A 1,153,433-nucleotide genomic window follows, 5' to 3' on the forward strand; every position below is an offset into this window, starting at 1 on the left:
GAGCCCTGGAGTTTCCTGCGAGGGTCAAGTGGAGACCACCTCATCTTGAGTTGCTACAGGAACGCCGGGATTCCCTCCCCGATGAAGCAGGGAAATGGATCCTCATCTCGGGATGAGGATGGAGAACTGGAGCTCTTCTTGAGTTGTGGTGGCAGGGACCCTTGGTGTTCCCCTCGATTGCAGACGGAGAGGACGGGGAAAATCTTGAGTTGCCTCATGGGTGTCAAGGACCATTTCTGGGCTCAGGAATAAAGATGGGATTTCTCTCGAGATGCCACAGCAGAAAAGGGCCACAGCTCGTGTTGACGGGAGGTCTCGTTGTTTTTCTCGAGTTGCGGTGGGGTTCCTCTTGAGTTATGATGGGGACTTCAGGGACCTGCTCGTGGGGCCTCAGGGAGGTCCAGTCTCCACACAAGTCCCGAGGGGCCCCTCGGGATTCTTCTGCACTCGCTTCCGTGGTTGTGGTCCTCATCTGGAGCTGAGGCTGGAATCTAAGCTTTCCTCTCCAAGGCGGACATGGATCTTGGGTTTTCTCTGGGGAGACCACAGGGGAGTCAGGTCTTCGTCTCATGTAGAGCCATGCAAGTCCACTCTCCTCTCGAGCCAGAAAAGCAGTGTCAGGCTTCCTGTCGGGTTGACCATAGGGATCGGTGGCTTTATCTCGATGTGCCAAATGGCTCACACACCTGCCATCGTGTTTTGAGTCGGTCCTTGGGATGACCGTCATGTAAGTGCAGGGGACTCAGGTGTGTCTGGAGTGCACTTGGACATCGGGGGTCTTTGGAAATGGTTGCACGACCCCTGGAGTTCCTGTCGAGCATCAAGTGGAGACTGCCTCCTCTTGAGGTGTGACAGGAACACCGGGATTTCCTCCCCAAAGAAGCAAAGGAATGGACCCACCTCTCGGGATGAGGAGGGGGAAGCGGGGCTCTTTTTCAGTTGTGCTGGGACCCACAGTGTTCCTCTCGAGTGCAGACGGGGATATCGGGGAACACTTGAGTTGTCTCAAGGGTGTCAAGGAACCTTTCGGGACTCAGGAGGGAAGGTGGGTTTTCTCTCCAGACGCCGCAGTGGAAAAGGGCGTCAGCTCACGTTGAGGGGAGAATCTCCTGCTTTTTCTCCAGTTGCGATGGGGTTCCTCTTGAGTTACGATGGGGACCTCAGTGAACAGCTCCTGGGGCCTCAGGGAGATACAGTTTCCACGCGAGTTGAGAGGGTCCGCTCGGCATTCCTCTGCAGCCACTGCCGGGGCCGAGGTCCTCATCTGGAGTTGAGGCCGAAACCTCAGGTTTCCTCTCTAGGGCCGACATGGATCTCGGCGTTCCTCTGGTATGTCCACAGGGGAGTCAGGAGTCGTCTTGTGTGGAAACAGGCATGTCTGCTCTCCTCAGGGCCGGAAAAGTAGTGTCAGGATTCAGTTGGGTTGACCATAGGGATCGGTGGCTTTCTCTCGAGGCACCACAGGGCTGTAACACCTGCAATTTTGTTTTCAGTCTCTCCTTGGGGTAACCGTCGAGTCAGTGCAGGGGATTCAGGTGTGTCTGGAGTGCACTGGGACATCGGGGGTCTTTTGAAATGGTGGCACGACCCCTGGAGTTCCTCTCGAGTGCCAAGTGGAGACTGCCACCGCTTGAGGTGCGACGGGAACGCTGGGATTCCTTCCCCGATGAAGCAAGGGAACGGACCCAACTCTTGGGATGAGGATGAATCTCCTGGGTTATTTTTTAGTTGTGCCGGGACACTCGGTGTTCCTCTCGAGTGCAGACGGGGATGTCAGGGAACTCCTTGAGTTGCCTCAAGGGTGTCAAGGACCCTTCTGGGGCTCAGGAGGGAAGGTGGGATTTCTTTCCAGACGCCACAGTGGAAGAGGGCTTCAGCTCGCGTTGAGGGGAGAGTCTCCTGGTTTTTCTTGATTGCCCCAGTGTTCCTCACGAGTTATGATGGGGACCTCAGGGACCCGCTCGTGGGGCCGAAGGGAGGTTGGGTCTCCATGCCAGTTTTGAAAGGCCCCTCGAGTTTCCTCTGCAGTCGCTGCTGGGGCCGAGGTCCTCATCTCGAGTCGAGGCCGGAATATCAGGGTTCCTCTCCAGGGCCGACATGGAATTCGGGGTCACACTATGGCGTCCACAGTGGAGTCAGGCCTCGTCTCGTGTGGAGACATGCAAGTCTGCTCGCCTCTTGAACCCAAAAGCAATGCCAGGCTCCCTGTCCCGTTGACCGTAGGGATCAGTTGCTTTCTAAAAAGGTGCCACAGGTGCTGTCACAGCTGCCATCGTGTTATGAGTCGGTCCTCGGGGTGACCTTCGACTCAAGGCAGGGGAGTCAGATGTGTCTGGAGTGCACTGAAATATGGGGGTCTTTTGAAATGGTGGAATGACCCCTGGAGTTCCTCTTGAACATCAGTGGAGATCACCTCCTCTTGAGATGCGACAGGAACAACGGGATTCCCTCCCTGATGAAGCAGGCGAATGAACCCTCCATTTGGGATGAGGAGGGATAACTGGGGCTCTATTTGAGTTGTGGCGGGAACCTTGGTGTTCCTCTCGAGTGCATCCAGGGATGTCGGGGAAATTCTTGAGTTGCCTCAAGGGTGGCATTGACCCTTTCAGGGCTCAGGAGGGAAGGCGGGATTTCTCTCGAGACGACGCAGGGGATAAGGGCCTCAGCTCGTGTTGAGGGGAGAATCTCTTGGTTTTTCTCCAGTTGCGATGTGGTTCCTTTCGAGTTACAACGGGGACGTCAGGGACCGGCTCCTGGGTCCTTATGGAGATCCAGTCTCCATGGGACTAGAAAGGGTTTGCTCGGGATTCCTCTGCCATCGCTGCCGGGGCCGAGGTCCTCACCTGGAATTTAGGCCAGAACTTCACGTTTCCTCTCCAGGGCCGACATGGATCTTGGTGTTCCTCTGGGGTGTCCACACGGGAGTCAGGCCTTGTCTCGTGTGTAGTCATGCAAGTCCGCTCTCCTCTGGAGCCGGAAAAGCAGTGTCTGGCTTCCTGTGTTGTTGACCCTAGGGTTCCGTAGCTTTCTCTCGAGGGGACACAGGGCTGTCACACCTGCCATCGTGTTTTCAGTCAGTCCTCGGGGTGACCGTCGAGTAATTGTAGGGGAGTCAGGTATATCTGGAGTGCACTGGGATATCACAGGTCTTTTGAAATGGTGGAACAACACATGGAGTTCCTCTCGAGCGTCAAGTGTAGACTGTCTCCCCTTGAGGTGAGACCGGAATGCTGGAATTCCCTCCCGAACGTAGCAGGGAAACGGAACCTCCTCTCGGTATGATGAGGGAGAAGTGGTGCTCTTCTTGACTTGTGGCGCGACCATTGGTGTTCCTCTCGAGGGCAGACGGGGATGTCCGGCAACTTCTTGAGTTGCCTCAAGGGTGTCAAGGACACTTTTGGTGTTCACAATGGAAGGTGGGTTTTCTCTGGAGACACCGCAGTGGAAAAGAGCCTCAGTTTGTGGTGAGGGGAGAATCTCCTGGTTTTTCTCCAGTTGTGGCGGGTTTCGTCTCTAGTTCCAACGGGGACCTCAGGGACCCGCTTGTGGGCTCTCAGGGGGGGTCCAGTCTCCACGCTAGTTGCGAGGGGTCCCTCGGGATTTCTCTGCAGTTGCTGCCAGAGCCGAGGTCCTCGTCTGGAGTTGAGGCCGGAACCTTAGGTTTCCTCCTCAGGGCCGACATGAATCTCGGGGTCCCACTGGGGCATCCAAAGGGGAGTCAGGCCTCGTCTAGTGTGGAGACATGCATGTCCGCTCTCCTCAGGATTGGAAAAGCAGTGTCAGGATTCAGTAAGGTTGATCATAGGGATCGGTGGCTTTCTCTCGAGGCACCACAGGGCTGTAACACCTGCAATTTTGTTTTCAGTCTCTCCTCGGGGTAACCGTCGAGTCAGTGCAGGGGATTCAGGTGTGTCTGGAGTGCACTGGGACATCGGGGGTCTTTTGAAATGGTGGCACGACCCCTGGAATTGGTCTCCACTGCCAAGTGGAGACCACCTCCGCTTGAGGTGCGATGGGAATACTGGGATTCCCTCCCCGATGAAGCAAGGGAACAGACCCAACTCTTGGGATGAGGATGGATCTCCTGGGCTCTTTTTTAGTTGTGCCGGGACACTCGGTGTTCCTCTCGAGTGCAGACGGGGATGTCAGGGAACTCCTTGAGTTGCCTCAAGGGTGTCAAGGACACTTTCGGGGCTCAGGAGGGAACGTGGGATTTCCCTCCAGACGCCACAGTGGAAGAGGGTTTCAGCTCACGTTGAGGGGAGAATCTCCTGGTTTTTCTCGATTGCCCCGGTGTTCCTCACAAGTTTTGATGGGGACCTCAGGGACCCGCTCATGGGGCTGAAGGGAGGTCCAGTCTCCACGCCAGTTGTGAGAGGCCCCTCGAGTTTCCTCTGCAGTCGCTGCCGGGGCCGAGGTCCTCATCTCGAGTCAAGGCCAGAATATCAGGATTCCTCTCCAGGGAAGACATGGAATTCGGGGTCGCTCTAGGTCGTCCACAGGGGAGTCAGGCCTCGTCTCGTGTGGAGCCATGCAAGTCCACTCGCCTCTCAAACCCAAAAAGCAATGCCAGGCTTCCTGTCGCTTCGACCATAGAGATCGGTGGCTTTCTCTCGAGCTGCCACAGGGCTGTCACTGCTGCCATCGTGTTATGAGTTGGTCCTCGGGGTGACCTTCGACTCAAGGCAGGGGTGTCAGATGTGTCTGAAGTGCACTGAGATATGGGGGTCTTTTGAAATGATGGAATGACCCCTGGAGTTCCTCTCGAGCATCAAGTGGAGATCGTCTTCTCTTGAGATGTGACGGGAATGACAGGATTCCCACGCTGACGAAGCAGGGGAAAGGACCGTCCACTCAGGATGAGGAGGGAGAACTGGGGCTCTATTTGAGTTGTGGCAGGAACCTCGTTGTTCCTCTCGAGGGCAGCCAGAAATGTCGGGGAACTTCTCGACTTGCTCCAAGGGTGGCATTGACCCTTTCAGGGCTCAGGAGGGAAGGTGGGATTTCTCTCGTGACGACACGGGGGATAAGGGCCTCAGCTCGCGTTGAGGGGAGAATCTCCTGCTTTTCCTCGAGTCGTGGTAGGGTTCCTCTCAGGCTCCGATGGGGACCACACTGACCTGCTCGTGGTGCCTCTGGGGGTTCCAGTCTCCACGCGAGTCGCGGCGGACCCCTCGGCATTCCTCTGCAGTCACTTCCGGGTCCGAGGTCCTCAGCTGGAGTTGAGGCCGGAACCCCAGGGTTCATCCCCAGGGCCCACATGTATCTCGGGGTCCTCTGGGACGTCCACAGGCGAGTCAGGACCTCGTCTCGTGTGGAGCCATGCATGTCCGCTCTCCTCAGGGCTGGAAATGTAGTGTCAGGCTCCCAGCCGTGTTGACCATAGGGATCAGAGGCTTTCTCTCAAGGCGCCACAGGGCTGTCACACCAGCCATCGTGTTTTGGGTTGGTCCTCGGGGTGACCGTCGAATCAGGTGTGTCTGGAGTGTACTGGGACATCAGGGTCTTTTGAAATTGTGAAACGACACATGGAGTTCCTCTCGAGAGTCACGTGGAGATCGCCTCCTCTTGAGGTGCGACGGGAACACCAGGATTCCGTCTCTGACGAAGCAGGGAATCGGACCCTCCTCTCGGCATGAGGAGGGAGAACCGGGGCTCTTCTTGAGTTATGCCAGTATCTTCAGTGTTCCCCTCGAGTGCAGATGGGGATATCGGGGAAATTCTTGAGTTGCCTCATGGATGTCACGGACCCTATCGGGTCTCAGGAAAAAGATGGTATTTCTCTCGTGATGCAGCAGTGTAAAAGGGCCTCAGATTGCATTGAGGGTAGAATCTCATTGTTTTTCTCGAGTTGCCTAGGGGTTTCACTTGAGTTCCGACAGGGACCTCAGGGACCCGTTCTTGGGGCCTCAGGGAGGTCCAGTCCCTACGCAAGTTGTGAAGGGCCCCTCCACATTCCTCTGCAGTCATTGCCGTGCTTGTGGTCCTCATCTGGAGTTGAGGCTGGAATTTCAGGTTTCCTCTGCAGGGCCAACATGGATCTCGGGTTTCCTCTGGGGCGTCCACAGGGGAGTCAGGCCTCGTCTCATGTGGAACTATGCAAGTCCACTCTCCTCTCAAGCTGGAAAAGCAGTGTCAGTCTTCCTGTTGGATTGACTATAGGGATCAATGTCTTTCTCTCGAGGTGCCACCTGGCTGTCACAACTGCCATCGAGTTTTGAGTCAGTCCTCGGGGTGACCGTCACGTAAGTGCAGGGGACTCAGGTGTGTCTGGAGTGCATTGGGACATCGGGGGATTTGGAAATGGTTGCACAACCCCTGGAGTTCCTCTTAAGCATAAGTGGAGACCGCTTCCTTTTGAGGTGTGACAGGAACGCTGGGATTTCCTTCCCGACGAAGCAAAGGAATGGACCCTCCTCTTGGGATGAGGAGGGAGAACCAGGGCTCTTCTTGAAATGTGGCGGGAACCTCCTTGTTCCTCTCGAGTTCAGACGGGGATGTCGGACTACTTTCAGAGTTGCCTCAAGGGTGTCAAGGACACTTTCGGGGCTCAGGAGGGAACGTGTGTTTTCCCTCCAGATGCCACAGCGGAAGAGGGCCTCAGCTCGCATTGAGGGGAGAATCTCCTGTTTTTTCTCGATTGCCCCGGTGTACCTCACGAGTTATGACAGGAACCTCAGGGACCCGCTCATGGGGCCGAAAGGAGGTCTGGTCTCCACGCCAGTTGTGAGAGGCCCCTTGAGTTTCCTCTGCAGTCGCTGCTGGGGCCAAGGTCCTCATCTCGAGTCGAGGCCAGAATATCAGGGTTCATCTCCAGGGCCGACATGGAATTTGGGGTCGCTCTAAGGCGTCCACAGGAGAGTCAGGTCTCGTCTCATGTGGAGCCATGCCAGCCCGCTCGCCTCTCGAACCCAAAAAGCGATGTCAGGCTTCCTATCATGTTGACCATAGGGATCAGTGTCTTTCTCTTGAGGTGCCACCCAGCTGTCACACCTGCCATCGTGTTTTGAGTCAGTCCTCGGGGTGACAGTCATGTAAGTGCAGGGGACTCAGGTGTGTCTGGAGTGCACTGGGACATCGGGGGTCTTGGGAAATGGTTGCACAACCCCTGGAGTTCCTCTCGAGTGTCAAGTGGAGACCGCCTCCTCTTGAGGTGCAACGGGAATGCTGGGATTTCCTCCCCGATGAAGCAAGGGAACAGACCCTCCTCTCGGGATGAGGAACGAGAACCAGGGCTCCTTTTCAGTTGTGCCAGGACCCATGTTGTTCCTCTCAAGTGCAGACGGGTATATTGGGGAACACTTGAGTTGCCTCAAGGGTGTCAAGGACCCCTTCAGGGCTCAGGAGGGAAGGTGGGTTTTCTCTCCAGACGCCACAGCAGAAAATGGCCTCAGCTCGCATTGAGGGGAGAATCTCCTGGTTTTTCTCAAGTTGAGATGAGGTTCCTCTCGAGTTATGACGGGGACCTCAGGGACAGGCTCGCAGGGCCTCAGGGAGATCCATTCTCCACGTAAGTCGAGAGAGTCCACTTGGAATTCCTCTGTAGTCACTGCCGGGGCCGAGGCCCTCGTCTGGAGTTTAGGCCAGAACCTCAGTTGCCCTCTCTAGGGCTGACATGGATCTCGGTGTTCCTCTGGGGCAGCCACATGGGAGTCAGGCCTTGTCTCATTAGGAGCTATGCAAGTCCACTCTCCTCTTGAGCGGGAAAAGCAGTGTCTGGCCTCTTGTGTTGTTGACCATAGGGATCCGTGGCCTTCTCTCAAGGGGCCACAGGGCTGTCACACCTGCCATCTTGTTTTCAGTCAGTCCTCGGGGTGACTGTCGAGTCATTGCAGGGGAGTCAGGTATGTCTGTAGTGCACTGGGATATCGCAGGTCTTTTGAAATGGTGGAACGAAACATGGAGTTCCTCTGGAGCATCTAGTGTAGACTGCCTACTCTTGAGGTGAGATGGGAATGCTGGGATTCCCTCCTGGACGAAGCAGGGAAATGAAACCTCCTCTTGGGATGATGAGGGAGAACCATGGCTCTTCTTGACTTGGGGCGGGTTCCTTGGTGTTCCACTCACGTGTAGACGGCAATGTCCGAGAACTTCTTGAGCTGCCTCAAGGGTGTCAAGGACACTTTCGGTGCTCAAGATGGAAGGTGGGTTTTTCCTCACAACACCGCAGTGGAAAACGGCCTCAGCTCACGCTAAGGGGGAAATCTCCTGGTTTTCCTCAAGTTGTGGCGGGTTTCCTCTCGAATTCCGATGGGGACCTCAGGGACCCGCTCATGGGCTGTCAGGGGTGTCCAGTCTCCATGCTAGTCTCGAGGGGCCCCTCGGGATTCCTCTGCAGTCACTGCCGGGGCCGAGGTCCTCATCTGGATTTGGGGCTGGAACCTCAGGTTTCCTCTCTAGGGCCGACATGGATCTCGGGGTTCCTCTGGGGCATCCACAGGGGAGTCAGGAGTGGTCTCGTGTGGAGACATGCATGTCCACTCTCCTCATGGCCGGAAAAGTATTGTCAGGCTTCCAGTCTGGTTGACCATAGGGATCGGTGGCTTTCTCTCGAGGTGCCACAGGGCTGTAACACCTGCCATCGTGTTTTGAGTCTCTCCTCATGGTGACCGTCGAGTCAGTGCAGGGGATTCAGTTGTGTCTGGAGTGCACTGGGATATCGGGGGTCTTTTGAAATGGTGACACGACCCCTGGAGTTCCTCTCGAGTGCCAAGTGGAGACCGCCTCATCTTGAGGTGCGACTGACAGGAACGCTAGCATTCTCTCCCCGACAAAGCAAGGGAACAGACCCAACTCTTGGGATGAGGATGGATATCCTGGGCTCTTTTTAAGTTGTACTGGGACACTCGGCGTTCCTCTCGAGTGCAGAAGGTGATGTCGGGGAACTCCTTGAGTTGCCTCAGGGCTGTCAAGGACCCTTTCAAGGCTCAAGAGGGAAGGTGCGATTTCTCTCAAGATGCCCTAGTGGAAAAGGGCCTCATCTCGTGTTGAGGGATGAATATCTTGGTTTTCTTCGAGTTGCGGCACCAAACTTGGGATTTCTCTTGATTTATGATGGGGACGACGGGGACCACAGGGACCTGCTCGTGTGGCCTCAGGAAAGTCCATCTCCATGCCAGTTGCGAGGGGCCTCTTAGGATTCATCTTCAGTCGCTTCCGAGGCCAAGGTCCTCATCTGGAGTTGAGGCCAGTACCTCAGGTTTCCTCTCCAGTGCCAACATGACTCTCGCGGTTCCTCTGGAGTTTCCACTGGGGAGTCAGGCCTCGTCTCATGTGGAGACATGGAAGTTCACTCTCCTCTCGAGCTGGAAAAGCAGTGTCAGGTTTCTGTCAAGTTGAGATAGGGAACGCTGGCTTTCTCTCTCGAGGTTCCACAGGGCTGTTACCACTGTTATGGTGTTTTCAGCCGATCCTTGAGGTAACCGTCACGTCAGTGCAGGGGATTCAGGTGTCTAAAGTGCTTTGGGATATCCGGGTCTTTAGGAATGGTCACACGACCCCTCGAGTTACTTTCTAGTATCAAGTTGAGACCGCCTCCTCTTGAGATGTGACAGGAATGCCTGGATTCTTTTCCCGATGAAGCAGGGAAAAGGACCCTCCTCTTGAGATGAGGAGGGAAACCAGGGGCTCTTCTTGAGTTGTGGCTGGCCCCTCGGTGTTCCTCTCGAATAGAGATGGATATATCGGGGAACTTCTTGATCTTCCTCAACGGTGTCAAGGAGCGTTTCAAGGCTCAAGAGGGAAGGTGGGGTTTCCCTCGAGACGCCGCAGCTGAAAAGGGTCTCATCTTGCGTTTAGGGGAGAATCTCATGTTTTTTCTCGAGTTGCGGTTGGAAACTTGGGGTTCCTCTCAAGTTACGACGGGGACCTCAGGGACCCACTCGTGTTGCCTCAGGAAAGTCCAGTCTCTATACGAGTTGCGAGGGGCCTCCCGGGATTCCTCGGCAGTCACTGCCGGGGGGGCCGAAGTCCTCATCTGGAGTTGAGGCCAGAACATCAGGTTTCCTCTCCAGTGCTGACATGGATCTCGGGGTTCCTGTGGGGTTTCCACAGGGGAGTCAGGCCTCGCCTCACTAGAGACATGCAAATCCACTCTCTTCTCGAGCTAGAAAAGCAGTGTCAGGCTTCCTGTCGTGTTCACATAGGGATCGGTGGCTTTCTCTCGAGGTGCCACAGGGCTGTCACACCTGATATGGTATTTTGAGTCGATCCTCATGGTGACCGTCAAGTCACTGCATGGGAGTCAGGGGTATCTGGAGCGGATTGGGACTCCTGAGGCAACACGAGTGGGTACTTGAATTCCCTGTCGTACCTCGAGAACAATCCCAAGTTTCCTGCCGCAACTCGTAAAAAACCAGGAGATTCTCCCCTCAGTGCTACATGAGACCATTTTCCACTGCTGCATCTCGAGAGAAATCCCACCTTCCCTCTTGAGACTCAAAAGGCTCCTTGACATTCTTGAGGCAAATCAAGATATTCCCCAACATACCCGTCTCCACTCGCGAGGGACACCAAGGGTCCCGCCACAACTCAAGAAGAGCCCTGGTTTTTCCTCCTCATCTCGAGATGGGGGTCCATTTCCCTGCTTCTTCAAAAAAGGATTCCCGGTGTTCCCATCACATCTCAGGAGGAGGTGGTCTCAACTTGACACTCGAGAAGAACTCCCAGGGTCGTGCCACCATTCCAAAAGACCACTATGTCCCAATCCACTCCAGATACACCTGACTCCCCTGTACTGACTCGATGGTCACCCCGAGGATTGATGACTCAAAACACACGGCAGGTATGACAGCCCTGTGGCACCTCAAGAGAAAGTCACTTATCCCTAAGTCAACTCGACAGGAAGTCTGACACTGCTTTCATCTCGAGACGAGAGTGGACTTGCATTTCTCCACTAGAGACGATGCCTGACTCCCCTGTGGAAACTCCAGAGGAACCCCGGGATCCACGTCAGCACTGGAGGGAACCCTGAGTTTCTGGCCTCAACTCCAGATGAGGACCTTGGCCCCGGCAGAGACTGCAGAGGAATCCAGAGAGGCCCCTCGCAACTCTCATGGAGACTGGACTTTCCTGAGGCCACACGAGCTGGTCCCTGAGGTCCCCGTCATTACTTGAGAGGAACCCCAATTTTGCTCCTGCAACACGAGAAAAACCAGGACATTCTTTCTTCAACACAAGATGATTCCTTTTGCCGCTTCGGTGTCTGGAGAGAAATCCCACCTTCCATCTTGAGCCTTGAAGCGTCCTTGACACCCTGGATGCTACGCAAGAATTTCCCCAAAATACCCGTCTCCACTCGAGAGGAACAGCGAGGATCTTGAAACAATCAAGAAGACTCCCGTTTTTCCTTCCTCATCTCGATATGAATGTCCATTTCCCTGCTTCATCAGGAAAGGAATCCTGGCCTTCCAGTCGCACTGAAAGATGAGGCGGTCTCAACTTGAAAGTCACGTGAACGCCAGGGGTCGTGCCACCATTACAAAAGACCGCAATTGCCAGGAGCCAGCGTGGGAGATCCCACTCAGGACAAGGTCTTGCGGAGAGACGTGACGGGGCAAGGTGAGTTAGGTCTCAATGGGTCCTTTGCCTGGGCATGTACATGAAACCTAAATCTGTTTATTGTCTGCTATACTATATTGTTCTGACATTACAGGGGGCTATCCCCATTAAACTTTCTCTGGAAAAAGTTAACATAGAGCTCCAACTAATCTCCTGTATATGAAAGGAGTGTGTCAGCTCACATCCCTCTGATGGTTCTCTAACTTGCCTGACATGTTCCCCCAGACTTTTACAACTTGTGGTACAGCTCCCCAACCGCGAGAGGCATGCTGCTTAAAGCATCTTAAAGATATAGAGCATTTTCTAAAAATTTAGAAATTATATTGGTGATGGGCTCCACTGTTGAGTCAATGACTGCTGCTAAGCTTCCATATTTATCTTTTAGGCACCTGAAGGATATTAATCAATGTAATTGGAATATAGAAAAAGGAATAGAGTTGTTTTAATGTTAGCAACACAAGACTATTGAGTTAATGAACTTTCTCTTTGTTATAAATCACTGTACTCCTCTGTCCTTGTTATAAATTTTTGTGTCCTTGATATGTAAGAATGCAACATAATAGAGTGCGTTCTGAGAATGGCAGCAGACTTTGGGAAGAACATCACTATTAAGGCAAATAAGTATTCTGGTTGGGATGTTAATTGGCCTTCTGTCCAGAAGATGGTGTAAATCACCTAAGACTTGTGTATACTGCTGGGTATGCAGAGAGAAAGCCTGATGTTAACTCGACAGGAAGCCTGACACTACTGTTACAGCTCGAGTAGAAAGCGGATTTGCGTATCTCCACACAAGACGAGGCCTGAATCCCCTGTGGAAACTCCAGAGGAACCCCGAGAACCATGTCTGCAATGGAAAGGAATCCTGAGCTTCTGGCCTCAACTCCAGGTGAGGACCTCAGCCTCGGCAGTGACTTCAGAGGAATCCCGAGAGGCCCCTCGCAAATCACGTGGAGACTGGACTTTCCTGAAGCCACATGAGCGGGTCTCTGTGGTCCCCATCGTAACTCGAGGGAAACCCCAAATTTCCTGCTGCAACCCGAGAAAAACCAGGAGATTCTCCCCTCAACAGGAGATGAGGCCCTTTTCTGCTGTGGCTTCTTGAGAGAAATCCAAATGCACTCTTGAGACTCGAATGTGTCCTTGACACCCTTGAGGCAACTCAAGAAGTTCCTGAACATACCCATCTCCACTAGAGTAACACTGAGAATCCCATCACAACTCAAGAAGAGCCCAGGTTTTCCCCCCTCATCTCGAGATGAGGGTTCATTTCCCTGCTTCGTCGGGAAAGGAATCCCAGCGTTCCCATGGCACCTCAAGAGGGGGCGGTCTCAACTTGACACTCCAGAGGAACTCCAGGGGTTGTGCCACCATTTCAAAAGACCCCGATATCCCAATCCACTCCAGATACACCTGACTTCCCTGCACTGACTCGCAAAACTCTGTTAAACAAAAATCTGTTTAATGTCTGCTATATTATACTCTTGTGACACTACAGGGGGATATCCCCAACCACCTTTCTCTGGAAAAAAATTAACTTAGAGCTCCACCTGGTCTCCCGCATATGAAAGGAGTGTCTCATCTCTAATCCCTCTGATGGCTCTCTAACTTGCCTGACAGGATCCCCCGGACTTTTGAAACGTGTGTTACAGCCCCCCAATCATGAGAGGCATTCACTTAAAGCATCTTAAAGATATAGACCCTTTTCTAAAAAGCTAGAAATGATATTGGAGAAGGGTTCCACTGTTGAGTCAATGACTGCTGCCAGGTCTCCATATTCTTTATCTTTTAGGTACCTTTATCTTTTAGGTACCTTTATCTTTTAGGTATCTTTTAGGTATTAATCAATGTAACTGGGATATAGAAAAAGGATTACAGTAGTTTTACTGTTAGCAACACAAGACTTTTGAGTTAATGAATTTTCTATTTGTTATAAATCACTGTTCTACTCTTTCCTTGTTATAAATTGTTGTGTCCTTGCTATGTAGGAATGCTACTATATTTAGTGCTTTCTGAGAATGGCAGCAGACTTTGGGAAGGACAACACTATTAAGGCAAATAAGTTTTCTGTTTGACAGACCCTTATCAGAAAAGGGCCACAAAATGTTAATTAGTCTTCTGTCCAGAAGATGATGTAAATCACCTAAGACTTGTGTATATAGCTGGGTATGCTGAGAGAAAGCCTGGTCTCGATAAGAGTCAGGGCTGCTGACGCTGCATAACTTTGTATTATCCATTGATCTCCATGTACAATCAAAAGTATAAAAAGCCTTTCTGGACAATAAAAGATGGGCCAGTCACTGGAAAGCCTGGTTTCTCCTGAGCCGACTCTCTCTCTCTTTCTCCCTCTCCCTCCCTCACCTTTACAGACCGAATTCACATCTGGGGCGTGGAGGCTCACCGTGTCTACTTACTTGCCCTGGCTTATAAGACGCACGTGAGAGGGAGCCCAAGGCGGTGCACCCTCCGCTATTCAAGCTGGCGTCAGTGGCTTATGTAGATGGTGCATACCTCTTGTCTTGGGGTTTATTAGCTCTCTGAGTAACGCAAATTATTCATCCTCTTTCCTCCACTAATTTTCCTACAATACTATTCTATCCTAATCTTTATATTTCTAATTAAATAATATTTCTAAGACGGCAACTCCCTCTCCCCTTCGAATTCCCTGGATCCACCAGTGCAGGACCCCAGCACCTGATGTCCAAGTCCACTACAGATACACCTGATTGCCCTGTACTGACTAGACTGACATCCTGAGGATCGACTCATAACACGATGGCACATGTGACAGCCCTGTGGCACCTCAAGAGAAAGCCTCAGATCCTTATGTCAACTCGACACAAGTCGGACACTGCTTTTCCACCTAGAGAGGAGAGAAGACTTTCATGCCTCCAAACGAGACGAGGCTGACTCCCCTGTGGAATCTCCAGAGGAACCCCGAGATCCATGTCAGCAATGGAGAGGAAACCTGAGGTTCCGGCCTCAACTCCAAATGAGGACCTCGGCTACTGCAGAGGAATCCATAAAGGCGCCTTGCAACTCGAATGGAGACTCCTTTCCTTAGGCCCCATGAGCGGGTCCCTGAGGTCCCCATCATAAATCGAGAAGAACCCCAAGTTACCTGCCGCAACTGGAGAAAAACCAGGAGATTCTCCCCTCAACATGAGATGAGGCCCTTTTCCACTGTGGTGTCACGAAAGAAATCCCACCTTCCCTCTTGAGCCTCAAAAGGGTCCTGGACTCCCTTGAGGCAACTGAAGAAGTTCCGTGACATACCCGTAGCCACTCAAGAGGAACACCAAGGGTCCTGCCAGAACTCAAGAAGAGCTCCGGTTTTCCCTCCTCATCTCGAGATTATGGTCCTTTTCCCTGCCTCATCAGGAGAGGATTCCCAGCGTTCCCGTTGCACCTCAAGAGGAGGTGGACTCAACTTGACACTCGAGAAGAACTCCAGGGATCGTGCCACCATTCCAAAAGACCTGGACGTCCTAATCCACTCCAGATATATCTGACTCCCCTGCACTGACTCGACGGTCACCCCGAGGATCAACTCAAAACACCATGGGACGTGTGACAGCCCTGTGGGACCTGGAGAGAAAGCCACCGATCCCTAGGTCAACCCAACAGGAAGCCTGACACTCCTTTTCCATCTCAAGAGGAGAGTACACTTGCTTGCCTCCAGATGAGACTAGGTCTGACTCCCCTGTGGAAACTCCAAAGGAACACTGAGATTCATGTCAGCACTGGAGAGGAACCCTGAGCTCCCTGCCTCAACTCCAGATGAGGACCTCGGACCCAACAGCGACTGCAGAGGAATCCCAACAGGCCCTTCACAACTCGGATAGAGACTGGACATTCCTGAGGTCACACAAGCGGGTCCCTGATGTCCCCGTCGTAACTCGAAAGGAACCCAAAGTTTCGTGCTGCAACTCGAGAAAAACCAGGAGATTCTCCTCCTAACGTGAGATGAGGCCCTTCTCCCCTCTGGTATGTCGAGAGAAATCCCACCTTCACTCTTGAGCCTCGAAAGGGTCCTTGACACCCTTGAAGCAACTCAAGAAGTTCCCCGACATACCCGTAGCCACTCAAGAGGAACACCGAGGGTCCCGCCACACTCAAGAAGAGCCCGTTTTCTAGCCTTATCTTGAGATTAGGGTCCATTTCCCTATATCGTCGGGAGAGGATTCCCAGCGTTCCCATCGCACCTCAAGAGGAGGTGGACTCAACTTGACACTCGAGAGGAACTCCAGGTGTCGTGCCACCATTCCAAAAGACCTGGATGTCCTAATCCACTCCAGATACATCTGACTCCCCTGCACTGACTCAACAGTCACCTCGAGGATCAATTCAAAACACCATGGGAGGTGTGAAAGCTCTGTGGCACCCGGAGAGAAAGCCACTGATCCCTAGGTCAACCCAACAGGAAGCCTTACTGCTTTTCCATCTCAAGAGGAGAGCACACTTACTTGCCTCCAGACGAGACGAGGCCAGACTCCCCTGTAGAAACTCCAAAGCAACACCGAGATTCATGTCAGCACTGGAGAGGAAACCTGAGCTTCTGGGCTCAACTCCAGATGAGGACCTCCATCCCATCAGCTACTGCAGAGGAATCTCGAGAGGCCCCTCGCAACTCGAATGGAGACTGGACATTCCGGAGGCCACACGAGCGGGTCTCTGAGGTCCCCACCGTAACATGAGAGGAATCCAAAGTTTCCTGCTGCAACTCGAGAAAAACCTGAAGATTCTCCCTTCAACGCGAGATGATGCCCTTTTCCCTTCTGGTGTCTCGAGAGAAATCTCACCTTCCCTCTTGAGCCTTCCCTCAAGGTGTCCTTGACACCCTTGAGTCAACTCAAGAAGTTCCCGACATACTCGTAGCCACTCGAGTGGAACACCGAGGGTCCCACCACAACTCAAGAAAAGCCCCGGGTTTCCCTCCTCATCTCGAGATGAGGGTCCATTTCCCTGCATCGTCGGGAAAGGAATCCCGGTGTTCCCGTCACACCTCACAAGGAGGCAGTCTCAACATGACACTCGAGAGGAAATCCAGGGGACGTGGCACCATTCCAAAAACTCCAATGTCCCAATCCACTCCAGGTACAACTGACTCCCCTGCACTAAGTAGAACGTCACCCAGAGGACCGACACAAAACACGATGGCAGGTATGACAGTCCTGTGGTAACTCTAGAGAAAGCCACTGATCCCTATGTCAACTCAACAGGAAGCGTGATACTGTTTTTCCAGCTCGATAGGAGAGCGGACTTGCATGTCTCCACACGAGATGAGGTCTGACTCCCCTGTGGAAACTCCAGAGGAACCCCGAGTTCCATGTCAGCACTGGAGAGGCACACTTAGTTTCCCACCTCAATCCACATGAGGACCTCGGCCCCGGCAGCGACTGCAGAGGAATCCCGAGAGGCCCCTCGCAACTCACATGGAAACTGGACTTTCCTGAAGCCACACGAGCAGGTCACTGATGTCCCTGTTGAAACTCAAGAGGAACTCCAAGTTTCCTGCCTCAACTCGAGAAAAACCAGGAGATTCTCCCCTCAACCCGAGATGAGGCCCTTTTCCACTGTGGTGTCTTGAGAGAAATCGCACCTTCCCTCTTGAGCCTTGAAAGTGTCCTTGACACCCTTGAGGCAACTCAAAAAGTGCTGGGGTCCACCCCTGGTAGATCCAGGGTAATTCGAAGGTGGGACTGAGTCTGTGTTCTTGGAAAAAAACTTAATTACACATATAGAGGGATTAGAAAATTAGCAGGAAAAAGTGGCTGAATAACTTGGTTTACATGGAATACCAATCACCACCTATGTAGGCCACAGGCGTCTTTCCAATCTCCAGAAGGAGAAGAGGCACTGAGGCCTACTCAGTCTGATCTTAGAAGCCCAGGGAACGTTAGCAGGCTTGGTGAGTACCCATGCACTAGATGGGAATTCGGCCAGAAAATAGTAGGAAAGAAAAAGAGGCTGAATAACTTGGTTTACGTGGGATACCAATAAAATTTCAATACAAGGAATTTGCACCACCTACTTTGGGCCACCAGCACCACTTGAATAATGGAAGGTGCCCCTCCTTGTGCTCCTTCTTGCGTGGACTTGAATGCCTGGACAAGTAAGTAGACATGGCAGGCACCCACGCTCCAGATGGGAATTCGGCCAGAAAAACGGAGAACAAGAAGGAACGACATGCGGGAATCAGTCTTTCCGGAAACTCATCTGTATTTTTTATTTTTAGGTTTGCTTATATACCTTATCCTACACATAGGGATGAATACAGAGTCATGTGGGGGTCAGCAGTCCTGACCTTTATCAAAATCAGGTGCTTTACATAAAAAAAAAAAAAAAAAAGGTCTTAGGGATATTACATCATCTTCTGGCCATGAGGCCTGCTGACATTTTATAATCCTTTCTTTCTGATAATGAAAAACCTTAATTTTTCCAAGGGTGTTTTTTCTTAAACCACATACCACACTCCAAATAAAGTTGCATTCCTATAGGGTGAGGGTTTAGTGAGTTATAATCAAGAAAGGAATTTATTTAACCCAAGGTTAACATGACTAATCTTAAAGGATAATACTTATTTCTCCTATATGCTAGTTATATTCATTATAAGGGCAGGGAATATGGAGATTTAGCAGCAAACATCAGCCCAACAAATGAAAATCCTTTCAACAATGTTCCCCTTAAGATCGATTTAGTCTTAAGATAGTGATAAAGTTACATTTTTACATAGCAAGGACACAGTGATTTATAACAAAGTACAGTGGTCTATAACAAAAGAGAAAATTCATTAACACAAAAAGTCTAGTATTGCTAACATCAAAAACTACTATATTTCCTTTTCTATATTCCAAATACACTGATTAATATATTCCCAGGTGCCTAAGGATATGGAGACCTGGTGGCAATCATTGACTCAACAATGAATAAAACCCTATGCTAATTAAGACATTCAAAATACTCCAAACTCTCTCTGCTGTGTATGGTTGATAGGTCGTCACATAAGCTAGTCTGTCAGCAGAGAGGTTTGACCTGAGACAACGTTGTCACACCCAGGGCAGGGAATTAGCAGCAATTATTGGCACAACAAATGAAAAACCCTTCACCAATATAATTTCTAACCAACTCAGTATACTAATAATTTGTAACTTCCAAAAAGAATTTGCCTTTAGTAAATCTGAAATATCTCATGCCTCTCACGTTTGGGAGGCTGTAAACAATCACATGTGGCCAGACGAACCTGTACAGGTAAGCTAGATAACCTTCAGAGGAGTTCGTAAGTTGAAACACTCTTGTCACGCCCAGGAATTTATATTGATTTAGAGCTACACGTTTACTCTTTTGCCGAGAACCGGTGGGGAACAGCCCCCCATGAAGGCGAGAGGATGAAACAGTAAAGTAGATAGACTCTGGTTTTGGGGGTACATGCCCGGGAACACTGGGTTTCCTGAGGCTTGATCACGCTTTTCCCTATGCCCAGCCTCCTTCCTCATGATCGCTGCCATGGGTGGGGTTCCTCACACTGGCTCCCAGCAAAGAATTTCTCCAACATAACTGTCTCCACTCAAGAGGAACACCCAGGGTCCTGCCATTACTCAAGAAGAGCCCTGGTTTTCCCTCCTCATCTAGAGATGGGGGTCCATTTCCCTGCTTCATCGAGAAAGGAATTGCGGCATTTCCGTCACACCTCACGAGGAGGCAGTCTCAACTAGACATTCGAGAAGAACTTCAGGGGTCATGCCACAATTCCAAGAGACCTCGATGTCCCAGTCCACCTGAGATACACCTTATTTCCCTGTGCTGACTCGATGGTTACCATAAGGATCTACTCAAAACACGTTGGCACGTGTGACAGCCCTCTTGCACCTTGAAAGAAAGCTACAGATCCCTATGTCAAATCGACAGGAAGCCTGACACTACTGTTACAGTTCGAGAGGAAAGAGGACTTGCATGACTCCACAGGAGACGAGGACTGACTCCCCTGTGGAAACTCCAGAGGAACGCCCAGATCCATGTCAGCATTACAGAGCAACCCTGAGGTTGCGATCTCACCTCCAGATGAGGACCTAGGACCCGGCAACGACTGGAGAGGAATCCTGAGAGGCCCCTGGCATCTCGCATGGTGACAAGACTTTCCTGAGGCCACACAACCAGTCCCTGAGGTCCTCGTCATAACTCGAGAGGAACACCATGTTTCCTGCCACAACTCGAGAAAAACCAGAAGATTCTCCCCTCAATGCGAGATGAGGCCCTTTTCTTCTGCAGCGTCTCAAGAGAAATCCCACCTTCCCTCTTGAGCCTCGAAAGATTCCTTGACATCCTTGATGCAACTCAAAAAGCTCCCCGACATACCCGTTTCCACTCAAGAGGAACACCGAGGGTACCACCAAAACTCAAGAAGAGCCCCGGATTTCCCTCCTCAACTCAAAATGTGGGTCCATTTCCCTGCTTCGTTGGGAAAGGAATCCCAGCGTTCCCATTGCTCCTCAAGAGGAGGTGGTCTCAACTTGAAATTCGAGGAGAACTCCAGGGGTCGTGCCCCAATTCAAAATACCCTGATGTCCCTGTCCACTCCAGATAAACCTGATTCCCCTGCACTGACGTAACTGTCACACAGAGTATCATCTCACAACACGATGGCACTCTGACAGCATGTGGCTTCTCTAGAGAAAGCTACAGATCTCTATCTCCACTCGATAGGACGCCTGACACTACTGTTACAGCTCGGGAGGAAAGCGGATTTGCATGTCTCCACATGAGACGAGTCCTGACTCCCCTGTGGAAACTCCAGAGGAACCCCGAGATCCATGTCAGCACTAGGTGGAAAACTGAGGTTGCGGCTTCAGCTCCAGATGAGGATCTAGGACAAGGAACTGATTGCAGAAGAATCCCGAGAGGCTCCTCACAACTCGCATGTAGACTGGATTTTCCTGAGGCTACACGAGCGTGTCCTGCAGGTCATCATCGTAACTTGAGAGGAACCCCACGTTTCTTGCCAAAACTCGAGTAAAACCAGATTTTCCCCTCAACGCAAGATGAGGCCCTTTTCCGCTGCGACTTGTCGAGAGATATAACACCTTCTCTCTTGAGCCTTGAAAGTGTCCTTGACACCCTTGAGGCAACTCAAAAGTCTCCCTGACATACCAGTTTCCACTCGAGCAGAACACTGATGGTCCTGCCACAACTCAAAAAGAGACCCCTTTTGCCCTCCTCAACTCGAGATGAGGGGCCCTTTCCCTTCATCGTGGGAAAGGAATCCTGGCATTCCCGTCGCACCTCAAGAGGAGGCGGTGTCAACTTGAAAATTCAGACGAACTCCAGGGTTCGGCCACCATTCCAAATGACCCCGATGTCCCTGTCCAGTTCAGATACACCTGATTCCCCTGCACTGACTCGATTATCACCCCGAGTATTGAATCACAACACAATGGAAAGTGTGTAGCCCTGCGGTACCTCGATAGAAAGCCAAAGCCAAAGCCTATATCAACTCGACAAGAAGTCAGAAACTACTGTTACAGATAGGGAGGAAAGTGGACTTGCGTGTCTCCTCACGAGACGAGGCCTGACTCCCCTATGGAAACTCCATAGGAACCCCGACATCCGTGTCAGAACTAGAGAGGAACACTGAGGTTGCCACCTCAGCTCAAGATGAGGACCTAAGACCCAGCACCGACTGGAGAGGTCTCCTGAGATGCCTCTGACAACTCGCATGGAGACGGGACTTTACTGATTTCACACAAGCGTGTCCCTGAGGTCCCCGTCGTAACTTGAGAGGAACCCCAATTTTCCTGTTGCAACTTGAGAAAAACCAGGACATTCTCCCCTCCATGAGAGATGAGGCCCTTTTCTGCTGTGCCATCTCAAGAGAAATCCCACCGTCCCTCTTGAGCCTCGAAAGGGTCCTTGACACCCTTGATACAACTCAAGAAGTTCTCCAACATATCCGTCTCCACTCGAAAGGAACACCGAGGGTCCTGCCATAACTCAGGAAGAGCCCTGTTTTTTACACCTCATCCCGAGATGAGGGTCCATTTCCCTGCTTCGTCGGGAAAGGAATCCCGGCGTTCCCATCGCACTTCAAGAGGAGGTGGTATCAACTTGACACTCGAGAGGAACTCCAGGGGTTGTGCCACAATTCCAGGAAAACCCAATGTCCCAGTCCACTCGTGGTACACCTTATTTCCCTGTGCTGACTCGATGGTCACCATGAGGATCGACTCAAAACACGTTGGCACGTGTGACAGCCCTCTTGCACCTCGAAAGGAAGCCAAAGATCCCGATGTCAACTCGACAGGAAGACTGACACTACTGTTACAGTTCGAGAGGAAAGAGGGCTTGCATGATTCCACAGGAGACGAGGACTGACTCCCCTGTGGAAACTCCAGAGGAACGCCCATATCCATATCAGCATTACAGAGCAACCTTGAGGTTGCACTCTCAGGTCCAGATGGGGACCTAGGACCCACACTGACTGGAGAGGAATCCCGAGAGGCCCCTGGCAACTCGTATGGCGACAGGACTTTCCTGAGGCCACACAACCAGTCCCTGAGGTCCTCGTCATAACTTGAGAGGAACACCATGTTTCCTGCCGCAACTTGAGAAAAACCAGGAGATTCTCCCCTCGACCTGAGATGAGGCCCTTTTCTTCTGCAGCATCTCAAGAGAAATCCCACCTTCCCTCTTGAGCCACGAAAGGGTCCTTAACACCCTTGATACAACTCAAGAAGTTCTCCAATATATCCGTCTCCATTCGAGAGGTGTAGGGAACAAGGTATAAAGAAGGTTGCGAAGTGCTTGCAAACGAGACTCTCAACCAGGGCTGAACATTCTTGCAAACGAGATGTTCTACCCAGTGTAGGGAACTAGGTATAAGGAAGGTTGAGAAGGGCTTGCAAACGAGACTCTCAACCTGAGCTGAACATTCTTGCAAACGAGATGTTCAGCTAAGAATCCTGTTTGTTCCCATGGGAAAAGAACATTTCTTGCACACAAGGATGTTTCTCTGATTCCTCAAAAGGAACAGACCTTGGGACAAAATGGATTCTAAGTTGATAAGGAAGTTCCCCAAAACAAAGTCTTAGCTGCAGTAAATAAGTCAAGGTAAAGGTTATCTCGCCCTGTGCCTGCACACTGTATAGTCTCTGAATCATAGTGCTTGGCAGCTTGCCCTGTAGGTTGTTGTGCAAGGATATAAAATAAAACAGCTGTAAGAAGCAAGTGTTAAAAATATAAAGATTCAAACCACTCTAGTGTTGGTGTTTCATTCCATCGCCAGCAGAGAGGAACACCGATGGTCCCGCCATAACGCAAGAAGAGCCCCGTTTTTCCCTCCTCATCTAGACATGAGGGTCCATTTCCCTGCTTTCTCAGAAAGGAATCCTGGCGTTCCCATCACACTTCAAGAGGAGGTGCTCTCAACTTGAAAATCGAGAGGAACTCCAGGGTTCATGCCACCATTCAAAAGATCCTGATGTCCCAGTCCAATCCAGATACACATGACTTTCGTGCACTGACGCCACTGTCACATGGCGTATCGACTCCCAGCATGATGGCACATGTAACAGCCCTGTGGCTCCTCGAGAGAAAGCCACAGATCCCTATATCAACTCGACAGGAAGCCTAAATCTACAGTTACAGCTCGGGAGGAAAGCGGACTTGCATGTCGTCACAGGAGATGAGGCCTGACTCCCCTCTGGAAACTCCATAGGAACCCCGAGATCCATGTCAGCGCTGGAGAGGAAACATGAGGTTCCGGCTGCAACTACAGATGAGGACCTCGGCCCCGGCAGCATTTTCAGAGGAATCCCGAGAGGCCTCTCGCAACTTGCATGGAGACTGAACTTTTGAGGCCCCACGAGCGGGTCCCTGATGTCCCCATCGTAACTCGAGAGGAACCCCAAGTTTGCTGCTGCAATTCGAAAAAACCAGGAGATTTTCGCCTCAACACGAGATAAAGCCCTTTTCTGCTGCGGTGTCTCGAGAGAAATCCCAGCTTCCCTCTTGACCCTCGAAATGGTCCTTGACACCTTTGATGCAACTCAAGAATTTCCCCGACATACCAGTCTCCACTCGAGAGGAACACCGACGGTCACGCCACAACTCAAGATGTGTCCCATTTGCCTAGAGACAGTGTGAGCAATTCTGCCCGTCGCAAAGGTCATAAGGAAGGAAGCCCGACAGAAAAGCAAAGGCATTATCTGGCTTTAGGGGTTCCCCCCTGTGTTTTCCTGAACATCTACCCCCAGATATCAGAGTCACCTGCTTTATTGTAATGTGCTTTCCACACTTCTGACTTCCTCTGGAAAAGTTAACTCAGGGCTTCAGTTAACAGTCTCCTGCATATAAAAAGAATGTCTCTGTCCCCTTTGATGGCTTTCTAACTTACCTAACTGGTCTGCCCGGACTTTACAACTACTTGTGCATTGTTTATGGCCTCCATCCAAGAAAGGCACAAAGCTTAAAGCATCTTAAAGATACAGAGCCTTTTCTAAAAAGCTAAAAATTATACTGGTGATGGGTTTCACTGTTGAGTCAATGACTGCTGCCAGGCCTCCATATTCTTTATCTTTTAGGCACCTGGAGGATATTAATTAATGTTATTGGGATATAGAAAAAGGAATATAGTAGTTTTGATGTTAGCAATACTAGACTTTTAAGTTAATTACTTTTCTTTGTTATATATCACTGCACTCCTCTTTCTTGTTGTGTCTTTGCTATGTAAAAATGTAACTTTCTTTAGAGCTTTCTGAGAGTGGCACCAGAGTTTGGTAGGAACAACACTATTAGGGCACATAAGTCTCCTGGTTGAAAAACCCTTATCAGAAAAGGGACCTAAATATTAATTGGCCTTCTGGCCAGAAGATGATGTAAATCACCTAAGACTTGTGTATACAAATAGGTATGCAGAGAGAAAGCTTAGTCTCGATAAGGGTCAGGGCTCCTGACGGGACATAATTTTATATTATCCAGTGATTTTTATGTACATAAAAGGTATAAAAGCCCTTTCTGGACAATAGATGATGGGCCAGTCACTGGGCTGGTTTCCCCCATGACTTTTCGTGCTCAATTTTCTGGCTGAATTTCCATCTGGGGCATGGAGGCTTGCCATGTCTACTTACTTGCCATGACTTTTAAGATCCAAGCGAGAGGGATCCCAAGGTGGGGCACCCCTTGCTATTCAAGAGGACGCTGGTGGTCTAAAATAGATGGCCCAAGATCCTTGTCTTGGAATTTTACTGGTTTTCCACATAAACCAAGTTATTCATCCACTTTTCTCCACTAATTTCCTACTATACTATTTCTTCCTAATCTCTCATTATATTTCTAAATAGATAAGTTTTTCCTCAGCATGCCATGCCCGCTTTGAATTACCCTGGGTCCACCAGGGCTGGACACTGGCACCGTTTTTCCCTCCTCATCTTGAGATGAGGGTCACTTTCCCTGCTTCTTTGGGAAAGGAATGCCTGCGTTCCCATCGCACCTCAAGTGGAGGCCCTTTCAACTTGAAAGTCGAGAGGAACTCCAGGGGTCCTGACACCATACCAAAAAACAATGATGTCCCAGTTCACTCCAGATACACCTGATTCCCCTGCACTGACTCGACTGTCACACCGAGTGCTGAATCACAACAAGATTGCACGTGTGACAGCCTTGTGGCACCTCGAGAGAAAGCCACAGATCCCTATGTCATGTCAACAGGAAGACTGAAGCTACTGTTACAGATTGGGAAGAAAGCGGACGTGCATGTCGCCACACTAGACTAAACCTGACTCCCCTGTGGAAACTCCAGAGGAACCACGAGATCCATGTCAGCACTGGAGAGGAATGCTAAGGTTCCGGCCTCAACTCCAGATGAGGACCTTGGTCCCTGAAGCGACTGGAGAAGAATTCCGGAAGGGCCCTCTCAACTCACATGGAGACTGGAATTTCCTGAGGCAACAGGAGCGAGTACCTGAGGTCTCCATCTTAACTCGAGAGGAACCCCAAGTTTCCTGACATAACTCAAGAAAAACCATGAGTTTCTCCCCTCAACGTGAAATGAGGCCCTTTTCTGCTGGGACGTCTCAATAGCAATCCCAGGTTCCATCTAGAACCTCGAAAGGGTCCTTGACACTCTTGAGGCAACTGAAGAAATTCCATGAGATACCCGTCTCCACTCCAGAGGAACACCGAGTGTCCCACCACAACTCAAGAAGACCCCGGTTTTCCCTACTCATCTCGAGATGAGTATCAATTTCCCTGCTTATCGGGAAGGAAATCCCAGCTTTTCCATCGCACTTCAAGAGGAGGCAGTCTCAACTTGAAACTCGAGAGGAACTCCAGGGGTCGTTCAACCATTCCAAAAGTCCCTGATGTGCCAATGCGCTTCAGATATACCTGATTCCCCTGCACTGATTCGATGGTCACCTCGAGGATCGTCACAACACGATGGCAGGTGTGACAGCCCTGTGGCACCTCGAGAGAAAGCCACCGAACTTTATGGCAACTCGACAGGAAGCCTGACACTGCTTTTCCAGCTCGAGAGAAGAGCAGCCTTGCATGTCTCCACACTAGACTAGGCCTGAATCCCCTGTTGAATCTTCATAGGAATCCCAAGATCCATATCAGCACTGGAGATAAACCCTGAGATTCAGGACCCAGCTACAGATTAGGACCTAGGAACCAGCACAAACTGGAGAGGAATCCCGTGAAGCCCCGCGGAACTTGCATGGAAAATGGACTTTCCTGAGGCAAAATGATTGGGTCCCTGAGGTCCTCGTCACAATTCGAGAGGAACACAAAATTTCGTGGCGCCCCTCAAGACAAACCAGGAGGCCCTTTTCCGCTGTCTCATCTCATGTGGAGACAGGGAAGTCAGCTCTCCTCTCGAGCTGGAAAAGCAGTGTCAGGCTTCCTGTCGGGTTGACATAGGGATCAGTGGCTTTCTCTCGAGGTGCCACAGGGCTGTCTCACCTGCCATCGTGTTTTGGGATGATCCTCGGGGTGACTATCAAGTCAGTGCAGGGGAGTCAGGTGTATCTGGAGTGGATTGGGACATCAGGGTCTTTTGGAATGGTGGCATGACCCCTGGAGTTCCTCTCGAGTGTCAAGTTGAGACCGCCTACTCTGAGGTGCGACAGGAACACCGGGCCTCCTTTCCCGACTAAGCAGGAAAATGGACCCTCATCTCGAGATGAAGAGGGGAAACTGGGGCTCTTTTTGAGTTGTTGCAGGACCCTCGGTGTTCCTCTTGAGTGGAGACGGGTATGTCGTGGAACTTCTTGAGTTGCCTCAAGGGTGTAAAGGACGCTTTTGAGGCTCAAGAGAGAAGGTGAGATTTCTCTCGTGACGTTGCATCAGAAAAGGGCCTCATCTCGCCTTGACGGGAAAATTTCCTGGTTTTTCTAGAGTTGCAGCAGGAAAGGTGGAGTTTTCTCGACTTAGGACGGGGACCTAAGGGACCCGCTCGTTTGCCCTCAGGAAAGTCCAGTCTCCATGCGAGTTGCAAGGGGCCTCACGGGATTCCTCTCAAGTCACTGCCTGGGCGGAGGTCCTCATCTGGAGTTGAGGCCGAAACCTCAGGTTACCTCTCCAGTGCTGACATGGATACGGTGTTCCTCTGAAGTTTCCACAGGGGAGTCAGGCCTCGTCTAGTGTTGAGACATGCAAGTCCGCTTTCCTCTCGAGCTGGGAAAGCAGTGTACAGATTCTGTCGTTTTGACATAGGGATTGGTGGCTTTTCTCGAGGGGCCACAGGCCTTCACAACTGCCATCGTGTTTTGAGTTGATCCTCAGTGTGACCGTCGAGTCACTGCAGGGAAGTCAGTTGTATCTGGAGTGGATTGGGTCACCGGGGTCTTTTGGAATGGTGGCAGGCCCCCTGGAGTTCCTCTCGAGGTTCAAGTTGTAACTGCATCTTCTTGACGTGCAACCGGAATGCCGGGATTCCTTTCTCGATGAAGCAGGGAAAAAGACCCTCATCTTGAAATGAGAAGGGAACACCGGGGCTCTTCTTGAGTTGTGGCAGTACCCTCGGTTTTCCTCTCAAGCGGAGACGTGCATGTCAGGGAAATTCTTGAGTTACTTCAAGGTTGTCAAAGACCCTTAAGAGGCTCAAGAGGGAAGGTGGGATTTCTCTTGAGACGCCGCAGTGGAAAAGGGCCTCATCTCGCGTTGAGGGGAGATTCTCCTGGTTTTTCTCAAGTTGTGGCAGGAAACTTGGGTTTCCTCTCAAGTTACACGGGGACCTCAGGGACCCACTTGTGTTTCCTCAGGAAAGTCCAGTATCCTGTGAGTTGCGAGGGACCTCTCGGGATTCCTTTCCAGTCGAATCGGGGCCGAGGTCCTCATCTGGAGTTGATGCAGGAGCCTCAAGTTTCCTGTCCAGTGCTGACATGTATCTCGGGGTCCATCTGGAGTTTCCACAGGGGTGTCAGGCCTCATATCATGTGGAGATATGCAAGTCTGCTCTCCTCTCAAGCTGGAAAAGCAGTCTCAGGCTGCCTGTCGAGTTGACATAGGTTTCAGTGGCTTTCTCTCATGGTGCCACAGGGCTGTCACACCTGCCATCATATTTTGAGTCAATCATGGGTATGATCATCGAGTCAGTGAAGGGGACTCAGGTGTATCTGGAGTGCATTGGGACATTGGCATCTTTTGCAATGGTGTTATGATCCGTAGAGTTACTCTTGAATATCAAATTAAGACCGCCTCCTCTTGAGGTGCGATGGGAATGCTGGGATTCCTTTCCCGACTAAGCAGGAAAATGGACCCTCATCTCGAGATGAGGAGGGAACACCTGGGATTCACTTGTGGCGGGTCCCTCGGTGTTCCTCTTGAGTGGAGATCCGTATGTAGGGGTGCCGGGAGCCAGCGTGAGGAATCTCACCTGTGACAAGGTCATGAGGGAAGAAGCTGACATACGCAAGAACGTGATCAGACTTCAGGAGTTCCCCCTGGCATTTCCTGAGCATGTACTCCCAAAACCAAAAATCTGCCAGCCTTTGTTCTCTGCTTTTCCACTCTTCGGATATTCTCTGGAAAAAAGTCAACTCAGGGCTTTAGTCTTCTGCATTTGAAAGGGATGTTTCAGTAAAACCCCCTCTGATAGCTCTCTAGCTTGCCTAATAGGTTCCCCAGACCTCTTACAGCTTGTGAATTGCTTATAGCCCCCAAACCACAAGAGGCACAAAGCTTAAAATCATCTTATAGATACAGAGCCTTTTCTAAAGAGTTAAAACTTATATTGGTAGAGGGTTTTCACTGTTGACTCAATGATTGCTGCCAGACCTCCATATTCTTTACCTTTTAGGCACCTGGGAGGATGTTAATCAATGTAAATGGGATATGGAAAAAAGATATATAGTAGTTTTGATGTTAGCAACACTAGACTTTTGAGTTCATTGCTTCTCTTTTGTTGTAAATCACTGTACTCCCTTTACTTGTTATAAGTTGCTGTATCTTTGCTATGTAACAATGTAACTTTATTTAGTGCTTTCTGAGAGTGGCACCAGACTTTGGGAAGATCAATACAAATAAGTCTTCTGGTTAACAAGCCCTTATCAGAAAACAGGCTGTAAAATGTTAATCGGTCCTTTTGGCTGGAAGATGATGTAAATTACCTAAGACTTGTGTATACAATTAGGTATGCAGAGAGAAAAACCTGGTTTTGATTAGAATCTGGACTGCTAATGCTGCATAACTTTGTGTTACCCATTGATCTCCATGTTTTATCAAAAGTATAAAAGGCCTTCTGAACAATAGAGGATGGAGCCAGTCACTGGACTGGTTTCCCCCGTGTCTCTCTCTCTCTCTCCTTTTCTCCCTTTCCCTCCCTGTCCCATTTACTTTAATTTTAGGCTGAATTCCCATCTGGGGCGCGGAGGCTCGCCAAGTCTACTTACTTGGCCTGGCTGTTAAGACCCACGTGAAAGGGAGCCTAAGGCGAGGCACCCTTAGATATTCAAGCGAGCGCTGGTGGCTCAATGTAGATGGTGCAAATTCCTTGTCTGGAATTTTATTGGTCTTCCATGTAATTCCCATCTGGGGCGCGGAGGCTCGCCAAGTCTACTTACTTGCCCTGGCTGTTAAGACCCACGTGAAAGGGAGCCTAAGGCGAGGCACCCTTAGATATTCAAGCGAGCGCTGGTGGCTCAATGTAGATGGTGCAAATTCCTTGTCTGGAATTTTATTGGTCTTCCATGTAATCCAAGTTATTCAGCTCTCTTTTTCACTTAATTTTCCTACTACACTATTGTTTCTTAATCTAATCTTATATTAATAAATAAATACGTTTTCCTTGCCAACGCCATCCATCTTCAAATTCCCTGGATCCACCGGGGCTGGACCCCGGCATAGGGGAACTTCTTGAGTTGCCTCAAGGGTTTCCAGGACCCTTTCAAGGCTCAAGACTAAAGGTGGGATTACTCAGAGGAAAAGGGCCTCATCTCCCGTTGAGTGGAGAATCTCCTGTTTTTTCTCGAGTTCTGGCAGGATACTTGAGGTTCCTGTAGAGTTACGATGGGGACCTCAGGGACTCGCTCGTGTTGCCTCAGGAAAGTCCAGTCTCCATGTGAGGTGGGAGAGGCCTCAGAGGATTCCTTTCCAGTCGATTCTGGGACCAAAGTCCTCAACTGGAGTTGAGGCGGTAGCCTCAGGTTTCCTCTCCAGTGCTGGCATGGATCCCGGGGTTAATCTGGAGTTTCCACAGGGGCGTCAGACCTCATCTCTTGTGGAGACATGCAATTCCACTTTTCTCTCGAGCTGGAAAAGCAGTGTCAGGCTTCCTGTCGAGTTGACATGGGGATCTGTGGTTTTCTATCGAAGAGCAACAGTCCTGTCACATCTGCCATCATGTTTCAAGTCGATCCTCGGGGTGACTGTCAAGTCAGTGCAGGGGAGTTAGGTGTATCTGGAGTTGATTGGGACATCAGGGTCTTTTGGAATGGTGGTACGACCCCTGGAGTTCCTCTGGAGTGTCAACTTGAGAGCGCCTCCTCTTGAGTTGCAACTGGAATGCCGGGATTCCTTTCCCAATGAAGCAGGAAATGGACCCTCATCTCGAGATGAGGAGGGAAAACCGGGGCTCTTCTTGAGTAGTGGTGGGACCCTCGGTGTTCCTCTCGAGTGGAGATGTGTATATCAGGGAACTTCTTAAGTTGCTGCAAGAGTGTCAAGGACCCTTTCGAGGCTCAAGAGGGAAGATGGGATTTCTCTCGAGACGCCTCTGTGGAAAAGGGCCTCATCTCTCATTGAGAGGAGAATCTCCTGGTTTTTCTCATGTTGCAGCAGGAAATTTGGGGTTACTCTCGAGTTACGATGGGGACCTCAGTGACCTGCTCGTGTTGCCTCAGGAAAGTTCAGTCGCTATGCTAGTTGTGAGGCACCTCATGGATTTACTCTCAAGTTTCTGCCGGGGCCTATGTCCTCATCTGGAGTGGAAGCCAGAACCTCAGGGTTCCTCTCCAGTGCTGATTTGGATCTCAGTTTTCCCCTGGAGTTTCCACAGGGAAGTCATGCCTCAACTCCTGTGGAAATATGCAACTCCACTTTCCTCTCGAGCTGGAAAAGCAGTGTCAGGATTCCTGTCGTGTTGACATTGGGATTGGTGGCTTTCTCTCGAGGTGCCACAGGGCTGTCACACCTGCCATCGTGTTTTGAGTCTACCCTTGGGGTGACCATCGAGTCAGTGCAGTGGGTCACGTGTACCTGGAGTTGATTGTGAGATTGGGGTCTTTTGGAATGGTGGCACGACCCCTGGAACTCCTTTTGAGTTTCAAGTTGAGACCCCCTCCTCGTGAGGTGTGATGGGAACACTGGGATTCCTTTCCCAACGAATCAGGGAAATGGACCCTCATCTAGAGTTGAGGAGGGAAAGCCAAGGCTTTTCTTGAGTTGTGGCAGGACCCTCCGTGTTCCTCTCAAGTGGACACAGGTATATCGGGGAACTTCTTGAGTTGCCTCAAGGGTGTCAAGGACTTTTTCACGACTCAAGAGGGAAGGTGGGATTTGTCTCGAGACACCTCAATAGAGAAGGGCCTCATCTCACGTTGAGGGGAGAATCTCCTGGCTTTTGTAGAGTTGCGGCAGGAAACTTGGTGTTCCTCTCGAGTTACAATGGGGAACTCAGGGACCTGCTCATATTGCCTCAGGAAAGTCCAGTCTCCCTGCGAGTTGTGAGGGGCCTCTCAGGATTCCTCTCCAGTCACTACCAGGGCCGAGGTCCTCATCTGGAGTTGAGGCTGGAATCTCAGGGTTCCTCTCCTGTGCTGACATGGATCTTGGGGTTCTTCTGGAGTTTCCAGAATGGAGTCTGTCCTCGTCTCTTTGGACACATGTAATCAGCTTTCCTCTCAAGCTGTGACAGTAGTGTTAGGCTTCCTGTCGTGTTGACATTGTGATTTGTGGCTTTTTCTAAAGGCGCCACAGGGCTGTCACATGTGCCATCGTGTTGTGAATTGATACTCGGGGTGACAGTCACGTCAATACAGGCGAATCATGTGTATCTGGATTGCATTTGCACATTGGGTGCAGGGGTCCATCCCCACTGGATCCAGGGTATTCGAAGGGGAGACGGAGTTGGCATGTTAGTAAAAGTTAATCAATTAGAAATATAAAGATTAGGATAGAATAGTATAGTTGGAAAATTAGTGAGAAAAGGGGCTGAATAACTTTAATTATGCAGAGAGCTAATAAAACCCCAAGACAAGAGGTTTGCACCATCTACATAGGCCACTGGAGCCTGCTTGACCTTATGCTCCTTGTCACGTGGATCTTAGAAGCCATGGCAAGTAAGTATACATGGTGAGCCTCCACATCCCAGATGGGAATTCAGCCTGAAAAGGAGAGGGAGGAAGAGGGAGAAAGAGAGAGTCGACACAGGAGAAACCAGTCTTTCTAGTGACTGGCCCATCTTTTATTGTCTGGAAAGGCTTTTTATTCTTTTGGTTGTACATAGAGATCAATGGATAATGCAAAATTATGCAGTGTCAGCAGCTCTGAATCTTATCGAGACAAGACTTTCTCTCTGCATACCCAGCTGTATACACAAGTCTTAGGTGATTTACATCATCTTCTGGACAGAAGGCCAATTAACATTTTAAGGCCCTTTTCTGATAAGAGTCTGTCAACCAGAAAACTTATTTGCCTTAATAGTGTTGTTCTTCCCAAAGTCTGGTGCCATTCTCAGAAAGCACTAAACAAAGAGAAAATTAATTAACTCAAAAGTCTAGTGTTACTAACATTAAAACTACTGTATTCTTTTTTCAATATCCCAATTACATTGATTAATATCCTTCAGGTGCCTAAAAGATAAAGAATATGGAGGCCTGGCAGCAATAATTTACTCAACAGTGGTACCCATCACAAATATAATTTCTAGGTTTTTAGAAAAGGCTCTATATCTTTAAGATGCTTTAAGCTGCATGCCTCTCATGGTTGAGGGGCTGTAAACAATTCACAAGTTGTAAAAGTCCGGAGGAATCTGTTAGGCAAGTTAGACTGCCATCAGAGGGATTTGAGCTGAGACACCCCTTTCATATGCAGGAGACCAGTTGAAGCTCTAAGTTAACTTTTTCCAGAGAAACGTGTTTGGGTATAGCCACTTGTAATGTCAGAAGAGGATAGTATAGCAGACAGTAAAAAGACAGATTTTGGTTTCTGGGTAGATGCTCAGGCAGAGGACCCCTTTAGACCTGACTCACCTTGCCTTGTCAGGTCTCTATGCATGACCTTGTCCTGGGTGGGATCTCCCGTGCTGGCTCCCAGCATCTCCCCCTTTTTTATTTCTTAAGGCAGCCAGATGTAGTTCAGTTGTGAGCTTCTGAATGTTCTGTAGAAGAATCATGACAATACGAGGAAAAATTATTATGAGAAGCAAAAGGAGAGCACCCACACAAGCATAGCCAAAAATAGTAGACAGAATGTCCTTCTCTGAAATAAAGTTAGAGAAGGTGTGGAATAAGTCATTAGCTGCCCCTGAGGCAGTAAAATCCAATCGGGAGTGTTCCATGGTCTGTATCTGATTAGGAAGTTTCCCTAAATCTAAACCAATATCTGAGCTGTTCCAAACACCTAGAATATGATTTTTCATCATATTGGGCAGTATGCACTTGTTGAGTCAATGATATTTCTGCTAAAGTAACAGTAATAGTAACAGTAGCAGTAACAGTAGCAGTAACAGTAGTAATTGTTATTAAAGCTGAATTCCCTAAGATTATTAAGCCCACAAATCGTCCTGATCACATTAAATCTTGTAGTTGTTTTAACACAGCAAGACCATAATTATCATACCAGTAAGTAGTTACAGTTACAGGCACCATAAACTAGGGTGGACGTTTTAACACCACAAAAGAACAAACATTATACTGAGGAGTAAAGCAAAATGAAAGCATACATTTTTCACAAGACACTACATTAGGTCCATTTGTACATTAAGTTTTCAGGAATCACTGGTGAAAAGAAAAACATAAGGAGAGGATAGAGAAGCCAAAACAGAATAAGTAGAATTATTTTCTGTTCAAAGTTTGCACTGCAGCAGCTCTGCCAGTCCCGCCAGGATCTCGATGTTTATCTTGCCTCTCCTGCTGGCTGGCGTGGCACACTGGGTCCCATCAGTGAGTCCTGCCCTGCCTGTGGCTTGTGGTGTGTGGCGGTTTCATGCAGCCATGACAGCAGAGGAGTTCCATTTTTGTTTTTTGTGGTCGAGGCAGTGGAGGAACCAGGTACCTGAGGGACTGCGACATGACGATCAGCCTTTCTGGGACCCAAATTGGTGAATCTCCATCCTCTGGAAAAAATATAACCACATCCTCGACTGCCAGTTAATAATGGGTTGGGACCTTTCCATTGTCCGAAGAGGAGGTCCTTCCACTTTACCAACGGCTTTGCATTTTATTGTTCCAGATGAATCAGCATTTAAATTATTTATTACAAAGAGCATGTTGTAAAATCTGATGGAGGGAACTATATGTATTTATGTATGGCAATAAATATAAACTGATTGACATATAATATATATAAATCAATATACTTGAATTACTCTTTATAATTAACATATTAATTAATATATATTGCAGCAATACAACATTCACACAACTAATACAAACCAACACAAACCAATGCACTGTAATAATATATGTCACACACACAATATATAGTTATACCATATATATAATATATGTTATCACAGCACACCAATCTATACCAATCAATATCAGTCACATACATATTATATTTCCACAATATATATTATATATATATAATATAATTATGCAGTATATGTTTAATATATAGTATACATATTAATTTATATACGAATTAATTAAGTACAGATTTATAAATAGAATTAGGTATATCTTTATTATATTTTATTTATACCCATACCTAATTAGGCAAACTGTAATTAGGCAAATATATTTATATTATGTATTTATAACAATATATAAAGTATTGTTAACTGTACTGCCTATTGATAACTAAGAAATTGAGAAATCCATTTTCCAAGCAACTCCTATTTGAGACAGCACGTCCCTGCCCCATAGTGTAAAGGGGAGCAAAGGATCTGCTTAGAGTTAGGAATTATCAAACTGCCAATTTAATATTTTTGCGTTTTTAACTACTGTGGAGGCTTGAGAGCAAATGAAACAAAATTTGACCCCTGAAGTCTATCAGGGCAACTTGCCAATCATCACTATTTTGTAAAAGACTTGCAGTTGATCCTTATTGAATGGAATTAATATATTTGCTACTTCTTTTCTAAAAAGTTCCGCACATTTTTTTCTTCCTTTTAAAAATAATTGTGCCACCAAGCTAGAATAAGATGGAACTATTTCTTGGGGGGTCACTGGTAGATGGAACCAATAGGCCTTCTTGTCACAAGCATCCTGTAGGTGTATGTTTTGTGGCAAGAATAATTTAATCTCATCTTTTGGTAATATTAATCCTAATTAACTGATCATTTTAAGCCTCATCTACTTTAACAAGAGCTGACTGTCTCATTAGTCAACTTTCTCTTAGAACTGGGATTAGGATTGTGTTTTAAGCAATCAAACAAAAGGCTTTAAATCTGCAGTAGTCAGTTTTAAATGAGGGTGTATCCAATTGATATCCCCTAATAATTTTTGGAATTCATTTAAAGTTAGTAAACAATCTCTCTGCAGCTTCAAAGGGACATTATCAGTTTTCAAAACTTTTGGCAGACTTAAATATGAAAAGCAAATAAAGAAGTGTTGCACAATATCTTTATAAGCTTCTCCAGATATCCTTCCCTAACTCAAATCTGGTCTATAGCTTTTTAGATGGCAAACAACCATTTAATCTTTGCTTGAATACCTCCAGCAACGGGGAACTCACTACTCGCCAAGGTTTTAAACTCTCCCTTACCTTTTCTTCTGCAGCATTCCCAACCAGCATATCACTTTCTCTAATCACACCACCTCATTTTCAGTAGTATGTGTTGGCCAGGAGCTGGGCCAGTGTTTCCCAGCAATGCATGAAACGTCTGTTCTAGTGTCTAACAGCCCTGACATTTTATATCCTTGAATTAAAAGATCTTTTAAATGCCTAGAAGCTGTAATTCCCTGCACCCAAAAAGCTAGATCACTAGATCCAAAACTTCAGGGGCCCCTAGCTTGAGAAGTCAAGGTTTTTCTTGTCTAATAAGGTAAAAGCAAAAGTTGTGTTATTCTTTAATCTTTATTAATTTGCACAGCTTTAGTAGGTGGCGAGACCAAAACTTTAATTTTTTCAGTATAATCAGAATCTACTACACGAGACAACACCGAAATTCCTTGAAAAGAAAGTAAGCTACTCCCTAGCACAAGTCCTACAATGCTCTCAGGCAGGGGGTCAGCCACTCCCATTGGAATCAGAGTAATCAGCACATCAGCAGTTAATATAGTTGTGGTGGTGGAGCTGAGGTCCAGTCCTAAGCTACTGGGGATTGATTGGCATGGCTTGTTGTCTCTGTTTTGGCCATAACAGAAACATTTTTTATTTATAGAATCCTTTTTATTATGATTATTTTTCTTTCTTTTTTCTTTTTCTCTTTTTTTTTTTAACTTGGGTGATCCCCCCCACCCCAAGGGGGTTTTATGCAAGGAGCAGGCTCTGTTTTAAAAGCTCCTTTGTTTAAAAATATTTCCCTATCTTTTTAAACCTTAAGCAATGTTCTGGGAGGCTTTGGATGCAAAGTGGGGAGTTCTTAAGTCCTGGGGAGGCGCACGCGGAGGTGGGGTAGTCACCTTAAATTAGAAAGTGTTGGATAAATTTTTAAAGGATTGCATAGAGGTGTAGGGGGTTCGCCAGGGCGCCCGGCTGCAGCATCCTGTAAACCCTCTCCTTCCTCGGGAGGTAGAGCACAGTATCCCTCCTTTTCTTCATCAATTGCAGAAAATATGATCTGCACAGAAGGTGGAGACCCACTACCATCCACTGTTATACCTCTCCCATAGGCTATCTAACAGCCTCAGACGGGGGTCCAGAACATTTATAATCATATTCCATAGAGCAAAAGCATTTACAAGCCCATGCAAAGTATAATAAGTGTTTAGCTGTTTTGCTAGCTTCACCCAAGTATCTAAATTAACAGTGCCCTTTTCTCGAAACCAAGGACATTGCTCTTATAAAAATTTAAAAAAGAATTGAACACTAGCCTTTTTAACTTTAATTTCTCTTTTGTTTAACAGTTGAAAAATTAGTTCTATAAAGATTTGCCGGTCTCTTAACTCATTGTTAGCTGTGTCAGAAAATTAATATTTATAGAAAAGTCTGCCTTGTCAAGGGTTTTACCTTAGCCAAGGAAGATTTCCTTTTCAACCCATAAAAGTCTGCCTTGTCAAGGCTTCTACCACTGCCAAGGTGGGGGGGGGGGTTCTTTCAACCCATCTACCCTTTATTAAGGAGGGGTTTCTTTCAACCCGTCGGTTTCTTTCAACCCTTAAACACTTCCCACTCCTTCTAACCGTACCTATCTTACGCAGGGGGGGTCCTAGAAACCCGAGGGCCATCCTATCCGTCCCAAATTATTGAGCATTTCTGAGACCTACCTTTGAATAGCCTCTTCTGGGCGCCACTTTCCAGGGTCCAGCCCCGGTGGATCCAGGGAATTTGAAAGGGAGACAAAGTTGGCTTCTTAGAAAAAATTATTTAATTAGAAATATAAAGATTAGGATAGAATAGTATAGTAGGAAATATAGTGGAGAAAAGAGGCTGAATAACTTGGGTTACGCAGAGAGCTAATAAATACCCGAGACAAGAGGTTTGCACCATCTATGTAGGTCACCAGCGCCCACTTGAATAGCGGAGGGTGCCCCGCCTTGGGCTCCCTCTCAAGTGGGTCTTAGAAGCCAGGGCAAGTAAGTATACATGGTGAGCCTCCACATACCAGGTGGGAATTCAGCCTGAAGAGTAGAGAGAGGGAGAGGCAGAAAGAGAGTGAGACAGAGTTGACAAGGGGGAAACCAGTCTTACCAGTGACTGGCCCAACTTTTATTGTCCAGAAAGGCTTTTTATACTTTTGGTTGTACATAAAGATCAATGGATAATACAAAATTATGCAGCGTCAGCAGCCCTGACTCTTATCGAAACCAGGCTTTCTCTCTGCATACCTAGCTGTATACACAAGTCTTAGGTGATTTACATCATCTTCTGGACAGAAGGCCAATTAACATTTTACAACCCATTTCTGATAAGAGTCTGTCAACAAGAAAATTTATTTGTCTTAATAGTTTAGTTCTTCCCAAAGTCTGGTGCCATTCTCAGAAAGCACTAAATAAAGTTACATTCTTACAGAGCAAGGGCACAACAATTTATAACAAGGAAAGAGGAGTACAGTGATTTATAACAAAGAGAAAATTCATTAACTCAAAAGTCTACTGTTGCTAACAATAAAACTACTGTATTCCTTTTTCTGTATCCCAATTACATTGATTAATATCCTTCAGGTGCCTAAAAAATAAAGAATATGGAGGCCTGGCAGCAGGAATTGACTCAACAGTGAAATCCACCACCAATATAATTTCTAGCTTTTTAGAAAAGGTTCTATATCTTTAAGATGCTTGAAGCTGCATGCCTCTCGCGGTTGGGGGACTGTAAACAATTCACAAGTTGTAAAAGTCCCGGAGAACTTATCAGGCAATTGAGAGCCATCAGAGGGATTTCAAATGAGACACTTCTTTCATATGCAGGACACCAGTTGGAGCTCTATTTTAACATTTTCCAGAGAAAGGTGGTTGAGTATAGTTTCCTGTAAGGAGAGTATAGTATAGCAGACATTAAACAGACAGATTTTGGTTTCAGGGTAGATGTTCAGGCAGAGGACCCCTAGAGACCTGACTCGCCTTGCCCTGTCAGGTCTCTCTGCATGACCTTGTCCTGGGTGGGATCTCCCATGCTGGCTCCAGGCAATTGGGGTCTTTTGGAATGGTGGCATGACCCCTGGTGTTCCTCTCCACTTTCATGTTGAAACTGCCTCCCCATGAGGTGCAAGGAGATGGCCGGAATTCCTTTCCCGAAAAAGCAGTGAAATGAACCCTCATCTCGAGATGAGGAGGGAAAAACAGGGCTAATCTTGAGTTGTGATGGGAACCTTGGTGTTCCTCTCTAGTGGAGACGGGTTTTTTGGGGAACTTCTTGAGTTGCCTTAAGGGTGTCAAGGACCCTTTCGAGGCTCAGGAGGGAAGGTGGAATTTTTCATGAGATGCTGCAGCGTAAAAGAGCCTCATGTTGTTTTGAGGGGAGAATCTCCTGTTTTTCTCGAGTTATGGAAGGACACTTGGGGTTCCTCTCGACTTACTATGGGGACCTCAGAGACCCTCTCATGTTGCCTCAGGAAAGTCCAGTCTCCATGTGAGGTGCGAGGGGCCTCTCAGGATTCCTCCCCAGTTGCTGCTGGATCCTAAGTCCTCATCTGGAGCTGAGGCCAGAACCTCAGGGTTCCTCTCCAGTGCTGACATGAAACTCGGGGATCCTCTGGAGTTTCCACAAGGGAGTCAGACCTTGTCTCATGTGAAGACATGCAAGTCCACTTTCCTCTCGAGCTGTAATAGTAGTGTCAGGCTTCCTGTTAAGTTGAAATAAGGATCTGTGGCTTTTTCTCGAGATGCCACTGGCATCACTGGGCTGTCACACATGCCATCGTGTTGTGAGTCGACCCTCAGGATGACAGTTGAGTCAGTGCAGGGGAATCAGGTGTATCTAGAGTGGTTTGGGACATCAGGTCTTTTGAAATGATGGCATGACCCCTGGCGTTACTCTCGACTTTCAAGTGGAGACCGCCTCCTCTTGAGGTGTAACAGGAACGCCGGGATTCCTTTGCCAACGGGAAATGGACCCTCATCTCGAGATGAGGAGGGAAAAATGGGTCTCTCCTAGAGTTGTGACAGGACCCTCGGCTTTCCTTCGAGTAGATACGGGTTTGTCGGGGAACTTCTTGAGTTACATGAAGGGTATCAAGGACCCTTTCGAGGCTCAAGAGGGAAGGTGGAATATTTCTCGAGATGCCCCCGTGGAAAAGGATAATATCTCGCGGTGAAGTGAGAATCTCCTGGTTTTTCTCGAGTTGTGGCAGAAAACGTGCTGTTCCTCTGTAGTTAAGACAGAGACCTCAGGGACCCTCTCCTGGTGACTCAGGAAAGTCCATTCTCCATGTGAGTTGTGAAGGGCCTCTCGGGATTCCTCTACAGTCGCTGCCGGGTTCTAGGTCCTCATCTGGAGCTGAGGCTGAAACCTCAGGTTTCATCTCCTGTGCTGACATGGATCTCAGGGTTCCTATGGAGTTTCAACTGGAGAGTCAGGACTCTTGTGGAGACATGCAAGTCCACTTTCCTCTCGAGCTGTAACAGTAGTGTCAGGCTTACTGTCGAGTTGACATAGGGATCCGTGGCTTTCTCTTGAGGTGCCACAGGGCTGTCACACATGCCATCGTGTTATGAGTCGATGTTCGGGGTGTCGAGTCAGTGCAGGGGAATCATGTGTCTGGAGTGGTTTGGGACATAGAGTGCTGGGGTCCAGACTTGGTGAATCCATGGAATTCAAAGGGGAGATGGAGTTGGCATCATAGGAAAAAATATTTAATTAGAAATATAAAGATTAGGATAGAACAGTATAGTAGGAAAATTAGCGGAGAAAAAAGGCTGAATAACTTGGGTTACTCAGAGAGCTTATAAAACCCTGAGACAAAAGGTTTGCACCATCTACATAGGCCCCCGGAGCCCGCTTGTACATCAGAGGGTGACCAGCCTTGGGCTCCCTCTCGCATGGGTCTTAGGAGCTAGGGCAAGTAAATATACATGGTGAGTCTCCACGCCCCAGATGGGAGTTGAACCTGAAAAGGAGATGGAGAGAGAGGGAGAAAGAGAGAGAGAGAGAGTGAATTGACACGGGAGAAATCAGACTTTCCAGTAACTGGCCCATCTTTTATTATCTGGAAAGGCTTTTTATACTTTTGGTTGTACATAAAGATCAATGGATAATACAAAATTATGCACATCAGCAGCCATGACTCTTATCGAAACCAGGCTTTCTCTCTGCATACCCAGCTGTATACACAAGTCTTAGGTGATGTACATCATCTTCTGGCCAGAAGGCAAAGTAACATTTGAAGGCCATTTTCTGATAAGAGTCTGTCAATCAGAAAACTTTTTTCTCTTAATAGTGTTGTTCTTCCCAAAGTCTGGTGCCATTCTCAGAAAGCACTAAATAAAGTTACATTCTTACATAGCAAGGACACAACAATTTATAACAAGGAAAGAGGAGTACAGTGATTTATAACAAAGAGAAAATTCATTAACTCAAAAGTCTAGTGTTGCTAACATTAAAACTACTGTATTCCTTTTTTTATATCCCAATTACATTGATTAATACCCTTCAGGTGCCTAAAAGATAAAGAATATGGAGGCCTTGCAGCAGTCATTGACTCAACAGTGGAACCCATAACCAATATAATTTCTAGTTTTTAAGAAAAGGCTCTATATCTTTAAGATGCTTTAAGCTGCATGCCTCTCCCAGTTGGGGGCTGCTGTATCACAAGTTGTTAATGTCCGGAGGAACCTCTCAGATAAGTTAGAGAGCCATCAGAGGGATTTGAGCTGAGACACTCCATTCATATGGAGGAGACCAGTTGCAGCTCTATGTTAACTTTTTCCAGAGAAAGGTGGTTGAGGATAGCCCACTGTATTGTCAGAAGAGTTTAGTATAGCGGACAGTAAACAGACAGATTTTGGTTTTGGGGTAGATGCTCAGGCAGAGGACCCCTTGAGGCCTGACTAGCCTTGTCCCATCAGGTCTCTATGCATGACCTTGTACTGGATGGGATCTCCCATGCCTGCTCCCGGCATTCAGGGTCTTTTGGAATAGTGGCATGACCCCTGGCATTCCTCTCGACTTTCAAGTAGAGATCACCTCCACTTGTGGTGCAACGGGAAGGCCAGGATTCCTTTCCCATCGAAGCAGGGAAATGGACTATCTTCTCGAGATGAGGAAGGAAAAATGGGGCTCTTCTTTAGTTGTGTCCGGACCCTCGGTGTTCCTCTCGAGTGGAGACGGGTATTTTGGGGAAATTCTTGAGTTGCATCCAGGGTGTCAAGGACCCTTCAAGGCTCAAGAGGGAAGATGGGATTTCTCTCAAGACGCCACAGCGGAAAAGGGCCTCATCTCACGTTGAGGGGAGAATCTCCTGGTTTTTCTCGAGTTGAGGCAGGAAACTTGTGATTCATTTTGAGTTATGATGGGGGCCTCAGGGACCCGCTTGTGTTTCCTCAGGAAAGTCCAATCTCCATGAGAATTGCGAGGGAGCCTCCCGGGATTCCTTTTCAGTAGGTGACAGGTCCTAGGTCCTCATCTGGAGCTGAAGCCGGAAACTCAGGGTTCCTCTCCAGTGTTGACATGGATCTCAGGGTTCCTATGGAGTTTCAACATGGAAGTCAGGTCTCGACTCGTGTGGAGACATGCAAGTCCGCTTTCCTCTCGAGTTGTAACAGTAGTGTCATGGTTCCTGTCGAGTTGACATAGGGATCTGTGGCTTTCTCTCGAGGTGCCACAGGGCTGTCACATGTGCCATCGTGTTTTGACTAGATACTTGGGGTGACAGTCGAGTCATTGCAGGGAAATTAGGTGTATATGGAGTGGATTGGGACATCCGGGTTTTTGGAAAGCTGGCACATCCCCTGGAGTTCCTCTCAACTTTAAAGTTGAGACCGCCTCCTCATGAGGTCCAATGGGAACGCAGGGATTCCTTTCCCGATGAAGCAGAGGAATGACCCTCATCTCAATATGAGGGGTGAAAAACGCGGCTCTTCTTGAGTTGTGGCAGGACCCTTGGTATTTCTCTCGAGGGGAGACAGATATGTTGGGGAACTTCTTGAGTTACATCAAGGGTGTCATGGACCCTTTCAAGGCTCAAGAGTGAAGGTGGGATTTCTCTCGAGATGCCACCAGGGAAAAGGGCCATATCTTGCATTGAGGGGAGAATCCCCTGTTTTTTCTTGAGTTGTGGCAGGAAACGTGGCGTTCCTCTCAAGTTATGACAGGGACCTCAGGGACCCGCTCATGTTGTCTCAGTTAAGTCCAGTCTCCACGCGAGTTGTGAGAGGCCTTTCGGGATTCTTCTCCATTCGGTGCAGTGTCCTAGGTCCTCATCTTGAGCTAAGGCTGGAACTCAGGGTTCCTTTCCAGTGCTGAGATGGATCTCGGGGTTCCCATGGAGTTTCAACTGGGCAGTTAGGCCTCATCTCTTTGGGGACATGCAAGTACGCTTTCCTCTCGAGGTGTACAGAAGAGTCAGGCTTCCTGTCTAGCTGACATAGGGATCTGTGGCTTTCTCTTGAGGTGCCACAGGGCTGTCAAACGTGCCATCATGTTATGAGTCAATATTCGAGATGGCAGTCGAGTCAGTACACGGGAATCAGGTGTATCTGGGGGAAATTTGGACATCACATTGTGGAGTCCAGCATTGGTAGATCCAGGGAATTCGAAGGGGAGACAGAGTTGGCATCTAAGAAAAAATTATTTAATTAGAAATATAAAGATTAGGATAGAATATTATAGTAGGAAAATTAGTGGAGAAAAAAGGCTGAATAACTTGGGATACGTGGAGAGCTAATAAAACCCCGAGGCAAGAGGTTTGCAACATCTATGTAGGCAACTGGCGCCTGCTTGAATAGCGATGGTAACCCCGCCTTGGGCTCCCTCTCAAGTGGGTCTTAGAAGCTAGGGCAAGTAAGTAGACATGGTGATACTCCACCCGCCAGATGGGAATTCAACCTGAAAAGGAGATGGAGAGAGAGGGAGACAGAGAGAGAGAGAGAGAGAGAGAGAGAGAGAGAGAGAGAGAGAGAGAGAGAGAGTCGACACGGGAGAAACCAATCTTTCCAGTGACTGGCTTATCTTTATTGTCCAAAAAGGCTTTTTACTCATTTGGTTGTATATAGAGATCAATGGATAATACAAAATTATGCAGTGTCATCAGTGCTAAATCGTATTGAGACTAGGCTTTCTCTTTGCATACCCAGCTGTATACACAAGTCTTAGGTGATGTACATCATCTTTTGGCCAGAAGGCCAATTAATATTTTACAGCGCTTTTCTGATAAGAGTCTGTCAATCAGAAAACTTATTTGCCTTAATAGTGTTGTTCTTCCCAAAGTCTGGTGCCATTCTCAGAAAGCACTAAATAAAGTTACATTCTTACATAGCAAGGACACAGCAATTTATAACAAGGAAAGAGGAGTACAGTGATTTATAACAAAGAGAAAATTCATTAACTCAAAAGTCTAGGGTTGCTAACATTAAAACTACTGTATTCCTTTTTCTATATCCCAATTATATTGATTAATATCCTTCAGGTGCCTAAAGATAAAGAATATGGGGGCATTACAGCAGTCATTGACTCAACAGTGGAACCCATCACCAATATAATTTCTAGCTTTTTAGAAAAGGCTCTATATCTTTAAGATGCTTTAAGCTGCATGCCTCTAGCAGATGGGGGGCTGTAAACAATTCACAAGTTGTAAAAGTCCGAGGGAACCTGTCAGGCAAGTTAGAGAGCAATCAGAGGGATTTGAGCTGAGACAGTCCTTTCATATGAAGGAGACCAGTTGGAGCTCTAAGTTAACTCTTTCCAGAGAAACGTGGTTGGGGATAGCCACTTGTAATGTCAGAAGAGGATAGTATTGCATACATTAAACAGACAGATTTTCGTTTCAGGGTAGATGCTCAGCCAGAGGACCCCTTGAGACCTGACTCACCTTGCCCTGTCAGGTCTCTACGCATGACCTTGTCCTGGGTGGGATCTCCTGTGCTGGCTTCCAGCATCTCCCCCATTTATATTTCTTAAGACAGCCAAATATAGTTCAGTGTGAGCTTCTGAATGTTCTGTCGAAAAATCCTGACAATACAAGGAAAAATTATTATGAAAAACAAAAGGAGAGCACCCAGAGCAGCATAGCTGAAAATAGTAGACAGAATGTTCTTCCCCGAAATTAAGTTAGAGAAGGTGTGGAATAAGTCATTAGCTGCCCCTGAAGCAGTAAAATCCATCGGGAGTGTTCCATCATCTGTATCAAATTATGAAGATTCACTAAATCTAAACCAATATCTGACCTGTTCCAAACACCTAAAATATGATTTTTCATCATATTGGGCAGTATGCACATATTGAGGCAATGATATTGCTGCCAAAGTAACAGTAACAGTAACGGTAGCAGTAACAATAGCAGTAACAGTAGTAATTGTTGTTATTAAAGCAGAAATCCTTAAGATTAGTAAGCCCACAAATTCTCCTGATAGCATTAAATCTTGTAGTTGTTTTAACACAGCAAGACCATTATTATAATACCAATAAGTAGTTACAGTTACAAGCACAATTAGATAGGGTTGACATTTGAACACAACATATATTGACCTCAATTCGTGTGGAGACATGCAAAGCCACTTTCCTCTCCAGCTGGAAAAGCAGTGTCATGCTTCCTGCCGAGTTGACATAGGGATCAGTGGCTTTCTCTCCAGGTGCCACAAGGCTATCACACCTGGCACCGTGTTTTGAGTCAATTCTCGGGGTGACCATGGAGACAGTGTCGGGGAGTCAGGAGTATCTGAAGTGGATTGGGACATCGGGGTCTTTGGGAATAGTGGCATGACCCCTGGAGTTCCTCTCGAGGTTCAAGTTGAGACTGCCTCCACTTGAGGTGTGATGGGAATGCCAGGAATCCTTTCCTGATAAAGCAGGGAAATGGACCCTCATCTCGAGATTAGGAGGAAAAAGCGGGGCTCTTCCTGAGTTCTGGCGGAACCCTCGGTGTTCCTCTCGATTGGAGACGGCTATGTCGTGGAATTTCATAATTTGCCTTAAGGGTATCATGGACCCTTTCGAGGCTCAAGAGGGAAGGTGGGATTTCTCTTGAGATGCTGCAGTGGAAAAAGGCCTCATCTCGATTTGAGGGGAGATTCTCCTGATTTTCCTTGAGTGTGGCAGGAAACTTAGAGTTTCTCTCACGTTATGACGTGGACCTCAGGGAAACGCACGTGTTGCCTCAGGAAAAGCCAGTCTCCATACACGTTTTGAGGGGCCTCTCGGGATTCCACTCCAGTTGCTGCCAGTACCGAGGACCTCATCTGGGGTTGAGGGTGGAAGATCAGGTTTCCTCTCTGGTGCTGACATGAATCTTAGGGTTCCTCTGGAGTTTCCACAGGGGAATCAGGCCTCGTCTTATGTGGAGACATGCAAGCCCACTTTCCTTAGAGGTGTGCAAGCAGTGTCATGTTTCCTGTCGAGTTGACATAGGGATCGGTGGCTTTCTCTCCAGGTGCCACAAGGCTGTCACACCTGACATCGTGTTTTGAGTCGATTCTCGGGGTGACCGTTCAATCAGTGCAGGGGAGTCAGAAGTATCTGAAGTGAACTGGGACATCGGGGTTTTTTGGAATAGTGGCATGACCCCTGGAGTTCCTCTCGAGGTTCAAGTTGAGACTGCCTCCACTTGAGGTGTGATGGGAATGCCAGGAATCCTTTCCCGAATAAGCAGGGAAATGGACCCTCATCTCGAGATTAGGAGGAAAAAGCGGGGCTCTTCCTGAGTTCTGGCGGAACCCTCGGTGTTCCTCTCAATTGGAGACGGCAATGTCGTGGAATTTCCTTATTTGCCTTAAGGGTATCATGGACCCTTTCAAGGCTCAAGAGAGAAGGTGGGATTTCTCTCGAGATGCTGCAGTGGAAAAAGGCCTCATCTCGATTTGAGGGGAGATTCTCCTGGTTTTCCTTGAGTGTGGCAGGAAACTTAGGGTTTCTCTCAAGTTACGACATGGACCTCGGGGAAACGCACATGTTGACGCAGGAACGTCCAGTCTCCATACAAGTTGTGAGGGGCCTCTCGGGATTCCACTCCAGTCGCTTGTGGGGCAAGGACCTCGTCTGGAGTTGAGGGCAGAAGATCAGGATTCCTCTCCTGTGCTGACATGAATCTCGGGGTTCCTCTGGAGTTTCCACAGGGGAGTCAGGCCTCATCTTATGTGGAGACATGCAAGCCCGCTTTCCTTAGAGGTGTGCAAGCAGTGTCAGGTTTCCTGTTGAGTTGACATAGGGATCAGTGGCTTTCTCTCCAGGTGCCACAAGGCTGTCACACCTGCCATCGTTTTTTGAGTCGATCCTCGGTGTGACCATCTAGTCAGTGCAGGGGAGTCAGGTGTATCTAGAGTAGATTGGGACATCGGGTTCTTTTGGAATTGTGGCATGACCCCTGGAGTTCCTCTCGAGTTTCAAGTTGAGACCGCCTCCTCTTGAGGTGCGATGGGAACACCAGGATTTCTTTCTCGAAGAAGCAAGGAAATGGACCCTCATCTCAAGATGAGGAGGGAAAACCGGGGCTCTTCTTGAATTGTGGCGGGACCCTCGGTGCTCCTCTTGAGTGGAGACGGGTATGTCGTGGAACTTCTTGAGTTGCCTCAAGGGTGTCAAGGACGCTTTTGAGGCTCCAGAGGGAAGGTGGGATTTCTGTCAAGACGCCACAGCAGAAAAGAGCCTCATCTTGCATAGAGGGGAGACTATTCTGGTTTGTCTCGAGTTGTGGCAGGAAACGTGGGGTTCCTTTTGAGTTATGACGGGGACCTCAGGGACCCACTCGTGTTGCCTCAGGAAAGTCTACTCTCCATACTCTCCATACGAGCTGTGAGGGGCTGGTCGGGGTTCCTCTCCAGTTGCTGCCGGGGCTGAGGTCCTCATCTGGAGTTGAGGCCGGAAGCTCAGGTTTCCTCTTCAATGCGGACATGCATCTGGAAATTCACAGGGGAGTCAGGCCTCATCTAATGTGGAGACACAAGTTCGCTTTCCTCTCGAGCTGGAAAAGCAGTTTCAGGATTCCTGTCGATTTGAGATAGGGATCTGTGACGTTCCCTCGAGGTGCCCCAGGGCTGTCACACCTGCCATCATGTTTTAAGTCGATCCTTGGTGTGACCATTGAGTCACTGCATGGGAGTCAGGTGTATATGGAGTGGATTGGGACATCGGGGTCTTGTGAAATTGTGGCACGACCCCTGGAGTTCCTCTCGAGGTTCAAGTTGAGACCGCCTCCTCTTGAGGTGTGACGGGAACACTGGGATTCCTTTCCTGATGAAGCTGGGAAATGGACCTTCATCTCGAGATGAGGAGTGAAAAATGGGGCTCTTCTTGAGTTGTGGCTGGACCCTCGGTGTTCCTCTGAAGTGGAGACGGGTATGTTGGTGAACATTTGAGTTGCCTCAAGGGTGTCAAGGACACTTTCGAGGCTCATGAGGGAAAGTGGGATTTCTCTCGAGACATTGCAGCAGAAAAGGGCCTCATCTCGCGTTGAAGGGAGAATCTCCTGATTTTTCTCGAGTTCCAGCAGGAAAATTGGGGCTCCTATCGTGTTAAGATGGGAATCTCTGGGACCAGCTCGTGTTGCCTCAGGAAAGTCCATTCTCCATGCGATTTGCGAGGGGACTCTCAGGATTCCTCTCCAGTCGCTACTGGGGCCGAGGTCCTCATCTGGAGTTGAGGCCAGCAAGTCAGGGTTCCTCTCCAGTGCTGACATGGATCTCAGGGTTCCTCTGCAGTTTCCCCAGGGGAGTCAGGCCCAGTCTCGTGTGGAGACATGCAGGTCAGCTTTCCTCTCGAGCCATTAAAGCAGTATCAGTCTTCCTGTCGAGTTGACATAGGGACCGGTATCTTTCTCTCAAAGTGCCACAAGACTGTCACACCTGCTATCATGTTTTGAGTTGATCCTCGGCGTGACTGTCGAGTCAGTGCAGGGGAGTCAGGTTAACCTGGAGTGGATTGGGACATCGCGGTCCTTTCGAATTGTGGCACGACCCCTGGAGTTCCTCTTGAGTTGAAGTTGAGACTGCCTGCTCTTGAGGTGTGACGGGAATGCCTGGATTCCTTTCCCGATGGAGCAGGGAAAAGGACTCTCAGCTCGAGATGAGGAGGGAAACCCGGGGCTCTTCTTGAGTTGTGGTGGGACCCTAGGTGTTCCTCTCAAATGGAGATGGGTATGTCTTGGAATACCTTGAGTTGCCTCAAGGGTGTCATGGACCCTTTCGAGGCTCAAGAGGGAAGGTGGGATTTCTCTCAAGACACTGCAGTGGAAAAGGGCCTCATCTCTATTTGAGGTGAGATTCTCCTGGTATTCCTTGAGTTTTGGCAGGAAACTTAGGGTTCCTCTCAAGTTACGACGTGGACCTCAGGGACCCGCACTTGTTGCCTCAGGAAAGTCCAGTCTCCATACAAGTTGCAAGGGGCCTCTCGGGATTCCACTCCAGTCGCTTGCGGGGTGAGGACCTCGTCTGGAGTTGAGGGTGGAAGATCAGGGTTCCTCTCCGGTGCCGACATGAATCTCGGGGTTCCTCTGGAGTTTCCACAGGGGAGTCAGGCCTCGTCTCATGTGGAGTCATGCAAGTCCTCTTGCCTTCGAGCTGTGCAGGCAGTGTCAGGCTTCCTGTCGAGTTAACATAGGGATCAGTGGCTTTCTCTTGAGATACCACAGGGCTGTCACACCTGCCATCATTTTTTGAGTCGATCCTCGGTGTGACCATCTAGTCAGTGCAGGGGATTCAGGTGTACCTGGAATGGATTGGGACATCAGGGTCTTTTGGAAATGTGGGAGGACCCCTGAAGTTCCTCTCGAGGTTGAAGTTGAGACTGCCTTCACTTGAGGTGTGATGGGAACGCCAGGAATCCTTTCACGAAGAATCAGGAAATTGGATCGTCAGCTCGAGATGAGGAGGGTTAACCGGGGCTCTTCTTGAATTGTGGCGGGACCCTCGGTGTTCCTCTCGAGTGTAGACAGTTATGTCGTGGCACTTCTTGAGTTTCCTCAAGGGTGTCAAGGACACTTTCGAGGCTCCAGAGGGAAGGTGGGATTTCTGTCAAGATGCCGCAGTGGCAAAGAGCCTCATCTTGCATTGAGGGGAGAATCTCCTGGTTTGTCTCAAGTTGCGGCAGGAAACGTGGTGATCCTTGTGACATACGTCGGAGACCTAACGACCCGCTCGTGTTGCCTAAGAAAAGTCCACTCTCCGTGTGAGTTGTGAGGGGCCTGTCGGGGTTCCTCTCCAGTCGCTGCTGGGGCCAAGGACCTCATCTGGAGTTGAGGCCTGAAGCTCAGGTTTCCTCTTCAGTGCTGACATGGATCTGGAAATTCCTCTGGAGTCTCCACAGGGGAGTCAGACCTCTTCTCATGGGGATACACAAGTCCGCTTTCCTCTCGAGCTGGAAAAACAGTGTCAGGATTCCTGGCGATTTGACATAGGGATCAGTGGATTTCCCTCGAGGTGCCCCAGGGCTGTCACACCTGCCATCGTGTTTTAAGTCGATCCTCGGTGTGACCATCGAGTCATTCCATGGGAGCCAGGCGTATATGGAGTGGATTGGGATATCAGGGTCTTGTGAAATTCTGGCACGACCCCTGGAGTTCCACTCGAAGTTAAAGTTGAGACCGCCTCCCATTGAGGTGTGATGGGAATGCCAGGAATCCTTTCCTGATGAAGTAGGGAAATGGATCTTCTTCTCGAGATGAGGAGCAAAAAAACGGGGCTCTTCTTGAGTTGTGGCTGGACCCTCGGTGTTCCTCTCAAGTTGAGACAGGTATGTCGATGAACTTCTTGAGTTGCCTCAAGGGTATCAAGGACACTTTTGAGGCTCATGAGGAAACGTGGGATTTATCTTGAGAAGTTGCAGTGAAACAGGGCCTCATCTCGCTTTGAGGGGAGATTCTCATGGTTTTTCTCCAGTGCTGTAGGCAACTTGGGTTTCTTCTTGAGTTACGATGGGGACCTCAGGGACCCACTCGTGTTGCCTCAGGAAAGTCCACTCTTCATGCAAGGTGCCAGGGGCCTCTGGGGATTCCTCACCATTTGCTGCCATGGCCGAGGTCCTCATCTGGAGTTGAGGCTGGAACCTCAGGTTTCTTCTCCAGAGCTGACATGGATCTCGGGGTTCCTCCCTAGATTCTGCAGGGAAGTCAGGCCTTGTCTCATGTGGAGACTTGCAAATCTGCTTTCCTTTCGAGCTGGAAAAGCAGTGTCACGTTTCCTGTCGAGTTGACATAGGGATTGGTGGCTTTCTCTTGAGTTGCCACAGGGCTGTCATGCCGGAAGCCACCGTGAGGAATCCCGCCCATGGAAAAGGTCATGAGGAAGGAAGCCCGACAAAATGTAAAGGCGTGAATTGGCTTCAGGCATCCCCCTGAGTTTTCCTGTAAATCTCCCCCCAAAAACCAGAGTCGGCCTGATTTAATTGTACTGTGCTTTCCACTCCTGCCTCCAAATAGAATTAACTTAGGGCTCCAGTTAACAGTCTCCTGCATATAAAAAATGTATCAGTCTGAGTCCCCTTTAATGGCTTTCTAACTTGCCTGACAGATTCCCTCGGACTTTTTACAATTTGTGAATTTTTTACAGCCCCCCAAGCACGAGAGGCACCAAGCTTAAACCATCTTAAAGATACATAGCCTTTTCTAAAGAGCTAAAAATCATACTGGTGACGGGTTTTCACTGTTGAGTCAATGACTGCTGCCAGGCCTCCATATTCTTTATCTTTTAGGCACCTGAAAGATATTAATCAATGTATCTGGGATATAGAAATAGGAATATAGTAGTTTTGATGTTAGCAACACTAGACTTTTATCTTAATTACTTTTCTTTGTTATATATCACTGCACCTCTCTTGTGTTCTTGCTATGTAAGAATGTAACTTTATTTATTGCTTTCTGAGAGTGGCACCAGACTTTGGGAAGAACTTCATTTTTAAGACAAAAAAGTCTTCTGGTTGACAAACCTTTATCAGAAAAGGGCCGTAAAATGTTAACTGGCCTTCAGGACAGAAGATGATGTAAATCACCTAAGACTTGTATATACAACTAAGTATGCAGAGAAAAAGCCTGGTCTTGATAAGAGTCAGGGCTACTGATGCTACATAATTTTATATTATCCCTTAATCTCCATGTACAATAAAAGGTATAAAAGGCCTTTACAACAATAGAGGATGGGCCAGTCACTGGACTGGTTTCCCCCGTGTGGTCTATTTTCCTTCTCTCCTTTTATAGCTGAATTCCCATCTGGGGTGTGGAGGCTCGCCATGTTTAGTTACTTGCTCTGGCTTCTAAGATCCACGTGAGAGGGAGCCCAAGGTGGGGCACCCCCCGCTCTTCAAGAGGACACTGGTGGCCTAACATAGATGGTGCAAGTTCCTTGTCTGGAACTTTATTAGTTTTCCACATAAACAAAGTTTTCAGCCACGTTTCTCCAATAAATTTCCGAGTATACTATTTCATCTTAATTACTTTTATATTTCTAATTAAATAAATAAGTTTTTTCTCGTCACACCATTACCACTTTGAATTACCATGGATCCACCGAGGCTGGACCCTGGCACTGTCACATCTGCCATCGTGTTTTGAGTCGATCCTCGGGGTGACCATTGAGTCAGTGCAGGGGAGTCAGGTGTATCTGGAGTGGATTAGGACATCTGGGTCTTTTGGAACTGTGGCACGACCCCTGGATTTCTTTGCGAGTTTCAATTGAGACTGCCTCCTGTTGAGATGTGACATGAACACTGGGATTCCTTTCCCGACCAGGCAGGGAAATGGACCCTCATCTCGAGATGAGGAAGAAAAACCGGTGCTCTTCTTGAGTTGTGGCTGAACCCTCGGTGTTCCTCGCGAGTGGAGATGGGTATGTCGGGGAACTACTTGAGTTGCCTCAAGGGTGTCAAGGACCCTTTCAAAGCTCAAGAGGGAAGGTGGGACTTCCTTCGGGATGCTGCATGGAAAAGGGCCTCATCTCACGTTGAGGGGAGAATCTCCTGGTTTTTCTCCAGTTGCAGCAGGAAAGTCAGGGTTCCTCTCGAATTACGACGGGGACCTCAGGGACCCACTCGTGTTGCCTCAACAAAGTCGAGACTCCATGCAAGTTGTGAAGGGCCTCTCATGATTCCTCTCCAACCACTGCCAGGTCCGAGGTCCTCATCTGGAGCTGAGGCCAGAACCTCAGGTTTCCTCTCCAGTGCTGACATGGATCTCAGGGTGCCTCTGGAGTTTCCACAGGGGAGTCAGGCCTCATCTCCTGTGCAGACATGCAAGAACACTTTCCTCTCGAGCTGGAAAAGCCCTTTTTGCTTCACTGGGCTGTGGAACTTGTCTTCCCTGGAGACTGAGATTCCTCACTTGGCTCTGATTTGGGTTTTACTACAGCCTAACTCTGGTCCTGACCACATCAAGACTCCTGTTTCAATAGGGCCTGATTGTCATGCTCACAAGGACCTGATTCTTGTCCTCTACACCCTAACTCTTTTCCTCTCTAGGCACTGAGTCTGTTCCTCACTGGATCCGATCCTGGCCCACTCTATGGCTTGAATCTTGTCCTTTCTACATTTTGAATCTGGTCCTCTATACAGTCTGACTCTGGTCTGACAGCGCAACTCTTTGCCTGACCATTGCCTGAAATTTTGTTTTAGTGAGTCTGACTTTGGTCTTCACAGCACCCTGACTCTTTGGCTCACTGGGAATTGACACTAGTCCTCAGTGGGGCCTAATTCTGGACATCACTACAGCCTTTATATGGCCCTCACTATGTCCTGATTCAGGCCCTCATTACAGTCTGAGTATCATCCTATTAGGGCCTGACTGTTGTCTTGCCCACATCTTGCCACTTGTCCTGACTACATCTGACCCTGGGCCTCAATGTGCCCTGAGTCTCATCCTCATTGGGCCATGATTTTGATCCTCACTACCTCTTGACTCTGATCCTCACTAGGGCTTGACTCTTGTCATCAGTTTGGCCTGACTTTCATTTTTACCATGGCCTGACTCTCGTCCTCACCATGGCCTGACTTTGTCCTCTATGGTTGAGGCTTTGCATCACTACAACCTGACTCTTTGCCTCACTCTGTCATAAATCTTGTCCTCACAGGACACTGACACTGCTGCTCACTCAGCTCTGAACCTTGTTCTTACTACGGCCTGACCCTGGTACTAAGTGATACCTCACTCTAGTCTTCACTATGGCCTGACTTGGTCACCTCTAAGGCCTGCCACATTGCCTCACTTTGACTCTGGTCCTCATTAGGCCATGATTCTGGTCCTCACATTGAATGATTCTGTCCTCACTACAGCATGATCCTCATCATCACTAGGGCTTGAACCTTGTGTCTAATAGGGCCTGACTCTCATCCTCACTTTCACCTGACTCATCCTCACCATGGCTTGAATCTGTACTCTATGGCCTGATACTTTGCATCACTAGCTCCTGACTCTTTGCCTCACTGGGTCATTAATCTTGTCCTCACTGGAGACTGACACTGCTCCTCACTGGGCTCTGATTTTGGTCCTCATTAGTCTGACTCTTGTCTTCACTATTGCATGACACTGGTTCTCGATAGGGTCTGACTCATGCTCACTAGGACATGAGTCTTACCTCGGTATGCCCTGAGTCTGGTTCTCACTAGGCACTGATTATCTTCTCACTGGGCTCTGCTCCTGGTCAACTCTATGCCTTTACTCTGATCCTTTCTACATCCTGAATCTGGTCCTCTGTCGGTCCTGACTCTGGTCCTCTCTATAGCCTGACACTTTGCCTCACATCTGACTGACATTTGTTTCACTTGACTTGATCCTTGTTTCACTGGTCTTGGTCCTCCCTGTGCCCTGACTCTTTGGCTCACTACAGTATGACTCTTTGCCTAACTGGGATCTGACACTGGTCCTCCATGGGCACTGATGCTGGACACCACCTAGCCTGAATATGGTCCCCACTATATCCTGATTCTGGTCCTTACTAGGCTCTAAGTCTCATCCTCACCACGGCCTAAGTGAGCATGAAGGTCAAGCCCTAGTGAGGATAAGAGTCATTCATATTGTGGACGAGAGTCAGATCATAGTTAAGACCATATCCAGTAATGAACAGTGTCAACATGCAGTGAGGACCAGAGTCAGGCCCTATTGAGGATCAGAGTGAGGTATAGTGTGGACCAGACACAGGTCCCAGTGAGGAACTAACACAGAGTCTTGTTAAAAGCAGAGACCTGTGCAATGAAGCAAAACACTCTGCATCCTGACACTCATCCTCACTAGAGGCTGACTCTGGACCTCAGTGTGCCCCGAGCCTCATCCTCACTGGGCACTGATTCTGGTATTCACTACATGTTGCCTGTGGTCCTCACCAGGGTTTGACTCTTGTCCTTACTTTGGCCTGATTCTCATCCTCACTAGTGCCTGACTCTCTTCCTTACTTTGAATGAAAATTTCCAAGTAATTGGTTACTCTCAGGAAAGAAAATGCTGGAAAACATATGTTCCTTCCTTGAATGAATGGCAATAAATAGAGTGTTTTTCAGGCATCTATCTTTCAGCAACTGTCTAGATTCTAAGATATGAGAGCACTACATTTCCACACAGGCCCTAATTTCCAGAGTCACAGCCAGGATATTTCCCTTCACTTTCTGAGCCTTGGGAACACAGTACTACATCATAAGGGACTGCCCATGAGGAAACAGGCTGCAGGAGTGGGTCCAACAGAGATGAGTGCCACACTGTTTTTACCTAGTTTAGTACACATTCCAATGGAAATGAGCTTGCCACAAGGAGTTGCAAGCTGCCTGCTTGCTTTAGAAAGCCCAGTGTTTGATAAAAGCTATGGGAATACCAGACCACCTAACTTGCCTCTTGAGAAATCTGTATGCAAGTCAGGAAGCAACAGTTAGAACTGGACATGGAACAACAGACTGGTTTCAAATAGGAAAAGGAGTACGTCAAGGCTGTATATTGTCACCCTGCTTATTTAACTTATATGCAGAATACATCATGAGAAACGCTGGACTGGAAGAAACACAAGCTGAAATCAAGATTGCCGGGAGAAATATCAATAACTTCAGATATCAGATGACACCACCCTTATGGTAGAAAGTAAAGAGGAACTAAAAAGCCTCTAGATGAAAGTGAAAGAGGAAAGTGGAAAAATTGGCTTAAAGCTCAACATTCAGAAAACGAAGATTATGGCATCTGGTCCTATCACTTCATGGGAAATAGATGGACAAAAAGTGGAAACAATGTCAGACTTTATTTTTTTGGGCTCCAAAATCACTGGAGATGGTGATTGCAGCCATGAAATTAAAAGACGCTTACTCCTTGGAAGAAAAGTTATGACCAACCTAGATAGCATATTGAAAAGCAGAGACATTATTTTGCTGACTAAGGTCCATCTAGTCAAGCTATGGTTTTTCCTGTGGTCATGTGTGGATGTGAGAGTTGGACTGTGAAAAAGACTGAGCGCCGAAGAATTGATGCTCTTGAACTGTGGTGTTGGAGAAGACTCTTGAGAGTCCCTTGGGCTGCAAGGAGATCCAACCAATTCATTCTGAAGGAGATCAACCCTGGGATTTCTTTGGAAGGAATGATGCTAAAGCTGAAACTCCAGTACTTTGGCCACCTCATGCGAAGAGTTGACTCATTGAAAAAGACTCTGATGCTGGGAGGGATTGGGGGCAGGAGGAGAAGGGGACGACAGAGGATGAGACGGCTGGATGGCATCACTGACTCGATGAACATGAGTCTGAGTGAACTCTGGGAGTTGGTGATAGACAAGGAGGCCTGGCGTGCTCTGATTCCTGGGGTCGCAAAGAGTTGGACACGACTGAGCGACTGAACTGAACTGATTACTGTCATAAGTGGGAAAACAGCAATTGGACTGATTTTCAAGCAGGTGCTAAGTTGGAGCCTTCTATGACCAAAAGAGAGAAAATGCTAATTTTGCCAACAAGGCCTAGTATCCAGGTTCACATTCAGTATGTGCCCCTGAAGTATCCAAGAATTTTCCAGACAGACCTAGGATCACTGAATCCTTCTGAGAGGGTAACAAGCAGGAAGGCCAGGGGTCTCCAAATGGAGGAAATAGCCTGCAAGTGTCAGACATTTCTATCTCTCTTAAGTGGCAGGAGGAAACAAACTAGGGATACAAATTTAAAAAGAGGTTTCTCTAAAAATTCTGTGTTGCCACAGTGAAACCTGGTTTCACCTGAAGTTAACCAATGCCTTTTTCTTATGGAAATGTTTATCTTAAGCTATGCTAATGTACTATGCATTTACTCCAAACTCTGTCTTCAAGTCAGTTCCACCTTTTGGCTCAAAACCTACTTGACAAACCAGTATGTTATACTCAGATATCATTCCTCTAATCTATGTAAATGAAACTATTTGTATGGTGATCTGCCCTTCTTCAAGATTCAAGTTAATCATTTTATGGCCCAAGATGAACCATTTGGTGCCAAGATTATCACAAAATGCTTCTTATGGGTGAGGGGCCTGGTGCCATTCTGAGTTTTAAGACATTCCTTTCTTTCATTAACAGACTGCTAGTGACTACATAACATCCAGCTGAAGACTAGCACGGGGGCTCTCTTTCTGCCACATTCTGATGCCTATGTCAGAAGCTTTCTCTATCTCCTTTATACTTTAATAAAACTTTATTACACAAAAGCTCTGAGCGATCAAGCCTCGTCTCTGGCCCCGGATTGAATTCTTCTCCTCTGGAGTCCAAGAATCCCGGCGTCATGATTCAACAACAACCTTTCACTTTCTACAGAGAAAAATTGATGAAACTTGGGCTTCTTTTGTCTGTGTGTGTGTTTATTTTTCCATGTAATTATCTGATCCTTCCCTTCTGTGTCACCTGTGAGGGGAAATTGTTACTTAAAGTTGATCTCCAAGCAGCAATTTGCAAATAGTGGATTACTCTCAGCAAACATAAGGCTGGGAAATGTACATTCCTTTGATGAATGAAAGGCAAGAAAATAGAGTGCTCTTCAGGCATCTATCTATCAGCAACTGTCTAGATTCTAAGATGTGAGAACTCCAGGTTCACACTCAGTATCCACGTTCACAGTGTGAGTCCTTGCAATATCCAAGAATTTTTCAGATAGAACTAGAATCATCGGATCTCCCCTACACAGAAAACTAAATGGAACAGATGTTTGGATGTTTGTTTTTCCTTGTGAGTGTGGGGCTCTTCTCTATGGTGACATAGTCAGGGAAAATTGTTACCAAACATTTTCAAACAGTGTGTTACTCTCAGGAAACAGAATGCTGGGAAAGCTATGTTCCTTCAATGAATGAAAGGCATAAAAAGAGAGTGTTTTTTAGGCATCTTTAAGTCTGCAAGGATTCCGGTTACATTAAGTGAAAATGCTGCTTTCTCTTCAGATCCTGAGTTCTGTCTTCAGAAAAAACGTTTCCCAACAGGGTCAGGGTTGTGCAAAGACACTACTAGAACACACTGTACCATTCCCTTAGAAAAGAGTTCAGGGCAGAGTGTTCTGTGAGTGTTTCTGCCATATATCTCATTACCCTGACTGGACAAAATGACATTGTCAGATAACTTTGTAGTATAAATAAGCAAGTACCTGTGATTTCAACAAATGCAGATACTTAAGTAGAGCTGTGATTGTAAAGAAGAGAAAAATGAAGCCACGTGTGTTTTTTTCAGGCTTAAGACTGCAACAACCCTGCAGTAACATGAAGAAATTCTGCTTCTGCCATGAGACTCCAAATCCCATGTTAACAAGAATCAATGTCCTTGTAGTTAGAGAGTTTTATAGAGAGCCGAGGACAAATTGCGCCATTCCAAGAGTAAAGAGTTCAGTGAGGAGTGCTCTGAGAATTCAGTGGGGAGGGTTCAGTGAGTGTTGACAGCCATACCTATTGTTAGCCTAATTCGGAGAAAGTGGTGTGGGTGATGACTTCCCAGTGAGAAGTGGCCAACAGCATGTTCCTCTCAGCAAACTCAATTAACTGACCAAAGCTGTTGTCATCATGAACAGAGACATGCTCCAGTGTGATTTTCTGGCTTGTTGGAGGCTGCAACTAGCCTGCTTTCACAGGAAGAATATATTAATTTTGCCTTATTGCCTGGATTTCCAGCTTCAATATAACACCTTTCCATGCACATTTAGAGCTGTGTAAAGACACTCCTAGTTTACAGACACTGTACCCTGTGCTGAGCAAAGATAACATCTGATTAGGTGAAACATACTGTCAGATGACATCACAGAAAGAAGTGGCAAGCAGCCTGTTTCATGAGCTTTGAAGCTGCCCAGCCGTGTGCAACTCTTAGCCATCCCATATAATGCAGCTTCCAGGCAAGAGTATGGTGTGGGCTGCTATTTCCTTCTCCAGCTTATATTCCTGACCCAGGGATGGAACCCCTGTCTCCTGCATTGTGGTCAGACACTTTACCCTTTGAGCCACCAGGGAAGCCCACCTGATTCACAGAAAATTCAGCTATTTAACCAAGCTGTTCTAGGATTGAAGGATAGAATGACACTGTGTGTTTTTCCACCAGGTGGCACGCTGCAGCTATACAGATTTCACAGTGGAAATGACTGCTTTCTGATGCCATACGCCAATTCCAGGTCCTGAAACACACGTCTCCCTCCAGTTTCACAGCTGAGGAAGCTCATTCCTCGGGCACAGCGTACTATCCATATATATGGACTTCTTTATCTGTTTTACCCTTATCAGCTAAAACAGTACTGTCAGAGGACTCCCCGCAAGAAACGGCAAGCACCATGATTCTCCCAGAAAACACAAATACTTGCTGAAACTTGCTGTCATAAAGAATGAAAAAATGCCCCAGTGTGGTGTTTTGACAGGTTTGAGACTGCAATTATTCAAGTTTTGTTAGGCGAAAAAGTTGCTTTCTCTTCAGGCCCCGAGTTGTAGGTTCAGGAAAATGTTTTCTCACAGGTTCAGAGCTGAGGAAAGACATTCCTCGAACACACTGCACCATTGCCTTAGAGGAGAGTTCACAGAAGAATCTTCTGTGAGAGCTTCTGCCATACCTCTTGTTACCCTGAGTAGATGAAATGACACTGTCAGATGACTTTGTAGTATGAATAAGCAAGCACTTGTGCTTTCAGCAAATGAAGATACTTAAGCAGAGCTGTGGTTGTAAAGAAGAGAAAAATGAACTCATGTGTGTTTCTTTCAGGCTGAAGGCTGCAACCACCCTGAAGCCACACGAAGAAATGCTGCTTCCAGCATGAGTCTCCAAATCCCATGTTAACAAGAACAAATGTCCCCGTAGTTAAAGAGCTGTGTAAGTAGCCCAAGGACAGATTGCATCATTCCAAGAGTAAAGAGTTCAGTGGGGAGTGTTCTGAGACTTCAGTGGGGAGGATTTTCTGAGTGTTGACTGCTATACCTGTTGTCACCCTAATTTGATGAAACGGCCTGGGAGATGATTTCCTAGTAAAAAGTGGCAAGCAGCATGATCCTCTCAGCAAACTCAAATAATTGACCAAAGCTGTTGTCATAATGAACAGAGACATGCCTCCAGTGAGTTTTGAGTTTTCCTGGCTGGTTGGAGGCTACAACTATTCTGCTTTCACAGGAGAAATATACTGATTTTGCCATATCAGCTGGATTTCCAGCTTCAAGATAACACAATTTCCTGCACATTTAGAGCTGTGTAGACAGTCCTAGTGTAAAGACACTGTACCGTGTACTGAGCAAAGATATCATTGAAGGGTGCTCTGTGAATGTGGATGTCCAAGCCTATTTTATTTTGATTAGGTGAAACTGAAATGCACTGTGAGATGACCTCCAGCAAGAAGTAGCAATCAGCCTGATTCATGAGATGTGAAGCTGCCCAGTCATGTGAAACTCTTTGTCATCCCATGGACTATAGCTTGCAGGTGAGAGTACTGGAGAGAGTTACCATTTCCTTTTTCAGGGGATTTTCCTGACTCAGGGATCAAGCCCAGTCTCCTATGCTGCAGTTGGATGCTTTACCCTCTGAGCCAACAGGGAAGCCGGGCTGATTCACTGAAAACTCAACTACTTAAAGAAAGCTGTTCTAGTATTGAAGAGTAGAATGAGCCTGTGTGTTTTTCTGACAGGTTGGGTGCTGCAACTCTACAGGTTTCACAGTGGAAATGACTGCTTTCTAGGCAAGAGTACTGGAGTGGGTTGCCATTTCCTTCTCCAAGAGATCTTCCCAACCCAGGAATCAAGCCCATGTCTCCCACTCACGTTTCAGGCAGAAGGTTAACCAGGGAAGCCCACCTGATTCCTTTAAACTTCAACTACTTCACCAAAGCTATTCTAGGGTTGAAGAGTAGAATATGCCTATGTGTTTCTCTGGCAGGTCGAATGCTGAAGCTATCCAGGTTATATGCAAGACAAATTACTGCTTTTTGACATCATACTCCAATTCCAGGTGCACAAAAACATGTCTCCCTCAGTTTCCAAGCTGAGTAAATTATGCCTAAGACACAATGTAGTTATCTGTGGATGTTGACTACTGTATCTTTTTTTACCTGGATGAGGGTAAAACTGTACTGTCAGAGGAACTCCCAACAAGAAAGAGCAAGCTGTGTGTTTCCCTCAGAAGATATAAATATTTGATGAAACTGGCTGTCATAAAGAAGGGAAAAATGTACCAATGTGTTTTTCCATCAGGTTGGAGACTGCAAGTATTCCAGATTCACTTGGCAAAAATGTTTCTTTCTCTTCAGGCACCGAGTTCTAGGTTCAGAAAAATGTTTCTGCACAGTTGTGGAAATATACAAAGGCACTCCAAGATCACACCAGACCTTTCATTCCCTTAGAAAAGTGTTCAGGGAAGAGTTTCTGTGAGTGCTTCTGCCTTACCTGTTGTTACCCTGAGTGGGTGAAATTACACTGTCAGATGACTTTGTAGCATTAATAAGTCAGTGCCTGGGCTTTGAGAACATCCATATACTTCATCAATGCTGTGGCCCTAATAAGAGGAGAATGAATCCGTGTGCATTTCTTTCAGGCCTAAAATGGCAACCATCCTGCAGTCACACAAAACATGCTGCCTCTGCCATTAGGCTGCAAATCCCATGTGAACAGAAACAAATGTCCCTGTAGTTAGAAAGTTGTCTAAGAAAGCCCAAGGACAGATGACACCCTTCCATGAGTAAAGCATTCAGAGGGGAGTGTTCTGAGAGTCCAGCAGGGAGTGTTCTGTGAGTGTTGACTCCCATACCTGTTGTTAGCCAAGTTCAGTGAAACTGAACTGGGTGATGTCTTCCCAGTAAGAAGTGGCCAGCAATATGCTCATTTCAGAAAACTCAAATAATGGACCAAAGCTGTTGTCATAAAGAAATATCACCCAGTGTGTTTTTGTGGCTGGTTTGAAGCTGCAACTATCCAGCTTTCACAGGAGTATACTGATTTTGCCATAATGCCTTTATTTCCACCCTCAAGATAACACATTTCCCTGCACATTTAGAGCTGCGTGAAGACACTCCTAGTTTACAACACTGTACTGTTTGCTGAGCAAATATATCAGTGGAGAGTGCTTTATGGATGTGGATGACCAAGTCTATTTTTAACCCTGATTAGGTCAAGCATACTGTCAGATGACCTCGCAGCAAGAAGTGACAAGCAGCCTGATTCATAAGTAGTGAAGTGCTTAGTTATGTTTGACTCTTTGGGATCTGACAGACTTTAGCCTACCAGTCCTCCGTCTATGGAATTTTCCAGGCAGAAATACTGGAGTGGGTTTCCATCTCCTTCTCCACGGGATCTTTCTGGCCCAGGGATCGAACCCAGGTCTCCCACATTGCAAGCAGACGCTTTACCCCCTGAGCTACCAGGGAAGCCCACCTGATTCATTGAAAACTCAACTATTTAACTATGACAAATATTTGGGGAAACTATGTAAACAGTGACAGACTTTATTTTCTTATACGTGTCTTACAAATCAGTCACAGGTTAGACTAAGGTAGTTGCTGAGTTGAGTAAAGAAAAAGAGAAAGAAACCAAGGTTCTTTCCATCTCACTTGCATTCTATACCCACCTAGCTTTCCATGGCAGAATGTATAGCTTTAGTGATGTGCTCGGATTCAGAGAGTCACACACAGCATATTTCTGAAAGTTGTGGAGAGTTGAACAGGACACACTGGATCCTCCTTTGTGAACACTGGTTTGAGGAGAATTCTGGGACTATTTAGTACTATCCCTGTTACCCTGGATAGGTGGCAGTGGAATCTGAGATGAACTCCTAACAAGGAGTTAAAAGGAGGCTGTTTCTTAGAAAAAACTCAAGTGTCAGACTAAGAAAACCAGTGAACTTAATAAATCTAAAGAAACCAAAGTATTTTTTGCCTGTCAGTCAGCAACTAACTAGCTTTCAGAGGTAGATGGTACAACTTTAGTGATGAGGCTCGGATTCCAAGATTCACTCACAGCATGACTCTGAACATTGCAGAAACTTACACAGCACATGATAGATCTTTCCTTGGGAACACTGGTTTGAGTAGAATTCTGGGAATAGTTGATGCTATATCTTTAAGTAATCTGGTTAGGTGAAAGTGTACTCTGGGACGTTCTCTTACCAAGGAATTCCAAGTGGTGTGTTTCTTTCAGAAAACTCAAAGGATAGATGAAATAATTTGTTGAACTGAATACAATAAAAACAACCAATGAGTTTTACAACATTCACACATGAAATGTGTCTAATAAATGTAAAGACACAAACAGAGCACACTGGTTCCTTCATTGTGAATATAGGTTCGAGCACAAAGTTCTGTGAGTATTATATATACTAAGTATTACTAAGTATACTAAGTATATTAAGTATGCTAAGTATACTAAGTATATTACTAAGTATACTAAGTATTATATATACTAAGAACTAACCTGGTTAGGGGAAATATGCAGTCAGAGATGACCTCCTTGAATGATTATTTCCAAGCCAATCAGCCCTTTCCTTTTGGAACACTCAAGGGTTAGCCTAAGGAAGTTGTGGAACTGAATAAAAGAAAAGCAATCAAAGTGGTTTTCAACAAACTTTCAGTCCATTACTAACAGGCTTTCTCTGGCAGAAAATACAGCTTTAGGCAAAGAGGAACATCATTCAAGGCTCACACACACAGAGAACGCTCTTGATGAATGAAATATACAGACAAAGCACACTGCTTCCTTCAGGGAGAATACTGGTTTGACAAGAGGGTTCTGTGACTAGTGAGTAACTCAGGTAGGTGAAAGGTCACTCTAAAGGTAGGTAACCCAGGTAGGTGATAGGTCACTCTAAACTGACCTCCTAACAAGGAGTTCTAGGCAGGCTGATTCTGACCTGCAACTCAAGTGTTAGACTGAGGGAGCTGTTGACCTAATAAAACAAATGAAACTGAAGTATTCATTGCCTGTCAGTCTGTACCTAAGTAGCTTTCAGAGGTAGATGGTACTACTTTTTGATGAGGCTCTGCTTCCAAAATCCACTCTGAACAACATAGGAACTGAAAAAGGAAACAATGGATCCTTCCTTGGAAACACTGGTTTGAGCAGAGTTTGGGACTGGTACATGCTAGAAGTAACAAAACTACTGATTAGGTGAAATTATACTCTGAGATGTCCTCCTAACAAAGAGTTCCATGCAGTTGTTTCCTACATAAAATTCAAGGGCTAGATGAAGGAATTTGTTGAAATGAATACAATGAAAGCTACCAACAAATTTTATAACATTCACACAGAGTGTTCCTGATGAATGCAAAGACAAACACAACACACATTCCTTCACTGTGAATACAGGTTTGAGAACATAGTTCTGTGAGTAGCTAGTATTATATTCATAACTAACCTGGTTAGGGGAAAAATGCAATTAGAGAGGACCTCCTAACAAATTATTCCAAGCAGCATGTTTCTTTAGGAAAACACAATGCTTGGTCTCAGAAAATTGTTGAATGTAATACAACAAAAGCAACCAAAGTGTTTTCCAACTAACTTTCATTCTATGATTATCAAGAGGCAAACAAACAAACAAACAAAACAACAACAACAAAAAAAAAAAAAAAACAGCTTTATCCTAGAGCGTCTGATGTCATTGTTCACACACAGAATGTTCCTAATGAATGAATGCAAAGACAGAAATAAGACTTCTGGTTCTTTCAGTGAGAGTACTGATTTGACCACAGAGTTATGTGGCTAGTTAGTAGTATACTTATAACTAACCTGGCTTGGTGAAAATATACTTTGAGAGGACATCCTAACAATTATTTCCAAGCCCATTCCTTTTGTAATAGTCAAGGGTTAGACTAAGGAAGTGGTTGAAATGAATAGAACAAAAACAACATGTATTCTTCAACTAATCAGTCTATAACTAACTAGCTTTCAGAAGCAGAGAATACAGCTTTAAAGATGGGTTTCCAATTTCAAGATTCACACACAGCATGTTTCTGAACAGTGTAGAGACTTAAACAAGACACACTAGATCCTTCTTTGTGAACACTGTTTTGATTAGAGAGTTGTGCGAATAGTAGTACTCTAACTATAACTAACCTGGTTTGGTGAAAATGTACTTTGAGATGACCACTTAACAAGGCTCCAAGAAAACTGTTTCTTTCAAAAACTCAAGAGTTAGACTAAGGAAGTCATGGAACTGAACTAAGAAACAACAACAACAGCATTTTTTCAAGGGACTTTCAGTCTACAACTAACTAGCTTTCAGAGGCACTAAATACAGCTTTGCCAAGAGTCTCAGATTTCAAGATTCTCACTCAGCATGTTTCTGAGTAGTGTAAAGACTCAAACAGGACACACTGGGTGCTTCCTTGTGAACAGTGCTTTGAACAGAGCTTCTGTGACTAGTTAGTACTCTAGCTATAATTAACTTGGGTAGGTAAAATGGACTCTGAGTGGATCTCCTAACAAGAAGTTCCAGCAGTCTGATTCCATTCACAAAAATCACTTGTTAGGTTAAATAAAGTGTTGCACTGAAAGGTAGAAAAGCAACCAAAGAGTTTTCAAGTCACTTCTAGTGTGAAACTAACTAGCTTTCAGAGATAGAAAATAGAGATTTTACCAACAGACTCTGACTTCCAGGTTCACACACAGTTTGAGCCATGTAGAAATACACACAGATCACATTGAGTAGTGTGAGCAGTGATAGCCATTGAGAGCAGAAGACCTAGCTTGCACCTTGCTCTGGCTGTAACCTTTCCATGTCCAGCCATGCCTTCCACCAATGCAATGAGTGAGTGAGTGAAAGTCCTTCAGTTGTGCCTGACTCTTTGCGACCTCATGGGCTATACAGTCCATGGAATTCTCCAGGCCAGAATACTGGAGTAGATAGCCTTTCCCTTCTCCAGGGAATCAGACCCAGGTCTCCTGCATTACAGGCAGATTCTTTACCAGCTGAGACACAAGAGAAGCCCCCACCAAGTCAGTGGCTACCAGCATACCCAGGAAAAGACACACACTATATACAATTCAGACCCATATCTTAGCAAAGCTACAGAGACATAAAGACGACATAAGGGTGCTCCCACACAAGCACAGGCCTTCATGGCTGGTAGAGGTATTTTTTTTTTACCTAATTTCATAAAGTTAGGTAAAAAGACAGAAGGAATTTCTTCAAACAAAAGAACAAAGAAGAAGAAGAATAGCAAACAAACAAATAAAACCTTGAAAAACCAACAAATGAAACAAAAAGTCCAAAACAGTATTAAGAATGCTAACTGAATTAGGGGAAATGTAGATAAATACAGGGAGATTTTAATAAGAAATTAGAGAACAAAAAAAGAACCAGAAACAACTGTAGAATACAATACCTGAAACTGAAAATACAGTAGATGGGGACTTCCCTGACAGTCCAATATTTAAGACTCTGCCCCTCCACTGCAAGGGGTATGGGTTCAATCTTTGACCTGTGAACTAAGTTTCTGCATGCTGCACAGTGTGGTCAAAAAAAGAAGAAGAAAGAAAGTTTTTTGTTTGTTTGTTTGTTTGTTTTTTAAATACAATAAGGAAAGTCAACAAGATGGTGGAGAAGTAGAAGAATGTGGAATATATCTCTCTCCATGGATGCACCAAGAATACCTCTTCAGAGGCAGAAGTTGTCACAGAGCACCAGCTGAGTACTGGCAAGTCTCCCTGACCACTGGAAAGAAATATATAGATCCATGCACAACTTGATAGGAAAAAGGAAGAAGGGAGAAGGAAGAGCAGAGTGAGTGTGATTGGACCTGTACCTGAGGGTGGTGCAGGTACCACCTGGAAGCTGAAGCAAAGGAGAGATCCTCACATCTGGACCAATTGGATGGGAGAGAAAGGAAGCATTTGAGGCTGTGAGAGAGTGACAAATCTGATTTGTGACAGTCTGAATGGTGTGAGAACCACACAGATGATCCATACTGTGGCCCTACTTACAACAGACAGGGACTGGAGTCAACTGGTGGACATACTTAGTCACTTACTGGAGTCACCAGTGGTGACTGGGAGCTGGAGCATGTGTATTCGAAAGAAATCTCAGGGTGAGGACTGCTGTTGATGTGGGCAGAGGGCACAAGGAGATGGTAGGGTGGAAATTTGCAGTGAGGAATGCATTTTGAGGAAAGCCAGGTGGCCATGGAGGCAGAGTGCTACTGCTAAGTCACAATGGGGAATGAAACCACCATTATAGCCTCTCCCTCCCCACATGCCAGTTATGGGCAGCTGATCAATGGAGGAATACCCCAATGAGGGTAGACTTTTTAGTGCCTGATGTGTCAAGCAATAGAGAAAGACCAGCCATGAAACCCTTGAGTACCAGCTGCAGAGGGTAGAAAAGACTCCTTAAAGAGCCATATTTCCTGCACCCATGGCCACTGACTTCCCTGTGTACCTGGCACTGCTGAAGTCCCCATGATCCAAACAGCCACACCGCTTCCATGAAAGGACCTCACTAGGGCAGACCCAACCCTCCAGGGCAGCCTTGGGTGTGAATTCCTATAGATGGCCTACATCCAGAAGTGGGAATAAAACAATTGAGCTTCAGGGGTGGAACAACTAAGGAAGGGATCCACCAGTTGTACAAGATGCAGATTAAATCCACATGATCAACTAGTTAGACTCTGTGCCTATGGAATATATAAAAGGACAATGAGTGTTCCCACAAAAGATAACACTCTAACTCTGGCAGCTGTGGAAGTTGGAACCAAGTACACATGAAAGTAGGACAAGAGTAGAGTCTGAGCTGTCCTCACAGCAGGTTCACAGACCAGCCTTCCTCAGTACTAAAGGGACTCCTAGGGAGGTGGAAGTAGGCGGTGATTCACAGTGGGGGAAAGGACATTGACAGCTGAGACCTGAGAAAAACATTTATAATTTTTATGTTTTGATTTGCTTTGCCGTTGGTTCTGGGTTTTTTTTTTTTTTTCTATTATCTTTTTCTTTCTTTGTTTTGGTTGCTGTTTACATTATTATCTCTATTTAGGCTCTTGTGAATTATTTTTAATCACACATTTTATTTCTTTTATACATTTCTACTTCTAGTTTGGTTTTCTGTGGTTTTCTGTTTTTGCTTTTTCTCTTTCTTTTTTTAGCTTATATTTATTTTCTTCTTGCAGTTTTCCCTTTTATTATGTATAAATCTTTTTATACATGTCTATTTATCTTTATCTTTCTATTTTTATCTTTTTTTCACTGTTTGTTTCTTTTATTTGCTTTATTCCTCAATTGACACTCTAGTCTCTTGTTTTCTGTTTTGTGTTTTACTTAGTTTTGTTTTTAATTAATGATAGCATTTTTTGTTTCATTTGCTAGCTGGGTCACTCTCTTGTACTTTATTTTCTTTGGATGCTTTTGGTTTCATGTATGTGTGTGTGTGTATTCCTTTATTTTTGTTTCTATTTGTCTGATTTTGTTTTTATCATTTGTGGGTTTCATTTTGCTTCTTGCTTTTGCTTGTTTGTTTTTATCCCCTTTTATTACCATAATAAACTGCTTGTGGGACCTTGCTTCCCTGATCAAAAGTTGGGCCTGAGCCCAACTTGTTGAGTCCAGGGGTTGTTGCGTCCAGGGCTCTAGACCATCAGAGAATTCCTGACCCTTGGGAATATTAATCAGTCAGAACTTCCAGAGGTCTCCACTCAAATTCATCATCCAGTACCAATCAAGTGCTTGCAGCCTCCAGTGCTGGATGCTTCGACCAAATAGCAAACAAGACAGGAACATAAACTAAGTTATCACAGACAGGCTGCAAGACACCCCAAAACACAACATATCACATGATCTTTCCCATCAGAGGGAAAAAGCTCACCTCCTCCCACCAGAATACAGGCACAGGTCCCTTCCAACACAAAGTTAATAGAAGCCACTGGACCAACCTTACCCACTGGAGGCAGAGACCAAAAGCAAGAAGAACTGTGACCCTATAGCCTGAGGAATGGAGACCACAAACACAGTAAGTTAAACAAAATGAACAGATAGAGAAATATTGTGCAGATGAAGTAACAAGGTAAAAACCCACTAGACCAAATGAATAAAGAGGAAACAGGCAAACTACTCTGAAAAATAATTTAAAGTAATGATAGTAAAGGTCATCCAAAATCTCAAAAATAGAATGGAAGAAATACAAGAATCATTTAGTACATTTAACAAGGATCTAGAAGAAATAAAGAGCAAATAAAGAGCAAATCAGTGAACAACAAAATAACTGAAATTAAAATTTTTTCTATAAAAGGTCAAAAGCAGAATAACTGAGGCAGAAGAATGGATAAGTATGCTGGAAGACAGAATTGTGGAAATAACTGCTGAAGAGCAGAATATAGAATGAAGAATGTAAAGAATTAAAGATAGTCTCAGAGAGCTCTGGGACGATATTAAACACCAACATTCGAATTAAGAGGTTCCAGAGAAAGAAAAGAAAAAGAAAGGAAAAAACCCTACAAGATTACTCTACTCAGCAAGAACCTCATTCAAAATAAATAGAGAAATGAAAAGCTTTACAGACAAGCAAAAATTAAAATTCAGTACCACCAAACCAGCTTTACAACAAATACTGAAGGGGCTTCTATCTACAAAAACAAAATAAAAACAATTAAGAAAATGACAGTAAGTACATGCACTGTGTGCTCAGCCCTTTCTGACTCTTTGTGACCCCATGGACTATAACCCTCTAGATTCATCTATCCATTAAATTTTCCAGGCAATAATACTTGAGTGGGTTGCCATTTTCTTCCTCAGGGGATCTTCCTGACCCAGGGATTGAATCCACTTCTCCTACATCTCCTGCATTGGCAAATGAATTCTTTACCACTAAGGCCTTCTGGAGAGCCCACTAATAGATGCATATATGTCAATTATAGCTTCAAATATAAATGGATTAAACACCCCCGTAAAACATGACACAGACAGACTGGATAAAAAAAATAAGGGCATTTCGATTCTGGGGCATTAGGTCTACATTTGTTTTAAAGAGGCTTATACGTTCTAAGACTGACTAATAAATGACAGTGCTGTAAAACTTTGTTGTTATAAAGCTGAATTTTAAAGTACAGCACTAAAAATCTATGAATAAAGATATGCATAAAAAGCAACATATAAGGAATAGTGAAAATTAACTTTGAAAAGCATTACCTAAGTTATTTAATAAATTACCAAATTTCATATAAAATTCCGTATCATTTTTTGCTATTGTTATTCAGTCACTAAGCCATGTCTGACTGTGACCCATGGACTGCAGCACACCAGTCTTCCCTGTTCTTCACTATCTCTCGTAGTTTGCTCAAACTCATGTCCATGGAGTTGATGATGCTTTCTAACAATCTCATCTACTGCTGCCCCCTTCTCCTGTAACCTTCAATTATTCCCAACATCGGAATCTTTTCCAGTGAGTCAACTCTGCATCAGGTGGCCAAAATATTGGAGCTTGAGTTTCAGCATCACTCCTTGTAGTGAATATTCAAGGATGATTTCCTTTAGGTTTGACTAGTTTGAACTCCTCACAGTTCAAAGGACTCTCAAGAGTCTTCTCCAGCACTACAACTGAAAAGTATCAATTGTTTGGCACTCAGCCTTCTTTATGGTCTAATTCTCACATCCGTACATGACAACTGGAAAAACCATAGCTTTGACTATATGGATATTTGTCAGTAAAGGGATATTTCTTCTTTTTAACACACTGTCTGGGATTGTCATACCTTTGCTTCCAAAGAGCAATTTTTTTTTTTTTTCATTTCATGGCTGCAGTCACCATCTGAAGTAATTTTGGATTTGGAGTTCAAGAAAGTAAATTTTATTGCTGCTTCCACTTTTTCCCCATCTATTTGCCATGAAGTGATGTTACTGTTTGCCGTGATCTTAGTTTTTTGAATGTTCATTTTTAAGCCAGACTTTTCACTCTTATCTTTCACCCTCATCAAGAATTATTCTTCACTTTCTGAATTGGTGAGGTATCATTTGCTTAACGGGGTTGTTTGTATTTCTCCCGGCAATTTTGATTCCAGCTTGTGATTCATCCATTCAGGCATTTCACAAGAGATATTTGGCACAGAAATTAAATAAGCATGGTGACAATATACAGCCTCGTCATACTCCATTCCCAATACTGAACCAGACTGTTGTTCCATGTTCAGTTCTAATTGTTGCTTCCTGACCTGTATACAGGTTCCTTGGGAGACAAGTAAGGTGGTCTGGTTCTCCCATATCTTCAAGAATTTTCCACAGTATGTTGTGATTGAAACAGTCAAATATTCTAGCATAGTCAATGAAGCAGAAATAGATGTTTATCTGGAGTTCCCTTGCTTTTTCTATGATCTAATGAATGTTGGCAATTTGATCTCTGGTTCCTTTGCCTTTTCTAAACAGTTCTGTGCATCTGGTAGTTTTTGGTTCATGTACTGCCTAACTTGAAGGATTTTGAGCATTACCTTGCTAGCACTGAAATGAGTGCAATTGTACTGTAGTTTGAACATTCTTTGGAATTGCACTTCTTTGAGATTGGAATGAAAACTGATCTTTTCCAGTCCTGTGCCCACTGCTAAGTTTTCCAAACTTGCTGACAGTAGTGAGTGCAGCACTTTAACAGTATCTTATTTTAAGATTTAAAATATCTCAGCTGTAATTCCATTATTTCCACTTGCTTTGTTCATAGTAATTCTTCTTAAGGTCCACTTGACTTCACATTTCAGTATGTCCGACTCTAGGTGAATGACTACATCATCATGGTTATCCAGGTCATTAACTTTTTTGTATAGTTCTTCTGCAAATTCTTATACCTCTGCTTAATGCCTCCTGCTTCTGTGAGGACCATACTATTTCTATCCTTTATTGTGCCCATCTTTCCATGTTATATTCCCTTGGTATCTCCAATTCCTTGAAGAGATATCCAGTCTTTCCCATTCTATTGTTTTCCTCTATTTTTTTGTATTGTTCACTTAAAAAGGCCTTCTCATCACTTTTTGCTATTCTCTGGAACTCCTATCTTCTTTAATTAGCTATTTGTAAAGCCTCCTAGTGGAAGTGGAAGTCACTCAGTTGTCAGACTCTTTGTGGCCCCATGGACTATACAATCCATGAAATTCTCTAGGCCAGAATACTGGAGTGGGTAGCCTTTCCCTTCTCGAGGGGATCTTCCCAACCCAGGGATTTAGCCCAGGTCTCCCTTATTACGGACAGATTCTTTACCAGCTGAACCACAAGAGAAGCCTCCTTAGACAACCCTCTTGCCTTTACAAGAAGCATTTCTTTTTCTTGGAGACAGCTTTGGTCACCACTTCCTGTGGTGTTACCAACAATGTTACAAACCCCTTTCCACAGTTCTTCATACACTCTGTTTACCAGATCTAATCCCTTGAATCTATTGATCACCTCCACTGTATAATCCTAAGGGATTTGATTTAGGTCATACCTGAGTGGTCTAGTGGCTTTCACTACTTTCTTCAATTTAAGCCTGAATTTTGCAATAAGGAGCTTATGATCTGAGCCACAGTCAGCTCCAGGTCTTGTTTTTTTTCTGACTGTATAGAGCTTCTCCATCTTTGGCTGCAAAGAATACAATCAATCTGACTTCAGTATTGTCCATCTGGTGATGTCCATGTATGGAGTTCTCTCTTGTATTGTTGGAAGACAGTGTTTTTCATGACCAGCATGTTTCTTGATGAAACTCTGTTATCCTTTGCCCTGTTTTATTTTGTACTACAAGGACAAACTTACCTGTTACTCCAGGTGTCTCTTGACTTCCTACTTTTGCATCACAATCCCTATGATCTTTTTTTGGTGTTAGTTCAAGAAGGTATTGTAGATCTTCTTAGAACTGTTCAACTTCAACTTCTTCAGCATCGGTAGTTGGGGCATAGACTTACTGGAATGTTGAATGATTTATCTTCTATATGAACTGAGATCATTCTGTCATTTTTGAGACCATACACAAATGCTGCATTTCAGACTCTTTTGTTGACTATGAGAGCTATTCCACTTCTAAAGGATTCTTGCCCACAGTAGTAGATATAATGGTCATTTGAAGTAAATTCACCCGTTTCCATCCATTTTAGTTCACTGATTCCTAAGATGTTGATATTTACTCTTGTCACGTTCTACTTGACCATGTCCTATATACCTTGATTCATGCACTTAACATTTCAGGTTCCTAGGCAGAGATGTTCTTTATAGCATCAGACTTTCACCACCAGATACATCCACAACAGAGTATTGCTTCCACTTTGGCAAAGTCTCTTAATTCTTTATGGAGCTATTAGTAATTGCCCTCTGCTCTTCCCCAGTAACATATAGGACTCCTTTTGGCCCGTGAGGTGGGGGGGGTGCTCATCATCTGGTGTAATATATTTTGCCTTTTACACTGTTCATAGGGACTTTGTGGAAAGAATACTGGAGTGGGCTGCCATTCCTTCCTCTAGTGAACCAGGTTTCCCAGGTGATGCTACTGGTAAAAATTCGCCTGCCATTGTGGAAAATGTAAGACATGCAATTTTGATTACTGAGTTGGAAAGATAACCCTGGAGGAGGGCACAGCAACCGACTTTAGTTCTTTCCTGGAGAAACCCTTGGACAGAGGAGCCTGGTGGGCAACAGTGCTTAGGGCCACAAAGAGTTAGACATGACTAAAGCTACTTAGCACAGCATTTCTAGTGGATTATGTTTTGTCAGAACTCTCCACTATGACCCACCAGTCTTGGGTGATCCTGCACTGCATGCCTCATAACTTCATTGAGTTATGCAAATCCATTTGCCCTGACAAGGCTGTTATCCACGAAGGGGATATTTTTAATCACAGTCAATGGAAATATATTTTTACAGATCTTGCTTTGTCAAAAACAGTCTTGTAGTGGTTCCATATCACTAAAGAGTATGATTTTTCTCTTTCTTTTTTTTGCATTCTCAGCCCATGCTACTTTATTGCCAAAATATATATGTACACAGGTGCAGAGTTTCTAACTCTTACAGCAGTTCCTTTTTACAGCAAAGAATAAAATTTAGTCTACAATCCCAAAGATGCATAGATTAGAAAGTAAGTGGCCTTTTGTAAAACTCCAGTCAATGAAAGTTTTTTAACATTATCTTATATACCATGGGAAGGAGAAGATGCTGAACAATAAAAACAAGCTACTGAAGTAAGTCTATGTGAAGGTTATTCTAATATGAATCTTTTAAAATTACCAGTGATAGGTGGTTTTAAGGTAAGGGTGAAAACATTACTGTTGTTTAAAGACTGATGATAATTTATTACCAGAATACTTATCCCTGGGAGAAAAACATTTTAATCTATGATGTGGCATGCCATCACCAAAGGAGACAAAATCTTTTGAAAATTCTAACTTTAATATATCTATTCTGACTTAAAGGTTTAGAAGTATGAGTTCCTGGAGAAATCTGTGATGTTTGGGTTTCTAATATTAACATTTTAATATGACCTAGTGGAATAATGGAAACAGAGATTAGAGAAACTCTGTCCTTCAATCTTTACTGGTTTGTTTGGCAGACATGTTATCATTAAGTACCAAAGAGAAACTTTACATATGGGATAAGACATTTCACTTCCTGAACTGAGTGAAATGACTATTAGTAATTCAATTTTTAACTACTGGAAAGTTATCCAAAGGTATTTGAAATCAAATCCCACAGCAAAGATTAGTCAGGTTGAAATAATTTTGGAAAAAATATTTTTCAATCACTGAATGTGAAACTGGGTGGTGCCTAGTGAAAACCAGTCTAATCCTGAATTCTCTTCTACTTAGGCCTCTTTCAGATACAATGAACCCCATTTGTATATTCGTCATGATCACATGTTCTGACATGGGTTATTTCAAGTAGTATTTTCATCTACAGCTTTGTGGGTCAATACTCATTTAAAAAGCACTCAGCAGGATTAAAAAAAAAAACTTACATCAATTCAGAGGGATAGCAAAACTTTTTAGTAATATAAAAATGAGATGGCAACTGAAAAACTCAGCTATTTCTACTTTCTTAATCTTGCTTCTTAAATTAGTTGTTAAGCATTCTATTGAGCTTATCTGAGAAATAAGATTAGTAGAAAGAAATGTACACATATGCATATTTTAAATACCTTTATTTTCAAATTCTACAGTATATGCTGTATGATAAATATGGATCATCCTTAAACCAAAGTAAATTTAAGCAGTAAAGTTTAGTACAGTCACTCAGTCATGTCTGACTCTTTGGGACCCCATGGATTGCAGCACACCAGGCTTCCCTGTCCATCACCATCTCCTTGAGCTCACTCAAACTTATGTCCATCGAGTCAGTGGTGCCATCCAACCATCTCATCCTCTGTTGTCCCCTTCTCCTCCCACCGTCAATCTTTCCCAGCATCAGGGTCTTTTCCAATGAGTCAGTTCTTTACATCAGGTAGCTGAAGTATTGGAGTTTCAGCTTCAGCATCATTCCTTCCAATGAATGTTCAGGGCTGATTTCCTTTAGAATTGACCAGTTGTATCTTCTTGCAGTCCCAAGGGACTCTCAGGAGTCTTCTCCAACAACACAGTTCAAAAGCAGTCAAAGGAAGAGCCAAAGCAGAGGTAAATGACTGCTTTCTTGTGAAGGTCCCCAATTCCAACTAATGGAGGGTCCAATCTTTTCCATGGTGAATATGATTGCCTTTTGAGGAAATTATCTGGAACCAAATAAGAAATACGTGTTTAAGAAAGGCTTTTGGGGGAATTTATCACATGAAACAATGTGTTGAATTATGGCAACAGTGCTGCATATGCCTGTGGGTCACAGTAAATTCTAAAATGAGGAAATGTAGAATAAATTCAAATTGAGTATGTTTTCTATCTTAGGGTGTCCTCAGGCATTGGTTTTGAGAACACATTTGCCAGGAGACAGTGGTACGTGTGGGGAGCAGGAAAAGAGATTTCATTATATCACCAAGAGGGAAGAGCTGAAGCTCTATACACGGAGAATAAAACTGTCCCAAAGAATGACATCTTGGAGTTTGGTGCATGTTTCTAGGGTTGAACTGAGTGATGAAGTCTTATGTCAGGATTCTTCATATACTGCCTCTTTGTTTCATTTAATTCTTTGGCCTTTGAGACTCTTTAAGGAGAGGCAATATTGCTTTAGAAACAAATTATTTTGATTCATGTTAGGAGCCCCAAGTCACGTCTCTTGCTTTTTCTGATGAGCATATGAAGTTACACTAGAGGTGGGAAGAAATATAAAGAGAAGGAGAGAAAGGAAGAATTTTACCTAGAAGTGAGACATCAGTACATTTTTGGCACCAGAAACACAATGCATAATACTATAAATGTCATTTATTCAACAGTCATTTTTCAGCATTTCTGACATAGGAACACTTTAACAGACATTCGAGCACTGGAATGACCCAGAGGGATGGTATGGGGAGGGAGGGGGGAGGGGGGTTCAGGATGGGGAACACGTGTACACCCGTGGTGGATTCATGTTGATGTATGGCAAAACTGATACAAAATTGTAAAGTAATTAGCCTCCATTAAAATAAATAATTTTTAAAAAAATATATATGAATTGAATGTGTTTCTGCCCAAGGCAGACATATTCTAATGGGGGATATGGACACATAAGCAAAATGTGGCAACAAAGTATCCTTTCTCTGATGAATTTACTGGAGACATCTGGAAGGGGCGATGTACCTAACCAACATCAGGGACAAGGGGGAAGGATAAAAAATATTTTTTTTAAAGGGGGAGGGTGAGCCAAGTTTCATTATCAGATAAATATACTTGGGATTTCTTCCACTGAGTTGTAACAAGTAATTATATTAATGTTATTTAAAGATGAGTTAGTATTAAGCCTTGAAAGTCAAACTAGGGGATTTAATTTGATAAAAATGGGAGGTCATTTAAGTTTTTAAGCTGGGAGTGAAAATATGATCAGTTCAGTCAGGTCGGTTACTGAGTCATGTCCAACTCTGTGACCCTATGGACTGCAGCATGCCAGGCTGCCCTGTTAATCACCTACTCCCAGAGTTTACTCAAACTCATGCCCATCAAGTTGGTGATGCCATCCGATGATCTCACCCTCTCTCATGCCATTCTCCTCCTGCCTTCAGTATTTCTGAGCATCAGGGTTTTTTCCAATGAGTCAGTTCTTCACATCAGGTGGCCAAAGTATTAGAGTTTCAGCTTGAGCATCAGTCCTTCCAATGAGTATTCAGGGTTGATTTCCTTTAGGATTGATTGGTTTGATCTCCTTGCAGTCCAAGGGACTCTCAAGAGACTTCTCCAGCACAGTTCAAAGCATTAATTCTTTGGCGCTCAGCTTTCTTTATAGTCAAACTTACACATCCATAAATGACTACTGGAAAAACCATAGCTTTGACTAGATGGACTTTGCTAAGTAATGTCTCTGCTTTATAATATGCTGTCTAGTTTGGTCATAACTTTTCTTCCAAGCAACAAGCTTATTTTAATTTCTTGGCTACAGCCACCATCTGCACTGATTTTGGTGCCCCAAGATATAAAGCCTGTCACTATTTCCATTGTTTCCCCATCTATTTGCCATGAAGTGATGGGGCCTGATCATTATCTTAGTTTCTTGAGTGTTGAGTTTTAAGCCAAGATTATTATTCTCCTCTTTCACTTTCATCAAGAAGCTCTTTAGCTTTTCTTTGCTTTCTGCCATAAGGGTAGTGACAACTGCATATCTAAGGTTACTGATATTTCTCCTGGCAATCTTGATTCCAGCTTGTGCTTCATCCAGCCTGGCATTTTGCATGATATACTCTGTATATAAGTTAAATAAGCAGAGTGACAATATACAGCCTTGACGTACTCCTTTTCCAATTTGGAAGTAGTCTGTTGTTCCATGTCCAGTTCTAACTGTTTCTTCTTCACTTGCATACAGATTTCTCAGCAGGCAGGTCAGGTGGCCTGGTATTCACTTCTCTTTAAGTATTTTCTGCTGTTTTTTGTGATCCACACAGTCAAACGCTTTGCTTTGGAGTAGTCGGTAAAGCAGACATAGGTGTTTTTCTGGAACTCTGTTGCTTTTTCCATGATCCAGCAGATGCTGGGAATTTTATATCTGGTTGCTCTGCCTTTTCTAAATACAGCTTGAACATCTGGAAGTTCATGGTTCATGTACTGTTGAATCCTGCATTGGAGAATTTTGAGCATTACTTTACTAGCTTGTGAGATGAGTGCAATTGTGCAGGAATTTGAGCATTCTTTGGCATTCTCTTTCTTTGGGATTGGAATGAAAACTGAACTTTTTCCAGTCCTGTGACCACTGCTGAGTTTTGCAAATTTGCTGGCATATTGAGTGCAGCACTTTCACAGCATCATCTTAGGATTTGAAATAACTCAACTGGAATTCTATCACCTCCACTAGCTTTGTTCTTAGTGGTGCTTCCTAAGGCCCTGTTGACTTAACATTCCAGGATATCTGGGTCTAGGTGAGTGATCATAACATCGTGGTTATCTGGGTCATTAAGACCTTTCTTGTATAGTTCTTCTGTGTATTCTTGTCACCTTTTCCTAATATATTCTGCTTTTTTTAGGTCTATGTCCTTTATTGTCCCAACTTTGCAAGAAATATTCCCTTGGTATCTCTAATTTTCTTGAAGAGCTCTCTAATCTTTTCTATTTTTTTTCCCCCTTCTATTTCTTTGCATTGATCACTCAGGAAAATATGATAGAAATTATTTTAACTGCTTCTGTCAGTAAGGTAATTAAGCAAAGGGGATTGGAGGTAGGAGGTAAACTGGTAACTTGTTTTGTCAACAACTTAAGTGTGAGGACATGGTCTAAATTTAGGATGGTGGTAATGGGGAGATCATCCATTGTCAGAATGTAAATCTGGATTCTTAAATTGTCTCAAATGCTTTTTTCTCATGAACGGGCATATGATTAAAACTAGAGGTTAGAAGAAAGCTATGAAGCTATCAACAAGAATGACCAACTGCTAACTGGTTCAAAGTCTATGAAACTCTCTTGAGATGAAAGTACTGAATTTGAAAGAAACATGGAAATAGATGTAAACAGAAATGATGACAAAAGATGGTTTCCCAATGAAGATAAGTAGTGTTAACTTACATGCCCATTTATTCCTTTAATAGTGCTGTGGCTGTGTTTATTTGCTTTAGGGCTATGAAAATATTCCAAAAGAAAATAAGAATGATTATATTTACTAAAACCTTGCACTGAATAATGTGACTATGTCCAACAGAAATTTGTCAGTTACAAAGTGGAACTGGAGGAATCAACCTGTCTGACTTCAGGCTCTACTACAAAGCCACAGTCATCAAGACAGTATGGTACTGGCACAAAGACAGAAATATAGATCAATGGAACAAAATAGAAAGCCCAGACATAAATTCACATACCTATGGACACCTTATCTTTGACAAAGGAGGCAAGAATATACAATGGATTAAAGACAATCTCTTTAACAAGTGATGCTGGGAAAACTGGCCAACCACTTGTAAAAGAATGAAACTAGAGCACTTTATAACACCATACACAAAAATAAACTCAAAATGGATTAAATATCTAAACATAAGACCAGAAACTATTAAACTCCTAGAGAAGAACATAGGCAAAACGCTCTCCAACATAAATCGCAGCAGGATCCTCTATGATCCACCTCTCAGAATACTGGAAATAAAAGCAAAAATAATAAATCGGATCTAATTAAAATAAAAAGCTTCTGCACAACAAAGGAAAGTATAAGCAAGGTGAAAAGACGGACTTTGGAATGGGAGAAAATAATAGCAAATGAAGCAACTGACAAACAACTAACCTCAAAAATATACAAGCAACCTATGCAGCTCAATTCCAAAAAAATAAACGACCCAATCGAAAAATGGGCCAAAGAAGACATTTCTCCAAAGAGACATACAGATGGCTAACAAACACAGGAAAAGATGCTCAACATCACTCATTGTCAGAGAAATGAAAATCAAGACCACAATGAGATACCATTTCACACCAGTCAGAATGGCTTTCCAAAAGTCTACAAGCAATAAATGCTGGAGAGGGTGTGGAGAAAAGGGAACCATCTTACACTGTTGGTGGGAATGCAAACTGGTACATCCACTATGGAGAACAGTGTGGAGAGTTCTTAAAAAAACTGGAAATAGAACTGCCTTATTACCCAGCAATTCCACTGCTGGGTATACACACCGAGAAGAACAGAATTGAAACAGACACGTTTACCCCAATGTTCATCGCAGCACTGTTTCTAATAGCCAGGACATGGAAGCAACCTAGATGTCCATCAGCAGACGAATGGATAAGAAACTGTGGTATATATACACAATGGAATATTACTCAACCATTAAAAAGAATACATTTGAATCACTTCTAATGAGGTGGATGAAACTGGAGCCTATTATACACAGTGAAGTAAGCCAGAAAGAAAAACACCAATAAAGTATACTAACACATATATATGGAATTTAGAAAGATGGTAATGATAACCCTGTATGCAAGACAGCAAAAGAGACACAGATGTATAGAACAAACTTTTGGACTCTATGGGAGAGGGAGAGGGTGGGATGAGTTGGGAGAATGGCACTGAAACATGTATACTATCATGTAAGAAATGAGTCACCAGTCTAGGTTTGATACAGGATACAGGATGCTTGGAGCTGGTGCACTGGGATGACCCAGAGAGATGTCATGGGGAGAGTGGTGGGAGGGGGGTTCAGAATTGGGAAATCATGTACACCCGTGGCGGATTCATGTCAATGTATGGCAAAACCAATACAATATTGTAAAGTAAAATAAATAAATAAATAAATAAATTTGTCAGTTAAAATAAATCTCAATATACCTCATAATTGACAAATATTTTAAAAAATATTTACTTGGCTGCACCAAATCTTAGTTGTGGCATACGAGATCTTTAGTCTTCACTGTACCACGTAGGATCTTTAGTTTCAGAATGCAAACTCTTAATTGTAACATGTGGGATCTAGCTCCTCAACTAGGGATCAAACTCAGGTTTCCTGAACTGGGATTTCAGAATCTTAGCCACTGGATCACCAGGAAAATCTTCAGTTCAGTCAGTTGCTCAGTCATGTCCAACTCTTTGTGACCCCAAGGACTGAGGCATGCCAAGCTTCCCTGTCCATCATCAACCCCTGGAGCTTGCTCAAACTTATGTCCACCAAGTCGATAATGCCATCCAACCATCTCATCCTGAGAAAAATATGATATAAATTATTTTAAGTGTTTCTGTCAGTAGGGTAATTAAGCAAAGGGGATTGGAGGTAGGAAGGTAAGCTGATAACTTACCTTGTCATCCCCTTCTCTTCCTGCCTTCAATATTTCCCAGCATCAGGACCTTTTCCAATGAATCAGTTCTTCCCATCAAATGAACTAAGTATTGGAGATTCAGCTTCAGCATCAGTCCTAGTAGATGTTATTTTAATACCAAATGATCTTTAGAAGAAAAGCGTGTTGTGTGGCACTAAGTATAGTCCTAGTATGAGAATTAAGCCACCCAATTTTTTTTTCTGTCATGATTAATATAGAGAAACGGAAGAAGAAACTACTTATTGAGTAATTGAGTACTTCTGATATTCTAGACTTCATACTAGGGCTCTACTGCAACAAACTTTTTCTTGAATTAGAGTGTGTGTATATCACATTTTATCTTTTTAATTAGAAAAGTTAATAGAATGATTTTAGTTTATCCTAACAAATAAGATTGTTGCATGAGCAATTTTGAAAAATAGTTTAAAGTCAAAAATAAGTGTTCAGATCAAAATGAAAGTTTTTAGGCAACTGATTTGTAATGGCATATTCTTGATTGTATGGATTTTTAACTTAGTTTATATGTAGACTACCTTGTGAAAGATTGAGGGCAGGAGGAGAGGATAAGATGGTTGTATGGCATCACCAACTCAATGGACGTGAGTTTTAGCCAACTTCGGGAGATAGGTAAGGACAGAGAAGCTTGGTGTGCTGTAGGTCATGGAGTCTTCACAAAGAGTTGGAAATGACTTCATAACTGAGGGGTTTCCCTGGTGGCTCAGAGGTTAAAGCATTTGCCTCCAATGAGGGAGACCCGGGTTCGATCCCTGGGTTGGGAAGATCCCCTGGAGAAGGAAATGGTAGCCCACTTCAGTATTCTTGCCTGGAGAATCCCATGGACAGAGAAGCCTAGTAAGCTACAGTCCATGTGGTCACAAAGAGTCGAACATAACTGAGCGACTTCACCTTCACTTTCACGTTTGTAACTGAACAACAACAAAATATGTGTGTGTATATATCTCCATAATATTCTTAGCTGGGGAAGGAAATGACAACCCACTTTGGCATTCTTTCCTGGAGAATTCCAGGGACAGAGGAGCCTGGTGGGCTACAGTCCATGAAGTCACAAAGAGTCAAACATGACTGAATGACTAAGCAATATTTTTAGCATTCTTTTCTTGCAAAATTTGAATTTTATTTCCACATTTATCAAAGCTGTTCCATGAGAATATAAATATTGGTTTGACCAAAGATTTCGTTTGAATTTTTCCACAAGATGTTACAGAAAAACCCAAACAAACTTTTTAGCCAGCCTGATACTTCAAAATGTGGGGCACAACCACTATGCATTTTGTGAAATAATCCTGTTTGTAACACATTTTCTGATAAATATATTTCCAGTATAAAAGACAAAACAAACCTTTCATTTCAAGATTCAAATATTTATTTTTTGTCCAGCATGAGAAGCTTTGGAACCTATAGAATGTTTCTCAGAAAGAGTAAAAAATATATATATACTTTTAATAAAGCCTAAGTACCAAGAACTGATAGAGTGCCTGATGAACTATGGATGGAGGTTCATGACATTGTACAGGAGACAGGGATCAAGACCATCCCCAAGAAAAAGAAATGCAAAAAAGCAAAATGGCTGCCTGAAGAGGCCTTACAAAGAGCTGTGAAAAGAAGTGAAAAGCAAAGAGGAAGAGGAAAGATATACCCATTTTAATCCAGAATTCTAAAAAATCACAAGGAGAGATAAGAAAGCCTTCCTGAATAAACAGTGCAAAGAAACAGAGGAAAACAATAGAATGGGAAAGACTAGAGATCTATTCAAGAAAATTAGAGATACCAAGGAACATTTCATGCAAAGATGGGCTCAATAAAGGCCAAAAATGGTATGGACCTAACAGAAGCAGAAGATATTAATAAGGGGTGGAAAGAATACACAGAAGAACTGTAAAAAAATGATCTTCATGACCCAGATAATCATAATGATTATGATCATAATGATCACAATGATCACTCACCCAGAGCCAGACATCCTGGAATGTGAAGTCAAATGGGCTTTAGGAAGCATCACTACAAACAAAGCTAGTGGAGTTGATGGAATTCCAATTGAGGTATTTCAAATCATAAAAGATGATGCTGTGAAAGTGTTGGACTCAATATGCCAGCAAATTTGGAAAACTCAGCAGTGCATAGACTGGAAAAGGTTAGTTTTCTTTCCAATCCCTAAGAAAGGCATGCCAAAGAATGCTCAAACTAGCACACAATTGTGCTCATGTCACACGCTAGTAAAGTAATGCTCAAAATTCTCCAAGCCATGCTTCAACAGTACATGAATTGTGAACTTCCAGATGTTCAAGCTAGATTTAGAAAAAGTGAAGAACCAAAGATCAAATTTCCAACATTTTGGATCATCAAAAAAGCGAGAGTTCCAGAAAAACATCTATTTCTGCTTTATTGACTATGCCAAAGCCTTTGACTATGTGGATCACAATATTCATGTCAATGTATGGCAAAACCAATAAGATATTGAAAAGTAATTAATTAAAGTATTAATTTAAAAGTAATTAATTAAAATATTAATTACATAAATTTATATTAAAAATAAATAAATTAATTAATTAAAAATAAAAAGAAAATTCTGAAAGAGATGGCATATCAGATCACCTGACCTGTCTCTTGAGAAATCTGTATATAGGTCAGGAAGCAGCAGTTAGAACTGGACATGGAACAACAGACTGGCTCCAAATAGGAAAAGGAGTATGTCAAGGCTGTATATTGTCACCATACTTATTTAACTTATATGCAGATTACATCATGTGAAATGCCAGGCTGGATGAAGCACAAGCTGGAATCAAGATTGCCAGGAGAAATATCAATAACCATAGATACGCAGTTGTCACTACCCTTACGGCAGAGAGCAAATAAGAACTAAATAGCCTCTTGGTAAAAGTGAAAGAGGAAAGTGAAAAAACTGGGTTAAACTCAACATTCAGAAAACTAAGATCATGTCTTCCAGTCCCATCACTTCATGGCAAATAGATGGGGATACAGTGGAACAGTAGCAGACTTTATTTTTGGGGGGGGGCTCCAAAATCACTGCACATGGTGACTGCAGCCATGAAATTAAAAGACCCTTTCTCCTTGGAAGGAAAGTTATGACCAACCTAGACAGCATATTAAAATGTAAAGACATTACTTTTCCAACAAATGTCCATCTAGTCAAGGTTATGGTTTTTCCAGTAGTTATGTATGGATGTGAGAGTTGGACTCTAAGGAAAGCTGAGTGCCGAAGAATTGATAGTTTTGAACTGTGGTGTTGGAGAAGACTCTTGAGAGTCCCTTGGACTGCACGGAGGTCCAACCAGTCCATCCTAAAGAAGATCAATCCTGACTGTTCATTGAAAGGACTGATGTTGAGGCTGAAATTCTAATACTTTTGCCACCTGATGTGAAGAGGTGACTCATTTGAAAAGACCCTGATGCTGGGAAAGATTGAAGGTGGGAGAAGAGGATGACAGAGGATGAGATGGTTGGATCACATCACCAACTCAATGGATAGGAATTTGGGTAAACTCCAGGTGTTGGTGATGAACAGGGAGGCCTGGTGTGCTACAGTCCATGGAGTCTTAAAGTGTCAGACACGACTGAGTGTCTGAACTATATTGTAAAGTAATTAACCTCCAATTAAAATAAATAAATTTATATTTTTTTTAAAAAAACTGAAGCACCAAGAATGTAACAGAGCATCTTCAAAAATGAAACATAGTCCTTTCATTAGAGAACTTTGAAGTTTAATTTGAGATAGAAATATAAATATATTTCACACAAATTATCTGGGGGCACGAACAGGGTTCAAGTGTGTAGGAAAATTCAGAGCATGCTCCTGGAAAGATGTTTTTTTGATTGAGAATTCATAACACAACAAAAGAAAATAGAAGGAAAAATAATATAATTTCATTTAAGGGGAGCAACACATGCATTGTGTTAGGATGGAGTGTAGGGGGAAACGCAAAAAATATTTATAAAATGATATTTTTAGAAACTCAGCATTCATACAAATAAGAGTGCTAAACTGTGGACTTTAAAGTAGGTGTGTAAATATTTTTAATCAGTATTACTTGGAATATAAAATATAAGAACAACAGAAAATTAAAAATAATAATAATAAAAAAAAAGAAACAGCATTAATGCATGTTGCAATGTTCAGAGTCCAAAATAAGTTTAATAAATGCATGAACATATAACCCTAGCTTGATACTTCTGGAGTAAGAGAATAATTATAGAATTAATTTAAACTCCCTAAATCAATTTAAGATATGGAGTTGTTAAGTGGCCCAAACTTACTTTCTTGAAAAGAAAGAAGGGATATAGTTTTAGAGTGGCAACAGCTCACAGATGCATATTCTAGTCAGATACATGAAAATATTCATTTTAAGATACATTAAAATTATCTGTAGGTGCTATTGTCCTTTGTGATTGTCAAGAAAGGGTAATGATATCTGAGAAAACCACTACCTATAAGTGAATTTCAGGGACGTGACCTGAAGAAGGAGGCAGGATGGGCTAACACGTGTAATGGCTGAGGTTCTTGTGACTCTGGTATTAGCAGAAATAAAGAAAATTACTTTTTTCTGACTCTTCTCAGAGATATAATGCAGAGCAGTCTTGAGGTAGAGCTGTCATTCAACTAAAGGAAAAGTGCTGCGAAGGGAAGAGTGATCTCAGAAGTTCATGCTACAGAAAGACCTATGAGACCTTTGTGATGGATACAGAGGAATTTCGCTTTCAACAGTGTCATGTGCCTGAGAATTCAGTTAACTAGGAGGCCTGTGTTAGATCTTGGGCCAATCAGGTTCCAGTCAAGGAAAACTGTATTCACCTGTAATACTTTAATGTTGGTTTATCACACAGGGAACTGATTAAAGCATAAAACAGATGATGAAAGGGATAGATGAAGCCAACCAGAGAAAAATAAGGCAACCCAGAAATTAGCAACAGGGGCAAGCCATAACCAACCTTGGGCAGAAGGGTCACAAGGATCAGGAGTTGCTGCTATAAAATAGGAGTCTTGGATTACCTAATTAGAGCTGCAATCATGCAGGCAACAGTGATGGGAAACGGAGCATGGAAGAGACATAGCTCCTAACTAAGAAGGTTCAGGAGGCAAGTTGGCTGTTGGAAGAAACAACTTGGTTCCTCTCTTCTCCCTAACCCCCAATCTTGTACCCCAAACCTCAGGTCATATGATCAGAGCCAGGTTTCAAGAACAGCAAGCCTCAGGGATGAGATCTTGCTCCCAATTACCTGAGACTCAATTTAGAGAGATAAAAGGACTATATGGCTGAAAAAAAAAAAAAAAAAGGAAGCCTGCAAAGACTAGGTTCTTATAAGTTCTGGGTGTAAGAAAATACATTTAAAACACATTCCCTCTCTTATTCAGCAGTGCATGACTAGAAGGTTAACATAAAATGGGAACATCTGGATGCACACCCCCAAATTAGTTTTAATTTGGCTAGAAACACTCTTTAGAAAAGACAATTGATTTTTTTCTTCTAAATAAAATTGCATTTTAATATCCTATTTTGCAAAATAGCCTGCATATAAGATTTTCTCTTTTCATTCTACAAACTAGAATATCCCTGAATAATCAAAGGCTTAATTACCAAATTACAATGCTGGCCTGACTATGAGATGTGAAGTTTGATTTGAGTCTCTGTGCTTTTAGTGACTTGTAGTATTTTGATAAATGCCATTACCTAAAACTCCCAGATAATCTTGATGATGTGATCACTAATCTAGGGCCAGACATCTTGGAAAGTGAAGTTAAGTGGGCCTTAGAAAGCATCACTACGAACAAAGCTAGTGGAGGTGATGGAATTCCAGTTGAGCTCTTTCAAATCCTGAAAGATGATACTGTGAAAGTGCTGCACTCAATATGCTAGCAAATTTGGAAAACTCAGCAGTGGCCACAGGACTGGAAAAGGTCAGTTTTCATTCCAATCCCAAAGAAAGGCAATGCAAAAGAATGCTCAAACTAACGCACAATTGCACTCATCTCACATGCTAGTAAAGTAATGCTCAAAATTCTCCAAGCCAGACTTCAGCAATACATGAACCGTGAACTCCCTGATGTTCAAGCTGGTTTTAGAAAAGGCAGAGGAACCAGAGATCAAATTGCCAACATCCGCTGGATCATGGAAAAAACAAGAGAGTTCCAGAAAAACATATATTTCTGCTTGATTGACTATACCAAAGCCTTTGACTGTGTGGATCACAATAAACTGTGGAAGATTCTGAAAGAGTTCAGAATACCAGACCACCTAACCTGCCTCTTGAGAAATCTGTATGCAGGTCAGGAAGCAACAGTTAGAACTGGACATGGAACAACAGACTGGTTCCAAATAGGAAAAGGCATACGTCAAGGCTGTATATTGTCACCCTGCTTATTCAACTTCTATGCAGAGTACATCATGAGAAACGCTGGACTGGAAGAAACACAAGCTGGAATCAATATTGCTGGGAGAAATCTCAATAACCTCAGATATGCAGATGACACCACCCTTATGGTAGAAAGTGAAGTGGAGCTGAAAATAAAGAGCCTCTTGATGAAAGTGAAAGAGGAGAGCGAAAAAGTTGGCTTAAAGCTCAACATTCAAAAAACGAAGATTATGGCATCCGGTCCCATCACTCCATGGAAAATAGATGGGCAAACAGAGGAAACAGTGTCAGACTTTATTTTGGGGGGCTCCAAAATCACTACAGATGGTGATTGCAGCCATGAAATTAAAAGACACTTGCTCCTTGGAAGGAAAGTTATGACCAACCTAGATAGCATATTCAAAAGCAGAGACATCACCTTGCCAACTAAGGTCCATCTAGTCAAGGCTATGGTTTTTCCAGTGGTCATGTATGGACGTGAGAGTTGGACTGTGAAGAAGGCTGAGTGCCAAAGAATTGATGTTTTTGAACTGTGGTGTTGGAGAAGACTCTTGAGAGTCCCTTGGACTGCAAGGAGATCCAACCAGTCCATTCTGAAGGAGATCAACCCTGGGATTTCTTTGAAAGGACTGATACTGAAGCTGAATCTCCAGTACTTTGGCCACCTCATGCGAACAATTGACTCATTGGAAAAGACTCTAATGATGGGAGGGATTGGGGGCAGGAGGAGAAGGGGATGACAGAGGATGAGATGGCTGGATGGCATCACTGACTCAATGGACGTGAGTCTGAGTGAACTCTGGGACATGGTGATGAACAGGGAGGCCTGGCATGCTGCGATTCATGGGGTCACAAAGAGTCGGACACGACTGAGAGACTGAACTGAACTGAATATTTCAGATCTAAACAATGACAAAATAACCTTATTCTACGAAACCGTATGACCAAGCTTGAGCAAGGTGGGAGGCCCTGCTCCTTTCTGTTAACAGGTGGGTGACTCTGCTTACCCCACCCTCTGGAGAGACTGGTCTGAGGAGAAAGCTTTACCAGCTGGTGTATGTGTCCACATGGATGGAAAACTCCCCTGGTATTAGGATGCTTGGAACTCTTTTGCCTTTTCTATTGTTATTATTTTCCTTCATTTTTTTCATTGGGAAAGAAAAAGCCTAAAAGTTAATGATTGTTAAAAATCTTTGCCAGCTCATTGGTTTTGGATTAAGAAAGAAACAACAAACCAAAACCATTATAGGTAAAATCCTTGATCTTTCAAATGGAAACTATTGAAATCTGCCCCGCAAACAAGGTGGAATGAATTAACTAAGTAAACTCAAATGTTTCATTCATTCAACAAACAAATGTATGTTATTCAGCTTCCAGATACCAATCCTATATTAAAGATCTAAGAATCCAAATTTGGATGAAACATCAATTGGCAATTTTTCATCCAAAACTCATTTAAACTTTGATAAAATTTTCAAATTAATATATTAATGCTAACCTATAGCAATTAATGAATTTTCAAGCAAAACATTAAATCTGAGTTTCATGTAGCCACATCATGAATTTATGAGAAGATAAACATTTCCTGGCATTTATCATTATAAGTTTTATTATCTATTCTAGATCAATCCAATTAGGAATCTGAGAAACAAATAAAATCCTTAAAGGAAAGATTTTATTTTGAGCTAAAAAGTAAAAGAAAGCAGCCTGTTTCACCTATCTTCTGTCTATCTCATCTTTCATTCAAATCTCATCTCTTCTATGAAGACATCTATTAAAATTTCAGCCCAAATTAACCTCTTCTTTTTTAATCTGCATATTTAACATATTAATGTTAAACCAGTGGTTGTTATTCCTAGTGCACTTTAGAATCACCTATGGAGTTTTAAATTACATGCACATTTCCAAGCTACAACCTTAGAAACTTGCTTGGCAAACACATGAATGGTCCTGGAATTTGCATTTTTAAAACATACCACATATAAAATATTCTTAGCTAAAAAACACTACTCAAGTTACACTCTACAATTTGGTACTTTATAATAATAGCTAATCTATATTTGTATTCTTGTATCTCGACTGAACTGTGACTATTGTTTGGCTACAAGCACAGACTCATATGTACTTTGTTCTTTGCAAAACATGAAAACTTACTCTGAACGTGCAAGAATTTCCACACTACTTGTTTGAAAAAGTGGCAAGGAATTTCCTTTCAACACCTCTATATGATACACTTGTTTTTCTATTCATATTATTTTTACAGTGGTGGATCATGAGTAAATATTATTTATTCACTTACATTTAAGATTGATTTTCAGAAAGTTTCCTATATTAGAGAAGATACTAGAGAGTCAGAGAGGGATACTCTCTCTAGTATAGTGAAGTTAAACATATTGGATCAAATCCAAAATTTGGTCTTTTTTTAATTTTTATTTTTTATTGAAGGATAATTGCTTTACATAATTTGGTGTTTTCTGTCAAATCTCAACATGAATCAGCCATAGCTATACATATACCCTTCCGTTTTGAAACCCCTCCCATCTCCCTCCCCATTCCACCCCTCTAGGGTGATACAGAGCTCCTGTTCGAGTTTCCTCAGCCATACAGCAAGTTCCCATTGACTATGTATTTTACATATGGTAATATAAGTTTCCATGTTACTCTTTCCATACATCTCACCCTCTCCTGCTGTCTCCTCATGTACATAAGTCTATTCTCTCTGTCTGTTTCTCCATTTCTATCCTGTAAATAAATTCTTCAGTATCATTTTTCTAGATTCGGTATATATGCATTGCTGCTGCTGCTGCTGCTGCTGCTGCTGCTTCTGCTGCTGCTGCTGCTAAGTCACTTCAGTCGTGTCAGTCTCTGTGTGACCCCAGAGATGGCAGCACACTGGGGACCCCTATCCCTGGGATTCTCCAGGCAAGAACACTAGAGTGGGTTGCCATTTCCCTCTCCAATGCATGAAAGTGAAAAGTGAAAGTGAAGTCGCTCAGTCGTGTCTGACTCCTAGCTACCCCATGGACTGCAGCCTTCCAGGCTCCTCTGTCCATGGGATTTGCCAGGCAAGAGTACTGGAGTGGGTTGCCATTGCCTTCTCTGATATATGTGTTAAAATATGGTATTTATATTTCTCTTTCTGACTTACTTCACTCTGTATAATAGGTTCTAGGTTCATCCACCTTATCAGAATTGACTCAAATGTGTTCCTTTTTATGGCTGAGTAGTATTCCAATGTGTACATGTACCACAACTTCTTTATCCATTCATCTGTCAATGAACATCTAGGTAGCTTCCATGTTCTAGCTATTGTAAATAGTGCTGCAATGAACAAAGGGAGACATGTGTCTTTTAAAAAAAAAAGCAATTTGTTTATTTTAATTGGAGGCTAATAATTTTAAAATATTTGGTGGTTTTTGGCATACATTGACATGAATCAGCCATGGGGTACATGTGTTCCCCATACTGAACTCCCCTCCCACCTTCTTCTCCATCCCATCCCTCAGGGTCATCCCAGTGCACTGGCTTTGACTGCCCTGTTTCATGCACCAAACCTGGACTGGTGATCTATTTCACATATGGTAATATACGTGTTTCAATGCTATTCTGTCAAATCATTCCACCTTCAACTTCTCCCACAGAGTCCAAAGTTTTGCTCTTTATATCTGTGTTTCTTTTGCTGCCTTACATATAGGGTCATTGTTACCATCTTTCTAAATTCCATATGTATGTGTTAATATACTCTATTCGTGTTTTTCTTTCTGACTTATTTCACTCTGTATAATAGGCTCCAGTATCATCCCCCTCATGAGAAATGATTCAAATGTGTTCTTTTTAATAGCTGAATAATATTCCATTGTGTATATGTACCACAGCTTTCTTATCCATTCATCTGCCAAAGGACATCTAAGTTGCTTCCATGTCCTAGCTATAGTAAACAGTGATGTGATGAACATTGGGGTGCACATGTTTCTTTCAATTCTGGTTTCCTCAGTGTATAAGCCCAGTAGTGCCATTGCTGGGTTGTACGGCAGTTCTATTTCCAGTTTTTAAAGGAATCCCCACACTGTTCTCTATAGTGGCAGTACTAGTTTGTATTCCCACCAACAGTGTAAGAGGGTTTCCTTTTCTTGGCACCCTCTCCAACATTTTTTGTTTGTAGACTTTTTGATAACAGTCATTTTGACCAGTGTGAGATAGTTTTTCATTGTGGTTTTGATTTGCATTTTTCTGATAATGAGTGATGTTGATGATCTTTTCATATGTTTCTTAGTCATCTGTATGTCTTCTTTGGAGAAATGTCTGTTTAGGTCTTTGGCCCATTTTTTTATTGGATCGTTTATTTTTCTGGAATTGAGCTGCAGGTGTTGCTTGTATATTTTTGAGTTCAGCTCTTTGTCAGTTGCTTCATTTATTATTATTTTCACCCATTCTGAAGGCTGTCTTTCCACCTTGATTATAGTTTCCTTTCCTTTACAAAACCTTTTAAGTTTAATCAGGTCTGACCTGTTTACTTTTGTTTCAATTTCCATTACTCTAGAAGGTGGATCATAGAGGATCTTGCTTTGATTCATGTCATTGAGTGTTTTGCTTATGTTTTCATTTAAGAGTTTTATAGTTTCTGGTCTTACATTCAGATCTTTAATCCATTTTTAGTTTATCTTTGTCTATGGTGTTAAGAAGTGTTAAGAAGTATTCTAACCTCACTATTTTACATCTTGCTGTTGTGTTTTCACAGGACTACTTTTTGAAGAAGTTATCTTTTCCTCCATCATATATTCTTGCCTCCTTTGTCAAAAATAAGGTACTCATAGGTGAATGGGTTTATTTCTGGGTTTTCTATCTTGTTCCATTGGTCTATATTTCTGTTTTTGTGACAGTACTATATATGCTTATCTAACTTATATACAGAGTACATCATGAGAAACTCTGGGCTGGAAGAAGCACAGGCTGGAATTAAGATTTCTGAGAGAAATACCAATAAACCCAGATATGCAGATGACACCACCCTTATGGCAGGAAGTGAAGAGGAACTAAAAAGCCTCTTGATGAAAGTGAAAGAGGAGAGTAAAAAATTTGGCTTAAAGATCAACATTCAGAAAACAAAGATCATGGCATCTGGTCCCATCACTCCATAGGAAATAGATAGGGAAACAGTGGAAACAGTGTCAGTCTTTATTTTCGTGTGTTCCAAAATCACTGCAGATGGTGACTGCAGCCATGAAATTAAAAGACGCTTACTCCTTGGAAGAAAAGTTATGACCAACCTAGATAGCATATTAAAAAGCAGAGACATTACTTTGTCAACAAAGGTCCATCTAGTCAAGGCTATGGTTTTTCCAGTGGTCACGTATGGATGTGAGAGTTGGACTGTGAAGGAAGCTGATCAATGAAGAATTGATGCTTTTGAACTGTGGTGTTGGAGAAGACTCTTGAGATTCGCTTGGACTGCAAGGAGGTCCAACCAGTCCATCCTAAAGGAGTTAAGTCCTGGATATTCATTGGAAGGACTGATGCTGAAGCTGAAACTCCAGTACTTTGGCCACCTTATGCGAAGAGTTAAGTCATTGGAAAAGACCCTGATGCTGGGAGGGATTGGGGGCAGGAGGAGAAGGGGACGACAGAGGATGAGATGGCTGGATGGCATCACCGACTCGATGGACATGAGTTTGTGTAGACTCTGGGTGTTGGTGATGGACAGGGAATCCTGGCGTGCTTCAGTTCATGGGGTTGCAAAGAGTTGGACATGACTGAGTGACTGAACTGAACTGAAATGAACTGAACCATACTGTCTTGATTACTATAGCTTTGTAGTATAATCTGAAGACAAGGAAGGTTGATTTCCCCAGCACCATTCTTCTTTCTCAAGACTGCTTTGGCTATTTGGGTCTTTTCTGTTTCCATAAGAATTGTGAAATATTTTGTTCTAGTTCTGTGGAAAATGCCATTGGTAATTTAATAAGGATCACATTGAATCTGTAGATTGTATTTGGTAGTGTAGTTATTTACACAAATTTATTCTTCCTACCCAGAAACATGGAGTATCTCTCCTGTTGATGTCATCTTTGGTTTCTTTCATCAGTACAGTTCAGTCCAGTCGCTCAGTCGTGTCTCACTCTTTGTGACCCCATGAACCACAGCACACCAGGCCTCCCTGTCCATCCCCAACTCCCAGAGTCCACACAAACCCATGTCCATTGAGTCAGTGATGCCATCCAACCATCTCATCCTCTGTCGTCCCCATCTCCTCCTACCCTCAATCTTTCCCAGCTTTTACAATGAGTCAGCTTTTAGCATCAGGTGGCTAAAGTATTGGAGTTTCAGCTTAAGCATCAGTCCTTCCAATGAACACCATGACTGATCTTTTTTAGGATGGACTGGTTGGATCTCCTTGTAGTCCAAAAGACTCTCAAGAGTCTTCTCTAACACCACAGTTCAAAAGCATCAATTCTTCAGCGCTCAGCTTTCTTTATAGTCCAAATCTCACATCCATACATGACCACTGGAAAAACCATAGCCTTGACTAGACAGACCTTTGTTGACAAAGTAATTTCTCTGCTTTTTAATATACTAAGTTGGTCATAACTTTCCTTCTTAGCAGTAGGCGTCTTTTAATTTCATGGCTGGAATCACCATCTCAGTGATTTCTAACCGCCCCCGTCCAAATAATAATAATAATAATAATAATAATAATAATAATAATAATAATATAATAAAAGTAAGCCAGTGTTTCCGCTGTTTCCCTATCTATTTGCCATGAAGTGCTGGGACCAGATGTCATGATCTTAGTTTTCTGAATCTTTCTGATCTTTAAGCAAACTTTTTACTCTCCTCTTTCACTTTCATCTAAAGCTCTTTAGTTTTTCTTCACTTTCTTTCATCACTGTCTTATAATTTTCAGTGTACAACACTTTTTTCTCCTTAGGTAAGTTTCTTCCTAGATATTTCCTTTTGTTGCAATGGTGAATGGGATTGATTACTTACTTAATTTCCCTTTCTGATTTTTATTTGTTAGTATATTGAAATGCAAGTGATTTCTGTGTGTTGTTTTTGTATTTCACAACGTTGCTAAATTCACTGATTAGCTCTAGTAATTTTCTGATGCTATCTTTAGTGTTTTCTACGTGCAGTCAGCTGTACACAGTGAGAGCTTTACTTTTTATTTTCTGATCTGATTTCTTTTTCCTTCTTTTTCTTTTCTGATTGCTATAACTAGGACTTCAAAAACTATGTTAAATAATAGTGATTAAAGTGGGCACCCTTGTCTTCTTCCTGATCTTAGGGGAAATGCTTTCATTTTTTCATCATTGAGAATAACGTTTGCGGTAGGGTTATCATATATGGCCTTCACTATGTTGAGGTAGGTTCCTTCTATGCCGATTTTTTGAAGAGTTTTAATCATAAATGGGTGCTGAATTTTGTCAAATGCTTTTTTCTACATCTATTGAGATTATCATATGATTTTTACCTTTCAATTTGTTAATATGGTGTATCACATTGATTGACTTGTGTATACTGAAGAATCTTTGCATTCCTGGAATAAACCCAAGTTGATCATGGTGTATAAACTTTTTTATGTGTTGCAGAATTCTGTTTGCTAAAAGTTTGTTGAGGATATTTGCATCTATTTTCATCAGTGATATTGGCCTGTAGCTTTATTTTTTGTGTTGTCTTTGTCTGGTTTTGGTATCAGGATGATGGTGGCCTCAAAGAATGTGTTTGGAAATGTTCCTTCCTCTACAATTTTTTGAAAGAGTTGCAGAAGGATAGGCATTAGCTCTTCTCTAAATGTTTGATTGAATTCTGTGAAGCCCCATCTAGTCCTGAACTTCGGTTTTTTGGGAGATTTTTGATCACATCTTAAATTTAAGTGCTTTTAATTGGGTTGTTCATAATTTCTCTTTCTTCCTAGTTCCATCTTGGAAGATCAAACTTTTCTAAGAATATGCCCCATTTCTTCCAAGTTAATCGTTTTATTGACATACAGTTTTTCATAATAGTCATAATCCTTTACATGTCATTTTCTGCTGTAACCTTTCCTTTTTCATTTCTAATTGTCTTGATTTGATTCTTCTCTCATTTTTCTTGATGAGTCTGGCTAAAGGTTTGTCAGTTTTGTTTATCTTCTCATAGAACCAGCTTTTAATTTTATTAATCTTTACTGTTGCTTCTTTCATTTCTTTTTCATTTATTTATGCTTGGATCTTTATGATTTTTTTCCTTCTAATAATTTGGAGGGTTTTTGTTTTCTCCAGTTGCTTCAGGTGTAAAGTTAGGTTGTCTACTTGATGTTTTTTCTTATTCCCTAAGGTAGGATTGTATTGCTATAAACTGCATCCCATAGGTGCTTAGTTGTCGTGTTTTCATTGTTACATGTTTCCAGAAAATTTTTTATTTCCCTTTTGATTTCTTCAGTAACCTGTTTGCTAGTTAGAAAAATGTTGTTTAACTGCCATGTGTTTGTGTTTCTTTTTGCTGAACTGAGCATGATGATCTGTCCATTGGTGAGAGGAGAGTGTTAAAGTTTCTTGCTATTATTGTGTTACTGTCAGTTTCTCCTTCTATGTCTGTTCAGGTCAGTTCAGTTCAGTTCAGTTTGGTCGCTCAGTCATATCTGACTCTTTGCGACCCCATGAACCACAGTATGCCAGGCCTCCCTGTTCATCACGAACTCCTGGAGTACACTCAAACCCATGTCCATTGAGTTGGTGATGCCATCCAACTATCTCATCCTCTGTCATCCCCTTCTCCTCCTGCCCACAAACTTTCCCAGCATCAGGGTCTTTTCCAATGAGTCAGCTTTTCAGGTGGCCAAAGTATTGGATTTCAAATTCAACATCAGTCCTTTCAATGAACACCCAGGACTAATCTCCTTTAGGATGGACTGGTTGGATCTCCTTGTAGTCCAAGGGACTCTCAAGAGTCTTCTCCAACACCACAGTTCAAAAGCATCAATTATTCAGTGCTCAGCTTTCTTCACAGTCCAACTCTCACATCCATACATGACCACTGGAAAAACCATAGCCTTGACTAGATGGACCTTTGTTGGCAAAGTAATGTCTCTGCTTTTTAATATGCTGTCTAGTTTGGTCATAACTTTCCTTCCAAGGAGCAAGTGTCTTTTAATTTCATGGCTGCAATCACCATCTGCAGTGATTTTGGCACCCAGAAAAACAAAGTCAGCCACTGTTTTCACTGTTTCCACATATATTTGCCATGAAGTGATGGGATTGGATGCCATGATCTTAGTTTTCTGAATGTTGAGATTTAAGCCAACTTTTTCACTCTCCTCTTTCACTTTCATCAAGAGGCTCTTTAGTTCTTCACTTTCTCCCAAAAAGGTGGCATCATCTACATATCTGAGGTTATTGATATTTCTCCCAGCAATCTTTATTCCAGCTTGTGCTTCCTCCAGCCCAGCATTTCTCATTATATACTCTGCATATATATAATATAATGCATATATAATATATTGCTATTTTCTTAACTCGGCATACAATTTAAATAAGCAGGGTGACAATAGTGTTTGTGTTATATATCAAGGTGCTCCTATATTGTGTGTGTAGATATTTACAATTGTTATGTTCCTCTTGAACATGTAATGATTATGTAATGTCCTTCCTTATCTCTTGTAATCTTCTTTATTTTAAGATCTATTTTGTCCTATATGAGGATTGCTCCTTGAGCTTTCTTTTGCTTCCCATTTGCATGCATATATTTTTCTATACTCTCACTTTTAGTCTGTATGTGTCTTTAGATCTGTAGTAGGCTTCTTGTAGACAGCATATATATATATATATATATATGGGTCTTGTTTTTGTACCCATTCAGCCAGTTTGTATCTTTTGGTTGGAACATTTCATCCATTTACATTTAAAATAATTATTGATATATATGTTCCTGTTGCTATTTTCTTAACTGTTTGGGGTTGATTTTATAGATCTCTTTTCTTCTTTTGTATTTCTTGACTATATACGTCCCTTTAACATTTGTTGCAAAGCTGGTTTGGTGGTCCTGAATTCTCTTAATGTTTGCTTGTCTAAAAAGCTTTTTAATTCTCCATCAATTTTGAATGAGATCCCTGTTGGGTACGATAATCTTGGTTGTAGATTTTTCCTTTTTGGTACTTTAAATATTTCCTGGCATTCCCTTCTGGCCTGCAGAGTTTCTGCTGAAAGATCATCTGTTAAGCATATGGGATTTCCCTGGTATGCTACTTGTTGTTTCTCCCTTGCTTCTTTTAATATTCTCTCTTTGTGTTCAGCCTTTGTTAGTTTGATTATTATGCAGCCTAGCATGCTTCTTCTTGGGTTTATCCTGTATGGGACTCTTTGCACCTCTTGGACTTGATTGACTATTTCCTTTTCCATGTTGGGGAGATTTTCAACTATAATCTATAGTTATAACTATAATTCAAAAAAATTTTGATACCATTTTTTATACTGTCCTAGAGGTTTCTGAGACTATCCTCAGTTATTTTCATTCTTTTTACTTTATTCTGCTCTTCAGAAGTTATTTCCACCATTTTATCTTCCAGCTCACTGATTTGTTCTTCTGCTTCAGATGTTCTGCCACTGATTCCTTCTAGAGTATTTTTAATTTCAGTCATTGTGTTGTTTGTCTCTGTTTGCTTATTCTTTAATTCTTGTATGTCTTTGATTCTTTCATTTTCTCCATTTTGTTTTCAAGGTTTTTGATGATTTTTACTATCATTATACTGAATTATTTTCAGGTACTATACTTATTTCCTCTTCATTTATTTGGACTTCTGTGTTTCTAGTTTGTTCCTTCATTTGTGTAGTATTTCTCTGCCTTCTTCTCTTCTTCTTCTTCTTCTTTTTTTTTTTTTTTTTGCTGTTTTATGTTTGAGGTCTCATTTTCCCAGGCTTCACAGTTGAATTTTTTCTTCCTTTTAGTTTCTGTCCTCATAAGATTGGTCCAGTGATTTGTGTAAGCTTTGTATAGGGTGAGATTTATGCTGAGTTTTTGTTTGCTTGTTTGTTTTTCCTCTGCTGAGCAAGGCTGAGTGAGGTGGTAATCCTTTCTGCTGATGATTGCTTTTGTACTTTTGCTTTGTTTGTTGTTTAGATGAGGCATCCTGCACAGGGTGCTACTAGTTGGTTGGGTGATGCTGGGTCTTTTATTCAAGTGGTATCTTTTGTGTGGATTCTCACTATTTGATACTCCTTAGGTGACTATGCCAAAACTTTTGACTGTGTGAATTACAATAAACTGTGGAAAATTCTGAAAGAGATGGGAATAGCAGACCATCTAACATGCTTCTTGAGAAACCTGTATGAAGGTCAGGAAGCAATAGTTAGAACTGGACATGGAACAACAGACTGGTTCCAAATAGGAAAGGAGTACATCAAGGCTTTATATTGTCACCCTGCTTATTTAACTTATATGTAGAGTACATCATGAGAAATGCTGGGCTGGAAGAAACAAGCTGGAATCAAGATTTCTGGGAGAAATATCAATAACCTCAGATATGCAGACGATACCACCTTTATGGGAGAAAGTGAAGTGGAACTAAAAAGCCTCTTGATGAAAGTGAAAGAGGAGAGTGAAAAAGTTGGCTTAAAGCTCAGCATTCGGAAAATAAGATCATGGCATCTGGTCCCATCACTTCATGGGAAATAGATGGGGAAACAGTGGAAACAGTATCAGACTTTATTTTGGGGGGCTCCAAAATCACTGCAGATGGTGACTGCCGCTATGAAATTAAAAGACGCTTACTCCTTGGAAGGAAAGTTGTGACCAACCTAGACATCATATTCAAAAGCAGAAACATTATCTTACTGACTAAGGTCCGTCTTGTCGAGGCTATGGTTTTTCCAGTAGTCATGTATGGATGTGAGAGTTGGACTGTGAAGAAAGCTGAGCACCCGAGAATTTATGCTTTTAAACTGTAGTGTTGTAGAAGAGAGTCCCTTGGGCTGCAAGGAGATCCAACCAGTCCATTCTAAAAGAGATCAGTACTGGGATTTCTTTGGAAGGAATGATGCTAAAGCTGAAACTCCAGTACTTTGGACACCTCATGCGAAGAGTTGACTCCTTGGATAAGGCTTTGATGCTGGGAGGGATTGTGGGCAGGAGGAGAAGGGGATGACAGAGGATTAGATGTCTGGATGGCATCACCGACTAGATGGATGTGAGTCTGAGTGAACTCTGGGAGTTGGTGATGGACAGGGAGGCCTGGCGTGCTGCAATTTATAGGGTCATAAAACGTCTGACACGACTGAGTGACTGAACTAAACTGAACTGAGTGTTAGCTCTCTGATGGTCAAGGGTCTTGGAGTCAGTCCTCCCACTCCAAAGGCTCAGGGCTTGATTGCTGGTTAGGAACAAAGATTTCACAAGTGTTTTTTTTATGGCATTAAGTGAGATTAAATAAAATGCAAAACTGAGGAACCAAAGATGAACCCCAGACAAATGGCAGTTATAAAATCAGACAAATGATAATAAAATAATGGAATATGCATACACACTTGTGAGCAAAGACAAAACAGTCCAACAAAAATAAAATACAATTGATTGACCCAGCAAACAAAGGAAATCAAAAATTATATATAATTTACCAGTTAAGAGCAAAGCTAACTAAATAAAAAAGTGGAAAACAAAACTAAAGCAAGGTGCCAAGTGAGGAATAAATCAATGCAAACAAAATTAACAAATATGTTGAGAGGAAAGAAAGGAGAGAAAAGAAAGAATGAATATATATACAAAGTTAAATAGAGTTAGATGAAAATGTATATATATTAAAGATTAACTGCAAGGGGAAAATAACAGTAGGAAAGCAAAAAAGGAATAAATGTAGGAAAAGCATAATACCTTTTAAAAAATTAAAAGTTAAAATTTTAAATATGAGAAAAAAAAAGGAAGAAGAAAGAAAAATGGAAAAAATAAAATGGAAAACTCCACAGAACATCAAAGGACCAATGTAGATGCAGAGGTTTATAACAAAAATAAAAAGTGTGACTGAATATACACATATACATATACAGCCATAAGCAAAATCAAAACAGTCCAACAAAAATAAAATAAAATAAATTGATCCAGTGAACAAAGGAAATCAAAGATCATGTATACCAGAACAAAACTAACTAAAGCACAAACTGGAAAACAAAACAAAAGCAAGGTGCCAGTTGGCAAATAAAGCAATGAAAATAAAACTGATAAATATTTTGAGAGGAAAGGAAAGAAAGAAAGAATAGATATGCAGAGTTAAATAGAAATAGATAAAGAAGATTTATATACATTAAAGTTTAACTGCAAAGGAAAAAGAACAGTAGGGAAAGCAAACAAAGGAATAAATGTAGAAAAACAATCATAGGTTTAAAAAATTAAAAAAATATATAATTAAAAAAAGAGAAAAGCAAATTTAAAAATAATAATAATAATAATGAGAAGACTCCTCAGAACTGCAAAAGCCTTATGTAGAGGCAGAGGTTTATAACAACAATAAAAAATGTGTCTGAGTCCAAATGACTGTTCTACATATCTGTGTGTCTTTTGCTGTCTCACATACAGGGTTATCATTACCATCTTTCTAAATTCCATATATATATATATATATATATATATATGTGTGTGTGTGTGTGTGTTAGCATACTGTATTGGTGTTTTTCTTTCTTACTTCACTCTGTATAATCGGCTCCAGTTTCATCCACCTCATTAGAAGTGATTCAAATGTATTCTTTTTAATGGCTGAGTAATCATCCATTGTGTACCACAGCTTTCTTATCCATTCATCTGCTGATGGACATCTAGGTTGCTTCCATGTCCTGGCTATTATAAACAGTTCTGCGATGAACATTCGGGTACACGTGTCTCTTTCAATTCTGGTTTCCTTGGTGTGTATGCCCAGCAGTGGGATTGCTGGGTCATAAGGCAGTTCTATTTGCAGTTTTTTTAAGGAATCTCCACACTGTTCTCCATAGTGGCTGTACTAGTTTGCATTCCCACCAACAGTGTAAGAGGGTTCCCTTTTCTCCACACCCTCTCCAGCATTTATTGCTTGTAGACTTTTGGATCACAGCCATTCTGACTGGTGTGAAGTGGTACCTCATTGTGGTTTTGATTTGCATTTCTCTGATAATGAATGATCTTGAGCATCTTCTCATGTGTTTGTTAGCCATCCATATGTTTCTGTGGAGAAATGTCTATTTAGTTCTTTGGCCCATTTTTTGATTGGGCCATCTGGACTCTGTGGGAGAGGGTGAGGGTGGGATGAGTTGGGAGAATGGCATTGAAACATTTATAATATCATATATGAAACGAACCACCAGTCCAGGTTCGATGCATGATACTGGATGCTTGGGGCTGGTGCACTGAGATGACCCAGATGGATAGTATAGGGAGGGAGAGGGGAGGGGGTTTCAGGTTGGGGAACACGTGTATACCTGTGGCAGATTCATGTTGATGTATGGCAAAATCAATACAATATTGTAAAGTAATTAACCTCCAATTAAAATAAATAAATTTATATTTTTTAAAAATGTGTCTGAGGAAAAAAAATGCAAAAGCTTAATTAGATTTCATAGTGCCAATAAAATTGACAACTACCACAGAGGGGAGGAAAAAGAAAAAAAAAACAGAAAGAAAGAAAGAAATCCAAAAGAATCTACAGAACAAACCAAACCATAATACATGTTTTTCTTGAGTCAGTGCCATCAGAGTCCTTGCATTTGCTGGAAGTCAAAGTCCACCTCACCTGCTTAGGATGCTCTTGAACACTGTACTGATCTCTGGACCTGTGTGGGGGCAGCTCAGATTCTAATCCGGTCCTACTTCTCTGCCTTCAATGTCCACAGCTCTCAGAACAAGTGCATTTTCATTTGTGGGAGCCCTCAATATCTTTTTATATATTCTGTAGACACAGAGTCTTCCTAACTGATCACGTGGATTTAATCTGCAGCTTGTACTGCTGGTGGGAAAGTTTTGGGTCTTCTTCTTTAGTCACACTGCCCCTGAGTTTCAATTGTGGTTTTATTTGCACTTCGGCATGTGGGTCGTCCACTAGGGTTTGCTCCTGAGGCTGCCCTGGAGGACTTGGGTTTGCCCCTGAGAGGGCCGGGTGTGGAGGTGGTACAGCTGCTTGGGTCGCAGGGATTCTGGAAGCACCAGGTACTCAGAGGGGCTGGTGGCTAGGGAAGCAGGAAACATAGTGTTCTACATGCTTATGGCAACCAGTATTAGCCAATATGTTCCAGTATTCTTGCCTGGAGAATCCCTTCTCTGACAGAGAAGCTTGAAAGGCCACAGCCCACAGGATCACAAAGAGTCAGACACTGCTGAAGTGACCCTGCATACCTAGATGCAAGATTTCCACCCCCACCCCCACCCCTCGTGGCAGCTCTGCCCCAGTGAGGGTTGAGTGTGAAGGTGGCTCATCTGTTTGGCCCAGGGACACTGGTGGTGCCAAGTGTGCAGGGACACAGACTGCCTCAGTGGCAGGAGTTATGGCCCTATCAGAGTCTTTTTTTGAGCCTCTTGTAGCTGGAGATCAGGGCTCTTTGGCCAGTCTTTCTCCATAGCTCTGCCATTCAGGCACTCAGAGGGCCCCCTTTCCTGAAGTCCTTCTCTATTGTCTGGCTTGTCAGGCATTTAGAAGGGCCCCCCTAGCTGGGGTCCTACTCTGTAGATCGGTGCATCAGTCACTTAAAGTACCCCACACACACACACCCGCCTTGGAGTACTACTTTAGTTCGGTGCATCAGGTACTTGATGCCTTGATGGGCCAGCCTCTCTATTGTTCAGCTGCCAGTGTTGACAAGTGGGAAGTGAGAGGCTATGGTGATGGCTCCACCCCCTACATGTGACTCAGCAGTATCCATGGCTGTCTGGCTTCCTCCACAGGAAGTTTCCACTACAATCTCCTTCCTCACTTTCCCTCAATCCATCGCTCCACAGTCAACAGCAGCCCTCACCCTGGGATTGTTCCACAATCCCCAAACTCCAGCTCCCAGCTGCTGCGCCTTGAAGGGGATCTATGTCTCTGTCCAGGGTATGTCTGGCTATGGCAAAGACTGTCTGATTCTCATTTCATTTAGGCTGCTACGGATCAGCTGTTTCACTCTCAGCCTTAAATGTTTCTCCTCTGACTCAGACAACTGCCACGATGTGGGGATCGGACACCTGTTCCAGTTCACCCACCTGCTGGGTGCAGATCAGGTCCTACCAACACTCTCATTTCCCCCGATAGTTCCTTCATCCTACTGAATTTTGCATCTCTGCTGGTCAAATACTCCTGTCTGCTCTCAGCTGGTGTTCTGCATGCACTTTTGTGTCTGAAGGTGTATTCCTGATGCATCCATGAAGAGAGATGCACTCCACTTCCACCTACTCCTCCACCAACTTGTTCTCCCCCCAGTTTTCTTATTTGGATTATGGTGAGGAGAAAAACAAAAGACAAAAGCTAATAAAATTCATACCTCTTCTGAGTAAACACTCAATATATATGATAGCTAATATAAATATAAGATATAAGGGAAGTCTCTGCCCCCATGAATTTTCTTCAGCATTTAAATTATATGCCTTACATACTGATATCAGAGATTGAGAGGCCTGCTGAAATTACTTAACCCTCCAATCTTCATTTTATATCTCTGAACCAATTCTAGTCTAAAGCAATTCATACACATTTGTGAGGGGCAAATGTTCTGCTTCACAGATCTGTTATAAGGGTCAGTGAGAAAACACAGGGGAAATCCCATGTGCAGTGCCTGGCATAAACTAGTTATTTAACAAGCCATCATTAGTATCACTAAGTTGGTGGTAGTGGCATCCTGAACTACAAACCAACTGACTTTTACTTCAGTTCAATACTCTTTTTACCTCAAAATGAACTATATAAAATATGATTATAACAAGCTAAGAAGTATAACAAATTAGAACTATTGGTATTCTTTGGACTTTTTAAGTAAAAGCAAGTTTATTATGTCAATCAGCAAATAGGAAGATAGTATATCACCTTCTGGCATCTATTGTTATAGAACCAGACTTTCATCAAGTTCGCTGACTTTGAAAAGAAACCTTGCTGTTTAACTCTATCCATGCTCTATCTCGATGTTTTCTCAATTATGAAAAACCTTTCTCATTGGGTTATTTCAAAGAATTCATTACACATGAAAGTATTTCAGTGTCTGACACATTGCAAGCTTCCAATAAAGGTTATCTTATTAGCATTTTATTATTATTTATAGACAAGTTAACTGTAATGAATCCTCTATATTAGGACACCTCTGAGACTGAAAGGTGATGTTCTTAATAATTACACTGGGACAGGATGCATGGTCACCTTATGAAAAACATATTTTATAGCTCACAACAAATTTATAAAAGAGTGTTATATTATGCAGGAGAATTTACATCTTGTGTAAATTAGAAAGATGTTATGTGTGGGTCAAATTCAAGGTGAGCATGAAATTATGATGTTGCTTCCTTCCAAACTCCTCTGAGACAAAATGGAAGGAGGTGGGCTGTTTCTATAGTATTTATAACTGTCTTTCCTTTTTCTAACTTGATCTCGTCCAAGGTATTTGTGAAGATCAGGTCCTAGGAGATACACTTTCATTTTTAAAATTTTATGTACTTTCAAGTGAAAATTTCTGAATGGTTTAGTTGCTAAGTTGTATCTAACTCTTGTGACACCATAAACTGTAGCCTACCAGTCTCCTGTGTCCCTTGGATTTCCCAGGCAAGAATACTGGAGTGGGTTGCCATTTCCTTCTTCAGGGAATCTTTCCTACCCAGGAATTGAACCCAGGTCTCCTGCATTGCTGGCAGATTCTTTACCTACTGAGCTACAAGGGAATTTTTGTACTATATATAGTAATAACTAACCTGGTTAGGGAAATATGCAGTCAGAGAGAATAATCTAACAACTATTTCCAAGCATCCTGTTCCTTTCTCCTATAAAATTTCCTGTCTCATTAAACAAAGCTACTTTAATTTATACTTTAAGTTCTTTTTTTTAATAAAAAATATGTATAAAGAAGAAAACAAAATCTTCTTTATTTTTTAAATCATCTGTACCACTGACCACTCATCCAATCATATATTTATTTTTCCTTATTAATTTTTAGAACAAATCAGACATTTAGGAGAGAACAAATAAGCATGGTCCTAGTCTATCATATTCTGCTTCACTTTGCTCCATTTCAACCAATTTAATTATTCAGACATATATTGGAAGTACACTATGTATTGACCCTCTGTCTAATAAAATTAAACTTTCCGTCTAATACAAAAACAGCATATTGGGAAGGATGACTATAATAACTGTTTAGACAAAGACTCCGTAAGAATCCATTAGGTATGATGGATGACATTTCCTCTCTTCAGGAACTGTTTGTCTCCTACCCACTTATTACCAGAAATAGTGTGAATATTCCTCATCTTCTCTAAAAAAAATGGATATTTCCTTATTAATTGATTTTTTGGTAAAATACAGAAATTCTCAACCTCAAGTTCTGTTGATTAAGACATATGAAAATCATGCACATAAAAGAATTCACATATTATGCTATGCTGCTACAATTAAGAATAAAACAACAAGCTCCACACTTGTTTGACTTTAATTTAATGTCCCATTTAGCTTCTATCATATGCAAAGAGATGTCTCATCCATTTAAGACTTTCTTTTGGGGTCCATAATGAAGTATTCCATATCTTTCTTGTAAAGAGAGTGCATGCATGAAATCATAAAGGGATAAGGGGACTCACTTTCATTGCCAAAAGTATTGAACCTCCAAACAGTTATTGTCAGATTTATTCTAGCTTTTGTTTTTCTATCAAACATCTTTACCTATATTCCCAGAGGAAATGAACAACTTTAAAGCATTATGCAATCACACATGCAGGCTCTATAAGGTATTCCCATATGTGTGTTAGTCACTCTGTGTCCTACCCTTTGTGACCCCGAAGATTGTAGCCCACCAGGCTCCTCTGTCCATGGGATTCTCTGGGTAAGAATACTGGAGTGGATAGTCATTCCTTTCTCCAGGAGATCTCCCTGACCCAGGAATCTAACCCAGGTTTCCTGGATTACAGGTGGATTCTTTACAATGTGAGCCACTGGGGAAGCCCATGGCATTCATATATGGAATATCAGTTAGGTTCATGGCAAATTTAACAACGGTATCAGTTGTCAAACATATTCACAGTAAATTATTCACTCCACCTCTTGTACTGTGTTTAATACTCCATTTTTAAAAACAAATTTAACTTTTAGTATTCCAGCTATTTGTCTCTCCTGATAAAGTGTTTTATGAGATTTAGTGAGGATAATGACAACCGTTAGTCACTGCCATTAGCATAAGGCATGAGACACACTACAGCTAAGCCAGGACAGCCAAAATATGACTTCCTCTACACCCCAGGCAAGCTTCTGAGCACAGCTGACTGCTATTTTATAAAGTGTGCCTCTAGGCTCAGTCTGGTAGGAGTACAGCTGATGGAACCGCAACTATTATTCAAAATTCCAAGTTTCTATAGTAGCTCAAACTATCAATTAAAGAATACAAAACATACATTGATATTCAAAAATCTTCTATTCTTCTATAAGAAGGACAGAAAAGTCAAATGTCTGGAAGGAAATGATCTGTGTAGCTTGAAACTTCCTGCCTTCAATTTAAAAATAAAAATAGAATTAGAATAGAAATAACCAGTCAAATCAAGTCAAAAGATGAAAACTTTATTTGTTAATAAACACAAATATAAAAATTTTATAATTTAATTACTTTCTTAACTTTTTTAACCATTTATCATTTATTTATTATTATTTTTACTTTCACACTTATTATATAAGACTTCACAGAAAGCACTAGTTGATTGACTGTATTAACTAAACACCCTCTGATAGCTTTATGAAATATCTGAAAATGCCTTTTCACTAAAGAAATTTCATTTTTGCATTTGTGGGAAAAAAAATGACTTCTGACTTTTGTAGTTAAATGGATGTAGCAGTACTATATTCCTTCACCACTTTTCATTCTAATATAAGAACTGTAGTCTCGCCAACACTAGGGCAATTAATTAATATTATCCTTTATTGTAGGGTCTCCCTGGTGACTCAGTGGTAAAGAATTCGCCTGCAATGCAGGAGACACCAGAGGCCTCGGTTCAATCCCTGGATCAGGAATATCCTCTGGAGCAGGACATGACAATGTGCTCAGTATTCTCGCCTAGAGAATCCCATGGACAGGGGAACCTGGTGGACTACAGTACATGAAATCAGAAAGACATGCAGGATGGAAGCAACTGAGCACACATGAACACACACATTATTTATTGTCCCAAATTAGTTGGGTACTATAAGATGCAAGAAAAAGAAAGGTAAATAAGAAAACTGAAGAAATGAGATATTGCACATTTCTTTTTAGAAATTCAGGGTCCTTTAATACCATGAATAATATTATTTACAAATACTGTGGTATATATATTTAATAGGGCTGTGACTGTCCTCTTCTTTCTGTCCTACAGTTTAACATAATATCTACATGAGGCTCATGAACTGGGAAAAATTGAGATAGTAATTTTTAAAAATATCAACTGTTCTTGACAACTTCCCACCAAGAAAAGTGGGACATGACAGAATTGCCACTAGGTTGTTTGAAGTTTAAAGCTCACTGCTTTTGATTGCAAGGTGATGAAGCTTTCATTTTTTAGTCTGTGATTCTTAAACATTGTTTCAATGAACTGTATGTAACTGAATTGGTTTGAAGTTATTACTGGTAATACATAAAGTTGGCTGTATGGTTTAAAGTGCATTAAGAAACATTTTAGCAGAACAGTTGATTTGCTTTCATTATCAGTTTAAAATATATAATTACTTGATATTTAAATGTATACATTTAATGTGTAACTTCAGTTCAGGTCAGTTCAGTCGCTAAGTCATGTACAACTGTGACTCCTTGGATGGCAGAACCCCTGTCCTTCACCATCTCCTGGAGATTTCTCCAAGTCATGCCAATTGAGTTGGTGATGCCATCCAGCCATCTCATCCTGTATGGTCCCCTTCTCCTCGTGCCTTCAATCTTTCCCAGCATTAGGGCCTTTTCTAATGACTTGGCTCTTTGCATCAGGTGGCCAAATTATTGGAGCTTCAGCATCAGTCATTCCAATGAATAGTCCAGGTTTATTTCCCTTAGGATTGACTAGTTTGATCTGCTTGTTGTCCAAGGGGCTCTCGAGAGTCTCCTTCAGCACCACAGTTTAAAAGCATCAATTTTCAGGCACTCAGCCTTCTTTATGGTTCAACTCTCACATCCATACATATTATTACTTGATAACTAAATTCATTGCAACTTAACTGGTTATGCTTTTCTAATTCTACATATTTTAAGTATTAATAGTCTTTTGGTCTAATTTTGAAGCTACAGATCATGTGACAGAAGTAACATGTGACAAAAATTTGAATGAGTTGGGTGGGCATTAGGAGGATAAACTGATTAGGAAAGAAATAACATATCCTAAATATTATTTGCAATTAAAAATACACATATTGTATTTCATCAGTTATTTTATATCTGATTTTCATATGTCAAAAAATAGAGTAGAGGAAAATAGTTTGGGAAATAAAACAATAGTGATATCTTGGGATTTATTATAAGAGATGAATTATGAATTATAAGACATGAATTATGGTGTTAGGTGCATACAGAACTATTACACGATACTGAAGTGTTTTGTTATACATATTTTCTATTAACTTCACTATAAAGGTATATTTTGAAATGTGAAAGCAATTATATCACTTAGAAGTAATGCTTACATTCTCCACAAACTCATTCTATGAGGCCACCATCACCCTAATACCAAAACCTGACAAAGATACTACAAAAAAAGAAAACTACAGGCCAATATCACTGATGAACATAGATGCAAAAATCCTCAACAAAATTCTAGCAATCAGAATCCAACAACACATTAAAAAGATCATACACCATGACCAAGTGGGCTTTATTCCAGGGATGCAAGGATTCTTCAATATCCGCAAATCAACCAATGTAATTCACCACATTAATAAATTGAAAAATAAAAGCCATATGATTATCTCAAAAGATGCAGAGAAGGCCTTTGACAAAATTCAACATCCATTTATGATAAAAACTCTCCAGGAAGCAGGAATAGAAGGAACATACCTCAACATAATAAAAGCTATATATGACAAACCCACAGCAAACAATATCCTCAATGGTGAAAAATTGAAAGCATTTCCCCTAAAGCCAGGAACAAGACAAGGGTGCCCACTTTCACCACTACTATTCAACATAGTTCTGGAAGTTTTGGCCACAGCAATCAGAGCAAAAAAAGAAATAAAAGGAATCCAAATTGGAAAAGAAGAAGTAAAACTCTCATTGTTTGCAGATGACATGATCCTCTACATAGAAAACCCTAAAGACTCCACCAGAAAATTACTAGAGCTAATCAATGAATATAGTAAAGTTGCAGGATATAAAATCAACACACAGAAATCCCTTGCATTCCTATACACTAATAATGAGAAAGTAGAAAAAGAAATTAAGGATACAATTCCATTCACCATTACAATGAAAAGAATAAAATACTTAGGAATATATCTACCTAAAGAAACTAAAGACCTATATATAGAAAACTATAAAACACTGATGAAAGAAATCAAAGAGGACACTAATAGATGGAGAAATATACCATGTTCGTGGATTGGAAGAATCTATATAGTGAAAATGAGTATACTACCAAAAGCAATTTACAAATTCAATGCAATCCCTATCAAGCTACCAGCGATATTTTTCACAGAACTAGAACAAATAATTTCAAGATTTGTATAGAAATCCAAAAAACCTCGAATAGCCAAAGCAATCTTGAGAAAGAAGAATGGAACTGAGGAATCAACCTGCCTGACTTCAGGCTCTACTACAAAGCCACAGTCATCAAGACAGTATGGTACTGGCACAAAGACAGAAATATAGATCAATGGAACAAAAGAAAAAGCCCAGAGATAAATCCACACACATATGGACACCTTATCTTTGACAAAGGAGGCAAGAATATACAATGGATTAAAGACAATCTCTTTAACAAGTGGTGCTGGGAAAACTGGTCAACCACTTGTAAAAGAATGAAGCTAGATCACTTTCTAACACTGCACACGAAAATAAACTCAAATTGGATTAAAGATCTAAACATAAGACCAGAAACTATAAGACTCCTAGAGGAGAACATAGGCAAAACACTCTCTGACATAAATCACAGCAGGATCCTCTATGATCCACCTCCCAGAATACTGGAAATAAAAGCGAAATTATGTTCTTCAACTCTACTTTCTTCTCTATTTGTGAAGCCAAATTTAGCTTCTGTACTGGCATCTGGTCCCATCACTTCATGGGAAATAGATGGGGAAACAGTGGAAGCAGTGTCAGACTATTTTTTGTGCTCCAAAATCACTGCAGATGGTGATTGCAGCCATGATATTAAAAGACACTTACTCCTTGGAAGGAAAATATGACCAACCTAAATAGCATATTGAAAAGCAGAGACATTACTTTGCCAACAAAGGTCCATCTAGTCAAGGCTATGGCTTTTCCAGGGGTCATGTACGGATGTGAGAGTTGGAATATAAAGAAAGCTGAGCACCGAAGAATTGATGCTTTTGAACTGTGGTGTTGGAGAGGACTCTTGAGAGTCCCTTGGACTGCAAGGAGATCCAACCAGTCCATCCTAAAGGAGATCAGTCCTGGGTGTTCATTGGAAGGACTGATGCTGAAGCTGAAATTCCAATACTTTTGCCACCTCATGTGAAGAGTTGGATTGGGGGCAGGAGCAGAAGGTGACGACAGAGGATAAAATGGCTGGATAGCATCACTGACTCAATGGACATGAGTTTGAGTGAACTCTGGGAGTTGGTGATGGACAGGGAGGCCTGGCGTGCTGTGATTCATGGGCTTGCAAAGAGTCAGACATGAGTGAATGACTGAACTGACTGACTGAACTAACACTGACACCAAACTAAATCTCAGAGATGGAGTTTTGGATGAAGAAAGGAATAGCTTTAATTCTTTATCTAACAAAAGGGGCTAACATTGGTTATCACCGTCAAAACTGTGTGCCCTGAGCCAGGGGGGTTTGTGAGGGGTTTTATGGTTGGGGTTGGAGCTGCTGCTAAGGATTGCGGTGCTATGCAGGGTCCACATTTATTCAAACTATAGATCATCTGGTGTCAGGTAATGATGGGCAAACTCTGACCTCTGGAATGATAAATCCTTCATCAAATAGTTAGCATCTTCTGTTTTGTGGGGGTTTCAGTTCTGCAGTAGAGTTTAAAGTTATTGTTATGTGCATCCCTTGAGGCCCCTTCATGAATCACTGTCTTGTTGTTGTGCAGGGAGTTGCATAACTCAATGAAATTATGAGTCATGCCATGTAGGGGCACCCAAGATGGACAGGTCATACTGAAAAGTTCTGACAAGACATGATCCCCTGAAACAGGGAAAGGAAATCAATTCCAGTACACTAGCTGTGAGAACCCCATGAACTATACAAAAGGGCCAAAAAATATGACACCAAAAGATGAGCTCCGTAGGTCAGATGTCCTATATTCTAGTGGGGAAAACTGAAGGACGACTACTAAGCTCCAGGAAGAATGAAGCAGCTGAGCTAAATTGGAAATGATGCTCAGTTTGGATATGTTCAGTGATGAAAGTAAAAACCAATGCTGTAAAGAACAGTATTGCATAGGAACCTGGAATGTTAGGTCCATGAATCAAGGTAAATTGAACATGGTCAAGCAGGAGATGGCAAGAGTAAACACTGACATCTTAGGAATCAGTGAAGTAAAATGAATGGGAATGGGTGAATTTAAGTCCAACAACTATTATATCTACTACTGTTGGCAAGAATCACATAAAATAAATGGAGTGGCCATCATAATCAACAAGACATGTGGTACTTGGTCAGTCAGTTCAGTTGCTCAGTCGTGTCTGACTCTTTGTGACCCCATGGACTGCAACACACCAGGCTTCCCTGTCCATCACCATCTCCTGGAGCTTACTCAAACTCATGTACATTGATTCAGTAATGCCATCCAACCATCTTATCCTCTGTCATCCCCTTCTTCTCCTGCCTTCAATTTCCCCCAGCATCAGGGTCTTTGCCAATGAGTCAGTTCCTCATATCAGGTGGCCACAGTATTGTAGTTTCAGCTTCAGCATCAGTCCTTCCAATGAATATTCAGGATTCATTTCCTTTAGGATGGACTGGTTGGATCTCCTTGCAGTCTCTCCTGCAGGATCTCTCAAAAGTCTTCTCCAACAGTGTAGTTCAAAAGCATCAATTCTTTGGCACTCAGCTTTCTTTATAGTCCAACTCTCACATCCATAGATGACTACTGGAAAAACTATAGCTTTGACTGGACAGACCTTTGTTGGAAAAGCAATGTCTCTGCTTTTTAATATGCTATCTAGATTGGTCATAACTTTTCTTCCAAGGAGAAAGCGTTTTTAATTTCATGGCTGCAGTCACTATCTGCAGTGATTTTTGGGCTCAAGAAAATAAAGTCTGTCACTGTTTCCATTGTTTCCCCCTCTATTTGCCATGATGTGATGGGACCAGATGCCATGATCTTAGTTTTCTGAATGTTGAGTTTTAAGCGAACTTTTTCACTCTCCTCTTTCACTTTCATCAATAGGCTCTTTGGTTCTTCACTTTCTTCTATAAGGGTGCTGTCATCTGCATATCTGAGGTTATTGACATTTCTCCTGGCAATCGTGATTCCACCTTGTGCTTCATCCAGCATGGCATTTTTCATGATGTACTCTGCATATAAGTTAAATAATCAGGGTGATAATATGCAGAGTTGACATGCTCCTGATTTGGAACCAATCTGTTGTTCCATGTCCAGTTCTAACTGTTTCTTCTTGACCTGCCTATAGATTTCTCAGATGGTAGGTAAGGTGGACTGGCATTTTCAAATCTTCAAAAAATTTTCACAGTTTGTTGTAATCAACACAGTCAAAGGCTTTGGCATATTTCAATAAAGAAGAAGTAGATGTTTTTCTGGATCTCTCTTGCTCTTTCAATGATCCAACCAATGTTAACAATTTCATCTCTGGTTCCTCTGCCTTTTGTAAATCCAGCTTGAACATCTGGAAGTTAACAGTTCATGTACTGTTGAAGCCTGGCTTGGTGAATTTTGGGCATTATTTTGCTAGTGTGTGAGATGATTGTATTTGTATGGTAGTTTGAATATTCTTTGCCATTGCCTTTCTTTGGTACTGGGATGAAAACTGACCTTTTCCAGTTCTGTGGCCACTGCTGAGTTTTCAAACTTTGCTGGCATATTGAGTGCAGCACTTTCACAGCATCACCTCTTAGGATTGAAATACCTCAACTAGAATTCCATCACCTCCAAGAGCTTTGTTCATAGTGATGCTTCCTAAGGCCCATTTTACTTCACATTCCAAGATGTTCGACTCTAGGTGAATGATCACACCATCGTGGTCGTAAAGATTTTTTTTTTTTTTTGTATAGTTATCCTATGTATTTTCATCACCTCTTTTTAATATCTTCTGCTTCTGTTAGGACAATACCATTTTTGTCCTTTATGGTGGCACCTGGATGAAACCTCAAAAATGACAGAATGATCTCAGTTCATTCCCAAGGCAAACTATTCAACCTCACAGTAATCCAAGTCTATGTTCCAAAACTAACACCAAAGATGCTGAAGTTAATCAGTTCTTTGGAGACCTAGAACTAGCATCAATAAAACATGTCCTATTCATCATAGGAGATTGGAATGAAAAGTAGGAAATCAAGAAATACCTGGAGTAACAGACAAGTTAGTACTTAGAGTAAAAATAATAATAATAATAATAATAAAATAAGCGGGGCAAAAGCTAACAGAATTCTGCCAAGACAATGCACTGGTCATGGCAAACACGCCTTTTCAAGAATACAAGAGACAACTTTATAGATGAACATCACCAAATGGTCAATATCAAAATCAGATTGACTACATTCTTCGTAACTGAAGATGGAGAAACTATCAGCAAAATTAAGATCTGCAGCTGACTCTGGCTCAGATCATCAGCTCCTCATAGCAAAATTCAGGCTGAAACTAAAGAAAGTGGGCAAAACCACTAGGTCTATCAGGTATGATTTAAATCATATTCCCTATGAAAATACAATGGAGGTGACAAATAGATTCAATAGATTAGATCTAGTAAAAAGTGCCTGAAGGACTATGGACAGAAGTTCATAATCCTTTACAGGAGGCAGTGAACAAAACCATCTCAAAGGGGAAAAAAAATGCAAAGAAGGCAAAGTGGTTATCTCAGGTGGCTTTACAAGTAGCTGAGGGAAGAAGAGAAGTGAAAAGCAAGGGAGAAAGGAAATGGTACACCTACCTAAATGCAGAGCTCCAGAGAATGGCAAGAAGAGAAAAGAAGGTATTCATCAATGAACAATACAAATAAATAGAGGATGACAACAGAAAGGGTAAAGCTAGAGATCTCTTCAAATACATTGGAAATATCAAGGGAACATTTTATCCAAAGATGGGCAGATAAAGGACAGAAATGGTAAAGATCTCATAGAAGCAGATGAGATGGAAAGAATAAACAGAAAAACTGCACAAAAAAAACATCTTAATGACGCAGACAACCACGATGGTGTAGTCTCTCCAGACATTCTGGAGTGTGAAGTCAAGTGGGCCTTAAGAAGGACTGCTGCCAATAAAGCTAGTGGAGGTGATGGAATTCCAGCAGAGCTATTTAAAATCCTAAAAGATGATGCTATTAAAGGGCTGCATTCAATATGTCAACAAATATGGAAAACCCAGTAGTGCCTATAGGACTGGAAAAGGTCAATACTCATCCCAGTTTCCAAGAAGGGCAGATTTTTGACAATTGCACTGGATAATTGCACTCATCTCCAACGCTAGTAAGAGCATGCTTAAAATCCTCCAAGCTAGGCTCAGCATTACATGAACCGAGAACTTCTAGATTAGCAAGCTGGGTTTAGAAATGGAAGAGAAACCAGAAATCAACTTGCCAACATTCACTGGGTCATAGAGAAAGTAAGGAATTCCACGAAACATCTACTTCTGTTTCATTGTTTCATCCACTAAAGCCTTTCTGTGGATCATAACAAACTGTGGAAAATCCTTGAAGAGGTGAGAATACCAGATCATCTTACTTGTCTCCTCAGAAACCTGTATGCGGGTCAAGAAGCAAGAATTAGAACCCTGTATGGAAAAACTGACTGGTTCAGGATTGAGAAAGGAATAGAACAAGGCTGTGTTATTGTCACCCTGTTTATTTAACTTATACACAGAGCACATTAAGATAAATGCTGGCCTGGAGGAATTACAAGCTGGAATCAAGTTTGCCAGGAGAAATACAACCAACTTCAGATATGCAAATGATACCACTATAATGGCATAAAGTGAAGAGGAACTAAAGAGACTGTTGATGAGCGTGAAGGAGGAGAGTGAAAAAGTTGGCTTAAAACTGAATATTAACAACAACAACAAAAAACACCTAAGATCATAGCATCTGGCTCCATCCCTTCTTGGCAAATAGAAGGGGAAAAAGTGGAAGCAGTGGAAGATTTCCTCTTCTTGGTCTCTAAAATCACTGTGCATGGTGACTCCAGCCTTGAAATGTGAAGACAATTGCTTCTTCGAAGGAAAGCTATGACAAACATAGACACTGTATTAAAAAGCAAAGATATCACTTTGCCAACAAAGGTTCATTTAGTTCAGGTTATGGTCTTTCCAATAGTCATGTATGGATGTGAGAGCTGGAAAATAAAGAAGGCAGAACACTGAAGACTGACACTTTCCTGTGGTGCTGGGGAAGACTCTTCAGAATACCTTGGAAAGCAAGATCAAACTAATCAATCCTAAAGGACATCAACCCTGAATACTCTTTGGGAGGACTGATGCTGAAGGTCCACTACTTTGGCCACTTGATGCAAATAACTGACTCATTGGCAAAGACCCTGATGTTGGGCAAGACTGAAGCAGAAGGAGAAGAGGGCAACGGAGGATGAGCTGGTTGGACGGCATCACCAATTCAATGGGCTTAAACTAGGGCAAACTGAAGGACATGGTGAGGGAAAAGGAAGCCTGGTATGCTGCAGTCCATGTGGTTGTGAAGTCTCAAACATTACTTGGTGATTGAACAATAGCAATCTCTTGACGGGAAGCCAGGACCTTGCCCCAAGGCTGCACTATTATTTTTCGGCTGCTCTTCCTTTGTCTCTGAATTCTTTCCCTTCCCTGGTTAGCACCTGCCCACTGGAACTCAGTGAAGGGCATGGAGGCTAAATTCTATTTTCTACACAAAGAGGGCACATAAAGGCTTTTGTTTCAGTGAGCCCCAGAACGTCCTGTTTGTCTTCAATCCTCACTTTTCTTTGATAACCTTCAATCCTAAAGAGAACAAGTACTGGACAAGAAAGGGGATAATTATTTTAGATAGATACATTAATCACAAACTCAGCAGAGGAACTTGGTTTTAGTAGACTTGGTGTCAATTGTCCCCTTTTAACCTTTTCCAAATCTTTCAGCTAATGGGACAACAATCACTCTGATCATTTCCTGTTGAATTAGGGCATGTGCTGTGCTGTACTCAGTTGTGTCCAACTCTTTAAAACCCTATGGATTGTAGCCTGCCAAGCTTCTCTGTCCATAGAATTTTCTAGGCAAGGATGCTGGAGGGGTTGCCATTTCCTACTCCAGAGGATCTTCCTGACCCATGGATAGAACCTATATCTCCTGCGTCTCTTGCATTTGTAGGTGGATTCTTTATCACTGTGCTATCTGGGGAGACTGAAATGGGCATTAGTCCTGACTAAAATTGGGGAGTAAGGGAACGGATATCAAATTAGGTATATCTGAGTACCAAGTCCTGGATCTGAGTCTTGAATGATTAATATCTCAATCCCTTGGTCCACCAATTTTGTGCAGCAGATACAATTGGAAGTTTTTGGAGGAATGACAACTGGGACTTTAATAAGCAAAATAGATTTCATTCTCTTTGGAATCAGGGAGAATTAGCCTGAATCTCAGTTAGGACCTGGCACATCAAGGGAGACTTGTGCCAGTTGTCTGTCTATTCCTAAGTAGGTTTTAACTTCTGATACGGTATTAATATATACATAACAGGAGTTATCGGTCACTACCCATCTCTTTTTTTGTTAATACCTGATGTAATTTTATTGTCTAAAAATTTTATACTTGTTAGGAGACCTTGAAAGAGTAAGGTTACAGCTGCCATCTTTCAGCAGGTGCTGCTTTGACAACGTCTGGCGTCATCCCCTATTTTGACACAGTTCAAAAAATTAAAGTCCTCAGCAATACAAGAATGTGCCTGAGAATTCACAATAGCCACATAGTTTTACCTTGACTGTCTGAACCATCATTAACTTCATTTTTGACTTTTAATTGCATTTTTCTCCTTAATGGTCAACGCATATGTGACTGTTAAGGTTTCAGTGCTTTTCTGGGTATGATGAGATATAATAATAATTGGGCCCATAAAATCTTCTGAAATTTCTCACCATCTCAAATCCTGTTCTGCCAGTTATTCCCAGAGTATGAGTGTGTTTTTCTTGACCTCCACCCTGAACTCCTTTCAGGGGGTCTTGAAGGTCAATGACTGCAGTGGCCATTGACTTAAGCCTTGCAGAGGTGGATGGCAAGTGCTATTTTTCAGTTGGCAGGGCCCCTTCAGGGTTATAAATTCAACGATGACTTGGGAGGCATTCATGACTATTTCATACTGTGGGGCTAGGAATGCTCACTCCCAGATCTGACAAAGATTTGTTGATAGGCCACTCAGTGCCCTACTACTGAACTAGGCCTTATTAAGGTCCAGGTAGCCAAAGGTCTCCAGGCCACCTGTCTATTATGATCTAGGATAATATTTTCTCTTTTTGCTTTTTTCCATATCTACAGTTACACTATTACAATTATTAATCTCATATGGAACTATACACCCTCATTTTAACAGAGGCTCAGTCACATATTTGGTAACACAAGAGACAACAATTTTATAAAACAGGCAATATAGAAATAATACAGCTAGCAGTATTAGTAAGGTCATAATTAAGAATTTAAATTAAGAACTTACATTAGGTGCAGTCTAGCATATTCCACAGAGAAGGCAATGGCACCCCACTCCAGTACTCTTGCCTGGCAAATCCCATGGATGGAGGAGCCTGGTAAGCTGCATTCCATGGGGTCACTAGGAGTCAGACACGACTGAGTGACTTCACTTTCACTTTTCACTTTCATGCATTGGAGAAGGAAATGGCAACCCACTCCAGTGTTCTTGCCTGGAGAATCCCAGGGACGGGGGAGCCTGGTGGGCTGCCATCTCTGGGGTCATGCAGAATCAGACACGACTGAAGTGACTTAGCAGCAGCAGCAGCAGCGGCATATTCCAGGCCATTTGAATTAGTCTGATCTATACCAATCCTTTAAGGTAAATTGTATATTGTCATTGTTCATAAGGCACCCAGCCCAATTTCTTAGTGTTACTCGGCCGGTTATCCCTACTGTGGTTTAATTGTCCTCAATATTAGTGAACCTTTAAATTTAAATGACCTAGTATTAATCTTCTGGCTACAGATAATGGATCATCTGACCTTCATTCACAGATAGATTCCTGAGATAAGTTTCAGATACAAATGTAGAGTATCTTTTTAATACTTTTCAAAAATATAGCAACAAGGAACTATCTGGGAAGTAAATTTTAGTGATTACGGACCTCAATAAAGAGAATTAGAATTTCATACCCACTGAAACATATTGTTCTCCCTGACATCTCTCATTTTAACCAAACACAGCTAATCAAAACTAATCTGCTTGCAAAATAAATCTGGTCAATTGACCATAAAGTCTCCTCCACACTGGCTGTGGTGGAACTCTAGGAGTCTCAGACTGAATTCCCAATAGGTCTTTCAAAGCCAAGAAAGTCAAGCCAAAAACCTGACATCAGGCTCAACCTCAGTGGAGTTTTCTTTTCTAGAGGTCCCCAAAATATTGAGAATCCTACACATGAACAGGAGACAGTCTTTCCCATTCAGCTGATTAGGCTTCTCAAAACCCAAAGTCTCCAGTTTCTGGAGGGACCAGATGGAGAAAAAAGAAAATTCCTTAATTTTACCCACGAATGTAGTTTTAAAAATTGCTATAAATCATAACCAACATGAGGGTAAGGACTTCCCTATACCTTAAAAAAAAAAAAAAAAAGATTAAAACCAGTAACATTTCAGATAAAACCTATGAACATTATAACCATATTCACCAGTTCACTCAACCAATCCTCTAGTTAACCTGTAATGAAGCCGTCAAATTTTCCCTTAGGAGTCTTTAATTTCTTACCCAGTTCCCCAGTATAATCTGAGATTTATCAGAGTATAATAATAATTGTGTATAAATCACAAAAAGACTTAAAAGGTCATGATTAACACTGATCTCAATGTAATTGACAAAAGAATCAGTAATTGCTGTGATAAATTTTTTAATAACTAGAATTATGACAGACAACATTTTATCAGGATATATTAGACTTATAGGAATTCTATGTAACTTAAAACAGCAGTTAAATAATTTTGTTTGAGGTGACTTGGGGGCCACAAATTTAGCATCTCAAAATTAGCTAGAGGTCAAAAGAACTGTTAAAATCCATAAACAGATTTCAAAAGAAAATACAGATTACTTAAAGGCAAAAAAACTTAAGATCTTAACAGAAGTAGCTCAACATTTTAAGAAAATTTTTCTTCTTAACAGATAAAAGCCAAATTCAAGTTTTGCATGACCTTATTTTTAAGATTTGTTTACTCAAATTTATTCTAAACTTGGCCAGTTTCAACCATACATGAAACTCTTTTCAAGACCCACTTTCCACAAAACCTCTATCACTTTCTGCATCCATACTAGCCTTTTCATTGTTCATCCAAAACCAAACATCTCCAAGACAGACTCACTTTCTTTTTCTAAATGCAATGGAATTTCATTCCTCATACCTTCTTTTACTGAAAAAAAAAAAAAAAAGACACATCCTACTTTCTATAAGCAAGCATGAACTGTCTTCTATATCAGCACTCTGTAGACTGAACATAAATATCAATAATTTCTCATACAGAAATGCTTTCTCATAGAGAACATCTCAGGGTGGCACCAAACATATTCATCAATAGTCCTAAATACCTTTAGTTTCTCTGTAAAAGGAAGCCCATATTCAGCTGTTAAATGTTTCAGTTAAATGTTTCATCTTATTTTATTTGGAAATGACTTACCTTTTAAATAAACTTCCATCATTTAACTCAATTTAGCACAACTTTGAGTTTTAAACTACCAAATATCTGGGGAGATTATTCTTAAGTAGACATTACTAAAATAGTTATTCCTTTAGAGTTCACCCCAAAGTCCTTATTTCCTTTTCATTTAATTTATATCAAACCAACTTATTTCTTTTTTTCTGCTGACAAACTCTGCAGCAGAAATAACATAAAATTATTGAACTTCAGTAAACTTAGTTATAATATATATTGATAAAATAAATTAGCAATCCACATTTAATAGCAAATATGGATTCAATACTGAATATTTCCTACATTATGTGGGCCTAAAACTCATCTTGGCAAGTTTTCTAAATAACTAAACTTACTTTGTAAGCACTTACTTTTAATCCAATTAAATAGAGTTTATTTACATATTAACTTCATTATTATGCAAAGACAAAGACACGTGCTGAGAGACAAATGGAGATCTCATTGTTTCATCTCAATCAAGTTTCTCTGGATTCTAAAGAATATTGTTGTCACATAGTGTTCCATATTTATAGATTCATAGCTACAGGTGGACCAGTCTGTCATAATCTTCCTTAGGGAGCTCTCAGATATAACTGAAGAAGTACTTCACATATGTGATCAAAAACACTCACATGCAAACTGAGAAAAAACAAAACTCTCACAAGCAGACAGAACACTTATGCTAGAAAAAGATAGCACAAAGCTCAGAGTGGCCACTTCCAAGTCCAACTAAACCCATGACCTTATTCCAAGCAGCACCTTGTATGTATGTGTGTGTGTACTTAGTTGTACCCTACTCTTTGCAACCCCCTGGCCTTTAGCCCACCAGGCTCCTCTGTTAGGAATACTTGAGTGGGTTGGAATTTTCCAGCCAGGAATATTGCAATTGGTTGCTATTTCCTAGCAGCACCTTACAGATGGGATTTCCAAAACAGAAAATCCCCAGATGGGAACTAAATGTTCCCAAGATGAAAACAAATGTTTCTCAGAGGTACAAGGTCAAAGGGGCCTTGGAGTACATACCAGGGGACTTACCCAGGTTCTGGGAGAGGTGTCATAACATTAGACACCATCCTCCCCTTCCCCAAAATAATTCCTTGAGTAAAAGTTTAGCCTGAGTAAGGCAGGAGGAAGAATGAGTGTCCTCAAGGCAAAGGTATGACTGGGACTTGGCCTTTACAGGCAAGGTCCCAAGTGATCTAGCCTCTAAAAGAATTCTCCTACCCCCCACTCTCTTGAAAGAGGCTGGAATGGAGAAAACCTCTGAGCATCTGATTAAACCAGGGAACTTTTCTTGGGTCATCCCCAAGTCAGCCTGATGTTGGTACCAAAATCTGAAGCTGAAACTGACCTCTGTACCATGACATCAAATTAAAACTCAGAGACAAAGTTCGGGGTGAAGTAGAAAAGAATAGCTTTATTTCTTTGCCAACCAAAGGGGGACACCATGGGCTAATGCCTTTACAACTGTGTGTCCAACCCAGGGGATTTGCTAGGAGCTTTATAGTCAAGGGGAAAGGCTGATGATGATGGTCAGGGTGCTGTGCAGAGCCTGCATTCCTTTGGTCTAGCGATCATCTGGTGTCAGGTGACAATGAGGAAACTGTGACCTCTACAATGAAGAATGCTTCATCAAATAGTTAACAACTTCCATTCAGTGAGGGCTTTCGTTCTACCAAAGAGCTCAAAGATACTGCTATGTGTATCCCCTAAGGGAGGACCAGGGTCTTGCCCCAAGGCTGCACTATTGTTTTTCAGCTGTTCCTCCCTTGTCTCTGCATCTCCTTCCTTCCCTTGTTAGCATCTGTTTAAACCAGCTAGTTGAAACTCAGGGAAGATCATGGAGGCCCAATGAAGCCTGTTTCCTATAATCCAGAAAAGAGGACACAGGAGGATTTTTGTGCCCAGGAGTCCCATAGGTGCTTTGGAGTTTTATTTGTACATTGAAGACAATTAAAAGTAAAGAAAACAACTGCTATATTTGAGAACAGTCTGATAAATTAGTTATATTTTTGTGTTGTTTGTCATCTTATTAACAATATAAATATAGTTATAAATGAAAATTATTTGAGAATTGAGGTAGGTATCATTTCTATAAAATTTTTATAAAATTGACTGAACACAGCAATGTATTTATGCCAAAAATCATGGTTACTTTGAGAGATAAGGTATATTTCTACTGTAGTAATAATGAAGTTTACTTATAAAACAAATAAAACATTTATATTTTAACATGCTACAAGCACGTTTAGCTAAAACAGGGAAGGAAATAATGCCCAATTGATATTTACCAAAATGAGGGCTTCCCTGGTGTATCAGACGGTAAAGTGTCTGCCTGCACAGCAGGAGACCTGGGTTCAATCCCTGGGTTCAGAAGATCCCCTGGAGATGGAAATGGCAACCCACTCCAGTACTCTTGCCTGGAAAATTCCATGGACTGAGGAGCCTGATAGGCTACAGTCCAGGGGGTTGCACAGAGTCAGACACGACTGAGTGACTTCATTTATTGTCAAATAATCTATCTTTAAAAATAAGTACATGTTCTAGAAAAGTGGCAGCATATTGAAATTTTACTACTTTTGTGTGAACATCACAGACATAAAGTCATCTCTCATTTATTCTGCATTTCTAGGCATTTCTTTCCTTTAAATTTGGGGAGGGAGGCAGCAAGGATCATTTCATCACAAACACATGGATTTGTATCACTATTTACAATTTTTGTGCCATATCTTATTTATATAATATGCCCCAATGTTTTAATAGCTATATACACTTAATAAATTGGAGAAGGAAATGGCAACCCACTCCAGTGTTCTTGCCTGGAGAATCCCAGGGATGGGGGAGCCTGGTGGGCTGCTGTCTATGGGGTCGCACAGAGTCAGACACGACTGAAGCGACTTAGCAGCAGCAGCAGCACACTTAATAAAAAGTACATTTCCTGATCTCAATAGTGCATCAGAAATCTACAAGGTTCTGAGCACACCACAACCTGAAGTATATAACAGACTCTAGCTATCTGACCACAGAAGCAGGAATTCAGGAATTCATATCAAATTCAGAAATGAGGTTTGACCTGAAACTGAGTAAACCTAAGACCCTCAGTAATGTTAGTGAGAGGTAACAGGCAGGAAGGCCAGGGGTTCCCAAATGGAGGAAACAGGCTGCAAGTGTCAGACATTTTTTATCTCTCCTTTAAGCGTCATGGCAGCCCAGTCCAGTATTCTTGCCTGGAGAATCCCATGGACGAAGGAGCGTGGTGGGCTACAGTCCCTGGGTCACAACGAGTTGGGCATGACTGAGCAACTTCACTTTCACTTCACTTTAAGCGGCAGGAGGAAACAAACTACAAGTGTCAGATTTTTTTCTCTTAAAATTCTGTGTTGCCATGATGACACCTGGTTCCACCTGAACTTAACTTTTCTCAAACCTGGAAATGTTTTTCTTAAGCTATGTTAATGAAACTATGTATTTACTTTGGGATTTGCCCTTCTTCAAAATGGTTTCCCCTAGGACTAACTTTTGCCTGATACTAGCTCAACAAACCAGTATTCATATCAATTGTTTTATGGCTGGGGGATGACACACTTTGTACCATCCTATCTCAAACATGTGTGTTGTGGGAGAGGAGACAGGTGAAACCTCATCAGCCTTGAGGTGTCTCTTATCCAATTAATAGCTTTCTAACAGACATAAAATAGCTTGCTAAACTAGCAAAGGGAGGCACTCTCCATCCCCTTTTGATATCCATGTTAGAAGCTTTCTCTGTCCCTTTTTCGCTTTAATAAAACTCGGCTACACAAAAGGTCTTGAGTGATCAAGCCTGGTCCCTGGTCCCACAGCTAAATCTTCTTCTTTAGAAATCATGAATCCAATACTTCACTATAAGCTCTCATTAGCATATAGGAAAAAAGAGCTAGTATATTTCAACAATGGACCTGTGACAAATAGATATTCCTGGATCTTTTCTATACAGTTTTATAATGAAGTGGATGGAGATAAATTGGACCAAATAGCAGAATCTTTCCAGATGTCTACACTCTTAGGAAGAAACCCAACTCTTTGCACAGTTAAATGAAATTGCTTAAAATTAAATCAAGATCAATTTAACTGATCAAATGTTTAATTTAGACTCAAATGTTCTGGAAACTTTCTTTCAAAACAGGTGCTTGGTTTCAAATTAGGAATTTGCTGTGACTTTTTTTGGTCTTTGTAGGCCAAGCCAAAATTAAAATTTTAAACTCATAGGCATTTAAAAATCTCAGTTATCCAATACTCATAAATTCCATTAAAAATAAGATAGAATAATGTAAGACAATGATGGCCACAGTTACGCTAATACTTATCTAGTGGTACAATAATTGCACATTTTTTCTATTGAAATTCTTATAATCACAGATGCTAAAGAAATGGAGTCAAAATCTTGATCTATTTTAAATAAAAAGGAGAAGGTTTCCATTGATTTTTCTTAATTTCAATTCCATCTTCTTCCAGTTAAAATCAGAAAAAAATCATGTTTATTTCAATATTACAAATTCACTATACATCTTCATATTCATTAGGCTCTTGAACAATTTCATTGTATCAGAAACCAAAGGCTGTTTTTTAAAGTATTCAATACTATGGCATATTTTAGGGAGAAATCATATAAATGTTAGTTATTAAAGTTCATAGTAAATATTTATCTATATAAATGTTTTAGTTATTTAGTCGCTAGTCACTAAGTCGTGTCCAACTCTCTTGTGACCCCATGGAATGTGGCCCTCTAGGTTCCTCTGTCCATGGGATTTCTCAGGCAAGAATACTGGAGTTGGTTACCATTTCCTTCTCCAGGGGATCTTCCCAGACCAGGGATCAAACCCACATCTCCTGCATTGAAAGGTGGATTGATTACCACTGAGCCACCTGGGAAGCTCAATACTTCTATCTCAAAACATTTGATTAAGTTTGCTTAATTGCTCAGTCCTGTCCGACTCTTTGTGACCCCATGGACTGCAGCCCTCCAGGCTCCTCTGTCCATGGGGATTCTCCAGGCAAGAATACTGAAATGGGTTGTCATGCCCTCCTCTCTGGTTAAGTAGGAATTTATTAAAATATGTCATGAGCAGTGTCCTCTCATACAACTTGATCTCTTCCATCACTGGACACTGATGCTGCTGCTGCTAAGTCACTTCAGTCGTGTCCGACTCTGCATGACCCCATAGACTGCAGCCCACCAGGCTCCCCCATCCCTGGGATTCTCCAGGCAAGAACACTGGAGTGGGTACTATCACTTACCACAAACAAACAAAAAAAAAAAGTTATTTTGGAGAGGTAAATGTTGCAGATCAAGTCATATGGTTTTGCACAAATCTTTTAACCCTTTGAAGTATTATCTCCTCATTTTTAAAATGAGGATAGGAAAATTTGCCATTTTCATCATAGAGCTGTTGTGATAATTAATATTACCGTAAAAATTTTTAAACTATAATTGCATAAAAATAGTTATATATGTATGTGCACATAATGTCATACATGATATTAATATTTTACAAATAAATCAATTTAATTTCCATATATTCTAAATAGTACATAAGAAATATGATTAGAAAAAGATGGAGGCAAATTGATATTTATTCATTTAGTTGTATTTGATAAATGCCTTTCATCAATTTGAATGAATATAGTAGATTGATCCAAAGATTAAAATGTTAAACCTTTTCTTTGGAGGGCTCCGATTTTGTTGTTGTTGTTGTTGTTTTTATTAGAAAGGTAAAGCCTGACTTTTCTTTCCTAACATATTTCTTGAACATCTTCAAACCAGGATGCTGCACTTGATGACATTTTTCTTTGCAATGTACTTAGCCTAGTAGACTATTCAGCTTTCACTAAATATGTTTCCCCCCACCCCATTGAACAGACTGATGCTGAAGCTGAAGCTCTAAAACTTTTGCCACCTGTTGCGAAGAGCCTGATGTTGGAAACAGTTGAAGGCAAAAGGAGAAAAGAGTTGGCAGAAAATGAGATGGTTAGATAGCATTACCGACTGAATTTGGCAAAACTCTGGGAGACAGTGAAGGACAGGTAAGCCTGTCGTGCTGGAGTCCATGGGATCACAAAGAGTCAGATGTGACTTAGTGACTGAAGAAGTACAGCAAAATATGTTTTAGTTGTAAACTGTCATAAAGCCACTTTCTTTAAAACCTTTTCAATTTAGTAACAGGCTCTTATTTCTATTTTTATTTTCAGGTAAAATTGTTTCCTTGAATGACATAATTAACTGGTATATTTAGAGATGGAACACTATGTGGATCTGGTAAGTCATTTGAGTATTACTAAAACTACAAAAATATCTTGGACTTAAATCCTGAGAGAATTAATTAATGGTCTTCTCTTACTTCTGAACAATCAAACTCATGATCAAGTTTTATTTATTAGTGAATTAACCTTTATGATCCCCTCTTTAGATATCCCAATAATAATCTTACTAGAGGAAACAATTCTTACTGAGAAAATGTACAGTTAATGCTTCTAATAGGGTCTATTATTTTTGTTTACTCAAAGTAGCTACATAGTACAAAACTATATGTTTATTAAAATATAGGTTGAAGGACAGTAACTGTCAAACCTCAATGTACTTGTAAAGCAATGTGATAAAATTGTTTTTGTGTATACTTGATTTGTACATTTAGTACTCCTAATTTTAAAATATATCTGAACAGTTCTGAAGTTCTATATATCTAGTAATTTGTAATTTTCTAAAAGTTCAAATTGGTGCAAATTTTTGTTCTTGATAATCAACATTGGACACACAGAAATTTTATTGAGTTATTTAAAAAATAATAATAATAAAAAAAACTCTACTGGTGGAAGTGAAGGGAAAATGCAGTGGATCATGAGGGTGACTCTTCTCAGAGAGAAAACAGACTCACGCAACAGTGACATGCTCTGTATTTTCTCTGGAGGTGAGGCATGTTTTTAATTTCTAAAGTCACTGCTTTTTATGATAAACTGCCTGATTGTGACTTAATGAAGATTTTCAGATGTTAGGGCACTCCAGTGTTTTAAGGTTGTAAGGGGTGTGTTATTTTACATTTTTTGTGTTACTACCTGTTTTAGCACTTCTAATAGGCCTTTCTCAACCTTTCAGCTATGTGACCTTCTAAACTGATTTTTTCCTTATTCTGATGTTCAGTTTGGCATCCTTTCAAATATTATAAAGTATAAATGCATTATACATTTAAATTATATATATCATCTATGTAGGTAAGAGACAATAAAGGAAAACTTTTTTTGAATAATGATTACACAGATTGAGAGAAATCAATATAGCAAGCTATTAAAAGTAAGTGACCATGATTGTTTTTCTAGACATATATTTGTCCAGTTTATTTTTATTTTTCATTGATGGTTTATGTCAAGCTCCATGAAGTCTGCATTCTATACTTAGACAGAGATTACTTCCATTTAATCCACGGTAAGATGTGAAAATAAATATAGTCGGGCACAACCTGCATGAAGTTAAGGTTATTATGTAAGACTTACTTTCTAGATAATTCAGGAAAAAGAGATATTCTGAATATTTTGGCTTATGCAGATAGAGGCATTTAGAAAATTATCATTAGACTTCAAAGTTAGTGCTGACCTTGGCACTATTCGTAGTAAAAGAATTTATCCTAATTCTTCTGCTAGCTTGAACAATTAATTACACAGCTGCATTTTGGTTTCCTCTAAAATTTAGTTTACTACAGAATCTGTGATCAAAGTAATAGAGCACAGTAAAGCATATGAACTGAAGATTAAGCCTCTGGGTTTAGAGTCCAACCCACTGGCCAGTTATGACCTTGGTGGGATTACTTCTCCTCTCAGGCTCAGTGCCCTCATTTAGAAAATGAGAATGCCCCAGAACTTATATCATGGGGCTGTTGAGAAATTATATGAAATAATTCCAAAAATTACCTAATACAATGTTTATGTGTTCATTCCATTATTGTAAATACCTCTTTATTCACATTATTATTACTACTACTGAAATAGTTATACAAACTTATTGCTAGTTTTATTTTTGTTTTAACCCTATTTCATTGTTAGCAAAATATATGCAACAGTATTATAAGATTCTTCTGTATAAACATATAAATGCATGTTATATATGTTATGCCCAATATAATAAACCCATTATACCCTATATATGCTTCCTCAATGCTATAATGGTAATCATTTTTGCAACTGTGTTCTAAAGCCTACATTACCCGATTTCAGCAAAGAATATTTTTAAAATGTCTAAGCTATAAATTGATTTGAGTAATAAGAATATTTTTATGGATTAAACTAGCTTCTATTCATGCATTTGATAAAAACCATGAAGATAGTTTACAATTAAAGTCTTTAGTCAAGGAAAAATAACTTGGGAAAGAATAACTAAATTTGGTATAGGGATATATATATATATATATATATATATATATGATTTTACTTTATATATGTCACAGTTATATGAGTATATACTATTAATTTTTTACCCAATTTTACCTATAAGAACTGAAACTCAAAAAGTGAAAGCAAGTTTGTTTACAGTCTAGAGCAGGCAATTTGGGCTAAAGTTCATAGTGTCAAAATATAACTTTAATCCTCCACACAAACAAACATTAAGGGAATAGATCACTTTTTCACAAAACAACAAAATTCATCTCACTTCTGAAAGTTAAAATTGCACTTATGGATAAAGTAGAATTTCACTGCAAATGAATAAGTAAGCAAAAAACAATTGAGGAATGGAGGAAGGAGGGAAGTGAAACAAGATGAAGAAAATCAGAAGGAATATAAAGCAATCTATTAACAGAGTTGTCTCTGAGGGATAGGATTATAGACCTTTGATTTTTACATTATACATTTTATGTTATACAATATAATTTTTAACCCTGACTGTGGATTAATTTGTAATAAAAAAGGATTCAGTATTTAAAAAGACACCCCCTCCCCCCAAATTACTAATTCACTGACAATTCTGTCATTTTGTAAGACAACCATTACTTGTTTCTGAATAATTTACTCACAAGAAATGAAGAAAGTTCTTTAAGAAGTTTTGTACTTTGAGGTTACCAGTAATTAAATTTTCCAAAGAAGTGTATCTGATGGATTACTTATTTTAAAATGTATTGCCTTATAAGAAGCCAGCACATCTAATGTTAGTTCTAAATAAATATGTATTGGTCAATAAATACATTTACATTCTTAAGTCTCCAATAAGAAAATTGAAAGAAACAGTTTAAAAAATTCAGCATTTATTTTATCATGAAGATTATCTTTATGTAACATTTAAATATAATCCTCCCTGCTTAAGGACATTTAAAACTGGCTCCGTTCCAGTCACAGACACTATGCACTGATCTTTTTGAATTCCATTAGGAGGTTTATTTATTTCTATGTTTAAGGTTTCTATTTTGAAATTGAGAACTTAGACTAATTGGACACATTTTCTTACCTATTGCATCACCTTCTATATTACAGGTAAGAAACCAAGATTTTGTGACCAGTAGGATTCCCCCGGTAGCTCAGTTGGTAAAAAATCCACCTGCAATGCAGGAGACCCCAGTTCAATTCCTGGGTCGGGAAGATCCCCTGGAGAAAGGATAAGCTATCCACGCCAGTATTTTGGGCTTCTCTGGTGGCTCAACTGATCTGCCTGCAACGTGGGATATATAGGTTGGGAAGGTCTAGGTTCCCTGGGTTGGGAAGGTCTAGGTTCCCTGGGTTGGGAAGTTCTCCTGGAGAAGGGAACCCACTCCAGTATTCTGGCCTGGAGAATTCCATGGATTGCATAGTTCACTGGGTCACAAAGAGTTGGACACTGCTGAGCGACTTTCACTTATGACTCCGTAGGTGGTGCTCAGTCAGTGAGTCAATCAGTTCAGTCGCTCAGGCCTTTCCGACTCTTTGCGACCCCATGAATCGCAGCACGTCAGCCCTCCCTGTCCATCATCAACTCACGGAGTTCACTCAGACACACATCCTTCGAGTCCATGATGCCATCCAGCTATCTCATCCTCGTCGTCCCCTTCTCCTCCTGCCCCCAATCCCTCCCAGTATCAGAATCTTTTGCAATGAGTCAACTCTTCACATGAGGTGGCCAAACTACTGTAGTTTCAGCTTTAGCATCATTCCTTCCAAAGAAATCCCAGTACTGATCTCTTTTAGAATGGACTGGTTGGATCTCCTTGCAGCCCAAGGGACTCTCTTATACAACACTACAGTTCAAAACATAAATTCTTGGGTGCTCAGCTTTCTTCACAGTCCAACTCTCGCATCCATACATGACCACTGGAAAAACCATAGCCTTGACTAGACGGACCTTAGTCGGCAAGGTAATGTCTCTGCTTTTGAATATGCTATCTAGGTTGGTCATAACTTTCTTTCCAAGGAGTAAGCGTCTTTTAATTTCATGGCTGCAGTCACCATCTGCAGTGATTTTGGAGCCCCCAAAAATAAAGTCTGACACTGTTTCCACTGTTTCCCCATCTATTTCCCATGAAGTGATGGGACCGGATGCCGTGATCTTAGTTTTCTGAATGTTGAGCTTTAAGCCAACTTTTTCACTCTCCTCTTTCACTTTCATCAAGAGGCTTTTTAGCTCCTCTTCACTTTCTGCCATAAGGTGGTGCTAGTGATAAAGAATCCACTTGCCAATGCAAGAGAAAAATAAAAGGTAGTTTCCACCTTTGGGCTGAGAAGATCCCTTGGAGTAGGAAATGGCAGCCCGCTCCAGTATTCTTGCCTGGAAAATTTGTGGACAGAAGAGCCTGGCGGGGTACAAAACAAGCCAGAAAGAGCTGGATGTAATGGGGGGACTGAGCACACACATAGGTTATAAATAAATGTGAAAAGTTGTACTTTTTCTGTTTTAAGTAAATGCTTTTCATAGTTTTTAGCTTACAGTGGGTATGTATTGGTTTCATAATTAATACAACAAACATTTGTTAATGTGGGGGAGGCCCTTTTGTACAGATTGGGCACCACTTCCTTGTCTAGAGATATCGACTAATTGTCTTTTTTTCTTTTTCTTCTCACACCCCTTGTGCCATTAGGAAAACAACAGCGACAGCGACCTTGGGAAAAGAGGGGTGAGATGGCCTCAGAAAGGTTGAAAAATGTCCTAATCTCAAAAAATGCAGGCTCTGAAGTCAGATTGCGGGAAATGCGATGCACTTTTGCGAGGGCAGACAGAGACAGACAGGAAGGAGGGAACATTTTCCTGTTGGTGGAAGTTATCCTGAGATGCATTAAGGGGACAGGAAACCTGTGTCCAGTGGTGACATTTCCTTCCAGTGAGGTTCTAGGAAGAGGCTCCAAGAGTCTCCAAATTTCTCTTGGAAATAGATAATTATCTATATCCCACTGTAACATATAAAACATGATGAAACAGAAGCTTGAACAAAATAAGCATTCAGTAGTTTGTTACCAATTTTTCAGATGGCTTGTTCTGTTCTTGTTTTTGGTTAAGGCAGCATACAGAATATTGAAGACTGATACCTGCCAATCAATAAGAAAAGTATCTTACTTTCAACTCAGATATTTTAATAGGAAATTAGAATGCCCAGGCACATGCTACACATTATATTGGCAACAAAAAATGCTTTGTTTAAAATATTTTAAATTGAGTAATGACTTCACTTTGTTTCTTAACACGTGATTGCATGGTTTATATGAAGTGTTTCTAATTTGAATGGACTCTCATACTTTAAAACAGAGTTCTGACTTATAGATTGAAGAATAAAAGCCTGAAATTTCTTTCATGCTTATTATTATGAGGTTTTTTGATATTAAAACAGACCTTAAGAGTATAAATGAATTCATTTGTTCTACAAAAGACGGTAGCATTTGCCTCCATTTTCTATGGTGGAACTGTTGATAGAATGACAAAATTGAGGAAAGATCAAAGTAGATGCAAGTCAAGCTAAAATATTTTATCATAGATTTTTAGTAAGCTGCTACAAATAAAAATTATTCTATGGTTTCCTGAGATTTTAGGTTCACTTTGAATCAAATTCATTAAAAGTTGGGACTCATGACAGCATTTTGGGAAATGTATGTGCTATAAAATTTTGTTTTAAATACTGATTTTCCTATATGTTAGTACTGTGACATTAGCTAAGTTTCTGAACTTTGACTTTCTCTTCTATAACATGGGATTACCTGTTCTTCCTTTGCAAGGATTTTAGAGGTTCCATGTATGTCCTTATGTGAAAATCCTAGTACTTTGTCTGGCATGTACACTCAGAAAACTGATGGCCTCATTATTATTATTGCTGTTATTCCTTGGCCTCATACAGAATGTAAATAATGTGATCAGTTTTGTTAATTACCGTTCAACTGACTATTTTCAATCATTCACTCCATAATTTTTCTGCAACAAAAATTAAGCTTTTCAATGGAACCTGCAGTTAACAATTTCTTGATACTAAAACTGATACTTGATATTCAATCAACTTGGGAGATTACTGATCATTGCTTTCTATTTCCTTTAAAGCATCCCAAAGAAGATAAATTTCTGTAATTATTTTAACCAAGAGACACAGAGATTGAGATTAGGGAGAAAATGCTACATAAATAAAGGGTTACATTTTTAAGGGACATTTATGGTTTCAAAATATAAGCCTGTGTATTTTTAAGTGGAAAACAAAAGGAAGAAAAGTAATATTTCAATAATATAGTTTGAAAAGCAATTTCCTTCAAAGAAATTTATGAAAATCTTTAGCATGTCATTCTGTGCCAAATGCACTTTAAAACTGTTAGTGTTTCAGTTGTTATTAAGCTAAATGGCCTTAGTTCCTTTAATATACTGAAAGTGAAAATTATCTAAATATCACAAATAAGTCCCAAAAGTACTATCTGGTCTTGTAACTGACATCAAAATAATTCTGATGTAATCATACCGAAATGCCCTAAAAAATGTGTTGGACATACATGAGTAGGTATAAAGACTTTCTTACTTATTAGTGTTTAGTGCCCAAACTAGCTACCTTTGGTACTTTGTTGAGTTCCCTGCTATCACAGGATCATTAGTGTACCAAGAGCTATAGCATTATCTGAAAGACTGTGTGGAGGATGCACATGAATAATGTCAACTGTAATTTAGAGAGCTTGATATACTATGTACTTACACAGACAAATGACAGACATGATAATACCTATACAGACACTGGCTCCTGAACTGGCATAGTCCCTGTTTCTGCCATCTTTGGAAGACAATACTTTGAAATTAGTGAGACGGGACATGATTTCACTAAGGGATCCAATGGGACCAGTATCACCGACAAGAGAAGAAAGCTCCCTCCAACTGGGCAGATGTCCATTAGTCAGGGCCACAATGAACAGTTTTCATTCTATCGAAAGTTTCTGCTGAGAGACCACTGACGTAGGGAAATTCTCATTCTCTGTTGCCAGAGAAACCTACTGTGTTCATTTCTGCTTATTTTATGAGTTGGGAGTTATGTGATAAGTGACTGCAATGTCAATACATCATTATATTTACACATCCTGGTCAGTGCTGGTCAAAGCGAATGCTGCGACTTCCTTCCCTGCCTTCCTGCAGAGGTGTCTGTGAGTGGCTCTCTGCCACATATGCTCCATGCCTGCCAGCATGTAGAAGCATTCTATACAAGTGTTTTCCTAGATAATTGCACCTAAAATACACTGAGATGGAGAAATTCAGTGAAGCTGAGCTCAGTGAATCCTCTCCAGGCTCCACTTTAGACAAATATTTCCTTTGTCTTCTAAGCCTATCTAAGTGTAAGGCTTTTATTGAATAACTGATTTAGTGTACAGACTCAGATTCAAGACCACACTGATGTCTTTATCCTAGTGTCTTAGATATTGCTATCTCCTGAGCTTTCTTCTCAGTCTGAACAATATTTGTCTTATAGATATATGGAGGTGGACAGGAGTCTTTATTAATTAATTAATTTGTTCTTTATTTTTTGATAAGAGTCTTTAAAATATACTCTTTTATGTCTTATTCTGAACCTACTCAAAACACAGGTTTTGAAACTAAAAATCACCTTTCTTACAAATCATTGTTTTTGAACTTTAAAAACTCTTATTTTAATTTAACTAGCCAAGAATACTTTCTCTTGTTCAACACTGGCATTTCTGCCAGTGATAGTCCTGCCCTGAGTTAATGCATTAGAAGAACAAGTCTGAATGGTTAGAAAATCATGGGGTATAATATGACAATAACAGCAACATGAAATAATTACAATGGAGACAAAAACATATTATTAATATATCTAAATAGTAACAAATTGCAACTGATTTATCTATCTGGCTTTACAAAATAAAGCCTACTGTTTAAAAAGGATCAGAGAAGAAGAATATTCAGGATACCTGGATTAAAGATTCCTCTCCACTTGGTTTATAAAAAGAGTAATTTTTTAAACCTTTTTTGAAAGTTAATTTTATTGAAGTATAGCTGCTTTGGGGCTCCCTGGTGGCTCAGATTGTAAAGAACCTGCCTGCAGTGTAGGAGATCTGAATTTGATCCCTGCGTCAGGAAGATCCCCTGGAGAAGGGATAGGCTACCCACTCCTGTATTCCTGTCTGGAGAATTCCAGGAATAGAGGAGCCTGAAGAGTCAGATATGACTAAGAAACTAATACTTATTATAGTTGCTTTACAATGTTGTGTTAGTTTCTAAGGTATAGCAAAATGAATCAGTTATATGTACACATATATCTTCTCTTTTCTTGGATTTTTTTTCCCATTTAGGTCACCATAGAGTACTGAGTAGGGTTCCATAAGCTATACAGTAGGTTCTCATCATTTATTTATCTTATGTGCTTAGTCACTCAGTCATGTCTGACTGCAACTCCATGGACTGTAGCCTACCAGGCTCCTCTTTCCATGGGGATTATCCAGGCAAGAATACTGGAGTGGGTTGCCATGCCCCTTCTCCAGGAGATCTTCCAAACCCAGGGATCAAGCCCAGGTCTCCTGCATTGCAGGCAGATTTTCTATTATCTGAGCCACCAGAGAAGCCCATGAATACTGGAGTGGGTAGCCTATCCCTTCTCCAGGGGATCTTCCCAACCTAAGAATCGAACTGGGGTCTCCTGCATTGCAGGTGGATTCTTTACTGCTGAGCCACTGGGGAATATAAGGTATTAAACAGTTATTTTAACAGTTTGGATCTTAGAAAAGCTTGCTCAGATGTAAAGGCAGCTCTTAACTATAAAACTCAATGTAAGCTTTGCCTTATTTTCTTGGGAATATTTCTTCTGATTCAAACCTACAGTGGCTTCCTTTTATTTTTCCCATAAATCTAAACGATTTAGTACGGTACTTAGGGACCACTGTGACTTGACTCAACCCCATCTCTCCAGGCTTTGCTTTTGCTCAGTGCCTTCATGAATTGGACCCTCATGGCCCATTGACCTGCTCCTCTAGGCACTTCCTGAGCTCTTTGGACTCCAAGATCTGCTTCAGCCTGTCCCTCCCCAGGCAGCCCTCTCCTCCTCCTCCCTGCATGCTGCTGCTGAGAAGTAGCTTCAGTCGTGTCCAACTCTGTGCAACCCCATAGACAGCAGCCCACCAGGCTCCCTCACATCTGGGATTCTCCAGGCAAGAATACCGGAGTGGGTTGCCATTTCCTTCTCCAATGCATGAAAGTGAAAAGGGAAAGTGAAGTCACTCAGTCGTGTCTGACTCTTCGCGACCCCATGGACTGTAGCCCACCAGGCTCCTCCGTCCATGGGATTTTCCAGGCAAGAGTCCTGGAGTGGGGTGCCATTGCCCTTTCCTCCTCCCTGCATAAGCTGCCCATATTAGTCCATGGGTCTCTCAGCCTCTTGGCTCTGTCCAGTCATGAGGAATCTTCTGGCTCTCTCATCCCTTGCCTATGGCATTAGTTTAAGGTTACAATATACCAGGAATACTTGTGTAGTGATAAGAGGATCAGACCCAGCAGGAGAAAACTTGGGTTTTATCCCAGTTTCAGGCATCCTGGCAAAATCACATCAATTCTCAGGTCTGTCTGTGGGTCCCATAACTGCCAGTGCATTGTTTTCAGTCTGAGGTTTATTGACTAAAGATTTCTGTTCTTTAGGTATAGAAATTAAGTCTCATTTCCCAATAGTGTTTTGAACTTAGTAAATATTTGCTGAATCAAATACAGCAACAGATGAGAAACAAGGAGTTTACTGATAAATCTAATGGGATAATGAGGAAAATGATGGTCAGTTTATTTATTTGACTAAATATCAATGTTAATAAATAGTATTTTATTGACAGAGAGTAGGCAAGGAGTTGGTTATGGGGCTTCCTTTCCTACCCCCTCTATCTCAGTCAACAATTGTGATTTCCTTCTCTTATATCTGCAGAATAAAAAATTTTAACACTTTTTCTTTGTATAGTGAAGAAGAGGTAATATATAGAAGTTCATAGCAAAAGGGCTGTAGATTAACTACAAATTCATGTCTCATTTGACAAGCTTCTGAATAAGCTCAGAAAACTTTGTCACTAAATACAAAGTTAGATCACTTTATTCAAAAGAAGATACAAATATCTCAATTCCTAGACAACAATGTAAACCTTTAGTATTTCAACAAGTGACATCTGGTGTTTTAGCTTGCTGCACAGTTTCATGTTGGTGAAGATTATCTATCTTTCTCAGGATAAAAATAAACTTACCTCTGTGCTTCTTTGCCCATCACACCTGTTTTTCAACAATGTGCTCTTTGTTTGTGGTTACCTGAAATAGTGAAGAAAAAAAAAAAAATAGAGTACAAATTAAATACAACTCAATAGCACTTTGTGAAAGATAAATGTTAGACATTTCATTGATGACAGACACACACTTCATAAAACTATCAGCATGCAACTCCAGCTGCAAAAACTGAATGGCAATATGCCTAAGCTAGTTAGCAGCAAAAAAGTAAACCAATTACATTGACAAAAGCCACCATGAACAAAAAAAAAAAAAATTGTTTTTAAGAGATTAACAGTTTTGGTATTCATCCCTACCATCGAGTCTTTCACTTTCTTTGTTCCATCAAAATTTAGCTTACATTTGATGTTAACAAGAGTTGCATTACTATTATTGTTAATTTTAGTTCTGTTTATTACCTTGAGGGTTATATATTGTAAAATAATTTTGGTGCCTCTAGTTAATGTTAATTAGTTGTTTTAATAACCTATAGACCTATTTGTTATGTTTTTGTAGGTTTACTTTTTTAACTATCAGGAACTTAATAACTGAGAATATTTAACATTACTGTTGCATAGCAAAATTACAGAGTTACTATTAGTGTTACCTGTTTTAACGTTTAGTCATCCTTTGAGTCCTGCGACATATTTCGTTAACAATCATCAGCCATCAAGTCTGATAGTCTCAAAAGAAATATCAGCCCTCTAAACTGCCTTCAAGGGAGGTGATATTTAGCACTGAAAATTACAAATAAAGTTTTTGAGGTTGAATAGCAACAAGTGGCCAGTGACACTGATGATTTGTTTGTCAAAACAAATTGTTGTAAACTACGCAAATGAAGACCACATATTCCTTTGAGTGAAAACAATAAAGTGAATCTACACAATGCTTACATGTTGGATGGGATATTTAATGTGCGGGAAACTCAAAGGTTGAAGAACTAGGCATTTAGACAGTGGTAAGTAGTAATCTTACCTCTTTATACTCCATTACTCTTTCTCACGAGAGACAAGCTAATGCAAACAAGTCAACCAGAATTTGTGTTTAGCAAGATAAAGCTTAGAGGATAGTTTAAAATCCATTTATTATTCTAAATCCATTTTTTTCCATTAGCATGTTATACATTAGTATCTACTAACCATGATTCATGTAACAGTTTAGTTTGTTAACTTTTAAATTATTTAACAACCATAAGTTATTAGTACACTTTTAAAGTATTACACAAATATCTTAAAACAGGCGTGGGTTCATTTTTGTAATTTTTAAATAGAAAACATTTTAGGCATAGCTTGAAGAAGAAATAAAGCAGGCATTTAAAGCTAGAAAACAAGTAATTCCAAATTTAGTTTTTACAAAAGCTTTCAGCTTTATTGACAAATTATGGCAAACATATTTGACAAATTGTGGTTTCCTATTTAGAGAAGCTTACACATGGAACTTTATGTGTGTATGTGTGTGTGTGTGTGTGTGTTTTCTTTTTTAACAAATACAGGTTAAAACACTAAACAAATTCAGTTAGCTACATACATACAGTAGCTTCCTGTTTTCGACCCCATTAAAACAGCATTTAAAATTAAATTTACAAACTTAATATCAAACAGCTTCATCTAACTAACAGATATTAAAAGACAGATTAAAACATCTTATCTACAACTTTATTATAGCTAGTTCAAATGTTGTGTTACAGTCTTTTAGTAAACTTAAACAAAATTTTTCTGATTGAGACTCAAAGTCTGTTAAGAGATTGATGCTCTTTGTTAAATTAAAAAAAAAAAAAAAGGAGACAGAGAGAGAGAGATTACATACAACAAGGAAAACAACCCAGAGAGTATCATCCTACTGAATGATGGTTTATAGACGATGCTTGCCAACATCTTTTTTAGTCTGTCTTGTAAAATAATAATAGTGTCATTTTCATGCCAGCTGTATAGGGAAAATACAAGAAATATATGGGAGCTATCATGGGCAGTTATCCCTAGAATAGGAACAAAAAAAAGGACTATTACTTGTCATGTTGTTTATGTGGAGACCACAGGCTATGAACTATCTTTGAGGTGAGGTCACAGGCGAGGAGAACCCTCAGTATCTACCATAGGGGTGCTCCCTGTATCCCCCTCGGGCTGACCTTGATGGAGGTGATTTCAGGCTGGAGTGAGTCGTGGCCCATTCTTCTGGAGCTATGAACAAGAGATAGACAGTAATATTCACTTTGCTTCACAGTTATTGAAAGCAGTTACTTATAATGCAATAGTAGAAAAGAGAGTAAAGCATCTTAACACTGAAGGCTGTAGCCTTACTACATGTTCCACATGATGAGATCATCCAAAAAAGCATATATTTTGAAATGCAGCCACTTGGATATAAGCCAGCATGACATTTTTCAAAGCACAGAACATTAAGAACGTTTAAACAGAAAGTCCATATTAAAAAGAAAGAAGAGCATCAAGGTAAACCACCCCTTCCTTATTCTTTATACAGACTTCTAAAAGAAACTGGTAGGGGAAAACAGCAGTTTTTAGCCACTGATTAACATAAGAATAATCTAGAAATCTTGAAACCAAACCAGAACCAAAATGCCTAATGTCTTTTTTCTATCTCCAAAATCAAATGATTAGAAACTCTAAAGGTTGAGACCCAGGGTTTGGCACTATTTACATGGTTCCCTAGATTAAGGGTCCCCAGCCTCTGGGCCATGGATTGGTACCTCCTGTCAGATCAGCCATGGCATTAAGTTAGAAATAAAGTGCACTTGAATCATCCCCAAACCTTCTCCCACCCCTGGTCCATGGAAACATTGTCTTCCATGAAACCAGTCTCTAATGCCATAAAGGTTGTGGCCACTGATCAGGGTCCAAGTTTGAGGTTCATTGTGCTAAACTATCCAAGTTAGTGAGAGTAAGTTTCAGTAGTCAAATTTGTAAAGAAAAATCTTCTATCAGTTTTTCCAATAAACAAGTTGGAAAATAAAGAGATATTAGTACACTAGGACAACTCATCATTTATGTTTAACCTGACTTCCAGTAACCTTAATGTTCTGGGACCTGGCCAACAGACAAGAAAAGCAACCAAGCTTTTGGGTATTGTGAAAAATAGTTTCTGTAAAGTCTGTGTACCCAGAAGGGAAATGTAGTGCTTTTCCAAAGGGCCAAGGGGTCTGTGGTGACTTATACGGTCCCAGAAGTTAGGTTATCTAGGCCTTTCAATCAGAATTCAGTTCTTTATTAGAGAGCAGACTGGACTATAGTGGGAGGAAGTATGGGAATAAGAAGAGGAATTACTAGAAAGATATACACTGACATCGATAGCTGATATAAAAGGTGGTGGTAATGGAAATAACTGGAAAATCACTGCAGATTTAGGGCATATACCTCTGGAAATTTCAAGTGCCTCTAAAAATGTCTTCAGCAAACATAATAAGAAAAAAAGTAAATTGTACTTACTATAAGGCAAGGAATAATGACCTATAATATAGAAAAATGAACAAAAGTTGGATCAATGTAGGGGAAAATAGCATTAAAGGGGTAAACATTAGGTGTCTAAGGATATCCTTCATCAGAATACCTTCATTACAAATGATATAAGATGATAAATAAAGGGTTTCATCTCTTTCACTATTTATTCTTTATCATCTGAGCCATGAGGGAGACCCTTTAAGGTACATGCTTATGTTTACTGCAATATATATTGGGGCATAGAAATGAGACCCTAAATAAATATGAAAAATGTTACCTTGGGTCAGAATATAGATATACCTGGATCAGGGGTTGGAAAACTAAGACCTTTGAGCCAGATTTGGCCAGCTATCTGTTCTAATAAATGCAGTTTTATTAGAATACAAGTATGCTTATTTATTAAAACATTGTATGTGGTTGTCTTTTCTCTGCAAATGAAGACTTGCTTGATTACTTGTGTGATTGTGACCATACTGGAGCAAAGCCTAAAATATTTACACTCTAGACTTTTACAGGCCACACTCCAGATCATGTCTTTTTGGTGGGGGATTGTAGGTATTGGTCTTTTTCACAGTATCTCTTGAAGACAGGAACTTAAGTCTGAGCTACTGGACTTTCTCAACATAGACATTTTGGAGAATAATGTTGTCTGTGTACTTGATTGGAGTTAAATAAAAATTTCTTGGTGTACTGGAAAGTGAAAGTGAAGTCACTCAGTCGTGTCCGACTCTTTGAGACCCCATGGACTATAGCCCACCAGGCTCCTCCATCCATGGGATTCTCCAGGTAAGAATACTGGAGTGGCTTGCCATTTCCTTCTCCAGGGGATCTTCCTGACCCAGGGATCAAACCCAGGTCCCTCACATTGCAGGCAGATACTTTAACCTCTGAGCCACGGAGGGAAAATAAATCTTGCTTGGAAGCTTCAAAGTGCCTTGTCAGCCTCATATAATTTGAATTTATACTTTGTCTATGAATTATTAAGAATATGTCAATGTCTTCACCCTCTAGTGGTAGAAAATAAAATCTACCCTGTTCTATTACTGTTTTTAACAAAGGGAATGTACCACCTTTTTCTTCATTTGGTCTAAGGTGCTGGAGATCCCTGAGTTGCTATTTGTGTGTTTTAGGAGATGCAAATAATACAGCTTTCAAGTTTCCCAGGGGGTGCAAAACAACACAGTCGTAACTGACACATCTACTCCCAGATTTGTCAGAGCTTTTAAACTGGCATAATCTTGGGGACTTGTCGCAGAGCACATGTGTTTAATAAAAATTCACTGACTTCACTTTATTTGACTTTACCTAAAGCTCCAGGGGGCTTCCCTGGTGACTCAGTGACAGTCTGCCTGCCAATGTAGAATTCACCAGTTCAATCCCTGGGTCAGAAAGGTCTCCTGGAGAAAGAAATGACAACCCACTCTGGTATTCTTGCCTAAGAAATTCCATGAATGGAGGAAGCTGGCAAGCTACATTCCATAGGATCACAAAAGAATCAGATATGACTTAGCAACTAAATAAAAACAACTCTGCTGCTGCTGCTGCTGCTGCTGCTAAGTTGCCTTAGTCATATCGGACTATGTGCGACCCCATAGACAGCAGCCCACCAGGCTCTGCCGTCCCTGGGATTCTCCAGGCAAGAACAGTGCAGTGGGTTGCCATTTTCTTCTCCAATGCATGAAAATGAAAGTGGAAGTGAAGTTGCTCAGTCATGTCTGACTCTTAGCGACCCCATGGACTGCAGCCTACCAGGTTCTTCCGTCCATGGGATTTTCTAGGCAAGAGTACTCGAGTGGGTTGCCATTGCCTTCTCCAACAACTCTCCTGAACAGCAAACTGATGGTAAAGGTGGGGCGGCTGCGTGCCACCACGAGGGGCCCCTGGGCCGTTCAAAATGATCCGGACGCAAGTAGGCCCCCGGGACCCACCACGGGGTCTCACCGCCAGAGGCCTCCAGCACAGGGGCGGTCACCCTGGGTGGGGGGCGGTGCCCCTCTCGGGGCTGGCGACCTCCAGCACCGGTACCCGGAGCTGGGTGAACACTCCGTTACTGCCCCTCACGCGCAGGCCTGAGTGCCCAGCTCCCCCCAGGCCCACGAAGGGCAATCCGCCCGGCGGGCCGCCGGCCAACAGGCAGGGGGACTATACCCCTGCGAGACGAGGCCAGTTCGGCCCCAGACAGGGGACGTGGGCGAGGTTGGCCCCCTGCTGGCCCGAGCTTTGCCGGGCGCGACTGGGGGCGGCGCGCCTGCAGGCGAGGGGCGCAGGCACTCCGGGGGACGGGAAGACCAAGACGCGGCTGAGCCGGCGGGAACACAGGCGCCGCAGGCACGGGGGCGGCCCTGGGGCGCCGGCAGGCCCAGCCACCCTGGAGCCTTCCGAGTCGTCGGCCCGCGGTCAGGGCCGGCGGGCTGCGGCCTCACCGCGTGGGGCGGAGTTGCCCAGCCCGCCCATCTCGCTAGTCCGACCTCCGCAGAGCCGCCTTCTAGGCCGACCCCAAGGTTCTAGTCCTGGGGACATGCTCTCGAGCGAGGCGACCCAGCCGTGTCCGCACACCGGCTGCGGCCGGAGGCTCCTCAAGGCAGCGGGACTGCGCAGCCCGACCTCACTTCCCCTCCCTGTGCTCACAACTGGGCCTGCCAGGCGCAGGGCAAAGGAGTGGTCCCATTTGCCGGGTGCCTGGCGGGCCCAGCGGGACCCTCCGCGGACTGACGGAGGAGGCACGGGCCCAAGTCTGTTCTTTTCTGCTTCACCCCAAATTCAGTCTCTGAGATTTAATTTGGTGTCAGGCTACAAAGGCCATATTTCACTTCAGTGTTAACAAAAAAGACAAACTGAAGTCCTCCCCAGTCTAAGAGTCCTTACCATTAGCAGAAGAAATCAATTTCACTTAATTCAGATCTTGGGCCCATTGTTTACCTCTTTTCAATAATAAAAGGTCAGGGAAATATTATTTCTATCTGTGTATATTTACTTGGTCTATATTTTTCTTAATATCAGAACGGCTACATATAGTCAGTCACATCTACAGTCATCACAATATAATAGAAGCCAGCTTCTCTCACTCAAGTTTTAGTCTTTGGGTCTGGACTGGAAAGCAGTGACTCAATAAACAGTCTCCTTGGTCATGAATCATATAGTGTGTCAGTGAGCCTTGTGTTGTCAGCCAATACCCTCATTGCTCACCAGAAGCTCTTGAATTAATTCAGGAGATATAAGTAATTTTTAGAAATTCAGAGTGATTTCAACTGAGTCCACCATAGAACCTTGCACATAGGGATAGACAAATTATTATAAAGTGTTAATGATAGAAATTCTCTAAAATGTGAACTTACAAAGATCTAGGTGAACTTTGAATTTATCTGTCTTCTTGGGGTTCTTCTATTTAGCAGATAGAGTGGATTTAAAATACATTAGGACTCCATACAAATTTCGGGGTCCTGGCCAAATGTTTCAATTCCTGTGAAGGATGCTATTAAAAAATCATTGCAGACAAGAAAATTTAGAGATCTTTCTTTTTATGTTTGGAAAATGATGAAGGAAAATTATTTCAATATTAAGATCATTGTTTCCTGAGAAGCACTAGCTACTCTATGTATATGAGTAGAGCAAATAAATAGATTATTCCTTAGGAGAGGTAACAAACTAACTGCCAAGTTGGAAATTACTGGAATGGTTTACTGAATTATGACTCTGGAAAAAGCAAATGAAGATATGAGTAGAGTTCAACTGATTTGATCAAATCCCTACCATTTCTGGTTGGGTTTCCCAATCCAGATTTTAATGTACCTTACAGTATATCGACACAAGATGACTCATAATCCCAATCGTCCACTGGCAGAATGCCAGTTTTGCCATAAGAAGTTTACAAGGAATGACTACCTCAAAGTGCACGTGGACAACATCCATGGGGAGGCTGACAGCTAGTGGCAGCTGCAAAGGGACTAAGCAGTTCAGAAGGGTTACCAATAGGAAAGCCAGGGTTCTCTCACCTGCTTAGCACAACAGAAGCAGCCAAAACGCACTCACTGGCTTCACAGTTCTTATTTGACTACCTTTACTGGAGAAGGCAGTGGCAACCCACTCCAGTACTCTTGCCTGGAAAATCCCATGGACGGAGGAGCCTGGTAGGCTGCAGTCCATGGGGTCACTAGGAGTTGGACACAACTGAGTGACTTCACTCTCTCCCACTCTACAGTATATAATGAAAGCTGAGCACCAAAGAATTGATGCTTTTGAACTGTAGTGTTGGAGGAGACTCTTGAGAGTCCCTTGGACTGCAAGGAGATCCAATCAGTCCATCCTAAAGGCAATTAATCCTGAATGTTCATTGGAAGAACTTACACTGAAGCTGAAACTCCAATACTTTGGCCACCTGATGTGAAGAACTGAGTCATTTGAAAAGACCATGATGCTGGGAAAGATTGAAGGTGGGAGGTGAAGGGGATGACAGAGGATGAGATGGTTGGATGGCATCACTGACTCAATGGACATGTTGGTGATGGATAGGGAGCCTGGCATGCTGCAGTCCATGGAGTCACAATGAGCCAGACAGGACTGAGTGACTGAACTGACTGACAATATATGATAGGAAGGAAAGTAGGCAAATAAAACATTCATTAAATAAAATTTTCTTGTTTTTCCTTTAGATCTCCAATGTGCCAGTCCTTATACTAAGCCCTGCACATGAAGATGGTTTAAAGATCCTTGAGGAGATCGCAGGACAACACTAACATGAGATGTCATAAATTACGACAGCTGTAATAGACATTTGAGGAAAACACTGAGGAAAGCATGCAGAAGTGAGTTACTAACTTCCGTCATTCAATTGAACTTGGATTGAACTCTAACACTGAATCAAATAGCTTATTTTCTGAATAAATATATGGTGTGGCTAAGAATTCAGACCCTGTTTAACCCAGAGAACTCATATTCTTTAAAATATTTCCTGTACTAATTATTTTGTACCGAAATGGAGCAGGATTCTATGATCCTTGCCCACACCCCCAGCCCCCACCATGCCTTCTGCCTGCCTTTTGCCTGTGGAAAACTTTAGTCAGAGAATAAATTTAATCAGAGAAATGAAAAATGCTGAAGCAAAGGAAAACAGTCTAAGGAGACTAAATAATAGTAACATAGTCATTAAACATAGTCAAGGACCTTTAGTTGTTTCTCAAAGGCTATAGATAATATTCTAAGCCATATCCTGTGAGCTGTCTTATAGATACCAAAACACCAGGTGGAGAAGTTAACTACATGATGACCAGTCTGCACTCAGGACTTGCAAGATGATGTTCTCTGATTGCTCTAGAGATACTATGAACATTGAGGTTGTTAGGGGGAAAACGAAGCTCAGGAACAAAGTGCCAATTTATGAAAAGTCTGTATTATTTACCTGGAAAATAAAATTTTAATGTTTATGTTCCCAGATGTAGGTTTAACATGCTATCTTCAAAGTAAATTGACTTTAGAGAGTGGTTCAGAAAGAACATAGTGCATCATAAAGATTATCTAGGGCATAGCTCTTATGCTTACATTTTGCTAAATAACTAATTGCTTATATTTCTGAGATACGAAAAAGAACATCAAAATTTTCTTTAATCACACTGCAACAAAAAGGACAGCTCTTTTCACTTATTTTTCATATACTGCAAACCAGTTTGCAAAAAGCACACCTTAATGTGGAAACCTAAATTGATCTCTATTATTGCAAGTCATAGTGTCTTTGGTTTCCCAACACATAATTATACAAGAGCATTACAACAGATTGATTAAAGTTCACATTGGCTCTGAGCCACTCAGTTTGTCGGACTCAGATTTCTCATTTCTTAGAGGAATATCATTCTATTTAAAAGCATCTTTCAAATATTTAAGAACATGTTACTTTATGGTTATTTATTCCCAAAGAGAATATGTTAAGTTAGATGCTTTTTAGTGACTGTAACACTGTATAATAATAATGCAAATATTCATTATTTAATTGTAAAGTATCTATCCTACTTTAAAAAATGAAGATACTAGGGGTCATGTATAGTGCTAGGCATTTTATGTATTTTATTAGCAAATGCAATTTTCATGCAAGATAGGTGCTAGTGTTGTCTTCCTTTAAAGTTTAGTAGCTTTCCTAACATATATATGGAATCCCTTGCTAAAATTTGAGACTTTATCTTAAATGTGCTACAAGAATACAGAACATGTATATTTGCAATTGTCTCACCATCTTTCCACCCAGTGAGTCAGATGGTAAAGTGTCTACCTGCAATGTGGGAGACCCGGGTTCGATCCCTAGATAGGGAAGATCCCCTGTAGAAGGAAATGGAAACCCACTCCAGTACTCTTGACTAGAAAATTCCGTGGATGGAGGAGACTGGTGGGCTATATTCCATGGGGTCACAAAGAGTCAAACATGACTGAGTGACTTCACTTTTTTTCATTTTCTTTTATCTGAAGGAAGCCCCTGGATTCCATTCTCTTTTTATTTTTCTTTGCTTGGTTAACAAATAAGACAATTTATTTTACTTCTCTCTGATTGTATAATAATTAGTGAGTCCAACAACAAATAATTGATTAGCTAAATGTGTGAGAATGTAGCTTTAATTTTGTAAACCAAAATGTGGGCTGCTTAAAGTGAATTTCCTGAGGGGAAAATCTAGGTGTATATTTATCCAAAGTGAAAGTCATTTTCAGCCTATCTGCTCTGAACTTTTTATAATATTAATGAAATATTGGAACCTAAAGGTTCAACCATTTCTTTCACACAATTTGTATTGGCACTATATGTAATTGCAGAGTTTATTGTTTTAAGACACAGAGGGTAAAATGGAAGAGCAATGAGGGGGGAACATAACTGACCGACATCTCTTCAGAGATGAACATAATGAGTTATGTTCTAAGAAGTGTCAACTGCAAATTGACACTTGCCATCCACCACTACAAGGACTAAACCACCTACTGCTGCAGCTGCTGATTTTTATCACCTGCTGAAAGAAGTGCATGATGGAGAGCAGAAATGAGGCATTCTCTGGGCAAAAACTAGAAGAACGGGTCTTCAGATATCTAGGTATTTTCAGGAACCAACTTTTTTATGAGCCCGATTCTTCTACCTTTTCATGCCTAGAAAAGTACCAACATTCTTAATAGTGATGATTAATTCTTGTGACTGGCAAAGAAAGTGAAATTGAAGTCGCTCAGTGGTGTCCGATTATTTGCGACCCCATGGACCATAGTCTATCAGGATCCTCAGTCCATGAGATTTTCCAGGCAAGAATATTGGAGTGGATTGCCATTTCCTTCTCCAAGAGATCTTCCCAACCCAGGGATTGAACTGGGGTCTCCCGCATTGTAGGCAGACACTTTACCATCTGAGCCACCAAGGAAGTGACTGCCACAAGCCCTCAGAATAAGATATGTGCTTGGTTGCATGTACCCCGTATTCACCAAAATTACATATATACTGATCTTCCCACCTTATCTCTTTGGAATTAGAAACAAGTAACACTTGTGATAATCCATTTAGAGAATAATGAAGTTATTCCATTCCAAATTCTATGGCTCATAGGATAAAGCATCTGCCTGTAATGCAGGAAACTTGAGTTTGATCCCTGGGTCAGGAAGACCCTCTGGAGAAGGAAATGGCAACCCACTCCAGTATTCTTGCCTGGAAAATCCCATGGACAGAGAAGCCTGGTAGACTACAGTCCATGGGACTACAAAGAGTCAGACACGACTGAGCAACTTCACACGATAGGTACTTGGTAATTGTTTATTGAATAAACTATTATATTTAATTATTTTGCATCTTTATTTTGTACCCAAAAGAAGCCACAGGCCTCACTCAGATGTATCCTTCAGCTCAAATGAAAATCCTATGAGTCCTAACCCATGGACAGAGGAGCCTGGCAGATTCCTGGCAGTATATATGTATATATATTCTCTACTGTTGTGTGTGTGTTTACATTATTCTTCTCCATCTTCTTGAGAGAAGGACTTGTCCAATTACAATTAGTTATTCCTGTTCAGTTGCTCTTGTAGCACACTTAAGATAAAGTCCCAAATTTTTAGTAAGGATTTCCATGCAGGGTCAAACATGGTCTGACTCTTGACTCTATTCTATAAAAAAAAATTAGAGTTGATGATTTGGTGATCATGTAAAGAGTGTGTAAGTATTCTATATTGTTTATTGAAACATATTCTATGGTTTCAAAATACAAGTAATGTTATTGATAATGGTAAGACTCTAAAATCTTTTAAAAATGGAGAGTCATTTTATTATTGCATGGAAATGTACCAATTAGGGAAAAGAATTGGTAGAGTAAATTAATTTAATACTTCAAGTACAAAAGACCCAAATTTAGATACCAATTAAATATTGGCAAATGAAAGATTTCACTTTGCTTAATATATTGGGAAAAACCTTGCATTTTCCCTAACAATGAGTAAATGTCATAGACTGCATTTTTTGATCACTTACTATTTTGGGTCATCTTAAGAATGATGATTTCTGGTAAAGCTCCCACAAGTCGGAGATGGGTTGGGTCTTTGGGAATTTTGAAGTGCTTCTCTTAGCTATTGAGGTTGTTGTTATTCAGTCACTAAGTCGTGGCCAACTCTTTGTGACCTCATGAAGTGCAGCACAACAGGCTTCTCTGTCCATCACTATTTCCCTGAATTTGCTCAAACTCATGTCCATTGAGTCAATAGTGACAGGAACTTATTCTGAATACTGATATTTTCCTCAATGAGACCCATTTAAGTCTTTGAAGAAGTTCTTAGGTGAAGTCCTTAATGATTAGTATAGCATCCCTCTCCTTTGTGATGGTGCTATTTATTTTTATTTTTTATTTATTGATTAAAAATAATTTATATTATAGTTGATTTATGATGTTGTTAGTTTCAGGTGTACAGCAAAGTAATTCATGTATCTATTCTTTTCAAATTATTTGGCCATTTATATTACATAATACTGAGTGGAGTTCCCTATGTTATACAGTAGGTTCTTGCTGGTTATCCATTTTAAACAGAGCAGTGTATACATGTCAACCCCAACTCCCTAACTATCCTTGCCCCCCACCCATTCCACTTGGTAACCATAAGTTTGTTCTCTAAGTCAGTGAATCTGTTTCTGTTCTGTATCATTTTTTAAAAGAGTCTGCATATAAGTGATCTCATACAGTATTTATCTTTCTTTGTCTGACATATTTCACTCTATGACAAATCTTTAGGTTCATCCATGTTGCTTCAAATTGTATTATTTCATTGTTTTTAATGGCTAAGTAATATTCCATTGTGTCTATGTATGTATATTCACATCTTTATCCATTTTCATGTCGATGGACATTTAAATTGCTTCCATACCTTGCCTATTGTAAACAGTGTGCTGTAATAAGCATTGGGGTGTATATCTCCTTTCAGACTATGCTTTTCTCCAGATACATGCCAACAAGTGGATTTGCAGGGTCATATGATAGCTCTGGGTCTTCCCTGGTAGCTCAGCTGGTAAAGAATCCACCTGCAATGCAGGAGATCCCAATTTGATTTCTGGGTCAGGAAGAAACCCTGGAGAAGGGTTAGTTACTCACTCCAGTATTCTTGGGCTTCCCTGGTGGCTCAGATGGTAAAGAATCTGCAAGCAAAGTGGGAGACCCAGATTCGACACCTGGGTTGGGAAGATCCCCTGAAGGAGGGCATGACAACCCTCTCTAGTATCTTGCCTGAAGAAACCCATGGACAGAACAGCCTGGAGGGCTACAGGCCATGGGGTCACAAAGAGTTGAATATAACTGAGTGACTAAGCACAGTACAGCACATGGAAGCTCTATTTTTAGTTTCACATTTCATGCAAAGATGGGCTCAATAAAGGACAGAAATGGTATGGACCTAACAGAAGTAGAAGATATTAAGAAGAGGTGGTAAGAATACACAGAAAAGCTGTACAAAAAGGATCTTCATGACCGGGATAATCACGATGGTGTGATCACTCATCTAGAGCCAGACATCCTGGAATGTGGAGTCAAGTGGGCCTTAGAAAGCATCACTACAAACAAAGCTAGTGGAGGTGATGGAATTCCAGTAGAGTTATTTCAAATCCTGAAAGATAATGCTGTGAAAGTGCTGCACTCAATATGTAAGCAAATTTGGAAAACTCAGCAGTGGCCACAGGACTGGAAAAGGCCAGTTTTCGTCCCAATCCCAAAGAAAGGCAATGCCAAAGAATGCTCAAACTGTCACACAATTGCACTCATCTCACACGCTAGTAAAGTAATACTCAAAATTCTCCAAGCCAGGCTTCAGCAATACGTGAACCATGAACTTCCTGATGTTCAAGCTGGTTTTAGAAGAGGCAGAGGAACCAGAGGTCAAATTGCCAACACCCCCTGGATCATGGAAAAAGCAAGAGAGTTTCAGAAAAACATATATTTCTGCTTTATTGACTATGCCAAAGCCTTTGACTGTGTGGATCACAATAAACTGTGGAAAATTCTGAGAGAGATGGGAATACCAGACCACCTAACCTGCCTTTTGGGAAATCTGTATGCAGGTCAGGAAGTAACAGTTAGAACTGGACATGCAACAACAGACTGGTTCCAAATACGAAAAGGAGTATGTCAAGGATGTATATTGTCACCCTGCTTATTTAACTTATATGCAGAGTACATCATGAGAAACGCTGGACTGGAAGAAACACAAGCTGGAATCAAGATTGCTGGGAGAAATATCAATAACCTCAGATATGCAGATGACACCACCCTTATGCAGAAAGTGAAGAGGAACTAAAAAGCCTCTTGATGAAAGTAAAAGAGGAGAGTGAAAAACTTGGCTTAAAGCTCAACATTTAGGAAACGAAGATCATGGCATCTGGTCCCATCACTCCATGGGAAATAGATGGGGAAACAGTGGAAACAGTGTCAGACTTTATTTTGGGGGGCTCCAAAATCACTGCAGATGGTGATTGCAGCCATGAAATTAAAAGACGCTTACTCCTTGGAAGAAAAGTTATGATCAACCTAGACAGCATATTCAAAAGCAGGGACAATACTTTGCCAACTAAGGTCCATCTAGTCAAGGCTATGGTTTTTCCTGTGGTCATGTATGGATGTGAGAGTTGGACTGTGAAGAAAGCTGAGCGCAGAAGAATTGATTCTTTTGAACTGTGGTGTTGGAGAAGACTCTTGAGACTCCCTTGGACTGCAAGGAGATCCAACCAGTCCATTCTGAAGGAGCTCAACCCTGGGATTTCTTTGGAAGGAATGATGCTGAAGCTGAAACTCCAGTACTTTGGCCACCCCATGCGAAGAGTTGACTCATTGGAAAAGACTCTGATGCTGGAAGGGATTGGGGGCAGGAGGAGAAGGGGATGACAGAGTATGAGATGGCTGGATGGCATTACTGACTCAATGGACGTGAGTCTGAGTGAACTCCGGGAGTTGGTGATGGACAGGGAGGCCTGGTGTGCTGCGATTCATGGGGTCGCAAAGAGTCAGACACGACTGAGCGACTGAACTGAACTGAACTGAACTGGTAGTTGGTGATGGACACGGAGGCCTGGCGTGTTGCAATTCATGGGGTCGCATAGAGTCAGGCACAACTGAGCAACTGAACTGAACTGAACTGATCTGAATCCTTTCAATCGAAGAACATGGTATATATTTTCATTTGTTTGTGTAATATTTAATTTCTTTCATCAACATATTATTGTTTCAGAGTACAGGTCTTTTGTCTCTTTAGGCATGCTTATTCCTAAATATGCATTTATTTAGAAATGGTAGATTTAGCAAAGGCAGGGGAAACAGAGATCAAACTGCCAATATCTGTTGAATCATAGAAAAGCAAGAAAGTCCCAGAAAACATCTATTTCTGCTTTATTGAATATGCTAAAGCCTTTGTGTACACAACAAACTCTGGAAAATTCTTTAACTATGGGAATACCAGGCCACTTTACCTGCATCCTAAGAAATCTGTATGCAGGTCAAGAAGCAACAGTTAGAACTGAACTTGGAACAACAGACTGGTTCCAAATTGGAATAGGAGTACATCAAGGTAATATATTGTCACCTTGATTATTTAACTTATATGCAGAGCACATCATGTGAAATGCTAGGCCGGATGAAGCACAAGCTGGAATCAAGTTTGCTGGGGAAAATATCAATAACCTCCAATATGCAAATGGCACCACCCTTATGGCAGAAAGCGAAGAGGAACTGAAGAGCCTCTTTATGAAAGTGAAAAAGAAAAATGAAAACGCTGGTTTAATACTCAACATTCAAAAAAAGAAGATCATGGCATCTGGTCTCATTATTTCATGGAAAATATGTGGGTAAACAATAGAAACAGTGACAGACTTTATTTTCTTGGGCTCCAATATCACTGCAGATGGTGACTGTGGCCATGAAATTAAAAGATGCTTGTTCCTTGGAAGAAAAGCCATGACCAATCTAGACAGCATATTAAAAGCAGAGACATTACTTTGCAAACAGAGGTCTGTCCAGTCAAAGCTATGATTTTCCCAATAGTCATGTATGGATGTGCTGCTGCTGCTGCTAAGTCACTTCAGTCATGTCTGACTCTGTGCAACCCCATAGACAGCAGTCCACCAGGCTCCCCAGTCCCTGGGATTCTCTAGGCAAGAACACTGGAATAAGTTGCCATTTCTTTCTCCAGTGAATGAAAGTGAAAAGTGAAAGTGAAGTAGCTCAGTCGTGTCTGACTCTTAGCGACCCCGTGGACTGCATTGTATGGTTGTGAGAGTTGGACAATAAAGGAAGCTGAGCACTAAAGAATTGATGCTTTTGAACTGTGATGTTGGGGAAGACTCTTGAGAGTCCCTTGGACTGCAAGGACATCAAACCAGTCAATCCTAAAGGAAATCAGTCCTGAATTTTCATTGGAAGGACTGATGCTGAAGCTGAAACTCCAATACTTTGACCATCTGATGTGAAGAACTGACTCGTTGGATAAGACCCTGACCCTGGAAAAGATTGAAAGAGGGAGGAGAAGGGGACAACAGAGGATAGGATCTTTGGATGGCATTACTGATTCAGTGGACATGAGTTTAAGAAAGCTTCATGAGTTGGTGATAGACAGGAAAGCCTGGAGTGCTGCATGAATTCCATGGGGTTGAAAAGAGCTTTACATGACTAAGTGATTGAATTGAACTGATTCCTAGGTATTGTATTTTTTTTTTATGAAAAGGTAAATGGGATTGTTTCTTGAATTTCTCTTTGTTATCTTTCATTGTTAGTGTGTTAGAAATCCAATAGATTTTTGGTATTAAATTTGTACCCTGCAAAGTTACAAAATACATTGATGAGGTCTAGTAATTAGTGATAACCCTTTTAGGATATTTTGTGTATTGTATCATGTCATCTGCAAACAGCGACATATAATGTCTTCTTTTCATATTTGATTCTTTTTATTTATTTATTTTTTGTCTCTGATTTCCATGGCTAGGGCTTCCAAAACTATGTTGAATAAAAGTGATGAGAGTAAGCATCCTGGTCTTCTTTCTGACCTTAGAGGAAATGCTTTTTGCTTTTCACCACTGAGAGTAATGTCTGCTGTAGCTTTGTCTCTATGACCTTTATTATTTTAATGTAGGTTCCTTCTATGTCTACTTTTTGGAGAGTTTTTATCATACATGGGTGTTGAAATTTGTCCAAAGATTTATCTGCATCTCTTGACATAATCATATCATTTTTATTCCTTAAATTGTTGATGTGGTGTATCACATGGATTGATTTTTGTGAATATAGAAAAATTCTTCACCCAAAATCTCATCATGGTGTTTGATCCTTTTAATATATTGTTGGATTCAGATTACTAGTATTTTGTTGAGGGTTGTCCTATCTAGTTCATCAATGATATTAGTCGATAATTTTCTTTTGCTGTGTATCTTTTTCTGATTTTGGTATCAGTGTTATGGTGGTCTCTTAGAATGAGTTTAAGGGTTTTCCTTCCTCTGAGTTTTTTTTTTTTTTAATAGTTTCAAAATGATAGATGTTAGTGCTTCCCAAAATGTTTGATTGAATTTGGCTGTGAAGCCATCTGATTCTGGACCTTAGTTTTTTGTTGAGAATTTTTATATTAAAATTTATATTTCAGTACTTGTGGTTAGTCTTTATATTTTCTATTTATTTTATGGGTGATTGTACCTTTCTAAGAGTTTGCTCATTTCTCCAAAGCTGTTCATTTTATTTACATACAGTTGCTTGAAGTAGTCTTTTATAGTCCTCTGTATTTCTGTGGAGTCTGTTGTAATTTTTCCTTTCTAATTTTATTGAGTTGAGTTCTCTCCCTTTTTTATTAGTCTAGCTAAAAGTTTAATAATTTTTTTTTATCTTTTCAAAGAATCATATTTTCATTTCATTGATCTTTGCTATTGTTTTCTTCATATGTATTTCATTTAATTTTAGTTTGATTTTTCTGATTTTGTTTTTCCTTTTACTAGCTTTAGGTTTTGTTGTTTTTTCTATAGTTGCTTTAGGTGCAAGGTTAGATTCTGTTTGTTTGTTTCCTGAGGTAAGATTGTATTGCTCTTATAATAGCTTCCCTCTTAGAACTGCAGATTTTTGCATCCCATAGGTTTTGGATCATTGTATTTTTTGTTTTCATTTGTCTCTAGGTTTTTTTTTTTTTTTTTAATTTTTTTTTTTTATTTCATTTGACTTCTTCAGCGATCCATTGGTTGTTTAGTAGCATATTATTTAACCTCCACTTTTTTTGTGTTTTATGCAATTTTTTTTCATTGTAGTTTATTTATGGTGGTTGGAATTATTGTGGTTGGAAAGGCATTGTGGTGTTTGATAGGACTTCAATTTTCTTAAATTTACTGAGGCTCATTTTGTGGCCCAGCATGTGATCACTACTGGAGAATATTCCATGTACTCAGGAGAAAAATATGTATTATTCTGCTTTTGAAAGGAATGCTATATAAGTATCAGTTAAGTCCATCTGTTGTAATGTTGTCATTTAACCCTATGCTTCCTTATTTATTTTCTATCTGGATGTCCTATCCGTTGATGTAAGTGGGTGTCAATGTCTTTCATTGGGCAAACTCTGGAAGATAGTGAGGAGTGCTGCAGTCCCTGGGGTCACAAAGAGTCAACAAATGTCTCTTACTATTACTGTGTTACTGTCAATTTCTCCTTATATGGTTGCTAGTATTTGCTGTATGTATTAAGGTTCTATGTTGGGTGCATATATATTTGCAATTGATATATCTTCTTTTAGGATCCCTTGATCATTATGTAATGCCCTTCTATTTATCTTATAGCAGTCTTCATTTTAAAGTCTATTTTATCTATTATGGGTATTGTTACTCCAACTTTCTTTAGATTTCTATTTACATGGAATATCTTTTACCATTCCCTTACTTTCTGTCTGTATGTGTCCCTATGTCCTAAGTGCATCTTGTGTATACAGCATATATACAGGTCTTGTTTTAGTATCCATTCAGCAAGGTATCCATTCAGCCAGTCTTTGTCTTTTGGTTGGAGATTTAATCCATTTAATTTAAAAATAATTATCAATAAAGAAGTCCTATATGCATTTTCTTAATTGTTTGGGGTTTATTTCTGTAGTTCATTTTTCTTCTTCTTCTTCTTCTTTTCTTGTTCTTTTCTCCTGTGGTGTGATAACCATCTTCAGTGGTGTCTTTAGGTTGCTTTTTCTTTCTTTCTTTCTTTTTTTTTTTGTTTGTATCCCCTGTAGTTTTGGGGTTTGCTGTTCTCATGAGATTTGATATAGCAGTCTACATATGTACAAAATTATTTTAATTTACTGTCCTCTTTCCTTCCTAGAGAATCTCCTTTAGCATTTATTGCAAAGCTTGTCTCGTGGTGCTGAATTCTCTTACCTTATGCTTATCTGTGAAGCTTTTGATTTCTCTGTCAATTTTAAATGAGAGTCTTGCTGGGTAGAATATTTTTGGTTATATGATTTTGCCTCTTTCATATTGACCATATCTGTCACTCCCTTCTGATCTGCAGAATTCCTCCTGTGAAATTAGCTGATAAACTCATGGGAGTTTCTTTGTATATTACTTGTTGCTTTTAATACTTTTTATTTGAATTTTATTTTTGTCAATTTGATTACTTTTGTCTTGGTGTATTCCTTCTTGAGTTTATCCTGCCTGGTTTCTCTATGCTTCCTGGGTGTAGGTAACAGTCTCCTTTTCCATGTTAGGGAAGTTTTTAGCAATTATCTCTTCAAATATATTCTTGGGTCCTTTCTCTCTTCTACTTCTAGGACCCCTATAATCTGAATGTTGGTATGTTTAATGTTGTCCCAGAAGTTTCTTAGACTGCCTTCATTCCTTTTAAATGTTTTTCCTTTATTCTGTTTTGCAGCAGTGATTTCCACCATTCTGTCTTCAAAATCACTTATCTGCTCTTCTTCCTCTGTTATTTTTCTTTCATTACTCAATTCAATTATTATATTTTCCATCTCTATTTGCTTTTTAGTTCTTCTATGTGTTTGTTAAATATTTATTGCATCTTCTCAATGCTTGCCTGCATTCTTTTTCCAAGATTCTGTATCATCTTCATTATTATTATACAATTTTTGGAGGGTTGCCTATCTCAACTTCGTTTGCTTGTTTTTCTGGGGTTTCATCGTATTTCTTCATCTTGGACATATTCCTCTACCATTTCATTTTATCTGCTTTCTGTGATTGTGATATCAGTTCTAAAAGCTGAAGGATTGGTGGATGAGCCTATGAAAGAGGCATGTGTAAGTTTCATGATGGTTGTTGTGGTTCAGTCACTCAGTCGTATCCAACTCTTTGTGAACCCATGGACTGCACCACGCCAGGCCTCCTCTCCTGCCTTCACCATCCCCCAGAGCTTGCTCAAACTCATGTCCATTGATTCAGTGATGCCATCCAACCATCTCATCCTTGATCATCCCCTTCTCCTGCCTTCAATCTTTCCCAACACCAGGGTTTTTTCCAATGAGTCAGTTCTTTGCATAAGGTGGCCAAAGTATTAGAGTTTCAGCATCAGTCCTTCCAATGAACCTTCAGGATTGATTTCCTTTCTAATTGATTGGTTTGATCTTCTTGCAGTCCAAGGGGCTCTCAACAATCTTCTCCAACACCATATCTCAACAGCATCAATTCTTCAGTGCTCAGCTTTCTCTATGGTCCCACTCTCACACCCATACATGACTACTGGAAAAACCATAGCCTTTAATGCCTTTTAATATGCTGCAGACGGTAAAACATCTGCCTACAATGTGGGAGACCAGGGTTCGATCCCTGTGTTGGGAAGATTCCCTGGAGAAGGAAATGACAACCCACTCCAGTTTTCTTGCCTGGAAAATCCCATGGACTGAGAAGCCTGGTAAGCTACAGTCCATGGGGTCGCAAAGAGTTGGACATGACTGAGCAACTTCACTTCACTTCACTTCACTAGATTCGTCATAGCTATTCTTCAAAGAAACAAGCGTCTTTCAAATTCATGACTGCAGTCACCATCTGCAGTGATTTTGGAGGCCAAGAAAATGAAGTCTGTCACTGTTTCACTGTTTCTCCATCTATTTGCAATGAAGTGATGGGACCAAATGCCATGACCTTCATGTTATGAATGTTGAGTGGTAAGCCAGCTCTTTCACTCTCCTCTTTCACTTTCATCAAGAGGCTCTTCAGTTCCTCTTCAGTTTCTGCCATAAAAGTGATGTCATCTGCATATTTAAAGTTATTGGTATTTTCCGCAGAAATCTTGATTCCAGTTTATACTTCATCCATCTTGGCATTTCACATGATGTGCTCTGCGTATACGTTAAATAAGCAGGGTGACAAAGTACAGCCTTGTTTTACTCCTTTCCCAATTTGGAACCACTGTGTTGTTACATGTCCGGTTCTAACTGTTGCTTCTTGACCTTCATACAGGTTTCTCAGGAGGCAGTTAAGGCAGTCTGGTATTCCCATCTCTCTAAGAATTTTCCACAGTTTATTGTGATATACACAGTCAAAGAAGCTAGCATAATCAGTAAAGCAGAATTAGATACTTTTATAGAATTATCTTGCTTTTTCTTTGATCCAGTGGATCTTGGGAACTTGACCTGAGTTCCTGTGCCTTTTCTAAATCCAGCTTGAACATTTGGAGGTTCTTGGTTCATGTACTTTTGAAGCCTCGCTTGGAGAATTCCGAGCATTACTTTTCTAAAGTTGGACTTTTGACTGACTGAATTTTAGACAGAATTAACTTTTAGTTTAACTGTTTAAACATACTTCTTCAAAAAGGGGCTAAATTTGCTCAAAATGGACTAAATTTGATTTTTCATTTTTTAAATGAATTTTTTAAGTACCCAGTTCCATAGCACAATGTTCACTTATAAAATACTCAGTGTTCTAAAAGTAGCCTGTATATAAATTGTATTATCTTCAAGAATGTATATGGCTGACACAGTTTTGATCCTTCATATTAAGACTGTGAGGCACATCAGAATGCTCCCATAAATCCACCTAAAACTAATTATCAACCTTAACATCCAGGAAGACCACCCAGCAAACTTTTAACCAAGGACCATTTCTCAATTTAAAATATTTTGATAGAGCTCTACTGGGATGGTAACTGGACACTGGTTTTGTTTTGTTTTTTTTTCAAACTTCACCAGCTGATTTTAAAATGTAAAATTAAGGTTAAGAATCTCTGATCTAAAATAATGAAACACATATTCCAGTATTTCTAAAACTGTTGAATTCAGAAGTTCAGGATTCAAAACAAAATTGAAACCATTGTAAGCACATCTAACTTAAAATGAGTAATGCAAGCAGTGAAGTAATGATACCATGCTCATTTTGGCTGTTTCTTCCTAGGCAACATAGTCTGCATTTATTATTAAGAATAGTTGGATTAGATATTCATTTCATTGCGACCTCTGAAATAGTAAGGGACAGAAAACTAGCTTTTCCTTAAATTATTTGATGGCTCAGATGGTAAAGGATCCATCTATAATGCAGGAGACCCCGGTTCGATCCCTGGGTTGGGAAGATCCCCTGGAGAAGGGGAGAGCTACTCACTCTCGTATTCTTGCTTAGAGAATTCTGTGGACATAGGAGCCTGGTGGTCTACAGCCCATGGGGTTGCAAAGATCAAACACAACTGAGCAACTAATACTTAAGTTAATTTTACAACTGATTTTAAAAATACTTTAGAAGCACAGTTTCTTTAGTTCTTCTTTAGTTGAAAATAAAGTTAAATAATCTATATTAAAATAAAATTCAATAAATCACAGTGACACTTTTCTCAATATTTCTCAATAATAACATCAATATTAATAAATCATATGATACTTTGTATATATTACTTTTAAAAATTACTGATACATTCTTGCTTATATTAAGAAAACTGATCTTTATTTGTAAAATTAATTTCCTCAAACTTCTATTTTTATTTAATATTGCAAATGAACAGTGTTTGCTCGTGAATCACATGGCAGTATATTTGCCAAATAGCTTCATTTTCCTTTGCTGTTTTCACAGCTTAATTGAAACAGGGCTCATTCAGCTCCTTGACATAAAATGAATGCGTTTCTGTTCTGCAATCAGCTTGAATTGAGGCACTCAAATGTCCTAGAATAGGGCACACAAATTTTGGCATTTTAGTATTATCCTCCGTGTTTCCACACTGCTGTCATCTAAAATTCCACTATGAAATAGATCCATAATTAACTGCTCAGTTTATACATTAAATACATTTTATCGTACAGCTTTCTTCTCTGAGACGAGAATGTTACTGTCATTCTTAGCTCACAGTCTCAGTTTGGAGGGTATTGATTACATAACGTATTCGTAAGAAAAGCTGACCCATTGTCTCTATTCAAAATGCGCCCTTATTGAATTTCGAGCTATTCAGACTTATCCAAAGTAATTACAATGGACTCTAATAAATTAGGAAATATTTTAAAACGGTAAAAACTGTTTTGTGATTTTTGTAATTCAAATAGTCATGTGCCAAAAATAAGTTCGTTATTATAAATTTATCATTTAAATATTAATTTGACAATAATTTAGCATCAATGAAATGTTTAATAATAATTAATTCATTGGTGGTTATTAAATATAAGTAGATTATTAAATATTATATTTTATATATTAATAGAATTGTATATTTCATATTAATATTTATTTAAATATTAAATATTTACATCATTGTAAGAAAATAGTTTAATATTCTAATTAAATTGTAGAAAAATATCTTGAATAACTTAATTGCAGTGAAGGGTAAAAGGATACATGATATTCACAGAAGTCAGCATATTTGTCACTTCAACATGAAATATGAGCCCAAAAGAGACAAATACAATTTCAATCTGGTGATACATGATATATGGTATGGAAAGATTCAGAGTGAACTGTTGTACTCAGTGACTAGATTTCTGCTTACACTGGTTAATCTTGAAATATTTTGGAAGAAATCCTGAATAAGAGATTCCATCCATGAGTCTTTTAATGCAAGATCCAATCATCCTGGATAGCATTCCCTGTTCCTCTCTTGCAACTCAATCTTGAGATTAAGAGGAGGGTCTGAGGCAGCTGGCTGTGAGTCTCCTCACACCATTGTTCAAGTCTAGGTGTTGCCAGGGAACTGAGATTTGGGAGCTCTTTATTTTATAAAAATACAGATCTCTACCCATGATACAACCAAAATGTAACAGAGAGGAATTGGTAATTTAAAATATAAGTGAATAAACAGAAATGCAAGATTTACACTTTGAATAGGATGTTATTAATTTAAAAGACTGAACATAGTTCATTACACATAAGCTATAAGTGGATACTTGGTAACATGTGAGATATAGAAAATTAATGAAATGCATCAATCTATAATTTATATGAGTGGGTCCTCAAATCACTTGTCCACATGCATATTTAAATGTTATCATCTGTCCATTTGGACATGGCAGGATGAGCAACCTATGGAACAAGAAGCAGAATTAAAAGCTCACTTTTCATAATCATCTAATACTAAAATCAGTGAGAATAATGCATATCAATTTAATTAGCCTCAAAATTTATGATGCTCAAATCTTACCATTTATCATCATTTTACTATCATTTTTCAATTGTCTGTATAGGGTATGGGAACATGAACACTCCCCAAATATAAATCTCATGACTATATAGATTGACATGCAAACAGTTTCTTTAAAAAGAACAATTCTATGAAGACATACAAAACCTTCTAGAACTAACACCCAAAAAAGATGTCCTTTTCATTATAGGGGACTGGAATGCAAAAGTAGGAAGTCAAGAAACATCTGGAGTAACAGGCAAATTTGACCTGGGAGTACAAAATGAAGCAGAGCAAAAGCTAATAGAGTTCTGCGAAGAGAATGCACTGGTCATAGCAAACACCCTCTTCCAACAACACAAGAAAAGACTGTATACATGGACATCAACAGATGGTCAACACTGAAATCAGATTGATCACATTCGTTGCAGCCAAAGATGGAGAAGCTCTATAGAGTCAGCAAAAACAAGACCAGGAGCTGACTGCAGCTCGGATCATCAACGCCTTACAAAATTCAGACTGAAGCTGAAGAAGTAGACACAACTACTAGACCATTCAGGTATGACCTAAATCAAATCCCTTATGAATATACAGTGTAAGTGAGAAACAGATTTAAAGACGAGATCTGATAGACAGAGTGCCTGATGAACTATTGATAGAGGTTCGTGACATTGTACAGGAGACAGGAATCAAGACCATTCCCAAAAAAAGAAATGCAAAAAAGCAAAATGACTGTCTGAAGAGGCCTTACACATAGCTGGGGAAAGAAGAGGAGTGAAAAGCAAAAGAGGAAAGGAAAGATATACCCATTTGAATGCAGAGTTCAAAAGAATAGCAGGGAGAGATAAGAAAGCCTTCCTCAGAGATCAGTGCAAAGAAATAGAGGAAAACCATAGAAAGGGAAAGACTAGAGATCTCTTCAAGAATATTAGAGATACCAAGGGAACATTTCATGCAAAAATGGGCTCAATAAGGACAGAAATGGTAGGGATCTAACAGAAGCAGAAGATATTAAGAAGACGTGGCAAGAATGCACAGAAGAACTGTACAAAAAAGATCTTCACGACCAAGATAATCAAGAGGTGTGATCACTCATCTAGAGCCAGACATCCTGGAATGTGAATTCAAGTGGGCTTTAGGAACCATCACTACAAACAAAGCTAGGGGAAGTGATGGAATTCCAGTTGAGCTATTTCAAATCCTGAAAGATGAGGCTGTGAAAGTGCAGCACTCAATAGGCCAGCAAATTTGGAAAACTCAGCAGTGGCCACAGGACTGGAAAAGATCAGTTTTCATCCCAATCCCAAAGAAAGGAAATGCCAAAGAATGCTCAAACTACTACACAATTGCACTCATCTCACACACTTCTAAGGTAATGCTTAAAATTCTCCAAGCCAGGCTTCAGCAATACATTAACTGTAAATTTCCACATGTTCAAGTTGGTTTTAGAAAAGATAGAGGAACCAGAGATCAAATCGCCAACATCCGCTGGATCATGGAAAATGCAAGAGAGTTCCAGAAAAACATCTATTTCTGCTTTATTGACTATGCCAAAGCCTTTGACTGTGTGAATCACAATAAACTGAAAAATTCTGAAAGAGATGGGAATATCAGACCCCCTTACCTGTCTCTTGAGAAACCTGTATGCAGGTCAGGAAACAACAGTTAGAACTGGACATGGAACAACAGACTGGTGCCAAATAGGAAAAATAGTATGTCAAGGCTGAGAGTATTCTCACCCTGCTTATTTAACTTATATGCAGAGTACATCATGAAAAACTTTGGGCTGGAGGAAACACAAGCTGGAATGAAGATTGCTGGGCGGAACATCAATAACGTCAGATATGCAGATGTCAGCACCCTTATGGCAGAAAGTAAAGAACTAAAGAGCCTCTTGAAGAAAGTGAAAGAAGAGAGTGAAAAAGTTGGCTTAAAGCTCAACATTAAGAAAATGAAGATCATGGCATCTGGTCCCAACCCTTCATGGAAAATAGATGGGGAAACAATGGAAATAGTGGCTCACTTTATTTTTTCTGGACTATAAAATCACTTTGAATAGTGATTGCAGCCATTAAAATTAAAAGATGCTTACTCCTTGGAAGAAAAGTTATAATCAACCTAGACAGCATATTAAAAAGTAGAGACATTACTTTGCCAACAAAGGTCTATCTAGTCAAGGCTATGGTTTTTCCAGTGGTCACGTATGGATGTGAGAGTTGGATTATAAAGAAAGCTGAGCACGGAAGTATTGATGCTTTTGAACTGTGGTGTTGGAGAAGATTCTTGAGAGTCCCTGGGACTGCAAGGAGATCCAACAAGTCTATCCTAAAGGAGATCAGTCCTTCGTGTTCATTGGAAGGTCTGATGCTGAACCTGAAACTCCAATACTTTGGCCACTTGATGCAAAGAGCTGACTCATTTGAAACTACCCTGATGCTGGGAAAGATCGAGGGCAGGAGGAGAAGGGGACGAGAGAGGATGAGATGGTTGGATGGCATCACTGACTCAATATACGTGGGTTTGGGTTGACTCCAGGGGTTGGTTATGGACAGGGAAGCCTGGTGTGCTGGGAGCTTCTTGGACAGGGAGGTTCATGGCATCTCAAAGAGTCGGACAGGACTGAGCAGCTGAATTGAACTGAACTGAAGTTAGTCACTCAAGTCTGACTCTGTGTGACCCCAAGAACTGTAGCCCGCTGGGGTCCTCTATCCATGGAATTCTCCAGACAAGAATACTTGAGTGGGTTGCCAGGGGATCTTCCCAACACAGGGATCAAACCCAGGTCTCGTGCATTGCAGGCAGATTCTTTACCAACTGAGTCACCTGGGAAGCAGTTTCTGTATTTTCTGGTTACACAAAAGGAGCATCTCATTTCAAATCTACATGTTCATGGATGATTATAACAGTGCATATGAAAATATATTAAATTTTACCTTTTGTTAAATGCGGAACTATAAGAAACTTTTATGATAGGAAAATCTTAATAAGGAGTTTTAGAATGCAGTCTATATTTTGTTTTCTTTTTAAATAAGATGTGTATCATGAAGGATTTAAAAATCAGTGAAACATATAACAAACAGTAAAGAATGAATAAATAAATGAGTATAGTTTGTTTCTTTTTTTAACCTAAATTTTCTATAGTGTATACATATTATTTTTAGAGTAATAAAAATAACTTATTTTTAGGTTAGTCACACCTATGTATCTACTTATACTTAACATCTGTGGGAAATTTTTTCTAAAAATATATAATTAATTTCACATGTGCAATGTGCAAAACACAGGCACTTTTGTTCAGAGTTCCAAATTGCATTCTGTGGGCCAATGCAGCAGAGATGGGTCACAGTGAGCGGATTATGGGGTGGTGGAAGGGGCACTGAGCTGCTGGAATCCTGATTTGTGAGGAGCCTCTTTTCTGTATTCCACTGTTTTCTATGAATTAAACCATGGAAAAGCATTGCAGTGCATTGGTTATTGTCTCTTGAATGTTATCTCCAGACTCCAACAAAAAAAACAAATTCTGTCAGAATAATTACTCTTCTGACATGAAAATCAAGAAACACTTCCTAACTCAGAATGCATAAAGGGTTGATACATCAACATTTATAAACAGTGAGTCAAATTATCTTGAAGGTGAAGTGTATTTTTGAACTAACACTTGCTCAATAATGTCAGAAAATGGCAACAGAAGTTGGTGGCCAAAGGAAAAGTCAAGATCCTAAAGAGAAGTCTACTTTTGGCCATAAATATTTTTAATTGTTCAACATTAAGAATATAGCCAATCTGGCTGAAATATTAGGTAATGAAAGTTATTATATAAAAAATCCTGCCTAATATCTTTCTTAGTGTGTCCAAATAAGCCAAACAACTTTCTACATTTTCCTCATCACTTAAGAAGTATTTTTATAAATCAATTGCTCTCTGTATGCAGAGAATTGCTTGTTGGTAAATTCTAATTTATTCAGAATGAAATTTAGTGTTTATAAGCAGGGTGGCTTATAAAGTGATAGAGTCTATCTCTAGACTTGGCTGCAGCAGAAGAGCCAAACAAACATGAAAGAACAGAATAGGTTTCAGAGGTGAGTCCAGCCCTCCTGACCATGGCTCCTGCAGCTCCATCAGAAGTTCTGAGAAGTAATCATTTATATTCATACATTTTCCCTATTGCCTTAGTTACATGGTGTTAACATTTTAAATGTAAATAATTGAGAAATAGATAACCTGCATGGGAAAGAATCTTAAAAAAAAAAAAAAAAGATTGGATATATGTGTATGTGTAACTGATCCACTTTGCTCTACACCTGAAATTAATACAACATTGTAGATCAACTATACTTCAATAAAAAATAAAAATGAGAAAAAAATAAAGAAATATGAGAATAAAATACAATGCTGACAGAAAGAAAATATTGATAGAAAAAGTAATACAATCTAAATTCCCATCCCGTTACCAACTATGCAGTCACATATAATCAATTTCATCCTTGTCATTTTCTTCAGAGTATATAATTTTGTATATAATTTTCACAGGTGATAATTTTTCCTCAAATTTATGTGCCACATGTGAAAGGCAATTACTGTATTGTACAAATAAAATTCTATTTGAAAAAATGATTCATAAATAGTAATGTATATTCTAATTATAATGTAAGTTTTAAGAGATTGTTCACTGAAGCTTCTCCAGGATTGAGATGTGGCTTACATGTATTAGCCATTAAATAAGTATTTGGTGCATGAGTAATGGTTTCTGGTCTTCTACTTCATCACATGATTTATAGTCTAGCACAATTTTTAAATGTAGGAATATGTTTCTCAAAAGTAGACAGTAAGAACCAGGGAGGGACAATATCTGTTGTGTACACCATCATATTGCTGAAGCCTGACAGTACTTTTGTGCTCAAAGGACAAACTCAACTTTTGGATGGCAATCATTATGATGGTGGCTCCTGTTTCTGAATAGCCCTCATGATAGTCACCAGAGAAGTGAGTTAATTTGATGCCTCTGTTCTGAGGAGGGTGCACTTTCTCCCAATGTCTGAACATGTCCTTCCCTGTCCCAATGGAGTACTGCACCTTCATTACATGGAGCCCCAAACACAGGCCACGTTCATCATCTCTTTTGCTGCTTCTCATAAAGAGGAACAGATTGGCCTTCATATTATTTTAATAAAAATCTAGGACTGGGAGCATTTAAAGGAATGCTATTTTTCAAGGCAGCCAACTGGTGATACTGCACATATATTTTCAGGAACCAGAAACTATACTTCTAAAGTAATGCACTGTATTGATACACCATAGGCACTCAATAGTATTACTGAGTTGAAATACAATTAACTTTAAATGGATTTTAAATTAAATTATGTAGTTTTTAAATTAATTTATAGACTGATATGCATACTGACTATTAATTCTTATGAATCAATCATTATTTAGCACTTTCAGAAACTACATGCAATAAAAATAACTTGAAAGTTACAATTTCTGTCCTTAACAGTTTATAAATCTTTTAACTGTGTATTATTCTAATGATCTTTACGGTAACAGAAAGATACAACATTGCTGTCATATCAATGAGTCAGACAATGGGAATAGTGAAACATTTAAGAAAGACACTATTCAGAATGTTCATTGTTGCTGTTGAAAATTATCTATGATTGTGGTTAATTGCTTTTGGAATTTTGATCAAAATTAATCTGTTCAATTTTCTGGCCCTCTAGGTAAAATTTCATCCTGCAATTACATAAATCAGTGTGACCTGGGCTTCTAAAAAAACTGGAGTTAGAAAGATAGAAGTAATTTCTGAATTTTCAGTGATTGATCAATGTTTTGATTTCTGCTTTAGTAAAGAAAAGGTCTTACCATAGCTGTCATAGGCATCCTCACTTACTCCATGACCATAGTCATAGTATTCAGGAACACTGCAATAAATTTAGACAGTAGTTAATGTTACTGTATTTGGGAGGAATCATCCCCAAAACTAATATAGAATTTGAAATCAAAATGTGTACTAAGGTAATATCCCAAGAGTCTCTAGACATAAAACACATATTTGAACATAAATAATAATAGAATAATATTCACTGAATAATACAATTCTAACAAGAATATTCAGTAAGAACAATACAGTTTATTGACAAAAAGTGCTATAGTTTTCTCATCCCACATTAATATTTTTTTACAAATCTCTATCCTCCACTTATATAAATCAAATGTCCTCTAAAACACAAGTATGAGGCTTCAAGAGAAGAATTAGGAAAGCAATATTTCCAAGAAAAAGTGCTACACAAGATGACAATCTGGTCAATTGTGTGTAACCTTTAATGCAATTAGCTTAAGAAATATACATAAATTTCATCTTCACTTTCATACACTAAAATTATACTCCTCTCCAACTTTTTCACAGCATAGGTCCATAGGTTTCTCACATATATAAGCTATTTTGTCTCACTTAATATTTTGCTAGATGCTTAGCCTAATGCAACCAAGTTATAATTTTTAAAAATACTACACAAAAAGTGGAAATTATTTAAACTAACCTAATATTTGGATAATTAATGTGTATTTTTTACTTAAGAATCCACAATATTTTTGGTATACTATATTTTTTCACTCCAGCTCCTTCATCTAAAGATTTCTGCCTGAATAAATTTATGCTTATGTACATAAAATTTATATGTGAATAATTTTTATGTATAAATTTATAGATTATATCACAATTATGAATTCTTTTCAAGTATATAAAAGGATGACAAGAAAAGGGCTTAATATCAAATACCAAATTGTATAAGAGTTGAGGGTGTGTGATAAATTGCCAAAGGGTTAGGTTGGAAGGAAGAGAGGAAGACCTAAAATTATTTGGTTGTCTTTATTCCTCAAGACAATCTCATAGGCCTAATTTTATAAAACACTTGAGACTTCATCAATAGTAACAAATAGTAGAATAATGGAGGCAGAAGATAGGATTAGTGAAATACAAGATAGAATGGCAGAAATAAATGATCAGAGAGGGAAAAAAAAAGAATTAAAAAAAATGAGGACAATCTCAGAGACCTCTAGGACAATATGAAATGCTCCAACATTCGAATTATAGGAGTCCCAGACGAAGAAGAAAAAAAGAAAGACCATGAGAAAATCCCTCAAGAGATAATAGTTGAAAACTTCCCTAAAATGGGGAAGGAAATAATCACCCAAGTCCAAAAAACCCAGAGAGTCCCAAACAGGATAAATGCAAGGCAAAACACCCCAAGACACATATTAATCAAATTAACAAAGATCAGACACAAAGATCAAATATTAAAAGCAGCAAGGGAAAAACAACAAATAACACACAAGGGGATTCCAATAAGGATAACTGCAGATCTTTCAATAGAAACGCTTCAGGACAGGAGGGAATGGCAAGACATACTTAAAGGGATGAAAGAAAATAACCTACAGCCCAGATTACTGTACCCAGCAAGGATCTCATTCAAATCTGAAAGAGAAATCAAAAGCTTTACAGACAAGCAAAAGCTGAGAGAATTCAGCACCACCAAACCAGCTCACTAACAAATGCTAAAAGATATTTTCTAGACAGGAAACACAAAAAGGGTATATAAACCTGAACCCAAAACAATAAAGTAAATGGCAACAGGATCATATTTATTGATAATTAGCTTAAACCTAAATGGGTTGAATGCCCCAACCAAAAGACAAAGACTGGCTGAATGGATACAAAAACAAGACCCCTATATATGCTGTGTAAAAGAGACCCACCTCAAAACAAGGGACACATACAGACTGAAAGTCAAGGGCTGGAAAAAGATATTCAATGCAAATAGAGACCAAAAGAAAGCAGGAGTGGGAATACTGATATCAGATAAAATAGACTTTAAAACAGAGGCTGTGAAAAGAGACAAAGAAGGACACTACATAATGATCAAAGGATCAATTCAAGAAGAAGATACAACAATTATAAATATATATGTACCCACCATAGGAGCACCACAATATGTAAGACAAGTATGAAAGGGGAAATTAACAATAACACAATAATGGTGGGAGATTTTAATATCCACTCGCAACTATGGAGAGATCAACTAAACAGAAAATTCACAAAGAAACAAACTTTAAAGGATACAATAGACCAGTTAGACCTAATTGATATCTATAGGATATTTCACCACAAAACAATGAATTTCACCTTTTTCTCAAGGGCTCACAGAACCTTCTCCAGGATAGATTACATCCTGTGCCATAAATCTAACCTTGATAAATTCAAAAAAATTGAAATCATTCCAAGCATCTTTTCTGACCATAATACAGTAAGCTTAGATCACAATTACAGGAGAAAAACTATTAAAAATTCCAACATATGGAGGCTGAACAACACACTTCTGAATAACCAAAAAAATCACAGAAGAAATCAAAAAAGAAATCAAACTATGCATAGAAAAGAATGAAAATGAAAACACAACAACCCAAAACTTGTGGGACACTATAAAATCAGTGCTATGAGGAAAGTTCAAAGCAATACAGGCATACCACAAGAAACAAGAAAAAAGTCAAATAATTAAACTAACTCTACACCTAAAGCAACTAGAAAAGGAAGAAATGGAGAACACCAGATTTAGTAGAAGGAAAGAAATCTTAAAAATTAGGCAGAAATAAATGCAAAAGAAACAACAGAGACCATAGCAAAAGTCAACAAAGCCAAAAGCTGGTTCTTTGAAAGGATAAATAAAACTGACAAACCATTAGCCAGACTCATCAACAAACAAAAGGAGAAAAGTCAAATCAATAAAATTAGAAATGAAAATGGAGAGATCACAACAGACAACACAGAAATACAAAGGGTCATAAGAGACTACTATCAGCAATTATATGCCAATAAAATGGACAACGTGGAATGGACAAATTCTTAGAAAAGTACAACTTTCCAAAACTGAACCAGGAAGCAATAGAAAATCTTAACCAACCCATCATAAGCATGGAAATTGAAAATATAATCAGAAAACTTCCAGCAAACAAAAGCTCAGATCCAGACGGCTTCACACCTGAATTCTAACAAAAATTTAGACAAGAGCTAACACCTATCCTACTCAAACTCTTTCAGAAAACTGCAGAGAAAGGTAAACTTCCAAACTCATTCTATGATGCTACCATCACCCTAATACCAAAACCTGACAAAGATGCTACAAAAAAGAAAACTACAGGCCAATATCACTGATGAACATAGATACAAAAATCCTTCAAAAAATTCTAGCAATCAGAATCTAACAACACATTAAGAAGATCATGCACCATGGCCGAGTGGGCTTTATCCCAGGGATGCAAGGATTCTTCAGTATCTGCAAATCAATCAATGTAATTCACCACATTAACTAATTGAAAAATAAAAGCCACATGATTATCTCAATAGATGCAGAGAAAGCCTTTGGCAAAATTCAACACCCATTTAAGATAAAAACTCTCCAGAAAGCAGGAATAGAAGGAACATACCTCAACATAATAAAAGCTATCTATGACAAATCCACAGCAAACATTATCCTCAATGGTGAAAAATTGAAAGCATTTCCCTTAAAGTCAGGAACAAGACAAGGGTGCCCACTTTCACCACTACTATTCAACATAGGTCTGGAAGTTTTGGCCATAGCAATCAGAGCAGAAAAAGAAATAAAAAGGAATCCAAATTGGAAAAGAAGAAGTAAAACTCTCACTGTTTGCAGGTGACATGATCCTCTACATAGGAAACCCTAAAAACTCCACCAGAAAATTACTAGAGCTAATCAATGAATATATAAGTAAAGTTGCAGGATATAAAATCAACACACAGAAATCCCTTGCATTCCTATACACTAATAATGAGAAAGTAGAAAAAGAAATTAAGAAAAAAATTCCATTCACTATTGCAATGAAAAGAATAAAATACTTAGGAATACTTCTACCTAAAGAAACTAAAGACCTATATATAGAAAACTATAAAACACTGATGAAAGAAATCAAAGAGGACACTAATAGATGGAGAAATATACCATGTTCATGGATCAGAAGAATCTATATAGTGAAAATGAGTATACTACCCAAAGTAATCTACAGAGTCAATGCAATCCTTATCAAGCTACCAGCGGTATTTTTCACAGAGCTAGAACAAATAATTTCACAATTTGTATGGAAATACAAAAAAACTCAAATAGCCAAAGCAATCTTGAGAAAGAAGAATGGAATTGGAGGAATCAATCTGCCTGACTTCAGGCTCTACTACAAACCCACAGTCATCAAGACAGTATGGTACTGGCACAAAGACAGAAATATAGATCAATGGAACAAAATAGAAAGCCCAGAGAAAAATCCACACACCTATGGACACACCTATGGACACCTTTGGCTTCCCTGTTGGCTCAGAGGTTAAAGTGTCTGCCTCCAATTCAGGAGACCTGGGTTCGATCCCTGGGTCGGAAAGATCCCCTGGAGAAGGAAATGACAACCCACTCCAGTATTCTTGCCTGGAGAATCCCATGGATTGAGGAGCCTGGTGGGCTGCAGTCCACGGGGTCACAAAGAGTCACACACGACTGAGTGACTTTACTTACTTGCTTTTTGGGGACACCTTATCTTCTACAAAGGAGACAAGAATATACAATGGATTATAGACAATCTCTTTAATAAGTGGTGCTGGGAAAACTGGTCAACCACTTGTAAAAGAATGAAACTAGAACACTTTCTAACACCATACACAAAAATAAACTCAAAATGGATTAAAGATCTTAATGTAAGACCAGAAACTATAAAACTCCTAGAGCAGAACATAGACAAAACACTCTCCAACATAAATCACAGCAAGATCCTCTATGACCCACCTCTCAGAATATTGGAAATAAAAGCAAAAATAAACAAATGGGATCTAATTAAAATTAAAAGCTTCTGCACAACAAAGGAAACTATAAGCAAGGTGAAAAGAAAGCCTTCGGAATAGGAGAAAATAATAGCAAATGAAGCAACTGACAAACAACTAATCTCAAAAATATACAAGCTCAATACCAAAAAGCTAAATGACCCAATAGAAAAATGGGCCAGAGAACTAAATAGACATTTCTCCAAAGTAGACATACAGATGGCTAACAAACACATGAAAAGATGCTCAACATCACTCATTATCAGAGAAATGCAAATCAAAACCACAATGAGATACCATTTCACACCAGTTCAAATGGCTGTTATCCAAAAGTCTACAAGCAATAAATGCTGGAGAGGGTGTGGAGAAAAGGGAACCCTCTTACACTGTTGGTGGGAATGCAAACTAGTACAGCCACTGTGGATAACGGTGTGGAGATTCCTTAAAAAACTGGAAATAGAACTGCCTTGTGACCCAGCAATCCCACTGCTGGGCATACACATCTTGGAAACCAGAATTGAAAGAGACACGTGTACCCCAATGTTCATCGCAGCACTGTTTATAATAGCCAGGACATGGAAACTACCTAGATGTCCATCAGCAGATGAATGGATAAGAAACCTGTGGTACATATACACAATGGAGTACTACTCAGCCATTAAAACAAATACATTTGAATCAGTTATAATGAGGTGGATGAAACTGAAGCCAATTATACAGAGTGAAGTAAGCCAGAAAGAAAAACATCAATATGGTATACTAACACATATATATGGAATTTAGAAAGATGATAATGATAACCCTGTATGTGAGACAGCAAAAGAGACACAGATATAAAGAACAGTCTTTTGGACTCTGTGGGAGAGGGAGAGGGTGGGATGATTTGGGAGACTGGCATTGAAACCTGTATAATATCATGTATGAAACGAATCACCAGTCTACGTTCGTTGCAGGATACAGGATGTTTGGGCTTGGTGCACTGGGATGACCCAGAAAGATGGTATGGGGAGGGAGGTAGGGGGTGGGGTTCAGGATTGGGAACACGTGTAAACCCTTGGCGAATTCATGTTGATGTATGGCAAAGCCAATACAGTATTGTAAAGTAAAATGAAGTAAAATTATTAAAAAGAAATAATATTCAGTCACAATAAAGAATAAAATAATGTCATTTGCAGCAACACAGATACCCTAGAGATATCATACTAAGTAAGTCAGAAAGTGAAGGACAAATACTGTATGTTTTCATTTATATGTTGACTCTTAAAAAGCAAAATGAATGGACTCACAGATACAAAGGACAAACTTGTGGTTACCAGCAGGCAGAAGATTAGAGGCTCGTGCAAAATCAGTGAAATGGATTAAGAAGTGCAAACAGGTGTAAAATAAGTATATAACATGTCAGTTACAAGGATGTAGTGTTCAGCACAGGGAATACAGTCAATATTTTATAGCAACTTTAAATGGAGTATAATCTATAAAGATATTGAATGACCATACTCCACATGAACTGAAACTAATATAACATTTAAGATAAATATAATTCAATAATAAAAAGAAAAATCAGTTCAGTTCAGTTCAGTCACTCAGTCATGTCTGACTCTTTGCAACCCCATGAATCACAGCATGCCTGAATAAAATTCAGATTAAGTTTAAAAATATGGTAACTGATGCATTTGTAATTTCTACAAAGTTATATTAATTTTCAATCAATTTTAAATACATATAAGATTTGTTTAGAAACAGTAAGCTGTTTTATTGGCTCTATAGTTTCCATTTCATTATTTCAGAAAGTTATATTGCATTATATTTATTTTAATTTATCATGTTGTTTAAATATGTTACATATAAGTTAAATGTGGACAAATGAATGAAAACACAATGTGACTATTTACTTTGAATGGACATTATTATTCAACCTTATATTTTAGAAAATGTAGCAATCAAAGTTTGTAAACACAGTTACAACTAGAGATGCGTTAATTAAAATTAGGATAATTATTGGCGATTTGAAACTTGAAACTTGAAACTTTATTACTCCAGTGGTTAGAGCAGATATAAATTTCCTAGTACCTGGTATATATGTAAAATCATGATAGAACACATTACCTGCCTTAATCCGTGTCTAGTTATTCATAAAAAAAAATATACAAAATTTTAGCTTTTTGACATCAAGACTTAGACATTAATACATATTTAGAAAAAGTACGTAAAATTTCTGACAGGAAAATACCAGCTTAGTTAATTAATGGTTGATTGTAAAACTTAAAAAATCAGAGGTTTAAAATTTCAGAGTTTTTTGTTTTTTGTTTTGGTGGGTAGAGAAGCATTTTACCTTAATTTTACAGTTTACTAAGACAACTAATTAAATGGAAATTAACACAATAGAAAAATAAGATAAAATTTAGTTTCTGGGGAAAGCTTCACTATAATCAAGCTAATTTTTGAAGTAAGTTCTTAGTAAGCCCATCTGTGTCATGATGAAACTCCCATTCCCATAGTGCTTCTCATCCAGCACTTGGTGCTCATGTTCCTGTGGTCAGAGCAACTGCACTGATGCTAGGATAAACCTGTTCACAGGTCAGTGAGACCAACCAAGCTTATAAACAAGTTTTTAGACATTCAGTTATTGTGAATAGAGACATTGGCAGTAAAAAAAAATAAGATATCTGTTCTATAGGTTTGTGTTCATATAATCAAATCAATTTGACCTGTAAAGTTGGGAGGAATACAGGATGCAATTTGTTAAAGAACAACACTTACTTAACTTTTAAAACTATGTACTTTGGTACGATGTTAAAAAAATATCAGAGATGATTAAACACTCTACAGATACACCAGAGATCGTTGTGGCCTCACAAGATTAAAGCTTTCACATTCATAGTTTTCAGTTCATTTGGTTTATGCCTTGTATGTATTCCAACATTTTGCTAATTCTTGACTAAGCTGTAGAATTTGGATATAAAAGTAGAAAACATAGATGACTATGAATTTCAACTAAAGCTTTACTGACTATTTTCTGAATTGAAGAGAAATAAAACATAAAATAATATTTCAGATGAAAGGATAAAGGGATTTAGTTAATGTAATAATATGAATGATTCATAACTATCCAACTATTCTTAGTGCTTAAGTGAGTTCTCTTAATATTTGTTTCTTCAGCATTTACCCTGAAATTTTGTTCTATTGTGCATTTACACTGTATTTCCAGAAATAACTGTTAAGTAGAGATACATTTTAAGCCCAACCACCACCTTCAAATCGAAAATTGTTAGTTCCTTTATTTTTAATCCATTTACATTATGATCAAGCCCTTCTGTTAAATTCAATAAAGCTTCATACAAGTGCTATTTATAAAGCTCGTGAATCTAGTGTATAGATTAATGGGTAAAACACACAGGTTTATGAATCAGTTCTTCTCACAAACCACAACTTTTCTGTGTCATCCAGGGCATTAAACAAACACTGGTGGGACAGAGACATTAAAGACCCTTCACCAAATAGCTCAAGACTTCACAGCTTCCTTCAACATCACGTTACTGTAATGTTACCTGATAATTCTCATAGCTGTTCCCAGGTCTTCCTTTGGCAGTCATCTCCTATTATTTCCAACACTGAATTTTCAGACTGCCAATAGGATCAACTTTATTCTTACATTAGAGAATGCGACCTATTTGCTAATAGATTCTTACAAATAATTTCCATTTTGACATCTTTTCTAGAACAAAATTTAATTTCTCATGGAAATTAGCTGCATTTTTTCCCTTCTCTCAGCACTCAATATATTCTTTGTTGTTCAATCACCCAGTCATTTCCAATTCTTTGCAATCCCATGGACTACAGCACACCAGGTTTCCCATCTCCTGAAGCTTACTCAGACTCATGTCCATTGAGTCAGGGATGTCATCCAACCATGTTGTTTGTTTTCCCCTTCTCCTCCTGCCTTCAATCTTTCCCAGAGTCAGGGTCTTATCCAATAAGTCAGTTCTTCACATCAGGTGGCAAAAGTGTTGGGGTTTTCACTTCAGTATCAGTCCTTCCAATGAATATTCAGGATTGATTCTTTTAAGATTGATTGGTTTGATCTCCTTGCAATCCAAGGGGCTCACAAGAATCTTCTCCAACACCACACTTCAAAAGCATCAGTTCTTTGGTGCTCAGTCTTCCTTTTGGTCCAACTCTCACATCCATACATGACTACTGGAAAAACCATAGCTTTGACTATAGGAACGTTTGTCGGCAAAATATTTTTTTATGCTTTTAAATGCTGTCTAGTTTGGTCATAACTTTTCTTCCAGGGAGCAAGGATCTTTTAATTTCATGGATGCAGTCACCATCTGCAATGATTTTGGAGTCCAAGAAAATAAAGTATGTCACTGCTTCCGTTGTTTCCCCATCTATTTGCCATGAAGTGATGGGATTTAATGCCATGATCTTACTTTCTGGAATGTTGACTTTCAAGTCAGCCCTTTCACTTTTCTCTTTAACTTTCATCAGGAGGCTATTTAGTTCTTCTTCACTTTCTGCCATAAAGGTGGTGTCATCTGCATATATGAGGCTATTGATATTTCTCCTGGCAATCTTAATTCCAGCTTGTGTTTCATCCAGCCCAGCATTTCACATGATGTATTCTGCTTATAAGTTAAATAAACATGGTGACAATATACTAGCTTGACGTACTCCTTTCCCAATTTTGAACCAGCCCATTGTTCCATGTTTGGTTCTAACTGTTGCTTCTTGACCTGCATATAGATTTCTCAGGAGGCAGGTAAGGTGATCTGGTATTCTTTAATTTTCGAAATCTCTGCCTATACATGTAACAGTACAATAACCATTATAGATACAGTCAGTCTATTTTGTAAAACACTAAAAATGAAACAAATGGCACTGGAAAAGCCTGTATGGAAATCACAGTCTCACAGAAAAGTCACTAAGCAAATGATAAAGGGTGACTTATTGGTTTTTCATTCATCAAATGACGAAACTGAAAAGAAGAAGAAATTAAGTACTCAAATGAAAATGGAGTGAAGAAGACTTAAGGGCAAGTCACTGGCACCAAGCAAAGTTCATAGGTGATTAAAAGCATGGTATGGGCAGCTACTCCTTCAGACCAGGTGCAGGCAGGTGAGAGCTAGACAGGGTGCAAAAGGAGGCAGGGGCCACGTCTTAAAGGACCTTTATTAACTATGGTAAAGAGTTTGGATATTATTTTAGGAAACATTGAAAACAAGGAATGATTTAAAAAGGGGGCAAACATAAGCATTTCTTTCCTTAGGCAAATCCCTCTGTTGGTGGTGTGTTTCATTCTAGTTGTTGTAATCATCATTAACAGCCACAGTATCAATCATATAGTAGGTACTCATATATTTATTGGAAAAATGAATACCTGTACAATGAATATTTCTCTTCACAACTGCTTTCTCCCTTGTGTTTTTCCATCTCTATTTTCTTTATATCTATGAGCTTGGACTTTTTTTTTGTTAAAACATGTGAGAAAATTCACGTATTAGTATAAATTATTTGCAGATAATTCACAACTATTTCATTTCATTAGATGTCTCATTCAGTAACTGCAGCTTGAATTGCTACATATCTAGTTTTTTTTTTCCCCTTACAACTTCACAGATATTAAAAGGCAAGAAAATAGGTTAATTCCAGGTTAACCTCACTCAGCAGTTTAAAAAAGTATTTTGGAAGATTTGGTGAATCTTGAGAGTGATACATATATTAAGCCAGATGTTTTGGAGGCCCAAACTCAAATGCATGGGTTATAAACTACCATGATTTGTTTAATTTTCTTTTGCTAATATTTTTAATAACACTTACAGTGAAAGACAGAATCTATATCTATCACGTTATTTCCTTATTGAGTTAAATCTTCTTTTCTATTTTCTAAACATTTTCACCACCTGATTTTTAGAACTGAGAGATTTAAAATGGAAAGGGGCTTTAAACAAGAAATTAGGTCATTTGTGTTTTGAAATTCTCCTATCCTTCCTTCCTAGAAGCCATAATAACTGTAATAACCATTAAAAAAATTAATAATTTTGTCATACTTAATACATCCCAAAATTTGCTAGGTTAAAATTGTCATATTTAATCATAACAACAATTTTTGAGTTAGTCGTATTTAGCAAGATATAGAATAGATAATCTAGATTTATCTGCTTAAGTTACTTGTCCTAAGCTAACCAGATCTTTGGTGGTAAAACTAGAATTGAACCTTGGTGTATCTGATAACAGAATTCAGTGGACAAACTATACTTCATGCAGTCCATTATATCTATTCAAACGATCATTATCAACTTATCTACATAGTACTAGAAAGAAAGATGGGAAATAATTTACCTAATGACATTTTGATCTTGACTTAACTGTGATTAGGAAGATCAGATGAGTTGTGAGAATCCCTCTGCATTTACCCGTCTTCCTCCTAAAAAAAAATCCCAACTATGATAAAGAACAAGGGCCTGACCCAAGCACACAAAATTCTCAAAACCCTCTTAATCTCCTGCTCAACTATTTCCTCTTCTAGGAAACCTTCTCAGATTCCAAATAACCTTATGATGTGTTCCAACAACTCTATTTACCTCTCACATATATATCACTGTCATTTTTGAATTTCACTTTTCTGTGTGCTAGTAATTATTTACCTGTCTTTCCAAATAAAACTTTATTTATAATATTCAGGGCTATTTGGACCATCATATATTTACAGGGAGTAACCCAGTGCCTTATATATAGTAAATGCTCAAGAAATGTTGGCCAACTGAGTAAATTGATATATTGGAACTGATGAGTTTTATGTTAATTTCAGTTTAAACAGCTAACTTCTAACATAGTTATCATCCAACAATCCATTGCATCGGTTACAGCCCTCACTGCCAGTGTATTCATCCCTTGACTCCTCTTTCTATTTGGAGAATCTAATGCTATCTTATTCCACAGAGCTCTTAACATTTGGTTCTATTTAGAACAAGGTCTCCATTTTTTTTAACCAATTTATTTGATCCTTGCTTAACATAACTTCAATTAGAGTTAACTATTTATCTATCATTTCCAGGTTATTTTAGTGGTAAAGAATCTGCCTGCTAATGTAGAAGTAAGAGACTCAGACTCAATGCCTGGATGAGGAAGATCCCCTGGAAGAGGAAATGGCAACCCACTCCAGTATTCTTGCAGGGAGAATTTAATTAACAGAGAAGCCTTGTGGGCTAGAGTCCAAGGGATCACAGAGTCAGTCATGACTGAGCATTTCAGCCACATTTATATATTCATCTATCTATCTATCTAAAGATTTCAAGAGGTTTGTATTAGGAAAAGTAGATTTGGTGCTTTCTTAGAAAACTTCTATGTAGCAGAATAAAAGATTCTATTCACCAACAAAAGAATAGCACCCAGGTTAAGTAACTTAGATAAGATGCCTTTAAACCATTGCAGGCAGTTTGAACCTGGGGTTTCAAAGTATAGAGATTTTGAGTTTATTATTCTCCTTTTCAATTTCTCATGGGATTGAGGGTAAAAACTTTGTTTTCAATGCACTGTAGCCTGCCAGACTCCTCTGCCCATGGGATTTTCCAGGCAAGAATACTACAGTTGGTTTCCATGTCCTCCTCCAGGGGGTCTTTCTGACCCAGGGATCAAACCCACATCTCCCACATCTCCTACACTGGCAGGCAGATTCGTTACTACTGAGAAGCTACTTAGAAAACTGTGACTACATGAAATCATTCAATAAATATTTACTGAACAGCAATGTCATCCTGAGGATACAAAGAGGAGTTATATTAACATATTACTTAGATATGTTGGAATAATAAGTGTAAGTACTACAAGGAAGTATGGGCTGTCCAGATGGCACTCAGTTCTGTCTAGTTGCTCAGTCATTTCCAACTCTTTGCAAACCCTGAACTGTAGCATGCCAGGCCTCCCTGTCCATCACCAACTCCCAGAGTTCACCCAAACCCATGTCCATCAAGTCGGTAATGCCATACAACCATCTCATCCTCTGTCATTTCCTTCTCTTCCTGCCCCCAATCTTTCCCAGCATCAGGGTCTTTTCAAGTGAGTCAGCTCTTTGCCTCAAGTGGCCAAAGTATTGTAGTTTCAGCTTCAACATCAGTCCTTCCAATGAACACCCAGGACTGATCTCCTTTAAGATGGACTGGCTGGATCTCCAGATGGCACTAACAGTAAAGAATTCACCTGTGAATGCAGTAGATATAAGCGATATGAGTTCAATCTCTGGGTCAGGAAGATCCCTTGGAGGAGGAAATGGAAATCCACACCAGTATTCTTGCCTGGAGAATCCCATGGGCAGAGGGCTACTGTCCACAGAGTTGAAAAGAGTCAGACAGAACTGAAGTGACTTAGCACACATGTACAAAGAAGTATAAATAGATGAATATTGTGCATATTTCCAACCTACTTTCTCTTCATTTATCTGACAAAATTTACTGAGAACCTATTATGTACCAGGAACCATTCTAAGTGCTAAGGACTACAGCAGTGAACAAAATAGACAAACATGCCTGCCCTCACAGAGTTGAGAAGTAAAAAAGTTTAATAGTCATAAGTGCCAAAGAGAAAAGACTAAAGCTGGAAGTAGGACATCAAGTATTCAAATAGGGGATAAAATCATAGTTAAAATGGTCAAAGGAGTGGCCAGAGGAGGTTGGCATGTTGCCAATCACTGAGTTAGACACAACTTAGCATTGAGCAACAACAAAAGTCGTCAAAAGTGATTTTCTGATAAATCAGTATTGAACTATTGGCTCTTTACCATCAGCTCAGATGGTAAAGAATCTGCCTGTAATGCAGGAGACATGGGTTCAGTCCTTGGGTCAGGAAGATCCCCTGGAGAAGGCAATGACAACCTACTCCAGTATTCTTGCCTCAAAAATTCCATGGACAGAGGAGCCTGGTAGGCTACAGTCCATGGAGTCATAAAGAGTTGAACATGACTGAGCAACACAGTAATATTAAAGAAACACCTGTAGGAGATAAAGGAGCAAGTCTTAGAAGTTTAGAGGAAGAATATTCCAGACAAAAACTAAAAAGACCATGAAGTAGGTGTGTGCTTAGGGCATTTGAGTAATGGCAAGACAGCTAGTGTGCCAGGGCAGAGGTGAATTTCAGGAGATGAAGTTGGAAGAATGGTCAAGGTGATAGATACTTTTCCACACCCACTCATACATGTGGTCCTTCCCAAGGCTGTCTCTCGAGTTCATTTCCTTATCCTCTAATTCTTCACTTTTACTTCAGATCCATTCCCAAGACTCCACTGATCACAAACTAGGTAATGTCTATATAGAAGTTTCTAACATAAAAACAATGTTTGTTAGATTCTCCACATTAACATCAATTAGTACAATTGGTTCAAAATATTAGTTATCATATTGTAAAAGTTAAAATGTACTTTATCATTATAATATTAGAAGCTAGTTATTTAATTTAAATCTAAAGCAACAGTGATTCATAAAAGGCATTATTTGAAAGCAACCAAATGTACTTGAATTTTGATAACAGATATTATAAATGAGTGGTGGTCTTTAAACTCATTGTCATGATTAGTACTAATAGTAAATAGAATAAAGACTCAAAATATTTATTAGGTCACTAGCAAATATTTTCAAGAGTTTATAAATGAAACTCTCTTAATTATTAATCTGAATGCAGAGTTCCAAAGAATAGCAGGGGAGATAAAAAAAAAAAAAGGCTTCCTCAGTTATCAATGCAAAGAAATGGAGGAAAACAATAGAATGGGAAATATTAGAGACTTATTCAAGAAAATTAGAGGTACCAAGGGAATATTTCATGAAAATATGGGCACAAAAAGGACAAAAATGGTATGGAATTAACAGAAACAGAAGATATTAAGAAGAGGTGGCAAGAATACACAGAAGAACTATACAAAAAGGATCTTAATGACCTAGATAACCACGATGGTGTGATCACTCACTTAGAGCCAGCCATCTTGGAGTGTGAAGTCAAGTGGGCCTTAGTAACCATCACTAAGATCAACTCTAGTGGAGGTGACTGAATTCCAGTTGAGCTACTTCAAATTCTAAAAGATGATGTTGTTAAAGTGCTGCACTCAATATGCCAGCAAATTTGTAAAATCCAGCAGTGGCCACAGGACTGGAAAAGGTCAGTTTTCTTTCCAATCCCAAAGAAAGGCAGTGCCAAAAAATGTTCAAACTACCACACAATTACACTCTTTTCACGTGCTAGGATAAGCAAAGAAATGCTCAAAATTTTCACATTTTAGCAGAGCAAAGTAATGCTCAAAATTCTCCAAGCTAGGCTTCAATAGTACACAAACTGAGAACTTTCAGATGCTCAAGCTGGACTTAGAAAAGGCCAAGGAACCAGAGATCAAGTTGCCTACGTCTGTTGGATCACAGAAAAGCAAGAGAATTCTAGAAAAACAACTGCTTCTGCCTTATTGATTATGCTAAATCCTTTGACTGTATGGATCACAACGAATAATGGAAAATTCTTCAAGAGACGCTAATGCCAGACCACCTTATCTTCCTCCTGAGAAATCTGTATGCAGGTCAAGAAATAGCAGTTAGAATTGGACATGGGACAATGGATTGGTTCCAAATTGGGAAATAAATATATCAAGGCTGTATTTTGTTACCCTGCTTATTTAACTTATATGCAGAGGACATCATGTGAAATGCCAGACTGGATGAAGCACACACTGGAATCAAGATTGCAGTGGGTAACAATCTCAGATATAGAGATGATTCCACCCTTATGACAGAAAGTGAAGAGGAACTGAAGAGCTTCTTGATGAAGGTGAAAGAGGAAAGTGAAAAAGCTGGCTTAACAGAAAGAAAAACACCAATACAGTATACTAACACATATATATGGAATTTAGAAAGATGGCAATGATGACCCTGTATGCAAGACAGCAAAAAAGACACGGATGAGTATAGCGGACTTTTGGACTCAGAGGGAGAGGGAGAGGGTGGGATGATTTGGGAGAATGGCATTTGAAACATGTATACTATCATGTAAGAATCGAATCGCCAGTCTATGTCTGATGCAGGATACAGCATGCTTGGGGCTGGTGCACGGGGATGACCCAGAGAGATGTTAAAGGGAGGGAGGTGGGAGGGGGGGTTCATGTTTGGGAACGCATGTACACCCGTGGTGGATTCATGTCAATGTATGGCAAAACCAATACAATATTGTAAAGTAAAATAAAGTAAAAATAACAATTAAAAAAAAAAAGCTGGCTTAAAACTCAACATCAAAAAACAAAGATCATGGCATCTGATTTCATCACTTCATGATCAATAGATGGGAAACAATGGAAACAGTCAGAGAATTTATTTTCGTGGGCTCCAAAAGCACTGAAGATGGTGACTGTATCCATAAAATTAAAAGATGCTTGCTCCTTGGAAGAAAAGCTATGACAAACCTGCTGCTGTTGCTAAGTCACTTCAGTCATGTCCTACTCTGTGCGACCCCATAGACGGCAACCCACCAGGCTCCCCTGTCCCTGGGATTCTCGAGGCAAGAACACTGGAGTGGGTTGCCATTTCCTTCTCCAATGCATAAAAGTGAAAAGCGAAAGTAAAGTTGCTCACTCGTGTCTGATTCTTCACCTACCAGGCTCCTCCGTCCATGGGATTTTCCAGGCAAGAGTACTGAAGTGAGGTGCTATCACCTTCTCCAATGACAAACCTAAATAGCATATTAAAAAACAGTGACATTATTTGTCCACAAATGTCCATATAGTCAAAGCCATTGTTTTCCCAGTGGTCATGTATGTATGTGAGAGTTGGACAATAAAGAAGACTGAGCACCAACGAATTGATGCTTTTGAACTGTGGTGCTGGAGAATACTTTTGAGAGCCCCTTGGAGTGAGAAGAAACCAAACAAGTCAATCCTAAAGGAAATTGATCCTGAATAGTCATTGAAAGGACTGATGCTGAAGCTGAAGCTTCGATACTTTGGCCACCTTATGTGAAGAGCTGATTCATCAGAAAAGACCCTGATGCTGGGAAAGATTGAAGGCAGGAGAAGGGGATGACAGTGGATGAAATTGTTGGATGACATCACCTACTCAATGGACCTAAGTTTGAGCAAACTCCAGGAGGTAGTGAAGGACAGGGGAGCCTAGTGTGCTGTCGTCCATAGGGTCGCAAAGAGTCAGACACGACTGAGTGACTGAACAACAAGTATGAAACACTTTTTGATATATCCAGTCATAAAGCAAAAGAGAACATAGGAAAGGAAACATAACTACATGTAATTGCCAATTATTAGTGAATTCATATATATAATTCAAAGCTCATCATCTCACATTTTTAGAATTAAAATCATAGGGACTAATATCATTGGAATTAATAAGTGATTTAAATATGAAAAAATTTATAGCTTAAATTACTTAGCCACAATTGTGTACATATTTTATAATTTCATTTTTTATTTAAGAATTTCTACACTTAGCAACTTGCCTTTATTCTGAGGACAAAAGGAGGATTAAAATAAACAAATTAACTTTCCTTTACTAGAAGTTAGTGTTTAAGTATAGCTGTTTTCTTTGTTTAGTATTCACTATCAAAACTTGATATAGCAAAACCAATACAATATTGTAAAGTAATTAACTTCCAATTAAAATAAATAAATTTATATCAAAAATGTATAAACTGTATCAAAATTTTGAACTCTTCTGTATAACTTTTATTTCATACATTTCTAGTACAAAAATAATTAAAATGGATTTGAAAATGAAACTCAAGAATAATTTATTCAAAAATTGAAGTATGTTGATAATTTTATGTATGTGTTAAAAAATGTTAATTGATCCGAAGTCAGACGCCTGAAGTGCAGTGGGATGCTAGAAGTATATGAAACCATGTCCCTTAATCTGCTTTTCACAGACTATACAGTTGTCTACCATGCATATTTCCTTTACTGAGCTGCATTTTGCAGGGACTGGATACCATAAGACTTACTTGAACAGTCTGAATTGACTCACCTTTTTTAGGCTGATGTTTCTCATATATTCTGTTTATCTTAATAATATTGATGTCCTCTGTTACATGGCGTGAAAATTTTTGCTTAAAACAATTCAGTGTATTTCTCACGTATCATCCCAGAGATAGTCAAGAAGTAAGCTAGTTTTTGAAGCCAGGGCTTTGGACCTTTCTGTTACTATTTATTTTTGTTACATCAACCAAACTCTATGGTAAATAAGACCAGAAAAAAAGTAAGATAATCAAAGTTTTCTATTCCATAGAAATCATGTAATGAAAGAATATAAAATATTGGGAATTTAGTTAAAATAATAAAAAAATTATAAATAATAAGGCAGAGATATTAAAGTTGGACGTAAGTATGTATTAGTAATTGAGATCTTGATTTACACATTTTTTATTGTTTGTTTCTGATGGTACTCATATCATAGAGGTTATAAGCTTTGTCCTTTAGCTCAGGGTTAAAATACAGTCACACATGGCTTTTGTTTGCTCAGGGAAACGAAGACTTGTTACTTCTTTTTCTTTATTCAGATAGTTCATTGTTTTGTTGACAGTCTAGTTCTGGTCTTTGTTGGGAAATTACTTACAGACTCTAAAATCTATGTGCAAGGTGATCAAATGGACATTTGAATCTGTTATTTAAGTGATGTCTTAATGTTAAAATAAAAATCTACTTTCCAGAATGTAACTGTAAAAGTATTTTACGCAAGATTTCATGTGGGATACCTTAATGGTTGAATAATAAATTTTACCTCATAAAAATGAAAAGAAAAAGTTAATTAAAATATGTTCCTTTTGGTGTGTACGTGTTAGCTAAAACATAAATACCTGTTTGTGTACTCTACTGTCAGTGGTTTTCAGAGATTTCTAACATGGGGAAAGAGAAATGATTTAGATTGTATATTTCTAAAACACTCCTTCAAAATTCATCAAGATCCCATAAATAGTTTCAAAGTATCTTTGAAATTGACATTTTATCTTTTTTTTTTAATTCATTGCATTCAACCATTCATATCACAGAAAAAGTACTGTGGTATAGAACAACTATGTTTGTGGATAAATAGAACATAAATATTTTCTTCTGAAATTAATCAGTAAATTAAATACATTAAACATAGATATACAGATAGATAGATAACACAACAAAGCTCTGTGGATATTTTTCTGACTAGTTTTTTTTAATATAAATTATTTTTATTTTAATTGGAGGTTAATTACTTTACAATTTTGTATTGGTTTTGCCATACATCAACATGAATCTGCCACAGGTATACACGTATTCCACATACTGAACCCCTCTCCTTCCTCCCTCCCGTACCATCCCTCTGGGTCATCTCAGTGCATCAGCCCCAAGCATGCAGTATCATGCATCGAACCTGGACTGGCTTTTCATTTCATATACGATATTATACATGTTTCAGTGCCATTCTCCCAAAGTCAAAGCTATGAGTATCACATTCAAAAGTAACTTATTATAAAGTCCACGATTTCAAGATATCCTTTGTCTGATCCATGCAGAGGAAAATCAGCATGCCTTGTAAAAAATGATACAGAATACACACACACACACACACAAAAAGATATTTGGACTGCAATTTGAGAGCTGTTATCTTTAATTTTTATTGAACTGTTATTTGGACAAATCTCTTTGAACTCCATTTTTTTCTTCACCTTTATGGCAATGATTATATTTCTCTCAAGTATTAGTAAGAATCTGTGACAGCCTATGATAAGTGCTTAATATATATCAGACAATAAATACTGATAATGGATAACTGTCTATCATTGAAGTCATAGATATAAAGGTCCTATTTTCTATATCCATAAATGTTGCAGTATTGATAGAGAGATTCCTATCTTTTTTCTTGAAATATGCTGAAATGTGAAATAACCACAAATACCCTCTTAAGTTTCAACTGATGGTATTTGATATTCAGAGGATGAAATATAGGATGACTATTCATGAGGGAAGTGACATTTTTGTTATTCTCATAGACTAAGGATTAATATAAATGATACATATAAGGCATGTCGTATAGAATTATGATCAGCTTTGCAATGAATCCCTTTATAGAAAATAGATCTGTTGAGAGTATAGCCTCATGCCCTAAATGAGAGAGAAAAACATTTAGATATGCTTTTGTTTTCATGATTCAGCACTGTGCAGAACTTTATACAAATAGCCTTTTATAAACATTTTAATCATTTTTTTCTAATTCAGGTTATATTTCTTGCCTACTTTGATGCTTTATTACATAAGTGAGGAATGAACAATTTTTAAATAAAACATTAATTTTCTGTTTCATTGTGTGGAATAATCATTACCTAGTACCAATCATTTTCTATAAGAAAGACCTTCAACTGACTGATTAATTAAGTTCAGGAATACAGGACATTAATAAATGCACCGTTGCTTACTTTTGGTACAAATACCTGGGTTCAAAGCTATTGAACCCTAGCTTGAAATAGACATAATTTTGACTGTGTACACACATTTCTTTGGTTGAGTCATAATTCGTGAGTATCAAGATTTCAGTGCTGTAAAAATCAGTATAATTTCTAATTATTTTAATACTTAATCTAGTTGCCTTTGAGACTAAATTCATTGGTAGAAGCTGCACTATGTCTATTTAATAATGGTGATTTATATTCTTTTCCATTTAAATCACAAGTGAAACCTCATCTGCTTCGTGTAATGTCCCAAGACAACTTGCTACTTTTTAAAGAGTTATTTTCATGCTCTAGACTTTGAAATTTCAAATAAATAAGTTATTTAGTGTGTTAATCACGCAGTTGAGTCTGACTCTTTGGAATCTCATGTACTGTAACCCTCCAGGCTCCTCTGTTCATGGGTTTTCCATGCAAGAATAATGAAGTGGGTTGCCATGCCCTTCTCCAAAGGATCTTCCTGACCCAGGGATCGAACCCAGGTCTCCCATGTTTCAGGTAGATTCTTTACTTTCTAAACCACCAAGAAAGCCCCCCAAAAGAAGCAAGGCTACATTTATTCAGAGACTCTAAGCATATAATGTGAGTCAGGTGCTATCTCCATGCACCACCAGAGTAGCATCATGTTTTGAACTGAATTATAATCTTGTATTTTCATGTCTTCCTTTTCTCTAATTCTTAGACTGAGTGGTATTTCCTTAATACAGCATACTAGTCCCTTTTCTATTTGTGTTCTAATTATGCAACCTCTTCCCTATTACTCCCCTATTAATATACCCTACACCCTGAAATGGTGGAATGTGTCCCAAAGTTACAAATCTTTTCACAGCTGCATCCCCCTGACCATGGTTATCCTCCTATCTAGATGAAAATTCCTCTACTTCTTCACATAGGAAGGTGTTCATCCTCTTCCCAAGATCCAGCTCCACAGTCAGCATCTTATCAAAGCTTTACTCAGGGACTGGAACCAAGATAACAGAGGGGAAAGACATGGAGTCCATGTACCCCCACATCTAGGATACTCACCAGACTTCGGTGAGGGGCCTCCAACAATCAGGAAGATAGAAAGAAACCCCCAGGCAATCAGGTACCAGGTAGGATGAGGGGTCAAGGAGGAGAGGGGAAATTGAAGACAGAGGGGATCAATGCGGCTGAGGGGTGACTAGGGAGGGGAGAAATTCAGGTATCAGGAGAGGCACACTACCTTCCAGGAGACTGACAAGGAAGGAGGAGAGCCTCAAGGGTTGGAGGATCAATTGCAGGAAGTGCCTGGGGTTCCCCATACACTTAACCCCAAGGAGCCTCCAGAGTCCCTGGCCCTGGTCTTCTGCCCTCCAGGGATCCCTCCATTCTTCAGGGACCCTCTACCAGGGGTAGGTCCTTTGGGTGTGAGAGGAAGAGGGAAGGAAAACAAGCCAGGCTGGCTGGGAGATGCTCCTTTTAGGGTTTGAGATGTGGGGAGCCACCTGGTGTTTCCCCTCCCACTTGGCCCTGAGTAGCACTGAGTCCTCAGGTCAAAGCCCTCTGCCCTCCAGGACCCCCTCTGCCTTTTGGGACCCATCTGCCCTCTGATCCCCTTCCTTTCTCTGGGGACCCCCTCTACCTTCCTGTCACTCATCCTCCTTCTGCCTTCTGTAGCCCCTTCTGCCGTCCAGGGTTCCCTCAAAGGGTACCCTCTGCCCATATATGTCTAGCAGATGCAAGAGGGAGAGGAGAGGATAAAGAGCCACCTGACCAGGAAAGAGGTGTGGAGGAACAGGAACCCATCAGGGGTCAACCCACCACTCAGCCCTGGGGTGCCCCCTGGTGCCCTGGGCCTGACACTCTGGAGGACCCCGTGGCTGGTTTCAGCCTAGCCCCCACTTCCCCAGGCCCACATAAGACATTTTCCTGAAGTGTGGGTCATGAATAGGAGCCCACCCCTGCCTAGACTCTTCCTCCATGTAAACCTGACCACTGCCTAAGCCCTTTCCTATTTAAGACCCACAATCAACAACCACAGTTTTTTCTGACTTCCTTTTTTTTCTTTTAACTCTTTGCCAGTGGAGTTCAATTTTAGCTTCCAGTGGTTGTTTCACATTTATTGTTATTTTTTTTTCTATTTCTGTTAGTTTTCTAAATTTATTTTATTTTTTATCTTTGTTATTAGTCTCCTCCCTCTAGTCTTTATCTATTATATATAACATATATATAATATTAATATAATTATATATATATATATATATATGTATTTCCCTCTCTTTGCTATTGGAGTCTGGTTTCATCCTCAAGGGGTTGTTTCATATAGACTTTTATATTTTCTAATGTATCTGTTAGTTTTCTAAATTCATTTTATTTTTATTCTTTGATATTGTTATGGTCCCTTTTATTTTTTATTATTTTTTTCTTTACTATTGGAGTTCAGTTTTACTGTCTAGTGCATTTTATAGGTTCATATTTTCTCTAACATGTCTGTCAAATTCTAAATTTACTATATTTTTATTCTTTTTCTCTGCTTTTTTTTTTTTCATTTTTCTTTTTTTTGCAGTGCCCTACAGCTTATAGGATTCTGATTCATGGGCCAGAGACCAGGCCTAAGCTCCCATGGCAGGAGCGCTGAGAACCTGATCTGCTGCACTAACAGAGAACATCAGGCCCCAGGGGACATAAATCAGAGTATGATATCCCTGAATTCTACATCTCAACATGAAGACCTGATGCTACCCAACAGCCTGCAAGCTCCACTGCTGGAAACCTTAAGCCAAACAACTAGTAAGATAGGAACAGTTCCACTCATCAAAAATAAATATAGAAAATGACACACACAAAAAAATGCTACAGATGAAGGAGCAAGGTAAAAACATATAAGACCCAATAAATGAAAAGGAAGTAGGCAACTTAACTGAAAAAGAATTTAGAGTAATGGCAGTAAAGAAGTTCCAAAATTTTGAAAATAGAATGGAGAAAATGGAAGAAACATTTAACATATTTTACAGGAATTTAGAAGAAATGAAAAACAAACAGCAATGAACAACACAATTACTGAAATTAAAAATGCTCTAGAATGAATCAATAACTAATTACTGAGAAGAGTAGATAAGTGAGCTGAAAGGTAGAATGACAGAATAACTGCTGAAGAAAAAAAAAATTAAGAAAAAGGAATGAAAAGAATTGAAGAGTTTCAGAAATCTCTGGAACAATATTAAACAAACAAACAATAGAATTATAGGGGTCCCAGAAGAAGAAAAGTGTTTGAGAAAATATTTGAAGAGATTATAGTTGAAAATCCCCCTATCATGGGAAAGGAAATAACCACTCAAGTTCAGGAAGTGCAGAGAGTTCCATTTAGGATAAACCCTAGGAGAAACACACCAAAATACATGCTAGCAAACCTAACAAAAACTAAATATAAAGAAAAAAAATATTAAAAGCAGCATGAGGAAAGGAAAAAACAACAACAACAAAAAAAACAGCATACAAAGGAATTCACATAAGGCGATCAGCTGATTTTTCATCAGAAACTCTGCAGGCCAGAAGGGAGTGATAGAATATATTTAAAGTGATGAAAGGGGAAGAAACCTACAGCCAAGAATACTCTGTCCAGCAAAGAACTCATGTAGATTTAGCAGAGAAATTAAAAGCTTTGCAGACAAGCAAAAGTTAAGAGAATTCAGCACCATCAAACTGGCTGTATGAAAAGTGTTAAAGCAGCATTTCTAGGCAGGAAACACAAGGCAAGAAAAAGAACCATGAAAATAAACCCCAAACAATTAAGAAAATAGCAACAGGAACACACATATAAATAATTATCTTAAGGGTAAATGGGAAAAAAAAATGCCACAACCAAAAGACACAGATTGCTTGAATGAATGCAGAAACAAGATCTATGTATATGGTGTCTATAAGACACTCATTTCAGACCTAGGGACACATATAGCCTGAAATTGAGTGGATGGCAAAAGATATTCCATGCAAATGGAAATCAAAAGAAAGCTAGAGTAGAAATATTCATATCAGACAAAATAGACTTTAAAATAAACAATTACAGAGAGAAAGAAGGACACAAAATAATGACCAAGGGATGAATCCAAGAAGAAGAAATAACAACTATACATATTTATGCACCCAACATGGTAACACTCCAACATATAAAACAAATGCTTACAACCACATCACATAAGATGGATATAATTGATATCTACAGGATATTTCATACAAAAGCAGCAGAGTACACTTCTTTTTCCTCAAGTACACATGAAACATTCTGCAGGATAGATCACATATTGGGTCACAAGCCAAGCCTTGGTAAATGTAACAAAACTGGAATCATATAAGCATCTGTTCTGACCACAACAGTAGTCTATTAAATATCACTTATATGAAAAAACCATCAATGTATTGCAAAACCAATACAGTATTGTAAAGTAAAATAAAGTAAAAAGAAAAAAAGAAAAAATCTGTAAAAGAAAAAGTGGAAACTGAAAAATATGATTCTAAATAAACAAGAAATCAAAGAGGAATTTTAAAAAAATACCTAGAATTACTTAACAGTGAAAATATGATGACCCAAAACTCATAGGATGAAGCAAAAACAGTTCTATGAGGAAACTTTAGAGCAATAGAACCTTTCTCAAGAAATGAGAAAAAATCAAGTAGACAATCTAACCTTACAACTAAAACAGCTAGAAAAATAAAAAAGAAAGGGAAAAAATCAGTTAGTAGAAGAAAAGAAGTCATAAAGATCAGAGCAGAAATTAATGAATATGTAATGAAGAAAGCAAAAGTCAAAGATCAATAAAATTAAAAACTGTTTCTTTGAGAGGATAAAAGAAAAAGAATGGGAAAATACACAAAACAATAAAGTTAGAAATGAAAATAAAGAGCTTAAAACAGAGAACACAGAAATATAATGGATCAAAAGAGACTACTACAAGCAATTATATGCCAATAAAATGGACAAGTTGTAAAAATGGACAAATTCATATAAAAGTATAAACTTTTATGTTTGAACCAGGAATAAACAGAAAACATGGACAGACCAATCAGAAGCATGTAAATCGAAACTGTAATCAAACATCTTTCAACAAACAAAAGCCCAGGACCAGTTGACTTCACAGGTGAATTCTACTAAAAATTTAGAGAAGACCTAGCACCTATCCTGCTCAAACTTTTCCTGAAAATTGCACAGGAAGGAACACTCTCAAACTCTACAAGCCCACCATCACCCCAATACCAAGACAAAACAAAGATATAACTGAAAAAGAATATTACAGGCCAATATCACTGATGAACATAGATGCAAAAGTTCTCATCAAAATTCTAGCAAACAGAATCCAACAATATATTAAAAGGATCATACATCATGACCAAATGGGCTTTATCTCAGGAATGCAAGAATTCTTCAAAGTCGCAAATCAGTCAATGTGAAACATCACATTAACAAATTGAAAGATAAAATCATATAATTATCACAATAGATGCAGAGAAAGCCTTTGACAAAATTCAACATCCATTTGTGATTTAAAAAAACCTCCAGAAAGCAGCCACAGAAGGAACATACCTCAACATAATAAAAGCCATATATGATAAACCCATGGCAAATATTATCCTTAATGGTGCATAATTGAAAGCATTTCCCCTACAGTCAGGAACAAAACAAGGGTGCCCATTCTCACCACTACTATTCAACATAATTTTGGAAGTTTTAACCACAGAAATCAGAGAAGAAAAATAAATAAAATGAATCCAAATTGGAAAAGAAGAAATAAAATTCTCACTGTTTGAAGATGACATGATCCTCTACATAGAAAACCCTAAAGACACCATCAGAAAATTTCTAGATCTAATCAATGAATAGAGTAAAGCTGCAGGATATAAAATTAACACACAGGAATCCCTTGCATTCTTATACACTAACAATGAGAAAACAGAAAACGAAATTAAGGAAACAATTCCATTCACCGTTGCAATGAAAAGAATAAAATACTAAAAAATAAATCTACCTAAACAAACAAAATCAGTCGCTCAGTCGTGTCCAACTCTTTGCAACCCCATGAATCGCAGCACCCCAGGCCTCCCTGTCCATTACCAACTCCCGGAGTTTACCCAAATTCATGCCCATCAAGTCGATGATGCCATCCAGCCATCTGTCGTCCCCTTTTCTTCCTGCGCCCTATCGCTCCCAGCATCAGGATCTTTTCCAATGAGTCAATTCTTCACATGAGGTGGCCAAAGTATTGGAGTAACAGCTTCAGCATCAGTCCTTCCAATGAACTCCCAGGACTGATCTCATTCAGGATGGACTGGTTGGATCTCCTTGCAGTCAAAGAGACTGTCAAGAGCCTTCTCCAACACCACAATTCAAAAGCATCAATTCTTCAGCACTCAGCTATCTTCACAGTCCAACTCTCACATCCATACATGACCACTGGAAAAACCATAGTCTTGACTAGATGGACCTTTGTTGGCAAAGTAATGTCTCTGCTTTTTAATATCCTGTCTAAGTTGGTCATAACTTTCCTTCCAAGGAGTAAGCGTCTTTTAATTTCATAGAAAACTACAAAACTCTGATGAAAGAAATCAAAGGTGACACAAATAGATGGAGCAATATATCACGTTTATGGATCGGAAGAATCAACATAGTGAAAATGAGTATACTCCCCAAAGCAAACTATAGATTCAATGAAATCCCTATCAAGTTACCAATGGCATTTCTCAGAGAACTGGAACAAATAATTTCACAATCTGTATGGAAATACAAAAACCTTGTATATCCAAAGCAATCTTGAGAAAGAAGAATGAAATTGGAGGAATCAACCTTGCTGATTTCCAACTATACTACAAAGCTACAGTCATCAAGACAGTATGGTACTGGCACAAAGACAGAAACATAGATCAGTGGAACAAAATCCAAAGCCAGAAATAAATCCATACACCTATGGACACCTTATTTTTGACAAAGGAGGCAAGACCATACAACGGAGAAAAGAAAATCTCTTTAACAAGTGGTGCTGGGAAAACTGGTCAACCACTTGTAAAATAATTAAACTAGAACACTTTCTAACACTATACACAAAAATAAAATGGATTAAAGATCTAAATGTAAGACCAGCAACTATAAAATTCCTACAGGAAAGCACAGGCAAAACATTCCCTGACATAAATCACAGCAGGATCCTCTATGACCCACCACCAAGAGAAATGGAAATAAAAGCAAAAATAAACAAATGGGACCTAATTAAACTTAAAAGCTTTTGCGCAAAGAAGGAAACTATAAGTAAGGTGAAAAGACAGTCTTCAAAATGGGAGAAAATAATAGCAAATGAAGGAACTGACAAAGAATTAATCTAAAAAACATATAAACAGCTCATGCAGCTCAATTCCAGAAAAATAAGAGACCTGATCAAAAATTGGCCAAAGAACTAAACAGGTATTTCTCCAAAGAAGACATGCAGATGGCCAACAATCACATGAAAAGATGCTCAACATCACTCATTATCAGAGAAATGCAAGTCAAAAACCACAATGAGGTACCGTCTCACACTGCTCAGAATGGCTGCTGTCAAAAAGTCTATAAACAGTTAATGCTAGAAAGGGTGTGGAGTAAAAAGAATCTTCTTACACTGCTGGTGGGAATGCAAACTAGCACAGCCCCTATGGAGAACAATGTGGAGATTCCTTAAAACCTGGAAATAGAACTGCCATACAACCAAGCAATCTCACTGCTGGGTATACACACTGAGGAAACCAGAAATGAAAGACACACGTGTACCCACAGTGTTCATCTTAGCACTGTTTACAATAGCCAGGACATGGAAGCAACCTAGATGTCCATCAGCAGATGAATGGATAAAAAACTTGTGGTACATATACACAATGGAATATTACTCAGCTATTGGAAAGAATGCATTTGAATCAGTTCTAATGAAATGGATGAAATTGGAGCCTATTATGCAGAATGAAGTAAGTCAGAAAGAAAAACACCAATAGAGTATACTAACACATATATAAGGTATTTAGAAAGATGGTAACAATGACCCTATATATGAGACAGCAAAAGACACAGATGTATAGAACAGTCTTTTGGACTCTGTGGGAGGAGGCGAGGGTGGGATGATTTGAGAGAATAGCATTGAAACATGTATATTACTATATGTAAAACAGATCACCAGTCCAGGTTCGATGCATCAGACAGGGTGTTCAGGGCTGGTGCACTGGGATGACCCTGATGGATGGGAAGGGTAGGGAGGTGGGAGGGGGGTTCAGGATGGGGAACACATACACATGCACACCCTTGACTAATTCATGTCAGTTTATGGCAAAAACCACTACAATATTGTAAAATAATTAGCCTCCAATTACTGCACTCTATAAGCCAGCAAATTTGGAAAACTCAGCAGTGCCACAGGACTGGAAAAGGTCAGTTTTCATTCCAATCCCAAAGAAAAGCAATGCCAAAGAATGCTCAAACAACTGCACAATTGCACTCATCTCACATGCTACTAAAGTAATGCTCAAAATTCTCCAAGCCAGGCTTCAGCAATATGTGAACCGTGAACTCCCTGACATACAAGCTGGTTTTAGAAAAGGCAGAGGAACCAGAGATCAAATTGCCAACATCTGCTGGATCATGGAAAAAGCAAGAGAGTTCCAGAAAAGCATCCATTTATGCTTTATTGACTATGCCAAAGCCTTTGACTGTGTGGATCACAATAAACTGTGGAAAATTCTTCAAGAGATGGGAATACCAGACCACTTGACCTGCCTCTTGAGAAATCTGTATGCAGGTCAGGAAGCAACAGTTAGAACTGGCCATGGAACAACAGACTGGTTCGAAAGAGGAAAAGGAGTGCATCAAGGCTGTATATTGTCACCCTGCTTATTTAACTTATATGCAGGGTACATCATGAAAAACGCTGGACTGGAAGAAACACAAGCTGGAATCAAGATTGCTGGGAAAAATATCAATAACCTCAGATATGCAGATGACACCACCCTTATGGCATAAAGTGAAGAGGAAATAAAGAGCCTCTTGATGAAAGTGAAAGAGGAGAGAGAAAAAGTTTTCCTAAAGTTCAACATTCAGAAAACGAAGATCATGGCATTCGGTCCCATCACTTCATGGGAAATAGATGGGGAAACAGTGGATACAGTGTCAGACTTTATTTTTTGGGGCTCCAAAATCACTGCAGATGGTAATTGCAGCCATGAAATTAAAAGACGCTTACTCCTTGGAAGAAAAGTTATGAGCAACCTAGATAGCATATTCAAAAGCAGAGACATTACTTTGCCGACTAAGGTCCATCTAGTCAAGGTTATGTTTTTTCCTGTGATCATGTATGGATGTGAGAGTTGGACTGTGAAGAAGGCTGAGCGCTGAAGAATTGATGCTTTTGAACTGTGGTGTTGGAGAAGACTCTTGAGAGTCCCTTGGACTGCAAGGAGATCCAACCAGTCCATTCTGAAGGAGATTAACCCTGGGATTTCTTTGGAAGGAATGATGCTAAAACTGAAGCTCCAGTGTTTTGGCTACCTCATGAGACGAGTTGACTCATTGGAGAAAACTTTGATGCTGGGAGGGATTGGGGGCAGGAGGAGAAGGGGACGACCGAGGATGAGATGGCTGGATGGCATCACGGATTCGATGGATGTGAGTCTAAGTGAACTCCGGGAGATGGTGATGAACAGGGAGGCCTGGCGTGCTCTGATTCATGGGGTCACAAAGAGTCGGACACGACTGAGCGACTGAACTGAACTGAATTAAAATAAATTAATTAATAATAAAAAAAAAAGAACCTGGAAACAAAGAGGAAGAGATGGTGACATTCCACCATTCATGTGGTTAAAAGCAAGAGTAGGATGTCTTTCTACTGTTGCTGAGAGGTCATGTAAATATGATGCAGTAGATGTAAACCAGCCTATATATTTGTATTTCAGTGGGTCCTTCTAATGAGACCTGTCAGGTGCTTGTTACTACAAAATAAACTCGTATGGCTGTTTAAAAAAAAGAAAGAAGGAAAAAGAAAATCATAAATTAATATATATATTTGGAATCTAGAAAAATGGTAGTGATGAACCTATTTGCATGGAAGGTATGGAGACACAGATTTAAAGATGACTTGTGGACACAGCAGGGGAGGTAGAAAGTGAGACTAATGGAGTAAGTAACATCAACATATGTACACTATCATGTTTAAAATGGATAACTGGTGAGAGGTTGCTGTTTAACACAGGGAGCCCAGTCTCATGCTCTACGATGAAACATGCTCTGTGATGACAGGGGTGGGATAGTGGTGAGGGAAGCTCAAGAGGGAGGGGGTTTATGTATAATTATGCCTAATGTGTGTTATACAGCAGAAACTAACACAACATTGTAAAGTTGAAAAAACAGAAAAACAAAAAATAAAAAGTATGCTAGAGAAAAAAAAAATTAATATCCAAAAAGATAGCTCAAAATCAACCACAGAAGGCTAAAAGCAAGGTGAATCCTCACAGTGATCAATGTACATTTATGTGTTTATTAAAAAAAAAAAATTCTAAAGACACTGGATGGTTTTAGAGCTGGTTCAACAGCAGTTCATCTAGAAAGAACCAAGATTTTCAGTTTAACAGAAATTCAATAAAATCCAGTATTGTGAAATAGTCATTAAGGAAAACTGCATGGTCAGATGATGTTGAGGGGCTTTAAGGCAAGAAGCAGATGATGTAATGTCTTTTCTTTGTGCCAGTCCACTCTAATCTAATAAAATGTACCTTAAGATCACTGCCATATTTTGAGATGAGCACTTGAACAACAGGAATGCTTTTAGAAGAGAACAACTATGGTATTTGGTGAAATAAGAATCATGATACACAAAGAACAATTGAGGAAATAATGCCTGTCTGGTGTGCATTCACTCTGGATATTGTTTTGCTATGGGTACAATGATGTTGCTTAATGAACAATCACAAAATATTAGCTTCACACAAAAATAAACAATTATTTAGCTCATGTATTTTGGCTTGGCTGGGAGAATGCTGACAGAGGCTGGGCTTACTGGGGGCTCTGTCCCAGGCTCTATGTGGGGCTGTTCTTGGCCTTGCTCAAGTTTGGGCTTTGTTCAATCTGTTCACTGTATTTACTCTGGAGCTCTGACTAAGGGCACAACAATTACCTGGGGAAGCTCTTCTAGTACAATGACAAAAGAGCAAGTGGGAAACACACAGTCCTCTTAACCAAAAATCTAGGCTTAGAAAAGTAATTATTCTATTAGTCAAAGCAAGGCACACAATGGTGAGGAATCAGGGAAACATACTCTTGCACTTTTGTTTTGAAAAGGACTGAAAAAAATCACACAGCAAAGGATGTGAACACAGAAGGGATGAAGAATTTTAGTCAAGAGTGTACTGTACTACACTCTGGATTGGATATCATTAGAGGAACATTATCTTCATAAAGAAAGGGTGAAAGTGGAAGAAAAATTTGTTTTGTGACGCTTCACAAAGACAGTTATTGATTAATGTATATAAATAGAAATTACAGAATAGGAGATGTTATTTCTGTTTAACTTTCCTAATAAGCTGAAATTTTTAAAAGCATGGTCAAAGTTAACAGGAAACAATATGGTAATAATACATGGGCCCAGTCTTTGAAATTGGATAGGAATTAGTTCATAGCTTTGTTATTTTGCCTATTAAGCTATAAAGTCCTGGGAAAGGTAACATTCAAGGCCTTCAGTTCAGTTCAGTCCCTCAGTTGTGTCCGACTCTTTGTGACCCCATGAATCACAGCACGCCAGGCCTCTCTGTCCATCACCAACTCCCGGAGTCCACTCAGACTCATGTCCATCGAGTTGGTGAGGCCATCCAGCCATCTCATCCTCTGTCGTCCCCTTCTCCTCCTGTCCCCAATCCCTCCCAGCATCAGGGTCTTTTTCAGTGAGTCAACACTTCACATGAGGTGGCCAAAGTACTGGAGTTTCAGCTTCAGCATCAGTCCTTCCAATGAACACCTAGGAATGATCTCCTTTCGGATGGACTGGTTGGATCTCCTTGAAGTCCAAGGGACTCTCAAGAGTCTTCTACAATACCACAGTTCAATTCAGTTCAGTTCAGTTCAGTCCCTCACTTGTGTCCTACTCTTTGTGACCCCATGAATCGCAGCACGTCAGTCCTCCCTGTCCGTCACCAACTCCCAGAGTTCACTCAGACTCACGTCCATCGAGTCAGTGATGCCATCCAGCCATCTCATCCTCTGTCTTCCCCTCCTCTTCCTGCCCCCAATCCCTCCCACCATCAGTGAGGCAAGAATACCTGGCAAGAATTCAGTGATTTCATGGCTGCAATCACTATCTGCAGTGATTTTGGAGTCCAAAGAAATAAAGTCTGACGCTGTTTCCACTGTTTCCCCATCTATTTCCCATGAAGTGATGGGACCAGATGCCATGATCTTCATTTTCTGAATGTTAAGCTTTAAGCAAACTTTTTCATTCTCCTCTTTCACTTTCATCAAGAGGCTCTTTATTTCCTCTTCACTTTCTGCAATAAGGGTGGTGTCATCTCCATATCTGAAGTTGATATTTCTCTCAGCAATCTTGATTCCAGCTTGTGCTTCTTCCAGACCAGCATTTCTCATGATGTACTCTGCATAGAAGTTAAATAAGCAAAGTAACAATATACAGCCTTGACGTACTCCTTTTCCTATTTGGAACCAGTCTGTTTTTCCATGTCCAGTTCTAACTGTTGCTTCCTAACCTGCATACCAGTTTCTCAAGAGGTATTTCTCAAGAGGTCTGGTATTCCCATCTCTTTCAGAATTTTCCACAGTTTATTGTGATCCACACAGTCAAAGGTTTTGGCATAGTCAATAGAGCAGAAATCGATGTTTTACTGGAACTCTCTTGCTTTTTTCATGATGCAGCTGATGTAGGCAGTTTGATCTCTGGTTCCTCTGCCTTTTCTAAGTTCATGGTTCATGTACTGCTGAAGCTTGGCTTGGAGATTCTTTAATTATGATATGAAAATAAATGTATCTCCCTCATTCAATAACTACCTAATATGGGTATTTGCACATAACAACTGCTCTGCCATTATCATTATTAGTATTAGAGTCTAACATTCTTTAAGAATGGTTGAGTGTTCCTTAACTGTGTGTGCTTAGTAGCTCAGTTGTGTCTGACTCTGTGTGACCATATGGACTAGCACTTGCCAGGCTCCTCTGTCCATTGGGATTCTCCAGGCAAGAATACTGGAGTGAGTTGCTATGCCCTTGTCCATGGGATCTTCCCAACACAGAGATTGAACCCACCTCTCCCGCAATGGGGGTGGATTCTTTATTATCTGAGCCACAGGGAAGCCTTTGACTTTCTGTTCAAATTCCTCTCTTGTTTTTCACCTATAATTCAGAAATGAATGGCTACCCACTCTGGTATTCTTGCCTGGAGATTTCAATTCATGGAGTTGCAAAAAGTTGGACATGACTGAACAACTAACACACACACACATATGCTAAATATTATCAATATAAGAATAAAAGTTTAGAATCACACTTGAATTCTAAATCCAAGAACTTGAACATCAAAATTTTCTCTTTAATTGAGTACGGAAAATCATTCAGTTCAGTTCAGTTCAGTTCAGTTCCGTCACTCAGTCGTGTCCGACTCTTTGCGACCCTATGAATTGCAGCACGCCAGGCCTCCCTGTCCACCACCAACTTCTGGAGTTCACTCAGACTTACGTCTATTCAGTCAGTGATGCCATCCAGCCATCTCATCCTCAGTCGTCCCCTTCTCCTCCTGCCCACAATCCCTCCCAGGATCAGTCTTTTCCAATGAGTCAACTCTTCGCATGAGGTGGCCAAAGTACTGGAGTTTCAGTTTTAGCATCATTCCCTCCAAATAAATCCCAGGGCTGAACTCCTTCAGAATGGACTGGTTGGATCTCCTTGCAGTCCAAGGGACTCTCAAGAGTCTTCTCCAACACCACAGTTCAAAAGCATCAATTCTTCGGCGCTCAGCTTTCTTCACAGTCCAACTCTCACATCCATACGTGACCACTGGAATAACCATAGCCTTGACTAGACAGACCTTTGTTGGCAAAGTAATGTCTCTGCTTTTAAATATGCTATCTAGGTTGGTCATAACTTTTCCCTAAAGGAGTAAGCGTCTTTTAATTTCATGGCTGCAGTCACTATCTGCAGTGATTTTGGAGCCGCAAAAAATAAAGTCTGACACTGTTTCCACTGTTTCCCCATCTATTTGCCAGGAAGTGATGGAACCGGATGCCATGATCTTCGTTTTCTGAATGTTGAGCTTTAGGCCAACTTTTTCACTCTCCACTTTCACTTTCATCAAGAGGCTTTTTTGTTCCTCTTCACTTTCTGCCATAAAGGTGGTGTTACCTGCATATCTGAGGTTATTGCTATTTCTCCTGGCAATCTTGATTCCAGCTTGTGCCTCTTCCAGCCCAGCATTTCTCATTACATATCCTAAATTCTGATCTAAAATAAGAAGCTATTCTAGACATTTATAACCTGCTTAATTTATTTATTCATATTTCAATACAAGAGTATTGACAAGTTTTGGCTTAGATGCTACTGGGAGTGATATGCAGTACCTGTGAGGCATTGCTGTTCTAAAATACAAACATATCTGAATATGAATCATCTGGTCCACATTATTGCAATTATAAGATTGTGAACCTGTACTTAAGTGCACCAAATTATTTAGTTTTCTACTTCTATCACGTAGGAAACAGTGCACTCTTAATAAACACTAATGTACTGAAACTGTAAATAAGATATTGCAAATACTATAGTAATCATGGAAAACAAATAATATCTATATCTTGTTATAACTGTATTTCACATGCATCCAAGATAAATTTTATTTCCTTTTCTGAAGTCATCAAAAGTGTTTTTTTTTTTTTTTCGGTATTCTCACCTTGAAACTGAAACGATCACAGATTATATTTTCCATCTTGATCATGGTATTACGAGAAAAATATCTCTCCTCTTTCATTATCAGTGTGCAAGTGCAAAAAACAATACCTGGAGGTTTTTTTTTTGTTGTTGTTGTTGTTGTTTTTTAGTGTAAATTGACTAAGAAATGAAAGAAAGCAAATAAAGGAAAGAAATTTTTCTTTTTTTTTTTCAGGAAAGGGCCAAATAGGAACTAAGAACTTAATGCAAATGACCAAATCTGCCTGATATGGAGAAAGGATAACCATAGTTTTCCCCAGTGATGACTAACTTCTGGACTTGAAAACAACCTCAGATTGTATCCAAATAGCATTCTTTTCTTACCTCTATGTGCTGTATGCAAGCTTTCCTGCTCTCTTTCTATTACATAGCTAAATGCCCTGCCACTGTTATAATCTGATTCAGCTGAAGGACATGTGATTCTTTACTAATATATTTTCATTTCTTTCTCTTTGCACATGAGAATACCCTTGCCTGGCTAAATTTTATTTCCCTGGTTAAATAGTAGCTTGACATCAGTTCTTCTGAGGAGATTTTTGGTACTTTCTCTTAACCTTACTTAGATGGCCTCCTATGTACCCTCAAACCCTCTGGCACACCCTAGGATAGTATTAATCACATGCTTATGCACTTATTTGCATGTCTGCCTTCCTTAATTGTCTGCAAATAAACCACCCTTGGATTTCAAAATATTCTTCAACAGACCGTATAGTGCCCTCCGAAAGCTGTTCTGAAGGACTCCTTTTTTTATGATGCCCTTGGAAGCATTTTCTGTATATGTCTTCTTCTCTATTTTGATTTTTTTTGTGTGTGTGTGTGTGTGTGTGTGTAAGGGAGAATTTGGAAACACGGTCATGGGTATGGCTACCTAACACTATCCTCTAAAGTATTTAATTTAAAAAAGAATTTTCATCATATAAAATTCAGAATATTGCACTTAAAAACTGATGTGTCAAGTTATATTTTCCAAGAAGGCTCATGATATTTTTCATCCTTGATCCATGCCAGTCCCCATTGTATGGTGATGTCTAATAAACCTTCCTTGAATCTGGCTGCACTTGTGGCTTGCTTGTAACTAACAGAATGAGGCTAAGTCACAAAAGATGATATAACTTTTATTTTGTTCCTGGGGTATTCATATCTGGCATGGAGAGCACTAAACGTGAGTATTTCAAACAGCAGCCGCAATTAAGATACCAACAGACATATAACATCAACTGCTAAAGGAACCTCCAGATGATTCTAGCTCCCAGTCTTACCTTATTAGACTTCCCAGATAAGGTCCCAGACACAGGAAAGTAGAAGAAACTCACACCTCCTGTGCCTTGTTAATATTCCTGATGTGAAAAATCCTCAAGATAATACAGATGGTAAACTTATACCAGTTGGTTTTGAAGAGGTCTGTTATGTACGAATAATAACCAGAAAAACTAGACTTCCAGATTTTCTTTCGATAAAATAAAGAACAGTACTGAGTCCTTTACCTTACATGAACCACATGGCCACAATATCCTAAAGTTGAACAGGAGATGGTTGCTTTAGACAGAGTACATTCTTTCCAGTTTGCAACAGGTTTATTGTTACACCTTGACAATGAACACATTCATGAACATCCATGACCCCTTAAGTATGTTGATTAACTATTTGTTGAATACATGCATATATATATATATATTTGGTGAAACTAAACTTCTTTATCTACCATGTAAGCCAGAATTTCACCCTGGATTCTTTAACTTGCCTTGTGAAACATATAAGGTTCTTCAAGAGTCTAAGCTGATCTCATATTACACATTTCTGAAGCTCTGATTGCACATGGTTTGCTTACTACATTCCTGATTGATGTTGCTGCTGCTGCTAAGTTGCTTCAGTTGTGTCTGACTCTGTGCGACCCCATAGATGGCAGCCCACCAGGCTCCCCGGTCCCTGGGGTTCTCCAGGCAAGAACACTGGAGTGGGTTGCCATTTCCTTCTCCAATGCATGAAAGTGAAAGTGAAGTCTCTCAGTCGTGTCTGACCCTTAGCGACCCCATAGACGGCAGCCTACCAGGCTCCTCTGCCCATGGGATTTTCCAAGCAAGAGTACTGGAGTGGGTTGCCATTGCATTCTCCGGATTCATGTTGAGGTGTGTCTATAAATCTAAATGAATTTGCTGACATGTGCTGATTTCAGCTACTGATTGAGCAGGTTTCAGGTACTAACTGGATACTTCCTTAAGTCCTCTTGGGAAACTTATTATTCAAATAAACAGGGAAAATTATTTTTCTTACTCTTATTAGAGTCTTATGAAATGCACCTTAATGTATAATTTATATACAAACTATTTAGACAAATAGTTACAATATCATTAATATTAAATTAACAAAAATACAATAAACACATAATGAATAATCTTAAAAAACTCATTGCTTCTTTTCTAAAAATATCAGTTATCTTAGATACTTCAAATAAATATTCAGTTCAGTTCAGTTCAGTCGCTCAGTCGTGTCCAACTCTTTGCGACCCCATGAATTGCAGCACGCCAGGCCTCCCTGTTCATCACCATCTCCCGGAGTTCACTCAGACTCATGTCCATCGAGTCCGTGATGCCATCCAGACATCTTATCCTCAGTCGCCCCTGCTCCTCCTGCCTCCAATCCCTCCCAGCATCAGAGTCTTTTCCAATGAGTCAATCCTTTTCATGAGGTGGCCAAAGTACTGGATTTTCAGTTTTAGCATCATTCTTTCCAAAGAAATGCCAGGGTTGATCTCCTTCAGAATGGACTGGTTGGATCACCTTGCAGTCCAAGGGACTCTCAAGAGTCTTCCCCAACACTACAGATCAAAAGCGTCAATTCTTCAGCACTCAGCCTTCTTCACAGTCCAACTCTCAAATCCATACATGACCACAGGTAAAACCATAGACTTGACTAGACGGACCTTAGTCAGCAAAGTAATGTCTCGGCTTTTGAATATGCTATCTATATTGGTCATAACTTTTCTTCCAAGGAGTAGGCGTCTTAATTTCATGGCTGCAATCACCATCTGCAGTGATTTTGGAGCCCCAAAAAATAAAGTCTGACACTGTTTCCACTGTTTACCCATCTATTTCTCATGGAGTGATTGGACCAGATGCCATGATCTTTGTTTTCTGAATGTTGAGCTTTAGGCCAACTTTTTCGCTCTCCTCTTTCACTTTCATCAAGAGACTTTTTAGCTCCTCTTCACTTTCTGCATAAGGGTGGTGTCATCTGCATATCTGAGGTTATTGATATTTCTCCCAGCAATCTTGATTCCAGCTTGTGTTTCTTCCAGTCCAGCGTTTCTCATGATGTACTCTGCATATAAGTTAAATAAGCAGGGTGACAATATACAGCCTTGATGCACTCTTTTTCCTCTTTCGAACCAGTCTGTTGTTCCATGGCCAGTTCTAACTGTTGCTTCCTGACCTGCATACAGATTTCTCAAGAGGCAGGTCAGGTGGTCTGGTATTCCCATCTCTTTCAGAATGTTCCACAGTTTATGGTCATTCACACAGTCAAAGGCATTGGCATAGTCAATAAAGCAGAAATAGATGTCTTTCTGGAAGTCTCTTGCGTTTTCCATGATCCAGCAGATGTTGACAATTTGATCTCTGTTTCCTCTGCCTTTTCTAAAACCAGCTTGTATGTCAGGGAGTTCATGGTTCACGTATTGCTGAAGCCTGGCTTGGAGAATTTTGAGCATTACTTTACTTGCATGTGAGATTAGTGCAATTGTGTGGTAGTTTGAGCATTCTTTGGCATTGCCTTTCTTTGGGATTGGAATGAAAACTGACCTTTTCCAGTTCTGTGGCCACTGCTGAGTTTTCCAAATTTGCTGACATATTGAGTGTAGCACTTTCACAGCATCATCTTTCAGGATTTGAAACAGCTCAATTGGTATTCCATCACCTCCACTAGCTTTGTTCATAGTGATGCTTTCTAAGGCCCACTTGACTTCACATTCCAAGATGTCTCGTTCTAGATTAGTGATCACATCATCATGAATATGTCATATGATAATAACAGAAGAGTAGTGTGTATCAAGATCTGGGTTCCCATTTTTTGATTGGGTCATTTATTTTTCTAGAATTGAGCTGCATAAGTTGCTTGTATATTTTTAAGATTAGTTGTTTGTCAGTTGCTTCATTTGCTATTATTTTCTCCCATTCAGAAGGCTGTCTTTTCACCTTGCTTATATTTTCCTTTGTTGTGCAGAAGTTTTTAATTTTAATTAGATCCCATTTGTTTATTTTTGCTTTTACGGGGATGACCCAGAGAGATGTTATGGGGAGAAAGGTTGGAGGGGGGTTCATGTTTGGGAATGCATGTACACCCGTGGTGGATTCATGTCAATGTATGGAAAAACCAATACAGTATTGTAAAGCAAAATAAAGTAAAAATAAAAATTAAAAAAAAAAAAAAAAAGATCTGGGTTCCCCCTCTGGTGAGATATTTTCAAACAGCACCAGACCCACTGTCTGTGTAGAAGTCTGTAGATGTGTGAGAAAGCCATGAATGGGGAAATATCTAAAAAATATATATATATATGTAAGTTCAAACTCATTGCTGACTGTAGTTTAAGACATAAGAGAACTGAATTACAAAATAAGGATGAGTCTTTCATTCTCATCAGGAGACTCTTTAGTTCCTCTTCACTTTCTGCTATTAGAGTTGTGTCATCTGCATAACTGTGGTTGTTGATATTTCTTCCAGCAATCTTGATTCCAGCTTGTGATTCACCCAGCCCAGTATTTCACATGATGTACTCTGCATGTGAGCTAAATAAACAAGGTTTCAATATACAGCCTTGTCACACTACTTTCCCAATTTTGAACTAGTCTGTTGTTCCACGTCTGGTTTTGTTGCTTCTTGACCTGCATACAGGTTTCTCAGGAAACAAGTAAGGTGGTCTGGTATTCCCATCTCTTTAAGAATTTTCCACAGGTTTTTGTGATTCACACAGTCTAAGGCTATAGAGTAGTCAATGAAGCAGAAGTAGATGTTTTTCTGGAATTCTTTTGTTTTTGTTTTTTTCCATGATCCAGTGAATGTTGGCAATTTGATCTCTGGTTCCTCTGCCTTCTCTAAACCCAGCTTGTATATCTGGCAGTTTTTGGTTCACAGACTGCTGAAGTCCAGATTGAAAAATTCTGAGCATGACATTTCTAGCATGTAAAATGAATGAAATTGTACTGTAGTTTCAACATTCTTTGGCATTACCCTTCCTTGGATTTGGAATTAAAACTGACCTTTCCTAGTCCTGAGTGCAGCACTTTAACAGCCTCACTTTTAGGATTTTAAATAGCTTACATGGAATTCCACTACCCCCACTAGCTTTGTTCTGCCCAAGGCCCACTTGACTTCACACTCCTGGCTTCTAGGTGGAATAACATACTATTGTGGTAATAGGGGACATTATTATTATTATTATTATGCAGTTCTTCTGTGTATTCATGTCACCTGTTCTTAATGTCTTCTGTTTCTATTAAGTCCTTACCATTTCTGTTCTTTATTGTGCCCATCCTTACATGAAATATTCCCTTGATATCTCCAATTTTCTTGAAGAGATCTCTAGTCTTTCCCATTCTATTGTTTTCCTCTATTTTTTGCATCATTTACTTAAAAAGGCCTTCTTATTTCTCCTTGATGTTCTTTGGAACTCTTCATTCAGTTGGGTATACCTTTCCCATTCTCCCTTTCCTTTCACTTTCTACTTTCCTCAGCTATTTGCAAAGTTTCCTCAGACAACTACTTTGCTTCCGGCATTTCTTTTTCTTTGATGTCGTTTTGGTCACATCCTCCTGTAAAATGTTACTAAGTTTCATGCATAGTTCTTCAGGCTCTCTGTCTACCAGTCTAATCCCTTGAATCTCTTCATTACCTCCACTGTATAATCATAGGAATTTGATTTATGCCATACCTGAATGGTCCATTGATTTTCCCTACTTTCTTTGATTTATGCCTAAAGTAGCAATGAGGAGCACATGATCTGAGCTACAGTCAGCTCCAGGTCTTGTTTTTGCTCACTATATAAAGCTTCTCCATCTTCAACAGCAAAAAATATAATCAATTTGATTTAAGTATTGAACATCTGATGATGTCCATGCGTAGAGTCATCTTTTGTGTTAATAAAAGAGCGTTTGCTATGACCAGTGTGTTCTCTTGACAAAACTGTAAGCCTTTCCCCTGCTTTACTTTGTACCACAAGGCCAAACTTGCCTGTTATTCTGGGTATATTTTGATTTCCTACTTGTACATTTCAATCCCCTATGATCCAAAGGATGTGTGTGTGTGTGTGTGTGTGTGTGTGTGTGTGTGTGTGTGTGTGTATGTGTGTTAATTCTAGAAGATGTTGCATATCATCACAGCACTGGTCAACTTCTGCTTCTTCAGCATCAGTGGTTGGGGCATAGACTTGGATTACTGTGATGCTGAATGCTTGGCCTTGGAAATGAACCAAGGTCATTCTGCTGTTTTTGAGGTTGCACTCAAGTACTGCATTTTGGACTCTTGTTGACTATAAGGCTACTCTAAGGGCTAATATTTCTTTTAAGGGATTCTTGCCCATGATATTAAATATAATGTAAATCTGAATTAAATTCATTTATTACAGTCCATTTTAGTTCAGTGATTCCTAAGATGTCAATGTTCAATCTTGCCATCTCCTTCATGACCTAACACTGCAGATTCCTGTGAAATATCAAATACCATGGCTGATGTTAAACTTATAGCCTAAACACAATAGCTAAGCAATTTTATTTTTTCCTGTTTATTAGTATCCTTTGGTCAGAGCCCTTTGAAAATCATGCAAATAGCTCACTATATTGTTATTATATTAAAGCATGTTCTCTCTGGATTATTTGGGTATATAGCAAGTCTGTTGAATCAATAAATCAATTTAGATTTTTCAGACAGTATTTATCAGTCTTTATATCTCAAGCATCTGGAATTAGCAGATATGATTTTGAAGCCAACATTCACTACTTTATGAACAAGGGAAAGTCATTTAACATTTTTAAGCTTCATTTTTTTTTTTCTGCCTCATGGTATTGCAAGGATTAAATGGGATAAAGTCCTAGACAATTAGCATAGAAACTAGCACAAAACTAATGCTAGTTATCATGAATCATGAGTTCCAAGCAGTCTCTGAACAACAGAACAGTGGTTTCCACCGTGGATGCCCTGACTCTCAAGGAGCTAACCTGTGCCAGGGGATTCAAGAAGATATTAGTTCACAAATGTATAGCTTTATGTTCATGTATATTGTGAGTTTTTTAGTATAAATTCTTTATAATTAATAAAATACAAATTTAAAAGCACTGCTGTTTCCATAGCAAATGCATGTCATTATATCGTCAAGCAACTGACACTAATATATACAATGAACTGTCATCAAAGTTTGATAATCATTGTGGATGTTGTGTAAGGTCTCTTCCATTTTCATCCCCTTCTTCTACCCTTCCCTTCACCCTGCTCTATACCCAAGATGACTGCTGGCAACTTCATCTACTCAGTTTCTTGTCCTTTGCCTCCTAATGGGTTCAGCCAATGGGAGCAAAGTGAGGTCAGGATATGAACACCTGAGCTTCTTCTATGTTGGTTGGCCATGGCTGCCACTCTGATTCAAAGGAGAGGAGCCTTTTCTGTTAGGACAGCTCTCTGACAGTTTTCCATCTTCCTTCCATTCCTGGATTTTGGTGGTAAACACCTTGCCCCGTGATATACTCTAAAAAGGGTTTCCTCATTAAGCTCTCTTTAAACTTTCATAATTTGTTTCATTTTTCACCTGACAGTTGTAAATATTCCAAGAGGGTCTCATTTCTAGACAACTTTGGAAACTATTGTCTAATATATGTGAGATGGACCTTTATGTTTCCTCCCCTAGCATATTCCTCCATTAATCTAAAGAGAATTATTTTCCTAGTTTGTGTGAATTAAACACTTGATCATACTTCAAGGAAAGCAAAGTCTTTCATTTTTATATTTGCCTATTACAATTCTGCACTTAGAAATTTATATTTAAAAATTACAAAATCGTTTTTTAATGCTACCAAAAATAATCTTTATTATACAGAAATATATAAAAATTTATATGTTGAATACAAAATCTTAACATTTCACATTCAAGTTAAAATCTTATAAGAATTAAAGATCAGAGTTGGTCTTTTGACTTTCATTTGCAAAATTACTATTTGCCTCTAAGTACATGAAAGTTACTTTTTTTCTCTATCTATTTGATTTGGTGTAGAGTTTTGTTTGTGTTGGGGAAAAAAACAAATTGTTGGTAAAGACTTGTGAATTTATGTAATTATAGAGGATTGAATTCTGAAAATGTTAATGACTTTGAGGAGTAACAAAAAATAAAATATCAGAACATAAACAGAATTTAATATTTGATCTAATTAAAGGTGTTGATCACAGGATGTAGCTTGTCTCAAGCCATAGAATTCAAGTAATTGAGCTTCCCTGGAAACTGCAATGCTAGCCCTGCAATTTGAAACTTGTATAGTAATCTTATAAATCTATTTCTTTACTTTTCCTTCTCATAGATGCAGGAAAAGAGAAAAAAGATGATTGGAAACCCTCCATATCACTTTCATCTTTATCAGACCTTAACATGTTATTTAGTTGAACTGCCTCCTAAGGAATTTTTAGTAAAGCCCCTTTTATGATCCTTTTGAAATTTTCCACAACTAATTAACAACATCTTACAAGACAGTTGGGGGCTAATTGATGTTTTATAGTTTCTGAACTCCAGGTTAACATTTGTAGGGCTGTTACTTTGTGAACTTCCTTTAGATTATCTACTAAAAATGAAATAATTATTCCATTTAGGCAACTGCCAAATCTGATTTTAAAATCTCCACAAATTCTGTATTCACTTGTGCTGAGTAAATAGTCAATTAAAACCCATTTTATCTAAATATTTTTTTTCCTTTTATCACAGTTCTGCTAAGTCACACAAACCTATAGTTTTACCTTCAAAGTTCTAAATCAGTGTTTCTTCTGATTTTACCACTACAGTGTCAAAATAATATCCATATTATTTGTAAATAATGGAGATGCTTTACGATCACATATTTCTCTAAAAGCTTTCTCCATTTGTCTCCATAAATCTAAACAATACTTTATTTTTAATATAAATATATTTATTTTAATTGGAGGTTAATTACTTTACAATATTGTATTGGTTTTGCCATACATCAACATGAATCTGCCATAGGTATACACGTGTTCCCCACCCTGAAACCCCCTCCCTCCTCCATCCCCGTACCATCCCTCTAGGTCGTCTCAGTGCACCAGCCCCAATCATCTAGTATCATGCATCGAACCTAGACTGGCGACTCATTTGATATGTGATATTATACATGTTTCAATGTCATTCTAACAATACTTTAAAAAGTCCAATTAAAGAACCACCAGCTGAAAACAGAACCAATTTCAAACTGATTTTTGTAGAAAGTAAACTTTTATTTCTAATTCTTAATACTGGTTTATTCTATAATAGTTGTTTCACTTATAGTAATTTACGTATATATGCAGCTTGCACATGACTCCTTCTCCAACACATTCTTAGGAGAAAATGTTAAAATACATGTACAAACTGAAAAATATATATTGTCACTGTATGGTGACTATACTCTCTGACACAAGTAATCATTTAACAAGTGCTTAATTATTATTGAATACAAAGTACTAATATCACTGTAGTTAATTTCATGACCTTTTTCTTTCTGCTTTAGCACTAAGATATCTCAGAAATACATAAATATTTTGTTGGTAAAAATGATACATGTAATTCCAAATATTGTATTCTCTTTGAGGGATAAGGCTCTTGTTTTTAATCCCGATCTTGTAGATACCTCTCAGGTCTCACATCCATGCTTTCTATGATCATCTGTTCAGCACACACATCATGAAATGCTCAAAGATAGATGTGAAAGACAAGAGGATGTATGAGACTAGGATTATAGGCAAGTAGTTAGAGTGAAAAGGGACAGGTACATAAATAATCCCAGCACAAGGCAGAGAAATGTTGTAAAGAAATAAAGATATGATGCTGAGAAATTCAGCATAGAAACAGATTGTTCACAAATATAGATTTAACAAAAGACTTCAGAAGTATTGGTTTTTGAATTTGGTGTAGGAATGTGGGAATAATTTACCCATAAAATATTGAATGGATAAGAAATGGAAAAGAGAAGGTAGCAGAGTGCATAGAAAATATATTTTACATATAAATTATATTCCATAAATACAAAGTGATTTTCAGGTTATTCTATATAGCCATTTAATTTTATACGTGTGTGTGTATTCAGTTACTTCAGTCAGACCCATTGCAATCTTATGGACTGTAGGCCACCAGGCTCCTCTGTCCAAGGGATTCTGCAGACAAGAATATTGGAGTGGGTTGCCCTGCCCTCCTCCAGGGGATATTCCTGAGTCAAGGATTGAACCCACATCTTATGCATTTTCTGCATTGCAGGCAGTTTCTTTCCTGCTGAGACACTGGGGAAGCCAAATTTTATTCATAATTATATTTAATTATTCTAGTATTCACTTTTCAAACATTCAAGACAAGTTATTATAATCTCCATTTTTTTTCTTCTTGAGTAAACCAAATCCAATTAAATCTAACCAGAATAAAGATGCAGAAAGTCATTCCAAAATTTCTACAAGTTGAATGTAACTGTAGAGCTACATAAAGAAATCATTTTACTCTATTTTAGCAGTGTTCACAGTATGTGGTAATTATGTTTTCTGCCAACAGTTTCTGAAACATGGTACAGAACTTTATTATCACTGTTCTCTTGCACTAATATACAGTGATGAATTATAAATTTGATTGAAGATATTACCAAGTATTTTAAATAGCCAATTTGCAAACAGTAATCTATTTAGGGTTTGTGATGTGATGCAAAGGTTCTCCCCCACGCTAAGTAACTGCTGAATTCCAATGCGTAATTGGAACAATTAAGTTATTACCTGAAGCAGTAGCTCTTGGTTCATGATGCCTCTTTTATTTACCCTGCTACAAAGTAATCAAGAACTCAAAGTTGAAAATGGTCATTTCCTTAGTGATATCTTAAGTTACATTGAGCTTTACAGGCATATGTTCACATGAGTTTTTTTTTTTTTTTCTAATTGTCTAAAGTGGTTTCCCTAAGTAGAATTCCCTGTCAGTCCTTTCACTATGCTGTCTCTCAGCCCATGAAACATTCACTATGTAGATGTCCTCCACTACTTAATGAACTTAAAGTGGTTTCTTTCTTTGCCATTTCCCTCCTCCAAATATTACTTAATGCATTCAAATCTTTTTGGGTTCCAATAAACTGATCAGTAAATGATCAGTATTATCATGATTTTATGACAATTAGTCCTATTGTGTTTCTGTGAATCATATATGGGGTGAAACATTTAGCTAATATTCACATGGATTCCTACTTGCCCATGAAATTTGTAATTTATTTTCAGAAAAAATAATACATGATTAACTTTTCTAAAGATGTATTTGTTTTATACCAACTTTATTCATAATTGCAAAACATAGAAATAACTCAAATGTCCTTAAACTGGTGAATGAGGACACTGGTACATCCTTACAGTGAAATGCCACACCATAGTAAAAAGAAAAAAACACTAATACACACAACAACATGAATAGATATGGAGTGAATAAGAAGGCAGATTAAGAATTCTATACTTTTTATTGGTTCTTCTTATATGACATTCTAGAAAACTATAGTGACAAAGTGAATAATGGTTCCCAGGGCCTCGGGTGTGGAAAATGTTAACCCTAAAGACCACTATGGAAATATTGGGGTTGATTAAAAACCCCTATATCATAATGTTGGCATAATAATGGATTGTATTGGTCAAACTTGTACAACAACTGTAGCCTAGATGGACAAATTTTACCATATGTAAATATAATACTTCAATAAGTCAAACTTTCAAAAAGTAGAAATTAATTTTATCACAGATTGTGAGTATATATGGACAGATTTATAAGATATTCATTAAGAAAGGGAATAATTCTTTCTTTGCTTGTTTTTTTTTTTAATTGTAATTCCCTTTTATTGTTGGTGACCCCTCCAGTTCCTTCATATGAAATTTTTATGAAAATACGTTTTCTCTATGTAAGAATTGCAGGTTATTTGAGAACAAAAATGAAGGGAAAGGCTTGAAGAAATACCATTTCTACAGACTGACTATTTGCATCCTAAAATTCATATATTGAGCCTGTAATTCACTTTCTTAAAAGCATATTATATTAGAGTTGATTAACAACATTGCATTATTTTCAGGTGTAGAGAAAAGTGATTCAGTTATACATATGTATGCATCTATTATTTTTCAAATTATTTTCCCATTTAGGTTACTGTACAATATTGAACAGAGTTTCGTGTGCTACACAGTAGGTTCATGTTCATTTAGTTCAGTTCAGCCATTCCATCATGTCCGACTCTTTGCAATCCCATGGACTGCAGCACGCCAGGCTTCCTTGTCCATCACCAACACCCAGAGCTTGCTCAAACTTATGACCATTGAGTCAGTGACGCCATCCAACCATCTTATCTTCTGTTGTCCCCTTCTGCTCCTGCCTTCAATCTTTCCCAGCATCAGGGTCATTTCTAATAAGTTGGTTCTTAGCATAAGGTGACCAAATTATTGGAGCTTCAGCTTCAATATCAGTCCTTCCAATGAATATTCAGGATTGATTTCCTTTAGGATTGACTGTTTTGATCTCCTTGAAATCCAAGGGACTCTCAAGAGTCTTCATGTTGGTTATCCATTTTAAATACAGCAATATGTACATGTCAATCCCAAATTTCTAAACTCTCTCTCCCTTAACTCTTCACCCCTGGTAACCATAAATTCATTCTCTAAGTCTGTGATTCTGTTTCTGTATTGTAAATACATTCATTTGTATAATTTATTTTAGATTGTGTGTATAATCAGTCTCATATGATGTTTGTTTTGTCTGGCTTACTTCAATTAGTATGATAATCTCCAATCTATTCGTGTTGATGCAAATTAGATCATTTGGTTCTTTTTAAGCTGAGTAATATTCTATTGCATATATGTATGAATTTTTCTTTATTTACTTATCTATTTTCTGTCAATAGGCATTTATGTTGCTTCCATGTCTTGGCTATTGCAATAAGCATTGGAATACATGCATACATTCAAATCATGGTTTTCTCTGGATATAAGCCTGGGAGTGGGATTGCTAGATAATATGGTAGCTCTTTCAGTTTCTTAAGGGACTTTCTTATTATACTCAATAGTGGTTTCACCAATTTACATTCCCACCAACTGTGTGGGAGGACTTGCTTTTCTCCACACCCTCTCCAGCATTTATTGTTGACAAGTATTTTTTGGTAATACCGATTCTGACTGATGTGAGGCGATACCTCCTTGTAGTTTTGATTAGCATTTCTCTAATCATTGAAGACCTACAAGACCTTTTAGAACTAACAAACATCCAAAAAAGGTGTCATTTTCATTATAGGGGACTGAAATGCAAAAGTAGGAAGTCAAGAAACACCTGGAGTAACAGGCAAATTTGGCCTTGGAAGGCAGAATGAAGCAGGACAAAGACTAATACAGTTGTACCAAGAAAATGCACTGGTCATAGCAAACACCCTCTTCCAACAACACAAGAGAAGACTAACATATGGACATCACCAGATGGTCAACACTGAAATCAGATTGATTACATTCTATGCAGCCAAAGATGGAGAAGCTCTATACAGTCAACAAAAGTAAGACCAGGAGCTGACTGTGGCTCAGATCATGAACTCCTTATTACCAAATTCAGACTGAAATTGAAGAAAATAGGGAAAACCGCTAGAGCATTCAGGTATGACCTAAATCAAATCCCTTATGATTATACAGTGGAAGTGAGAAATAGATTTAAGGGCCTAGATCTGATAGATAGAGTGCCTGATGAACTATGGAATGAGGTTCGTGACATTTTACAAGAGACAGGAGTCAAGACCATGGAATTCCCATGGAAAAGAAATGAAAAAAAGCAAAACGGCTGTCTGGTGAGGCCTTACAAATAGCTGTGAAAAGAAGAGAGGTGAAAAGCAAAGGAGAAAAGGAAAGATATAAGCACTAAATGCAGAGTTCCAGAGAATAGCAAGAAGAGATAAGAGAGCCTTCTTCAGTGATCAATGCAAAGAAATAGAGGAAAAGAACAGAATGGGAAAGACTAGAGATTCCTTCAAGAAAATTAGAGATACCAAGGGAACATTTCATGCAAAGATGGGCTCAATAAAGGACAAAAATGGTCTGGACCTAATAGAAGTAGAAGATATTAAGAAGAGGTGGCAAGAATACACAGAAGAACTGTACAAAAAAGATTTTCACAACCCAGATAATCACGAGGTGTGATCACTCATCTAGAGCCAAACATTCTGGAATGTGAAGTCAAGTGGGCCTTGGAAAGCATCGCTATGAAGAAAATCAGTGGAGGTGATGAAATTCCAGTTGAGTTCTTTCAAATCCTGAAAGATGATGCTGTGAAAGTGCTGCACTCAATATGCCAGCAAATTGGAAAACTCAGCAGTGGCCACAGGACTGGAAAAGGTCAGTTTTCATTTCAATCCCAGAGAAAGGCAATGCCAAATAATGCTCAAACAACTGCACAATTGCACTGATCTCACATGCAAGTAAAGTAATGCTCAAAATTATCCAAGCCACGCTTCAGCAATACATGAACTGTGAACTCCCTGACGTTCAAGCTGGTTTTAGAAAAGGCAGAGGAACCAGAGATCAAATTGCCAACATCTGCTGGATCATGGAAAACGCAAGAGACTTTCAGAAAAACATCTATTCATGCTTTATGGACAATGCCTTAAGCCTTTGACTGTGTGGATCACAATAAACTGTGGAAAATTCTTCAAGAGATGGGAATACCAGACCACCTGACCTGCCTCTTGAGAAATCTGTATGCAGGTCAGGAAGCAGCAGATAGAACTGGACATGGAACAATAGACTGGTCTCAAAGAGGAAAAGGAGTACGTCAAGGCTGTATATTGTCACCCTGCTTATTTAACTTCTATGCAGAGTACATCATGAGAAACGCTGGACTGGAAGAAACACAAGCTGGAATCAAGATTGCTGGGAGAAATATCAATAACCTCAGATATGCAGATGACACCACCCTTATGACAGAAAGTGGAGAGGAACTAAAAAGCCTCTTGATGAAAGTGAAAGAGGAGAGTGAAAAAGTTGGCCTAAAGCTCAACATTCAGAAAATGAATATCACGGCATCCGGTCCCACCACTTCATGGGAAATAGATGGGTGAACAGTGGATACAGTGTCAGACTTTATTTTTGGGAGCTCCAAAATCAATGCAGATGGTGATTGCAGCCATGAAATTAAAAGATGCTCACTCCTTGCAAGAAAAGTTATGACCAATATAGATAGCATATTCAAAAGCAGAGACATTACTTTGATGACTAAGGTCCATATAGTCAAGGCTATGGTTTTTCCTGTGGTCATGTATGGATGTGAGAGTTGGATTATGAAGAAGGCTGAGCACCGAAGAATTAATGCTTTTGAACTGTAGTGTTGGAGAAGACTCTTGAGAATCCCTTGGACTGCAAGGAGATCCAACCAGTCCATTCTGAAGGAGATCAACCCTGGCATTTCTTTGGAAAGAATGATGCTAAAGCTGAAGCTCCAGTATTTTGGCCACCTCATGCGTAGAGTTGACTCATTGGAAAAGACTCTGATGCTGGGAGGGATTGGAGGCAGGAGGAGAAGGGGACGACCCAGGATGAGATGGCTGGATGGCATCACTGACACGATGGACATGAGTCTGAGTGAACTCCGGGAGTTGGTGATGAACAGGGAGGCCTGGTGTGCTGTGATTCATGGGCTCGCAAAGAGTTGAACACGACTGAGCGACTGAACTGAAGTGAATCATTAGTACAAAAAAGATCTTCATGACCCAGATAATCACGATGGTGTGATCAGTCACCTAGAGCCAGACATCCTGGAATGTGAAGTCAAGTGGGCCTTAGAAAGCATCACTACAAGCAAAGCTAGTCTAGGTGATGGCATCCTAGTTGAGCTATATCAAATCCTGAAAGATGATACTGTGAAAGTGCTGCACTCAGTATGTCAACAAAGCTGGAAAACTCAGCAATGGCCACAGGACTGGAAAAGGTCAGTTTTCATTCCAATCCCAAAGAAAGGCAATGCCAACGAATGTGCAAAATTCTGCACAATTGTACTCATCTCACAGGCTAGTAAAGTGATGCTCAAAATTTTCCAAGCCAGACTTCAGCAATATGTGAACCGTGAACTTCCTGATGTTCAACCTGGATTTAGAAAAGGCAGAAGAGCCAGAGAGCAAATTGCCATCATCTGCTGGATCATGGAAAAAGCAAGAGAGTTCGAGAAAAACATCTATTTATGCTTTATTGACTATGCCAAAGCTTTTGACTGTGTGGATCACAATAAACTGTGGAAAATTCTGAAAGAGATGGGAATACCAGACCACCTGACCTGCCTCTTGAGAAATCTGTATGCAGGTCAGGAAACAGCAGTTAGAAATGGACATGGAACAACAGTCTGTTGCCAAGTAGGAAAAGGAGTACGTCAAGGCTGTATATTGTCACCCTGCTTATTTAACTTATATGAAGAATACATCATGAGAAACACTGGACTGGAAGAAGCACAAGCTGGAACCAAGATTGCTGGGAGAAATATCAATAACCTCAGATATGCAGATGACACCAAGCTGATGGCAGAACGTGAAGAGGAACTTAAAAGCCTCTTGATGTAAGTGAAAGAGGACTGCGAAAAAGTTGGCTTAAAGCTCACCATTCAAAAAAACTAAGATCATGGCATCTGGTCCCATCACTTCATGGGAAATAGATGGGGAAACAGTGGAAACAGTGTCAGACTTTATTTTGGGGGGCTCCAAAATCACTGCAGATGGTGATTGCAGCCATGAAATTAAGACACTTACTCCTTGGGAGAAAAGTTATGACTAACCTAGATAGCATATTCGAAAGCAGAGACATTACTTTGCCAACTATTGTCCGTCTAGTCAAGGCTATGGTTTTCCCAGTGCTCACATATGGATGTGAGAGTTGGACTGTGAAGAAGGCTGAGCACTGAAGAATTGATGTTTTTGAACTGTGGTGTTGGAGAAGACTCTTGAGAGTCCCTTGGACTGCAAGGAGATCCAACCAGTCCATTCTGAAGGAGATCAGCCCTGGGATTTCCTTGGAAGAAATTAGGCTAAAGCTGAAAATCCAGTACTTTGGCCATCACATGCGAAGGGTTGACTCATTGGAAAAGACTCTGATGCTGGGAGGGATTGGAGGCAGGAGGAGAAGGGGATGACTGAGGATGAAATGGCTGGATGGCATTACCCACTCAATGAACATGAGTTTGAGTGAACTCCGGGAGTTGGTGATGAACAGGGAGTCCTGGCGTGCTGTGATTCATGGGGTCGCAAAGAGTCGGACACGACTGAGGGACTGAACTGAACTGAACTGAATCATTAGTGATGTTGAACACGTTTTCATTCACCTATTGGCCATCTGTTTTTTTCTTCAGAGAAACGTCTGTTTAAGAGCATCTTCTGCCCATTTTGCATTGCTACTTTTATGATATTGAGCTGTGTGACCTGTTTGTAAATTTTTGAGATTAATCCCTTGCTGGTCACATAATTTGCAAATATTTTCACCCATTTTTTGGATTGTCTTTTCCTTTGCTTAGGTTTCTTTTTCTGTGCAAAAGATTTTGATTTTGATTAGGTCCCATTTGTTTATTTTCATTTTTGCGTCCCTTACTCTAAGAGACAGAAGGGAAAGTACATTGATATGTATTATGCCAAATAGCATTCTACATATATTTTCCTCTAATAATTTTATAATATCCGGTCTTACATTTAGATCTTTGATCAATTTTGAGTTTATTTTTGTGTATGGCATTAGCATGTAGCTATTCAGTTTTCTCAGCACCACTTATTGAAGAGACTGTCTTTTCTTCATTGTATATTCTTGCCTCCCTTGTCATAGATTAATTGAACCTAGATGTTTGAGTTTATTTCTGGGCTTTCCACGCTGTTCTATTGATCTTTATTTCTGTTTTTGTGCCAGTATCACACTCTTTTGATGACTGTAGCTTTGTACTATAGTCTGAATTCAGGCAGCCTGATTTATCCAGCTCCATTTTTCTTTGAATATTTATTTAACTATTTGAAGTCTTCTGCATCTCCACAGAAATTTTAAGATTTTAAAAAATTCTATTTCTGTGAAAAATGGCATTGGATTACCATTGAATCTGTAGATTCCCTTGGGTACTATAGTCATTTTGACAATATTGATTATTCCAATCCAAGAACATGATATATTTTTACTCCATCCATTTGTGTAATCATTTCTTTCTTTTCTCCTTTCATTCTTTGTTTCTTATATTTTTCTTATAGTCTCTTGTAGTTTTCAGAGTAAAAGTATTTTGCCTCCCTAGATAGGTTTATACCTAGGATATTATATTTATATATTTATTTATTTATTCATTTATTTATTGCAGCAATTGGATGGTTTCCTTGGTTTCTCTTTCTCATCTTTGTTAATGTGGAGAAATGCAACAGACTTCTGTGTGTTAATTTTGCATCCTGAAACACCAGTTAGCCAAATTCATTGATTAGCAGATGGCACCACCCTTCTAGCAGAAAAGAAAGAACTAAAGAACCTCTTGGTAAAAGTGGAAGGAAGAGTGAAAAATTTGGCTTAAAACTCAACATTCAGAAAACTTAGATCATGGCATCTGGTCTCATCACTTCATGGAAAATAGATGGGGAAACAGTGGGAACAGTGACAGACTTTATTTGGGGAGGGGCTCCAAAATCACTGCAGATGGCGACTGCAGCCATAAAATTAAAAGATGGTTGCTCCCTGGAAGAAAAGCTATGGCCAACCTAGACAGTATATTTAAAAGCAGAGACATTACTTTACCCATAAAGGTCACCATCTAGTCAAAGCTGCGGTTTTTCCATTCGTCATGTATGGATGTGACAGTTGGACTATAAATAAAGCTGAGCACAGAAGAATTGATGCTTTTGAACTGTGGTGTTGGAGAAGACTCTTGAGAGTCCCTTGGATTGCATGGAGCACTAACCTGTTAATCCTAAAGGAAGTCAGTCCTGAATATTCATTGGAAGGACTGATGTTGAAGCTGAAACTCCAATACTTTGGCCACCTGGTGCAAAGAACTGACTCATTTGAAAATACCTTGATGCTAGGAAAGATTAAATGTGGGAAGAGAAGGGGACAGCAGAGGATGAGATGTTTGGATGGCATCACAGACTCAATGGACATGAGTTTGAGTAAGTTCCAGGAGTTAGTTATGGAGAGGAAAGCCTGGTGTGCTGAAGTCCATGGAGTTGCAAAACGTCAGACACAACTGAATGACTGAACTGAACTGAACTGAGCTGTCTGGTGGCATCTTTAGGATTTTCTATGTATAATATCATATTATATACAAACAACGACGGTTTCACTCCCCTGCTCCCAGTTTGTGTTCCCTTTATTTCTGCTCTTTTATCTCTGATTTCTGAACCTAAGATTTCCAAACCTATGCTAAATAAAAGTGCAAGAGTGGAAATCCTTGTCTTGTTACCGATCTTAGAGAAAATCCTTTCAGTTTTTCAGCATTGAGTATGATGTTAGCTGTAGATTAGTCATATATGGCCTCTACTATGTTGAGGTATGCTCCTTATATGCCCACTTTCTGGAGAGTTATTGTCATAACTGAGTGTTGAATTTTGTAAAAAGCTTTTTCTGTATCCATTGAAATGATTATATGGTTAATATTCTCCAACGTGTTGATGTGGTGTATCACACATTGATTTGTTGATATTGAAAAGTCCTTGCATCCCTAGAATAAATACCACATGATCATAGTTTATGATGATTTAACGGAACTTGCTAGTATTTTGTACAGGAGTTTTTTCATCTATTTTCATCAGTGATATTGGCCAGTAATTTTCTTTTCTTTCTTTCTTTTATTTTTCTTTTTTTTTTTTTTTTTTTTTGCAGTATCTTTGTCTGGTATTGGTATCAGGGTACTAGTGGCCTCCTAGAATGAGTTTTGGAGTTTTGCTTTCTCTGAGACTTTCGGAATGATTTCAGAAGGACAGGTGTTAGTTCTCTTCTAAATGTTTTTTAGAGTTTGTTTGTGAAGCTATCTGCTCTTGTACTTTTGTTTGTTGGAAATTTTAAAATCAGTTAAAAGAAATAAATTCTTGATTCCATAAGATGTTTTAAGAATTTTTCTCTTTTCAGAACACTAATATTTTCCTATGTTTTGTCTTAAAAATAAAAAAATTAAATTTCTGGCAATATAGCCCCACTGGACAAGATATTTGTTTTTATTATTGTCTTAATTATGAATTCACTAAAAATTTCTAATATTAACAGTATTTTTAAAATATAAACTCACATAATGAATTGATTAGTTATGATAATCACCTAGTCTTAAAACTACATACTACTAGTTCATTATTACCAATTGCAAGATCATTATATTTCTCACAGTCTAGTAAATAATTTGATAATTCAGAGGGACAATAAATTAAATCCACTGCTAGAAACTCTCACAAAATGTAGCTAATATTCAGATACAAGAAACAAAATACCAAGATAAGAAATCATCCTGAGAAGGATGCTTTAGACAAAGTATACCTTACCTTTGTGCTTGGATGGCATAGCTATTGTCATAAGTCTCATAGATTTCATCATCATATTCACCCCCATAGCCATCATCATAAACCTGAGGCAAAAATGATAAAAAGATATATTAGCAAACAGTTTAACTGATTAATCTGTTTTTCATTAATGAGAACTTAACTTAGTTTTTATGTTTGTTTAGTCACTTTACATCATATTTTACTAGATAAACAATTTGTATGCAATGTTGAATAATATTTCATGGTCCAAATTTTAATATATACTATCCAAACTCAACATATCATTGAAGCATCAATGCCTATTCATGGATTTATTTAGAATTTTGATCAAGACAAATTAAAAAATCATAATATTTTGTTAAATGCTATGAGAGAATATGAATAGTTATGATAACCTAATGGTGACAATTATCTATTTGTTACAATGCTACTGGAATTTATTTCTTCCCATAATAATAATAATTAGACTGAATCTGAGATCAGGATTCTTAAATTTTTAGTTAAAAAAAGGTATAGTAATTATTGTTTTTTAAAAAAAGAAAAAATGAAAGGAGAAAAGGAAAAACTATAATGTATACAAATTATATACTCCAGTTGTACATTGTTCTTTTAGTGATTTAGTTTTGTTTTCCTTTGTGGTCATTGATTTTATTTAAAACTCTTGCCATCCATCTCGATTACTCTCAACTTCTAAGAAAACCTTTATCTTTTCTGCTTTGTATCTTTGTTGGTGCAACACTTTCTTTAGAATGTACTTCCATCCCACCCTACCAATTTTATAACTACATTTCAGTCTGGAGGATTGCAAATCTCTCCTTATTTTATTCATAAATTTAAACCAAAATATGTGCATTTTTCCACATTAATTTTGACTAAGATTTCTGAGTTCATTTAATCTGAAAACAAATTTAATCAAGACCTAGCTTCCCCTTCAGCCAATCTATCCCATCTGGAAGCTTCCATAAGCTTCTTATCCTTCTCCATCAGAGGGCAGCAGACTGAAAATCACAATGACAGAAAATTAACCAATCTGATAACATGGACCACAGCCTTGTCTAACTCACTGAAACTATGAGCCATGCTCATGCTGTGTAGGGCCACCCAAGATGGACGGGTCGGTGGAGAGGTCTGACAAAATGTGGTCCACTGGAGAAGGGAATGGCAAAATACTTCAGTATTCTTGCCTTGAGAACCCCATGAATGGGAAGAAAAGATAAAATGATAGGACACTGAAAGATGAACTCCCCAGGTCGGTAGGTGTCCAATATGTTACTGGAGATCAGTTGAGACCTAGCTCAAGGAAGAATGAAGAGACAGAGCCAAAGCAAAAAACAACACTAAGTTGTGGACATGACTATTGATAGAAGTAGAGTCCAATGCTATAAAGAGCAATATTACATAGGAACCTGGAATGTTAGGTCAATGAATTAAGTCAAATTGGAAGTTGTCAAACAAGAGATGGCAAGAGTAAACATAGATATTTTAGGGATCTTTGAAATAAAATTGACTGGAATGAGTGAATTTAACTCAGATGACCATTATATCTACTACTGTGGGCAAGAATCCCTTAAAAGAAATGGAGTAGCCACCATAGTCAATAAGAGTCTGAAATGCAGTACTTGGGTGCAACCTCAAAAATGACAGAGTGATCTTTGTTCGTTTCCAAGGTAAATCATTCAATATTACGGTAATCCAAGTCTATGCCCCAACCAGCAATGCTGAAGAAGCTGAAGTTGAACAGTTTTATGAAGACTTACAAGATTTTCTAGAACTAACAGCAAAAAATATGTCCTCTACTTGATAGGGGACTGGAACACAAAAGAAGAAAGTAAAAAAAAAAGAAAAAACTGGAGTAACAGGCAAATTTGGCAATCAAGTACAGAATAAAGCAGGGCAAAGGCTAATAGAGTTTTTCCAATGGAAGACTGGCCATAGCAAACACCCTGTTCCAAAAACACAAGAGAAGATTCTACACGTGGACATCACCAGATGGTCAACACCAAAATCAGATCGATTATAGTCTATGCAGCCAAAGTTGGAGAAACTCTATACAGTCAGCAAAAACAAAACTGGGAGCTGACTGTGGCTCAGATCATGAACTTATTATTGCCAAATTGAGACTTAAATTGAAGAAAGTATGTAAAACCACTAGACCATGCATGACCTAAATCAAATCTCTTATGATTATATAGTGGAAGTGACAAATAGATTCAAGGCATTAGATCTGATAGACAGGGTGCCTGAATAACTATGGATGGAGGTTCATGACATTGTACAGGAGATCATCTCCAAGAAAAAGAAGTGCAAAGTGGCAAAATGGTTGTTTGAGGAGGTCTTACAAATAGCTATGAAAAGAAGAGTAGCAAATGCCAAAGGAGAAAAGAAAAGATATACCCATTTGAATGCAGAGTTCCAAAGGATAGCAAGGAGAAATAGAAAGACTTTCTCAGTGATCAATGCAAAGAAATAGAGGAAAACAACAGAATGGGAAAGACTAGAGATCTCTTCAAGAAATTAGAGATACCAAGGGAACATTTCATACAAAGATGGGCTTGATAAAGGACAGAAATGGGATGAACCTAACAGAAGCAGAAGATATTAAGAAGAGGTGGCAAGAATACGAATTGTACGAAAAAGATCTTCACGACCCAGATAATCATGATGGTGTGATCACTCACCTAGATCCAGGGATCCTGGAATGTGAAGTCAAGTGGGCCTTAGGAAGCATCACTACAAACAAAGCTGGTGGAGGTGATGGAATTCCACCTGAGATATTTCAAATCCTGAAAGACAATGCTGTGAAAGTGCTACACTCAGTATGCCAGTAAATTTGGAAAACTCAGCAGTGGCCACAGGACTGAAAAAAAGGTCAGTTTTCATTCCAACCCCAAAGAAATGTGACACCAAAGAATGCTCAGACTACCAGACCTTTGCACTCGTCTCACACGCTAGTAAAGTAACACTTAAAATTCGAAGCCAGGCTTCAGCAATATGTGAACTGTGAACTTCCAGATGTTCAAGCTGGTTTTAGAATATATGCCAACAAAGTCCACAACTTGGAAGAAATGGACAAATTCTTAGAAAAGTACAACTTTCTAAAACTGAACAAGGAAGAAATGAAAAATCTTAACAGACCCATCACAAGTACAGAAATTGAAATTGTAATCAGAAATCTTCCACCAAACAAACGCCCAAGTCCAGACAACTTCACTGCTGAATTCTACCAAAAATTTAGAAAAGCACTGACACCTATACTACTCAAACTCTTCCAGAAAATTGCAGAGGAAGGTAAACTTCCAAACTCATTCTATGAGGGCACCATCACCCTAATACTAAACCTGACAAAGATGCCACAAAAAAAGAAAGAAAGAAAGAAAACTACAGGCTAATATCACTGATGAACACAGATGCAAAAATCTGTAACAAAATTCTAGCAAGAAGAATCTAACAACACATTAAAAAGATCATACCCCATGACCAAGTGGGCTTTATCTCAGGGATGAAAGGATTCTTCAGTATTCACAAATCAATCAATTTGGTACACCACATTAACAAATTTAAAAATAAAATTCATATGATTATCTCAATAGATGCAGAGAAAGCCTTTGACAAAATTCAACATCCATTTGAGATTAAAACTCTCCAGAAAGTAAAAAATAGAAGGAACATACCTCAATATAATAAAAGCTATATATGACAAACCCACAGCAAGTATTATCCTCAATGATGAAAAATTGAAAGCATTTCCCCTAAAGTCAGGAACAAGACAAGGGTGCCCACTTTCACCACTACTATTCAACATAGTTCTGGAAGTTTTGGCCACAGCAATCAGAGCAGAAAAAGAAATAAAAGGAATCCAAATTGGAAAAGAAGAAGTAAAACTCTCACTGTTTGCAGATGACATGACCTCTACAGAGAAAACCCTAAAGACTCCACCAGAAAATTACTAGAGCTAATCAATGAACATAGTAAAGTTGCAGGATATAATGTCAACACACAGAAATCCTTTGCATTCCTATACACTAATAATGAGAAAATAGAAAGAGAAATTAAGGAAACAATTTCTTTCACCATTGCAATGAAAAGAATAAAATACTGAAGAATATATCTACCTAAGGAATCTAAAGACCTATATATAGAAAACTATAAAACACTGGCAAAAGAAATCAAAGAGGACACTAATAGATGGAGAAATATACCATGTTCATGGATGAGAATAATCAATATAGTGAAAATGTGTATACTACCCCTTATGGCAGAAAGTGAAGAGGAGCTAAAAAGCCTCTTGATGAAAGTGAAAGAGGAGAGTGAAAAAGTTGGCTTAAAGCTCAACATTCTGAAAACGAAGACCCTGGCACCCAGTCCCATCACTTCATGGGAAGTATAGGGAAACAGTAGAAACAGTGTCAGACGTTATTTTTGGGGGTCTCCAAAATCACTACAGATGGTGACTGCAGCAATGAAATTAAAAGACGCCTACTCCTTGGAGGAAAAGTTATGACCAACCTAGATAGTATATTTAAAAGCAGAGACAATACTTTGCTGACTAAGGTCCGTCTAGTCAAGGCTATGGTTTTTCCTGTGGTCACGTATGGATGTGAGAGTTGGACTGTGAAGAAGGTTGAACACCGAAGAATTGATGCTTTTGAACTGTGGTGTTGGAGGAAATTCTTGAGAGTCCCTTGTACTGCAAGGAGATCCAACCAGTCCATTCTGAAGGAGATCAACCCTGGGATTTCTTTGGAAGGAATGATGCTAAAGCTGGAATTCCAGTACTTTGGCCACCTCATGCGAAGAGTTGACTCATTGGAAAAGACTCTGATGCTGGGAGGAAATGGAGGAAGAAAGAGAAGGGGACGGCCGAGGATGAAATGCCTGGATGGCATCACGGACTCGATAGAAGTGAGTCTGGGTGAACTCCGAGAGATGGTGATGAACAGGGAGGCCTGGTGTAATGCAATTCATGGGGTCACAAAGAGTCGAACACGACTGACCAACCTAACTGAACTGAACCCAAACCAATCTATATATACAATGCAGTCCCTATCAAGCTACCAACAGTATTTTTCATAGGGCTAGATTTCACAATTTGTTAAAAAGAAAAGAAAACAAACTCGAATAGCCAAAGCAATCTTGAGAAAGAAGAATGGAACTGGAGGAATCAACCTGCCTGACTTCAGGCTCTACTACAAAGCCACAGTCATCAAGACACTATGGTACTGGCACAAAGACAGAAATATAGATCAATGGAACAAAATAGAAAGCCCAGAGATAAAGCCATGCACCTATGGACACCTTATCTTTGACAAAGGAGGAAAGAATATACAATGGAGAAAAGACAATCTCTTTAACAATTGGTGCTGGGAAAATTGGTCTGCCACTTGTAAAAGAATGAAACTAGAACACTTTCTAACACCATACACAAAAATAAACTCAAAGTGGATTTAAGATCTAAACATAAGACCAGAAACTAGAAAACGCCTAGAGGAGAACATAGGCAAACACTATCTGACATAAATCACAGAAGGATCCTCTATGGCCCACCTCCCAGAATATTGAAAATAAAAAACAAAAAATAAACAAATTGTACCTAATTAAAATTAGAAGCTTCTGCACAACAAAGGAAACTCTAAGCAAGGTGAAAAGACAGCCTTTGGAATGGGAGAAAATAATAGCAAATGAAGGAACTGATGAATTAATCTCAAAAAAATACAATCAACTCCTGAAACTCAAATCCAGAAAAATAAATGACCCAATCAAAAAATGGGCCAAAGGACTAAATAGACATTTCTCCAAAGAAGACTTACAGATGGCTAACAAACACGTGAAAAGATGCTCAACATCACTCATTATCAGAGAAATGCAAATCAAAACCACAATGAGGTACCATTTCACGCCAGTCAGAATGGCTGCAATCCAAATGTCTACAAGCAATAAATGCTGGAAAGGGTGTAGAGAAAAGGGAACCCTCTTACACTTTTGGTGGGAATGCAACCTAGTTCAGCCATTATGGAGAACAGTGTGGAGAGTTCTTAAAAAACTGGAAATAGAACTGCCCTATGACCCAGCAATCCCACTGCTGGGCATACACACCGAGGAAACCAGAATTGAAAGAGACACGTGCACCCCAATGTTCATCTCAGCACCATTTATAATAGCCAGGACATGGAAGCAACCTAGATGTCCATCAGCAGATGAATGGATAAGAAGGCAGTGGTACATATACACAATGGAATATTACTCAGCCATTAAAAAGAATACATTTGAATCAGTTCTAATAAGGTGGATGAAACTGGAGGCTATTATACAGAGTGAAGTAAGCCAGAAAGAAAAACACCAAAGCAGTATACTAACACATATATATGGAATTTAGAAAGATGGTAATGATAACCCTGTATGCGAGATAGCAAAAGAGACACAGATGTATAGAACAGTCTTTTGGACTCTATGGGAGAGGGAGAGGGTGGGATGATTTGGGAGAATGGCATTGAAACATGTATAATATCATAAATGAAATGAACCGCCAGTCGAGTTTCAATGCAGGATACAGGGGGCTTGTGGCTGGTGCACTGTGATGACCCAGAGGCATGATACAAGAAGGGCAGTGGGAGGGTGGGTTCAGGATGGGGAACACATGTACACTCATGGCAGATTCATGTTGATGTATGGCAAAACTAATACAATATTGTAAAATAATTAGCCTCCAATTAAAATAACTAAATTTATTTTTTTTTAAAGAAAGAAAATGCAGAGGAATCAGATCAAATTGACAACATCTGCTGGATCATTGAAAAACCAAGAGAGTACCAGAAAAACATCTATTTCTGCTTTATTAACTATGCCAAAGCCTTTGACTATGTGGGTCACAACAGACTGTGGAAAACTCTTCAAGAGATGGGAATACCAAACCACCTCACCTGCCTCCTGAGAAATCTGTAAGCACGTCAGGAAGTAACGGTTATAACTTGACATGGGACAAAAACTGTTCCCAAATAGGAAAAGAGTATGTCAAGGCTGTATATTGTCACCCGATTTTTTTTAACTTATATGCAGAATACATCATGAAAAATGGTGGAGTCAAGATTTCCCCGAGAAATATCAATAACCTCAGATATGCAGATGACACTACACTTGTGGTGGAAAGAGCCTCTTGATGAAAATGAAAGAGGATGTGAAAAAGTTGGCTTAAAGTTCAACATTCAGAAAATGAAGATTGTGGCATCTGGTCCCATCACTTCAAGGCAAATTGTGGGGAAACAGTGGAAGCAGTGATATACTTTATTTATTCGAGCGCCAAAATCACTGCAGATGGTAACTGTAGCCATGAAATTAAAAGACACTTGCTCATTGGAAGAAAACTTATGGCGACCTAGACAGCATATTAAAAAGCAGAGGCATCACTTTGCAAACAAAGGTCCATCTAGTTAAAGCTGTAGTTTTTCCAGCAGTCATATATGGATGTGAGAGTTGGACTATAAAGAAAGCTGAGCACCAAAGAATTGATGCTTTTGAACTGTGATGTCTGAGAAGACTCTTGAGAGTCCTTTGGACTGCAAGGAGATCCAACCAGTCCATCCTAAAGGAAATCAGTCCTGAATATTCATTGGAAAGACTGATGCTGAAGCTGAATCTCTAATAATTTGGCCACCTAATGTGAACGACTGACTCATTTGAAAAACCTTTATTCTGGGAAAGATTGAAGGTGAGAGTAGAAGGCGATGACAGAGGATGAGATGGTTGGATGGCATCATCGATGCAATGGACATGAGTTTTATTAAACTCCAGGAGTTGGTGATGGACAGGGAGGCCTGGCGTGCTACAGTTCATGGGGTCACAAAGAGTCGGACACAACTGAGCAACTGAAATGAACTGAATCTGAGAGCTACTCTTTTTCATCAACAAAGCATGTTTTAAAAACATTACTTCTTTATTACTCCCCAATTTGATTTACTCATATATAATAATATTTTGGTTTTTCCCTGAGTCTGACCTCAATTATTTCTATTTTTTTGTACCTTTCTTGTATTTTTCTGTTAATGATTTCGATTTCATCTTATTTATGTTCTGAAGTATGCACCAGTTGCTCAGTTTGATCTTTCAAATTCCTAATTGTTTCTATTGAATTAAAAAAATAATGTTTGTATATAAAATATTGCATACAGATTGTTTTAAAATAGGGCCAAAGGATTTTTTTTTTTTTCCAAAACGCAATAGCTACTTTTCTTATCCTTCTCCAACTTCCAGTTCTCATTTAGGTTTTCACCTATTGTTTAAGTAGTATTTTAGTATTTCAGTTCAGTTCAGTTCAGTCGCTCACTTGTGTCCAACTCTTTGGGATCCCCATGAATCGCAGCTCGCCAGACCTCCCTGTGTATCACCAACTCCCGGAGTTCACCCAAACTCATGTGCATCGAGTTGGTGATGCCATCCAGCCATCTCATCCTCTGTCGTCCCCTTTTCCTCCTGCCCCCAATCCCTTCCAGGATCAGGGTTTTTTCCAATGAGTCAACTCTTCGCATGTGGTGGCCAAAGTATTGGAGTTTCAGCCTCAGCATCAGTCCTTCCAATAAACACCGAGGACTGGTCTCCTTTAGGATGGACTGGTTGGATCTCCTTGCACTCCAAGGGACTCACAAGAGTCTTCTCCAGCCCCATAGTTCAAAAGCTTCAATTCTTCAGCACTCAGCTTTCTTCACAGTCCAACTCTCACATCCATAAATGTGATTTTGTTTATTTTTGTGTTAAATAGTATGTTTATGCTGCTTGATTTATGAATGTTAGTCATCTTTCTCTTGACTGGCTATTCATTCTTTACAATAATTCTTTAGAACTTTACCCTGGGATTTCTTTGGAAGGAATGATGCTAAAGCTGAAACTCCAGTACTTTGGCCACCTCATGCGAACAGTTGACTCATTGGAAAAGACTCTGATGCTGGGAGGTATTGGGGGCAGGAGAAGAAGGGTACGACAGAGGATGAGATGGCTGGATGGCATCACTGACTCGATGGACACGAGTCTGAGTGAACTCCGGGAGTTGGTGATGGACAGGGAGGCCTGGCGTGCTGTGATTCATGGGGTCGGAAAGACTCGGACACGACTGAGTGACTGAACTGAACTAAACTGATAGACTCCACCAAACATGTCTTCTTAATATAATTTCATCATATCTTTTCATTAAATGTTCCTTGTTACTGAGTAATAACTAATCATTATTTACAAATGAGACAAATAATTTATAATATTTCTACCTTATTTTCATATCTTTTTGTTTCTTCTAAAGTTAATAATTACTCATTCACTTTATTGTTTTATTTTTCTATATGTTTAGAATTGTTTTACTTCAATTGTTCCAATAGTTACACTAATATAGTAATACTATTTTCACATATTCCCAAGTATCAGATAATCTCTCATATCGTTTTCTTCTCCATGGAGATCACCTTCTTCACGACCAGATTATTGCACTGGTCTAGACTGTTGAACTCCTAGGCCTGAAGGCAGAGTACTTTTTCTCAAACCTCCCCCACCCCTATAGTTCATGTGGAGTTCCATTTTACTACATTCTATCTTCTGCTTGTTCTCATTTCTTCCTGAAACATCGCTTTCAGTAAACTCTGATAAGAGGTATATAGGAGAGAAATATCTATATTTTCTCTCTCTCTCTCTCCTTTTTAGTTTTATATTCCCTCCATACCTAGCTTTTTTATTTTACTTTTCTTGGCATTAAAAACTTTAATTACATAGAAAAGTTAAATAATAGTACAATGAACTCATCTACTCTTCATCTAGATATGTCAATTTTGTCCCATCTGTATTATCTCAATATACGCTAAACCACTCACAAGTCTACTCCGGGAATATGACAATTCATCATTTAACATCTCAGCTTCCAACTCCTGAGTATATTACCCTACATAGATACAGTACTATTACTCCCTCAAAATTGCTCACAATAATTTAATAATACCATTTACTTTGATACCATTTACTGTGTGTAGTTAAAATTCTGTTATTTTCAAAAACAGGGCTTTCTTTTACAGTTTTTTTTTTTTCTTCGAAGGATAATTGCTTTACATAATTTTGGTGCTTTCTGGCAAACCTCAACATGAATCAGCCATAGATATACATGTATCCCCTCCCTTTTGAAACTTCCTCCCATCTCCCTCCACAACACACCCGTCTAGGTTGATACAGAGTTCCTGTTTGAGTTTTCTGAGCCATACAGCAAATTCTCCTTGGCTATCTATTTTACATATGGTAATATAAGTTTCCATGTTACTCTTTTCATACATCTCATCCCCTCCTCCCCTCTCCCCGCCTCTCCCCATGTCCATAAGTCTATTCTCTATGTTGGTTTATCCATAAATAAATTCTTCAGTACCATTTTTCTAGATTCCATATATGTGCTTTAGAATACAATATTTATCTGTCTTTATGACTCACCTCACTCTGTATAATAGGTTCTAGGTTCATCCACCTCATCAGAACTGACTCAAATGTTTTCCTTTTTATGGCTGAGTAGTATTCTACTGTGTATATGTACCACAACTTATTATCCATTCATCTGTCAATGAACATCTAGGTAGCTTCCATGTTCTAGCTATTGTAAATAATACCACTCCTAGGCATATACCCTGAGGAAACCAAAATTGAAAGATACAGGTATCCCATTTCTCACTGCAGCATTATTTACAATAGCTAGAACATGGAAGCAACCTTTCACAAGTATTTTTTAAAGATCAAAATCCAATAAAAATTTATGAATAGTATTTAGTCACTATATCTGTTTAGTTTTTTTGGAACTAGCATAGTCTCCAGCCTTTTATTGTTTTCTGTAGCACTAATTTTTGAGTATTCTGGATAAGTTGTTTTTAAGACTGTCCAACATTCTTAATTTGCCTGATTAGTCTCATAATTATATTCCAACTGGATATTTTTGAAAGAATGCTACATCTGTGATATTGTGTTGAACATTTTCAAAATTAAAAATTCTAGATTTACATTTGACTGATTGGCTGAGTACTAAACTTATACTGGGAGTTTTGACTGAGAATAAATCTTTTATTAGGAGAAGCACGGGACTTCCCTAGAGGTCCAGTGGCTAAGACTTTGTGCTCCTAATACGTGGAATATGGGTTCAATTCCTGGTTGGGGAAGACCCTGCATGCCACATCTCATGACCAAAAAAAAAAAAAATCGTTTAAGCTGAGAATTATTTTCATTCAAAATTTCCCTTTCTTTGATTCAATGTATTCTATCATTATATACATGTGATGCTCTGGATTCCTGCTCCTTGTATGTTACCTAGTTTCATTTTGTCTCATTTCATTTTTTCCCCTTTCTAGATACTTTTACAACTTTTCTCTAATGTTCTGAAATTTTCCAATTCTGTGTTCATATATTCACTTCCTTTCACTCCTTGTGCTGGGTACTTAATAAGCTGTTTCCATCTGGAAGCTTATGGTCTCCAGTTCTGGGAAGTGCTTCGTTTTTGTTTTCAATTTCTTGAGCTCCTACTAGTGAAATGTTGGATCTTCTGGATTGGTGCATTAATTTTATCTTTGTCTCCTATATGAAACCTCTTACTCTTTTTGTTTTAGTAAAGGGAGACTTCTATAAGTTCGTCTTCCAACTATTCTATAAAAATTACACATGAACACTCATAACTGTTAGGGTGTGGAGAGAAGATTTCCTTGAGTTAGCATCTTATCTTCATCTCTCCTCTGGTAGATTAAGAATTAACATCACAGTTAGAATTTCTCAGTGCAGCAATGGGCAGTGCCTGGTCCCAGCTTTTTATTCTGGTATCCACCTGGGTCTGTAATGGGGAGATGAATGATATTTGCCACCGGTGTGTTTTTTCCAACACCTAAGCTATTGTTCCTCTGCCAAGCTTGTAAAAATTTAGCTTTAGTCATCTTTATGTCCTACTCACGACTCAAGAGCTCAAGCATCCCACTGGAGGCAAGAAAGTTTTGTTTCATCTTGTCCCTTTGTATGTATGCACATGTCCTACAGCAAATGGCTAGAATAGGTATGGAGGGGCAGGTGCATGGCTTTGGAGCCTCCAGTCTCCTGAATTCCCTTTCCTTGTCCTATTTCCATCTGTTAAAATGCTACTGACTTCAAAAGGCCATTTAAATTACATAATTTCAAGAGATTTTCCTACTCCTACCAAGCATATGGTAACCCTCCGTGCATGCTAAATCTCTTCAGTCATACAAGATTCTTTGTGATGCTATGGACTGTAGCCTGTCAGTCCTCTCTCTCCATGGGATTCTCCAGGCTAGAATATGAGGGCTAGAATAGGAGGATTTTGGTTCCCTCCTCCAATGATCTTCCCCACCCAGGGATCAAACCCCCATCTCCTATAGCTTCTTCAGTGCAAGCAGATTCCTTATCACTTAGCACAGTAACTCTCTACCCTCTGAATTTAAATAGCCCATTGTTTTCTTCTCACTGCAACTGTGGATATCTAAACATATACCCTATTTATTTTTCTATAATTTTCTCTTTTCAGAATTTAAGTTCCTGAAAAGCAAGTTAATCACTTTTTTGTTGCCTTGTGGTACTTATCATAGTGTCCTCCACAGAGTATTTGCAGGGATAGAGCAAATTAACCAAGATGTTGAGTCCAGGCTCTCTTGTCCCACATTGGCAAGTAATGACTATGTAATAGCTGAGATCATTTGTAGCACTGCACATGCACATCAGGAGGTACTCACTTGGTCATGAGCTACTTTGGGCTGTAAGGATATATCAGCTCACTTAGAAAGTGGTGGCATTTACTGCTGCATCACAGTTGGGTCATTCAAGAGAGTAGAGAACATAGCATGTCTACTGCTATGGGCTTCCCTGGTGGCTCAGAGGTTAAAGCGTCTGCCTGCAATGTGGGAGATCTGAGTTTGATCTCTGGGTTAGGAAGATCCCCTGGAGAAGGAAATGGCAACCCACTCCAGTATTCTCGCCTGGAGAATCCCATGGACAGAGGAGCCTGGCGAGTTACAGTCCACGGGGTCACAAAGAGTCGGACACGACTGAGTGACTTCACTACTGGTATGGCTGCTACGTCAGCCAGGAGCAAATAATGTTATGGCCACTGTGCCAGCCAGGAGAAAATAAATGTTCTTGTAGTTCCTATGACTTCGCTAGTCTCCTCCCAGCCCCTTAGCTCAAGCCTTGCCTACCCTGGGTTAAATGAACAGTGTGGACACTGTGAAGAGTGAGACAATTGGTGCTGTGAACAGGATCAGCAATACAGTATTCATTCAATAAATATGCGTTGAGTTGTTAAATTAACACAAATAAGACTATTCTCATCCAGTGTAGATATATATTGACTCATATCAATCACTACTAATAGGGAAATATTACAAATGATGAGTAGAAAGTAGTAGGATCTCTATTTATGAAGAATAGCTTTATCATTTGACCTTTGGATGACTATTACATTTTTTCCCTTATTTACATTTGCACTCTTTAAAAGTCTTAACACATAAAATCCACAGAATAGATAGAGATCATTCCTGGAAACCCACAATTTCCTAAAGGACATAGAGCAGTCATCTATAATTACTTGTATGTTTGTACAAGAAAGACACTTAATGTTTTTGTTTTATAACAACTGATGTAAATGTTTCTGTGATTATCTTAGGACAGGAAAAATATGTATCATGCTGGTGATGTTCTAAGATAAATTACTAATATAGATATGCTTTCAAAAGGGCCAGTCAGTATCTGCAAGATATTCAAATTAAATAAAAGGAAGAGTTTCAGAAAAACATCTGCTTCTTCTTTATTGTCTATGCCATAGCCTTTGACTGTGTTCAGTTCATTTCAGTCACTTAGTGCTGTCCAATTCTTTGTGACCCCATGGACTGCAGCATGGCAGGCCTCCCTGTCAATCATCAACTTCCAGAGTTTACTCAAACTCATGTCCATTGAGTCGGTGATGCCATCCAACCATCTCATCCTCTGTCGTCCCTGTCTCTTCCCACCTTCAATCTTTTCCAGCATCAGGATCTTTTCAAATGAGTCAGCTCTTTGCATCAGGTGGCCAAGGTATTGGAGTTTCAGCTTCAACATCAGTCCTTCCAACGAATATTCAGGACTGATTTCCTTTAGGATGCACTGGTTGGATTTCCTTGCAATAGAAGGGACTCTCATGAGTCCTTTGACTGTGTGGAGTGTGTGGATCAGAACAAACTGTGAAAAATTCTCAAAGAAATAGGAATATCAGACCACATGACCTGCCTCCTGAGAAATCTGAATGTAGGTCAGGAAGTAACAGTTAGAAAAGGATATGGGACAACAGATTGGTTCCAAATCAGGAAAGGAGCACGTCAAGGCTGTATATTGCCACCTTGCTTATTTAACTTATATGCAAAGTACATCATGAGAAACGCTGGACTGGATGGAGCAGAAGCTGGAATCAAGATTGTCAGGAGAAATATAAATAACCTCAGATACGCAGATAACACCACCCTTATGGCAGAAAATGAAGAAGAACTAAAGAGCCTCTTGATGAAAGTAAAAGAGGAGACAAAAAAAAATTGGCTTAAAACTCCACATTCAGATAACAAAGACCATGGCATCCTATCCCCTCACTTCATGGCAAATAGATGGGGAAACAATGGAAACAGTGACAAACTTTTTTGGGGGGGAGGGCTCCAAAATTGCAGATGATGACTGCAGCCATGAAATTAAAAGAAGCTTGCTCCTTGGAAGAAAAGTTATGATCAACCTAGATAGCATATTAAAAGGCAGAGACATTACTTTGCCAACAAAAATCCATCTAGTCAAAGCTATAGTTTTTCCAGTAGTCATGTATGGATGTGAGAGTTGGACTAAAAAGAAAGCTGAGCCCGGCAGAATTGATGCTTTTGAACTGTGGTGTTGAAGAAGACTCTTAAGAGTCCCTTGGAAAGCAAGGAGATCCCACCAGTCCATCTTAAAGGAGATCCGTCCTGAATATTCATTGGAAGGATTGATGCTGAAGCTGAAACCCCAATACTTTGGCCACCCAATGTCAAGAACTGACACATTGGAAAATACCCTGATGCTGGGAAAGATTGAAGGCAGGAGGAGAAGGGGATGACAGAGGATGAGATGGTTGGATGACATCACTGACTCAATGGATATGAATTTGAGTAAGCTCCAGGAACTGGTGATGGGCAGGAAAGCCTGGTGTGCTGCAGGCCATGTGGTCATAAAGATTCTGACATGACTGAGCGACTGAACTGAACTGAATGAACAGCTGAAGCAGTATATGAGATACAAAATTTTAAATGTATTTGTGTAGGATAAAAGATTAATATATATTTATATATATATATAAATTTATTTATCTAAATTATTAATGACATCATTCAAGATATTCCTATTCTTATTTTTCTGCAGTTTATAAAATATTCTCAGGAATATTAAATGTTAATATGTCTCACTATGATTTTGTATCTTTTTCTTTTCCCTTATATTTCATCTGATTTTTGCTTTATGTATCTTTGTTTCTTTTTAGGTATCTAGTGCTTATTATACAGTGTGAAGTAAGTCAGAAAGAGAAAGAAAAGTATTGTATATTGATGTATATATGTATGAAATCCAAATACTGATGAATTTATTTTTAGGACAGCAATGGAGAAGTAGACACAGAGAACAGATATATGGACATGGGGGATGGGAGGAGGGAGAGGGTGAGATGTATTGGTACAGTAACATTGAAATTTACAATAGCATATGTAAAATAGCCAATGGGAATTTGCTGTATGACTCAGGGAGCTAAAACAGCAGAGGCTCTATGACAGTCTAGAAGGGTGGGAAGGAGAGGGAAATGGGAGGGAGTTTCGGTAGGAGGGGACATGGGTGTACCTATTGCTGATTCTTGTTGATGTCTGACAGAAAACCATAAATTCTGCAAAGCAATTATCTTTCAGTTAAAAAATAAGTTTAAAAAAGTCTTTTTCATGATTAAGGTCATGAAATATAACACATTATTTGCTCAATAAACATTTATATGACAAAACAACATAAATTTTATTGGAGAAATTTGTAAAATATTTTGAAAATTAAAGTAATTCATAATACTGAAACTGCTAGAAAAAAGCAAAATCAAAGAATATGCTAATTGGCAGAGAAAAGGCAGGAGTTTATAAGGACCAAGAAAAAAAACTGCAACATGGCAAAACTTCTTTTCAAAAGATTATGGTTGGTGCTGCAAACTAAAGCTGTGCTTATCTGTATATGGTTGGTTGCTAAAAGCTATCACTAGAGGGAGGTAGAAGTCCAGTATTGTGACAAGTTGCAGGTGTTCTTGAGTGTCCTTGGCACTGTTTTCCTTCAAGTATTATTGAGATGTAATCAACATACAGTTCTGTTTAAGGTGTGCAGCATGATAATTTGACTTATACACATCATTAGATAAAATAAGTCTAGTGATCATCATCAATTATAGATGCAAGATTAAATAAATATAAAAAGGTCTTTCCTTGTAAGGAGAACTCTTTGTATTTAGTCTCTTAGTAACTCTCATATATAAAATATAACAGTGTAAATTATGTGCATTATATTGTATGTTACATCTTAAGTATTTATTTATAACTGGAAGCTTATACTTTTTTACTACGTTCCTCCAATTCACCCTCAGGCACCTGTTGCTTCTGGTAGTCACAAATCTGATCACTTCTATGAGTTTGTTTATTTGTTTTAGAAATATAATTAACCTAGAACACAATATTACTTCCTGATATGTCACATAGACAATATTTCTCTACATTTCAAAATGTTCACCACAGTAAGTCAAGTTATGATATGTCACAATACAAAGTTACTACGATGTTCTTAACTCTGTATTTCATGCCCATGAATCACTTATTTTGCAACTGAAAGTTTGTATCTCTGAAATCACCCTCACCTATTTTTTTTTCTTTATCCCATCCCACACCTGTTGCTTCTCTGTGTCTATAACTCTGTTTCCCTTATGTTTGTTCATTTGTTTTGTTTTTTAGATTCCACGTGTAAGTGAAATTAGGCAGTATTTGTTTTTTCTCTATCTGATTTATATCAGTCTGCATAATATCCTCTAGGTCCATTCATGTATTTGCAAGTGCCAAAATTTCATTCTGTTTTCATGACTGAGTAATATTTCAATATATATCTATACATATTCTTTATCTATCTATTGTTGGGCACTTAGATGGCTTCCCAGGTGGCATTGGTGATAAAGAACCTGCCTACCAATGCAGGGGATGTAAGAGACACGGGTTTGATCCCTAGGTCAGAAAGATCCCCTAGAGGAGGACATCGCGACCCACTCCAGTATTCTTTTGCCTGGAGAATCCCATGGATAGAGGAGCCTGTTGGGCTACAGTCTATAGAGTTGCCAAAAGTTGAACACAACTGAAGTGACTTAGCATGCATGGGCAATTAGATTGCTTCTGTATCTTGATAATTACAAATAAGGCTACAATGAACATACAAGTGCATTTTTTTTTGAAAATTAGTATTATTTTCTTTAGATAAACACACTAGTGGAATTGTTGGATAAAATAATAGTTTTAAAAAAATTCTTGAGTAATCTTCATACTGTTTTCTGTAGTGGCTGCACTGATGTACATTCCCACCAACAGATTATGAGGATTTCATGTTTCTGCACATCCTCACTAACACTTGTAATTTTATATATTTTTGATAATAGCCATTCTGACAGGTGTGAGATATCTCACTTTTTTTTAATTTGAATTTTTCTGATGATTAAAGATGGCAAGGGTCTTTTCATGTGCCTGTTGACCATCTGTATATCTTCTTTGAGGAAAAAAGTCTTTTCAGAATTTCGGCCTATATTTTAATCAGGTCATTTATTTTATTTTCATTTTTAATTTATATCAGTTCTTTGCATATTTTGAATATTAACCCCTTATCAGATATATCAATTTTAAATCTAGTCTGCCATTCGGTAGGTGGCCTTTTCATTTTCCTGAGAGTTTCTTTAATTTTGCAAAATCTTTTTAGCTTGATGTGGTCTCCTTTGTTTACTTTTGCTTTTGCTTCCACTGCATGAGGATACCCTCAAAATAAATATACTAAAACTAAAGAGTTTACTGATTTTGTTTACTTCTGGAGATTTTATGGTTTCAAGTCTTACTTTTAAGTCTTTAATCCATTTTGAATGTATTTTTGTGAATGGTGTGAGAGAGTAGTCTGCTAAGTCACTTCAGTCGTGTCTGACTCTGTGTGACCCCATAAACGGCAGCCCACCAGGCTCCCCTGTCCCTGGGATTCTCCAGGCAAGAACACTGGAGTGGGTTGCCATTTCCTTCTTAAATGCATGAAAGTGAAAAGTAAAAGTGAAGATGCTCAGTCGTGTCCGACTCTTCACGACCCCATGGACTGCAGCCTACCAGGCTCCTTCGCCCATGGGATTTTCCAGGCAATAGTCCTGGAGTGGGGTGCCATTGCCTTCTCCAGAGTGAGCAGTCTAGCTTCATTATGTAGCTGTCTAGTTTCCCCAACACCATTTATTGAAGAGATGCTCTTTTACTGACTGTATATTATTGCCTCCTTTGTTTTAGGTTAATTGCCCAAATAAGTGTGGATACATTTCTGGGTGTCCAGTTCTGTTCCATTAATCTAATTGCCTCTTTGTTCCAGTTCCATCCTTTGTGGACTACTTTAGCTTGCTGTGTAGACTAAAGTCTAGGACCATGGTAAGTCTAGCTTTGTTCTTCTTTCTCAAGATTGTTTTGACTACTCAAAGTCCTTTGTGTGTCTGTACAAATTTTAATATTTTATGTTCTAAATAAACAAAAAAAAGCCATTGTAATTTGATGGAGATCACATTGACTCTATCAGGGAAGGCAATGAAAACCCACTCCAGAACTCTTGCCTGGAAAATCCCATGGATGGAGGAGCCTGGTAGGCTGCAGTCCATGGGGTCGCTAAGAGTCAGACACAACTGAGCGACTTCACTTTCACTTTTCACTTTCATGCATTGGAAAAGGAAATGGCAACCCACTCCAGTGTTTTTGCCTCAAGAATCCCAGAGATGGGGGAGCCTGGTGGGCTGCCGCCTATGGGGTTGCACAGAGTCGGACAAGACTGAAGTGACTTAGCAGCAGCAGCTTCTTTCATCAATATCTTATAATCTTATTTCTAGATGTCTTGTTCTTTTTGAGTTTATTGTAAGTGGGATTGTTTACTGAATTTCTCCTTTTTTTTCAGTTTTGATGTATAGAAATGCAACAGATTTCTGTATTTTAGTTTTGTATTCTACAATTATACTGAAGTTTTTAATGAGTTCTAATAGATTTTTGATGTGTTTTACACACCAAAATCATACAGTATTTGTCTTTCTCCATCTGACTTATTTCAGTTAGTGTAATATCATCTATGTCCATCCATGTTTTTGCAAATGGCAAATTCCTTTTTATTGCTGAGTAATATTTCATTATATAGCTATACATTTTCTTTATTTATCTACTGATTTTTATGTATATTATCCTATCAACTGCAAAGTGAGAGTTTTAATACTCTCTATATAATTTAGATATATTTTATTCCCTTTTCTAATTACTGTGTCTAGTACTTCTAATGCTATGTTGAATAAATGTTTGAGATTGGATTTGTCTTGCTCTTAATCTTAGAAGAAATGCTTTTAATTTTAAACCATTGAGATGACGCTAACTGTGGGTTGTCATATATGGTCTTTATTACATTGAGGTATATTCATCTATATCTATTTTTTGAGAGGTTTTATCATAAATAGCTGTTGAATTTTGTAAAAAAAGTTCTGTATCGATTAAGATGATTATATGATTTTTATTTTTCAATTTGTTAATATGATGTTACTTTCATTGATTTGCAGACACTGACCCATCATTGCATTACTGGAATAAATCTCATTTGATGATGTTGTATGATTCTTTAATGTATTGTTGGAGTATCAGTTTGCTAATATTTTGCTGATGACTACATTCATGTTTATCAGTGATATTGACCTGATATGTAACTTTTTTTCATATCTTTCACTAGTATTCTGGTATTAAAATCAGGGTGATATTTGCCTCATAGAATGAGCTCAGGAGTGTTCTTGCCTGTGAATTTTTTCAGAATATTTGACAAAAATAGATGTTAACTCCGCTGTAAATATTTGGTAGAATTCATCTGTGAAGTCATCTGATTTTGAATTTGTGTCTGTTGAGTCTTTTTGTTTATTTGTTTTTAAATTATGAGTTCAATTCCATTACCAGTAATTTGTGTGTTTACATCTTTTAGTTCTTCCTTGTTAATCTTGTGAGATTTTACATTTCAAGGAATTTGTCCAGGGCTTCTAGTTTATCAGTGTATAGTTATTTGCATAATATCTTATAACTTTGCATTTATGTCCTATTGATTATAACTTCTTTTTAATTTCTGATTTATACTTATTTGGGTCCTCTCTACTTTTTCTTAAAGAGTCTGCCTAAAAGTGTATCAATTTTGTTTATCTTTTCAAAGAACCACTTATTCATTTCATAAATATTTTCTATTTATTTTATCTTATTTTATTTACTTCTACTCTGATTTATGGTTTATTCCAGTCTATATCTTTGACTTTTGTTTTTTTCTTCTTTTTCTAGTTCCTTTAGGTATTAGTTCAGGTTTTTTATTTGACATTTTTCTTATTTCCTGAGGTAGACTTCTATTGCTATACTCTTCCATCAAGAACTGTTTTGCTGTATGTCATAGAGTTTGGGATCTTCCTCCAGTGGTTCAGCAGGTAAAAAATCCGGAGACAGAGGAGATGCAGTACAGGAGACACAGGAAATGTGGGTTTTCTCCCTGTGTCAGGAAGTTCCCCTGGAGGAGGAAATGGCAACCCATTCTAATATTCTTGCCTGAAAAATCTCATGGACAGAGTAGCTTGGCAGACTACAGTACAAAGTGTTGCAGAGAGTCACATAAAACTGAGCAACTAAGTATGCATGCATAAATTTTGGATCATTGTATTTTTGTACTCAATTGTCTGCAGATATTTTTAAGTTTCTTCTTTGATTTCTTCAGGATCCATGGATCCACTGGCTGTGTAGTACTATATTATTTAGCCTCTGTGCTTTATTGTTGTTGTTGTTGTTGTTTTAGGTTTTTGCTTGTTGTTGATATCTAATCTCATAGCATTTTGTTTGAAAAAGTGCCCAGTATAATTTCAGTTTTCTTACATGCACTGAGATTTTGTTTTGTGGTCTACATGTGATCTGTCCTGGAGAATGTTCCATGTGCGCTTGAAAAGAATGTGTATTCTGCTGCTTTGGGATGAAATGCTCTCTGTAAATCTATTTAGTGTATGTAACGTAATATGTTGTGTGTGAGGACAGTTTTTCCTTGTCAATTTCCTGAATGAATGATCGGCCCATTTTTGTATGTGGGGTGTTAAAACTCCCTACTACCATTGTGTTACAGTTAACTTCTTTAAGTTTATTGATATTTGGTGTGTAATGGGTTCCAATATTGGGTGGATACACATTTGTTGTTGTTATATTTTATTTGATCAATACCTTTACCATTATGTAGCCTTTCTTTTGTTTCTTGTTATGGTCTTTATTTTACAGTCTACTTTGTCTGATATAAGTACCCCTACCCTTTCTCATCATTCCCATTTGCATGGACTACTTTTTCCATCCCCTCATTTTCAGTCTGCGTCTTTAGATTTGAATTTAGTTTCTTGGAGGTAGTATATACATGGTCTTGTTATTTTATGCATTCAGACACTCTATGTCTTTTGATTAGATAATTGCATCCATTCACATTTAAAGCGATTGTTGATATGTATGTATGTATTGCAACTTTGTTAATGGTTCTAGGATTGCTTTCATAATTTAAACTTCTTTTGCTCTATTCCCTTGTTATTTAGTGACTATTTTTAGTGTTACGCTTGGTTTTTATTCTTTTTTGTGTATGTATTACAGATTTTTGCTTTGTGGTGACCATGTGGTTCATATATTGCAATTTCTCTCTTCTTTACAGTATATTTATATCTTAAGTTCAAACACCTTACTGTGTTAGTCTAATCTTCCCTTGAGTTTTTTGAACATATTTATTATTATTGTGAACTCTATGTTAGGGAGTTTGTTATCTCTACTTCACTTAGTTCTTCTGGGGTTTTATCTTGTTCTTTTCTTTGGAACATATTCCTCTGAGGCCTCACTTTGCCTAATTTAATCTTTTTATTTCTATGTGTTTGCAAAGTTGGTTATGTTTTCTGACCTTGGGGAAGAAACATTTTATGGGAGATATCCTATACACTTCCCAGTAATGCACTCCTTTCTGGTCACCCAAGATGTATCCTCTAGAGGTTCCCTACTGTGAAAGTTGTGTGCATTCTTCTGTTGGGGCATCCAGACTACTATGGGTGGTCTGCTAGGTGTGGCTGGTCTGCAGTCTGCTTCCTTAACAGCTCCTGTCCTGTGTGGAGGCTGCTGGCTACTGGTGGGCAGGGCCAAGTCATGAGGAAGCTGGTTGTAGGTGTGAGTGTTTAAGACAGCAGACCTGCTTGTAGGTGGAGCGTCTCTCCACTAGGGTCATTCCTTGGCCCGAGGTATCATAGTACTGATTTTGACAGAATGATAGGAGGGGCTGGTTCCTGTCACTAGTTAGCTAAAGGGAGGATTTCAAAATAGTGCGTTCCAACACCAGTGTTCTTGTGGTAGAATAAAATATACAAAAGAGCTCCTGCTAGTGTTTGTTTCCCCAGGGTGAGCTCCATTGCCTCCTGTTTATCCAGGAGATTCTCCAAGATCAGCCCACGGATCTGACCCTGGATCTGGGAACATGTATGGGATTTTGTATGTATCCTCTGTGAGCAGACTCTATTTCACACAGCCCTCTGAATCTTCAGAAGTTTGAATCCCTAGCCTTCAAAGTCTAATATTTCAGGGCCTGTCTTCACTTTAGAGGAGCCCTGGGCTGGGGAACCAGATCTGGGTCGCAGGCCCCTTCCCCCCATTTCATGGAGAGACCCTGAGCAATTCTAATTATCATCCAGTTTGTGGGTCTCTCCTCACCTGGGAGTACAGATCTTGACTATAGTATAGACCATGACGCTGCCTCTCCTATCTATCTCATTGTTGATTCTTTTTTATATTTTCGTTGCAGATAATTTTTTTTTTCCTGCTAGTCTTCTGGTCTGTTTCATCAATAGTTGCTCTGTAAATAGCAGAAATGTTGCTGTGCCCATGAGAAGAATTGGGCTTCCCTAGTGGCTCAGAAGGTAAAGCGTCTGCCTGCAATGCAGGAAACCCGGGTTCGATCCCTGGATCAGGAAGATCCCCTGGAGGAGGAAATGGCAACCCACTCCAGTATTCTTGCCTGGAAAATCCCATGGATGGAGCCTGGTAGGCTACAGTCCATGGGGTCGCAAAGAGTCGGTTACGACTGAGTCACTTCACTTCACTTCACTTCACATGAGAAGAACTGAGTTCAAGGTCATATTCTGCCATCTTGGTCATTCTTCCTTATTTTCTTAATCCTTAAATATTCCTTAAAGTATACCATATCAGTGCATACAGGTATGGTATAGTTAGGAATGTAAAATGTTTTATTTTAGCAGGCCTTTTGTATTAGACATTTAGTTTCTTTTCAACATTGGGTTACTATAATAATGCTAAAGAACATCTGTAAATATAAATCTTTGATCTTACCTTTCATTAATTCCTTAGGATGGATTTCTACAAAAAAATTAATTCTCATAGAATGTCCACGCTGACTGTGAATCAGTTCATGAACTCCTTATTACCAAATTCAGACTCAAATTGAAGAAAGTAGGGAAAAACGCTACACCATTCAGGTGTGACTTAAATAAAATCCCTTATGATTATACAGTGGAAGTGAGAAATAGATTTAAGGGCCTAGATCAGATAGATAGAGTGCCTGATGAACTATGGAATGAGGTTTGTGACATTATAAAGGAGACAGGGATCAAGACCATCTCCATGGAAAAGAAATGCAAAAAAGCAAAATGGCTATCTGGGAAAGCCTTACAAATAGTTGTGAAAAGAAGAGAGGCAAAAAGCAAAGGAGAAAAGGAAAGATATAGACCTCTGAATGCAGAGTTCCAGAGAATAGCAAGAAGAGATAAGAAAGCCTTCTTCAGTGATCAATGCAAATGAATAGAGGAAAAAAACAGAATGGGAAAGACTAGAGATTCCTTCAAGAAAATTAGAGATACCAAGGGAACACTTCATGCAAAGATGGGCTCGATAAAGGATGGAAATGGTATGGGCCTAACAGAAGCAGAAGATATTAAGAAGAGGTGGCAAGAATACTCAGAAGAACTATACAAAAAAGATCTTTATGACTCAGATAATCATGATGGTGTGACCACTCATCTAGAGCCAGGCATCCTGGAATGTGAAGACAAGTGAGCCTTGGAAATTGGAGGTGATGGAATTCCAGTTGAGCTATTTCAAATCCTGAAAGATGATGCTGTGAAAGTGCTGCACTCAATATGTCAGCAAATTTGGAAAACTCAGCAGTGGCCACAGCACTGGAAAAGGTCAGTTTTCATTCCAATTCCAAAGAAAGGCAATGCCAAAAATGCTCAAACTACTGCACAATTGCATTCATCTCACATGCAAGTAAAGTAATGCTCAAAATTCTCCAAGCCAGGCTTCAGTAATATGTGAACCGTGAACTCCCTGATGTTCAAGCTGGTTTTAGAAAAGCGAGAGAAACAAGAGATCAAATTGCCAACATTCGCAGGATCATGGAAGAAGCAAGGGAGTTCTAGAAAAACATCTATTTCTGGTTTATTGACTATGTCAAAGCCTTTGACTATGTGGATCACAAAATATGGAAAATTCTGGAAGAGATGGAAATACCAGACCACTTGACCTGCCTCTTGAGAAATCTGTATGCAGGCCAGGAAGCAACAGTTAGAACTGGACATGGAACAACACACTGGTTTCAAATAGGAAAAGGAGTACATCAAGGCTGTATATTGTCACCCTGCTTATTTAACTTATACGCAGAGTACATCATGAGAAACGCTGGACTGGAAGAAACACAAGCTGGAATCAAGATTGCCGGGAGAAATTTCAATACCACAGATATGCAAATGACATCACCCTTATGACAGAAAGTGAAGAGGAACTAAAAAGCCTCTTGATGAAAGTGAAAGTGAAGAGCAAAAATGTTGGCCTAAAGCTCATTCAGAAAACGAAGATCATAGCATCCGGTCCCATCACTTCATGGGAAATAGATGGGGAAACAGTGGAAACAGTGTCAGACTTTATTTTGCAGGGCTGCTGATGACTGCAGCCATGAAATTAAAAGACGCTTACTCCTTGGAAGAAAAGTTATGAGCAACCTAGATAGTATATTCAAAAGCAGAGACATTACTTTGCTGACTAAGGTCTGTCTAGTCAAGGCTATGGTTTTCTTGTGGTAATGTACAGAGTTGGACTGTGAGGAAGAAGAATTGATGCTTTTGAACTGTGGTGTTGGAGAAGACTCTTGAGATTCCCTTGGATTGCAAGGAGATCCAACCAGTCCATTTTGAAGGAGATCAGCCCTGGGATTTCTTTGAAAGTAATGATGCTAAAGCTGAAACTCCAGTACTTTGGCCACCTCATGCAAAGAGTTGACTCATTGGAAAAGACTCTGATGCTGGGAGGGATTAGGGGCAGGAGGAGAAGAGGACAACAGAGGGTGAGATGGCTGGGTGGCATCACTGACTCGATGGACATGAGTCTGAGTGAACTCCGGGAGTTGGTGATGGACAGGGAGGCCAGGTGTGCTGCAATTCATGGGGTCGCAACGAGTCAGCACGACTGGGTGACTGAACTGAACTGAACTGTCCACCTTTATTTACTGCAAAATTATGGCTGAAATGGTATGCATCTACACTATGATCACAGCTTCAAATCTCTTGCAATTTTTGAAAAGTTTTGCATGATAGATGCTCTTACTAGCAGATAATAATTTAGCTATTTCAGTTATTGTCATTTTTTTATTACAGATTAAAACCTTGGATTTTCTTTAAAAAGGAATTATTCAGCATTTTTATGCTTCTCATGAAAAATAAAAAGAAGAAGGTAGTATATAAAACACTATATCTTAAATCTTATTAAGTTTTTTCTGGTTTGTTTACTTTGTAAATTTGCCTGACCTATTATCAGTCCATAAAGCCCATATTCATCACAAATGTCTAAGTCTTAACCTGTATTCTTGACTAATGCCAGGCTTTTTTTCAATTAGGCTCATTTGGGAAATTTACTCACTTATTCACTTATCCAGCTGAGCTAATTCGAATCCTAAAAGATGATGCTGTGAAAGTGCTGCACTTTCACAGCAAGAAAATTTGGAAAACTCAGCAGTGGCCACAAGACTGGAAAGGTCAGCTTTCATTCCTATCCCAAAGAAAGGCAATGCCAAAGAATGCTCAAATTATCGCACAATTGCACTCATCTCACATGCTAGTAAAGAAAGCAATGCTCACACCCAGAAAGCTGAGCAGCAGTGGCAGGAAAGGTGACAAGCCGCAGCGATCGTGCTCGCCAAACTCCTGAGCTACTCGGACCTGGGAAGGGCACAAAGCACAGTCCCAGCCAAATCTGTGCCTCTGAGGGCTGCCTGAGTGCCGAACCTGAGCGGCTTGGACCGGGGAAGTGCACGCAGCCTAGGGCCGGCCCCAGACAGTTCCCAGCTGAGCATCGTAGAGCTGGAGCAGTTTGTGCGCTGCGAGAAGGGACAGGTTAAGCGGGGCAGAGACACTGTGTGCACACGACAGTGCTATTTGTTTGCAGCATCCCCCCTCCCCCCTCCCCACAGCGCGACTGAACTAGTGAGCCTAAAAAACCAGCAAACGGAAGAAGTTAAACAGAGGGAACCACCTTGGAAGTGATCCCACACGGCCCAAAACATCAGAGAAGGGCCAGATATATTTTTACTATTTTTAAAATCATTCCTTTTTTTTTCTTTTTTTCTAACTTTTTTTTAATTGTTAAGTCATTTCTCCTCTAATTTTTATTACTATAACCTACTATTACTATTTTAAAAAAAATTTTTTTTTTTAAGGCAAACACAATATATAGCCTTTGGATGGTTGTTGGTGGTTTTTATTTTTGGTTTTTGTTTTGTTTTGTTTTGTTTTTTTTGTTTGTTTGTTTTTTAATAATTCTTGTTTGTTTTTTTTTTCTTTCTTTCTTTCCTCATTTTTCCTTTTGCTTCTTTTCTTTAATATTGTATTTTTGAAAATCCAACCTCTACTCTAGATTTTTAATCTTTGCTCTTTGGGTTTCTGTACATTTAAAAACCCAATCTTCACTACCCAAGTTTACCTGAGAGCGAGATTACTGGCTTGACCACTCTCTTCTCCTTTGGACTCTCCTTTTTCTCCACCAGGTGGCCTCTGTCTCTTTTCTCCCCCATCACTTCTCTATCCAACTCTGTGAATCTCTGTGTGTTCCAGACGGTGGAGAACACCTAAGGAACTGGTTACTGGCAGGATTTGTCTCTCTCCTTCTCATTCCTCTCTCTTATCCTCCTGGTCACCTCTGTCTACTTCCTCCCTCTCCTCTTCCCCGTATAACTCCATAAATACCTCTGAGCGGTCCAGACTATAGAGTGCACATTAGGAACTGACTACTGGCTAGCTTGCTCTCTCCCCTTTTGATCTCACCACATCTCATTCCAGTTACCTCTAACTACCCCCTCCATCTTCTCTTCTCCTTGTAACTCAGTCAACCTCTCTGAGTGTCCCTCAATGTGGAGAAACTTTTCATCTTTAACCTAGATGTTTTATCATCGGTGCTGTATAGATGGAGAAATCTAGAGGCAACTGTAAAAATAAAACTGAAAACCAGAAGCAGGAGGCTTAAATCCAAAGCCTGAAAACATTAGAGAACTCTTGAATTCAGGGAACATTAAGCAATAGGAGCTCATCAAATGCCTTCATACCTACACTGAAACCAAGCTCCACCCAAGGGCCAAAAAGTTCCAAAACAAGACACACCACTCAAATTCTCCAGCAACACAGGAACACTCCCCTGAGCTTCAATATACAGGCAGCTCAAAATTATTCCAAAACCTTTGATGTCTCATAACCCATTACTGGTCACTCCACTGCACTCCAGAGAGAAGAAACCCAGCTCCACCCACCAGAACTCCAACACAAGCCTCCCTAACCAGGAAACCTTGACAAGCCACTGGTAGAACCCCACCCACAGTGAGGAAGCTCCATAATAAAGGGAACTCCACAAATTACCAGAATATAAAAATGCCACCACAAACGCAGCAATATAACCAAGATGAAGAGACAGAGGAATACTCAGCAGGTAAAGGAACAGGAGAGTTGCCCACCAAACCAAACAAAAGAGGAAGAAGTAGGGAATCTACCTGAGAAGGAATTCTGAATATTGATAGTGAAAATGATCCAAAATCTTGAAATCAAAATGGAATCACAGATAAATAGCCTAGAGACAAGGATTGAGAAGATGCAAGAAAGGTTTAACAAGGACCTAGAAGAAATTAAAAAAGAGTCAAAATATAATGAATAATGCAATAAATGAGATCAGAAACACTCTGGAGGCAACAAATAGTAGAATAACAGAGGCAGAAGATAGGATTAGTGAAATAGAAGATAGAATGGTAGAAATGAATGAATCAGAGAGGAAACAAGAAAAACGAATTAAAAGAAATGAGGACAATCTCAGAGACCTCCAGGACAATATGAAACGCTCCAACATTCGAATTATAGGAGTCCCAGAAGAAGAAGACAGAAAGAAAGATCATGAGAAAATCCTTGAGGAGATAATAGTTGAAAACTTCCCTAAAATGGGGAAGGAAATAATCACCCAAGTCCAAGGAACACAGAGAGTTCCAAATAGGATAAACCCAAAGCAAAACACCCCAAGACACATATTAATCAAATTAACAAAGATCAAACACAAAGAACAAATATTAAAAGCAGCAAGGGAAAAACAACAAATAACACACAAGGGGATTCCCATAAGGATAACAGCTGATCTTTCAATAGAAACGCTTCAGGCCAGGAGGGAATGGCAAGACATACTTAAAGTGATGAAAGACAATAACCTACAGCCCAGATTACTGTACCCAGCAAGGATCTCATTCAAATACGAAGGAGAAATCAAAAGCTTTACAGACAAGCAAAAGCTGAGAGAATTCAGCACCACCAAACCAGCTCTCCAACAAATTCTAAAGGATATTCTCTAGATAGGAAACACGAAAAGGGTGCATAAGCCCGAACCCAAAACAATAAAGTAAATGGTAACTGGATCATACTTATCAATAATTACCTTAAACGTAAATGGGTTGAACGCCCCAACCAAAAGGCAAAGACTGGCTGAATGGATACAAAAACAAGACCCCTCTATATGCTGCTTACAAGAGACCCACCTCAAAACAAGGGACACATACAGACTGAAAGTGAAGGGCTGGAAAAAGATATACCACACAAATAGAGACCAAAAGAAAGCAGGAGTGGCAATACTCATATCCGATAAAATAGACTTTAAAACAAAGGCTGTGAAAAGAGACAAAGAAGGCTACTACATAATGATCAAAGGATCAATCCAAGAAGAAGATATAACAATTATAAATATATATGCACCCAATATAGGAGCACCGCAATATGCAAGACAAATGCTAACAAGTATGAAAGGGGAAATCAACAATAACACAATAATAGTGGAAGACTTTAATACCCCACTCACACCTATGGACAGATCAACTAAACAGTAAATTAACAAAGAAACGCAAACTTTAAATGATACATTAGATCAGTTAGACCTAATTGATATCTATAGGACATTTCACCCCAAAACAATGAATTTCACCTTTTTTTTCAAGTGCTCATGGAACCTTCTCCAGGATAGATCACATCCTGGGCCATAAATCTAAACTTGATAAATTCAAAAAAATCGAAATCATTCCAAGCATTTTTTCTGACCATAATGCATTAAGATTAGATCTCAATTACAGGAGAAAAACTACTAAAGATTCTAACACATGGAGGTTGAACAACACACTTCTGAATAACCAACAAATCACAGAAGAAATCAAAAAAGAAATCAAAATATGCATAGAAACTAATGAAAATGAAAACACAACAACCCAAAACCTGTGGGACACTATAAAAGCAGTGCTAAGAGGAAAGTTCATAGCAATACAGGCATACCTCAAGAAACAAGAAAAAAGTCAAATAAATAACCTTACTCTACAACTAAAGCAACTAGAAAAGGAAGAATTAGAGAACCCCAGAGTTAGTAGAAGGAAAGAAATCTTAAAAATTAGGGCAGAAATAAATGCTAAAGAAACAAAAGAGACCATAGCAAAAATCAACAAAGCCAAAAGCTGGTTCTTTGAAAGGATAAATAAAATTGACAAACCACTAGCCAGACTCATCAAGAAGCAAAGAGAGAAAAATCAAATCAATAAAATTAGAAATGAAAATGGAGAGATCACAACAGACAACACAGAAATACAAAGGATCATAAGAGACTACTATCAGCAGTTGTATGCCAATAAAATGGACAACGTGGAAAAAATGGACAAATTCTTAGAAAAGTACAATTTTCCAAAACTGAACCAGGAAGAAATAGAAAATCTTAACAGACCCATCACCAGCACGGAAATTGAAACTGTAATCAGAAATCTTCCAGCAAACAAAAGCCCAGGTCCAGACGGCTTCACAGCTGAATTCTACCAAAAATTTCGAGAAGAGCTAACACCTATCCTACTCAAACTCTTCCAGAAAATTGCAGAGGAAGGTAAACTTCCAAACTCATTCTATGAGGCCACCATCACCCTAATACCAAAACCTGACAAAGATGTCACAAAAAAAGAAAACTACAGGCCAATATCACTGATGAACATAGATGCCAAAATCCTCAACAAAATTCTAGCAATCAGAATCCAACAACACATTAAAAAGATCATACACCATGACCAAGTGGGCTTTATCCCAGGGATGCAAGGATTCTTCAATATCCGCAAATCAATCAATGTAATTCACCACATTAACAAATTAAAAAATAAAAACCATATGATTATCTCAATAGATGCAGAGAAGGCCTTTGACAAAATTCAACATCCATTTATGATAAAAACTCTCCAGAAAGCAGGAATAGAAGGAACATACCTCAACATAATAAAAGCTATATATGACAAACCCACAGCAAGCATTATCCTCAATGGTGAAAAATTGAAAGGATTTCCCCTAAAGTCAGGAAGAAGACAAGGGTGCCCACTTTCACCGCTACTATTCAACATAGTTCTGGAAGTTTTGGCCATAGCAATCAGAGCAGAAAAATAAATAAAAGGAATCCAAATTGGAAAAGAAGAAGTAAAACTCTCACTGTTTGCAGACGACATGATCCTCTACATGGAAAACCCTAAAGACTCCACCAGAAAATTACTAGAGCTCATCAATGAATATAGTAAAGTTGCAGGATATAAAATCAACACACAGAAATCCCTTGCATTCCTATACACTAATAATGAGAAAGTAGAAAAAGAAATTAAGGAAACAATTCCATTCACCATTGCAACGAAAAGAATAAAATACTTAGGAATATATCTACCCAAAGAAACTAAAGACCTATATATAGAAAACTATAAAACACTGATGAAAGAAATCAAAGAAGACACTAATAGATGGAGAAATATACCATGTTCATGGATCGGAAGAATCAATATAGTGAAAATTAGTATATTACCCAAAGCAATTTATAAATTCAATGCAATCCCTATCAAGCTACCAGCCATATTTTTCACAGAACTAGAACAAATCATTTCAAGATTTGTATGGAAATACAAAAAACCTCGAATTGCCAAAGCAATCTTGAGAAAGAAGAATGGAACTGGAGGAATCAACTTGCCTGACTTCAGGCTCTACTACAAAGCCACAGTCATCAAAACAGTATGGTACTGGCACAAAGACAGACATATAGATCAATGGAACAAAATAGAAAGCCCAGAGATAAATCCACACACATATGGACACCTTATCTTTGACAAAGGAGGCAAGAATATACAATGGAGTAAAGACAATCTCTTTAACAAGTGGTGCTGGGAAAACTGGTCAACCACTTGTAAAAGAATGAAACTAGATCACTTTCTAACACCACACACAAAAATAAACTCAAAATGGATTAAAGATCTAAATGTAAGACCAGAAACTATAAAACTCCTAGAGGAGAACATAGGCAAAACACTCTCAGACATAAATCACAGCAGGATCCTCTATGATCCACCTCCCAGAATTCTGGAAATAAAAGCAAAAATAAACAAATGGGATCAAATTAAAATTAAAAGCTTCTGCACAACTAAGGAAACTATAAGCAAGGTGAAAAGACACCCTTCTGAATGGGAGAAAATAATAGCAAATGAAGCAACTGACAAACAACTAATCTCAAAAATATACAAGCAACTTATGCAGCTCAATTCCAGAAAAATAAATGACCCAATCAAAAAATGGGCCAAAGAACTAAATAGACATTTCTCCAAAGAAGACATACGGATGGCTAACAAACACATGAAAAGGTGCTCAACATCACTCATTAACAGAGAAATGCAAATCAAAACCACAATGAGGTACCACTTCACACCAGTCAGAATGGCTGCGATCCAAAAATCTGCAAGCAATAAATGTTGGAGAGGGTGTGGAGAAAAGGGAACCCTCCTACACTGTTGGTGGAAATGCAAACTAGTACAGCCACTATGGAGAACAGTGTGGAGATTCCTTAAAAAATTGCAAATAGAACTACCTTATGATCCAGCAATCTCACTGCTGGGCATACACACCGAGGAAACCAGAACTGAAAGAGACACATGTACCCCAATGTTCATCACAGCACTGTTTATAATAGCCAGGACATGGAAACAACCTAGATGTCCATCAGCAGATGAATGGATAAGAAAGCTGTGGTACATATACACAATGGAGTATTACACAGCCTTTAAAAAGAATTCATTTGAATCAGTTCCTATGAGATGGATGAAACTGGAGCCGATTATACAGAGTGAAATAAGCCAGAAAGAAAAACACCAATACAGTATACTAACACATATATATGGAATTTAGAAAGATGGCAATGATGACCCTGTATGCAAGACAGGAAAAAAGATACAGCTGTGTATAATGGACTTTTGGACTCAGAGGGAGAGGGAGAGGGTGGGATGATTTTGGAGAATGGCATTCTATCATGTATACTATCATGAATGATTTGAATCGCCAGTCTATGTCTGATGCAGGATACAGCATGCTTGGGGTTGGTGCATGGGGATGACTCAGAGAGATGTTATGGGGAGGGAGGTGGGAGGGGGGTTCATGTTTGGGAACACATGTAAGAATTAAAGATTTTAAAATTAAAAAAAATTAATTAATTAATTAAAAAAAAAAAAGTAATGCTCAAAATTCTCCAAACCAGGCTTCAGAAACATGTGAACCATGAACTTTCAGATGTTCAAGCTGAATTTAGAAAAGGCATAGGAACGAGATATCAAATTGCCAACATCCACTGCATCATGGAAAAAGCAAGAGAGTTCCAGAAAAACAAAAACAAAAACAAAAACAAAAACATCTATTTGTGCTTTATTGACTATGCCAAAGACTTTGACTGCGTGGATCACAATAAACTGTGGAAAATTCTGAAAGGGATTGGGATACAAGACCACCTGACTTGCCTTTGAGAAACCTATATGCAGGTCAGGAAACAACAGTTATAAATGGACATTGAATAACAGACTGGTTGCAAATAGGAAAAGGAGTATCTCAAGTCTGTATATTGTCACCCTGTTTATTTAAATTATATGCAGTGTACCTCAAGAGAAAAGCTGGGCTGGAAGAAGCACAAGCTAGAATCAAGATTGCCAGGAGAAATATCAGTAACCTCAGATATGCAGCTGACACCACCCTTATGGCAGAAAGTGAAGAGAAGCTAAAAAGCCTCTTGATGAAAGTGAAAGAGGAGAGTGAAAAAGTTGGCTTGAAGCTCAACATTCAGAAAACGAAGATCATGGCTTCTGGTCCCATCACTTCGTGGGAAATAGATGGGGAAACAGTGGAAACAGGGTCTGACTTTATTTTTAGGGGCTCCAAAATCACTGCAGAAGGTGATTGCAGCCATGAAATTAATAGGCGCTTACTCCTTGGAAGGAAATTTATGACCAACCTAGATAGAATATTCAAAATCAGAGACATTACTTTGCTAAAAAAGGTCCATCTATTCAAGGCTATGGTTTTTCCAGTAGTCATGTATGGATGTGAGAGTTGGACTGTGAAGACAGCTGAGTGCCGAAGAATTGATGCGTTTGAACTGTGGTATTGGAGAAGACTCTTGATAGTCCCTTGGACTGCAAGGCGATCCAAGCAGTCCATTCTAAAGGATATCAGTCCTGGGTGTTCTTTGGAAAGACTGATGCTGAAGATGAAACTCCAATACTTTGGCCACCTCATGTGAAGATTTGACTCTTTGGAAAAGACTCTGATCCTGGGAAGGAATGGGGGCAGGAGGAGAAGGGGACAACAGAGGATGAGATGGCTGGATGGCATCCCTGACCAAATGGACCTGAGTTTGAGTGAACTCCGGGTGTTGGTGATGGACAGGGAGGCCTGGCGTGCTGCGATTCATGGTGTCAGAATTGGACATGACTGAGCGACTGAACTGAACTGAACTCACTTCACTTTTTCAGAAATGTTCAGTGTAATGCTACTTTTAAATTAGAGTATGAGGGGTTTTTGTTTGTTTTTATTTATTTTAAAATATAAATTTATTTAATTGGAGTTTAATTACTTTACAGTATTGTATTGGTTTTGCTAAACATCAACATGAATCTGCCACAGGTGTACACGTGTTCTCCATCCTGAAACCCCCTCCCACCTCCCTCCCCATACCATCCCTCTGGGTCATGCCAGTGCACCAGCCCCAAGCATCCTGTATCCTGCATCTAACCTGGACTGGCGATTTGTTTCATACATGATATTATACATGTTTCATTGCCATTCTCCCAAATCATCCCACCCTCTCCCTCTCCCACAGAGTCCAAAATACGGTTCTATATATCTGTGTCTCTTTTGCTGTTTTACATACAGGATTATTGTTACCATCTTTCTAAATTCCATATATAGGTGTTAGTATACTGAATTGGTGTTTTTCTTTCTGGCTTACTTCACTCTGTATAATCGGCTCCAGTTTCATTCACCTCATTAGAACTGATTCAAATGTATTCTGTTTAATGGCTGAGTAATATTCCATTGTGTATATGTGCCACTGCTTTCTTATCCATTCATCTGCTGATGGACATCTAGGTTGCTTCCATGTCCTGGCTATTATAAACAGTGCTGAGATGAACATTAGGGTACACGTGCCTCTTTCAATTCTGGTTTTCTTGCTGTGTATGCCCAGAAGTGGGATTGCTGGATCATCAGGCTGATTTATTTCCAGATTTTTAAGGAATCTCCACACTGTTCTCCATAGTGGCTGTACTAGTTTGCATCCCCACCAACAGTGTAAGAGGGTTCCCTTTTCTCCACACCCTCTCCAGCATTTATTGCTTGGAGACTTTTGGATCACAGCCATTCTGACTGGTGTGAAATGGTACCTCATTGAGGTTTTGATTTGCATTTCTCTAATAATGAGTTATGTTGAACATCTTTTTATGTGTTTGTTAGCCATCTGTATGTCTTCTTTGGTGAAATGTATATTTAGTTCTTTGGCCCATTTTTCTATTGGCTCGTTAATTTTTCCGGAATTGAGCTGTAGGAGTTGCTTGCATATTTTTGAGATTAGTTGTTTGTCATTTGCTTCATTTGCTATTATTTTCTCCCATTCAGAAGGCTGTCTTTTCACTTTGCTTAGAGTTTCCTTTGTTATGCAAAAGTTTTTAATTTTATTTAGGCCCCATTTATTTATTTTTGCTTTTATTTTCAATATTCTGGGAGGTGGGTCATAGAGAATCCTTCTGTGATTTATGTTGGATAGTGTTTTGCCTATATTCTCCTCTAGGAGTTTTATAGTTTCTGGTCTTACGTTTAGATCTTTAATTCATTTTGAATTTATCTTTGTGTATGGTGTTAGGAAGTGTTCTAGTTTCATTCTTTTACAAGTGGTTGTCCAGTTTTTATAGCAAGGATTTTAAACCATTTTATCAGTTTATTTATTTATTTTTAATGTGCTGGGTCTTTGTTGCTGTGTGAGTTTTTCTCTAGTTGTGGAGGAAGGGGGCTGCTCTCTAGTTGTAGTGCATCAGTTTTGCATACGGTGGCTTCTCTTGTTGTGAAACACAGGCTCTAGGATCTATGGGCTTCAATAGTCACACCACACACAGGCTCAGTAGTTGTGGCACATGGGCTTAGTTGCTCTGGGACAAGTAGGATCCCTCCAAGTCACAGATGGAATCCATGTTTCCTTTATAGGCAGGCAGACTTTCCATCACTGAGACATCAGGGAAGCCTGAAGCATCAGAAATTTTAAAAGCAGATTGGAATTTAACATGTAAAAGTTTACTATAACCGGAGTTAAGTTCAGGAATTCAACAAAGTAAGTTTGTTGCATAAAACTACTTGCCTCTAAGAAGTTGCTTTTGATGTAGTTCTTTAAAAAAAAAACCATTGGTGTGCACAGTACATCATAGTTTAACATTGTTCAGTTCAGTTTAAGTTTAGTTACTCAGTCGTGTCTGACTCTGTGATCCCACGAATTGCAGCACGCCAGGCCTCCCTCTCCATCACCAACTCCCGGAGTTCACCCAAACTCTTTTCCATCTAGTCAGTGATGCCATCCAGCCATCTCATCCTCTGCCTCCAGTCCCTCCCAGCATCAGAGTCTTTTCCAATGAGTCAACTCTTCTCATGAGGTGGCCAAAGTATTGGAGTTTCATCTTCAGCATCAGTCTTTCCAAAGAACACCCAGGACTTATCTCCTTTAGAATGGACTGCTTGGATCTCCTTTCTTTCCAAGGGACTATCAAGAGTCTTCTCCAACACCACAGTTCAAAAGCATCAATTCTTTGGTGCTCAGCTTTCTTCACAGTCTAACTCTCACATCCATACATGACCACAGGAAAAAAAATAGCCTTGACTAGACTGACCTTTGTTGGCAAAGTAATGTCTCTGTTTTTGAGTATTCTATCTAATTTGGTCATAAGTTTCCTTCCAAGGAGCAAGTGTCTATTAACATCATGGCTGCAGTCACCATCTGCAGTGATTTTGGAGCTCCCAAAATAAAGTCTGACCCTGTTTCCACTGTTTCCCCATCTATTTCCCACGAAGTGATGGGACCAGAAGCCATGATCTTCGTTTTCTGAATGTTGAGCTTCAAGCCAACTTTTTTGCTCTCCTCTTTCACTTTCATCAAGAGGCTTTTTAGTTCCTCTTCACTTTCTACCATAAGGGTGGTGTCAGCTGCATATCTGAGGTTATTGATATTTCTCCTAGCAATCTTGATTCTAGCTTGTGCTTCTTCCAGCCCAGCTTTTCTCATTATGTACTCTACATATAAGTTAAATAAGCAGGTTGACAATATACAGCCTTGCTGTACTCCTTTTCCTATTTGGAACCAGCCCCTTGTTCCATGTCCAGTTCTAACTGTTGCTTCCTGACCTGCATATAGGTTTCTCCAGAGGCAGGTCAGGTTGTCTGGTATTTCCATCTCTTTCAGAATATTCCACAGTTTATCGTGACCCACACAGTTAAGGCTTTAAGATAGACTCGATAAAGGACAGAAATGATATGGACCTAACAGAAACAGAAGATATTAAGAAGAGGTGGCAGGAATACACAGAAGAAATGTGCAAAAGATTTTCATGACCAAGGTAATCACGATAGTGTGATCACTACCTAGAGACAGACATCCTGGAATATGAAGTCAAGTGGGTCTTAGGAAGCATCACTACAACCAAAGCTAGTGGACGTGATGGAATTCCAGCTAAGCTATTTCAAACCCTGGAAGAAGATGCTGTGAAATTGCTGCACTCAATATGCCAGCAAATTTGGAAAACTCAGCAGTGATCACAAGACTGGAAAAGGTCAATTTTCATTTCAATCCCGAATAAAGACAATGCCAAAAAATGCTCAAACTACTGCACAATTGGATTCATCTCACACGCTATTAAAGTAATGCTCAAAATTCTCCAAGTCAGGCTTCAGCAACATGTGAACAGTGAACTTCCAGATGTTTAAGCTGGATTTAGAAAAAGCAGAGGAACAAGAGATCAAATTGCCAACATCTGCTGGATCATGGAAAAAAGAAGAGAGTTCCAGAAAAAAACATCTATTTCTGCTATATTGACCGACACTTTAGCCTTTTATCCAACTACTATGTTCTACTAATATTGCATTATAAGTTTGTTGGATATAATATTTCTCTAGTTTTATTACAAATGAATACTGGTCAAAAATTTATGTAGCTTTATATTTATAGTTCTAAGCAAATAGTGATATAATTTGTGGCCAGTTGGTCAGTCATGTCTGACTCTGTGATGCCACAAACTGTAGTCCACCATGCTCCTCTGTGAATGGGATTTTCCTAGCAAGAATACTGGAGTCAGTTGCCATCTCCTCCTTCAGAGAATCTTTGTGACCCAGGGATCAAACCCATGTCTTCTGTGTTGGCAGGCAGATTCTTTACTACTGAGCCACCTGGGAATCAGTGATCTCATAATGTATCTTAAAACAAAATCCTCTGCTATGTAACGTTGGAACAGAAAACAATGACTTTCATGATCTGACACATTGATTGCTTTTGTCACTGATTTATGTCTTGTATGACCAAAAGAAAACATATCAGGGAACAAAAACTACTGTGAACTTGAGAAGATGACTCAAAATGTAGTAGGAGGATGTGAGATTCATGTGCCCCCACAAATATATAAAAGTACATCTAAATGTGGAAAATTTCTCAGGGAAAACTAATTGGAAACTGGCAGAAGGTCTCCTATACAATCAAAGCTGCAAGAAAGATTTCCACATAACTGGGTATAATGGGAGGAAGGCATCAGGTCAGGATCAGCATCCCTGGGAGGGATCTGTAAGGAGAAGGTCCATGTAAGCAGCCCTTCATCTGGGGGGCGCCCTTCCCTGCTGGGAAGTCTACTAGGATGGACTGAGGGACTGAAGAAGCTTACATTTCACTCCTGAGGAGTGTTTGCATGCCAGCTTGCATTATGTCAAGGTGGGAAGAAACCTGTGCTAGTGATTGCCACCTTGTTGAACTCCCCAGTCTGAAGGGGTTAGTACTCAATCCTGCTCACTCCACACCACAGCCTGGTCCAAGATCAGGGCTGGGATTTCATATAGCTATAAATACAGACTGAGGCACCACGGCTGTGATCTGGGTGGAACAATGAAAACTACTGTCAGTACATGTGTGTGGGCCGAGGGCTTGTACCAGTCAGGTGTCGTCTGTGAACAAACTGGGTAGCACCACAAGAATGTGCAGTGGATAAGCACTTAATCTCAGACAGACCTTCGCAGATCACTTGGTCTAGCTGAGTGGTGACAGCCTAGGGTTATGTAGTCAAGAGTACTTGTGAAGTCTATCATTAATGTGTACACAACAGTGGTAACTCTAGCCACAGCTCATATTTTAAGCTTGCACATGGCGGGGGTTGTTCTCTGCCAGACAAGCCCTGGTCAGGAGTATGGAGTGAATCATTTCCCAGCTGAAGTGGCCCAGATCTATCTACTTCACATCACAGCTTCGTGCTGAATCTGTGGCATTCAGGTCCCGGGAGAAGTTTGCCAGAGAGTCAGTCCAGGTCCCAGGCAGCAGCATGGCCACATTGACTCCTGCAGCCAGTGTGCCCCAGCCCCTAGTCTGAGCCCACTCTACACCATAGCCTTGCACTAAATTTGGAGTGAACACAAAGGACGATGAGATGTAACCTTGTGCTGCTTCTGGGCAGAACTGTGGATGCCTATGTGTATGGTGCATCTGTTCTCTATGTCTGCATAAGCCTCATTTGTTTCAGTGGCCACCTACTTAGCAGCAGAGCACACCATGGCAATGGAACCTGATGGAATCTGACTCTCAAGACTTCTATTTCAATAACTGGAGAGAAAACCTTAATCCCAACAAGGCAATGACAGCCATGGATCAAAGGGGAAATCCCACTTCATTTCCAGCACAGACTCTGAATAGCATAACATCAATCACACTCACTATCAAGGAGATATTGGCTAGCACATTCTGAGGAAATATAGGTTGGGACCCAAAATAAAACCAGACTTTATACTAAAAATATTGGGTGCACAACATTCTACACAGGGATCCTGCCACATAAAATCACCATTTCAAAAACTGTTCCTCCTAAATTCATAGACACAGACAAAGTTTACTAAAATAAAAAACAGAGGAACAACTTCCAATTAAAGAACAGGAAAAATCCCTGGAAGAATGAAAAAGACCTCACCAGTTTACTTGGCAAAAAACGGAGACATTACTTTGTCAACGAAGGTCTGTCCAGTCAAAGCTATGGTTTTAATTTTAATTAGGATTACAAAATTAAAAGGTTCTGCACAACAAAGGAAACTATAAGCAAGGTGAAAAGACAGCCTTCAGAATAGGAGAAAATAATAGCAAATGAAGCAACTGACAAACAACTAATCTCAAAAATATACAAGCAACTCCTGCAGCTCTCTATTCCAGAAAAATAAATGACCCAATCAAAAAAAAAAAAAAAAGTGGGCCAAAGAACTAAATAGACATTTCTCCAAAGAAGACATACAGATATCAAACAAACACATGAAAAGATGCTCAACATCACTCATCAGAGAAATGCAAATTAAGACCACAATGATGTACCATTTCACGCCAGTCAGAATGGCTGTGATCCAAAAGTCTCCAAGCAATAAATGCTGGAGAGGGTGTGGAGAAAAGGGAACCTTCTTACACTGTTGGTGGGAATGCAAACTAGTTCAGCCATTATGGAGAACAGTGTGGAGATTCCTTAAAAAAACTGGAAACCTTATGACCCAGCAATCCCACTGCTGGGCATACACACCGAGGAAACTAGAATTGAAAGAGACACGTGTACCCCAATGTTCATCGCAGCACTGTTTATAATAGTCAGGACATGGAAGCAACCTAGATGTCCATCAGCAGATGAATGGATAAGAAAGCAGTGGTACATATACACAATGGGGTATTACTCAGCCATTAAAAAGAATACATTTGAATCAGTTCTAATGAGGTGGATGAAACTGGAGCCGATTATATAGAGTGAAGTAAGCCAGAAAGAAAAACACCAATTCAGTATACTATCACATATATATGGAATTTAGAAAGACAGTAACAATAATCCTGCAAAGGAGACACAGATGTATAGAACAGTCTTTTGGACTCTATGGGAGAGGGAGAGAGTGGGATGATTTGGGAGAATGGCATTGAAACATGTATAATGTCATATATGAAATGAATCACCAGTCCAGGTTCAATGCATGATACTGGATACTTGGGGCTGATGCACTGGGATGACCCAGAGGGATGGTACAGGGAAGGAGGTGGGAAGGGGGTTCAGGATGGGGAACACATGTATACTGTGGTGGATTAATATTGATGTATGGCAAAACCAATACAGTATTGTAGAGTAATTAGCTTCCAATTAAAATAAATAAATTTATATAAAAAATAAAAAATAAAAATAAACACTGGATGACCAGGGAATTCCCAAGGCAGATATCATTTTATTTGAATCACTTATTTTAGAGAATTAGGTCCTATATAGCATGGCATAAAATTAACATGGATAATGAGATAATATTATGAAATTCATAAAAGAAAAGTTGAAACATTAATAAGTTTAATAAACAATATATAAAGTAAAAAAAAAAAAAAAAAAGCTATGGTTTTCCCAGTATGGAATTTATGGATGTGAGAGTTGGGCTCTAAAGAAAGCTGAGCACCGAAGAAATGATCCTTTACAACTGTGGTGTTGGAGAAGACTCTTCAGAGTCACTTGGACAACAAGGAGATCCAACCAATCCATCCTACAGGAAATCAGTCCTTATTATTCATTGGAAGGACTGATGCTGAATCTGAAACTCCAATACTTTGGACACCTGATGCAAAGAATTGACTCTTTGGAAAATACCCTGATGCTGGGAAAGACTGAAGGCAGGAGGAGAAGGGGACAACAGAGGATGAGATGGTTGGGTGGCATCACTGACTCAATGGACATGAGTTTGAGTAAACTCTGGGAGTTGGTGATCGACAGGGAGGCCTGGCATGCTGCAACCCATGGGGTCACAAAGAGTTGGACACGACTGAGTGGCTGAACTGAAGTTCAAAAAGCAGACAATAAAATGTTAAAAGAATTAAAAAAGAAATATCTATAGAAATTCAGATCACTGTAAGTAGGAAGTAGAAACTATAAAGATGAACCAAATTCAGACAATTCCATTGCTGAGATAAAAAACAATCTAGAAACAATGAAGATCAGATTAGATTACACTGAAAAAAAAAAAAAAAGCCAGTCTATGTTTGATACAGGATACAGGATGCTTGGGGCTGGTGCATGGGGATGATCCAGAGTGATGATATGGGATGGGAGGTGGGAGGGGGATTCAGGATTGGAAGCTTGTATACACCCGTGGTGGATTCATGTCAATGTATGAAAAACCAATACAGTATTGTAAAGTAAAATAAAGTAAAATAATAATAATAATAATAATAATGAAAATAAAAATAAAAATGTTCTAATTAAATAGTAAAAAAAAAAAAAAACCCTCTAGAATGTAAAATAAAGGAAATCACCCACACAGGAATGCATGTAAAAATAGACAAAAAAAAATAACATACAAGATCTATGGGATAAAATACAGTGTGCCAACCAACATATAATAGAGCTTCAAGGAGAAGGGAGAGAAAAGGAGATTGAAAATGTATTTGAAGAAATTGTCTAAAAATTCCCAAACTAAATTAGGAAACATTGAGGTACAGGAAGCACAAAGGGCCCTCAACAAGATGAACCCCAAAAGAACTTCACCAAGACATATCATAATGAAAATCACAAAACGAGGGAACTCTCATAAGGCTACCAGTTGATATCTCTGTAGTGATTATGCTGGCCAGAAAGGAGTGACATAACATATTCAAAGTCCTGAAAAGGAAAAATCTACAAACTAGGATACTCTACCCAGCTAGACTATCATTTAGAATAGGAGACATAAAGAATATCTCTCTTTATAAATAATTTCTAACATAATTCATCAAAACTAAAACTAACTTAAATACTGAAGAACATCTATGAATAGCAAAGGAGCAGTAATTAATGGGAAAGAGAAAATCACAATAGGAAAGGCAAATATATAAAAGGATTGAAGATCAAGAATGGGGAACACATGTATACCTGTGGTGGATTCATGTTGATGTATGGCAAAACCAATAAAATATTGTAAAGTAATTAACCTCCAATTAAAATAAATAAAGTCATATTAAAAAATAAAAAGAATAAACAAAATATTTCTTTACTTAGGAAATAAAATAAAAAATAACAAAAGAAATAACCAAGAAATCCAAGAGTTGGATGTTTGTAAAGATTAACTCTGGTTAGGTTTACAAAGAAGGAAAAAGAGGGAATACAAATAAAGAAGACAAGAAATGAAAGAGAAAAAATTAACAACGAATACTATAGAATTACAAAAAAAAAATCATTAGAGAAACTATGAACAGTTATATGCCAACAAATTGGACTGCCTAAAAGAAATAGGGAAGTCTAGAAGCATACTGCCTGCTAAAACTGAGTCAAGGTAAAACAGATAAACTGATCACTAAAAATGAAACTGAATCTGTATTTTTTAAAAAAGAGAAAGAAAAAGTTCCCTCCAAGCAAAGGTGCAGGACAGGATGGCTACAGTGGAACATTTCACCAAACATTTATTTTTATTTTATTTTTATTTTTTTACTTTATTTTACGTTACAATACTGTATTGGTTTTGCCATACATTGACATGAATCCACCATGGGTGTACATGTGTTCCCAAACATGAACCCCCCTCCCACCTCCCTCCCCATAACATCTCTCTGGGTCATCCCCATGCACCAGCCCCAAGCATCCTGTATCCTGCATCGGACATAGACTGGCGATTGCCAAAGCAATCTTGAGAAACAAGAATGGAACTGGAGGAATCAACCTGCCTGACCTCAGGTTCTACTACAAAGCCACAGTCATCAAGACAGTATGGTACTGGCACAAAGACAGAAATATAGATCAATGGAACAAAATAGAAAGCCCAGGGATATATCCACACCTATGGACACCTTATCTTTGACAAAGGAGGCAAGAATATACAATGGATTAAAGACAATCTCTTTAACAAGTGGTGCTGGAAAAACTGGTCAGCCACTTGTAAAAGAATGAAACTAGATCACTTTCTAACACCATACACAAAAATAAACTCAAAATGGATTAAAGATCTAAATATAAGACCAGAAACTATAAAACTCCTAAAGGAAAACATAGGCAAAACACTCTCAGACATAAATCACAGCAGGATCCTCTATGATCCACCCCCCCAGAATTCTGGAAATAAAAGCAAAAATAAACAAATGGGATCTAATTAAACTTAAAAGCTTCTGCACAACAAAGGAAACTATAAGCAAGGTGAAAAGACAGCCTTTTGAATGGGATAAAATAATAGCAAATGAAGAAACTGACAAACACTAATCTCAAAAATATGCAAGCAACTTATGTAGCTCAATTCCAGAAAAATAAAAGATCCAAAAAAAAAAAAAAAAAGGGCCAAAGAACTAAATAGACATTTCTCCAAAGAAGACATATGGATGGCTAACAAACACATGAAAAAATGCTCAACATCACTCATTATTAGAGAAATGCAAATCAAAACCACAATGAGGTACCACTTCACACCAGTCAGAATGTCTGCGATCACCAAACATTTAAAAATGATTTAACATTGACTCTGCTCAAATTACTCCAAAGAAGCACGGAGGAGAACACATTCTCAAATTCAATCTATGAAGTCGCTATCCAAACAGCCAAGATACCAAAGCCAGAAAAGACATTACCAAGGAAAAAAAAAAAAATATATATATATATATATATATATGCCAATATAATTGATGAATATAGAGCTCAAAATGCTCAAGAAAATATAAAGCAAATGGAATTAAATAATATATTAAAAGAATCATACACTATGATCAAATCGGATTTGTCCCAGGGTCAGAAGGATGGCTCAGCAAATGCAAATCATCCAATGAAAGGAAAAACAGAAGCCACATGATCATCTCACTAGATACAGAAAAAGCATTGGACAAAATACAGCATCTACTGATGATAAAAACTCTCACTAAAGTGAATATAGAAGGAACATATAATAAAAACCATTCACAACAAACCTACCATCAACATAATACTCAACAGTGAAAAGCTGAAGGCCTTTCTGATAAATTCAAGAACAAGACAAGAATGCCAACTCTCACTGTGCATGCATGCTAAGTCACTTCAGTCGTGTTCAACTCTTTGTAACACTATGGACTGTAGCCCACCAGACTCCTTTGTTGATGAGATTCTCCTGACAAGAATACTGAAATGGGTTGCTTATCCCCTCCTTCAGGGGATCTTCCCAACCTGCATCTCCTGCACTGGCAGGCAGCATTTTTACCACGTACTACTGATTTCAAATAGGAAACAGAGTACGTCAAAGTCTGTATATTGTCACCCTGCTTATTTAACTTATATGCAGAGTACATCATGAGAAACGCTGGACTGGAAGAAACAAAAGCTGGAATCAAGATTGCTGGGAGAAATCTCAATAACTTCAGATATGCAGATGACACAACCCTTATGGCAGAAAGTGAAGAGGAACTAAAAAGCCTCTTGATGAAAGTGAAAGTGGAGCGTGAAAAAGTTTGCTTAAAGCTCAACATTCAGAAAATGAAGATCATGGCATCCAGTCCCATCACTTCATGGGAAATAGATGGGGAAACAGTGGAAACAGGGTCAGACTTTATTTTGGGGGCTCCTAAATCGCTGCAGATGGTGATTGCAGCCATGAAATTAAAAGACACTTACCCCTTGGAAGAAAAGTTATGACCAAGCTAGATAGCATATTAAAAAGCAGAGACATTACTTTGCCGACTAAGGTCTGCCTAGTCCAGGCTATGGTTTTTCCTGTGGTCATGTATGGATGTGAGAGTTGGATTGTGAAGAAGGCTGAGCTCCAAAGAATTGATGCTGTTAGATTGTGGTGTTGGGGAAGACTCTTGAGAGTCCCTTGGACTGCAAGGAGATCCAACCAGTCCATTTTGAAGGAGACCAGCCCCGGGATTTCTTTGAAAGGAATGATGCTAAAGCTGAAACTCCAGAACTTTGGCCACCTCATGCGAAGTGCTGACTCATTGGAAAAGACTCTGATGCTGGGAGGGATTGGGGGAAGAAGGAGAAGGGGACGACAGAGGATGAGATGGCTGGATGGCATCGTGACTCGATGGACATGAGTCTGAGTTAACTCCAGGGGTTTTTGATGGAGAAGGAGGTCTGGCATGCTGCGATTCATGGGGTCACAAAGAGTCGGACACGACTGAGCGACTAAACTGCAACTGAATGGTAAGTGGGAAGCCCACCCATTCTCACCACTTCTGTTCAAATAGTATTGGAAATCCTAGTCACAACAATCAGAGAAAAATAAGTAGAGGTTATACCAGCTGGAGCGAAAGGCAGTAAAACTATCACTATATACAGATGACATGATACTTTATAGAGAACTCCAAACTTCCAAATGAAAATTATTAGAACTAATACATTCGGCAAGGTAGTAAGATAATAAAATTAAACTTGTAGAAATCTGTTAATTTATTTCATAAAGAACTATCAGAAATATAAAGAAAAATGCATTTAATATCACACACACAAATTTAAATACCTAGCATTAGACACAACTAAGTTGAAAGAAGTATACCCTTAAAAATATAAAACACTGAGAAAGGAAATTAAACATAATTCAAATAAATTGAAAATATTATGCTCTTGAATTTGAAGAGTTACTACTTTAAAATAGCCATAATACCCAAAGCTGTCTAGAGATTTAATGTGCTACCTTTCAAAGTACTCATGACATTTTTCATAAGTTTGTTGCAGTTCAGCTACTCAGATGTGTTTGACTCTTTGCAACCCTGTGAACTGCAGCACTCCAGGCTTCCCTGTCCATCATCAACTGGTGGAGCTTCTCAGACTCAAGACCATTGAATTGGTGATGCCATCCTACCACCTCATCCTCTGTTGTTCTTTTTTTCTCCCACTTTCAATCTTTCCCAGTGTCAGGGTCTTTTCCGATTAGACTGTTCTTTGCATCAGGTGGCCAAAGTATTGGAGTTTCAGCTTCAACATCAGTCCTTCCAATGAATATTCAGGACTGAGTTCCTTTGGGATGGGCTGGTAGGATCTCTGCAATCCAAGGGACTCTCAAGAGTCTTCACCAACACCACAGTTCAAAAGCATCAATTCTTTAGCGCTCAGCTTTCTTTATAGTTCAACTCTTACATCCATACATGACTAAAGGAAAAACCATAGCTTTGACGAGATGGACCTCTGTTGACAAAGCAATGTATTTGCTTTTTAATATGCTGTCTAGATTGGTCATCCCTTTTACTCCAAGGAGCAAGAGTCTCTTAAATTCATGATTACAGTCACCATCTTCAGTGATTTTGGAGACAGCCAAAATAGTCTGTCACTGTTCCCATTGCTTCCCCGTCTATTTGCCATGAAGTGATGTGACCAGATGCCATGATCTTAGTTTTCTGAATGTTGAGTTTTAAGCCAACTTTTCCACTCTCCTCTTTCACTGTCATCAAGAGGATTTTTAGTTCTTCTTCACTTTCTGCCATAAGAGTCATTGGCATATCTGAGGTTATTGATATTGATCCTGGCAATCTTGATTCTAGCCTGTGCTTCATTCAGCCCAGCATCAGAACAAGACCCAGTTTCCCCCTCAGTAGTCTCTCCCATCAGGAAGCCTCCATAAGCCTCTTATCCTTCTCCATCATTGGGCAGACAGACTAAAAACAACAATCACAGAAAACTAACTAATCTGATCACATGGAACATAACTTTGTCCAACTTAGTGTAGGACCACCAAAGATGAACGTGTAATGGTAGAGAATTCTGGCAAAATGTAATCCACTGGAGAAGGGAATGGCAAACCACTTCAGTATCCTTGCTTGGAGAACTCCATGAATAGTATGAAAAGGCAAAAAGATAGGATACTGAAAGATGAACTCCCCAGGTTAGCAGATGCCCAATGTGCTACTGGAGATCAGTGGAGAAATAAATCCAGAACGAATGAAGAGATGGAGTCAAAGCAAACACAACACCCAGTTGTGGATGTGACTGGTAACAGAAGCAAGGTCTGATGCTTTTAAGAGCAGTATTGCATAGGAACTTGGAATTTTAAGACATGAACAGGATGAAAAACTTCTAAGATTAAATAATATTTAAAATCACACTTTCAGGAGCATGAAAAAATACTCGTGTTTCATTATTTCACGTATTTGGCTTTTTTATTATTTCAGAAGTGATGTAAAATAAAGAAGTAAGCTTGAAACATTTTATTCAACTCTTTTGTACTAGTATAAATGGAGCGTTGACTTTCTTTGCAGGATCTGCAGAATTTTCAAATTATGTAAACATTTGTTTCATGCATTCAACAAATATAAACTATTTATCAGCCAGGCATAATTCAAATGATGAGAATTTAGTATTAAATCAAGCATAAAGTTATGTTTACAAACCTTATGTTAGAGTCATTCTTCCTAAAGTTTGCACTAACACAACACTGCAAATCAATTATATCTAATAACAATTAAAAAAAAAGAAGACAGGGGAATTCAGAAGATGGCGGAGGAATAGGATGGGGAGACCACTTTCTCCCCCACAAATTCATCAAAAGAACATTTCAACGCTGAGTAAATTCTACAAAACAACTTCTGAATGCTGGCAGAGGACATCAGGCACCCAGAAAAGCAGACCATTGTCTTCAAAAACAGGTAGGAAAAATATAAAAGATGAAAAAAGAGACAAAGGAGGTAGGGAGGGAGCTCTGTCCTGGGAAGGGAGTCCCATCCCAGGAAAGGAGTCTTAAAAAGAGAGAAGTTTCCAAACACCAGGAAACACTCTCACTGCCGAGTCTGTGACGAGCCTTGGAAGCACAGAGGGCAACATAACAGGGAAGAAAAATAAATAAATAATTTAAACCAACAGATTATGAGCCCAATAGTAACTCCCCCAGTGGAAAAGCAGCGCAGATGCCTGCATCCACCACTAGCAAGTGGGGGCTGGGCAGGGAGGTGTGGGCTGCAGTGCTTTTTAAGAATCAGGCCGGAATTTCCCGAATGTAACCAAAGCGAACTAACTTGGGCTAGCATACCAGACTGTGGGATAGCTACCACACAAAAAGCTCTAACATAAGACACCACCAGGATCACACACAGAACAAAGGACAGAACAGAAATAGCCAGCTGCAGACCATCCCCCACTGGTGACAGGCAGCCAGAGCTGTAAGGGGTGGAAGGGGGAAATCACAGTCCCGGAGAGACTTTACTTACCAAACTGAAAGCAGGCTTCTTTGCTAACTAAGACTTCTTGGGGTTCTGGACAGTCACCATCTGCCTGACAAGGGGCGCCAGCAGTACACCCAGAAAACTGAGCAGCAGGGAAAGGTGATAAGTCACAGAGACTGTGCTTACCAAACACCTGAGCTACTCGGTCCTGGGAAGGGCACAAAACACAGGCCCAACTGAATCGGCTCCTCTGAGGGCTACCTGAGAGCTGAGCCTGAGCTGCTTGGACCGGGGAGGTGCATGCAGCCTAGGGTCAGCCTCAGATGGTTCCTGGCAGAGCAACGTAGAGCCTGAGTGGTGTGCACCGTGTGCAGGGGCATGCCCAGCATGGCTGAGACACTGAGAGCATATGCCAGTGTTATTTATTTGCAGCATCCCTCCCTCCACACAGTGCAACTGAAAAGTGAGCCTAAATAAAAAAAAAAAAAGGGTCTATCACCACCCCCCTTGTGTCAGGGTGGAAATCAGACACTGAAGAGACCAGCAAACAGAAGAAGCTAAACAGAGGGAACCATCTTGGAAGTGACCTCACACTCCCCACAAAACCAGAGAAAGTCTCAGAAATATCTACTATATTTACCACCATTCTCTTTTGTTGTTGTTGATGTTGTTGTTTGATTGTTTTTTCTTCTTTTCTTTTTCTTCTCCCTTTTTTTAACTTTTTTAAATTTTCAAGTCCTCTATTTCTCCTTTAATTTTAATTTTTATAACCTACTATCACTTTTCAAAAAAAAGACCCTATTTTTTAAAGCAAACGCTGTATATATATATATATATATATATATATATATATATATATATATATATATATATATAGTGTGTGTATGTGTGTGTGTGGTTGCTGTTGTTGTTGTTTAATAATTCTCGTGACTTTATTTTTTATTATTATTTTCTTCTTGTTCTTCTTCTTTTCTTTAATATTGTATTTTTGAAAATCCAACCTCTACTCTAGATTTTTAATCTTTGCTTTTTGGTATTTGTTGTCAATTTTGTACATTTAAAAACCCAAGCTTCAGTACCCAAGTTTGCCTGAGAGTGAGATTACTGGCTTGACCACTCCCTCCTCCTTTGGACTCTTCCTTTTCTCCACCAGGTTGTCTCTGTCTCCTCCCTCACCCTTCTCTTCTCTACTCAATTATGTGAATCTCTGTGTGTTCCAGATGATGGAGAACACTTAGGGAACTGGTTACTGGCTGGATCTGTTTCTCTCTTTTCCATTTCCCTCTTTTATTCTCCTGGCCAACTCTATCTACTTCCTCCCTCTCCTCTTCCCTGTATAACTCTGTGAACATCTCTGAGCAGTCCAGACTGAGGAGCACACATAAGAATGTGATTACTGGCTACCTTGCTCTCTCCTCATATGATCCCACCTCATCGCATTCCAGTCACCTCTAACTACTCCCTCCGTCTTCTCTTCTCCATGTAACTCAATGAACCTCTCTGGGTGTCCTTCGATGTGGAGAAACTTTTCACGTTTAACCTAGATGTTTTATCATTGATGCTGTATGGATGGAGAAGTCTTGAGGCTACCATAAAAATAAAACTGAAAACCAGAAGCAGGAGGCTTAAGTCCAAATCCTGAGAACATCAGAGAACTCCTGAATCCAGGGATAATTAATCAATAGAAGCTCATCAAATGTCTCCATACCTACACTGAAACCAAGCACAACCCAAGGGCCAAAAAGTTCCATAGCAAGACATACCACACAAATTCTTCAGCAACACAGGAACACACCCCTGAGCTTAAATATACAGGCAGCTCAAGTTACTCCAAAACCATAGACATCTCATAAATAATTACTGGACACTTCATTGCACTCCAGAGAGAAGAAATCCAGCTCTACCCACCAGAACTCCAACACAAGCTTCCCTAACCAAGAAACCTTGACGAGCCACTGATACAACCTAACCCACAGTGAGGAAACTCCATAATAAAGAGAACTCCACAAATTCCCAGAATACAGAAAAGCCACCCCAAACGCAGCAATATAACCAAGATGAAGAGACAGAGGAATACCCAGCAGGTAAAGGAACAGGAGAAAAGTCCACCAAACCAAACAAAAGAGGAAGAGATAGGGAATCTACCTGAGAAAGAATTGCTAATAATAATAGTGAAAATGATCCAAAAACTTGAAATCAAAATGGAATCACAGATAAATAGCCTGGAGACAAGTATTGAGAAGATGCAAGGAAGGTTTAACAAAGACTTGAAAGAAATAAAAAAGAGTCAATATATAATAAATAATGCAATAAATGAGACCAGAAACACTCTAGAGGCAACAAATAGTAGAATATTGGACGTAGAAGATAGGATTAGTGAAGTAGAAGATAGAATGGTAGAAATACATGAATCAGAGAAGAAAAACGAATTAAAAGAAATAAGGGCAATCTCAGAGACCTCCAGGACAATATGAAATGCTCCAACAGTCGAATTATAGGAGTCCAAGAAGGAGAAGACAAAAAGAAAGACCATGAGAAAATCCTTGAGGAGATAATAGTTGAAAACTTCCCTAAAATGGGGAAGGAAATAATCACCCAAGTCCAAGAAACACAGAGAGTCCCAAACAGGATAAACCCAAAGCAAAACACCCCAAGACACATTTAATCAAATTAAAAAAGATCAAACACAAAGAACAAATATTAAAAGCAGCAAGGGAAAAACAACAAATAACACACAAGGGGATTCCCATAAGGATAACTGCAGATCTTTCAATAGAAACGCTTCAGGACAGGAGGGAATGGCAAGACATATTTAAAGTGATGAAAGAAAATAACCTACAGCCCAGATTACTGTATCCAGCAAGGATCTCATTCACATCTGAAGGAGAAATCAAAAGCTTTACAGACAAGCAAAAGCTGAGAGAATTCAGCACCACCAAACCAGCTCTCCAACAAATGCTAAAGGATATTCTCTAGACAGGAAACACAAAAAGGGCGTATAAACCAGAACCCAAAACAATACAGTAAATGGCAATGGGATCATATTTATCAATAATTACCTTAAACGTAAATGGGTTGAATGTCCCAATCAAAAAGCAAAGACTGGCTGAATGGATACAAAAACAAGACCCCTATATATGCTGCCTAAAAGAGACCCACCTCAAAACAAGGGGCACATACATACTGAAAGTCAAGGGCTGGAAAAAGAAATTCAATGCAAATAGAGACCAAAAGAAAGCAGAAGTAGCAATACTCATATCAGATAAAATAGACTTTAAAACAAAGGCTATGAAAAGAGACAAAGAAGGACACTACATAATGATCAAAGGATCAGTCCAAGATCAATCCACAATTATAAATATATATGCACCCAACATAGGAGCACTGCAATATGTAAGACAAATGCTAACAAGTACGAAAGGGGAAATTAACAACAACACAATAACAGTGGGGGACTTTAATACCCCTCTAATACCTATGGACAGATAAATTAAACATAAAATTAACAAAGAAACACAAACTTTAAATGATACAATAGACCAGATAGACCTAATGGATGTCTATAGGACATTTCACCACAAAACAATGAATTTCACCTTTTTCTCAAGTGCTTATGGAAACTTCTCCAGGATAGATCACATCCTGAGCCAAAAATCTAACCTTGATAAATTCAAAAAAAATTGAAATCATTCCAAGCATCTTTTCTGACCATAATGTATTGATTAGATCTCAATTACAGGAGAAAAACTATTAAAAATTCTAACATATGGAGGCTGAACAACACACATCTGAATAACCAAAAAAATCACAGAAGAAATAAAAAGAGAAATTAAAATATGCATAAAAAAGAATGAAAATGAAAACACAACAACCCAAAACCTGTGGGACAGTATAAAAGCAGTGCTTGAGGAAAGTTCATAGCAATACAGGCATACCTCAAGAAACAAGAAAAAAGTCAAATAAATAACCTAACTCTACACCTAAAACAACTAGAAAAGGAAGAAATGGAGAAACCCAAGGTAAGTAGAAGGAAACAAATTTTAAAATTTAGGGCAGAAATAAATGTAAAAGAAACAAAAGAGACCATAGCAAAAATCAACAAAGCCAAAAGCTGGTTCTTTGAAAGGATAAATAAAATTGACAAACCATTAGCCAGACTCATCAACAAACAAAAGGAGAAAAATCAAATCAATAAAATTAGAAATGAAAATGGAGAGATCACAACAGACAACACAGAAATACAAAGGATCATAAGAGACTAGCATCAGCAATTATAGGCCAATAAAATGGACAACGTGGAAGAAATGGACAAATTCTTAGAAAAGGACAACTTTCCAAAACTGAATCAAGAAGAAATAGAAAATCTTAACAGACCCATCACAAGCACAGAAATTGAAACTATAATCAGAAATCTCCCAGCAAACAAAAGTCCAGGTCCAGACAGCTTCACAGCTGAATTCTACCAAGAATCTAGAGAAGAGCTAACACCTATCCTACTCAAACTCTTCCAGAAAATTGCAGAGGAAGGTTAACTTCCAAACTCATTCTATGAGGCCACCATCACCCTAATACCAAAACCTGACAAAGATGCCACAAAAAAAAAAAAAAAAAGAAAGAAAGAAAACCACAGGCCAATATCGCTGATGAACATAGATGCAAAAATCATTAATACAATTCTAGCAATCAGAATCCAACAACACATTAAAAAGATCATACATTATGACCAAGTGGGCTTTATCCCAGGGATGAAATGATTCTTCAATATCCGCAAATAAATCAATGTAATTCACCACATTAACAAATTGAAAAATAAAAGCCATATGATTATCTCAATAGATGCAGAAAAGGCTTTGACAAAATTCAACATCCATTTATGATAAAAACTCTCCAGAAAGCAGGAATAGAAGGAACATACCAATACAATATTGTAAAGTAAAATAAAGTAAAAATAAAAAATTAAAATAATATTAATAATAAAATGAAATACATAAAAGAAAAAAGAAGGAACATACCTCAACATAATAAAAGCTATCTATGACAAACCCACAGCAAACATTATCCTCAATGGTGAAAAATTGAAAGCATTTCCCCTAAAGTCAGGAACAAGACAAGGGTGCCCACTTTCACCACTATTATTCAACATAGTTCTGGAAATTTTGGCCACAGCAATCAGAGTAGAAAAAGAAATAAAAGGAATCCAAATTGGAAAAGAAGAAGTAAAACTCTCACTGTTTGCAGATGAAATGATCCTCTACATAGAAAACCCTAAAGACTCCACCAGAAAATACTAGAGCTAGTCAATGAATATAGTAAAGTTGCAGGATATAAAATCAACACTCAGAAATCCCTTGCATTCCTATACTCTAATAATGAGAAAGTAGAAAAGTAAATTGAGGAAACAATTCCATTCACCATTGCAACGAAAATAATAAAATACTTAGGAATATATCTACCTAAAGAAACTAAAGACCTATATATATAAAATTATAGAACACTGATGAAAGAAATCAAAGAGGACACTAATAGATGGAGAAATATACCATGTTTATGGATCGGAAGAATCAATATAGAGAAAACGAGTATACTACCCAAAGCAATCTACAGAGTCAATGCAATCCTTATCAAGCTACCGGCAATATTTTTCACAGAGCTAGAACAAATAATTTCACAATTTGTATAGAAATACAAATAACCTCAAATAGCCAAAGCAATCTTGAGTAAGAAGAATGGAACTGGAGGAATCAACCTGCCTGACTTCAGGCTCTACTACAAAGCCACAGTCATCAAGACTGTATGGTACTGGCACAAAGACAGAAATATAGATTGATGGAATAAAATAGAAAGCCCAGAGATATATCCACACACGTATGGACACCTTATCTTCGACAAAGGTGGCAAGAATATACAATGGATTAAAGACAATCTCTTTAACAAGTGGTGCTGGGAAAACTGGTCAATCACATGTAAAAGAATGAAAAGAGATCACTTTCTTACACCACGCACAAAAATAAACTCAAAATGGATTAAAGATCTAAACATAAGACCAGAAACTATAATACTCCTAGAGGAGAACATAGGCAAAACACTCTCCGACATAAATCACAGCAGGATCCTCTATGACCCACCTCCCAGAATACTGGAAATAAAAGCAAAAATAAACAAATGGGATCTAATTAAAATTAAAAGCTTCTGCACAACTAAGGAAACTATAAGCAAGGTGAAAAGACAGCCTTCTGAATGGGAGAAAATAATAGCAAATGAAGCAACTGACAAAACTAATCTCAAAAATATACAAGCAACTTATGCAGCTCAATTCCAGAAAAATAAATGACCCAATCAAAAAATGGGCCAAAGAACTAAATAGACATTCTCCAAAAAGACATACGAATGGCTAACAAACACATGAAAAGATGCTCAACATCACTCATTATCAGAGAAATGCAAATAAAAACCACAATGAGGTACCATTTCACACCAGTCAGAATGGCCGCGATCCAAAAGTCTACAAGCAATAAATTCTGGAGAGGGTGTGCAGAAAAGGGAACCCTCTAACACTGTTGGTGGGAATGCAAACTAGTACAGCCACTATGGGGAACAGTGTGGAGATTCCTTAAAAAATTGCAAACAGATCAGCCTGATGACCCAGCAATCCCACTGCTGGGCATACACACCGAGGAAATCAGAATTGAAAGAGATACGTGTACCCCAATGTTCATTGCAGCACTGTTTATAATAGCCAGGACATGGAAACAACCTAGATGTCCATCAGCAGATGAATGGATAAGAAAGCAGTGGTACATATACACAATGGAATATTACTCAACCATTGAAAAGAATACATTTGAATCAATTCTAATGAGGTGGATGAAACTGGAGCCGATTATACAGAGTGAAATAAGCCAGAAAGAAAAACACCAATACAGTATACTAACACATATATATGGAATTTAGAAAGATGGTAATGATAACCCTCTATGCGAGACAGCAAAAGAGACACAGATGTATAGAACGGACTTTTAGACTCTGTGGGAGAGGGAGAGGGTGGGATGATTTGGGAGAATGGCATTGAAACATGTATACTATCAGGTAAGAAACGAATCACCAGTCTATGTTCGATACAGGATACAGGATGCTTGGTGCTGGTGCATGGGGATGATCCAGAGAGATGATTTGGGGTAGGAGATGGGAGGGGGATTCAGGATTGGGAACTCACGTACACCCGTGGTGGATTCATGTCAATGTATGGCAAAACCAATACAGTAGTGTAAAGCAAAATAAAGTAAAAATAAAAATTTAAATAAATAAATAAAGAAGACAATGACATTTTGGTACATATATACAATGGAATACTACTCTCATAAAAAAAGAATGAAATATAATATTTTCAGCAAGATAGATAGACCTAGAGATTATCATACTAAATCAGAACTAAGTGAAAGAAAGACAAATAGCATATGCTGTGACTCACATGTAAAATCTATTTTTTTAAAAGAAAATGATATAAATAAGCTTATTTACAAAACAGAAACAGACTCACAGATTTTGAAAACATATGGCTACTAAAGGAGAAATATGGGTTGGGGATGAATTAAGAGTTCAATTAACATACAAACACTACTTTACATGAAATAGATAACCAACAAGGACCTACATATCACAGGTAACTCTATTTGATAGACCTATATGGGAAAAGAATTTTAAAAAATGAATATATGTATACGTATAAGAGAATCACTTTGCTGTAACACTTGAAGTTAATACAGCATTGTAAATCAATTACACTTCACTTTTTTTTGGTAATGCTATTAGTGAATTCAGTTCAGTCGCTCAGTCATGTCCAACTCTTTGCAACCCCATGAACTGCAGCACGCCAGGCCTCCCTGTCCACCAAATCCTGGAGTTCACTCAAACTCACGTCCATCGAGTCGGTGATGCCACCCAGCCATCTCATCCTCTGTCATCTCCTTTTCCTCTTGCCCCCAATTGCTCCCAGCATCAGAGTCTTTTCCAATGAGTCAAATCTTTGCATAAGATGGCCAAAGTACTGGAGTTTCAGCTTTAGCATCATTCCTTCCAAAGAACACCCAGCACTGATCTTCTTTAGAGGTCTTATATAAACAAGTAAAATAGTACATAATTTAGAAAATGGTATACTGAACAATGAGAAAAGAATCCATAAAATAGTTAAAGAACTTGAAAAAAAAAATTTGTGTGTGAAGTCCCTATAGTTTTTTTTTTAAACTAATACAATATTGTATATAGCCTCCAATTAAAATAAGTAAATTTAACTAAAAATTTTTTAATACATAGCATGCCTCTAATTTTGGTTATCTGTAAGATTCCGCTTATAATTAAAAAGTATATGGCTTTATTTAAAAGAGGTCAGTATACTTGATTTCTACAAATTTTGAAAGAATATAATTTAACCCCATACATTATATATTGTATATATTGAACTGTGATGTTAGAGAAGACTCTTGAGAGTCCCTTGGACGCAAGGAGATCCAACCAGTCTATGCTAAAGGAAATCAATCCTGAATATTCGTTGGAAGGACTGATGCAGAAGCTCAAACTCCAATACTTTGGTCACCTGAGGTGAAGAAGTGACTCATTTGAAAAGATCCTGATGCTGGGAAATATTGAATGTAGGAGGAGAAGGAGACAACGGAGGATAAGATGTTTGGATGGCATCACCGACTCAAAGGACATGAGTTTGAACAAGATCCATGAGTTGGTGATGGACAGGGAAAGCTGCTGTGCTGCAGTCTACGGGGTCACACATAGTCAGACACGACTGAGTGAGTGAGCTGAACTGAACTGATATTGAAATTGCTTTTGTTGTTCAGTCCACGGTGTCCAAAGAGTTGGACACAACTGGGTGAATGAATAATTGTATACTGCAGCAATAGTTTATAAGAACAGATGGTTACTTTTGAAAATATGTCATGGAATATGAGAACTGCCCATAATTCAATGTGAATTCTTTATTACTTTGTAAAACACAGATAATGACTTTGAGTTTTCAAGCTACCTATATTGTAAGTTTACATATAAACATACATGCAAAATCTGCAGAAGAAAATCACTGCAGTTTTCTAAATTATGTAAGTGGTAATAAAGAATAAAACTAAGAATTTTTTATAGAAATTTATTTCTGCTTTAATAGAGCATCATATGTATTCATAAACATTTTGTAAAGTAAAATAAAATTTAAAATAGCACAAAGACACCTAGCTGAACATATATTTTTGACCATAAAAAGAAAAAAAAAAAAAAAATGAGAGTCCTGTTTCAATGTTGCATCTGGAGGAAGTGGGATGAAGCAGAAAATGTTTGTTGAGCATGAGAGGACATATACTGACAAACATACCACTACAATACTCCCTATGGGTATAATACCACTCTAATATCTCATCACATGTGTCAGAGATGTATCTTATTTCAATAATTTTCATCAAAACCCAGTAAGACAAAGTATTCATATCTATTTTAAAAAAGTTTTTTTCAGGTATAGTTAATTTACAATGTGTTAATTTCTGCTATACACAAAAGTGAATTGGATATTGTTGCTGTTCACTCGCTTAACTGTGTCTGTCTCTTTGCATATCTATATAATTTCTATTTATGTATTTATATAGGTATATCTTTATTTATAATTTATATAAGTATAATTATATAAATATAAAATTATATCTCTATATAGATAGATATACCTGAGTTTTGTCTGATTCAGGTATACCTATATGTCATTTTTTTGTATTTTTTTAAATTATGGCTCATACAGTAGGATCTTGTTTTTCTTTCCAACTTTATATAATAGTTTGCATGTGCTAATCTTCAACTGCCAGTCTTTCCCTTACCTATTCCTCCTCCCCTTTGACATGTCTGTTCTCTATCTGTGAGTCTGTTTCTCTTTTGTAGGTAAATTCATCTGTGTCATATTTTAGATCCCACATATAAGTGATATCATATGATATTTGTCTTTCTCTGACTGGCTGACTTTGCTTACTATAGCTCTTCAAACTTCTCTCTTTATTTCCTTTGGATATACAGTCAAACGTGGAGTCACTAAACCACATGATGTTTCTATTTTTAAGTTTTTCCCAAATCTCCATATCGTTTCCCATAGAGGCTAAACTAACCTACATTTCCACGAAGAAGTGTTCCATTTTCTGCACATTCTTGCCAACACTTTTTATCCCTTGTCTTCTTGATGACTGCCATTCTAATAGTTGTGAGATGCTATCTTACTGTGGTACATGTTTGCCATTTGGATGTCTTCTTTGGTAAAATGTCTATTTAATTCCTGTTGGGGAAGTTAAATTAAAGTAGTTCAGGCTTCAGAGACAAGAAAGTAAGTAGACATATGGCCTTACTTATAACTTCTGTGGTCACTGCCCTGATTACATGACTGCTCCTGAGTGCACCTATTGTTACCAGTAAGCCAGAGGCACTGTAGATAAGACAGGGGCAGATCTTGGAATTGTTGAGCCCCTGGAGGGGGTCTAGATAACTAAGTCTGGTGCTTAACAACATTCCAAGATTAGCAAGAGAAAACAAACAACAGTGTAAAAAATATTAACATAAAACCAGAGCAACCTGGTTGTCAGTTTTGCAACCTGAGATTGTAGGTGAACACTCCCCAAAGGACAGTTTTGAAGTTTTACCTGTGGAAGTCCTTTTCCCAACTGGGACTGCAGATTGCCATTACATGGGACTTCCCAGCACTCTTTGAGCCTAGATGGTGTTTGAATTGGCCCAATTAGGTTATGTATGTACTCTCGTCTACAGTTTCTGTTTCTCTTTTCTTTTAGTTACTGTATATTGAAAGAAAGTTAGGCAATTTTCTATTAAATACTGAAAGTAGTTATTTGTTTATAGTAAGTGCTGCCTTTTGTTAATGAATCCTTTGGACTGGAAACTAAAGTTAAAACTTTCAGCAAAACAGTTTCTCTGCCCATTTAAAAATCAGATTGCTTATTTTTGTTATTGAATGGTTCTGTTCTGCTGCCTGTCTAACCAGCTGTTACAAACTAACCATGTCAGGAGCTTGAGAGCCCAGAGAAAGCTCCTGGTCAAAAGTGGAACAGAAGTCTAGTGAAAATCGCTCACAGTTGTGTCCAACTCCTTGTGTCCCCATGGGCTATACAGTTCATGGAATTCTCCAGGCCAGAATACTAGAGTGGGTAGCCTATCCCTTCTCCAGTAGATCTTCCCAACCCAGGACCTGAACTTGGGTCTCCTGCATTGCAGGAGCTATCAGGGGAGCTCGAACAAGTGCTGAACAATTCCCCCAAGGTGGGGTGCGATTGGGGTGGGAAAACGAAGAAATTCATGACTTTTTTTAAAATATATATATACCAAAGAAATGTTTATATCCTTACATTCTAGGAGCAGAATTACCTTCCAGAATCTAATATAAAACTCTGAACCATGATTTTTTTTTAAAGGTTTGCAAAAAGATCTTGACTCTTCAGCTTCCAGAAAGACAACTTTAATAAATTTATCTTTCTCTGTTATACTGGACTGCAGACAAGCTTTCATTCCCCCTTCAGATAACATCTTCCCTAATATTCTACTTGTCCCAATAATAAGATAGTTTGCTACTTAATTGTAAGATTTTTTTTTCCCTGCATCTCCAATGCCTTTAACGTAATATATGAGCACTGTTGTTTGTCGTGCCTTAAAGATTTGATGGGGGGGCGGGAGGGGTGCCTTTGAGCATTAAACCATCCCATGTGATGGCAAATGTAACTCTTCCAAAATAGTCATTTTCATGGTTCAATATTTTACGTTGTCAAGATGGGGAATTAAAAAGCTTCTAACAAATCTCCCCCTTTACTGGATACTTCTGAGTACATGGTACACGTTAGGGTACTCCTTGTTATCCTAATAGGCTAGGGTATCCATTTTTCTGTTTTAAACTGGTTTCTGACCAAAGAAGTTAAATTTTTGCACAAGATCACACAGCTATTAGGGGTTTCCCAGATGGCTCAGTGGTAAAGAACTCGCCTGACAAAGCAAAAGATCTGGGTTCCATCCCTGAGAAGGGAAGAGTCCCCTGGAGAAGGAAATGACAACCCTTTCCAGTATTTTGGCTTGGAAAATTCCATGGACAAAGGAGTCTGGTGGGTGACAGTCCACTGGGATTGCAAAAAGTCAGACACAACTCAGTGACTAAACAACAACAACAACAACAGATCTTTATATATTTTCTATATTAATCCCTTATCAATATATATTTTGCAAATATTTCTCCCATTCTGCATGTTGCTGTTTCATTTTGTTGATGGTGTCTTTAGCTATGAAGAAATTTTCAATTTTGATTTAGCCCCAATTGTTGATTTTTGCTTTTGCTTTTTGAGATTTCTGGTGTTATATCTGAAAAATAATTGCCTGTGAAGAAAGCTGAGTGCTGAAGAATTGATGTGTTTGAACTGTGGTGTTGGAGAAGACTCTTGAGAGTCCCTTGGACTGCAAGGAGATCCAAGCAGTCCATTCTGAAGGAGATCAGCCCTGGGATTTCTTTGAAAGTAATGATGCTGAAGCTGAAACTCCAATACTTTGGCCACCTCATGCAAAGAGTTGACTCTTTGGAAAAGACTCTGATGCTGGGAGGGATTGGGGGCAGGAGGAGAAGGGGACAACAGAGGATGAGATGGCTGGATGGTATCATGGACACAATGAATGTGAGTCTAAGTGAACTCCGGGAGTTGGTGATGGACAGGGAGGCCTGGCGTGCTGCGATTCATGGGGTCACAAAGAGTTGGACATGACTGAATGACTGAACTGAACTGAACTGAACTGAATGTTGATGATTTTCTTCCCTGTTTTTTTTTTAGGAGTTTTATGATATCAGGGTTTTATGTTTAAGTCTTTAATTCATTTTAAATTTATTTTTTCATTTTTGTAAGTAGTGTAAGATGTGCATGCTAAATCACTTCAGTTGTATCAGACTCTTTGCCACCCTGTGGACTGTAGCCCGCCAGGCTCTTTTGTTTATGGGATTCTCCGGGCAAGAATACTAGAGTGGAAAAATACATTTCCTCCTCCATGGGATCTTCCTGACCCAGAGATCAAACCTGCCTTTCTTGTCTCCTGCATTGGCAGGCAGGTTCTTTACCACTAGTGCTACCTGGGAAACCTCAGGGTAAGATAGGAGTCCAATTTAATTTTCTCTTTTTTCTTTTCTTTCTTTCTTTTTGTTGTTGTTTTTTTTATCATGTCATTATGCAGTTTCCCCAACACCTTTTGTTGAAGAGACTTTCACCCCTGAGTGTTTTTGGCTTTTTTGTCAAATATTTGTTGAACATATATGTGGGAGGTTAATTCTGGGCTTTTTATTCTTTTTCATTGGTTTAAGGGTCTATTTTTATCATGCATCACATCATTTTAATTACTAAAGATTTGTAGTATATCAGTTTGAAATCAGGAAGTATGATGCCTCTGGCATTGTTCTTTCTCAGGATTTCTTTGATTTATTTGGTATCTTTTTTTATTTCCATACAAATTTTAGGATTGCCATTTAAATTTTGATAGGGGTTGCACAGAGTCACTAGAAGTCTTTGAATAGTATGAACACTTTATGATATTAATTATTCTGATCCATGAACATGGTGTATCTTTCCACTTGTTTGTATCTTTTTAATTTCTTACATTAAGGTTTTGTTCTTATAGCTTTTATTATAAACATCTTTTACTTAATTGGTCAAATTTGATACTAAGTATTTTATTGCTTTTGATGATATTGTGAATGATAGATGAGATACATTTATTTACGTGACTTTTCATGTTTTCTTTTTAGTGTACAAAACCACCACTGATTTCTGTAAGTTGATTTATATATATAATATTTTATTGAATTCTTTGATTATTTCCAAGGGCTTTGATTGAGTCTTTCGGATTTTCCATATATAAGATCAAATCATCATCTGCTGCTGCTAACTCGCTTCAGTCATGTTCGACTCTGTGCAATCCCATAGACGGCAGCCCACCACGCTCTGCCGTCCCTGGGATTCTCCAGGCAAGAACACTGGAGTGGGTTGCCATGTCCTTCTCCAAACCATGAAAGTGAAAAGTGAAAGTTAAGTCTCTGGGGCATGTCCAACTCTTCGCGACCCCATGGACTGCAGCCTACCAGGCTCTTCCGTCCATGGGATTTTCCAGGCAAGAGTACTGGAGTGGGTTGCTATTGCCTTCCACAAAATCATCTTCAAATAAAGAATTTTGCTTCTTTTTTTTTTTTTTTAATTTTACTTTTACTTTACAATACTGTATTGGTTTTGCCATACATTGACATGAATCCACCACGGGTGTATACGAGCTCCCAATCCTGAATCCGCCTCCCACCTCCCACCCCATATCATCTCTCTGGATCAGCCCCGTGCACCTCATGTAAGAAATGAAGCACCGGTCTATGTTCGATACAAGATACAGGATGCTTGGGGCTGGTGCTTCTTTCTTTTGAAATACACTTTATTTATTTATTTTTAATTTCTCCCTCGCCCCAATTGCTCTAGCTAAGTTTTCCAATACTATATTGACCAAGAGTGGTAAGAGTGAGTGTCCTGCTTTATTCCTGATTCTAGAGAAAACATTTTACAATTTTCACCAATTAATATAAATTTAGCTGTAGATTTGTCATATATGGCCTTTATTATGCTGAGATATGTTCTTTTTAATTTGCTGAGTGTCTTAATAATGAAAGAATATTGCATTTTGTAAAATATTTTTTTCTTTATCTATGGAAATGATCATATGTTTTTAACCTTTATTTTATCAACGTGGTTTATCATATTGATTGATTTCCATATTTTTACCCATCCTCATATCCCAGGGATAAGTTCTCCTTGGCTTGCCAATTTTGATTATTTTTTATTATATTTTTAAAAAGCTCTTAGTTTTATTGATTTTGTTGCTTTCTCTGGCCTCTATTTCATTTATTTCTTAAGGAGGAAGTATCCTCTAATGTGTTGTGGAATTGCATTGCAGGCAGATTTTTCACCATCTGGGCTATAGGGAAGCCCCATAGGTCTGCTAAAATTTCTGAGAATTTTACATCTATATTAATCAGGGATATTGGTCTATATTTTCATTGAAATGGTTCATCTGACTTTCTTATTATTGCCCTATTCTGCTTCTTTTTTTCGTCTTGATTCAATCTTGGTGGGTTGTATGTTTTTAGAGCTTTATCCATTTCTTTTAAGTTATCCAATTTTTCAGCATATACATATTCACAGTAGTCTCTTATGATTCTAAGTATCTCTTTAGTATCAGTTGTAATTTCTCCTTTTTCATTAATGATTTTATTTGAGTCTTTTTTTCTTAAGTTAGAAAAAAGGCTTGCCAATTTTGATTATTTTTTATTGTATTTTTAAAAAGCTCTTAGTTTTGTTGATTCTGTTGCTTTCTCTGGCCTCTATTTCATTTATTTATTTCCAGATCTTTGTTGCTTTATTCCTTCTGCTAACCTTGGCCTTTGTTTGTTCTTCTGCTTTTATTCCCTTGAGGTATAAATTTAGGATTTTTTTTTTCCCCTCTGAGATCTATTTTCTAATAATATCCATTTATCACTGTATACTTCCCTCTCAAAACTGCTTTTTGAGGCAAAAATGTATGGATTTTGTATGCTGTGCTCCCATTTCCATTTATTTTGAGATTTTAAAAATCATGGGTTTGATTTTTTCTTTAATACATTCGTTGCTCAGGAGAGTGTTAATTTCAATATATTTGTAGATTTGCCAGCTTTATTATAGTTGTTGACTTTTAGTTTCAGTTCCTTGTAATTGGAAAAGATGTTTCATATTATTTTAACATTTTTAAATTTCATAAGACTTGTTTAATGCCTTATCATATGGTCAATGTTGGGGAATGTTCCAAGTACACTTGAGAAAAACCTGTATTCCACTTTCTGTATGGACAGAATGTTCTAAAAATATCTGTTGAATTCATTTTGGTCCAATGTATGGTTCAACCATCATTTCTTCATTGATTATTTGGCCTGGAAAATGATGTATCAATTGTTGATAATGGGTACTGATGTCCCTTACTGTTACTATATCTTTGTCTTTTTCTCACTTTACAACTATTAGTGCTTGCTTAGTATGTTTAGCTGTTCCTATGTGGGGTGCATATATATTTACAGTTGTTATATCTTCTTGATGAATTGACCCCTTTGTATTATATAACGACCTTCTTTGTCTCTTGTTACAGGTTTTGGATTAAAGCCTAATTTTTCTGTTGTACATATTTCTCTCCTTTCTTTCTATTTTCACTTACATGGAATATTTTTTCCACCCATTACTTTGAGTCTATAAGGAGGCTTTTGTAGAAATTACATATTTGGATCTTATTTATTATTCCATTTAGTGACATTGTGAATTTTATTCTTAAATTCAATCCATATACATTGAGTTTCTGTTGATGTGGGAAGGCTTACAGTTGCCATTGTATTAATTATTTTATACTTTCCTTGTTTCACATTTTCCCTGTTTCTGCTTACCTTTGTAAATTGGTGATTCTCTGTGGTGATATGGTATCTTTCCTTTATATTCTATGCAGTTGTTCTAGGATTTTGGTTTATGTTACCCATGCAGTTTAAATATATATATATTAAACAGTCCATTTTAAGCTGATAGCAACTTAACTTCAACTGTCTATATAAACTTCACCTTGTTTGTTGTTCAGTCACTCAGTCATGTCCAACTCTTTGTGAGCCCATTGCAGTATTCCAGGCTTCTTTGTCCTTCACTATCTCTCAGAGTTTGCTCAAACTCATGTCCATTGTGTTGGTAATGCCACCCAACCAACTCATCCTCTGTTGCCCCCTTCTCCTTAGGCCCTCAATCTTTCTCAGCTTCAGGGTCATTTCCAGTGTCAGCTTTTCACATCAGGTGACCAAAGTATTGGATCTTCAATTTCAGCATCAGCCCTTACAAAGAATATTCATGGTTGATTTCTTTTAAGATTGACTGGTTTGATCTCCTTGAGTTCAAGGAACTTTCAAGATACTTTTACAACACCACAGTTCAAAAGGATACATTCTTTGGTACTCAGCCTTCTCTGTAGTCCAAATCTCACATCTCTACATGACTATTGGTGACCCATTGTTTTGACTATGTGGACTATGGTCAGCAAAGTGATGTTTCTATCTTTTACTGTGCTGTCTAGATTTGCTATAACTTCGCTTCCAAAGAGCAAGCATCTTTTAATTTCATGGCCTCACTCGCCATTTGCAGTTATTTTGGAGTCCAAGAAAATAAAGTGTGTTAATGTTTCCTTTGTTTCTCCACCCTTTTGCCATGAAGTGATGAGACTTGCTGCCATGATCTTAGTCCCCTCCATCCAGGTTCTTCATTTAATTAATTTATTTTTTAATTGAAGGATAATTGTTTTAGAGAGTTTTGTTGTTTTCTGTACAATATCAGCAAGAATCAGCCATAGGTACACCCATGTCCCCCCACTCCAATTTCCCTCCCTCACTCTTCTAGATTGTTACAGAGCCTCTGTTTGAGTTCCTGGAGTCATACAGCAAATTCCTATTGGCTATCTATTTTACATATGGTAGTGTAAGTTTCCATGTGATTCTCTCTAGACAGCTCACCCTCTCCCTCCACCCCTCCCCCGTGTCAATAAGTCTGTTCTGTAAGTCTGTTTCTCCATTGCTTCCCTAAAAATAAATTCATCAGTACCATCTTTCTAGATTTCATATATATGCATTAGTATTCAATATTTATATTTCTCTTTCTGAATTTCTCTTTCTCTTACTTCACTCTGTATAATAAGCTCTAGGTTCATCCACTTCATTAGAACTGATTCAAACCTGTTCCTTTTTATAGCTGAGCAATATTCCATTGTATATATATATAACACAGCTTCTTTATTCATTCATCTGTCAATGGACACCTAGGTTGCTTCCAATGTTCTAGCTATTGTAAATAGTGTTGCAATGAACATTGGGCTATATGTGTCTTTTTTTTAATGTTTTAAAACTTTATTTCAACATAACTATACTTACAGAAATATGCATATTGGTTAACAGAATGCAATTTAACTTATCCTACACAATTTGAACCAAAAAACTTGGTACATGGTTTGTTTCAAAAAAGAAAGAAAAAGGATTTGCAATCTGGTTTATTTTTCATCTATTACAAATGTATATAAAAGATCTTCCATCAAATGCTGCTGAAGTAAACAGCATGAACCTTGAGAAATTAAACTTTGGTTTGTCTCTGAAAAATAACATGTATTGCACTGTAAAAATAAAAGTTGGTGCAACAAAACATTGTTGTAATGTCTCAATGCCAGTTCATAAAGTTCAATAACTAATGGATGCTGATGAAAATGGGGAGAGTCTATGTATACACGTGAAAATATAAAAGCCATCCAATCTAGTCTGAATTAAAACTAGAGTCCAGTTCACCTGCTGAGGTCAACAAGGAAACTCTGCACAGTAGCTATTTTTCTGATATGTGCAAAAAAGAATATGAACTTTCTTCCCAAGCTTTTCAGTCTAGAACTGAAACTATAGGAAAAGTATTCTGTCCATTGTCAATATTCATGGGATGATATGCGATGACTCAAGCTTAAATCTGAATTAGCACTTAAATGCAAAATAGTCCCCAAAGTTAAAGACCACTTGACTTCAGAATTGACTTTCAAAGTGACTTCAGAAGTCACTTCGAAAGTCACAATAAAGTTATAATGGCCCTTCTTGGAAGACTAGAGTAAAACACCCAGCCATAGTTGTAAGAAATCTTTCAAAAAATGCAGCCTTTTGTGAATGACACCTCAATTAAAAAAAAAAAAAAAAAAAGAGGGGGACAGCCCCACAGAAGCATCTCTGAAAAGAAGGTTCAGAAGATAGTTAAAAGATATATTTTTATAAGGCTACCTAGGATTAGGCTTATAACATATTCTAGTCTTTCAACTTTTGCTCTAGGACTAAATATCAACTTACAAATAATATGTTCACCTTTCATTCCTTTATTAAAGAGGAAATTCAACCTTCAGTCCTATCCAGTGGAGGGGAAACTGAGAAAACAAAAAGACTCAAAACAGTTCCACGTAAATATCACATTTTTTTAAATGGAAGAACACCCAACTAGACCAGAAGTTCTTATTACTAATATACTTTTCATTGAAACAATTTTTTATAAGTACAAATACATGGCATTAAGTTTCAGAACCTAATATAGGCCTGACAATCAAATCCTTGTTTTCTGGAAGAAAGGCCTCAAGTCCACTCAATTTCCAGTAATAGTGTTTTCACAGATCACTTTAATAAAGGGTTTTAATTTCCTTCATATGTTCACTTTTGGCATTCTAGCCTTAAAATCTAGATAAGAAAATTAACCAAATTCCCCAGAAGTCAAAAAAAAAAATTTTTGACGTATCAAAGAATCCACAAAACCTCTTTACCAAACTGATTCCCAGTTGGCAATTTGTACTTAATATGAATTTTTTCACATATACTGTTAAAATATAACATACAAAATGTACCCATGAACATTAAAAATAGTTGTTAGAAAGGTTTAACTAGCCTTATAATTAAAAACATAAATATTTGCAGCTTGATCTTCCGTTGACAGTGATTGTCAGAGCTTAGAACTCAACATCATTTACAAATCCCCATCATGCACACAAAACACACACCAGTAACACACAACTTACTCATGTCTTGAGAGAGTCTTCTGCTTCTTTGTATCTTTGGCCTCCCAGTCAATTCCAAGTTCAAATGTCTTTTAACAAACTTCAATCTATGATTTTTTATCAAGTTTCCCACCAATACTTCAATACCTTTCCTAATCTTTCACGTTGCACTGCCGGACTCTGAAACCTTTCTCAGACATCATCAGACAAAAGAAAATAAATGTGTTTTTTTAAATTTTTCTTTCCTTGGAGTATAAGCCTAGGAGTGAGATTGCTGAATCATATGGTGGTTTTATTCCTAGTTTTATTTTTAAGGGAATCTCCATACTGTATTCCATAGTAGCTGTATCAATTACATTCCCACCAGCAATGCAAGAGTGTTCCCCTTTTTCCATACCCTTTCCAGCATTTATTCTTTGAGACTTTTTAATGATGGCCATTCTGACTGATGTGAGGTGGTATCTCATTGTAGTTTTGATTTGCATTTCTCCAGTACTGAGCAGTGTTGAGCAACTTTTCATGTGCTTGTTAGCCATCTGTATGTCTGGTTGGGAAAAATGTCTGTTTAGATCTTTTTCCCACTTTTTGATTGGGTTGTTTGCTTTTCTGGGATTGACTTGTATGAACTGCTTGTATATTTTGGAAATTAATTATTTGTCAGTTATTCCCTTTGTTATTATGTTCTACCTTTCTGAGGGTTGCCTTTTCACCTTGTTTATAGTTTTCTTTGGTGTGCAAAAGCTTTTAAGTTTAATTAGGTCCACTTGTTTATTTTTATTTCCATTACTCTGGGAGATGAGTCATAGAGGATCTTGTTTTGATTTATGTCATCGAGTGTTCTGCTTATGTTTTCCTCTAAGAGTTTTATATGTATTGGTCTTACAGTTAGGTCTTTAATCCATTTTGAGTTTATATTTGTGTAAGGCATTATGAAGTGTTCTAAATTCATTCTTTTTCATGTAGCTGTCCAATTTTCCCAGCCCCACCTATTGAAAAGAGGTGCCTATCTTTGCCCCATACAATATTCTTGTCTCCTTTGTCATAAATGTGGCAACCATAGGTGTGCAGATTTCTCTCTGGGCTCTCTATTTTATTTCATTGGTCTATATTTCTGTTTTGTGCCAGTACCATACTGTCTTGATGACTGTAGCTTTGTAGTATAGTCTGAAGTTAGACAGGTTGATTCTTCCAGCTTCATTCTTCTTTCTTAAGACTGTTTTGGCTATTTGGGGTCTTTTGTGATTCTATATAAATTGTGAATATTTTTGTTCTAGTTCTGTGAAAAACGTCATTTGTATTTTGATAGGTATTGCATTTAATCTGTTGACTGCATTTTATAGTACAGTCATTTTTACAATATTGATTATTTCTACCCAAGAACATCGAATATCTCTCCCTCTGTTTGTGTCATCTTTGATTTCTTTCATCAGTGTCTTATAATTTTCCATATACAGTTCTTTATCTCCTGAGGTAGGTTTATGCCTAGATCTTTTATTTCTTTTTGTTTCAATGGTGAATGGGATTGATTCCTTAATTTTTCTTTCTGATTTTTTATTGTTATTATATAAGAATACAAGTGATTTCTGTGTATTGATTTTGTATCCCATGACTTTGCTAAATTCACTAATTATCTCTATTAATTTTCTGATAGTTTCATTTTGGCTTTTCTATGTATAGTATCATGTCATCTGCAAACAGTGAGAACTTTACTTCTTCTTTTCTGATCAAGGTTACTTTTATTCCTTTTTCTTCTCTAATTGCCATACCTATATCTTCCATACCTATATCTTCATACCTATGTTGAATAATAGTGATGAAAGTGGGTGCCTTTGTTTTGATCCTGATCTTAGAGGAAATGCTTTCAGTTTTTCACCATTGAGAATGTAGGTATGTCATATATGGACTTTACTGTGTTGAGGTAAGTTCCTTCTATGCCCATTTTTTGAAGAGTTTGAATCATAAATAGTTGTTGAATTTTATCAAAGGCTTTTCCTGAATCTACTGAGATGATCATGTGGTTTTTATTTTAACAAATTTTTCAATTTGTTAATATGGTGTAGCACATTGATTTGCATATATTGAAGAATCCTTGTTTCCCTGGAATAAACTCAACTTGATCATGATGTATGAGCTTTTCAATGTGCTGTTGAATTCTGTTTGCTAGAATTTTGTTGAATATTTTTGCATCTATGTCTATCAATTATATTGGCTTACAGTTTTCTTGTTTTATCCTTACCTGGTTTGGGTATCAGGGTGATGGTGGCCTCATAGAATGATGTTACTTCCTCTGCAACTTTTTGGAAGAGTTTCAGAAAAATAAACATTAGATTTTCTCTAAATGTTCGATAGAATTCACCTGTGAAGCCATCTAGGCCTGGGTTTTCGTTTTTGGGGAGATTTTTGATCATAGTTTTGATATTAATGTAATTGGTTTGTTGATAATTTCTATTTTCCCTGGTTCAATCTTGGAAAGTTAACATTTTCTAGGAATCTGTCTATTTCCTTTAGCTTATCCATTTTGTTAGTATATAACTACTCATAATATTCTCTTATGATTCTTTGTATTTCCGTGTTGTCTTTTTTGACCATTGAGTTTTAAGCCTGCTTTCTCACTCTCCTCTTTCAACTTCATCAAGAGGCTCTTAAGTTCCTCTTCATTTTCTGTCATTATGGTGGTGTCATCTGCATATCTGAGGTTATTGTTATTTCTCCTGGAAATCTTGTTTCTAGCTTGTGATGTATCCAGCCTGGCATTTTGTATGATGTACTCTGCATAAAATTTTAAAAAGAAGGGCAACAATATACAGCCTTGGTATACTCTTTTTCCAATTTTGAACTAGTCCCTTGTTCCATGTCTAGTTCTAGTTATTGCTTCTTGATCTGCATATAGGTTTCTCAAGAGGCAGAGGAGTTGGTCTTTTATTCCCATTTGTTTAAGAATTTTCCATCCTTTGTTGTGATCCACACAATCAGAATTTTTGTTGTAGTCAGTAAAGCAGAAGTAGATTTTTTTTTTTTTCCTGGAATTCCCTTGCCTTTTTTGTAATCCAATGGATGTTGGCAATTTGATCTCTGGTTTATCTGCCTTTTCTAAATCCAGCTTTTACCTCTGGAAGCTCTCAGTTCACAAACTGTTGAAGCCTATGTTGAAGGATGTTGAGCATTACCTTATTAGCATGTGAAATGAGTGCAATCATGCAGCAGTTTGAACATTAATGATACTGACCTTCTTTGGGATTGGAATAAAAACTGACCTTTTCCAGCCCTGTAGCCACTTCTGAGTTTTCCAAATTTGCTGGCATATTGAGTGCACTCCTTTAAAACATTATCTTTTAGGATTAGAAATAGCTCTGCTGCAATTCCATCACCTCCACTAGCTTTGCTCATAATAATGTTTCCTAAGGCCTTTTCTCTGTTCTTCTCTAGTGGCATACTGGACACCTACAGTCCTGGGGGTTTCATCTTTCAGTGTCATATCTTTTTGCCTTTTCATAATTTACTGGGGTTCTCAAGGCAAGAAGTTGAAGTAGTTTCCCATTCCCTTTTCTAGTGGACCATGTTTTGCCAGAACTCTCCAACAAAGACCTGTCCATCTTGGGTGGCCTTACACAGCATGACTCATAGTTTCATTGAGTTACAGAAGACTGTGCTTCATATGATAATTTTGGTTAGCTTTCTGAGACTGTGGTTTTCATTTAGTCTGCCCTCTGATGCATGAAGTCTAAAGGCTTGTGCAAGCTTCCCCTTCAGAGGACTGGCTATGGGGAAAATTGGGTCTGGCAACCCACTCCAGTACTCTTGCCTGGAAAATCCCATGGACGGAGGAGCCTGGTAGGCTGCAGTCCATGGGGTCGCTAAGAGTCGGGAATGACTGAGCAACTTCACTTCCACTTTTCACTTTCATGCATTGGAAAAGGAAATTTCAACCCACTCCAGTATTCTTGCCTGGAGAATCCCAGGAACAGAGGAGCCTAGTGGGCTGCCATCAGTGGGGTTGCACAGCATTGGACACGACTGAAGCGACTTTGCAGCAGCAGCAGCAGATGCTTGCTGGTTTGCAGGAGCTGAAGCTGATTGTCAATCTGGCTTCTGGAGATGTCAACGATGTTTGTACTGGACTGGCTGAGAGATAAGGTTGAAGTTACTCAGCAAATAGTCCAGCAGCTCCTGGAGGAGAATGACTAGCTGATCCCCCGTATCATGGAACATCAGAACAAAGGTGGGTCGAATGACTGCACCCAGCACCAGCGTTTGTTACACAGAAACCTCAGTTACTTGGTTACTATCACAGATGTCAACCCAGCCAGTGCTTCAAAAACAATGGTATATTCCAGTTAGCTGTTGGTATATACCAGTTAGCAATGGTATTTTCCAGTTAGTTGTTGTGAAGTATAATTGAATGTAATCTATTTCCTATGAAATGGAGACAAAATCTTTACTAACTCAATGGCTTAGAATGTGAATCGAACTTCTGTGCCTCCTTTAAAAATGTGAAAGTGTGAGAAAGCTATTAACTGTATTCTCAGTGAAATATTTGTTTTAGCAGTTAAGCTGATTCTCTCAATTAAGTTGACTCTCAATGTCTTCCTTCCTGAAACAAGTGTGTCTGAATACAAAGACATCATGGGCATCTTCAAGCTTACCTTTATAGTTTCAACCTGAAGAGGAAACTGAGCAAATATTGGGCAAGCCTCCCTACTGAGATTCTCTCAAATGTACATGTAACTGTAATCTCTCCTACTAGGTTGTGGTTGAGGACCCCCTGATTGCTCCAAGTTGTTTTGAAATAAAGCTTGCTTTTACACAAACACACACAAAGACATGGCTTCACCCTTTTCACTCTTTTACTTTGTCCTTTTCAAATTTTCTGATGTCATCATTTACCTCTTTTATATTGTATATTCATTAACACATTACTGTAGCTATAATAACATATAGTACTGTTTTCCTTTGATCTTATACTGTAAAGAAACCACAGTATTACAGATTTAGAGTTTTATACATGTGACTGAATATTTATCTCTGTGTTGTAAACTTTCCTATATTTTCATGTTGCTTATTAGCATCATTTGATTGTTAAACTTGAAGAACAATTTTTAGCACGTCTTGCTTGAACATCTAGTGGAACTCCCTCAGCTTTTCTTGTTTAGACAAGGCTTTATTTCTCCTTCACATTTGAAGGTTAATTTAGAAAAATAGTGTGTTCTTGGCTGGCAATTTTTTTTTCTTTATTTATGTACTTTGAATGTGTTTTTTCTCTTTCAAAAGACCTGTAGGGTTTCCGGTAAGAAATCTGCTGATAGCCTAATGGGGCTCCTTTCTAGGTTACATTCTCTTATTTTAGAATTTTATATTTATTCTTGACTTTTTAAATTAATTTTTATTAGAGTATGTTTGCTTTAAAATGTTATGTTCGTTTCTACTGATATTTGACAGCTTTATTATAATGTGTCTTGGAAAAAGTCTTTTTGCACTGAGATAATAGGATGATCTATTAACTTTGTAAATTAGAATGTCTTATCCCCTTCCCAGGTTTAGAAGTTTAACAGGTACAATTTCTTTAAATAAAATTTCTGTTTCCTTTTCCGTCACTTCTCTTTCTGAAATACCAATTATTCTAATGTTTTTAATTTTGATGAAATTCCATAGATTACATAGGCTGTCTTTACTCTTTTCCATTATTTTTTCTTTGTTTACTTCCAACTAGATTATTTCAAAATTCCTTCCTCTAGCTCACTTATTCTTTATTTTTTTACCATTTGCTATCCTCTATTGCAGCTGTTGTTTATTGCGTATTTCACTTGATTTGTTGAGTCCTTCAGCTCCAGACTCTTTGGTTTCCATTATGATTTTTATCTTTTTGGAGTAAAAATTCATTTCAATCAGGTATTTTCCCCAAGATTTAGTAAAATTCATTGAATTATCTTTATAAGTCTTCTCATAGCTCATTTTCTTCAAAACAATTATTTTGAATTCTTTCAGTGACATCACAAAGTTTGCATCTTTGAGTCCAGTTATTGGAGAATTATTATTTTCTCTTTATGACAGCATGGTTCCTTAATTTTAAACATTCTTTACAGTTTTATGCTGCTACTTTCACATTTGAAGTAGCTGACACCCTTAAATCTTTGCTTGTTGCCTTTAGATGTGGTATTCCATCGGGTGGTGTTTTTATTATGAAGGATTTTACTGCTATATATGAGGAGTCGGTACACCAGTTCCACTGGATGTGCATCTTTTAGCAGGATCCTTAAGCTTTAATGTCTTCTCTCATTGACCAGGCGAGCTACTGGAAACCTCTTTTTTGTTTCATAAAGTGGTGCAAACCCATAAAGTGGTGGGTTTGTAGTTTCTCCCTTGCCCACAGATCCTGGTCTGTTTCTGAGTGCATTCTCTGCCCATAGGAGATCTTTTGCTGTTGCACTCAGGAGCATACAGTAATTGAATGCTCAGTAATTTAGCCAGCAGCAAAGTAAGAGGAATTGTGTGCTTAACCCTCTGAACCTTGCCCGCAGTCCTGTGGACCCAGTGGGGAGGTCTCAGCTCTGATATTCCCAGAGGTTCATGGGTGGATATCCCACTGACTACAGTCAGCAGGAGCCAAATCCCTATGCAATGTTTCCTTGGACAGGGGCAGCACTGGGAAGTTTCTCTTCTTACTGCCTCTACTGTGACCAAACTCACATTTTCTTTCCTCCAGAGATGTGCTGGAATCTCTCCTAGGAAAGATTGAATTTCTGCGAATTTTACACTATGTGTGGGAATCTGCCCAAGTAAGCACTCTCCATGTCTTCTCCCAACCTAGGTGAAAATGCTCTGGGCATGTTCATTGTCTCCCCTGGTTCTACATCTTGTATTGAAGTCTGACTGCTTATTACTGGATGCATAGTTAGGTGAGACTTCTCCCAGGTTCCTTGGCATAGTATGGTGTTAGATACCACAAAACACACAAAGGTGAACATATTTTTTTGGCTGGATATCTAGTTTGTTGTTAAAAGGTGGGCTACAAAGAAAGAATGTCTTACGTTGCCATGATGCTGATGTCATCTTCTGGAGTGGTCATTGCAATGCATCCCTATCGCACTATTACCAGCCTATGTTCACAGCTCATTCTGCATATGAGTAGAAATATGCAAATGCAGGAACAAAAAGCATTTTACAATGTGAATTACTCCATCTTTATTTTTTGGCCATAAAAGTGCTTAATCTATGCTATTATTGGCAAAACAGCAAAGAATATATGAGATTATACTTTGTACCAGTGAAACTTCTTTAGTCATGTGATATTTTTAGAAAATAATATTAATTATGGTTAGTTTACTCAGAGAACACTATAGTCAGTTAAATGTCTACTGTGAGGCTTGATATTCTTTCAAGGCTTTGCAGCATCAATTATAAATTAGGGTGCAGTAACTTTTTACACTGTAGTATTTTGTTTCCAAAGTATCTTTTCTAAGGCATTATATATAAATATAAATATATATGAATAAAGTATTAAATAATTGGTCAGATATATGAGGAGGCACAATAAAAGCTATAGAAGTGTCTTTTTTTTTCTTTCTTTTTATCATTTTGAATGTCTTGATGGCTTTTCCATGCAGATTCATACTTCTCTAATCTTAGGGAAAAAAAAAAAGTTACAGATTTCTAAGCTTACTAAGACTTTTTCAGTTTGTGATTTTGTGAACAATTTATATATTAAATAAAATAACCAAGAGGGATTACTATCATTAAGACACCTTAGTGAAAGTAATGACTTATAATTTCTAACATGAAATCAAACATTTTTTAAAGCACATAATTTCAAAATCATTTTTGATCGATTATCTTTCCATTAGTCCCCTCCTGGACATGGAACAATGGACTGGTTCCAAATTGGGAAAAGAGTATGTCATGCTGTATATTGTCATCTTGCTTATTTCACTTATATGAAGAGTACATCAGTGAAATGCTGTACTGGATGAAGCACAAGCTGGAATCAAGATTGCTGGGAAAAAATATCAATAACCTCAGATACACAGATGATACTACATTAAAGCTGAAAATGAAGAGGAGCTAAACAGCCTCTTGAGGAAAGTGAAAGAGGAAAGTGAAAAACCTGGCTTAAAACTCAACATTCTAAAAACGAAGATCATTGCATCCTTGAAAGAAAAGCTATGACCAACCTTGAAAACATTAAAAAGCAGAGACATTAATTTTCCAGCAAACGTCCATATAGTCAAAGTTATGGTTTTCCCAGTAGTCGTGTATGCCTGTGAGAACTGGACTATAAAGAAAGCTGAACAGCAAAGAATTGATGCTTCTTAAGTGTGGTGTTGGAGAAGACTATTGAAAATCCCTTGAACTGCAAGGCGATCAAACCAGTCAGTCCTAAGGGAAATTGTCCTGAATATTAATTGGAAAAACTGATGCTGAAGCTGAATCTCCGATACTTTGGCCACCTGAAGTGAAGAGCTGACTCACTAGTAAAGACCCTGATGCTGGGAGAGATTAAAGGCAGGAGAAGAAGGGGACAACAAGGATTAGATGGTTGGATGGTATCACTGACTCAATGGACATGAGTTTGAGCAAGCTCCGGGAGTTGGTTATGGACAGGGCAGCCTGGCGTGCTATAGTCCATGCAGTAGCAAAGAGTTGGACACAACTGAGTGGCTGAACTGAACTGAATTAGCTTCTCAAATAAATCTCTTGACATATGAATTTAAAATATTCATCAATAATAGTATGACTCTATTTCTCCATTCAGGCATGGAATGTACTAATATACAGTTTAAAAGAAAAAAAAAAAAGCTGGATGGGCAATAAAGATGCTTTTAGTATGTAATCTTAATTTAATTCATCCCTCTATTCCATCTCGTACTTTCAACACTTTATGACTCCATTGTGGCTCAGTAGTTTTATGAAATATTATTTATGAGTATTGATTATTCATGTAGAAGTTATAAAGTAGTAAGCTATGTGCATTAATCAAAACATATGTGTACCTAAGTTACATGTATGCCAGTAAATAACACATCTCTAATAAGATTTCCTTTATAATATACCTATACGAATCACTGCAAAATGGCATTTTTAGCATCTTTAGCTCAAGTTTGCAATTTTACTTATGCTGATTGGTCTTGTCCTAGTCTCTCTAAGTTCTTTATCCTTTGAGGTAAGAGACAGTTCTTGATCCCTGATTAATCTTCGCATAAATTGTTTACAAGAGAATGATTATGAAGTTAAGTTCATATTTTTGTGATTCAAGTCCTATTCAGATAAACAGCATACCACTTTGGACAGCACTCCTACTTCTAAACATCTGTGACTATGGCCCTGCCTCCTGATCCAGACTGTTTTCAAGGATATCCAAATATCAAGAGCTCCCAGATTCTGTGTTTCCATAGGACATATACTGCTTGTGAGGACTTCCTGGATGCATGTGCTGATTTACTTTGTGTTGAGTATTTGTCTATAGGAGGGTATCTATTTAATAATTTCACATCTTGTTTGTTATGCCAGGACATTTCTTGAGGATGGTCAGTTCAGTTCAGTCACTCAGTCGTGTCCAACTCTTTGTGACCCTATAAATTGCAGCACACCAGGCCTCCCTGTCCATCACCAACTCCCAGAGTTCACTCAAACTCATGTCCACCAAGTCGGTGATGCCATCCAGCCATCTCATCCTCCATCATCCCCTTCTCCTCCTGCCCCCAATCCCTCCCAGCATCAGGGCCTTTTCCAATGAGTCAACTCTTCGCATGAGGTGGCCAAAGTACTGGAGTTTCAGATTTAGCATCATTCCTTCCAAAGAACACCCAGGACTGATCTCCTTTAGGATGGACTGGTTGGACCTTCTTGCAGTCCAAGGGACTCTCAAGAGTCTTCTCCAACACCACAGTTCAAAAAGCATCAATTCTTCAGCGCTCAGCTTTCCTCGCAGTCCAACTCTCACATGACCACTGGTAAAACAATAGCTTTGAGTAGATGGACCTTTGTTGACAAAGTATTGTCTCCACTTTTGAACATGCTGTCTAGGATGGTCATAACTTTTCTTCAAAAGAGTGAACATCTTTTAATTTCATGGCTGCAGTCACCATCTGCAGTGATTTTGGAGCCCCCCAAAATAGTCTACCACTGTTTCCACTGTTTCCCCATCCATTTGCCATGAAGTGATTGGACCAGATGCCATGATCTTTGCTTTCTGTATGTTGAGCTTCAAGCCAACTTTTTCACTCTCCTCTTTCACTTTCATCATGAGACTCTTTAGTTCTTCACTTTCTGGCATAAGGGTGGTGTCATCTGCGTATATGATGTTATTGATATTTCTCCTGGCAATCTTGATTCTAGCTTGTGCTTTTTACACTCCAGAATTTCCATGATGTACTCTACATATAAGTTAAATAAAGAGGGTGACAATACACAGCCTTGATGTACTCCTTTTCCTATGTGGAACCAGACTGTTGTTTCATGTCCAGTTCTAACTGTTGCTTCCTGACCTGCATACAGATTTTTTAAGAGGCAGGTCAGGTGTTCTGGTATTCCCACCTCTTGAAGAATTTTCCAGAGTTTTTTTTGATCCACATAGTCAAAGGCATAGTCAATAAAGCAGAAATAGATGTTTTTCTCGAAGTCTTTTGCTTTTTCATTGATTAACTGGATGTTGACAATTTGATCTCTGGTTCCTCTGCCTTTTCTTAATCCAGCTTGAACATCTGGGATTTCACAGTTCATGTATTGTTGATTCCTGGTTTGGAGAATTTTGAGTATTACTTTACTAGCATGTGAGATGAGTGCAATTGTGTGGTAGTTTGAGCATTCTTTGGCATTATTACTCAGACATAAAAAGGAACACATTTAAGTCAGTTTTAATGAGGAGGATAAACCTAGCGCCTATTATACAGAGTGAAGTAAGTCAGAAAGAGACAGACAAATACCCAGTAATAACACATATATATGGGATCTAGGGAGAAGGCAATGGCAACCCACTCCAGTACTGTTGCCTGGAAAATCCCATGGACGGAGGAGCCTGGTAGGCTGCAGTCCATGGGGTCTTGAAGAGTCGGACACAACTGAGCGTCTTCACTTTCACTTTTCACTTTGATGCATTGGAGAAGAAAATGGCAACCCACTCCAGTGTTCTTGCCTGAAGAATCCCAGGGATTGGGGGGCCTAGTGTGCTGCCATCTATGGGGTCACACAGAGTCAGACATGACTGAAGCAACTTAGCAGCAGCAGCAGCATGGGATCTAGAGAGACTGTGCTGATGAATTTATTTGCAGGGAAGCAATAGAGAAGCAGACATAGAGAACATATTTATGGTAAGGGGGTCGGAGAGGAGAGGAGGAGATGTATGGAGACAGTAAAATGGAAACTTACATTACCATATGTAATAAAGAGAATCAATTGGAATTTGCTGTATGTCTTAGGGAACTCAAATGGGGCTCTGTATCAACCTAGAAGAGTGGGATGGCTAGGGAAGTGGAAGGGAGGTTCAAGAGGGAGGGGACAAATGTACACCTCTGGCTGATTCATGTTTGATCTCTGACAGAAAACAACAAAATTGTTATGCAATTATCGTTCAATAAAAAAAAAATAAAAACTACAAATAAAGGTACCATATGATTCAGTAATCCAACTCTTGGGCATATATCCAGAGAAAACATAGTTCAAAATACATGTACCCCAAAGTTTATTGCAACACTGCTTAAAATAGCCATGTCATTGAAAAGACCTAAATGGACATTAACAGATGAATAGATAAAGAAAATGTTATACATAGAATGTAATATTACTCAGCCATTAAAAAAGAATGAAATAATACCATTTGCAGCAGCATGGATGAATCTGGAGATTATCATATTAAGTGAAGCAAGTCAAAGACAAAAAAATTATGATATTGCTTATATGTGGAACTTAAAAAAAGAGAATATATATGTGAACTTATTTATACAACAGAAACATACTGACTGACCAAAGGGGAAAAGTGGATGAGATTCATTGAATCTCAAAAGTTGGTTTGATCCAGTTGGTTTTTCCAATTTTGTCTTCTAAAGTAGCTAGATTCTAGCAGTTCTAACTTTTAAAATGAAATAATTTATATATTATAACTTATATTTATATAATTTGTATGTATATATTATATATTATATAAATTATATATAAATATATAATTTAATATAATTTTGCTGTCTTTTCTAAGTCATGTCATATATTCAGGATGCAAGACTCTGCATACCTGATGAATACTATTTTTGCAAAACATATTCTATTTTGTGAATAAGACCAGAAATCACTATAAATAACCTAGCCAGAAGACTCTTACTGGATAACAATATTAAATCAAGGGTCATATTAGGAGGAGATTTGAAAAACAAATTACATTCCTATTTAGTCACTTAAATAAAGCAACTGCATGCCCAGTAGGCATCATATTATCACTCTGTGTGCATCTTATTTGAGAAGGAATATTCCACTGGCAAATTTATATATATATATATATGTCAAGTAAATGGTAGAATTATGTATAGTTTGATTTATCTTAAATAATTGAAGGTAGAATTCTTTCCAGAGGACAATCACATTAAGTACCTAGTTTTGGTGCTTGCCTGCTAGAAAGATACAGAAAGTATCTCAATCCATTAATATGAACTTATAGTATTCAAGTGCACTTTAAAATAAAACATGCTACTGAGATTTTACATGATGTTAAGTTATAAACGTGAAATTATATCCAGAATTCTAGTTATAGTTCCACTGAACAAGTTTTTGTTTGCTTGTTTATTAACTAGATGTCAATGTAATTACAATGAAATGGAGCTTAAGTATTATGTTTCTAAAGAAGTACTGACCAAAGGGCAAATGTGATTTCTCTCAGTTACATGATCTGTTTTCTACTAAATGTAACGGTAAAGTTTCACTAAAGGAGCCACTGCCAGAGTCAGATCTTTGGAGTATGTGTTCATTAAGGATAAAATAATGAAAAATGAGAAATGTGTTCTTTGCAAGATTACGTTCAATATAAGTTAAAGCATGAATTTTTATGTTTCAGGTACTATAACCCTAACTAGAGGAAAAATGGGACATCTTAGGATTTGAAATGAAGTAAGAGATTTCAGAAATGTGAAAAATATCCAGAATGGCATTTAAGCTGTTTTCTAATTAAATTATATATTTTTTCTCTTGTGATGATATCTATATTGATTGAAGCAGCATTAAAATTTTCTTTTTTCTAAAAGGAATAAAGGAAAGAAAAGTAGAAAATTAAATAAAAGTTAATTAAATTTGGCATAAAGTGTGTTTAAAGTAATTTTTTAAATGCTGCATCTATTTCTGAGACTGAAATAAAAACTTTTTGATAGCAATTTCTGGAATATGTTTCTTATTTAAATGGCAGCTACTAGACTCCATTGTGGACAAAAAGGTAAGCTGAGAAGCAATTGTCTCACATTAAGCACTGGTCCCCATTTACCATATTTGCAGAAGTCTAACTTCACTAAAACCAGACAAGTGTTCTGTACCCCTTCGTGGGGTTGGTGGCAGAGCGGGCAGAATAAACCAATAGAACAAATAGTCAGAACAGTAATGTGGCATCTGTTCTTCTCCTTCTCATTAAAGACAGTGACAATTGAAGAAAAGCTACTACTGCATCCAGAATTTTTAATGAAGCTTGCTACCCAATTAGTTTACTGCCCAAATATATTCTTTGATATTTGGTTAGCTAGAAACTTGGACAACTTTTCATGCAAAAGAATATTCCTACACATAAGTCTGAAATACTTAGCTATTCTAATGTCTGAGCCAGTAAATAGAATAACTACCAGCAAAATATCTTAAGAAAACATTGACCTTCAAACTCTGCTTTCTTCTGAGCTGATGTCACATCAATAAAGAAACCTAAAGCCAATGTTTTATTGATATCTGAAATAATATGATTTGCAAAAAAAAAAAAATTATTAAGCTTTGCAAACCAGTGTCAAGTTACACATTTGTGCCCAGAAAATATCAGCCTCAGAAACTTATCTGACAAACGTGACACATTCTCATCAAGACCCTAGTCTGATATCCTCATCTTTTCAAATAACTGCAGCAATTTTTAAACTGTAGCTAAGATTTTAGCAGTATAAATCAAGGAGGAAATTCTGAGGTGTTGGTCATTGAATATTTTTAAGTATTATAAAGAGAGACTTGTGCTTTAAAGAAATTTTATAAAATATCATAAGAGAAAAATCTATAACATGAATTTCAAAAATTCATATTAAGAAGAATATTAGTGTTCATAAACATAACAGTTTAGATAGACTATTAAATAGATACTATTTATGACAAGTTTAAGTAGAATGTAAAAATATGAAAAAATATTGACAAAAGAACAAAAATATTCTAAAACATGTGGAGCGTTTGAGAATTAGCTACAATAAACTGCCTCTTATAAATGAGAGTGGACTTTCCCAGGTGGTCCAGTGTTAAAGAATCTGCCCACCAATGCAGGATATGCGGGAGACTCAGGTTTGGTTCCTGGGTTAGGAAGATCTCTTGGAGGAAGAAATGGCAACCAATTCCAGTATTCTTGCCTGAGAAATCCCATGGACAGAGGAGCCTTTTGGGCTACAGTCCATGAGGTCAGAAAGAGTCAGATACGACTGAGTGACTTATCACCTATAAATGAGAATAGAGTAAAACTATAAATTATGACCTAAAGAGCAATGAATGAAACTTCTCTGTGAGTACAGGGGGAAGGACATCTAGAGCCAGCAAGTTGCATGATACTTGGCTTCAATATCATTTGTTCCATCTACTCCTTGTTTTCATATTTCTATCAGTTCTGATACTGAAATGTAACAAAACTGTCCCTTTCACTTCTTTGAAAGTTTAAATTCAGCACATGATTAAAACTGAAGTGTCTTCATGCACAGCATGGGCTACATTTCTCACTCCAAGTTCTGATATCATTGAACTAATAGCCTTCTAGCTCCTGAATTAAGATATCTCAGTTTTCATGTTTTACATAGAGAAAAAATAGTGTTATATCCTTCAAGTATTATTCTAAAGAATCAATAGAGTTCTTATCTTCCCGTCTTAGAATATGGAAATAAACATTTTTATCTTTCATTATTCTGTATAAATGAGTTTTTCCTTCTTCTTTGATATCACCAAATAACACGCAAATGCCAGAAATGCTACCTTCCTTACAATCATAAAGACTAATTTCACTTGTCTTGCTTTAACCAAAATTTCATGTCAAATTGGCTAAATGTTGTTTAATTTTCTATTGTCTTCCTTTATTTCTTTTAGATAAAAGAAATGTGTATGTTGCTCCAATCCATATTTTTGCACACAAACACACACATATCACTAAAAGTAAAAAAATATAATTTTAATTTAATTTTAAAAACCTGGAAATGTATGAAATAACAATCTGAATATTTTTTTCCATATTCCTGTAATCTCTTACCTCATTTCAACTTTTAAAATGTCTTTACTTTTAGTTGCACTTACAGTAATTGAACACAGAAATTTAGTCTGAAAAAATTCTGCACAGAAAACATTTGATCTCTTGGATCTTTTCAATCATCAAGACAACCAGTCTTTTAGCATTATTTAAAATAACCCATATGACTTTTGTGTCTTACCTGTTGTTAGGCCATGAACTGTTCACTAATTAAGCAAGTTCCACACTTTGCCTTCCCACCGGTGGATATAGTACTTGGCACATGATAGGTTTTCAAAAATGAATAATAAATACTAACTCCAAAGACAATACTTACTAAGCGCCACGCCTTTCATAAGTTTTACATATCATCTGATTTGATCTTCTAATAACCCATGGGAAAACTAAGATCTGTAAATATTAGTTAGCTTACCCAAAATTAACAGTAGTGGCAGAATTAATAGAAAAGCATCATAATAATGCAAAATAATGCTTAGCAATCAATTAGTTTATAGATTAATGACTAAGGTGTTTGCATATTCTAATTTAAAATAGTTAAATCACAAAGATCCACAATGTATTTTGTAAAATCATCCTTATCAATAAAAAGATAAATGATAAAATTAATTACTTCCTTGGAAAACAATAAAAATATATGATATGGTAAGATCTCCTTACAAACAATAAAAATAAAAAAATATTGAAAATAAATCAGAGCTTGAGAGTTGAGATATGAACATTTTTATGTATTTTTAAATGTACTTGCCTTTAACATATATTCACACTTTGATGCATATATTCTTATATATTTTCACAAATATGTTATGATCATATTATAAGTTAATTGTACACATCAGTTGTTTGACTTTGAGAAGTCTTCAAAATCTAACATAGCTTGCAATAGGATTTATATCTCTGGTAAAATATGTTAAGCCTACCATCAAATATCATGTGAGCATATAAATGTACTTGGGTAAACTTTGTTTAAAACCAAGACTTAATGGAAAACGTTAGACAGAAGATCTCAACAGACATTTATCTAAAGAAGACATACGGATGGCTAGTGAACACATGAAAAGACACTCAACATTGCTCACTACTAGAGAAATGCAAATACAATGAGGTATTACCTCACACTGGTCAGAATGGACATCATCAAAGAATCTACAAATAATAAATGCTGGAGAAGTTGTGGAGAAAACGGAACGCTGTTGCACTGTTGGTCAAAATGCAAATTGATACAGCCACTTCAGAGATTTCTTAAAAAACAGGAATAAAACTACCATATGATCCAACAATACCACTACTTGGCATATAACATGAGGAAACCATAGTTGAAAAGGACACATGTACCTCAGTGTTCATTGCAGCACTATTTAAATAGCTAGGACATAGAAGCAAACTAGATGTCCATTGAGAGATGGATGCATAAAGAAGATGAACATAGAGACTATTATACAGAGTGAAGTAAGTCAAAGAGAAAAACAAATACTGTATATTAAGACACACATAAGTATGGAATATATAAAGATGGTACTGATGATCTCATTTGCAGAGTAGCAAAAATGACACAGACATAAAGCATCAACTTTTAGAGACAGTGGGGGAAAAAGAAGGTGGGATGATTTGAGAGAGTAGCATTGAATTGTACATACATTACCATATTTAAAATAGATAGTCAATGGGAATTTGCTGTATGATGCAGGAAATCCTAATCCAGCCCTCTGTGACAACCTAGATCCTGTGGAGAAAGGAATGGGTACCCATTCCTTTGCCTGGAGAATTCCATCCCCTGATAGGTTACAATCCATGTGGTCGCGAGCAGTAGGACATGATTGAATGAATAACACTTTCAGTTTAAAGAAGGAAAGAGGCTCCAAGATGAGTAGGCTGAAGTCAATTAATGAGGCAGATACTACTCAGATGAAATGCTCTTTCACTCAATGAAAATATTGTTCTTATAATTATTCTTGCCATTATATTATTATAGCCTATGACCACTAGGAATTTTACTACAATTAAGCCAAATTAGGTAACTTAAACTTGTTGTTGCAAGTGACACTACACAACTAGGTAAACCATCAAATGAAGGTAATTAGCAGAATTTATAAACTAAAGAATTACTAAAAGCACATTAGTGTGTGAGGTACTGGTTTTTCAATCATTTTGGAATCTGATAGGTCTGAATGAAATGATTTAGAAAAATTTGATTTTGTGTAATTTGTCTTACATGTCATTATTTGGTAAAGTTTAATATGTTTTAAAATTTAAGTCATAATATAATCTTGAATGTTGTTTTTTATTTTAATTAGTCCCCTGATCGTCACCTAACTGCTAGAAAAATTGCTTTTACCTTACTAGTGAAATAAAGTACTGAATTTATTTAAACTTTTATGGACCTCTGGCTGAAAATTTACATGAGCAGACTTTTAAGCTCCATTCAAATGAGGGTTTCTACGATTCTTTAAAGCTTGTGGCAAAAATATGTCAAATGGATTCTTCAGGGTAAATCTATTGTTTAGTTATTCAATAAAAAGCATAACTTTGAACTGCTGTTGCTTTCTATAATTATATAACAATCTACCATGATTTAAATTAAAATAAATGAATACACTCCAGACCATGGGCTAAAATTAATGAAATCTATTAAAATTGTATGCATAATGCTAGTACAATTCAGCCTTACCTAAAATCTGGAATCATAAGTGTTTGTTCAAGAGACTGTGGTGGGTAGTGAACATCATAAACATGATGAAGTCCCCAAGTGTCATTGCTTGCTCATATGTAGCTAAGTATACACTTTAGCTTGCATTTTTGGCAAAGGTTATGGATTATTACTGAAGAAGGGGATGCTAATCCACTTCAGTATTCTTGCCTGGAGAAGCCCTTTGACAGAGAAGCCTGGGGAGCTACAGTCCATGGGGTCGCACAGAGACAGACACGACTGAAGTGACCTAGCACATGGATTCTTGCTGATATATTAATATATTTACAGTGGCCTTATGATTTACCCTGGATCTGTAAGAGTTTGCCTGGTATTATTCTCAGGATCAGTGATCATGGACATGAGAAAAAATATCTGATTCCCAGAGTATTCAGTTCCATGAACTTGGTATAACGAGAAGACTGGTGTGGATTTGATCTCAATTAAACACTTCTGTCCATGAAGTGATTGTTGAGGGAATTTTTTTTTTTCCTGCTTTTAAGGAGAAAATGTAAAATTGATATATTCACCTATGTAAATCAGTTTTGGAACCTACTTTCACATTAGGGGGCTTCTTCCTCATTGGCCAGTTTACATAAATTCTAGGCTTTGTAAAATTTGTCCTGGATATGCAACATAAAACTCCGTGTTGATGATAACCAGAACCTTTAAAAATCCTGCTGAATGTATTTTTAATATGTTCTAGTGAAATGCTGTTAATCAGAACAAATAACCAAAGCACAGGTTTCATTATATTAATAACTTTACAACCATGACCTTTCAATTAAGTAAAGCTCTCACAAATATCAAAGCTTCCTCAATGAATCAAACTCTTACCTTTCTCCCCCTTAAATTCAAGATGACACTTTATTCAAAATAAAGTATATTTCAGACTTTTTAAGTAATAAATGGATCTGAGTTAAATAATTATATATAATTTTTAATAAGAAATAATAAATAATTTCTGATTTAGAAAACGCCTTCATAAAACAGTTGCTGTAGGTTGAATTTTGTTCCCTTAAAAATGTTGAACATCTCACTCCTGGATCCTATAAATGTCACCTTATTTGGAAACAGAGTCTTTGCATATATAATCAAGGTAAGATGAGGTCATTAGGGTAGGGCATAATCCAATATGTTTATAAGAGAATCCACAGGGAGAATTCCATGTATCCTCAGAAGAAGAGATAGAAATGGTGCAGCTGCAAGTCAAGGATTACCAGCCACCACCAGAAGCTAGAAATGGGCAAGGAAGGATTCTACCCAGAGTCTTAGAGAGAGCACAGTCCTGTTGACCCCTTGATTTCAGACTTCTAGTCTCTAAAACTATAAGAGAATAAATTTCTAAATGTATTTATTCTCTTTTTCTTTATCATCTTATATTTTATTCTATTCATTCTAAATAGAACATTTTAATATTCTATTAAATAAATAATAACTAATACAAAATTAAATAATAAATGTATATTATTAATTTAATATCTATTAAATAATAAATAGAATATTTTCTAAATAATCTAAATAGAATATTTATTTCCCAAGGTTTTAGGGAACCTAGTTTGTGGTATAATCAAATCTGCCAAAAGGACTAGTTTGCTTTTGAAAAAAATAGATTAAAATGTGGAATGCTGAGAGGCAGAAGAAGATGGCAGAGGAGTAAGACAGGGAGATGGCCAGCCTCCCCATAAATACGTAAAAAACTCATCAACATATGGAACAACTGCTAAAAAGCAACAGCAGAAGACACCAGGCTTCTGGAGTGAAGGGTGGGGGGCGCAGGCTAAGCTTCCTGGAATGAGGTAGGACAGGGGATGGAGATATGAAAAGGGAAGAGACAGAGAACTTCAGTATGGGAGCTTTTGCCCTGAGGGAGGGAGGAAGTTGTGAAAGAGGAAGAGACTTCCTGTGTATTGGGAAGCTTCCACACAGGTGGGACCAAGGAGGAGCTGAGGGATCTCAGAAAGCTAGGCAAAGCAGGGACCTTGGTGGCAGAATATAGAAAATGTTGCACTTCTCACCCATAAGCAGCTCACAGACTTTGGCGCCCACCAGACAGAAGGCTCGGGGAATATAGAGAAGTACACAGAAGCCACATGGAAAAAAGGACGGGCCCAGAGGGACAAAAGAGAGGCACAAACAAATCTCTGCAGGGCACTCAAACCTCTGCATAACAGAGGCTAAGCCCAGGGGACAAAAGCTCTAGGAAAAATTCCAGGGGCAAGTAGCAGGCTGGTGGCAATGAGGATATGCTGAGAGGCCAGTTCTATGTAACTGCAGAAATAGACGTGTGTAACACAGCTAACGCCAGGAGGACTGCCCCAAGTGATACTGAACCCATACACACACCCAAACTTACTACTGGACACTGTGCTGCCTTTCAGGAGACAAGATCCAGCTCCATCAACCAGAACACAGGCACACTCCAACCCTAACCAGGAAAACATCACAGGACACTAATCCAATCCCATCCATGGGGGCAGACTGCACAACCAAGACAAATGAAAACCTTGAGAACTTTTTTCTTTCTTCTCTTTCTGTTTATTCTGCCTTCATTTTTCAACCTTCACATTAGCGTTTTAGGGTGCTGTGGAGTTATCCTCTCTTTTTTCTTGCTACAGCCACTATGGAGAACAGTGTGGAGGGTTCTTAAAAAACTGGAAATAGAACTGCCATATGACCCAGAAATCTCACTACTGGGGATACACACTGAGCCCAATGTTCATGTCATCACTGTTTATAATAGCCAGGATGTGGAAGCAACCTAGATGTCCATCAGCAGACAAATGGATAAGAAAGCTGTGGTACATATACACAATGGGTTATTTAAAAAGAATACATTTGAATCAGTTCTAATGAGGTGGATGAATCTGGAACCTATTATACAGAGTTAAGTAAGCCAGAAAGAAAAACACCAATACAGTATATTACTGCATACATATGGATTTAGAAAGATGGTAATGATAACCCTATATGAGAGACATCAAAAGAGACACAGATGTATAGAAAAGTCTTCTTGACTCTGTGGGGGAGGGCTAGGGTGGGATGATTTGGGAGAATGGCATTGAAACATGTATATTATATGTGAAACGAATTGCCAGTCCAGGTTCAATGCATGAGACAGGGTGCTCAGGGCTGGTGCACTGGGATGACCCAGAAGGATGGTACGGAGAGGGAGGTGGGAGAGGGGTTCAGGATGGGAACACATGTACACCCGTGGCAGATTCATGTCAATGTATGGCAAAACCACTACAATATTGTAAAGTAATTAGCCTCCAATTAAAATAAATAAATTTATATATGTAAAGGTAATACCAATGAAAAAAATAAAACTTTTAAAGATTTTTTTTCTTCTTTTTGTGAATTTTAAATTTTCTTTTTGTTCTGTTTGACTGTTTTTATTATAGTTCTTTATAAGATGTTCAGTTTAGTTCAGTTGCTCAGTTGTGTCTGACTCTTTGCGGCCCCCATGGACTACAGCATGCCAGGCTTCCCTGTCCATCAGAAAACTAAGATCATGGCAGCTGGTCCCATCACTTCATGGCAAAAGATGGGGAAGCAATGGAAATGGTGAGAGACTTTATTTTTCTTTTTTTATTTTTTTTAGTGCTTGGGGGGAGCTCCAAAATCACTGCAGATGGTGATGGCAGCCATGAAATTAAAGGACTCTTGCTCCTTGGAAGAAAAGTTATGACCAACCTAGACAGCATATTAAAAACCGACATTACTTTGCAAACAAAGCTCCATCTAGTCATGGTTATGCTTTTTCCATTAGTCATGTTTAAATGTGAGAGTTGGACTATAAAGAACACTGAGCACCAAATTATTGTTGCTTTTGAACTGTGATGTTGCAGAAAACTCTTGAGAATCCCTTGGACTGCAAGGAGATTTAAGCATTCCATGCTAAAGGAAATCAGACCTGACTATTCATCAGAAGGAGTGAGGCTGAAGCTGAAACTCCAATACTTTGGCCAACTGGTGCAAAGAATTGACTCATTGGAAAAGACCCTGATGCTGGGAAAGACAGAAGGCGGGAGGAGAAGGGGATGACAGAGGATGAGATGGTTGGATGGCATCACTGATTCAATGGACATGAGTTTGAGTAAACTCTGGGAGTTGGTGATGGACAAGGAAGCTTGGCTTGCTGCAGACCATGGGGCTGCAAAGTGTCAGACATGACTGAGCAGCTGAACTGAACTAAACTGATATATTGCAACTGAAGCCATCATATGCAACAAACAAGAGATGTCCATTTTTTGAGAAAACTGTCCCAGTGATTCAACAGGTGATACTGAATTTATATCTAACAAGCCATCATGCAAAAATTCCCCTTATAATATACATTATTTTCAGTTGCACATGAAGTACTGTTTAGGATAAGATGATCTGCAAAGTCACAAACTAGTATCAACAAATTATGATAGAAATTATTTCAAGCATCTTTTCTGACCACAATGGTATGAAAGTATAAATCAACCACAGAAAGAAAAGCATGATAATAAAATGATGGGTCCACTTTGAAACCAAAGAAGCAATCAGGAAATATCTCATGACAAATACAAATAAAAATGAAAACACATCACAGAATCTATGAAATACAGAAAATCAGTTCCAGAAGGAAAGTTTATAGCAATACAGGCTTACATCAATAAATAAGATAAATCTCAAATAAACAATCACTTAAAAGAATTTGAAAGAAAAGAACAAACAAAACCGAAAGTCAACAGAAGGAAGGAAATGGAAGAAAAGTTATGACCAACCAAGATAGCATATTGAAAAGCAGAGACATTACTTTGCCAACAAAGGTCCATCTAGTCAAGGCTATGGTTTTTCCAGTGGTCATGTTTGGATGTGAGAGTTGGACTGTGAAGAAAGCTGAGCACTGAATAATTGATGCTTTTGAACTGTGGTGTTGGAGAAGACTCTTGAGAGTCCCTTGAACTGCAAGGAGATCCAACCAGTCCATTCTAAAAGAGATCAGCCCTGGGTGTTCTTTGGAAGGAATGATGCTGAAGCTGAAACTCCAGTACTTTGGCCACCTCATGCGAAGAGTTGACTCATTGGAAAAGACTCGGATGCTGGGAGGGATTGGGGTCAGGAGGAGAAGGGGATGACAGAAGATGAGATGGCTGGATGGCATCACCGACTTGAGAGACATGAGTTTGAGTGAATTCCAGGAGATGGTTATGGACAGGGAGGCCTGGCATGCTACGATTCATGGGGTCTCAAAGAGTCAGATATGACTGAGCAACTGAACTGAACTGATTGAAGAAAGGAGATAAGAGATCAAAAATAATAATAGAAATGAAAGAGAGTTTGTTGTTGCTTCTTAAGATAAACAAATAGTACAATTCTGGCCATGCTAACCAGGAAGAAAAGAGAGAGGACCCAAATAAACAAGATAAGCTGTGAAAAAGGGGAAAGAACAACTGATACTGCAGAAATACACCAGGCTTCCCTGGTAGCTCATACAGTAAAGAATTTGCTTGCAATGTGAGAGACCCTCGTTTGGTCCCTGGAACAAGATAAGGATGCCCACCCTTACCACTTTTATTCAAATAGTATTGGTAGCCCTAGTCACAGCAATCACACAACAGAAAGATATAAAAGTTATCCAAATTAGAAAGAAAGATGTTAAATCTGTTGCTATTTGCAGATAACAGTGTATTCTATGTAGAGGATCATAAAGTATCCATACAAAAACTATTAGGACTAATAAATGAATTCATCAGTGTGGCAAGATACAAGATCAATACACGAAAATCTGTTGCATTTCTGTATACCTCAGATATGCAGATGACACCACCCTTATGGCAGAAAGTGAAGAGGAGCTATAAAGCTTCTTGATGAAAGTGAAAGAGGAGAGTGAAAAAGTTGGCTTAAAGCTCAACATTCAGAAAACAAAGATAATGGCATCCGGTCCCATCACTTCATGGGAAATAGATGGGGAAACAGTAGAGATAGTGTCAGACTTTATTTTTTGGGGCTCCAAAATCACTGCAGATGGTGACTGCAGCCATGAAATTAAAAGACGCTTACTCCTTGGAAGAAAAGTTATGACCAACCTAGATGGTATATTCAAAAGCAGAGACATTACTTTGCCAACTGAGGTCCGTCTAGTCAAGGCTATGGTTCTTCCTGTGGTCATGTATGGATGTGAGAGTTGGACTGTGAAGAAGGCTGAGTGCCGAAGAATTGATGCATTTGAACTGTGGTGTTGGAGAAGACTCTTGAGAGTCCCTTGGACTGCAAGGAGATCCAACCAGTCCATTCTGAAGGAGATCAACCCTGGGATTTCTTTGGAAGGAATGATGCTAAAGCTGAAGCTCCAGTACTTTGGACACCTCATGTGAAGAGTTGACTCATTGGAAAAAACTGATGCTGAGAGGGATTGGGGGCAGGAGGAGAAGGGGACGACCCAGGATGAGATGGCTGGAAGGCATCACGGACTCGATGGACGTGAGTCTGAGTGAACTCCAGGAGATAGTGACGGACAGGGAGGCCTGGCGTGCTGCGATTCATGGGGTCGCAAAGAGTCGGACATGACTGAGCGACTGAACTGAACTGAAATGAATAGTGAAATACCAGCAGAATAAAGAAAAATAAATTCTCATATAAAATTGTCCCAAAATAAAATAAAATATCAAATTTTGCTAAGGAGTAGAAAGATCTATATGCTAAAACCTAAAAAAAAAAAAAATTGATAAAGGAAATTGAAGATAATTCCAGGAAATAGAAACATATCCCATGCTCTTAGATTGGAATAATTACTACTGTCATATTACATATACCTAAATTTAATGCAATTAAAGAGTTAATGATTTAAAGATTGCATATTTAATGCAATATCTATCAAAACAGCATGACATTTTTCACAGAACTAGAAAAAAGAACCCTAAAATTTATGTGGAATCATAAAAGTCTCAGAATTGCCAAAACAATCCTGAGGAAAATGAACAAAGCTGGAGTCATAACCCTCCCAGATTTCAGACTGTGGTACAAAGCTACAGTAATCAAAACAACATAAAACTGACACAAAAACAGACATAGAGAAAAATGGTATTGAAAAAAGAGACACAAAATATAGTCATACATGTATAAGCAATTAATTTGTAGGATTACAAGTTATGCAATGGAGGAAAGACAGTTTCTTCAACAAGTATGTTGGGAAAGCTGTGTTTCTACTGCTAAGTCATTTCAGTCATGTCCGACTCTGTGCGACCCCATAGATGGCAGCCCACCAGGCTCGCCCATCTCTGGGATTCTCCAGGCAAGAATACTGGAGTGGGCTGCCACTTCCTTCTCCAATGCATGAAAGTAAAAAGTAAAATGAAGTCGCTCAGTTGTGCCCGACTTCACGATCCCATGGACTGCAGCCTACCAGGCTCCTCCATACATGGGATTTTCCAGGCAAGAGTACTGGAGTGGATTGCCATTGCTTTCTCCAGAAAAAGCTGTGAGATACATGTAAATCAGTAAAATTAGAACACTCCCTCACATCATTAGAAAATTAAACTGAAAATGGTATAAAGACTTAAATATAGGACATGACACCATAAAACTTCTGGAAGGGAATACAGGAAAAACATTCTCTGACACAAATTTTAGCAGTGTTTTCTTAGATTAGACATCCAAGACAGAAGAAAGAAAAGCAAAATAAACAAACGGGACCTAATCAAATGCAAAAGCTTTTGCCTAGCAAAGAAAACCATCAACAAAACAAGAAGACAACTTTTTAATGGGAGAAAATATTTGCTAATGATGCAATCAGCAAGGGGTTAAATACAAACTATACAAACAGCGCATACAACACTATCAATTTTTTTTTTTTAATTAATGAATGGGCAGAAAACCTAAGTAGATACTTTCCCAAAGGCATACAGATGACTAACATGCATGTGAAAAGACATTTAGTATTGTTATCTATAAGAGAAAGGCAAATCAAAACTACAATGAGATATCACCTCAAACAGGTCAGAACAACCAGTGTTAAAATGTCTATGAATAATGAATGCTGCAGAGGGTGTGGAGAAAAGGGATCCCTCCTATGCTTTTGGAAAGGATGCAAATAGTTGCAGTTACTATGGAGAACAGCATAGTGTTTCCTTAAAAATTTAAAAATATACTTATGCTGCTGCTAAGTCACTTCAGTCGTGTCTGACTCTGTGTGACCCCATAGACGGCAGCCCACCAGGCTTCCCCATTCCTGGGATTCTCCAGGCAAGAACACTGGACTGGGTTGCCATTTCCTTCTCCAATGCATGAAAGTGAAATGTGAAATGGAAGTCATTCAGTCGTGTCCGACTCTTCACAATCCCATGGACTGCAGCCTACCAGGCTCCTCCATCCATGGGATTTTCCAGGCAAGAGTACTGGAGTGGGGTGCCATCACCTGCTATGATCCAGTAAACTGGAAAAAAAGAAAACTCTAATTTGAAAAAGACACATGCACCCTAATGTTCATATTATTTACAATTTCCAAGACTTGGAAGCAACCCAAATTCCAATCAACAGATGATTAACTTAATAAATGATATATATTCACACATACACACACACACATGCATACACACCATGGAGTATTATTCAGCCATATAGAATGATGAAATATTCCCATTTGCAGCAACACTGTTATACCTAGAAAATAGTATACTTAATGAAGTGAATCAGACAGAGAAATATAAGTATATATCACTTATATGTGGTATCTACAAAATAATACAAATGAATCTATATAGAGAACTGAAATAGACTCAAAGACATAGAAAACAAACTTATGGTACAAAGAGGAGAGGGAAGAGGATATGGACAAATTAGAAGCATGAGATTAACAGATACAGTATATTATACATAAAAATAGACAATGACAGAAATACTTTATAATAACCTGAATTGGAAAATAATTTTAAAAAATTATATATATATATATACACACACACACACACACACATACATATCACTTTGCTGTTCACCTTAAACTAAAATAGTATTGCAAATCAACTACAACTGAAAAAGAAAAAAGCCTATATACTGATATACCAAATCATTTTAATGAGTCCATAGCAATACATCAATTTACAACTGGAGTCATACATGATACTCAATATTTAGTTCTGTAAAAATGGTCAGAGCAAACACTTAATCCATAGTCTGGAACCTTAGATTTCAGCCAGAGAGAAAGAACAACAACAAAAAAAAACCTTGCTGGGACTGGATTAACCCAGTTGGGCAGCAATGTGAAAGTTAGAAGCTAAATTTTAATATCTTTCATTTAATTTTTTATTTCCTCTTCTCACTCATAAATTTCAGAGAAATTTCAAGGGAATTTATTACAATTTCTACTTAAGTTGACTCCTAGTCTGAATCTGTTTTTGATAAGTGGAAAAAAGACAAGTTTATACTGCATACAGACAACAGTATCTTGAATCTTTCCAGGTGGCACAAGTGGTAAAATCCACCTGCCAATGCAGGTGACATAAGAGTTGCAGATGCAGTCCCTGGATCAGGAAGATCCCCTAGAGGAACGCATGGCAACCCACTCCAGTATTCTTGCCTGGAGTATCCTGTGGATAGAGGAGTCTGGGGGGCTACAGTCTATAGGGTTGCAAAGAGTTGGAAATGCTTCAAGTGACTTAGCATGCACATGCATAGACAACATCTTAAGAAGCTTGAAGGACTAGAACTATGAAATATATCAACAAGAAACCACACTTGACAAGCCATCTTTAATTAAATCCTTGAAACAGATAATACAAGAAGCTTGAGTGTATATTTTTTAATAATAGAGGAATGTGGACCCCACCTCAGCCTAGTCAGTTTTTGAGTTTTTGTGTTTTTTTCTAGTTTAGGGCAAATCCACATTGAAGTACAAGAATGATATAGTAAGAACTATAATTGCAGGAATTAATAGAGATCTGCTCTAATGCCTGTACAAGTCTTCTCTAAATTTGTCCTTACCTAGCTCACTTTTTCAAAGGAAATTGGAAGGAATAATTGGTGAACAATAGAGAATTTTAGCAGTCTCACTGCAATTTTCCCCTAAAGAGATGAAGAAAGCGATGGATGTTGAAATCGCCATTTATGATTGAAATCTCCATTTCTGTGTCCTGTTCAGAATTTACCTTTGAAACTTTTAATTCTCTCTGTTCTCTCTTCTCATTGACATAGAAGCTGGCACTCCAGCCTTTTCTCACCAATCACTCTGCTTTAATTGGACGTTTGTAGCCCTGGTTTCTCACTTGCAGGTCTAATATCATGACTTGGGCCCCCATTAAAGCTTGCTTGTCATGAAATCTCTGAGCCAAAAGTAAGTAGGAGTTGAGATACATGCTTATTAATTGGCAACAATATACTCTAGGGATTTCTCTAGTGGTCCAGTGGCTTTGAAAGTAGGGGGCCCTGGTTCAGTCCCTGGTCAGGAAACTAGATCCCAGAAGCCACAATCCACAACTGAAGATCCTACATGCCACATCCCACATGCCTGGTACAGCTAAATAAGCAATAAAACTCTTTATTTTGTAACAGTATATTCTCAAGTCTTATTATTAGTTGTGATAATAAAATAAAAAATATTACAAATATGGGTAATTTGGACATTTTATAACATTTTATTTAATCAAATCTGAGGTAGTTATATGATGGGTCATAATTTTATATACCATGAAGGAAGAAAAAGGTACTCTCAATTCTTGCCTCTAAAATTAACTTCTTCTTCAGAAATGTTAGAACATGAAAAATATGCATCCAAAAATTTGAGAAAAATTATAGTTGGATCAGATACCTTTTTATTCTTAACATACTTAAAACTGTGCTGAACACAAGGACAGGTTAGAGGTTCAGTTATTTCCCTCTTCTTAAATAGGGTAAATCTCTGTTATGAGCCTTTGTATGACATGTTTAATAGTTTCTACACCAAACAAATTCTTAACCTTAAATAAACATGTTGCAATATAATTTTGCTGTTTTAATTCTGGAAGATTATCAAATAATTTGTTTGGCATTAATAGTTTGTTACATTAAAGACTAAAAAAACACAAATAATGAACAAAAGTGACATATGTACTTATACTTAATGTGTCACCAGTGGTGCAATTCCTGAAGGCAAAAAAAAAAGTGTGTATGCACATTAAGATTTAGAATGAATCTCTTAATTTTAATTTATAAATATTACAGGTTTCTATCAGTTATTATTTATTTTCTGTTTCTTTCATATGAATTGTGACTTAAGAGACTCTAAAAGGATATCTTTAGATTCTAGCCAATATTTCTGACAATTTTCAAAGAAAAATTGAATTCCAAGCAACTGATTAATACAAAACTTTGTAATATAACTCAATTAAAAGTTGGGCATTTCCAGTTTTTATGAATGGTATTAATAATTCACTACACATTGAAAATATATAATATTATCAATAGACTTATCTATAATTTCTCAGATATCTTTTTAAATCTTATCGTGATGATATAGTTTAATTAACAGAAAGCTCCTTATTGGCAAACAGAAATGAAATTTTATAGCTATTCAGAGAATGGCATTGTAACATGTATACTATCATGTAAGAATCGAATCGTCAGCCTATGTCTGATGCAGGATGCAGCATGCTTGGGGCTGGTGCACGGGGATGACCCAGAGAGATGTTATGGGGGGGGGGGAGGTGGGAGGGGGGTTCATGTTTGGGAGTGCATGTGCACCCGTGGTGGATTCATGTCAATGTGTGGCAAAACCAATACAGTATTGTAAAGTAAAACAAAGTAAAAATAAAAATTTAAATATATATATACATATATATATATATATATATATATATCAAAATAAAATAACTTAAGAAATAATTTGATTGCAACAATTTTCCATACAATTTCCAAGGGCAATCTTAACCATAATAAACTATAAACACACTCTACCCATGAGTAAAGATAATAAGTTATTATATGAAGTGAATATATCTGTACACTAATAAAGTGGGAAAATATTAAATGCTTTAAATTATTTCTAAATATTATAGTGAATAGATAATTCGCTCAGGACTGACTTTAGAAATGAGGTCACTTAAATCATTATTTGGAGTGTGGCCTGCATACCTTCTTGTTTAAAATCTCCTCCCTTGTCTTTGTGTGTCTCAAATTCTCAAATAGCTTCAAAAGTGCTAATAATTTGACAAAGTAAATAATGATTACAAGTTAACATCAGGAAATCTGAATTCAGCTGCCATTTCTGCATTGGAAATGCCTTGCTTTTGTTTTCCTCAAACCAGATGATTAGAAGACTCATGCATCTCAAAGGATTGCTAAGAGGAAAACAGAAAAACATTTACAACAGCAGTTTTCTGTGTGTTTTTTTTTTTTTAAGATCTATATTTCTTTATTTATTAATTAAAAAAAATTAAATCTATGTACAACAGCTGGTTTTAAACTGCAAGGTGTCATGTTCAATAACTAGCAAAGGAAATGGCAACCCACTCGAGTATTCTTGCCTGGAGAATCCCATGGACAGAGGAGCCTGGTAGGCTACAGTCCATGGGGTCACAAAGAGTCGGACACAACTGAGCGACTTCACTTTCACTTTCACGAGATTGGGGCAGCTGATGATAATGAAGTCCCATTGGATGGTTTAAAATGAGAAGACAGTCATGAGCTTGCTGCTACGGACCCTTGGTATATCTGCAACTCAAAAGGCCTACAGGAAAGAACAGGAGTCCCAAAGTCTTCTGTATCTAAATTAGTTTATATGATGGAATCCTAACATTTTTGGATTTAAGTCTACAGCAAGGATTTAATTCTTAGATGCTTTTGAAGACCAGATTTAAGTTTCATATTTTGATCTTTGAAATAGCTATTTGAAATTAGTAGCAATTTAAAATTAGTAAATAAGTTGAAATTAAACTTTGTATAAATCTTAATAAATGATAAACCTCTAGATCAGCCATATGCAATATGTGTTGATCCTCATTTACATACACTAGTTACAATTTGACAATTTCTTTTTATTACAAATTTCCTATAAAACACCATTTAAAAAATATTTCAATGGACTTACCAGAATAGATGCTTAAAGGACAAATTGGGCAGGCTGTTTGTATTAGATACCTCAGCATACTTATGAAATTACAGTCTATAGAGCTATCATTGACATTAGTATGAATGATACCTATAGCATAGTCATGGTAATTTTTCACCAAAGCTTTTGGCCTGAGAGACATGTTTTTACATTACCTACATTCTTTGTCTTGGACTTTTTTCAAATCTTTTTCTGTTAATTAAATTCTAGGCCAGACAGTTGCTAACACCTCCAAAATGTAATATTTTTGAAATAGCTTTGAAAATGCTATTTCATTCACACTGTCTGGAGGAGTTTCTCTTTTTATGTAATACCATATTTTCAGCTTCTATCATATATTCCCAGTTCAAAAAACCTTCTGCTTTAGGATGTGTCACATCAATCAACAAGGTGTTTATTTGGAAGACATTTTTTAATGAGCTAAAACCTTCCTTCCAGATACAAATTAAATGAAACCCAGTGTACAGCTCTCCACCATCTGTCATTGGAGGTGATTGGACAAGGCTGGTTTTAATGACTTGAAAATCTCTTCCAAGGGCAAGTGCAGCTATAAACATATTGGTGTGAAAAACACTATAGTTACACTGAACTGGTCCCCAGTTTCTTTCCAGTAAAATATACTTCTGAGGCTTTCTGAGAAAAATCATTGAAAGCATAGAATATACTCAGCAACTCTCAATTTCTTTAAAATTAAAAAGAGAACTCTCCATCTCTCTCTTTCTCCTGACCTCCTCCCTTCTCTTTTTCCTTTCTCACTCACCTTCCTCCTTTCTTCTACTTTTCATTTGAACTTTTCTCAAATGATTTTTACAAGGTTTCCATACAAAAACAATTGCTAGATTGAAGAGTATACATAGACATAAAATATACATACACAAATATCTGGTAAATACCTAGAAATGGAAAATATTTTACTTTTCAGTGCAAACAAGCCTTCACCTATATCTATACTGCCACTAATCTCAGGATTGTTTATGTTTTGCTTTTACTTAACCCAGCATATTATTTCTGTGAGCCTTTCCAGGTGGCATTGTGGTAAAGAACCCACCTGCCAGTGCAGGAGACACTGGAGACCTGGGTTCAGTCCTTGGTGAAGAAGATCCTCTGGAGGAGGAAATGGCAACCCACTCCAGTATTCTTGCCTGGAGAGAATACCATGAAGAGAGGAGCCTGGTGGGCTACAGTCCACGGGGTTGCAAGAATCAGAAATGGCTGAGTGATTAAGCATGCAAGCATCATTTCTGTAGATATTACAAAATAAGCTTTGAAAAAAAGAAATGCTCTTGTGGTAGAAGAGATCCAGTTGTGTCCAGCTCTTTGCAATCCTATAGAATGTAGACTGCCAGGCTCCTCTGTCCATGGTATCCTCCAGGCAAGAATACTGGGATGGGTTGCCATGCTCTTTGCCAGAGGATCTTCCCAGACCAGGAATTGAACCCACATCACATGTCTCCTGAATTGGGAAACCTATTCTTTCCCACTGGCACCACCTAGGAAGACCTCAAAATGTATTATGTGCAGCCAAATGTACTTTCTTAGCTTTAGGAACATAAAGTTTGCTCAATGTTGATATTTAAAAACAAAAAATATGTGCTTAATCAGCGTATGAAGTATAAGATATAAGGAGACTGCATAATGAAGTGAATATGTAAATATAATCACTCAACATAATAAAACTAACAGCAGAGAGGGTGAGTTTTTTCATCTTTGGTAATTTTGATTCTGTTTTAATTTTCTTCATTGTAATTGTCATAAAAAATATTTTCCAAAGATAATTTCTTTAGGTTTTAGGGCATCAATTGTATTTTCATTTTTTATGTCTCTTATTCTAGATGCAAATACAAAAGTGTTCATGTGTCAACATCTCAGCAGATGAGAATTATAAGGTAGACACTTGGTTGCCTTCTTGGAGTTGTTAGTAGGGTTTAGCACTCAATTCTTTAGTAGAAATAATATACTGAAAACAAGTTTAGTTTATTCAAACTTAGTGAATAAGTATCTTTCTGTAAAAAAAAATATATATATATATATATATATATATATATATAAAGTCAAATTCTATTCTATATTTATTTACAGGTTTGATTCATGTTTACTTATCATATTTATCACTTATTGATTCCTTTCTCTTTCCTATCCTCCATCTCTCCCTCTCTCTCCCTTTTTCTTTCAGTCTTCCTTTATTTCAAACATTGAACTCCCACAGTGAGGAAAGCAAAGGGAAACAAAATGCATTTATCAAGACCTCTAAATGGAATCCTTTCTGCCAGAATGATGCCTTCACTGTCACAGATTCTACTCTCATCAGATTTTAAATTTGACAGTTGGATTAGAAAATGAGAAAAGCTTGAGGCTCATTATTTGAATATTGGAACTTTTAAGTATGAAGATATGCAGCCAAAAATCTACTGAAATTATGACTAATGCAGATGGAGATAACAAGTTCAGACTATACCAGTTGTAGAAGGCTCTCTAAAGATACTCATTTTATGCCTACATAGCAATTCCATATTAAATATTTCTCATTAAAGTATTTTAGTTGCAAGAGCAATGTAAGAAACCTCACCAGGTAAGTATCAGGGTCTTAAATCAGTTGTGGTGTCAATCGTGGACACAGTTCATTAATCACAGGCTGCATTTCTCTCTTCCACCAGTTCAGTAGTTCAGTTGTGTCTGACTGTTTGCAACCCCATGGACTGCAGCACACCAGGCCTCCCTGTCCATCACCAACTCCCAGAGTTTACGCAAACTCATGTCCATTGATTCAGTGATGCCATTGAACCCTCTCATCCTCTGTCATCCTCTTCTTCTCCCATCCTCTTCAGTATTTCCCAGCATCAGTGTCTTTCCCAATGAGTCAGTTCTTTGCATCAGGTGGCCAAAGTATTGGAGTTTCAGCTTAAGCATCAGTCCTTCCAATGAATATTCAGGACTAATTTCCATTAGGATGGACTGATTGGATCTCCTTGCAGTCCAAAGGACTCTCAAGAGTCTTCTCCAACACCGTAGTTCAAAAGCATCAATTCTTCAGCACTCAGGTGTTTGTTTTTAGTTTTCTTTTTTGTTGTTGTTTTTTGTTTGTTTGTTTGTTTGTTTGTTTTTTATAGTCCAACTCTCACATCCATTCATGACTACTGGAAAAACCATAGCCTTGACTAAACGGACCTTTATTAGCAAAGTAATGTCTCTGTTTTTTAAAATGCTGTCTAGGTTGGTTAAAACTTTTCATCCAAGGTGCAAGGCTCTGCTAATTTCATGGCTGCAGTCACCATCCGCAGTGATCTTCAAGCCCCCAAAATTAAAGTCTGTCACTGTTTCCCCTGTTTCCCCATCTATTTATCATGAAGTTATGGGATCACATGCCATGATCTTAGTTTTCTGAATGTTGAACTTTAGGAAAACTTTTTCACTCTCCTCTTTCACTTTCATCACAAGGCTCTTTAGTTCCTCTTCACTTTCTGCCATAAGGGTGGTGTCATCTGCATATCTGAGATTATCGATATTTCTCCCATCAATCCTGATTCCAGCTTGTGCATCATCCAGTCCACCGTTTTTCATGATGCACTCTGCATATAAGTGAAATAAGCAGGCTGACAATATGCAGCCTTGACGTACTCCTTCTCCTATTTGGAACCAGTCTGTTGTTCCATGTCCAGTGCTAACTGTTGCTTCCTGACCTGCATATAGATTTCTCAAGAGGTAGGTCAGGTGGTCTGGTATTTCCTTCTCTTTCAGAATTTTCCACAATTTATTGTGATCCACACAGTCAAAGGCTTTGGCATCGTAAATAAAGCAGAAATAGATGTTTTTCTGGAACTCACTTGTTTTTACAATAATCCAGCAGATGTTAGCAATTTGATTTCTGGTCCCTCTACCTGTTCTAAAACCAGCTTGAACATCTGGAAGTTCATGGTTCACGTACTGTTGAACACTGGCCTGGAGAATCTTGAACATTACTTCACTAGCGTGTAAGATGAGTGCAATTGTGCAGTAGTTTGAGCATTTTTTGCAATTGCTTTTCTTTGGGAAATTTTGCCTTTGCCTTTCTTTCTCTTTTCCATTGCACAGAGATATAATCACCAGCTAAGCCATTTCACAGAGCCCTTACCAGGATCTGCTGAGATAATGATTATGCAAAATCTTTGGATATTATGGAATAAAAATACAAGGAATTATTTCAATAAGAATATACATGTGTATAGAATGTACATGTACAAATCCCCTTGAGGTGGTTTTGTTTACTCCCTTAGAATTAAACAATACTCTAATGCTTGCTTCGGTGGTACATACACTAAAATTGGAACAAAACAGAGATGATTAGCACATCTGCTGTTCAAAGCTGACACGCAAATTCGTGAAGCATTCCATATTTTATTTAGAGACAAGCCAATGCCTATAGTTCTAAAACTCTTTCAAAAAAATTGCAGAGAAAGGAACACTTCCAAATTCATTTTATGATGTTACCATCATGCTGATACCAAAACCAGGCAAAGACAAAACAAGAAAACTACAGGTCAATATCATTGGTGAACACAGATGCAAAAATCCTCAACAAAATTTTAACAAAATGCATTCAGAAATACATCAAAAAGTTCATACACCATTATCAAGATGGGTTTATTTCAGGGATGCAAGGATTCTTCAATATACACAAATCAATCAATGTGATACACCATATTAACAAGTTGAAAGATAAAAAAAACATATAATAATCTCAATAGATGCAGAAAAAGGCTTTCACAAAATCTGGCACCTATTTATGATGTAAACTCTTCAACAAATGGGCATAGAAAGAACCTACCTCAACATAGTAAAGGCCATGTATGATAAGCCTACAACAAACCTTATTCTCATTGACAAAAACCTGAAAACATTCCTCCTAAAATCAGGAACAAGACAGGGCTGTCCACTTTCACCACTATTACTCAACATACTTCTGGAAGTCCTAGCTACACCAATCAGAGAAGAAAAATAAATAAAAGGAATCCAGATTGGAAAAGAAGTAAAGCTCTCACTGTTTTGCAGATGACATGATAGTGTGCATAGAAAACCCTAAAGATAGTATCAGAAAATTAATAGAGCTAGTCAGTGAATTTAGCAAAGTTTCAGGATACAAAATCAATACACAGAAATCACCTGCATTTCTATATGATAAGAATGAAAAATCAGAAAGAGAAATTAAGAAACAATCCCATTCACCATTGCAACAAAAATAATTAAATATCTAAGAGTAAACTTACTTAAGGAGATAAAAGAACTGCACACAGAAAAGTATAAGACACTAATGAAAGAAATCAAAGATGACATAAACAGATGGAGAGATATCCTGTTTCTGGGCAGGAAGAATCAATACTATGAAAATGACTATAGTACAGATTTAATGCAATCCCTATCAAATTATCAATGACATTTTTCACAGAACTGGAACAAAAAGTTCCACAATTCTTATGAAAACCCAAAAGGCCCTGAATAGCCAAAGCAGTCTTGAGAAAGAAGAATGGACCTAGAGGAATCAAGCTTCCTGACTTCAGGTTATACTACAAAGCTACAGTCATCAAGACAGTATGGTACTGGCACAAAAACAGAAATATTGACCAGTGGAACAAGACAGAAAGCCCAGAAATAAACCCATGCACCTATAGGTACCTTATTTTGACAAACAGGGCAAAAATATACAATGGGATAAAGACAGCCTCTTTAATAAATCGTGCCAGGAAAACTGAACAGTTACATGGAAAAGAATCAAATTAGAACACTTCTTAACACCATACACAAGGATAAACTCAAAATGGATTACAGACCTAAATGCAAGACCAAAAACTATAAAACTCTTAGAGGAAAGTATAGGCAGAACACTCTACAACATAAATCAAGACAAGAATCTCTATGACCCACCACCTAGAGGAATGGAAATAAAAACAAAAGTAAATAAGTGAGATCTGATTAAACTTAAAAGCTTTTGCACAGCAATGGAAACCATAAGCAAGGTGAAAAAGGAACCCTCAGAATAGGAGAAAATAGAAAAAGAAACAACAGACAATGGATTCCAAAATGTACAAGCAGCTCAAACAACTCAAAATTAGAGAAATGAACAACCCAATTAAAAAGTGGGAAAAAGACCTAAACAGATATTTCTCCAATGAAGACATACAGATGACTAACAAACACATGAAAAGATGCTCAACACTTCTCACTTTTAGAGAAATGCAAATCAAAACTACAATAAGATATCACCTCATTTTGGTCAGAATGGCCCTCATCAAAATGTCTATAACCAATAAATACTGGAGAGGATGTGGAGAAAAGAGAATACTCTTGAACTGTTGATGGGAATGTTAAATAATGCAGGCACTATGGAAGATGCTATGGAGATTCCTTAAAAAGCTAGGAATCAAACCACCATATGACCCAGAAATTCCACCCCTAGCCATATACCCTGAGGAAACCAAAATTGAAAGAGACACATGTATCCCATTGTTCACTGCAGTAATATTTACAATAGCTAGAACATGGAAGCAACTTAGATGCCCATTGACAGATGAATAGATAAAGAAGTTGTGGCATATATACACAATGGAATATTACTCAGCCATAAAAAGGAACACATTTGAGTCCATTCTAATGAGGTGGATAAACCTAGAACCTATTATACAGAGTGAAGTGAGTCACAAAGAGAAACCTACATACCGTATTCTAACACATATATATGGAATCTAGAAAAATGGTACTGAAGAATTTATTTACAGGGCAACAATGGAAAAACAGACATAGAGAACAGGCTTATGGACATGGGGAGAGGTGAGGAGAGGGTGAGATGTATGGAAAGAATAATATGGAAATTTATATTACCATATATAAAATACATAGCCAATGGGAAATTGCTGTATGTCTCAGGAAATTCAAACAGGGGCTCTGTATCAACCTAGATGGGTGGGATGGGGAGGGAGATGGGAGAAAGTTTCAAAAGGGAGAGGATATATGTATACCTATGGCTGATTCCACCCTTATGGCAGAAAGTGAAAAAGAACTAAAGAGCCTCTTGATGAAAGTGAAAGAAGAGAGAGGAAAAGTTGGCTTAAAGCTCAACACTCAGAAAACTAAGATCATGGCATCTGGTCCCATCATTTCATGGCAAATAGATGGGGAAACAATGGAAACAATGGATGACTTTATTTTTCTGGGCTCCAAAATCACTGCAGATGGTGATTGCAGCCATGAAATTAAAATACGCTTGCTCCTTGGAAGAAAAGTTATGACAGCATATTAAAACCTAGACAGCATATTAGAAAGCAGAGACATTACTTTGTCAACAAATGTCCGTCTAGTCAAGGCTACGGTTTTCCCAGTAATCATGTATGGATGTGAGAGCTGGACTATAAAGAAACTGAGCCCCAAAGAACTGATGCTTTTTAACTGTGGTGTTGGAGAAGACTCTTGAGAGTCCCTTGGACTGCAAGGAGATCCAACCAGTCCATCCTAAAGGAAATGAGTCCTGAATATTCATTGGAAGGACTGATATTGAAGCTGAAACCCCAATACTTTGGCCACCTCATGTGAAGAGCTGATTCATTTGAAAAGTTCCTCATGCTGGGCAAGATCGAGGATGGGAGAAGGGGATGATGGAGGATGAGATGGTTGGATGGCATCACCGACTCAATGGACACAATTTTGAGTAAATTCCGGGAGTTAGTGATGGACAACGAGGCCTGGAGTGCTGCAGTCCATGGGTCACAAAGAGTCGGACATGACTGAACAGATTGAACTGAACTGAACTGAATGGCCATCATTATTTCCTCAGCCCTTCATGCACATACGGAAAACTTGTTTATCTCATTTTTTTTTTTCCCCCGGATGACAACACTGATTGTGATCAACCATCTATGTGAATCTTTGCCTTGTTCTGAAGTGGTCATCCTGAGGTTCAGGACGAATTAAGTGTTATACATAAGATCACCTGACTCAGCAAGCGTAAAGCTGGAATGTCTTCTGATTCTGAATTTTTTTATTTTTTCCCCACACCATCTTCCATATGGAATCAGAACTGTTTAGGGGATTAGGCATCTGACTAGTAATAGCAACTAGAATCATCTCTTCTCTGCCACCATTTTCCTTGACACAGAGTGATAATTTAAACTACTCTAGAACTTTCTCCTCTCTAGGTAGTTGTTTTGGTAGTCAATGCAGGAAGCTTAGTTCATGCATTCCAAATACTGTCCTAGATTTCCTTTACACACAAACTCCAAATAAGGCAAGTTTTGTAGTTTTTCCATATGAAAGATAGATGCATCTTGGATGGAAGCTTGCATCACACATGCTTAGGAAGATCAGACAGTCTGTTTTTTTTTTTTTTTTTAATTTTTCACTGTATGAAAATGTTCATGTTTTATTATCTATCTACTCAGATAAAATTAGGTGGGACACATTTTTAATACTTCTAATAAATAATAAATATATGCCTGCAGCATGAAAAATCCTGTGACTGCCTTATTTGCAACAGATGTATCTGATTTATATTCAGGCATCAGTGCTGTAACTAGCTAGACAGATAAAATGAACATCTATGACCTCTCTTCAATTTAGAAAAGATGAAGTGTCAATTGGCTAAAAATAATTATGCTGTGGCTATATTTAGTGTTATACACATTAGGTAAAAATTCTAGGTAAAAAATACAAATATATACAGATACATAGAATAGATTAATAGCACTAAAGTTAAGGAATCTGCAATCGCCATATTACTTTTAGGAGACCAGAGTATTTATATATCAATTAGTTAGTGTTGACAGAAGTTTAAAATTCTTCTATCATCCTATACAGATAGAAATCTACTCTTTTTCTTTAGCATTTATATGTTCAAAAACACGTTACTGAAGCTTAAGAATTTACCTATTGAGCAGTAGTGAGTGAACTCCGGGAGTTGGTGATGGACAGGGAGGTCTGGTGTGCTGCGATTCATGGGGGGACAAAGAGTCGAACACGACTGGGCAACTGAACTGAACTGATCTGAACTGAACAGAAATACATTCATCTATGACACAGTCTCCCTAGACGTGGGATATAAGGGGTCTTGCAAAAATCTTGCAAAGGGGACTCAAACACATAGATGGAGAATAGCATTCTGAGTTTACCCTAAATCAAGAACTTTTCTATCCTATGTGCATGTCCAGATTTCAATCATGCACAGACTCTTTGTAAAGCAAGCATAATATTTTTGAAACTTGCACACATTGTTGGATTTAACTTTTAAGTTGCAACAAGAAAAAAGTAGTTCACAAATCAGAACATGCTTTATTCTATCACTGATTGAAGACAAATCATTAGTAGATGAGCATCTCATACTATTCAATATGTACAGCATTGCTCCACGTTTTGTGAAAGTGAAAGTCACAATATCTGACTCTGTGACCTCATGGACTGTAGCCTGCCAAGCTCTGTCCATGGAATTCTCCAGGCCAGAATTCTGGAGTGTGTAGCTGTTCCATTCTCCAAGGGATCTTTCCATAACTGTGTGGAATCATAAAATGTCCACATTTTAACATCTCCTGAAAGAATAGAGAATGAGAGGGATATAGGATGCACAAGATTCTGCAAGCTTTTCTGCATCTGCTTTCACCAAACTCTTTTACTCTGGAGCTCATCTCTTCCTTAGGCACCAACATCTAAGACACCAGTTGTCTCTTTTGGTGGAGAAATTTCAATAATGTATAGAAACTTCAATAATTTATTTTCTAATATACAAATGCTAAAGAAAAAAATAAATTTCTTTTTGGATGAAACCCAGAATGAAAGGCAATGAATCCATGACTCTGGAGTGGAGAAAGTCTTATTGTAAGATAGAAACAAGAGTGAATATTCCTGCCCTGTTTCCTCTTTCCTTCAGTGTTGTGAGTGTATGATTTGTGGGGACAGGTGAGGAGTGACCACCCTGGCCAGGACGGCTCCTAACTCAAGGATTAGAAGGATAAAGACCAACTGTCTTTTTTTTTTTTTTTTCCTGCCAGCACTAGACACCGTATGGAAACTGCATTAATGACTAGTTATCACTAGTGTTTTCTTCTGGCTCGGAGAGCCAATTAAGATCTTGCCTGATATATGGAAATGCATTCTGATCAAGTTTGGTGAAGAAACCCTCATTCAACATCTCAGGCAACCTATAGCACCTGCCTATTATCCAAACCACACATTGAGGTGAAGAACCTATATTCCTTTAGGAGTAGAATAATGCAGACACCCCATCAGTTGACCATAGGAAGAGAATTCCCATTAATCCTAGATAATGACAAAAAAAGCTCTTTTGGTATAAACGTCAGAAATATATTAAACACAGTACACTTTTCTTTAGAACTAAGGAAAGGGAAGGAGAATAACTTCCAAAAGGCACAAAGGAAGGCACACTAATTTGATCATTCTTTTCCTTCCAATATGTGGGTTTTTCCATAAGAATTATGATAAATGGTCCTGGTTCAGGGTTGGTATGGAATACTTATTATAATGGGCTTCACTCATAGCTCAGTTGATAAAGAATCTGCCTGCAACACAGGAGACTCAGGTTTGATCCCTGGGTCAGGAAGATGCCCTGGAGAAGGAAATGGCAACACGCTCCAGTATTTGCCTGGAGAATAGACAGAGGAGCCTGGCAGGCTATAGTCCATGGTTTCACAAGACTTGGACATGACTTAATAACTAAACCACTACCAGCAGCACTTATTATAGTAAGTTGCACTTATATTTGCTGCTGCTGCTGCTAAGTCTCTTCAGTCGTGTCCAACTCTGTGCGACCCCATAGACGGCAGCCGACCAGGATTCCCCGTCCCTGGGATTCTCCAGGCAAGAACACTGGAGTGGGTTGCCATTTCCTTCTCCAGTGCATGAAAGTGAAAAGTGAAAGTGAAGTTGCTGGGTCATGTCCGACCCTCAGTGACCCCATGGACTGCAGCCCACCAGGCTCCTCTATCCATGGGATTTTCCAGGCAAGAGCACTGGAGAGGGGTGCCATTGCCTTAGTGCCTAAATCAAAGATATAAAAAATTGAAGAAAAGGCCATCATATGACTCACTGTCTCATAAACAGAGTACATGAGTTTTTTTATTCTTAATATTATTTCATATATCTTTGGAATATTTCTTCTGTATACAGTTTACCCCAAAAATAATCACATACACTATTGTTATAATACAATAATGAAAACACTCTATTATCTCTTCTAAGAAATCAAAGCTGTTTAATTTATATTTCTTTCTTCACCTTGAGAGGGTAACAGGCAGGAAGGCCAGGGGTCTCCAAATGGAGGAATTAGGTTGCAAATGTCAGACATTTTTTATTTCTCTCTTAAGAGGCAGGAGGAAACAAGCAAGTGTTAGATTTTTTCCCCTTCTCTACAAATTTAAAGAGGTTCCTCTTAAAACTCTGTGTTGCCATCTGGTTCCACCTCAACTTAGCTTTTCTCAAACCCTGAGTTGACCAGTGCATTTTTCTTATGGAAATTTTTTTAAGCTATGTTAATGAACCATGTATTTACCTTAGACTCTCTTTCAAGTCAGTTTCACTTAAGACTCAGAACCTATAAGGGCTCAACAAACCTGTATGTTTTACTCATACACTGTTCTCTTAATCTATGTTAATGAATCTATATATTTACTTGGAAACCTGCCTTTCTTCAAGATTCATGCCAATCATTTTATGGCCCAGGATGACTCACCTGGTGCCAATATTATCTCAAAATGCATGTTGTGGGTGAGGGGCCTGGTGCCACTCTGAGTTTTGGGATATATCCTTTCTCTAATTAACAGCATGCTGATAGGTATATAACACACTGCTAAAGGTTAGTGGGAGGGGGAGTGGGGGGTAGTCTTTCTGCCCCCTTCTGATGTTTATGTCAGAAGCTTTCTCTTTCTCTTTTATACTTTAATAAAACTTTATTACACAAAAATTCTGAGTGATCAGGCATTGTCATTGGCCCTGGATTGAATTCTTCTCCTTCAGACGCCAAGAATATTGGTGTCTTTAGGGCTCAGCAACAGGTTTTCAACCCTATAGATGGTGAAGAATGCAAGACAGATATAAATACACTAAAACCTAGACATGATCTGTAATTTATTCAGGCTCCTGTGATTGTGTTTAAATAGAAATATACCTGAATCCACCCACTTTTCACCATCTCTCTTGTCACCACCCAAGCCAAGCTATTAACATCTTTCAATTGAAGAATTATTGTGGCTTCATAACTGGTCCCTATTTCTTTACTTGCTTCTTCTGATTTATTTTCTATGCTGCAATTAAGGTGATCTTTAAAACATACAAATGTGTTCATATATTCTCTTGATTCAAAGATTTCTTATTGCATAAGGTGAAAGTAAAGGCAACAACAACAAAATCTGGAGTAAAATTTGTTGACAAATCTAGCTCTGCTTAGCTCCCAGGATCATTTCTGAAAGTTATCCTCCAGACTTACAATGTTCTAGCAATCCTACAATTCTTTTAATAGTCCAACACTTTTCCACTGGAGGGATCTTGCAAATAAATCTGGAATGGTATTTTCATAGCTATAAATGGCTAATTTTCACACCCTCCAGATCTCATTTTAAAGCCTATCTCATCTTAAAGCTCAAGAAAAAAAGCTTCACTGAGTTTCCAATCATAATGTCTTATAATAGTTCTCTATTTTTCTTACATAGGAATCAGATTATAATTTGTAATTATATGTTTATTTCTGTGCTTATCTGTGTGATTTCTCTATACCCTCAGTCTACATTGTGACTGTTTTCTAATTGCTTTGCATTAGATAGCCTCTGTCTAGCAAAGGATGGCTTGAAGCAAGGGCCTAAAGAACGAATTTTTAAGAGAGTGACTGTGGAACTGAAGAGATGGATGAGTGAGTAAAAGGACAGAGCCCATGACCAATATCCAAGGACGTGAAAGTGTTTGACCATCAGATGTACAGGGTCCATTATTGTCGAGGTTTAAATCCCAGCTTTGCTAGTGTGTGTGTGTGTGTGTGTGTGTGTGTGTGTGTGTGTGACATTGGTAAGTTAATAAACTATCTATGTCTCTTTCAGGTTTTTTTTTTTTTTAATGTATGGTTTTGGGCTTAGTATGATGTTATTGTTCAGTCATTCATCTGGTTTTTACTCTTTGTGCCCCATAGGCTGTAGCACTCCAGACTTCCCCGTCCTTCAGTGTCTCCTGGAGTTTGCTCAAACTCATATCCATTGAGTCGGTGATGCTATACAGTCATCTCATCCTCCGTTGCCCGCTTCTCCTCTGCCCTCAGTCTTTCCCAGCATTAGGGTCTTTCCTGATGTGTCTCTTCACATCAGGTGGCCAAAGATTTGGAGCTTTAGCTTCATCATCAGTCCTTCCAATGAATATTCAAGGCCAATTTTTTTTTTAGGATTGACTGGTCTGATCTCCTTGCTGTCCAAGGGACTCTCAGGAGTCTTCTCCAGCACCACAGTTTGAAAGCATCAGTTCTTCAGTGCTCAGCCTTCTTTATGGTCTAACTCTCACATCTGTACATGAGAACTGGAAAAGCTGACTATATGGACCTTTGTTTGCAAAGTGATGTCTCTCCTTTTTTAATATTCTGTCTACATTTTTTATAGTTTTTCTTCCAAGGAGCAAGTGTAATTTCATGGCTGTAGTCATTTTACACAGTGATTTGGGAGCCCAATAAAAGAAAGTCTGTCACTGTTTCCATTTTTCCCCCATCTATTTGCCATGAATTGATAGGATTGGATGCCATGATCTTAGTTTCATGAATGTTGAATTTTTAAGCCAGCTTTTTCACTTTCTTCTTTCACTTTAATCAAGAGGCTCTTTAGTTCCTCTTTGTTTTCTGTCATTTGGGTGATGTTATCTGTATATCTGAGGTTATTGATATTTTTCCTGGCAACCTAGAATCCAGCTTGTGCTTCATCCAGCCCAGAATTTTGCAGGATTTAACTTCATATAAGTTAAATAACTAGAGTGATAATATACAATCTTGGCATACTCATTTTCCAATTTTGAACATAATTTTCCCAATTTTATCATGACAGTAAAATTACAATGATTAGTTAAATAAGAAAGTTAGCCAAGAAGTAAAAAGTGATGAAGATATAGAGAAAATTAATGTGTTAATGAGCTATTGAAAGTCAGTGAAAAATCAAAAACTCAGGTGTTCGGATAGTCTTACAGAAGAAATAAGCAAACATATCACTCAAAAGGAAGATGTAGCATATCATAGGGACATTGAAAGAAGTAGTTCAATGTGGATGATGAAGAATGTGGAGGAGAAAAGAAGTGTAGAATTTAATGACTGGCTCTTCTAGTTTTGCCATTCTCCCCCACTGGAGAAAAGAATAAAATATGATAAATTGTGCATTGATTTTGAGTGAAATATTTGTGGTGAAAATATTTATGCAAGTTTTTGTCAACTTTACATAATACTGTTTGTCCTCAATTATTGCTAGAGCAAGAATAGAAAATAGTGCAAGTAGAAAGTGAAAGTGGTAGTTGCTCAGTCGTGTCTGACTTTTTGTGATCCCATGGATTGTATCCCATCAGGCTCCTCTGTCCATGGGTTTCTCCAGGCAAGAATACTGGAGTGGATAGCCAGGGTCTCCTGCATTGTGGGCAGATTCTTTACTGTCTGAGCCACCAGAGGGACATTTTAGAGAATTTTCAAGTGAATGCTAAAAACCTGTCTTCAAATTGTTAGAGATTTGGACCAAAAAAGAGCTAGATTCATGCTGCAAAATGACATTAAAATTGCATATATTTAGGTATATAATGTTTCCCTATGTCAAACTAGTAGCATGGGATTTTTTTTTCACATTATTACAAATAATGACTTTTGACATCATAAAAATAGACAACACAAATACGATTTTGTTTGGTTGCTTGCAGTATCACACTTCATATAGTCCAAGACCATTGTAACACACAGTCTAGTGTGTATTTGCATGCTAAGTCACTTCAGTTGTGCCCAACTCTTTGTGAACCTGTAGAATGTAGCCCACCAGGCTCCTCCGTTCATCAAACTCTCCAGGAAAGAATAATTTAATGGGTTGCCATGCCCTCAAGAGATCTTCCTCAGGCAGGGATGGAATCTACATTTCTTGTCTCCTGCATTGACAGGCAGGTTCTTTACCACTAGCACCATCTGGGAAGCCCACAGTAACTAAAAGCTAAATTCTGTTAAAACTTGATGCAGCAAACAATGGTGAAAGCTACTATCTATTCTTTGGACACATGCTTCCTAATAACGAGCAAACAAAAAAGGAAAGAGGGGCACAATTTGAAGTTTAAAATCCTCTGCAATAAGAACAAAGTTCTAACAGATAAAATTATATCTAGTAGCTGAGGCTGATTGCCGGGAGCCAGTGTGAGGAATCCCACCCGTGACAAGGTCATGAGGAAGGAAGCTGACATACGCAAGGCGTGCTCAGACTTCAGGGACCCCTCTGGAAATTCCTAAGCATGTACCCCAACAAAAATCTGCCGGCTTTTGTGCTCTGCTTTTCCGCTTTTCTGATATTCTCTGGAAAAAAGTCAATTCAGGGTTTTAGTCTTCTGCATTTGAAAGGGATGTTTCAGTTAAACCCCTCTGATAGCTCTCTAGCCTGCCTAATAGGTTCCCCAGACCTCTTACAGCTTGTGAATTGCTTACAGCCCCTCAACCGCAAGAGGCACAAAGCTTACAGCTTGTGAATTGCTTACAGCCCCGCAACTGCGAGAGACATCTTAAAGATACAGAGCCTTTTCTAAAGAGTTAAAAATTATATTGGTAGAGGGTTTTCACTGTTGACTCAAGGATTGCTGCCAGACCTCCTTATTCTTTATCTTTTAGGCACCTGAAAAGATGTTAATGTAAGCAGGATGTAGAAAAAGATACATAGTAGTTTTGATGCGAGCAACACTAGACTTTTGAGTTAATTGCTTCTCTTTTGCTGTAAATCACTGTACTCCCTCTACTTGTTATAAGTTGCTGTATCCTTGCTATGTAAGAATGTAACTTTATTTAGTGCTTTCTGAGAGTGGCACCAGACCTTGGGAAGATCAACACAAATAAGTCTTGTGGTTGACAAACCCTTATCAGAAAAAAGGCTGTAAAATGTTAATTGGCCCTTTTGGCTAGAAGATGATGTAAATTACCTAAGACTTGTGTATACAATTAGGTATGCAGAGAAAAAAGCCTGGTTTTGATAAGAGTCTGGACTGCTAACGCTGCATAACTTTGTGTTACCCATTGATCTCCATGTTTTATCAAAAGTATAAAAGGCCTTCTGAACAATAAAGGACGGGACCAGATTCTCGGACCAGTCTCTCGGACTAGTCTTGGCCTGGTTTCTTGGGAATCTGGCTCCCCCCCTGTCTCTCTCTCTCTCTCTTTTTCTCTCCCTTTCCCTCTCTCTGCTCTTTACTTTAATTTCAGGCTGAATTTCCATCTGGGGCGTGGAGGCTCGCCAGGTATACTTATTTGCCCTGGTTATTAAGACCCGCGTGAAAGGGAGCCTAAGGCGAGGCACCCTTAGATATTCAAGCGGGCGCCGGTGGCCCAACGTAGATGGTGCAAATTCCTTGTCTGGAATTTTATTGGTCTTCCGCATAAACCAAGCTATTCAGCCCTCTTCCTCCACTTAATCTTCCTACTACACTATAGTTTCTTAATCTAATCTTATATTAATAAATAAACAAGTCTTTCCATGCCAATGCCGTCCACCCTTCGAATTCACTGGATCCACCGGGGCTGGACCCTGGCAGCTGATGCTTAGCTGGTGCCTCTCACAGAAGTCCTGGGCACCAAGAGAGACAAAAACACTGATGGTGCCCATAGCCAAGAGGGAGAGGTTGTATGTATGACTGCACATGGCAGTGATGATCTGGTCTCACCTGTGGCCTTTGTCCTGTTTCATTTAAAAGTGAACCCTCAGTGCTGCTGCTCAAGCTGAGCTCATTAAGCTCAGGGGTTTGATCCAGGGAGAGATGAAATTTTCATCCTATTCTCTGTGGAAGTATAAAAACTGACTCTGTCTAAGCTCCCATCTTCTATTCCCTGATAATATATAAAATGATCTTTTTAGAGTGAAACAGACATGGAGTCCTAACAATAGGCCTCAGTGATTCTTGGGGACCATCTGTTCCATATGTGTTTATTATATTCTGGAATTATATTTGAGAGTTAAAATTTTTATCAAAATATAACTGAATTTGTAACCATAAAGTAGTCCTTAAAACAACTTAAAGCCCAAAATTTTAGGGCATTTGAGTTCTGGTAGTACTAATCACAACAAATGCTAGTTTCCTTATATTTAAGGTAAGCCAAGCTTCTAAAAGCTTTAATTAGAGTCAACCAGTCTCAGTTTAAGCATTTTTTTTCCAGTTTGCTCCACCTTATTGCTATCTAAATACTCTGAATATAGGTAATAAAATACTTGTGCTAGGCATGATTTTGCATGGTTTCTAGATCATAAGTCCTCTCAAGGGCAGTATCTGTGTCTTTAAATTTATCTCTTTTCTTATAACAGTGCTTTTAATGTAGAAAGCTATTCAATGAATATCTCAAATGCATTAACAACATAAAAGAATTGAACCTTGAAAATTTTCATCTTTATGTTTAAAATAAAGCAGAGTAGATATAAATAGTAAACTAGATCAAGAAGATTCATTTGGTTTACAAGCATTAATGTTATTCTCCCACTTTGTAAGCAGCCTTTTAATAAATATGTATTGTGTTCTTACTGATGACAGGCTCAGGTCTTGGTATTATGAATTAAACTCTTGGTATTTCCATGTACTCTGCTGGGACAAGCTTGACTACATCTTTCCAAATAAGCCCCACACTTGCAACTTCCAGGGAACAGAATGAATCATCTACAACAGATAGCACTAAAAAGTACAATTGATATGGCAGCATTTATTATAAAACACACCCATTTGACACAATAATTATTTGGCTACCAGGGCACAACAATTCATAACATCCCTTAAACAGCTTTTTTGTTTGTTTTAATAAAGATGGAACTTTAATTTTTTCAGCAGCTACCGAGTGCAATGCTTGAGTACCTTTCTTCATCTGTTTTCCATCATACATCACTATCCAGAGGCAATCATTAACTCATTTGCTGATTTACGGTTGCAGTTTATGAGCGTTCCATTCAGTTCAGTTCAGTCTCTCAGTCGTGTCCGACTCTTTGTGACCCCATGAATCACAGCACACCAGGTCTCCCTGTCCATCACCAACTCCTGGAGTTTACTCAAATTCGTGTTCATCGAGTCAGTGATCCCATCCAGCCATCTCATCCTCTGTCGTCCCCTTCACCTCCTGCCTCCAGCCCCTCCCAACATCAGAGTCTTTTCCAATGAGTCAACTCTTCACATGAGGTGACCAAAGTATTGGAGTTTCAGTTTTAGCATTAGTCCTTCCAATGAACACCCAGGACTGATCTCCTTTAGAATGAACTGGATGGATCTCCTTGCAGTTCAAGGGACTCTCAAGAGTCTTCTCCAAACCTCAGTTCAAAAGCATCAATTCTTCGGTGCTCAGCTTTCTTCACAGTCCAACTCTCACATCCATACATGACCACTGGAAAAACCATAGCCTTGACTAGATGGACCTTTGTTTGCAAAGTAATGTCTCTGCTTTTAAATATGCTGTCTAGGTTTGTCATAGTTTTTCTTCCAAGGAGCAAGTGTCTTTTAATTTCACAGCTGCAGTCACCATCTGCAAGATTTCAATCAGACCACTCCTTAAATTTTGGCTATTGGGTAAGTACCTCACTTATATCCTCTTAAATAAACCATCTCTGCCCAACTCCTTGTTTCCAGCTCTGATTTTTATCAGAACAAAAACTAACAGCAACATTACCATTCTCACGTTCAGTTTGAGCTATACCTGAGGTTTCTGTCCACCAAGTTCTAATTCCAGTCTCACTTCCTTTTCCCTTTACTTGGGTATAGTGAGTTTGTAATCCAGTTGATTTTTCCCACCTCTCTCATGTCTGATGTTAAATTTTCATTTTGTACTTTCATTCTCTATTTTGTATTTTAATTTCTCTGTGCCTCTCCTTCCCTGCCCCTTTATTACATTCATGGTCCACAGTGGGATCCCTGACACACGTGTTCATGCTTTAATATCTGATCTTCACCGCTGGTGCGATTGAAAGTAGATGATGCTGATTCAGCCCCAACCTGGTAACTAGTCTGTTGCCCTGCTAATAACAGAAAAAAAAAGCCACCTTGATTTTGGCTTCTATATCACATACTTATTTTTACCCAGGACAGGTAACTGAGTTTAAAGGAAGTCCCTCAATCTTTATAAATATGCTTAAATTCTCATGGTTTTAATTTATCTGAAAATAGAAGAATATTGTGGGGTGTAATGAAAAGCCCATGAAGCCCATGTTACAGTCACTTTATTTTGAAAGATAATTGTGTGCTATTTCTTATTTTAGATGAAAGTTGTATTTTAAAGCTTTCCTTTTGCCTCTTTGGTTAGAAGATATATTTAGAAGATTCTTTCCCAAGATACTGAGTTATTGTGCTGTTTTCTAAAACCATCATGTTTTTCCTTTGTGCTTTCCCCTAGGAGTATGGGTGCATTTTCTGATGAGACCTCAAGAGCAGTGCTTTTTAAGGCTTGCAGGTGCTTGAAAAGGTCCAGGCACACTCCTAGAATTTCTGAGCGAGGCCAGCAAACAATACAGTGGCTGTTCATCCTGTGTTTTTGCATAGTTTGTCTGTCCAGAATATGAGAACAATCATGAGTGGCAAGTCCCTTCAAATATTGTGTTGATGAGTACAGCTCTAAACTTGCTTTGGACACATTTAATAATATGACATAGTAATTTCAGGCTTCCCTGGTGGCTCAGATGGGAAAGAATCTACCTGCAATACAGGGGGCCTGGGTTTGATCCCTGAGTTGGGAAGATCCCCTGGAGAAGAGAATAGCAAACCACTCTAGTATTCTTGCCTGGATAATTCCATGGACAGAGGAGCCTGGTGGGCTACAATCCATGGTGTCTCAAAGAGCTGGACACCAATGAGCAACTTTCACTCACTCACTCATAGTAATTTCAGTAATGATAATAGTATAAAATATACTTTAATTAACTGGCCTTCCTGGATTTGCCTCTACTACCTTATTTTTAAGGTGGACTCAAAAATGGACTTAATGGACTTCAGACTTTATTTTTGGGGGCTCCAAAATCACTGCAGATGGTGATCGCTGTCATGAAATTGAAAGATGATTACTCCTTGGAAGGATGTTATGACCAACATAGATAGCCCATTAAAAAGCAGAGATATTACTTTGCCAACAAGGGTCCATCTAATCAAGGCTATGGTTTTTCCAGTGGTCATGTATAGATATGAGAGTTGGACTGTAAAGAAAGCTAAGTGCTGAAGAATTGATGCTTTTGAACTGTGGTGTTGGAGAAGAATCTTGAGAGTCCCTTGGACTGCAGAGATCCAATCAGTCCATTCTAAAGGAGATCAGTCCTGGGTGTTCATTGGAAGGACTGATACTAAGGCTGAAACTCTAATACTTTGTCCTCCTTGTGCAAAAAGTTGATTCATTGGAAAAGAGTTTGATGCTGGGAGGGATTGTGGAAAGGAGGAGAAGGGGATGACAGAAGATAAGATGGCTGGATGGCATCATCGACTCGATGGACTTGAGTTTGGGTAAACTCTGGGAGTTGGTGATGGACAGGGAAGCCTCGTGTGCTGCGATTCATGGGGTCACAAAGAACTGGACACGATTGAGCAACTGAACTGAACTGAATGGACTCCAGTAATGTTCTAACTAATTATTTCAGAAATATATGGAAACTATATGCCAGATTAATCTTGGATATAATAGCATATTCATTTCAACTTATGAAGTGAAATGACTGCATAGATTAAGATGAATTTGAAAATATAACTTTCAGAATATGGGTTAAAAGAATGATTAAACTTTTCTCTAAATTCCCATGACATTTTCATGGTGTCCCTTTTATATGTCATCATTTAACTATAATTAAAGCCTTACAATTTTCACAAATTATCAACTAGAATTCACAATAAGGAATAGGGATGCATAGTGAAGAAAGAAAAAAAATCAAGACTGGTGTAAGAGTATGATTTTCTCTGGAGCCTCATAGAATCTATAATCAATCTTTCCATGGATAAAGGAAAATACAACTGTTATTACATATTTTTAAAAAAGACAATTGAAATTGCCATAGCACCTTTAAGTAAAAATCATGTTAGTAACATACTGCAGGTTAGTTTACCCAACTCCAGAGTGAACTGCAGGCTATTTACATACATGGAGTTTACCTTCATAGCTTTAGAATTGATTGAACAGTACGATCTCATAAATCTCAAGCTGGGTTGATGTGATTATAAATCATTTGTAGCAACTCTTACTCCCTGTAATGCTTTGAAATTCTTGGTATGTTGTAAATTCATTTATTAAAAGATAGTACAACATCACATGGACTTTCACTGTCAGACTGTCAAACCAGACTTATTTGATTGATTGTTTTTTTTTTTTTTTTAATCTCTGGAACAACTGAATGAGCACTTCAGAAGCATTTATTCCTACTTGCTATTCTACATTAAGTTAACAGCTGTTTGCATTTGAGAGACAATGTTTCACTTCCAAAAATCTTCCTTTCCATTAAAAAAAAAAGCATAAATGGTGTGTTTTTGATGTGATAGTATATAAAGTTTGTGTTTCTTTATAATCTGTAAGGGTTAAATTTACTTATAAGGGGATATATGAGTTAGTATTGAATCTTCTTATTTCATTTTCTACTTTTATCATTTTTTAAATTATTAACTTTGTAATATAATATACAACAGCCAGTTTTTACATAAGAGCTGTATGGTCACCAAATTCTCTAAGAACATATGCAAATGATATAGTATATTTGCTCAGTATTCAACTCATAATATACACTGAAATGTATACATTTAAGATTATGTATAGATGTGGATAAAGTCTTCAAAAAAGTTTTTCAGGAGCTTTTCTCTTTTGGATCCTGGGTACTATGGATAAGAAATTCAGAAAAGCTTTTTAGGCCTAAACATGAGGGAAAAATATATATTTTAAAATGTGCATATGTGTGTATGCTTAGTTGCTAAGTAGTGCCCAACTCTTAGTGATTCCATGGACTATAACCTACAAGGTTCCTTTGTCCATGGGATTTCCCAGGCAAGAATACTGGAGTGGGTTGCCATTTCTTCTCCAGGGGACCTTCCTGACACAAGGATCACACCTGAGTCTTCTACACTGCAGGCCATTGCTTTACTACTGTGTCTCCTGGGAAGCCTCTATTTTAAAATCTGTATTTTTTTCATTATACAGGTGAGCAGATATAAAAATAACAGAGCCCCAAATAGTTAGAAAATGGGATTTCAGAAAAGTGAGAAAGCTCTGTGGCCACAGGTATGGAAGCAACCTAAGCACCCATAAACAGATGAATAGATAAAGAAGATATAGTGCATATATACTATGGAATATTACTCAGTCAAAAAAGGAACAAAATACTGCCATTTGCAGCAACATAGATGGACTTGGAGGGCATTATGTTGAGTGAAATAAGTCAGACAGAGAAAAATAAATAGTGTATAATGTCACTTATATGTAGAATCTAAACAAATACAACAAACTAGTGAATAAGGGGGAAAAAAAAAAAGCAGACTCATAAATATACAGAGTAAACCTAGTAGTTACCATTGGGGGTGGGAAGGGGAGAGGGGTCAAGTAGGGGTAGAGGGAAATAGTTTTATTATGGAATTATATGAAATTGTATGTGTGAAACTTTTGAAAATTTTAAAGCACTACAGAATTTAAAGACTCTCTCATTCATTATAAAACAAACAAACAAACAAAACCCAAAAACACTATGGCCAAACGTTTCCCCTGGACTATCGACTTATATATGCTGCCTAATTCTTGATTTTTAATAGTCTGCATACATGCATGGATAGGAAATACAGTCACTTTTAGCACTAGAAAGGTCAAAATCAGGTTAAAAAAAAAAAAAACTCACAAAATGTTGGAACCCTTTTAAAGATGACACTTTATTGGGTAATAAGGGAAAAATCACCTAACAGAGGAAACCAATGCAAATACTTCCTGAAAAGATATTTGAGTAAAACTGAAAACAAACAAACAAAAAGATTTCCATTCATATGGGATTTGGGACTATATTCATGATATCAATTGACCCAAAGCCTTTTAAGTCCCAGATCTGGTTAAATGGTTCTGTTTGGCAGTGCTCCCACAAGCCTGGGAAGCACTTCTGGCCTCAGTGTAGTTCCAGCGGTTCTGAGCTCACAATTCATCATGGAACAAGCCATCTCAAGTATGAACCAACACAGACATCAAAGCTCAGAATGATGTTCAGAAAAACTTCAGGTATCAGAACTGCAGAAAGGATGGAGGTGTGTTCAGTACATTTACATAAATAGAAATGGTTAACTGAGAAGAAGTAGGAGGCAGTAGAATGTGACTGGATTGAAACACAAAATATAAGTTAAAGATATAACTATTATAGTAAGTCAAATATCAGATTAAATAATGTAACATGGAAGAAAGAACTGAAAAATGAGATGAGACCTCATTCATGCAGATGAGAGGAATAGGAAATAAAAGGAGAAAATTCTGGTATAATCAATGTTTGAAAATGATATAACAATTGGAATAAAAAAGGGCAGTTTTGAAATTATAAGAGCTTCTAGAATTGTTGAAAAATCTAGCCCACAAATTTAGTAAGTCTAAAAAACCTAAAGAAGAATATATAAAAATAAATCCGTACTTAGGCATTTCAGGGTAAAAACAGTAGTATATCAACTATGAAGAGAAAGTCTTAAAAGAAACCAGAGATAAATGGGTTCTGTATCAGTCAAGGCTGACTTCTGAATAACAACCATGAAAGCAAGGTGAATACCTTCAACGTAAAGAGAGACAATATTTGGTGACTCAGACTTCTACATCAAGTGAAACTCTCTTTCAGTGAACAAGGGTAAAAATGAAAACATATTAGACAGATTAAAAACTTAGAGAATTACTATTAAGAACTGACAAAATTAGCCTCTAAGGAATGCATTTTAGACGGGAAATTTATCTTAAATTTTGAGAGTAAGAAAGCATGAAAAATTCAGAAATAAAGTGAAAAATTACTGGAAAGTAGTCTAGGATTTGAAAGGTTCATTGGAATTTGTTAATTCTGTGTTCTTTTTAGTTATAAGAGAGAAGTTTTAAAATATTGATAGACTTTTTTTTTTTTTAAGTATAATGCACACAGGTCCAAATTTCTGGGCTCAAAGAATCTTCAGACACATTATTAGAATAAGTAAAAAGCTTTGTAATATTACAGGATATTATATTCATATACAAGATTTAATTAAATTGCTTTAAGATAAAAACAAATCTTAAAATAACATAAGTTTTAAAAATTTACCATGTAATATGGAAGCCTGCTGCTGCTGCTAAGTCATTTCAGTCATGTCTGACTCTGTGCGACCCCATAGACGGCAGCCCACCAGTTCCCCCTTCCCTGGGATTCTCCAGGCGAAAACACTGGAGTGGGTTGCCATTTCCTTCTCCAATGCATGAAAGTGAAAAGTGAAAGTGAAGTCGTTCAGTCGTGTCCAACCCTTAGCGAACCCATGGACTGCAGCCTATCAGGCTCCTCCATCCATGGGATTTTCCAGGCAAGAATACTGGAGTGGGTTGCCATTGCCTTCTCCGATATGGAAGCCTAAAAGATATTAAAGAAAACATAAAACTTCTTGAATGAAATTGGAAACTCAGTCTCATAAAGATATTAATTCCTTCCCAAATAATATATCAATGCTTTTTATATGAAGGAAAACAGGCTCGGAGCAGTGTAGGATGTTCCTGAAGAGGGAACAAGAGGACTTGGGTGACTAGATACCAGGATTCAATTTTAAAAAGTTATGAAAATTAGTCACTGTTGTATAGACGTGCAGAAAGAGAACTAGCGACCAGGGAACTTGGAAACAGATCTGCATGTTTATATACATACACTTGTATATATGTGAACAGACTGCTCAATATATTGCACTGATTTCATTGGTGATCATGGAAGGAAAAAAAATAAAAAAGAAACGCTGTTCACATACCACACAAAACATCTGTTTCTGGTCATTCAATTAGGAAAGAAAAACAATATCACTTTCAAAAGACATCTAATGGGAAGATTTTTACTACAATAAAATAGGAGATGATGCGTTTTGAACTGTGGTGTTGGCGAAGACTCTTGAGAGTCCCTTGAACTGTAAGGAGATCCAACCAGTCTATTCTGAAGGAGATCAGCTCTGGGATTTCTTTGGAAGGAATGATGCTAAAGCTGAAACTCCAGTACTTTGGCCACCTCATGCAAAGAGTTGACTCACTGGAAAATACTCTGATGATGGGAGAGATTGGGGGCAGGAGGAGAAGGGGACGACCCAGGATGAGATGGCTGGATGGCCTCACAGACTCGATGGACGTGAGTCTGAGTGAACTCCGGGAGATGGTGATGGACAGGGAGGCCTGGCGTGCTCTGATTCATGGGGTCTCAAAGAGTCGGACATGACTGAGCGACTCAACTGAACTGAATTGATTTCTTATGTAAGACACAAAAATCACATTTTGTAAAAGAAAAACTAACAAATGCTACCACATTCAAAGAATAACCTACATTCTTCAAACATCATAAAAAAGAGCTAAAAGATGAAAGAGTTAAAACCACAAACCAGGGGGTGATTTAAACCATAAATATAAATGACAAAAGGTTACTAACATATATATGCATATGTATATGTATAGAAAGAATTCTTAAAAATAAATGCAAAAGACAACCCAAAAGAGGGAAAAATCACGCAAACACATCCCCAAAGAGAAAATTGCATAAATATATGAAAATATAACAAATCATAAAAATGCAAGATAAAACCACAATAAAATTTTATTTATTTGATTAATTAGAAAGAATGCGGAGTAATGAGGACTCTAATAATACATTGGGTAACATATCTCAAGAAACTGAACATTGTCTTTTCCTATGGCACAGCCCAAGGAAACAAACACAAGAATGTTCATAAAAGTAAAAAATGAGAAACTATCCAAATGAATTTTAAAAATTATGGTATATTCCTCAGTGAAAAATGAACAAGCTATAGCTACCTGTACCAATACAAATAAACTTTAAAATTAAGAACAAGCATAGTCTGTATATAAAGTTTAAAAAGAAACAACACTAAACAGCATATTTTTTTGATATATAAGTGACAAAAGAGAAGCAAGGTGATGTTTACTATTCAGTCCAGCCTATTACATGTGAAAGGGCTGTGATTAGATAGGGATGCATGGGGAGCTTCAGACTTGTAATGGTTAATTTTTTGGTCTCTGTGTTTTCCATGTTTTTATTTTATGAATAACGTGATTTTTTAAACTGCACATTAATGATATAAACTCTTATATGTATGAAAGTCTCCACAGGGAAAAAAAGAAATAATGAAAGCAATTTAGGATAAGGGATAATTGCATTTTTAATTTTTGAAAATTGCCTTTGACTTTATAATGCTGCTTCTATATTAAATACCAGAGGAATTGATTCATTTGTATGATGTTTTTCAGATAAGAAATAGCAGCTAACTTTCATTACACTTATGCACGAAACATAAGTTTAAATGTCCTCAAAAATAAATCCTGATACATAATTTTCTTTTAAGAAACCTAGTAATTAACAATTTCCACAAAGTGCTTCATTTAAAACATTTGTCAGCATCATGTAAGAATTCATATTGTTTAAACAGAATAGCTGGTAAAGTGAAAATCGCTCGGTCATGTCTGAGTTTTTGTGATTCCATGGACTGTGTAGTCCATGGAATTCTCCAGGTTAGAATACTGGAGTGGGTAGCCTTTCCCTCCTCCAGGGGTTCTTCCCAATCCAGGAATCGAACCCAGGTCTCCTGCATTACAGACAGATTCTTTACCAGATGAGCCACAAGGGAAGCCAAAAAACACTGGAGTGGGTAGCCTATCCCTTCTCCAGAGGATCTTCCTGACCCAGGAATCAAACCAGGGTCTCCAGCATTGCAGGTGGATTCTTTGTCAACTGAGCTTCCAGGGAAGCCATAGCTGGCAAAACGAACACAAAAGTAGTCTCTAGTTTACATCAGGAATCAATTGATGTGATTTAGCTCCCTTCTATCTAAGTGGCATACTTTTTTTTTTCTCCTTTATCAAAATCATTAATTACTTAAGAAAATACTTTACCTAATCAGTATTTAATCTAAATATTCGCTTAATTGTTTCTTTATTATTTGTGCCTGTATCACAAGGTTGACACTGGTAAAGAAAGTGATGTCTTATGAGAATACATAGCTCAACCCCAATGGGCACCTCATGTAGATGAATCCAAAGGTCTAAGGAAAGAATAAAATGCCTCTGGATAATGGAGGCAACTTGATGGACAGTAGTCCAGACACAGATGGTTGGCCTTGCCCACCACACTCATCCCCAGTCAGTCCTGGAGTCTAGTCAGAACTCCTGATGCCACAGTTTAAAAGCCTCTTGGGACTTTCACATCATTTTATCCCCTCACTGGGTTTCACATCTTTTTTCAAGTGACTGACTAGATTGATTATGGTCATTCAATTGATTCTTCTTATTGGCTACTTATTTGTAAATAACATAGAAAATAAATGAGAATAAGCCATATGGTGTCCTCAGTGGGACTTACAATCTAGCAGAAGAAATAGTCAAGTGTGTAATTAATTATATTAAAGGCAGACCACACCCAGGATCACTTTTTAAGGTGTCAGTTAAAGTAATGCTTTGTAAATTCTGAGTTGGGAACGTGAAGTTTGAGTAGAACTTATGTATAAATCTTTGTGTGTATATGTTTGAAAAGTAGAAAGAAACAGAACAAATGAAGGAGGAGTGAAAATGCACATAGTGTTGTGGGTTAGTAAATAGGAGCTAGGGTTTATAGAAGCAAGATGCAGAAGAAAATGAAGCAGGATATCAAGCCAGCATTGAAATACCAGTTCCAGGGTAAACAAAAAACACCTCATCATACACCCATGTAACAGGTGCCAATGAGTAAATTCCATTCAGTCTGTTTTACTCAGATCCCACTCTTGCCTGAAGGTGATGCTCTTCAGAAGTTTACAGTCTACACTGTTCAGGATTGATTCAGGTTACCTCTGAGAAATTTGTTGCAATTATCTTTCTATAACTGCCTGTCCTTCACAGACCACGGGAAGCCATGAACAAGGAACTTTCCACATTTCCATGAAGTGTTACATCTATGCTTCTATTGAATTCTGTCATGACTATAACATGTGCCACTGACATCAAGCTTCTAAAAGGCATCACATACAAATATGACTTTTTCCCCCTCTCTTATCAACTTGATTATTATTTAAATCTCCATGCCCATAATAGTTGATTTCATATTATTTTATTTCTAAAGTCAAACTAGTCTATTTAGTTATAACTCTCCAGATGTAAACTCAATTATAGTAATCTTATTGTACTTGATGGTACGGGGAGGGAGGACAGAGGTGGGTTCAGGATGGGGAACATGTGTATACCTGTGGAGGTTTCATGCTGATGTATGGCAAAAGCAATACCATATTGTAAAGTAATTAACCTCCAATTAAAATAAATAAATTTACATTAAAAATAAAAAAATAAAAACAAGATTGGACATGTAAAAAAATAAAAATAAAAAGTAAATACTCAAAATAAAAAAAAATCATTTGCTGTTTTTTTGCTTGTCCTCTGTGAAGATGGAATAATCTTAAAATCTTCAGATCTATCCTCTTAGGTTAAAAAAAATGCTGGGAAGCAAGACATTATTTATTTATTAGTTTGTACATGTGCGGAACCCTAGGGCAGCAGTAGGTGACAAATAAATGACCAACTTGAAAGATTAGGTTGGTAACCTGTTCCAATTTCTCAATTTATGGCTTTAGAACTATTACCTTGAAAGTCAGTTGTTGCCTCTCTTACTTACTATTTGCCGAAGTCCCTAAGTGGCATAATGTCAAATCTAAGGTGCTAAATTTTACTACAAGATCAGTTTCCACAAGATTTTTACTACCAGATACATTTTTAAAAGGTTGCGTTAAATTTGAGTCTGTCTGAGGCATGATGATGAATGAGTTCTTTCAGGAGAAAACAAGTAGTGCACTTGTGTGAATATTTACCTGACAGCAGCTTATAATACTAGATTAATAAAAATGGCAGGGCTATAGCACTCCCAGTGAGGTGACATAGAGGAGAATTTATCATCAGAAGTAGGTGGCATTATACAACATTAGTATTACTGTACCTACATTCTCCTAAAAACTATGATGATCAAAGTTCACTTTCATTTAACAAGACACTCATCTGAATTATGACTCCATTCCCCAGCCTTCAGAAACTCTGCTGAAAATGAGATCTTTTTCTTCAGTGGTATTCAACTGTGTGGTGAGGTGTTTGGCAGTGTAGCTTCATCACACAAGCATTTTTAAAAGGGCAGGAAGGGCTTGAAATGAAATTAATCTTATGTAAACTGACATCTCTGAGAACTGCTGGAGTAAATTTCATATGGTTTGTTGTAATATCTTGCCCTCCTCTTTGGTAGGCAGCTCCTATGAGATCAGGGGCTGCCTCAGGCAATTTACATGAGATAAACCTCCAGGGTCTTTTTCCCACCATTGCAGTAATATGTTACTTGTAAATCTGATTCTGGTATGTGTTTTGGGATAGATGCAAAATGCAATGGCTGCTATACATTAAGCCAGTGCGACAAATCAGCCTTGTCACATATTTTTTGTTACTTTTTATTGGACACAGAAGTCACTTTCATTCATTTTTGTGCTGTGCATGGCTGCTTTTGTGCTACAAAAGCAAATCTAAGTAGTTCTGACAATTACTGTGTTTCTCAAAATCCAAAAATGGTGACTTTCTGGCCCTTTATAGTCAGAGCTTGCTGACCCCTGTGTTGGACTAGCTCCATTGTGTACTGTCCAGATGTTCTGGTGGTTCTGGCTGAAGAGCCTGAAGGAACAGAAAGGTAAGAGCTAGAGGAACGCAAATGCCTACAAAATACATAGGGGTAAAAACAATCCCACAATTCCTAAACATTGTAAATGTTTTCCTAAAAGTAGAAAGAAAATGTAATAGGTGATAAGCAAAAGGAAGGTGGTCTATTACTCATCCCAGCTTCCCTTCCCAAACTCCCCTCCTCACACACATCACTTCCCCCCTCAGGCTCGGTGCTGCTCCTCCCCTCAGAGGTCATTGCTCCTTGGACCACACCATCCCCCCAGAGGAGGTGCAGAGGCCCTGAAAACAGAGAAATGACCTCTGACACATAATGAAGATTATTTATCAGATGAACAGAACAAAATGAAAAACTTGTTCCCCACTATTATGTAACCAGAGCAAGGTCTAAAACTGCTTTTGACAGATGGGTACCTCTAAACCATGCTGTTATAGTGATGATATATCACTTGAAATATCACTTTAGAAAGTGGGTCAAGCATTTGGTTGAAGTGAAATCAGTAGTCACTATAAGAGTACATTATATTATTTCACTTGAAGAAAAATGAATGCAATTTTTTTTTTCTAAATCCCTTTTAAAAAATCTCATTTAAAGTTGTGGTTTTCAGAAACAATTGTCTAAAATGTGTCCTAAATTAAGCTTTTATTTTGATGTAGATAAATTGGAAAACAAGATTTACAGTAAAAGAGGCTGAAAAAAATAATATTGAGAGTAGAGAAATGGAACGATGTTGGTCAAAGGAAATAAACTCCCACTTAAAAGGTAAATAAGATTTATGGTCACAATAGCAATAATGTATTATATACTTGAAAGTTGTTAAAACAATAGATTATAAATGTTATCACCACACACAGAGAAATATTGTAATTATGTGAGAGGATGGAAGTGTTAACTAATCTAATTGTGATAATCAATTTGTAATATATAATCTATCTAATTATCACATTATACATGTTATAATTGCATGTTTTATGTCAGTAGTATCTCAACAGGGCTGGAAAAGAATCTGATTGCCACATATATAAATTTTTAAAAGACATTTTCTATGATAAGCTATTTTAAACCTGAAAATAGGAAAAGAGAAATAATAATGAATAGCATTTTATTTTTAGATTACCTGAAGTGTTTTGCTGAACTGAAAATTTGAAATTAGTTCCAGAGTTCATAATTCACCATCTCTTTCATTCTCCCCTTTTGTCTATTCCCTCTTGTTGAAATCATGACACCAAGTTTTCCATGGTATTTCCTGCCTCTGGCGTCTGCCCGCCACAGTCCTAGCCTATGTGCACAGCCACATTAATCCTCGGATGTCTTAGAAATTGATAACCAGTCCCTACTAATGATCAACTTAAATCCTATATTTCCTTCCAGGCATTTCCCCACAATTCATTTTATTATTTTGCTCCAACACATGATCAAGCCTTCCCTCCTTATTCCATGCCTGACAAGTTTTTGATTTTATTTGTTCATTCTAGAACAGGTGGATTTACCAGGTGGTTTTCCGAAGTGTTTCACTCATTTCTTTTCCATTGGTATCATTTGCAAATAATTTTTCAAATTATTATTATTTTTTTGCTAGTTCCCTAGTTCTCATAGAGACAGCAGAGCAAGGTGATGTGGATTGGAACGAGAAGGTTTGAAATCCCAGTTCTGCTGTTGGTTGCCTGGGTGATGTTGGCTGAGCTATGCAATCTATCCTATATGTAAGCTTTTGTTTCTAAGAAAGTAATACTACCTAATGCATAGAGATGACAAAAGAGTCACTTGAATCTATGCACATCGAGTACTTAGGCAAGCACCTGCTGTGTACTATGGACCATGTTATATAGCTTTGAGAGTATGAGAACCATCCTTAGATTCTTAAGAATATTTTGCAATGTTGCTTACTGGCCATGTAACTGAGTGAACAATTTACCTTCTTTAAATCTCAGTTTCTTCAACCGTTAAATGGGAATAATGCCAACATAGTAGGATTGTTGTAAAAATTCAATGCTGAAGCTGAAAAATTATGTGTAGTATCTGGCTCATAATAAGTACTTTTATTATTAATAATTGTTTCTATTATCAATATTATCATTATTTATTATCATCATTGGACTTTTTGCTACTTTTAAATTTATGCTTCTGGAGAACTTGAGGATGTGCCCAACTGCCCCAGTCTTTTCAACTTACTATTATAAAGTTGAAGATTATTAGTTGCTTTCCTTCTAAATTTCTTTATTTGCAGGATATCAAATAGACAGCATTAGAACTAATAAGTTCATCAAGCTTTCTGAGTGGAAGAAAAGCAAATTAAAAAATTATAAATATGTTTAGTTAGTGGGATTTCCAGCAAGTGTCATAACTACTTTACACCCAGTTTATTAAATAAATCAGAAAAATATCAGCATATTTCACACAATGAAGTCTAAATCCAGTCTCAAAAATTATACTCTGCCCTGAACCTGTGCAATTTGTCCAGGTGTTTTTATCTGTTGTCCTTTTAAGCCAGGAGATTTGCATTTTGCATTTTTATATCCAAAAATATATTAATTATGAAGACAGAGCTATCTGGTTCTGCTGTCAGATGGGTGATTGATAGAATTCTCTAATCCTCTGACCCCCTAATAGAAAAGCAAAGATTCTACCTCTTACCTTTTATGATTGTTGTGAGATTATGCATGTAAAGTCTTAAAATACAACAGCCAACTATTAAAAGATACCACAGATTTGTGGGTTTTTTTAATCCCTCATTGCCTCTTCCTGTGGAAATTCACATAATATAGAATGAGCATTCAATAAGTGATAAGTTGAATTGAATCAACTAGCACAATACATTCTAATATGCTAAGCATTATGAAGTTGCCAATAACTGGGTTGGTTATATAAATTTAGAACTTTTCTCTCTTGTTCATTCATTTTTTAATTCATGTTCAAAATCTCATTTGAAAAGGAAACAAAGTTAATAGCAAGTTAGCACATAAAATTGGAGTGCTTCTCCTTCTAATAAAATTAAGAAGATGGACTTTTATTCTTTAGGCACCAGGGAGAGATTGTTGTTTTTTAAGAAAGTAGTACCATTATAAATTCAGTATTTTAGGAAAACAAATCTGAATTTAGCAGTTAAAACAAAATAAAGAAACGAAATTAAGTGCAAATTGTGTGTATGTGTACTCAATCACTAAATTGTGTCCAACTCTTTATGACCCCATGGACTGTAGCCTGCCAGGTTCCTCTGTCCATGAGATTTTTCAGACAAGAATATTGAGTGGGTTTCCATTTCCTTCTTCAGGGAATATTCTTGATGCAGGGATCAAACGTGCAACTTCTGCATCTCCTGCATTGGCAGGTGGATTCTTTACCACTGAGCCACTTGGAAATATTTTGAGGTTCAACTAAGTAGAAGAAGACAAATCAGTAGAAACACTAAAATGGGAGACACTGATGGATAGTTTAGATGAGTGTGCATAGGAAGAGAAAGGTGTCTGAGTGGAAAGCTCCACAAAGATTTGGAACCTCTAAAGACAAGTAGGTCCACAAGGAGAATCAAAGTTTAAGATAGTTTTGGAGATGGAAACTGAAAATGTTATGTTATGATAACACAATAGAAAAAGTGGAATATAGCTAGATAAAACTTGGTTATTTAGGAAAAAAATTTAATGGAAATGTTTAATGGAGGAAGGGGATTTGGTAGATTTATTTTAGAATGTTTATTTGCTGCCTAAGTTACATATGAAAACTATCATACAATATGTTTTCATTTAAAGGGAAAGTAAGATTTCCTATCTTCACTAATTAAGAGAAATTACTTTAATTCAAATAATGAGCTTTTAAAAGTTATTGCAAAGAACACATAGTTTCACCAGTAAAAGGCTTTAGTTCATAAAACATCATGAAAAATAATCACAAAAATCTGTAACTGATGGAAAGAATTAGCAGCCACTATTTTCCACTGAATGAAGACTCCAAAATGGAAGACAGCCAAAATATGGACAAGGATTTAATGCTATGTAACCATTTCAACTTGGAAAAACCATTGATAATCAAACTACCCATGCAAGTTGTATTTAATTAAGCTTTCTTTTACTGAAAATTATGAAAGTGGTGTTGGCAAAACACCCAGAATAATGCTTTTCAACCAGCAAAACAGACAAAAAAATAAATAAAATTTGGGATTCTTAAGTATATTTAGGTATTTGCCACATTTACTGTGTCTTAATTTTTCAGTGTGCATATAATCATCAAAATCATAAACAATTCAGAAAAAAATTATATAAAAATTATTAGCTTGTACCCAAAGAGCCTTTCAAGAACATACCTATAGCAGTAAATTAAGACTCAACTCACTTTCATTATTAAACCTTAGGCCATGTTTAAAAACTAAAGATAACTAAAGATAAAAAAAAATAACCTAATATATACTAATAATGGAAAAAAAAAAAAAACAAGGGAAAAACAAGAAATTGGTAGACTTTCTTAATGCTGAAGTGGCAGTCTTGCTCTTCTCCCCATATAAAACACTATGAAAAGATCATAGCTGCAGAGTTTAGAAAAAAGCTTTAAAATATTATTAATACATAAGATGTATTTTCTATCAGCTAAAATTTACCTTAAAAAGGTACACAGAGAAAAAATATATTTTCATCCTTGTAAATGTTACAAAATAAATTATCATGGCAATTATAAGGTACAAGTTTGGGGGTGTGTCCCAGGATGGTGGAGGAATAGGATAGGGAAACCACTTTCTCCCCGACAAATTCTTCAAAAGATCATTTGAATATGGAACAACTTCCACAAAACCACTGAATGCTGGTAGAGGACACCAGACACCAAGAAAGGCAGCCCCGTCTCTTGGAAAGGAGGTAGGACAAAATATAAAAGATGAAACAGAGATAAAGGATTTAGGGATGGAGCCCAATCCTGGAGAGGGAGTCATGGGCGAGAGGTTTCCACACAACAGGAAACCCTCTCACAGGTGTGTCAGTGGGAAGCTTTGAAACCTCAGAGGGCAAAATAATCCAGATGGAAACACCCTCAGAGTATGGGCCTAACTGCAATTACCAGTGGAAAAGGGGCTCAGATGCTCGCGTCCACCAGCAGCGAGTGAGGGCTGGGCAGGGAGGCATAGGATGCAACATTGATCCTTAGGGTAAGGACTGGGCTTAAATGCCCTGAGAACAATCTGAGAGGGCTAATGTGACATAGCAACTCAAACTGTGGGATGGCCAGAGAGACATTAAACAACAACAACAACAACCACCTTTCCCACACAGTGCACAGTGACACTTGGTGTGCTCACAGAACAAAGGATTTTGCCCTAGTGAATACCAAAGGAGAAGAAGCTGGCTGCCATTTAGGTGTCTCCTGCCCTGGAGGCAGAAAAGCAGGTGCAACAGCCAGAGCCAGAAGGCTAGGGGCCATGGCAATCTCAGTCCCAGAGACCTCATGTTCTACCAAACTGTGAGCAGGCTGCCAGTTGTAAAGCACATCTTCCTGGGATCCTGGATGGTTCACATCCACCAGGAGTGTCATAGCTGGAGATCAGCTCCCTAGAGGAGATACACGGCATACTTGGGACTGTGCCCTCATGGTTCCCCCAGGAAACCAAGCAGCCAGGAACAGGGTGGTACATAAGATGCATAGCCCACCTGGGACAGTGTGCTCACCAAGCACCTGATCTCCTGAGAAGCTTGGACCTGGGAAGAGCACAAAACGCACAGCCCATCTGGGTCTGTGCCCTTGCAGAGCAGCTAAGAACCTGAGCATTTTAGACCTGGGAATGCACGAAAGACAGGGTCCAGTTGGGAAAGTGCCCGCATGGAACACCCTGGGAGCTGGAGCAGTGTGCACCCGGGAAGTACACACTCCCTTGGGCTGTGGCTAACCCAGTGTAGTCCATCCACTGCAAGCACTCCCCACACACACCAGGAGTATTTGTTTGCAGGGTTCCTCTCTCCACAGCACAACTGAACAAGTGAACTTGGCCACCTTCACCCATCATGTCAGGGCAGAAATTAGACATTGAAGAGACTTGTTAACAAAGGAAGCCAAAATCAACAAAGATCTGAAGGAACCGCTCTGGAAGTGACAGGTGCAACAGATTAAAACCCGAGGGAGGTGGGAGGGGGGTTCATGTTTGGGAAGGGATGTACACCCTTGGTGGATTCATGTCAATGTATGGCAAAACCAATACAGTATTGTAAAGTAAAATAAAGTTAAAAAAAAAAAAAAAAAAAAACCAACAACCCTACAGTTAATGCTGAGACTGCATTTGAGCAGCAACTATATACTTTGAGAACAAGTACAAGTAGGAATAAGGGACAATCTTACATTGAACTGACCCCACACTGCCCACAACAACTCCAGATAAATTTCTAGATATATTTTTACTATTATCATTTTTTATTATTTTTTAAATGTTAGTTATTACTCTTTTAACTTTCATTTTTATAGCTCCTAGGGCCGCCCCGCTAGAGAGCGTTGTCCCCAGGATGTCGAGCCTAGGCGTCAGATTAGATGGAAGACGGATCTGTCTGTCGAGGACGGATGGAGGAAGATGGGTGGACGGCTCGCCGGCCCTGGCGGCGGGGGCCGGGTCGTGGGGCACGCTCCGGGAATGGCCAGGACCGGCTGGCGTCCCAGGCGTCGCGGGAACGCCCTCGTGTGTGGGTGGCGGTGGGATCCCCCGCCGGTTTTCCTGGTTGCTCGGCCGTGTCCCGGTGTTTTTCTGGTCCCTGGACAGCGCCCGCGCCCCTGTCCCGCGGCCCCCGCGTGCATGCTTGCCGGCCCTTCCCCGCTGCTGCCGGCCTTTCCTCCTCATCCCGCGCGTGCGATCGCCCGCGTTCCCTTCCCCTGCCTGGGACCGAGCAGGCCTCGCCTCACGTGGGTGTCGTCCCCCGGCCTCCGTCGGCCGGTGGCTTCCCCGGGCGGAGCAGTGCCCTCGGAGCCCTGAAAGAGGGAGCGGGCGGGGAGCCTTGCGCTTGTGAGGGCCGTGGGGGCCGCGGGTACGCGGCGGAAGAGCGTTCTCCCGGGCCGGCTGTGGTTCTGGGTGTGGCGGTGGCAGTGGGCGCGAGCTCCGTGAGGATGGGGGCGCCAGTCCGTCTTCCCGGGCGTGCCGCGGGACCGCCCCTGTGCTGGGAGGCCTCTGGCAGTGAGATCCCGCGGTGGGCCCTGGCGGCCGACTCGCGTCCCCCCCAGGTCGCTTTTAGCCATTCCCCTCGTGGTGGCGCGCGGCCATCCCACCTCCGCCGCCGGTTCCGTGGCGTTGGCCTCGCGTGGCCGCACCCCGTCGGTGCCCCTCTCAGTCCGTCCGTTCGCCTCAGTCCGCTGGCCGTCTGCTGCTCCCCGGGGCCGCGCCCTGGTGTGTCTCGCTTCACGGGCCCGCCGCGGCCCCGATCCGTTGCTCGTTTCGCCGCCGCCGGTCCGCCGCTGCCGCCGCCGTCGCGTGCTGGATGAGGGGGAGCGCCCGTGACCCCCGCCGCGCCCGCGCTCCGGTGCGCTCGCCCGAGGGTGGGTCGGGCCCCCGGTCTGCCCCCCGCGGCCGGTCGCCGTATCCTCGCCGCCCGGCATCCCCCGCCCCTCTGGGGCGGGTGGACGGACGGACGCCGAGGGGGCGCGTAGGCCGTCCCCGGTGTGGCCTTTGCCAGGGGTCCCCGGCTCGGCTCCCAGGGCCCAGGGCCGCCGTCGGGGCTGGCGGGCTCGCCACGGGGGGTGGGTTGGAGGAGGAGGGGGGCCCGCCGCCCTCCTTCCCCGCCTGGTCCCTCCGCGCAGTGGCGGCGGCGCGCTGCGACCCTCGAGAACCGAGGGTGTGCGCGCGATGGGGCATCCTCGCCGCTGGTGGGACGGGGCGGTTGGGTTTCCGGGCCCGGTGAGCGCCTTCCCAACACCCCACCTCCGCTCCCGGCTTCCTCACCTCGCGGGTCTTCCTGCTCGCCCGTCGCAGCGCGTCTGGGCCTATCCCCGTGCTTCCTAGTGCTTACTCTCTCCACCACCTCCTCTCCCCCTCCCACCCCACCCCCACCCCCACCCCCACCCCCACCCCCCCACCAGTTCCCTGGTGGCTCAGACGGTAAAGCGTCTGTCTACAATGTGGGAGACCCGGGTTTGATCCCTGGGTCGGGAAGATTCCCTGGAGAAGAAAATGGCAATCCACTCCAGTACTATTGCCTGGAAAATCCCATGGACAGAGGAGCCTGGTAGGCTACTGTCCATGGGGTTGCAAAGAATCGGACACGACTGAGCGACTTCACTTTCATCCCAAGCAACCTCCTCCACTTTCAACCTACTATAATCTTTCTTTAAAAACACTGTTTTAAAAATATATATTCCACATATATATTTTTTAATTTTCGTAGTCAATTCTGTTTTGTATTTTTTATATTGTATTTTCTAGAGTCTAACCTCTATTCTAGGTTGTTAATCTTTGCTTTTTGATATTTGTTATCAATTTTATACCTTTAAGAATCTAACCTACATTATCTGTTTTCACTTATGGATCTGATTAGTGGCTTGATACATCTTTCCCATTTTGACTCTCCCTTATCTCCTCCTGGAAGTTCCAGATGTTCAAGCTGGTTTTAGAAAAGGCAGAGGAAGTAAAGATCAAATTGTCTATGTCTGCTGGATCATCAAAAAAGCAAGAGAGTTACAGAACAACATCTATTTCTGCTTTGTTGACTATATCAAAGCCTTTGACTGTGTTAATCACAATAAACTGTGGGTAATTCTGAAAGAGATTGGAACAGCAGACCACATATCATGCCTCTTGAGAAACATGTATGCAGGTCAGGAAGAAACAGTTAGAACTGGACATGGAACAACAGACTGGTTCCAAATAGCAAAAGGAGTATGTCAAGGCTGTATATTGTCACTGTTTATTTAACTAATACGCAGAGTATATGAGAAACGCTGGACTGGAGGAAGCACAAGCTAGAATCAAGATTGCTGGAAGAAATATCTGTAACCTAATATATGCAGATGACACCACCCTTATGACAAAAGTGAAGAACTAAAGAGCCTCTTGAAGAAAGTGAAAGAGGAGAGTGAAAAAGTTGGCTTAAAGCTCAACATTCAGAAAATTAAGGTCATGGCTTCTGGTCCCATCATTTCATGACGAATAGATAGGCAAACAGTGGAAACAGTGACCGACTTCATTTATTTGGCTCCAGAATTACTGCAGATGTTGATTGCAGCCATGAAATTAAAAGATGCTTACTCCTTGGAAGGAAAGTTATGACGAACCTAGATAGCATATTAAAAAGCAGAGACATTACTTTGTCAACAAGTGTCTGTCTAATCAAAGCTGTGGTTTTTCCAGTAGTCATGTATGGATGTGAGAGTTGGACTATAAGGAAGGTTGTCCACTGAAGAATTGATGCTTTTGAACTGTGGTGTTGGAGAAGACTCTTGAGAGTCCCTTGGACTGCAAGGAGATCCAACCAGTCCATCCTAAAGGAGATTGGTCCTGCGTGTTCATGGAAGGACAGATGCTGAAGCTGAAACTCCAATAATTTGGCCACCTGATGTGAAGAACTGACTCATTTGAAAAGCCCTGATGCTGGGAAAGATTGAGGGCAGGAGGAGAAGGGGAGGACAGAGGATGAGATGGCTAGATGGCAACACCAACTCAATAAACATGGGCTTGGGTAGACTCTGGTAGTTGGTGATGGATAGGGAGGCCTATCGTTCTGCGGTTCATGGAATTGCAAAGATTTGAACACAACTGAGCGACTGAAATGAACTGAACTGATTACCTACCACCTTGCAGATAGGGGCACCCCAAACACAGCAAGTTAACAAAATGAAAAGACAGAGAAATCCAGCAGGTGAAGGAATATGATTAAAAAAAAAAAAACCTACAAAACAAAACGAAGAAAAGAAGATAGGGAGTTTACCTGAAAAATAATTCAGAAAAATGATGTAAAAGATGATCCCAAAATTTCAAAGCAAAATGGAATTACATATAATAGACTAGAGACAAAGATTGAGAAGCGGCAAGGAATGTTTAACAAGGACCAAGAAAAATAAAAGGAGCCAATCAATAATGGACAATGCCATAACTGATGTTAAAAACACTCAAGAGAGAACTCAGTTCAGTTCAGTTCAGTTCATTCGCTCAGTCATGTCCAACTCTTGCTGATGGCATGAATTGCAGCACGCTAGGCCTCCCTGTCCATCACCATCTCCCAGAGTTCACTCAAACTCACATCCATCGAGTCGGTGGTGCCATCCAGCCATCTCATTCTCTGTCATCCACTTCTCCTCCTGCCCCCAATCCTTTCCAACATCAGAGTCTTTTCCAATGAGTCAACTCTTGGCATGATGTGGCCAAAGTACTGCAGTTTCAGCTTCAACATCATTCCTTCCAAAGAACACCCAGGACTGATCTCCTTTAGAATAGACTGGTTGGATCACCTTGCATTCCAAGGGACTCTCAAGAGTCTTCTCCAACACCATAGTTCAAAAGCATCAATTCTTCGGCACTCAGCCTTCTTCACAGTTCAACTCTCACATCCATACATGACTACTGGAAAAACCATAGCCTTGACAAGACAGACCTTTGTTGGAAAACTAATGTCTCTGCTTTTTAATATGCTCTATAGATTTGGTGATAACTTTCCTTCCAAGGAGTAAGCGTCTTTTAATTTCATGGCTGCAATAAAATAACTTACACAGAAGAGAGGATAAGTGAGGTGGAAGATAGAATGTTGTAAATAAATGAAGCAGACAGGATAAAAGATTAGGGAATTTAAATAAGTGAGGATAACCTCAGAGACCTCTGGGACACCGTTAAACACCCCAACATTCAAATCATATGTGTCCCAGAAGAAGATGAAAATTTAATGAGAAAATACTTAAGAATATAATAGGAAGAACTTCCATAAAATGGGTAAAGAAACAGCCACCCAAGGTTAAGGAACCCAGAGAGTCCCAAACAGGGTAAACACAAGGTAAAACACCCCAAAACACATATTAATCAGAGTAACAAAAACTAAACACAAAGAGCAAATATTAAAAGCAGCAGGGGAAAGTGACAAATAACACATAAGGGAATCCACATAAGGATAACATCTAATCTTTCAATAGAAACCTCAAGCAAGAAGGGAATGGCAGGACATATTTAAAATGAGGAAAGAGAAAAACATACAACAAAAATTACTCTACCCAGCAAAGATTCATTCATATTCAAAGAAGAAATCAAAAGCTTTATAGATAAACAAAAACTGAAAGAATTAACACCACCAAACCATCTCTTCAATAAATGCTAAAGGATCTTCTCTAAACAGAAAATACAGAAAAGTTTTATAAAAATGAACCCAAACAAGAAAGTAAATGGTAAAGGGATCACACTTATCAATAATTACTTTAATTGTAAATGGGTTAAATGGTCCAACCCAAAGACAAAGACTGGCTAATTGGATGCAAAAGCAAACCTCCTATATATGCTGTCTCCATAAGACCTACGTCAAACCTAGTGACACATACAGACTGAAAATGAGGGGCTGGGGAAGAAAAAAAATTTTTCATCCAAATGCAGACCAAAAGAAAACAGGATCAGCAATGTTCATATCAATAAAATAAACTTTGAAATAAAGAACATGATACCACATAATGATCAAGGGATCAATCCAAGAGAAAGATATAACAATTATAAATATATATGCACTCAACATAGGAACACCTCAATACCTAAGGCAAATACTCACAAGTATGAAAGGGGAAATTAGCAGTAACACGATAATAGTGGAGGACTTTAATTCCTCACTCACGCCTATGAATACATCTACCAAAAATAAAATTAGCAAGAAAACATAATCTTTAAATGATACAAAAGACCAGTTAAAACTAATGATATCCAAAGGACATTTTACCACAAAATAATGGATTTCACTCTTAAGTGCACACGAGACATTCTCTAGGATAGATCACATCCTGGGCCACAAATCTAGCGTTAATAAATTGAAACAACAACAACAACTGAAAATATTTCATGCATCTTTTCTGATCATAATGTGGTAAGATTAGATATGAACAACAACAACAAGAACAACCAAAAACAAAACAAAACAAAACAAAACAAAACAAAACCTATGAACATGGAGGCAAAACAGCACTCTTCTGAATAACCAAACAGATCATGGAAGAAATCAAAAAGGAAATGAAAACATATGAAATAGCAATGATAATGAATATATGACAACTCAAAACTTATGGGATTAGTAAAAACAGTACAAAGAGGGAGGTTCGTAGCAATAGAAGTCTACCTCAAGAGACAACAGAAACATCAAACAAACAACCTAATGTTACACCTAAAGAAACTAGAAAAAGAACAAGAGAACCCTAAAGTTAGTAGAAGGAAACAAATCACAAAAATCAGAGCAGAAATAAATAAAAAAGAAACAAAAGGCACTATAGCTAAGATCAGCGACACTAAAAGATGGCTCATTGAGAAGATAAATAAAACAGACAAACTGTTAGCCAGACTCATCAAGGAAAAAAGGGAGAAGAATCAAAGCAATACAATTAGAAATGAAAATGAAGAAATCACAAAAGACAGCACAGAAATAATAAAGATCATAAGAGACTACTATGAGCAACTATATGCCAATAAAAAGGACAACTTGCAAGAAATGGACAAATTCTTAGAAAAGTGTAACCTGAACAAGGAAAAATAGAGGAGAAGACCAATCACAACTGTAATAAAAAATCAAAACTGTAATAAAAAATCTTCCAACAATCAAAAGCCCAGAACCAGATGGTTTCACAGGTGAATTCTACCCAAAAATTAGATGAGAGCTAAAGCCTATCCTACTCAAACTCTACCATAAAATTGCAGATGAAGGCAAACTCTCAAACACATCATGATCAAGATTTATTCCAGGGACTTAAGGATTCTTCAATATGTGCAAATGAATCAAGGTGGTAAACCATATTAACAAATTCAAAGATAAAAAACCATGACTTTGTTAATAGATGCAGAGAAAGCCTTTCACGAAATTCAACCCCCATTTATGATAAAAAACTCTCTAGAAAGCAGACATACAAAGAACATACCTCAACATAACAAGAACCAAAAATGACAAACTCACAAAACACATTATCCTCAATGGCAAAAAAATTGAAAGAATTTTCTTTAAAATTAGGAACAAGAAAAGCGTGCCCACTCTCACTGTTACAATTCAATATAGTTTTGGAAGGCCTAACTACAGCGACCAGAGAAGAAAAATAAATAAAAGGAATCCTGGTTGGAAAAGAAGAAGTAAAGCACTCACTGTTTGCAGATGACATGACCCTCTACATAGAAAACCCTAAAGAAACCTCGAGAAAATTACTAGAGCTAATTGATGAATATAGTAATGCATAATGTATACTATCATGTAAGAATTGAATCGCCAGTCTATGTCTGACGCAGGATACAGCATGCTTGGGGCTGGTGCATGGGGATCACCCACAGAGATGTTATGGGGAGGGAGGTGGGAGGGGGTTTCATGTTTGGGAACACATGTAAGAATTAAAGATTTTAAAATTTAATAAAAAAAAAGGAAAAAAAAATACTCCACTGTTTATACGTACCACTGGTTTCTTATCCATTCATCTGCTGATGGACATCTAGCTTGCTTCCATGACCTGACTATTATAAACAGTGCTGCGATGAACATTGGGGTACACGTGTCTCTTTCAATTCTGGTTTCCTCGGTGTGTATGCCCAGCAGTGGGATTGCTGGGTCATAAGGCAGCTCTATTTCCAGTTTTTTTAAGGAATCTCTACATTGTTCTCCATAGTGGCTGTACTAGTTTGCATTCCCACCAACAATGTAAGAGGGTTCCCTTTTCTTCAAAGAAATCCAAAAAAGCAAAATGGCTGTCTGGGGAAGCCTTACACATAGCAGTGAAAAGAAGAGAGGCGAAAAGCAAAGGAGAAAAGGAAAAATATATGTATATGAATGCAGAGTTCCAGAGAATAGCAAGAAGAGATTAAAAAAAAAAAAACCCTCTTCAGTAATAAATGCAAAGAAATAGAGGAAAACAACAGAATGGGAAAGACTAGAGATCTCTTCAAGAAAATTAGAGATATCAAGGGGACATTTCATGAAAAAATGGGCTTGATAAAGGACAGAAATGGTATGGACCTAACAGAAGCAGAAGATATTAAGAAGAGGTGGTAAGAATACACAGAAGAAATGTACAAAAAAGATCTTCATGACGAAGATAATCACGATGGGGTGATCACTCATCTAGAGCCAGACATCCAGGAACATGATGTCAAGTGGGCCTTAGAAAGCATCACTATGAACAACGATAGTGGAGGTGATGGAATTCCACTTGAGCTATTTCAAACCTGAAAGATGATGCTGTGAAAGTGCTGTACTCAATATGCCAGCAAATTTGGAAAACTCAGCAGTGGCCACAGGACAGGGAAAGGTCAGTTTTCATTCCAATTCCAAAGAAAGGCAATGCAAAAGAATGCTGAAACTACACACAAATGCACTCATATCACATGCTAGTAAAGTAATGCTTAAAAATCTCTAAGCCAAGCTTCAGCAATACATCAATCATGAACTCCACATGTTCAAGTTGGTTTTAGAAAAGGCAGAGGAGCCAGAGATCAAATTGCCAACATCCGCTGGATCATGGAAAAAGCAAGAGAGTTCCAGAAAAACTTCTATTTCTGCTTTATTGATCATGCCAAAGCCTTTGACTGTGTGGATCAAAATAAATTGTGGAAAATTCTAAAAGAGATGGGAATACCACACCACCTGACCTGCCTCTTGAGAAATATGTGTGTAGGTCAGGAAGCACAGTTAGAACAGGACATGGAACAACAGACTGGTTCCAAATAGGGAAAGGAATACGTCAAGGCTTTATATTGTCACCCTGAATATTTAACTTATACGCAGAGTACATCATGAGAAAGGCTGGACTGGAAGAAACATAAGCTGGAATCAAGATTGCTGGGAGAAATATCAATAACATCAGACATGCAGATGACACCACCCTGATGGCAGAAAGTGAAGAGGAAAGAAAAAGCCTCTTGATGAAAGTGAAAGAGGAGAGTGAAAAAGTTGGCTTAAAGCTCAACTTTCAGAATATGAAGATCATGGCATCTGGTCCCATCACTTAATGGGAAATAGATGGGGAAACAGTGGAAACAGGGTCAGATTTTATTTTGGGGGGCTCCAAAATCACTGAAAATGGTGACTGCAGCCATGAAATTAAAAGACACTTACTCCTTGGAAGGAAAGTTATGACCAAACTAGATAGCATATTCAAAAGCAGAGACATTGCTTTGCTGACTAAGATCCGTCAGTCAAGGTTATGGTTTCTCCTGTGGTCATATATGGATGTGAGAGTTGGATTGTGAAGAAAGCTGAGCGCTGAAAAATTGATGCTTTTGAACTGTGGTGTTGGAGAAGACTCTTGAGAGTCCCTTGGACTACAAAGAGATCCAACCAGTCCATTCTGAAGGAGATCAATCCTGGGATTTCTTCAGAAGGAATGATGCTAAAGCTGAAACTGCAGTACTTTGGCCACCTCATGCGAAGAGTTGACTCATTGGAAACGACTCTGATACTGGGAGGGATTGTGGGCAGGAGGAGAAGGGGACGACAGAGGATGAGATAGCTGGATAGTGTCACTGATTCAATGGACATGAGTCTGAGTGAACTCCGGGAGTTGGTGACAGACAGGGAGGCCTAGCATGCTGCGATTCCTGGGGTCGCAAAGAGTCAGACACGACTGAGAGACTGAACTGAACTGAGACTCTTGGATCGCATCCATTCTGACTGGTGTGAAATGGTACCTTATTGTGGTTTTTATTTGCATTTCTCTGATAATGAGTGATGTTGGGCATCTTTTCATGTGTTTGTAAGCCATCTGTATGTCTTCCTTGGAGAAATGTCTATTTATTTCTTTCACCCATTTTTTGAGTTAGTCGTTTATTCTTCTGGAATTGAGCTATAGGAGTTGCTGATATAATTTTGAGATTAGTTGTTCGTCTGTTGCTTCATTTACTATTATTTTCTCCCATTGTGAGGGCTGTCTTTTCACCTTGATTATAATTTCCTTTGTTGTGCAGAAGCTTTTAATTTAATTAGATCCCATTAGTTTATTTTTGCTGTTATTTCCAGTATTCTGGGTGGTGGGTCATAGAGGATTGTGCTCTGATTTATGTCAGAGAGTGTTTTGCCTATGTTCTCCTCTAGGAGATTTATAGTATCTGGTCTTACGTTTAGATCTTTAATCCATTTTGCGTTTATTTTTTTGTATGGTGTTAGAATGTGTTCTAGTTTCATTCTTTTACAAGTGGTTGACCAGTTTTCCCAGCACCACTTGTTAAAGAGATTGTCCTTAATCCATTGTATATTCTTGCCTTCTTTGTCGAAGATAAGGTGTCCATAGGTGTGTGAATTTATCTCTGGGCTTTCTATTTTGTTCCATTGATCTATATTTCTGTCTTTGTGCCAGTACCATACTGTCTTGATGACAGTGGCTTTGTAGTACAGCCTGAAGGCAGGCAGGTTGATTCCTCCAATTCCATTCTTCTTTGTCAAGATTACTTTGGCTATTCGAGGTTTTTTGTATTTCTATACAAATTGTGAAATTATTTGTTCTAGCTCTGTGAAAAATATTGCTGGTAGTTTGATAGGGAGTACATTGAATCTGTAGATTGTTTTGGGTAGTGTACTCATTTTCACTATATTGATTCTTCCAATCCATGAACATAGAATATTTCTCCATCTATTAGTGTAAGCTTTGATTTCTTTCACCAGTGTTTTATAGTTTTCTATACATAGGTCTTTAGTTTCTTTAGGTAGATATATTCCTAAGTATTTTATTATTTTCATTGCATTGGTGAATGGAATCTTTTCCTTAATTTCTTTTTCTACTTTCTCATTATTATTGTATAGGAATGCAAGGGATTTCTGAGTGTTGATTTTATATCCTGCAACTTTACTATATTCAAAATTCATCATCCATTTATGATAAAAACTCTCCAGAAAGCAGGAATAGAAGGAACATACCTCAACATAATAAAAGCTATATATGACAAACCCACAGCAAACATTATCCTCAATGGTGAAAAATAGAAAGCATTTCCCCTAAAGTCAGGAACAAGACAAGGGTGTCCACTTTCACCACTACTATTCAACATAGTTTTGGAAGTTTTGGCCACAGCAATCAGAGCAGAAAAAGAAATAAATGGAATCCAAATTGGAAAGGAAGTATTAAAACTCTCACTGTTTGCAGATGACATGATCCTCTACATAGGAAACCCTAAAGATTCCATCAGAAAATTACTAGAGTTAATCAATGAATATAGTAAAGTTGCAGGACATAAAACGCAGCCATGAAATAAATTAAAAGACAGTTACCCCTTGGAAGGAAAGTTATTATCAACCTAGATATCATATTCAAAAGCAGAGACATTACTTTTCCAACAAAGGTCGTCTAGTCAAGGCTATGGTTTTTCCTATGGTCATGTATGGATGTGAGAGTTGGACTGTGAAGAAAGCTGAGAGTCAAAAAATTGATTCTTTTGAACTGTGGTGTTGGAGAAGACTCTTGAGAGTCTCTTGGAATGCAAGGAGATCCAACAAGTCCATCCTAAAGGAGATCAGTCCTGGGTTTTCTTTGGAAGGAATGATGCTGAAGCTGAAACTCCAATACTTTGGCCACCTGATGCGAAGAGTTGACTCACTGGAAAAGACCCTGATACTGGGAGAAATTGAAGGCAGGAAGAAAAGGGGATGACAGAGGATAAGATGGCTGGATTGCATCACTGAATCGAAGGGTATGAATTTGAGTAAACTCCAGGAGTTGGTGATGGAAAGGGAGGCCTGGCGTGCTGAGATTCATGGGGTCACAAACAGTCAGACATGACTGAGCTACTGAATTGAACTGAACTGATTTATCTTATAGAAAATGATTTCTATAAAACTATGTCTATAAAACTATAGAAAGTTTTCTGTAGTTTTATAGAAAAGTATAAAACACTGAAGAAAGAACTCAAGGAGAACACAAATAGATGGAAAAGTATACCATGTTCATGCATTGGAAGAATCAATATAGTGAAAATGAGTATACTACCCAAAGCAATCTATAGATTCAATGCAATCCCTATCAAGCTACCAATGTTTTTTTCACAGAAATAGAATAAATAATTTCACAGTTTGTATGGAAATACAAAAAACCTTGAATAGTCAAAGCAATGTTGAGAAATAAGATTGGAACTGGAGGAATCAACATGTCTGACTTCCAGCTATACTACAAAGCTATAGTCATCAGGACCGTAAAGTCCTGTCACAAAGACAAACGCAAATCAATGGAATAAAATAGAAAGCTCAGAGATAAATCCACACACCTATGGACACCTTATCTTTGACAAAGAAGCAAGAATATACAATGGAGAAAACACAATCTCTTTAACAAGTGGTGCTGGGATAACTGGTCCACTACATGTAGAAAAATGAAACCAGAATACTTTCTAACACCATACACATAAATATACTCAAATGGATTAAAGATCTAAATGTAATACCAGAAACTATAAAGCTTTTAGAGGAAACATAAGGTTTTCTCTATTATCCACCTCAGAGTAATGGAAGGTGGATCGCTCTATGAGCCACCTTCCAGAGTAATGGAAATAAAAGCAAAGATAAGCAAATGGTACCTAATTAAACTTAAAAGCTTTTGCACAATGAAGGCAACTGTAAGCAAAGTGAAAAGGCAGCCTTCGGAATGTGCTGGGGGCCAGCCGCGGTGGATCCAGGGAATTCAAAGCGAGGATGACGTTGGTGAGGAAAGACTTATTTATTTATTAATATAAGATTAGGAAAAAATAGTGTAGTAGGAAAATTAAGTGGAGAAAGGAGGCTGAATATCTTGGCTTACGGAGAAGACCAATAAAATCTCAGGACAAGAGATATGCACCATCTACGTTGGTCCACCAGCGCCCACTTGAATATTGAAGGGTGCCCTACCTTAGGCTCCCTTTCGTGCGGGTCTTAGAAGCCAGGACAAGTAAGTAGACTTGGTGAGCTGCCCTGCTTCAGATGGGAAATCAGCCTGAAATTAGAGTAAAGAGGAGACATGGGGGAAACCAGTTCAGTGACTGTCCCCAGCCTCTATTGTCTAGAAAGGCCTTTTATACCTTTTTGATTGTGCATAGAGATCAATGGATAATGCAAAATTATGTAGCGTTAGCAGCCCAGACTCTTTCTGTATATCTTTTTGTATACAAAAGGTCTCAGGTGATTTACATTATCTTCTGGCCAAGAGGTTTGCTAACACTTTTTAGCTCCCTTCCTTAATGAATGTTAATTTCATTTCCTCTGAAGTGTTTTTCTTTAATCTGCATCTCCATAAAGCACTAAAGTTACATCTCTATAGAACAAAGGCGCAGTGGGTTATAACAAAGAAGGTACTTAACTCAAAGATCTAATGTTGCTACTTGTTTTTTCTATATACCAACTATATCAACAAGTAAAATATATGAAAATTTGGCAGCAAGTATTGGCTCAACAAATGAAACCTTTAATCAGTCCTATTCTAATGATTTTGACTCCTCAGAAGCCCCTAGATTCCTAGGATGTTTTAAGCTTCCTGTGCCTCCTGCAGTCAGGAGGCCTCAAACAATCACATGCACAGCTGTACGAGTACTGCAGGCAGGCTAGAAAGCCATCAGAGGGGTTTTTGGATTGAAACGCTTGTATTATGCCCAGGAGATTCATTATCTAAAAGCTCTAATTTTTTCCAGAAAAAGGTGGTTGGGGAACAGCCCCCTGTTAATGACAGAAGAGTAGGTGAAAAGCACAACACAGTAAAGCAGGCAGACTCTCGTCTTGGGGGGTGGATGCTCAGGAAATTCCAGGGGGAACCCCTGAAGCCTGATCATGTCCTTGCGTTTTGTCAGGATTCCTTCCACATGACCTTGTCATGGGCGGGATTCCTCATGCTGGCCCCCAGCAGGAATTGGAGAAAATAATAGCATAGAAAACTGACAAAAAATTAATCTCCGAAAAATGCAAGCAGTTCACATAGCTCAATATCAGAAAAACTAGCAACTCAATTAAAAATTGGGCCAAAGAACTAAACAGACGTTACTTCAAAGAAGACACTTGGCTAATAAACTCATGAAAAGATGCTCAATGTCACTCATTTTTAGAGAAATGCAAATCAAAACCATGTATCATCTCACATTGGTCAGAATGGTTGTAATTAAAACGTCTACAAGCAATAAATACTAGAAAGGATGTGGAGAAAAAGGAACCCTCTTACACTTTTGATGGGAGTGCAAACTGGTGCAGCCACTTTGGAGAACAGTGTGGAGATTCCTAAAAAAAAAAAAAAAAAAAAAAACAACCTGGAAATAGAACTGACATATGACCCAGCAATCCCACTGCTGGGCATGCACACAGAGGAAAGTAGAACTGAAAGAAACATATGGACCCCAATGTTCACTGAAACACTGTATACAATATCTGGGACATGGAAGCAACCTAGGTGTCCATCTGCAGAAGAACTGATAAGGAAGTTGTGGTACATATACAAAATGGAATATTACTCAGCTATAAAATGGAACACGTTTGAGTGAGTTCTAATGAGAGAGATGAAACTGGCGCCTATTATACAGAGTGAAGTAAGGCAGAAAGAGAAACACCAGTAATATATACTAACACATATATATGGAATTTAGAAATATGGTAACAATGATCCTATATGCAAGGCAGCAAAAGAGACACAGATGTAAAGAAAAGACTTTTGGACTCTGTGGGAGAAGGCAAGGGTGGGATGATTTGAGAGAATAGCATTGAAACATTTATATTACCATATGTATAATCGATGACCAGTGCAAGTTCGATGTGTGAATCAGGGTGTTCAAGGCCGGTGGTCTGGATGGGGGATTCAGGATCAGCGGATACATGTGCATCCATGGCTGATTCATGCTGATGTATGGCAAAAAAGCATCACAGTATTTTAAAGCAATTGTCCTCCAAATAAAATTAATTAATCAATTAACAACATTAAGAACACGATCAAAAGACTCAAATATGCCAAAGTTCAATTAATTTCAAAATTAAATTTTGTCCACTATTTGAGCTCTTATCTTTTCATTCATTGAGGGACTCCTTCACTTCTGGGGAGATACATTTACTGTCTTCCTATTTGCAAGTCTTATTTTGAATAAACGGAATTTTCTGAAAAAAAAAAAAAGGTGCAAGTACAATCTTCAAGTGTGTGGCTAATTGAAGAATCTAAATCTTTTCCAATTGTTGTTGTTCAGTCTCTAAGTCATGTTCAACTCTTTGTGACCTCATGGACTGTCTTGCTCTATCTCTTGGAGTTTGGTCAAGTCCATGTCCATTGACCTGGTAATGCTAAAAACTCAGTCATACCAACTCATTCTCTGCTGCCCTCTTCTCCTTTTTCCCTCAATCTTTTCCAGAATTAAGACCTTTTCAAAAGTGGATTAAAAACCTAAGACACGAGGCTAGAACGATAGCTTATTCAGGTCTCAACCTTGAAAGAAAAAATGCACACAATTTTAAAAGACAACAGTTGTACTCTTTGGGAGTATAGTTTAATATTTAATACTGTTAAAATATCACTAAGTTTCTATGAGCATTTGAATCACAGTAGTATTATGCCCATAATATAGTTTCAAAAAATGCTTCATTAACCATACATGTTTTAGTTATTGAAAATGTTAGTTGTTGTTCCATCACTACATCATTTTTGACTCTTTGAAATCCCATAGACAATAACACACCAAGCTTCCCTGTCCTTAACTATCTCCTGGAGTTTGCACAAACTCACATCCATTGTGTTGGTGATGACATCAAACCATCTCATTGTCTGTTACTCCCTTCTCCTCCTGCACTTAATCATTCCATTTCACAAAACAAAATTCTACAATGCATTCTGGTTAATATGTCTGGATCATGGAAAAAGTAAGAGAGTCCAGAAAAGCATCAATTTATGTTTTATTGACTATGCAAAGCCTTTGACTGTGTGGATCACAATAAACTGTCGAAAATTCTGAAACAGATGGGAATAACAGACAACCTGACCTGCATCTTGAGAAACCTATATGTATGTCAGGAAGCAACAGTTAGAACTGGACATGGAACAACAGACTGGTTCCAAATACGAAAAGGAGTACGTCAAGGCTGTATATTGTCATCTTGTTTATTTAACTTCTATGCAGAATACATCATGAGAAATGCTGGACTGGAAGAAACACAAGCTGGAATGAAGATTGCCGGGAGAAACATCAATAACCTCAGATATGCAGATGGCACCACCCTGATGGCAGAAAGTGAAGAGGAACTAAAAAACCTCTTGATGAAAGTGAAAGAGGAGAGTGAAAAAGTTGGCTTAAAGCTCAACATTCAGAAAACGAAGATCATGGCATCTGGTCCCATCACTTCATGGGAAATAGATTGGGAAACAGTGGAAACAGTGTCAGACTTTATTTATTTATTTTTTTTCGGGGGGGGTGCTCCAAAATCACTGCAGATAGTGACTGTAGCCATGAAATTAAAAGACGCTTACTCCTTGGAAGAAAAGTTATGACCAAACTAGATAGCATCTCAAAAAACAGAGACATTACTTTGCCGACTAAGGTCTGTCTAGTCAAGGCTATGGTTTTTCCAGTAGTCATGTATGGATGTGAGTGTTGGACTGTGAAGAAAGCTGAGCACTGAAGAATTGATGCTTTTGAACTGTGGTGTTGGAGAAGACTCTTGAGAGTCCCTTGGACTGCAAGGAGATCCAACCAGTCCATTCTGAAGGAGATCAGCTCTGGGATTTCTTTGGAGGGAATGATGCTAAAGCTGAAACTCCAGCACTTTGGACACCTCATGCGAAGAGTTGACTCATTGGAAAAGACTCTAATGCTGAGAGGGATTTGGGGCAGGAGGAGAAGGGGACGACAGAGGATGAGATGGCTGGATGGTATCACTGACTCGATGGACGTGAGTCTGAGTGAACTCCTTGAGTCGGTGATGGACAGGGAGGCCTGGCGTGCTGCGATTCATGGGGTCGCGAAGAGTCGGACATGACTGAGCGACAGAACTGAACTAACGAGAGAGCTGAGTATGAAACTTAAACAAGAACATTTAATGGAATACAAATATCCAATCTAGAAACTCTAATAAGAATCTCCTTTCACTGGGTAATGGATCTTAGCTGTTACACAGAAAATTATCTAACACATGTCTCCTCCTCAAATGTGTTATATTTCAGACTCATAATCTTTCCTTCCAAAAAATGGCACAATAATTGATTTCAATTATTAATACTTATTTTCCTCCCTTGTCAAAAAAATACTCCATACACATGAAATTTAAGGTTGGCAGCCTGAATTCATTCTTGGATCTTTTAAGTACTCTTCATTCACAGGGAATTTTCTAGTTCTATCAATGTTACTGGAAATCTGAAATAGATGGTAGAATGTGCTGAAGTGCCAATAGGCTTAGGAGAAGAAAAGCTTCTCAAAATATTTCTAAAATGAATTTTATAAATTAGGTTAACATGATATTATATATAACCAGTACCTCTTGCACAGAACTGAGCTGACATCCCTCCTTGCTTTGCTTGCTCCCATACATGTCCCTGATGTCTGCGTATGAACTGTCAGCAAAAACATCAGTAAAGTAATTAGCCTCCAATTAAAATGTTAATTAAAAAATAAAATAAAATAAAAATAAATTAGGCCTATGTCTCTGAAAGCTAGAAACTATTTTGTGCATTTTTTTTTAATTTATTTTAATTGGAGGTGAATTTCTCTAGAATATTCTGGTGGTTTTTGCAATACATCGACATGAATCAGCCATGGGTGTACATGTGTCCCACCATCCTGAACCTCCTTCCCACCTCCCTCTCTTCCCCCTCCCTCTGGGTTATTCCAGAGCACCAGCTTTGGGTGCCCTGCTTCATGTATCGAATTTGCACGGGTTTGACTTCTCTGTTTGTTTGTTTTCATGTTATACCAACACATAAGGTGCTAGAGAGTATTTATAGTGTCAGCAGTGTGTTTTCATAGAGTGTTAGGATCCAGTGGGCACTTCCAAACCTGTGTGCCATTACTTACATCTCAATTCTCCCATAAAGGTTTTGTTAACAGGACAGCATTTCCACTGGGAACATCATACATATCAATAGTAGCAACATGGTTATAGCTAAGCACTGCAGAATGGACTTGCAGTACTGTAAACAAACTAAGATTAAACAGTTTTGTCTTTAAACAATACCCACTGGACCCCTCCAACCTTATATATACACTTTCCTATCAATGTTTCCATTGTTTTCCTCTATAGGATCCAGAGTTCATGGGTTTGAAGATTATATAATTTTACATTCTATCTTTAAGAAAAAAAGGTTGCAAAATTATTAATGGAAGTTAAACATTAGAGTGAATATTCATTTTAAGGGAGAAATGCAATCAATACCAACTGCAAAATTTTAAAAGCTGATGATCCTATAAATATCATAAAATCCAGAAAATGATACAGTATTTTATTAACTTCCTGATATAGCCCTAAACCTTTCCCTACTTTTTGAAGTGTGGTTCTTTTTCACCTCTAATATGACATAGTATTTTCTATGCAGAGGTGGAGAAATTCAAATTTTTTCCCTTTAGTGTGATTGATAGAAAACATTTTTAACACTGATATTTTTGAAGCCTTTCTTTCAGTTTCACATCTCAATAGTGTTATGGTGTAGATACTGTTAGAATTGTCAAATTGGGGGAAGCCTCTATCAAATTTCTTTCCCAGCTGAGCTAAATGTCATAGAAGAGTTTTTGACAGATAATTTCTGGCCCCAAACAATCAGTCCCTGTTATTCCAAAACTAACCACGTATTCCAGCACCAGTGCTTGAGATTGCAAAGGAACAGCAGAATCAGACCTCCATCCATGAAAACAACAGAGGAGATGGGAAACATATCCCTGGAGTCATTTCTACAAAAGAGTGTTACTGAAAACTAAATCACACAAATAAAACTAGTCTGATAAATCCAAACTTACAGATCTCCAACAGAAACTCCACTTGGCATGATCCCCAAAGCAACTTTGTTTACTCTAATACAACCACCCAAGTGGAAGTGTGACAGATGTGCAAATGATCACATCTGATAGCAAGTAAAACACCTTCAGTTCAGTTCAGTTCAGTAGCTCAGTCGTATCCGACTCTTTGCGACCCCAAGAATCGCAGCACGCCAGGCCTCTCTGTTCATTACCATCTCCCGGAGTTTACTCAGACTCACGTCCATCGAGTCCATGAGGCCATCCAGCCATCTCATCCTGGGTCGTCCCCTTCTCCTCCTGCCCCCAAACCCTCCCAGCATCAGTCTTTTTCAGTGAGTCAACCCTGAGCATGAGGTGTCCAAAGTACTGGAGCTTCAGCTTTAGCATCATTGCTTCCGAAGAAATACCAGGGTTGATCTCCTTCAGAATGGACTGGTTGGATCTCCTTGCAGTCCAAGGGACTCTCAAGAGTCTTCTCCAACACCACAGTTTAAATGTATCAATTCTTCGGCGCTCAGCTTTCTTCACAGTCCAACTCTAACATCCATACATGACCACAGGAAAAACAATAGCCTTGACTAGATGTACCTTAGTCGGCAAAGTAATGTCTCTGCTTTTGAATATGCTATCCAGTTTGGTCATAACTTTTCTTCCAAGGAGTAAGTGTCTTTTAATTTCATGGCTGCAGTCACCATCTTCAGTGATTTTGGAGCCCAAATATATAAAGTCTGACACTGTTTCTACTGTTTCCCCATCTATTTCCCATGAAGTGATGGGACCAGATGCCATGATCTTCGTTTTCTGAATGTTGAGCTTTAAGCCAACATTTTCACTCTCCTCTTTCACTTTCATCAAGAGGCTTTTTGGTTCCTCTTCACTTTCTGCCATCAGGGTGGTGTCATCTGCATATCTGAGGTTATTGAGATTTCTCCCGGCAATCTTCATTCCAGCTTGTGTTTCTTCCAGTCCAGCATTTCTCATGATGTATTTTGCATATAAGTTAAATAAGCAGGGTGACAATATACAGCTTTACGTACTCCTTTTCCTATTTGGAATCAGTCTGTTGTTCAATGTCCAGTTCTAACTGTTGCATCTGACCTGCATACAGATTTCTCAAGAGGCAGGTTAGGTTGTCTGCTATTCCCATCTCTTTCAGAATTTTCCACAGTTTATTGTGATCCACACAGTCAAAGGCTTTGCATAGTCAATAAAGCAGAAATACATGTTTGTCTGGAACTGTCTTGGTTTTTCCATGATCCAGCAGATGTTGGCAATTTGATCTCTGGTTCCTCTGCCTTTTCTAAAACCAGCTTGAACGTCAGGGAGTTCACGGTTCACGTATTGCTGAAGTCTGGCTTGGAGAATTTCGAACATTACTTTACTAGCATGTGAGATGAGTGCAATTGTGCTGTAGTTTGAGCATTCTTTTTCACTGCCTTTCTTTGGAATTGAAATGAAAACTGACCCTGTGAGCACACTTGGCAGCCTCCTCCCTGAAGTTGGGAAGTCCGTTCTTCACTGCTCACTCTCCCTGGCACAGCTTTCCTTTCTCCTGTCCCCCATGAGCAATCCACCCAACACAGAGACACACCTCTGCTTGAGCCTAGACCACGTGACCTGACTCCTTCCTCATCCCCCTGATGTCAGACTTTAGTGTTTCCTCCTTCAGTGTTACCTCTGCCTGATTTCCAAGCCCATCCTTGTGCACCTAGCCAAGGTCACATCTCAGTAAATCTCACAATGGTTGAATTCCTAAATATTTTCCCCTTTATTTACTCTGTTCTCCAATCCTCCCTTAGCAACTGAGAATTAGAAAATCCTCCTAAACCTTACTGTATCCTCTGCCGAAAATCTTTCACGTGGCCTTAATTACAATCAGTGATGTTATAACCTCAGCCTTTGAGGTCTTTATCACTGTATTATTTTCCCTGCTATTTTAAATGAATACTGATTCCCCTAACTATTTCCCCATATATTTCACATTTGCTTTAGAAAGTCCCTCTTCTTGTCTTTTATTCCACCCCCACTCCACTTTATTTTTTATTTATTATTATTATTTTTTTTTTGCATGGAGCATCCTAGCTCTTTTCTCTCCTTTTCAAATAAATGTTTAAACTAATTGTAATTGAATATTAGTGATATTATTAATCCTAAAATTACTAGAATAAAAAGGTTTTCAAATAAAAAATAAAATAACAAATATAATTTAATTTACACATACTGGTTAAAAAGAAAAAAAAAACGTATTTTTTATTCATCTTGGTCTGCTGCTTTTTTGCTTACCATCTTTGGGATTTCTCTAAACACCTATAGTCATAAAGATAATTATCTTTTCTGGAGAAGGGACAGTCTCTATTTGACACAATACATACTATGATGTGACAGGAAACAATAAAGGACTGAAATGGTATGGACCTAATAGAAGCAGAAGATATTAAGAAGAGGTGGCAAGAATACACAGAAGAACTATACAAAAAAGATCTTCATAACTCAGATAATCACGATGGTGTTATCACTCACCTAGAGCCAGACATCCTGGAATGCAAAGTCAAATGGGCCTTAGGAAGCATCACTACCAACAAAACTAGTGGAGGTGATGGAATTCCAGTTGAGCTATTTAAAATCCTAAATGATAATGCTGTCAAAGTGCTGCACTCAGTATGTCAACAAATTTGGAAAACTCAGCAGTGGTCATAGGACTGGAAGAGGTCAGTTTTCATTTCAACCCCAAAGAAAGGCAATGCCAAAGAATGCTCAAACTACTATACAATTGTACTCACCTCACTCGCTAGTAAAGTTATGTTCAAAATTCTCCAATCCAGGCTTCATGAACCGCAAACTCCCTGATGTTCAAGCTGGTTTTAGAAAAGGCAGAGGAACCAGAGATCAAATTTCCAATATCCATTGGATCATCAAAAAAGCAAGAGAGTTCCAGGAAAAAGAAAAAAATCTAAGAGATGGGAATACCAGACCACCTGATCTGCCTCTTGAGAAATGCATATGCAGGTCATGAAGCAACAGCTAGAAGTAGATATGGAGCATCAGACTGGTTCCAATAAGGAAAGGAGTATGTCAAGGTTGTGTATTGTCACCCTGCTTATTTAACTTATATGAAGAATACAGCATGAGAAATGCTGGGCTGGATGAAGCACAAGCTGGAATAAAGCTTTCCAGGAGAAATATCAATAACCTCAGATATGCAGATGACACTACCCTTATGACAGAAAATGAAGAACGAAAGAGCCTCTTGATGAACGTGAAAGAGGAGAGTGAAAAAGTTGGCTTAAAATTCAGTATTCAGAAAATTAATATCATGGCATCTGGTTCCATCACTTCATGGCAAATATAAGAGGAAAAAGTGGAAACAGTGACAGACTTTATTTTGGGGGCTTCAAAACCACTGTAGATGGTGACTGCAGCCATGAAATTAAAAGTTAAATGACTCTTGCTCCTTGGAAGAAATGCTATGACAACCTACGCAACATATTAAAAAGCAGAGACATTACTTTGGCAACAAAGGTTCATCTAGTCAAAGCTATGGTTTTTCCAGTAGTCATGTATGGATGTGAGAGTTGGACTATAAAGAAACCTAAGCGCTGAAGAGTTAATGCTTTTCAACTGTGTTGTTGGAGAAGACTCTTGAGAGTCCCTGTCAATCTTAAAGAAAATCAGTCCTGAATATTCGTTGGAAGGACTGATGCTGAAGCTGAAGCTCCAGTGGACATGGAGCATCAGACTATTTCAATGAGGAAAGGAGTACGTCAAAGTTATGTATTGTCACCCCACTTATTTAACTTATATGAAGAATACTTCATGAGAAATGCTGGGCTGGAAGAAGCACAAGCTGGAATCAAGATTGCCAGGAGAAATATCAATAACCTCAGATATGCAGATGACACTACCCTTATGACAGAAAGTGAAGAAGAACTAAAGAGTCTCTTGATGACCATGAAAGGCTAGTGAAAAAGTTGGCTTCAGAAAACTAAGATTATGACATCTGGTCTCATCACTTCATGGTTCCAATAAGGAAAAGACTACTTCAAGCAGCTGCACTACCCTCATGCTCAAGCCTCACTGGGCCAGAACTGCCACAGGCCAAAAAAAAAAAAAAAAAAGTCACATGCAGGGTCACTTCGGTCCTGTCTGAATCTTTGTGACTCTGTAGACCTTGGTCTTCAAGCTTCTCTATCAGGGAAGGGGTTCTCCAGGCAAGAGCTCTATATTTCCTAATAACCTAGCTGCCAACACTCTGAGCAGCTGGTGTTGCCAGAACCCCTGCAACCCAAGTAGCTGCACCACATCCACACCTGGCCCTCAGAGGGGCAAAGCCAGGTCCTCCATGGTAGCCTCAGGAGCTAAACCCCAGTGGATGACTCACATCCAGAAGTGGAAATAAAGTCACAATTGAAACCCATGGGCAATGTGGCTAAGGAAGAAGACTCAAAACCTTCAGACCATTTGTACAAGCTGCAGATTAAATCCACACAATCAAAAAGGCAGACTCTGTGTCTATGGAATATATAAAAGGATATTGAGAGTTCCCACAAAAGAAAATGAACTATCTCTGACAGCTGTGGACATTGGAGGCAAGAACACAGACGCATAGGACCAGATTAGAACCTGAGCAGCTTCCACGGCAGGTCCAGAGATCAACACAGTGTTGGAGGGCATCCTAGTAAGGTAAGCACAGGAAAGGACTCTGAGAAAAGTGACTCAAGAAAAACATTTATTATTCTTATTTTTACTTGTTCTGTAGATTCTTTTGTATTTCTTTTTTCTTTTTTTCCTTCCCCTCCCCCCTCCCCCGCATTGTAGTTGTTGATCTTATTGTCACTAAGAAATCCAATTAAGAGTTTGAGCTTTTCTTTTCTTTTTTTTTTTTTCTCAGTCACAACTTTTTATTGTTGTCATAAACCTCTGCCTCTATGTTGGGCTTCTGCAGTTTTGCAGAGTTTTCTTCCTTCTTTTCTCTTTTCCTAATTTTAAATTTTAATTTTTTAAACCTATCAGTCTACATTTATTCCCTTGTGCACATTCCCTACTGTTCTTTTCCCCTTGCAGTTAATCTTTAACGTATATAAATCTTCTTTATCTACCTCTATTTAACTTTGCATATTTATTCTATCTTTCATTTCTTCCTCTCTTTTCCTCAAAATATATTTGTTAGTTTTATTTTCATTGCTTTAGTCAGCAATTGGCACCCTGCATTAGTTTTCTTTTCCATTTTGTGTTTTAATTACTTTTGTTATGGTAGATATAATTTTTGGTTTCCTTTGTATAATTTATTGTACTTAATTTTTGTTGGGCTCTTTTGATTTTGCTTATGGGTGTATATGTATATGTGTATATTTAGTCATATTTTAATTATTATTATAAATCTCTGCCTCTGTTTTGGGCTTTTGCAGTTCTGTGGAGTTTTCCCTTTTTTCCTCCTTTGTTTTTTTTTTTTTTTTTTCTTCCTCTGTTTTTTTGTTTCTCTTTTTTTAAATTTTTTATGATTTTAATTTTTAAAACCTATTATATTTTTTCTACATTTATTCCTTCATTTGCCTTTCCTACTGTTCTTTTCTCCTTGCAGTTAAATTTTAATGTATATAAATCTTCCTCTTCTACCTCCATTTACCTTTGCATGTCTATTCTTTCTTTCCTTTCCTTTCAACTATTTGTTAGTTTTGTTTTCATTGCTTTATTCCCCACTTGGCACCTTGCTCTAGTTTTGTTTTCTTGTTTGTTCTTAAGTTGGTTTTGTTCTTAACTGGTAAATACATTTTTTTATTATGTTTGTTCACTGGACCAATCTACTGTACTTTATTTTGTTGGACTGTTTTCACTTTGCACATAAGTGTATATGCATATGTGTATATTCCATTATTTTAATTATTACTTGCCTGATTTGGTAACTGCCATTAGTCTGCCATTCATCTTTTGTTTCTCATGTTTGGATATTTGTTTTACTCTCCCTTAATGTTATACCAAACCACTTATGGAACATTCGTTCCCGACCAGAGATCAAAGCTTGAGCCTTTGCAGTGGGAACACTGACTACAAGACCCTAGCCTATCAGAAAACTAACCCTAGGGAGTGTAAAATACTGAGAACTCACACAAAGGAAACCACTTGAATACAAAACCCAGTATCACCCCATGCAGGTCGCCTCATCTAAACAACAAACAAAACAAAAATAGAAACCCAATCATAAGCATATAGGAGTACCACCTCACTCAGCCTTGTCTATCAGAGGAAAAACAAACAAACAAATAAAAACTCATCACAAATCTCACCCTATACAAAGCTCACACAAACCACTGGACCAAACTTAGGAGGACAGAAACCAAAAGGAAGAAATAATTCAACCTTCTTCAAGAAAATAATTCTACTTTCCTTGAAGCCTGGGAAAAGGAGACCTCAATAACTTAAAAAAAGAAAATGAAAAGGCAAAGAAATAGTGCACAAATGAAGGAACAAATTAGAAACACAGAAGTCCAAATAAACACAGAGGAAATAGGAAAATTACCTGAAAAAGAATTCAGAATAATGATAATAAAGATGATCAAAAGCCTTGAGAACAAATGGAGAAAGTGAAATAATTAATTAACAAATACATAGAAAAATTAAATAATAAGCATAAAGAGACAAATAACACAATTACTGAAATTAAAAATACTCCAGAAGGAATCAATTGCAGAATATCTGAAGCAGAAGAATGACTCAGTGACCTGGAAGATAAAATGGTGGAAATAACTTCTAAAGAGTAGAGTAAAATAGAAAGAATGAAAAGAGCTGAGGACAGTTTCAGAGACCTTTGGGACCATATCAAATGCACCAACATTCAAACTAGAGGGGTCCCAGAAGAATAAAAGGGAAATAAAGGGTATAAGAAAATTTTTGAAGCTATTATAGTTGAAAATTTCCCCAACATGGAAAAGGAAATAGCCCATCAATTCCAAGAGGGACAAAGAGTCCTATACAGGAAAAACCCAGGGACGCATACTAATCAAACTAGCAAACACTAAACACAGAGAAAGAATATTAAAAGCAGCAAGGGAAAAGCAACGAGTTACATACAAGGGAAAGCTCATACTCTTAACAGCTGATCTTTCAGCAGAAACTCTGTAGGCCAGAAGGAAATGGCAGAATATATTTAAGATATTGAAAGGGAAAAATCTACAACCAAGATTACTGTACCCAGCAAGGATCTCATTAAAAATTGATGGAGAAATAAAAAGCTTTTCAGACAAGCAAAAGTAAAGAGAATTCAGTACCACCAAACCAGCTTTACGACAAATGTTATCCCACTGCTGGGTATACACACCGAGGAAACCAGAATTGAAAGAGACACATGTACCCCAATGTTCATCGCAGCACTGTTTATAATAGCCAGGACATGGAAACAACCTAGATGTCCATCAGCAGATGAATGGATAAGAAAGCTTTGGTACATGTACACAATGGAGTATTACTCAGCCGTTAAAAAGAATTCATTTGAATCAGTTCTGATGAGATGGATGAAACTGGAGCCAATTATACAGAGTGAAGTAAGCCAGAAAGAAAAACACCAATACAGTATACTAACACATATATATGGAATTTAGAAAGATGGCAATGACGACCCTGTATGCAAGACAGGAAAAAAGACACAGCTGTGTATAACGGACTTTTGGACTCAGAGAGAGAGGGAGAGGGCGGGATGATTTGGGAGAATGGCATTCTATCATGTATACTATCATGTAAGAATTGAATCGCCAGTCTATGTCTGACGCAGGATACAGCATGCTTGGTGCTGGTGCATGGGGATCACCCACAGAGATGTTATGGGGAGGGAGGTGGGAAGGGGTTTCATGTTTGGGAACACATGTAAGAATTAAAGATTTTAAAATTTAATAAAAAAAAAAAAGAAAAAAAAAAAAAAGACTCCTATAGTCAAGAAAAACAACAGAAGAAAAAAATGTCTACAAAACCAACACCAAACAATTAGAAAATGGCAATAGGAACATATATATCAATAGTTACTTTAGTTATCCAAGATGAATATTTTTTAATATAAATTTATTTACTTTAATTGTATGCCAGACAGCAAAAGAGACACAGATGTATAGAACCGTCTTTTGGACTCAATAAGTTCATAAGTTCAGGCTCTCAGTTGTGTTTGACTCTTTGCAACCCCATGAATCAGACACACCAGGCCTTCCTGTCCATCATCAACTCCCAGAGTTCACTCAGATTCACAACCATTGAGTCAGTGATGTCATCCAGCCATCTCATCTTCTGTTGTCCCCTTCTCCTCCTGCCTCCAATCCCTCACAATGTCAAAGTCTTTTCCAATGAGTCAAATCTTTGCATGAGGTGATCAAAGTACTGGACTTTCAGCTTTAGCATCATTCCTTCCAAAGAAATCCCAGGGCTGAAATCCTTCAGAATGGACTGGTTGGATCTCCTTTTAGTCCAAGGGACTCTCAAGCGTCTTCTCCAACACCACAGCTCAAAATCATCAATTCTTCAGCACTCAGCTTTCTCCACAGTCCAACTCTCACATCCATACATGACTACTGGAAAAACCATAGCCTTGATTAGACAGACCTTAGTTGGCAAAATAATCTCTCTGTTTTGAATATGCTGTCTAGGTTGATCATAACTTTTCTTCCAAGGAGTAAGCATCTTTTAATTTCATGGCTGCATTCACCATCTGCAGTGATTTTGGAGCCCCCAAAAATAAAGTCTGACAATGTTTCCACTGTTTCCCCATCTATTTCCCATGAACTAATGGGACCGGATGCCATGATCTTCTATTTCTGAATGTTGAGGTTTAAGCCAACTTTTTCACTCTCCTCTTTCAGTTTCATCAAGAGGCTTTTAGTTCCTCTTCACTTTCTGCCATCAGGGTGGTGCCATCTGCATATCTGAGGTGATTGATATTTCTCCTGGCAATCTTGATTCCAGCTTGTGTTTCTTCCAGTCCAGTGTTTCTCATGATGTATTTTGCATATAAGTTAAATAAGCAGGGTGACAATATACAGCTTTACGTACACCTTTTCCTATTTGGAATCAGTCTGTTGTTCCATGTCCAGTTCTAACTGTTGCATCTGACCTGCATACAGATTTCTCAAGAGGCAGGTCACATGGTCTGGTATTCCCATCTCTCTCTAAATTTTCCACAGTTTATTGTGATCCACACAGTCAAAGGCTTTGCATAGTCAATAAAGCAGAAATACATGTTTGTCTGGAACTGTCTTGGTTTTTCCATGATCCAGCAGATGTTGGCAATTTGATCTCTGGTTCCTCTGCCTTTTCTAAAACCAGCTTGAACATCAGGGAGTTCACGGTTCACGTATTACTGAAGCCTGGCTTGGAGAATTTTGAGCATTACTTTACTAGCATGTGAGATGAGTGCAATTGTGCGGTAGTTTCAGCATTGTTTGGCATTGTCTTTCTTTGGGATTGGAATGAAAACTAACCTTTTCCAGTCCTGTGGCCACTGCTGAGTTTTCCATATTTGCTGTCATATTGAGTGCAGCACTTTCACAGAATCATCTTTCAGGATTTTAAATAGCTCAACTGGAATGCCATAACCTCCACTAGCTTTTTTCGTAGTGATGCTTTATAAGGCCTACTTGACTTCACATTCCAGAATGTTTGGCTCTAGATGAGTGATCACACCATTGTGATTATCCCGGTCATGAAGATCTTTTTTTTGTACAGTTCTTCTGTGTATTCTGGCCACCTATTCTTAATATCTTCTGCTTCCGTTAGGTCCATACAATTTCTTTCCTTTATCGAGCCCATCTTTGCATGAAATGTTTCCTTGGTATCTCTAATTTTCTTGAAGAGATCTCTAGTCTTTCCCATTCTGTTGTTTTCCTCTATTTATTTGCATTTATCACTGAAGAAGGCTTTCTTATCTCTCCTTGCTATTCTTTGGAATTCTGCATTCAGATGCTTATATCTTTCCTTTCTCCTTTGCTTTTCGCTTCTCTTCTTTTCACAGCTATTTGTAATGCCACCCCAGGCAGCCATTTTGCTTTTTTGCATTTCTTTTCCATGGGGATGGTCTTGATCCCTGTCTCCTGTACAATGTCACAAACCTCATTCCAGAGTTCATCATCAGGCACTCTATCTATCAGATCTAGGCCCTTAAATCTATTTCTCACTTCCACTGTATAATCATAAGGGATTTGATTTAGGTCATACCTGAATGGTCTAGTGGTTTTCCCTACTTTCTTCAATTTGAGTCTGAATTTGGTAATAAGGAGTTCATGATCTGAGCCACAGTCATCTCCTTGTCTTGTTTTTGTTGACTGTATAGAGCTTCTCCATATTTGGCTGCATAGAATATAATCAATCTGATTTTGGTGTTGATCATCTGGTGATGTCCATGTGTAGAGTCTTTTCTTGTGTTGTTGGGAGAGGGTGTTTGCTATGACCAGTGCATATTCTTGGCACAACTCTATTAGTCTTTGTTTGTTCTGGTTCATTCCGCATTCCATGGCCAAATTTGCCTGTTACTACAGGTGTTTCTTGACTTTGTACTTTTGCATTCCAGTCCCATATAATGAAAAGGATATATTTCTTTTTGGCTGTTAGTTCTGCAAGATCTTGTAGGTCTTCACAGAACCGTTCCATTTCAGCCTCTTCAGCGTTACTGGTTGGGGCATAGACTTGGATTACCATGATATTGAATGGTTTGCCTTGGAGACGAACAGAGATCATTCTGTCATTTTTGAGATTGCATCCAAGTACTGCATTTCAGACTCTTTTGTTGACCATGATGGCTAGTGCATTTCTTCTGAGGGATTTAACCCCCTAGTAGTAGATATAATGGTTTTCTGAGTTAAATTCACCCATTCCAGTCCATTTTATTTCACTGATTCCTATAATGTCGACGTTCACTCTTACCATCTCTTGTTTTACCTCTTCCAATTTTCCTTGATTCATGGCCCTGACATTCCAGGTTCCTATGCAATATTGCTCTTTACAGCATCAGACCTTGCTTTTATCACCAGTCACTTCCACAGCTGGGTATTGTTTTTGCTTTGGATCCATCCCTTCATTCTTTCTAGTTTTATTTCTCCACTGATCTCCAGTAGCATATTGGGCACCTACTGACCTGGGGAGTTCCTCTTTCAGTATCCGCCAGGAGCCAGCACAAGGAGTCTCACCCGTGGCAAAGGTCATGAGGTTAAGTGGTCTGACAGGCAAAGGCGAGTCGGGCCTTAAGGGTGGCTCACTGAATTTTCTCGAGCATCTACCCCCAAAAAACCAGAGTCTGCCTGCCTTATTGTACTGTGCTTTCCACTCTCCTGACATAACAGGGGGCCATCCCCGATCACCTTCTTCTAAAAGGAATTAACTCAGGGCTCCAGTTAACAGTTTCCTGCATATAAAAGGAGTGTTTTAGCTCAAACACCTCTGATGGCTCTCTAACTTGCCTTACCCGGACTTTTACAACTGTGCATGTGATTGTTTACAGTACACCCCCCCCCCAACTGTGAGAGGCACGGGAAGCCTAAAACATAAAGCCTTTCAAAGAGTTGAAAGTTATTAGAGTAGTGCTGGTGTAAGATTTCACTGTTGAGCCAATGCTTGTTGCTAAGTTTCCATATCTCTTACCCACTGTGCACCTGGGAGCACATTTGTTAACATAGTTAGAATGTAAGAAAAACAAGTGTAGCCTTGAAACTGACCACATCAGACTTTTGAGCTAATTAGTTCTTTCTTTGTTGTAACTCGCTGCACCTTTGCTTCGTGAAAATGTAACTTTGTTTGATACTTTCTGAGGCTGACATAGATTAGAAATATAAAGAAAAAATAGTTCAAGGGAAAATAAGTTTTCTGGTTGAGCAGCCTTTATGAAAAGAGGGTCTTAGAATGGTTCACAGGCCTCCAAGGCCAGAAGATAATGTACCCAACATCATTTGTGGGAAAGGTATAAAGTCCTTTTAAAAAATAAAGTTATTGGGGCCTTGCTCACCGAAACAGCTTGGTCTCCCTGTGTCAATCATTCTCTCCTCCTCTTACTCTCTTTCAGGCTAGTTCCCATCTGGAATACAGAGGTCCACCATGTCTACTTATTTGCCTGGGTTTCTAAGACCTGAATGGGAAGGCGCCCTGCACCTTCACTCCCTCGGGAGACCAAGAGGGCACCTGTGACCTTATGTACACGGTGCAAGTCTCTTGTCTTGAGACTTTATTGATTTTCTGTATAAACCAAAGAACATCAGCCTCTTTTCTTCTCTCCTCTATTTTCTTATCTACAACATTCTTTCCTTATCTGTCTCTTTCTAAATCAATCACCGACTCCGTCCACCCTTTGAATTCCCTGGATCCACCGGGGCTGGACCCCAGCAAGTATCCTATCATTTTGCCTTTTCATACTGTTCATGGGGTTCTCAAGGCAAGAATACTGAAGTGGTTTGCCATTCCCTTCTCCAGTGAACCACATTCTATCAGACCTCTCCACCATGACCCGCCAGTCTTGGGTTGCCCCACAGGCATGGCTTAGTTTCATTGAGTTAGACAAGGCTGTGGTCCTAGTGTGATTAGATTGACTAGTTTTCTGTGAGTATGGTTTCAGTGTGTCTGCCCTCTTGCAACACCTACCATCTTACTTGGGTTTCTCTTACCTTGGGCGTGGGGTATCTCTTCATGGCTGTTCCAGCAAAGCGCAGCTGCTGCTCCTTACCTTGGATGAGGGGTATCTTCACACTGCTGCCCTTCCTGACCTTCAACCTGGGATGGTTCCTCTAGGCCATCCTGTGCCCACGCAGCCACCACCTCTTGGACATGGGGTTACACTTCCCGGCCACCACCTCTGGCCTCAGGTGTGGGGTTGCTCCTCCCAGTCGCTGTCCTGGACTCGTGCATGGGGTTGCTCCTCGCGGCCGCTGCCTCTGGCCTCAGGTACCGCCCCTGGCCTTGGACACGGAGTGACTCCTCTTGGCCACCGTCCCTGGCCTCAGACGCAGGGTAGCTCCTCTTGACCTTTGCCCCCGACCTCAGACGTGGGGTAGCTCCTCCTGGCTGCTGTCCCTGACCTCGCACTCGGGGTAGCTCCTCTCAACCCCTGACCTTGGACGCAAGGTAGCTCCTCTCAGCCGTTCCTGCACTGTTGAAGCCTGGCACTCTAGGTCACTGCCCCTGACCGCAGATGTGTGGTAGCTCCTCTCGGCCGTGTTTAGTGCGCCGGCCACAGCCACCTGTACTTAGTTACTTTAAATGTAAATGGATTAAATGCTCTAATCAAAACAGACTGTCTGAATGAATACAAAAAACAAAGAAACTGACACATATGCTGTCTACAGGGAACCCATTTCAGACCTCAAGACACATATAGCCTGAAAGTGAGAGAAAAAATATACTCCACGCAAATGGGAAGCAAAAGAAAGCTGGAGTAGTAACCCTCATATCAGACAAAACAGAACTCAAGACAACTACAAGAGATAAGGGAGGACACCACATAATGATAAAGGGATTAATCCAAGAGAAAGACATAAAAATTGTAAATATCTATGCACCCAACATAGGAGCACCTCAATACATAAAACGAACACTAACAGACATAAAAAGAGAAGTTGACAGTAATAAAATAACAGTCGGAGGCTTTTCCACCCCAGTCACACCGAAGGACAGATCATCAGACAGAAAATTAAGAAGGAAATGCAAGTTTTAAATGATACATTACATGAAATGGATCTTATTGATATCTTCAGGACATTCCATCCAAATGCAGAGAAATACACCTTCCTTTCAAGTGCACGTGGAACATTCTCCAGGATAGACCACATCTTGTGGCACAAATCAAACCTCAGTAAATTTAAGAAAATTGAAACCATATCAGGCATCTTCTCCGACCACAATGCTATGAGACTAGATATCAATTACATGAAAAAAAAAAAAAAAAAAAAACTAAGAAACGCAAACACATGGAGATTATACAAAAAATCCTCCCAGCATCATGGTCTCTTCCAATGAGTCAACTCTTTGCAGGAGGTGGCCAAAGTATAGGAGTTTCAGCCTCAGCATCAGTCTTTCAAATGAACACCCAGGTCTGGTCCCCTTTAGGATGGACTGGTTGGATCTTTTTGCAGTCCAAGGGACTCTCAAGGGTCTTCTCCAACACCACAGTTCAAAAGCATAATTCTTCGGTGCTCAGCTTTCTTCACAGTCCAACTCTCACATCCATACATGACTACTGGAAAAACCATAGCCCTGACTAGATGGACCTTGGTTGGCAAAGTAATGTCTGCTTTGTAATATGCTATCTAGGTTGGTCATAACTTTCCTTCCAAGGAGTAAGCGTGTTTTAATTTCATGGCTGCAGTCACCATTTTCAGTGATTTTGGAGCCCCCCAAAATAAAGTCTGATACCGTTTCCACTGTTTCCCCATCTATTTCCTATGAAGTGATGGGACCGGATGTCATAATCTTCATTTTTTGAATGTTGAGCTTTAAGCCAACTTTCTCACTCTCCTCTTTCACCTTCATCAAGAGGCTTTTTAGTTCCTTTTCACTCTCAGCCATAAGGGTGGTGTCATCTCCATATCTGAGGTTATTGATAGTTCTCCTGGCAATCTTGATTCCAGCTTGTGCTACTTCCAGCCCAGCATTTCTCATGTACCCTGCATATAAGTTAAATAAGCAGGGTGACAGTATACAGCCTTGACGTACTCCTTTTCCTATTTCAAACCAGTCTGTTGTTCCATGGCCAGTTCTAACTGCTGCTTCCATATGACCCAGCAATTCCACCTCTAGCAATGTACCTTGGGGAAACCAAAATTGAAAGAGACACATGTATCCTATTGTTCACAGCAGCACTATTTACAATAGCTAGAACATGGAAGCTACCTAGATTTCCATCATCAGATGAATGGATAAAGAATTTGTGGCATATATACACAGTGAAATATTACTCAGCCATAAAAAATAATGCATTTGAGTCAATTCTAATGAGATGGATGAACCTAGAACCTATTATACAGAGGGAAATGAGTCAGAAAGAGAAAGATAAATACCATATTCTATCGCATATACATGGAATCTAGAAAAATGGTACTAAAAATTTTATTTACAGGGCAACAATGGAGAAACAGACATAGAAAATAGACTTATGAACATGAGGAGAGGGGAGGAGAGGGTGAGATGTATGGAAAGAGTAACATGGAAACTTACATTACCATATATGAAATATATAGCCGACAATAATTTTCTGTATGGCTCAGGAAACTCAAACAGGTGCTCTGTATCAAACTAGAGGGGTGGGATGGGGAGGGATATGGGAGAGAGTTTCAAAATGGATGGGATATATGTATACCTATGGTTGATTCATGTTGAGGTTTGACAGAAACCAGAAAAAATATATAAAGCAATTATCCTTTAAAAATAAATTAGTTAAAAAAAAGAAAGAAATGAAAAACCATAGCTTTGACTAGACGGACCTTTGTCAGCAAAGTAATGTCTCTACTAATACTAATGATGGTTTTAAACAGCAGTCTCATTGATGGTGAGCTGCAAAGAGATGATCTGGCCACATGTAGACAGTCTATGTGATCAGAGCCTTAACAAGGAAGGAAGAAAATTGTGAAGACTGAATTGCTCTGTAGTGTCACTTATAATAAAGGGAAACTTGTCTAAGAAATTTTATCTTAAAGTGAAGAACTCCTTTGATATTTGCACCACCAACTTATCATGGTCCTGTTATTTTGCTACTGAGACACTTAAACTTTTTTGTTTAAGAAGACTCAATTTTTTTTAAAATTAAAGCAGAGAGCAGCAGCCTTTGAATGTTAATCTGGGTTTGGATGGAGATATCAAAGACTAGTGTCAGAGATTATCAGCCACGTGTTCAACATTGTATGTATTCATTGGATTATTTATAGAAAATATGACAGGTTTTAATAAAGTGTAAGTTTTTTTAAGAGATAATATCTCCTTTTACTTATTATCAACAGTATGCTATTAAAGGTATAGTTAAGATATCTGCAAAGTTTATAATATTTTTCTCCTTCTGTGGAAACTGATGTCTCTCCATATGACACTTGGGCCTGAGTCCCCAGGAACCATGCTCGTATCCACGAACTTGTAACGGTGAACTTCACACCTGAACCACCCATGTAACTGGTGGCTAATGAGTGTAGATCCCAGATCTGATTTCCTGAAACTCTTGTTCTATAGTCATAAACACCTGGCATGCCCAAGTGAATATGATTCTCCTACCCAGGTATCTGAATTCGATTCAGCCAGCCAGCCAGTATCTGCCAGTGAGGAGAACTGGACGTGTAGATGCTGCAGTCCTAGGGTGGAAGTATTTCACCACGAGCTGAGCCAAGTTGATCAGAGAAGCCAAATATCCAGTCTGTACATTAGCATGGGATGAAAACATATGTGCAAAGAAAATAGAGAGGAAATGTGGGGAGACAATCTAGTGCCTCAGTCTTGCTGTTTCTTCAGCCCTGATGGCATTCCTATTACTGGACTTCATGACACCCGATAAAAGATATGTTCACATGCTGAGGTGTAAGGAAGTCATTCTGGCTTATACACGTTAACTTGACTTTTTTTTTTTTTTTTTGCTAAAGAAAATAGTATGTTTGATTACATACATTGTACATCTACTTTAATTATTAAAGAAAAGTGTGCGTTGACCAGAAGTGAAAAAAAAAAAAAATGTCCAAGTTTACAAAAGATTAAATGCTTCCCTTCCCAGGATACCAGTGTTAGCCCTGCTGGTTGATAAGACTCCCTTTGCATGTGCCAAGGTCATGCTGACTACCTGTGTGTGTTGATTTGCCTTTTCAGAAAACTTGAAGGGAAGAATCCTTAACTTGTTTGGTGTTCCTTCTTCTGACAAGACATAAAACTATGCTGAAAACCCTGCTTATCCTTAACAGTTCTTGAGAGTAATCTTGGAAGCTGTCTTCTGGGTTACTGTCTTCAGTTTGGCTCCAGTAAAACTCTATTTTATTCCTATTATAGATAGTTTACTGAATGTTTTCGTCAACACAGCATCTCCCCAGATTTGTTTGTTCACTTATTTCTTTATCATTAAGAGAAGATTATACAGCTTCTCTATTTGAAAACAACTAATTTGCCCAGTTAATTTACAAAAAGTAAATAAATGTTTGTGACTTCAGTGGGTCCATAATTTCCCTAGGGAGAAACTGTAGAGTATGATACATGATGAAATTTTTATAACAGTTACTTCTTATTTACTGTCTATAATCTTCCATGTACTCATGAATACTCATGTTTTAAGTGCTTATGGATGTTTATTTCTAATATTCAGTGGAGTCTTGTGAGGCTGAAATGATTATCCCCATTTTATAGAAGAGGAAATCTAGGACTCAAAATGTTCTAAATTACATAGCTAGTGACACAGTTAGAATTCAAACTGTGGGATGCTGCTTTCTGTTTTGAAAGTCAGGTAAGGTCCACCCAGCAACACGACAGACTTTCCTGAAAGCCAAACACTTCACTAGATCTCCAACGACCTATCCATTCCCCCCACCCCCATCACCCTGTACTCGAAAATTCAACAAATGACACCTCAATTTTATCTGGTTGGTAAGTTTAACCTATGTTTCACAAAACTTCACAAAGTTATCTTTTACTTCTTTCTGTTTGCACACATTCTCCCTCTGTCCCATCATCAAATCCTTCTAGATCATTTCCATAGACTCAGAATAGATCTCTTCTCACCCCTCTGAGCCTTGTTCTGTCCATGAGGATGTCACCAGTCTCCTTGTTTCTATTCCTGTGCCCATCTCATTGCATATTCTGTCCACTGCAATGTGTACAGAAGAAATCTTTTAAAACATAAATCTGCTCATGTGGTTTTCCTGCCTCAAGCTCTCCAATAGTAACATGAATTGGCCTGCCCTGCCTTTGTCCTTCTCTGTCTCTCTCACATACTCTCCAATTCTGATGTTTTCCTAGCTGATCCCCAAACATTTTGAGCAGGTTCTTCCGAGTGCCTTTCTGCTTGCTGTTTCCTTAACCAGGGATGTGCTTATATGGATGCAGACCCTTGATCTAGGTTCAGAGGTTTACTGAAACCTGAATTAATGAAGGAATTGATACTTTAAATTTAAGTTTTAAAAATCATATTTACAAGGCTCGATATAATTTCTTTACTTACTATAAGAATCATCGTAAACTTTCCAATTCAGAATATAACCTTTTTCAGAATATGCTCATGTTTCCATAAAATCTGTATGCCTTTGCAGCTTGCTGTTTTTGCCTTGCACTCCTTGATTTATTCACTACAAATTGGAATGAATATGAAAGGCCAGAATGCTTTTGTAGCTACATGAAGGACTACAGTTTTTCCAATCTTGTTCTCTTTTACTGTGCCATATAAGTGCTGTAAATTTATTTATTGATAACAATGTTGACCACTATTTCTATCTTTTAATTTTTGAGATAAAGATCTGACTGTTTAGCTTTCTTTTTGGTAGACAAAAACACCATAGTGTCAATACACATAAAGATGGTAGACCTGGTTCCTCAGAGATAAGAAAAAGGAAAACAAAACAACAAAATCCCACTGTTCCTGTTGTGAATTATTCATTCATTCATTTAAAGAGCACTTATTTCTGAAGCAGTGCATATGTCTTACTGAAGAGTCGGTAGGACCAGGACCCGGTTCTAAGTTCCTAGATCCGCGGCTTTGTTCAGAAGAAAGAACACAATATCTGCTGCAGATTTTTCAATTTTTCAGACTTAGATTTTAAATATTGATAGCTGATGTTGTACAAAAGATACTTAGATGAACACATTTCCATTATCCCATAGAAATTGGTCATTAAACAATATTTTTCTTCACTCTTAGAGACATTATTCCATGTTTCATTTTTAATCAGTAACTTTCCTAAAAACTAACATGCTCTAACCATTAAAGTTCTTAGGGATGCCTAGAAAACATTTTTACTTTATTTTAGGATTAAGTTTTGCTTGGTTATTTACCAATTCATAAAATATTTATATGCTTTTAATGAATAGAATGTGATGCTAACTGTTTCTGAAGAGTTTATATAAGTAACAATTCACAAAGGACAGTGCATCTATGTTAGAATGAAGCAAACACATAGGTTAGTGGATGGACATCTTGGAGAGGTTAAAGGCAAAATGTATCTATTTCATAGGATGATAATCTGGTTGTGTCAATTCAATCAAACTTTTACAGTGGACTTAATACGGTTACAAAAGTGAATAGGAAACTTCCCCTTTTAACAAGTTTAACAATTCAGTAGGACGAATGGAGACAGAAACTAGAACATGTGATCAGAAGAAAGATAACAACTCAAGTGAAAGGTTCAAAACGAGTGTAAAGTAATACAGAGGACTAGAAGGGGAAGAGGTACTTACAGACACTGCAATTCATATATTCATTCTGTACTGAGCTCTGAATTCACACCTGCCAATTTCTTATCTTTCATACACTGAGTAGGATATTTAAATGAAAAACCAACTACATTGTCTTAAATTACTAACAAAGTTTGTAATATAATCACATTATATTTGTCAAATATTTCTGAGTTATATTCATCTTTATCATGCCCCAGGAGAATCTTCTAAATACATGACTATTCACATTATGTTCATAATTATGTCTTTTTGAAATGAATCAAGTCTTCTAAATATAAGAAAACCTCAAGATAGCTTGTTTCTTAAAATGTAAGCTATTTAACTGGTAATAACAACAGTGATGGAACCTGTACAATGAAATCTTTTCTCAAAATGGCCTCATTTAAATGCACTACTACATTCTGTTGCAAATGACACTTGTTTCCTGCAACAAACATCATCTACTATACTGATGGTATATGAATTTCTTTGAAGATTAGCTTGATGCTCAACCAATTTAACTCCTCCTAACAACTGATTTCTCAAGAGTACTTACATACTCTTCGTACCCCTTGTGGGCTGGCAGAAGGGGTGCCCTGTATCCTGGCATGGTGGGTGACCCCCGGGCTCGCGGGGTAGGAACGCCTCTCGCTATAGGGGGCGCTGGAAGAGCACCACGGGTCACAGTGGTCCCTCGAGGGGTGAGAATGCCTCGTCCTGGTGGTGGGGGAGGAGGAATGGCTCCCCCACGTCCCCTAGGAGAAACAGGCCATGTACAGATGAGAAACAAGTGATGAGACAACAGAATTAAAGCTGGAAAATTTATCATCTTACAGGCTGTATACAATGAGAAGAAAACCACATTTATTTCTGCATGCCTGAGAGTGTGAGTGTGCATGTTTAATGGTGACTCTTTAGGATATAAAGCATTTTGACCTCCACAGAATAAAGTTTGTAAACATTGGGTATGACTTAGTTATCATGAAAACCATGTAAAATACTTTGATATTTTTTATAACATAAAAATTTAAAGCAAAACAACCAAAAATTAACCCACTCTGATTTCTATTCCAAGTTTACCAAAAAGGGGAAAACGAGAGCAATGTCTAATATATGACTCACTGGACCATTCAGAGCACCTCATTTTCAACGACTCCTCCATGCTGGAGGTAACTGACAGTGATAGGCAATTTTTTCACTTAAAGAAAAAAAAAAAAGCTGTCTGCACTTTGAAAATACTTGGAGCTATCATGATATCATTCTGCTTATTATAGTAGCTTAGATTTAATTTAAGGTCACTTGCATCACAACTCATTGTCACTAAGTTATTGTTATGCATGTAACCCTTTAAATGGGCAGAGTCTCTGATATAATTTATTTCCTGGGGTAACTATGGTGCTAGTGAACACCTACGGACTCTGCTATAAAAATAATAACTGAGTACCTTGCACTGTAGTGCTGGACACAAAAGTAACTTGTACTAAAAGCATGAGATCAAATGGCTGCAGTTAATTCTTAAGTATTAGGAGGCCTTTGGAAAGGTTGAATGTTTGTCTAAAATCTTTGGACAAAACCATCATTATTTCACGTTTTATTCTGTCTGAAACGATGGCCTCCAGAAAGCACTACTTTCAGCAAGGTCACTAAGACTTTTAGGAAAATGATGATCGTGGGATGTAGAACAGGAAAGACTAGAAGTCTCTTCAAGAAAATTAAAGATATCAAGGGAACTTTTCAGGCAAAAATGGGCACAATAAAGGACGGAAATGGTATCGACCTAACAGAAGCAGAAGATACTAAGAAGAGGTTACAAGAAAGCACAGAAGAACTATATAAAAAAGATTTTCATGACCTAGATAACCACAATGGTGTGATCACTCATCTAGAGCCAGACATCCTGGAATTCAAAGTCAAGTGGGCCTTATGAAGCATCACTATGAACAAAGCTAGTAGAGGTGATGGAATTCCAACTGAGCTATTTTAAATCCTAAAAGATGATGCTGTTAAAGTGCTGCGCTCAACATGCCAGCAAATTTAGAAAACTCAGCTGCAGCCGCAAGACTGGAAAACATCGGTTTTCATTTCAATCCCAAAGAAAGACAATATCAAAGTATCCTCAAACTACCACACAATTGCACTCATCTCACATGCTAGCAAAGTAATTCTCAAAATTCTGCAAGCCAGGCTTCAACAGTACATGAACGTCTAGATGTTCAGGCTGGATTTAGAAAAGGTAGAGGAACCAGAGATCAAATTGCCAACATCTGTTGGATCATCGAAAAGCAAGCATGTTCCAGAACATCTATTTCTGCTTTATTGACTATGCAAAGCCTTTGATTGTGTGGATCACAATAAACTGTGGAAAATTCTGAAAGAGATGGGAATACCAGACCAACTCACCTGCCTCCTGAGAAATCTGTATACAGGTCAGGAAGCAGCAGTTACAATTGGACATGGAACAACTGACTGGTTCCAAATAGGAGTACATCAAGGTTGTATATTGTCACTCTGCTTTTTTTTTAACTTATATGCTGAATACATCATGTGAAATGCTGTGCTGGAAGAAGCACAAGCTGGAATCAAGATTTCCAGGAAAATATCAATAACCCCAGATATGCAGATTACACCACCCTTGTTTCAGAAAGCAAAGAAGATCTAAAGAGCCTCTTGATGAAAGTGAAAGAGGAGAGTGAAAAACTTGGCTTAAAACTCAACATTCAGAAAACTAAGATCATGACATCTGGTCCCATTACATCATGGCAAACAGATCAGAAAACAATGAAAACAGTGACACACTTTATTTTTAGACTCCAAAATAAAAAATTAGGCAAAAATTAGTTTATATTTCCATAGTGACTGAAGACATGAAATTAAAAGATGGTTACTCCTTGGAAGGAAAGGTATAACCAATCTAGACAGCATATTAAAAGGCAGAGACTTTTAATTACAGAGACTTACTTTGCCATCAAAGTTCTGTCTATTCAAAGCTATTGTTTTTTCAGTAGTCATGTATGGATGTTAGAGTTGTGCTCTAAAGAAACCTGAGCACTGAAGAATTGATGCTTTTGAACTGTGATGTTGGAGAAGATTCTTGAAAGTCCCTTGGACAGCAACAAGATCCAACCAGTCCATCTTAAAGGAAATCAGTCCTGAATATTCATTGGAAGAACTGTTGCTGAAACTCCAATTCTTTGGGCACCTGATTGTAAGAACTGACTCATTTGAAAAGACCCTGATGCTGGAAAGATTGAAGGCAGAAGAAAGGGATGACAGAGGATGAGATGGTTGGACGTCATCACCAACTCAATGCACATGAGTTTGAGTAAACTATGGGAGTTGGTGATAGACAGGGAGGCCTGGCTTGCTGTAGTCCATGCAGTCTCAAAGAGTCAGACAGGACTGAGTGACTGAATTGAATTGAACTGAACTGAACAGGTAGGGGTGTAGGTTATGCTTTCTGCTATGAATAGTAGGCAGTTGGCTTTTGTGGTAAATGAGCTTTAAGAGTGAACAATAAGAATACTGGTAAAGCTTTTAAAATTTTTCAATAGATTATAGAGCTGATGAATATAGAAATTATTAGGGAACTTACTGTGAATCTAATGTATAGAGAATGCTCTCCTACATTGGGAGATCCTGAAAGGCCCAGTGCCCCCTTCAATCACAATATATCTAAGCCCATAATATTCTAAACTACTGTGTAACACAAAAGCCCATCTATAAAATGGAAATATAGACTAATTTTTGCCTTCACTGGGCCTCCTAACACTTCATATGTAAGGTGTGCATATATCTAGGTTTGCCTAGTATAGTTCAGAATTATAACTGTTTTCCTAGGTTAGCATTTTAATACTTTTGAAAGTGTCCCTTGGGTGGGTAGTAAATCATGTCACCATACTTTAGCCACAAATTCTATTCATGCTATTGAACAATCACAGGTAAGTTGTTATAACTCCCTGAGCCTGAGTTGTTATAACTTTTCTTAATGGGTAAAATAAAATTTCTGAATCTATAACAATTCTTCCCACTTTAGAATTACATTATGCTCACATCAAATTTAATTTATCATCCCATTTCTTCATCAGGTGTCTCCCAGACAGAGCCTTGCCTGTTTCTTGAACCTGACTCATTACCTCTGATATCGTATGTTCTTACCCTGGAATATTAACCCTATATCTCTCATCAACTCAGATCTTCAGTTCAACTCAAGATTGATATAACCTATTTAGAACATAGTGTTCCTGGCTGAATCAACACTATAATGTTTTCTCTATTTTTCTGACTTCTTGAAAGTTTTCTATCCTTAATTCCACCCCCCACACACTCATTCCTGAATCAATTGAAATCTGCTTATTGATTTTTCCACTTTGTTGAAAATACTCTTGACTGGTGTTACCAGTATCTTACTAGTTTCCACATCCACCAGGTTCATTTACATAGCCCCCATATCAGAATACATCCTACATTTATCAGTGTGGGTTATAAATGTCTTCTTTAGATATGTATAACTCTGCTTATCTTCCCATTCCTCCTTTTCACTCTTCAGGTTTATTCACTAACATCTTCTCCTAGGCCCTCCTTGGGAGATGATTGTCACCGTTTTCTGCGCCTCACAGTGCACTTTGCAGTCTCTCACTCTGATGGCTGTTAGCACTTTCCTCCCTACCATACACCATAACCTGGAGCATGTCTCCTTATCTGGTCTGCATGTTAGAGTCACCTAAAATTCATTGAAAAGGTCCAGATTCCAGACTCCACTCCACGATGATTAAACCACAGTCTCCAGCAGCAGTGATCTTCAGTGATTCCAATGTGCTAACCAGTTTTGCCATGGCGTCAGAGAGTCAGACATAACTGAGCAACTGAACTGAATGGAACCAGTTTGGGAAACAGTGCTTAACATGTGTCATCTAACTTAAAAATCTTGACAAAGTTGTCACATAGCTATTTCTAATCTATTATAAAAGGTTGAGAAACAAGTCACAGAAAATACAAGTCATATTCCCAAGGACATACCAGCAATCCATAGACCTAGGATCAATTATAGAACTAATTATATTTTTCATTAAACTTGTTTTTTTTTTTAATCTAATTCTAATTGATGCCATTAATCTCTAGCCAGGGCAGACATCAGAGATTTATCCTGTGTAGGACCACTCTCTGATCTCCAACATCTAACCAGGCACTGAAAGTAAAGTGAAAGTGAAAGCCTCTCAGTTGTGCCTGACTCATCACAACCCCATGGACTATACAGTCTGTGGAATTCTACAGGCCAGAATACTGAAGTGGGTAGCCTTTCCCTTCTTCAGGGGATCTTCTCAACCCACGGACTGAACCCAGGTCTCCTGCATTACAGGCAGATTCTTTACCAGCTGAGCCAAATGGGAAGCCCAATCAGAAACTAATTCATAAAAATTTTTGTCTCTAATCTCATCATTTACCTCTAATATTCTGAGTGGTATTTATTTCTGGGTGGAATAATGGACTTTCTTTTTCACTGGGTTCTCTGCCATTAGTGTCTGTCTCTCTGTGTTTTTCTCTAATTTTTCTCTGTTATCACAGTGATGACTGAGTCATCTTTCTTGGAAACAAACGTGATTACTCTTCTCTTTAACAAGTTCCATTTGTTCTATCTATGTGTTAGTTCTCATTGTTGCTGCTGCTGCTAAGTCGCTTCAGTCGTGTCTGACTCTGTGAGACCCCATAGATGGCAGCCCACAAGGCTCCCCCATCCCTGGAATTCTCCAGGCAAGAACACTGGAGTGGGTTGTCATTTCCTTCTCCAAAGCATGAAAGTGAAGTCGCTCAGTCGTGTCCGACTCCTAGCGACCCCATGGACTGCCGCCTACCAGACTCCTCCATCCATAGTTTTCATTGTAGCAAACAAACAAACAAACAAAAAAAAAACTTCAAAGACTGTTTCAAATGTCTTATTTTTCTACTGTTTACACTCATCCAACATGTAGTGGTGATATATGTAAAGATCTTAAGTCTTCAATTATGTAATGTTTTTTACTGTTCAGTAGCTAAGTCATTTCTGACTCTTTGTGACCCCATGGACATCAATGTCCTCTGACCTCCACTGTCTCCCAGAGTTTGCTAAAGTTTATGTCCATTGAGTTGGTGATGCTATCTAACCATCTCATCCTCTGTAGCCATCTTCTCCTCTTGATTCAATCCTTCCCAGTGTCAGGGTCTTTAACAATAAGCTAATTCTTCATATCAGATTTGTCATAGTTTTCCTTCCAAAAAGCAAGCACCTTTTGATGCTTATTCTTACAATTGCAGGTGCATTTCATCATGTGGTCTGAAAAAGAAGACATCAGAGTTCTGCTACATTGACTTTTATAAATGTTAATATATTAATGGCATTAAGATGGCATTGAAATTGAGGTTTAAGTTTCAATATTAGTTCTCTTTTTTACATATGCAGTATCATATTGAGCAAAGCTTTCAATCAAATTTTTCCAAAGTATTTAAAAATCAAGAATACAATGTTCTGTCCTTTACTAAACAATTGGAGAAATTAATATTTTACAATAAAAATTCACTAAAGTTGAAATTTTATATGGCTTGCTCAAATATGACAACTGAATTATTACCTTAAGAAATATCAATAACAGAACAAAATCCTCTAATAGAATTATTTTATAATCTCAAAAACAGGTTAATGCATTATTTTTTTAAATGGTCCCAATTCCAAGGAATATAGAATATAAAAAGACTAGTTCCCTGTATACTCATTCAATACATACTTGGTGGTGGTGGTTTAGTTACTAAGTCATGTCCATATCTTTTGACCCCATGGAGTATAGCCTGCCAGGCACCTCTGTCCATGGGATTTCCCAGGCAAGAATACTGGAGTGGATTGCCATTTCCTTCTCCTTTAATACATAATTTACACCATAAAAAACTGCCAAAATTATCACTTTTTAAACTACAAAAATGACATTTTCATTATTTAAACCCTAAGATATGATCAATTTAATATTAGTTGTAGTGATGTCATCCCCCAACCCATAAAAATAGGGTTAATATAAGGGTCTTATAAAAGACTGATTTCATAAAAGGTATATCCATAAATATAAACTGTTTCTGGGTAGCATTAGAAAGCTCAATTATAAAAATTTTTTGAAGAATAAAATATAAAAATAATCAATGAAACATTTTCAGAAGGTTTTTCATTAGGCAAATTAATTGCATAGCTGCCAGGTTTTACATTTAGATGGTCAGTTATTCCCCTGATACTTTATTTGGGAAATTGTCATTCTTATCTCTTTTTTCTGATAAGTATAGATTTTTTTTGATGTGTGTGATTAAAGGTTAAAACCAGTGATGGAAGGTGGTTAAAATATTTGGGATATAATTTAAAAAATTAAAAAGCACAATTCAGAGGGATAGGGTGAGGAAAGAGGTGGGAAGGATTTCAGGATAAGAGGACACATATATAGCTGTGACTGATTCTTGTTAATGTATGGCAAAAATTGTCACAATATTCTTAAGCAATTATCCTCCAGTTAAAATAAATAATCTAATTTAAAAAGAAAAATAAATTAATGATGTTAATAAAAGCAAATAAAAGGCAAATTGAATTAGTAAAGTATCTTGGAATCTCTCTCTTGAAATGGTTTCTAGGCAATATACTACTCTAATTCTAAGACATTTACAGATTTGAAAGCCAATTTCAACAGGACAAAGAAAAGGACAGAATTACACAGTCTCTTTGTGAAATGTGTGAGTATTTTTCATTTTACCTCTTTACAGAACAATGCCTTCTGTTGAAAGATTGACAAACACAGAATCCTACAAAACAAATTTTGATACAGAAAGATTCCAGTTTGTTTGTGAAGTGAATTATATCAAAGAAAATATTCTCTGATGATATTGCACAACCAAATATTACTAAACTTAAAATATTCTTACTCTCACCCATGTAGGTAATATACATCTGGCTTCCTGGACTCTTTATTTATTTAAATATCTACTTATTTACCTCCATCTATCATTATCCTCATTTATCTCTATACCTATCTGGCAAGACTGTATCAATTCAAGGGCCACCTAAGACACTGAAAATATTTGAAATTTTCTCCTTATGCATGGTCATCCTGGTTCAAAGATGTGTATGACTATATCATCTGCTTGCCTTCATCCTGGGGATAAGACCAGAGTAAAATGTCTCAGGTTTGCGCCTCTTTTCTTTTTGGAACAGTTGTTAAGACCTCAGACTCTGAATTTTGGAGTCAGACTGCTTGTGTGTTCTCAGGCATATTGGTTACATCTTTATCAGTTGTTCACCTGTAGATAATGCTTAACTGTACACTGGTGATAATTTATGTAAAGCTCTTATGAGCTATATAAGCATCTGTTGTTATTGATGTTTTTTCTTTCTTTTTTTTTTTTTTTGTCAGTGGTGGTTATTGTTGTGGATGTTGTTTATTCCTAGCTGTGATCATGACAGAGAACAGGCCGGTGAAGGATTGCCATCTTTAGTGACTGTTAATTTATTTAAAGCAAGAAGTAATGTACCTTGATGGAGCTGTGGGAGCTATTCTTATCCCTCTGCCTTTAACACCTCTGCCACGAAGAGAGTCCTCTGAGCCATTTAAGTAAGATAATTCACGTAGTTGTTCCTGACGAATTTCATCATTATAGTCCTGGGGGGAAAAAAAAGAAAAAGACCTGTTGAGTTTAAATGGGGCCTGAAGCTCTTAGAACTGAACAAACACAGTAAGAAAAAACGTGTTGTGTTTTTTTTTTTTTTCATTTATTTGCTGGAGACATATACAAAAATCCAAAATGATGTAAAAGTACTTTAAGTTCTTAGTTTTATAGAGAGACATTGAAATTGCTTCTTTTATCAAGGAAGTACACAGCTGGAAATCAAATGAGATTTGCTAGGATATCACTTTATATGTTAGCCAGAAAAGAAAAGATAACAATACAGAGCAATATTTTAGAAGGTACCACGGTTATGGTTGCTCATAAGATAAACAACTTTACTGGAATGAGTATGTGCAGACTGTGAATGACTGCATAACACTCAATTATCCCTGACACATAACCTGAAGAGGGTCAACTCCAAGGACCAAAGTAGACACTGTGCTAAAATAATTTAAAAATTCAAGTGAATGGCCAGTTTCAGACAACTTGGAAGCTGTGCAATTGAACTAAACAACTTGATGAGCAATGTTTAAAAATAAATACTTTCCTATGTGTTCTAGCTATGGGCTGATGGAGAATAATAGCCAGAGCAGAAGAGAAGCTTCATAGCAGTCAGAGACTAGGTCAAAGTCAAAGAGACTAGCTTGGTCCTGCACCAACGTGGAAAGATATCTGTCATTTAAATAGGACTAAAGAATGACCTCAGTCAATGAAGATGAATGCTTTCTGCAAAAAACTAGTGTCAGTCTTACCTGTTCCTCTTTTTACTGCTACGGTTATGTGAATGTACACACACACACACACAAACTCCTGGTGGAGCAATGCAAAACTGGATACTTGGTATTTTTGTGAAATGGGCAATCCAAGTAAATTCTACTTCATTAAAGATGGGTTTAAATGAAAGTCATGAGCTATCTAGGAATTGAGATGAGAAATATTTGTAGCAATGTTTGGGTTAACAAAAATGATGTCTGAGGTCTTGTGGACACTTGAGCCTGGTTAGCTCTATGAATGTGAGTTATAGTAACAGCATATGGAAACCGTGGACTCATCTGCATATCCCAGGCTAGAAGATGGGCGAGGGGGTGCATGCAATCTAAAAGCATTTCTAACACAAATTTTACCTCATGCCCCCAAAACTACTTTGTTCACATGTAAAAGTACTAGTCACTCCAAAGCATTTACTTTTTCTTTTTAACATGTTGCTTTCGTGTTCACCCTGTTCAACACCGGAATAATGGATTCAGGAGAGTAGATTAACAGAAGAGCTATTGACAATTAACAAGTCATATATTACTCAATTTATACCTCTTATTTTTCATATTCACACAGCAAACAAACTGAATAATTAACATGCCTAATATTTTATTAGGATTGGGGAATGTGACAAATTGCTACTTCTGATTGAAATGACTAGTTACTATCAAATGAAAAATTAATTCTATAATGTTTCTCCCATGTAATATTCTTAATTTGACAGCAGATCTTTGCAGCTTCTTATCTAATGAAAATCCATGAACCCCCAAAGTTTGTTTATTTTAATTGAAGAATAATTTCAATATTGTGATGGTTTTTGCCATACATCAATGTGAATTGGCCATAGGTATACATACATGTGTCTCTTCCATCCTGAACCTCCTCTTCCACCTCTCTCTACCCTATCCCTCCAGGTTGTCATGAATTATGAAAAAGAGACATATTCTAATTCTTGCAACATTGAAGGCTGAGAAAAAGTTAATAAATTGAAGATAAATTTATACATGCAATATTACTTTAGAGCATATCTTATGACAGAATTAAACAATGTACTATGATAAATATTAATGTCAAAATTTGACACTAAGATTGTTAGCTCTTAGTATAAGCAAAACGCTATTGACTTTATTTTTGGGGGGCTCCAAAATCACTGCAGATGGTGACTGCAGCCATGAAATTAAAAGACACTTACTCCTTGGAAGGAAAGTTATGACCAACCTAGATAGCATATTCTAAAGCAAAGACATTGCTTTGCCGACTAAGGTCCGTCTAGTCAAGGCTATGGTTTTTCCTGTGGTCATGTATGGATGTAAGAGTTGGACTCTAAAGAAGGCTGAGCACTTAAGAATTGATGCTTTTGAACCGTGGTGTTGGAGAAGACTCTTGAGAGTTCCTTGGACTGCAAGGAGATAACCAATCCATTCTGAAGATCAGCCCTGGGATTTCTTCGGAAGGAATGATGCTAAAGCTGAAACTCCAGTACTTTGGCCACATCATGTGAAGAGTTGACTCATTGGAAAAGACTTTGATGTTGGGAGGGATTGGGGACAGGAGGAGAAGGGAACGACAGAGGATGAGATGGCTGGATGGCATTACTGACTCAATGGATGTGAATCTGAGTGAACTCTGGGAGTTGGTGATGGACAGGGAGGCCTGGCATGCTGCAATTCATGGGGTCGCAAAGAGTCGGACACGACTGAGCGACTGAACTGAACTGATTGCTAATACGTAATCAAATGTCTTATGAGGTAGTTAGATATAATATATTTTAAAAACTGGATCATCTTCCAGGGTTGTGTTGGCCAACTGAACTCAGAGCTGTAACTGCAGATGTAACTGACAGTAGAATTCCTCTTGCCTTGTTCTGAACTCATAATGGTCCCAAGGCCATCTACCCAAGAGGAACTCCCCATGAATGATCAAATGTGATTGAAATGCTAAAATAAGTGATACCTGGGAGTTACAAGTCTCCTCTGCTTGTGCCGCAAGGATTTCTAGACAGCCGAGCTGAATTTCCCTATAATGCCATTTTCCCAGGCTATCTAAGACCTCTCTTTACTTTGGGTAAGATATTCTATTGTGAGGGCTCTCCATCCTTCCTTGGCTACCTCTTTGCTTACTCATTTATCTTTTTTGCCATAAGAACATTTTCCCTAATGAAGTCCTTACATGTTTAATCCAAGTTAAACCTGATTCACGGGGAATCAAAACTAACATAGATAATGCTGACAAAATCAAGTTCCCAGCATTACAGGCTGAGAGCTTTGGTATATCCATTGATGTAAATGCTGGTGGAGCCTATTCTGTTCAACATACCTTATACTCTGATTAATTAGAATATTTGCCATTCTCTTATTTTAAAATTATTACATATAGATTAAACATGGGAAAGATTGCTGATTAGCAAAACGTGTTAGTTGCTCAGTCCTATCTGGCTCTTTGTGGTACCATGGACTATTGTCCACCAGGTTCCTCTGTCTATGAAATTTTCCAGGCAATAATACTGGAGTGGGTTGCCATTCACTTGTCCAGGGTATCTTCTCAAACCAGAGATCAAACCTGGTCTCCTTCATTGCAGGCAAATTCTTTGTCATCTGAGCCATGAGGGAAGCCCCACTGACTAGTAAAATGAATAGTAATTGATGTTTTAAGAAAATAAATTGAATGTTGTCCAATTTTCTAAATAATTTCACTTAGTAAAAAAAGTATGGGCGAATCATAGAGTGAGCAAAACAAGACATGTTTTAGGCTTTAGCTGAGGTAGATGAATTGTGGAAACAATGTACCTGTGTGATGGAGCGAGAGAGGATGGGCAACCACAAGCTGTTCAAGAATACTTTAGTGGAAGGTGTACAGTATGACTTGGGAAGGTAGGAATAAAAGACATTTTAATGCAGAAATGGCTAGAAGAATAATGACACTATTAACCAGAGGAAGAAAGGAATGAAAAAAAGTTTGTGGAGAATTTACATTTGATCTTTATAATTTTAGTTTAAAATGTTGAGGAAATATTAAGATTTATCTTAGAAATTCAGAGATGGGTTGGGGGAGTAATTTCAAATGTCATTTGCATGTCAAATTTGGAGTAAATTTGAATGTCATTTGTGATAAATTAAAAAAATATTGCATAAGAGAATTGCAAAGTAATAGTGACAAATAGTTTTTAATCATACTTTTAATGCAAATTTATATCATTGAAGAAAAATCAGTTGATATGTTAATAGATTAGATTATTATCGATTATTAAATTAGTAGTAGATTATTAAATGAACAGGTTTTTAATAAACTAGTTTTTCTAGGTATGCAACTAAAGTATATATATATATATACTTATATATACATATATATATATATCACTGTATTTATAGTAATAAAGCATCTAGCTCTTTCAAATAAATGAGAAACAATTTTAAATGCCCAAATGTAAAGCTACTGAAACTCTAAGTATTCTCTAGACTAAATATATCTTGTGTATTATTTTCATGACATAAATATAATTTTCTAAACTCCAAAGCTTTTAATTGTGTATTATGTGCTCATATCCAGTTCTTCATTAAGCGCAGATCAAACTTTGAATTAATTGTTCGTTACTAGGTCATGAATCCAGCTGAAACTAGAGCATCTTAGTACATGTTTAATTGAGGCATATGTTCCTGATATCTTGTTACCTAGAATTTTAAAATTACTACTAAAAAAATGCTCCACAATTGCATTGAAAATGAGATATTATAAAAAATATACTACAACCTGAATTGGAGACAAGATGTTTGAGTAGAAGGACTTGAGCTCACCTTCTCTAAAAACAAAGGAAAAAAAAAAAAAAAAACTCCACCAAAATCAAAACTAAATGTTGACCAAACATCAGTCAAAAACACTGGAACTAACAAAAAATGATATTCTACATCCAAAGACAGACAAGAAGCCACATTGAGATGGTAGGAGGGATGTATTTGTGATATAATTAAATCCAATATCCACTGGGTAGGTGACCCACAAACTGGATAATAATTATAATGCAGAAGCTCTCCCACAGAAATGATCGTTTTGAGACACACAGCAGGCTCCAAAGACTGGGGAGTCTGGCCTTAGGAGGAAGAACTTCCAGAGCCTTTGGTTTTGAGGCCAATGAGGCTTAATCTCAGGAGCTCCACAAAGTTTTGGGAAAGAAATTCTACTCTTAGAGGCACAGACAAGCTCTTGTGCACACTGGGACTCAGGGAAAAAGCAGTAACTTCACAGGAACATGGGCCAGACCATGGTTTTGAAGGGTCTCTTGTACTGGCAGGGGCAGCTGTGGATCACTGTAGGAATGAGGACATTAATGATACAGAGAACATGGAATACTAACTGGCATGAGCCCTCTGGAGGCTACTATTTTGGCAATAAGATCTGGGCCCACCCATTAGACTATAGTCTCCAGTGCTAGGATGCTTCAGGCCAAACAAAAAACAGGGCAGAAACGCAGATTCACACATCAGCAGATAGGCTGTCAAAAGTGCTACTGAGCTAACAGCCACCTGTAAACACATGATTTGGCATGGCCCTTCCCACAAGAGACTTGCTCACTAGTGGTCAGACACAAGTCCTTCCACCAGGAAGTCTGCACAAGCTTCTAGTTCAGTCTCACTCACCAAGAGCAGACACTGGAAGCAAGTGGAGCTACAATCCTGCAGCCTGTGGAAAGGAGGTCATGAATACAGACAAAATGAGATGGCAGAGAAATATGTCCCAGATGAGAGGACAAAATAAAACCCCAGAAGAACAGATAGGTGAAATGGAGGTGGGAAATCTATCCCAAAATAAATCAGAGCAATGATGGTAAAGATGATACAAGGTCTTGGAGAAAATGAAGGTATAGACCTAGAAGATATAAAAAAAAATTTTAACAAAGAGCTAGAAGATAGAAAGAACAAACAGAGCTGAAGAATAAAATAACTGAAATAGAACATATACTAGAAGAAATCAGGAGCAGAATAAATGAGGCAGAGAAACTGATAAGTGATCTGGAAGATAGAATGATGGAAATCATTAAGTGGAACATAATAAAGCAAAAAGGGCTGAAAAGAAATGAGGAAAGTTAAGAGACCTCTGGGATAATATTAAATGCACCAATATTTGCATTATATAGGTCCCAAAGGAGAAGAGAGAGAAAGAGACTAAGAAATTATTCAAAGAGAAAATAAATGAAAACTTCTCTAAAGGGGAAAGAAAAGAGTCAAACAAGTTCAGAAAGTGCTGAGATTCCTATACAAGAAAAGTCAAGGAAGAACATGCCAAAACACATGTTAATCAAATTGGAAAAAAAACTTAAAGACAAAGAAAATATACTAAAAGCAGCAAAGGAAAAGCAATAAATAACAAACAAGGGAATCCCATAAGACTATCATCTGATTTTGTTCATCAGAAACTTTGGAGACAAGAAGGGACTTGCATGATATATATAGAGTGATAAAGAGAAAAACTTTCAACCAAGAATACACAACAGAGCAAGTTTCTTATTCAGATATGAAGAGACCAAACTATCTATAACAAGCAAAAGCTAAGAAAATGGTAATAAGGATATTTGTTGTTTTTGTTCAGTCACTAACTCATGTCTGACTCTTTGAAACCCCATGGGCTACAGTATGCCAGGTTTTCCTGTCCTCCACTATCTCCTAGAGTTTGCTTAAGTTCATGTCCATTGAATTGGTGATGCTATCTAACTATCTCATAATATATAGCAATAATTACTATCGGTGTAAGTGGATTAAATGCTCCAACCAAAAGACAGACTGGCTGAATGGATACAAAAACAAGACCCATATACACGGTGTCTACAAGAGATGTACTTCAGACCTAGGAACACAAGAATACAAACAGACTGCAAGTGAGGAGATGGAAGACATTACTTCATGCAAATAGAATTCAAAAGAAAGTTGGAGTAGCAATACTAATATCAGACACAACAGACTTTAAAATAAAGACTATTACAGGAGACAAGGAAGAACACCACATAATGATCAAGGAATCAATCTGAGAAGAAGATATAACAAGTGTAAATATACATTCATCAAACATAGGAGGACCTCAATACATAAGGCAATGGTAAGAGTCATGAAAACCAAGCAGCAACAGTTAGAACTGGACATGGAATAACTGAGTCGTTCCAAATTGTGAAAGGAATATGTTAAGGCTGTATATTGTCACCCTCCTTAATTAACTTATATGCAGAGTACATTATGGAAAATACCGAACTGAATGAAGCACAAGCTGGGATCAAGATTGCCAGAGAAATATCAGTAACCACAGATATGAAGATGGCACCACCCTTATGGCAGAAAGTGAAGACTAAAGAGACTATTGATGAAAGTGAAAGAAGAGAGTGAAATAGTTGGCTTAAAACTCAACTTTCAGAAAAACAAGATCATGGAATCTGGTCCCATCACTTCATGGCAAATATAAAGGGAAACAGTGGAAACGGTGACACAGTTTACTATTTTTGGCTCCAAAATCACTGTAGATGATGACTGCAGCCATGAAATTAAAAGACACTTGCTCCTTGGAAGGAAAGTTATGACCAACATAGACAGCATATTAAAAAGCAGAGACATTACTTTTCCAACAAAGGTCTGTCTCATCAAAGCTATGGTTTTTCCAGTAGTCATGTATGGATGTGAGAGCTGGACTACAAAGAAAGCCGAGAGCTGAAGAACTGATGCCTTTGAATTGTGGTGTTGGAGAAGACTCTTGAGAGTCCCTTGGACTGCAAGAAGATCCAACCAGTCCATCCTCACAGAAATCATTCCTGAATATTCATTGTAAGGACTGATGCTGAAGCTGAAACTCCATTTCTTTGGCCACCTGATGCAAAGAACTGACTCATGTGAAAAAGAAGAAAAAACAAAAATAAAAACAGATGCTTGGACAGATTGCAGGCAGGAGGAGAAGGGGATGACAGAGAATGAGATGCTTGGATGGCATCACTGACTTGATGGACATGAGTTTGAGCAAGCTCTGGGAGTTGGTGATAGACAAGGAAGGCTGTTCTGCAGTCCATGGGGTTGTAAAGAGTCAGACACGACTGAATGACTGAGCTGAGCTCAACTGAACTGAACAGCCATGAAAGGGGAAATTGACAGTGACTCAATAATAGTGGGGGGCTTTAATGTTCTACTTACGTCAATGGATAGATCATTCAGACAGAAAACTGTTAAGGAAACACACATTTTACGTGACACACTAGACCAGATAGAATTAATGGGACATTTCATCCAAAAACAGTAGAATACACTTTCTTCTCAAATACATACAGAATATTCCCTAGAATAGATCACACTTTGATACTCAAATCAATCCTTAGTAAATACAAGAAAATTGAAGTCATACCAAGAATCTTTCTGACCACACCACTAGGAGATTAGAAATCAACAACAAGAAATCAATCAAATTTTAGGAATCAAAACATAGGAAGCAAACACATGGAGGCTAAACAATATGCTACTAAAAAAGCAATGGATCACTTAAGAAATCAAAGAAAAATTTAAAAAATATAGAGAGACAAATGATAACAAAGGCAAGGTTATCCAAAACATATGGGATGCAGGAAATCTGTTATAAAAGAGATGTTTATCGCAAAATAAGTTTACCTCAGAAAATAAGAAAAGTCGCAAATAATCAACCTAACCTTTTCTTTAAAACAATTAGAGGAAGACGAACAAGCAAAACCCAAAGTAGTATAAGGAAAGGAACCATAAAAATCAAAGCAGAGATAAGTAAAATAGCAATGAAGAAAACAATAACAAAGCTTAATGACACTAAAAATTGGTTCTTTGGAAAGATAAAATTGATAAACCTTCAGCCAGACTTATCAAGAAAAAAAGGAGAGGACTCAAATCAATAAAATTATTAATGAAAAAGAAGAAGTTACCAGTGACAATGCAAAAATACAAAGGAACATAAAAGACTACTATAAGCAAGTATATGTCAATAAAATGAACAATCTAGAAGAAATGAATACATTCTTGAGAATCCCAAGTTCCAAGATTGGTTAAGTTCCCAAGACTGAACCAGCAAGAAATAGATAATATGAAAGGAATAATCATAAGTATGATTTAAAATCTTCCAACAGACAAAAATCCAGGAACATGTGGCTTCATAGGTGAACTCTATCAAATATTAAGAAAAGACTTAACACTTATCTTTCTTAAATTCTTCTGAAAGCTTGAAAAGGGATGGACACTGCCAAGCTCATTCTACAAGGCCACAACTACCCTGATACCAAAAGTGATAAATATATCACACACAAAAAAGAAAACTACAGGCAAATATCATTGATGAACATAGATGCAAAAGCTTTCTTCAAAATATTAGTAAACAAAATCCAACAAAACATTAAAAAGATCAGATAACATAGTTAAGTTGGACTTATCAAGTGCACAGATGCAAGGATTCTTCAGTATATGCAAATTAATAAATGTGATTCACCATACGAACAAACTGAAGAATAAAAGCCATTCGATAATCTCAGTGGATTCAGTAACAGCTTTTGACAAAATTAAATAAACACATGGTAAAAACTTCCCAGAAAATGGGCATAGAGGAAAATAACCTCAATACATTAAAGGTCATATGTACATGAAAAATCCACAACAAACATCATTTTCAATGATAAAAAGGGGATAATTTCATCTAAAAGCTGGAACAAGGCAAGAATGTCCTTTATTAATTACTCCAGCCTTTATTAATCAATACAGTTTGGAAGTCCTATTGAAAGCAATCAGACAAGGAAAGGGAATAAAAGGAATCCATACCGGAAAATAATAAAACTTTCACTATTTGCAGATGACATGTTATTACATGTAAAATATCCTAAAGATGCCGCCAGACACTACTAGTGATAATCAATGAATCTTGCATAGTTGCAGGATGTGAAATTAATATACAGAAATATTTTTCATTTCTATGTACTAAAGATGAAAAATCTGAAAGAGAAATTAAGGAAACAATCCCTCTTACCATTGCTGCAAAAAGTAAAATAGGAATAAATGTATGTAAGAAGGCAAAAGACTTGGGCACAGAATATATGATACTGTTACAAGAAAGTGAAAACGACATAAGCAGATGTAGATAGACCATATTATTGTATGGGAAGAATCAATATTTTGAAAGTGACTGTATTACCCAAAACAATCTACAGATTGAATGCAATCTCTGTTAAATTACCAATGGTATATATCACAGAATTAGAAAAAGAAAAAACTTTATGATTTGTAAGGAACACAAAAGACCTCAAATCATCAAAACAATCTATAGGAAGAGAAACAAACCTGGAAGATTCAGGCTCCTTGATTTCACACTATACTGCAAAGCTACAGTAGTCAACATAGTATGGTAAAGGCAGAAAAACAGAAATGTAAATTGATTTTATTCTATGCAGTTGATGATGAAGAGGCTCTATACAGTCAGCAAAAACAAGACTTAAGTTGACTGTGGCTTTTATCAAAACTCTTTATTGGAAATTTCAGGCTTATGTTAAGGAAAGTAGGGAAAGCCACTAAGCCATTCAGATGTAGCCTAAATCAAATATTTTATGATTTTAGGCTGAAGATGACAAATAGATTCAAGGGATTAGATCTGGTGGACAGAGTGTTGGAAGAACTACAGACAGAAGTTTCTAACATTGTACAGGAGGCAGTGACCAAAACCATCCCAAAGAAAAATAAATTCAAAAAGGCAAAGTGATGATCTAAAGAATTTTTACAAATATATGAGAAAAGAAGAAAAATGAAAGGCAAAGGAGAAAGGGAAATACATACCAAAATGAAGGCAGAGATCCAGAGAATAGAAAGGAGAGATAAGAAGGCCTTCTTAAATGTGCAATGTGAAGAAATAGAGGAAAACAATAGAATGGGAAAGACTAGACATTTCTTCAAAAAAATTAGAGAGATCAAAGGAACATTTCATGCAAGTATGGGCATGATAAAGGGCAGCAACAGTAAGGACCTAACAGAAGTAGAAAAGAAGGGTGGCAAGAATTACACAAAACTATATTAAAAATGTCTTAATGACTCAGATAACCACAATGGTTGTGGTCAGTCACCTAGAGCTAAATATCCTGGAATGTCAAGTCAAGTGGGCCTAAGGAAGAATTACTATGAACAAAGCCAGTGGAGGTGATGGAAATCCAAATGAACTATTTAAATTTCTATAAGATGTTGTTGTTAAGGTACTGCACTCAATATGTCAACAAGTTTGTAAAACTCAGCAGTGGCCACAGGACTGGAAATGGACAGTTTTCATTCCATTCCTAAAGAAGGGCAGTGCCAAAGAAAGCTCAAACTACCACAAAACTGTGCTCATTTCCCCTGTTGGCAAGGTTATACTCAAAATCCTTCAAGCTAAGCTTCAGCAGCACATGAATCAAGAAATTCCAGATGTACAAGTTGGGTTTAGAAAAGGCCAGGGAAACAGAGATCAAATTGGCAACATTCATTGGATCATAGAGAAAGCCAGGGAATTCTAGAAAAACATCGGCTCCACTGACTATGCTAGAGCCTTTGACTATGTGGATCACAACAAACTGGAAACTTCTTAAGGAGGTGGGAATACCATCTTTACCTGTCACTTTACCTGTCTCTTGAGAAAACTGTATGCAGATGAAGAAACAACATTTAGATCCCAACATGCAAAATGGGAAAGGAGTTCGATAAGGCTGTATATTGTCACCGAGCTTATTTACCTTGTATGTAGAGTATATTATGCAAAATGTCAGGCTGGTGAATCACAAGCTCGAATCAGGATTTCTGGGAGAAATATCAACACCCTCAGATATGCAGATAATACCACTCTAATGGCATAAAGTGAAGAAGAACTAAAGAACCTCTTGAAAAAAGTGAAAGAGGAAAGTAAGAAAGCTGGTTTTAAACTCAACATTCAAAAAAAAAAAAATATATATATATATATATGGCACCCAATTCCCTTTATGACAAATAGAAGGGGAAAAATTGGAAGTGGTGACAGATTTTACTTTCTTATACTTCAAAATCAATGTGGACAGGGACTGAAGCCATGAAGTTAGAAGTTTGTTCCTTGGAAGAAAAGCTATGACAAACCTAGACAGGATGTTGAAAAGCAGAGACATCACTTTGCTGATAAATCTGCACAGTCAAAACTATGGCTTTTCCACTAGTTATGTATAGATGTGAGAATTGGGCCATAAAGAAGGCTGAGCACCAAAGAATTCATGCTTTGGGGTGGTGGTGCTGGATAAAATTTTTGAGTGTCCCTTGGACTATCAATCCTAAAGGAAATCAAGCCTGGATATTCATCAGAAGTTCTGATGCTGAAGCTGAAGCTCCAAGACTTTGGCCACCTGGGGAGAGCTAATTCCCTGGAAGAGACCCTGATGCTGGGAAAGACTGAGGGCATAGGAAAAGGGAGGGGGTGGCAGAGTATGAGACAGTTTGATAGCATTATGACTCAATGGACATGAATTTGAAAAAAATCTGGGGAAAGTGAAGGACATGGAAGCCTGGCTTGCTGCAGTCTTTGGGGTCACAAAGAGTCAGACATGACTTAGCAACTGAATAACAACAGTATAGAGCAATGAAACAGGATAGAAAGCCTAGAAATAAACCTGTGCACCTATGGTCACCTAACTGATGACAAATCAGGCAAAAGTATACAATGGGGATGAGATAATTTATTCAATAATTATTGCTGCAAAATCTGGACTGCTACATGCAAAAAAATAAAATAGAACACTCCCTTACATTACACACAAAAATGAATTCAAAATGGATTAAAGACCTAAATGTAAGGCCAGAGAGTATAACACACTCTTAGGGGAAAACATAGGCAGAACACATTTGGATGTAAATTGCAGCAAGATTTTTTGCATCACATCCTAGAGTAATGAAAATAGAAATAAACAAATGGAACTAATTGAACTTAAAATATTTTGCACAGCAAAGGAAGCCATAAACAAAACAAAAACTCAACTTTCAGATTAGGAGAAAATATTTGTGAAGAAGCTATTGACAAAGGATTGATCTCCAAAATATACAAGCAGGTCATGCAGCTCAAAATGAAAATAAATAAATAAATAAATAAATAAGAATAGGCAGAACACCTAAATAGGCATTTCTCCAAATACAACCTTCAGATGGCCAACAAACACATGGAAAGATGCTCAACATAATTAATTATTAAAGAAATGCAATCAAAACTAGGAGGAGGTATTACTTCACATTGGCGAGAATGGCCATTATCCAAAAATATCTACAGACATTAAACGTGGAGAAAAGAGAATAAATGTAGGGAAAGAGAACCCTCTTTCACTGTTGGTGGGAATGTAAATTGATACAGCCAGTATGGAGAACAGTATAACAATTCCTCAAAACACTAAAAATAGAAATACCAGACGACCAAGCAATCCCACCCCTGTGCATATACCTGGAGAAAAACATAATTCAAAGAGATATATGCAAACCAATATTCATTGGAGTACTATTTACAATAGCCAGGGAATGGAAGCAATCTAAATGTCCTTTGACAGTGAATGAATAAAGAAGATATGGTCCGTATAAAATGGAATATTAGTCACAAAAAGAAACAAAATTGTGTCATTTGCAGATTTATAAATGGACCTGGAGACTGTCGTACAGAATGAAGTCAGAAAGAGAAAAACAGATATTGTATATTAATGCATATATGTGGAATTTAGAAAAATGGTATAGATGATCTTATTTGCAAGGTAGAAATAAAGACACAATATAGAGAACAAATGTTTGAGTACCAAGGTGGGCGGGGTGGGGGGGGTGAAGGGGTGGGAATGAAATTGGAGATTGGGGTTGATATATACACTATTGATACTATACATAAAGTAAATAACCAGTGAGAACCTACTATACCAGAACAGGGAACTCTGCTCAATGTTCTGTGATTATGTAAATGGGAAGAAAATCTAAAATACAGAGAGAATAAATGTGTACATATAGCTGATTTACTTTGTTGTATGGGAGAGATTAATGTAACTTGGCAAAGCCAACTATGCTCCAATAAAAATTAATTAAAATGTATATCTGCATATATGTATATAACATATTAGTTGACTTGAGTATTACTGAGTTCCAAGATTTTGGAGCCAATAAATAATTTTGGATATGAATTGGTAGTTATAGTTTTATGGTCCTTACAATTTTATACTTAAGTTGCTAAAATAGCTATTCACTGAGAGGTAGATATTCACTGAAGTATAAGTTCAGTAGTAGTAACAAATTTTTATATAATTTTTTATTACTGGGTTGAGCAGGATTTTCTTCAGTTTTTAAGTAAAAATAAAAGACACATGTTTTATTTTCAATCAAGAATTTTGTTGAACAACACATTCACCATTTTGTTGCACTACATTTTGCCATTTTTCAGGGCACTTAATTATTTCATTTTCCCAAAACTTTTTCTTTTTGAGCAAAGAACTATTCCAGTTACCTTTTTTAGTTTTCCAAGGATTTTTTTTTTTTTCCCTTTAAGAGTACTTTGTAAAGACCCAAAGTGGAAATCTGAAGGTGCAATGTCTGGTAAACATGGTGGATGAATCAGAACTTCTCAACCAAGCTGGAACAGTTATTGCCTGTTTATCAAAGAAGCATGCAGTCTTGCAGTATCCTGATGGAAGATTATGTGTCTTCTGTGGATTAATTCTGAATGCTTTTCATCAAGGCATCTAATTGGGAGCTGTATAGTGCCAAATTACTTCAGTCATGTCCGATTCTTTGCAACCCCTACACACTGTAGCCCTCCAGGCTCCTCTGTTCATGGGATTCTTTAGGGAAGAATACTGGAGTGGATTGCCATTTCCTCCTCCAGGGGATCTTCCCGACCAAGGAATCAAACTCACATCTTTTTTGTGTCCTGCATTGGCAGGCAGGCTTTTGACCATTAGCACCACCTGGGAAGCCCCATACTGGGGGCAGTACTTGTTGGAATTAATTCTTTGATTTTCTAGAAGCAGCTAATAACAGAGGAATCCCTCCCAACCCCACTTATACACTACAATATCTTCTTTGATGAAGACCAGTCTTCGTCTTGGTTGATGATAGGGAAATTAAATGGAAGTAGTCTTTTTCAGGTTTCAGAGACAAGAAAGCAGAGCAGGCCGCTGACCTTGCTTCTGACCTGCCTGGACATTTTCCTGACTACATACCTGCTCACAGCTGCAGGCTGTTACCTGCTTAAAGCCAAAAGGCACTATTTTAAGATCGGGAGTGAGTCTCAGAGTTCTCCTGAACTCTGTGGATCTGGCCAGTTCCCAGGGGTCTGGAAATCTTACAAGATGAAACAAACAGCACTGTAAAAAGATTGACATGAAACCTGAACTGCATTTTTGCTCACACAGTTTGCAGCCAGGGATTACAAGAAGGAACCCACGAAACTGCAGTAGAAAGTATCCCCAGTGGGAGGTTGCACTGCCCAGGACCTTTACCCAATTGTGACTCCAGATTGCTGTTACATAGGACTTCCTAGCGCTATTTGAATATGGCTGTTAGTCAGCCCAATTTGGAAATGTATGTGTTGTTACTCTCCTCTACTGCTTTTATTTCTCTTTAATTTTAATGATTATATATTGCAAGTAAGTGTGATACTCTATTAGATACTGACTCTCTTTCTCAATAAATGTCTTGATATGGTCCTTATAATCTTCAACTGGTCTACCTAACTGTGGAACATCGTCCAACAACAAATTTCCATGTGAAACTTCCCAAAGCAATTTTGACACATTTAGTCAGTCACAGCACCTTGTCTAGATACTGTGCATATCTTTTTTTGCATTTAAGTTGCATCTTCACCTTTCTTGAAACAATAAATAATGTAAAATATGTTGCTGTTTTCTTCTGTATTCAATATTAAAATGGCTACACAAAAATTCACTAATTTTGATTAGTCTCTTAAAGTGCATGCTGAAATGATAGCTGTCACAATACAATCTGGCAAAATTGTTTTGAAAGAAGTTAAAGGCTGGAGCCGATTATACAGAGTGAAGTAAGCCAGAAAGAACAACACCAATACAGTATACTAACACATATATATGGAATTTAGAAAGATGGCAAAGACGACCCTGTATGCAAGACAGGAAAAAAGACACAGCGGTGTATAACGGACTTTTGGACTCAGAGAGAGAGGGAGAGGGTGGGATGATTTGGGAGAATGGCATTCTATCATGTATACTATCATGTAAGAATTGAATCGCCAGTCTATGTCTGACGCAGGATACAGCATGCTTGGGGCTGGTGCATGGGGATGACCCACAGAGATGTTATGGGGAGGGAGGTGGGAGGGGGTTTCATGTTTGGGAACACATGTAAGAATTAAAGATTTTAAAATTAAAAAAATAAATAAATAAAAAAAATAAAAAAAAAGAAGTTAAAGGCTATTAAATACTACTTAGTCCAGCTTACAGAAAATCTCAAATGAACTTTTTGCCCAATCCAGTATTTTTTTTTTAATTTTTATTTTTACTTTATTTTACTTTACAATACTGTGTTGGTTATTTTATTTATTTTAATGTTAAAAGACCCTCCACAGATAAAGAAATGCAGATAGAGAAATGATCACATACGCTTGTGAAAACATTCATAAGGGAAAAAGAAAGTCAAAATTATAACAATTCAGGGTGAATAAATGTAAAAAGCTTATTCCAGTCATTTAAAGTAAATAATAATAAAACATGACAATATACATATTTAGTTTGTATGCCAACTTGAAATATAATGAAGGTTTTATAATAAGGCCTGCCTATCATGTGAAGAAAATATTCTTATTTTAAAAATGTTATACTTATGCACTAATCTTTTTTTTTTAATTTTGAAATCTTTAATTCTTACATGTGTTCCCAAACATGAACCCCCCTCCCCATAACATCTCTGTGGGTCATCCCCATGCACCAGCCCCAAGCATGCTGTATCCTGCGTCAGACATAGACTGGCGATTCAATTCTTACATGATAGTATACATGATAGAATGCCATTCTCCCAAATCATCCCACCCTCTCCCTCTCCCTCTGAGTCCAAAAGTCCGTTATACACAGCTGTGTCTTTTTTCCTGTCTTGGATACACGGTCGTCATTGCCATCTTTCTAAATTCCATATATATGTGTTAGTATACTGTATTGGTGTTTTTCTTTCTGGCTTACTTCACCCTGTATAATCGGCTGCAGTTTCATCCATCTCATCAGAACTGATTCAAATGAATTCTTTTTAATGGCTGAGTAATACTCCATTGTGTATATGTACCACTGCTTTCTTATCCATTCATCTGCTGATGGACATCTAGGTTGTTTCCATGTCCTGGCTATTATAAACAGTGCTGCGATGAACATTGGGGTACATGTGTCTCTTTCAATTCTGGTTTCCTCGGTGTGTATGCCCAGCAGTGGGATTGCTGGGTCATAAGGTAGTAAAGTTGCAGGATATAAAATCAACACACAGAAATCCCTTGCATTCCTATACACTAATAATGAGAAAGTAGAAAAAGAAATTAAGGAAACAATTCCATTCACCATTGCAACGAAAAGAATAAAATACTTAGGAATATATCTACCCAAAGAAACTAAAGACCTATATATAGAAAACTATAAAACACTGATGAAAGAAATCAAAGAGGACACTAATAGATGGAGAAATATGCCATGTTCATGGATCAGAAGAATCAATATAGTGAAAATGAGTATACTATCCAAAGCAATTTACAAATTCAATGCAATCCCTATCAAGCTACCAGCCATATTTTTCACAGAACTAGAACAAATAATTTCAAGATGTGTATGGAAATACAAAAAACCTCGAATTGCACTAATCTTATTTTAGATAGGATTTCAAATTACTGGAAATTTAGAAGTGCTGAGTAGCTTGATCTGCATATTTGACTTCAGATAGTAGGGGTTCAAATAAATAACAGTGAAACTTGAAAGAAGTTTTTTGTTGTTGTCATCAGTCACCCAGTGTTTCCAACTCTTTGTAAGCCCATGGACTGCAGCACCCCAAGCTTCTCTGTCCTTCGTCATCTCCCAGAGTTTGGTCAAACTTAAAGGCTTAAATTACACATGGACATTATATAAAGACATTTTAAGAGTTACTTCAAATTTTAACCCTATTTTCCCTATAATATCCAAAATTTGTCTTTTTTGCTACCAAAATCAGGTTTCAAAATTTGCTATTTTGAAATAACAACAAAGATATTCACAGCACTGGTATATGTTCCTTCCAATCAGGGTGAGGCAGTCTCCCTATGAAACAATTTCTGTTAAATTCATGAGTGCATCTCCAGTAAGGCCCTCCAACTATAGTGGCCTTTGACATAAACAGTACACAAAAGCTCAAAGAAGACACATGCTTTGAATATTACTAGAAAGACTCATGCTTATAGTCTGCATGTTTAATGTATATGCATAATTGCCCAGTTATAGATTCTCATGTTCATCTGTTATGATGGCATTTTTCCCAAATACGAATTAGGAAGATTATTTCACTTGTGTGTGGATGCCAGGTAATTACAGGTGTAGATAGGCTACAGAGGGGCACAGCATGGGACAATTTTACTGTCAAATTCCCTCCTCTAAGGCTCTGATGGGCACTGATCCTGCACATTGAAAACTGATTATAACCGCCAGTAGCATATGAATCCGAATTTATCTCTACCAATGCCATGTTGCTGTCAAATGACACCAGGGAAGAATGAAATTCAGACTGTAACCTATCTAGGCCATGACAAAAAGACTTGGGTGGAACTTTCAGCCCCTACAAACAGGTTAGGACACTTGGACCAGAGTAATAAACAGGGAGGTATGAGAGCTAGTGGATCCTACGCCAATATCAAATCTGTAGCCAAGCTGAAATGGGTAGGAAACTATTTTATGAAAAGAGCTAGTTCTGGGCAAGGCAGACCATTATTTAGCTATTAGATAACAGCTATTAGCCAACACAGTTCAGTTCAGTTCAGTCACTCAGTCATGTCTGACTCTTTGCAACCCCATGAATCACAGCACGCCAGGTCTCCCTGTCCATCACCATCTCCCAGAGTTCACCCAGACTCACGTCCATCGAGCCAGTGATGCCATGCAGCCATCTCATCCTCTGTCGTCCCTTTCTCCTCCTGCCCCCAATCCCTCCTAGCATCAGAGTCTTTTCCAATGAGTCAACTCTTCTCATGAGGTGGCCAAAGTACTGGAGTTTCAGCTTTAGCATCATTCCTTCCAAAGAAATCCCAGGGCTGATCTCATTCAGAATGGACTGGTTAGATCTCCTTGCAGTCCAAGGGACTCTCAAGAGTCTTCTCCAACACCACAGTTCAAATGTATCAATTTTTCGGCACTCAGCTTTCTTCACAGTCCAACTGTCACATCCATACATGACCACAGGAAAAACCATAGCCTTAACTAGACGGACCTTAGTCAGCAAAGTAATGTCTCTGCTTTTGAATATGCTATCTAGTAGCAAACACAAGGCGAACTTTAATCAGCCCAGGCTAGAGACTAGAAAAACTCATTAACAAAATGTTGTCAGGAAATGTTAGTTAATGTCTACTAAAAATCTTCTCAGTATATGTCTCTGCATAAGATCTGTATAAAGGCTTTATATTTATCAAAGGAAATTGAATATCATAAAGTGAAAATGTTGTGCAGTTTACATATTGAACTACTAGAGATGATAATTTGTTACTCAAGATTGCTGTTTTTTGTTTGTTTGTTTGTTTTTAAACCATTACTAATGTTATATTGCACTCTATGTAAAAACCACCAAAGAAGAACATAGGAACTATATAGATTATGTTTATATTCTACAGGATTATTGGGAGAGTTTATATCATACTTTGTTTTATTTTAAACATTAGCCACAGATATATGAGGTCTATTAACCAAGACTTTCTAATGATCATGAATGACTTGTGTGTTTGGTCTTATACTTAGTCACTAAGTCATATCTGACTCTTTTGTGATCCTATGGAGTGTATCCTCTGTCTATAGGATTTCCCAGGTAAGAATACTGGAGTGGGTTGCCATTTCCTTTTCCAGGAGATCTTCCCAATCCAGGGATTGAATCTGAATCTCCTGAACTGGCAGGTGGATTCTTTATAACTGAGCCACCAGGGAAGCCCATAATTTCATTGATCCTAGCTTATAAAATCACCCATGACCACAGGTTAGATTGTGTGGTAGATAAGTTTTTAGTTAAAACTAAATGAGAGACAAAGGCTGTTATAAACATAGCAAGCTACATTTGTTAAAGTAGGTCATAATGACTATGTTTTATTCAGCAAATTTTCTTTGTAGCTTACTGTGCATATGATACAGGAGCTCTATCTGCATTTTTAAGTTGAAACAGGCACTACAGTAAGTCTCCTTCACACAAACATTCATGTTTTGAATGTTCAAAGAGGCTACTATGCATTCAAATGTCCAATCATGTAAGTTAGTTCATGTGTGCTGTCATATGTGTGCATCCTCTACAAGTGGTTGTGCTTTTGTGTACTTTATTGTACAGTGCTGTATACAGTAAAGTAGTACAGTGTCTTTATTTCAAGCCCAGGATGTCTGGGTGCAAGTGTAAGAGCAGTGGTGACATAGCTTGTACTGCTCAGAAGTGCCAAGAGATGAGAATGGAAATGAAAGATAAAATAATTGAGAGAGTGGAGTGAGGCAGAAAGATCGTAGACATTGTTTGTTCTTATAACATGAATCATTCAACCATTGCCATGATTCCAAAAGAAAAGATCGTGAAACATGTGAAGTCTGCTGTACCAATGATGTTGACAATAATATTGAGGAAGCTTGGAAAAGTGATGGAGGCCATGAAGAAACTTCTTAGTGTGTGGGTGTAGAATTAGTATCATCATCTAGTTCCACTTAGCTTAATGCTGATTCAAGAGAAAGGTAAAAACCTTTATGACGACTTGAAGAATAAACACAGCAAAGAATCAGAGGACTCATCTTTTAACACCAGCCATGGATGCTTTCATTGGTTCTAGGCTAGAGTCAAATTTTACAACAGAAAAGTCAGTCCTGAGATAGTGAGAGCAGATACAGTAGTTTCCCAGGAATTTCCTGAACTGTGGAGGAATCATTGATGAAGGTGTGTATTTACCCAAGTACTTTTTTAATGTGGATAAGACAAGACTGTACTTTCAGAGGATGCCAGACTGAAGTTACATTAGTTAGGAGGAATTGCAGATACCAGGCTTGTTCTGTTGCTCAGTTGTATCTGACTCTTTGTTACCCCATGAACTGCAGCCCGTCAGGCTTCCCTGTCCTTCACTATCTCCCAGAGCTTGCTCAAACTTATATCCATTGTGTCAATGATTCCATCCAACCATCTCATAATCTCTTACCCTCAATCTTTCCCAGCATCAGGGTCTTTTCCAATGAATCAGCTCTTTGCATTAGGTGGCCAAAGTATTGAAGCTTCAGCATCAGTCCTTACAATGACTGGTCAGGGTTCATTTTCTTTAGGATTGACTGATTTGATCTCCTAGTGTTCTTGCCTTAGAACCCCATGAATACAATGGTATGAGAATATGAAGCAGCAAAAGGTAGGATAACTTCATTGTTTTGTGGCAATGTTTCAGTGATATCAAGCTGAAGCCTCTCTTAGTTTATCATTCAGAACAGCCCAGAGCCCTTAAAAATATAGCAAGAGCTCTCTCCATGCAGTGTGAAAGAGCAACAGGTCATTTTTCCAAGTCTGTTTTTTCTACCACTTTATCCTGGAGGTAGAGAAATACTCGTTGGAGAAAGATGTCCCATTCAACATTCTTTTCGCGCATGACAATGGTCTGGGACACTCCCCATTCATGTATGAGTTCCATCCTAACATAAAAATAATGCATCTGCCATCGAATACTATGCTTTTCCAGTTTATGGACCGTTATAGTGACTTTCAATAAATATTATTTATGTCAGACTTTCCATCAGGCAGTAACGATTCTGGAACAATCTTAAAACATTGACTTTACTTGGCATAAAGTTACAGTCATCACCAGGAATGAGGTTTACAGGAAACTTTGCCTGCAGTTTGTTCACAATTTTTGTGGATTTGAGAAGGTGAATGAGGAGTCCAAAGAGGTCTCCATCAACTTAGTGACCTTCAGCAAGAAGTTGTAGCTATATCTTCAAGAGAAGGACTTCATTGAACTCCTTGCTATGCAATACAAGGAGCTTACTAATGAAGACCTGATGGAATTGGAGTTCTAGAGAAAGGATGAAGACAGAAAAGAGGAAGAAGTAACTGAAGAACTGAAGAGGTACATGGCACAGGAAATGGCAGGAGTTTTTCTTTATTTGAGGAGGCACTGTTAGTTTTGAGGCACAGGACCTGAACATAGAATGGTACATGAAGGTTGCAGAAGCCATTCATGATGCTATCTTGTGCTACTATTTTTCATCTATGACGAGAAAAACAGAGCCACTACCCAGACATCACTGGATTGTTTTTACAAGAAGGTAGATAGAATTGAACCCAGCAAGGAACAAGAACTTGTGACATCAAATACCAGATGTGAGTGAAATTGCAGCTTTCCCCATCTCCTATTATTAGAATCCTTCAGTTATACTGTCTTATACCTTCTCTCCCTCCCCCAGGCAGTAACTCTTCTTTCCTGAACACTCATGGGCAGTCCATGTATGTCAGGTATTGCATTTTACTGCTGTATTTTTCAAGTACTGTACTGAATGATTAAAAGGTGCTTTCTTTTTTGTATTTGTTTTTTATGTATTATTTGTGTGAAAAATATTGCAGACATATTACAGTACAGTACTATGGAGTTGATTGTGTTAGTTAAGTACCTAACTAACTTTCTTGGACTTATGAGCACATTGGATTTATGAACATGCTCTTAGAACAGAACTTGTCTGTATGTAGGGGACTGACTATAATTTAATACTTTCACATATAATACATACCTTAATTTACAAAATTAACTCTTGGTTAACACAGGACTCGAAATCTTAACAAAGAAATCATCATGATAAGGATATGTTTAAAGGAGAGTGCAAATTCTGTTCATGAAAAGGTTGATAGGATATGTCTCACATGGATGATTTTTATCAATAATCTCAATTCCAGTCCTTCCCCAGACATGAAAAAATTTATCTATTCAAGATAGTAAAGCATCTGGCCAGCTGGAGTTTTAAAAGTATCCAAGGGAGTTTAAAAAGTGTCTAAATGATCCGTTTATTTATTCAATGCACTGTTATTATTGGTATTTTTGCCATGGAAACATCTTTATTGAGGGGAGCATAGGTCGTGTTGAGTTTGGGGATGTGTGGTGAGCCATCCTTTGTCTTAGGGGCCCCAGGTCTGCCCTGGACCCCTAGGTCTTCAGGGTCTCTGTAGGGATATTTTTATGGCCCGGGTACTGTGAAGTCCTTTAAGGTCAGTAGCTTAGATTCAGTGTTTAGGACCTATTACCAGAATGTAGATTGAAATAGGGGCCCCAGGATTTGCACTTGAGTCCTTGATGCCCATCACATATTAGAAATGGCTGCTTGAGGATTTGGGATTCCTATGGGGTTGGGCTTCTTGGAATTTGGGTATCTTCAGATTCATGGACTCAGGATATGGAATTCCTCTGGTTTCCAGCGATGAGAATTTCTCTTTCTGGTCTCCTGGTGCCTGTGAATTGGGTCTTGAGGTGACCTGGGAGCCTAGGATGCATAGACTGACTACAGTCTCCTCCATCCCAGCCACAAGGACCTCCATGACTTGGGATTGGGATTGAAATTTTTAACTTTGGGGTTCCCTTGGGATTTGGGCCTACTGTTTGTGAAATCTTAAAAACTGTCTACTCCTTTGTGATTATTATTTTATTGCATTATTTTTATGCGGAAATTAGATTCTCTGGAAAGGAATATTGAATCAAATGATTTTTTTAATTGCCAGACTTTCCAAAATGGTTTGCATTAATTCACATTTGTACTAACAAGATATTAAAATGCTCATTCTCCATAACTTTTCAAACAATAGTATGTCATCATTAAAAAAAAAAATCATCTGTGTGGCTAAAAAATTTTAACTCATGGTGAATATCTTCTTAGTCATTTGGATACCCTTCCTAAATACCCTATTCACATTTCTATTGGGTTATTTGTAAATTCTAAGACTCTCTTTATAGAATTCCTGTTTCAATTCATGATGAAGTAATCGAGAGTAAATTTATCTTTCCATCTGACAAAAATAACAAATGAGAAATAATTTTTAAAAACTCAACAGTTTCAAAGCAATGGAATAAAGGTTATGGTGCATTGTCATCTATTAGTAACAGAAACAAATGGGGTAAGCTTTATGATTTATTGCCCTTTGAAAATTTCCAAACCATGACATACATAAGGGAAATTGAGGCAAAACCCAGAACACTTCTTGTGTTGTAAAGACATGGTTGAGGTTCCATGGAGACCAAAGCGGTTAGAGTTCCAAGGAAAGAGTAGTGAAGAGCTGAAAAATTAAACAACTCTGAAATATAAAGATGTTGACTTCTGAACATTCAACAGAGTCCATTTCAGTGACCATTTCAGAAGAAACTACCCAGAGACAAGAAAAGTATCCCCAGAGAAAACTAGAAGAAAATGTTGATGTTTCTTAGAGGACCAGGAGTGGAGATTATCCAACTACACTGAAAGCTTTTAATTAACAACGATATTGGGTCAGGTACTCAGAGAGTCTTTCATCAGTTTGGGGAATTACTAGCCTTAGATTAAACAGTTCCTTGTCCTTGTCTAATAAATCTTAAAAGTAAGACTAAGAAGAATCAATCTGTTCACAACTAACTTAACCACATTCCAAACTAAAGTTCAACAATTAAGAAAATAGTAATAGGAATAAGTATATCAATAATTACTTTAAATGTAAATGAATTAAATGCTCCAACCAAAAGACACAGACTGGTTGAATGGATTGAAGAAGAAGAAGGAGGAGGAGGAGAAGGAGAAGAAGAAGAAGGAGAAGAAGAAGGAGGAGAAGGAGGAGAAGCAGAAGGAGAAGGAGAAGAAGGAGGAGGAGGAGAAGAAGACCCATATATATGCTGTCTACAAGAGATCCACTTCAGACATATGGACGTGTACATACTGAAAGTGAGAGGATGGAGAAAGGTATTACATGTAAATGGAAATCACAAGAAAGTGGGAGTAGCAATTCTCATACAAGACAAAATAGACTTCAAAGTAAACATTGTTACAAGAAACAAGGATGGACACTACATAATCAACAGGGATCAATCCCAAAACTAGATATACCAATTGTAAATATTTATGCACCTAACATGCTGCTGCTGCTAAGTTGCTTTAGTCGTGTCCAACTCTGTGCAACCCCATAGAAGGTAGCCCACGAGGCTTCACCGTCCCTGGGATTCTCCAGGCAAAAACACTGGAGTGGGTTGCCATTTCCTTCTTCAAGGCATGAAAGAAAAGTGAAACTGAAGTCACTCAGTCGTGTCCGACTCTTAGCAAGCCTACCAGGCTCCTCCATCCATGGATCTTCCAGGCAAGAGTACTGGAGTCGGATGCCATTGCCTTTTCTGGCACCTAACATAGGTGTATTCAATCATAAAGTAAATGTTAACAACCATAAAAGGGGAAATTGACAGTAGAACAATAATAGTGGGGGACATTAACACCCCACTTACAACAATGGACAGACCATTCAGAAAGAAAATTAATAAAAACATATAAGGCTTAAATGACACATCAGATGAAAAAAAAGATTAGTATTTATAGGAATTCCATTTGAATGCAGAAGGATATGCTCTCTTCACAAATGCATGCAGAACTTTCTCCAGGATATATTACATCTTGGATCACAAATCAAGCCTCAGAAAATCTGAATAAAATCAAATTGCATCAAGCATCCTTTCTGACCACAAAACTATGAGATTAGAAATCAATTACAGGGGGAAAAACATGAAAAACACAAACACATGGAAGCTAAACAATACATCACTAAATACATAGATGATCATAGAAGAAATTTATAAAGCTACATGGAGACAAATGTCAAGGAAAACACAAAAACTCAAACCTATGTGATGCAGCAAAAGCAGTTCTAAATAAAAACTATGTTAAAAAAAGGAAAATCTCACATAAATAACTTAACTTTCCCCCTAAGCAGCTACAGAAATAAGAACAACAAAACTGTAAGTTAGTAAAAGAGAAGTCATAAAAATCAGAGAAGAAACAAATGACATAGAAACAAATAAAACAATAGCAAGATCAATGAAACTAAAAGCTGATTCTTTGAAAAGATAAACAGACTTTAGCCAGATTCATCAAGAAAGAAGGAGATGATTCAAATCAGTTAAATTAGAAACTAAAGGCAGAAATTACTCTAAACAACACAGAAATACAAATATGAGATTACTATTAGCAACTAGATGCCAATAAAATGAACAACTTGGAAGAAATGGACAAATTCTTAGAGTGCTACCATCTTCCAAGATTAAATCAGGAAGAAATAGAAAATATGACCAGATAAATTATAAGTAATTAAATTGAAACTGTGATTAAAAATCTTCCTACAAAGAAAGTTCAAGACCAGATGACTTTGCAGGTGAATTCTATCAGTTAGAAAAGAGTTAGCACCCATTCTTCTCAAACTCTTCGAAAAATTTGCCGGGGAAGAAACACTCCAAAATTAATTCTATGAGGCCACCATCACCCTGATACAAAAACAAGACAAAGAAGTCACAAAAAATTAAATAACAGAATATGGATGCAAAACTTTTCAATAAATATTAACGAGCAGAATCCAAAAACACATCAAAAAGTTCATAAACCATGATCAAGTGTGGTTTATACCAGGGATACAAGGATTCTTCAATAAATGCCAATCAATGTGATACATTATATTAACAAATTAAAGAATAAAATCCATATAATAATCTCAATGGATGCAGAAAAAGCTTTTGACAAAATTCAACATACATGTATGATAAAAACTCTCCAGGAAGTGGGCATAGAGGGAACCTACCTCAACATAATAAAGGATATATATGACACACTCACAGCAAACATTATTTTAAATTGTAAAAATGGAAAGCATTTCCTCTAAGTTCAGGAACAAGACAAAGACATTAACCCTTGCCACTAGTAAGCAACATAGTTTTGAAAGTATAGCTATGGTAATCACAGAAGGAAAAGAAACAAAAGTAATCCAAATTGGAAAAAAAAAACAAAAACTAAAACTGTCAGTGTTTTGCAGATGACCTAATACTATACATGGAATATCCCAAAGATACCATCAGAAAACTACTGGCACTAATCAGAGAATTTAATAAAGTTTCAGGATATAAAACTAATTCACAGAAATCTCTTGCATTCCTGTACACTAGCAGCAAAGGATCAGGAAAAGAAGTTAAGGGGAAAATAATCTCATTTACCATTCCAACAAAGAGAACACCTAGGAATAAACTTATGTAAGGAGGGAAAAATCTGTACTCAGAAAACTCTAAGATATTGATGAAAACAATCAAAGATGACACAAACAGAAGGAGAGATATAGCATATTATTGGAGTGGAAGAATCAATATTGTGAAAATGACTCAACTACCCAAAGCAATCCACAGATTCATTGCAATCCCTGTCAAATTACAAAGGACTTTTTTCACAAAATTAGAACAAAAATTTCCACAGTTTTCATGAAAATACAAAAGACCCCAGATAGCCAAAGCAATCTTGAGGAAAAAGAAACAAACCAACACAAAGCTAGAGGAATTAGGCCTTTTGACTTAAGGTTAAACTACAAAGCTACAGTAATCAAGACAGCATGCTGCTGCTGCTGCTGCTAAGTCGCTTCAGTCGTGTCTGACTCTGTGCGACCCCATAGATGGCAGCCCACCAGGCTCGCCCGTCCCGGGGATTCTCCAGGCAAGAACACTGGAGTGGGTTGCCATTTCCTTCTGCAATGCATGAAAGTGAAAGTGAAGTTTCTCAGTCATGTATGACTCTTCACAACCTCATGGACTACAGCCTACCAGGCTCCTCCATCCACGGAATTTTACAGGCAAGAGTACTGGAGTGGGGTGCCATTGCGTTCTTCAAGACAGTATGGTACCAGCCAAATTTTAGATCAATGAAATAGGGTAGAAACACCAATACAGTATACTAACGCATATATATGGAATTTAGAAAGATGGTAACAATAACCCTGTATGCAAGAGAGCAAAAAATACATAGATGTATAGAACAGTCTTTTGGACTCTATGGGAGATGGAGAGGGTGGGATGATTTGGGAGAATGGCATTGAAACATGTATAAGAAATGAACCGCCAGTCAAGTTTCGATGCAGGATACAGGATGCTTGGGGCTGGTGCACTGGGATGACCCAGAGGGATGGTATGGGGAGGGAGGTGGGAGGGTGGTTCAGGATTGGGAACACCCGTGGTGGATTCATATTGATGTATAGCAAAACCAATACAATATTGTAAAGTAATTAGCCTCCAATTAAAATAAATAAATATAAATATAAAAATTAGAAAGCCCAAAGTCAAATCCATGCACCTACTAATCCATGAATCACTTTATGACAAAGGAAGCAAGAATATACAATGGAGGAAATATAGCCTCTTCAATAAGTGGTGCTGGGAAAACTGGACAGCTACATGTAAAATAATGAAATAAGAACACTTCCTTACAACATATACAAAAATAAACCTAAAATGGATTAACCATCTAAAGCCAGAAAGTATAAAACTCTTAGAGGAAAATATAGACAGAATAGTCTTTGACATAGTTGCTGTAAGATTTTTTTGATATACCTCCTAGAGTAATCAAAATTGAAATAAATAAATATGCAGATGGGATCTAGTTAAACTTTCACAGCAAAGGAAATCATAAACAATACAAAAAGATAACTCTCAGAATGGGAGAAAACATCTGCTAGTGAAGCAACTGACCGAAATTAATCTCCAAAATATAAAATAGCTAATGAAGGTCAATATTATAAAAATAAACAACCCAATCAAAAAAAAAAGTGTGGAAGTTTTATATAGACATTTCTCCAAAGAAGACATAGATATGGCCAACAGGCACATGAAAATATGCTCATTATCACTATCATTTAGAAAAATGCAATGAAGTACCATCTCACACTGATCAGTATCAGTTCAGTTCAGTTCAGTTCAGTCGCTCAGTCATGTCCGACTCATTGTGACCCCATGAATTGCAGCACTCCAGGCCTCCCTGTCCATCATCAACTCCCGGAGTTCACTCAGATACACGTCCATCGAGTCAGTGATGCCATTCAGTCATCTCATCCTCTGTCGTCCCCTTCTTTTCCTACCCCAATCCCTCCCAACATCAAAGTCTTTCCCAATGAGTCAACTCTTCACATGAGGTGGCCAAAGTACTGGAGTTTCAGCTTTAGCATCATTCCTTCCAAAGAAATCCCAGGGCTGATCTCCTTCAGAATGGACTGGCTGGATCTCCTTGCAGTCCAGAGAACTCTCAGGAGTCTTCTCCAACATCACAGTTCAAAAGCATCAATTAAAAGATGGTAGAGGAATAGGACGGGGACACCACTTTCTCCCCCACAAATTCATTAAAAGAACATTTCAATGCTGAGTAAATTCCACAAACAACATCTGAATGCTGGCTGAGGACATCAGGCACCCAGAAAAGCAGATCATTGTCTTCAAAAACAGTCACCATCCACCTGAGAAGGAACGCCAGCGGTACACCCAGAAAACTGAGCAGCAGGGACAGGGAAGGTGATAAGTTTCAGCGACCTGGCTCGCCAAACACCTGAGCTACTCGGACCTGGGAAGGGCACAAAATGCAGGCTTAACAAATTTGCACCTCTGAGGGCTATCTGAGTGCCAAGTCTGAGCGGCTTAGACTGGGGAGGTGCATGCAGCCTAGGGCTGGCCTCAGATGGTTCCCGGGAAAGTAACCTAGAGCCTGAGCTGTGTGCGCCATGAGCAGGGGCAGGCCCAGCGTGGCTGAGACACTGTGAGCACACGCCAGTGCTATTTGTTTGCAGCATCCCTCCCTCTCCACAGCACGACTGAACAAGTGAGCCTAAAAAACAAAAAAAAAGTGTCCACCACCACCCCCCTTATGTCAGAGCAGAAATCAGACACTAAAGAGACCAGCAAACAGAAGAAGCTAAACAGAGGAAACCACCTTGGAAGTGACCCCACACTGCCCACTGGGACCTGAGAAAGTCCCAGATATATCTACTATTTTTATGATCATTCTTTTTTTTTTTTTTTTGATGATGATGTTGTGTGATTGTTTTTTCTTCTTTTCTTCTTCTTTTTTTTTAAATTTTTTAAATTTTTAAGTCCTTTATTTCTCCTTTAATTTTTATTTTTATAATCTACTCTTACTTTTTGAAAAAACAAACAAACAAAAAAGACCCTTTTTTAAAGCAAACACCGTATATATTTTTTGGTGATTGTTTTTTTTTTTTTTAATATTTTTTGTGGCTTTTTTTTTCTTTTTCTTCTTTTCTTTAATATTGTATTTTTGAAAATCCAACCTCTACTCTAGATTTTTAATCTTTGCCTTTTGGTATTTGTTGTCAATTTTGTACATTTAAAAACCCAATCTTCAATACCCAAGTTTACCTGAAAGTTAGATTACTGGCTTGACCACTCTCTCCTCCTTTGGACTCTCCCTATTCTCCACAAGGTGGACTCTGTCTCTTCCCTCACCCTTCTCTTCTCTGTTCAACTCTGTGAATCTCTGTGTGTTCCAGATGGTGGAGAACACTTAGGGAACTGGTTATTGGCTGGACCTGTCTCTCTCCTTTTCATTTCCCTCTTTCATCCTCCTAGCCACCTCTGTCTACTTCTTCCCTCTCCTCTTCCCTGTATAACTCGTGAACATCTCTGAGCGGTCAGACTGTGGAGGGCCCATAAGGAAGTGATTACTGGCTAGCTTGCTCTCTCCTCTTTTGATCTCACCTCATCTCATTCCAGTCACCTCTAACTACCCCCTTCCTCTTCTACCCCCCATGTAACTCAGTGAACCTCTCTGGGTGTCACTCAATGTGGAGAAACTTTTCATCTTTAACCTAGATGTTTTATCATCAGTTCTGTACAGATGGAGAAGTCTTGAGGCTACTGTAAAAATAAGATATAAAAGCAGAAGCAGGAGGCTTAAGTCCAAATCCTGAGAACATCAGAGAACTCCTGACTCCAGGGAATATTAATATATAGGAGCTCATTAAATGCCTCCAACCAACACTGAAACCAAGCACCACCCAAAGGCCAACAAGTTTCAGAGCAAGACATACCATGCAAATTCTCCAGCAGCACAGGAACACAACCCTGAACTTCAATATACAGGCAGCTCAAAGTTACTCCAAAACCACTGATGTCTCATAACTCATTACTGGACACTTCATTGCACTCCAGAGAGAAGAAATCCAGCTCCACCCACCAGAACTCTGTCACAAGCTTCTCTAACCAAGAAACCTTGACAAGCCACTGATACAACCCCACCCACAGTGAGGAAGCTCCATAATAAAGAGAACTCCACAAATTCCCAGAATATAGAAAGGCCATCCCAAATGCAGCAATATAACAAAGATGAAGAGACAGAGGAATACCCACCAGGTAAAGGAACAGAATAAATGCCCACCAAACCAAACAAAAGAGGAAGAGATAGGGAATCTACCTGAGAAAGAATTCCAAATATTGATAGTGTAAATGATCTAAAATCTTGAAATCAAAATGGAATCACAGATAAATAGCCTGGAGACAAGGATTGAGAACATGCAAGAAAGGTTAACCAAGGACCTAGAAGAAATAAAAAAGAGTCAATATATAATGAATAATGCAATAAATAAGATCAGAAACACTCTGGAGGCAACAAATAGTAGAATAACAGAGGCAGAAGATAGGATTAGTGAAATAGAAGATAGAATGGTAGAAATAAATGAATCAGAGAGGAAAAAACAAAAACGAATTAAAAGAAATGAGGACTATCTCAGAGACCTCTAGGACAATATGAAATGCTCCAACCGAATTATAGGAGTCCCAGAAGGAGAAGACAAAAAGAAAGACCATTAAAAAATACTTGAGGAGATAATAGTTGAAAACTTCCCTTAAAAGGGGAAGGAAATAATCACCCAAGTCCAAGAAACCCAGAGAGTTCAAAACAGAATAAACCCAAGGCAACACACACCAAGACACATATTAATCAAATTAACAAAGATCAAACACAAAGAAAAAATATTAAAAGTGGCAAGGGAAAAACAACAAATAACAGACAAGGGGATTCCCATAAGGATAACAGCTGATCTTTCAATAGAAATGCTTCAGGCCAGGAGGGAATGGCAAGACATACTTAAAGTGATGAAAGAAAATAACATACAGCCCAGATTACTGTACCCAGTAAGGATCTCATTCAAATATGAAGGAGAAATCAAAACCTTTACACACAAGCAAAAGCTGAGAGAATTCAGTACCACCAAACCAGCTCTCCAACAAATGCTAAAGGATATTCTCTAGACAAGAAACACAAAAAAGGTGCATAAATCCAAACCCAAAACAATAAAAAGTAAATGGCAATGGAATCATACTTACCAATAATTACCTTAAACGTAAATGGGTTGAATGCCCCAACCAAAAGGCAAAGACTGGCTGAATGAATACAGAAACAAGGCCCCTATATATGCTGCTGACAAAGACCAACCTCAAAACAAGGGATACATACAGACTGAAAGTGAAGGGCTGGAAAAAGATATTCCACACAAACAGAGACCAAAAGAAAGCAGGAGTAGCAATACTCATATCCGATAAAATAGACTTTAAAACAAAGGCTGTGAAAAGAGACAAAGAAGGACACTACATAATGATCAAAGGATCAATCCAAGAAGAAGATATAACAATTATAAATATATATGCATCCAACATAGAAGCACCACAATATATAAGACAAATGATAACAAGTATGAAAGGGGAAATTAACAATAACACAATAATAGTGGGAGACTTTAATACCCCACTCACACCTATGGACAGATCAACTAGACAGAAAATAAACAAAGAAACACAAACTTTAAATGATACAATAGACAATTTAGACCTAATTGATATCTATAGGACATTTCACCCCAAAACAATGAATTTCACCTTTTTCTCAAGTGCTCATGGAACCTGCTCCAGGACAGATCACATCCTGGACCATAAATCTAACCTTAATAAATTCAAAAAAAATGAAATCATTCCAAGCATCTTTTCTGACAATAATGCATTAAGATTAGATCTCAATTACAGGAGAAAAACTATTAAAAATTACAACATATGGAAGCTGAAAAACACACTTCTGAATAACCAACAAATCACAGAAGAAATCAAAATATGCATAGAAATGAATGAAAATGAAAACACAACAACCCAAAACCTGTGGGACAGTATAAAAGTAGTGCTTGAGGAAAGTTCATAGCAATACAGGCATACCTCAAGAAACAAGAAAAAAGTAAAATAAATAACCTAACTCTACAACCTAAAGCAACTAGAAAAGGAAGAAATGGAGAACCCCAGAGTTAGTAGAAGGAAAGAAATCTTAAAAACTAGGGCAGAAATAAATGCGAGACCATAGCAAAAATCAACAAAGCCAAAAGCTGGTTCCTTGAAAGGATAAATAATATTGACAAACCATTACCCAGACTCATCAAGAAACAAAGAGAGAGAAACCAAATCAATAAAATTAGAAGTGAAAATGGAGAGATCACAACAGACAACACAGAAATACAAAGGATCATAAGAGACTACTATCAGCAATTATATGCCAATAAAATGGACAGCGTGGAAGAAATGGACAAATTCTTAGAAAAGCACAATTTTCCAAAACTGAACCAGGAAGAAATAGAAAATCTTAACAGACCCATCATAAGCACGGAAATTGAAACTGTAATCAGAAATCTTCCAGCAAACAGAAGCCCAGGTTCATACGGTTTTACAGCTGAATTCTACCAAAAATTTAGAGAAAAGCTAACACCTATCCTCCTCAAACTCTTCCAAAAATATTGCAGAGGAAGGTGAACTTCCAAACTCATTCTATGAGGCGACCATCACTCTAATACCGAAACCTGACAAAGATGCCACAAAAAAAAAAAAGAAAAAGAAAAAGAAAAAGAAAACTACAGACCAATATCACTGATGAACATAGATGCAAAAATCCTCAACAAAATTCTAGCAATAAGAATCCAACAACACATTAAAAAGATCATACACCATGACCAAGTGGGCTTTATCCCAGGGATGCAAGGATTCTTCAATATCTGCAAATCAATCAATGTAATTCACCACATTAACAAATTGAAAAATAAAAGCCATATGATTATCTCAGTAGATGCAGAGAAGACCTTTGACAAAATTCAACATCCATTTATGATAAACACTGTGCAGAAAGCAGGAATAGAAGGAACATACCTCAACATAATAAAAGCTATATATGACAAACCAACAGCAAACATTATCCTCAATGGTGAAAAATTGAAAGGATTTCCTCTAAAATTAGGAACAAGACAAGGGTGCCCACTTTCACCACTACTATTCAACATGGTTCTATAAGTTTTGGCCACAGCAATCAGAGCATAAAAAGAAATAAAATGAATTCAAATTGGAAAAGAAGTAAAACTCTCACTGTTTGCAGATGACATGATCCTCTACATAGAAAACCCTAAAGACTCCACCAGAAAATTACTAGAGCTAATCAATGAATATAGCAAAGTTGCAGGATATAAAATAAACACACAGAAATCCCTTGCATTCCTATACACTAATAGTGAGAAAGTAGAAAAAGAAATTAAGGAAACAATTCCATTCACCATTGCAATGAAAAGAATAAAATACTTAGGAATATAACTGCCTAAAGAAACTAAAGACCTATATATAGAAAACTATAAAACACTGATGAAAGAAATCAAAGAGGGCACTAATAGTTGGAGAAATATACAATGTTCATGGATCTGAAAAATCAATGTAGGGAAAATGAGTATAATACTCAAAGCAATCTACAGATTCAATGCAATCCCTATCAACCTACCAGCAGTATTTTTCACAGAGCTAAAACAAATAATTTCACAATTTGTATGAAAACACAAAAAACCTCAGCTAGCCAAAGAAATCTTGAGAAAGAAGATGAAACTGGAGGAATCAACCTGCCTGACTTCAGGCTCTACTACAAAGCCACTGTCATCAAGACAGTATGGTACTGGCACAAAGACAGAAATATAGATCAATGGAACAAAATAGAAAGCCCAGAGATAAATCCACATACCTATGGACACCATATCTTCGACAAAGGAGGCAAGAATATACAATGGAGTAAAGACAATCTCTTTAACAAGTGGTGCTGGGAAAACTGGTCAACCACTTGTAAAAGAATGAAACTAGATCACTTTCTTACACCACACACAAAAATCAACTCAAAATGAATTAAAGATCTAAATGTAAGACCAGAAACTATAAAACTCCTAGAGGAGAACATAGGGAAAACACTCTCCTACATAAATCACAGCAGGATCCTCTATGATCCACCTCCCAGAATACTGCAAATCAAAGCAAAAATAAAGTAATGGGATCTAATTAAACTTAAAAGCTTCTGCACAACAAGGAAACTATAAGCAAGGTGAAAAGACACCCTTCTGAATGGGAGAAAATAATAGCAAATGAAGCAACTGACAAACAACTAATCTCAAAAATATACAAGAAACTCCTACAGCTCAGTTCCAGAAGAATAAATGACCCAATCAAAAAATGGGCCAAAGAACTAAATAGACATTTCTCCAAAGAAGACATACAGATGGCTAACAAACACATGAAAAGATGCTCAACATCACTCATCATCAGAGAAACGCAAATCAAGACCAAAATTAGGTAACATTTCACACCAGTCAGAATGGCTGTAATCCAAAAGTCTACAAGCAATAAATGCTGGAGAGGGTGTAGAGAAAAAGGAACCGTATTACACTGTTGGTGGGAATGCAAACTAGTACAGCCACTATGGAGAGCAGTGTGGAGATTCTTTAAAAAAAAAACTGGAAATAGAACTGCCTTATGACTCAGCAATCCCACTGTTGTCATACACACTGAGGAAAACAGAATTGAAAGAGACACGTGTACCTCAATGTTCATCACAGCACTGTTTATAATAGCCAGGATGTGGAAGCAACCTAGATGTCCATCAGCAGATGAGTGGATAAGAAAGCGGTGCACATATACACAATGGAGTATTACTCAGCCATTAAAAAGAATACATGTGAATCAGTTCTAATGTGGTGGATGAAACTGAAGCTGATTATACAGAGTGAAGTAAGCCAGAAAGAAAAATACCAAAACAGTATACTAACACATATATATGGAGTTTAGAAAGATGGTAATGATAACCCTGTATGTGAGACAGCGAAAGAGACACAGATGTATAGAACGGACTTTTGGACTTTGACGGAGAGGGAGAGGGTGGGATGATTTGGGAGAATGGTACAGAAACATGTATAATATCACGTAAGAAACGAATCGCCAGTCTATGTTTGATGCATGATACTGGATGCTTGGGGCTGGTGCACAGGGATGATCCAGAGAGATGTTATGGGGTGGGAGGTGGGAGAGGAGTTCAGGATTGGGAACTCATGCACACCTGTGGTGGATTCATGTCAATATATTGCAAAACCAATACAGTATTGTAAAGTAAAATAAAGTAAAAATATTAAAAAACAACAACAACAACAACAAAAGCATCAATTCTTCGGCACTCAGCCTTCTTCACAGTCCAACTCTCACATCCATACATGACTACTGGAAAAACCATAGCCTTGACTACACAGACCTTAGTCGGCAAAGTAATGTCTCTGCTTTTGAATATGCTATCTATGTTGGGCATAACTTTTCTTCCAAGGAGTAAGTGTCTTTTAATTTCATGGCTGCAGTCACCATCTGCAGTGATTTTGGAGCCCCCAAAAATCAAGTCTGACACTGTTTCCACTGTTTCCCCATTTATTTCTCATGAAGTGATGGGACTGGATGCCATGATCTTCGTTTTCCAAATGTTGAGCTTGAAGCCAACTTTTTCACTCTCCTCTTTCACTTTCATCAATAAGCTTTTTAGTTCCTCTTCACTTTCTGCCATAAGGGTGGTGTCATCTACATATCTGAGGTTATTGATATTTCTCCCAGCAATCTTGAATCCAGCTTGTGTTTCTTCCAGTCCAGCGTTTCCTATGATGTACTCTTCATAGAAGTTAAATAAGCAGGGGGACAATATACAGCCTTGACGGACTCCTTTTCCTATTTGGAACCAGTCTGTTGTTCCATGTCCGGTTCTAACTGTTGCTTCCTGACCTGCATACAGATTTCTCCAGAGGCAGGTCAGGTGGTTTGGTATTGCCATCTCTATGGCCATTATCAAAAATATCTTCAAGCAATAAATGCTGAAGAAGGTGTGGAGAAAAGGGAACTCTTATACTGTTGATACAGGCACTATGAAAAGTAGTATGGAGATTATTTAGAACCCAAGCATAGAACTACTATATGACCCAGAAATTCCACTTTGGGGCATATGCCCCAGGAAAATCATAATTTTAAAATACATATGCACTTCAATATTCATTCCAGCACTATTTGCATCACCAAGACATGGAGCAACCTAAATGCACATCAACAGAGGAATACATAAAGAAGATGTAGTACATATATACAACAGAATATTACTCCATATACAAAGGAAACAAAATTAGGACATTTTCAGAAACATGGATCAACCTTTAAAGTGCCATACAGAATGAAGTAAGTCAGAGAGAGAAAAACAGATATATATTAACCCACATATATGGAATCTATAGAAATGGTACAGATGAGCCTATTTGCAAAGCATAAATAGTGATGCAGACATAGAGAACTAATGTATGAACACCAAGGGGGTGAAGGAGTTGGAATGAATTGGGATATTGCATTTGGTATAATCATATGTACTAATCATATGTACTAATGGTACAGATGTGAGGGTTGGGCCATAAAGAAGGCTGAGAACTGAAGAGCTGATGCTTTCAAAATGTGTGCTGAAGAAGAAACTTGAGAGTCCTTTGGACAGAAAGGAGATGAATCCTAAAGGAAATCAACCCTGAATATTCTTTGGAAGGACTGATGCTGAAGCTCCAGTAATTTGGCCACCTGATGCAAAGACTCAACTCATTGTCAGAAAAAGATGAATGGCATTGAAAACATGGCAACAGCAACTGCATAACATAAACACCAGAAATAAAAAAAAAAAGAATGAAGAAAAAGAACATAAAAAGAGAAAACATGAATTAATAAGGTCAGAATCAAGAGAGGTAATATCAGTACAGATCTTACAGGTATTAAACCTACTAAGGAAAGATTATAACCAACTTTATTGGCAATATATATAATGACTTAGATAAAGGGGATAAGTTCGTTGAAAGACAAAAGCCACCAAAGTTTACTTGAGATGATATAGATAATACAGATAATAATCTTTCTTTTCACAAAACTTCAATCTCAGATGTCTTCATTGATGAAGTTAACCAAGTATTTAAACAAAAAATACTACCAATTCACCACAAAATCTTTCAAAAATTTGAAGAGCATGGGATACTTGTCTGATCAAAAACAAAACAAAATAAAAAATTAAAATAAAATAAAACCTTAACAAAATAAGAATAGAAGCAAACTTTCTTAACCTGTTAAAGGGCGAGGGTGGGGTGATTTGGGAGAATGGCACTGAAATGTGTATGATATCATATGTGAAATGAATCACCAGTTCAGGTTTGATGCATGATAGAGGATGTTCAGGGCTGGAGCACTGGGATAACCCAGAGTGATGGGATGGGGAGGAAGGTGGGAGGGGTTTCAGGATGGGGAACACGTGTACACCTGTGGCGGATTCATGTTGATGTATGGCAAAACCAATACAATATTGTAAAGTAATTATGCTTCAATTAAAATAAATAAATTTATATTTAAAAAGAACTATGAAAAATCTAAAACCAATATTATACTAATTATGAAAGATTGAATAATTGTGCTTCAAATCAGGGAAAAGGCAAGTCTGCTTGCATCACTTCTACTCAACACAATATTGAGGTTCTGGCTAATGAAACAGGACAGGAATAAAGGAAGACATCCAAACTGGAATGTAAGAAGTTAAGCTGCCTTTGTCTACAGGTGACATATTTATTCATCTATAAAAGGAATCTAATGGAATTTACTAAAAAGTTCATAAAACCGTTTTATGAATGAACTCAGGAATCCTGAATATATATAAAATACATATAAACTAAATTATATTTTATGTGCTCAAAATAAATGATTAGAAATTAAAAATACAAAAGCATGTTCTCTGTAATAGCATCACAGATATAAAATAGAGATACTCTAGTAAAAGATGTAAGAGATTTTCACACTGAAATTTATAAAACTGGCTGAAGAAATTAAGAAAAATCCAATAAATGGAGAAATAAACAATTTCAATAATGTTACATGGTCAATTTTTGTCAAATTGTTTTATTTCTTTAATGCAATCTAATTTATAGTGTCATCCAGGGGACAGTAAGTGAACCACGTGGATAGCTGGGAGGAAAAGATTTTTCACAAAGAGCTGTAAGGAAAATTTAGGGTGATGGAGATATTAATTATTTTGAGCATTGTGATTGTTTCACAGCTGCATACATATGCCAAAACATAAAATTATTCACTTTAATTATGTTCAATTTTTAACAATCATAATATATATTTGATAAAAAAATTAGATATTCCTTTTACATTATAAATGTTAGTCCTTAAAGTGAAATGAAAACTATAATTTTTGAAGGCTAATCATGGTCTTCAGATTTTATGATATCTTATATAATTATATAGATAAACAGGTCTAGTCATAAGTTGGAGAAGGAAATGGCAACCGACTCCAGTGTTCTTGCCTGGAGAATCCCAGGGATGGGGGAGCCTGGTGGCCTACCATCTATGGGGTCGCACAGAGTCAGACACAACTGAAGTGACTTAGCAGCAGTCAGATAAGTATCTAGTTTTTTATTCATAAAATCTAGGATTATTGGATTGCATTAAATACTGTAAGAAACTAAAGTTATACAAATATTACCTCACAGTGTATTTAATATCATTGGTATTAGATTTTATACAATTTAGAATTATTCATTAATTTATTAATTATAAGTTCAGTTCAGCCATTCAGTCGTGTCCGACTCTTTGCGACCCCATGAATTGCAGCAGGCCAGGCCTCCCTGTCCATCACCAACTTCTGGAGTTCTCTCAGACTCACGTCCATCGAGTAAGTGATGTCATCCAGCCATCTCATCCTCTGTCGTCCCCTTCTCCTCCTGCCCTCAATCCCTCCCAGCATCAGAGTCTTTTCCAATGAGTCCACTCTGCATGAAGTGGCCAAAGTACTGGAGTTTCAGCTTCAGCATCATTCCTTCCAAAGAAATCCCAGGGCCGATCTCCTTCAGAATGGACTGGTTGGATCTCCTTGCAGTCTAAGGGACTCTCAAGAGTCTTCTCCAACACCACAGTTCAAAAGTATCAATTCCTCAGTGCTCACAGCCCACCTCTCACATCCATATATGACCACTGGGAAAACCATAGCCTTGACTAGACAGACCTTTGTTGGCAAGGTAATGTCTCTGCTTTTGAATATGCTAGCTAGGTTGGTCTTAACTTTTCTTCCAAGTAGTAAACGTCTCTTAATTTCATGGCTGCAGTAAAGATGTGTTAAGTATGCATCATTTATTATAACAGTAATTGTGAAGAAACAAATGTTAACTTAAAACTTGGATCATAATAGTTACACTTAATTATCCTTGCATTTCTTCCCTTTCTTTTTCTTTTTCTTTTTTTTTTTTTTTGCTATTCAATTAAATTATTCACTCAGTAGTTATTGAAAGGCTATTATGTATCAGTGAAGGAGTTCAGGAGTGAACTAAATTGACAAAAATCCTTGCCTGTATCCTTGCTTCTAGATTCTTTTGTTGTGCAGAAGCTTTTAATTTTAATTAGGTCCCATTTGTTTATTTTTGCTTTTATTTCCAATATTCAGGATTGGGAACATGTGTACACTCATGGCAGATTCATGTTGATGTATAGCAAAACCAAAACAATATTTTAAAGTAAAAAAAAAAAAATCCTTACTTGCAGTGAGTTAAAATTTTAACGGTGGGAGGTGATAGGCAAAAAATTTAGAAAGTAAAATAAATAATGTGATGAAGTGATGTCTAAATATTAAACATGTGGTAATACTGCTACACTAAAAAATGTGATGATATGTGCTATATGAAAAAATATGGTAGGAAAATGGAACCAGAAAATTTTGGAAAAGGTGATAATAATCTGAATTTTAAAACAAGGTAAGTTTTGTGAGCAAAACTTACTGGGGTGAATGGAAAGCTCTGAGGAAGAACTTAAAGGAAGTGGAGACAGGGAAGGCAGGGGGATTTGTGGTGGGAATATGCCTGTCCTGCTAATGGATATCAGTAAGGCCTGTGCGGCTTGAGCAGCCTTTGGTCTTCACTCTCAGCGCACTAGAAGTCATTGAAGATTTTTAAACAGAGAAGTGCCAAGATATTACATATGCTTCAAAGGGATCACAGATATTCTGTACTAAGGCTAGGTGCTGAGCAAGAAGGAGGCTCTGAGTAGGATGGAGGTGAATCAGAACAGTTAGGAGGTCTGTTTACTTTAGCCTAAAAACATGGTGTCCAGACAAATGAGGTACATGGCAATGAAGCCAAATGAGGAGGAACACCTTTTTCCATGTGTTCTATAACACTCAGGGTTGTTCTGCATATTTGCAATTAGCCCACTCTACTGAGATGGTGGTAGTGAATAGAATGGATTGAATAAACCATGAAAATAACAAGGGTTTGGCTTTAAAATTGCTAACACTAACATTAAGCCACTTAATTTTTTCACTTAAATGAACATCTATTTTATAAAGTGGTTCAGGCTTGTGTTTGAGTTGGTTGATGTTAGAACTTGCCAAATTTGCTACAAGTGTGATCACTAAGATTTTTAACTAAACAGAGAACAGTCACATTGTACTCCTTCACAGGTATGTGTTGTGTGTGGTCTTTGCAACATGATTTAAATCACTCCTTAACAGTGATTGTAATCCAAAATTTGTAAAATCCACACTTTCTAAAAAGAGAAATGGGATTAAAATTAGTGCTAATTGAAGTGTTAAGGAATAATAACAAATTTGTAAAAAAGTATTTATTACATATTATGTGTCAGTAACAAGGAGATTTCCTGCAGTTACAAAGATGAATATTATCCGTAATAAAAGAATTCATAGTTTTGTGGGTTAAAAAAAGTTCCAATAGAGATAAATGCATGAATATTCCTCAGAATATTTATTGAGCACTCACTGTGTACTGGGCATTTTGTTTTGCATGTATTATATCTTCAATTTTATGTACCAATAAAGTAGGGATATGTTCAAGAAAATCAGAGATACCAACGGAATATTTCGTGCAAAGATGGGCTTCATAAGGAGAGAAATGGAAGGGATCTAACAGAAGCAGAAGATATTAAGAAGAGGTGACACGAATACACATAAGAACTATACAAAAAATATCTTAATGACCCAAATTACCATGATGCTGTGATCACTCACCTAGAACCAGATATCATGGAATGTGAAGTCAAGTGGGTCTTAGGAAGCATCACTAAAAACAAAGCTAGTGGAGGTGAGGAATTTCAGTTGAGCTATTTCAAATCCTGAAGATGCAGCTGTTAAAGTGCTGCACTCAATATGCCAGGAAATTTGGAAAACTCAGCCGTGGCCACAGGACTGAAAAAAGGTCAGTTTTCACTCCAATTCCAAAGAAGGGCAATGCTAAAGAGTGTTCATATTACCACACTCATTTCACACACTAGCAAAGTAATGCTCAAAATTCTCCAAGCCAGGCTTCAACAGTTCATGAACAATGAACTTACAGATGTTCAAGATGGATTTAGAAAAGACAGAAGAACCAGAGATAAAATTACCAACGTTCATTGGATCACAGAAAAAGCAAGGGAATTCCAGAAAAACACCTACTTCTGCTTTATCAATCATGCCAAAACCTTTGTGTAGATCACAACAAACTGTATATAATTCTTCAAGAGATGGGAGTAGCAGACCACCTTACTTACCACCCTAGAAATCTGTATGCAGGTCAAAAAGCAACAGTTAGAACCAGACATGGAACAACAGATTGATTCCAAATTGAGAAGGGAGTGCATCAAGGTTGTATACTGTCACCCTGCTTATTTAACTTCTATGCAGAGTACATCATGTGGCATGCTGGGCTGAATGAAGCACAAGCAAGAATCAAGATTGCCAGAAGAAATACCAATAACCTCAGATACACATATGACACCACCTTATAGCAAAAAGCAAAGAGGAACTGAAGAGGCTCTTGATAAAAATGAAAAAGGAGAGTGAAAAAAAAATGGCTTAAAACTCGACATTCAGAAAACTAAGATCATGGCATCTGGTCTCAACACTAAATGGCAAATAGATAGGGAATGCTGGAAACAGTGACAGACCTTTTTTTTTTTTTTTTTTCCCTTGGGCTCCAAAATCACTGCAGATGGTGACTGCAGCCTTGAAATTAAAAGACACTTGCTCCTTGGAAGAAAAGTTATGCCCAACCTTGACAGCATATTAAAAATCAGAGACATTACTTTACCAACAAAGGTCCGTCAAGTCAAAGCTGTGTTTTTTTCATAGTCAAGTTTGTGAGTTCAGTTCAGTTCAGTCGCTCAGTCGTGTCCAACTCTTTGCAACCCCATAGACTGAAGCAAGTCCCTGTCCATCACCAACTCCTAGAGTTTACTCAAATTCATATCCTTTGAGTCAGTGATGCCATCCAACCATCTCATCCTCTGTCATCCCCTTCTCCTCCTGCCTTCAATCTTTTCCAGCACCTCAGGGTCTTTTCCAATGAGTCAGTTATTCACATCAGCTGGCTAAAGTATTGGAGCTTCAGCTTCAGCATCAGTCCTGCCAATGAATATTCAGGACTGATTTCCTTTAGAATGGACTGGTTGGATCTCCTTGCAGTACAAGGGACTTTCCAGAGTCTTCTCCAACACCACAATTCAAAAGCATCAATCCTCCAGTGCTCAGCTTTCTTCACGGTCCAACTCTCACACCCATACATGACTACTGGAAAAACTATAGCTTTAACTAGACGGACCTTTGTTGGCAAAGTAATGTCTCTGATTTTTAATATGCTATCTAGGATGGTCATAACTTTTCTCCCAAGAAGCAAGTATCTTTTAACTTCATGACTTTCTCATGCTTCATCCGGTCCAGTGTTGGAAAAGAAGAAGTAAAACTCTCACTGTTTGCAGATGACATGTTCCTCTATATTGAAAACCCTAAAGATGCCACCAGAAAATTACTAGAGCTAATCAATGAATATAGTAAAGTAGCAGCATATAAAGTTAATACACAGAAATCCCTTGCATTCGTATAGACAATGAAAAATCAAAAAGAGAAATTAAGGAAACAACCCCATTCACCATTACAGTAAAAAGAATAAAATACTAAGAATAAATTTACCTAAAGAAAGAAAACACCTGCATACAGAGAACTATAAAACACTGATGAAAGAAATCAAAGATAACAAAAATGGAGAAATATTTCATGCTCTTAAATTGGAAAAAAATCAATATAGTGAAAATGAGTATAGTACCCAAAGTAATCTATAGAATCAGTGCAATCCCTATCAAACTAAAAACAGTTTTTTTTGTTTGTTTGTTTTTGTTTTTTCTATAGAACTAGAACAGATAATTTCACAATTTGTATGGAAACATAAAAGACCGCAAATAGCCAAGAGTTAGACACTACTGAGTGACTGAATTGAACTGAAGTGAATCTTGAGAAAGAAGCATAGAACTGGAGGAATCAACCTTCTTGATTTCAAATTATACTAAAAAGCTAAAATCAGCAAGAAAGTATGGTACTGGGACAAAGACAGAAATATAGATGAATGGCACAAAATAGAAAGTACAGAGATAAATTCATGCACCTATGGATAACTTATCTTTGACAAAGGAGGAAAAATATGCAATAGAAAAAAGAAAGTTTCTTCAACAAATGGTGCTGAGAAAACTAGTCAACTATACCTAAAAGAATGAAACTATGACACTTTCTAACACCATAGACAAAAATAAACTCAAAATGATTAAAGATCTAAATGTATTAACGATTTAAATGTTAAACCAGAAACTATAAAACTCTTAGGAGGAAACATAGACAGAGCATTCTGAAATTCCTTTTTTTCGTAAGAGCTCCAAATGTTTGTAGTGAGTAGTCATGTTTAAAAAAAACTGAACTATATGATGATCTTTTATCTAGTTTGTTTTACTTTTTCTATTTCATATTCAATGCTCCCATTTAATTTAGTTTATGTTCTCCAATTTCTCTATCTCTCTCTCTCTCTTTTTTAATGTTCTTTCTCAATCTGTTATCAAGTATAGTAGAAAAGATTTTCTATAAATATATATAAATACGTTTATACATGTTTTAGAAAACTTACAAATTTTTGTCTCACTAAAAAATTTATGATATTTTCAATTCCACTTGTTTGACTTAGTATGAAAATAATGCTAGGTTTCTAATTAAAAAATAAATATGAAACAAGCAACAAAGGTTTACTGTATAGCATAGGTCACTATAGTAAATATCTTATACTAACCTATGATGGAAAATAATTTCAAAATTATATATGTGTATTTGTATAACTGAATCACCTGGCTGTGAACGTGAAATGTAAATCAACTCCACTTCAATAATTATATATATATATATATGTATATCTCAGTTCAATTCAGTTAGGTCGCTCAGTCATGTTCGACTCCTTGCGACCTCATGAATAGTAGCACGCCAGGCCTCCCTGTCCATCAGCAACTCCCGGAGTTCACTCAGACTCACGTCCATCGAGTCAGTGATGCCATCCAGCCATCTCATCCTCTGTCATCCCCTTCTCTCCTGCCCCCAATCCCTCCTAGCAACAAAGTCTTTTCCAATGAGTCAACACTTCGCATGAGGTGGCCAAAGTACTGGATTTCCAGCTTTAACATCATTCCTTCCAAAGAAATCCCAGGGCTGATCTTCAGAATGGACTGGTTTGATCTCCTTGCAGTCCAAGAGATTTTCAAGAGTCTTCTCCAAGACCACAGTTCAAAAGCATCAATTCTTCAGCACTCAGCCTTCTTCACAGTCCAACTCTCACATCCATACATGATCACAGAAAAAACCATAGCCTTGACTAGACAGACTTTAGCCAGCAAAGTAATGTCTCTGCTTTTGAATATGCTATCTAGGTTGGTCATAACTTCCCTTCCAAAGAGTAAGCGGCTTTTACTTCCATAGCTGCAATCACCATCTACAGTGATTTTGGAGCCCCCAAAAATAAAGTCTGACACTGTTTCCACTGTTTCTCCATCTATTTCCCATGAAGTGATGAGCCCGGATGCCATGATCTTCATTTTCTGAATGTTGAACTTTAAGCCAACTTTTTCAATCTCCTCTTTCACTTTCATCAAGAGGCTTTTAAGTTCCTCTTCACTTTCTGCCATAAGGGTGGTGTCATCTGCATATCTGAGGTTATTGATATTTCTCCCGGCAATCTTGATTCCAGGCTGTGTTTCTTCCAACCCAGTGTTTCTCATGATGTACTCTGCATAGAAGTTAAATAAGCAGGGTGACAATATACGGCCTTGACGTACTCCTTTTCCTATTTGCAGCCAGTCTGTTGTTCCATGTCCAGTTCTAACTGTTGCTTCGTGACCTGCATACAGATTTCTCAAGATATATGTATATATATATATATATATATATGCTTACATTGTATCTTGTAGAACTGCAAAAGAAGCTCTGTAAAATGTAGGAATTAATTGCCAGATCAAAAGTTGGAGACATATTTCAGGAATATGTCATTTTGCAAAAATATTCATTTTATTTTATTTTATTTTAAAATTTTTATTTTAACTTTATTTTACTTTACAATACTGTATTGGTTTTGTCATACATTGACATGAATCCACCACAGGTGTACATGAATTCCCAAATGTGAACCCCCTCCCACCTCCCATCCCATATCGTCTCTCTGGATCATCCCCGTGCACCAGCCCCAAGATTCCTGTATCCTGCATTGAACATAGACTGGTGATTCGTTTCTTATATGATAATATACATGTTTCAATGCCATTCTCCCAAATCATCCCACCCTCTCCCTCTCCCTCTGAGTCCAAAAGTCCGCTCTACACATCTGTGTCTCTTTTGCTGTCTCACACACAGGATCATCATTACCATCTTTCTAAACTCCATATATATGTGTTAGTATACTGTATTGGTGTTTTTCTTTCTGGCTTACTTCACTCTGTATAATTGGCTCCAGTTTCATCCATCTCATTAGAACTGATTCAAATGTATTCTTTTTAATGGCTGAGTAATACTCCACTCTGTATATGTACCACAGCTTTCTTATCCATTCATCTGCTGATGGACATCTAGGTTGTTTCCATGTCCTGGCTATTATAAACAGTGCTGCAATGAACATTGGGGTACATGTGTCTCTTTCAATTCTGGTTTCCTCGGTGTGTATGCCCAGCAGTGGGATTGCTGAGTCATAAGGCAGTTATATTTGCAATTTTTTTAAGGAATCTCCACACTGTTCTCCATTATTATTTATAGTGGCTGTACTAGTTTGCATTCCCACCAACAGTGTAAGAGGGTTCCCTTTTCTCCACACCTTCTCCAGCATTTATTGCTTGCAGACATTTGGATAGCAGCCATTCTGACTGGTGTAAAGTGGTAGCTCATTGTGGTCTTGATTTGCATTTCTCTGATAATGAGTGATGTTGAACATTTTTTCATGTGTTTCTTAGCCATCCGTATGTCTTCTTTGGAGAAATGTCTATTTAGTTCTTTGGCCCATTTTTTGAGTGGGTCATTTATTTTTCTGAAATTGAGCTGCATAAGTTGCTTGTATATTTTTGAGATTAGTTGTTTGTCAGTTGCTTCATTTGCTATTATTTTCTCCCATTCAGAAGGGTGTCTTTTCACCTTGCTTATAGTTTCCTTTGTTGTGCAGAAGCTTTTAATTTTAATTAGATCCCATTTGTTTATTTATCCTTTTATTTCCAGAATTCTGGGAGGTGGATCATAGAGGATCCTGCTGTGATTTATGTCGGAGAGTGTTTTGCCTATGTTCTCCTCTAGGAGTTTTATAGTTTCTGGTCTAATGTTTAGATCTTTAATTCATTTTGAGTTTATTTTTGTGTGTGGTGTTAGAAAGTGATCTAGTTTCATTCTTTTACAAGTTGTTGACCAGTTTTCCCAGCACCACTTGTTAAAGAGATTGCCTTTACTCCATTGTATATTTTTGCCTCCTTTGTCGAAGATAAGGTGTCCATAGGTGTGTGGATTTATCTCTGGGCTTTCTATTTTGTTCCATTGATCTATATTTCTGTCTTTGTGCCAGTACCATACCATCTTGATGACTGTGGCTTTGTAGTAGAGCCTGAAGTCAGGCAATTTGATTCCTCCAGTTCCATACTTCTTTCTCAAGATTGCTTTGGCTATTCAAGGTTTTTTTGCATTTCCATACAAATCTTGAAATTATTTGCTCTAGTTCTGTGAAAAATACCGCTGGTAGCTTGATACGGTGGCCACCATCACCCTAATACCAAAACCTGACAAGATGCTACAAAAAAAGAAAACTACAGGCCAATATCACTGATGAACATAGATGCAAAAATCCTCAACAAAATTCTAGCAATCAGAATCCAACAACACATTAAAAAGATCATACATCGTGACCAAGTGGGCTTTATCCCAGGGATGCAAGGATTCTTCAATATCCACAAATCAATCAATGTAATTCACCACATTAACAAATTGAAAAATAAAATCCATATGATTATCTAAGTAGATGCAGAGAAGGCCTTTAACAAAATTCAACATCCATTTATAATAAAAACTCTCCAGAAAGAAGGAATAGAAAGAACATACCTCAACATAATAAAAGCTATCTGTGACAAATCCATAGGAAGCATTATCCTCAATGGTGAAAAATTGAAAGGATTTCCCCTAAAGTCAGGAAGAAGACAAGGGTGCCCACTTTTACCACTACTATTCAACATAGTTCTGGAAGTTTTGGCCACAGCAATCAGAGCAGAAAAAGAAATAAAAGGAATCCAAATTGGAAAAGAAGAAGTAAAACTCTCACTGTTTGCAGATGACATGATCCTCTACATAGAAAACCCTAAAGACTCCACCAGAAAATTACTAGAGCTAATCAATGACTATAGTAAAGTTGCAGGATATAAAATCAACCCACAGAAATCCCTTGCATTCCTATACACTAATAATGAGAAAGTAGAAAAATAAATTAAGGAAAAAATTCCATTCACCATTGCAACAAAAAGAATAAAATACTTAAGAATATATCTACCTAAGGAATCTAAAGACCTATATATAGAAAACTATGAAACACTGGTAAAAGAAATCAAAGAGGACACTAATAGATGGAGAAATATACCATGTTCATGGATCGGAAGAATCAATGTAGTGAAAGTGAGTATGCTACCCAAAGCAATCTACAGATTCAATGCAATCCCTATCAAAAACATTCAGTTTAAAAATATGATATTTTCTATAAGTTTTTCTTGTTGCATGACAATATATTTTGTCAACATGAAATATATGGGTTATCAACATTCAAGAAGCTGATCAAAGCAATATCTTTCTTTGTCCCCCACATCCTTCTCTTTTTTCACTCTCTCTGTCTCAAGAAATAATTTACCATTGTCTGTATAGCAATAGTCTTCGTCAACAATTGATTTTCTTGGCTCTAGACATAATACTTTCTGTTTGATCACCGTTGCCTGGTCAGTCATCACGATTTTTTATACTGTCTTCATGCTCCAACCTAGCCTCCCACTTGCAATACTCTCTTAAATATTTCTCCATAATGTTCTCCTTTTAAATCTTGAAAACATTTTTCTGGTTCTTAAATTCTACAAGGGCAGTGTCCGATGTAAAACAAATTCCTAGAATTAGGCTTGGCATACATTTGATGCTTAGAAATATTCCTGGTATTTAAACAAACTGTCTTGCATTAGACAATACCATTTATGTTACTTATTTTTTTTCAGGTTTCATTAATTAATATAATTTAATTTTATTTAAATTATTTAATTAAAGTTTATATATTTTGTTTAACAGCTTCTGATTATGGAGGTACTTTTCTAATGTGTTTCGTTTCTTTGGATAAATTCCTTCAATAATCATGTGTCTTTTTTTCCATCGATAATAGCATTGGCATGGACTGTTTTTGGCATGTGTTTATTATGCAGCTAAGCACAAGTTCATGATTAGCATTCAGTAAAGTTTCAAATAAAATGCACAACTTCTATTTAATCTTCTAAGATTTTCCTTAATACTAAAATTAAGTAAAATTGAGGTGATTTTCCCCTTAGAGATCAAACCTATATCCTTAGAAACTGCAGTCTGTGAAAACATGCATAACTCATTAGAAATGCTGCTAAGCCTTCATATTAATGACTAAATATGGAATTGAAAGGCAGTTCTTTTGATTATAATATCACTTAATGCAAGAGAAGTAACTCATCAACATGAAATCAAGGTACTCATAGAAATGGGAGAATCATGCTGAGCATCTAAAAAGCAATCACTGCTCCTGAAAGCAGTAGCCTTAGAAAATTCAGAGGCCTGGCATCAAATGAGACCATATATAATCACTGATAACTTTTTTTTGAGATAGAAAGCAGATGATCACATCCTGATCCTAAATGCATGAAGTGAACATTTGATTATCTGTAATAGGGAAGGGTAAGACAACACTTGTATTAAGGTTGGTAGAAAAATCACACTGAAAGAATCTATAGATGATTCCATCTGTTTTTCAGGTTATGTCAATCAATAAATACGCTAAAGTAGTCTTAGGTGTTAATAGTAATATTAAGAATAATAAAGTCGTATATACTGTTAATAACAAACCACCTTACGGTACAGTTAGTATTAGTTCATTTTAAGAAAAAGTAATCACTTGAATTATTTTAAAGTAATTGGCCTGTATTATCTATTACAATTTTTCAGATAAAAAGAAGTATTCAATATTAGATGACAATAAGTGTTTCCAAATATAATCAGAATATGATCATAGTGCTATAGCAACACAGGAAACATTTCTGCTCAAGTAATAACTACACAAGTGCATGGCTTTCCATTTAGGCTCTTAGCTACCACACTATTAGATTATGGTGGATGTTGTTCAGTTGCTAAGTGTATCTGAAGTTTGTCAGCCCATGGACTGCAGTATGCCAGACTCACCTGTACTTCACTATCTCCAGAAGTTTGCTCAAATTCATGTTCATTGAGTCAGTGATGGTATCTAACAATCTCTTCCTCTGGTGCCCCCTTCTCCTTTTGCCTTCAATCTTTCTCAGCATCAGGGTCTTTTCCAATGTGTCAGTTCTTCCCATTAGGTGGTCAAAGTTTTGGAGCTTCAGCTTCACCATCAGTCTTTCCAATGAATAGTCAGGACTGATTACCTTTAGGATTGACTGGTTTGATTTCATTGCAGACCAAGGAACTCTCAAGAGTCTTCTCCAGCACCACAGTTTGAAAGCATCAATTTCTTGGCACTCAGGCTTCTTAATGGCCCAACTTTCAATCCATATGTGGGCACTGAAAAGACCACAGTTTGAACTGTATGGACCTTTGTGGGCAAAGTGATTTCTATGCTTTTTAATATGCTGTCTAAATTTGTCATAGCTTTGCTTCCAAGGAGCAAGTGTCTTTCAATTTCATGGCTGCAGTCACCATCCACAGTAATTTTGGAGACCAAGGAAAGGAAAGCTGTCACTGCTTCCACTTTTCCCCTACTATTTGCTATGAAGTGATTTGGCTAGGGGGCTTCCCTTATAGCTCAACTGGTAAAGAATCTTCCTGCAATGCAGGAGTCCCTGGTTCGATTCCTTCAGGAATGTCCACTGGAGAAGGGATAGGCTACCCACACCAGTAGTCTTGGGCTTCCCTTGTGGCTCAGCTGGCGATGGGGCTGGAGGTCATGGTCTTAGCTTATTTTAATGTTGATATTTAACCCAGCTTTTTCTCTCTCCTTTTTCACCCCCCTCAAGAGGCTGTTTAGTTCCTCTTCACTTTCTGCCATTAGAATGGTATCATCTGCATATCTGAGGTTGTTGATATTTCTCCTGGCAAATTTGCTTCCAGACTGTGATTCATCCAGCTTGACATTTCACATGATGTACTCTGTATATGAATTAAATAAGCAGGTGGCAATATAAAGCCTTGTCACATTCCTTTCCAAATTCTGAACCAGTTCATTGTTCCATGTCTGGTTCTAACTGTTGCTTCTTGATGGCATATAGGTTTCTCAGGTAAGATGGTCTGGTATTCTAATTTCTTTAAGAATTTTCCAGTCTGTGGTGGTCCAACAGTCAAAGGCTTTAGTGTAGTCAATGAAGCAGAAGTAGATGTTTTTCTGGATTCCCATGCTATGGTTTTTCCAGTAGTCATGCATGGATGTGAGAGTTGGACTATAAAGAAAGCTGAGCACCGAATAATTGATGCTTTTGAACTGTGGTGTTGGAGAAGACTCTTGAGAGTCCCTTGGACTGCAAGGAGATCCAACCAATCCATCCTAAAGGAGATCAATCCTGAGTTTTCATTGGAAGGATTGATATTGAAGCTGAAATTCCAATACTTTGGCCACCTGATGTGAAGAACTGACTCATTCAAAAAGACCCTGATGCTGGGAAAGTTTGAAGGTGGGAGGAGAAGGGGACGACTGAAGACAGGAGTTGGTAATGGACAGGGGGGCCTGGCATGCTGAAGCCCACGGGGTCACAAAGAATCAGACATGACCGAGCAACTGAACTGAACTGAACTGACTGATACTTTCCATATGAACCCATGAATGATGTCAATTTGACCTCTGATTCCTCTGCCTTTTCAAAACCCAGCTTGTACATCTGGAAGTTCTCAGTCATATACTGATGAAGGTTAGCTTAGAATATTTTGAGTATAAACCTACTAGTATGTGAATGAGTATGACTGCATGGAAGTTTGAACACTCTTGGCGTTGCCCTAAATTGGGATTGGAATGAAAACTGAGGTTTTCCAGTCCTGTGGCCACTGGTGAATTTTCCAAATTTGCTTATACATCATGTGCAGTACTTTAACAGCATCATATTTTAGAATTTTCAATAGCTCAGCTAGATTTCCATCACCTCCACTAGTTCAGTTCCTAGTAATATTTTCTAAGGCCCACTTGACTTTGTACTTCAGAATGTCTGGCTCTAGTGAGTGACTACATCATCATGGTTATCTGGGTCATTGAGACATTTTTTGAATAGTTCCAGTGTGCATTCTTGCTATCTCTTCTTAATTTTTTCTGCTTGTTAGGTCCACAACACTTTTGTTCTTTATTATGTCCATTTTTGCATGAAAAGTTCCGTTGATATCTCCAATTTTCTTGAAGAGATATCTAGATTTTACCATTCTATTGTTTTCCTCCATTTATTTGCACTGTTCATTTAAGAAGGCTTTCTTATCTCTCCTCTGGAACTCTGCATTCACTTGTGTATACCTTTCCCTTTCTCCCTTGACTTTCACTTCTCTTGTTTTCTCAGCATTTTATAAAGCCTGCTGAGACAAGTACTTTGACTTCTTGCATTTCTTTACGATGGTTTTAGTCCCTGCCTCCTGTACAATGTTTTGAACTTTCATGCATAGTTCTTCAGGCACTCTGTCTACCAGATCTAATTTCTTGAATCTATTTGTCACCTCCAGTGTATAGTCATAAGGGATTTGATTTAGGTCATACCTGAATGGCCTAGTGATTTCCTTACTGTCTTCAATTTAATCTGAATTTTGCAATGAGGAGCTCCAGATCTGAGCCACAGTCAGGTCCATGTCTTGATCTGGTGACTGTATGGAAATTTCCATCTTTGACTGCCAATAATATACTCAATCTGCTTTTGGTACTGACATTTTGGTGAATTCCATGGATATAGTCATCTCTTGTGTTGTTAGAAAAAGTTGTTTCCTATTACCAATGTGTTCTCTTGACAAAACTCAGTTACCTTTGTCTTGCTTCATTTCGTATTTCAAGACCAATCTTGCCTGTTAATCCAGGTATCTCTTCCTACTTTTGCAATCTAATTCCCTGTGATTAAAAGCACATCTTTTCTGGTATTAGATTTAGAAGTTCTTATAAGTCTTCATGGAACAAGTGAACTTTAATTTCTTCAGAAATAGTGGTTGAGTCATAGACTTGGGTTACTGTGATGCTGAATGGTTTGTCTTGGAAACGAACCAAGGGCATCCTGTTGTTTTTGACACTGCACCAAATACTGTATTTTGGACTCCTCTGTTGACCACGAAGGTCATTTTATTTATTTTAAGGGATTCTTAAGGTAGTATAATGGTCATTTGAATTAAATTTGCTCATCCTCTATCAATTTTAGTTCACTAATTTCTAAGATGCCATTGATCACTGTTGCCATTTCCTGCTTAAGTACATCCAATTTGATTTATGTACCTACATTACCAGGTTCCTATGCAATATTATTCTTTACAGCATTGGACTTTATTTTCAACACCAGACACACCCACAATTGAAGTGTTGTCCCCTTAAAGCATCACAGTCTTTTCGTGGTGAAGAGACTTGCATAATTTAGTGGATCTCTGAGCCATGATGTGCAGGATCACCCAGGTCAGATAGGCCATAGAGAAGAGTTCTGAAAAAACGTGGTCTACTGGAGGAGGGAATGGCAAATCACTGTATTATTTTTGCAATGACAACCCATGAACAGTTGTTCAGTTGCTCAGTCGTGTCCAACTCTTTGAGACCCCATGGACTGCAGGATGCCAGGCTTTCCTGTCCTTCACCATCTCCTAAATCTTGCTCAGACGCATGTCCATTGAGTTGGTGATGCCATCCAAACATGTCATCTTCTGTCATCTCCTTCTCCTCCTACCTTCAATCTTTCTCAGCATAAGAGTATTTTCCAGTGAGTCCAGTCTTTGTATCAGGTGGCCAAAACACTGGAGTTTTAGCTTCAGCATCAGTCCTTCAAATGAATATTCATGACTGATTTCCTTTAGGATTTACTGGTTTAATCTCCTTACAGTCCAAGGGACTCTCAACAGTCTTCTCCAACACCACAGTTTGAAAACATCAATTCTTCAGTCCTCAGCCTTCTTTACGGTCTAACTCCCATATCCATACGTGACTACTGAAAAACTATAACTTTGACTATATGGACCCTTGTCAGCAAATTAATGTCTCTGCTTTTTACCATGCTGTCTAGATTTGTCATAGCTTTTCTTCCAAGAATCAAGCATCTTTTAATTTCATGTAGGGAAAGGCAAAAAGACATGACACTGGAAGATGAGCCTCACAGGTCAGAAGGTGTCCAATATGCTATTGGGGAAGAGTGGAGATCCATTATTAACAGAGCATGGTTAATAATGGGAAGTAAAAGGGAATTCATTGGTTTGGAAGATAGAAATCTGTGGACACTTGATAACATTTTAACAACCACCATAACAATGAAAGATGACAGCCAGATTGTGAGTTCTCTTTCCCCTCTGCACTGAATGTTATTGTTTTACTCCATTCCCCATCATTTTCTCGCTTGCAAGATGTTGTTTCCTTGTATTGTGGACTTCTCTGTCAGTCAGACAAAATATACCTGCCATGCCCCAACTCATGGTCTTGATATATATCAATATTGCTTTAGCTAGCTGGTGGGTTTTCCATATATATTTACTCTATTGAGATCTATTTCTAAATATTCTTAGTTTATAATCTACCCAAATGCTATAAATTTTTTTTCAGTGCATGAAAATTTCCCCTTCATGGTTAACAGCCTTATTGTAGTGAAAGGGCTTGCATAAGTCAATGAAGTTATAAGCTATGCCATTCAGGGTCACCCAAGACAGATGGGTCATAGTGAAGATTTCTGACAACACATTGTCCACTGGAGGAAGAAATGGTAAACCCTCCAGTATTCTTGCCTCGAGAACTCAATGAATGGTATGAAAATGCAAAAAGATATGACACTGGAAGATGAGCCTGATCAGGTCAGAAAGTATCCAAAATGCTACTGGGGAATAGCATAGGGCAATTACTCATCACTCTAGAAAGAATGAAGTGCCTGAGCCAAAGAAGAAATTAATTATCTCAGCTGTGGACATGTCCAGTGGTGAAAGTAAAGTCTGATGCTCTAAAGAACAGTATTGAAAAGGAACCTTGAACGTTATGTCCATGAGACAAGGTAAATAGGACACAGTCAAGCAGGAGATGGGAAGAGTGAACATTGACACCTTAAGAATCACTGAACTAAAATGGACAGGAATGAGTGAATTTAATTCACATTATCATTATATAGATAACTATGGGCAAGAATCTCTTAGAAGAAATGGAATTGCCATCATGGTCAACAGTTCAGTTCAGTTCAGTCGCTCAGTCGTGTCTGATTCTTTGTGACACGAATCTTTGTGACATGAATTGCAGCATGCCAGGCCTCCCTGTCCATCACCATCTCTCAGAGCTCACTCAGATTCATGCCCATTGAGTCAGTGATGCCATCCAGCCATTTCATCCTCTGTGGTCCCCTTCTTCTCCTGCCCCCAAGCCCTCCCAGGATCAAAGTTTTTTCCAATGAGTCAACACTTCGCATGAGGTGGCCAAAGTACTGGAGTTTCAGCTTTAGCAACATTCCTTCCAAAGAAATACCAGAGCTGATCTCCTTCAGAATGGACTGGTTGGATCTCCTTGCAGTCCAAGGGACTCTCAAGAGTCTTCTCCAACACCACAGTTCAAAAGCATCAATTTTTCAGTGCTCAGCCTTCTTCACAGTTCAACATTCACATCCATACATGACCACAGGAAAAACCATAGCCTTGACTAGACGGACCTTAGTTGGCAAAATAATGTCTCTGCTTTTGAATATGCTATCTAGGTTGGTCATAACTTTCCTTCCAATGGCTGCAATCACCATCTACAGTGATTTTGGAGCCCTAAAAAATAAAGTCTGACACTGTTTCCACTGTTTCCCCATCTATTCCCCATGAACTGATGGGACCAGATGCCATGATCTTCGTTTTCTGAATGTTGAGCTTTAAGCCAACTTTTTCACTCTCCTCTTTCACTTTCATCAGGACGCTTTTTACTTCCTCTTCACTTTCTTCCATAAGGGTGCTGTCATCCGCATATCTGAGGTTATTGAGATTTCTCCTGGCAATCTTGATTCCAGCTTGTGTTTCTTCCAGTCCAGTGTTTCTCATGATGTAGTCTGCATAGAGTTAAATAAGCAGGGTGAAAATATACAGCCTTGACGTACTCCTTTTCATATTTCGGTCCAGTCTGTTGTTCCATGTCCAGTTTTAACTGTTGCTTCCTGACCTGCATACAGATTTCTCAAGAGGATGGTCAGATGGTCTGGTATTCCCATCTCTTTCAGAATTTTTCACAGTTTATTGTGATCCACACAGTCAAAGGCTTAAGGCATACTCAATAAAGCAGAAATACATGTTTTTTCTGGAACTCTCTTGCTTTTTCCATGATCCAGAGGATGTTGGCCATATGATCTCTGGTTCCTCTGCCTTTTCTAAAACCAGCTTGAACATCTGAAAGTTCATGGTTCATGTATTGCTGAAGCCTGGCTTGGAGAATTTTGAGCATTACTTTATTGGCATGTGAGATGAGTGCAATTGTGCTGTAGTTTGAGGATTCTTTGGCATTGCATTTCTTTGGGATTGGAGTGAAAACTGACATTTTCCAGTCCTGAGGCCACTGCTGAGATTTCCAAATTTGCTGGCATACTGAATGCAGCACTTTCACAGCATCATCTTTCAGGATTTGAAATAGCTCAACTGGAATTTGATCACCTCCACTATCTTTGTTCGTAGTGATGCGTTCTAAGGCCCACTTGACATCACATTCCAGGATGTCTGGCTCTAGATGAGTGATCACACCATCATGATTATCTGTGTAATGAAGATCTTTTTTGTACAGTTCTTCTGTGTATTCTTGTCACCTTTTCTTAATATCTTCTGCTTCTGTTAGGTCCATACTATTTCTGTCCTTTATCGAGCCCATCTTTGCATGAAATGTTCCCTTGGTATCTCTAATTTTCTTGAAGACATCTCTAGTCTTTCCCATTCTGTTGTTTTCCTCTATTTCTTTGCACTGATGGCTGAAGAAGGCTTTCTTATCGCTTCTTGCTATTCTCTGGAACTCTGCATTCAGATGCTTATTCTTTCCTTTTCTCTTTGATTTTGGCCTCTCTTCTTTTCACAGCTATTTGTAAGGCCTCCCCAGACTGCCATTTTGCTTTTTTGCATTTCTTTTCCATGGGGATGGTCTTGATTACCTCTCTTATACAATGTCACGAACCTCATTCTATAGTTCATCAGGCACTTTATCTATCAGATCTAGGCCCTTAAATCTATTTCTCAGTTCCACTATATAATCATCAGGGATTTGATTTAGGTCATACCTGAATGGTCTAGCGATTTTCCCTACTTTCTTCAATTTAAGTCTCAATTTGGTAATATTGAGTTCATGATCTGAGCCAGTCAGCTCCTGGTCTTGTTTTTTTTTTTTTGACTGTATAGAGCTTCTCCATCTTTGGCTGCAAAGAATATAATCAATCTGATTTTGGTGTTGACCATCTGGTGATGTCCATGGGTAGAATATTCTCTTGTGTTGTTGCAAGAGAGTGTTTGCTATGACCAGTGCATTTTCTTGGCAAAACTCTATTAGTCTTTGTCCTGCTTCATTCCGCCTTCCAAGGCCAAGTTTGCCTGTTACTCCAGGTGTTTCTTGACTTCCTACTTTTGCATTCCAGTCCCCTATAATGAAAAGGACATCTTTTTTGGGTGTTAGTTCTAAAAGATCTTGTAGGTCTTCATAGAATCATTCAACTTCAGCTTCTTCAGCATTACTGGTTGGGGCATACCCTTGGATAACTGTTATATTAAATGGTTTGCCATGGAGACAAACAGATTATTCTGTAGTTTTTGAGATTGCATCTAAGTACTGCATTTCAGACTCTTTTGTTGACCATGATGGCTACTCCATTTATTCTAAGGGATTCCTGCCCACAGTAGTAGATATAATGGTCATCTGAGTTAAATTCACCCATTCCAGTCCATTTTAGTTTGCTGATTCCTAGAATGTCGACGTTCACCCTTGCCATCACCTGTTTGACCACTTCCAATTTGTCTTGATTCGTGATCCTTACATTCCAGGTTCCTATGCAATATTGCTCTTTACAGCATCGGACCTTGCTTCTATCACCAGTCACATCCACACCTGGGTATTGTTTTTGCTTTGACTCCATCCCTTTATTCTTTCTGAAGTTATTTCTCCACTGATCTTCAGTAGCATATTGGGCACCTACTGACCTGGGGAGTTCCCCTTTCAGTATCCTATCATTTTGCCTTTTCATACTGTTCATGGGGTTCTCAAGGCAAGAATACTGAAGTGGTTTGCCATTCCCTTCTCCATTGGACCACATTCTTTCAGACCTCTCCACCATGACCCGCCCATCTTGTGTTGCCCCGTGGGCATGGCTTGGTTTCATTGAGTTAGACAAGGCTGTGGTCCTAGTGTGATTAGACTGACTAGCTTTCTGTGAGTACAGTTTCAGTGTGTCTGCCCTCTTATGCCCTCTTGCAACACCTACCATCTTACTTGGGTTTCTGTTTCCTTGGGCGTGGGTTATCTCTTCATGGCTGCTCCAGCAAAGCATAGCTGCTGCTCCTTATGTTGGATGAGGGGTATCTCCTTACTGCCACCCTTCCTGACCTTCAACGTGGGATAGCTCCTCTAGGCCCTCCTGGGCCCGTGTAAGCACTGCTCCTCAGGTTTCTCCTCCTGGCTGCCGACCCTGGCCTCGGGCGTGGGGTGGCTCCTCAGGGCCACTACCCATGGCCTCGGTCAAGAGGTGGCTTCTCCCAGCCACCCCTGGCCTTGGACATGGGGTAGCTCCTCTCGGACGCTGACCTTGACTTCGGGTGCAGGGTGTCTCCTCCCGGCCACCACTGACCTTGGACGCACGGTGGCTCCTCTCTTCCGTTCCTGCGCTGTCGCAGCCTGGGACTCTCAGCCACTACCCCTGACCTCAGACGTGGGATAACTCCTTTTGGCCATGCTTAGTGTGCCCGTTCACAGCTGCCCATGCTTAGTGGTCAACAAAAGAGTCCAAAATGCAGGAATGGGGTGCAATCTCAAAAATGAGAGGATGCCCTTCATTCCCAAGGCAAACCATTCAAAATCACAGTAATCCAAGTCTATGCCCCAATCATTAATGCTAAAGTTGACTGTTTCTATGAAGACTTACAAGACCTAAATCTAATACCAAAAAAAAAAAAAAAAAAAAAAGAGAGAGAGAGAGAGAGAGAGAAAGATATCCTTTTACACACAGGGAATTATAATGCAAAAGTAGGCAGAGATAGCTGGATTAACAGGCAAGTTTATTATACTCCTCACCCAAGGTAAGGAGCAGTGGCAGCGATTTGCTGGAGCAGCCGTGAAGAAATACACCACGTCCAAGCTAAGAGAAACCCAAGTAAGATGGCAGGTGTTGCAAGAGGGCATCAGAGGGCAGACACACTGAAACTATACTCACAGAAAACTAGTCAATCTAATCACACTAGGACCACAGCCTTGTCTAACTCAATGAAACCAAGCCATGCTCTGGGGGCCACCCAAGATGGGCGGATCTTGGTGGAGAGGTCTGACAGAATGTGGCCCACTGGAGAAGGGAACGGCAAACGACTTCAGTATTCTTGCCTTGAGAACCCCATGAACAGTACGAAAAGGCAAAATGATAGGATACTGAAAGAGGAACTCCCCAGGTCAGTAGGTTCCCAATATGCTACTGGAGATTAGTGGAGAAATAACTCCAGAAAGAATGAAGGGAAGGAGCCAAAGCGAAAGCAATACCCAGTTACGGATGTAACTGGTGATAGAAGCAAGGTACAATGTTGTAAAGAGCAAAATTGCTTAAATCTAGACTGTAAAGTCCATGAATCAAGGCATATGGGAAGTGGTCATACAGGAGATGGCAAGAGTGAATGTTGACATTCTAGGAATCAGTGAACTAAAATGGACTGGAATGGGTGAATTTAACTCAGATGACCATTATATCTACTACTGTGGGCAGGAATCCCTCAGAAGAAATGGAGTAGCCATCATGGTCAACAAAAGAGTCTGAAATGCAGTACTTAGATGCAATCTCAAAAACTACAGAATTATCTCTGTTCATTTACAAGGTAAACCATTCAATATCACAATAATCCAAATCTATGCCCCAACCAGTAACACTGAAGAAGGTGAAGTTGAACGATTCTATGAAGACCTACAAGACCTTTTAGAACTAACACCTTCAAAAAGTTGTCCTTTTCATTATAGGTAACTGGAATACAAAAGTAAGAAGTCAAGAAACACCTGGAGTAACAGGCAAATTTGGTCTTGGAAGGCGGAATGAAGCAGGGCAAAGACTAATAGAGTTTTGCCAAGAAAATGTACTGGCCATAGCAAACACCCACTTGTAACAAAACAAGAGAAGACTCCACACATGTACATCAACAGATGGTCAACACCAAAATAAGACTGATTATATTCTTTGCAGCCAAAATGGAGAAGCTCTATACAATCAACAACAACAACATTAACAACAACAAAAAAAGACCAGGAGCTGACTGTGGCTCAGATCATGAACTCCTCATTGCCAAATTCTGACTTAAATTGCAGAAAGTAGGGAAAACCACAAGGCCATTCAGTCAGTCATTTCAGTATAGTTCAGTCACTCAGGCGTGTCTGACTCTTTGCGACTCTATGAATCACAGTACACCATGCCTCCCTGCCCATCACCAACTCCCGGAGTTCACTTAGACTCACGTCCATTGAATCAGTGATGCCATCCAGCTATCTCATCCTCTGTCGTCCTCTTTTTCTCCTGACCCCAATCCCTTCCAGCATCAAAGTCTTTCCCAATGAGTCAACTTTTTGCATGAGCTGGCCAAAGTACTGGAGTTTCAGCTTTAGCATCATTCCTTCCAAAGAAATCTCAGGGCTGATCTCCTGCAGAATGGACTGGATGGATCTCCTTGCAGTCCAAGGGACTCTCAAGAGTCTTCTCCAACACCACAGTTCAAAAGCATCAATTCTTCGGCAGTCAGCCTTCTTCAAAGTCCAACTCTCTCATCTATACATGACCACAAGAAAAACCATAACCTTGACTAGACGGACCTTAGTCGGCATTGTAATGTCTCTGTTTTTGAATATGCTGTCTAGGTTGGTCATAAATTTTCTTCCAAGGAGTAAGCGTCTTTTAATATCATGCCTGCAGTAACCATCTGTACCGATTTTGGAGCCCCCAAAAATTAAGTCTGACACTGTTTCCACTGTTTCCCCATCTATTTCCCATGAAGTGATGGGACCAGATGCCATGATCTTCATTTTCTGAATGTTGATCTTTAAGCAAACTTTTTCGCTTTCCACTTTCACCTTCATCAAGAGGCTTTATAGTTCCTCTTCACTTTCTGCCATAAGGGTGGTGTCATCTGCATATCTGTGGTTATTGATGTTTCTCCCGGAAATCTTGATTTTAGCTTGTGTTTCTCCCAGTCCAGCATTTCTCATGATTTACTCTACACATAACTTAAATAAGCAGGGTGGCCATTCAGGTATGACCTAAATCAAATCCCTTATGATTATACAGGGGAAGATAGAAATAGATTTAAGGGAGTAGTTCTGATAGATAGATTGCCTAATGAATTATGGACGGAGGTTCATGACATTGTACAGGAGAGAGGGATCAAGAGTATCCCCATGGAAAAGAAATGCAAAAAAAGCAAAATGGCCATCTGAGGAGGCCTTACAAATAGCTGTGAAAAGAAGAGAACCAAAAAGCAAAGATGAAAAGGAAAAATATAAGCATCTGAATGCAGAGTTCCAAAGAATAGCAAGGAGAGATAAGAGAGCCTTCTTCAGTGATCAATACAAAGAAATAGAGGCAAACAACATAATGGAAATGACTAGAGATCCCTTCAGGAAAATTAGAGATATCAAGGAAACATTTCATGCAAAGATGGGTCGATAAAGGACAGAAATGGTATGGACCTAACAGAAGGAGAAGATATTAAGAAGAGGTGGCAAGAAAACACAAAAGAACTATACAAAAAATTTCTTCACGACCAAGATAATCACAATGCTGTGATCACTTACCTAGAGTAAGACATCCTGGAATGTGAAGTCAAGTGGGCCTTAGAATATATCACTACGAACAAAGCTAGTGGATGTAATGGAATTCCAGTTGAGTTATTTCAAATCCTGAAAGATGATGCTTGAAAGTGCTGCATTCAGTATGCCAGCAAATTTGGAAAACTCAGCAGTGGCCACAGATATGGAAAAGTTCAGTATTCATTCCAATCCCAAAGAAGGGCAATGCCACAGAATGGTCAAACTACAGCACAATTTCACTCATCTCACATGCTAGTAAAGTAATGCTCAAAATTCTCCAAGCCAGGCTTCATCAATATGTGAACCGTGAACTTCCAGATGTTCAAGCTGGTTTTAGAAAAGGCAGAGGGACCAGAGATCGAATTGCCAGCATCTGCTGGATCATGGTAAAGGCAAGAGAGTTCCAGAAAATCATCTGTTTCTGCTTTATTGACAATGCCTTAAGCCTTTGACTGTGTGGATCACAATAAATGTGGAAAATTCTGAAAGAGATGGGAATACCAGACCCCCTGACCTACCTCTTGAGAAACCTCTATGCAGGTCAGGAAGCAACAGTTAGAACTGGACATGGAACAATTGACTGGTTCCAAATAGGAAAAGGAGTACGTCAAGCCTGTATATTGTCACCCTGCTTATGTAACTTATATGCAGAGTACATCAAGAGAAATGCTGGGCAGGATGAAGCATATGCTGGAATCAAGATTGCCGGGAGAAATATCAATAACCTCAGATATGCAGATGACACCACCCTTATGACAGAAAGTGAAGAAGAACTATAAAAACTCTTGATGAAAGTGAAAGTGGAGAGTGAAAATGTTGGTTTAAAGCTTAACATTCAGAAATCGAAGATCATGGCATCTGGTCCCATCACATGAGAAATAATAAATGGGGAAAGAGTGGAAATAGTGTTAGCCTTTATTTTGGGGGGCTCCAAAATCACTGCAGATGGTGATTGCAGCCATGAAATTAAAAGGCACTGACTCTTTGGAAGCAAATTTTTGACCAACCTAGATAGCATATTCAAAAGCGGAGACAATACTTTGCCAACAAAGATCCATCTAGTCAAGGCTATTGTTTTTCCAGTGGTCGTTTATGGATGTGAGAGTTGGACTGTGAAGGCTGAGCGCTGAAGAATTGATGCCTTTGAACTGTGCTGTTGGAGAAGACTCTTGAGAGTCCCTTAGAATGCATGGAGATCCAACCAATCCATTCTGAAGGAGATCAGCCCTGGGATTTCTTTGGAAGGAATGATGCTAAAGCTGAAACTCCAGTACTTTGGCCACCTCATGCAAAGAGTTGACTCACTGGAAAAGACTTTGATCCTAGGAGGGATTGGGGGCAGGAGGAGAAGGGAACGACAGAGGATGAGATGGCTGGATGGCATCACTGACTCGATGGACGCGACTCTGAGTGAACTCCAGGAGTTGGTAATAAACAAGGAGGCCTGGCCTGCTGTGATTCATGGGGTCACAATCAGTCGGACACGACTGTGTGACTGAAATTAACTGAGCTGAACTTGTTTTTGGAGTAGCGCAAAGGTAACTGGGCTTTGTCAAGACAATACATTGGTCATAGCAAACAATCTTTCCTAACAACACAAGAGATGACTCTATCCTTGGAAATCATCGAAAGGTCAATAGCAAAACAGATTGAATATATTCTTTGCAGCCAAAGACGGAGAATCTATACACTCGGGGTGGAGGGGGAAACGGGGGGTGGGGAAAGACCTGCATTTGACTGGCTCAGATCATGAGCTCCTCATTGCAAAAGTGAAAGTGAAAGTCACTCAGTCTTGCCTGACTCTTTGTGAATTCTCCAGGCCAGAATACTGGAGGGGGTAGCCTTTCTCTTCTCCAGGGTATCTTCCCAACCCAGGAATCAAACCCAGGTCTCTCACATCACAGGCGGATTCTTTACCAGGTGAGCTGCAAGGAAAGCCCCTTCATTGCAAAACTCAGGCTTAAATTGAAGTAAGTAGGGAACAAAAATAGTCCATTCGATACGACTTAAATCAAATCTCATGATTATACAGTGGAGGTAACAAATAAATTTAAGGGATTAGATCTGGTAGACAGAGTGCCTGAAGAACTATGGACAGAAGTTCATAACATTGTACAGGAGGCAGTAACCAAAACCATCAGAAAGAAAAAGAAATTCAAGAAGGCAAAGTGGTTGTTTCAGGCAGGTTTATATTTAACTAAGGAAGAAACAGAAGGGAAAGGCTAGGAGAAAAGCAAAGAAATGCTCAAGTGAATGCAGAGTTCCATAGAATAGCAAGGAGAGATAAGAAGGTCTCCTTAAATAAACAATGTAAATAAATAGAGGAAAACAAAACAATGGAATAAAACTAGATATCTCTTCAAGAAAATTGGATGTATCACGGGAACATTTCATGCAAGGATGGGCATGATAAATGCCAGAAACTATAAGGACCTAACAGAAGCAAAACAGATTAAGAAGAGACGGCAAGAATACAAGGAAGAACTATACAAAAAAGGTCTTGATGACCTAGATAACCACAGTTCTGTGGTCACTCACAGAGAGCCAGAAATCCTGGAGTGTGAAGTCAAGTGGGCCTTAGGAAGCATTACTGCAAACAAGGCTAGTGGAGGTGACAGAATTCCAGCTGAGCTATTTAAAATCCTAAAAGATGGTGCTGTTAAAATACTCCACTCAGTATGTTAGCAAATTTAGAACACTCAGCGGTGTCCACAGCATGGGAATAGGTTAATTTTCTTTCCAGTCCCAAAGAAAGGAAATGCTAAATACTATATAATTGTGCTCATTTCACATGTTAGGGAAATAATGTACACAAGTCTTCAAGGTAGGCTTCAGTAGTACATCGATGAAGAATTTCCAGGAGTAACAGCTGTGTTTAGAAAAGGCAGAGCAATGGAGATTAAATTGCCAGCATCCTTTGGATCATAGGGCAAGCAGGAGAATTTCAAAGAAAATCATGTAATTTTTCTCCACTGATTATGCTAAAGTCATTGACTTTGTGGATCACAATAAGCTGGAAAATTATTAAAGACACAGGAATACTATACCTTCTTACCTGTCTCCTGATAATCTTGTTTGTGGGTCAAGATGTAACATTTAGAACTGGACACAGAACAACTGACTGGCTCAAAATTGGGAAAGGAGTACATCAAGGCTATATGTTGTCACCCTGATTACTTAACTTATATGCAGAGTACATCATGCAAAATGCCAGGCAGGATGAAGTGCAAGCAGGAATCAAGATTTCTAGGAGAAATACCAATAATCTCAGTTATGCAGATGACACCACATTAATGGCAGAAATTGAAAGACTAAAGAGCCTCTTATAAGTTAAATAAGCAGGGTGATGGACAGGGAGGCTTGGGGTGCTGTAATTCATGGGGTCACAAAGAGTCAGACACAACTGAGCGACTGAACTGAACTGAAAGAGCCTCCTGAGGAAGGTGGAAAAGGAGAGTGAAAAAGCTGGCTTAAAACTCAACATTCAAAAAATAAAGATCATATCATCTTGTCCCATCACTTCATGAAAAATAGAAGTGGGAAGGTTAAAAACAATAAGAGATTTTCTTTTATTGGGCTTCAAAATCACTGTGGACAGTGACTGCAACCATGAAATTACAAGACACTTGCTCCTTGGAAGTAAAGTTATGACAAACCTAGACAGCAAATTAAAAAGCAGACACACCACTTTGCCAACAAAGGCCCATATAGTCAAAGCTGTGATGTTTTCAGTAGTCATGTACAGGTTGAGAGTTGGGCCATGCCTGTAGCCAGCTGGGAGATCCCATCCATGACAAAGTCATGCGAAGGAGACCTGACAAGCAAGGCTTCAGGACTTGAGGGACTCCCTGGGCCGATCCCACCCATGACAAGGTCATGTGGAGAGACCTGACGAGCAAAGTAGATCAGAACTTGAGGGACCCCCTGGACTTGCTCGAGCATCTACCCCCAAACCGGAATCTGTCTGTCTTACTATTTTATGCCTTTCACCAACTCTTCTGACATTAACAGGGGGCTATCCCCGACCACCCAGTTTATTCTGGAAAAAAATTAACTTAGGATTCTAGTTGATAAATCTCCTGGGCATGAAAGGAGTATTTCAATTTGAACCCCCTGTTAGCATTCTAGCTTACTTGGCAGGTTTATCCAGACTCTTGCAACATTGTTGAGCCAATGCTTGTGGCCAAATTCCCACATCCCTTATCCACTGTGTTCCTGGGAGTGCATATAGTTAAGATATAGAAAAAGCAAGTAGTAGCCTTAACATTAGCAACATTAGACTTTGAGTTAATAAGTTCTTTCTTTGCTGTAACCCACTGAGTCTTTGCTCCATAAAAATGTATCTCTGTACTTTAAGGGTGACGCAGGCTAAGGAATTTAAGAAAAAAAACATTTCAAGGGAAAGAAAGTGTTTTAGCTGACCAACCTTTATCAAAAAGGGGTCAAAAATGTCAAGAGGCCTCTGGGCCAGAAGATAATGTACAAAAAATAAGACCTTTGTTTATGAAATGGTATGCAGAATGAAACCTGGTATCGATAAAAGTTAATACTGATGGAATGTTGAGCTGACTCTTCATTTTTCACTTTGCTCAATGTACAACTCAAAGTATAAAAGCTCTCTCTGTAAATAAAGTGACAGACCTTACTCACCGAAACTTGATCTCCCCATGTCATTCTTTATTTCTTTTATTTTCAGGTTGACTCCCTGGAGCGCAGGGGCCCTCTGAGTTCACTTTCCTGCCCGGGCTTCTAAGACCCTCTCAAGAAGGTGCTCTGCACCTTTGCCCCACCGAGAGGGCACCTGTTGCCTCCATGAACAGAACAAGTCCCATGCAGGGGCTTTATTGGCTTTCTGTGTAAACCAAGGAATATCAACCTTTTTTGCTCCTCTATTTTCTTAACTGTAACATTCTTTCTTTATCTCTCTCTCTATATATCTTTTGTCGATGCCGTTCATGCTTCGGATATCTCTGGATCCTGCTGGGGCTGGGCCCCGGTAAAGGCTGAGTGCAGAAGAATTGATGCTTTCAAACTGTGGTGCTGGAGAAGTCTCTTGAGAGTTCCTTGGATTGCAATGAGATCAAACCAGTCAATGTTTTGTTACAAGGAGTGTTACAAAATGTAATAGTGACAATACATGTTTCCTTTTATATCTTATAAAGTGAGGAGAAGGATATTCACATATTGAAATATTTATTAGTTTCGGGTTTTATATCATTTTTGTCATTATTTGTCAGATAATTTATTTGATACTTCTAACCTTGTTTGCAAGACAAATTAGCTAATATACGGAAATGTTTAATACAGTACCTTCTCAATGCATTAGAGATTTAAAATCAGTAGAGTTCAATTTATTGATGCTTTATTGACCTGCCACTCTATTTGTTTTGATAAGACTGAATGGAAAGTATCCAGCTGAAAATTTTCCAGACAGCAATAATATTGAGTTATATGTTCTACAGTTGGCAATCTTAGACAATTATAGCCCATTGTAGGACAAGCTGTATAGATGTTGAGTGACACAGATAGAGGTGAAGGTTTTAACCATGGAAAGATGCTGCACGTTAGAGGAGTGTGATATAACACGTACAGAGGAATCTGACGTCAGAGGACGTCATCTGACAGTAGCCTTCTTTGTTGTTTCAGCTTGCTGCTTCCTGGGTATAATTCTTCACCTGTGATGTTTGTAAATATTAGTATCTTGATATGTTAGCATTTCTATAGACCTTCATATAAATGCCAAAAGAAACCTGAATCACTAAGTGATTCCAGATAAATGAAAAAGAACTGGCAGTTAATTTTCATTCCTTGCAGTTCTAATGATGAATGAAGTGGACAGATGCTATCCTCTGCCTGGTGCTGAGACCAGCAAAGCAAAATGGGCAACATTTACCAAATGGTATTGCTTCATTGATTGTAAAATTTGCTAATTCAACATTGAGAGATATCAGAATATTTTTAAAGGTTTATTTATTCATAAAAAACATTTGTTAAGTGCTTCCTTATGTACCTGGCACAAAGTTATGTGGAAAATATATTAGTGAAGAGGGCCAGGGAGTGACAAGACAGTGAACTGCAGAAACTGAGTGTCAGACCGTGTTGCAGACACAATAGAATAGGGCTGTACAAATACAGGAAGGCTGCTTTAGACTGTATGGTGAGAGAAGCATTTCCTGCAATGCTACCCTGTGAGCTGGGACCAGTGGTCAATATTTTGGAGAAGAATCATCAAAGGCCCTTAGTAAAGAGGAAGCCTGGAATGTTGGATGCACAGTGAGGAACAATTGGATGGGCAGAGATAAAACTGAGAGGAAGCAGGAGCAGAACACACGGGCCAAAGGAAGGTTTTCAACCACATGTAGATTTGTTTAGGGAGAACATGCTGACTGTTCCCCAAATCTCACCCAAATAGCTGTTTAACCCCCTGCATCATCTCCAGTGACTACCTCCATCAGACTATCAAACAGTTAGTGTGCCAGTTAAGACTCTAAATGTGAGGAGTATTAAAGCCTTGGCCAGCCCTGCCCACACAGAGGATAATTCAGTGGAGAAGAAATAAATGAAATGATTACAAGTATCAAGAAGTCCAAGAAGTAAGCGAAATGTATCACTGGTATTTATAATAAAATAGGGTCAACCTAGCCTACAGCCTAGGTCTAAAATCTTGTAGTAATGAAACAATATTTCATCTTACATATTTCACTTCAAAATGACATTTCAAGATTCTACTACAATAATATATTATATTGAAAATGACAATTTACTTACATATAATATATAATAAAACATGTATCATCCTTTATAATTTTCTGTGTCCTTTTGTATCCATTACCCCATTTAATATTCACAATGCATGTTATTATTATTATTCACAATAAAAATATATCCTATTTTGAGTATTCATAATACCTATTATCACTACCTTCTTTTTAAAGATGAATAAGCTAAAGTCAGTCCAAAAGGAAATCAGTCCTGAATATTCATTGGAAGGATTGATGCTGCTGAAAATCCAATACTTTGGCCACTTGATGAGAACAACTGACTCTTTGGAAAAGACCCTGATGCTGGAAAAGGTTGAAGGCAGGAGGAGAAGGGGACAACAGAAGATGAGATGGTTGGATGGCATCACTGACTCAATGGACATGATTTTGATCAAGCTCCAGGAATTGGTGAAGGACAGGGAAGTCTGGCATGCTGTAGTCCATGGGGTCACAAAGAATCAGACACAACTGAGCAATTGAACTGAACCGAAGCTAAAGTTGTGGAAATTTAACTGACTTGTCTACAGTCAAAAAATGAATTAGTAATGCAGGTAGTTATAGCCTTTTTTGGTAACAGTTAGATCACCAGAGGTTAGGCTAGTCTGAGCTAAATATAGTAAAACTATTTACCCAACAGCGCCAGGCATTTGCAACTGTGCACAAGTGCAGGCAGCTGCAACGGTGCACAAGCGCAGCCGAGAGGAGCTACCCCACGTGAGAGGCCAGGGTGGCGGCCGAGAGGAGCAACCCCACATCCAAGGAGCGGTGGCTGCCTGGGCGCAGGAGAGCCTAGAGAAGCTACTCCATGTTCAAGGTCAGGAGGCGCAGAGGTGAGGAGATACCCCTCGTTGAAGGTAAGGAGCAGTGGCAGAGCTTTGCTGGAGCAGCCATGAAGAGATACCCCACGACCAAGGTAAGAGAAATGCGAGTAAGATGGTAGGTGTTGCAAGAGGGCATCAAAGGGAAGACACACTGAAACCGTAATCACAGAAAACTATAGTAAATCTAATCACACTAGGAACACAACCTGGTCTTACTCAATGAAACTAAGCCATGCCGTGTGTGCCACCCAAGACGGGTGGCTCATGGTGGAGAGATCTGACAGAATGTGGTCCACTGGAGAAGGGAATGGCAAACCACTTCAGTATTCTTGCCTTGAGAACCCCATGAACAGTATGAAAAGGCACAATGATAGGATACCAAAAGGGGAACTCCCCAGGTCAGTAAATGCCTAATATGCTACTGGAGATCAGTGGAGAAATCACTCCAGAAAGAATGAAAGGAAGGAGCCAAAGCAAAAGCAATACCCAGTTGTGGATGTGACTGGTGATAGAAGCAAGGTCCAATGCTGTAAAGAGCAAAATTGCATAGGAACCTGGAATGTCAGGTCCATGAATAAAGGCAAACTGGAACTGGTCAAACAGGAGATGGCAAGAGTGAAGGTTGACATTCTAGGAATCAGCAAAATAAAATAGCACTGATGGATGAATTTAACTAAGATGACCATTATGTCTACTACTGGGGGCAGGAATCCCTTAGAAGAAATGGAATAGCCATCAGGGTCAACAAAAGAGTCTGAAATGCAGTACTTGGATGCAATCTCAAAAACGACAGCATGATCTCTGTTCCTTTCTAAGGTCAACCATTCAATATCACAGTAATCCAAGTCTGTGCCCCAACCAGTAATGCTGAAGAAACTGAAGTTAAACGGTTCTATGAAGACCTACAAGACGTTTTAGAACTAATACCCCCCAAAAGATGTCCTTTTCATTATAGGGGACTGGAATGCAAAAGTAGGAAGTTAAGAAACACCTGGAGTAACAGGCAAATTTGTCCTTGGAATATGGAATGAAGCAGGACAAAGTCTAATAGAATTTTTCCAAGAGAAAGTACTGGTCATAGCAAACATCTTCCAACAACACAAGAGAAGACTCTATACATGGACATCACCAGATGGTCAACCATGAAATCAGATTGGTTATATTATTTGCAGCCAAATATGGAGAAGCTCTATACAGTCAGCAAAAACAAGACCTGGAGCTGACTGTGGCTCAGATCACAAGCTCTTCAATGCCAAATTCAGACTTAAATAGAAGAAAGTTGGGAAAACCACTAAGCCATTCAGGTATGACCTAAATCAAATCCCTTATGATTACACAGTGGAAGTGAGAAATAGATTTAAGGGACTAGATCTGATAGAGTGCCTGATGAATTGTGGATGGAGGTTCATGACATTGTACAGGAGACAGGGATCAAGACCATCCCCACGGAAAAGAAATGCAAAAAAAGCAAAATGGCTGGCTGGAGAGGCCTTACCAATAGCTGTGAAAAGAAGAGAAGCGAAAAGCAAAAGAGAAAAGGAAGGATATAAGCATCTGAATGCAGAGTTCCAAAGAATAGCAAGGAGAGATAAGAAAGCCTTCTTCAGTGATCAATGCAAAGAAATAGAGGCAAACAACAGGATGGAAAGACTAGAGATATCTTCAAGAAAATTAGAGATACCAAGGGAACATTTCATGCAAAGATGGGCTCAATAAAGGACAGAAATGTTATAGGCCTAACAGAAGCAGAAGACATTAAGAAGAGGTGGCAAGAAAACACAGAAGAAATGTACAAAAAAATCTTCACGACCCAAATAATCACGATGGTATGATCACTCACCTAGAGCCAGATATCCTGGAATGTGAAGTCAAGTGGGCCATAGAAAGCCTCACTATGAACAAAGCTACTGGAGGTGATGGAATTCCAGTTGAGCTATATCAAATCCTGAAAGATGATGCTGTAAAAGTGCTGCACTCAATATTCCATCAAATTTGGAAAACTTAGCTGTGGCCACAGGACTGGAAAAGGTCAGTTTTCATTCCAATCCCAAAGAAAGGCAATACCAAAGAATGCTCAAACCACCACATAGTTGCACTCATCTCACATGCTAGTAAAGTGATGCTCAAAATACTCCAAGTCAGGCTTCATCAATACGTGAACCGTGAACTTCCAGATGTTCAAGCTGGTTTTAGAAAAGGCAGAGGGATCAGAGATCAAATTGCCAACATCTGCTGGATCATGGAAAAAGCAAGAGAGTACCGGAAAGACATCTATTTCTGCATTACTGATTATGCCAAAGTCTTTGACTATGTGGATCACAATAAACTGTGGAAAATTCTCAAAGAGATGGGAATACCAGACTACCTGACCTGCCTCTTGAGAAACCTATATGCAGGTCAGGAAGCAACAATTAGAACTGGGCATGGAACAACAGACTGGTCTTAAAGAGGAAAAGTAGTAGGTCAAGGCTGTATATTGTCACCCCGCTTATTTAACATATGCAAATTATATCATGAGGAACGCTGGGCTGGAAGAAGCACAAGCTGGAATCAAGATTGCCAGGGTAATATCAATAATCTCAGATATGCATATGACACCACCCTTATGGCAGAAAGTGAAAAGGAACTAAAAAGCCTCTTGATGAAAGTGAAAGAGGAAAGTGAAAAGTTGGCTTAAAGCTCAACATTCAGAAAACGAAGATCATGATATCTCGTCCCATTACTTCATGGGAAATAGATGGGGAAACAGTGGAAACAGTGTCAGACTTTTTTTTTTTTTTTCACTCCAAAATCACTGCAGATGGTGATTGCAGCCATGAAATTAAAAGATGCTTACTCCTTGGAAGGAAAGTTATGACCAACCTAGATAGCATATTCAAAAGCAGAGACATTATTTTGCCAGCTAAGGTCCGGCTAGTCAAGGCTATGGTTTTTCCTGTGGTCATGTATGGATTTGAGAGTTGGACTGTGAAGAAAGATGAGTGCCAAAGAATTGATGCTTTTGAACTGTGGTGTTGGAGAAGACCCTTGAGAATCCCTTGGACTTGCAAGGAGATCCAACCAGTCCATTCTAAATAAGATTGGTCCTAGGTGTTCTTTGGAGGGAATGATGCTATAGCTGAAACTCCAGTACTTTGGCCACCTCATGCGTGAGTTGACTCTTTGGAAAAAACTCTCATGCTGGGACGGATTGGGGGCAGGAGGAGAAGGGGACGACAGAGGATGAGATGTCATCACCGACTCGATGGACGTGAGTTTGAGTGAACTCCGGGTGTTGCTGATAGACAGGGAGTCCTGGTGTGCTGCAATTCATGGGGTCACAAAAAGTTGGACAAGACTGAGCGAGTGAACTGAACTGAACTGAATTGAACCAGGCATTTAGTTTAAAAACAGAAGGAAGAGAGGACATAGCATCCTTATTGTTAAGAAATATAGGATCTATTTAGGAAGATGTTCAGATAAGTACCAGATAATAAATTGGGCACAAATTCCGGGTGTATATAAAGTTATGGAATAATCAGAGTGGTATGGGATTATTCTATAAACTCTTCTTGACTGAAACTTTAAAACTGGGCATACAAATAGGTTGTGTGGTAATATTTTTATACTTTTTTGTTGTTAAATTCTGTTTTTTTCTCCCTATTTTGAAAATGACTGCCAATCAATGAATCTTATCCACATTTGCTCTGAGTTTATTACTTAGTTTAAAAAACTATAGTGTTTCTTCATTGCACAGATAAATCTCAGCTACTCTTTTTCTCTCTCTGCTGAAGACATCTGCCAGGACAATCCAGAAAACTTTACCTCAGCATTCTCTAATTATTTCATTCCCAGGTCCAAACCTGATGCGAAGCTTGCTGTTCAAACAACCTCTTCCTGGAATGCTAAATTGTTGACCTTTAGGAAAGCTTCATTATTTAATCTTCTATTTCTCAGAAAATCAGTAGAGGATTCTATTCAAAATGCAAACCCGAATATGCTCGCTTACGTTTTCTGAACACTGAACATTCTGTTTCTCTCATACAATGCAATGATTGTATTTTTCTGACTTTTGCATGATGTCAATGTTTAGTTTTATTAATATTGATTAGTTTACATTATATTTTATAATGAGGCAGACCTGGCATACTATTGCATAAAAGTACACAATCATTCCAAATACTATGATTGTCATTACACATATTGCATGTTGAGTCTCTTTCCCCTTCCATTATACCTGGAAATATTTTCTATGTTCAAAATTTTCTATTTCAAAATTAAAGATTATGAATAATACATGTCAACTAACAAGTAATTAAGAAACAAAAGAAAAGTATACAACTTCAGTTAGGTATTTAAGCTTTAGTGTTAATTGTCTTACTCTTCATGGCTCTGAAGGATAGCATAGCATGTAATATTCTGAAGAAAAACTACAGCCAAATTATCACTTGGTAGCAACATGCCAGAGCCTGTGCTAAGTGCTTTTTGTATTTCTTTCTGTTTTCACTTTCACATTAACTCTACAAATAACTAATCTGCAACATAAGTTTCTTTTCTAGAAAGTCAGTGAAGATCAAGGCACATTTTCAAAAAATCTTTGTAAAGAATGAAAAGTACTTACAGGAACCAGAAATTTTTTAATCTCTTCCAAAGCATGACTCATACGTGAATAAGCCTCCCCCGGTGGAGCAAACACTTCAATTAATACATGAAGTTCATCACTCAAGTGGGCATACTTGGCTTCCCCACTTTTTCTTAATTCTTCTTCCTGTGAAAAAAGTTATTTTTATAAATACAAATATACTCATTTTACATCGATTTAACATTTACTGAGGAGATGACAAAAGCATATAATCTAAGTAAGTTTTCCCCAAGTGGAAAGTAAAAATCTGACATAAGTCATTTAAAATTTCAAAATAATTTTTAAGAGTTTGATTTTTTTTAATCTGGCATAATTAGCTGTACATTTTAATCAGCTAAATGAAAAATACTAAATCCCCAAAAAGAAGTGACAGAAATGCCATTAACTCCACTGGAAGAAAATATTGTTTTTGTGTCCGACAAGTAATCATTTGCAGCCAATGAACCCAGGATGCTACTGTTATTTAAGAAAACCAGGATTTTATAGATACTTTTTGAGAGGTGGTGAAGTGGTTAGTTGTTCTCCATGAAACTGAGCAAAACGGAGGCTTCTCTCACATGCTCATTCCCATGGGAACAGGTCCTACCCATCACTCTGCTATCATTTGCTGCCTCATACAGGAGTAAGTTAAAGCAATGGCTGTTAAGCATTATGTTGGCCTTCATTCAGAGTGAGCTTCATATCCAAGATTTTTGTGAGCACTGCACCTGAGTTATTAGACATGACTGATCAGTTCAGTTCAGATGCTCTGACTTTACTTATGTGTGCAAAGTTTTTTACTCATGTTGTCTTTAATCATTCAATAACATTGCATAGCATTCACATAATTCAAATTAGGATATTGAGTTTAAAAGACTTAAGTAACCTCAGCAAAGTTGGGATTCAAGTCCAGCTCATTTTGCAAGGATTTCAGGGAAGTAAAATTCAGTGAAAAATTTACACATGCTTGCTCAGTCATGTCTGACTCTTTGCAACCTATAGGTTGTATCCCACATGGTTCCTCTGTCCATGCATAAGACTTTCTAAGAAATAACACTAGAGTGGGTTGCCATGCTCTGCTCCAAGAAATCTTCAGGACCCAGGGCTCGAACCTGAGTCTACTATATTGTAGGTGGATTGTTAATCTGCTGAGCCCTTTGAGAAGCTCAAAAGTTACCATACATAATATTAATTGTATTTTACTTTTCTTGACTCTCCTCTCCCAAACTAGCAATTGATTCACTAAATTTCAAAGGATTAAAAAAAAAAAAAAAGGACTGCTGCTAATTCCTGTCTCTTGGCTTCACATACAATGAGAGCATCACTTCAGGACCTTTTATGTAATACAAGCTTTCTGAGAAATCTGAAATAATTCTCATTTTGAACTTACAATGAGGGTTTTGAGTGGGAGAACTGACTCCAAGACCCTAGACTACCAGAGGACTAACCGTAGGGAGTATCAAATAGTGAGAACTCACATAAAGGAAAACACTTGAATACAATATCTGGTATTACACAACCATCTGTGCAGGACTCCTCATCTAAACAATAAAACAAAAATACAAACCCAATCATTAGCAGACAGGATTACCACCTCACTCAGCCTTGTCCATCAGAGGAAACACACACACACACACACACAAACAACTCAGCATGAAGCTCACCCTGTACAAAATTTACTCAAACAACTGGACCAACTTTAGGAAATTAGAAATAAAAAGGAAGAAATAATTCATCCTTGAAGCCTGAGAAAAGGGGACCTCAAACACAATAAGTTTAAAAAAAAATGATGAAAAGACGGAGAAATACTACACAAATGAAGGAACAAAGTAGAAACAAAGAAGTCCAAGTAAATGAAGAGGAAACAGGCAAACTATATGAAAAATATTTCAGAATAATGAGAGTAAAGATGATCAGAAACCTAAAAAAGAGAATGGAGGAAATGAAAGAATCAGTTAACAAAAACCTAGAATAATTAAAGAAAGGGTGCACAATTGCACTCATCTCACACACTAGTAAAGTAATGCTCAAAATTCTCCAAGCCAGGCTTCAGCAATATGTGAACCGCAAACTTCCAATGTTCAAGCTGGTTTTAGAAAAGGCAGAGGAACCAGAGATCAAATTTCCAACATTCGCTGGATCATGGAAAAAGCAAGAGAGTTCCAGAAAAATATCTATTCCTGCATTATTGACTATGTCAAAGCCTTTGACTGTGTGGATCACAATAAAATGTGGAAAACTCTGAAAGAGATGGGAATACCAGACCACCTGACATGCGTCTTGAGAAATCTATATGCAGGTCAGGAAGCAACAGGTAAAACTGGACATGGAACAACAGATTGGTTCCAAATAGGAAAATGAGTACATCAAGGCTACATATTGTTATCCTTCTCATTTAACTTATATGCAGAGTACATTATGAGAAATGCTGGGCTGGAAGAAACACAAGCTGGAATCAAGATTGCTGGGAGAAATACCAGTAACCTCAGATATGCAGATGACACCACCCTTATGGCAGAAAGTGAAGAGGAGCTAAAAAGCCTCTTGATGAAAGTGAAAGAGGAGAGTGAAAACGTTGGCTTAAAGCTCAACATTCAGAAAAAGAAGATCATGGCATCTGGTCCCATCACTTCATGGGAAATAGATGGGGAAAAAGTGGAAACAGTGTCAGACTTTATTTTTAGGAGGCTCAAAAATCACTGCAGATGATGATTGCAGCCATGAAAATAAAAGACGCTTACTCCTCGGAAGGAAAGTTATGGCCAACCTAGATAGCATATTCAAAAGCAGAGACATTGCTTTGCGAATAAAGGTCTGTCTAGTCAAGGCTATGGTTTTTCAGTGGCCATGAATGGATGTGAGAGTTGGACTGTGAAGAAAGCTCAGCACTGAAGAATTGATGCTTTTGAACTGTGGTGTTGGAGAAGACTCTTGAGAGTCCCTTGGACTGCATGGAGGTCCAACGAGTTCATCCTAAAGGAGATCAGTCCTGGGTGTTGATTGGAAGGACTGATGCTGAAGCTGAAGCTCCAATACTTTGCTACCTCATGTGAAGAGTTGACTCATTGGAAAAGACCCTGATGCTGGGAGGGATTGAGGACAGGAGGAGAAGGGGATGACAGAGGATGAGATGGCTGGATGGCATCACCAACTCAATGGACATGAGTTTGGGTAGACTCCGGGATTTGGTGATTGACAGGGAGGCCTCAATTCAGTTCAGTTCAATTCAGTTCAGTTCAGTCGCTCAGTCATGTCCGACTCTTTGTGACCCTATGAATCGCAGCTTGCCAGGCCTTCCTGTCCATCACCATCTTCCAGAATTCACTCATGAGGTCACAAAGAGTCAAACACAACTGAGCCTCTGAACTGAACTGAAACATAAAAAGACAAACAAAACAATTACAGAAATTAAAAATACTCTAGAAGGAATCAGAGAGAGAATCGGAGAAGACAATGGCACCCCACTCCAGTACTCTTGTCAGGAAAATCCCATGGACAGAGGAGCCTGGAAGGCTGCAGTCCATAGAGTCGCTGAGGGTCGGACACGACCGAGCGACTTCACTTTCACTTTCATGCATTGGAGAAGGAAATGGCAACCCACTCCAGTGTTCTTGCCTGGAGAATCCCAGGGATGGGGGAGCCTACTGAGCTGCCATTTCTGTGGTCGCACAGAGTCGGACACGACTGAAGCGACTTAGCGTCTAGAAGGAATCAATAGCAGAATTTCTGAAGCAGAAGGACAAATCAGTGAACTGGAAGATAAAATGGTGGAAATAACTTCTGAAGAGCAGAATAAAGTAAAAAGAGTGAAAAGAACTGAGGATAGTCTCAGAGACGTCTGGAACAAAATCAAACACACCAACATTCAAATTATAGGGGTTCCAGAAAAATAAGAGAGAAAGATAGTGTATGAAAAATTTTTGAAGAGATTATAGTTGAAAATTTCCCCAGCATGGAAAAGGAAATAGTCAATCAAGTTCAAGAGGGACAAAAAGTCCCATACAGGTTAAACCCAAGCAGAAATATGCCAAGACCCATATTAATCAAACTAACAAAGACTAAACACAAAGAAAGAATATTAAAATAATTGAGGGAAAAGCAACAAGTAAAATACTAGGAAGACCTCATATGTTTCACAGCTGATCTTTCAGCAGGAACTCTGCAGGACAGAAGAGAATGGCAGGGTATATTTAAAGTATGGGGGAAATGTACAACAAAGATTACTGTACCCAGCAAGAATCTCATTCAAAATTGGTAGAGAAATAAAAAGCTTTTCAGAGAAGCAAAAATTAAGACAATTCTGTATTAGCAAACCAACTTTACAACAAATGTTAAAGGGATGTATATAGTCAAGAAACACAAGAGTTAGAAAAACATCTGCAAAATCAACACAAAACAACTAAGAAAATGGCAATAGGAACATATATATCAAAAATTACTTTAAATATAAACGGATTAAATGGCTCCAACCAAAAGACACAGGCTGGCAGAATGGATACAAAAACAAGATCCATACATATGATGTCTGCAAGAAACCTACTTCAAACCTAAAGACAGATATAGACTCTAAGTGAAAGGATGGAAAAATATATTTCATGCAAATAGGAAACAAAAGAAATCTGAAATAGCAATCCTCATATCAGACAAAATAGACCTTAAAATAAAGAAGTTTCCAAGAGATAAAGAGGGAAACCACATAATGATCAAGGGATCAATCCAAGAGGAAGACAGCAATTGTAAATATCTAAGCCCCCAACATAGGAGCACCTCAATACATAAGACAAACACCAACAGATATAAAAGGAGAAATTAACAGTAACACAATAATAATTAGTTCAGTTCAGTTCACTCAGTCATGTCCGACTGTTTACAACCCAATGAACCACAGTATGCCAGGCCTCCCTGTCCATCACCATTGCCTGGAGTCTACCCAAACCCATGTCCATTGAGTTAGTGATACCATCCAACCATCTCATCCTCTGTCACCCTCTTCTCCTCCTGACCTCAATCTTTCCCAGCATCAGGGCCTTTTCAAATGAGTTAGCTCTTCCAATCAGTTGGCCAAAGTATTGGAGCTTCAGCTTCAACATCAATCCTTCCACTGAACACCCAGGACTAATCTCCTTTAAGATGTACTGGTTGAATCTCCTTGCAGTCCAAGGGACTCACAAGAGTCTTCTCAACACCATAGTTCGAAAGCATCAATTCTTCGGTGCTCATCTTTCTTCACAGTCCAACTCTCACATCCATACACGACTACTGGAAAAGCCATAGCCTTAACAAATGGACATTTGCTGACAAAGTAATGTCTTTGCTTTTTAAAATACTGTCTAGGTTGGTTATAACTTTCCTTCCAAGGAGTAAGCGTCTTTTAATTTCATGGCTGCAATCACCATCTGCAGTGACTTTGGAGCCCTCAAAAATAAAATCAGCCACTGTTTCCACTGTTTCCCCATGTATTTCCCATGAAATGATGGGACCGGATGCCATGATTTTCGTTTTCTGAGTGTTGAGCTTTAAGCCAACTTTTTCACTCTCCTCTTTCACTTGCATCAAGAGGCTCTTTAGTTCTTCAGTTTCTGCCATAAGGGTGGTGTCACCTGCATATATGAGGTTATTGAGATTTCTCCCAATAATAATAATAATAATAATAATAATAATAATAACAATAATAATAGGAAACTTTAAAACCCCACTCACACCAATGAACAGATCATCAAAACAGAAAATTAATTAAAGAAACATAAGTCTTAAATGATGTACTAGATGAGATGGATCTCATTGATATCTTCAGGACATTCCATTCAAATGCAGAAGAATACACCTTTTTCTCAAATGTACATGGAACATTCTCCAGGATAGATTACATCTAGGGTCACAAATGAAACCTCAGTATATTTAAGAAAATTGGAATTGTGTCAAACATCTTCTCTGACCACAATGCTATAAAAGTAGACATTGATTACAAGAGAAAACCTGTAAAAAATAAAAACAAATGGAGATTAAATAATACATTTCTAAATAACCAATATATTACTGAAGAAATCAAAAGGGAAAACAAAAAATATCTATAAACAAATGAAAAGGAAAAGACAACAACTCAAAACCTATGCAGCAAAAGCAGTTATAAGAGAGAAGTTTATAGCAATACAATCCTACCTCAAGAAACAAGAAAAACACCGAATAGACAACCTAACTGTACACCTAAAACAACTGTAGAAAAAAGAACAGGAAGCCTCAAAATTAGTAGAAGGAAAGAAAATAAAGAACTGAGCATAAATAAATGAAAATTAAATGAAAGCAACAATAGTAAAGATTAATAAAACTAAAGGCAGTTCTTTGAGAAGATAAAAAAAGTGATAAACCTTTAGACAAACTCATCGAGAAAAAAAGAGAAGAATCAATTCAACAAAATTAGAAATGAAAAAGGAGAGGTAACAACAGGCAACACAGAAATACAAAGGATTGCCAAAGGCTCTTATGAACAACTATATGGCAATAAAATTGATAACCTGGAAGAAATGGACAGATTCTTAGAAAAGTTCAACCTTCCAAGACTGTATCTTGAAATAGAAATTATGAACAACCCAATTACAAACAATGAAATTGAAGCTGTGATCAAAAATCTCCCCAAAAACAAAATCCCAGGACCATATGTCTTCACAGAATTTTATCAATCATTTAGAGAAAAGCTAATGCCTATCCTAAAACTCTCTTAAAAAATTGCACGGGAAGGAACACTTCCAAACTCATCCTATAAGTCCACCATCACCCTGATACCAAAACCAGACCAAGACAACACAAAAAAAGAAAACTACATGCCAATATCAATGATGAACATAGAAGCAAAAATCCTTAACAAAATACTAGCAAACAGAATTCACCAAGACATCAGAAAGCTCATACACCATGATCAGATTGGGTTTATTCTAGGGATGCAAGAATTCTTCATTTCAGTTCAGTGGCTCAGTGGTGTCCAACTCTTTGTGACCTCATGGACTGCAATACACCAGGCTTTCCTGTCCTTTACCATCTCCCTGAGCTTGTTCAAATTCATGTCCATTGAGTCAGTGATGCCATCCAACCATCTCTTCCTCTGTCATCCCATTCTCCTCCTGCCTTCTGTCTTCCCTAGCATCAGGGTCTTTTCCAGTGAGTTGCCTCGTTACAGCAGGTGGCCACAGTACTGGAGCTTCAGCTTCAGTATCAGTCTTTCCAATGAATATTCAGGGTTGATTTCCTTTAGGACTGACTCGTTGGATTTCCTTGCAGTCCAAGAGACTCTCAAGAGTCTTCTCAAGGACCACAGTTTAAGAGCATCAGTTCTTTTTTTTTTTTTAATTTATTAATTTTATTGGAGGCTAATTACTTTACAGTATTGTATTGGTTCTGCCACACATCAACATGAATTCGGCGTGGGCATACACATGTTCCCCATACTGAACCCCCCTCCCACCTCCCTCCTGGTACCATCCCTCTGGGTCATCCAAGTACACCAGCCCCAAGCATTGTGTATTGAACCTGGAGTGGCGATTCATTTCTTATATGATATTATACGTGTTTCAGTGTCATTCCCCCAAATCGTCCCACCCTCTCCCTCTCCCACAGAGTCCAAAAGACTGCTCTATACATCTGTGTCTCTTTCGCTGTCTTTGGTGTTCAGCCTTCTTTATGGCCCAGCTCTCACATCCATACATGACGATTGGAAACAGCTAATTATTGTTAAATTAATTTAAATGTACTACTTTCCTCCAAGAGATCATACATTTGAAAATTACTCTAAGCCAAAGAGCTCACATGTTTCAGAATAAGAAAAAATATTAAAATCACCACATCTACCTTCTTAAATTTTAACTTTCAAGTGAATCATACAGCATGTCAAATGGATGATATAACTCTGAAAGAACACATGTCATATTAGCTTCAACAGTCCAGATTCTGATCATGGGTACTAGAGCAAAAATCGCAGCTCTTCTCCTCAATAGTGTATAAATTTTGATGTGACCTCACTAGTTTTGACCTTTTAATTTTTCAATGGTAAAGTGATAATAACAATAATAGCATTAGTCAAATATGACTTGCTAAATATTATTATGCTAAATATCTAAGGTTCAAAGCAATATAAAAACAAATATGAACTAAAAAAGGCAATGCATTCAAATATCCTAATTATTCTCCTGAAAACTCTACCAGTGACAGGAATAAGCTAAACAATAAAAAAAATGTTGAAAACACATAATACATAGTACACAGAAGTTTTATATTTTGTTTTTTACTTTAGCAATTACTCTTGTCATATTTTATCCTCAGAGTTATAACTTACTGTTTTCTGCAGATTTATTATTATTATTAATGCTCAGATAACTTTCTTTTAATTCAAATTCTCTTCAGTAATAAATAAGTCTATTATCTATACAGCATTCTCTACCACGAAATTCAAATAGAAACAAATGAATTATTTATACCTTGGACTGAATGGGATTGTCTGAATTTAAAAGCATTTGTAACTACACTTATGCAGAAATTCTTTGCTAGTACATTCATCCATTCAAGCTGCATCCTCCAAAGGGATGTTGTACAAATGTATATATGTGCATAAATGTATATATGTGTGTGTGTGTGTACATATATATGTATACATATTTGTCTGTGGTAGAGATGCAATGGCTGCCCCTGAAGAGGATCTCAGTTTCTTTTGCCTTTGCCTTGCTCCCCGAGACTGAACAGGCAAGAACTCTCCTAGATTATAACATCTGTGGCCCAAACCGTCAGCTCTGTGAGGATATCTTGTCAGAGCTGTACACTCAACCTAATACTATCTAAATTCATGAAGAGTGAAGGGCCAGAAACATCAATGAGACAAAAGGTAGTGTTTTTTTTTAAATAGGTCAATAATTTGAAATCAGAGAGGTAGGAAGTACCAAACAAAAGATTCTTTATGCTTGAGTTTGGAAGTTGAGGGTTTACTAGAGTGCATGACTCTCAATTCAGAACAGTCAAACCATACACTCTAGGGAACATCAAGGATGGTTTGGTTTTCCAAACTCTGAAAATGCTTTATCCAAAACAATGAAGAGTATCTCGATACAACACAAGGGTCATTACATTATTCAAGCAGGAAAAAAGGCCATCAATTATTTTATTATAATTTTTATTGAAATATAGTCAAAACACAATCTTGTGTTAGTTTCTGTTGTACAGCAAAGAGAATTAGCCATACATATACACATATTCCCTCTTTTTTGGATTTCCTCTGCATTTAGGCCATCAATCTTGATGTAATGAAACTACAGGAAGGTTTGATCACAGGTCAAACTCTTGAATTAAAAAATGAAAGACATTTAATTTAAAAGTCTTTTGCTTATTAAGTAAGATACTCAAAAATATTTATCTTGTGGAAATAGAACGAACTGGGGCCACAATTACCAAAATGTTGTTCTCTAGCGTCTGTTTTTCCTAATCCATCCAGAGGCTTTGTTTGGGTTAGGTAGAGGAAACTGCAATGTGGATGTGAAAGCACTTGTGTTGGAGGCCAGTGGTGAGGCAGAGAAAGAGGGGAGTAGATCCCAGAAAAAGCCTGGGATCAAGGATTTGTGGAGAAAGAGTGTGCTTGCATGCCAAGTCACTTCAGTGGTGTCTGACTCTTTTTGACCCTATGGACCATGGCCAGCCAGGGTCTTCTGTCCATGGGATTTTCCAGACAATAAAACTCAGTGGGTTGCCAAGTCCACCTCAAGGGGATCTTCCCAACTCAGGGATCTCCCTGTATTGGTGTCATGATTCTCGCTGAACTCAGCAGCTGAGAAGTAACCAAGAAGTAGGTTTCACATGCTTTGCTTTGAGGTTGGCAGAAATCTCGGAAAGCCAGGGTTTTTGGAAACCTAGGGACCAGTGTCCCACAGGGACCTCTGTTTTCCCCTTACTATTTAAAGGACTTCATAAATTATTCAATGTCAATAACCATATCGAAGCTGACAAATAAAAAATAACATATAATACTCCCAGCCACAGACAGGAAAGTCAGGCAGACATCTGAACACACTGACTACAAGTCAACTGAATTGCAGGAAAGGAAACACTTGAATAAACACATTTCAGTCAGCTGTTGAGATAAAATGCAGGAACAAACATTTCATGGTTTTAAAAAGACTTGATTTCCAATTTAAAAAACAATTACAAATAAAAATAAGAGACTTAGTTTCTTCTGTTGAAAATTAGGGGAGATATTACCCTCACTCCTTTTTCTCAGAGCAATTTTTTCCCCTCCCAGTGCCTTTAATTTAGAAAACTTCTGATTGTAAATACTTTCTCATCTCTTTGAAAAGTATATAAATCCTTTGGAAGATATAAGTTAGGCCTTTGTCAGCTTTATGATCTAGGGATGTCTTTCTCAAGGATATAGAGGCACCTTTTAAATGCAGGCATGAAGACAAGCATCTGTCTTCTAGTTTCTGTGAGGGGATGGTAAAAAACTAACTTTGGTAGGGGCCTTGATCCAGGTTGCAAAACTACTTCCTGTCATAAAGATACAAGAAGTTTGTTTTTTCCTGGATGAACCCAATTAGCTAACCAATAATCATGCAAAGTTAGGATACTCTCTGTGTTCTATCAAGACCTCTTACTTGGGGATTACTTGTTTTTTAGATTGAGAAAAATTATGCAATGGTTTGTATTTGCTTGGCTATAAAAGGATGAGATCTCTCCTGGTCTTCTCATCTCTTGATGAATGGTCCATGATGCCCATCACATTCAGATCTAATGCTTAATAATAATAAAAGCATCTTCTTCTCTACAAAAAGGTTTTTTTTTTTTTTTTTTTAAGACACGATTCTGGGCTGGGAGATTTTCTTATTGTATAAATTCCACCAATACTCTTTGTAACAGATGCTGTGCATACTCTACCCATATTCATTGGCTTCATTATCTTCATGTAACCAGCATTTATTTATTTTCTTGCTGGAGGCTTGGTCTGGCCTTGAGGGATAGCCCTACTTAAGCACAGACCAGGGAAGATACGCCAGGACTCAACTCTCTATGGACCAGTTGTCAACTAGTGATTGGAGAGAGCCAGCTTATAAACAACCCAGCCTTCTCCACACTTAGATGTGGCACCAGCCATTGTTGCCCCATAGGTTTGTTTGCTTAAGTTCAACTGCTAAACTTCAGCTGCTTCAAAGAAAGCTTATCAGTTGCACAAAGCAACTGCTCTGTGCACAGGTGAAGGTATGTCTTTAGCCTGTTTGAGAATGCACATTACATGGGTTTCCTTACGTTTCTTATTTTGCTTCCTTACTCCTATACCAAGGTTTCCAGAGATTTCCTTCCAAATAAACTTCACATAACTAAATTTTTCTACATTGTCCTCGTCTAGGGGAACTCAAAGCAAGACAAAAATAAAGTAGTTTAAATTAATGAGAGATGACTGAAATCAGAAACTTTGTACAGAAAGATTAAATACAAAGCAAAGTACATGAATAGATAAAGATCATGAAGGAAATATCAGAGACATGGAAAATAGATCCAGGAAAGCTGATATGTAATAGTAAGAATTACACAAGGAGAAAACAAAACATAAAAAAGAGAAATAAATGAACTAATAGAAGAAAACTTTTTGCAGGATGCAGAATATAAGTGTTTACCTGATCCTATTCTGAACTTAAGAGAAAAGAGCTAAAGTGAGATGCATTTCAGGAAAATCCCTGAATTATTTTTTTAAAAAGCAAGAATAAGCAAGCAAACAAATGAACAGCAATAAAAAATTACTATATGCCTCTAGAGCTGGATCCACAAAGGGGAAAGACACAATTGACAATGGACTTCCCGTGTATACAATTTCAGATTTAGAAACAAGGATAGTATGTTTGCCATTGAGTATGCACAAGGTTCTGTGCTGAGAGCAACTTTCTGTTTACTGCCCCTGAAACAATCTAGGGCCTGAGAGTCTTCTGAAACACCAAGAACTGTCTGATTTCTGTTTCTGGGGCCATGGATGCTGATGATGTCATAAGATGAGAATTCATTATTTTAACTATTCTACCATAATTTATTACATTTGTTATGCTTTTTCCAAGAAATACAATGTTCAGACTACCTGGAATTTGTCTGTTGAAAATTTTCACCAGTGAAAAAGAGAATGCCTATTCCCAAGAAGGCTCAGTAGTCTAGAATTCATGAGGAATTAAACTGTCTTGAGTGTATGGCGGCTAAAGCAAAAAACACAACGAAAGGTTCTTGACAAGACATCGTTAAAGATGGAAGTATGTTTCCAACTCTTTGAGACTCCATGGCTGCCAGGCTCTTCTGTCCATGGGATTCTCCAAGCAAGAATGCTGGAGTGGGTAGCCATTCCCTTCTCCAGGGGATCTTCCCGATCCAGGGATTGAACACAGGTGACCTGCACTGCAGAGAGATTATTTACCATCTGAGACACCAGAGAACTGTATTTTACAAATCACTTAGCATGTTGATTCTCAGGGGAGCTGTATCCTGTTTCCATTTCAAAAAAACATATCTTCAAGGATAAGTAAAACCTAGACAGGAACCTGTTGAATTGGAATAGGCCTGTGGGACAAAAGTAAGAAGTGAAAACAACTGGTGAGCTGGTGAGGGGATTTCATTCAGTACAGTCACTTTTGACCCAGTATATATGGTCAGATTTGCTTCTGAGACTCATGATGCTACTAGCCAATGATGAAAAAGCAAGTACTAGTGAATCGCAGTTGGCAAGGAGCAGTGCTGAATGACTGGTTCTGAGAGAAAATGTGGAGGTGGGATATCAATTTAGGGAAGGTCACCTTGCACAGCCATTACTGTCTGTAGAGGAGATAGCAACAGGATACCAGACAGCAATGACAAGTGTGCTGAAGCCAGAGGAGAAAAAAATTAGAATAAAGAAAGGCCACAAAACCTGCTGAAGACATTCAGAGGACTCTAGAGAGGCTGTCTCCTGCCCTTGGAAAGAAGGTAGCACACAAGGCAGTTTGGCCTTGAAGGTAGGATTTGGAAGGCTTTACTTTAGCCAAATGCATTATGCTGTTCATCAAGCAGCCAGACCGAGAAGCAAACACATTAGGATTTATAAAGTGGCTAACCACTGAATAGAATACTTGTGGCATCAGCACGGGATGGCATCCAAATTTACAACATATGGATGCAAAGTTAATAAATGGCACAGATAGAGTATGTATTGTTGCCACTTTTAGCTTCCTGTAAAAAAAAAAAAAAAATTCCTGATTATACCAGTCGCTACTGACAAGCTTCTGCTGACATATTGCATACCTAAAATTCAATGATTTCCACATGGCATTACAGGGTTTTTTTTTGTCTGGTGTTGGCTGACCTCACCAGCTTCATCTTCTGCATGCCCTCTGTAGATAACTAGCTAGAAAAACCTTACCTTTCTCTGAAATCATCATCTGCTTCCAACCCCCTGTGGACTTTCATTTGGAACAAATATATTCATCTAACTCTACATAGTCAGCAACATAGAAATGATTGCTCAATAGAATCTTGACTGCAACACCTTCTAAATATGATTATATCACAAACATTTGGTATTATATTACTAATATTGATAGTATCCTTCAACAGAACATATGGTTCCATGGATCCTTGAACACAAAGTGTTTTTCTGTTTGCATCATGTATGTGTGATTGGGGAGTGGATATGGCAGAGTATACATAAGTGATGTTTCTTAGATTATATCTAAATCTTAATAGAAAGTATAATCTCTACTTTTATATTAATTGCTTTATTCAAACAAATGGCTAAGTTTTCTGTTACCTGATAATAAACTTTCCAAAGGAAATGGGGAACATAAGAATTTGATCTTATAGATGTTGTCACTTTCCCTTTCTGTCCTTCATATTGTTTTAGCAAAAGTATACTTGATAATATCTAAAAGGAAATTTTCTTTTATAGACTAGACAAAAGAATGGAGAGAGTGAAGATATTTCTGTTCTCTTCAAATAATTCAATTACATGGAAAGACTATATTTGTAGTAAGTGAATGTTAATTTTTATTTTTTTTTATTTCTGATGAGTTTATCTGTTTCATTTTTATAGATTTATAAAATATTCTATCAGTGCTTGGAAAAAGAAACTGAGCACAGAACCTCTGAAACACATCAGAATCAAAGCAGAGTGGAGGGAGTGTGTACACATACCTCTGGAACTGACTTCCAAGTGCTGCAGTTTACTAGGAATCTGAGCTTGGGTGTTTGGCACTGGAGCAACTTCAAAACTTCTCTTTGATGTGGAAAGCCCTTCTGCATTTTTTTCCCTTAAAGTCTGTGAAATCAATGTTTTTAGAAAAGCATAAGGAAAAGTAAGGAGCTCAGGACCTAGACTTGGACTGCTCGTGACACTTTATATTGGTCAAGCTTTGTTCTGCTTCTTACCACAGAATATGTCTTCCAGGAGAGGAGATATCCCCTCACTAATCCTGACAATTGTTGCTTTCATGGTATTGTCTGAAAATTTTCAACATCACCTACATACAATTAAGTGAATTTAGACTCACTCTTTCTTTACGTTAGGGCAACAAACATTTTTGGGTGCTGCATAAACAGAAAAGTGGAGTCATAAGAGTTTGATGTACTAGTGTTTGTCCTATGGCACTGGTACAGGATGTATACAAAATATGAATAGAATCTATTAATCCAAAGTATTAACCCAACCTCTTAGCACAGTCCCCTCTGTCCTTGTTGGTCCAAGAGCAAGTATATGGAGTTAGCAAGGATGGAAACATTTGGAGAACACAGATCAATGCAGAGAGGCTTCAGTGGCCCTCTAATATTTCAACCACACACACACACACACAAACATATTGTGTACTGAAGTTAGAATATATATTCAGCTGTCTTGCCCCAGTGCTAACGCTGCTAGGCTTATTGGGGAACAAAACAGAACATATATTGACTGACCACAAGGTGCTGGGACTATTAACCTACATCATAGGTTGGGCTTCCCAGGTCGCTCAGTAGGTAAAGAATCTGCCAGCCAATGCGGTAGACACAGGAAATGTGGGTTTGATCCCTAAGTTGGGAAGATTCCCTGGAGGAGGGCATGGCCACCCACTCCAGTATTCTTGCCTGGAAAATCCCATGGAGAGAGGAAATTGTCAGGATACAGTCCACAGGGTTGCAAAGATTTGGAGACGACTGAAGTAACTTAGCATACAGCTCAATCTCTGATTTAAAATTTAAAAACCATCAAATACAAATTTCAGCAAAGCAGATAGCACACTATTTTCTATGAATGGAGAATCACTACAGGAATCAATTTAAAATTGAGGATACAAAATTGCTTTGTATTGATTGGGGTTCCTCTTACTGTAACACTATGATTAGAAATGCTGCATATACCAGAAAAAGTTAAACACATTTCAAAATAGCACATACTTTTGAGATCATGTAAGAATCGAATCACCAGTCTACGTCCGATGCAGGATACAGCATGCTTGGGGCTGGTGCACTGGGATGACCCAGAGGGATGTTGTGGGGAGGGAGGTGGGAGGGGGGTTCATGTTTGGGATTGCATGTACACCCGTGGTGGATTCATGTCAATGTATGGTAAAACCAATACAGTATTGTAAAGTAAAATATAGTAATTTTTTTTTTTTAAATAAAGCCTGCTTTGTTGAAAAAAAAAAAAAAGGCAAACTTGAAATTGTCCAGAGTGGAAAAAGTTTACTGAAAACAAAGATTAACAACAAAACAAAGTAAGCTTTAGTGATATCAGTGATTAAATTTTGGTAAATACATTCACTTCTAAATGTAATGCAAGTCATTCACAGACTCTGTTTACATTACTTTAAATTTGTTAAATACCAGTGGAATAATTTGGCCTTTCCATGAAACACAGCCATCAGGATCCATGAAAATATTAATGACACATACAAAAGATGACCTAAAGTGACACTGGGGTGAACAGATATCAGAATTGAAAAGTTTTTGGATAGTTGTTTCAATTTTCTTTGTGCTTACCACTAATGCATCTATTTCATCCTTAGGTTGAACAGAGATGGATTCTGTGGCACTGGCTTTACTGAAAGAAGTTTATTTGAGACATTACTTGAAAGGAGCAAAGGAACATGTGAAGCAGAACAAAGAGAAAATTAAATTTTAGCACATTATGGCGCTGTACTAACTTTAGATGAAGTACAGGAGGTATAATGTTTCTTGACCTCTGTAAGGTGCTTACCCAACCGTTAGAACATTTGCCATCAGTAGACAGAAGATGAAGACTATAGAAACCATTCATTTATGCTACTGTTTCCTTTATCCGCATTAAGTTTAGTAATTACAGTGTTTCTTTTGTTTTTTTTTAATTTCATTGAAGGTGTTTAATACCTTTCTTCATGAGTCCTCCAGATTTTCTAGTATTGAAAGATGGACCATGTGTAAAAGATGATTCTCTTGGGTATGAGTGCTTTTCTTCATCCATTGCTATCACAGCAAATAATGAATAAAGTAAGAGCTAAGATATTTAAAAATATCTGTTACTCAACTGGCATTGGAGAATTTTACTGAGAAAAATGTATCTTCAAATCTAATTTAATACCATAAATAGCTGTCATTTCTGCCATTTCCATCTATAAAAATTACTATGATAATCAGAGTTATAAAATTAGTTTCATCTAATTTCCTCTTTATTTTAATCTATTAAATGCTATATCTTTTTTTTAAATGCTATATATTTTATTTTGAAATAAATTATTTATCTGAACAGTTAAATTATAATATATAATTAAATAGTATAAAAACATTACAATTATTTTAAAACTATTGATTCAATAAAAATTACAAAGAAGGCATTATAAATTGCTATTATAAAATTCTCATTTAATTTATGCTTCTTTTATGTGTGATTATACTTTATTGTTGCTGCTGCTTAGTTGCGTCAGTTGTGTCTGACTCGGTCCGACCCTATGGACTGTAGCCTGCCAGTCTTCTCTGTCCATGGGATTCTCTGGGCAAGAGTACTGGTGTAGGTTGTCATGTCCTCCCTACTCCAGGGTATCTTCCTGACCCAGGGATCGAACTCTGGTCTCCTGAATTGCAGGCGTATTCTTTACCTGTGAGTCACCAGGGAAGGCTGTGATTATATTTCAGTGATAAGTGAAAGGTGCTCAATCATGTCTGACTCTTTGTGACCCCATGGAATTCTTCACGCCAGAATGCTGAAGTGGATAGCTATTCCCTTCTCCAGGGGATCTACGCAATCCAGGAATCAAACGCAGGTCTCCCACATTGTAGGCAGATTCTTTATCAGCTGAGCCACCAGGGAAGACTACGTTGATCAGACACAAAGAAACTGAAGCTCTTTCCAGCCAGTGCCAAGCGATGGACATCTCTTGGGACAACTGGCACAAGTGCCATAAGACCAGGGGCAAGAGAAAACCCTACCACAAGAAGCGGAAGCATGAGCTGGGATGCCCCGCTGCCAACATGAAGACTGGCCCCCATGGCATACACAAAGTCCGTGTGTGGAGAGGCAACAAGAAGTACTGGGCCTTGAGGCTGAATGTAGGGAACTTATCCTGGGGCTCGGAGTGTTGTACACACAAGACAAGAAGTAATCTATAGATTCAATGCAATCCCTATCAAGCTACCAATGGTATTTTTCAGAGAAGTAGAACAAATAATTTCACTATATGTATGGAAATACAAAAAAACCTTGAATAGCCAAAGCAATCTTGAGAAAGAAGGATAGAACTGGAGGAATCAACCTGCCTGACATTAGTCTCTACTACAAAGCTACAGTCATCAAGACAGTGTGGTACTGGCACAAAGACAGAAATATAGATCAATGGAACAAAACAGAAAGCCCAGAGGTAAATCCACACACCTATGGACAACTTATCTTTGACAAAAGAGGCAAGAATATACTATGGAGAAAAGACAATCTCTTTAACACGTGGTGCTGGGAAAACTGGTCAACCTCTTGTAAAAGAATGAAACTAGAACACTTTTTTAAATTTAAATTTATTTATTTTAATTGGAGGTTAATTACTTTACAATATTGTATTGGTTTTGCCATACATCAACATGGATCTGCCACAGGTGTAGACGTATTCCCCATCCTGAACCCCCCTCCCACCTCCCTCGCCATACCATCCCTCTGGGTCATCCCAGTGCACCAGACCCAGGCATCCTATATCCTGCATTGAACCTGGACTGGCGATTTGATCCTTATATGATATTATACATGTTTCAATGCCATTTACCCAAATCATCCCACCCTCTCCCACAGAGACTAACACCACACACAAAAATTAACTCAAAATGGATTAAAGATCTAAATGTAAGACCAGAAACTATTAAACTCCAAGAGGAAAACATAGGCAAAACACTCTCCAACATAAACTACAACAGGATCCTCTATGACACACCTCCCAAAATATTGGAAATAAAAGCAAAAATAAACAAGCATGACTTAATTAAAATTAAAAGCTTCTGTATTTCCATACAAATTGTGAAATTAAAACCTCGAATAGCCAAAGCAATCATGAGAATGAAGAATGGAACTGCAGGAATCAACCTGCCTGACTTCAGGCGCTACTACAAAGCCACAGTCATCAAGACACTATGGTACTGGCACAAAGACAGAAATATAGATCAATGGAACAAAATAGAAAGCCCAGAGATAAATCCACACACCTATGAACACCTTAGCTTTGACAAAGGAGGCAAGAATATACAATGGATGAAAGACAATCTCTTTAATAAGTGGTGCTGGGAAAACTGGTCAACCACTTGTAAAAGAATGAAACTAGAACACTTTCTAACACCATACACAAAAGGAAACTCAAAATGAATTAAAGATCTAAACGTAAGACCAGAAACTATAAAACTCCTGGAAGAGAACATAGGAAAAACACTCTCCGACATAAATCACAGCAGGATCCTCTATGACCCACCTCCCAGAATATTGGAAATAAAACCAAACATAAAAAAATGAGACCTAATTAAAATTAAAAGCTTCTGAACAACAAAGGAAACTATAAGCAAGGTGAAAAGACAGCCTTCTGAATGGGAGAAAATAATAGCAAATGAAACAAATGACAAACAACCTATCTCAAAAATATACAAGCAACTCCTACAGGCTCAAATCCAGAAAAATAAATGACCCAATAAAAAAATGGGCCAAAGAGCTAAATAGACGTTTCTCTAAAGAAGACATACAGATGGCTAACAAACACATGAAAAGATGCTCAACATCATTCATTATCAGAGAAATGCAAATCAAGACCACAATGAGGTACCACTTCACACCAGTCAGAATGGCTGTGATCCAAAATTCTACAAGCAATAAATGCTGGAGAGGGTGTTGAGAAAAGGGAACCCTCTTACACTGCTGGTGGGAATGCAAACTAGTACAGCCACTATGGAGAACAGTGTGGAGAATCAATATAGTATTATAAAGTAAAATAAAGTAAAAATAAAAAGTTAAAAAAAAAAAAAAACTGGATATAGAACTGCCTTATGACCCAGCAATCCCACTGCTGGGCATACACATGGAGGAAACCAGAATTGAAAGAGACATGTGTACTGCAATGTTCATCACAGTACTGTTTATAAAAGCCAGGATATGGAAGCAACCTAGATGTCCATCAGCAGAATAATGGATAAGAAGGCTGTGGTACGTATACACAATGGAGTATTACTCAGCCATTAAAAATAATACATTTGAATCAGTTCTAATGAGGTGGATGAAACTGGAGCCTATCATACAGAGTGAAGTAAGCCAGAAAGAAAAACACCAATACAGTATAGTAACACATATATATGGATTTTAAAAAGAAGGTAACAATAACCCTGTGTGTGAGATAGCAAAAGAGATGCAGATGTATTGAACAGTCTCTTGGACTCTGTGGGAGACGGAAAGGTTGGGACGATTTGGGAGAATGGAATTGAAACATGTATAATATCATATGTGAAATGAATTGCCTGTCCAGGTTTGATGCGTGATAGAGGGTGCTCGGGGCTGGTGCACTAGGATGACCCAGAGGGATGGTATGGGAAGCGGGGTGGGAGAGGGGTTCAGGATGGAGAACACATGTATGCACATGGCAGATTCAAGTCAATGTATGGCAAAACCAACACAATATTGTAAAGTAAAATAAATAAATTAATCAATTAAAAAAGAAATTGCAGTATAAGTAAAATTTCTTATGATTTAATTTTAGTTATCTATGTCCTATATAGCAATAAATATGAGATTTTATAAAATCATTTAAAGATAATACCTTATGCAAGAGGGGAATGAAGGCAATTAAAATTTTATAACAAAAACCATTTTGAGAATTTAGTATACCTGCTACTTCCTAACACCTACACACATGCAAACGTTTCATGGATAAACCTAAGATATATAAAATCTCCCTTTTCTTTTTGGGTAAATTGAAGACTTTTTTTTCTGATTTTCTAAATTATTTTCCTCTGTATTAGTCATACTGTAAATTAAGCCAAGAGTCCTTGTCTGTCTTAATAGCACTGTCTCCAAGTATTTGTTAATTAAAAAATTATCAAATGTATTAAAATATAAAGGCATTAACAACAAAGCAAAATCATGTTATAAAAGAAATTTGTCCAATCCAAAACGAATTAAAAAAAATTAAGAGAATGAATTTAATGGAACACAGCTTTCTAGGGCACTAGCCATCTAACCCATCATATTGTCATTTTAAATAGTTTTTGGATATTAGAAAGTTGTTTGCTTTGGTAATATGAAGGCTAATATATTAACAACATAAAATTTCATGCTGTAGAGAGTAACTTTTCCAGATATCGTCAGGTAATGAAATAATAATCATTCTTGCAGATTCACTGAGCTTATATGTATATTTATTAGTATTGATTGTCTATAATACAACATTCATAGCACTAGCCTTATTCTCCTCTGACCTGAACTCTCTATAAAAATTATTTTAAAACTTTCCATGTAGCTATGGAAATAGAGAGCACAAATTAAAAATTAACAATAAGAAAAGCAAAATTTAGTTAATGTTGATGAAATTAATGTATGTTGATGCTCTTTCCAGTTTAAAACAATCTATCATTTGTTAGGATGTGTTCATAGCAGAATACATCACTGTTCCTACAATACCACCCTTTTCTACTTTTTCAATTAAATCAACATTGCCAAAGTAGAATTAGTATGACTATTAGACAAAATGAAGCTGCTTCTAACACAATGTATACACTTTGTATCCACATAAATGTAGTTTATGTGGTAGAAATGAAAAAAAAAAAAAAGATTACTTATCCAATGAAAATCATTCTTATTAGCTAAACCAAAACTACTTTAGTAGAAAGTCTTTCACACCCATGGCTGAGAACTGTGTCTGTTTTTATTTTTGTTATTGAGGCAAAGGCAAAACATTTTCATTTTCAAAATTCACTTAAGAGATTTGATGATCTGATCACAATTTCTTAATGTTATTAGGAAACATTGATGGCAAAAGGAGAAGGGGGGGGGCAGAGGATGATTTGATTAGATATAATCACCAACTCAATAGACATAAATTGAGCAAACTCCAGGAGATAGTGAAGGACAAAGAAGCCTGGCAAGCTGCAATCCATGGGGTCTCAAAAAGTCAACACGATTTAGTGACTGAACAAAAACAGCAATGTGAATAAACCTGATAGCAAGGTTCTGTCTGCAAATACAATAAATCGTTCAATCCACTCTTCTTACTAATCAATAAAAGTAACATTTGTAATAACTTCCACTGATTCACATTGTTATTATTATTAATATTTTCACTATTTCTACTACTTGCCATTGTCATTTGAAGCCACAACAATATGTATTTTATAAAAATAAAGATTAAAATTCATTTTTACTATGAAAAATAAAACAGAATCATCTCAATATGCTTTGGCAGTATGAAGGAATAGTTACTTTGAAGAACTGCCTCCCTAAACCTTGAGTTGTCTTCATAGAAATAAAAGCAGGCATAATCAATACATTTATATGCTTAGCAGAAGAGAAAATTTTAATTACCAAAAATTGAATTCAATTAAATATTGAAAATATACAAAACAAAACAAACTTCCTGAGACCTCAGAGGAGAGGCATGCACTTTTTGTTTTCCCTATCCTATACTCTTATGCCAGGATCCCTTACAGGACACTGGTATACAGATCTGGAGCCCTAGGTTTTATGTCTGGTACATGGTTTTTTATAGCTTCATCCCAGGACATTCCCCTTGATTGCCTGGCTCTATTGGCCAGGGGTCCCTGTGATCTTGGATCCCAGAGGACTCTAACAATTGGAGAGAAAGTTCTTGGCTATGTCACCCCAGGGCACTGTAACATCCTCCCAGCCTTTCTATGAAAGAGAATGACTTACTTCTCCTGGAATTTAGACCTGAAGGGGAGGCTTCAGGTCTACCACACATCAGAAGACTATGAAGGTGTCCTTCAAGTACACAAGCAAGAGAATGATGTCTTTGTGGTCCTGCTCTCCCTTAGTACAGCTGAGTGGTGTCTTGTATAAAGGAGCTTCCACATTTGTCTGTTGCCCCAGTTTCAGTGACTGCCACCCAGGGGGTATTAGATATTTGCATTCTCTAAAAGATGCTGTCTGGGGATCTAGTTTCCAATTAATCTAAATCTAGTCACTAACTGAGATCCTACCCTTTGTACACTGACTATCTTAAGCATACCCTTAATTACTGGTAGTTATTAAAATAAAATAGGCTGTTTGGACAATCACATAGGTTTGAGAGACAACCAATAGCTAGTGCAGGGTTGAATGAGAAGTTTCGTCTTTTACATAGGGCCAGTTCTACAAGCCTTGTTGTTTCATTTAATGCATAGAAACAAACACAGGGAGTCAAGAAAAATAAAGAAAGAGGTATATGATCCAAACGAAAGAACAAGATAAAGCCTCAGCGGAAAAAAGGCCTTATTGAAATGGAGATAAGTAATTTTCATGATAAAGATAAAAGTATAGTCACAAAGATACTCAAATATTGGCAGACAAAAACAGTGAAAATTTTAACAAAGAGAATAAAATCAAGAAAATAGCAGACAGAAGCCACAGAGCTAAATAATACAATTAATGAACTGAAATATACACAAAAAGGGTCAAAAGCAGACTAGATAAACCAAGAGAAATGATCAGTGAATGAAAAAGCAGGGCAGAACTCACCCAATTACAGTAACAAAATAAAAAGAAATGAGTTTTTTGTTTTTTTTTTTTTTAATAAAGGTAACTTAAGAGACTTATTGGAGAAGGCACTGGCAACCCACTCCAGTACTCTTGCCTGGAATATCCTGTGGACAGAGGTGCCTGGTAGGCTGCAGTCCATGCGGTCGCTAAGAGTTGGACACGACTAAATGACTTCACTTTCACTTTTCACTTTGATGCATTGGAGAAGGAAATGGCAACCCACTCCAGTGTTCTTGCCTGGAGAATCCCAGGGATGGCGGAGCCTGATGGGCTGCCATCTATGGGGTCGCACAGAGTCAGACAGGACTGAAGCGACTTAGCAGCAGCAGCAGCAAGAGACTTATAGAGCAACAAGTGAACTAACATTTGCGTTACAGAAGTCTTAGAAGGAAGAGAGAGAGAGAGAGAGAGAGAGAGAGAGAGAGAGAGAGAGAGAGAGAGAGAGAGAAAGGGGCAGAAAACTTACTCAGAAAAAAAAAAAAATCTGAAAACTTCCCTGAACTGTTGGCAATTTGATCTCTTGTTCCTCTGCCTTTTCTCAAACCAGCTTTAACATCTAGAAGTTCATGGTTCATGTATTGTTGAACCCTGGCTTGGATAATCTTGAGCATTACTTTACTAGCATGTGAGATGAGTACAACTGTGCGGTAGTTTGAATATTCTTTGACATGTTAGAATCATTTCGGTTCAGTTCAGTTGCTCAGTCGTGTCTGACTCCTTGCAGTCGCATGAATTCCAGCACGCCAGGCCTCCCTGTCCATCACCAACTCCTGGCGTTCAGCCAAACCCACGTCCATCGAGTCAGTGATGCCATCCAGCCATCTCATCCTCTGTCGTCCCCTTTTCCTCCTGCCCCCAATCTCTCCTAGCATCAGAGACTTTTCCAATGAGTCAACACTTCACATGAGGTGGCCAAAGTACTGGAGTTTCAGCTTTAGCATCATTCCTTCCAAAGAACACCCAGGACCGATCTCCTTCAGAATGGACTGGTTGGATCTCCTTGCAGTCCAAGGGACTCTCAAGAGTCTTCTCCAACACCACAGTTCAAAAGCATCAATTCTTCGGTGTTCATCTTTCTTCACAGTCCAACTTTCACATCCATACATGACTACTGGAAAAACCATAGCCTTGACTACATGTTAGAGTAGATAAAGTTAATTGACATACACATAATGTTCTATCCAAAAGCAACAGAATATACATTCTTCCAAATGACATGTAAGATTATCCAGGATAGATCATAGTTATGCCAAAAAATGTGTTAGAAAATTTAAAAGTTTAAGATCACATTAAGAATCTTTTTCCAACAATAGCTCTATGAAACTAGAAATCAAATACAAGAAGAAACCTGAAATGTCAATATGTAAAGATTAAGCATAATGCTACTGTACAGCTCAATGAACAAATGAAAAGATAAATTTAAAAGATACTTTGAGACAAATTAAAATGAAAAACACAAATTAAGAGGAAACTTCCTGCAATAAATAACTACTTCAAGAAAGAAGGAAAATCTCAAATAACAAGCCAACTCTATACCTCAAAGAATTAGAAAAAAGATGAATATACAAAGCCCAAAGTCAGTATAAAGAAGGAAATAACTAAAAACGGAGGAAAAAAATAAAAGAAATGCAATGAAAAAGATAATAGAAAAGATCAATGGAACTTAGATCTGGTTCCCTGAAAATATCAAAATGTCGAAAACCCTTTAATGAGACTCAGAAAAGAGGGAGAACTCAATCAAATAAATAAACTCAGAACTGAAAGAAAAGACATTACAATAGTATCACATAAATACAAAGGACCTAATAGACTATGAACACGTTGGACAAACTGAAATAAATAGATGCAAGCCTAGAAACATATAACCATCTATGTGTGAATCATGAAGAAAAAGAAAATCTGAACAGACTGATTAACAGTAAGGAGATTAAATCAGTCATCAGAAACCTCTCAACATATAGAAGTTTGTTTTCAGAGATCCTCACTGGAGAATTCTATCAAATGTTCAGAGAATCAATAGAGTCCTTTTCAAACACTTTCAAAAGACACGAAGAAAGAAAGCACTTTCAGACTCACTTTAGGAAGCCAGTACTACTCTGATATCAAAATCACACACGGGCATCACAAGAAAATAAGCTTATAGGCTAATAATCCTGAGAATATGGATTTAAATATCCTCATCAAAATACTAGTAAATTGAGTTCAACAATATTTTAAGAGGATTACAAACCATGATTAAGTTTGATTTATTCTAAGGATGCAGGAAATATATCTCAACATTAAAAATACCATATACAACAAACTCACAGATACCACCCTCAATGTGAAAATCTGAAAGCTTTTCCTCTAAGTTCCAGAAAAAGACAAGGATGCTCAATTTTCCCATTTTCAGTTAACGTACTATTGAAGTCCTGGTCAGAGATATTAGACAAGAAAACATTCAAATTTGAAAGGGATAAGTAAAACTATTACTATTAGTAGATTATATATTATATACAGAAAACCATAGACTCCACCAGAAAGCTAATATAATTAATAAGTTTTTCAGTCAAGTTGTAGGATACAAATTCAGTTGGTTACAGCCACTGGGAACATAATATGGAGGTTTCTCAAAAAGAATTAAAAATGGAATGACAATATAATCCAACATTTTCACTGCTGGCTCTTTATCTGGCAAAACTAAAAATACTGGCGTGAAAAGTTGTATGCACCCCATGCCCATTACAGGATTATTTATAATAATAAATATATGGGAGAAAGAAATAATGAATTTGCTGGCTTGCTTAGATTGGAGAGTGGAAACAAGGCTTCTGCTTGGAAAGATAACTCAAGAGGAAGAGGAGTCAAGATGGAAGAATAGGAGGATGTGGATGTCATATCTCAAAAACATCAAGAATACATCTACAAAAGAAACAGTTCTCAGGGAGCACATGCTGAACATTAATGGAAGACTTCAGACATCTAAAAGGACAAGAAAAATCCCTACAAAGCAGGTAGCATGAAAGAAGGGTGGGGTGGAAAAGGAAAAGAGCAATAAAAAAAAAAAAAAAAGGCACTAGCAACACCAGCGGGAAACTGAAGGTGAGGAGAGATCACTGCACTCAGAAAAGCCATCTTATAGTGAGGAAATAAGATGGTACAGAAAGGGACCTTAGGAAATTGAAGGATAATGTAGCCAATGGCCTGTGGAAGAGAGGACAAAGTAAGAACTGTGTAAATTGCTGCATATTGAGTGCATATTGAGCACTTTAACAGCATCATCTTATAGGATCTGAAATAGTTCAGTTGGAATTCCATCACCTCCACGAGCTTTGTTCGTAGTGATGCTTCCTAAGGCCCACATGACTTCACACTCCAGGATGTCTGGCTGTAGGTGAGTGCTCACAACACTTTGGTTAACTGGTTATTAAGATGTTTTATCGTGTAGTTCTGTGTATTCTTGCCACATCTTCTTAACCACTTCTGCTTCTGTGAGATCCATACAATTTTTGTCCTTTTTTGTGCCCATCTTTGCATAAAATGTTCCCTTGGTATCTCTATTTTTCTTGAAGAGATCTCTAGTTTTTCCCACTTTATTGTTTTCCCCTATTTCTTTGCATTGATCACTTAAGAAAATCTCTCCTTGCTATTCTTTGGAACCCTGCATTCAGATGAATATATCTTTCCTTTTCTCCTTTGCCTTTTGCTTCTCTTTTTTTCTTAGCTATTTGTAAGGCATCCTCAGACAACTATTTTACCTATTGCATTTCTTTTTCTTGGGGATGTTTTTTATCTCTGCCTCCTGTATTATGTTGTGAACCTCTGTCCATAGTTCTTCAGGCACTCTATCTATCCAATCTGATGCCTTGAATTGATTTGTCATTTCCACTGCATAATCATGAAGGATTTGATTTAGTCCCTAACTGAATGGTCTAGAGGTTTTCCCTACTTTCTTCAAGTTAAGTCTGAATTTGGCAATAAGAAGTTCACATTCTGAGCCACAGTCAGCTCCTGGTCTTGTTTTTGCTTACTGTATAGAGCTTCTGCATCTTTGGCTGCAAATAACATGATCAATCTGATTTTGGTATTGACAATCTGGTGATGTCCATGTGTAGAGTCGTCTCTTGTGTTGTTGGAATACAGTATCTGCCATGACCCATGCGTTTTCTTGGCAAAACTCTGTTAGCCTTTGCCCTTTTGCATTTGTGCTCCAAGGTCAAATTTTCATATTACTACAGGTATTTCTTGTCTTTCTATTCTTGCATTACAGTCCCCTATGATGAAAAGTGGTAGCTCCTCTTGCCCACCACTCCTCGGGCATGCAGTCCTCCTGGCTTCTGCCGCTGACCTCAGACGTGGGATAGCTCCTCTCGGCAGCACTTGAGTGTCATGACAGCCACCCACACTTGGGTGGTAGCTGGAAGGAGCTACCCCCAGCCGAAGTCAGGGGCGGCAGCCGAGAGGAGCAACCCTACATCCAAGGAGCGGTGGCTGCCTGGGCGCAGGAGGGCCTAGAGGAGCTGCTCCACATTCAAGGTCAGGAGCGGGGTCAGTCAGAAGATACCTCTCTTCCGAGGTAAGGAGCAGTGGCTGTGCTTTGCTGGAGCAAACGTGAAGAGATACCCCACGTCCAAGGTAAGAGAAACCCGAGTAGATGGTAGGTGTTGCAAGAGGGCATCAGAGTGCAGACATACTGAAACTGTAATCACAGAAAACTAGTCAGTCTAATCACACTGGGACCACAGCCATGTCTAAATTAATGAAATTAGGCCATGCCCTGTGGGGCCACCCAAGATGGGTGGGTCATGGTAGAGAGATCTGACAGAATGTGGTTCACTGGAGAAGGGAAAGGCAAACCACTTCAGTATTCTTGCCTTGAGAACCCCATGAACAGTATAAAAAGGCAAAATGATAGGATACTGAAAGAGGAACTTCCCAGGTCAGTAGGTGCCCAATATGATACAAGAGATCAGTAGAGAAATAACTCAAAAAAGAATGAAGGGATGGAGTCAAAGCAAAAACAATACCCAGCTGTGCATGTGACTGGTAATAGAAGCAAGGTCCAAGGCCGTAAAGAGCAATAATGCATAGGAACCTGGAATGTCAGGTTCATGAATCAAGGCAAATTGAAAGTGGTCAAACAGGAGATGGCAAGAGTGAACGTCGACATTCTAGTAATCAGAGAACTAAAATGGACTGGAATGGGTGAATTTAACTCAGATGACAATTATATTTGCTACTGCAGGCAGAAATCCCTCAGAAGAAATGGAGTAGCCATCATGGTCAACAAAAGAGTCCGAAATGCAATACTTGGATGCAATCTCATAAATGACAGAATGATCTCTGTTCATTTCCAAGGCAAACCATTTAATATAACAGTAATCCAAGTCTATGCCCCAACCAGTAATGCTGAAGAGCTGAAGTTGAACGGTTCTATGAAGACCTACAAGACCTTTTAGAACTAACACCCCAAAAAGATGTTCTTTTCATTATAGAGGACTGGAATGCAAAAGTAGGAAGTCAAGAAACACCTGGAGTAACAGGCAACTTTGGCCTTGGAATGCTGAATGAGCAGGGCAAAGACTAATAGAGTTTGCCCAACAGAACGCACTGGTCATGGCAAACAGCCTCTTCCAACAACACAAGAGAAGACTCTACTCGTGGGCATCACTAGATGATCAACACCGAAATCAGATTGATTATATTCTTTGCAGCCAAAGATGGAGAAGCTCTATACAGTCAGCAAAAACAAGACCCAGAGCTGAGTGTGGCTCATATCATGAGCTCTTTATTGCCAAATTCAGACTTAAATTGAAGAAAGTAGGGAAAACCACTAGACCATTCAGTTAAAAACCTAATCAAATCCCTTATGATTATACAGTGGAACTGAGAAATACATTTAAGGGACTAGATCTGATAGAGTGCCTGATGAACTGTGGATGGAGGCTCCTGACATTGTACAGGAGACAGGGATCAAGACCATCTCCATGGAAAAGAAATGCAAAAAAAAGCAAAATGGCTGTCTGGGGAGAACTTACAAATAGCTGTGAAAAGAAGAGAAGTGAAAACCAAAGGATAAAAGGAAAGATATAAGCATCTGAATACAGAGTTCCAAAAAATAGCAAGAAGAGATAAGAAAGCCTTTCTCAGCGATCAATGCAAAGAAATAGAGGAAAACAACAGAATGGGGAAGACTAGAGATCTCTTTAAGAAAATTAGAGACACCAAGGGTATATTTCATGCAAAGATGGGCTCGATAAAGGACAGAAATGGTATGAAACTAACAGAAGCAGAAGATATTAAGAGGAGGTGGCTAGAATACACAGAAGAAATATACAAAAAAGATCTTCATGACCCAGAAAATCACGATGGTATGATCATTCACCTAGAGCCAGATATTCTGGAATGTGAAGTCAAATGGGCCTTAGAAAGCATCACTACAAGCAAAGCTAGTGGAGGTAATGGAATTCCAGTTGAGCTATCTCAAACCCTGAAAGATGATGCTGTGAAAGTGCTGCACTCAGTATGCCAGTAAATTTGGAAAACTCAGCAGTGGCCACAGGACTGGAAATGGTCAGTTTTCATTCTAATTTCAAAGAAAGGCAATGCCAAAGAATGCTAAAACTACCATACAATTGCACTCATCTCATACGCTAGTAAGTAAGGCTCAAAATTCTTCATTCCAGGCTTCATCAGTATGTGAACCATGAACTTCCTTATGTTCAAGCTGGTTTTAGAAAAGGCAGAGGAACCAGAGATCAAATTGCCAACATCTGCTGGATCATGGAAAAAGCAAAAGAGATCCAGAAAAACATCTATTTATGCTTTCTTGACTATGCCAAAGTCTTTGACTGTGTAGTCACAATAAACTGTGGAATATTCTTCAAGCGATGGGAATACCAGACCACCTGACTTGCCTCTTGAGAAACCTATATGCAAATCAGGAAGCAACAGTTAGAACTGGAAACGGAACAACAGACTGATCCCAAATAGGAAAAGGAGTACGTCAAGGCTGTATATTGTCACCCTGCTCATTTAACTTATATGCATAGTATATCATGAGGCACAAACTGCAATCAAGATTGCTGGGAGAAATATCAATAACCTCAGATATGCAGATGACATCACCCTTATGGCAGAAAGTGAAGAGGAACTAAAAAGCCACTTGATGAAAGTGAAAGAGGAGAGTGAAAACGTTGGCTTAAAGCTCAACATTCAGAAAACGAAGATCATGGCATCTGGTCCCATCACTTCATGGGAAATAGATGGGGAAACAGTGGAAATAGTGTCAGACTTTATTTTGGGGGGCTCCAAAATCACTATAGCTGGTGACTGCAGCCATGAAATTAAAAGACACTTACTCCTTGGAAGGAAAGTTATGACCAACTTAGATAGCATATTCAAAATCAGAGACACTATTTTGCCAACAAAGATCTGTCTAGTCAAGGCTATGGTTTTTCCAGTGGTCATGTATGGATGTGAAGGTTGGACTGTGAAGAAAGCTGAGTGCCAAAGAATTGATGCTTTTGAACTGTGTTGTTGGAGAAGACTCTTGAGTGTCCCTTGGACTGCAAGGAGATCCAACCAGTCCATTCTGAGGAGATCAACCCTGGAATTTCTTTGGAAGGAATGATGCTAAAGCTGACACTCCAGTACTTTGGCCACCTCATGAGAAGAGTTGACTCATTGGAAAAGACTTTGATACTAGGAGGGATTGGGGGCAGGAGGAGAAGCGGACAACCAAGGATGAGATGGCTGGATGGCACCACTGACTCGATGGACACGAGTCTGAAGGAACTGCGGGAGTTGGTGATGGACAAGGAGGCCTGGCGTGCTGCAATTTATGGGGTCCCAAAGAGTTGGACAGGACTGAGTGACTGAACGGAACTACTTATAGGTTTTAGAAATATCTCTTAATATTAGGCTTCCATTGTGGCTCAGAAGGTAAAAAATCTGCCTGCAGTGCAGGAGACTTTTGTTTGATCTCTGGGTCGGGAAGATTCCCTGAAGAAGGAAATGGCAACCCCCTCCAGAATTCTTGTCTGGAGAACTCCATGGAGAAAAGACCCTGGCAGGCTACAGCCCATGGGGTCTCAAAGAGTCAGACATGATTAACTATCATTCAGTCACTCTACAAATGCACGGTACACAGGGGCTTTCCCCTGTCTCAGTGTTAAAGAACTCACCGGTCAATGAAGGACACATGGGTTCTTCTGAACAGTCTGAACAGTCCCACATGCTGAAGAGAAACCAAGTCCATGTGCCACAACTGTTGAGCCTGTGCTCTAGAGCTTGGGACTGCAACTACTGAAGCTTCTGTGCCTAGTGTCCATGCTTTGCAAAAAGAGAAGCCACTACAATGAGAAGCCTGAAGAGGGAAACTAGAGGGAAGCCCTCACTCACTGCAACTAGATAAAGCCTACACAGTGATGAAGACCCAGCACAGCCAAAAATAAATAAATTTTATTTATTTATTTATTTAGTCTTTCCTTCTTATTGATTTTATTTTTTATTTATTTTTATTTTTTTTAAAAAATTTATTTTTACTTTATTTTACTTTACAATACTGTATTGGTTTTGCCATAAATTGACACGAATCCCCAAACATGAGCCCCCCTCCCACCTCCCTCCCCATAACATCTCTCTGGGTCATCCCTGTGCACCAGCCCCAAGCATCCTGTATCCTGCATCGGACATAGACTGGCGATTCATTTCTTACATGATAGTATACATGTTTCAATGCCATTCTCTCAAATCATCCCACCCTCTCCCTCTCCCTCTGAGTCCAAAAGTTCACTCTACACATCTGTGTCTCTTTTGCTGTCTTGTATACAGGGTCATCATCGCTATCTTTCTAAATTCCATATATATGTGTTAGTATACTGTATTGGTGTTTTTCTTTCTGGCTTACTTCACTCTGTATAATCGGCTCCAGTTTCATCCATCTCATCAGAACTGATTGAAATGTATTCTTTTTAATGGCTGAGTAATATTCCATTTTGTATATGTGTCACAGCTTTCTTATCCATTCATCTGCTGATGGACATCTAGGTTGTTTCCATGTCCTGGCTGTTATAAACAGTGCTGCGATGAACATTGGGGTACATGTGTCTCTTTCAATTCTGGTTTCCTCGGTGTGTATGCCCAGCAGTGGGATTGCTGGGTCATAAGGCAATTCTATTTGCAAAGCCCAGAGATAAATCCACACACATATGGACACCTTATCTTTGACAAGGGAGGCAATAATATATAATGGAATAAAGACAATATCTTTAACAAGTGGTGCTGGGAAAACTGGTCAACCACTTGTAAAAAAAAAAAAAAAAACTAAAACACTTTCTAACACCGTACACAAAAATAAATTCTAAATGGATTAAAGATCTAAATGTAAGACCAGAAACTATAAAACTCCTAGAGGAGAACATAGGCAAAACATTCTCCGACATAAATCACAGCAGGATCCTCTATGATCCACTCCCCAGAATTCTGGAAATAAAGGCAAAAATAAACAAATGGGATCTAATTAAAATTAAAAGCTTCTGCACAACAAAGGAAAATATAAGCAGGGTGAAAAGACAGCCTTCTGAATGGGAGAAAATAATAGCAAATGAAGCAATTGACAAACAACTAATCTCAAAAATATACAAGCAACTCCTGCAGCTCAATTTCAGAAAAATAAACAACCCAATCAAAAAATGGGCCAAAGAACTAAATAGACATTTCTCCAGAGAAGACATAGGGGTGGCTAACAAACACAAAAAAAATAAATAAATTTCAAAAAATTAAGCGTAGGGTGCACAGGTTTCACACCTGGTCCTGGAGGATTCCACATACCACAGAGCAACTAAGTTCCTGCACCATAACTGCTAAGCCTCAGCATCCTAGAGCTTGTACTCAGCAACAAGAGAAGTCACTGTATCAAGAAGTCTCTACTAGAGAGTCCCTTGTTTTCTGCAACTAGAGAAAGCCACAGCAAAGCAACAAAGACCCAGAATGGTCATATACAATAAAGAAATAATTTAAAAAAAACAGACTAGAGATCCAAAGAGGAGTGAGCAATTGGCTCAGTTGAGCTGCTCAGTCGTGTCTGACTCTTTGTGACCCCATGAATCACAGCACACCAGGCCTCCTGGTCCATCGCCAACTCTGGGAGTTCACTCAGACTCACGTCCATCGAGTCAGTGATGCCATCCAGCCATCTTGTCGACCCCTTCTCCTCCTGCCCACAATCCCTTCCAGCATCAGAGTCCTTTCCAATGAGTCAATTCTTCCCATGAGGTACACGAAGTACTGGAGCTTCAGCTTTAGCATCATTCCTTCCAAACAAATCCCAGGGCTGATCTCCATCAGAATGGACTGTTTGGATCTCTTTGCAGTCCAAGGGACTCTCAAGAGTCTTCTGCAACACCACAGTCCAAAAGCATCAATTCTTCGGTACTCAGCCTTCTTCACAGTCCAATTCTCACATCCATACATGATTACTGGAAAAATGATAGCCTTGACTATCAAGGCAAAGTAGTTGGCAAAGTAATGTCTCTGCTTTCGAATATGCTATCTAGTTTGGTCATATCTTTTCTTCCAAGGAGTAAGCATCTTTTAATTTAATGGCTGCAGTCACCATCTGCAGTGATTCTTGAGCCCCCCAAAATAAAGTCTGACACTATTTCCACTGTTTCCCCATCTATTTCCCATGAAGTGATGGGACGGGATGCCATGATCTTTTTTATCTGAATGTTGAGCTTTAAGCTAACTTTTTCTTTCTCCACTTTCACTTTCATGAAGAGGCTTTTTAGTTCCTCTTCACTTTCTGCCATCAGGCTGGTGTCATCTGCATATCTGAGTTTATTGATATTTCTCCTGATAATCTTTTTTCCAGCTTGTGTTTCTTCCAATCCAGCTTTTTGCATGATGTACTCTGCATATAAGTTAAATAAGCAGGATGACAATATACAGCCTTGACATACTCCTTTTCCTATTTGGAACCAGTCTGTTGTTCCATGTTCAGTTCTAACTGGTGCTTCCTGACCTGCATACAGATTTCTCAAGAGACAGGTCAAGTGGTCTGGTATTTCCATCTCTTTCAGAATTTTCCACAGTTTATTCCAATCCACACAGTCAAAGGCATTGGCATAGTCAATAAAGCAGAAATAGATGTTTTTCTGGAACTCTCTTGCTTTTTCCATGATCCAGTGGATGTTGGAAATTTGATCTCTAGTTACTCTGCCTTTTCTAAAACCAGCTTCAACATCAGGCAGTTCAATGTTCACGTATTGCTGAAGCCTGACTTGGAGAATTTTGAGCATAACTTTACTAGCATGTGAGATGAGAGCAATTGTGCAGTAGTGTCAGCATTTTTTGGCATTGCTTTTGTTTGTGATTGGAATGAAAACTGACCTTTTTCCATTCCTGTGGCCACTGCTGAGTTTTCCAAATTTGCTGGCATCTTGAGTGCAGCACTATCATAGCATCTTTTTTCAGGATTGGAAATAGCTCAATAGGTATTCCATCACCTCCACTAGCTTCGTTCATAGTGATGCTTTCTAAGGCTGATTTTACTTCATATTCCAGGATGTCTGGCTCTAGATGTGTGATCACACCATCGTGAGTATCTGGGTCGTGAAGATCATTTTTTTGTACAGTTGTTCTGTGTATTCTTGCCACCTCTTCTTAATATCTTCTGCTTCTGTTAGGTCCATACCATTTCTGTCCTTTATCGAGCCCATCCTTGCATGAAATATTCCCTTGGTATCTCTAATTTTCTTAAAGAGACCTCTAGTCTTTCCCATTCTGTTCTTTTCCTCTATTTCTTTGCATTGATCACTGAAGAAGCTTTCTTATCTCTTCTTGCTATTCTTTGGAACTCTGCATTCAGATGCTTATATCTTTCCTTTCCTCCTTTGTTTTTCACCTCTCTTCTTTTTATAGCTATCTGTAAGGCCTCCCCAGACAGCCATTTTGCTTTTTTGCATTTCATTTCCATGAGGATGGTCTTGATCCCTGTCTCCTGTACAATGTCACAAATCTCTGTTCATAGTTCACCAGGCACTCTATCTATCAGATCTAGGCCCTTAAATCTATTTCTCACTTCCACTATATAATCATAAGGTATTTGATTTAGGTCATACCTGAATGGTCTAGTGGTTTTCCCTACTTTCTTCAATTTAAGCCTGAATTTGGTAATAAGGAGTTCATGATCTCTGCCACAGTCAGCTCCTGGTCTTGTTTTTTTTTGACTGTATAGAGCTTCTCCATCTTTGGCTACAAAGAATATAATCAATCTGATTTCGGTGTTGACCATCTGGTGACGTCCATGCGTAGAGTCTTCTCTTGTGTTGTTGGAAGAGGCTGTTTGCTATGATCATTGCATTTTCTTGGCAAAACTCTATTAGTCTTTGCCCTGCTCATTCAGCATTCCAAGGCCAAAGTTGCCTGTTACTCCAGGTGTTTCTTGACTTCCTACTTTTGCATTCCAGTCCTCTATAATGAAAAGGACATCTTTTGGGGGTGTTAGTTCTAAAAGGTCTTGTAGGTCTTCATAGAACCGTTCAACTTCAGCTTCTTCAGCACTACTGGTTGGGGCATGGACTTGGATAACTGTGATATTGAATGGTTTGCCTTGGAGATGAACAGAGATCATTCTATCGTTTTTGAGATTGCATCCAAGTACTGCATTTCGGACTCTTTTGTTGACCATGATGGCTACTCCTTTTCTTCTGAGGGATTTCTGCCTGCAATAGTAGATATATTGGTCATCTGAGTTAAATTCACCCATTCCAGTCCATTTTAGTTCGCTGATTCCTAAAATGTCGACGTTCACTCTTGCCATCTCTTGTTTGACCACTTCCAGTTTGTGCTGATTCATGGACCTGATATTCCAGGTTCCTATGCAATTTTGCTCTTTAAAGCATTGGACAATGCTTCTATCATAAGTCACATCCACAGCTGGGTATTGCTTTTGCTTTGGCTCCCTCCCTTCATTCTTTCTGGAGTTATTTCCTCACTGATCTCCCGTAGCATATTGGGCACCTACTGACCTGGAGAGTTCCTCTTTCAGGAGAAGCAACCCCACTCCGGAGGCCAGGGGCTGTGGCTGGGAGGAGCAAACCCATACCCAAGAAGTGGTTGCTGCGTGGATGCAGGAGGGCCGAGAGGAGCTGTCGCACGTTGAAGGTCAGGAAGGGCGTCAGTGAGGTGATACCCTTTGTCCAAGGTAAGGAGCAGCGGCTGCCCTTTGCTGGAGCAGCCGTGAAGATACCCCCCCCGTCCAAGGTAAGAGAATCCCAAGTAAGATGGTAGGTGTTGCAAGAGGGCTTCAGAGGGCAGACACACTGAAACCATACTCACAGAAAACTAGTCAGTCTAATCACACTAGGACCACAGCCTTGTCTAACTCAATGAAACTAAGTCATGCCCGCGGGGCAACCCAAGATGGGCGGGTCATGGCGGAGAGGTCTGACAGAATGTGGTCCACTGGAGGAGGAAATGGCAAACCACTTCAGTATGAGTGAGCAATGAAATATGTAAATATGCTGGTGAATCTAGTCAAGCATTGCAATAAGGACAGCAATAGCAGTGCCCACAGTGTGGTTTAGAACGCACCAAGCACACACCCACTCACACACAGAACTAGAATATTGGAACTTGTAAAATATAGATTCCATGGGCAATATTGAAGTGTCATTAATTCCTTTTACAGTTCATGGATGGAGTTAAAATATTGATTTTATCTGTTAATTGTGTATAATAAGCATTTCAAAGGTAGCTTATAGAATTTGATATAGAGTATATCATTTCAATGATAAACTTGTATGTGAGACAGCAAAACAGACACAGATATATAGAACAGTCTTTTGGACTCTTTGGGAGAAGGTGAAGGAGGGGTGATTTGAGAGAATGACATTGAAACTTGTATAATATCATATGTGAAACGAATCTGCAATCCAGGTTTGATGCATGATTTAGGATGCTCGGGGCTGGTGCACTGGTGGGAGGGGGGTTCAGGATGGGGAACATGTGTACACCCGTGGCGGAGTCATGCTGATGTATGGCAAAACCAATACAATAGTGTAAAGTATTTAGCCTCCAATTCAAATAAATACATTTATATTTAAAAAATAAAATAAAATACATTTTTGAAAAATTGAATAATAAAAAATTCAATTGGAAAGTTGGAATTTAAAAGAAGACAAAAAGGAAAGTGGAACAAAGCAAAACATATCACAATAACTAAGACTAATAAAATAAAAGTTTAATTAACCATAAGCATAATCATATAAAACCCCAAATTACAAGGCGGGAGTTGTTAGACTGTGTTAAACAAATAAACAAAAAAACAAAAAAATCCAGCTTTGTGATATGTATAAGAAACCCAAACAAAATATTACAGCATAATAATATTGAAAGATAAAAGCATTGAAAGAGTTATGAAAGGTAATATTAATCAAAATAAAACTTGTATATATATATATATATATATATGGATATAATACAAAATAGGGGTTACTTCTTTGACAAATAGGCTACTTTTCTGTTGCCATTTTCTCCACTTTAAACATGGTAATTGGAGACTCCCCTTAAGAAAAATGAAAAAAGGCATTAAATGTGTACAGTAAGATATTTTGAGAGAGAGAGGCCACATTCACATAACATTTTTTACAATATACTGTTGCAATTGTTCTTTTTTTTTTTAACTTTTTATTTTGGAATATAGCTGATTAACAAGGCTTCTCAGGTGGCTCTAACAGTAAAGAATTGGCCTCCCAATGCAGGAGACATGAGAGATGCAGGTTTGATCTCTGGGTCAGGAAGATCCCCTGGAGGAGGACATAGCAATTCACTCCAGTAGTGTTGCCTGGAGAATCCCATGGACAGAAGAGCCTAGTGGGCTATGGTCTACAGGGTCACAAAAAGTCAGAAATGACTGAATGGCTTAGCAAGCACTCATAGCTGAGTAACAATGTTGTTATGGTTTCAAGTGAACCGTGAAGGGACTCAGCCATACCTATACATATATTCATTCTCCCCAAACACCTCTCCCATCCAGGCTGCCACATAACATCGAACAGAGTTCCCTGTGCTATACAGTAGGACTTGTTTGTTATCCATTTAAAATATAGCAGTGTGAACATGTACATTCCAAACTCTTGAACTATCCCTTCCCTGCCATGAACCAGAAATTCATTCTCTAAGTCTATAATTGCTTTATTTTATTATTAGATATATTTTAAAGCTCTTACTGTGCCTGATTTATAAAGTAAACCTTACCACAGGCAAGTATGTGTAGGATAAAAAAAGTATTTAAGGGGTTTGGTACAGTTTTAGTCCTCCACTGGAGGTCTTGGAGTGTGTCCCCTACAGATAGGGGGAACTAATGTAGTTTCACTTTTGGTATTTTGTCCAGATTTTATAATTATGACAGTGGGAGACATATATTCAAACAGTCAGAGGAAGAGTGTTTTGCTGTTTACAAATCCTAAAAATGTTTTGTCATGTACATATCTTACATGCTTTAAACATGTTCATGAATTTACTTCTCTGATTCATCAGATGTATGAAAATTTATGCCATGTATCACATTTTATTTATGCTTATGTTATCATGCAGTTTTAATTTGTTGGATTATTATCTTTAAAAATAGAAAGTATAACAACATGCAATAAATATTATGTAGAAAACCATTCAAACACACAGATATGTTAATAGGGAACCAACACACACTGCATCTTCTATTCTTAGGGAATATCAAATATAATTCACTGCAGAGAAGTTTAGTGGTTGAAGTGAATGCTCGATCAGTGGCAAAGCTTTACTTTAACTCAAACATTTAATATCATATATTAAAAATAAAAACTTTGCCAATGTATGTCTTCATACTTTTGTCATATTCCTAAAGGAATATATAATGTTGGAGAAACAAAAACTAGAATACACATATTGTGCTTACTCCACTGTACAATGACAAAGTCCAGCAGAGAATATCTGTGAAAGTAAATACCAGGGAGAAACAAATTCCTTATTTTCCATATTAACAAATGACAAGGATTGATCATGAATAGACATGAAAACTTCAAATGAGATAGTTGAAAAAATGATACATTCTGATTGAAATATCACATAATTTTACTATTTGTTTTATCACAAAATTTCTAATTTAAGACAAAATATTACTTACATTCCAGGTCACCTAAAGCAAGTAAAATATAAATTACTAGCTAGGTATTATCTGCCTTAGAAAGGTATAATGTTGTTGCTGTTTAGTTGCTAAATTGTGTCTCACTCTTTTGTGACCCCATGGACAGCATCTCAGTGGGTCGTCTGTCCATGAGACTTCCCAGGCAAGAAAACTGGATTGAATTGCCATTCCTGATCCAGGAATCAAACCCAGGTCTCCTCTATTGACAGGAGTTATTGGTTATCCTAATATCTTCATTACAAGTCTATAAATTTGAACTATAATTAATATAGAAAGAAATTGAATTTCTAAGTAGAATATGATGTCTGACTTAGACATTGAATCATCAGATATTAAGCCCCTAAATTAAAATGAAATTGAAACAAGCCTACCTTCTATGTTGTGTTTTGCTGAAAACTCTTCCCCCCCACAGATGCAATCAGAGAATGTATATGCCACAGAAAAGGCGATACTGAAAACCACATTAATGTGCAATACAAAAAAATAAAAATAAAAAAACCACAAAGTCTCTAAAGGATAATATTTCATCAGAAAATCTTCACTTGAAAATTTAATTTTCCCAGTTTAAAGCAAAGAATTGCCATTCTAATTTACCAAATATTTTACATCAGCATAGAGAGCTATGCTGACAGCCTGATGGTGGGTTAAGAATACCACCTCTACAGTTAAACACACTGATTTTAAGTCCTAGATCTGCCACCCAGTAGTTATAACCTGACATATGACAAGTTATTTAATGTTTCAAAATCCTCAAGTTCTTTCTCATTAAAACAAGGTGATGATTCCCACTTCATCACATTCTTGTAACGTGTAAAGGATATGTCTACACAAATACCTAAGTGAAATCATAAAGATTAATCATTATAGTTATTCTCAATTTGAGAAGACAGATAAGGATAGAAGGACTCTGTAATAAAACCAGGGTTAACATTCTCTGACTAGTGGCCACCTACCCCATAAGGCTGAGCCTAAAAAAGGGAATATCTCTCTCTTCTTCCACTTATTAAATACAGCTTCTTTCAGTGAGTTGTTGTAGAATACAAAAATCTGAAATATAACGCATGTCACCTACAAGCTTACAGATTTACTATACAATTTATGCAAAATAAATGAGTTACAATATAAAATTTTAATTAAAAACTACTATGTGACAGTACTTTAAAGTGTACTGTTTAGTACACTTAATGTTTAGTACACTTAATGTCTAGTACACATAAATATCTAGTAGGTAAAAATCAAAATAGGTAGAATGTTAGACAAGGCTTAATGGAAACATATGAGCTGTGATGGTTTGGGAGGCCTGTGTGGTGTGTGCAGAATGGGACTGCTACTGCTGCTAAGTCACTTTAGTCATGTCCAACTCTGTGCGACCCCATAGATGGCAGCCCACCAAGCTCCCCTGTCCCTGGGATTTTCCAGGCAACAGCACTGGAGTGAGTTGCCATTTCCTTCTCCAATGCATGAAAGTGAAAAGTGAAAGTGAAGTCACTTAGTCGTGTCTGACTCTTAGTGACCCCATGGACTGCAGCCTACCAGGCTCCTCCACCCATGGGATTTCTCAGGCAAGAGTACTGGAGTGGTGTGCCATTACCTTCTCCAAACTATCACCTGCAATAATTAGTTTGGAAACTTCTGACGTCACAAATATTTTTCCCTAAAGTAGTCTAGATCAACTATACCAAATACTGTGTATTAAAATAGAATCCATGACCTAATGGAACGAGTAAGCAGTGCTTTAAATTTATGTGCAATTAGATTTATATTAAATCTAGGTATTCCTAGATCTCTTTTGAAAAGTAATCAAAGTCCTTCTTGATAATTAAAACATTTCTAATATACTGATGTGTTTCCCAGGTGGTGCTAGTGGTAAAGAACCTACCCGCCAGCAGGAAACATAAGACATGGGCTTGATCCCTGGGTCAGGAAGATCCCTTGGAGTAGGAAATATCAAACCACTCCTGTATTCTTGCCTGGAGAATACCGTGGACAGGGGAGCCTGGTGGGCTATAGTCCATAGGGTTGCAAAGAGTCAGACAAGACTGAAGCAACTTAGCCCCCAATATAGGGTGATAGTTGATTCTTAGGCTTATGCATAAAGCTGAAATGTTTCATAAACAAAACAAAAATTGTATATACATAATTTGATTTATAATTTTAAACCAACACATGGGAAGATATGACAGATGAAAAGATGATCAAATATTTTTATTAGTGTTAGGCAGTTAGAGTAGGAGAAAAGAGTCCAAAATGGTAGTTAGAAGCAGTGGTGGCTGGAAGATCACATATACGAAGGTTGGGAAAAAAAGGCGAAGAAAAAAAAAAAAAAAGAATCAACCTGAGTGAAGACTTCCTGCAAGAAATGTGCCCAACATGTAACTTTCTTTGATTGGTCTTGGATAAGGAAGACCAATTTGCATAAGGCATAACTAATCAGGCCCCAGGGACCACTCAGGGGAGGAAACGTGGGATATAAAGACAGAAACCAATATGGGACAGCACCACTCCTGTGAGGGTTGGTTCATTTTCACACCTTCAGAGTGTATTGCTTACTGATTGCCCCATAAGTGTAGACTGCTTGATTTATATTAACCTGTCATTTCAATTCTCTGCCAAGACAAGAACCAAGGAAAAAGAGCCAACAAAAAAAAGAACCAACATTACATTTTGATGCTGTGATGTAAGGTAAGTAAAGGTAAGGGCCCTTACCCTTATGGCTGGAAGGACATTTATCATCAACGAAGGTAAGTGTCCTTACCTTAAACTCCTTTCCTCCTGTCCTTCTGCCCCACATCTATGCTACTCTAAGCAATGGATGGGGAAGTCTGCTGCCTCTAAGGCCTCCTCCACCATTTTTCATCTTTTGTCTCCTTTAACCTTCTTCAAACAGGTGAGTGGTAGTGGAAGCATTTGAGGAACTCTGGCCAACATTACTCCCTGGCATGTTCCAAAAGCATGCCCCAGTAGCTGCTACCCAAGGGGGTGAGGGCTCATCTTTCTTCTTTCTCCTTTAAACTGAGGATTCAGTTCAGTTCAGTTCATTCGCTCAGTCGTGTCCGACTCTTTGTGACCTCATGAATCGCAGCACGCCAGGCCTCCCTGTCCATCACCATCTCCCGGAGTTAATTCAGACTCACATTCATCAAGTCCGTGATGCCATCCAGCCATCTCATCCTCTGTCGTCCCCTTCTCCTCCTGCCTCCAATCCCTACCAGCATCAGAGTCTTTTCCAATGAGTCGACTCTTTGCATGAGGTGGCCAAAGTACTGGAGCTTCAGCTTTAGCATCATTCCTCCCAAAGAAATCCCAGGGCTGATCTCCTTCAGAATGGACTGGTTGGATTTCCTTGCAGTCCAACGGACTCTCAAGAGTCTTCTCCAACACCACAGTTCAAAAGCATCAATTCTTTGGTGCTCAGCCTTCTTTACAGTCCAACTCTCACATCCATACATGACCACAGGAAACCATAGCCTTGACTAGATGGACCTTAGTCGGCAAAGTAATGTCTCTGCTTTTGAATATACTATCTAGGTTGGTCATAACTTTTCTTCCAAGGAGTAAGTGTCTTTTAATTTCATGGCTGCAGTCACCATCTGCAGTGATTTTGGATCCCCCAAAAATAAAGTCTGACACTGATTTTACTGTTTCCCCATCTATTTCCAAGGAAGTGATGCAACCAGAAGCCATGATCTTCATTTTCTGAATGTTGAGGTTTAAGCCAACTTTTTCACTCTCCTCTTTCATTTTCATCAGGAGGCTTTTTAGTTCCTCTTCACTTTCTGCCATAAGGGTGGTGTCATCTGCATATCTGAGGTTATTGATATTTCTCCCGGCAATCTTGATTCCAGCTTGTGTTTCTTCCAGTCCAGCGTTTCTTAGGCTGATTAAAATTGTGTGGGCATGAGTTAGGCATTTAAAAGCCATTAGGACACCTGCCACTTGAGGATGCTCTGTGACAGTGTAAAAGGCTCATGGAATGGGCCGGATAGTTAATGTCTCCCCCCAGCAAGACAGCTTCTGTACAACTCAGGCACATGTTGGTATAAGCAAAACACTGAAAACACTTCCCCTTGGCTGCTGTTGTAGGACTGTGAGGTGGGGTCCTCATTTTTCTTTTCGCATCTGCTGTGACTCACTGCTCAACATGTCTCAGCTCCCGGCTCCTCCTTCCTCTATGCTATGTTGCAATGACTTTGGGGAGGTTGAGCACTACTCTTTCCCTAAAGACTTGTACATTCTGGGAGGTATGTGGAAATGCATGTTGCATCCATGATCTCCTTGGAGATTGGCCAGAGAGGTGGCCCTGGGAACCCCATTTTAGAAAATTCCCCCAGGCAACAGGGTCTCTACCATCCCCAATGTGTTTCAGGACCCTCCTCCATCTCTCATGTCTCTTAAGACACCTGAAGGCACAACATATGCCACTCTGCAAATCTAACTGGTCCACAGGCACCCAAGTCATCCTAGAAATTTATCAACTGACAGCCTCTCTCAGGGGGCTACTCTGCTAATCCAAGCAGCCCTCACTGCTTTGGGAACTCTGCCTACAAACCGCCTGGTTCCAAGTTTTTCAAGCGTATCTCTACAACTTGGAAAAATTCCCCCTAAACTGGAATGCCACCCTTCTAATTTGAACCTCCAGAGCACTCCCCATATTCCTTTTGAGTAAATTTCTTTCCCTTGGTCTCTAAGAGTCTGGTGCCTCGGACATGCACTCTTTGCAGAAGAGGACCCGTTAAGCAACCGAGGGTGGAAGCAAGCCTTACTCCTTTAAGCAGACCAACAAATCTACTTTGCAATCACCATTTCTGTTACCAATTAGAATGAACCCCAAAATGGGGTAATCCCACTATAGGAAATACCTTGTCCTGGGTTTTGAGATCCTCATGATAGAGTAAAGAAGTATCCTTGAGCTCCACCCCCCAGTTTACATATACTATCTTGGGTGGCTCTACACTGTGCCATTTATTCCCACCATGGCTGGCCAGCCCCAATTCTTTCCCAACCACGGTCTCATCACTGTCAAGGATCATGAGGACTCTCTGTTTCAGTAAAGGGGGCTTCAAGGAACCTGGGATGCCTTGAGATCCATATTCTGACCCAGGATTTTGTCTCTCAGTACTGCAACCAAAATGGATACACTCACTGACCTTGGTATGCCCAGGTATCTGTCGCCATACATGGTGGAGAAGGCCTCCCATTCAGACTTACCTGACATCAACCACATTAGAGATCACAGGGATGCCAAACTCTAGTCAAGGATCCCAGGAGTCTCATGGACTGTCTTGGGGTCTGATCCTAGACCTGGGAATGCTCACCTTTCAGGTTGCAAACCTCAACCTGTGTCAAGGAAGGCTCACTCTCGGATTCATTCCAGGGCTAAGAAGAGGTCTCTGTGGGATTCATCCCAGGGCTAAGAGAGGTTTACTAGTGTTTTTTTTTTTTTTTTCTCTGTCCTGGTTTTCCTCTGTCCTGGCTAGGTTTTCCAGATGGGAAACAACCAATCAATTCCTTGACAGGTGTCCTTAAGATATATCCTTGATAACTGGGAGCTATTTGACCCTCAGACTCTGAGACAAAGATGCATAAGATTCTTATGTAACACTGAATGGTCAAAATATCCTCTGGGGGATGGAGAATGCTGGCCCCAAAAATGGGAGCTTTAATTACAATATCATCCTACAATTAGATCTGTCCTGTAATAAACAAGGGAAATGCGCAGAAATCCCCTATGTCCAAATTTTCTTCCAATTAAAACATAAAGAAACTCTGTCTCAAGTATGAGATTGATGCATGCCTTGAGTAAACCTGCTAGACAAATGGTGTTACATGCAGACAAACAAGAAAAAAGAAGTCCCCATGAAGATTCACCTCCCACTGCTCCAAAATTACCTAGTGTTCCCTCCTCAGTGTATCCAGAATTACTCCCTCTACCAGCTCAAGTGTGCCCTTTGGTAAAAATTGGAGGGTAATTCAGACTGACCTGGATCCATAAGCTCTCTCCCTCCTAGAGCTAAGGCAAATCAAACAGGATTTGGGAAGCTACATGGATGACCCAGGTATATATAGAGAGGCACTTCAACATATCACCTTGGCCTTTCACTGAACATGGAACGATGTCATAGTCATATTTAATCAAACCTTATCTGGCCCCAAGGATGCTAGGGGCATAAAGGAGGCCCAAAAATATGTTACAGGGCTTCACAGATGCTGGGCTATGCTGTGCTCAGTTGCTTCAGTCATGGCTGACTCTGCGACCCTAGGAACTACAGCCTGCCAGTCTCCTCTGTCCAAAGGATTCTCCAGGCAAAAATACTGAAATGGGTTGCCATGCTCTCCTTCATGGAATTTCCTCAACACAAGGATGGAACACATGTTTACGTGTGTCTCCTGCATTGCAGGCAAAATCTTTACTGCTGAGCCACTGGGAAATCCCACAAGGGTTCATATGTTAAGCAGTAAATATCCAGTGGGGGAAACAGCAGTTTTCTCTTTGGATCCCAACTGGAATTATAATGACCCTGATCACATTGAGAAAAGAGACCATTTTCTTACCTATGTAAAGGCAGGACTGAAAGCAGCCCATCAGAAAATAATCAGCTAAGCCTGAGTCTCAGTAGAAACTCAGAAGCCCAATGAAAACTCCATCACCTTTTTGGAAAGACTATAAAAGGCCCTCCAAAGTTCACTAACCTGGACCTAGAGTCCTATGAGGAACAGGTGATATTAAAAAAAAAAAATACTGCCCCAGTGTGCATCAAATATAAGAATAAAGTTACAGAAGTTACAACAACAGGACCCTGTGACCTTGTTGGATGAGATGATCCAGACAGCCACTAATTCCTTTTACAATCAGGAGAAGGAAAGGGAGTCCTAGGCCCAGAAAAATGGAAAAAATGAAGGAGACAAAGCATGGTCAGATTGTGGCCACCCTTCAGGTGACTATGAAAAACTCAAATTTCAAGTTCTTAAAAGACAGTTCAGTTTAGTCCCTCAGTTGTGTCCAACTCTTTGCAACCTCATGGACTGCAGCACGCCAGGCTTCCCTGTCCATCAAGAATTCTCAGAGCTTGCTCAAACTCATGTTAATCGATTCAGTGGTATCGTCCAACCATCTCATCCTCTGTTGTCCCCTTCTCCTTCAGCATCAGGGTCTTTTCCAATGAGTTAGTTCTTCACATCAGGTGGCCAAATTATTGGAGCTTCAGCTTCAGCATCAGTCTTTCCAGTGAATATTCGGGGCTGATTTCCTTGAGGATTAGCTGGTTTGGTCTCCTTCCAGTCCAAGGGACTCTCAAGAGTCTTCTCTACCACCACAGTTCAAAAGCATCAGTTCTTTTGTGCTCAGCCTTCTTTATGATCCAACTCTCACATCCATACATGACCACTGGAAAAACCATAGCCTTGCCTAGGCAGACATTTGTAGACAAAGTGATGTCTCTGCTTTTCAATATGCTGTCTAGGTTGGTCATAAATTTTTCCCAAGAAGCAAGAGTGTTTTAATTTCATGGCTGCAGTCACCATATGCAGTGATTTTATAGCCCAAGGAAATAAAGTCTGTCATTGTTTCCATTGTCTCCCCCATCTATTTGCCATGAAGTGATGGGACCAGATGCCATGATCTGAGCTTTTTCAATGTTGAGTTTAAGCCAACATTTTACTCTCCTCTTTCACTTTGATCAAGAGGTTCTTTAATTCTTTTTTACTCTCTTCCATAAGGGTGGTGTCAGCTGCATATCTGAGGTTATTGATACTTCTCCTGGCAATCTTGATTCTAGCTTGTGCTTCTTCCAGCCCAGCATTTCTCATGATGTACACTGCATATAAGTTAAATAAGCACGATGACAATATATAGCCTTGACACACTCCTTTTCCTATTTGGAACCAGTCTGTTGTTCCATATCCAGTTCTAACTGTTGCTTCCTGACCTGCATACAAATTTCTCAAGAGGCCAGTAAAGTGGTCTGGTATTCCTATTTCTTGAAGAATTTCCCATAGTTTGTTGTGGTCTACACAATCAATGGCTTTGGCATAGTCAATAAAGCAGAAGTAGATGTGGTTTTTTTTTTTTTTTCTGGAATTATTTTGCTTTTTCTATGATCCAATGAAAACCCCATCACCTTTTTGGAAAGACTAAAAGAGTCCCTTCAAAAGTTCACAACCTAGACCTAGTGTGCTGTGAGGGACAGGTGATATTAAAGGACAAATTACTGACCCAATGTACATCAGAAATAAGAATAAAGTTACAGAAGTTGCAACAACAGGACTCCATGACCTCATTGAATGAGCTGATCTAGACAGCAACTAATGCCTTTTACAACTGGAAGCAGAAAAGGGAGTCCAAGGCTTTTCCTTGAAACCAAGTTATAAAAATAAACAAATAAATGCCTGATCTGTAGACAGGTGAGGCATTGGGCTAAAGCATGCTCAAATTGTGACAAGCCTCCTACCATGGCCTGCTTCAAATTCCATCAATCAGGACACTGGGTGGCACTTTGCCCTTGGGGCCCAAGAACCCCAAAATCAAGTGCCAAGCCCTCCCTTGTGATGGTCCAGTAAGACTGAAGCAGCCCACTCCAGCCAGCCCTCCTGTCACAGATAACCTTCGCAGAATTGGAATCAAGAGTGCAACTGGATGTGGCATGTGGGTCTGGGAGTTTTCTGATCAACACAGGGACTGCCTCCTCTGTCCTGACCTCCTATTCTGAAGGCTTCTTCCCCAAATCCTTACAATTTTGGCTGTCACAGGAAGAAGAGTTACTAAAAGATCCACCCAAGCACTTCTCTATTGCTGGGGTGAACAGAAATTATCCCACCAATTTCTGGTAGTTCCTGAGTGCCCTACACCACTGTTGGGAAGAGACATATTCTCCAAGTTGGGGAACACTCTTGTCATGGGAGGCATCTCAATCCCCAAGGCTTTACAACTTCTGATGACAACAGAGAAGATTCACTATCTCTCCAGCAGGGAAAGCCCAAGAACCCTGAGAAAATTAAACTGACCCCTAAGTTTGGGACCACGGGGTCCCTGGGCAAGAACACTTGACAAAGCCCATCATTATAACCCTCAGAAACCCCACTCAGTTCCCCAGGTGGGAATGATATCCAATAAAAAAAGGAAGCCAGGGCAGGACTACAACTGCTGATATATAAGTTCCTTTCCTGTAGACTATTAATTCCCACTAATGCAACATGGGATACCACAATTTTTCCTGTAAAGAAAAAGGGTGGAACATGGAATATGGTCCAGGACCTAAGAATTATAAATGATGTTATGTTCTGACTGCACACAATGATCCTCAATCCATATGTTATCTTTGGCAAGATCCCTCCTGTTGCAAGGTGGTTTACTGTCCTAGATCTTAAAGATGCATTGTTTTCCATATCACTGGCTGGAAAATCCCTGAGTATTTTTGCCTTTGAATGGTAGGCCCCAGGAGAAAAATATCAAGTAACTTGGATGGAATTACCCCAAGTGTTTAGACAGTTCCCACCTGTAGGGTTTCCCTGGTGGCTCAGTCAGTAGAGAATCCACCTGGATTGCAGAATACCTGGGTTAAATCCCTGGGGTGGGAAGATCTCCTGGAGATGGGAAATGCTACCCACTCCAGTATTCTTGCCTGGAGAATTCCATGGACAGAGGAACCTGGTATGCTACAGCCAGTGGGATTGCAAAAAGTTGCACACCAATGAGAAACTTTCACTTTTTAGCCAAGACCTTCTAGATCTAGAGTTGGGACTGGGGAGAAAAATAATACAATATGTAGATATTTATTACTTTGCTCACTGATAAAAAATGGGCTCACTAACACCTGGTTCAGCTTCTAAACTTCCTGGCGGAACAATGATATAAGGTCTCCTGTGCCAAGGAACATTTGGTCTACCCAGAAGCAGTTTACTAAGGATACAAATTGCCCATGGACAAGAAGTCTTTACTCTGATCAAGCACAAGGGATACTCCAATGAGTCCTATGACCCATAAACAACTATGAACCTTTTTAGGGCTGAGTACTGCAGAATTTGGATACCCAGTTACGGTATTATAGCACAGCCCCTCTATGAGAACCTAAAGGGACAAGATGACACTATCCCATTGACATGGCAACCACCCTAGGAAAAAGCAATATCTACCTTAAAAGAGGGATTGATTAGGGCTCCTGCACTGAGACTATCAGACCAAGAAAAGTCATTTCAGCTGTATAGTCATCAAAGGGAAGGAATGGTCTTGGGAGCCCTAACTCAGAGGTTGCAGTCCAAACACTAGCCAGTGGGATGCTTATCTAAAAAACTTGACCCAATAGCTTAGGGCTTCTTGGCTTTGAAATACAGCTGCCATTGCATATTAGAGGGTGCCCTCAAGCTCTCACTGGGGGAAATCTAACCTTATTCACCAATCACTGGGGAAATCAACTCCTCAATGGAAAAGGTCATTTGTGGGTGTCAGACCAGAGGATCCTCAGATATCAGGTAATGCTATTGGAAAACCTGGGATTGACCATAGTCTCCTGCAGGACACTCAATCCCGCTACTCTCTCACCCTTACCAGAAGAGTCTCTCCCCTTCCACTCTTGCCTAGAGACCATAGACCATTGGACAAGGCCCTAAGGGATTATCAGTAGATCTTCTGATCAATCCTGAAGAGTTTGGTACACTGATGGGAGCAACTTTGTCTTAGGTGGAAAAAGGAGAGCAGGATATGCTGTAGTTTCCAATCATGAGACCATAGAGGCTAAACCTTTACCACTAGGAACTTTAGCCCAATTGGCTGAGCTTATAGCTCTGACCGGAGCATTAGAGCTGGGAAAAGGGAAAAGAGTAGCTACTCACACTGACTCCAACTATGCCTGCATGTTTCCATTTGGAAAAAGAGAGGCCACTTGGCCACCCAAGGGTCCCTAATCAAGTACGGTAACCAAATCATCAAGCTCTTGGGAGCAGTCCATCTGCCAGTCAAGGTTTCAGTCTCCCACGCAGGGGACATCAAAAAGGAAGTATAGAGGTGGCACAAGGGAACCAGGCTGCTGATCAGACAGCTAAGAGAGCAGTACTACAGAGTAATGACCTAATAGGGGTTACCACCCTAGTTCCAGTCTACCCTGCCAGAAATTCCTTCATATATCGAAGACGAGACTCTCAAGACTAAAGCCTCAACTTAGAGCTTTCAACAAGATCAAAAGGAGGGACATTTCATTCCGCCCAGGTACCTCCAATGGAAATGAGTTAACCCCATACATGACACCACTCATCTAGGGGACAAAGCTCGCCAAAGATAACTGGAAAGATATATTGGAGGAATGGGCCTCCAAACAACCATATGGCAAGTGGTCTTCTCATCTGTCACTGCCAACAAAATAACTCCCAATGAGTTTGAAAGCCTAGTAGACCCAGTATGTCCAACAGCAAGGAATATACCCAGGGGAAGATTGGCAGATAGACTACCCAAATGCAGGCCTCTCATGGATATAATTATCTACTGGTCATTGCAGATGCCTTCATAGGGTGCACTGAAGGCTTTACCACTTGGGCTGAAGAAGTGGTTAAAAAAAAAAAAAAAAGCTGCTTCATGAAATTATTCCACGGTTTGATCTGCCCTGGTGGCTCATATGATAAGGTCTGCCTGAAATGCAGGAGACCTGGCTTAGATCCTTGGGTTGGGAAGATCCCCTGGAGAAGGAAATGGCAACCCACTCCAGTATTCTTGTCTGGGAAATCTCATGGACAGAGGAGACTGATGAGCGACAGTCCATGGGGTTGCGTGACAGAGGGACTAACACTTTCACTTTCACTTGGTCTGTCCAGGTCACTACAAAGTGACAATAGGACCTCATTCACTTCTAAAGTCACCCAAAGGTTAAAAAGGCACTGGGCATTATCTATTACCTCCACTGCACATGGAGGTCTCAGTCTTCAGGAAAAGTAGAAAAAGCCAGCAAATTCTTAAGATCAGCAATAAAAAAGATAACCCAGGAGACCTCCTCCAGGTTGGAGGAGACTTTGCCAATAGCCCGTCTTTGCACTCACATGACTCATAAAAACAGGTCAGTCTTAGCCCCTATGAAGTGCTATATGAGAGACTGTTTATGTTAATGACCTCCTTTTAGATCTAGAAACTCAGGCTCTCTGATCTTACACTATGGAGGTTGGACAATTCCATCAAGAAATGCACTTGTGGGGTGTCAACCAGGACCCAAAAGACTGAGGAACTACCACTATATGCCCCAGGGACACAATTCCTAATCAAGGTGTGGAAAGATGGGCCCCTGAAGGCTCAATTTGAGCCCACATGAAAGGACCCATGACCTATCAAACTTTCTACCCCTACAGCAGTCTAAGTACCAGGGCACGACTCCTCTGTACACCACTCTTGAGTCAAGCCATGGAAGGGAAAAGGAGAAGACACCCAGTACACCTGTGAGCTCCTGAGATAACTTCAATACCTATATAAAACTATGGATAAATGCCATTCTGATGAACATCCAGGGAATTTAACTTCTCAGAATAAGCCTATTGCTCTGTCTCTATTTCATTACTATCCCTCTCTTGGTGTGGCTATCCTGAGGAAACCTCAACTCTACTATTCCCAAAGAATTGGGCCTCCTCTCTCTTGAGGGGGGAAATGTTAGCTTGTTAGAGTAGGGAGAAAGGGGCCCAAAATGGGTGATTAGAGGAAGTGGCAGTTAGAAGACCATATGCATGAAGCGTGGGAAGAAGAAGAGGAGGAGGAGGAGGAGAATAAGAAACTGCACACCTGAGTGAAGACTTCCAGCAGGAGAACGAGCCCAACACACCTTCTTCTCTGATTGGTCTTGAACATATGCCCCATTTGCATATCCTTCCCTGATTGGTCTTGGGCATAACATACAGGGTGTTATTTGCATAGGACATAGCCAATCAGGCCCCAGGGGCCACTCAGGGGAGGGAACAAGGGATATACAAGAGGGAAATAAAAATGGGACAGGCCCAATCCCGCCAGGATTGGTCTGCTTTCATGTCTTGAGAGTGTTTGCCTATTGTCTACTGCTTTCTCAAATAAATCCTGCCTGCTTGAGCTGTGCTGGTCTGTCATTTAAATTCTTTGCTATGTTGAGACAAGAATCAAGGAAGAACTGACTTGACACAAGTTTTCACTAAGTATTGATATCTGAGTTCTGTTAACTATTATACAATGTATGTTGCTGCAATTGCATGTTTAAAATTAATATTTTTAAAATGGAAGTTTTGTGTTTTTATCAGAATAGATTCTTAGATGAAAAACCAGGTTAATCAAGCTAGAAATTGTTACTCCACTTAGTTGGTTGCTATTACAAAAGTTCACTTCTTATGGTGATTTTTTTTTAATTGGAAGATAATTGCTTTACAATATTGTGGTAGTTTCTGCCATATATCACCATGAATCAACCATAAGTAACATATGACCTCTCTCTTGAACCTCCTTTCCACTTCCCACTCCATTCCACCCCTCTAGATTGTTACAGAACACCATTTTTGACTCCCTGCATCATACAGAAAATTCCCACTGGTTACCTATTTTACATATGGTAATACATGTCTCTTAATGGGCACTTTATCTTTGACAAAGGAGGCAAGAATATACAATGGAGAAAAGACAGTCTCTTTAATAAGTGGTGCTGGGAAAACTGAACAGCTCCATGTAAAAGAATGAAACTAAAACTTCTAACACCACATACAAAAATAAATTCAAACTGTATTAAAGAGTTAAAAGTAAGGCCACATATGCAGCACAGTCCCTGATATAAATTATGTCAAGATCTTCTATGACCCACATCCTTGAATGATGGAAATAAAAACAAAAATAAACAAATAGGGCCTAATTAAAGTTAAAATTTTTTTCACAGTAAAGGAAACTATAAACAAGGTGAAAGGATAACCATCCAAATGGAAGAAAATGATAGCAAATGAAACAACTCGCAGAGGGTTGATCTCCAAAATATACAAGCAGCTCATGCAGCTCAAGACCAAAAAAACAGACATTTCAATCAAAAAGTGTGTAGACCACTCAATAGACATTCTCTAATGTCTTCTTCTTATAAAGAAGATATACAGATGGCTAATAAACACATGGAAAGATGCTCAGCATCACTCATTCAGTTCAGTTGCCCAGCAGTATCTGCCTCTTTGTGATACCACGGACTGCAGGATACCAGACTTCCCTGTCCATCACCAGCTCCTGGTGCTTGCTCAAACTCACATCAATCGAGTCGGTGATGCCATCCAACCATCTCATCCTCTGTCGTCCCCTTCTCCTCCTGCCTCCAATCTTTCACACCATCAGGTTTTTTTCCAAAGAGTCACTTCTTTGCATCAAGTGGCCAAAGTATTGGAGCTTCAGCTTTACCATCGGTCCTTCCAATGAATATTTGGGACTGACTTCCTTTAGGATTGACTGGTTTGATCTCCCTGCAGTCCAAGGTGCTCTCAAGAGTCTTCTCCAACACCCCAGTTCAAAAGCATCAATCCTTTGGTGCTCAGCTGTCTTTAGTTTGCTCATAATTAGAGAAATGTAAATCAAAACTACAATGAGGTATTACCTCACATTTGTCAGAATAACCATCATCAAAAAACCTACAAACAACCAGTCCTGGAGAAGGTATGGAGAAAAGGGAACCCTCTTGCTTTGCTGGTGGGTATGAAATTCACCTTTTAAAAATAATGAAGAGAAACATAAACAACAACAAAAATGAATATTTAACTCCATCTTCAGTGTTCCAAATGTAAACACACTTGTCTTTCTTACTACAGATTCTCACTTTCAGATTCTGAATTTTTTGTTTACACATGCAGTTTTTTACTGTGGCTTTCAGTCAACAGCTCATTATTAGAAAATAAGCCAACTTAAAAGGAGGGCTATGTGTTGATAAATATAGTTCCCTCTAAAAATGTGCAATCAGGTTGTTGTGACAGATCATTCATAGCAGGATGCTGAACTCAAGAAGCACTTAGAATGCAGAATGAGTCAGATTGAAATGGATTTCTCTTTCTTCAGTGCTGACAAAAACTTGTAATGAAAAATCAAGTGACAGTATTGACCAACATGGTTTCTATACTAAGAATCAACATTACAAAACAATGACACAATGCACATGAAAAAAAAAAAAAAAGCACTGAAAGTAAACCTTTATGCAGCTTAGTGACCTTCAACCAGAGATAAACATTTCATGGTACAGTGCATTTTTGATGATTTTTAAGATACCAAGAAATAAATATAGAATTTGTTTCTAGTAATATTAAAATAAATGTTCAATAAACTATATGTGGACATAATTAAAATTAATTTTATGTCCACCTCCAAAATCTTCTTACAACTCATATCATTCTACTATATTGATAAGAAACAAGACAATTCATATCCTCTCATTTAACACTGAACTCCACTCAATCATGTGAACAGGGACAATGACAGTGAGAAGAGCATGTGAAAAGCAAGATCCTTGCTCTCTATAAACAGATGGATAATATTTACTCACTTAATTGCATGTTAGTCACAAGCAAGGTCTGATTAATCCAAAGATATACATGTGATGACCCTTGCTTTTCAGGGTAGAAACATATAAGATTGTGACACAATCACACACTTACATGTAACATAAGGGTACTAGCAACTGTAAGACCCATCCATGTTTAATGTGCCACCAAAAAGAAAAAAAAAAAAGCTTCAATTGGACCTCAAAACATTGCTTTCTTCTTCCTTAGAATTCTTATTTTATATTATTGGCATAGCTCTTTTAGATTTATTTAGATAGACTTGTGCAAATGCAAACATTTCAATATCAACAAAATAAATTGGTTCAAGTATTCCCCCATTTTTTTCACATTCAGAGATGAATTTTAGGAATTGCTTTCAATTCAGAATCATTGATATTTGTTTCTTCCCCGTAAGTATCAGTTAGCTTTTGCTGAATAACAAACTGCCTAAAACTCAAAGGCATACAACAAAAAACTTTTGCTGAGTTCAGCAAATATGAAGCTAGCTGGGTGCTGGCTACATGGTTTGTGTGATTTTAGGTAGATTTACTTAGACCTCTGGGGCCAGTTGACTTTGGGCATGTGTGTCATCTTCACATGTGTCTCATCTTCCAGCAGGCTACTCTCAGAATGTTCTCACATTGGTGGCTAATACTTCTTGTCACTTCTTTTTCCATCATGTACATTAATTCTCTACTGGTCAAAATAAGAGCCCAGTGCCTAAATGTGGGTTAGGCCAATGCCACCACCATGGAAAGACACCGTAGAGTGACACTGCAGAGGGAGCTCATGTTGAGAAGTTTGAGACCTGAAACTATCCGTGTGTCCATCCCACCACCTGGGTGTTTTCAGTGCCTCCAGGAATGTTTGATGAGTCAGCATTTCTGAAAAAAACAAACAAACAACCAGCTTTGATATTGTCCCAGGGCTTTCTTACAAACACACATTCTGTAAGTTTTAAAGCCCATGGATAATGGCAACTATTTCATGACTTCTGTTTGCATTTTCATGATTGTAATAATCAGCAATTAGAAATGTGGGAGAATGAATATACATGTTAAAACAATGAAATATCGTGATATAATATTCCCTAAGTAATATTCCATGTGTGAAAATCAATTATATGGTCTTGGGAAAATATCGTTTCCCTTGAAGAATTATTTTCTCCTTTTTGACTAGAAGAATTATACCATATATATTACTGGAAACTCAGTTCCATATTTGGTCCGGAGAGAGTAACACTATTAACACTCCTGGCTCTCACACTTGCTCCTTTAGCTTGCTGGTCTTGATTTCTTAGTTTTTTTTAGAAGTTACATTTTAGGACTGTTGTGATGAATAAGTTTGGTAACAGAGTTCTGAAGCACTTGTAGCAATGCCTGACAAACACTATGTGCTCAGTAGAAGTTATATCTCATTAATACTATTTATTTTATTTTTATTCCCTTTATGAACTACCTCAAATATATTATGAGAAAATGAGTGCAACAAATATAAAGTTATGAGAACTGTTTATAAAAGCAGCATAGATTTCAAAACATGTAGTACAGCTTTAGGACAATATTTACACAAACAAAAAGGAAAAAAAAATGGCAGGGGGTATTCACAGAAAATAAGCAAACAGAAAATGGCATTTAATAAGTGTTTCTTGACATGAACAAAGAACTGATCTCTCCCTATATTTTTGGATTCATATTATAAAGTCTCCATTTCAAACTATTCTTTCTGGCTGAAACATCCTATTTGATCTCAGTCTTGCTACTGTCCTGACCTCATTTTGCACTCTTCACCCACTACATTCAAGGTAAATGTACACACTAAGCAGGTACTTTAATTTTGGTCTTCACTGTAGTTCTTCCTCTCCCTGGAATGCTCTGTTCCTAAACCTCAGGCATTGACTCTTTATTACGAGTCATCCTGGTATCTAAAACTTCAGTGCCAAACCTCAACAAGTCTTTTCTGAAGACCTCTGCCTTAAATAATGTATGCCTATCACATGACCTGATTTCCATCACCTATGTAAGCACTTATCACAACTTGATGTGCTTTCTTGTCTATTTATTTTCTTGTCTCTTATCTTTTGCTTCCACTACACTTCTAAATAGAATTTAAGTTCAGTTAAAGCAGGGACATTTTTTGTCCTATTCTGGTAAGTCTCCAGCATCTACATTCCAGAGTAAGTTCTCAATAAGTATCTGCTGAAAAATAAACTAATCTATAGAAAACTTATAGAAAGAACACTAACCTTATAGAAAACTATAAGACACTAATGAAAGAAAACAAAGATGACACAAATAGATGGAGAGATATAGAATTTTCTAAGATTGGAAGTATCAATATTGCAAAAATGACTATACTACCAAAAGCAATCTGTAGATTTAATTCAATCCTGATCAAACTACTAATTGCATTTTTCACAGAACCAGAACAAATAATTATACAACTTTTATGGAAACACAAAACACCCTGAATAGCCAAAAGCAATCTTGAGAAAGAAGAATGGAGCTGGATGAGTTAACCTTCCAACTTCAGACTATACTAAAAAGCTACAGTCATCAAGACATTAGGGTACTGTCACAAAAATAGAAATATAGACCAAGGGAACAAGACAGAAGACCCAGAGATAAATATATGCAACTATGGGAACTTTATCTTTGACAAAGGAGGCAAAAATGTGCATTGGAGAAAAGACAGTCTCTTTCAAAAAATGGTGCTGGGAAAACTGGGCAGCAATGTGCAAAAGAGTGACATTAGAACACTTCCTAAGACCACAAACAAAAATAAACTAAAGATGGATTAAAAACCTAAATGTAAGACCAAAAACTATAAAATTCTTAGAGGAAAACATAGGCAGAACAATCCTCACATAAACTGCAGCAAGATCCTCTATGACTCATCACCTTAGTAATGGAAATAAAAACAAAACTAAACAAATGGGACCTAATGAAACCTAAAAGATTTTACACAACGAAGGAAACTATAAACAAGGTGAAAAAAAGAAAATTCTCAGAATGGGAGAAAATAATAGCGGACGAAAGACATGACAAAGGACTAGTCTCCAAAATATATGAGAAACTCATGAAGCTCAAGATGAGAAAAACAAACAACCCAATCCAAAAGCTGTCAAAAGACAGAAATTTCTCCAAAGAAGACATACAGGTGGCCAATAGATATCTGTTAATAAAGACAGATGAAAAGATGCTCAATATCACCCATTATTCAGTTCAGTTCATTTCATTTCAGTCGCTCAGTTGTGTCCGACTCTTTGTGACCCCATGAATTGCAGCACGCCAGGCCTCCCTGTCCATCACCAACTCCCGGAGTTCACTCAGACTCATATCCATCGAGTCCGTGATGTCATCCAGCCAGCTCATCCTCGGTCGTCCCCTTCTCCTCCTGTACCCAATCCCTCCCAGCATCAGAGTATTTTCCAATGAGTCAACTCTTCACAAGAGGTGGCCAAAATACTGGAGCTTCAGCTGTAGAATCATTCCTTCCAAAGAAATCCCAGGGTTGATCTCCTTGAGAATAGGCTGGTTGGATCTCCTTGCAGTCCATTATTAGAGAAATGCAAATCAAAACCACATGAGGTATAACTCACACTAGTCAGATTGGCCATCATCAAAAAGTCTACAAACAATCAATGCTAGAGAGAGTGTGGAGAAAAGGTAACCTTCTTTCACTGTCAGTATGAATGCAAACTGATACAGACACTATTGAAAATAGGATGGATATCCCTTCAAAAATTAGGAACAAAACTACAATATGGCCTAGCAATCCCACTACTGATTATATAGCCTGAAAAAAAAAAAACATAATTAAAACCAACAACAACAACAACAACAACAACAACAACAACGCATATGTACCCCAAAGGTCATTGTAGCACTACTTACAATAGCTAGGGCATGGAGGCAACATAGATGTCCATCAACAGATGAATAGATAAAGAAATTGTGGTAAATACACACAATGGAATATTACTCAGCTATAAAAAGAAATGAAAGGGGAAATTAACAATTACACAATAATAGTGGGAGACTAATACCCAACTAACACCTATGGATAGATCAGATAAACAGAAAATTAACAAGGAAACAAAAACTTTAAATGATACAATAGACCAGTTAGATCTGATAGATAACTATAGGAAATTTCACCCCGAAATAATGAATTTCTCCATTTTTTCAAGTGCACACGGAAACTTCTCCAGGAAAGATCACATCCTGGGCCATACATCTAGCCTTGGTAAATTCAAAAACATTGAAATCATTCCAAGCATCTTTTCTGACCACAATGCAGTAAGATTAGATCTCAATTACAGGAGAAAAACTATTAAAAATGGCAACATTTGGAGGCTGAACAACACACTGCTAAATAAACAACAAATCACAGAAGAAATAAAAAAAAGAAATCAAAATATGCATAGAAATGAATAAAAATAAAAACACAGTATTTTATTCTTTTTTGTGCAATATTGTAAAGTAATTGGCCTTCAATTAAAAATTAATTTATATTAAAAAAATGAAAACACACCAACCTAAAACCTGTGGGATACAGTAAAAGCAGTGTAAAGGTGGAAATTCATAGCAATACAGACATACCTCAAGAAACAAGAAAAAATTCAAATAAATAACCTAACTCTACACCTAAAGCAACTAGAAAAGGAAGAAATGAAGAACCCCAGTGTTAGTAGAAGGAAAGAAATCTTAAAAATTAGGGCAGAAATAAATGCAAAAGAAACAAAAGAGACCATAGCAAAAATCAACAAAGCCAAAAGCTGGTTCTTTGAAAGGATAAATAAAATTGACAAACCATTAGCCAGACTCATCAAGAAACAAAGGGAAAAGAATCAAATCAATAAAATTAGAAATGAAAACGGAGAGGTCACAACAGACAACACAGAAATACAAAGGATCACAAGACACTACTATCAGCAATTATAGGCCAATAAAATGGACAACTTGGAAGAAATGGACAAATTCTTACAAAAGTACAATTTTCCAAAACTGAACCAGGAAGAAATAGAAAATATTAACAGACTCATCACAAGCACAAAAATTGAAACTGTAATCAGAAACCTTCCAGCAAACAAAAGCCCAGGTCCAGACGGCTTCACAGCTGAACTCTGCCAAAAATTTAGAGAAGAGCTAACACCTATCCTACTCAAACTCTTCCAGAAAATTGCACAGGAAGATAAACTTCCAAACTCATTCTATGAGGCCACCATCACCATAAAACCAAAACCTGACAAAGATGCCACAAAAAAAAAAAAAAAAAGAAAACAACCGGCCAGTATCACTGATGAACACAGATGCAAAAATCCTTAACAAAATTCTAGCAATCAGAATCCAACAACACATTAAAAAGATCATATACCATGACCAAGTGGGCTTTATCCCAGGGATGCAAGGATTCTTCAATATACGCAAATAAATCAATGTAATTCACCACATTAACAAATTGAAATATAAAAGCCATATGATTATCTAAATAGATGCAGAGAAAGCCTTTGACAAGATTCAACATTCATTTATGATTTAAAAAAAAAAAAAAAAAAACACCTCTCCAGAAAGCAGGAATAGAAGGAACATGCCTCAACAAAACAAAAGCTCTATATGACAAACCCACAGCAAAATTTATCCTCAATGGTGAAAAATTGAAGGCATTTCCTGTAAAGTCAGGAACAAGACAAGGGTGCCCACTTTCACCACTACTATTCAACATAGTTTTGGAAATTTTGGCCACAGCCATTAGAGCAGAAAAAGAAATAAAAGGAATCCAAATTGGAAAAGAAGAGTTAAAACTCTCACTGTTTACACACGACATTATCCTCTACATAGAAAACCCTAAAGACTCCACCAGAAAATTACTAGAGCTAATCAATGAATATAGTAAAGTTGCAGGATATAAAACCAATACAGAGAAATCCCTTGCATTTCTAAACACTATTAATGAGAAAATAGAAAGAGAAATTAATGAAACAATCCCATTCACCATTGCAACGAAAAGTATAAAATGCTTAGGAATATATCTACCTAAAGAAACTAAAGATCTATATATAGAAAACTATAAGACAACGCTGAAAGAAATCAAAGAGGATACTAATAGATGGAGAAATATACCATGTTCATGGATCTGAAGAATCAATATAGTTAAAATGAGTATACTACCTAAAGCAATCTATAGATACAATGCAATCCCTATCAAGCTACAAACAGTATTTTTCACAGAGCTAGAACAAATAATTTCACAATTTGTATGGAAATACAAAAAACCTCAAACAGCCAAAGCAGTCTTGAGAAAGAAGAATGGAACTGGAGTAATCAACCTGCCTGACTTTAGTCTCTACTACAAAGCCACAGTCATCTAGACAGTATGGTACTGGCACAAAGACAGAAATATAGATCTATGGCACACAATAGAAATCCCAGAGATAAAACCGTACGCCTGCTAGGGGGCAGGAGTGCCTAGAGGAGCCATCCCACATTGAAAATCAGGAAGGGCAGTGGTGAGGAGACACCCCTCATCCAAGGTAAGGAGCAGCAGCTGTGCCTTGCTGGAGCAGCCGTGAAGAGATACCCCACACCCAAGGGAAGAGAAGCCCAAGTAAGATGGTAGGTGTTGCAAGAGGGCATCAGAGGGCAGACACACTGAAACCATAGTCACAGAAAACTATTCAATTTGATCACACTACGACCACAGCCTTATCCAACTCAATGAAACTAAGCCATGCTCGTGGGGCAACCAGAGACGGGCGGGACATAGTGCAGAGGTCTGACAGAATGTGGTTCACTAGAGAGGAGAATGGCAAACCACTTCAGTATTCTTGCCTTGAGAATCCCATGAACAGTATGAAAAGGCAAAATGATAGGATACTGAAAGGGGAATTCCGCAGGTCAGTAGATGCCCAATATGCTACTGGAGATCAGTGGAGAAATAACTCCAGAAAGAATGAAGGGATGAAGCCAAAGCAAAAGCAATACCCAGCTGAAGAAGTGACTGGTGATAGAAGCAAGATCTGATGCTGTAAGAGCAATATTGCATAGTAACCTGGGTTGTTAAGTCCATGAATCAAGGCAAATTGGAAGTGGTCAAACAAGAGATGGCAAGAGTGAACATCAACATACTAGGTATCAGTGAACTAAAATGGACAGGAATGGGTGAATTTAACTCAGATGACCATTATATGTATTGCTGTGGGCAGTAATCCCTCAGAAGAAATGGAGTAGCCATCATGGTCAACAAAAGAGTCTGAAATGCAGTACTTGGATGCAATCTCAAAAACAACAGAATGATCTCAGTTCGTCTCCAAGGCAAACCATTCAATATCACAGTTATCCAAGTCTATGCCCCAACCAGTAACGCTGAAGAAGCTGAAGTTGAATGGTTCTATGAAGACCTACAAGAACTTTTAGAACTAACACACAAAAAAATATCCTTTTAATTATAGGGGACTGGAATGCAACAGTACGAAGTCAAGAAACACCTGGAGTAACAGGCAAATTTGGCCTTGGAATGCAGAATGAAGCAGGGCAATGACTAAAAGAGTTTTGCTAAGAAAATGCACTGGTCATAGAAAACACCCTCTTCCAACAAGACAACAGAAAACTCTACACATGGACATCACCAGATGGTCAACACTGAAATCAGATTGATTATATTGTTTGCAGCCAAAGATGGAGAAGCTCTATAGAGTCAACATAAACAAGACCAGGAGCTGACTGTGGCTCAGATCATGAACTCCATATTACCAAATTCAGAGTTAAATTGAAGAAAGTAGGGGAAACCACTAGATCATTCAGCTATGACCTAAATCAAATACCTTATGATTATATAGTGGAAGTGAGAAATAGATTTAAAGGCCTAGATCTGATAGATAGAGTGCCTGATGAACTATGGAATGAGGTTCATGACATTGTACAGGAGACAGGGATCAAAACCATCCCCATGGAAAAGAAATGAAAGGAAGCAAAATGGCTGTCTGGGAGGCCTTACTAATAGCTGGGAAAAGAAGAGAAGCGAAAAGCAAAGGAGAAAAGGAAAGATATAAGCATCTGAATGCAGAGTTCAAACGAATAGCAAGAAGAGATAAGAAAGCCTTCTTCAGCGATCAGTTCAAAGAAATAGAGGAAAGAACAGAATGGGAAAGACTAGAGATCTCTTCAAGAAAATTACAGATACCAAGGGAACATTTCAAGTAAAGATGGGCTCGATAAAGGACAGCAATGGTCTGGACCTAATAGAAGCAGAAAATATTAAGAAGAGGTGACAAGAACACACAGAAGGACTGTCCAAAAAAGATCTTCATGACCCAGATAATCACGATGGTGTGATCACTGATCTAGAGCCAGACATCCTGGAATGTGAAGTCAAGTGGACCGTAAGCATCACTAAGAACAAAACTGGTGGAGGTGATGGAATTCCAGTTGAGCTGTTTCAAATCCTGAAAGATGATGCTGTGAAAGTTCTGCACTCAATATGCCAGCAAATTTGGAAAACTCAACAGTGGCCACAGGAATGGAAAAAGGTCAGTTTTCATTCCAATTCCAAAGAAAGGCAATGCCAAACAATGCTGAAACTACTGCACAATTGCACTCATCTCACATGCTAGTAAAGTAATGCTCAAAATTCTCCAAGCCAGGCTTCAGCAATACTCGAACCATGAACTCCCTGATATTCAAGCTGGTTTTAGAAAAGGCAGAAGAAGCAGAGATCAAATTGCCAACATCCGCTGGATCATGGAAAAAGCAAGAGAGTTCCAGAAAAACATCTATTTCTGCTTTATTGACTATGTCAAAGCCTTTTACTCTGTGGATCACAAGAAACTGTGGAAAATTCTGAAAGAGATGGGAATACCAGACCACCTAACCTGCCTCTTGAGAAATCTGTATGCAGGTCAGGAAGCAACAGTTAGAACTGGACATGGAACAACAGACTGGTTTCAAATAGGAAAAGGAGTACTTCAAGGCTGTATATTGTCACCCTGCTTATTTAACTTATATGCAGAGTACATCATGAGAAACGCTGGACTGGAAGAAACACAAGCTGGAATCAAGATTGTCAGGAGAAATATCAATAATCTCAGAGATGCAGATGACACCACCCTTATGGCAGAAATTGAAGAGGAACTAAAAAGCCTCTTGATGAAAGTGAAAGAGGAGAGTGAAAAAGTTGGCTTAAAGCTCAACATTCAGAAAACGAAGATCATGGCATCTGGTCTCATCCCTTCATGGGAAATAGATGGGGAAACAGTGGAAACAGTGTCAGACTTTATATTTTGGGGCTCAAAAATCACTGCAGATGGTGACTGCAGCCATGAAATTAAAAGACGCTTACTTCTTGGAAGAAAATTTATGACCAACCTAGATAGTATATTCAAAAGTAGAGACGTTACTTTGCCGAGTAAGGTCCGTCTAGTCAAGGCTATGGTTTTTCCTGTGGTCATGTATGGTGTGAGTGTTGGCCTGTGAAGAACGCTGAGCACCAAGGAATTGATGCTTTTGAACTGTGGTGTTGGAGAAGACTCTTGAGTGTCCCTTGGACTGCAAGGAGATCCAACACATCCATTCTGAAGGAGATCAACCCTGGGATTTCTTTGGAAGGAATGATTCTAAAGCTGAAACTCCAGTACTTTGGCCACCTCATGCAAACAGTTGACTCATTGGAAAAGACTCTGATGCTGGGAAGGATTGTGGGCAGGAGGAGAAGGTGACGACTGAGGATGAGATGGCTGGATGGCATCACGGACTCGATGGACGTGAGTCTGAGTGAACTCCTGGAGTTGGTGATGGACAGGGAGGCCTGGCGTGCTGTGATTCATGGGGTCGCAAAGAGTCAGACACGACTGAGTGACTGAACTGAACTGAAGAAGGGAGTTGTGATAATAGAATATAAGAATGGAGTGTAGAATGGGAGGACTAGTTGACAGCTACCAAAAAAGCAAAGGAGTGAAAAATTGGGGGGCAAAATTTGGTTCTCAAAAATGGATTGTTTCCATTTAAAGATATATTGGTTAGCTTTCAACTCAAAGTTGATATTTAAATAATCTGGATAATACAGATGCATTTCGTAACAGAGCTATTTAAAAGAGAAGCAAAACCTTATCAATCATTCAGCAACTGAAAGTGTTTTAACAACATACTAGTCTGTTTAGGGAAGAGTTCTAGTTTTGAATATAATAAAATATAGCTACATATAGTGAATGTTATAATAGTTTCAGTTAAAGCTATAATAGTATCAAGTGTTTAAGTGAAAATTACTTTTATCACAAACATATCTTAATTTTAAATTATCAGCAGAACTATATATATATATTCACAGATAGATGATTGTTAGATAGGTAGGTAGACGACAAATTTCAGCATCCTCATCATCAGCATTCCAGGTGATTTACTGCAAATTGTTCTTAATCAAGTGTTGGTGGCAATACTAGTTCTCTGGAAGGGTCAATGATCCCAATGAAAAGCAAGTGGCCAGGACTAATGCCCACCTCACTGCAGGGCTATACTGGTGACACTAGCACTGTTGTCTACCACCTAGCCCTAACCATACTCACAAGGGAACACCAGAGCCCTTCCACAACCAACCCTCATTTCAGAGCCCTTGCCTCATCTCTGCAAGACATCCAGCCCCTGCCCACATCTGCCCCCATGCTGATGTCCAGGTGGATCTGGTTGGAGGAACTGACTCACAGCTTCAAGGAAGTCTGTAAAAGGTAGGTTGGCGTTTAAGCCTCCAGACAGGAGGGATTTGAAAAGGGTATAGAGTGAGTCAACATACTGTCTGTCATATTGTCCCCAACCACATCTTAAAAGAAATCTTAACATTAACAACAAGATACCAAACTCCTGTTTGCTTTTATTTGAAAACTATGCAACATCTGAGGCTCCTCTAGTAAAATATGTATTCCTCTTTCCTCACCAAAATATTTCTGAGAGATTCAAGAGACACATTATGCTTCTAACTAATGTTCAAAATTCAAAGTTGCTACCCAAGAAGCTGCCTTGAGTCATGTTTACCCCACCTCTGATGGCAGGGGCCACGTGTCCTGCCCTGGCTACTTCCAATACCCAAACGTCTCAGAATTATAACATTACAATCACAGCGTGACTTTTATTATGAACTGACCCTCAGGTAGAGGTTTCTCAAACGTTATCTTCTCTGTATCCTATAATAACTCAGTCTGGTGGATAGTACTTTCCCACAGCATCACCAAACCCCCATTTCTATGAGCAAAAAGTACTAAGATGCCACCAAAGCTCACTGATGTGGCAAGTGGCAGAGCAAAAGCTCAAAATCAGGAGCACCCTAGGGAAGTGGCAGGGAACCCTCAAGAGAAGGAAGAAAGGACCCCACTGTTGGCCCACTACCCAGATCACAGAGCTGCCACAAGTGTCCAGAGACACACTACAGACTTTTGATGGAAAGAGTTGGTAAAATAAGTGGATTGTTCCAGTGAGATATAAATGACATTATTAATATTAAGGAAATACTGTTAAAAAGAGATTAAATGCATGGTGTGTGTACTAATTACAAATGTACCATAATAAATAAATGTTACGTATTTCTCCATATAAGTTTTAGGTGGTATCTCTACTCTCAGTGAATATACTATTTCCATTCTCTTCTCATCTATTTGCCATGAAATGATGGGGCCAGATGCCATGATATTAGTTTTCTGAAAGTTGAGTTTTAAGCCAAAGATTTCACTCTCCTCTTTCACTTTCATCAAGAGGCTCTTCACTTCTTCTTCACTTTCTGCCATAAGGGTGGTGTCATTTGCATATCTGAGGTTGTTGATATTTCCCCTGGCAATCTTGATTCCAGCTTGTGTTTCATCCAGGCCAGCATTTTGCATGATATATTCTGCATATAAGTTAAATAAGAAGGGTTAAAATATACAGTCTTGACATACTCATTCCATGATTTGGAACCAGTTTGTTGTTTCATGCCCAGTTCTAACAGTTGCATCTTGACCTGCATACAGATTTTTCAGGAGGCAGGTAAGGTGGTCTGATATTCCCATCTCTTTAAGAAATTTTCAGAATTTGTTGTGATCCACACAGTCAAAGGTTTTGGTGTAGTCAATAAAGCAGAAGTAGAAGTTTTCCTGGAACTCATTTGTTTTTTGATAATCCAACGATTTTGATCGCTGGTTCCTCTGCCTTTTCTAAAATCAGCTTGAATATCAGGGAGTTCACAGTTCATGTACTGTTGAAGCCTGGCTTGGAGAATTTTGAGCATTACTTTACTAACATGTGAGATGAGCGTAATTGTTCAGAGGTTTGATCATTTTTTGGCATTGCCTTTCTTTGGGAATGGAATGAAAACTGAACTTTTCCAGTCCTGTGGCCACTGCTGAGTTTTCCAAATGTGCTGGCATATTAAGTTCAGCACTTTCACAGAATCATCTTTTAGGATTTGAAAAAGCTCAGCTGGAATTCCATCACCTCCACTGGCTTTGTTGATAGTGAAGCTTGTTAAGACCTGCTTGACTTCGCTCTCCAGGATGTCTGGCTCTAGGTGAGTGATTGCACTATTGTGGTTATTCAGGTCGTGATCTTTTTTGTACAGCTCTTCTGAATATTCTTTCCACTTCTTCTCAATATCTTCTACTTCTGTTAGGTCCATACCATTTCTTTCCTTTATTGTGCCCATTTTTGTATGAAATGTTCCCTTGGTGTCTCTAATTTTCTTGAAGAGATCTCTATTATTTTGTATTCTATTGCTTACCTCTACTTATTTGCATTGATCACTAAGGAAGGTTTTCTTATCAATCCTTGCTATTCTTTGAAACTCTGCATTCAGATGGGTATATCTTTCCTTTTCTCCTTTACCATTCACTTCTCTTCGTTTCTCAGCTATTTGTAAGGCCTCCACAGACAACCATTTTGCCTTTTTGCATTTCTTCTTCTTGGGGATGATCTTGATCCCTGACTCCTGTACAATGCCATAAACCTCTGTCCATAGTTTTTCAGGCACTCTGTCTATCACATTTAATACCTTGAATCTATTTGTCACTTCCACTGGATAATCTTAAGGAATTTGATTTAGTTCATGCATGAATGGCATATTGGTTTTCCCTTCTTTCTTCAATTTATGTCTGAATTTGGCAGTAAGGAGTTCATGATCTGAATTCTCTGTATCATTTTGGCTGACTGTATAGAGCTTCTCCATCTTCGCTTGCAAAGTATACAATCAATCTTACTTTGGTATTGCCCATCTTGTGATGTCCATGTGTAGAGTCTTCTCTTGTGCTGTTGGAAGAGAGTGTTTGCTATGACCAGTGCATTATCTTGGCAAAACTCTGTTAGCCTTTGCCCTGACTCATTTTGTACTCCAAGGCCAAACTTGCCTGTTACTCCAGGTATCTCTTGACTTCTCACTTTTGCATTCCAGTCCCCTATAATGACAAGAACATCTTTTTTGGGTGTTAGTTCTAGAACACCTTTAGATCTTCAGAGAACCGTTCAACTTTAGCTTCTTCAGCATTACTGGTCAGGGCATAGACTTAGACTACTGTGAGACTGAATGGTTCTCCTTGGAAACGAACAGTGATCATTTTGTCATTTTTGAGATTGCACCCAACTACTGCATTTTGGACTCTCATTTTGATTATGAGGGCAACTGCATTACTTCTAAGGGATTCTTGCCCACAGTAGTAGATATAATGGTCATCTGAGTTACATTCACCCATTGCAGTCTATTTGACTTCACAGATTCCTAAAATGCTAATGTTCACTCTTGCCATCTCCTGTTTGACCACTTCAAATTTACCTTGATTCCTCACCTTACATTTCAGGTTCCAATGCAATATTTTTCTTTACAGGATCGGATTTTACTTCTATCACCAGTCACATCCACAACTGGGTGTTGTTTTTGCTTCAGCTCTGTCTCTTAATTCTTTCTCGAATTATTTGTCCACTGTTCTCCAGTAGCATATTGGAACCCTACCAACACGGGCAGTTCATCTTTCAGTGTCCTATCTTTTTGCCTTTTCATCCTGTTCATGGTGTTGTCATGGCAAGAATATTGAATTGATTTGACTTTCCCTTCTCCAGTGGACCACATTTCTTCAGAACTCTTCACCATGACATGTCTTCTTTGGGGTGGCCCTACACAAAATGGTTCATAGTTTCATTGATTTAGACAAGACTGTGGTCCATGTGATCATTTTAATTAGTGATTGTGGTTTTCATTCCGTCTGCTGTCAGGGCTTCTCTGATAGCTCAAGGGCTTCCCTAATAGTTCAGTTATTACAGGATATACCTGCAATGCATGAAACCCTGATAAGATTCCTGTGTGGGGATGGTCTGCTGGAGAAGGGATAGGCTATCCAGTCCAGTAATTTTGGGCTTCCCTTGTGGCTCATCTGGTAAAGCATCTGCTTGCAATTCAGGAGCTTGGGTTCAATCCTTGGGTTGGGGTCCCTGATTCCTCTGCCTTTTCTAAATCTAGTTCATACATCTGAAAATTCTTGGTTCACATACTGTTTAAGCCTAGCTTGAAGGATTTTGAGCATTGCATTGTTAGCATGTGAAATGAGTGTAATTCTGTGGTAGTTTGAAAGTTCTTTGGCATTACTTTTCTTTGTAATTGGAGTGAAAACTGAACCTTTCTAATCCTATGGCCACTGCTGGGTTTTCCAAATTTGCTGGCACATTGAATGTAGCACTTGCACAGCATCATCTTTTAGGATTTGAAATAGCTCAGCTGGAATTCCATCACCTCCTCTAGCTTTGCTTATAGCAATGTTTCCTAAGGCCCACGTGACTTTACATTCCAAGATATCAGGCTCTAGGTGAGGGACCACACTGGTGTGGTTTTCCATGTCATTAAGACTTTTTTGTATGGTTTTTCTGTGCATTCTTGCTACTTCTTCTTAATCTCTTCTGCTTCTGTAAGTTTCTTGTTGTTGTCCTTTGTTGTGCCCATCTTTGCATGAAATATTCCATTAGCATCTAATTATCTTGAAGTGATCTGTAGTCTTATCTATTATATTATTGTCCTCTATTTCTTTGCACTGTTCACTTAAGAAAATTTTCTTCTCTCTCCCTGCTACTCTTTGAAACTCTGCATTCAGTTGGGTATATCTTTCCCTTCCTCCTTTGCCTTTAGCTTCGTATATTTTTTCAGCTATTTGTAAGGCCCCTTCAAGCAACCACTTTGTCTTCATGCATTTGTTTTTCTTAGCGATGGTTTTAATCACTACCTCATGTAAAGTAGTTTGAATCTTCTGTAGTTCTTCAGGCACTCAATCTACCAGATCTAGTCCCTTGAATCTATTTGTCACCTGAACCGTGTAATCATAAGTAATTTGATTTACTGAATGGCCGAGTGGTTTTCCTTACTTTCTTCAATTTAAGCCTGAATTTTGCAATAGGGAGCTGATGATCTGAGTCACAGTCAGATTCAGGTCTTGTTTTTGCTGACTATGTAGAGCTTCTCCATCTCCAGTTGTAAAGAATATAATCAATCTGATTTCGTTATTGATCATCTGGTGATGTCCATGTGTAGTGTCATCTCTTGTGAGGGTGTTTGCTTGGAACCAGTGTTTACTATGACCAGCGCATTCTCTTGGAAAAACTCTGTTGGTCTTTACCCTGTTTCATCTTGTACTCCAAAGCCAAACATGCCTTTTAATCCAGTTATCTCTTAACTTTGTACTTTTGCATTCTAGTAGTCTATGATGAAAAGGACATTATTTATTGTTGTTGTTGTTGTTTTTAAGGAGATCTTGTAGGGGGGCGGTCCTAAGATGGCAGAGGAATAAGATGGGCAGACCACTTTCTCCCCCACAAATTCATCAAAAGAACATTTCAATGCTGAGTAAATTCTACAAAACAACTTATGAATGCTGGCAGAGGACATCAGGCACCCAGACAAGCAGCTCATTGGCTTCAAAAAGAGGTAGGAAAAAATATAAAAAACAAAAAGAGAGACCAAAGAGGTAGGGAGGGAGCTCCATCCCAGGAAGGGAGTCTTAAAAAGAGAGGTTTCCAAACACCAGGAAACACTCTCACTGCCGAGTCTGTGATGAGCCTTGGAAGCACAGAGGGCAACATGACAGGGAGGAAAAATAAATAAATAATTAAAACCCACAGATTACGAGCCCAATGGTAACTCCCCCAGTGGAGAAGCAGCGCAGACTTCTGCATCCACCACTAGCAAGCAGGGGCTGGGCAGGGAGGCCCAGGCTGCATTGCTTTTTAACGATCGGGCCCAAATGCCCTGAGGGTAACCAGAGCAAACTAACTTGGGCTAGCAAACCAGACTGTGGGATAGCTACCATGTGAAAAGCCCTAACATAAGACACCACCAGGACCACCCACAGAACAAAGGACAGAACAGAATTAGCCAGTTGCAGACCATCCCCCTCCAGTGACAGGCAGCCAGAGCAGGAAGGGCCAGAAGGGGGCAATCGCAGCCCCAGAGAGACATTAACTACCAAACTGCAAGCAGGCTTCTTTTCTAACTAAGACTTCTTGGGGTTCTGGGCAGTCACCATCGGCCTGAGAAGGTACACCAGTTGTACACCCAGAAAACTGAGCAGCATGGATGGGAGAGGTGATAAGTCGCAGCGACCACACTCGCCAAACACCTGAGCTACTCACACCTGGGAAGGGCACAAAACACATGACCAACCAAGTCTGCTTCTCTGAGGACCAACTGAGTGCCTGAGCCTGAGTGACTTAGAACTGGGAGGGGCATGCAGCCCAGGGCTGGCCTCAGACGGTTCCCAGCAGAGCAACCTAGAGACTGAGCTGTGTGTGCTGTGAGAGGAGACAGGCCCAGTGTGGCTGAGATACTGCGAGCACATGCCAGTGTTATTTGTTTGCAGCATCCCTCCCTCCCCACAGTGCAACTGAACAAGTGAGCCTGAAAAGTGTCCACCACCGCCCCCCTTGTGTCAGGGCAGAAATCAGACACTGAAGAGACAAGCAAACAGAAGCTAAAACAGAGGGAACCGCCATGGAAGTGACAGGTGCAATAGATTAAAACCATGTTGTTAGTACCAACTACTTAGGAAGGGGCCTACAGATTTTGAGAAATATAAGCCGGACCAAGGAACTATCCGGAAATGAACTGACCCTACACTGCCCACAACAACAACAGAGAAAGTCCTAGATATATCTTTACTATTTTTATGATCATTCTTTTTTTCTTTTCTTTTTCTTCTTTAACTTTTTTTAATTTTTAAGTTCTCAATTACTCCTTTAATTTTCATTTATATAACCTACTATTACTTTAAAAAAAGACCCTATTTTAAAAGCAAACTTCATATATATATATATAAATCATTCTTGTCACTTTGTTTTTTTTTCTTCTTCTTCTTCTTCTTTTCTTTAATATTGTATTTTTGAAAATCCAACCTCTACTCTAGATTTTTAATCTTTGCTTTTTGGTATTTGTTATCAATTCTATACCTTCAAAAACCCAATCTTCATTACCTATTTTTACTTGAGAGCAAGATTACTGGCTTGACTGCTCTCTTCTCCTTTGGACACTCCTTTTTCTTCAACAGGTCACCTCTGTCTCCTCCCTCTCCCTTTTCTTCTCTACCAAACTCTGTGAATCTCTGTGTGTTCCAGACTGTGGAGAACACTTAAGGAACTGACTACTGGCTGGATCTGTCTCTCTCCTTTCATTCTCCCCTTTTATCGTCCTGGCCACCTCTGTCTCCTTCCTCCATCTTCTCTTCTGTGTATAACTCCGTGAACATCTCTGAGTGGTCCAGATTGTGGAGCACACATAAGGAAGTGATTACTCACTAGCTTGCTCTCTCCTCTTTTGATTCCACCTCATCTCAGTTGGGTTACTTCTAACTCCCTCCTCCCTCTTCTCTTCTCCATGTAACACTGTGAACTTCTCAGGTTGTCCCTCAATGTGGAGAAACTTTTCATCTTTAACCTAGATGTTTTCTCAATGGTGTGGTATAGAAGGAGAAGTCTTGAGACTACTGTAAAAATAAGACTGAAAATCAAAAGCTGGAGGCTTAAGTCCAAATCCTGAGAACATCAGGGAATTCCTGACTCCAGGGAACATTAATCTATAGGAGCTCATCAAACGCCTTCATACCTACACTGAAACCAGTGACCACCAAAGGACCAACAAATTCCAGGGGAAGACATACCATGCAAATTATCCAGCAACATAGGAACACAGCCCTGAGCTTCAATATACAGGCTGCCCAAAGTTACTCCAAAATCACTGACATCTCATAACTCATTACTGGACACTTCATTGCACTCCAGAGAGAAGAAACCCAGCTCCACCCACCAGAACACCGACACAAGCTTCCCTAACCAAGAAACCTTGACAAGCCACTGATACAACCTCACCCACAGCGAGGAAACTCCACAAGAAAAAGAACTCCACAAGCTGCCAGAATACTGAAATCCCACCCCAAATGCAGCAATATAACCAAGATGAAGAGACAGAGGAATACCCAGCAGGTAAAGGAACAGGATAAATGCCCACCAACCAAACAAAATAGGAAGAGATAGGGAATCTACCTGATAAAGAATTCCAAATAATGATAGTGAAAATAATCCAAAATCTTGAAATAAAAATGGAATAACAGATAAATAGCCTGGAGACAAGGATTGAGAGGATGCAAGAAAGGTTAACCAAGGACCTAGAAGAAATAAAAAAGAGTCAATATATAATGAATAATGCAATAAATGAGATCAAAAACACTCTGGAGGCAACAAATAGTAGAATGATGGAGGCAGAAGATAGGATTAGTGAAGTAGAAGATAGAACGGTAGAAATAAATGGATCAGAGAGGAAAAAACAAAAAACGAATTAAAAGAAATGAGGACAATCTCAGAGACCTCCAGGACAATATGAAATGCTCCAACATTTGAATTATAGGAGTCCCAGAAGAAGAAGACAAAAAGAAAGACCACGAGGAAATACTTGAGGAGATAATAGTTGAAAACTTCCCTTAAAATTGGGAAAGAAATAATCACCCAAGTCCAAGAAACCCAGAGTCCCAAACAGGATAAACCCAAGGTGAAACACCCCAAGACACATCAATCAAATTAACAAAGATCAAACACAAAGAACAATTATTAAAGGCAGCTAGGGAAAAAGAACAAATAACACACAAGGGGATTCCCATAAGGATAACAGCTGATCTTTCAATAGAAACTCTTCAGGCCAGGAGGGAATGGCAAGACATACTTAAAGTGATGAAAGAAAATAACATACCGCCCAGATTACTGTACCCAGCAAGGATTCCACTCAAATATGAAGGAGAAGTCAAATGATTTACAGACAAGCAAAAACAGAGAGAATTCAGCACCACCAAGCCAGCTCTCCAACAAGTGCTAAAAGATATTCTCTAGACAGGAAACACAAAAAGAGTGTATAAACCAGAACTGAAAACAATAAAGTAAATGGCAATGGGATCATACTTATCAATAATTACCTTAAACGTAAATGGGTTGAATGTCCCAACCAAAAGACAAAGACTGGCCGAATGGATACAAAAACAATACCCCTATATATGTTGTTTATAAGAGACCCACCTCAAAACAAGGGACACATACAGACTGAAAGTGAAGGGCTGGAAAAAGTTATTCCATGCAAACAGAGACCAAAAGAAAGCAGGAGTAGCAATACTCATATAGGATAAAATAGACTTTAAAAAAAAGGCTGTGAAAAGAGACAAAGAAGGATACTACATAATGATCAAAGGATCAGTCCAAGAAGAAGATATAACAGTTATAAATATATATGCACCCAACATAGGAGCACCACGATAGGTAAGACAAATGCTAACAAATATGAAAGGGGAAATTAACAATAACACAATAATAGTGGGAGACTTTAATATCCCACTCACACTTATGGATAGATCAACTAAACATAAAATTAACAAAGAAACACAAACTTTAAATGATACAATAGACCAGTTAGATATAATTGATATCTACAGGACAATTCAACCCAAAACAATGCATTTCACCTTTTTTCAAGAGCTCACGGAACCTTCTCCAGGATAGATCACTTCCTGGGTCATAAATCTAGCCTTGGTAAATTCAAAAAAAATGAAATAATTCCAAGCATCTTTTCTAACAATAATGCATTGAGTAGATCTCAATTACAGGAAAAAAAAAAAACTATTAAAAATTCCAACATATGGAGGCTGAACAACACGCTTCTGAATAAACAACAAATCACAGAAGAAATAAAAAAAGAAATCAAAATATGCATAGAAATGAATGAAAATGAAAACACAACAACCCAAAACCTATGGGACACTATAAAAGCAGTGTTAAGGGGAAACTTTCATAGCAATATAGGAATACCTCAAGAAACAAGAAAAAAGTCAAATAAATAACCTAACTCTACACCTAAAGCAACTAGAAAACGAAGAAATGGAGAACCCCAGGGTTAGTAGAAGGAAATAAATCTTAAAAATTAGGGCAGAAATAAATGCAAAAGAAACAAAAGTGACCATAGCAAAAAATCAACAAAGCCAAAAGCTGGTTGTTTGAAAGGATAAATAAAATTGACAAACCATTAGCCAGAGTCGTCAAGAAAAAAAGGGAGAAAAATCAAATCAACAAAATTAGAAATGAAAATGGAGAGGTCACAACAGACAACACGGAAATACAAAGATCATGAGATTATTATCGGCAATTATAGGCCAATAAAATGGACAACTTGGAAGAAATGGACAAATTCTTACAAAAGCACAATTTTCCAAAACTGAACCAGGAAGAAATATAAAATATTAACAGCATGGAATTTGAAACTCTAATCAGAAACCTTCCAGCAAACAAAAGCCCAGGTCCATTTGGCTTCACAGCTGAATTCTACCAAAAAATTCGAGAAGAGCTAACACCTATCCTACTCAAACTCTTCCAGAAAATTGCACAGGAAGGTAAACTTCCAAACTCATTCTATGAGGCCACCATCACCCTAATACCAAAACCTGACAAAGATGTCACAAAAAAAGAAAACTACAGGCTAATATCACTGATGAACATAGATGCAAAAATCCTTAACAAAGTTCTAGCAATCAGAATCCAGAAACACATTAAAAAGATCATACACCATGACCAAGTGGGCTTTATCCCAGGGATGCAAGGATTCTTCAATATCCACAAATCAATCAATGTAATGCACCACATTAACAAATTGAAAAATAAAAGTCATATGATTATCTCAGTATATGCAGAGAAAGCCTTTGACAAAAACCAACATCCATTTCTGATAAAAACTCTCCAGAAAGCAGGAATAGAAGGAACATACCTCAAGATAATAAAAGCTATGACAAACCCACAGCAAACATTATCCTCAATGGTGAAAAATTGAAGGCATTTCCCATAATGTCAGGAACAAGAAAAGGGTGTCCACTTTCACCGCTACTATTCAACATAGTTTTGGAAGTTTTGGCCACAGCAATGAGAATAGAAAAAGAAATGAAAGGGATCCAAATTGGAAAAGAAGAAGTAAAACTCTCACTGTTTGCAGATGACACTATCCTCTAAATAGAAAACACTAAAGACTCCACCAGAAAATTACTAGAGCTAATCAATGAATAAAGTTGCAGGATATAAAATCAATACACAGAAATCCCTTGCATTCCTATACACTAATAATGAGAAAGTGGAAAAATAAATTAAAGAAACAATTCCATTCACCATAGCAATGAAAAGAATAAAATACTTAGGAATATATCTACCTAAAGACACTAAAGACCTACATATAGAAAACTATAAAACACAGTTGAAATAAATCAAAGAGGACATTAATAGATGGAGAAATACACCATGCTCATGGACTGGAAGAATCAATATCAAAATGAGTATACTACCCAAAGCAATCTACAGAGTCAATGCAATCCCCATCAAGCTACCAGCAGTATTTTTCACAGAGGTAGAACAAATAATTTCATAATTTTTAAGGAAATACAAGAAACCTCGAATAGCCAAAGAAATCTTGAGAAAGAAGAATGGAACTGGAGGAATGAAGCTGCCTGACTTCCGGCTCTACTACAAAGCCACAGTCATCAAGACAGTATGGTACTGGCACTAGGACAGAAATATAGACCAATGGAACAAAATAGAAAGCCCAGAGATAAATCCACACACCTATGGATGCCTTATCTTCGAAAAAGGAGGCAAGAATATACCATGGAGAAAAGACAATCTCTTTAACAAGCGATGCTGGGAAAACTGGTCAACCACTTGTAAAAGAATGAAACTAGAACACTTTCTAACAACATAAACAAGAATAAACTCAAAATGGATTAAAGACTAAACGTTAGACCAGAAAATATAAAACTCCTAGAGGAGAACATAGGCAAAGCACTCTCCGACATAAATCACAGCAGGATCCTCTATAACCCTCTCAGAATACTGGAAATAAAAGGATAAATAAACAAATGGGCTCTAAATAAAATTAAAAGCTTTTGCACAACAAATGAAACTATAAGCAAGGTGAAAAGACAGCCTTCAGAATGGGAGAAAATAATAGCAAGTGAAGTAAATGACAAACAACTAATCTCAAAAATACACAAGCAACTCCTGCAGCTCAATTCCAGAAAAATAAACGACCCAATCAAAAAATGGGCCAAAGAATTAAATAAACATTTCTCCAAAGACATACAGATGGCTAACAAACAGATGAAAAGATGCTCAACATCACTCATTATCAGAGAAATGCACATCAAAACCACAATGAGGTACCATTTCACACCAGTCAGAATGGCTGCTCTCCAAAAGTCTACAAGCAATAAATGCTGGAGAGGGTGTGGAGAAAAGGGAAGCATCTTACACTGTTGGTAGAAATGCAAACTAGTACAGCCACTATGGAGAACAGTGTGGAGATTCCTTAAAAAACTGGAAATAGAACTGCCTTATGACCCAGCAATCCCACTGCTGGGCATACACACCGATGAAACCAGAATTGAAAAATACACGTGTACCCTAATGTTCATCTCAGCGCTGTTTATAATAGCCAGGATGTGGAAGCAACCTAGATGTCCATCAGCATATGAATGGATAAGAAAACTATGGTACACATACACAATGAAATGTTAATCAGCCATTAAAAAGATGCATTTGAATCAGTTCTAATGAGGTGGATGAAACTGGAGCCAATTATACAGAGTGAAGTAAGCCAGACAGAAAAACACCAATACAGTATACTAACACATATGTATGAAATTTAGAAAGATAGTAACGATAAACCTGTATGTGAGACAGCAAGAGAGACACAGATATATAGAACAGTCTTTTGGACTCTGGGAGAGGGAGAGGGTGGGATGATTTGGGAGAATTGCATTGAAACCTGTATAATATCATATAAGAAATAAATCTCCAGTCTAGGTTCGATGCAGGATACAGGATGCTTGGGGCTGGTGCACTGGGATGACCCAGAGAGATGGTATGGGGAAGGAAGTGGGAGGGGTTTCAGGAGTCGGAATACGTGTACACCCGTGGTGGATTCAAACTCTTGATGTTCACTCTTGGCATTTCCTGTTTGACCATTTCCAATTTACCTTAATTCATGGACCTAACATTCTAGGTTCCTATGTAATATTGCTCTTTATAGCATCAGGCTTTCATCACGAGACATAACCACACCTAAATGTCCTTTTTTCTTTGGTTCAGCCTCTTCATTCTTTCTGGAACTCTTTCTCCATTCTTCCCCTATATCATATTGGACACCTACTGACCTGGGGTGAGGGGAGGTGTTCATATTTCAGTGTCATGTCTTTTTGCCTTTTCATAGCGTTCATGAAGTTATTAAGGCAAGAATACTGAAGTGGTTTGCCACTCCCTTCTCCACTGGACCACATTTTGTCCTGCCCTGACTAGCAGCGACATTCCCTTCAGCCACCTCATGTAGCTGGATGACATGCCTGGCATCCTGCTTGTTTCACTGCTGGTCCTCATTAAGTGTAGAAACCTTCACCAGCCATTGGATGTTAGTCAACGTGCTGCCCAGGGGCTGAAGCACAGGCTCTACTGGAGTCACCAGGGAAGGGTTCCATGGAAGGTGGAGCTGTTGTTGGAGAATGCCCAGGAGTGGAGGGCACCCCAGCCTCTCTGCTGCCATTGGCCATGGATAGCAATAATGTTTATTTTCCAACATTAATATGATCAACTGGCATATAATACTTGAAATTTGAGGAAGAGAGGTTTATTTTATTTTATATTTTAACATGGATAAGCTATAGCACTAAACAAAACTTTCAAATAACTTTTAAGATCTGCCCAATTAATCTCACATCATTCTATGAAACTGTTTCACCAAACATAGCAAACATTTTCTAATCAAATAAATTACCCTGCCACCTACTATAATGTCGCCCAAATTCGTGAATAAGTAACATTTATAGGGACACATAACTAGATTCAGAAATTAACTTGTAACTCCCATGCAGTATGTCATGGAAGACAAACACTCCCCAAAATAACTATCTAAATATGTCTGTCTTCATCACATAAAAGAGTTGAGTGGTTAATCTGTGTCATTAACACAGCACAAGAGAGAAAGAAAAAAAAAAATCATACCTCTATGCAGCAAAAATAAAACAGGAGTATGGCATATTAACAGACTTGTGAATTTTCATAATAAATCAACCTCAAGGATTTTCCCTACTAAAGCAACCATATGAGATGTTAAATTAATAAGTTATAATAACACAGATAAAATTCTATTAATGTTATACATGGATTGTGCATTTTATTTATTTTTAAGTGAAAGTACTTTTAGTAAGAACATTCTTTGAATGAGAGAGAAATGCAGACATTATATTCTGAAATAAGTCATCTACTTTCCATTAGAGAAAAGATGTCTCAGAGTTTCAGGAAAAACAAACAAACAAACAAACACTGGACTTAATGACTACAGTTCAATTTTACAGTGGAGGAGAAAAAAGAAGGGGTTTTTTTTTTTGAACAGCCACAAGAGATGCACCAATAACCTGTCAGAGCTGAGAAGTGGGAAATCTGCTCCAATAGCAGATAGGCAGAAGGAGAGCAGCCTTTAGGTCTCACCACTCTGCTGCACCAGCAATAAAATAAGGATCTTGCAGCATGTGTTCAAAGCCTGTTGTAATTCTTCAGTGAATATTCCCTCAGACCAATATAGTTTTCTAAAGTACCAACCCTAGAATGTGCAATTCTTCAGAGAAATTTAAATTTTCTCAGGGATCAAGTTTTGAAAATGCCACTGCTAATTGCATAGAAGTATTATACACTTTGTGAGTCAGTTTGGTAGAACTATTTAAATTGATGCAGATGGCTTCATTTATCTAACAAATCAGCATCCACATTTTGCTTCTGAACTTTGGAATCTTAATTGAGGTCATTAATGCAAAAATATTCTCTAAAACCTTAATTTTATTTTTAAATTTTATTTATTTAATTGGAGGCTAATTACTTTACAGTTTTGTAGTTAAAACCTTAATTTTAAAATGATTACTTCCAGAATAAAAATTAAATAGCTAATAAAAAACTTCTTACATAGAAATAATAGATGTAACTAATGGCAAGTAAACCACACCAAAAAAATCAGAGAATAAATATACAACCAATATTATTAGGAGAACTTCTTTAAAATTCTTAAAAAAAGGTATAATCCTGTGATAAATATGCTACATTAATGGAAAAAAAAATGAATGTCTTGTGCTTTAACTTTAGAGGAATAATTTCCAAATCCTCTATTGTGAAATTATGTATTCATTGAAAGATTTACATATGGGTCTTCATAACAGCCTTTAAAGTACAGCTAATCTAAATTACCATGAAACAAGAATGGATAAACAAATTTTGGTATAGCATACCATGGAAAACTCTACAGTAATAAAAGAACAAACTCTTGATTCAGTTAACAACATGAATAGTCCTCAAAATAAAAACATTATTTTCAGTGAAAGAATGCAAGAGCAAGACTATATACTGTATAAATCAATTCATGAAATGCTAGAGAAAGGATAGTTGATAGTAACAGAAAGTAGATCAGTGGTTACCAGAGACCAGGGGTGCAGTGGAGATGAAAGGAAATTTTTGGTGTGACAAAAATATTTTTTATCTCGACTGTGATAATACAAGCATGACTACATATATGTTTGTATGCTTTGAGAGGTAAATTTCCATGTATGTAAGTTACATCCTCATAGAAGTAAGGCAAAAAGGTGTAATGGCCTAACTCTGGTGGTTTAATAAAACCAATGGTAAAAGAAAATGTCTACACTAAAATGACATTTTTTGGCTTATTATTTTAATGATAATTTGCAGCAATGTGAAATGAATTCTGCATAACGTGTGCAGTTAAATACACTATCATTAATTTGCTACCCTATAAAATTCCACAGAAATGAAGAAATGAGAACTTCCCCCTAAAAAGAAGCTCTGGTGGCCAGGTTTGGAGTTTCCCAAGGAGCCCAGAAAGCCTCTCATCTTCCCCCTGGGATGGGGTTAGAGTTGCCTAGTGTTGACTTAACTTCTCTGTACCTGTTGTTACCAAATGGAGATGACCCACCAACCCTAGCCTGTAAGTGTGTTCCTTCCAGAACCTTTCCACCAGGACACACACACAATGTGATAAAGAGGATGGAGGAGGCATCCTGGAATTTTCATAAATAAACTATATCAAAGCTACCTGGTTTTACAGAGGCCAGACCCTGAGAAAAAAACATGGTCAAGTCAGTCTTTTACATCCTACAGGTAATTTTATACTATTTAAAGCAATTTGGATGTATTTTCCATTTATTTTGAATGTAATAGTTTAAGAAAATGTAATAATAATCTATTTTTCCAATGATATTGTTTCTTGACACTAATATGCTAATTAAAGTAAGCTAAACTAATGAAATTGGCTCTCATATTTATATTTTCTTTTTTACATCTGGTAGTTAAATATTTTCTTCTAATTTTGTAGCAATCTCAGGCAAATTATTATCTCTTAGGCAATGATATATCTTGGCGATAAAAATGAGTGAGTTAAACTAACATCTTTATCTTCAATGCCAATTTGAAGACTGTATGAACTCACAGTCTGTATGAAGACTGTATGAACTCACAGTGCATGTATACCTACAACACGTAAGCACCAGCACACTTCTGACCAGTTGGATGGAAATAACATGGCCCCACAGTCATCATCACATTATTAATGGTTGATCAACTTTAATTATTATGGCACACATTATTATGTACCAGCCATAGAGTTAGCAAAAACAAAAAAGCATTGTTTTGCCTTATTCATTTTGTGAACTTCCATTAAGACAATCCTAATAAAAGTTCCCACATACTTTTTTTTTTGGCTGATTATTCCTATTGTCATGATTATTAAATAAACGGTAGATAAAATTTTAATCTCAACAGTATATAGAATTAGAGTCCCGAAAATAGCAACTCAGTACAACATGGGCTACATCTGTTCAGCTGATGGCTACTGTATGTCTTTTTTTATTTTTATTTTTTATTGGGTGAAAATTACAGCTTGTTTTGCCCACACATCAAGGCAAATCAGCCATAATTATACATATATCACTTCCCTCTTGAGCATCCTTCTCCAATCCCCATCTTACCCCTCTAGGTCATCACAGAGCACTAAGCTGGGGTCCCTATGTTATACAGCAACTTCTTAGAAGCTATTTATTTTCCATGTAGTAGTGTATAATGTGGGGAAGGCAATGGCTCCCCACTCTAGTACTCTTGCCTGGAAAATCCCATGGATGGGAAAGCCTGGTAGGCTGTAGTCTATTGGGTCGCTAAGAGTCAGACTCAACTGGGCAACTTCACCTTCAATTTTCAGTTTCATGCATTGGAGAATGAAATGACAACCCACTCCAGTGTTCTTGCCTGGAGAACCCCAGGGACCGGGGAGCCTAGTGGGAGGCCATCTATGGGGTTGCACAGAGTAGGACACGACTGAAGAGACTTAGCAGCAGCAGCAGTATTTAATGTCGATGCCATTTTCTCCATTTGTCCCATTCTCTCCTTCTTCCACTTTGTTCACAAGTTCATTTTCTATATCTGAGTTTCTACTCCTTCCCTGCAAATAGGTTCATCAATACCATCCTCCTAAATTCCATATATATACATTAACATATTAGTTTTTTCTGTTTCTGACTTGCCTAATGTATCATTTAAAACTTGTGCTTCCTTACTAATTTTCTGTCTGGATGGTCTATCCATTACTCAGAGTAGGATGTAAAAATCCCCCACTAATATTGTGTTACTGTCAATTTCCCCTTTAATAGTTGTTAGCATTTGCCTCATGTATTGAAGTTCCCCTATTTTGGGTGTATATGGAGAAGGTAATGGCACCCTACTCCAGTACTCTTGCCTGGAAAATCCCATGGATGCATGAGCCTGGTGGGCTACAGTCCATGGATCGCTAAGAGACGGACACGACTGTGAGACTTCACTTTCACTTTTCAGTTTCATGCATTGGAGAAGGAAATGGCAACCCACTCCAGTGTTCTTGCCTGGAGAATCCCAGGGACAGGGAAGCCTGGTGGGCTGCCGTCTATGGGGTTGCACAGAGTCAGACATGACTGAAGCGACTTAGTAGCAGCAGCAGCATATATTTCTAATTATTATATCTCCTTCTTTGATTGATCTCTTGATCACTATGTAATGTCCTTCTTTGTTTCTTGTTTCTTGTCTTTGTTTCTTTGATTCTTGTCTTTATTTTAAAGTCTATTTAGTCTGATATGATTATTACTACTCTTGCTTTCTTTTGATTTCTATGTCCACGTAACAACATTTTCCAGTCCATCACTTTCAGTCTGTCTGTGTCCCTAGATCTGAAGAGGGTCTCTTGTAGACTGCATATTCAGGGCTCTTATTTTTATATCCATTCAGCCAATCTGTGTCTTTTCATTGGTGTATTTACCCCATTTACATTAAGGTAATTATTGAAATGTATGATCATATTATTATTTACCTTATTTTGGGAGGTCCCTTTTTGTAGGCCTTTTCTTTCTCTTATGTTTCCTGTCTAGAGAAGCTCTTTTAGTATTTATTGTAATGAGGTTTTGCAGTGCTGAATTTTCTTAGTTCAGTTCAGTTCAGTCACTCAGTGGTGTCCAACTCTTTGCCACCCCCATGAACCACAGCATGTCAGGCCTCCCTGTCCATTGCCAACTCCTGGAGTTTATCCAAATTCATGTGCATTGAGTCAGTGATGACATCTAACCATCTCATCCTCTGTTGTCCCCTTCTCCTCCTGCCTTCAATCTTTCCCAATATCAGGGTCTTTTCAAATGAGTCAGCTCTTCGCATCAGGTGGCCAAAGTATTAGAGTTTCAGCTTCAACATCAGTCCTCCTAATGAACACCCAGGACTGATTTCCTTTAGGATGGACTGGTTGGATCTCCTTGCAGACCAAGGGACTCTCAAGAGTCTTCTCCAACACCACAGTTCAAAAGCATCAATTCTTTGGCACTCAGCTTTCTTTATAGTCCAACTCTCACATCCATACATGACTACTGGAAAAACTATAGCCTTGACTAGATGGACTTTTGTTAACAAAATAATGTCTCTGCTTTTTAATATGCTGTTTAGGTTGGTCATAACTTTCCTTCCAAGGAGTAGGCACCTTTTAATTTCAGGGCTGCAATCACCAACTACAGTGATTTTACAGTCCCCCCCCCCCCCAAATAAAGTCAGCCACTGTTTCCACTGTTTCCCCATCTATTTCCCCTAAAATGATGGGACTGGATGCCATGATCTCATTTTTTGGAATGTTGAGCTTTAAGACAACTTTTTCACTCTCCACTTTTATCAAGAGACTCTTTAGCTCTTCACTTTCTGCCATGGTGTCATCTGCATATCTGAGGTTATTGATATTTCCCCTGGCAATCTTGATTCTAGCTTGTGCTTCATCCAGCCCAGCTTTTAATTTACCCTTCAAATCTGATAAGATTCTTGCTGGATAGAGTAACCTTGCTGTTGTTTAGTTGCTAAGTCATACCTGATTTTTTGCAACTCCATGGACTCCTCTGTTCACGGGGTTTTCCAGGCAAGAATACTGGAGTGGATTGCTATTTCCTTCTCTAGGTGATCTCCCTGATTTGGGGACTTGAAACCCTAGATTTCTGCATTGAAATCTGCATTGTCTTCTGCTTGCAGGCAGATTCTTCACTGCTGAGTCATTGAGGTTGTCACTAGAGTATTTTATCTTTTTATCACTTTAAGGATTAATATATCCTGCCACTCCCTTCTGATTATTTCCACCATTCTGTCTTCCACCTCAGTTATTCATTCTTCTGCTTCAGTTGTTCTGTTCTTGGTTTCCTCTAGTGTATTTTTAACCTCAGTTATTGTGTTGTTCATTTATTTATTATGTCTTTGTTAAATATTTATTGTATTTTCTTGATCCATGCCTCTATTCTACTTATCTCTGTCTCCATTTTATTTCCAAGATTTTTGATCATCTATACTATCATTGCTCTGAATTCTTTTTCAGGTAAAACTTTCAGGAAGTTTTACCATGGTCCTTTATCTGCTGTATGTTTCTCTGTCTTTCATTTTGTTTAATTTACTGTGGTTAGAAGATCATAGTTCCTCTTATTTGTGGAATCTGCACCCCTAAAAATGGGTTTGTGAAGTTTTCCTGGTTGGGGGGACTTGTGTCTGTAGTCTGGTTGATATAGCTGGATCTTATTTCTCTGAAGGGCAGTGCCAAGCCAAGTAGTGTGTTCTGGGGTGTCTAGGTGCTTGATATGGCTTCAGGTAGCCTGTCTGCTAATTTTCAGTGTTGTGTTCCTGTTTTCCTAAATGTTTGGTATGAGGCACCTGGCACTGGTGCTTGCTGCCCCTTGGGTGGGACTTGGTTTAAGTGATATGATGGAGGCCTTTAGGAATGCTCTTGCAGATTAATATTCCATGGTGTTGGAAGGTCTATGATTGTCCAAAGTTCTGGACTCATGTCTCCCACCTCTGAGGTTCAGGCCTGATCCCTTACTATAGGACCAAGGCTTCACAGGCCATGAAGCACCAAAGAGAAAAACCCTAGAAAGACTAATGGTGAAAATAACACTCAACAGGCAATTACACTGAAAGAAATTAACACAAAAATAGAAAATAAGAGAGAAAAAGTAGGGGGGGGGAAGAATAAGAATAAATATCAGAATCAGAAAAGAAGAGAGCACTCACACTAATAAGCAAACCAAAAATTAAAAATGGATGTTAAAAACTAGATTAGGAAAAATACAAAATCAAAAGCATGGAAAAAGCAATAAAGTTAAAGAGTACTATAAAAACAGGAAAAAGCAAAATCAATTTATCTAAAGATAACATTTTTTAAAGGAAAAGGTAAGTTAAAAATAAGTAAAAATTAAAAGAATAATAATAAAAAAGAACAATATTAAAACAATACAAAAGCAAGTAAAGAAAGAAACAAAATATAAAAGAGAGTGATAGAAGATTGTCATCTTGATTCCTTGGTTGTCCTCTCCACATAGTGATCACCAGTCTGTCTGCTTACTCAGGAGGTCCTCTAATACTTCTAGGAAGATCTCTGGACCTGCTGTCAGTGCTGTAAGGTCTGTTCAGACTCAGATATGGGTTTACTCCAGCTTGAACTTGCTCCCAAAGTCCACAATTGCCCCAGTGTCCACAATCTCAGGCTACTTGTGGATATTTAATCTGCTGCACCTGTTGCTGCAAAGTGACTTCCCTTCCACTTTGCTCACACAGCCCCTGGTGCCCTGCTTTGGTTTTGGTCCCACCTCTTCTTATAGGCTACCCTTCTGTGTCTATTCCCTGCCCAGAGCAAAGGGGATGAAAGTGGTGACTTATTAGAGCTCACTTGCTCAATCAGGCTGATGAGAGGGAGGGGTATGGCACTTTTAGTTATGGTGTTTAGGGAGTGCCTATTGTGTCTCAAGGTCTGTGCAAAGCCACTATAGTCTGAGGTGGGTAATACATTCCCCTCTGGGGTTGTGACTGCAACAAATGTGCTTTGTCCCCTGCCTTCAGTAGCTTTGGCAGTTCCCCAATCTGGGATTGTAAACTGCAGCCGAGTCTTGTTCTGCCTCTGGCACTCGTGCTGGCTTTGACAGTGGCTTTGGTCAGTCATATCTACCTCTGGGGTAGAGCAGTTCACAGCCATTGTTCATCCCACCTATGCCATTCAAAAAGGCAAGTTCCTGTGTTCTGTGAGTGCAGGGAATTAGAGGGTCCCAGCAGCAAGATCCCTTGGCTCTCTGGGAGACCCAGGCTTTTCCCTTGACCCCTTCAGTACTGTCATACTAGCTCCATCAGATTCTCTTTCATGGCAGGCAACCCTGATCTTCTGTCTGGGGTCCAACCCCTCAAGCCTGAGCCTCAGTATCCAGCCCCAACTCACTGCGGTGGTCATGCAAACCACTTCTCAGCTGGGAAGTGCTATTTGGCAATGATGTCTGTGGTGAATTCTCTCAGTTTTGCCTCCTGAGCACCTGCTGGTTCATTGCCTTCTGAGGTTCCAAAGCTACCCCCATCCCCACCCATGAGGAGGTTTGAGTGTGCAGAAACTCTTCTTCCTTTAGGACTCCTTCCCCTGGGTGCATGTCCCCATCCTGAAATCTTTTGTCTCTCTCTCTCTCTCTTTTTTTTTTTAACCTTTATCTGTTGCCTTACCTCATTCTTAAGCTGAAACTCAATACTTTGACCACCTGATGCAAAGAGCTGACTCATTTGAAAAGACCCTAATGCTGGGAAAGATTGAGGGCAGGAGAAGGGGATGACAGAGGAAATGGTTGTATAGCATCACTGACTCAATGGACATAGGTTTGGGTGAACTCTTGCATTTGGTGATGGACCGGGAGGCCTAGCGTGCTGCGAATCATGGGATCACAAAGAGTTGGACATGACTGAGCGACTGAACTGAACTGAATGTTATTCTGAGGAGACTGGCTTGCTTTTTAGGAAGTCTGTTCTTTTGCCAGCGTTCAGAAGGTGTTCTGTAGTTGTTCCACATGCAGATTTATTATTGATGTATTTGTGGGGAAGAGATGATCTCCCCATCTTATTTCCCAACCATCTTGAAAGTCCAATGGCTACTATTTTATTCTTTTTCATTTTTTCTCCTAAATTGGAGGGTCAACTGTTGATTTAACTAGTTTTATTTAAATAAATGTGATAACAGTGGTGGTGCTGAAGATGGAAACATCTCTCACACATTCTAGTTATATTCAAGAAAATAGAAATGAGAGTTCCTCAGGATTCAAACATGGGATAAATTATTCTGGTTTTAGATTACTTTGGCTTTTTTAAAGGTAGATAAATGAGAGTGAGAAAAATTTAAAAGACTGGGGAAAACATGAAAATGTGCTAAATGATGGAAATAAAATATTTTTCAAAATGTGTAAAACATTAAAAAGGGAGAGAAAAAGCAATACAATGAATCTACTATTTAGAAAGAGGACACAGCATACAGAGGGCATTATAAGCATATAAATGTAATCATTAAATCTTTTTGAGACATTCCAAATTCTCTTAATCAAGGGCCAAGTTAGTTAGTTTTTTTTTTTTTTTTTTTTTTTTTTAAGCACAATAGCAATGCTAGCATTGTAGATGTTTGCAATTATGTTCTTATTGGTTTGGGATGCTTCCTCTGGTATAAACCAGACAGAAGAACATGGGCACACCAATTGATAGTCTATCTCAAAACTCTGATCTCAAAAAGAAAAATAAAATAGTATTTTCAAAGTTTAAACAAATGCTCCGTTTGAACAAACTACTTACAAAACAATACATATCATTGTGGATAACATTTAAAAAATAAATGCATTTAGAAGGATTCTGGGTTATTTGTACTGTTTAGATATTAAGAAAAAATTACATGAAAGTGTTTTATTTATTGACATCTGGTAAGTATGCTCCCGTAACTAGTTTAAGTTCTGGTGAGAGAATGTCTTGTGAATGTATCCCTGAAACTGTACAAAACATGGTCTTGGTTGCAAAAAGTAAATGGTTCAGTCAATTGTGTTCATAGCAAAACATTGTGAAATAAAATGTATATTCTATGGCAAGATAGAAAATTAAATATAAAAAAAAAATTATCTGCCCCTTGGTCTCCTCTCTCCCTGCACTGTATCTGAACTAGTCATCAACCAGACTTTCCTCATTGGCAGAAATGCCTGCTTAACCGTAATGAACAGCAATTTCCCAGCACCAATGAGAGATGTGAAAAAGTAAAGTAAAATTTGATAAAGATATATTTATATGTGCATGCTCAGTTGCTCAGGCTTCCCCAGTGGTTCAGGGGTAAAGAATCCACCTGCAATGCTGGAGTCACAGGAGACACAGGTTCAATCTTGGGTCAGGAAGATCCCCTGGAGGAGGGCACAGGCAACCCATTCCAGCATTCTTACCTGGAGAATCCCAAGGGCAGAGGAGCCTGGTGGGCTACAGTCAACAGGGTCAAAAACAGTGACCAAAGTGCCTGAACACATACACACTGTCCATGGGATTTTCCAGGCAAAAATACTGAAATGGGTTGCCATTTCCTCCACCAATTTCCTCCACCATTTCCTCCTCGACCCAGGGATCAAACCGACATCGTCTGCATCTCCTGCATTGACAGGCAGATTGTTTACCACTGAGATACCCATATACGTACCAGAATATATTTATACATATAAACAAACAACCTAGTTTACCCATTTTTCACCATACATTGAGATAGACTACTAAATATATAATATCTATTTAGCACTAAATAACTTATACAAACGTACATCACTACATTAAATCACCTAGGATTCTTAGAAATTCTTCTGTAATATAGGAAATTGGAAAAAAATAATATCAATGAGTACAAATATTGCAGATAATTATAATGATGCATCCATATGTATAACTTGCTCCCATATCTAAATTCTACCATGTGTAAGAAACATAAGAACTGACAAGAAAGCAAAAAAATTGGTTTATGTTCTCAGCACAAAAATGCCAATGACCTTTTCTTGACTAAGACAAAACTTTAACTATTCTACTTGGTCAAACAGAGGGAATAAGAAAGAAAACTGTCCCAGTCTTGGTCTGGAGCAGTATATTCAGTACGGTGCAATTTACTTCCCATCCTAGAAACCATTCGTTATTGTTGTTCAGTCACACAGTCATGTCTGACTCTTTGCGAACCCATGGAAAGCAGCTCCCATGGACGCCAGGCTTCCTTGTCCTTCATCATCTCCTGGAGCTTGCTCGAGTTCATGCTCATTGAGTTGGTGATGCCATCCAACTATCTCAGCCTCTGTCATCCTCTTGTTCTCCTGCCTTCAATCTTTCCCAGCATCAGGGTCTTTTCTAATGAGCTGGCTTTTAACATCAGGTGGCCAAAGTATTGGAGCTTCAACTTCAGATTCAGTCCTTCCAATGAATATTCAAGACTGATTTCCCTTAGGATTGACTAATTTGGACTCCTTGTAGTCCAAGGCATCCTCAAGAGTCTTCTCCAACTGTCAGTTCAAGACGATCAGTTGTTCAGCACTCAGCCTTATTTATGGTCCAACTCTCACATCCATACATGACTAAAGGAAAAACCATAGCTTTGACTAGATGGGCATTGTTTAGCAAAGTAATGTCTCTGCTTCTTAGTACGCTGCCTAGGTTTGCCACAGATTTTCTTCCAAGAAGCAAGTTCCTTTTAATTTCATGGCTGCCATCTCAATCTGCAGTGATTTAGGAGGCCAAGAAAATAAATTCTGTCACTGTTTCCATTGTTTCCCTATCTATTTGCCATGCAGTGATGGGACCAGATGCAATGATCTTTGTTTTCTGAATGTTGAGTTTTAAGCCAGCCTTTTCACTTTCCTCTTTCACTTTCATCAAGAGGCTCTTTAGTTCCTCTTCACGTTCTGCCATAAGGGAGGTGTTATTTGCATATCTGAGGTTACTGCTATTTCTCTTGATTTCAGCTTGTGTTTCATCCAGTCCAGCATTTCATGTGATGTTCGTTGCATACAAGATAAATAAGCAGGGTGATAATAAGCAGCCTTGACATACTCCTTTCCCAATTTGGAACCAGTCTATTGTTCCATGACGGGTTCTACCTTGCTTCTTGACTTGTATATAGATTTCTCAGGAGGTAGATAAGGTGGTCTGGTATTCCCATCATTTTAAGACTTTTCCACAGTTTGTTGTGATCCACACAGTCAAAGGCTTTTGTGTGGTCAGTGAAGCAGAAGTAGATGTTTTTCTGGAATTCTCTCGCTTTTGGTATAGTCCAACAGATGTTGACAATGTGATATCTGCTTCCTCTGCCTTTTCTATATCCAACTTGAATATCTGGAAGTTCTTGGTTCATGTACTGTTGAAATCTCACTTGGAGAATTTTGAGCATTATTTTCTAGCATGTGAGATAAGTGCAATTGTGTGGTAGTTTGAACACTCTTTGGCATTGCCTTTCTTTGGCTTTGGAATGAAAATTGACATTTTCCAGTCCTGTGGCCATGGTGGAACTTTCTAAATTTGCTGGTATATTAAGTCCAGTACTTTAAGAGCATCATCTTTTAGGATTTAAAATAGCTCACCTGTAATTCCATCACCTCCACTAGCTTTGTTCATAGTGATGCTTCCTAAGGTCCATTTAACCTCACACTGCATTTGTGGCTCTAGATGAGTGATCACACCATCATGGTTATCTGGGTTATTATACTCTTTTGTATAGTTCTCCTGTGTCTTCTTGCCACCTCTTCTTAATATTGCCTACTTCTGATAGATCCATACTGTTACTGTCCCTTATTGTGCCCATCTTTGCATGAAATGTTCTCTTGGTATCTCTAATTTTCTTGAAGAGATTTCTAGTCTTTACCATTCTAATGTTTTCCTCTATTAATTTGTACTGATCACTTAGGAAGGCTTTATTATCTCTCCTTGCTATTCTTGGGAACTGTGCATTCATATAGGCATATCTTTCCTTTTCTCCATTGCCTTTCACTTCTTTTCTCACCTATTTGTAAGGTCTCCTCAGGTAAACATTTTGCCTTTTTGCATTTTTTTTTTCCCTTGGGGATGGTTTTGATCACTGCCTCCTGTACAATGTTGCAAAGCTCTGTCCACAGTTCTTCAGGCATTCTATCAGTTCTAATCCCTTGCTTCTGTTTGTCACTTCCACTGTATAATCATCATGGTTTTGATTTAGGTCATACATGAATGGTCTAGTTTTCTCCCAACTTTCTCCAGTTTATGTCTGAATTTGGCAATAAAGAGCTCATTATCTGAACCACAGTCAGCTCCTGGTCTTGCTTTTGCTGATTGTAGAGAGCTTCTCCATCTCCAGCTGCAAAGAATATAATCATTCTGATTTTGGTATTGACCACCTGGTGATGTCCATGTGTAGAGTCCTCTCTTGTGTTGTTGAAAGAGGGTTCTTGCTATGACCAGTGTGTTCTCTTGGTAAAACTCTGTTAGCCTTTGCCCTGCTTCATTTTTTACTCTAAGGCCTACTTGCCTATTACTCCAGATATCTCTTCCTACTTTTGCATTCCAGTCTTCTATGATGAAAAAGACATCTTTTTGTTGTTGTTGTTTATAGTCCTAGAATGTCTTATAGATAGTCATAGAACATTTCAACTTCATCTTTTCCAGCATTAATGATTGAGGTTTTAAACTAAAAAATATAGTTACAACCTGAAAGTAGAGATTTTTTTTGGTGGGGATGTTTAGGACTCCAAGCCCAAAAGACAGCATCTCAGTAGCTCTGAGAAAATTGTTCCAAGGAGGCAGAAGCAGAAGTCTGGCTATATACAAGTTTGCAACAAAGGGAGCAGGCAGTCTGAACATTAAAGATTGTTATCTTAGCATTCTGTGTTTCTGAAGATGGAAGCCTCTGGCCTCACTGAATTCATTCCTTTCATAAGCACCTCATTTATCTGTGGCCAAATCCTGTTTCCTTGTTCACTTGGCTTCTTGCATTCTCCCAACTTCTCAGCAATCAACATGGGTGGTGGCAGCATCCACTAGATCACAGTTTTGGGAGACCTCATTCACATTCGGAGGCCAGAAATTGCTGATGACTGTGGCATTTCTTGTTTATTATGACAGCAGATATTTTCACTTCACAGGGCATAGACTTGGATTACTGTGATGTTGAATGGTTTGCATTGGAAAGGAAATGAGATGAATCCCTCATTTTTGTGACTGTACCCTAGTATTGTGTTTCATACTCTTTTGTTGACTATGAGGGCTACTCCAATTCTTTCAAGGGATTTTTGCCCAGAGTAGTACATAAAGTGGTCATCTGAATTAAATTTGCCTATTCTCATCCTTCTTAGTTCACTGATTCCTAAAATGTCAGTGTTCACTCTTGCCATCTCCTGTTTGATCACTTCTAATTTACCTCTGTTTCCCTGGAGTGTCTGTCAAGGAGCCTCCAGTGCGCAGGTGCATCCTAGCAGTTTTCTTTGCTTGTTTTCAGGCACCACATCTTAGGCCTGGATCCTCAAGTGGGCAGTGGGTTCTCAGGCTGGATGTTTCCATCCAGTGCCCTTAACTAGAATCTCGGCTCCACAAGACGGTAGTCATGTTCTTGGACTTTCTCCTAGGCCCATCTGTACCCTACCTTGTCAAATTGAGTTTTGGCAAGAACTCTATGGTGTCAGAGGTGGCAGCCAAGATGAGCTACTGCATGCCCGAGGTCAAGGCAGCAGCCGAGAGGAGCTACCACATGCCCAAGGTCAGGGCAGTGGCTGAGAGGAGCTACCCCACACAAGAGGTCAGGGCAGCAGCCTAGAGGAGCTACCCCATATACAAGGTCAGGAGGGGTGGAAGTGAGGAGATACCTCTCGTCCAAGGTAAAGAGCAGTGGCTGTGCTTTGCTGGAGCAGCCATGAAGAGATACCCCACGTCCAAGGTAAGAGAATCCCAAGTAAGATGGTAGGTGTTGCGAGTGGGCATCAGAGGGCAGACACACTGAAACCATAATCACAGAAAACTAGCCAATCTGATGACACAGACCACAGCCTTGTCTAACTCAATGAAATTAAGCCATGCCCTGTGGGGCCACCCAAGACAAATGGGTGATGGTGGAGAGGTCTGATAGAATGTGGTCCATTGGAGAAGGGAATGGCAAACCACTTCAGTATTCTTGCCTTGAGAACCCCATGAACAGTATGAAAAGGCAAAATGATAGGATACTGATAGGGGAACACTCCAGGTCGGTAGGTGCCCAATATACTACTGGAGATCAGTGGAGAAATAACTGCAGAAAGAATGAAGGGATGGAGCCAAAGCGAAAACAATACCCAGTTGTGGATGTGACTAGTGATAGAAGCAAGGTCTAATGCTATAAAGAGCAATATTGGATAGGAACCTGAAATGTTAAGTCCATGAATCAAGGCAAATTAGAAGTGCTCAAACAGGAGATGGCAAGAGTGAACATTGACATTCTAGGAATCAGCGAACTAAAATGGACTGGAATGGGTGAATTTAACTCAGGTGACCAATATATCTACTACTGTGGGCAGGAATCCCTTAGAAGAAATGGAGTAGCCATCATGGTCAACAAGAGTCCAAAATGCAGTACTTGGATGCAATCTCTAAAATGACAGAACAATCTCTGTTCATTTCCAAGGTCAACCATTCAATATCACAGTAATCCAAGCCTATGCCCCAACCGGTAAAGCTGAAGAACCTGAAGTTGAACGGTTCTATAAAGACTTATAAAACCTTTAGAACTAACACTCCAAAAAGATGTGCTTTTCATTATAGGGGATTGGAATGCAAATTTAAGAAGTCAAGAAACACCAGAAGTAACACAAATTTGGCCTTGGAGTACAGAATGAAGCAGAGCAAAAGCTAAAGGAGTTTTGCCAAGAGAATGCACTGGTCATAGCAAACACCCTCTTCCAACAACACAAAAGAATCTACATATGGACATCACCAGATGCTCAACACTAAAATCAAATTGATTATATTCTTTGTAGCCAAAGATGGAAAAGCTCTAAATAGTCAGCAAAAACAAAACCGGGAGCTGACTGTGGCTCAGATCATGAACTCTTTATTGCCAAATTCAGACTTTAATTGAAGAAAGTATGGAAAATCACTAGACTACTCAGTTATGACGTAATCAAATCCCTTATGATTATACAGTGGAGGTCAGAAATAGATTTAAGGGACTAGATCTGATAGACAGAGTGTCTGATGAATTATGGATGGAGGTTTTTGACATTGTACAAGAGACAGGGATCAAGACCATCCCCATGGAAAAGAAATGCAAAAAAGCAAAATGGCTGTCTGAGGAGGACTTACAAATAGCTGTGAAAAGGAGAGAAGTGAAAAGCCAATGAGAAAAGGATAGATATAAGCATCTGAATGCAGAGTTCCAAAGAATAGCAAGGAGAGATAAGAAAGCCTTCCTCAGCGATCAATGCAAAGAAAAAACAACAACAACAACAACAACAAGAGAATGGGAAAGACTAGAGATCTCTTCAAGAAAATTATAGATAACAGGGGAACATTTCATGCAAAGATGGGCTCAATAAAGGACAGAAATGTTATGGACCTAACAGAAGCAGAAGATATTAAGAAGAGGTGGCAAGAATACACAGAAGAACTGTACAAAAAAAGCTTCATGACCAAGATAATCACGATGGTGTGATCACTCACCTAGAGCCAAATATCCTGGAATGAGAAGTCAAGTGGGCCTTAGAAAGCATCAGTAAGAACAAAGCTAGTGGAGGTGATGGAGTTCCAGTTGAGCTGTTTCAAATCCTGGAAGATGATGCTGTGAAAGTGCTGCACTCAATATGCCAGCAAATTTGGAAAACTCAGCAGTGACCACAGGACTGGAAAATGTCCATTTTCATTCCAATCCCAAAGAAAGGCAATGCAAAAGACTGCTCACACTACCGAACAATTGCATTCATCTCACATGCTAGTAAATTAATGCTCAAAATTCTCCAAGTCAAGCTTTAGCAATAGGTGAACTGCAAACTTCCAGATATTCAAGCTGGTTTTAGAAAAGGCAGAGGAACCAGAGATCAAATTGCCAACATCCGCTGGATCATCGAAAAAGCAAGAGAGTTCCAGAAAAAACATCTATTTCGCTTTATTGACTATGCCAAAGTCTTTGGACTTTGTGGATCACAAGAAACTGTGGAAAATTCTGAAAGAAATGTGAATACCAGACCACCTAACCTGCCTCTTGAGAAACCTATATGCAGGTCAGGAAGAAATAGTGAGAACTGGACATGGAACAACAGACTGGTTCCAAATAGGAAAACGAGTACGTCAAGGCTGTATATTGTCCCCCTGCTAATTTAACTTCTATGCAGAGTACATCATGAGAAACGCTGGGCTGGAAGAAGCACAGGCTGGAATCAAGAGTGCAGGGAGAAATATCAATAACCTCAGATATGCAGATGACACCACCCTTATGGCAGAAAGTGAAGAGGAACTAAAAAGCCTCTTGCTGAATGTGAAAGAGGAGAGTGAAAAGGTTGGCTTAAAGCTCAACATTCAGAAAACGAATATCTTGGTATCTGGTCCCATCACTTCATGGGAAATAGATGGGGAAACAGTGTCTGATTTTATTTCGGGGGTGGGGGGAAGCTCCCAAATCACTGCAGATGGTGATTGCACTCATGAAATTGAAAGACGCTTACTCCTTGGAAGGAAATTTATGACCAACCTAGATAGCATATTGAAATGCAGAGATTTTACTTTGCCAACAAAGGTCCGTCTAGTCGAGGCTATGGTTTTTCCAGTGGTTATGTATGGATGTGAGAGTTGGACTGTGAAGAAAGCTGAGCACTGAAGAATTGATGCTTTTGAACTGTGGTTTTGGAGAAGACTCTTGAGAGTCCCTTGGATTACCAGGAGATCCAACCAGTCCATCCTAAACGAGATCAGTCCTGCGTGTTCACTGGAAGGACTGATGCTGAAGCTGAAACTCCAATACTTTGGCCACCTCATGCGAAGAGTTGATTCATTGGAAATGACCCTGATGCTGGGAGGTATTGGGGGCAGGAGCAGAAAGGAACGACAGAGGATGAGATGGCTGGATGGAATCACTGACTCGATGGACATGAATTTGAGTGAACTCCTGGAGTTGGTGATGGACAGGGAGGCCTGACGTTCTGTGATTCATGGGGTCACAAGGAGTCAGACACTGCTGATCAACTGAACTGAACTGAACTGATTTTACGTTGATTCATGAACCTAACAGTTCCTATGCCATATTGTCCTTTACAGCATCGAAATTTACTTTCACTACCAGACACTTCCACAACTGTGCATTTTTTCTGCTGTGGCCCAGCCTCTTCATTCCTTCTGGAGCTATTTTTCTGCTCTTCTCCATTAATATATTGCACACCTACTGACCTTGGTGGGGTTTATCTTTCAGAGTCATTTCTTTTTCCTTTTCATTACTGGCCATGGAATTCTCAAGGCAAGAAAACTGAAGTGGTGTGTCATTCCCTTCTCCAGTGGACCACATTTTATCAAAACTCTTCAGCTGTCTGTCTTGGATGGCCCTACATGGCTTATAGTTTCATTGAGTTACACAAGGCTATGATCCATGTTGTCATTCTGGTTAGTTTTCTGTGTTATGGTTTCCATTTGTCCTGTACTCAGATGGATGATGATAAGAGGATGTGCAAACTTCCTCATGGGAGGGATTGGCTATGGGGAAAACTGGGTCTTACTCTGGTGGGCAGGGCCATGCTCAATATATCTTTAATTCAGTTTTCTGCTGATGGTGCAGCTGTGCTCCCTCCCTGTAATTTGGCCTCAGGTAACCCAATTCTGGAGTTTTGCAGTCTCTATGCAAGGGCTATAGTCTCTATGTTAGGTCTAATGTTGACTTCCTCCAACAGGACTCACCCCAACACACTGTATCTCCTAGGAATACTGCTGTTATTGCCCCTGACCTTGCAGCAGGCACTGTTGACCCATGCATTCACACAATGCTCCCAAACACTCACAGGCAAATCTGACTCAGTTTCTTATAGTGTCACTGCTCCTTTCTCCTGGTTCCTGGTGCACACAAGGTTTTATTTTTGCCCTCCAAGAGTCTCTGTATCCCCAGTCCTGTGAAAATTCTGTAACCAAATCCCACTGACCTTCAAAGTCAGATTCCCTGGGAATTCCCAGTCTTTCTGCTGGATCCCCAGGTTGGAAAATCTGTTGTGAGTCCTTAAACCATTTCAACAGTGAGAGAACCTCTTCGATATAAATGTTCTCTAGTTTGTAGGTCACCTGCCTGGGAATGATGGTGACCTCTTCCATGAGGACTCACAGTACATGCTGCATCTCCCAGGACAGCTGCTGCCAGTGCCCCATCCCCACGGTAGGTCACTGCTGACCCACGCCTCTGCAGAGACCCTCAAACAGTCAGGCATGACTGGCTCAGTCTCTTGTGGTGGTCCCTCCTCCTTTCCCTGAGTCTTGGTGTTCACAAGGTTTTGTTTGTGCCATTGAAGAGTCTCTGGTGGGTATGAGGTTTGGCTTTAAATGTGATTGTGGTTCTCCTACCATCTTTTGTGGCTTCTCCTTTGTCCTTGTACATAGAATATCTTTTTTTGGAGGTTTCCGACATCCTCCTGTCTTTCTCTGTATATGTGTTATATTGTACTTCATATATAGGTAAGCATATAAATAATGTACATGTAGGTAAGTAATACATATATATGTAGGTAAATAATACAAAAATATTTAATTAATTCATACTTATATACACACATATATATATATATTTGATACATGTGTTTTGAACAATTACATTTCAATGCCTATTAAACACTGAGTATGTAGTCAAATATACGAATCTAAGGTATGAGGGAGAGACGGGGGGCTGGAAGGAGATCGTGAAGGAAGGAAAGGAGACAGGGAACTAAGTCCTGGACATGCAGGTCTGGAAGAGGAAAAGGATCCAGCCACAACTGAGGAGGGGAACAGTGAAGAAAAAAAGAGAGTGGCCCTGCCCTGCTGGTGGGAATATAAACTGCTGTAGCCACTATGGAGAACGGAGTGAAGCTTCAACAAAACATTAAAAATCCACTCCTGGATATTTTTCCAGAAAAAAAAAAAAAACCCACAAACACTGATTCAAAAAGATACATTCACCACAATGTTCAAAACTGCACTATTGAGCAACAGTTAAAATATATGAAGCAACCTAAGTGCTCATCAGTGGTGAGCTGATAAAGATGTGGTATAAGATATATAACAACATTCCTCAGCAATTAAAAAATGAGATCTCTCTATTTGTGACAACTTGGATGGATCTAGACAGTATTATACTAAATGAAATAGACAGAAACAGACAAATATTGTATGATTACACTTATACACAGAATCTAAAAATCAAAATGAATGAATAAATGTAACAGACAGAAACAGAGAATAAGCAGGTAGTTGTTGCGGGTGCAACTGGGGAGTGGAGAGAAATAAATGACAGAGACCAATATGCACAAACTTTCAGTTACAAAATTAATGAGTCAAAGGTACAAAATGTACAGAGTGGAAACTACAGTTAACACTTATGTCATATCTCTGTGTGGTGACAGATGGTAACTTATTTTTATGATCATTTTAGAAATACTGAATTTAGAAAAATTATAGAAATACTGAATTTCTATGTTGTATACCAGGAACAATATTTCCACTATATTTTGAAAACAAACAAACTTCTTTAAAAGGAGATCAGATTTCTGGTTACCAGATGCACAGGGTTAGAGGAGGAGGAACTGGAGAAAAGTGGTCAAAGGTACAAACTTCAAATTGTAAAATAAGTACTCAGGATAAAATGTCCAACAAGATTTTAGATAATGACATTGCTATATGATACATAGAAATGTGAAGAGAGTTAATCCTAAGAGTTCTCACCACAAGGAAAAAATAGTTGTCCTTTATCTCATATTTAATATCTATAAGAAATGATAGATGTTCACTAAACTTATTATGCTCATCATTTCATGGTGTATGTAAGTCAGATCATTATGTTGTATACCATAAAACTTATATAATCATGTATGTCAACTGTATCTCAATAAAACTGGAAGATAAAAAGAAACAAGCTTTAGAGATTTTAAAAAGAAGTGATACAGGTAGTTGGTCTGCAACAGAGCCCAGAAGCCGACCTTCCCAACAACTCCCCCAAAGGAACTGTAGCTGCTGGTATGGAGACCACACTTGAAGAGCCACTGCTTTAATATACACACCAGAGGAGCTTATCTGCACTGGATGACAGGAAAACAGCTTTATTAACAATTGTTTTATGCTGGTAATGGGGGTGCACATTTTGTACTTCAAAAGAAGTCTCCTGGAAGAACAGCCTGAAGATTCTGTCTCAGGTGGTGAAAAAATAGCTATTTTATAAGAAGCTGTGTGACTTCCTGAACATTCTCTTTCCCAAATGGGAGCGACCCTGACTGGAAGACAGCATCTCTAATGGAACAGGAGAAGAGAAGAAATTAAGCCTTGAGACTTTGAAGTGGGAGCACTGACTCCAAGATCCTAGACTATCAAAAAACTAACCCTGGGAAGTATCAAATAGTGAGAACTCACTAAGGAAACCACTTTAATATAAGACACAGCATCACCAAGCCACCAGTAATACCCTGTGCAGGATAAGTAATTAGCTTTCAATTTAAAAATAATAATAATAATTTTACATTAAAAAAACATAAAACAATTTAAAAAATAAAAATACAAACCCAATCATCAAGACAAGATTACCACCTCATTCAGCCTTGCCCATCAGAGGAAAAACAAACAAACAAACAAAAACTTAACAGAAATCTCATCTTATACAAAGCTTACACAAAGCACTGGACCAATCTTAGGAGGGCAGAAACCAAAACGAAGAAATAATTCACCCTTGAAGCCTGAGAAAAGGAGACCTAAAACACAATAAGTTAAAAAAAAAAAATGAAAAGGAAGAAAAATACTACACAAATGAAGGAACAAACTAGAAACACAGAAGTACAACTAAATGAAGAGGTAACAGGCAAACTATCTGAAAAAAGAATTCAGAATAATGATAGTAAAGATGATTAAAAGAAAAAAAAAGAATGGGGAAAATGCAAGAATCAATTAAGAAAGACCTAGAAGACTTTATTATTCTGGGCTCCAAAATCACTGCAGATGGTGATTGAAGCCATGAAATTAAAATACACTTGCTCCTCGAAGGAAAGTTATGACCATCCTAGACAGCATATTAAAAAGCAGAGAAATTACTTTGCTTACAAAGGTCCATCTAGTCAAGGCTTTGGTTTTTCCAGTAGTCATGTATGGATGTGAGAGTTGGACTGTAAAGAAAGCTGACTGCAGAAGAATCAATGGTTTTGAACTGTGCTGTTGGAGAAGACTCTTGTGAGTCCCTTTGACTGCAAAGAAATCCAACCAGTACATCTTAAAGGAGATCAGTCCTGGGTGTTCACTGGAAGGACTGACGTTGAATCTGAAACTCCAACACTTTGGCCACCTAATGCAGAGAGTTGACTCATTTTAAAAGACCCTGATGCTGGGGAGATTGAGGGCAGGAGAAGGGGACGACAAAGAATGAGATGGTTGGATGGCATCACCAACACAATGCACATGGGTTTGGGTGAACTCCGGGAGTTGGTGATGGACAGGGAGCCCTGGCGTGCTGAGGTTAATGGGGTCACAGAGTCGAATACGACTTAGCGACTGAACTGAGAACTAAATAAACATGTAGTGAAAGTGGGCACCCTTGCCTTGTTCTTGATGATAGGGGAAATGCCTTCAGTTTTTCACCATTGAGAATAATGTTTGCTGTAGATTTATACGTCCTTTATTAAGTTGAGGTAGCTTCCTTTCATGCCTATTTTTTTGAAGTGTTTTAATCATAAAATGGTGCTGAATTTTGTCAAAGGCTTTCTCTGCATCTATTGAGATGATCATAAGTTTTTGACCTCCAGTACTTTTTTTTTTTTTTTGAGGGGGGGCTTTGATCTTTTTTTTTTTATTTTTTAATATAAATTTATTGATCTATTTTTAAAATTTAATTTTTTTATTTCACTTGTAGGCTAGTTACTTTACAATATTTTATTGGTTTTGTCATACATCAACATGAATCCACCACGGGTTTACATGTGTTCCCCATCCTGAACCCCCCTCCCTCCTCCTTCCCCATAACATTCCTCTGGGTCATCCCATGCATCAGCCCAAACCATCTTGTGTCATTCACCGAACCTGGACTGGCGATTCATTTCATAAATGATATTATACACGTTTCAATGCCATTCTCCCAAATCATCCCAGCCTCACCTTCTCCCACAGGGTCCAAAAGACTGTTCTATACATCTGTGTCTCTTTTGCTGTCTCGCAAATAGGGTTATCTTTACCATCTTTCTAAATTCCATATATATGCATTATTATACTGTATTGCCATCTCTTCTTAATGTTTTCTGCTTCTGTTAAGTCCATACCATTTCTGTCCTTTATAGAGCCCATTTTTGCATGAAATGTTCCCTTGATATCTCTGATTTTCTTGAAGAGATCTCTAGTCTTTCCCAATCTGTTCTTTTCCTCTATTTCTTTGCATTGATTGCTGAGGAAGGCTTTCTTATCTCTTCTTGCTATTCTTTGGAATTCTGCATTCCGATGCTTATATCTTGCCTTTTCTCCTTGGCTTTTCGCTTCTCTTCTTTTCACAGCTATTTGTAAGGCTTCCCCAGACAGCCATTTTGCTTTTTTGCATTTCTTTTCCATGGGAAAGGTCTTGATCCCTGTCTCCTGTACAATGTCACAAATCTCCGTTCATAGTTCACCAGGCACTCTATCTATCAGATCTAGGCCCTTAAATCTATTTCTCACTTCCACTGTATAATCATAAGGGATTTGATTTAGGTCATACCTGAATGGTCTAGCGATTTTCTCTGCTTTCTCAATTTAAGTCTGAATTTGGTAATAAGGATTTCATGATCTGAGCCATAGACAGCTCCTGGTCTTGTTTTGTTGACTGTATAGAGCTTCTCCATCTTTGGCTGCAAAGAATATAATCAATCTGATTTCGCTGTTGACCATCTGGTGATGTCCATGTGTAGAGTCTTCTCTTGTGTTGTTGGAAGAGGGTGTTTGCTATGACCAGTGCATTATCTTGGCAAAACTCTATTAGTCTTTGCCCTGGTTCATTCCATATTCCAAGGCCATATATGCCTGAATTTGCAAGAATACACAGAAGAACTGTACAAAAAGAATCTTCACGATCCGGATAATGATGGTGTGATCACTCATCTAGAACTAGACATCTTGGAATGTGAAGTCAAGTGAGCCTTAGAAAGCATCACTACGAAAAAAGCTAGTGGAGGTGATGGAATTCCAGGAGAGCTATTTCAAATCCTGAAAGATGATACTGTAAAAGTGTTGTACCCAAATATGCCAGCAAATTTGGAAAACTCAACAGTGGCCACAGGACTGGAAAAGGCCAGTTTTCATTCCAATACCAAAGAAAGGCAATGCCAAAGAATGCTCAAACTACTGCACAATTGCACTCATCTGACACTCTAGTAAAGTGATGCTCAAAATTCTCCAAACAAGGCTTCAGGTATACGTGAACCATGAACTTACTGATTTTAGAAAAGGCAGAGGAATCAGAGATCAAACTGCCAACATCTGCTGGATCATGGAAAAAGCAAGACAGTTCCAGAAAAACATCTATTTCTGCTTTATTGACTATGCCAAAGCCTTTGACTGTGTGGATCACAATAAACTGTGGAAAATTTGAAAGAGATGGGAATACCAGACCACCTAACCTGCCTCTTGAGAAATCTGTATGCCGGCCAGGAAGCACCAGTGAGAACTGGACATGGAACAACAGACTGGTTCCAAAAAGGAAAAGGAGTACGTCAAGGCTGTCTATTGTCCCCCTGCTTATTGAACTTCTATACAGTGTACATCATGAGAAACGCTGGACTGGAAGAAACACAAGCTGGAATCAAGATTGCCGGGAGAAATATTAATAACCTCAGATATGCAGATGACACCAACCTGATTGCAGAAATTGAAGAGGAACTAAAAAGCCTCTTGATGAAAGTGAAAGAAGAGAGTGAAAAAGTTGGCTTAAAGGTTAATATTCAGAAAAAAAAGATCATGGCCTCCAGTCCCATCACTCCAGGAGAAATATATGGAGAAACAGTGGAAACAGTGTCAAACTTTATTTTTGGGGTGCTCCAAAATCACTGCAGATGGTGATTGCAGCCATGAAATTAAAAGACACTTACTCCTTGGAAGAAAAGTTATGACCAATCTAGAGAGCATATTCAAAAGCACAGATATTACTTTGCCGACTAAGGTCCGTCTAGCCAAGGCTATGATTTTTCCAGTAGTCGTGTATGGATGTGAGAGTTGGACTGTGAAGAAAGCTGAGCGCTGGAGTATTGATGCTTTTGGACTGTGGTGTTGAGAAGACTCTTGAGAGTCCCTTGGACTGCAAGGAGATCCAACCAGTCCATTCTGAAGGAGATCAACCCTGGGATTTTTTGGAAGGAATGATGCTAAAGCTGAAACTCCAGTACTTTGGCCACCTCATGCGAAGATTTCACTCATTGGAAAAGACTTTGATGCTAGGAGGGATTGGGGGCGAAAGGAGAAGGGGACGACAGAGGATGAGATGGTTGGATGGCATCACTGACTCAATGAACGCGAGTCTGGGTGAACTCCAGGAGTTAGTGAAGGACAGGGGGGTCTGGTGTGCTGTGATTCATGGGGTCACAAAGAGTCGGACATGACTGAGTGACTGAACTGAACTGAACTGAATATTGGATTGGTGTTTTTCTTTCTGGCTTACTTCATCTGAGCCTATAATAGGCTCCAGTTTCATCCATCTCATCAGAACTGATTCAAATGTATTCTTTTTAATGGCTGAGTAATACTCCATTGTGTATATGTACTTCTGCTTTCTTATTCCTTCATCTGCTGATGGACATCTAGGTTGCTTCCATGTCCTGGATATTATAAACAGTGCTGCGATGAACATTGTGGTACACATGTCTTTTTCAATTCTGGTTTCCTTGCTGTGTATGCCCAGTAGTGGGATTGCTGAGTCATAAGGCAATTCTATTTCCAGTTTTTTTATGGAATCTCCACACTGTTCTCCTTAGTGGCTGTACTAGTTTACATTCCCACCAACAGTGTAAAAGGGTTCCCTTTTCGCCACACCCTCTACAGCATTTATTGCTTGTAGACTTTTGGATAGCAGCCATTCTGACTGGCGTGTAACGGTACCTCATTGTGGTTTTGATTTGTATTTTTCTGATAATGAGTGATGTTGAGCATCTTTTCATGTGTTTGTTAGCCATCTATATGTCTTCTTTGGAGAAATGTCTATTTAGTTCTTTGGCCCATTTTTTGATTGAGTCGTTTATTTTTCTGAAATTGAGCTGCAGGATTCACTTGTATACTTTTGAGCTTAATTCTTTGTCAGTTGCTTCATTTGTTCTTATTTTCTCCCATTCTAAAGGCTGTCTTTTCACCTTGCTTATTCTTTCCATTGTTGTGCAGAAGCTTTTAATTTTAATTAGGTCCCATTTGTTTATGTTTGCTTTTATTTCCAATATTCTGGGAGGTCGGTCATAGAGGATCCTGCTTTGATTTATGTCGGAGAGTGTTTTGCCTATGTTCTCCTCTAGGAGTTTTATAGTTTCTGGTCTTACCTTTAGATCTTTAATCCATTTTGTGTTTATCTTTGTGTATGGTGTTAGAAAGTGTTCTAGTTTCATTCTTTTACAAGTGGTTGACCAGTTTTCCCAGCACCACTTGTTAAAGAGATTGTCTTTTCTCCATTGTATATTCTTGCCTCCTCTGTCAAAGATAAGTTGTCCATAGGTGCATGGATTTATCTTTGGGCTTTCAATTTTGTTCCATTGATCTATATTTCTGTCTTTATGCCAGTACCATACTGTCTTGATGACTGTGACTTTGTAGTAGAGACTAAAGTCAGGCAGGTTGATTGCTCCAGTTCCATTCTTCTTTCTCAAGATTGCTTTGGCTATTCAAGGTTTTTTGCATTTCCATAAAAATTGTGAAATTATTTGTTATAGCTCTGTGAAAAATATTGTTGTTAGTTTGATAGGGATTGCATTAAATCTATAGATTGCTTTGGGTAGTACACTCATTTTCACTATACTGATTCTTCTGATCCATGAACATGGTATATTTGTCCATCTATAAGTATCCACTTTGATTTCTTTCACCCGTGTTTTACAGTTTTCTCTATATAAGTCTTTACTTTCTTTACATTGATATATTCCTAAGTATTTTATTCTTTTCTTTGCAATGGTGAATGGAATTATTTCCTTAATTTCTCTTTCTATTTTCTCATTCTTAGTGTACAGCAATGCAAGGGATTTCTGCGTGTTGATTTTATATTCTGCAACTTTATTCATTGATTAGCTCTAGTAATTTTCTGGTGGAGTCTTTAGTGTTTTCTATTTAGAGGATCATGTCACCTTCAAACAGCGAGAGTTTTACTTCTTGTTTTCCAATTTGGATTCCTTTTATTTCTTTTTCTGCTCTGATTGCTGTGGCCAAAACTTCCAAAACTATGTTTGATAGTAGTGGTGAAAGTGGGCACCGTTGTCTTGTTTCTGGCTTTAGGGGAAATGCTTTCAATTTTTCACCATTGAGGATAATGTTTGCTGTGGGTTTGTCATATATAGCTTTTATTATCTTGATGTGTTTTCTTTCTATTTCTGCTCTCTGGAGAGTTTTTATCATAAATAGATGTTGAATCTTGTCAAAGGCTTTCTCTGCATCTATTGAGATAATCATATGGCTTTTAATTTTTCAATTTTTTTAATGTGGTGTATTACATTGTTTTATTTGCAGATATTGAAGAATCCTTGCATCCCTGGGATTTTCTTTTTTTGTGGCATCTTTGTAAGGTTTTGGTATTAGGGTGATGGTGGCCTCATAGAATGAGTTTGGAAGTTTACCTTCCTCTGCAATTTTTTGGAAGAGTTTGTGTAGGATAGGTGTTAGCTCTTCTCTAAATTTTTGGTAGAATTCAGCTGTGAAGCATTCTGGACCTGGGCTTTTGTTTGCTGGAAGATTTCTGATTACAGTTTCCATTTCTGTGCTTGTGATAAGTCTGTTAAGATTTTCTATTTCTTCCTGGTTCAGTTTTGGAAAGTTGTACTTTTCTAAGAATTTGTCTATTTCTTCCAAGTTGTCCATTTTATTGGCCTATCATTGTTGATAGTAGTCTCATGATCCTTTGAATTTCTGTGTTGTCTGTTGTGACCTCTCCATTTTTATTTCTAATTTTATTGATTTGATTTTTCTCCCTTTGTTTTTGATGAGTTTGGCAAATGGATTGTCAATTTTATTTATCGTCTCAAAGAACCAGCTTTTGGCTTTGTTGATTTTTGCTATGGTCTCTTTTTTTCTTTGGCATTTATTTCTGCCCTAACTTTTAAGATTTATTTCCTTCTACCACCCTTTGTTCTTCCTTTCTTCCTTTTCTAGTTGCTTTAGGTGTAGACTTAGGTTATTTATTTCACTTTTTTCTTTTTTTTTTTTTTTTTTGGTGGTAGGCCTGTATTGTTATGATCTTTTCCCTTAGCACTACTTTTACAGTGTCTCCCAGGTTTTGGGTTGTTGTGTTTTCATTTTTATTCGTTTCTATGCATATTTTGAGTTCTTTTTTGATTTATTCTGTGATTTGTTGGTTATTCAGAAGCGTGTTGTTCAGCCTTCATATGTTGCCATTTTTAATAGTTTTTCTCCTGTAATTGAGATCTAATCTTACTGCATTGTGGTCAGAAAAGATACTTGGAATGATTTCAACTTTTTAGAATTTACCAAGACTAGATTTATGGCCCAGGATGTGATCTATCTTGGAGAAGGTTCCATGTGCGCTTGAGAAAAAGGTGAAATGCATTGTTTTGGGGTGAAATGTCCTATAGATATCAATTAGATCTAACTGGTCTATTGTATCATTTAAAGTTTGTGTTTCCTTGTTAATTTTCTGTTTAGTTGATCTATCAATAGGGGTGGGGGGGTATTAAAGTATCCCACTATTATTGTGTTGTTGTTAATTTCCCCTTTCATATTTCTTAGGATTTGTCTTACATATTGTGGTGCTCCTATGTTGGGTGCATATATATTTATAATTGTTATATCTTCTTCTTTGATTGATCCTTTGATCATTATTTAGTGTCCCTATTTCTCTCTTTTCACAGCTTTTGTTTTAAAGTCTACTTTATCTGATATGAGTATTGCTACTACTGCTTTTTTTTTTTTTTTTTTTTTGGTCTCTATTTGCATGGAATATCTTTTTTACAGGCCTTCACTTTCAGCTGGTATGTGTCCCCTGTTTTGAAGTGGGTCTCTTGTAGACAACATATATAGGGGTATTGTTTTTGTATACATTCAGCCAGTCTTTTTCTTTTGATTGGGGGATTCAACACATGCATGTTTAAGGTAATTATTGATAAGTATGATCCCATTGCCATTTACTTTATTGTTTTGGGTTCGAGTTTATACACCCTTTTTGTTTTTCCTGTCTAGAGAAGATCCTTTAGAATTTGTTGGAGAGCTGGTTTGGTGGTGCTGAATTCTCTCAGTTTTTGTTTGTATGTAAAGGTTTTGATTTCTCCTTCATATTTGAATGAGACCCTTGCTAGGTACAGTAGTCTGAGCTGTAGGTTATTTTCTTTCATCACTTTAAGTATGTCCTGCCATTCCCTCCTGGCCTGAAGAATTTATATTGAAAAATCAGCTGCTATCCTTATGGGAATCCCCTTGTGTGTTATTTGTTGTGTTTCCCTTGCTGCTTTCAATATTTGTTCTTTGTGTTTGATCTTTGTTAATTTGATTGATATGTGTCTTGGGGTGTTTCACCTTGGGTTTATCCTGTTTGGGACTCTCTGGGTTTCTTGGAATTTGGTGATTGTTTCCTTCCCCATTTTAGTGAAGTTTTCAACTATTATCTCCTCAAGTATTTTCTCATGGTCTTTCTTTTTGTCCTTTTCTTCTGAGACTCCTATGATTCAAATGATGGGGTGTTTAACATTGTCCTGGAGGCCTCTAAGATTGTCCTCATTTCTTCTGATTCATTTTTCTTTTTTCCTCTCTGATTCATTTATTTCTAATATTCTATCTTCTACTTCACTAATACTATCTTCTGCCTCCTGTTATTCTACTATTTGTTCCCTCCAGAGTGTTTTTTATCTCATTTATTGCATTATTCATTATATACTAACTCGTTTTTATTTCTTCTAGATCTTCTTAAATCTTTCTTGCATCTTCTCAATCTTTGTCTCCAGGCCATTTATCTGTCATTCCATTTTGATTTCAAGATTTTGGATCATTTTCACTATCATTATTCGGAATTCTTTATCAGGTAAATTCCCTATCTCTTCCTCTTTTGTTTGGTTTGGTGGGCATTTATCCTGTTCCTTTACCTGCTGGGTATTCCTCTGTCTCTTCATCCTGTTTATATTGCTGTGTTTGGGGTGGCCTTTCTGTATTTTGGCTGTTTGTGGGGTTCTCTTTATTGTGGAGCTTCCTCACTGTGAGTGGGTTTGACGGGTGGCTTGTCAAGGCTTCCTTGTTAGGGAAGCTTGCGTCATTTTTCTGGTGGGCGAAGCTGGATTTCTTTTCTGTGGAGGGCAATGAAGTGTCCAGTAGAGTTATGAGAAGTCAATGGGTTTGGTGACTTTGGGCAGGCTGTATATTGAAGCTCAGGGGTGTGTTCCTGTGTTGCTGGAGAATTTGCCTGGTATATTTTCCTCTGAAACTTTTTGGCCATTGAGTGGTGCTTGGTTTCAGTGTAGGTATGGAGGCATCTGATGAGCTCCCATCAATTAATGTTCCCTGGAGTCAGGAGTTCACTGGTGTTCTTAGAATTTGGACTTACACGTCCTGCCTCTGGTTTTCAGTCTTATTTTTACAGTAGCCTCAATACTTCTCCATCTATACAGCACCATTGATAAAACATCTACGTTAAAGATGAAAAGTTTCTCCACAGTGAGGGACACCCAGAGAGGTTCACAGAATTACATGGAGAAGAGAAGAGGGAGGAGGGAGTTAGAAGTGGCCTGAATGAGATGAAATCGGATCAATAGAGGAGAGACCAAGCTAGCCAGTAATCACTTCCTTATGTGCATTCCACAGTTTGGATCACTCAGAGATGTTCACGGAGTTATACAGAGAAGAGAAGAGGGAGGAAGGAGACAGAGGTGGCCAGGAGGATAAAGGGAGGGGGATCAAAAGGAGAGAGACAGATCCAGCCAGTAATCAGTTCCCTAAGTGTTCTCTACCGTCTGGAACACACAAAGAGGTTCACAGATTTGGGTAGAGAAGAGAAGAGGGAGGGAGGAGATAGAGGTGACCTGGTGGAGAAAAAGCAGAATCCAAAGGGAGAGAGCAGTCAAGCCAGTAATCTCACTCCCAAGTAAAAATGGTCACTGAGGATTTAGTTCTTAAAGGTACAAAATTGACAACAAATACCAAAAAACAAAGGTTAAAAATCTAGAGTAGAGATTGGATTTTCAAAAATACAATATTAAAGAAAAGAAAAAAGTCACAAAAATTATTATATATGTATATATATATGAAGTTTTCTTTAAAAAATAGGGTCCTTTTTTTTTGCAAAGTAATAGTAGGTTATAAAAATGAAAATTAAAGGAGTAATAGAGGACTTAAAAATAAAAAATAAATTAAAAATGATAGTAAAAATACATCTAGGACTTTCTCTGGTGTTGTTGTGGGCAGTGTGGGGTCAGTTCATTTTTGGCTAGTTCCTTGATCCAGCTTATATTTTTCAAGATCTATAGGCCCCTTCCTATGTAGTCAGTACTAACTATAGGGTTTTAATCTATTGTACCTGTCACTTCCAAGACGGTTCCCTCTTCTTTAGCTTCTTCTGTTTGCTGGTCTCTTCAGTGTCTGATTTCTGCCCTGACACAAGGGGGAGGTGGTGGACACTTTTTTAGGCTCAATTGTTCAGTTGCGCTATGTGGAGGGAGGGATGCTGCAAACAAATAACTGGGGTGTGTTCACAGGGTCTCAGCCACACTGAGCCTGCCTCCACTCACAGTGCGTGTGCCCTCCCTGCCCACACTACTCAGGCCTGCCGGGAACCATCTGAGGCTGGCCCTGGGCTGCATGCACCTCCCAGGTCTAAGCCACTCAGGTTCAGGCACCTGGGTAGTCCTCAGAGGTGCAGACTCGGTTGGGCCTGCATTTTGTGCCCTTCCCAGGTCCGAGTAGCTCAGGTGATGAAGTGTTTTGCAAGTGCAGTCACTGTGACTTATCGCCTCCCCTATCCCTGCAGCTCGGTTTTCTGGGTGTACAACCGGCATGACTTCTCGGGCAACATCTCTGGATGTTGACCATCCAGAACCCCAAGAAGTCTTAGTTAGCAAAGAAGCCTGCTTGCAGTTTGGTAGATAATGCCTCTCTGGGGCTGCGATTGCCCCCTTCTGGCTCTGGCTGCCTGTCACCAGAGGAGGATGATCTGCAGACGGCTATCTCTGTTCAGTCTGTTCTGTGAGTGGGCCTGATGGTGTCTTAGGTTAGGGCTTTTTGCGTGGTAGCTATCCCACAGTCTGGTTTGCTAGCCCAAGTTAGTTCTCCCAGATTGCCCTCAGGGCATTCAGGCCCAGTCCTTACTCTAAGCAATGCAGCCCGTGCCTCCCTGCCCAGCCCCCACTTGCTAGTGGTGGGTGCAGGTGTCTGCGCTGCTTCTCTGCTGGGGGAGTTACTGTTGGGAAAATAATCTGTGGGGGTTAATTATTTATTTATTTTTCCTCCCAGTTATGTTGCCCTCTGTGGTTCCAAGGCTCATCACAGACTTGGCAATGAGAGTGTTTCCTGGTGTTTGGAAACTTCTCTCTTTTTAAGACTCCCTTCCTGGGACAGAGCTCCATCTCTACCTCTTTTATCTCTCTGTTTGTCTTTTATAATTTTTCCTACCTTCTTTTGAAGATAATGGGTTGCTTTTCTGGGTGCCTGATGTCCTCTGCTGGCATTCAGAAGTTGCTTTGTGGAATTTACTCAGTGTTTAAATGTTCTTTTGATGAATTTGTTGGGGAGAAAGTGGTCTCCACATCCTATTCCTCCACCATCTTCCTTCCAGTACTCTTGCCTGGAAAATCTCATGGACTGAGAAGCCTGGTAGGCTACAGTCCATGGGTCGCAAAAAGTCAGACACAACTGAGTGACTTCATTTCACTTCACTTCACCATTTTTCTAGATTATATATATATGCGTTAGCATACAATATTTATCTTTCTCTTTCCGACGTACTTTACTCCATACAATAGGTTCTAGGTTCATCCACCTCATCAGAACTGAATCAAACATACTCCTTTTTATGGCTGAGTAGTATTCCATTGTGTATATGTGCCACAACTTATTTATCCATTCACCTGTCAATGGATATCTAGGTTGCTTCCATGTTCTAGCTATTGTAAATAGTGTTTTTTTTTTCAATTTCTGTTTCCCCTGCTATATCCCTAGGAGTGGGATTGCTGGGACATATGGTGGTTTTTTAAGGAATATACATACTGTCTTCCAAAGTGGCTGTATCAATTTACATTCCCACTAACAGTGCAAGAGCATTCCCTTTTCTCCACGCCCTTCCCAGAATTTTTTGTTTGTAGACTTTTGGAAGATGGCCATCCTGACTGGTGTGAGGTGATATCTAATTGTAGTTTTGATTTGCATTTCTCTAATAATGGACTTCCCTAGTGGCTCAGACAGTAAAAGTGTCTGCATACAATGCAGGAGACCCAGGTTCCATCCCTCGGTTGGGAAGATCACCCTGGAGAAGGAAATGGCAATCCACTCTGGTACTCTTGCCTGGAAAATCCCATGGATGGATGGAGGAGCTTAGTGGGCTACAGTCCACAGCGTTGCAAAGAATTGGACACCACTGAGCCACTTCGCTTCACTTCACTTGAATAATGAATGATGTTGAACATCTTTCCATGTGTTAGTTAGCCATCTGTATGTCTTCTTTAGAGAAATGTCTGTTTTCGTCTTTTCCCTACTTTTTGATTGGGTTGTTTGTTTTTCTGGCATTGAGTTGTATGAGGTGCTTGTATATTTTTGAAATTAATCTTTTGTTAGTTCTTTTATTTGCTATTATTTTCTCCCATTATGAGGGTTGTGTTTTCAGCTCTCTATAGTTTCCTTTGCTGTGCAAAAGCTTTTAAGATTAATCAAGTCTCACTTGCTTAATTTTGTTTTATTTCCTTTACTTTAGGAGGTGGGTCATAGAGGTTCTTGTTTTTATTTATGTCATCGAGTGTTCTGCCTATGTTTTAGTCTCAGAATTTTATAGTTTCTGGTCTTACATTTAGGTCTTAAAGCCATTTTGAGTTTACCTTTGTGTATGGTGTTAGGAAGACTTCTAATTTCATTCTTTTACATGTAGCTGTCCAGTTTTCCCAACACAATTTATTGAAGAGGATGTCTTTGCCCCATTGTATATTCTTGCCTCCTTCGTCAAAAATGAGGTACCCATAGGTGCATGAGTTTATTTCTAAGTTTTATATCTTGTTCCATTGGTTTATATTTCTGTTTTTGTGCCAGTACCATACTGCCCTGATGACTGTAGCTTTGTAGTATAATATGAAGTCAGAAAGATTGATTCTTCCAGCTCCATTATTTCTCAAGACTGCTCTGGCTATTCAGGGTCTTCTGTGTTTCCATATGAATTGTGAAATTTTTTGTTCTAGTTCTGTGAAAAATGCCATTGGTAATTTGATAGGGGTAGCATTGAATCTATAGGTTGCATTTGGTAGTACATTCATTTTCATATTATTGATTCTTCTTACCTAGGAACATGGATAGTCTCTCCATCTGGAGTGGCTTGCCATGCCCTTCCCCAGGGGATCTCCCCAACTCAGAGATTCAACCTGCATCTCTCACATCTCCTACACTGGCAGGCAAGTTCTTTACCACTAGTGCCACCTGGGAATGTCCAAATGGAAATAAGCATTGTTATAAACAAAGATAGGGATATGGCTGCCAGGATATTTACAGATAAAGACATGAATTCACCTTCAGAGCCATCACTTGCATTCTCTCTTCTCTGATTTTCGTTGTGTTGGTCCCTTCTCCTTGTCCAGTGTTACACGTGATCATCATACCAAACTACTACTACCAGCATTAATATATCTCCCTTCATCTTTTCGTTTTAATCCATAACAGTTTCAGATAAATTTTAATCATATGCTAGAAAAATAAAATTACATAAAATATTCCTTTCTGTTCAGGTCATGTAGCAGAGACAAAATTAGTAACATAGCAATTAAAAATTTACCAAGCATTTATTTTTATTTTAATCAAGTGTTTACCAAGGTAAGTTTTTTCACATCTACATCTGTGGTTTTATTTCAGCTGTGTTGTCTTTGGTAATTAAGGTCTTATCTAGAGTCTAACAAGCATATTTTATACTACTATATATTATTATTGATATTGTTACTATTAAATGTTTCCACTTTATTTCATTTTTAAAAAGGAACAATGAAAATACTCATGGAAACATGATGGATCATCCAAAATGTAATCAATATAGAAACAGGATTCTAAGTAACAGGTAAATTAGAGAAGGAAATGGTAACCCACTTCAGTATTCTTGCCTGGAAAATCCCCATTGGCAGAGAAGCCTGGTGGGCTACAGTCTATAGGGTTGAAAGAATCAGACATGACTGAGTGACTAAGCACACAGCACAATAATAGTAAACTAAACCTAATAGAAAGTTAATAGAATCAAGTTTATTTCTTGCTAGATTTTTCTAATAATTATGTTGGTAGCTAAACATGTTCAAGGAAAAATAGAATCCTATATAAAACTATATAAATAATAAAAATGTCCAAATATGTGGAAATTAAAAACAACAACAACAACAACACTTATTTGTTTTAAAAAGTATGAAAAGACTACATGGTGACTATGGGTGTGTAAACCTAACTAAGACATTTCTCTGGTCCATGAAAGTTAACAGTGTAATGAGTGAAACAGAAAATTTCAGTAAAATATGTTTTATGGTTAAGTAAGCCTATCACAGGGGTTAGGAAATCTCTGCGTGATCTAAATTTTAAAGACTATGTGAGAGTATAAAAACATACAAAATGAACTTTCTATTATATGATTTTGAGATATCTGGTAAACATATAACAAACAATTTAAAAATATATGAAAGAACAAATATAGCTAATTATGTGTCAATTTATCCTTATATACATAGAAAATCTAAATATGCTTACAGCAGAAGACAAAAGCTATCTCTTAAATAGCTATATTATTTTTTCTAAATATACTATGATTAACTAGAAAGAGTACCTTTGGCCAAAAAGTCATCTTATGAAATTATACACAGTAGAAAGTAACTAAAATTTACTCAAAATTTAATACTAGCAAGTAGCATCCTTTTGCAAATTACAGAACTAATTATTATTTTTAAGTACCCATAAAGCATGTGTGGATCACAATGAACTGTGGGAAAATATTAAAGAGATGGGAATACCAGATCACCGGACGTGCGTCTTGAGAATCCTATATGCAGGTCAGGAAGCAACAGTGAGAACTCGACATGGGACAACAGACTGGTTCCAAATAGAAACAGGAGTATACCAAGGCTGTATATTGTCACTCTGCTTATAACTTCTATGCAGAGTACATCATGAGAAATGCTGGGCAGGAAGAAGCACAAGCTAGAATCAAAATTGCCAGGAGAAATATCAGTAACCTCAGATATGCAGATGAAACCACCCTTATGGCAGAAAGTGAAGAGGAACTAAAAAGCCTCTTGCTGAATGTGAAAGTGGAGAGTGAAAACGTTGGCTTAAAGCTCAACATTCAGAAAACATCATGGCATCTGGTCCCATCACTTCATGGGAAATAGATGGGGAAACGGTGTCAGACTTTATTTTTTTGGGCTCCAAAATAACTGCAGATGATGACTGCAGCCATGAAATTAAAAGACACTTACTCCTTGGAAGGGAAGTTATGACCAACCAAGATAGCATATTGAAAAGCAGAGACATTACTTTGCCAACAAAGGTCCATCTAGTCAAGGCTATGGTTTTTCCCGTGGTCATGTACGGATGTGAGAGTTGGACTGTGAAGAAAGCTGAGCACTGAAGAATTGATGCTTTGAACTGTGGTGTTGGAGAAGACACTTGAGAGTCTCTTGGACTGGAAGGAAATCCAATCAGTTCATTCAGAAGACAATCAGCCCTGGGTGTTCTTTGGAAGGAATGATGCTAAAGCTGAAACTCCAGTACTTTGGTCACCTCATGCGAAGAGTTGACTCATTGGAAACGACTCTGATGCTGAGAGGGATTGGGGGCAGGAGGAGAAGAGGACGACAGAGAATGAGATGGCTGGAGGGCATCACTGACTCAATGGACGTGAGTTTGAGTGAACTCTGGGAGTTGGTGATGGACAGGGAGGCCTGGCGTGCTGTGATTCATGGGGTCACAAAAAGTCAGACATGACTGAGCAACTGAACTGAACTGAACTGATGAAGATGACACCACCCTTATGGCAGAAAGTGAAGGGGAATTAAAAAGCCTCTTGATGAAAGTGAAAGAAGAGATTGAAAAAATTGGCTTAAAGCTCAACATTCAGAAAACGAAGATCATGGCATCTGGTCCCATCACTTCATGGGAAATAGATGGGGAAACAGTAGAATCAGTGTCAGACTTTATTTTTTGGGCTCCAAAATCACTGCAGATGGTGATTGCAGCCATGAAATTAAAAGACACTTACTCCTTGGAATAAAAGTTTTGACCAACCTAGATAGCATATTCAAAAGCAGAGAAATTACTTTGCCAACAAAGGTCTGTCTAGTCAAAGCTATGTTTTTTCCTGTGGTCATGTATGGATGTGAGAGTTGGACTGTGAAGAAGGCTGAGCACCGAAGAATTGATGCTTTTGAACTGTGGTGTTGGAGAAGACTCTTGAGAGTCCCTTGGAGTGCAAGGAGTTCCAACCAATCCATTCTAAAGGAGATCAGCCCTGGGTGTTCTTTGGAACGAATGATGCTAAAGCTGAAACTCCAGTACTTTGGCCATGTCATGCAAAGAATTGACCTATTGGAAAAGACTCTGATGCTGGGAGGGATTGGGGGCAGGAGGAAAAGGGGACAACAGAGGATGAGATGGTTGGATGGCATCACTGACTCGATGGATGTGAGTTTGAGTGAACTCCGGGAGATGGTGGTGGACAGGGAGGCCTGGCGTCCTGAGATTCATGGGGTCGCAAAGAGTCGGACACGACTGTGAGACTGAACTGAACTGAACTGAACTGAGCTGATAGCATGTCTTAGTCAAGCACCATACACAGCCTTGTTACAATAAAGATCAAACATGCATGGTACATTCACAAAGTCAGCAACATTTCTTACTATGAATTTCTCCCTGTAATGTTTCATCCTAATAGTTGAGCAAATCCTATCTGTAAGCAATTTTTATAGTCATTAAAATTTATGACTATTTTATTTTCCCTTGTAACATATCAAATTAGAAAAAGTATGGCCAGGTCAAATGATACTATCATTAAACAGTCACCCTTTCTCAATTAATTTTAAGAGATAGTTTATGAATAAATCTCTATAAATAGTTATTTCAAGAAAAAAAAAAAATCAAAAGCAGAGGATATTTCCCAGTTATAAAATGGGGAAATGATATAGTTCAAATGCAATGTAAATCATTTTAAATATCCAAGCTGATATATTTATTAGCTTATTTGTCTTTGAGGATCATTTGAGTCGTTTAATATCACTGACACATTAGAAAAAAAGTGGAACTCTCATGAGTGTATGTGTGTGTGCAAGTAGCTTAGTTGTGTCCAATTCTTTTCAACCCCGTGGACTGTAGCCTGACAGGCTCCTCTATTCATGGGATTCTCCAGGCAAGAACACTGGAGTGGGTTGCCATTTTCTTCTCCAAAACTCTCTTAGATTTGCAGATAAGTATTTGAAATTGCTTCAGGTAAGAGGATCAGAGTGAAGTGGAGTGGGAAGATAAAATGAGGGAATGATACATGGGATGGGAACAGAAAATACAACTAAAGAAAGAAAAAGGATTCAGTCAGGAAATTAAAGAAAATGAGCACACACATACAGAAACATCCTACAGAGGACACAAAAGAAATGAACAGATTTGACAGTCACCTAAACAAAGGACTAAAAAGGAATAAAATACAAAATTACATGCTTTGGGAGAAAAAGACCAGTAGCTTATTTCTATGAATAAAGAAGATATCGGAAGGTGCAGAGTAGTCCTAAAAGGGTAAAGATAATGGGAACTGATTGAAGGACAGCTCAGATGTGCTTGTGAACGTGGCCACCCTGTTACAGCTGATTCCCTGTGAATCTTTAGTACAAATTCAAAGTTCATACCTTTGCTTTATCTCTCATTGATCCTTTGCCCAGGATAGACATTTTAGCACCTGTTTCTTCCTGTAGCCTCTTCAAGGAGTTTCCTCTTGGCCCAAGCAATTTGCCCACAAAATTGAACTAGGAAACAAAATCATTAGAACATCTATATTAAGTAGAGAAAAATAATGATTTAAACCAAGCAAAACTTATGGGTTATGGTTTTACGAACTTTACCATGGAGAACAGAGTTCTGCCTCTCACACACCCAAACACACACACACACACACACACACACACACACACACACACACACACACACACACACACACAGGAAACCACCCCAGACCTATGAGCTCAGATACACTTTTAAAGAGATGCTTCTTCCTAAAGAAATGTTAAAGTCAGTAATCTTTTGAAAATATAATTTACTCATATAATCACATAAATTATTTAAAAAGAAATTAGGGAGAAGCACTATGGTTTATAAAATTTCTAAAGGGTTTTTCTCTAATCAGATTATTGAAATAAAGAAAAAATTTAACATGCCTATGCACATTCAAAAATGCAAAAAAAAATTATTTTAAATTAAAATTTAACATTCATGTTTGGCAAGCATTGTCTATGCCCGTAAGAGTCCATTTTAAATTTCACGATTGGTAATAAAGAGATTCAACTGTTCTTTAATCTTACCTTCTTTGTGTTAAAGAGTTGTTCTAAAGATCAGCAAATAAGAGATGTGAATGCATACAAAAGGGTTTTAAATGCTAGAAAGAGCATATATACAAAACAGTTTGCTTACATGCACAATTCTAGGGCTAGGGGCACATATAACTGGTTTATTAAGTATGATATAAACAAGAGAAATAAAGGCAGTTATCAGCGTTTGTTGCCAGCTACTAAATGAATATCACTACATGAAATGACTGAGGTAATTACTCATTAATTAAAAAAAAAAAGGATTAGTATGCATTAAAGACTATGTTGGGCATGTGAAACAGAAATAAACAAAATTAACTGTCTTCTATATCAGAGTTATTATATATTTTAAAATACCCAGAGTAAGAAATAAACCACACTTAATGGTGAAAAACTAAATACTTTCTCCATAAATACAGCATAAAGTCAAGATGCCTTTTCTTACCACACCATTTCAGTGCTGCACTGGAGTGTGGATATCTACAGGCATGTAAGATAAATGGAACAGGATAATGTTCAAAAAGACCACATTTAGATCAACTGATTCTAAAAAAAAAAAAAAAAAAATAGTGCCAGAGCAGTAACATTTGAAAAGTAAAATCTTTTTAAGAAATGGTGCTGGAACAACTGGATATTTGTATGCAAAAACAAGCACCAAAAAAATACTTTTATTTCTAACACACAGTAAAGCAAAGTGAAGTTGCTCAGTCGTGTCTGACTCTTTGTGACTCTATGGACTGTATAGCTCACCAAGCTCCTGCATTCACGGGATTTTTCCAGGCAAGAATACTGGAGTGGGTTGCCATTTCCTTTCCCTGGGTCTCCAACATTGCAGGCAGACTCTTTACAATCTGAGCCACCAAGGAATCCCTGGGCTAGGAAGACCCCCTGGAGGAGGGCATGGCAATCCACTCCAGTATTCTTGCCTGGAGAATCCCCATGGACAGAGAGCCTGGGAGGTCTACAATCTATGCAGTCACAAAGAGTTGGACATGATTGAGCAACTTTCACAACACACATTAAGGCAACTCCTATTTTAAGGTGTACCATAGGCCTAAGTTAAGAAAGGAAGACAAGTGAGGGACAAAGGAGAAGAGGAAAATTTTACCCATCTGAATGAAGAGTTCCAAAGAATAGCAAGGAGAGATAGAAAGTCTTCTTAACTGAAAAAAAAATACAAAGAAAGAGAAGAAAATAATAGAATGGGAAAGACTAGAGAACCCTTCAGGAAAATTAGAGATACCAAGGAAATATTTCAGAAATGGTAAGAACCTAACATAAACAGAAGAGATTAAGAAGTAGTGGCAAGAATACACAGAAAAACTGTACCAAAACAGGCTTAATGACTCAGACAACTGTGGAGGAGCTGGAAGGCTTTGAGCAAATACGGAAAATGTATTTGCTCCACTCTTAATGAAGATTGGAAGCTGGAACGAGTATAACAAAGGGTTATGAGCATTCACCAAATGCCTGACACTGGGAACGGATAACGAACGGTTATACACCCGGCCTTGAGGCGTTCGAAGGCTTCCTTCTGACCACCTGTTTCTGAGAGCAAGGAGTGTTGTTTCATGATAAGACTCTCTTTAGAGTTTTGCCAAAGCTGTGTTATGACTTGGGTGGTGGAAACTGTATTTTATGCTTAAATGCTTTGATGTTTATCTGAAATGGCTATGTGCAAGTCTGTCTTATGCTCTATTCCCTGAAAATTATAAAACTACACAATTGGATAATAAACTTTGTCAGTCCACTAGAGACTGTCCCTTGAGTGTCCTTTTCAGAGTGTGGTTCTCCGAGCCTTACAGACAACCATGATAGTGTGATTACTTCTCTAGAACCAGACATCCTGGAGTGTGAAGTCAAGCCGAGCTTAGGAAGCATTACTATGAACGAAGCTAGTGGAGGTTATAGAATTCCAGCTGGGCTATTTCAAATCCTAAAAGATGACGCTGTTTCAGTGTTGTGCTCAAGATGCCAGCCAATTTGGAAAACTCAGCAGTGGCCACAGGACTGGAAAATATGTTTTCATTCCAATTCCAAAAACAGTCAGTACCAAAGAATGTTCCAACTACTACAAAATTGTGTTTATTTCACATGCTAGCAAGGTTATACTAAAAATCCTTCAAGCTGAGATTCCCTGATAGATCAGCTGGCAAATAATTCACCTGCAATGCAGGAGACCCAGTTTGATCCCCAGGTCAGGAAGATCCCCTGGAAATGGAAATGTCAACCTGCTCCAGTATTCTCACCTGGAAAATCCCATGGACAGAGGAGCCTGGTAGACTACAATCCTTGAAGTCCCAAAGAGTCAGACACAACTGAGCAACTAACCACTAATGAATGAGGCACCAACAGTAGGTGAACTGAGAACTTGCAGACGTACAAGCTGGATTTACAAAAGGCAGAAGAAGTAGAGATCAAATTGCCAATATCCACTGGATCATAGAAAAAGCAAGGGAATTCCAGAAAAAAAAAAAGTCTACCTCTGTTTCATTGACTACACTAAAGACTTTGACTCTGTGGATCACAACAAACTGTGGACAATTCTTGAAGAGATAGGAATACCAGACCACCTGACCTGCCACTTGAGAAATCTGTATGCAGGTCAGGAAGTAATAGTTAGAAATGAACATGGAACAATGGACTGGTTCCAAATTGGGAAAGGAGTACATCAAGGCTATATATTGTCACCTTGCTTATATAACTTCTATGCAGAATATATCATGTGAAATGCCAGAATGGATGAAGCTCAAGCTGGAATCAAGATTGCCAGGAGAAATTTCAATAACCTCAGATATTCAGATGACACAACCCTTTTGGCAGAAAGTGAAAAGGAACTGAAAAGATTCTGGATAAAGTGAAAGAGGAGAGTGAAAAAGCTGGTTTAAAACACAACATTCAAAACACTAAGATCATGGCATCCAGTCCCATCACTTCATGGCAAATAGATGGACAAACAATGGAAACAGTGATAGACTTTGTTTTCTTGCGCTCCAAAATCACTGCAGATGATGAGTGTAGCCATGAAATTAAAATATGGTTGTTTCTTGAAAGAAAAACTATGACAAACCTATACAGCATATTTAAAAGCTTTACCAAATAATGTCTGTTTAATCAAAGCTATCATTTTTCCATTAGTCATGTATGGATGTGGGAGTTGGACTATAAAGAGGGCTGAGCACTGAAGAATTTATTTTTTCAAATGTGGTGCTGGAGAAGACTCTTGAGAGTCCTTTAGACAACACAGAGGTCAGACCAGTCAATCCTAAAGAAGTCAACCCTGAGTATTAATTGGAAGGACTGATGCTGAAGTTGAAGCTCCAATACTTTGGGCACTTAATGTGAAGAGCTGACTCATTGAAAAAGCCCCTGATTGAGGGGAGGAGTAAGGGGCAACAGATGGTAAGATGGTTGGATGGTTTCATTGACTCAGTGAATATGAGTTTGAGCAAACTCTGGGAGATGGTAAAGGACAGGGAAGCCTGGGGTGCTGCAGTCCATGGGGTCACAAAGAGTTGGACAAGACTGAGTGACTGAACAACAACAATAGATCTAAACACAAACACACAAAAAATAAATTAGCATACAAGAAGGCCTTTGCAAATTTAAGCTGGGAAAGTTTACTAGCAAGCAAGGAATATTCATTAAAATATTCAATGATCCAACAACCATTAAGAATTAAATCTGCAAGCCACAGCCTGGGAGAAAACACTTCCCATGAATATATGTGAATAATGACTATAATCTAGAATCTATGAGAAAACTCCATCAAGTCAATAATTAAACACACACACAGCATACACACACACACACACACACACACACACACACACGTTGCTAAAACTGAAAAAGAAAAAGTCAAATATTGATGGTGATGTGGAATCGCTAGAGCAATTATTATTTCTAATTTAAAATGATACAGTTACTTCGCGAAGAAGATTGGAAGTTATTTATGAATTTAAACACAGATCCACTACAGCCCAGTAATTCTATTCATAAGTATTTATCTAAGAGTAATAAAAGCATGTGTTTCCAAACTGTCTTGCATAAGTACATTGAGACATTTTATTCATGATCACCATTAAACTGGAAATACAGCACTGCCCATGCAAAGTGGAGAGATAAAGTTTATCCACAAAAAGAAAGGAACTAGTCACTGATTGACACAGCAGTATGAAATATCTCACAGACATTATATTGAGTGGAAGCATCTGATACAGAAGAGTATATCACGTTAGATTCTCCACTAATGCACATTTCTATAGGCACAAATAATAGATGGTGTTAAAATTCATGAGTGGTTGCCTGTTGAGAATGTAAGGCTGAGGCTGAACTGTCTAGAAAGTAAGTGCATGAAGAAACATCCAGGGTGATGATATTATTATTTATTTTGTTGAAAGTATAAGCATATTCCTGTCAAAACTCACCAAGATGCACACTAAGACCTGTGCAGTTTAATGTATGTAATGTTACTTGCTCCGTCGTGTCTGAATCCTTGTGCCCCATGGACTATAGCCCACAAAACTCCTTTGTCCAAGGGATTCTCCAGGCAAGAATACTGGATTGAGTTGCCATACCCTTCCCCAGGGGATCTTCCCAACCTAGGGGTCAAACCTGGGTGTCCTGCATTGCAGGCAGATTCTTTACCATCCGACCACCAGGGAAGCACTTACTGTATGTAAAAATACTTCAGTTAAGAATGTGGGGAAACTAGAAAGCAGAAACTCCATATAAATATTTAAAAATAAATATCATGATAAAATTCCCAGCAAAAATACTAGTCCTGGGCAGTTGTATAAAGACATCTCAATAGACTCTTAGAAAATAGATCCTTTTAATCTGTGCAGAAAGTGAGGAAACTATTCCAGAGAACATGACTAGTGGTTAACCTATTTACTGGACCCAGGTATATAGACTAAATAGACTCCTTACCCTTCTTCTGTCCTTATAATGTATGTTCTGCCCACTGTTCACACACATGCAGCCACACGCATGCAACTTTGAGAGAGCTCTGCATCGCTGAGACCACCTGGACTGTGTCAGTGACTGAACTCAGTTAAACTCTTGAGATTCTGGTGGGCATCTTTCCAATGCCTAAGAAAAGCCTCATATATAACTTGCTTTACACTAGAGAAGGAAATGGCAACCCACTCCAGTATTCTTGTCTGGGAAATCACACAGACAGAAAAGCCTGGCAGGCTACAATTTGTGTAGTTGCAAAAGAGTTGGGCATGACTTAGTGACTAAACAACAAAAACAAATTGCCTATTAAACCAGCAAACTATCAGTCTGGTGTGATCTGGTTCTTTCTTCAGACTTTCTTTGCCCTTATTTACAAGGGCTAGATTTGAATTTTACCCAGGGATCTCCCCAGACTACAAACAACAGCAGACTATTTCAGAGAAATAAAAGGGAAAATAACCCCCAACTCACTTAGCAGGCTAATGTAACCTTAGAGGGGGGTTTCCTGGTGGCTCAGATGGTAAAGAATCTGCCTGCAATGCTGGAGACCTGGGTTTGATCCCCTGGGGGAAGGCATGGCTGCCAACTCCAGTATTCTTGCCTGGAGAATCCTCATGGACAGAGGACCCTGGTGGGCTACAATCCATGGGGTTGCAAAGAGTCGGTCACAAATGATCGAGTAAGCACAGCACATAACCTTAATAGCTAGACCAAATCAGAAAAGAAAATTTAGAGTCTAAATCTACTCATGAAACAATCTATTCCACAAAATAGTAACATAACCAAGGCCTGTTCTATTTATTAAAAGTGCATGATGATGAGTTCTGCTTATCAGAGATACATAGGTAATTTAAGATTTATAATATCTATTGTAATTCACCTATTAGCAATGGAGAAAAAAAGGTTAACATCCTATTTGAACAGAAAAAAATAATTTGATCTAATTAAAATTCGATCATTAAAAACTCACATCTAAAACATGAAAACTTCCTTACCCAGATAAAATGTCTCTACTCAAAAACAGTAAGAATAGTATAAGTATTTTAAATATCAGAAAGCAAGAAAGAACAAATCATATGGTTTATATAATTATATATATATAAGCTTAAAATAATTTCATAAACAATTATTAGAATTAGTAAAAAAAGATTAGCAAGGTGTTTTATAAAAGATCAGTATGAAAATCAATTGCATTGTGTATACCAGTAACATATAACTAGTAAATGTTTTTCTTTCAAAAAAGATGCCATTTATAACAGCAGTCAAAGCATTTTTCTAAGAATAAATTTAATTATGTATGATAAAAACCTTTACAAATAATTTGTAAAATACATTAATAAAGCCATCAATTGGATATCAATAAATTGGCTACAGTTCATAGGCTAGAAAAGAGTTGGAGGTGACTGAAGTGACTTTACCCGCAAACACAAATTGGAAGTTGATCACATTAATGAAGAGGGAGTCTCAATGTTGTAGAGATTTCTAGTATTTTCAATTTTTGTGTAGATCTAACAGAAATCTAGTTATAATCACAATTAGGTTTGAATCAATTTACCAACTGTTTTCAAAAATGTATAAAAAGATGAAACTCTAAGAATTGTCAAAACCCTCAAATGCAGATGAATAAATTGAGGGTTATACCTATCACATATGTATTAACTAAAATGGAGTGATACCTGTAATTCTGGGACACAGACAGAGAACAAAGAAATGGAATCCAGAATCAGATCCCTGGTTACATTTAAACAGTATATGATACAGGGGGCATTACCGAGGCAGGGTTCAGTTCAGTTCAGTCACTCAGTCGTGTCCAAGTCTTTGCTACCCCATGAATCACAGGACGCCAGGCCTCCCTGTCCATCACCATCTCCCGGAGTTCACTCAAACTCACGTCCATTGAGGCGGTGATGTCACCCAGCCATCTCATCCTCTGTTGTCCCCTTTTCCTCCTGTCCCCAATCCCTCCCAGGATCAGAGTCTTTTCCAATGAGTTAACTCTTTGCATGAGGTGGCCAAAGTATTGCAGTTTCAGCTTTAGAACCATTCCTTCCAAATAACACCAGGGCTGATCTCCTTCAGAATGGACTGGTTGGATCTCCTTGCAGTCCAAGGGACTCTCAAGAGTCTTTTCCAACACCACAGTTCAAAAGCATCAATTCTTCGGGGCTCAGATTTCTTCACATTCCAACTCTCACATCCATACATGACCACAGGAAAAACAATAGCCTTGACTAGACGGACCTTTGTTGGCAAAGTAATGTCTCTGCTTTTGAATATGCTATCTAGGTTGGTCATAACTTTTCTTCCAAGGAGTAAGTGTCTTTTAATTTCATGGCTGCAATTACCATCTGCAGTGATTTTGGAGCCCCCCAAAATAAAGTCTGACACTTAGGCAGGTTTATTCCTATGTATTGCATTTCTTTTGATGCCATGGTAAATGAGATTGTTTCCTTAATTTCTCTAATATTTCTTTATTAGTGTATAGAAATGCAAAGTTTCTATGTATAAACTATATTCTGCAATTTTACCAAATTCATTTATGAGTGCTAGCAGTTTTCTGGTGACATCTTTAGAATTTTCTATTTATAGTATCATGTTATCTGCAAACAGTGACCAATTTACTTCTTTCTTTCCAATTTGTATTCCTTCTATTTCTTTTACTTCTCTGATTGCTGTGTCTAGGACTTCCAGGTATGTTGAAAAAAAGTGATGAGAGTGGGCATCCTTACCTTATTCCTGATCTTATAGGGAATGGTTTTAGCACTTCACCATTAAATATGATGTTATTAGCAGTGAGTCTGTCATAGATAGACTTTATTATATTGATATGTGTTCCCTCTATGCCCATTTTCTGGAAAGGTTTTTTTTTTTTTTTAATCATAAATGGATGTTGCATTATAACAAAACTTTTCTCTGGCATTTATTGATATCATCATATGATTTTTATTCTTCAGTTTGTTTATGTGGTATATCACAGTGATTCATTTGCAGATCTTTGCATTTCTGGAATAAATCCCACTTGATCAGAGTGTATGGTTCTTTAGTGTATTGTTGCATTTGGTTTCTCATATTTTGTTGGGGATTTTTGTGTTCATCAGTGATTGTTCTTGTTTAGTCACTAAGTTGTGTGTCACTCTTTCATAACCCTGTGGACCGTGGCCCTGCCAGACTCACTCAACGGGATTTCCTAGGCAAGAATACTGAAGTAGGTTGTCATTTCTTTTTCCAGAGGATCTTCCTGACCTAGGGATACAATCTATGTCTCTTGCAGTGGCAGGCAGGTTCTTTCCAACTGAGCCACCAGGGAAGCCCCATTCATTAGTAATACTGGCCTGTAATATTTTTCTCTGGTATCTTTATCTAATTTTGATATTCGGGTGATGAAGGCCTCATAGAATGAGATTAGAAGTGTTCCTTTCTCTTTTTTCCAATACTTTCAGAAGGTTATGTGTTAACTCTTTTCTAAATGTTTGGTAGAACTCACTGTGTACCTATATGGTGTTGGAATTTTTTCTGGGAGTTTTAAAATTATTGATTCAATTTCAGTAATCATGATTGGTCTGTTCATATTTTCTATTTTTTCCTGCTTTATACTTGAGGGATTATAGACAATTCTATTGTAGTTTAAGCCACTAAGTTTGTGGCAAGTATTGAAAGAACAATATGAATTAATATACTAAGGAAAGAAGGAATTGTCTAATGCAGCACATAGTGGAATCTCCATTATAAGAAAAGTGAAATTGTTTCATACACCATAGCAAAAAATATATAAATGCAGATGGATTACAGACTTATGTCTGAAAGATATATCTACAAGTTCTGAAACAAGTCATAAAAATATGCTAACAGCGAACTAAAAGTTTTATTAGAATTAGGAATATCTTAATTAAAATATACCACCAAAAAAGCAAAAACTTAAGTCACAAATTTGGAGACTATTTACATTGTGTGTTAACAATAAATCAGTTTACAAACACAAGTATAAAAATGTAAGAAAAAGACAAACAATTGATAACAAGTATAATCTTGAAGAAGGAAGAGAATGGCCAAAGAGAAGTGTGAATATTCAACCTTATCAAAATTTAAGCAAAAGTCAAATTAGGACCCAGTCCATTCTGAAGGAGATCAACCCTGGGATTTCTTTGGAAAGAATGATCCTAAAGCTGAAGCTCCAGTACTCTGGCCACCTCATGCGAAGAGTTGACTCATTGGAAAAGAGTCTGATGCTGGGAGGGATTGGGGGCAGGAGGAGAAGGGGATGACCGAGGATGAGATGGCTGGATGGCATCACGGACTCAATGGACATGAGTCTGAAAGAACTCCAGGAGATGGTGATGGACAGGGAGTCCTGGTGTGCTGCAAGTCATGGGGTCGCAAACAGTCAGACACGACTGAGGGACTGAACTGAACTGAACAGACCTGAGATGAAAGTAAAAGAGGAGAGTGAAAAAGTTGGCTTAAAGCTCAACATTCAATAAATGAGGATCATGGCATCTGGTCTCATCATTCCATGGGAAATAGATGGAGAAACAGTGGAAACAGTGTCAGACTTTATTTTTTTGGGCTCCAAAATCACTGCAGATGGTGACTGCAGCCATAAAATTAAAAGATGCTTACTTCTTGGAGGAAAAGTTATGACCAACCTAGATAGCATATTCAAAAGCAGAGACATTACTTTGCCAACAAAGGTCCGTCTAGTCAAGGCTATGGTTCTCCCAGTAGTCATGTATGGATGTGAGAGTTGGACTGTGAAGAAGACTGAGCACCGAAGAATTGATGCTTTTGAACTGTGGTGTTGGAGAAGACTCTTGAGAGTCCCTTGGACTGCAAGGAGATCCAACACATCCATTCTGAAGGAGATCAGTCCTGGGATTTCCTTGGAAGGAATGGTGTTAAGCTGAAGCTTCAGTACTTTCGTCACCTCATGCGAAGAGTTGACTCATTGAAAAAGACTGTGATCCTGGGAGGGACTGGGGGCAGGAGGAGGAGGGGACGACAGAGGATGAGATAGCTGGATGACATCACTGACTCTATGGATGTGAGTCTGAGTGAAATTCGGGAGATGGTGATGGACAGGGAGGCCTGGCGTGCTGCGATTCATGGGGTCGCAAAGAGTCGGACACGACTGAGTGACTGAACTGAACTGAACTGAACTGAGATACCATTCTACATACTCTATGATGATAAAAATATGGAGTCAGAAACCAAACATTAACCAGACTGTGGATCCACAGAGACTCATATACCCTGCTTGTAGGTCTGTAAGTAGGTACAACCCTTGTGGCATCATCCTGTAAATCTATAAATTCACCTAACCTAGGCCTCAGCATACTCATTTCCAGGTATATTCTCTAGAGAAATATTAGCAAATGTATAAGAATGTTCAAAATTGCAATGCTTGTAAGAACAAAAATAACTGGGAAAAACCATCAGTTCCACAGTGGCGTGCTCTCACCTGGACTCCACACCAACACATGTCTACACCTCAGACACATGCCCAGGTCTCTTCACAATGTGTTTCCTTTGGTCCTGGATTCTGCCAGTGACAGAATGTTGCGTGACTTTTAGAAGGTGAACATGAACTGCAGCCGATCACTCCTGGCAAGTCACAGCAGTTAGACATGACTGCTTACTGACCTTCATGTAAACCCCACACCATGGACACAGCTGCCCCACAGAGTGCTTCACCTACCTCAGTCCCAGGTCCTGGCAGGGGTGGGATTCAGATTTTCCCATCCCTGATGGCAGCCTTCCTAAGGTGCCTTCCCTGTCTGCCAAGAGTCACATAAGTCCAGAATTACACATTACAGTTAAAACATAGAAAGTGGATTCTATTTTCCTATCAGAACAATGACTGATAGAAATGAGTAAGTATATTGTGACACACCCATGATGGAATATTTAGAGCAGCAAACATTAATTACACATAGCTATATGAAATCTCATTAAAATTCTAGAAATAAAATTTTTAAAAATTCAACTTGTAGATATATGACACTGTTTTTATAAAACTCAACAACAAGGGAAGTTAAATAATAGCTTACTTGTGAATATATCCATGAGGAATACATCTAATTCTTAATAAGAAAGTGTAATGATAAGCACAAAATTCAAGATCTTGGTAACATCTGAGAATAATAGATAGAGGGACTGTGATCAAAAGGAAATAACGGTCATGTCAAAGTCATAGGTAATATTTTAGATTGCAACTTAGAGGTTCATAAGTGTACATTTTAATTTTTTATAGTCTACTTGAAAGTTATACACATATCAACATTTTGAATGCATTGACTATTATTTAACTTTTAAAATTAAAAAAAAGAGTGAACCAGTTAAGTAAAATTTGACTGAATTTAGAGTAGTTTGCTATAGATCCTGCTTGTCCCTTTATAGGTAGTATTAAAACTTTAAATTTAAAAAGAGCAAAGCACTCAAAGTGATGTCTCTACTGGGATACCCATGACTCTTAAAGGAAGAGGTGACATTTCAGGTATTCCAGGCTGAGGACACACAGATCCTACTCTCAGAATTTTCTATCCTCTGTCTTGATTATTGTGACACATTTACCAACATTTATATTTCAATATGGTAGCTTTATTTTTAACCAATGGGCAACTTGAAATCAAATTGTCCTGAAACTATAATAGAGATGCCTCCTTTATTTTTTCACAAACTCTAATTTTTGGAAAAGAACACAAGCATTGTACAGAATAAAGATATCATATATAATCAGTAATTTAATTTCACAAGCTAACAGAAAACAGGTTTTTAAAATTAACATTAATTATGCAACATTTTAAAAGCAACCAGTTTTTCTTTCAATGTGTTTTTAAAACTTATAAATGAACAACCTACTATTGTTTTTGCTAACCAGTATTAATCATACTTGAAGTTTGCTTCTGTAATGGAGTTTTCAGAGCCAGCACTGAGGGCTGGATCAGAGGACGTTTCTGAAAATATATAAGTATTATTTGGATGACTAAAATGGCCCAGCATCAGGGAGTATGTACAGCAAAGCGCTTGCACATGTGGCTCTGAAGCCTGATTTCATGGATTTGTAAATTTACTAGCTGTATAAGTTTGGCTCTATTGCGTACGTTACCTTAGGCTTCATTTTTTCTTATCTGTAGATAGAGACAATAAAAATAATGCTACATGTACAATAAGAGCTCAATAAATCTTATTGCTGTTCACTCATTCAGTCTTGTCCAACTCTGAGACTCCACGCACTGCAACACACAAGGCTTCCCTGTCCTTCACCATCTGCCAGAGTGTGCTCAAACTAATGTCCATTAAGTCAGTGATGCCATCCAACCATCTTGTCCTTTGTCATCCCCTTCTCCTGACTTCAATCTTTCCCAGCATCAGGGTTTTTTCTAACGAGTGGCTCTTCGCATCAGGTGACCAAAGTATTGGACTTTCACCTTCAGCATCAGTGCTTACAATGAATATTCAGGATTGATTTCCTTTAGGGTTGACTGGGTATATATCTTTGCAGTTCAAAGGACTCCCAAGAATCTTCTCTAACACCACAGTTCAAAAGCATTGATTCTTCAGTGTTCAGCATTCTTTATGATCCAACTTTCACATCCCATACATGACTACTGGAAAAACCATAACTTTGAGTAGACAGACGTTTGTCAGCAAAGTAATGTCGGTGTTTTTTATTATGTCATCTATTTTTGTCATAGCTTTTCTTCTAAGGAGAAAGTGTCTTTTAATTTCATGGTTGCAGTCACCATTTACAGTCATTTGGGAGCCCAAGAAAATAAAGTCTGTCACTGTTTCCATTGTTTCCCCATTTATTTGCCATGAAGTGATGGGACTAGATGACACAATCTTAGTTTTTTTTTTTTTTTTTAATGTTGAGTTTTAAACCAGCTTTTTTCACTCTCCTCTTTTACCTTCATTAAGAAGCTCTTTAAATCCTCTTCTCTTTCTGCCATATGAATGGTGTCATCTGCATATCTGAGGTTACTGATATTCCTCCTGGCAATCTTGATTCCATCTTGAGCTACATCCAGCCTGGTATTTCACATAATATACTCTACATACAAGTTAAATAAGTAGGGTGACAATATACAGCCTCTGACGTATTCCTTTCCCAATTTTGAACCAGTCCATTGTTTCATGTTCAGTTCTGAATGTTGCTTCTTGACCTGCATGTAGGTTTCTCAGGAGGCAGGTAAGGTGGTCTGGTATTCCCATCTCTTAAGAATTATCCACAGTTTGCTGTGATCCACACAAAGTGTAGTGTAGTCAATGTAGATGTTTCTAACTCAGCTTCATCAGTTGTTATGTCTCCATTTTCATTTCTTATTTTGTGTACAACATAGATGTAACTGAGATTATCTTACTAAGTGAAGTAAGTTAGAAAGAAGAAGACAAATGCTATAGATATCACTTTTATGTGGAATCTAAAATATGACAGAAAGAATCAGATTTGTGGTTGCCAAGGGGGAGGTTGTTGAGGGAGGGAAAGTTTAGGATTAGCAGATGCAAACTAGTATATATAGAATGGATAAATATGCAAGGCCCTACTGTATAGCATAGGGAACTATATTCAATATGCTGTGGCAAACCATAATGTAAAACAATATGAAAAAAAAAATATATATATATATATATAACTGAATTACTTTGCTTTTATACAATAATTAACACAACATGATAATTCAACTATGACTGGTAAAAAATAAATTAAAAAAGGATCATTTTGAATTAGCCACTAAACATAATATAAATATATATCCATATGGGAAAGTTAGAGAGTTTGATATTTTGGTGAAACTGGATCACAGAGGTGGAAAATGGGCATGGAAAAAGGCAGGGGCAGAAGAATGAATAAAGAAGATATACCATCTGAGAAACCAGGGAAGTCCATTATATATATATATATATATACACACACATATATATATATATATATATACATACATACATTTGTTATATATATATATACACATTTGTTTTATATATATATATGTATATATATATATACATATATATGTATATATATATATATATACACACACACACACACACACAATGGAATATTACTCAGCCATGAAAACAATGCCATTTGCAGCCATGTAGGTGAATCTTGACATTATCATACTAAATGAAGTCAGATAGAGAAAGACAATACCATATGATATCACTTATGAGTACAATCTAAAACATGACAGAAATGAACATATATACAAAATAGAAATAGACTCACAGACATAGAAAACAAATGTATGGTTACCAAAGTAGTTAATGGGTAGATGGGGAGATAAATTAGAAGTTTAGGATTAAGATATGAGAGAGTAATTTCCTAGGCAGTTTGATAAAAGTCTAGAGGTCCCCAAGGAGAGAGGAGTCTGGAATTCTCTAGGAAAAAAGGGCAAACTTTTTCCCTCTACATTCCTTAGGATTATGTATCCTGCCTGAATGCAGTCTCTGGACTAAACCTTCTAGCTAATCCTCTTATCATAAAATGTAAATTATGGGAGTAGGTCTGGTGAGATCTTTATAACATCCAGGCATTCTTTGGATTCACTGGAGAGTATTCCATTAGCCCACTAAGCGGGGGTGGCTGTGACCAGTGCACTAAGCCCGGGTGGCTGCAACCACCACACTAAGCGCAGCCAAGAAGAGCTACCCCATGTCCGAGTTCAGGTGCAGAAGCCGGGAGGACCCCATGCCCGAAGGGTGGCATCCAAGAGGAGTTACCCCACATCTGAGTTCAGGGGAAGTGGTGGAGAGCGCCAGGCTGTGATGACGCAGGAACGGCTGAGAGGAGCTACCCCACGTCAAAGGTCAGGGGCAGCGGCCGGGGGGAGCTACCCTGTGTCTGAGGCCAGGGGAGGCTGCCAAGAGGAGCTACCCACGTCCAAGGAGCAGTGGCTGCATGGGCACAGGAAGGCCTAAAGGAGCTATCCCATATTGAAGGTCAGGAAGAGTGGCAGTGAGGAGATACCCTTCCTCCAAGGAAAGAACAGGGGCTGTACTTTGCTGGAACAGCCGTGAAGAAATACCCCATGCCCAAGGGATGAGAAACCCAAGTAAGATGGTAGGTGTTGCAAGAGGGCATCAGAGGGCAGACACACTGAAATCATACTCACAGAAAATTACTCAGACTAATCACACTAGGACCACAGCCTTGTCTAACTCAGTGAAACTAAGCCATGCCCGCCGGGTAAACCAAGACGGTCGGGTCATGGTGGAGAGGTCTGACAGAGCGTGGTCCACTGGATAAGGGAATGGCAAACCACTTCAGTATTCTTGCCTGGAGCACCCCATGAACAGTATGAAAAGGCAAAATGATAGGATACTGAAAGAGGAACTCCCCAGGTCAGTAAGTGCCCAACACTCTACTGGAGATCAGTAAAGAAACAACTCTAGAGAAAGAATGAAGGGATGGAGCCAAAGCAAAAACAATACTCAGCTGTGGATGTGACTGGTGATAGAAGCAAGGTCCGATTCTGTAAAGAGCAATATTGCATAGGAACCTGGAATGTCAGTCCATGAATCAAGGCAAAATGGAACTGGTCAAACAAGAGATGGCAAGGGTGAACGTCAACATTCTAGGAATCAGCGAACTAAAATGGACTGGAATGGTGATTTTAACTCAGATGACCATTATCTCTACTACTGCAAGCAGGAATCCCTCAGAAGAAATGGAGTAGACATCACAGTAAACAAGAGTTCAAAATGCATTTCAGTTCAGTTCAGTTCAGTCCCTCAGTCGTGTCCGACTCTTTGCAATCCCATGAATTGCAGCACACCAGGCCTCCCTGTACATTAACAACTCCCGGAGTTCACTGAGACTCACGTCCATCGAGTCAGTGATGCCATCCAGCCATCTCATCCTCTGAGGTCCCATTCTCCTCCTGCCACCCCACCCTCCCAGCATCAAAGTCTTTTCCAATGAGTCAACATTTCCCATGAGGTGGCCAAAGTACTGGAGTTTCAGCCTTAGCATCATTCCTTCCAAAGAAATCCATCAGAATGGACTGGTTGGATCCCCTTGGAATCAAAGGGACTCTCCAGAGTCTTCTCCAACACCACAGTTCAAACACATCAATTCTTCTGCACTCAACCTTCTGCACTGTCCAACTCGCACATCCATATATGACCACTGGAAAAACCATAGCCTTGACAAGACGGACCTTAGTCGGCAAAGTAATGTCCTGCTTTTGAATATACTATCTAGGTATAACTTTTCTTCCAAGAAGTAAGTGTCTTTTAATTTCATGGCTTCAGTCACCATCTGCAGTGATTTTGGAGGCCAAAAATATAAAGTCTGACACTGTTTTCACTGTTTCCCCATCTATTTCCCAAGAAGTGAAGGGACTGGGTGCCATGATCTTCGTTTTCTGAATGTTGAGCTTTAAGCCAACTTTTTCACTCTCCTCTTTCACTTTCATCCAGAGGCTTTTTAGTTCCTCTTCACTTTCGGCCATAAGGGTGGTGTCATCTGCATATCTGAGGTTATTGATATTTCTCCCAGCAAACTTGATTCCAGCTTGTGTTTGTTCCAATCCAGCGTTTCTCATGATGTACTCTGCATATAAGTTAAATAAGCAGGGGGACAATATACAGCCTTGACGTACTCCTTTTCCTATTTGGAACCAGTCTGTTGTTCCATGGCCAGTTCTAACTGTTGCTTCCTGAACTGCATACAGATTTCTTAAGAGGCAGGTCAGGTGGTCTGTATTCCCACCTCTTTCAGAATTTTCCAAAGTTTATTGCGATCCACACAGTCAAAGGTTTTGGCACAGTCAATAAAGCAGAAATAGATGTTTTTCTGGAACTCTCTTTATTTTTCCCTGATACAGCAGATGTTGGCAATTTGATCTCTGGTTGCTCTGCCTTTTCTAAAACCAGCTTGAACATCAGGGAGTTCATGGTTCACGTATTGCTGAAGCCTGTCTTGGAGAATTTTGCACATAACTTTACTAGCATGTGAGATGAGTGAAATTGTGTGGTAGTTTGAGCATTCTTTGGCAGTGCCTTTCTTTGGAATTGGATTGAAAACTGACATTTGCCAGTCCCGTGGCCACTGATGAGTTTTCCAAATTTGCTGGTATATTGAGTGCAGCACTTTCATAGCATCATCTTTCAGGACTTGAAATAGCTGTACTGGAAATCCATCACCTCCACTAGCTCTGTTCGTAGTGATCTAAGGCCCACTTAACTTCACATTCCAGGATGTCTGGCTCTAGATGAGTGATTACACCATCGTGATAATCCGGGTCATGAAGATCTTTTTTGTACAGTTCTTCCATGTATTGTGGCCACCTCTTCTTAATATCTTCTGCTTCTGTTAGGTCCATACCATTTCTGTCAGTTATTGAGCCCATCTTCGCATGAAATGTTCCTTGGTATCTCTAATTTTCTTGAAGAGATCTCTAGTCTTTCCCATTCTGTTGTTTTCCTCTATTTCTTTACATTGATCACTGAAGAAGGCTTTCTTATCTCTTCTTGCTATTCTTTGAAGCTCTGCATTCAGATGCTTATATCTTTCCTTTTCTCCTTTCCTTTTCACTTATCTTCTTTTCACAACTATTTGTAAGGCCTCCGCAGACAGCCATTTTGCTTTTCTCCATTTCTTTTCCATGGGGATGGTCTTGATCCCTGTCTCCTGTACAATGTCACGAACCTGATTCCATAGTTCATCAGGAACTCTATCTATCAGATCTAGGCCCTTAAATCTATTTCTCACTTCCACTGTATAATCATAAGGGATTTGATTTAGGTAATACCTGAATGGTATACCAGTTTTCGCTATTCTTCAATTTGATTCTGAATTTGATAATAAGGAGTTCATGATCTGAGCCACAATCAGCTCCTGGTCTTGTTTTTGTTGACTGTATAGAGCTTCTTCATCTTTGGCTGCAAAGAATATAATCAATCTGATTTCGGTGTTGACCATCTAAATGCAGTATTTGCATGCAATCTCAAAAATGACAGAATGATCTCTGTTCGTTTCCAAGCCAAACCATTCATAAACACAATAATCCAAGTCTATGTCCCAACTAATAATGCTGAAGAACCTGAAGTTCAACGGTTCTATGAAGACGTACAAGACCTTTTAGAACTAAAACCCAAAAAAGATGTCATTTTCATTATAAGGGACTGGAATGCAAAACTAGGAAGTCAAGAAACCAGGTGTTTGGCCTTGGAATGGGGAATGAAGCAGGACAAAGACTAATAGAGTTTTGCCAAGAAAACGTTCTGGTCATAGCAAACACCCTCTTCCAACAACACAAGAGAAGACTCTACACATGGACATCACCAGATGGTCAACATCAAAATTTAGGTATGACCTAAATCAAATACCTTAACATTATACAGTGGAAATGAGGAATAGATTTAAAGGCCTAGATCTGATAGATAGAGTGCCTGATGAACTATGCAATGAGGTTCGGGACATTGTACAGGAGACAGGGATCAAGACCATCCCCATGGAAAAGAAATGCAAACAAGCAAAATGGCTGTCTGGGGAGGCCTTACAAATAGCTGTGAAAAGAGAGAGGTGAAAAGCAAAGGAGAAAAGGAAAGATATAAGCATCGGAATGCAGAATTCCAAAGAATAGCAAGAAGAGATAAAAAAGCCTTCTTCAGTGATCAATGCAAAGAAATAGAGGAAAACAACAGAATAGGAAAGACTAGAGATCTCTTCAAGAAAATTAGAGATACAAAGGGAACATTCATGCAAAGATGGGCTTGATAAAGGACAGAAATGGTATGGACCTAACAGAAGCAGAAGATGTTAAGAAGATGTGGCAAGAATACACGGAAGAACTGTACAAAAAAGATCTTCACGACCCAGATAATCACAATGGTGTGATCACTCATCTAGAGCCAGACATCCTGGAATGTGAAGTCAAGTGGGCGCTATAAAGCATAACTATGAACAAAACTAGTGGACATGATGGAATTACAATTGAGCTATTTCAAATCCTGAAAGATTATCTTGTGAAGGTGTTGCACTCAATATGCCAGCAAATTTGGAAAACTCAGCAGTGGCCACAGGACTGGAAAAGGTCAGTTTTCATTCCAATCCCAAAGAAAGGCAATGCCAAAGAAAGCTCAAACTACCACACAATTTCACTCATCTCACATGCTAGTAAAGTAATGCTCAAAATTCTCCAGTTCAGGCTTCAAAAATATGTGAACCCCAAACTTCCTGATGTTCAGGCTGGTTTTAGAAAACGCAGAGGAACGAGAGATCAAATTGCCAACATCCTCTGGATCATGGAAAAAGTAAGAGAGTTCCAGAAAAACATATATTTCTGCTTTACTGACTATGCCAAAGCCTTTGGACTGTTTATCAAAATAAACTTTGGAAAATTCTGAAAGAGATGGGAATACAGACCACCTGACCTGCCTCTTGAGAAACCTATATGCAGGTCAGGAAGCAACAGTTAGAACTGGCCATGGAACAACAGACTGGTTCCAAATAGGAAAAGGAGTACGTCAAGGCTGTATATTGTCCCCCTGCTTATTTAACTTATATGCAGAGTACATCATGAGAAACGCTGGATTGGAAGAAACACAAGCTGGAATCAAGTTTGCTAGGAGAAATATCAATAACCTCAGATATGCAGATGACACCACCCTTATGCCCAAAAGTGAAGAGGAACTAAGAAGCCTCTGAATGAAAGTGAAAGAGGAGAGTTAAAAATTTTGCTTAAAGCTCAACGTTCAGAAAACAAAGATCGTGACATGTGATCCCATCACTTCATGGGTAATAGATGGGGAAACAGTGGAAACAGTGTCAGACTTTATTTTTGGGGGCTCCAAAATCACTGCAGATGGTGACTGCAGCCATGAAATTAAAAGACGCTTACTCCTTGGAAGAAAAGTTATGATCAACCTAGATAGTATATTCAAAAGCAGAGTCATTACTTTGCCGACTAATGTCCGTCTAGTCAAGGCTATGTTTTTCCTGTGGTCGTGCATCAATGTGAGAGTTGGACTGTGAAGAAGGCTGAGCGCTGAAGAATTGATGCTTTATAACTGTGGTGTTGAAGAAGACTCTTGAGAGTCCTTGGAGTGCAAGGAGTTCCAACCAGTCCATTCTAAAGGAGATCGGTCCTGGGTGTTTTTTGGAAGGAATGATGCCAAAGCTGAAACTCCAGTACTTTGGCCACCTCATGCAATGAGTTGACTCATTGGAAGACTTTGATGCTGGGAGGGACTGGGCACAGGACGAGAAGGGGATGGCAAAGGATGAGATGGCTGGATGGCATCTCTGACTTAATGACATGAGTTTGGGTGAACTCTGGGAGTTGGTGATGGACACGGAGGCCTGGCATGCTGCAATCATGGAGTCACAAAGAGTTGGACATGACTGAGCGACTGAACTGAACTGAACTGAACACTAGCAAGGGGGTACTCTTTCTACCCTCTTTTGATATCTATGTCGGAAGCTTTCTCTATCTCCTTTATTCTTTAATAAAACTTTATTACACAAAAGCTCTGAGGAATCAAGCCTTGTCTCTCACCCCGGATTGAATTTTTCTCCTCTGGAAGCCAAGAATCCTGGCATCTTTGAGTGATTCAGCAACAACCTTTCAGACATACACATTACTAAATAATAACAAGTAAACTATTAGGACCTGATGCATAGCACAGGAAACTATATTCAATATTTTTCCATAACCTAAAATGGGAAAAACCCAAAAATGAATATATGTTTGTGTATAACTGATCCACTGTGCTTTACACTTGAAATCAAAACAAATTGTAAATTAAAAATGCACACAAATTGTAAATTAACTATACTTCAATTGCAAAGTTTTTTAGTGGAGAGAAATGAAAGATTAGAGAAATCCTCAGAAGTCGTTTGGTGTAGTCCTGATGCATGATCCTGGGAATAGTGGTCACAGAAAACCGATGGGGAAACAAGATGAGAGCCCAGGTGGTACATTCAAGATCTGGCAATTCACTGAGTTAGGAGAATATGCAGAGTGTAGAATGAATTAGTAACCAAAATACACTCTATACTCGGAAGATTGACACTGTATCATTAATAAAATTATGGAAGACAGGAACAAAATTTTATAAAAAATTTAGTTGTTCCCCACATTAAGAACTCAAGGAACCACGAGTAACAGACATCAGGAAATATATTTAACATGAAATTAAAGGTCTACCAGTGTTCTACATAGGACCATTACTTACAGGCAAGAAATTGGTAAGGGAGAGGAATGAAAAAGGAAAGCAGGTATACTTATATTCAGAAAAGAAAAATAAGAAAGAAGGGCAAAAGACTAGTTTCTGAAGGAACAGGAAAGAATGAGAAACAGAAGAAAGGGAGTTTATTTGTTTTTCAATAAATCACTCAACACACAAATATGTATCAAGTGACAATTATGCTCCAAGTACTGGCCCAGGAGAACTTTAAGATTCCACAGGAGAGTATAAATGAAGCCACTAAAAAACCTTTCCTGAAAAACAGCACTTAAACTGGGCTATGAGTTACAGGAAGTTAGAGCAAGTCAGCCAAGGGGAGTTCTACTGGAGACAATCCAGGAAGAAGAAATAATGTGTGAGAAAACCCAAAGCAGGCAAGTTTGATAAACTGAAAGGAATTCACTTTGGAGACTTGAGAAATTGGGCTAGATGGGAAAAGTAGAGAAAATATTCATGTACTTATTGACTGTGTTAAGACTTTTAGTCTTTATCAATTTAGGAATTTTTAGCCTAATTTATATTATTTATTCCTATTTTATTGACATATACTTGACGTACAATGTTTTATAAGTTCATTTCAGTTCAGTTCAGTCTCTCAATCGTGTTCGACTCTTTGTGACCCCATGAATTGCAGCACGCCAGGCCTCCCTGTCCATCACCAACTCCCAGAGTTCACTCAGATTCATGTCCATCGATTCAGTGATGCCATCCAGCCATCTCATCCTCTGTCATCCCCTTCTCCTCCTGCCCTCAATCCCACTCAGCATCAAAGTCTTTTCCAATGAGTCAACTCTTCACATGAGGTGACCAAAGTTCTGGACTTTCAGCTTTATCATCCTTCCAAAGAAATCCCAGGGCTAATCTTCAGAATGGACTGGTTAGATCTCCTTGCAGTCCAAGGGACTCTCAAGAGTCTTCTCCAACACCACAGTTCAAGAGCATCAATTCTTCGGCACTCAGCCGTGTTCACAGTCCAACTCTCACATCCATACATGACTACTGGAAAAACCATAGCCTTGAATAGACGGACCTTAGTCGGCAAAGTAATGTCTCTGCTTTTGAATATGCTATCTAGGTTGGTCATATATATATATTTTTTTTTCCCAAGGAGTAAGCGTCTTTTGATTTCATGGCTGCAGGTGTACAATCTAGTGATTCATAAATGTTAAAGGTTATGGGGAAGCTCATATTCCATTTATATGTATTTATATGTATTGCAAAACATAGACTACATCCCTGTGCTGTATAATATATACTTGTAGTTTATTTTATACATGATAGCTTGTACCATTTAGTCACTACACTTATATTGCCCTTCCCCATAATCCTCTTCCCACTGGTAACTACAAGTTTATTCTCTAAATCTGTGAGTCTGCTTCTTCTTTGTTTTATTCAATAGCTCTGAATTTTTAGATTCCACATATAAGCGATATCATATCAGTATTTGTCTTTGTCTGTCTGACTTATTTCACTTGTGTAATACCCTCCATGTCCATCCATGTTGTTGCAAATGGCAAAAATTTCATTCCTTTTTATGGCGAAGTACTATTGCATTGCATGTATATATGCCATACCTTCATCCATTTGTCTGTAGGTTGCTTTCATATCTTGGCTACTGTAAACAGTGCTGCAATAAATACTGGGGTGCATATATCCTTTAAAGTTAGTGATTTAATTTTTTTTTATTTCTACTGAAGAGTGGAATTGTTGAATCATGTGGTGTTCCTATTTTTAGATTTTTAAGAAATCTTCATACTGTTTTCCAAAGTTGCTGTACACCATTTGCATTCCCACCTGCACTATAAAAGGGTTCATTTTCTCTACATCTTTGCCAACATTTTGTTATTTGTGATCTTTTTGATGATGATCATTCTGACAGATGTGGAATGATATCTCATTGCAGTTTTGATTTGCATTTCCTTGATGATTAACAATGTTGAGCATCCTTTCATGTGCCTGTTGGCCATCTGCATTTCCTCTTTGGAAAAATGTCTCTTCAGTTCCCCTGCACATTTTTAAAGTGGGTTGTTTCTCTTTTTATTGAGTTGAGCTTCCCCAGTGGCTCAGCAGATAAAGAATCTACCTGTAATGCAGGAAACACAGGAGACTTGAGTTTGATCCCTGATCAGGAAGATCCTCTGGAAGAGGAAATGGCAACTCATACCAATACTCTTGCCTGGAGAATCCCCACGGACAGAAGGGCCCGGTGGGCTTCAGTTCATGGGGTTGCAAAGAGTCGACACAACTGAGTGATTAAGCATGCACACACACATAAATAAAATATAATGTTTAACATTTATGAATCACTATATTGTATACCCACAACTTATAAAACATTGTACATATGATAGTATACATGTTACAATGCCATTCTCCCAAATCATCCCACCCTCTCCCTCAGAGTCCAAAAGTCCGTTATACACATCTGTGTCTTTTTTGCTGTCTTGCATACAAGGTCGTCATTGCCATCTTTCTAAATTCCATATATATGTGTTAGTATACTGTATTGGTGTTTTTCTTTCTGGCTTACTTCACTCTGTATAATCGGCTCCAGTTTCATCCATCTCATCAGAACTGATTCAAATGTATACATGTATACTATCATATAATAATCAAATCGCCAGTCTATGTCCGACGCAGGATACAGCATGCTTGGGGCTGGTACATGGTGATGACCAAGAGAGATGTTACGGGGAGGGAGGTGGGAGGGGGGTTCATGTTTGGGAACGCATATACACCCGTGCTGGATTCATGTCAATGTATGGCAAAACCTATACAGTATTGTAAAGTAAAATAAAGTAAAAATAAAAAAAAATTTAAAAAAATTGTACATAAATTATATTTCAATAAAATGGAAATAAATAACATAAATTAGGCTAAAAATTCCTAAATTGATAAGACTAAAATGCATATGATTTTACAGTTTTCTTTATTTAATTACTTTGTGGGATTATACCTTCTTATATTGATCTGTTATTAGCTCATAAAGGTTTCCCACTTGAATAGGTTTTGCAACACCATGGACTTTAAAATCTGTACATGGAATTCTCCAGGAAAGGATACTGGAGTTGGTAGTCATTCCTTTCTCCAGGGCATCTTCCTAACTCAGAGACTGCACCTGTGTCACTTGCATTGCAGGCAGATTCTTTACTGTCTGAGCCATGAGGGAACCCTCGACTAACACAAAGGTTTCCCACTTGAATATGGAAGTGTTTAAGTACTAAAGTTGAATGCTGAATAGAGAAAAGGAATAAACCATAAAGGATGGCTTTATTTAAATCAGTAACCACCAGAATAAGAATTAGAAATCCTACAGGCATGCTAAATGTTTTACATTAATTATTTTATTTAATTCTTAGCTAAACCTCTGAGGAAGTGTTGTTTTGCAGACAGTGCAGGCATGGAATTGTTAAGTAATGGACTCAGGCTCTGGGGGAATAATAGCAAAGGATATTTCAAGGACAGTTGCCTTATTGGCACAAAGATTCAAGAAAAAAGGGTGTTTGTAATCATGGGCATTAATTTAGAGATAACATACAGATTTTATAGGTGTAAAACTGAGCCCAAAGCCCTGTAGTGTAGCATCCAGTACACTATTTTTCTCAACCAAATATGGAATAAAACTTAAGCAGTGACCTGATGGTCATACTTTGTTGCAACAACCTGAACTGAAATGCTGCCCATTAGTCATTCTTCTGGATTTCTGAATGTGTACATCCAGATCCCCTTACTCTCCTCTATTCTGTGCTATATGCCTGAGTTTTTCAGAACCAGCTGTCACCAACCTCCTTGCCTTTTGTAACTGGTTGTGTTTGGTCAATAAGATAGGACTCAAATAACTGGAGTGTAGGGCAAAGAAGCTGATGTGTTTATTTTCCTAGCTTCTTCCTTATTGTCCTGGTTTGGCAGTGATTCTGTCCCTCTATTATGGACACACCTCCTGTCTCCTCTGTAGTTGTCTCTTCCCTTAGCCCTTCAGACTTTGGAGGAGCCAAGCTCCTCACTTTAATATGCCTAGATATCTCACTATCCTTTGTAAGCTCCCTTAATAAGGACTATACTTTGTAAACTTTCCCTCAATAATCTCCTGTTGACCACCAACTTTTGAGTGTGCTATTTCTTTTTGAGAATCTGACCAAAAATAGGGTTAATGTATTTTTCAAACTTACACCTAAACAAGGTTTTCACTTAATAGAAGACTATGCCACATTTGGAAAAGGAGTATGTCAAGGCTGTATATTGTCACCCTGCTTATTTAACTTATATGCAGAGTATATCATGAGAAACACTGGGCTGGAAGAAGCACAAGCTCAGATATGCAGATGACACCACCCTTATTGCAAAAAGTGAAGAGGAACCAAAAAGCCTCTTGATGAAAGTGAAAGAAGAGAGTGAAAAAGTTGGCTTAAAGCTCAACATTCAGAAAACGAAGATCATGGCCTCTGGTCCTACGACTTCATGGGAAATAGATGGGGAAACAGTGGAAATAGTGTCAGACTTTATTTTGGGGGGCTCCAAAATCACTGCAGATGGTGATTGCAGCCATGAAATTAAAAGACGCTTACTTCTTGGAAAGAAAGTTATGACCAACCTAGATAGCATATTCAAAAGCAGAGATATTACCTTGCCAACAAAGGTCCGTCTAGTCAAGGTTATGGTTTTGCCAGTGATCATGTATGGATGAAAGAGTTGGACTATGAAGAAAGCTGAGTGCTGAGAATTGATGTTTTTGAACTGCAGTGTTAGAGAACACTCTTGAGAGTCCCTTGGACTGCAAGGAAATCCAACCAGTCCATCCTAAAGGAGATCAATCCTGGGTGTTCATTGGAAGGACTGATGCTGAAGCTGAAACTCCAATACTTTGGCCACCTCATGCGAAGTGTTTCCTCATTGGAAAAAAAAAAAAAAAAAAACCTTGATGTTGGGAGGGATTGGGGCAGGAGGAGAAGGGGACAACAGAGGATGAGATGGCTGAATGGCATCACCAACTCGATGGACGTGAGTTTGAATGAACTCCCGAAGTTGATGTGGGACAGGGAGGCCTGGCATGCTGCACTTCATGGGGTCACAAATAGTCAGACACAAGTGAGTGACGGAACTGTCTGACTGACTGATGCTACATGTATTCAGTGATATGCTAAGGAATGCAACTTAATAACTGAAAAATGAATGTAAAAATAGAGTTCCATGGGGCAAAAGAATAACCTAACTAAGGTCATATCTAGTTGGAGAGGTTTGGAAAATATTTTAGAAGAAAGCAAGGTTTCATGCTTAAAGATGAGGGAGGATTAAGACGTTTTCTAATATTGCACAAAGAGCAAAAATAATTTTCTTGTGTATTAAAGTTGCATTAAGCATTAAATTTAAAATTTTTGAGAAAACATATGATGTCAAAAATAGAAATTCAAGGCGACAAAAATTTACCAAAGAATCTCAAATGAAACTATGTAAAACTAGAACTGAGTAAGAAAGAAAAATGAAATTGGGAATGAAATTAGAAATCAAAGAAAGGAATGACTTTCCAAAATCATGTATATGTATTAAAAGATAAAGTGTTTCAATAAGTTATTCAAGCTAGAACATATTTTTATATAAAAATCTTCATTACTAATAATTCAAGACCATACAATCGAAGTATTCCTTTTTTTTCTTCTAATCTCTTCTCATTAGCTACTATCAGTATGTTTATTGCTAAGATTTTACATATTTTAAATGTCCATATACTTTTTAGAAAGGAATAAGAATAAATTTTTTAAGAATAAATTTTATATTATATATTTAAGTTGCATATTCTCATTTTTATGTAGCATCAGATATAAGTACCTAGTATAAGCAAAATATCAGGAATAAATAGAAACTTCTATTGCCATTGTTGGAAATAACTCAAGAAACTCTTTGAGTTATTTCAAGTGGGGACAAGATGGCAAAGGCATAGGTGGATGTGGAGTACTTCTTTCTCCATAAGTACATCAGGAATACATCTTCAGATGCAGAAGATCTCATAGAGTACCAGCTAAGAGCTGGCAGGAGTCCCTGACCACCAGAAAGGAATATACAGATCCACACAAAACTCAGTAGGATGAAGGAAGGAAGGACAACAGCAAAAGACAGTGAGTGGGACTGGGGGGTGGAAGAGCTGAAGTAGAGGTGAGATCCCTCCATGGGAGGAATAGTTTGAGATAGAGGAGAAGCATTTGAAGCTATTAGAGAGTGAAGCAGTTGATCTGTGACAATCTGAATGGAGTGAGAAGCACATAAACAATCCATGCCACAGCCCTATGTGCTGAAGTCAGGAATGCAAGTTCCTTGGAATGCATGGTGGCTAGGAGCCGGAGCATAGGGATTGGAGAGCAACCCCAGGGTGAGGACTGCTGTTTATTATGGGGGGACAATCTTAGGGGAGGTGATCTCAGCAAAGAATGCACTTGAAGGAAAGCTAGGTAGCTGTAGAGGCAGGGAAACACTGCTGAGTTATGTGCATGGGGTGGAGTCCTCACTGCAGACTCTCTCCCCACATGCTGGTACTGGCATCTGACTAATGGATAAAGTCCTCAGAGAGGGTGGCCTTTTGAGTGATGCACAGCGGAATATAGAAGGACCACAACCATGGGTGTCCTTTGAGCACCTACAGTGCCAAACAACAAAGAAAGACCAGCTGCCAGAGGCTAGAAAAAAACCTCTAATAGCACCATAGCCCCTGCGTCCATGGCCAGCGGTGTCCCTGAGTGCCTGTTGTTGTCTGTCATCCAAGCAGCCATGCCACCTGCTGATCAAAACTCATTTTGGTGATGTAGCCTCTGCTTTTTCCACTTCTGTTTTTCTTTTAATGTTAGTATATAGAAAGCAAGCTAGATAATTCTCTAATAAATATTGGTATTATTTATTTTTATAAGAAAGAGTGGCTTATTTTGTTAACAAATCCTTTGAACCTGAGATGAAAGTGATAGCATACAATGAACAATGGGTAACATGGCAATTGAATATGATAGACATAACACAACCTTCACTGCAACCCAGCTGCTGCACTTCCCATGGGAATGTAGCTGCAGAACCACATGGGTGTGGTTGGTGTCTTGGTGGCTGGAGAGCCCAGCACTATCAAGTTTACTGTTGGGGTGGGGATGTGATAAGTGTTTGTAAAACCTTCAAGCTAAAATTGGACTTAGCAGTCACTGAGTTCATACGTGTAGATGCTAGTCATCTGTAGTATCATAATACTCTACATTTTTAGTAGGCTGTGTAACATACATAAAGAATTATAATTTTCTAATAATTTTAGCATGAAATATCACTATTTAATCACCTTGCTGCTGCTCATAAGGGAAATAAAAGTAACAGTAATTTGAAAATACAATTCCCTGGCATTTAATGGAAAGTTATTAAATTAATTAACTTAGATAAGTCATTCATTCCATGGTAATACATGTTCGACATTATTCATTTCTTTCTAGTATACAGTGTTTTACTAAAATCACGTAATAGCCCATATGATTACAATTCATGTTTGCAAGTCAGCTGTCGAGATTACCAATTAATAATAAATACTAATTTTTCATCAAAAAATGTACCTAGATTTATACATCATCTCAGGACACAGAGGTGAATATTACAGGTGCTGGAGTCCGATGACGTGGGTCCAATGCTCTCTGCTTCCTAAGTCTTTGAACAAATCACCTATGCCCCACCCCACCCTGAACACTGCCTTCTTTACCCAGAGCTCAAGGTTGTTAATAGCACTGCGGTTTGTTATGAAGATTAGATGTAAAACTTTAAGAACAATACTTTCCAATGCACACTGCATATTAAGTATTCATTTCAATTATATTTTATATTCTGGATTAGTGAAATTTTAGTAAACCAAGGGGCCTCCAGGTAGGTACAGGGAGTCGGCTGTGTAGGGAGCCCACTGCAAAGACAAAATGAAATTATGTTCCTGGACCATAAGGCCTGTGGTTACTCCTTCAGGTCACGTCCAATCACACATCCCCAAAGTCCTGCTTCCTGCGTTCTCCAGAGGTTTAGGGGGCCACTCTGTTCCCTACAGTTCTTGACTTCTCCCAGGACCAGAGGCTGACTGTCTTCCCCACAATCAGACACAGTGGATTTGAGGTTTGGCCCCTGACCCTCACTGTATAACTCACTCAAATGGAATTTACTACACACAGTAACCACAAAAGACCTATTGAATCATATTCTTGAAAATGATTTGATGAACACAACCTGGAAATAGATACTAACTTAAAGGAAATTAAACACACCTTCATCATCATCATGGCACAAAGTAGTCCATGACCAAATGAGTACCTCCTGATGCACAGTGCTATAAGTGATCTCAGCTGTTACAAAACTGTATGAAGTTATCATTTACAGAACACTGTGTGAGAAGGCATGAGAGCATGGAGCAAGAGAGCCTGACTGGCATCATCATGGTTAATTTGTTCTTTCCCTATAGTTGGCATGGAAAGATTCAATGTATGTTATTTATCTTGTTTCACCTCTGGCCTCTGCCCAGGGGAAAAACAGGTATTTCATGCTAATAAAAAATGCCTATCTGACAGGGGATATAGAAAAATTATATACACTTTCTATTCAACTTACTATGAACCTAAAATTTATCTAAAAGTTTATTAATTAAAAAGTTATCTACCTGATTCAAGGGAACATATTTCATTGAAATTCTATCTCTTCTATTACATGTTTTCCTAAAACTTTCTTTCTCTAGAATAGATACAAATTTATAAATGACCTTTATCTTTATAACCCTCCTCTGATTCTACTTTATAGGCAAAAATGGAAGATGCACTGAATTATGAAAGGGCAAGACAATCATTGATTTCCATCTTAGAAAATGATATTGTACTTTTAGGACCAATTAGCATCTAATTTGTGAGGGACATAAATGCTGGATAAGGATGAAATGAAGAAAATGCATTCTCCTCCCTCCATTTTCATTCAAATGTTAATTTATATAAAATCACCTTGGACCATCAAGTAGGTTAATTTTTAAAAGCAAGATTTAGAGAATTGGAATTTACATGAATGATAAGATTCAGGAAGTTTTCTATAAATACCACTCGAATTGAGGCTATTGAACTGTGGTGTTGGAGAAGACTCTTGAGAGTCCCTTGGATTGCAAGGAGATCCAACCAGTCCATTCTGATGGAGATCAGCCCTGGGATTTCTTTGGAAGAAATGATGCTGAAGCTGAAACTCCAGAATTTTGGCCACCTCATGTGAAGAGTTGACTCATTGGAAAATACTCTGATGCTGGGAGGGATTGGGGGCAGGAGGAGAAGGGGACAACAGAGGATGAGATGGCTGGATGGCATCACTGACTTGATGGACGTGAGTCTGAGTGAACTCCAGGAGTTGGTGATGGACAGGGAGGCCTGGCATGCTGCAATTCATGGAGTCGCAGAGTTGGACATGACTGAGCGACTGAACTGAACTGAACTGAAGCTAAATTCAAACAGTCTAGGTTGCTGATTAAAGCCACTCCTGGTGGTTCAGATGGTAAAGAATCTGCCCGCAATTCAGGAGGCCCAGGTTCAATCCCTGGGTCAGGAAGATCCCATGGAGAAGGGGATGGAAACCCACTCCAGTATTCTTGCCCGGATTTAAACAGCTGGCTGATTGGAAAAGTCCCTGATGCTGACAAAGATTGAGGGTAGAAGGAGAAGAGGGCATCAGAGGTTGCCATAGCTGGAAGGTATAACTAGTGTAAAGTATACTAATGCATATATATAGAATTTGGAAAGATAGTAATGACATGAATTTTTTCAAACTCTGACAGATGGTGGGGACAGAGAGACCTGGTGTGCTGCAGTCTATGTGGTCACAAAGGGTCTGACAAGACAGGGTGACTGAACAGCAAAAGGTTTTTGATTAATGGCAGATTCACATTTGTTAAAGCAAGAATAAGATTTACATTATTTTATTTAAAGAAAGAAAAATAAATACCCTTGTTTTTCAGTTGCTAAGTCATGTCTAACTCTTTTCAATGCCACAGACTGCAGCAATCCAGACTTCTCTGTTCTTCACACCTTCACCTTCATCTCCTGGAGCTTGCTCAATTCCATGTCCACTGAGTTGAAAGAAACAAGTGGACCAATTGTATTTACATGCCTCTTTCTGCCAGGAGAGAATTAGGCCAATTACCCAATTTTCTATTAAGGCCCCTACTTAATTTCTACCAACAAAACAAAGATATGATATAAATGGGCTTCCCTGATAGCTCAGTTGGTAAAGAATCTGCCTGCAATGCAGGAGACTCCAGTTCGATTCTTGGGTCAGGAAGATTCCTTGGAGAATGGATAGGCTACCTATTCCAGTATTCTTGGGTTTCCCTTGTGGTTCAGCTGGTAAAAAATCCGCCTGCAATGGGAGAGACCTGGGTTTGATCCCTGGGTTGGGAACATCTCCCAGAGAAGGGAAAGGCTACCCACTCCAGTATTCTGGCCTGGATAATTCCATGGACTGTATAGTCTATGGGATTGCAAAGACTTGGACATGACGGAGCAACTTTCATTTCACTTCACTCACATAATACGAATACAAGAAAATGCATATGTATCTGATAGCCACAGTGTATGTGGATAGTGGGTGGGGTGGGGTGAGAAACAGAACCTATTCAGATGTCCATCTCCAGCTTTCATTTTCAAATGTCTAAATTAAGCATATCTAAACCAGAACTCATAAGCAACTTAAAATGACTCTCTTCCAATAATCATTATGCAATAAAAGGCTCTACACTCCACATTCCACGTAGTTGTGAAGGTTCAAACCTACAAATCCTTCCAGAAATATCTATTTTTCAGCAATACTCAATCCTGCTGATCTTTTTTTCACATACTTGCAACTTTCTTTCACATTTCTTCATCCCCACTGTTACCACCCTACTCTAGTAACCACCATCTCCTCCTGGCACAATGAACTGGCCTACAACCCAGTTTTATCACATTCATTCTCTACCCTTTTCAATCTATAATACACATGGCTTCAGTGTGACTAGATTAAAAAAATAATAATAATAAAGATCATTCCCAAACTAAAACTCTTCAAAAGTGTGATTAGAATGAAGACTTCAATCCTTAAGCCACACTCCAAGGTCTGTGGTCCCCCTCATCCTTCTCTGACATCTCACTTTTCACTGCTCCAGCCACACCAGCCTCTGTCGCTTCTTGTTCCAAGACCCTCACTACTTTTCTATCTGGCCACATCACCCCTCCTAGACTATGCAGACTTAATCATCTCTTATTTCAGATCTCAGTTCAAATCTCACTTTCCCACAGAAGGTCTGTCTGATTATAGATGAGACTAAGTTCTTGTGATAAAATCCACTGAAGCCCCTATACCTAAATATTTCTATAACTATTTGATTACTGTCATTATTACCTACAAGAATATAAAATAACTAAAGGTATGATTTTTATTTTGCTCACACAGCCTCTATCTCTGTTGTGTCACAGGCACAAAATAAATATTTGTTTCTTAAAAAAATAAATAAAGGCTATTATGCCATAGCTTTAGACATTTTAAAACTAGCGGAAGCTTTCTCTATCTCCTTTATACTTTAATAAAACTTTATTCAGTTCAGTTCAGGTCAGTTCAGTCACTCAGTCATGTCTGACTCTCTGCCACCCCATGAATTGCAGCACACCAGGCCTCCCTGTCCATCACCAACTCCCCGAGTTCACTCAGACTCGTGTCCATTGAGTCAGTGATGCCATTCAACCATCTGATCCTCTGTTGTCCCCTGCTTCTCCTGCCCCCAATCCCTGCCAGTATCAGAGTCTTCTCCATGAGTCAACTCTTCGCATGAGGTGGTCAAAGTACTAGAGTTTCAGCTTTAGCATCATTCCTTCCAAAAAAATCCCAGGGTTGATCTTCAGAATGGACTGGTTGGATCTCCTTGCAGTCCAACGGACTCTTGACAGTCTTCTCCAACACCACAGTTCAAAAGCATCAATTCTTCAGCGCTCAGCCTTCTTCACAGTCCAATTCTCACATCTATACATGACTACTGGAAAAACCATAGCCTTGACTAGACAGGCCTTAGTCGGCAAAGTAATGTCTCTGCTTTCGAATATACTATCTAGATTGGTCATAACTTTTCTTCCAAGGAGTAAACGTCTTTTAATTTCATGGCTGCAATCACCATCTGCAGTGATTTTGGAGCCCCCCAAAATAAATTCTGACACTGTTTCCCCATCTATTTCCCATGGAGTGATGGGACTGGATGCTATGATCTTCTTTTTCTGAATGTTGAACTTTAAGCCAACTTTTTCACTCTCCTCTTTCACTTTCATCAAGAGGCTTTTTAGTTCCTCTTCACTTTCTGCCATAAGGGTGGTGTTATCTGCATATCTGAGGTTATTGATATTTCTCCCGGGAATCTTGATTCCAGCTTGTGTTTCTTCCAGTCCAGTGCTTCTCATGATGTACTCTGCATATAAGTTAAATAAGCAGGGTGACAATATATAGCCTTGATGTACTCCGTTTTCCTATTTGGAACCAGTCTGTGGTTCCATGTCCAGTTCTAACTGTTGCTTCCTGGCCTGCATACAAATTTCTCAAGAGGTAGGTTAAGTGGTCTGGTATTCCCATCTCTTTCAGAATGTTCCACAGTTTATTGTGATCCACACAGTCAAAGGCTTTGGCATAGTCAATAAAGCAGAAATAAAGAAAAAAAAATGAGCAAATTGATGAGGATGGAAATGTACCACTCAGAGTAGTCCTCTAACAGTCTTACTGGCATAAAATCTATCTCTAGGGTCTGAAAGAGTATGATTTTTTCAAAGTATTTTTACATCAAGAGAGCTATAGTTCATTCATAATGTGGCCTTGAGTTTGAAAGTTCCAGGTAGTTGATCAGGTAATTGATTTTTATTTATAATGTAGGAAAAATAAAGCATACAAATTCATACAGTCGAAATCATCAAATTTATAACTAATATAGGCCTGTCCTAAAAGGCATCACTCACACTACCCAGATGCAACCACCAGTTGAGGTAATACTACACAATGCCAAAAAGCACATATCTTGTAAGGCCACAGACTCAGAAGAAGAGAGTGAATTTTAGGCAGATTTTGCAGGCTTTCTAGGCAATTGCGAGCTGTTTGATTTTTATAAAGTTAATTGGGGATGTCTGTATATTTGAGCAGAGGGAAAAACATTCCTTTTTAAAAGATCAGTTTGACTGCTGTGTTGTGAAGAGATGTAGACATACAGGAAAAGAGCAAGGAAATGAACTAGGAGATGGTGACACAACCACAGGGAGAAGCAGAGAGCTCAGACAAGGCTGTTGGCTGTGGGGAAATGGAGGGTCCCAAGTGTGGACTAAAGGTAGAGCTAGGGGATTTCTGGAATGACCAATGTGGGATGTGGGAGAAAGAGTCATTAAGTTGTTTTGGTCTGAGTAAGTGGAAAAAAAAAAAAGTGAAGGAAATTTGGAGAGTGAGTAGAATATTATGAATATATATTTTGCACATATTAAGGGGGTGTTTGTTTCATACATAAAAATATATAAAAATCATACATTTCATACATTCAGGATCTAAAATTCAATGCAAGGGCCATATGACTTTTCTTTTTTTGTTTCTATATTGTTTTTTATTCCACACATCTTCAGAAAAACAAATAATCAATCATATTAATATAACTTTATCTTCTACACTCCTAAAATGCACACACAAGCATTATCTGCCATGAGGTTTACTCATATTAATGGAAGATTTGTCCTGAGTCCAAAAGTCCTGACATGTGAGTAAAAATACACTAGTGATGTTACTATCCTAGGTTCTCAGCAAAATTTTCCAGTAGAATAACTAAATCTAATGTTTTGCCTGCACTTATTTTTCCAATTATGTCTACAAGATAATAGTAGACATTATATTCTAGTAGCGCCTGATATTACATGTGTAATATTACTATTACTTGTGTAATAAGTCTACAAGATAATAGTAGACACTCTACTAATAATTACTTAATAGGTCCCAGGTGGTTCAGTGTTAAAGATCCTCATGCTAACACAGGAGATGCAAGAGGCATGGGTTGCAAGAGGCATGGGTTGCAAGAGCCCCTAGCAGAGGAAATGCCAACTTACTCCAGTATTCTTATCAGGATAATCCCATAGGTTTTGTGTTGTTATGTTTTCATTTTTATTCATTTTGATTGATTTCTTTTGTGAATTGTTGGTTATTGAGCAGCACGTTGTTCATCCTCCATATGTTGGAATTTGTAATAGTTTTTTCTCCTGTAATTGAGATCTAATCTTATGGCATAGTGGTCAGAAAAGATGCTTAGAATGATTTCAATTTTTTTGAATTTACCAAGGCTAGATTTATGGTTCTGGGGAAGGCAATGGCACCCCACTCCAGTACTCTTGCCTGGAAAATCCCATGGACTAAGGAGCCTGGTGGGCTGAAGTCCGTGCGGTCGCTAAGAGTCAGACACAACTGAGACACTTCACTTTAACTTTTCACTTTCACTTTTCACTTTCATGCATTGAAGAAGGAAATGTCGACCCACTCCAGTGTTCTTTCCTGGAGAATCTCAGGGACTGGGGAGCCTGGTGGGCTGCCGTCTATGGGGTCATATATAGTCAGATATGACTGAAGTGACTTAGCAGCAGCAGCAGCAGCAGCAGCAGCAGATTTATGGCCCAGGATGTGATCTATCCTGGAGAAGGTTCCATGTGCGCTTGAGAAAAAGGTGGAATGCATTGTTTTGGGGTGAAATGTCCTACATATATCAGTTAGGTATAACTGGTCTATTGTATCATTTAAAGTTTGTGTTTCCTTGATAATTTTTTGTATAGTTGATCTATTCATAGGTGTGAGTGGGGTATTAAAGTCTCCCACAATTATTGTGTTATTGTTAGTTTCCCCTTTCATACTTGTTAGCATTTGTCTTACATATCGTGGTGTTCCTATGTTGGGTGCATATCTATTTGTGATTGTTATATCTTCTTCTTGGATCGATCCTTTGATCATTATGTAGTGTCCTTCTTTGACTCTTTTCACAGCCTTTGTTTTAAAGTCACTTTATCTGAGTATTGCTACTCCTGCTTTCTTTTGGTCTCTATTTGCATGGCATATCATTTTTCAGACCTTCACTTTCAGTCTGTGTCCCTTGTTTTGAGGTCGGTCTCTTGTAGACAACATATATAGGGGTCTTGTTTTTGTATCCGTTTAGCCAGTCTTTGTCTTTTGGTTGGGGGATTCAACTCATTTATATTTAAGGTAATTATTGATAAATATGATCCTGTTGCCATTTACTTTGCTGTTTTGGGTTTGAGTTTATACACCCTTCCTCTGTTTCCTGTGTAGCGAAGATCCTCTAACATTTGTTGAAGAGCTGGTTTGGTGGTGCTGAATTCTCTCAGCTTTTGCTTGTCTGTAAAGCTTTTGATTTCTCCTTCAGATTTGAATGAGATCCTTGCTGGGTACAGTAATCTGGGCTGTAGGTTTTTCTCTTTCATCACTTTAAATATGTCCTGCCATTCCCTTCTGGCCTGAAGAATTTCTATGGAAAGATCAGCTGTTATCCTTATGGGAATACCCTTGTGTGTTATTTGTTGTTTTTCCTTTTCTGCTTTTAAAATTTGTTCTTTGTGTTTGATCTATGTTAATTTGATTGATATGTGTCTTCGGGTGTTTCACGTTGGGTTTATCCTGCTTGGGACTCTCTGGGTTTCTTGAACTTGAGTGACTGTTTCCTTCCTCATTTTAGGGAATTTTTTAACTATTATCTCCTCAAGTATTTTCTGATGGTCTTTCTTTTTGTTTTCTTCTTCTGGGACTGTATGATTCAAATATTGGGGCATTTAACATTGTCCCAAATGTCTCTGAGGTTGTCCTCTTTTCTTTTAATTCTTTGTTCTTTTTTCCTCTCTGCTTCATTTATTTCTACCATTCTGTCTTCTACCTAATTTATCCTAATCACAGAAGAAATTAAAAAAAAAAAAGAAATCAAAATATGCATAGAAATGAATGAAAATGTAACACAACAACCCAAAACCTATGGGACACTGTAAAAGCAGTGCTAAGGGGAAGTTTCATAGCAATACAGGCTTACCACAAGAAACAAGAAAAAAGTCAAATAAATAACCTAACTCTACACCTAAAGCCACTAGAAAAGGAAGCAATGAAGAAGCCCAGGGTTAGTAGAAGGAAAGAAATCTTAAAAATTAGGGCAGAAATAAAGGCAAAAGAAACAAAAGAAACCTACAAAGCTAAAACCAACAAAAGCTAAAAGCTGGTTCTTTGGGATGATAAATAAAATTGGCAAACCATTAGCCAGATTCATCAAGAAGCAAAGGGAGAAGAATCAAATCAACAAAATTAGAAATAAAAATGGAGAGATCACAACAGACAACACAGAAATACAAAGGATCATGAGACTACTATCAGTAATTATAGGCCAATAAAATGGACAACTTGGAAGAAATGGACAAATTCTTAGAAAAGTACAACTTTCTAAAACTGAACCAGGATGAAATAGAAAATCTTAACAGACCCTTCACAAGCATGAAAATTGAAACTGTGGTCAGAAATCTTCCAGCAAAAAAGCCCAGGACCAGATGGCTTCACAGATGAATTCTACCAAAAATTTCGAGAAGAGCTAACACCTATCTTACTCAAACTCTTCCAGAAAATTGCAGAGGAAGGTAAACTTCCAAACTCATTCTAGGAGGCCACCATCACTTTAATACCAAAACCTGACAAAGGTGCCACACACAAAAAAGAAAACTACAGGCCAATATCACTAATGAACATAGATGTAAAAGTCCTTAACAAAGTTCTAGCAAACAGAATCCAGCAACACATTAGAAAGATCATACATCATGACCAAGTGGGCTTTATCCCAGGGATGCAAGGATTCTTCAATATCCACAAATCAATCAACATAATACACAATATTAACAAACTGAAAGATAAAAACCATATGATTATCTCAATAGATGCATAGAAAGTCTGACAAAATTCAACATCCATTTATGAAAAAAAAAAAAAAAACCTCCAGAAAGCAGGAACAGAGGGAAGATACCTCAACATAATAAAAGCTATATATGACAAACTCACAGCAAACATTATCCTCAATGGTGAAAAATTGAAAGCATTTCTCCTAAAGTCAGGAACAAGAAAAGTGTGCCCTCTTTCACCACTACTATTCAACATAGTTTTGGAAGTTGTGACTACAGCAATAAGAGCAGAAAAAGAAAAGGATTCCAGATTGGAAAGAAGAAGTAAAACTCTCACTGTTTGCAGATGACAAGATCCTCTACATATAAAACCCTAAAGACTCCGCCAGAAAATTACTACAGCTAATCAATGAATATGGTAAAGTTGCAGGATATAAAATTAACACACAGAAATCCCTTACATTATATACACTAACAATGAGAAAACAGAAAGAGAAATTAAAGAAACAATTCCATTCACCTTTGCAAAGAAAGGAATAAAATAGTTAGGAACATATATACCTAAAGAAACAAAAGAACTATATATATAGGAAACTATAAAACACTGGTGAAAGAAATCAAAGAGGACACAAATAAATGAAGAAATATACCATGTTCATGGATTTGAAGAATCTATATAGTGAAATGAGTATACTACCCAAAGCCATCTATAGATTCAATGCAGTCCCTATCAAGCTACCAACGGTATTTTTCACAGAACTAGAACAAATGATTTCACAATTTGCATGGAAATACAAAAACCCTCGAATAGCCAAAGCAATCTTGAGAAATAAGAATGGAACTGGAGGAATCAACCTGCCTGACTTCAGTCTCTACTACATAGCTACAGTTATCAAGACAGTATGGTACTGGCACAAAGATAGAAATATAGATCAATGGAACAAAATAGAAAGCCCAGAGATAAACCCACATACCTATGGACAACTTATCTTTGACAAAGCAGGCAAGAATATACAATCGAGAAAAGACAATCTCTTTAACAAGTTGTGTTGGGAAAACTGGTCAACCACTTGTAAAAGAATGAAACTAGAACACTTTCTAACACCATACACAAAAATAAACTTAAAATGGATTAAAGATCTAAAAGTAAGACCAGAAAAAAAAAAAAAAAAAAACTCCTATAGAACATAGGCAAAACACTCTCCAACATAAATCACAACAGGATCCTCTATGACCCACCTCCCAAAAGTGAAAGCAAAAATAAATAAATGGGACCTAATTAAAATTAAAAGTTTTGCACAATGAAGGAAACTATAAGCAAGGTGAAAAGACAGCCTTCAGAATGGGAGAAAATAATAGCAAATGAAGAAACTGACAAAAAACTAAGCTCAAAAATATACAAGCAACCCCTGCAGCTCAATTCCAGAAAAATAAAAGACCCAATCAAAAAGTGGGCCAAAGAACTAGACAGACATTTCTCCAAAGAAGACATACAGATGGCTAACAAGCACATGAAAAGATGCTCAACATCACTCATTATCAGAGAAATGCAAATCAAAACCACAATGAGGTACCATTTCACACCAGTCAGAATGGCTGCTATCCAAAAGTCTACAAGCAAAAAATGCTGGAGAGGGTGTGGAGAAAAGGGAACCCTTTTACTCTGTTGGTGGGAATGCAAACTAGTACAGCCACTATGGAGAACAGTGTGGAGATTCCTTAAAAAACTGGAAATAGAACTGCCTTATGACCCAGCAATCCCACTGCTGGACATACACACCAAGGAAACCAGATTTGAAAGAGACACGTGTACTCCAATGTTCATCGCAGCACTGGTTATAATAGCCAGGACATGGAATCAACTTAGATGTCCTTCACTGGACAAATGGATGAGAAAGCTGTGGTACATATACATAATGGAGTATTACTCAGCCATTAAAAAGAGTACATTTGAATCAGTTCTAATGAAGTGGATGAAACTGGAGCCTATTATACAGAGTAAAGTAAGGCAGAAAGTCAAACACTAATACAGCATACTAAAGCATATATATGGAATTTAGAAAGATGGTAATGATAACCCTATATGTGAGACAGCAAAAGAGACACAGATGTATAGAACAGTCTTTTGGACTCTGTGGGAGAGGGCGAGGGTGGGATGATTTGGGAGAATGACAATGAATCATGTACATGATCATATGTGAAAAGAATCATCAGTCCAGTTTTGATGCATGAGTAAGGGTGCTTGGGGTTGGTGCACTGGGATGATCTAGAGGGATGGGAAGGGAAGGGAGGTGAAAGGGGGTTCAGGATGGGGAACACATGTATACCCCTGGCAGATCTATGTCAATGTATGGCAAAACAGCTACAATATTGTAAAGTAAATATCCTCCAATTAAAATAAATAAATTTATATTTTAAAAAAAGGATAATCCCATGGACAGAGGAGTGTGGCAGGCTTCATTCCATGGGGTCTACAAGAGTTGGATGCAATTGAGGATACGCACAACTAAAAATGTAGGATTCTTTAATATTATCAATTAATTATTAATTGATAATTATTAATTAACAAACTGAATATAATTAAAAGGATTCTCAAAAACCTACCACAACATTTAAATATTTATAATTGTGTTTAATATGTTTATATATGTTCCCATTTAATTTTTATTTTTAGAAATTATATCATTAAACAATATATTATTTAAAATAAGTATATATTGTTTTGATTCAAATGCTTTCAAATAAGCAAAATAACTGTAATAAATAGTAATTTAAATATATCAGTCATGTCCGACTCTTTGTGACCACATGGACTGTACCCTACCATGCTCCTCTGTCCATGGGATTTTCCAGGCAATAGTACTGGAGTGGATTGCCATTTCCTTCTCCAGGGGATCTTCCCAAACCAGGGATTGAACCCTGTTCTCCCGCATTGTAGACAGACACTTTACCATCTGAGCCACCAGGGAAGTCCCTAAATATATCAGTTAACAGAATAATGACCAAACATATATACAGAGACAACAAAAGTGCAACATAATACTTGTTCATTTGGATCAAATTTGTTCAGCCAGCAATTTTAACCGTTTCAGTATAACTTAATGAGGATATACACAGAGATAAACTACTAATAATAGTTTCTCGTTTTCTATGAGAAAACAAAAATCAAATAAAACTACTTATTGCCAATGGTTAAAAGAAATGCAGTTTTGAAATATGCCATCAAGGTCAACTTAAACCAGTAAAACTGGGCAAGCTTTGAGCTCCTGCATAGTATAAGATATACCAAAATGAGCTAGGCAAAGAAAATGCTATACAGCTGGGGCTTCTCAGATGGCTCTTGTAAAGAATCCTCAGGAGGACATGACAAATCACACCAGTATTCTTGCCTGGAAAATTTCATGGACAGAGGAGCCTGGTGAATTAGTCCATGGAGTCACAAAGAATTAGACACAACTGAACACACACAATGCTTTTGCTGTCTTAAATAGGAGTTTTATTTTATATTGAACAAGATGATTAATATGGGAAAGCTCCATGAAAAATTAAGGAAGGCAGCTTTTCGAGTTCCAGGAAAGATAGAAGAAAACAGGATTGGATTTACCCTTCTGAATCTCCCAAAAATAAATTAGAAAAAGAAATAATATGAAGATGGAAAAAAAAAAAAACACTTCTCAAAATACCACTTATCAGGTAATAAAGGAAAGATTGCTGAGAAATAGGAAATAAATTAGGTAAAGCCCAAGTTTTCCCTAGTTAACTGCTTGTCAGGGTTTTAGGGAATGAGGTAGGAGAGGAATCCAGGCAGAATGGAATGCATCCCCTGAGTGCAGAAGACAAAGTTGAGAGTCCAGGAAGACCAAAGCAGGTAGAATTTCCAGGAGAATCACAAGAGAGCACTGAGGTAAGCAGAGTGTCCCCTCTGATTCAGCTTGATACTGATTCACAAATGAATGCCAAGAAACCACCTTAAGCAAGGAAAACAAACACCTGAACAGAATAAAGGGAACAACGCCCTTTAAAAATGGGGAGGAAACAGTACTTGCTGCCATGAGTCAGCTCAGAAAAAACTAAAAATTCACACAGACTGGATGTAGTGCCTGGGAAAATAGTGCTTAGCAGTGGAAAATAGTGCCTCTAGCAGTGCCCTAGATGGAGAACTGCTCCAAGATACACCATTAAAGCAAGACCTAGAAGAATCAAACTGTCTCCAAATAGCCCAACTGCAACTCAGAAGAAAAAGGAAAAATGCCCTCAGGATATTTATAGCAATAAAAATATTTCCAAAACCCAACAAAATTAAATTCATAATCTGGCATTTAACCAAATTAGCAAGCATGCAAAGAAACAAGAAAGCATGATCCATTATGAGAAGAATTATCAATCAAACGAAATGAACCCAAAGCTAATCAATAGACAAGTACATGAAAACAGTTATTCTGTATAATCAAAAATTTAGATATAGAAGATTTTAAAAAGATTCAATGAACTTCAAGAGATGAAAGCTAAACTACCCAGGATGAAAAATACACTGAATAGGATGAGTGACAGATTAAATACTAAAGAGCATGAAATAAGTGAACTTGAAGACTAGCAATTAAGGTTACAGTAATCCTCTCTTTTTCATGGTTTTACTTGCCCCAGTTTCAGTTACCTTCAGTCAACAGCAGTCTGAAAATTAACTGGAAAGTTCCAGAAACAAACAGTTCACAGATATTAAATTCCATGGCATTCTGAGTAGTGTAACAAAATCTTGCACCATCCTGCATCCCTTTGTCCAGCACTTCGAAGCTGTATACACTACCTGCCCATTAATCACTATTAGTAGTCATCCTGGTTTTCAGATTGACTGTCATGACACCACAGTGCTTGTGCTCAAGTAATCCTTGCTTTACTGAATAATGAAATCAAAGCATAAGTGCAGTGATGCTGGCAACTCAAATATGACAAAGAGAAGCCTTAAATCAACTTAGTGAGAAAAAAAGAAACATTCTTAAGTTGCTAAGATCTACAGTAAGAATGAAACCATGAAACTGAGATGGAAAAAAAAAATTGCGTTATTTTTTCTGTCATACCTCAGTGTATAAGTGCTCAAGTTAAGATGAAAAAGGCATTATATCTGTGCAAAATGATTTTTGAGAGATCACACTCACATAACTTTTATTAAAACATATTTTTGTAATTGTTATATTTTATTATAGCTTTTGTTGCTAATTCAGTACCATTTAATTTATATAAAAAATTGCATCATGGGTGATTACATACAGAAAGATAATTCCAGAAAAAAAAAAATCTACTCCTGCTTCATTAACTATGCTAAATATTTTGCCAGTGTGGATCACAACAAACTATGGAAAATGCTTAGAGAGATGAAAATACCAGATCACCTTACTTGCCTTCTGATAAATCTGGATGCAGGTCAAGAAGCAACAGTTAGAACCAGACATGGAACAACAGACTGGTTCCAGATTGTTGTCACCCTGGTTACTTAACTTACATGCAGAGAACATCAGGTGAAATGCTTGGCTGGATGAAGGACAAACTGGAATCAATATTACCAGGACAAATATCAATAACCTTAGATGTGCAAATGATTCCATCCTTACGGCACAAAGTGAAGAGAAACTAAAGAACCTCTTGATGAAAGTGAAAGAGGAGAGTAAAAAAAGTTGGCTTAGAAATCAATATTCAGAAAACCAAATCATAGCAATCTGGCTCAATCTCCTCATGCCAAATAGATGGGGAAACAATGGAAATAGTGACAGACTTTATGTTCTTGGCCTCCAAAATCACTTCAGAGGGTCACAGCAGCCATGAAAATAATATAGGCTTGCCCACTATATGATTAACCTAGACAGCATATTAAAATGCAGAGACATTACTTTGCTATCAAAGGTCTATCTAGTCAAAGCTATGGTTTTTCCAGTAGTCATGTATGAATGTTAGAGTTGGACCATAAAGAAAGCTGAGTGCTGAAGAATTGATGCTTTTGAACTGAGAAGACTAGGAGATCAAACCAGTCAATCCTAAAGGAAATCAGTCCTGAACATTCCATTGGAAGGGCTGATGCTGAAGATACAATATTTTGGCCACCTGATATGAAGAACTGACTCATTGGAAAAGATGCTGATGCTGGAAAAGATTGAAGGCAGGAGGAGAACGGAATGACAGAGGATGAGATAGTTGGATGGCATCACTGAATTGATAGATATGAGTTTGCACAAGCTCCAGCAGTTGATGATGGACAGGGAAGCCTGGTATGCTGTAGTCCATGGGATTGTGAAGACTCAGACATGGCTGAGTGACTGAAGTGAACCTATTCAGTTTCAGGTATCCACAGGGAATCTTGGAATCCTTCCCTAGAAGATAAGGAAGCAGGAGGGGGCTACTGTATCTAAAGTAAATTATACAAAGAAAAAAAGTTAAAAATAAATTACGAGCATCAATAATCAGTGAGATAATTTCAAGAGTCCAAATATTTGTGTACTGAAGTACCTAAGGTGGAAAAAAAAAATCTGAAAATGATATTTTTCCAAATCAGTTTGAAGTATAAGCCCAAAAGGCAAGAAGGTCATTGCTCACCAGAAACATGAAGAAAACTACACCAAGTTACAAAAAAATTGAATTGCTCAAACCAGTGATAAAGAGAAAATTTTAAAGCAGTTAGAAAATTAAAAGGTGTCAAAGCAAACAATAAGGGTAATGGTACATTTCCCATTGGAAATACTTCAAGTGAGGACAAAATGAAGAGCATTTTCAAATTAGTGAAAAAAAAAAAAAAACACAAAAAACAAAAACAAAAAAAAAAAAACCTGCCAACTTAGAATTCTATACACAGTGAGGTATGTCATAAAAATATTGGTGAAATAAAGGTATTTTTGACATACTGAAAAGGTTCATCAATAGAGATGTTCACGTTACCAGAGCTATAAAGCATACCCTCCAGGAAAAAGAAAAATGTTATCATAGGAAATGTAGATCTACATAAAAGAATTGCATATTCTTTCCATGTATATATGGAAAATTGACCAAGATAAACCATGATATGATAATTTATCAAGCCTCATTAAACTTAAAATGATTAAAATCATTCAAAGTTTGTTATATAATTACAATGGAATTAAACTGAATATCTGTAACACAAGAACATTTTGATTATTCCCAACATTTGATTCATTTGAAAAGATGCTGATGCTGGGAAAGATTGAAGGTGGGAGGAGAAGGGGACGACAGAAGATAAGTGTCGATCACCAACACAATAGACATGAGTTTGAGTAAACTCCAGGAGCTGGTGATGGACAGGGAAGCCTGGCATGCTGCAATCCATGAGGTAAGAAAGAGTCAGACACGAATGAGCCACTGAACTGAACTGAATATTTGGAAAATAAACATACTTCTTCATAATGTATGGGACAAAATATTATCTAAAGATAAAAATGGTATTGTTAGCTAAGTGAAAATAAAAACTCAATACATTAGATCTGTGGGGTCTTCAAGAGAATTGATGTCAGCATGTGCCTAAAGTAAAACAATTGGAGCAGCAAGGGAGTTCCAGAAAAACATATATTTCTGCTTTATTGGCTATGCCAAAGCCTTTGTCTGGATCACAATATACTGTGGAAAATTCTGAAAGAGATGGGAATACCAGACCACCTGACCTGCCTCTTAAGAAACCTGTATGCAGGTCAGGAAGCAACAGTTAGAACTGGACATGGAACAACAGGCTGGTTCCAAATAGGAAAAAGAGTATGTCAAGGCTATATTGTCACCCTGCTTATTTAACTTCTATGCAGAGTACATCATGAGAAACGCTGGACTGGAAGAAACACAAGCTGGAATCAATACTGCCAGAAGAAATATCAATAACCTCAGATATGCAGATGACACCACCCTTATGGCAGAAAGTGAAGAGGAACTAAAAAGCCTCTTGATGAAAGTGAAAGAGGAGAGTGAAAAAGTTGGCTTAAAGCTCAACATTCAGAAAACGAAGACCATGGCATCTGGTCCCATCACTTTATGGGAAATAGATGTGGAAACAGTGTCAGACTTTATTTTTTGGGGGCTCCAAAATCACCTCAGATGGTGACTGCAGCCATGAAATTAAAAGATGCTTACTCCTTGGAATAAAAGTTTTGACCAACCTAGATAGTATATTCAAAAGCAGAGACAATATTTTGCCGACTCAGGCCCGTCTAGTCAAGGCTATGGTTTTCCCAGCAGTCATGTATGGATGTGAGAGTTGGCCTGTGAAGAAGGCTGAGCGCCGAAGAATTGATGCGTTTGAACTGTGGTGTTGGAGAAGACTCTTGAGAGTCCCTTTGACTGCAAGGAGATCCAACCAGTCCATTCTGAAGATCAACCCTGGGATTTCTTTGGAAGGAATGATACTAAAGCTGAAACTCCAGTACTTTGACCACCTCATGAGAAGAGTTGACTCATTGGAAAAGATTTTGATGCTTTGAGGGATTGTGGGCAGGAGGAGAATGGGACGACAGAGGATGAGGTGGCTGGATGGCATCACTGATTCCATGGATGTGAATCTGAGTGAACTCGGGGAGTTGGTGATAGACAAGGAGGCCTGGTGTGCTGTGATTAATGGGGTCACAAAGAGTCGGACACAACTGAGCGACTGAACTGAACTGAAGTGAGTACCTTGTGATGCCCATGTGCATTGCTATAAGTGATCTCAGCTGTTTACACAGCAATGCAAATTCATTGTTTACAGAACATGGGGTGAGGGGTTGGGGTGAGAGAGCCTGACCAGCTCCCATGTTAATTTCTGCACAAAATTAACAAAGCAAAATTAGAAGCAAAATTTGTCTTATGAGAAAAAATAAAACAGGAATGTAAACAACCCTGGTTAAAATATAATGTAGAATAAATTATTAATCTTATGAATTTGACATCATTAAATGTACCAAGTATCTGAAAAATGGGACTATTTGTACTTTTCCCCTCCAGTTTTATATTCTAGATGCTTCTATCACCCAGTGCCAGGGCCTTTCTATCATGTGGTTTCCATGCAGAAGAGCAGAGTCTAATGTTAGCAAAGGCAATGTCATTATCATTTACAAGACAAATTTTGGGGTGAAAAAAAGAACAAAACACTGACCCATGTAACAAATCAAGTCAATTTGATGAAACTCAAATCAAATATCTCTTGACACTTTGATACTATCTTGGCTTATTTAAATCCCATCAAAAATATTTGGCACAATTAAGACGTTATCAGCATAAAATAGAGTTTAATATCTATAAAGTATTTATAGGATTATCATGGTAACCACAAACCAAAAATTTACAGTACATATGCAAATGACCAAAAGAAAGTACCACAAGCATGCCACTATGGAAATTAATCAATTCACAAAAACAGGCAGCAAGAGAGAAAAAAGGAACAAGGGAACTACAAAATAGCCAAACAACAACAACAACAACAACAACAACAACAAAATGACATTAGAAAGTCCATAAATATCACTAAATATTCTGAATATAAATGGAATAGATTCTCTGATCAAAAAACAGAGTGACTTGATTGATTAAAAATGAAAAAGGCACAATTATATGCAACCTTCCAGAGATTAATTTCTGCTTTATGGAACATATAGGATTAAAGTGAATGTATAGAAAAAGATATTCTAAGCAAGTGGAAACCAAATGAAAGCAAAAGTAGCTATACTTATATAATTCAAAACACACTTTAAGCCAATAACAAGAGTTATAATGAAGGTCACTAAATAATGAAAATAGGGCCAATAATAAAGAAGCTTTAACAATTATAAATATATATGTACCCAACATCAATGTACCTAACATATTAATCAAATATTAATGGATCTGAAGGGTGAAATAAGAATAGGGGACAATGATACATCAATTTGAACACTGACTGGATCATCCAGGCAGAAAATCAAGAAGGAAACAATGAACCTAAACCATATTTTTAACCAAATGGCACTAGCATAGTACACAGAACATTCCACACAGCTGCATAATGCACATTCTTCTCAAGTTCATGGGGAAAATCCTGTAAAATAAGTCTCATGACAGGACACAAGTCTTAGCAAATTTAAGAAGATTAGAATCATATCAAGTAATTTTTTGGTCACAATATTATGTTAGAAGTATTAACTTCTTAAGTAATACTTATTATTAACTTATTAAACAGAATGAAAGCTAAAAACTCACAAACACATGATAATTGACATTGGCACATCTGAACAATTGATAGGCAGGAGAAGAAATCAAAAGGAAAACCAAAAACATCTAGAAATAAATGACATTGGAAACACAGCACACCAACGGGGTATAACAAAAGCAGATATATGAAATAAGTTTATAGCAATAAACACTTACATTAAGGAAAAGGAAAGATCTCAAGAAGTCCCTAATTTAATACCCCTAAGAAACTAGTAAAAGAAAACAACAATAAAAATTCCAAATATACCAGAAGAAAGGAAATAGCAAACATCAAAATATTAAAAAATGAAATGGAGAACAGAAAACTAACACATAAGATCGATAAAATTAACAGCTGTTTTTAACATAAAAATTGACAAATTTATAGATAGATTAAGCAGCTAAAAAAAGAGAATACTAAAATAAAAGCAGACATGAAAAGCACATACAATATAACTTATACTCACAGAAACACTAAGGATCATAAAAGGCTACTATGATAATGATACACCAACAAAATGGATAACCTAGAAGAAGTAGAAAAATTCCTAGAAAATTACAAATTATCAAATTGAATCATAAAAAAATAGAAAATTAGAAAAGACTAATTACTACTAAGAAGATGGATTGATTTCGTAATCAAAAACCATTTACCATAGAAAAGCATAGGACCATATATTTTCTTTAGGGAATTTTACCACATGTTTAAGGAAGATTTAACATCAGTCATTCTCAACCATTCAAAAATTGGAAGACGAGGAAGGACATCCAAATTCACTTCAGATAATAACACAGCAAAAGAAAATTACAGCCTAATATTTGTTGTTGTTCAGTTGCTCAGTCGTGAGAGAAATACCAATAGATCAACTCTTTGTGACCCCATGGACTGCAACACACCAGACTTCCCTGTACTTCACCATCTCCCCAGGTTTGCTCAAACTCATGTCCACTGGGTGAGTGAGGACATCCAACTATTTTATCCTCTGTCAAGCCATACTCCTCCTAAATTCAACATTTCCCAGCTTCAGGGTCTTTTCCAATGAGTCAGTTCTTCATATCAGGTGGCCACAATATTGGAGCTTCAGCTTCAGCATCAGTTCTTCCAATGAATATTCAGGACTGATTTCCTTTAGGATTGACCAATTTGATCTCCTTGCAGTCTAAGGGACTCTCAAGAGTCTTCTCCAGTACCACAGGTGGAAAGCATCAATACTTCCATGCTCAGGCTTATTTACGGTCCAATTCTCATGTCTGTGCATGATTATTAGGAAAATCATAGACCTGACTATATGAGTCTTTGTCACTAATGTGTTGTCTCTGCTTTTTTAAATACACAGTCTAGGTTAATCATAGCTTTTCTTCCAAGGAAAAAGTGTCTTAATTTCATGGCTTCAGTCCCCATCTTCAGTGACTTTGGAGTCTGATAAAATTCCCCATCTATTTCCCAGGAAGTGATGGGACTGGATGCCATGGCCTTAGTCTTTTGAATGTTGTGTTTTAAGCTCGGTTTTTCACTCTCCCCTTTCACCTTCATCAAGAGGCTCTTTAGTTCCTTTCTGCTTTCTGCCACAGGGTGGTATCATCTGCATTTCTGAAGTTATTGATATTTTTCCCAGCAATTATTGATTCCAGCTTGTGCTTCATCCAGCCTGGCATTTCACATGATGTATTCTGCATATAAGTTAAATAAGCAGGGTACAATATACAGCCTTGACATACTCCTTTTCCAACTTGAGACCAGTCTGTTGTCCCATGTCCAGTTCTAACTTGCATGAACTTGTTCTAATTTATTACTTCTTGACTTGCATACAGATTTCTCCAGAGACAGGTAAAGTGGTATTGTATCCCCATATCTTTAAGAATTTTCCACGCTTTGTTGTGATCCACACAGTCAAATGCTTTAGCATAGTCAGTGAAGCAGAAGTAGATGTTTTTTTCTAGAATCCTTTTGCTGTTTTTATTGCCAACAGTGTTGGCAATTTGATCTCTGGTTTCTCTGCCTTTTCTAAATCCAGCTTGAACATCTGGAAGCTCTCAGTTCACATACTATTGAAGCCCACCTTCAAGGATTTTGAGCATTACCTTGCTAGCATGTGAAATCAGTGTAATTGTGTGGTAGTTTGAATAACCTAAAATACTTGGTATATATAGATTCAAAAATTCTCAGAAGGATTAGTACACTGATTTCAGGATTACACTTGAAAGATCAAACTGTTTTTCTTCCTGATTTTCAAAGATTGTTCAGCATATGCAAAACAAGATGGTCACCACATTAACAACATGATGAATAAAAATAATAAAATCATCTCAATAGATGCAAGAAAAAGCTTTTCTTAAAATTTAAAATTCATTTGTGATAAACAGTCTCAATAAAATGGGTATATAGGAAATGTGCCTCAATATACAAAGGCCACATATGACAAGTTCAAACATAACATCATGCTCAACAGTGGAAGGTCAAAAGTTTTTCCCCTAAGATCAGGAAATAGATAAAGATTCCCATCCCTAACACTTGTATTCAACATACTACTTGCCATACTACTCAGAGCAATTAAGCAAAAGAAAGAAATAAAGAAAGATAGATAGATTTATCTCTGGGCTTTTTATTTTGTTCCATTGATCTATATTTCTGTCTTTGTGCCAGTACCATACAGTCTTGATGACTCTAGCTTTGGAGTAGAGCCTGAAGTCAGGCAAGTTGATTCCTCCAGTTCCATTCTTCTTTATCAAGAAGATTTGCATGGAAATACAAATCTTGAAATTATTTGTTCTAGTTCTGTGAAAAATAGCACTGGTAGCTTGATAGGGATTGCATTGAATTTGTAAATTGCTTTGGGTAGTATACTCATTTTCACTATATTGATTCTTCTGATCCATGAACATGGTATATTTCTCCATCTATTAGTGTCCTCTTTGATTTCTTTCATCAGTGTTTTATAGTTTTCTATATATAGGTCTTTAGTTTCTTTAGGTAGATATATTCCTAAGTATTTTATTCTTTTTGTTGCTATGGTGAATGGAATTGTTTCCTTAATTTCTTTTTCTACTTTCTCATTATTAGTGTATAGGAATGCAAGGGATTTCTGCGTGTTGATTTTATATCCTACAACTTTACTATATTCATTGATTAGCTCTAGTAACTTTCTGGTGGAGTCTTTAGGGTTTTCTATGTAGAGGATCATTTCATCTGCAAACAATGAGAGTTTTACTTCTTCTTTTCCAATTTGATTTCCTTTTATTTCCTTTTCTGCTCTGATTGCTGTGGCCAAAACTTCCAGAACTATGTTGAATAGTAGCGGTGAAAGTGGACACCCTTGTCTTGTTCCTGACTTTAGGGGAAATGCTTTCAATTTTTCACCATTGAGGATAATGTTTGCTGTGGGTTTGTCATATATAGCTTTTATTATGTTGAGGTATGTTCCTTCTATTCCTGCTTTCTGGAGAGTTTTTATCATAAATGGATGTTGAATTTTGTCAAAGGCCTTCTCTGCATCTACTGAGAAAATCATATGGATTTTATTTTTCAATTTGTTAATGTGGTGAATTACATTTATTGATTTGTGGATATTGAAGAATCCTTGCATCCCTGGGAAAAAGCCCACTTGGTTATGGTGTATGATCTTTTTAATGTGTTGTTGGATTCTGATTGCTAGAATTTTATTGAGGATTTTTGCATCTATGTTCATCAGTGATATTGGCCTGTAGTTTTCCTTTTTTGTAGTATCTTTGTCAGGTTTTGGTATTAGGGTGATGGTGGCCTCATAGAATGAGTTTGGAAGTTCACCTTCCTCTGCAATTTTCTGGAAGAGTTTGAGTAGGATAGGTGTTAGCTCTTCTTGAAACTTTTGGTAGAATTCAGCTGTGAAGCCGTCTGGACCTGGGCTTTTGTTTGCTGGAAGATTTCTGACTACAGTTTCAATTTTCATGCTTGTGATGGGTCTGTTAAGATTTTCTATTTCTTCCTGGTTCAGTTTTGGAATATTGTACTTTTCTAAGAATGTGTCCATTTCTTCCACGTTGTCCATTTTATTGGCATATAATTGCTGATAGTAGTCTCTTATGATTCTTTGTATTTCTGTGTTGTCTGTTGTGATCTCTCCATTTTCATTTAAGCCCAGAGATAAATCCACACACATATGGACACCTTATCTTTGACAAAGGAGGCAAGAATATACAATGGAGTAAAGAAAATCTCTGTAACAAGTGATGCTGGGAAAATTGGTCAACCACTTGTAAAAGAATGAAACTAGATCACTTTCTAACACCGCACATGAAAATAAACTCAAAATGGATTAAAGATCTAAATGTAAGACCAGAAACTATAAAACTCCTAGAGGAGAGCATAGGCAAAACACTCTCCGACATAAATCACAGCAGGATTCCCTATGATCCACCTCCCAGAATTCTGGAAATAAAAGCAAAAATAAACAAATGGGATCTAATTAAAATTAAAACCTTCTGCACAACAAAGGAAAATATAAGCAAGGTGAAAAGACAGCCTTCTGAATGGGAGAAAATAATAGCAAATGAAGCAACTGACAAACAACTAATTTCAAAAATATACCAGCAACTTATGCAACTCAATTCCAGAAAAATAAACGACCCAATCAAAAAATCGGCCAAAGAACTAAATAGACATTTCTCCAAAGACATATGGATGACTAACAAACACATGAAAAGATGCTCAACATCACTAATTATCAGAGAAATGCAAATCAAGACCACAATGAGGTACCAATTCACACCAGTCAGAATGTCTGCAATCCAAAAATCTGCAAGCAATAAATGCTGGAGAGGGTGTGGAGAAAAGGGAACCCTCCTACACTGTTGGTGGGAATGCAAACTAGTACAACCACTATGGAAAACAGTGTGGAGATTCCTTAAATAATTGCAAATAGAACTGCCATATGATCCAGCAATCCCACTGCTGGGCATACACACCGAGGAAACCAGAATTGAAAGAGACACACGTACCCCAATGTTCGTCACAGCACAGTTTATAAGAGCCAGGACATGGAAACAACCTAGATGTCCATCAGCAGATGAATGGATAAGAAAGCAGTGGTACATATACACAATGGAGTATTACTCAGCCGTTAAAAAGAATACATTTGAATCAGTTCTGTTGAGATGGATGAAACTGGAGCCAATTATACAGAGTGAAGTAAGCCAGAAGGAAAAACACCAATACAGTATACTAACACATATATATGGAATTTAGAAAGGTGGCAATGATGACCCTGTATGCAAGACAGAAAAAGAGACACAGATGTGTAGAGTGGACTTTTGGACTCAGAGGGAGAGGGAGAGGGTGGGATGATTTGGGAGAATGGCATTGAAACATGTATACTATCATGTAAGAATCGAATCACCAGTCTATGACCGATGCAGGATACTGCATGCTTGGGGCTGGTGCACGGGGAGGACCCAGAGGGACGTTGTGGGGAGGGAGGTGGGAGGGGGGTTCATGTTTGGGATCACATGTACACCCGTGGTGGATTCATGTCAATGTATGGCAAAACCAATACAGTATTGTAAAGTAAAATAAAGTAAAAAATAAAAATTAAAAAAGAAAGAAAGAAAGAAAGAAAGAAAGAAAGAAAAGACATCCAAATTGGAATAAAGGAAATAAAACTGTCTCCGTTTGTAGGTGTCTTGATCACGTATATGGAAAACCCTAAAGACTCAACCAAAAAACTCTTAAAACTAATAAATGAATTCAGTAAAGTTGCAGAATACAAAATCAATATACAGAAATCTGTTGTTTCTATACAATAATAACAAACTGTAAGAAAGAGAAATTAAGAAAATTCATCTCATTTATAATTGCATCCAAAAAAAAATAACCTATGAATGAATAATCTTCAACCAAAGAGGTGACACAAGAGAAGACTCTACACATGGACATCACCAGATGGTCAACACCAAAATCAGATTGATTATATTCTTACAGTCAGCAAAAACAAGACTGGGAGTTGACTGTGGTTCAGATCATGAACCCCTTATTGCCAAACTCAGAAATAAATTGAAGAAAGTAGGGGAAACCATTAAATCATTCAGGTATGACCTAAATAAAATCCCTAACTATTATATAGTGGAAGTGGGAAATAGATTTAAGGGACTAGATCTGACAGACAGAGTACCTGATGAACTATCGACAGAGGTTTGTGACATTTTATAGGAGACAGGGAGCAAGACCATCCCCAAGAAAACGAATGCAAAAAAAGCAAAATGGCTTTCTGAGGAGGACTTAAAAATAGCTGTGAAAAGAAGAGATGCTAAAACAAAGGAGAAAAGGAAAGATATAACAATCTGAATGCAGAGTTCCAAAGAATAGCAAGGAGAGATAAGAAAGCCTTCTTCAGAGATCAATGCAAAGAAATAGAGAAAATAAATACAATGGGAAAGACTAAATATCTCTTCAAGAAAATTAGAGATACCAAGGGAACATTTCATGCAAAGATGGGCTCAATAAAGGAAAGAAATGGTATGGACCTAACAGAAGCAGAAGATATTAAGAAGAGGTGGCAAGAATACACAGAACAATTGTACAAAAAAAGATCTTCACAACCCAGATAATCACGATGGTGTGACTCACCTAGAGAAGTCAAGTGGGCCTTAGGAAACATCATTACAAAGAAAGATAGTGAAGGTGATGAAATTCCAGTTGAGCTATTTCAAATCCTAAAACATGATGGTGTGAAAGTGATGCACTCAACATGTTAGCATATTTTGGAAAACTCAGTAGTGGCCATAGGACTGGAAAAGGTCAGTTTTCATTCCAATCCCTAAGAAAGACAATGCCAAAGAGTACTCATCTCATAATGGCACTCATCTCACATGCTAGTAATGCTCCAATTATCCAAGCCAGGCTTCAACAATATGTGAACAGTGAACTTCCAGACATTCAAGCTAGTTTTAGTAAAGGGAAAAGAACCAGAGATCAAATTCCCATCATACACTGGATCATCAAAAAAGCAAGAGAGTCCCTGAAAAATATCTATTTCTCCTTTATTGACTATGCCAAAGCCTTTGACTGTGTGTTACAATAAACTGTGGAAAAGTCTGAAAGTGGTAGGAAAATTAGACCACCCAATCGAACTCTTGATAAATCTGTATGCAGGTCAGGAAGCAACATTTAGAACTGTACATGGAACAACAGACTGGTTCCGAATAGGAAAAGGAGTATGTTAAGGCTGTATATTGTCACCCTTCTTATTTAACTTATGTGCAGAGTACATCATGAGAAACCCTGGGCTGGATAAAGTGTAAGTTGGAAACAAGATTGCTGGTAGAAATATCAATAACCTCAAATATGCAGATGACATCCCAATTACAGCAGAAAGTGAAGAACTAAAGAGCCTCTTGATGAAAGTGAAAGAGGAGAATGAAAAAGTTGACTTAAAGCTCAACATTCAGAAAATTAAGATCATGGCATCCAGTCCCATCACTTCATAGCAAACAGATGGGGAAACAGTGCAAACAGTGGCAGAATTTTTTGGGGCTCCAAAATCACTGCAGATGGTGATTCAGCCATGAAATTAAAAGATGATTACTCCTTGGAAGGAAAGTTATGATGAACCTAGGTAGCATATTAAAAAGCAGAGACATTACTTTGCCAACAAATGTCTATCTAGTCAAGGCTATTGTTTTTCCAGTAGTCAGGCATGGATGTGAGAGTTGGATTATAAATAAAGTTGAGCACCGAAGAATTGATGTTTTTGAACTGTGGTGTTGGAGAAGACTCTTGAGAGTCTCTCAAGAGTCCTTGGACTGCAAGGAGATCCAACCAGTCCATCCTAAAGGAGATCAGTCCTGAGTGTACACTGGAAGGACTGATGTTGAAGCTGAAACTCTAATACTTTGGCCACCTGATGCGAAGAACTGACTCATTTGAAAAATCTCTGATGCTGGGAAGGATTGATGGCAGCAAGAGAAGAGGACAACAGAGAATGAGATGGTTGGATGGTATCACCAACTCAATGGACATTAGTTTGGGAAAACTCTGGGAGTTGATGATGGAGAGGAAGGCCTGGCATGCTGCAGTCCATGGGGTTTCAAAGTGTTTGCTATGACTGAGTGACTGAACTGAACTGAACTGAAAGAGGTGACCTCCTTCCTAAATCACAGCTATTTCATGGAAACGGAGCTTGTGTTACTCAATAAAGCTATAAACCATGGCATGTAGTGTCACCCAAAAGAGATGATTCATAGTGAATAGTTCTGACAAAATGTGATCCACTGGAGGAGGGAATGGCAAAGTACTGCACTATTCTTGCCTGGAAAACCCCATGAACAATTTGAAAAGGAAAAAAAAAAATTGTGACATAGAAAATTAGTCTCCCATGTCAGAAAGTATCCAATGTACTATTTGGGAAGAGCAGAGGTCAATTATTAATAGCTCCAGAAGAATGAATTCCAAAGCAGAATGATGCTCAATTTTGGATGTGTCTGGTGGTGAAGGTAAAGTCCAGTGCCAAAAGTCAATATTATATAGGAATTTAGAATGTTAGGTCCATGAATCAAGGTAAGTTGGACGTGGTCAAGCAGGAGATGACAATATTGAACATCAACATCTTAGGAGTCAGTGAACTAAAATGGACAGGAATGGGCAAATTTAATTCAGGTGACATTTACATTACCTACTGTGGGCAAAAATCCCTTTAAAGAAATGGAGAAGCCCTAATAGTAAACAAAAGAGTCTGAAATGCAGTACTTGTGTACAACTTCAAAGATAACAATGATCTCAATTTACTTCCAAGGAAAACCATTCAACATCACAGTAATACAAATCTATGCCCCAGTCACTGATGCCTAGGAAGGTGAAGTTGACTGGTTCAATGAATTCCTATATTTTCTGGAACTTACACAATAAAAATATGTTATTTTCATGATAAGGGGTAAAATATAAAACTGAGAAATCAAGAGATATCCAGAATAATAGGCAAGTTTGGTCTTGAAATACAAAATTAAGCAGGACAAAGTCTAAAAGAGTTTTGTCAAGAGGAAATGTTGATCATAGCAAACACCCTTTTCCAAAAACACAAGAAACAATTATACACATGGACAACATCAGATAATCAATATTGGTATCAGATTGATTATATTTTTTGTAGTCAAAGATGGAGAAGCTCTATGCAGTTAGTAAAAACAAGATCTGGAGCTGAATGTGGCTCAGATCATGATCTCCATATTGCAAACGTCTGGCTTCAATTGAAGAAGGTAGGGAAAACCACTAGGATATTCAGGTATGACTTAAATAAATCAAATCCCTTAAACAGTAGAGATGACAAATAGAGTTAAGGGATTAGATCTGGTAGACTGAGTGCTTGAAGAACTATGAACAGAAGTTCCTAACATAGTACTGGAGGCAGTGACCAAAGCCATCCAAAGAAAAAGAAATTCAGGATGGCAAAGTGGTTGTCTGAGAAAGCTTTATGAATAGCTGAAGAAAGAAGAGAAGGTAAAGACAAGGGAGAAAGGGAAAGATATACCCAACTGAATGCAGAGTTCTTAAGAATAATAAGGAGAGATAAGGCCTTCTTAAATGAACAATACAAAGAAATAGATGTTAACAACAGAATGGGAAATAATAGAAATCTATTCCAAAAACCTGGAAAGATCAAGGGAACATATCATGCAAGGACGGGCATGATAAAAGACAGACGTGGTAAGGACCTAACAGAAGCAGAAGAGATAAAGAAGAGATGGAAATAATACACAGAAGAACTACACAAAAAGTCTTAATGACCTAGGCAACCACAATGGTGCCCTCACCTAGAGCTGGATATCCTGGACTGTGTAGTCAAGTGGACCTTAGGAAGGCCCACTATTATGAACAAAGGTAGTGGAGGTGATGGAATTCCAGCTAAGCTTTTGAAAATCCTAAAGGCCAAGATGGTGGAGGAATAGGACAGGGAGACCACTCTCTCCCTCACAAATTCTTCAAAAGATCATTTGAATGCTGAGCAACTTCCACAAAACAACTTCTGAACACTGGCAGAGGACACCAGGCACCCAGAAAGGCAGCCTAATTAATCTCTTCAAAAGGAGGTAGGACAAAATATAAAAGACAAAAACTGAGGCAAAAGATTTAGGGACAGGGACCCATCTTGGGGAGGGAGTTGAGAAAGAGGAGAAGTCTCCTTCTCCTGTGAGAGAGGTAGGAAACACTCTCACAGGTGCGTTTGTAGGGAGTTTTGGAATCTTAGAGGGCAACATAACTAGGAGGAAAAAGAAAAGCACACACACACACCCACAATATGTGCTTCACCACTACTGCCAGCTAGGAAGTGGCCCCGACACTCGTGACTGCCAGCAGCGAGTGGGAGCTAGCCAGGGAGGCACAGCCTGCATCGTCCATCCTTAGGGTAAGGACCAGGCCTGAATACACCAAGGACAATTGAAGGAGCTAATGTGACATAGCAACCTAAACCAAGGGATCACCAGAGAGACAAAATAATAAGACCTTTTGTGCAAAAGTCTTATGGTGACTCCTGGCACACTCACAGAACAAAGGATTGAGCAAATACTAAAGCATAGCAAGCCAGCTATAGGTCCCTCCCTCCCCAGAGGCAGAGAGGTAGGCAAGCAACAGCCAGAGCTGGAAGGCAAGGAGATCAGCTCCCTAGAGGAGACACACAGCACACCTGGGGCTATGCTTTTGTGGTGCACCAGAAAACCGAGAGGTGGTAACTGGGATGGTGAATAAGACTTCTGACCTACCTAGGATGGTGTGCTCGCCAAGCACCCAGTCATCTGAGCTGCTCGGACCTGTGAAGGGCACAAAACACACAATCCATTCAAGTGTGTGCCCTTGCGGAGCAGCTGAGACCTGAGTGTCTTAGATCTGGAAAGTGCAGAAAAATGCAGGGCCCACTTGGGACAGAAGTCTTGCAGAGCACCCTAGAGACTGAGCAGTGTATACCCAAGAAGTGCATGCCACCTTGGTTTGGGGCAAAGCCAGTGTAGCCCATCCACTACGAGCACTCCCCACACATGCCAGTAGTATTTGTTTGCAGTGTCCCTCCCGCCCAACAACACAGCTGAACAAGTGAGTCTAAATAAGTGGACACCTTCACCCCCTTGTGTCAGGGCAGAAATTAGACCTTGAAGAGACTTGCAAACAGTGGAAGCCAACATAGACAAAGAAGGGGGAAACACTTTGGAACCAACAGTTGCAACTGATTAAAACCCTGCATTTAATACTGGTGACATTTTAGGGGCCCCTATAGACCTTGAGAACAAGTACAAGCAGGAATAAGGGACTATCTGACACTGAACTGACCCCACACTGCCTACAACAGCTCCAGAGAAATTTCTATATATAATTTTACTATTATCACTTTTTAATTAAAAAAAAAAGTTTAGTTCTTTCTTACTCCTTTAGCTTTCATTTTTATAGCCTATTATTACCTGTCCCCCCCCAAAAAAAAACTATTTAAAAATATTCCATATTTTTAAAATTATTGTGATTTATTATGTTTTATATTTTTATATTGTATTTTTGAGAGGCTAACCTCTGTTCTAGGTTTTTAATCTTTGTTTTTTGATATTATCAATTTTGTATCTCTAAAAATCTATCTTCAGTATCCATTCTCACTTAAGGATTTGATCACTCGCTTGATTGCTCTCTCCCCTTTTGACTCTCCGTTTTCTCCTCCATGTCATCTCTATATCCTTCCTCCCTCTTCTCTTCTTTGCATAACTCTGTGAATCTCTCTGGGTATTCCAGACTGTAGAGAGCACTTACGGATCAGATTAATGGCTAGATTGTTCTCTCCACCTTTGACTCCACCTTTTCTCCTCCTGGTTACCTCCATCTCCCTTCTCCCTCTTCTCTATATAACTCTGTGAATCTCTCTGAATGTTCCTGGCTGTGGAGAATTGTTTCACCAATAAACCTAGGGTTTGATCTACACTGTAAGGATGGAAAAATCTTGAGGCTGCTGTAAGAGAAGGACTGAAAGCCAGAAACAGGAGGCTTAACTCTAAAGCTATAGAACATCAGAGAACTCCTGACTCCAGGAAAAATTAGTAGACAAGAGCTCACCCAAAAGTCTCCACACTTACACTGAAAGCAGTTTCCACACAAGAGCCAACAAGATCCAGTATAAGATACAGCACAATAATTCTCTAGCAAAACAGGAACACAATACTGAACATTAAAAGACAGGCTGCCCAAAGCCATGCTAAACCCATAGAAACCCAAAAACTCACTATGGGACACTGTGTTGCACTCCAGAAAGAAGAGATCCAGTTCCACACACCAGAACACAGACACAAGCTCTCTCAACCAGAAAACCTTAATAAGCCATTAGTCCAACCTCCTTCACAGGGAACAGACTCCATAATTAAGAGGAACCATGAACTTCCAGTCTGCAGAAAGGGCACCCCAAACACAGCAATGTAAAAAATATGAAAAAGCAGATAAATATTCAGCAACTGAAGAAATATAATAAAAACAAACAAACAAACAAAAGGGGGGGGAGATAAAGAGTCTCCTAAAAAATAATTTAGAATAAGGATAGTAAAGTTGATCCAAAATTAGAAATCCAAATGGAGATACAAATAAACAGAATAAAGACAAGGATTGAAAAGACGTAAGAAATACTTAAAAAGGACCTAGAAGAAATAAATAAGAATCTACTAATAATGAATAAGGCAATAACAGATAAAAGCACTCTGGAGGGGACCAAGAGTAGAATAACTGAGGCACAAGATAGGATAAGTGAGGTGGAAGATAGCATGGTGGAAATAAACAGAGAGGAAAAAACAAACAAACAAAAAATTTAAAGAAATGAGGAAAACTTCAGATTCCTCTGGGATAAGGTTAAATACCGAAAAACAGAATCATAGGTTTCCCAGAAGAAGAAGAAGAAAAAGAAAGGGCATGAGAAAATACTTGAAGAGATAATAGACTAAAACTTCCCTAAAATGGGGAAGGAAACAGCCACCCAAGTCCAAGATATCCAGAGAGTTCCAAACAGGATTAAACCCAAGGCAAAACAACCCAAGACATATTAATCAAACTAACAAAGATCAAATACAAAGAGAAAATATTAAAAGCAGCATGGGAAAAACAAAAAATAACACACAAGGAGATCACCATAAGGATAACAACTGATCTTTCAAGAAAAATCTCCAGGTCAGAAGGGAATTGCAGGACATACTTAAAGTGATGAAAGAGAAAAACCTACAACCAAGATTACTCTACCCAGAAAGGATCTCATTCAGATATTGAGGGAAAATCAAAAGTTTTACAGATAAGCAAAATCTGAAAGAATTCAGTACCACCAAACCATCTCTTCAACAAATGCTAAAGGATCTTCTCTAGACAGGAAACACAGTAAAGGTTTATAAAAATGAACCCAAAACAACCAAGTAAATGTTAATGGGATCATACTTATCAACAATTATCTTAAATGTAAATGCACTAAATGATCCAACCGAAAGACAAAGACTGGCTGAATGGATGCAAAAACAAGACCCCTATATATATATTATCTGCAAGAGATGAACCTGAAACCTAGGGATACAAACAGACTGAAAGTGAAGGGCTGGAAAAAGTTATTTCATGCAAATGGGGACCAAAAGAAAGGAGTAGCAATACTTAATCAGACAAATTAAACTTTGAAATAAAGACCATGATAAGACACAAAGATGGATACTACATAATGATCAAAGATCAATCCAAGAGGATATAGCAATTATAAATATTCATGCACCCAACATTTGTAAGGCAAATGCTAACAAGTATGAAAGGAAAAATTAACAGTAACACAATAATAGTGGAGGACTTTAATACCCCTCTCACACCTATGATCAACCAAACAAAAAATTAGCAAGGAAACACAAGCTCTAGAAGATACAATGGAACATTTAGGCCTAATTCATATCTATAGGGCATTTCATACAAAAACAATGTAACTCACCTTTTTCTCAAGTGCACTCGGTATATTCTCCAGGATAAATCACATCCTAGGCCATAAATCTAGCCTTAGTAAATTCAAAAAGTTGAAATCATTTCATGCATCTTTTTCAATCACAATGCAGTAAGATTAAGGAAAATAACTCTTAAAAATACAAACATATGTAGGCTAAACAACATGTTTCTAAATAACCAACAAATAATGGAAGAAATCAAAAAGGAAAATTAAATATGGATAGAAAAAATTAAAATGAAAACACGATAACCAAAAACCTGTGGGATTCAGTAAAAACAGTGCTAAGAGGGAGATTCATAGTGGTACAAGCCTACGTCAATGAACAAGAGAAACATCAAATAAACAACCTAACTTTACATCTAAACTAGATGTAAAGAAAAAAAGTAGAGAGAAAAAGAAATGAAGTCCAAAGTTAGAAGGAAAGAAATTATAAAAATCGGAGAAAAAGTAAATGAAAAAGAAATGAAGGAGACTACAGGAAAAATCGACAAAACTAAAAGCTGGTTCTTTGAGAAGATAAATAAAATAGACAGACCTTTAGAAAAAAAGAGAAAAGAATCAAATTAATAAAATTAGAAATGAAAATGGAGACATAAAAACAGACAGCACAGATATATGAAAGATCACAACAGACTACTATGAGCAATTATATGCCAATAAAATGGACAACTTGGAAGATATGGACAAATACTTAGAAAAATATAACCTTCCAAAAGTGAACCAGTAAGAAATAGAAAATCTTATCAGACCCATCTCAAGCACGGAAATTGAAGCCATAATCAAAAACCTTCCAACAAATGAAAGCCCAGGACCAGATGCCTTCATAGGTGAATTCTACTAAAAATTGAGAGTAAAGTAATGCTCAAAATTCTCCAAGCCAGACTTCAGCAATACATGAACCATGAACTCCCTGATGCTCAAGCTGGTGTTAGAAAAGGTAGAGGAACCAGAGATCAAATTGTCAACATCAGCTGGATCATGGAAAAAGCAAGAGAGTTCCAGAAAAATATGTATTTCTGCTTTATTGACTATGCCAAAGCCTTTGACTGTGTGGATCACAATAAACTGTGGAAAATTCTGACAGAGATGGGAATACCAGACCACCTAACCTGCCTCTTGAGAAATCGGTATGCAGGTCAGGAAGCAACAGTTAGAACTGGACATGGAACAACAGACTGGTTACAAATAGGAAAAGGAGTACGTCAAGGCTGTATATTGTCACCCTGCTTATTTAACTTCTATGCAGAGTACATTATGAGAAACGCTGGACTGGAAGAAACACAAGCTGGAATCAAGATTGCTGGGAGAAATATCAATAACCTCAGATATGCAGATGACACCACCCTTATGGCAGAAAGTGAAGAGGAGCTAAAAAGTCTCTTGCTGAAAGTGAAAGAGGAGAGTGAAAAAGTTGGCATAAAGCTCAACATTCAGAAAACGAAGATCATGGCATCTGGTCCCATCACTTCATGGAAAATAGATGGGGAAACAGTAGAAGCAGTGTCAGACTTTATTTTTTGGGTTCCAAAATCACTGCTGATGGTGACTGAAGCCATGAAATTAAAAGACGCTTACTCCTTGGAAGAAAAGTTATGACCAATCTAGATATTATATTCAAAAGCAGAGACATTACTTTGCAGACTAAGGTCCGTCTAGTCAAGGATATGGTTTTTCCTGTGGTCATGTATGGATGTGACAGTTGGACTGTGAAGAAGGCTGAACATTGAAGAATTGATGCGTTTGAACTGTGGTGTTGGAGAAGAATCTTGAGAGTCCCTGGACTGCAAGGAGATCCAACCAGTCATTCTGAAGGAGATCAACCCTGAGATTTCTTTGGAAGGAATGATGCTAAAGCTGAAACTCCAGTACTCCCTATACCTCATGGGAAGAGTTGACTCATTGGAAAAGACTCTGATGCTGGGAGGGATTGGGGGCAGGAGGAGAAGGGGACGACCCAAGATGAGATGGCTGGATGGCATCATGGACTCAATGGATGTGAGTCTGAGTGAACTCCGGGAGATGGTGATGGACAGGGAGGCCTGGCATGCTGCGATTCATGGGGTTGCAAAGAGTCGGACACGACTGAGCGACTGAATGGAACTGAACTGAACACCTATATTACTCAAACTCTTCCAGAAAATTGCAGAGAAAGGCAAACTCCCAAATTCATTCTATGAGTCCATCACCACTCTAATACCAAAACTAGACAATCAAAACAAACAAGCAAACAAACAAACAAACTACAGGTCAATATCATTGATGAACACAGATGCAAAAATCCTAAATAAAATTCTAGCAAACCAAATCCAACTATATATTAAAAAGATCATACATCATGACCAAGTGGGCCTTATGGTAGAGATGCAAGGATTCTTCAATATCCACAAATTAATGAATGTGATACACCATATTAACAAATTGAAAGATTAGAAAAAAAAAAAAAAAGAACATGATTGTCTCATAGATGCAGAGAGGGACTTTGACAAAATTCAACACCCATTTAGGATTTAAAAAAAAATAAAAACTCTTCTAAGAGTAAGCATAAAAGGAGCATACATCAACAAAATAAAAGCCATATACGACAAACACATAGCAAACATTATACTCAAAGGCCAGAAATTGAAAGCATTTCCTCTAAAATCAGAGACAAGATAAGGGTGCCTACCCTCACCACTGGTATTCAACAGAGTTTTGGAAGTCTTAGCCACAACAATCGGAGAATAAAAGAAAATAAAAGAATCCATATTGGAAAAGAAGAATTAAAACTCTCACTGTTTCAGTTCAGTTCAGTCGCTCAGTCATGTCCGTCTCTCCGTGACCCCATGAAGCGCAGCATGCCAGGCCTCCCTGTCCATCACCAACTCCCGGAGTTCATTCAGACTCACATCCATCGAGTCAGTGATGCCATCCAGCCATCTCATCCTCTGTCATCCTCTTCTCTCCCTGCCCCCAATCCCACCCAGCATCAGAGTCTTTTCCAGTGAGTCAACTCTTCACATGAGGTGGCCAAAGTACTGGAGTTTCAGCTTTAGCATCATTCCTTCCAAAGAAATCCCAGGGCTGATCTCCTTCAGAATTGGCTGGTTGGATCTCCTTGCAGTCCAAGGGACTCTCAAGAGTCTTCTCCAAGACCACAGTTCAAAAGCAGGAGGCCAGGGGCAATGCCCGAGGCTAGGGGTGGTGGCCAGGAGGAGCAACCCATGGAGCAGTGGCTGCACGGGTATAGGAGGGCCCAGAGGAGCTATCCCACACTGAAGGTCAGGAGGGGTGGCAATAAGGAGATACCTCTTGTCCAAGGTAAAGAGCAGCGGCTGTGCTTTGCTGGAGCAGCTGTGAAGAGATACGCCACGCCCAATGTAAGAGAAACCCAAGTAAGATGGTAGGTGTTGCAAGAGGGCATCAGAGGGCAGACACACTGAAACCATACTCACAGAAAACTAGTCAATCTAATCACACTAGGACCACAGCCTTGTCTGACTCAATGAAACCAACCCATGCCTGAGGGGCAACCCAAGATGGGCGGGTCATGGTGGAGAGGTCTGACAGAATGTGGTCCACTGGAGAAGGGAATGGCAAACCACTTCAGTATTCTTGCCTTGAGAACCCCTTGAACAGTATGAAAAGGCAAAATGATAGAATAGTGAAAGAGGAACTTCCCACGTCAGTAGGTGCCCAATATACTACTGGAGATCAATGGAGAAATAACTCCAGAAAAAAAATAAGGGATGGAGCCAAAGCAAAAACAATACCAAGCTGTGGATGTGACTGGTGATAGAAGCAAGGTCCGATGCTGTAAAGGGCAATATTGCATAGGAATCTGGAATGTCAGGTCCATGAAACAAGGTAAATTGGAAGTGGTCAAACAAGAGATGGCAAGAGTGAATGTCGACATTCTAGGAGTCAGTGAACTAAAATGGACTGGAATGGGTGAATTTAACTCAGAGGATCATTATATCTACTACTGCGGGCAGGAATCCCTCAGAAGAAATGGAGTAGCCATAATGGTCAACAAAAGAGTCTGAAATGCAGTACTTGTGTGCAATCTCAAAAACGACAGAATGATCTCTGTTTGTCTTCAAGGCAAACCATTCAATATCAGTTATCCAAGTCTATGCCCCAACCAGTAACGCTGAAGAAGCTGAAGCTGAATGGTTCTATGAAGACCTACAAGATCTTTTAGAACTAACACCCAAAAAAGATGTCCTTTTCATTATAGAGGACTGGAATGCAAAAGTACGAAGTAAAGAAACACCTGGAGTTACAGGCAAATTCAGCCTTGGAATGCAGAATGAAGCAGGGCAAAGATTAATAGAGTTTTGCCAGGAAAATGGACTGGTCATAGCAAACACCTTCTTCCAACAACACAAGAGAAGACCCTACACATGGACATCACCAGATGGTCAACACCGAAATCAGATTGATTATATTCTGTGCAGCCAAATATGGAGAAGTTCTATACAGTCAACAAAAACAAGACTGGAAGCTGACTGTGGATCAGATCATGAACTCCTATTACCAAATTCAGACTCAAATTGAAGAAAGTAGGGAAAACCGCTAGACCATTCAGGAATGACCTACATCAAATCTCACTGTTTGCAGATGACAAAATCTTTGATATAGAAAACCCTAAAGATACTATCAGAAAATTACTAGAGCTAGTTAATGAATATAGTAAAGTTTCAGGATATAAAATTAAAACACTTAAAATCCTTTGCATTTCTATACCCTAACAGTGAGAAAACAGAAATGCAAATTAAGGAAACAATCCCATTCACTATTGCAACAAAAAGAATAAAATACTTAGGAATACATTCACATAAAGAAAGAAAAGACCTATATATAGAAAACTATAAGACACTGACGAAAGAGATAAAAAAAATGACACAAATACATGGAGAAATACATCATGTTCGTGAATTGGAAGAATCAATATAGTGAATATCAGTATACTACCCAAAGGAATCTATAGATTCAACACAACTCCTATCAAGCTACAACAGTATTTCTAATAGAACTAGAACAATTAATTTCACAGTTTGTATGGAAACACAAAAACCCTCAAATAGCCAAAGCATCTTGACAAAGAAGAATGGAACTGAAGGAATAAAGCTGCCTGACTTCAGACTATACTACAAAGCTACAGTCATCAAGACAGTATGGTACTGGCACAAAGAAATATAGGTCAATGGAACAAAATAGAAAGGCCAGAGATAAATCGACACACCAATGCACACCTTATCTTTGACAAATGAGGCAAAGATATACAATGAAGAGAAGATAATCTCTTTAACTGGTGGTGCTGGGGAAACTGGTCAACCACCAATAAAGGAATGAAACTAGAAGACTTTCTAACACCATACATAGAAATAAAATGGATTAAAAATCTAGATGTAAGACCAGAAAGTATAAAACTCCTAGAGTAAAACATAGGTAGAACACTCCCTTACATAAATCACAGCAAGATCCTCTATGATCCATCTGCCAGAGTAATGGAAATAAAAACAAAAATTAAAAAAATTGGACCTAATTAAACTTAAAAACTTTTGCACAACAAAGGAAACTATAAGAAAGGTGAAAGAAAGCCTTCAGAATGGGAGAAAATAATAGAAAATGAAGCAACTGACAAAGGAATTAATCTCCAAAATATACAAGTAGAGCATGCAGCTCAATACCAGGAAAATAAACAACTCAATCAAAAAGTGGGTCAAAGTTCTTAACAGACATTTCTCTAAAGAAGACATGCAGATGGCTAACACATGAAAAGATACTCAACACCACTCATTATCAGAGAAATGCAAGTCAAAACAACAATGAGGTACCATCTCACACTGGTCAGAATGGCTGCCATCAAAAAGTCTAAAACGATAAATACTGGAGAGGGTGTGCAGAAAAGGAAACCATCTTACACTGTTGGGGGAAATGCAAACTAGTACAGCCACTATGAAAAACTGGCGATTCCTTAAGAAACTGGAAATAGAACTGCCATACGACCCAGAAATTCCACTGCTGGGCATACACACTGAGGAAACCAGAATTGAAAGAGACACATGTACCCTAATGTTCATTGCAGCACTGTTTATAACAGTTTGGAAATGGAAGCAACCTAGACGTCCATTAGCAAATTAATACATGAGGAAGTTGTGGTATATATTCATGATGGAATATTACTCAACTGTAAAAAAAAAAAAAAAAAGAAAAAAGAAAAAACACACATGCACATTTGACTCAGTTCTAATGAGGTGGATAAAATCAAAGCCTACTATACAGATTGTAGTAAGCCAGAAAGAGAAACATCAATACAGTATATTAACACATATATATGAAATTTAGAAAGACAGTAATGACGACCCTATTTGTAAGACAGCAAAAGAGACACAGATGTAAAGAACAGACTTTTGGACTGTGTGGAAGAAGGTGAGGGTGAGACGATATGAGAGAATGGCATTTTAAACATGTATATTACTATATGTAAAATGGATGACCAGTGCAAGTTTGATGCATGAAGCAGGGCACCCAAAGCTGGTGATCTGGGACAACCCAAGGGATGGGGTATGGAGGGAGGTAGGATTGGGATTCAGGATGGTGGTATACATGTACACCCATAGCTGACTCATGTCAATGTATGGCAAAAAAGCACCACAATATTGTAAAGTAATCAGCCTCCAATTAAAATGAATAAATTAATTTAAAAAATAAAAGAAAATGCTAAAAGATGATGCTGTATAAGTACTGCATTCAATATGTCAGCAAATTTGGAAAACTCAGCTGTGGTCACAGGACTGGAAAATGTCAGTTTTCATACCAATCCCAAAGAAGGGCAATGTCAAATAATGTTAAAACTACAGTACTATTGCACTCATTTCAGATGCTAGAAAGGTGATGCTCAAAATCTTTCAAGTTAGGCTTCAGCACTATGTGAATCAAAAACTTCCAGATGTGAAATCTGGGTTTGGAAAAGGTAGAGAAACCAGAGGTCAAATTGCCAGCATTCGTTGGATCATGCAGAAAGCAAATAAATTACAAGAAAATATTTACTCCTGCTTCATTGACTCTACTAAAGCTTTTGACTGTGTGGATCACAAGAATTATCAAGGAGATATGAATACCAGACCATCTTACTTGTCTACTGAGAAAACTGTATGTAGATAAAGAAGCAATGGTTAGAACAAGACATGGAAAAACAGAATGGTTTAAAATTGGGAAAGAAATACAAGGCTGTATAATGTCACCCTGCTTATTTAACTTCTATGCAGAATACATCATGCAAAATGGTGGGCTGGATGAATCACAAACTGGAATATAGATTGCTGGGAGAAATAACTACCTCAAGTATGCAGATGATACCACTATAATGGCAGAAAATTAAGAGGAACCAAACAGCCCCTTCATGAAGGTGAAAAATCAGAGTGAAAAAGCTGGCTTGAAACTCAACATTCAAAAAGCTAAGATTATGACTTCCAGTCCCAACACTTCATGACAGATAGAAGGGGAAATAGTGGAAGCAGTGACAGATTTTATTTTAGGGTGCCTCCAAAATCACTGGGGATGGTGACTACACCCATGAAATTCAAAGTTGCTTGCATCTTGGAAGAAAAGCTATGACAAACCTAGACAGTGTATTAAAAATCAAAGATGTCACTTTACCAACAATGGTCCATGTAGTCAAATTTATGGTATTTCCAGTAGTTAAGTATAGGTGTGAATGCTGGACCGTAAAGAAGGCTGAATGTCTAAGTATCCATGCTTTCAAATTATAATGCTAGACAAAACTCTTGAGAGTTCCCTGGACTACAAAGAGATCAAACCAGTCAATCCTAAAGAAAATCAGCCCTGAATATTCCTTGGAAGGACTGATGCTGAAACTGAAGCTCCAATACCTAGGCCGCCTGCTGCCAGTAAAGACTGAAAGCAAAAGGAGAAGGGGGTGGCAGAAGATGAGACAGTTAGATAGCATCACTAATATGACTCAGTGAATATGAATTTGAGCACACCTAGGGAGGCAATCGAGGGCAGAGTAGCCTGGCATGCTGCAGTTCCCAGGGTCACAGAGTTGGACTTGACTTAGCAACTGGCCAACAACAACAACAACAAGGAGGTGTAAGACCAGTAGCCCAAAAATTATAAGACACGGATGAAAGAAACTGAAGATAACACTAACAGCTGGAAAGAAATATCATGTTCATGAATGGAAGGATTAACAACATTAAATGTCCATACTATCCAAATCAATATACAGATTTAATGGAATCCCTATCAAATTATCAATGCCATTTTGGACAAAACTAGAATAAATAATCCCAAAATCAGTATGCAATACTGATTGCATAGACTTTGGATAGTCCACACAATCTTAAGAAAGAAGAAGAAAGCTGGATGTATCACAATCCCTGATCTTAAACTAATACTACAAAGTTATAATAATAAATAGCATGTTGCTAGCATAAAAATACACACACATCCAGCAATAGAACAGAGTCAATTGCCCAGAAATAAACACCCCCATAAAGAGTCAACTAATATTTGACAAGGGAACTAAAAATACTCAATGAGTAAAGTTAGTCTCTTCAATAAGTGGTTATGACAATACTGGATAAATACATGCAGAAAAATGAAATTGGACTCCTATCTTACACCATACAGAAAATATTAACACCTGAACCCATAAAGCTCCTAGAAGAAAACATAGCAAGTAAGCCATTTGATTTTGGTCTTCGTGATTATTTCTTTGATTTTACATCAAAAACAAAGGCAACAAATACAAAAATAAATAAGTGGGATTACATCAAACTAAAAGGCTTATACACAGCAAAATAAATAATCGACAGAATGAAAGGGGAAACAGCAGAATGGGAGAAAATATTTGCAAATCATATATGTTTTAGGGGATCTATATCCAAATTGTGTAAAGAACTCGTACAAATCAACAGCAAAAACAATAACAAAAATAATTCTAATTAAAAAATATGAACAGAGGACCTGAATAAATATTTTTTTTTCCAAAGAGGACATCCAAACGGCCATCAGGTTCATGTAAAGACGCTCAACATCACTAATCATCAGAGAAATGCTAATCACAGCCACAGTGAGATGCCATCTCACACCAGTCAGAATGGTTACTACAAAAAAGGCAAGAGATAGTAAATATTGATAAAGGATATGAGAAGAGAAACAATTCTGCACTATTGGTGGGAATGTAAATTTGCACAGCCACTATGAACAAACAGTACACAGGTTGCTCAAAACATGAAAACAAAGAACATACAATTTAACTGTGAGTGTATATTCAGGGAAATAAAATCAAGATATTTAACAGATACTTGCACCTCCCATGTTCATTGAAGTATTATTCACAACACCCAAGATATGGAAGCGACCTTAGTGTCCATCCAGGAATATTTAAAGATGTGATACACAAGCAGTCAGTCATTCAGTCAATTGAGTCGCTCAGTCGTGTCCGACTCTGTGACCTCATGGACTGCAGCACACCAGGCCTCCCTGTCCATGACCAGCTTCTGGAGTTTACTCAAACTCATCCATTGAGTCGGTGATGCCATCCAACCATCTCATCCTCTGTCGTTCCCTTCTCCTCCGCCTTCAATCTTTACCAGCATCAGGGTCTTTTCAGATGAGTCAATTCTTATCAGGTGGCCAAAGTATTGGAGCTTCAGCTTCAGCATCAGTCCTTCCAATGAATATTCAGGACTGATTTCCTTTAGGATGGATTGATTGGATCTCCTTGTAGTCCAAGGGATTCTCAAGAGTTTTGTTCAACACCACACAAGTTCAAAAGCAGCAATTCTTCAGTGCTCAGCTTTCTCTATACTCCAACTCTCATAACCATACATGACTACTGGAAAAACCATAGCTTCGACTAGACAGACCTTCTGGGGCAAAGTAATGTCTCTGCTTTTTAATATGCTGCCTAGGTTGGTCATCACTTTTCTTCCAAGGAGTAAGCGTATTTTAATTTCATGGTTGCAGTCACCATCTGCAGTGATTTTGGAGCTCCCCAAAATAAAGTCAATCAGTGTACCCACAGTTTCCCCATCTATGTGCCATGAAGTGATGGGCCCAGATATGATGATCTTAGTTTTCTGAATGCTGGGTTTTAAGCAAAATTTTTCACTTTCCTCTTTTACTTTCAGCAAGAGGCTCTTTAGTTCTTCTCTTTTTGCTATAAGGGTGGTGTTATCTGCATATCTGAGGTTACTGATATTTCTCCTGGCAATCTTGATTTCAGCTTGTGCTTCATCCAGCACAGCATTTCTCATGATTTATTATGCATATAAGTTAAATAAGCAGGGTGACAATATACAGCCTTGATATACTCCTTTCCCAATTTGAAACCAGTTGGTTCCAATTTGGAACCAGTCTTTCCCAATTTGGATCCAGTCTGATACACACATAAGCACACATAAACACACAACTGAATATTTCTCCACCATGAGATATAAGAAAATCCTGCCATTTGTGACAAAATGAATGAACCTGCAGGGCAGTATTCTAGGTGAAATAAGTGAGAAAGAGAGAGAAAAGACTATATGGCATCATATTGTGGAATGCAAATAAGCTGAACTCATAGAAATGATACTTTGGCTATGTTATGTGATGAGCTGATTCATTGGAAAAGACTGTGATGTTGGGAAAGATTGAAGGCAGGAGAAGAAGCAGATGACAGAGGATGATATGTTTGGATGGCATCACTGACACAATGGACATGAGTTTAAGAAAACTGCAGAGATGGTGAAGGACAGTCCATGGGGTCGCAAAGAGTTGGATATGATTTAGCAACTGAACAATAACAACAATATAGAAACAGAGAAGAATGATGGTTGCAAGGGGATGGGAGGTGGTGAAATGACGAGATGTCAGTTAAAAAGCACAAAGTTCCAATCATAAAACAAATATGTTCTAAGTATTTAATGTTCAGCATAATGCTTATAATTAACAAAACTGTATTAAATATTTGTGAGTTGCTCCTGGCAGAGAATGATCAAACTACCACACAATTGCATTCATCTCACATGCTAGTAAAGTAATTCTCAAAATTCTGCAAGTCAGGCTTCAGCAATACGTGAATCATGAACTTCCAATGTTCAAGCTGGTTTTAGAAAAGGCAGAGGAATCAGAGATAAAATTGCCAACAACCGCTGGAACATGGAAAAAGCAAGAGAGTTCCAGAAAAATATATATTTCTGCTTTATTGACTATGCCAAAGACTTTGGACTGTGCGGATCACAATAAACTGTGGGAAATTCTGAAAGATAGGAATACCAGACCATCTGATCTGCCTCTTGAAAAACTTGTATGCATGTCTGGAAGCAACAGTTAGAGCTGGATATGAACAACTCCTAGGAAAAGGAGTACATCAAGGCTGTATATTGCCACTCTGCTTATTTAACTTATATGCAGAGTACATCATGAGAAGTGCTGGGCTGGAAGAAGTGCAAGCTGAAAGTTAAGACCAATCTAGATAGCATGTTCAAAAGCAGAGACATTACTTTGCCAACAAAGGTCTGTCTAGTCAAGGCTATTTTTTTTTTTTTTTCCAGTAGTCATGTATGGATGTGAGAGTTGGACTGTGAAGAAAGCTGAGCACTGAAGAACTGATGCTTTTGAACTATGGTGTTGGAGAAGACTCTTGAGAGTCCCTTGGACTGCAAGAATATCCAACCAGTGCATTCTAAAGGAGATCAGTCCTGGGTGTTCTTTGGAAGGACTTATGCTAAAGCAGAAACTCCAATACTTCGGCCACCTCATGCAAAGAGTTGACTCATTGGAAAAGACCCTGATGTTTGGAGGGACTGGGGGCAGGTATAGAAGGGGATGACAGAGGATGAGATGGCTGGATGGCATAATGATCTCAATGGATGTGTGTTTGAGTGAACTCTTGGAGTTGGTGATGGACAGGGAGGCCTGGTGTGCTGCAATTCGTGGGGTTGGAAACGAGTCGGACACGACTGAGTGACTGAACTGAAATGAACTGAAAGCATGTAAATCTTAATACTTTTACCACAAAGAAGAAGCTATAATCGTGTGAAGTATTAATCAATGATACTGTGGTAATCATTTTTGGAAAACATAAGTGCATCAAATCAAAATGTCTTACACCTTAAACTTGCACAGTGTTATATGTCAGATATAGATAGATAGATAGACAGACAGATAGACAGAAAAACAAACAAACCAAAAAACTTTTTAAATGATTTCTACTCTGTGGGATTGAGGGCCCATAAAGTGTGTCAGTGAAAAAATTAAATCTCACTTGCAATAAACATTTACTTTCCATAAAGGAAAATAAACAAATATGGCTTTTTTCTTTCATTGTGAGTTGAATAAAGTGAAAAAATAGCATGCTTTCATGCCCTGTTTCTACAATGCAAGATTTTAAAGATGAGTTTTAAAGTCACTAAACCTTTCTGAGCCTAATTATTCTTTATTTGAAAAATAAGATGGCAATGGTATTGATCATAAAATAAATTAAAAGCCTACACTCTGTATGAATATTATTTATCACCTAATTATATTATGATCTAAATAATGCAAGTTGTAAATCTCGGTATTTTCATAACGACAGTGACAGCTTAGATTTAACATACATTATCATCATATACTAGACATTGTTCTAAGAATTTAAAATTTTTGCTCATTAACAATTATGTCAATTTTCAGTCAAAAACTCAGGGGATTTGAACTACTGCCCACTGGCTCCAGAATCTGAATTCTCTACCACTTCAATATTAGTAATCCTAATTAAATAAACAAAAATCCTACAATAAATCCATGACAATTGCAATATATATTAATTTTATGAAAAATCTGAGAAAATCTTAACATTAAGGAAACATTGCATTCAAAATTTAGAATTTTATAGATCTATAAATCCTTTTACTGAGATAAACCTTTAATTAAATATATTTATCTATGTCCTATGAAACTATTTCTCAGTTGTCAATTTATTTGCAATCATTCAATACAGCATTGGTTCATTTGGAGTATAAAACAATTCTGAATTACCACAGTCCCCCCCCCCCTTTTTTATATGTCCACAAATAGACATAAATTATACATTCTAAAATGAATATTCTGATGGCAGTTTGATTTACTTCAAAAGTATGTTTTACTCCAAGTTAGAATGAGTTTAAATATAAAACACAATTAATTTTTATATTTAGGGTATCTAAGCATGAGGTCATGTAGAAGTGTCAAAGGCTACCATACTGATAGCCATACTGATATTCTGCTGAGCACTGTCTACACGAATGTCCCCACTCAAACCAGGCTTACAACTCCTAGTGTCATTATTAGAAAGTGCTGCTACACACAGCTGCTACCATTATCTCGATTTTACAGACAGATGTATTGAAGTTTAGAGAGGGTACACAACTTCTCCAAGGTCAGAAATCAAATGAAAAAGGTAAGACGAAAACCAATTCCACACTCTTAAGCACCTCTATGATCTAACTAGTTGATTTACAGTTGTGAAATAGTTTTTCACTAAAACTAGTAAAATCAGCCAGAGGAAAAAGAAACTCTTTATGTATGTATTGGCTTGCTTTCTATAAGTGACTTGTCAGCTTTCAAAACTGCAGAGAAATTGTTCTTTTCTTATTAGAAAATGTATTATTTTGTGAGGCTATTTCCAGGCTTAAGTAATTCAATCTAACCTTACCCTTTATTCTGTTAAAACAAACAACTGACAAAGAATTAATTTCCAAAATATGCAAGTAGCTTGTACAAGTCACTACCAGAAAAATAAACAGACCATTCAAATGTGGGAAAAAGACCTAAACAGATATTTCTCTAAAGAAGACATACAGGCATATACCCTGAGAAATCCAAAACTGAAAAGGACGCATGTATCCCCATGTTCATTGCAGCACGATATACAATAGCTACAATATGGAAGCAACCTAGATGTCCATCGACAGGTAAATGGATAAAGAAGCTGTGGTACATGTATATAATTGAATACTCAGCCACAGTATTAATCTATTAAAGGAAACCCTTGACTCAGTTCTAATGAGGTGGATGAACCTAGAGCCTGTTATACAGCTAAGTAAGTCAGAAGAAAAATATCATATACTAACTCATATATATGGGATCTAGAAAGATGGGATCATATATATGGGATCACAGAAAATTAACCAATCTAATCACATGGACCACAGCTTCATCTAACTCAATGAAACTATGACCCATGCCTTGCAGAGCCACCCAAGACAAATCGGTCATGATTGAGAGTTCTGACAAAATGTGGTCCAATGGAGAAGGGAATGGCAAAACACTTCAGCATTCTTGCCTTGAGAACTCCATGAACAGTATGAAAAGGCAAAAAAGATAGGAGACTGAAAGAGGAACTCCCCAGGTCGGTAGGTGCCCAATATGCTACTGGAGAAGAGTGGAGAAATAATTTCACAAAGAATTAAGAGATGCAACCAAAGCAAAAACAACAACCAGTGGTGGATGGGACTGGTGATGGAATCAAGGTCCAATACTGTAAAGAGCAATTAGGAATCTGGAATGTTAGGTCCATGAATCAAGGCAATGTGGAAGTGGTGCAAACAGGAGATGGCAAGAGTGAACGTCGACATTTTAGGAATCAGCGAACTAAAATGGACTGGAATGGGTAAATTTAACTCAAATGACCATTATATCTAGTACTGTGGGCAAGAACCCCTTAGAAGAAATAGAGTAGCCATCATAGTCAATAAAAGAGTCAGAAATGCAGTACTTCAGTGCAATCTGAAAAACAACAACAACAACAACAACAACAACAACAAAAACAGAATGATCTCTGTTCATTTCCAAGGAAAACCATTCAATATCAGAGCACTCCAAGTCTAAGCCTCAACTATTAATGCTGAAGAAGCTGAAACTGAACAGTTCTATGAAGACCTACTAGAACTAAACACAAAAAAAAGATGTCCTTTTAATTACAGTGTACTGGAATGCAAAGTAAGAAGTCAAGAAAAATCTGGAATAATAGGAAAATTTGGTCTTGGAGTATGGAATGAAGCAGGGCAAAGACTAATAGAGTTTTGCCAAGAGAATGCACTGGTCATAGCAAACACCCTCCTCCAGTAACACAAGGGAAGACTCTACACATGGACATCACCAGATAGTAAACACCAAAATCAGATTGATGACATTCTTCACAGCCAAAGATGAAGAAGCTCTATACAGTCAGCAAAAACAAGACCGGGAACTGACTGTGGCTCAGATCATGAGCTCCTTGTTGCCAAATTCAGACTTAAATTTGAAAAAAAGTGAGGAAAATCACCAGGCCATTCATGTATGACCTAAATCAAATCCCTAACGACTATACAGTGGCAGTGAGAAATAGATTTAAGGGACTAGATCTGATACACAGAGTGCCTGATGAACTATGGAATGAGGTTCGTGACATTGCACAGGAGACAGGGAGGAAGACCATCCCTAAGAAAAACAAATGCAAAAAAAAAAAAAAAAGAAAAAAGGTTGCCTGAGGATGCCTTACAAATAGCTGTGAAAAGAAGAAAGGCGAAAAGCAAAGCAAAAAAGGAAGGATATAAGCACCTGAATGCAGAGTTCCAAAGAAGAGCAAGGAGAGCTAAGAAAGCCTTCCTCAGATATCAGTGCAAAGAAATAGAGGAAAACAATAGAATGTGAAAGACTAGAGATTTCTTCAAGAAAATTAGAGATACCAAGGGGATATTTCATGCAAAGATGATTTCAATAAAGGACAGAAATGATGTGGACCTAACAGAAGCAGAAGATATTAAAAAGTTTGAATTTGGCAAAAAGAAGTTCATTATGTTATGCAGAACAGATGGGAAAACAGTAGAAACAGTGTCAGAGTTTATTTTGGGGGGTTCCAAAATCACTGCAGATGGTGACTGCAGCCATGAAATTAAAAGACGCTTACTCCTTGGAAGGAAAATTATGACCAACCTAGATAGCATATTGTAAACCAGAGACATTACTTTGCCAACAAAGGTCTATGTAGTCAAGGCTATGGTTTTTCCAGCGGTCATGTATGAATGTGAGAGTTGACCTGTGAAGAAAGCTGAGCACCGAAGAATTGATGCTTTTGAACTTTGGTGTTGGAGAAGACTCTTGAGAGTCCCTTGGATTGCAAGAAGATCCAACCAGTCCATCCTAAAGGAGATCAGTCCTGCGTGTTTTTTGGAAGGACTGACGCTGAAGCTGAAACTCCAACACTTTAGCCACCTCATGTGAAGAGTTGACTCACTGGTAAAGCCCCTGATGTTGGGAGGGATTTGGGGGCAGGAGGAAAAGGGGACAACAGAGGATGAGATGGCTGGATGGTATCACCGACTTGATGGACATGAGTTTGGGTAAACTCTGGGAGTTGGCGATGGACAGGGAGGCCTGGTGTGCTGAAATTCATGGGGACGCAGAGTTGGACATGGCTGAGTGACTGAATTGAACTGAATCTTAAGGTGGCAAGAATAAACAGAAGAACTTTATGACCCAGATAATCACAATGGTGTGATTACCTAGAGCCAAACATCTTGGAATGCTAAGTCAAGTGGATCTTATGAAGCATCACTACGAACAAAGCTCATAGAGGACATAGAATTCCAATTGACCTATCTCAAATCCTAAAAGATAATGGTGTGAAAGTGCTGCACTCAATTTGCCAGCAAACTTGGAAAATTCAGCAGTGGCCACGGAACTGGAAAAGTCAGTTTTCATTCCATTCCCAAAGAAAGGCAATGACAAAAAATGCTCAAACTACCACTCATCTCACATTCTAAAAAAAAAAAAATTAATGCTCAAAATTTTGTAAGCCAGGCTTCAACAATATATGAACCATAAATTTACATCTGTTCAAGCTGGTTTGAGAAGGTAGAGGAACCAGAAATCAAAATGCCAGCATCCAGGGGATCATCAAAAAAACAAGAGAATTCCAGAAAAACATCTATTTCTGCTTTATTGACTATGTCAAACCCTTTGTGTGGATTACAATAAACTGTTGAAAATTCTGAAAGTGGTTGGAATACCAGACCACCTGACCTGCCTCTTAAGAAATCTGTATGCAGGTCAGGAAGCAACAGTTAGAACTGGACATGGAACAACAGATTGGTTCCAAACAGGAAAAGGAGTATGTCAAGGATGTGTATTGTCACCATGATTATTTAACTTATATGCAGAGTACATCATGGCAAACGCTGGGCTGGATGAAGCACAAGCTGGACTCACGATTGCAGAGAGAAATATCAATAATCTCAGATATGCAGATGACACAACCCTTATGGCAGAAAGTGAAGAGGAACTAAAAAGCCTCTTGATGCAAGTGAAAGAGGAGAGTGAAAAAGTTGGCTTAAAGCTCAACATTCAGAAAATTAAGATCATGGCATCCGGTCCCATCACTCCATGGCAAATAGATAGGGAAACAGTGGAAACAGTAACAGACTTTACTTGGGGGTGCCTCCAAAATCACTACAGATGGTGACTGCAGCCATGGAATTAAAAGATGCTGACTCCTTGGAAGGAAAGTGATGACCAACCTAGACAACATATTAAAAAGCAGAGACATTATTTTCCCAAGAAAGGTCCATGTAGTCAAGGCTATGGTTTTCCCAGTAGTAATGTATGGATGTGAGAGTTGGACTACAAAGAAAGTCGAGAGCTGAAGAACTGATGTTTTTGAACTGTGGTGTCGGAGAAGACTCTTGAGAGTGCCTTGGACTGCAAGGACATCCAACCAGTCCATCCTAAAGGAAATCAGTCCTGAATATTCATTGGAAGGACTGATATTGAAGCTGAAATTCCAATACTTTGGCCACCTGATGAGAAGAATTGACTCATTGGAAAAGACCTTGATCCTGGGAAAGATTGAAGGCAGGAGGAGAAGTGGATGACAGAGGATGAGATGGTTGGATGGCATCACCAACTCAATGGACATGAGTTTGAGTAAACTCTATAAGTTGGTGATGGACAGGGAAGCCTGGTGTGCTGCAGTCCATGGGGTTGCAAAGAGTTCAACATGACTGAGTGACTGAACTGAGAAAGATGGTACTGATGGAATAATTTGCAAGGCAGCAACGGAGACACTGCCATGGAGAACAGACTTATGAATCAGTGGAATGCGGGTGGTCGGTGTGGAGGAAGGAGAAGGTGGAGTGTATGGAAAGAATAACATGGAAACTTACATTACCATATGTAAAATTGATAATCAATGGGCATTTCTGTATGACTCAGGGAACTCAAACCAGGCCTCTGCAACAACCCAGAGGAGTGGGATGTGGAGATAGATAGGAGGGAGGTCCAAGAGGGAGGGGACATATGTATACCTATGGCTGATTCATGCTGATGTTTAGCAGAAACAAACATAATTCTGTAAGCCAATTATCCTTCAATTAAAAAAAATAAGTATTTTTTTTAAAAGACCACACACACACACACAAAAATTTCAAAACACCAGCCTCCATGACTGGTGAACAGCAAGCATTTTAAACAAGGGCACCCTCACTGGCATCACCAAACTAACTGAAGATAGACTGTATTTTTTTGTTTACAAAGACATGCTACAAATTTATCCTGAACCCTTACATTGTTCTTTCTCTTTTATAAAAAAAAAGTATAAACCAATACAGTATTGTAAAGTAAAATAAAAAAAAATAAAAAGTATAGTCAGAACCCTAATATCTTAGAATTATTTATACAATTATTTTTTACATTGCACACCACTCAATAAATTACATTTACTCAAAGTTGGGCTTAATTCTTTAAACGATAACCTCTGAAACTCATCACTGATGCCAATCCCAATGTTCTACATTTATGTAATTACACTTGTGTTCAGGTGTGTGAATCCCACGTTGCTATTTGATATCTGGTAGTACCCATTCTGTGGGCATTTACAAGCACTGTTCCCTCTGTCGTTGTTTTTATGAGCAGACTTGCATTTGTCAATACAAAGCAATGATGATATGTTCTTCATAAAATAATTGCCCTTTTGAGCCTTTATAAGACGTTAAGACAAAATATCACACGAACTCATTGTTTTTTATATGTGCCTTTTGCAGTGTGTATGTTTAAACTGTTTTGGTAAATGTTACAGATTGCTAAATTTGATGGACACTTTTCTGTTCTCATCTTGCTTGTTTGTGGACATTCTAAATAACAGCATCTCCAGGGATGAATGTGGCCACCTGAGTGGCCCTGCTTACTTTCTTCGCTTTGTCTTTGGCTAAGTGTCACACAGTAAATATTTACCTGGAACCTCATCCTGAGCACAAATATCAAGCAGTTTTCAACTTCCCAAAGGACAGAGGTTGCCCATGACTCTACATTACCTGTGAGATAATGTCCAAGCTTTTTAGAAATGGATACATGACTCTTGTGTGACTTGGGGGTCACCCCTACTCCCTGGAGTGTTTCTCTGACTCCACACCACTAAGAACTCTGTGCTGTGCTTAGTCCCTCAGTCATGATCAACTCTTTGAAACCCCATAGACTGTAACCCGCCAGGGTCTTCTGTCCATGGGAATTCTCCAGGCAAGAATATTGGAGTGGGTTGCCATGCCCTCCTCCAGGGGATCTTCCCAACCCAGGGTCAAACCCAGGTCTCCCACATTGCAGGTGGGTTTTTTCCTGTGTTGTGAGAGAGGAAAAAAAAAAAAAAAAAGAAGAAGAAGAACAAAAAAACACTTTGAGTTTCCTAGTATGCAAAACTTACCATGCCTTTGTTCACATCTTTCTCTTTTCCTGGAAGGTCCTTCATTCTATAAACTCTTGCTCAATTTAAGGATCAATTCTATTACAAAATCTTTCCTAACCTCTCCTTCCCTTAACAGTATCCTCTGGACCTGGCAGCCACCACACCAGACTTCACTGTAAGTCTGCATGTGGCCTCATGTTTCAGAACAGGTAACTCTTTAAATTCAGGGATGGAACTTTTGTTTATTGTCTCAGAGCATGTTTTTCAATATTACATATAGATGTTCAATAATGACAAAGAATAACAGCCACCATGCTTAACTCTAGTGCTGACATTTGCATCCTATCAACAGTGATATCCACAAAAGCTATAATATCTGTTAAACATTCAGTTCAGTTCAGTTCAGTCGCTTAGTCATGTCTGACTCTTTGTGACCCCATGAATTATTTGGCGCTCAGCTTTCTTCACAGTCCAACCCTCACATCCATACATGACCACTGGGAAAACCATAGCCTTGACTAGACGGACCTTTGTTGGCAAAATAAGGTCTCTGCTTTTTAATATGCTATCTAGGTTGGTCATAACTTTCCTTCCAAGGAGTAAGCATCTTTTAACCACTGCATTGGGTTTGGCTAAAATGGTTTGGTGTAAGTAAAGTCTGTTAAACATAATTGCTTGCCTTTATGGTTTCTTTTACATCCCTCCTCTCCTCTGATTCATAAACTTTCAATTCATAGTTCAAGAGTATTTAATATTATCCTAACATTAATAACAATCATATGAGGTACCTTAATATACCAGTTACTATCTATAGACGTCAGGCACATTCCATCTCCTTTCTAAGAAGAATACCTCTTCTATGAAAAACTCTCCACTTCTTCCACATCTTGAAGTGTTCTATTCTTCATGAAGCTAAAAAGAGTCCCTCACTTTGTCATACCTTTTTTTTTTTTAATTTAAATCCCTGAGGCTGCTCTTTTGCTGCATTTCCATCAAAGAGAAAATCACCAAAAATTATCTTCAGAAGCATGATTTCTTTAATGTTATAAAGGGAATATGCACACCCTTTATACCTTGAGTTCTCCTGTATCCCTTCCCTTTTATCCCTTTTGTCAAATTAGCCATCCTCTGAATTGCTGAATGAGTTGAGTCATGAAATAGGACTGGGGCATCTTTTATGATATGATGAAGAAGTGTATGGTGATTGAGGACCTGTTTAAACAGAGGGTTTTCATTGGGTGGGGTTTAGAGTGGTGAAGGACAGGAAAGCCTGGCATGCTGCAGTCCATGGGGTCTTAAAGAGTCAGACACGACTGAGTGACTGAACAACAACAAAAAGTGGAGGCAGGATAAGAAGGGAGACACCTTACTCTGATGCAATTAAAGATGAAAAAACTAAGATTATGAAATAGAATGAAAAGTTATGCATAATGACATGCATATGTTGAATATGTTTTTAAAATAGAAATATTTGTCCTATCAATGTTCTTTTGATTTGTGTATTGAGCCTCCCTTTGGAACAAGGTTTTCAAAATAAATTAAAAAAAAAAAAAAAGCCTTTAACGTTGCTTTTTGTTTTTACTTTTTGTAGTCTTTTTATTTTTATTTTTTTAATGTGAAGACATTTCAATTCTACTCTAAGGAAATTTAAATTATCTAATACAATGCAAATAGTCACTAGATTTTACATTAGATTCGCAGAACTTATTGCTGAAAGTTTGTATCCTTTTACCATTTTCTTCCTTATTTCCCCTAACCACCAGCCTTCAGCCACCACTTCTCTACTCTCTGCATCTGTAAGTTTGACTTTTTTAAAGGTTCTGCCTAGAAGTGATACCAGGCAGTATTTGTCTTTGGCTAATTTCACTTGGCAGGATGTCTTTGAATTCCATTCATATTGTTTCTCACTGTAAGATTTCCTACTTTCTCATGGTTGAATAATATTGTTGTATACACTGATCATATCTTTATCTATTCATCCTTATACAGATACTTAGGCTGTTTACATATGCGTGCTATTTTGAATAATGCTGCAATGTGGGAATGCAGCTGTCTCTCCTGATTTCATCCTCTTTGAATAAATGCCCAGAAGTTGAATTGCTGGATCATAAAATAGTTCCAAAATCACTGCAGATGGTGATTGCAACCATGAAATTAAAAGATGCTTACTCTTTGGAAGGAAAATTATGACCAACCTAGATAATATATTGAAAAGCAGAGATATCACTTTGCCAACAAAGGTCCGTCTAGTCAAGGCCATATTTTCCAGTGGTCATGTACAGATGTGAGAGTTGAACTTTGAAGAAAGCTGAGCACCGAAGAATTGATGCGTTTGAACTGTGGTGTTGGAGAAGACTCTTGAGAGTCCCTTGGACTGCAAGGAGATCCAACCAGTCCATCCTAAACGAGATCAGTCCTGGGTGTTCATTGGAAGGACTGATGCTGAGGCTGAAACTCCAATACCTCATGCGAAGAGTTGACTCACTGGAAAAGACCCCAATGCTGGGAGGGATTGGGAGTAGGAGGAGAAGGGGAGAGGCTGAATGGCATCATCAACTCGATGGACATGAGTTTGGGTAAACTGTGGGAGTTGGCGATGGACAGGGAGGCCTGGTGTGCTGTGATTCATGGGGTACCAAAGAGTCGAACACAACTGAATGACTGAAGTGAACTGAACTGAACTGAATCGAAAATAGTTCTGTTTTTAATTTTTAAGATCCCTCATTACTGTTTTCCATAGTGACTAAATAAATTAACATTCCCACCAACAGTGCACAAGGGTTTCTTTCTTTTTCTCCATATCCTCACCAATACTTGTTATCTGTTGTCTTTTTCATCATAGCCCTTCTAAAATATGTGTAGCTGGTATCTTACTGTAATTTGCTCTGCATTTCATTGGTTATTAGTGATGCTGAGCATCTTTTCATGTACCTGTTCAACATTTGTGTATCTCCTTTGGAAAAAATGCCTATTCAGATGCTCTACCCAGTTTTGTTTTCCTTTTTAAAAAGTTATTTCTTTACTTCTTCTTTTCCAATTTGGATTCCTTTTATTTCTTTTTCTGCTCTGATTGCTGTGGCCAAAACTTCCAGAACTATGTTGAATAGTAGTGGTGAAAGTGGACACCCTTGTCTTGTTCCTGACTTTAGGGGAAATGCTTTCAATTTTTCACCATTGAGGATAATGTTTGCTGTGGGTTTGTCATATATAGCTTTTATTATGTTGAGGTATGTTCCTTCTATTCCTGCTTTCTGGAGAGGATCCTCTACATGGAAAACCCTAAAGACTCCACCAGAAAATTACTAGAGCTCATCAATGCATATAGTAAAGTTGCAGGATATAAAATCAACACACAGAAATCCCTTGCATTCCTATACACTAATAATGAGAAAGTAGAAAAAGAAATTAAGGAAACAATTCCATTTACCATTGCAACGAAAAGAATAAAATACTTAGGAATATATCTTCCCAAAGAAACTAAAGACCTATATATAGAAAACTATAAAACATTGATGAAAGAAATCAAAGAGGACACTAATAGATGGAGAAATATACCATGTTCATGGATCGGAAGAATCAATATAGTGAAAATGAGTATACTACCCAAAGCAATTTACAAATTCAATGCAATCCCTATCAAGCTACCAGCCATATTTCTCACAGAACTAGAACAAATAATTTCAAGATTTGTATGGAAATACAAAAAACCTCGAATTGCCAAAGCAATCTTGAGAAATAAGAATGGAACTGGGGGAATCAACTTGCCTGACTTCAGGCTCTACTACAAAGCCACAGTCATCAAAACAGTATGGTACTGGCACAAAGACAGACATACAGATCAATGGAACAAAATAGAAAGCCCAGAGACAAATCCACACACATATGGTCACCTTATCTTTGACAAAGGAGGCAAGAATATACAATGGAGTAAAGACAATCTCTTTAACAAGCGATGCTGGGAAAACTGGTCAACCACTTGTAAAAGAATGAAACTAGATCACTTTCTAACACCACACACAAAAATAAACTCAAAATGGATTAAATATCTAAATGTAAGACCAGAAACTATAAAACTCCTAGAGGAGAACATAGGCAAAACACTCTCAGACATAAATCACAGCAGGATCCTCTATGATCCACCTCCCAGAATTCTGGAAATCAAAGCAAAAATAAACAAATGGGATCTAATTAAAATTAAAAGCTTCTGCACAACAAAGGAAAATATAAGCAAGGTGAAAAGACACCCTTCTGAATGGGAGAAAATAATAGCAAATGAAGCAACTGACAAACAACTAATCTCAAAAATATACAAGCAACTTCTGCAGCTCAATTCCAGAAAAATAAATGACCCAATCAAAAAATGGGCCAAAGAACTAAATAGACATTTCTCCAAAGAAGACATACGGATGGGTAACAAACACATGAAAAGATGCTCAGCATCACTCATTATCAGAGAAATGCAAATCAAAACCACAATGAGGTACCACTTCACACCAGTCAGAATGGCTGCGATCCAAAAATCTACAAGCAATAAATGCTGGAGAGGGTGTAGGAGAAAAGGGAACCCTCCTACACTGTTGGTGGGAATGCAAACTAGTACAGCCACTATGGAAAACAGTGTGGAGATTCCTTAAAAAATTGCAAATAGAACTACCTTATGACCCAGCAATCCCACTGCTGGGCATACACACCGAGGAAACCAGAATGGAAAGAGACACATGTACCCCAATGTTCATCGCAGCACTGTTTATAATAGCCAGGACATGGAAACAACCTAGATGTCCATCAGCAGATGAATGGATAAGAAAGCTGTGGCACATATACACAATGGAGTATTACTCAGCCATTAAAAAGAATTCATTTGAATCAGTTCTGATGAGATGGATGAAACTAGAGCCGATAATACAGAGTGAAGTAAGCCAGAAAGAAAAATACCAATACAGTATACTAACACATATATATTGAATTTAGAAAGATGGCAATGACGACCCTGTATGCAAGACAGGAAAAAAGACACAGCTGTGTATAACGGACTTTTGGACTCAGAGGGAGAGGGAGAGGGTGGGATGATTTGGGAGAATGGCATTCTAACATGTATACTATCATGTAAGAATTGAATCGCCAGTCTATGTCTGACGCAGGATACAGCATGCTTGGGGCTGGTGCATGGGGATGACCCACAGAGATGTTATGGGGAGGGAGGAGAGAGGGGGTGTTCATGTTTGGTAGCACATGTAAGAATTAAAGATTTTAAAATTAAAAAAAATAAAAAAAAATAAAAGTGTTTAAACCACACAGACACACACAAACACAAAATAATAAAAAATAAAAAGTTATTTCTTTTGTAAAGAGTTATTACCAAACTTCTTAGTTTGATGTAGTCCCACTTACATGTTTCCTTTGCTGACTTTGTTTTTGGTGTTAAATCCAAAAGGTAATTGCCAAACAGATGTCAAGTTGCTTACCCACTATGTTTTCTGCTATGAGTTTTATGGTTTCAGGCTTTATATTCAAGTTGTTAACACTATTTGAGTTGATCTTTATGTATGGTGTGAGATAAAAGTCCAGTGTTTTTCTTTTGCATGCAGTTATCCAGTCTCCCCAGTACCATTTATTGGATAAGCTATTCTTTCCTCTTTATAATTTTTTGGCATCCTTGTAATGAACTAATTGATCATACCCATGGGTTTATTTCTGAGATCTTTATTCTATTCCATTGAACTATGCATCTGTTTTCATCCCAATACCATATCATTTCGATTACTGTAGCTTTGTGACACAGTTTGAAATCTAGAAGTATGATACAAGCTTTGTTCTTTCTCAGGATGCTTTGGCTAGTCAGGGTTTTACACATTCTATGAGTTTTGGCAAATACATAATGATAGGTACTCATTGTTGCAGTACCATACAAAGTATTTTCACTGCCTTTAAAAATCCTCTGTGCTCCACCTGTTCATCCTTCCTTCTCCTCACCCAACTATGGGAAACTACTTATCTGGTCACCTGCATAGGTTTTCCTTTTCCAGAATGCATATAGCTGGAATCATACAGATTTCAAATTGGCTTGTTTCAATTGGTGATGCATGTTGGGTGCATGCTAAGTCGCTTCAATCATGTCTGACTCTTTGCGACACTATGGACTGCAGCCTGCCAGGCTCCTCTCTCCACGGGACTCTCCAGGCAAGAATACTGAAGTAGTTTGCCATTTCCTTCTCCAGGGGATCTTGCCAAGCCACAAGTTTGAACCCACATCTCTTCAGTTCAGTTCAGTCACTTGGTTGTGTCCGACTCTTTGCGACCCCATTAATGGCAGCACGCCAGGCCTCCCTGTCCATCACCAACTCCCAGAGTTCACTCAGACTGGCATCCATCGAGTCAGTGATACCATCCCACTATCTAATCCTCGGTTGTCCCCTTCTCCGCCTGCCCCCAATCCCTCCCAGCATCAGAGTCAACTCTTCGCATGAGGTGGCCAAAGTACTGAAGTTTCAGCTTTAGCATCATTCCTTCCAAAGAAATCCCAGGGTTGATCTCCTTCAGAATGGACTGGTTGGATATCCTTGCAGTGCAAGGGACTTTCAAGAGTCTTCTCCAACACCACAGTTCAAGAGCATCAATTCTTCGGTGCTCAGCCTTCTTCAGTCCAAATCTCACATCCATATATGACTACTGGAAAAACCATAGCCTTGACTAGACGGACCTTAGTCAGCAAACTAATGTCTCTGTTTTTGAATATACTATTTAGGTTGCTCATAATTTTTCTTCCAAGGAGTAAGTGTCTCTTAATTTCATGGCTGCAATCACCATCTGCAGTGATTTTGGAACCCAAAGAAATAAAGTCTGACACTGTTTCCACTGTTTCCCCATCTATTTCCCACGGAGCGATGGGACCAGATGCCATGATCTTCGTTTTCTGAATGTTGAGCTTTAAGCCAACTTTTTCACTCTTTCACTTTCATCAAGAGGCTTTTTAGTTCCTCTTCATTTTCTGCCATAAGGGTGGTGTCATCTGCATATCTGAGGTTATTGATATTTCTCCCAGCAATCTTGTTTCCAGCTTGTGTTTCTTCCGGTCCAGCATTTCTCATGATGTACTCTGTATAGAAATTAAATAAGCAGGGTGACAATATACAGCCTTGATGCACTCCTTTTCCTATTTGGAATCAGTCTGTTGTTCCATGTCCAGTTCTAACTGCTGCTTCCTGGCCTGCATACAGATTTCTCAAGAGGCAGGTTAGGTGGTCTGGTATTCCCATCTCTGTCAGAATTTTCCACACTTTTTTGTGATCCACACAGTCAAAAGTTTTGGCATAGTCAATAAAGCAGAAATAGATGTTTTTCTGGAACTCTCTTTCTTTTTCCATGATCCAACAGATGTTGGCAATTTGATCTCTTGTCCCTCTGCCTTTTCTAAAACCAGCTTGAACATCAGGAAGTTCACGGTTCATGTATTGCTGAAGCCTGGCTTGGAGAATTTTGGGCATTACCTTACTAGCGTGTGAGATGAGTGCAATGGTTCGGTAGTTTGAGCATTCTTTGGCGTCGCCTTTATCTTGGATTGGAATGAAAACTGACCTTCTCCAGTCCTGTGGCCACTGCTGAGTTTTCCAAATTTGCTGGCATATTGAGTGCAGCACTTTCACAGCATCATCTTTCAGGATTTGAAATAGCTCTACTGGAATCCCATCACCTCCACTAGCTTTGTTCGTAGTGATGCTTCCTAAGGCCCACTTGACTTCACATTCCAGGATGTCTGGCTCTAGATGAGTGATCACACCATTGTGATTATCTGTGTTGTGAAGATCCTTTTCTAACAGTTCTTCTGTGTATTCTTGCCATCTCTTCTTAATATCTCCTGCATCTGTTAGGTCCATACCATTTATTTCCTTTATCGAGCCCATCTTTGCATGAAATGTTCCCTTGGAATCTCTAATTTTCTTGAAGAGATTTCTAGTCTTTCCCATTCTGTTGTTTTCCTCTATTTCTTTGCATTGCACGTGTCTTAATTCTCCTGAATTGACAGGCAGGTTTTTTACCACCAGCACCACCTGTGAAGCCCTCTTATACCTGTGGCGGATTTATGTTGATGTATGGCAAAACCAATACAATATTTAAATTAATTAACCTCCAATTAAAATAAATAAATTTATATTAAAAAAAACTGACTATGTTCCCCAACATTAGTAACCTCACTCTTGCACATTGAAATTTTTTAAGCATTTGAGAGACAAATTAATTTAAGCATTTAAGAGCTAATTTATTTCTGAATTGGTCATATAAAAATCTTTACTCTAAAACCTCATTAATATATTGCATTAATAAGTTAAAAACGGATGGGTCTAAAATATAAACAATTTGAGAAGAATCAAAGTTCATTTGTACCAAGTTTATTCATTAATTAAGATGCAAACGAGAATGATTCTTAGCTTAAGTCTTTCTTATTGTTGTTATTTAATCACTAAATCATTTCTGACTCGTTTGTGACCCCATGGACTCTAGCTCACCAGGCTCCTCTGTGCATGGGGTTCCCTAGGCAAGAATACTGGAGTGGGTTGACATTTCCTTCTCCTGGGTATCTTCCCAACACAGGGATCAAAACTGCATCTCCTTTGCTGGCAGGTGCATTCTTTTACAACTGAGCCACCAGGGAAGCCCAAGTCTTTCTTATTTTGAATCAGATTTGCTGTATTGTAAGTGATATTAATCTGTCCTACTTTCATCTTCTGAAGTCATACAGGAAAAATTTACCTGGTTTTCAGTTATCTGAAAGAGTTTTACTAGTACGGAGATTATCTTTCTTTTAAGCCTAATATTATTAGTTTCCTCATAACATTTCACGATCCCTTGAACACTCTGATTATGATTTTCTGTAAAGTCTCCCATTTATTAATAGATTAATTGACTAACTAATTCATTTATTCATTCTGTAATTATTACATACCAAGACTCTGCCAGGCCCCATGGATTGTGCTGAGAAGCCACTGAAAATAGCTAATCACTAACTTTAAAAAAATAGAAAGAAAAAAAAAACAGAGTTTCTGTCTTATCTCCTCCCCACCTTTTACAGAATTAGCAACTTTCTCTGATGCATTTATAGCAGCTTATGTAAGTCTAATCAAGTGCCTTTACTGCATTTAATTGCTCACAAATCTATCCTTTCCTGTTAGTCTACAGTTTCTCTCAGGGTAGGGACAGCTAAGCATTTACAGAAAGCTTAGGTTAAGGGCATAGACTCAGGAGCCAAGGCAGGTTGAAATCATGCTCTGCTTGCTACTCCCCAAGGACCCCAGGCAAACAGTCCTATGTAGGTAAGTGGGGATGTGATCAGTGTCTACTTCACAGGCAGCTGTGGAGACTCCTGTTGCTGAACTGGCCAAGCTATTCCCTTTGGTCTCCTATTGTATGATTCTGAATATAGATGGATTATGAGTCCAATATTCACTGTGTATGATTTTCTCTTTAGTGATGTGTTTTATGGGCTATTTTAGTGGAAATGCAGAAGAGATGGTTTTTAGGAGCTAGACACTAAGTGAAAGACTCCAAATTTTTCTTAAACATTGCCTCTTATGAACAAGAAAGCATTATAGCTTCTCAAAATAATAACTGCCTTTCAAATTTATTTGATAAACGAACTGCACTAATTTTATTTTTATATCAGCTTGATAAATGTAATATTTATATTATTCTAAATACATTTTCAGTGTAGATGTTTGTAAGCATGACAGAATTGATAACTTCTTCCAGATGACAATAATTATAAGGACACATTAAGAATGTCAACATTTTAAAACCACATCCAGGTTCGATACAGGATGCATGGGGCTGGTGCACTGGGAGGACCTGAAGGGATGGTACAGGGAGGGTGGTGGGAGGGAGGTTCAGGATGGGGAACACGCATATGCCCATGGTGGATTAATGTTGATGTGTGACAGAACAAATACAATATTATAAAGTAAAAATAAATAAATAAACATTTAAAAATAAAAATAAAAAATAAAACCATATCCTAGCCAACAAACATTAATACAAAGTTATATTTGAAGTAATAATAGTCTTTTATATACTAAACATAATTATAAGTGCTCATACTATACAATTATTATGTAGTAAGACAAAAGAGTTTCAGAAAATAACATTCTTTTACAGATACGATAAATATATGTGTGTGACTATCAATGCATGATAAATGGGCCTTTTTTATTCATGAAGTTGGATGTCAAACTCAACTTAAAAATGTGTATCATATTCAATGTATATATTCCAAGGCTTATTAAAATTACTCTACTTTGCTGCAGATAGATAAAACAACAATCACTTTTCTATGTTTTATGGATTGAAATGGTGCAAAATGATAACTTAAAACTTCCTATGTTTACAATTTTATTAAAACCCCAAGTTATATGCTTGATTAAGATTTACAAAGATGCACTGCACTGCATTCTTAACTGTCATGATTTCATGGGGTTCTGCTTAAATATTGAAGTACTCTGACAGCATCCATCACAGCTACAAAAAAAAAAAGTTCCAACATGGAAAAAATGCAGTCATAAAAAATCTAACACAGGATCAAAAAATAATAGGTAGTTAGACACTAAATACATAAAACATCAACAATATATTTTTGTTACGCTGGGTTAAGTTTAAATAGCAGTAGAAAGTCTAAATCTGTTAATAATTTTAATACCTTAACCATTCCAAATATAAAAAGAACGCAACTTGATTTAAAAGATTATTTAAATATGTCAACTAAAGAAGCAGTGATCAAAGAATGCTGTTAAATGAGCAATCCAGAACTGTGCAATCCAACATTATGGCCACTAGTCACATGTGACTATTTAAATTTAATCAATTGAAATTAGTTGGCATTCAAAATTCAGTTGATCAGTCACATTAGCTATGTTTCAGGTGCTCAAAGCCACATGTAGGTGGTGACTAATAAAAGTGACAACACAGACAAAACATTTCCAACAACACAGAAATCTCTGTTGGAGAACTTTAACTGGAATATTTTAGAGTTTTAGGAAAACACTACTATGGAGAGTTGAGAATATAGAATTAAACTTTTATTATCATGTGAAGCCAATGTTCCAGGTGTGTATTATGATATTTTAGAACAGAAAAGTTAGCAAATTAACTCAGATTCACTATATATGATTAGCTGAAAGAATGATTGTACATTTTAATAATGGATACGTGTCATCCATAAATACTAAACCCAGGTATAAAGAAACTAGCTTCATTACTCATGCTTATCATTTTTTAAATTCCAAAGTGCTCAGAAAAGCTACAATTCTGTCCAATAAAATTAACAAAGAACAGTGAAAACAATAACAAAAACAAAAACAGGTGATATTATTCCTTTCACAGCTCTTGGCATGAGGAAGTAAATTAAGAATTCCATGGCTATAATCATAGGGAAATCATCCTCTTTAAATAACTAGATAGACACGATTAGAGAGAAAACTAACAGGCAGTGAGATTGGTATTTAGCTGCAGTTCACTAGAAATGTCAAAGTCAGTTTCATAGTGGGGCATTCTAGAGCCTGGGCTCATGAACAGATACACAAGTCATGCACTGAGGTATATAAACTTAGGTACTGATAAATTACTTAAATTCTCCATAAGTTTCTTGATCTGTAAAAAGAGAGTTCAGTCCTGGAGGAATCAACATACCTGACTTAAGAATATACTAAACAGCTACAGTTATCAAGACACTATGGAACTGGCACAAAGACAGAAATATAGATCAATGGAACAAAATTGAAAGCCCAGAGATAAATCCATGCACCTATGGATGGACAACTTATCTTTGACAAAGGAGACAAGAATATACACTGGATAAAAAAAAAATCTCTTTAACAAGTGGTGCTGGGAAAACTGGTCAACCACTTGTAAAAGAAAAAAACTAAAACACTTTCTAACACCGTACACAAAAATAAACTCAAAATGGATTAAAGATCTAAATGTAAGACCAGAAACTATAAAACCCCTAGAGGAAAACACAAGCAAAACACACTCTGACATAAATCACAGCAGGATCCTCTATGAGCCACCTCCCAGAATAATGGAAATGAAAGCAAAAATAAACAAACGGGACCTAATAAAACTTAAAAGCTTTTGCACAATGAAGGAAACTATAAGCAAGGTGAAAAGACAGCCTTCAGAATGGGAGAAAATAATAGCAAATGGAGCAACTGACAAATAATCTCAAAAATATACTAGCAGCTCATGCAGGTTAATTTCAGAAAAATAAATGACCCAATCAAAAAATGGGCCAAAGAACTTAACAGAAAATTCTCTGAAGAAGACATACAGATTGCTAACAAACACATGAAAAGATGCTCAACAACATTCATTATCAGAGAAATGCAAATTAAAACCATAATGATGTATCATCTCCTGCCAGTCAGAATGGTTGCTATCAAAAAGTCTACAAACAATTAAGTGCTGGAGGGGGTGTGGAAAAGCCAACCCTCTTACACTGTTGGTGGGAATGCAAACTAGTACAGCCACTATGGAGAACAGTATCAGTTCAGTTCAGTCACTCAGTCGTGTCCAACTCTTTGCGACCCCATGAATTGCAGCATGCCAGGCCTCCCTGTCCATCACCAACTCCCAGAGTTCACTCAAACTCACGTCCATCGAGTCGGTGATGCCATCCAGCCATCTCATCCTCTGTCGTCCCCTTTTCCTCCTGCCCCCAATACCTCCCAGCATCAGAGTCTTTTCCAATGAGTCAACTCTTCGCATGAGGTGGCCAAAGTACTGGAGTTTCAGCTTTAGCATCATTCCTTCCAAAGAAATCCCAGGGTTGATCTCCTTCAGAATGGACTGGTTGGATATCCTTGCAGTGCAAGGGACTCTCAAGAGTCTTCTCCAACACCACAGTTCAAAAGCATCAGTTCTTTGGAGCTCAGCTTTCTTCACAGTCCAACTCTCACATCATACATGACCACTGGTAAAACCATGGCCTTGACTAGACGGACCTTTGTTGGCAAAGTAATGTCTCTGCTTTTTAATATGCTGTCTAGTTTGATCATAACTTTCCTTCCAAAGAGTAAGCACCTTTTAATGTCATGGCTGCAGTGACCATCTGCAGTGATTTTGGAGCCCCCCAAAATAAACTCTGACACTGTTTCCACTGTTTCTCCATCTATTTCCCATGAAGTGATGGGACCAGATGCCATGATCTTCATTTTCTGAATGTTGAGCTTTAAGCCAACTTTTTCACTCTCCTCTTTCACTTTCTTCAAGAGGCTTTTTAATTCATCTTCACTTTCTGCCACAAGAGTGGCATCACCCAGCAATTCCACTGCTGATCATACACACCGAGGAAACCAGAATTGAAAGAGACATATGTGCCCCCAGTGTTCATCGTAGCACTGTTTACAATAGCTAGGACATGGAAGCACTTTAGATATCTATTGGCAGATGAATGGATAAGAAAGCTGTGGTACAGATACGCAATGGAATATTACTCAGCGATTAAACAAAAATGCATTTGAATCAGTTCTAATGAGGTGGGTGAAATTGGAGCCTATTGTACAGGGTGAAGCAAGTCAGAAAGAAAAACACCAATACAGTATATTAACACATATATATGGAATTTAGAAAGATGGTAGTGATGACCCTATACGTTAAACAGCAGAAGAAACACAGATGTAAAGAACAGACTTTTGGACTCTGTGGGAAAAGGCAAGGGTGTGATGATTTGAGACAATAGCATTGAAAAATATATACTACCATATGTGAAACAGATTGCCAATTCAGGTTCAATGCATGAGACAGGGTGCTCAGGGCTGGTGCACTGGGATGACCCTGAAGGATGGGATGGGGAGGAAGGGGAATGGGTGTTCAGGATGGGGAACACATATACAGCCATAGCTGACTCATGGCAACATACGGCAAATATCACTACAATACTGAAAAGTAATCAGCCTTAAATAAATAAATAAAAGAGTTCAGTTCAGTCACCTAGCCTTGTCTGACTTTTTGCAATACTGTGGACTGTAGTATGCCAAGCTTCCCTGTCCATCACCAACTCCCAGAGGCTGTTTAAACTCATACCCATCAAGTTGGTGAGTCCACCCAACCATTTCATCCTCTGTCATCTCCTTCTCCTCCTGCCTTCAATCTTTCTCAGCATCATTGTCTTTTCCAATGAGTAAGTTCTTGGCATCAGTTGGCCAAAGTATTGGAGGTTCAGCTTCAGCATCTGTCCTTCCAATGAACATTCAGGACTGATTTTCTTTATGATTGACTGGTTTGATCTCCTTGTAGTGCAGGGATGCTGAAGAGTCTTCTCCAAAACCCCAGTCCAAAAGCTTCAATTTTTCAGTGCTCAGCTTTCTTTATGTTCCAACTTACACATCCATACATGAATACTGGAAAAACCATAGCTTTGATTAGACAGACATTTGTCAGCAAAGTAATATCTCTCCTTTTTAATATGCTGCCTAGGTTTGTCACAGCTTTTCTTCCAAGGAGCAAGCATATTTTAATTTTATGGCTGCAGTCACCATCTGCAGTGATTTTGGAGCCACAGAAAATAAAGCCTGTCACTATTTCCATTGTTTCCCTATCTATTTGCCATGAAGTGATGAGACTGGCTGCCATGATTTTGTTTTTTGAGTGTTGAGTTTTAAGCCAGCTCTTTCACTCTCCTCTTTCACTTTCATCAAGGGGCTCTTTAGTTCCTCTTTGCTTTCTGCCATAAGGGTGTTGTCATCTGCATATCTAAGGTTATTAATATTTCTCCCTGCAATCTTGATTCCAGCTTGTGCTTCTTCCAGGACAGCATTTCACATGATGTACTCTGCATATATGTTAAATAAGCAGGGTGATGCAGCCTTGATGTACTTCTTTTGCAATTTGGAACCAAGCTGTTGTTCCAAGTCCAGTTCTAACTGCAGCTTCTTTACCTGCATACAGATTTCTCAGGAGGAGGTAATGCTGTTTGGTATTCTCATCTCTTGAAGAATTTTCCACAGTTCGTTGTGATCCACACAGTCAAAGGCTTTGGTATAGTCAATAAAATAAAAGTTGATGTTTTTCTGGTACTCTCATACTTTTTCTATGATCAAATGGATGCTGGAAATTTGATCTCTGGTTCCTCTGCATTTTCTAAATCCAGCTTGCATGGAAGTTCTCATTTCAAGTACTGTTGAAGCCTGTCTTTGAGAATTTTGATCATTATTTGCTAGCATGTGAGATGAGTGCAATCATGTGATAGTTTGAACATTCTTTGGCATTGCCTTTCTTTGGGATTGGAATGAAAACTGACCTTTTCCAGTCCTGTGTCCACTGCCGAGTTTTCAGAATTTGCTGGCATATTGAGTGCAACACTCTCACAGCATCATCTTTTAGGATTTGAAATAACTAAACAGGAATTCCATCACCTCCACTAGCTTTGTTCCCAGTGATACTTCTGAAGGCCCACCTAATTTCACATTCCAGGATGTCTGGCTCTAGGTGAATTATCACACCATCGTCTTTATCTGGGTCATTAAGGTTTTTTTTTTTTTTTTTAATAGCTCTTTTTTGTGTTCTTACCATCTTTTCTTAATATCTCTCCTTTTGTTAGGTCCATACCATTTCTGTCCTTTATTGAGCCCATCTTTGTATGAAATATTCCTTTGGTATCTCTGATTTTCTTGAAGAGATCTCCAGCATTTCCCATTCTACTGTTTTCCTCTATTTCTTTGCATTGATCACTGGAGAAGGCTTTCTTATCTCTCCTTGCTATTCTTTAGAAGTCTGCATTCAGATGGATATATCTTTCCTTTTCTCCTTTGCTTTTCACTCCTCTTCTTTTTCTCAGCTCTTTGTAAGGCCTCCTCAGACAACTGTTTTGCTTTTTTGCATTTCTTTTTCTTGGGAATGGTCTTGATCACTGCCTCCTGTACAATGTCATGAAGCTCTGACCATAGTTCTTCAGGAATTCTATCTATAAGATTTAATCCCTTAATCTGTTTGTCACTTCTACTCTATAACTGTAAGGGATTTGATTTAGGTCATACCTCAATGGTCTAGTGGTTTTCCCTACTTCCTTCAATTTAAGTCTGAATTTTGCAATAAGGAGCTCATGATCTGAACCACAGTTTGTGTCTTGTCTTGTTTTTTTTTTTTTTTTTTTTTTTTTTTTTTTTTTTTTTCTGGCTGTATAGAGCTTCTCCATTTTCAACTGGAAAGAATATAATCAAGCTGATTTGGTATTGAACATCTGGTGATATCCATGTGTAGTGTTGTTTCTTGTGTTGTTGGAAAAGGGTGTTTGCTATGTCCAGTGCATTCTCTTGGCAAAACTCTGTTAGCCTTTCCCCTGGTTCATTTTGTACTCCAAGACTAAATTGCCAGTTACCCCAGGCATCTCTTGACTTCCTACTTTTGCATTCCAGTTCCCTCTGATGAAAAATACCTCTCTCTATTTTTTTTTTTTTTTTGGTGTTAGTTCTAGAAGGTCTTGTAGGTCTTTTAGAACCATTCAACTTCAGCTTCTTCAGCATTAGCAGTTGGTGCATAGACTTGGATTATCGTGATATTGAATGGTTTGCCCTGGAAACTAGCAGAGTTCATTCTGTCGTTTTTGAGATGTAACCAAGTACTGCATTTGGACTTTTTTTTTTTTTTTTTTTTGAGTATGAGTGCTATTCCATTTCTTCTAAGGGACTCTTGTCCACAGCAGTAGATATAATGGTCAGCTGAATTAACTTTGCCCATTCTGGTCCATTTTAGTTCATTGATTCCTAAAATTCATATTCACTCTTACCATCTCCTGTTTGAAAACTTCTAGTTTACCTTGATTCATGGATCTAACATGAAGAGATTAGAGCGACATATTCTTCATTTTGACTTTTATGAAGATAACAGCTAATGGAGAACATGTGGTAGTGGTTTAGTTGTTAGTTGTATACAACTTTTGCAACTCTTTAACTATAGCCTGCTAGGCTCCTCTGTCCAAGTGATTTCCCAGGCAGGAATACTGGAATAGGTTGTCATTTCTTTCTCCAGGGAGAGAATGTAACAAATGTTAACTAGTAGTGGTATTTAGAAATATAATGAGATTAGTATTACTATTGTTTTATATACAGAAAAAAAAAAACAGCTTATTTTAAAGTGCTGCTGCTAAGTCACTTCAGCTGTGTCCAACTCTGTGTGACTTCATAGACTGCAGCCCACCAGGCTCCCCATCCCTGAGATTCTCCAGGGAAGAACACTGGAGTGGGTTGCCATTTCCTTCTCCAATGCATGAAAGTGAAAAGTGAAAGTGAAGTCACTCAGTCGTGTCCGACTCTTAGCGACCCCATGGACTGCAGCCCACCAGGCTGCTCCTTCCATGGGATTTTCTAGGCAAGAGTACTGCAGTGAGGTGCCATTGCCTTCTCCAATTTTAAAGTGCAGGTTTCCAATATTTATCCTATATACTAGAATCAGAATTTTTGTTGAGGAAGCTTATTAATCAATATGTTTTACAAATCCCCCAAGTAATCTTTCTTTGTACTAACATTTGAGAAACTTTAAGACCAGAAAATTTTTACACTTAGGAATTGGGACTGAATTTGAATCTAGACAATGACATTTATTTGAGCCTTAGTTTCCTCATCTGTAAAGTGGTAGGATAATATTTATTTCATAAGATCATCATGAGGGTGCTATTATTACTTAGGATACTAAGAAGATCCAATGAAATTGTTGATAATTGCTTCATCACCCATCATTTACAGGTCATTTTTTCACTACTGAGCAAATATCTTAATGCTGTGATTTTTCAAATGTGGTCACTGAACTAAGCTGCTGAATCAACATCACTGGTAAACTTGTTAGAAATGCACACTCTTCCCAGTCCTACTAAGTCAGAAATCCTGTGGCTAGGGCCCAGGCATCTGGTTCTTTCCAAGTGCTCCAGGTGGTCCTGATGCAGCTAGTCTGAGAGCAACTCTTACAATGGATTATTTTTAATCAACTGTTGGCAGCCACCATAGTTGAAAACCAAGTATCTGAAAAAAACCCAAAACATAATGATGGGGACTTTTCTACAGTTTTAGTATGATATAAAATGATACATTTGTCACCATGTTGGCTTACTTACCATTATGTCTTTTTTCTCCCAAAACATAAAGCACAGTGATATTATTTTTATTAAGTCATTAATTGCAATGTGCTTAAAATAAATCAGGTCTCATTCTCTTTCCTTCTAGTGGATTTTAGAGAACCCCCATAAATTCCTGCATCATGACCAGAAATCAAGCATTTTAACATGAGATGCAAATAGTTTTGAACCAGATTAACGTGGCCTGCTTTGGTCTGATTTGCTCAGGCAAATTCATTGAATATTTAAGGCATGGGTCAACATTTTATTTTCTGTAAAGGGTCAGGCAGCAAATATTTGGTGTTTTTCAGATCATATGGCCTCTTGCAATTACTCAACTACTCCTGTAACACAAAATAGCTATAGACAATAAATGAGCAAATGCATAATTATGTTCTAATAAAACTGTACCAAAACAGGTCATGGATTTGATCCATGGGTTCATCAATGCTTGTGGACTAAAAAATAATGGCAATATTTTACACATGAAAATGGAACTGAGGCAGCTAAAAGATTTTATTTAAGTCATATAGCTTAATAAGAGGGAGTTTCACTAAATGACTCCCAATCAGGAGATATGCCCCTTTAAGTATGAGAAACTCATTTTATCTAAAGGTTCAGGGCCACTTCATTACTATATAAATATGTCTTTATCCATTATAGTGTATTAAAGATGATCTTAATTTTGTAAGAGTACTACAAAAGCAATAGTATTTGCTTTTGTTTAGGTAGTAGATTTGACTTGACAATATTGTCTTTGCTTTGATTTTTTTTTTTCTTCTTCCCTGAGGGGGGGGGGAATTATAATACCAATTACAATGTAAAGCTATCACTAATATTAAGATGTCAATGAGTGGTTACCAGAGAGAACAACCACTATGATGTGAGAATTCTATCTCCTGCCTGCCTGCAAACGGTTGTCAGGCACTTAAAGCATAGCAATTTAGACACAGAGTCTTTTAGTCCATTCCCTGAGGCAAGCTAGTAGCTCTTCGGTGACACATTGAAGAACTAACAGGACCTTTGAAGTCTGCCTTGCCTCCCTATTTGAAATGCATTCCTCCCCTTCCCCACAGTCTGGCAGAAGCCCCTGGATGCTTAACCTTACCACATAGAGACTTTCAGCTCTTTCTAAAATCAAAGAGTGGGAACTTATGTACACCCGTGGCAGATTCATGTTGAGGTATGGCAAAACCAATACAGTATTGCAAAGTAAAAAATAAAATAAAATAAAATAAAATAAATAAAATCAATGTAATACTCAGATTCTGTGACTGATTATTTCATCTTCTAGATTTCTGGCATCCAAAGCACATGATCTTCTGAGGATAACTCATGTTAGGTGTGTAAGCCAGATATTAAAAAACAAAAACAAAAACAAGCAAAAAAAAAAAAAAAAACACTGTAAGATTTATACTAAGTGACAACTGAAACTTGACCTCAGTGTCAGTGAGCAGCAAGGAGTGATGGAGCCTTGGGAAGACGAGAGGGAGCACAGACCGTTTAAGGGAAGAGTCACACTGTCTTACAAAGTGATTAGTGACCTCATGCTATAAAAGCCCAGTAAAACCCTCTTTTCCATTTTTTTCATAAAATAATTTTCTAACAGAATAGATTTTCTAGGTAAATTATGCAAGTTGAGATCCCACCCACTAATATTATTTCTTAAATACTAAGAGGATTGAATATACATTTTATGAGCTGCCACATTAGAAACACTGGCCTGTTTCAGTCACTTATTTTAAATGTTTTCATTCATATCCTGATGTTTCCAAAGCTAAATGTAGAGTTTCCTCAAAGCAGTGGAATTGTGTGTTCAATGGTCCTTATTCAGCTGGGACCCTCAAATTACATCAAATATCCACAGTGTGTTGCTGGGCTGCATTTGCTGTCCTGCATTCTGGCTTTGCTGCCCTGTTCACCTGCTCATGTCCTGTTCCTTTGCTGACCAGACCTGAAGTTGATTGATGTTAATAACAGACTTGTGGGCTGACTCTTCTATGGCCAGGAAGCACAATCATGATTGATCCCCATGTTCTGAATAGGACTTAGAGCCAAAGCAACAGCATGCTAATGCACTCAGCAAAATTCTGTCTGTTTGACTCTCAATACTTTATGCATAAAGTTATCACAGCCTCTTCTCCAACCATCTAGGTGCTCTTGACAAGCTCCAATTATTCGATAATTGAATCCATTTTTCAACAGCTATGCCCTTGGAATGAATTTGCACTTTTAACTAATCACATAACTGGAAACTGCAGTGCCACTTCTGCAATAAAATCAAAATTGGTAAGAGTCATTTGGTATCTTAAAAAATCCATATTTCAGAAGAAAATTATACTATCAACTGCAACTTATGTGAAATTCTTGTTATTTGTAAAGCAAGTGAGCCTCTAAATTTCCACTTATGCAAAATTCAACCAAAAAAATGTTATCTCTTACTACTTTGGCCAATTCAAAGGCTAATAAAAAAGAAAAAAGAAAGTGATTCTAGAGTTAGTTGCTTGCATTACACTTTCACTCAATCCTAAAATAGCAGTCTGCTGTCAAGCAAAAGAAACAACAGAATAACCAAAGCTTATCAAGACCAGCTACAAGGAGGTTGATTAAACTCGGAATTGGTTCTGTGTGAAATTGACTGTGAACTAGAATTTATGAATCCATTATACTTTTCAGTTATGACTGATATATATATATATATATATATATATATATATATATATATATATATATATATTAATCCCCCCCAAAAAAAATCAAGGAATATAGAGATATGTCATCAAAAACTATATGTATTGCCATTACAACAAAGTATAAGGTCAAATATAAACCTGCATATTTAATGTTTTATCTTAGAAATCTGAAATATTTTTACAAGAAGAATGTAAAAGTGGGTATTATTTATTTTCCAAGGAAGTACATAAAATGGTCACTGGCAAGTCATAAGAAATTGTTTGCTATGCACTTGTCCCTCAGCAAATATAGTGATGCTCTTTTAATCCTAAAAAGGACAGAGCTAAAAACAAATTAAATGACTTTTTTTAAAAGATGGAAGACAATTTGAAAAATTAGTATTTTTAAATCTTTAGTTTAAGGTTTTATTAGTTTTCAAAAAGTCCTTGACAAAATTTTCAAAAACAATATTTCACTTGATGCCACTAGAAAGGCAATAGAGAGAAGGTATATTACTTTATAAAATTACTTTGTTAATTTGAGTTTAAAAGCCTTTTATCATTTATATATATTGAAAAGTACACAAGAAATATAACTAAATTCTGAGGCTACCATTTATTGTCCCATCTCCTAGAATTGATTTAATCTACATAGTATTCATTATATAGCACAGTGTACACTTAATCACAGTGATTAGAAACTGATGAGAACACTGACAAAGTCACTGATGTTTATTTACTTATCTTTTATGGAGGTTTGATTGAGTTACAGTATTGTGTTAGTTTCAGATGTACATAGGGATTCAGTATTTTGGCAAACTATATTCCATTATATGTTGTTACAAATGAATGACTTTTAAGCCATTAGAGTTACAGGAGGTATGTCAAACCTGAATTTTTCTTAGCTTTCCATTACTTCATTGTCTTGCCTTCAAGTAATTACTTTATAGATAGATTTTAAAAGAAGAAAATTTAAAACTTTAAAGCTTCTCTTACATGATTTGTAACTTGGAAGAATGGCTTATACATAAATTTCTACAGACTGGATTTACATTCTTGTAAAACATTTTATCTGCTGCAATGTTTTCATTTACTGCTAAGGTCTCTTAGTCACAGAGTAATCGACAGTCTTTCTGGAAAAAAAAAAAAAAAGGAGGGGACTTCTCTGGTTGTCCAGTAGTCCTGAGCTCCTAATTTGGGGGGCACAGGTTTGACCCCTGGTCAGGGAACTAATTGCTGCATTCTGTGCAACATGGCCAAATAGGTAAATAATCAATCTTAAAAAAAAAAAAAAAGGATAATAATAATAATAAAAATAAAGGGGGCACATGCACACAAAAACTCCATTTATGTGTTAATAAGTAAAGCAACCAAAAGAACCCATCTCCCAAATCATAATTAAATCTGTCATAAGTATTTCCAAACTGATTACTTAAACACAGGACCAAGCACAGCACTGTGTCCTGTGGCAGAAAAGCACAATTTGTCTCCTCCACACCAACCCCTATTCAAGGGTTTAAGAAAAATGACACCTCTACACATCTATGACAATGCTAACTTTTTAAAAGTGTCAGCAAACAAATTCACAGGCAGATACAAACTTTTCTGTATAACAATATCCTCCATTGGTAAAGGGTCTCTGACCTGATAGTGAATTTAGGGGTATTGCCACTGTGAGAGGCTACATTGTTATGCACAAATGCATGCCCTGAGCAGCTGTACCTACATTCAGTTATAAAGATCTCTTCCTATTAAAACTGCTTACAACATAAGATCTACAAAAGGATAGTCACAAGACTGTCTGTACACTTATTTAACCTCAGATTGGTTCCTCTTCAGAGGTTGCACTTCATGCATCATCTCTCAGTTATTTTTGCTTGCAGAGTGACCTAGTCCCATGAATTTAGAAGTTTGCACTATGTTACCTCAACTTACTGAGGACAATCCATCCTAGGACAATCAATCCAAAGACTTTGGAGATGGCCCAATCTGAAGTAAAAAAATTTCCTACCTTTTCCCAGAAATGCTCTACTAAGCTGAAGATCTTCCTTAAATCTGTCAAAATTTGCAATATTTAATGGGCTAGTATTTTCTCATTTTATAAATTATATCCTTTAAAAAGAGAAAGAAAAATAAATTATCCCACTTCCGATAAGTCTCTGGTCATTGGATGCTGCTAAGTTTCACTTTGTTCAGTTCAATCAGGGTTTTTCCTGTTTTCAGTCAGTTTAGGCTCTACCTGTGTCAGTCTAGGCTCTCCCTGTGCCTCTTTCCAGATACCATGAAAGAAGTCACTACTCAAAGGTTTTACACAGTAATATTATGTTAAAAGGAGGATGCACAATAACAAAGAATTCGATTAATTCTTAAACCCTAGGAACTGACAACACTTCTAAGGGTGTCCCAGGATAACATGGCAAGTACTGGGCTGTAGCAGGTAATGAATATGATGATTAACTACTTGCAGTGCCCTGTTAAGAAGGGCTGTGTCTGGGTGTGATGATGCTGATAGCATCTCTTTTCTTTACACCAAGGGTTCTTAGCTTTTCCCTATTCCTGGTGGCTGAGGGTCTAAGGAGGTCAGACACCCAGTAACTGAGTAACTCATTTCAACACTGAAAGCCTGCTTGTGAAAGGCCAATACAAAGCCCTTACAAGTAGAACTGGGGGCAAGTAAATAAGGACAGCTGTGCTCCACATCATTTAAATAGAGAAAACATTACGTTCTGAAGAAAGCAAACTGGGGTTATAAGTACTGTTCATTCATGTAAATGAATGAGTTTAGACACATTTTTTTTACATTCACACGTAGAAAACAGACTGACTTAATGAATTGACTTTGGAAATTAATAAAAAGTTTGTAATTGAATTATGTTGGGACATTTTTTTTTAATTATTGCTAATATACAAATAAAAGCAACATCCTGGTATCCTCTTTCTAAACGGCCTATTTATTCTCTGACCCCAGACTAAACCTCTCATTCTTATTATTTACCTATATAAACAACAAGGCCCATGACATGGATGTAAACAACTCCACCTAGGCACTGTTGACTGGCCTTGGAGACTGGACCCTGCTTGGAACAAAGAGGAAGGAGGTAAAGACAGTCTTTAGTGTCAGGAACCCCATGAGTCCCGGAAACAAACAGCGGCATTTTAATAGAGATTCCCAGGTCAATTTGACAAGCATGATGATGTAAGGAAGCACAGGGGCCATTTTAAGAACTAAAAAAGGTAAATTTTCTCTTTTGCATGAAAAGCTGTTTTAACAACAACAGACAGGCCTTGAGTGTTCACTATGATATCTACAAGACTCTCACCCCTTCATCAGTGTCTATCTCTTGTCCCTCCCCCTCCACACATTAATTCATCAATGTCTTAAATTCCTTTCAGACCCTCTAAGGAGCTGTTCCTCATGCTGGAGACCTGCACAAGGACAAACTTCCACGCTTCCAGCCCCTACAGCCCTGTGTCACAGGGGCAGCTACCTATTGGTTTCCCAAGCAAAAAGCTCTTCCAAGCAAAAGTGATCATTTAATACAAGCAACTTATGCAGCTCAATTGCAGAAAAATAAATGACCTAATCAAAAAATGGGCCAAAGAACTAAATAGACATTTCTCCAAAGAAGACATATGGATGGCTAACAAACACATGAAAAGATGCTCAACATCACTCATTATCAGAGAAATGCAAATCAAAACCACAATGAGGTACCACTTCACACCAGTCAGAATGTCTGCGATACAAAAATCTACAAGCAATAAATGCTGGAGAGGGTGTGGAGAAAAGGGAACCCTCCTACACTGTTGGTGGGAATGCAAACTAGTACAGCCACTATGGAGAACAGTGTGGAGAGTCCTTAAAAAATTGCAAATAGAACTGCCTTATGACCCAGCAATCCCACTGCTGGGCATACACACAAAGGAAACCAGAATTGAAAGAGACACATGTACCCTGATGTTCATCGCAGCACTGTTTATAATAGCCAGGACATCTAAGCAACCTAGATGTCCATCAGCAGATGAATGGATAAGAAAGCTGTGACACATATACACAATGGAGTATTACTCAGCCATTAAAAAGAATACATTTGAATCAGTTCTAATGAGATGGATGAAACTGGAGCCAATTATACAGAGGGAAGTAAGCCAGAAAAATACCAATACAGTATACTAACACATATATATGGAATTTAGAAAGATGGCAATGATGACCCTGTATGCAAGACAGCCAAGGAGACACAGATGTGTAGAGCGGACTTTTGGACTCAGAGGGAGAGGGAGAGGGTGGGATGATTTGGGAGAATGGCATTGAAACACATATACTATCATGTAAGAAATGAATCACCAGTCTGTGTCCAATGCAGGATACAGGATGCTTGGGGCTGGTGCACGGGGATGACCCAGAAAGATGTTAAGGGGAGGGAGGTGGGTTCATGTTTGGGGATGCATGTACACCCGTGGTGGATTCATGTCAATGTATGGCAAAACCAATACAGTATTGTGAAGTAAAATAAAGTAAAAATAAAAATTTAAAAAAAAAAAAGATCATTAAAAAAAAAAAAAAGATTACTACTGGTGTTTGATGAACCACTGTCTAGCACTGCACAAACCAAAATTAATTTTTAAACAAATATTTATTAAGTACATTAAATAATGGAGAACATAACTATCAACTACAAATTGGAACTTGCCTGTCAACTGCAAATTGACACTTCCCAAAAGTATTTGTCAGTGACTGATTTTCTGCAACTAACACCAAAAAAAATGGATGTCTTTTCCAACATATGAGACTGGAATGCAAAAGTAGGAAGTCAAGAGATACCTGGAGTAACAGGCAAGTTTAGCCTTGTAGTACAAAACGAAGCAGGGAAAAGGATAACATAGTTTGGCCGAGGGAATGCACTGGTCATAGCAAACACTGTCTTCCAACAAGAGACAATTCTACACATGGACATCACTAGATGGTTAAAATCAAATCAGCTTGATTACATTGTTTTCAGTTGAAAATGGAGAAGCTCTAAATAGTCAGCAAAAGCAAGACCAAGGGCCAACTGTGGCTCAGATCATGAACTCCTTATTGCAAAATTCAGACTTAAATTGAAGAAAGTAAGGACAACCATTAGACCATTTAGGTATGACCTAAATAAAATCCCTTACAATTATACAGTGGAAGTGAGAAACAGATTCAAGGGAATAGATATGATAGATAGAGTTCCTGAAGAACTATAGATGGAGGTTCCTGACATTGTATAGGAGGTGGTGATCAAAACCATCCCCAAGAAAAAGAAAGGCAAAAAGGCAAAATGGCTGTCTGAAGAGGCCTTACAAATAGCTGAGAAAAGAAGAGAAGTGAAAGGCAAAGAAGAAAAAGAAGATATGCTTATCTGAATGCAGAGTTCCAAAGAGTAGCAAGGAGAGTTAAGAAAGCCTTCCTCAGGGATCAAAGGAAAAAAAAAAAAAAAAGAAAAGAAAAAAAAAAAAAGGAAAACAATAGCATGAGAAAGACTAGAGATCTCGTCAAGAAAATTAGAGATACCAAGGGAACATTTTAGGCAAAGATAGGCACAATAAAGGACAGGAATGATATGGACCTAAAAGCAGCAGAAGATATTAAGAAAAGGTGGCAAGAATAGACAGGAGAACTATGCAAGAAAGATCTTAATGACCCAGATAACCATGTTGGTGTGGTCAATCACCTAGAGCCAGACATCCTGGAAAGCGAAGTCAAGTGGGCCTTAGGAAGCATCACTATGAACAAAGCCAGTGGAGCTGACAGAATTCTAGCTACTTTTTCAAATCCTAAAAGATGTTCCTGTGAAAATGCTTCACTCAATATGCCAGCAAATTTGGAAAACTCAGCAGTGGCCATGGGACTGGAAAAGGTCAGTTTTCATTCCAGTCCCAAAGAAGGGCAATGCCAAAGAGTGTTCAAACTACTGAACAATTGCACTCATCTCACACGTTACCAAAGCAATGCTCAAAATTTTCCAAGCGAGGCTTCAACAGTACGTGAAGCGGGAACTTTCAGATGTTCACATTGGATTTAGAAAAGGCAGAGGAACCATAGATCAAATTTCCAACATCTGTTGGATCATAGAAAGAGCAAGACAATTCCAGAAAAACATCTACTTCTGCTTCATTGACTACACTAAAGGCTTTGACTGTGTGGATCACAGCAAACTGCAAAATTCAAGAGATGGGGATACTAGACCTCCTTACCCGCCTCCTGAAAAATCTGTATGCAAGTCAAGAAGGGACAGTTAGAACCAGACCTAGAAAAATGGACTGGTTCCAAATTGGGAAAGGAGTACATCAAGGCTGTATATTGTCACCCTGCTTATTTAACTTATATACAGAGTACATCATGTGAAATGCCACACTGGATGAAACACAAGCTGGATTTAAGATTGCAGGGAAAAATATCAACAACTTCAGATATGCAGATGACACCAACCTTATGGCAGGAAGTGAAGAGAAACTAAAGAGTCTCTTGATGAAAGTGAAAGAGGAGAGTGAAAAAGCTAGTTTAAAACTCAACATTCAAAAATCTAAGATCATGGCATCCGGCCCAATCACTCCATGGCAAACAGATGGGGAAAGAACGGAAACAGCGACAGACTTTATTTTCTTGGGCTCCAGAATCACTGCACATGGGACTGTAGCCATGAAAATAAAAGATGCCTGCTCCTTGGAAGAAAAGCTATGACGAACCTAAACAGCATATTAAAAAGCAGAGACATTACTTTACCGACAATGGCCCATGTAGTCAAAGCTATGATTTTTCCAGTACTCATGTATGGATGTGAGAGTTGGACCATATAGAAAGCTGAGAACTGAAGAATTGATGCTTTTAAACTGTGGTGTGAGAGTCCCTTGGACTGCAAGGAGGTCCAACCAGTCCATCCTAAAGGAAATCAGTCCTGAATATTCATTGGAAGCACTGATGCTGAAGCTTCAATACTTTGTCCACCTGTTCTGAAGAACTGGCTCATGGAAAAAAAAAAAAAAAAACCCTGATGCTAGGAAAGATTGAAGGCAGTGGGAGAAGTGGACAACAGAGGATGAGATGGTTGGATGGCATCGACTCAATGAGTTTGAGTAAGCTTTGGGAGCTGTGATGGATGGAAGCCTGGCATGCTGCAGACCATGGGGGTCACAAAGAGTCGGACACAACTGAGTGAATGAACTGAACTGAACTGAACCTACTGATGGACTGAAGTCCCCTTGTTTCCAGGATTTTTCACCTATAATCAACAGCCTGGCGCTGTCAAACTAATATCCTCACCTCCCAGAGGAACAATACCTGCTGGGACAACTTTCAATCAGCTATTTGCCCTTGTTGTAATGGACAATTTCAGCAGTATATGGTCTAAATTTTGGCTATGAAGCTATGACCACAGAAAAATAAAGATGATTTTTAACAAGGTCATCACAATATTCTTTAGACTTCAGAGAAAGCTTGAAGGAAAAACTTGTTTTCCTTGTAGTCCAAGGGACTCTCAAGAGTCTTTGCCAACCCTACAGTTCAAAGGCGTCAATTCTTCAACACTCAGGCTTCTTTATGGTCCAGCTCTCACATCCCGACATACTACTAGAAAAACCATAGCTTTGACTATATGGACCTTTGTTGGTAAAATGATGTCTCTTTTTTTTAATATCTCTTTAGAATTTTTGCCCTGAGAGAATAATTTCACTATGCCTTTTAAGTTTCTCTTATTATAACTGTTATTTTCAATTAGTGAGTTTTATATTGTGATATCTTATTAATAACTTAGTTTGAAGAACAAAACTATGAGATCTCTTGTTATGCCAATATAGATATATGTGGTCTCAATATGTGTCTTTTCTTTCAATAATATTGCTGATTGCTGAGGTTAGCTTATAAATGAGCTCTAATCTAGTTGACCTAAAGAAAAGTAAGTGCTTACAAATCAAACAATTCTAAATACAAGAGAAATCAACCTAAATTAATTTCATATTTATGTGAATTGGGAAATATTTTGTATTAAATTAATACCTAGTATTAATGTTTGCTGTTGGTCTAACTAATTTAGACTTGTCTAAGAGTTAATAATATTAATATTTTCATTGTGCCTAGGTTTAATATGAGTTAAGTACTGTTATATCTGTTACAGGTTTGTCAGCAAAGAAAGTAATTCCAGTAAAGAAACTTCTAAGGAGAGAAAAATGTGAGATCAGATCTTTTAGAATAATTATGCTTCAGGAGTGTCTGTTTACAAGTCTCTCCTCACACACACCAAGTCTCTCTAGACTTGGGTAATTTGAATTTCTAGGGTTGTGCTAAACTGAGTGATGAAAGTTTATTGAATAGCTAGGTCATTTCCAAATAAAGTAAGATTCTGAAGCATTGATTACTGAAAACTAACTTCCTCTTACAAAGAAACAAAAGTGATTTTAGATTGAGTGTGTGTGTGAAGTAGCTTCAGTCATGTTTGACTCTTTGCAAGCCCATGAACTGTAGATGGCCAGGCTCCTCTGTCCATAAGATTCTCCAGGCAAGAATACTGGACTGAGTTGCTATTTCCTATTCCAAGGGATCTTCCCAACCCAGGGACTGAACCATCTCATGTCTCCTGCATTGGCAGGCCAGTTCTTTAGCACTAGTCACCCTGGAAGCCTGATTTTAGATTGCTAATGAATAATGTTGGGTGCTATACTGAGATGTTCAATTTTTTTTTTTTCATTATCACTGGTTTACATTTATGTTTATCACTGTTTATGTTCACCAATCTACAGAATGCTAATATAAAGGAAAAATAAATTTAACTATGTAAATGAATTTGAAATTAAGCTGGTACAAAACCTGACTCTGGCTTCTCTGTTTAGAGGATAAGCTTTCTTCAGATGTTGAATTGCCTTGTATAATAGAATTAATTTCTTCATCTCTTAGGTGATCTGTTCTATATTTGCCCTTGAAATATTTTATTATTACTCCAGCTAAGTGAATAGCTTTTGTTTCACAATGATTTATGATCCTATTTGACTTGAGTATTCTAAATCCATTTGATCTTTATTGACAAAACTTCCTAAATCAAATCATAATGAAGCACTTTTGACCTCTGGCTAACTGTGATGCTTCAGAAGGCCCCTGAAAAAACCCCAAAGAGATATATGAAACTAATTAGGTTCATTTGGTAGGTTTAATTACATGGGAACTATCAAAATGTTACTAATAAAGCTATCCTAAAAATTGTATAGAGCTTATAAAATTCTGATATATATCCTGATAAAATCTTATCATTCATAATTCTAGTTACTATCTTAAAGTGTTGCCACAACACTAACCAAGCTTTGCAAAAATGCTTCCTCTTCAAGAAGATTAGCAAAAGGACTGAATTGGTGAATATGCTTATAAATTTTATGATTTTTAACTGTAAAAAATAATAATAATACAGGTTTGAATCTGTGTTTTCCAAGTGTAAGGAAAACCTTCACCTAATCATGACTTACAGTAATTTGGTAAAATTATACTTTGTAAGCAAAACTGAAACATTTAAAATTTTTATCTATCTGATCCCTCCAGAGATTAGAAACTCATAGGTTTCCAGTAGTTTATCAGATAAATTAGGAAGGCTATCTCATTTATAGGTACAAAAATCTGAAGGAATTTTGGAGACCCTGAAAAGGAAAGAATTCACCTAGATCTAGGCAAAAATTGGTGAGAAGTCTTTGGCATGACTCCAGCTCCAGATACAGAAGCTCCAATACTTTAGCCACCTGATGTGAAGGACTGATTCATTAGAAAAGACCCTGATTCTGGGGAAAAATGAAGTCAGGAGGAGAAGGGGATGACAGAGGATGAAATGGTTAGTTGGCAACACAGACTTGATGGGCATGATTCTGAGCAAGCTGTGGGAGCTGGCGATTGACAGGAAAGCCTGGTGTGCTGCAGTCCATGGGGTCGCAGTCGAACACGACTGAGCGACTGAACTGAACTGAGTCCTGTTCTGGAGAGATGGTTAAGAAAAACAAAAAACAATATTACCACTGTTATCTATTTTCCAACCTAACCACTTTGGGAAAAAGCAGCAGGGGAAATAAAAGACAAAGCCTTTGGTTCTAACAATGGGGCTTGTTAGCAATTAAACCAGGTAAGAAGCAGTGGGCCCCAGAAGCTTGTGTCTCTGCATGTGGGAGCTGGGCCAGAGTAGCATCTCCCCAGGAGCCTGGGTTCCCAGATCATGGCGCTCATCCACCAGCAGAGCCAAAGCTTCATCTTTGGTTAATTTCACTGAGTTGCCACCAGTCTTAAAACTGTGCTCTTCTTGGCAAAATTAGCCACATGGAATATAACATTTGTTATTTTAAGTTGTCTGAAAAACAGTGCCCATCAAAATATGTGAATGCTGTGCCTCATTTTAGTTGACATAACTGAGATAATACAAGAAAAGCACTTTACAAGAATTCAATATCAGTTCTTTTAAAGCCACATATACATGGTGTAGCATGTAAGTACTTACTGAATAAGTCATAGCAAATAATAATAATAATAATAACTAAAAAAAAAAAAAAAGCACTCTAGTTAAAAGAACACCAGAAACTTGTTGATAAAAGCTGACTACTATCTGCACCTTCAACCCTACAAGCCTGCCAAGTAATACAATGCTGTGTTCTAAGCACCGGATGGTAAGCAATCTGATTCAACCGAATTCAATTTTTGTGTTTCACATGTAAAACTAAGCTATTGTGTCTACATCATGAAGTGTTAAAAAAAAAAAAAAAAGACCGAATGAGATAACACGGATGAGAAGCCTTTAGCTCTGTGGCTGGCATGCCGTCCATCCTGAATCCACACTAATCTTTTCTCCACTCTACATCCAATAGCTTTGCCTGGGGTGGGGGCAAGCATCTTAATCTGTTACCTAGAAAAGGGGAAAACAGTACATTCCACGTAGCTATGCCGGGCTGCTTCCTTCATTGTCAGATTCCAGGCTCCTGTGTGGGGAGTAAAGGCGGCTCTGGTGCTGTGTGTGCTGCCACCATGTGGTTGGTGGCAGTCCATACAGGGATCATGCTTGCCATGCCAAGTCACTTCAGTCGTGTCCGACTCTGTCCGACCCCATAGACGGCAGCCCACCAGGCTCCCCCGTCCCTGGGATTCTCCAGGCAGGATCATACTTAGATGTTTAAAAAAATCTTCAGAAATTATAGCGCACATAGGGAACTTGCTTACCATTGTTTAGAAGGTGTGCTAATGTTTGATATGTATTTTCTCTCTTAGTTTATTAAGAAAAGCCTGTGGTGCTATCTATCCCCCATCTTAAAGACGGGCAACAGTTACTGCCTTGGGAAGGGCTGCCCACTGCCTATACCCTGCTAGAGCAGTATTTGCATTCAGAGCAAATTTCCATTCCAGCATCTGGAGATCAAACCATAAAGCTGTCCTTTCTAAGTGATTTGCCACTGAAGATTGAAATAAGAATTATTTAGAAAAGCATTTTATCCAAATGAACGATTTTCAAAGCAACCACCCCCCCCCAAAAAAAAAAAAAGAAAAAAGAAAAAAAGCTGGTTCCTCTCCTTCACTTACTTAGGTATTTTGCTTTAATGCATAAATTGCTTATCCCACAGGGAGTTTGTTAGTCCTTTAGGATCTATGGCTTGTCATAGAAGTTTTTCTATTCCCAGAATCCAGTTTTTTGTTTTGTTTTGTTTTGTTTTAATAAAGGAGACATCAAATTAATGTGCTAATGATTTTAATTTATAGTTCTATAAGCAACTGACAGATCTCTATCTTACTCTTACATCAGATAAAGATAATCCCTCTCTATTTTAATAGTCATGCTTGATCTTCATTTGTTCTCAATTATCCTAGAACAATCTTTCAGATTCACTAGGCCACTTTCATCCTGGCCCTCTCTCTGCCCCTGGCGTGATTCCATCTGCATCTTTTCTAACAAGGCAGCAAGGGAACAGAGAGCACAGGTGGGTTTTACTCAGACCCTCACATTCTGACTCAGCTACACAGTAATGATGGGATTTCCAGATGTTTAATTAATTTCCCTTAGCCTTGGTTTCTTCATCTCTAAATTGGGTACAAGAACTTACTATCCTAACACAACCAAACAACTACACTGCTATTTAAAAAACCCAAATACTAATAGTTCAAATTAAAAAATAAAATAAAATAAAAATAACTACTAACTATGTCCGATTTTCCCTTAATATACAGTCAATAGACACTCTCCCTTCATCTAGCTTCCCTGGTCTGGTGGCTCAGATGGTAAAGCATCTGCCTGTAACGTGGAAGACCTGGGTGCAATCCCTGGGTTGGGAAGATCCTCTGGAGAAGGAAATGGCAGCCCACTCCAGTACTCTAGTCTAGAAAATCCCATGGACAGAGGATCCTGGTATTCTACAGTCTATGGGGTCGCAAAGGGTCAGACATGACTGAGCAACTTCACTTTTCACTTTCCTTCATCTAGTGCATGCAAGCACACACACAACAAATAGAATTCACATACCATCTCATAAAATCCACCTGTTTCTATATTTCACAATCACCATCCCAGAATTAATATTTTTTCTCTTTAGGAATATTCTTGAAATGCTGCTTTTTAAAACTGTAAACGATAAGGTTGCTTCTATTAATAGATTTAAGATTCTCCTCTTCAGGGATGAATAGGGCTTCCTTTAAACCTTAAGTAAAAAGAAAAAGATTTCTAAGTTTGTAAAAAAAAAAAAATGCTACTTGGTCTTATCCAGGCCTATATAATCTAAAATGGAGAGTGACACCCATCTTGCAGACACAAGTCATCTAAACAGATACTGAAGGAAATGTCAGCTGGACACCCAAGCCAGTGGTGAACTGAAGTCCCTGTTAGCACTAGAAGACAGTTTTTGCATGTGCATGCACATATTTAAAATATATAAATTGTATTGCATGCCACCAATATTAATCATATGGGAAAAGATGTAAAGAAGAGATGAAAACTGGGTACAACTATAAGAGCAGCTAATAGACATATATGGACTGCAGCCAAGTGCCTGGTTTGAGGCCAACATCATATCTTGCTAGTTATGTGATTAGGCAACACATTTTCCTTCTTTATGCCTTGTGTCCTCATCCATTAAGTTGGAATAAGACATCACATAAGGGGTTATATGAGGCTAGTGACTGGCCCTCAATAAGAATTCAATAAGTGTTAGTTTTCATGCATATTAAGACAAATGGAGTATCTTGCTTTAGAAAAGGTACTATTTTATTTACTTAATCCACTGACCCTCAATAGAATATATAATTGACATAAAAACTCTTCTTAGTGTGATATATAACCACTCACTTAATCAGGTTATTTCAAAAGTTGAAGGCACAGCATTTTTGTGAGACTGTCTAATAGGTAATTAGAAATGATCATGGAAAATCTATAATCAAGTCCAGACTTCAGTTCCTGTCTGCACTCACTGATACCTCTGCCACTTGCCAGCTGTCACAGAATGGCTGTAGGTGGCACTGGGGCTGTCATCCACACATATTATGCCTTGGGAACATAGCTCAGACTTGAGAAAAACAAAGTAGTATCTTCACCCTGCAACAAGTTCTTTGAATTGCCTACTCAGAGCTCATGAACACAGCAGGGTAAAGTAAAAAGACCTGGGTCCATCCAACAGCATGGGGCTTGGACACACCAGTGATTATACATGGGAATGAAAGGTTTGCCAGGCAAACCCTGGATTAAGAAATGGGATTTCACAGTGTATGGCTTCCTCAATGGGATAAACCTTAAACTTCATATTGTAAGGTCCTATCTCAAGGATTAGCTTCACTCTTTCCAAGTCTTAAATTCTTTACCACAGACTGTAAATGACCTGAACCTTAGGGTATAAACTTATTTAGTGTTTTAACCAAAACACAGTCAAATTTCAAATCCAAATTTCCGTGTACAGTTTTAATGCTGAGCAAATTGATGTATATCCTTAATGCCTATTCATTGTAAAGAAAATATGCTTATTAATTTAAAAAATTAGCATAGAGAGAGTCATATTTTGGAAGCCCCTGCAAATTTCATCTCAAATAGCAAAAAGGCACTATCTTTTTGTGTTTTGCTATCCTGGAGAGTGAAGTCAAGTATGCCTTAGAAAGCATCACTATGAAGAAAGCTAGTGGAGGTGATGGAATATTCCAGCTGAGCTATTTTCAAATCCTAAAAGATGATGCTGTGAAAGTGCTGCACTCAATATGCCAGCAAATTTTGGGAAGCTTAGCAGTGGACACAGGACTGGAAAAGGTCAGTTTTCTTTCGGTTTATTTATTTTACTTTACATTTTCATTCCAATTCCAAAGAAAGACAATGCCAAAGAATGCTCAAACTACAGCACAACTGCACTCATCTCACACAAAAGCAAAGTAATGCTCAAAATTCTCCAAGCCTGGCATCAGTAGTATGTGAAGTGAGAACTTCCAGATGTTCAAGCTAGATTCAGAAAATGCAGAGGAACCAGAGGTTAAATTGCCATCATTGTTGGATCATAGAAAAGGCAAGAGAATTCCAGAAAAACATCTACTTTTGCTTCAGTGACTATGCAAAAGCCATTGACTATGTGGATCAAAACAAACTGTAGAAACTTCTTAAAGAGATGGGAATACCAGACCACCTTACCTGCCTCATGAGAACTCTATATGCAGGTCAAGTAGCGATAGTTGAAACCTGACATGGAATAGTGGACTGGTTTCAAGTTGGGAAAGTATAACAAGGCTCTATATTGTCACCCTGTTTATTTAACTTATATGCAGAGTACATCATGCAAAATGCTGGACTGGAGGAAGCACAAGCTGGAATAAAGACTGCCAGGAGAAAAATCAATAACCTCAGATATGCAGATGACACTACCCACATGGCAGAAAGCAAAGAACTAAAGAGCCTCGATGAAAGTGAAAGAGGAGAGTGAAAAAGTTGGCTTAAAACTCAACATTCAGAAACTAAGATTATGGCATCCAGTCCCATCACTTCATGGCAAACAAATGGGGAAACAGTGCAAACAGTGGCTGACTTTATTATTTTGGGCTCCAAAATCACTGCAGATTGTGACTGCAGCCATGAAATTAAAAATGCTTGCTCCTTAGAAGAAAAGCTATGACAAACTTACATAGCATATTAAAAAGCAGAGACATTACTTTGCCAACAAATATCTGTTTAGTCAAAGCTATGGTTATTGTAGTAGTCATTTAAGAGTTGGACCATAAAGAAAGCTGAGCACCGAAGAACTGATGTTTTTAAACTGTGGTGTTGGAGGAGACTCTCAAGAGTCCCTTGGACTGCAAAGAGAGCCAACAAGTCAATCATAAAGGAAATTAGTCCTGAATACTCATTGGAAGAACTGATGCTGAAGCTGGAGCTCCAATACTTTGGCTACCTGATTGCAGAGACAACTGATTGGAAAAGACCCTGATGCTGGGAAAGACTGAAGGCAGGAGTAGAAGGGGATGACAGAGGTTGAGATGGTTGGATGACATTACTAACTTGGTATACATGAGTTTGAACAAGTTGTGGGGGATGGTGATAGACAGGGAAGCCTGGCATGCTGCAGTCCATGTGGTCACAAAGAGTCAGACATGACTGAGTGACTGAACTGAACTGAAATGATGCTTGGTGCTGTGATAAAACATATCCTGAGAAAAGCACAATTTTGTGCTTAATTTAATTAATCCTGTAAATACCCAATGAGATTAATATTCTCCTCAAATATTAATATTTGTGTTTTTTTTTAATCAAAGAAAAATTTACTCACAATTTTATATTACTTTCAGGTATAGGGCATGTAATCTGATACCCTATATATTATACTGCATATGGTATTGCTATGGGTTTCCCAAGTGCCACTAGGAGTAAAGAACCCATCTGCCAAAGCAGGAGACATAAGAGACACAGGTTCAATCTTTGAGTTGGGAATATCCCTTAGGGTAGGAAATGGCAACCCACTCCAGGATCTTTGCCTGGAAAATTCCATGAATAGATGAGCCTGGAGGGCTGCAGTCCATGGAGTCACAAAGAGTCGGACACAACTGAAGCGACTTAGCATGCACGCACATGATGTTACTGTACACTATTAACTATATTCCCTGTGCTAAGCACTGTATTTTAGAAACTCATTTATCTTACACCCAGTAGCTTGTCCTTCTTAACCCCCTTCACTTACCTTGCCCATATCCCCTCTCTCTACACTCTTGGAACAATTAGTTTGTTCTCTGTACCTGTGGTGCTTCACTGGTGGCTTAGATTGGGAATAATTCACCTGTAATGCAGAAGACACAAGAGACACGGGTTTGATCCCTGTGTGTTGGGACGACTCCCTGAAGAAAAGAATGGCTACCCACACCAGTATTCCTGCCTGCAGAATTCCATGGACAGTGGAGCCTGTATCTCTGGGTTTGTTTCTGTTTTGTTATAGTTATTGGTTTTGTTTTTAGAGTCCATGTATAAGTGAACACATACAGTTCTCCTTTTAAAAAGAGGATAGATTTAGAGAAAAATGATATATTTTCCAATATTTTCCAATATTTACCTTTGTTGATATTATTTTAAAACATGAAATAAATCAGTAAATGGCAATCAGTGTCCTAGGACCATAGTTACACCATGATGTTCTGGGCAGAGGGGCCGGGGACGGAGAGCAGCTGCTATCAAAATCACTCAGCTTGCCTTCTGCCATTTTTAAAGAACTGGCACAACTGCTCCTCTCGGCCACTGCCCCTGACCTTGGAGGTGGGGTGTCTCCTCCCAGCTGCCGCCCCTGACCTCGGACGCGGGGTAGCTCCTCCCGGCCGCCACTGACCTTGGACGCAGGGTAGCTCCTCTCAGGCGCTGTCCTTGACCTTGGACGTGGGTTAGCTCCTCTAGACCGCGCTTAAGTGTGCTCGCTCGCCGCCACCTGCACTTAAGGCCAGGAGAAGACACCCACGTCCGAGTACAGGGGTGGCCAGGAGAAACTGCCTCACGCCCGAGGCCAGGGATGCTGACCCTGAGGAGCCACCCCAAGCGTGAGGTCAGGGGCAGCAGCTGGGAGGAGCCACCCACGCCCGAGGCCAGGGCCGGCGGCAGGGAGTAGCAACCCGAGGAGCGGTGACTGCCCAGGCACAGGAGGGCCTAGAGCAACTATCCTACGTTGAAGGTCAGGAACGGCTGTGGTAAGGAGATACCCCTCGTCCAACGTAAGGAGCAGCGGCTGTGCCTTGCTGGAGCAGACTTGGAGAGATACCCCATGCCCATGGAAAGAGAAACCCAAGTAAGATGGTAGGTGTTGCAAGAGGGCATCAGAGGGCAGACACACTGAAACCATACTCACAGAAAACTAGTCAATCTAATCACACTAGGACCACAGCCTTGTCTGACTCAATGAAACCAAACCATGCCTGAGGGGCAACCCAAGACGGGCAGGTCATGGTGGAGAGGTCTGACAGAATGTGGTCCACTGGAGAAGGGAATGGCAAGCCACTTCAGTATTCTTGCCTTGAGAACCCCATGAACAGTATGAAAAGGCAAAATGATAGGATACCAAAAGAGGGACTCCCCAGGTCATTAGGTGCCCAATATGTTACTGGAGATCAGTGGAGAAATAACCCCAGAAAGAATGAACGGATGGAGCCAAAGCAAAAACAATACCCAGCAGTGGATGTGACTGGTGATAGAAGCAAGATCCAATGCTGTAAAGAGCAATATTGCATAGGAACCTAGAATGTCAGGTCCATGAATCAAGGCAAATTGGAAGTGGTCAAACAAGAGATGGCAAGGGTGAACGTCGACATTTTAGGAATCAGCGAACTAAAATGGACTGGAATGGGTGAATTTAACTCAGATGATCATTTTATCTACTACTACGGGCAGGAATCCCTCAGAAGAAATGGAGTAGCCATCATGGTCAACAAAAGAGTCCGAAATGCAGTACTTGGATGCAATCTCAAAAAAGACAGAATGATCTCTGTTCGTCTCCAAGGCAAACCATTCGATATCACAGTTATCCAAGTCTATGCCCCTACCAGTAATGCTGAAGAAACTGAAGTTGAACGGTTTTATGAAGACCTACAAGACCTTTTAGGACTAACACCCCAAAAAGATGTCCTTTTCATTCTAGGGAACTGGAATGCAAAAGTAGGAAGTCAAGAAACACCTGGAGTAACAGGCAAATTTAGCCTTGGAATGCAGAATGAACCAGGGCAAAGACTAATAGAGTTTTGCAAATAAAATGCACTGATCATAGCAAACACCCTCTTCCAACAACACAAGAGAAGACTCTACACGTGGACATCACCGGATGGTCAACACCTAAATCAGATTGATTATATTCTTTGCAGCCAAAGATGGAGAAGCTCTATACAGTCAACAAAATCAAGACCAGGAGCTGACTGTGGTGCAGATCATGAACTCCTTATTGCCAAATACAGATTCAAATTGAAGAAAGTAGGGAAAACCGCTAGACCATTCAGGTATGACTTAAATCAAATCCCTTATGATTATACAGTGGAAGTGGAAAAAAAAAAATAAGGGCCTAGATTTGATAGATAGAGTGCTTGATGAACTATGGAATGAGGTTCATGACATTGTACAGGAGACAGGGATCAAGACCATCCTCAAGGAAAAGAAATGCAAAAAAGCAAAATGGCTGTCTGGGGAGGCCTTAAAAATAGCTGTGAAAAGAAGAGAGGTAAAAAGCAAAGGAGAAAAGGAAAGATATAAGCATCTGAAGGCAGAGTTCCAAAGAATAGCAAGAAGAGATAAGAAAGCATTCTTCAGCGATCAATGCAAAGAAATAGAGGAAAACAACAGAATGGGAAAGACTAGAGATCTCTTCAAGAAAATTAGAGACACCAAGTGAACATTTCATGCAAAGATGGGCTTGATAAAGGACAGAAATGGTATGGACCTAAGAAAAGCAGAAGATATTAAGAAGAGGTGGCAAGAATACATGGAATACTGTATAAAAAATTACTTCATGACCCAGATAATCATGATGATGTGATCACTAATCTAGAGCCCGACATTTTGGAATGTGAAGTCAAGTGGGCCTTAAAAAGCATCATTACGAACAAAGCTAGTGGAGGTGATGGAATTCCAGTTGAGCTGTTTCAAATCCTGAAAGATGATGCTGTGAAAGTGCTGCACTGAATATGCCAGCAAATTTGGAAAACTCAGCAGTGGCCACAGGACCAGAAAAGGTCAGTTTTCATTCCAGTACCAAAGAAAGGCAATGACAAAGAATGCTCAAACTACCACACAATTGCACTCATCTCATATGCTAGTAAAGTAATGCTCAAAATTCTCCAAGCCAGGTTTCAGCAATACGTGAACCACAAACTCCCTGATGTTCAAGCTGGTTTTAGAAAAGGCAGAGGAACGAGAGATCAAATTGCCAACATCCACTGGATCATGGAAAAAGCAAGAGAGTTCCAGAAAAACATATATTTCTGCTTTATTGACTATGCCAAAGTCTTTGACTGTATGGATCACAATAAACAGTGGAAAATTCTGAGAGATGGGAATACCAGACCACCTAACCTGCCTCTTGAGAAATATGTATGCAGGTCAGGAAGCAACAGTTCGAACTGGACATGGAACAACTGACTGGTTCCAAATAGGAAAAGGAGTACATCAGGCTGTATATTCTCACCCTGCTTATTTAATTTATATGCAGAGTACCTCATGAGAAACGCTGTGCTAGAAGAAACACAAGCTGGAATCAAGATTGCTGGAGGAAATATCAATAACCTCAGATATGCAGATGATACTACCCTTATGGCAGAAAGTGAAGAGGAACTAAAAAGCCTCTTGATGAAAGTGAAAGAGGAGAGTTAAAAAGTTGGCTTAAAGCTCAACATTCAGAAAACGAAGATCATGGCATCCGGTCCCATCACTTCATAGGAAATAGATGGGCAAACAGTGGAAACAGTGTCAGACTTTATTTTTTCGGGCTCCAAAATCACTGCAGATTGTGACTGCAGCCATGAAATTAAGAGACGCTTACTCCTTGGAAGAAAAGTTATGACCAACCTAGATAGCATATTCAAAAGCAGAGACATTACTTTGCCAACAAAGGTCCATCTAGTCAAGGCTATGGCTTTTCCTGTGGTCATATATGGATGTGAGTTGGACTGTGAAGAAGTCTGAGCGCTGAAGAATTGATGCTTTTGAACTGTGGTGTTGAAGAAGACTCTTGAGAGTCCCTTGGACTGCAAGGAGATCCAACCAGTTCATTCTGAAGGAGATCAACCGTGGGATTTCTTTGGAAGGAATGATGCTGAGGCTGAAGCTCCAGTACTTTGGCCACTAATGAGAAGAGTTGACTCATTGGAAAAGACTCTGATGCTGGGAGGGATTGGGGGCAGGCGGAGAAGGGGACAACCGAGGATGAGATGGCTGGATGGCATCACGGACTCGATGGACGTGAGTCTGAGTGAACTCCAGGAGATGGTGAGGGAGGCCTGGTGTGCTGCGATTCATGGGGTTGCAAAGAGTCGGACACGACTGAGTGACTAAACAGAACTGGCATAATTGCATCCAGTCCTCTTGAACTGCAAGGATAGGTTCCACCACCATAAGTCCTCCACTGAGACTGCCTGATGCATTGATAGCATGACTTTAATGACAACAAGCTCACACATCTCCGTGGCATGAGGTTTCATCATATCCCTACTCCACTGCCCTAAAGTCACAAAACAGACCTTTCTTAAGGAGTTTGGGGTATGAGAGTCCTGGGTACGTAGCCCATTATTTTTTTTTTTCCTTGTGGATTTTTTTTTTTTTTTCCTTTATCACTGGGTTAGTCATTTCGTAGTAAAATACTACTTCCTGGACAAGACAAAATGGAGGAAGAAATTAGGTATTGAGACTCTGCACCAGAAGATACTTGGCATGGTAAAGGTCAGGGGACATCAGCACAGAGGTATGGCACATACCAGGCTCCAGGACACACCACCACCAGCAGCACTGGAATCAGCCTGTCTTCTTTCCTGCTATCTCCTTCTTCTTTTGTCTTTTTTAAAATAAATATTTCACCACTTTTTTGGATTTCCTTCCCATTTAGGTCATCGCCGAGCATTAAGTATAGTTTCTTAAGCTGTAGAGTAGGCAAAAGAATCTATTTAATCAGTTTAGTTTAGTCTCTCAGTTGTGACTGACTCTTTGCAATCCCATGGATTGCAGCACACCAGTCTTCCCTGTCCATCACCAATTCCCAGACCTTGCTCAGACTCATGTCCATCATGTTGGTGATGCCATAAAGCCATCTCATCCTGCCTTCAATCGTTCCTAGCATCAGGATCTTTTCAAGTGACTCAGTTCTTCATATCAGCTGGCCAAATAATTGGAGTTTAGCTTTATCATTAGTCCTTCCATTGAATATTCAGGACTGATCTCCTTTAGTATGGACTGGTTGGATCTCCTTGCAGTCCAAGGGACTCTCAAGAGTCATTTCCAACACCACAATTCAAAAGCAACTATTCTTCGGTGCTCAGCTTTCTTTATAGTCCAACTCTCACAACCATGCATGACTGCTGGAAAAACCATAGCCTTGACTAGATGGACTTTTGCTGGCAAAGTAATGTCTCTGCTTTTTAATATGCTCTAGGTTGGTCATAACTTTCCTTCCAAGGAGAAAGCATCTTTTAATTTCATGGCTGCAATCATCATCTGCAGTGATTTTGGAGTCCCCCAAAATAAAGTCTGACACTGTTTCCCCATCTATTTGCCATGAAGTCATGGGACCAGATGCCATATTCTTCGTTTTCTGAATGTTGAGCTTTAAGCCAACTTTTTCACTTTCTTCTTTCACTTTCAAGAGGCTCTTTAGTTCTTCACTTTCTCCCATAAGGGTAGTATTGTTTGCATATCTGAGATTATTGATATTTTTCCTGGAAATCTGATTCCAGCTTGTGCTTCATCCAGCCCAGCATTTCTCATGATATACTCTGCATATAAGATAAATAAGCACAGTGACAATATACAGCCTTGACATACTTCTTTCCCCATTTGGAACCAGTTTGTTGTTCTATGTCCAGTTCTAACTGTTGCTTCTTGACCTGCATACAGATTTCTCAGGAGGCAGGTAAGGGGGTCTGGTATTCCCAACTCTTGAAGAATGTTCCACAGTTTGTTGTGACCCAGACAGTCAAAGGCTTTGGTGTAGTCAATAAAAGAGTAGATGTTTTTTGGGAACTCCCTTGTTTTTTTGATGATCCGATGAATGTTGGCAATTTGATCTCTGGTTCCTCTGCCTTTTCTGAATACAGTTTGAACATCTGGAAGTTCTTGCTTTATGTACTGTTAAAGCCTGACTTGGAGAATTTTGAGCATAACTTTGCTAACGTGTGAGATGAGTGCCATTGTGTGGTAGCTTGAACATTCTTTGGCATTGCCTTTCTTTGGGATTAGAATGAAAACTGACCTTTTCTAGTTCCTGTGTTCACTGCTGAGTTTTCCAAATATGCTGGTATATTGAGTCTAGTATTTCCATAGCATCATCATCTTTTAGGATTTGAAATAGCTCAACTGTAATTCCATGACCTACCTCCATGAGCTTTGTTCATAGTTTTGCTTCCTAAGGCCCACTTTACTGTGCATTCCAGGATGTCTGGCTCTAGGAGGGTGACTACACCATCCTGGTTATCTGGGTCATGAAGATATGTTTTGCATAGTTCTTCTGTGCAGTCTTAATATCGTATGTTTCTGTTAGGTCCATACCATTTCTATCCTTTATTGAGCCCATCTTTGCATGAAATGTCTTCCCTGTTGGCTCAGACAGAAAAACGTCTTGCTTACAATGCGGGAGACGTGGGTTCGATCCCTGGGTTGGGAAGATCCTCTGGAGAAGGAAATGGCACCCCACTCCAGTACCCTTGCCTGGAAAATCCCATGGACAGAGGACCATGTTGGGCTACAGTCCACGGGGTCACAAAGAGTCGGACACGACTGAGTGACTTCACTTTTCATGAAATATTCCCTTACTATCTCTAATTTTCTTGAAGAGATCTCTAGTCTTACCATTTCTATTGTTTTCTTCTATTTATTTGCATTGATCATTGAGGAAGGCTTTCTTATCTCTCCTTGCTATTCTTGGAATTCTGCATTCAATCAATTTTATACCTAGCATCAGCAATGTATATATGTTAATCTCAATCTCCCAATTCATTCCACCCTGCTTCCACTTGGTGTCCAAATGTTTCTTCTTTATATCTGTGTCTCCAATTCTGTTTTGCAAATAAGATCGTCTATACTATTTTTCTAGATTCTAGCCACATGCATTAATAAACATTGTTTTCCTCTTTCTGATTTACTTTACTCTGTATGAAAGTCTCTAGGTCCATCCACGTCTATATAAATGACTCAATTTTGTTACTTTTATGGCTGGATAGTCTTCCATTGTACATACATACCACATCTTCTTTATCCATTCCTCTGTTGATGGACATTTAGGTTGCTTCTGTCTTCTGGTATTGTAAATAGTGTGGCTATGGGGCACATGGGGCACATGTCTTTTAGAATTATGATTGTTCTCTGGTATATGCCCAGGAGTGGGATTGCTGGGTCACATGGCAGTTCTATGTTTACTTTTCTTAAGGAGCGTCCATACTGTCCTCTTCCACTCCCATCTTCTCCTGCCTTATTTCATCTGCTGCATTGCTTACTAACCTACATTTGAAGAGAAGACAAGGGGAATGAGAAGCCCTGAAACTATTTCACCAAAGTGACTTTATAGAACATCTAGCCAGGATATTTTGAGACTATATCAAAAATTAATCAAAAATAGCACATGATACAAGCCCTGATGCTTGGCCTATATATTAAAAAAGAAACAAGATTCTGACTTGAATGTTCTCTCAATTTTCACTAATTTTCTCTTTGTAGAAGGATCATTTCTCAGTATCCCCTCAGTTTCCCCTATCCATCTTAAGAAATGGAGGGGGGAAAAATAAAAAGGAATTAGTTTCACAAGCAAAGGGGTTAAAGTAACATCATGGGAATAAAAAACAAAATTGCAAGTGTATCACAAATAATGTTGAAGAGAAAAATCTCAACTTTTATAAGTTCACTGTTTTACAAGTACAAGATGACATAACTTTATTTGATTTTGATTTTGGTTATGTATTCACACTGAGGATTAGAAATGCCACAAATATACCAGAGACAGAATCAAGATGATGGCAGGATTCAAGGGAAAATGAACTATTCAAATCATATGAGAAGTAACATGGAGACTGAATTTAGGCAGTGGAGAAACCCTGAAAGTTCTTATGCAGGAGAAAATGACATTATCTAAAAATATGGTCTCAAAATCCTTTGTGAAGAATGCATCAGAAAGTGAAAGACTGAATTCTGCAAAATATGTCAGAAAGCTCTTGCAGAAATGAATGCCAAGGCTGATTGTGGCCTGGAAGAAGGGGCAGCAGTGGGACTGGGGAAACAGGAATGTATTTGAGCTGTGTTTAGGAGGTAATAATACACAAAGTCTGGTGACTGGAAAGTCAAGAAGGAGTCAAAGATGCTTCTCAAATTTCCATCTTTGCCACAAAGAGGATGGTGTCTGTTTCACTGAAACAGAAGCAAAAGCATGAGAGCAGATTCTAATAAAAAGCACTATTTTGGCTTTTGTCTTGCTGGGAGTTTGAGTTATCTTCAGAATATTCAGGTGAAGATATCAAATACTGAATGCATAAATCTGGAGATCAAGAAGAGTTATCTATTAAAGCTAATGAGCAGGGGTCATCCATAAAAGTATGGCCCTGAAGATCATGCGGCAGGAAACCACCAGGGACCAGGAGGAAGCCACACATGGGACCTGGGGAGAGACCACAGTGCCTGAATCCCCTGCCTCATCTACAGACTTCAAGATCTGGCTGTGTTCCCTGTGCTGCCCAGAGGGGCCAAATGCACATGCATCATTTTATTCAGCTTCATGGCTAAGCTGTTATATTTCCTTAATGCACTATTCACATAATAAAAATGAGTTTTCCTCCACAGTTGTTTTTATTTTTTATTTATTTTTTAATTTTTATTTTTACTTTATTTTTCTTTAAAATACTGTATTGGTTTTGCCATACATTGACATGAATCCGCCAAGGGTGTACATGAGTTCCCAATCCTGAACACCACTCTCACCTCCCATACCATATCATCTCTCTGGATCATCCCTGTGCACCAGCTCCAAGCATCCTGTATTCTGTATCGAACATAGACTGGTGATTCGTTTCTTACATGATAGTATACATGTTTCAGTGCCATTCTCCCAAATGATCCCACCCTCTTCCTCTCCCTCAGAGTCCAAAAGTCCAGACTATACATCTGTGTCATTTTTGCTGTCTCACATACAGGGTTATCATTACCATCTTTCTAAATCCCATATATATGCATTACTATACTGTATTGGTGTTTTTCTTTCTGGCTTACTTCACTCTGTATAATCGGCTCCAGTTTCATCCATCTCAACAGAACTGATTCAAATGTATTATTTTTAATGGCTGAGTAATACTCCATTGTGTATAGGTAACACAGCTTTCTTATCCATTCATCTGCTGATGGGCATCTAGGTTGTTTCCATGTTCTGATATTATAAACAGTACTGCAATGAACATTGGGGTACACGTATCTTTTTCAATTCTGGTTTCCTTGGTGTGTACGCCCAGCAGTGGGATTGCTGGGTCATATGGCAGTTCTATTTGCAATTTTTTTAAGGAATCTCCACACTGTTCTCCATAGTGGCTGTACTAGTTTGCATTCCCACCAACAATGTAGGAGGGTTCCCTTTTCTCCACACCCTCTCCAGCATTTATTGCTTGCAGACTTTTGGATCACAGCAATTCTGACTGGTGTGAAATGGTACCTCATTGTGGTCTTGATTTGCATTTCTCCTATAATGAATGATGTTGAGCATCTTTTCATGTGTTTGTTAGCCATCCGTATGTCTTCTTTGGAGAAATGCCTATTTAGTTCTTTGGCCCATTTTTTGATTGGGCCATTTACTTTTCTGGAATTGAGCTGCATAAGTTGCTGGTATATCTTTGAGATTAGTTGTTTGTCAGTTGCTTCATTTGCTATTATTTCCTCCCATTCAGAAGGCTGTCTTTTCACCTTGCTTATATTTTCCTTTGTTGTGCAGAAGCTTTCAATTTTAATTAGATCCCATTTGTTTATTTTTGCTTTTATTTCCAGTATTCAGAGAGGTGAGTCATAGAGGATCCTGCTGTGATTTATGTCAGAGAGTGTTTTGCCTATGTTCTCCTCTAGGAGTTTTATAGTTTCTGGTCTTACGTTTAGATCTTTAATCTATTTTGAGTTTATTTTTGTGTGTGGTGTTGGAAAGTGATCTAGTTTCATTCTTTTACAAGTGGTTGACCAGTTTTCCCAGCATCACTTGTTAAAGAGATTGTCTTTACTCCATTGTATATTCTTGCCTCCTTTGTCGAAGATAAGGTGTCCATAGACGTGTGGATTTATCTCTGGGCTTTCTACTTTGTTCCATTGATCTATATTTCTGTCTTTGTGCCAGTATCATACTGCCTTGATGAAAGTATAAAAAAAAAAAAAAAGGAAACAATTTCATTCACCATTGCAACAAAAAGAATAAAATACTTAGAAATATATGTACCTAAAGAAACTAAAGACCTATATATAGAAAACTATAAAACACTGATGAAAGAAATCAAAGAGGACACTAATAGGTGGAGAAATATACCATGTTCATGGATCGGAAGAATCAATATAGTGAAAATGAGTATACTATGCAAAGCAATCTACAGATTCAGTGTAATCCCCATCAAGCTACCAACGGTAGTTTTCACAGAACTAGAACAAATAATTTCACGATTTGTATGCAAATACAAAAAATCTTGAGAAGAAGAATGGAACTGTAGGAATCAACTTGCCTGACTTCATGCTCTACTACAAAACCACAGTTGTTTTTAGTACAAAACAAGCTATTCTCAGATCTGTCTTCTACAGATTATAGAAAGATGAGAGTTCATGTAAATCATTTGCAAGAACGACAGAAATGGGGAAATAGTAATATTTTCTGCATAATGTTTCCATTTTCGTGAAGATTGGAGCACTTTATCCCACTGGTGTGTTTTGGGGGAAATCTCATCATAATTTCATAGGATATAATGGACTCATTACAGGCTCATTTTCAAACTGGGAAAGGAGTACATCAAGGCTGTATATTGTCATCCTGCTTATTTAACTTTCATGCAGAATATATTATGAGAAATGCCGGGCTGAATGAAGCACAAGCTGGAATCAAGATTGCTGGGAGAAATATCAGTAACCTCAGATATGCAGATGACACCATCATCATGGTAGAAAGAGAAGAAGAACTAAAGAGACTAGATGAAGGTGAAAGAGAAGAGTGAAAGGCTGGCTTAAAACTCAACATTCAGAAAACTAACATCATGGCATCTTGTTCCATCACTTCAAGACAAAGTAAAGTCGCTCAGTCATGCCCAACTGTTTGCGACCCCGTGGACTGTAGCCCACCAGGCTCCTCTGTCCATGGGATTCTCCAGGCAAGAATACTGGAGTGGGTTGCCATTTCCTTCTCCAGGGGATCTTCCCGACCCAGGGATCGAACACAGGTCTCCTGCATTGCAGGCAGATGCTTTAACCTCTGAGCCAAATAGATGGGGAAACAATGGCAACAGTGACAGACTTTATTCTCTTGGGCTTCAAAATCATTGCAGATGGTGACTGCAGCCATGAAATTAAAAGACACGTGGAAGAAAATCTACAACAAAATTAGACAGCATATTAAAACCAGAGATATTATTCTGCCAATAATATACATATACTCAAAGATATGGCTTTCCCAGTAGTCATGTATGGATATGAAAGTTAGACCACAGAAAAGGCTAGTGTCAAAGAACTGATGCTTTAAAAGTGTGGTGTTGGAGAAGGCTTGAAAATCCCTTGGACTGCAAGTAGATGAAAGCAGTCAATCCTAAAGGAAATAAACCATGAATATTCATTAGAAGGGCTGATGCTGAAGCTGAAGCTCCAATACTTTGGCTAGCTAATGTGAAGAGCCAACTCATTGGAAAAAAACCCTGAGGCTGGGAAAGATTGAAGGAAGGAGGAGAAGGGGTTAGCTGAGAATGAGATGTTTGGATGGCATCACTGACTCAATGGGCATGAGTTTGAGCAAGCTCTAGGTGTTGGTGATGGACAGGGAAGCCTGGCATGCTGCAGTCTATGGAGTTGCAAAGAGTAGGACATGACTGAATGACTGAACAACAGCAACAATGGACTCAATCTTCTTTGCACATGTGTGAAATATGGTTGCAGCAATCTCTCTATCCACTTAGACAACATGTTTTTTGGCAGAAAAATGCTGTGTGTTTCTTTAATGCCTGTCTCCATACATTTCCCAGGGTGTAGCCAGAAACAATTCTTTATGTACTGAACAATAAAAGGTTTTTTGTGATGCCATCAATCAAATTATATCTGATAGCTCAGGTACAGAATCACTTGTGTGTAAAGAAGATTTAAATATTTTCAAACCATCTGTAATGTGAATATAAAAATATCAAACGTGTGAATGTTTTAGAAGTTCCAATAAACCGTTTTGAGTCATATACTATAATTTGTTTTTTTATCAATCCAAAAGTTACATATTTTAAGTCAATTTCAGAGAGAATTTTTGAAGACTGCATTAAATCTTACACCAAAATATTTAACTAGTTTAGCAGACTCAGACTGACCTAAAGCAAGATTAAAAACTGGGGTAGATGAACAAATGTTGATAATAAAGCCAACTGCATGATTAATATGAAACGGTGACATCAAAAACTATTTCAAGATCTTGAAATTAGACCCCAAAAGATAACCAAAACTTCCAAAAGTTTTCATAAATTTCAGAATGTTTTGAACTTGATGAAAATTCAGATGGCAACTGGCTACTTCATTAATTAAATTTTCCTCATTAAAACTTGATCTTAAAATATAAATCCCATTTTGATATAATGTTAGTATTCTATATGAACAGCAATAAATCAGAGTGTAGAAATGGAAATACTCTTCTAAGCATTTTGCTATATTCTATTTCTTAAGCCAAAAGGAACACAAAAAATATTATCAGTTTTCTTTGGCAGTGAGTTACTCTTCCAAATGTTGATCTTTCAGTTTTATATGGTACTATGAAATTAATAATTTTTCCATTTAGTTAAATATAATATCTTACTCTAAAAGAAGAAAATACAAATTAGGGGAGCTGAGCCCACCATGGGCTATGATTTCTAATTTTATATTACATAGCCTATCATATGAATGAAGCACAAGTGATAATGAAGAATTCTCTGAGGCTCCAACACTTGCTGCACAGTCCTGGAATTATGCACAAACATCCAATTTCACTCTCAGCTATAAAAATTAGATTCAGTATAGGCATTTTAAAGTAGGCCAGCAACAGCATTAATTCCTACGTCTCAAGAGATGGGTCTTCAGATGGCAACACAGAAAGTAAACAAAATACACTGTCAGGGAAGTCTTAACACATGCAGTATGTAAGTATGTAACCATGAGAGATGCTCAATGTCACTCAATATCAGAGAAATGCAAGTCAAAACCACAATGAGGTCCCATTTCACGCCAGTCAGAAATGATGTGATCCAAAAGTCTACAAGCAATAAATGCTGGAGAGGGTGTGGAGAAAAGGGAACCCTCTTACACTGTTGGTGGGAATGCAAACTAGTACAGCCACTATGGAGAACAGTGTGGAGATTCCTTAAAAAACTGGAAATAGAACTGCCTTATGACCCAGCAATCCCACTGCTGGGCATACACACCGAGGAAACCAGAATTGAAACAGACACATGTACCCCAATGTTCATTGCAGCACTGTTTATAATAGCCAGGACATGGAAGCAACCTAGATGTCCATCAGCAGATGAATGGATAAGAAAGCTGTGTTACCTATACACAACGGAGTATTACTCAGCCATTAAAAATAATGCATTTGAATCAGTTCTAATGAGATGGATGAAACTGGAGCTGATTATACAGAGTGAAGTAAGCCAGAAAGAAAAACACCAATACAGTATACTAATGCATATATATGGAATTTAGAAAGATGATAATGATAACACTGTATGTGAGACAGCAAAAGACACACAGATGTATAGAACAGTGTTTTGGACTCTGAGGGAGAGGGAGATGGTGTGATGATTTGGGAGAATGGCATTGAAACATGTATAATATCATGTATGAAATGAATCGCCAGTCTAGGTTCGATGCATGATACTGGATGCTTGGGTCTGGTGCACTGAGACGACCCAGAGGGATGGTACACGGAGGGGGGTGGGGGTGGGGGGTTCAGGATGGGGAACACGTGTATACCTGTGGTGGATTCATGCTGATGTATGGCAAAACCAATATAATATTGTAAAGTAATTAGCCTCCAAATATATATATATATATATATATATATATATATATATATATATATATATATATATATATATATATTAGTATTTTATTTAAACATTCATCATTTAATACTCCATATATAATATTCATTCATATACAATATTCATTTTTTTAATTTATGACATTTCAAAAATTTATTTTTTTTAATAAATTTATTTTTTTCACTTGGAGGCTAATTACTTTACAATATTGTATTGGTCTTGCCATACATCAACATGAATCTGCCACGGGTATACACTTGTTCCCCATCCTGAACCCCCCTCCCTCCTCTCTCCCCATACCATCCCTCTGGGTCATCCCAGTGCACCAGCCCCAAGCATCCTGTATCATGCATCAAACCTGGACTGGTGATTCATTTCATATATGATTTTATACGTTTCATTGTCATTCTCCCAAATCATCCCACCCTACACCTCTCCCACAGAGTCTAAAAGACTGTTCTATACATCTGTGTCTCTTTTGTTGTCTCGCATACAGGGTTATCATTACCATCTTTCTAAATTTCATATATGTATGCTTTAGTATACTGTATTGGTGTTTTTCTTTCTGGCTTACTTCACTCTGTATAATAATCTTCAGTTTCATCCACCTCATTAGAACTGATTCAAATGCATTCTTTTTAATGGCTGAGTAATACTCCATTGTGTATATGTACCACAGCTTTCTTATCCATTCATCTGCTGATGGACATCTAGGTTGCTTCCACGTCCTGGCTATTATAAACAGTGCTGCAATGAACATTGAGGTACACGTGTCTCTTTCAATTCTGGTTTCCTCAGTGTGTATGCCCAGCAGTGGGATTGCTGCCACTATGGAGAAAAGTGTAGAGATTCCTTTAAAAAACTGGAAATAGAACTGCCTTATGACATTTCACAAATTTCAATTGCATATTCCAAACACTGAACAAGGAGGAGGGTATACATTAAGAATGCTTTAGAACTGTATTTAAATAAACAAGGATGAAATTTACCTTGTAAATAAACATTGTGGTGAAGATAACTTTCATGCCTAAGTTTTCTCCTTTTCTTCATCTTGGTTCATTATTAAATGTCTATGTAAATAATTTAATTTTATCCAAGGCTAAATTTCATTCTCTATTATGGTTCAAATTCCACAGAATATTAAGTGAAATAAATCAAATAATAATATAAGTCATAGAAAATATCACTTGGTACATAGTAAACAGTCAATAAAGAAAATTTTTATTATGGCCAATGTAACTGTAATCCTCTTTTAGTCATTTTATCTCCATTTTTATAAATGTATTAATTGTTCTCCCTTTCAGGAATGAAGCTATAGTACTCTCAGGGAAATAATTCCAATGATTTGTTTTAACACATATACACAGGCAAATAATAGGTGCTTCCACATCAAAAAGAGTAGTATTAAATGAAAAAAAAAAAGACAATATTTATTCAGTGATTATAACTGTACAAGCTTTCATGGTATGCTGATACTATGCCAAGTATGAACAGTTATTCTCACATGTTCCTGATGAAAACTCTGAGCACATGATTACATCCAGGTTGCACCTGAAAAACTTGGGTGATCAAAATGTTAATGGAAATTTCCATGGTCCTAGTTGGGAAAAAGTAGAACTGTGACTCATACTTAGGTGTCTCTGGGTCAAAATTCTACTATTTTCCCATTATATTATACTATCTATTCACAGCAATCTTTAGCATCTCAAGAAGATCTACATTTTAATATATCCTTATAGATTTCTTTCCAAAAACAGAGAAACTCTACAAAAGAAGGTGAGGTGAGGTGAAGTTGCTCAGTTGTGCCCGACTCTTTGCGACCCCGTGGACTGTAACCTACTAGGCTTCTCTGTCCATGGGATTCTCTAGGCAAGAATACTGGAGTGGATTGCCATTTCCTTCTCCAGGGGATCTTCCTGACCCAGGGATCAAACCGGGGTCTCCTGCATTGGAGGCAGATGCTTTAACCTCTGAACCACCAGGGAAGCCCCACCTACAAAAGAAGCCTGGTCTGAAAATTATCACAATGTAGAAACAATCATATAAATGAAGGTTTCTCTTTTGAGAGGACTTGAGTGTAAGATGATCACCCTGGCTCTACATTCTGCACCTCTCAACCCTACACCCCAAATAATACTCAAGCTCTCTTTCTCTTCTCTGCTCTGCTTTTCAAATACTAGTCTAGCTTTTCTGTATCCTTGTCTTCTTTTCATGCATTAGCCACTAAAATTTAACAACCAAAATGTTAAAGACTATCTAACACAGTCCCAAAGCTTCTGGATTCATCCTAGTTTAAAGCCATGTTAGAACATCTTTTTAAATCTACTACAATACTTCCTAAGATTAGCAAAAGCATATATTATAATTTTACACTCATGAGTTGAATACCAACTGATTATTACATAGATCTAATACATGTATCCTTAATGACAATGGATAAACGAATTAATATTTATACCAATGATGTGGAGGCCTTGTAGACTCTTTTGTAAAAGGTCAAGTGTTTATTGCACTTAATAAAAATGGATAATTAATAAAACATGATATTCAGAGTTGACTTGGGAGTACTTTGAGTTAAACTTTTAACTTGGTTTTAATTAGAAAATTTGGTAAAGGAAGTAAATGACTATCTAGGCATCAGAACTGAGTAAAATTTTCACTATGATTACTTTCTTCTTATATTTGAACTCTCTGCTAAGACTGGCACTGAGTCTGGAATGACAACAGTGATGCAGTGTCTCTCCCAGAGGATCTGTAATGTCACTGTGATGACTGCAATAGGTGCCCTGCAAATTCTTTAATAAGAGGCAGGTGTTGAGAACACAAAGATCTTTTTCTGGATAACTCTACAATAATTGATTTCCTTCAGCAAGAGTGTCTTAGAGAAGAAGCTGTGTAATTACTCTACATTGACTCAGCAAATGTTATTGGCCACTTAACTGCGTGCCAGGCATACTTTTAGGTGACTGGGACACAAAACTGATTGAGAAAGACAACAAGATTTGGCATTTTGCAGTTGACATTCTAGTGTGAAGAAACCTAAAAATAACAAATAAAACAATTACAAAATATACTAGAAGGAGATCCATGCTCTGAAACAGAAAAATAAAATAAAATAGAGAGAGAAGGGTAAAGGGTCTAAGAGTCCTGGGTGGGGAAGAGAGGAAGGCATGTGGGGAAGCACATCAGCTAGGAGGCTGTCACAGCAGTCCAGGCAAGAGAAGATGGGGACCAGAGCCAGAACAATAGTAACAGCATGGGTTAGAGCTCTTTGACTCTTGATGTATATTGAGGATAAAATGACTGGACATTCCTGGCAGGTGGAATGGGGTTTGCGGGAGAGAGAAGTGCCAAGGAGGAGTCCATAGTTCCTGACCTAGTGAGGTAAAAGGATAGTACTGCCAACAATTGAGACAGGTAGGTGACAGACAGGCAAAGGACATGTGGGCAGGAAGAATGCCAACCGAGCCTAAACTGTCCAGATAGCCACGTGCTGGTGTCCAGTAGGCAGCTCCACACGTAAGTCTTGAAGAGTGGTCTTGGCTGAACCATCAGCCATATAAAGCCAAATCCAGATAAAACCATGCCACAGGGGACTGAAGGTGTGTGTGTGTAGACACGGCAGAGCATCATGGACAGTCCTGGGGATTCAGTATTATGAAACTGTGTGGAAGATCACAGACCAGCAGAGGAGACTGAAAAATGGAACCTCTATTGTAACAGGAGACAAAAATAAATTGTGTGCCCCAAAACCAAGTGAAAACCATGTGTCAATGATAGTTTAGGCAAGACCATGGTTCAAGTGTTTCAAGTGAGTTCTGTAGTGACACAGAAGTCCAATAGCAGCTTTCAGGCATAATGATCATCTTTCAATGAGAAAAAGAAATTGAAAAGCAATGTCTACACATTGATAGTTATAAAAGTTTTATTTGTAGTGAACTTTCTATTACTAGAGGTACTAGTAGACATACTAATCAGTAGCACAGATATTGTAGAAATGATTCATAAATTGAGTAGAAGATTAGACCATAGCAATGGTGAGATATACTCCAACTAATGAGTCTATCATTTCTGCCTCACTTAACACTAGAGGAGAAAGACATCTGCTTTTCCATCTGTGAAACTTTGCAATCCTAGCTGTGTCCAAAATTATCTCAACACCTCTTCCAATAAAATAAAATGAAGCACAACAATGATTTAATGGCAAAGAAGAGAGGCTCTGTAGCCAGTGGACCTGAGCTCCAACTTGAACACTATTATTAATATACTGAGTGGCTTTAGGAAAATTCCTTAAATACTTTTAAAGTACAGTCTCTTCAGAACACAACCAGTATTCTTCAGAGAATAAAACCTTTCATTGTGCTTTGCTGAGTGTGTGATACACAATGGTTACTTGCAAAAACTGAAGTGTGAGGTCCCAGACTGAAGGACTAGTTTATAATGCTTTACTTGGTCACCTGAACTTCAGTTTTATGCTACACAGTTCACTTAAGAACTATTTATACACATCAACCAGAAAAAGGAGTGTATGATTTATTTCATGAAATCAGTATTTTCATTTTTTTAAATAAATTCATACTAGATTTTGATGAGTCATGTTTGGCATCAAATTTTATAATGGATATTTTAGGTTGTCACTTACAGTGTAGGAACAGAAAAATACAATACAAAGAGGTAAAGTCAGTTCTTTGCATCAGAAGGCCAAAGAATTGGAGCTTCAGCTTCAGCATCAGTCCTTCCAATAAATATTCAGAACTTATTTCCTTTAAGATTAACTGATTTGATCTCCTTGCAGTCCAAGGGACTCTCAAGAGTTATCTCCAACACCACAGTTCAAAAGCATCAATTATTTGGTGCTAAATTTTCTTTATGGGCTTCTTTTGTGGCTCAGCTGGCAAAGGATCCACCTGCAATGCAGTTGACCTGGGTTTGAACCCTGGGTTGGGAAGATTCACTTGAGAAGTAAGTGGCTATCCACTCTAGTATTCTGGCCTAGTGAATACCATGGACTGTATAGCCCATGGGGTTGCAAAGAGCTGGACATGACCGAGAGACTTTCACTTTTACTTTCACAGCTTTCTCTATGGTCCAACGCTCATATTCATGCATGACTACTGGAAAAAAAAAACATAGCTTTGACTAGATGGAACTTTGCTGACAAAGTAATATTTCTACTTTTTAATATGCTGTCTAGGTTGTTTATAGCTCTTTTTCCAAGGAGCAAGCGTCTCTTAACTTCATGGCTGCAGTCACCATCTGCAGTGATTTGGGAGCCCAAGGAAATAAAGTCTGTCACTGTTTCCTTAAAACACATATCTATACAAATACATTAATTCTAAAATAAATTGCTAGATATTCAACTGACTCCAAAGTCTGTGCCTTTGTGATTTTCATTGACTTTGCAAAAGTGCTCCATAAAATGGTTGCATTTCCACCACCTGACTGGCCTCCTATGAAATCTGTATGCAGGTCAGGAAGCAACAAATGAAGAGCCTCTTGATGAAAGTGAAGGAGGAGACTGACAAAGTTGACTTAAAACTCAATATTCAGAAAAATAAGATCATGGCACCTGGTCCCATCATTTGATGGCAAATAGATCAGGAAACAATAGAAACAGTAAGAGACTTTATTGGGGGGGGGGGGGGCTCCAAAATCACTGCAGACTGTGACTACAGCCATGAAGTTAAAAGACGCTTACTCCTTGGAAGGAAAGTGATGACCAAGCTAGACAGCATATTAAAAAAGCAGAGACATTATTTTGCTAACAAAGGTCCATCTAGTCAAAGCTTTGGTTTCTCCAGTAGTCATGTATGGATGTGAGAGTTGGAGTATAAAGAAAGCTGAGTGCCAAATAATTGATGATTTTGAACTCTGGTGTTGGAGAAGACTCATGAGAGTCACTTGGACTGCAAAGAGATCCAACCAGCCCATCCTAAAGGAAATCGGTCCTGAATATTCACTGGAAGGACTGATGCTGAAGCTGAAATTCCAATACTTCAATGATTGAAGGTGGGAGGAGAAGGGGATGACAGAGCATGAGATGGTTGGATGGCATCACCAGCTGAATGGACATGAGTTTGAGTAACTTCTGGGAGTCGGTGATGGACAGGGAGGCCTGGTGTGCTGCAGTCCATGGGGTCACAAAGAGTCAGACACGACTGAGTGACTGAACTGAACTGAACTGAACTGAACTTCCCTCCCCATACTCTAATACTATTAGAGAAAGGAGTGTTGGGTCAGGCTGCTTGCTGCTCAAAAGACAATAAAAGATCAGGTTGTTGGAAAGGAAACTTTGCTTTATTTCAGATGCCATCAACTATCCCATGGCTGACTCCCTCCAACTCTGACAAACAGGGGTTGAGAGCTTTTATATACAGGTAGGAGTGAGTCACTACATGCAGAAACAGCACATTCATCTCTAACAGTTATCTTCAAATTGGTCATCAGTGGTCTGACCAGCATCATCTCAGTTATTCTAGGTACAGTTAATCTTCAGTTCCAGGGTCCATTTGCTCCCATTTCTTTGCAATTAAGTCTCAGAATTTGGAAGCTCATGACCTGGATACAGTCTGAAGACCATGTAGTTAGCTTCTGCACCCTGGGATTTCAGTATCTCTAAGACAGCTCACAGCATATGGCTCAGAATATTATCTACAGTTCTTGAGAAGGAACTAAAGATCCTTGACTATGCTTAATGATAATATTATTATTATTATGTCTTCTTTGACTGATTTCCTTTGTTTTCACATGTTGTGGTTTCTCTGATTAAACTTATTCTTTGACAAAGTTTTCCTGGACCAAAGACAGGCAGGGATCATATGGGCAGGGAAAGGGTCCTGCCCATTTCAATACCACTATTAGTTAGAATTAAACTTTTTTTTTTTTTTAATCAGTCTTCTAGAAAACAGAAACATTTCAAATTTATCTTAATTTTTCTGATAAGTGAGGTTCAGGGTTTTTTTCTATTTGCTTTAAATGGTTGTCTCATGTGTGACAACTGTCTGTTGGTATCATTGGCTTCCTGTTGAATTTAGAATAAGTGGAGAATTTTTCTCTACATATGGATGAATCACAGTCTTGTCCAGCAGAAACTAACACAACATTTTAAAACAATTATATTTCAAAGTGAGACCATTCCATATAAATAAAATGAATGTTCTGCCATTTGTTTCAAATGTTTCTCAAATACTGATCCAATTAGGTATTTTAATTGTGACTTTTAAAAAATGTATTTATTTTAATTGGAGGTTAATTACTTTACCAAATTGTATTGGTTTTGCCATACATCAACATGAATCTGCCACAGGTATACATGTGACTTTTTATTTTGTGGTAACCATCATCATTATTTTTGCTTACGCATAAGTTTTAGTTTTCTGGTGTAAAGTATTATAGTTACTTACTTATAGCTTCAACTATTTTCCATATATCTTAAAAATGCTTTCCATCAAATAAATATTATAAAATAAATCTCCCACAAGTAATTCCAATACTTTTTCTTTTGCATTTATCGTATACCCAGTTGATATTTATTCTGGTACAAAAGATAGATTAGGGATTTAGTTTTCATTTTCTTTTGCCCCATATGGCTCATTAAGGTTCTCTCTAAGACTTAATGAAAAAAATGATTTCTTCACAGTGATTTCAAATATATACTATTATAATAATCTATGTTCATTTCATGAAAAATTGATGCTATCAAATGCTAGATTTGATCCTAAAATTTAGGGATTTTTTTCTGTATCTTTAAAAAAATAATTTATTAATTTTAATTGTAGGCTAATTACTTTACAATAGTGTAGTGATTTTGCCATACAATGACATAATTCAGCCATAGGTGTACATGTGTCTCAAAATTCTGAACCCCCTCCCACCTCGCTCCCCACCAATTCCCTCTGGGTTGTCCCAGAGCATAAGTGTTGAATGCCCTTCTTCTTGCATCAAACTTACACTGTTCATCTATTTCAAATATGGTAATATAAGAGAAGACTCTACACATGGACATCACCAGATGGTCAATACCAAAATCAGATTGATTATATTCTTTGCAGCCAAAGATGGAGAAGCTCTATACAGTCAGCAAAAACAAGACCGGGAGCTGACTGTGGCTCAGATCATGAACTCCTTATGGCCAAATTCAGACTTAGATTCAAGAAAGTAGGTAAAACCACTAGACCATTTAGGTATAACCTAAATCAAATTCCTTATGTTTATACAGTAGAAGAAAGAAATAGATTTAAGGGATTAGATCTGATAGATAGACTGCCTGATGAACTACGGATGGAGGGTTGTGACATTGTACAGGAGACAGGGATCAAGACCACCCCATGGAAAAGAAATACAAAAAAGCAAAATGGCTGTCTGGGGAGGCCTTACAAATAGCTGTGAAAAGAAGAGAGGTGAAAAGCAAAGGAGAAAAGGAAAGATATAAGCATCTGAATGTAGAGTTCCAAAGAATAGCAAGAAGATATAAGAAAGCCTTCTTCAGCGATCAATGAAAAGAAATAGAGGAAAACAATAGAATGAAAAAGACTAGCGATCTCTTCAAGAAAATTAGAGATGTCAAGGGAACATTTCATGCAAAGATGGGCTCGATAAAGGACAGACATTGTATGGACCTAACAGAAGCAGAAGATATAAAGAAGAGGTGGCAAGAATACACAGAAGAACTGTACAAAACAGATCTCCACGACTCCGATAATCACGACGGTGTGATCACTCACCTAGAGCCAGACATCCTGGAATGTGAAGTCAAGTGGGCATTAGAAAGGATCACTACGAACAAAGCTAGTGGAGGTGATGGAATTCCAGTTGAGCTCTTTCAAATCCTGGAAGATGATGCTGTGAAAGTGCTGCACTCAATATGCCAGCAAATTTGGAACACTCAGCAGTGGCCACCGGACTGGAAAAGGTCAATTTTCATTCCAGTCCCAAAGAAAAGCAATGACAAAGAATGTTCAAACTACTGCACAGTTGCACTCATCTCATACACGACTAAAGTAATGCTCAAAATTCTCTAAGCCAGGCTTCAGCAATGTGTGAGTCATGAACTTCCAGATGTTCAAGCTGGTTTTGGAAAAAGAGGAACCAGAAACCAAATTGCCAACATCCACTGGATCATCTAAAAAGCAAGAGAGTTCCAGAAAAAAAAAAAAAAAAAAAAAAACATCTATTTCTGCTTTATTGACTATGCCACAGCCTTTGATTGTGTGGATCACAATAAACTGTGGAAAATTCTGAAAGAGATGGGAATACCAGACCACCTGACCTGCCTCTTGAGAAACCTATATGCAGGTCAGGAAGCAACAGTTAGAGCTAGACATGGAACAACAGACTGGTTCCAAATAGGAAAAAGAGTACGTCAAGGCTGTATATTGTCACCTTGCTTATTTAACTTATATGTAGGGTACATTATGAGAAAATCTAGGCTGGAAGAAGCATAAGCTGGAATCAAGATTGACAGGAGAAATATCAGTAATGTCAGATATGCAGATGACACCACCCTTATGGCAGAAACTGAAGAGGAATTAAACAGCCTCTTGATGAAAGTGAAAGAGGAGAGTGAAAAAGTGTGGCTAAAACTCAACATTCAGAAAACTAAGATCATAGCATTTGCTCCCATCATTTCATGGGAATTAGATGGAGAACCAGTGGAAACAGTGTCAGACTTTATTTTTTGTGGCTTCAAAATCATGCAAATGGTGATTGCAGCCATGAAATTAAAATATGCTTACTCCTTGGAAAGAAAGTTATGACCAAACTAGATAGCATATTCAAAAGCAGAGACATTACTTTGCCAACAAATGTCCATCTAGTCAAGGCTATGGTTTTTCCTGTGGTCATGTATGGATCTGAGAGTTGGACTGTGAGGAAAGCTGAACACTGAATAATTGATGCTTTTGAACTGTGGTGTTGGAGAAGACTCTTGAGAGTCCCTTGGATTGCAAGGAGATCCAAACAGTTCATTCTAGAGGAGATCAGTCCTGAGTTTTCTTTGGAAGGACGAAACTCCAATACTTTGGCCACCTCATGTGAAGAGTTGACACATTGGAAAATACTCTGGTTCTGGGAGGGATTGGGGGCAGAAGGAGAAGGGGACGACAGAAAATGAGATGGCTGGATGGCATCACTGAGTCGATGGACATGAGTTTGTGTGAACTGCAGGAGCTGGTAATGGACAGGGAGGCCTGGTGTGCTGCAATTCATGGGGTTGCAAAGAGTCAGACATGACTGAGCGACTGAAATGAACTGAACTGAATATACATGTTTCAATGCTATTCTCTCATATCATCCCAACCTCGCCTACTCTGACATAGTCCACAAGTCTATTTTTATATTTGTGTCTATATTGCTGTCTTGCATATAGAGTTGTTATTACCGTCTTTCTAAATTCCATATATATGTGTTAATATAGTGTCTTGGTTTTTCTCTTTCTGGCTAACTTCACTCTGTATAATAGGCTCCAGTTTCATCCACCTCATTAAAACTGACTCAAATATTTGTTTTAATAGCTGAGTAATATTCCATTATGTTTATGTACCACTGTTTTCTTATCCATTCCTTTGCTGATGGACATTTAAGTTGCTTCCATGTCCTAGCTACTGTAAACAGTGCGGCAGTGAACATTGGGGTACACGTGTCTCTCTCAATTCTGGTTTCCTAAGTGTGTATGCCCAGCAGTAGGATTGCAGGTGCATATGGCAGTTCTATTTCCAGTTTTTTAAGAAATCTCCACATTGCTCTCCATAGTGGCTCTACTAGTTTGCATTGCCACCAACAGTGTAGGAAGGTTCCCTTTTCTCCACAACCTCTACAGCATTTATTGTTTGTAGACTTTTTGATAGCAGTCTTTCTGACTGGTGTGAGATGGTACCTCACTGTTGTTTTCATTTGCATTTCTCTGATAATGAGTGATATTATGCATCATTTCATGCGTTTGTTAGCCATTTGTGTGTCTTCCTTGAAGAGATGTCTGTTTAGTTTTTTGTCCCATTTTTGACTGGGTCATTTATTTTTCTGGAATTGAGCTGCATGAGCTACTTGTATATTTTGGAGATTAATTGTCAGTTACTTCATTTGCTGTTAGTATTTCTTATTTTGAAGGGTTCCTTTTCACCCTGCCTATAGTTTCCTTCATTCTGCAAAAACTTTTTAAAGAACTAAACTAATTTTGTATTTCTATAATTAAACTTATATGTGTATAGTTTATTTTGCATGTAATATGTTGTTGAGACACATTTGGTAATATTTGTGTAACATTTTCATTGCAATAAAATAAATTAAAAAAAATAATATTTAAAAAGTGGAATCTAGTGGCATTAATTACATTCACAAGGTTTTGAAATCACAGCACATCCATTTCCAGAACTTTTTCATCTTATTAAAGAGAAATTCTACATACATTAAACACAGATTCTCTATCCAACTCCCTCCACAGCCCCTGATGACCTCGCTTCCACTTTCTGCATCTATGAATGTGCCTGTTCTAAATATCTTTCTTAAGTGTAATCATACAATACGTGTCCGCTAGTGTCTGACTTTTTCTCTTATTAATATGTTTTTCAGTCACTCAGTCATGTCCAAATCTTTGCGATCCCATGGACTGCAGCATGCCAGGGTTCTCTGCCCTTTACTATCTCTCAGATTTTGTTCAAACTCATCTACACTGAGTTGGAGATGCCATCAAACCATCCCATTCTCTGTTGCACCCTTCTACTCCTGCCCTCAATCTTTCCCAGAATCAGGATTTTTTCCAATGATTTGGCTCTTCATATCAGGTAGCAAAAGTACTGGAACTTCAACTTCAGCATCAGTCCCTCCAGTGAATATTCAGTGTTGGTTTTCTCTAGGATTGAGTGGTTTGATCTCCATGCAGTCCAAGGGACTCTGAACAGTGTTCTCCAAAACCACAGTTCAAAAGCATCAATTCTTCAACACTCAGCTTTCTTTATGGTCCATCCATACATGACTGTTGGAAAAACCAAAGCTTTGACTAATGGTAAAGTAATGTATCTGTTTTTTCATATGCTGTCTAGGTTGGTCATAGCTTTTCTTCCAAGGAGCAAGCGTCTTTTAATTTAATGGCTGCAGTCACCATCCCCAGTGATTTTGGAGCCAAAGAAAATAAAGTTTGTCATTGTTTCCATTGTTTTTCCATCAATTTGCCAATAAATTATGGAACTGGATGCCGTGATCTTAGTTTTTTCAAGGATGAGTTTTAGGTCAGCCTTTTCAGTCTTCTCTTTCACATGCATCAAGAGACTCTAGTTCCTCTTCACTTCCAGCCATTAGGATAGTGTCATCTGCATATCTGAGGTTACTGATATTTCTCCTGGCAATCTTCATTCCAACTTGAGCTTCCTCTAGCCTGGCATTTTGCACAATGTACTCTCCATAGAAGTTAAATAACAAGGGTGACAGTATACAGCACTGATGTACTTCTTTCCAAATTTGGAACCAGTCCACTGTTTCATGTCCAGTTCTAAGTGTTGCTCCTTGACCTGCATTCAGGTTTCTCAGGAGGCAGGTAAGGTGGTCTGGTATTCCCATCTCTTTAAGAATTGTTCACAGATTGTTGTGATTCACACAGTCAAAAGCTTAGCACAGTCAATAAAGCAGAAGTAGATGTTTTTTCCAGGATTCTCTTGCCTTTTCTATGATCCAAGGAATGTTGGCAATTTGATCTTTTATTCCTCTGCCTTGTCTAAATTCAGCTTGTACATTTGAAATTTCTTGGTTCATGTACTGTTGAAGCCTAGGTTGAAGGATTTTGAGCATTACCTTGATAGCATGTGAAATGAGTGCACTTGTTAAGTATTCTGAACATTATTTCACATGGCCCTTCTTTGGAATTGAAACGAAAACTGATCTTTTCCAGTTCTGTGGCCACTGCTGAGTTTTTCATATTTGCTGGCATATTGAGTGCAGCGCATTAAAAACACCATCTTTTAGGAGTTTAAATAGTTTAGCTGAAATTCTCTCACCTCCACTAGCTTTGTTTGTAGGGATGCTTCCTAAGGCCCACTTGACTTTGCATTCCAGGATGTCTGGCTGTCGCTGAGTGATCACACCATCATGGTTATCCAGGTCATTAAGACCTTTTTTTTTATATATTTATTTTTATTTTTTACAGTTTTCTGTGTATTCTTGCCACCTCTTCTTAGTATCTTCTTCTTCTGTTAGGTCCATACCGTTTCTATCCTTTATTGTGCCTATTTTTGCATGAAATGTTCCCTTGGTATCTTTGATTTTCTTGAAGAGATCTCTAGTTTTTCCCATTCTTCTGTTTTCCTCAATTTCTTTGCATTGTTCACTTAAGAAAGCTTTATCTTGTTGATGTGTGGCAAAACCAATACAATACTGTAAAGTGATTAGCCTCCAATTCAAATAAAAAATTTAAATTAAAAAAAAAAGTTTTTCTAGGTATATTGAAATGTGACTGTTCCAGCACCATTTAATGAAAAGACAACTATTTTTCCACTGAATACCCTTTGTACCATTGAAAAAATCAGTTTTTCATATATGTGTGCCTCTATTTCTGGACTTTATTTGGTTACACTGATCTACTTGTCTGTCTTCATGCTAAATTCAAAGTGTTTTTTTTTGTTGTTGTTGTTGTTGTTTTTGTTTTTGTTTTTTTACCATAGCTTCATATTAAAGTTTGAAAAAATAGAAAAAAAGAAAGAAAACTTTATCATCTCTCCTTGCTATTCTTTGGAACTCTGAATTAAGACCAGTATATCTTTCCTTTCCTCTTTTGGAGGAATACCTATACCTGGACGAATAGGTATCTCTTGACCTTAATTTTGCTTTCCAGTCCCCTATGATGTAGGGGACATCTTTTTTTGGTGTTAGTTCTAGAAAGTATTTTAGGTCTCCATAGAACTGCTTCAGTTGAAGCTTCTTTGGCATTAGTGGTTATGGCATAGGCTTGGATTACTGTAATGTTGTAATGGTTTGCCTTGGAAACAAACCAAGATCACACTCTCAATTTTGAGATTGTGCCCAACTACTTCATTTTGAACTCTTTTTTTTTTTTTTTTTTTCCCACTATGAGGGCTACTTCATTTCTTTTAAGGGATTCTTGCCCACACTAGTAGATATAATGGTAATCTAAATTAAATTCACCCATTCCTGTCCATTTTAGTTCACTGATCACTAAACTGTCAATGTTCACTCTTGCCATCTCCTATTTTACCACTTCCAATTTACCTTAATTCAATCAATATTTACCCATGTGTTAACATGTATCCAAATATCATCATTCTTTATGGCTGAATAATATTCCCCTGTGTATAGACCACATTTTGTGTAACCATACATCACCTGAGGATATTTGAGTTGTTTCTGTCTTCGGAAATTGTGAATAATGGTGCTGTGAATATTGATATACAACATTAGTAAAATTTTTAATGTTTTTGGATATTCACAATTTAATTATTGATATACTTATAAAATCCATATATTTAAAGAAAATTCCTCATAAAATGGTAGAAATCTAAATATGCTACAGAAATTTCTTCTGGGTGCTTGTGTGCTAAGTCACTTCAGTCATGCAACTATTTGAGACCCTATGACTGTAGCCTACCAGGTTCTTCTGCTCATAGTATGTTCCAGGCAAGAATACTAGAGTCAGTTGCTGTGCCCTGCTCCATGGAAAATTTCCTACCCAAGGATTGGATGCACATCTCTTATGTCTCTTGCATTGGCAGGTGGGTTCTTTACCACTAGCACCATTTGGGAAGCCCAAATTTCTTTCAACAACTACTTAAATTTGGAAAAGTAAATAAAAGTCACTAACAACTTTTCTACATGTGTCTAAATTTTTAAAAAATAATTGGTTGCAGTCAGGTCCTAAGTTAGCATTATAAGTAGTAATAATCCCTTATCTAAATGTTTCTGTAGGTAAGGAGGAGATACATTAATTTCTAGAAAGTTTTTTCTTCCCATGCCAATCTCAAGTTATTTAATAGTGCTTGAAATTATATCAAATTCACTTGTTTCCATATGTCAGTATGTCCTTCAAAGTCAATAATAATATGAGAATTCATTCAATTTATGATGCAATACCTCTTGATTTTACCAGTGATCTTTCTCCTCTACCCTCTTGAAAATCTATCTACATAAACATCCATTTCTACCAAAACAACAAAACAAATGGGAGAAGGCCCATCTCTGTTTTATTGGGTATAGAGAAATTTACAGAAAGGTCACTGAATTAAACAAATGAACAAAGAAGCACATGAAGACTGGCAAGATTATAGAAGGGATGTGGGAGTGAAGATCCTTTGATTCTCAAAGGACCCCTGAGCAAGGATACCTGTTTGAACTCATTTCAAAAGGCACTAGATTTTAACTATCATTTTGAAATAGTTTCCAGGTTTACAGTTGAGGGTGAGTGTGAAATAAACTAGAGGAACAGAAACAGCAGGTTAAAACAGACTGCAGGTGACCTAGAATGTGTAGACTCAGAAAAGAAGGTGAGGTCATTTTGTGAAGTGTAAGCACACATTTCATGAGGATGTACTGAACTCCCAAAAAAAAAAAAAAAGATGAGAGGAAGGCATACCCAACTCAAGATTAAGAACATATGGGTCAAAGAAGACAAGAAGGTTTAAGTGCTGAGTGGGAAAATGATATTTAAATACATGAGATGAGCATTAATTTAAAAGTCGTTGGAAAAGATAAACACTAGATAGAATATCTCTGCAAATTTCTAAATTTTGCTGGAAAATAGGGTCATTTGAAGTTTATTTCTATTGAAAAGAAGGCACTGTACAAGCACGTTGGAATTATATTATTTCTCTCATCAAAAATGTAACACTTCACCTGGGAGAGTCATTATCTTCTCAATTAAGATTTAAATTCACAAGTAAGAGATCAGGAAACTGATATGAATGAAACTAAAATCACAAAGACCATCAAATCCTTTTTTCTGTTTCCTTTAGAAAAATAAAAAGCAACTGATACTATGCAGCTGTCTCCAAGAAAGATAAAACAAGTTTAAGATGTAAGCTACAGAGTGGCTTTTTAAAAGCCACATTGCCTAGAAAAATAGAGTTGTTTCTAAACTAAGTGTGATTCTGGCTCTGAAATGTGGTCACAGTTTTCACAGTCAGTAACATTGGGTTTCTATTAACCATTATTAAATGTTCTGATAATTACTTACAAAGTTAGAAGAAAAAAAAAAAAACACTCATCAAGGCTTTGGATTTCAGTTTTCACCTTTACAAGTACAAAGAAGGAAACAGGCACTGTAGGAGGATGTACCAGGCTGTGCAGAATGCTTCCCACCAGACACAGAAGGCAGCCCCACTCTCTGGGACCAAGAAGGCGAACACGAAATACAGAGTAAGCACAGTGCTTTTGAACATATTTTGGAATTTAATTTTCTGCATTAACTTACATAAGAAATTGATTTCAAAATAAGAACATGGCCGCTTTGATCTTAAAAGGGGCCAAATTTGGGGACTGATTTACACTCCTGGTAGTTTATTGCTTTAAAAAGTTGTAAGTAATTGGAGCTGAGAAATGAACAGTGGGCCTTGGGGTAAACTTAATTGAATAAAATATCTGATATTTTTCAGAGGATTCTGAAAGCAACATCACAAAATGTAATTTTAAAAGACACTGAGCAGCTGAATTGCCCAGGTGGATGAAGAGGTACCATCGTAACAGGCAGACCTCTGGCAGGTAGAGTAACACCGCCTACCATCTGACACGCCTCACTGTGCCCATGCACGTGGTAGTCATCCTTCGAGCAGAACAAAACAGAGTGCAGCATCTGACATTTTGTGTATCTTACATCCCTAGGTACTGTAAGGCACTTGTTTGTTGAGATCAAGAAATTTTGGCTTTTTTTTTTTTTTTCATTCTCTTTTAAAATGTTCATTGGGTTACAGCTGATTTACACTATTGTGATATTTTCTTCTGTACAGCAAAGTGAATCAGTTATGTGTGCTTGCTTATACTCAGTTGCTTAGTTTTGTCCAGCTCTTTGTGGCCCCATAAACTGTAGCCCACCAAGTCCCTCTGTCCATGGGATTATCCCATGGACAAGAATACTGAAGTGGATTGCCATTTCCTCCTCCAGGGTATCTTCCTGACTCAGGGATCAAACCTACATCTCCTGCATCAGCAGGTGGATTCTTTACCACTGAGGCACATGGAGATCCTATGAATCATATATCCATATATCCACTCTTCTTTACATTCTTCTCCCATGTAGGACATTACAGAGTATTGAGTAGAGTTCCCTGTACTATACAGTAGGTTCTTGTTCATTATCTTTTCTTTTTAATCTGTTTTACATATAGCCATGTGTATATATGTCAATCCCAATCTTCAAGGATGAATATGTCTTCATTAAAACCAATTTATACACCAAGGTTTACTTTTGTTCTTTTTTTGTATATATCATCACTTTGTGTGTCAACACTAAATTATAATGCCATCTTTGAAGACACTTTCAAAAACAACTAAACTCAATACGCATATTTCAAACACTTCAAATAACATAAGAAGCCATGACCAAGTTCACAAGTGCAAAGTTTACAGACAAAAACATTGAGTTACAACTACCAACAACCTGATAGAGACTGCATACTGGTTCTAAGATGTGTAAGAGTCGGAAATATCCATATTTGAAAAAAAAAAAAAAACTAAATGTATATTCCAACACCCTTATGGCAGAAAGTGAAGAGGAACTAAAAAGCCTCTTGATGAAAGTGAAAGTGGAGAGTGAAAAACTTGGCTTAAAGCTCAACATTCAGAAAACGAAGATCATGGCATCCGATCCCATCACTTCATGGGAAATACATGGGAAAACAGGAGAAACAGTGTCAGACTTTATTTTGGGGGGCTCCAAAATCACTGCAGATGGTGATTGCAGCCATGAAACTAAAAGACGCTTACTCCTTGGAAGAAAAGTTATGACCAACCTAGATAGCATATTCAAAAGCAGAGACATTGCCAACTAAGATCTGTCTAGTCAAGTCTATGGTTTTTCCTGTGGTCATGTATGGATGTGAGAGTTGGAAAGTGAAGAAGGCTGAGCACCGAAGAATTGATGCTTTTGAACTGTGGTGTTGGAGAAGACTCTTGAGAGTCCCTTGGATTGCAAGGAGATCCAACCAGTCCATTCTGAAGGAGATCAGCCCTGGGATTACTCTGGAAGGAAAGATGCTAAAGCTGAAACTCCAGTACTTTGGCCACCTCATGCGAAGAGTTGACTCATTGGAAAAGACTCTGATGCTGGGAGGGATTGGGGGCAGGAGGAGAAGGGGACGACAGAGGATGAGATGGCTGGATGGCATCACTGACTCGATGGACGTGAGTCTTAGTGAACTCCGGGAGTTGGTGATGGACAGGGAGGCCTGGCGTGCTGCAATTCATGGGGTCGTAAAGAGTCGGACACAACTGAGCAACTGAACTGAACTGCAATGTATACTGGACTATAAAGTACAATGTCTTTGGATTCAGGTAGAAAGAGCTAATGTTAAAGGTGGTGAATTTTCCACATGAATCTCAGGATTATAGAGTAACATACTGACTGATGTTGCCTCCTTAGAGACATCACTGTGAAGAAATAAAAGCTCTGATTCTAAAACATTTTCAAATGTAAACAGCAGATATATAAAGTCTATTTATTTACTAACCTTACTACAAATAAAAACATTGAAAACAAACAAGAAAAACAGTCCATGAAAATAATTTGGTAACATAGGACATTTTCTCCAAATTAAGTGATTAATCACAAAATACTAGATAAATCATTCTTAATGCGTTTGTAAAGCATTCTTATGTTTTTTTTATAATTTAAAATCTTAAACTTCTCTCAATTCTTTGACTTACTGAATTAAATCAGCAAATTAACTTGAATTAGAGTCTAACTGAAACCAAATCTATCCAAAAAAGGCCAAGTAGTAAAATTAGGATAAGGTCATTTCCTCAAGCATGCCCCTAATTCTGCTTTCCTCTTTGTTTGGGAGGATGGTGTCATTGCCACATGGACTGTCAGTCTGCACAGCAGGTGTCAAGGGCAGAGACAGCCCTGGAGGAAGCTGAGAAGGCAACCTTAGCCCTGATGAAATACAAAGAGTAAGTCACTTTTTATTTTAAAAGAGTGAAACTTGAACCCATAAATACTGTTGCGTGCTACTCAACAGTTCACAGGATCACACCACACTACATGTGCTACGGCTTAAAGAACACAGCAAATACAGTTCAGGCTGAGTGATTATAATTTTACCCCACAACAGAGAATCACCACCTTAGAAATAAAATACCTTTTTCAAAAGCTTGATTTTAATTTTGTTGTTACAGTATAAAAAGTGAAAACAAATTTTGGTCAACTTGATAGATGATTGTGTTTGTCAGTATTTTTTATGTAAAAAGTTCTAATATATGAAATTCATATTATTCATAAATAGTTTAATTTGTTTGGCATTATATTCATAGAAACTGTACATTTTCTAAAGCATACACTGTTATTTGATAATATTCCATAAAACAATCATTAGGAGCTATTATTTTTCATTATCTTCCACATTATACATGAAAAAGTAATGGAAAATGTGAGCACTATTAGTCAAGTAAAAATGCAAAGACTCACAAAAAATGAAGGACTTAAAAAAACAGCAAATTTTCAAAGTATTCCATCATTCACACCATTAGCATTATTTAGGACTTGAAATGCTAGCACATCTTGATCAGAGATTCAGAGCTCCATTTTACTGAGAAGCAGATACTGAGTCTATCACAAGCTTTTCCATATCCAAAGAACAGATAAGGATTATCCCAGGAAACATTATCAAGTAATATGTATATTTAAATATATGATTTCAAGACTGAAGCTGTACTCCATCAAGACTTTAACAGTTTTAATTAACCAAGTTCCTTTAAAGAATTGTATTTTCCTTAAGACCTTATCATATTTCTATCTTATTTCATTATTATGTAAAAATTTTCATGTACATTTCTATGACAGTCCAACTTGATATTCATTAAAACAATTGTAAATTTAATAAAACTTAAATTACATATTCATTGTATGTACTTATCTTACAATAGTGCATGGCACCCCACTACAGTACTCTTGCCTGGAAAATCCCATGGACGGCAGAGTCTGGTAGGCTGCACTCCATGGGGTCGCCAAGAGTTGGACACGACTGAGTGACTTCCCTTTCACTTTTCACTTTCACACATTGGAGAAGGAAATGGCAACCCACTCCAGTGTTCCTGCCTGGAGAATCCCAGGGACAGGGGAGCCTGGTGGGCTTCTGTCTATGGGGTCGCACAGAATCAGAAACGATTGAAGCAACTTAGCAGCAGCAGCAGCTCAAAATAAGCACAAAATTCAAAAGCTTACATATCCAAAAACCTCACCTAAAAGTTAAAATAAATGGTTTGATATGCTGTTATGTTTATCCTATTTGAAATAATTATAAACACATCTTCTTATTATTATATTTACCAAAATTTATCATATTAGACGCCATTTGGTAAACTATAGCATTTATTTCTGTACTCTTTTTTCTTAGGATAATTACATGGGCTTTGTTCCACACTCTTCAGAAAGTTAACTACCAGCTTAAATCTTTGAGTTTCCATTTTTCTGCTTAGGCAATTTACTTGAAAAAAAAAAAAGAAAAAAAACTGTTTTCATCCATTGGAATATATGAACATAAATAATGAAAGCAAGCCATTGAATGCTATATTTTATAATCATGATTCTGGTGATAAGAACATCATATAATGATAAAATATCTAATGAAAAGCTATTTTCAAGAGGATAATATCATAATCATTATATAAATGGTCCCTAGTGGTTTAAACCCAAGTGTCTAATAAAGATTATATTGCCTTCCTAGATAAAAGGATTCTCAGCTATTTGCCTCATGCTGTATATTTTGTACCATTAATTCTACAGTCTTATAGTAAAATGTGCATTTTAACATGAACCAAAAGATTACTGATTGAGCATATTTGGACAAATTGCTGAACTACTTACATGTTAAATGATGAAAATATCTAATTATGTTTCCTATATTCACAGAATAAAATGTTCCAGCTATCAGTAGAAAATTATTGTACTTTCAAAGTGTTTTCCTTCTTCTATGTCAGTATTACATATTAGTATGTACTAATAAAATGAAGATTTGTACACTTATTTCATAAAGGCTATGAATGAAACATCATCTTATTTTCATCATTTTTTTTTTTTAATTCAAGGAGGTTAAAAAGCATATACTGTAGTACCTTTGGATACTGTTTGACAGGAATCAATACCCTTTCTGAAAGCTTTATATTTTTGTTGCTGATGACATCAAGATATTTCTCTTCTTCATCTTCATTTTTTCCATCAGAACCTTGAAATTTTTCAATTTCTGAAAAAAAAATTCGCAAGAAAAGCATTAAATGAAATATGCTGGCTGTTCTCATTACTCCTCTTATTAAATAGGATTTTGAAGAATCTTGATAAAGACTGAAACAGCACCATGTTGAAGCCACATCAATGTCACTATTGTCTGTACAATGATCTCTTGTCAACCAAAACTAAAAAGCAGTGACTGTCTAATACTTAGCAATGGCCACAGAACTGGAAAAGGTCAGTTTTCATTCCAATCCCAAAGAAAGGCACTGCCAAAGAATGCTCAAACTACCGCACAATTGCACTCATCTCACACACTAGTAAAGTGATGCTCAAAATCCTCCAAGCTAGGCTTCAGCAATACGTGAACTGTGAACTTCCTGACATTCAAGCTAGTTTTAGAAAAGGCAGAGGAACCAGAGATCAAATTGCCAACATCTGCTGGACCATGGAAAAAGCAAGAGAGTTCCAGAAAAACATCTATTTCTGCTTTATTGACTATGCCAAAGCCTTTGACTATGTGGATCACAATAAACTGTGGAAAATTCTGAAAGAGATGGGAATACCAAACCATCTAACCTGCCTCTTGAGAAATCTGTATGCAGGCCAGGAAGCAACAGTTAAAACGACATGGAACAACAGACTGGTTCCAAATAGGAAAAGGAGTATGTCAAGGCTGTATATTGTCACTCTGCTTATTTAACTTATATGCAGAGTACATCATGAGAAACACTGGACTGGAAGAAACACAAGCTGGATTCAAGATTGCTGGGAGAAATATCAATAACCTCAGATATGCAGATGACACCACCCTTATGGCGGAAAGTGAAGAGGAGCTAAAAAGCCTCTTGATGAAAGTGAAAGTGGAGAGTGAAAAAGTTGGCTTAAAGCTCAACATTCAGAAAACGAAGATCATGGCATCTGGTCCCATCACTCCATGGGAAATAGATGTGGAAACAGTAGAAACAGTGTCAGACTTTATTTTGGGGGGCTCCAAAATCACTGCAGATGGTGAGTGCAGCCATGAAATTAAAAGACGCTTACTCCTTGGAAGAAAAGTTATGACCAACCTAGATGCATATTCAAAAGCAGAGATATTACTTTGCTGACTAAGGTCCATCTAGTCAAGGCATGGTTTTTCCAGTAGTCATGTATGGATGTGAGAGTTGGACTGTGAAGAAGGCTGAGCGCCGAAGAATTGATGCTTTTGAACTGTGGTGTTGAAGAAGACTCGGGAGAGTCCCTTGGACTCCAAGGAGATCCAACCAGTCCATTCTGAAGGAGATCAATCCTGGAATTTCTTTCGAAGGAATGATGCTAAAGCTGAAACTCCAGTACTTTGGCCACCTCATGCGAAGAGTTGACTCATTGGAAAAGACTCTAATGCTGGGTGTGTGTGGGGGGAGGGGGGGTTGGGGGCAGGAGGAGAAGGGGACGACAGAGGATGAGATGGCTGGATGGCATCACTGACTCAATGGATGGGAGTCTGAGTGAACTGCGGGAGTTGGTGATGGACAGGGAGGCCTGGCGTGCTGCGATTCATGGGGTTGCAAAGAGTTGGACACGACAGAACGACTGAACTGTATTGAACTGAATATGAAAACAGAATGCATCTGATTAAAATTTAACATCTTCAAACAAAATTTGAGAAAATATATACACTTGAAATATTTTAAAATATTAAGCAAGCATCAATTTCCTAGGAGGAATGAAGAAAACAAATATATTTTGAGGTTAAATGTTTGATTTTTTTCAAAATTCTTCCTAAGGAAACATAATTGAAAATAGAAGTCATTCATTATCTATAATAGAGTAGTAAAGATGAATAGAGATAAGTAGTAGAGAAAAGGCAATGGAAAAATAAATCAAATTGCCAACATCAATTGGATCAGTTGGATCACTGAAAAAGCCAGAGAGAGTTCCAGAAAAAAACATCTACTTTAGGTTTACAGACAATCCCAAAGTCTTTGACTGTGTATCACAACAAACTATGGAAAATTCTTAAAGAGAAGGGAATACTAGACCACCTGACCTGTCTCCTGAGAAATCTGTATGTAGGTCAGGAAGCAACAGTTAGAACTGGAAACAGAACAACAGACTGGTCCCAAATAGGAAAAGGAGTACGTCAAGGCTGTATATTGTCACCCTGCTTATTTAACTTCTATGCAGAGCACATCATGAGAAATGCTGGGTTGGATGAAACACAAGCTGGAATCAAGATTGCCGGGAAAAAATATCAATCACCTCAGATATGCAGATGACACCACCCTTATGGCAGAAAGTGAAGAACTAAAGAGTCTCTTGGTGAAAGTGAAAGAGGAGAGTGAAAAAGTTGACTTAAAACTCAACATTCAGAAAGCTAAGATCGTGGCATCTGGTCCCATCACTTCATGGCAAATAGATGGGGCAATGTGGAAAGAGTGAGAGACTTTATTATGGGGGGCTCCAAAATCATTGCAGATAGTGACTGCAGCCGTGACATTAAAAGATGATTGCTCCCTGGAAGAAAATTATGACCAAACTAGACAACATATAAAAAGCAGAGACATTACTTTGCCAACAAGGGTCTATCTAGTCAAAGCTTTGGTTTTTCCAGTAGTCAAGTATGGATGTGAGAACTGGACTATAAAGAAAGTTGAGCACCAAGCATTGACACTTTTGAACTCTGGTACTGGAGGAGACACTTGAGAGTCCCTTGGACTACAAGAGAATCCCTTAGATTACCAACCAGTCTATCCAAATGGAAATCAGTCAAGAATATTCAATGGAAGGACTGATGCTGAAGCTGAAACTCCAATACTTTGGCCACCTGATGGGAAGAACTGACTCATTTAAAAAGACCCTGATGTACCATTCATCTACACAATGGAGTATTACTCAGCAATTTAAAAGAATACATTTGAATCAGTTCTAACGAGGTGGATGAAACTGGAGCCTATTATACAGAGTGAAGCAAGCCAGAAAGAAAAACACCAATACAGTATACTAATGCATATATATGGAATGTAGAAAGATGGTAATGATAACCCTGTATGTGATACAACAAAAGAGACACAGATGTACAGAACAGTCTTTTGGACTCTGTGGGAGAGGGTGAGGGTGGGATGATTTGGGAGAATGGCATTGAAACATGTATAATATCATATATGAAATGAATAGCCAGTCCAGGTTCAATGCATGATACTGGATGCTTGGGGGTTGGGGCTTGTGCACTGAGATGACCCAGAGGGATGGTACGGGGAAGGAGGAGCGTGGGGGGTTCAGGATGGGGAACATGTGTATACCTGTGGCAGATTCATCTTGATGAATGGCAAAACCAATACAATATTTAAAGTAATTAGCCTCCAATTAAAATAAATTTATATTTAAAAACAAACAAATAAATAAAAAGACCCTGATGCTGGGAATGATTGAAGGTGGGAGGAGAAGGGGATGACAGAGGATGAGATGGTTGCACTGCAACACCAACTCAATGGACATGAATTTGAGTAAACTCAAGGAGTTCGTGATGGACAGGGAAGCCTGGCATACTGCAGTCCATAGCGTTGTAACGAGTCGGACACAACGGAGTGACTGAACTGAACTGACCTAAACTGGGAGATAAATAGCATGATACCATATACCCTAGACAAACTTAAATACAATTAAAAAGGATATATCATGAAATAGTCCTTTAAATAATTAAATCTGTAATTGATGTCACTCATATTCATCAACATGAAATTACCTACCTAGAGGTTTAAGAAGAACTGATAATTTTCCCTCATAAGAATGCTCCCAGCAGAAGAAGATGGCATAGAGTAGGCAGATGTGGAGTGCATCTCTCTCCACAGATACATCATGAATACACCTTCAGACACAGAAGTGTATGCAGAACACCAGCTGAGAGCAGGCAGGAGTGCCTGACCAGTGAAAAAGAATATATAGATCCACACAAAACTCGGTAGGACAAAGGAATTAGTGTGTGTGTGTGTGTGTGTGTGTGTGTGGCGGGGGGGGGGGGGGCGGGGGACATGAGTGCTTCTAGGACTGGACTTGCCCTCGGCAGGTGGGGGAACTGAAGCAGGAGTCCGATCCCCACAGAGGGGCAACTGTCTGAGTCAGAAGAGAGACATTTAAGGATAAGAGTGAAACAGTTGATCTGTGGCAGCCTAAATGGAAAGAGAGTCAGACAGTCCTTGCCACAGTCATTCATACACGGGGCAGGAATACGGGTCTGCTGGAAGCTGCAGTGGCTGGGAACTGGAGTTTAGGGATTGTGGAGCAGTCCCAGGGTGAGGGCTGCTGTTGACTCTGGAGAGATGGATGAAAGGGATATGAGGGAGAAGATCATGGTTGGAAATGCCTATGGAAGAAAGCCAGGCAGCCATGGAAGGCAATACAGATGGGGTGGAGCCATCACCATAGCCTCTCTCTCTCTCCACACAAAAGTATCAGCAGCTGAACATTAGAGAGGCTAGCCCATCAAATGCCTGACACACTGAACTACAGAGTAGGACCCCACCCATGGTGCTCCTTTCAGTGACTGATGGGCCAAACTACAGAGTAGGAAACAAGTCGGGGGGCCCCTCTCTGTGACTGACACTCAGAACAACAGAGAAGGACCCCAGGCAAGGGAACCCTCTAAGTGCCTGAATGGGCAGAGCTCCAGACAAAGACTGGCCATAGAGGTCTTCTGATCCCCAGCTACAAGAGCCTCAAAAAAAGACTCTGATAGGGCCATAATTCCTGCCACAGAGGCAGTCTGTGTCCCTGCACACTTGGCACCATCAGGGTCCCAACAAGCCAAGCAGCAGCATCACCTTCACGCTCAACTCTCATTGGGGAAAAGCTGCCACAAGCAAAAAAAAAAAAAAAAAGGAAGAAGTCTTGTGTTTATGCATGCAGAGTCACTTCAGTCCTGTCTTGACTCTTTGCAACCCTGTAGACTGTGGCCTGCTAGGCTTCTCTGTCAGAGAAGGGGTTCTCCAGGCAAGAATACTGGGGTGTATTTGCCAATACTGGTTGCCAAACGCTTCTTAGAGCACTGTATTCCCTGCTACCCCAGCCACCAACCCCCCTGAGTACCTGGTACTGCCAGAAACCCTGAGATCCAAGCAGCTGTACCATCTCCACACCTGGCCCTCACAGGGGCAAACCCAAGCCCTTCAGGGTAGCTTCAGGAGATAATTCCCAGTGCACAATCCATATGCAGAAGTGGAAATAAAATCACAATTGAAACCTGGGAGCAGTTTAGCTAGGGAAGAAGATCCAAAACCTTCAGACCATCTATACAAGCTGCAGATTAAATCCAGATGATCAACTAGGCAGACTCTGTGTCTAAGAAATATCTAAAAGGACACTGAGAGCCCTCACAAAAGAAAATACACTAGCTCTGATAACTGTGGACATTAGAAGCAAGAACACAGAAGAGTAGGACCGGATTAGAATCTGAGCAGCCTCCACAGGAGGTCCAGAAATCAGCACTGTGTTGTAGGGCATCCTAGGAAGGTGAGATGGACTGCTATTTCCACTGAGGGAAAGGACTTTGACAGCAGTGACTCAAGAAAACCACTTATTTTTCTTATTTTTTGACTTGTTCTATAGATTCTTTCAGATGTTTTACCTCCCTACCCCCACTCTGTTGTAATTGTTGATTTTATTGGCACTGATAAATCCAAATAATTTTTGAACTTTTTTTTTTTTTTTTTTTTCCTTAGTCACCTTTTTTATTGGTGCCATAAACCTCTGCCTCTGTGTTGGGCTTCTGCAGTTCTGTGGAGTTTTACTCTTTTTGTTTTTTTTTTCCTTCTCTCTCTTTTTTAGATTTTTTAAAACAATTAATATTTTTTTATAATTTATTCCTTTGTTTTATTTTCCTACTGTTTTCTTCCCCTTGCAGTTAACCTTTAACATATATAAATCTTGTTTGCTAATGCTAAGTCACTTCAGTCGTGTCCGACTCTGTGCGACCCCATAGACGGCAGCCCACCAGGCTGCCCCATCCCTGGGATTCTCCATACAAGAACACTGGAGTGGGTTGCCATTTCGTTCTCCAATGCATGAAAGTGAAAAGTGAAAGTGAAGTTTTTCAGTTATGTCCGACCCTCAGCAACCCCATGGACTGCAGCCTACCAGGGTCCTCTGTCCATGGGATTTTCCAGGCAAGACTACTGGAGTGGGTTGCCATTGCCTTCTCCATAAGTCTTGTTTATCTACCTCTGTTTAACTTTGCACCATGCAGAAGCACTGTGGCTGTGACGGACCATGCAAAAGTGCTGTGGACTACACAGAAAAGTGGATGAGAGGAGCTACCCTACGCACAAGGTCAGGGATGGAGACCTAGAGCGCCAGGCTGTGACAGTGCAGGAGCAGCCCAGAGGAGCTTTCCCATGTCCAAAATCAGGGGCAGCAGCCAAGAGGAGCTACCCCACGTCCAAGGAGCAGTGGCTGCATGGGTAAAGGAGGTCCGATAGGAGCTACTCCATACTCAAGGTGAGGAGGGGCGACCTCGTGCAAGGTAAGAAGCCTTGGCAGCACTTTGCTGGAGCAGCCGTGAAGAGATACCCCACATCCAAGGTAAAAGAAACCCAAGTAAGATGGTAGGTGTGCAAGAGGTCATCAGAGGCCAGACACACTGAAACCATAATCACAGAAAATTAGCCAATCTGATCACACGGACCACAGCCTTGCCTAACTCAGTGAAACTAAGCCATGCCATGAGGGGGCCACCCAAGACAGATGGGTCATGGAGGAGAGATCTGACAGAATGAGGTTCACTGGAGAAGGGAATAGCGAATCACTTCAGTATTTTTGCCTTGAGAACCCCATGAACAGTATGAAAAGGCAAAATGATAGAATACTGAAAGAAGAACTCCCCGGGTCAGTAAGTGCCCAATATGCTACTGGAGATCAGTGGAGAAATAACAGCACAATGAATGAAGGGATGGAGCCAAAACAAAAACAATACCCAGCTGTGGATGTGACTGGTGATAGAAGCAAGGTCCAATGCTCTAAAGAGCAATATTGCGTAGGAAACTGGAATGTTAGGTCCATGAATCAAGGCAAATTGGAAGTGGTCAAACAGGAGACGACAAGAATGAACGTTGACATTCTAAGAATCAGCCAACTAAAATGGACTGGAAAGGGTGAATTTAACTCAGATGACCATTATAGCTACTACTGTGGGAAGGAATACATTAGAAGAAATGGAGTAGCCATCATGGTCAACAAAAGAGTTTGAAATTCAGTACTTAGGATCCAATCTCAAAAATGACAGAATGATCACTGTTCGTCTCCAAGGCAAAGCATTCAATATCACGGTAATTAAAGCCTATGCCATAACCACTAATGCTGAAGCAGCTGAACTTGAATGGTTCTATGAAGACCTACTTTGGCCACCTCATGCGAAGAGTTGACTCATTGGAAAAGACTCTGATGCTGGGAGGGATTGGGGGCAGGAGAAGAAGGGGACAACAGAGGATGAGATGGCTGGATGGCATCACTGACTCGATGGACGCGAGTCTGAGTGAACTCCGGGAGTTGGTGATGGAGAGGGAGGCCTGGCGTGGTGCGATTCATGGGGTCAGAGTCAGACACGACTGAGTGACTGAACTGAACTGAACTGATGAAGACCTACAAGACCTTTTAGAACAACCAAAATTGATACCCTTTTCAGGGGACAGGAATGCAAAGGTAGGAAGTCAAGAAACACCTGGAGTAACAGGCAAATTTGGCCTTGGAGTACAGAAGGAAGCAGGGCAAAGGTTAATATAGTATTGCCAAGAGATGCACTGCTCATAACAAATACCCTCTTACAATAACACAAGAGAAGACTCTACACATGGACATCACCAGATGGAAAACACCAAAATCAGATTGATTATATTATTTGCAGCCAAAGATGGAGAAGCTCTATACAGTTAACAAAAACAAGACTGGGAGCTGCCTGTGCCTCAGATCATGAACTCCTTATTGCCAAATTCAGACTTAAATTCAAGAAAGTAGGGAACACCACTAGACCATTAAGGTATAACCTAAATCAAATCCTTTATGATTCTACAGTGGGCGTGAGAAATGGATTTAAGGGACTAGATCTGATAGAGTGCCTGATGAACTATGGATGGAGGTTCATGACACTGTACAGGAGACAGGGATCAAGACCATCCCCATGTAAAAGAAACGCAAAAAAGAAAAATGGCTGTCTGAGGAGGCCTTACAAAGAACTGTGAAATGAACAGAAGTGAAAAGCAAAGGAGAAAAGGAAAGATATAACCATCTGAATGCAGACTTCCAAAGAATAGCAAGGAGAGATAAGAAACCCTTCTACAGAGATCAATGCAAAGAAATAGAGGAAAACAACAGAATGGGAAAGACTAGAGATCTCTTAAAGATAATTACACACAAAAGGGAATATTTCATGCAAAGATGGGCTCGATAAAGGACAGAAAAGGTATAGACATAACAGAAGCAGAAGGTATTGGGAAGAGGTGGCAAGAATACACAGAACTGTTCAAAAAAGATCTTCATGACCCAGATATCATGATGGTGTGATCACTTACCTAGAGCCAGACATGACAGAAAGTGAACTGAAGTGGGCCTTAGAAAGCATCACTACAAACAAAGCTAGTGGAGGTGATGGAATTCCAGTTGAGCTATTTCAAATCCTGGAAGATGATGCTGTGAAAGTGCTGCAGTCAATATGCCAGTAAATTTGGAAAACACATCCGTGGCGACAGCACTGGAAAAAGTCAGTTTTCATTACAATCGTAAAGAAAGGCAATGCAAAAGAATGCTCAAACTACCACATAATGGCACTCATCTCACATGCTAGTAAAGTAACAGTCAAAATTTTCCAACTCAGGCTTCATCAATACTTGAACCGTGAACTTCCAGATGTTCAACCTGGCTTTAGAAAAAGAATAGGAAACAGAGATTAAATTGCAAACATCCAATGGATCATGGAAAAAGCAAGAGTTCCAAAAAACATCTATTTCTGCTTTATTGACTATGCCAAAGTCTTTGACTGTGTGATGGCAATAAACTATGGAAACTTCTGAAAGAGATGGGAATAACAGACCACCTAACCTGCCTCTTGAGAAACCTATATGCAGGTCAGGAACAACAGTTATAACTGGACATGGAACAACAGACGGGTTCCAAATAGGAAAGGGAGTACGTCAAGGCTGTATATTGTCACTCTGCTTATTTAACTTATATGCAGAGTACCATCATGAGAAACGCTGGGCTGGAAAAAGCACAAGCTGAAATCAAGATTGCTGGGAGAAATATCAATAACGTCAGATATACACATGACACCATCCTTATGGCAGAAAGTGAAGACGAACTAAAAAGCCTCTTGATGAAAGAGGACACTGAAAAGTGGGCTAAAACTCAACATTCAGGAAATGAAGATCATGGCATCTGGTCCCATCACTTCATGGAAACTAGAAGGGGAAACAGAGGAAACTGTGTTCAGACTTTATTTTTGGGTGCTTCAAAATCACTGTAGATGGTGATTGCAGCCATGAATTTAAAAGATGCTTACCCCATGGGAGGAAAGTTATGACCAACCTGAACAGCATATTAAAAAGCAGAGACAGCACTTTGCCAAGAAATGTCCATCTACTCAAGACAGTGGTTTTTGCAGTAGTCATGTACGGATGTGAGAGTTGCACTATAAAGAAACCTGAGTGCTGAAGAATTGATGCTTTTGAACTGTGGTGTTGGAGAAGACTCTTGAGAGCCCCTTTTATTGCAAGGAGACCCAACAAGTCCATCCTGAGGGAGATCAGTACTGGGTGTTTATTTGAAGGACTGACACTGAAGCTGAAACTCCAATATTTTGGCCACCTCAAGCGAAGAGTTGACTCATTGGAAAAGACTCTGATGCTGGGAGGGATTGGGGACAGGAGGAGAAGGGGATGACAGAAGATGAGATGGCTGGATGGCATCATCGACTCAATGACGTTTAGTTCAGTTCAGTTGCTCAGTCATGTCTGACTCTGTGACCCCATGAATTGCAGCACGCCAGACCTCCCTGTCCATCACCAACTCCCGGAGTTCACTTAGACTCACGTCGATTGAGTCCGTGATGCCATTCAGCCATCTCATCCTCTGTTGTCTCCTTCTCCTCCTGCCCACAATCCCTCCCAGAATCAGAGTCTTTTCCAATGAGTCAACTCTTTGCATGAGGTGGCCAAAGGACTGGAGTTTCAGCTTTAGCATAATTCCTTCCAAAGAAATCCCAGGGCTGATCTCCTTCAGAATGGACTGGTTGGATCTCCTTGCAGTCCAAGGGACTCTCAAGAGTCTTCTCCAACACCAGAGTTCAAAAGCATCAATTCTTTGGCACTCAGCCTTCTTCACAGTCCAATGCTCACATCCATACATGACCACTGGAAAAACCATAGCTTTGACTAGACAGACCTTAGTCAGCAAAGTAATGTCTCTGCTTTTGAATATGCTATCTAGGTTGGTCATAACTTTTCTTCCAAGGAGTAAGTTTGTGTAAACTTCAGGAGTTGGTATCAGACAGGGAGCCCTGGCGTGCTGTGATTCATGGGGTCACCAAGAGTCGGACATTTCTCCCAAAATGGTGTTTAACTTTGTAAGAAATTGACAGAGCATTTAATAAAGTGGTTTGTACATTTTAAACTTCCTGCCAGTTATGTATTCTTCAGTTCAGTTCAGTTGCTCAGTTGTGTCTGACTCTGCGACCCCATGAACCGCAGCATCCCATGCCTCCCTGTCCATCACCAATTCTCAGAGTCCACCCAAACCCATGTCCGTTGAGTCAGTGATGTAATCCAACCATATCATGCTCCGTCGTCCCCTTCTCCTGCCCTCAATCTTTCCTAGAATTAGGGTTTTTTCAAATGAGTCAGCTCTTCGTATTAGTTGGCCAAAGTACTGGAGATTCAGCTTTGGCATCATTCCTTCCAATGAACACCCAGTGCTGATCTTCTATAGGATGGACTAGTTGGATCACCTTGCAGTCCATGGGACTCTCAAGATTCTTCTCCAACACCACAGTTCAAAAGCATCAGTTCTTCAGTGCTCAGCTTTCTATATAATCCAACTCTCACATCAATACATGACCACTGGACAATCGATAGCCTTGACTACACAGACCTTTGTTGACAAAGTAATGTCTGCTTTTTAATATGTTGTTCAGGTTGGTTACAAGTTTCCTTCCAAGGAGTAAGTGCCTGTTAATTTCATGGCTGCAATCACCATCTGCAGTGATTTTGAAGCCCCCCAAAATAAAGTCTCACACTGTTTCCACTGTTTTCCCATCTATTTCCCATGAAGTGATGGGACTCGATGCCATGATCTTAGTTTTCGGAATGCTGAGTTTTAAGCCAACTTTTTCACTCTCCTGTTTCAATTTCATCAAGAGGCTCTTTAATTCCTCTTCACTTTCTGCCATAAGGGTGGTGTCATCTTCGTATCTGAGGTTATTGATATTTCTCCCAGCAATCTTGATTCCAGCTTGTGCTTCCTTCCAGCCCAGCATTTCTCATGATGTACTCTGCATATAAGTTAAATAAGCAGGGTAACAATATACAGCCTTGACGTACTCCTTTTCCTATTTGGAACAAGTCTGTTGTTCCATGCCCAGTCTAACTGTTGCTTCCTGACCTGCATATAGGTTTCTCAAGAGGCAGGTCAGGTGGTCTGGTGTTCCCATCTCTTTCAAGATTTTCCACAGTTTATTGTGATCCACAGAGTCAAAGGCTTTGGCATAGTCAATAAAACAGAAATATATGTTTTTTCTGGAGCTCTTGCTTTTTCTATGATTCAGCCAATGCTGGCAATGTTATCTCTGGTTCCTCTGTCTTTTCTAAAACCAATGTGAAGATCTGGAAGTTCACGGTTCAAGTATTGCTGAAGCCTGGCTTGGAGAGTTTTGAGCATTACTTTACTAGCATGTGAGATGAGTGCAATTGTGCAGTAATTTGAGCATTCTTTGGCATTGCCTTTCTTTGGGATTAGAATGAAAACTGACTTTTCCAGTCCTGTGGCCACTGCTGAGCTTTCCAAATTTGCTGACATATTGAGTGCAGCACTTTCACAGCATCATCTTTCAGAATTTGAAATAACTCAACTAGAATTTCATCACCTCTCCTAGCTTCGTTCATAGTGATTCTTTCTAAGGCCCCTTTGACTTCACGTTGCAGGATATGACTCTGAATGATCACACCATCATGAATTATCTGGGTCATGAATATCTTTTTTGTACAGTCCTTCTGATTATTCTCACCACCTCTTCTTAATATCTTTGCTTCTGTTAGGTCTATACCATTTCTGTCCTGTATGGATCCCATCTTTGCATGAAATGTTCCCTTGGTATCTCTAATTTTCTTGAAGACATCTCTAGTCTTTCCCATTCTATTGTTTTCCTCTATTTATTTGGCTTGATCGCTGAGGAAGGCTTTCTTATCTCTCCTTGATATTCTTTGGAACTCTGTATTCAAAGGGGTATATCTTTCCTTTTCCCCTTTGCTTTTCAGATGTCTTCTTTTCACAGCTATTTGTAAGGCCTCCTCAAACAGCCTTTTTATTTATTTATTTATTTATTTGCATTTCTTTTTCTTGAGGATGGTCTTCATTCCTCTCTCCTGTACAATGTCATGAAGCTCCATCCATAATTCTTCAGGCACTCTGTCTATCAGATCTAGTGCCTTAAATCTATTTCTTACTTCCACTGTGTATTTGTAAGGGATGTGATTTTGGTCATATCTGAATAGTCTAGTGGTTTTCCCCACTTGCTTCAATTTAAGTCTGAATTTGGCAATAAGGAGTTCATGATCTGAGCCACAGTCAGCTCCCGGTCTTGTTTTTGCTGACTGAATAGAGCTTCTCCATCTTTGGCTGTAAAGAATATAATCAATTTGATTTTGTTGCTGATCATCTGGTGATGTCCATGTGTAGTATTCTCTTGTGTTGTTGGAAGAGGGTGTTTGCTATTGAAAGGGTAACAGGCAGGAAGGCCAGAGGTCTCCGAATGGAGGAAATAGCCTGCAAGTGTCAAACATTTTTATCTCTCTTAAGCTGCAGGAGGAAACAAACTAGGGATATTTTTTCCTTCTCTATACAAATTTAAAAGGAGGTTTCTCTTAAAATACTGTGTTGCCATAATGACACCTGATTTCACCTGAAGTTAACTATCTTCAAACTAGAGATAACCAATGCATTTCTCTTACGGAAACATTTATCTTAAGCTGTGGTAATGTACTATGCATTTACCCCAGACTCTGTCTTCAAGTCAGTTCTGCCTCTTGGCTCAGAACTTGCTTGACAAACCAGTATGTTATATTAAGTTATTGTTCCTCTAATCTATGTAAATGAAACTATTTGTATAGTGATCTGCCCTTCTTCAAGATTCAAGTTAATCATTTTATGGCCCAGGATGAAACATTTGGTGCCAAGATTATCCCAAAGTGCATCTTATGGGTGAGGGGCCTGGTGCCATTCTGAGTTTTAAGACATTCCTTTCATTTATTAACAGACTGCTAGTGACTATATAACATCCAGCTGAACACTAGCAGGTGGGTACTCTTTCTGCCCCCTTCTGATGCCTATGTCAGAAGCTTTCTCTATCTCCTTTATACTTTAATAAAACTTTATTACACAATAGCTCTGAGTGATCAAGCCTCGTCTCTGGCCCCAGACTGAATTCTTCTCATATGGGGGCCATGAATCCCAGTGCCTTTGTGTGATTCAACAACAATCTTTCATCTTGGGAGCTCATCCGGCATCCTTCAGGACAAGGTAAGGATGTTCGGAGCTCTAGTTCTTTGTTCTCTTAGTGAAGATGATTTCTGCTGTTCTTTACTAACTCTACGGTGTGCTTGTGTGAATAAATGGTATGCCCTGCACAAAGCAAGTGAGGAGCCCTGCTCTGCGGTTCCACAGTGATCTCATACAGCTTACGGCAGAAACCTGTTGGGGGTTTATACCGACCTGCCAATGCCAAGAGGCATCCAATGTCTCCTTCAGGAACCGACCGGAAATGGACAAAGCATGTGGACCAAACTCTCCTTTCTCGGTCAAACTTTTCACTCTCTTTGACCATTTCATAACTCCTTGGAAATTAGAAGTGCTAACCTAATCAATCAGATCATAGACTTTCAAGAGACTTGTGATCTATACTATTATTGTGTACTGTGGCTTAGGTCCCAAACTTGGATTGGTAGTCAAGAAAGTGCCTAGCCTCGCTAGGAATTGGAAGTTCAGAAGCTAAATGGAGCTCTAGCTCCAAAACATCTCTGAGGTAAAAGGTTACTCAAATAGGGACTGCAGAGGTTTTTTGTTTGTTTGTTTTTGTTTTTGTTTTTCCCCCCTTTGGTAACACTGGCTCTTAGTGGACCAGAGCAGGCTCTTATACTGGTGTGGTGATGCTTGGAAGGAACATCTCAGTTTTATGTTCATATTGGTCTTACTGTGGTCAGGAATATATTCAGGGTCGTGCACAGGCACTCAGGTGACAAATGTTTCCCCCAGCGGTCTTAGCTTGGGTGGCATGCTGGAAGGTTACTCTGATTGCACCCCGGCTGGCATCAGAGGCAAGCAAGGTTAATGGTGAAGAGCTGGATTGATGTCAGGTACATCCTCACCCCGTCTTGGTGGTAGAACCGGAAGGGACGAGGATGGTGCCTGCGTCAGTAAGCGACAGACTAATTCCGACCAGGAAGGAAAGACTTTTGGTGTAAAGTCTGTCTACACCCCCATCTAGAGCAGGGAGGGAAGCCTCCTGTATAAAAATGGTGCTGGTCGCTTTTTTTCTCTCATATAGATGGGAGCTAACAATTCCAGCCTTACTCCTTTGACCTGTATCCTGAAAATCTGGGATAGATTTGATTCCCAGGGCTTAAAGAAGACACACCTGGTCTTCCTATGTGATGCTGCATGGCCACGGTATCCACTGGAGGATGGCGAACAGTGGCCAATTGGAGGGTCTCTTAAGGATAATAGTTTTATAATTAGACCGGTTCTGCAAGAAACAAGGGAAATGGGTAGAAGTAGCATATGTGTTGCCCTTTTTCTCTCTGCGAAATATGCTAGACTTATGTCCTAAGGGTATAGATTTGGGCGTGAAACCTTCAGTTCCCTCCTGTCCTCCTACTTTGCCCCTGTACCCGGAGGCTCCAAGCTGAGCAAACTGAAAACCAGAGAACCCCTCTCAGAAGGGTTGCTTTTGTCTCAGTGGAAACCCAAACTGAGATTCAAACTCCCTTGGTCTCAGTGGAGATTCAAACTGCCCACGTGGTGATCCAAACAACTCCTGTCTCAGTACGACCTCAGACTACTCTGGTTTCAGTAGAAACTCAGACCATCAAAGTAAAAGATGAAATGGAGGACAGGAGACAAAGAGAAAAAGAAAAACCGGTTTTCCAATCTATCCCTGGGATCATATGTGCAGAGCAGCCAGAGAGACTGAGGAACAGCCACACAAGCTGTTGCCTCTTCATGAAACACCCACCGGGAGAAATAATCAAGTCTATGAGAATCAATAAGCCTTTTTCTTATCAAGAAATACAAAGAATCAAGGAGGATCTGGGAGACTATTTAGAGGACCCAGAAAAATATATTAGAGCTTTTAAAGGTGTTACTCTGCTTTATGACCTTACTTGGAAGGATGTGATGTATATCTTGGGACAAATGCTGACTCCCGACTCAAAGACTCGAGTTTTGGTAAAAGTGGTTGTGCAGGAGTCCCGGGTTCGATCCCTGTGTTGGGAAGATCCCCTGGAGAAGGAAATGGCAATCCATTCCAGTAGTCTTGCCTGGAGAATCCCATGGAGAGAGGAGCCAGGCGGGCTATAGTCCACGGGGTCACAAAGAGTTGGACACGACTGAGTGACTTCACACATGGAGATGAATGGCTTGGTAATGAATCAGTAGAGAATAGGGAGAATGAGATAGCGGCCCTCCCCACTGGGAATCAGGCGGTCCCAACTACAGAAGCAGACTGGGACTACAACACAGCTAAAGAAGATGGGATCAGAGTCATTTTGTCAGATGTATTCTTGAAGGACTCAGGCAGGCACATTCTAAGCCTTTAAACTGTGGCAAATTGGCAGACATAGAACAGGAGGAGAAGGAAGCTCCTGGTAAATTTCTAGATAGACTGAGAGAAGCCCTTCGCAGATTCACTGAGATTGATCCCAAAAGTAAAGAGGGAAAAGTGATCTTAAAGGATAGCTTTCTCACTCAGTCGACTCCAGATATCAGTCATAAGCTATTAAAACGGATGTATCGACCAAATCAGTCTTTAGATACTCTGTTACAACTGGCTCAGACAATCTATTATGGTAGGGAATATGAGGAAAAGAAAGAAAGGCAGCAAAAGACAAAGGAAAAGGCAGAAGCCTTCGCAATGGCTACAAAAAACTTTCCTAAACAGCCTGAGAAAGATGCCCAGAGGGACCTAGGTGAAAAGGAATGGGCTTGCTATTACTGTGGAAAAGAGGGGCACCTCAAGTGGAATTGCTCCCAGGCATCTAAGCCACCCCTGGCTCCATGTCCAGTCTTCAAAGGACCACACTGGAAGAGAGACTGCCCCCAGAGGCGTAGGTCTCTGGGGTCGGACTCTCAAGACAATCAGGACTGAAGGGGCCCGGGGGTTCCCACACAAATTCCTGTCCTAATTACACCTGAGGAACCCCAGTATTAGTAATTGTGGGGGACCAATCCATCGATTTCCTTTTAGATACTGGGGCAACTTACTCTGTGCTTACTGAAGTCCCTGGCCCACTTTCTTCCCAATCCGCTTCTGTAATGGGACTGTCTGGATGAGCCAAAATGTATTATTTCAGTTATTCTTTATCTTGCAACTGGGATTCTGTGCTATTTTCACATGAGTTGTTGATCGTGCCAGAATCTCCCTCACCTCTTTTGGGAAGGGATATACTGAGCAAGGTCCATGCCTCTGTTTTCATGAATATGGAGCCCTCCGTTTCTCTCCCTTTAGTTGAACAAAATGTAAATCCTAGAGTATGGACTGATGGAAAATCTGTGGGTCAAGCACAAAATGCTATTCCTGTAGTTGTCAAACTCAAAGACCCACACTTATTTCCACATAAGAAGCAGTATCCACTGAAACCTGAGGTTAAGGAAGGGTTTAACCATCATCAAAAGTTTAAAGGAGCAGGGACTATTAACTCTCTGTAACAGTCCTTGCAACACTCCTACTTTGGGTATAAAAAAAAAAAAAAAAAAAACCAATATAGTATTGTAAAGTAAAATAAAGTAAAAATAAAAATTAAAAAAATAAAAATAATTAAAAAATCAAATGGTAAATGGAGACTAGTTCAAGATTTACAAATAATAAATGAGGCTGTAGTTCCTTTACACCCCGTGGTGCCTAACCCTTATACTCTATTGTCTGAAATTCCTAAACGAGCCAAATATTTCTCAGTAATTTACTTGAAAGATGCCTTCTATTCAGTGCCTTTGGCAGAAGAAAGTCAATTTCTATTTGCCTTTGAAGACCCTAGGCAGCCAGCTTCTCAGTTAACCTGGACAGTTTTGCCCCAGGGATTTCGTGACAGTCCTCACTTATTTGGACAAAGTTCGTCAGGGGATCTACAAAACTTTAATAGCTCTGAACCAGTGGTGTTACAGTATGTAGATGATATTTTGCTCTTTTCTGAGACAGGGGAAGCTTGTTCATGAGCCTCAGAAGATTTCTTAAACTTTTTGGCAGGCTGTGGTTACAAGGCATCAAGAGAAAAGGTCCAGCTTTGTAAACAATTGGTTAGATATCTGGGCCTAATCATATCAGAAGGGACTAGGGCCATAGACCCTGAGAGAATTAAACCTATACTAAATCATCCCCTACCTATGACTTTACAACATGTGAGAGGATTTTTGGGAATCATAGGTTACTGTCGCATTTGGATTCCGGGTTATGGGGAACATGTCTGGCCTTTATATAAACCTATAGCTGAAACTCAGCAGGCCCAAACTGACAAACTGGTTTGGTCTCCAGAAACTCAAAAGGCTTTTGAGGTTCTTCAGACTGCTCTCCTGCAGGCTCCAGCTCAGAGCTTGCCCACAGGGTCAGAATTTAATTTGTTTGTCACTGAAAGGAAAGGTATGGCCTTGAGAGTTTTGACACAACACCGAGGGCCTCAGCAGCAACCTATTGCTTATTTCACGTGGGTGGCCCCACTGTCTAAGAGTAATTGGGGCAGAGGCTTTATTAGCACCTGAAGCTTTAAAAATAATTAATGGATGAAATCTTACTGTACTGACTTCTCATGATGTGAGTGGAATCTTAAATTCTAAAGTTAATATTTGGATGACAGACAGTAGGCTTCTTAAATATCATTGTTGTTAGAAGGACCAGTAACTAAGCTTAAATTTTGTGTAAATTTAAATCTTGCCACTTTCCTTCCTGAGAAGGAAAATGAAACACCTGATCACGATTGTTCCCAATCCCTAACTTTTAACTATGCAGCTCTGGAGGATCTAATGGATATTCTATTAGACAATCCTGACATGGAAACATTTACAGATGGCAGTTCTTTTGTTCGGGATGGAAAGCATAATGCAGGTTATGCCATGGTGACTGCTGAACAGGTTTTGGAAGTAAAATCTCTCCCCCAGGGAACCAGTGCTCAGTTAGCGGAGCTTGTGGCTCTGACCGGAGCTCTAGAATTAAGCAAAAGGCAGTGAGTAAATATCTACACTGATTCTAAGTATGCTTTTTTGACTTTACATGCTCATGCTGCAATATGGAAAAAAAGAGTTTAAAACAGCAACAGGAGAACCTATTAAGCATTTCAGAGATATTGAGAGACTTTTAACTGCTATATATTGTCCTAAAGAAGTAGCTGTTATGCATTTCAAAAGGCACAGCAGGGATGGGAGTAAGGTAGCCAAAGATAATCAGTTGGCTGACAGTCAAACCAGAAAAGCAAAAGAGGCACTTTACATAACCCCTTCACTGCAGATGCCTTTGATCTGGACAGGTCCTGTGGAACAGGAACAACCAAAATATACTGAGGAATAATTAGAAAGATATGAGAAACGAGGAACAAAGATTACTGATTAAGGATGGTTACAGTCCAAGGATGGACAATTAATAATTCCTGAAAATGCTCAGTGGAAAATTCTTAAGGGTTTACATTAGAGTTTTCATTTGGGTGCAGAGAGTACTTACCAAATTGTTTCTCGTTTGTTTGAAGGTAAAAATGTAATGAAAACTTTAAAGAATATTATCAAAAGGTGTGAGGTTTGTCAAAGAAGTAACCCAAAGACTGAAAAGCTAGCAAAATCTGGATTACAACGAAGTGGGAAGTATCCGGGAGAGGACTGGGAAATTGATTTTACTCATATGTCAAAATCTAATGGATAGTGTTGCTTACAAATTTGGGTGGATACTTATACTGGATGGATTGAGGCTTTTCCCTGTCGTAGGGAATAGGCTAACGAAGTTATAAAGATTTTAATCCATGAAATTATCCCCAGGTTTGGGCTGCCACGGAGCCTTCAGAGTGACAATGGCTCTGCCTTTAAACCTGCTGTAACTTAGGGGGTATCTAAAGCTTTAGGAATAAAATATCACTTACACTGTTCCTGGAGACCCCAATCCTCAGCAAAGATTGAAAAAGCTAATGACATTATCAAAAGACATCAGCGCAAATTAACTAAAGAGACACAGGACAATTGGATTAAAGTCCTACCCATAGCTTTAATGAGGGCTTGAACTGCCCCCCCAAAAAGAGGGACTGTCCCCCTTTGAATGTATTTATGGAAGGCCTTTCTTACACACAGATATTGCTATAGACCTTGAAGCCCTGAAATTAACTAGTTATGTAACTCAGCTCTCAGCTTTTCAACAGACATTAACAGAACTCCTGAAGACGACTCCTGACCCAGCCTCTGAGTCAAGCAAGCCTCTATTTGAACCAGGAACTGAGGTTCTCATACAAACATTGGGATCTGGGGGCCCATCCCTCGAGCCCCTCTGGGAAGGCCCTTACCAGGTTATTCTTTCTTCTCCCACAGCTGTCAAAGTGCCAGGAATTGATTTGTGGGTACATCACACTCGAGTTAAGAGGTGGCATAGTGACCAAAACTAAGTGACTTCATTTTATGTCTTTACTTTCTATGCTTTGACTTTGTACTTTTCAGATGGGCCTGATAATCTATGTGAGCCTATTTGTGCTGACTCCAAAAATCCTGAATCTGCCATTTGATCCTCAAGACAATGCCTTCTTATACTGGGCTCACTCCTACACTGCACTCCACAATCGGTCTAACTGCTGGGTCTGTGGAGCACTCCCCTCTTCATCAGTGCAAGGATTCCCATGGTCAACATCTCCACTTCAAGGAAAAAACTTTCTCAAAGTCTGCAAATACCTTAAACAACAATCATGAGATGCCTCTTATCTGATGACATCTAACAACCCTAAAATGGACTGGTGCAACACGTTGCACTTTAAATATGGATATAATGTGACTTCTAATTTTGATTTTAACTTGTTTTAATGACTATGTTGCCTTACATCTGTAACTGTGTAACTAGATTTTTTTTCTAGCCAGATGAAAGCTTTTAAGTTACAAATGGTTGCTCAAACTCCTGCTACTGCTGCAGCTTTCTCCAACTACTATTTGGGGCCCCTGGATCAGATATCCTCAATATGAGGATTAGGAGAATATGTTGCCTCACCAATTTAGGGACAACGCCCCTTGTCAGCTCAGAAGCAGTTATGGAAGGAGAACGATGCCCCTTTTCCCTAGGCAACATAATTCTCCTATAGAAAAAGGGGGAATGAGAGGGTAACAGGCAGGAAGGCCAGACGTCTCCAAATGGAGGAAATAGCCTGCAAGTGTCAAACATTTTTATCTCTCTTAAGCTGCAGGAGGAAACAAACTAGTATTTTTTCCTTCTCTATACCAATTTAAAAGGAGGTTTCTCTTAAAATACTGTGTTGCCATAATGACACCTGGTTTCACCTGAAGTTAACTATTCTCAAACCTAGAGATAACCAATGAATTTCTCTTATGGAAATGTTTATCTTAAGCTATGCTAATATACTATGCATTTACCCCAAACTCTGTCTTCAAGTCAGTTCTGCCTCTTGGCTCAGAACTTGCTTGACGAACCAGTATGTTATATTCAGATATTGTTCCCCTAATCTGTGTAAACAAAACTATTTGTATGGCAATCTGCCCTTCTTGAAGATTCAAGTTAATCATTTTCTGGCCCAGAATGAAACATTTGGTGCCAAGATTATCCCAAAATGCATCTTATGGGTGAGGGGCCTGGTGCCATTCTGAGTTTTAAGACATTCCTTTCATTTATTAACAGACTGCTAGTGACTATATAACATCCAGCTGAACACTAGCAGGTGGGTACTCTTTCTGCCCCCTTCTGACGCCTATGTCAGAAGCTTTCTCTGTCTCCTTTATACTTTAATAAAACTTTATTACACAAAAGCTCTGTGTAATCAAGCCTCATCTCTGGCCCTGGATTGAATTCTTCTCATTCGGGGGCCAAGAATCCCAGCGTCTTTGCGTGATTCAACAACAGTCTTTCACTATGACCAGTGTGTTCTCTTGGCAGAACTCTATTAGCCTTTGCCCTACTTCATTCTGTACTCCAATGCCAAATTTGCCTGTTACTCAAGCTGTTTCTTGACTTCCTACTTTTGCACTCTAGCCCCTATAATGAAAAGGACATCTTTTGGGGGGTGTTAATTCTATAAGGTCCTGTAGATCTTCATAGAAACGTTCAAGTTCATCTCCTTCAGCATTACTTGTCGGGGCATAGACTTGTAGTAGTGACTTTATTCTCTCATTAATTCAATAAATACTAATGAATTACACTCTACCTCACATGTAGCAGATTAAATATAGAAAAGAATTAGGAAAAGCCAGGAATTAATAAGAGAAATTTAGTTTACATGATGAAGTTAAATAGTTACCAGTAACCAGACTGGGATAAGTCTTAAAGGTAAGACACCATGTAATAGTATTTCCCTTATGGGCAGGAAAGCAAGACAAGGATAAAATAAAAGATGTAGCCCCTAGGTAAGTTATGTGTTCAAGAATGTTTAGAATACCTTTGTGATCATGTTTTTTTTTTTTAATTAATTAATTGTTACTTTAATTTCTGTTTTAATCATTTTTAATTAGCCTTTACTCTGATGGCACTATATCACACCTATGTACACTGACTTATTTAACCAGGAAACTGTACAATCAACCTTGTTAGAGCTACACACTAAAGAATACTACAAAATATGTTCTTACATAAGGCTCTTTATGACTAAATTTCTTCATGGAGTGTGAAATACATAATCTTCCAGATATCATAATTCTAAAATTCAGAAGACAGGCAAACTTAAAATATGCCCAAACATAATTTCTAGGGAAATTTTAAAGAATCAAGAGACATTTAATTACCAATTAACTTTGAAAATAATTTTCAAAGCAATGTAAGAGAAAAGAGCATTTATGTAGAAGATATTAATATAAGATATACTGAAGCAAAGGGCATGGAAGAAAATGAATTACTGTCAATAAAATGTAAATGACTTTTAAATACAATGACAGGGAATGAGGCCAGTATTGAGCTGTTTTGACGTTTATGCTCATCCCAAACCAAAAATCAATAAAACTTATAAAAGGAAATGCTTCTATTTATGGGCATTTTCAGAAGGGACTGTATGCTGATAAATCGCTTCAGTCGTGTCCAACTCTGTGTGACCCCATAGACGGCAACCCACCAGGGTCCCCCGTCCCTGGGATTCTCCAGGCAAGAACACTGGAGTGGGTTGCCATTTCCTTCTCCAATGCATGAAAGTGAAAAGTGAAAGTGAAAGGGATTGTATAACAGGAATGATCCACAGCTGCTTGGTGATGAGAACTTCTGATTATAAGCGGAGCATGAATAACATATTTACATAAGTGAACAAAGTTATATTTCTTGTTCCACCTTCAAATTAAACTTAAGTTTCTAAGAAAAAATGTTTCCTCCTTTTTGAATTTGAATGCAGAATGAAATCTTTAATGATTAGTGCTAATAAAATGGAGTACAACATAGTAGAATAATAAACTCTTTCAAATCTATCTCATAAATAACTGATAAAGACCACTTTATTTTAGGGCTTCACCAGTGGCTCAGGGGTAAAGAATATGCCAGAAAAGGTGGAGATGCTGGAGACATGGGTTCAATCCCTGACTCAGGAAGATCCCCTGAAGGAGGAAATGGCAACCCACTTACAATATTCTTGCTGGGAAAATCCCATGGACAGAGAAGACTTGTGGGCTACAGTCCATAAGGTCACAAAGAGTCAAATAATATTGGGCAGTCACTCCTTCACCACTTTATTTTAAAATCATTTAATATTCTGCATTAATAACTATTAAATCAACAATCTCTACTAATGTAAAGTTTATTTGAGTTCTGTTTGTAGTTTTTGGATTCAAATTTGAGTGCTAAAATTGCTTTGTCACTTGCTGTGGTGGTTTAGTCACTAAGTAATGTCTGAGTCTTGCAACCCCATGGACTGTCATGCCTGACAGTCTCCTCTGTTCATGGGATTTTCCCGGCAAGAATATTGGAGTGGGTTGCCATTTCCTTCTCCAGGGGATCTTCCCAACACAGGAACTGAACTCAGGTCTCCTGCATTGCAAGCAGATTATTTACTGACTGAGCTATGAGGGAAGTCCTTTTTGCTATTAAGCAAGTTAATTAGCCTCAGTTCCTTCTTCTTCTTTTTTTTTTTTTTTTCTAATTTTTGAGGAAAGTACATCTACTAAGTGATGACATTATGTGAACTAGCATTTTGTATCTACTTCCCTGGCAATCATTATCACATTGTTTTGAGGTCATAATGTTTCATATCTGTCTCCCTCTATATTATAAACTGAGGAGGTTTATTTTATTTAATTTCATGGCCCCTGTACTTAGCCCAGTGACTAACAAGATAGAAATAAATCTCTAAGTCCTGTGTTTTTCAGCAAAGAAAAATGAAATGAATCATTTCTTATAAGACAGAGCTTAAATGATAAGAGGGATAACCTTACATGTGAACAGTGATGGCAGGAAAGCAGATGTAAATAATGGATCACTCAGATGCAAGGTCAGCAGGTCGAGTGGTAACTTATGACATGGGAAGTTGTTCTTAAACATGGAATAATATGTTCCTTTTCATTGTAGGCAAGAATAACTATTTCAGATCCACTGAGGATAAATTACTACTTCGGTTCAGTCCAATTTGCAAATAATTTAAAACACCTACACAAGTAATTATTTTGGTGAATGAAATAAAAGTGCTAAAATTGATTATAAAATAATTGAAGTGGTTTTCAGCAAGATACATTATAAGACAGTTAGCTATTTTGATTACTACTAATGCATTTTAAGACCCTGAACATACTAAAACTGAAACCATCAGATACCACTCTGCTTTAAGTGTCAGCTCACCAGTCCTCTCCCCATGGAAGGTACAGCATGGCTCCCAGGGAGCTCTGTTCAGGCCCCCACTTATCACTTACTTCTCATGTTATAAATTCAGTCAGTACATTTCAGCCCTTGCACCAGGCATGTCCTAACCCTGTGGCTGTGAACAAATCAATGTTGCATTCTGGGCCTCATCTTTTCCCACTCACAACCCATCCACCAACCCCAATATGGCATTCAAATTTTATCAAATCTTAGTATATTCTTAATTTCACAGACCTCCTAACACAGTATTGTACCTGTCATCTGTTAGCTGTATAGCACTTGGCATCAGAGATGATGACAGTTATTGCTTTCTACAAAGTTTCTATATGCCAAGCAGTGGTCTAATTCTGCCCATTAGCTAGTTAATTAAATCATTTTACTTAAATTTTCTGTCATGCTGCTCACTTCTAAAAATGGGTTTAAAATCTCCATAAAGTTCTTGTGAGGCTTAAATGAGTCAAGTCATTTAAATCACTTAGAGCATTACATGTACATAATAAAGACATGATAGCATGATAAATGTTAGTTATTATCATCCTTTTTCCTTTCATTTGGGGCTGGGCACAAGCCTTCATAAAACTCTATCCCATTATTCAAACTGAAGATCATGAAACCAATGTTGCATTTCACATGATTATACCATGTATTCAGGGACACTTAACATGAGGGTGCATCCATTAATCATACTTAAACGTTTGCTGAATTAGACTAATAACATATTGTTCTTGTATTGTTGTGTGAAATAGTGTCTATTTGAGACCTCATGGACTGTACCATGCCAGGCTCCTCTGTCCTCCACTATCTCCTGGAGGTTGTTCAAATTCGTGTCCATTGAGTTGGTGATGCTATCTAACAATCTCATCCACTGCCACCCCTCCTTTTACCTTCACTAGATCCTTTCAGAACAGTCCTGCCAATAAATACTCAGGGATGATTTCCTTTTGGATTGGCTGGTTTGATCTCCTTGCTTTCCAAGGGATTGTCAACAGTCTTCTTCAGCACCTCAATTCAAAACCATAAAATTTTCATATATAAGCCTTCTTTTCAGTACAACTCTCATATCTGTACATGACTACTGGAAAAACTATAGCTCTGACCATATGAAATATGTCACCAAAATGATGACTCTGCTTTTTTAATATGCTGACTACTTTGTTATAGCTTTCATTCCAGGGGCAAGCATCATTTAATTCCATGGCTACAGTTAATGTCCACAGTGATTTTGGAGGGCAAGAAAATAAAACCTGTCAATGCTCCCACTTTTTCTGTTTCTATTTGCCATGAAGTGATGGGACTGGATGACATGATCTTAGTTTTTTGAAGGTTGAGTTTCAAGCCAGCTTTTTTACTCTCCTCTTTCAGCCTCATGAAGAGGCTCTTTAGTTCCTCATCAGAGTGGTACATATCTGAGGTCACTGATATTTCTCCTGGCAACCTTGATTCCAGCTTGTAATTCATCCAGCTCACTTTTACATGTCCTAAACATAGGATCAGCCCTGGGATTTCTTTGGAAGGACTGATGCTAAAGCTGGAACTCCAGTACTTTGGCCACCTCATGCGAAGAGTTGACTCATTGGAAAAGACTTTGATGCTGGGAGGGATTGGGGGCAGGAGAAGAAGGGGATGACCAAGGATGAGATGGCTGAATGGCATCACTGACTTGATGGACGCGAATCTGAGTGAACTCCAGGAGTTGGTGATGGACAAGGAGGCCTGGTGTGCTGCGATTCATGGGGTCGCAAGGAGTCGGACGTGACTGAGCGACTGAACTGAACTGAACTGAACTGAACCAGAAACAAACACTGAAGAGTTTCAATAAGGAAACTCAGTATTTGACATACTAAGATAACAAGATTTAAAGCAAGCCAAATAACAACTAGAGTGCACCATAAAAGGAGGACTAGGTCACAGAGAACTTAATTTTCTCTGCTTTGCCACCCAACCAAAGAAGAACACTTAACAGGACTGGCTCCTTGCCATATCTTACAAAAAGAGAAAGAAAACTCCGGGAACCAGGACCATAATCCCTCCTTTCAGTTTTACTGGATTATATTAGATAGTCCACAGTAGGTAGGAAAGTGTCATATGACAACTGGTATAGATTAACTAAGATCCAGCCGTAAGCCAGTGAGAAGAACAGCTTTCTCAGAAGTGCAGAGCTATGTGAAGGAGGCTCAGATACCAGAGAAAATTCTGCCTTCTGGAAAGAAAGAAGACATGATAGGCAAGCAGGCTGTTGACCACACCGATAGTCTCCTCTTCAGTTCCTCCACCTGATACTGTCTCAATGTTTCTGGACTCCTGAAAGTCTAAACTGGAAATTTAACAGAATTTTTTTTCCAAAAACTATCAGAATCACATAAACCAAAGATGCAATTTTTCATATCCAGTCAATAGTTAGTCTTCAAGTTTTAAAAACATTTAAAAGAAATATATAGTGTCTTTAGGAACAGCATAGTTTTCAAAAATCTAGTCAATAGAAGTGACATATGACCAGAAACTATTAATAGTTTCCAAGTTGATAATTGTTCATAATCCTTACGAAAACAAGCCCTGTCTGGATCTCCTTAGGATCTTCAAAAAATTGCACTTTTCATCTACTCTCAGTTACATCAAGATCAGCACTATATAAAGATGATAAATAAAGGCAGAATAGCACCTTTACCTCTGACAGGGCCCAACTGGAGAATACCCTTTGAGTCTGTTAGTTAAATGTGCTTGTTAATCCATAAAACCTTCACAAAGAGATCCATCCCATGGGAAAGTGATATGGATGAAGCAACAGTAGGTGGGCTAAGTGTTCACAGGCTTATGCACCAGATCTGAGTCCACTTGCAGGGCGGGGTCCACAAGAGTCCAGAGTTACACCACAGATCACCAGCAAATGACAGCTGTTCTCTGCCCTGGGTATACATTCTTATGCAGTGATCACCAGGGTAAAAATTAATAGCTGGAAACAGATGTCAAATTATTACGCTGCACACATGAAACTTACATTTTTTTTTTTAAGTAAATTGTATTTCATGCCTAAGTATTTCATATCTAAGGAATTAATCATAGATTCAGATTAAGTTCTGATGAACAAAGCAAAAAATTCTATCATGACTATACATGGGAGCACTGCAGATATTTAAAGATGGGTTTAATTCAATAGCCATGTTCTGTTAGAGAGACTAGACTAAGTCACCAAAATTTCCACTGCTCCTTTGGCCCTGACGGTGTCCCTCCCTGACCTGCAGTGAGAGGTGTCCAGTTCACAGGAGTGCTTGAACATAACTCACCCAGGAGGTTCTAGCACCACCATAAAATCATTATCTGTTGCCATCTCTAATGACTAACACAGGTTTGACAAGGATTAAAGTTGAGTTCCTGGGACAGGGTGAAGCCCAATGTCGTTCTCCTTCTGCATCAAAACCCAGGTAACATAACACTTTCAACTTAAAGTGATTATTTTTAAATGGTATAGTGCCTCATGTTAAAGTGGCTTGGTTGATAATGATGAACACCTAGTAAAATATTTAACACAAATTATCCTATGAAATTATAGAATGCTTATTATGTTACAAAGTGAGGATATAACCATCTACTGTAGGCCTTTTAGAGCCAGCTCAATATAACAAAGCACTACATCTACATTTTTAAGTTTTCAATTTAAGATGGCAACATACTTTATCCCTTGGGACGTAAACTGCTGAAGAGAAACCTCTCTTTTTTATCATCTAACTCATACCCCCTCTTTCCTCTGTTTTAAATTTCTCTCTCCATTGATTCCTGATTGTTGTTGTTTAGTCATTAAGTTGTGCCCAACTCTTTGAGACTTTATGGACTGTAGCCTGCCATGTTCTTCTGATCATGGGATTTCGCAGACAAGAATACTGGAATGGGTTGTCATTTTCTTCTCCACCATTGATTCTTGATATTCTCAAACTACTTTTATCTTAATGTTCTACTTATTCCTAATCCACCTGTTTGCCAGCTTTAGTTTAGCAAAGCTGTTTCTTCTTTAGTAATCTGGCAACTGAAAGTCACATTATCTTCTAAAATCTTTCTGAGGACAATTATTACAGAGAATTTATTTTTTAATTTTATCTTTGGCCCCTGTAGTATATTTATTTCCTTTGGAAAAAGATTATATTTACTTGTCTTATGTTTTCTCAATGAATATTCCCAGTGGCATTCCCAGGAAGGCAGTAGAAATGCAAAATTTCCCCTGAGAATTCAATGATAATATAAAGATATCAGTGAAATATAAAATAATTCTGAATCCATTTAAAATTTAACAAAATAAATGGTTAAATAAGCAAAGTATTTCCCTCCTTCACTATCCACCTCCCCAAAATAAACAATAAACCTCAATTCTCCAATAGTGCAACGTTGGAGTTTATAAAACATGAAAACCATGCTAATTACCTTGAAAATAGTTTGTGAGACCACAAAAAAGACAAATCAAACATTCTGAGTTTCCTAGATTTTTTTTTTTTTTTCCCTTGGAACTAGCATTGCAATCTCAGGTAAGTCATATAACCAGTCAGAACTACCATTTTTTAGTCCAGAGGAGGAAAATCAGATAATATTTTACGGCCTTTCCATATTTTATTTCTGCTTACAGAGTCGGTTTAATGGAAATAGTCATCAAAAATTTTCATTGTATTGACACAGGCCACTAACTCATTATCAAAAGAATTCTCAATGACCATTTTTCACATACTATAACAGAGTTCTCCATGGACTGCTTATGTATAGCATTCTTTATACCCCAACAATAAAATAGATCATAAAAATATTTCATTTACAATATGTACCAGGTGATGAAAGGGAGTGAGAAAATGTGAGAAAATGTACCAATTGTTGCCACTAGTGGGCAAGGATACTGTTCCATCATTGCTCTGCCTTATCCAAGAAAAGTATGGATGCAGCACCTTGGACAGAACAAAGAGATCTAAATTAGAATTTCATGAAGATCAGAAAAATAAAAAAGAATGATTCTAAAAAGATGGAAACTCAGGGGCTTCCAAGGACTCAGCTTACAAATATGGTACCATAAACAGAAAATAGTAGTAGATGTCACAGGGAAACATTGAAATGTTCTTTAACTATTAAGAAGCTTATATATTACCTATAATAGAGAGAGACAAAGGCAAATAATATATATAAATTTTGGCTTAAAAATTTTATGAAACAACTCTCAGCAGCACCTGCCTTCCCACATCACCTATTGGGAGCCTGGTCTCCTCAGGACCTGCAAGGAGGTGATGCCACTGAAGGAAAATCACACCACTCAGCATGTGAGATCTTAGTACTCCAACCATACCAGTGAGTGGAAGTGCAGAGTCTTAACCACTGGGTCACCAAATCATCTGCAGAACTCAAGACTTAGTAGCTACTAACACGTTCTTCCCACAATGCCTCTTTATATCAATACCATATGGACTCCTAAAGGGAAATAAGTATCACAACTTTGGTTGAACATGGTCTAGAGATCAAGCCCTGAGTCTTTGGAGTGGCAGCACTGAATCCAAGACTCTTGACTACCAGATAAATAACCGTAGGGAGTATCAAAGAGTGAGAATTCACACAAAGGAAACCACTTGAATTCAAGATCCAGTATCACCCAAGCACCAGTAGTATCCTGGGCAGGATGCCTCATCTAAACAGCAAGCAAAACAAAAATACAAACCAAATCATCAGCAAATAGGATTACCACCTTACTCAGCCTTGCCTATTAGAGGAAAAACAAACAAACAAAAACTCAGCACAACTCTCACCTTATCCAAAGCTTGCACAAACTACTGGACCAAGATTAGGAGGGTAGAATACAAAAGGAAGAAAGAATTCAACCTTCTTCAAGGATAGAATTCAATTTTCCTTGAAGCCTGGGAAAAGGAAACCTCAAACACAATAAGTTTAAAAAAAAGAAAAGAAAAGGCAGAGAAATACTACACAAATAAAGGAACAAACTAGAGACACAACAATACAAAAAAAAAAAAAAAGAAGAAGAAGAAGAAATAGGCAAACTATCTGAAAAACCATTCAAAATAATGATAGTAAAGATGATCAAAAACCTTGAAAAAAAATGGAGAAAATGCAAGAATCAATTAACAAAGACCTAAAAGAAAAAAAAAAAAAAAAGAATAAACATATGGAGACAAACAACACAATTACGGAAGTTAAAAATACTCTAGAAGGAATCAATAGCAGAATATCTGAAGAAGAAAAACATATCAGTGAGCTGAAAGATAAAATGGTGGAAACAACTTCTGAAGAGCAAAATAAAGTAAAAAGAATGAAAAGAACTGAGGATAGGCTCAGAGACCACTGGGACAATATCAAATGCACCAACATTCTAATCATTGGGGTCCCAGAAGAAGAAGAGAAAAAGAAAAGGTATGAGAAAATTTGTGAAGAGATTTATAGTTGAAAATTTCCCTAACATGGAAAAGGAAACAGTTAATCAAGTCCAAGAGGCACAGAGAGTCCCATAAAGAATAAACCTAAGGAGAAACATGCCAAGACACATACTAATGAAACTAACAAAGACTAAACATAAAGAAAGACTATTAAAAGCAGCAAGGGAGAAGCAACAAGTAACATGCATGGGAAATTCTATACCTTTAACAGTTGATCTATCAGCAGAAACTCTGCAGTTCAGAAGAGAATGACAGGATATATTTAAAATACTGAAAAGGAAAAGTATACAATCAAGATTATTGTACCCAGCAAGGATCTCATTCAACAGTGATGGAGAATACAAAGCTCTTCAAACAAAAGTTAAAGAGAATTTGGTACCACCAAACCACATTTACAACAAATATTAAAAGGACTGATACAGTCAAGAAATACAAGAGAAGAATAAAGATCCACAAAATCAACCCCAAACAATTAAGAAAATAGCAACTGGTACAAGTATATCAATATTTACTTTAAATGTATATGGATAAATTTCCCAACTGAAGGACACAGACTGACTGAATGGATACAAAACAAGATCTATATATATATGTTGTCTACGAGAAACCCACTTCAGACCTAAAGACACATATAGACTGAACGTGAGAGGAAGTAAAATGTATTCTGTGCAAATGGGAAGCAAAAGAAAGCTGGAGTGAAGTAAAAGTGAAGTCGCTCAGTCGTGTCTGACTCTTTGTGACCCCATGGACTTTAGACCACCAGGCTCCTCCACACACGGGATTCTCCAGGCAAGAGTACTGGAGTGGGTTGCCATTTCCTTCTCCAGGGGATCTTTCCGACCCAGGGATCGAACCCAGGTCTCCCACATTGTAGGCAGACGCTTTACCATCTGAGCCACCAGTGAAGTCCTAATCATATCAGACAAAACAGACATTAAAATCGAAAAGATTACAAGAGATAAGGAAGGACACTATATAATGACCAAGGGATCAATCCACAAGGAAGACATAACAATTGTAAATATCTGTTCTCCCAACATAGCAGTACCTCAATACATAAGACAAACACTAACAAACATAAATGGAGAAATTGACAGTCATGCAAGAATAGTAAGAGACTTTAACACCTAGATCATCAAAACAGAAAATAAATACGGAAATACTAGTCATAAATGATATATCAGATGAGATGAATCTCACTGATATCTTTAGGACAGTCCATCCATATGCAGAAGAATACACCTTCTCAAGTACACATGCAATATTCTCCAGGCTAGACTACATCTTGGATCAGAAAGCAAACTTCAGGAAATTTAAGAAAATTGAAATTATTATCAAGCATCTTCTCTGACCACAACGCTATGAGACTAGATATCAATTACAAGAAGAAAAACTGTAAGAACCACAAATACATGGATATTAAACAGCATGTTTCTAAATGACCAACAGGTTACTGAAGAAATCAAAAGGGAAATCAAAAATTTCTAGAAACAAATGACAATGAAAACAAGATAACTCAAAACCAATGGGATATAGCAAAAGCAGTTCTAAGAGGGATGTTTACAGCAATACAATCTTACCTCGAGAAATAAGAAAAACATTGAACAGACAACCTAATTTTAAACCTAAAACAACCGGATAAAGAAGAACAAAAAAATTGTAGAAATTGTAGAAGGAAATAAATAATAAAGATTAGAGAAAAAAGAAATGAAAAAGAAATGAAAGCAACAACAGTAAAGATTAATAAAACTAAAACCTGGTTCTTTGAGAAGATACACAAAATTGGCAAACTTTTAGCTAGATCTGACAAGAAAAAATAAAATAATCAAATCAAGAAAACAAGAAATGAAAAAAGAGGTAACAACAGACAAGGCAGAAATACAAAGAATTATAACATATTGTTATGAACAACTATGCAGCAATAAAATACATAACCTGGAAGAAATGGACAAATTCTTAGAAAAGTTCAATATTCCAAGACTGAACCAGGAAGAAATAGAAATTATGAACAATCAATTTACAAGCATGGAAACTGAGCTATGAGCAAAAATCTCCCAAACAATAAAAGCCCAAGACCAGATGGCTTCACAGGAGAATTCTATCAAATATTCAGAGAAGAATTAATGCCTCTCTTTCTAAAATTATTTCCAAACAGTTGCAGAGGAAGGAACACCTCCAAACTCATTCTATGAAGTCACCATTACACTGATACCAAAACCAGAAAAAAAAAAAAAAAAGAAGAAGAAAAAACTATAGGCCAATATTACTGATTAATATAGATGCAATAATCCTCAACAAAATTTTAGCAAACAGAGTTTAGCAACACATCAAAAAGTTCATACACCATGATCGAGTAGGGTTTATTCCAAGGATACAAGGATTATTCAATATACAGAGATCAATCAACATGATACACCATATTAACAAATTAAAAGATAAATGCCACAGGATAACCTCAATAGATGCAGAAAAAGCCTTGAAAAATTCAGCACCCATTTATGATTAAAACTCCTCAAAAATGAGCATAGAAGGAACCTACCTCAACATAGCAAAGACCATATATGATAAGCCTACAGCAAATATTATTCTCAAAGGTGAAAAACTAAAAAGTATTCCCCCTAAGAACAAGAACAAGATTAGGGTGCCCACTTACCCCACTGTTTGTTATTCAACACAGTTCTAGATACAACTATCAAGAAGGAAAAGAAACAAATGAATCCAGATTGGAAAAGAAGTAAGCTTCTCACTGTTTGCAGATGACATGATACTGTACATAGAAAACCGTAAAGATAGTATCAGAAAATTACTAGAGCTAATCAGTGAATTAGCAAAGCTAAAAGATATGAAATCAACACAGAAATCACATGCATTTCTATATACTAAGAATGAAAAATCATAAAAAGAAATTAAGGAATCAATCCCATTCACCACTGAAACAAAAGGAATTAAATATCTAGGCATAAACTTACCTAAGGAGACAATAGAACTGTACACAGGAAATTATCAGACACTGATGAAAGAAATCAAAGATAACATAAACAGATGGAGAGATATTTCATGTTCGTGGCTAGGAAGAATCAATGTTGTGAAAATGACTATACTATCAAATGCAATCTACAGATTCAAGGCAATCCCTATCAAATTACCAATGGCATTTTTCACAGAACAAGAACAAAAAATTTCCCAATTCATACGGAAATACAAAAGACCCCAAATAGCCAAAGCAGTCTTGAGACAGAAGAATGGAGCTGAAGGAATCAACCTTCCAGACTTCAGATTATACCACAAAACTACAGTCATCATTACAGTATGGCACTGGCACAAAAACAGATATATAGACCAATGGAACAAGATAGAAAGCCCAGAAATAAACCTATGCATCTATGGGTAGCTTATTTTTCACAAAGGAGGTAAGAATATAAATGGGGCAAGGTCAGCATTTTAAACAAATCGTCCTGTGGAAACTGGACTTTAGTTTGTAAAAGAATGATATTAGAACACTTCCAAACACTGTACACAAAGTATAAGTTTAAAAAGCATTAAAGACCTAAATGGAAGACCAGAAACTATGAAACACTTAGAGAAAAACATTGGCAGAACACTTGATGACATTAAGCAAGATTCTCTGTGACCCACCTTCTGGAGTAATAGAAATAAAAACAAAAGTAAACAAGTGGGACCTGATTAAATGTAAAAAATTTTACAGAGCAAAGGAAACCATTAGTTCAGTTCAGTTTAGTCGTGCCCAACCCTTTGCAACCCCATGAATCGCAGCACCTCAGGCCTCCCTGTCCATCACCAACTCCCGGAGTTCACTCACATTCATGCCATTGAGTCAGTGATGCCATCCAGCCATCTCATCCTCGGTCGTCCTCTTCTCCTCCTGCTCCCAATCTCTCCCAGCATCAAAGTTGTTGCCAATGAATCAGATTTTCACAAGAGGTGGCCAAAGTACTGGAGTTTCAGCTTTAGCATCATTCCTTCCAAAAAAATCCCAGGGCTGATCTCCTTCAGAATGGACTAGTTGGATCTACTTGCAGTCCAAGGGACTCTCAAGAGTCTTCTCCAACACCACAGTTCAAATGCATCAATTCTTCAGCGCCCTGCCTTCTTCATAGTCCAACTCTCACATTCATACATGACTACTGGAAAAAACATAGCCTTGACTAGACAGACCTTAGTCGGCAAAGTAATGTCTCTGCTTTTGAATATGCTATCTAGTTTGGTCATAACTTTAATTCCAAGGAGTAAGCGTCTTTTAATTTCATGGCTGCAGTCACCTTCTGCAGTGATTTTAGAGCCCCCAAAAATAAAGTCTGACACTGGTTCCACTGTTTCCCCATCTATTTCCAATGAAGTGATGGACTGGATGACATGATATTCATTTTCTGAATGTCGAGCTTTAAGCCAACATTTTCACTCTCCTCTTTCAATTTCATCAAGAGGCTTTTTAGTTCCTCTTCACTTTCTGCCATAAGGGTGGTGTCACCTGCATATCTGAGGTTATTGATATTTTTCCCTGCAATCTTGATTCCAGCTTGTGTTTCTTCCAGTCCAGCGTTTCTCATGATGTACTCTGTGTAAAAGTTAAATAAGCAGGGGGACAATATACATCCCTGACGTACTCCTTTTCCTATTTGGAACCAGTCTGTTGTTCCATGTCCAGTTCTAATGTTGATTCCTGACATACATACAGATTTCTCAAGAGGGAAGTCAGGTGGTCTGGTATTCCCAGCTCTTTCAGAATTTTCCACAGTTTATTGTGATCCACACAATCAAAGGCTTTGGCATAGTCAATACAGCAGAAATAGATGATTTTCTAGAACTCTCTTGCTTTCTCAATGATCCCGCGGATGTTGGCAATTTGATCTCTGGTTCCTCTGCCTTTTCTAAAACCAGCTTGAACATCTGGAAGTTCATGGCTCACATATTGCTGAGGCCTGGCTTGGAGAATTTTGAGCATTACTTTACTAGCATGTGAGATGAGTGGAATTGTGCAGTAGCTTGAGCATTCTTTGGCATTGCCTTCCTTTGGGATTGGAATGAAAACCGACCTTTTCTGGTCCTGTGGCCACTGCTGAGTTTTCCAAATTTGCTGGCATATTGAGTGCAGCACTTTCACAACATCATCTTTCAAGATTTGAAATAGATCTACTAGAATTCCAATAACTCTTTGTTCATAGTTATGCTTTCTAAGGCCCACTTGACTTCACATTCCAGGATGTCTGGCTCTAGATGACTGATCACACCATCCTGATTATCTGGCTCCTGAAGATCTTTTTCATACAGTTCTTCTGTGTATGTTTGCCAGGTCTTCTTAACATCTTCTGCTTCTGTTAGGTCCATACCATTTCTGTCCTTTATCAAGCCCATCTTTGCATGAAATATTCCCTTGGTATCTCTAATTTTCTTGAAGAGATCTCTAGTCTGTCCCATTCTGTTCTTTTCCTCTATTTCTTTGCATTGATCGCTGAAGAAGGCTTTCTTATCTCTTCTTGCTATTCTTTGGAAATCTGGATTCAGATGCTTATATCTTTCCTTCTCTTCTTTGCTTTGCACTTGTCTTCTTTTCACAGCTGCTTGTAAGGCATCTCTAGACAGCCATTTTGCTTTTTTGCATTTCTTTTCCATGGGGATGGCCTTGATCCCAGTCTCCGGTACAGTGTCACGAACCTCATTCCATATTTCATCAGGCACTCTATCTATCACATCCAGGCCCTTAAATCTATTTCTCACTTCCACTGTATAATCATAAGGGATTTGATTTAGGTCATACCTGAATGGTCTAGCGGTTTTCCCTACTTTCTTCAATTTAAGTCTGAATTTCGCAATAAGGAGTTCATGATCTGAGCCACATAGTCAGCTCGTGGTCTTGTTTTTGTTGACTATATAGAGCTTCTCCATCTTTGGCTGCAAAGAATATAATCAGATTTCGGTACTGACCATCTGGTGATGTCCATGTGTAGAGTCTTCTCTTTTGTTGTTAGAAGAGGGTGTTTGCTATGACCAGTACATTGTCTTGGCAAATCTCTATTAGTCTTTGTCCTGCTTCATTCCACATTCCAAGGCCAAAGTTGCCTGTTACTCCAGGTTTTTCTTGACTTCCTACTTTTGCATTCCAATCCCCTAGAATGAAAAAGACATCTTTTTTGGGTGTTAGTTCTAAAAGGTCTTGTAGGTCTTCATAAAACCATTCAACTTCAGCTTCTTCTGCATTACTGTTTGGGGCATAGACTTGGATTACCGTGATACAGAATGGTTTGCCTTGGAGACGAACAGAGATCATTCTGTCATTTTTGAGATTGCATCCAAGTACTGTATTTCAGACTCTTTTGTTGACCATGATGGCTACTTCATTTCTTCTGAGGGATTCATGTCCACAGTAGTAGATATGATGGTCATCTGAGTTAAATTCACCCATTCCAGTACATTTTAGTTTGCTGGTTCCTAGAATGTCAATGTTCACTCTTGCCATCTCCTGTTTGACAACTTCCAATTTGCCTTGATTCATGGACCTGACATTCCAGGTTCCTATGCAATATTGCTCTTTACAGCATCGGATCTTGCTTCTATCACCAGTCACATCCACAGCTGGGTATTGTTTTTGCTTTGGCTCCATCCCTTCATTCTTTCTGGAGTTATTTCTCCACTGATCTCCAGTGGCATATTGGGCACCTACTGACCTGGGGAGTTCCTCTTTCAGTATCCTATCATTTTGCCTTTTCATACTGCTCATGGGGTTCTCAAGGCAAAAATACTGAAGTGGTTTGCCATTCCCTATAAGCAAGGTGAAAAGACAACCCTGAGAATGGGAGAAAATAATAGAAAGTGAAATAACAGTGGATTAACTTAAAAAATATAGAAGAAGCTCATGAAACTTAATACCAGGAAAAAAAAAATCAAAAAGTGGGGAAAATATCTAAGCAAACATTTATCTAAAGATATACAGATGATTAACAAACACATGAAAATATGTTCAACATTGCTCATTAATCACCTCAGTGCAGTGCAGTTCAATTCAGTCATTCTGTCGTGTCTGACTCTTTGCAAACCCATGGACTACAGCATGCCAGTCCTCCCTGTCCATCACCAACTCCTGAGATTCACTCAAACTCATATCCATTGAGTTGGTGATGTCACCCAACCATCTTATCTTCTGTTGTCCGCGTCCCATTCTGCTTTCAGTCTTTCCAAGCATCAGGGTCTTTTCAAATGATTCAGTTCTTCACATCAGGTGGCCAATGTATTAAAGTTTCACCTTCAGCATCAGTCTTTACAATGCATATTCAGGACTCATTTCCTTTAGGATGGACTGGTTGTACATTTAAGATGGATATTATTCAGTTCAGTTCAGTTCAGTCATTCAGTCCTGTCTGACTCTTTGCGACCCAATGAACTGCAGCACGCCAGGCCTCCATGTCCATCACCAACTCCCAGAGTTCACTCAAACTCATGTCCACTGAGTCGCTGATGCCATCCAGCCATCTCATCCTCTGTCGTCCCCTTCTCCTCCTGCACCCAATCCCTCCCAGCATCTGAGTCTTTTACAGTGACTCAACTTTTCACATGAGGTGGGCAAAGTACTGGAGTTTCAGCCTTATCATCATTCCTTGCAAAGAACACCCAGGAGGCGGTCCTAAGATGGAGGAGGAATAGGATGGGGAGACCACCTTCTCCCCCACAAATTCATCAAAAGATAATTTAAACGCTGAGTAAATTCCACAAAACAACTTTTGAATGCTGGCAGAGGACATCAGGCACCCAGAAAAGCAGCTCATTGTCTTCAAAAGGAGGTAGGAAAAACTATAAAAGACAAAAAAAAAAAAAAAAGAGAGAGACAAAAGAGGTACAGATGGAGCTCTGTCCCGGGAAGGGAGCCTTAAAAAGAGAAGTTTCCAAACACCTGGAAACACTCTCACTACCAAGTCTGTGGCGAGCCTTGGAAGCAGAGAGGGCAACAGAACAGGAAGGAAAAAATAAATAAATAATTAAAACCCACAGATTACGAGCCCAACGGTAACTCCCCCAGCAGAGAAGCAGCACAGAAACCTGCACCCACCACTAGCAAGCAGGGGCTGGGCAGGGAGGCACAGGCTGCATTGCTGAGAGTAAGGACCTGGCCTGAATGCCCCAAGGGCAAACTGAGCAAACTAACTTGGGCTAGCAAACCAGACTGGGAAAACTACCACGCGAAAAGTCAGCCCTAACCTAAGACACCATCAGGCCCACACACAGAACAAAGGACTGAACAGAGATAGCCGGCTGCAGACCATCCCCCTCTGGTGACAGGCAGCCAGCGCCAGAAGGGGGCAGTCGCAGCCCCAGATAGACATTATCTACAAAACTGTAAGCAGGCTTCTTTGCTAACTAAGACTTCTTGGGGTTCTGAACAGTCAACATCTGCCTGAGAAGGTGTGTCGGTTGTACACCCAGAAAACCGAGCAGCAGGGATGGGGGAGGCAATAAAATGCGCCAACCGCGCTTGCCAAACATCTCATCACCTGAGCTGCTCGGACCTGAGAAGGGCACAAAACACAGGCCCAACCGAGTCTGCGCCACTGAGGACTACCCAAGTGCCTGAACCTGAGGGGCTTAGATCTGGGAGGTGCATGCAGCCCAGGGTCTGCCTCGGATGATTCCCGGTGGAGCAACCTAGAGCCTGAGCAGTGTGGGCAGGGAGGGTACATTCACCGCAGGTGGGGGCAGGCCCCGTGTGGCTGAGGCACTGCGAGCACATGCCAGTGTTATTTGTTTGGAGTGTCCCTCCCTCCCCAAAGGGGTAATGAACAAGTGAGCCTAAAAAAAGTGTCCACCACTGCCCACTTTGTGTCAGGGCACAAATCAGACACTGAAGAGACCAGCAAACAGAAGAAGCTAAAACAGAGGGAACCGCCTTGGAAGTGACACGTGCAATAGATTAAAACCCTGTCGTTAGTACCGACTACATAGAAATGGGCTTATAGATCTTGAGAAATATGAGCTGGACCAAGGAACTATCTGAAAAATTAACTGATGCCAGAATATCCACAACAACATCAGAGAAAGTCCTAGATATATTCTTAATATCTTTACGATCATTCTTTTTTTAATTTTTTTTAATGTTAAGTCCTCTCTTACTCCCTGAATTTTCACTTTTATAAGCTACTATTATTACTTTGCAAAAAAAGAAGCAAAACTAAACCCTATTTTTTGAAAGCAAACTTCATATATATATATTATAATTTTTGTCACTTTTTCTTTTCTTTTTTTTTTTTTTTTTTTAATATTGTATCTTTGAGATTCCAAACCCTAGACTTTTAATGTTTGCTTTTTGGTATTTGTTATGAATTTTGTACCTTTAAGAACTCAATCTTCAGCACCCATTTTTACCTGGGAGCAAGATTCATGGCTTGACTGCTCTCTCACCCTTTGGACTCTCCTTTTTCTCCACCAGGTCGCCTATGTCTCCTCCCTACCCCCTCTCTTCTCTACTCAGCTCTGTGAATCTCTCTGTGTTCCAGATGGTGGAGAACACTTAGGGGACTGATTACTGGATTGATCTGTCTCTCTCGTTCTGCTCCCACCACCCCTTTTATCCTCCAGGCCACTTCTGTCTCCTTCTTCCCTCTTCTTTTCTCTGTATAACTCCGTAAACGTCTCTGACTGGTTCAGTTGTGGAGTGCACATAAGGAAGTGTTTACTGGCTAGCTTGTTCTCTCCTCTATTGATTCCACCTCATCTCATTTGGGTCACCTCTAACTCCCTCTTCCCTATTTTCTTCTCCATGTAACTCTGTGAACCTCTCTGGGTGTCCTTCACTGTAGAGAAACTTTTCATCTTTAACCTAGATGTTTTATCAACAGCGCTGTATAGAAGGAGAAGCCTAGAGACTACTGTAAAAATAAGACTGAAAACGAGAAGCAGAAGGATTAAGTACAAACCGTGAGAACACCGGAGAACTCCTGACTCCAGGCAACATTAATTGACAGGAAATCATCAAACGCCTCCATACCTACACTGAAACCAAGCACCACCCAAGAGCCAACAAGTTCCACAGCAAGACATATCACAGAAATTCTCCAGCAACACAGGAATACAGTCCTGAGCTACAATATATAGGCTGCTCAAAGTTACTCCAAAACCATTGACATCTCATAACTCATTACTGGACATCTTATTGCACTCCAGAGAGAAGAAATCCAGCTCCACACACCAGAACACCGACATAAGCTTTCTTAACCAGGAAACCTTAACAAGCCACCTGTACAACCCCACCCACAGCAAGGAAACTCCACAAACTGCCAGGATACAGAAAGGACACCCCAAACTCAGCAATATAAACAAGATGAAGAGACAGAGGAATACACAGCAGGTAAAGGAACAGGATAAATGCCCACCAAACCAAATGAAAGAGGAAGATATAGGGAATCTCCCTGATAAAGAATTCTGAATAATGATAGTGAAAATGACCCAAAATCTTGAAATCAAAATGGAATCACAGATAAATAGCCTGGAGACAAGGATTGAGAAGATGCAAGAAAGTTTTAACAAGGACGGAGAAGAAATAAAAAAGTCAATATATAATGAATAATGCAAAAATGAGATCAAAAACACTCTAGAGGCAACAAAGAGTAGAATAACGGAAGCAGAAGATAGGATAAGTGAATTAGAAGATAGAAGGGTAGAAATAAATGAATCAGAGAGGAAAAAACAAAAACGAATTAAAAGAAATGAGGACAATCTCAGGGATATCCAACACAGTGTTAAATGCTCCAACATTCGAATCATAGGAGACCCAGAAGAAGACAAAAAGAAAGACCATGAGAAAATACTTGAGGAGATAATAGTTGAAAACTTCCTTAAGGGGAAAAGGAAGTAATCACCCAAGTTCAAGAAACCCAGAGAGTTCCAAACAGGATAAATCCAAGCCGAAACACCCCAAGACACATATTAATCAAATTGACAAAGATCAAACACACAGAACAAATATTAAAAGAAGCAAGTGAAAAACAACAAATAACACACAAGGGGATTTTCATAAGGATAACAGCTGATCTTTCATTAAAAACTCTTCAGACCAGGAGGGAATGGCAAGACATACTAAAGTAATGAAAGAAAATAACATACAGCACAGATTACTGTACCCAGCAAGGATCTCATTCAAATACGGAGAAATCAAAAGCTTTACAGACAAGCAAAAGCTGAGAGAATTCAGCACCACCAAACCAGCTTACCAACAAATGCTTAATTATATTCTCTAGACAGGAAACACAAAAAGGGTGTATAAACTTGAATCTAAAACAATAAATCAAATGGCGACGGGATCATACTTATCAATAATTACCTTAAATGTAAATGGGTTGAATCCCCCAACCAAAAGACAAAGACTGGCTGAGTGGATACAAAAACAAGACCCCTATATATGTTGTCTACAAGAGACCCACCTCAAAACAGGGGACACATACAGACTGAAAGTGAAAGGCTGGAAAAAGATTTTCCATGAAAATAGAGACCAAAAAAAAAAAAGCAGGAGTAGCAATACTCATATCAGATAAAATAGACTTTAAAACAAAGCCTGTGAAAAGAGACAAATGAGGACACTACATAATGATCAAAGGATCAATCCAAGAAGAAGCTATAACAATTATAAATATATATGCACCCAACATAGGAGCACCACAATATTTAAGGCAAATGCCAACAAGTATGAAAGGGCAATTAACAATAACACGATAATAGTGGAAGACTTTAATACCCCACTCACAACTATGGATAGATTAACTAAACAGAAAATAAACAAAGAAACACAAACTGTAAACAATAGAAAAGACCAGTTAGACCTAATTGATATCCATAGGACATTTCACCCCAAAGCAATGAATTTCACTTTTTTCTCAAGTGCTCATGGAACCTTATCCAGGATAGATCACACCCTGGGCCATAAATCTAGTTTTGGTAAATTCAAAAAATGAAATCATTCAAAGCATCTTTTCTGACCAAAATATGGTAATGTTAGATCTCAATTACAGGAAAAAAAACTATCAAAAATTCCAACATATGGAGCCTGAACATGCTTCTGAATAACCAACAAATCATAGAAAAATCAAAATATGAATAGAAACAAATGAAAATGAAAACACTACAACCCAAAACCTGTGGGACACTATAAAAGCAGTGTTAAGAGGAAAGTTCATAACAATACAGGCATACCTCAAGAAACAAGAAAAAAGTCAAATAAATAACCTAACTCTACACCTAAAGCAACTAGAAAAGGAAGAAATGGAGAACCCCAGGGTTAAGTAGAAGGAAATAAATCTTAAAAATTAGGGCAGAAATAAATGCAAAAGAAACGAAAGAGACCGTAGCAAAAATCAACAAATCAAAAGCTGGTTCTTTGAAAGGATAAATAAAATTGACAAGCCATTAGCCAGACACATCAAGAAACAAGGGAGAAAAATCAAATCAATAAAATTAGAAATGAAAATGGAGAGATCACAACAGACAACACAGAAATACAAAGGATCATAAGAGACTACTATCAGCAATTATATGCCAATAAAGTGGATAACATGGAAGAAATGGACAAATTCTTAGAAAAGTACAACTTCCGAAAACTGAACCAGAAAGAAATAGAAAATCTTAACAGACATATCACAAGCATGAAAATTGAAACTCTAATCAGAAATCTTCCAGCAAACAGAAGCCCAGGTCCATATGGCTTCACAGCTGAATTCTACCAAAAATTTAGAGAAGAGCTAACACCTATACTACTCAAACTCTTTCAGAAAATTGCAGAGGAAGGTAAACTTCTAAACTCATTCTATGAGGCCACCATCATCCTAAAACCAAAGCCTGACAAAGATGCCACAAAGAAAGAAAACTACAGGCCAATATCACTGATAAACATAGATGCAAAAATCCTTCACAAAATTCTAGCAATCAGAATCTAACAACACATTAAAAAGATCATACACCCATGACCAAATGGGCTTTATCCCAGGGATGCAAAGATTCTTCCATATCTGTAAATAAAACAATGTAATACACCACAATGACAAATTAAAAAATAAAAGTCATATGATTGTCTCAATAGATGCAGAGAAAGACTTTGATAAAATTCAACATCCATTTATGATAAAAACTCTCCAGAAAGCAGGAATAGAAGGAACATACCTCAACATAATAAAAGCTATATATGACAAACACACAGCAAACATTATCCTCAATGGTGAAAAATTGAAAGCATTGCCCCTAAACTCAGGAATAAGACAAGGGTGCCCACTTTCACCACTACTATTCCACATTCTTCTGGAAGTTTTGGCCACAGGAATCAGAGCAGAAAAAGAAATAATAGGAATCCAAATTGGAAAAGAAGAAGCAAAACTCTCACTGTTTACAGATGACATGATCCTCTAAATAGAAAATCCTAAAGACTCCACTAGAAAATTACTAGAGCTAATCAATGAATATAGTAAAGTTGCAGGATATAAAATCAGCACACAGAAATCCCTTGCATTCTATACACTAATAATGAGAAGGTAAAAAAAGAAATTAAGGAAACAATTCCATTCACCATTGCAATGAAAAGAATACAATACTCAGGTATATATCTACCTAAAGATATATATATATATATACACACCTATAAAACACTGGTGAAAGAAATCAAAGAGGACATTAATAAATGGAGAAATATACCATGTTCCTGGACCAGAAGAATCAATATAGTGAATATGAGTATACTACCCAAAGCAATCTACATATCCGCTGCTATCTGTATCAAGCTACCAGCGGTATTTTTCACAGAGCTAGAACAAATAATTTCATAATTTGTATGGAAATACAAGAAACCTCGAATAGCCAAAGAAATCTTGCAAAAGAAAAATTGAACTGGAGGAATCAACCTGTCTGATTTCAGGCTCTACTACAAAGCCACAGTGATCAAGACAGTACGGTACAGTCACAAAGACAGAAATATAGATCAATGGAACAAAATGCAAAACCCAGAGATAAATCCACACACCTATGGAAAATTTATCTTCGACAAAGGAGGCAAGAAGATACAATGGATTAAAGACAATCTCTTTAACAAGTGGTGCTGGGAATACTGGTCAACCTCTTGTAAAAGAATGAAAGTAAAACACTTTCTAATACCATCTACAAAAATAAACTCAAAATGGATTAAATATTTAAACATATGATCATAAACTATAAAACTCCTAGAGGAGAACATAGGCAAAATACTCTCCGAAATACATCAGAGCAGAATCCTCTATGACTCACCTCCCAGAATACTAGAAATAAAAGAAAAATAAACAACTGGGACCTAAATAAATTAAAAGCTTCTGCACAACAAAGGAAACTATAAGCAAGGTGAAAAGACTGCCTTCAGATGGGAGAAAATAATAGCAAATGAATCAACTGACAAACAATTAATCTCAAGAATATACAAGAAACACCTGCAGCTCAATTGCAGAAAAATAAACAACTCAATCAAAAATGGGCCAAAGAACTAACTAGGTATTTCTCCAAAGAACACATACAGATGACTAACAAATACATGAAAAGATTCTCAACATCACTCATTACAGCTTAGTTCAGTTCAGTTCACTCTCTCAGTCGTGTCCGACTCTTTGTGACCCCATGAATCGCAGGACGCCAGGACTCCCTGTTCATCACCAACACGAGGAGTTCACTAAGACTCACGTCCATCGAGTCCGTGATGCCATCCAGTCATCTCATCCTCTGTCGTCCCCATCTCTTGCTGTCCCCAATCCTTTCCAGCATCAGAGTCTTTTCCAATGAGTCAACTCTTCATATGAGGTGGCAAAAGTACTGGAGTTTCAGCTTTAGCATCATTTCTTCCAAAGAAATCCCAGGACTGATCTCCTTCAGAATGGACTGGTTGGATCTCCTTGCAATCCAAGGGATTCTAGAGAGTCTTCTCCAACACCACAGTTCAAACGCATCAATTCTTTGGTGCTCAGCCATCTTCACAATCCAACTCTCACATCCATACATGACTACTGGAAAAACCATAGCCTTGACTAGATGGACCTTAGTCGACAAAATAATGTCTCTGCTTTTGAATATACTATCTAGGTTGCTCATAACTTTCCTTCCAAGGAGTAAGCGTCTTTTACTTTCATGGCTGCAGTCACCATCTGCAGTGATTTTAGAGCCCAAAAAAAATAAAGTCTGACACTGTTTCCACTGTTTCCCCATCTATTTTCAATGAAGTGATGGACTCGATGCCATGATCTTCGTTTTCTGAATGTTGAGCTTTAAGCCACCATTTTCACTCTCCTCTTTCACTTTCATCAAGAGGCTTTTTAGTTCCTCTTCACTTTCTGTCATAAGGGTGGTGTCATCTGCATATCTGAGGTTATTGTTATTTCTCCCAGCAATCTTGATTTCAGCTTGTGTTTCTTCCAGTCCAGCATTTCTCATGATGTACTCTGCATAGAAGTTAAATAAGCTGGGTGACAATATACAGCCGTGACGTGTTTCTTTTCCTATTTGGAACCAGTCTGTTGTTCCATGTCCAGTTCTAACTGTGCTTCCTGACCTACATACATATTTCTCAAGAGGCAGGTCAGGTGGTGTGGTATTCCCATCTCTTTCAGAATTTTCCACAGTTTATTGTGGTCCACACATTCAAAGGCTTTGGCATAGTCAATAAAGCAGAAATAGATGTTTTTCTAGAACTCTCTTGCTTTTTCCATGATCCAGCAGATGTTGGCAATTTGATCTCTGGTTCCTCTGCCTTTTCTAAAACCAGCTTGAACATCAGGAAATTCATGGTTCACGTATTCCTGAAGCCTGGCTTGGAGAATTTTGAGCATTACTTTACTAGCATATGACATGAGTGCAACTGTGAGGTAATTTGAGCATTCTTTGGCATTTCCTTTATTTGGGATTGGAATGAAAACTGACCTTTTCTGGTCCTGTGGCCACTGCTGAGTTTTCCAAATTTGCTGGCATATTGAGTGCAGCACTTTCACAGCATCATCATTCAGGATTTGAAATAGCTCCACTGGAATTCCATCACCTCCACTAGCTTTGTTTATAGTGATGCTTTCTAAAGCCCACTTGACTTCACATTCCAGGATGTCTGGGTCTAGATTAGTGATCACACCATCATGATTATCTGGGTCATGAAAATCTTTTTTGTACAGTTCTTTGTGTTTTCTTGCCACATCTTCTTAATATCTTCCGCTTCTGTTAGGTCCATACCATTTCTGTCCTATATCAAGCCCATCTTTGCATGAAATATTCCCTTGGTATCTCTAATTTTCTTGGAGAGATCTCTAGTCTTTACCATTCTGTTCTTATCCTCTATTTCTCTACATTGATCGCTGAAGAAGGCTTTCTTATCTCTTCTTGCTATTCTAGGAACTCTGCATTCAGCAGCTTATATCTTTGCTTTTCTCCTTTGCTTTTCGCCTCTCTTCTTGTCACAGCTATTTGTAAGGCCTCCCCAGACAGCCATTTTGCTTTTTTGCATTTCTTTTCTATGGGGATGGTCTTGACCCCTGTCTCCTGTACAAATTCACGAACCTCATTCTATTGTTTATCAGGCACTCTATCTATCACATCTAGGCCCTTAAATCTATTTCTCAGTTCCACTGTATAAACATAAGGGGTTTGATTTAGGTCATATCTGAATGGTCTAGCAGTTTTCCCTACTTTCTTCAATTTGAGTCTGAGTTTGGTAATAAGGAGTTCATGATCTGAGCCACAGTCAGCTCCCGGTCTTGTTTTTGTTTACTGTATAGAGCTTCTCCATCTTTGGCTGCAAAGAATATAATCAATCTGATTTCGGTGTTGACCATCTGGTGATGTCCATGTGTAGAGACTTCTCTTGCGTTGTTGGAAGAGGGTGTTTGCTATGACCAGTGCATTTTCTTGGAAAAACTCTATTAGTCTTTGCCCTGCTACATTCTACATTTCAAGGCCAAAGTTGCCTGTTACTCCAGGTGTTTTTTAACTTCCTACTTTTGCATTCCAATCCCCTAGAATGAAAAGGACATCTTTTTTCGGTGTTAGTTCTAAAAGGTCTTGTAGGTCTTCATAAAACCATTCAACTTCAGTTTCTGCAGCATTATTGGTTGGGGTATACACTTGGATAACTGCGATATTGAATGGTTTGCCTTGGAGACGAACAGAGATCATTCTGTCATTTTTGAGATTGCATCCAAGTACTGCATTTCGGACTCTTTTGTTGACCATGATGGCTACTCCATTTCTTCTGAGAGATTCCTGCCTGCAGTAGTAGATATGATGGTCATCTGAGTTAAATTCACCCATTCCAGTACATTTTAGTTCGCTGATTCCTAGAATGTCGATGTTCACCCTTGCCATGTCTTGTTTGACCACTTCCAATTTGCCTCGATTCATGGATCTGACATTCCAGGTTCCTAGGCAATATTGCTCTTTACAGCATCGGATCTTGCTTCTATCACCAGTCACATCCACAGCTGGGTATTGTTTTTGCTATGGGTCCATCCCTTCATTCTTTCTAGAATTATTTCTCCACTGATCTCCAGTAGCATATTGGGCACCTACTGACCCGGGGATTTCCTCTTTCGGTATCCTGTCATTTTGCCTTTCCATACTGTTCATGGGGTTCTCAAGGCAAGAATACTGAGGTAGTTTGCCATTCCCTTCTCCACTGGACCACATTCTGTCAAAACTCTCCATCATGACCTACCTGGCTTGGGTTGCCCCGTGGCCATGGCTTGGTTTCATTGAGTTAGACAAGTCTTGGCCCTAGTGTGATTAGATTGACTTGTTTTCTGTGAGTACATTTTTATTGTGTCTGCCCTCTGATGCCCTCTTGCAACACCTACCATCTTACTTGGATGTCTCTTACCTTGGGCGTGGAGTATCTCTTCACGGCTGCTTCAGCAAAGCACAGCCGCTGCTCCTTATCTTGGACGAGGGGTATCTCCTTACCGCCACCCTTCCTGACCTTCAACATGGGATAAGAAAATGCAAATCAAAACCACAACAAGATACCACTTCACGCCAGTCAGAATAGCTGTAATCCAAAAGTCTACAAGCAATAAATGCTGGAGAGGGTGTGGTGAACAGTGTGGAGATTACTTTAAAAAACTGGAAATAGAACTGCCTTATGATCCAGCAATCCCACTGCTGGGCATCCACACTGAGGAAACCAGAATTGAAAGAGACACTTCTACCCCAATGTTCATCACAGTATTGTTTATAATAGCCAGGACATGGAGGCAACCTAGATGTCCATCAGCAGATGAATAGATAAGAAATCTGTGGTACATATAAACACTGGAGTATTACTCAGCCATTAAAAAGAATACATTTGAATCAATTCTGATGAGGTGGATGAAACTGGAGCCAATTATACAGAGTGAAGGAAGCCAGAAACAAAAACACGAATACAGTATACTAAGCATATATACAGCATACTAAAACATATATATGAAATTTAGAAAGATGGTAATGATAAGAGACACAGATGTATAGAACAGTCTTTTGGAATCCGTGGGAGAAGGCGAGGGTGGGATGATTTGGGAGAATGGCATTGAAACATCTATAATATCATATATGAAATGAATCACCAGTCCAGGTTCGATGCATGATATTGGATGCTTGGGCCTGGTGCACTGACACAATTCAGAGGGATGGTACAGGGAGGGAGAAGGGAGGGGGTTTCAGGATGGGAAACACGTGTATACCTGTGGTGGATTCATGTTGATGTATGGCAAAAGCAACATAATATTGTAAAGTAATTAACCTCCAATTAAAATAAATAAATTTATATTTAAAAAATAAGCACAATGTGGCTGGCCTTTTGTAAGCTACATGGCATGTTAAAGAAAAAAAAAAAAAAAACTAGGACTGGTCTCCTTTAGCATAGACTGGTTGGATCTCCTTGCATTCCAAGGGACTCTCAAGAGTCTTCCCCAACACCACAGTTCAAAAGCATCAATTCTTTGGTGCTCAGTTTTTTTTCACAGTCCAACTCTCACATCCATACATGACTACTGGAAAAACCATAGCCTTGACTAGGCGGACCTTTGTTGGCAAAGTAATGTCTCTGCTTTTGAATATGCTATCTAGGTTGGTCATAACTTTCCTTCCAAGGAGTAAGTGTCTTTTAATTTCATGGCTGCAGTCAATGCAAATCACATCTATAATGACATAAAACCTCACACCAGTCAGAATGGCCATCTTCGAAAAGTCTACAAATAATAAATGCTAGAGAGTGTGTGGAGAAAAGAGAATAATCTTGTTGGTGGGAATATAAATTGATACAGCCACTCTGGCAGATGATATGACGTTCCCTTTAAAAATCAGGCATAATACCACCTTACGACCCAGCAATCTGACTCCTAGGAATATACCCTGAGGAATCCAAAATTGAAAAAGATGCATGTATTCCATTGTTCATTGCAGCACTACTTACAGTAGCTTGAACATGGAAGCAACCTACATATACATCAACAGATGAACAGATAAAGAAATTATGGTACATATAAACAATAGAATATTACTCAGCCATAAAAGAATGCGTTTGAGTCAGTTCTAATGAGGTGGATGAACCTAGAATCTATTATACAGAGTGAAGTAAATCAGAAAGAGAAAGATAAATATCGTATTCTAACACATATATACAGACTCTAGAAAAATGTTACTAAAGAATTAATTTATAGGGCAACATGGAGAAAGAGACATAGAGAATAGCCTTATGTACTTGGGGAGAGGGGAGGAGAGGGTGAGATGTATGAGAATTACAATATGTAAATTTACATTATGTAAAATAGATAGCCAAGGAGAATTTGCTGTATGGCTCAGGAAACTCAAACAGGGGCTCTGTATCACCCTAGAAGGGTGGGGTGGGGAGGGAAATGGGAGGGAGTTTCAAAAGGGAGGGGATATGTGTATTCCTATGGCTGATTCATGTTGAGGTCTGGCAGAAAACAGCAACATTCTGTAAAGCAATTATCCTTCAGTGAAAAATAAATAAATTTGAAAAGAAAAAAAAAATTACAAAACAATCTGTTTCTTTGCTTGATAGTATTTGTTGTTGTTTTTTTTTTTTTTTTTCTGAAACAAACAACTTCTGATTTCAATACTCAAGACAGAAAACAAACAAGTAACTCAATCATTGATACTTTCTACTACAGCACCCCTGAGATTTTAGACTGAGGAACATTTCATGGACAGAGCAGCCTAGTGGGCTACAGTCCATGAGGTTGCAAAGAGTTGGACAGGACTGAGAAACTGATACTATCTGATAGCACTAAATCACAGCCTAACCTAACGTAATGAGCAGTCATGGATATCAGTAACACTAAGCGTTTTCTTTGTCCTCTCGAAATCTAGCTGGATGGCCTTGGACAAGGCATTAAAACACTCTGAACCTCAGTTTCATCATGATTAAAACTTAGGAACATGATTATAAGATCGAATGATCTGGTCAAAACCAGAGGTTTAAAATCATGCATTTGCAATAAAATATCCTTTTGTAAGGGACTAACACATTCTTTAGGTGGAGGAGACACAGAAAAGAGTTACAAATCATGTCAGTATTTCCAACCAAGCTGAATTCCAATGTATGTAGGAACAAATAAATAGCCCATGGTATTTGATTTTATATTTGTCATAAACATACTGAAAAGAAAGTCGCTTTTTACTATTGAAAAATATTTATATGGTTTCAAAATGTGTGGAACATTTATAAAATTTCTAAATGCCAGCCCTATAAAATTCCCCAAGGATATGTATATAAATACATATAAAATCTAAAAAAAAAAAAAAATCTGTATATTTTAATGCTTACATTTTCATATAATAGGATATAATCTGATGTAAGTAGAATATGCTATTACATAAAGGAAAAATACATTTTCCTTTCATAAAACAAAAATACACTCAAGTTCATGAACTAGACCATAGTCAATCTTTGAATGCATTAAAGAGAATTTACATTACCCTAAAGCAGTCATTATTCTAAAGAATGCATTGTTCCAACATGGTTTCAGGACATTATTTTATCATAAGTTAAATTAAGATCGTTTTCTGATTAAAGCAAAAAAAAAAAACAAAAAAAAACAAAAAACCTCCAAAGCACTTAATTTACCCTTAAAATCTAGGAAATACCACACACTAATCATAAACTGATTAAAGCACTAATAATGATGCACTTTATACACACTGACCATTAACTGCTAAAACTGAGAAGAAAGAAGACTCACGATATGGTGAATTAGATTCAGATCAACATAAAACATGAAAACATCATAAAGTTATTTCTTAATATAAATTCCATTTGTTACATAGTAATTTATATGCCTGCATATTCTTGTTTACATTACTTTCCATACTATTTCAGCAATACCCATGAATGTAATGTATGCATGTAATGTAATGTATCAGGACTTCATCCAGGATTCTAAGGTACTCTTTTTTTATGAGGCCTAAGGTATAAAAATACTGATCTAATTCACACTTCATCTATACAGCTTTTTCTGGATCAATGTTTATCCTATTGTTTAAATTTGTGTTTTAGAACTGGACATGGAACAACAGACTGGTTCCAAATAGGAAAAGGAGTACGTCAAGGCTGTATATTGTCACTCTGCTTATTTAACTTCTATACAGAGTACATCATGAGAAACGCTGAGCTGGAAGAAACACAAGCTGGCATCAAGATTGCTGGGAGAAACAGCAATAACCTCAGATATGCAGATGACACCACCCTTATGACAGAAAGTGAAGAGGAACTAAAAAGCCTCTTGGTGAAAGTGAAAGAGTGAAAAAGTTGGCTTAAAGCTCAACATTCAGAAAACGAAGATCATGGCTTCTAGTCCCATCACTTCATGGCAAACAGATGGGAAAACAGTGGAAACAGTGTCAGACTTTGTTTTGGGGGACTCCAAAATCACTGCAGAAGGTTACTGCAGCCATGAAATTAAAAGATGCTTTCTCCTTGGAAGGAAAGTTATGACCAACCTAGATAGCATATTCAAAAGCGGAGATATTACCTTGCCAACAAAGGTCTGTCTAGTCAAGGCTATCGTTTTTCCAGTAGTTATGTATGGATGTGACAGTTGGACTGTGAAGAAAGCTGAACACCAAAGAATTGATGCTTTTGAACTGTGGTGTTGGGAGGACTCTTGAGAGTCCCTTGGACTTCAAGGAGATACAACCAGTCCATTCGAAAGGAGATCAGTCCCGGGTGTTCTTTGGAAGGATTGATGCTGAAGCTGAAACTCCAGTACTTTGGCCACCTCATGGGAAGAGTTGACTCATTGGAAAAGACTCTGGTTCTGGCAGGGATTGGGGGCAGGAGGAGAACAGGACAACAGAGGATGAGATGGCTAGATGGCATCACCGACTCAATGGATGTGAGTTTGAGTGAACTCTGGGAGTTGGTGATGGACAGGGAGGCTTGGCGTGGTGCAGTTTGTGGGGTTGCAAAGAGTAGGACACGATGGTGCGACTAAACTGAACTGAACTGAACTAGCTACTGTTTTCCCTAATTCAAGCCAAGTTGGTGAATTTCAATTTTCACTTATGAATGGGCTGTGATTGTACTTTTATGAAATGATACTGAAAGCAAATCTGTCCTTACACATTAGACAAAAATGAGAAAATAAAATAAAACTAATTAAAACATGTTTAGGCTGCTAACTTTATCAGGTCAAGGTAAGGAAGTATTGACAAAAGAAGCACTAATATTTCCCATGAGGGCACATTTAAATCAAAACTGACTCTGCTTCCATGCAGCCCAATTCCTCTTCTTGGTTCTAAATGGCATCTAATGCAACACTTCTGTGTAGAAACATTAGATTTTCCTTCTGTTAGGAAAGCTGTCTGTTTGTCAATGGTTTCCTTTGCTGTGCAAAAGTTTTTAAGTTTAAAAAACTTATTAGGTCCATTTGCTTCTTTTTGCTTTTATTTCCTTTTCTTTAGGAAACTGATCCAAAAACATTGATATGATTTATGTCAAAGAATGTTTTGCTTATATATTATCCTAAGAGTTTTAGGGAAAGGTCAGTTTTAATTCCAATCCCAAAGAAAGATAATGTGACATAATGTTCAAACCACTGCACAATTGCTCATCTCACACGCTAGCATTTGAGCTAGAATGCTCAAAATTCTCGAAGCTAGGCTGCAACAGTTTGTGAATCTAGAACATCCAGATGTTTGAGCTGGATTTAGAAAAGGTAGAGGAACCAGAGATCAAATTGTCAACATCCATTGAATCATAGAAACAGCAAGAGAATTCCAGTAAAACACTACTTCTGCTTCATTGACCATGTTAAAAGCCCTTGACTGTGTGGATCACAACAAACTATGGAAAATTATTAAAACGAAGGAAATATGAGACCACCTTATCTTCCTCCTGAGAAATCTGTATGCAGGTAAAGAAGCAATACTTAGAATGACACATGGTACAATGGACTGATTCCAAATTGGGAAAGGAGTGCGTCAAGGATGTATATTGTCACCCGGTTTATTTAACTTATAAGAGGAGTACATCATGTGAAATGCCAGGAAGAATGAAGCACAAGCTGGAATCACGACTGTCAGGAGAAATATCAATACCCTCAGATATGCAGATGACACCACCCTCATGGGAGAAAACAAAGAGGAACTAAAGGGCCTTCTGATAAAAGTGAAAGAAGACAGTGAAAAAGATGGCTTAATACTTAACATTCAAAAACAAAGATCATGGCATCTGGTCCGATGAATTTATGGCAAGTAGATGGAGAAACAATGAAAAAAGTGACAAACTTTTTTCCTGGGCTCCAGTATCACTGCAGATAGTGACTGCAACCATGAAATTAAAAGACACTTGTTCCCTGAAAGAAGAGCTATGACCAAACTAGACAGAATATTAAAAAGCAAAGACATTACTTTATTGACAAAAGTCCATCTAGTCAATGCTATGGTTTTCCCAGTAGTCATGTATGGATGTGAGAGCTGGACCATAAAGAAAGTTGAGTGCCGAAGAATTGATGCTTTTGATCTGTGGTGTTGGAGAAGATCCTTGAGAATCTCTTGGATTGCAAGGAAGATAAAACCAATCATAAAGGAAATCAGTCCTGAATGTTTATTGGAAGGACAGATGCTGGAACTGAAGCTACAATACTTTGGCCACTTGATATGAAGAACTGACTTACTGGAAAAGACCCTAATGCTGGAAAAGATTGAAAGCAGGAAGAGAAGGGGATGACAGAGGATGAGATGGTTGGATGGCATCACCGACTCAATGGACATGAGTATGAACAAGCTCTGGGAGTTGGTGATGGACAGGGAATGTGGCATGTTGCAGTGCATGAGGTTGTAAAGAGTCAGGCACAAATGAGTTACTGAACTGAACTGAACTGGAGAGTTTTATAGTATCCAGACTTACATTTAGGTCTGTGATGTTTTGAGTTTATTTTTGTGTATGGTGTTAGAGAATGTTCAAGCTTCATTTTATGTAGCTGTCCAGCACCACTTATTGAAGAGACCATCTTTTCTCCATTGTATATCCTTGCCTTCTTGTCATAGATTAATTGTCCATTAGATTTGTGGGCTTTCTACCCTGTTCCATTGATTTCTGTTTCTATTTTTTTTATGCCAGTATTTTATTGTTTTGATGACTCTAGCTTTGGATTGATAGTAGTCTGAAGACAGGGAGCCTGATTCCTCCAGCTGTGTTCTTTCTCAAGATTGTTTTAGCTATTAATGGTCTTTTTTGTTTCCATATAATTTTAAAATTACTTGTTCTAGTTCTGTGGAAATGACATTGGAAATTTGACAGAAATTGCATTAAACCTGGAGAAGGAAATGACAATACAGCCTAGTATTTTTACCTGGAAAATCCCATGGACAGAGGAACCTAGCAGGGCTACAGTCCATAGGGTCACAGGTAGTCGGACATGACTGAAGTGACTTAGCACACATGCATTGAACCTGTAGATTGCTTTGGGTAGTATAGTCATTTTATCAAAATTGATTATTCCAATCCAAGAAAACAATTATCTTCCTGTTTGTGTCCTCTTTAATTTATTTCACTTCCATCTCTAATTTCTTACAGTTTTCAGAGTACTGGCTTTTGCCTCCTTCAGTAGATTTATTTATTCCTATGTTATTCTTTTTGGTATGATGGTAAATGGGATTGCTTCTTTAATTTCTCTCTCTGATATATTATTGTTAGTGTATAGAAATACAACAGATGTTTGTACATGAATTCTGTATCCTGTGAATACCAAATTCATTACTGAGGTATAGTAGTTTTCTAGCAGCATCATTAGGATTTTCTACGTATAGTATCTTGTCATCTACAAACAATGACAGTTTTACTTTTTCCTTTGCAATTTGGATTTCTTTTTCTTCTCTGATTAACATGGTCAGGACTTCTAAAACATGTTGAATAAGAGTGGTGAGAGTGGGGATCCTTGTCTTATTCTTGATCTTAGAGGAAATGCTATCAGCTTTTCACTGTTGAGTATGATGTTAGCTGTGGGTTTGTCATATATAGCCTTTATTATGTTGAGGTATGTTCCCTCTATGTTTGCTTTCTGCAAAGTTTTTTTCTTTCTTTTATTTTTTAACATAAATGCAAGTTGTGTTTTATTAAAAGATTTTTCAGCATCTACTGTGATGATTTTTTTTCATTTATTTTAATTAGAGGATAATTACAACATTGTGATAGTTTTTGCCATAGCCATACATCAGTATGAATCACACATAGGTATATGTGTCCCCTCCATCCTGAAATCCCTCCCATCTCCCTCCATACCATATACTCTTCTGTTTTAATATGGTGAATCAAATTAATTGATTTGTGAACACTGAAAAATCCTTGCAACCCCCGGATAAACCTACTGCATGAGAGAAAATATTCACAAGTTATATGACCAAAAAAGGATTAATATCCAACATATATAAATAGCTCCTACAACTTAACATCCAAAAAAAAAAAAAAATTAACATGAAGAATTGAATGTACATTTTGCCAAAGAGGAAATGTAGATGGCCAACAGGCACATGAGAAGATGCTCAACTTCACTAATAATTCAGTTCAGTTCAGTTCAGTCACTCAGTCGTGTCTGACTCTTTGCAACCCCACAGCATGCCAGTCCTCCCTGTCCATCACCAACTCCCGGAGTTCACTAAGACTCACGTCCATCGAGTCAGTGATGCCATCCAGGCATCTCATCCTCTGACGTCCCCTTCTCCTCCTGCCCCCAATCCCTCCCAGCATCAGAGTCTTTTCCGATGAGTCAACTCTTCACATGAAGTGGCCAAAGTACTGGAGTTTCAGCTTCAGCATCTTTCCTTCCAAAGAAATCCCAGGGCTGATCTCCTTCAGAATGGACTGGTTGGATCTCCTTGCAGTCCAAGGGGCTCTCAAGAGTCTTCTCCAACACTACAGTTCAAAAGCATCAATTATTCGGCGTTCAGCACAGTCCAACTCTCACATCCATACATGACTACTGGAAAAACAATAGCCTTGACTAGACAGACCTTAGTCGGCAAAGTAATGCAAATCAAAACCACAATGAGATATCACTTCAGAAGGGTCAGAATGGTTATCATTAAAAACAACACAAATAGCAAATGTCAGCAAGGATGTGGAGAAAAAGGAATCCTCATACTGTTAGTAGGAATGTAAAATGCTGCAGACACAGTAGCAAACAGTATGGAGGATTTGAAATACCCTATGACCCAGAAATTCTACTCCTGGGTTATATCCAAATGAAACCCCACTAATTCAAAAAGATACTTGCACTCCAATGTTCACAACAGTCTTATTTACAATTGCCAAGATACAGAAGCAACACAAGTGTACATCAACAGATGAATGCATAAATAGTAAATATATATAATGGACTACTACTCAGCTAATATATACAAAAAAAAAAAAGAAAGAAAATTTTTCCATTTACATCAACAGAGAAAAACTTACAGGGTGTTATGTCAAGTGAAGTAAGTCAGACAGAGAAAAACAAATACTGTATAATGTATACATGGAATCTAAAAGCTACAACAAACTAGTGAATATATCAAAAAATAAGCAGATTCACAGACTGAAAGGACACTAGTGGTTACTAGTGAAGGGTGGAACATACAGGTAGTGGACTGGGAGGTATAAACTGCCTTGTGCAAGAAAGGCTACAAGGAGGTATTGTGCAACATGGGGAATACAGCCAATGATTTGCAATAACTGTAAATAGAGTATAACCTTTAAAAATTGTACAATTATTTTTAGGTAAGTTAAAAAAAAACACACCAGAATGTTTTGTCTCTTTATTTTATCTTTTCCCTCATTTCTCTTAGAAAAGTCAGATTTACTTTTAGGGGAAAAAAAAAAAAAAGAGCAAAGCTTTTTTTGGACATAATCCCAAATGAACATGTCAGAGCTATTTTCCACCTCCCCCAAAATATATTTTTTTGTCTTAATTTTAGTATTTTTAAAAATATTTTTTTCAGAAGACAGTGTCATTTTAAAAAAGGAAAAGCATTTCATTAGATATAATATTTTGGGATTATCACCTTAAAAAGGAACAAAATGAATAAGGTGATTAATTTTTTTAAAAAATTGAAAAGTTGGGAAGTTTCTTCTAAAGTTACAAAAGCACTTCATGGTACTTACCCAAGTAAAATGAAAACTATGTTCACACAAATACTTATAAGAAAATATCCACAGTAATTTACTCACAAAACTAGAGACAGCAGAGGTAAATGAATAAACAGGCTGTGATGCATTCATGCCATGAAACACAAATCAGCAACAGAAAGGAACAAACTCTCAATTCACGCAAGACAGGGATAGAAAAACTAGATGTTGTATGTTCAGCTTAGAAAGATATTCTGAATGATACAGAAATATAGGAGTCGGTGTTACACTTGGTTTAAAATTAATGAAAATAAAAATTCTAAAACCACATATAAGGAAACAAATATGCCTCACAGAATACCAAAGTTAATAACATAAACATAACTACATACAGAAGTAATTCAAGCTACTTTAGATTTAGTGTTTTCATCCTATATCTTTATTAGATATACAGTAGGAATATAAAGAACTGCCAAGGTTTATCTTAAAACTACCAATAAAAAACAGAAATGGATCAGAATGATCTTGAAACAAAAGGACAGCTTTATCATTTGCAGGTTTGCAAATCAGGGATGCAAAGCCTAGAGCTATAGAGTGAACACCTCCCTGGAGGTGAAGGGGAGTTAAAACCTAAACCCCAGAAACCACCACTGAGAGATTCTAAGGTGGGTGGGAGTGATATTTACAGCCTGGTCACATGTCCTTATGATGGGCTCTTATCCTGCTTTTTGCTGGGGACTTTCCAAGCAGGAACCCTGGTAAAGTCAGGAGTTCTTATGGCTTCCTCAGTGGGAATTTCTGTTTTGTGTTGAGGGCATAGAGTAGTGATGAAGCTCAGGCCTGCCCTGGTTTCCAGGCTACATGTTTGTCTGGGCCTGGTTTTTCATGTTCTTTCCTCAAGGGCATTTTACATTATTGTAACACAAGCAATCTTAATAGTAGGGTTTTTTAAACGAGAAGTAACATCACTGTAGACATTCAGCAACTAGTTCAAGTACAGAGCATATGAGTACATATACTGATATCTGCAGAACCAGAACTTTTACCATGGAAACAGGAGGACACAGATATGTAACGTGGGGTGAACTGTAAATTGCTATATTTGAATAACAGCAGTGAAAATCATCTCCTGTTATTTAAATACAGACACACACATATATATTCACATATATGTGTCTGATTCTGGCATGGGTAAGTATATGTGTGTATTTCATAGCTATGTATCCTAAAAGTCACCCCAGTAACAATAAACACACCCATCATCCTGAATTTTATTTTAAAAATAAATTAGAAAAATATCTAATATTTTTAGAGAAATGTTTGATTCCAGGGTGGTAGTGTGCCTTCTTGTGCATGTGGCTCTTCCTTGCCAAATTCGGGACAATTTTAACAGGAAGAGAACAATGGAAGGAACAGAGTGTCAAATAGGAAATAGAAATTATTTGAAATCACAGCAATACTCAAACACGCATTTAAGAGGGATGGGAAGACGCATTTAAAGAAGACTGCAAGTTACTAAATGTAGAAGAAAACTGACAGAATCATAAAACAGTCAAAGTAATGAATGATTCAGCAATGAACATCAATAGGTGCTAAGACAACTGGGTAGAAGATCTGTAGGAACAGGATATATGTATGCACGGTTCCAAACTACAGTGCAAAGAATGCTTATGAATTACATCAGGAAAATATTATTTTAAATTAATATATTAACACTTTAAGTGAGCAAACTTAGTAGAAGCAATAATGAGACTCACTGAAATCATGTGCCTTCTACTGTGATACCAAGGAAATTTTCCCATGTAGCATTTTGCAAAAACAAACAAACAAACAAAAATTAATATGAATCTAATCATAAGTAAACCATCCAAAGTAAGGATACAATAAAATAGCTGGAATGAAATGTAAAACAATTCTTTCTACATTATAAAAGACAAGGAAGGTAAGAGAACTCGGAATAAAGGGGATTAAAAGGCATTTATACTAAATGAAATATATTAGCTTCGATTTCATCCTGATTCTCCTTAAATAGATTGTGTCAATGAAATATCATGAATTCAATGTTGAACTCCTCAGTGTTAATGTGGCACTGCTGTGTAGAATGTCTCTGTTCACAGGAGAACATGCCACAGAGGCAAGTGGAGGGCTAAGGGTTTGGAGGTCAATCACTTACCTTCAAACAGTTCATGGAAACGCTTAACCCACACTCACCTTAACACAGAGATTCAGAGCACAAATCCAGATTACAGTCATTTGTTTTTAAACTTTTTAAACATAATATTTTAGAGTAGATTTAGTGTAAAAAAGTCGTGAACGTGGGATAGACAGTTTCCACATACCACGTACTCAGTTTCTCTCATTATTGACAACTTCTGTTATATGATCTGGATAACCATGATATGGTCACAGAATGAGAGCCAGACATCCTGGAATGTGAAGTCAAGTGGGACTTGGGAAGCATTAGTAGGAACAAAGCTAGTGGAGGTGATGGAAATCCAGCTGAGCTATTGAAAATCTTAAAAGATGATGTTGTTAAAGTGCTGCAATCAATATGCCAGCAAATTTGGAAAACTCAGCAGTGACCACAGGAATGGAAAAGGCCAATTTTCATTCCAATCCCAAAGAGACAATATCAAATTATGTTCAAACTATGTAAAACTGCACTCATTTCACATGCTAGCAAGGTAATTCTCAAAATCTCCAAGTTGGCTTCAACAGTACGTGAATTGAGAACTTCCAGATGTACAAGCTGCATTCAGAAAAGTCAGAGGAAATAAATATCAAATTTTCAACAAGTGCTGGATCATAGAAAAGCAGAATTTCAGAAAAAAATATGTACTTCTGTTTCACTGACTACGTGAAAGCCTTTGTGTGGATCACAACAAACAGTGGAAAATTCTTAAAGAGATGGGAATACCAGACCACCGTACCTGCCTCCTGAGAAACCTGTATGCAGGTCAAGAAGTAACAGTTAAAACTGGACATGTAATAATGGACTAGTTCAAAATTGGGAAAGGAGATATGCAGAGTACCTCATGTAAAATGCCAGGCTGGATGAATTACAAGGTGGAATCAAGATTTCCAGGAGAAATATCAACAACCTTAGATATGCAGATGATGACATCCTTATGGCAAAAAAGCAAAGAGGAACTATAGAGCCTTTTGATGAAGGTGAAAGAGGAGGGTGAAAAAGCTGGCTTAAAATTCAACATTCAAAAAACAAAAATCATGGCATCTGATCTGATCATTCCATGGCAAATAGATGGAGAAAAGATGAAAAAACTGATAAACTTTATTTTCTTGGGCTCCAATATCACTACAGATAGTGAATGCAACCATGAAATTAAAAGACACTTGCTCCTTGGAAGAAAAGATATGACCAAACTAGACAGCATATTAAAAAGCAGAGACATTACTTTGCTGACAAAGGTTTGTATAGTCAAAGTTATGGTTTTTCCAGTACTCATGTAGAGATGTAAGCATCAGACCATAAAGAAGGCTGAGCACTGAAGAACTGATGCTTTTGAACTGTGGTTCTGGAGACTTGTGAGAGTCCCTTGGACAGCAAGGAGATCAAACCAGTTAATCTAAAGGAAATAAACCCTGAATCTTCATTGGAAGGACCCCTGGAGCTGAAGCTCTGAAATTTTGGCCACCTAACACAAAGAACTGACTCATTGGAAAATATTCTAATACTGGGAAAGCTTGAAGGCAGAAAGAGACAGGGATGAGAGAGGATGAGATGGTTGGATAGAATCACCAACTCAATGGACACACGTTTGAGCAAACTCTGAGAGCTAGTAAAGGACAGGGAAGGTTGGTGTGCTACAATCCATGGGGCTGCAAAGACTTGCACAACAGTTAGAAACTGAACAACAACAATAAATTACTATAACACACTTGTCACCATTAATGCACCAAAACCAATTAACTATTATTAACTAAAATCTGTGCTTAATTTTCTTAGCTTATGCCTAATGTCCTTTTTCTCTTTCAGTATCCCAGTAAAATACATATGGTTGTCAGTCTCCTTAGGCTTCTCTTGGTGTGATTTTGTTAGGATTTTATTTATTTATTTATTTATGTATTTATTTATTTATTTATTTATTTATTTATTTATTTATTTTGATGCCCATGACAGTTTTGAAGTGTACTGGTCAAAGGTTTTATAAAATACAAATAATTGGCATTTGCCTGATGTTTTCCTCATGACTGCACTGGAGAGATGTGTGTTACGGTGAAGTGACAAACATCACAATATAACAAGAATACATACTATGACTGATGTTACCCTGATTACCCAGCTAAGGTAACATTCATCAGATTTCTTCACTGGGAAGGTGCTCTTTTCCTCATTGTCCATACTGCAGTCTTTGGAAGTTATCATACAGTCAATACTTCAGTAAGGAGTAATGCTTTAGTTCCTTCCTCCTTGAGGGCAAACTATCTGCCTAAATTATTTAGAATTCTCTTGAACAGGACTGTTCATGGGGTTCTGAAGAAATGTTTTCCAAGGAAAACTATTCAGTATCAAAGTAGTCCAAGCCTATGCCCTAACCAGTAATTCTGAAGAACCAGAAGTTGAATGGTTCTATGAAGACCTACAAGACCTTCTAGAACGAACACTCAAAACAGCTGTCCTTTTCATTATAGGGGACTGGAATGCAAAACTAAGAAGTCAAGAAACACTTGGAGTAACAGGCAAATTTGGCCTTGGAGTACAGAATGAAGCAGGGCAAAGGCTAATAGACGTTTGCCAAGAGAACGCACTGGTCATAGCAAACATTCTCTTCCAACAACAAAAGAGAAGATTCGACATATAGACATCACCAGATGGTCAACACCGAATCATATTTTTGCAGTCAAAGATGGAGAAGCTCTATAGAGTCACCGAAAACAAGACCAGGAGCTGACTATGGCTCAGATCATGAACTCTTTATTCAAGCCTAAATCAAAGAAAGTAGGGAAAACCACTAGACCATTCAGGTATCACCTAAATAAAATCCTGTGTGATTATACAGTGCAAATGACAAATAGATCCAAGGGATTAGATCTGATAGAGTGCTTGAAGAATTACGGATGGAGGTGCGTGACATTCTATAAAAGGCAGGGATCAAGACAATCACCCACATAAAGTAATGCAAAAAGACAAAATGGTTGTATGAGGACGCCTTCCAAATAGCTGTAAATAGAAGAGAAGCGAAAGACAAAGGAGAAAAGGAAAGATATACCAATGTGAATGCAGTGTCCCAAAGAATAGCAAGGAGAGATAAGAAAGCCTTCCTCAGTGATCAACACAAAGAAATAGAGGAAAACAAAAAAATAGGAAAGGCTAGAGATCTCTTCAAGAAAATTAGATACCAAGGGAATATTTCATGCAAAGATGGGCACAATAAAAGGACAGAAATGGTACAGACCTAACAGAAGCAGAAGATATTAAGAAGGGGTAGCAAGAATACACTAAAGAACTACACACAAAAAAAAGATCTTCACGACCCAGATAATCATGATGGTGTGATCACCAACCTAGAGCCAGACATCCTGGAATGTGAAGTTATGTGGGCTTTAGGAAGCATCACTATGAACAAAGCTAGTGGAGGTGATGGAATTCCAGTTGAGCTATTTCAAATCCTAAAAGATGATGGTGTGAAAGTGCCACACTCATTATGTCAACAAACTTGGAAAACTCAGTGGCCGCAGGACTGGAAAAGGTCAGCTTTCATTCTAATCCCAAAGAAAGGTAATGCCAAAGAGTGCTCAAACTACTGCAAAATTGTACTCATCTCAAACACTAGCAAAAAAATGCTCAAAATTCTCCAAGTCAGGCTTCAACAGTACGTGAACTGTGAAATTCCAGATGTTCAAACTGGATTTAGAAAAGCCAGAGGAACCAGAGATCAAATTGCCAACACCCATTAGATCATCAAAAAAGCAAGAGAGTTCCAGAAAAACATCTACTTCTGCTTTATTGACTATGCCAAAGCCTTTGACTGTGTGGCCCACAATAAACTGTGGAAAATTCTGAAAGAGATGGGAATACCAGACCATCTGACCTGCCTCTTGAGAAAACTGTATGCAGGTCAGGAAGCAATAGTTAGAACTGGACATAGAAAAACAGACTGGTTCCAAATAGGGAAAGGAGTACACCAAGGCTGCATATTTTCACCCTACTTATTTAACTTATATGCAGAGTACATCATGAGAAATGCTGGGTTGGATGAAAGAAAGCTGGAATCAAGATTGCTGGGAGAAATATCAATAACCTCAGATATGCAGATGGCACATCCTTATGGCAGAAAGCAAAGAAGTACTAAAGAGCCTCTTGATGAAAGTGAAACAGGAAAGTGAAAAAGTTGGCTTAAAGCTCAACATTCAGAAAACTAAGATCATGGCATCTGGGCCCATCACTTCATGGCAAATAGATGGGAAAACAGGGGAAACAGTGACAGACTTTATTTTTGTAGGCTCCAAAATCACTGTAGATTGTGACTGCAGCCATGAAGTTAAAAGATGTTTGTTCCTTGGAAGAAAAGTTATGACCAACCTGGACAGCATATTAAAAAGCAGAGACATCACTTTGCCAACAAAGGTCCTTCTAGTCAAAGCTGTGGTTTTTCCATTAGTCATGTATGGATGTGACAGTTGGACTATTAAGTAGGCTGAGCACTGAAGAATTGATGCTTTTGAACTGTGGTGTTGGAGAAGACTCTTGAGAGTCCCTTGGACTGCAAGGAGATCCAACCAGTTCATCCTAAAGGAAATCAGTACTGAATATTCATTGGAAGGAGTGATGCTGAAGCTGAAACTAAAATACTTTGGCCACCCGATATGAACAACTGACTCACCAGAAAAGACCGTGATGCAGGGAAAGACTGAAGGCTGGAGGAGAAGGGGATGACAGAGGATGAGATGGTTGGATAGCATCACCGACTCAATGGACATGAGTTTGAGTAAACTCCTGGAATTGGTGATGGACAGGGAAGCCTGAACTACTGCAGTCCATGGGGTTGAAGAGGGAGGCAGAGGATGAGATGGTTCAATAGCATTACTAACTCAGTTGATGATGAGCGACTAAAATGAACTGAACAGGACATTCGTGTGTTTTTCCCACTTAATTATTTATCAATGACAGTGTGGACTCACAGATATTTATTTTATATTGGGCATTATAATCCAACATTACTTCTTTTTTTTTTTTTTTTTAACCTCAAATTGCTACTGGTTTGTTGTATGGAGTTCTCTCTGTGGGCCTCTGTGTCATTTTGACACATTCTTTTCATTGTGGACTTTTTGTGAAGAACTTCTTTGCTTTTTCACAACTTAAGATGCTCAGGCTCACTTGCTTTATGTCTTGCCCTATACTATAATCAGGCTTTCCTCCAACGAGCCTGGTTTCTTCTATATTAAGTAGAAATATTAAAAAAAGCAGAATCTGGGTACTGAATATGCTCATGTCCCTCAGATGTCACTGCTTCTCAGCTCAACAGACAGAACAAGGAAATATGTGTGTATATTATTCATGTATATACAACACATATGAAGCCATATACAATGAAATACTACTCAGCTATACAAAAGAATGAAATAATGCCATTTGTAACAATATGGATAGACTCAGAGATTTTATTAAAGAAATTCAGATAAATAAAGGCAAATACCATAAGATATCACTTATAAGTGGAATAAAATATGATACAAATGAACTTATTTTCAAAACAGAAACAGCCTCATAGACATATAGAACAGACTAGTGGTTGCCAATGGGGAAAGGTTGGGGGAGTGATGGATTGGGAGGTTAGGCTTAGCAGGTGCAAAGTATTACACACAGAAGGGATGGACAACAAAGTCCTACTGTATATCACAGAGAACCATATTCAATATCCTATGATAAGCCATAATGAAAAGAATATTAAAAAGAATATATATGCATGTAACTAAATCACTTTGTTGTGAAGCAGAAAATAGCACAACATTGTAATTCAACCATACTTTAAATTAAAAAAAAAAAAAGTTTTAAAAGCCATCTGCATATTTAACACCAGTAGTCAAGTACAGATATGAGAGTTGGTACATAAAGAAGGCTGAGTGTCAAAAAATTAATGCTTTTGAACTCTTGTGCTGGAGAAGACTCTTGAGAGTCCTTTAGATTGGAAGGAGATCAAATCTGTCAATCCTAAAGGAAATCAACCCTGAATATTCACTGGAAGGACTGATGCTGAAGCTGAAGCTATAATACTTTGACCACCTGAGCTGACTCACTGGAAAAGACCAGATGCTGGGAAAGATTGAGGAGAAGAGGGAGGCAGAGGATGAGATGGTTCAATAGCATTACTAACTCAATGAACATGAATTTGAACAAAGAACAAACTCCAGGAGATAGTGGAGGACAGAGGACCTGGCATGCTACAGTCCATGGGTCACAGAGTCAGACACCAGTTATTGACTGAAAGATGACAAAAAAATAACATAACAGAATGTAGCATCATATATATTATACCAAACATGAGTCATACTTAGCGTTCACCTGAATCTCTTACTGCAGGAATTACTCTGTCCATCTCCATTCTAATGGCTGAAGCCTCTCATCTAACAGCTAACACTGTGGCCCTAACCACCCCCTACACTGACCACACATCTGATCCCAACACACAGGTGGTTTCAGAAGTGTTACTCTATCTCCATCATACACCTTCATTAACAGAGCACAAGGTTTCATGCAGGTCCTTCTGTCTTTGAGCTTACAGGCTGCACTTATGCCCAAAGTTACTTAGATCAGCCCCTTTCCCCCATATGGATGTTTTTCTTGCTGTGTTCTTCTGTATGTAGGGTTGACATATTTCAAAATGAAAAACAAACAAAAAAGAATTCATTTGAATCAGTTCTGATGAGATGGATGAAACTGGAGCCGATTATACAGAGTGAAGTAAGCCAGAAAGAAAAACACCAATACAGTATACTAACACATATATATATGGAATTTAGAAAGATAGCAATGACGACCCTGTATGCAAGACAGGAAAAAAGACACAGCGGTGTATAACGGACTTTTGAACTCAGAGGGAGAGGGAGAGGGTGGGATGATTTGGGAGAATGGCATTCTATCATGTATACTATCATGTAAGAATTGAATTGCCAGTCTATGTCTGACGCAGGATACAGCATGCTTGGGGCTGGTGCATGGGGATGACCCACGGAGATGTTGTGGGGAGGGCGGTGGGAGGAGTGTTCATGTTTGGGAACACATGTAAGAATTGAAGATTTTAAAATTAAATAAAAATAAATAAATAAATTAAATAAAATAAAATGTTGAAAGAATAAAGTAAAATTTTCTTATTTCATAAAATTTATAAAATCATAAAAGGATCACATTGCTAGGAGCCCTACCAGAGTCTTGAAAGCAACATATAAAAGACCCTGAAGCAAAACCGTTATTAACTTCTCAGCATTTTCATGGTTACTTTATAAGGAAAAACTAAAATGAAGATAAGACTAGATATCATATACGGGTGCAAAAGAAGATATTCATCAAGAATCAATAGAAAGCCCCAATAATTATTTTTCCTTATTTCTTTCTCCTATGACAAAACTGTATAGTCATACATATGAAATAAGAAGCTCTGGATAAACTTTAGGAAAGTGCTTGAAGGCACTAGTTAATTCATCTGAAAGTAGAAGAAAAAAATAAAACATATTGGTTACTAAGTAAACCTGTTGAGGTTGGAAAATATATTTACATCTGTAATAGATCACACAGTTCTGTGTGATTTTTTTCCCAGCAAGTGCTGTTATCCCAAAAAATAATGTTGAAGGCAGGCATCTGTAATCAGAGAGGCAGTATACCATCATGATTAAGAGTACATGTTCTGGAACCAGATGATTTGAATCTCAGTCCCACCCTTATTGTGAGTGCAACTTTAGATAAATTACTAAAGTGTTGCATGTCTATTTTTTATTTGTAAATGGGGATGATAAAACATTTGTTATGGTGCTTGGTACGTAGTTATTGCTCAAAAAGTGTTAGCAATCATTATCATGATCATGTAGGATCTCAGATTTGGGAGTCAAGTACAACAAAAACAAAAATAGCCCTGACTACTGCACTCAATATGCAAACAAATTTGGAAAACTCAGCAGTGGCCACAGGACTGGAAAAGGTCAGTTTTCATTCCAATCCCAAAGAAAGGCAATGCAAAAAAATGCTCAAACTACCACACAACTGTACTCATCTCACACGCTGGTAAAGTAATGCTCAAATTCTCCAAGCCAGACTTCAGCAATACATGAATGAACAGTGAACTTCCTGATGTTCAAGCTGGTTTTAGAAAAGGCAGAGGAACTAGAGATCAAATGGCCAACATCCACTGGATGAAAAAGCAAGAGAGTTTCAGAAAAACATCTATTTCTGCTTTATTGACTATGCCAAAGCCTTTGACTGTGTGGATAACAATAAACTGGGGAAAATTCTGAAAGAGATGGGAATACCAGACCACCTGACCTGCCTCTTGAGAAATCTGTATGCAGGCCAGGAAGCAACAGTTAGAACTGGACATGGAACAACAGACTGGTTCCAAATAGGAAAAGGAGCACGTCAAGGCTGTATATTGTCACCATGCTTATTTAATTTATATGCAGAGTACATCATGAGAAACGCTGGACTGGAAGAAACACAAGTTGGAATCAAGATTGCCGGGAGAAATATCAATACCCTCAGATATGCAGATGACACCACCCTTATGTCAGAAAGTGAAGAGGAACTAAAAAGCCTCTTGATGAAAATAAAAGAGGAGAGTGAATATGTTGGCTTAAAGTTCAACATTCAGAAAACGAAGATCATAGAATTCTGTCCCATCACTTCATGGGAAATAGATGGGGAAACAGTGGAAACAGTGTCAGACTTTATTTTTTGGGGCTCCAAAATCACTGCAGATGGTGACTTCAGCCATGAAATTAAAAGACGCTTACTCCTTGGAAGAAAAGTTATGACCAAACTAGATAGCATATTCAAAAGCAGAGACATTACTTTGCCGACTAAGGTCCATCTAGTCAAGGCTATGGTTTTTCCATTAGTCATGTATGGATGTGAGAGTTGGACTGTGAAGAAGGCTGAGCGCCAAAGAATTGATGCTTTTGAACTGTGGTGTTGGAGAAGACTCTTGAGAGTCCCTTGGACTGCAAGGAGATCTAAACAGTCCATTCTGAAGGAGATCAGCCCTGGGATTTCTTTGGAAGGAATGATGCTGAAGCTGAAACTCCAGTACTTTGGCCACCTCATGCAAAGAGTTGATTCATTGGAAAAGACTTTGATGCTGGGAGGGATTGGGGGCAGGAGAAGAAGGGGACGACAGAGGATGAGATGGCTGGATGGCATCACTGACTCGATGGACGTGAGTCTGAGTGAACTCTGGGAGATGGTGATGGACAGGGAGGCCTGGCATGCTGCGATTCATGGGGTTGCAAAGAGTCAGACACGACTGAGTGACTGAACTGAACTGAACCAAACCTTTCAGTCAGGTTGTTTATTTTTCTTGATGATCTCTTCATCTCTATTTACTAAAATTAAAAATCAGAATACAATTTTGAGCAGGGTTTCTTCACTACTGATATGCTGGGATAGAAGTATTTTGTTGTGGTTGTGGCATACTTAGCAGCATTCCGGGCTCTGTCTACTGGGTGCCAGTATTATCTCCCCCAAAACCCCACTAGGATGAGCAAAATGTCTCTAGACACAGCCAATGGCCCCTGGAGAGAACAGTACCCCAGCTGAGAACCAAACATCTAGAGGACTGGCAGTTACTGAATTACAGCAAAGGAGAAAAGTCTTTGTTAAAAAGAGCTTTTTTCTAGGAGCAGCTTCTATTTCAATAGAATCAACCTCTGCAGCATCAAAGCAAAAAGAAAACTACATCTCTTTCATAAATCACATCCTCACAAGTAGAAAACTGAACAGTGCACTCTCTCTCAAAACCAGTGTTTTCCTATTTCTTTAAAGACGTCTGCCCTTATGGCATTTACATGATTTAACATCCAGTCCAAAGCCAGCCTGCATGTTTGCTTATAGGACATGGCTCTTTGCTTTTATACATTTTGTTAGATGCCACAACTATAACCCTCACAGATGATGAAAAATGTGAAAGAAGCAGTGTGTGTACTAGATCACTTTCTCAGAAATGCCCTCCTCATTCTGTGAGCTGAGCCTCAGCTCAGTTCCTGGGTCTGAAATTAAAGGGAAGTGACACAGTGGTCCAAATACAGGATGCAGGGCTACCTGTGTGGGCACAGGACAAGTGGCTCCGGCAATACTCATCTAGACACAGCTTAACAAAATATTTTTTGAGAAACTTTTAGTGACTTTTAAGATAGGAAGCATTCAGTTTCTATGCGCTTCTACAATGGTCAAAAAACCTCTTAGTAAATACTGACATGATGCAGTTATATGTACTTGTGTATCGATATCAAATTTATATGCAAATATTACTCCAGTAGAGTAGAGTCTCTAAGATTCAGTGGCCTCAGCATAGAAACCTAACATGAAGACAAATCTGGCTGTGAGTCAGTTTTGTAAACCAGCTGCAGACATGTGAGATGATGATAATGAGAGGTCCACCATCCAGAGCGTTCTTAGATTTCCCCTTTACTCTGGAGCATAAAGATGCATGGGGATGGTGCACTGGGATGACCCAGAGGGATGGTATGGGGGGAGGTGGGAGGGGGATTCAGGACTGGGAACACGTGTACACCCATGGCGGATTCATGTTGATGTATGGCGAAACCAATACAATATTGTAATTAGTCTCCAATTAAAATAAATAAATTTAAACAAAAAAAAAAGAAAGAAAAGCACAATGTTCAGCAGACTTAAAAATGAGATATAATAATAGCTCCCTGAAAAATAATTTTCTAAAAGGTCATTCTTTTTTAAAAGTATTTATTTTAATTGGAGGATAACTACTTTATAATATTGTGATGATTTCTGCCATACATCAACATGAATTGGCCATAGGTATACATGTGCCCGCCCCCATTCTGAAGCCCTCCACCTCCCTCCCCACCCTATCCCTCGGGGTGGTCCCAGAGCCCTGGCTTTGGGTGCTCTGCTTCAAGCATTGAACTTACATTGGTCATCTATTTTACATATGGTAAATGTACCTGTTTCAATGCTATTCTCTCAAATAATCCCAAACTTCGCTTTCTCCCACTGAATACAAGCCTGTCTTTCACCTCTCTGTCTCCTTTGCTGCCCTGCATAAATAAATAAATAAATAAATATATATATTAAATATATATATGTATATTATATATATATATTATATATATATATGTATATAATATATATATTAAAAATATATATAAAATAAATATATATATTATATAAATATATTATATAAATATATATTATAAATGTATATAATATATAAATATATATTATAAATATATATAATATATAAACATATATATAATAAATATATATATATATAAATTCTTAACAGAAGTTCATAATAAAGGACTAAAGAAAAGCAAGGACTTTGGACTCAGACTGTGGGTTCAGACTCCACATATCAATGCATAACCCTTGAGGTCTTTCTGTATAAAATAAAGACACTATCAGTGACCTTAATGAGAGCTAGGAGATGGAAAGATAGATCAGGAGGTAAGTAAAATGCCAGCTATGTAAATGCTTGAAACAGATGCTCAGTAAATGGTAACTGTGAGGAAGTATGGTATGGTACACTAAATGATAACTGTGAAGGAAGCCCCTTATGCACAGTGTACTAATAATCCATTAGACCTTTTCAAATATTTTTTTGAGTTTTTGAAAGTCTCCCATATCTTCTTTTCCTCTTTAATCAATTAGTATGATAAATTAAATGAATTGTATTTCTAATTATTGAATCATATTGCCATTCCTGGAACAAAATAGAAACAAAATATTCCTTGTTCCTGTCACCTGCTACTTTTGAAAGAGATTTCCATCTAAATTGATACATGAAAGTATCACTTTGGCTTGCTTTATGTTGGGTTCTGTGCTGGCTTTGCTAGCTAGCATAAACATAAGTTGAAATATTTCCATATTTTTCTATGTTAGGAAAGTATATGTATATATATATATATGTATATATATATATATATATAAAGCTTGGGCTCTTATATATATATATATATATATATACATAAAAACAATTATGTTATTTATTATATATATTACATGGTTAAAGCATCTGCCTGCAGTGTGGGAGACCTGGGTTCAATCCCTGGGTCAGGAAGATCCCCTGGAGAAGGAAATGGCAACCCACTCCAGTATTCTTGCCTGGAGAATCCCATGGACGGAGGAGCCTGATGAGCTACCATCCACGGGGTCGCTAAGAGTTGGACACAACTGAGTGACTTCACTTCACTTCACTTTATAGTTTATAAAATAAAAAACGTAAGTTCAAGGAAAATTGGAAGGGATTAGCCTATTTTTAAATGGCTCATTAATTGCTAAGCAACTGTAATTTTTTTTTAATTATTTAAAAGTATTTGAAGTCCATCCATCTGCAAAGACTCCTCGAGGTCTCAAACTGATATAAAAATCAAAGGCAGAGAAAGGAGCAACAAACTTGTCCAAGCTAAGATAATAAAGGAAGCACAAATTTGCTGTTCAGTGGCAATTAAGTAAGACAGAAAGAAAAACACTGATACAGTATACTAACACATATATATGGAATTTAGAAAGATGGTAACGATAAACCTGTATGCAAGACAGCAAAGGAGACACAGGTGTTTAGAACAGATTTTGGACTCTGTGGGAGAGGGAGAGGGAATGGGTGGGATGATTTGGGAAAATGGCATTGAAAGATGTATAATATCATATAAGAAATGAATCGCCAGTCCAGGTTTGATGAAAGATACATGATGCTTAGGACTGATACACTGAGATGACCCAGAGGGATGGTGCAGGGAGGGTGGTGGTAGGGGGATTCAGGATGGGAAATACGTGTACACCAATGGTGGATTCATGTTGATGTATGGCAAAACCAATACAATATTGTAAAGTAATTAGGCTCCAATTAAAATAAATAAATTTAAATTAAAAAAAAAGACTATTTAGAGAATTACTTAAAGACAATGAACTGGACCTCAGGAGAAGCACTGCACAGGTATAAAGGAGAAATGTGTTGCAATAGAAATATAGTCAATATTTTATACTATGAAATAATTTTGCATGGTGTGTAATGTATAAAAATATTGAATCACCATGTTGTACAGCTGAACTAATATTGCAAGTCAGCTCTCAGTTCAATTCAGTTGCTTGATCCCGTTTGACTCTTTGCAACCCCATGCAATGCAGCATGCCAGGCCTCCCTGTCCATCACCAAATTCCGGAGCTTGCTCAAACTCATGTCCATTGAGTTGGTGACGCTAACCAACCATCTCATTCTCTGTTGTCAACTTTTCTTCCTGCCTTCAATCTTTCCCAGCATCAGGGTCTTTTCTAACGAGTCAGTTCTTTGCATCAGGTAGCCAAAGCATGGGAGCTTCAGCTTCAGCATCAGTTCTTCCAGTGAAAATTCAGGAGTAATTTCCTTTAGGATAGACTGGTTGAATCTCCTTGCACTTCAAGGGACGCTCAGGAGTCATCTCCAACACCACAGTTCAAAAGCGTCAGTTCTTCAGCACTCAGTTTTCCTTATGGTCCAACTCTCTCATCCATACATGACTACTGGGAAAACCATAGCTTTAACTAGACAGATCTTTGTCAGAGAAGTAATGTCTCTGCTTTTTAATATACTGTCTAGGTTGGTCATAGTTTTTCTTTCAAGGAACAAACATCTTTTAATTACATGGCTGCAGTCAACATCTGCAGTGATTTTCAAGCCCAAGAAAATAAAATCTATCAGTTTTTCCCCATCTATTTGCCATTTAGTTTCAGACAAGATGCCATGACCTTTGTTTTTTGAATGTTGAATTTTAAGCCAGCTTTTTCACTCTCCTCTTTTATTTTCATCAAGAGGCTCTTTAGTTCCTTTTTGCTTTCTGCCATTAGGGTGGTGTTATCTGAATATCTGAAGGTATTAACATTTCTCCTAGCAAACTTGATTCCAGCTTGTGCTTCATCCAGACCAGCATTTCACATGATATACACTGCATATAAGTTAAATAAGCAGGGTGGCAACATACAGGCTTGACATACTCCTTTCCCAATTTGGAACCAGTCCATTTCTCCATGTCCAGTTCTAACTGTTGCTTCTTGACCTGCATATAGATTTCTCAGGAGGCAGGTAAGGTGGTCTGGTATTCCCACTTCTTTAAGAATTTACCACAGTTTGTTGTGATCCACACAGTCAAAGGCTTTGGCATAGTCAATTAAGGTGAAGTAGATGTTTTTCTGAAACTCTCTTCCTTTTTCTATGATCCAATGGATATTAGCATTTTACTCTCTGGTTCCTCAGCCTTTTATATTGCAGCTGGAACTCCTTAATGTAAAATTCAGACATAAATTGAAAAAAGTAGGGAAAACCACTAGAACATTCAGGTATGACCTAAATCAAATCCCTTAAGATTATACAGTGGAACTGACAATAGGTTCAAGGGATTATATCTGATAGACAGAGTCCCTGAAGAACTATGGACCAAGGTTCATGACATTGTACAGGAGGCAGTGATCAAGACCATACTCAATAAAAAGAAATGCATAAAGCCAAAATGGTTGTCTGAGGAGGCTTTACAAATAGCTGAGAAAAGAAGAGAAGTAAAAGGCAAAGGAGAAAAGGAAAGATATATCCATTTGAATGCAGAGTTTCAAAGAATATTGTTAGCTCTCCTTGAGAGATAGGAAAGAAAGATATTTCTTATCTCTCTTAAGAGATAAGAAAGCCTTCCATGATTATACAAAAGAACTGACAATAGGTTCAAGGGATTAGAGTCTGCCTGGAATGAGGGAGACCCGGGTTGGATCCCTGGGTCAGGAAGATCCCCTGGAGAAGGAAATGGCAACCCACTCCAGTACTCTTGCCTGGAAAATCCCATGGAGGGAGGAGTCTGATAGGCTACTAGTCCATGGAGTCGCAAAGAGTCTGACACGACTGAGCGACTTCACTTTCACTTTCTTTCATCCTTCCTAAATGCAAAGAAATAAGGGAAAACAATAGAATGGGAAATACTAGAGATTTCTTCAAGAAAACTACATACCAAGTGGATATTTCATGCAAAGATGGGCACAATAAAGGACAGAAATGGTATGTACCTCACAGAAGATATTAAGAAGAGGTGGCAAAAATACACAGAATAGCTATATAAAAAAGATATTAATGACCCAGATAATCAAGATGGTGTGATCAATCACCTACAGGCAGACATCCTGGAATGTGAAGTTAAGTGGCCTTAGGAAAGTACACTGTGAACAAAGCTAATGGAGGTGATGGAATTCCAGCTCAGCTATTTCAAATACTAAAAGACGATACTCTTAAAGTGCAACACTTAAATGTAACCAGCAAATTTGGAAAATTCAGCAGTGGCCACAGGACTGGAAAAATTAGCTATACGCTAATATGTATTTTTTTAAAGGAAGAAACTATTTTTTTTTTTTCCCGACAGCCAACATCTAAGTGGGTAGCTGCAGACTCACCATGTTATCAGTCTAGCGTCCTCTGTAGATTGATGGGTAGATAGAGTAGCCAACAGATTTAATCTGTTTTCAATGATTTCCATTGCAGATCTCTGAACTGGGTCTGCTTATATACAAACCCCATGATTCTGAATGTGATCTCTATGTAATGCAGCAGTGGTACCACCGTGTCATGCTTCAGCCCTCCCATGTGGTTCATTCTGTCCCTATTTAGTGGACAACAGGCATATCAGCTGAACAATATCTGCACCTCACAACCTTTGGACTGATGTCTCCCAGGCCACATCAGTCAGTAGGTTAAATTCAGTCACTAAGTCGTGTCCGACTCTTTGCGACCCAATGAACTGCAGCACGCCAGGCCTCCCTGTCCATCACGAACTCGTAAAGTTTACTCAAATTCACATCCATTGAGTCAGAGATGCCATCCAGCTATCTCATCCTCTGTCATCCATTCTCACCCTGCCCCCTATCCATTGCAGCATCAGAGTCTTTTCCAATGAGTCAACTCTTCGCATGAGGTGGCCAAAGTACTGGAGTTAAAGCTTTAGCATCATTCCTTCCAAAGAACACCTAGTGCTCATGTCCATTAGAATGAACTGGTTGGATCTACTTGCAGTCTAAGGGACTCTCAAGTGTCTTCTCCAACACCACAGTTCAAAAGCATCAATTCTTTGGTGCTGTGCCTTCTTCACAGTCCAACTCTCACATCCATACATGACCACTGGAAACACCATAGCCTTGACTAGATGGACCTTTGTTGGCAAAGTAATGTCTCTATCTAGGTTGGTCATAACTTTCTTCCAAGGAGTAAGCGTCTTTTAATTTCATGGCTGCAATCGACATCTGCAGTGATTTTGGAGCCCAAAAAAATAAAGTTTGTCATTGTTTCCACTGTTTCCCCATGTATTTCCAAAGAAGTGACGGGACCAGATGCCATGATCTTCATTTTCTGAATGTTGAGCTTTAAGCCAAGTTTTTCACTCTCCTCTTTTACTTTCATCAAGAGGCTTTTTAGTTCCTCTTCACTTTCTGTGATAATGGTGGTGTCATCTGCATATCTGAGGGTATTGATATTTCTCCCGGCAATCTTGAATCCAGCTTGTGCTTCTTTCAGCCCACTGTTTCTCATGATGTACTCTGCATAGAAATTAAATAAGCAGGGTGACAATATACAGCCTTGACGTACTCCTTTTCCTATTTGGAACCAGTCTGTTGTTCCATGTTCAGTTCTAACTGTTGCTTCCTGACCTTCATATAAGTTTCTCAAGAGGCAGATCAAGTGGTCTGGTATTCCCATCTCTTCCAGAATTTTCCACAGTTTACTGTGATCTACACAGTCAAAGGCTTTGGCATAGTCAATAAAGAAGAAATAGATGTATTTCTAGAACTCTCTTGCTTTTTCCATGATCCAGCAGATGCTGGCAATTTGATCTCTGGTTCCTCTGCCTTTTCTAAAACCAACTTGAACATCTGGAAGTTTATAGGTCATGTATTGCTGAAGTCTGGCTTGGAGAATTTTGAGCATTACTTTAATAGCATGTGACATGAGTGCAATTGTGCAGTAGTTTGAGCATTCTTTGGCACTGCCTTTCTGTGGGATTGGAATGAAAACTGACATTTTCCAGTCCTGTGGCCACTGCTGAGTTTTCCAAATTTGCTGGCATATTGAGTGCAGCACTTTCACAGCATCATCTTTCAGGATTTGAAATAGCTCCACTGGAATTCCATCACCTCCACTACCTCTGTTCATAGTGATGCTCTCTAAGGCCCACTTGACTTCACATTCCAGGATGTCTGGCTCTATGTTAGTGATCACACCATCATGATTATCTTGGTCATGAAGATCTATTTTGTGCAGTTCTTCTGTGTATTCTTGCCTCCTCTTAATATCTTATGCTTCTGTTAGGTCCATATAATTTCTGTCCTTTATCAAGCCCATCTTTGCATGAAATGTTCCCTTGGTATATCTAATTTTCTTGAAGAGATCTCTAGTCTTTCCCATTCTGTTGTTTTCCTCTATTTGTTTGCACTGATCACTGAAGAAGGCTTTCTTATCTCTTCTTGCTATTCTTTGGAATTCTGCATTCAGATGCTTATATATTTCCTTTTCTCCTTTGCTTTTCACTTCTCTTCTTTTCATAGCTATTTGTGAGACCTCCCCAGACAGCCATTTTGCTTTTTTGCATTTCATTTCTATGGGAATGGTCTTGATTTCTGTCTCCTGTACAATGTCCAAACCTCCATCCATAGTTCATCAGGCACTCTGTCTATCAGATCTAGGCCCTTAAATCTATTTGTCACTTCCACTGTATAATCATAAGGGTTTTGATCTAAGTCATACCTGAATGGTCTATTGCTCTTCCCTACTTCCTTCAATTTAAGTCTGAATTTGGCAATAAGGAGTTCATGATCTGAGCCACAGTCAGCTCCTGGTCTTGTTTTGGCTGACTGTATAACCCTGTTCTTGCCAATGAAATAAAGGTAGCTTCTGCTCAGGAAGTGATGGGAATTATGGCACTTTAAGAGTTCTAAGCCTTCTTCCCAAGGTCTTCATGTACTACAAGGCTAAGACATAGCCAACACACTCATGCAGCTGGAAGGGTTTCTGAGAGCTGGAAGGGTTTCTGAGAACTGGAAGGGTTTCAGGACCACAAATCTGAACCCAAGGCGGAAAGAGCAATTCAGAAACATTTCTCATCCTGTTACTGTTTACAGGAAAGCTGCCTTCTCTTTGTTTCTGCCATTCTCAGCTATTCTTAAACACAGATGTTTTGTTGCTTTTCAAGCATTTTATTCTCATAAATGTCATTTCTGGGGCCCAGATACCTAATAAATGTTCTAAATCTACGCAAGTTTCACAAGGAAAATCTTAGCTTCAGTGCTCTAAAAGACACTGTATTGAATATTGTTTTCAGGGTTCAGTTCAGTTCAATTCAGTCGCTCAGTCGTGTCCGACTCTTTGCGACCCCATGAATCGCAGCATGCCAGGTCTCCCTGTCCATCACCAACTCCCGGAGTTCACTCAGACTCACGTCCATTGAGTCAGTGATGCTATCCAGCTATCTCATCCTCTGTCTTCCCCTTCTCCTCCTGCCCCCAATCCCTCCCAGCATCAGAGTCTTTTCCAACGAGTCAACTCTTTGCATGAGGTGGCCAAAGTACTGGAGTTTCAGCTTTAGCATCATTCCTTCCAAAGAAATCCCAGGGCTGATCTCCTTCAGAATGGACTGGTTGGACCTCCTTGCAGTCCAAGGGACTCTCCAGAGGCTTCTCCAACACCACAGTTCAAAAGCATCAATTCTTTGGCGCTCAGCCTTCTTCACAGTCCAACTCTCACATCCATACATGACTACTGGAAAAACCATAGCCTTGACTAGAGGGACTTTAGTCAGCGAAGTAATATCTTTGCTTTTGAATATACTATCTAGGTTGATCATAACTTTTCTTCCAAGGAGTAAGCTTCTTTTAATTTCATGGCTGCAGTCACCATCTGCAGTGATTTTGGAGCCCAAAAAAATAAAGTCTGACACTGTTTCCACTGTTTCCCCATCTATTTCCCATGAAGTGATGGGACCAGATGCCATCATCTTCGTTTTCTGAATGTTGAGCTTGAAGCCAACTTTTTCACTCTCCACTTTCACTTTCATCAAGAGGCTTTTTAGTTCCTCTTCACTTTCTGCCATAAGGGTGGTGTCATCTGCATATCTGAGGTTATTGCTATTTCTCCCAGCAATCTTGTTTCCAGCCTGATGTACTCCTTTTCCTATTTGAAGCCAGTCTGTTGTTCCATGTCCGGTTCTAACTGTTGTTTTGTGACCTGCATACAGATTTCTTAAGAGGCAGGTTAGGTGGTTTGGTATTCCCATCTCTTTCAGAATTTTCCAGTTTATTGTGATCCACATAGTCAAAGGCTTTGGCATAGTCAATAAAGGATAAATAGATGTTTTTTCTGGAACTCTCATTCTTTTTCCATGATCCAGCGAATGTTGGCAATTCCCCTCAGTTCAAACTTGTGGCCAAACTGTAGAAAATTCAACGTCAAATAATTACATTTGATTTTTTAGTTAATTAATTTCTTTTAATTGGATGCTAATTACTTTCCAATATTGTGGTGGGTTTTGCCATACCTCAGACAGGGAGGCCTGGTGTGGTGCGATTCATGGGGTCACGAAGAGTTGGACAGGACTGAGCGACTGAACTGAATTGAACATGAATCAGCCATGGGTGTACATGTATTCCACCATCTCGTCTCTGCTTTAAACACTTTCAGTTGATAGCAATGCTGCTGTTTTTTCAGTTCAATTCAGTTTAGTTGCTCAGTCGTGTCCGACTCCTTGTGACCCCATGAATTGCAGCACTCCAGGCCTCCCTGTCCATCACCAACTCCCAGAGTCCACCCAAACTCATGTCCATCCAGTCGATGATGCCATCCAGCTATCTCATCCTCTGTCATCCTCTTATCCTCCTGCCCTCAATCTTTCCCAGTGTCAGGGTCTTTTCCAATGAGTCAGCTCTTCGCATCAGGTGGCCAAAGTATTGGAGTTACAGCTTAAACATCAGTCCTTCCCATGAACACCCAGGACTGATCCCCTTTAGGATTGACTGGTTGGATCTCCTTGCAGTCCAAGGGACTCTCAAGAGTCTTCTCCAATACCACAGTTCAAAAGCATCAATTCTTCGGTGCTCAGCTTTCTTCACAGTCCAACTCTCACATCCATACATGACCACTGGAAAAACCATAGCCTTGACTAGATGGACCTTTGTTGGCAAAGTAATGTCTCTGCTTTTTAATATGCTGTCCAGGTTGGTCATAACTTGCTGTTGGTTAATTGTTAAGTCACATCATGTCTGATCTTTTGCAACCCCATGGACTGTAGCCCACCAGCCTCCTCTGCCCATGTGATTTTCCAGGAAAGAATACTAGAGTTGGTTTCCATTTCCTTCTGCTCTAAATATATGTGATTATTGAAATAACTGCTTGCAAGAACCAGCTCAATATCTATTTACACCTTAAAAGAGTCAATCTACATTGTAAATAATAATACAAATTAGAAACCATGTATCAAAAACTATTTGTTGACAGGAATTTCTACAAATACAATAGTCACAACATTTACAAACAGACATACACAGAGATTCCTCACCAAACAATATGCTCTAATTGGAGATTTTAGGAATCTTAATATAATTAATTATTTAACACATAAAGTACTCAAATTGCCCCTATAAGCTATTAACTAACCTGTCTGATCTATGTAAAAGTTTCACCAAATTGGAGGAATGAATATTACAATAAAGGACTCTTGTTATAGTGAACTGTCTGCAAAAGAGGACAAGGGAGTGTGAACCCCAGAGGACGAGGGCAAAAGGTCATCACTGGGCTCAAGGGGTCCATGATGTGGACAAGATATTTTAGCTAATTCAGCAACTTCCATAAACTAGCTGCAGTTTTGTGATTTTGCACCTTTGAAAAGTTATTGTCTCAGCTGAAATAAATTCCAGAAAATGTACATGAAACACCTCCACTCCCCTATCTGTTGAACCCTAACATTTCATTTTTGAAGTGTGGTTTCCCAGATGCTCTTATCAGCTGGACTGGGAAGATATGTAACAGAAATTCTGTTCTTTGCAACCTACAGCATACAACTTTAAATATCCTCTTTTACTAAGTGAGAAAATTTTCAGTGCATAGTACACGGGGCATTTATTCAAAGTCAGCTTTCAGAAGAAAGACATACAGCCATTTTCAAATGCTGACAAAGTAGGAAAAGAAAAATGAACCCTCATGCATCTTTAATGAAGCTTTCAGGGGAAATAGATCTATACATATCATAGTGGCTTCTGATTTTTTTAAAATATTTTTTTCCTAATTTGGTAAAGCAAGATATTATACTGTCATGCTCCCCACCAAATGATTTCAGTTTTAATCAAATATAAAAGATTGTTTTTAAGTATAAGAAACATAATTGATCAGGCAAGTCATTAAAAGAGGCAACACTAAATAATTAGCTGATGGTGAATAAAGTTTTTCTGAATAAATATGTAGATCATTGAACCCTAAACTTAGGTCTGACTGAGATAATTAAAACCAAAATAAACAAAAAAACAAACCCAACTCTTTTGTTAAAATTGAAGGCTGTCTGCTCAATTGTCCAACACCCTAATACACAGAGAAGAGAGAAAGATTTCCTTCTAAAGGAAGGAAGATTTCTCCTTGGGGAGAAGAGAGAAAGATTTCCTCTAAGAGATGAGGAAAAAGCCATTTGCTCTGCTCTGACCTTCTGGTGAACAGCAGTATCAAGTTGAATGTTTCTGGTACTTTTGTCGTGTTTGTTTGTTTGGTTTAATTCTTTGAAAGACTTCATTTTCTAGAGCAGCTTTTAGTTAAAAGAAGAACTGAAGAGATGGTACAGAGAGTTCTCATATGATGGATGATAGGTTTTGATTTATTTTATTTATATATTTATTCAAAATTATGAAAGTATGATAATACATTAACAGGAAACTTGGAAAATACAGAAAAGCTTACACAAATTTCCACTATATGTTACAATTAGTTGTGTTTTTTTTTTTAATTAAATAAATTAAGATTTTTAGTTGAAGTTTCAATATCATAGTATTGAGAGGGTAACAGGCAGGAAGGCCAGGGGTCTCCAAACTGAGGAAATAGCCTGCAAGTCTCAGATATTTTTATCTCCCTTAAGAGGTGGGAGGAAACAAACTAGGAATATTTTTTTTTCCTTCTCTATACAAATTTAAATGGAGGTTTCTCTTAAAATTCTGTGTTGCCATAATGACACCTGGTTTCACTTGAAGTTAACCATTGCCTTTTTCTTATGAAAATGTTTATCTTAAGCTATGCTAATGTACTATGCATTTACCCCAAACTCTGTCTTCAAGTCAGTTCCCCCTTTTCCGCTCAGATCCTACTTGATAAACCAGTATGTTATACTCCGATATTGTTCCTCTAATCTATGTAAATAACACTATTTGTATGGTGCTCTGCCTTTCTTCAAGATTCAAGTTAATCCCTTTATGGCCCAAGATAAACCATTTGGATCCAAGATTATCCCAAACTACATCCTATGGGTGAGGGGCCAGGTGCCATTCTAACTTTTGAGACATTATTTTCTTTCATTGACAGACTGCTGGTGACTATATAACATCCAGCTAAAGACTAGCAGAGGGGTACTCTTTCTGCCCCCTTCTGATGCCTATGTCAGAAGCTTTCTCTATCTCCTTTATACTTTAATAAAACTTTGTTACACAAAAGCTCTGAGTGATCAAGCCTCCTCTCTGGCCCCAGATTGAACTCTTCTCCTCCCGGGGCCAAGAATCCTGGCGTCATAATTCAAAAACAACCTTTCAGTATCAAAATTAAAATAATTAATACACGAAGGAACAGAAGAATATAGTAGCCCTGAAAAGCACTGTGAACCAATTCAACATAATTAAGATTTATAGAATTTTCAAAAAGAGCAGGATATAAATTATATTCAAGTTCCCCATAAACGGTAAATTAGAAGACACTGGGGTGGCGGCCGAGAGGAGCTACCCCGCGTCCGAAGTCAGTGGCAGCCGGGAGGAGACACCCCACGTCCTAGGTCAGGGGCCGGTGACCTTAAGGAACCACGCGGAGCCCGAGGCCAGAGGCGGTAGCTGGGAGGAGCCACACATGCCTGAGGTCAGGGCCAGAGGCTGGGAGGAGCAACCCAAGGAGTGGTGACTGCACAGGCACAGGAGGGCCTAGAGGAGCTATTCCACATTGAAGGTCAGCAATGGTGGTGGTAAGGAGATACACCTCGTCCAAGGTAAGGAGCAGCGGCTGTGCTTTGCTGGAGCAGCCGTGAAGAGGCACCCCACACCCAAAGAAAGAGAAACCCAAGTAAGATGGTAGGTGTTGCAAGAGGGCATCAGAGGGCAGACACACTAAAATCATACTCACAGAAAACTAGTCAATCTGATCACACTAGGACCACAGCCTTGTCTGACTCAATGAAACTAAGCCATGCCCGCGGGGCAACCCAAGATGGGCGGGTCATGGTGGAGAGGTCTGACAGAATGTGGTCCACTGGAAAAGGGAATGGCAAACCACTTCAGTATTCTAACCTTGAGAACCCCATGAACAGTATGAAAAGGTAAAATGATAGGATACCGAAAGAGGAACTCCCCAGGTCATTAGGTGCCCAATATGCTACGGGAGATCAGTGGAGAAATAACTCCAGAAAGAATGAAGGGATGGAGCCAAAGCAATAACAATACCCAGCTGTGGATGTGACTGGTGATAGAAGTAAGATCCAATGCTGTAAAGAGCAATGTTGCATAGGAATGTCAGGTCCATGAATCAACACAAATTGGAAGTGGTCAAACAAGAGATGGCAAGGGTGAACATCGACATTCTAGGAATCAGCGAACTAAAATGGACTGGAATGGGTGAATTTAACTCAGATGACCATCATATCTACTACTGCAGGCAGGAATCCCTCAGAAGAAATGGAGTAGCCATCATGGTCAACAAAAGAGTCTGAAATACAGTACTTGGATGCAATCTCAAAACCAACAGAATGATCTCTGTTCGTCTCCAAGGCAAACCATTCAGTATCACAGTTAGCCAAGTCTATGCCCCAACCAGTAATGCTGAAGAAACTGAAGTTGAATGGTTTTATGAAGACCTACAAGACCTTGTAGAACTAACACCCAGAAAAAGGTGTCCTTTTCATTATAGGGGACTGGAGTGCAAAAGTAGGAAGTCAAGAAACACCTGGAGTAACAGGCAAATTTGGCCTTGGAATGCGGAATGAAGCAGGGCAAAAACTAATAGAGTTTTGCCAAGACAATGCACTGGTCATAGCAAACACCCTCTTCCAACAACACAAGAGAAGACTCTATACGTGGACATCACCAGATGGTCAACACCAAAATCAGATTGATTATATTCTTTGCAGCCAAAGATGGAGAAGCTCTATACAGTCAACAAAAACAAGACCGGGAGCAGACTGTGGATCAGATCATGAACTCCTTATTACCAAATTCAGACTTAAATTGAAGAAAGTAGAGAAAACTGCTAGACCATTCAGGTATGACCTAAATCAAATACCTTATGATTGTACAGTGGAAGTGACAAACAGATTTAAGGGCCTAGATGTGATAGATGGAGTGCCTGATGAACCATGGATGGAGGTTCATGACATTGTACAGGAGACAGGGATCAAGACCATCCCCAAGGAAAAGAAATGCAAAAAAGCAAAAAGGCTGTCTGAGGAGGACTAACAAATAGGTGTGAAAAGAAGAGAGGTGAAAAGCAAAGGAGAAAAGGAAGATATAAACATCTGAATGCAGAATTCCAAAGAATAGCAAGAAGAGATAGGAATGCCTTCTTCAGCGATCAATGCAAAGAAATAGAGGAAAAGAACAGAACGGGACAGACTAGAGATCTCTTCAGGAAAATTAGAGATACCAAGGGAACACTTTATGCAACGATGGGCTCGATAAAGGACAGAAATGTTCTAGACCTAATAGAAGCAGAAGATATTAAGAAGAAAAAATACATGGAAGAACTGTACAAAAAAGATCTTCACGACCAAGATAATCATGATGATGTGAGCACTAATCTACAGCCAGACATCTTGGAATGTGAAGTCAAGTGGGCCTTAGAAAGCATCACTACGAACAAAGCTAGTGGAGGTGACAGAATTCCAGTTGAGCTATTTCAAATCCTGAAAGATGAGGCTCTGAAAGTGCTGCACTCAATATGTCAGCAAATTTGGAAAACTCAGCAGTGGCCACAGGACTGGAAAAGGTCAGTTTTCATTCCAATCTCAAAGAAAGGCAATGCAAAAGAATGCTCAAACTGCCGCACAATTGCACTCATCTCACATGTTAGTAAAGTAATGCTCAAAATTCTCCAAGCCAGACTTCAGCAATACATGAACCGTGAACTCCCTGATGTTCAAGCTGGTTTTAGAAAAGGCAGAGGAACCAGAGATCAAATTGCCAACATCTGCTAGATCATGGAAAAAGCAAGAGAGTTCCAGAAAAACATCTATTTCTGCTTTATTGACTATGCCAAAGCATTTGACTGTGCGGATCACAATAAACTGGAAAATTCTGGAAGAGATGGGAATACCAGACCACCTAACCTGCCTCTTGAGAAATCTGTATGCAGGCCAGGAAGCAACAGTTAGAACTGGACATGGAACAACAGACTGGTTCCAAATAAGAAAAGGAGTACATCAAGGCTGTATATTGTCACCCTGCTTATTTAATTTACATGCAGAGTACATCATGAGAAGACTTGATGAAAGTCAAAGAGGAGAGTGAAAAAGTTGGCTTAAAGCTCAACATTCAGAAAACGAAGATCATGGCATCCAGTCCCATCATTTCATGGGAAATAGATGGGGAAAGAGTAGAAACAGTGTCAGACTTTATTTTTTGGGGCTCCAAAATCACTGCAGATGGTGACTGCAGCCATGAAATTAAAAGACACTTACTCCTTGGAAGAAAAGTTATGACAAACGTAGATAGTATATTCAAAAGCAGAGACATTACTTTGCCGACTAAGGTCCGTCTAGTCAAGGCTATGCTTTTTCCTGCGGTCATGTATGGATGTGAGAGTTGGACTGTGAAGAAGGCTGAGCGCCGAAGAATTGATGCTTAAGAACTGTGGTGTTGGAGAAGACTCTTGAGAGTCCCTTGGACTGCAAGAAGGTCCAACCAGTCCATTCTGAAGGAGGTCAGCCCTGGGATTTCTTTGGAAGGAGTGATGCTAAAGATGAAACTTCAGTACTTTGGCCACCTGATGCAAAGAGTTGACTCATTGGAAAAGACTCTGATGCTGGGAGGGATTGGGGGCAGGAGGAGAAGGGGACGACTTAGGATGAAATGGCTGGATGGCATCACGGACTCGATGGACGTGAGTGTGAGTGAACTCCGGCAGATGATGATGGACAGGGAAGCCTGGCGTTCTGCGATTCGTGGGGTCGCAAAGAGTTGGACACGACTGAGTAACTGAACTGAACTGAACTGAACTGAGAAGACACTGGAACATGTATTGAAGCTGCTCAATGCAGTTATATACAATATGGAGTCTTGAATACGGTATGAAGACAAATAATGGACATTAGCATAAAATTTTGTGGAATTTGAACAAAATCTGTAGTTAATAATACTGCATCACTTAATTTCCTATTGCTTTTACAACATAGTATTTGTTTATATTTTCAAAATTGGATTAGAAGTTTCAAGCTTCATTCAAATTTTTTAAAATCACTATAAGAATAATTTTTCTAAACTTTTAGATGTAATACTGGATACCAAAATACATGGAACTATATCAAAGATCAGTGTGAATATAAATAAGAAATCTAGCATTCTAGTCATACTAAGTCTAACAAGTGGAATCAAACTGTCATTAATTATTTAGCTAGGCAAAAATACATAAATTTTCTTATATATATATATATATATATATACACACACACACACACATACAAAGGCTTTACTACTGGACTTGATAAAGGCTTGAGAAAGAAAAACAATAATTAAAAAAAAAACTAAATGAAATGAAAGCATTGAATACAAAATAGAAAAAGTGAAAAAAAAAAAAAAAAAAACAGATACACATAAAAGATCATCAGATAGCCCAGTTGTTTTAAATATGATTGCTCATTAGAAACAAATCTAGAATTTTGGAGAAAAATAGCAATATCTGAGAATTAGTATTTTTCAAATAGTCCAAGAAAATTATGATATGGATCTGGATTTTATTTTAATTTAAATTTATTTATTTTAATTGGAGTCTAATTACTTTAAAATATTGTATTGGTTCTGCCACACATCAACATGAATCCTCTATGGGCGTACACGTGTTCCCCATCCTGAACCTCCTTTCCACCTCCCTCCCCATACCATCCCTCCAGGTCATTCCAGTGCACCAGCCCCAAGGATCCTGTATCAAATTTGGACTGGCAATTCGTTTCTTATATGATATTATACATTTTTCCATGGCATTCCCCCAAATCAACCCATCCTCTCCCTCTCTCACAGAGTCCAAAACACTGTTCTATACATCTGTGCCTCTTTTGCTGTCTCGCATACAGGGTTATTGTTATCATCTTTCTAAACCCCATATATATGTGTTAGTATACTGTATTGGTGTTTTTCTTTCTGACTTACTTTACTCTGTATAATAGGCTCCATTCCAGAAAAAAAAAAAAAAACGACCCAATCAAAAAATGAGCCAAAGAACTAAATAGAAATTTCTCCAAAGAAGACATGCAGATGGCTAATAAACACATTAAAAGATGCTCAACATCATTCATTATCAGAGAAATGCATATCAAAACCACAATGAGGTACCATTTCACACCAGTCAGAATGGCTGCTATCCAAAAGTCTACAAGCAATAAATGCTGGAGAGGGTGTGTAGACAAGGGAACCATCTTACACTGTTGGTGGGAATGCAAACTAGTACAGCCACTATGGAGAACATTGTGGAGATTCCTTAAAAAACTGGAAATAGAACTGCATCTGGATTTTAAAAAGTGATTACATGTTTTTCTATTGAGCAGTAGTTTAGTGATACAGAATTCTATTAGTGATATAGAATTCTATATTAGATTTGTGCTGAGTTTTTGTCTGTTTTTCCTGTGATGGGCAAGGCTGAATGAGGTCGTAATCCTGTCTGTTGATGATTGGGTTTTTATTTTTGTTTTGTTTGTTGTTTAGATGAGGTGTTCTACACAGGGTGCTACTGGTAATTGGGTGATGCCAGGGCTTGTATTCAAGTGGTTTCCTTTGTGTGAGTTCTCACTATTTAATATCCCCTTGGGTTATTTCTTTGGTATGCTATGATCTTGGAGTCAATGTTCCCACTCCAAAAGCTCAGGACTTGATCTTCAGTCTTCAGTCTATGAGGATTCAAGGATCTCCTTAGAGAAGTGTGACAAGGCAGGGACCTCCATTAATGGTTACTGTGACTCCTAGAGGGAAAGGCCACCATGAGTCCACGGTCCCGGTAGGTTGTAACATCAACAGTAATATATGCCAAATGGGTCTAGAAATGCCCAGGGGACCAGGATTCTTAGTCCTATGATCTACCTGTCACAGGACAGCTGCCTCCCGGTGAACATCCCACCTTGCAATTGATGGGAGTTTTCTTGGGGGTGAAATATAAATATTGACCTGTCCTCACTGGCATGGGTAGTGCTCAACGCTCTGGTCCTGAGGCTCCCCAGCAGCTCCTTGTCCTCCAGTGTGTTTTTAATCTCAGTTATTTCATTGTTAATTATTGATTGACTCTCCCTTATTTCTTCTAGGTCCTTGGTTAAAAATTTCTTGCATCTTATCAGTCTATGTCTCTAGTCTATTTATCTGTAACTTTTTTTTTTTTCAAGATTTTAGGTCATCTTTACTATCATTATTCTGAATTCTTTTTTAGGTAGACACCCTATCTCTTCTTTTGTTTGGTTTGGTGGGTTTTTGTTATGTTCTTTCACCTGCTGGATATTTTGCTGCCTTTTCATTTTGTTTGCATTACTGTGTTTGGGGTGTCCTTTCCGCAGGCTGGGAGGTCATGGTTCCACTTAAGTATAGAGTCTGCTCCCTGTGTGCAGGGTTGGACCAGTAGCTTGTCAAGGTTTCCTGGTTGAGGGAACTTTTGTCTGTGTTCTGCTGGGTGGAGATGGATCTCTTCTCTCTGGAGTGCAGTGAGTTGTCTTGTAGTGAGTTTTGGGGTGTCTACGTGTTTGCTATGGCTTTGGGCAGCCCATCTTTTAATGTTCAGTCTTGCATTCTTGTTTTGCTGAAGAATTACCATGGTGTCTCTTGCACTGGAACTTGCTTGCTCTTGCGTGGAGCTTGGTTTCAGTGTAGGTATGGAAACTTTTTGGTGGGCTCTTGTCTATTAATTTTCCCTAGAGTCAGGAGTTCTCTGATGTTCTAAAGTTCTGGAGTTGAGTCTCCTGACTCTGGGTTTCAATCCTCCTTTGTACAGTAGCCTCAAGGCTTCTCCATCCACACAGCAAAGAAAATAAAACTTCTAGGTTTTATAAGAACTCCAGGTACTAAAACCCTAATCTACATACACATTGAACATTTTACATTTGATAAAATCACACATTATGGAAGTTAGTTTCAAAACCAAAATAAAAATAATGCTTCTTACATCCATGCAAGATATCACCTTTTTACTTAAAATGTAATTATTAAGAAAGAAAACAGTAAATGTAGTTTTAAAGGGAAGAGAATAAATATTTTAAGTTGTGAAACTAGTAAGATTTCTATGGAAGGCTAAATGTTCACAGTAATGTAAAATTTCATTCCATTACCATGTATAATATCTCAAAGTGGAACACTGTGAACATCACCAAATAGTTTACTTGCTACCAACGAGGAGGACACTCCTGGCTTAGCACCTCACATAACAATACCTGTCCACTGAATTTATAAGAGGATAGGTATAATAAATGTGCTAGGAATGTGTTCTTCACCTCAGGTTCTAATATTTCTAATAGGCTCTGATAAACAGTAACATAACATTAACTGCCACACAGCAATGCAGAGCCCAGATGCCCTCTGGGAAGCATGACAGGAGCCAGTCTGCAGCTGCACTTCCTGCTTCCAGGGGTCTCTGCTCCCATTATATCATCTGCCAACCAGAGACATGGCATACCCTCTCTGTTCCTCTCTTAAAAGAATCGCTCCTCTTTAAAGAAAACTTTTCCTATTTCAGACTCAAATGCTTTCATTCATTTATCAATAAATGCAAAATTCTAGAATGCCTTCTCATTACTGTGAATAGATTATTTAAGCCTTATTTTAGAAACTAAAATTGTTTAACCAGTTTTATCATTTCCAATCAAATTGATTATAAACTTCTTGAGACCAGGACATAAGTAAAATGTCTTTATTTTAATCATAATGCCTAATAGCCTCTGGATGAATTAATTCAATATTTATGTACTGATTTTATTTTTAATTTGTCCCAAAGTTTCCTAAAGAAAGTTAAAATGACTTTAACCTTGTTCGACAATACTGATGATGACTTAAAAGAAAACAAATGTCAAGAATGTTCTTCTTCTATCCAATTAAAATATTCAATTCCTAAAGAACTTAGTTCAAAGAAAGGCCTTATAAAATGTTTCAGTCATAGAGAACAGACTTGTGGTTTCCAAGGGAGAGTGATGGACTGGAAATTTGAGATTAGCAGACACATACTACTACATATAGGATGGGTAAACAACAAGGTCCTACTGTATACAGCACAGCACAGGGAACTATGTTCAGTATCCTGTTAAGAAACCACATGGAAAATAACACGAAAAATCATGTACATACATGTATAGCTGAATCATTTTGCTATGCAGCAAAATTCAACAGAACATTGTAAATCAACTATACTTCAAAAAATTTTAGAAAAGAAAATAAAAATTAAAAATATTTCAGTTACCCTTTATCTTCTCCTAGTTGGCATGTTGATAATTTTAATCTGAATATCAGGCCTGTACTTAAGGTGTGAAATAAAAACAAACCAAAAAATGTATATAAAATGCAATCATAACTATACAAAGGAAAAATTATACTATAAAGCTACCACAATGGCACATATAAACATTTTCAGTACAGGTTCCAAGTAGCAAGACATCTTCATGTTTTAACTAGAGGAGGGTTTTTGCTTAATGTATGCTTACACATGAATTAAACAACATTTATGCACATTCATACAAAATAATGGACACCACAAAATATGAAATCTTTACTGTTTTTCTTCTCTTGCCCCTCTGCTGGGAAGAGCCGGTTGAGCCCATATGGGTTCAAAGTACCCCTCAGAGAAATTTCTGGGGGGATCAGAAAACTTATTAAGGTAATATATCTCTCATTACTCTCAGTAAGGTAATATACCTCATTACTTTGCCAACAAAGGTCCATCTAGTCAAAACTATGGTTTTTCCAGTAGTCATGTATGGATGTGAGAGCTGGACTATAAAGTAAGCTGAGCACTGAAGAACTGATGCTTTTGAACTAAAACTCCTAGAGGAGAACGTAGGCAAAACACTCTCAGACATAAATCACAGCAGGATCCTCTATGATCCACCTCCCAGAATTCTGGAAATCAAAGCAAAAATTAACAAAAGGGATCTAATTAAAATTAAAAGCTTCTACACAACAAAGGAAAATATAAGCAAGGTGAAAAGACAGCCTTCCGAATGGGAGAAAATAATAGCAAATTAAGCAACTGACAAACAACAAATCTCAAAAATATACAAGCAACTTATGCAGCTCAATTCCAGAAAAATAAACGACCCAATCAGAAAATGGGCCAAAGAACTAAATAGACATTTCTCCAAAGAAGACATACGGATGGCTAACAAACACATGAAAAGATGCTCAACATCACTCATTATCAGAGAAATGCAAATCAAAACCACAATGAGGTACCACTTCACACCAGTCAGAATGGCTGCGATCCAAAAATCTGCAAGCAATAAATGCTGGAGAGGGTGTGGAGAAAAGGGAACCCTCCTACACTGTTGGTGGGAATGCAAACTAGTACAGCCACTATGGAGAACAGTGTGGAGATTCCTTAAAAAATTGCAAATAGAACTACCTTATGACCCAGCAATCCCACTGCTGGGCATACACACCGAGGAAACCAGAATTGAAAGAGACACATGTACCCCAATGTTCATCGCAGCACTGTTTATAATAGCCAGGACATGGAAACAACCTAGATGTCCATTAGCAGATGAATGGATAAGAAAGCTGTGGTACATATACACAATGGAGTATTACTCAGCCATTAAAAAGAATTCATTTGAATCAGTTCTGATGAGATGGATGAAACTGGAGCCGATTATACAGAGTGAAGTAAGCCAGAAAGAAAAACACCAATACAGTATACTAACACATATATATGGAATTTAGAAAGATGGCAATGACGACCCTGTATGCAAGACAGGAAAAAAGACACAGCTGTGAATAACGGACTTTTGAACTCAGAGGGAGAGGGAGAGGGTGGGATGATTTGGGAGAATGGCATTCTATCACGTATACTCTCATGTAAGAATTGAATCGCCAGTCTATGTCTGACGCAGGATACAGCATGCTTGGGGCTGGTGCATGGGGATGACCCACAGAGATGTTATGGGGAGGAAGGTGGGAGGGGTGTTCATGTTTGGGAACACATGTAAGAATTAAAGATTTTAAAATTAAAAAAAAAAGAAAGAAAAAAAAATAGTAACAAAAAAAAAAAAAAAAGAACTGTGGTGTTGGAGAAACTTCTTGAGAGTCCTTTGGACTGCAAGGAGATCCAACCAGTCAATCCCAAGGGAAATCAGTGCTGAATATTCATTGGAAGTACTAATGCTGAAGCTGAAACTTTAACACTTTGGGCACCTGATGTGAAGGACTCATTTGAAAAGACCCTGATGCTGGGAAAGATTGAAGGTGGGAGGAGAAGGGGATGACAGAGGATGAGATGATTGGATGGCATTACCGACTGAATTGATATGAGTCTGAGTAAACTCTGGGAATTGGTGATGGACGGGGAGGCCTGGCATGCTGCAGTCCCTGGGGTCGCAAAGAATCAGACATGACTCAGTAACTGAACTGATCTGAATATATCTCTCTTTCCATTCTGACTCTGTCTGTTTTTTTTTCTCCCTTTCAAATAAAGCTGCAGGGTGTACAACTTGAAAACTGCTTGACACTCAGGTTCCATTTGATTTAAAAAAGTACCTATAATGTAGATAAATAAAATGTACTCACCAAAGAAGGAAAAGGAAGAAGAGGAGAAAGAGAAAATTCTATTATCACCTTAACATATTTTCAATAATTCTAACAAGCTATCTTGTGACAATTTATAATTATTCTACTTTGTGTTATTGGAGTACATATTTTCATCTCCTCTTGATACCCAAATATCTTTCATCTTTCCTTAAATGATTTTGAATGTTAGACTTATAAACTACTACAATTAGCAGTATTTTTTGAAATAGTAAAACTTTGCTCTTTCTGATATAACTGTGGGCACACACATCACCCTGGAACGCGATGCCCAAGGACTCTGTGTTGAGCATCCTCCTGTCAGATAGCAGCCATGCAGAACAGCACAGGTAAGAAAGCCCAACCCTCAACACAGGCTGGAAACACTGACCCAGAACATAACTGTCACAGAAACACATACCTTGGAGGTAAGAGGTGCAAGAGGAACCCAAACATGGTGTTTCTTCCTTGCAAAGGGGTGAGAAAATAAAACCAATGTGGCAAATCTATTACATTATAACTTGCACAGTTTTGTTCCAGATGTCAATCAGGCATTTGATGTTCTCCTATCTTTGAGGAGTGTGGGCTTGGACTCATAGTGTTGCCTCTTCACCAGCTCCAGGAAGACAGACAGACACAATTTGTAACCTTTCTGAACTGTGTCTAGTCAATCATTCTGCAAATATGTGCAGGCTTAGCATATGTCAAGTACTTTTTCAGATACAGTGAACCGCAGCAAGAAAGAATTCTGCAGTCATGGAATTTACAGAGCATAAAAGACAACATGACAGTAAGAATAGACATAAGTTAATGATTTAAGTTTGTGACAAATGTTTTCAATCAAAGAAAAGATGGTATGGGACAGAGAGGGTCAGGCAGAAGACTCCCTGATTTAACCTGGTGTGGACAGTCACTCAGAGCTGAGGCAAGGGTGAGGAAAGGTGGTCAGTCATGCAGAGCTCTGGGGGTCATGCTTCCACAGGAAAGTAAATGTTACAAAGGTTCTAAGATAGGAAAGAACCAACAGTTGCACAAGGAAGAGAAAAGAAGCCAGTGCTACTGTACAGTCATGAGCCGTGGAATGAACATGGTGTGAAGTCATATGAGAACAGGACAAGGACAGAGAAGACTTGACTTAAATATTGCACTCTTTTCCAGAGCTATGTGCCCTGAGGCTTCTGAAAGTGGCTAGATTACAGAGGGACCATGAAAGAACAGTAAGGATACCACCATAAAATTATTGTTAAATTGATGATGTGTGTAGTGAAGTGTTACAAACCACATGGCATATTGTAAGTCCAAAATTAATGTTAGAGACAAAAAAGCTATTGTCAGGACTTCACTGCCAATCCAGTAATTAGGACTCAGGACTTTCATTGCCCCCTAGGGGCTGCAAGTCAATCCTTGGTCATGAAACTAAGATCCTAAAAACTGTGTGGCATGCCCCGCACCCCCCCAAGAAAACTCATTGTCAATTTCTTCACAAATTCTCAAATCTGCATAGGGAGTCATAACATAATCCTGAGCTTTAAAGTGAAGGTCAACTCCACTCAGGCCCATGAATTGCTTCACAGGTGATTTTATAAAATAAGAAAAATAAACAGGCAGTTTCCAAAAGACAAGCGGACCATCTTCAAGTTCTCTCATACATGAGTTACCGGAAACTAATGGAGGATGTTCTCATAGAAATGATTAATGCTAAGTATTTTCAAGGTAGCTCTGAAAATTCTATTTAATGTAGTATGTGTTAATACTACCAGCCTATAGTTTTGACGTGGGAGTCAGAAGTTCACTGATATATAAGAGGAAAATACAGTGAAGGCCACCATGTAAGACATTAATAAAGGCTGGTCAATAACCAGACCATCCAGATAGCCGTTGCAGAATGGGGAGTCAAAATCAGACATTTTAAGCCAAGCTTGTTCTCTTATAAACCCTAACAATCATGCAACAGTCTATTTACTCTTATTCTTCATATTTTAAAAAATATCCTGTAGGAACAGTCATTATTTGTCTGTGAATCCTTGTATCAGGCTTTTTTGGGATGTATTCCTATACCCTGATAAACAGGGCATCCTACTACACTATCCCAGGTAAAACCACCCTACAAACTTTTACATGACAAGGTTAAATTAGTAGACTGAATCATTAATAAAATCAGGTATTGATACAAATTATAAAACAAACTCCAAGCAAAAACTTTCATCTGAGGGCTGAAGAAGGACCTTAAACTTTGAAAAGCAGTTCCTGGGGGCCCTTCTGGCTGTGTAACCCAAGGAAACCATCTGTTGCCATTTTTCCCAGTTTCTTACCTGCAACTACACTTGAAGAGTTGTATTTTTTCTCCACAACTGCCAGAGGGACAGCAATGCTAACCCAGAAGCAGGGGAAGGGACTGAAGCAGTCATTTTCACGCATTCATGATGCACAAGAGGAGAAAAGATACAGAATGAAAATATGGAAACGCTGGATTCAGATAAACTGAGCAACTGTAGGCTAGTTGTCCACAGTCTTTAATCCTCAGCCTCCCCAAGCAGGGCTAAGACAGTGTTCATCTAACAAGCTGCTGTATAGATGAGGAAAAACCAGGTCGCAAGGAGGAGGAACAGCAGCTACTTCACTAAGTACATCCCGTGTGTCATGCAATTTACAGCAATGCAGATGGCTCTACCTTCAGAACTACAAGTGTTAGGTCAGATGTAATCTCCATTTTACAGATGAGAAAACACAATGTGTAGATTGATAAGAAATTTCTCCAAGATTACACAGAGTCTAAGCACTGCCACTGGGATCTGAACACAACATCTGAGTCTCAGTCTCAACGTTAGCCATTAGGTGCAGCCTCTTCTCTACTAAGACCACCACAAAGTGCAGCCTGACAAATTCCCATCATCAGCCTTCTTCTCAGGCTCCTGGGTAGGTTAAGAACATATAAAACACTAGACATGGATCTGCACATAACCAATATTTAATAAGCTAATTGCCTTCTCTGTTGTATAAACACTGTATCTGTTTGGATTTACTAAAACCATCAAAAATGAGAATATTTTAAATAAATATGAAAGTAGATTAATTTTACAGAAATGTGAGGTAATTAACCCTTTATAATAGAGATCTGAATCATTTATTACTAATTCTTTTTACTTTAATAAATTATATTTATTTTGAAAACTCACTGTGAATATTGTTAGTGCCAGAAAACCATAAGAGCAGGTCCACAGATTTTTTTGGTGACAAGCAGAAAAATTCTGCATATTCCTTTTCTCCTGACCTGCTCAACAGTTTCAAACTTTTTATTCAACCCAGTCTTTAACAAGCTTTTTTTTTTTTTTAACAGTTGAGCCATGTAGCAAGGAACTTGCTTCTTCCCAGAAGCTTAAACTTACATCTATCTCCTGTCTTTACCTGATTACAAGAAATAGTTTTGTCCTGTAATTCCTAGGACAACCTGGCTTAACCTGAAGCCCAGGGCAGGTCTGACAGTTAGCAATTCATCTACAAAAGTGGTGCTACCAGTAGTGGTCCCAGGGAGGCAGCTCAGATCTCCCATGTTTTGTCAGGTTAACCTCTCAGGTAAGGCATCATCCTGGACAGTGGCAACGTGAGGGGAGAAACAGACCTCAGGTAATCAGGTGCAATGTTTCCTTTCACAGAGACGAGAAGGAGCAAGAAAAAAAAAGTGGATCTTTTTTCAAGGTTCCAGGTTCCAAAAAGCCCAGCCCAGGAGACAAGCATTCTCTGCTCTCAAAGTACTCTTAGATATTTAAGTTTTGAGTTGGTACTTTCAACAGGCATAATTCTCTGGCTGTTGAGACATATCCAGCTCATAGAGAATTATGCCTGTTGAAAGTACCTACTCAAAGCTTGAATATCTAAGAGTATTTTTCTGATTAAAAAATATATATATATAGTCACTAGAAAATTTAGGAGTTACTAAAAATACAATGAAAATAATCATGGATAAGTCCAGAATTTAGAGAGAACTTCTGGTGCACATAGTCCAATATTTATGTCAAGGGCACTCTGGCTATGAAGTCTCTTTTCCAAGGCAACTCAAAGGGATTGATATCACACAGGAGAGTCTGTTACCTGTTGGTATAGGTGAGTAACTGGGCTGCCCAGCTGCCCACAGGAAGACTCTTCAGTGCTTGGTGGGGAACAAGGGTGCACTTTTCAGTGGGTCTGGGGTACAGGCCAAGTGTGGCCTCTCGGGCCTGGGCTCCAATGTCAGTGAGATGCAATCACTGCTACACATTTTGCAAAGATCTGTTTGAGGCTCAAATGATATATCAGTAACACTAATATGAACATTAATCTTAAAGACTCAGATGCATGTATATTATGCTTAATTATATACAATTATGTATACTACGTATATTTACATATATAATGTATACTGTTAATAACTTATGCATATTTTGATTGGTTATACATTAATTAATAACATCAATCTTAAGACTCAGATTTATGTATATTATGCTTCTGGATAAAAGGGAAGAATGACTTTTTCATTAAATACAATTATTGACCCCATAATCCAAATCTGATTGTCAGAGAAGCCTGACCTAAGCTATGTGTTTAGACTGAACGGGACTCAGGGGCAGTCATTTTCCTATGTCACAACAGCCAACTTGTAAGTCACCTCCTAATGAAGATGCCACTATGCTCTCAAGCAGTTACCTACCCAACCCTTAACCTTTGCTTCTTTTCTCCTGAGCAGATGAAAGACATCCGAACTTTTCATCTGAAATTCCCAGTGACCCCTCATAAGACTGATACAGTACCTTAGACAAATTTATCAAATTTGGAAGCTATATTCTGCAGGAAAATCATTTTAAGAACAGTTTCACGTAAAACTAATCATGAGGTCCCCTTAATTTTTTGGTCTTAGCATTTCCATTTCTACTGCTCTATCACCTTTATTTTGATTATAATGAACCAGTATGATACCTAATACATTTTTCAGAACCAAAATTAAGAAATGAGGAAAAGTAATTTAGTGACAATTCATAACAGAGCTACTGTAGTTTTGTTTTCCTGTATCCTGTTTTAAGGATTTTATTTCCTTTTCTCACAGCCAGAGTTCTCTCCTCCAGAAAGCCAGATAGGTTAGAAAACAAAAACATTTCCTCTTATTAGTCCATATTAATAGCTTTTCATGAGAAAAACAGAAGAGATCTCAAATCAATGTACTAAAGTTGTTTAAGTATATTTAAGCAAATTGATAATTTTCCTATTTATTTAAGACCCAAAATTGCTCCTTTACACAAGTTGGAATCAAGATTTCCAGGAGACATATCGATAACCTCAGATATGCAGATGACACCACCCTCATGGAAGAAAGCGAAGAACTAAACAGCCTCTTAATGAAAGTGAAAGAGGAGAGTGAAATGTTGGCCTAAAACTCAACATTCAGAAAACTAAGATCATAGCATCCGGTCCCATCACTTCATGGGAAATAGATGGGGAAACAGTAGAAAGAGTGACAGACTGTATTTTGGGGGGCTCCAAAATCACTGCAGATAGTGACTGCAGCCATGAAATTAAAAAAGACACTTGCTCCTTGGAAGAAAAGCTATGACCAATCTAGACAGCATATTAAAAAACAGAGACATTACTTTGCCAACAAAAGTCCATCTAGTCAAAGCTATCGTTTTTCCAGTAGTCATGTATAGATGTGAGAGCTGGACTATACAGAAAGCTGAGCACTGAAGAATTGATACTTTTGAACTGTGGTGTTGGAGAAGACTCTTGAGAGTCCCTTGTACTGCAAGAAGATCCAAACAGTTCATCCTAAAGGAAATTAGTTCTGGATATTCATTGGAAGGACTGATTCTGAAGCTGAAACTCCAACACTTTGGCCACCTGTTGTGAAGAACTGACTTGAAAAGTCCCTTATGCTGGGAAAGACTAAAAGCAAGAAAAGGGGATGACAGAGATGGTTGGATGGCATCACTGACTCTATGGATATGTGCTTGAGTAAGCTCCAGGAGTTGGTAATGGACAGGGAAACCCGATGTGCCACCATCCATCAGGTTGCAGAGTCGCACACGACCGAGTGATTGAACTGTCTGATTAAAAGGATAAATGCTTAACTAATTATGGCATAAATTTCTTCATGACTTTGTCCCTAACAGCTTCTCTGGTCTCACCTGTTCCATACGTGCCTCTATGCTCCAGTTCCATGGACCTGCTTACCAGTTCTGAGTCAGAAGATCAGAATTAGCAGAAACAGCAGTTTTCCATTTTGATAAAAACGCATTTGTCTCAACAAGTCACAACTAGTTAGGCAACCCACTTTACAGTATGAGCAATGTGCTACTAAAATCATAACAGAAGTCACTACAGACAGTGACTTACAACTAAGTACATACAGGTATGTTTTACACAATGCTACTAAAGCAGCTAAAAGGACGGAGGACTTGGGAGAAGAAAGATGAGCCACTTTCCATTCACTGCAGAGTTAGACAGCAAGAGTTCTTAAAACAGAAAGCAAGCAATGTCCTCTGTTACAATTTTAAATAAATCAGATGAGATTATAAGAAATAACATTTTAAAATAATATATTACCCAATGCACCACAGGCAATTGGCTAATAGCATATGAATTTCTGGATTTAGTATTTTAATCCAATAAATATTAATTCTAAGTTCTTTGTTCCTATCTTAAACACAGAGTATTAAATAGCTAATAAATTAGGTAACAATTCTGAAAGCATTATGTAGCAATGAGATTTTTCTCTACCCCCAAAGAGCCAAAACAGTCTTAAGAAAAAAGAACAAAGCTGAAGGTACCATACTCTCTGACTTCAAAGTATACTACAAAGCTACAGTAATCAAAAGAGTATAATACTGGCACAGAAAGAGACATAGAACAATGGTACAGAATAGAGAGACCAGAAATGAACCCACATTAAAATGGTCAATCAATCTACAACAAAGGAGGCAAGAATACATGATGGGGAAAAGGCAGCCTCTTCAACAAATAGTCTTGAAAAAGCTGGACAACTACATGCAAAAGAATCAACCTAGACTACTCTCCCACATCATGCACACAAATAAACTCAAAATGCATTAAAGACTTAAGTGTAAAATCTGAAAGTATAAACACATAGGCAAAACACACTTTACATCAGTCTTAGCAATTTTTTTTTTTTTTTTTTGGTCTTTGTCTCAAGTAAACTGTGTCCAAATCTTTAAGACTCCATGGACTGTAGCCTACTAGGCTACTCTGTCCAACGGATTTCCCAGGCAAGAAAACTGGAGTGAGTTTCCAATTCCTTCTCCAGGGTATCTTCCATACCCAGGGATAGAACCCGGTTCCCTGCACTGGAAGGCAGATTCTTAACCACTGAACCATTAAGCTTCCCCAGTAGCGCTAGTTGTAAAGAACCTGCTTGCTAATGCAGAAGTAAGAGACACGAGTTTGATCCCTGGGTCAGGAAGATCCTCTAAAGGAAGGCATGTAAACCCACTCCAGTATTCTTGCCTGGAGAATACCCAAGGACACAGGAGCCTGGAAGGCTACAGTCCATAGGGTCACAGAGTTGGACACAACTGAAGCAACAGCATGCATGCTCCTCAGGTAAAGGATTTTTGCGAAGAAGATATATACACGGCTAACAGGCACATGAAGAGATGCTCAGCATCACTATTCATCAGGTAAATGCAAATCAAAACCCCCATGAGATATCACCTAACACCTTTCAGAATGAAAGTGAAAGTCAGTCACTCAGCCATGTCCACTCTTTGCCTGCCATTTCCTCTGTCCACAGAATTCTCCAGGCAAGAATACTAGAGTGGGTTGCCATTCCCTTTTCCAGGGAAAATTCCCAAGTCAGGGTCTGAACCCAGGTCTCCTGCATTGCTGGCAAATTCTTTACCATCTGAGCTACCAGGGAAGCCCCCTTTCAGCATGGCCACCATCGAAAAGTCTACAGATAACCAGATAGCAAACGTTGATAAGGATGCACAGAAAAGAGAACACTTGTGCACTACTGATCAGAATGTAATTGGTGCAATCACTGTGCTAAACAGTATGGAGGGTTTTCAAAAATAAAAGCAGAACTACCATATGTTCCAGAAATTCTACTCCTGGCTACTTACCTGAAAAATTAAAAGCACTCATTTGAAAAGATATATGGAACTCTATGTTCATACTGGCATTATTTACAATAGCCAAAATAGAGAAACAGCATAAGTTTCCATCAAGAGATGAATGGATAAAGATGATGTGACATAAATATGTGATGGAATATTATTGATTCATAAAAATATGTAATTTTTCCATTTGGGACAACATGGATGGACCTAGAGAATATCATGCTATGGGAAACAACTTCAGTCAAAGACAATTACTGTATGATTTTATTGATATGTAGAATCTAAAAACAAACAAATGAAAAACCAAACAAATATAACAAAACAGAAACAAGGCATAGACACAGAGAGCAAACAAGTATCTGCCAGTGGGAGGGAAAGGGGGAAAGGAGAGATAGATAAGGGAGATTAAGAGACACAAACTTTAACTTACAAAATAAATGAGTCACAGGTATGAAATGTACAAAGTGGGAAATATAGTTAATAATTACTTAACACCTTTGTGTTGGTGACAGATGGTAATTAGACTTACCTTGGTGATCATGTTGAAACACACAGAAATATCAAATCACTGTGCTTTGTAACAGAAGCTTGCAGGTCAATTATACTTCAAACACAAATAAACAAGGTCACAGAAAAAAGAGATCAAATTCGTGGTTATCACAAACATGGGGGAGGGATAGAGGGAACTGGATGAAGGTGGTCAAAATTATAAAATAAATACTAGAGGTTTAATATACAACATGATACATATAAACAACACAACTGTATGTTATGTGTGAAAGTTGTTAAAAGTAAATTCGAAGAGTTCTCATAACAATAACACATTTTTTTATCTAACTTTATATCAATGTGAGATGATGGATGTTCACTAAACTTATCGTGATAATCATTTCATGATATATGTGAGATAAACCATTATGCTATACATCTTAAACTTACATAGTGCTGAATGTTAATTATATTAAAACAAAACTGGAGGAAAAGAGAGATCAAACTTTGACTATGTGCATAAACATAAAAATCATATGAAAGAAAGTTGATATTCATACAGTACCATACACACCATTTGCCAAGAAAATTCAAAGAAAGGATTCACTAGTAACATAATTTTATACTTGCATCTTGTGGTAAATTTTTTTTTGTTTAACTTAATTTTAAAAAGCACATTAAGTGATATGAAACTTCCATAGGAAAAAAGCTAATCTACTTTCTATGGCAATTTTATAACATTTCTTACAAATGTGTAATTCAGCACAAAATGTGGAATGCCTTTTATGCTTAAAAATGCAGAATATATTTTAGTATTTTTACAGTTTAGAAGGCTGTTATAATATCAACTCATTTTTTCCATTAAACAAATTATCAACTATATTTATTAAAAATATTTTAAAAAATAAGAATTGTTACATTTTGTCTCAACCATACTCATACTTGACTAAAGGTCCATTGCAGTGAAAAGTGAAAGTCACTCAGTCATGTCCGACTCTTTGCAAACCCATGGACTATACACTTCATACAATTCTCCAGGCCAGAATACTGGAGCGGATAGCCTTTCCCTTCTCCAAGGGATCTTCCCAATCCAGGGATCGAACCCAGATCTCATACAGGTCGATTCTTTACTAGCTGAGTCACACGGAAGCCCAAGAATACTGCAGTGGGTAGCCTATCCCTTCTCCAGTGTATCTTCCTGGCCCAGGAATCAAACCAGGGTCTCCTGCATTGCAGGTAGATTCTTTACCAACTGAGCTATCAGAGAACAGAAATTTTCACTATTCATTCCCTTCATCAGATCCTCCATGACTCAAAGAAATACATCCAAAACTTTCTGATTCTAAGCACTCTAATATTGATATTATATTCATTTCAAAATAAAACATTTGCTTGCATAGAGAATCTCAAATTCAATGTGCTGGCTTTCTGAAGCACACACAGGGCATGGACAATCCAGCAGACCACAGGCTGGCTCTTCTACTCTTTATCTCAGCCTTCATTCTCTTATAGTTTTACAGATCTTTCATTCTGTAAGCAGTCAACCGGAACTGTTCACAGTTTCAAGTTACCTTATTCTCCTTGTGAAATGTGACAGTGGATTAGATTTGCATTTGTTCAGACTCTCTGTGACCACAGAGTTTTACAGCCATGTCATTCCAATCTCACTGAATGGTCTTTGAGTCTTTCCTTTCCCCTTTTCCCTTCTTTTTGAAATCTAACAAATGTAAACTTACTTTCCTTATTATCCAATTTATACAGACTATATTTGTATTATTCCTTATTAGAATCAGTCTTCCCAGAGGGTGCTAGTGGTAAAGGATCTGCCTGCCAATGCAGAAGACACAAGAGACACAGGTCCGATCCCTGGCAGGAAGATCCTCTGGAGAAGAAAATGGCAGCCTACTTCAGTATTTGTGCCCAGGAAATTCCATGGACAGAGAAGCCTGTTGCCTATAGCCCATAGAGTCACAAAGAGTCAGACATGACAGCGATTCAGCACTTTATAATCAAAATAAATGAATAAATATAAAAAAAAAAAGAATCAGTGAGTCTATAAGCTGAAAAGGAGCTCAAAGATTTACTGGCATTTAAGGTTGAACTGTCTGTCCAGAAAACTCCACTAGTGTAATTTTGCATGACTAACACTGAAAAACAAGTCTCAGGTCCTTATTCCTACAAACTAAAATCCATCAGATCAACAATTCCAAAAGTAGTCAAAGTGAAAATAAATTCTAAAGCACAATAGATCCAGAAAATTGATATTTTGGTTACTGTCAGTAATGTAAAGAATTTCTTTTAATAAGTTGTGGATCACAAATTTTCAGAGAATTAGTAAACTGAAAGTTTCATTAATACGTAAAACACTGTTGGGGCTTCCCAGATGATGCTAGTGGTAAAGAATCTGCCTGCCAATGCAGGAGATATAAGACATGCAAATTCAATCTCTGGGTTGAGAAGATACCCTGGAGAAGGAAATGGTAACCCACTCCAGTATTCTTGCCTGTCGAGTCCCATGGACAGAGGAGCCTGGTGGGCTATAGTGCATAGGGTTGCACAGAGTCAGACACAACTAAGCGACTCAGCACACAAAACATTAAGCAAACTAAGAGAATAGGAATTCCACAAAGCTTTTGTGGTGCAACATACATTATAACATTATTTAGACAAAAAATGAATTTATTTGATCTGTCCACACAGTAGGTCATTAAATGACCAGAGGTTAAAGATAAAACAAAACCCTGAAAAATATGTCTCCTGCATTACCCTTGCTAAACAAACTGCTATCTCCTCTCAAATATAAGCCAATTTTGTTTTGTTATTTAGCTTCTATTGTGATGGGCAGAAATGACAGAATTCCTCTAACAAGAATATGTGTGTACCTCCCCTACAAGCCATGCATGTATTTGCATATGTGTTTGTATGTAGACATTTTTTGTCATGTAATTAGTAATTAAAAGTGCTGTGCTGTGCTTACTCACTCTGAAGAAGTTCAGACTCATGTCTGAAATTTCCAAATTTACCATGCGAAAAAGATATGAGATTTTCTTTTTTTTTTTAATAAGAAAGTTAACTGATGAAGGTTTAAGAAAGTGAATTAGCTAAATGTTATATTTTCAATTACAATTAGTTTAACCAACCTGAAATTCTATGAGTTTTACAATAGGAAACAAGAGACCTTGTTTCACAAAGTTCTTTTCACATTTTCTCCTTCAATTATGAACATCTATCCTCCTGCTCACTGTAGGCTTTCTGTTCCCACAGCAAACAGAAAGGCAGCATGTGGCAACAGGCCTTTTGAAATCAAAAGAAAAGACTGTCACTCCCAAAGTATCAGCTCTTTCCTTTTTGAATACAAACATTTGAAGTAATTCATGCAGTTTTTACTAAAAGGCACCTTGTATAACCTCGTAAGTGGTGGTTTGTCATGTGGCAGGCTGTTATCAGGCAGTTACAATATTTTGCCTCAGTTCAAATAAAGACCAACAATCTTCTAAACTTCATTCACACAGAAACATTACAGGGGAGGGATTCACCAGACTTAGTTCATTTTTATCCAGTCTTGTAGGTGGGCAGAAGGAAGCTGGGTAGAGAAACCATCTTCCTCCCTATTTGGCTGACACTTTTGTGACTCACAAGTGACTATGGCACTTTCTGTCTGTCCTACACAGACCACACATGGACTAAAATGACCTACATTACAACATGCTATACACTGCATACCTGCCCAGCATCTAAAGCCAGGATCTATACAGTCCAGTGCAGTTCAGTTGCTCAGTTGTGTCCGACTCTTTGTGACCCTATGGCTTCCCTGTCCATCACCAACTCCTGGAGATTGCTCAAATTCATATCCATAGATTCAGTGATGCCATCCAACCATTTCACCCTCTGTCGACCCCTTATCATCCCACCTTCAATCTGCCCAGCATCAGGGCCTTTTCCAATGAGTCAGTTCTTTGCATCAGGTGGCCAAAATACTGGAGTTTCAGCTTCAGCATCAGTCCTTCCAATGAATATTCAGGACTGATTTCCTTTAGGATTGACTGGTTGGATCTCCCTGCAGTCCAAGGGACTCTCAAGAGTCTTCTCCAATACCACAGTTCAAAGGGATCAGTTCTTTAGCACTCAAGTTTCTTTATAGTCCAACTCTCACATCTATACATGACAACTGGAAAAACCATAGCTTTGACTAGATGGACCTTTGTTGGCAAAGTAATGTCTGCGCTTTTTAATATGCTATCTAGATTGGTCATAGCTTTTCTTCCAAGGAACAAGCATCTTTTAATTTCATGGCTGCATTAACCATGGCAGATTCAACGTCTTCAGTGATTTGGGGGCCTAAAAAATTAAAGTTTCTCACTGTTTCCATTGTTTCCCCATCTATTTGCCATGAAGTGATGGGACTGGATGCAATGATCTTATTTTTCTGAATGTTGGGTTTTAAGCCACGTTTTTCACTCTCCTCTTTCACTTTCATCAAGAGCCTATTTAGTTCTTCACTTTCTGCCATGAGGATGGTGTCATCTGCATATCTGAGGTTATTGATATAATAACCTATACAGTCCTTGCCTAAAGGCTGTCACTGGCAGATAGAGTCTGCTTTTTGCTACTAAGTTACATGATTGTGTTACAGTGGTGCCCCACATTTCCCAGTGTGATTAAACATCGGTTACCTACACTAGTAACTTGACTGTTAAAAAAAAAAAAAAAAAAAACCTTTGGTGGCTGCTTTTCCTCCATGCCTAACTTCCCCATTTCTCAAGATCACTTTCAAAATGAATTAATTGCATGCTCATATTTGATTCCAGGTCTACTTCTGGAAAAAATTCTAAGATATTATGCACCTCTTGTTTGAACTTAAAGTTACTGCACATGAAGAGGGCAAATCTGAAATACCTGCTTATCCTATCATCACCAATGAAGATTCAGCAGAGAACAGGAAAACCTAATATCTGTTTTCTTTTTCTGCTTACCCATCACCCAGGATTAATAGGGTTTGAAAGGAAAACATTCTAAATAATGATGTATACTTACATAGGCATTTTCAATTTAAACATAATTATAACTAGACTCAACCATTCAAACAAACAAATAAAATGCCATCTTTTTAATGATTATCAAATTTGCTGTGGGCTTTCAGTGCTGGAAATTAGTGCCAAAACAAGTAACTTTCTACATTCAAATCCTCATCTCAAGGTCTCCTTTTAGAGGAATACAAACTAAACATTACACAAGATTGCTATTATCCTAAGACCAGTTCTGTTTTCTCTGAAAGTTTTTTTTGGTTTCAAATAACATAAAACAATCGGAAACCACCTTAAATAATTATCAGAAAGTGTATATCTTGGAAAAATCCTTAGAGCTTCTCTAGGAAGCAAGGTTAGCTGGGACCCTGGATGGACCTCCTTGGAATGGCCTCAGTCTGTGTATCTGTTCTGCTCTATCTATCTGACTTAGAACTCCAGAGTTTACTTTTCTCCTGTATTAGGAACCAACCAAATCAGATGGTTTTGTCTCTCCTTTGTCTTTAACACCAATTTCTCACCAGAAGCAGTCAGGTGGCTGCTCTGAGCCCTTTGACTGCAGCCAAGTGGACGAGTGTCAGTAATTCAGTGCCTTGAAGAAGAGGTCGGGGTTTTAAGAGAATATGAGTCGAACAAACAGAAAATACTGTGAAACATTAATTATATGATATCAGTTATCAAGGACTAGAAAGTGAATTGCATCTAAGAAAGGCTGTACTTTGTTTTTCATTTCTAACTGGAAGTGGTCAAAATGAGCTATTGATGGTAAACATCAGACACTTCAGACTTGCCTTGTTCATCCAATGTGGAACTTAAACTAATACTGTGAAAGTCTGATATATATATATATATATAATAAATTTTCTTTCAGGGATTTAAACATATCTATGAACTACTATGTAACAAAAATCATACACTAACATTTCATGTTTAGACAAATTTCAAAAGCAAATCTCAAATCTGAACTGTACAAAAAAGATCCTAATGAACCAGATAACTATGATGGGTGTGGTCAGTCACCCACAGCAGACATTCTGGAGTGTGAAGTCAAGTGTGCTTTAGTGAACAATGCTGTTAATAAAGCTAGTGGATGTGATGGAATTCCAGTAGAGCTATTCAAAACCCTAAAGGGTGATGCTATTAAAGTGCTGCACATCTAGAAGACAGGTAAGTGGCCACAGGACTGGAAAAGGTCAATCCTCATCCCAATTCCCAAGAAGGCCAGTACTAGAGAATTTCTAACCATTGGACAGTTGCACTTATTTCCCATGCTAGTAAGGTCATGCTTAAAATCTTTCATGCTAGGCTTCAGAATTACTTGAACCAAGAACTTCCAGACATCACAACTGGGTTTAGAAAAGGCAGAGGAACCAGAGATCAAATTGCCAACATTTGCTGGATCACAGAGAAAGCAAGGGAATTCCAGAAAAACATTTATCTTTGTTACATTGACTATACTAAAGTCTTTGACTGTGTGGATCATAACAAACTGTGGAAAGCTCTTAAAAATATGGGGATACCAGACCATCTTACCTGTCTCCCAAGAAACCTGTATGCATGTCAAGAAGCAAGTTAGAACTCTGTATAGAACAACTGATTGGTTAAGACTGAGAAAGTATGACAGGGCTGTCTGTCCTCACTATGATTTAATCTATATGCTGAGAACATCATGAGAAATGCTGGATTGGATTAGTTACAAGCTGGAATTAAGATAGGCAGAAGAAACAACAAACTCAGAAGCTGAAGTTCCAGTATTTTGTTGACCTGTTGTGAACAGCCGACTCACTAGAAAAGTCCCTGGTCCTGGGAGAGATAGGGAGCAGAAGAAGAGGGTGTCAGAGGATGAGATGGGTGGATGGCATCACCAATGCCATGGACATGAACTTGGGCAAACTTTGGGAGATGGTGAGGAACAGGGAGGCCTGGCATGCTGCAGTACATGAGGTTGCAAAGAGTCAGATATGATTGTATGACTAAACAACAACAAAAAATGAATTAGTAGTTAACTTAAATCATACACTAACATTTCATGTTTAGACGAATTTCAAAAGCAGTTTTACTTTACGGTAACATAAAGAATTATTGTCCAATACTATGAAATTTTTAAACTATAAGATAAAGTGGACATTCATAAATTTTCTAATCCAAACTTTAATTTCCAATTATCAATACATATCTTTTGAGAAAAGCAAAACAGCCATTTTTCTTTTTTGCAACTTTTTATCAGAGATTTTTAAAATATTTCCATTGGAAGAGATTTCAGTACTTCACAAGGTTGTCTCACTTGATGACATCTGAATTCTTTTTTTTTTTCCTTGTTCAAATCCAAGCAGAAAATGTCCATTGTATCTCTAATTTCTAAAACGCAGAACCAATTGCCTTCCCCTGTGTAAACACATTCTCCCAGGAATTACCTCGTCAGAATCTAGCATTGATGCACTGTTTCAGTCTGTATCATTATTAAATCTATTTTTTGGCTGTTAGTATTGACATGATAGGTACCTAGGTGTTTACAAAATCATAGTGGTATGGTATCTGTGCTTTAGGGATTAATTTAAATTCATCAGTCACTTATGCCTTTGGGAAATTTCTAAAACTATGCCACTTTTCAGGGTGATAGTGATGCTGGCTCTTAATATGCCACAGATCAAGAGCTAATGGGCCATCACTGTGGGTGGAGATGCAGGTCATACTTTTTTGTTTGTAGGTATAGCTATTTCACCCAGGGCAGGTTTCTCAATACTGTAAAGTGTACTGTTTCCATACATACATTTTTTATCTGCAAAGATAGAAAAAGCATGGAACCAATACTATGAAATTTTTAAAATATAAGATATGGTCTTATATTTTATAAGATATTATAATATAGTATATTTTATAAGAAAATATAAAATAAAATTGTATGGTCTTTTTAAAAATTAAATGTTTAATGCATATACTTTGCTTGCTTCCGTGCGATACTAGAACCTACTTTGCTACTGAGGATAGTGCAGTTGTTCAGGTTTAATAAGATTTCACTACTTCTGAATAGCAACAAACATCTTACTTTATTGAATGTTATCCTTGTCAGAGTCAGTAAACTTCAAGGCCTCTGGGATGGCTAGTCTCCTCCTCAATTAAAGTAAGAAAAGTGTATCCATGTGTCCTTAAAGGATTATGTTCTAAATTCTGAGGACATGGAAAAAGTTTCATAGAAGGCAATGGCATCCCACTCCAGTACTCTTGCCTGGAAAATCCCATGGACAGAAAAGCCTGGTAGGCTACAGTCCATGGGGTCGCGAAGAGTTGGACATGACTCAGAAACCTCACTTTCACTTCTCATTTTCATGCACTGGAGAAGGAAATGGCAACCCACTCCAGTGTTCTTGCCTGGAGAATCCCAGGGATGGCAGAGCCTGGTGGGCTGTCATCTATGGAGTTGCACAGAGTCGGACATAACTGAAGTGACTTAGCAGCAGCAGCAGCAGCTATATATAATTTTAAAGCACAGTCTACACATGTCATGCTTAATAAATCTAAGGCAGTCATGATTCCCTTTTGTATTAAAACAGATATATTGAGGGTCAATGTTGTAGACATTTCACATATACTTAGACATTACGTATCTTACGTGTATCCCAATGTTCACCGCAGCACTGTTTATAATAACCAGGACATGGAAGCAACCTAGATGTCCATCAGCAGATGAATGGATACAAAAACTGTGGTACATATACACAATGGAGAATTACTCAACCATTAAAAAGAATACATTTGAATCAGTTCTAATGAGGTGGATGAAACCGGAGCCTATTATACCAAGTGAAGTAAGCCAGAGAGAAAAACACCAATACAGTATACTAATGCATATATATGGAATTTAGAAAGATGGTAATGATAACTCTGTATGCGAGACAGCAAAAGAGAAACAGATGTATAGAACAGTCTTTTGGACTCTATGGGAGAGGGAGAGGGAGAGGGAGAGGGTGGGATGATTTGGGAGAATGGCATTGAAACATGTATATCATGTATGAAACAAATTGCCAGTCCAGGTTTGATGCATGATACAGGATGCTTGGGGCTGGTGCACTGGGATGACCCAGAGGGATGGTGCGGGGAGGAGGTGGAAGGGGGGTTCAGGATAGGGAACACATGTAAACCCATGCCAGATTCATGTTGATGTACGGCAAAACCAATACAATATTGTAAAGCAATTAACCTCCAATTAAAATAAATAGATTTATATTAAAAAAAAGAACCAACCCTATGTTGAAATTATATACAAAAGTTATCTCTGGATGTGTCATAAATTTACACTTAAAGCTAAAACCATAAAGCTTCTAGAAAACATACTGAAAAGATCCTATGTGACTTTGAGGTAGGCAAAGAAGTCCTAGAGAGGACACAACATTAAGTATAAGAAAAAACAAAGGATTATACTTCAGAAAAAAAGTAACAACTTGGGCTTTTCAAAAGACCCTCAAGAATTAAAAATTTGTCAACATTCTAGTCAATTTTTTCAAGAACATGTCCAACATCAGTAATCATCAAGGAACTAAAAATTGAAAGGGGAAGAGGGGGAGGGATAAATTAGGAGTTTGGAATTAACATATACACACTTCTATATATGAACTAGATAGCCAACAAGGACCTACTGCATAGCACAGGAAACCAAACTCAGTATCTTATAATAACTTGTAATGAAAAATAACCTAAAAAAGAATATATATAATACAGATATATGTGTGTGTATGTGGTTCACACTTTGTGTGTCAAACTGAATCACTTTGCTGTATATCAGAAACTAACATAACATTGTAAATCAACTATGTGTGTGAGTGTGTGTGAAAGTCACTCAGTCGTGTCCAACTCTTTGCAATCCCATGGACTATACAGTCCATGGAATTCTCCAGGCCAGAATATTGGAGTGGGGAGCCTTTCCCTTCTCCAGGGTATCTTCCCAACCCAGGGATCAAACTCAGGTCTCCCACATTGCAGGCGGATTCTATACCAGCTAAACCACAGGGAAGCCCATACCTCAATAAAAAAAAAAAAAAAACACACACAATTTAAAAATGATTCAAACAAACAAAATATACAATGTTACCACAGAAATACTAGAATAGCTGTTGTTAAAAAGACTGAGAACTTCAAGTGTTGGCAAGCAAGTGGAACAACCAGAGTTTTCATGCAATGTTGGTGAGAGACAAAACAGTGCAATCATTGCAATCTCATACAATGTGTGTGTGTGTGTGTGTGTGTGTGTGTGTGTATACATGGTTAACCTTATTTACATTTTATATATATTTATAAAATACACACACACATTCACACTCTAAGGCCCAGCAATTCTGCTTCACATAAAGAGAATGCATATCTACATAAATCTAGCACATGAATATTCAAAGCAGTCTGCTCATAATAAGCTAACCCTGAAGACAATCCAGATGTCCATGTATAAGATATAGGACTATTAAATTGTGAGATATTGATACAATGGAGCGTTACTCAGCAAGAAAAAATGAACTACTGACAAATGCAGCAACGTGGATAACTTTCAAGACTATACTGACCTTAAGAAGAAGGAAGAATGCACACTCTTTGAACCTCTGATTCTCTCCTAATCCAACATCTACTGCAGGCACCTACTTTTTCCTCCAAGTGTTCTTACTGACTTGTCTCATGTGACTCTGTTGACCAGTGCCATTTTCTTGATACATTTTCCCCTTGAATTTGTGATTCTACAGTCAATGTAGAAATTTACAGTTTCCATTTTGATCAGTGATCCACAGCGAGCACAAGATGAGCACCAGAATGTGCCAGACATTTAGATCTTTAAAGCTTGTATTAGGAACATTTCTCTACACTAAGCAGCATTACAGTGTGAAAAGATATATATTTTTTGTTTCCAAGGTTTCTGGTTGAAACATTAACTATATACTAAAGGTTTATTACAGAGTGACATACTCAGGAATTAAGAATGGAAGAGATGACCAGGGCAGATCTAGGAAAGGGTGCAGAGCTTCCAAGCCCTCTGGGAGCACCCCATTCTCACCAGATCTCCTTGAGCTATGGGTATGGATGCAATCTGAACCCAGTTCCTCTGTGCACTAATATCAAGGTTTCATTACACAAACACAGTTGATTAAATCAGCATGGCCACTGGCAACTGATTCAACCTCCAGTCCCTCTCCTCAAAGGTCTGTGGGGTAGTAAGGAAAAGAGGCGCCAGAAAGTTCCTGTCCTCTAATTACAAGCTGGTTCCCCTGGCAGCCAGCCTCTGTCCTTAAGTTTCCTACTTCAAAAAGTCACTTTATTTGTATTACAAAAGACGCCTTTCCAATGAAGAAGGAATTCATAGGGCCTGGACTCCATCTTAGGCCTGTTCATGCTGATCATGCTCGGCCACCTTTCCAATGGACTCTGAACTCTGTGTTTAGTGTTTATGAAAACAACAACAGAAAGATAAGACCCCCTCCAGACAGAGGAACCTTGAAGATCATATCTAGGTAACTCATCACCTAAGAGAAAACATACACTAATCACCCCTTCCTCCAGACAGGCCATAAATTTTTCTGTATCTATCAGAGTGTAACCTCGGGTTTATTGATTACTGGCTGTTTGACTGTTTGAGCACATGAGCACATAGCACGTGAATGATGGAGTAATTGGGATTGTATTTTCTTGGTTTATGTAAGTTTCAAGGAATTTGGAGTGGAGGGCTCAGACACATACACATGGGGTAAAAAAGATTTTCACAAATGCTGGTTGGGGTCTTTCGCTAAGAGGAGACTCTGCCTTGGGCCCGCCGGTGTAATAAACTGCATTCCACTATCTGCATCGTCCTTCTGAGTGAGTTTGTTTCCCGGAATGCATGGCTACACCACCAGCTCTTCTCACTTAAGATATTCCACAGTGGATATAGGGGCTCTGGCCAGAAACAGGTAAGATGGCTCTGGCTCTGGCTCTGGCCGGAAACACGTAAGATGACCAACCATATAAATATATTTATTTATTGTAAATCATAAAAATCACACAAATTCTACCCATTTTATTTATTTTTTTTTTTTTTTACTTTATTTTACTTTACAATACTGTATTGGTTTTGCCATACATCAACATGAATCTGCCACGGGTGTACATGAGTTCCCAGTCCTGAACCCCTCTGCCACCTCCCTCCCCATACCATCTCTCTGGGTCATCCCAGTGCACCAGCCCCAAGTATCCTGTATCCTGCATCGAACCTAGACTGGCGAATCGTTTCTTACATGATATTATACATGTTTCAATGCCATTCTCCCAAATCATCCCACCCTCTTCCTCTCTCTCAGAGTCCAAAAGTCTGTTCTATACACCTGTGTCTCTTTTGCTGTCTCGCATACAGAGTTATCGTTACCATCTTTCTAAATTCCATATATATGTGTTAGTATACTGCATTGGTGTTTCTCTTTCTGGCTTACTTCACTCTGTATAATCTACCCATTTTAAAAAATGTTCTTTTATTTTTTTTCAGGCTCTGGAAGTGTTGTTTCCTATATCTGTATATCCTTCTCCTAGATTAAAATCCCTCCTTCACTGAATCCCCACCATAACTTACTTGTGCTTTACATTTCAGCTAACATGGTCCTCCCACTGAGACTACCCATGATCTCTGTGGGCTCCTAAAGCATTATCTATTTGCCTTATGACTGCTTTTCTCCAATCCTATGGAGATTGTGTATTTAATTAGCTGTAAGTCTGTCCTCTATCCCTTGTCCTCCATCTAAGTGTAGGTCTCAGATAGTAATACAGACTATAGGTAATAGCAACAAACTGGCCAAGTCTGTATTGTTTTTCATTTATCGCCTGGTTAGTTTTTGCTTCACACACACATACACACACACACACACACACACACACACACAGTCTGCTCATTTTACTCAAAGAGAAACAATTTGGCTTATTGCACCTCATTCCAAATACTTATCACCTTATCTATTTCCATTAAATGACTCTTAATTATCACAATGATTTTTTCTACCAGATTTTCTTTATATAGATATGATATAATTTTCAATCTTTCGCTAATTTCAGAATACTAGCTTCTACAGAGTCATGTCTCCTCTTGAACTCCATTTCAAAACAACTGCATGTAACAGAAATGTCATTTGCCTCAGCCTATCAAATATGTTCCATCGTCACACAATTCGTTGGGCTTTCCTGGTGGCTCAGCTGGTAAAGAAACCATCCACAATGTGGGAGACCTGGGTTCAATCCCTGGGTTGGAAAGATACCCTGGAGAAGCGAACAGCTACACACTCCAGCATTATAGCCCAGAGAATTCCAAGGACTGTATAGATCATGGGGTCGTAAGAGTCAAACACGACTGAGCAACTTTCACTTCACTCACACAATTCCTTAACACCCCTTTTCCACCAGATCTTGGATGGATAAAAATACAACATCTAGTTTTTGACTTATAGGAAGGAAAACTTAGATTATGTGGACATATGGATGACACCTAATTCAACACTCACATAAATTTCTCCATTTAAAACATTAACATGCCTAAACAGTCACAACTAAATTATATTATGTATTCATGCTACTGTTTCCATTTTATAGTCAGATCTTATACAATGAGTGTGTTGCTGTATGTGAATCAAATTTCTAAAAAATCAAATTCCTTAAAATTTATGAAGGAAATTACTTTAAAGGAAAAAAATTCTCTAGTAATAGACATTTAACTCTCTTAAAAGTTTTTAAAGCAAGCTCTTGGTTCTTACTTAAACAACTCATATCCTGCAGTATCTTTAACATATCAGTGTTTAATGGTTGCTTTTTGACAACTTCACATTAAAACTGGACATTTATGAAACCTTTGACTTCTTACTTTAAAACTCCAAATGAATTACACTACTCTGAAATCTGCCTCTTTACCTTTCCCATAATATAGGGACAATACCACTTGCCTTTTTGGATATAATGTAAGGACATGACCCACAGTGTGTGTTCAAGAAAAACAATTATTACTCTAGTCATCCCCTCTTTCTCAAAATGAACAGGATTCTCCTTCATCCTCTGCTGTTTCTGTCACATAGGCTCTGTCTCCTGAGTTGCATCAGGGCTTATCATTTTCTGACATACAGTGAACCTACTAAAAATAACTATAATTGAGAGAAAACACATTCTGCTTTTCTATTAGAAGAGTAAAATATATATTTTAAAAAAGTAAAATCTAATATTCAATTATTAGAAGGAAATGAGCATCAATTGTGCAATTCTGATAACAGTGCATAATACTGACCACTATGCTTCAAAGAATAAATATTAAGCTTCAGAACCTATACAAAACATTTGAATAAGGCCATGCTGCTGAGTTCTCCAGTTCTGACAACATGTGAACTCTGTTAAACTATCAAATTTTAAACACACACTCCCTCAAGACAAAAAAGAGGGGCTATGGTTGTTCTTCCTTCCTAGAAGTCTTTGGCAAGTTAAACAGTTCTCCTTAAAAGAAAAAAAAAAAAAATGTAGAGAGAAAAGTGTCTCAACAAATCACAGAAACTTCTCCAAACCTTACTTTAGATCCAAAAAAAGACTGCCATATTCCCCTACTCTGGCCCCCTCATCCCCAATATTCCTCAGAAACAATAGTTAGGCTAAGACATTCTGAAAAGTTAGGCTTTCTCAATAATCCTTAATACAATTCTGTACTAAGGTAGTTTCACTGAGTTAGGGTTGGGGTGGAGAGTACTAACAAAACGTGGTCCACTGGAGAAGGAAACGGCAAAGCACTTCAGTATTCTTGCCTTGAGAACCACATGAACAGTATGGAAAGGGAAAAAAAAAAGGACACTGAAAGATGAACTCCTCAGGTAGGCAGGTGCCCAGTATGCTACTAGAGATCAGTGGAGAACTAACTCCAGAAAGACTGAAGGGACAGAGCCAAAGCAAAAACAATACCCAGTTGTGGAGATGACTGGAGATGGAAGTAAAATCCAACTGCGTAACGAGGAATATTGCATCAGTTCAATTCAGTCGCTCAGTTGTGTCCGACTCTTTGCGACCCCATGAATCGCAGCAGGCCAGGCCTTCCTGTTCATCACCAATTCCCGGAGTTCACTCAAACTCAAGTCCATCGAGTCAGTGATGACATCCAGCCATCTCATGCTTTGTCGTCCCCTTCTCCAACTGCCCCAGTCCCTCCCAGCATCAGAGTCTTTTCCAATGAGTCAACTCTTCACATTAGGTGACCAAAGTATTGGAGTTTTAAATTCAGTATAATTCCCTCCAAAGAAATCCCAGGGTTGATCTCCTCCAGAATGGACTGGTCGGATCTCCTTGCAGTCCAAGGGACTCTCAAGAGTCTTCTCCAACACCACAGTTCAAAAGCATCAATTCTTCGGTGCTCAGCCTTCTTCAGAGTCCCCCTCTCACATCCATACACGACCACAGGAAAAACCATAGCCTTGACTAGATGGACCTTAGTCAGCAAAGTAATATCTCTGCTTTTGAATATGCTGTCTAGGTTGGTCATAACTTTTCTTCCAAGGAGTAAGCGTCTTTTAATTTCATGGCTGCAGTCACCATTTGCAGTGATTTTGGAGCCCCAAAAAATAAAGTCTGACACTGTTTCCACTGTTTCCCCATCTATTTCCCATGGAGTGACGGGACTGGATGCCACGATCTTCGTTTTCTGAATGTTGACCTTTAAGCCAACTTTTTCACTCTTCACTTTCACTTCCATCAAAAGGCTTTTTAGTTTCTCTTCACTTTCTGCCATAAGGGTGTTGTCATCTGCATATCTGAGGTTATTGATATTTCTCCCGGCAATCTTGATTCCAGCTTGTGTTTCTTCCACCCCAGCGTTTCTCATGATGTACTCTGCATAGAAGCTAAATAAGCAGGGTGACTATATACAGCCTTGACGTACTCCTTTTCCTATTTGGAACCAGTCTGTTGTTCCATGTCCAATTCTAATAGTTGCTTCCTGACCTTCATATAGGTTTCTCAAGAGGCAGGTCAGGTGATCTGGCATTCCCATCTCTTTCAGAATTTTCCAGTTTATTGTGATCCACACAATATTGCATAGGAACCTGGAAAGTTAGGTCCATGAATCAAGGCAAATGGGAAGTAATCAAACATGAGATGGCAAGACTGAACATCAACATTTTAGAAATCAGTAAACTAAAATGGACTGGAAAGGGTGAATTTAACTCATTTGCCCATTATACCTACTACCGTGGGCAAGAATCCCTTAGAAGAAATGGAGTAGCCATCACACAGTCAACAAAACAGTCCGAAATGAAGTACTTGGATGCAATTTCAAAAATGACAACTCATCTCTGTACGATTTCAAGGCAAACCATTCAAATTCACATTAATCCAAGTCTATGCCCCAACCAATAATGCTGAAAGCTGAGGCTCAATAGATCTATGAAGACCTACAAGACCTTGCAGAACTAATGCCCAAAAACAATGTCCTTTTAATTATAGGGGACTGGAATGCAAAAGTAGGAAGTCAAGAGATAGCTGGAGTACCAAGCAAATTTGGCCTTAGAGTACACAATGAAGCAGAGCAAAAGCTTCATTGAGTTTTGCCAAGAAAACACAATGGTTATAGCAAACATCTTCTTCCAACAACACAAGAGAAAACTCCACACATGGACATCATCAGATGGTCAACAATGAAATCAGACTGATTACATTCTTTGCAGTCAAAGATGGAGAAGTTATACACGGTCAGCAAAAACAAGACCGGGAGCTGACTGTGGCTAAGATCATGAACTTCTTATTGCCAAATTCAGATTTAAATTGAAGCAAGTGGGGAAAACCACTAGACCATTCAGGTATGACATAAATCAAATCCCTTAAACGACTATACAGTGGAAGTGAGACATAGATTTAAGGGATTAGATTTGATAGACAGACTGCCTGAAGAACTATGGACAGAGGTTCATGACATTATACAGGAGGCAGGGATCAAGACAGTAGCCAAGAAAAAAAAAGAAAAAAGAGGGCAAAATGGTTGTCGGAGGAGGCCTTACAAATAATTGTGAAAAGAAGAGAAGTGAAAGGCAAAGAAGAAAAGGAAAGCTATAACCATTTCAATGAAGAGTTTGAAAAAATAGAAGGGAGAAATAAGAAAGCCTTCCTCAGTGATCAATGCAAAGATATACAGAAAAATAACAGAATGGGAAAGACTAGAGATCTCAAGAAAATTAGAGATACCAACGGAACATTTCATGCAAAGATGGTCTCAATAAGGACAGAAATGCTATGGACTTGACAGAAGCAGAAGATATTAAGAAGAGGTGGCAAGAATACACAGAAGAACTATACAAAAAAGATTTTCACAACTCAGATAATCACAATGGCGTGATCACTCACATATAGCCAGACAGAATGCGAATTCAAGTGGGCCTTAGGAACAAATTTAGTGCAGGTGATGGAATTCCAGTTGAGTTATTTCAAATTCTAAATGATGATATTGTGAAAATGCTGCATTCAATATGCCAGCAAATTTGGAAAACTCAGCAATGGCCACAGGACTGGAAATAATCAGTTTTCATTCCAGTCCCAAAGAAAGGCAATGCCAAAGAATTCTCAAACTACTGCAAAATTGCACTCATCTCAAAGTAATGCTCAAAATTATCCAAGCCAAGCTTCAACAGTACATAAACTGTGAACTCCCAGGTGTTCAAGCTGGATTTAGAAAAGGCAGAGAAACAAGAGATCAAATTGCCAACATCCGCTGGATCATGGAAAAAGCAAGAGAGTTCCAGAAAAACATCTATTTCTGCTTTACTGACTATGCCAAAGCCTTTGACTGTGTGGATCACAAAAAACTGGAAAAATCTGAAAGAGATGGGAATACCAGACCACCTGATCTGCCTCCTGAGAAATCTGTGTGCAGGTCAGGAAGCAACAGTTAGAACTGGACATGGACCAACAGACTGGTTAAAAATTGGGAAAGGAGTGCATCAAGGCTGTATATTGTCACTCAGCTTATTTAACTTATATGTAGGGTACATCATGAGAAACACTGGGCTGGATTAAACACAAGCTGGAATCAAGATTGCTGGGAGAAATATCAATAAGCTCAGATATGCAGATGACACCACCCTTATGGCAGAAAGGGAAGAAGAAGAAAGTGAAAGAGGAGAGTGAAAAAGTTGGCTTAAAACTCAATATTCAGAAAACTAAGATCATGGAATCTGGTCCCATCACTTTATAACAAATAGATGGGAAAACAGTGACTGACTTTATTTTGTGGGGCTCCAAAATCACTGCAGATGGTGACTGCAGCCATGAAATTAAAGATGCTTCCTCCTTGGAAGAAAAGCTACGATCAACCTAGACAGCATATTGAAAAGCACAGACGTTACTTTGACAACAAAGATCCATCTCATCAAAGCTATGGTTTTTCCAGTAGTTATGTATGGATGTGAGAGTTAGATGATAAAGCTGAGCACCAAATAATTAATGCCTTTGAACTGTGGTGTTGGAGAAGACTCTTGAGAGTCCCTTGGACTGCAAGGAGATCCAACCAGTCAATCCTAAAGGAGACCAGTCCTGGGTGTTCACTGGAAGGACTGACACTAAAGCTGAAACTCCAATACTTTGGCCACCTGATGTGAAGAGCTGACTCACTGGAAAAGACCCTCATGTTCGGCAAGATTGAAGGTGAGAGTAGAAGGAGATGACAGAGGATGAGATGGTTGGATGGTATCACCGACTCAATGGACATGAGTTTGAGCAAACTCCATGGGTTGGTGATGGACAGAGAGGCCTGGCGTGCTGCAGTCCATGGTGTCACAAAGAGTTGGAAACAACAGAGCAACTGAACTGAACTGTACTAAGGTAAATTTCCCTCTTTATAAATGTACTTACCTTTTATAAACTATACTTACTTAAAGATGCTGTGAAAGAATTCACCCAATATTCCCATTCAGAAACATATTTTAGAAATTACGGGTACCACCACACTGATCTCTTTGACTTACTTTGCATGTTAACATTTGACCTTCCTATAATGCTTGCATTTCTCCCACAGAAGACAGGGTGTTTTAACCACTTCAGGAGTCTCTGGATGAGAAAACCTGGGTTTCAGCTTTATAATTTACTTGCTGACTGATCTGAAATAAATTAACTTGTTTAATTGTTATTTTTTCTCATTTGTAAGACAGGGTAACACTAATAACTATCTCATAGGATTATGAGTGGATAAACAGTGGTAGACATGTCGACATATAGTTTAGTGACTGACAAAGAGTATCTCCCCATTGATGACAGAGAGATGATGAGGGCAAAGATCTATGATCACCATGATTTCCTCAGAATCCCTGTGCCACTAACAGTCTGTAAACTCCAGCAGCTGTCACCATATACTGCTAATTTATATCATGTATATTGTTAAAAACTAAAAAATTAAACATCTGACATCTCTTCACATACCAATAACACACACTGAGGACCAGTGTTATCAACAAACATTCAAGGGCAACTGTAATCACATAGTTCAGTGTAGTAGAGTTCTTGCCCTACAAACTGATCGCCCAGACTGCACCTGAACCATATCTATAGTAAGGGACCTAAAACTTTGTCATTCAGTTGTTCTTGAATTTTTTTAAATCACTCTATACTGCAGAAATTTTTTGGAAGTCGTGTTCTGGAGGGTAAGGTAAGCACTGGAGAATATGCTACAAAAGATTTGCTTCCCAAAATAGTTTTTAAAAATTGAGCAAAAGGATACAGAGCTGTGACACCTCAACCTTTTGACAAATAAAACGTGACTATTTCAGAGCACTCCATTGGATACAATGAAAAAGTCCCATAACATGGGTATTTGCTAACATTCACTTTGGAGATCAGTTATTAACCAGCACTCTATTATTATTCTTAATCTATTTCTATTTCATTCAGTTCAGCTCAGTTCGGTTGCTGAATCATGTCCAAATCTTTGCGACCCCATGAACCACAGCACACCAGGCCTCCCTGTCCATCATCAACTCCCAGAGTTTACTCAAACTCATGCCCATTGAGTCAGTGATGCCATCCAACCATCTCATTCTCTGTTGTTCCCTTCTCCTCCTGACCTCAATCCCTCTCAGCATCAGGGTCTTTTCCAATGAGTCAACTCTTCACATGAGGTGGCCAAAGTACTGGAGTTTCAGCTTCAGCATCAGTCCTTCCAAGACCCAGGACTGATCTCCCTTAGGATGGACTGGTAGGACCTCCTTACAGTCAAAGGGACTCTCCAGAGTCTTCTCTAACACCACAGTTCAAAAGCATCAATTCTTCGGTGCTCAGTTTTCTTCACAGTCCAACTCTCACATCCATACATGACCACTGGAAAAACCATAGCCTTGACTAGATGGACCTTTTTTGGCAAAGTAATGTCTCTGCCTTTTAATATGCTATCTAGGTTGTTTATAACTTTCCTTCCAAGGAGTAAGTGTTGTTTAATTTCATGGCTACAATCACCATCTGCAGTGATTTCAGAGCCCCAAAATTATTTTATTGAAACTCACCATTTCTGTAAGACAAGGATCATATTACAATCTATTAATATATTGTCTTACACTGATAATAGCCTTAAACAAACCGACTGGTCTCAATATAATTCCAATTAAGCTACATTTCTTGTCTGTATTCAGACAAGAACAAATAAGGACATAGGAAAGGCTGGTGACACTATGGAGTAATCTCCAAGGGTTTCTAAAATATCCTTCCTTTCTACATCTGCCATGAGGACACAGAGCTCCAGTCCAGATTTATACTTAATTAAACCAAAAATTTTTATCAGATATTGCATTCTGATTACCCACATGGATTTATCCTGGTCATGCTAATTCTTACATAATTAATTAATGAAATATTAATGTACAAGAATGAGCCTACCTTCATAAGAAAACCATATAAAGAAAAATATTATAACACAAATGAATGGTGACTGGATATTATACATAAGATAAACACAAAAGACTTTGTGGAAGAAGGCAGCCCTCCTGGGTACCATGGGAACTAGGTAGTTGTTTCCCCAGGTTTTCTTGTGCTTCATATACACCAAAATGGGAGCTTGAAATGCTAGCAAACCAAAAACATCAACAGAAGGAGACAAAAACAAAGGCTCAAGCAAAGCCTGCTCTTTCCAGCTGCAGGACTAGAAAGAGGGCAACCTTGCAAGACACACAAAAAATTAAATGACAAACATCCTCCCCTAGCCAAAGAACACAGACATAGAAAACAAAACCAAGCCCCAAAACCAGTGTCTCATGCTCACCTCAGTCAAGAAAGGTAAATAGGGAGCTGAGGTGTCCAGCTTTCCCCTGCTGTAAAGGGGCACCCCTTCTCTTTAGAAGAACTGGAGGCCTGAATGTGCAACGAGGTTTCTGTTCCACTGGCAGTGGGGACAGAGGCCATGTGGAGACCTGGGTGTCTACCCTCAGGAGCAGGAGCAATGCATACTTCCCCTTCAAAGCCACTGGGTGTCAGAGCAGCTTTCACTCCTGCTGGAACTTCTCCCTACCCCTCTTGGTGTCACTAGAGGTCACAGGGGATCAACAAGAAGGGCCCTTCCCTCTCGTGGGCACATGGGAGAGCCTGAAATCTCCCTGCCCTGAGAACACCCAGGAGGCACCCCCCCACCCTCCTCCTCTGCTGGCCTGTGGTCAGAGACAGCCTGCCTTCCAGAACAGCATTTAAAGGTATAACATGGTTAGACTTTGCCTTTAAATGAACCACTCTGATAGGGTGTGTGTGCCAGGGTGACGATGAAAAAGAGGGAGGATTCTGAGAGTAACAGAGAAAAGAGAAAACCAACAGTGTGTAGTGTTCAAAAGTCAAGGGAGAAACCAAAAAAAATTGAGAAAAGACCAACAGTGAAAAGTACAGCCAAGTACCCTGATGAGAGATCAGAAACATTTTATCGGATTTGGCAATTAGATGATTCTCACTGGAGACTCTAGTTTCAGGACAAAATGGGAGGCTGCAACCAGAACACAGAGCTGTGGAAGGTAAACTAAGAAAGTGAGCAGCAGCAATACAGTATCAGAAACTGGAAGGAAACAAGGGAGGAAAAGTGTCTAGAAAGATTATTTGTATTACTTTTGGAAAGTGAAATAAGTATTATATATTTTTTTAAAGTGATTCTAGTTGAATCATGTTTACAGGCTGCCACAAGGTAAGATGGGGAGGAAGAAGGTGGAGCCACTAAAGAAAGGACACAATGACAGGACAGTCCTGGGGGAAGAGGGGCACCAGGGTTAAGGATGCTGAGAACAAGTCAGCCTTGAACAAAAAGAGGCATTTCATCCTTGGGGAATGAAAAGAGTGCAGGAGTTTCTAGGTAGTAGGAGTCTGAAGAACGTTGGAATAGACAGATCTACTTCCTTTGATAAAAAGAAGGATGAAACCAGCTGCCCAGAGTGACGGCCAAGTAAATGTGGAATTAGTCTTGAGCTACCCATGTCCTGGTCTAACCAGGCTCAAGTCAGACATGGACAAGCGACCACTGGCAGAAGAAACATATTTTAAAAACCCTCATTGGAACCATGTTTCATAAGATAATTTATTTCATAATTTGGTCTATGAGTTAAAATTTCACTCAGCAATAATTCAGAGAGTTAAGTACTAACATGAGTCAGTGCTCATGTTATTAAAAAAATCAAACTTCAGGTTGATGTCAAGTCCATAATGTTATTAAAATGTTAAGGACAATCTTAAAAAGTATTATCTTATATGCCAGGAGCCAGCGTGAGGAACCCCGCCCATGGCAAAGGTCATGAGGAAGGAGGCTCGGCATACAGAAAGGCAAGATCAAGCCTCAGGGGTCTCCCTGAAAATTCTCGAGCATCTACCCCCAAAACCAGAGTCTGCCTGCTTTACTGTGTTATGCTTTCCACCTACTCTTCTGACATTAACAGGGGGCTGTCCCCCCACCACCTTTTTCTGGAAAAAGTTAATTTAGAGCTTTTAGATAATAAGTCTCCTGGGCAATATAAGTGTGTTTCAATCCAAAAACCCCTCTAATGGCTTTCTAGCCTGCCTGCCTGACTCTTACAGCCGCACCTGTGATTTTTTGCGGCCTGCCGACCATGAGGCACAGGAAGCTTAAAACATCCTAGGAATGTAGGGGCTTCTGAAGAGTCAAAATCATTAGAATAAGACTGATTAAGGGTTTCATTGTTGAGCTAATACTTGCTGCCAAATTTTCATATATTTTATTTGTTGATATAGTTGGTATATAGAAAAAACAGGCAGCAACATAGATCTTTTGAGTTAAGTACCTTCTTTGATATAACCCACTGCGCCTTTGTTCTACAGGGATGTAACTTTATTTAGTATTTTAAAGGTGATGCAGATTAAAAAAAAAAAAAAAACACTTCAGGGGAAATAAGATTAATATTCATTAAGGAAGAGAGCCATAAAGTGTTAGCAGGCCTCTTGGCCAGAAGATAATGTAAATCACCTGAGATCTTTTGTATATGGAAAGATATGGAGAAAGAAAGCCTGGTATCCATAAGGGTCAGGACTGCTGCCCCTGCATGACTCTGTATCTTCCATTATGTAAAACTTCACGTCCCTGGTGGCTCAGATGGTAAAGTGTCTGCCTACAATGTGGGAGGCCTGTGGGAGGCCTGGGTTCAATCCCTGAGTCGGGAAGATCTCCTGGAGAAGGAAATGGCAACCCACTCCAGCACTCTTGCCTGAAGAACCCCATGGACGGAGGAGCCTGGTAGACTACAGTCCATGGGGTCGCAAAGAGTCAGACACGACTGAGCGACTTCACTTTCACTTTAGGGTATATAAGCACCTTTTGAAAATAAAGTTATGGGGTTTTTGCACAAGCTTGGCCTCCCCCGTGTCGGTTCTCTCTCTCTCTCTCTTTCTCCCTCTCCCTCCCTCTCTTTTTCAGGCTGATCCCTTGGAATGCAGAGGCTCTCCATGTCTACTTATTTGCCTGGGCTTCTAAGGCCCACGTGAGAAGGAGCTCAAGGCGGGGCACTCTCCACTATTCAAGCAGGCACCTGTGGCCTAATGTAGACGGTATAAGTTTCTTGTCTTGAGACTTTATTAGCTTTCCATGTAAACCAAGGAATATCAGCCTCTCTTCTCCTCAATTTTTTCACTACATTATTCTTCCTCAATCTCTCTTTAAATTTCTAAATAAATAAATCTCTCCTCGCCGACTCCATCCCCACTTTGAATTACCCTGGATCCACTGGGGCTGGACCCTGACACTTATATTTGTAGAATTTCTGCTTCAGTTTTTGGTTTGGTTGTATAAAATTTATATTTTAAAATATAGCTTATGTGTCACAAACAGTATTTTTTTAAACCTTAAAAGAACCATGCCTGATGGATATTAGTTTTGCTGTTTTACCAATGAAGAAACTGAGGATCAGAAAGGAAATAAATGAAATACCCTTTATTTCATAGTTGTCAGGGGTGTCAACACTCTATTCCAAGTGTTTTGTTAAAGCATAATTTCTCCACTATATAATAAATATGTTTTAACTGCAGATCAAAGATACCTTTCAGATCAAAGAAAATCTTTAAGTTAGTTTTTTTGCCATTTTTTGTTTTAAGAAACATAAATAAAATTATCCCAAATTTATTGAGAGAGCAAAGGAAAAGTCACTGATCAAAGGAAAAGTCACATGAATACTAGTTTTTATCAGAAGTGGGTTTTAGATATTATACCAATACCTTTCTTTATCTTAAGAACACAACATATTTAAATATTTCAAGGAACACATTCAAAATTAAAAATAATCCTTACTAAAAATCTAAATGTAGTTAAACCACTACAAGTCAGCTTTTGTAATAAATTATTGATCCTTGTTCTTCTCATTCAACCACATCTGCAAACAGGCCAATCCTAAATGGAAGGGCAAAATTTTCACGAAAGTTTGAAAAAAGCATTCAGAGTTTTTTAGAAATACTTGAACTGTTCGGATATTAGCAATATTTGACTTTATCATATGATGAGTAAACCAAAACAATGAATTGTCCAATATTTGTGAAGAGACAGAGAACTCAAACACTCTGAATTGGATAAGAATTTATTAATCCTTCAAAAGGTATGGAATCACCATAATTGAACATATACATTTGAACAGATCCATGTCTATCAGCAGATAGACACATTTTACTGCAAGAAAATAATATTTTCATGTATATACATTTTTAACTCCCAAGCATTGAAAATAGTTCAGTAAGAACATAAATCTTTCCCCAGTGCCCAAAATAATGTGTATGCCTCAAACTGCAATACAATGCAATAAACATATTGTTAATCATTAAACTAAGAAATGAAAAAAGTTTCCAAAATGTTTAACCAATGATTTTGGTATTCCAAATATACCAATTGCACTCCTTTGCATCAGGAGCAGTCCCAGACATAATTAGAATTACAAAGAAGCATACAGATCATCTAGTCCAGCTCCTCAATTTGAGAGACAAGAAAACTGGCCCAGGGAAGGGAAATTTACCAAGATTCATTTTGGGCAAAAGTGGAATTAAAATCCAGGTATCTGGATTCACAGTTTAGTGTGCTTCCCTGAAGTATCATAGATATAAATAACCTCATCTAATTTCATCTGGCAGGAAAATTCAGAGACTGAGTGGAACTTCAAGGATTGTGCTGAATCTGCTGTTTTATCATACTCCAAAGCACCTTCCATACAAATAGATAATAGACAATATTATAATCCAGAAGAAAATCATTTGCATTACTCAATCAATATTATGCTATTCAAAACATATTATTTAAGATCTTTTCTAAGTAACAACATAGTACATATAATGTTCAGGCTCTTCTATCAGCTTTGTCAGACGCATTCCTATTGAAAGCACCCAACCAAAACAAGTGAAGTAATAAACTACAACAAAAAGAACAAAATAACCAACAAACTAGCACTTTTAACCCCATGACCTTCAATTCTAAGTCTGTAGTCATAATGGAGCACTGATTTGCATCTACCACCAATCAAAACAGCAAAACAAATCATTATGAATGCTCAGTGGCTTACATCACTGACCTTGTATATATTACCTTCCAAAAAACCATTTCAAAGAACTGAATCATCTGGATCATTTTTATTACACACTCAGTCTTGAGACATTCTGCACAGTGCTGGCTGAAATGTACTTCATGGAACACCTTCTTTCCTAACGAACATCTATGTCAGGTGTATTTATAGCCACTGCCTTCAATCAGTACATTTCCAGGGGTGAAAAATAAAATTATCTCAACAACACTCTCCTATAGAGATTCGAAATAAGACCTAAGAATCTAGGTAGACGGCCTTTGAAAAAACAACGAAAGATCTGTAATGTAAAATGTATGTTAAGGTTTATTCAGAAGGACACTGTTCAATGAGAACATGAAGAGGCTTGGGTACAATTACAGAATTTAGATCTTGTGGATCTTTCAGCCAGTTGCAAAGAGTCTCTTTATATACTCAAGATTATTATCATTACTCCCCTCCTCCTCCTCCTCCTTATGATTCCTCTGAAATGTGGACACCTATCTTTGTTTCTTCCTTAGACATTTTTCTATTTAGGCACTTTTTACTTCTAATTCATTACAAAGGCAGAACATGCTTCCCCCTACTGGCAAAATATTAAATTACAAAGTACATAGGAACATGTTCCTAAGTGTCAAGAAACCAAATTTCTGAGAAAAATAAAATGTTAAGGAAATTTTAAGGAACCAGGTGCACAGACTTTTCTGGCTGTTTTACCACAGAGAAATACTTCCATACTCTGTTTAGAGCTCCTCACATGCATTGCTTTAGTCTGGCAGTTTTCAGTACACTAACTCTCATTAATGAATGACTTATGTCCCCAAAAGAAGTCCAATTAGCAGGTCTGAGAAAATGATTAATTTGTAACTTTTTCTATTTTAAAGACTTTATCAGCTAAATGAAGACATTTCTGGAAAATGCATTGAAATAGATGATTTAGGAACACAATGGCATTTTTAATCATTTTGAATATTTGTTAATCCATTAATTTTCAATGTTCCTATTATTTTATGTAGTTTATTTATTTTTAATAGATTAGAGGTTAATTTTTTAACTGACTTTCATTTACAATTTTAGGTTGCATTTTTTTATTCAGTAACCAAGAAGTAGTAAGCATGACTGCATTTTCCATTCCAAATCCTCTACAAAATCAACTTGTCCCCTGAAAAGTAGTTTACTTGTTTCACGCGTTCAATATTTCAATTGTTGTTTTTAATTACTTAATTACTTAATATACAAAATAGAAAAATATCTGATACTTTATTGTTGCAAATAATAATCCATCAATAAAACATTTAAATAAGTATAATGCCTATTTAATTCATACATGGGGGATTAGAATTTCTCCTTCCATGTAAAACTAAATCTCACAAAAGAAAACATTTCTTTTGATGCTGAAGGGCTAAGGGGAAGAAAGTTATTACTTTTAGTTTTGCTGTAGGTAAGTTCCTAAGAACCTAAGGAACAAAACTGCATTGTAGTCAATTTGATGATGAAGCAACTCATTATCGAGACATTCACACCCCCCCAAAAAAAAAACGAAAGTCTTTAGTTTTTATAAAGGTAAATGTAGATTGCTACAGATATCTTGGGTACCTTTAGCACTGTTTCAAGATAAATGGAAGTAATCAGGTTAATATTTCTATCACACACACACACACACACACAAACTGCACACTTGGTACAACAGTTGATCAATTGTGGAGGGTTCCCAGGGACCAGCATCTCCCAGAGCACACAATCATCACACTTCAAATAAACTGATATGCATTTCAGCCACTTCCACATGCACAAACAGAACACGCATAATTTAATCTAGGTTAATACTAAGTCTTTCCATAGGAAAGACTGTAATTAGACTAAGGAAATCAAAATCACTTCTCAATCAGAAGGGAGAGAAAATAAGAGAAAAGAAAGAGGGAAAAGGGAAAGAAAAAGGGAAGGGGGGGGGACTGATTTGTAGATAAGAAGAAGCTCATCAAACACCACACTGATCACCATTCACTCCAGACTGACTTCCCTTCCCTTGGAGGAGTTAAAACATCCCGGTGGACCACGCAGCTCCTTAACGTCGCTCCATCAGTGATCCTAAAGGGCACTGTCTTCACAGCCAGCGCCCGCCGCTCCGGGCTACCCGGATTCAGCTGCGAATGGAGTGAGGAAGTAGCACCCGCCTCCCAAGGACCAGCTCCGCCGCGGCTCTGGGCGAGCATCGTCCAGGGCAGTTTCCGCGAAGGAGACAGGCGTCCTCCCGTACTCCGCTCCCCGAGCCCCGCCGCGGCGACAGGGGCCGGCGGTCTGCGCCCACCCGGGGGGCAAGTCCTACCTTCGGCCAGCAGGCGCGAGGCGTGCACGAAGGACGGGTCCAGGCTGTCTCTCTCTGCCATCAGCTCAGGCAAGTACTTCTCTTCCATAGCGCGGACTTCGTACGGGCCCCGCCAGGCTCAGGGCTCCGTGCGCTGGACTCACGTCCCCGCCGTCCTGCTCTCCCGCCGCCCGCCCGCCTCAGCTACGGCCGGCGTCTGGCGCCCTCTCTGGGCCGTCGCCGCCCGCCCGGCCGCGGGCTGAAGTGGTGCCGAGCCTCCGGGCCGGTCGAGCGGCCGCACTTCGGTCCCGCCCAGGTCGGCCTGCTCCGGCGGCCTGGACGGGGAGGCGGGCACAGGACGCGTTCTGCCCCTGCCAAGCGCTCATTGGTGGGTGTGCCTTGAGGGGCGGGGCCCGCAGCGGCTGAGAGTCGCCATTGGGCCGCATCGCACATCGATGCGCCGAACTGGCGGGAGGCGGAGCCGCCGGGAGGAGAGCAAGGAAGGTGCGCGCGCTTTCTCCTCGCAGCCGGCACCTTCAGGCCGTTAGGCGAGCTCAGCTGTGGCGCCCAGGTGGAAGGAGCCGTCTGTCTTCTCCGGTGGCGCGAGTCTAGAAGAGCGGGAAAGACACCGTAACCGAGAAGCCGGAGCCCGAGACGGCGGGGAGATGGGGCGAGGAGGCGCGCAGCGAGGACTGGAGAGCGCCGAGAGCGCCTCAGGAGCGCAGAGCTGACTCCACCCGCGTCCGGAGGCTCAGCTGTTCCCTCTCTTACCGGCACACGCACTCAGTGCGTAGAGATCGGCGGCGCTCCCGCTCTGGAAATACAGTGAAGACTGCTTGTGATGGGTGGCTGCGATTTCCAGTGGGCTTGACCTGTATCTAGGGGATGCAGTAGATGCTCATTGATGAACAAATAAAGCGGCTCCGCGGCGGTATCGCCGCACAGCAACGCGCCTCCACTGGCCAGTCACAGCGGGACTGACTGGTTTTCTTCCGTCCGTTCCTCCTTCCCCAGTCCCTATCTATAGGGGCCTTCTGGGAGGGGGCTGAATTTTACAACTAAAGCCACGTAATCAGTTTGTGAAGGAATTAGAAAAACATGTGGAAGAAGGAACAGACTAGGAATCAGGCAACGACAGTTGCTCCGCCCTCCCCGTATCTCCGTCATTTAGGATGTGCAGTGTCTTTCTCCAAGTGCAATTGCTGTTCCTCTTCTGATAAAGCAGAGTTAAACCCCCCGGGTATCACCAACACTGCCCATGCTTCTCTTACAAATGCACTTCAAAATGCAGTTTAAGTACTTTGGATATTTTAAAATAAACTTTTCCACCATCTCTTTCCATAAAGTCATTTTCTAATTCGTCTCTCCCCACCATTTTTGTTCGTGGAAGAAGGAGGGCTAACTTCCCTATAAATAGAGCATGCTGAAACTTTTTTGAATATAAATTTATTTACTTTAATTGGAGGTTAATTACTTTACAATATCGTATTGGTTTTCCATACATCAACATGAATCTGCCACAGGTATACACGTGTTCCCCATCCTGAACCCCCCTGCCTCTTCCCTCCCTGTACCATCCCTCTGGGTCGTCTCAGTGCACCAGCCCCAAGCATCCAGTATCATGCATTGAATCCGGACTGGCGATTCGTTTCTTATCTGATATTATACATGTTTCAATGCCATTCTCTCAAATCATCCCACCCTCTCCCTCTCCCACAGAGTCCAAAAGACTATTCTCCAAGTTATCTTACTCTATTCTGAGTTTTCTTATTTATTTTTCAAGATAACGTTGGAAATTATCTTTTACATGTTATAAATATTTGTTATAATTATATATCATATATAATATATTTGTAAATATATAAGATATAATTAAATAAATATAGGAATAATTTATAATTATATATATTATATGGGTAATAGATATGCAATATACATATAATATATATATTTAAATAACATTTATTTTAACCTGGCACAAGTATTACTTTCTTTGTTTTACAGTTATGGAAACAGACAGAGACGGTCAGTGGCCCAGAAGTGACAAATATGCACTCATTTGACACCAGTCACCTTCATGCCTCCACCAGAAGCTAAATGTATGCTACCACATAACCAATGGAAAGGACTATATCACCAATACATGTTGTAGGAATGCTAAAAGTTCATGAAATAAGCTGGGAGAACCCTGACTCATTGATAATTTTGGTTTTAGCCTGTAGGGAAGAAAATCACATTTCTTCAGGAATTTTTCTTTTTTTAATCAAGAACTTTCCTGTATAGCACTTGAAAATGATCTGTTTCCTGTATTATTATTACCCTAGAGTATAAGAGTATAGAGTATAAGAGTATCTTGTGATGTGTGTGTGCACTGTTTCAGTCATATCCAACTCTTTGTGACCCTATGGACTGTAGCCCAACATGCTCTTCTGTCCATAGGATTCTCCACGCATCAGTACTGGAGTGGGTTGCCATGCCCTCCTCAGGGTATCTTCCTGACCCGGGATGAAACCCGTGTTTCTTATGCTTCCTGCATTGACAGGCAGGTTCTTTACCACTAGTGCCACCTGGAAAGCCCGCAAATTCAAGTCTACTAGGTACCATTTGCACTGCTTTAGCCTACCTTTTTGTAACTAAATATTTAATTTATTTATTCATGTTTCATTCAATAGTACTTACTGAATATTGAAAGGAGCCTAGAGAGAAATTGGAAAAATACTGGTGAATGAACCCTGCCATCATTTAGATAATCTTTGAATGGGGAAAGATAAAAACCAAGTATACAAGAGAACAGGTAATTACTGCATGTATCAAGGCCAAAAGGGAACTAAGCAAGGAGTCAAGGAAGAGAATAAGGGAATAAAGGAAAGCCTCTTTTTTTTTTTTTTTAATTTTTTGGCAGGATAGATGTGCAGTCTTGCTAAGTAGTTGACATTTAAAACAAAATCTAGTGGAAAGGAAGGCGCTTTCTATATAAAATGAACAGAGATGAATATTCCAGGCAGCTGGATTTGCCCTTGCAAAAGTCATGTGATCTGATAAAGCTTGGCCTCTTCTCGGGACAGACTAAGGGCCTGTGGCTGCAGTCTTCTAGGAGACATGGGACAGATAAGAGTGGGGGATGAATGGAGACAGACTACTTAAGAGACAAATTACTTATGATTAGCTGGATTTATATATATATATATATGCATATATATCAGGCTTTACTTCAAATGTTAGGGGCACCATAAAGAAATATCATCACTTTTTGGATCAGCTTCTCGAATGATCTCTTCTGGCAGGATGTTTAGTAGTTGAAGGATCCTGTTTCTGTACCTACTTTGCATAGAGGTATGAAGGGGAAACATGCTACCATTCCATAGAAAGGAAACCAGGAACTGCTATAGCAGCAGAGAATGGATAAAACACCAACCACAGCTAATAAATTGTAAGTGTTGTGGAATTAATTATAAATTAGGAAAATTATTGTGCAATAATTGCAATCACATTTTGCTTTCAGCCTACCAAGAGATTAAAAGAATATGGTATTAATGAGAATAAGCACAAATCTAGTTTCATGAATCAAAAAGATGAACTAACTCAGAGTTCCAGGAAAACATCTATTTCTGCTTTATTGACTATGCCAAAGCCTTTGACTGTGTGGATCACAATAAACTGGGGAAAATTCTGAAAGAGATGGGAATATCAGACCACCTGACCTGCCTCTTGAGAAATCGGTATGCAGGTCAGGAAGCAATAGTTAGAACTGGACATGGAACAACAGACTGGTTCCAAATAGGAAAAGGAGTTCGTCAAGGCTGTATATTGTCACTCCGCTTATTTAACTTATATACAGAGTACACCATGAGAAATGCTGAACTGGAAGAAACACAAGCTGGAATCAAGATTGCCGGGAGAAATATCAATAACCTCAGATATACAGATGACACCACCCCTATGGCAGAAAGTGAAGAGGAACTAAAAAGCCTCTTGATGAAAGTGAAAGAGGAGAGTGAAAAAGTTGGCATAAAGCTCAACATTCAGAAAACAAAGATCATGGCATCCAGTCTCATCACTTCATGGGAAATAGATGGGGAAACAGTGGAAACAGTGTCAGACTTTATTTTTTGGGGCTCCAAAATCACTGCAGATGGTGACTGCAGCCATGAAATTAAACAACACTTTCTCCTTGGAAGAAAAGTTATGACCAACCTAGATGGCATATTCAAAAGCAGAGACATTACTTTGCTGACTAAGTTCTGTCTAGTGAAGTCTATCGTTTTTCTTGTGGTCATGTATGGATGTGAGAGTTGGACTGTGAAGAAGGCTGAGTGCCAAAGAATTGATGCTTTTGAACTGTGGTGTTGGAGAAGACTCTTGAGAGTCCCTTGGACTGCAAGGACATCCAACCAGTCCATTCTGAAGGAGATCAGCCCTGGGATTTCTTTGGAAGGAATGATGCTAAAGCTGAAACTCCAGTACTTTGGCCACCTCATGCAAAGAGTTGACTCATTGGAAAAGACTATGATGCTGGGAGAGATTAGGGGCAGCAGGAGAAGAAGGGAACAACGGTGGATGAGATGGCTAGTTGGCATCACTGACTCAATGAACGTGAGTCTGAGTGAACTCTGGGAGTTGGTAATGGACAGGGAGGCCTGGCATGCTGCGATTCATGGGGTTGCAAAGAGTCGGACACGACTGAGCGACTGAACTGAACTGAACTGAAAGAGATATAATGGAGAGCTATCCAAATGGGCGACTTTATTATACAATGAATCTGGATATCCAGGTCATTAATATCCTGGTAAGATAGCTTTCCAGAGAAGGCAATGTCACCCCACTCCAGTACTCTTGCCTGGAAAATCCCATGGGTGGAGGAGTCTTGTAGGCTGCAATCCATGGGGTCGCTAAGAGTCGGACACGTCTGAGCGACTTCACTTTCACTTTTCACTTTCATGAATTGGAGAAGGAAATGGCAACCCACTCCAATGTTCTTGCCTGGAGAATCTCAGGGATGGGGGAGCCTGCTGGGCTGCTATCTATGGGGTTGCAGAGTCGGACACAACTGAAGTGACTTAGCAGTAAGATGGCTTTCACTTGTCTTCCTTATTATAAAAAAAAATTTATAATTTTATTTTCTTTGGTCAACATTCAACAAATGCCTAAAATATGTTCTAACAGGAAAAAGAAAAGTATATTTATGTAGCTTTAAAGAAGTAAAAGAAAACTAATATTAACCTAATCTTTAGGATAGTTTGTATGTTTAATGCATGATGGGCATTATAGACTAAAAGTATAGAAGCTATATTGCCCCTTAATAATCAATATGCTTCATAATTGAATCACAGATATTGCTTATTTTCAAGCAAAATATGGCTGAGTAAAGGCAAATTGTCCAATTGCCTCACACGTACCCTTATCCAGCATCAGATTCATGTGTTTTCAGTAGATGACTCTGTGTTCTCCATTTACTTCACATATAAATATTTTATAGGTACCACAATTGTTTATTGGATTTTTCACAGCAACCCTGATAATGCAAGCATTTTATAAATACAAATGTATATAAATTGAGAGCCTTCTATAGATGATTGTTGAATTGTGCCTATACATGAATTTATGATTACTGGTAAAAGACTATGTCCTCTACTAATAGTGTGAATAACTTAGCCAAACCCATCATTGAATCAATTCATATACCTTAGATTGAGATTTATCTTATTTTAACCATGTGTTTTAATTCTAAAAGGTTATTTTCAATAGCATTCCATTTACTGCATTATAATTTCAACAATTTCAGAGCTATCATCAACTTTAGGGAAACCTTACTAGCCTACTTACCCCAAGGATTAGTAGAATCCACTCTCAATAACTTTGGCTTAATGAAATTGTAGCAGCCCAGTCATTTATGTAATAACTCTAAGACAGAGTATAATGGAGGACTAAGATATTGACTGACTCATCACCTACTACTGAAGAATACTGCAGAGGCCATTACACTGAAGATGCTCCTTTATTATTTCTATTCATTGAAGTTATAACATCCATGATATATTTTAGGGTTGTGAGAAGGGAGTGGGGACTTAGCTCTGCTGACAACCAAGCAGTAGTGGGGACTTAGCTCTGCTGACAACCAAGCAGTAGTAGCATGTGCAGCAAATCATCTATCATATATAATGTGTTTAGAGTTGAAAATATGCTATGTGCTAATATGCTATGGCACAAAATGAATATTCACCACTCAAAGCTGAGCTATATATATGTGTGTACACACACATATATACACACACACATATACATACATACAGGGTAAAAAAAAGTGTTTTCTGATTAGAACGCATTAAAATTAATGTATCATAATGGATTTAAGCTGATACAATGGTGTAGTTAAAGGGCAGAAGAAAAGAGAGAAATGAACTGACATTTGTTGAAGACTTAACAGTGTGTTTGGAATACTGCTATTTTGAATCCTCAAAAATGTAAGCTGTTTTTAATTCTAAAGTGGCCCAGCAACTCAAATAAACCATTTCTGATATTGAAATTATCTCTATTTGGAAACTGATCAAGTTCTTCAGGTTGTGTCTCTGTAGTCAGTCACTGCACTGACACATGTGGGCTGGTCTCCCTGGAATGCAAGAAACAGTCACTACATTTCGGGCAGGGGAAGGAAGCGGTGGTTCTAAGGTGAAATTACCGTCTTTTTAAAGTTAAATCCTTAAGTTGTTGAATTGCAGTTCATGTATTGATTATTTCTGGAGGTCAATGTGTTGTTGTTCAGTTGCTAAGTCATGTCCAACCCTTTGTGACCCAGTGGACTGTAGCACGCCAGGCTTCCCTGTCATTCACTGTCTCCCAGAATTTGCTGAAACTCATGTCCATTGAATTGGTGATGCCATACAACCATCTCATCCTCTACTGCCCTCTTCTTCTGCCCTCAGTCTTTCCCAGCATCAGGGTCTTTTCCAATTGATCGGGTCTTCACATCAGGTGGGCAAAGTAGTGGAGCTTCCAGTTTTAGCATCAGTCCTTCTGATGAATATTCAGGGTTGATTTCCTTTAGGATTGACTGGTTTGATCTTATTGTTGTCCGAGGGACTCTCAAGAATCTTCTCCAGCACCACAGTTTGAAAGAACCCATTCTTCGGTGCTCAGACTTCCTTATGGTCCAACTGTCACATCCGTACATGACTACTGAAAAAAATCGTAACTTTGAGTATATGGGCCTTTGTCAGGAAAGTGATATTTCTGCTTTTTAATACACTGTCTAGGTTTGTCATAGCTTTTCTTCCAAGGAGCAAGCATCTTTTAATTTCGTGGCTGCAATCACTGTCCCTACTGATTTTGGAGCCTGAGCAAATAAAAATCTGTCATTGTTTCCACTTTTTCCCCATCTATTTGCCATGAAGTGATGGGACTAAATGCCATGATCTTAGTATTTTGAATACTGAGTTTTAAGCCAACTTTTTTACTTTCCTCTTTCACACTCATCAAGAGGCTCTTTAGTTACTCTTCACTTTCTGCCATTAGAATGGTATCATCTGCATATCTAAGGTTGTTGATATTTCTCCCGGCAACCTTGATTCCAGCTTGTGCTTCATCCATCCAAGCATTTTGCATGATGTACTCTGCATATAAGTTAAATTAGCAAGGTAACAATATAAAGTCTTGACATCCTCCTTTCCTGATCTTGAACCAGTCCTTTGTACCATGTTTGGTTCTAACTGTTACTTTTTGACCTGCATACAAATATCTCAGGAGATGGTCTGGCATTCCCAACTTGTTAAGAATTTTCCAGTTTGCTGTGATCCACACAGCCAAAGGCTTTAGCATAGTAGATGAAGCAGAAGTAAATGTTTTTCTGGCATTTTCTTACTTTTTCTGTGATCTAATGATGCTGGCAATTTCATCTCTTGTTCCTCTGCCTTTTCTAAATCCAGCTTTTACATCTAGAAGTTCTTGGTTCATGTACTGTTGAAGCCTAGCTTGAAGATCAGTATATTAATGTAACAAAAATCACATCAGTAAAATACTTTTCATACATAGCAAATATAGATCTGATGCCTGTTGTATTTAGTATAAGTTGATGAAGGCTAAGAGATGATTTAATAAAGATAGGCTTCAAGTATACTAAAACTTCTGCCACAGACATAAACATATTAGCAATTTGTTTTATATCATAAGTAAAGCAAGGGAATAAAGAGTGGATTAAGATTTAGTTGGAGGGATTATTTTTAAAATTCACAGAAAGAATTAGTTAATATTGAAATAGTGTTTTAAGAGAATATCATTCCATTCAAGTTTTTTGTTTTGTTTTATTCTGTTTTGTTTTTTGGCCACTTTCCCTCCCATTTGATGCTAATTTTAGTAAAATACCAAGTGGGGATGGGTGGGGATGGGGAGCCATTAAAAACTTTAAAAATACTATAGATACTTGTTTGGTGCCGGGAGCCAGTGTGAGGAATCCCGCCCGTGACAAGGTCATGAGGAAGGAAGCTGACATACGCAAGGCGTGCTCAGACTTCAGGGACCCCTCTGGAAATTCCTAAGCATGTACCCCAACAAAAATCTGCCGGCTTTTGTGCTCTGCTTTTCCACTCTTCTGACATTTTCTGGAAAAAGTCAATTCAGGGCTTTAGTCTTCTGCATTTGAAAGAGTGTTTCAATCCAAATACCCCTCTGATGGCTTTCTAACCTGCCTGCAGGACTCGTACAGCTGCACATGTGATTGTTTGAGGCCTCCTGACCGCAGGAGGCACAGGAAGCTTAAAACATCCTAGGAATGTAGGGGCTTCCGAAGAGTCAAAATCTTTAGAATAGGACTGATTAAAAGTTTCATTTGTTGAGTCAATGCTTGCTGCCAAATTTTCATATCCTTTATTTTTAGATATAGTTGGTATATAGAAAAACAAGTAGTAGACCTTGTATTAGCAACATTAGATCTTTGAGTTAAGTACCTTCTTTGTTATAACCCACTGTGCCTTTGTTCTATAGAGATGCAACTTTAATGCTTTAAGGAGATGCAGATTAAAGAAAAACACTTCAGGGGAAACAAAATTAACATTCATTAAGGAAGAGAGCCAAAAAGTGTTAACAAGCCTCTTGGCCAGAAGATAATGTAAATCACCTGAGACCTTTTGTATACAAAAAGATATACAGAAAGAGTCTGGGCTGTGAACGCTACATAATTTTGTGTTACCCACTGATCTCCATGTTTTATCAAAACTATAAAAGGCCTTCTGAACAATAAAGGAGGGGACCAGTTTCTCAGACCAGCTTCTCGGACCAGCTTCTCGGACCAGTTTCTCGGACCAGCTTCTCGGACCAGTTTCTTGAACTAGTCTCTCGGCCTGGTTTCTGGGGAATCTGGCTCCCCCCGTGTCTCTCTCTCTCTTTTTCTCTCCCTTTTCTTCCCTCTGCTCTTTACTTTAATTTCAGGCTGAATTTCCATCTGGGGCGCGGAGGCTCTCCAGGTCTACTTATTTGCCCTGGTTATTAAGATCCGCGCGAAAGGGAGCTTAAGGCGAGGCACCCTTAGATATTCAAGCGGGCACCGGTGGCCCAACGTAGATGGTGCAAATTCCTTGTCTGGAATTTTATTGGTCTTCCGCGTAAACCAAGCTATTCAGCCTTCTTCCTCCACTTAATCTTCCTACTACACTATAGTTTCTTAATCTAATCTTATATCAATCAATAAACAAGTTTTTCCACGCCAACGCCGTCCACCCTTCGAATTCCCTGGATCCACCGGGGCTGGACCCCGGCAGTTTGGTATAATTTTTAAAATCATTCTGGTCTCTCAAATTATATTACCTTACAGGAAGCAATCATTATGACATCCTACTGTATAGAATAGTTCTTACAAAGCAAGTGCAAGTCGTTTGAAGAGAATGATAATGAAATAGAAAACACAGCTCCAGAGCCAAGATTTCCTCACTCCAACACAAGAAACTCAACAACAACAACAACAACAAAAAATTAAAAGACATAGACATTGTGTAACATGTTGAGTGCTACCATAACCATTCAACTACCAAGGAGCTAACAAGTATCACAAAAAGTATCTCAGTACACAACAACTAAACACAAAGTGTAATTCTAGCTTAGATTCTGGACAAGTTTGTTTTTATTTTGCATTTATTTTTTACCATAAAGGACAGAGATGAGATCACTGGTAAAATGTGATTAAGGTCTATTATATTAGTTTTTGGATTTTTCAATGGTATTATGTTTATACAGGTGAATGTCTGTGATTTTGAACATACATAATAAAGTATTTGGGGGCTTCCCACGTGGTTCATTGGTAAAGAATCTGCCTGCCAATGCAGAAGACACAGATTTGATATCTGGGTAGGGAAGATCCTCTGAAGTAGAAAATTGCAAACCACTCCAGTATTCTTTCTGGAAAATTCCATGGACAAAGGAGCCTAGAAGGCTACCATCCATGGGGTCACAAAGAATTGGACACAATTGAGCCCATACATTGGAAAAGGAATTGGTAACCCACTCCAGTATTCTTGCCTGGAGAATCCCAGGGACAGAGGAGCCTGGTGGGCTGCAGTCTATGGGGTCACACAGAGTCAGACATGACTGAAGTGACTTAGCAGAAGCAGTGAGCCCATACGTATCTATCAATAAACTATTTAAAAGGTAAAAGAACCCTATGTGTGTAACTTGCTCTCAAATAATTAAGGAAAACATATGTACTTACATGTGTATACAGAGAAAAGTAGATGGAGAGACAAAGATACACACACACACACAGAGAAGATAAATTGATAGAGCAAATATATAAAATAATAACATTTGGAGAAATTGGATGAAGGGTATGTTGAAATTTTTTCTATTCTTTTAGCAACTTTTCCACAAATCTGAAATTACTTAAAAAAAAAAAAAAACTTAGAAATATCTGCTGCTGCTGCTGCTGCTGCTGCTAAGTTGCTTCAGTTGTGTCGGACTCTGTGCGACCCCATAGATGGCAGCCCACCAGGCTCCGCCATCCCTGGGATTCTCCAGGCAAGAGCACTGGAGTGGGTTGCCATTTCCTTCTCCGAAAAAGATCTAGATATGACCAAAAAAACCCTCAAAGTATCTTATTCAACCTCAGTTTACTAGCTAGCCACAGAGAGCCAGAGCCACACTTACTTCATATAAACCTTATTATAGCATGTATTGGATTAATTAATTTGGCCACATATCACCAAACCTATTAAATAACTTTACAAATCTTAGTAAAAGTACCAAACACATAGGTGTGAATTACCCACTTATTTCTTTCCAAATGAAAAATGATACAATAATTAAGTTGGCTCAATGATTCTATTTAAAATAACAGTTGCATAAATTTACTACACAGCCACTTTAAAAGAATTAGTCAGTAAAGGATTGTCTTAAGTGAAAATAATTTTATGTATGAAATGACCATTATGATGTCCTGGTGGCTCTGTGTAAAGAGTCTGCCTGCATCACTGGAGATGCCTGGGTTGTGAAGACCCCATGAGAAAGGAAAAGACAACCTACTCCAGTGCTTTCCCCTGGGAAATACCATGGACAGAGGAGCCTGGTGGGCTGCAGTCCATGGGGTCACAAGAGTCTGACATGACTTAGCTACTAAACCACCACCAACCACCACCATGTAGCTGTAAATTTGGTTTAAAAATGTAATTTGGCTTCCCCAGGTGGCACAGTAGTAAAGAGTCTGCCTATCAGTGCAGGAGACACAATAGGTGTGGTTTGATCCCTGGGTCAGGAAGATCCCCTGGAGTTGGAAATGGCAACCTGCTCCAGTATTCTAGCCTGGGAAATACCATGGACAGAGGAGCCGAGCAGGCTACTGTCCATGGGGTTGCAAATAAGTCAGATGAGACTGAGCAGCAGGCATGGCATTCCACCATTACATCAAAAAAAGTATCCACTTGCCCAGGCAGGGTAACGGCTTTCAAAAGTTTTTCCTTTCTTAAAATTTTCTGATAAATCCTCCATAGAAAGGAAAATTATTTCTACGAAGCAGCCAAATGGAAACGTGACCAAACTCAAAATGTATATTATTCTCCCATGAATACTAATAATCCTTCCATTAAAAATAAAATATAGCTCAGCTAAAAGGTTTGGCAGTGTACTGTTTCACCAATATTTATAACCTATCTGGTATAGGTTTAAAAAATTAAAAAATGTACTGAATTCTCAAATATGGCTTGTAGAAAGTAAAATAAAGATAAATTTAAGTTTCCTGCAAGGCAAACCAAAAGAACAAGCAAAACCAGATCAATAATGATTTTTTTTTTAAATGAAAAAAATCTAAATGGTACACCAATATCATATGACAGAAAAAAATCTCTATTTTTTAATATAAATTTATTTATTTTAATTGGAGGTTAATTACAATATTTTATTGGTTTTGCCATACATCAACATGTATCCACCACATGTATACACATGTTCCCCATCCTGAAACCCCCTCCCTCCTCCCTCCCCATACCATCCCTCTGGGTCGTCCCAGTGCACCAGCCCCAAGCATCCAGTGTCATTCATTGAACCTGGCCTGGTGACTCATTTCATATATGATATTATACATGTTTCAATGCCATTCTCCCAAATCATCCCACTCTCTCCCTCTCCCACAGAGTCCAGAAAAAATCTTTAAATAAAACTAATCAAAGTACAGACAGAAACAGCTAAGGGCACTGAGAATAATGTTATTCATGTTATTGATTTCAATTTTTTTATTCATCACTGAAGGTAATTTTATATATATATTTAATATTCATTATGGAAGGTAAAAGTGTCATTTGGCGGAAGGCAAAACCTGACTATTGACATTGGAACACAAAGCTAGTTTAAGAGATGTTTAGGATTGACAAACTTTCATAAGATATGCAGGTATTCATCCAATTGGATTGATTTCCAGGGAAAATACATGAGTTTATATTCAGCAAAACACTTTTATTTTCATTACTGTACAGGCAGAAGTCCTTGTAATATATTTTGATTCCTTACAAACAATTACAGCAGCAGACAGGCCACTATATAAGGCATTCATAAATGTAATCCCTGTATTTCTGTGCCTGGACTTTCAGAAAAGTCTGTTAGTCTTGACCCATAAACATGATTCTAAAATGTATGCAACGTATTTTCTTGGGAGGCAGTAAATAAACATTTTTTAAAAATTTGGATTTACCTTTTTCATTTTTACTTGAAGAGTTGAATCCAGTGGATATGGAATTCAAAATATTTCAAGACACTATTTTAAGATCCATTCTGATTGTTTTCACAGTGAAGATAAAATTAATCAATTAATATTGAACTGACTGTATTTTCTTTTTCTGAACCATAACTTTGAGTCCATAAAATGGAATAGTGACTAATAGGAAGATGAAAGCCAGACCGGCAAGCATTCCTTAAAGATTAGCATCCCTGGGTTTTCCAAAGGATTTATATTGTATATTTTCTTTCCTTAATGCCTTCCTTCTTTCCTTTTAATTTTTCTTACTAATAGCTATTGGGCTTCTACTGTGTAGCAGCACTGTACACTGAGAATAAAAGTTAATTCCCACCCTTATAGATCTTTTAGACTAGTGGATAAATTAGAGAGAAATCTAGAAAAATTACAGAAAAATGTTATTAATGGTTAGTGTCATAAAGAAAAAAAATTGTATCCTCTGAGAGAGAGGAACAAGGGGTTGATGGAAGGGGAAACTTTAATTGGATTATCAGAGAAGTGATATTAAAGCAGTACCTGAAAGATAAGGCATTGATAGGGGAGGAATGGAATTAAAAGCCTCTGAGCAGAGAGCACATTTTGTGCTAACACACAGTGTGCAAGAGATAGTTTAGTACATCTCTAGATATTATTACTGGACCATAAAGAATGCAAAACACCAAAGAATTGTTGCCTTCAAACTATTGTGCTGGAGAAGGCTCCTGAATGTCCCTTGAACAGCAAGGAGATCAAACCAGTCAATCCTAAAGGAAGTCAGCCATGCGTACTCATTGAAAGGACTGATGCTGAAAAAAGCTCCAGTATTTTGGTCGTCTGATCCAAACAGCCGACTCATTGGAAAAGACCCTGATGCTGGGAAAGATTAAGGGCAGAAGCAGAAGAGGGTGTCAGAGGATGAGATGGCTGTATGACATCACTGATGCAATGAACATGAACTTGGGCAAACTTTGGGAGATGGTCAGTGACAGGGAGTCCTGGCATGCTGCAGTCTTTGGAGTTGCAAAGAGTCAGACATGACTGGGCAATTGAACAACAACAACAAATATAATTACATGGGGACATAGTGGGAGCACCCTACAGCCTCATGTTTTGGGGAGAGACAAGAAGAAAACAGATAGAAACCACCCCAAGCTATTAGCTGGTCACATTGACCTTAAAACATTTTCCAGGTCCCCTTGAAACTAGTGACCCATGGGATTAACTTCAGGCCAATGTGACACAAAATGAAGCATCATGTGTACTTTTGGGTAGTCCCTAAGGAAAAGGGTTCTGTACTTTGCCCTCTATTAAAACACTGCTGCTTCTCTGGCTGGAGCTCTGGCTCTCTGGTAGCTTCTTAGAATCTTGGGACAGCTCTGGGTTACTACCTCTATGTTTGTTTGTTTGTTTATCTTAGAGAGGAAACAACTGACTTTTAAAAAGCACTGATTACTTTGAGTGTTTCTGTTATTGCAGACAATACCTCCTCTAGGAGACTGATATAACAGTTCAAATGGGAGAGGATAGTGGCTTATATTCTAAAGACAGTGGATGCAGAGCAAATAAAGGAAAAATTCAAGGTATATTCTGGAGGTAGAGAACAAAGGGCTTAGCAGGAGTCTAAATACAGCCGGGTGAGAAGACTAGAAATGAACACTAATCCAGGCAAGAGTGTGAGCAACCACTTGGTAGGTGATGTCACCATCCCTAAGTGGGACAGAGAAGGGGGCACAGACTTGGGGGAAATAAAGACTTCACTTTAGATATATTTCAGAAATACTAAGTTCCTTCTTCATATTTATTTTGAATCTGTGCTAAATTCATCAAGCAATGTGTATGTACATGTTCATATACAGTCCAGAATGAATATATATGTTTGGGAGATGCTGAAGGACAGAGAAGCCTGGCATGCTGCAGTTCATGGGGTCGCAAAGAGTCAGACATGACTGAGTGACCTAACAACAACAACAGTATTATATACAGAAATGAACATATTTGTTAAATGCATTATAAAATCCATACTTATTCATAATTTTACTAAAAGATCCATAGCCAGTTTAGGAATTTTCACTTCACTTGGGTTTTCTTTTGTCTCTATGTTACTCGTACACAGATTAAGTTGCTGAACAAACAAGGCATTTTCTTTCAGTTGTTATGCATTCTAGACAGGAAAAAGACAAGAGGGCCAATATTTAGACAAGTAGTTTCTAATTTTTCTCTTAAGGGGTCTGCTAATGGTTTTGAAGGCTAGTGATTTACGATGAGATCTTACTCAGACCTTAGTCATAGGGTTTGTCGTCATTACTTTCCATATGAATAACTTCAGAGAAGTTAAATAATGACACAAGATTACATAGTCCGGAAAAAAAAAAAAAAAAGGCAGAACAAGAATTCAAAGCTTGATTGGCCAAATCCAAGGCTGAGTTCTTACTACTAAAAATTGCTTCGTTTTTGTATGTCAATCCAATAAATAAAGTCAAACAAATTCCAAGATACTATTTTAATGCTAATTAGTTCTAATGATGAAAATTACATTTGCAAATATATTTACATTTTTATTCACACATATGCATGTATATGCACACTGCAAATTTTCCAATAAGGAACAATATATAAAGAGCTCAACTGGAGTAGAACTTTTCATGAGAAACCCTATATCTCTGGTAGCCTCTGGCATTGATTAAAATGAAGTTTAAAAAATTATAATTTAGTTCTATCTTCAGACAGTCCATTATCAAAACATAATGGCTTTTAAATGACTTGAAAAAAGCCCATAGGCAGTAAAAAGTAGTAAAATCAGAAGTGATAGTCTAGTATAAGATATTAAAATGAGAAGCAAGAGAAGTAAATAAAAGGGCGCTGACAATTCCAGCCAGGAGAAATGACAGTGCAGTTCCTGGGGAGAGACTGATATATATTGTTATAGAAAACATAATAGTTTAGTGAAAGAGAGAGTTCTTTCCCCTAGATTCCTTATTTTTAAAGTACCTTGCTTTTCTACTGTATGTCAATTGCTCAATGTCCTGGAATTCAGTGCTTGCAATACCTATACAGTGCAAACCAGCATGAAAACTGCTTGTCCTAAGTATTAGATTCAAATGTAAAGAGGTTATATCAAAGCACAATTGTATCACACTTACAGTCATCAGAAACTCTTTATATGAGAGGATTTGCACTGTGACGAGTGAAAACAAAAAAGAAAATGTTACCTTAAAAAGTTCACATATCAGTGAAAGTACCACACACAGAGATACCAGCTCAAAAAACTGTACTCAAGTGAAGGCTGTCAGTATGTGTATGCTGTGTCTAAGTTGACAAAAACAAGCCTCAATATTTATGAAATTACTTAGTATATGGTTCACTGCTCATGGTTGTCTAAGAAAAATAAACAAAAAGGTAATATAAAATAAATTATAGATCTTTACATGCAGTCTCTATATTGTACTCACTGGGCATATTTGAACACTCTGTCTTGAAAACCCAAACATTTTAAATGCTAAATGGGTATATAAATTTATATTTAGAAATAAATAAATAATGAATGAATGCTAAATAGGGTCTAAATGCTAAATGTTGAGGTCTGCTATCTGGTGGGTTTTTATTATAAATGGATGTTGAAATTCATAAAAGGATTTCTCTGCATCTATTGAGATAATCATGTGGTTTTTATCTTTCAATTTGTTAATGTGGTGTATTACATAGATTCATTTGCAGATATTGAAAAATCCTTGCATCCCTGGTCATGATGCATGATCTTTTTATTTTTTATTTTTAAATTTTAACTTTATTTTACTTTACAATACTGTATTGGTTTTGCCATACATTGACATGAATCAGCCACGGGTGTACATGAGTCCCCAATCCTGAACCCCCCTCCCACCTCTCTCCACATATCAACTCTCTAGATCATCCCGATGCACTAGCCCCAAGCATCCTGTATCCTGTATCGAACATAGACTGGCGATTCATATCTTACATGATAGTATACATGTTTCAATGCCATTCTCCCAAATCATCCCACCATCTCCCTCTCCCTCTGAGTCCAAAAGTCTGTTCTATACATCTGTGTCTTTTTTGCTGTCTCGCATACAGGGTTATCATTACCATCTTTCTAAATTCCATATATATGTGTTAGTATACTGTATCGGTGTTTTTCTTTCTGGCTTACTTCACTCTGTATAACCGGCTCCAGTTTCATCCACCTCATTAGAACTCATTCAAATGTATTCTTTTTAATGGCTGAGTAATACTCCATTGTGTATATGTACCACAGCTTTCTTATCCATTTATATGCTGATGGACATCTAGGTTGTTTCCAAGTCCTGGCTATTATAAACAGTGCTGCAATGAATATTGGGGTACACGTCTCTTTCAATTCTGGTTTCCACAGTGTGTATGACCAGCAGTGGGATTGCTGGGTCATGAGGCAGTTCTATTTGCAAAATTTTTAAGGAATCTCAACACTGTTTTCCATAATGGCTGTACTAGTTTGCATTCCTACCAACAGTGTGAGAGGGTTCCCTTTTCTCCACACCCTCTCCAGCATGTATTGCCTGTAGACTTTTGGATCACAGCCATTCTGACTGGTGTGAAATGGTACCTCATTGTGGTCTTGATTTGCATTTCTCTGATAATGAGTGATGTTGAGCACCTTTTCTTGTGTTTGTTAGCCATCCATATGTCTTCTTTGGAGAAATGTATGTTTAGTTCTTTGCCAATGTTTTGATTGGGTCGTTTAATTTCTGGAATTTAGCTGCAGGAGTTGCTTGTACATTTTTGAGATTAGTTGTTTGTCAGTTGCTTCATTTGCTATTATCTTCTTCCATTCTGAAGGCTGTCTTTTCACCTTGTTTATAGTTTTCTTTGTTGTGCAGAAGCTTTTAATTTTAATTAGATCCCATTTGTGTATTTTTGCTTTTATTTTGAGTATTCTAGGAGGTGGATCATAGAGGATCCTGCTGTGATTTATGTCAGAGAGTGTTTTGCCTATGTTCTCCTCTAGGAGTTTTATAGTTTCTGGTCTTACGTTTAGATCTTTAATCCATTTTGAGTTTATTTTTGTGTATGGTGTTAGAAAGTGACCTAGATTCAGTCTTTTACAAGTGGTTGACAAGTTTTCCTAGCACCACTTGTTGAAGAGATTGTCTTTACTCCATTGTATATTCCTGCCTCCTTTGTCAAAGATAAGGTGTCCGTAGGTGTGTGGATTTATCTCTGGGCTTTCTATTTTGTTCCATTGATCTATATTTCTGTCTTTGTGCCAGTACCATACTGTCTTGATGACTGTGGCTTTGTAGTAGAGCCTGAAGTCAGGTGGGTTGATTCCTCCAGTTTCATTCTTCTTTCTCAAGATTGCTTTGGCTATTTGAGTTTTTTTTGTATTTCCATACAAATTGTGAAATTATTTGTTCTGGCTCTGTGAAAAATACCGCTGGTAGCTTGATAGGGATTGCATTGAATCTGTAGATTGCTTTGGATAGTATACTCATTTTCGCTATATTGATTCTTCCGATCCATGAACATGGTATATTTCTCCATCTATTAGTGTCCTCTTCGATTTCTTTCATCAGTGTTTTATAGTTTTCTATATATACGTATTTAGTTTCTTTAGGTAGATATATTCCTAAGTATTTAATTGTTTTCATTGCAATGGTGAATGGAATTGCTTCCTTAATTTCTTTTTCCAATTTCTCATTATTAGTGTATAGGAATGTAAGGGATTTCTGTGTGTTGATTTTATATACTGAAACTTTACTATATTCATTAATTAGCTCTAGTAATTTTCTGATGGAGTCTTTATGGTTTTCTATGTAGAGAATCATGTCAACTGCAAACAGTGAGAATTTTACTTCTTCTTCTTGGATTCCTTTTATTTCTTTTTCTGCCCTGATTGCTGTGCAGAAAACTTCCAGAACTATGTGCAATAGTAGTGGTGAAAGTGGGCACCCTTGTCTTGTTCCTGAGTTTAGGGGAAATGTTTTCAATTTTTCACCATTGAGGATAATGTTTGCTGTGGGTTTGTCATATATAGCTTTTATAATGTTGAGGTATGTTCCGTTTATTCCTGCTTTCTGGAGAGTTTGTATCATAAAAGGATGTTGAATTTTGTCAAAGGCTCTCTCTGCATCTATTGAGACAATCATATGACTTTTATTTTTCAATTTGTTAATGTGGTGAATTACATTGATTGATTTGCGGATATTGAAGAATCCTTGCATCCCTGGGATAAAGCCCACTTGGTCATGGTGTATGATCTTTTTAATGTGTTGTTGGATTCTGATTGCTAGAATTTTCTTGAGGTTTTTTGTATCTATGTTCATCAGTGATATTGGCCTGTAGTTTTCTTTTTTGTAGTATCTTTGTCAGGTTTTGGTATTAGGGTGGTGATGGCCTCATAGAATGAGTTTGGAAGTTTACCTTCCTCTGCAATTTTCTGGAAGAGTTTGAGTAGGATAAGTGTTAGCTCTTCTCTAAATTATTGGTAGAATTCAGCTGTGAAGCTGTCTGGACATGGGCTTTTGTTTGCTGGAAGATTTGTGATTAGAGTTTCAATTTCCATCCTTGTGATGGGTCTGTTAAGATTTTCTATTTCTTCCTGGTTTAGTTTTGGAAAGCTGTACTTTTCTAAGAATTTGTCCATTTCTTCCATGTTGTCCATTTTATTGGCATATAATTGCTGATAGTAGTCTCTTATGATCTTTTGCATTTCTGTGCTGTCTGTTGTGAACTCTCTATTTTCATTTCTAATTTTATTGATTTGATTTTTCTCTCTTTGCTTCTTGATGAGTCTGGCTAATGGTTTGTCAATTTTATTTATCATTTCAAAGAACCAGCTTTTGCCTTTGTTGATTTTTGCTATGGTCTCTTTTGTTTCTTTTGCATTTATTTCTGCCCTAATTTTTAAGATTTCTTTCCTTCTGCTAACTCTGGGGTTCTCCATTTCTTCCTTTTCTAGTTGCTTAAGGTGTAGAGTTAGGTTATTTATTTGACTTTTTTCTTGTTTCTTGAGGTATGCCTGTATTGCTATGAACTTTCGTCAAGCACTGCTTTTATACTGCCTCCCAGGTTTTGGATTGTTGTGTTTTAATTTTCATTCTTTTCTATGCATATTTTGATTTCTTTTTTGATTTCTTCTGTGATTTGTTGGTTATTCAGAAGCGTATTGTTCAGCCTCCATATGTTGGAATTTTTAATAGTTTATCTCCTGTAACTGAGATCTAATCTTAATGCATTATGGTCAGAAAAGATGCTTGGAATGATTTCGATTTTTTCTATTTTATCAAGGTTAGATTTATGGCCCAGGATGTGATCTATCCTGGAGAAGGTTCCATGAGCACTTGAGAAAAAGGTGAAATTCATTGTTTTGGTGTGAAATGTCCTATAGATAACAATTAGGTCTAACTGGTCTATTGCATCATTTAAAGTTTGTGTTTCTTTGTTACTTTTCTGTCTAGTTGATCTGTCCATAGGTGTGAGTGGGGTATTAAAGTCCCCCACTATTACTGGGTTATTGTTAATTTCCCCTTTCATACTTGTTAGCATTTGTCTTTCATATTGTGGTGCTCCTATGTTGGGTGCATATATATTTATAAAGCTGTTATCCTTATGGGAATCCCCTTGTGTGTTACTTGCTGTTTTTCCCTTGCTGCTTTTAATATTTGTTCTTTGTGTTTGATGTTTGTTAATTTGATTAATATGTGTCTTGGGGTGTTTTGCCTTGGGTTTATCCTATTTGGAACTCTCTGGGTTTCTTGGACTTGGGTGATTATTTCCATCCCCATTTTAGGGAAGTTTTCAACTATTATCTCCTCAAGTATTTTCTCATGGTCTTTCTTTTTGTCCTCTTCTTCTGGGACTCCTATAATTCGAATGTTGGAGCATTTCATATTGTCCTGGAGGTCTCTTAAATTGTCTGCATTTCTTTTAATTCGTTTTTTTTTTCTTCTCTGATTCATTTATTTCTACCTTTCTATCTTCTATTTCACTAATCCTGTCTTCTGCCTCCATTATTCTACTATTTGTTGCCTCCAGAGTATTTTTTATCTCATTTATTGCATTATTCATTATATATTGACTCTTTTTTATATCTTCTAGGTCCTTGTTAAACCTTTCTTGCATCTTCTCAATCCTTGTCTCCAGGCTATTTATCTGTGATTCCATTTTGATTTCAAGATTTTGGATCATTTTCACTATCGATATTCGGAATTCTTTCTTAAGTAGATTCCCTATCTCTTCCTGTTTTGTTTGGTTTGGTGACATTTATCCTGTTCCTTTACCTGCTGGGTATTTCTGTGTTTCTTCATCTTGGTTATATTGCTTCATTTGGGTTGGCCTCTCTATATTCTGGGAATTTGTGGAGTTCTCTTTATTATGGAGTTTCCTCACTGTGGGTGGGGTTATATCAGTGGCTTGTCAAGGTTTCTTGGTTAGGGAAGCTTGTGTCAGAGTTCTGGTGGGTGGAGCTGGATTTCTCCTCTGTGGAGTGCAATCAAGTGTCCAGTAATGAGTTATGAGACGTCAATGATTTTGGAGTAACTTTGAGGTGCCTGTATATTGAAGCTCAGGGCTGTGTTCCTGTGTTGCTGGAGAATTTGCGTGGTATGTCTTGCTCTGGAGCTTGTTGACCCTTGGGCAGTGCTTGGTTTCATTGTAGGTATGAAGGCATTTGATGAACTCCTATTGATTAATGTTCCCTGGATTCAGGAGTTCTCTGATGTTCTCAGGATTTGGACTTAAGCCTCCTGCTTCTGGTTTTCAGTTTTATTTTTACAGTAGCCTCAAGACTTCTCCATCTATACAGCAGCAATGATAAAACATCTAGGTTAAAGATGAAAAGTTTCTCCACGTTGGGGGACACCCAGAGAGGTTCACTGAGTTACACGGAGAAGAGAAGAGGGAGGGGGTAGTTAGAGGTGACTGGAATGAGATGAGGTGAGATCAAAAGAGGAGAGAGCAAGCTAGCCAGTAATCACTTCTTTATGTGTGCTCCACTGTCTGGACTGCTCAGAGGTGTTCATGGAGTTATACAGGGAAGAGGAGAGGGAGGAAGTAGACGAGGTGACCAGGACGATAAAAGAGGGAAATGAAAAGGAGAGAGACAGATCCAGCCAGTAACCAGTTCCCTAAGTGTTCTCCACCGTCTGGAACACACAGAGATTCACAGAGTTGGGTAGAGAAGAGAAGGGGTAGCAAAGAGACAGAGGCCACCTGGTGGAGAAAAAGGAGAGTCCTAAGGAGGAGAGAGTGCTTAAGCCAGTAATCTTGCTCTCAGGTAAAATTGGGTACTGAAGATTTGGTTTTTAAATGTACAAAATTTACAACAGATACCAAAAAGCAAAGATTAAAAATCTAGAGTAGAGGTTGGAGTTTCAAAAATACAATATTAAAGAAAAGAAGAAGAAGAAAAAAGCCAAAGGAATTATTAAAAAACAACAACCACTATATATATATATACAGCATTTGCTTTAAAAATAGAGTCTTTTCTTTTTGAAAAGTAATAGTACGCTATAAAAATTAAAATTAAAGGAGAAATAGAGGACTTAAAAATTTTAAATAGTTAAAAAAAGAAGAAGAAAAAATAATCACACAACAACATCAACAACAACAACTACAAAATGATCGTAAAAATAGTAAAGATATATCTGGGACTTTCTCTGGTGTTGTGGGTAGTGTGGAGTCACTTCCAAGGCTGTTCCCTCTGTTTAGCTTCTTCTGTTTGCTGGTCTCTTCAGTGTCTGATTTCCAGCCTGACACAAGGGGGCAGTGGTGGACACTGTTTTTTGTTTTTGTTTTTTTTTTTTTTAGGCTCACTTGATCAGTCGAGATGTGGGGAGGGAGGGATGCTGCAAACAAATAACACTGGCATGTGCTCGCAGTGTCTCAGCCACACAGGACCTGCCCCTGCTCATGGCGTACACTGCTCAGGCTCTATGTTGCTCCCCTGGGAACCGTCTGAGGCTGGCCCTGGGCTGCATGCACCTCCCTGGTCTAAGCCACTCAGGCTCGGCACTCAGGTAGCCCTCAGAGGTGCAGATTCGGTTGGGCCTGCATTTGGTGCCCTTCCCAGGTCGGAGTAGCTCAGGTGTTTGGTGAGCATGGTTGCTGCGACTTATCACCTTTCCCATCCCTGCTGCTCAGTTTTCTGGGTGTACTGCTGATGTCCCTTCTCAGGCGGATGATGACTGTCCAGAACCCCCAGACGTCTTTGTTAGCAAAGAAGCCTGCTTGCAGTTTGGTAGGTAATGTCTCTCTTGAGCTGCGATTGCCCCCTTTCAGCCGTTATGGCTCTGACTAACTGTCACTGGAGGGGAATGGTCTGCAGCCGGCTATTTCTGTTCCGTCCTTTGTTCTGTACGCAGTCCTGGAGATGTCTTATGTTAAAGATTTTCACATGGTAGCTATCACACAGTCTGGTTTGCTAGCACAAGTTAGTTCGCTCTGGTTATACTGGGGACATTCCAGCCTGATTCTTAAAAAGCACTATAGCCCGTGCCTCCCTGCCCAGCCCCCACTTGCTAGTGGCGGGTACAGGCATCTGCGCTGCTTCTCCACTGGGAGAGTTACCGTTGGGCTCGTAATCTGTGGGTTTTAATTATTTATTTATTTTTCCTCCCTGTTGTGTTGCCCTCTGTGCTTCCAAGGCTCACCACAGACTCGGCAGCGAGAGTGTTTCCTGGTGTTTGGAAACTTTTCCCTTCTTAAGACTCCCTTCCCAGGACAGGACTCCCTCCCTACCTCCTTTGTCTCTTTTTTCATCTTTTATATTTTTTCCTACCTGTTTTTGAAGGCAATTATCTGCTTTTCTGGGTGCCTGATGTCCTCTGCCAGCATTCAGAAGCTGTTTTGTGGAATTTACTCAGCGTTGAAATGTTCTTTTGATGAATTTGTGAGGGAGAAAGTGGTCTCCCCGTCCTATTCCTCCACCATCTTAAGATCGCAGTCATGATCTTTTTAATATGTTGTTGGATTCTGTTTACTAGGATTTTGTTAAGGATTTTTGCATCTATGTTCATCAGTGATATTGGCCTATAGTTTTCTTTTTTGTGTGTGGCATCTTTGTCAGGTTTTGGTATTAGGGTGATGGTGGCCTCATAGAATGAGTTTGGAAGTTTACCTTCCTCTGCAATTTTGTGGAATAATTTGAGCAAGATAGGTATTAGCTCTTCTCTAAATTTATGTTAGAATTCAGCTGTGAAGCTGTCTGGTCCTGGGCTTTTGTTTGCTGGAAGATTTCTGATTAGAATTTCAATTTTCATGCTTGTGATGGGTCTGTTCAGAACTTCTATTTCTTCTTGGTTCAGTGTCTGAAAGTTGTACTTTTCTAAGAATTTGTCCACTTCTTCCACATTGTCCATTTTATTGGCATATAGTTGCTGATAGTAGTCTCTTATGATCTTTTGTATTTCTGTGCTGTCTGTTGTGATCTCTCCATTTTCATTTCTAATTTTATTGATTTGATTCTTTTCCCTTTGTTTCTTGATGAGTCTGCCTAATGGTTTGTCAATTTTATCTTCTCAAAGAACCAGCTTTTGCCTTTGTTGATTTCTGCTATGGTCTCTTTTGCTTCTTTTGCATTTATTTCTGCCCTAATTTTTAAGATTTCTTTCTTTCTGCTAATCCTGGGGTTCCTCATTTCTTCCTGTTCTTGTTGCTTTAGGTGTAGAGTTAGGTTATTTATTTGACTTTTTTCTTGCTTCCTGAGGTATGCCTGTATTCCTATCAACCTGCCCCTTAGCACTGCTTTTAGTGTCTCATAGGTTTAGGGTTGTTGTGTTATCATTTTCACTCACTTTTATGCATATTTTGACTTCATTTTTTATTTCTTCTGTGATTTGTTGGTTATTCAGCAGTGTGTTGTTCAGCCTCCATATGTTGGAATTTTTAATAGTTTTTCTCCTGTAATTGAGATCTAATCTTACTGCATTGTGGTCAGAAAAGATGCTTGGAATGATTTCAATTTTTTTTTTTTTTGAAATTACCAAGGCTAGATTTATGGCCCAGAATGTGATTTATCCTGGAGAAGATTCTATGTGCACTTGAGAAAAAGGTGAAATTCATTGTTTTGGGTTGAAATTGGTCTATTGTATCATTTAAAGTTTGTGTTTCCTTCTTAATTTTCTGTTTAGTTGATCTATCCATAGTTGCGAGTGGAGTATTTAAGTCTCCCACTATTATTGTGTTATTGTTAATTTCCGCTTTCATACTTGTTAGCGTTTGTCTTACATATTGCAGTGCTCCTGTGTTGGATACATATATATTTATAATTGTTATATCTTCTTCTGGGGTTGATTCTTTGATCATTATGTAGTTTCCTTCTTTGTCTCTTTTCATAGCCTTTGTTTTAAAGTCTATTTTATCTGATATGAGTATTGCTACTCCTGCTTTCTTTTAGTCTCTATTTGCGTGGAATATCTTTTTCCAGCCCTTCACCTTCAGTCCGTATGTGTCCCTTGTTTTGAGGTGGGTCTCTTGTAGAAAACATATATAGGGGTCTTGTTTTCTTTATCCATTCAGCCAGTCTTTGTCTTTTGGTTGGGGCATTCAACCCATTTACATTTAAGGTAATTATTGATAAATATGATCCCATTGCTGTTTACTTTGTTGTTTTGGGTTCGAGTTTATACACTCTTTTTTTGTTTCCTGTCTAGAGAAGATCCTTCAGCATTTGTTGGAGAGCTGGTTTGGTGGTGCTGAATTCTCTCAGCTTTTGCTTGTCTGTAAAGCTTTTGATTTCTCCTTCATATTTGAATGAGATCCTTGCTGGGTACAGTAATCTGGGCTGTAGGTTATTTTCTTTCATCACTTTAAGTATGTCTTGCCATTCCCTCCTGGCCTGAAGAATTTCTATTGAAAGATCAGCTGTTATCCTCATGGGATTCCCCTTGTGTGTTATTTGTTGTTTTTCCCTTGCTGCTTTTAATATTTGTTCTTTGTGTTTGATCTTTGTTAATTTGATTAATATGTGTATTGGGGTGTTTCCTCTTGGGTTTATCCTGTTTGGAACTCTCTGGGTTTCTTGGACTTGGGTGATTATTTCCTTCCCCATTTTAGGGAAGTTTTCAACTATTATCTCCTCAAGTATTTTCTCATGGCCTTTCTTTTTGTCTTCTTCTTCTGTGACTCCTGTGATGAAAATGTTGGGGCATTTAACATTGTCCCAGAGTTCTCTGAGATTGTCCTCATTTCTTTTAATTCTTTTTTTTTTCCTTTTTTTCCTCTCTGTTTCAATTATTTCTATCATTCTATCTTCTACCTCACTTATCCTGTCTTCTGCCTCCATTATTCTACTGTTGGTTCCCTCCAGTGTATTTTTTATATTATTTGTTGCATTATTCATTATACATTGATCTTTTTTTTTATTTCTTCTAGGTCCTTGTTAAACCTCTCTTGAATCTTCTCAACCCTTGTCTCCAAGCTATTTATCTATAACTCCACTTTGTTTTCAAGATTTTGTATCATTTTCACTATCAATATTCAGAATTCTTTATCAGGTAGATTCCCTATCTCTTCCTCTTTTGTTTGGTTTGGTGGGCATTTATCTTGTTCCTTTACCTGCTGTGCATTCCTCTATCTCTTCATCTTGTTTATATTGCTGTGTTTCAGGTTGCATTTCCATTTTTTGGTTGTTTGTGGAGTTCTCTTTATTGTGGAATTTCCTTGCTGTGGGTGGGATTGGATAGGTGGCTTGTCAAGGCTTCCTGGTTAGTAAAGCTTGTGTTGGTGTTCTGGTGGGTGGAGCTGAATTTCTTCTCTCTGGAGTGCAACGAAGTGTTCGTTAATGAGTTTTGAGATGTCAATGGGTTTGGTGTGACTTTGGGTAGCCTGTATATTGAAGCTCAGGGCTATATTCTTGTGTTGCTGGAGAATTTGCATGGTATGTCTTGCTCTGGAACTTGTTGGCCCTTGGGTGGTGCGTGGTTTCAGTGTAGGTATGGAGGTGTTTGATGAGTTCCCATCAATTAATGTTCCCTGGAGTCAGCAGTTATCTGGTGTTCTCAGGATTTGGACTTAAACCTCCTGCCTCTGGTTTTCAGACTTATTCTTCCAGTAGCCTCAAGACTTCTCCATCTATGCAGCACCAATGATAAAACATCTATGTTAATGATGAGAAGTTTCTCCACAGTGAGGGACACCCAGAGAGGTACACAGAGTTACATAGAAAAGAGAAGAGGGAAGAGGGAGATAGAGGTGACCAGGAGGAGAAGAGGGGGAATCAAAAGGGGAGAGACAGATCTAGCCATAATCAGTTCCCTAAGTGTTCTCCACAGTCTGGATCCCTCAGAGATGTTCACAAAGTTACAGAGAAGAGGCAAGTAGGAGACAGAGGTGGCCAGGAGGATAAAAGGGGGGAATCAAAAGGAGCAAGATCCAGCCAGAAACCAGTTCCCTAAGTGTTCTCCACAGCCCAGAACAGACAAAGAGATTCATAGAATTTGGTAGAGAAGAAAAGGGCGAGGGAGGAGATAGAGGCGACCTGGTGGAGAAAAAAAAGAGTCCAAAGGAGCAGAGGGCAGTCAAGCCAGTAATCTCACTTCAATGTAAAAATGGATACTGAAGATTTGGGTTCTTAAAGGTACAAAATTGATAATACCAAAAAGCAAAGATTAAAATTCTAGAGTAGAGGTTGGATTCTCAAAAATACAATATTAAAGAAAAAACAAAGTCACAAAAAATATAATATATACAAATATATGACGTTTGCTTTAAATATAGGGTCTTTTTCTTTTGCAAAGTAATAGTAGGTTATAAAAATGAAAATTAAAGGAGTAATACAGGAGTTAAAAATAATTTTTTAATTAAAAATTGATAACAGTAAAAATATATCTAGGACTTTCTCTGGTGTTGTTGTGGACATGGTGGGTTCAGTTCATTTTCAGATAGTTCCTTCATCCGGCTTATACTTATGTATAGGCCCCTTCCTATGTAGTCAGTGCTAACTGCAGGGTTTTAATCTATTGCACCTGTCACTTCCAAAGCAGTTCCCTCTGTTTATTTTAGCTTTTACTGTTTACTGGTTTCTTCAGTGTTTAATTTCTGCCCTGACACAAGGGGGCAGTGGTGGTCACTTTTTTAGGCTTACTTCTTCAGTCGTGCTGTGGGGAGGGAGGAACACTACAAACAAATATCACTGGTGTGTGTGAGGAGTGCTTGCAGTGTCTCGGCCACACTGTGTTTGCCCCAACTCACAGCTTGTGTGCTTTCCCAGTCTACACTGTTCAGGCTCTAGGTTGCTCTGCCGGGAATTCTATGAGGCAGGCCCTGGGTTGCATGCACTTCCCAGGTCTAGGCCACTCAGGTTCAGGTTCTTGGTTACTCCACAAAGGCACAGACTTGGTTGGGCCTGCATTTTGTGCCCTTCCTAGGTCTGAGCAGCTCAGGTGACCAAGTGCTTGGTGAGCGTGGTCGCCCCCAGTTGGGGGCTGCATCTTATCACCTCCCCCATCCCAGCTGCTCAGGTTTCTGGGTGTACAATGGTGGCGCCTTCTCAGGTGTGCCATGTGTCTTTTCTGGGGAGCTGATCTCTGGCTGTGACCCTCCCGGCAGATATTGACTGTCCAGAAACCCAAGAAGTCTTGGCTAGCAGTGAAGCCTGCTTGCAGTTTGGTAGGTGATGCCTTTCTGGGGCCACAGTTACCCCCTTCTGGCTCTAGCTGCCCTCGCCTACCTGTCTCTGTCAGGGGATGGACCAGTCCGAAGTCAACTAGCTTTGCTCAGTCCTATGTTCTGTGAGTGGGCCTATAGGTGTCTTAAGGTAGGGTTTTTTTCTGGGATACCTATCCCACAGTCTAGGTTGTTATCTCAAGTTAGTTCCCTCAGATTGCCCTTGGGGCATTCAGGCCCGATCCTTAGCAATGCACTGCGTGCCTTCCTGTCCAGCCCCAGCTTCCTAGTGGCAGAAACAAAACTCTGGGCTCTCCACTGGGAGTTGCCTTTAGGCATGTAATCTGTGGGTTTTAATTATTTATTTACTTTTCCTCCCGATTATGTTGCTCTCTGAGGTTACAAGACTCATCACAGACTCGCCTGTGAGAGTATTTCCTGGTGTTTGGAAACTTCTCTTTTCTAAGACTCCCTTCCCAGGACAGATCTCTGTCCCTACCTCTTTTGTCTCTCTTTTTATCTTCTATATTTTTTCCTATCTCCTTTTAAAGACAATGGGCTGCCTTTCTGGGTGCCTGATGTCCTCTGCCAGCATTCAGAAGTTGTTTTGTGGAATTTACTGAATGTTCAAATGTTCTTTTGATGAATTTGTGGAGGAGAAAGTGGTCTCCCCATCCTATTCCTCCACCATCGTAGGACCCCCCGGCCCACCAGGGTCTTTTCAAATGAGTCATTTCTTCGCATCAGGTGGCCAAAGTATTGGAGTTTCAGCTTCAGCATCAGGCCTGCCAATGAATGTTCAGGACTGATTACCTTTAGGATGGACTGGTAGGATCTCCTCACTGTTCAAGAGACTCTCAAGAGTCGTCTTTAACACCACAGTTCAAAAGCATTGATTCTTTGGTGCTCAGCTTTCTTTATAGTCCAAATCTTACATCCATGCATGACTACTGGAAAATCTATAGCTTTGATTAGAAAGACCTTTGTTGAGAAAGTAATGTCTCTGCTTTTTAATATACTGTCAAGGTTGGGCATAACTTTTCTTCCAAGGAGCAAGTGTCTTTTAATTTCATGGCTGCATTCACCATCTGCAGTGATTTTGGAGCCCTCAAAAATAAACTCTGACACTGTTTCCCCATCTATTTGCCATGAAGTGATGGGACCAGATGCCATGATCTTAGTTTTCTGAATGTTGAGCTTTAGGCCAACTTTTTCACTCTTCTCTTTCACTTTCATCAAGAGGCTCTTTATTTCCTCTTCATCTTCTGCCATAAGGGAGGTGTCATCTGCATATCTGAGGCTATTGATATTTCTCCTGGCAATCTTGATTCTAGCTTGTGCTTCATCCAGCCCAGAATTTCTCATGCTGTACTCTGAATATAAGTTAAATAAGCAGGGTGACAATATTAAGCCTTGACGTACTCCTTTCCTGGTTTGTAACCAGTCTGTTGTTCCATGTCCAGTCATAACTGTTGCTTTCGACCTGCATACAGAAGGCAGTGTCACAATAAAACCTTGCCTGAACTTCTCTTGCCTCTCATCAATTTCTATTGATTAAGGAGGAACTTCCAGATGTTTAAGCTAGTTTTAGAAAAGGCAGAGGAGCAAGTGATAAAATTGTCAACATCCGCTGGATCATGGAAAAAGCAAGAGAGTTCAAAAAACATCTATTTCTGCTTTATTGACTATACCAAAGCCTTTGACTGTGTGGATCACAATAAATTGTGGAGAATTCTGAAAGAGATGGGAATACCAGACCACCTGACCTGCTTCTTGAGAAACCTATATGAAGGTCAGGAAGCAACAGTTAGAACTGGACATGGAACAACAGACTGGTCCCAAATAGCAAAAGGAGTAAGTCAAGGAGTAAGTCACCCTGCTTATTTAACTTATATACAGAGTACATCATGAGAAATGCTGGGCTGGAAGAAGCACAAGCTGGAATCAAGATTGCCAGGAGAAATATCAATAACATCAGATATGCAGATGACACCACCCTTATGGCAGAAAGTGAAGAGGAACTAAAAAGGCTCTTGATGAAAGTGGAAGAGGAGAGTGAAAAAATTATTTTAAGGCTCAACATTCAGAAAACTAAGATCATGGCATCTGGTCCCATCACTTCCTGGCAAATAGATGGGGAAACATTGGAAACAGTGTCAGATTTTCCTTTTCTGGGCTCCAAAATCATGGCAGATGGTGATTGCAGCCATGAAATTAAAAGACAGTTACTCCTTGGAAAAAAAGTTATGACCAACCTAGGTAGCATATTGAAAAGCAGAGACATTACTTTGCCAACAAAAGCCCATCTAGTCAAGGCTATGGTTTTTCCAGTGGTCATGCATGGATGTCAGAATTGGACTGTGAAGAAGGCTGAGTGCTGAAGAATTGATGCCTTTGAACTGTGGTGTTGGAGACTACTGAGAGTTCCTTTGACTGCAAGGAGATCCAACCAGTCCATTCTAAAGGAGATCAGTCCTTGGTGTTATTTGGAAGGAATGATGCTAAAGCTGAAGCTCCAGTACTTTGGCCACCTCATGAAAAGAGTTGACTCACTGGAAAAGACTCTGATACTGGGAGGGATTGAGGGCAGGAAGAGAAGGGGACGACAGAGGATGAGATGGCTGGATGGCATCACTGACTCGATGGACGTGAGTTTGTGTGAACTCTGGGAGTTGGTGATGGACAGGGCGGCCTGGAGTGCTGCAAATCTTGGGGTCGCAAAGAGTCAGACACGACTGAGCAACTGAACTGAACTGAACTCAGCTGAACTTGCAAAATAAGCAGCTCAATATCCCCCAAATAAACAGCTCAATCAAAAAAATGGGCAGAAGACCTAAACAGATATTCATCCAAAAAGACATACACATGGCCAATAAACATATAAAAAGATGCTCAGCCTCACTCATTATTAAAGAGATGCAAATGAAAACTACAGTGAGGTATCACCTCACATCAAACAAAATGGTCATCATCATAAAAACTATAAACAATAAATGCTGGAGAGGGTCTGAAGAAAAGAAGACTCTGCTGTACTCTTGGTGAGAATGTAAATTTATACAGCCATTGTAGAGGACAGTATGGAGGTTTCTTAACAAACTAGGAATAAAGCTACCATTTGACCCAGCAATCCCACAACTGGGCATACATTCTGAGGAAAACAACAATTCAAAAAGACACGTATACATCAATGTTCATTGCAGCACTAATTACAATAGGTAGGACATTGAAGCCACCCAGATGTCCAATAATAGATAACTCGATAAAGGAGACATGGTACATATATACAAGGGAATATTATTCAGCCATAAAAAGGAATGCATTTGATTCAGTTCTAATCAAGTGGGTGAAATTAGTCTTTTACACAGAGTGAAGTAAGTCAGAAAGAGAAAATCAAATACTGTATATCAATGCATATATATGGAACCTAGAAAAATGGTACTGATGAATCTATCTGCAGGGAAGGAGTGGAGATGCAGATGTAGAGAATGAACATGTGAAAACACTGGGGGAAGAAGAGGGTAGGATATACTCAGAAAGTAGCATAACTAGTGAGAATCTGCTATGTAACACAGGGAGCCCAGCCTGGAGTCTTGTGACCATCTCGAGGGGTTCAATGGGAGGAGGGGAAGGAGGGTCAAAAGGGAGAGTGTGTAGGTATGTGTAATATATATATATATACACACACATATGTATAATTATGACTCATTCTCATTGTGTATGGCCAGCACCTTGTGGCAGAAATCAGCACATTGTAAAGGGATTATCCTCCAATTAAAAAATAAAAATAAAAAGAAATTTAATTTAATCAAAGAATGATTTTAAACTGGAAGAGTTTCTCCAACAATTTTTCAGTTTTTACAGCCATGAACTATTAATTTAAAAATCATGCTTTGTAAAAAGAGAGGCCAAGAACACCGAAAGGTAACATTTTCAGCTGACTCCAAAAATTTAAAGCAACACTTTACCTCACTCCCCATTCTATACTTTTCCTTCTCAGTGATGTTTCCTAACTTACTTGGGTCCCATCAACCATCCTGCTCCTATTCTACCCTCTATTTTGAATTAAGAAGCTACACACTTCCAGTGACAGGTAGCCTTTTTTCATTTGCACTTTCTTGTCTGTGTCCATATTAGTTAATTGAGAGGCAAGTTCCAGATATGGTTCTTGTTGATACTGTGGGAACAAGAGCGGCCACAGCTTGACACATGATCTTCCATGTTTACCTTTTAGACACAGATTGCTTAGCACCCCTTGCCCTCTCCCAAATTTAACCCCCAATTTATCCAACCTTGACCCAAACTTTCAAATAGACACTTTTTTTCTGGATATTTGAAATTACATTACTGTTTGGTAATGATTGTAGTCTTTTATTAGTACATACATTTCTCCATGTTGTTTTGTTCTGTTTTCTATTAATCTAGGTAATAGCATCCGATCCCATCACCTCATGGCAAATAGGGAAAAAGTGGAAACAGTGACAGATTTTATTTTTTGGGCTCCGAAATCACTGAGGATTGTGACTGCAGCCATGAAATTAAAAGACACTTGCTCCTTGGAAGAAAAGCTATGACAAACCTAGACAGCATATTAAAAAGCAGAGACATTACTTTGTCAACAAAGGTCCATCTAGTCAAGGCTATGGTTTTTCCAGTGGTCATGTATGGATGTGAGAGTTGGACTATAAAGGAGGCTGAATGCTAAAGAATTGATGCTTTTGAACTGTGATGCTAGAGAAGACCAATGAGAGTCCCTTGGACAACAAGGAGATAATACTAGTCAATCCTAAACTAAATTAACCCTGAATATTCATTGGAATAATGGTATTGGTGCCCCAATACTTTGGCTACCTGATGTGAAGAACTGACTCATTGGAAAAGACCCAGATGCTAGGAAAGACCCTGACTAAAGGCAAGAGAAGGAGATGACAGATGATGAAACATTTGTATGGCATCACCGAGTCAATGGACATGTTTGAGCAAACTCCGGGAGATAGTGAATGACAGGGAAGCCTGGCATGCTACAGTTCATGGGGTCACAAAGAGTCGGGCACAACTTAGCCACTGAACAACAACAATCTTATTAATACTTTTGTTTTATTTTGTTTTATAGAACGGCAAGCATTTTTGTTTTACAAACCAACAAGCATTTATTTCTCACACTCTAGAAGCTGGAATTCTAAGATTAAAGTGCCAGCAAATCTTCTGTTTGGTGAGGTCCTTTTTACTGAAAACAAGTACATCTTACTGGAACCTATTATTTTGGTCAAAAGAAAAATTACGATTTTTTTTTCAGTGAACAAAACTAGAGTTTTCTGATACCTTTTGGTATATATTAATGCATTGTGAATAAAAACAAACTTTGGGAAATACATGTAAAATTGCAGTTACTGTACATAGACATTCCCTATAAATAGAACAGCTATTTAAGTTTGATGGGTGTTTTTATGTTTTTCTAATTGACATTTACATATGCTTTCTTTCTAGTGCTAAAGAAAATATTCCAAATTGGAAATATAGACATTCATTTTAAAATCTTAATAAAAAGTAGATTTCAATTTAAAATTAAATCCTGTATTGAATATAACAAGTGAAACTTAAAGTCCCTCAGTCGTGTCCAACTCTTTGCGACCCCATGGACGGTAGCCTACCAGCCTCCACAGTCCATGGAATTTTCCATGCAAGAGTACTGACGTGGGTTGCCATTTTCTTCTCCAGGGGATCTTCCCAACGGAAGATTGAACCCGGGTCTCCTGCACCGCAGGCAGATGCTTTACCCTCTGAGCCACCAGTGAATATAACAAGTAGTTTAAAGTAAAAATTTTAATAGAGTAAACAGATATTAATATGTCCTTATGTGTTAATACAGGGCATAATATTCTTAGAGGCTTAAATATATAAACCAACTATGTCTACCCTATGAAGGTAGATAAAAGTTTGTTAAAGCACAACACTGTAGTCTCACACTAGATACCCGTTCAAATAAGGTCAATATACAAGTCAGGTTAAAAAATATTATTTCAAAGAGGAAACTTCTAAAATATAAGCAAATTCCGATTTTCCTAGTTACAAAGATAAAGGTTCAGAATAAACCTATGAGAAAATATATTTTACCAAATGTGGCCCAAGGAAATTTCACAGTCTGAATAAAAGATAGTCAAGAGAATGAAATGATTTGAAAAATTACCTTCTGAAACTTACAATCTGAGAGTGTTATACCGGTGTGTTCAATCCCACTTTTCTAGAGCACCATTATTCATATTCTGTATTGTATATTTAACAGTAAGAAACAGGGCATTGCCATAACTTTGTATTAGTGAGGAAAGGGTTGAAGACGGTGGAGGAGTTAGACTTGGAAATCACCTTCCTCACCGCTAATACATAAAAAATACAGCTGCATGTGGAACAGCTCCTACAGGACACCTACTGAATTCTGGCAGAAAATCTCAGACTTCCAAAAAGACAAGCTAATCTCTACAGAATGGGGTAGTAAAAAGAGACAAATTAATCAAGATGGGACCTGAGCCTCTGGGAGGGAGGTGTGAAGGAGGAAAATTTCTGCACACTCAAAAACCCCCTCACAGTAGGGGACACGAGGGAGCTTCAGAACCTCAGAAGGGAGCATAGTAACAGGTGCTCAGAAGGCAAAACAGAGAGAATTCAGCATAGAGATCATTGCTGATCAGAACTTCCCAGCCAAGGTGCTGTTTGCATGTCCACCACAGTGAGTGGGGACTGGTGCTGAGGCTCAGGCTTCAGGGGTCAAAGACCAGGATATTACTGGTGTTGACTGTCATGAAGATACTCTAAGGGGGCTATGTACAAAACAGCTGAGTGAGTCCAGGGAAAAGCCTGGCATGCCAGAAAGGCAAGAGATCATTGTTGCAGGGACACTCTAACTCCATATATTTCCAGACTTCATGATCTCAGGTTCCACAGATAGGATGATCTGGCTGCAGTCTGCGACCCCAGAGGTTGGCACACCAGTGACCTTGCACTACCAGGGCTGGCGCTAGTGCCAGAAGTGGCAGGGGGCAAGATGGGTCTATGGTCTGTGAGGACAAGGGGGCTGTGGTATCCACTGCAGAAGCTGCAAAGCTGTAAGCAGGTGCACAACTTTCTGGGAGACTATGCAGCTTGGCTATATGGAGTGAACCATGACCCAAGGTCAGTTCCTTTGGGAGAGCACGGAACCCACCATAGACTATCTCAACTTCTGCCGGGTCTCCACTGCTGCCAGGCGTTCCTCATGTATCCAATATTGGCTGCCATTCTCCTCCGTCTCCCTACCCGACTGAGCGTGTCAGCCCTAATAAAGCATGTGAGTCCTTTGCACCTCTTGTCTGGGTAGGGAACAGACCCTGGAAGGTAGCTTACAAGCAGAGGAATGGCCAAAACCAAAGCAGAGCACAAAGGGCTGTGTGATTAAAGAGGAGGAAAGGAATTCACTTCTCTATAGCAGCAGGTGAAGTGGATTAAATCCACTTATTAGCTTGAGACAATGGACTCTGAGGGCAATTGTGGACTTTGGAAGGAAGTACAACCAGGAGTAAGACCAGATTTGTGTTGGAACTGACCCCATAATGCCTATAGCAGGTCCAGAGACCTTAGGAATACTCGAGGACTTTTGATGCAGGCAGATTGTCTGGAGCTCACTCAGTGGTAAGGAAATTTGACATCACAGAAAACATTCTTCTTACTACCTCTCTACTTCTACTTCTACCTCTACCTCTCTCTCTCTATATATATATATTTTTTCTTTTTCATTTTATTCTATTCATTTTTATTAATCTTTTAATTTTATACTTTATTCCATTTTAATACATTTTTAATATTAATTTTTAGATTTTAATTGGAGGTTAATTACTTTACAATATTGTATTGGTTTTGCCATACATCAACATGAATCTGCCACAGTTATACACGTGTTCCCCATCCTGAACCCCCTCCCTCCTCCCTCCCCATACCATCCCTCTGGGTGTCTCAGTGCACCAGCCCCAAGCAGCCAGTATCATGCATCAAACCTGGACTGGCAATTCATTTCATATATGATATTATACATGTTTCAATGCCATTCTTCCAAATCATTCCACCCTCTCCCCCTCACACAGAGTCCAAAAGACTGTTCTATACATCTGTGTCTCTTTTGCTGTCTCATGTACAGGGTTATCATTATCATCTTTCTAAATTCCATATATATGTGTTAGTATACTGTATTGGTGTTTTTCTTTCTGGCTTACTTCATTCTGTATAATCGGCTCCAGTTTCATCCACCTCATTAGAACTGATTCAAATATATTCTTTTTAATGACTGAGTAATACTCCATTGTGTATATGTACCACACAGCTTTCTTATCCATTCATCTGCTGATGGACATCTAGGTTGCTTCCACGTCCTGGCTATTATAAACAGTTTTGCAATGAACATTGGGGTACACGTGTCTCTTTCAATTCTGGTTTGCTCAGTGTGTATGCCCAGAAGTGGGATTGCTGGGCCATAAGGCAGTTCTATTTCCAGTTTTTAACGGTATCTCCATACTGTTCTCCGTAGTGGCTGTACTAGTTTGCATTCCCACCAACAGTGTAGGAGGGTTCCCTTTTCTCCACACCCTCTCCAGCATTTATTGCTTGTAGACTTTTGGATTGCAGCCATTCTGACTGGCATAAAATGGTACCTCATTGTGGTTTTGATTTGCATTTCTCTGATAATGAATGATGTTGAGCATCTTTTCATGTGTTTGTTAGCCATCTGTATGTATTCTTTGGAGAAATGTCTATTTAGTTCTTTGGCCCATTTTTTGATTGGGTCTTTTATTTTTCTGGAATTTAGCTGCAGGAGTTTCTTGTATATTTTTGAGCTTAGTTCTTTGTCAGTTGCTTCATTTGCTATTATATTCTCCCATTCTGAAGGCTGTCTTTTCTTTTTTTTTTAATTTTATTTATTTTATTTATTTTTTTTTAAAATTTTAAAATCGTTAATTCTTACATGTGTTCCCAAACATGAACCCCCCTCCCCTCCCTCCCCATAACATCTCAGTGGGTCATCCCCATGCACCAACCCCAAGTAAGCTGTATCTTGCATCAGACATGGACTGGCGATTCAATTCTTACATGATAGTATACATGATAGAATGCCATTCTCCAAAATCATCCCACCCTCTCCCTCTCCCTCTGAGTCCAAAAGTCCGTTATACACAACAGTATACTAACACATATATATGAAGGCTGTCTTTTCACCTTTCTTCTAGTTTTCTTTCTTGTGCAGAAGCTTTTAAGTTTAATTAGGTCCCATTTGTTTATTTTTGCTTTGATTTCCAATATTCTGGGAGTGGGTCATAGATGATCCTGCTGTGATGTATGTCAGAGAGTGTTTTGCCTATGTTCTCCTCTAGGAGTTTTATAGTTTCTGGTCTTATGTTTAGATCTTTAATCATTTTGAGTTTATTTTTGTGTATGGTGCTAGAAAGTGTTCTAGTTTCATTCATTTACAAGTGGTTGACCAGTCTTCCTAGCACAACTTGTTGAAGAGATTGTCTTTAATCCATTGTATATTCTTGCCTCTTTTGTCAAAGATAAAGTGCCCATAGGTGCGTAGATTATTTCTGGACTTTCTATTCTGTTCCATTGATCTATATTTCTGTCTTTGTGCCAGTACCATACTGTCTTGATGACTGTGGCTTTGTAGTAGAGCCTGAAGTCAGATAGGTTGATTCCTCCAGTTCCATTCTTTTTTCTCAAGATTGCTTGACTATTCGAGGTTTTCTGTATTTCCATACAAATTGTGAAATTATTTGTTCTAGCTCTGTGAAAAATACCATTGGTAGCATGATAGGGATTGCATTGAATCTATAAATTGCTTTGAGTAATATACTCATTTTCACTATATTGATTCTTCTGATCCATGAACATGGTATATTTCCCCAGCTATTAGTGTCCTTTTAGATTTCTTTCACCAGTGTTTTATAGTTTTCTATATATAGGTCTTTAGTTTCTTTAGGTAGATATATTCCTGAGCATTTTATTCTTTTCAATGCAATGGTGAATGGAGTTGTTTCCTTAATTTCTTTTTCTACTTTCTCATTATTAGTATAAAGGAATGCAAGAGATTTCTGTGTGTTGATTTTATATCCTTTAACTTTACTATATTCATTGATTAGCTCTAGGAATTTTCTGGTGGAGTCTTTAGGGTTTTCCATGTAGAGGATCATGTCACCTGCAAACAGTGAGAGTTTTACTTCTTCTTTTCCAATTTGGATTCCTTTTATTTCTTTTTCTGCCCTGATTGCTGTGGCCAAAAACTTCCAGAACTCTGTGGAATAGTAGCAGTGAAAGTGGGCACCCTTGTCTTCTTCCTGAGTTTAGGGGAAATGTTTTCAATTTTTCACCATTGAGGATAATGTTTGCTGTGGGTTTGTCATATATAGCTTTTATTATGTTGAGGTATGTTCCTTTTATTCCTGCTTTCTGGAGAGTTTGTATCATAATGGATGTTGAATTTTGTCAAAGGCTCTCTCTGCATCTATTGAGACAATCATATGACTTTTATTTTTCAATTTGTTAATGTGGTGAATTACATTGATTGATTTGCAGATATTGAAGAATCCTTGCATCCCTGGGATAAAGCCCACTTGGTCATGGTGTATAATCTTTTTAATGTGTTGTTGGATTCTGATTTCTAGAATTTTGTTGAGGATTTTTGCATCTATGTTCATCAGTGATATTGGCCTGTAGTTTTCTTTTTTGGGTGGCATCTTTGTCAGGTTTGGTATTAGGTTGATAGTGGCCTCATAGAATGAGTTTGGAAGTTTACCTTCCTCTGCAATTTTCTGGAAGAGTTTGAGTAGGATAGGTATTAGCTCTTCTCTTAGTTTTTGGTAGAATTCAGTTGTGAAGCCGCCTGGACCTGGGGTTTGTTTGCTGGAAGATTTCTGATTAGAGTTTCAATTTCCATGCTTGTGATGGATCTGTTAAGATTTTCTATTTCTTCCTGGTTTAGTTTTGGAAAGTTGTACTTTTCTAAGAATTTGTCCATTTCTTCCACGTTGTCCATTTTATTGGCCTGTAATTGCTGATAGTAATCTCTTATGATCCTTTGTATTTCTGCATTGCTGTTATTATCTCTCCATTTTCATTTCTAATTTTATTGATTTGATTCTTCTCCCTTTGTTTCTTGATGAGTCAGTTTTAATGGTTTGTCAATTTTATTTATCCTTTCAAAGAACCAGCTTTTGCCTTTGTTGATTTTTGCTATGGTCTCTTTTGTTTCTTTTGCATTTATTTCTGCCCTAATTATTAAGATTTCTTTCCTTCTATTAACTCTGGGGTTCTCCAATTCTTCCTTTTCTAGTTGCTTTAGGTGTAGAGTTAGGTTATTTATTTGACTTTTTTCTTGTTTCTTGAGGTATGCCTGTATTGCTATGAACTTTCCCTTTAGCGTTGGTTTTATAGTGTCCCCTAGGTTTTGGGTTGTTGTGTTTTCCTTTTCATTCATTTCTATGCGTATTTTTGTTTCTTTTTTGATTTGTTCTGTGATTTGTTGGTTATTCAGCAGCGTGTTGTTCAGCCTCCACATGTTGGAATTTTTAATAGTTTTTCTCCTGTAACTAAGATCTAATCTTACTGCATTGTGGTCAGAAGAGATGCTTGGAGTGATTTCAATTTTTTTTTTTTTAAACAAGGCTAGATTTATGGCCCAAGGTGTGATCTATCCTGGAGAAGGTTCTCTGTGCGCCTAAGAAAAAGATGAAATTCATTGTTTTGCGGTGAAATGCCCTATAGATATCAATTAGGTCTATTGTATCATTTAAAGTTTGTGTTTCCTTCTTAATTTTCTGTTTAGTTGATCTGTCCATAGGTGTGAGTGGGGTATTAAAATCTCCCACTATTATTGTTATTGTTAATTTCCCCTTTCATACTTGTTAGCATTTGTCTTAGATATTGCAGTACTCCTATATTGGGTGCATATATATTTATAATTATTGTATCTTCTTCTTGGATTGATCATTTGATCATTATGTAGTGTCCTTCTTTGTCTCTTTTCACAGCTTGTGTTTTAAAGTCTATTTTATCTGATATGAATATTGCTATTCCTGCTTTCTTTTGTTCTCTATCTTCATGGAAAATATTTTTCCAGCCCTTCACTTTCAGTCTGTATGTGTCCCCTGTTTTGAGGTGGGTTACTTGTAGACAACATATATAGCGGTCTTGTTTTTGTATCCATTCAGCCAGTCTTTGTCTTTTGGTTGGGGCATTCAACCCATTTATGTTTAAGGTAAGTATTGATAAGTATAATCCCATTGCCATTTACTTTGTTGTTTTGGGTTCGAGTTTATACACCCTTTTTGTGTTTCCTGTCTAGAGAAGATCCTTTAGCGTTTGTTGGAGAGCTGGTTTGGTGGTGCTGAATTCTCTCAGCTTTTGCTTGTCTGTAAAGCTTTTGATTTCTCCTTCATATTTGAATGAGATCCTTGCTGGGTACAGTAATCTGGGCTGTAGGTTATTTTCTTTCATCACTTTAGGTATGTCTTGCCATTCCCTCCTGGCTTGAAGAGTTTCTATTGAAAGATCAGATGTTATCCTTATGGGATTCCCCTTGTGTGTTATTTGTTTTTCCCTTGCTGCTTTCAATATTTGTTCTTTGTGTTTGATCTTTGTTAATTTGATTAATATGTGTCTTAGGGTGTTTTGCTTTGGGTTTATCCTGTTTGGAACTCTCTGGGTTTCTTTTTGTCTTCTTCTTCTGGTACTCCTCTGATTCGAAAGTTGGGGCGTTTAACACTGTCCTGGAGGTCTCTGAGTTTGTCCTCATTTCTTTTAATTCGTTTTTCTTTTTTTCCTCTCTGATTCATTTATTTCTACCATTCTATCTTCTAATTCACGAATCCCATCTTCTGCCTCTGTTATTGTACTATTTGTTGCCTCCAGAGTGTTTTTGAGCTCATTTATTGCCTTATTCATTATATATTGACTCTTTTTTATTTTTTCTAGGTCCTTGTTAAACCTTTCTTGCATCTTCTCAATCCTTGTCTCCAGGCTATTTATATGTGATTCCATTTTGATTTCAAGATTTTGAATCATTTTCACTACTATTATTTGGAATTCTTTCTCAGGTAGAATCCCTATTTCTTCCTCTTTTGTTTGGTTGGTGGGCATTTATTCTGTTCCTTTACCTGCTGTGTATTCCTCTGTCTCTTCATCTTATTTACATTGCTGCATTTGGGGTGGCCTTTCTGTATTCTGGCAGTTTGTGAAGTTCTCTTTATTGTGGAGTTTCCTCGCTGTGGGTGGGGTTGTACAGGTGGCTTGTCAAGTTTTTCCTGTTAGGGAAGCTTGTGTCCGTGTTCTGGTGGGTGGAGCTGGATTTCTTCTCTCTGGCATGCAATGAAGTGTCCAGTAGTGAGTTATGAGATTTCCGTGGTTTAGGAGTAACTTTGGGCAGCCTGTATATTGGAGCTCAGGGCTGTGTTCCTGTGTTACTGGAGAATTTGTGTGATATGCCTTGCTCTGGAACATGTTGGCCCTTGGGTGGTTTTTGGTTTCAGTGTAGGTATGGAGGCATTTGATGAGCTCCTGTCAATCAATGTTCTCTGGAGTCAGGAGTTCTCTGGTGTCAGGAGTTCTCTGGTGTTCTCAGGGTTTGGACTTTAGCCTCCTGCTTCTGGTTTTCTGTCTTATTTTTACAGTAGTCTCAAGACTTCTCCTTCTATACAGCACCACTGGAGAAACATCTAGGTTAAAGATGAAAAGTTTCTCCACAGTGAGGGACACCCAGAGAGGTTCACAGAATTACATGGAGAAGAGAAGAGGGAGGAGGGAGTTAGAGGTGACCCGAGTCAGATGAGGTGAAATCATTAGAGAAGCGAGCAAGTTAGCCAGTAATCGCTTCCTTATGTGCACTCCACAACTGGACCGCTCAAAGATTTTCTTGAGGTTATATGGAGAAACGAAGAGAGAGGAAGGAGACAGAGGTGGCCAGGAGGATAAAGGGGGAATCAAAACGAAAGAGACAGATCAAGCCAGTAATCAGTTCCCTAAGTGCTCTCAACCATCTGGAACACACAGAAAGTCACAGAGTTAGGTAGAGAAGAGAGGACGTAAGGAGGAGACACAGGCGACCTGGTGGAGAAAAAGGAGAGTCCAAAGGGGGAGAGAACAGTCAAGCTGGTAATCTCGCTCCCAAGTAAAAACGGGTACTGAAGACTGGGTTTTTAAAGGTACAAAATTGATAGCAAATACCAAAAAGCAAAGATTAAAAATCTAAAGTAGAATTTGAAATTTCAAAAACCCAATATTAAAGAAAAGAAGAAAAAAAAAAGAAAGAGAAAAAAGTCTAAAAAATTATAGATATAAATAAATATATATATATACATATATATATATAGGAAGAGTACTTTCAAAAAATAGGTTTTTTTTTTTTTGCAAAGTAATAGTAGGTTATAAAAGTGAAAATTAAAGGAATAATAACGGACTTAAAAATTTAAAAAAAATTAAAAAAAGAATGTTTGTAAAAATAGTAATAATATATCTAGGCCTTTCTCTGGTGTTTTTGTGGGTATTGTGGGGTGAGTTCATTTTAGGATAGTTCCTTGGTCTGGCGTATATTTCTCAAGACCTATAGGTCCCTTCCTATGTAGTCGGTACTAACGACAGGGTTTTAATCTATTGCACCTGTCACTTCCAAGGCAGTTCCCTCTGTTTTAGCTTCTTCTGTTTGCTGGTCTCTTCAGTGTCTGATTTCCGCCCTGACACAAAGAGGGCGGCGGTGGACACTTTTTTTAGGCTCACTTGTTCAGTCGTGCTGTGGGGAGGGAGGGATGCTGCAAACAAATAACACTGGCATGTGCTCGCAGTGCCTCAGCCACACTGGGCCTGCCTCCACTCATGGCGGATGTACCGTCCCTGCCCTCACAGCTCAGGCTCTAGGTTGCTCCACCAGGAACCATCCAAGGCTGGCCCTGGGCTGCATGCACCTCCCAGGTCTAATCCGCTCAGGTTCGGGCACTTGGGTAGGCCTCAGAGGCACAGACTCGGTTGGGCCTGTGTTTTGTGCCCTTCCCAGGTCCAAGCAGCTCAGGTGATGAAGTGTTTGGTGAGTGTGGTCGCTGCAACTTATCGCCTCCATGTCCCTGCCTTTCAGTTTTCTGGGTGTACAACCAGTGCACCTTCTCAGGCAGATGTTGACTGTTCAGAACCCCAGGAAGCCTTAGTTAGCAAAGAAATCTTCTTACAGTTTTGTAGATAATGTCTCTCTGGGGCTGTGATTTCCCCCTTCTGGCTCTGGCTGCCTGTCACCAGAAAGGGATGGTCTGCAGCCGGCTATCTCTGTTCAGTCCTTTGTTCTGTGTGCGGGCCTGGCAGTGTCTTAGGTAAAGGCTGGCTTTTCACGTGGTAGTTATCCCACAATCTGGTTTGCTAGCCCAAGTTAGTTCGCTCAGATTGCACTCGGGGCATTCAGGCCAGATCCTTCCTCTAAGCAATGCAGCCCGCGTCTCCCTGCCCAGACCCCACTGGCTAGTGGCAGATGCAGGCGTCTGCCCTGCTTCTCCTCTGTGGGATTTACCACTGGGCTCATAATCTGTGGGTTTTAATTATTTATTTATTTTCCCTCCCTATTATGTTGCCCTCTGTGCTTCCAAGGCTCGCCACAGACTTGGCAGTGAGAGTGTTTCCTGGTGTTTGGAAACTTCTCTTTTTAAGACTCCCTTTCCAGGATGGAGCTCCATCCCTACCTATTTTGTCCCTTTTTTTTGTCTTTTATATTTTTTCCTACCTCCTTTTGAGGACAATGGGCTGCTTTTCTGGGTGTCTGATGTCCTCTGCCGGCATTCAGAAGGTTTTTTTTTTTGTGTGTGTGTGGAATTTACTCAGTGTTTAAATGTTGTTTTGATGAATTTGTGGGGGAGAAAGTGGTCTCCCCGTCCTATTCCTCTGCCATCTTAGGACCTCCTCCCTAATGCTTTTATTGTTAAATAAATTAATGTTTCATTTTGCTTATTTCTATCATATCTTTTCATTACATTACATTTTTTCCAGGTTTTTTTGTTTTGTATTTTGGTTACTCTAGGTTTTAACATTTGTTTTTGTTCATGGGTTTACTTACTGATTTGATTCTCCCTTCTTTTTTGGTTCCTCTCTTTATTCTTTCTCTTTTTGTGTGTTAATGTGAGTTTATTTGTGTATTTCTATCTGATGTTGCTTTTACCTTTTGTCTTGAGGGCTTTTCTTATCTGTTCTTTTGTTTGTTTGAATTTTTCCCTATTTCTTTCTTTCTTTTTCTCTTCTGTGCAGTATGGGTTGTGGAGTCTTTGTGCTCCAGCAAGGGGTCGAGCCTGAACCTCTGAGGTGGGAGACTTGAGTCGAGGGTGTTGAATCACCAGATAATTCTCAATCCCTTGGGATAGAATCAGTGAGAGCTCTGTCCCAAATGCCTTAAAGCAACTAGCAAAACAAGAACACAAACCTATTCATTAGCAGACAGTCTGTGCAAAGTCTTACCAACCTGAAAAATACCCCATAACACACCACTGAGCATGACACTGCCTTTTATTGTATTTTTAAATTTAAATTTATTTATTTTAATTGGAGGCTAATTACAATATTGTATTGGTTTTGCCATACATCAACATGAATCTGCCACAGGTGTACAGGGGTTCCCAATCCTGATCGCCCTTCCCACCTCCCTCCCCATACCATCCCTCTGGGTCATTCCAGTGCACCAGCCCCAAGCATCCTGTATCATGCATCGAACCTAGACTGGTGATTTGTTTCTTATATGATATTATACATGTTTCAATGCCATTCTCCCAAATCATCCCATCCTCTACCTCTCCCACAGAGTCCAAATGACTATTCTATACATCTGTGTCTCTTTTGCTGTCTCATGTACAGGGTTATCATTACCATCTTTCTAAATTCCATATATATGCGTTAGTATACTGTATTGGTGTTTTTCTTTCTGGCTTACTTCACTCTGTATAATTGGCTCCAGTTTCATCCACCTCATTAGAACTGATTCAAATGTATTCTTTTTAATGGCTGAGTAATACTCCATTGTGTATATGTACCAAACAGCTTTCTTATCCATTGATCTGCTGATGGACATCTAGGTTGCTTCCATGTCCTGGCTATTATAAACAGTGTTGCAATGAACATTGGGGTACATGTGTCTGTTTCAATTCTGGTTTCCTCAGTGTGTATGCCCAGCAGTGGGATTGCTGGGTCATAAGGCAGTTCTATTTGCAGTTTATTAAGTAATCTCCACACTGTTTTCCATAGTGGCTGTACTAGTTTGCATTCCCACCAACAGTGTAAGAGGGTTCCCTTTTCTCCACACCCTCTCCAGCATTTATTGCTTGTAGACTTTTGGGTCACAGCATTTCTGAACGGCATGAAATGGTACCTCATTGTGGTTTTGATTTGCATTTCTCTGATAATGAGAGATGTTGAGCATCTTTTCATGTGTTTGTTAGCCATCTGTATGTCTTCTTTGGAGAAACTTCTATTTAGTTCTTTGGCCCATTTTTTGATTGGGTCTTTTTTTTTTCCTGGAATTTAGCTGCAGGAGTTTCTTGCATATTTTTGAGATTAGTTGTTTGTCATTTACTTAATTTGCTATTATTTTCTCCCATTCAGAAGGCTATCTTTTCACCTTGCTTATAGTTTCCTTTGTTGTGCAGAAGCTTTTAATTTTAATTAGGTCCCATGGCACCCCACTCCAGTACTCTTGCCTGGAAAATCCCATTGACAGAGAAGCCTGGTAGGCTGCAGTCCATGGGGTCGCTAAGAGTCAGACAAGACTGAGCGACTTCACTTTCACTTTTCACTTTCATGAATTGGAGAGGGAAATGGCAACCCACTCCAGTACTCTTGCCTAGAGAATCCCAGGGATGGGGGAGCCTGGTGGGCTGCCTTCTATGGGGTCGCACAGAGTCAGACACGACTGAAGTGACTTAGCTTAGCACATTTGTTTATTTTTGCTTTCATTTCCAGTATTCTGGGAGGTGGGTCATAGAGGATCCTGCTGTGATTTATGTTGGAGAGATGACACTGCCTTTTAAGGAGAAAAGATTTGGCTCCCCACACCAAAACATAGGTACCAGCCACCCCCACCCCAACAAGGAAACCTTCACAAGGCACTGGTCCAACCTCACTCACTGCAAGAAGACACCATAAGTAAAAAGAAATATGATCTTGCAGGCCTCAGAAAGGAGACCGAAACAGAAAATAAAATGAAAAGGCAAAAGAAGCATGCTCCAGATGAAAGAGCATGGTATAAACCCACCAGACACCCCTCTCCCCCTCACCCAAAAAAATTGAAGAGAAAATAGACAGTCTACCTGAAAAAGACTTGAGAGTAATGATACTAAAGATAATCCAAACCTCAGAAATAAGATGGAGGCACAGATATATAGAATGGAGGTATGGATTGAGAAGATAAAACAAATATTTCACAAGGACCTAAAATAAATAAAAAACAAACAATCAACAATGAAAAACATAATAACTGAAATAAAAAATACACTAGAATAACCAATCACAGAATAATTGAGGCAGAAGAATGGATAAATGACCTGGAAGATATAATGGTAGAAATAACTGAGGTAGAGCAGAATAAAGAAAAAAAGAATAAAATAAATGAGGACAGTCTCAGAAACCTCTGGGACAACAATAAGTACATTAACTTTTGAATTATAGCAGTCCCAAAAGAAAAAAGACAGGATATGAGAAAATAGTTGAGGAAATTATAGTTGCAAGCTACGCTAACATGGGAAAGGAAATAGCTGCCAAGTCCAGGAAGCCCAAAGAGTCCCATGCAGGATAAATTCAAAGAGAAACACACCAAAACACATATTAATCAAACTAATAAAAATTAAGCTCAAAGAAAAAAATAATTAAAGCAGCAAGGGAAAAGCAACAAATAACACACAAATGAATCCCCATAAGGTTAAGAGCTAATCTTTCAGCAGGAACTGCAATCCAGAAGGGAGTGGCTGCTGCAGGCTTCGTCACTTCAGTGGTCTGACCCTCTGTGACCCCATGGACCATGGCCTGGCAGGCTCCTCTGTCCATGGGATTCTCCAGGCAAAAATACTGGAGGGGGTTGCCATTACCTTCTCCAGTGATAAAGTAAGAAGTGAGTGAGGTGAGTGAAATGAAGTTGCTCAGTCATGTCCGACTCTTTGCAACCCCATGGACTGTAGCCTAGCAGGCTCCTTAATCCATGGGATTTTCCAGGCAAGAGGACTGAAGTGGGTTGCCATTTCCTTCTCCAAAGGGAGTTGCAGGATATACTTAAAGTAATGAAAAGGAAAAACAAAACAAAAATCTACCACCAAGATTACTTTATCCAGCAAGGATCTCATTCAGATTTGACAGAGAAACCAAAAGCTACACAGATAAGCAGAAGTTAAAAGAACTCAGCACCACCACAAAGGAACTTCTTTAGACAGGAATGACAAGAGAAAGAAAAGACAAAAACAAGCCTTAATTGAAAAGGTAAATGTTAATAAGATTATGCTGTGTTGTGCCAAGTTGCTTCAGTAGTGTCCAAATCATTGTAACTCTCTGGACTGTAGCCCATCAGGCTCCTCTGCCCATGCGATTCTCCAGGCAAGAATACTGGAGTGGGTTGCCATGCTCTCCTTCAGAGGATCTTCCTGACCCAGGGGCTCCAACCTGCATTTTTTATGTCTCCTCTTTGGTGATCGGGTTCTTTATCATACATAATAGATTCACACATGTCAATAGTTACCTTAAATGTTAATGGATTAAATGATCCAGCCAAAATACATAGACTGGATGAATGGATAAAAAAACAAGACTCCTATATATGCATTCTAAAAGAGACAGACCCACTTCAGATCTAGGGAAACATACTTATCGAAATTGAGGAGTTGGAAAGGATTTTCCATGAAAATGAAAATCAAAAGAAAGCAGGAGTAGCAAGACATATCAGATAACGTAGATTTTAAAACAAAGACTGTTACAAGAGATAAGGACACTACACAATGATGAAGGGATCAATCCAAGTAGAAGATAAAATGATTATAAATATATATGTACACAATATAGAAGCACCCTCAATACATAGGGCAACTGTTAACAATCATAAAAGCAGAAAAAATAAAAAAAAATAAAAATAAAACAATCATAAAAGGGAAAATCAACAGTAGCACAATAGTAGTGAGCAATTTTAACTTCTCACTCACACCAATGGACTGATCATCCAGATAGAAAATAAGGAAACACAAGCCTTAAGTGACATATTGGAGGATTTAGACATAATTAATATCTACAAGACATTTCATTAAAAAATAGAAGAATATACTTTTTCTTATCAAGAGCTCACAAAACATTCTCCAGGATAGATCAAATCTTGGGTCACAAATCAAGCCTTAGTAAATTTCAGAAAATTGAAATTGTATCAAGCATTTTTTCTGACTACAAGGCTATGAGATTAGATATCAATTTGAGGCAAAAAAAAAAAAAAAGAAAAAAAAAACGTAAAAACTACAAACACATGGAGAATAAACAATACTTATAAATAGCCAAGAGATCACATAAGATATCGAATAGGAAATTTTAAAAATCTATAAAGAAATGACAGTGAAAAGACAACTGAAAACCTATGGGATGCAGTAAAAGCAGTGCTAGGAGGGAAGTTTATAGCAATACAAGCCTCCCTGAGAAAACTAGGTAAACATGAAACAACCTAATTTTACACCTAAAGCAGCTAGTAAAAGAACAACAACAACAACAACAGAAAACAACAACAACAACAACAAAAACCTAAAGTTAGGAGGAGGATAGAAATCACAAAAAAACAAAGAATGGAAAAATGAAAAAGAAATGAAGGAAGCAATGGCTGCTGCTGCTGCTAAGTCGCTTCAGTCGTGTCTGACTCTGTGCAGCCCCATAGACAGCAGCCCACTAGGCTCCTCTGTCCCTGGGGATTCTCCAGGCAAGAATACTGGAGTGGGTTGCCATTTCCTTCTCCAATGCATGAAAGTGAAAAGTGAACGTGAAGTCACTCAGCTGTGCCCTACTTTTAGCGACCCCATGGACTGGAGCCTACCAAGCTCCTCCATCCATGGGATTTTCCAGGCAAGAGTACTGGAGTTGGTTGCCATTGCCTTCTACAGAAGCAATGGCAATAACCAATAAAACTAAATGCTGATTCTCTGAGAAAACAAATAAAACTGACAAGCCACTACTCAGACATATCAAGAAAAAAAGACAAGGCTCAAATCAATAAAATTCTAAATAAAAAAGAAGTTACAACAGACAATGAAAGAATACAAAGGATAATAAGAGACTACTAAGAGCAGCTAAATGCCAATAAAATAGACAACCTGGAAGAAATGGACAATTTTTTAGGAAAGTACAACTTTCTAAGACTGAACCAGGAAGAATTAGGAAATATGAACAGACCACTCACAAGCACTGAAATTAAAATTTTGATTAAAAAATCTTCCAATAAACAAAAGCCCAGGGCCAGATGGCTTCAGAGGTGAATTCTAGCAAATATTTAGAGAAGAACCAACACCTATCTTGCTCAAACTGTTCCAAAAACTGTTTAGTTCAGTCACTCAGTCGTGTCTGACTCTTTGCGGACCCATGAATTGCAGCACACCAGCCCTCCCTGTCCATCACCAACTCCCGGAGTTCACTCAGGATCACATCCATCGAGTCAGTTATGCCATCCAGCCATCTCATCCTCTGTAGTCCCCTTCTCTTCCTGCCCCCAATCCTTCCCAGCATCAGAGTCTTTTCCAATGAGTCAACTCTTCGCATGATGTGGCCAAAGTATTGGAGTTTCAGCTTCAGCATCATTCCTTCCAAAGAAATCCCAGGGCTGATCTCCTTCAGAATGGATTGGTTGGATCTCCTTGCAATCCAAGGGACTCTCAAGAGTCTTCTCCAGCACCACAATTCAAAAGCACCAATTCTTCGATGCTCAGCCTTCTTCACAGTCCAACTCTCACATCCATACATGACCACAGGAAAAACCATAGCCTTGATTAGATGGACCTTTGTTGGCAAGGTAATGTCTCTGCTTTTGAATATGCTATCTAGCATGGTCATAACTTTTCTTCCAAGGAGTAAGTGGCTTTTAATTTCATGGCTGCAATCACCATCTGCAGTGATTTTGGAGCCCAAAAAAATAAAGTTTGACACTGTTTCCACTGTTTCCCCATCTATTTCCAATGACGTGATGGGACCTAATTCTACACCTAAAGCAGCTAGTAAAAGAACAATAACAACAACAAAAACCCTAAAGTTAGTAGGAGGATAGGAATCACAAAAAAACAAAGAAGGGAAAAATGAAAAAGAAATGAAGGAAGCAATGGCTGAGGCTGCTGCTGCTGCTAAATCGCCATGATCTTCATTTTCTGAATGTTGAGCTTTAAGCCAACTTTTTCACTCTCCTCTTACACTTCCATCAAGAGCCTTTTTAGTTCCTCTTCACTTTCTGCCATAAGGGTGGTGTCATCTGCATATCTGACATTATTGATATTTCTCCCGGGAATCTTGATTCCAGCTTGTGTTTCTTCCAGTCCAGCATTTCTCATGATGTACTCGGCATAGAAGTTACATAAGCAGGGTGACAATATACAGCCTTGATGTACTCCTTTTCCTATTTTGAACCAGTCTGTTGTTCCATGTCCAGTTCTAACTGTTGCTTTCTGACCTGCATACAGATTTCTCAAGAGGCAGGTCAGGTGGTCTAGTATTCACATCTCTTTCAGAATTTTCCACAGTTTATTCCAAAAACTGTAGAGGGAGGCAAACTCCCAAACTCATTCTATGAGCCCACCATCATCCTTATACCAAAGCAAAACAAAGATATTACAAAAAGAGAAAATTACAGGCCAATATCTTTGTGAATATAAATGCAAAAATCCTCAACAAAGTTCTAAAAATTAAATTCAACAACACATTAAAAGAATTATACATTATGATCAAGTGGATTTTATCCCAGGGATGCAAGTATTCTTCAATATATGCAAATCAATGTGATATACCATATGAACAAGCAGAACAATAAAATCATATAATCATCTCAACAGAGGCAGAGGAAGCTTTTAAAAAATTCAATACCCATTTATGATTAAAAAAAAAAATCTGTTCAGAAAACTGACATAGAAGGAACCTACCTCAACATGATCAAAGCCATATATGACAAACCCACAGTAAACATACTCTCAATGGAGAAAAACTGAAAGCATTTACTATAAGATTAGGAACAAGACAAGGATGCCTACTCTCACAACATTCAATATAATTTTGGAAGTCCTAACCACAGCAATAAAGAAAGAAAAAGAAACAAAAGAATACAGATTGGATGGCATGATACTACATATAGAAGATGATAGAAATGCCACAAAAAATCTACTAGAGCTAATCAATAAATTTAGTAAAGTCACACAGAAGTCCCTTGCATTCCTGTACACTAACAATGACAAATCAGAAGGAGAAATTAAGGAAACAATCTCATTCACCATTGCAAGAAAAGCATAAAATACCTAGGAATAAACATATCAATAGAGACAAAAGACCTGTTTGCATAAAATTGTAAGACACTGATTAAAGAAATCAAAGATAACACAGATGGAGAGATATACCATGTTCTTAAGAATCAATATTGTCAAAATGACTATACTATCCAAAGAAATCTACTGAATCAATGAAATCCCTTTCAAATTATCAATGGCATTTTTCACAGAACTAGAACAAAAAATTTCACAATTTATATGAAAACAGAAATGACTCCAAATAGCCAAAGGAATCTTGAGAAAGATATATGGAACTGGAGATATTAACCTCCCTGCATTCAGACTTCAAAATTATAGTAATCAAGACAATATAGTATTAACACAGAAAGAGAATATAGACAAATGGAGCAAGAGAGAAAGCCCAGAGATAAACCCATGCACATATAGGCACCTTATTTTTGACAAAGGAGGCAAGGATATACAATGGAGAAAAGACATTCTCTTGAATAAGTGGTACCAGGAAAACTGGATATTTACATGTAAAAGAATGAAATTAGAATACTTCCTAACACTATACTCAAAAATAAACTCATAATGCATTAAAGTCTTAAATGTAAGGCCAGAAACTATAAAGCCCTTAAAGGAAAGCATAGGCAGTACATCCTTTGAGATAAATTACAGCAAGATTCTCTCAGACCCACCCCCTAGATTGATGGAAATAAAAAATAATAAACAAATGCAACCTAATTAAACATAGAAGCTTTTGCACAGAAAAGGAAACTATAAATAAAATGAAAGGACAACCTTCAGAATGGAAGAAAATAATTGCAAATGAAGCAACTGACAAAAGATTAATCACCAAAATATATAAGCAGCTCATGCAACTCAATATCAGAAAAACAAACAACCCAATTTAAAAAATGGGCAGAAGACACATATAGACATTTCTCCAAAGAAGACATGCAGATGGCCAATAAACACATGAAAACATGCTAAGCACTGCTCATTATTCAGTTCAGTTCAGTTCAGTCGCTCAGTCGTGTCTGACTGTTTCTGACCCCATGAATCGCAGCATGCCAGGCCTCCCTGTCCATCACCATCTCCTGGAGTTCACTCAGACTCATGTCCGTCGAGTCCGTGATGCCATCCAGCCATCTCATCCTGGGCCGTCCCCTTCTCCTCCTGCCCCCAATCCCTCCCAGCATCAGAGTCTTTTCCAATGAGTCAGCACTTTGCATGATGTGGCCAAAGTACTGGAACTTCAGCTTTAGCATCATTCCTTCCAAAGAAATCCCAGGGCTGATCTCCTTCAGAATGGACTGATTGGATCTCCTTGCAGTCCAAGGGACTCTCAAGAGTCTTCTCCAACACCACAGTTCAAAAGCATCAATTCTTCGGTGCTCAGCCTTCTTCACAGTCCAGCTCTCACATCCATACATGACCACAGGAAAAACCATAGCCTTGACTAGACGGACCTTAGTCGGCAAAGTAATGTCTCTGCTTTTGAATACATTATCTAGGTAGGTCATAACTTTTCTTCCAAGGAGTAAGCGTCTTTTAATTTCATGGCTGCAATCACCATTTACAGTGATTTTGGAGCCCCCAAAAAATAAAGTCTGAAACTGCTTCTACTGTTTCCCCATCTATTTCGCATGAAGTGATGGGAGCAGATGCCATGATCTTCGTTTTCTGAATGTTGAGCTTTAAGCCAACTTTTTCACTCCCCTCTTTTACTTTCATCAAGAGGCTTTTTAGCTCCCCTGCACTTACTGCCATAAGGGTGGTGTCATCTGCATATTTGAGGTTGTTGATATTTCTCCCAGGAATCTTGATTCTAGCTTGTGTTTCTTCCAGTCCAGCGTTTCTCTTGATGTACTCGGAATAGAATTTACATAAGCAGGGTGACAATATACAGCCTTGACATACTCCTTTTCCTATTTCGAACCAGTCTGTTGTTCCATGTCCAGTTCGAACTGTTGCTTCCTGACCTGCGTACAGGTTTCTCAAGAGGTAGGTTAGGTGGTCTGCTTTTCCTATCTTTCAGAATTTTCCACAGCTTATTGTGATCCACACAGTCAAAGGCTGTGGCATAGTCAATAAAGCAGAAGTCGATGTTTTTCTGGAACTCTCTTGCTTTTTCCATGATCCGGCAGATGTTGGCAATTTGATCTCTGGTTCCTCTGCCTTTTCTAAAACCAGCTTGAACATCAGGGAGTTCACGGTTCACGTATTGCTGAAGTCCGGCTTGGAGAATTTTGAGCATTACTTTACTCGCGTGTGAGATGAGTGCAATTGTGCGGTAGTTTGAACATTTTTTTGCATTGCCCTTCTTTGGAATTGGAAGAAAACTGACTTTTTCCAGTCCTGTGGCCACTGCTGAGTTTTCCAAACTTGCTGGCATATTGAGTGCAGCACTTTCACAGTATTATTATGCTCATTATTAGAAAAATGGAAATCAAAACTGCAATGAGTTATCACCTCATACCAGTCACGATGGCCATTATTAAAAAAAAAATCTACAGATAATAAATGCTGGAGATGATGTGTGTAGAAAGGAAACCTCTTGCACTGCTGGTGGAAATGTAAACTGATACATCCATTTTGGAAAATAGTATGGAGGTTCTTTCAGAGAATTCTAGAGAATTCTGTTCCTTAAAGAATTATCCTATTTTTTGCTTGTCCACAAAGCTTTTGATTTCTCCACCAAATCTGAATGAGAGTCTTGCTGGGTAGAGTATTCTTGGTTATAGTTTCTTCCCTTTTATCACTTTCAATATAGCATGCCATTCCCTTCTGGCTTGTAGAGTTTCTGTTGAGAAATCAGCTGGTAGCCTGATGGGAGTTCCCTTGTATGCTATTTGTCATTTTTGTTGCTTTTATTTTTTATTAATATAAATATATTTATTTTAATTGGAGGCCAATTACTTTACAATATTGTATTGGTTTTGCCATACATCAACATGAATCCACCATGGGTGTACACGTGTTCCCCATCCTGAACCCCCCTCCCACCTCCCTCCGCATACCATCCCTCTTTGGACCCTTGTTGCTTTCAATAGTTTATTTCTGTCTTTAATTTTTGTCAGTTTGATTACTATGTGTCTCAGAATATCCTTTCTTGGGTTTATCCTGCCTGGGCCTCTCTAGGATTTCTGGGCTTGGCTGATTATTTCCTTTCCCATGTTAAGGAAGTTTTCAGCTGTTATCTCCTTAAATATTTTCCCAGGTCTTTTCTCTCTTCTCCTTATGGGACCCCTATAATGTGAATGTTCATGCATTTAATGTTGTTCCAGAGGTATCTTAGGCTTCCATTTCTTTTCATTTTTTGTTCAGTATTTTGTTCTGTAGCAGTGAGTTCCACCATTCTGTGCTCCAGGTCATTTATCTTTTCTTCTACCTCAGTTATTCTGTTTGGATTACTTCTAGTGTATTATTCATTTCTTCTTGTTTATTCTTTAGTTTTTCTATGTCTTTGGTAAATATGTCTTGCATCTTCTCAATTTTTTCCTCCATTCTTTACCAAGATCCTGAATCATCTTCTATATCATTATTCTGAATTCTTTTTCTTGAAGGTTGCTTATTTCATTACATTTCGTTGTTTTGGGGGGGCTTTATCTTGTCCTTTCGTCTGGGACACAACTTTCTACTTTTGCATGATGATTAATTTTCTGTAATGTTTTTGTTTTAGTCACTGTGGAACTGTGGTTCTTCTTGCTTCTTCTGTTTGCCCTCTGATGTAGGAGGCTAAGAGGTTTGTTTAAGTGTGATGGGAGGAACTGGTGGTGGGAAAGACTGGGTCTTGCTTTGGTGGGTAGGGCCTTGCTCAGTAACGCTTTAATCCAATTATCTGCTGATGAGTGGGATCCTGCTCCTGTCCTGGTAGCTTTTTGGCCTCAGGTGACCCAGCCTTCAGGTCTATGGGCTCTATAGTCAGGTTAATGGCAAACTCCAAAAGGGTTTACTCCAAGGGGGTCCTTCCCAGAGTGGTACTGCCAGTGCCCTGTCCCTGTGGTGAACCCTTGCTGACTTACTCATGCATCCAGAGGAGATCCTCCAGCCCTAGGGGTTAGTTTTGGTTCAGTCACCTGTGGAGTCACTGCTCCTTTCCTCCGAGTCTTGATGTGTGCAAAGTTTTGTTTGTGTCCTCCAAGACGGGAATCCCTCCTTCCCTAGTCCTGTTGAAGTCTTGCAATCAAATCCTGCTGGCCTTCAAGGTCGGATTCCCTTGGGCTTCCCAGTCCCTTTGTCAGATCCTCAGGCTGGATAGCCTGACGTGAGGTTCAGAACCTTCACAACAGTGGGAGAAATTCTTTGGTATTATTGTTCTCCAGGCTGTGCGTCATCCACCCAGTGGGTATGGGATTTGATTTTATTGTGATTGTGCCCCTCCTTCCATCTCACTGTGGCTATTCTTTGTCTTTGGACATGAGATTTCTTTCTTTGATAGGTTCCAGTATCCTGTCGATGGTTCAACAGTTAGTTGTGATTTTAGTGCTTTTATAGGAGGAGATGCACATGTGTCCTTCTACTCTGCCATCTTGAACCAGAAGCCCCAGGCAATGTATTTTAAATACCTCTGCATAGACAGAGGGGTGGAGGGTTTAGGAATCCAGTACATCACCTTTTCCCGCACTCTGTTAACCCGCACAACTCAGTCATGCGCCCCATTTAATAATAGGGACAATAAAAAAGTAGTGTGACCAAGAGAAAAACATTACTGGTGGTCACCACACACATTCTGATGCGCATTCAAGATGTTTTCAATATCTTATTAATATAACAGAGTAAGTGAAGTCATTTTCACATATATGAACACATCTCTAAGGTAATTTCCTATCAGCAGAAAATACTTAAAGTATTGAGAGATATTTCCAAAATAGCTTCTATTTCTTTTCTCTTTTAATATTTTATTTTTTAGAAGTGTTTTAGGTTCACAGCAAAATTGAGAGGAAGGAACACAGGTTTCCCATACACCTCTTGTCCTCACACACGCATGACTTCCCTCATTATCAGCATATCCGTCAGAGTTCTACCTTTGTCACAATTGATGAACATACATTGATACATCATAATCACCCAAATTTCACAGTTTACATTATGGTTTACCATGTGTATTGTACACTTTATGGATTTGGGCAAATGTGTAATAACATGAAGCCATCATTATAGTATCATAGAGTATTTGCACTGGCTTAAAAATCCTCTGTGTTTGGCCTAATCATCCCTCCACCCAACTCCTGGCAACAACTGATCATCCTGCTGTGTCCATAGCTTTGCCCTTTCCAAGATGTCATATAGTTGAAATCATGTAGCAGGTAGCCTTTTCAGACTGGGTTCTTTCACCTAATAATATGCATTTAAGTTTCCTCTGTGTTTCTTTTATAAGAACTTGATAATTCATTCCTTGTAGTGCTGAATAATATTTTATCATCTGGTTTTATTGTGGTTTATCCATTCAACCAGAAGGATATCTTGGTTGCTTATAAATTTTGTCTATTATGAATAAAATCGATAAAAAATCAGTGTGTAGTTTTTCGTGTGGACTTAAGTTTTCAATTCCATGGGTAAATATCAAGAAATATGATTGCTTAATAAGAGTGCATTTAGTTCTGTAAGAAACCACCAAACTATCTTCCAAGAGTTGTATCATTTCGTGTTTCGATCAGCAATAAAGGAAGTTTTCTGAAAGGGAAGGTGGCGACAGGGGATGAGATGGTTAGGTAGCATCACCAACTCAATGGACATGAACTTAAGCAGTCTCTGGGAGATAGTGAGAGACAGGGAAACCTGGCATATTGCAGTCCATGGGGTTGCAAAGAGTCAAACATGACTTAGCGACTGAAAAACAACAACATACTTGAAAGCACTTGGTGTTGTCAGTGTCCAGATCTGAGCCATTTCAATAATGATCCATCCTGCTATTACTGTTTTATGGTATTACTGATACCAGTAATGTATCAAGTTCCTGTTTCTTCAAACTTTCATGAAGACAGTGTGTTGTCAAGCTATTGGATCTTTGCTAATTTAATTATAGATGAACAATTATATCAGTATTATTTGAATTTGTGTTTATTATATTATGAAATAAATGATTTTATCATGAAAGAGATTCAGTATTTATACAACATTTTCATTTTCCTTCTCTGTGAACTACGTTCGTGTCAACTGGTGATGGTAAAAAGATATTGAGAGTGTTTTATGTATTCATAGATAACGTTTCATATATTAAATAAAATGCCAGCTTTGTTAGGAGATACAAATAATTTCACAATTGTTAATGATTGTTTTATATTTTAAATTTTACTGAGGTATAATCTACATAGAAAAATCTTAATGTATGAAGAAATACGTTTTTACAAACTGAATACACATGTGAAACCAACATCTAGGGTAAACATCATCACTATAATGGAATCTCAGACAAATCTTTTTAAATTTATCTTCCCGTCTCAACTAAATTTTCAAAGCTAAGCATCATACCTTTTTTTATAACATTATAGAGCAGTTTGCAAGTTTTAAAAACTTGTAAAATTAAGTCAGATAATTGTTATATCTTGTTTCTTATGTTTACTTTATATTTACAATATTATGCTTCTAATATGTATTTAAATGTTCTTCATGTTTTGTGTAGCAATTGATTAATCATTATTATTTCTGTATAACATTGCATTATTTAAATATACCAAGTTCCCTTCTTGATGGACATTTGGGGAATTCATCTTGAGGGTATTAAAATTTTTTCTGCTATTACCATTTTTTTTTGCTTGTCTTTCGGTGAATGTATGTACATATTTCTGGAAAGTTCCTGTAACTGGGTTCTAGCCAATCTCTGCCACAGTCTGGGAAGAGTCCTCCTGGCTTGGGCACTTGGCAGGAGATGCTCTTACCTGCATCATGGGGATCCTGAAAGGACCCTATAACAGGGTCCTACTGCTCCCTCAAGTCAAGTCCATGGGCAGTCCTGCCAACACAGGGACTCAGTGGAAGACTCTCATACATGTCCCTCAGGAGACCCTGACAAGCACTGCACTATGGTCCAGCTGCTCCAGTCATAGTCAAAGAGCCTTCCAACCCAACCAAGGGCCTGACAGTAGACACATCCATCCACACCTCCAGAAGCAGGTCTGCTGACTTCAGTCCTGGCCATGAAAACCAGGGTCCAGTTCCATCCTAGCTTATCCAAGATGCAGGGCCCCAAATATATATTGAACTCATGCAATTAATTTTCAAAAAAATATGTTTAAAAGGTGGAAAGAGGCTTTAAATAGACATTTTCTTCAAAGAAGATACAGATACATGCATGTGGCCAACAGGTATATGAAGAGATGCTCAACATCATTCATCATCAGGATAGTGCCAACCAAAACCACAGTGAGACATTATCTTACATCTATCAGAATGTGTGTGTGTGTGTTAGTCATTTAGTCATGTCCAACTCTTTGTGCCTCCATGAACTATAGCCTGCCAACCTCCTCTGTGCATGGAATTTTCCAGGCAGGAATAGCAGAGTGCATAGCCATTTCCTTCTCCAGAGGATCTTTCCAACCCAGGGATTGAACCCAGGTCTTCTGCACTGCAGGTGGATTCTTTACCATCTTCGCTACCAGGGAAGCCCTCTGTTACCATGACTATTACTAAAAAACAACAAATGTTTGTGAATCAGGTTTGTTGCCTAACTCTCCACAAACCAAAATGCTGAGACACCAAGGTTTGCAACAAAGAGCGCACTCCTCTGCAAGGCAGTCAACTAGGAGATTGGAGGACAGATCTCAGAGCTGCCTCCTGAAGCCAAGAGACTCAGTGCATTATGGGATGATAAATAAGTAGGGCGGTGTGAGAGGGAAGTGTGGGAAGTCTGGGGAACAGGGATTGGAAACAAGTGTGGTGATCGTCATTCTGCCCAGGTGTGACAAAGCAATAGGCCACTATCTTCAAAAGGTCCTGGAGTGCACTCCCAGTTGGAGGGTGGGTGGTCTCATAGAGTTTTAACTGGCTTACCTCAAGCTAGACACCTCAAGTTGCCTCTAAGTTCCTGGAAAATAACTCAGAAAAGACCTTATTGTTTAGGCTCCATGCAACTTGGAGGACATGCAAGTCTTAAAACTTTGATTAGTGAAGGCAAGTGAAATGAATTTAACCCACAACAATGTTTCAATCAGTGTTGGTGAGTGCGTGAATAAAGGAAACACTTGTGCACTGTTGATGGGAATGTAACTTGGTGCATCCACTATGAGAAACAGAATGGAGGTTCATCAAAACATTAAAAAAAGAGCTATTGAAAAATAATATTAAAAATAGAGCTATCATATGACCCAGTAATTCCACTTTTTGGTATAAATCGAAAGGAAAAAAATAGAATATTGAAAAGATATCTGCCCCTCCATCTTCATTTCAGCATTATTCACACATGCCAAGATGTGGAATCTCTTCTTAAATATAAAATACATTCAAATTATATATTAAAATATATATAATGGAATATTATTCATCCTTTTTAGGTAGGAAATCCTGCCATTTGGGCAACATGGATGGATCTTGAGGTTATTATGCTAACTGACATAAGTCAGACAGAGAATGATAAATGGTGTAAAATGACATTTACAAGTAGAATTGAATAAAACCCAAATTCATAGAAAAGGAGACTAGAATGGTGGTGGGGTTTAGGAAGGTGTAGGAAAAATTAGGAGATATTGGTCAAAAGGAAAAACGTCCAGTTATAAGATGAAAGTTCTGGGTATCTAATGTACATATGACTATAGTTAATACTGTATGGTTAATTTACAATTTAAAATTGCTGAGACTAAATGGAAATGCTTTTATTATAACACAGAACAAATAATTATGTGAGGCAAGAGATATATTCACTAATGGTATTGTGTTAATTGTGAGCAAAATATACATTTATCAAATCATCACATCTTTATCTTCCACAAAATTACATGATATTTATAACTCAATAAAGCTGGAGAAATAAAAAGAAAATAAAAATGAACACACAGTGAATTAATCCAATCTTGTGAAATTCATTTTGGGTAACTTACAATTTAGCTTATGGTTTTTTGGTAAGATTTCATGTATTCTTACAAAGTTTGTGAATTTTTACTATTGGTCTCTGTGTCCTACAGGTATTATGTCAAATTTGTTCAAGTCATCAGTATTCTTACTATTTTCTTGGCTTTTACTTCTTTACACCACAGTTTGGTTAACCACTCACTTGTAAGATGCTTGGATTATCTCCAGTGTTTTGTAATTATGAATAAACCTGGTATGAGATCCATAAATAGACCCTTATGTTGACATGTATTTTCATTTCTATAGGATATATTCCTGTAAGAATTTCTCATAAAATATTGTTCACTTTGTAAGAAATTGACAGAGCATTTAATAAAGTGATTTGTACAATTTAACCTTCCTGCCAGTTATGTATTCTTCAGTTCAGTTCAGTTGCTCAGTTGTGTCCGACTCTGTGACCCCATGAACTGCAGCATGCCAGGCCTCCCTGTCCATCATCAACTCCCGGAGTCCACCCAAACCCATGTCCATTGAGTCGGTGATGCAATCCAACCATCTCATCCTCCATCATCTCCTTCTCCTCATGCCTTTGCAATCTTTGCAAGCTTTTCCAATGAGTCAGCTCTTCGCATCAGGTGGCCAAAGAATTAGAGTTTCAGCTTCAACATCAGTCCTTCCAATGAACACCCAGTACTGGTCTTCTTTAGGATGGGCTGGTTTGATCTCCTTGCTGTTCAAGGGACTGTCAAGAGTCTTCTCCAACACCACAGTTCAAAAACATCAATTCATCGTCACTGAGCATTCTTTATAGTTAAACTCTAACATCATACATGACCACTGGAAAAACCAGAGCTTTGACTAGACAAACCTTTCTTGACAAAGTAATGTCGCTTCTTTATAATATACTGTCTAGGTATATAATATTGGAGAAGGAAATGGCACCCCACTCCAGTACTCTTGCCTGGAAAGTCCCAGGGTCGGAGGAGCCTGGTAGGCTGCAGACCATTGGGTCGCTAAGAGTCAGAAACGACTGAGGCAACTTAGCAGCAGCAGTAGCAGCAGGTATATAATATACTCTCAAGGTACTCTTACTTGGAGTAAGAGTCTTTTAATTTCATCGCTGAAATCACCAACTGCAGTGATTCTGGAGCCCAGAAAAATATAGTCTGAAACTGTTTCCAATGTTTTCCCATCTATTTGCCATGAAGTGATGGGACCGGATGCCATGATCTTCGTTTTCTGAATGTTGAGCTTTAAGCCAACTTTTTCACTATCCTCTTTCACTTTCATCAAGAGGCTCTTTAGTTCTTCTTCACTTTCTGCCATAAGGGTGCTGTCATTTGCACATATGAAGCTATTGATATTTCTCCTGGAAATCTTGATTCCAGCTTGTGCTTCATCCACCCCAGCGTTTTTCATGATGTACTCTGCATAGAAGTTAAATAAGCAGGGTGACAATATACAGCCTTGACATACTCCACCTATTTGGAACCAGCCTGCTGTTTCATGTCCAGTTCTAACTGTTGCTTCCTGACCTGCATATAGGTTTCTCAAGAGGCAGGTCAGGTGGCCTGGTATTCCCATCCTGTTCAGAATTTTCCACAATTTATTGTGATCCACACAGTCAAAGGCTTTGGCATGGTCAACAAATCAGAAATATATGTTTTCTGGTACTCTCTTGGTTTTTCGTTGGTCCAGCAGATGTTGGCAATTTGATCTCTAGTTCCTCTGCCTTTTCTAGAACCAGTTTGAACATCTGGAAGTTCACGGTTCACCCATTGTTGAAGCCTAGCTTGGAGAATTTTGAGCATTACTTTACTAGTGTGTGAGATGAGTGCAATTGTGTGGTAGTTTAAGCATTCTTTGGCATTGCCTTTCTGTGGGATTGGAATGAAAATTGATCTTTTCCAGTCGTGTGGCCACTGCTGAGTTTTTCAAATTTGCTGTCATATTGAGTGCAGCACTTTTACAGCATCACCTTTTAGGATTTGAAATAGCTCAACTGGAATTCTATCACCTCCACTAGCTTTGTTCATAGTAATGCTTTCTAAGGCCCACTTGACTTCATATTCCAGGATATCTGGTTCTAGGTGAGTATGAGTGATCACACCATAGTGATTATCTGGGTTGTGGAGATCTTTTTTATATAGTTCTTCTGTGTATTCTTGCCACTTTTTTTTTTTAATATCTTCTGCTTCTGTTAGGTCCATAATATTTCTGTTTTTTGTTGAGCCCATCTTTGAATGAAATGTTCCCTTGGTATCTGTAATTTTCTTGAAGAGATCTCTAGTCTTTCCCAATCTATTGTTTTCCTCTATTTCTGTGCATTGATCACTGAGGAAGCCTTTCTTACCTCTCCTTGCTGTTCTAAGTGTTCTAAATCATTATCAACACACGATATTGTCATCCTTTTTAACCTTAGCCATTTTAATGAAAGGGTAGTAGTATTTTATGTAAACTTTCATTTCCTGATAACAAGTGAAGTTGAACATTTTAATATGTTTACTGGCCACTTGTTGTACCTTTTTTTGGGAAATGTGTATTCAGAGTTTTCATTTTATTGATTTTACAGTTTATTTGATCAAATATAAACATTAAACTTATATATACTACTAAGCAATATTTTCATATCTCTCCTTGCTATTCTTTAAAATTCTGCATTCAGATGCTTATATATTTCCTTTTATTCTTTGCTTTTCACTTTTCTTCTTTTCACAGCTATTTGTAAGGCCTCCTCAGACAGCCTTTTTGCTTTTCTGTGTTTCTTTTCCATGGGGATGGTCTTGATCCCTGTCTCCTGTACAGTGTCACAAACCTCCATCCATAGTTCATCACACACTCTGTCTATCAGATCTAGTCCCTTAAATCTATTTGTCACTTCTACTGTACAATCATAAGGGATTTGATTTAAGCCATACCTGAATGATCTCGTGGTTTCCCCTACTTGCCTCAATTTAAGCCTGAATTTGCCAATAAGGAGTTCATGATCTAAGCGACAGTCAGCTCCCAGTCTTGTTTTTGTTGACTGTATAGAGCTTCTCCATCTTTAACTGCATATAATATAATCAATCTAATTTCGGTGTTGACCATCTGGTGATGTCCATATGAAGAGTCTTCTCTTGTGTTGTTGGAAGAGGGTGTTTGCTATGACCAGTGCGTTCTCTTGGCAAAACTCTATTAGTCTTTGCCCTGCTTCATTCTGTATTCCAAGGCCAGATTTTCCTGTTTCTCCAGGTCTTTCTTGACTTCCTACTTTTTCATTCCAGTCCCCTATAATGAAAAGGACAAATTTTTGTGTGTTAGTTCTAAAAGGTCTTGTAAGTCTTCATAGAACAGTTCAACTTCAGCTTCTTAAACGTTACTGGTTGGGCAATAGGCTTGGATTACTGTGATACTGAATGGTTGATCTTGGAAACGAACAGAGATCATTCTGTCTTTTTTGAGATTGCACCCAAGTACTGCATTTCAGACTCTTTTGTTGACCATGATGGCTACTCCATTTCTTCTGAGGAATTCCTGCCCAGAGTAGTAGATATAATGGTCATCTGAGTTAAATTCACTCATTCTAATCCATTTTAGTTTGCTGATTCCTAGAATGTCGACGTTCACTCTTGCCTTCTCTTGTTTGACCACTTCCAATTTGCCTTGATTCATGGACCTGACATTCCAGGTTCCTATGCAACATTGCTCTTTGCAGCATCAGACCTTGCTTCTATCACCAGTCACATCCACAGCTGGGTATCGTTTTTGCTTTGGCTCCATCCCTTCATTCTTTCTGGAGTTATTTCTCCACTGATCTCCAGTAGCATATTGGGTGCCTATATCTGAGGAGTTCCTCTTTCAGTATCCTATCATTTTGCCTTTTCAAACTGTTCATGGGGTTCTCAAGGCAAGAATACTGAAGCGGTTTACCATTCTCTTCTCCAGTGGACCACATTCTGTCAGATCTCTCCACCATGACCCTCCTGTCTTGGGTAGTCCCACAGGGCATGGCTTAGTTTCATTGAGTTAGACAAGGCTGTGGTCCATGTGATCACATTGGCTAGTTTTTTGTGATTATGGTTTCAGTGTGTCTGCTGTTTGGTGCCCTCTCTCATCACCTATTGTCTTACTTGGGTTTCTCTTACCTTGGATGTGGGGTATCTCCTCACGGCTGCTCCAGCAAAGTGCAGCTGCTTCTCCTTACCTTGGACAAGGGGTATCTCATCACGGCCACCTTTCCTGACCCTGAACGTGGAGTAGCTCCTCTCAGCCTTCCTGCACCTATGCAGCTGCTGCTCCTTAGACATGGGATAGCTCTTGGCCGCCTCCTCTCACTTCGGGCATGTGGTAGTGTAGAGTTCCAAAGACTAGCAAGGAGAGATAAGAAAGCCTTCCTCAGTGATCAGTGGAAAGACATAGAGGAAAACAACAGAATGGGAAAGAGTAGCTATCTGTTCAAGACAATTATGGATACCAAGGGAAAACTTCATGCAAAGATGGGGTCAACAAAGGACAGAAATGGTATGGACTTAACAGAAGCAGAAGATATCAAGAAGAGGTGGCAAGAATACACAGAAGAACTGTACAAAAAAAAAAAAAGCTTCACGACCCAGATAATCACGATGGTGTGATCACTTATCTAGAGCCAGACATCCTGGAATGTGACGTCAAGTGGGACTTAGAAAATATCACTGCGAATAAAGCTAGTGGAGGTGATGGAATTCCAGTTGAGCTATTTCAAATCCTGAAACATGAGGCTATGAAAATGCTGCAGTCAATATGCCAGCAAATTTGGAAAACTCAGCAGTGGTCACAGACTGGAAAAGTTCAGTTTTCATTCCAATCCCAAAGAAGGGCAATGCCAAAGAATTCTCAAACTGCCACACAATTGCACTTATCTCACACACTAGTAAAGTAATGCTCAAAATTCTCCAAGCCAGTCTTCAGCAATACATGAAGCGTGAACTTCCAGATGTTCAAGTTGGTTTTAGAAAAGGCAGAGGAACTAGAGATCAAATTGCCAGCATCTGCTGGATCGTGGAAAAAGCAAGAGAGTTCCAGAAAAACATCTATTTCTCCTTTCTTGACTATGTCAAAGCCTTTGACTGTGTGGATCACAATAAACTGTGGGAAATCCTGAGAGAGAAGGGAATACCAGACCACCTGACCTGTCACTTGAGAAAGCTATATGCAGGTCAGGAAGCAACAGTTAGAATTGGACATGGAACAACAGACTGGTTTGAAATAGGAACAGGAGTCGTCAAGGCGGTATATCATCACCGTGCTTATTTAACTTCTGTGTAGAGTACATCATGAGAAATGCTGGCCTGGAAGAAGCACAAGCTGGAATCAAGATTACTGGGACAAATATAAATAACCTCAGATATGCAGATGACAAAACCCTTATGGCAGAAAGTGAAGAAGAACTAAAGAGCCTCTTGATGAAGGTGAAAGAGGAGAGTGAAAAAGTTGGCTTAAAGCTCAACATTCAGAAAACGAAGATCATGGCATCCAGTCCTATCACTTCACGGGAAATAGATGGGGAAACAGTGGAAACAGTGTCAGAATTTATTTTTCTGGGCTCCAAAAACACTGCAGATGGTGATTGCAGCCATGAAATTAAAAGACGCTTACTCCTTGGAAGAAAAGTTATGAGCAACCTAGAAAGCATATTGAAAAGCAGAGGCATTACTTTGCCACCAAAGGTCCGTCTAATCAAGGCTATGGTTTTTCCAGTGGTCATGTATGGATATGAGAGTTGGACTGTGAAGAAAGCTGAGCACGAAGAATTGATGCTTTTGAACTGTGGTGTTGGAAAAGATTCTTGAGAGTCCCTTGGACTGCAAGGAGATCCAACCAGTCCATCCTAAAGGAGAGCAATCCTGGGTGTTCATTGGAAGGACTGATGCTAAAGCTGAAACTCCAATACTTTGGCCACCTCATGCGAATATTGGAAAAGTCCCTGAGTCTTGGAGGAATTGAGGGCAGAGGGAGAAGTGGAAGACAGAGGATGAAATGGCTGGATGGCATCACCGACTTGATGGATATGAGTTTGAGTGAACTCCAGGAGTTGGTGATGGACAGGGAGGCCTGGTGTGCTGCGATTCATGGAGTCACAAAGAGTCAGATAAGACTGAGTGACTGAACTGAACTGAGGCAATGTTTTCATTGAATCTTACTGAATAGTATTATTGCAGTTCGTATATACTGAGTTATTTTCATTTAATCTAATTATTTATAATTTACTTCAAGATTATTCTTCTCATAAATTAAAAAGAAGTATTTGTAGTCTAAATATTTGAAGATTTTGGGAAATTTTTCTGATATTGGTTCCTAAATTGATTTTGTTATGATAGAGAACATACTATGACATAAATCATTCCAAAATTATTGAGGCACATTTTTTTCTGTATGCTGTGTGTATGTGGTAAATGGATATTTATCTATCTATGCCGATAGGATAAATGGATATATATGAGATAGATAAATGGGAAGAAAATATGATATATTAAGCTTTATAAATCACTCCTTTGGTTAAGTTTAGTTTCATACAAATTTAGGTTTTTCATAGTCTGTTGATAAGTTGTCTTCATTATCATTATGAAATGATGTTCTTTATTCTTTTATACAATATTGCCACTATAAATTTATTATGATTAAGGTTTTCATAGTTTCACTTTTAGCATTTTTTTTATTTTAAAGTTAGTTTACTTAGTTATATATTCATTTCAGTTCAGTCTATATATCTATATGCTTCTATCTACCTTATTGATAGTCTTTTTCTGTTTTACCATATTCTTCCTCCTCCCCACCCCCCTTCTCTTCTTTTCTTCTTCTATACTTAGTCAGGTGGTTCTGAAGCATTGTTAAATCAGGGGCCACTCATTCTCTATTTCTGAGGTGAGACTTCCTGAGCACTCTACCAATATTCTATAAATTATGGGATTTTATTCATTCCGGTTGGGTGGAATGGACATTATTTTTGTTCCTCCTGGATATGGGGCACTGGTCCCCAGCCCCCACATCACTCGGCTCTGCAGTTTCTCTTGAGGACTTGAGGGGAACACTCTGCAGTAATTCTCTGGGCTTCTCCCTAGGCTGGGCCTTCCTCCCTGGACTCTGTCTTATGAACTCCAGTTTCCTCATCTCTCTGCATGTCACCAGCAGCTCTTCAGGTGACTACCTTGGCTTAGAAGCTAATGCTGCTAAGTCGCTTCAATCATGTCCAACTCTTTGCAGCTCCATGAACTATGATCTCCGGCGGCTGTTATCTCCTTCAGCTCTCCTGCCTGTTATGTCCCCATTCCAAGTGGCTGCTGATTCTTTAAATTTTACTTTTACTATGTTGCATATTTATCGCTTCCTAGCCAACATAACATGCACTGTGTTAACACTGACACCATGAGTTCACTTTTCTCACAATCTCCTGAGTATGTCCTGGCTTCCCAGCTCCAGTCTGCCCTCCTCATTCCAACCAATTCTTCAGAAAAAATATGGATAGATTCTCTTGTTTTAAGTTGTATCACCTACAATTTTCAATCTTTATATTTTCCAATTACTCAAACATATTTGTGTGTGTTTCAAGACAATTTATTTTCTGCCTTCTATCTTTGTCATCACTTACAATTATACAGTGGAAGTGACAAATAGATTCAAGGGATTAGATCTGAAAGATAGAGTGCCTGAAGAATTATGGACAGAAGTTCATTACATTGTACAGGAGGCAGTGACCAAGAGCATCCCCAAGAAAAACAAATTCAAAAAGGCAAAATGGTTGTCTGAAGATGCCTTACATTAGCAGAGAAAAGAAAGAGAAGATAAAGGCAAAGAAGAAAAGGAAAGATACGTCATTTGAATGCAGAGTTCCAGAGAATAGCAAGGAGAGATAAGAAAGCCTTCCTCAGGGATCAATGCAAAGAAATGGAGGAAAACAATAGAATGGGAAAGACTATCAATCTCGTCAAGAAAATTAGAGATACCCAGGGAATATTTCATGCAAAGATGGGCACAATAAAGGACAAAAATTGTATGGCCCTAACAGAAGCAGAAGATATTAAGAAGAGGTGGCAAGAATACACAGAAGAGCTATACAAAAATGTTCTTTATGACCCAGATAATCACGATGGTATAATCAGTCACCTAGAGCCAGACATCCTGGAATGTGAAGTCAAGTGGGCCTTAGGAAGCATCACTATGAACAAAGCTAGTGGAGGTCATGGAATTCCAGCTGAGCTATTCCAAGTCCTAGAAGATAATTCTGTGAAAGTGCTGTACTTGATATGTCAGCAAATTTGGAAAACTAAGCAGTGGCCACAGGACTGGAAACCGTCAGTTTTCATTCCAGTCCCTAAGAAAGGCAATGCCAAAGAATGTTCAAACTACCACACAGTTGCACTCATCTCACATGCTAGTAAAGTAATTCTCAAAATTCTCCAAGTGAGGCTTCAACAGGACATGCACCGAGAACTTCCAGATGTTTAAACTGGATTAGAAAAGGCAGCAGAATCAGAGATAATGTTGTCAACATCTATTGGATCATCAAAAAAAAAAAAAAAAAGAATTTCAGAAAAATAAAATCTACTTCTGCTTTATTGACAATGCCAAAACTTTTGATTGTGTGAATCACAACAAACTGTGGAAAATTCTGAAAGAGATGGTAATACCAGAACACTACCTGCCTCCTGAGAAATCTGTATGCAGGTCACGAAGCAACAGTTAGAGCCAGATATGGAACAATGGACTTGTTCCAAATTGGGGAGGGAGTATATCAAGGCTGTATATTTTAACCCTGCTTATTTAGCTTATACACAGAGTAAATCATGTAAAATGCTGGAATGGATGAAGCACAAGCTGGAATCAAAATTGACTGGAAAGATATCAATAACCTTAGCTATGCAGATGAAACCACCCTTACAGCAGAAAGTGAAGAGGAACTAAAGTGCCTCTTGATGAGGCTGAAAGAGGAGAGTGAGGAAGTTGGCTTTAAACTCAATATTCAAAAGACGAAGACCATGGCATCTGGTCCCATCACTTCATGGCAAATAGATGGGGAAAAAAATGGAAACCATGACAGACTTTATCTTCTTGGACACCAAAATCACTGCAGATGTGACCATAGCCATGAAATTAAAAGATGCTTGCTCCTTGAAAGAAAAGCTATGACCAACCTAGACATCATATTAAAAAGCAGTGACATTACTTAGCCACAAAATTTTGTATAGTCAAAGCTATGGTTTTTCCAGTAGTCATGTATGGATGTGAGCATTGGACCATAAAGAAAATTGAGAACTTAACTGATGCTTTTTAATTGTGGTGTTGGAATAGACTGAGAATCCCTTGGACTGAAAGGATCTCCAAACAGTCCATCCTAAAGGAAATCGGTCCTGAATATTCATTGAAAGGACTGATGCTTAAGCTGAAACTCCAATACTTTGTTCACATGATGTGAAGAACTGATTCATTGGAAAAGACCCTGATGCTGGGAAAGACTGAAGGCTGGAGGAGAAGGGGACAACAGTGGATAAGATGGTTGGATGGCATCACTGACTCAATGGACATGAGTTTGAGCAAGCTCCAAGAGTTGGTGATGGACAGGGAAGCCTGGTGTGCTGAAGCCCATGGGGACACAAAGAGTCAGAAACAACTGAACTGAACTGAACTGATCATTGTCATCATCTTAAGCAAGAAGAAATCATAGTAAAATTTTTTAAAAATTAAAAAGCTCATTAATTTTCATAAATTTCCCTTAACTTCTGATCTCCTTGTGTTTTTAATTTCATCAGTCTTGTGTTGCAACTGTTACTATGCTACCATTTCTTCATGGCAGTTAACCAGCTCCCTATGTCAACCAATTGATGCCTCTTTTGCACACACTAAACTATGAATTACTTCTACTCATATTATATTATTTCTTTAATAAAAAAGACTGCTTTTTATGTACGGCATGCCTTATATCAAATTCAGATGTGAACTAGTTTCTCATTCTTAAACTATTCATGATCATACTTAATTCACTTTATTGCTTAGTGAACCTTCAATTAATTCAGTTTCTAATCCAATTTTTATATTATGTGCACAGTGAAACATTTTATATAGTATCTTAACACTTAAATCATTTAAATGTTAACAATTAAGTGCTTTATATATTACCTTATCATTAAAATCTTGCCTGCAGAGTATATATTTGATCATTTTTTTAAAATATCTCAAATACTCAGATATTGTTCCACTGACACTTAATTTACCTACCTCAGTTTAGGATTGTAGAAGTCACTTGCCATGTTCAGAGGGGATCAGAGGCCTTGGTGAACAGAGATGGGGAAAAGTGATGTGAACATACAGGCCTGGCTTCCCCACTGCACTTTCTGTTTGACTAAAATTCCACCCCTCACAACAGTAGTCTCATTTTTATAGTCTGTTCCTTCTGAAGTCTAGTCATTTCTGGACTGCCTAGCATTTCATCTGATTCCACCACTTATTATACTTATTAGCTTGTGACCTTGAACAATCTACTTTGGATCTGTTTTTATTTTTTTTATCATTAAATGTGAATAATAACTCCTACTCTAGGACAATTTTGTGAGAAATGATTGAATTAACACTTTAATGCTTAGAGCAGTGTTTGGAGTCTAGGAAGCAATTTGCAATGTTGTTATTATTATTTAACCAAATATTGATACTCTCTGTCCTTCTTCCTCTCTAAGGCCAATCCATTAGCCTGATCTGTCTCTTGCTGCTCATAAACTGACATCTCATGCAGTGTCTTACTTGATAATCAACTGTCAACATTCTCGTCCCAGGTTGAGGAGGACCTGGAGTAACCAAGTTTATCACCTGAGAGCAGGAATCAAGCCCTGAAAATACTTCAGGATAGTCTCTCCTGTTTGCTTCTCAAGGCAGGGCATCCTATATGTCTATGTTCTGTTAGGGCTTAATTTAGTCGCTGTCACAGGGGTATGTATCAGCAAACATGAATTGAAAGACTGATAAAAATAATAGAAAAGGAAAGACATTAGTCACAAACAGCAGGACAGATATTTAGTTAATAGGTCCTCAGCCCCAGGTCAGAGTAGGATTAATATATGGTTGAGTTTAGGCTGACTTACTGAACTACAGAAATAGAACACTTCTTAATTTGCCTACTTAAAAATAGGCTGCTGCAAGGCATTGATATCCCCAGTTAGAGCCATAATAAAGAAGAGGGCCAGGGCTGAAACACTGGGAGTTCATTTCTATACAAATCCTTTAAAAATGTTATAGTATAAAGATCTTGTATATTTACTGGTGAAAAGAAGTGCTTTGGCTGTCTCTAATCAGTGTTTGTTCTATGCAGGTGCGGGTATTACAAAAAATATATAATCATGTGATATAGAAGATAATTTTAAAAACTAAACTGTATACAGTGGGTACCATCTCGCCGATAAGAACGGTTGCCATTAAAAATATCTACAAACAATAAATGCTGGAGAGGGTGTGGAGAAAAGGGAACCCTCTTACACTGATGGTGGGAATGCAAACTGCTACAACCACTATGGAGAAGAGTGTAGAGATTCCTTAAAAACTGGAAATAGAACTGCCTTATAGCCCAGCAATCCCACTGCTGTGCATACCCACTGAGGACACCAGAATTGAAAGAGACACATGTATCCCAATGTTCACTGCAGCACTGTTTACAATAGCTAGGACATGGAAGCAACCTAGATGTCCATCAGCATACGAATGAATAAGAAAGCTGTGGTACATATACACAGTGGAATATTACTCAGCTATTAAAAATGCCTTTGAGTCAGTTCTAATGAGGTGGATAAAACTGAAGCCTATTAAACAGACTGAGGTAAGTCAGGAAGAGAAACACCAATACAGTATATTAACGCATATATATGGAATTTAGAAAGACACTAATGACGACCCTATAGGCAAGACCATAAAAGAGACACAGATGTAAAGAATAGACTTTTGGACTATGTGAGAGAAGATGAGGGTGGGGTGGTTTGAGAGAATAGCATTGAAACATGTATATTATCATGTGTAAAATAGATGATCAGTGCAAGTTTGATGCATGAAACAGGACATTCAAAGCCAGTGTTCTGGGACAACCCACAGTGATAGGGTGGGGAAGGAGGTGGTTCAGGATGGGGGTATACATGCTTACCATTGGCTGATTCATATCTTTGTATGGCAAAATCACCACAAATATTGTAAGTAATTATCCTTTAATTAAAATAAATAAATTAATTAAAAAATAAGAGGCAAGAAAATTAAAATGTATATAAATAGCAAATGTTAGACTGAAATAAAGACTCTAGAAAATTAAAAAAAATATGAACAACAGAATCATATTTAGGAGGAAGTTTTGATCATTAAATAAGAAGATAGCAATTATTGTAGAAAAGTGATAACATTTTGCAATATTTGAATCATTATCTTCCTAGTCAAATAGACTTATTTTCATTACAAGCAGTTGCATTTGAATATGAATATAATACTTTTTCAGAAGAAGTGTCATTTTATTACTTTCTCCCCTCATCTGTAATGTGGCCTTTGTTATATGTATGTGCCATGTGTTGTATATGCACATGTTAATTAAGATATATAACTTAATTATATTATATATGTAATGGAAAAAGCAAGAGAGTTCCAGAAAAACATCTACTTCTGCTTTATTGACTATGCCAAAGCCTTTGACTGTGTGGATCACAATAAACTGTGGAAAATTCTGAAAGAGTTGGGAATACCAGACCACCTGACCTGCCTCTTGAGAAATCTGTATGCAGGCCAGGAAGCAACAGTTAGAACTGGACATGGAACAACAGACTAGTTCCAAATAAGAAAAGGAGTATGTCAAGGCTGTATATTGTCACCTTGCTTATTTAACTTATATGCAGAGTACATCACGAGAAACGCTGGACTGGAAGAAACACAAGCCAGAATTAAGATTGCCGGGAGAAATATCAATAATGTCAGATATGCAGATGACACCACCCTTATGGCAGAAAGTGAAGAGGAACTAAAAAGCCTCTTGATGAAAGTGAAAGTGGAGAGTGAAAAAGTTGGCCTAAAGCTCAACATTCAGAAAACGAAGATCATGGCATCCAGTCTCATCACTTCATGGGAAATAGATGGGGAAATAGTGGAAACAGTGTCAGACTTTATTTTTTTAGGCTCCAAAATCACTGCAGATGGTGATTGCAGCCAGAAATTAAAAGGTGCTTACTCCTTGGAAGAAAAATTATGACCAACCTAGAGAGTATATTCAAAAGCAGAGACATTACTTTGCCGACTAAGGTCCCTCTAGTCAAGGCTATGGTATTTCCTGTGGTCATGTATGGATGTGAGAGTTGGACTATGAAGAAGGCTGAGCGCCGAAAAATTGATGCCTTTGAACTGTGGTATTGGAGAAGACTCTTGAGAGTCCCTTGGACTGCAAGGAGATCCAACCAGTCCATTCTGAAGGAGATCAGCCCTGGATGTTCTTTGGAAGGAGTGATGCTGAAGCCAAAACTCCAGTACTTTGGCCACCTCATGCAAAGAGCTGATTCATTGGAAAAGACTCTGATGCTGAGAGGGATTGGGGGCAGGAGGAGAAGGGGACGACAGAGGATGAGATGGCTGAATAGCATCACTCACTCAATGGACGTGAATCTGAGTGAACTCCTTGATGGACAGGGAGACCTGGCATGCTGCGATTCATGGGGTCGCAAAGAGTCGGACACGACTGAATAACTGAACTGATGCAATTTTTTGTAGTGTTACATGGTAACAATAACTGTTCTAAGGTCTAAGTGTTGTGGATAAAAGTAAGACAATCCTGTTGACTGGGTTCATTAGGATTGATTCTATCTTCCTTCAGGAGGTTCTCAATGTTGTGAATCAATATTTTCATTCATATTTGTGGATTTTTGTCTCCTTCCCCATAGAAAATAGTGTAAACTTATTCCCTTCCCTGTTAGTCCTCAATTCATTCTCTCTTCTTTAACCCTAGAAGATGGATTTTTTGGCAACATACTGATAAAATTAAGCAATTCAGTGTGAGTTCCACATATTTTCATTTTTCCTTCAAAATACCTCTCTCCTAACACTTTGTGTACTGTTGCAGAACATCCTGATAGCATCATCCACTAATTGCACTTTTCCTCCAGCCCACAATTGATGCTGCCAAGGATAGGATTTTATCTTTGCCCTGTCTCTCCTGCCTTGGAGCCCATGGGTCATGTAGACTCCAGGTCCTTTAAATGTAAGCATTCCTCTTGGCTCTGTGGCTCTTCACCTCTGTTCAGTTATATCCCACATCAGACACCTTTCCCTCCAACTTCTATCAGCTCAGCCTAATTCAGTATATAATTCATAGCTATTTAATTAACCAGTGGGTAAAATAAAGATAGCATATTAAAAAGCAGAGACATTACTTTGCCAACAAAGGTCCGTCTAGTCAAGGCTATGGTTTTTCCAGTGGTCATGTATGATATGAGAATTGGACTGTGAAGAAAGCTGAGCGCCAAATAATTGATGCTTTTTAACTGTGGTGTTGGAGAAAACTCTTGAGAGTCCCTTGGACTGCAAGGAGATCCAGCCAGTCCATTCTAAAGAAGATCAGTCCTGGGTGTTCATTGGAAGGACTGATGCTAAAGCTGAAACTCCAGTACTTTGGCCACCTCATGAGAAGAGTTGACTCATTGGAAAATACCTTGATTCTGGGAGCGATTGGGGGCAGGAGGAGAAGGGGACAACAGAGGATGAGATGGCTTAATGGCATCACCGACTTGATGGACATGAGTTTGAGTAAACTCCTGGAGATGGTGATGGACAGGGAGGCCTGGCATGCTGCGATTCATGGGGTCACAAAGAGTGGGATATGACTGAGTGACTGAACTGAACTGAAAATAAAAATGGATAGATATAACTAGTAAGGTCAAATTGCTCTACTAAGCAATTTGCTCTCTGATAAGCTGAATAGTACCCATACACAAGTGACTACTACAAAACTGAGTTAAGGGGTTTTACTGATGCACAGATCAAATGAAACAGGGGCCCAAGAAAGAGAATGCTCCCCTATCTACAAAGGTTTTCTCAGGAACATATTAATCATTGTGATTTAATTTCAAAAAGACGGACTAGGAAGTTCACAGCATGACAATCAAGACCGATCTTAGGCACTGAGCCACATTATCAGAAAAATGATGTAGATTGCTTAGGAATTGTTATTTAGGAAAAACAGAAAATAATGAGAAAATGGCAGAATATGGCCCAAACATGAAAATTTTGGAATTGCAGAGAGAGAGAGTTTTACCTAACTTTATAGGCAAAAGGCAGACATCATAAGGTCTGTATGAGGCCAACATAATTGGAGTTTCACATTATAACAATTTTTCAAACAGCAAGTTTAGGATAAATCACTGTCGAGAGTGATTGTACCAAAGGACAGGATGTAAGCAGTTCAGTTCAGTCCAATCGCTGAGTCCTGTCTCACTCCTTGCAACACCGTGGACTGCAGCACACCATATCAATCACCAACCCCTGGAGTTTATCCAAACTCATCTCCATTGAGTCGGCAATGCTGTTCTACCATCTCATCCTCTGCGTCCCCTTCCCCTCCTGCCTTTAATCTTTCCCAGCATCAGGGGCTTTCCAATGAGTCAGCTCTTTGCATCAAAGTATTGGAGTTTCAGCTTCAACATCAGTGACCCCAATGAACACTCAGGACTGATTTCTTTTAGGATGGACTGGTTGGATCTCCTTGCAGTCCAAGGGACTCTCAAGAGTCTTCTCCAACACTACAGTTCAAAAGTATCAATTCATCGGGGCTCAAGTTTCTTTAAAGTCCAACTCTCACATCCATACGTGACTACTGGGAAAACCATACTTTGACTAGGTGGACCTTTGTTGGCAAATTAATGTCTCTACATTTTAATATGCTGTTTAAGTTGATCATAGCTTTTCTTCAAAGGAGCAGGTTTCTTTTAATTTCATGGCTGCAATCACCATCTGCAGTGATTTTGCAGCCCCCAAAATAGTCTGCCACTGTTGCCATTATTTTCCCATCTATTTGCCATGAAGTGATGGGACTGGGTGCCATGATCTTCATTTTATGAATGTTGAGCTTTAAGCCAACTTTTTTCACTCTCCTCTTTCACTTTCATCAAAAGACTTTCTAGTTCCTCTTCACTTTCTGCCATAAGGGTGCTGTCATCTGCATATCTTATATTATTGATATTTCTCCTGGCAATCTTGATTCCATCTTGTGCTTCATCCAGTCGAGTGTTTCTCATGATGTACTCTGCATATAAGTTAAATAGGCATAGTGACAATATACATCTTTGACATACTCCTTTTCCTATTTGGAACCAGTCTGTTGTTCCATGTCCAGTTCTAACTGTTGCTTCCTTACCTGCATATAGCTCTCTCAAGAGGCACGGCAGCTAGTCTGGTATTCCCGTCTTTTTCAGAATTTTCCACAGTGTATTGTGATCCACACAGTCAAAGGCTTTGGCATAGTCAAGAAAGCTAAAATAAATGTTCTGGAACTTTCTTTGCTTTTTTGATGATCCAGTGGATGTTCGCAATTTGATCTTGGTTTCTCTCCCTTTTCTAAAACCAGCTTGAATATCTGTAAGTTACTGGTTCATGTATAGCTGAAGCCTGGCTTGGAGAATTTTGAGCATTGCTTTACTAGCATGTGAGATGAATGCATTTGTGCGGTAGTTTGAGCATTCTTTGGCATTGCCTCTATGCGGGATTGGAATGAAAACTGACCTTTTCCATTCCTGTGGCCACTGCTGAGTTTTCCAAATTTGCTGGCATACTGAGTGCAGCACTTTTACAGCATCATCTTTCAGGATTTGAAATAGCTCATCTGGAATTCCATCACCCCCCTAGCTTTATTCATAGTGATGCTTCTTAAGGCACACTTGACTTCACATTTCAGGATGGCTGGGTCTAGTGAATGATCACACCACTGTGATTATCTGGGTCATGAAGATCTTTTTTGTACAGTTCTTTGTGTATTCTTGCCACCTCTTCTTAATATCTTCTGCTTCTGTTAGGTCCATATCATTTATGTCCGTTTTTGAGCCCGTCTTTGCATGAATTGTTCCCTTGGTATCTCCAATTTTCTTGAAGAGATCTCTGGTCTTCCATTCTATTGTTTTCCTCTATTTCTTTGCACTGATCACTGACAAAGGCTTTCTTGTCTCTTTGATATGGAACTCTGCATATAAATGTGTGTATCTTTCATTTTTTCCTTTGCTTTTTATTTTTCTTCTTTTCACAGCTATTTGTAAGACCTCCTCAGACAGCCATTTTGTTCTTTAGCATTTATTTTTCTTGGTGATGGTGTTGATTCCTGTCTCCTGTAGAATGTCATGAACCTTTATCCATAGTTCATCAGGCACTCTGTCTGTCAGATATAGTCCCTTAAATCTATTTATCAATTCCACTGTATAATCGTAAGGGATTTGATTTAGGCCATACCTGAATGCTCTAGTGGTTTTCCCCACTTTCTTCAATTTCAGTCTGAATTTGGCAGTAAGGAGTTCCTGATCTGAGCCACAGTCAGCTCCCAGTCTTGTTTTTGCTGACTTGTATAGAGCTTCTCCATCTTTGGCTGCAAAGAATATAATCAATCTGATTTCGGTGTTGACCATCTGGTGATGTCCATGTGTAGAATCTTCTCTTGTGTTGTTAGAAGAGGCTGTTTGCTATGACCAGTGCATTTTCTTGGCAAAACTCTATTAGCCTTTTCCCTGCTTCATTCTGTACTCCAAGGCCAAATTTGCCTGTTACTCCAGGTGTTTCTTGACTTCCTACTTCTGCATTCCAGTCCCCTATAATGAAAATGACATATTTTGGGGTGTTAGTTCTAAAATATCTTGTAGGTCTTCATAGAACCATTCAACTTCAGGTTCTTCAGCATTGCTTGTCGGGTCATAGACTTGGATTACTATGATATTGAATGATTTGCCTTGGAAACAAACAGAGATCATTCTGTCATTTCTGAGATTACATCATTCTGTCATTTTTGAGATGTAGGCAGAAGTCTGTTTAAATGTGTCTGTGGGAGGCAACTGTGCACACATGTAAGATTTGGGGCTTTGGAGTGGGCTTGGTTTGCTCAACTCCTGACTCAGACATCAGCAGATGAGAGGACCTTGTCTTTTTGCAGGAAGAAATCCAGAAAGAGATATTTTAAAGCAGGCACAGAGTTTATTCGAAGAGCAATATGTGCAAAGATATATATATATATATATACATATATATATATATATATATAAAACAGTTTATATATACAGTTTATAAATACAGTTTATTTAGAGCAGAAGCAAAGCAGAAGTACCCACTCAAAGAAGAATATGTGAGTCCTCTCTAATGAGGAGTGTGCCAGAGACATGATTTAAGTCACTTATATTCGATAGTTCTTCTAGGTCTTTGTTTTCCTCTGGTCAATCATCTCGTTTTGTTTCACACTTCTGACCTACCCCAAGGCCCTTCCCAATATGCGTGTGCACATTTTAGCCAAGACGGATCCCAGTGTGGGGATCCTTGGGAGGTTGATAGAACCTATTATGGGTTAGTGGCCCCTCCCTTTTTGACCCCCAAGGAGTTTCTTTGCACATGCGTAGTTGAGGCGGTCTCCTTGATACCAAGAATGACAGATGTGATCATCTCCTCTTAACTTCAGCAGATCTCATCTCCTCTCTGCTCCTGGCATTAACTGTTGTTCTTGAAGCGTCAGAAAAGCAAATCCCAATTTACTCCACTTGACAAACTTCAGGAAACCATCTACCTCCTACTTCAACTCCTTTTTTTATTACCTTGGCTACTTTAAGCAAATCTCTTCAAGGACTACTTTCCTCATCTGGAAAAGAGAAGCCACACCAATTCCTCCCTTTTGGATTACTTGATGAATGAGGATGGTAAAGTCACCTTGCTCATCAAATAGTCACAGCTTTTGTTGTTACCAACAGTGTAACTGAACCATGGTGGCAGGAGGAAACTAAAAGTAGAATGTGAAAGTAAAAGGCATTTTGCAAGATAACTGAGGACTTTTTTAACTTATCAAATAGAAGTGGAAAAGAGTCAGAGATGTCTCAGAAGTTTCATTCTGCGTAAGCCAGAGACTGTATGTGCTATTAATCAAAACATGCAAGTCACTAAGAGTTGCTGCTTTTGGAGCCAAAGCAATAAATTTGGGCTTGTACCTGCTGATTTCAAGGTACAAGTAGGTCACACAGGTAGAGCAATTATTATGCAGTTGAGATGAATTTTACAAATCAGGGATAGAAATATAAATCCTAGTATTCAGAGACAGGCTGAAATCCTGAGAAATAAGAAAACCCCTTGTAGAAAAAATGACATTTTCAGAAGTGAAGGAATCACATCTCACCGACCCTCAAGGCTTCTCTCTGAACTGTGAGCTACCACAGATTTTGTGAGAAATCCTCTCACTTTCTCTGTAGTGGGACCACCACTTCTGCATATCTGCTTTAGTTTGTTAATTCATAAGTCATTTTTCTCTTAATACCAATAATCCAGCCCACCTGCATCAGCATGACTGTGTTGGCACAAAGTATTTGGAAGAATTGAACATATCTCTTGATTCAATGTCAGTGGACTTGCTTTTATGATTTCTTACCCCTCCCCTGCACTCTGAATTAGACTGGAAAATCACTCACTTGGCATTCATTGTGCTATATGCAGGACCTCTATTCTTATAATGAATATTTTCCCAGGGGATTCTGAAATTCATACTATAATTTTAATTCATCAATTCAAATATACATCCTGGGCTCAGTGGAATTTCCCCCAGTATATTCTGTTTCCTGTTTTATACACTTATCTCTGGCAGTGAGCTCCTGGATCACTTCCACTCTGAAAGATTATGTATTTTGACATCATTGCTGCCAAGGTTTAAAGATTGTTCTTTTTTATTTTCAGAGGTGTTCTCTCAGAACTGTGTGCCACTCGCTCTTACTGTTGCTTTCTGTGCTGTCCTTGGTCTCTTGATTGTCTCTGATTCTTTCAGACCCCATAGAATGTAGCCTGCCAGGCTCTTCCATGGGAATTCCATGTCCATGGGGATTTTCCAGGCAAGAACATTGGAGTCCGTTGCCAAGCCTTCCTTTAGCGGATTTTCCCAACACAGGAACTCCCGCAAACCCAAGTGTCCCACACTGCAGGTGGATTCTTTACTGTCTGAGCCACCAGGGAAGACCCCTCCTACCATTAGGGGAATCAAATAGTCTTGTTTATGCTTCAGAGACACAGGCCTGCTTCAGCAGGCCTCTGACCTTGCTTCTCACCTGCCTGGATGCTACCCTGACTGCCAGTGACTGTGAGTGACTGCCTGCTGTGAGGGCAAGACATGTGTGACCATATAAGATGGGGAAGAAATCTTGAGATTGTTGAGCCATGAGGGGGTCTGGCCAAACAAGCTCCAGGCTTAACTGCATCCCATGTTTTGCATAACAAAATAAACAGCATCAACATGAAACCACAGCTGTAATTTGGTCACAGATTAATGATAATATCAGTTAGCATCTTGAGATTATAAACTGGAATCCAAACTGCAATCTTTGAAGTTTCACCCTTGGAACAGACATGCTGCCAGGGACCTTTTCCCAATTGGGACCCAGATGTGCCTTGCCCATGGGACCTCCCAGTGCTGTTTAAATCTGGATGTGGGTCAAAACTCAATTTGGTGATGTATCATCTGCTCTTTCTATTTCTCTTTTCTTCTAATATTAGTATATTGAAAGTCAGCTAGATAATTCTATAAAAATGCATTATTTAGTTTATGTAATGAGTGGCTTATTTTGTTAACAAGTCCTTTGAATCTGAATGAAACTGAAAGTAAAAATGAAATTTTTCAGGAAAGTGAAACACCTGCTTAGTCTACTTTCCTGGAAGTATCCTTTGCATTAAATGTGGTTTGTGAAGTTGAATATTGAGTTCAGCTCAGTTCAGTGGCTCAGTTTTGTCTGACTCTTTGCTACCCCATGGACTGCAGCAACCTAGGGTTCCATGACCATCACCAAATCAAACTCATGTCCATTGAGTCAGTGATGCTATCCAACCATCTCATCCTCTTTCATCCCATTCTCCACCAGCCTTCAGTTTTTCCCAGCATCAGGGTCTTTTGCAATGAGTCAGTTCTTCACATCAGATGGCCAAAGTATTAGAGTTTCAGCTTCAGCATCAGTCCTTCCAATGAATATTCAGGACTGATTTCCTTTAGAATACACTGGTTGTAACTCCATGCAGTCCAAGGTACTCTCAAGAGGCTTCTCAAACACCACAGTTCAAAAGTATGAATTCTTTGGCACTCAAGCTTTCTTGGTAGTCCAACACTCACATCCATACATAATTTCTGGAAAAACCATAGCTTTTGCTATACAGAATTTCCTGGCAAAGTAATGGTTCTGCTTTTTAATATGCTGTCTAAGTTGGTCATAGCTTTTCATCCAAGGAGCAAGCATCTTTTAATTTCATGGCTGCAGTGACCATCCGCAGTGATTTTGGAGCTGCCCAAAAATAAAGTCTGTTACTGTTTTCATTGTTTCCCCATCTGTTTGCCATGAAGTGATGGGACCAGATGCCATGATCTTCATTTTATGAATGTTGAGTTTTAAGCGGACTTTATCACTCTCCTCTTTCACTTTCATCAAGAGACTCTTTATTCTTCTTCGCTTTCTGCCATAAGGCTGAAACCACTTGCATATCTGAGGTTACTGATATTTTTCCAAGAAATCTTGATTCCAGTTTGTGCTTTATACAGCCCGGCATTTTGCATGATGTACTCTGCATATTAGTCAAATAAGCAGGGTGACAATATACAGCCTTGATATACTCCTTTCCCGATTTGGAACCAGTCTGTTCCATGTCCAGTTCTAACTGTTGCTTATTGACCTGCATACAAATTTCTCAGGAGGCAAATAAGGTGGTCTGGTATTCCCATCTCTTGAAGAATTTTTCACAGTTTGTTGTGACCCACACAGTGAAAGGCTTTGACATAGTCACTAAAGCAGAAGTAGATGTTTTTCTGGAAATCTCTTGCTTTTTGATGATACAGTGGATGTTGGCAACTTGATCTCTGGCTCCTATGCCTTTTCTAAAATCAGTTTGAACATCTGGAAGTTCACGGTTCACATATTGCTGAAGCCTGGAACCTTGGAGAATTTTGAGCATTACTTTACTAGCATGTGAGATGAGTGCAATTGTGCAGTAATTTGAGCATTCTTTGGCATTGCCTTTCTTTGGGATTGGAATGAAAACTGTCTTTTTCCATTCCTGTGGCCACTGCTGAGTTTTCCAGATTTGCTGGCATATTGAGTGCAATACTTTCACAGCATCATCTTTCAGGATTTGAAAGAGCTCAACTGGAATTCCATCCCCTCCAATTTGTTGGTTGTGATGCTTCCTAAGGCCCACTTGACTTCACATTCCAAGATGTCTGGCTCTAGGTGACTGACCATACCCTTGCAATTATCTAAGTCATAAAGAACATTTTTGTATAGCTCTTGTGTGTATTCTTGCCACCTCATCTTAATATCTTATGCTTCTGTTAGGTCCATACCATTTCTGTCCTTTATTGAGCCCATCTTTGCATGAAATGTTCCCTTGGTATCTCTAATTTTCTTGTAGAGATCTCTAGTCTTTCCTCTTCTATTGTCTTCCTCTATTTCTTAATCACTGAGGAAGGTTTTCTTATCTCTCCTTGCTATTCTTTGGAACTCTGCATTCATATGGTTATATCTTTCCCTTGCTCCCTTGCCTTTCTCTTCTCTCCTGTTTGTAAGGCCTCCTCAGACAACCATTTTGCCTTTTTTAATTTGTTTTTCTTGGGGATGGTCATGATAACTGCATCCTTTACAATGTTATGAACCTCTGCCCATTGTTCTTCAGGCACTATGTCTATTAGATCTGATACCTTTAATCTATTTGTCTATATGCTACTAGAGAACAGTGGAAAATAGCTCCGGAAATAATGAAGAGATGGAGCCAAAGCAAAATCAACACCAAGTTGTGGATATCACTGGTAATGGAAGTAAAGTCTGATGCTATAAAGAACAGACTTGAATAGGAACCTGGAATGTTAGGTCCATGAATCCAGACAAATTGGAAGTGATCAAGAGGAAATGGCAAGAGTGAACATTGACATTTTAGGAAATAGTGAACTAAAATCAACTGGAATGGTCGAGTTTAACTCAGATGATGTTTATAACTTCTACTGTGGGGGAGAAATCCCTTAGAAGAAATGGAGTAGCCATCATAGTCAACAAAAGATTCTGAAATGCAGTACTTGGATGCAATCTCAAAAACAACAGAATGATCTTTGTTCGTTTCCAAGGTAAACCATTCAATATCATGGTATTCCAAGCCTATACTCCGACCAGTAATGCTGAAGAAGCTGAATTTGAATGGTTCTCTGAAGACCTACAAGACTTTCTAGAACTAACACCCTCCAAATATGATTTGTGCTTTTCATTGTAGCAAAAGTAGGAAGTAAAGGGATATCTGGAGTAACAGGCAAATTTGGCCTTGGAGTACAAAATTAGGCAGGGTAAAGATTAGCAGAGTTCTGACAAGAGAATGCACTGGTCATAGCAAACACTATCTTTCAACAACAAAAGAGAAGACTCTACACATGGTCATCATCAGATTGTCAATACAGAAATCAGACTGATTATACTCTTTGCAGCCAAAATGGAGAAGCTCTATATCACTGGTAAAAATAAGACTGGAGCTGACTGTGGGTCAGATCATGAATGTTCTAGAAGCTCTATTTCTGACTCTTTGTAACTGAGAAATTAGCAACATGGATCAGCTGCAAACTACCTTAGTAGCTCAGGTGAAATGTGGAATCAGTAATATGAGGCTGAAAATCTTACAATAAAAATGATGTAAGAAAGTTAATAATATTTTTAGACACTATGTTTCTAAGATAATTACTTAGCTATTTCTAGATCTGAGATGCTCAATACAGAGATTTTAGATATTTTCTTTGTTTTGCCCTGAGATATTAAAGTTATTGCTAAACTTTTTTTCTTATATTTAATACATTTGTTATTTTAGATTTGTACAACCCCAGCAAGCATTTGCGTGAGATAAAGAGATTGGTGTATTGACAATCACATCTCTTTTTTCTACTTCTAAATAAAAATTTGGTTCATTTTTCTTCTAGCACCAAAGTGAGGTATTTGATCTAAGGGTAGCATAAGGTCAGTCTTTGCCATGGATATTGTGGACACGCGAAGCTCAAAACCCTGAGGACAAAAGGACCACTCAGAGGGTCATCAGCATCTCAGGCACCACACAAACCTCAGCCACAGACACAAAACTGAAAGGAGACACAATTCACTGCTGCCAGGACTATGCTTAGTTCAACTTTGTAAAATGAAAGTCCCTGCCCTAATTCTAGCTTTTCCTTGTCCATACTATTTGCTTGTCTTGAGATTTGAGGGAAAAGAAAATGGAGAGGTTTTGTCATACTCTAAGAATGTCCCAGGAGTAGTAGAGTGAATCACAGATCACAGCACACAGATATGTATAAACACAGATACAGCCTTGGAATCCAAATATATTTGATTTAGGTCTCATTTATTTATTTGCCAGTTCTATTGAAAGTGGGTAAAAGAAAAATAATTTTCATTTTGTTTAGTCAATGGCAAAACATATGGTCAAATAAGACTTTTAAATGATTTCATAATGTTTAACTTAATTGTAAACTATTTCTTTTGCTTTTGTTTCCAAGTGTATGACTCAATTTTCTACAGAAAATAATGACTGAGTAAATACTATAAGGTAGTGTTATACCCTTGATACATACTACTTTAGGAGAAAATATAAGCTCCAAAATTACCTGTGTTAATATTTTTATAATTTTGATGTTATACAGATATTTATTGAGTGTCTATTTTATGCAAGATGTTTACAAGTCCTTGAGTATAGAATACTGACAAAACAAACATCAATCACTGGATTCTTAGAATGGTAATCTAACGTACAATTTTTGTGTATTTATTCTATGGGATGAACAATGGAGGTAAGTTAATTTTGCTATAGTAGCTTAGGTCATAAAAGCCAAATCTACACACAGAGATCAATCACAGTTCTCAATATTAAGATAAATACTGTTAACTGGGGAAAAATGTGTAACAAAGCAAATAAAACTTAGCTTTTCAATAAAATTTTACCATTAGCAAGGTGATCTTCAATTATGACTTTAAAGGAAAAGAAAAGATTTGCACTGATATATAGCAATACATTGCTAACCATTAATGGTTATTTATCCTCTGATTCTATTTATTTTTAGTTGGAATACTGTAGCTTTGATAATGGAAAATCATATCTCTAACTTCTTGAATATGGTAATTCATTGCTTACAGTTCAATTTTCTAAACATGTATTCAACACTTTCTACCTGCCAGGCATATGGTCAGTGTTGAAAGTACAAATATATCAAAGGCAAGCATTTCGCTTATAAGAAATGAACAATCTAATGTGTTCATGGCCTTCTGAATGTCACTAAGTGTTATTTGTCTCTGTGATAAATATTTAGTCAATCCTAAGATACAATGCTAAAGTTAAATTTTAATTTATAAAGTTTAATAAACCTAATGAAAATAGTAAATTCATATTGTTTGTTGCAATTCAATTGTAGGCAAAAAAAAAAGACCCATGATGGCAAGTTTTGGAAATGTAATTCATTTAGCTTATTGATTTCAATAATATATTTAGAATCACTAAAGCACCTATAGATTGTTATCTACTTATTGGCTCTAAGCTAATTATTAATGATTATATCTACTACTGTAGGCAAGAATCCATTAGAAGAAATGGAGTAGTCCACATAGTCAGCAAGAGAATCTGAAGAGCAGTACCTGGGTGCAATCTCAAAAGCAACAGAATGATCTCCATTCGTTTCTAAAGCAAACCATTCAACATTAGAAAAGTCCAAGCCTATGCCACAATCATTAATGCCAAAGAAGTTTATGTTGAATTGTTCTATGAAGACCTGTAAGACATTCCAGAACTAACACCAATAAATAAATAACTAAATAAATAAAGGAAAGAAATATCTTTTTCATCACGGGGACTGGAACACAAAGTGCAAAAATTGGAAGTCAAGAGATGCCTAGATTAACAAGCAACTTTAGCCTTGGAGTACAAAATGAAGCAGGGCAAAGGCTAACAGAGTTTTTCCAAGGGAAAACACTACTCATAGCAAACACCCACTTCCAACAACACAGGAGACAACTGTACATATGGACGTCACTAGATGGTCGATACTGAAATCAGATTGATTATATTCTTTGCATCCAAAGATGAAAAAACTCTATTCAAACAGCAAAAAATAAGACAAGGAGCTGACTGCAGCTTGGATCATGAGCCCCTTATTCCAAAATTCAGGCTTAAATTGAAAAAAGTATAAAAAATCACTAGACCATTCAGATATGACATAAATCAAATCCCGTATGATTATACAGTGCAGGTGACAAATAGATTCAAGGGATTAGATCTGGTAGACAGAGTCCCTGAAAAACTATGAATAGAGGTACATTAATGTTATGAGATCATGACCAAAACCAACCCAAAGAAAAAGAAATGCAAGAAGGCAAAGTGGTTGTCTGAGAAAGTCTTACAAAAGCTGGGAGAAAAAGTAAAGAAGGAAAAGAGAAGTGAAAGGCAAAGGAGAAAGGGAAAGGTATACTTAACTGAATGCAGAGTTCCACAGAAGAGCAAGGAGTGATAAGAAAACCTTCATATACACAATGGAATATTACTCAGCAGTTAAAAAGAATACATTTGAATCAGTTCTGATGAGATGGATGAAACTGGAGCCGATTATACAGAGTGAAGTAAGCCAGAAAGAAAAACACCAATACAGTATACTAACACATATATATGGAATTTAGAAAGATGGCAATGATGACCCTGTATGCAAGACAGCAAAAGAGACACAGATGTGTATAGCAGACTTTTGGACTCAGAGGGAGAGGGAGAGGGTGGGATGATTTGGGAGAATTGCATTGAAACCTATATACTATCATGTAAGAATCGAATCATCAGTCTATGTCCAATGCAGGATACAGCATACTTGGGGCTGGTGCACGGGGATGACCCAGAGGGATGTTGTGGGGATGGAGGTGGGAGGGGGTTTCATGTTTGGGATCGCATGTACACCCGTGGTGGATTCATGTCAATGTATGGCAAAACCAATACAGTATTGTAAAGTAAAATAAAGTAAAAATAAAACTTTTAAAACAAAACAAAACAAACAAACAAAAAAACCAAGATAATTGTAAAAAAAATGCAAAGAAATAGAGGAAAATAATAGAATGGAAAAACAGAGATTGTGTCAAGAAAATTGGAAATACCAAGGGAATATTTCATGCAAAAAACGGACACAATAGAGGACAGAAATGGCAAGGACCTAACAGAAGAAGAGATTAAGAAAAGGTGGCAAAAATACACATAAGACCTATACAAAAAATGTGTCAATGACCAGGATAATCATGATGAGGTGATCGCTTACCTAGAGCCAGACATGTTGGAGTTTGAAATCAAGTGAGCCTTAGGAAACATTCCTATGAACTAAGCTAGCAGAGGTGATGGAATTCCAGCTAAGCCATTTCAGCTCCTAAAAGATGATGATGTTAAAGTGGTTCACTCAATATGTCAGCAAATTTGTACAGTTTAGCAGTAGCCACAGTAATGGAAAAAAAATCAGTTTTCATTACAGTCCCAAAGAAAGGCAATGCCAAAGGTAATGTTCTAACAACTGTGTGCAGTTGTGCTCATTTCCCATGCTAGCAAGGTAATGCTCAAAATCCTTCAAGCAAGGCTTCAACAGTACATGAGAATTTCCAGATGTTAAATCTGGGTTTATAAAAGGCTGAGGAACCAGAGACCAAATTGACAAGATCAGTTGAATCATAGAAGAAGCAAGATAATTCCAAAAACCATCTACTTCTGCTTCACTGACTATGCTAAAGCCTTTAACTGTGTGGATCACAACAAACTAGAAAATTTTTCAGGACATAGGAATGCCAGACCACCTTATCTGTCTCCTGAGAAAACTGTATGCTGGTAAAGAAGCAACAGTTCAAACTGGACATGAAACAACAGACTGGTTCAAAATTGTGGAAAGAGTATGTCAAGACTATATATTGTCCTCCTGCTTATTTAACTTTTATTCACAGTACATCATTCCAAATGCCAGGCAGGATTAATGACAAGCTGGAATCAAGATTCCTGGGAGAAATATAAACAATCTCAGATATGCAGATGATACCACTCTAGTGATAGAAAGCATAGAGGAACTGAAGAACCTTTTGGTGAAGGCAAAGTAGAGCGAAAAATCTGGTTTAAAATTCAACATTCAAAAAAAAAAAAAAGATGATGGCATATAGTCCCATCACTTCATAGAAAATTAATGGGGGGAAAAGTGGAAATGGTGATGAATTTTCTTTTCCTGGGCTCCAAAATCACTGAGGACTGTGACTGTAGATATGAAATTAAAAGATGCTTGCTCCTTTGAAGAAAAGCTATGACAAACCTAGGCAGCAAAGTAAAAACCAGACACATCACTTTGCTGACAAAGTTCCATATAGGGAAACCTATGGTTTTTTCTGGTGGTCATGTACAGGTGTGAGAGTCGGATTATAAAGGAGGCTAAACACCAAATAATTATTCCTTTTGAACTGTGGTTCTGGAAAAGATTCTTGAGGGTCCCTTGGACTGCAAGGTGCTCAAAGTAGTCAATCCTAAAGGAAATCAACTCTGAATATTCATTGGAAAGATTGATGCTGAAGGTGAAGTACTGATACTTTGGCCACTTGTTGGGAAGAACTGACTCGTGGAAAACACTCTGATAATAGAATATATTGAGGGCAGGAGGAGAAGGAGTGGCAGAGGATGAGATGGTTGGATGGCATCACTGACTCAATGGACATGAGTTTGAGCAACCTCCAGGAGAGAGTGAAGGACAGGGAAGCATGATATGCTGCAGCCCATAGGGTTGTAAAGAGTCAGATAGGACTTATCAACTGAACATTTGTTAATGAATCTTTTAGTTGAGTGCTAAAAACTCATTTGTTTTTATTCAGCTGTGAAAGAGCACTAAAAGTTAGAAAAACATATAACATTAATTAATCATTTGAAGACTACCTTAAGAAGCGCCTCCTAAATTTCAGTACAACATTGACAGTTTCATAATCTCAGGAAGTCTCTTAAGCCGTTAGTAGCTATGAGTTTAAACTTGCAAATAATTTTGTCTGAGTCTACTTTGTCCACCTCATGCAAAGAGTTGACTCATTGGAAAAGACTCTGATGCTGCGAGGGATTGAGGGCAGGAGGAGAAGGGGACAACAGAGGATGAGATGGCTGGATGGTATCACTGACTCAGTGGACATGAATTTGAGTGAACTCTAGGAGTTGGTAATGGACAGGGAGGCCTGGTGTGCTGTGATTCATGGGTCGCAAAGAGTCAGACACGACTGAGCGACTGAACTGAACTGAGTTAGCTCATATAATATTTCTAAATTACCCAAACTTCAGTCTTTCCTGTCTTCTACATTCCTTATTTGGACTTTCACTGGGTGCCGTTTTGAATCTTCCATGTGAGCACCTAAAAAACCCTCGGGGTGGGAACAATCTATGATGCTAATAACGCTATAGTGACATTAAAATGTGGATATGCTCACTAGATAACTTGAAACCCCTTCTGCACATGTGTTAGGCTGAGAAATCCTCTCCACCACAAAAATGAGGAGTCTGTGAGTGGGCTGCTTTTTTCCTTCATTTAACCAGGGCACATTGTTCCCACTGGCAGTTTATCTCAGGTCAGTGTGAACCTGACTAAACTAGTTAACTTAGGTTATCTGTACCTTACAGCCTATCCATACCTATCTCATTTTGAAGCACAAACATTTTAATTTTGATGGTACTTATCTTTTTCTGTTTTTTTTTTTTTTCACTTGTTGCTGTACTTGTGCTGTTACTGACTAGGAACCATTTGCCAGAACCTAAGCTTATGCAGATTTGTTCCTATGTTTTCCTCTGAGTTTTATAGTTTCGAAATTTAATTCTTCTTATTATTTTTTTCTCTCTCTCTCTTGCTGGGATACTCTTCCCTGAACACTTTCCTCTCCACATATTTCTCTATTTCAACCAACATTGTTATCTTTACAGCAGCTTTCACAATCAGAAGCCATGCTATTCATTATTAATTTGCTTACTTACCCTCTTACTTAGTTGTCAATTTCTGGCCACTAGAATTTAATAACCCAAAGTGCTGTGTTACTCTTGAGTTAGTGCTAGCACTATTCAGGTGCTCAATAAATAATACACTAATGCATAGCAAGAAATAAAAATGAAAACTGGTGCAGGGTTCCAGATCAGAGACAAGAAAACATTCCTGGTGAGTCTAGTAGTGATTATGTTGATATATTCTGCTATTAATCTGATATCTTAATATTGAATTCTACCTATATGCAGCTGTGAGGGTTAGTCACTGCAATCAATATCCAGACATAAGTTCAGGAAAAATAAGCATGTAAATAAGAGAGATCATGATACACCATGTCTTCATTTTCTTAAATTTCTAAGAGTTAAAAAATATTGTTGATTGGAAAGTAAAAAATGAGAAAATGAGGCTGATATTTAAAGATCACCTTGAGACTATTGATCTAGTCACAAAAGGTCAACTATTTGAATACACAAGTGATTTACACAAGTTTAATGCATTTGAGTACATTAAAACCTGAAATTATTTCCACATTTTAATGTGTATGCCTCTAGAATTTTCATTAAAAATAAACTATAATGAAACTGCTCTTTGGATACCAAATCTTGCTTTTCTTCTGAGACCTTGAGAAACTCTTCAGTTTTCAGAAGTGTAACTGAATACTCTTTTTTTTTTAACTCTTTTTTTTAATTTTACTTTACAATACTGTATTTTTTTTTTTTTACCTCCTCCCACAGAATTTCTTCACCCTCTACTCTCCATCTTACCCAGATAGAGGGGAAATATAGTAAAGAGGGCCTTTGTTCTTCTCTGGCCAATCAACTTGCTTCTTTCCCCGCATCTGACCTGGTTCAGGGCCCTCTCCAATATGTGTGCACATGTTTTAGCCAAGGTGGATCGTAGCATGGGGGCCCATGGGAGATTATCAACACAAATTATAGGATGGTGACCCCTCTGCTTCTGATTCCCAAGGAGTCTTCCTGGGCATGTACATTTGGGAAGGTTCCCTTGACCTCAGGAGTGACAGATGTGGTCATCTTATATCTTTATTCCAGCAGAGTTCAGCTCCTTGTTCTTGGAGTGTCAGGGAAAAGAAAGTTCCACTTTATTCTGTTTGACAAACTCCAGCTGTTCTGCCCAGGGGACCATCTACTTCCTGTGTCATTAGGACCAATCCTCCCCTGCCCATTCTGTCCCCCCAATCTAAAACACCCTTTTATTTCTCTACAGTCTAAATTCCACTTTGTTTTTATTGTTTTTTCCTAGTTCAAGTCTCCCCAACCTCAGCCTTTAGCTCCATACAGCTGGGACCATCGGTATCTTGAGAGGCTCAGTCTCCTTCTCACCACTGATCCAATCCTTGAAAGAGTACAAATCTTTAAATAGCATCAGTTTCAAAATGGCATGGATCAAAGAATAAGATATATTTAAGCATGTTTTTCCTGTGTATGAACAAATAGAAACAGGAAAAGAAAGCAATTAAGCTTACAGGTGAGACAGAAGAACTCCAAACACGCTGTGAGAAATGAAATGGAGATGGAGGTTCAGGAGAATACACTCTCCAGGGAGGTTACAGAGGAAAGAGGGCAAAGTGTGTCTCTATTATGAGAGACTTGAGGCTTTGAAAAACTTACACAAGCTCTTTTCAAGGTGATAAATCTTGGAAGCCCTGATGTGAGAAATGCACAAAGCAGTAAGTGGAGAAGTTTATGTGTATCAGGCTTAAATAGAAAACATTTTTAGGGTGTGCTAGTCTCTGGAAGTTTCCAAAATTAGGTTTGTCACATTTATTATGGAGATGCCAAAACTTTGCTGCTGCTGCTGTTTAGTTGCTTCAGCTCTGTCTGTCTCTGTGAGACCCCATGGACTGTAGCCTGCCAGGCGCCTCTGTCCATGGAATTCTCCAGGCAAGAGTACTGGTGTGGGTTCCCATGCCTTCCTCCAGGGGATCTTCCCAACCCAGGGATCAAATCTGGTCTCCAGTACTGCAGGCAGGTTCTTTACACTGAAGCACCAAGGAAGCCTAACAAAACTTTACTCCTATCATTAGCTCAGGATCCTGCACAAGCAAGGTCGCTGGGCTGGACTGGGTATCCTAATCTGTTGATTGGATCTTTGTGAGGATGGGGAAGTAGTGGATGTGAATTATTGTACTTAGTACAAGGGCACATGGCTGATCACAGAGAATTTTGTGACTATTATTAATCAGACAGTTTTCTGCAATACCGACTGTTCCCTGAAACATTTGCAGTTATTTTGATGAGAACCAGAGAGTTCCAGAAAAATATGCTTCTGAAAACATAATTATAAATACATCAAAGAAAATATTTCCCACTTAACAAGAGATGGACAAATAAAAATGGTACATAACTTGAATTTATATTTTTGCAGTATGTTTAAAACTGACCCAAGCCTCCTCAATATAATTGCCATTTCTTCATAATTTTATATATATATATATATATATATATATATATGTGTGTGTGTGTGTGTAGGATTCTTTCATTTATAGTATTATTTCCCAGAGAAAATATTTGTTAAAATATTTGTTGAAATTCTAAATTTCTTTAATTAAAAAGAATGGGAGGGGATATGGGCAAATCTATGGCTGATTCATGTTGATGTTTGGTAGAAACTAATGCAATACTATAAAGCAATTATTCTTCAGTTAAACATAAATAGATAAAAAAAAAGTTGTAAAAACAACAACAACAAAAGAAAATATGTATTTAGGACATGTTCATGACCTCACAGGTAACATATCAAGCCAATAGAAATAAATTAATTTTTAAAGCAAATGATTTTGAAATTGTATCACATTGGGGTCCTGTAATTCAATAGACCATGGAAATTATCAACAAGGATATCAGAAAAATAAAATTAATACTTTATGGCTTAAAGAGAGGAACACTACAAGTTGATAAATAAGTTCTGGGAATTATCCAAATTCTGAAAGCAGCATGCTAGGGCTTAAAATTTGTTCTAATGTTATCAAAACCACTACAGTAAAATACATCAATTTGTTCAAGACAAATGGAATAAACAGAAGATGCAGTAGGTATTGGAGGAGAGAGACCCTAGAGACAGGAGACTCAACAAGTCAGCCATTCTTTTGGCTGAAATAATGAATCTTTAAATATCTGGAGCAAATGTTTCATTTGAAAAATAAATCTCTCCAACCAGAGAGTGTCTGTCCTATACCTAAAAGTCAACCAGAGCTGATCAGGAAGTGGTTGTGTTTGCTTGTGAGATACTGAAGAGATTTTTTTTTTCTTCTTTTTTAAAAATTTATTTAAGTGGAGGCTAATTACTTTACAATATTGTAGTGTTTTTTGCCATATATTGACATGAATCAGCCATGGATGTACATGTGTTTCCCCTGCTTAACCCCTATGCCACCTCCCTCCCCATTATTTTTAATTATACAGGTTTTCTACCAACACTGAACTAGAGGGATAGTGGGGACGAGTTTTTTGACCATGATCACAAAACCCAGGAGTGTGTCTAGCTTCTTGCAAACCCTTTCTGGCAACCCCCAGACTGGGTCCACACAGACGCTCTCACCTCCTGCTTAGCCTCTAGAAACTGCCCAGGGCAATGACCAGTGTGACCACCCTAAACTATCAGGCAGTGGAAGTCAATACTAAAGCACTCAGAATATAGGATCCTCCAGATGGTCCTGTGGGATTGACCACCTCTCACTCTAGTCATCAGCCACCCCAAGGCAATTAATTGCACCTGGATCTACATCTGCTCCCTTCTACTCACATACCCCTCACTCTTCCTCCTAAGATTATATCCCCATAAACCACACACATGCTGCTCGCTCAGGCTCTGGTGTGGATGGACTTAGGCTAAGAGAGAGCTGTTTCTGCCTTTGATGTAATAGTTAAAAACAATTTTTTTTTCCTTTCTCAGAAAATGATCCAAATTTGTTTGCCCAGATGTATAGCTTTTAAACATGTTTTCTCTGATTGGTTTATCTGTTTGTGTAAAAAGACAAATGATAGGAAACAAAGTTAATTTAAACTTATTTTATGAGGGAAAAAACATGAAAACTAGCACCAGTGTCTTGCTTTCTGTGAACATGAACTTCACCTATTGCTCATGTGTGATGATTAATTTTGTGTGTCATGTTGGCATAGGACCCAGCTGCAGAATTACACACTGAGTGTTGCTCAAGCATGGTTAACATGCTCAAGCATGGTTAACATCTACAATCACCTGACCCCAAGTAAAGAAAATTATTCTGGACAATGTGGGTGGGCTTCATCTAATCAGTTGAAAGCTTTTAAAAGTTAAGAACTATGATTTCCTAAAGATGAAATTCCACCTCAAGGATGTAGCATCAACTCTTGCTCAAAAACTTAGAGCCTCCTGGCAGCCCTGTTTCAAACTTTCTGGCCCACATTATCACCTGAGACTATTTAAATTAATGCTCTCTCATTATGTATATGTATGTATGTATGTATGTATGTATGTATGTATGTATGTACACAAGCATATATACATATGTATAGGTATATTTGCATCTTATTGGTTCTGTTTCCCTGGAAAACCTTGGCTGATACATCATGTAATATTTTAAAGTTGACATATTGTATAATATATAATATGAAAGAAAATTTGCCCTCAAGAGTATATTTACATTGAGTAAATAAAGGGGAAAGAAAATATAAATCCTTCTTACAGAAGAATTCAAAACCATGTGTAAATATACTCCCCTCAAGGAGGGTGTGATGGACTTACTGATTCACTTTCAAACAATTGAGAATGGAAAGAGAAGAGCCTGCCTGGACCCAGTTATGAAACCCAGCCCCACGAGGGTTGCAGTGAGGAGGCCACGTACCACCAAGGTGATGTGACAAAGAAAAAAGCCTGACATCTGTGCTGTTCTTTTCCAAAAGACTATAACCCCAGGCAAAGTGTAGGAACATCAGATAAACCCATATTGGGGGACATTCCACCGGACACCTGGACAGGGCTCCTCAAACTGCTGTGAACTTGAAAACCACATCACGAGAGAAAAAGTGACAGACCAGAGATATAACAATTAAATGCACTGCAGTAGTTTGAATTTAATCTTGGAAAAGAAAAATGACATTAATAAAATAATTGGTAAAATATTTTATTTAATAGTAATGTACCAATATGGTTTCTTGGGCTTCCCAGCTGGTGTTAGTGGTAAAACACTGTCTGTCAATGAAGAAGACATTAAGGGGCCCAGTTTGATCCTTGAGTTGAAAAGATCCACTGAAGAAGGGCATGGCAACCCTCTCCAGTATTCTTGCCTGGAGAAAGTTATGGACAGAGGAGCCTTATGGGTGTCAGTACTTAGTATCACAAAATTTCAGACATGACTGAAGCAACTTAGCACACAAATATGGTTTCTTAGCTCTAACAAAAGGATCACAGAAAAGTAAGATGTTAAAATGGGAGTCAGTGGACACAGCTGTATATAGTAACTAATTTTTTGCTACTTTTATGTAAGTCTAAAATTATCACCAAATAAAAATTTGCTTTAAAAAGAAAATAATTTTTACTTAAATTAACTGTATTAAGTCACAGTTTTAAGAAGTATTTTTGAGATAAATGTTTTGAAAAAATTCAATGGTTAAAATATTTTCATTTAATAAAAAGATTCTACTATTTCAGTTCAGTTCAGTCACTCAGTCGTTTCCGACTCTTTGTGACCCCATGAATCGCAGCACTCCAGGCCTCCCTGTCCATCACCAACTCCAGGAGTTCACTCAGACTCACGTCCATTGTGTCAGTGATGCCATTCAGCCATCTCATCCTCTGTCGTCCCCTTCTCCTCCTGCCCCCAATTCCTCCCAGCATCAGAGTCTTTTCCAATGAGTCAACTCTTCGCATCATGTGGCCAAAGTACTAGAGTTCCAGCTTTAGCATCATTCCCTCCAGAGAAATCCCAGGGTTGATCTTCAGAATGGACTGGTTGGATCTCCTTGCCGTCCAAGGGACTCTCAAGAGTCTTCTCCAACACTACAGTTCAAAAGCATCAATTCTTCGGCTCTCAGCCTTCTTCACAGTCCAATGCTCACATCCATACATGACCACAAGAAAAACCATAGCCTTGACTAGAGGGACCTTAGGCGGCAAAGTAATGTCTCTGCTTTTGAATAGGCTGTCTAGGTTGGTCATAACTTTTCTTCCAAGGAGTAAGCGTCTTTTAATTTCATGGCTGCAGTCACCATCTGCAGTGATTTTGGAGCCCAAAAAAATAAAGTCTGACACTGTTTCCACTGTTTCCCCATCTATTTCCCATGAAGTGATGAGACCGGATGCCATGATCTTCGTTTTCTGAATGTTGAGCTTTAAGCTAACTTTTTCTCTCTCTTCTTTCACTTTCATCAAGAGGCTTTGTAGCTCCTCTTCTACTATTTAATGACCACGAAAGTTACATTATGCTTACAAAGGGAAAAACCTTCATGTAAAAGACAATTTTTTTTTTTTTTAACTTTACGATATTCTATTTGTTCTGCCACACATCAACATGAATCTGCCACGGGCATACACATGTCCCCCTTCCCCTCCCCCCCCAAAAAAAAGTAAAAGACAAATCTGACATCAGCTGATTTTAGAGGAAAAATTTTAGATGTTAAAATTGAGGAGTGGAATATCATATATTATGGCTTTTCTGCTTTTATTTCATCACAATTTATTCTGTAAGTTCAAAATTGAAATTTTATTAATGATCATATAAATTCTGTTATAATATTAATAATAATAAAAGTGATATATAAACAAACCCATTTTTTTACATATTTGTTCTAAGTTTTAGTTATGAAATATTGGGAGTAAAGATCTAATTTGTTATCATAAACAGCTTATTTGAAATAAAGATTAAAAAGCATAAGTTTAATATAATATTAGACTCTACATTTATATCATTGATATCTCAACTTACATTGGCAAAATTTGTTCCATGAGAGAGCTAAAAATATTTCTGGATCATTTTCTTTTTATTTTATACCTTCATAAGATAGTAAGAAAACACATTTTTGGTGAAGTAATACTGAGCTGGCTGAGTTCATTTCATATTTGACTCATAATGTCGTCAAAATGTATAGAAATAGTAAATAAATAAATGACACCATGAAAATTTTTTTTCTATTTGACAATCTTGTAGATTCACTAAAACAAATTTCTATGTCTATCCTCTGCCTTTTCTTACAATAGAACTTCCTTGTTTCCTAATTAATATCTTTTTTTCCGCAGGCTTTGTTTAGGGCAATATGACTAGTGAAAATGCTTGCATCTCTAGACTGCCTTGAAATTAGTGGAGCATCTGGGATTTTGCTATGTGCACCAAGTTGCAAACAGGTATCTACTGAGAACAAAATTCTGGGAATAGTTTCTCTAATAAAGAAAGCATTAACTAGCATGTGTCATTTGTTCTCTGCCCTTTTCAGTTTTCTATGGCTCAGACATTGAACCAGGTTCTGAAGGTTGATCAGTCAGCTTGAATCATTGAGACAAAGTGCACATGTCTGGGAAAGTGGAACAAGAAGCATAAATAAATCAGAATCTTTGCTTATATACCAGAGCGATTTAATTAACTCTGGGCAGCCTGCTTGAAGATTTCTTATAACTGATACATATAAACTAGTATTTGCCAAATGCTATCTTCAGATTTCTGTTGCATGCAAATTCCCTCATCCTTTATGCCATCTTTTGTACCAGAAATTTACTATAGATCAGTATTCTCATTCCTAGTCTGAAATTATAGCTCATTCAGTTATTGAATGTCTTGATCATCCAAAAGTTGGGGAAAAGTTATGTAGCATCTTTCACTGTGGTTGGTAATTTGAGAAACATAGTGACAATTCTTCAAAACCTACAAACCACCAGGGCCATTTCAAAACTTTCTCTTGGTTGAATAAATTCATTTAACATGAAGAAAAATTTCAAAATTATTACCTGCATTTTAATAGTGTTTATTCACTAGTATATGTAACTGCATTTTGTCTCCCTTCTATGATGGTATTGGTACACATTATTTTTTTTTAATTTATTTATTTCTTAATTGAAGGATAATTGCTTTACATATTTTTTTTTTCTTTCAAGCCTCAACATGAATCAGCCATAGGTATATGTATATCCCTTCCCTTTTGAACCTCACTCACATCTCCCTCCCCATCCCAACCCTCTATAAATTAAAAAAAAAAAATCTGTTCCACAAAAATGGCATAAATAAGATGAAAATCTCTCATGCTGAGAGAGCCTGGAGATGAGGAGTCCTAATATATATGGTGGTTTTATGCTAACATCAGAGTAAAGTCTCTGTAGGAGATAGTATCCGTAAGTAAAGAATTTGGCCTAACCTAGGGAAAGTCAATGGCAGCCCACTCCTGTGTTCTTGCCTGGAGAATCTCAGGCAAGGGGGCTAGCATCTATGGGGTCGCACAGAGTCAGACACGACTGAAGTGACTTAGCATCAGCAACAGCAGCAGCAGGGAAAGGTGTGAGTTACTTCTTTGGCTCCTGAGAGGTAATTTCTAAGTAGCCAGAGTAATCTATCTAACAAAAATGACTTTGTTTCAGGGCCTTGGACTAGTTGTATGTGAGAATGTGATTTAGACTGAGAGCTTTGTAATACACAAATAAAAAAATGATTTTATTTAGGGACCTTGTTTCAGGCCAGGTATGAACACAGTGATTTAGAAGCTTTGGGTCATATGCTGTCAATGGATTTCCAAAGGAATTGGGGTCTGAAGTCAGCCACATGGGTATTTAACAAGGTTTCCATCATCCACTTCCTGTTGATATGCTGACATAACACTCTGGTAAACTTCCTGGCTGGACTATCCCATTCATCCTATCATACATCACAGGTGTAGTCTACACATCCATCAGAAGAGGACAGAATACTGGCAGCTGGAAGCCCAAGCATTTGAATTTGCCTGGGCTCTTTCTATGTGCCTCTCTCCTTGGTTGGTTTTAATCTGTTTACTTTAACTATGATATATCATAACCATGAGCTTTCAGTGAGGTTTGTGAGTCACTCTGGCAAATTATTGAACCAAAGAGTGGTCTTGGAGACCTCTTCATTTGAAACTGGTGTTGGAAGTGAGAGTGTTCTTATGGACTGCTCCTTTCAACTTGGCAGGGACCCACCTCCCATTTTCATTCTATCCAAACACAAGGCTTCTGTCTTCTAGATTACCTTATAGCTCAGGATGCTCCTGAGATTCTATGATCACTGAAGACTGAAAGGAACATAAAAGTCATATTTGCAGTTAGTTGTCCCTCCAAGCTTACATAAACATGACCAGAGTAGCTTCCCCCAAATTCCTAACAGCATGTCTAGTCACAACTCTGGCTGGTATTTAGTCATATGGCCACATTTAACTGCAATGGGATTTGGGAAGTCTTGATTCAATAACAATGTACTTAGTAAAAACATTAAAATTCTGTGGCTTAAGAAAGTGAGAAACATGAAGTTTGAATTAGAAGACTACTGATTTGAAACATGATTTATATGCAATATATTTAATGCAACATAAAAATCATATTTAAATAAACTCATTGCCAAATAAAATATTTTAATATCATTTCAATTATAAAAATAAAATTTTTGAATGTTTGATAGCTGGTTTTAAAAACGAATTATGTGAAGATGTTTTTCTGGAACTCTCTTGCTTTTTCGATGATCCAGCAGATGTTGGCAATTTGATCTCTGGTTCCTCTGCCTTTTCTAAAACCAGCTTGAACATCAGGGAGTTCATGGTTCACGTATTGCTGAAGCCTGGCTTGGAGAATTTTGAGCATTACTTTACTAGCATGTGAGATGAGTGCAATTGTGCGGTAGTTTGAGCATTCTTTGGTATTGACTTTCTTTGGAATTGGAATGAAAACGGACCTTTTCCAGTCCTGTGGCCACTGCTGAGTTTTCCAAATTTGCCGAAGAATTGATGCTTTTGAACTGTGGTGTTGAAGAAGACTCTTGAGAGTCCCTTGGACTGCAAGGAGATCCAACCAGTCCATTCTGAAGGAGATCAACCCTGGGATTTCTTTGGAAGGAGTGATGCTAAAGCTGAAACTCCAGTACTTTGGCCACCTCATGCGAAGAGTTGACTCATTGGAAAAGACTCTGATGCTGGGAGGGATTGGGGGCAGGAGGAGAAGGGGATGACAGAGGATGAGATAGCTGGATGACATCATGGACTCAGTGGACGTGAATATGAGTGAACTTCGGGAGATGGTGATGGACAGGGAGGCTTGGCGTGCTGCAATTCATGGGGTCGCAAAGAGTCGGACACCACTGAGTGACTGAACTGAACTGATGTGAAGATACATAAGAAAAATGAAAATATAATGTCCATATAGGTTCATACATAGATACATATTTATAATTTCCAAAAACTTGAGACAATTAAAATTCCTGTCTATTGAAACAATTTACTTTTCAGTTCAGTTCAGTTCAGTTCAGTTGCTCAGTCGTGTCCGACTCTTTGTTGACCCCGTGAATCGCAGCACGCCAGACCTCCCTGTCCATCACCAACTCCCGGAGTTTACTCAGACTTGCATCCATCAAGTTAGTGATGCCATCCAGCCATCTCATCCTCTGTCATCCCCTTCTTCTCCTGCTCCCAATCCCTCCCAGCATCAGAGTCTTTTCCAATGAGTCAACTCTTCGCATGAGGTGGACAATTTACTTTTAAAATATAGTAAATCTGCACAAAGGACTACTATTCATCAGTGAAAAAGAACAAACCACTGATACATGATATAACATGGATAGGTCTCAAATCATTATGTTAAATCAAAGAAACCAGACCAAGAAAAATCACACAGTGAATGATTACATTTACATGAAGTGTAAAGAAAAAAAAAAAAAAAAACATTGAGACAGAAAGCAAGTAGCAAACTCCAAAGAGTATAAGGAAGCTTTTGACATAATGGGCATATCCTAAAGTCTGATGGTGATAATGATTACCACAATTTAATGAATTCACTAAAAAATCTTGAGTTATATTCTTACAAAGGATGTATCTTACTAAATGTACATTTTCACCCCAATACATATTTAAAAATAAGTAAGTTATGTGAGCTTCCAGGGAAGATGTGTAAAAGAATTTCCTTAGCTAAAGTACAGCTGTGTGAGCTTGAGTGTTTTGTAGCATCTCTCTGACACAGTGATTCTGTTTTTTTTTTTTTTTTTTTCGGTAGCCTAAAGCCTCCTTTTCATTAGTATTTTATAGTGAAGTTTGTTACAGATGTTCTTGTACCCTACCCCAGCATCCTGTGTAGGAACCAGACAATTTTCATTTTAGTGAGTTCTTCCAGTGATTTTTTTTTTCACACTAACATTTATAAATGACTCCCTGATTAAAATAGCTATGTTATTAATGTTAATGACATCAGATATTAAGGATTTCGATGAGGGGTAAATGGAAAATGACTAGTTTTAAGCTTAACTAGGATTTCATTTTATAGCACATTGTTTATGTCAAACATTTTTTAAAAATCATAATTTTTTTCCTGTTAATTAATAGGAGTAAAATTCTCTTAAGTTTCAAAATGAAAGTACCTTATAAAATAATATAAGCCTACAGCATAAGGTAAAAATCTCACACACAGTAAGTGTTTTTGATTCAATGGAGAGAGGTTGAGAAAAGGAAGGAAGAATTTTGGGTGGGAGTGTGTGGGATTTAATTATAACAGATCAAAGAGAAGTTGCTTAAGCTGTTGATATAGTTCTTATTTTAAATATCAGAAATATAGTTCAAAGTTTCTAAAGTTAGAAAAACAAATTAAGGACAGTGCAAATTAACACTAATTTTGTCTATGCTCATGGGAGAAATATAATATGAGGTAGTTTCAGAATATAACTTTAGTTTAATCAAGGTTAAGAGTAAGTACTGATGTTGTTTTTGGGCTAAGTGTATAATCTATAGCCTTCAAAAAGCATAAAATGTGTGTCCACTTTTGGAGAGAAACTTGCCAATTCAAAGAAAGAAGACAGAAAAAAATTTTAAAAATATGATAATGGTGATCTACTCATGTATGACTAAATGGATAGTGGTAGTTAAGTGGTAAAAAATTGGGTTAGTGAGTTAAAAAGCTTTAGGAAGCAAATAATTCTTCCTCAAGGGAAATCAATGACAAATGGGGTTACTAGTTTTTCCATAAAAAATTCCATGTCATTCTGGAGACAGAGCAAATCACAAGCAATTCCTTAGAACTGAAAACTCATCTCTTAAAAGTTCTTTGCTTGTAAATTCAATTAGTGAAAGGTTAATTATTACCTCAGAATGGTGCAGAGAAAGATGAAGTGTTCACAGAAGGTATCTAAAATAATCTGGATTCCAATACATTGTAACAGTAAGATTTTGGACGTTTATTTCTTTATTTTTATTTCCTCACTCAGTAAAATGGGGCTGGTAATACTATGCAATTCAAATGATTTGTTGAGGATAAAATTGGATACAGAGTACTTGGTGCAATGTCTGGTACATAAGCTTTCAACAAATGTTATTATATAGTATAAATTATGGCATATAATATGATGCTATGCATATTATGTTATTATATTTGCGTTATTCTGTACTATATTAGGCTACATTGCACATGTCTATTTAATATTATATTATATAGTATAAATTATGGCATATAATATGATGCTATGCATATTATGTTATTATATTTTCATTATTCTATACTATATTAAGCTACATTGCACATGTCTATTTAATATGCTGCTATTTATTATACTTATTAATGATTGTTGTCCTAAAAAGTCACATTTTTAAAAAGATATTTAATTCAAAAGAAAAAAACAACCATGATTTTAGTTACCACATTCTAAGACATTAGAAATACTGGTCCTTCCTTGGTGCTGAATTGAGTGCTTCAGCAAACCTGGAATGCCATGATATCAGTGGTGCCTAGACCAGCTGATTCACGTTGCCCTCTGCTTTTAATCATGTGTCCCCTCCCACATCTCCTTGAATTTCCATTTCTTCCAGCTTGGTCCTCTTTTCTAACTGCTCAGATTTCCCGTGTTTTCTGTCTTTCCTCCATAACCACCATTTATAGCCCACCACTGATTCATCATACTATTTTATAAGTGTGTATGTCAACTGACTTTCTTAAGATAGAGGCTGCAGTTATGTCTGTGTGGCAGTGGTTGGAATAGAGACCATTTTACCTTAAGCACCTGGTAAATATTGCTTGAATTTGATTGGCTTGAATCAATGTCTGGAAACTGTTAAAGCTGTGATACAATTTGAAAATATTTGAAAAACACATAGGTGAATGACTTACAACAACATAAGAAATGAATAAAAAAATATATTTATTTAAGTATCATTTTATGAAGAATATTGCCCTCTAGGCAAACGTCCTGCTATTAAGTGTGTTTGGAACATTTGATTATGTAAACTGTGCATCTATCTCATGTTGATATTTCTTAAGTTTGGGGCATACGTTATACTCCTTTTTCTCTCTACTAATTTCCCAATCATTAGCCAAAACTAGTAATAGTCAAGCAAAATTACATAGGTTTATATAGCCCTTTGATTCTTCATAAAATAAATGTTTGCTTTGATAATGTTTTATTATATCCAAAAATTTTCCTTGCTCTTCCAAGTTTCAATTATTCCATAATTTGAAATACGTGTCCAACAAAACATGAAACATACAAAATGATTCATTACTCAAATGATTTTTACTTTTCATGCAGCCATAACTCATTTTGTTTGATTTGCAGATATTCTTTTTTTTTTTTTAACAAAGTGAGAATTTTTGGCAACCCTCCCTAAATCAAGTCTGTTTCATATCATTTTTCCAACAACATTTGCTCACTTTCTGTTTGTTCAGATTATGGTAACTTTTGCAATATTTAAAATTTTTTCATTATTATTATACTTGTTGTGATGCTCTGTGATCAGAGATGTTTGATATTGCTAGTTTAATTGGTTTGGGACATCGTGAACCACACACCTAACACAGTGAGCTTAAGGAATGTTGTGTGTGTTCTGACTGCTCTGCCAACTGGCAATTCACCCATCTTTCTTCTTCTCCTTAGGCCTCCCTATTGCTTGAGATACAATATTGAAATTAGGCCAATAAATAACCCTACAATGGCCTCCAAGTGTTCAAGTGAACAGAAGACTCACATTTCTTGTTTTAGGTCAAAAGCTAGCAATGATTAAGCTCAATGAGGAAGGTATGTCAAAACTCAAGATAGCTGAAAGCTAGGCCTATACCAAACAGTTAACCAAGCTGTGAATGCAAAGGAAAAGTTCATAAAGGAAATCCAAAGTGCTACTACACAAGTGAACACATGAATTATAAGAAGGTGAAACAATTTTATTGCTGATACAGAGAAAGATTGAGTCTCTGGGTGGAAGATCAAATGACCACAGCATTCCCTTAGTCCAAAACCTAATCCAGAGCAAGATCCTAACTCCCCTCAATTCTGTGGGGGCTGAGGGAGGTGAGAACTATAGAAGAAAACTCTGAAAACAACAGAGTTCATTCGTGTGCTTTAAGGAAAGAAGACATCTCCATAATGTAAAAGTGCAAGATGAAGCAGTAAGTGTTCATGTAGAAGCTGCAACATGTTGTCCAGAAGATTTAGGTAAGGTAATTTGTGAAGGTGGCTGCAATAAACAACAGATTTCAACATAGACAAAACAGTCATCTATTGGAAGAAGACATCAATCTAGGAACTTCATAGCTGGAGAAGAGAAATCAGTGCCAGGCTTCAAAGCTTCAAATGGCAGGCTGACTTTCTTGTTAGGTGGTGATTCAGCAGGTGACTTTAAGGTGAAGACAAGACTCATTTATTATTCTGAACATTCTAAATCTACCCTGCCTGTTCTCCATAAATAGAACAAAACTTGATAACAGAACATATGTTTACAACATAGTTTACTGAAATTTTTTGAGCTCGCTGTTGAGACCTACTGCTCAGAGAAAAAGAATGCTTTAAAATTACTACTGCTTATGGAAAATACACCTGATCACCCCAGAACTCTGAAAGAGATGTGCAATGTGATTCATGTTGTTTTCCTTGTTTAATAACACAACATCCAATCCTTAACCCGTGGATCAATGGGCAATTTCTGTCTTTCGGGTCTTATTATTTAAGAAATACATTTTGCAATGCTATAGCTGTCATATATGATAACTCCTTTGATGAATTTGGACAAAGGGAATTGAAATTTAGAAATAATTAATTATTCTAGATGCCATGAAAAACATGTATGATTCATGGGAGAAGGTCAGAAAACCAACATTAACAGGAGTTTGGAAGAAGGTGATTCCAATCCTCATGGGTGACTTTGAACAAGACTTCAGTGGAGAAGGTAACAGCAGATGTGGTGGAAATAGCAAGAGAACTAGAATTAGAAGAGGAGCCTGAAGATGTGGCTGAATTTCTGCCCTCTCATGATAAAGATTTAATTGATAAGGTTTTGCTTCTTATGGATGAGCAATAAAACTGGTATCTTGAAATGGTCTCTACTTATGTGAAGATTACTGAAATTACAAGAAATAATTACAAAAAAATTGCAACAAAAATATTATATTAACTTGGTTAATAAAGCAACAGCAGTATTTAAGAGGATTGACTCCAATTTTGAAAGAAGATTCTACTGTGGATAAAATGCTACCACACAGCATTGCAGATTACAGAGAAATCATTCATGAATGGGAGAGTCAACTGATGTTCCAAACTTCACTGTTGCCTCACTAAGAAACTGACATCCCAACCTTTAGCAACCACCACTCTGATCAGTTGGCTATAGTTCATGGGTTTGCAAGAGTTGGACATGACTTAGAGACTAAACCACTCTCATCAATCAACACTGAGGCAAAAACTTCCACCAGCCAAAAGATGATGATTTGCTAAAGGTGATGGTTATCATTTTAAAGCAATAAGGTATTTTTAAATTAAGGTATGTATATTTTTAGACATAGAGATATTGCATACTTAAGAGTCTGTAATATGGTAGAAAAATAACTTTTATATGCACTGAGAAACCAAAAAACTTATGTAGCTTGCTTTTTTGCAGAAGTCGTTTTACTATAATGGATATGGAACAGAACCCACAATATTTTCGAGCTTATTACCCTTGCACTAATTTACATAGCAAAATCCAAATTTCCTCCTTTTTTATAAAAATTCTTTCTGGAACATGTTCCATTTAATTGATGTTGAAAACTTTACATTACGTTCAGTCCAATTAGTGTATATTTAATTTTTAAGGCAAAAATAACTAAGAAGTGGTCTGCTTTTATATAATATCAAATCCAGAAAGATGTTTATTCATTGATATAATATTTCACCCCCTCCTCTCATCAAAGAATCTGAAGTGTTATTACTGGCAAATCTGATTTTGGTATTGACCATCCGGTGATGTCCCTATGTATAGTCTTCTCTTGTGTTGTTGGAAGAGGGTGTTCACAATGACCAATGTGTTCACTTGGCAAAACTCTATTAGCCTTTTCTCTGCTTCATTCTGTAACCCAAGGCCAAATTTGCCTGTTACTCCAGGTGTTTCGTGAATTCCTACTTTTGCATTCCAGCCCCCTATAATGAAAATGATATCTCTTTTGAGTGTTAGTTCTAAAAGGTCTTGTAGGTCTTCATAGAATCATTCAACTTCAACTTCTTCAGCATTACTGGTTGGGGCATTGCTTGTATTACCGTGATATTGAATGGTTTGCTTGGAAACAAACAGAAATCATTCTGTCACTTTTGAGATTGCATCAAGTACTGCATTTCTGACTCTTTTGTTGACCATCATGGCTACTCTGTTTCTTCTAAGGAATTCCTGCCCACAGTAGTAGATATAATGGTCATCTGAGTTAAATTCACCCATTCCAGTCCATTTCTATTCACTGACTCCTAGAATGTGGATGTTCACTCTTGCCATCTCTTTGACGTTCACTCTTTGACCACTTTCAATTTGCCTTGATTCATGGACATGATATTCCAGGTTCCTATGCAATATTGGTCTTTACAGCATCTGACCTTGCTTCTATCACCAGTCACGTTCACAACTGGGTATTGTTTTTACTTTGGCTTCATCCCTTCATTCTTTCTGGATTTATTTCTCCACTGATCTCCAGTAGCATATTGGGCACCTACCGACCTGGGGAGTTCCTCTTTCAGTATCCTATCATTTTGCCTTTTCATACTGTTCATGGGGTTCTCAAGGCAAGAATACTGAAGTGGTTTGTCATTCCCTTCTCCAGTGGACCACATTCTGTCAGACCTCTCTACCATGACCCACCCAGCTTGGGTTGTCCCGTGGCCATGGCTTGGTTTCATTGAGTTAGACAAGTCTGTGGCCCTAGTGTGATTAGATTGACTTGTTTTCTGTTAGTACAGTTTTAGTGTGTCTGCCCTCTGATGCCCTCTCACAACACCTACTGTCTTACTTGGGTTTCTCTTACCTTGGACGTGTGGTATCTCTTCATGGCTGCTCCAGCAAAGTGCAGCCTCTGCTCCTTACCTTGGATGAGGGGTATCTCCTCATGGCCACCTCTCCTGACCTGAACATGGAGTAGCTCCTCTTGGTCCTCCTGTGCCCATGCAGCCACCGCTCCTTTGACATGAGGTTGCATCTCTCAGCCACCTCCCCTGATCTCGGATGTGTGGTATCTCCTCTTTATATATAATATATTATATACATTTTATAATGTATAATGTAGCATAATATATATTTTAGAAACATGAATTTCTTCCTAGCTAAAATATTTATGACATTTTGATTCCAGTTATTTGACTTAGTATGAATGGAATACTAGATCTCTAATTTATATTCACTCAAAAGTTTGTTTTTTTTTCATGAATTTTGGCATCCAACATTACTGCTGAAAAACTAGAAATTTTATTATCTTAGTGATTAAAAGAATTTTTCACTGAGGCTTGAAACTTCTAATCCATTTCTGAGAATATAAAGAAATACCATGTTGTGGGGAAAAAAAAATCAGTAAATTAGCATGGGATACAGTATTATTAACTAAAATACAGATTTTCTTTAAGTTAAAGAAGAAAAAAAGAACAAAAAATAAAGTCCCAATACTGAATATATGCCCAAAGCTTCTCATTGAAAATGCAGACACACTATTATTTCCAAACCAGGGATTAGTAAAACAATAATGAATACACTAGGTTTTGGCTGCCAAGATGAAATCGCTCATAAAAAATAAATAAATAAATAAATAAACTAAATATAAGAAACAAAACAAATTGCTTGACTAAAACTTTTCAGAAATCCTAATAGTTTATTAAAACTAACCATTTCAAACAAAATATTTTTAAACTTTTTGAATAAATAATATTTTCCAGTAAATTGGTAAATTTGGCAAATTGACAATTCAGAACATTGATCATTCATCCTATTCATGAAATACTTTTAAAGTTTCAGTCATTTTGCAACTGTTGCACATTTTATCTTGAGGGTATTGAACTAAAATCATGCATTCATTTTATCTTCATTGGAATATCATGAATGATCCAAACTAGTCTCTCCTCTCCTTCCCCTCCCCCTTTTCTCCTCCCCCATCACCATCCTCATCCCTCTCCTCCTTCTGCTATGTAGTCTACCAATTCTTTCTGTCCAAAATATTCATTTTAAAATGCTATAATGACCTTCCAATTTATGTAGTAAAATCTAATCTGCTCCTTGAAAGCTTTCAGTTTCCTGGGTGATATGACTCCTGACTACATTTTCAAATTTACATTATGCCACTCTCTTCCTGTTCACCACAGCTTAGTACTCTGAGTCTCTCTCTTACTCCAGGACAGATAAAATATTTTCTGTCCAGAATTTTTGCATTGTTTTATCTGCCTTGAAGTTTATTTTACTGATTTTTCACTTACCTGGCCCCTGTTAATAAAGAATATTTCTTCCAGCAATTCCACTCCGGGGTACATAACCAAAAGAAAATTAAAAGATTCACTTGAAAAGATATATGGAGTCCAGTGCTCATAGTTGCATTATGAAAAATTGTTAAGACATAGAAGCAGTCTAAGTGCACATCAACAGATGAATGGATAAAGAAGATGTGGCACGTATACAAAGGCATAAAAACAGAAAGATATTTTGCTATTTGAAGCAACATGAATGGACTTTCAGGGCATTGTGTTTAGTGAAATAAGTCAGACAAAGAAGACAAATCCTGTATGATATCACCTATATGAGGAATTTAAATTTATAGTAAAGCAAGTAGCTATAATAAAAAAGAAGCAGACTCACATATATAGAGAATAAAGCAATCATAATCAGTGAGAAGCAGGATGAGGGAGGGGTAATATAGGGTAGAGACACAAACCTTTTTGTGTTAAATAAGCTACAAGGAAATACTGTACAGCACAGAGAATATAGCCAATATTTTATAACAGCTACAAATGAAGTACAATGTTTAAAATTGTAAAGGACCATATACAATTGTTATATATTTGCTATTTGTATAATATTGTATATTAGCTACACAACAATAAATAAAGAAAAATATTAAAAATAAATGGATTCACATAGGATATAACTTATTAGACTGGTTTTCTTCATTCAGCATAAGGCCCTTGTTGCTGCTGTCACTTCAGCTGTGTCTGACTCTGTGTGACCCACTAGATGGCAGCCCACCAGGCTCCCCTGTCCCTGGGATTCTCCAGGCAAGAACACTGGAATGGGTTGCCATTTCCTTCTCCAGTGCATGAAAGTGAAAAGTGAAAATGAAGTCGCTCAGTCGTGTCCAACTCTTCGCCACCCGATGGACTGCAGCCTTCCAGGCTCCTCCATCCATGGGATTTTCCAAGAAACAGCACTGGAGTGGGGCACCATTGCCTTCTCCATAAGGTCCTTGAGGTTTGTGTTAATATTTGGAAAATTTCCAGGAATTTTAAGATTCTTCTTTTATTGACTTCTAGTACAATTCCATTGTCATCAGAGAATATAACAAAAACATTTCAACTCACTTAGATGTGTTGAGAATTGCTTTACAGCCTAGCATTTGGCCTATCTTGCTGAGTAGTTCTTGTATACTTAAGGAAAACAAAAACAAAAACTAAAACAAAAAACATCTATTTTGCTCTTCTGGTTGGAATGTTTTATAAATATTAATTAATACAAAAATAAATAAAATGCTACTCAGATAATAATTACTCAACCATTTATCTGTGAAAAACTTCCTCTGCTATTCTCTGTCAGGATCTATCCATTTTTGTAAAATTCTACCTCATTCTGAATTCCTTCTCTTATGTATTAAGTGATACATTTACTATCTTATTTCTTGTAAAATAAATTTTATAAGGAAAATAATCTTAATTAGTCCATCACTGCATCATCACTTAGCTGAGTACATGGTAAGTATTCCTCATATATTTGTTATTCCATAAAATGAAAACAATAAATTATATTTGGAACAAAAAATAAATGAAGTGAAATATTTAATCTAAAAAATGATATCTAGAATCCATTATATCAAATCAATATGTTTGATAGCAGGGTAAAAATTCCAAAAAGATTATTAAAAATAAATTATTTGTTAAGAAATACCAAACTAATATTGATAACTACCATCCTGCTAAAAGACATAAGTATAAAAAAAATTGATTTACTATATAGTCTGATTGGCTCTTTACACCAAGGGATTAAGTGATCATAAACAACATGATTTTACTTTAATTTATATACAGAAAAAGGTTTTCATGGCATTATAGATAAGGAGATATGAACAGGGCATTATATTATAACCTTGCAGATTAATGACTGAGAAATTATCTTAAAAATGAGTTTTTATTAATTCAATGTTGTCAGCCTAGCGAAATTGTTCTTGGTGCATGTCATAGGATTATATATATATATATATATATATATATATATATATATATATATATATTTTTTTTTTTTTTTTCTATTTCGTCTAAGCAGGAAGTCAAGAAACACCTGGAGTAACAGGCAAATTTGGCCTTGGAGTACAGAATGAAGCAGGGCAAAGCCTAATAGAGTTCTGCGAAGAGAATGCAATGGTCATAGCAAACACCCTCTTCCAGCAACACAAGAGAAGACTCTATACATGGACAGCATCAGATGGTTGACACTGATATCACATTTATTATATTTTTTGCAGCCAAAGATGAAGAAGCTCTATACAGTCAGCAAAAACAAGACTGGGAGCTGACTGTGGCTAAGAACATGAACTCTTTATTGCCAAATTCAGACTGAAATTGAAGAAAGTGGAGAAAACCTCTATACCATTCAGGTATGATCTAAATCAAATCCCTTATGATTATACAGTGGGAGTGAGAAATAGATTTAAGGGAGTAGGTCTGATAGACAGAGTTCCTGATGGACTATGGGTGGAGGTTCATGACACTGTGCAGGAGACAGGAACCAAGATCATCCCCAAGAAAAAGAAATGCAAAAAAGCAAAATGGCTGTCTGAAGAGGCCTTAAAAATAGCTGTGAAAAGAAGGAGAAAAGGAAAGATACTCATTTGAATGCAGAGTTCCAAAGAAGAGCAAGGAGAGATAAGAAAGCCTTCCTCAAAGATCAATGTAAAGAAATAGAGGAAAACAATAGAATGAGAAAGACTAGAGATCCTTCAAGATAATTAGAGATACCAAGGGAAAAAGTTCATGCAAAGATGGGCTCGAAAAAGAACAGAAATGGTAGGGACCTAACAGAAGCAGAAAATATTAAGAATAGATGGCAAGAATACACAGAAGAACTGTATAAAAAAGAGCTTCACGACCCAGACAATCATGATAATGTGATCACTCACCTAGAGCCAGACATCCTGGAAAGTTAAGTCAAATGGGCCTTAGGAAGCATCACTACGAACAAAGCTAGTGGAGGTGATGGAATTCCAGTGAACTATTTCAAACCATGAAAGATGATGTTGTGAAAGTGGTGCACTCAAGATGCCAGCAAATTTGGAAAACTCAGCAGTGGCCACAGGCCTGGAAAAGGTCAGTTTTCATTCCAATCCCAAAGAAAGGCAATGCCCGAGAATGCTCACACTACCACACAGTTGCACTCATCTCACATGTTAGTAAAATAATGCTCAAAATTCGCCAAGCCAGGCTACAGCAATATGTGAATCATGAACTTCCAGATATTCAAGCTGGCTTTAGAAAAGGCAGAGGAACTAGGGATCAAATTGGCAACATCTGCTGGATCATCAAAAAAGCAAGAGAGTTCCAGAAAAACATCAATTTCTGCTTTCTTGACAATGCCAAAGCCTTTGACTGTGTGGATCACAATAAACTGTGGCCAATTCTGAAAGAGATGGTAATACCAGACCACCTGACCTGCCTCTTGAGAAACCTGTATGCAGGTCAGGAAGCAACAGTTAGAACTGGGCATGGAACAACAGACTGGTTCCAAATAGGAAAAGGAGTATGTCAAGACTGTATATTGTCACCCTGGTTATTTAACTTCTATGCAGAGTATATCATGAGAAATGCTGGGCTGGATGAAGCACAAGCTGGAATCAAGATTGCTGGGAGAAATATCAGTAACCTCAGATATGCAGATGACACAAATATTATGGCGGAAAATGAAGACAAACTAAAGGGCTTCTTGATGGAAGTGAAAGAGGAGAGTGAAAAAGTTGGCTTAAAGCTCAACATTCAGAAAACTAAGATCATGGGATCTGGTCCCATCACTTCATGGTAAATAGTTGGGGTAACAGTGGAAACACTGGATAAATTTATTTTTCTGGGCTCCAAAATCACTGCAGATGATGACTTCAGCCATGAAATTAAAAGATGCTTACTCCTTGGAAGGAAAGCTATGACTAACCTAGACTGCATATTGAAAAACAGAGGCACTACTTTGTCAAGAAAGATCCATCTGGTGGTCAAGGCTATGGTTTTTCCCGTGGTGATATATGAATGTGAAAGTTCACCTATAAAGAAAGCTGAGTGCTAAAAATCTGATGCTTTTGAACTGTGGTGTTGGATAAAACTCTTGAGAGTCCCTTGGACTTCAAGGAGTTCCAACTAGTCCATCCCAAAGGAAATCAGTCCTGAATATTCATTTGATGGACTGATGTTGAAGCTGAAACTCCAATACTTTGGCCACCTGATGGGAAAAGCTGACTCATTTGAAAAGACACTGATGCTGGGAAAGATTGAGAACAGGAGAAGGGGACATCAGGATGAGATGGTTAGATGGCATCACCTACTCAAAGACATGGGTTTGGGTGGACTCCGGCAGTTGGTGATCGACATGGAGGCCTGGAGTTCTGCAATTCATGGGGTCCCAAAAAGTCGGACACGACTGAGCGACTGAACTGTTAAAGCATTCAGTCAATGTTACAAAGCAAAATGATTTGTTAAAATATTCATTGATAGGATTGGAAGAAAAGTGTATGAAATTAGGCTAGCTTAAAAAAGACATAAAATTATTAAGAATAGACATATAAATCTTCAATATCCCTGATGAACTTATATACAAAAATCCTGGCAAATAGAATCTAACAACATATTAAAAATATCACACAGCATGATAAATTGTGTTTTATACCAGGAATACAAGGATTCTTCAACACATATAAATCAATCATTATGATACACCACATTAACTAATTTAAAGTTAAAAACCACATGATCACCTCAATATATACAGAGAAAGCTTTGACAACATCCAATTATGATAAAAGCTCTGCAGAAGGTAGGCCTAAAAGTAATGCATCTCATCATAATAAAGGCTATATATGACAAACCCACAGTAAACATTATTCTCAATGGTGAAAAACTGAGAGCATTTTCTCAAAGATCAGGAACAAGACAAGGGTGCCCACTCTAGCCCCTATTATTCATTATAATTTTGGAAGTCCTAGCCATAGCAATCAGAAAAGGAAAAGAAATAAAAGGAATGGAGATTGGAAAATAAGTTTTAAAACTCTTACTTTTTGCTAATCAATGAATATAGTAAAGTCACAGGATAAAAAAATTAATACACTGAAATCCCAAGCATTACTACACACTAACAATGAAAAGTCAGAAAAAGAAATTAATGGTGATTGTCACATTCACCATTGTAAAAAAAGAAAAAAAGAAGATCTAAATATAAATCTACCTAAAGAGACAAAAAGCTTCCCTGGTGAGACCTGGGTTTGATCCCTGTGTTGGGAAGATCCCCTGGAAGAGGGCTTGGCAACCCACTTCAGTATTCTTGCCTGGAGAATATGCAAGGACAGAGTAACCTGGCGGGCTATAGTCCATGGGGTCACAAAGAGTCAGACACAGCTGAGTGACTAAGCACACACAGCACACAAACAGACAAAAGATCTATATACAGAAAACTATAAGACACTGATCAAAGAAATCAAAGATGACACAAACAAATAGAGAGATATACCTTGTTCTTGGGTTGGAAGAATCACTATTGTGAAAATGACTATACTACCCAAAGCAATCTACAGGTACAATGCAATCTCTATCAAATGACCAGTGATATTTTTCACAGAACTAGAACAAACAATTTCACAATTTGTATAGAAACAGAAAAGGCCCCAAATAGCCAAAGCAATCCTGAGAAAGAAGAATGAAGTTGGAAGAATCAAGTTCCCTGAGTTCAGACTATACTACAAAGCTACAGTCATTAAGACAGCCTGGTAGTGGCACAAAAAGAGAAATACAGACCCATAGAAAGCTTAGAGACAAGCCCACACACCTATGGGCACCTTATTATTATTATTATTATTATTATTTTTACAACAGAGGCAAGAATATATAATGGAGAAAAGACAATATCTTCAATAAGTGGTGCTGGGGAAACTGGACAGCTACATGTAAAAGAGTAAAATTAGAACACTTCCTAACACCATACACAAAATTAAACTCAAAATAGATTAAAGACCTACATATAAGCCCAGATACTATAAAACTCATAGAGGAAAACATAGGCAGAACACTCTATGGCATAAATCACAGAAAGATCCTCTATGACTGATTTTCTAGATTAATGGAAATAAAAATAAAAAAAATGGGACTTAATTAAACTTGAAAAGGTTTACATAACAAAGGAAGCTATAAACAAAGTGAAAAGATAACCATCAGAATGGGAGAAAATAATAGCAAATGAAACAACGGGCAAAGGATTGTCTTCAAAATATACAAGCAGCTCATGCACCACAATACCAGAAAAGCAAACAACTCAATTAAAAAAAAAAAAGTGGTCAGAAAACCTAGACAGACATATCTCCAAAGAAGATGTACAGATGGCTAATAGACACATGAAATGATGCTCAACATGGCTCATTATTAGAGAAAAGGAAGTAAAAACTACAGTGAGGTATGACCTCACATCAATCAGAAAGACCATCATCAAAAAAAAAATATACAAACAATAAATGCCATAGAGGATGTGGTGAAAAGGGAACCTTCTTGCACTGTTGGTGGGAATGTAAATTGATACAGCCAATGTGGAAAATAGTATGGATATTTCTTAAATAACCATGAATAAAGCTACAATATGGTCCACAATCCCACTACTGGACATATACCCTGAGGAAATCATAACTGAAAATAAAATATATACCCTAATGTTCATTGTATAACAATACTTACCAAAGCTAGAACATGGAAACAACTTAGATGTCCATTGACAGATGAGGTAAAGAAGTTGTGGTACATATATACAATGAATTATTACTCAGCCATAAAAATGAATACATTTGAGTTAGTTCTATTGAGGTGGATTAACCTAGCGTCTATTGTACAGAGTGAAGTTAAGGAGAAAGAGAAAAATATCATATTTTAAAATACATATATGGAAACTAGAAAGACAGTACTGATGAACCTATTTGCAGGACAGCAGTGGAGACACACACCTAGAGAACAGACTGTGGACACAGTTGGGGAGAGTGTGGGATGAATTGAGAGAGTAGCATTGAAACATAGACATTACTGTATGTAAAATAGACAGTTGGAATTTGCTGTATGATGCAAGGAACTCAAATTCAGTGCTCTGTGACAATCTAGAGGGTGACAAAGAGTGGGAGGTGGAAGCGAGTTTCAAGAGGGAGGGGACATATGTATACCGATGACTGATTCATGTTGATGTATGGCAGAAACAAACACAATATTGCAAGGCAATTATTCTTCCATTAAAAATAAATAAGTTAATAAAAGCAATAGATACATATGGCCTTTATTGAGGTAGGTTACCACTATGCTAACTTTCTGGAGAGGTTTTTTTTTTTTTTTTTTTTTTTAAATCATAAATGATTGTTGTATTTCGTTGAAAGTTTTCTCTCTGTCTATTGAGATGATCATATGACTTTTGTCTTTCATTTTGTTAATATGGTGCATAACATTGACCGATTAGCAAACGTTGAAGAATCGTTGCATCCCTGGAGTAAACCCCATCGATCATGGTGTATGAATCTTTTAAAGTATTGGATCTTCACTGGAGCTTTATTGAGCATTTTTACATCTATGTTCATCTATGATATTGAGCTGCAATTTTCTATTGGTGAAGTGTATTTTTCTGGTTTTGATATGAAGGTGATGGTGACCTGGTAGAATAAGTTAGGGAGTATTCCTCCCTCTGCAATTTTTGGAGCAGTTTGCACAGTATTGGTGTTAGCTCTTCTCTAAGCATTGAAAGGATTTGTGTGTGAAGCCAACTTCTCCTAGACTTTTGTTTGTTGATAGATTTTTAATCACAGTTTCAATTTCAGTGATTATGATTTGTCTGTTCATATTTTCTAATTCTTCCTGATTCAGTCTTGGGAGCTTGCATTTTTCTAAGAGTTTATCCATATCTTCCAGGTTATCAAATTTATTGGCATATATTTGTTCATAGTACTCTCTTATGATCCTTTTCATTTTTCCATTGTCTGTTGTAACTTTTTTTTATTTGTAATTTTATTGATTTGAATCTTCTCCCTTTTTTCTCAATAATTCTGGCTAATGGCTTGTCAGTTTTGTCTATCTTTTCAAAGAATCAGACTTTAGTTTTATTGATATTTGCTATTGTTTCTTTCATATATTTTTTCATTTATTCCTGCTTGGATATTTATGATTTTTTTCCTTTTACTAACTTTTTTAAAAAATCTTTTTTAGCTGCTTTAGGTGTAAGGTTAGGTTGTTTATTCGTTTGTTTTTTTTTTTTTTTTCATTTTTTAAGATGTGCTTGCATTCCTATAAACTTCCCTCTTAGCACTGATTTTACTGGAGCTCACAGATTTTCAGTTGGTGAGTTTTGCTTGTGATTTTTTTTTAGGCATTTATTTTTTTAAATTTCCCATTTGATTTCTTCAGTAATATATTGGCAACATAGAAATCTGTTGTTTATATTCCGTGTGTTTGTGTTTTATACAGTTGTTTCCTGTAATTGAAATCTAATCTTATAGCGCTGTGGTCAGAAATTGGGTGATACAATTTCAATTTTCTTAAATTTACCAAAAATCGATTTGTGACGCAAGATATGATCTATCTTGAAAAATATTCCATGTGCCCTTACTAAAAAAAAAAAAAAGTGTGTCCTATACATATCAATTAGGTCTATCTCATCCAATATTTCCTTTAAGATTTACATTTCCTTACTAATTTTCTGTCTGGAGGATCTGTCCATTGTTGTGAGTGGGGTGTTAAATTCCCCCACTATTATTGTGTTACTGTCAATTTCCCCTTTAATAATTGTTAGCATTTGCTTTACATATTGAGGTGCTCCTATATTGGATGTATCAGTTCATATCAGTTCAGTCACTCAGTTGTATTAGATTCTTTGCGACCCCATGAACTGCAGCACACCATGCATCCCTTTCCACCACCAATTCTGGAAGTTTACTCAAAGTCATGTTCATTGAGTCGGTGAGGCCATCTAACCATGTCATCCTCTGAGGTCCCCTACTACTCCTGCCTTCAATCTTTCCTTGCATCAGGGTTTTTTCTAGTGAGTCAGTTCTTCACATCAGGTGGCCAAAGTATTGGAATTTCACCTTCAGCATGAGTCCTTCCAATGAATATTCAGGAGTGATTTCCTTTAGGATGGACTCGTTGGATCTCCTTGTAGTCCAAGGGACTCTCAAGAGTCTTCTCCAACACCAAAGATCAAAAGCATCAATTCTTTGGTGCTCAGCTCTCTTTATAGTTCAACTCTCACATCCATACATGAATACTAGAAAAACCATAGCTTTGACTATATGGACTTTTGTTGGCAAAGTAATGTCTGCTTTTTAATATGCTGTCTAGGTTGATCATAACTTTTTTTCCAAGCGTCTTTTAATTTCATGGCTGCAGTGACCATCTGCAGCGATTTTGGAGCCCCCCAAAATAGTTTGCCAGTTTCCATTGTTTCCCACTCTATTTGGCATGAACTGATGGAATTAGATGCTATGATGTTAGTTTTCTGAATGTTGAGTTTTAAGCCAACTTTTTCACTCTCCTCTTTCACATTCATCAAGAGGCTCTTTAGTTCTTCACTTTCTGCCATATGGGTGGTGTCATCTGCATATCTAAGGTTATTGGTATTTCTCCCAGCAATCTTGATTCCAGGTTGTGCCTCATTCAGTCCAGCATTTCTCATGATGCATTCTTCATTTAAGTTAAATAAGCAGGGTGATATTATACAGCTTTGACATACTCCTTTCACAATTTGGAAACAGTCTGTTTTCCCATGTCCAGTTCTAGCTGTTGCTTCCTGACATGCACACGGATTTCTCAAGAGGCTGCTCAGGTGGTCTGGTATCCCAATCTCATTCAGAATTTTCCACAGATTGTTGTGATCTACACAGTCAAAGGCGTTGGCATAGTCAATAAAGCAGAAATTGATGTTTTTCTGGAGCTCTCTTGCTCTCTAATGATCCAATGAATGTTGATGTTGGCAATTTGATCTCTGGTTCTTCTGCCTTTCCTAAATCCAGCTTGAATATCTGGAATTTCATGGTTCATGTACTGTTGAAGCCTGGCTTGGAAAATTTTGAGTGTTACTTTGCCACCATGTGAGATGAGTGTAACAGTGCGGTAGTTTGAGTATTCTTTGGCATTGCCTTTCTATGAGATTGGAATGAAAATTAACTTTTTCCAGTCCTGTGGCCATTGCTGAGTTTTCCAAATTTGCTGGCATATTGAGGGCAGCACTTTCACAGCATCATCTTTTAGGATTTGAAATAGTTCGACTTGAATTCCCTCACCTCCATAAGCTTTGTTCATAGTCATGCTTTCTCAGGCCCACTTGACTTCAAATTCCAGGATATCTGTCCCTAGGTGAGTGATCATATCATTGCAATGATCTGGGTTGTAAGGATCTTTTTTGTATAGCTTTTCTGTGTATTCTTGCCACCTCTTCTTAATATTTTTGCTTCTATTAGGTCCATACCATTTATGTACTTTATTGTGCCCATCTTTGCATGAAATGTTCCCTTGGTATCTCTAATTTTCCTGAAGAGATCTCTAGTCTTTCCCATTTTATTACTTTCCTTTATTTCTTTGCAGTGATCTCTGTGGAAGGCTTTTTTATCTCTCCTTGCTATTCTTTGGAAGTCTGTTTCAAATGGGTATATCTTTCCTTTTCTCCTTAGCTTTTCACTTTTCTTCTTTTCACAGCTATTTGTAAGGCCTCCTCAGACATTCATTTGCTTTTTTTGAATTTCCTTTCCTTGGGGATGATCTTGACCCCTGTCTCCTGTACAACGTCATGAATCTCCGTCCATAGTTCACCAGGGACTCTGTCTATCAGATCTAGTCCCTTAAATCTATTTCTCACTTCCACTGTATAATTGTAAGGGATTTGATTTAGGTCATACCTGAATGGTGTAGTGGTTTTCTCTACTTTCTTCAATTTCAGTCTGAATTTGGCAACAAAGAGTTCATGACCTGAGCCCTGACCTGAATTCACAGTCAACTCCCAGCCTTGTTTTTGCTGACTGTATAGAACTTCTCCATCTTTGGCTGCAAAGAACATAATCAATCTGATTTCAGTCTTGACCATCTGATGATGTCCATGTATAGAGTCTTCTCTTGTGTGGTTGGCAGAGGGTGTTTCCTTTCACCAGTGCATTGTCTTAGCAAAACTCTATTAGCCTTTGCCTTGCTTCATTCTGTACTCCAAGGCCAAGTTTGCTTGTAACTCCAGGTGTTTCTTGACTTCCTACTTTTGCATTCCAGTCCCCTATAATGAAAAGGAAATGTTTTTTGGTGTTATTTCTAGAAGGTCTTACAGGTCATCATAGACTTGTCGGGGCATAGACGTGGATTACTATGATATTGAGTGATTGGCCTTGGAAATAAACAGAGATCATTCTGTTGTTGAGATTGCATCCAAGCACTGCATTTGGGACCATTTTGGTCACTATGATGGCTAGTCCATTTAATCTAAGGACTTTTTTGCCCACAGTAGTAGATATAATGTTCATTTGATTTAAATTCACCCATTCCAGTCCATTTTAGTTCTCTAATTCCTAAAATGTTGATGTTCACTATTGCCATTTCCTGTTTTATCACTTCCAATTTGCATTGATTCATGGGCTTAACATCCCAGGTTCCTATGCAATATTGCTCTTTACAGCAATCAGAGTTTGCTTCCATCACCAGTCACATCCATAACTGAGTGTTGCTTTTTCTTTGGCTCTGTCTCTTCATTCTTTCTGGAGTTATTTTTCCACTTGTCTCCAGTAGCATATTGGACACCCACTGACTCTTCTTTCTGTGCCCCCTTTTTTTTTGCCTTTTCATACTGTTCATGGGGTTCTCAAGGAAAGAATACTGAAATGATTTGCCATTCCCTTTTTCAGTGGACCGTATTTTGTCAGAGCTCTACACCATGACCTATCCAATGAGTTAGACAAGGCTGTGGCATGTGATCAGATTGGTTAGTTTTCTGTGATTGTGGTTTTCATTCTGCTTATTCTCTAATGGAGAAGGATAAGAGGCTTAAGGAAACTTCCTGATGGGAGAGACGGACTGAGGGGGAAACTGGGTCTTGTTCTGACAGGTGGGGCCATGCTCAGTAATTATTTAGTCCAGTTTTCTGTAGATGGGTGGAGCTGTGCCCTCCCCCCACGCCCGTTATTTACCTGGGGCCAAACTATGGTGGAGGTAGTGAAGATAATGGATGCGTCTTTCAAAACGCCCCATGCATATACTGTTGGATGCATCAGTTAAGTTCAGTTCAGTTGCTCAGTCATGTCTGACTTTGCGACCCCATTCGCAGCACACCAGGCTTCCCTGTCCATCACCAAGTCCCGGAGTTCACTCAGACTCACATCCATCAAGTTGGTGATGCCATCCAGCCATCTCTTCCCCTGTCGTCCCCTTCTCCTCCTGCCCCCAATCCCTCCCAGCATCAGAGTCTTTTCCAATGAGTCAACTCTTCGCATGAGGTGGCCAAAGTACTGGAGTTTCAGTTTTAGCATCATTCCTTCCAAAGGACACCCAGGGCTGATCTCCTTTAGAATGGACTGGTTGGATCTTGCAGTCCAAGGGACTCTCAAGAGTCTTCTCCAACACCACAGTTCAAAAGCATCAATTCTTTGGTCCTCAGCTTTCTTCACAGTCCAACTCTCACGTCCATACATGACCACTGGAAAAAACCATAGCCTTGACTAGACGGACCTTAGTTGGCAAAGTAATGAGTCTTCTTTTCAATGTGCTATCTAGGTTGGTCATAACTTTTTTCCAAGGAGTAAGCGTCTTTTAATTTCATGGCTGCAGTCACCATCTGTAGTGATTTTGGAGCCCCCCAAAAGAAAGTCTGACACTGTTTCCACTCTTTCCCCATCTATTTCCCATGAAGCGATGGGACCAGATTCCATGATCTTCATTTTCTGAATGTTGAGCATTAAACCAACGTTTTCACTGTCCTCTTTCACTTTCATCAAGAGGCTTTTTAGTTCCTCTTCACTTTCTGCCATAAGGGTGGTGTCATCTGCACATCTGAGGTTATTGATATTTCTCCCGGCAGTCTTGAGTCCAGCATTTGTTTCTTCCAGTCCAGCGTTTCTCATGATGTACTCTGCATAGAAATTAAATAAGCAGGGTGACAATATACAGCCTTGACGTTCTCCTTTTGCTATTTGGAACCAGTCTGTTGTTCCATGTCCAGTTCTAACTGTTGCGTCCTGACCTGAATACAGGTTTCTCAAGAGGCAGGTCAGATGGTCTGGTATTTCCATCTCTTTCAGATTTTTCCACATATTGGATGCATATATATTTATAATTTTTATATCTTCTTGGAGTGATGCCTTAACCATTATGCAAGTCTTTCCTTTGTCTCTTGTAACAGTCTTTTTTATCTAATATGAATGTTGCTGCTCCAACTTTGTTTTGATTTCTATTCACATGTAATAGGTTTTCAGTCTATATGTTTCCCTAGATCTGAAAGTGGAGAAGGCAATGACACCCTACTCCAGTACTCTTGCCTGGAAAATCCCATGGATGGAGGAGCCTGGTCGGCTGCAGTCCATGGGGTCGCTAAGAGTCAGACACGACTGAGCGTCTTCACTTTCACTTTTCACTTTCATGCACTGGAGAAGGAAATGGCAACCAACTCCAGTGTTCTTGCCTGGAGAACTCCAGGAATGGCGGAGCCTGGTGGGCTGCCATCTATGTGATCGCACACAGTCAGACACGACTGAAGTGACTTAGCAGCACATCTGAAGTGGGTCTCTTGTAGGCAGAATATATATATGGGTCTTGTTTCTCTATCTGTTCAGCCAATCGGTATCTTTTAGTTGGAGCATTTATTCCATTTACATTTAAGGTAATTATTGATATGTATGATCCTATTAACATTTACCTTATTGATCTGGGTTTGTTTCTGTAGGTCTTTTCTTTCTTTCATGTTTCCCAGAGGTAACATTTATGATTTCATAAAAGATAAAAAAATACCTTTAAATGTTTAGCAAAGAAATAAGATTATTAAGCATCCTTCCATGAGGAGTTGGTGTCTCGTTTATTAGAGCTGTAATTTATGAAGCAGTTATGTGTCACTCTCTGTGGAAGACAGTTTTCCTGTATTATTTCATATCATTCACACATAATTTCTTGGAAAAGTGGATATTATCTTCCTTGCCATATAATTAAAAAATTTAGAAATAAAGTCATTTAATAATTTTCCTCACAGTTCAGAGTGAGAATGTAGAAATATTGATATTGATCTTTTGGTCCTCCAGTCCATAGTTCTTCCAATATAAAATGTTGTTTTTCATTTCATTTACATTTTATTTATATTTTGTGTCATTATCATAAGTGTGGATTATTCTGATGAAGAGAAATGTGTTTAAGCTAAAACAATAAAAATTCACTAAATATTGAGTTACGTGACAGTCTTGAAATAAATGGAGAAAATGGTTTACAAATGGACAAGGAAATACTTCTGAAGAATAAAATACATTTTCTCTAAGTGGTTATATTAGTTTGTCTCCATTTCAGAAATGTTCTTTCATGGCTAAGAACTTCTCATATCTAGAGTAAAATACGTATGGTCTTCTGTTTTGTAGAAAACAGTTTCAGCTTTAGAATTAATACTATTCTCAGAAACCATGAAATAAGCCTCAACTACTATTAAATTAACAATTAACATTCATGTTTCTGCAATCTTTGTCAAAATTTTCCACTATTTAATTCCTACAAAATCCTTCTTCATTTCAGAGATAACATAAAACCAGAAAATTGAGGCCCCAGAGGAAGCAAGTGGGAGAATAAGCCTACAGTTTAATACTTCTAACTCCAAATTTTGTTGTACAGCACATAGCCTCAAATGAAAGAAGTGTGTATAAAATAACACAAAATGCATACATTGTAAAATATGCATTATTTTCAGGAATTCATCAACAGTAACAATACTCATGTTGAGATTTTGAGTCTAGCAGGTAGTAGTCTTTGGTGGTGCCCTTGTCCAGCTGAATATTCTCAAAATGCTACATGATTACAGGTGAAAAATCTGTCATTTGCAAGGTCACTTTTGGGTTTTTTTTTTTATCTTTATATTTTATTAGTAATTCTATTCTTCAAAGAGAAATAGAACAATATAACTTTCACTGTTTCCATCTGAAGAAACTCTGTACTATTTCTCTTCTACAGACTTGTTTGGTATAGTATATTGAGCTAATTTATCATCAAGGTTGTGGTGAAAATGTGCTTTTTATAGAAATATGGTTTAAAGCTTTAATAAGTATATAAAGTTTTATGTAACAAATATCCTAATAAGTGTGGTTTCTTATAACTAACATCCTCTAAAGTTTATACATCAATAATGACTTGATGCAATGTATGGCAAAACCAATACAGTATTGTAAAGTAAAATAAAGTAAATGTATGGATGTGAGAGCTGGACTGTGAAGAAAGCTGAGCACCAAAGAATTGATGCTTTTGAACTGTGAGGTTGGAGAAGACTCTTGAGAGTCCCTTGAACTGCAAGGAGATCCAACCAGTCCATTCTAAGGGAGATCAGCCCTGGTTGTTCTTTTGAAGGAATGATGCTAAAGCTGAATCTCCAGTACTTTGGCCACCTCATGCAAAGAGTTGACAAATTGGAAAAGACTCTGATGCTGGGAGGGATTAGGGGCAGGAGGAGAAGGGGACGACAGAGGATAAGATGGCTGGATGGCATCACCAACTCGATGGACGTGAGTTTGAGTAAACTCTTGGAGTTGGTAATGGACAGGGAGGCCTGGCGTGCTGCGATTCATGGGGTCGCAAAGAGTCGGACATGACTGAGCGACTGAAATAAACTGAACTGAATGTCTGACAATAGTAATACTAATATTTCAACATTCCATGTTAGTATTGATATTAGTATTATATTAGCATTAATATTTCTACATGGCTAACTCTGCCATGATTAACAAATAGCTTTAGATGGTAGCTTAAATTTATGATTCTCAGATACAGAATGCATTTGCATTTAACTCAAAGTTTAAGATGAAAGTGAATAGTTGTTAAACACTTTTTAAGCTGTTCTTCAGTAAAATTAACTGTCTAGCTTGTGCAGTGTTCTCTCAAATTACCTATGTCAACAGTCTACTACTCCTGATCTCTGGTCTTCTCCTAGGGTGGAAAAGGGACTCCAACATTTTCTTCCTATGTGACATGGAGTGTTGGAGGTGCAGACTGGAAGGCTACCTGTGAGAAGCTTCCTCCCGACTTTTAACATATCTTAGAATTCTCGACCCTTGACACCTGTGGACCCACCACATCATTCCTCCCTAGCCATAATAAATCTTTACACATTTAGTTAAAAGAAACTCATTCCTTTTGATGCGATGTCAGTTGTTCAGTTCCTGGTTTTCATTACGTGAACTGCACGGAAACAAGTCTTTCCAGAACCAAGGCATAATCGCGAATATTAATGGTTCTAACCTACTGAACTCTACAAGCCTGTGTTAGGGCACTTCAAACTGGGAACCAGCAATCCACAGGCCTGGAGAGACCTAGGATCTTTTGGCTGATGTTGATTTAGGTAAGAAAACACACACAAGTACATTCAGATTTGAACAGTGAACGCTGAAAAACTGGCAACTTCATAGTATCAATAGCATAAACTGCCAAATGTCTTTTAGAGATCAAGCCCTGAACTTTTGGAGTGGGAGAATGACTCCAAGACTGTAGACTACCAGAGAACTATCCCTAGATAGTATCAAACAGTGAGAATTCCCACAAAGGAAACCACTTGAATACAAGACACACCATCACTCAATCACCAGTAGCACCCTGTCCAGGACATGTCATCTAAACAACAAACAAAACAAAAAATACAAGCCAAATCATCAGTAGGCAGAATTACCACTCGTTCAGCCTTACCCATCAAAGGGGGAAAAACAAAAATGAAATCTTAGCACAAAACTCACCCTATACAAAGCTTACACAAACCACTACAGCAATAGGAGGGCAGAAACAAAAGGAAGAAAGAATTCAACCTCGAGGCCTGGGAAAACGGGACCTCAAACACAATGTTTTTAAAAAGTAACAAAAAGGCAGAGATATACTATACAAATGAAGGAACAGACTAGAAACATAGAAGTGCAAATAAATGGAGAGGAAATAGGCAAATTACCTGAAAAAGAATAAAGATGATCAAAAACCTTTAAAACAGAATAGAGAAAATGCAAGAATCAATTAACAAAGACCTACGAGAGTTAAAGAATAAACATACAGAGACAAAAGACAAAATTACTGAAATTAAAAATACTCTAGAAGGAATCTGTAACAGAATATCTGAAGCAGAAGAACAAATCAGTGAGCTGGAAGATATATAATGGTGGAAATAACTTCTGAAGAGTAGAATAAAGTAAAAAGAATGAAAAGAACTGAGGATAGTCTCAGAGATCTCTGGGACAATACCAAATGTGGTATATATACAATGGAATATTACTCAGCCATAGAAAGGAACACATTTAGTCAGTTCTAAAGGGGTGGATGAACCTAAAGCCTATTGTACAGAATGAACACAGAAATACAAAGGTAAATATAAAATACTAACACATACATACAGAATCTAGAAAAATGGTACTGAATAATTTATTTGCAAGGCAGCAATGGAGAAACAGAAAAATTTAATAAATTAATTAAAAAAAAAGTCTACTACTCCTTCAAGGTTTTTTATTAACCAATGGAAAATTATACTTCCTAATCATGGCCAAACTAAAGAACACAAGGATCATAATTCTGTCCCTTCATATCCAAAGCTAGTCTGTAAAATATAATACTAAGATAGCCCTGGGGAGTGGTTGAGTATTAATTGGAGATAGACGTACTTGAGAGTAAGAAAAATATCTTAGCAAATTATTTTTAAGTTTCCAATTTGAATGTGTATGTGCAGAGAATGTGAGTATATAACTTCACATGATGGTTAATTGTTCTATTACTGCTCTGTGCCCTTGCTTTTTTCCCCTTTATTCTTCACCATTGTCAAGAGAGTACAATGTAAAAATTAACTTTGTTTAGAAAAAAATAATTTAAAAAATTGAATGATTTGATTAAAATAATAAAAAATTCTCCTCTTTCCTTTGATCCTGTACTTCTCTTTAAAAGTATCTTACTTTAATGAATGCTTAGAAATTGTTATTCAAATGTTAAAATGATAATGAGTCTGAAATCCATCAAAATGGGACATTCCATCACAATGTAAGAATTTGGGGGAGATGAAAAAGTTAAAAATGATTATTGAATGTTACTCTTTTGGCATAACATCATTAAGCAGCATGTCATCCAAGAAATAGATAACAGAATAAAGCCAACATGTTCCCAGAAAGGTTAGCTGGCAAATATGACACCAAGAGAGTAAAATGCTCATGACTGAGCCACTGGACCCAGCGTCGCTGAAGTGTGTGTTTGTAATTTGACCATAAAGTGTAGATTTTCACAGATGTGAAATATCAGACCTTCCACCAGTGAAAGCAGGGTTAACCTTACATACAACCAAATAGCTGTGTCACTATTGAGACATACATTAGGTAAATAGTATGTTGCATTAATACTGATTCAAGGATCATGAGGTTTGCTCAAGTCCATGAGCAGTAGTGTCACAAGGCTAGCATCTGCCATTAACAAGACGAGCCCTCAAAAATCCTGTGCCAACCAAATCTTTGGGACATTCAATTCTGCTGCAGTCGAAGAAATTTAGTGTAAAAATGGATTACTGCTTTATGCAAAACTGAGAACAACCAAAATCACAGTAGAAAAATACAATTCCATAAGGACATGCCTAAGCATAATTTTAAGCAACAGGGCCAATCGCTGTTGGGAAACCATAGCAACAGGCAGATCAAGCTGGCATGTTAGTAATCTGACCTGGGATGGTTCTTGTGAAAGGAGGAACCTGAGCTGTAAGCAGGATCAAGCCTGTAAAATTAAAATAAATACACTTTCTCTCTTACAGAAAAGAAAGCAGCCTTGGTTACAATGTTCTGATAGATGATAGCAACAGTAAAAGTGACATTAAACAAGGGTCATACTGGGGTCTTCTTCACCTTTAGAATCCATGTATCAAGACTACATTATAAAGAAGTAATTTTGGCAACTCAGTAGTTTATCCCTCTTGGATGATACTTGAGAATTTTTTTTTTAATCAGAAGCAATAGTAAAGCATACTAGAATAAGGCTCTAATATGTATCATCTAAATTAAATGACAAGGAATTTTATTTGGTGATCTACATTTAGAAACTGAGGATGTACAAAAAGTGCTATAAGTGACAGCTTTTTTAGATGAAACATGGAGATTCAAAATACAAGCTCTTCATAAAAAAATGGAACATAGCATAAATCCTGAGGACACAGGGAACATATAAATATGCAGAAACATAAATATTAGGATTCATTTTCACTAAGGAAAATTATTTCTTCTTTTCCATGGCAACTCTAAGATATCTAAACTATAGCATAAGTTGAAAAAGAACCACTGAGCACTAATAAGATGCAAGGTACCCTCTGTAGTTTGTTCCATTATCACTGTCTTTAATATTTATAAAACTGGAATACACATTTTCCTGCATGAAATAGCTGTAAATCTCCAGTCATGCTTCAGCCACGTAAATATATCTTTAAGGAAAAATATTTAAAGAAGAGAAAAAATGGGATTTAAAAGCCAAATTTTAAGCATAACTCCCTAGATAGTATTCCGTTTGAGACACTTTGCTGTGCTATAAGAGAGAAAATCACTTTGAAGATGATCATTTTTATGAATTGCGACTGAAAGTGGATTGATCCATACTTATTTCCAACAAAATAAAATAAATTTTGTAAAAGTATAATCATTAATTTAAGAAAATCACTATTTTTATTTTTTTGAATTTATTTAATTTTTAATTTTTATTTTTACTTTACTTTACTTTACAATGCTGTATTGGTTTTGCCATACATTGACATGAATTCACCACGGGTGTACATGCATTCCCAAATATGAACCCCCTCAGTTCAGCACTTTATAAATTCAGTGGCATCAAATAAGTAACTATAATAGCATTAGGTTTTAAAATTTGAGACAGTTTCTTACTGAAGGAGCTTGTCAAAATGAATTGCAAAAATGGATGGTTGAAAAACAGTTATAATGACATGAACACTCAGTGAATGGAGGGGCTTTGTTATGTGTAATATCAATCAGCTGAATGAAAACAGCCTAGTGGGCAAAAAAAAAAACTTAGTGTCTTAGTGATCATGGCCATCGTCAAATCTCTGTCCTCCATGCAGTCTCATACTGTTGTTCAGCAAGTGGCTGGCTTGAGTCACAAATGGGCAATCATAAGAAAGGAACCACAATTGTGTATATTTATAACTATATGGATATGACCAAAAGCCAAGGGATGAAGAATGAAAAATCAATACATTTAGGTGAAGAATACGGTAAATCTAAAGAGAAAAATGATAATCTAAATAATATCTTAGTTTCTATGTAATAACACACAACATATTTTCCATAAAGAATGGATCCTACAACTGCAAGAACAACAACTGGAACAAAACAACAGCAAATGGAAGAGAATAACTTGAGATAAAAGGCAAGAAGTTGTACTTGAGAAGCAGAGCTGATGGTGGCTTAAACTAACTAACATCAGAGGATAAATTATACTAAAAACACTGGTAAGTACTCTAAAATTAGCACCAAATACAGGGGGACTCGAGAAACCTACCTGTGCTTCTTGTGTGGCTACTGTAGCAGCACATAATAGATGTGAAAACCATGCATACGGAAAGTGAAAGTGAAAGTGAAGTCGCTCAGTCGTGTCCGACTCTTTGCGACCCGTGGACTGTAGCCCACCAAGCTCCTCCGTCCACGGGATTCTCCAGGCAAGAATACTGGAGTGGGTTGCCCTTTCCTTCTCCAGGGAACGCTGTATATGGAATGCTGACTCTAAGTCATACATGGATTTTTGACTTACAGAGGTTCAGCTCCCCTAGCTCTGCACCCTCTAAGGGTCAACTGTATTTAGGCTCAAGATAGATATTGGATAAGTGGGCAGGTTAAAGGATCCAAAATATTTTAACAAAAAAGTAAGGTGAATAGTGTTGAGTGTTCATAGCATTTGTTTCCCTGATCTTTCTGACGTAATAACACTGATTTGATTCATACATTTTTTTGATCCCCAAACTAGCCCACCTGACTTCCTGGAAACTGACCCTATTTTCACTTTTAGGACTGATGCCAATTGGTCATAATCCATCATGTTAGTTCTTTACTACTTTCTGGGTACAAAATTTCAATTTTAAGCAAATTAACATTTGACATATTTTCCTAATTAAAGGTACTGACCCTATAATGTAGTCACATGTCAAAATTTGGCACAATCATAGTAAAGAAAAAACTTATTTTCAGAAGAGAAAATAAATTTGCCTTCCTCAGGGCACAAATATCTTGTATATGTTGATTGTGCTCTGTGCTCAGACACTCAGTCATTTCTGACTCTTTGCAACCCTATGGACTGTAGCCTGCCAGGCTTCTCTGTCCATGGGATTTTTCCAGGCAAGAATACTGGAGTGAGTTACTAATTCCTCCTTCAGGAGACCTTCCCTACCCAGGGTTCAAATCCATATCTCCTGTGTCTCCTGCATTGACAGGTGGATTTTCTACCACTATGCCACCTGGGAAGCCACATAAATTGATTAGGCAGTTGAATAAACAAGTCTGTTTTTAATATTAAGTTTAAATATATTAAACTGGAAATCAATTTCTTATACAGTCTTTGTATGTTGAATAAGATGAACTCATAGGATTGATTTGTAAAAGGAACTTTGTTTTAAAACAAATTTTTTAAAATGAGAGACTGTAGTGAGTCTTAAATAACTACTGGGTTTTCTATTGACTAGGAACGTCATAGTATATCAGCAAAAGCTGATATAAAACAAAGTTGCTTTTACAAATAAATCCTATGAGCTCATTTTATTCAACGTGCCAACACTGTATAAGAAATTGATTACCAGTTTAATATATTTAAACTTAATATTAATATTATATTCCGGGCTTTCCTTGTGGCTCAGCAGGTAAAGAATGCACCTGAAATGCTGGAGACTTGGGATCGATCCCTGGATTGGGAAGATCCCCTGGAGAAGGGAAAGGCTACCCATTCCCATATTCTGGCTTGGAGAATTCCATGGAGTCACAAAGAGTTGGACATGACTGAGCGATTTTCACTTCATTTCACTTCACAGTCTCTAATTTAAATTTATTTTTAGTAGTGAGATAAGTTCACTCTGTCCCTCCCTTACTCCTGTGCTGGTCCCTTGATGGGGATGGACAATGCCCCCCCACTTTTCCTTCTACCTCTAAGCCCACTAACTATCATTTCAAACCAGGACCCATCAAGAAGAAGGAGCCAAATTAAGGGTTATTACACAAGTGTATGGATGTGAGAGTTGGACTGTGAAGAAAGCTGAGCACCGAAGAATTGATGCTTTTGAACTGTAGTATTGGAGAAGACTCTGAGAGTCCTTTGGACTGCAAGGAGATCCAACCAGTCCATCCTAAAGGAGATCAGTCCTGGGTGTTCACTGGAAGGACTGATGCTGAAGCTGAAACTCCAATACTTTGACCACCTCATGCGAAGAGTTGACTCACTGGAAAAGACTCTGATGCTGGGAGGGATTGGGGGCAGGAGGAGAAGGGGACGACAGAGGATGAAATGGCTGGATGGCATCACCGACTCAATGGACATAAGTTTGAGTAAACTCCGAGAGTTGGTGATGGACAGGGAGGCCTGGCGTGCTGCGATTGACGGGGTCGCAGAGTTGGACACGACTGAGAGCCGGAACTGAACTGAACTGAACACAAGCTGATAAGTTCCTAAAATGGATTTGTGTTCTCTCGGTCTGGTGTGTATTTAAAGATGACTTTCAAAGCTTCTTTATGGCCCATGCTTGTGATTTCTGACTGCACATAATGAAATGAAGGATATTCATTTCCTGGATCCTTCTTAATTTCACTCCACTCCTTCCTAGGTTGTTTTTCCTTTTCTGGAAACGTTCTTAGAGAATGGAAACTAGCCTCAGGTTATCTTTCTTTCCTCACTGGCCTCTGATCTGTGGGAAATGCTCAGGTATGTTGTCTGGACAATTTCCAGAAGCCAGGCCAATTCCAACATAGTATTTCTCTTCTCTTCCCTCATCCCATAGTCAACCAAGACATCTTACCCTTGCAACCAGGCCCCAGATGGAATCCAGCACCAATACACTTAGCCTCACTAACTTCACCAAATACACATTAAACTCTTAAACAGAATTAATTAAAGTATGACTTCTCTGATTCAAAACCCAAAAAATATCAATCAGGAAAAATAGAAAGAAAGACATAGCTAAATAGGTCATGAAAGTACTGTTGATTATCTCTTTATCTCTGTGCCTTTCTCAGTATCCTATTTGCTGTATAATTTCTTCAGATATAATTCCCAAATGACTAATACTCTTCCAATGGTGTTTAATGAAAGTAGTAGGGTAAGAGTGAGGGGTACATCTCTGAAGCCATCGTGGCTCAGCTAAATTCTACATCTTCTATTTGGCAATCATATAGTCTGGGGTCAAACACTTAACATTACTGATTTTACCTTTTCTTATTGTTTCTGGCCTCAGAGAGATTTTCCTTCTTTTTCTGCCAACTCAATTTTGTGTAGACAGATAGATGGCAGAGTCAGAAATTAATATCTAAAATTTAGGCAGAGGGAAGACAAGATATATAAGTAAATAATAGTATTAGAATCACAGAGAAGAAACTTTTATGTTTAAGCAGTGAAGTGACTGCATTGGACATTGTAACTGGTGACCCTAATTATATGCTAAGGAATACTTAAAAATCCAATAAGAGTTATTAGGAACTTATTCGTCATTGGTAATGATAGGACTGAAATAGGATGGGTCATTTAAAGAACATTGTAAGAAAATAATTGCATATAACGAGGGAGGGGCCAAATATTAACATCTGGGAAAAAAGAACCGAATAGAAACTGTGCATATTGTGGGTACATTATGTTTGAAGTCTCAGGATGATAATCAGGATAAGGTGTCCATCATGGCATTATATGTGTAGATTTTAGCTCAGAAGGAGATAAAATACACACAGAAATAGTATCTATCTCTGAGAAGGAGAGTGTCATGAAAAAAGTTATAGACAAAGACAGCAGGCATATACCAAGAAGTTAGTGATTCTTAGTGATTCTTCTGAGCCCTTCACTTGCACCCGTTCCAAGGCCATGAATATCTTCACATGGCCCCTTTGTGAAAAATTGTAAGTTCAGTTCAGTTCAGTCACTCAGTCATGTTCGACTCTGCGACCCCATGAATCACAGCACGCCAGGGTTCCCTGTTCATCACCAACTCCCGGAGTTCACTCAGACTCATGTCCATCGAGTCAGTGATGCCAACTAGCCATCTCATCCTCTATCGTGCCCTTCTCCTACTGCCCCCAATTCCTTCCAGCATCAGAGTCTTTTCCAATGAGTCAACTCTTCGCATGAGGTGGCCAAAGTACTGGAGTTTCAGTTTTAACATCATCCCTCCCAAAGACATCCCAGGGCTGATCCCCTTCAGAATGGATTGGTTAGATCTCCTTGCAGTCCAAGGGACTCTCAAGAGTCTTCTCCAACACCGCAGTTCAAAAGCATTAATTCTTCGGTACTCAGCCTTCTTCACAGTCCAACTCTCACATCCATACATGACCACAGGAAAAACCATAGCCATGACTAGACGGACCTTTTTCGGGAAAGTAATGTCTCTGGTTTTGAATATGCTATCTAGGTTGGTCATAACTTTTCTTCCAAGGAGTAAGTGTCTTTTAATTTCATGGCTGCAGTCACCATCTGCAGTGATTTTGGAGCCCAAGAAAATAAAAATCTGACACTGTTTCCACTATTTCCCCATCTATTTCCCATGAAGTGATGGGACCGGATGCCATAATCTTCGTTTTCTGTATGTTGATCTTTAAGCCAACGTTTTCACTGTCCTCTTTCACTTTCATCAAGAGGCTTTTTAATTCCTCTTCACTTTCTGCCATAAGGGTGGTGTCATCTGCATATCTGAGGTTATTGATATTTCTCCCGGCAATTGATTCCAGCTTGTGTTTCTTCCAGCCCAGCATTTCTCATGATATACTCTGCATAGAAGTTAAATAAGCAGGGTGACAATATACAGCCTTGACATACTCCTTTTCCTGTTTGGAACCAGTCTGTTGTTCCATGTTCAGTTCTAACTGTTCCTTCCTGACCTGCATACAGATTTCTCAAGAGGCAGGTCAGGTGGTCTGGTATTACCATCTCTTTCAGAATTTTCCACAGTTTATTGTGATCCACACAGTCAAAGGCTTTGGCATAGTCAAGAAAGCAGAAATAGATGTTTTTCTAGAACTCTCTTGCTTTTTCCATGATCCAGTAGATGATGGCAATTTGATCTCTGGCTCCTCTACCTTTTCTAAAACCATCTTGAACATCTGGAAGCTCACAGTTCACATATTGCTGAAGCCTGGCTTGGAAAATTTTGAGCATTACTTTACTAGCATGTGAGATGAATGCAATTGTGTGGTAGTGTGAGCATTCTTTGGCATTGCCTTTCTTTGGGATTGGAATGAAAACTAAGCTTTTCCAGTTCTGTGGCCACTGCTGAGTTTTCCAAATTTGCTTGTATATTGAGTACAGCACTTTCACAGCATCATCTTTTAGGATTTGAAATAATTCAACTGCAATTCCATCACCTCCACTAGCTTTGTTCATAGTGATGCTTTCCATGGCCCACTTGACTTCACATTCCAGGATGTCTGGCTCTGGATGAGTGATCACACCATCCTGATTATCTGGGTCCTGAAAATCTTTTTTGTACAGTTCTTCTGTTTTTTCTAGCCACCTCTTCTTAATATCTGCTGCTTCTGTTACGTCCATACCATTTCTGTCCTTTATCAAGCCCATCTTTCTATGAAATGTTCCCTTCATATCTCTAATTTTCTTGAAGAGATCTCTGGTCTTTCCCATTCTGTTCTTTTCCTCTATTTCTTTGCATTGATGGCTGGGGAAGGCTTTCTTATCTCTTCTTGCTATTCTTTGGAACTCTGCTTTCAGATGCTTATATCTCTCCTTGTCTCCTTGACTTTTCACTTTTCTTCTTTTCACAGCTATTTGTAAGGCCTCCCCAGACAGCCATTTTGCTTTTCTGCATTTCTTTTCCATGGAGATGGTCTTAATCCCTTTCTCCTGTACAATGTCACAAACCTCATTCTATAGTTCATTAGGCACTTTATCTATCAGATCTAGGCCCTTACATCTATTTCTCACTTCCACTGTATAATCATAAGGGATTTGATATAAGTCATACCTAAATGGTCTAGCGGTTTTCCCTACTTTCTTCAATTTAAGTCTGAATTTGGTAATAAGGAGTTCATGATCTGAGCCACACTCAGCTCCTGGTCTTGTTTTTGTTGACTATATAGAGCTTCTCCATCTTTGGCTGCAAAGAATATAATCAACTAAGCTTTTTTGTTGCTGTTCATTTGTTTGAAGATCGCTCCCCTCCCTTATTTTCTAACTTCCATACCTTATAAAACATATATCTACCTTTCTTAAGAGTTACATTCTCTTGAGAGTAGAAGATAAAGACTAATGAAAGTCATTTATTTGGATGATGAGCCCAGAAAGCAAGCAAGAGAGTGCAGGAAATGTTGGGTGGGGAAGAAGGAAAAGCCAACATAAAGATGAATTAGCAAGGTCGTTGTTGTAAACAATAGTACTCAGTTCCCCCAGGATTTGCAAGTGAAATAACAATTGTGTCCTAGAATTCTACTAAAAGCCAGAGGCTAGAGCTTTTTTCTTCTAGTTCCAATAACTCTACAACCACTGGTAGGGAAGAGCTCCCAGAGAGTAAGTCTTGTTGAATTTCTAGGCTGCTCCCTGAGTTAACTACCCTTTTTTGGGAAAACTGAGGAAAACTGCTGAAAGACAAGCACACGAAAGGAATGAAGCAGTCAGGATGAGTCTGAGGATGCTCTGAAATATGAGAAGTGGGCTGAAGGCAGAGCACACGTTCATGAGGTGAGTCTATGTCAACCCCTTGAGTAGAAGCATAAATGCCAGAATGGCTTTCTATAGGGCACAAGAGAAAGATAATAAGAAAATGAGAGCAGATAAATCAAAGCAATATTAGAGAAGCAAAGAAAGGAGATGATATCAGAAGGAAATCTGGTCAAGTATGTCATTTTTCAAGGAGATCAGGAATTATATGTTTTAAAACTATTGAACTAGATTAAAGAGAGAAGATAATTAAATTTATAGAGAAATTTTGTTGAAACGTGGGTCAGAAAAGCACATTAAAAGCCATCATTACTTTATTTTCCTGCATTTTGAACAGCAAATCCTTTTCCTGAAAACCAAACACCTCTGTTTCTATAACGTTTGAGTCAGGTAATACATGCAAGGAGCTTAGAACTATCTCCAGGCAATCATGGGAACATTGGAACAGTTTTGCATTGTTATTATTTGTTATTATTATTATTAGAGAATGGAAATAAGAGAGTGAAAATAAGAGAAGTGAAAGGTAAAGCAGAAAAGGAAAGATATATCAATTTGAATGCAGAGTTCCAAAGAATAGCAAGGAGAGATAAGAAAGCCTTCCTCAGTGATAAATGTAAATAAATAGAGGGAAACAATAGAATGAGAAAGACTAGAGATCTCCTCTCAAAAGAACATTTCACACAAAGATGGGCTCAATAAAGGACAGAAATGGTATGGACCTAAGAGAAGAAGATATTAAGAATAGGTGGCAAGAATACACAGAAGAACTGTACAAAAAAGATCTTCATGACCCAGATAATCATGCTGGTGTGATCACTCACCTAGAGCCAGACCTCCTGGAATGTGAAGTCAAGTGGGCCTTAGGAAGCATCACTAAGAACAAGGCTTGTGGAGGTGAGGGAATTCCAGTTGAGCTATTTCAAATCCTGAAAGATGATGCTGTGAAAGTGCTGCACTCAATATACCAGCAAATTTGGAAAACTCAGCAGTGGCCATAGGACTGGAAAAGGATAGTTTTCATTCCAATCCCAAAGAAAGGCAATGCAAAAGAATACTCCAACTACCACACAGTTGCACTCATCACACGCACATTTTAAGCATTTAAGTAATGCTTAAAATTCTTCAAGCCAGGCTTCAGAAATACATGAACCATGAACTTCCAGATGTTCAGGCTGGATTTAGAAAAGGCAGAGATCAAAATGCCAACATCAGTTGAATCACTGAAAAAGCAAGGCAGTTTCAGAAAAACAGTTATTTCTGCTTTATTGATTATGACAAAGCCATTGAATGTGTGGATTACAATAAACTGGAAAATTCTGAAAGAGATGGGAACGCCAGACCACCTGACCTGTCTCTTGAGAAATCTTTATGCAAGTCAGGAAGTAACAAGTTAGAACTGGTCATGGAACAGCAGATTGGTTCCAAATAGGAAAAGGATTCCAAAAGGAAAATAATTTCCAAAAAGGAAAAATATCAAGGCTATATATTGTCACCCTGCTTATTTAGCTTATATGCAGAGTACATCATGAGAAACACTGGGTTGAAGAAAGCACAAGCTGGAATCAAGATTGCTGGGGGAAATATCAATAACCCCAGATATGCAGATGACACCACCCTTATGGCAGAAAGTGAAGAACTAAAAAGCCTCTTGATAAAAGTGAAAGAGGAGAGTGAAAATTTTGGCTTAAAGCTCAATGTTCAGAAAACTGTGATCATGGCATCTGGTCCCATCACTTCATGACAAATAGATGTGGAAACAGTGGAAACAGTGGCTAACTTTATTTTGCGGGGGCTCAAAAATCACAGCAGATGGTGATTGCAACCATGAAATTAACTTCTTAGAAGGAAAGTTATGACCAACCTAGACAGCATATTAAAAAGCAGAGACATTATTTTGCCGTATAGTTAAAGCTATGGTTTTTCAACTAGTCATGTATAGATGTGAGAGTTGGGCCATAAAGAAAGCTGAGCACCGAAGAATTGATGCTTTTGAACTGTGGCATTGGAGAATACTCTTGAGAGTCCTTTGGACTTCAAGGAGATCCAACCAGTCTATCCTAAAGCAAATCAGTTTTGGGTCTTCATTGGAAGTAGTGATGCTGAAGCTGAAACTCCGATACATTGGCCACCTGATGCGAAGAGCTGACTCATTGGAAAAGACCCTGATGCTGGGAAAGATTGAAGGCAGGAGGAGAAGGGAACGACAGAGGATGAAATGTCTGGATGACATTACTAATGTGATGGACATGGGTTTTGGTAGACTCTGAGAGTTGGTGATGGACAGCAAACCCTGGCATGCTTCAGTCCATGGGGTTGGAAACAGTCAGATATAACTGAGTGACTGAACTGAACTGAGCTAAAAGACATTGCGAATAATGGAATATTCAAGTAAAGATAAATTTGAAGATTATTAAGAAAATAGCAGATTCTTCTAGAGTCAAAGAAGATTATTTTATGATGAGGTCAGAAGGGCTCAGGAGCTCAGGATCTCTCTCTCTCTCTCTCTCTCTCACACACACACACACACACACACACACACATGTACTCACACACATGATGCACAGGGAAATATAATTTCTAGGAACAGAAGGCAAGAAGTTCTGGATGAGGCTCAGATATTAGAATAGTGGATGGGGGTGGGTAAAGGCTGCTTGTAGATGATCATAGATCAGATAGGCAAAGAGTGAAGACATGGAGCTATGGAGATGGCCTTCAGAGCATAATTGTGAAAATGGAGATATTAGAATGATTCTAAAATCCACAAGCATAGGTGTAGCTAGGCCTGATATACAAGTGGAATGAACATTTCAGATGTAGTCACATAATAATAATATAAATTTATATTAAAACTTATATAATAATTTAAAGCTTATAGCACCTCACACTTCTCAAAGTAATGCTTATATGTGCAAGACACATTCATATGTATGTATATGTGCATTCTATATGCTTATATACATGCAAAATGCAATATATACATGAGGATATTTACTATCTTAAATTAGTTGGAAACCAAAATTTTTGAAAGATAATTAGTAAAAATAGATAGTTTAGCTTATGATTCTACTAGTGATTTCACTAATGATTGTTCCTTCAATCCTTTATTCTTATTAATAAAACACAGCAGTGACCTTACAGATATCATTTTTAATTAAAGGCATTTTACTGAAATATTTTAAATCTTTTTATAGAATTAAATAAAAATACAAAGTTCTCATAGACCGATATGCTCTAACTGACACTCATTTTTCTTTAGTTTAATTTTTGGCTCATTGTGTTTCTATGCATTGATGTCATTTTTGTAACTTCAAATGTTCAAAAAGATCTCTCTTCTGTTTCTCTTTCATTTACTTTGTATTTCAAATAATGAATTAAACTTATCACAATTGAATACTTTTTGGTCTTTACAGCAGTTGTTTCCATACACTGTGTGTCTGTGTGTCTGTGTAAGAAATATATGCTACTTTATTTTTCCCATCAATGAGTAAATATCAGAATTTTGAAAATATCTCTCATTTCACTACATAAAATATTTTTGAGATTATAAACATAAGTCTCTTACATTTTTCACTAGTATAAAACATCATACTCAAAGATACTTTCACCTCAATGGCTTCTGGTTTTCTCAAAATATTATTTCAAAATGTAATTTTTTATATAACAAAGTGAACACAAATGTCACCATGGTATTGATTATTGCAGGTCAATATGAATACACTCATACCATGCAAACAAGAATGGCACCTTGTGTTCCCAAATGAGCAACTAATCCAGATTAAATCTCTACTGCAGAAAATTAATTTCATATAAATTAGTCTATGAATCAACTAGCTACTATCTTCTATTAATACAGGATATCTTATGGAAATACTCTTCCGTGAACTTTGAGCAAAAATCACCAAAATGAAGAACAGAAAGACATTTGTTTTATTTTGTTAGAAAACGAGGAAAATGAACCTTTCTTATCCTTTAGAGAAAATTTTAACAAAATAGTTTAAAGCCTATTTTGGAAACATTGAATTTATTTGCTTTATCAAATTAGTAGCAAAATAAGGAACTGTACTGATTAGAAGATACTTTTCAATTTAGACATACAATAGAATGATCATTTTTTTTAATGATCTTAAGAAGGAAATTCAGCATTTGCTTTTTAATAGGATTGTAATTTGAATAGTAAAGTTACTATTGGTAAACATCCTCATCTAATTAAACACAAACAAATGTATCCTAATTCATGTTCCCAACAGAAGTAATCCCTTTATATCACAGCTAAGTTCAATGTTTCCAGAATATTTAAATTACCGAGAAAGATGCTTATTTATGAATAGCTAGTTACTACAATTAACTTTCTGTTAAACATGAATTCTGTTGCATTTCCAATGTTCTGTTATAAATGGTGACAATTACTTTATTAATTTATTTGTTGGTCAGCCAATAAATACTGAATAACCACTACTTATGTGTTTTGAACTTCTGAACTTTGGGAGTTACAAACTTTTCAGTAATCAAAGAACATAAAATCTAGTAGGAAATAAAAGGTATACACATAAATACTAAAATATAATATTTGTTCTTTAATCACCAAGTCGTGTCTCATTCTTTTGTGACCCCATGAACTGTCCAAGGGCCTCACAAGAGTCTTCTCCAACACCACAGTTTTCAAAAGCATCAATTCTTTGGCCCTCGGCTATCTTTACAGTCCAGTTCTCACATTCATACATGATACTGGAAAAACCATACCTTTGACTAGATGGACCCTTGTTGGTAAAGTAATGTCTCTGCTTTTTAATATGCTGTCTAGGTTGGTCAAAGCGTTTCTTCTAAGGAGCAAGTTTCTTTTAATTTCATGGCTGCAGTCAACGTCTACAGTGATTTTGGATCCCCCTCAAAAAGAGTCTTTCGCTGTTTCCATTATTTCCCCATCTATTTGCCATCAAGTGATGGGACCAGATGCCATAATCTTCATTTTCTGAATGTTGAGTTTTAAGCCACCCTTTTCACTCTTCTCTTTCACTTTCATAAAGAAGCCCTTTAGTCCTTCTTCATTTTCTGCCATAAGGGTATTGTCATCTGCATATGTGAGGTTATTGATATTTCTCCCAGAAATCTTGATTCCAGCTTGTGCTTCATTCAGTCTGGCATTTCACATGATGTACTCTGCATGTAAGTTGAATAGGCAGGGTGGCAATATATAGCCTTGATATTATTCCTTTTGGGAAATCATTTCCCGATTTGGAACCAGTCTGCTGTTCCATATAAATTTCTAACGGTTGCTTCTTTATCTAAATACAGGTTTCTTAGAAGGCAAGTCAGGTGGTTTGGTATTACCATCTCTTTAAGAACTTTCCACAGTTTGTTGTAATCCACAGAGTCAAAGGCTTTGGTGTAGTTAATAAAGCAAATTAGATGTTTTTATGAAGCTGTCTTGTAATCCAGCAGATATTGGCTTTCTGATCTCTGGTTCTTCTGCCTTTTTTAAATTGAGATTGCACATGTGGAAGCTCTCAGTACATGTACTGTTGAAGCCTGGCTTGGAGAGTTTACTTTGCTAGTGTGTGAGATGAGAGCAATTATATGGTAGTTTGAACACTCTTTGAGATTGCCTTTCTTTGGTATTGGAATGAAAACTGACTTTTTCCAGTCTTGTGGCCACTGGTGAGTATTCCATATTTGCTGGCATATTAAGTGCAGCACTTTCACAGTATCATATTCTAGGATTTGAAATAGTTCAGCTGGAATCCCATCCCCTCCACTAGCTTTGTTCATAGTGATGCTTCCTAAGGCCCACTTGACTTCACATTCCAGGATGTCTGGTTCTAGATGAGTGATCACACCATCATGGTTATCCGGGTCATGAAGATATTTTTTGAATAGTTCTGTGTATTCTTGCCACCTCTTTTAATGTCTTCTGCTTCTGTTAGGTCCATAATATTTCTGTCCTTTAGTGAGCCATATTTGCATAAAATTTTCCCTTGCTATCTCTAATTTTCTTGAAGAGATCTCTAGTCTTTCCCATTCTATTGCTTTCATCTATTTCTTTGCTTTGATCACTGAGGAGGGCTTTCTTATTTCTCCTTGCTATTCTTTGGAAATTTGCATTCAAATGGGTCTATCTTTACATTTCTCCTTTGTCTTTAGAGTCTCTTCTTTTCACAGCTATTTGTAAGCCCTCATCAGACAACTGTTTTGCTTTTTTGCATTTCTTTTTCTTGGGGATGGTCTTGATCCCTGCCTCCTGTACAATATCACAAACCTCACTCCATAGTTTTTCAGGCATTCTGTCTATCAGATCTAGTCCCTTAAATCTATTTGCCACTTCCACTGTATAATTGCAAGGGATTTGATTTAGGTCATACCTGAATGGTGCAGTGGTTTTCCTTACTTTCTTCAGTTTAAGTCTGAATTTGGCAATAAGAAGTTCATGATCTGAGCCACAGTAAGCTCCAGGGCTTGTTTTTGTTGACTGTATAGAGTTTCTCCATTATTGGCTGCAAAGAATATAATCAGTTTGATTTCTGTATTGACCGTCTCATGATGTCCATGTGTAAAGTCTTCTCTTGTGTTGTTGGAAGTGGGTGTTTGCTATGACCAGTGTGTTCTCTTGGCAAAACTCTGTTAACCTTTGATCTGCTTCGCTTTGTACTCCAAGGCTAAATTTGCCTGTTACTCCAGGTGTTTCTTGACTTCCTACTTTTCCATTCCAGTCCCCTGTACGGTAGAGGACAACTTTTTGGGGTGTTAGTTCTAGAAGATCTTATAGATCTTCGTAGAGTTTTTCAGCTTCAGCTTCTTCAACATTACTGATTGGGGCATAACTTCGATTACTGTGATATTTAATGTTTTGACTTGGAAATAAACAGAGATCGTTCAGTTTTGTTGACTTTTTTTTGACTATGGTGGCTATTCCATTTTTTTTAAAGGGATTCTTGCCCACAGTAGTAGATATTGTGGTCATCTAAGTTAAATACACCAATTCCAGTCCATTTTAATTCTCTGATTCCTAAAATCTCAAAGTTCACTCTTGCCATCTCCTGTTTGACCACTTCCAATTTGCCTTGATTGATGGATTTAAGCTTCCGGATTCCTATGCAATATTGCTCTTTATAGCACTGATCTTTACTTCTATCAACAGTCACACCCACAACATAGTGTTGTTTTTGCTTTAGCTCCATCTCTTTATTCTTTCTGGAGTTATATCTCCACTATTCTCCAGTAGCATATTGGGCCCCTACGGACCTGGGGTGTTGTTCATCTTTCAGTTTCATATCTTTTTGTCTTTTTATATTTTTCATGGCATTCTCAAGGCAAGAATACTGAAGTGGTTTACCATTCCCTTCTCAGGTGGACCGCGTCTTGTCAGAACTCTCCACCAGGACCCATACATCTTCAGTTCGGTTCAATTCAGTTGCTCAGTCGTGTCCTACTCTTTGCGACCCCATGAATTGCAGCATGCCAAGCCTCCCTGTCGATCACCAACTCCCAGAGTTCACTCAGACTCACGTCCATCAAGTCAGTGATGCCATCCAGCCATCTCATCCTCTGTCGTCCCCTTCTCCTCCTGCCCCCAATCCCTCCCAGCATCAGAGTCTTTTCCAATGAGTCAACTCTTCGCATGAGGTGGCCAAAGCACTGGAGTTTCAGCTTCAGTATCAGTCCTTCTAAAGAAATCCCAGGGCTGATCTCCTTCAGAATGGACTGGTTGGATCTCCTTGCAGTCCAAGGGACTCTCAAGAGTCTTCTCCAAAACCATAGTCCAAAAGCATCAATTCTTCGGTGCTCAGCCTTCTTCACAGTCCAATTCTCACATCCATACATGACCAATGGAAAACCAGAGACTTGACTAGACAGACCTTATTTGGCAAAGTAATGTCTCTGCTTTTGAATATGCTATCTAGGTTGGTCATAACTTTCCTTCCAAGGAGTAAGCGTCTTTTAATTTCATGGCTGCAGTCACCATTTGCAGCGATTTTGGAGCCCAAAAATATAAAGTCTGACACTGTTTCCCCATCTATTTCCCATGAAGTGATGGGACCAGATGCCATGATCTTCGTTTCCTGAATGTTGAGCTTAAAGACAACTTTTTCACTCTCCTCTTTCACTTTCATCAAGAGGCTTTTTAGTTTCTCTTCACTTTCTGCCATAAGGGTGGTGTCATCTGCATGTTTGAGGTTATTGATATTTCTCCCGGCAATCTTGATTCCAGCTTGTACTTCTTCCAGCCCAGCGTTTCTCATGATGTACTCTGCATATAAGTTAAATAAGCAGGGTGACAATATACAGCCTTGATGCACTCCTTTTCCTGTTTGGAACCAGTCTGTTGTTCCATGTCCAGTTTGAACTGTTGCTTCCTGGCCTGCATGCAGATTTCTCAAGAGGTAGGTCAAGTGGTCTGGTATTCCAAATTCTCTCAGAAATTTCCACAGTTTATTGTGATCCACACAGTCAAAGGCTTTGGCATAGTCAAGAAAACAGAAATAGATGCTCTTCTGGAACTCTCTTGCTTTATCGATGTTCCAGCGGATGTTGGCAATTTGATCTCTGGTTCCTCTGCCTTTTCTAAAACCAGCTTGAACATCAGGAAGTTCATGGTTCACGTATTGCTGCAACCTTGCTTGGAGAATTTTGAGCATTGCTTTACTAGTGTGTGAGACGAGTGCAATTGTGCGGTAGTTTCAGTATTCTTTGGCATTTCCTTTCTTTGGGACTTGAATGAAAACTGACCTTTTCCAGTCCTGTGGCCACTGCTGAGTTTTCCAAATTTGCTTGTATATTGAGTGGAGCACTTTCACAGCATTATCTTTCAGGATTTGAAATAGCTCCACTGGAATTCCATCACCTCCACTAGTTTTGTTTGTAGTGATGCTTTCTAAGGCCCACTTGACTTCACATTCCAGGATGTCTGGCTCTAGATGACTGATCACACCATCGTGATTATCCAGGTCATGAAGTTCCTTTTGTACAGTTCTTCTGTGTATTCTTGCCACCTCTTCTTAATATCTTCTTCTTCTCTTAGGTCCATACCATTTCTGTCCTTTATCGAGCCCATCTTTGCATGAAATATTCCCTTGGTATCTCTAATTTTCTTAAAGAGATCTCTAGTCTTTCCAATTCTGTTGTTTTCCTCTATTTCTTTGCATTGATCACTAAAGAAGGCTTTCTTTTCTCTTGCTATTCTTTGGAACTCTGCATTCATAGCTTATATCTTTCCTTTTCTCCTTTGCTTTTCACTTCTCTTCTTTTTACAGCTGTTTTTAAGGCTTCCCCAAACAGCCATTTTGCTTTTTTGCATTTCTTTCCCATTGGGATTGTCTTGATCCCTGTCTCCTGTACAGTGTCATGAACCTCATTCCATAGTTCATCAGGGACTCTATCTATCAGATCTAGGCCCTTACATCTATTTCTCATTTCCACTGTATAATCATAAGGGATTTGATTTAGGTCATACCTGAATGGTCTAGCGGTTTCCACTACTTTCTTCAATTTAAGTCTGAATTTGGCAATAAGGAGTTCATAATCTGAGCCAGAGTCAGTTCCTTGTCTTGTTTTTGCTGACTGTGTAGAGCTTCTCCATCTTTGGCTGCAAAGAATATAATCAATCTGATTTCGGTGTTGACCATCTGGTGATGGGTAGCCCTAAATGGCATGGCTCATAGTTTCCTTGAGCTAGACGAGGCTGTAGTCCATGTGATCAGTTTGGTCAGTTTTCTGTGATTGTGGTTTTCATTCTGTCTGCCCTCTGATGGATAAGGATGAGAGGCTTATGGAAGCTTCCTGGTGGAAGAGACTGAAGGAAAAACTGGGCCTTGTTCTGATGGGAGGGGCCCTGTTCAGTTCAGTTCTGTTCAGTCACTCAATTGTGTCTGACTCTTTGTGACCCCATGAATTTCAGCACGCCAAGCCTCCCTGCCCATCACCAACTCCCGGAGTTCACTCAAACTCATGTCCATTGAATCGGTGATGCCATCCAGCCATCTCATCCTCTGTCATCCCCTTCTCCTCCTACCCCCAATCCCTCCCAGCATCAGAGTCTTTTCCAATGAGTCAACTCTTCGCATTAGGTGGCCAAAGTATTGGAGTTTCAGCTTCAGCATCTTTCCTTCCAAAGAAATCCCAGGGCTGATCTCCTTTAGGTTCGACTGGTTGGATGTCCCTGCAGTCCAAGGGACTCTCAAGAGTCTTCTCCAACATCACAGTTCAAAAGAATCAGTTCTTCGGTGCTCAACTTTCTTCACAGTCCAACTCTCTCATCCATACATGATGACTGGAAAAACCATAGCCTTGACTAGATGGACCTTTGTTGGCAAAGTAATGCCTCTGCTTTTTAATATGCCATGTAGATTGGTCATAACTTTCCTTTCAAGGAGTAAGCATCTTTTAATTTTTTGGCTGCAGTCACCATCAGAAGTGATTTTGGAGCCCCCCAAAATAAAGTCTCTCTTGATGACCCTGTATGTGAGACAGCAAAAGAGATACAGATGTGTAGAGCGGACTTTTGGGCTCTGAGGGAGAGGGAGAGGTTGGGATGAATTGGGAGAATGGCATTGAAACATGTATAGTATCATGTAAGAAACGAATCACCAGTATATGTTCGATGCAGGATACAGGATGCTTGGGGCTGGTGCATGGGGATGATCCAGAGAGATGATATGGGGTGGGAGGTGGGAGGGGAGTTCATGTTTGGGAACTCATGTACACCCGTGGCGGATTATGTCAATGTATTCCAAAACCAATACAGTATTGTAAAGTAAAATAAAGTAAATAAATAAAATAAAAATAAAATAAAATAAAGTCTTACACCGTTTCCACTGTTTCCCCATCTATTTGCCATGAAGTGATGGGATCGGATTTCATGATCCTCGTTTTCTGAATGTTGAACTTTAAGCCAACTTTTTCACTGTCCTCTTTCACTTTCATCAAGAGGCATTTAAGTGCCTCTTCACTGTCGTAAGGGTGGTGTCATCTGCATATACGAGGTTATTGATATTTCTCCCGGCAATCTTGATTCCAGCTTTTGCTTCTTCCAGCCCAGTGTTTTTCATGATGCATTCTGCCTAGAAGTTAAATAAGCAGGGTGACAATATACAGCCTTGACGTACTCCTTTTCCTATTTTGAACCAGTCTGTTGTTCCATGTCCAGTTCGAACTGTTGCTTCCTGATCTGCATATAGGTTTCTCAAAAAGCAGATCGGGTGGTCTGGTATTCCCATCTCTTTCAGAATTTTCCACAGTTTATTGTGATCCACACAGTCAAAGGCTTTGGCTTAGTCAAGAAAGCAGAAATGGATGTTTTTCTGGAACTCTCTTGCTTTTTCCATGATCCAGCAGATGTTGGCAATTTGATCTCTGGTTCCTCTGCCTTTTCTAAAACCAGCTTGAACATCTGGAAGTTCCCGGTTCACGTATTGCTGAAGTCTGGCTTGGAGAAGTTTGAGCATTACTTTACTAGCATGTGAGATGAGTGCAATTGTGTGGTAGTTTGAGCATTCTTTGGCATTGCCTTTCTTTGAGATTGGAATGAAAGCTGACCTTTTCCAGTCCTGTGGCCACTGCTGAGTTTTCCTAATTTGCTGGCATATTGAATGCAGCACTTTCACAGCATTATCTTTCAAGATTTGAAATAGCTCCACTGGAATTCCATCACCTTCACTAGCTTTGTTCATAGTGATGCTTTCTAAGGCCCTCTTGACTTCACATTCTGGGATGCCTGGCTCTAGGTGTGTGATCACACCTCTTGATTATCTTGGTCGTGAAGATATTTTTTGTACTGTTCTTCTGTATATTCTTGCCACCTCTTCTTAATATCTTCCACTTCTGTTAGTTTCATACCATTTCTGTCCTTTATGGAACCCATGTTTGCATGAAATGTTCCCTTGGTATCTCTAATTTTCTTGAAGAGATCTCTGGTCTTTCCCATTCTGTTGTTTTCCTCTATTCCTTTGCATTGATGGCTGGGGAAGGCTTTCTTATCTCTTCTTGCTATTTTTTGGAACTGGGCTATGTTCAATAAATCTTTAACCCAATTTTCTGTTGATGGGTGGGGCTGTGTTACCTCCCTCTTGCTTGACCTGAGGCCAGACTACAGTGGAGGGAATGAAGATAATGGTGACCTCCTTCAAAAAGTCCCATGCAGCCACTAATGCACTCACCACCCCTGACCCTGCAGCAGGCCACCAGGGACACTCACCTCCACTGGATACTCCTGGACACTCATGGACATGTCCAGGTCAGTCTCTTGTCGGGTTACTGCTCCTTTCTCCTGGGTCTTGGTGTGCACAGAGTTTTGCTGTGCCCTCCAAGAGTCTGTTTCCCCAGTCCTGTGTAAGTTCTTGTGGTTCTATGGTGGAATTAATGTCAGCCTCCTCCAAGAGAGCTTATGCCATGCCCAGGTCTGCTGCATCCAGAGCCCGTACCTCTGCAGCAGGCCATTGCTGACCCATGCCTCCACAGGAGACACTCAGACACAGTTCTGACTCAGTCTCTGTGGGTTGAGCATGCATTTTGTGCCCTTTCCAGATCTGAGCAGCTCAGGCAACAATGTGCTTGGCGCGTGCACTGTCCCAGGTGGACCATGCATCTTAATCACCTCCCCTGTCCCAGCTGCTCAGTTTTCTGGGTTTCCTGCAAGAGCACCATCTCAGGTGTTGTATGTCTCCTCTGAGCTGATCAGCCTGAGCTGATCTCAGGCTGCGACACTCCTGGCAGATATCAATCATCCAGGGTCTCAGGAAAATGTGATTAGCAGCTGGGAGTCTGCTCAGTTTGGTGGAAAATGCTGTCTCTGGGGCTGAGATGGCAGCAGCTCTTTGCCTTCTGGCTCTGGCTGCCACAAGTCTGCCTCTCTGCCTCAGGGCAGGCAGGGGCCAGTAAGAAACCTGGCTAACTCTTCTTCAGTATTCACTGAATCCTTTGTTCTATGAGGGGGCCAGGCTGTGCCTTAGGTTGTTAGATTAGAGCCTTTAGCAGGAAAGTTCTGTTTTCCATAGTTGTGGTTAGGTGTGTATTCTGTGGGGAGAACAACTGAGAAGTGATCTCCGGTGCAATACCAGGGTGCAAGTGCGCCTGGTGGGCCAGCAATAATAAATCCCAGTTGGCTGATAAAGGGACCCAGCTTAGACAGGAAAGCAGAAAGAAGTGCCTGGAAAGGACTGAGGGGTTTGAGACGGTAGAGGTTTAGTGGAATATGAGGCTCTGTGAGAGTCAGGAGATGGCTTACTGTGTGTGGCGATGAGAGACTGAGACATATCTGATCGGTATCAGGCTCAGGCCACTGAATGCCTGGCATCTCAAATGTGGGGACTGAGATAAATAATCTAAGGAGGGGTAGAAATGGACAAGCAATTTGCAAAGGTTGTAATATTTCTGTCATGCTCAGCAGTATTTATCAGGCATTCCATCACTGAAGGACTCTGTGGCAAGCAACCAATAGAATGGGTTTCAGAGGAATATGTACTGCTCTGCTCCTTTGTCAGGGGGCAGAGATGCCTGGATTTCTAAATTCAAAACTACCTCCTACAAATCAGGAAGTAGTCCAAGATATACAATATATACTTGTAAAACATTTATTTCCTTGAAGCCCAGGAACCACGTGGCACCCAGTACCCACCACGCCAAACCCAAGGCGGGAGGTGTGCAGGGGGCCACGTGTGTGTCTGGTGGTCAGGAATGTGAATCTCAGCAGCTAGGGCGGCCCCAGAAGCAAATACTCATAGTACTGCCACCCTATCACCTGCTAACAGAATCTGGGGGCCGACTCCGGTATCACTGCAGGCAAGGCCCTGGAGTGCAGCCACGCCAATGGGAGTGTGGAGGGCAGGGCAGGGCTGAGCAGATGGTGGATTGGTGTCCCTGCCAGGTCTCCCTGAGACTGCCCACTGCCAACCTTGTGCTGCCTCCTTTCTTCCAGCTGATGCCCAGTGGAGCCCGTGTGGAGCCGACACATATAGTGAATATTTTAAGTTTTGTGGATCACACAATCTCTGTTGCAAATACTAAATTCTACTGTCCTAATGCAAAGTAGTAGCCATAAGTTCAGTTCAGTTCACTAGCTCAGTTGCTTCTGACTCTTTGCGACCCCCTGGACTGTAGTGCGCCAGCCTTCCCTGTCTACCACCAACTCCCAGAGTTTACTCAAACTCATGACCATTGAGTCAGTGAGGCCATCCAACCATCTCATCCTCTGTTTTCCCCTTCTCCTCCCACCTTCAGTCTTTCCCAGCATTTGGGAACTGACTCATTGGGCTTTTCCAATGAGTCAGTTCTTTGCATCAGGTGGCCAAAGTATTGGAGTTTCAGCTATACCATCATTACTTCCAATGAATATTCAGGACTGATTTCCTTTAGGACAGACTGATTGGATCTTCTTGCAGTCCAAGGGACTCAGAGGAGTCTTCTCCAACACCACAGCTCAAAAGCATCAATTCTTCTGTGCTCAGCTGTCTTTATAGTCCAACTCTCAAGTCCATAAATGACTACTGGAAAAACCATAGCTTTGACTAGATGGACCTTTTTTGGCAAAGTAACATCTCTGCTTTTAATAGGACTAGGTTGTTCATAACTTTTCTTCCAAGGAACAAGTGTCTTTTAATTTCATGGCTGCGATCACCATCTGCAGTGATTTTGGAGCCCCCTCAAAATAAAGACTTTTAAAATAGCAATAACTTGATTGAACTAGACTCCTCAAAATTAAAAAAAAAAAAGTAATTCTCTCACATCTTCAATTGGTTCTTTGGAATCACTCTTCAGTAGCCCTTAAATACTCGATTAACTGCTTGTACTCCATCTGCTGTGTGACCCTTGAGAATCCAATGTGTAGAGAATTGAGAAATTTCCCAGTATGTTAAATGGAGTTAATAATAAATTGTCCTACCTAAGCTCACATTTTCATGTGTTTTATCAGGTCAAAATTACCCCTTAATTGAATTATTCCAAAATTGCCATTCTTTTCTTAAAACCAATTTTTTGAGGCATGATTTAAATACAGTGGCATATATTGTATGAGCTATACATCATGATGATTTTTGAGTTATATGCCAACATATATAACACAGAATTCAAGATATGGAACATTTCCATCACCATCTACAGGTATTTCAGGCACTTTCTAGGAGAACACCACTCCCACCTCTACTACCAGTCAACAAGTAACATGCTTTCTTTCACAATAGGTTAAATTGTTTTTCTTTTTCTACAGTTTCATGTATATATATTTACAAAGAATATAAAGTCTTATGAATCTTGCATCTGTTGCTCTGCAAAATAATTTAGAATTTTGTTAAGGTTGCTGCAGAATCAATATTCATTCTTTTCGTTTTGAAGGACATCACATTGTACCAGAAATTTTTACTCATGTTTTTGTTGGTGAAAAGATGGTTTGTTTCTAGTTTTGGACTTTTATTAATAAAAGTACTATGAATGTTCATATACAAATTTTTGTGTGAATATATATTTCCATTCTCCTAAAGTGAAACTCATGATCATATGGTATGTCTGATGACTTTACATACATACATACATATGTACATATGGTGACTTTATGTAAGAAATGTCCAAATGTTTATGTGTCCAAATATAGTGCATTGGCTCTACTTGAGGTTTCCAAATATTCTAGCTTCTTGCCAACATTTTGTATTTTAAGAGTTTTTAATCTTAGTAATCTTAATAAATGTGCAATGGTATCTCATTTTGGTGTTAATTAATTTCCATCACCCTTATTGTTCAGTCACTAAGTCCTGTTTAACTCTCTGTGACCGCATGAAATGCAGCGTGCCAGGATTCCCTTCTTCACTATATTTTGGAGTTTGTGCAAACCTATGTACATTGAGTCAGTGATGCCATCCAATCATCTAATCCTCTGTTCCCACCTTGCCCTCCTGCCCTCAGCTTACCCAGCATCAGGGTATTTTCCAATGAGTCAGCTCTTAGCATCAGGTGGACAAAGTATTGGAGATTCAGCTTCAGCATCAGTCCTTCCAATTCAGGTTTGATTTCCTTTAGGATTGAATAGTTTAATCTCCTTGCAGTCCCAGGGACTCTTCAAGAGTCTTCTCTAGAACCACGTTTTGAAAGTATCAGTTCTTCAGTGCTCGGCCTTCTTTATAATTCAAATCTCACATCTGTACGTGACTACTGGAAAAAATAAAATTTGACTATACAGACCATTGTCAGCAAAGTGATGTCTCTAGTTTTTAATATGCTGTTGAGTTTTGTCATATCTGTTTTCTAAGGAGCAAGTGTCTTTTAATTTCATGGCTGCAATCACCATCTGCAGTAATTTTAGAGCCCAAGAAAATAAAACTTGTCACTGCTTCCACTTTTTATCCATCTATTTGCCATGAAGGGTTGGGGCTGAAAGCCATGATCTTAGTTTTTTGAATGCAGAATTTTAAGCAAGCTTTTTTTCGGTATCCTCTTTCAAGCTCATCAAGAGGCTCTTTAGTTCCTCTTCACTTTCTGCCATTAGAATGCTATCATCTGCATATTAAATTGCTGCTATTTCTCCTGACAATTTTTATTCCAGCTTGTGATTCATCCAGCCCAGCATTTCACATATAGCCTACTATGTATGCAGCTTAAATACTCTGCATACAGCTTAAATAAGCAGGGTGACAAAATAAAACCTTGACTTACTCCCTTCCCAATTTTGAACCAATCCATTGTTTTGTGTACGGTTCTAACTACTGCTTCTTGACCTACTTACGGTTTCTCAGGAGACAGGGATTGTGGTCTGGTATTTCAATCACTTTCAGAATTTTCCAGTTTGTTGTGATCAACACAGTCAAAGACTTTAGCATAGCCAAAGAAGCAAAATTAGTTTTGTTTTTTTTTAAATTCCTTCGCTTTTCTTTGATCCAATTTGATCTCTGGTTGACAATTTGATCTCTGGCTCAATTGCCTTTTCTAAATCCAGAATGCACATCTGGAAGTTCTCAGTTCACCTACTGTGGAAGCCCACCTTGAAGTATTTTGAGCATCACCTTCCTAGCACATGAAATATGCTCTATTGTATGGTAGTCTGAACATTCTTTGGGATTGCTCTTCTTTGGGATTGGAAAAAAAAAAAAAAACACAGATATTTTCCATTCCTGTGGCCACTTCTGAGTTTTCTAAATTTGCTTACATATTGAATGCAGCATCAGCTTTTAGGGTTTGAAATAGCTCACCTGGAATTCCATCACCTCCACTAACTTTGTTCCAAGTAATGCTTCGTAATGCTGATTCCACTTCACATACCAGGATGTCTGTCTCTGGGTGAGTGACCACACCATCATGGTTGTCATTAAGACCTTTTTAAAATTTAATATAAATTTATTTATTTTAATTTGAAGTTAGTTACTTTACAATATTGTATTGGCTTTGCCTTTTTTGTATAGTTCTTCTGTGTATTCTTTTCACCTCTTCTTAATCTCTGCTTCATTTAGGTCCTTGCCTTTTCTGTCCTTTATTGTGCCCATCATACATGAAATGTTCCCTTGATACCTTCAGTTTTTTGAAGCAATCTTTAGTCTTTCCCATTCCATTGTTTTCCTCTATTTCTTTGCACTGTGCATTTGAGAAGGCTTTCTTATCTCTCTTTCTTATTCTCTGGAACTCTGCATTCAGATGTGTATAACTTTCCCTTCTTCCCTTGACTTTCACTTCTCTTCTGTTGTCACTTGTTTGTAAGGCCTCCACAGTCAACCACATTGCCTTTTTGCATTTCTTTTTCTTGGGGATGGTTTTGGTCTCCATGTCCTGTGCAATGTTAGGAACCTTCATCCATAGTTCTCAGACACTCTATCAGATCTAATCCCTTGAATCTGTCACTTCCACTGTATAATTGTAAGGGATTTGATTTAGGTCTTACCTGAATAGCTTAGAAGTTTTTCCTGCTGTCTTCAATTTAAGCCTGAATTTTGCAATAAGGAGCTTATGATCTGAGCCACAGTCATTTCCAGGTCTTGTTTTTTGCCGACTGTATAGAGCTTCTTCATCTTTGGCTTCAAGGAATATAATCTATCATATTTTAGTGTTGACTTTCTGATGATGGCCACGTGTAGAGTCATCTTTTGTGCTGTTGGAATAGGGTGTTTGCTATGATCATTGTGTTCTCTTGGCAAAGTTCTGTTAACCCTTGCTCTGCTTCATGTTTTACTCAAGGCCAAACTTGCCTGTTACTTCAGGTATATCTTGATTTCTTACTTTTGCATTCTAATCCCCTATGCTGAAATACCCTTTTTGGGTGTTCATTCTGGAAGGTCTTATAGGTCTTCATGGAGTCATTCAACTTCAGCTTCTTTGGCATTAGTGATTGACTTGGATTACTGTAATATTGAGTGGTTTGCCTTGAAAATGAACTGAGTTCATTCTGTCTTTTTTGAGATTGTACACAAGTACTGCTCTTTAGACTCTTGTTGATTATGAGGGCTACTCCATTTTCTAAGGAATTCCTTTCCACAGCATTAAATATACTGGCAGCAGCTTTCTTGGGAACTGAATACTTGCATGAGTCCTTTTTGAGGACTACCACTCTCCAATAGCCCTACCGTAGAGACTGTAGACTCCAGGACTGGGTCACCTCAGGCCAAACGACTAACAGGAAGGGAGCAGAGACCCACAAATAAACAGACATTGGATTACAGATTTACTAAGCATGGCCCTGCCCACCAGAGCAAGACTCAGTTTTCCCCATAGCCAGTGCCTCACAACAGTCTCTTATCTTCATGCATCAGAGGGCAGACAAAAGAAGCAAGAACTATGATTTCACAAGCCTCAGATCTAAATGCACAATCACAGAAAGCTCACCAAAATGATTATGTGTATCACTGCCTTGTTTAATTCAATGAAGATATGAGCCATGCCATGCAGGGCAACCCAGGATGGATGGGTCATGGCAACGATTTCTCACAAAATGCGATCCACTGGAGAAGAGAATGGCAAACCACTTAAGTATTCTTTCCTTGAGAGCCTTATGCACAGTATGAAAAGGCAAAAAGGTATTACACTGGTAGATGAGCTCCTCAGGTCAGTAGGTTTCTCATATGCCACTGGGGAAAAATGGAGAAATAACTACAGAAAAGAATGAAAAAGCTGGACCAAAGTGAAAACGATGCTTAGTTGTGGATGTGTCTGGTGGTGAAAGTCAAGTTTGATGCTGTAAAGAACAATATTCCACAGGAACTTGGAATCTTAGGTCCATGAATCAAGGTAAATTGGACATGGTCAAGCAGGAGATGGCAAGAGTGAACATTGACATTTTAGAGATCAGCGAGATAAAATGAACAGTAATGGGTGGATTTAATTCAGATGACCATTACATCTACTATGTATGCAAGAATGCATTACTCTAACGGCATATGAATCTTCAATGACTTTACATTTCAGTGTCTTAAACTCTTGTCTATTTTATTATGCAGATTTTGCTTTAATCTTATTGAGTTGTAAGAGGTATTTATATATTCTGGACATTGATTTATTCAGATTCAAGGTTCTGTTTCATATAGTTCTTCTACTTGCAGCATTTCTCTGAACATTTATTGCAATGCAGATTTGCTGATAATAAATTCTCTCAGCTGTTGATTTTTTTAAAAGGCCTTTTTATTTTTGTCTTTTATTTTTGAAATAGATTGTCCCTGGATTACAGTTCCATATTAAAGACTGTTTTTCTGTATTGAAAATGGTTTCTTTTCTTGTCCTATAAAAGATGCCAATCAATTTTCTTCTTACTTATTTAGTTTCTGAAACAATGTTTGCTTTGTATTTAGTCATTCTGTTTTTTTGTAGGTAACGTGTTCTTTTTTTCTGGGTACCTTTAAGATTTTGTCTTTAATTTGGTTTTCTGTTCTTTGAATATAATGAGTGTATGTGCTCACCCTGCTTGGTATTGTCTGAGATTAGCAGTGTAGTCTCGGTCCATCCACTATTATTGTAGCATTCTTGGGTCTATTCATCATCACCATTTCAAATTTTCTTCCCTACTCTTTGTCTTTTCCTTCTGAGATTCTAGTTAAATGTATGCTAGATTATTTCATGTTGTCTTACAGCTTTTTTATACTCTGTTCCCTCTCAATTCCACCCCTACCCAACCTTTCACCTCTTTTTCTGTTTCAATTTGTGGAAACACTCGAATTCCCAAAGAAAGGCAATGCCAAACAATGTTCAAACTACCGCACAATTGCATTCATCTCACATGTTAGCAAAATAATGCTCAAATTCTCTGAGCCAGGCTACAAAAGTATGTTAACTGTGCACTTCAAGATGTTGAAGTTGGATTTAGAACAGACAGAAGAATCAGAGATCAAATTGCCAGCATCTGTTGGATCATCAAAAAACCAAGAGAGTTCCAGAAAAACAACTTCTTCTGCTTTACTGACTATGCCAAAGCCTTTGCCTCTGTGGATCACAACCAACTGTGGAAAATTCTTAAAGAGATGGGAATACCAGACCACCTGACCTGTCTCCTGAGAAATCTGTATACAGGTAAAAGAAACAGTTAGAACTGGACATAGAACAACAGACTGGTTCCAAATGAGGAAAGGAGTATCTCAAGGCTGTATATTGTCACCCTGCTTATTCAACTTATATGAAGAGTACATCATGTGAAATGTCAGACTGGATGAATCACAAGCTGGAATCAAGATTGCTGGGAGAAATATCAATAACTTCAGATACGCAGATGACACCAGCCTTATGGCAGAAAGCAAAGAAGAACTAAAGAGCCTCTTGATGAAAGTAAAAGATGAGACTAAAAAACGTGGCTTTAAACTCAACATTCAGAAAACTAAGATCATGACATCCGGTCCCATCACTTCATGGCAAACAGATGGGGGAACAATGGAAACAGTGAGGGATTTTAGTTTCTTTGGCTCCAAAATCACCACAGATGGTAGCTGCAGCCATGAAATTAAAAGATGCTTGCTCCTTGGAAGAAAAGCTATGACAAACCTAGGCAGCATATTAAAAAGTAGAGACATTACTTTGCCAACAAAGTTCTGTCTAGTCAAAGCTATGGTTTTTCCAGTAGTCGTGTGTGGATGTGAGAGTTGGACTATAAAGAAAGCTGAGTAGTTAAGAATTGATAAATTTGAACTGTGGTGTTGGAGAAGACTCTTGAGAGTTTCTTATAGAGCAAGGAGAGTCAACCTGTCAATACTAAAAGAAATCAGTCCTGAATATTCATTGGAAGGACTGATGCTGAAGTTAAAACTCCAATGCTTTGGCCACCTGATGCAAAGAACTGACTCATTGGGAAAGACCCTGGGAAAGATTGAAGGTGGGAGGAGAAGGGGATGACAGAGGATGAGATGGTTGGATCACATCACCGATGCGATGGACATGAGATTAATTAAGCTCTGAGAGTTGGTGATGGACAGGGAAGCCTGGCTTGATGCAGTCCATGGGGTCACAAAGAGTCGGACTCAACTGAGCGACTGAACTGAACTCAACTCAAGGAAATGCTACTGAGCATCCTGCAGGTTCACTGTTTCTACACAGTCCAAGTCTGTATCCCACGCACTGATGAGTTTTTTGAGGGCATTCTTCATTTCTGTTACTGTATTTTTCCTCTAACATTTCAAATATACTCTTTCTTTTTTTAAAAAAATAATTTTTTTTAATTTTCATTGAAGGATAATTACTTTACAATATTGTGATGACTTCTGCCATATATCAACATGAATCAGCCATAGGCATATGTGTGACTCCTCCATCTCAACACCCCTCTTTCCTCATTCCTCACCATATCTTTCCAGGTTGTCACAGAGCACTGGCTTTGGGCTCCCTGAGTCATACATTAAACTCCCACTGGCTCTCTATTTTACATATGGTATGTATATGTTTCTAAGCTATTCTCTCACATCATCCCACTCTCCCCTTCTCCCACTGTGTCCAAAAGTTTGTTCTTTATGTCTGTGTCTCCTTTACTGTCCTCTAGGTAGGATCATCATTACTATCTTTCTGCAGTCCATATACATACATTAATATATGACATTTGTCTTTCTCTTTCTGATTTACTTCATTCTGTATAATAGGCTCTTCATCTACCTCATACATGTACCCCAATGTTCAATGCAGCACTATTTACAATTCTAGGGCATGGAAGCAACCTGGATGTCCATCAGCAGATGAATAGATAAGGAAGTTGTGGTACATATACACATATATTACACAGTAATCTGTGTCTCAGCCATTAAAATAAACGTATTTGAGTCAATTCAAAGGTTCTCTTCCTTATAGTTTCCATCTTTCTCCTGACATTGCCCATCTTCTATCGCATGTTCTATACCTTTTCTATACGTTTTCAGAGTCTCTACCACATTACTTCCAGTTATTTAAAATTTTTGTTGAAAGTTCCAACATCTGGGTGACTTCTCAATCTTTTTCTTCAACACTTTGTATTTTTAGTGAGTTGTTTATTTTTCCAGTCTGTGTATCATGTATTTTGTTGTTATTGTTAGTGTTGTTGTCGTCGCTGCTATTGAAATTTGTCATTGGGTGGATGAGGTGGCCCTAGTGGTAAAGAACCCACCTGCCAATGCAGGAGACATAAGAGACATGGATTCGATCCCTGGATTGGGAAGATCCCCTGGGGAAGGAAATGGCTAGTCACTCCAGTGTTCTTGCCTGGAAAATGTACAGGGGAAATTTGCAGACTTCTGTCCATAGGGCCACACAGAGGTGAACACAACTGAAGAGACTTAGCAGGAGCACACGCAGATGACAATAGTGACAAAATAATTTATTTTCTGATCTGGAAAGAGCCATACTTCTTTCTAACTGTGAGGGTAGGGTCAATCTAGTTACATGTTGAGTTGATTTTGGCTTTTGTTTTTACTATAGCTTTCTTACTGCACTACTGGCCTCAAATTCTTCCACATTTTCCTTATATTTCTAGTGAGGACTTGATTGCTGGAAATTTTGCTTTGTTTTCTTATTTCATCTTCACTGCTTCATGAACTCTTTCTAGATGTTAGCTACTTCCAGGACTAAAAGCAGAATGTCAGCTTCTTGGTACTTACTAGCTAAGTGTTGCAAAATTGGGATCTGCTCTGATGTCCTGATCCAGTCTCTGTCTTAAGCAGATGCTGTATCCATGTGTCTTCATGGTGGGACTTTTGAAATAATAGTCTTTTCTCCAGCTGTAGAAAATTGCTGATGGTCTGGACTCAGGATGATTTCCCACTCTTTTCTCAGGCATTTTTCCTATTCTCCTCTTCACATACATGGGGTCTTCACACGTGTCTTGGTGTCAGTAGTGTTTGCTTCCCTTCCCCCAGAAGATGAAGGCTTTGTTCTGTAGGAAAAGTGGGGGTTCCTTACTTTTGCAAGGCAGCAAGCACTCTCTTCCTCCAAACTTGCAAAATAAGGGCAGTTTCTTGAGAAAACCATCATATTCTCACTATTTTCATGTAGAGAGGAACTGAATAAATGCAGACCTCCCTGTGCCTTCTGTGAAGAGTGCTTCTGAACTCTGACATGACTTACATAGAGCATTCATTATAAGTTTTAGCTGAATTCTTTCCCCACGTGTATGGAAATGTCACTGTCCTCTGTGGTTTGCCCATCTATGCCAACATTCATACTTCTTTCCACAAGAAAGAGTCTACCTTGGGTCAGAGACTAATTAGTTTCTCCATGATCTGACCTCTATGATGATTTGAAAGAAAGTTATAAGTTTTGTAGATTATCTGTTTTCTATATGCTAAGGAAAACCCCAAAGTCTTTCCTTTTATATACATCGTTATTAATCTTTACGGAAACACTGGATGTTGTTTATTATTATTATCTCCATATTATGCATAAGGAAACTGAGCTGTAGAGAATTTAAATATTTGCCCATTGCCTTTTAGCAACTGAGTGACAAGACCCAGTTCTTTGGCTTCAAGATCTGTTCATTGTATAAAGTCAGCTATACCATAAGTATAAAAATGAAAAGTAAATATACTGATATTTTACCATAGTCTAGGATGTTTCTTGGGTAGTTGGAAACTCTATGGATTTCAAGAAATGAATATTTCAGCTTTCCTCCCATATTGTGCTCAAGAAATTGTGCTGAGCAAAAGAAGCCAGGCATAAATAAGTATATACCATATAATTGAATTTATATTTAGTTCTGGAGTAGAAAAAACTAGTCTGTAGTAATATAAACAAGAACATCAGTGGCCTCTGGGAGGGGGAGGTGGGTGGAGAATGTCTGAAAATGAAACAAAGGAAATTCATTATATGATAATCTCATTTATATTGACTTTTATGGTGGTGAATTATATATATATTAAAAACTCAGATAGTTACTGTACATTTAAAATACGTGTATTTCATTACATATAAATTTTACTTCAGTAAATTTTAGTTACACACAGATTAAAAGACAGAGAGAAGTTAAGTGCATGTTTTAATGATCTTGAAAAAATAATGAGGTCAATAGAGAGTTTTACTTCTATAAGAAATACTTGTGATTTTAATATACTTTAATGTGCATTATTTTGTTTAATCTTTACTGTACTGGGAAATGTTTATTATTATTAAAGCAATTTTACACATGAGGCCTTCTGACTAGTTCTGTTAAAAGAGTTGACTATAATCTGAATTAAAATGTTGCAAGTAAGACAAAAGCGTTAATACTTGACTGTAATCCTCAGCACCATATGAGAGTTTTGCAATTCCCATGGTAGGAAAAAGAGAACATATACACTTTCCCCTCATATTAACACAGGTAACAATGAAGATCCCACTTTCATTACAGAAACTTCCATACCCTCAGTAGATATGGAAATATTCTTGAGTAAATGTCTGCAATAAAAATGCATTATCATCATTTCCCTTTACAATTTAAGTGATAAGAGCATTTACGGCCAATCAAAGTGAGTTCTTTCAAAACACCAACTACACAATATGCCTGTCCTGTTATCAGGTTAATGAAAAATATTTATTTTATTGTTATTGTGTTCATTTACATGCCATATGTTACCAGAGTAATTTGATAAGACAGTCTTCACACAAATTATAGTAAGAAGTGCTAACCCTATAATTATTCAGATAAAACATAACATCAATAAACTAGAGACCATTATTAAAGTAGCTCTCACATGGTCAGGCACTGAATCATAAATTATGTGTACATTCAGTGTATGCTATAATCACAGTTTATAATATGGTTTTTAGTCTTATCTTTCATTAATGGAAGGTGTTATTGCATATTTAAGTTCCCTTTGACTCAATGTTCACACAAAGCCCTGGCTCTCAAAAATGATCTTCAGCTCCAATTTGGCAATCGTGGTGCACTGGTAGTTTCAAAGGTGCTGTACCACATCCACATAGCTGCTTACTGACTGCAACTCATGTTTAAGAATCCAACAGTCACCACTGTCACTGAGTATTCACATGTCTTGCAGTTTTCCCATCTGCTCAAAGGTGAATCTCTGTATAGAGATATGTCTCATGGTGACTCATGGGCTTAAACTTCAAAGGCTCACCCATACCATGTCCCACATGTGGCAACATGACTTAGCTCTCAAAAGGAGCTTTCTTATCTCCAGTTATGGCTCCCACTGTTGTTATTACCTAGGTACTATTTGCTCAAAATTAACTTCCTTGTGCTGTTTGCTCTTGTTTCTGCCTGCTGGGCTTGAGCAAAGCAAAGCCCAATGGAAGTGAGCAGTTATTCAATGTCAGGATATTGACTGCTTCCCAAAAAATCATTTCAGGAGTTCCCAAGCATTTGGTGCTATTATAGGGTTTCCTTGATGATTCAGATGATAAAGAATCCATCTGCAGTGAAGGAGACCTAGATTTAATCCCCAGGTCAGGGAAGATCTGGAGAAGGGAATGGCTACCCACTCCACTATTCTTGCATAGGGAATCCAAAGGACAGAGGAGCTTGGTGGGCTATAGTCCATGGGGTTGCAAAGTGTTGGACAAAACCGAGTGACTAACACTTTCACTTTTCATAGTGTCCAGAACCACTGGCAAATTATTTTCAGAAGAACCATCTGACTTTATTTTCTAATAAGGTTTAGACTACAATATGAAGGTATCTTTAATATAATTTCAGGGTTGAGTAGTTGCCAATTTCCTCTCTGACAAGATTGCTTATATTTTATTTACTTAAAAGTCTGTGTTCCATTCTTGTCTTCTAATATAATAAGAGAGACTGGTCATGACTCTTGAGATCACAAAGCTGGTCTTTACCCTCCTGGGTCAGAATAAGGTGGCCAGTGCCCACCAAAATGTTAAAGCCATCTTTCCCCGTGTGATACTTAGAAATTGCACTCTGGACCAGAATGATCTTCCTGTCTTGAGTTCCTTGGTTCCAATTAGCCTTCTCATTAATCAGTGCAGTGCTGTGACTGCTGATGAGAGAGTAAATTAAATAATTCCTCTTTCCAATTTACCAGCTTAAACTATTACTCTTAAGAGTATGGCTTTTGAAGTTCTATATATAACTTGAGTTATTTATTTAATTAAAGAAAAAGAAACCTACAAGTCTTTGCAAGCAGAATGTATTTTCTCCTGATTTTTTCTTTCTAAAACATTGTAATCAGATACTACAAGCCATATGTAGCAACGACAAAGCAGAAATAAAGAGTTATCCTAAAAAACAACATGAAATATCTGAAACCTGGCTTTAGATTGTGTTTCAGTCTCATGTTCTGGGCAATGAATAATGAAACTCTGCCTTTATTTTTGATGGTCAGTAGTTCTTTTGGGTGTGTCCCTAATGAAATCAACACATGATTTTTCAATACTTTCAAAAACATTTGTTCAAAAGCCAACATACACATGTTTTTCAAAGTCCAAATCCTCTTTGGGTGTTTGGTTGAGTCTCGAGAGGTATATTCTTCACCTTTTCCACACTGTGGACACAACCATGGCAGATGAGAAAAGGTACTAATTCTGAAGTGGACCTAATTTCAAATTTCCTATCAAACAGTTACTAAGTGATCTGAAATAAGGTGAATAATGTTTGTGTGTTTGAAACCTTATTTATAGAATGTGAAAATTCCTTGTCTTACAAGATAATGGAATGATGTGAGACATTGTGATCTGTAATTAATATGTATTAGACAAATATAAATTTTTCTACAGTATAATTCAATTTTATATATAAATTGAAATTTTATTTATAAATTTTATTTCTAAAATTCAGTTTTATTTATAAATTGATTTTTTATAAATCTCACTGTAGCAGAGTCCTAGCTACCTATTCTTATAACCATGAAGATGTGACTATATTATTATTAAAAATAATATAACATATTTTATGATTATAAATTTACCTTTCTAAGAAAAGAAACATAACCCTTCTTTAATACTTCAATGTCTTTGTGATTTGAAAATGAAGATTATGGCATCCGGCCCCATCACTTCATGGGAAATAGATGGAGAAACAGTGGAAACAGTGTCAGACTTTATTTTGTGGGACTCCAAAATCACTGCAGATGGTGACTGCAGCCATGAAATTAAAAGACACTTACTCATTGGAAGAAAAGTTATGAACAACCTAGATAACGTATTCAAAAGCAGAGACATTACTTTGCCGAGTAAGGTCTGTCTAGTCAAGGCTATGGTTTTTCCTGTGGTCATGTATGGATGTGAGAGTTGGCCTGTGAAGAAGGCTGAGCACTGAAGAATTGATGCTTTTGAACTGTGGTGTTGGAGAAGGCTCTTGAGAGTCCCTTAGACTGCAAGGAGATCCAACCAGTCCATTCTGAAAGAGATCAACCCTGGGATTTCTTTGGAAGGAATGATGCTGAAGCTGAAACTCCAGTACTTTGGCCACCTCATGAGAATAGTTGACTCATTGGAAAAGACTCTGATGCTGGAAGGGATTGGGGGCAGGAGGAGAAGGGGACGACCCAGGATGAGATGGCTGGATGGCATCACGGACTCAATGGACATGAGTTTGAGTGAACTCCTGGAGATGGTGATGAACAGGGAGGCCTGGCCTGCTGCGATTCATGGGGTCGCAAAGAGTCGGACACGACTGAGCGACTGAACTGAACTGAACTGTGCTTTGTTTGTTTGTTGGGTTTTGCTTTTTTTGGTATGTAGTGATATTCAGGATAGTGAAAGCTCCCAGAATTTGAAGCACTTCCAAAGCCTCATCCCCAGGTTTGCATCCCCACAGTAAACCATCCTCTCTGGGAACAGCACTGACAGTAATTTAAGATGGTGTCACAACTCTGGTGCCTCTTTTTGGAAAATTAAAGGATGTTATGCTCCATTCATGTCAAATTTGGTGTTAAGAGATGGAAGAAATGCTAATGTTACTACCAGAAAACAACGTTTCTTCTCTGACAACGAGAAAACAAGTCCTGTCCCTCAGAGGCATAAGTGTGGTGACAACAATCTGTCAATCTGAGAAGTTCAGAAAGCACCAGAATACTGAAATGGCATGTTTTTCCTCACTCTGATTTAAACTTCTGAATACTTTTCCTTTGCTTTGCTGGTGTTGTTTATTTGAGTTACAGTAGATGGGATAAACTTATAAATTTACTATAGCTAAGTATTTCTAATTACATAGTTAATAATGACTAAACCATTCACACAAAACAATCATTTTAAAAGCCTTCACAAAAAGCAAATATAAGATGCCTATATTTTAGGTAATTATATAGCTCATTCCTCATCTTCCTTGAGATAATTTGCAAGAGATAATAACTTCAGAATATGATATTAATTCATCTGATGCCACAGCTATTACCAATACTAATTTGCACTTTTCGTGCTACTTTGAATATTTTATTCATGCTGAAATGTCAACTGTGCAACTGAAAATGGCCCCAAAGCAATATTAGCCATTCATCTTTTTAGATAGAATTGGCTAATATCATCCCTGACAATATGAAATAGTCTAAGAAAAAAGGTTTGCATACTTTCTGTATTTATAGATGATTGCAGAGGGTTGAAAATCCCATAGCTAACTTACACCTATTTTCAGGAGTCTCCCACACAGAGGTATACTTGTATGTGGTTGCAAGTTGATACTGGTTGAGATCCATGATTTTGGAGACTGTGGTGGCTAACTCCAATAATGCAGTGATACAATTGCAGATATCAAACTTCCTAAGTGATCCAGAGTCAGAAGAATACTTGAATCTTCATATAAAATTCTTATGTTCCCTGGTATAGAACTCTTTAGGAAGAGGTGGCAAGAATACACAGAAGAGCTATACAAAAATGATCTTCATGAACCAGATAATCACAATGATGTGATCACTCACCTAGAGTCAGATATCTTGGAATGTGAAATCAAGTGGGCCTTAGGAAGCATCACTACAAACAAACCTAGTGGAGGTGATGGAATTTCAGTTGAGCTATTCAAATCCTAAAAGATGATGCTGTGAAAGTGCTGTACTCAATATGTCAGCAAATTTGGAAAACTCAGAAGTGTCCACAAGACTGGAAAAGGTCAGTTTTCATTCCAATCCCAAAGAAAGGCAATACCAAAGAATGCTCAAACTGCCACACAATTGCACTCATCTCACATGATAGTAAAGGAATGCTCAAAATTCTTCAAACCAGGTTTCAGCAATACGTGAAGCATGAACTTCCAGATATTCAAGCTGGTTTTAGAAAAGGCAGAGGAACCAGAAATAAATTTTCCAAGATCCACTGGATCATGGAAAAAGCAAGAGCGTTTCAGAAAAACATTTACTTCTGCTTTAGTGACTATGTCAATACCTTTGACTGTGTGGATCACAGTAAACTGTGGAACATTCAGAAAGAGATGGGAATGCCAAATCACCTGATCTGCCTCTTGAGAAACCTGTATGCAGATCAGGAAGCAACAGTCTGAACTGGACATGGAACAACAGACTGTTTCCAAACAGGAATAGGAATACATCAAGTGTGTATATTGTCACCCTGCTTATTTAACTTCTATGCAGAGTACATCATGAGAAGCACTGGGCTGGAGGAAGCATAAGCTGGAATCCAGATTGCCAGGAGAAATATCAATAGCCTCAGATATGCAGATGACACCACCCTTATGGCAGAAAGTGAAGAGGAACTAAAGAGCCTCTTGATGAAGGTGGAAGAGGAGAGTGAAAATGTTGGCTTAAAGCTCAACATTCAAAAAACGAAGATCATGGCATCTGGTCCCATCAGTTCATGGGAAATAGATGGGGACGCAGTGGAAACAGTGGCTGACTTTATTTTGGGGGGCTCCAAAATCACTGCAGATGGTGACTGATGCCATGAAATAAAAAGATGCCTATTCCTTGGAAGGAACTTTATGACCAATCTGGACAGCATATTAAAAAGCAGAGATATTATTTTGTCAACAAAGGTTTGTCTAGTCAAGGCTATAGTTTTTTCAGTAGTCATGTATGGATGTGAGAGTTGGACTATAAAGAAAGCTGAGCACCAAAGAATTCATGTTTTTGAACTGTGGTGTTGGAGAAGACTCTTGAGAATCCCATGGACTGCAAGGAGAGCCCACCAGTCCATCCTAAAGGAGATCAGGCTTGGGTGTTCATTGGAAGGATTGAAGACGAAAGTAAAATGGCCATCTGATGTGAAGAGCTGACTCATTTGAAAAAACCTTGATGCTGGGAAAGATTGAAGGTAAGAGGAGAAGGGGACAACAGTGGGTGAGATGGTTGGATGGCATTACCGATGCAATGGACATGAGTTTGGGTGAACTCCAGGTGTTGGTGATGGACAGGAAAGCCTGGTGTATTTGGTTCATTGGGTTGCAAAGAGTCAGATATGACTGAGTGACTTAACTGAATAGAACTCTTCTACCAGAAGAGATTGGATTCTTCTGTTAAACTATAAAGAAATACAGTAAGTAAAACAGAAACAGGCTCACAGACATAGAAAGCAAACTTGTGGTTACCAAAGGGGAAAGATGGAGAAGTATACATTAAGAGTTTGGTTTTACTTCTTCTTTTCCAATTTGGATTCCTTTTATTTCTTTTTCTGCTCTGATTGCTGTGGCCAAAACTTCCAGAACTATGTTGAATAGTAGCGGTGAAAGTGGACACCCTTGTCTTGTTCCTGACTTTAGGGGAAATGCTTTAAATTTTTCACCATTGAGGATAATGTTTGTTGTGGGTTTGTCATATATAGCTTTTATTATGTTGAGGTATGTTCCTTCTATTCCTGCTTTCTGGAGAGTTTTTATCATAAATGGATGTTGAATTTTGTCAAAGGCCTTCTCTGCATCTATTGAGATAATCATATGGTTTTTATTTTTCAATGTGTTAATGTGGTGAATTACATTGATTGATTTGCGGATATTGAAGAATCCTTGCATCCCTGGGATAAAGCCCACTTGGTCATGGTGTATGATCTTTTTAATGTGTTGTTGGATTCTGATTGCTAGAATTTTGTTGAGGATTTTTGCATCTATGTTCATCAGTGATATTGGCCTGTAGTTTTCTTTTTTTGTGACATCTTTGTCAGGTTTTGGTATTAGGGTGATGGTGGCCTCATAGAATGAGTTTGGAAGTTTACTTTCCTCTGCAATTTTCTGGAAGAGTTTGAGTAGGATAGGTGCTAGCTCTTCTCTAAATTTTTGGTAGAATTCAGCTGTGAAGCCGTCTGGACCTGGGCTTTTGTTTGCTGAAAGATTTCTGATTACAGTTTCAATTTCCGTGCTTGTGATGGGTCTGTTAAGATTTTCTATTTTTCCTGGTTCAGTTTTGGAAAATTGTACTTTTCTAAGAATTTGTCCATTTCTTCCACGTTGTCCATTTTATTGGCATACAACTGCTGATAGTAGTCTTTTATGATCCTTTGTATTTCTGTGTTGTCTGTTGTGATCTCTCCATTTTCATTTCTAATTTTATTGATTTGATTTTTCTCTCTTTGCTTCTTGATGAGTCTGGCTAGTGGTTTGTCAATTTTATTTATCCTTTCAAAGAACCAGCTTTTGGCCTTGTTGATTTTTGCTATGGTCTCTTTTGTTTCTTTAGCATTTATTTCTGCCCTAATATCAGAGAAATGCAAATCAAAACCACAATGAGGTACCACTTCACACCAGTCAGAATGGCTGCGATCCAAAAATCTGCAAGCAATAAATGCTGGAGAGGGTGTGGAGAAAAGGGAACCCTCCTACACTGTTGGTGGGAATGCAAACTAGTACAGCCACTATGGAGAACAGTGTGGAGATTCCTTAAAAAATTGCAAATAGAACTACCTTATGACCCAGCAATCCCACTGCTGGGCATACACACCGAGGAAACCAGAATTGAAAGAGACACATGTACCCCAATGTTCATCGCAGCACTGTTTATAATAGCCAGGACATGGAAACAACCTAGATGTCCATCAGCAGATGAATGGATAAGAAAGCTGTGGTACATGTACACAATGGAGTATTACTCAGCCATTAAAAAGAATTCATTTGAATCAGTTCTGATGAGATGGGTGAAACTGGAGCCGATTATACAGAGTGAAGTAAGCCAGAAAGAAAAACACCAATACAGTATACTAACACATATATATGGAATTTAGAAAGATAGCAATGAAGACCCTGTATGCAAGACAGGAAAAAAGACACAGCGGTGTATAACGGACTTTTGGACTCAGAGGGAGAGGGAGACGGTGGGATGATTTGGGAGAATGGCATTCTATCATGTATTCTATCATGTAAGAATTGAATCGCCAGTCTATGTCTGACGCCGGATACAGCATGCTTGGGGCTGGTGCATGGGGATGACCCACAGAGATGTTATGGGGAGGGAGGTGGGAGGGGGGTTCATGTTTGGGAACACATGTAAGAATTAAATATTTTAAAATTAAATAAAAAAATAAAAAATAAATAAAAAACTATATAAAATGTCACAAATTAAAAAAAAAAAGAGTTTGGGATTAATACATATACACTACTATGTATATAGTAGATAGTCTACATAGACCTATTGTATAGCACAGGAAACTCTACTCAGTACTCTGTAATAACCTATATGGGGAAAGAATCTGAAAGAAAGAGTGGGTATACGTATAACTGAATCACTTTGCTGTACCCCTGAAAGTAATACAGCATTTTAAATCAAGTATCCTCCAATATAAAATACAATTTGAAACGAGTCGCCGGTCCAGATTTGATGCATAATACTAGATACTTGAGGTTGGTTCACTGAGACGACCCAGAGGGATGGTACAGGGAGGGAAGAGGGAGGGGGATTCAGGATAGGGAACATGTGTGTTCCTGTGGCGGATTCACGTTGATATATGGCAAAACCAATACAATATTGTAAAGTAATTAACCTCTAATTAAAATAAATAAATTTATATTAAAAATACAATTTTAAAAAGTGTAATGAGTAAACTGGGAGTGAGGAAATGTATTCCTTATAAGAATGTAGTTCTTTTTTTAATTTATTTTAATTGGAGGTTAATTACTTTACAATATTGTATTGGTTGCCTTCTAACATCTTCATTTGAAAATACGTGAAGCATGTTTTCTTAAATTCTCAAAAGTGATGCCCTCATCTTAGGAAACTGCTGAGTCAGGACAGCTCAGTTTCTTCTGCTATTAGTTCACAGAAGAAAGGAGACATCTGAAATTAGAGCATAGACACCCTCCATTTATCATAGAATAGTTAATTAAATACTGTCCATGGGTACAGTGGGTCCTTCACATGGTCACAGCATCTTGGGCTCTCTTGACAAATCTCCAAGAGGGCCAGGTCCTGGGGCAGGATCTGAGCTGTAACAGGCTGAGCGTTACACCACCTGTGGCAAGACTTGGAGGGGGAGTGAAAATAAAAGTTGCACATCAAGAGTCTTTCCTAGGCCAGCAGAACTTGTAGGGGAAGATCCAGTTTTAGATGAACCAGCAAATGTATTAGGATGACAAAATATAGAAGCAATAAAGAACCAGTCCACTAGTAAGCAGACAAACAATGACAACCAGCATTGTCACCACAGTTCCTACAGTCACCATCTTCACTGTGTGAGGCCTAGGGCCAGGTACACTGTTCTGTCAACAGGTACCAGCACCCTTCCCCCTGCCCCAGGAGAGGAAGGGAACTAGCGATCCTGGTGGAAGAGGCGCTGTCCTATCCAGTCCCACTCTGGAGTGCTCAGCCTGACAGTGCTGGAGATGGAACAGGAGGGCCTTGAGTCAAATGTGAAATGGAAGTGTCTAAATGAACAAGACCCAGCTTTTAATTACTTAAACAAGTTGTAAAGTAAAATAAAGTAAAAATTAAAAAAAAAAGAAAAAGAAACAAAAGACCTGTTTAAAAAAAAAGAATTAAAATTTTATGGGCTTGGGCTAAGATATTGTTAATGAACATGCCAGGATAAAGAAAAAAAAAAAAAAGAGCTACAGAGAGCTTTGTTGTTGCTTAGTTGCTAAATCATGTCTGACTCTTTTGAGACCTCATGGACTGTGTAGCCCACTAGGCTCCTCTGTCCATGATATTTCCCAGGCAAGAATGCTGATGTGGGTTGCCATTTAATTTTCCAGGGGATCTTCCCTACCCAGGGATCAAACCTGAGTCTCTTGCATCTCCTGCATTGGCAGATTGATTCTTTACTACTGAGCCACAAGGAGAGCCCAAAGCAGTAGCTGTTGCAGAAAAACTAAATATAATTGCATTCACCAATGTATTGAGACTTTTAATTTAAACTAGAATAAATTTTTAATATTCCAGTTAAGAATTTTGAAAGATTTTACAAAAGTGCAATGATCATCACTTCTTTGTTAATAAGTCTAGTGCATTCTTTTGCAAGTGTCTTTTTTTTGTTTGTTTGTTTGCATTTATCTGTATACAAGACCCAGTTCATGTCCAACTTCATATTCATATATTGTGAGGTATTCATGTTTTAAACCATGAAATTTAGGGGGATAGTTTGCGATACAGAAATATTTTCGAATAGTATTTTTTTTTCTTTTTTTAAATAAAACAAACCCTTTGCTTTGTCAGGTGGCTAGGGTGACAGTTGACCATTCTGATTTTTCCTCAACTTATGTTGAGCTGAGGCTGAGTTCACCTGTGTTCATGGTTCAGCTGGACTATGCAGGGAGAGCAGGGTGGTGTGGTTTTCATTATACTTATGTTTCAACTCTAGAAACATAAGGAGTCCTAGAATCAAATGCCCGGATAATGTGTGGACTAAGCAGTCACTCTCTGCTGTCCTTCACCCCTACTTCAGCCATGGATGCTAAATCTGAGTGTGTGCGTACAGAAAGAATTGTTTGGCCATTAGATTTGTTTTGCATCTGGGCCCATCTTGGCTGTATTGCAGTCTCCCTACTCAAGCCTCATCTAGGACTCATCTGACTTTTGTTTGTCTCTGCTAAAATGCTCCAATGCAGGGCCAGTCCTCAAGTTACCCTTTGAGGTGCAAAAGTTATAGCTCCTATTACTCATATCAGAAAGGCTTGTTTTTCTTTGAAATCAAGACAACAGAGGATGAGATGGTTGGATGACATCACTGACTCAATGAACATGAGTCTGAGTAACCTCAGAGTTGTTGATGGACAGGGAGGCTTAGTGTGAGGCAGTCCATGGGATCGTAAACAGTGAGACACAACTGAGCAAATGAACTGAACTGAACTGAACTGAAGTTCTTTGAGATTTCGTGTGTTTGCTGATCTTTGCTGGCCACATAAACTACTACAGTTATTATTTCTTCATGTGTTTTAATTATCATGAGACAAATGTCTTTTCTATTCTTCTGCATTCCAATTTGAAGTCTAAACGTTTATATCTAGGGCTATTGATAGCCATTTCATGTTTCAATTATTCTTGCTAAAAGAATTACATTTGCATTATAACTTCTACTTAAAGTGATAATTTTGTTTCTTCTTTGATTTCAAAAGTTATGACACTTAGTTCAAATTTATATAGTTCAGATTTATGTCTACTACATTGATTAGAACTTCTAAAATGGAACAAAACAAAACACCTATAAAGTTAATTAACCATAGCTTATTTAATAACAGTATGCTGTGTTTTGACAACCAAATAGTGAAACTTCACTGTGCTCAACTTCTATTTTATTGGAATCAACAGAGAGAAGCCAAAAATAATTGATACTTACTCTCTGATACAACCAATTAGCTAACATCATACAGAAAATGCTGCAAATAAGAGTGTTCCAGTCTGAGTAATGAATTATAAATTCTCAAATAGATTTTCTTATGCTTCTTCATTGACTTGAATCTTAAAAACATGCCATTAACTAAACAGGTCCTATATTGTAAATGATAATGAGAAAGAAAACCCAAAAGACAGAAACTTAAACAACAAACTAACAGTGCATTTAACTTAACAAGAACTATTGGTAAAGGATCTCCTCATTCATCATTTTTCTAACCAATTCACTTACTGGAACTCACGTATTATTCCAAGCTATAATATATATCCCTGAAGAAGGAAATGACAACCCACTCTAATATTATTGCCTGGAAAGTCCTATGGAGAGAGGAGCCTGGCTGGCTACAGTCCACGGGGTCACAAAAAGTCAGACACGACTGAGCAGATAACAGTTTCATAATATATGGCAAGTTTCAAGAGATTTTGTAAAGGCAGGGGAAATCTTCAGAGGTAAGAGTGAACCAAAAATTAGTTTATTTTTGCCTCTGCAAAAATTAATGCCACGAGAAGTACTTAAAATTCTTTTCCCTAAATATTTCATGTGAGAAATCTGGCTTCTCATTATTTTCTCACTCATTCACTTATTCATTATTTTAAGTATGGATTGGATTCTTAGTACTGTTGGGACCTGACCTGAGCCATGACAGGCTCGACAGGCCACACTAGGCCTAAGCCTCAGGTTCTTGTAAGCATGAGTCATAATTCTGGGAAGCCCCACCAAGGTCCCTGATAACACCAAGGTCCCCAGTGACACCAAGGTCCCCCCCGATGACTCCAAGGTTAAGTCAATCACCGCGATGACCCAAGGTTGAGTCAATCACCACACACCAACTACACTATTGCTGAGACAAAAGACCGCCTGTATATAAGCAGCTGTGATTCAGAGCTCGGGGTTCTTGTCAAGACTCCACTGCGCTGGATGAGACTTGAGCCCTAGCTCGAGCTAGCAATATACCCCTTTATGCTTTTGCATTGCTGTGGACGTCTTATTCTCTCAGGTTTGGGGACTTGGACACTGGGCATAACAAGTCAATACTACACAGAATGCTATGTGCTGACTCTTTTGAGATGGGTAAGTAACAATAGCTTCTTTCGATTAACTTATCAACCAATAGAAGAAAAATAGATGAGAATATCTATTAATGTAACACAATATGCTTAAAGCAAAAAATGCATAGTGACAATACAAGCATGCTAAATCACTTCAGTTGTGTCCAACCCTGTGACCCCTTTGATTGTAGCCTGTCAGGGTCCTCTGTCCATGGGGTTCTCAGGCAATTATACTGGAGTGAGTTACCATGCTCTTCTCCAGGGGATCTTCTCAACCCAGGAAATGAATCAAGTCTCTTAAGTCTTCTGCATTTCAGGTGGGTTATTTAGACTAGTGCCACCTGGGAAGCCCCATAGTGAGAATAGAGTAGGATCATTGGTGGCACTAGAGGACCCAGACTCTTCTATCCATGGAATTCTCAAGGCAAGAATATTGGAGTAGGTTGCCATTCCCTTCTCCAAGGCATCTTCTAGACCTAGGCATCAAACTCCAGTCTCTCACATTGCAGGCAGAGTCTTTACCATCTGAGCCATGAATGGATGCTGGAGAAGCTTCTTTAGAGTCCCTTGGACTGAATGGAGATTAATCCAGTCAATCTTAAAGGAAATCAACCCTGAGCGTTAATTGAAAGGACTGATGTTGAAGCTCCAATACTTTGGACACCAGATGAGAAGAGCCGACTCACTGGAAGAGACTCTGACTCTGGGATAGATTGAAGGCAAGAGGAGAAGGACAGAGGATGAGATGGTTGGATGGCATCACTGACTCAATGGACATGAGTTTGAGCACTTTTCAGGAGATGAGGAAAGACAAAGAAGTCTGATGTGCTGCAGTCAATGGGGTCAAAAAAGTCAGACATGACTCAGTGACTGAATAACAACAGCAGTGAAAGAAAGTACATTAGTGCCGGGGTCCAGCCCTGGTGGATCCAGGGTGATTCAAAGGGGAGATGGATAGGTGAGGAAAAACTTATTTATATAGAAATATAAAAAGTGATTAGGAAGAAATAGTATAGTAGGAAAAGTTAGTGGAGAAAAGAGGCTGAATAACTTGGTTTATGGGGAAAGCCAATAAAATCTCAGAACAAGAGACTTGCACCATCTACGTTGGGCCACCAGCGCCCATTTGAATATTAGAGAGTGCCCCGCCTTAGGCTCTCTCTCTCTCATGGAACTTAAAAGCTGGGACAAGTAAGTAGACTTGGCGAGCCTCCTCGTTCCATATGGGAATTCAGCCAGAAAAGGAGAGGGAGGGAGAGTGAGAAAGAGACACGGGGGGAGCCAGATTTCCAAGAAACTAGGTCGAGAGACTAGTTCGAGAAACTGGTCCATCCTTTATTGTTCAGAAGGCTTTTTATACTTTTGATAGTACATAGAGATCAATGGGTAACACAAAGTTATGCAGCGTTAGCAGCCCAGACTCTTATCAAAACCAGGCTTTTCTGTCTGCATACCTAGTAGTATACACAAGTCTTAGGTGATTTACATCATCTTCAGGCCAAAGGGCCAATTAACATTTTATGGCCCTTTTCTGATAATGGTTTGTCAACCAGAAGACTTATTTGTGTTGTTCTTCTCAAAGTCTGGTGCCACTCTCAGAAAGCACTAAATAAAGTTACATTCTTACATAGCAAAGATACAGCGATTTATAAGAAGTAAAAGGAGCACAGTGATTTATAACAAAAGAAAAGTAATTAACTCAAAAGTCAAGTGTTGCTAACATCAAAACTACTATATACCTTTTCCCATATCCCAATTACATTGATTAATATCATCCCACGTGCCCAAAAGATTAAGAATATGGAGGCCTGGCAGCAATCATTGAGTCAACAGTGAAATCCATCACCAATATGATTTTTAGCTCTTTAAAAAAGGCTCTGTATCTTTAAGATGCTTTAAGATTTGTGCCTCTCGCGGTTGGGGGGCTGTAAAGAATTCACAAGCTGTAAAAAGTCCGGGGGAAACTGTTAGGCAATTTAGAGAGTTATCAGAGGGGATTTGAACTGAAACATTCCTTTCAAATGCAGAAGACTGAAGCCCTAAATTAACTTTTCCCAGAGAGTGTCAGAAGAGTGGAAAAGCACAGCACAATAAAATCAGGCAGACTCTGTTTTTTTTTTTTTTTTTGGGGGGGGTGGGGTGGGGTGGGGGGGTAGATGCAGCAGCAGCAGCTCAGGCAGAGGACCCCTTGAGACCTGACTCACCTTGCCCATCAGGTCTCTCCTCATGACCTTGTCATGGGTGGGATCTCCCGTGCTGGCTCCCGGCACATAAGAATGCATTTCTATCAAAATTCCAAAGGTAATTATCTTATATTCTTATTGAAAATTGTTTTCCTAAATATCTACCATGAAAGAGAATATTGGTGTGTAGAACACAAGCATGGGTGAGATAAAGTTTAGAGAAGTGAGAAGATACAGATGCTTTTAGAAATTCCACCCTAAGTCTCAAAAAATACTATTTGGGGCATAAGACCTTTAAAGGTAGGCTAAAAGTTAAGTCCTCCTTCATGTATCACAGTCTTATGGAGAAAGGGCTTGGATAACTCAATGAAGCTATAAGCCATGCTATGCAGAGCCACCCAAGATGAACAGTTCATAGTGGAGAGTTCTGACAAATGGTGGTCCATTGGAGGAGGAAATGGCAACTCACTCCAGTATTCTTGCTGGAAGAACACAAACACTATGAAAAGGCCAAAAGATATGATACCAGAAGATGAGCTATCCAGGTCACAAGGTGTCCAATATGCTACTAGGGAAGAGTGGAGGGCAATTACTAACAGTTCCAGAAAGAAGGATGTATCTGGGCTGAAGTGGAAATGATGCTCAGTTGTGGATGTCTCTGGTGATAGAAGTAAAATTCAATGCAGTAAAGAGCAATATTGCATAGGAACCTGGAATGTTAAGTCCATGAATCACAGTAAATTGGACATGGTCAAGAAAAAGATGGCAAGATTGAACGTTGACATCTTAGGAATCAGTAAACTAAAATGGATGGGAATGGGTGACTTTAATTCAGGTGACCATTATATCTACTACTGTAGGGAAAAATCCCTTAGAGGATAGGGAGCAACCCTCATAGTCTGCAAAATAATCTGAAAAGCAGTATATAGATGCAAGATGGCAGTGAGGGAAGACAGGCAGTTCATGTCTCCCCATGCCCAGAATACCTACCAGGTGTTAGTGGGGATCTTCCAGTGAGCAGGCAGATAGGAAGAATGAGGGAAGGTCTAGGCTGGAGGACCAGTGTGGGACTAGCTGCTGGGGGAGGGGAATGGTTTGAACACTGGGAGCAATCTAGGAGTGGTTTGGGCATCTTTGGTTGCCAGAGCAGTGTGCTTGCTTGGCTGGGAGAGGAAGGGACCCATGAGGGGACGTGAGGGTCCATTGAGGAAAGTCCTTAGGGTTCCCTTTTCACTCAAGCCAGAGGACCCAGGGGCTGCTGGGGGAAGGGAAGCAGTTTGGGCCCCCAGAGTGATCTATGTGTTTAGAGTTGTTTAGATGCCTTTGAGTGCTGAAAGTAGCATGCCTGCTCAGCTAGGAAGGGAGGAACCCTGATAAGACCGGAAGGTCCATTGTAAAAGTCACTGGGGTTCCCTTTTCATTTGATGCCAGGGAATCTTATGTGTCTCCAGGCCATTCCTCTGCCCTCTGGGGCCCTCTCTACCCTTCAGATTAACTTTCTGCTGCCTGCCCTAAAGGGTGTCCTAAGGCCCTCAGACTGAGCCCTTTGCCTTTTGGGCCGCCACTGCCCTTCTGACCCCATCCACTCTCCAGGGCTTTTCTCTGGCCGTCTTCTACTCTCTACCTTCCAGTTTCTTCCTCTCACTGGGGTTCCCCCATCCTCTGGAGAATCCTCATCCCTCTAGGGACCCCCATTGCCATCTGAACTGGGTCCTCTACCCCCAGGGGTTCCCCTCTACCCACCAGGGCCCCCCTCTACCCTCCACGGTCCTCTCCCCTCTTTCCTGGCCCTTCACCACTCCAGGCCAACCCCTCCACCATTCAGAAGCCCTCCTCCACCCTCCAGGATCCCCCTCCATTTTTCAGTTTCCTCCTCCCTTCAGGGACCCTGTGCTCCACGTGCCCCTCTGTATGCCTCTTCACCCTTCCAAGGGCCATGTCTGAACTCTGGACCATCCAACTTTCTGCCAAGGTGATCTCTGATCACCACTTACCCTTTACTTCCCTTCTCCTTCTGGGGGCCCCATCCATCCTCCTGAGACCCCTCCCTCCATGCACCCTCCACTCTCCAGGCCAAGACCTTCACCATCCAATGCCCCCTCTGTCTTCCAGGGACAACTCCAAGGGCATCATCTTCCTACGTTTAAGTCCTTTGGGTGAAGGAGAAAGGAAGAGAGAAGCAGGGACAGCCAAGGAAATGCTTCTCCCAGTGTGAAAGAGAGGAGAATCCATCTGGTATTCCCCCACCGATGGCCCTGGAAGCATTCTGGGGACCTGGGCCTTATGCTCTACACTCTGAAGATGGAGGCACTACAGAGGCCCCCTTAGCTGGATGGAGCCATCATTGCCCCCCAACCCCACCCAGGGCTTTTTCTGAAAGCTTGGGTCCTGAATCAGAACCCCGCACCGGCCTAAATCCCTTGCTAAGTCATTTAGTCATGTCTGACTCATTGCACCCTCATAGACTGTAGCTCGCCAGGTTCCTCTGTCCATGGGATTCTCCAGGCAAGAATATTGGAGTGGGTTGCCTCCTGCAGGAGATCTTCTGATGCAGGGATAGAACCTGCGTCTCTTATGTCTCCTTCAGTGGCAGGCAAATTCTTTACCACTAGTGCCACACTTCCACCTTAACAGTCACAGCTTAAGCCTTTCCCCACTTAATGTAAAAGAGCAAAACAGCAAAGTTTTTTTTTTTTAACTGTTTGCCAGTGGCATTCAGTTTTACTCTCCAGTGGTTGTTTCATACATATCATTATTATTTTTCTATTTATTAAGTTTTCTAAACTTAGATTCTGCTTGTTTAAAATTTTAGTTATTATTCTGTTCCCTTTTATTTTTGCTTTGCTTACTCTACATATAAATATATATATATTTTCCCTCTCTCTTTTCTTTTGGAGACTGGTTTTACACTTCAGGGGTTGGTATTTTTTGTTTTTGTTATTATTCTGCTTTTATTTTTTCCTCTTTGCTTTTTTTTCTTCCTTTTTTTCCCTTTCTTCCCCCCACCCCCACCCCATTCCACAGCTTGAAGAATCCCAGTTCACAGGTCAGAGACCAGGTCTGAGCACCTGAGGTAGGTGTGCTGAGTTCATACTGCTGGAGTAACAGAGAACCAAGAAGAAATAGAGAGCATGAACAGACCAATCACAAACATTGAAATTGAAACTGCAATAAAATATAATTCTTCTTGTGTCCTGGGGTTCTCTGTATCTCAGAGGTCCACATCTCAGCAACAAGACCCAGCTCTACAAACTGACCACAAATTCCACTGCTAGACCAAACAGCTAGTAAGACATCATCTAGACCAAATATCTAGTAAAACTACTAGACCAAACAGCTAGTAATTTTTTCTTTTAATTTTTGTTTTTACTTTATTTTACTTTACAGTACTGTAATGGTTTTGCCATACATTGACATGAATCCACCACGGGTGTACATGCGATCCCAAACATGAACTCCCCTTCCACCTCCCTCCCCACAACATCCCTCTGGGTCATCCCCGTGCACCAGCACCAAGCATGCTGTATCCTGCATCGGATATAGACTGGTGATTCAATTATTACATGGTAGTATACATGTTTCAATGCCATTCTCCCAAATCATCCCACCCTCTCCCTTTCCCTCTGAGTCCAAAAGTCCGCTATACACATCTGTGTCTTTTTGGCTGCCTTGCATGCAGGGTCATCATTGCCACCTTTCTAAATTCCATATGTATGTGTTAGTATACTGTATTGGTGTTTTTCTTTCTGGCTTACTTCACTCTGTATAATCGGCTCCAGTTTCATCCACCTCATTAGAACTGATTCAAATGTATTCTTTTTAATGGCTGAGTAATACTCCATTGTGTATATGTACCACTGCTTTCTTATCCATTCATCTGCTGATGGACATCTAGGTTGTTTTCATGTCCTGGCTATTATAAACAGCGCTGTGATGAACATTGGGGCACATGTGTCTCTTTCAATTCTGGTTTCCTTGGTGTGTATGCCCAGCAGTGGGATTGCTGGATCATATGGCAGTTCTATTTGCAATTTTTGAAGGAATCTCCACACTGTTTTCCATAGTGGCTGTACTAGTTTGCATTCCCACCAACAGTGTAGGAGGGTTCCCTTTTCTCCACACCCTCTCCAGCATTTATTGCTTGTAGACTTTTGGATCGCAGCCATTCTGACTGGTGTGAAGTGGTACCTCATTGTGGTTTTGATTTGCATTTCCCTAATAATAAGTGATGTTGAGCATCTTCTCATGTGTTTGTTAGCCATCCATATGTCTTCTTTGGAGAAATGTCTATTTAGTTCTTTGGCCCATTTTTTGATTGGGTCGTTTATTTTTCTGGAATTGAGTTGCATAAGTTGCTTGTATATTTTTGTGATTAGTTGTTTGTCAATTGTTTCATTTGCTATTATTTTCTCCCATTCAGAAAGCGGTCTTTTCACCTTGCTTATATTTTCCTTTGTTGTGCAGAAGCTTTTAATTTTAATCAGATCCCATTTGTTTATTTTTGCTTTTATTTCCAGAATTCTGGGAGGTGGATCATAGAGGATCCTGCTGTGATTTATGTCAGAGAGTGTCTTGCCTATGTTCTCCTCTAGGAGTTTTATAGTTTGTGGTCTTACATTTAGATCTTTAATCCATTTTGACTTTATTTTTGTGTGTGGTGTTAGAAAGTGATCTAGTTTCATTCTTTTACAAGTGGTTGACCAGTTTTCCCAGCACCACTTGTTAAAGAGATTGTCTTTTCTCCATTGTATATTCTTGCCTCCTTTGTCGAAGATAAGGTGTCCATATGTCTGTGGATTTATCTCTGGGCTTTCTATTTTGTTCCATTGATCTATATTTCTGTCTTTGTGCCAGTACCATACCATCTTGATGACTGTGGCTTTGTAGTAAAGCCTGAAGTCAGGCAAGTTGATTCCTCCAGTTCCATTCTTCTTTCTCAAGATTGCTTTGGCTATTTGAGTTTTTTTTGTATTTCCATACAAATCTTGAAATTATTTGTTCTAGTTCTTTGAAAAATATCGCTGGTAGCTTGATAGGGATTGCATTGAATTTGTAAATTGCTTTGGGTAGAATATTCTTTTTCACTATATTGATTCTTCTGATCCACAAACATGGTATATTTTTCCATCTATTAGTGTCCTCTTTGATTTCTTTCATCAGTGTTTTATAGTTTTCTATATATAGGTCTTTAGTTTCTTTAGGTAGATATATTCCTAAATATTTTATTCTTTTCATTGCAATGGTGAATAGAATTGTTTCCTTAATTTCTTTTTCTACTTTCTCATTATTAGTATATAGGAATGCAAGGGATATCTGTGTGTTGATTTCACATCCTGCAACTTTACTATATTCATTGATTAGCTTTAGCAATTTTCTGGTGGAGTCTTTACGGTTTTCTATGTAGAGGATCATGTCATCTGCAAACAGTGAGAGTTTTACTTCTTCTTTTCCAATTTGGATTCCTTTTATTTCTTTTTCTGCTCTGATTGCTGTGGCCAAAACTTCCAGAACTATGTTGAATAGTAGCAGTGAAAGTGGGCACCCTTGTCTTGTTCCTGACTTTAGGAGAAATGCTCTCAATGTTTCACCATTGAGAATAATGTTTGCTGTGGGTTTGTCATATATAGCTTTTATTATGTTGAGGTATGTTCCTTCTATTCCTGCTTTCTGGAGAGTTTTTATCATAAATGGATGTTGAATTTTGTCAAAGGCCTCTCTGCATCTATTGAGATAATCATATGGCTTTTATTTTTCAATGTGTTAATGTGGTGAATTGCATTGATTGTTTTGCGGATATTGAAGAATCCTTGCATCCCTGGGATAAAGCCCACTTGGTCATGGTATATGATCTTTTTAATGTGTTGTTGGATTCTGATTGCTAGAATTTTATTGAGGATTTTTGCATCTATGTTCATCAGTGATATTGGCCTGTAGTTTTCCTTTTTTGTAGTATCTTTGTCAGGTTTTGGTATTAGGGTGATGGTGGCCTCATAGAATGAGTTTGGAAGTTTACCTTCCTCTGCAATTTTCTGGAAGAGTTTGAGTAGGATAGGTATTAGCTCGTCTCTAAATTTTTGGTAGAATTCAGTTTTGAAGCCGTCTAGACCTAGGCTTTTGTTTGCTGAAAGATTTCTGATTACAGTTACAATTTCCGTGCTTGTAATGGGTCTGTTTAGATTGTCTATTTCTTCCTGGTTCAGTTTTGGAAAATTGTACTTTTCTAAGAATTTGTCCATTTCTTCCACATTGTCCATTTTATTGACATATTATTGTTGATAGTAGTCTCTTATGATCCTATGTATTTCTGTGTTGTCTGTTGTGATCTCTCCATTTTCATTTCTAATTTTATTGATTTGATTTTTCTCTCTTTGTTTCTTGATGAGTCTGGCTAATGGTTTGTCAATTTTATTTATCCTTTCAAAGAACCAGCTTTTGGCTTTGTTGATTTTTGCTATGGTCTCTTTTGTTTCTTTTGCATTTATTTCTGCCCTAATTTTTAAGATTTCTTTCCTTCTACTAACTCTGGGGTTCTCCAATTCTTCCTTTTCTAGTTACTTTAGGTGTAGAGTTAGGTTATTTATTTGACTTTTTTCTTGTTTCTTGAGGTATGCCTGTATTGCTATGAACTTTCCTCTTAGCACTGCTTTTATAGTGTCCCACAGGTTTTGGTTTGTTGTGTTTTCATTTTCATTTGTTTCTATGCATATTTTGATTACTTTTTTTGTTTCTTCTGTGATTTGTTGGTTATTCAGAAGTGTGTTGTTCAACCTCCATATGTTGGAATTTTTAATAGTTTTTCTGCTGTAATTGAGATCTAATCTTAACGCATTATGGTCAGAAAAGATGGTTGGAATGATTTCAATTTTTTCTTTAAATTTCTCAAGGTTAGATTTATGGCTCAGCATGTGATCTACCCTGGAGAAGGTTCCATGAGCACTTGAGGAAAAGGTGAAATTCATTGTTTTGGGGTGAAATGTCCTATAGATATCAATTAGGTCTAACTGGTCTAATGTATCATTTAAAGTTTGTATTTCTTTGTTAATTTTCTGTTTAGTTGATCTGTCCATAGGTGTGAGTGGGGTATTAAAGTCTCCCACTATTATTGTGTTATTGTTAATTACCCCTTTCATACTTGTTAACATTTGTCTTACATATTGCGGTGCTCCTATATTGGGTGCATATATATTTATAATTGTTATATCTTCTTCTTGGATTGATCCTTTGATCATTATGTAGTGGCCTTCTTTATCTCTTTTCACAGCCTTTGTTTTAAAGTTTATTTTATCGTATATGAGTATTGCCACTCCTGCTTTCTTTTGGTCTCTATTTGCGTGGTATATCTTTTTCCAGCCCTTCACTTTCAGTTTGTATGCATCCCTTGTTTTGAGGTGGGTCTCTTGTAAGCAGCATATAGAGGGGTCTTGTTTTTGTATCCATTCGGCCAATCTTTGTCTTTTGGTTGTGGCATTCAACCCATTTACGTTTAAGGTAATTATAGATAAGTATGATCCCATTACCATTTACTTTATTGTTTTGGGTTCAGGTTTATACACCCTTTTTGTGTTTCCTGTCTAGAGAAGATCCTTCAACATTTGTTGGAGAGCTGGTTTGGTGGTGCTGAATTCTCTCAGCTTTTGCTTGTCTGTAAAGCTTTTGATTTCTCCTTCATATTTGAATGAGATCCTTGCTGGGTACAGTAATCTGGGCTGTAGGTTATTTTCTTTCATCACTTTAAGTGTGTCTTGCCATTCCCTCCTGGCCTGAAGAGTTTCTATTGAAAGATCAGCTGTTATCCTTATGGGAATCCCCTTGTGTGTTATTTGTTGTTTTTCCCTTGCTGCTTTTAATATTTTTTCTTTGTGTTTGATCTTTGTTAATTTGATTAACATGTGTCTAGGGGTGTTTCACCTTGGATTTATCCTATTTGGAACTCTCTGTGTTTCTTGGACTTGGGTGATTATTTCCTTCCCCATTTTAGGGAAGTTTTCAACTATTATCTCCTCAAGGATTTTCTAATGGTCTTTCTTTTTGTCTTCTTCTTCTGGGACTCCTATAATTCAAATGTTGGAGCGTTTCATGTTGTCCTGGTGGTCTCTGAGATTGTCCTCATTTCTTTTAATTAGTTTTTCTTTTTTCCTCTCTGATTCATTTATTTCTACCATTCTATGTTCTATTTCACTAATCCTATCTTCTGCCTCCGTTATTCTACTATCTGTTGCCTACAGAGTGTTTCTGATCTCATTTATTGTATTATTCGTTATATATTGACTCTTTTTTATTTCTTCTAGGTCCTTCTTAAACCTTTCTTGCATCTTCTCAGTCCTTGTCTCTAGGCTATTTATCTGTGATTCCATTTTGATTTCAAGATTTTGGATCATTTTCACCATCAATATTTGGAATTCTTTCTCAGGTAGGTTCCCTATCTCTTCCTCTTTTGTTTGGTTTGGTGGGAATTTCTCCTGTTCCTTAACCTGCTGAGAATTCCTCTGTCTCTTCATCTTGGTTATATTGCTGCGTTTGGGGTGGCCTTTTAATATTCTGGTAATTTGTGGAGTTCTCTTTAATATGGAACTTCCTCACTGTGGGTGGGGTTGTATCAGTAGCTTGTCAAGGTTTCCTGGTTAGGGAGGCTTGTGTTGGAGTTCTGGTGGGTGGAGCTGGGTTTCTTCTCTCTGGAGTGCTGTGGAGTGACCAGTAATGGGTTATGAGATGTCAAAAGTTTTGGAGTAGCTTTGAGCTGCCTGTATATTGAAGCTCAGGGGTGTGTTCCTGTGTTGCTGGAGAATTTGTGTGGTATGTCTTGCTCTGGAACTTGTTGGCCCTTGGGTGGAGCTTGGTTTCAGTGTAGGTATGGAGGCGTTTGATGAGCTCCTATTGCTTAATGTTCCCTGAATTCAGGAGTTCTCTGATGTTCTCAGGCTTTGGACTTAAGCCTCCTGCTTCTGGTTTTCAGTTTTATTTTTACAGTAGCCTCTAGACTTCTCCATCTATACAGCACCGATTATAAAACATCTAGGTTAACGATGAGAAGTTTCTCCACATTGAGGGACACCCAGAGAGGTTCACTGAGTTACATGGAGAAGAGAAGGCGGGGGGGTAGTTAGAGGTGACTGGAATGAGATGCGGTGAGATCAAAGGAGGAGAGAGCAAGCTAGCCAGTAATCACTTCCTTATGTGCGCTCCTTAGTCTGGACCACTCAGAGGTATTTAGGAGTTATACAGGGAAGTTGAGAGGGAGGAAGTAGACAGAGGTGGCCAGGAGGATAAGAGAGAGGAATGAAAGGGAGAGAGACAAATCCTGCCAGTAACCAGTTCCTTAGGTGTTCTCCACCGTTTGGAACACACAGAGCTTCACAGAGTTGGATAGAGAAGAGATGGGGGAGGAAAGAGACAGAGGCCACCTGGTGAAGAAAAAGGAAAGTCCAAAGGAGGAGAGAGTGGTCACGCCAGTAATCTCACTCTCAGGTAAAACTGAGTAGTGAAGTTTGGGTTTTTAAATGTACAAAATTGACCACAAAAACCAAAAAGCAAAGATTAAAAATCTAGAGTAGAGGTTGGATTTTCAAAAATACAATATTACAGAAAATAAGCAGAAGGAAAAAAAAAAAAAGACACAAGAATTATTAAAAAACTCCAACCACACCACATAAAGTCTATATATGGTGTTTGCCTTAAAAAAATAGAGTCTTCTTTTTTTTTGAAAAGTAATAGTGGGTTGTAGAAATAAAAATTAGAGGGGAAATAGACTTAACAATTTAAAAAAAAGTTAGCAAACAAAAAAGCAAGAAAAAAAAAGAAAAAAGAAAAAAAAAAAGGAATGATTGTAAAAATAGTAAAGATATATCTGGCCCTTCTCTGATGTGGGCAGTGTGGGGTCACTTCCAAGGCAGTTCTCTCTGTTTAACTTCTTCTGTTTGCTGGTTTTTTAGGCTCACTAGTTCAGTCGCTCTGTGGGGAGGGGGGGATGCTGCAAACAAATAGCACTGTCGTGTGCACACTGTCTCAGCCCTGCTGGACCTGTCCCTTCTCACAGTGCACAAACTGCTCCGGTTCTACGATGCTCAGCCGGGAACCTTCTGAGGCCGGCCCTAGGCTGTGTGCACCTCCCCGGTCTAAGCCGCTCAGGTTCAGCGCTCAGGTAGCCCTCAGAGGCTCAGATTCGGTTGGGACTGCATTTTGTGCCCTTCACAGGTGCCAGTAGCTCAGGATTTTGGCGAGCGCGGTCACTGTGACTAGTCACCTTTTCTGTCTCTGCTGCTCAGTTTTCTGGGTGTACCGCTGGCACCCCTTGTGAGGCAGATGGTGACTGTCGAGCAACCCCAGAAGTCTTAGCAAAGAAGCCTTCTTTCAGTTTGGTAGGTAGAGTCTCTCTGGGGCTGCAATTGCCCCTTTCCAGCCCTTACGGCTCTGGCTGCCTGTCCCCGGCGGGGGATGGTCTGCAGCAGCTATGTCCGTTCTGTCCTTTGTTCTGTGTGCGGTCCTGGCGGTGTCTTATGTTCGAGCTTTTTGCGTGGTAGCTATCCCAAAGTCTGGTTTGCTAGCTCAAGTTAGATCGTTCTGGTTATGCGTGGGGCGTTCCTGCCCGATTCTTACAAATCTCTGCAGCCCACGCCTCCCTCGCTTCCCTGCCCTGCCCCCACTTGCTATTGGCAGATGCAGGCATCTGTGCTGCTTTTCCACTGGGGGAGTTACTGTTGGGCTTGTAATCTGCTGGTTTTAATTATTTATTTATTTTTCCTTCCTGTTATGTTGCCCTCTGTGTTTCCAAGGCTAGCCACAGACTCGGCAGGGAGAGTGTTTCCTGGTGTTTGGAAACCTCTCTTCTTAAAATTCCCTTCCTGGGGCAGGCTTCCCTTCCCAGGACAGAGCTCCCTCTCCACCTCCTTTGTCTCTCTTTTCGTCTTTTATATTTTTTCCTACCTGTTTTTGAAGACAATGGTCTGCTTTTCTGGTTGCCTGATGTCCTTTGCCAGCATTCAGAAGTTGTTTTGTGGAGTTTGCTCAGCGTTGTAATGTTCTTTTGAGGAATTTGTGAGGGAGAGAGTGGTCTTCCTGTCCTATTCCTCCACCATCTTAGGACCGCCCCTAGTAAGTTTTTTTTTTTTTTTAACAAAAAAATTAAAACAAAATTTATGTTGCAGATGAAGGAGTAAGGTAAAAAATGACAAGACCTGATAAATGAAAAGGAAGTAGGGAAACTATCTGAAAAAGAATTTACAGTAATAGTAGTTAAAAAGTATCAAATTGTTAAAAATAGAATGGAGAAAAACAGGTAAGTAAGCTAGAAGAGAAATGATAAAAATAACTGCAAAGGGGCAGAATAAACAAAAAAGAATGAAAATAATTGAGGATAGTTTCAAAGACTTCAAAGACAATATTAAACACTGATATTTGAGTTATAGGGGTACCAGAAGAAAAGAAAGAGAAAGGATATGAGAGTATATTTGAAGAGATTATAGTTGGAAACTTACTTAACATGGGATAAAAGAAATAGCCACCAAAGTCCAGACAGTCCCATATGTGATAAACTCAAAGAGAAATGCACAAAGACACATATTAATAATGGTGGGGAAAAAATCAAACACAAAGAAAAAATATTAAAACCTGCAAGGGAAAAGTAAGAAATTATGTACAAAGGAATCCCCAGGGTTAGCAGCTGATTTTTCCATAGAAATTCTGCAGACCAGAAGAGAGTGGCAGAATAAAGTGAGGAAAGAAAAAAATGTACACCAAGATTACACAATCCAGCAAAGATTTCATCAAGATTTACTGGTAAAACCAAAAGCTTTATAGACAAACAAAGGCTAAGATAATTCAGAACCACCAAATCAGCCTTATAACATATGCAAAATAAACTTCTCTAGAGAGAAGCACAAGAGAACAAGACCCACAAAAACAAATCTTAAATGATTAAAAAATGACATACTGATATGTAAAAAATACATATCAACAAATGCCATAAATGTAAATGAATTAAATTCCTACCAAAAAGACAGATTGGCTGAATGAATACAGCAACAAAACCCTTGTAAATGTTATTTACAAGAAACTCACTTCAGACCTAAGGACACATACAGATTGAAACTCAGGGGATGAAAAAAGATATTACATACAAATGGGAATCAAAAGAAAGTTGGAGCAGAATACTCATATCAGACAAAATAGACATTAAAATAAAAAGTGTTGCAAGAGATAAGGAAAGACATTGCATAATGATCAAGAGATCAATCCGAGAAGAAGATACAACAATTATAAATAATTATGCACCCAATCAACAATACATAAGACAAAGGCTAATAACCATGAAAGGGGAAATTAACAGTAACACAATAATAGTAGGCAATTTTAATAATCTACTTACACCAAAGGACAGATCATCCAGACAGAAAATTAATAAGGGAACACAAGACTTAAATCATAGATTAGAGCAGATAGACTTAACTGATGTTTTCAAGATATTCCATTCCAAAAGAGCAGAATACCCATTTTTCTCAAAGGCACACAGAACATTCTCCAGGATAGATCACATCTTAGGCCACAAATCAAGTCTCAGTAAATTTAAGAACACTGAAACCATACTAAGAAACTTTTCTGACCACAACACCATGAGACTAGATATCAACTACAGGAAAAAAAAAAAAAGTGTAAACAAACACAAACACGTGAAGGCTGAACAGCACACTTTTAAGTAGCCAACAGGTCACTGAAGATATTAAAAAGGAAATAAACAAATGGAAATGAATAACAATGAAAGCATGAACCATCCAAAACCTATGGGACACAGCAAAAGCAGTTCTAAGAAGGAAGATTTTCTTTTTCTTAATTTATTTTTTTTATTGAAGGATAATTGCCTTACAAAATTTTGTTGTTTCCTGTGAAAGCTCAACATGAATTAGACATAGGTATACATATACGCCTTCTCTTTTGAACCTCCCTCCTACCTCCCTCCCCATCCCACCCCTCTAGGCTGATACAGAGCCCCTGTTTGATTGGTTGATTCCTGAGCCATACAGCAAATTACCCTTGGCTATCTATTTTACATGTGGTAATGTAAGTTTCCATGTTACTCTTTCTATACATCTCACCCTCTCCTCCCCTCTTCCCATGTGCATAGGTATATTCTCTATGACTGTTTCCCTATTCAGTTCAGTTCTGTTCAGTTCAGTCGCTCAGTTATGTCTGACTCTTTGCGACCCCATGAATCGCAGATGCCAGGCATCCCTGTCCATCACCAACTCCCGGAGTTCACTCAGACTCGTGTCAATCGACTAAGTGATGCCATCCAGCCATCTCATCCTCTGTCATCTCCTTCTCCTCCTGTCCCCATCCCTCCCAGCATTAAGTCTTTTCCAATGAGTCAACTCTTCGCATGAGGTGGCCAAAGTAATGGAGTTTCAGCTTTAGCATCATTCCTTCCAAAGAAATCCCAGGGCTGATCTCCTTCAGAATGGACTGGTTGGATTTCCTTGCAGTCCAAGGGACTCTCGAGAGTCTTCTCCAACACCACAGTTCAAAAGCATCAATTCTTCGGAGCTCAGCCTTCTTCACAGTCCAACTCTCACATCCATACATGACCAATGGAAAAACCATAGCCTTGGCTAGACGGACCTTAGTCAGCAACGTAATGTCTTTGCTTTTGAATATGCTATCTAGGTTGTCTGACTTTTCTTCCAAGGAGTAAGCGTCTTTTAATTTCATTGCTGCAATCACCATCTGCACAGTGATTTTGGAGCTCAAAAAAAATAAAGTCTGACACTGTTTGAACTGTTTCCCCATTTATTTCCCATGAAGTGATGGGACCAGACGCCATGATCTTCGTTTTCTGAATGTTGAGCTTTAAGCCAACTTTTTCACTCTCCTCTTTCACTTTCATCAAGAGGCTTTTTAGTTTCTCTTCACTTTCTGTCATAAGGGTGGTGTCATCTGCATATCTGAAGTTATTGATATTTCTCCTGGCAATCTTGATTCCAGCTTATGTTTCTTCCAGTCCAGCATTTCTCATGATGTATTCTGCATATAAGTTAAATAAGCAGGGTGACAATATACACACTTGATGTAATCCTATTCCTGTTTGGAACCAGTCTGTTGTTCCATGCCCAGTTCTAACTGTTGCTTCTGACCTGCATACAGATTTCTCAAAAGGCAGGTCAGGTGGTCTGGTATTCCTATCTCTTTCAGAATTTTCCACAGTTTATTGTGATCCACACAGTCAAAGGCTTTGGCATAGTCAATAAAGCAGAAATAGATGTTTTTCTGGAACTCTCTTGCTTTTTCCATGATCCAGCAGATGTTGGCAATTTGATCTCTGGTTCCTCTGCCTTTTCTAAAACCAGCTTGAACATCAGGAAGTTCACGGTTCATGTATTGCTGAAGCCTGGCTTGGAGAATTTTGAGCATTACTTTACTAGCATGTGAGATGATTGCAATTGTCTTGTAGTTTGAGCATTCTTTGGCATTGCCTTTCTTTGGGATTGGAATGAAAACTGACCTTTTCCAGTCCTGTGGCCACTGCTGAGTGTTCCAAATTTTCTGGCATATTGAGTGCAGCACTTCCACAGCATCATCTTTCAGGATTTGAAATATCTCTACTTGAATTCCATCACCTCCACTAGCTTTATTCATAGTGATGCTTTCTAAGGTCCACTTGACTTCACATTTCAGGATGTCTGACTCTAGATGACTGATCACACCATCATGAAAATCTTTTTTGTACAGTTCTGTGTATTCTTGCCATCTCTTCTTAATATCTTCTGCTTCTGTTAGGTCCATAACATTTCTGTCCTTTATCAAGCCTGTCTTTGCATGAAATATTCCCTTGGTACTTCTAATTTTCTTGAAGAGATCTCTAGTCTTTCCCATTCTGTTATTTTCCTCTATTTCTTTGTTGCCCTGTAAATAAATTCATTAGAACCATTTTTCTAGATTCTGTATATGTGTGTTAGAATACATATTTATCTTACTCTTTCTGACTCACTTCACTGTGTATAATAGGTTCTAGGTTCATCCACCTCATCAGAACTGACTCAAATGTGTTCTTTTTTATGTCTGAGTAATATTCCATTGTGTACATGTACCACAACTTCTATATCCATTCATTTGTCGATGGACATCTAGGTTGCTTCATTTTCTAGCTATTGTAAATAGTGCTGCAAAGAACAATGGGATATATGGTCATTTTCAATCCTGGTTTCCTCAGGGTGTATGCCTAAGAGTGGGATTTCTGGGTCATATGGTGGTTTTATTTCTTTTTTTTTTTTTTAAAGGAATCTCAATAACATCTTCCATAGTGACTGCATCAATTTACATTCCCACCAACAATGCAAGAGCATTCCCTTTTCTCCACACCGTCTCCAGAATTTATTGTTTGTTGATTTTTTGATGATGACCGTTTTGACCGGTGTGAGACGATATCTCATTGTGGTTTTGATTTGCATTTCTCTAATAATGAGCAATGTTGAGCATCTTTTCATCTGTTTCTTAGCCATCTGTATGGCTTCTTTGGAGAAATGTCTGTTTAAGTCTTTCTCCTAGTTTTGGATTGGGTTGTTTGTTTTCTGGGTATTGAGTTGTATGAGCTGATAGTATAATTTGAAATTAATCCTTTGTCAGTCGTTTAATTTGCTTTTACTTTCTTCCATTCTAAGGGTTGTCTTTTCACCTTGCTTATAGTGTCCTCTGCTGTGCAAAAGGTTTTAAGTTTAATCAGGTTCCACTTGTTTACTTTTGTTTTTATTTCTGTTACTGTAGGAGGTGGGTGATGGAGGACCTTGTTTTCATTCATGTCATCGAGTGTTCTGCCTATGTTTTCCTTTAGGATTTTTATAGTTTCTGGTCTCACACTTAGGACTTTAATCCATTTGAGTTTATATGTGTGTATGGTGTTAGGAAGTGTTCTAACTTCATTCTTTTACATGCAGCTGTCCAGTTTTCACAGGACCATTTATTGAAGGGCTTTCTTTGCCCCATTGTATATTGACTCCTTTGTCAATAATAATGAACCCATAGGTGCATGGATGTAGGAGACAGGAAGAATAGAAGAAAAGCAGGCCCTTGTAAAGGCTGCAGAAGTAATTTATAATTGTTGATAAACTGGATGCTTTAAGGCATGACAATCTTGGGACAAATCCAGAGGAAACAATTCATAATCTTGAAAACAAGATATGATCCTGGGGTCAGAAAACCGACCCCAGACTCTTTTATAATTGGCATCTCAGGGTCACATGTTTTACACATCTGGAGGAAAATCTACAAATAAAAATATTAGTCTTAGTTACTGATTAGTTATTGATTACTGTTTCTTGGCTACTCAGTTGTTAGTGATCACTTTGTTCTTTGGCCCTGGAGGCCACAAGAGTTACAGCTTTACTTCACACACATTCTTTCCTTTATGGCTAAGAGTATAATAAAGCTGGCATGGATTTAGTTTCTGCACCTTCACCTTGGAGCAGTGTTGGTCCCCTGATCCTGCCTTTCACTGGGCTTTTGTGTCTTGTTTCTCATTCTCCCACTGCATCACACTTTTGGAAAACCTGTTTATTGAACCAGACTCGACACATGGTTTTATTTCTGGGCTTTCTACATTGTTCCATTGGTCTATATTTCTGTTTTTGTGCCAGTGCCATACTGTCTTGATGACTGTAGCTTTGTAGAATAATCTGAAGTCTGGAAGCTTGATTTGTCCAGCTCCATTCTTACTTCTCAACACTGCTCTGGCTATTCAGGGTCTTTTGTGTTTCCATATGAATTGTGAAATTTTTTGTTCTACTTATGTGAAAAATGCCATTGGTAATTTGATAGAGATCACATTGAATCTGTAGATTGCATTTGGTAGTATAGTTATTTTCACAATATTGATTCTTCCTACTCAGGAACCACCTTCTTCTTGAGAAATCTGTATGAAGATGAGGAAACAACAGATAGAACTGGACATGGAAAAAGAGACTGGTTCCAAATAGGGAAAGGAATATGTCAAGGCTGTATATTGTCACTCTGCTTATTTAACTTATATGCAGAGTACATCATGAGAAATGCTGGACTGGATGAAGCATAAGCTGGAATCAAGATTGTTGGGAAAAATATCAGTAACCTCAGATATGAAAATGACATGACTCTTATGGCAGAAAACAAAGAAGAACTAAAGAACCTCTTGATGAAAGTGAAAGAGGAGAGTGAAACCGTTGGCTTAAAACTCAACATTCAGAAAACGAACATCTGGTCCCATCATGGAAACTAGATGGGGAAACAGTGGAAACAATGACAGGCTTTATTTTTGTCTCAAAATCACTGCAGATTGTGACTGCAGCCATAAAATTGAAAGATGCTTGCTTCTTGGAAGGAAAGTTATAGCCAAATGAGGTGGCATACTAAAAAAGCAGAGATATCACTTGGCTGACAAAAGTCCATATAGGCAAAGCTGTGGTTTTTTACAGTACTCATGTACAAACATGAGAGCTGAACCATAAAGAAGGCTGAGCAATGAAGAGTTGATGCTTTTTGAACTATGGTGCTAGAGAAGACTCTTAAGAGTCCCTCAGACTGCAAGGATATCCAACCAGTCAATCCTAAGGGAAATCAACCCTGAACATTTATTGGAAGGACTAGTCCTGAAGCTGAATCTCCAATACTTTGGCCTCTGGATGCAAAGCGCTGACTCATTGGAAAAGACCCTGATGCTGGGAAAGATGAAGGGCAGGAGAAGAAGTGAGCAACAGAGGATAAGATGGTTGGATGGCATTACTGACTCAATGGACATGAGTTTTAGTAAGCTCCAGGGGATGGTGAAAGACAGGGAATTCTGGCATGCTCCAGTCCATGGGATCACAAAGAGTTGGAACCAATGAAGTGACTAAACATTTCACTGAATACAGTGCAGTCACAGGATATAAAATTAACAAACAGAAATCCCTTGCATTTCTAAACACTAACAATGAAGTATCAGAAAGAGAAGTTAAAGAAACAGTTTTATTACCAATTTCAACCAAAATAATAAAATACCTAGGGATAAACCTACATAAAGAGAAAAAAGACCTGTATGCAGAAAACTATAAAACACTTTCTAACACCATACACAAAGATAAACTCAAAATGCATTAAAGATCTAAATGTAAAACCAGAAACTATAAAACTCCTAGAGGAGAACATAGGCAAAACACTCTCTGACATAAATCACAGCAGGATCTTCTATGACTCACCTCCCAGAATATTGGAAATACAAGCAAAAATAAACAAATGAGACCTAATGAAAATTAGAAGCTTCTGCACAACAAAGGAAACTATAAGCAAGGTGAAAAGACAGCCTTCTGAATGGGAGAAAATCATAGTAAATGAAGCAACTGACAAAAACTAATCTCAAAAATATATAAGCAACTCCTGCAGCTCAATTCCAGAAAAATAGACGACCCAACCAAAAAACGGGCCAAAGAACTAAATACACATTTCTCCAAAGAAGGCATATGGATGGCTAACAAACACATGAAAAGATGCTCAACATCACTCATTATCTGAGAAATGCAAATCAAAACCACAATGAGGTACCACTTCAAACCAGTCAGAATGGCTGCGATCCAAAAGTCTACAAGCAATAAATGCTGGAGAGGGTGTGGGGAAAAGGGAACCTTCTTACACTGTTGGTGGGAATGCAAACTAGTACAGCCACTATGGAGAACAGTGTGGAGATTCCTTCAAAAATTGCAAATAGAACTGCCTTATGAACCAGCAATCCCACTGCTGGCATACACACCGAGGAAACCAGAATTGAAAGAGACATGTGTGCCCCAATGTTCATCGCAGCACTGTTTATAATAGCCAGGACAGGGAAGCAGCCTAGATGTCTTTCAGCAGATGAATGGATAAGAAAGCAGTGGTACATATACGCAATGGAGTATTACTCAGCCATTAAAAAGAATTCATTTGAATCAGTTCTAATGAGGTGGATGAAACTGGAGCCGATTATACAGAGTGAAGTAAGCCAGAAAGAAAAACACCAATACAGTATACTAACACATATATATGGAATTTAGAAAGATGGTAATGACGACCCTGTATGTGAGACAGCAAAAGAGACACAGATGTATAGAACAGACTTTTGGACTCTGTGGGAGAGGGAGAGGGTGGAATGATTTGGGAGAATGGCATTGAAACATGTATAACATCACATAAGAAATGAATCGCCAGTCTAGGTTCGATGCAGGATGCAGGATGCTTGGGGCTGGTGCACTGGGACGGCTCAGAGAGATGGTATGGGGACGAAGGTGGGAGGGGGCTCAGGATTGTGAACTCATGTACACCCGTGGAGGATTCATATTGATGTATAGCAAAACCAATACAGTATTGTAAAGTAAAATAAAGTAAAGAAAATAATAATAATAAAGGCTGTGACAGCTCAGAGGCAAAAAAAAGAAAAATACATTGATGAAAGAATTCAAATATGACACAAACAGATGCAGAGATATGTCATGTTCTTGTGTTGTAAGAATCAATTTTTTGAAAATGTCTATACTACCAAAAGTAACTGACAGATTCAATGCAATCCCTATCAAGTCACCAATAGTATGTTTCACAGAACTAGAAGAAAAAAGTTCACAATTTGTGTAGAAACACAAAAGACTGTGAATAGCCAAAGCTATCTTGAGAAAGAATAATGGAGCTGGGGAAGTCAACCTTCCTGACATCAGAATACACTACAAAGCTGTAGTCATTACGACAGTAGGTACTGGCAGAAAAATAGATGCATTGACTAACGGAACAAGGTAGAAATCCCAGAGGTAAACCCACACACCTATGGGCAATTTATCTTTGATAAAAGAGGCAAAAACATAAAATGGAGAAAAAATGGCCACTTCAGTAATTTGTGTTGGGAAAACTGGACAACTACATGTAAAAGAATTAAATTAGAGCACTTTCTACAACCTTACACAAATGTAAACTCAAAATGGATTAAAGATTTAAATGTAAGTCAATGGAATACAAATCTCTTAGAGGAAAGCATAGGTGATACATTCTTTGACGTACATCACAGCAAGATCCTTTTTGACTCCTAGAGTAGTTAAAATAAAATCAAATGTAAACAAATAGAACTTAAAAGCTTTTCCACAGTAAAGGAAACAATAGGCAAGATTAAAAGACAACACTCATAATTGCAGAAAATAATTGCAAGCAAAACAACTGACAAAGGATTAGCCTCCAAAATATCCAAGCGGCTCATGCAGCTTAATACCAGAAATACAAACAACCTAACAAAGAAAAGGGGTGAAAGACCTACTCAGGTATTTCTCCAGAGAAGTATATATGGCCAACAAACACATGAAAAGATTCTTAATATCACTCATTGTTGGAGAGATTCAAATCAAACTAAAATGAGGCACCAACATACACCAGTTAGAATGGTCATCTTTTAAAAATGTACCAAAAATAAATGCTGGAGAGAATGTGGAGAAAAAGGAATCCCCTTGCACTGTTGTCAGTAATGTAAATTGATACTATCACTGTGGAGAAGAGTATAGAGATTCCTTAAAAAAAAAAAAAAAAGGAAAAGAAAGAAAGAAAGAAAGAAAGAAAACTATTTAGTTCTTTGGCCCATTTTTTGATTGGGTCATTTATTTTTCTGGACTTGAACTGCATAAGTTGCTTATATATTTTTGAGATTAGTTTTTTTGTCAGTTGCTTCATTTGCTATGTTTTTCTCCCATTCAGAAGGCTGTCTTTTCACTTTGCTTATAGTTTCCTTTGTTGTGCAGAAGCTTTTAATTTTAATTAGACCCCATTTGTTTATTTTTTGCTTTTATTTTCAGTATTCTGGGAGGTGGATCATAGAGGATCCTGCTGTGATTTATGTCAGAGAGTGTTGTGCCTATGTTCTCCTCTAGGATTTTTATAGTTTCTGGTCTTAGGTTTAGATCTTTAATGCATTTTGAGTTTATTTTTGTGTATGGTGTTAGAAAGTGATCTAGAGGAAGACATATGGATGGCTAACAAACACATGAAAAGATGCTCAACATCACTCATTATCAGAGAAAGGCAAATCAAAATCACAATGAGTTACCATTTCACACCAGTCAGAATGGCTGCGATCCAAAAGTCTACAAGCAATAAATGCTGGAGAGGGTGTGGGGAAAAGGGAACCTTCTTACACTGTTGGTGGGAATGCAAACTAGTACAGCCACTATGGAAAACAGTGTGGAGATTCCTTCAAAAATTGCAAATAGAACTGCCTTATGACCCAGCAATCCCACTGCTGGGCATACACACCGAGGAAACCAGAATTGAAAGAGACACATATACCCCAGTGTTCATCGCAGCACAGTTTATACTAGCCAGGACAGGGAAGCAACCTAGACGTCCATCAGCAGATGAATGGATAAGAAAGCAGTGGTACATATACACAATGGAGTATTACTCAGCCATTAAAAAGAATACATTTGAATCAGTTCTAATGAGGTGGATGAAACTGGAGCCGATTATACAGAGTGAAGTAAGCCAGAAAGAAAAACACCAATACAGTATACTAACACATATATATGGAGTTTAGAAAGATGGTAATGACGACCCTGTATGTGAGACAGCAAAAGAGACACAGATGTATAGAACAGACTTTCTGACTGTGGGAGAGGGAGAGGGTGGGATGATTTGGGAGAATGGCATTGAAACATGTTTACTATCAGGTAAGAAACGAATCGCCAGTCTATGTTCGATGCAGGATACAGGATGCTTGGGGCTGGTGCATGGGCATGATTCAGAGAGATGATATGGAGAGAGAGGTGGGAGAGGGGTTCAGGATTGGGAACTCATGTACATCTGTGGCTGATTCATGTCAATGTATGGCAAACCAATACCGTATTGTAAAGCAAAGTAAAGTAAAAATAAAAATTAAAAAAAAAAGAAACCTAGGAATAGAACTACCATATGACCCAGCAATTTCACTACTCAGCATATACCCTGAGAAAACCAGAATTGAAAGAAGAGCATGTACCTAATATTCATTGCAACACTTTTTACCATATTTAGGAAATGGAAGCAACCTAGATATTCGTTGACAGATGAACGGATACAGAAATGTATATACACATACATACAATGATATATTGATCTGCTATAAAAAAAGAACACATCCAAGTCAGTCTCAGTGAGGTGGATGAATCTAAAGCCTATTATGGTGAGTGAACTAAGTCAGAAAGACAAATATTGTATATGAACACATGCACTTGGAATCTAGAAAAATGGTACTGATGAACCCATTTGCAGAACAGCAATGGAAACGCAGACATAGAAAACAAACTTGTAGACACACTGGGAGAAGGGGAGGGTGGGACAAATTAAAAGAATAGTATGGCAATGTATTCACTAACATATGCAAAATAGATAGCAAGTAGAAATTTGTTGTGTGACACAGGGATTCAAAATCAGTGCTCTGTGATAACCTAGGGGGATTGGATGGGGTTTGAGATGAGAGAGGGTACAAGAAAGAGGTGACGTATGTATACCTATGGCTGATTTATGTTGCTATATGGCAGAAACTAACAAGAAGCAATCATCCCCCAAATTAAAAACCAAACAAACAAAAAACCTAAAGACGAAAAACACAATGATCCCAATTTGTTTCCAAGGCAAACCATTCAAGATCACAGTAATTCATATCTATGCCACAATCACTGATGCTGAAGAAGCTGAAGTTGAACAGTTCTATGAAGACTTACAACAATGTCTAGAATTAATGTGAAAAACAGATGTCCTTTCATCATAGGGGAATCCAATACAGAAGTAGGAAGTCAAGAGATAACCAGAGTAACAGGCAAGTTTGACCTTGGAATACAAAAAGAAGCAGGGCAAAGGCTAGCAGAGTTTTGCCCAGAGAACATGATGCTCATAGCAGACATACTTTTCCAACAACCCAAGAGACATCTTTACACTTGGACATTGAAAAATGGTCGAGAGTGAAATCAGATTGACTAAATGCTTTAAAGCTAAAGATGCTCAGTTCAGTTCAGTCACTCAGTCGTGTCTGACTCTTTGCGACCCCGTGGACTGCAGCACGCCAGGCCTCCCTGTCCATCACGAACTCCTGGAGTCTACTCAAACTCATGTCCATTGAGTTGGTAAGGCCATCCAACCATATAGTCCTCTGTCATCCCCTTCTCCCATCTTCAGTCTTTCCCAGCATCAAGGGCTTTTCCAATGAGTCAGTTCTTCACATCAGGTGGCCAAAGTATTGGAGTTTCAGCTTCAGCATCAGTCTTTTCAATGAATGTGCAAGACTGATTTCCTTTAGGATGGACTCGTTGGATCTCCTTGCTGTCCAAAGGGCTCTCAGGAGTCTTCCCCAACACCACAGTTCAAAAGCATCATTTTTTCAGTGCTCAGCTTTCTTTATGATCCAACTCTTACATCCATACATGACTACTGGGAAAACCATAGCTTTGACTAGATGGGCCTTTGTTGACAAAGTAATGTCTCTACTTTTTAATATGCTCTCCAGATTGGTCATAACTTTTCTTTCAAGGAGCAAGTGTCTTTTAATTTCAAGGCTGCAGTCACCATCTGCAGTGATTTTGGAGTCCCTCCCCAAAAAATAAAGATGTAGATGGTGTATACAGTCAGCAAAAATGAGACCTGGATCTTACTATGCCTCAGATCATAAACTCCTTATTGCCAAATTCACGTGTACATTGAAGAAACTAGGGAAAACCAATTGGTTATTCACGTATGATCTAACTCAAATCCCTTACGATTATACTGGAGGTGATGAATAGATTCATGGAATTATATCTGGTAGACAGAGTGACTGAAGAACTGTGAACAGAAGTTTGTAACATTGTACTGGAGGCAGTGACCAAAACCATCCCAAAGAAGAAGAAATGGAAGACAGCAATGTGGTTGTTTGAGGAGGCTTTACAAATACTGAGGAAAAAAAGAAGCGAAAATCAAGAGAGATACAGAAAGACATATCATACTGAATGCAGAGTTCCAGAGAAGAGCAAGGAGAGATAAGATGGCCTTTTGCAATGAACAATGCAAATAAATAGAGGAAAACTATAGAATGAGAAACATTAGAGATGTCTTCAAGAAAAATGGAGACATCATGGGAACATTGCATGCAAGGATGGACACCATAAAGGACAGAAATGGTAAATATTTAATAGAAGCTAATGACCTAGATAACCACAATGATGTGATCATTCACTTAGATTTGGTCATCCTGGAGTGTGAAATCAAGTGGCCTTAGGAAGCATTACTACAATCAAAGATAGTGGAGGTGATGGAATTCAAGCTGAGCTATTTAAAATCCTAAAAGCTAATGCTGTTTAGGTGCTGACTCCATATGCCAATAAATTTGGAAAACTCATCAGAGGCCACAGGATCAGAAAATATCAGTTTGCTTTACAATCCCAAGGATGGGCAATGTCAAACATGTTCAAAATATTGTATAATTGTGTTTCTTTCACATGCTACCAAGGTTATACTCAAAATCCCTCAAGCTAGGCTTCATTACTATGTGAACAGAGAACCTCCAGGTGTACAAGCTGGGTTTCAAAGAGGCATAAGAACTAGAGATCAAATTGCCAACATGGAAAAAGCAAGGAAATTCCAGAAAACAAGCATCTACTTCTTCTTCATTGACTATACTAACACTTTTGACTCTGGATCACAACAAACTGTGGAAAATTCTGCAGGTTATGGGAGTACCAGACCATCTTACATGTCTCCTGAGAAATCTGTGTTTAGGCAAAGAAGCAACAGTTAGAAACAGAAAAATGGACTGGTTCAAAATTGGAAAAGAAATGTGACAATGCTGCATATTGTCACCCTTTTTATTTAACTTATAAGCAGAGTACATCATTTGAAATGCCAGGCTGAATGAATCACAAGCTGGAATCAAGACTGTCAAGAGAAATACCCTAAAAACCTCAGATATGCAAATGATACCAATCTAATGGGATAAACTGAAGAGGAATTAAAGAGGATTTTGATGAAACTGAAAGAGGAGAGTGAAAAAGCTACCCAGAGCTCAACATTTAAAAAAAAAAACTAAGATCATGGCATATGATCTCATCACTTCATGGCAAATAGAAGCCAAAAAATTGGAAGTAGTGACAGATTTTATCTTCTTGACCTCCAAAATCACAGCATATGGTGACTGCAGCTGTGATATTTAAAAACAAAAACAAAAACAAAATACAAAAAATGCTTGCTCCTGAAAGGAAAGCTGTGACAAACCTAGACAGAGTATTAAAAAGAAGCAAATTTTTTCTGACAAATTTCTGTATAATTCAAGCTATGGTTTTATGAGGTTTTATGAGAGTATTAAAAAGTAGTAAAATTTTTCTAACAAATTTCTGTATAACTCAAGCTATGGTTTTATGAGGAGTCATGTATGAATGTAAGAGTTACACCATAAAAAAGGATGAATGCTGAAGAATTTATCCTTTCAAATTGTGGTGCTGCAGAAGTCTCTTGAGAATCTCTTGGACAACAAGGAAATTAAAACAATCAATTCTAAAGGAATTCAATCCTGAATATTCACTGAAAGGACTGTTGCTAAAAATGAAGCTCCAATACTTGGGTCACCTAATGTGAAGAGCCGACTCTTCTTTGGACAAGATTTTGATGCTGGGCAAGATAGAAGGCAAAAGAAGGGAACAGCAGCGGATGAGATATATATCATCACTGACACAATGGACTTGGATTTGAGCACACCCTGGGAGATAGTAGAGGGCAGAGAATCTGCTGTACTACCGTCCATGGTGTTGCAGAGTTGGACATTATTTAGTGACTAAATAACAACATGGTTACTACATGGCAAAATTGAAGTTACTATCTTATCATCTGACTCCACTGTGACACTGAACTGTTTTGTATAGTGCCTTCTTCAATAGTCAAGCTATTTTACCCATAGAGGAAAGGGTAAACTTTTTTGTAGTGACTGATCTTTTGAGAAACACTAGTGAAAGTTGCTTATTTTTATTGTCTCTTTCTGATTTTTGTTTGTTTGTTTGTTTCTCTATATTGTGTGTGTATCTTTTCTTCCCTGTATCTTTCTAGTCCTTCTCTCCTTCCTCCCTTGCCTCATGTTTCCTCCTACCACCTCCTCCTCCTCCAGATTCTTCTTCTACTTCTGCTTCTCCTACTCTTTCTCATTCTTCACACAAAAAAACAAACACACACACACATGCACAAACACTTCATGATGTGTGGATCACTCAGTTGGATATGAAACAAGCTCATATAAATAAAACTAAATGAAAGGAAATGTATTAGTTTATATTTTAGTTTTCATAGTAAACAGATTCTGGAAATGGATGATACCAAAAAAATTTTATTTAATCCTATGCTGTTTATCATTGTCAAAGGGTTTCACCATTAGCCATAGTAAAGTTAAAATAATAATTAAAAAATTAACATTTAAAATCAAATAGTTTATTTCCAACTAAATTTCAAAACTATATAAATAATTTCTACTTAAGTTGATCTATTATTTATTGGAAATCTACAAGTTTGCTTAAAATGATATATCAAATAATCTATACATTAAAAAGTGTTTTGCAGTTTCATAGCCCTTTAGAAGAAAATAAATTTCAAATTTGATTACAAGGCATCATTCCAAAGTTAAAATATAGCAAAGAATAAGTCATTGAGAGGATGAACTTATATTTTATATAAATATATATCTTATTCATTAAAAGTATATGGTGAACAGTTGTCTGTTTCATGTGAATTAAAGGTTCTTGAATGCTAGTTCTAGGAAGAAAATCAAATAAATAATGTTTGGACCATTATGGAGATACATTTTACAAGCTCTGCTGTCAGACGTAACACTACTTTAAGTGACTGCTAGTGAGATGTGCCTTGCCACTAGGAGCACACATCCATTTTCTTCTTTTTCTTCACATGGAAATAGGATGTTTTAGAAAAGGTCAAGTGATAAGTGACTACTTTCAAGAGAATCAACATGTAGCTGCTTTGACAAGGATTTTTTTTTTTTTTTAGTAAATAAAAGTTCTGCTTCATTCTTTCTCATCATAAAATACTTAGATTCTCTTTAATCAAAATTTGTCAGGATATAAAATAATGATTTGCTACTATATTTAATTCAGATTTAAATTGAAGAAATTAGGGAAAACCACTAGACCATTCAGGTATGACCTAAATCAAATCCCTTATGATTACACAGTGGAACTGAGAAATAGATTTAAGGGACTAGACTGATAGAGTGCCTGATGAACTATGGATGGAGGTTCATGACATTGTACAGGAGACAGGGTTCAAGACCATCCCCATGGAAAAGAAAAGCAAAAAGGCAAAATAGCTGTCTGGGGAGGCCTTACAAATAGCTGTGAAAAGAAGAGAATCAAAAAGTAAAGGAGAAAAGGAAAGACATAAGAATTTATGCAGAGTTCCAAACAATAGCAAGGAGAGATAAGAAAGCCTTCCTCAGTGATGAATGCAAAGAAAGAGAGGAAAAGAATATAATGGGAAAGACTAGAGATCTCTTCAGGAAAATTGGAGATACCACCGGAACATTTCATGCAGAGATGGGCTCGATAAAGGACAGAAATGGTATGGACCTAACAGAAGCATGAAGATATTAAGAAGAGGTGGCAAGAATACACAGAAGTACGGTACAAAAAATAATTTTATGACCCAGATAATCACAATGGTGTGACCACTGACCTAGAGCCAGACAATCTGGAATGTGAAGTCAGGTGGGCCTTAGAAAGTATCACTACGAACAAAGCTAGTGAAGGTGATGGAATTGCAGTTGAGCTATTTCAAAACCTGAAAGATGATGCTGTGAAAGTGCTGCACTCAATAGGCCAGCAAATTTGGAAAACCCAGCAGTGGCCACAGGACTGGAAAAGGTCAATTTTCATACCAATACCAAGGAAAGGCGAGGCAAAAGAATGCTCAAACTACCAAACAATTACACTCATCTCACATGCTAGTAAAGTAATGCTCAAAATTCTCCAAGCCAGGCTTCAGCAATACATGAACCGTGAATTTCCTGATGTTCAAGCTGGTTTTAGAAAAGGCAGAGGAACCAGAGATCAAATTGTGAACATCCGCTGGATCATGGAAAAAGCAAGAGAGTTACAGAAAAAAACAAACAAACAAACAAACATCTATTTCTGTTTTCTTGACAATGCCAAAGCCTTTGATCGTGTGGATCACAATAAACTGTGGAAAATTCTGAGAGAATTGGGAATACCAGACCACCTGACCTGCCTCTTGAGAAACCTATATGCAGGTCAGAAAGCAACAGTTCGAACTGAACATGGAACAACAGACTGATTCCAAATAGGAAAAGGTGTACATCAAGGCTGTATATTGTCACCCTGCTTATTTAACTTATATGCAGAGTATATCATGAGAAACGCTGGGCTGGAAGAAGCACAAGCTGGAATCAAGATTGCCAGGAGAAATATCAATAACCTCAGATATGCAGATAACACCACTCTTATGGCAGAAAGTGAAGAGGAACTAAAAAGCCTCTTGATGAAAGTGAAAGAGGAGAAAAAGGTGAAAAAAAGTTGGCTTAAAGCTCAACATTCAGAAAACGAAGATCATGGCATCTGGTCCCATCACTTCATGGGAAATAGATGGGGAAACAGTGGAAACAGTGTCAGGCTTTCTTTTTCTGGGCTCCAAAATCACTGCAGATAGTTATTGCAGTCATGAAATTAAGACGCTTACTCCTTGGAAGGAAAGTTATGCAACCTAGATAGCATATTCAAAAGAAGAGACATTACCTTGCCAACTAAGGTCCATCTAGTCAAGGCTCTGGTTTTTCCTTTGGTCATGTATGGATGTGAGAGTTGGACTGTGAAGAAAGCTGAGTGCTGAAGAATTGATGCTTTTGAACTGTGGTGTTGGAGAAGACTCTTGAGAATCCCTTGGACTGCAAGGAGATCAAACTAGTCCATCATAAAGGAGATCAGTCCTGGGTTTTCACTGAAAGGACTGATGCTGAAGCTGAAACTCCAATACTTTGAAAACCTCATGCAAAGAGTTGACTCATTGGAAAAGACTCTGATGATGGGAGGGATTGAGGGTGGGAGGAAAAGGGGACAACAGAGGATGAGATGGCTGGATGGCATCACTGACTCAGTGGAAATGAGTTTGAGTAAACTCCAGGAGTTGGTGATGGACAGGGAGGCCTGGCATGCTGTGATTCATGGGGTCGCAAAGAGGCAGATATGACAGAGCAAGTGAACTGACTATATATAATTTTACTTGGTATAAATAAAATAAAAGAAAATTTGTGATAAGTAATTGTTAAATACAGAAAAATAAGAAATTAAAATTTAGACCTCCCTTCCCCAAAAAAATAAAAACGAAAACCAAAAAAGTACAGATGACTCAAATAAATTTAAGTGCTTTAAATGTGCATTTATTTCTTTTCTTGTCAAGGTATTTCTAAAGTATTTTTCAGAAATATTTTCAAATTTTAAAAGTTCACCTTCAAAAACTTACATGAAGCAAAACACTAGATAATTAGAAGCAATATATATTTTAGGAGGTCAAAAAATCCCTGGAAGTAGATTAGGACAACTATATAAATTTTCCAAGTCTATTCCCTGGTGCCTCAGATGTTAAAGAATTTGCCTGCAAAGCAGATGACCGAGGCTCAATCAATGAGTTAGGGAGATCCACTGGAGAAGGGAATGATTGCTGAATCCAGTATGCTTGCCTGGAGAATCCTATGGATAGAGGAGTCTTGTGGGCTACAGTACATGGGGTGGCAAAGAGTCAGACACGACTGAGTGATTAACACTTTCACGTTCTACTCTGCTGAATATTTTCTTTTTGGTAGTGAAAATATAACACTGAAAAGGAAAATAAATCTGCAGTATTTTATGTACACTGCTGTAATTTTATCATATAACAGTTTTACCTTTGGTGATATGGTTTGATTTGAGCTATTTTTTCCTGTCTGAATATAATATATGTAATTATTCACATTTTTATAACTGGCAAAAAAGTTTACAACTAAACAAAATAACTTAATAAAATTAATAAAAAATAAATTCTGTCAAGATTAGGTGAACAAAGAATTTTGCCCATCATTCAGGTTCTATAAACATCAAGCCATCAACCTCTGCAGTTGTCCACCAATGGTGCATACTGAGGGAAATTCAGATGGAGAAAAAAGAGAAAACATTTTATGCTTTGGCTAGACTGCCTGTGAATAGGATGGAAATTTAAGTATCATTCAAATTACAAATCTAAGGAATGATTTTATTGAGTTCAGACTCTTGCTTCTTCCCATACATAGAAAATCAATTAAATCATCAACTGGTAATGTACACTCTTTCTGATTAACAGTAATCTTTTGAAGGTGAACAGCATTTTTTTTTTTTCCTAGCACAAATCTCATATATATGCCGGCTCCTCATTTACCTCCTCAGAGCTATCTGAGAGGCTGATTCTCAGGCCATAGTCCTCGGTGTGATCCTTGAATTAAATTTAACTCATGACTTGTATGTTTTGCATTTTTTCTTTCAGTGGGAAATTAGCAACAAAATTTTTGTGATACATATATGTAGAGAAGAAAAAATAATTTTCGTTCTTCCTTTCTAGACTCTTGGCTGAGACCAACCCTGTCATAAAAGAGAAATAGGGTAAAAACAGAAATAAAATAACATGCATATATTGGGAGTGGAACAAATTCTCCTCTGCCCTTGTGGATTCTTCTGGCTGTTCAAAGAATTAATTGATTGACACAGATTAGAGGGGTGGAAAAAACATAACAATACCATATGTACATGGGAGAGATCCAGGAAGACTGGATAACTCACCAAAATGTCTGAAATCCTCACCTTGATGTCATATTTAGCTAAAGAGAAAGAGGATGTTGAGGATAGTGCCTTGGGCTTCAAAGCAGAGGAAGGCAATTGACACGGAGGCAGAAAAGCAAATTTTTAATAAGCAAAGGTTCCCAGGCAACGACAATTGTACACAGACTGGACTCTGTTCTCTAAGAGATCCCCCATCACATCCAGCCCATATTCTTTGCAAATATCTCTGGCAATACCTCTGTTCTATTAGGCAGCTAAGGGATAGCTTGTTTTTTTTTTTTTTTTTCTTTCTTTCTTTTTTTTTTTTTAAGATTTATTGAGATTTTAATACACTGTCTAAGTTTGTCACAGCTTTTCTTTCAAAGAGCCAGTGTCTTTTAATTTCATGACTACCATCACCATCTGCAGTGATTTTGGAGCCCAAGAAAATAAAGTTTGTTACTGTTTCCACCATTTTCCCACCTATTTGCCATAAAGTGGTGGGGCTGGATGCCATAATCTAAGTTTTTTGAATGTTGAGCTTTAAGTCAGATTTTCCACTCTCCTTTTTCACTTTCATTAAGAAGCTCTTTAGTTTCTATTCACTTTCTGCCATAAAGGTAAACATTCCTTTCTCCAGGGGATCCTCTCAACCCAGGGATCAAACCTAAGTCTCCAATACTGCAGGTAGATTCTTTACTGTTTGAGCCACCAGGGAAGCCATTCATTTGTAGTTTCATTTTATTGAAATTTTTAATTGGAGTATAATTTCTTTACAATATTGTATTGATTTCTGCTGTTCAACAACCTGAATCAGCCATGAGTGTATGTATATGTGTGTATATATATATATCATCTCCATTCCATATATACTAATATATATATATATATGTATATGTATATATATATATACACACACATACACCACCTCCCTCTTGAGGCTCCTACCCCTCTATCATCACAGAGCGCTGAGCTTGGGTCTTAAGCAGATTCCCACTAGATGTTTTAAACATATCAATGCTACTCTCTCAATTCATCTCATCCTCTTCTCTCCCCACAATGTCCAGAGTCTATTCTCCACATCTACAGATCTATTCCTGCCCTGCAATTTAGTTCATCAGTATCATTTTTCTAGATTCTTATATATGCATTAATATGCGACATTTGTTTTTCTAATTTATTTCACTCCATATAACAGTCTCTAGGTTTATCCATCTCAGTTCATCTGACTCATAACAATTCCTTTTTATGGCCAAGTAATATTCAATTGAATATATATACCACATCTTCTTTATCCATCTATCTGTTGATGAACATGTATGTTGCTTCCATGTCCTGGCATATTTTTAATGGTGCTACTATGGACAAAACCACTGCAGATGATGACTGCAGCCATGAAATTAAAAGATGCTTACTTCTTGGAAGAAAAGTTATGACCAACCTAGATAGCATATTGAAAAACAGAGACGTTATGTTGCCAACAACGGTCCATCTAGTCAAGGCTCTGGTTTTTCCAGTGGTCATGTATGGATATGAGAGTTGGACTATGAAGAAAGCTGAGCACCGAAGAATTGATGCTTTTGAACTGTGGTGTTGGAGAAGACGCTTGAGAGTTCCTTGGACTGCAAGGAGATACAACCAGTCCATTCTGAAGGAGATCAGCCATGAGATTTCTTTGGAAGGAATGATGCTAAAGCTGAAACTCCAGTACTTTGGCCACCTCATGTGAAGAGTTGACTCATTGGAAAATACTCTGATGCTGGAATGGATTGGGGGCAGGAGGAGAAGGGGATGACAGAGGATGAGATGGCTGGATGGCATCACTGACTCGATGGACGTGAGTCTGAGTGAACTCCCGGAGTTGGTGATGGACAGGGAGGCCTGGCGTGGTGTGATTCATGGGATCACAAAGAGTCGGACACATCTGAGCAACTGAACTGAACTGAACTGAACTGAACTGATGGACTTTTGTGTACATGTGTCCTTTTGACTTATGATTTTCTCAGGGTATATGCCCAGGAGTGGAATCACTGGGTCATATGTTAGTTTTGAGCTTTCCTGGTAGCTCAGTGGTAAAGAATTTGCTGCAATGCAGGGAATGCTGATTCAGTACCTAGGTTGAGAAGATCCCCTGGAGGAGGGCATGGCAACCCGCTCCCGTATTCTTGGCTGGAGAATCCCATGGAAAGAGGAGCCTGGTGGGCTACAGTCCATAGGGTCTCAAAGTGTCAGACACAACTGAAGCAACTGAGTACAGCACAGCGCATGAGCTTTAGTCCTAGATTTTTAAAGACTCTTTATACCATTCTACATAGTGGCTGCATCAATTTACATTCCCATCAATGTGCAAGAAGGGATTGCCTTTTCTCCACAATCTCTCCAGCATTTATTATTTGTAGATTTTTTGATGATGGTAATTCTGACCAGTGTGGGGTGACACCACATTGTAGTTTTGAATCTCATCTCTCTAATATTAAGCAATGTTGAATATCTTTTCATGTGTTTATTGACCATGTGTGTCTCCTTTAGAGAAATGTCTGTTTAGATCTTCTGCCCACTTTTTCACTGGGTTGTTTGTTTTTCTGATATTAAGCTGCATGAGTTACTATATATTTGGAGATTAATCCTTTGTCATTTGCTTCATTTGACACTATACTCTTCCAATTCAAGAGCTGAATTTTCTTTTTGTTCTTAATTTCTTTTGCTGTGCAAAAGTTTTTAAGTTTATTTAGGCCCCATTTTTATGTCTTTGCTTTTATTTCCATTATTCTAGGAGGTGGGTCAAAGAAGATCTTACTACAATTAGTGTCAAAGACTGCTCTGGGTATGCTTTTCTCTAAGATGTTTATACCATATGTCCTTACATTTAAGACTTTAGTCCATTTTGAGTTTACTTTTCTATACACTGTTAGGAACAGCTCTAATTTCACTTTTTTACATGTAGGTGCTCTACTTTCCAAGCATCACTTATTGAAGAGGATGCCTTTTTCTCCATTGTATATTCTTGCCTCTTTTGTCAAAGATAAGGTTCGCATAGATGTGTGGGTGTACCTCTGGGATTTCTATCTTTATCCATTGGTCTATATTTCCCTTTTTGTGGCAGTACCATACTGTCTTGATGACCATAGCTTTGTAGTATACTCTGAAGTCAGGAAAGTTGATTCCTCCACCTCCAGTTTTCTCTCTAGGTTTGTTTTGGCTATTTGAGACCTTCTGTGTTTCCATACAAATTGTGAAATTACTTCTTCTAGTTCTGTGAAAAACACCATCACTAATTTGATAGGGATTGCACTGAATACTGCTTTGGGTTGTATAGTCATTTTCATAATACTGATTTTTCTAATCCAAGGACATGGTATATTTCTACATCTGTCTGTGTCATCTTTGATTTTTTTCATCAATGTCTTACAGCTTTCTGCATGTAGGTCTTTTGTCTCTTTAGGTACGTTTATTTCTAGATATTCGTTCTTTTTTGTTGCAATGGTCAATGGGATTGTTTGCTTAATTTCTCTTTCTGATTTTTCATGGTTAGTGTATAGGAATGCAAGTGATTTCTGTGTAACAATTTTGTACTCTGTGACTTTACTAAATTCATTGATTTGCTCTTGTAGTGGCCACCAAATTCTGGTGGCAACTTTAGGGTTTTCTGTGTATAAAATCAGATCACCTAAAAAGAGTGAGTTTTAATTATTCTTTTCCAATCTGATTAATTTTATTTCTTTTTCTTCTCTGATTGCTGTGGATAAGACTTTCAAAGCCATATTGAATAACTGGGGTGAGAGTGGGCACCCTTTTCTTATTCCTGATATTAGAGGAAATACTTTCAACTTTTCTCCATTGAGAATAATGTTTGCCCAGGGTTGTCATATATGACCTGTATTATGTTGAGATAGATTCTTTCTTCATCCATTTTCTGGCATTCTTTTTTATCATAAATGAATGCTGAATTTTGTCAAAAGCTTTCTCTGCATCTTTTGAGATGATAATTTTTTTTTTAATTTTTCAGTTAGCTGATACTGTGTATCACAGTGATTGGTTTTATAAGTATTGCCTTGCTCCTTCATCTCTTGTATGTTTCACTCTAATTGAATTAATTGAAAATTAATGTGTTTGGTGTTTTCTTTTTGCAGGCTGCATGATTCATTTCTTGTGATGTTCCTTGTGTAGTCTTCCTGGTCATGGGTACTGGTATCTGTTCTGTTGGGTGGAGCTCAATCTTGTCCCTCTAATGGGAAGTGCTGTGCGTGGTGGTACATTTTGGGCTGTTCATGAGCTTAGTATGGCTTTAAGCAGCTGTCTACTAATTGGTGGAGTTTTGTTCCTGTTTTTCTAGTTGTTTGATGTGAGATCGACAATGCTGAGGCTCACTGGCCATTGAATGGAATCAGGTCTTATTGTTGAGATGGAGGCCTTTGGGAGAGCACTCACTTGAATAATATTCCTTGCAGTCAGGATTTCTCTGCTGGTCCAATGTATTGGGCTTGTGTCTCTATTTTGGCGATCTATCCCAACCTTTGGCTGGAGTACCAAGACTCCACAAGTCATACGGCACAGTAGTGAAGGAAAAAAAAAAGAAAAAAAGAAAAGAAAAAGAAAAGAAAAAAAAAGCAATCAAATAAGCAAATGAACAGACACAACCTAAGAGAAACTGTAAAAGCTAAGAGCTTCTCAGATGGCACAAGAGATGAAGGTTCAGTTCCAGAGTTGAGAAGATCTACTGGAAGAGGAAATAGCAACCTACTCCATTATTTTTGACTGGGAAATCCCATGAACAGAAAAGTCTGGTGGGGTTGGAATGGCTCAGAAACAACTGAGCAAATGAGCACAATCTAAGCAGACAAAAAACAAAACAAAACAACAACAAAAAAACACACAAAGAAATGCACACATTAATAAAAAGAAAAGAGGAAATAAAGAGGAAACAAAAAAGAAGACAGTGATCAAACCAATAAACAAACCCATAACTGAAACACTAAAACCTGAACAAGCGAAAACACAAGGACCAGAGCATACCGTAGGCAGACAGTGAAGTAAAAATAAAGCAAAGGAGGCATAAAACAAGCATACAAATATGATAAAAATAAAAGAATATGTTAAAAAAAAGAGATGAATTACAAGAGGAAAAATACTAAACAGCAGAGAAGAAAAGTAAAAATAGAAATATAAAATATAATTAAAGATAAGATAAAAAGCAAAACAAAATAAAGAAAAAAATGGGGAAATGCCACATAATAAAAAAAGTATAGTAAAAATTGTTTTTATATTCAATGAGGATCAGCTCTGGGCAATCAGGGTGCCAGGCTTGTCTTCCAGCTATGTGGAATGACTGAAGGGCACGTCTCTGTTAGTCAGGGCCTGACAAAATATGGTTCACTGGAGAAGGGAATGGCAAACCACTTCAATATTCTTGCCTTGAGAATCCCATGAACAGTATTAAAAGGCAAAAATATATGACACTGAAAGTTGAGCCCCCCAGGTCACTAGGAGTCCAATAAATACTATGGAAGTGAGAAGAAATAACTCCAGAAAGAATGAAGAAGCTGAGCCAAAGCAGAAAAGAAGCCCAGTTGTGGATGTGTCTGGTGGTGAAGGTAAAGTCTGATACTGTAAAGAAAAATAGGAACTTGGCATGTTAGGTCCATAAATTAAGGTAAATTGGAAGTGATCAAACGGAGATGGTAAGAGTGACCATTGACATTTTAGAAATCAGTGAACTGAAATGGATGGGAATGGGCGATTTTAATTTGAATGATCATTATATCTATTTCTGTGGGCAAGAATTCCTTAGAAGAAAAGGAGCAGCCCTCATAGTCAAGAAGAGTTTGATATGAAGTACTTGGGTGCAGTCTCAAAAAAGGCAAAATGATCTTTGTTCTTTTCCAAGGCAAACCATTCAACATCACAGTAATCCAAGTCTATGTCCTGAACCACTAATGCCAAAGCTGAAGTCGAACAATTCTATGAAGACATACAAGACCTCCTAGAACTAACACCTAAAAGAGATGTCCTTTTTATGATAGGGGATTGGAATGAAGTAGGAAGTCAAGAAATATCTGAGGTAACAGGCTTATTTGATTTGGAGTACAAAATGAAGCAGAGTAAAGGCTAATGGAGAACACACTGGTTGTAGCAAACACCATCTTCCAGATGACTCTACACATGGACATCACCAAATAGTCAATACCAAAATCAGATTGATTATATTATTTGCAGCCAAAGATAGATAAGTTCTATATAAAGTCAGCAAAAACAAGACCTGGAGCTGACTATGGCTCAGGTGATTCAACTCCTTATTTCAAAATTCAGGTTCAAATCAAAAAAAAGTAAGAAAAACCACTAGACCATTTAAGTGAAAGTCACTCAGTCATGTCCAACTCTTTATGACCCCATGGACTGTAGTCCATGGAATTCTCCAGGCCACAAAACTGGAGTGGGTCACCTTTCCCTTCTCCAGAGGATCTTCCCAAGCAAAGATTGAACCCAGGTCTCCCACATTGCAGGCAGATTCTTTACCAGCTAAGCCACCAAGGAAGTCCAAATAGAAGCCACCATGGAAAACACAAGGGAAGGCCATTTAGGTTTGACCTAAATCAAATCTCTTACGATTATACAGTGAAGGTGATGAATAGATTCAAGGGACTAGATCTGGTAGACAGAGTGCTTGAAGAACTATGGATGGAGCTTTGCACAGGAAGTGGTGACTAAAACCATCTCCAAGGAAAAGAAATGCAAGAAGGCAAAGTGGTTATCTGAGGAAGCCTTAAAAAAAGAGCTGAGAAAAGAGAATGGTAAAGATATACCAACTGAATGCAGAGTTCCAGAGAATAGCAAGGAGAGACACAAAAACATTCTTAAGTGAAAAATGCGAATAAATAGAGGGAAACAATAGAATAGGAAAGACTAGAGATCTCCTCAAGAAAATTAGAGATAACAAAAGGAGTATTTCATGCAAAGATGGGCACAATAAAGGACAGGAAAGTCAAGGACCTAACAAAAGTAGAAGAGATTAAGAAGTACAAGAATGCACAGAAGAACTGTGCAAAAAATGTCTTAATGAACCAAATAATGATAAAGGTGTGATCACTCACCTAGAGACAGACATTCTGGAATGTGAAGTCAAGTGGGCCTTAGCAAACATTATTATGAAGAAAGCTAGTGAATGTGATGGAATTACAGCTGAGATATTGCAAATCCTATGAGAATATTTTGTTAAAGTGTTGCATGCAATATGCCAGCAAATTTGGAAAACTCAGCAGTGCCCACAGGACTGGAAGGTCAGTTTTCATTCCAGTCCTAAAGAAGGACAATCCCAAAGAATGTTCAAACTACTTGTAGGAGATTTCTGGAGATTAAGAGTGAAATGACATAAAACAACAAGACACACATACAAGAGACAGACACACTCTGGCCAGAGGGAAAATAATAACTGTGCAAGCAAGCAAGCTCGTGGTTTATTTTTATATACCCCCCCTGGGCAGAATTCCAGACTGTATGACCAAACTTGTTCAGTACAGCGCATGGGCATAAATGTTATTTTACAGCAAAAGGGAGTGAAATTCCAGCTTACTGCAGAGTCTGTCCAGAGCCCTTATCACAAGAAGGGAATGTTCCCTTATTAGCAAGGGACCATTAATCTCAAGGCTGTGTCCGTCTCCTTGGCAGAACATCCTGTTTGAAAGCAGCACATCTCCACTGTCCCTATTGTGGCTGCATTAACCCCTCATCTCCCCCTTTTTTATTTTATTTAAGCCCTTGAGACATTTGTATTGATGTTCTGTAGAACAAGGCATAAAGCTGTAGGTGGCCAATCTCCAGCCTCGCCAGCCCCTCTCGAGGCTGTGCCTGCCTTAGGTTGCCCTCCTCTGAGGGTCTTACCCATGATTGGCTATCCAGCCACCTTTTGGGGACTAGGCGGAATCTCTCTAGATGATGGACATTTAGAACTCTTTTTATTTATATGTCTCGGTTAATTTCTTGAAGAGCTCATGTTATACAAAACTGAGACCGAGCAGAGAGTCCCACCTGCAGCACATTCCCACTTTCCCTATTATGGCTGCATTAACCCTCCATTTCCCCTTTTTTTATTTGTTTTCATAAATTGTAGCACGATCTGGATCTTTTCTGCTTTGCGCTTTAGTTGTTTCTTTTTCCGCCATCAGTGGAAGACTAGAAAAGCAACACAACATAAAAGTAATATAAGCATAGTGTTCCCAAAGGTAGTCCCAATTAGTGTGGATACATGCCCTAATGGATTTAAGTTATTTAATCCCTCTTGAAGATTTTTCAACAAATCAGACCCCGCAATGTCAGGTAAAATCCTGCTAAAAATAGACAAAATTTGTTGTTCCAGATTCATAATCTCCGTAGTGAGATTTTGATGTCCAGTCAAAGATCATTTTACTCTTCCCCATCCCTCACTCATGTTAAATGGTACAGGTGTTATGCAAAACTGAGAAGAATTTCAATCCCATTTTAACACACCTTGTGTAGATAAAACAGCTAATTGATCTCTAAGCCAGGAAACAGGGTGTTGAAGATTGAGCACGTCAGTAACAAGTTGTGCATCCAAATCTCACTGTTGTTGCCACAACAAATGAGAGTCTTTATGCCAGTCTGGAACAAAATCAGCTGTTTGAATTCCTTGGTGTAATGCGAGGCCTGCTACCACCGCTGTTGCAGTTACTAACGCAACTGCTAGAATAGAAGCAATGACCACACCAAGCATACGTCAAGATCAATGTAGCAAAGTCTGTACGGCGGTTACTAGATGAGAAACAGCAAAAGAATCTGACCATGGCATAGTCAGATTTATAGGCAACCATACTTCTGTCTGAGCTTTAACAATTACTAACAAAAAATTAGAATTACAGGCTCGTCTTTCAAATTCTTTCCACCAAGATTGATTTACACATTGAGTTAGATTACAATAATCACATGACACAGACCCCACAGTATCATTCTAAGTCCAATTCCCATATAACAATGCAAAAGGATATTTTACACATGCCATTGCAGAATAAGATCTATTAACATGTAAATTAACATGAAATGGACCTGAAGAGTCGCCACTATCCACAGTATAATTTCCTGACCAAACAGTAAGATTACCAGAAACTGCCCATAGTTTTCAAATATCCCCTTGAATGTGTAGATAATCCTGCAATTGTAATTGAGGAGGGACAAGTGCAAACTGCTGCCATTTAATTGTTTCATTACCATTGCTCAAAGAGCTATTTGCATGATGCCACCTAAGAGATTTATTTGACCATTTTTCTAAGAATTGCCCATAATCTGGACTCCAATCTACAATGATAGACCCAGAATAATTCATGACTTTAAAGGGTCGATGACCTTGGCAATGTTCCCATTCCAAAGATTTTAGAGAAGGAGCAAAAAAGTTAACAGGACATAGTGACATATATATTCCATTATGAATGTCTATCGGTTCTGTTGAGGTGTTAAAGCCCCTGGTGGAAACAAGTACAGTAAAAGTAGCAAAATTATAATTATTGTATTTTACCCCCCATGTATTATAGGAATGATGAGATAGTTGTTCTATTCCCCCACAAGCTGGTGGGGGAAGAAAGCAGTCTCATTAGTACATACATGCACTTCTGGTTCCCCCCAGGAAACTGCTCTTACTAATGGGGGATTAGGTATATATGCCAAATATGTATGATTACTTGCCGATACACCGATTACTTGACATGTTACCATTGCCATCATGGCAAGCAAAAGATTGGTAGGATTCAGAGGTTGTCCCACTTTCATTAACATCTTCTTCTTTCCCTTGAAAATGAAACTCTGCTGCTGATAGATTTTCTTAGCTCCAAATATTCAAAAAATTTAGGGTAAGTAAGGTTTTATTCAATATGTCTTTAGGTTTCATAAATTTTCCTGTTCCCCTGTTTTTATTTTTTCAAGATATTCATGCAAGGCACGATTAGTTCTTTCAATGATAGCTTGCCCTTGATTATTACAAGGAATACCAAAATATGAGTTATATGATATTGGGATAAAAAGTGCGTTAATTTTGCAGATTGGTAGGCAGGTGCGTTATCAGTTTTCAATTCAATTGGCAATCCCATAACTGCAAAACAAGATAACAAATGAGTAGTAACAGCGTCAGCCTTTTCAGAATGTAATGCAGTGGCCCATTGAAAATGTGTATACGTATCTATAGTATGATGCACATATTTTTGTTGTCCGAAAGAAGAAATGCAAATTACATTCATTTGCCATATTTGATTTGCTTGTTGTCCTCTTACGTTGACACCTGGTGAGGTAAACGGTAAAGCAAAGGGTGCACATATGGAACAGTAACAAACAATATTTTGAGCTTATTTTCACGTAATAGCATGAGATTTTTGTAACCCTTTGAAATTGGTATGCTGTAAGAGATGTTCTTGTTTTGCTGCTTCTATAGGATAAAGTAAGGCATTGTAGCATTTCCGAATGATAAGGGTCCAGGAAGGGTGGAATGTGCATGAATGTGAGTAAAGAAAATTAATTCTGAACGTTGCAAGAGCAATTGTTGTACTTGGTAAAAACAATTTATCAATAGTTGTTTTAAGGGTCAGTGGAAGGGAGACATGGGGAAGCAGTAGGAAAGAGAGAACAGCATATAGAGAACCTGAAACAATGTTAATAGTAATTTGGGGAAAATCTTGTAAAACTAAATAGATAGCCCACAACTCAGCAGGCTGTACAGAAGAAAATGAGTGGGGAAGAACCTTAGAACTTTCTGGGGTCCAATATCCTGCAATATTTTTATTTGCATCTGTAAAAATAGTGGGTCCCTTAACTGGAACATCTGAAATTGGGGATTGAGATATCATAGAGTTAGTCCGGAGAAAATCAATCAATAGAGAAGATGGATAATGATTAGAAAATAAACCAGAAAATGAGGCAAGAGAAATTTGCCAGTTTTCATTAAATTGTATACATCGAGATATTTGAGCAGTTGTTAACTGAGTAACAATCTGGTGTGGTTCATATCCTGATAATTGTACAATACGATGGCGACCTTTCTGTATGAAAAAAGGCTAGTTTATCCATATATGTAGTCAATTTTTTGGAAAAGCTGTTAGGTAAGAAAACCCATTCTATTTATCCTTTTTCTTGAGCAATTACACCAGATGGAAAATAAGGGGTAGGAAATATTATAAACGAAATAGGTTGAGACGCATGTAAGTAAGTAAAAAAACCGTCATTTAGTCGTTGCTCAATAAATTGAAGTTCCTGTAAAGCCAATGGGGTTAAAGTTCGGGGGCTATCCAGAGCTGTATCTCCCTCTAAAGTAGAAAACAAATGTCATAATTGATAAGTACGAATCCCAAGTACCAGGCGTAGCCAATTGATATCTCCTAATAACTTTTGAAAATCATTTAAAATTTAGAGGTGGTCTCTTCTAATTTGCAACTTTTGTGTCCTTATTCTATGTTGTTCCAATATCGTTCCTAAATACGAAATAGGAAAGTCTTTCTGAAATTTTTCTGGGGCTATTTGCAAACTGTATAGTTTTAAAGCCTCCTGTAGTTTTAGAAAGAATTCATCACGTTCAGCAATACTAGGAGCTGCTAATAGGAGATCATCCATATAATTATATAGAATATAATTGGAGTATTCTTGACGGAGGGATTGTAAAGAGCAAGCTATGAATTCTCGACATAAAGTAGGACTATTTGTCATTCCCTGTGGTAAGACTGTCCATTGATAATGCTTAACAGGCTGAGCATGATTAAGAACAGGAATTGTAAAAGCAAATTTATCTCTATCTTTTAATTGTAGGGGAATGGCAAAAAAACAGTCCTTAAGATCTAGCACCATTAAGGACCAATTCTGAGGAATAAGAGCTGGAGAGGGGAGTCCCAATTGTAATGATCCAATAGGTTCAATACATTTATTAACTTTTCGTAAATCAGTTAACATTCTCTGCTTTCCAGGTTTCTTTTTTATAACAAAAACAGAAGAATTCCAGGGTGAGGTAGAGGGCTCTATATGACCAAGTTGGAGTTGTTCTTGTATTAATTGTTTTAATGCCTCAAGCTTCATTTGTGGTAACGGCCATTGCTCAACCCATTTTGGAGTATTAGTTAACCATTTTAATGGGAGTGCTCGAGGAAGTTGAGCAGTGGCTACTAGTTTTCCGATGGAATGGTTACAGAAGCCCACAAAGGAGAGAGAAGATCTCTTCCCCATATAATAATAGGTATATTTACAATACAAAATGTAACAAATACTGATCTTCCATGATGGAACTGACATTGCAAGGGATGGGTACTCTTCCAGACATCTGCAATGGAGCCCAATCCCGTCAGCATTAGAGGGCTTTTTTTTTTTTTTTTTTTAATCTTGGGGCCATTGTTGAGAAGAAATAACTGAAACATTTGCCCCTGTATCTATTAGTCCTTCAAAGGTTTTATTTGTATAATCAAGGAGAGAACAGGGCGAGAATCCTTGATAAGCATTTTCCAAAATATATGTGGCTCAGTACTTTCAAATCTTCCTGTTCGTTCATTAGGAAGAGCCAAAAAGGGATGATAAGGTAGGAGAAGTATTTGAGCAATATGTTTCCCAGCTAATAATGAAAGTGTGGTAGAAGTAGAAACCATAATCAAAATTTCCCCAACATAGTTGGAGTCTATTACCCCAGGAATTATGGTTAGACCTCTCAAAGCCACACTGTCATGGCCTAATATTAAGCCAAAGGTGCCTTTAGGCAGTGGTCCAAATACATTTGTTTTTAATTTGTAAATGCTTCCTCCTGGTGACAAAAGAACATTCTCAGCTAGTGGCAAATCAGCAGTAGCACTCCCTGAAGTAGCAGACCGCAAGTCTGAAATTATCATTTGAAGTCCTTTTAATGAGGCATTGACTGGTAACTGTTGCTGGGAGGGAACAGGGTTGGGGTATGCAGGACAGCAGGAGGACAGGGAGGAAAAGTCCCTGGTATTGTTCCTGGGCCCCAAGGACTCAGGCCTGCAAGATACTTTCCCGGTATCATGTTGCCCATTTTGTCTGTTTTAGATCTGCACTCATTAGCCAAATGAAGCCCCTTCCCCCATCGACGGCAAGGTCCAGGAGGAGTCTTATTCCTCCTAGTAAAAGATCTGTCTTTAGGAATTGCACCTTGATCAGCTTTTAATTTCTGATATTCTCTTCTCATATGACCAGGTTTTCCACAATGGAAGCAGTTACCTCCCTTTTGTGGTTTCATAGCTTTGGCCAAGACTGTAGCAAAGACACTAGCCGATGATCTGTTCCTCCTACTCCCGAGCATGCTCTGATGTATTCAGCTATAGATGCACCCTGTCCTTTTAATGGTCCCAGTATACGTTTGCATTTAGTATTTGCATTTTCCAATGCTAAAGTTTGTAATAATATCTCTGCAATTTCATCCCTCCCTACAGCTCATTCCACAGCTACTCTCAATCTTGCTAGAAAATCAGTATATGGCTCATTGGGACCTTGTATTGTCTTAACAAAGGAGGGCTGGGCGTGGCCAGTAGGCACCACACGATGCCATGCTTGTAAAAAGACCTGGCGGACTTGTTGTAAGTCCTGATCAGAGTACTGAGCCTGTTCTCTTAAAGCCCAATAATGGCCCTCTCCCATTAATTTATCCTTGAGAGGACCAGGGGGATTCTGTCCTTCATTAATCCGAGCCTGCTTTCTAGCTTCTTCTTCCCACCAGCTACGAAGTTATCACCATTGAGAGCCCTCCAAGAGAGCTTGGGCAATAGATTCCCAATCTAATGGAATGATTAATTTGTCTTTTCCCAATGATTCCAGCATAGCCAAAACAAAGGGAGATTGAGGACTGTATTGTGCTACTGCAGCTTTAAGATCTTTAAAAAATTTATATTCCAAAGGAGTGTATTGAACATTTATCACATTGTCATCTTGCTGTCTCTGGATGGGAAATAATTGTGGAGGATCGATAAAACCATTAGGGGGAGCAGGCAAGTCATCATCATGAAGCATAGACAAAGGAAAGTAGAACCGTCAATGTTCCCTGCCCACATTGGGCCGACCAACCACAGTGGGGAAAAGAGAAGCACAAGGAGGAGCACAAGGCACAGATTTCTTCTCCTCCCTACGGGATCTCCACCATTCCTGAAATAGATGGGTCATTTCTTTAATATCTTTACCCTCCTCTGACGAAACCGAATAAGCCACTGAATCTGATTCTGAACTATTAGATGTTTCACCATTTCCTTAAGGAAGCTTACTTGTATCCTTACCTTCAGGCAATGCAGAAACCCCGCAAACGTTAGGCACATCCTCATAAATTGCCTCTTCCTTCACTGAAGCATTAGATTTAGTCTCATTATCAGTAGATAGCAAAGTCAAAGCCTGTGTTATAGCATTACATAAAGTCCATAACTTCAAAGGGATCATATTACCCTTCTGATGTTGCTTTCTCAATTCCTTTTGAATTATTTTCCATTTCTTCAAGTTTAACTGTAACTTAGTTTGATATTGAAACCAATGACAATATTGCTCCACCAAGCGAAAGAGAGATCTTAACCCCTATGGAGTGGAGAAGTCCTTTGACTAACTCCATGTACATGAATTCCCCTAGCAATTATCCATGATTTTCTGTAAGTTTCCCTGCTAGGGTGAGGAATTCCCCATGATTTTCCCAAAAGTTCCCCTGCTATGGATTTAAAATCCCCCCAGGGTTACTCACGCTTTCGGTTTCACTCAAGCCCCACGTTGGGCGCCAGATGTAGGAGATTTCTGGAGAGTACGAATGAAATGACATAAAACAACAAGACACACAGACAAGAGACAGACACACTCTGGCCAGAGGGAAAATAATAACTGTGCAAGCAAGCAAGCTCATGGTTTATTTTTATATAGCCCCCCCTGGGCAGAATTCCAGACTGTATGACCAAACTTGTTCAGTACAGCGCATGTGCATAAATGTTATCGTACAGCAAAAGGGAGTGAAATTCCAGCTTACTGCAGAGTCTGTCCAGAGCCCTTATCACAAGAAGGGAATGTTCCCTCATTAGCAAGGGACCGTTAATACCAAGGCTGTGTCCGTCTCCTTGGCAGAACATCCTGTTTGCAAGCAGCACATCTCCACTTTCCCTATTGTGGCTGCATTAACCATTCACTACTGCACAATTGCACTCATCTCCCATGTTAGCAAACTAATGCTCAAAATTCCCTAAGCAAGGCTTCAACAGTGCATGGACTGAGAGTTTCCAGATGTTCAAGCTGGTTTTAGAAAAGGCAGAGGAACCAGTGATAAAATTGCCAACATTCGTTGGATCATAGGGAAAAAAAAAGGGAATTAAAAAAAATAGTTCTGCTTCATTGACTACAGTAAAGCTCTTGACTGTGTGGATCACAATAAACTGAGGGAAATTCTGAAAGAGATGGGACTATCAGACCACCTGATCTGTCTGCTGAGAAACCTGTATGTAGGTCAAGAAGTATACAAGTTTTAACAAGTTAGAAGTGAACAAGAAACAACAGGCTAATTCAAAATTGGGAAAGGAGTATGTCAAGGCTGTGTATTCTCACCCTGCTTATTTAACTTATATGCAGAGTACATCATGTGAAATGCAGGGCTGGATGAAGCACAAGATGGAATCAAGATTTCTGGGAGAAATAACAATAACCTCAGATATGCAAATGACACAACCCTTATGCAGAAAGAGAAGAGAAACTAAAGAGCCTCTGTTGAAGGTAAAAGAGGAGAGTGAAAAAGTTGGCTTAAAAGTCAATATTCACAAAACTGAGATCATGGCATCTGGTCCCATTCAGTTCAGTTCAGTCACTCAGGCGTGTCTGACTCTTTGGGACCCCATGAATTACAACACGCCAGACCTCCCTGTCCATCACCAACTCCCGGGGTTCACTCAAACTCATATCCATCGAGTCGGTGATGCCATGCAGCCATCTCATCCTCTGTCGTCCCCTTTTCCCCCTGCCCACAATCCCTCCCAGCATAAGGTTCTTTTCCAGTGAGTCAACTCTTCGCATGAAGCGGCCAAAGTACTGGAGTTTCAGATTCAGCATCAGTCCTACTGATGAACACCCAGGACTGATGTCCTTTAGGATGGACTGGTTGGATCTTCTTGCAGTCCAAGAGACTCACAAGAGTCTTCTCCAACACCACAGTTCAAAAGCATCAATTCTTTGGCGCTCAGGTTTCTTCACAGTCCAAATCTCACATCCATACATGACCACTGGAAAAACCATACCCTTGACTACACGGATCATTGTTGGCAAAGTAATGTCTCTGTATTTTAATATGCTATCTAGGTTCATAACTTTTCTTCCAAGGAGTAAGCGTCTTCTAATTTCATGGCTGCAGTCACCATCTGCAGTGATTTTGCCCCCCCCCCCCCAAAAAAAGTCTGACACTGTTTCCCCTTCTATTTCCCATGAAGTGATGGGACCAGATGCCATGATGTTAGTTTCCTGAATGTTGAGATTTAAGCCAACTTTTTCACTCTCCACTTTTGCTTTCATCAAGAGGCTTTTAGTTCCTCTTCACTTTCTGCCATAAGAGTGGTGTTATCTGCATATCTGAGGTTATTGATATTTCTCCTGGCAATCTTGATTCCAGCTTGTGCTTCTTCCAGCCCAGCGTTTCTCATGATGTACTCTGCATAGAAATTAAATAAGCAAGGTGACAATATACAGCCTTTATGTACACCTTTTCCTATTTAGAATCAGTCTGTTGTTCCATGTCCAGTTCTAACTATTGCTTCCTGACCTGCATATAGGTTTCTCAAGAGGCAAGTCAGGTGGTCTGGTATTCCCATCTTTTTCAGAATTTTCCACAGTTTATTGTGATCCACAGTCAAAGGCTTTGGCATAGTCAATAAAGCAGAAATATATGTTTTTCTGGAACTCTCTTGCTTTTTTGATGATCCAGCGGATGTTCGCAATTTGATCTCTAGTTTCTCTGCCTTTTTCTAAAACCAGCTTGAACATCTGGAAGTTCATGGTTCACGTATTGCTGAAGCCTGGCTTGGGGAATTTTGAGCATTTCTTTACTAGCATGTGAGATGAGTGCAATTGTGTGGTAGTTTGAGCATTCTTTGGCCTTGCCTTTCCTTGGGATTGGTATGAAAATTGACCTTTTCTAGTCCTGTGGCCACTGCTGAGTTTTCCAAATTTGCTGGCATACTGAGTGCAGAACTTTCACAGCATCATCTTTCAGGATTTGAAATAGCTCAACTGGAATTGCATCACCTCCACTAGCGTTGTTCGTAGTGATACTTTCTAAGGCCCACTTGACTTCACATTCCAGGTTGTCTGGCTCTAGGTCAGTGATCACACTATCGTGATTATCTGGGTCATAATTTTTTTTTTTTTTTGTGCTGTACTTCTGTGTTTTCTTGCCACCTCTTCTTAATATCTTCTGCTTCTGTTAGGTTCATACCATTTCTGTTCTTTACTGAGCCCATCTTCGCAGGAAGTGTTCCCATGGTATCTCTAATTTTATTGAAGAGATATCTATTTTCCCCCCATTCTATTGGTTTCCTCTATTTCTTTGCATCAATCACTGAGGAAGGCTTTCTTATCTCTCCTTGCTATTCTTTGGAACTCTGCATTCAGATGCTTATATCTTTCCTTTTCTCCTTTACTTTTCCCTTCTCTTCTCTTCACAGGTATTTGTAAGGACTTCTCAGACAGCTATTTCACTTTTTTGCATTTCTTTTAAATGGGGATGGTTTTGATCCCTGTCTCCTATACAATGTCACAAGCCTCCATCCATAGTTCATGAGACACTCTATCAAATCTAGCCCCTTAAATCTATTTCTCAGTTCCACTGTATAAGCATAAGGGATTTGATTTAAGTCCTATCTGAATTGTCCTGTGTTTCTCCCCACTTTTTTCACTTTCAGTCTGAATTAGGCAATAAGGAGTTCATGATCTGAGCCACAGTCAGCTCCCAGTGTTGTTTTTGCTGACTGTATAGAGATTTTCCATCTTTAGCTGCAAAGAATATAATTTATCTAATTTTGGTGTTGACCATCTGGTGACGTCCATGTGTAGAGTCTTCTCTTGTGTTGTTGGAAGAGGGTGTCTTCCAACCTCTGGTCCCATTATTTCATGGCAAAGAGATGGGGAAAAAAGTGGAAAATGACAGATTTCATTTTGGGGGGCTTGAAAACCACTGCTTTTAGTGACTGCAGCCATCAAATTAAAAGATAATTGCTTCTTATAAGAAAAGTTATACAAATCTAGACAACATATTAAAAAACAGACATCAGGTCTATACTGTTGAAGCAGGTCCATATAGTCAAAGCTATGGTTTTCCCAGTAGTCACATAGGGATGTGAGAGTTGGACCACAAAGAAGGCTGAGCATTGAAGAATTGATGCTTTATAACTGTGGTGCTAGAGAAGACTCTTGAGAGCCCCTTGGACAGCAAGGAGATCCAACCAATCTAAACTAAAGAAAATGAACCCTGAATGTTCATTGGAATATTCACAGATATTGAAGCTGAAACTCCAGTATTTTGGCCACCTTATATGAGGAGTAGACTCATTAGAAAAGATCCTAATGCTGGGAAAGATTGAGGGCAAGAGGGGAAGGGAGCAACAAGGGACAAGATGGTTGGATAGGATCTCTAACTCAATGGACATGCGTTTGAACAAACTCAGGGAGATAACAAATGACAGAGAAGCCTGGCATGCTGCAGTCCATGGGTCACAAATAGTCAGATATGACTTAGCAACTAAACAACAATAATAGTAGAAATAGGAAAAAATAAAATGAAATATATATATATATATATATATATTTAAAATTATATTTTATGTTAAATATATATATATATAATATATTTTAAAATAAAAGCATAAAATGAAAAAATAAATAGAAAATAAAAAGAAATTAAAATATAACAAAATAAAAATATATAGAGAGAGTAGTATTTGCAAGAGGAATATTTTCCTGTGTCCTCTGATGTCAGTGTCCTTGCCCCCACAGTGAACTCCAGTCAACCTGCTTACACAGGAAGCTCTCCAATATTTTCAGGAAAGTCTCTGGACCTTCTACAGGTGCTGTGGGGCCAGTTCAGACTTGGATCTGATGTTACTCTGGCTTATGCTTGTTTCCAAAATCCATAGTTACCCCCAAAGTCCACAGCCTCAAATGCGGGAATGTTCATTATCTATTTAAATAATTCATAGATGCAGGATTACCAAGTTAAATGTGGGGATCTAATCTGCTGCCCCTGTTACTACAGGAGAGAACTCCCTTCCTCCTTTTTGATCATACAGTCCCTGGAGTTCAGTTTTGGTTTCGGCCTCATCCTCCAGTGTCTGTTCCCTGCCTAGACAAAAGGAGGCAAATGTAGCTGCTCACTTGCTCACTGAGGCTGGGAAGAAGGTGGGATGAGACAGACACAGTTCTGATGTGAAGGGAGTGCCTGTAGCAGCAGAGGTTCATAGGAAACTGCTACTTCCTGAGGCAGACTCTGCACTCCCTCAGGGTATTAACCATGGATCATGGGACCTTTGGCAGTGCAAGGCTGCCCCAGGCTCCTGTTAAGGTTTGGACAGTGACCTCATTTGCCTACAGCTTGGTGGCAGCCGTCATGCCCACTTCTGAGGTTGGAGATAGCCCTACAGCCCACATAGTCAGTGCCCTGCTCTCTGTGACCGAGTGCATAGAGTTAAAAGATCCTTGGCTGGCCCATCCTTCTCCTTATACACCCCATGACAATAATCTCTTGCCTCTCTGCCAAGCCCATGGTTTTGCCCGGACTCCCTCAGCTGTGTTGTACTAGCCCCCTCAGATGGTCTTCGTGGCTGTCAACCCCTGTACTCTCTCTGACATCTGATCTACAAAGCCTGAGTCTCAGATCCCAGTCCCCATCCACCCCAAACGGCATGCAGACAATCATTTCAGGCTACAGGGTGCTAGTCAGCATTGATTTCTGTGTGGAATTCTCTACACTTTACCTTCTACAGGGTTTCCCTGTTAGCTCAGCTGGTAAAGAATCTGCCTGCAATGCAGGTTGGATTCCTGTGTTGGGAAGATCCCTTGGAGAAGGGATAGGCTAACCACTCCACTATTCTTGGGTTTCCCTGGTGAGTCAGCTGGTGAAGAATCTGCCTGTAATGTGGGAGGCTGGGGTTCAATCCCTGGGTTGGGAAGATCCCCTGGAGAAGTGTATGGCTACCTACTCCTGGCCTGGAAAGTTCCAAGGATTGTATAGCCCATGGGGTCACAAAGAAAAGACTTTCATTTTCACTTTACTGTGCTCTACTCTGACGCTCCAAACTCCTCTCATCCCTTCCCCTGAGGGGATTTCTGAGTGTACAGAAACTTTTCCTCCTTCACACCTACCTCCCAGAGGTTCAGGTTCCATCTTAATTACTTTGTCTCTCTATTTTTTTTTTGTTTCATTTTTTATTTTATTTTATTTTTAAATATAAATTTATTTATTTTAATTGGACATTACTTACTTTACAATATTGTATTGGTTTTGCCATACATCAACATTTTTTAAAAATTTCTTTAAAAATTATAATTATCCAGTTATGTGGAGATTAGCTTGCCGTTTTGGAAGTCTGAGGTCTTCTGCCAGCATTCAGTAGGTGTTCTGTAGGAGTTGTTCCACAAGAAACTGTATTTTTTATGTATTTGTTGGAAGGAAGATGATCGCCTCTTACTGCTCTACTATCCTGAAGGTTTCTTCAAGTTTTCCATTTCTTAAAAACAATCAGTTTTAACAAGTTTCATGTCAAAGTGATGCATCTTGAGGCAGCAAATTTTGCTCCCTTACAAGGTTAGAAAACAATAATTCAGAGTAAAATGAACCATGTAATGTATAAATTTTTGAAAATTTAAAACCAAGCAGAGCAGTATCCTTCAGAACCCTGCTTAGTACATAAACCTCTCTGTGTCCCCCATTTCTTGCTTGTTGAGAATAAAGGTATCAGTCTTTTAGGCTTGCCTGAGTTGCAAATAGTAGGCTCAAGCAGTTAGTGATTAGGAAAATAGAGTTACAAGATTCCTAGTTTCTCCTTCAGAGATGTAGATAACAATCCAAAGCAAACTTCTGAAGTGTTCTGCAGAAACCAAGAACCCAATCGAGGTAGAGGATGGTGATGTCTTGCTGATCAGAGATACATGTAGATCACAGACTGGTTGGAACTGGAAGGTTGAACTTCCAGAAATATTACCCTATTACCTCACCACCAACCAATCAGAAGAAAGGTTCATGAGTTGTTTACACCTCCTACAAAACTTTCCCTTAACACTGTCTGTAAAAACACTTGCCTGGAAGCCACTGAGGAGTCTGGGTCTTTATAGCATGGGCCACCTGTTCTTGTTTGGTTCTTGCAATTTATTTATTTATTTATTTTTCTACAAACTCTGACATTTTGTTTTTCTTAACTTCATTGTGCATCAGGTCCACAAACTTCAGTTTGACAAGGCAAAAAGCAAAATGAAGCATATTAGGAAAAAAACATATTTTTTTCAGAAAAGTATAAAAGCCTTAAGAAGGAAAAATGTAAACAGTAGTTTAATACTTAACAAAGATTTCTTGAATACAAATAGATGACTTTTAAAATAAATGACAGCAGCAGTACTACTTACTAATGAGAACAATAATCATTATTTTTTTTTATTATTTACTTACAAGCACTTCAAGAGTTGTAAGTATAATTTTCTAACACTCACAGCAAAACTATTATATATACATGTTCGTGCTCAGTCACTTCAGTCATGTCTGACTCTTTGCTACCCCATGGACTGTAACCCTCAGGCTCTTCTGTCCATGGGATAATCCAGGCAAGAATACTGGAGTGAGTTGCCATGCTCACTTTCAGGGTATCTTCCTGACCCAGGGATTTAACCCAAGTCTCTTATGTTTCCTATATTGGCAAGCAGGTTCTTTACCACTAGCTCAACCTGGAAAACCGAGGTTGTTATATATAACAAATATATAGATATAATTTCATGAAAAAGTCTCATTAATGTTAAATATGTAACTCAAGCATACAAAACTGGTCAAGAAAATAAAATCAATGTATGAATTTAAATTTCATTATATTCAATGTATCTACAAAATTTAACCCCCCTCAAAATAGCTACACTATATTGAACATTTTCCACGTGCTAGGTTCTTTTAGGATCTTTGCCTCTGTTATCTGACTTAAAACACAACTCTAAGATCATTTTGTCTTCATTTTACAAATGATAAAACTGTACATCAGAACTTGAAAAACTTAATCACATTTACTTGAAAAGCATATACTTTTGTTCCAAAAACATGTACTTCCCTCTACTGTATGATGGCCATTATAATAAAATTAAATATTTTAGGTCTTGAAAAGGTACAAAATTCACATCCATAAAGAAAATGGATCACTCTCTCACAAACAAACACATACCCATTTGCATTTACATTTCAGGAATTTATATTTTCTATTTCAATCTTTTTTTCTGTGCTTAGTTTTTGCTATTTCATGTATTTTTGCATCATTACCAAAATCAAAACCATTTTACTGACTTTCACTTATCTTTCTTTGACTATGATATTCATATTGCTTATTCATTTATTTCTTAATTCATTTAAGTATTTATTGATATATATTACATTTTCAATATTTCTTCAAATAACTCAAAATATTATTTTATGTCTCATGAGAGCTGTATTCTGTATGATTAATACATTAAGAGATCTAGTGGAAAGTTTCAAAACATAAATTAACAAATAGGAAATCATAAAATAGTCAAATGGAAATAGTGGGTAATTCTTCATTTCTCATGTTTTAAATTTCTGGTTATCTTGGGAATCACTTAATGAAGTTTAGAGTAGAAAATGAGTGGGACAAAAAGCAAAAACAGAACACTAATACAAAAAGTAACAGTATCAAACAGTCTAACATATATGCAACAGAAATTCCAGAAGAAAGAGGTGAGAATAGAAGAAAATATTGAAGTTAATGAGAAAATAAAAGCAAAAAATATCATTATGAAAGTAGATTTCTCATCTAAAATTATTTTAATAAAGAAGAAAGAAAATGAGGGTTCATCTTTAAGATAATGGGAAGGAGGTCTTTTTCAACCCAGAAGTGTATGTTCACCAAAATCATCTTCAAAATGAAATTGCAATAAATTTTTTTCAAGCAAACAAAAACTGTTAGAACATATTATGGTAAGACCTTACTAAAAATAATGTTACAATAATTTCTTCAGATAGAAGAAATATATTCTCAAAACTAAATTTTAATCCCTGTGCTAATTTTTGTCCAACTCTTTGTGACCCTTTCGGCTATAGCCCGTCAGGCTCCTTTGTCTATGGGATTCTTCAGGCAAGAGTACTGGAGTGGGTTGCCCAGTCCTCCTCCAGGGCATCTTCCTCACCCAAGGATCAAGCATGTTTCTCTTATATCTCCTGTATTGGCAGCGAGTTATGGGAAATAACCACAGGGTATGATAAGAATGAATGATATATCAAAATTGTCAGTTTTTCATTTTTCCAACTTAAGAAAATGCACACTGTGAGAGTTGTATATTAGGTTGTTTAGTTTGGGACAAAATGAGCATCGTGGGCTCTGAGACACTGCTCCAAAGAGGTAGGGGCAAAGGTTTTATATATATATATATATAAATTTGGTGAAGGGAGAATACATGCAATCAAGAACATATTTTTTTAAAACAGTTTCTACTAGTGAAGCTTTTACTAGTTTCAAGGAATAGTCGTTACCATCAAGGACTTCAGTTCTCTTTTAGATGTGGAGAGATACAACAATTGGACCTATAAAATCAGCTCCTAAGAATATCTAACACTCTGAAAACCTGTACGGGAACACAGACTGCCTCATTTCTGTTCTCAACCTGAACTCCTTTCAGGGGGTGTTGAAAACCAACAGCTACAGGAACACATAATGACAACTGCCAATCACAAATGCAAACTTGTAGTTTGCCTTATTAAACTCTTTACAAGATAAAACTATGTTTTTTCCAGTAGTCATGTATGGATGTGAGAGTTGAACTATATAGAAAGCTGAGAGCTGAAGAATTGAGCTTCTGAACTTTGGTGTTGGAGAAGACTCTTGAGAGTCTCTTCAACTGCAAGGAAATCCAACCAGTCAATCCTAAAGGAAATAAATCCTGAATATTCATTGGAAGGACTGATGCTAAATCTGAAACCCCAATACTTTGGCCACCTGATGCAAAGAAGTGATTCATTTGAAAAGACCCTGATGCTGGGAAAGATTGAAGGTGGGAGAAGGGGATGACAGAGAATGATATGGTTGGATGGCCTCACCAACTCAATGGACATGAGTTTGAGTAAACTCCTGGAGTTGGAGATGGTCAGGGAGGCCTGGCATGCTGCAATCACTGGAGTCGGAAAGAATCAGACACGACTGAGTGACTGAACTGAACTGAACTGAACTGACTGATGAGATAACTGAGTATCTAAATGGAAATAATAATTTATTGCAGAGATTATAATGTTGAATTTGAGGTTCTTTCTTTGTATCAAAATAATTCAGATAATTAATTAACTAAAAAAGAATTAAGCAAAAATATGCTCTCAGAAGGAGAACAGGCAGATAGGTGAGGAGCTGCTGCCTTGGGCCTTTTTGGCAGTCTGGTTATGTTCAGTTCAGTTCAGTCGTTCAGTCGTGTCTGACTCTTTGCGACCCCATGAATCACAACACTCCAGGACTCCCTGTCCATCACCAACTCCCGAAGTTCACGCAGATTCACGTCCATCGAGTCAGGGATGCCATCCAGCCATCTCATCCTCTGTCGTCCCCTTCTCCTCCTGCCCCCAATCCCTCCCAGCATCAAAGTCTTTTCTGTTAGGTAAAAGATGACCAGGTACACTCAAAAAATGTTTAACAGGCTTTAATGGCGAAGCGCTCCCGGGCGGGGTTCCCGGACCTGAACGGGGCAGGTCCAGGAAATCCGCGCGCCTGGACTGCGTTGGAAGTTTGTTTATATATGCACATTGGGAGGGATGGCTGGGCTAGTGGATGGAGGTTTGGATAGGCTGCTGGTTCGCGGCGTCGCGAGCTGATAGGTTTCTCTATGTGGCTGGGGCGGGGCGGCTTTAGCTGGCATAGTGTGCTGTCATTGGTCCCTGGCATCTGGGAGGCTCCCTCCTTTAGGGACTGAGGAGGGGGCGGCTCGTCATGGCAACCGACAAAGTGTGCTATCATTGGTTCCTTGGATCTGGGAGGATCCTCTGTTAGGGACATTCTCGCCAGCGGGAGGGAGAGGAGGGGTGGCCCATCATGGCCCCTGTGGTCCGACCTTACATTTTCCAGTGAGTCAACTCTTTGCATGAGGTGGCCAAAGTACTGGAGTTTCAGCTTTAGCATCATTCCTTCCAAAGAAATCCCAGGGGTGATCTTCAGAATGGACGGATTGGATCTCCGTGCAGTCCAAGGGACTCTCAAGAGTCTTCTCCAACACCACAGTGCTCAGCCTTCTTCACAGTCCAACTCTCACATCCATACATGACTACTGGAAAAGCCATAGCCTTGACTAGACGGACCTTAATCGGCAAAGGAATGTCTCTTTTTTTAATATGCTCTCTAGGTTGATCATAACTTTTCTTTCAAGGAGTAAGCATCTTTTAATTTCATGGCTGCAGTCACCATCTGCAGTGATTTTGGAGCCCACCCCCAAAAAAGTCTGACACTGTTTCCACTGTTTCCCCATCTATTTCTCATGAAATGATGGGACCAGATGCCATGATCTTCGTTTTCTGAATGTTGAGCTTTAAGCCAACTTTTTCGCTCTCCTCTTTCACTTTCATCAAGAGGCTTTTTAGTTCCTCTTCACTTTCTTCCATAAGAGTGGTGTCATCTGCATGCCTGAGGTTATTGATATTTCTCCTGGCAATCTTGATTCCAGCTTGTGTTTCTTCCAGTCCAGCATTTCTCATGATGTACTCTGTATTAAGTTATATAAGCAGGGTGACAATAGACAGCCTTGACGTATTCCTTTTCCTGTTTGGAACCAGTCTGTTGTTTCATGTCCAGTTCTAACTATTGCTTCCTGACCTGCATACAGATTCCTCAAGAGGCAGGTCAGGTGGTCTGGTATCCCCATCTCTTTCAGAAGTTTCCCCAGTTTATTGTGATCTACACAGTGAAAGGCTTTGGCATAGTCAATAAAGCAGAAATAGATGTTTTTTTGGAACTCTCTTGCTTTTTTCATGATCGAGCGGGTGTTGGCAGTTTGATATCTGTTTCCTCTGCCTTTTCTAAAACCAGCTTGAACATCAGGAAGTTCACGGCTCACATATTGCTGAAGCCTGACTTGGAGATTTTTGAGCATTACTTTACTAGCATGTGAGATGAGTGCAATTGTGTGGTAGTCTGAGCATTCTTTGGCGTTGCCTTTCTTTGGGACTGGAATGAAAACTGACCTTTTCCAGTCCTGTGGCCACTGCTGCATTTTCCAAATTTGCTGACATATTGAGTCCAGCAGTTTCACAGCATCATCTTTCAGGATTTGAAATAGCTTAACTGGAATTCCATCACCTCCACTAGCGTTGTTCATAGCGATGCTTTCTAAGGCCCACTTGACTTCACATTCCAGGATGTCTGGCTCTAGATGAGTGATCACACCTTCGTGATTATCCGGGTGGTGAAGATCTTTTGTGTACAGTTCTTATGTGTATTATTGCCACCTCTTCTTAATATCTTCTGCTTCTGTTAGGTCCATACGATTTCTGTCCTTTATCGAGCCCATCTTTGCATGAAGTTTTCCCTTGGTATCTCTAATTTGCTTGAAGAGATCTCTAGTCTTTCCCATTCTGTTCTTTTCCTCTATTTCTTTGCATTGATTGCTGAGAAAGGCTTTCTTATCTCTTCTTGCTATTCTTTGGAACTCTGCTTTCAGATGCTTATATCTTTCCTTTTCTCTTTGGCTTTTCACTTCTCTTCTTTTCACAGCTCTTTGTAAGGCCTCCCCAGACAGCCATTTTGCTTTCTTGCATTTCTTTTCCAAGGGGATGATCTTGATCCCTGTTTCCTGTACAATGTCACAAACCTCATTCTCTAGTTCATCAGGCACTCTATCTATCAGATCTAGGCCCTTAAATCTATTTCTCACTTCCACTGTATAATCATAAGGGATTTGATTTAGGTCACACCTGAGTGGTCTAGTGGTTTTCTCTACTTTCTTCAATTTTAGTCTGAATTTGGCAATAAGGAGTTCATGATCTGAGCCACAGTCAGCTCCTGGTCTTGTTTTTGCTGACTGTATAGAGCTTCTCCATCTTTGGCTGCAGATAATATAATCAGTCTGATTTCAGTGTCACCATCTGGTGATGTCCATATGTAGAGTCTTTTCTTGTGTTGTTGGAAGAAGGTGTTTGCTATGACCAGTGCATTTTCTTGGCAAAACTCTATTAGTCTTTGCCCTGCTTCATTCCGCATTCCAAGGCCAAATTTGCCTGTTACTCCAGGTGTTTCTTGACTTACTACTTTTGCATTCCAATCCCCTATAATGAAAAGGACATCTTTTTTGGGTGTTAGTTCTAAAAGGTCTTGTAGGTCTTCATAAAACCATTAAACTTCAGCTTCTTCAGCATTACTGGTTAGGGCATAGACTTGGATAACTGTGATATTGAATGGTTTACCTTGGAGATGAACAGAGATCATTCTGTCATTTTTGAGATTGCATCCAAGTACTGCATTTCAGACTCTTTTGTTGACCATGATGGCTACTCCATTTCTTCTGAGGGATTCCTGCCCGCAGTAGTAGATATGATGGTCATCTGAGTTAAATTCACCCATTCCAGTACATTTTAGTTTGCTGATTCCTAGAATGTCAACATCCACCCTTGCCAATCTTGTTTGACCACTTGCAATTTACCTTGATTCATGGACCTGACAGTCTAGGTTCCTATGCAATATTGCTCTTTACAGCATCAGACCTTGCTTCTATCACCAGTCACATCTACAGCTGGGTATTGTTTTTGCTTTGGCTCCATCCCTTCATTCTTTCTAGAGTTATTTCTCCACTGATCTCCAGTAGCACATTGGGTACCTACTGACCTGAGGAGTTCCTCTTTCAGTATCCTATCATTTTGTCTTTTCATACTGTTTATGGGGTTCTCAAGGCAAGAGAACTGAAGTGGTTTGCCATTCCCTTCTCCAGTGGACCACATTCTGTCAGACCTCTCCACCATGACCCGCCAGTCTTGGGTTGCCCTGTGGGCAAGGCTTAGTGCCATTGAGTTAGACAAGGCTGTGGTCCTAGTGTGATTAGATTGACTAGTTTTCTGTGAGTATGGTTTCAGTGTGTCTGCCCTCTGATGCCCTCTTGCAATATCTACCATCTTACGTGGGTTTCTCTTACCTTGTGCTTGGGGTATCACTTCACGACTGCCCCAGCAAAGCACAGCCACTGCTCCTTACCTTGGATGAGGGGTATCTCCTCACCACCACCCTTCCTGACCTTCAACGTGGGATGGCTCCTCTAGGCCCTCCTGCGCCCACACAGCCACCACTCCTTGGATGTCGGGTTTCTCCTCTCGGCCGCTGCCTCTAGCCTCGGGCGCCACCCCTGGCCTCAGACGCAGGGTGGCTCCTCTTGGCCGCCACCCCTGACCTCGGATGCGGGGTGGCTCCTCCTGGCCACCACCCCTTGCCTCGCAGCATAGTTCCTCTTTTCCGTCGTCCCTGGCCTCGGACACAGGGTAGGTCCTCCCAGCCATCGCCCCTGACCTCGGACATGGGGTGGCTCCTCTCGGCTGCTGTCCCTGACTTCGGACGTGGGGTGGCTCCTCTAGGCCGCAGCTGCCTGTGCTTAGTGTGCTGCCCACAGCTGGGATGTACAAATGAAGAGGCAAAATATTCACTGGGGAAGGAAGAGTTTGGGGATTTATTCACTGACTTTTATCCCAGCTCCATTTTCCCAAGGGAAAAAAGATTTTCTGTACCCCTTTAACTTAGATCAGAAGTGTCATGGCATTGGTACTTGATGAGTACTTCTTATCTGTACAGTTAATTTTATTGTAATGAGATCACAGAGAGCAAAAGGTTAGATTCAGAGGCAGGAGACTCCTGCCTTTCTCCACCTTTCTTTGCCTACTACTAGAATTCTTACCACTCAAAGTTTGGGATCTTCTGTCAGTCTAAAGGTTTCTGCTTTCCTTTATCTGCCTACAAAAGAAAACAAAAGTATTAGTCACATTCCTGACCCACTCATTGCAACCCCAGACTAAGCCAGCCAGGCTCCTCTGTCCATGGGATTCTCCAGGCAAGACTGCTGGAGAGGGTTGCCATTCCCTTCTCCAGGAGATCTTCCCATCCCAGGTACTGAACCTGAGTATCTGTGTTGCACACAGCTTTTTTTTTTTTTTTTTTTTTACCATCTGAGCCACCAGGAAAGCCCCATCTGCCTATGGAGTCCCACTGTTTACAAAATGCAGGATTTCCTGCCACCTGGTTCCTGCCCCCATTTATCTGCTCATACCTGGTTTCCTGCTTGCTATAAGAATACCATATGTAAACATAAAATATTTGACAACAGAAGCAAAAATAATGGAAGAAAGGAAACATAAATACCATCTTCAAAGTCTGTTACACTGTATAAAAACTGGTTACAAATCTTGAATAGAGATTGAGGGGAACAAAATTTCAATACCAAAATGTCTCTTTGGCATATGGATGATTTTGAGCTGAAAAAAATTCATGGCCCAAAAGACTCAAGAAAAAACTTTGACATTTCCTCAACTGCCTACAGAATGTACACAGAAGGCCTGTACAGGAAGGGAGCTAACTCTACGTGTAATTACAAAGGGAGCTAACTCTATGCGTAATAACAGTATGAACTAGGTGTGTAGACAAGGAGGAATCTAGCACAGCCTTTTTGTTAAAATCACTCTCTGTGTCCCATTGCCTCTTCCTAGCCCAGCAAACATTTGTTTAACAAATCTTTGCTTTTCCATTTCTGTAAGAATTCCTGTCTTCCCCTGTGAGGTCTTAAGATACTATGGCCACTAATTTTTTCTTTCTCTTTGGCTGAAAATAGTACTTAGGTGAGAGTTTCAGCCATTTTGACAAGTTACTCAGGTTTCCTTGTCTCTCTCATGTACATATGTTACTAAACTTTTGTTTAATTTTTCTTGTAAATCTGATTCATGTCAACTTAATTATTAGATGAGCTGGAGAACATAGAAAAGTACAGGAAAATTTCTTCCTCCCCCACTGAGATTACAGTAAATTGTATATATAGTTGGTGAAACCTAGATCAACCAATAAAAAATTACAAGCAAGTATTACCACTAAACTGTTAACTTAAAAAAAAAAAAGTACAACATGGGAGTTATGAGTTAAGCTTTATTTGGGGACAAAATGAGAACTGTAGCCCATAAGAAAGAACATCAGATTGCTCTGAGAAACTGCTCCAAAGAGACAGGAGGAATATTCAGTATATATGTGATTTTTGGTTAATGGGGAATACATGCAATCAAGCACATATTTCTTCCAATAGGTTTCTACTAGTCTTGTGAAGCCTTTGCTAGTCACAAGGAACAGTGTCACCATGAAGTATTTTACTGCTTTTCTAGGTAGGAGGGATATAAGAATTGGGCTCATGAAATCAGCTCTTGGTAATATCTAACTGTCTGAAGACCTGTCCTTCCAGTTTCCTGGAAGCACAGACTACCCCATTTCTGCTCTCCACCCTGAACTCCTTCAGGGGGTGTCGAAGGTCAACAGCAGCAGCACATGATTTAATCCTTGCTGAGTTAAATAGCAAGCACCTATGGCAAGTGCCAATTTATGGGTTACAAACCAACACTTTTAAAAAATAATTAAAAATAAGTCTAAAAGAAAGTAAAAGAGAAAAAATGGAAAGACATTTAAAAGGGAAATATTGACACTATATAGATAGTTTCATTAAATAATGAATACTCTAAACAAATTGAATAAAAAGCAAGGATTGTTAAATTTATTAATAATAAGCTAATTCAACCATGTACTGTCTATATGAATTCCAATTTATATGTATACAAGCATAGATATATTAAAGGTAAGCAACAGGAATTATGGAATATACCATAGACTTCCATTCAACATGTAATAATATTTTAGTTTCAGAACCCACATCTTTTGTGTGTCTTAAATTGGCAGGTGGATTCTTTGCAACTAAGCACTCAGAGGGCACTAGAGGGTACTTTGGCAGGAGACCCAAAAGACGTGGGTTTGTTCCCTGAGTTAGGAAGATCCCCTGGAGAAGGAAATGGCACCCTACTTCTGTATTCCTGCATAGAAAATCAATGGGCAAAGGAGCTTAATGGGCTACATTCCATGGGGTCACAAAGAACTGGGCATGACTAAGCGAATCTAGTTTTATGTAGTGTGTGTGCTTAGTTGTTCAGTCATACCCAACTCTTTGCAATCCCAAGGACTGTAACCCACCAGGCTGCTCTGTCTATGGGGATTTTCCAAGCAAGAATACTAGAGTGGGTTGGCATGCCCCCCTCCAAGAGGATCTTTCCAACCACCCAGGGGTCAAACCCAGATCTCCCACAATGCAGGCAGATTCTTCACCATTTGAACCACCAGAGAAGCCCTTCATGTGGTGAAGACTATAACTATTTATCTTTTCAATTTCTACAAGAAAATACAAATTCCTATAAGAAATTTATTCTTTTTCAAAACAAACCAGAAGAGCTCTCTGCTTGCAGACATCAGTATAGAAAACCATAAAGATGAAGTGCTGAATTAGAATAAAGCACAGAAAGAAAAAAATACATTAGTTATGAGACTCACAGGCCCTTTTCTTGCTCTTTTCTATAACAGGCAGCCTGACAGATATACCCACACACACCCTTACAGAGAATATATTCCAGGGGTAAAATATTTTTTTTCAAGCAAACGCTCCAATTACTCTGTAACTAAGACACACTAACCAAGATATTTATTTATTAAGAAGTACTCCCTGTATTTATGTATTTATGCAACATAACTTTCCTGGTGGCTCAGACAGTAAAGAATCCACCTGCAATGCAGGAGACCTGGGTTTGATCACTGAATACGAAAGATCCCCTGGAGGCGGGCATGACAACTCATCCCAGTATTTTTGTCATGGGTGTATCCCCATGGACAGAGGAGCCTGATGGGCTACTGTAGTCCTTGGGGTCACAAATGGACTGAGTGATTGAGTGACTAAGCACAGCAGAAAGAGGAATAGTACTAAAAAATTTAGTGCTTCTCTCTGACATAAAAGTGGAGATCATCAAAGTTTTGAAAACACTTCATTACAAAAAAAAATCAAAACAGTAAGATAAAATAAACTTTGAAATATAAATTCAATGCACAGAGCTGAAGATAATTCCAAAGATCCTATTGTGAATATCTTTAGAAAAATGTTACTTTCCTAAAAGAGACAAACATACTATGAAATGAGAACAATTAAGAGGGCAATGATGCAATCTTGAAACATTAAAAATTAAATGTTCAACAGAAGAGCTTGAAGACAAATTCCAGGAAGTCTCCCTAAATGCAGTTCCCTAAAGAAAAGTTAAAAAAAAAAAAAATAAGGGATAAATAAAAAGAAGCTCAGTACTAAAACAGAAAAGGAAGATAAAAAAATGATGGATAAGAAAATATTAAAAAATAAGTCATACCAGAAATTTTTTCAGAACTAAAAATGCCCCATATGCTGCAATTAAAAGCTCATAGGCTGCAACAAAGATTGAAGATCCCACGTGCCACAACTAAGACCCAGCAAGCCAAATATAATAAATATCTGAATTAAGAAAAATATACAGAGTAGTCATGAAAATCCACATCAAAACACATCATGAAATTTAACAAAGGTAATAGAAGAAAATAAAAAAGCTCCCAGCAAAAAGAAAGTTTGTGTTATATGAAAATAAATGAGAATACGAATGGCATCCACATTGTCGACAGAAACTTAGGGTGTAAAATTGGGAGATAACATCTTCAAAATTCTAGAGGAAAATGAGTTACAGTCTATAAATCTACAGCATGCTAGAGCATCATTCAAATATGAATGCAGATTTAATAACTTTTTCATATTCAAGGACTCAGAAAAATATGCCTTTTACCTACTATTCAATAAGGAAAGAGTACATAAATGAAAAACAAACAAAAATAGATAATTTAAAAGAAAAAGAAACACAATTTTGTTATATTACTCAGTTCAACTGAAATTCAACTGAATTTATGATATGAAAGATGCTCATAAAGTAAAGTAATAAATGTTGACTATTTAAACTAAAGTATAATACAAATATATTTAGAGTATTGGGAAGTAAGGTAGAGAACAAAGGGTTTTGAAGGGTATGGGATAGCTGAATTTTCTATAATTATTGTAAAAGAAAATCAGCAGAATCTAGCTAAACTTTACAAATAAGAAATATTGGTACCCAAATTATTTAGAAACTATTGGTAGTGTCTGGTTTGGAAATATTTGCACAATTCTGATAAAAACAAAAAAAATAAAGAGTGATAGTGTACTTGCAGTGATGTTTTCAGTTATCAGAATCTGCAAAATATTTATCTGTCAGTAAGCTGTTTTGAACACTGAAAAAGATCTTCCCTACTGATCTATAGAGACAACTGGGTTGATAAAAGCTTGGCTAGAACTAGAGTAAGATAAGTAAGGCCTTGGCTCTGACACATAATTTAGGGCAGTGATTAAAAAATAATAATAATAAGGTCTGTAATCAAGATAATTTAAATGTAGTATTTGCTAAAAATCTAAGTTAATGCAAAAATCCATGGTGGAAAAATAAAAAATAGTTTTTATAAAGACAAAATCCAAATCTCTACCTTGCCTTAGTTGGACATACTCAGTCTCACTCAATTCACCTTAAATGCTACCATGGATAAATCTAGACTAACCTGCTTTATTTCTTCCCTGAAATAGAGTTCAATTTCCAAACAGAGTAGCATTTCATCTTCTCTTCTGGGAAATAGATTGAAGATGAGGGTGCTGGGAAAGGAAGTTTTATTAAAGTAAAGTGAGGAGGAACAATTTTTCTACTTAAAAAGTTCAAAATAATACTGTATTTTCAGCCCAGTTTCTCATTACCTGCTGATGGTCTGGAGCATCTCTCAGGGTTTGTCAGGTAAAATGGTATATTGGTTTGAATAAAAATTAAGCCACTTTAATAGCAAATACATTTCAAAATACAATCTTTTAAATAAAGAGAAGTTAAATTATTTTTTTAACATCAAGACCAGGAGTCTGAGTCAGGCAAGGAAGTAGGTGACTGCAATTCCTCACATTATTCATAAACCCTCAGCTATATGCACACATATATCTGCATATACACACATAAATGTGTATATATGTACAATGTACATTTACAAAAACATTAATATATATTACACATGTATAGGTCTAATGTATATTTATATATTGTAAATACATGTGTCTAATATATGTTTTTATATTTTGCATATATATGTCTAATATACATTTATATACTTTTATGTGTGGACATGAGTTTGGGTGAACTCCGGGAGTTGGTGATGGACAGGGAGGCCTGGCGTGCTGCAATTCATGGGGTCACAAAGAGTCGGACAAGGCTGAGCGACTGAACTGAACTGAACTGATGTGTGTATATGTATATATATATATATATATATATATATATATATATATATATATATATCCTTTCACTTTATATATTTGTCCCCTGGGTGATCTCCTTTCCATAGTTTAATTTAGCATATTAAAAAGCAGAGATATTACTTTGCCAACAAAGTTCCATATAGTCAAAGCTATGGTTTTTTCAGTAGTCATGTGTGGATGTGAGAGTTGGACCATAAAGAAGGCTGAGCACCAAAGAATTGATGCTTTTGAACTATGGTGTTGGAGAAGACTCTTGAGAGTCTTTGGACTGCAAGGAGATCCAACCAGTCTATCCTAAAGGAAATCAGTCCTGAATATTGGAAGAACTGATGCTGAAGCTGAAACTCCACTATTTTGGCCACCTGACATGAAGAACTGACTTGTTAGAAAAGACCCTGGTGCTGGGAAAGATTCAAGGCAGGACGAGAAAGGGATGACAGAGGATGATATGGATGGATACCATCACCAACTTGATGGACATGAGTTTGAGTAAGCTCCAGGATTTGGTAAGGACAGGGAAGCCTCGCGTGCTGCATTCCATGGGGTCACAAAGAGTTAGACACGACTGAGCAACTGAACTGAACTAACCTGAATAATTTGGATAGAGGCCAAGAGGCTAATACCAACATCTAGAGCCTGTAAAAATCCTGAGCTGTGTAGGTGGCGTAGTGTGTTGTATACATTAGCAGCAAAGATATTGCAAGCTCTGTAGTCTCAGTGCTGGGCCCTTCAGGCTACATGACATCAGCCAGACCTTCAAGGAAAGAGATGGGGGTTGGAGACTGACTTCAATCAAGTGGACAATCAATTAGAGATAGGTAATATTCTATATTTGTGTGTGTTTTGGTAATTTTATATAACAAAAACTTTCGAAATTCATTGTTCCTAGTTTCCCATCTATATTAAGAAGATCCAAATGAACACAAACTTAAATGAACTATAATTTATTTATTCATTCTACTACTTTAAATATAGTAATCAGTATTTTGATAGACAATAATGGTAAGGGAAGCACTATAAAAGTAAATCATTAGTTGGTTTTCCATTAGTTTTTATAACTTCTTCTTGTTTCCCTAGATTATATTTATTTAGTTAGATTATTTTTTGTCAGTCAACTCACTTTATTTCTTCACCATATCAGGTGTTTTTTGTTTTTTTTTTTTTTTTCCTGAGCATCCCTAATCAATCAGTTGTATTTAAAGTTCTTTGGAATTTCCCAGGCAAGAATATGGGACTGGACGGTCATTGCCTACTCCAGGGGATCTTTCCAACCCAGGAACTGAACCTGCATGTTCTGTATCTCCTGCATTGCACGTGGATTCTTTACCGCTGAGGGTCAGGGAAGCCCAGCCAAGACATGAAGCAACTTAAATGTTCATCAACAGAGGAATGGATAAAGAAGATACCGTACATATATCAATGGAACATTACTTAACCATAAAGAAATGAAATAATTTCATTTATAGCAATATGAATGGACTCAGAGACTGTCATGCAGAGTGAAGTGAGTCAGACAGTGAAAGAGAAAATGATATTGCTTATATTCAGAACCTTAAAAAAAAAAAAGATATTATAGAGCAGAGTGTGAGCTTCTAATAAATCCTTGGTGGAGGGAAATGCCAAAGAGGTCTTTCAGGAACAGCTAGGGAAATTTTTTAAATGGACTATATGAGATCATCTGTGTGTATGTTAGTTGCTCAGCCATGTCCAACTCTTTGCAACCTCATGGGCTGTAGTCTGCCAGGTTCTTCTGTCCATGGAATTCTCCAAGCAAGAATACTGGAGTGGATTGCCATTCCCCTCTCCAAGGGATCTTTTCAACCCAGGGATCAAACCTGGGTCTTCTGCATTCCAGATAGATTCTTTATTGTCTGAAGTCCATATTAGCTAATAGTATTGAATAAATATTAAACTCTCTAGTTTAATAATGATTATTAATCAAGTTTAATAATCTCAAGTAATGATACTGCAGTTATGAAGGAGAAGATCTTCATTCTCAGAATCATGCTGAAATAAAGAGATGAAGAATCAATAAATAAAGACAGAATTGCAGTTTAATATACAAAATAAAAGAAAAGAAAATGAGTTTGTAGTAAGTTATTTAGTCTATGAATTGGTGGTTTGGTAAATTGAACTTGCTTTTACCTTGAATCTCAGTTGATAGTTTCCTCAATAATGTATCTTAAATGGGTTTCCTTTTCTCCACACCCTTTCCAGCATCCATTACTTCTAAACTTGGATAGCAGCCATTCTGACTGGGGTGAGATGGTACCTCATTGTGGTTTTGATTTTCATTTTTCTGATAATGAGTGGTGTTGAGCATCTTTTCATGTGTTTCTTAGGCATCTGTATGTCTTCTTTGGAGAAATGTCTGTTTAGTTCTTCAGCCCATTTTTTAATTGGGTCGTTTATTTTTCTGGAATTGAGCTGCATGAGCTGCTTGTATATTTTTGAGATTAATTCTTTGTCAGTTGCTTCATTTGCTATTATTTTATCCCATTCTGAAGGCTGCCTTTTTACCTTGCTTCTAGTTTCCTTCATTGTGCAGAAGCTTTTAACTTTAATTAGGTCCCATTTGTTTATTTTTGCTTTATTTCCATTACTCTGGAAGGTGGTTCATAGAGGATCCTACTGCGATATATGCCACAGAGTGTTTTCCTCTAGGAGTTTTATAGTTTCTGGTCTTACATTTAGATCTTTAATCCAGTTTGAGTTTATTTTTGTATATGGTGTTAGAAAGAGTTCTAGTTTCATTCTTTTACAAGTGGCTGACCAGTTTTTCCAGAACCACTTGTTAAAGAGATTGTCTTTATTCCATGGTATATTCTTGCCTCCTTTGTCAAAGATAAGGTGTCCATAGGTGCGTGGATTTATTTCTGGGCTTTCTATTTTGTTCCATTGATCTATATTTCTGTCTTTGTGCCAGTACCATACTGTCTTGATGACTGTAGCTTTGTAGTATAGCCTGAAGTCAGGCAGATTGATTCCTCCAGTTCCATTCTTCTTTCTCAAGATCGTTTTAGCTATTCGAGGTTTTTTTATATTTGCATACAAGTTCTGAAATTATTTGTTCTAGTTCTGTGAAAAATACGGTTGGTAGCTTGATATGGATTGCATTGAATCTGTAGATTGCTTTGAGTAGTATACTCATTTTCACTATATTGTTTCTTCCGATCCATGAACATGGTATATTTCTCCATCTATATGTGTCATCTTTGATTTCTTTCATCAGTGTTTTATAGTTTACTATTATATAAAGGTCTTTTGTTTATTTAGCTACAAACAATAAATGCTGGAGAGGGTGTGGAGAAAAGAGAACCCTCTTACACTGTTGGTGGGAATGCAAACTAGTACAGCCACTATGGAGAACAGGGTGGAGATTCCTTAAACAACTGGAAATAGAACTGCCATATGACCCAGCAATCCCACGGCTGGCATATACATGAAGCAAATAAGATTTGAAAGAGACACATGTAGCCCAATGTTCATTGCAGCACTGTTTATAATAGCCAGGACATGAAGCAAGCTAGATGTCCATCGGAAGATGAATGGATAAGAAAGCAGTGGTACATACACACAATGGAGTATTACTCAGCCATTAAAAAGAATATTTTAATCAGTTCTAATGAGGTCAATGAAACTGGAACCTATTATACAGAGTGAAGTAAGCCAGAAAGAAAAACACCAATACAATACACTAACACATACATATGGAATTTAGAAAGAAGGTAATGACCCTATATGCGAGACAGCAAAAGAGACACAGATGTATAGAACAGTCTTTTGGACTCTGTGGTAGAAGGCAAGGGTGGGATGATTTGAGAGAATAGCATTGAAACGTGTATATTATATGTGAAACAGATCCCTAGTCCAGGTTCGATGCATGAGACAGGGTGCTCAGGGCTGGTTCATTGGGATGACCCTGAGGGATGGGATGAGGAGGGAGGTGGTGGGAGGTTCAGGATGGGGAACATATATACACCCATGGCTGATTCATGTGAATGTATGGCAAAAACCACTACAATATTATAAAGTAATTAGCCTCCAATTAAAATTTTAAAAAGTAATGTGTGCTAAAATTCAGAAACAAAAAAATAGCAGGCCTTGAGGCTTTTTGAGTCCTATATCACTCAGCACCCAGACAGGTGAATATATGAGTACCAGCAGTCATTAAGTGACTGACAATGAGTGAACGGGGCCTGAAATGCCTTCTCTGGTCAGTAAATCAACAGAGCTTATCATGAAAAATGCATTAAGGACTGGTCCTAACAAAAGTTGTGCATCATGCATTCAATTACCTAGGATATTTTCTTGGACTTCTTTGTAGATTTTCTGAGGCATTAGATGCATGTGGGAGGCAGGCTTTGGTGCTTTAAAACCTTCCAAGGTGCTGTGAAATGCCTCACTATTCATGAACACTTGACTTAGGGGTATTATCCACATTTGCTGACTGAAATTTACCTATGTTCCCCTTTTTAAAAATATAGCACTTGGTGATTTATTTCATCTAATTGTTACACAGGTTTTAAAATAACATGACTTTTCACCTTATTGATTATATTAATATATTTGTATATTTATTGTATACTTGTGTATTGATTATATTAACATATTTGTGTATATTTGACAATATGGTCAAAATCCCTGTCACACTTATCACAAATTTCTCTTCATTTATTATCTCATGTAAATACTCACATATAGATAATAACCTTTATCAAGAGATCAATCTGCTCCATTACACACACACACACACATCTATGTACACCATGCCTAAAAATATTTCAATTTTATTTTTCAAACCTTCCCATTTGCCTTCTGTCAAATTTCTCTATCTGTGGGCCTTTTCCAAATGATTATCTATGTAGTCTAAAAAGAGGAGCTGTAATTTCTGGGTGGAAGTTGGACTTGGCTATGTTTCTCAAGTATTTAATTCATACTTCCAAGAAAATTGTCCCTGTGCAAAGAAATATCCTGCTTTAAAAAATATGACTTTTTTTCAGAGAAAAATATGTCTTTACATACTGAAGGCAACACAATAGAAAGCATTTTGCACCATGATTTCAGAGATCTGCTTCTAGATATTTGTCACCAACTCTGACGATATGCAACATTTTTTTTTTCTATAAGCTTTGTTGTCCTCATATAAGTGATGAGGAAATAAATGTTGTCTCCAATCCTATTATCTCTATGAATTTCTTCATTTACCTTCCAGGACCAGTCTTTGCATTTCTACTCTGTATCAGCAGAGTCTGCCGTAATGCATTCTGATGTAACTTTGGGTCAAAATGATTCTTCTACATACAGTCATGCAGAATAATGTTAAGTAATTATTTGTAAGACTTCTTGATATTTTGCTGATAAGGAAAAAATATCAGTTTTTCTAGAGAGAGGACAAATATATAAAGTGAAATGAAAGCCACATAATTGTGTCCAAATTTTTTGCAAGCCCATGGACTATACAGTTCTTGGAATTCTCCAGGCCAGAATACTGGAGTGGATAGCCTTTCCCTTCTCCAGGAGATATTACCAACCCAGAGATCAAACTCAGGTCTCCAGCATTGCAGGCAGATTCTTTATGAGCTTTATTTTTATGAAGCCAGCAGAAGAGCCATATTCCCAAACAGAATGATGTTAGTAAAATCAAGAGAATCCATGAAGATGAAGAAACACAGAAAATGAGGGAGTAAAATCAAGAAAATTGGATAAATTCAAAATAAAGTGCAAGTAGAAATTATATTCTTTTGAATTATGAATTTGGGATTTGAGCCAGTTTAGCCAGATCTCCAATATGTAGGTTATAAAAGTAAACATTGTAAAGGTCTCTATCTCCAAATTTCACCTTATGGTACCTTCAGAATTTGATTTAGGAGCAGAGACCAACTGAGAAAAAGACAGAAAGACATTTTGAATTCTGAGACACTGGATCTATTTCAGCTAGAAAATTGTGCAGATGTTTATTTGTTAGGTTTCTCAGCCCTATTGATCTGTGAACTTGTCTGATTCTTTTAGTTTACTCTCTTCTAATCTTTATCCTTTTCTGTTATCTTTGTAGAGCTGATCAATATAGAAGTTTCAGGAAAAAAGCTCTAAGAAAATCACCAAGAGGTGTAAGGAGGGGGATAGGGTGGTGATTGCATATTGTTTTCTGGAAAAAGTTACATTTTTATAAGCAAAGAAAGGCTGAGTAAAATATCAACAAACACTCATGTGTTTATGATAGACTTCAAGCATGTGGGACATTAGAGAGAACAGTGTGTTGAACCTCAGTGTGCAGCATCCACTCTGGCAATTAACACATGGCCAGCCAAGTGTTATCGATATTCTCATTCTCTTATCTCACATTACTTTATCTGAAAAGATTTGAGAATCTTTCTCTAAATTTAAAGATTTACAATTATTTTGTCAACCTAAAGGATTAAGGTATTTTTCTAAATATCATCTGTGTTCACATTTCCACAATAGTTTTATACTTTTTTAGTGTTTGTCAAACCAAATGGAAAAGTTGATACAAGTAAATATACTTCTTAATTTTTTTCATCAATAATTTTATAATTGTAAAATCTATATTTTATAAATATTTCCTCTTATTTAATTCCATTGGCTAAAACCTTCAACTGAATGTTAAATAATAAGTCAGAAATTTGATATTTTTTTACATCTCTGTTGACCTAGCAGAAAAGTTTCCTGTTGCTTTCTCGTTAAATAATATGCAACAACTACACTGAGATGCACATTTCATCATGCTAAGGGAATATCCATAAATTCCTATTTTAGGCATGACAACATAAATGGCTGTTGATTTCAATCAAATGCCTCTTCTAGTGTCTCTTAAGACAATCATATGATTTGGTTTCTGTAAACCATTCCATAAAATTCAAGACAGTATCAGTCAAAGTGCCAAGAAGATTATTGTGGAACATGAGAAATAATAGAAATTTATCAGAAAAAAAAAAAGTGTGAAAAGAGTCATTTAGAAGCTAGAAAAGAATAATTATCAAGTGGGACAATTAAATTCTAGATGCTGAAATTGCTTTAAAAACAGAATAATGAAAATGATTTCCATCTAATAAGACTGCCTGGGACCTGGATAGGAATCGAATGGGAAAACACCCAAACAAATTGAAGTCAGTTTTGGAATGTATCTAATAATAAAGTTAAAATTCTCTCAACTGATAGAAGATGATTTAAAAATATATATATAATGGAACAACTGGTTAGATGTTTTGGAAAACAGTATCACTTTAGGGTTGTATACATTTATTAATAATCATTTTGGTTAGATGTTTTGGAAAACAGTATCACTTTAAGGTTGTATATATTTATTCAAAATCATTTTCATACTGATTGTTGTTAATGATATTTTATACACATGAATATTTTTCATACTAATTAGTGAAAATTTGTGTGATTTTTTTTTTTTTCCCAGTAAATTCAGGGACTGATTTGGGGGCTATCTAACAAGTAAAGTACTGGGAGCTGAAGTATGTTTTCATGTTTTTTAAAACATTAGAGAGTAAATAGGGTAACAAAATGAAAACCGTTTTGTATGATATTTAAGTTAACACAAAACAATATACTAATACCCTTTAGGAATATCCAGTTAACAGATCCTTGTGAGGAAAGCAGTGGGTTAAGAGGCACTTGGGGGAAGAAATGAGATGGAAGCAGAATTAGGTGGCATTGGGGAAAAATTGTACAGTGAACTATATAATAAATTAGGCAATGAAGAAATGCAACTGAGATGTAAACAAATAAGCAAAGCCCTTAAATTAGCAAAAAACAACTTTAGTACTAGCAGATCTATTTATTTTATTGCTCCTTGATTTAGCTGGAGTCAGTGTAAAAAATCTCAGATTCTTGTGATAATATTTTTTTTCTTGTTCTACTTGAATGTGAGGATACATAGAAAGAGAAAGCTCTTGGCTTGTGTAATAATTATGCCTTTGCACTGTAACAAAGCACATCAAATTCTGTGATTCTGTGGGTTGGCAATTGGGGATGAACTCAGTTGAATAATTCTGCTCCTCTCAGTTCAGGTAATTTACACTTCTGTGTCAACTGCCAATCTGTATATTCATATCTTAAAACATTTTTAAAGAGACTATGAGGAGCAATATCCATCAATGTTAGTTCAGCTCAGTAGCTCAGTCATGTCTGACTCATTGCAGCCCCATAGACTGCAGCACACCGGCTCTCCCTGTCCATCACCAACTCCTGGAGCTTGCTCAAACCCATGTCCCTTATTATCATAGACAATAATTTATAATTCACTCTAATTCCTCAAAATTCATAAGATGCATGAAAATTTTAATAAATGATTGCATATGTTGTCACATAATGAAAAGAGAAATGATTTTGGCTGGTGTATTTTGTAGCAAGATGGACTGGGGTGAGAAATACCAAAGAAATCTTCAAGAACAAAAAGTTTACACCAAAGGTGAAAATGTAGGCTTTGTATGTAAGTTCAAGAAGGAAGCTAACACTGTCATATACACCTGATTGCATTAAAGGTATGCTTTGGGTCTGAATGTTGGCAAATATTCACTGGTACTGTTGATACTTGAATATGCACTAGCTTTGAAATAATAACCTTTAATTGATGTCTGCTGTAATGAAACAGAAAATTTCAATTCTTGTGAATATGGAGGCATACCTCTTCATTCCATACACACAGAAAGATTAACTAGTGGCAGATCCTCTTTGCTACATCAGCTGTGCAAACCAGAATCGATGCAATCTTTAACTTGACCAAGTGACACATTTCATCACCGAAGTTCAGACTCCATTAGCAAAGTGATTGCTAACGCTGAGGGAGGAAAATGATCCTTTTAACTCTATGGCCTAAGTGTTTCCCTTTGTTTCACAAATTCAGCTGCTTAGAATCTGAGACTGCTGAGCAAAGAAATTATCAGGAGATGGCCCTGTGGTGGAAAAGAAAAGTAGTCTCTAAATTGAGTGCATTTATTTAACTCATATTGTTTTAAAGGAGAATTCAGTTTATTTTATTGTAAGATTCCTTTTACATACCAATAAAAATGTCTTCATCTGAATTTGTCCTCAAAGAAATGAATAAAACCAAAACTAGATATTTTAGACAAATGGCAGTCTTTGGATTTTATGAAACATGGTAAATTCTTTGCAACTAGTTTTATTAACATGATCAAATGTAATTTACATATGTTCTCATTCAAAATTCAAGAGGAGCATGAACACATTAGCTCTTAGTTCTTTTTGATCAAAATTAATAAGGTCCAGCATTTTAAATATTAGTACTTACCTATACAGATAATCAAAATTATTAAACTCTGTACTAGCTTGATACACCCTTCCAGCTCAGTAGATCCAAGGGTAAATATTGCCCTATGATTCTCCCAATTCCTACCCTGCACTGATTTGTGCATATGTATATTTGAATATATCTTAATGCCACCAGTATATCTAGATTTAAAAACTTCAATCCTGTAAAATATGGGGTTTATTACTGAAAGGTTAGATAAATGACTAGAAAAGTAAGCTATTGAGTGAAGACTGCATATATCATCATAATCAATTTTGCTTTATCAGTGTTTGATTTGCTTTTGTTCTTTTATGGAGAAAGTCACCAAGCTTTTCTTATAAATGAATAGACAATAAATATTTTTGGCTTTATAAATCATACATTTACAACTACTTAGCATTGCTGTTGTGATATGAACATAACCAAAGACAGTGTCTTAATAAATGGTTGCAGCTGTTATCCAATAAAATTATTAATGAGTGCTGAAATTCTAATCCCAGGTAATTTTCGTGTGGCATAAAACACTCATTTTTGGTCACTTTTCATCAAATTCTTAAAATGTAAAAAACGTTCTTGGGTTCTGGGAAATGAAAAATTGGGTGGTAGTCAGGAACTGACTTTCAGGGTATATTTTGCTCAACCTTGCTGAAGGCTAATGTCTTTCTCTCTTACAGCTTTAGGGTAAAGTCATTACAAATGTATAATGTATATTCACTTACATGAATGGACATACAAATACATAGTGTATAAACATTTTATAATTTAAAAGAAAGTCATAAATATATTTTTGTAGTACATCGTTACCGATATATACTTATTTACTTATTCAAAATATACTTATTAAATTATCTTATTTATGCAAAGTATGTACTGGATACAATGAATGATCCACAGAGTATGGCACAGTTTGTAACTTCAAGAGGCTTAAAATCTAGCAGAAGTTTCTAGTGGTCTACTGTATCCAAAATATTATAATACAAGACCACTTGGGACAATTAACAAAGTTGATATCTATGTAAGAACCAAAGGAGTTCCCCTGCAGGAGACAATTGCTGACATTTTAGCAAGTGTTTTTATGACAGAGAGTGTCTTTGTGCTGACACAGTGGATGGAAGCATGTTTACAAGTAGATGGTAAAGAAGAAGATGAGATAAACTCTAGGAAAAGACAGGCAGAATTATCAGCCAACTTCTTACAGATAGGTGAAATTTACAGAGGGGAAATTCTCTAGTTCCAAAAGAAATACAGTTTTTTTTTTTTTTAAAGATTCATGTTGATGTATGGCAAAACCAATACAATATTGTAAAGTAATTAGCTTCCAATTAAAATAAATAAGTTTATATATTTTTTAAAAAAAAGTACAATTAATCCAAGAATAATTTTTGTCTTTACTATGTGTCTCTCACTGGATTCAGCTCCAGGGTTACAAAATTTAACAGCAAATGTTTTCTGTCTTTGAGTGTGTTGAAATCCAGTGAAGGGTTGAAAGCTGTAAACTAATAATTATCTCAGCACAAGTATTAGTAGAACATTATGTTTATAATGATAAAGGAACATTGCAGATATTGATATCTGATTGATTCTAAAGGGCGGTGGAGAGGTAAGGGAAGACTCTACAGAATATATTTTTCTGAAATTAGTGACATTAGGAATTTTCAAAGATGAGAGGAGAAAAAGAGAAAATATAGTGCTAAGGATGACAAGTAAACTCACAGAGGAATGAAGAAACAAGCTGCTTTCCAGGGTAGAGAAGTACAAAGGAAAGGAAGCAAAAAGGAGGTTAGTAGGATATGAAACTAGAAATTCATTCTCACAATTGTATTAATTAGACAATAGTAACTTTTTCAGAGTGTATGTGTCAACTGGTAGTTTATAGCAATTCAATTAAACTTTTTCTTTTTTAAAATATTTTATTGAGATACAGTTGTTTTACAACATTGAGTTAGTTTCAGGTACATAATAAAGTGATTCAGCTTCACACACACACGCACACACAAACACGTATACATATATATATACACGCATATACGTGTACCTGAGTCACACACACACACACACACACACACACACACATATTCTTTATATATATATATCAGTTCAATTCAGTTCAGTCGCTCAGTCGTGTCCGACTCTTTGCGACCCCATGAATCTCAGCATGCTAGGCCTCCCTGTCCATCACCAACTCATAGAGTTCACTCAAACTCATGTCCATTGAGTCGGTGATGCCATCCAGCCATCTCATCCTCTGTCATCCCCTTCTCCTCCTCCCCACAATCCATCCCAGCAGCAGGGACTTTTCCAATGAGTCAACAATTCGCATGAGGTGGCCAAGTATTGGAGTTTCAGCTTCAGCATCAGTCTTTCCAATGAACACCCAGGACTGACATCCTTTAGGATGGACTGGTTGGATCTCCTTGCAGTTCATGGGACTCTCAAGAGTCTTCTCCAACACCACAGTTCAAAAGCATCAATTCTTCAGTGCTCAGCTTTCTTCACAGTCCAACTCTCACATCCATACATGACTACTGGAAAAACCATAGCCTTGACTAGACGGACCTTAGTCGGCAAAGTAATGTCTCTGCTTTTGAATATGCTATCTAGGTTGGACATAACTTTTCTTCCAAGGAGTAAGCGTCTTTTAATTTCATGGCTGCAGTCAACATCTGCAGTGATTTTGGAGCCCACCACCCAAAAAAACAAAGTCTGATAACTGTTTCCACTGTTTCCCCATGTATTTGTCATGAAGTGATGGGATCTGATGCCATGATCTTCGTTTTCTAAATGTTGAGCTTTAAGCCAACTTTTTCACTGTCCTCTTTCACTTTCATCAAGAGGCTTTTAGTTCCTCTTCACTGTCTGCCATAAGAGTAGTGTCATCTGCATATCTGAGGTTATTGATATTTCTCCCAGCAATCTTGATTTCAGCTTGTGTTTCTTCCAACCCAGCGTTTCTCATAATGTACTTTGCATAGAAGTTAAATAACCAGGGTGACAATATACAGTCTTGACGTACTCCTTTTGCTATTTGGAACCAGTCTGTTGTTCCATGTCCAGTTCTAACTGTTGCTTCCTGACCTGCATATAGGTTTCTCAAGAGGCAGGTCAGGTGGTCTGGCATTCCAGTCTCTTTCAGAATTTTCCACAGTTTATTGTGATCCACACAGCCAAAGGCTTTCACACAGTCAATAAAGCAGAAATAGGGGTGCGGTCCTATGATGGCAGAGGAATAGGACAGGGAGAACACTTTCTCCCCCACAAATTTATGAAAAGAACATTTCCTGCTGAGTAAATTCCACAAAACAACTTCTGGATGCTGACAGAGGACATTAGGCACCCAGGAAAGCAGTTCATTGTCTTCGAAAACACATAGGAAAAAATATAAGAGACAAAAAAAGAGACAAGGGAGGTAGGGAGGGAGTTCTGTCCCAGAAAGGGAATCTTAAAAAGAGAGGTTTCCAAACACCAGGAGACAATCTCATTGCCGAGTCTGTGGCGAGCCTTGGAAGCTCAGAGGACAACATAACAGGGAGGAAAAATAAATAAATAATTAAACCCCACAGATTACGAGCCCAATGGTAACTCCCCCAGTGGAGAAGCAACACAGACGCCTGCATCCGACACTAGCAATGAGGGGCTGGGCAGGGAGGCGCGGGCTGCATTGCTTTTTAAGGATCGGACCCGAAAGCCCTGAGGGTAACCAGAGCGAACTAACCTGGGCTAGCAAACCAGACTGTGGATAGCTACCATGCGAAAAGCTCTAATATATGACACCACCAGGACCGTGCACAGAACAAAGGATGGAACAGAATTAGTCGGCTGCCGACCATCCTCTTCCGGTGACAAGCAGTCAGAGCCAGAAGGGTGGGAAGGGGGCAATAGCAGCCCCAGAGAGACATTAACTACAAAACTGTAATCAAGCTTCTTTGCTAACTAAGACTTCTTGGGATTCTGGACAGTCATCATCCGCCTGAGAAGGTGCACCAGTTGTACACCCAGAAAACTGAGAAGCAGGGACAGGAGAGGCGATAACTCGCAGCAACCGCGTTCGGCAAACACCTGAGCTACTGGGACCTGGGAAGGGCACAAAATGCAGGCCCAACCTAGTCTGTGCCTCTGAGGACTACCTGAGTGCCTGAGCCTGAGTGTCTTAGACCTGGGAGGCACATGCATTACAGTCTTGAGCCTACTGTAAAAATAAAACTCAAAATCAGAAGCAGGAGGCTTAAGTCCAAATCCTGAGAACATCAGAGAACTCCTGACTGCAGGGAACATTAATTGATAGGAGCTCATAAAATGTCTCCATACCTACACTGAAACCAAGAGTCAACAAGTTCCAGAGCAAGATATACCACGTGAATTCTCCAGCAACACAGGAACACAGCCCTGAGCTTCAATATATAGGCAGCTCAAAGTTACTCCAAAAACATTGACATCTCATAACTCAACTGGACACTTCATTGCACTCCAGAGAGAAGAAATCCAGCTCCACCCACCAGAACACCGACACAAGCTTCCCTAAACAAGAAACCTTGACAAGCCACTGATACAACCCCACCCACAGTGAGGAAACTCCATAATAAAGAGAACTCCACAAACTGCCAGAATACAGAAGGGCCACCCCAAACACAGCAATATAAACAACATGAAAAGACAGAAGAATACCAAGAAGGAAAAGGAACAGGGTAAATGCCCACCAAACCAAACAAAAGAGGAAGAGAGAGGGAATCTACCTGATAAAGAATTCCAAATAATGATAGTGAAAATGATCCAAAATCTTGAAATAAAAATGGAATCACAGATAAATAGCCTAGAGACAAGGATTGAGAAGATGCAAGAAAGGTTTTACAAGGACCTAGAAGAAATAAAAAAGAGTCAATATATAACGAATAATGCAATAAATGAGATCAGAAACACTCTTGAGGCAACAAATAGTAGAACAACGGAGGCAGAAGATAGGATTAGTGAAATAGAAGGCAGAATGGTAGAAATAAATGAATCAGAGAGGAAAAAATAAAAACGAATTAAAAGAAATCAGGACAATCTCAGACACCTCCAGGACAATATGAAACACTCCAACATTTGAAATATAGGAGTCCCAGAAGAAGAAGACAAAAAGAAAGACCATGAGAAAATACTTGAGGAGATAATAGTTGCAAACATCCCTAAAATGGGGAAGGAAATAATCACCCAAGTCCAAGAAACCCAGAGCCCCAAACAGGATAAACCCAAGGCAAAACACCCCAAGACACATATTAATCAAATTAACAAAGATCAAATACAAAGAACAAATATTAAAAGCAATAAGGGAAAAAGAAAAAATAACACACAAGGTGATTTCCATAAGGATAGCAGCTGATCTTTCAATAGAAACTCTTCAGGCCAGGAGAGGATGGCAAGAAATAATTAAAGTGATGAAAGAAAATAACCTACAGCTGAGATTACTATACCCAGCAAGAATCTCATTCAAATATGAGGGAGAAATCAAAAGCTTTACCGACAAACAAAAGCTGAGAGAATTCAGCACCACCAAACCAGCTCTCCAATAATGCTAAAAGATTTTCTCTAGACAGGAAATACAAAAAGGGTGTATTACCCCGAACTCAAAACAATAAAGTAAACGGCAATGGGATCATACTTGTCAATAATTACCTTAAATGTAATGGGTTGAATGCCCCCAACCAAAAGACAAAGACTGGCTGAATGGATACAAAAACAAGACCCCTATGTATGCTGCCTACAAGAGATGCACCTCAAAACAAGGGACACATACAGACTGAAAGTGAAGGGCTGGAAAAAGATATTCCACGCAAATAAAAACCAAAAAAAAAGCAGGAGTAGCAATACTCATATACGATAAAATAGACTTTAAAACAAAGACTGTGAAAAGAGACAAAGAAGGACACTACATAATGATCAAAGGTTCAATCCAAGAAGAAGATATAAAAATTATAAATATATATGCACCCAACATAGGAGCACCACAATATGTAAGACAAATGCTAACAAGAATGAAAGGGTAAATTAACAATAACACAATAATAGTGGAAGAATTTAATATCCCACTCACACCTATGGACAGATCAACTAAACAGAAAATTAACAAGGAAACACAAACTTTAAATGATACAATAGACCAGTTAGACCTAATTGATATCTATAGGACATTTCACCTCAAAACAATGAATTTCAACTTTTTCTCAAGTGCTCACGGAATCTTCTCCAGGATAGATCACATCCTGGGCCATAAATCTAGTCTTGATAAATTAAAAAAAAATGAAATCAATCCAAGCATCTTTTCTGACCATAATGCACTAAGATTACATCTCAATTACAGGAGAAAAACTGTTAAAAATTCCAACATATGGAGGTTGAACAACACACTTCTGAATAACCAACAAATCACATAAGAAATCAAAAAAGAAATCAAAATATGCATAGAAATGAATGAAAATGAAAATACAACAACCCCAAACCTGTGAGACACTGTAAAAGCAATGCTAAGAGGAAAGTTCATAGCACTACAGGCATACCTCAAGAAACGAGAAAAAAGTCAAATAAATAACCTAACTCTACACCTAAAGCAACTAAAAAAGGAAGAAATGGAGAACCCCAGGGTTAATAGAAGGAAAGAAATTTAAAAATTAGGGCAGAAATAAATGCAAAAGAAACAAAAGAGACTGTAGCAAAAATCAACAAAGCCAAAAGCTGGTTCTTTGAAAGGATAAATAAAATTGACAAACCATTAGCCAGACTCATCAAGAAACAATGGGAGAAAAATCAAATCAATAAAATTAGAAATGAAAATGGAGAGATCACAACAGACAACACAGAAATACATAGGATCATGAGACTATTTTCAGCAATTATATGCTAACAAAATGGACAATGTGGAAGAAATGGACAAATTCTTAGAAAAGTACAACTTTCCAAAACTAAACCAGGAAGAAATAGAAAATCTTTATAGACCCATCTCAAGCACAGAAATTGAAACTGTAATCAGAATTCTTCCAGCAAACTGAAGCCCAGGTCCAGACGGCTTCACAGCTGAATTCTACCAAAAATTTCAAGAAGAGCTAACACCTATCCTACTCAAACTCTTCCAGAAAATTGCAGAGGAAGGTAAACTTCCAAACTCATTCTATGAGGCCACCATCACCCTAATACCAAAACCTGACAAAGATGTCACAAAAAAAGAAAACAACAGGCCAATATCACTGATGAACATAGATGCAAAAATCCTTAACAAAATTCTATCAATCAGAATACAACAACACATTAAAAAGATCATACATCATGACCAAGTGGGCTTTATCCCAGGGATGCAAGGATTCTTCAATATCCACAAATCAATCAATATAATTCACCACATTAACAAATTGAAAAATAAAAGCCATATGATTATCTCAATAGATGCAGAGAAAGCCTTTGAAAAAATTTGACATCCATTTATGATAAAAACTCTCCAGAAAGCAGGCATAGAATGAACATACCTCAACATAATAAAAGCTATCTATGACAAACCCACAGCAAACATTATCCTCAATGGTGAAAATTGAAAGCATTCCCCTTAAAGTCAGGAACAAGACAAGGGTGCCCACTTTCACTGCTACTATTCAACATAATTCTGGAAGTTTTGGCCACAGCAATCAGAGCAGAAAAAGAAATAAAAGGAATCCAAATTGGAAAAGAAGTAAAACTCACTCTTTGCAGATGACATGATCCTCTATATAGAAAATCCTAAGACTCCACCAGAAAATTACTAGAGTTAATCAATGAATATAGTAAAGTTGCAGGATATAAAATTAACACATAGAAATCCCTTGCATTCCTCTACACTAATAATGAGAAAGAAGAAAAAGAAACTAAGGAAACAATTCCATTCACCATTGCAATGAAAAGAATAAAATACTTAGGAATATATCTAAAGAAACTAAAGACCTATACATAGAAAACTATAAAACACTGATGAAAGAAACCAAAGAGGACACTAATAGATGGAGAAAAATACCATGTTCATGGATCGGAAGAAACAATATAGTGAAAATGAGTAAACTACCCAAAGCAATCTACAGATCCAATGCAATCCCTATCAAGCGACCAGCGGTATTTTTGACAGAACTACAGCAAATAATTTCAAGATTTGTATGGAAATACAAAAAACCTCGAATAGTCAAAGCAATCTTGAGAAAGAAGAATGAAACTGGAAGAATCAACCTGCCTGACTTCAGGCTCTACTACAAAGCCACAGTCATCAAGATGGTATGGTACTGGCATAGGACAGAAATATAGATCAATGGAACAAAATAGAAAGCCCAGAGGTAAATCCAAACACCTATGGACACCTTATCTTTGACAAAGGAGGCAAGAATATACAACGGAGTAAAGACAATCTCTTTAACAAGTGGTACTGGGAAAACTGGTCAACCACTTGTAAAAGAATGAAACTAGATCACTATCTAACACCATACACAAAAATAAACTCAAAATGGATTACAGATCTAAACGTAAGACCAGAAACTAGAGGAGAACATAGACAAAACAACTCTCCGACATAAATCACAGCAGGATCCTCTATGACCCACCTCCCAGAATACTGGAAAGAAAAGCAAAAATAAACAAATGGGATCTAATTAAAATTAAAAGCTTCTGTACAACAAAGGAAACTATAAGTAAGGTGAAAAGACAGCCTTTGGAATGGGAGGAAATGAAGCAACTGACAAAGAACTAATCTCAAAAAATATACAAGCAACTCCTGCAGTTCAATTCCAGAAAATAAACGACCCAATGAAAAAAATGGACAAAAGAACTAAATAGACATTTCTCCAAAGAAGACTTACAGATGGCTAACAAATACAGGAAAAGATGCTCAACAACACCCATTGTTAGAGAAATGCAAATCAAAACCACAGTGACATACCATTTCACACCAGGCAGAATGGCTGGAATCCAAAAGCTTCAGTTCAGTTCAGTCACTCAGTCGTGTCCAACTCTTTGTGACCCCATGAATTGCAGCACACCAGGCCTCTCTGTTCATCACCAACTCCCGGAGTTCACTCAGACTCACGTCCATTGAGTCAGTGATACCATCCACCCATCTCATCCTTGGTCGTCCCCTTCTCCTCCTGTCCCCAATCCCTCCAGCATCAGAGTCTTTTCATTTGAATCAACTCTTCGCACGAGGTGGCCAAAGTACTGGAGGTTCAGCTTTAGCATCATTCCTTCCAAAGAAATCCCAGGGCTGATCTCCTTCAGAATGAACTGGTTGGCTCTCCTTGCAGTCCAAGAAACTCTCAAGAGTCTTCTCCAACACCACAGTTCAAAAGCATCAATTCTTCGGTTTTCAGCCTTCTTCACAGTCCAACTCTCACATCCATACATGACCACAGGAAAATCCATAGCCTTGACTAGAATGACCTTAGTCGGTAAAGTAATGTCTCTGCTTTTGAATATACTATCTAAATTGGTCATAATTTTTCTTCCAAGGAGTAAGCGTCTTTTAATTTTATGGCTGCAGTCACCATCTGCAGTGATTTTGGAGCCTCCCCCGCAACCCCCCAAATAAAGTCTGACACTGTTTCCCCTGTTTCCCCATCTATTTCCCATGAAGTGATGCGACCAGATGCCATGATCTTAGTTTCCTGAATGTTGAGCTTTAAGCCAATTTTTTCACTCTCCACTTTCACTTTCATCAAGAGGCTTTTTAGTTCCTCTTCACTTTCTGCCATAAGGGTGGTGTTATCTGCATATCTGAGGTTATTAATATTTCTCCTGGCAGTCTTGATTCCAGCTTGTGCTTCTTCCAGCCCAGGGTTTCTCATGATGTACTCTGCATAAAAGTTAAATAAGCACAGTGACAATATACAACCTTGACGTACTCCTTTTCCTATTTGGAACTATATTACTATATGCTTATTTATATTTATACCAGTGAAGCTCACTGGTTTTGTTTAGCTTGTATGTAGATATACTTACTATTATGTCACTAGTGAGATATGAACTAATTGAACTCAGAAGTTTTGTTAAATTAAAGACTGTATCACAAAGAAAAATACCACATTCCAGGATGCTATCAATAATTTGATATATGAAGAGAATTTTGTGCCTTGATCTCCTTAATATTTAAAATGAAAATAATCACTACTATATGCTTCTAATCATAAGCAATGGAATAGTTATCTCATATAAAGTAGTATCCAAGTGAAAATATTAGTAAACAATACAGACAATAAGATACATATGTGCTAGGGAAGTGTTTTTGATTATATTTGCTAACAAATATATTTTATACTTCTACTTTTAAATTATCAATATTCATATTTAAATGTTTTCAAACATATTGTTTTTAAAATATGTGGTAGACATTACACTCTGAAATGAATAATACAGTGCTCAATCCTCAATAATTCACTTCTAAGTGCAAAAAAAATGCATTTAGATGTCAGGTTGAACTTTAAAATTTGGACTAATAAAGTGAGCAAAAAAACAGAATCAAAAACTTCTTACATTGATATATTGAATGGATATTTATACTAAATAGGGCTTTTTATTAATAAAGGACATGATTAATTCATTGGTAGCATGGCCTACATTCTTAAGAATTATTAATTATTATGTAAAAGATATATATGTGTGTGTCTGTATATGTGTGTGTGTATATATATATATATATATATATACACACACTGAAGGGTAGAATGGTCTAACCACTGGACAGTTACACTCATCTCTCATGCTAATAATGTCATGCTTAAAATCTTCATGCTAGGCTCCAGCATCGTGTGAAACAAGAATTTCCAGACGTCTAAGCTGAGTTTAGAAAAGGAAGAGGAACATGAGATCAAATTGCTAACATTTTCTGGATCATAGAGAAAGCAAGGGAATTTCAGAAAACATCTACCTCTGTTTCACTGACTATACTAAAGCCTTTGATAGTGTGGATCATAACAAACTGTGGAAACTCTTAAAGACCATCTTATCTGTCTCCTGAGAAACTTGTATGTGGGTCACGAAGCAACAGTTAGAACCTTGTATGGGACGACTGACTGGTTCAAGATTGAGAAATTATGACCGAGCTGTCTACTGTCACCCTGCTTGTTTAACCTATGTACTGAGCACATCATGAGAAATTCCAGGCTGGATGAGCTACAAACTGGAATCTAGATAGGCAGAAAAAACATCAACAACCTCAGATATGCAGGTGATACCACTCTAAGGGCAGAAAGTGAAGAGGAACTAAAGAGCCTCTTGATGAAGGTGAATAAGAGTGAAAGAGCTGGTTTAAGACTAAATATTAAAAAAACTAAGATCATGGCATCTGGCCCCATTATTTCATGGCAAAGAGAAGCGGAAAAGGTGGAAGTCATGACAGATTTCTTCTTGGGATCTAAAATCACTGCAAATGGTGACTGCAGCTATGAAATCAGAAAATATTTGCTTCTTGGCAGGAAAGCTATCATTGTGTGAAAGCTATCTAGACAGTTTGTTGCAAAGCAGAGACATTATTCTGCCAAAAAATGTCCATATGTCAAAGCTGTAGTCTTCCCAGTGGCCATGTATGATTGTGAAAGTGGACCACAAATAATGCAGAGCACCAAAGAATTGGTGCCTTCAAACTATGGTGCTGGAGAAGACTCTTGAAAGTCACTTGAACAGCAAGGAGATCAAAGCAGTCAATCTTAAGGGAAATCAACCTTAAATAATCATTGGAAGGACTGATGCTGAAACTGAAGCTCCAGAATTTTGGTCGTCTGATCTGAACAGCCAACTCACTGGAAAAGTTCCTGATGCTGGTAAGGATTGAGGGCAGAAGATAAGGGAGTCAAAGGATGAGATAGTTGGATGGCATCACCAATGCAATGGACATGAATTTCGGCAAACTTGGGGACAAAGAGTTCTGACATGCTTCAGTCCATGGGGTCACAAAGAGTTGGCCAAGACTGGGCAACCAAACAACAACAACTATCTATTAAAAGTCTATCTATTAAAGAAAGTAACTACATTATAAAGATGCTAATGGCAATATGGAATCTAACGGAAACTGATTTTCATTAACTGGGCCACTGACTTTATTTTAATTATTTCTATACCTTCTGAGTCTTATGCAAATAGAGAAAGAGTTGAAAGCATAAATGTACAAGCATATAAAGCTATGAATGGATTAAATGATTCTCCATGCTTCTTACTGACGATGGCCCATCATCAGTTACACAGCTCGCAGTCTGATTGTTTTTATCTGCTCAGGGCAGGAACCCAGACTTGAGAGGGTGCTCCAGTGCCCTAGTGGCCAATTATTTATAAGTGCAGAGACACTTTGCAGTCAAATAAATCACAGTGGGTGACAGATATTCTTGAGAATGTCATCTGTTCTCTTAATCTAGGATTGAAATTAAATGCTATTCTTACCACATGCATAATCAAATTTAAATTAATGCATTTATCCTATTAATTTCCTCTTTCTCAGCACTGCACATTTTGGAGGAAAACATAAGGGTGAAGAGGTACATGGTGATTCAGGGGCACATTTAAGTCAAAAGCCACACAAGGGCAAGTCTGGAAAGATGCTTTGGGTATCGGTACTATGCAGAGCTACAAATGAATGTGATTAACTGCAAACAGTGAGAGTTTTACTTCTTCTTTTCCAATTTGGATTCCTTTTATTTCTTTTTCTGCTCTGATTGCTGTGGCCAAAACTTCCAGAACTACGTTGAATAGTAGCGGTGAAAGTGGGCACCCTTGTCTTATTCCTGACTTTAGGGGAAATGCTTTAAATTTTTCACCATTGAGGATAATGTTTGCTGTGGGTTTGTCATATATAGCTTTTATTATGTTGAGGTATGTTCCTTCTATTCCTGCTTTCTCGAGAGTTTTTATCATAAATGGATGTTGAATTTTGTCAAAGGCCTCTCTGCATCTATTGAGATAATCATATGGCTTTTATTTTTCAATTTGTTAATGTGGTGAACTACATTGATTGATTTGCAGATATTGAAGAATCCTTGCATCCCTGGGATAAAGCCTACTTGGTCATGGTGTATGATCTTTTTAATGTGTTTCTGGATTCTGATTGCTAGAACTTTGTTAAGGATTTTTGCATCTATGTTCATCAGTGATATTGGCCTGTAGTTTTCTTTTTTTGTGGTGTCTTTGTCAGGTTTTGGTATTAGGGTGATGGTGGCCTCATAGAATGAGTTTGGAAGTTTACCTTCCTCTGCAATTTTCTGGAAGAGTTTGAGTAGGATAGGTGTTAGCTCTTCTCGAAATTTTTGGTAGAATTCAGCTGTGAAGCCGTCTGGACCTGGGCTTTTGTTTGCTGGAAGATTTCTGATTAGAGTTTCAATTTCCATGCTTGTGATGGGTCTATTAAGATTTTCTATTTCTTCCTGGTTCAGTTTTGGAAAATTGTACTTTTCTAAGAATGTGTCCATTTCTTCCACGTTGTCCATTTTATTGGCATATTATTGCTGATAGTAGTCTCTTATGATCCTTTGTATTTCTGTGTTGTCTGTTGTGATCTCTCCATTTTCATTTCTAATTTTATTGATTTGATTTTTCTCTCTTTGTTGCTTGATGAGTCTAGCTAATGGTTTGTCAATTTTATTGATCCTTTCAAAGAACCAACTTTTGGCCTTGTTGATTTTTGCTATGGTCTCTTTTGTTTCTTTAACATTTATTTCTGCCCTAATTTTTAAGATTTCTTTCCTTCTAGTAACTCTGGGGTTCTCTATATAGAAAATCTTAAAGACTCCACCAGAATATTACTAGAGCTAATCAATGAATATAGTAAAGTTGCAGGATATAAAATCAACACTCAGAAATCCCTTGCATTCCTATACACTAATAATGAGAAAGTAGAAAAAGAAATTAAGGAAACAATTCCATTCACCATTGCAATGAAAAGAATAAAATACTTAGAAATATATCTACCTAAAGAAACTAGACCTATATATTGAAAACTATAAAACACTGATGAAAGTAATCAAAGAGGACACTAATAGATGGAGAAATATACCATGTTCATGGATTGGAAGAATCAATATAGTGAAAATGAGGATACTACCCAAAGCAATCTACAGATTCGATGCAATTCCTATTAAGCGACCAGTGGTATTTTTTACAGAACTTGAACAAATAATCTCAAGATTTGTATGGAAATACAAAAAACCTCGAATAGCCAAAGAAATCTTGAGAAAGAAAAATGGAACTGGAGGAATCAACTTGCCTGACTTCAGGCTCTACTACAAAGCCACAGTCATTAAGACAGAAATATAGATCAATGGAAGAAAATAGAAAGCCCAGAGATAAATCCACACACATATGGACACCTTATCTTCGACAAAGGAGGCAAGAATATACAATGGAGTAAAGACGATCTCTTTAACAAGTGGTACTGGGAAAACTGGTCAACCACTTGTAAAAGAATGAAACTAGATCACTTTCTAACACCACACACAAAAATAAGCTCAAAATGGATTACAGATCTGAATATAAGACCAAAAACTATAAAACTCCTAGAGGAGAAACTAGGCAAAACACTCTCAGACATAAATCACAGCAGGATCCTCTATGATCCACCTCCCAGAATACTGGAAATAAAAGCAAAAATAAACAAATGGGATCTAATTAAAATTAAAAGCTTCTGCACAACACAGGAAACTATAAGTAAGGTGAAAAGACAGCCTTCTGAATGGGAGAAAACAATAGCAAATGAAGCAACTGACAAACAACTAATCTCAAAAATATACAAGCAACTTATGAAGCTCAGCTCCAGAAAAATAAACGACTCAATCAAAAAATGGGCCAAAGAACTAAATAGGCATTTCTCCAAAGAAGACATAAGGATGGCTAACAAACACATGAAAAGATGCTCAACATCACTCATTATCAGAGAAATGCAAATCAAGACCACAATGTGGTATTATTTCAAATCAGTCAGAATGGCTGTGATCCAAAAGTCTACAAGCAATAAATGCTGGAGAGGATATGGAGAAAAGGGAACCCTCTTACACTGTTGGTGGGAATGCAATCTAGCACAGCCACTATGGAAAACAGTGTGGAGATTCCTTTAAAAATTGCAAATAGAACTGCCTTATGACCCAGCAATCCCACTGTTGGGCATACACACTGAGTAAACCAGAATTGAAAGAGACACATGTACCCCAGTGTTCATCGCAGTACTGTTTATAATAGCC

The 1,153,433-nt window shown here is 38.6% G+C and overlaps 1 protein-coding gene, 1 non-coding gene and 1 pseudogene across 2 annotated transcripts; 2 read left to right on the forward strand and 1 right to left on the reverse strand.

Annotated features, from left to right (window-relative positions):
• Window positions 1–139,989: 139,989 nt before the first annotated feature.
• Window positions 139,990–887,035, reverse strand: KHDRBS2 (KH RNA binding domain containing, signal transduction associated 2). The gene is made up of 9 exons (XM_068960975.1): window positions 886,948–887,035; window positions 756,093–756,220; window positions 601,119–601,235; window positions 482,979–483,125; window positions 407,600–407,727; window positions 399,627–399,825; window positions 224,355–224,437; window positions 168,233–168,291; window positions 139,990–140,087 (listed from the first exon to the last, which is right to left on the reverse strand). The coding sequence occupies exons 1-9, from the start codon at window positions 887,033–887,035 to the stop codon at window positions 139,990–139,992; spliced, it is 1,047 nt and encodes a 348-aa protein (XP_068817076.1).
• Window positions 297,611–297,853, forward strand: LOC138098096 (SS18-like protein 2 pseudogene; annotated as a pseudogene).
• On the forward strand, window positions 328,950–329,056 carry LOC138069873 (U6 spliceosomal RNA). The gene has a single exon (XR_011144137.1). It is a non-coding gene; the product is annotated as a U6 spliceosomal RNA (small nuclear RNA).
• Window positions 887,036–1,153,433: the final 266,398 nt, after the last annotated feature.

The sequence above is a fragment of the Capricornis sumatraensis genome, chromosome 22, assembly GCF_032405125.1.
Source record: "Capricornis sumatraensis isolate serow.1 chromosome 22, serow.2, whole genome shotgun sequence".
NCBI classification, from domain to species: Eukaryota; Metazoa; Chordata; class Mammalia; order Artiodactyla; family Bovidae; genus Capricornis; species Capricornis sumatraensis.

Bases quoted from the DNA above. Each gene is read 5' to 3' on its own strand.
- KHDRBS2 (XM_068960975.1), bottom strand. From the start codon at position 887,035: ATGGAAGAGAAGTACTTGCCTGAGCTGATGGCAGAGAGAGACAGCCTG. The intron at 399,826-407,599 runs GTACATTACTTC...TGTTTCTCCTAG, and splicing joins GCTCCCACAGCTCCATCAAG to GGGACGTGGGGGAGCCATTC. The intron at 224,438-399,626 runs GTAAGTACTCTT...TTTTTGCCTCAG, and splicing joins ACAAGGGGTACGAAGAGTAT to GTTTATGATGATGGCTATGG.